Here is a 1108331-nt window from a genome sequence, read left to right as displayed (position 1 = left end):
ATCAATGAGACAGAAAATTAACAACGATATTCAGGTCTTGAACTCAGATCTGGAACAAGTAAATGTAATTAACATTTATAGAACTCTCCACTTTAAATATACAAAATATACACTCTTATCAGTACCACATCATATCAATTTAGAAGTTTAAATGAAATCTCGGTTGGCTCCTTGTTTGTTATTCTCTTCCCTCATTTTCTTTCATGTCTCCATTATTAAGGACAATTATAGGCATACCCATATTTAGACTGCATTCTAGCCTGGGCAATAAAGCAATACCCCCATCCTCTCTCCCTCTTCCTCTTTCTCTTTCTTCCTCTTCTTTAAAAAAAAAAAAATGCAGAATCTCAGGCCGTGACCCAGACTTACCGAATCTTTCACAAGATTCCCTGAGTGAAATGCACAGAAAAAAAAAAAAAAAAAAAAAAAAAGAACTCCTGAGTCCTCTATTTGTGCTGTTTTCCATAAAAGAAAATGGGGGTGAGAAATGATGAAATAGCTCCATCCAAAGAGTTAAAGCAAAATAGAGTTGCACAAAATTAAACTCACCTTTTTTTTTTTTTTTTTTTTGAGACGGAGTTTCGCTCTTGTTACCCAGGCTGGAGTGCAATGGCGCGATCTCGGCTCACCGCAACCTCTGCCTCCTGGGCTCAGGCAATTCTCCTGTCTCAGCCTCCTAAATCGCTGGGATTACAGGTGTGAGCCACCGCGCCCAGCTTAAACTCACCTTAAATTTAAGTGGACATTGATGTTTTGGTGCTCTAAAATTGCTCCAGGCCGGCGCGGTGGCTCACGCCTGTAATCCCAGCACTTTGGGAGGCCGAGGCAGGTGGATCACGAGGTCAGGAGTACAAGACCAGACTGGCCAACATGGTGAAACCCCATCTGTACTAAAAAAATACAAAAATTAGCTGGGCATGGTGGCTCATGCCTGTAATCCTAGCTACATGGGAGGCTGAGAACTGTTTGAACTGGGACACAGGAGGTAGAGGTTGCAGTGAGCCAAGATGGCGCAACTGCATTCCAGCCTGGGCTACAGAGCCAGACTCCATCTCAAAAATAAATAAATAAATAAATAAATTTAATTTAATATAAAAATAAATTGCTCCAGGCCGGGCGCTGTGGCTCAAGCTTGTAATCCCAGCACTTTGGGAGGCCAAGGCGGGTGGATCACAAGGTCGAGAGATCGAGACCATCCTGGTCAACATGGTGAAACCCCGTCTCTACTAAAAATACAAAAAATTAGCTGGGCATGGTGGCACATGCCTGTAATCCCAGCTACTCGGGAGGCTGAGGCAGGAGAATTGCCTGAACCCAGGAGGCGGAGGTTACGGTGAGCCGAGATCATGCCATTGCACTCCAGCCTGGGTAACAAGAGCGAAACTCCGTCTCAAAAATAAATAAATAAATAAATTGCTCCAAAACATTCTTTGTAAAACATGCATACTCTTTAAGGGTATTTATTAGCTGTGGACCTTGGACAGTGATTTAACCATTCTGCACTTCTGGCTTCCCCTGCCCTCCCCGCAACAGAATTGTGTTTATCTGTAAATTAAAGTAATAATGGTATCTTCTTCCGAAGGATGTAATCAGGATTAAATGACTAAAGTGCTTAGAACAGTGCAGAGTGGAGCATGAAGGATGTGTGTACTAGCTATTGATATTACTGTTATAGAAAAAAAAAACAGGTTCTTGTCACACAACCAGGATAATTTAGGCACAGGGGCACACTGTAAGGTGAGTAGAGCAGGGTTTATTGGGGGGAAAGGGGAAAAAAGAGGAGGAAATAGGAATTCCAGCAAAGCGAGAAAGAGTCCTGCTAGCAGGTGTGCCGCCTCACAGATTGAATCCCAGATCACCACACAGAACAGGAGAGGCCAGGATCCTCCCCACTGCAAATAGCGAGAACTTCCCTAGGCTTCTCCCAGTCTGCAGATGGGCATTATTCAGAAAGAATCAGTTGGGAAAGGGCGGACTTCATCCAGACCAGCAGTCCATTTTTTTTTTTTTAAGCCTTCAGGTTGTTTTAGGCTTGAAGGAGGGGTTTCACTGGGAGAGTCTTGGCTGCCTCCTGTCTCTGTCATTACTGTGTCCATCCTGAACAGTCATCAATAAAACAGAGATGGGCAAGAGATGGTGACTTTATTTTTAAAAAAAAGAGAGAGAGAGAAATGTCTCCAGCCCCCCCCAACCCCGCTAAACACACGAAAGCTTCCAACAGATATGGCTGAAACTGAGACAGAACAGAGACCCCTCTTTAAGGCCTGTAGGTTCCCTCCCTTCTCCCCCAGCAAGAAAATAAAGGAAGCTCTTGAGTTCCTTCAAGGGAAATTCCAGGCATATTGGCCCTGAGAAGTAAATGAAGAGCTTGTTAAGCAAGAAGATAATAGTAGCTTAAAACAATAGCCAAGGAAGTTAGAGTCAGACGTTTTGCTATCTATAGAAACTAAAGATAACATCTTAACATATGGCCCTGAATTGTTTGTGGAGACCCAGATCCCCACCAATGAATCTGCTGGCACACAGAACTCAGCTAAGGGGGAACCAAGGACGGAACTCCTATAGTTATTCTTCTGACTCTCTTCCTGAGGGGCCTGAGGCAGGTCACACCCACAAGTTAGAGCTAACATTCCTGTCTGCTGATCTCAAACTTTTGGACAAAGCTTAACCTCTTTAACCACTTGCAGATCAGAAAGTCTTTGAATTCAGTCCGGGAGCGGTGTGTTACGCCTATAATCCCAGTGCTTTGGGAAGCCAAAGCAGGAAGATCGCTTGAAGCCAGGTGATGGAGACCATCCTGATAAACATAGCAAGACTCCGTCTCTACAGAAAATTTAAAAATTAGCCAGGCATGGTGGTACTTGCTTGTAGTCTCAGCTACTTAGGAATCTAAGGAGGGAGAATCAAGCCAGGTATGGTGGCTCAAGCCTGTAATCCCAGCATTTTGGGAGGTCTAGGCAGGCAGATCACTTAAGGTCAGGAGTTCAAAACCAGCCTAGCCAACATGGTGAAACTCTATCTCTACTAAAAATACAAAACTTAGCTGGGTGTGGTGGTAGGCATCTATAATCCCAGCTACTAGGGAGACTGAGGCAGGAGAATTGCTTGAACCCAGGAGGCAGAGGTTGCAGTAAGCTGAGATCACACCATTGCACTCCAGCCTGGGTGACAAGAGTGAAACTCCATTTCAAAAAATAAAGGCTGGGCACGGTGGCTCACGCCTGTAATCCCAGCACTTTGGAAGGCTAAAAGGCAGGTGGATCACCTGAAGTCAGGAGTTCAAGACCAGCATGGCCAACATGGTGAAACCCCGCCTTTAAAAATAAATAAATTTTAAAAATAAAATAAAATAAATAATAATAAATAAGGTGGGAGGAACACTAGAGCCCAGAAATTCAAGATTACAGTGAGCTATGATCACACTACTGCATGCCAGCCTGAGCAACAAAGCAAGACCCTGTCTCAAAAACAAAACAAGCAAAACGCTACCCATACAGGATGTTAGTGACACATTGCTAGGGACCGTAGGTTTTTAGGCTCCCGTGTAACAGAAATTGACAGGAGGTCAAGCACGTTTCCCAGAAACAGCTTTGTTAGGGGCTTATGCTCAAACACAAAGGAAAACAGCACTGGAGGGAGGAGTTCTCCAGCTGGCTCCCCAAGGACAGGTCTTTTTTGGTGTTTTAAGAAGGGTGACATGAATAAGCATGAGGTAGGCAAACGTCATTACATATGTGGGGTAGAGCACAGAGTGTGCAGGCACAGTGAGAAATCATTTTAGTACATATATCACATGATCAAAATGTGGCAACTAAGTCCTTCCCTGGGTGAATATTTTAGTATTATAGTGAGGCAACTCTATAGGGTAAAGAGCATCATTCTTCTGGTCTTGTCTGCATGTAGATGACAGAGTTAATTTCCCTGAGTAAGACTTAGGGTGGGATGCTGCTTATCTTAGTTTCTTCAGGGTCTCCTGAGTGACATGCTAATTGCCCCATAAACTGTATACCTTGACCATACCTCGGCTTTCCGTTGAAACTGCTCTCTGTAATCCTAATGTGACAGGCAAGCAGTCCAAACCAACGCCATTTTGGCCCCTGCGCCATTTTAAGACTTGTAATAAGTAACTAAGGTCTGTAATTTCCACCCTACCCAGACAATGTGTGAACTAATGCTTATCTTAACTTCTGTGAACCACTTAAGTAACAATCGGAATGTCCAAAGTCATCTGACCCTCGGAATGTCCAAAGCCCCTGGCCCCCACCCCTACCCAGGAGGTGGTTTTCTGGACACAAAAGGTCTTGACACCCTCCTTTTGGGGCCATGGGTTAGAGAGACGCGAGTCCTCCCAATAAAGACCCTTGTCTTTGTCTCAGTGGTGATTTCATGCTTACTTGGTTACAACACCCGGTCAGCAGGTAGGACAGAAAAAGAGGAAAATTAATGGGGGTGCAGGGACCAAGTCCTGTCCTTCCTCATCTCAATGTTAGTGTAAGTGCAAGGCCCTCTTTGCATTAAACCTTCTGTTAAGGTCCTAAGGAGCCCTAATGGAGCAGAGAGAAGGTAAATTGGCTGGGATTCCAGACTAGGTCAAGCAAATTGCGGAAGTGAGCAGGGCGAGAAACATTTTGGGAAATCTTGGAACTTTAGGGGACAGTGAAAGAGGGGAGGTATTGCACTTTCTTCTTTCTTCTCTCCCCTTATCCCTAAATCACAGAGGATGGGGAAAAAGTTGGTTATAAGAACACTTGAGCTGCTTTACCCCCAGCCTGCCAGAGTAATCATTTTTAAATGTAAAGTCTCAAACTCTCCTTTGTAAAACCCTTTAATGCATTTCCATTTCACCCAATAACATTGATCATTATTTTGGAATGAATGAATGGGAGAGTCTGACACAATGAATAAATGGAGTCCCTAGATATAGATGGGTTTATGAGAACGCTGTTGGCAGGAAGGACAAACCCTTGCTGTTATAATCTGGGATTTTCTTATTCTTTCCTCTCAAAACCTTCACGTTTTCTCCTTCCTGCCTATTTCCCATTCCCAGAGGAACTTGATCCCCTCAAGACAAAGCTATCCAGGCACTCTGTTGAGTCAATTCCAGCCTCTTTTCTTTCCGACCTCGGGAAGCAAGTGAAAACCTGTCTCCCAAGTCAGAGTGCCTTACATAGTCAGAGTGCCTTACAAAGTCAAAGCTTGCCTTACAAGGCAGAGTGCCTTACAGGGACAAAGCTTGCCTGGGGCAGGACGTACACAGATAGGATTTCTTACTGTGCAAGCACAGACGAAGCAACACAGCCCAACAGTCAGGAGCACAGGCTTCACAGACACTTCATAACCTCCTTTTTGCCCGCTAAAACTAACTCTTTCTCAGACTAAAAGCTGTTCAGGCTTTATGTTAGCTTTGTTAGCCGGACAGACTCCATCTTAGCTTCTTCATTTTAGTTACTTTCCCACCATTAAGTATGTAACTATAGTATACAGCTGGGGCAGGCTGACACTGGGCACCTCTGGGAATGCATTTGTTGATAAGAGGCTGAGTTAAGTGGTACCAGCAGATCCTGGGAATGCAGGTGCAGTCGAGTGCTCAGAGCCCCCATTATCTATAAATTCTATGCCTGTCATGACAGCTTTACCCCTTGCACCTGGCACTGTTTTAGTTCTCATGTACCAGTTTATCTTTTTTTTTTTTTTTTTTTTTTTTTTTTTTGCTTACTCTGCTTTTGTGAAAAATTTGCTTCAGCTAGGTTCTCCCTCCGCTTCAAAACTAGGGTATAGAGGCCGGGCACGGTGGCTCAAGCCTGTAATCCCAGCACTTTGGGAGGCCAAGGCGGGTGGATCACAAGGTCAGGAGATCGAGACCATCCTGGTCAACATGGTGAAACCCCGTCTCTACTAAAAATACAAAAAAAATAGCTGGGCATGGTGGTGCGTGCCTGTAATCCCAGCTACTCAGGAGGCTGAGGCAGGAGAATTGCCTGAACCCAGGAGGCGGAGGTTGCGGTGAGCCGAGATCGCGCCATTGCACTCCAGCCTGGGTAACAAGAGCGAAACTCCGTCTCAAAAAAAAAAAAAAAAAAAAAAAAAAAAAAAAAAAACTAGGGTATAAAAGACCACCTAACTTTTTCTTAGGGCCGAGAGAATTTTGGGCATTAGCCACCTCTCCATCACCGGCATAATGAAGGACTCATAATTCAACCTCAGAGTGTGGTGCTCGGGTACAACAACATAGAGCAGAGTTGGAATCCTAATCTGGCCACGTTCAAGCTATTAATAAACCTTTTGGGCCGGGCGCGGTGGCTCAAGCCTGTAATCCCAGCACTTTGGGAGGCCGAGGCAGGTGGATCACAAGGTCAAGAGATCGAGACCATCCTGGTCAACATGGTTAAACCCCGTCTCTACTAAAAATACAAAAAATTAGCTGGGCACGGTGGCGCGTGCCTATAATCCCAGCTACTCAGGAGGCTGAGGCAGGAGAATTGCCTGAACTCAGGAGGCGGAGGTTGCGGTGAGCCGAGATCGCGCCATTGCACTCCAGCCTGGGTAACAAGAGCGAAACTCCGTCTCAAAAAAATAAATAAATAAATAAAAATAAACCTTTTGGAACATCAGTTTCTCATCTGTAAAATGATGACAGGAGCACCTACTTGAGGGTTGTCAGGATACTTAAATGTGATGCCTGGCACATAGAAAATAATAAATACTACTGTTAGTACTGAAATCATAATCCTAGAAGCTAGGTACATAACCTTCTTTCTCCCCTCTCACATGCAAGAGAGTGGAGCACAAATGTCATACTGTTCTATTAGTCATGATAAAATTCAAGTTTGTTACCATATTTTAAGAATAAACATAGTTCCCTTCCTTTCTTCCAACTTCCGATGGTGTAACACAGCAGTCCCCAACCTTTTTGGCACCACGGACCAGCTTCGTGGAAGACATTTTTTCTCAGCAGGGGCTGGGGATGGGGTGTAGTTACATAGGCGTGAGCAGGGCAGGAGAGGGCTCTCCCCCACCTATTAGAAATGTCTGGTGATGGCCGGGCACGGTGGCTCAAACCTGTAATCCCAGCACTTTGGGAGGCCGAGGCGGGTGGATCACAAGGTCGAGAGATCGAGACCATCCTGGTCAACATTCTGAAACCCCGTCTCTACTAAAAATACAAAAAATTAGCTGGGCATGGTGGCACATGCCTGTAATCCCAACTACTCAGGAGGCTGAGGCAGGAGAATTGCCTGAACCCAGGAGGTGGAGGTTGCAGTGAGCCGAGATCGCGCCATTGCACTCCAGCATGGGTAACAAGAGCGAAACTCCGTCTCAAAAAAAAAAAAAAAAAAAGAAATGTCTGGTGATGATAATTAGGCAGCCAGGGAGAGACAATCTCCTGATGGTCCAAGCCTGTTCACACTGAAAGTGTTCACTGAATGCAGACCCCAGGGAGAAGCAGCTTCTTGGGCATTCGTGTTCAGGCCTGGCACGGTGGCCTCAGGTCTGTAATACCAACACTTTGGAAGTCTGAGGCAGATGGATCACAAGGTCAGGAGTTTGAGACCAGCCTGGCCAATATGGTGAAACCCTGTCTCTACCAAAAAATACAAAAATTAGCCAGGTGTGGTGGCGGGCGCCTGTAGTCCCAGCTACTGGAGAAGCAGGAGAATCGCTTGAACTCGGGAGGCAGAGATTTCAGTGAACCAAGATTGTGCCACTACACTCCAGCCTGGCCGACAGAGGGAGACTCCATCTCAAAAATAAAAAAGAGAGAGAGAGAGACAAAATGGCAAAGTATGATGTTCCAGGGACATAGGCCACCAGAAATAGGAAAAAAGCCTGAGAAGCGCATGTGTATAGCTCCCTAAACACCCAGTGTGTGCTCAGTTCCAAAAGGTAAGGAAAGCACCGCACAGGCAGAAAGCCCACCCTGTCTTGGGAAAGCGGCGAGCCTATAAAGTCCTAGGATGATGGTTAAATGGGGACTTGATATTATTTTTCTCTCTTTGACCTTCAGGCATCCATTTGATTTTCAAGGGTTCTTTTCTTTATTTGTTGCCTTAAAGCCTTTTTTCCTGCTTTGGAACTTGGCTCGGTCTCTTTTTCTGCTTTCTGTCCCTGTCCCTCAGTTGAGTTCTTCCTTCTGAAGAGGCAAGTACTAAAGTTGCTGCAGACCTGTATGGATAGCTGCTGGTAACTCAGAGTCATTCCAATCTCTTCCACTGCTAACAGGGTGTGAGGGGCAGAAATGGTTTCGGGAAGAAACTCTTCCGCCTCAGATCATCAGGCGTTAGATTCTCATAAGGAGCACACAACCTAGATCCCCCGCATGTGTAGTTCACAATACGGTTCACAATCCTATGAAAAATCTAAGGCTGCCACTGATCTGAGAGGAGGCAGAGCTCAGGCAGGAATGCTCACTTGCCAGCTGTTCACCTTCTGTGGTGCAGCCCGGTCCTAACAGGCCACAGACTGGTACTGGTCTGCAGCTCTGGAGTTGGGAACCCTTAGTGTAACAGTTTATTTGCCCTGGGCCAGGACAGCCTGTGGATGCAGCCAGGAAGCCAGGGTTTCCATTGTTTCTACCACCTCCAGCCCCTGCCCCACACCCGCTGCATCCACATTCTGAATACCTCCAACCCAGTCCTTGTTTTCTCCTCAAAGAAGGGAGAATCTTTAAGGGGTGGGTTATCTCAGATATTTGGGTATACTCCCAACCTTGTCTTTCAGCTTCCCAGTCACTGCAAATGACTACAACCTCCTGACCCATCTGCACACTCCCATCATCCCTCACTCCAGCCTCACCATACTGCTCCACGACAGCCTGGCTTCTTCTGAGCAGTCCTACCCAGGTAGATCTGCGTCCTTCTTTTGTTATTATTATTTAATTTTCTGTTTTTCTTTCCAATAAACCTTTTGCACTCCTAAGATCTGCTTCCTTCCAATCTGTCTGTCGTTGCTGTTGGTACCCAGGAGCCTGCTTGCCTTGCCCCAATTTTTCAGGCAGAGCCTGAGCTGTTTCTTTCTCAGAAGTCTCAGCCTGTGCTAGCCCCAGCGTGCAATAAGAAATACTGTTGTTGGCCGGGCGCGGTGGCTCAAGCTTGTAATCCCAGCACTTTGGGAGGCCGAGGCGGGTGGATCACGAGGTCGAGAGATCGAGACCATCCTGGTCAACATGGTGAAACCCCGTCTCTACTAAAAATACAAAACATAAGCTGGGCATGGTGGCACGTGCCTGTAATCCCAGCTACTCAGGAGGCTGAGGCAGGAGAATTGCCTGAACCCAGGAGGCGGAGGTTGCAGTGAGCCGAGATCGCGCCATTGCACTCCAGCCTGGGTAACAAGAGTGAAACTCCGTCTCAAAAAAAAGAAATACTGTTGTTGGGCCAGACACGATGACTCGTGCCTTTATTTCCAGCATCTGAGGAGGCTGAGGCAGGAGGATTGCTTGAGGCCAGGAGTTCAAGACCAGCCTGGGCAACATAGTGAGACCCTACCTCTTAAAAAAAAAGAAAAAATAGAATTATGATGTTAGTTGTGGGCTTATAATAAATTTTTATTTAAAAAAATAAAAAAGAAAAGCAATACAGTTGTTTCTGGTTATCCATGAGGAATTGGTTCCAGGACCCAGTAGTGGATGCTAAAACCAGCAGATGCTGAAGACTGTTACATAAAATGGCATAGTATTTGGATATAATGCACACATATCCTCCTGTATACTCCTTTCCCCAGAACTTCTGTATATTTTTTTAAATTTTTTTAGATGGAGTTTCGCTCTTGTTACCCAGGCTGGAGTGCAATGGCACGATCTCAGCTTACTGCAACCTCCGCCTCCTGGGTTCAGGCAATTCTCCTGCCTCAGCCTCCTGTGTAGCTGGGATTACAGGCATGTGCCACCATGCCCAGCTAATTTTTTTTTGGTATTTTTAGTAGAGACAGGGTTTCACCATGTTGACCAGGATGGTCTTGATCTCTTGACCTCGTGATCCACCCGCCTCGGCCTCCCAAAGTGCTGGGATTACAGGCTTGAGCCACCATGCCCGTCCTAACTTCTGTATACTTTAAATCATACCTATATTACTTATAACGCCTAATACAAGTAAATGCTATGTATTTTTTTTGTTTTGTTTTGTTTTTTGAGACGGAGTTTCGCTCTTGTTACCCAGGTTGGAGTGCAATGGCGCAATCTTGGCTCACCGCAACCTCCATCTCCTGGGTTCAGGCAATTCTCCTGCCTCAGCCTCCTGAGCAGCTGGGATTATAGGCACGCGCCACCATGCCCAGCTAATGTTTTGTATTTTTAGTAGAGACGGGGTTTCACCACGTTGACCAGGATGGTCTCGATCTGTTGACCTCGTGATCCACCCGCCTCGGCCTCCCAAAGTGCCGGGATTACAGGCGTGAGCTACGGCGCCCGGCCAAATGCTATGTAAATAGTTGTTATACTGCATTGTTTAAGGAATAATAAGATTTTTTTTTTTTAAGTCTGTACATGTTGGTGGCTCACGCCTGTAATCCCAGCACTTCGGGAGGCCAAGGTGGGTGGATCACAAGGTCAAGAGATCGAGACCATCCTGGTCAACGTGGTGAAACCCCGTCTCTACTAAAAATACAAAAATTAGCTGGGCATGGTGGCCGCACGCCTATAGTCTCAGCTACTTGGGAGGCTGAGGCAGGAGAATTGCTTCAACCCAGGAGGCGGAGGTTGCGGTGAGCCGAGATCCTGCCATTACACTCCAGCCTGGGTAACAAGAGGGAAACTCCATCTCAAAAAAAAAAAAAAAAAAAAAAGTCTGTACGTGTTCAGTACAGACATAAATTTATTTGGAGTATTTTTGATCAGTGGTTGGTAGAATCTGTGGATGTGGAACTCATGTAAACAAAAGGCCAACTGTCCATTGTTTTTGGTTTTCATTCCAGCTTCCTGACACAGAGCTCCTAAGTTATTCTAGTTTCCTTAGTGTTAAGAGTGACAAAAGCGTCTTTTGTTATAACATTTGTCTTTTGTACAGAGCTCCTAAAACTTTTGGAATCTTCTAAGTGATAGAAGTTTCTTTTGTTATTCTCAATAAGCCCTTTGGCTCACAGCTGAGTTTGTGCTAATGAGGTGACCTTAGGGTGGAGCCCCTTGATAGCCTCAGGATGGAGTCAGTCACTGGAAAGACCCAGTGAGATACTATGAGATTCCAGATTGCTGAACACTTGGAAGTACTGGAAGAGAGGGTGTTGTACCAGAGAGGGGATGGAAGATCCACAGCCTCATACCTTATCCTATCCATCTCTTCATCTGGCTGTTCATCCGTATGCTTTGTATTATCCCTTATAATTGGAAAATGTAAGTAAAGTATTTCCCCAAGTTCTGTGAGCTACTCTACCAAATTAATGGAACCCAAGGAAAAGGGATATGGGAACCCCGACTTATTTATTTATTTATTTATTTATTATTGAAATAAGCCTGGCTCTGTTGCACAGGCTGGTCCTGTGGTGCTATCTCACTCAGTGCAGTGGTGGTGGTGAAGGGCAGTGGTGCTGTCTCAGCTCAATGCAGCCTCAACTTCCTGGGCTTAAGGAATTCTCCCACCTCAGCCTCTGGAGTAGCTGGGTTTACAGGTATGAGCCACCATATCCAGAAATTTTATTTTATTTTTATTTTTTATTTATTTTTTTATTTTTTTTTATTTTTTTTTTTTTGAGACGGAGTTTCGCTCTTGTTACCCAGGCTGGAGTGCAATGGCCCGATCTCGGCTCACCGCAACCTCCGCCTCCTGGGTTCAGGCAATTCTCCTGCCTCAGCCTCCTGAGTAGCTGGGATTACAGGCACGCACCACCATGCCCAGCTAATTTTTTGTATTTTTAGTAGAGACGGGGTTTCACCATGTTGACCAGGATGGTCTCGATCTCTTGACCTCGTGATCCACCTGCCTCGGCCTCCCAAAGTGCTGGGATTACAGGCTTGAGCCACCGCGCCCGGCCTATTTTTATTTTTTATTTTTTGTAGAGATGCAGTCTCACAAAAGACCTATTTCCCTGTTGTCCAGGTTGGTCTTGAATGCTGGGTTCAAGTGATCCTCCCATCTTGGCCTCCCAAAATGTTAGAATTACAGGTATGAGCCACCATGCCCAGCTTGAACCTCAATCCATAGCCAGTCAGTCAAAAGCAAAGGTAACAACCTGGGACTTGCAATTGACATCTGAAGTGGGGACAGTCTTGTGGCACTGACCCCTTAACCTGTGGGATCTGACACTAATTCTGGGCAGATAACATCAGTTTTGAATTGAGTTAGAAGACACATAGGGCCGGGCGCGGTGGCTCAAGCCTGTAATCCCAGCACTTTGGGAGGCCGAGGCGGGTGGATCACGAGGTCAGAAGATCGAGACCATCCTGATCAACATGGTGAAACCCCGTCTCTACCAAAAATACAAAAAATTAGCTGGGCATGGTGGCGCGTGCCTGTAATCACAGCTACTCAGGAGGCTGAGGAAGAATTGCCTGAACCCAGGAGGCGGAGGTTGCAGTGAGCCGAGATCGCGCCATTGCACTCCAGCCTGGGTAACAAGAGCGAAACTCTGTCTCAAAAAAAAGGTTTAATTGTGCAACTTTCTTATCCTTTGTTCAAAAGCCGGACCTCTTTGTATTTTCTTGTTTCCAGCCTGCAAAACACCTTCCTACTCTGGTTGTGCCCTGACATGCCCAGACATGTGCAGACATGCCTTGTACTATAATGGACAAACCACTTCCCACTTGTGGCACCAAGCATTTGTTTCCAACACTGAGATCCCAAGAAACCCACACTAAATCTCCTTGGTCCCTCTTCATGCAACCTTGGGGTAAATAACATTTCTCCCTCCTTCAGTTGATCTTCCAGTCTCCAGGGACAGATGCATTCCCAAGTAGCATCAGCAACTCTCCTCTGGGGATCTTGCTAAAACTGTAGTAATTACAACCCCTTATTAGTCTATTTCCTTAACCCATACATAGCATTCTACATTTAGTCCCTTTTCTCCAGAAATGTAGTCACCCTTGTGATTTTGTAAATTTAGTAAGTTTACTGAAAAACTGGAGAGGGATTATATCATACACAGTAGTTTTCCTGCATTTGGTACCTCTACCCTCTCTCACCTTTGGCTCCACATTGCTCTCACTGAGAAACCTCTCCAAGTAGTGGGCCTTTCAGGACGAACACTGAGGGGGAAGAGAACTGCCCCTAGGTTGACTTGTCTTTGTAAAAGGAAAATAAATCTGTGGGACCCAAAATTACTAAGCTAAAGGAAAAAGTCAAGCTGGGAACTGCTTAGGGCAAACCTGCCTCTCATTCTATGCAAAGTCACTTAGATAAATGCATATCGGACAGCCTCCTTTGGAGATGCTAATGAGAAACTCAAAAGAATACAACCTTTTGTCTCTTCTCTACCTATGACCTGGAAGCCCCATCCGCACTTCAAGTTGTCCCACCTTTTTGGACCAAATCAATGCTCATTTACATCTTACTCTGACCACCTTGGGCACATGTTGTCAGGACCTCCTAAGGCTATATCATGGGTGCAGGTTCTCAACTGTGGCAAAATAAACTTTCTAAATTAACTGAGACCCGTTTAAGATATTGGGGTTCACACCTTCTCCAGTGCCACTGAACTTATGATGATCAAAACATCCTCAAAACTGTGCAAATATATATTCTTATTCCCCTCTTTTAACCACTTGAGCACTGCCTTGAGACACCGTTGTGAGTTCTGTTTCTCTCCTCTTCTTGCTCTAGAAAGAGCTTTCTGGGTCTTCTGGATCTTTTTCTTTTTTTCTTTTTTTTTTTTTTTTTGAGACGGAGTTTTGCTCTTGTTACCCAGGCTGGAGTGCAATGGCACGATCTCGGCTCACCGCAACCTCCGCCTCCTGGGTTCAGGCAATTCTCCTGCCTCAGCCTCCTCAGTAGTTCGGATTACAGGCATGTGCCACCATGCCCAGCTACTTTTTTTTGTATTTTTAGTAGAGATGGGGTTTCACCATATTGACCAGGACGGTCTTGATCTCTTGACCTGGTGATCCACCCGCCTCGGCCTCCCAAAGTGCTGGGATTACAGGCTTGAGCCACCGCGCCCGGCCCCACTAGCAACTTTTACTTTCCAATTTTAATTTTTTATTTTTCTTTGGCCAAGACCAGTCTTGTAGCATAGCTAACTAAAGGGGCAGGGGGCAGGGTTGTCTCCTAAATAAGGATAAAATGGAGCTAAGTTGTTCACAAACTTTATATTCGTTTATAATTTATCTTATTTGCCTAACCATATAAAGGTAATTTCAGTTAAATTTATGTTTAGCAAATACTTAACACATGTATACACACACAGCACCGTACCAAGCACATTGAGGGATATGTTGGGGAGCAGAAAGCAATTCCCCAAAATATGGCCTTTGGCATGCTAAGTGCTTTTGAAAATTGAAAGTGAAACGGGGCTGGGCACAGTGGCTCAAGCCTGTAATCCCAGCACTTTGGGAGGCCGAGGCGGGTGGATCACGAGGTTGAGAGATCGAGACCATCCTGGTCAACATGGTGAAACCCCGTGTCCACTAAAAATACAAGAAATTAGCTGGGCATGGTGGCGTGTTCCTGTAATCCCAGCTACTCAGGAGGCTGAGGCAGGAGAATTGCTTGAACCCAGGAGGCGGAAGTTGGGGTGAGCTGAGATCGCACCATTGCACTCCAGCCTGGGTAACAAGAGCGAAACTCCATCTCAAAAAAGAAAGTGAAACGGGCTATAGTTCCCTTGACTCCTTTGCAGAACTCATGAAGAGGGTGGCTCATTTCCTCAGCCCACAGTTCTCAACCCTCATGGGAGGGGGAAGCATGCCGTTGGACATGTGCAGGGGCCAAGATGAGTGCTTCTGGGCGCTGGCAGGAGCAGAACTCTATGTGGCCCTTTGCAGCATCTTGGAGGTAACTACAACCCTTAGAGCCCCAGAGAGTGTGTGTTACAGTGTGCTCTTTTAGCTTTGCTGTCTACATACAGTTTAAGTGTTTAACAGCTCAGCATGACAGCCCTCCGTATCCTAAGCTCTTGTTTAGCATCCAGAAGAATCAGGTCACATGAACGAATTGAAGATGGTAAATGTGGCGGATTTTATCGCCTATGAAAGTGACTCTCAGCAGGTTAGGGAGCTGGAAAGGGGATGGAGGATGGACCGGGAAGGATGGAGTGGGAAAGTAATCTTCCCTTGAAGTTCGGCCAGTTCAGTTCCGCCCAGCCAAACTCTTCTCGGAAGTCCCACTGTCAAGTTGTCCCTTAGAAGTCAAGTTACTTCTCTTCAATGTCCGGCTGCTTCTTTTCTCTCCTTCTCTGCTGCTCTGCTCTGCTGTTCTGCCAGTGGAGCCTGGGTACCGGGGTATAAGATCGGGGGTGGGGTGGGCCAAAAAGCAACATTCAAGTGGGAAAACAAGAATACATGTTCTCACTTTGGGCTGAAGTTCCAGGCTTGAGGGTGCGGCCCTCGCTGGGGCTGCCCTCTTTTATTCAGTATTTTTCTACCTCTTGTCCATTTCATCAGAATAGGTCTTAGAACCAAAATCTCTCTCTAACCTTTCCCCAACTTCTTTTCTCTCTAATCCTCTGTTCCAAGCAACTGGGAGGGACTCTCTCTGGAATTTCCAAAAGAAATGCAATTGTTTTTAAGACTCCCTCTCTAGAAAATCTCATCAAATAACCAGGAAAGATCAACCATCAGAGAACGGAAGGGAGTAGGAGTCTTTATGTCCAGAAAGAATTTTCATCTATTTTTCTGAGGGCAGCTTCAAGAGACTGCCTGAAGGGCTTTTTCTACATAGTAATAAAAAACCTTTGTTCTGCCCCTGAACCTTGGAGTTGCTGGTTCCAGTCAGCTCCCAAAAAGAACCATAGTCTGAGCATTGGGCCTATTCATTCCTTCATCCCTCCCCCGACCCAATGAAACAGGGTATAGAAGCTTCAGTACCATTGAGCTGTTAGGTGATCCCCCTGTGATTCTCCCTGTGCCTAGCACATTAATAAGTTGTGTGTGCCTTTTCTCCTATTAATCTACCTTTTGTCAGTTGCTTTTCAGAAAACTTCATGTTTTTTTCTTTTTCTTTCTTTCTCTCTCTGTTTCTTCCTTCTTTCTTTTCTTTCCCTTTTTGACAGGGCCCCACTCTGCTTCCCAGGCTGGATAGCAGCAACTTGATCTCAGCTTATTGCAATGTCCATTGGTTCCCCCACCTCAGCCTCCCTAGTAGCTGGGACTATAGGCAAGTGCCTCCATATTTGGCTAATTTTTAGAACTTTTTTGTAGAGATGAAGTCTCACTACATTGCCCAGGCTGGTCTCAAACTCCTGGGCTGAAGTGATCTTCCTGCCTTGGCCTCCTAAAGTGCCCAGCTTCAGAGAAACTTGAAAGGGCTAAGGGCAAGTTTTCCCTTGGCCCCTGCAGATACAAATGCAAATATGACTGAGGCTGTGGCCTCATAGAGCTGATAGTCTGATAGAAAAAAATAAGACACAGAAAACTAGAAAACTCAGAAATCCATGGCAAGTGATGTTAGAGAGGGACTAGGGGCAGAGGGGATAAGGCTGTCTGTAATGCCTCCTCTGTAAAGAAACAGAGGAGGTTCTTGAGATCAAAGTATCATTTTATCCTGGCTCCTAGGGTGAAATGTATACCATAAAAGCCCTGAGCATCTTGCAGGTACAAGGCTGCAAATGTCATTGTTCAGGCCTGATACGGCTTTTGATAATAGGTGATTAATTCAGTGTGGGAAATCCCCAGTGATACCACCTCAAAAGTTTGAGAACAGGTTTTCTTTCTTTCTTTCTTTCTTTTGACTCAAAGTTCTGCTGAACAGGTTTTCTGAATTGAGAAGGCGCATAGGACTCAAACCCATGCAGAGGCTGGGTGCAGTGGCTCACAACTGCAATCCTTGCACTTTGGGAGGCCAAGGCGGACAGATCACTTGAGGTCAGGAGTTCAATACTAGCCTGGCCAACATGGTGAAGGTGGGTGCCTGTAATCCCAGCTGTTTGGGAGGCTAAGGCATGATAATTGCTTGAACCCAGGAGGCGGAGGTTTTAGTGAGCTGAGATCGTGCCACTGCACTCCAGCCTGGGCAACACAGCAAGACTGCATCTAAAAAAACCCAACCAACCAAACAAAAACAAAAACCAAAAAAACTCATGCGGAGCAATATATTTATTTCTATTCTTATTTAACTATTCAGATGAGTCAGGAAAAGAAGTGTTTAAGACTGCTGACCACTCTGTACTCCAAATTTGCTCTCTAAGGATTATAGTCTGGAACGTTAACCGTCAGTTTATTCAACATGATTCAGACTTGGGGAATGCAGATCGTACCGCCTCAATTCACGAAACAGGTGACTTCATCATGTTCTTTCCCAGTGCCTGATGTACAAAAGCATAGAAACCATGCATCTGAGGCTTTCCAAAGCAGTCCCAGTTTTATATAATCTTCCTCTTTTGGATGAAAACAAAAATAAGCAATGTAACTTATTTTTTGCAGCCTTGTTATATACACAAATTCAAAATTAAAGAAAACTATATTTTGTTAAATTGTCAATCTTGATTTGGGTTCCCAAATATAGAAGAAATGATGCCGGTTTCTCACTCTAGGGAAGAGTGAATCAGGGCCTGAGGCAGAAGAAAACAATAAAATGGAAGGGAAGGAAGGAGAAAGTCTCATTTTGGTGACAGTATGGACTATGTGATGTCTATAAAAGAGTATATTAATATTCATACAAGCATTTACTGATGATCTACTAGGTTCAAGAAAATGCTAAGTAATGAGAGGAGATATTATGCCTTTGGATAAAATAGGCTCTCTGGCACCTGAGAGCTCATAAAGTAGTAGAGAAGACAGTTTACATAAACATCTTTAATACAAAAGAGGGCTTGCTGTAATTAAAGTACTAAGAATTGTATTGTGAGTAATTAGGGAAGAGAGTGTATGCTTCAGTTCATACTCCACACTGTCACCAAAATGAGCCTTTCTCCTTCCTTCCTTCATTCTTTCCTTCCTTTCTTTTTTCTCTCCCTCCCTCTCCTTCCTTCCTTTTCTTTCTTTCCTTTCCTTTTCTTTCTTTCTTTCTCTCTCTCTTTCTTCCTTCCTTCCTTCCTTTCCTTTCCTTTCCTTTTCTTTCATTGAGGTAGTCTTGCTCTGTCACCCAGGCTGTATTGCAGTGGCAAGATCTCAGCTCACTGAAGCCTAGACCTCCCAGGCTCAAGAGATTCTCATGCCTCAGCCTTCTGAGTAGCTGGGATTACAGACATGTGGCACCATGCCTGGTTGATTTTTGTATTTTTAGTAGAGACAGTGTTTTGCTATGTTGGCCAGGCTTGTCTTGAACTCCTGGCCTCAAGTGATCCGCCTTACTCAGCCTCCAAAAGCACTGGGATTATTGGCATAGGCCACCATGCCCAGCCAAAATAAATTTTCTTAAATGGTACCTTGGGCCAGGTGCAGTGGCTCACACCTGTAATCCTAGAACTTTAGAAGGCTGAGGCAGGTGGATCACTTGAGGTCAGAAGTTCGAGACATCCTGGTCAACAGGTGAAACCCTGTTTTTCACTAAAACTTCAAAAATTGGCCAGGCATGGTGGCATGTGCCTGTTTTCCTAGTTACTGCAGAGGCTGAGGCATGAGAATCACTTGAACCTGGGAGGTGGAGGTTAGAGTGAGCTGAGATCACATCACTTCACTCCAGTCTGGGTGATACAGCAAGACTCTGTCTCAACAAAAATAAATAAGTACATGAATAAAAAATAAAGTAATTTTATTATGTCATTCCCTGGCTTAAAAATTCTCAGTGACTCACCAAAACCCTCATCAAAAAAGACCAGACTTGGCTTGTAGAGCACCTGACTTACCTCTGAACTCTTCCAGCCATGAGCCATTCTACCCCAAAATTCTAAACAATTTATAAGCATACCCGTTCCCTTAAAACTCTAGACATTTGTACTTTCATTTTGCTTACAATCTCCCGTTTCATTTTCCTGAACTCTAAGCACCTCCATTCTACACAGCTTGGCCTAAATCCAAATCATCTCTGAGTTTCAATGAAGTCCTCAGTCAGGAAGCTTTCCTTTATCCAGTGAGATGTGTACTCCTCCCATGCACCCACACTGGCCCCCCACTACACTTTTAATCCTACATTGCTCTGTTTGCTGTTTTTCACAGTGCAGCCAAATAATATAAAATAATATTAAAAAGTAAATGTTGCCAGGAACAGTGGCTAACACCTGTAATCTCAACACTTTGGGAGGCCAAGGCAGGCAAATTGCACAGCCAAACTCCATCCCATCTCTACAAAAGATACAAAAATTAGATGGGTATGGTGGCACACACCTGTTGTCTCAGCTACTCAGGAAGCTGAGGCAGGAGAATCACTTGAACCCAGGAAGCAGAGATTGCAGTGAGCCAAGATCACACCACTGCACTCCAGCCTGGGCAACAGAGGGAGACTCCATCTCAAAAATAAATAAATAAATAAATAATAAAAGATAAGATGCACAATTCGCAATCTAAGTCCTTTAACTGCACCAGCCTCAGCATACGGACCTCACCATCTGACTCCACCTTGAGACAGGGCCATTCCACATGGGGCCATTATAGTTGTTCAATCACACTAGATAGCTCATTGTTGGCATAATTGACCAAGAACCCAAACACATTTCTCCCAATACCCTCATTCCCATAGTGCTTTATTATTCTTTCCTTCACATACCTGTACCCCCTTAGCATCCCCAACTCATAGAATACCACCTCAATTCCTAGTCGTGACTAAGGCTCAGCTTTGGCTCAAGAACATTTCCCCTACAGCCTCGTTGATGTGGTTGGCCTCTTCGCCACCTTGTATACCTACAGGTGGGTAAGTGAGGTTAAGGTTTTCCTCACTCCTAATAGCACTTCCAGGCCGTCGTTCTCCTTGAAGTGTCACTGTCCTCTTGAGAGTCATTCTTTCGGCCGGGTGCAGTGGCTCAAGCCTGTAATCCCAGCACTTTGGGAGGCCGAGGCGGGTGGATCACGAGGTCAAGAGATCAAGACCATCCCGGTCAACATAGTGAAACCCTGTCTCTACTAAAAATACAAAAAATTAGCTGGGCATGGTGGCACGTGCCTGTAATCCCAGCTACTCAGGAGGCTGAGGCAGGAGAATTGCCTGAACCCAGGAGGTGGAGGTTGCGGTGAGCCGAGACCGCACCATTGCACTCCAGCCTGGGTAACAAGAGCGAAACTCTGTCTCAAAAAAAAAAAAAAAAAAAAAAAAAAAGAGTCATTCTTTCTCTGACATCTGCTTATTTTACATGCTCACATTCTTGGAATACTTGGTAGTTTTCAAAGTCCAACAGGTAACCCTTAACACTCTATCTTCTTGTTTCTTGGTGCCTGCAACTTCAATGATTATTACTATCTCCCCTTCATTCATGTACTCATTCTTGTGATCATTTCTGAACCTTGTCATCATCTGGAATTACTTCATTAATCCATTAATTATATTACAAACTATAATAACTCATCCTCTGACTATGATTCTCATCTTTCAAGCATCTGCTAGACAGTCCCTTTGTCTCTCACCAGACAGTTCATTTCTCCCAGTCTTCTCCCAACCTCTTTTCCTTCTGAACCCAGGATACTCTTATGTGGTGGATTATATGCACAATTTTTTCATGAACAGCCTTGATTCCAAGGTATACCTATCTTTATGTTCGGGGTCAATTTTACAGTTACCTTCTCTATGCTTACATTGGGACAATAAGCATAATTGAACTAAATGATACTCATTATGCAAACATACCACTAAAATTAACAACCCTCAAACTCAATGAGGCCTTTTAGCAATTTCTCCTATTCTGCTTTAAATATTAATCTAAACCTTAGTCAATTTTAGCAACTCCCCATCCTTTTCACCTCTATCAAGCGAACTTCATCAAATTTTAAGCAAGCCACATACCTATAATTTTACTAGATTCTCCCTAATTCTCACCAACTTCTCTCCAATTATAGAGAATAAGATAATCCTCTTTCTTTTTTTTTTTTTCCCATAAAGATGGGGTTTCACCATGTTGGTCAGGCTGGTCTTGAACTCCCGACCTCAGGTGATCTGCCCGCCTTGGCCTCCAAAGTGCTTGGATTACAGGCATGAGCCACCACACCTGGCCTATATTCCTCTTTCTTAACTGCATCTCCTATTGCCCCACAAAGAATGCTGCCCCTTCACTTAGTTATCTCTTTCCTGCATAGCTGACTTCTCCATCTCAACTGCCCCCATTACCTTAGCCCAGGGGGATGTCAGACTTTTTCTTTTCTTTTTTTTTTTTTTTTTTTTGAGACAGAGTTTTCGCTCTTGTTACCCAGGCTGGAGTGCTATGGCGCGATCTCGGCTCACCGCAATCTCCGCCTCCTGGGTTCAGGCAATTCTGTCTCAGCCTCCTGAGTAGCTGGGATTACAGGCATACAGGCATGTGCCACCATGCCCAGCTAATTTTTTGTATTTTTAGTAGAGACGGGGTTTCACCTTGTTGACCAGGATGGTCTCGATCTCTTGACCTCGTGATCCAGCCGCCTCGGCATCCCAAAGTGCTGGGATTACAGGCTTGAGCCACCGCGCCCGGCAAGCTGTTTTTGCCATGAAGAAATTTTTGCCACTACAAAGAAATTGTTTTGTCACCATAAAGAAATGCCTGAGGTGGCCAGGCCCGGTGGCTCACGCCTGTAATCCCAGCACTTCAGGAGGCCGAGGCAGGTGGATCACAAAGTCAGGAGTTCAAGACCAGCCTTGCCAAGATGGTGAAACCCCGTCCCTACTCTAAATACAAAAAATAGCCAGGCATGATGGCAGGAACCTGTAAGCCTAGCTACTCGGGAGCCTGAGGCAGGGAACTGCTTGAAGCCAGGAGTCAGAGGTTGCAGGAAGCCAAGATCTTGCCACAGCACTCCAGCCTGTGACAGAGTGAGACTCTGTCTCAAAAAAAAAAAAAAAAAGAAAAAAAGAAAAAAAAAAAAAAAGAAATGCCTGAGGCTGGGTAACCTATAAATAAAAGACCTTTAATTGGCTCACAGTTCTGCAGGCTGTACAAGCACCCTGCTTCCAGTAAAGCTTCAGGGAGTGCTTACTTAAGGTAGAAGGCAAAGCTGGAGCAGGCACGTCACATGGCAAGAGCAGAAGCAGGAGTGAGGCGGGAGGTGTCACAATTTTTTTTTTTTTTTTTTTTTTTTTTTTTTTTTTTTTTTTTTTTGAGACGGAGTTTCGCTCTTGTTACCCAGGCTGGAGTGCAATGGCGCGATCTCGGCTCACCGCAACCTCCGCCTCCTGGGTTCAGGCAATTCTCCTGCCTCAGCCTCCTGAGTAGCTGGGATTACAGGCACGTGCTACCATGCCCAGCTAATTTTTTATATTTTTAGTAGAGACGGGGTTTCACCATGTTGACCAGGATGGTCTCGATCTCTCAACCTCGTGATCCACCCGCCTCGGCCTCCTAAAGTGCTGGGATTACAGGCGTGAGCCACCGCGCCCGGCCTACACTTTTTAATTTTATTTATTTATTTATTTGGAGACGGGGTTTCACTCTGTCACCCAGGCTGGAAAAAAGTGGTACCATCAGGGCTCACTGCAGCCTCAACCTCCTGTGCTCAAGCAATTCTTCTTCCTCTCTGAGTAGCTGGGACTACAGGCTTGAGCCACTACATCCTAGCAAATGTTTGTTATTTTTTTGTAGAGATGGGATCTCACTTTATTGTCCCAGGTTAATCTCAAACCCCTGGGCTCAAGCAATCCTTCCGCCTCAGCCTCCCAAAGTGCTGGGATTACAGGCATGAGTCACTGTGCCCAGCCTGTCACACTCTTTTAAACAACCACATTTCAAGTGAACTGAGAACCAACTTATCACCAAGAGGATGGTGCTGAACCATTCATGAAGGATCCTCCATTATCCAGTCACCTCCCACCAGGCCCCATCTCCAAAACAGGAACTATGTTTCAACATGAGATCCGGAGGGGAAAAATACCCAAACTGTATTAGTAGGTCTTACTATCTCTGTCACAACTCTTCAACTCTGCTGTTATAGCATGAAAACAATAGATAATATATAATATATGATGAACATGTGGCTGTGTTCCAATACAACTTTATTTATGGACAATGAAATCTCAATTTCATATTTCACCTGAATAAAATATTGTTTTCAAAGATTTAAAATGTAAAATCCATTCTTAGTTTATGAGTGATACAAAAACGGGCCATATTTTGCCTCCCTTGACTTAGCCTACAACAGATTCTCCGAGTGAGGTCTCAACAGCATCAGCGTCACGTCACGTGGGAATGTGTTAGAAAGGCAAATGTTCCTGCCCCACCCCAGACCTAGTGAATCAGGAATTCTGGGCATACAGCCAAGCCAATTAAAGTCTAACAAGCTTTCCAGGTGATTCTGATAAATACTCAAGTTGGAGAACTATTGTCCTATAAACAAGTTCAAGTCTCTCTTTCAAAGAAAAAAAAAAAAGGCCTCTGACTTTGCACCTTAAACTTTTTCTTATTTCATCCAAAATTCCAAAATGATTAGTCAATTTTTGCTGGCTCCATTTTCTCACCATAATTTACAATGCATTTATAAAATGAGAGTGAGAATACCACCAAGTGGTTGTCAGAACTACATAAGATGATTATAGATGGGAATTCCACATAGGCAATTCTTCATATAGTAAAGAAAGGTGGAAAAATTTTAACTCCATATCCCAGGGAGGAGAAATAAAAAACACTGGCTGCCTCCCTATAATTCCCTCGCCCACTCCTCATCGTGGAAGAAGAATGAGCTGATGGGTGAGTTTGGGAAAAGGAATGAAACCTGTTCTGCTTACAGGGGCAGCTGGAACCTATTCAGCTTCTCTATGCAAAGTAGAAAGAAGCACCTTCTCAGGGAAACACAGCCCTGTAGAGCAAAGCTTGGTGATTGGAAGGCAACCTGTGGAAATAAAAATAAGATACAGTTTCTCTAAGTGGACAGAGCCTTCAGGGACACTATCGGGTCTTGTTTGCTCGGCTCCTGCTGGGTTCCCTCTCTTTAGGTTTCTAAATTATTGGGGTTTGTTAATTTCCTAAAGTTTCTGTAAATAGCCCCTCAGCCTCAGTGAAACCAGCAAGTCCTTTTTTTTTTTTTTTTTTTTTGAGACGGAGTTTCGCTCTTGTTACCCAGGCTGGAGTGGTGCAATGGCGCGATCTCGGCTCACTGCAACCTCCGCCTCCTGGGTTCAGGCAATTCTCCTGCCTCAGCCTCCTGAGTAGCTGGGATTATAGGCACGCACCACCATGCCCAGCTAATTTTTTGTATTTTTAGTAGAGACGGGGTTTCACCATGTTGACCAGGTTGGTCTCGATCTCTCGACCTCGTGATCCACCCACCTCGGCCTCCCAAAGTGCTGGGATTACAGGCTTGAGCCACCGCGCCCGGCCCAGCAAGTCCTTTTGATAGAAACTTTTGAACAGTCACAGTGGTCTATCACCAGTGGGGTCCTGTACCTGCCCAAGATTGTCATGAATTTTCTCCAACGCTCAGTCTTTCCATCATACATAGCAATGGTAAAAGTATTGTGTGGAGTGTGTTGTTCAAAAATACAGGTGCTTGAATTTCCATTTTTCCTGTTCACTAAGATCATAATTGCGGTATTTAATGCAGACAGCAATCACGTCACCATCTTTGCTTTTGGAAAGAAAATGAGTAACAAAAACAAAGCAGCGTGAAAAATGTGCCAAGTTAGAGCTACTTTTGAAATACTCATGGGATGTTAGAGGAAATAGGAGAATCAGGAAGTTCTCACAGTTATACAGCATTTTTTTTAAGAGCTGGGGGTCTCACTATGTGGCCCAGGCTGGCCTTGAATTCCTGAGCTCAAAGGATTTTTCTGCCTCAGCCTACTGAATAGCTGGGACGACAGATGTACTCTGCCATACTCAGATAATAAGTAGTATTTTTATGGGTGGATAAGGAGAAAAAGGAATTCCAAGTGAGGAAGCAGCATGAGAAAAGTGGGGGGAATATTCTGGGGTACCTGGAGCCCAGAAATATTGAATGTTGGCATGGTTGGACTTGATAGCCAAATCCTGAATCCCGTGAGCCACCGCGCCCGGCGAAAGGCACTTCTTACATGGTGGCAGCAAGAGAAAAATGAGGAAGATACAGAAGTGGAAACCCCTGATAAAACCATCACTACCATGAGAACAGTATGGGGGAAAAAAACCACCCCTATGATTCAATTGTCTCCCAGCCAGTCCCTCCCACAACACATGGGAATTGTGGGAAGATGAGTTTGGGTAGGGACACAGAACCAAACCATATCAATGTTCAAGTCTCTCATATAAAATGATATAGGCCAAAGGCCGGGCGCGGTGGCTCAAGCCTGTAATCCCAGCACTTTGGGAGGCCGAGGCGGATGGATCACAAGGTCAAGAGATCGAGACCATCCTGGTCAACATGGTGAAACCCCGTCTCTAAAAAATACAAAAAAATTAGCTGGGCATGGTGGCACGTGCCTGTAATCCCAGCTACTCAGGAGGCTGAGGCAGGAGAATTGCCTGAACCCAGGAGGCGGAGGTTGCGGTGAGCCGAGATCGGGCCATTGCACTCCAGCCTGGGTAACAAGAGTGAAACTCTGTCTCAAAAAAAAAAAAAAAAAAAAGATATAGGCCAGGCGCGGTGGCTCAAGCCTGTAATCCCAGCACTTTGGGAGGCCAAGGTGGGTGGATCACGAGGTCAAGAGATCGAGACCATCCCGGTCAACATAGTGAAACCCCATCTCTACTAAAAATACAAAAAATTAGCTGGGCATGGTGGCGCGTGCCTGTAATCCCAGCTACTCAGGAGGCTGAGGCAGGAGAATTGCCTGAACCCAGGAGGCGGAGGTTGCGGTGAGCCAAGATCGCGCCATTGCACTCCAGCCTGGGTAACAAGATCGAAACTCTGTCTCAAAAAAAAAAAAAAAAAAGAAAGAAAAGAAAAGAAAAAAAAAAGATATAGTATTTGCATATCCTCCTGTATTCTTTAAATCATCTCGTGGTTACTTATAATACCCAGTGCAATGTAAATTCTATGTAAATAGTTGTTACACTGCATTGTCTAGGAAATAATGGCAAGAAAAAAAGTCTATACCTGCTTGGTACAAACACAACCATTTTCTCTTTTTTTAAAAAAAAATTTTGGCCCATGGTTTGTTGAATCCACAGATCTGGAATCCATAGAAACAGAGGACCAACTATATTAAGCTGCTTTAGGACTGAGACCATTTAAGTGATTCCTTTATCTTTAATGGATTTAGTAGAGTACTTGGCACATAGCAGCAGATTATTAAATGTTTGTAACATGAAAAAATGAATGTGTGAAATTTCATTTACTTACGCTTAGTTGAGTCAAGTGGCCTAACAAACTGTAAGAAGTCCCAGCAGACGGAGGAGGCAGGAAGTCAACCTAGAAAATTTACATATGAGTTATTGTTTTTTGTTTGATGAGCTCATCAGATAAGTCAGGAACCATTTTCCCAATATTCCTGTAATAGACTCAGATGACAAATACAAAACTTACTTCCAACAACTTCTTTAAGGGAAAAAAATTATGGCCTGGGCATGGTGGCTCACCACTGTAATTCCAGCACTTTAGTAGGCTGAGGTGGGCAGATCACAAGGTCACAAGTCGAGACCGGCCTGGCCAACATGGTGAAACCCCCCGTATCTACTAAAAATCCAAAAAATTAACTGAGCCTGGTGGCACCTGCCTATAGTCCCAGCTACTCAGGAGGCTGAAGCAGGAGAATAGCTTAAACCTGGGAGGCAGAAGTTGCAGTGAGCCAAGATTGCACCACTGAACTCCAGCCTGAGCAACAGAGCAAGACTCTGTCACAAAAACTAAAAATAAATAAATAAATAAATAAATAAAAGAATCATAAGATAGACCATGTTTATTTCAGAAAACTTGGGACATATCCTACAAATTATAATAAAGACTGTTTAAATTCCTGCAATCTCATCAAGTAATGATCTAACAGTATAACAATATTTTCTCATGTAATTAAATATTCTTTGAAAGTGTGATTTAAATGTGATTTTCTACAAATGCATACATCAATCTGTTTTATTTATTTAACCATTCCTCTATTAGTGGACATGTAGACAATTTGCAAATATTCATTACACTTTGGTAAATAGATCTTTACTTTTTAAATTTTCTTTTTTTTCCCTAAATGGAGTCTAGCTCTGTCACCCAGGCTGGAGTGCAGTGGCAGAATCTTGCCTTACTGCAATCTCTGCCTTCCAGGTTCAAGCGATTCTCCTGCCTTAGCTTCCTGAGTAGCTGAGACTACAGGCACGTGCCACCACGCTCAGCTAATTTTTTGTATTTTTAGTAGAGATGGGGGTTTCACCATGTTGGCCAGGCTGGTCTCAAACTCCTGACCTCAGGTCTTGGCCTCCCAAAGTGCTGGGATTACAGGTGTGAGCCACCACGCCCGGCCTCTGTCTCCTTCTTAATGCCTGTGAAGATCATTTTTGTTTCAGAGATGTATTTCTTGAGAATCTCCAAATAGTCCATCAGTGTCTCTTTTCCCCAGGTGATGCCTTTAATCTTACTGACGTCTGTGTGAGAGTATCCAGTGAACTCGTCTGCTTTCCAAAGAGACCATGAAGATTGGGCCCATGTGGCACCGAGCACACTTCTGAACAAAACTCTTCTGCCTCCACAGGTTCACAGGTAAAAAGAAAAAAAGAGAAAAAAACAAAAAAAGTCTTCTGCCTTTTTCAACATTACCCGTATTTAATCTCTCATCAACGGCACTATGAATGTTCCCACTCAGAAGCTGGACATCCCACACTCTAGAACTCCAGCTGGATTTTGAGAGGAATGTGACTAATTGATTCTAAAATGAACAAAGAAGAGCTAAGACACAAATAACTAAAGTAATTTTAAAACAGAAGAGCAAAGACAGAGGACTTTTCCTACCGAATATTAAGACAAACCACATTCATAGGAATCAAAATAATTTAATACTGGCACAAGAACAAACAAATAGGCCAGTGCAGTGGCTCATGCCTATAATCTCAGCAGTATGGGAGGCCAAGTTGGTGGATCATCTGAAGTCAGGAGTTCGAGACCAGCCTGGCCAACATAGTGAAACCCTGTCTCTATTAAAAATACAAAAATTAGGGCCAGGCATGGTGGCTCACGCCTGTAATCCTAGCACTTTGGGAGGCTGAGGTGGGTGGATCATCTGAGGTCAGGAGTTCAAGATCAGCCTGGCCATCATGGTGAAACCCATCTTATTAAAAAAAATAAAAAAATTATATATATATATATATATATATATATATATATACACACACACACACACACAAATTAGACACATGGGGTGACAGGAGCCCATAATCCCAGCTAGTCCAGAGACTAAGGTAGGAAAACCGCTTGAACCTGGGAGGCAGAGGTTGCAGTGAGACAAGATCGCACCATTGCACTCCAGCCTAGGTGACAAGAGCAAAACTCTATCTCAAAAAAAAAAAAAAAAAGAAAAAAAGAAAAGAAAAGAAAAGAACAAATAGATTAGTAAAACAAAATAGGGAGCCCCAAAACAAACCCATGTGTATATGGAAACTTTATATATGATAGAAATGGCATCTTTAATCAATAAAGAAAAAAGGATAGTTTTTTTTTTTTTGAGACAGAGTTTCACTCTTGTTACCCAGGCTGGAGTGCAATGGCGAGATCTCGGCTCACCGCAACCTCCGCCTCCTGTGTTCAGGCAATTCTCCTGCCTCAGCCTCCTGAGTAGCTGGGATTACAGGCACGTGCCACCATGCCCAGCTAGTTTTTTGTATTTTTAGTAGAGACGGGGTTTCACCATGTTGACCAGGATGGTCTCGATTTCTCGACCTCGTGATCCACCCGCCTCGGCCTCCCAAAGTGCTGGGATTACAGGCGTGAGCCACCGTGCCCGGCGTTTTTTTGTTTTTTTTTTTTAGTGAACGTTGTTGGGATGTTAGAAGAGTGGGTACAAGGAGAAAAATTCAGTTGGATTCCCACTTCATACTATATACAAATGTTAACTGTAATGGATTACTTTCATCTGCAATAGAAATCTGTGAAGATAAGGAAAGTTTAGAAGTATAGTTTTGTTCTTTGCAATGGAGGTGTTTAGTAAGAAAGGCCTGAAAATCTTACCGTAAAGGGGAAAATTTGTGGATTTAAATACAAAAAACAAACAACAACAACAAAAAAGAAACGCACCAGAATTTCTTTTCAAAGAAGACTATTGTAAATAAAGTTAGGGCACAAGTGATAGCCTAGAAGAGTATATTTGCCACCTCTACAACTCAGGAATTGTTATGTAGAATATACAGAGAAATTCCGTAAACCAAGAAGCAAAAGGCATGAAGTCCAATAGAAAACTAGATGATACAGTTTGGATGCCCAGGAAATGTAATCCCCAGTGTTGGAGGTGGGGCCTGGTAGGAAGTGACTGGATCATGGGGGCAGATTTCTCATGAATGGTTTAGCACCATCCTCTTGGTGCCATCTCACAATAGCGACTGAGTTCTCACAAGACCTCATCATTTAAAAGTGTGTGGCACCTCCCTCTCTCTCTTGCTCCTGATTCCACCAGGTGAGATGCCTGCTCCCCTTTCACCTTCCACCATGACTGAAAGCTTCCTGAAACTTCCCCAGAAACAGATGCCTGTGTTACATGCTTCCTGTACAGCCTGCAGAACCATTAGCCAATTAAATTTCTTTTCTTTGTAAATTACCCAGTCTCAGGTATTTCTTTTCTTTTTCTTTCTTTCTTATTTTTTTTTTTTTTCTTTGAGACGGAGTTTCGCTCTTGTTACCTAGGCTGGAGTGCAATGGCACAATGTCCACTTACTACCACAACCTCCCAAGTAGCTGGGACTGTGGGTGTGTACCACTATGCCCAGCTAATTTTTGTAAATTTTTTTGGAGAGACAGAGTTTTGCCATGTTGCTCAGACTGATCTGGAACTTCTGAGCTCAACCTATCTGCCCACCTTGGCCTCCCAAAATGCTGGGATTATAGGCATGAGCCAATGTGCCTGGCCCTAAATTAATATTTGATAGACAAAATTGTTTGCCCCCAGTATGATTAGAAAAAGAAATGAGCTTGCAAGACACACACGCACGTGCACACATACACAACCCAAAATATACCATGTTGACATGGTCAAAAGAAGAATTCCATTTTATTGTACTCTACCAAATACACTTTTATTGACACCAGTTTAATTTTCTATGTTACTCTTCTGTCAGGTTGAGTCCCTTTCTAACATTATGGGCAGCATTCCCATTTCTGTAATTGGTCACTTTTTCAATGTAAATATTTTGGGAAAGTTGTACCTTATTTGTGCAGCACCATTCAGTGAAAGTGAAACACATTCAAATCCTTAGCCTGCTCAAATAGATCCAGAGTGATCAGTGTTTCATTCCTCAAAGAGTATGTCAGATCCAAGAACAGCATCATGGTTTTCCACTCAGCAGTGTGCATAATGAAGGACCTATAACAGCTGGGACTCTTTCTTTCTACACTTTCCTGAACAAAAAAGTCAACCATTGCTTCCCCAGTTAGACACAAGCACCATTCTAACAATTCCAGCATGCAATTTTTATATACAAACAGCCCACAGGGAGCAGCACATAATAACACTATCCTCCTCTCACCTCCCACTCTCTTCTAACGATGAGACACTAAAGCAAGTGAACAAATGGAAAAGCCAATGTAAGAAATTGTGGGAGGGCCGGGCGCGGTGGCTCAAGCCTGTAATCCCAGAACTTTGGGAGGCCGAGGCGGGTGGATCACGAGGTCGAGAGATCGAGACCAACCTGGTCAACATGGTGAAACCCCGTCTCTACTAAAAATACAAAAAATTAGCTGGGCATGGTGGCGCATGCCTGTAATCCCAGCTACTCAGGAGGCTGAGGCAGGAGAACTGCCTGAACCCAGGAGGCGGAGGTTGCGGTGAGCCGAGATCGCGCCATTGCACTCCAGCCTGGGTAACAAGAGCGAAACTCCATCTCAAAAAAAAAAAAAAAAAAAAAAAAAGAAATTGTGGGAGATGTTTAAAACCTGTTTGGGCGGCCAGGCGCAGTGGCTCACGCCTGTAATCCCAGCACTTTGGGAGGCCGAGGCGGGTGGATCACGAGGTCAAGAGATCAAGACCATCCTGGTCAACATGGTGAAACCCCGTCTCTACTAAAAATACAAAAAATTAGCTGGACATGGTGGACCGTGCCTGTAATCCCAGCTACTCAGGAGGCTGAGGCAGGAGAATTGCCTGAACCCAGGAGGCGGAGGTTGTGGTGAGCCGAGATCTCGCCATTGCACTCCAGCCTGGGTAACAAGAGCGAAACTCCGTTTCAAAAAAAAAAAAAACCTGTTTGGGCATACGAAAGTTTCCAAACTGCCAGGCCCTAAAACCATGAAAAATCTTGGTTGTTATCTGAAAAGTCGTGGTACTTAGAATCCATACTAGCCAGTTTGCATTTAACCATGTCATTAAGTGTCCCTCAGACCGTTGGAGGGCCGGACTATGCAAGGTGTGACACCCTTCACAGCCAGCGCTGCTGCCTCCACTATCCCAGACAGCAGTATACAGTGTCACAGGCCCAGCACCGCCTCCAGTGCTGTATACATGTCATTAAGTGATATTGTTACCTCTCTTTCCATGTAAGCATTCACAGTTTCTCAGTCTTATTTTTTCTCAGTCTTTAAAAAAAGATGAATACTGGCTAGGCACAGTGGCTGCTGCCTGTAATCCCAGCACTTTGGGAGGCTGAGGTGGGCTGATCATGAGGTCAGGAGTTTGAGACCAGCCTGACCAACACAATGAAACCCAGTCTCTACTGAAAAAAAAAAAAAAAGAAAAGAAAACGAAAAAAAAAAGATGACTACCTTACTCAAAGTAATTGAGTGTTGGGAATATTTGTTCTAAAATTCTGTATTTTTAGATAAAATTATAATTGAAATAAACTATTGGCCTTAGCAATCTAGAAGAATCTTGCAATAAATTTAATTAGTTACTAGTAAGTATTTAGTTAGGTCTACTTGATGTCTTGTACTCTGCTGTTTGAAAAAATATTCACACTTTTTCACTTTTTTATTATCTGTTTTCCCCATAGAATGAAAGCACAATAACCTCAGGGACTTTTTTTTTTTTTAATCTTTTCCTCTGCTTTATCCATTGTATCTAGTATATGACAGGAGTTAAATAAATATTTGCTTAATGAATAAAAATGTGCCAGCAATTAGCCAAAAATTTTCTTTTTCTCCCTCTAGAAAGCCACCTGAGTGTATCTTCGTCTGCCACAAAATTCCAAACTGCTTTTCTCTGACTCACTGTCACTGTAGCATTGCTTTATGGAGATTAAACAGAGTTCACTAACAAATTGCCTCAAAATATTCCCATGGCTACAGTTTGCTTATGTCATCAGTTATTCCTTGGGTATCTTACATTATTCCTTTGATAAAAATCTAAGACATGCACAAGAGGTGTTTAGACTAGCTGACTACACTTGGAAAACTTTAAAGATTGTTAAATTATTACGTTAAAACCAAGAATCAATAGTTACTTTGACATGGATTGGGTTACCCCCCAGTTCAAAATATGAGCATCAGCAGATGCACAGAGGTGCTGAGCTAAGCTTGCCATTCTTGAAAGCAGAGCCAAATGGGGATTTTCCTAAGATACAGTCAATCCAGAAAGGGAATTAGGCAATTTTAGCCCATCTATTTCATCCTGTCTCTCTGCTTGCATAGTGATTCACAGAAGCAGGAGCAGCTCTGACAGATGGTGCTTAGTAGAACAATTGGTTTGTATGTGTTTAACCTGCTCAAAGTGCCAAACCTCCCTCGTGCTATCATCAGTGCTTCTGCCCGAAACCTTACCCAGATTTCTGGGTGCTTATTCTCTTATGAGAGACCATCTCTGATGTTATTTTGACCTGATTTTGTTCAGATAGAAATGGTAGGAAGTGTTTTCTAAACTTGCCTAATCCTGAGACTCAACTAAAATATTTATTTTGAAAAGCAGCTTCCAGGCCGGGCGCGGTGGCTCAAGCCTGTAATCCCAGCACTTTGGGAGGCCAAGGTGGGTGGATCACGAGGTCGAGAGATCAAGACCATCCTGGTAAACATGGTGAAACCCCGTCTCTACTAAAAATACACAAAATTAGCTGGGCATGGTGGCACGTGCCTGTAATCCCAGCTACTCAGGAGGCTGAGGCAGGAGAATTGCCTGAGCCCAGGAGGCGGAGGTTGCAGTGAGCCGAGATCGTGCCATTGCACTCCAGCCTGGGTAACAAGAGTGAAACTCCGTCTCAAAAAAAAAAAAAAAAAAAGAAAAGCAGCTTCCAAAAGAACTACCAAAATAATTATAGCTGCATAAATCAGCATCCTGAACCTCCTGAAAAGCATTCAAAGCAAGGTGAAAAACAACAACAAAACACAGAAACAGAGATACTATTCCTACATCAATGTTTATAGCAGAATTAACAAAGCAGCCCAAGTATTCAGCAGCAGATAAATAAACAAAATGTGGTATATGCATGCAATGGAATATTATTCAACCTTAAAGAGGAACGAAATTCTGACATGTTTTACAAGATGGACAAACTAGAAAGACATTGTGCTAAGTAAAATAAAAATAGGCCAGACAGAAAAGGAAAAATACTGTATGATTCTACTTACATGAGGTACTTTGGATAGTTAAATTCATAGAGACAGAAAGTGGAATGGTGGTTGCCAGGGAATGGAGGAGAAGGGAAGAGGAATTGGTGTTTAATGGGTAGAATTTCGGTATGGGATGACAAAAAAGTTCTGGAGTTAGATGGTGATAGTGGTTGTACAACGATATGACTATATTGCTTGCACAATAGCTTATGCTTGTATTCTTAGCACTGTGAATGGCCATGGTGGGAGGACTGACTGAGCCCAGGCATTCAAGACCAGCCAGGGCAACTTAGTGAGAACTTGTCTCTATAAAAAATAAAGTTCCAGCTCCTCAGGAGGCTGAAGCAAGAGAACTGATGGAGCCTGGGAGGTTGAAGCTCCAGTGAGCTGTGACTGTGCCACTGCATTCCAGCCTGGGTGACAGAGCAAGATCCTAGATCAAAAAAACTGTCCCTCCCCCCCAAAAAAATACCCAAACAGTTTTGGGCATGGTGGCTCACACCTGTAATCCCAGCACTTCAGGAGCCTGAGATGGGCAGGTCATGAGGTCAGGAGATCGAAACCAGCCTGGCCAACAGGGTGAAACACTATCTCTACTAAAAAAAAAAAAAAAAAATTAGCTGGGCATGGTGGCGCGCTCCTGTGGTCCCAGCTACTTGGGAGGCGGAGGCAGGAGAATTACTTGAACCCAGGAGGCGGAGGTTGCAGTGAGCCAAGATCGCGCCATTGCACTCCAGCCTAGGTAACAAGAGCGAAACTCCATCTTAAAAAAAAACCAAAAAACAAAAAACAACCACCAAACAATGTAAATATATTTAATGCCACTGAACTGCACACTTTAAACACACTTTAAAATGGTTAAGGCCAGGCATAGTGGCTCACACCTGTAATCTCAGCACTTTTCGTGGCTAAGTGGGGAGAATCACTTGTGGCCAGGAGTTTGACACCAGCCTGGGCAACATAATAAGACCCATCTTTTTTTTTTTTTTTTTTTTTGAGACGGAGTTTCACTCTTTTATTATTATTATTATTATTATTATTTTTTTTTTTTTTGAGACGGAGTTTCGCTCTTGTTACCCAGGCTGGAGTGCAATGGCGCGATCTCGGCTCACCGCAACCTCCGCCTCCTGGGTTCAGGCAATTCTCCTACCTCAGCCTCCTGAGTAGCTGGGATTACAGGCATGCGCCACCATGCCCCACTAATTTTTTGTATTTTTAGTAGAGACGGGGTTTCACCATGTTGACCAGGATGGTCTCGATCTCTTGACCTAGTGATCCACCCGCCTCGGCCTCCCAAAGTGCTGGGATTACAGGCTTGAGCCACCGCGCCCGGCTAATAAGACCCATCTTTATTTATTCATTTATTTAGAGACAAGATCTGGCTCCATCGCTGAGGCTGGATTGCAGTGACCTAATCTCAGCTCACTGCAACTGCTGCCTCCGGGTTCAAGTCATCCTCCTACCTCAGCCTCCTGAGTAGCTGGGACTACAGGTGCACACCAGCATGCCCAGATAATTTTTGTATTTTTTGTGGAGATAGGGTTTCACCATGTTGCCAGGCTGTTCTCAAACTTGTGAGCTCAAACAATTCACTCGTCCTGGCCTCCCAAAGTGCGGTGATTACAGTTATGAGCCACCACACCCAGCCTAAGACCCATCTTAAAGAAACAAATGGGTCAGGTGTGGTGGCTCATACCTGTAATCCTAACACTTTGGGAGGCCAAGGCAGATGGATTGCCTGAGCTCAGGAGTTCGAGACCAGCCTGCGCAACACAATAAAATCCCATCTCTACTAAAATACAAAAAATTAGCCAGGCATGGCAGCATGCACCTGTAGTCCCAGCTACTCAGGAGGCTGAGGCAGGAGAATCGCTTGAACCTGGGAGGCAGAGGTTGCAGTGGGCGAAGGTTGCAGTGAGCCAAGATCATGCCACTGTGCTCTAGCATGGGCAACAGAGCAAGACTCCATCTCCAATAAGAAAAGAAAAGAAAAGAAATAGTAGATTTTGGCTGGGCATAGTGGCTCACACCTGTAATCCCAGCTGTTTTTGAGAGACTGAGGGAGGTGGATCACTTGAGCCCAGATGTTTGAAACCAGCCTGGGCAACATAGCAAAATCCTTTCTCTACAAAAAATTTTTTAAAAAATTAGCTGGGCAGGGCAGTGCACACCTGTAGTCCCAGCTCCCAGCTACTGGGGAGGCTAAGGTGGGAGGATGGCTTGAGCTCAGAAGGTGGAGGTTGCAGTGAGAGAGACTGTCTCCCTCCCCACAAAAAAGGTAGATTTTATGTTATATATATTATCACAATTTAAAAAAATACATAAATTACTCCATTTTCTTTTATTTTTCTTCTTATTCTTTTTCTTTTGATACAGAGTCACGCTGTATTGCCCAGGCTGCAGTGAAGTGGTATGATCTTGGTTCACTGCAACCTCCGTCTCCTGGGTTCAAGCGATTCTACTGACTTAGCCTCCCGAGAGCTGGGATTACAGGCATGCACCACCACACCTGGCTAATTTTTGTATTTCTAGTAGAGATGGGGTTTTACCATGTTGGTCAGGCTGGGCTAGCTCCTGACCTTAGGTGATCCACCCACCTTGGCCTCCCAAAGTGCTGAGATTACAGGCGTGAGCCACCTTGCCTGGCCAAAACACTCCATTTTCAGTGATAGTAGGTAGCAGATAAAATCTGCAGACTCAAAAACACATATTAGGGCAGCTAAAAACAGATGAGAATGGGCAAAAGCCATATGAGAGAAAGTGCTAGAACTACAGGTATGAGCCACCATGCCTGGCATTTTGAATCATTTTTACCTATAAATATTTCTTTTTCCTTTTCTTTTTTTTTTTTTTTTTTTTTGAGACAGAGTTCTGAGTTTTGCTCTGTCACCCAGGCTGGAATACAATGGCACACTTTCGGCTCCCTGCAGCATCTGCCTCCTGGGTTCAACAGATTCTACTGCCTCAGCCTCCCAAATAGCTGGGAGTACAGGCGACTGCCACCATTCCTGGCTAATTTTTGTATTTTTCGTGGAGATGGGTTTTCCCCATGTTGGCCAGGCTGGTCTCGAACTCCTGAACTCAGGTGATCCGCTGCTTCGGTCCCCCAAAGTGCTGGGATTACAGGTGTGAGCCAGTGTGCCTGTCCTTGTTACCAATAAATATTTCTGTAAGTATCCCTAAGAGATGAGAACCTTTTTTTTTTTTTTTTTTTTTTGAGACGGAGTTTTGCTCTTGTTACCCAGGCTGGAGTGCAATGGCGCGATCTCGGTTCACTGCAACCTCCGCCTCCTGGGTTCAGGCAATTCTCCTGCCTCAGCCTCCTGAGTAGCTGGGATTGCAGGCACGCGCCACCATGCCCAGCTAATTTTTTGTATTTTTAGTAGAGACGGGGTTTCACCATGTTGACCAGGATGGCCTCGATCTTTTGACCTTGTGATCCACCCGCCTCAGCCTCCCAAAGTGCTGGGATTACAGGCTTGAGCCACTGCGCCCGGCCGAGATGAGAACTTTTTAAACAACATAATCACAATAGCTTTGTCATTTCCCATAACATTAACAAGAAATCCTTAACTAGGCTAACATCTAGTTCAGGAGAAACTTAACTTTATCAGAGCGTTTATAAATGGATCAAGTTTTCAAGTGATAGCTTTTCAATAAGACTAAGAATTTTTAAAAGGGGAAAACTTTCAAAATTAAAATTGCAATCTCATTTTTTCTCATATTGCTCTGCAAATATAAATCTGGGTACTCAGACTCCAGAAGAGGATAAGAATAGGCCTATGAATCAAAACCATTTATCATATTCTGTTATTTTTAGTTATTTGTTTCTTCCTGATGTTTTAACTCAACATCAGTTTAATAGATTTAATCATACTTTTTAAAAAAGAAATTTTTTTTTTTTTTTTTTTTTTTTTTGAGACGGAGTTTCGCTCTTGTTACCCAGGCTGGAGTGCAATGGCTCGATCTCGGCTCACCGCAACCTCCGCCTCCTGGGTTCAGGCAATTCTCCTGCCTCAGCCTCCGGAGTAGCTGGGATTACAGGCACGCGCCACCATGCCCAACTAATTTTTTGCACCTTTAGTAGAGACAGGGTTTCACCATGTTGACCAGGATGGTCTCGATCTCTTGACCTCGTGATCCACCCGCCTCGGCCTCCCAAAGTGCTGGGATTACAGGCTTGAGCCACCGCGCCCGGCGCAAAAAGAAAAATTTTTTATATCCATCATGGAAAATTCTGACCAAAAGATAAATTTAAAGCTAAAGCAGGATGGTTGTCAAATCCTGTGTCCATAACTTTGCACAAGACACTTAGTCATTTGGAAAGTCCTGTGTTAATAGTCTGTCCTATGACTCAACTATTTCCCACATAGAGATAGTACAGAACACCCTTAAAAAAAACTCACACCTGGCCAGGCGCAGTGGCTCATGCTTGTAATGCCAGCACTTTGGGAGGCTGAGGTGGGCGAATCATGAAGTCAAGAGATCGAGATCATTCTGGCCAACATAGTGAAACCCCGTCTCTACTAAAAATACAAAAATTAGTTGGGTGTGGTGGCACACACCTGTAGTCCTAGCTACTCAGGAGGCTGAGGAAGGAGAATCGCTTGAACCTGGAGAGAGCAGAGACTGAGCCACCGCACTCCAGCCTGGCAACAGAGTGAGACTTTGTCTCAAAAAAATAAAATTAAAAGCAAACAGAAAAACTCACACCTAGGCTGGGTGCAGTGGCTCACGCCTGTAATCCCAGCACTTTGGGAGGCTGAGGCGGGTGGATCACCTGAGACCAGGAGTTCAAGAACAGCCTGGGCAATATGATGAAACCTCCTCTCTGCTAAAAATACAAACAATTAGTGGGGCGTGGTGGTGGATGCCTGTAATCCCAGCTACTCGGGAGCTTGAGGCAGGAGAATTGCTGGAACCTCGGAGGCGGAGGCTGCAGTGAGCCAAGATTGCGCCATTGTACTCCACCCTGGGCGAGAAGAGCGAAACCCCCACACCTAAAAAAAGTGTAAACATCATAAAACATAAATGACAATTGGGTCACAGGCCATATTACCCTCCATGCTAAAAGCAGACACTAATAATAGTAATTTTGAGATAGCCTATAAAATGTGGCTCTGAGTAAATTTGAACTGCCAGTGTTTTATTTCTACCAAATTGTTTAGAAAGATTCCTTCATACATAACAGATGCTTAACAGTATTTGTTGATTCAATTTAATATTGAAACTAAAATTTTCCAACATAGCAAGTATTGAATTCCAGATTATGTAAAATGAAATGGATATGCATTACCCCACGTCCTGGAACTGAGTAGAAAAAAAAGGCTTTCACTCTTTCTTTTCTTTTCTTTTTTCTTTTTTTTGTTTTTGAGACGGAGTTTCACTCTTGTTACCCAGGCTGGAGTGCAATGGCGCGATCTTGGCTCACCGCAACCTCCGCCTCCTGGGTTCAAGCAATTCTCCTGCCTCAGCCTCCTGAGTAGCTGGGATTACAGGGACACGCCACCATGCCCAGCTAATTTTTTGTATTTTTAGTAGAGACGGGGTTTCACCATGTTGACCAGGATGGTCTCGATCTCTCGACCTCGTGATCCACCCACCTCGGCCTCCCAAAGTGCTGGGATTGCAGGCTTGAGCCACCGCGCCCGGCTTTTTTTTTTTTTTTTTTTTTGAGACGGAGTTTCGCTCTTGTTACCCAGGCTGGAGTACAATGGCGCTATCTCGGCTCACCGCAACCTCCACCTCCTAGGTTCGGGCAATTCTCCTGCCTCAGCCTCCTGAGTAGCTGGGATTACAGGCACGTGCCACCATGCCCAGCTAATTTTTTTGTATTTATAGTAGAGATGGGGTTTCACCATGTTGACCAGGATGGTCTCGATCTCTTGACCTCGTGATCCACCCGCCTCGGCCTCCCAAAGTGCTGGGATTACAGGCTTGAGCCACTGTGCCCGGCCTCCACTCTTTCTTTTCTTTCCTTCCTTCCTTCCCTTTTATTTTTTGAGACGTTGTCTTGCTCTGTTGCTCAGGTTGGAATTCAGTGGTGTGGTTATAGCTCACTGCAACCTTGACCTCCCAGGCTGAAGTTATCCTCCCCACCTCAGCCTCCTGTGTAGCCAGGACCACAGGCACACACTACCACACCCGGCTAATTTTTAATTTTTTGTACAGACAAAGTCTCCTTATGTTGCCTAGATGGAAAAGCTTCATCTCATACTTGTGTTTTTAATCTTCATTCAGTACATTACCTGCTGTCCCAAATACGTACATTTATAAATTTATATTCAGTGTCCATGCTGAATTTGTGCTTGTGTGGGTGGAGACACACACACACACACACACACACACACACACACACACACAATGTAATCCCTACATTACCCTCATTTGTAACTTCCAGGGAGCTAGAGGACTGTCCACAGGATGAGCGATAATAGGGACATTTTCTGGATATTGATAAAAGGGCACTTATCAATACTTTCTGTTTACATATCAGTAAAGTGCTGATTCTTTTTGGAAGAACACCCTACTTGGTAAGGATGTCCTACCTCTCCAGAAAATTTTACTGTTGCCCTAGACCTAAATACATTAAAAAAAAAAAGAAAATTGTATTGCACCCTTTTCTAGCCTGAAATTTACCAGAGCTATGTAGAGTTTACCTCAAAAAACGAACAAGCAAACAAACTATAAAACACAATAAAAAAAGAAAATAAAGGTTTGCCTTATTTATTTCCTGACTTATAAAGTAGGGAGACTGAAATCCTAAATCCCAGTCCCACAGAAATGCCTACTGGCATTCAATATATTGCTAAAATCATTAATTGGGAGGCCACTAGGCTGAAAATGCTACAGTGCCTTGGATTCCTGCATAAGCAAACCAAAAGCCAACTCAGTGTAAACAGTAAAACAAAACATAAGCTTAACCAATCAGAAACCACGAACTGGCTGGGCTATCGTGTGCTATCACGTGTGTTAATTACATACCAGCATATATATAAACACAAAATATCAGCTCACATATTTTTCTACCCGCATACTTTCACTCCCAACAACAGTAACATGAACAAAGGAAAAACACATGACCCTCTCCCCAAAGTTTTGGGCTATGTTATGCAAGAAGGATAATATGGGCAAATAAATTCAGGTTAACCAGAGCAAAAAACAAACCAACAAACAAAAAAGTAATGTACCTTGACTCAGTTTTCCTTATAAGTTATGTTTATTCTTCTCCCATTCATCTTTGTGAATAGGAACAATGTCTTCGTTATTTTTGCCCCCTCAGAAGAGTGCATCAGAATCAAATGAAGAGTTTAAACACACACACACACACACACACACACACACACACACACACACACACACCCCAGTTCCCAGGACTACCCTTTATCAGGAACTCCAGAGAGTAGGGCTCAATAATCTGTGATTTTAACAATTCCTCAGATGCTTTTTCTGTTGACCAATACCAATAGCATGTGAGAATTACTGCTCAGGGTATCTAGAGCAGTTCACTACATATAGTAGTTTTATGTAAATGTTCACTCAATGGGTAAATAAACAAACGAATCAAAACCGGAAATGCACCAGGCCTGGTGGCTCACACCTGTAAATCCCAGCACTTTGGGAGGCTGAGGCTGAGGCTGGTGAATCACTTGAGGTCAGGAGTTCAAGACAAGCCTGGCCCACATGGTGAAACACCGTCCCTACTAAAAACACAAAAATTAGCCAGGTGCGGTGGTGGGTACCTGTAGTCTCAGCTACTAGGGATGCTGAGGCACGAGAATCATGTGAACCCTTGAGGTGGAGGTTGTCATGAGCTGAGATCATGCCACTGCACTCCAGCCTGGGTGACAGAGCAAGACTCTGTCTCAAAAATATAAATAAATAAATAAAAAATTTAAAAGACTAGAAATGAGCAACTCTATGAGCTCTGACCACACCCAAGAGCTATTGGTCTATGAATCTTCTAAGTATCTTGCGTCTTACATCATTTAGCCCAGATAGATGGTGGCTCAACTCCGATCTGTGTTCTCTCATTCCACTTCACTCCTGAGCAGCCAGTAGGACCCTACCTCAAAAAACAAACAAGCAAACAAACTTAAAAACAAAACAAAACAAGAAAATAAATAAAGTTTTGCCTTATTTACTCCCTGACTTGTAAAGTAAGGAGACTGAAATCCTAAATCCCAGCCCCACAGAAATGCCTACTGGTATTCAATATATTCCTAATTGGGAGACCATTAGGCTGAAAAGGCTATAGTACCTTGGGTTCCTACATAAGCAAACCAAAAGCCAACTCAGTGTAAACAGTAAAACAAAACATAAGCTTAACCAATCAGAAACAAGAACTGGCTGGGTATGGCGGCTCATGCCTGTAATCTCAACACTTTGGGAGGGCAAGGTGAGTGCATTTGCTTGAGGTCAGGAGTTTGAGACCAGCCTGGGCAACATGGTGAAACTTCGTCTCACAGGGCATCACAGGCATGCACCTGTAGTCCCAGCTATTCAGGAGGCTAGGATGCGAGGCTCTCTTGAGCTTGGGAGGTTGAGCAGAGCAGTAAGCTGTGACTGTGCCACTGACCTCCAGCCTCAGCAGCAAAGTGAGACCATTTCAAAAAGAAAAGAAACCACAAGCTAACCTTTAACAAGAGACATTAACAATCATAAACTGGGCCAGGCACGGTGGCTCAAGCCTGTAATCCCAGCACTTTGGGAGGCCGAGGCGGGTGGATCACGAGGTCAAGAGATCAAGACCATCCTGGTCAACATGGTGAAACCCGTCTCTACTAAAAATACAAAAAATTAGCTGGGCATGGTGGCGCGTGCCTGTAATCCCAGGTACTCAGGAGGCTGAGGCAGAAGAATTTGCTGAACCCAGGAGGCGGAGGTTGCGTTGAGCCGAGATCGCGCCATTGCACTCCAGCCTGGGTAACAAGAGCGAAACTCCGTCTCAAAAAAAAAAAAAAAAAAAAAAAAAAAAAATCTCCCCCTCATGTTCCCTCTGTAAAACTCTGAACCACTTGTGATTTAGTGCTGCCTAATTGGTGATTTAATGAATGCTTAGATCAACTCATTAAAATTGTAAGGTGCTGAGGGCCAGGCACCCTAGCTTGTACCTGTAATACCAGCTACTTGAGAGGCTGAGGTGACAAAAATAAATACATTTAAAATAAATAAACAGCCGGGCGCGGTGGCTCAAGCCTGTAATCCCAGCACTTTGGGAGACCGAGGCGGGTGGATCACGAGGTCGAGAGATCGAGACCATCCTGGTCAACATGGTGAAACCCCGTCTCTACTAAAAATACAAAAAATTAGCTGGGCATGGTGGCACGTGCCTGTAATCCCAGCTACTCGGGAGGCTGAGGCAGGAGAATTGCCTGAACCCAGGAGGCGGAGGTTGCGGTGAGCCGAGATCGCGCCATTGCACTCCAGCCTGGGTAACAAGAGCGAAACTCCGTCTCAAAAAAAAAAACAAAAACAAAAACAACAACAACAAAAAAACAAATAAACAAATAAATAAATTTTACAGTTAATGGTCACAAAGGGGTTTTAGAATGCTTGCCTTCTGAAATCACATCATTGCAAGAATAACTCCATAGTTTCTTAAGAGAATAATGACGGAGTTTTTGTGGCAGTAAAAACAATCTGAGGAAACAATCCAGCTCTGCCTACTTCTCTGAGCCTCTACTGCAGGATTCAAACCTCCTCTCACCACTCCTTGGATTATCATTACAGCCCCTAACACAGCTGCTCCTGTGCCACACAAACCATTCTTCACATTTCAGCTAAAGGAAGGTTTCAAACACTAACCATTTATAGCTCCAGCAGCTAGCACAATCCCTGGTACACAGTTTATACACAATTAATATTTGCCGAAAGAGAAAGTCACGAAGGAATCATACACATTAAACTCTTATTTCCTATGTGATATCAATGACATTTACACATTTTATCTAGACTATGTAATATCCCAGTTTAAATCTAGTCATTGGCTCCTATTGCCCTTGGAATAAAATACAAACTCAGTTTACATGACTTTTTGCAGTCTGGTCTCTGATAATCTCTGAAGTTTGCTTTTTTGCCCCTTTTTTCACTCCCCGCCCCCCAACTTCTTCCCTTTTGCTTTCTGAACCACAGAGCTATCAAGCTGCTTTTAAAAATCCTCAAACATGTCATGCTCCCTTTGGCTTTTGCGATCTTTCCATATGCTGGTCTCTGCCTGAAACATTCTTCACCCTTCACTATAGGCAAGTTTTTTCTTTTCTTTCTTCTTTTTTTTTTCTGAAGGTCTTAGACTAACACACTATATGCAAGTTAACTGTCTCTCTTTCCCCCAAAATTGCCCTATCACTTCCCATCACATCTGCGTGCGCGCACGCGCGCGCACACACACACACACACACACCCCCTCACTCATAACATATATTTACATGAGAATCTAATTCCTGTAAACTGTGGGGGCTGAATTCTGGGCAGAATTGAAGTTGTAAGCATTAATCAGGCTGCACTTTGATCCCCTTCCTTGTAAGTGAACGTCACATAACAATAGATGCTGACCATTTGCATCTCGAATTTTCCTATAAATGGGATTTCTGGTATTAGAATCATTAGGTTTTTAAGAACTGCTTAAGGTGGCCGGGCATGGTGGTTCATGCCTGTAATCCAAGCACTTTGGGAGGCTGAGGTGGGTGGATCATGAGGTCAAGAGATCGAGACATCCTGGCCAACATGGTGAAACCCTATCTCTGGAAACAAAACAAAACAAAGCAAAACAAAACAAAACAAAAAACTGCTTAAGGCTAGACGCTGCCGCTTACTCCCATAATCCCAGCACTTTGGGAGGCCGAGGTGGGTGGATCACCTGAGATTAGGAGTTCGAGATTAGCCTGGCCAACAAGGTGAAACCTTGTCTCTGCTAAAAATGCAAAAATTAGCCAGCCAGGATGGCGGGCACCTGTAATCCCAGCTACTCAGGAGGCTGGGGCAGGAGAATGGCTTGAACCTGGGAGGCAGAGGTTGCAGTGAGCAGGGATCTTGCCATTGCACTCCAGCCTGGGTGACAAGAGCAAGACTCCATCTCCAAAGAAAAAAATAAATAAATAAGTAAAACTGCTTAAGCAGATCCTGAATTCCAAACAGAACAGCAGACACCAACTAATTTAAAGATCTCCCCAGAGCAACATAGTCAGCATGAGAATATGGTTTCTTTATCTCTTGCCCCATGACTTCACTTTGCACTCCGACCAGTCAACAATCTCTACATTTCAGCCCACCCTGAAACCCTTAAAAACCTCAGCCCTGGCTGGCTGCAGCGGCTCATGCCCGTAATCCCACTTGGGGAGGCTGGGGTGAACGGATCACCTGAGGTCAGGAGCTCAAGACCAGCCTGGCCAACATGGTGAAACCCGGTCTGTACTAAAAATACAAAAATTAGCTGGGTGTGGTGGCCTATGCCTGTAATCCCAGCTACTCGGGAGGCTGAGGCAGGAGAATTGCCTGAACCCAGGAGGCGGAGGTTGCTGTGAGCTGAGATCGCCATACTGTGCTTCAGCCTGGGCGACAGAGTGAAATTCTGTCTCAAAACAAACAAACAAACAAACAAAAACCCTAGCCCCAAGGCCCTATGACTAAATCTTTTTCTCTGCTGCAACCCTGCACTTTGAGTTGAAACAGATCTACTACAGTTATATTCCCTGACCCTGACCATCCCTGAAAATTTGAGTTAGGTGCCTTCCTTTGGGCTCACAAGGCACTTTTTTTTTTTTTGAGACAGAGTTTCTCTCTTGTTACCCAGGCTGGAGTGCAATAGCGCGATCTCGGCTCACCGCAACCTCCGCCTCCCGGGTTCAGGCAATTCTCCTGCCTCAGCCTCCTGAGTAGCTGGGATTGCAGGCATGTGCCACCATGCCCAGCTACTTTTTTGTATTTTTAGTAGAAACGGGGTTTCACCATATTGACCAGGATGGTCTCGATCTCTTGACCTCGTGATCCACCCGCCTCGGCCTCCCGAAGCGCTGGGGTTACAGGCTTGAGCCACCGCGCCCGGCCACAAGGCACTTTTAATTCTCTTACCAGAGAATTTATCACCTGTGATGATTATTTTTCTGTATCTTGGCTGGGCTACTGTGTCAATATTTGGTCAAACATTATTCTGAATGTTTCTATAAAAGTTTTTTTTTTTTTTTTTTTCGAGACAGAGTCTTGCTTTGTCACCTAGGGTGGAGTGTAGTGGCCTAATCTTGGCTCACTGCAACCACCACCTCCCAGGTTCAAGCAATTCTCCTGCCTCAGCCTTATAAGTAGCTGGGATTACAGGTACCCACCGCCACACCCGGCTAATTTTTGTATTTTTAGTAGAGTTGAGGTTTCACCATGTTTCACCCCACTCTCATCCCACTTGACTAGAGTCTCCTGAGAACAGGAGTTTAAACTGTTTTATTCATTTTTATGTCTTTTGTAGCCTGATACATCATAGCTTTTTTTTTTTTTTTTTTTTTTTTTTTTTTTTTTTTTTTTTTGAGACTGTTTTGCTGCTCTGTTGTCCAGGCTGGAATGCAGTGGCAAGATCATAGCTCACTGCAGGCTCAAACGCCTGGCCTCAAGAGACCCTCCAGCCTTAGCCTCCTAAGTAGCTGAGATTACTGGCTAATATGTAGTTAATATGGATCATTGGTTTTTATTTTTTATGAAGTATTGAAATGAAGAGTTTAATTTCACTGCAATTCTCTGAGGCTGTTAAATACTTTGAGAAGCTTCATCTCAATTCTCTTTCACTCACTATTCCCCTTTCTCTCTTCTATCAAGACTGTGTCTTCTGAAGTTAACAATGATCCAATCTCTAGAGTATTGCACTAATTCCCATTTGAAGCAGTTATCTCACTGAGACTCTCAGCAACTCATAGAAATATTTCTGAAGGAATCATTTAATTAACTCCAGAAGAAATAAGAATACAGAAGAGAAAAAGAAAGAAAGAAAGAAACAAAAACCAAACTAGGTACAAGCTACTGGAGACATTGTAACAAATGAAATTCTCTCTTCCACCAGAAGCCTAAAAAAGAAACAAACAAACCAACAAAAAACAAACTAGGTACAAGCTATTGGTGACATTGTAACAAACTAGATTCTTCCACTGGAAGCCTAAAAATCATTTAAAATACCTAGTCCCAATGCTAACCAAAAAATGTACAATCAATCTTCTCATAATTTCTATGAAGCAATAAAATATTTGAAATCAAGCCGGGCGTGGTGACTCAAGCCTGTAATCCCAGCACTTTGGGAGGCTGAGGTGGGTGGATCACGAGGTCAAGAGATCAAGACCATCCTGGTCAACAAGGTGAAACCCCATCTCTACTAAAAGTACAAAAAATCAGCTGGGCATGGTGGCGTGTGCCTGTAATCCCAACTACTCAGGAGGTTGAGGCAGGAGAAGTGCCTGAACCCAGGAGGCGGAGGTTGCGGTGAGCCGAGATCGTGCCATTGCACTCCAGCCTGGGTAACAAGAGCGAAACTCCGTCTCAAAAAAAAAAAAAAAAAAAAAAAAAAATTTGAAATCAGATAGTTTTATTTATACATATATCTAATTGGTTAGGCAGCAGATACATAAAAAGTCTCATATTTTAAGAAATTCTACAAGCCTCAGAGTTATAATTTAGAAATAATTATTGAGCACTGTATTCATATTCATTAGTAATATCTAAAAAATCTGGTTTTTGGCCTAAAAAATTAAAAAATTACAATTTTCTGTATCTTCACTTACCACCTGGCTGTTGCCCTTTCGTAAGCTTTTTATGTTCTGCCTTTGTTACCACCCCCTTCCCTTCACGATTGTCCCCTTCCGATCAGTGCCTTTTTTTCTCTACCTAAGGCAAAAATGGGAGCCAGCAAACTTTGTTTTCTCCATCTCTCCTCTCTTTCCCTCCCTTCTGCCTGCAGCTCCATGAGTAACTAAATCTTCCAGATATTCTGTGCTTATTAACAACACAGCATCCTTTTGACTTGGAACCCATAGCAGTAAGAATTTAGTTTCTCCTGTCAACTAAGAAAACTCTGGGAAAATTTTCGGTGGACAGTAAATGCCAGGTTATCTAGACTTCATTAATATATGACATAACAAATAAATACAACTTTTAGCCAAATTGTCCCCTTTATTCAATTATAAAGAGGATTTGCTGGCCAGATGTGGTGGCTCATGCCTGTAATTCCAGCACTCTGAAAGGCCCGTGGTGGGCAGATCACAAGGTCAAGAGATCGAGACCATCCTGGCCAACATGGTGACACTCCATCTCTACTAAAAATACAAAAATTAGCCGAGTGTCAGAGGTGTGCACCTGTAGTCCCTGGGAGCAGAGGTTGCAGTGAGCCAAGATCACACCACTGCACTCCAGCCTGGCTGCAGGGCAAGAACTCTGTCATTAAAAAAAAAAAAGGCCCGGCGCGGTGGCTCACGCCTGTACCACCTCATTTAATCTAGACAAGAATGCCATGAGATAGGTACTGTTAACATCACCATATTACAGAAAGAGAAACTGAGGCACAGAGCAATTGAAATAATTCACCCATGGCAGCATAGCTTGAAATAATTCCCCCCACAGTAGTGGCATTGGTATTCAAACCAAATCAGTCTGTATTCAAATCTCTTTTTTTTTTTTTTTTTTTTTGAGACGGAGTTTCGCTCTTCTTGCCCTGGCTGGAGTGCAATGGCGCGATCTCGGCTCACCGCAACCTCCGCCTCCTGGGTTCAGGCAATTCTCCTGCCTCAGCCTCCTGAGTAGCTGGGATTACAGGCATGTGCCACCATGCCCAGCTAATTTTTTTGTATTTTTAGTAGAGACGGGGTTTCACCTTGTTGATCAGGATGGTCTCGATCTCTTGACCTCGTGATCCACCCGCCTCGGCCTCCCAAAGTGCTGGGATTACGGGCTTGAGCCACCGCGCCCGGCCCGGCTCAAATCTCTTAAGTGAATTGGCTTCCTTACAGGTGAATCTTATGTGCTTATCAAGTACTGGATGGTGTGTAAAAATTTAAGAAGCAGTTCAAATATGCATTTGGACGATGAGGGAGTAACAGTAAGCTCAGCAAAATACATATTTGAAAAGAGATTAAATGTACATTTTGGAAACAAGGGAAATCTTAGTAAACAAGGTAAACAATATCTCTGAAAGGGGATTCAGATGTGTGCTTTAAGAGAAAGAGAATCACAGTATAAGTTCAGAGTTTTCAACTTTTAAAATACATAACAGGCTCTGTGGCTCATGCCTGTAATCCCAGCACTTTGGAAGGCTGAAGCGGGAGGATTGCTTAAGCCCAGAAATTCGAGACTGACCTCGGCAACATTGTGAGACCCTGTTTCTACAAAAACATTGTTTAAATTAACCAGACGTTGCCGGGCGCGGTGGCTCACGCCTATAATCCCAGCACTTTGGGAGGCCGAGGCGGGTGGATCACGAGGTCAAGAGATCGAGACCATTCTGGTCAACATGGTGAAACCCCGTCTCTACTAAAAATACAAAAATTAGCCGGGTGTGGTGGTGCATGCCTGTAGTCCCAGCTACTCGGGAGACTGAGGCAGGAGAATTGCTTGAACCCGGGAGGCGGAGGTTGCAGTGAGCCGAGATCATGCCATTGCACTCCAGTCTGGGTAACAACGCGAAAGTCCGTCTCAAAAAAAAAAAAAAAAAAAAAAAAAAATTATTCTACTTTATATATAATGTAAAATTTTATATATAACATATGATATAAACATCAGCATACAGCCTCTCACAAGTTAGCCAAATACCTTTTTTTCTTTTTTGTTTTTTATGGACACCCTAGAGGTGATTTTTTGAAGCACTAGCAATATAATATATTTCTTTTTTTTTTTTTTTTTTGAGACGGAGTTTCGCTCTTGTTGCCCAGGCTGGAGTGCAATGGCGCAATCTTGGCTCACCGCAACCTCCGCCTCCTGGGTTCAGGCAATTCTCCTGCCTCAGCCTTCTGAGTAGCTGGGATTACAGGCACACGCCACCATGCCCAGCTAATTTTTAGTATTTTTAGTAGAGACGGGGTTTCACCATGTTGACCAGGATGGTCTCGATCTCTCGACCTCGTGATCCACCCGCCTCGGCCTCCCAAAGTGCTGGGATTACAGGCTTGAGCCACCGCGCCCGGCCAATATATTTCTTATCTTTATTAGCAAATGTACAACATCTGTTGATGTTTATAAACTGAGATTACATTTTCACACAGTATTTGGGTATTACGGTTTTCCTTCCAACAGGCTTATCATGTTTCACAGTTTTTACTAAATATGATTTGCCGGATCATTGTTAAAAAGAAAACAAAATTGTCGGAGGCTGGGCGTGGTGGCTCATGCCTGTAATCCAAGCACTTTGGAGGCCAAGGTGGGTGGATCACCTGAGGTCGGGAGTTCAAGACCAGCCTGAGCAACATGGTGAAACCCCGTCTTAAAAAGTAAAAATAAAAAATTAAAAAATTAAAAAAAAAAAGAAAACAAAACAAAATTGTCAAATGCACCTAAACACTTAAGAAACACAACTGCTGATCCTTTTGTAGTTCCTAAGTGTGATAATTCAGTGTTCACGTGCATGTATGAGAAATGTGCCCTCAATCCTTGTTATGACGCGGTCCATTACCCATCTGATGTGAAAATTTTAAAAAATTTAAACAAAAGGCCGGGCGCGGTGGCTCATGCCTGTAATACCAGCACTTTGGGAGGCAGAGGCGGGTAGATCACGAGGTCAAGAGATCAAGACCATCCTGGTCAACATGGTGAAACCCAGTCTCTACTAAAAATACAAAAAATTAGCTGGGCATGGTGGCGCATGCCTGTAATCCCAGCTACTCAGGAGGCTGAGGCAGGAGAATTAATTGCCTGAACCCAGGAGGCGGAGGTTGTGGTGAGCCAAGATTTCGCCATTGTACTCCAGCCTGGGTAACAAGAGCGAAACTCCGTCTCAAAAAAAAAAAAAAAAAAAAAAAAAAATTTAAACAAAGGAGAGAGAGAAAAAGGAACATTACTACTAATAAAGTGTGATTTTTTTGTTGATTATTTTGTTTTTAACTACTCTACCATAAAATTTCAGGGCCTATAGGACCATGGAATCAATTACAATGAGAAGGGTAGAAACTCAGTAAAAACATGGCAAATAAGGCTGAACAATCACAAAGAAAAGAAGTCACACTGTTTGGAGAATGAATTTGTTTTCAGTAAGAAACCAGTTTGCCTGATTCCACACTACCAATTTGAAATTTGATATTGTTACCCTAAAATTATTGTTTAAAAAGAAGTGTTATAAATTAAATAAAAAGTTTTCATTCAATCTGTCAGGAAGACATTTTTGTTATAACAAATTTGTCTACAATGGTGGAGTGTCAGGAGATATGCAAATAATCCAAGACAAAGTAAACTCTAAAAGAGTATTAGTTGGCTTTGATAATGATACCAGTACAAGGAGACTTCAGTCACATTTTCCCCAATAAATTGGAAACAACGGCCGTAAGACTGTTTTCTAAGAGTTAAACTTTAAGATCACATACATAGCTAGGAGTAGAAATAAGCAAAGTCACCTTTAAAACACAAACTGGTCTGATTTAACTGTAACTTGATTTTTATTGAAAGAATATTGCTACGATGTTTGGGTAGCCATGGAAACAGAGAAACTAATGTACAGGGGGCACTTCAGGGCCAGTGGTCATCCAAGTGCTGTTAAGGAGAGAATGAGCACAAATCAACAGCTCAGCTGGATGGCCCACTATATTGCAGATCAATGCTGATAACTGCAACCACTGGAAATTGAGAACTTCTATCTTTGGGACAAAATCATCCTGTTCTGAAGATAGCTGAATCAAGAAAAGTCTATACGTATAACTCCACTTGTTCAGAATCTGTGCTCATCAAGCAACCTTCTGATAATGCCTTGGTTTCCTGAGTAGCTTTGGCTACACAGAAAATGCACTCAGGGGGCTGGGCATGCTTGTTCACACCTGTAATCCTAGCACTTTGGGAGGCTGAGGCAGGCAAATCATGTGTGGTCAGAAATTTTGAGACCAGACTTGCCAACATGGCAAAACCCCATCTCCACTAAAAATACAAAAATTAGCTGGCATCTTGGCTCCTGTGTGTTAATCCCAGCTACTCAGGAGGCTGAGGCAGGAGAATCGCTTGAACCCAGGAGGTGAAGTTTGCAGTGAACCAAGATTGTGCCACCTGGGCAACAGAATTGAGACTCCATCAAACAAGAAAAGAAAAGAAAGAAAGAGAGAGAGAGGGAGAGAGAGAAAAAGAGAGAGAAAGAAAAAGAAAGAGAGGGAGGGAGGGAGGGAGGAAGGAAGGAAGAAAAAAGAGAAAGAAGGAAGAAGGAAAGAAAAGAAAGAAAGGAGAAAGAAAGAAAGAAAAAAGAAAAAAAGAAAGAAAGAAGAAAGAAAGAAAGAAAGAAAAAGAGAAAATGTACTCAGGAAAAGACAGCAACTTGCATCCATGCTGGCACACTGGAGACTTTCTCTTTCTGACAAAAAGTAAAAAAAAAAGAAAGAAAAAAGTATTGACTTTGCAGTTGTGAGTGTTTGGGTGTATAAATTACTGCTCTTGGAAATTAATAACTTAATAGTCAGCTTATACATGTCAGTCTTGTGACCTTGGTTAATGTAAGTTCATCTGATTGCTAAAGTTATTCTCCATTGCTCAAGACAGATGTTTTGGCTGGGTGTGGTGGATCATGCCTATAATCCCAGCACTTTGGAAGACCAGTGCAGGAGGCTTGCTTGAGCTCAGGAGTTTGAAAACAACCCAGTCAACAGAGCAAGACCTGGTCTCTACTGGGGGCGGGGTGGGGGGGGAAAGCTAGGTATGGTGGCAGGCACTCGTAGTCTCAGCTACTTAGGAGACTAGGACAGGAGGATTGCTTGAGCCTGGGTGGTTGAGGTTGCAGTGAGCAGTGATCATGCTTGCTACCGTACTCCAGCCTGGGCAGCAGAGTGAGACCCTGTCTCCAAAAAACAAAGAAAGATGTTTCTGTGTCCAGGATACTATAGACCAGATCCTAGAAGGTTGTAGAAATTCGCTAAAGTAATGTTTTCTTGTGCTCTCGTGGATGATCAGTGGGCTTTCCCCTAGCAATGACCCTGTATCAACAAGATAAACCTTTTCTTTTCTTTTTTCTTTTTTTTGAGAAAGAGTCTCACTGCAGCCTTGACCTCCTGGGCTCAAGTGATCCCTTTGCCTCAGCCTCCTGAGTAGCTAGGACTACAAGCATGTGCCACTATGCCTAGCTAGTTTTTTTTTTCTTTTTAATTTTTTTTTTTGCAGAGGTAGGGTCTCCCCATCGCCCAGGTTGGTCTGGAACTCCTGGTCTCAAGCAATCCTTTTGCCTTGACCTACCTAAGTATTAGTATTATAGGCATGAGCCACCAAGCAAGGCCATGGCCTTGAAGTAGAAACTTTTCTACTTCAAATTAACAACAATGGGGAGGGAGATGTTCATAATTTACCTCTCTTTGTTATTTTATTTATTTTAATATTGCTACAGTGACAATTCCATGCACATACATCAGCTACTGGTGGGGAAGATCATTCAGACCAGAAGTGATAAGAAATCCTTGAATTTTAAATATGTTATGGGTAGTGTACAAAGTGGACAAAAGATACCATTTACTAAACATCTACCATATGCTCAGACACTATATATATATAAAATTAAAATATCTATAAATATTATTTATTTATTTTACATATTTTGCTTATATTTATTTATTTATTTATTTAAGAGGCAGAGTTTCACTCTTGTTGCCCAGGCTGTAGTGCAATGGCGTGATCGCGGCTCACTACAACCTTCACCTCCCGGGTTCACGTGATTTTCCTGCCTCAGCCTCCCAAGTAGCTGGGATTATTGGCATACACCACCACGCTTGGCTAATTTTGTATTTTTAGTAGAGACGGGGTTTCTACATGCTGGTCAGGCTGTTCTCAAACTCCCAACCGCAGGTGATCTGCCCATCTCGGCCTCCCAAAGTGTTGGGATTACAGGCTTGAGCCACCGCGCCCGGCTCTGACACAATATTATCATCATTACAGTCTCTCATTTCCAGATACACTCATCTGCCTACATTACACTTGCCTGGTAAAATCCAGCATGAGCAAATCTTACTATCCAACATCTCTTTGGCAGTACCGAAGAGCTGAACACTGTGATGGAAAAATCATATAAATAAACTGAATGACTTATTTCACATCTGTAATCAGAAACTTAAAAAGAGCTCTCAGCAGAGCATGCCCATGCTACTCTGTTCCTCACACTAGTTTTACTTTCACTCTCTGAGATAACTTCTCAATACACCAAGATTTCTCAGCCTGTCCCTTATTTCACTGAGAACATACTGGCAAACTGCAGGTTGAACCATTGACACATCCACCCACCAGACACAAGAATGCTCATTTTATCAACTTGTAAACGTGGTCAATTTAAGAGTTCTTGGAAAGGTCTCAGATCAAAGCGTTGCCCTGCAAGGATAATTCTAATTGCAGGAACTCCCTCCGTCCAGCAGGAGGCGCCAGCACCCTCTGCCGGGGTTGGGCCGCCACGGAGGCCTCACGTGATCAGGCCGTCTCTGCGCAGGAGTGCGGCCCTGCGGAGATTTGCCCTACGTACTAGCGTCATGACGTCGTACGTAGGGGCTGGCTAGCCGCCATCTTGCTTCTTTTTCTCGCTCGCTCGCTTCGTCTCGGGAAGCTGCGAAAGTGCTTTGGCCGTTTGTCCATCCGCAGCTTCGGCTTTTCCACTCCGGTGGCCCTTCCGGCCACCCATTTAACCCCAGCTTTCCCTCCTCCTTCTTTCGATCTGAGCTCGGCGGAGACCCTCGAAGTGCGTCAACTTGACACTCACCCTGACCGGTAAGGAAAGCAAGGTTGTGGGGGCCGCGATCAAAAAGGCCCCTATCAGGAAGGGCCAGCGTGCGACCCTTGGCGTGGGAGCGCACCCAGACCCTGGCGCCTGTAGGCTAGGGGGCCGCGTGGAGAGGGCCTCGAGTCCGGGCATCTCCCTTGTCTTTGGTTACCATCATCTCTGTGTCTGGGGAAGTCGGCCTCCAGCTTGGGGAGCGGGAAACCGGAGTCAGACCCGCCCCATGTGGTCTGCAGCAGGAGTCCTGGACCGGTCTGTCTTGCTACCACCCAGACCCCAGTCCTGGCCCTGCTAGGGGATTACGCATGTTTTCGGGTAAGCGAAGGGGGTTTCCGTCTTGCTGGACTGGCGGACGTGCAGATTTTTTTTTTTTTTTTTTTTTTAAAGTGTGCGGTATGCTTCCACTCAAACAACTGAAGGTCTCAGCCGGGGCCTTCACTGTCTACCTCTTCTTATGTAGTGAGGGTGGGACTTCCAATGAGCAATGTATGGGAGGGTCTGGACTAAAAGACCTGATTAGGTGAGAGGCTCTTCAGGGAATCATGACCAGCCCTACTTCCGCTAGGGAAGTGCTGCCCAACTCCAGAGGAGGATTTGAGTAGTTTTTTCATACTCTAGGCCGCTCCATTCTCTAACTTGGGTGGTGAATCTCGGTAGCTCCCTGTCTTTGAGGTAGCGTTGATATTGGTGGTGTTAGGGTGAAGTCCCTGTTTTAGGACTGAAGAAAAGGGCATGGGGCCAGTAGAGACATTGATAGAGTCTGCCTTCCTTTGCAAGAGAGGAGTACCTTTAACGTAAAAGGATGTATGGGTGTGTTGACATTATTTGAGATCTTTTTGAGGATCTGACATGCCTGATGTTTGCTGGCCTATAAGGCTAACCGGATTTCCGCATTGGCTGGTCTTCATTCTTCATAGATTCATACCTCGTTAGAGTACTTGGAATTGTACAGTAGGTGGCTCTGCTGTAAGATTTTCATTTGGAATGCACCAGAAGAATCGGAGGATTTTTGATTGTTGAGTGCTTAATAGCTTACTTCTGCAAATAAAAATGATAGGGTGATATTGAGCACCTACCAAGCCTAACTCCAGGTTTTTTCAAAAGATTTCACCTCCCATATTGATAATTAAGATTCGGCTTTGACTGGAGCCATTTTTAGGTGTGTGTCACGGATGCACTGCAGCATCTTTTCTGGCTCACCCCAAATGCATTGATCCCCTAAAAAATTAGGAGTAGATTGAATTTGAATTTTGTCTCTAGCATGTAGTCAAATAGTAATTCTCTCTTTTTCTGTAAATGAATTTTCAGAATATAGGCTTTTTAAGTGTTTTTGTTTGCTCAGCTTAGCTTATGTGTGGCTATTCTCACAAAATAGCATGTGGTCAAATAGGAATTCTCTCCTTTTCTGTACATGAATTTTCAGAATATAGGCTTTTTAAGTGTTTTTGTTTGCTCAGCTTAGCTTATGTGTGGCTATTCTGCATTAGTTGACTTTGCTATACACTGAGCACAGTATTAAGCCTTTTTCATACATGATTTTTTTTTGAATTAAAATCCTTACAACATACTTTTGAGGGAAGTGCTATTATTATGATCATCCCCATTTTACAGATCAGGAAATGAAGTCTAAGAGTGTAGTCTGACCAAGGTCAGATAGCAGTTATTGGTATTGTGTAGGTTCAATTCTGAACCCAAAGGGGATGCTCTAAACCTTCAACTTGTCTTGTAAATTATAAACTGTAGTAACTAAGATAAAGCATTATTTTTTATTTATTATTTTTTTATTTTTATTTTTTTTGAGACGGAGTTTCGCTCTTGTTACCCAGGCTGGAGTGCAATGGCGCGATCTCGGCTCACCGCAACCTCCGCCTCCTGGGTTCAGGCAATTCTCCTGCCTCAGCCTCCTGAGTAGCTGGGATTACAGGCACACGCCAGCATACCCAGCTAATTTTTTGTATTTTTTTTTTTAGTAGAGACGGGGTTTCACCATGTTGACCAGGATGGTCTCGATCTCTTGACCTCGTGATCCACCCGCCTCGGCCTCCCAAAGTGCTGGTTTACAAGCTTGAGCCACCGCGCCGGCCAGATAAAGCATTATTAACTGGTAGTTTTTCTTTAGCTTGACTAGTACATGAACATTGTTGCACCTACGCTAAGGTTAAAGTGTTGCAAGTTGTTTCTTTTTTTTTTTTTTTTTGAGATGGGAGTTTCTCTCTTGTTATCCAGGCTGGAGTGCAATGGCGCGATTTGCTCACTGCTATCTCCACCTCCTAGGTTCAGGCAATTCTCCTGCCTCAGCCTCCTGAGTAGCTGGGATTACAGGCACGCACCACCATGCCCAGCTAATTTTTTGTATTTTTAGTAGAGACGAGGTTTCACCATGTTGACCAGGATGGTCTAGATCTCTTGACCTCGTGATTCACCTGCCTCGGCCTCCCAAAGTGCTGGGATTACAGGCGTGAGCCACTGCGCCCGACCCTGCAAGTTGTTAAAAAGGATTATATCCACTTTGGAGGTGGGGTAGAAGCTAATTTTTTAGAGATAACTTAAAGTTAACTCTGACATGTCATAGATACAATTTTTAAATTTGGACACCTGACCTATATTGTTGGGAGAATATTCCCTTATCTGTAAAATGGTGATGATAATAGGATTTCCTTCAAAGGCTTACAGAAGTAAAAAAAGATAATGGATAATGTATGTAAAGGGCTTATTGCTGTGCTTATTACACAGTAAAAGGTCAACTGATAAAGAGAGGAGAATGGTAGAATATTGGTAGAAGAAAATACTCTCTTCCAAGCAATAATCTGTATAGTCTCAGAATGATGTATATATTTCTTTAGGTAACGTAAGAAGTATTCACCTACCCTTATCCCCCATATATCTATTTATATGCAGGATTTTGCCTCTTAGATATTTCCTTATCCTGTACAGTAAATATCGAGATGAGTATCTTGTTCATAGCTGAATATGCAGAAGATCTGCCTCATTCCAGCCCCCTGTCTTCTTCTTACCCCCACCCCAGCATCTTTACTGATAAAATGTCTTTGAAGATTATATCACTGTCTCCCTCCAAGTGCCGCCCCTAAACACTGCTTCATTTTGTTAAGCCAGTTGGGTAACCTGTGTTTTGGATGCTATTTATGTCATATTTGTGGAAAACAAGGATTGATCTTTGAAGTGTTACATAAGTTAGTGCAGAATTGTATTCTTTTTTTTTTTTTTTTTTTTTTGAGACGGAGTTTCGCTCGTTACCCAGGCTGGAGTGCAATGGTGCAATCTCGGCTCACCACAACCTCTGCCTCCTGGGTTCAGGCAATTCTCCTGCCTCAGTCTCCGGAGTAGCTGGGATTACAGGCACGCGCCACCATGCCCAGCTAATTTTTTGTATTTTTAGTAGAGACGGAGTTTCACCATGTTGACCAGGATGGTCTCGATCTCTCGACCTCGTAATCCACCCGCCTCGGCCTCCCAAAGTGCTGGGATTACAGGCTTGAGCCACCGCGCCCGGCAGAATTGTATTCTTAAACAGTGAAGGAGATACAAAAGTTGTGTCTGAATTATGACATACTTTCAGTAAAGCATGGTTTTGTCACCTTATGTATGAATAGGACAACGTAATGAAGGTTATCTCAGTCTATGTTAATTGTTGCTTACAAGTCTGAGAGTTACTATGTTAGTTTTCTAAGTCATAACATTTTAAATTCCTCACTGATCCCATGGATGCATCAGTCAGAACACCTTTGTGGATAAAAGTGTTCTATAGAGAGGATAAATAGTAAGTTTTCTATTTAAGAGACAGACCTAACTCTGTTGTCCTGGCTGGCCTACAACTCCTGGGCTCAAAAGATTCTCCTGCCTCAGCCTCCCAAGTAGCTGGGACTAGAAGTGCCTACTATTGCTCCCAGCATTGCCTATTACATTTCTAGTCCTTATTTTCCTCAAGATTATCAGAAAGCATGTTGTGGGGCCTGTGACTGCATGTATTTGCTAGCAAATCCAGTCAAACAAGGGCTGTACTTTGTTTCAACAGGAAACGTTTGTCTGGCAGACGTGATTGGCTGATATATAAGAATCTGAACACAAGTTTGCAATGAAATTGTTCTGTGAATTATAGTCAGTGTGATATACTCACCCCTGGGTGGTGCTGTTTTAGGTGTTCAGCATTAAAGTAAGATAGGATATAATCATTTGTGGAGCATGTCTAGTTTAAAAAAAATACTGGATATTATACATGTAGCATACTACATAGCAATACATACTATATACTATCTAGCAATTTTTCTATTTTCTGTGTTCTGACATTAGTTTGTTTTCCTCTACTAGACTGTTTCCATGTCCTCATCACCTTGTATTGTGGTTGGTGTATACCTAGAATTTATGTATTACTGAGTGAATGAGAGTCAGAAACAAAAGAATAGACCTGCAAGATTAACTGATAAATATCTTATTGGAGCAAAAGAAAACAGTGTCAGGCTTTTTTCCTTTATTTACCTTTAACAGTAGTATCACAGATAACCTTGAAAGAGTTTGTGTTAAGTAACATCCATTGTGAGATTAATTTGCCTCTGATTTTTTACATTTTAAGTTTTATGTAACAAAGGTTAAAGATTATTTTAATTTTGTAAGGCCCAGTGAATCAGAGCAATGTGGCATTTGGTCCACTCCCAAGGTGTTCACAGCCTTAAGGATTAATGTTAAAAGTTATCTTTCGGTCTTTGGATTCACACCAGAAGATAAAAAGGTGTATGAGAAGGTAAGGGAAATTTGGTGCAGAAAATTTCTGATAGTACAGATTGAGTGCCTAGTTGATTATAAGTCAAGCTGTGATGGCTAAAAAAGGTCAAGAATAATTGTGATTATTAATATTTCTTGAGCACTTACTATACTAAGTACTAAACTAAGACTATTTTGTGAATTATCCATTTAAATCCATATTACAGAAATCCTAAAAGGAAGAGATTTAAGTAATTTCTTCAAAATTACTTAGCTTCTAAGTGGTAGAAATGGCATTTGAATGACTGATCCAGAGCCTGAGTGCCTAACTCAACTACATGGGTTTCCTAGTGGCCAGTATTTTCCAAACTTAAATCATTCACAGTTTCTGCTTTGTCTCAAATCATCTATCTGTAACTTAGTATTTTTCTTTCATTCAACTTGTTGTCTTTTAATTAAATGAATTTAAAATAAAAATTTTATGATTATTTGGTGATAACTTCCCCCCAACATGTTTTAAAATAAACATGATTTTACATATATATTAAATATATATATACATATATATATATATATATATATATATTTTTTTTTTTTTTTTTTTTGAGATAGAGTTTTGCTCTTGCCACCTAGGCTGGAGTGCAGTAGTGCCGTCTCAGCTCACTGCAACCTTTATCTCCTGGATTCAAGCAATTCTTCTGCCACAGCTTCCCAAGTAGCTGGGATTACAGGCGCCCACTACCACGCCCGCCTAATTTTTTTGTAATTTTAGTAGAGTTAGGGTTTCACCATGTTGGCTGGGCTGGTCTTGAACTCCTGACCTCAGATGATCCACTTACCTTGGCCTCCCAAAGCGCTAGTATTACAGGCGTGAGCCACCATGCCTAGCCTGATTTTACGTATTTCTATGGATCACTTAAAATCATCCATTATACTACCGGTCTTTGTATTCCACCCTCTGGGTCATTACTGCTATAAGAAATGAAAAAAGTCTTAACTACATACTTGGGACAACCGTTTTCATGATGAACTGCAAAGAAATAGGTTTATTTAGATAGAGAAATTTAACAGGATGTCTAGGACAGTCTATGGCAAGGGAAAAACAAGAAAAAATAAATGAAGAAGGAGGTCACTATAGAAATCGGGGCAGAAGAGAATACTCTAAAAACAGGATTATTAGAGCTAAATGGAGCAGAGTTCAGAAAAATATGCGATAAATACTCTCTGGATTTGGCTGAGTGATCCTTGGTGACCTTACATAGTCTTAAGTCAAGTTATGAAGGTGAAAGATTAAAGGGGGAGGAGGGAAAAAGTAGGGAGATCTGTTGATTTTTAGATATAATGAATACTCAAGTGGACTCTGGGCTAGGAGTTTTAAAACCTAGGTTTAGAGTCCTTTATGTCACTTTGTGCCAGCCTTTAATTTTGGGGCAAGTTAACCTGGCTTCTTTAAGTTTTAAATATATAGCTATGTGATAGGAGGATAATATCCATTTCCCCTATCTCAGAGGAATATGCAAAGATTACATTAAATGTATTTCTGTACATCTTCTGAATTTAATATTCTTTGATATTACATGATATCAAGACATGAGTCTTGACCATATTTAAAGTCGAAAAGAGAACCATGAAAAGGGAAAATTAAAGGTAAAGGGAGGATAGGTTCCCTATAAGGTTGGAAGATCTCTTCTAAATAAATCTTGAGTGTGAAGGATAAGAGATGAATAAGATAATCTTGACTCTGAAGGATAAGAGATGTGGTTAGAGAATGGTTATCTAGATAAGTTAATAATTCATTTTTCTTTTTCCCTGTTTCCCAGTGAACAATCTGAAAGCACAGTGCTGCTGTATATGGTTGTACAGCTTGTGTACTGCCCAAAGATGCTGGATGGAAGGAGACAGCAAGTCAGCCTGTGTTCTGCTTGCAGAGTTCTATGCTCTAGCTTAGGCCTCCAGAGGAAACTGCCTCCACTTCTCCCCTCTCCAAGGCATCAGCCCCTTGCCAAGAGTGTATTTTCCCAAAAGGATGTATTTTTTTCTAGTTACATAAAGGCCCTATGGAGACCAGTGGATGCTCTAAAAAACTCCTTAAGAAGACATACTAAGGATACATTTAGAACAACATCAAGCCGGGCGCGGTGGCTCAAGCCTGTAATCCCAGCACTTTGGGAGGCCGAGGCGGGTGGATCACGAGGTCGAGAGATCGAGACCATCCTGGTCAACATGGTGAAACCCCGTCTCTACTAAAAATACAAAAAATTAGCTGGGCATGGTAGCACGTGCCTGTAATCCCAGCTACTCAGGAGGCTGAGACAGGAGAATTGCCTGAACCCAGGAGGCAGAGGTTGCGGTGAGCCGAGATCGCGCCATTGCACTCCAGCCTGGGTAACAAGAGCGAAACTCCGTCTCAAAAAAAAAAAAAAGAACAACATCAAAAACAATTGGGAAATTGGAGAAATGGTCAGGAGGAACAAAAGCTTTGAACTTTTTGCTAAGATAGGTTAGGAGGTTGGGCAACTACAGAATTCCTATTTTTTCAGTGCTTTTTTTTTTTTTTTGAGACAGTTTCACTCTTCTTACCCAGGCTGGAGTGCAATGGCGCAATCTGAGCTCACCGCAACCTCCGCCTCCTGGGTTCAGGCAAGTCTCCTGCCTCAGCCTCCCGAGTAGCTGGGACTACAGGCATGCACCACCATGCCCAGCTAATTTTTGTATTTTTAGTAGAGACGGTGATTCACCTTGTTGACCAGGATGGTCTCGATCTCTTGACCTCGTGATCCACCCGCCTCGGCCTCCCAAAGTGCTGGGATTACAGGCGTGAGCCACTGTGCCCGGCTTCAGTGCATTTTAAAGATGTGTATTGTAGCTTATTAAATTTTTTGTTAACTGAGAAACAGTATATTAAATATCATATACAGTTTATCAGATTTCAAAGAGGAGTGGTAAAACAATAATACAATTTAATCTTCCCCCCCAAAAATTTATAATTTTTGAATTTAAATTAAAATTTAGGTTTTTGATCATGTGGCTGGTAGTTTGATCTATATTTTAAGTTGCTTTTTACTGTTAGGTTTATAATTAAAACTATGTAAATTTAATAGCTCTTAATTGAAGCACAGTAGGGAAGGTACACAATTACTTCTGGAGGTTAGGAAAATGGAACAGAAACTTTGTTTTAAAAACAAAGAGGACATTGAAAAAGGGTACTTTAGACAGGTGAATTTAAAGTTTATATTAAAAAATTCGATTTTTGATATACAGCTCTATGAGTTTTAATAGGTATGGATTTTGTAGCCCCCACCACAACTAGGATACAGAATGTAGAAAGATAAAACATCGCCGGGCGCGGTGGCTCAAGCCTGTAATCCCAGCACTTTGGGAGGCCGAGGCGGGTGGATCACGAGGTCGAGAGATCGAGACCATCCTGGTCAACATGGTGAAACCCCGTCTCTCCTAAAAATACAAAAAATTAGCTGGGCATGGTGGCGCGTGCCTGTAATCCCAGCTACTCAGGAGGCTGAGGCAGGAGAATTGCCTGAACCCAGGAGGCGGAGGTTGCGGTGAGCCGAGATCGCGCCATTGCACTCCAGCCTGGGTAACAAGAGTGAAACTCTGTCTCAAAAAAAAAAAAAAAAAGAAAGATAAAACATCTCCCAACTATAGAACTAGAGTCTTTTTTTTTCTTTTTTTCTTTTATTAAAAGCAAGAGAGTATAAAAAAGAAGGATGGGAAGGAAGGAGAGAAAGAAGGAAGGAAATGGGTTTACATGTCTTAAGATTGGATATTTCAGTGGTAGAAGAATAGAGTCAATGAATGGAGGGATGTTAACCAATTCTCCACACTTAGTAAGTTTGAAATTAACATTCTTACTTTTGAAGGCAACCATTTGGTAATCTGAAAGATTAACTATAATTCATGATGCTGGATGAGCTGCTTGGAGCAAATACTTCTCTTTCATTCCCATAACATTCAGCACACTTGCTTGCAAAAAAATAGTGTTCAGTTAGCTGGATGGGTTGCATGTGCCCGTAGTCCTAGCTATCCAGGAGGGTAAGGTAGGATCCAGGAGGGTAAGGTAGGAGGATCACTTGAGTTCAAGTTCAGGATTGCAGTGATGGCACTGCTGCATTCCAGCATAGGTGGTAGGGTAAACTCTGTCTCTTGTAAAGAAAAATGATAAAGGTTGACTAAGAAATTACCTATGCTTTGGGCCTGCCATGGTGGCCCACCCTGTAATCCCGACACTTTGGGAGGCTGAAGCAGTGGATTACCTGAGGTCAGGAGTTTGAGACCAGCCTGGCCAACATGGTAAAACTGTGTGTCTATTAAAAATACAAAATTAGTCCGGGTGCGGTGGCTCAAGCCTGTAATCCCAGCACTTCGGGAGGCTGAGGTGGGTGGATCACGAGGTCAAGAGATCGAGACCATCCTGGTCAACATGGTGAAACCCTGTATCTACTAAAAATACAAAAAATTAGCTGGGCATGGTGGCGTGTGCCTGTAATCCCAGCTACTCAGGAGGCTGAGGCAGGAGAATTGCCTGAACCCAGGAGGCAGAGGTTGCCGTGAGCTGAGATTGCGCCATTGCACTCCAGCCTGGGTAACAAGAGCGAAACTCCATCTCAAAAAAAAAAGCAAAAACAAAAAAAACAACACAATTAGCCAGGTGTGGTGGCAGGTGGTGCCTGTAACCCCAGCTACTCGGGAGGCTGAGGCAGGAGAATCACTTGAACCTGGGAGGCGGAGATTACCTCTGAGTTGATCTGCACCAAGATCCTGCCGCTGCACTTCAGCCTGGCTGACAGAGCAAGACTCCGTCTCAAAAAAAAAAAAATATGAAATTCTCTATGCTTTGGTTTTTCTTTTTAATATGTTAGTTTGCAAATTTTGATTACCACTTAATAAGCTTTTATTACAGGCTTTACACTATTATAAGAGCTTTTTTTATTTTTTATTTTTTTTTGAGGCGGAGTTTCACTCTTGTTACCCAGGCTGGAGTGCAATGGTGCGAACTTGGCTCACTGCAACCTCCGCCTCCTGGGTTCAGGCAATTCTCCTGCCTCAGCCTCCTGAGGGTGCGGGATTACAGGCACACGCCACCATGCCCAGCTAATTTTTTGTATTTTTAGTAGAGATGGGGTTTCACCATGTTGACCAGGATGGTCTCGATCTCTTGACCTCGTGATCCACCCGCTTCGGCCTCCCAAAGTGCTGGGATTACAGGCTTGAGCCACCGCGCCCGGCTTATTCTAAGAGCTTTATACACACTTTTAAAATTAAATCTTATAGTAGTATTGATTGGAGTAGATGTTACAGCCTACCTTGGTGAGGAAGTAAAAATTAGTTGAGATTAAGTAATTTGCCTATGGTCACCTGGCTACTAAATATTAGAGCTAGAATTTAAACAAAAACAGTTTTTTTTTTTGAGACGGAGTTTCGCTCTTGTTACCCAGGCTGTAGCGCAATGGCACGATCTCAGCTCACCGCAACGTCTGCCTCCTGGGTTCAGGCAATTCTCCTGCCTCAACCTCCTGAGTAGCTTGGATTACAGGCATGTGCCACCATGCCCAGCCACTTTTTTGTATTTTTTTTTTTTTTTAGGCGGAGTTTTCGCTCTTGTTACCCAGGCTGGAGTGCAATGGTGCGGTCTCGGCTCACCGCAACCTCCGCCTCCTGGGTTCAGGCAATTCTCCTGCCTCAGCCTCCTGAGTAGCTGGGATTACAGGCACGTGCCACCATGCCCAGCTAATTTTTTTGTATTTTTAGTAGAGACGGGGTTTCACCATGTTGACCAGGATGGTCTCGATCTCTCGACCTCGTGATCCACCCGCCTCGGCCTCCCGAAGTGCTGGGATTACAGGCTTGAGCCACCGCGCCCGGCTTTTTTGTATTTTTAGTAGAGACGGGGTTTCACCATGTTGACCAGGATGGCCTCGATCTCTTGACCTTGTGATCCACCAGCCTCGGCCTCCCAAAGTGCTGGGATTACAGGCTTGAGCCACCGCGCCCGGCCACAAAAACAGTTTTAAAAGAAACAGTTGTGTAATTTGAACAGTTTTTAAATACGTAAGTTGTCAAAAAGAATGTCCTGGTAGTCACCTCATTAAGTAATTGGTAGATACAACAGCCGTACTTTTTAGGGACAACAGTTTTTTTTTTTTTTTTTTTTTTAAAGATGGGGTTTCACCATGATGGCCAAGCTGGTCTTGAACTCCTGACCTCAGGTGATCCACCCACCTTGGCCTCGCAAAGTGCTAGGATTACAGGCGTGAGCCACTGCGCCCGGCGGACAACAGTTTTTTTTTTTCTTTTTTTTTTTTTGAGACGGAGTTTTGCTCTTGTTACCCAGGCTGGAGTGCAATGGCGCGATCTCTGCTCACCGCAACCTCCGCCTCCTGGGTTCAGGCAATTCTCCTGCCTCAGCCTCCTGAGAGGCTGGGATTACAGGCACGCGCCACCATGCCCAGCTAATTTTTTGTATTTTGAGTAGAGACAGGGTTTCACCACGTTGACCAGGATGGTCTCGATCTCTTGACCTCTTGATCTACCCGCCTCGGCCTCCCAAAGTGTTGGGATTACCGACGTGAGCCACCGCGCCTGGCCAACAGTTTTTAGTACAGAAAATTTGATAGCTACTCTTCTCTTCTGTTTGTTAAGGCTTTTTTCTCCTCTGGAAACTTAATTCCCATGTTTCAGTTTCTAAGAACAGCCTGAACCCTTCTAACATCCTGATTAGAACTCCAACAGATTTATTTATATTGTACTTTGTTTTTTTTTAAATGATCATTTTCGACGTTTTTGCTGAACTGCTATTTTTAGTAAAAGAATTCAACATATGGTGGTAATCTTAGCTTTACTATTATAGTGGCAAATATAGTCTTAAAAATATTTGACCTTAGAATTAATTACTAGTTCATTTTAACTACTAGAAATGGAAGAGGCTTTATAAGTGGCCAATTCAATTCCTTACTCCAAGCAAGAATTATCTTTGTAATATTTCTGACAGGCTTACCTTGCTTTTGCTTGGATCCATCTGATGATCAAGAAGTCACTAAAGTCAACCCTTAACATTCACAAGACATGTATCCTAAGATCTTACAAATTTCCGTATTTAGCATTCAAACCTCTTCGTTTTCTCCTTACTTCTATGATCTACACTAGGATTTGGCGCTCTTTTCACTGCTCTTCCCCACCCTGCCCTCCTTCCTCCAGGAAAGAAACAGATGTCTTTTTACAAGAGTTATTGTATCCTGAAAAAAGAAAACGAAGTTCTGGGCATAGGGGTCTTAGCATTAGGAGTAGTGAGGGATATCCAAGCTGATTTTCTAAATGCATATCTCATGGTGTGTGATGCACATTTTGTGCTTCAGCAAAATTACACATCATTTCACAGCTCTTGGGGTTATTCTGCAAATTGTTAAAAGTAATGCTGTGAGTTCTAGTTTAATGTAACTTATGGATAAACTCAACAGTTTTTCCTTTGCATTCAGTCCAAGTTGTTGATGTTTTTCTTAATTAAGCCTGGAGTTGAGCATAATACTCTAAACATAGTGTGGTAAACATAAAATTCAGTGGAACTGTTCTGACTCCAAATCTGTGCATTAGATTTTTATTTTTATTTTTATTTTTTTTGAGACGGAGTCTCGCTCTTGTTACCCAGGCTGGAGTGCAATGGCGCGATCCCGGCTCACCGCAACCTCCGCCTCCTGGGTTCAGGCAATTCTCCTGCCTCAGCCTCCTGAGTAGCTGGGATTATAGGCATGCACCACCATGCCCAGCTAATTTTTTGTATTTTTAGTAGAGACGGGGTTTCACCATGTTGACCAGGTTGGTCTCGATCTCTCGACCTTGTGATCTACCCGCCTCGGCCTCCCAAAGTGCTGGGATTACAGGCTTGAGCCACCGCGCCCGGCACCTCCTCAAATTTCTAAACTCTGCCTCCACTCAGTGGATGAGGACACCATGTCTCTTGTTTATCTGTTCGTAGCAGTGCCCGGTAAGTGGTAGACACCAGGTAAATATTTGTATGAGTGGATAGTGGAACTAATGATTTTGAGTTTGAAGTTCTGACAAGAAATTTAAGTGATGTTTTGTAGACCATTAAAACTGTGTATCTAAAGATTGTAGCTTGAAGGAAAGTTTTGGGAATCAAAATATTAGTGATAATATTTGAAGCAGTGAACAGCAGATGAGATGGCTAAAGGAGAAAGCACTTATTAATAGAAAAGGGAGAGTTGGACCGGGCGTGGTGGCTCACGCCTGTAATCTCAACACTTTGGGATTGCTACTCAGGAGGCTGAGGTGGGTGGATCACTTGAGGTCAGGAGTTCAAGACCAGCTTGGCCAACATGGTGAAACCCTGTCTTTACTAAAAATACAAAAATTAGCCTGGCATGGTGGCAGACACATGTAATCCCAGCTACTCTGGAGGCTGAGGCAGGAGAATCACTTGAACCCTGGAGGCAGAGGTTTCAGTGAGCTGAGATCGTGCTACTGTACTCCATCCTGGGCGACAAACTGAGACGCAAGAAATTAAAAAAAATAAAGAAAGATGACAAGAAGAGACAGAAATAAAAATAATGAGGCTGAAAGCTATTATAGTCATAGAAACCAAAGAAAATGGTTTATTTACCCCGAAGCTATTTTCCTTTTGTATTTGTATGTGATGCTTGACTATGACCAGTTAGTTAGTACACATTATTTCTTGATTTATAAATGTTCTGTAAAACATTTGTAGAGTATACTTTTCTGGAAATTGTAGTTTATTTTCATTGTTAGCTTCTTAAGTCTGGGGGGCACTGTATTTTCTAAGGGAACTGAACACTTATAAGAATAATGAGGAGGCCGGGCGCGGTGGCTCAAGCCTGTAATCCCAGCACTTTGGGAGGCCGAGGCGGGTGGATCACTAGGTCAAGAGATCGAGACCATCCCGGTCAACATAATGAAATCCCGTCTCTACTAAAAATACAAAAAATTAGCTGGGCATGGTGGCGCGTTCCTGTAATCCTAGTTACTCAGGAGGCTGAGGCAGGAGAATTGCCTGAACCCAGGAGGCGGAGGTTGTGGTGAGCCGAGATCGCGCCATTGCACTCCAGCCTGGGTAACAAGAGCGAAACTACGCCTCAAAAAAAAAAAAAAAAAAAGAATAATGAGGAAAGAATGGTAAATAGAGCTTGGATATTTAGAGACCCATTGTCAGAAAGAAAGGAATGTAGCAAATTGCAATTTGCTAATGTATGGGGGTTATTTTTCCAAATATGCTAAATTTTCAGTATTGTTTAAAATAAGGTTTTCTGTATTAAAACTAGAATCTTAGAGTTTTGAGTACTAAAGGAATTTGAGAAACCATAGCTGATCTCTTTAACAAATGTGGAAACCACTTTTTTCCTCCAGATTTTATCTTTTTTTAGTTTTAATTTTTAGAGACAAAATCTTGCTGTGTCACCCAGGCTCGAGTGCATTGGTACAATCATAGCTCACTGCAGCCTTGAACTTCGGCTCAGGCTGTCCTCCTGCCTCAGCCTCTTAAGTAGCTGGGGCTACTGGTATGCACCCCACGCCTGACTACTTTTTAATTGTTTTGTTAGAGACAATCTCACTATGTTGTCCAGGTTGTCTCCACAGAGTTTCAATCTATGATAGCTGTCCTTTCATCAAAAACATCCTTTTAACACTGTTCAGTGACATTCTTTGATTTTGAAAGGTTAATGTTTATATTATAATAAACTGTTGCCTTCTTAGACCTTTTGGAAACAATCTCCTTTAAAAGCCCTTGGTTTCCCTTTTTCCCCCCTAAAATTCTTTCATTGCAACACTTTTTGTCCTCCTCTCCCCCAGAAAAATATATTACAAGGTAATATTTGCTGTTCAAAATATGGGAAATGCAGATGCACATGTCTTGTCTTGTTTTTTTTTTTTTTTTTTTTTTTTTTGAGACGGAGTTTCGCCCTTGTTACCCAGGCTGGAGTGCAATGGCGCGATCTCGGCTCACCGCAACCTCCACCTCCTGGGCTCAGGCAATTCTCCTGCCTCAGCCTCCTGAGTAGCTGGGATTACAGGCACGTGCCACCATGCCCAGCTAATTTTTTGCACTTTTAGTAGAGATGGGGTTTCACCATGTTGACCAGGATGGTCTCGATCTCTTGACCTCGTGATCCACCCGCCTTGGCCTCCCAAAGTGCTGGGATTACAGGCTTGAGCCACCACACCCGGCTTGTCTTGTTTTTTGAGACAAGGTCTCACTCTGTTGGCCCAGGGTAGAGTACAGTGGCACCATCATGGCTCACTGCAGACTCGATTTTTTGTGTTCCAGCAGTCCTCCCACCTCAGCCTCCCAAGTAACTGGGACTACAGGCATGTGCCACCACACCCAGCTAATTTATTTCTTTTTGTAGAGACAGAGTCTTACTGTGTTGCTCTGGTCTTGAACTCCTGGGCTCAAGTGATCTTTCTGACTTGGCCTCCTGAAGTGCTGGGATTATAGTCGTGAGCTACTGTGTGAATAGGGCTCACTACAGCTTTGACCTTCTGTACTAAGCAGTCCTTCCTGCCTCATCCTCCTGAGTAGCTGGGACTGCAGGCGCCCACCACAAAGCCCTGTTAATCTTTGTATTTTTTGGAGAAACAGTTTCATCATGTTGCCCAGGCTGGTATCAAACTCCTGGGCTCAAGTGATCTGTGCACCTTGGTCTCCCAAAGTGCTGGGATTACAGGTGTGAGCCACCACTCCCAGCTGAGATGTACCTGTTTTGATACATCTAATTACAATGAACAATGCTAGCCTCTTGACAACATTGCTCAGTCAGTCATAAAACCTTGCATTTAAAATGATTATTTTCTCTTCCCTAAACAGAGAACAGAAGGTGTGTTATTCAGAGGTTGTGTTTTTACAGGCTGATCCTCAGCCCTTAATGATTGAGATTTTTAGATATATGGCAAGTATGACAGTAATATAAAAAGTATTAACATTGTAAAAGTAATACAAAAGCTTTTCAAAATTAAAAGTGATATAGGTAGAGGATATACTTCTTTTGATATTCTCTATGATTCTGTGGATAGGTTTTTGAAATCAGAGCTGGCAAGATGAAGACAAATGTTACTGAGCTTGCTTTTTCAAGGGTTTTTGGATTACTAATTATGTAAATTGTACCATTTTGTTACTTAAATGTGGTTATGCTGAGTGCATCTGTGCCTACTCAGCAATTGAGATTTTCTTACTAGCTTTTACCTCCAGTGGCTTTTCTTGGCGTTAAAACCTTTTTTAAAAAAATTTCAAATTAGACATGGGAGTCGTGCTGTATTGCTCAGGCTGGACTTGTACTCCTGGGCTCAAGCAAATATCCCACCCCTGTCTTCTCAGTTGTTGAGACTCCAGGCACACACCACTACACGCACCTTTTTTGTGTGGCATTTAGGATAAACTCAAGAGCAATGCTTCTAATCCAAAGCCCTGCAAAATGTGACTTTTGCCTACTCTGATTTAATCTCCTGCCTCTCTCCCTGAGGCATGACTTTTACACTTGAACATTCTATTCTTAGATTGAAATTGGTTTGCTTTTCAGTAGTTCTAAACTGTGGCTGCACTTTAGAGACACTTGGGGAACTTTTCAAAAAATGCTATTGCCAGGACTAGCCCTAGAAATTCTGATTTAATTGTCTGGCAAGGGGCCTTGACATATAATATTTTTAAAAACCTTGGATAACTTTGCAGCCTAAGTTGGGAACCATTGATTGGTTTTCCTTAACTCTTGTCACCTTTTCAGAGAGGTCTTCTGGACTTTATTATTCTATCCAAAGTCCCCTTTATGTCTTTGCTGTCGCATTTTACTCAGTTGACTTTTTCTTTCTTTTTTTTTTTTTGTATTTTTTAGTAGAGACGGGGTTTCACTATGTTGACCAGGATGGTCTCGATCTCTCGACCTTGTGATCCACCCGCCTCGGCCTCCCAAAGTGCTGGGATTACAGGCTTGAGCCACCGCGCCCGGCGAGTTGACTTTTTCATTGCCACATTTTTATTTACTTGTTTATTGTTTCGTTAAAAGTTCCATGAAGGCAAGGGCATCATCTGTATTTTCATAACATATCCTAGCATCTGAAACACCAAAAGCTTATTTCTGTGGAGAATTGTTTTGCTAAATTATATTTTAGAGAACAACTACTCTAGTAGGCCTTAAAAGGACATTGTTGTTTTTGTTGTTGTTTATGTTGTTGATGTTGTTTTTGAGACGGTGCTCATTGTCCAGGCTGGAGTGCAATGGCGTGATCTCAGCTTATTACAACCTCCACCTCCCAATCAGAGAGGTCTTTAGTGATCAGCTAATCTAAAGTAGTTTTACCCTGTCATACTTTTTCATATTGTCCTGTTTGGTTTTATTCATAACACTTATCACCATCCAAAATACTCTTAGTTACCTATTATTTAAGTCATCCCGCTGGATAGTTGGCCCGTTAAAACAAAATTTTTCTCTTGTATGCACTCCAGTCCATAAAATAGCATACCGTGCATAGTAGTTGTTCAACAATTACATTTCAAAATACTGATCACTCAATAACTGGCTTATGTGTGATAAATTTTTGTTATCACATACTCCTGCAGATTTTTGTGCTTTGCTGTTTTTGTGGCCATACTAGACTGGCCTAAATTGAAGTGGTTTCTTTCCTTTATGCCAGTGCCAGGTATTGGCAGACTTTTTCTGTGAAGTATGAGGTAATTATTTCGTTTTGTTTTGTTTTTGAGACAGGGCTCTCTCTTGTCACCCAGGCTGGAGGGCAGTTGTGTGACAGTGGCTCATTGCAGCTTCAACCTCCTGGGCTCTAGCAATCCTCCTGTCTCAGCCTGCTCAATAACTGGGACTACAGTTGCATGGGGACTACAGTCACATGCCACCACTCCTAGCTATTTTTCCCTCTCCCCTTACAGAGATGGGAATCTCACTTTGTTACCCATGGTGGTCTCAAACTTCTGGGTTCAAGTGAACCCCTGCCTCAGCCCTCCAAACTGTTGGGATTACAATGATGAGTCACTGCATCCAGTCTGAGCTAGTAGTTTATGGGCTTTGCACATGAGTCTCTGTTTTATGTTCTTTTTTTTAAAAGCAATTCTTTAAAAATGTAAAAACAGCCAGGTGCAGTGGCTCAAGCCTATAATCCCAGGACTTTGGGAGGCCGAGGCGGGTGGATCATGAGATCAAGAGATCGAGACCATCCTGGTCAACATGGTGAAACCCCGTTTCTACTAAAAATACAAAACATTAGCTGGGCGTGGTGGTGCGTGCCTGTAACCCCAGCTACTCAGGAGGTTGAGAATTGCTTGAACCCAGGAGGCGGAGGTCGCCACTCCAGCCTGGGTAACAAGAGCGAAACTCCTTCAATCAATCAATCAATAAATACATACATACATACATACATACATAAAGTAAAAACCATTCTTAGCTCAATAAATAAATACATACATACATACATACATACATACATACATAAAGTAAAAACCATTCTTAGCTCACAGGACATGCAAAACATGCTACAGGTCAGATTTGGCCATAGGCCCTAGTTTGCCAGTCTCTGATTTATTAGACTCTTAGTTCTTTGTAAACAGCATGGGAATTAATGGTCTCTGTTTTGTTTTGTTTTTGTTTTTTGAGACAGAGTTTCCCTCTTGTTGCCCAGGCTGGAGTGCAATGGTGTAATCTCAGCTCACCACAACCTCTGCCTCTTAGGTTCAAGAGATTCTCCTGCCTCAGTCTCCAGAGTAGCTGGGATTATGGGCATGTGCCACCATGCCTGGCTAATTTTGTGTTTTTAATAGAGGCAGGGTTTCTCCATGTTGATCAGGCTGGTCTCAAACTCCTGACCTCAGGTGATCTGCCTGCCTTGGCCTCCCAAAGTGCTGGGATTATAGGTGTGAGCCACCGTGTCTGGCCTAATGGTCTCTGTTAAATGACAGTTTTGTCTGTGAAACTGTCTGGCCCAGACAATGTTTTTGGATTGGGCAGCTTTTTGACAACGTTTATTTATATATACATATACATATATATATATATATTTTTTTTTCCGAGATGGAGTTTCGCTCTTGTTACCCAGGCTGGAGTGCAATGGCGCAATCTCGGCTCACCGCAACCTCCGCCTCCTGGGTTCAGGCAATTCTCCTGCCTCAGCCTCCTGTGTAGCTTGGATTACAGGCATGTGCCACCATGCCCAGCTACTTTTTTGTATTTTTAGTAGAGACGGGGTTTCACCATGTTGACCAGGATGGTCTCGATCTCTTGACCTTGTGATCCACCCGCCTCGGCCTCCCAAAGTGCTGGGATTACAGGCTTGAGCCACCGCGCCCGGCCTATATTGTTTCTTTTGAAACAAAGTTGATAATTTTCTTAGAATACCCTTATTTTTCAAGGCTTCTCTTCTGTGTGTCTTTTCTTTTCCCCCACCCCCCTTTAAAACAAAACAAAACAAAACAAAACAAAAAAACAGTATCTCATTCTCTTGCCCAGGCTTGAGTGCAGTTGGTGTGATCATGGCTCATTGCAGGCTCTACCGCCCAGGCTTAAGCTATTCTTCCACCTCAGTCTCCTGAGTAGCCAGGCTTACAAGTGTGCACCACCACACCAGCTAACTATTGTATTGTATTGTTTTGTATTGCATTGCATTTATGTAGTGATAGGGTTTTTGCATGTTGCCCAGGTTGGTCTTGAATTCCTGGGCTCAAACGATCCACCCGCCGTGGCCTCCTAAAATGCTGGTATTATAGGCATGAGCCACTGTACTTACCCTCTTTTTTTTAAGCTTTAAAATTAGGGTGATTTCAGCAAGTGATTTTTCCCACTTCAGCCTTCCAAATAGCTGGGATTACAGGCATATACCACTGTTGTTGATATTTTGAGATGAGGTGTTTCCTGAGTTAGAGTTCTGCAATTTGGGTTTCTAGTTCTTTTATCCTAGAGAGGCCTGATTTTAGTTTCTAATTACTTTTTACTTTTCTGGTTTTTTTCTAGTGGTTAACCTCTTTGCTAGAGAATCTTAAACTGCTTTTTTTTTTTTTTTTTTTTTTTTTAAATCAATTCCAGAAACAAAACACTATTTGTTGATTTCTTACTGTGGTCTAAGATTTTCTTCCCTGCCTCAGTGTTAACTCTATTATTACGTTGTTCTCCATTATTCCTTATCAGAGCTACTGATTTCTCTAGTTTCCTATCTTGCCAGCCTGGTTCCCTTCCTGCCACCTCCCCTTCCCTTGCCATCTGTATTGCATTCATACTAAATTTATAATCTCTAAATCTAATATGCCATTTCCATCTCATCTCTTATCCTTTGATCATCCTGTTTTCTGTCTTAGTTTGTCCTAATACATCATCAGCAAAAATGTCCTTATGCCCATTTGTGGTCTACTTACCTGACGTCCTCATTTTTGTCCCTGGTTAACCACTGATTTGCTTCCTATATACTACTGGCATTTTGTAGAACTTTATATATAGTATGTATGGGAGAAGAGTCTTAGCTTCTTTCATTCAGCTTAGTCACTTTCAGATTTATTCATGTTGTTTACCTGTATCAGTAGTTTGTTGGTTTTTTTGTTGCTTGAGTAGTCCATTGTATGTGTATACCACAATTCGGTTATTGAATTGTTTGATGGACACTTCAGCCCTTTCCAGTTTGGGGCTACTAGAAATAAAACAACTATGAATTATAGTACCAATACAGGTCTTCATAAGGACATATGTTTTCATCTCTCTTGGATAAACACTATGACACTATGAGTAGAATAGGGATATCATAAACAATTTACCTTTTTTTTTTTTTTTTTGAGATGGAGTCTCACTCTCACCCAGACTGGAGTCCAGTGGTGCAATCTCTGCTCACTGTAAACTCTGCCTACCAGATTCAAGTGATTCTCCTGCCTTAGCTTCTCCAGTAGCTGGAATTACAGGCACCTGCCACCATCCAGCTAATTTTTTTGTATTTCTAGTAGAGACGGTCTTAAACTCTTGACCTCAGGTGATCCTCTCACCTTGGCCTCCCAAAGTGCTGGGATTACAGGTGTGAGCAACCACACCCAGCCAGATATTTAATTTTTTTTTTTTTTATTTTTTTGAGACGGAGTTTCGCTATTGTTCCCCAGGCTGGAGTGCAATGGCGCGATCTCGGCTCACCACAACCTCCACCTCCTGGGTTCAGGCAATTCTCCTGCCTCAACCTCCTGAGTAGCTGGGATTACAGGTGTGCACCACCATGCCCAGCTAATGTTTTGTATTTTTAGTAGAGACGGGGTTTCACCATGTTGACCAGGATGGTCTCGATCTCTTGACCTCATGATCCACCTGCCTTGGCCTCCCAAAGTGCTGGGATTACAGGCTTGAGCCACCGTGCCCGGCCCAGATATTCAATTTTTTTTTTTTTTTTGAGACAGAGTGTTGCTCTTGTTACCCAGGCTGGAGTGCAATGGCGCAATCTTGGCTCACCGCAGCCTCCGCCTCCTGAGTTCAAGCAATTCTCCTGCCTCAGCCTCCTGAGTAGCTGGGATTACAGGCACGCGCCACCATGCCCAGCTAATTTTTTGTATTTTTAGTAGAGACGGGGTTTCACCACGTTGACCAGGATGGTCTCGATCTCTCGACCTCGTGATCCACCTGCCTTGGCCTCCCAAAGTGCTGGGATTACAGGCTTGAGCCACCGCGCCCGGCCGATATTTAATTTTTAAAAGAAACTGCCAAATTGTTTTTCAAAGTATTTTTTCAAATTGTTTTTCAAAATGATTGTGCGGTTTTCATTTCCAGTTCTTCCATATTCTTGCCAAAACCTGATATAATCGTTCTATAATTTTAGCTATTGTATTGGATATGTGGAGGTATTTTATTTTGGTTTAAATTTGCATTTCCCAAAATACAGATGATGCTTGAGTGTATTAATCTGTTCTCACACTGCTAATAAGAGCATACCCAAGACTGGGTAATTTAAAAGTAAAGAGTTTTATATGGCTGGGGGTGCCTCACAATCATGGTAGAAGGCAAGATGGAGCAAAGCCACATCTTACATGGCAGCAGGCAAAGAGAGAACTTTTGCAGGGAAACTTCCCTTTATAAAACCATCAGATCTCTTGAGAATTATTCACTATCACAGGAACAGCATGAGAAAGACCTGTCCCCATGATTCAGTTACCTTCTGCCAGGTCATTCCCATGACATGTGGGAATTGTTGGAGCTAAAATTCAAAATGAGATTTGGGTGGGGACACAGCCAACCCATATCACTGAGTGTCTTCATATGCTTACTTGCCATTTGTATATTTTTGGTGAAGTGTCCCTTCAAATCTTCTGCTGTTTTTAAAAACTGGGTTGGTAATTTTGAGAGTTCTGTGTATGTTCTTGATAAAAGTTCTTTTTCAGATGTATGATTTGACAATTTCTTTTTTCCAGACTGTAGCTTGTCCTTTAGTTCTCAACAGTATCTTTCAAAAAGCAAAAGTCCAGTTTATAAATTTTTTTTTTTTTTTTTTTTTTTTTGAGACGGAGTTTCGCTCTTGTTACCCAGGCTGGAGTGCAATGGCGCAATCTGGGCTCACCGCAACCTCCGCCTCCTGGGTTCAGGCAATTCTCCTGCCTCAGCCTCCTGAGTAGCTGGGATTACAGGCACGCGCCACCATGCCCAGCTAATTTTTTGTATTTTTAGTAGAGACGGGGTTTCACCATGTTGACCAGGATGGTCTTGATCTCTTGACCTCGTGATCCACCGGCCTCGGCCTCCCAAAGTGCTGGGATTAGAGGCTTGAGCCACCGCGCCCGGCTGATTTCTTTATTAATTTTAGAATCAGCTTGATGACTTTTGTCCTCCAATAAATTTCTTCTGAGATTTTGTTTGGTATTGCTTTGAATCTGTAGATAAATTTGAAAACAGTCGACATCATAATATTGGTCTTGCGATCCATGAACATGGCATGTGTTCCTATGCCATGTTTATCTAGCTTTTTAAATAATGTTTCATAGTGTTCAATGTGTGGATCTTGCATATCTTTTGTGAGATATATCCCTAAGCACTTCATTTTTAATTGCTATTACAGATGGCACTATATGTAATTTCTGTTTCTGATTTTTTAGTGCTATATAGAAATACAGTTGAATTTTATGTATTGATTTTACATGCTCTTGGTAAATTCTCATCTAGTAGATTTTTTAAGATATCAGTTTTTCTACACATGTGATCATACAGTGCTAACTGCTACAGACTATTTTACTTCATCCCTTCCAATCTGATTTTTTTTGTTTCTTTTTTTGCTGGTCGGATCTTTTAGTATAGTGCTGAACAGAAGTGTTAATAGATAGTGGGTATCGTTGCCTCATTTCTCTTCATTGAAGGGAACAGAAGGGCAAGCATATTCAAACTTTTTTTTTTTTTTTTTTTTAAAGATGAGGTTTCACCATGATGGCCAGGCTGGTCTTGAACTCCTGACTTCAGGTGATCTGCCCACCTTGGCCTCCCAAAGTGCTAGGATTACAGGTGTGAGCCACCGCGCCCGGCCGTATTCAAACTTTTAACTGTTCCCTTCTATTCCTATTTATTGAGGGTTTTTTGTTTTTTAAGTCAGGAATGGGTTGGTTTTTGTCAGATGCATTTTCTGCATCCACATCATGTACTGCATAACAACGTTTCAGTCAACAGTGGGCCACATATATGACAGTGACCTCATAAGATTATGATACCATATTTTTACTGTATGCTTGCTATGTGTATACATGTTTAGATATACAAATACTTTACCTTTTGTTACACTTGCCTCTAGTGTTCAGTGCAGTAACATGCTGTGCAGATTTGAAGCTTAGGAGCAATAGGCTATACCATATAGCCTAGGTGTTTGGTAGGCTATGCGATTTACATTTGTTGGTACACAGTATGATGTTCATACAGTGGTGAAATCACTTCTCAGCATGTATCCTCTTTGTTAACCGATGCATGATCATATTGAGATAATCATAGTATTTCCATTTGTTGTTAATATGATGAATTACATTGAATTTGTTTCATTGTTAAACCAAGCTTGTTTTTCCAAGATAAAAAGATTTAAATAATTTTTTAAAATCTTACATATTACACACTTAGTTCCATTTCTAACTATTCATTATTTTGTGTAGATCCAGAAATCAATCTGGTGCCATTTTTCTTCTGTTTGAGAGACTTCTTTGAACATTTCTTGTATTGCAGATCTGTTAATGATAAATTCTTTCAACTAACATGTCTAATCAAAGTTTTATTTTCATTTATTTATTTATTTGTTTTGAGACAGAGTCTCACTTTGTTGCCCAGGATGGAGTGCAGTGGCACAATATTGGCTCACTGCAGCCTCCACCTCCCGGGTTCAGGCCATTCTCCTGCCTCAGCCTCCCAAGTAGCTGGGATTACAGACATTTGCCACCACGCCTGGCTAGTTTTGTATTTTTATTTATTTATTTATTTATTTATTTTAGTAGAGCCAGGGTTTCCCATGTTGACCAGGCTAATCTCAAACTCCTGACCTCAAGTGAGCTACCATCTTGGCCTCCCAAAGTGCTGGGATTACAGGCGTGAGCCACCATGCCCAGACAATTTTGTCTTTATTTTTGAAAGATACTTTTGCTGCTTGTAGAATTCTGTTTTTATTTTTCCTTTCATACTATAATTGTGTAGCTCTACTGCTTACAGCATTTCCCATGAGGATTCTGCTGTTAACTCTTGTTTCTCTATGTGTAAAGTAACTATATTCTCTTGTTACTTTTAAGATTTTTCTTTTTATCATTGGTTTTGAATACTTTGATTATGATGGGCTTTGGTGTTTCTTAGACTTGGGCTTCATTGAGTGTTTTGGATCTCGGTTTGCAGTTTTCATCAAATTTGTGCCATTTTGGCCATTATTTTTTCAGTTGCATCAAACCCCTCTGTATGTAACACTAATTACACATAGATTAGGCTGTTTGAAGTTGTCTTAAGATTCACTTATACTCTGTTCTTTTTTTAAAGCTTTTTTCACTTTATCTGTCACATTGAATAGTTTCTAATGATGGCTTCAAATTGACTGTTTTTTCCTGTGTGTGTGTGTGTGTTTGTTGTGTGTGTGTTTAATTTGGAAAAGGAGTTCTCTTTTTCATAAGGGGTTGTAGCCTGTAGTATTATTTTCTTTGACAATGTCTAAAATGCTGGTAATACCAATTGGTGTATATTTTTCTTTTTTTTTTGAGACGGAGTTTCGCTCTTGTTACCCAGGCTGGAGTGCAATGGCGCGATCTCGGCTCACCGCAACCTCCGCCTCCTGGGTTCAGGCAATTCTCCTGCCTCGGCCTCCTGAGAGTGCGGGATTACAGGCACGCGCCACCATGCCCAGCTGATTTTTATTTTTAGTAGAGACGGGGTTTCATCATGTTGACCAGGATGGTCTCGATCTCTTGACCTCGTGATCCACCCGCCTCAGCCTCCCAAAGTGCTGGGATTACAGGCTTGAGCCACCGCGCCCGGCCTGGTGTATATTTTTCTATATATATTTTGATGTTTTGATGTTTTGTCTGTCTGTATTCTATCTTTAGCTTGTTGTATGTGTAGAATACAGTTATAAAGTATCTGTTTTTTAGACAAGGTAGCAGGAGAAAAATAACTTTCAACATTCTTGTTCACTAATTCTAACATCAGTGGTCAAGACTGGATTGGTTTCACTTGTTTGATTTTTTGTTTGTTTGTTTGTTTTTTCCCCTTGATTCAGGGATTCAGTTGGGTTACTGGGAAGCCATTTGAACTTTTCAAGTGCAGCTTTTAAGATTTATTAGACAAGCCATGTGTGGTGGACATGCCTGTAATCCCACCTTCTGGGAAGATTGAGGGGATCATGTGAGACCAGTTTGGGCAACATAGTGAGACCCCATCTCATTTTATTTTATTTTATTTTATTTTTTATTTATTTATTTATTTTTTTGAGACGGAGTTTTGCTCTTGTTACCCCAGCTGGAGTGCAATGGCACGATCTCGGCTCACCACAACCTCCGCCTCCTGGGTTCAGGCAATTCTCCTGCCTCAGCCTCCTGAGTAGCTGGGATTACAGGCACACGCCACCATGCCCAGCTAATTTTTTGTATTTTTAGTAGAGATGGGGTTTCACCATGTTGACCAGGATGGTCTCAATCTCTTGACCTCATGATCCACCCGCCTCGGCCTCCCAAAGTGCTGGGATTACAGGCTTGAGCCACCGGCACCTGGCCTGTCCCATCTCATTCATTTAACATCACAAGAAGAAAAGAGTTGTTAGACAAGATAAGAGCAGTATTTACATTAGGGTAATTTTCACCCACTGCTGGAGACAAGGGTTTACTTATTACCTAGGTTGGGTGCAGTGGCTCATGTCTGTAATCCCAGCACTTTGGGAGGCCAAGAAGGGTGGATCACCTGAAGTCAGGAGTTCAAGAGCAGCCTGACCAACATGGTGGAACTCCATCTCTACTAAAAATAAAAAAATTAGCCAGGCATGGTGGCGGATGCCAGTGGTTCCGTATACTTGGGAGGCAGAAGCGGGAGGATCACTTGAACCCAGGCAGCAGAGGTTGTACTGAACCGAGATTACCACTATACTTAAGCCTGGGCAACAGAGTGGGACTCCAAAAAAAAGATTGTACCTATAATCTTTTTAGTTTTACTTGTCAGACAGGTGCTATTCCCAGACATTTATGAACTTTAGGTATTGTTCCCCTCTGATCCTCTCAGGTCTTTTCTTTGCTGACTGGTTAACAATATTTTTCCAATCTGTGAATGCGAGCTGTCTTTTCATTTATTTGTGTCTTCAATTTCTTGTATCAATATTTTAGTTTTCAGTGTACAGGTATTTTGCTCCCTTGGTTAGATTTACTCCTAAGTACTTTTTTCTTTTTGATGCTTTGGTAAATGGGATAGTTTTCTTGATTTCCTTTTCAGCTAGGTTGTTATTGGTGAAAAGAAATGCCAACTGATTTTCGTATGTTGATTTTGTATCCTGTTGCTTTACTGAGCTCATTTATTAGTTTCAACAGTTTTTGTGAAAGGATGTTAAACTTTGTCACATGGTTTTCTGCATTTATTGAGATGATCATTTGGTTATTTTCATTCTATTAAATTGTGGTATATCACATTGATTTGCATATGTTAAACCAATCTTGGATTCTAGGGATAAATCAAACTTAGTCATGGTATATAATTGGTTTGATGTGTTACTGAGAAGGATTGGTATTGTCTTGATTTTAAGTAGGGAAATTAAGTTTCATTTGATGATTCTTTCAAGCTTGAGTGTTCTGTGATGGCTAGAGATAAATCAGATATTCTGTAACCTTGTGGGTAAATTGTGTATTATTACATTGTTTTCATTTATAAGAATATGGAGAAGCTGAACATGATATCTTATTTTGACTTTAGTTTAACATTGGACATTTTAATACACTTGCTTACTAGTATTTCTTTCTCTTTTTTTTGAAGAGTCTTGCTCTGTTGCTGGGGCTGGAGTGCAATGGCGCAATCTCAACTCACTGCATCCTCCACCTCCTGGGTTCAAGCCTCAGCCTCCTAAGTAGCTGGGACTACAGACACACATCACCACACCCGGCTAATTTTTTTATATTTAGTAGAGACAGGGTTTCACCATGTTGGCCAGGATGGTCTCTGTTTCCTGACCTTGTGATCAGACCACCCACCTCAGACTCTCAAAGTGCTGGGATTATAGGCGTGAGCCACCGTGCCCAGCTGCTTACTCGTATTTCCCTGGTGAATTGTCTTTTCATAGCTTTACTCTTTGGGTTTCTTCAATTTGTTGAGTTCTTACAACATATTTACATTTTCTCAAGTGTTAAAACATATTTACATTTTCTCAAGTGTTAATTATTTTCTCCACCCACCATCAATTTAATTTTTTAACCATCATTTTTCTCTTTACACTGGACAGAATATTTAGTAGGCTTGCCTCTTAAAGTTTTGCTGTGAAGTTGATACCTCTGTTCTAGTTAAAGGCAAAGCTTCATTCAAAACAAAGAAATGTAGTAGGCAGTGTGGGGATACATTCTTCAGGTGTACTGAGCTGAAGATAATCAGTTAGTAGTTAAAGCCAAAGGGACTAATGAGATTTCCTAGACAAGTTTAGATAAGAAGGAAAGTGGGGATAGGATGAAGAGCTTTAGAGGAAAGATTGACCTTAAATGGAATGAGAAGAAAGGTAAACTTTCTGTATTGCAGTGAATCTAAAACTACTTTTAATTAGAATCACCTGAAGAATTTTTTTTAAAGTTGTTGCCCAGTTTCCCCTAGATTTGTATACAACAAGAGTTGAGAATCACTGCTTAGAATATATCTGCTTATAAGAAGTCAGCAGGTCTTAACAGGTTTATAAGTCTTAGGATCAATCTGGAGGAGTTTCTATAGAGTACTGGGCCCCCTCCTCAAAGTTTGATTCAGTAGGTCTGAGTTGGGACCTGAGAATTTTCATTTTTATCATGTTTCTAGAGAAACACAAGTTTCTCTAGAACCACGTCTCAGAAACAGTTTCTTTTTTCTTTTCTTTTCTTTTCTTTTTTTTTTTTTGAGATGGAATCTCTGTTTGTCACTCAGGCTGGAGTGCAGTGGCATGATCTCAGATCACTGAAACTACCGTACATGGACTGCAACCTCCACCTCCTGGATTCAAGTGATTCTCCTGTCTCAGCCTCCCCAGTAGCTAGGATTACAGGCACCTGCCACCATGCCCAGCTAATTTTTGTATTTTTAGTAGAGACAGGGTTTCACCATGTTGGCCAGGCTGGTCTTGAACTCCTGACCAAGGTGATCTGTCTGCCTCACCCTCCGAAAATACTGGGATTATAGGCTTGAGCCATCACGCCTGGCTAGAAACATGATTCTGAGAACTGCAGTAGCAATAAGTGTAGGAAGGAAAGGCTGGATATTAGATACAGGTTTGTTTGGAGATTTGCTTCTAGGAAGTTTAAGGAGTTCTTTTCTCATGATGTTGCTTTCTCTCTAATATACAGAAAGGATCTCCACCAAGAGTGTTTCTTTTTCTTTTTTTTCTTTTTTTGAGGCAGAGTTTTCGCTCTTGTTACCCAGGCTGGAGTGCAATGGCGCGATCTCAGCTCACCGTCACCTCCGCCTCCTGGGTTCAGGCAATTCTCCTGCCTCAGCCTCCTGAGTAGCTGGGATTACAGGCACGTGCCACCATGCCCAGCTAATTTTTTTGTATTTTTAGTAGAGATGGGGTTTCACCATGTTGACCAGGTTGGTCTCGATCTCTCGACCTCGTGATCCACCCGCCTCGGCCTCCCAAAGTGCTGGGATTACAGGCTTGAGCCACCGCGCCCGGCAAGGGTGTTTCTTGAGTAGTAATAGTGTTCAGAAAAGTCCAAGATTTGAGGATCCTTAGTTTGTTAAATAACTTGATCAAGTTGACTGTTTTTCTTGCTATATCAGTTCTTTTTTTTTTTTTTTTTTTTTTTTTAAACCTGATGAGAAAGCTCTTTGAGGCTGGATGCGGTGGCTCATGCCTGTAATCCTAACACTTTGGGAGGCTGAGGTGGGTGGATCACCTGAGGTCAGGATTTCAAGACCAGCCTGGCCATCATGGTGAAACCTCATCTTTATAAATAAAATAAAACAAAATATAAAAAGAAAAAGCTCTTTGAATCTTAATTTTGTCAGGTAGTGAATATTTACTGTCCTCTTTTGTAACTATAGATGAATATTCTTTCTATATCTTTTTACATGTTACTGGTAAATTTGCCAATAGGATAGATTCTGGTAGTACGTTCTCTTTTCACACCATCATCATTAGTGCTCTCAAGCTATAATTAATTGTATACATTCTTCTACATATAGTAGTAGCAAATTGTATTAGTGTGGTCCTTTTGGTTGCAAGTCAGTCGTTTTTCACGTTGTTGGTTGTCTCAAGGACAGGTGGCTTATTGTAAATATATACATGTAAAGTGAAGTGGTTATCTACACTGTTACGTGGGAGGAGGCAGCCCAGGGTAACAGATTGAACCAGACACCCTAGTTTCAAATTTAATCTGATTTAGTCATTATGTGTGAAAATCAAGATAGTAGCTACATTGTGAAGTTATTAGACTGAAATGAGATAATAGGTGTGAGAGTGCTTGATAAATGAAACTATACAAACATTGGGTGGCATTTTATATGCAGATAAAATGACATTTCTGCCGATTCTGTAGTTGACAAATATAAAACTAATGTATGAAATGAAATTTATAAAAGTGAAGTGGGTATAGGCTTTACTTGGATACTTTTTGCATGGTATACCTATTTTATACTATCTTTAGCTCCTGTGTTTCCGTTCTTAATGTTTTTAGCTACTGATGGTTTCTATGGTAGAATTAGCCATATTCTCGCCTACTGATATACTAACCCGTCAAAAACAAAAACAGTCCTTATGTTGATATGTGTACACACTTCTTTAAATCAAAGAGAAATGAGACTTAGTTTGTCTTTTTCTCCTATTTATTAATAGACTAACCTTACGTTACAATGCATCACCAAGATTAGGGTATGTTAGTTCTAAAGGTGAGAGTTCTCTTTGTATTTGAATGCTTATGAAAAGGTTATTTATTTCTAACAACTTCTCATATGTAAGGGGACTTCATATATATACTTTGAAAAATGCATACTATTTTTTGAATATTTAGTCCATAGCCATGAAATAGGTTATTTTTATATACTTTGTGTTTATGAGGTGATGTTTTACCTTTCACAAAATGAAGAGGACATAGAATGTTGTTTCTGTTCTATGCTGTTAAATTAATAGAGCTTTGTTGGGCACGTATTGCCTAGTGATAGAGGTATATAATTTGTAAGGGAATGAAGAGGTCCTCCTGTCATTTGGATTTCATGTGCTTAGGTTGATGTCAGCCATTTCAAGCATATTAAATTGGATAATATATCTTTTCAAAATAGACAAGTCTCAAGAGATTCACTGTATTTGAACTGTTCACGTCAGCATGGAATTATAACCCTTATTCTCTATGACAGAGTTAAGTAGTTATAAACTACATGTAACTGATATATTTCACAAGTGCATGAGCTTATTATGATCAATTTTGTTGTGTATTGGTTATTGGAATTTGACAGTATTAAAAAGTTCTATGAAATTATCATTGATATGGGAAGTTTTATTTTTCAGAATTCCTGTGAACATTTGAATTTACTGAGTTTTTTAATCCTTATTTTTTTTTCTTATGTGCATCTTACAGACTGGGGTTTTAAGGGGTGTGGCAGGAGGTTTTGGACTCGATGAGTTTCCACCGAAATGTCGGAGAAGTCAGGCCAGAGCACAAAAGCAAAGGATGGGAAAAAGTATGCAACACTCAGTTTGTTTAATACTTACAAGGGGAAATCATTAGAAACACAGAAAACCACAGGTGAGTAAAATCAAGTGACAATGTTTTTCATGGTTTGTTTTGTGACTATAAGTGATCCACCTGCTGCTATGGGAAGCTAGGGTGTACCCAAGTTAATACAACCATATTTACATTTGCCTTTTTATGTGTGCACACATTTTTCAGAGGATACGTGTTAAACATCTTATAATTGAAAATGTCTACTTTTATAGAGTCCTTTAAAAATATTTTTGTTGGCTGGGTGCGGTGGCCAAGGCAGGTGGATCATGAAGTCAGGAGTTCGGGATCAGCCTGACAAACTGAAATACAAAATACTAAAAATACTACTAAAAATACAAAAATTAGTCAGGTCTGGTGGCATGCACCTGTAATCCCAGCTACTCAGGAGGCTGAGGCAGGAGAATTGCTTGAACACAGGAGCTGGAGGTTGCAGTGAGCCGAGATCATGCCGCTTTACTCCAGCCTGGGCAACAGAGCAAGAATCAATCAATCAATCAATCCATCAATATTTTTGTTTTTCTCTGTTGTCAGCAGGAAAAAAGTAGAAACTGTATGGCTCTAAAGGGGAAACTCAGTCAATGAGATTGATAAGCATAGAGCTTATATATTAGTGAGGATTTAGTGTCTTTTTAGTTAATAGACTAGAGAAAGTCCTATGTTTCGTGTGTGTGTGTGTTTACTTTAAATACTGTGATCTAGTGAAAACTGAAAACCATGTATGGCATATTAACAGTACTCTTTATGAACATAAAGTCAATATATTTATTCTCTAACATTCTTAAGTTTTGAATTTGAAGTAGATTATCTGAAAATATATCAGTATTATCAGTGTTTTCTGTAGTGTGTTGAATTGCATTGTTAGAATTTTTAAGAAATCTGTTAAATGCTGTTAAATTGCTTGATTTCTACATTGAATTGTTTTGCAGGTGTGTAGCTTAGTTTAAAAATTCTTAAAATACAGGATTGAAAATCATTCAGGGATTCCATTAATTCTTAGTTTTTTTCTATATTATTTGAGGAATAAAATGGGTAATAAAATAGGTGTTCTAAGAAAGTTGATGTTATTGATCTTTAGTTGCAGCTCGACATGGATTACAGAGTCTTGGAAAAGTTGGTATTTCGCGGCGTATGCCTCCACCTGCTAACCTCCCGAGTCTTAAAGCAGAAAACAAAGGCAATGATCCCAATGTGAACATTGTACCTAAAGATGGCACAGGATGGGCATCAAAACAAGAGCAACATGAAGAAGAAAAGTGAGTCAAAGACTGTTAAAGAATAAAGCTCTTTCCCTTTCTTTGTAGGGAACTTCGGTTTCAGTACCTGCTATTTGCGAAGTGTTACGCTGTCTATATTACATGTTTTATACTCTTTAAAGTCTTTTGACTATATAGTAACTTTTGGTTAATTTTCCTTATTGAAAGTATTTCTGTTTGTCAAGGTAGAACAGATGACAAAATTGCTAATCATAACCTTGCTTATGCCATAGCCTTCATTAGGTTCCCTCCTCTCTTACCACCACTACCTCAGGTATCCCCTTTCCAATATGATTAAGAGTTGACTCTGATACCTAAATTCTGTGATGCTAAGGATGTCTGTCTGCCACTTTACTGTGTATCTCTAACATTGAAACTGCCTGATGTTACGTAGGTGCTCAAGTAATAATTTGTTTATATTCTAGCAAGAAGGCTAGGGTAATTAATAGTGTCCATCTTAGTCATCGTTCTTTCAACAACTATTTAGACTTCTATGTGTCAAAAGATTTTACCAGGCTTTTAGCTAATTGAATGACCAAGGCTAAATAGTGGTAATTTAAAAAATAAGACAAGCCATTCTATATTTGCTTGCTATTTGTTATCAAAATTCTGTACTCCTGCCTGAGGAGCTTTATATAGTAAATTTGACTACTTATGTCGAAATTTATCAAATACTTACGCCTGTTAGTTGTAGTAAAATTATTTTATAGTAATGAGTCAGTTATAGGTATGAGTGTACCAGAAATATATTGCATTTAGTGAGCCTCTTAACTACTTTTTTATTTTTAAGCATTACCTCATTACAAGGATTGAATAAACTGTACACCCTTTCAAAATACCTTTTTTTTTTTTTGAGACGGAGTTTCGCTCTTGTTACCCAGGCTGGAGTGCAATGGCGCGATCTCGGCTCACTGCAACCTCCGCCTCCTGGGTTCAGGCAATTCTCCTGCCTCAGCCTCCTGAGTAGCTGGGATTATAGGCACGCACCACCATGCCCAGCTAATTTTTTGTATTTTTAGTAGAGACGAGGTTTCACCATGTTGACCAGGTTGGTATCAATCTCTCGACCTCGTGATCCACCCGCCTCGGCCTCCCAAAGTGCTGGGATTACAGGCTTGAGCCACCGCGCCCGGCCTCAAAATACCTTTTACTCATGTGAATGCACTAGGCAGGTTGCTGTTACCTCTTTGAATAACAGTAATAGGTACAGTGGTGAACCTGTTGACTGCCAAGTGGAGAGTTTGCTTAGCTTTAGCCCTCAGCTAATTTCACCAGTCCAGACTATATGTATGTTTATACTGCTATTTTTAGTTATAAGTGTTCTCTTCTTCAAAACAGATATTTGGTAACTATGCTTAATTGAAAGTGTCTGTGTTTTGTTTTTGCCTTTTTTTTTTTTTTAAAGATGGAGTCTCGCTCTGTTGCCCAAATTGGAGTGCAGTGGCATGATCTCGGCTCCCTGTAACCTCTGCTTCCTGGGTCCAAGTGATTCTCCTGCCTCAGCCTCCTGAGTAGCTGGGACTACAGATGCATGCTGCCATGCCTGGCTAATTTTTTATATTTTTAATAGAGACAGGGTTTCACACGTTAGCCAGGATGGTTTTTTTTTTTTTTTGAGACGGGGTTTCGCTCTTGTTACCCAGGCTGGAGTGCAATGGCGCGATCTCGGCTCACCGCAACCTCCGCCTCCTGGGTTCAGCCAATTCTCCTGCCTCAGCCTCCTGAGGAGCTGGGATTACAGGCACGTGCCACCATGCCCAGCTAATTTTTTGTATTTTTAGTAGAGACGGGTTTCACCATGTTGACCAAGGATGGTCTTGATCTCTTGACCTCGTGATCCACCCGCCTCGGCCTCCCAAAGTGCTGGGATTACAGGCTTGAGCCACCGCGCCCGGCGCCAGGATGGTCTTGAAATCCTGACCTCGTTGATCTATCGGCCTCAGCCTCCTGAAGTGCTGGGATTACAGGCGTGAGGCACTGCACCTGGCCTTTGTTTTTTTTTTTTTTTTTTTTTTTTTTTTTTTTTGGTAGAGACTGGGTTTCGCCATGTTGGCCAGGCTGGTCTTGATCTCCTGACCTCAAGTGATCTGCCCACATTGGTCTCCCAAAGTGCCGGGATTACAGGAATGAGCCACTACGCCCAGCCTTTTTATTTATTTATTTATTATTTTATATTTTTTCCCTGTGAAGTGCTGACCCTTTTTTTTTTTTTTTTCAACAAATAGAAAACAAGCAAAACTCATCTCATTGGGTTATTCAAATGTAGAGATTAAAGGGGACAAAAATAACCACAATTCATTTAAAGAAGTGTTTCAGAGGGAAAACATTTAAAGGGGACTTAACAATGAATTAACATATAGCCAAAATAACTTGTGCACAGACTTACATTAAATATAATGTTGATTTTAAACATACAGTGTCTGAAATAATGGATTCATATATTTTTTTTAAGAACACCAGAAGTGCCACCAGCACAGCCAAAACCTGGGGTTGCAGCTCCCCCAGAAGTAGCACCAGCTCCCAAATCATGGGCCAGTAACAAGCAAGGTGGGCAAGGAGATGGTAAGTAGACATTAGCTGGGGAAACTGCTTAGGGTTCATAGTTACTGAACAGCCATGCAGGAGATAAGGGGTGAACTGTGTTTTGGTAGAGCCAGAAAACATTGTTAAAGGATATACTTAAGGCTCTTAACAAGTTTTTTTTTTTTTTTTTTTAATCTCTTGGGCTAGCTAGATTCCAGTGTCAAGAGCCATATATATGAGTCAATGGTAGTGATTAAGAAAGGGAGTCTTTTAAGATACCCTCTGCCCCACATTATTTTATCTTTACCTCTACTTGTCCAAACAAAGCTTATACCTTCAAAGTATCCACCCGTTGGATAGGTTATTAGAAACCATACTCATTTTCATCTGTGTCCCGAATCTCTGCTGTTTCAAACATGCTGCCACAATTTCCTGAGAGGAGAAGAGCTAGAAAGTAGCCATAAAGCACCATTGCTGTAACACACCCCCTTCTCCCAAGGAATGATGAAATCCCCAGTGGAATTTAGTTTGCCCACTTTCAAAACAGGAATTGTCTATAAAACATTCTGTGGAAGAACCCATCTTGGCCCTCAAGGTAATAAAACTAGCTATTTTAATTTATTGAAGTATAAAAAATCGGTAGATAGGAAGATGGGTGAATAGTGAGGTACAATCATCTCAGCTGTAAATTAAATCAAAGTAAAGCAAATGAAAGCAGTAAATTAAATGAAGGTATTTTAGCATCATCTTGATCTTGGGGTCTATTCATAAAACACTATTTCAATAATATGATTTGAACAAATTCTGAGAATTTTTAGCAAAGGAATTTGACTTGTATTGAAAAATGTAAGGACTCATAATGAAAGAGAAACAAGGGAAACTCCTTACTTGCCTGATCATCTGAAATGAGTCCTTTGGAATGGTACTGGAAGATTACTTTCTTAGACTTTTATCTCCTCATGGCTGATCATTAACTTTTTGAAGGAGTCTAGGTGAATTTTAAAGTTTGATAGATATGAACAGTCATCAATGAAATGTGGAATAATTTATGAGAAAGAAGCAAAGAGCTCTATCCTGGGAGGGTGGTTTGCATTATCTTCAGTATAAAAGTTACCGTTAATTTTTTTAAAAAAATCTATAGGAATCCAAGTGAATAGTCAGTTTCAGCAAGAGTTTCCCAGCCTTCAGGCAGCTGGGGATCAGGAAAAAAAAGAAAAGGAAACAAATGATGAGAACTATGGACCTGGACCCAGTTTACGCCCACCAAGTAAGAGAACTTTCTCTTTAATACAAAATGAGATCATATTTATGTACTGTCTTGTGATATAACCTCTTGCTTGCTGTTATATATAGGACTTGCCTAGTTTGAAAAGGCATACTTACTACTATAGTCACTCGCTACTCAGATGTGATTTTTGCACCGACAGTGTCACTATAACTTGAGAATATGTTAGAAATGTGTAATCTTGGGCCTGGCATCCAACTTACTAAATCAAAATCTGTATTTTAACAAGATGTCCACGTGACTTACATGCATACTAATATTGGGACTTATTTATAATAGTTGGTTTTTGAGCAGACTTTCCTACCATATAACTGTTTACTTACTTCTGAATTAACATTTGGTGATTCCTCACTTTCTGATCTCAAACGGAGGAAACAAATAATTTTGGATAGTGAGGGATACTTTATGTATATTACAAAGCAAAAACTAAAAATATTTGAAATATAAAATGTTTGAGGGATTTTTAAATGTCTTATTAATTGTTATGGTTTCATAGGGTCATTATCAAGTATCTTAAAGGATCTTTTTTTTTTTTTGAGATGGAGTCTCACTCTGTCGCCGGGGCTGGAGTGCAGTGGCGTGATCTCAGCTGACTGCAACCTGCACCTGCCAAGTTCAAGTGATTCTCCTGCTTCAGCCTCCCAAGTAGCTGGGACTATAGGTGCACGCCACCATCCTACTAATTTTTTGTATTTTTAGTGGAGATGGGATTTCACCATGCTGTCCAGACTGGTCTCGAACTCCTGACCTTGTGAGCCACCCGCCTCGGTCTCCCAAAGTGCTGGTGTTACAGGCGTGAGCCACCTTACCCGACCCAAAGGATCTTGTTTACATGGGGAGGTTCCTCTATGACAGTAGTGTTTACAGATTCCATATTTCTAATAACCTGATACATTTCACATTTTTTGGCTCATTTCTTGTCAGATCTAAATAAATCTAAATTTTTATTTTTTTATTTTCCAAGTATCATTATGAGGTTGGTGAGTTCATGTTACATGTACCAGCTTCACTGTTTTCTTGTTTAATTGATTTTTTACCAGTTATCTATTGCTGCATTATAAATTAAGCAATGCAAAACAACAAAATGAACCGTACTTATGATATCCCACTGTTATCTGAAGGCCAGGATCAGCTTAGCTGGAGGTTCTGGCTAAGGACTCTCTCAAGGCTGCATTGAAGCTGTTTGAAGCTCACTTAACTGGGGCTATACTTCCAAACTGATTGGCCTAGCTATTGGCTCTTTACTTTCATGGCCTCTTAGTGGTGCTGCTTATGACATAGCTTCCACAGAATAAATGATGAGAGACAGATACCGTCCATCCAAGACAGAAGCCCACCGTCTTTTGTAACTTAATCTGGAAAGGGACATGCTATCATTTCTGCCATTTTCTACAGGTTACACAGACCAACCCTGGTACATTGTGAGAAGGGACTATACAAGATATAGATACCAGAAGATACAGATCATTTGGGCTATCTAGGAGACTGGTTACCATGCAGTGTTTCTTAGCAAAACCACCTAGCTGTTTTATTTGGTTAAGTGTAGTATTACAAGATAATGTCACTCAATCTCTTCACTTGGTGGCATCTGTAACTAGCAATGATAGACTGAAAACAACAAATGAGAATATCACTGTCAACCCTTCCAGATTGTAGAACTCCCACCTTCCTTCCCTCAGGAAACCTCAGGTGTGTCACTCTGAAACATGGCCATCTGATATATGGAGAACAGTGATTTTAATCTCTGTATCAAGTAGTGATAAAACTTCATAGAGAAGTTCTAATATTTTCTTCTCCCACCTTAATATTTGCTTGTGGTGGCACCCTCTGAAGTACATCCTCTCTACTTCGGAAGCCACTACTACCCAAACACCTTGAAAGCATTAGTAGGGCCTAGGTTAGACTTTTCCTGCTCTGTCACTCTGCTTACTTGCTTTCACTTTTCTGAAATTTGCCTGGTTTGGTTTTACTTTGTTCCATTTTCAGATTTTTGCCTTTTTCCTTTTTTCTCTCCCTTCATACTAGATGTTGCTTGTTGGAGAGATGGTGGTAAGGCTGCTGGCTCACCCTCGTCATCTGATCAAGATGAAAAGCTCCCTGGCCAGGATGAAAGCACAGCTGTAACATCGGAGCAAAATGATATCCTCAGAGTGGTGGAAAAGAGGATAGCTTGTGGCCCTCCACAGGCTAAACTGAATGGACAGCAGGCTGCCCTTGCTTCCCAGTATAGAGCTATGATGCCTCCTTATGTGAGTGTTGTTAAATGAAGAAGCAGTCAAACGAGGTTTTTGATCTGGAGTCCAAGGAGCGAATTGGTATAGGGAAAAGTTTAGGCCTTTTTTTTTTATTAACATCTAACTAAAAATTAGCATTTTCTTTTATCATATTGTGAGAAGGGACTACATGTGGTATAAATACCAGAAGGTAGAGATCATTTGGACCATCCAGGAGACTGGTTACCGCACAGTGTTTCTTAGCAAAACCACCCAAGTGTTTTATTTTGTTAAGTGTAGTTGTACCAGATAGAAAACAAATCACAGGAGTATCAGCAGTGCCCTTATTATTAACAGGGATTTTAGATATTTTCATATCACATTATATACTTAATTATTAGACTCATAGGTAATGACTTAATAAAGAAGCACAGCCGAGCGCGGTGGCTCAAGCCTGTAATCCCAGCACTTTGGGAGGCCGAGGCGGGTGGATCACGAGGTCATGAGATCGAGACCATCCTGGTCAACATGGTAAAACCCCGTCTCTACTAAAAATACAAAAATTAGCTGGGCATGGTGGCGCGTGCCTGTAGTCCCAGCTACTAGGGAGGCTGAGGCAGGAGAATTGCCTGAACCCAGGAGGCGGAGGTTGTGGTGAGCCGAGATCGCGCCATTGCACTCCAGCCTGGGTAACAAGAGCGAAACCTAGTCTCAAAAAAAAAAAAAAAAAAAAAAAAAAAAAAGAAGAAGCACATAGATTACCGTATCACAGATTTATTTGGTAAATAGAAGAACAATTACACTAAAATTCTGTTTCTTCTTTGCATTATTTATATATTTTACATTACCCATTTAAAGTGTTTTCCTGAGAGGAGGTCCATAGGATTCATCAGACTGCCAAAGGGGTGGTTCATGGGAAAAAAGAGATAAAGAATACTTGGTGTCGTTCGAAAGATTTTATTTGTATACTTTTAATATTTTTTTCAAAAAAAAATTTTTTTTTTTTGAGATAGGGTCTTAGTCTGTCACCAGGCTGGAGTGCAGCAGCATAATCTCAGCTCACTGCAACCTCCCCTTCCTGGGTTCAAGGGATTCCCCTGCCTCAGCCTCCCTAGTAGCTGGGATTACAGGCGTGTGCCACCATACCTGGCTAATTTTTTGTATTTTAATAGAGATGGGATTTCATGTTGGTCAGGATGGTCTCCCATCTCCTGACCTTGTGATCTGCCCACCTTGGCCTCTCAAAGTGCTAGGATTACAGGTGTGAGCCACGGTGCCTGGCCTTTTTTTGGGGGGGTTGGGGGGGTGGGGACAAAGTCTTGCTCTGTCACTCAGGCTGGAGTGCAGTGGTGTGATTTCAGCTCACTGCGACCTCTACCTCCTGGGTTCAATTAATTCTTGTGCCTCAGACTCCCAAGTAGCTGGGATTACAGGCATGTGCCACCATGCCTGGCTGTTTTTTTTTTGTTTTTGTTTTGTTTTTTTTTAAATTTTTAGTAGAGATGGGGTTTTCCCATGTTGTCAAGGCTGGTCTTGAACTCCTGGTCTCAGGTAGTCCACCCCCCTGACCTCTCAGAGTGTTGAGATTACAGCCAGCCACCTTACCTGGTCTTTAAACTTTTTTTTTAATGGAAAATTTTAGACATCTACAAAAATAAAGATAATGATGCAGTGAATCCATCTCTTTTCCTACTACTTATTTATTTTATTTTTTTTTTTTGAGACAGTCTTGCTCTGTCACCCAGGCTGGAGTACAGTGGCATGATCTTGGCTCGCTGCAACCTCTGCCTCCTAGGTTCAAGCAAATTTCCTGCCTCAGCCTCCTGAGTAGCTGAAATTATAGACACCCACTACCACACCTGGCTAATTTTTGTATATTTAGTAGAGACAGGGTTTCGCCCTGTTTAGCCAGGCTGGTCTTGAATTCCTGACGTCAGGTGATCCACCTGCCTCAGTCTACTGAAGTGCTGGGATTACAGGCATGAATCACCATGCCCCGTCCCTCTCTACCACTTTGGATTACTAAAGCAAATCCAAGATAGTTCATCAGTAAATATTTTAAGTTGTGTTTTAAAAGATAAAGACTTGGGGAGAAAGTTTGCAATGCTGTTATCACACCAACTAATTCCTTGATATTCTCAAATATTATGTCAGTATTCCAGTAATTGTCTTATAATTAGGATCCAGGCAACATCCATTCCTTGAGATTGGTTCATATTTCTCTTACGAATCTTGTTACCTGTGGATATCTCCATCTCTGTTTCCTTTGGCGCTTGTCTGTTGTAATTTAACCTGTGATGTTCCTCAGATTTTGGATTTTGTTGATTTTATCTTTGTAGTTCCATTTAATATATACTCTAACACCCGCCCCTTTCCCCACCCCCCCACCGACATTTTCTAAATTATTAGTTAGATTTGGTGTCTTCATTCTTTGTTTACTTTCAGCCCAATGTAAACTTGTAAAGCAAGTCACATTCGCCTGGATAAATAAATTTAGTTTTCCAGAAGACTTTTTACTCTCATAGGAAACAAAAATCTAGGTCATATTTATTTAGTTTGTGATTGAACTCCTAATATTCAAATCCTAAATATCCATCATATTTTCCATTCCTTCATATTGTTGTTTTTGTTTAAAAATATAGAATGCTTCATGAATTTGCAGGTCATTTTTGTGTGACAGCTGTGCTAAGCTTCTCTATTCCAATTTTGCTGCTGAAGTGAGCACATACATTACTATTTTTTAATCATTCTAGGCTGACAGAGGGAAATGAATGATTAAATACAATTACTTGTTAAATGTTTTTCAGTCTGACACCCAGGCTGGAGAGCAGTGGCACCATTTCAGCTTACTGCAGTCTCCACCTCCCAGGTTTAAGTGATTCTCCCACCTCAGCCTTCCAGGTAGCTGTGATGATAGGCATGCACCACCACACCCAACTAATTTTTGTATTTTTAGTAAAGACCGGGTTTCGCCATGTTGGCTGGGCTAGTCTCAATCTCCTGACCTCAGATGATCCACCTGCCTCGGCTTCCCAGTGTGCTGGGATTACAGGTGTGAGCCACTGTGCCTGGCCATTAAATGTTTTCCTAAAAGACGTTTGGGAGTATGCTGACTTGGCCTTGAAAAATGATTCATACCCAGTTACTTTTTTTCTGATCACTTTCAAATTGTGCTTCCAAAGACCCCTGAACTTTCAGATGAAAGAGTAGGATAGGAAAGAGGGGAGACCAAGTGGGCATCATTCCCATTTTCATCAGTGATTATATTTGAATAAAATGTGCCACTAATTAACAAAAACATTTAAATACCACTACTCTGAAAATTTAAAGTTTGTTTCTAAAGTGAATTTTGTGGCAAATTCCTAAATTTTAAGCATTTAAGACCACATGAAATTTTGCCTAAATGATCAGATGAAGGATTTAATGCATCTTTATGAATATATGCCAGCAAGAGTGTGTTTATTAACCAGTATAGAAGAGTGATGCAACTGAAATTTTCTAGAGTATACCCCAAATGAAAAGTTTCCACAGCTGAGTTTCAGCTGCTGCTTGACTTAATTAATGTTGCTGCAGTCTAATTTAGGAAACTTCCTCCCCCTCCCCCTCCTCCCTCTCTTCTTCTTCTTCCTCTTCCTCTTTCTTCTTCCTTCTTCTTCTTTTTCATCGTCGTCTTCGTCTTCGTCTTCTTCTCCTCTCTCCCCTCTCCCCTCTTCCCTCTCCCCTCTCCCTTCTTCTTCTTCTTTCTTCTTTCTCGTCTTCTTCTTCCTTTTTTTTCTTCTTCCTCTTTCTTCTTCCTTCTTCCTTCTTTCCTCTTCTTCCTTCTTCCTTCTTCTTTCTTCTGCCTCCTCCTTCATCTGCCTCCTTCTTCTGCCTCCTCCTCCTTCTTTCTTCTGCCTCCTCCTCCTCCTCCTCCTTTCTTCTGCCTCCTCCTCCTCCTTTTGCCTCCTCCTCCTCTTTCTTTTTCTTCCTCCTTTTTCTTTTTGAGACAGAGTCTCGCTCTGTCACCAGGACCTCCACCTCCTGGGTTCACTCATGCCTCAGCCTCCTGAGTAGCTTGGATTACAGGCATGCATCAACACGCCCAGCTTATTTCTTTGTATTTTTAGTAGAGACAGGGTTTTAGCATGTTGCCCAAGATGGTCTTGAATTCCTGATCTCATGATCCACCACCCTTGGTCTCCCAAAGTGCTGGGATTACAGGCATGAGCCAGTGCGCCTGGTCGAGAAATTTCTAATTTAGGCAGCATAATCATATAAACATAGCCTTACTTCAAATGTAAGGTAATTTTCTTATCTAACACACAGTTACTGTCTTTTTAGAAAAACTAATCTTCTGTTTTAGGATATAAATTATGTTTTTACAGTAATATAATTTTATATTATTTACATAATTTGACTTGGATATGAGCAAATAGTAAATGACCAAGCCATTCTTTGACACTTCTTCCCTTCAAAATCATAGGATGAATCCTTTGCCGTTATTTGTTCTCAGAATCTATATCTTCTCTTAAGTTTAGTTTCCCAGAGCGAGGTTCCTACAGAGAACGTTATCGGGACCTGTTTGGGCCAGTTTGTTTATCTATCTATCTGTTTATTTAATTTTACTTTAGGTTCTGGGGTACATGTGCAGGTCATGCAGGATTGTTGCATAGGTGCATACATAACAAGGTGGTTTGCTGCCTCTATTCTGCCTTTGACTATATCTGGCATTTCTCCCCATGTTATTCCTCTCCACACCCTGCTGTCCCTCTCCTAGCCCCCAGCCCCCAACTGCCCCTAGAGGGGGCAGGAGTGATGCTGCTTTCCCTGAGTCCATGTGTTCTCATTGTTCAACACCTGTTTATTAGTGAGAACATGTGGTGTTTGGTTTTCTGTTCTTGTGTCAGTTTGCTGAGAATGATGGTTTCCTGATTCATCCAAATCCCTACAAAGGACACAGACTCATTGTTTTTTATGGCTGCATATTATTCCATGGTGTATATGTGCCACATTTTCTTTGTCCAGTCTGTCACTGATGGGCATTTGGGTTGGTTCCAGGTCTTTGCTATTGTACACATGTCTGCAATGAACATACGTGTGTGTGTGTGTGTGTGTGTGTGTGTGTGTGTGTGTGTTTGTGTGTTTAATATAAGATGGGGTTTAACCATGTTGGTCAGGCTGGTCTTGAACTTCCGACCTCAGGTGATCCGCTTACCTTGGCCTCCAAAGTGCTTGGATTACAGGCGTGAGCCACCACGCCCTTAAAATATTTCCTTTTTTTAAAAAAAAAAAGATGGGGTTTCACCATGTTGGTCAGGCTGGTCTTGAACTCCTGACCTCAGTTGATCCGTGTGTGTCTTTATAGTAGAACGATTTATAGTTCTTTGTGTATATACCCAGCAATGAGATTGTGGGTCAAATGGAATTTGTTTCTAGATCCTTGAGAAATCCCCACACTGTCCTCCACAATGGTTGAACTAAGTTACATTCCCACCAACAGTGTAAGAGTGTTCCTATTTTTCCACATCCTCTCCAGCATCTGTTGTCTCCAGATTTTTAAATGATGGCCATTCTAACTGGCATCAGATGGTATCTCAATGTAGTTTTGATTCACATTTCTCTAATGACCAGTGATGCTGAGCATTTTTTCATGTTTTTTGGCCTCATATACGTCTTCTTTTGAAGTGTCTGTTCATATCCTTCTCCCACTTTTGAATAGGTTTTTTTTTTTTTTTTTTTTTTTTAGTAGAGACAGGGTTTCACCATGTTGGCCAGGCTGGTCTCGAACTCCTGACCTCAGGTGATCTGCCTGCTCCGGCCTTCCAAAGTGCTGGGATTAAAGGCGTGAGCCACTGCACCCGGCCAGGTTTGTTTTTTTTTTTTCTTGTATATCTGATTTAGTTCATTATAGATTCTGGATATTAGCCCTTTGTCAGATGAGTAGACTGTAAAAATTTTATCCCATTCTGTTGGTTGCTGGTTCGCTCTAATGATGGTTTCTTTTGCTGTACAGAAGCTCTGAATTTTAATTAGATCCCATTTGTCTATCTTGGCTTTTGTTGCCATTGCTTTTGGTGTTTTAGTCATGAAGTTCTTGTGTATGCCTGTGTCCTGGATGGTTTTGCCTAGGTTTTTTTCTAGGGTTTTTATGGTGTTAGGTTTTTTGTTTAAATCTTTAATCCATCTGGAGTTAATTTTAGTGTAAGGTAACAGGAAGGGGTCCAGTTTCTGCTTTCTGCACATTGCTAGCCAGTTTTCCCAACACCATTTATAAAACATGGAGTCCTTTCCCCATTGCTTGTTTTTGTCAGGTTTGTCAAAGATCAGATGGTTTTAAATGTGTGGTGTTGCTTCTGAGGCCTCTGTTCTGTTCCATTGGTCTATATCTCTGTTTTGGTACCAGTACCATGCTGTTTTGATTACTGCAGTCTTGTAGTATAGTTTGAAGCCTGGCAGTGTGATGCCTCCGGCTTTGTTCTTTTTGCTTAGGATTGTCTTGGCTATGTGGGCTCTCTTGTGATTCCATATGAAGTTTGAAGTGGTTTTTTCCAGTTCTGTGAAGACGGTCATTGGTACCTTGCTGCGGGATAGCATTGAATCTGTAAATTACTTTGGGCAGTATAGCCATTTTCACGATACTGATTCTTCCTAACCATGAGCATGGAATGTTTCTCCATCTGTTTGTGTCCCCTCTTATTTCGTTGAGCAGTGGTTTGTAGTTCTCCTTGAAGAGGTCCTTTACATCCTCTTTGTTAGTTGTATTCCTAGGTATTTTATTCTCTTTGTAGCGATTGTGAATGGGAGTTTGCTCTTGATTTGGCTCTCTGTTTGTCTCTTATTTGTATATAGGAGTGCTTGTGATTTTTGCACGTTGATTTTGTATCCTGAGACTTTGCTGAAGATGCTTATCAGTTTGAGAAGATTTTGGGCTGAGACGATGGGGTCTTCTCAATATGCAATCATGTCATCTGCAAATAGAGACAGTTTGACTTCCTCCTTTCCTAATTGAATATCCTTTATTTCTTTTTCTTGCCTGATTGCTCTGGCTAGAACTTCCAATACTATATTGAATAGGAATGGTGAGAGAGGGCATCTTTGTCTAGTGCCTGATTTCAAAGGGAATTCTTCCAACTTTTGCCCGTTCAGTATGATAGTGGCTGTAGGTTTGTCATAAATAGCATTTATCATTTTATGATATATTCTGTTGATAGTTTATCGAGAGTTTTTAGCATAAAGGGCTGTTGAATTTTGTTGAAGGCCTTCTCTGCATCTATTGAGATAATAATCATGTGGTTTTTATCTTTGGTTCCATTTATGTGATAGATTACGTTTATGGACTTGCACATGTTGAACCAGCCTTGCATCCTCCGGCTGAAATCTGCTTGATCATCAAGCTTTTTGATGTGCTGTTGCATTCGGTTTGCCAGTATTTTTTTTTTTTTTTTTTGAGACAGAGTTTCGCTCGTTACCCAGGCTGGAGTGCAATGGCGCCATCTTGGCTCACCGCAACCTCCGCCTCCTGGGTTCAAGCATTTCTCCTGCCTCAGCCTCCTGAGTAGCTGGGATTACAGGCATGTGCCACCATGCCCAGCTAATTTTTTTTTTTTTTTTTTTTTTTTTGTATTTTTAGTGGAGACGGGGTTTCACCATGTTGACCATATGGTCTCAATCTCTCGCCCTCGTGATCCACCTGCCTCGGCTTCCCAAAGTGCTGGGATTACAGGCTTGAACCAACATCGCGCCCGGCCTCGGTTTGCCAGTATTTTATTGAAGATTTTTGTGTCAATGTTCATGGATATTGGCCTGAAGTTTTGTTTTTTAGTTGAGTCTCTGCCTAGTTTTGGTATCAGGATGATGTTGGTCTCATACAATGAGTTAGGGAGGATTCCCTCTTTTGTATTGTTTGATACAGTTTCAGAAGGAATGGTACTAGGTCCTCTTTGTATGTTTTGTGGAATTTGGCTGTGAACTGATTTGGACCTGGACTTTTTTTGGTTGGTAGGCTATTGATTGCTACCTCAACTTCAGCCCTTGCTATTGGTCCATTCAAGGTTTCAGCTTCCTCCTGGTTTAGTCTTGGTAGAGTACAGGTGTCCAGGAATTTATCCATTGCTTCTTGGTTTGCTAGTTTATGTGCACAGAGTTGTTTGTAGTAATCTCTGATGGTAGTTTGTATTTCTTTGGGATCATTGGTGATATCCTCTTTATCTTTTTCTATCGCATCTATTCGATTCTTCTCTCTTTTCTTTTTTATTGGTCTGTCTAGTCCGTCTCTTTTGTTGATCTTTTCAAAAAACCAGCTCTTGGATTTATTGAATTTTGGAAGGAATTTTTTGTGTCTCTATCTCCAGTTCTGCTCTGATCTTAGTTATTTCTTGTCTTCTGCTAGCTTTTGAGTTGTTTTGATCTTCCTCCTCTAGCTCTTTCAATTTTGATGATAGGGTGTCAGTTTTAGATCCCTTCTTTGTCTCTTTTGATCTTTGTTGGTTTGAAGTCTGTTTTATCAGAGACTAGGATTATAACCCCTGCTTTTTTTTGTTCTCCATTTGCTTGGTAAATCTTCCTCCATCCCTTTATTTTGAGTCTATGTGTGTCTTTGTATGTGAGATGGGTTTCCTGAATACAGCACACCGATGGATCTTGACTTTTTAATCCAGTTTGCCAGTCTATGTCTTTTGATTGGGGCATTTAGGCCGTTTACATATAATGTTAATATTGTCATGTGTGAATTCGAGCCTGCCATTTTGTTACTGGCTGGTTTTTTTGCACGTTAATTGACTCATTTTCTTTACTGCATTTTTAGTCCTTGCCGTTTGGTGTGCTTTGCAATGGCTGGTACTTGTTCTTTCCGTGCTTAGTATTTCTTTCAGAAGCGCTTGTAGGGCAGATCTGGTGGTGACAAAATCTCTCAGTAATTGCTTGTACATAAAGGATTTTATTTCTCCTTCACTTATGAAGCTTTGTTTGGCGGGATATGATATTCTGGGTTGAAAGTTCTTTTCTTTAGGATGTTGAATATTGGCCCCCACTCTCTTCTGGCTTGTAGGGTTTCTGCTGAGAGATCCGCTGTGAGTCTTATTGGCTTCCTTCTGTTGGTGACCTGATCTTTCTCTCTGCCTGCCATTAGCATTTTTCCTTCATTTCAACCCTGCTGAATCTGAAGATTATGTGCCTTGGGTTGCTCTTCTTGAGGAATATCTTTGTGGAGTTCTCTGTATTTCTTGAATTTGAATGTTGGACGGGCTTGCTAGGCTTGGGAAGTTCTGGGTAATATCCTGGAGTGTATTTTCCAGTTCGGATTCATTCTCCCTGTCACAGGTACACCAGTCAAGCGTAGATTAGCTTTTTTCGTATAATCCCATATTTCTGGGAGGCTTTGTTCATTTCTTTTCACTCTTTTTTCTCTTGTCTTGCCTTCTCTTTTTATTTCATTGAGTTGATCTCTGATATCCTTTCTTCTGCTTGATTGATTCGGCTCTTACAACTTCTGTTTACTTCATAATAGTTCTCATGCTGTGTTTTTCAGCTCCATCAAGTCGTTTATGGTCTTCTCTAAGCTGGTTATTCTAGTTAGCATTTTGTCTAACCTTTTTTTTTTTTTGAGACGGAGTTTCGCTCTTGTTACCCAGGCTGGAGTGCAATGGCGCGATCTCGGCTCACCGCAACCTCCGCCTCCTGGGCTCAGGCAATTCTCCTGCCTCAGCCTCCTAAGTAGCTGGGATTACAGGCACGTGCCACCATGCCCAGCTAATTTTTTGTATTTTTAGGAGAGACGGGGTTTCACCATGTTGACCAGGATGGTCTCGATCTCTCGACCTCGTGATCCACCCGCCTCGGCCTCCCAAAGTGCTGGGATTACAGGCTTGAGCCACCGCGCCCGGCCTTGTCTAACCTTTTTTAAATGTTTTTGGTTTCTTTGCATTGAGTTAGAACGTGTTCCTTTAGCTCAGAAAAGTTTGTTATTATCCACCTTCTGAAGCCTATTTCTGTCAATTCATCGCATTCTTTCTCGGTCATGTTCCTGTGTTGTTAAGGAGTTGTTTATCCCTTGAAGGAGAAGAGGTGTCTGGTCTTTGATGGTTTTATCTTTTTTGTGCTGTTTTTTTTCCCCGTCTTCGTGGATTTACCTGGCTGTGATCTCAGGGAGCAGAGGTGCTACTGGGTTTCTAGGGACTCCTTCAGGTTACTAGATGGGCTTCCTGTGTCTTTGTTTACACTGAGAGGTTAGGCCTGCCTCTTCTGCTGACCTGGAGGCACTGCTGGGTGATCAAGAACACCCTCTGGTTGCTACCTAGGCTTCCTGTGTTTTTTGTTAACACCTGACGCCTAATCTCACCTCTTTAATGGTGGGTTGTGTCTTTCCTCCACAGGACTGGATCATTCAGGGCTCAGCTCAGACTGATGGACTGGCTGTGTAACCTGCTAGAGTTAGTGCTTCAGCCCTCTGGGGTTTGTAGGGGAAGGTGGGGACCCGCCCAGCCGCACTGTCTGTCTCCCAGCTTTCAGCTCCCCCTTCTCAGGTCATGGGGGAAGTGCCACCCAGCTGCTCTGTCTGTTTTCCCACTTTCGGCTCCCTCTCTCTCTGGGCAGGGGGAGGGGGTGATAGCTGGGTCCCCAGGCTCTCCCGGCCGCCTTATGGGCTTATGCGTTTGCTTAGATCTGTGCGCCAATCTGGAACACCGTCCTGGATTATTATTCAACTCTGCACTTGTAATTCCTGGCGCTTGACTGGCAAAGATCCCATTTTGTGTATTGCTGAGGCTTTGGGGGAAGTGCTGTATTTGGACCCGAGTGCCAGAGGTGGAGCCTCCGACTCACAGGTCAGATGCACTTTCTGGGTGAAGTGGCACCCTTCCCTGCCTCAGTCTGCCCTGCCTGGGCTTTGCTCACCATCCAACCAGACCCGTTGAAATGTACCTGGTACGTCGGTTGGAGCTAGGAGATCTCTCGATTTCTGCTTCTCTCTTGCTGGGTGTTGTGCACCGGAGTTGTGTATATTCGGCCATCTTGACTCACCTGGACCAGTTTATAATGATCATCTGTGCATTAACTTGATTGAGAATTCACCTATGCCCTATCCATAGAAAATTTCCAAGTAGCTCCCTGTCACCCCTTTCCCTCAATTCCTTGGATTGTGGACTATCCCTTAATTTTATCTGAGCTGAGTTCCTCTCCCCCCCCCCCCACCCCGACCTTTTTCTTTTGAGGTCCTCGGGCTGGGGACTGATGGTGTCCTCCCGATCTACAAATCTGCCTCTAATTATTCTACTTCTGCTTAAGGAGGAAGGCTTACATTATTTGTTTTTCAATATTTTCACTTTGCTGTTTGCTGGGGTGCATGTGTGTACGTATCTTGTGAATACATGGCTATTTTAATGTAATTTTATTAATACAGAAGATATTTTCATGATGTGCCCTGGTTATTCTGTTTGTAAAGAGTTGGTAAAGGCATTGGTCTTGCAAATGGGTTGCTATTTAGGATGAATGATAATCTATGCTAGCAGATAAAATTTATTAATAATATTCATTTTAATAATCATTTCTATAAATTATAACTGCAGGCTTAGACCCAGATACAATTTTTTTTAAATAACTGGGTTGCTAAATTTATAATTTTTTGTTTCCTTCATTCAGATGTTTCAGCAGTATCCGAGGATGGCATATCCTCCTCTACATGGTCCCATGAGATTCCCACCTTCTTTATCTGAAACAAACAAGTAAGGTTATTAAATGATTAAAGGATTTATATGTTTGTTAAGATTTACTAAAGGTGAAATAGATTGTGTGATTTTGAGTTGTGTGATTAATCGTTTTTCTGTCCTCACAGTACAATTGTCATTAATAAGTAATTGGCTAATTCTTATAAGACAGAACTCAAATAATTCATTTTTTAAAGCGTTTAAATTAATTTACATAGGATTTTGAAAACTGAAAACCAGGCCAGGTGCAGTGGCCCACGTCTGTAATTCCAGCCCTTTGGCAGCCAAGGAGGGCGAATCATGAGGTCAGGAGTTCCAGACCAGCCTGGCCAACATGGTGAAACCCAGTCTGTACTAAAAAAATACATATATATATAAAATTAGCTGGGCATGTTGGTACGCTCCTATAATCCCACCTACTTGGGAGGCTGAAGCAGGAGAATTGCTTGAACCCGGGAGGCCAAGGTTGCAGTGAGCCGAGATCACACCACTGCACTCCAGCCTGGGGAACAGAGCAAGACTCCGTGTCAAAAACAAACAAACAGAAAAACCCTGAAAACCATGGCCCCAAAATTGATGACACATGTTTTTCTCTTCTGCCTTTCATATTATGGACTCCCTATTCTCTCTCTCTCTCTCTCTCTCTCTCTCTTTCTCTCTGCTTAATATGTGAGACTTCAACATCCTCTTGAAATATTTTCCTTAAAGTTATGTGTTTTGAAGTTAGTTCTATTCATATTGTTATCCTTTAGCATATATTTGTTTTATTTTAAATATTTGAGAATTCTTAAATACTTTGTCAGCTTTTACTTATGTATTATCCTATAATTTATTGTAATATTAATTTCTTCATACATGTCAGCGCAGAACATTTTGTGTATCTTGGTGTAGAAAACACTAATGTTGAAATGAACTAAATTCCAGTCTTTTGGTGTTCTCCTGGTTTAGTAAAATTTTGTATTTTTTCCCGCCATGACCTGCCTTTCATAGAGGCCTTCGAGGAAGAGGCCCTCCTCCTTCATGGGCCTCTGAGCCTGAGCGCCCATCCATTCTTAGTGCATCAGAACTGAAGGAGCTTGATAAATTTGATAATCTAGATGCTGAAGCTGATGAAGGTTGGGCAGGTAAGAAGCAAAGTTAATTAAATGCTTTAAATTGTTAGATGTTTTCCAGCACTCAGTCTGAATTTTCCTTAATTTAATAGGTGCTCAGATGGAAGTAGATTATACAGAGCAACTGAATTTCAGTGATGATGATGAGCAAGGAAGTAACAGTCCTAAAGAGAATAACAGGTAAGTTATGACATCTTTTACTAATAACAGTATGAATTTGTTGATACAATATTAGCTACTTAGGCAGAGAGGCTTTATAATAGGCAATTGTTGGTTATTTATAGCATTTATATATTCTCAGAAGTTTTACTGAATAGAGGGTGATTAAAGAGCTAGAGTAATACAGTATACAACTAATCAAAGAATTAAAATTTGATGTGTCTCAAGATAGTTGAATTGAAAAGATACTTAGGGCTGGGTGTGGTGGCTTATTCCTATAATCCCAGCATTTTGGGAGGCCAAGACAGGCAGACCCACTTGAAGTCAGGAGTTTTGAGACCAGCGTGGCCAAAATGGTGAAACCCTGTCTGTACTAAAAATTCAAAAATTAGCCAGTTGTGATGGTGCACGACTGTAATCCCAGCTACTTAGGCTGAGGCAGGAGAATCACTTGAATCCAGGAGGCGGAGTTTGCAGTGAGCTGAAGTGACGCCACTGTAGTCCAGTCTGGGTGACAGCGGAAAAAGGATATTTAGATGCTTGGCACCTAGTTTGGAGATCTTTTGAGAATTGGTATAAGGGACCATTTTAAAGTGTTACTTGCTTGACCTGATCCATTTTTACAAAATTGGAGATTAATTCCTTGGGTTACTACAGCTACTTCAGGGCCTTGATTTCTTAAAACTTACTAAACTGCATTAGGGCCTTGGAAAACAGGGAGCTTTTTATTTCTTTTTCCTTTATTCTGGATTATTGGAGTACCAGTCAGGAATATATGGGTTATAGATCATAAAAGTTGAGTTTTTAAAATATACAGAAGTTTGTAAGCACATTTGGTATAATTTTTCAGTTATGGCATTAGGACAATTTTTTTATAATCATTTGAGAGATACCTGTGGTTTGTTGTAGGCTTTAAAAAATACTGTAGTTTGATTTATCTTTTTATTAAATCAGAGTAAATTAGAATACAGTTAAATAGTAATTCCAATGTTACCCAGTTACATTTGGATTATATTTCTTGGGTAGAGGACATAGAAAATTATGTGATTATATTCTTTTGCCAGGATATATGTCTGATACATGTGTTTAGATTTGACAACTACTGTATTGTACTTTCATAGTATATATTTATTGAATGAACGAATTACCACTAGTAGGTCACACACCCTTCTCATTCCTGAATACGGTTCCCCCCAGAAACCATACAGAAGTTTTTTTAATTGTGAAAAAAAAATATATGTACTTATGATACAGTTGGTCCATTTTATTTTTTCTGCATTTTGATTTTTCAGTGAGGATCAAGGTTCAAAAGCCTCTGAAAACAATGAAAACAAAAAGGAAGCAGATGAAGTTTCCAACACTAAGTCATCTTCTCAAATACCTGCCCAACCACCAGTAGCAAAAGGCCCCTATGGGAAAGGGCCTCCATTTAATCAGGTTTGTTGGACTCATGGAGATCCTTGTTACTGCAAGGATCTCCTTCTTCTAATTACTATGTAATACTGTGTATCCACAGTAGTCTTAATCGTAGAGTGGAATGGGACTTAGAAATAAGAGAACTGTGTGTTTTTTCTTGAATAGTCCTGGATCAATCATAGTTTTTATTGTATACGAGTAGGAATTATCAATGCACTAGCTAAAATTATAAAGTAAAAACTAAAGCTTCACTTTTTTCACCTTACGATATAGCTAAGTCATAACAAAGTGAAGGGATAACATTTTTCTAAAATAAACATTGCTGAAGTGTTCTGTGGTTTATTGAATACTTAAATACTAGTCAGTCTTTTTGTGTGAACTGGTACACTGTAGTGAAGTCACACATGGTGAATAGGGAGATCTAAGTCTGAATCATTTTGAAGAATGTTATGAATGAAGGGAAATGTGTGTGCAACAGATATATTTGATCCCACTTCTGAGCTGGTAAATGGTTGCAAGAATTGCAACCATGGTAAACTGGGAATAAAAAGGGGTATCTTAAAGGGAGTCCACTCATCTCTTCATTAAAGAATCAGTATAGTTAGTGTTAATTTGTTGGATTCATACAAAATCAATGGAGGAACTTGTCCCTTCCGAGGACTGAAAGGTAGCTAACAGTTTCTTTGAAAGGAAAAAGTCAATAAGCAGCAGTTACAGTGTGCTAAGTCTTGTAATCATAGAGGATACAAAATAAGTTCTTCAAGAATTCATTTAAGGCAGAAGGTTGTTGAAGACTAAGTACTTGAGCTAATTCTTAAGCATGAATCAGCCAGTATACACGAGTAATATAGCTTTTCCAAGCAGTGGAAATACATATAGAGAAGTATAAGAAAACATGGTACATTCAGGAAATTTTAAGTAGTCTGATATGGGAGAGAGGCAAGAGAACTGTGTAAGAACCACTTGGTAAAAATGTAAGCCGGGTGCAGTGGCTTATGCCTGTAATCCTAACACTTTGGGAGGCTGAGGTGGGCGGATCACGAGGTCAGGAGATTAAGACCATCCTGGCTAACATGGTAAAACCTGTCTCTACTAAAATACAAAAAAAATTAGCCGGGTATGGTGGTACATACACACCTGTAGTCCCAGCTACTGGGGAGGCTGAGGCAGGGGAATCACTTGAACCTGGGAGGCAGAGGTTATAGTGAGCCTAGATCACACCACTGCCTTCCTGGCTGGTGACAAGGCAAGACTCTGTCTGAAAAAAATTTTAAAAATTTAAAAAGATGTATGCTCTACAAGCATTTTAATCTTAAGGCATTGATGATTCATTGAAGAATAAGTTTATGAGTGTGAAAAAGAAGAATTTTTCAAATAACATTTTAATAAATTTTTGTGTGATGTTTTACTTACTGCCATAATGGGAAACGAGAATTTTTCATGGAAGAATAGAGGAAAGATGGAATATGTCTTGATATATTTGACTTCATTTGTGACAGCGGTATATATATTAGCAAGTGAATGTTCTATATGTTTTGTTTCATTAATGTTTTTGATTTTTTTTTTTAAGATAAATCTTTTTTTAGTTTGCCAAAGAATTGTGCTTACATAAATACAATTTAGTAATTAGAGGTATAGCTCTCTAATAAGTGATCTAGCCACCTCAGTCAGATTTTCTGGATCAGAATTCCAGAACAGCTAGACTAAAATTCTTTTTTTTTTCCCCTTCAGAGACAGAGTCTTGCTCTGTCACCCAGGCTTGAATGCGGTTGCACTATCTTGGCTTACTGCAACCTCCGCTTCCTGGGCTCTTGTGATTCTTGTGCCTCAGCCTCCCGACTAGCTGGGACTACAGTGGTACGCCACTATACCGAGCTAATTTTTGTATTTTTAGTAGGTAGATACAGGGTTTCACCATGTTGGCCAGGCTGGTCTTGAACTCCTGGCCTCAAGTGATCCACGCACCTCAGCCTCCCAAAATGCTGGGATTATAGGCGTGAGCCACTACGGCTGGCTAAAATTTTTATTGTGAAGTGAATTTCAAATTCTAACCCTGTTGAAATGGCAGAGTGATTCCATAGAAAGCAATCTTGGAATGAGTGATGCTTTTATTTAAAAAAAGGAGAAGGAGAAAGATGATTTAGCAATCTTGTGGTCTCATTGAAAAAATCAGTACATTCAGAAGTATTCTAGTAGATGTATTTTTTTCTTTTTCTTTTTCCTTTTTTTTTCTCGCTCTGTTGCCCAGGCTGGAGTGCAGTGGCGGGATCTCGGCTCATTGCCACCTCTGCCTCCTGGGTTCAGGCAGTCCTCCTGCCTCAGCCTCCCAAATAGGTGAGATTAAAGGCACCTGCCACCACACTCGTCTAATTTTTTTATTTTTAGTAGAGACAGGTTTTCACCATGTTGGCCTGGCTGGTCTCAAACTCGTGACCTCAGGCGACCCTCCCACCTCAGCCTCCCAAAATGTTGGGATTACAGGTGTGAGCCACTGAGCCTGGCTGATATATTTGTTTTTATATGGTTATTTTTAAGTAATCTTTCAGGCTGGTGTGGTGGCTCATGCCTGTAATTCCAGCACTTGGCAGGCTGAGGCAGGCAGATCACTTGAGGTCAGGAGTTCGAGACTAGCATGGCCAACATGGTGAAACCCTGTCTCTACTAAAAATGCAAAATTAGCTGGGCATGGTGACACACACCTGTAATCCCAGGTACTCCGGAGGCTGAGGCATGAGAATCACTTGGCCCTGGGAGACAGAGGTTTCAGTGAGCCAAGATCATGCCACACTGTATTCATCATGGGCAACAGAGCATGAATGTCTCCAAAATAATAATAATAATAATAATAATAATTTTTTATTTATAATAGGAACGTGGAACGTCTTCACATCTGCCACCACCTCCAAAGTTGCTTGCACAGCAGGTAAATTTTAACCATTGCTTGTTTATGGTTTATATGTTTTATTTGACCTTTTGTTTTGTTTTGGTGGAAAGGTACCATATTTTTTATTTAAAACTTTTTTTTTTTTTTTTTTTTTTTTTTTTTTTTTTTTGAGACGGAGTTTCACTCTTGTTACCCAGGCTGGAGTGCAATGGCGCGATCTCGGCTCACCACAACCTCCGCCTCCTGGGTTCAGGCAATTCTCCTGTCTCAGCCTCCTGAGTAGCTGGGATTACAGGCACGCGCCACCATGCCCAGCTAATTTTTTGTATTTTTAGTAGAGATGGGGTTTCACCATGTTGACCAGGTTGGTCTCGATCTCTCGACCTTGTGATCCACCCGCCTCGACCTCCCAAAGTGCTGGGATTACAGGCTTGAGCCACCGCGCCCGGCTATTTAAAACTTTTATGAACAGTTACTGACTTTCTACCTTGTGACTCTTAACATGTCTTACTCTTTCATCTTTTTTTCATTTTCATTCTCAGTTGATAAGCATGCTCCAAGTTTCACTAAGAAAATAAGAAGCATCTAGGAGATAACTTTTTTTCATTTCATTGCCCATATACTTTTCTTCCTATTGTCCTTGCTGCTAAGGACACTTTTTAACTTTGTTCCTTGTATCCTTTTGCACTTATGATAGTGCTATTTCTCATCTTTTAAGAAAAACAAAAAACTTCACAAAATCCCCTCTCAACGTTACTGTACCCTGCTACCTTCCATGCCATTGCAGTGTCTGCCCTGTTTCTCTGTTCTCCATCAGAGTGAAATTCTTATTTATTTATTTATTTTTATTATTATTATTTTTTTTTAAAGGCAGGGTTTCACCATGTTGGTCAGGCTGGTCTTGAACTCCTGACCTCAGGTGATCCGCTCACCTTGGCCTCCAAAGTGCTTGGATCACAGCTGTGAGCCACCACGCAAGCGGCCTGTTTGCACAGTTGGTGAAATTCTTTTTGTGAACTATTTACATTTACTGTCTTTTGCTGCTTATTCTCTCATTAACCCTCTCCAGGCATGCTTTCATTTCCCTTTGAAACTATTATTATCAGAGTCAATGATGACTTCCATCTTGACAAATTCAGTTTTCTTGCCTTCATCTTATTTATTTATTTATTTATTTTTTTTTTGAGACGGAGTTTCGCTCGTTTCCCAGGCTGGAGTGCAATGGCGCGATCGTGGCTCACCGCAACCTCCGCCTCCTGGGCTCAGGCAATTCTCCTGCCTCAGCCTCCTGAGTAGCTGGGATTACAGGCACGCGCCACGATGCCCAGCTAGTTTTTTGTATTTTTAGTAGAGACGGGGTTTCACCATGTTGACCAGGATGGTCTCGATCTCTCGACCTCGTGATCCACCCGCCTCGGCCTCCCAAAGTGCTGGGATTACAGGCTTGAGCCACCGCGCCCGGCTCCTTCATCTTATTTAAATCTCAGCTGCATCATTGACATAGTTGATTTCTCCATACTTCTTTTGTATATACATATATTTTTAGAGACGGGACTTGCTTTGTGGCCCAGGCTGGAGTGCAGTGGTGTGTGTAATCATAGCTCACTGCCGCCTGGACTCCTGGACTCAAGGGGTCCTCTCACCTCCTCTCCAGCAGCTGGGACTACAGGTACAGACCACGACACCAGGCTAATTTTTCGCAGAGACAGAGTCTCACCATCATGCCCAGGGTGGTCTCAAACTACTAGGCTCAGGCAAACCACCTCAACCTCCCAAAGTGCTGGACTTACAGACTTTAGCTATCATCCTCGCCTATGCTTAAAACACTTTTTTCTGTTTGCATCTGAGACACCTCACTGTTTTGTTTTCTTTACTTTGTGTTTCTTCTGGGTCTCCTGCACCTCGAGTGTTGGAGGACTCAGCCTTGTTCTCAGTCCTTTTTAAAAGTCTGTATCCTTTTCCTTGGGGATGTCTTCTATGCGCTGATAGCATTCAAATGTACATTTAGTCCTAAAAGCTTTGTCCTCACTTTTAAGAGTCATATATTCAACAATCAGCATCTCCACTGGGGTCTCTAATAAACAGCTCAAATATGTCCAAGCCATAATGTACACCCCCACTTACCCTACATATGCATAGTGCTGCTTCTCCTGTCTTTCCCATTTCAGGTAATGGCATTATCATTCACATTTTGCTAAGGCTGAAACTTAGAAATGACTCTTAACTCCTCCTTCTTTTTTTACCCTACATCCAGCTTTGTTTATCAGCAAATTGTCACCTCTACCTTCACAATGTATAGTGACTACTTGCTACCACCTCTTATATTTCCTTTGAACTATTGGAATGAGTTCTTGATAAATACTGCTTTTCTCTTATGCTGCCTGCTCACTTGCCACCTTCATCCCTTAGTCTCCTGTAGTAGCTGTTATTTTTTTAAAACTATGTGTTAGGTCCATTACTCCTTGCTCAGGTCCTTCTCAGGATCTTTCAGGTCTCTGTCTACTTTTCTAACTTCATCTGCTGTTCTCAACACATATGCATTGCTCTTCTTGACTTGTTTTACTTATTCTTTCTAGCTAGCAGGTTTTCTTTTCCTGAAATCCTTGTCATGATCAGGGTCTGCAGACCTTCTCTAATCACCGTACTGTAATAGCTGTACATGTCACAACCATCACTGTCATTTCCAGCAACCCCTGTCCTCTTAACCACTGAAAGCTCTTTATAGCATTTCTGTATACCCAGAAGCTAAAACTAAAACATCTAGAAAAACGTATAGAAGATCAGATGTTCATAAACTTGGGGCTGACAAAGTTTTCTTAGATAAATAAGACCTTGGCCATGAATTAGAAAGGAAAAGCAATTGGTCAGTTGGACTTTGAAGAACGTCTCCCCAAAAATGCAAAGATACGTTACAGAAAAAAATATTCTTAATACATCTGACAAAGGACTTGTATCTGGGCATTTTTTTTTTTTTTTTTTTTTTGTAACAGGGCCTCACTCTGTTGCCCAGGCTGGAGCACAGTGTCAGCTCACTGAGATCCTGACTCAAGCAATCTCCTGCCTTAGCCCACCAAGTAGCTGAGAACACAGGCTCGCTCCACTATGCCCAGCTAATATTTTTACATTTTTCGTAGAGATGGGGTTTCGATATGTTGCCCTGGCTAGTCTTGAACTCCTGAGTTCAAGCAGTTCTCCTGCCTTGGCCTCCCAAAGTGCTGAGATTACAGGTGTGAGCCACCATGTCTAGCCTGGGAGATATGTGTGTGTATATATATATAAAAATACTTTATAACTGAATAATAAGATAAATAAATAGTTAAATAAAAAGACTTGAACATTTGTTTCTCAAAAAGAAAATGTAAGAATCTTTAGTATGTACATGGAAAAATCTTCAATATCTTATTAGAGAAGTGCAAGTTAAAACCACTGAGATTTTACTACAGAGCCAAAATTAAAGACTGATGACACCATGTGTTGGCAGGGATGTGTAGAGCAGCTGGCACTCTTATACATTGGAAAACCTTATAACAACTTTGAAAAACAGTTTGGCAGTTTCTTGTAAATGAAATATATATTTACCATACGACACAGGATTTCCACTTCTAGCTGTTTATCTAACACGAAAACATACATTTACACAAAGACATATGCATGAATGTTCATAGCTGTTTTAGTCATAGTTTAAAAACTGGAAGCAACCCACTTGTCTATCATACATGAAGCAACATGCTCACAATGGAATACTATCCAGCAGTAAAATGGAGCAAACTACTCATACATAAAAAAACCCTCAAGGCCGTTATATTGAACAAAAGAAGCTAGCACAAAAGAGAATATAATTGTATATATCTATATGAAATTCTAGGACAAGCAAAACTACTCAGGGTTAGGGTTGGGGTGCTTGGGGTCACAGGCGGAGCCAGCGGAGTGATGAAAATGTTCTGTCTGGGTTGGAGCAGTGATTACATAGGTGTATCATTTGTCCAAACTCTCCAGTAACTATACACTTAAAATATGTGCAGCACGTTTTAGGTAAATTGTACTTCTAGGAAATTAGTTGTATAAAGTAGGTACTTAGATACTTGGTTTTTCAGCTATCTCTGAGCTGTTGACGAAGAAACTGCACCAAAGAGTAGTTTGCATATGATAGAACTATTAGTAAATGGTAGTGCGTTCATTTGAAACAATATTCAGTCAAGTGTTTTTATTGTACAATTGTTTAATCTTTTGTAAGCATTCCAGCTGGGTTACATAGGGATTTTAAGATTTCTTCACCCTAGTAGCTTTTCAAATCAATATGTTAAAAAACTTTTTAAAATCACTTTTATTTTTTTGGCAAGCAGTGATTTTAAACCTTGTTGTCGTTGTTTTCTAACACATTAATGAAAATTTAGTCATTGAAACTTGGATCTTTCAGGTGATCATCCCATTCTCCACTATGGGTTCTAGATACGGTTTTCTGAATCTTTCAGTCTAAAGATAGAGATTTCTTCACCCAGACCAAGTTGTAGGAATTTCTTCTCCTTTGGTGTATCATTACAGCTCTGTCTTTTTCACTTTGCTTCTTTGGCTCTGTACTTTTCACCTGTAGGTGTACCTTAATTTTCTCAGGGCTCACATGCCATTATTTTCTATATTTAATATCTTCATTTCTCTCTCTTAGGCATTCCAGCTCTGGCAGCTGCTTCTAAACCATTCATGCTATATTTCCTTTGTCTCTAAATTTAGATTTTGAGATGTACTGTCGTGCTTCTAATTTTATTCAACAAATAATGAATGAGCAACAATGTCAATAAATAGGTACATATTCAGTAAACGTTGGACAGCTGGATTAATTATTCTGGTCTTAGTTTGGTGAATTATCTAGATATATTTCCCATCTATGTGTTTTCATTTTAATATGTTCCTTAGAGAAATTTCTGATACTTGTGTGGGGTTTTTTTCTTCTTCTCCGTGCCTGATACCCAGTGTTAGTCGGAAATAAATTGTCACACTCAGATCTGATACTTCAATGTTTCAGCATCCACCACCAGACAGACAGGCAGTACCTGGAAGACCAGGCCCCTTTCCTTCTAAGCAGCAAGTAGCTGATGAAGATGAAATATGGAAGCAAAGACGAAGACAACAGTCAGAAATTTCTGCGGCAGTAGAACGTGCTCGTAAACGGCGTGAAGAGGAAGAGCGAAGAATGGAAGAACAGAGGAAGGCGGCTTGTGCAGAGAAACTGAAACGGTTGGATGAGAAGCTTGGCATACTGGAAAAACAACCATCTCCAGAGGAAATTAGGGAAAAGGAGAGAGAAAAAGAAAGGGAGCGTGAAAAAGAACTTGAAAAAGAGCAAGAACAGGAGCGAGAGAAGGAGAGGGAAAAAGAAAGGGAGAGGCAGCAGGAAAAGGAGAAAGAGCTGGAGAAGGAGCAGGAAAAACAAAGAGAAATGGAGAAGGAAAGAAAGCAAGAAAAAGACCGAGAACTAGAACGGCAGAAGGAAAAGGAAAAAGAACTACAAAAGATAAAAGAACAGGGAAAGGAATGTGAGCTGGAGAAGGAAAGGGAGAAATTAGAGGAGAAAATCGAACCCAGAGAACCTAATTTAGAGCCCACAGCAGAAAAACAAGAAAGTGAAAACAGCTGTAACAAAGGTATGATAGTCTTGTTCATTCTCTTTTATAAATTTTACAAAGAGCTCTATGTTGGTTACAGTTTGGGCGTTGTGTATTTTAAATATATGTAATCAGAATAAAAGCAATTGTTTTATGATACCATTTCCAGTACAAAATACGCGCTAGAGCCATGTTTTCTAATTTTATATATGAACAGACATCCCTGAAGTGTTTCTTAGTTATTAGATGAGCTTTATTTCTGTTTTATCTGCAGAATTGCATTGGCTTCATAGTCACATATACTGACTCTCCCTCTGCTTTTTTCTGACTCCAAGACATTTAAGCACAGTCTCATTTGTTAACATATATTACTACCTCTGAAACTGAACTGGCATGGAGCTTAATGAGAATGTTGGATTATCATAATTAAATGACTGTACCAGTTCATAATTTCAGGTTTGCTGTTCTACCGGTTTAAACATGCAAGCTTCCATGGTGTAGTTGATATGCCATTAGACTGTAGTTTCCTGGAGTAATTACACTTTTTAAAAAAAAATTATTTTTCTAGATTTAATCAACTTTTTTGTTCTTCTCCAAGTCGGCTTATAGACTAATTAATGGCATTCAAATATAGTATAAAGCCTTGGCAAAATTAAAGTTTAATTTGAATGACTTGAGTTAAAATAGAAATGCAGTTTTATTTCAGTGTATTTTCTGATACGGAAATACTATAACTTTTCTAACTTGACATCTCATGCTCTTTTTCTACAAGGCACTGTTGCTTAAAATAATAAGAATGTGGCCGGGCGCGGTGGCTCAAACCTGTAATCCCAGCACTTTGGGAGGCCGAGGCGGGTGGATCACAAGGTCAAGAGATCGAGACCATCCTGGTCAACATAGTGAAACCCCGTCTCTACTAAAAATACAAAACATTAGCTGGGCATGGTGGCGCATGCCTGTAATCCCAGCTACTCAGGAGGTTGAGGCAGGAGAATTGCCTGAACCCAAGAGGCGGAGGTTGCGGTGAGCCGAGATGGTGCCATTGCACTCCAGACTGGGTAACAAGAGTGAAATTCCGTCTCAAAAAAAGAAAAAAAAGAATGTGTTTTTTAAAATAAAGTTTTTATTTATATTCAGGATTACCTTCAAACTTGGCTCTTAATATAGCTATGAGAGTATGAGTATTTTATCTTTTTTTATTTTAATGAAATAAAACCTGCATGGATCATTTGTTAAGACTGTAAGATTTCAGATTTTTTTTTTTCCATGTTAACCAATCTAGAGATACTTTGCTATTGATAGTGGACTTATATTACATAAGTACTTAGGAATATTGCTCATAATACCAAAATAGTGAAATAAAGTGTTTATAAGAGAAAGGAAAACATTATCTTAGTTTAATACATTTTATTTGTGCCTTTATTTTCATTCACATTTTATATCTTCTGTCTCATGGCAGTTTAATTTTAGCTTAGCTTATCAGTGAGATGTACCCATAATTTTTTTTCCCTCAATTCTGATACTAGACACATACAAGTTTTTTTGTTTGTTTTAATACTAAGATGTTCTCAAGACACATGAGATTTTAAAGTCAGTGCCTATATGGCTCTTTTTTCTCCAATATATTATTTTCCCTTTTCAACTTTTTTTTTTTTTTTTTTTTTTTTTTGCTGTGTTGCCCAGGCTATAGTGATCCTCCCACCTCAGCCTCCTGAGTAGCTGTTGTTACAGTCTTACACCACTATTATCTGCTCACTCTTTTACAGCATTCTTAATATTGAATGTAATACAGGCAATAAAAATGTTAATTGTGATTCTTAACAGCATGCTTTTATATTGGGAGATAAACTTCCATTTTAAATTTATTACTAGTCATTTGAGAAAAGAATTTGTAACAAGCATGGCTTTGTAATTGTGACAAATGACATATTCTAGAATTAATTATGTTTGAAGATAACTGATGATCACTCTGTTGTCTTCAGGCTTAAACTCATTAGTTTTCCTTACAGATAATAGTCCCTTTATCCATTAAATAAAATAAACCAAGATGCTCTTTTTTTTTAAGTGTTTATAGGCCATTTGTGTTTTCATATAGATTTTAATGAACAACCAGTAAATACTGACAATTACATTGTTTATTGAAACAAATGGAAAATTGGTGGAGTTGGAAATGTTTCATTATTTTGAAAATATATATCAAACATAGATTTTTATATGATGAAGCATTTGGATCTCTGCTTTCCATCTCTAAGATTGCAGCTTGTAGGAAACCTAAGGTTTTGATAACTTAATGTTACCTCATTGATAATTACCAATGTTAAAGTAGAAAATAATGTTTGGGGATGTCAGATACTTTCTTCCTCATTAACTTTTATTATACCCCAGTCTATTTTATTCTAGTGTAAATATGTGTTTGATAAGTGTCATAGATGAATACTGTTACCTTCACCTTTTCTTTGGGCAGAGGAGGAACCTATTTTCACTAGACAAGACAGCAATCGCAGTGAAAAGGAAGCCACACCAGTGGTGCATGAAACAGAACCAGAATCAGGATCTCAACCTCGTCCGGCTGTATTATCTGGCTATTTCAAACAGTTTCAGAAGTCTTTACCACCACGATTCCAGCGGCAGCAGGTAATGATAAAAATACTATATCATGTATGTGTGATTGAAATGGTTTATTATGCAATCATCTGGGAAATTAGACGTAAAACTTATAATGCATAAAGCACACAAAGTTCCCTTGAAATTCTTTTTCCTTGTAAATAAAAGTTAGTGTGGGTTTAACCTTGACCTTTTGTGTCATTCCTTTTTATCTTCTGCCCCATTTATACGCACCATCTTCCATTTTTAGAAAATAGATTATACAGTACTTGAGTAAAAGATAAAATGTTGTAGTTCATCTTTCAGTCTTTTGCCAACTCTAACTGTTAAATATCTTTTGAACTCTTAATTTTCCTTCAAGGATTCAGAACAGGCCATTATTTTGTGATATTAATTTATCATGTGGGACTAAAATCTCAAGATACCGGATCTTACTTTTTCAGGAACAGATGAAACAGCAGCAGTGGCAGCAGCAGCAACAGCAAGGTGTACTTCCACAGACTGTTCCTTCACAGCCATCCAGTGGTACTGTCCCTCCTCCACCACACAGACCTCTTTATCAGCCCATGCAGCCTCACCCTCAGCATTTGGCTTCTATGGGTTTTGATCCAAGGTGGCTCATGATGCAGTCCTACATGGATCCTCGAATGATTTCAGGAAGACCTGCTATGGATATTCCACCCATTCATCCTGGTCAGTTGAATTTGTATTTATAGTTTTACAGGATCAAAATTGTTTTTTCCCTGCTTTTAGTTTCAGTTCCTTTGAGAGTTGTAATCTAGGAAAAACTTAAACCTCTAGATTTTTAATCAGAAAATTATGTAACTTTCAGCATCAAGTAATTAAATGTCTGACACTCATATCTCCTATGTGTCAAGAACAAATTATTGCCAGGTGTGGTGGCTCAAGCCTGTAAACCCAGCACTTTGGGAGGCCGAGGCAGATGGATCACGAGGTCAAGAGATTGAGACCATCCTGGTCAACATGGTGAAACCCCGTCTCTACTAAAAATACAAAAAAAAATTAGCTGGGCATGGTGGCGCGTGCCTGTAATCCCAGTTACTCAGGAGGCTGAGGCAGGAGAATTGCCTGAACCCAGGAGGCGGAGGTTGTGGTGAGCCGAGATCGCGCCATTGCACTCCAGCCTGGGTAACGAGCGAAACTCCGTCTCAAAAAACAAACAAACAAACAAACAAACAAAAGAACAAATTATTAGTTTGTTTCTGTTTTGTAAGTATTATTTAAAACTTTTTAGATGGAAATAATTCTTTGTCTTATTAGCAATGTTTGTTATTGGCTACGTTGTTTTTTTTTGTTCTTTAAAGTGTTTTCAGCATTTTACTTTTGTTCATATGTTATATATATTCCTTTGAAGTTCCTCCTCTATCATTTACCAGCCTAACACTGAAATTTCCTTATAGGTTAAGGGAAAAAAAACAAGTGAATTAGCAGTCTTTTATGGAATCTATCAGAATAAATCTAGTTACTCTGTTACCAGCATGTTACAGAGAAAAATTTAGGGATGATAAGCTGATCACAAATCATGTTTTAAATTTTAAATTTATACTGGTATTTGGAAATTTAAGTGCCATATTTTGTAAAATATTGACCAACTAAGGTAGGTTAATGGAATCCAGAAAAAGAATTTTCTCTGAAAGTTATCACGGTATAATATATAATGTTTGTATTGATCTCCAGTCATAATACTTGGTATCTGATTTTTATACACATATTTCTTTTGAAGTAAAACAGGCTGCCATTGTGATTTTGCTTATTTTGCTTCCTCAGTTTTTAAGTGCAATCTTTATTTAACAGCAGTGATAAAATCTCATTCACAGAACCCTTACATAATTTCCACCAATCTTTTACTGTACGAAAAAAATAATTTTAATATGGAGAATTCCATGTAACAATAATCCGTATTCTATGTCTATCATGTTTTGTTTCTTTCATTTTTCAAAATCCTCATTTAATTTTTTTCTGAACTTTTGTTACAGGAATGATTCCTCCTAAACCATTAATGAGAAGAGACCAGATGGAAGGGTCACCAAACAATTCTGAGTCATTTGAGCATATAGCTCGATCTACAAGAGATCATGCAATTTCCCTTTCTGAGCCTCGTATGCTGTGGGGGTCAGATCCCTATCCTCATGCTGAGCCTCAACAAGCAACTACTCCCAAAGCAACAGAAGAGCCTGAGGATATAAGGTAATAAATTATTTCAATTTAATAGACTATACAGAATATTTTGGTAATAGGAAAACTGTGGTGTTTCTGAAGATCATTCCAATTTAAGGACGGAACCATAAATCTGTTTTCTTCTATTTAATTTAGCATATTAGACTTACTCTTTGGATATATTCTCTGTATTCATTAGGGCATTTTGTAACATGGTTCTGTACTGAATTGTATGCTGTTATTTAGTAGTAGATGTTGAAATTGGCAGGGTTTTCTTGAAATAGGAACTTGTTCTGTTATTCACCTGGAGTGCAGTGATACAATCTTGGCTCACTGCAGCCTTCACCTCTTAGACTCAAGTGATCCGCTCACCTCAGCTTCTCAAGTAGTTTGAGACTACACGCGTGCACCACCACACCCGGCTAATCTGTATATTTTTTGTAGAGATGGCATTTTGCCATGTTGATAGGCTGGTCTTGAACTCCTGGGCTCAAGCAGTCTGCCAGCCTTGACCTCCCAAAGTGCTGGGATTACAGGCGTGAGCCACCATGTGCAGCCACTTGGCAAGTCTTTATTATAGAGTAGGTATGAAGAAATTTAAGTATATCTACAACACTTATATAGTAACTAAAGTGTAAATGTAATTTTTCCATCAGTAAGACTTTTTTTAAAACAGTATTTTAGGTAACATTTTTAAGGCCAAAATAAGGAGAAATAGAATAGTGCAAAGTTAACTTTGAAGTGGCAGGTAATTGGTGGTAATAATTTATAGTCATATAGTTAGAACTTACTGTTTTTTTATGGAGTATTTTTTTGGTAATGTTTTATAAGTATTTGTAATTAATTGGGACACATAGGCTTACTCTAGTGTACTCTTTTATTCTAGGTGGAAATTATTAGAAATTCACATTAGCATGGTCTTAACTTTGTCTTTCCTTAAGGAATAAACTTCATTTATTCCATTTTGTATTTTTATTTTTTGAGAAGGTTGTCACTCTGTCAGCCAGGCTGGAGTGCAGTGGTGCAATCACAGCTCACTGCAGCCTTGACCTCCCAGGCTCAAGTGATCTTCCCACCTCAGCTTCCTGAGTAGCTGGGACTGTAGGCATTAGATGTTGAAATTGGCAGGTTTTTTTGGTTTTGTTTTGTTTTGTTTTTAAATAGGATCTTGCTCTGTTACTCAGGCTGGAGTACCCAGCAATTTTTGTATTTTTTGTAGAGACAATTTTGTCCTGTTGCCCTGGCTGGTCTCGAACTCCTGAGCTCAAGTGATCCTCCTGCCCCAGCCTCCCAAAGTGCAAGGATTACAGGCATGAGCCACTGCTCCAGGTCCATTTATTTTTTATTTTTTATTTTTTACTTCTTTTTTTTGAGATGGAGTTTCACTCTTGTTACCCAGACTGGAGTGCAATGGTGCGATCTCGGCTCACTGCAGCCTCCGCCTCCTGGGTTCAGGCAATTCTCCTGCCTCAGCCTCCCAAGAAGCTGGGATTACAGGCATGCGCCACTATGCCCAGCTAATTTTTTGTATTTTTAGTAGAGACGGGGTTTCACTGTGTTGACCAGGATGGTCTTGATCTCTTGACCTTGTGATCTGCCCGCCTCGGCCTCCCAAAGTGCTGGAATTACAGGCATGAGCCACCGCGCCCGGCCCAGTCCATTTATTTTTAATATTGGCAAAAACCACTTAGAACATTAGATCTACCCACCTAACAAAAATTTAATTATATAGTACCATGTAGTTAACCATAAGCACGATGTTATACAGCATATCTCCACAACTTTTTTTGCCTTGCGTGACTAAAACTTTATACCAATGAAATAGCAGTACCCTGTTTCCCCCTACTCTAGCCCCTGGTAGCCACCATTATGGTTTCTGCTTTGATGAGGTTGATTACTTTACATTCCTCATGTAAGGTATTTGTCGTGACTTACTTACTTCACTTAAGCATAATGTCCTCAGGGTTTATCCATGTTGTAGCACACGGCAGTATTTCCTTTATTTTTACCCCTGAATAATATTCTGTTATATGTGTATACCACATTTTCTTTATCCATTAAGATGTTGGATATTTAGGCTGTTACCTCTTGGCTGCTGATAGTAATTCTCCTCTAAACTTTTTATGTAGAGAGAGATTCTCATTATGATTAAGAGGCATTGTTTTCTGTTTTATATTTAGAGGGATTATCTTGTTGCATACTTACATGTGGGAAAGATTGCTATGTTGGTTATACCTTTGAATTCTTATTATCATAGGCCTGAAGCTGCATTGGATCAGGAACAGATTACTGCTGCTTATTCTGTAGAACATAATCAATTGGAGGTTCATCCAAAGGCAGACTTTGTCAGAGAATCAAGTGAGGCAGAAGTGCAAAAGTTTTTAAGCAGATCTGTGGAAGATGTTAGACCTCACCATACTGACACAAGTAATCAATCTGGTTGTTTTGAAGTACCTGATCAAAAGACCTTATCCACTCCTCAAGAGGAGCGGATTTCAGCTGGAGAAAGTCAACCTTCCCGGAAAAGAAGTGTTTCGCATGGATCTAATCATACACAAAAACCAGACGATCAGAGAAACGAACCATCTGCAAGCATTCCTAAAGTAACCAGCAGATGCATTGATTCAAAAGAACCAACAGAAAGGCCAGAGGAGAAACAAAAAAAGGAAGGCTTTTTACGATCTTCCGAAGGACCAAAACCTGAAAAAGTATATAAATCTAAATCAGAAACTCGTTGGGGCCCTCGACCAAGCTCCAACAGAAGGGAAGAAGGTAACGATAGACCTGTGAGAAGATCAGGTCCCATTAAAAAACCTGTACTTCGAGATATGAAAGAGGAACGGGAACAGAGGAAGGAGAAAGAAGGAGAAAAGGCCGAAAAGGTCACTGAAAAAGTAGTTGTAAAGCCTGAAAAGACGGAAAAGAAGGATCTTCTTCCTCCTGCACCACCACCTCAGCCACCAGCACCAATTCAGCCACAGTCCGTTCCACCACCAATTCAACCAGAAGCAGAGAAAGTTCCTTCACCTGAAACTGCAACTGTGGCTCAAAAACCATCTCAGGATACTGAGAAGTCTCTGGAACCTGTGAGTAGTGTTCAGGTAGAGCCTGCAGTTAAGACTGTAAACCAGCAGACTATGGCAGCACCAATAGTCAAAGAAGAAAAACAACCTGAGAAAGTTATCAGCAAAGACCTTGTGATAGAGAGGCCTCGACCAGACTCAAGAGCAGCAGTTAAAAAAGAATCAACTTTGCCTCCCAGGACCTACTGGAAAGAAGCTAGAGATAGAGATTGGTTTCCAGATCAGGGATACAGAGGGCGAGGCCGAGGTGAATATTACTCCAGAGGTCGAAGCTATAGAGGTTCTTATGGAGGGCGTGGCAGGGGTGGTAGAGGTCACACTCGAGATTATCCTCAATACAGAGACAATAAGCCCAGAGCAGAGCATGTACCCTCAGGGCCTCTCAGACAGCGAGAAGAAAGTGAAACACGAAGTGAGAGCTCTGATTTTGAAGTTGTCCCCAAAAGAAGACGACAGCGGGGTTCAGAGACTGACACAGACAGTGAAATTCATGAAAGTGCAAGTGACAAGGACAGTTTAAGTAAAGGCAAACTTCCCAAAAGAGAGGAACGACCTGAAAACAAAAAATCTATAAAGCCTCAGTCTTTCAAGCCTGATAATCATGTTCGTATAGATAATAGACTGCTGGAAAAGCCTTATGTAAGGGATGATGATAAATCTAAACCAGGCTTTCTTCCTAAAGGAGAGCCTACAAGGAGAGGCAGAGGGGGAACATTCAGGCGTGGTGGAAGGGATCCTGGAGGCCGTCCATCACGCCCTTCCACTTTACGAAGGCCACCTTATCGGGACAATCAGTGGAACCCAAGGCAGTCAGAAATTCCTAAACCAGAAGATGGAGAGCCACCAAGAAGACATGAGCAGTATATTCCTCTAGCAGCAGATAAACGACCTCCAAAATTCGAGCGAAAATTTGACCCAGCTAGAGAAAGGCCTCGAAGGCAGCGTCCTACCCGACCACCAAGGCAAGACAAGCCGCCTCGATTTAGACGGCTAAGAGAGAGGGAGGCTGCTTCAAAATCAAATGAGGTCGTAGCAGTACCCACAAATGGCACAGTTAATAATGTGGCTCAAGAACCAGTTAATACTGTTGGGGATATTTCGGGGAATAAGACACCAGATTTATCTAATCAGAACTCTTCAGATCAGGCAAATGAGGAATGGGAAACAGCTTCCGAAAGCAGTGATTTCAATGAGAGGCGAGAGAGGGATGAAAAAAAAAATGCTGACTTGAATGCACAAACAGTTGTAAAGGTTGGAGAGAACGTTTTGCCTCCAAAGAGGGAAATTGCAAAAAGAAGTTTTTCTAGTCAGAGACCAGTAGATCGCCAGAATCGACGTGGCAACAATGGTCCACCTAAATCAGGAAGGAATTTCTCAGGTCCTAGAAATGAAAGGAGAAATGGCCCACCATCAAAAAGTGGGAAGAGAGGGTGAGTACTTTGTTTTAAACAAACATAGTTGCTTTTGCACCTTTAAAGGAGCTGAAAATAGAGTTCTTGATGAATTATGTAAGGAACCAGTCTACATAGAGGACCAAAAAGCATTGTTCTTCCCAGATGCTTTATTTTCTGTTCTCAAAGTGTAAGGGTACTTAAGGAAGAGAAGTTAGGGTACCTTAGGAGTCTTTGTCTCCTAGGTTACATTTTCCAGAGGAGTCCTTGGAAACTTGTAACTTTGGAAAAATTTATGCATCTTGTGGGGGGATACGTACGGTGTCCTTATTTGGTAAGTTATCTTACTTGATGAGTAGCCCTCCCTTCTTTTTCAGTTTCTCCTTATCAACCTCTAGTGCTACACAGGCATCCTCTAAGATTTCAATTAATATTATAACCATATACTTTATCACTCTATACTGGTTTCTTGAGAATTGGTATTGAACCTTAAGGATAAATTGTATTCTCATCTTGAGTTACAAATCTGTTATCAACAGTCATCTAGAGAGAGGCCCAGAAAACAAATCCCCGTTCTACTACCAAGGACACCAATAACATGGCAATGGATTTTTTTTAAAAAGAATTTTTCTAAAGTGGCCTTTTTTTTTAAAAAAGATTAAGGTGTTGGTCATAGTAAGCTAGTATTGATTTCTTTAGTATTAGAAAACATTATAAAGTAACAGTTAAGATTCAGAGTGCCTAGGTTCAAATCTAGGCTCTGGTACTTTCTAGTTGCTTCCCTTTTGCTTCCTCACCAATAAAGTGGGGAGAAAAATAACGCACTTAATGTGTGAAGATACTAAGATGATACTTGTGATGCACTTAATTCCTTGTGTATAGTAAGTAATCGTTATTATGTGTGCCCTGCTTTTAGACCAATTGCAAGGTTTGCAGCCTGAGCTGATAAGAATTTAAGAATTTATTTGGACTACATGGTGTTAATCTGAGGTCCTTAGTTTTACATACTTAGCACTTCAGATTACTATACTTGCAAGGTATATTTGTCTGCTTTCTGTTGATATAACTGAATACCTGAGACTAGGTAATTTCTAAAGAAAAGAAATGTATTTCTTGCAAATCTGTTGACTGCAAAATCCAAAGTTGAGGTACCACATCTTATAAGGGCGTTCTTGTTGGTAGAGACTGCAGAGTCCCAAGGTGGCATGCTTATCACATGGTGAGGGGGCTCACAAGAGGTGGCAGAACTGGCTTTTATAACAGACCCATTCGTGATAATTAACCAACTCCCTTGATAACGCATTCATTAACCTGTTAATCCATGAATGGATCAATCCATTCAGAAGGACAGAGCCCCCATGACATAATTACCTCTCTAAAGCCCCCACCTCTCACCACTGCTGCATTGGGGACCAAGTTTCCGACACATAAACTTTTTTGTTCTCTTTTTGAGATGGAGTATCTGTCACCCAGGCTGGAGTGCAGTGGCGTGAACTCAGCTCACTGCAACCTCCAACTCCTGGGTTCAAGCAATTCTCCTGGCTAAGCCTCTCTAGTAGCTGGGATTACAGGTGTGTGCTACCATGCCCAGCTAATTTTTGTATTTTTAGGAGAGACAGGGTTTTGCCAGGATAGCCAGGCTGGTCTCAAACTCCTGATCTCAGGTAATCCGCCTGCCTTTGCCTCTCAAAGTGCTGGGATTACAGGTGTGAGCTACTGCCCAGACATGAATTTTGAGGGATACATTCAAACCACAGCTTTAGGGAAAGTATTTTTGCTATTCCAGATAATTTTTTTTTTTTTTTTTTGAGACGGAGTTTCGTTCTTGTTACCCAGGCTAGAGTGCAGTGGCGCGATCTCGGCTCACCGCAACCTCTGCCTCCTGGGCTCTGGCAATTCTCCTGCCTCAGCCACCTAAGTAGCTGGGATTACAGGCACGCGCCACCACGCCCAGCTAGTTTTTTGTATTTTTAGTAGAGACGGGGTTTCACCATGTTGACCAGGATGGTCTCGATCTCTTGACCTCGTGATCCACCCGCCTCGGCCTCCCAAAGTGCTGGGATTACAGGCTTGAGCCACCGCGCCCGGCCCCAGATAATTTTTAAAAGGGAAAAAAATTTTTTTATTTTATTTTTTTTCTTTTCTTGAGACGGAGTTTCATTCTCGTTACCCAGGCTGGAGTGCAATGGCGCGATCTTGGCTCACCGCAACCTCCACCTCCTGGGTTAAGGCACTTCTCCTGCCTCAGCCTCCTGAGTAGCTGGGTTTACAGGCACGCGCCACCATGCCCAGCTGATTTTTTGTATTTTTAGTAGAGACGGGGTTTCACCATGTTGACCAGGATGGTCTCGATCTCTTGACCTCGTGATCCACCCGCCTCGGCCTCCCAAAGTGCTGGGATTACAGGCTTGAGCCACCGCGCCCGGCCCCAGATAATTTTTAAAAGGGAAAAAAAATTTTTTTTTTTTTTTTTTTTCTTTTCTTGAGACGGAGTTTCATTCTCGTTACCCAGGCTGGAGTGCAATGGCGCGATCTTGGCTCACCGCAACCTCCACCTCCTGGGTTAAGGCACTTCTCCTGCCTCAGCCTCCTGAGTAGCTGGGTTTACAGGCACGCGCCACCATGCCCAGCTGATTTTTTGTATTTTTAGTAGAGACGGGGTTTCACCATGTTGACCAGGATGGTCTCGATCTTTTGACCTCGTGATCCACCTGCCTCGGCCTCTCAAAGTGTTGGGATTACAGGCTTGAGCCGCCACGCCCAGCCTAAAAGGGAAATTTTTAACTTGGAATTTGAACATCCCTTTAAAATTCCAAGAGAATCAGGATAACCAAAATAGTAAGCAGAATAGTTCATTTACTGTAAACAAACTATTAGAATTTTCAGTAACAATACTCAGGGACTATTTTGATAATGATTTTTGTGCCATGTAAGTCTTAACTATGTAGCAAGATTTTTGTGCCATGTAGATAGATAGCAATAACTTTGAACCTGTAGAAATGTCAGTGATTAATTATAATCAAATGTTTTATAAGAGTACCATGTAGAAGAAATGAACTCATTTTTCAAATGTTTTAGGTTATGGCCAGGCACCTAGTAAGCTTTTATCTTGAGTAATACGATAGGCTAAGATGGAAATGAATTCGTACACCCATTTCCCATGATCATTTTCACTTGGAAAATTTTTTTTAAAACCTGAAAAATTATTCTTTTAGGAAATAAGGACTGTTAAGAACTGTAGGAGACACATTTGGTTTGTGAAGTGAATTATTTCCATATTAAAGGTTTTTTAAGTAATTATATCAATGTGTAAATCTGATAGTATTTTTAAAAATGTACATAGTTGTAATTATGGGATGCTTTTTAAAATTTTTGTTTTTATATGCTGGCCACTTTCGGAGAGCATTCATTTGTGAATACTTTGAACTTGCTTGGATCACAGAAATTTTCTGCTATAAACTGTTAATTAGCTCATTTATAAAATGATAGTCAAACAGACTCTAAGAACCTCTGGTATAATTAGAATTGTAGAATATAATTGCTGGAAAGAACTCTAGGGAGCAAGTCTACTTTATTGGGAAACTTAGTTTTAGTGAGATTGTATTCAACAGAAGTCACTAATGCTTGTTCAGTTACAGTTAGGATTTTCTGTCCCAACAGTGTTTCATGTTAGAATGAACTTTAGAAACTGCCAATAAGCATTTTTCTTTTGTTTGGATAGATTGAAATAGTAATATCTCAAGATATTTTTTTGTAGGCCATTTGATGACCAGTCTGCAGGTACAACTGGGGTTGACCTTGTCAATGGCAGCTCTGCACACCATCAGGAAGGAGTACCTAATGGTACAGGACAAAAGAACTCCAAAGATTCTACTGGGAAAAAACGAGAAGACCCCAAACCAGGTCCTAAAAAACCCAAAGAGAAAGTGGATGCTCTATCACAGTTTGATCTCAACAATTATGCAAGTATGTCTTAGGTTTCTTTCGTTTCATTTGTTTATTTGTTACATTTTAAAATGTAGATGCCACAATTAAAGAAGTCTTCTAAGAAGGAAAGAGTTGGATGCTCAAGGTACACATAGTGGCTGATTATGAAACACTAACCTTATGAACTTAAACTAAAATAACTCCAGCTTTTAGTGTAGCCTTGAACGCTTAATAAAATTTTTGTTAAAAATAGGCCGGGTGCGGTGGCTCAAACCTATAATCCCAGCACTTTGGGAGGCCGAGGCGGGTGGATCACGGGGTCAAGAGATCGAGACCATCCTGGTCAACATGGTGAAACCCCGTCTCTACTAAAAATACAAAAAATCAGCTGGGCATGGTGGCATGTGCCTGTAATCCCAGCTACTCAGGAGGCTGAGGCAGGAGAATTGCCTGAACTCAGGAGGCGGAGGTTGCGGTGAGCCGAGATCGCGCCATTGCACTCCAGCCTGGGTAACAAGAGCGAAACTCCGTCTCCAAAAATAATAATAATAATAATAATCAATCCAACAGCATTGCACTACTCTTCAAAATAAAGGGCAAGAAAAGTAAACACTCTACTTTGCCAGATTTGAGAACACACAGAAATCCAATTTAAGATTCTTCGTTATATCAGCATAGATGTTGTATTATTGAAAACAATAGAAAAGAAATGTTAAATTCAGTGAGTTACGACCTTGGTAAAATTGGTGTCCAAGATAAGGCAAATAGAGAATAAATAGTAGGACAAGGGGCATTGTCACTGTGGATAAATATTTTAGGAAAGCCATGAAGTAATAGAGGATCAAATGTGAAGGATAACATAAGCAACAAGAAAATTTTGGATGAGGAAACAGACATGGAATATCTGTGTATAGACATTTGTACATGTAAAATGTGCTACTTGCCATTCATTTGGATGAAACTGGAGATACTGAATAAAATTGAGAGATTTCCTAAGTTTAGACCAGATAGTTGTAATTAATAGTAGCATGGGGAAAGTTGGGTTAGTTGCCATTATTCCATTTTAGAGATATAAATGAAGTTTTTCTTTCTTTTGCCCAGTGGTTATTTGTGCATATTAAGCCCTGATTTGAGCCCAACTCATGGACATTATTTTTAACCAGTGGTTCTCAAAGTGTGGTCCAGATCATAAGTATCACCTGGAAATTTGTGAGCAATGCAAATTCTTCGTTTGTTTGTTTGTTTGTTTTGAGACAGAGTCTTACTCTGTTGCCTGGGCCGGTGTGCAATGGCAGTCTTGGCTCATTGCAACATCTGCTTCCTGGACTCAAGCAATTCCCCAGCCTCAGCTTCCCGAGTAGTTGGGACTAGAAGCATGAGCCACCATGCCTGGCTCTTTTTTTTTTTTTTTTTTTTTTTTTTTTTGGGTAGAAATGGGTTTTTGCCATGTTGTCCAGGATGGTCTCAAACTCCAGAGCTTAAGCCATCTGCCCGCCTTGGCCTTCCAAAGTTCTGGGATTACAGACATGAGCTACCACGCCCAGTCATAATGTTGCTATGTTAAGACTCTATGTATTTCTGAAGTGGTGATAGAAATTAAGCTCTTCATTTCAACTCATTCCAGTTATCTTTTAAGAGTTAATCATCTTTAGTTCTTTTTCCTGGTTTAAACATTGTTTAAGTAATATCTGTAATCTAAAATGTTAAAAAGAAGAGGGCATTGGAAACTGAAAGTCGTGTTCAAATTTCCATAAATGCTACATGCAATTGGGTGCACTAAGGAAGTTGAAATAATCAGATAGGCTTTACACACACATTTTAACGTAAGTGAAAAACCGAGGTGAATTTAGAATTATGATGAGGTTTTTCCACATGAAATAAGGTGTGCATGACATCCTTTGAAAAGACTTTTCATTGAAATGAGAATATGCTTCATTTTACAGAGTTAATGAGTTTTTTTTTTTTTTTTTTTTTTTTTTTGAGACGGAGTTACCCAGGCTCTCGTTACCCAGGCTGGAGTGCAATGGCGCGATCTCGGCTCACCGCAACCTCCGCCTCCTGGGTTCAGGCAGTTCTCCTGCCTCAGCCTCCTGAGTAGCTGGGATTACAGGCAGGCGCCACCACGCCCAGCTAATTTTTTGTATTTTTAGTAGAGACGGGGTTTCACCATCTTGACCAGGATGGTCTCGATCTTTTGACCTCGTGATCCACCTGCCTCGGCCTCCCAAAGTGCTGGGATTACAGGCTTGAGCCACCGCGCCCGGCCGAGTTAATGAGTTTTAAAAGGATTCTAAAAAAGAGATATAAGTGTCTTAGATAAATTGGAATCAACTGGATTTTTTTCTTCTGAAATCAAGTTTCTCTCTTTTTTTTCAAGACAGTCTTGCGCTGTCATCAGGCTGGAGTGCAGTGTGTGATCTCAGCTCACTGCAACCTCCACCTCCTGGGTTCAAGTGATTCTCCTGCTTCAGCTTCCTGAATAGCTAAGATTGCAGGCGCGTGCCACCATGCCCAGCTAATTTTTTGTATTTTATTAGAGACTTTAGTGGAGGTTTACATGTTGGTGAGGCTGCTCTCAAACTCCTAACCTCAAGGGATCTGCCTGCCTCTGCTTCTCCAAGTGCTGGGATTACAGGTGTGAGCCATTGCACCTGGCCAAAATCAGGTTTCTATTAGAAAAATGGAATAACAGTAATAAGGTTTTTTTTTTTTTTTGTTTGTTTGTTTGTTTGTTTGTTTGTTTGTTGTTGTTGTTGTTGTTTTGGGTGAGACAGCATCTCTCTTTGTCACCCAGGCTGGAATACAATGGCGTGATCTCGGCTCACTGCAACCTCTGCCTCCCAGGTTCAAGCAGTTCTACCTCAGCCTTCTGAATAGCTGGGACTACAGGCATGTGCCACTATGCCCAGCTAGTTTTTTTTTGTGTGTGTGTATTTTTAGTTGAGAGAGGGTTTCATTGTGTTGGCTAGGCCAGTCTTAAACTCCTGACTTCATGTGGTCTGCCTGCTTTGACCTCCCAAAGTGCTGGGATTACAGGTGTGAGCCACCATGCCCAGCCAGTTTCTAAAAAGTGTCCACTTCATTTTTCATTTATTCTCTCAGTCTTTATGTTAATGCTAAGTTTTAGCTATTTTAGAAGAATTGTTTATAGATAGTTTTCCTGTGGCCCCTTCCTAGATCATATACCTATGTTGCCATACCTAACAAGTATCACCTTCCCCTGTTGCTGTACCTAACAAGTTGTCACCATCCTGAATTGTATACTTGTTTCCAAGAAAAATATTTTTCTTGTATGTGTAATTTCCAATTAAAGCATATTTTGTGTTTTTGAAAATTAAAATTATTTAAATTGCTTTACTCTTTCTTGATAGTTATAATTGTTCAGACATTATACCTGTAATAAAAAATTACATCACCTTAACTAATTTTTCTTAGAAATATTATTTGATGGATTTATATTTCACATACTCACTGGGATATAGAATAATTTTAAGATAGCCAAAATAATGAATGGTTAGTTGGAAAACAAGTTGAAAAATGATCTTGAGTTATTCATCCCCTCAGTAATTCTGGTATGTGTTCACCTATTCTACCTTATATTCACACACAGCTTACCTACTTATTTTAATTTATTAGCTTATTTATTTATTGAGACAGGGTCTCTCTCTCCCAGGGTGGAGTGCAGTGTCATGATGGCAGCTCACTACAGTCTCAACCTCCCCAGCTGAAATGATCCTCCTACCTTAGCCTCCCGAGAAACTGGGATCACAGACGTGCACCCAGCTAATTTTTGCATTTTTTTGTAGAGACAGGGTTTCACTGCATTGCCATATATTTATTTTTAATGACCCACACTGTAGACAAGGGTCTACATAAAACAGAGCCATTAAGAGTCATAAGACCAGCTAGGCCAGCCATCTTACCTTAAACAAATCAACTTATTTCATTTTTTAACAAAAATATTTATATATTTGTGTGTGTGTTTTTAAAGTAGAGACAGGGTCTCCCCATGTTCCCCATGCTGGTATTAAACTGCTGGCCTCAAATGATCCTCCCACTTCAACCTCCCATCATGCTGAGATTACAAGCATGTATCACAGCACTAACCCAGTTTACTTCATTTTTTGAAAAAGATAAATAATAGTAGCAGCCACCTCTTAGAATGGTTAGATGCAAATGAGGTAGAATGCTATATACATCTTTTAAAGCACTATACAGATCTGAGGCTCACAGATAGAGGTTAAGTCATAGGATAATTTTGTTTCTTGTTTTTGTTCTTTTTTAAAGTCATTACCTCTGTGTTATTACTTAAAGAAAAGAAAGACCTGTGTCATTCAAAACAAGTATTTTTAGGATTTTTCAGACAGAGTCTTACTCTGTCACCGGGGCCACAGTGCTGTGGCACGGTCTCTGCTCGTTGCAACCTCCACCTCCCAAGTTCAGGCTATTCTTACGCTTCAGCCTCCTGAGTATCTGGGACTACAGATGTACACCACCACACCCATCTAATTTTTATATTTTTAGTAGAGACAGGGTTTTGCCATGTTGGCCAGGCTGGGCTGAAACTCAGCCATCTCAGCTTCCAAAAGTGCTGGGATTACAGACGTGAGCCACTGCACCTGGCCAATTTTAGGATTTTTATTTAAAACTTGAAGTCTGTGAAATCGTTTTCAAATCTTTACAATGAATGGCCATGGTATAGGGTGGGAAATAGGTTATATACAGTATAAGTTATAGGAACTAGACCTTTGACTAGTTTTTTAAAAAGTACTACTGTACTAAACATTTTTATTAACCTTTTCATTTGCAACAAAATATTTGAAATTCTTTTTACACCCAAAGGTGTTGTTATAATTGATGATCATCCTGAAGTAACAGTAATTGAAGATCCCCAATCAAATTTGAATGATGATGGTTTTACCGAAGTGGTATCCAAAAAACAACAAAAACGTTTACAGGATGAGGAACGCCGAAAGAAAGAAGAACAAGTCATACAGGTTTAAATCTTGTTTCAGCTCGTTGCTAGTTATTTAGATTTGTTGCCCAAAGTATATTAGCAAATGGTCAAGGTTTCTGCCTACTTGTAAAGTCAATGCTATATTCGTTTTTCAAGTGTTAAGATTGTCATCATCTTCCCAACTTATAACCATTTTGACTAGAATCAAAGAAAATTTTAAATAAAATATAAGGACTGTAGCTCCTTATATTTTGACTTATAGCAAAGACTATCTTTACTTTAACAACATATTGTATACTGGGGACACCTTGTTTGCCCTAAGGCAGAGTTGAGTTAATCTTTTTTTTTTTTTTTTTTTTTTTTTTTGAGATGGAGTTTCGCTCTTGTTACCCAGGCTGGAGTGCAATGGCGCGATCTCGGCTCACCGCAACCTCCGCCTCCTGGGCTCAGGCAATTCTCCTGCCTCAGCCTCCTAAGTAGCTGGGATTACAGGCATGCGCCACCATGCCCAGCTAGTTTTTTTTTGTATTTTTAGTAGAGACGGGGTTTCACCATGTTGACCAGGATGGTCTCGATCTTTCGACCTCATGATCCACCCGCCTCGGCCTCCCAAAGTGCTGGGATTACAGGCTTGAGCCACCGCGCCCGGCCGAGTTAATCTTAAATTATCTTGGGAAGCTTAATGAACACAAATGTCATGAACTAGTAAATTTTGGATTTCTGACTTACTGAAGTATTTATTGTAATCTATATTAGTTCACTTAAATATGCAGTACAAATCAAGATAAATTATTCAGTTTAATTTCATATAACATTTGGAACCAAATTTTTAGAAGTCATTTATTTAGGAAGGTAAAATAGTAGTATATCTACCCTGTATCATAACATACCAGCCACACTGCCCAAATTAATGTCTGTGGCAAACATATGAGTTAAGATTAAATAGCATTTTTGTTAGCTCGGGTAAGGTTTGCTGCCAAATGAATTTATTGCAAACTTTCTTAGTTCTTGAATTTCAGAATTGTGTACCTGTATGTCACAAATGTGTAATACCTGTTTGTCTTTTGTCTCTATATCATCTTGGCTTCTTATCATTTAAAATCTTACTAGCAACCCTGACATTTTTGCTGTATGAGTACCTATTCTGAAAAGTAAACAAGCCAAGTTAGTGGGAATTAGTTTTGTTAAGAATTGCATTTATGAACTGTTGCTTTCGGCTGCATTATTGACAAAAACGATCCCTATTAATTTTTTAAGGTCTGGAACAAAAAGAATGCAAACGAAAAAGGAAGAAGTCAGACTTCTAAGCTTCCTCCAAGATTTGCCAAAAAACAGGCTACAGGGATCCAGCAAGCACAGTCTTCACCCTCAGTTCCACCCCTAGCTTCAGCTCCACTTCCACCTTCAACCTTAGCTTCAGTTTCAGCCTCAACCTCAGCTCCAGTTCCAGCAACCTTAACTCCAGTTCCAGCCTCAACCTCAACTCCAGTTACTGCCTCAACTTTAGCTCCAGTTCTGGCCTCAACCTCTGCTCCAGTTCAAGCCTTACCCTTAGCTCCAGTTTCAGCCTCAGCCTCAGTCTCAGCTTCAGTTCCAGCTTCTACGTCAGCTGCAGCTATAACCTCTTCTTCAGCTCCAGCCTCAGCCCCAGCTCCAACCCCCATCCTTGCCTCAGTTTCAACCCCAGCTTCTGTCCCCATTCTTGCCTCAGCCTCTATTCCCATTCTTGCTTCAGCCCTAGCACCAACTTCAGCTCCAACGCCAGCCCCGGCAGCCTCTTCCCCAGCTGCCCCAATCATCACAGCACCAACTGTCCCAGCCTCAGCCCCAGCTGCCTCAGTCCCACTTGTTCCTGCCTCAGCTTCCACCCCAGCTCCAGCCCCTACCCCAGTCTCAGCCTCAGCTCCCGCCCCCACTGCCCCAGCCCAGACTCAAGCACAGACCCACAAACCAGTCCAGAATCCACTACAGACTATATCACAGTCTTCAAAACAGCCACCACCATCAATTAGGCTGCCTTCAGCTCAAACACCTAATGGTACAGATTATGTAGCCACAGGAAAATCCATCCAGACCCCACAGTCACATGGCACTCTGACAGCTGAATTATGGGATAACAAGGTGGCCCCACCAGCTGTGCTGAATGATATCTCTAAGAAATGTAAGTGTGCAGAAGAGAACTGAGGGGTGGGGAATGGCGTGGGAATACTGAGGGTTCTTTTCAATTTTATTTGTACACCCATTAGGTGTTTTCTAGCCATCTCATTTTTTATTGTAGGAAAAAGTAGTAATCCTCTCTTAACTTTCTTTCTTAAAATTTTTGTTTTAAGCATGTTTAACAAGCATTTTATTTAAATAATTTTGTGTTGAGAATATAGGCAATGTTTGAGGGGGACTTGTGCATGCATACCTCATTTGATTACACTTTGTGGACACTGCATTTTTAACAAATTAAAAGTTCATGGTAACTGTGTCAAGCAAGTCTTTTGTTATTTTTCCAATAGCATGTGCTCATTTCATGTTACGTGTCACATTTTGGTCATTGTTGCAATATGTCAAATTTCTCATCATTTGTCTGTTAGGGTTGTCAGTTATCTTTGATATTGTAATAGTTTCAAGGTACCATGAACACCCAAATAAGATGGTGAACTTAACTGATAAATGTTTTATGTGTTCTGACCGCTCCATTGATCAGCTGTTCCCTGATCTCTACCTCTTCTTGACCTCTCTATTCTCTAAGAACACAATAATGCTGAAATTAAGCCAATTAATAACCCTCTAGTGGCCTCTAAGTATTCAAGTGGATGGAAGACTAACATACGTCTCACTTTAAATGCTGGAAATAATTAAGCTTAGTGAAGAAGGCATGGTGAAAGTCAAGACAAGTCAAAAGTTGAGTGCTGCTTCAGTAGTCAGCACTAATGATAAGGAAGTAAAACAGCCTTTTTGCAGATACAAAATTTTAGTGGTCTGGAGAGCAGGTCAATCCAGCCACACCATTCCCTTAACCCACAGCCTAATCCAAAGCAAGGCCGGTATCTCTCTTCAATGCTGTGATACCTGAGAGAGGTGAGGAAGCTGCCAAAGAAAAGTTTGAAGCTAGCAGAGGTTGGTTCATGAGGTTTAAGGAAAGCAGCATCTCTATCACATTAAAGTGCAAGGTAAAGCTGCAAGTTATCCAGAATATCCAAAGCTGAGATAATTGATGAAGGAGGCTACATTAAATAACAAATTTTTAATGTAGACAAACAGCCTTGTAGTAGAAGAAGATGCCATCTTAGGCCTTTCATGGCTATGTAGGAGAAGTCGACACCTGACTTAAAAGGACAGGCTGGCTCTCTTGTTAGGCGCTAATGTATCTGGTGACTTGAACCTGAAGCCAGTACTCATTTACCATGTTTAAAATCCTAGAGCCCTTAGAAAAGTATGCTAAATCTACTCTGCCTGTACTCTAGAAATGGAACAACAAAGCCTAGATGACATCACATCTGTTTACAATATGGCATATCTAATTTTTTTTTTTTTTTTTTTTTTTTGAGACAGAGTTTCACTCTTGTTGCCCAGGCTGGAGTGTGGTGGCACAATCTCAGCTCACTGCAACCTCTGCCTTCAGGTTGCAAGTAATTCTCCTGCCTCAGCCTCCTGAGTAGCTGGGACTATAGGCATGCACCACCACGCCTGGCTAATTTTGTATTTTTAGTAGAGACAAGCAGGGTTTTGCCATGTTGGCCAGGCAGATCTCAAACTCGGTCCACTGTGCCTGGCCCATACATACTGTTTTTAAGCCCACTGTTGAGACCTACTGCTCGGGGAAAAATACTCAAAAGCTTTCCTTCAAAATAGGATGTTTGTGGACAGTGTACCTCGTCACCCTAGAGCTGTGATGAAGATACACAGGAAGGTTTATGTTTTCATGCCTTCCAACATGGCATCCATTCTGCAGCCCATGGATCAAGAAGTATTTTGACTTTCAAGTCTTATTATTTAAGAAATACATTTTGCTACAGTTTCCATAGACGGTGATTCCTCTGATGGATTTGGTGAAAGAAATTTGAAAACCATATGGGAATGATTCACCATTCTAGATTCCTTTAGGAACATTCGTGATTCATGGGAGGATGTCAGAATATCAACACTAATAGGAATTTGGAAGAAGTTGATTGTAACCCTCATAGATGACTTGGAGGAATTCAAGACAATCAGTGGAGGAAATAACTCTGATGCAAAGAAGGTTGTTCCTTGTCATGGAATCTACTCCTGGTGAAGAAGATGCTTAGTTGATTAAACAGCAATGGGATTTGAGACTATTCACTCCAGTTTTAAAAGAAGTTCTACTGTATGGGTAAACAGCATCACGTGCTACAGAGAAATGATTCATGAAAGAAAGAGTCAGTCGATGTTACAGATTTTATTGTTGTCTTATTTTAAGTAACTGCCACAACCATGCTAGCTTTCAGCAAACCCCATCCTGGTCAGTTAGCAGCCGTCAACATTTCTATCAGCAAGACCACCAGCAAAAAAATTATGATTCAAAGACTAAGATGATGATTAGCTTCTTTTTTAGCAATAGTTTTTTTAAAAAAAGTATGTAACTTTTTAATGACATGATGGTATTACATATTAGACTGTAGTCTAATGCAAACATAACTTTGTTATGCACTAGGTAAACCAGAAAATTAGTATGACTTGTTTTATTGCAATACTTGCTTTATTGCAGTGGTCTGGAACTGAACCCACAATATCCTGAGGTATGCCTGTATGTTGGAACATGAGAATCTTTTTAATTGAAAAGTGATTATAGTAGGAGATTAAGGAAAGGGTTAAATGGTTAGAGGTTAATAGACTCTAAATCGTAATGGTCATGTTTTTTTATGGCTTCTTCTTTTCAGTAGGTCCCATTAGTCCACCACAGCCACCTTCAGTCAGTGCATGGAATAAGCCCTTAACATCGTTTGGATCAGCTGCTTCATCAGAGGTAGGAATAGGCTTTTAACAGCATTGATGGGGTCAATGTGCTGGGTTTTCCCTAAAACTTCAGTGTGACTGGGTGTGGTGGCTTACACTTACATACCTAGCATGATGGGAGGATTGCTTGAGTCCAAGAGTTCGAGACCTGAGTAGTAGGTGGATCCTGTAGGGCCTTTGGAAGAGGTAGGAAGACATTGGAGGGTTTTGAGGAAGGAGTGATAGGATCCGACTTTTAAAATTATTCTGGGTGGCCCGTGAAAAATAATCTATAGGCAGCAAGAGTAGAAGTTAGGATATTTCAATAATCGAATGATGTTAGTTTAAAACCTGGGAAGTGGCCTGAAAGGTCATAAGAAATAGTTGGTTCAGATTGAGCTAACAAGATTTACTGAAGTGTTAAACGTGGGGTATGAGAAGAGACAGAGGAGTCCAAGTTAGCGCCAGAGTTTTTGGGTTGAGCAGTAGGAAGTACTAGAATTTTCAGTAACTTGAGATTGAAAACGCTGTACATGGATCAGGTTCAGGGGGAAGATAAGGAGTTCAGTTTCTGATACGTTAGATTTAATATGCTTATTATACCTCTGAGTGGAAATGTCAAATAGGTAGTTGGATGTGAGCCTGTAGTTCAGAAGAGTTCATCTAGTTTGAAGATACAAATTTGAATCATTAGCATATAGATGACGTTTAAAGTGATGGAATTGTATAAGGTTACCAAGGGAGAATGAATTATTAGAGTAGTTGGGAAAGGGAATCAAAAATTAAGTCTTGGAACTTTCTAACTCTAGGAAATGTAGGAATTGGAGAAGCTAAGTGATTAGAGAAGTATCCTAAAAGGAAAGTGAAAGATAAGTTCAAAGGAGGGGTAGATTATGTATGTCAGATGGGTGCTGGTAGGTCAAGTAATATAGGTGTTCAGTTGATAGTTGGAGTTACATGATGGTCACTGATGACTTTGATATGAATATTATTGGTGGAGTAGTAGGGATGAAAGCCTGGATGAAAGAGTGAGTTTAATAGAAAATGAAACATGAGTACCATTGTTTCTCCATATCTGTGGAGATTGGTTCTCACCACCATAGAAACCAAAACCCAGGGATGCTCACGTCTCACATAAAATGAAGCAGTATTTGTAGATAACCTATGCGCATCCTCCCTATGTACTTTAAATCATCTCTAGATTAATTATACACCTAACACAATGTAAATGCTATGTAAGTTGTTGATACACCATATTATTTAGGGAATAATGACAAGAAAGAACAATCTGTTCTTGTATACTACTGACACACCATTTATTATTATTTTTCTATTTTCCATCCATGTTGGGTTGAATCCACAGATGTAGAACCCACAAATAAGGAGAGCCAACTGTATATAGAAAGAACTTGAGCCGGGCGCGGTGGCTCAAGCCTGTAATCCTAGCACTTTGGGAGGCTGAGGCGGGTGGATCACAAGGTCAAGAGATCGAGACCATCCCGGTCAACATGGTGAAACACCGTCTCTACTAAAAATACAAAAAATTAGCTGGGCATGGTGGCGCGTGCCTCTAATCCCAGCTACTCAGGAGGCTGAGACAGGAGAATTGCCTGAACCCAGGAGGCGGAGGTTGCGGTGAGCCGAGATCGCGCCATTGCACTCCAGCCTGGGTAACAAGAGCCAAACTCCGTCTCAAAAAAAAAAAAAAAAAAAAAAAAAAAAAGAACTTGAATGTCATTTTGCTAATAAAGGAATACAGAAAAAATGGGGCAGTATAAGAAGAAACAATTGAGATTTTAATTTTTGTATAGCCTATAGCTGCTAAAAGATTTTTATTTTTTTTTTAAAGAAATCATCCTGGTACTTGTATCTCCACTCCAGTTTTCTGACTTAGTAGGTCTAGAGTAGGCCTCATAGCTGTTTTGATGCTACAGATTCTTCAGAGAACTCTGTACACCTCAAGGGTCACTGCATTCAATATTTGAGAGTCTCAGTTTAATGCTTTGTCTTCTGCTTGTTGGTATTAGCATTATGATTAGCCACAGAGGGCATTTCAAGATTTTTCATACTGGTATGAAGGACAGAATGAAAGTTTCTTTCAAACGACAGGATTTTTCTTGCAACTATTCTACAAGTTTGTAGTTATAAATGGGTGTTTGCACTTGCCTCCAGTCGGTGGAGCAAGATATTTTAGTGGTGTCTCCTTTTTCTGTCATACTTTTTACTTTGTTTTCTTTATGTTCTTTATATTTTCTGGATAGAAGATGATTTTTTGTGAATGTCATGCATGATTTTGAAGTTTCTCCTCATGATGAAATTTTTTATTAGCAAAGTTGACATTTCATAGGATGGAAAGAATTCCCTAATGGAGTTTTTCTTAGATTATTCCAGTGAAATAGAGATCTTAATGGTTAAAGTTATCAATGCTAGTTACACAACCAGCCTTACAAACACTTGATATTATAATATTTTCTAAGCTTTTGTCATTCTTTTTATTATGTATATTTCATAAACACTTTTGTTTTGAAGGATATAACATTCTCTAATAGTCATTAACTTGACAGTTTTCTATTAAATACATACTTAACTTTTTTTTTTTTTTTTTTGAGACGGAGTTTCGCTCTTGTTTCCCAGGCTGGAGTGCAATGGCGCCATCTCGGCTCACCGCAACCTCCACCTCCTGGGTTCAGGCAATTCTCCTGCCTCAGCCTCCTGAGGAGCTGGGATTACAGGCACGCACCACCATGCCCAGCTAATTTTTATATTTTTAGTAGACGGGTTTTCACTATGTTGACCAGGATGGTCTCGATCTCTTGACCTCGTGATCCACCCGCCTCGGCCTCCCAAAGTGCTGGGATTACAGGCTTGAGCCACCGTTCCCAGCTATACGTAACATTTTTGTATATACAGTTAATAGCCTTCACGGTCTACTTACTGCATCATTTTCTTTTCTAGTACTAACTGTACACTTAACTGACTGTAGAATTTCAACATTGACTAAAGCAAAGAAATTTGTATTCCAATTTACATCAGTATTTGCCCATACATCCATGTGTTGCCTAATATCAGAGACGTATCCTGAGAAATGGGTCATTGTGTAAACATTATAGAGTTTACTTACACAAACCTAAATGGTATTGTCTACTGTATCCCAAGGCTATAGAGTATAGCCTGTGGCTCCTAGGCTACAAACCTATACAGTATATTACTATACTGAATACTGTAGGCAGTTGTAACACAATTTTAAGTGTTTGTATGTCTAAGCATAGAAAAGGTATGGTAAAAATAACAGTATTAAAATCTTACGGAACCACCCTTGTATATGTGACCCGTCATTGGCTAAACATCACCATTTTATGGCACATGACTGTATTTGAAGGTGACTATTTCGATATTAGAAATAAATCTGAATTACATGCCTTGTTCATACTCCTGACATTACATCCTGGTAGATAAAACATTAACCTTATGTAGTAATTGACCATGCTAGGTTTAGGAGTGCCGAAAATGACATGGAGTAGTGATTCAATTCCTCTTCTTTTTTTTTTTTTTTTTTTTTTTTTGAGACGGAGTTTCGCTCTTGTTACCCAGGCTGGAGTGCAATGGCGCGATCTCGGCTCACCGCAACCTCCGCCTCCTGGGTTCAGGCAATTCTCCTGCCTCAGCCTCCTGAGTAGCTGGGATTATAGGCACACACCACCATGCCCAGCTAATTTTTTGTATTTTTAGTAGAGACAGGGTTTCACCATGTTGACCAGGTTGGTCTCGATCTCTCGACCTCGTGATCCACCCGCCTTGGCCTCCCAAAGTGCTGGGATTACAGGCTTGAGCCACCGCGCCCGGCCCTTCTTTTTTTTTTTTAAATTTTTATTTTTTTATTTGTATTTTTGTTTTGTATTTTGTGATTCAATTATTAAACCAAGCTGTAGTTGAATTTTGATCCTTATTTTGTTTTTTATGTTTGTCTTTTCATGAAAAGATTAATTGTTATAACAAAGCCCTAGGTCACCTAACCTCCTGCTTGTCTTCTACCACTGTTCTCCATACCTGCTATGCTTCAGCCTCACTGACCTTTTTTGTTCTTGACCTTTACCCTAGGTATGTGGTCTCCCTAAACTCTTTCCACTCATCTTGTCTTTTAGATTCAGTGTCAGTGTGTCCTCCTCAGGGGCTTTCTCTGTCTAGCAGTCTAAAGTAACTGGTCTTTTAACCCTATTTTGTTTTTGCATATTTCTTCTCTGACCTTTTAGTTCCTTATTTGCTTTACCTGCTAGAATGCAAATTGTGCAGTTATACTAATGCTACCATCTGATTAGCACAGAGAAGGTGCTCAACAAATTAGCTTGGTTTTTGGATGGTTTTTTTTTTTTTTTTTGGTGGGGGAGACTTGCCCTGTCCCCCAGGCTGGAGTGCAGTGGCTTGATTTTGGCTCACTGCAACTTCCGCCTTCTGGGTTCAAGCAATTCTCCTTCCTCAGCCTCCCGAGTAGCTGGGATTACAGGTGCACGCCACCACGCCTGGCTAATTTTTGTGTTTTGATACATATGGGGTTTCACCATGTTGGTCAGGCTGGTCTTGAACTCTTGACCTCATGATTCGCCGGCTTTGGACTCCCAAAGTTCTGGGATTACAGCGATGAGCCACTGTGCCCGGCCCAAATTAGCCGTTTCTGGATTGATTGCCTAGATGTGTGCTCTACATTATCAATCACAAAGTTCTTTATTATGTATTTCTTTAATTTTATTTTCAAAGCAGATTTCTGAGAAGTAGGTGACACTGTTATTACTGTCTTTTATTTTGAGTTCATTAATCTGTTTGTTGGTAGTGGTGTCTTTTTGTGTTGCTTTTACGTTTTAAATGAGGAAACAACTTGAAGTTGTGCTTTGCCCATGATCACATTCATGAGAGCCAGGACTTTAAAAACTCAAGTCTTGTCTTTGTTTCATTTTATCGGTTGTTTTCTAGTACAGATAAACAGCAGTTAAGAGAAAATTATCATCCTAAAATATAATTAATGCCAGTCTCAGTTGGCATGTAGATTGCTTTAAACCTTCTATTGTACTTAAACTATATGGTGCTTCATAAATCAGTCACCTCTGAACTATGCTTGGCAAGCAAGTGTTCAAATATTTTTCTAGGGAGCGAAGAATGGTCAAGAAAGTGGACTCGAAATTGGAACTGACACAATTCAGTTTGGTGCTCCAGCTTCAAATGGAAATGAAAATGAAGTTGTTCCTGTGCTTTTGGAAAAATCTACTGACAAGATCCCTGAACCTAAAGAACAGCGACAGAAGCAGCCACGGGCAGGACCTATCAAAGCCCAGAAGGTAAATATACTTTATAATCCAGATAAAATTTTATGAAGGCCACTGACACGAAGAGTAAATAATAGTTTTAAAATTGAACTTAGTTTTAATGAATATCATTGATAGTGATGCAATGATGAAAGATATTTATTATGAACATTGTTTTATCATAAACATTTGACTTTAGCTTCCAGATTTGAGTCCGGTAGAAAACAAAGAACATAAGCCTGGTCCCATTGGAAAGGAACGTTCATTAAAAAATAGAAAAGTAAAAGATGCCCAACAGGTGGAGCCAGAAGGACAAGAGAAAGCAAGTCCTGCTGCAGTCAGAAGCACAGATCCTGTCACGACAAAGGAAACTAAAGCAGTCTCAGAAATGTCTACTGAAATAGGAACAATGATCTCGGTATCATCTGCAGAATATGGTACCAATTCAAAGGTAAGCCACATGTAAGGACTGCCAGTTCAATAGATGCAAACCATTTCTAAAATGAATGGGAAGAACAGCAATGTATACTTTTTTAAAAAAAATTCCTGCTGAGGCATATAACTCTAGGTTATTTCTACAGAGATTTAATTCATGGTTTGCATGTGTAATCTAAAGAAATTCTTCATAGCAAATTTTATTTTTTTTTTTTAGGAAATTTACTCTAAATTCTGGACTATTTGAGTAGCTTAAAGTGAAAAATGTCTACACAAATCAGAATACTTTGAAAAATGGCTCAATATGACTTTTAATATATTAATAGAATTACAGTGGAACTTTATCTTGCCCACTGGTGACATTCTAACACCAGGAAATAAGGCAGACTTTTAGTAACTCCAGTATAGCCAGTTTTCTTTCATAGCTGGAACAGATTACTGTTTCTTTGGTTGAGCACTGTAGGATATTGACTCACATTTAGGGGCCACATTGAATGAAATGTGTATCTAAAAATACTTAATTAAGACAAGATGTTGGTTGACTATGGGAACTGACACTTGTGGGAATAGCAAACATATCTGCCATCTTATGTTGACTCTGGGACATAAACTCAACTGAGAAAAAAGTTTCATGTAATTTTTTATATTATTCCCTTTTTAATTGCTGTAGGATTGAATTCATAAAAGTAATAGCTTATGTGGTCCTACTCTACCATATTTCAAAATGAGATCTGTGACAATAAACAAGGAGTGTACCCTAAACCTAATTAATTGCAACAACTAAGGTTGTGGTAATTGATAGTAAGCTATAGAATGAATGTGGGAAACACATAAAAGGTTCTTTTAAAAACCTAACTTATTTAAGATAACCCACAGAAATAAATATTTGGTACTATTGATAGTCACCTAATACTAAATGCACAAGAATGCAGGAGTAGTTGAAATTATCCCTTTGTTAGTTGATTAATAGAGTGAGTTGAGCCTTAAAGTCTGCTCTTTTCTCCTGCTTTCTTCCAAAACAACTTTACAACTCTTAGACTATCATTAGAAAGTGAGCAATTTGGCCAGGCGTGGTGGCTCATGCCTGTAATCTCAGCACTTTGGGGGACTGAGGCAGGCAGATCACTTGAGGCCAGGAGTTCGAGACCAGCCTGGCCAACATGGCAAGACCCCATCTCTACTAAAAATACAAAAATTAGCTGGGCCTAGTGGCGCACACCTGTAATCCCAGCTGCTTCTGTGACTGAGGTACAAGAATCAGTTGACCCTGGCAGGCAGAGGTTGCAGTGAGGCTGAGATTGTGCCACTGCACTCCAGCCTGTGTGGCAGCAAGACTGAAAAAAAAAAAAAAGTGAGCAATTAATTCAGTTTCAAATGTATTTTTTTTCTATTACTGCTTCACAGGAGTCTGTAACAGACTATACTACACCTTCTTCTTCTCTGCCTAACACTGTGGCTACTAATAATACAAAGATGGAAGATACTTTGGTTAATAATGTAAGTAATCAGTTTGAGATATGGCAAGTTTGGATAGGAACCTGGCTATTGTTATCTAGTATATTATTTCATGTTTTATTTACTGTAGTGGTCAGTATTTAACTCAGAGAAAGTTTTTAGTAAGTTTGTTTTTAGGAGCACTGTAATATAATAAGCAAAAGTAGTCAAGGCTGAGTTTTTTATTTTTCCTCTGAAGCCATCTGCTTTCCATTTATGATGAAGGCTTGTGGTGGGTAGGCTTTTTTTCATAAATATTAATCTTATTAACCTGGTATTGGTAAGAATTTTTTTTTTAGTTCTCACATTTTACAAACTCAACATGAATGGTTGGTGATTTTGTTCTTATACAAAACCTTTTTGTAATTCAGTGAAACCTAACTTACTTAAGATGACTAAAAATTAAAACCACAACTATAGAATAAATCAAGTATGTCTTTAAAAAAGCACAACGTGTTAACAACATTCTTGCTGTATAGATTGAGCTATAATGGATTGTATACATAAGTACGCCACTCACTCTGAGATGCTCTAATTTAAGGTGATGTTAAGTCATGTTGTAACTTAGGACCTAGTTTTCCAGAGCAACCATGTTACTAATATAATTCAAGGTTGTGTTAAAAAATCTGTACAGTTCATCATTTTGCTTAGCTCACCGACTGACAGATGAAAAATTGTCAGCCCAGAAACATTAGGTAGCTTGCCATAGTTATACAGTGTCATTTATTGAGAAGAACATTTTAGAAGTTACTTGTATGGTCCTTATTTTGGAGGTCAGGTGTGATGGAAATGTGGTTAGCGTTCTCTGTTTTAAATATAGCCTGCTATAATAAGAAAAGGCTATCAGACTAAAATGTTGATCATCCTTTTTAAAAGAAAATCCTTTACAGATAAATATTTAAAGGTCTGTCACAAAGAGCTTTAACTATCATTTTAAGTATAAAAATCTTTATTATCTTCTTACTTTTTTTCTATGCTTTCTATTCTTCCCTCTAGCATCAAGTATATGGAATTTTAGAAAGGTGAGCTACATTAGGAGTCACTTAATCCAATTTTTGTAGTTCAGCTGAAGGACTGTACTAAATATGAGAAAAAGAATAGAAAGGAATGAGTCACACATTTTTTCTTGGTGTTGAGAGCTCTCTAGGAGCTGATTAATGTGATTTGTTCAACTTTCCTCCCCATTCCCTCCCACCACCACCTTTATGAGAGTGGTTTAAATATAAATATATATATTTTTTTCTTTTTTGAGCTTCTTATACCTCCTTGTGGAAAATAATGGAAGACTTGGGAAGGAGAAAGACTTCCTTTCAGTTTAAGTGCTGTGATGTCACTGTCTAGATGATCAAATATTCAATCAGTAAGGTCTCAGTAAAGATTAATTATACTTTGTGTCTTTTCTCATTTAAAAAAATATATAGAATATTTCTATGATAGTAATTTTTAAAGAAAGTATTTGATGCTTTTTCCCAGCTACCCTCTGAAAATATGATTTATAAAATATGAATAGGAAGAAAAAATTATTATTCTCAGAACTCTTAAAAATTCATTGAAAATATCCAGATGACCATTTTGATGGTTTCTGTGTGATCTATAAGGCTAATAATGGAGCGACTTATATACTGATAACCACTGAGCGCAAGAGACCGAGCCTCGTGTATAGGTGAAAAGTCTGCATGCTGATGTTAGCAGTGTAGCCAGGGTATATTTGAAAGCAGAAAGATCAGTTTGGGTCAGGGAGCTTTATAAATGGTCATCAGTTTAGAAGGATTTCACAGTCTTGCTTACTTGTGCCAAGTGTGTTGGTGATTATGAACTCAATGTAGTGTTAAAAACAAATATCTTACATGGAAAAACATTTAGGACCTCTTGGGATGTCCTTTTTTGTTTCATTCATCTGTTTGGGGGTTTCATTTTATTTAATTAATTAATTAATTTATTTATTTATAGATAGGGTTTCACCATATTGGCCAGGTTGGTCTTGAACTCCTGACCTCAGGTGATCTGCCCGCCTCGGCTTCCCAAAGTGCTGGGGTTACAGGCATGAGCCACCGTGCCCAGCCCAGGGGTTTCATTTTATACATAGAACTTTTCTCTTTTTTCTTTTTTTCTCTTGAGGTGGAGTCTTGCTCTGTCGCCCAAGATGGAGTGCAGTGGCATGATCTCGGCTCACTGTAACCTCTACTTCCCAGGTTCAAGTGATTCTCTTGTCTCAGCCTCCTGAGTAGCTGAGATTACAGGCGCCCACCACCACACCTGGCTAATTTTTTTGCATTTTTAGTAGAGACAGGGTTTTGCCATGTTGGCCAGACTAGTCTTGAACTCCTGACCTCAGTTGATCTGCCTCCCTCAGCCTCCAGAAGTGCCGGGATTATAGGCATAAGTCTCTGCGCCTGGTCAGAACTTTTGTCTTTTTTTTTAAAAAAAATCATATTTGAAAATAGCTTATTTCTTTTACTGAGGCTTAATACACTTTTTTTTTTTTTGCAGTCTTAACTGATGTATGTTGGTTAGTATTACTCAATAGTACAATCATCTTGTATCTTGAATGTCTTGAAGATTAAATGCTGGTGGCATTTTTAATTATCATAGCCCAGCTGCTTTCAACATTTATGAAAGAATCTCCATTAGGTAGTCCGTAATGTCACAAAGTGATTATCTTAAAGCAATAACTAAAGCATCCCAGTTATTTTTCCTGAATTACTGAATGAACCATCCAAAACAAACATGTAGTAATACATTATAAAGTCCCAAGATCCAGAGATAAAGGCAGTGAGTTTCTAACATCTTCAGGTTTCTAACAAGATTTGCCATGGTAATTTTATTACTATAGCAGAACAGTTTTATTGTAATGAGGTAGTGCTGATAGTCCATATTTTGTTCCCAGGATTACTTTTGTTCTTAAATCTAGTCGTAAAAAATTTGCTATATTGCAGGAAAGAGATTAATTTTTTATAATTTTACTGTCATGTTAAAATATGACATGACAGTAAAAATGTCATATTTTAACATTAGGTATGATGTTAAAATAGATGCCCCATATATGGTGAAGGCTTTATTCTTTAGAGCTTTGCTACACAATATGCAGCCTATAGAACAGCAGCATCAGCATCACCCAGCAACTTGTTTGAAACACAGCATTTCAGGCCTTAACCTAGACCAATTGAATCAGAATCTGCATTTTATCAGCATCTTCAGTTGATTTATGTGCAAATTAAAGTATGAGAAGCACTGCCTTCTGAGTGTACACCTTAACATCTGGGGCAGATTCTTTCTGCCAATTTATTTATAAAAAGGCAGATGATAATTTCTCTTCAGAAGTTTTATCTTAGATATCCTTAATTACAAACTATCATAAACACAATGTGACTCTTAAGTAATCACATATTTCTGTTAGCTCTGATGAAAAATAAACACTACCCTTAGAGCACCTTAGCATTGTCTTTAATGGGGCTTTCATAGTAGACATGGTTAGATTGTGATATGTGTTGCCTACCTTTTCAGGTGCCCCTGCCCAACACCCTTCCCCTCCCTAAGAGGGAGACTATACAACAGAGCTCCAGCCTAACTTCAGTTCCTCCCACTACATTCAGCCTCACCTTCAAGGTATGTACAACATCCATCTCTAAGAGTCCTTAATTGTTGCAAGCAAGGAGACATGAGTTAACAATATTCGTGTGGTATTTTTACTAGATTTATGTGGTCAGCAACAATACTAAACTGAGGAAATGGAGTTCTGTCAAATTATACCTTCAAGTTTTATTAGCTTCTGATACCACTAAGTGGTTATGTGATATCCTCATATTTAAAGTGAGGCCTATTATGCTTGTGAAGTTTGTCTTAAAAATACAGGAGACGCCGGGCACCCGGTGGCTCAAGCCTGTAATCCCAGAACTTTGGGAGGCTGAGGCGGGTGGATCACGAGGTCAAGAGATTGAGACCATCCTGGTCAACATGGTGAAACCCCGTCTCTACTAAAGATACAAAAAAATTAGCTGGGCATGGTGGCACGTGCCTGTAATCCCAGCTACTCAGGAGGCTGAGGCAGGAGAATTGCTTGAACCCAGGAGGCGGAGGTTGCGGTGAGCCGAGATCGCGCCATTGCACTCCAACCTGGGTAACAAGAGCAAAACTCCGTCTCCAAAAAAAAAAAAAAAAAAAAAAAAATACAGGAGAGTATTTTTCCGTGTTTGTGTTAAGTTCCTCCCGGAGATCTTAATAATTTTTTGATATATTGGTTTGTATACAAAAAATACAATCTTGCTATTCCATATTTTTATGATTTGTTACCAAGATAATAAGTATTGATAAAAGTAAGAATGTTAGTTGTTTGTCTTTCCTATAAGTTATGTGTGTATTTAATGAATATAGTATGATCATTTTATGGGAATATACTTGACAAGTATGCTTTATAAATGATATCAGAAGATTTTCAGTTTTTTTTTTTTTTTTTTTTTTGGGGATAATTATTTAATAAGAGGACAAAAGAGATTTAGTGCTTTTTGATATCAAAAAGTTTTGGCTTTTTATATCTCCTATTGTAATTTTGAGCTATGTTAATGGTTTTTTACAGTTGTTTGAGAGCATTTTAAATCAGTTCAGTAGTTTAAAAAGTACGAACATGGAATTAAGGGAGGATTTTTTTTTTTTAATTAAAAAAATTTATTTTTTAAATAGAGATGGGGTTTCACCAGTTGTTCTTGACCTCTGGGCTCCAGCGATCCACCTGCCTTGGCCTCCCAAAATATTGGGATTACAAGTGAACTACCGCACCTGACCAAGGGAAGATTTTTTTTTTTTTTTTTTTGGAGACGGAGTTTCGCTCTTGTTACCCAGGCTGGAGTGCAATGGTGTGATCTCGGCTCATCGCAACCTCTGCCTCCTAGATTCAGGCAATTCTCCTGCCTCAGCCTCCTGAGTAGCTGGGATTACAGGCACATGCCACCATGCCCAGCTAATTTTTTGTATTTTTAGTAGAGACGGGGTTTCACCATGTTGACCAGGATGGTCTCAATCTCTCGACCTCGTGATCCACCCGCCTCGGCCTCCCAAAGTGCTGGGATTACAAGCTTGAGCCACCGCGCCCGGCCGAAGCTGCAGCTTTAAGCAAAACAGTATATGGTGGATCCATAGAATAGCGTCATTTGGTTCAGTGCCACTTTTTTCTAAAGTTTATGAGAAAAAATACTGATTATACATTGTTGTGCTTAAAGTCACAGTTTCCAAGAACCTGCTGACAGCATTAAGTTTACTCTGGACATCATTGACAACATATGAAAAAATGAGCGTAGTTAAATAATTTGTACTTTTAGTTTCACTGAATTTCCAAAAATAAAAACTTTACGTATCTGCTTAAGGAATGGAATCAAGTCAAACTTGGGGCCTGTATATATATGTGTGGCCTATGTATTATGTAAATTTGATTAGCTATAACTTAATAATTTCTATGTTCTCAATAAAACTGAATTGGCATGAAAGACATTGTAGTCTGTCAACTTGTCCTAAACCACAAAATCTCAGATGGTACAGGTAAATTAGATTATAACTTGCTTCCTAAATCCACCCCCAAGACTTTTATCTTAAAATAAAACACACTTGGCCGGGCGCGGTGGCTCAAGCCTGTAATCCCAGCACTTTGGGAGGCCGAGGTGGGTGGATCACGAGGTCAAGAGATCGAGACCATCCTGGTCAACATAGTGAAACTCCGTCTCTACTAAAAATACAAAAAATTAGCTGGGCATGGTGGCACGTGCCTGTAATCCCAGCTACTCAGGAGGCTGAGGCAGGAGAATTGCCTGAACCCAGGGGGCGGAGGTTGCGGTGAGCCGAGATCGCGCCATTGCACTCCAGCCTGGGTAACAGGAGTGAAACTCCGTCTCAAAAAAAAAAAAAATAAAATAAAAAATTTAAAAAAATAAAACACACTTGAAATCAACCAGGTGATTTTGAGGAAAAGGAAAGATTTTAAATTTTTCTCAAATATAAAAGTGTTCTAGGGCCGGGCGTGGTGGCTCACACCTGTAATCCCAGCACTTTGGGAGGCCGAAGCGGGTGGATCACGAGGTCAAGAGATCGAGACCATCCTGGTCAACATGGTGAAACCCCGTCTCTACTAAAAATACAAAAAATTAGCTGGGCATGGTGGCGCGTGTCTGTAATCCCAGCTACTCGGGAGGCTGAGGCAGGAGAATTGCCTGAACCCAGGAGGCGGAGATGGCGGTGAGCCGAGATCGCGCCATTGCACTCCAGCCTGGGTAACAAGAGCAAAACTCTTGTCTCAAAAAAAAAAAAAAAAAGTGTTCTATATTGTAAATATACAATGATAACAATAGTCTTAAGAAAAGGCTAAATTATGAATAGTGTGCTTTTAAAGGAAGGCAGGGAAAATATGTAGTATTTCATAAATTCTTCTAACCAAAATAAAATTTTAGAAATTGATACTTTAAGGACTCACAAAGTTCCTCCTAACAGTGATATTAAAATTGCACTCCAGTCTGGGTAACAAGAGCGAAACTCCGTCTCAAAAAAAAAAAAAAAAGTTCTCTCACATAAGTCATTTCAACCGTGGATTTTATAGATTATGTTGGATTTTCAGCTCAGTGTTTCGATTTATAGTGTTAAAAACTTCAAAACGTATGTATGCATCTGTTCCCTTCTTGTTAAAGTAGCCTTAAGATATCTGAGGATCTACATGTAGCTCTTGAGCACTTGAAATGTGGCTAATCCAAATTAAGGTATACTTCAAGTGTAAAATAAAATATATACTGCATCTGAAATTTAAAACATTTATAAAATCTCAATTTTATGTTGATTAGTGTTTTAGTTACAATATTGTAAATATTGGGTTGAATTAAATGTTATTAAATATGTAATCTCTTTGTTTTTACTTTCTAAAATGTGGCTACTAGAAAATTTAAAATTACATATTTGATTTGCATTTACATATATGTCTGTTGAAAACTACTGAATAGTGCTGCTGTAGATTGAAATAAGGCCAATTTCTGCCACATGAGAAAGTAGAAGAAGAAAATACAGCTAAAATCAGGGGTCATAAATGCAAATGGCTATGTGTGGTACATGAACTACTTGAGATCCGGATGTGAAACAAAAAGTGTTTCTACAGCACTCAAGCCTAAAACCTATCTTGTTAACATTGCCTTTTAAAACACTGAGCATAAAGCAGCCAACCAAAAGATGCCTGCCATTTGCCATTTAAGAAGCATTGGAGGGCCAGGCAAAGTGGCTCATGCCTGTAATCCAAGCACTTTGGAGGCCAAGGCGGGTGGATCACCTGAGGTCGGGAGTTCATGACCAGCCTGACCAACATGGCTATTAAGGAATAGGTTCTTTTTCCTATGAAGGAAAAAAAAAAAAAAGAAGCAACATTGGAGTACAAAGGAAGAATGGAGAGAATGAATATTTACTTAGGAGGGCCTTTTCTTATTCACTAATGATACAGGAGCTGTGACTTTAAAGTACACATGACTTATTTTCCGAAACCATCAACAAGTTCTCTCTAGAAACATAATTAAGCCCCATTCTCACACTCCCAATTTGAGTAATGGAACAAAGATAAGAGGCAAACAGGAAGTCGGAAATCCCTAGGGTCTTAAATATTCTTTAAATATTTTTCGTGTGTGCAGTTTTTGAAAGGTTATATTTGGCACTTAAATACATGTATATACGTATGTATATTCTGTATTAACATTATTTGTTTTGCTATAAAAATGTCTGTTTTCTGGCAGATGGAGTCTGCACGCAAGGCATGGGAGAATTCTCCAAATGTAAGGGAAAAGGGGTCTCCAGTAACTTCCACAGCACCTCCTATTGCAACTGGAGTCAGCAGTAGTACCAGTGGACCAAGCACTGCTAATTACAATTCGTTCTCAAGTGCATCCATGCCCCAAATTCCTGTTGCTTCAGTCACTCCCACAACATCATTATCAGGTAGAACTTTTTTGTATTGTTTCTTTAAACATCTTACATTATTTAAAATGTTTTATGATCTCTTGTTTACTATCCCCAACCCTCCCAAAAAAAAGTTGTCTTCAGTCTTTCCACCTCACCCTCCCAAAATGCTGGGATTATAGGCATGAGCCACCATGCCTAGCCAGTAATTGCTTTTTAAAATGTCATTTTCCTCTAAGTTTTTCTAGGAAGTTCACCTTTTGATTGTCATGTTTTATGTATATACAACTAACTAAATCAACTCAAAAATAACACAGACTCACACCTCTTTTAATGTTTTGCAATCAGTATCTATTTTGAGGGTGCTATTGGCCTAAACATATTGAGGTAACATATTTTCTGGTGAAGAGTTAGGGATTTTCAGCCTATGCTATTTGAGTAATGTAATCCATTGGATTTGGCTTTAGTTTGTTTTGTTTTGTTTTATTTTGTTTTTTAGGACATTTCATTGGTGCCCAAAGTTAGAAGGTGCTTTTCTTGCTCTTCTTCCTTAGATTTTCTTATATTTTTACTAGTGTGCAGTCTTGTTATTCAACTGTCTCATTACTTGGAGGCTTTACAGTTCTTAAAGAAACACAGATGTTTCCAAAATGCTTGACTCTAGAAAAATGCACTGTTTTCCTTTTACCATATGTAGAACCAAGTCTCTTCTGCAAAAAAAATAAAATTTCATTTCAAGCTTTCTCAGTACTATCTGTTTCCAAAGCAGTACGAAGCTCCTTTCCAGAGATGTAAATTACTTTGTTTGACTGGCTCTCATTCAATATTGCTTTTCAGTATTCCAGCCCACCATGCTATTTTTAGGTACTAAAAAGCTGGTCTTTGGGTTATACTACAGTTATTTTGATAATGTCTGTAATCAGAAGTATGTATTAACACAAACTCGAGACTCTACACTGCATTAAAATTTTAAATCAGACTGTATTCCAACTATATTTCTTTTCTCTTTAAAACCCTAGCATTCGCCGGGCGCGGTGGCTCAAGCCTGTAATCCCAGCACTTTGGGAGGCTGAGGCGGGTGGATCACATGGTCAAGAGATCGAGACCATCCTGGTCAACATGATGAAACCCCGTCTCTACTAAAAATACAAAACATTAGCTGGGCATGGTGGCGCATGCCTGTAATCCCAGCTACTCAGGAGGTTGAGGCAGGAGAATTGCCTGAACCCAGGAGGCGGAGGTTGCAGTGAGCTGCGATCGCGCCGTTGCACTCCAGCCTGGGTAACAAGAATGAAACTCCGTCTCAAAAAAAAAAAAAAACACCTAGCATTCCTCTACCACTCATTTGCCAAGGCATCTTCACTTATGCTTCCTAGAGTAGCTTGAGACCTAGTCTAATTTGGGATGGGGGCAGTTAGTGAAGGTGGTATAAAGGAAACGGGAGAGTGGTAGGAAGATCTGGAAATAATGATTTCCAGTTCTTTCTTTGGAACCCAACTAACCTGTTTCCCTAGGTCTAGATTTCCTCCACTGTGCTTGACTAGGTTAATTTTTTTTAACAGGGCGCTATTGCCTAGTCATCCAACTGGTAGATAATTAACTAGAAGGATAGAAGCACTTGAATTTTGGTCCACTCTCAGGTAGAACATCATCTAAAGATAAGGATAACTATATATTACTTTTTAATCAAATGCTAGTATTGACATTTTGGGCCAATGATATAATCATTATAGCCCACTAATCAATAAAACTAATTGACCCTAACACCTAAGTTTTATAATTCTATTTACCTATTAAGTAGTTTATTTCATTTGTTTTAAAGTTATTACTGTATGCCAAGTGGTTGTGTTTTGGTTTTGGTTTTTTGGTTAGTTGTTTTTGGGGTTGTGTTTTCTTGTTTTTTGTTTTAAGAGATAGCATCTTGCTCTGTCACTCAGGCTGGAGTGCAGTGATGTCATCACGGTTCTCTGCAGCCTCAAACAGCCTCATACTGCTCAAGCAGTCTTCCCAGCTCAGCCTCCGAAGTAGCTGGGACTACAGGCACCACTGCCCAGCTAATTTTTAAACTCTGTGTAGAGACAGGATCTTACAATGTTGCCCAGGCTGGTCTTGTACTTCTGGCCTCAACATGTGCCAGTTTTTTCAGGAGAGAGAAATCTAACCTTAGGTTGATGTGACATTTTAGGACCAATTGAGATCTCTCAAGGTCCATGTATATTCATAATTATTCCTAAGGTTTAGCACTTTTTCCTTTTGTGTTCTTATATTGGTGGTCATAAATGAATGAAGCTCTTGATTATATATCCTATTATTCTTTGTAATGATAAAACCCAGATCGTTTCTGGCTAAATTGTAACAGCCATGAAGGCTCTCAGCTTCATTTTATGAATTTTGTGTTTTGTTTCTTTCTAGTTTTAATTTTCTGTTGTTAATATTATTTTATATTTCCTAGTCATATTTGCATTTGGTGATAATTATTCTTTTATAAGCCACCTCATCTACTTTTGGGCTAAAGCAGTATATAAGTACGTGATGGGTATAAACAAAACATTAATTTTGCAGTTTCTGCTTGATACTGTGAGCAATAGCAACACTTTTAAATATGTTCTATTTTCCCCTTTATTTGCTTCCCCAAATGTAGGAGCTGGTACATACACTACCTCTTCTTTGAGTACAAAATCTACAACCACATCGGACCCTCCAAATATTTGTAAAGTGAAACCTCAGCAGTTACAGACAAGCAGCCTGCCTTCTGCAAGTCATTTTTCACAGTTAAGCTGTATGCCTTCCCTTATTGCCCAGCAACAACAGAGTCCACAAGTTTATGTGTCTCAGTCTGCAGCAGGTAATGTTTTTAGTCTTGAATATAAGGAATTTAGAAAATGAAGACTTGACTAAAATGCTTATTTTTGTCTCTTCTTACCCTTTCAACTAAGCATAAGGCTTTCAAAGTACATTGCTATAAAATTTAAATTGGCTTTTTTTTTTTTTTTTTTTTTTTTTTTTGAGATGGAGTTTCGCTCTTGTTACCCAGGCTGGAGTGCAGTGGCGCGATCTGGGCTCACCGCAACCTCCGCCTCCTGGGTTCAGGCAGTTCTCCTGCCTCAGCCTCCTGAGTAGCTGGGATTACAGGCACAAGCCACCATGCCCAGCTGATGTTTTGTATTTTTAGTAGAGACGGGGTTTCATCATGTTGACCAGGATGGTGTTGATCTCTCAACCTCGTGATCCACCTGCCTCGGCCTCCCAAAGTGCTGGGATTACAGGCTTGAGCCACCGCGCCCGGTGCTTTTTTTTTTTTTTTTTAAAGATGGTGTCTGGCTCTGTTGCCCAGGCTGGATTGCAGTGGCGCAGTCTCAGCTCACTGCAACCTCTACCTCCTGGGCTCAAGCAGTCCCCTCACCTCAGCCTCCCAAGTAGCTGGGACCACAGGAGCATGGCACCACACCTGGCTTTTTTTTTTTTTTTTTTTTTGCATTTTTGGTAGAGACAGGATTTAACCATGTTGCCCAGGCTGGTCTCAAACTCCTGAGCTCAAGTGATCCTCTTGCCTGAGCCTCCCAAAGTACTGGAATTACATGAGCCACCTCATCCAGCCTAAATTGGCATAATTCTTTTTAAAAGTATCTTGGAAAATGTAAGTATACATACTCACTGTAGTAACAGTTTCATAGCTAGGAATTTCATATGGATACACTTAACCTATTAGAGATTAAGTGAGGGTATTCATTGCAGTATTGTTTCTAGTAGTGACAAGTTAAAAAAACAATCTATAGACTGGGCATGGTGGCTCACACCTATAATCCCAGCACTTTGAGAGGCCAAGGCAGAAGGATTGCTTCAGCCTAGGAGTTCAAGACCAACCTGAGCAACATAGTGAGACTCCATCTCTACAAAAAATTTAAAAAATTAGATGGATGTGGTCGTGCATGCCTGTGGTCCCAGCTGCTTGGGAGGCTGAGGTGAGAGAATCATTTGAGCCCAGGTGGTGATTTGTAATCATGCCACCGTACTCCAGCCTGGTAGAGCAAGGCCCTATTTCATCATAATATGTGATATCCTGCAGAACATAATACTATATGAAAACAGCAAGTGAGCCAGGCACAGTGGCTCATGCCTGTAATCCCAGCACTTCGGGAGGCTGAAGCAGACAGATCACTTGAAGCCAGCATTTCAAGGCTCACCTGGCCAACATGGTGAAACCACATCACTGCTAAAAATACAAAAAAAAGTTGGATATGGTGGCACACACCCAACTGCTCAGGTGGCTGAGGCACAAGAATCACTAGAACCTGGGAGGCAGAGGTTGCAGTGAGCCGAGATCAATCGTGCTACTGCACTGTAGCCTGGATGATAGAATGAGACTGTCTCCAAAAAAAAACAAACAAACAAACAAACCAGCAAGTCACAAAATAGTATGTATCATACTTAGAAATGTGTTTAGAATTTATATCAAACTTCTAAAATGATTAAATGCCAATTCTCTAAATATTTTGCTAGATTCTAGTAGATAGGTTTAAAATTGGAGTAGAATTGCTGGTTCAATGGGTAGATTCATTTTTAATTTTAGTAGATGATGTGAAATTTTGCCACTGGCAAAATCTGAGTGTCTGTACCCCATTGGCAGTATATGAAAGTGTTTTTTTTTTTTGGTTTGTTTGTTTAATTTTTATTTTCATGGCCTCTCAAGTATTAGTGATGTTTGTGTATGCCTGTCTATTAGAAGTTTTCCATCTTTTCATATTTGCCTCTTTTAGTTTTTCCATGGTTGTATCAATTTTCAGGGGTTGCACTTAATTTGGAAACTGCTACCAAACTTGGTTTTTATTTACTATTTGGAAAATTCTGAAATTAGGACACTTATTACTGCTTGTTTTTCCTGATGGTCTGCAGCTCAAATCCCAGCCTTCTATATGGACACAAGTCACTTATTCAATACCCAACATGCACGATTGGCTCCACCATCCTTGGCTCAACAACAGGGTTTCCAGCCAGGTCTCTCTCAGGTAGTATCAAAGACTTCTTTCATCCTGTATTTGTTCCTTCACATTTCTGTGATTGTAATAGTTGTCTGGGAAGATAAATAATAGACTCTGAAATTACAAGCTACACATAATTACCTTGATACTCTATAAGCAAAATTTAAAACTTTTCCCAAATTTACCAAAGCCTAATATTAATAATGTAGAATAAGTTACTGGGTTGAAAGAGAAATTAAGATGTTTACGTTCAGTTTTGTTTTGTAATGGAGCTGATATATAGTATTAATCTTACTCTTTGCGTGTCTCAAATTTTTATATTCCAAAGTTAATTATTTATCTGTATGATGATATATAATAACGTTTATATACTTTTTGATTGCATTGCAGCCAACTTCAGTTCAGCAGATTCCAATCCCTATTTATGCACCACTGCAAGGGCAGCATCAAGCCCAACTGAGTTTGGGGGCTGGACCTGCTGTTTCCCAGGCTCAGGAATTGTTCAGCTCTTCACTTCAACCATATAGGTAAATGCTTTAAAAGTTATGTTTATAATGATATTGAAAACATTGTAACTGCTGATCCTCGTTGCCCTAATTTGTACTGTTCCTTCCCCAACAAAACTAGGATGACTCTGCTATAAACTACATTGGCTAATTAAGCATGTTGATTATATGTCATGATCCTCAGCCTTTGGTAATTTCAGCCGGACCTTATTAAAGAAAGTCAGGCTTCAAAAACTCTTGAAGTAGCGGACAACAGCAACCCTGGAACTGTTAGAAATCATAGAAAAATGCTGCTAAAGAACCTAAAAGTCTATGTGCCATCTGGCTACCAACAGCTATAAATCTGAATCTCCTCTGTCTAAGAGCTGAGGCATGGCAGTCAACTACATTATGTTAAGGGATGCAGGGCAGGGTGGAATATAACAGAATGGAGAGAAGCAGAATATCAAAGCATGGATATAATGGTGATGAACATGTTCGTGTAGTGAAGAAAGCATTTTTTTCCAAGAATTCACTCAGATGTACTGTAAGCTATCTTGCAATTAGGGAAATAATGAAAACTGATTTTTTATTGAGCTTTCCGTATATAGGATAGCTATTCAGCCTTTCACATACATTAACTAAATTTAGTATTCACACAGCCACCTAAGACATATGTGGATGTTAGGACTTGAAGAGGATGAATTGTTTGTTTGCCCTGAGGTTTTTACAGTAAGTGGCAGAACCCAGATGCAACCCTCAGTGTTTCTGATTTAATGAGGGAAGAAGAGTGAGAGTAACAGTCAAATAATAGGAGCAGTGCATCATGGCATAGCTGTCATCCATACTCATGATGGTGGCCTTAAATCATCAGAAAGAAAAACAAGTTACATTCAGGACACTTAGTTTAGTAGCTAGCCTGTGCATTTGCTTTTAGGAATTTGTTTTCAGGTGTGGGTTCAGATAGAATTTCCATACTTTATAGATTAAACTTGTCATCAGTTAATATAGTATGTTTTATATTACCATAATGATACTCCTAGAGAAGCCAGGTTCAGCTAATGAAACTTTCTTAACAGAGAGCTGCGTCATTAGTATACCTCATAAATGTGGTTTTCATTTTTACCTTTTGATTAAAGATTCTTTTTTTGAGACAGAGTTTCACTCTTACTGCCCAGACTCGAGTGTAACGGCACGATCTCTGCTCACTGCAACCTCTACCTCCGGATTCAAGCGATTCTCCTGCGTCAGCCTCCCAAGTAGCTGGGATTACAGGCATGCACCACCATGCCTGGCAATTTTTGTATTTTTAGTAGAGATAGGGTTTCTCCATGTTGGTCAGGCTGGTCTCAAACTCCCGACCTCAGGTGATCTGCCCACCTCGGCCTCCCAAAGTGCTGGGATTATAGGCGTGAACCACTGAGCCCAGCCTAATTAAAGATTCTTTAGTAAAATGTAATACATCTGTATCATTACCTATATAGCCGTTGTAGGTCTTGCCTCCTCATCTTACTCTGTCATTTAGTTTTTTTATTTTCTCCCATTAGAAGTAAAACTATTTGCCCAACTAGAAGCTGAAGGAAGTCTTGTATTGAATGTGGGATTATCCAAGACCAGACTTGCTTAATAGAAATGTAATGTAAAACACATACATAATTGTGGCTAGTGGCTAGCACATTGGAAGGTACAGGTTTAGATTTTGAAAGCAGTTATTTTACCCCTAAGCATTCCTTGCCTGTTCTTTAACCTAATCAGCATGGTGTTTATTTGGGAATTTCTGAATTGGTTGCTATTAAGACAGGATAGTTTATAGCAGTATATTCATGTTTTCTCACCTTGTGCTTGAAACATAAATTATAAGTAGATATTGTAAAGATTGTTAAGATCCTGGACTAGCATTCTTAGTGACTTTTGTTCCTGCCACATAGGTCAGTTTTAACAAAGCAACAAAGCATAATGTTATCTTATCTACCTACTGCTTTTGATGTAGTTATTTATCTTTGCATCTTAAAAGTATAGACTGGAGGCATCCATCTCAGAGATGATAGGGAAGTCTGAGTTAGATTCTGGCATTATGGTTTTGGTTTGGGGAGTATATTTTGGCTTGGTTTGGTTTTGGTTTATGTTCTTATTTGTTTGTTTGCTTGATCTTTGTGGATAATTCTGACGTGAGCTACTATTATACTTTATTCCATAGAGATCTTGAGGCTAGGCCGTTTATATGAAAAATATATGTGGGGAAGTAGTGAAATACAAGTAAAAAAAAGTTGGGGCTATTGGTGCTATAAATTAGAATGTTGCCAAAGAGAAAAAGAGATTGGGTTCTGAACTTTGTAGTGAACACAAAAAGAGAATTATACTCACTGTTCAAAAGGAAAAAGCAATGTGCTTCTCACGGAGAACAGGCCTTTTTGCAGAACTTTTACATGTGAAGCTTCCTTGTATACAAGACGCTCCATCTTGAAACAAGTTGCTTTAGACACAGTGTATATTCTCTGCCTCTTTTCTTGACTTCTGAGCTAGAGTGCAGCCAGGTATCAGTGATGGGAAGGCATTCTGATATATCTATTCTTGTATAAACATAGAATGTACTTACAGGAATCTAGGTGGTATAGCCTGCTACTACACACCTAGGCTATAGAGTATAGCCTATTACAACTAGTAGGCTATAAACCTGTGCAGCATTTTACTGTACGTAATACTGTAGGCAGTTGTAACACAGTGGTAAATGTTTGTATCTAAATATAGAAATCTAAATAAACATAGAAAAGGTACAGTAAAAATACATCATATAAGATTAAAAATGGTGCTTACCATTTATGCAGCACCTACCATGAATGGAGCTTGCAGGATTGGAAGTTGCTCTAGGTGAGTCAGTGAGTGAGTGGTGAGTGAATGTGAGGGCCTAGGGCTTTGTTGTACACTCCTGTGGACTCTGTAAACACTGTACACTGTGAGTACACTAAATTTGTAAAGACAAATTTTTCTTCAATAATAGATTAACCTCAACTTACTGTAACTTTTTGACTCTTGTAGTAACATTTAGCTTACAACACAAATTGTACAGTTGCACAGAAATTCCTTCCCTCCTTTCCTTCTTTCCCTCCCTCCCTCCCTCCCTTCTTTTCTTCTTTCCCTTCCTCCCTCCCTCCCTCCCTCCATTCCTCCCTTCCTCCTTTCCTCCTTTCCTTCCCTCCTTCCCTCCCTTCCTCCCTCCCTTCCTTCTTTCTTTTTCTTTTCTGTCTCTGTCACCCAGGCTGGAGTGCAGTGGCACACACAACTCACTACCTCGAACTCCTGAACTCAAGCCATTGTCCAGCCTCAGCTTCTTAAGTAGCTCGGTCTGCAGGCACTTGATACCATGCCCAGCTTTTTTCATTTTTTTGGTAGAGGTGGGATCTTCTCTTGCCCGGGCTGGTCTCCAACTCCTGACCTCAAGCAATCCTTTCACCTCCCAAAATGCTGGGTTTATGAGCATGAACCACCATGTCTCACCTTTTCTTTCTGTTAACATTCTTCTGGGGTTTTGTTTGTTTGTTTGTTTTAAAGATGGAGTCTCCCACTGTCGCCAGGCTGGAGTACAATGGCACGATCATGGCTTAACTGCAACCTCTGCCTCCAGGTTCATGTGATTCTCCTGCCTCAGCCTCCCGAGTAGCTGGGATTACAGGCACACACTACCCACACCTGGCTAATTTTTTTGTATTTTTTGTAGAGATGGGGTTTCCCTATGTTGGTCAGACTGTTCTCAAACTCTTGACCTTGTGATCTGCCCACCTCGGCCTCCCAACGTGCTGGGATTACAGGCATGAGCCACAGCACCTGGCCTACATTTTTTTGTTTTTTAATTTTTGTTTTTAACTTTTTAAACTTTTTTGTTAAAAACTAAGATACAAACACACATTAGGCTAGGCCTACACAGGGCTAGAATCATCAATATACTCTCATCTACCTCCACATCCTGTCCCACCAGGAGGTCTTCAGGGGCAGTAACACATGTGGAGCTGTCATGTCGTATGATAACAATGTCTTCTTCTGGAATACCTGCTAAAGGATCTGCCTGGGGCTGTTTTGTAGTTTTTTGTTTTAAGTAGAAAGAGTACACTCTAACATAACAATAAAATGTATAGTAAATATATAAACCAGTAACATCCTTTTTATCAATATCAAATACTATGTACTGTATGTAATTGTATGTGCTGGACTGTTATATGACTGTCAGTGCAGTAGGTTGTTTAATATTAGCACCACCAAAAACACTTGAGTCATATTTTGTTCTTTGATGTTAGTTAGAACAGCTATGATGTCCCTAGGTGATAGGAATTTTTCAGTTCCCTTATAATCTTATGGGACCATCCATATTTATGTGGTCTGTTGTTGACTGAAATGTAGGGTCATTTGGGATTTGCATTCTTAAGATTTTCAGATTCCAGATGAAATTAACTTCTAACAGTATTTTCTCTTTAATCCTTATGTAGATCTCAGCCAGCTTTTATGCAAAGCAGTTTATCCCAGCCATCTGTGGTCCTTTCTGGTACTGCTATTCACAACTTTCCAACTGTCCAACACCAGGAACTTGCCAAGGCACAATCTGGGCTTGCCTTTCAGCAAACATCAAATACTCAGCCTATTCCTATATTGTATGAACATCAACTGGGGCAGGCATCAGGACTAGGAGGTTCCCAGCTGATTGACACACATCTTCTCCAGGTAAGTCGGGACTAGAGCAATGCACAATCATTGTATTCCTATGCCACAGATCATTTTAAGGAAACATTTTTAAAAGAAAACATGTTAAAAGACCCAATGATAAAACGAAGTTCTTTCATTTTATCTAATACTAAAAATTGCTAGACATGTGAAGTCATAATCTCCATCTCTGAATGTGAAATGTTTTTCAGTCTTACTCATGTTTTCTTAACAAAATTCTTTCTAGGCTAGAGCAAATCTTACCCAGGCTTCAAATCTTTATTCTGGACAAGTACAACAGCCTGGTCAGACAAACTTTTATAACACTGCCCAGTCACCAAGTGCTCTCCAGCAGGTAAACTATGGCATGGTAAATTTCCTCAATTTTCTTTATTATTATTTTTATTGCTTTTGTTATTGTTTGGGAATTTAAAGTGAACCAACATGGAAAGATAGAGGAGTGGTTTTTAAACTGTTTACTGAGATGTCCTGAAGAATTCCATTGGGTCCACATAGAAGGCATTTCAGGCTCATGACACCCCACTTTCTACTTCAGTCATTTCTGATTTTTTTTTTTTTTTTTTTTTTTTTGAGACGGAGTTTTGCTCTTGTTACCCCAGCTGGAGTGCAATGGCACGATCTCGGCTCACCACAACCTCTGCCTCCTGGGTTCAGGCAATTCTCCTGCCTCAGCCTCCTGAGTAGCTGGGATTACAGACACGTGCCACCATGCCCAGCTAATTTGTTGTATTTTTAGTAGAGATGGGGTTTCACCATGTTGACCAGGATGGTCTCGATCTTTTGACCTCGTGATCCACCTGTCTTGGCCTCCCAAAGTGCTGGGATTACAGGCTTGAGCCACCGCGCCCGGCCTCTGGTTTTTTACATCTAGGGTTTTTTTGTTGTTGTTGGTTTTTAGGGTTTTTTTTTGGTCGGGGGAGAGCAGGGTTTTCACTCTGTCACCCAGGCCAGAGTACAGCAGTGTATCATGGCTCATTGCAGCCCAATCTCCCAGGTTCAAGCAATCCTCGCTCCTCAGCCTCATGAGTAGCTGGAACTACAGGCTGTTGCCACTATGCCTGGCTAATTTTTCTTCATGTTTTTGTGGAGACAGGGTTTTGCCATGTTGCCCAGGCTGGTCTTGAACTCCTGAGCTCAAACTGTCTGCCCGCCTCAGCCTCCCAAAGTGTTGGGATTACAGGCTTGAGCATCTGGTTGCTTGTTTTTTTTAACAAAACAACAACAAAAACTAGGTTTCTGTGTAATTATTTATTCTGTTTTAACAAATGATTCAGTGAATATAAAAGTTTGAAAACCATTGTCCAGAATATAGTTACATGTAAGTGTGTTAGGTGGTTTACTCATTAGTGGTAGGGAAAGTCTCCCAAAGACCATCTGGCAGTTTAGTATACATGCAACAGTATGGCAGAGTGTGATAGAGTAAAATGACAAACATTCTTCTTAAATGTATGAATGCAATAGCAATTTTCAGTGAAAAGTGTATGTTGTATTTAAAATGATCTCCTCTAATAATTCATTAGTTTATTCTTTAAAAGTGGTGGAAGGCTGGTGGGGACAAGTTATTAGTCATTTTCTTATAACTGTTTTTGTTTGCTATTTTAGGAAGTGATAATTCATGAATATCTTATTGACATTCAAATTAAATACAGTGTTTATGTGAAAACTGAGAGATTCTTGTTCTTCTCATAGCTCATTTTGACCAGCCTTGAAAATATTATGTAAAATATCTGTTTGGAAACTTGTGACACTACTTATATTGTGTCCCTATGTACTTTGTGATTATTTGACATAACCTGTGGATAAATTCAAAGATAGTGCTAATTCTTTCCGTTTCTGTTTTCTTCAATACAAGTAGCATTAACTAAACTATGTTGTAGCTTTAATAGAAGAATGGAGATATGATTGAGTGTCTCTTACTGAAATGCTTGGGACCAGAAGTGCCTTGGATTTCAGATTGGCCTTTTTTTTTTTTTTTTTTTTTTTTTTGAGACGGAGTCTCACTCTGTCACCCAGCCTGGAGTGCAATGGCGCCATCTCGGCTCACTGCAACCTCCACCTCCCAGGTTCAAACAATTCTCCTGCCTCAGCCTCCTGAGTAGCTGGGATAATAGGCACGTGCCACCGCACCCAGCTAATTTTTGTATTTTTAGTAGAGACAGGGTTTCAACATTTTGGGCAGGCTGGTCTTGAAGTCCTGACCTTGTGATCCACCCACCTCGGCCTCCCAATGTGCTGGGGTTACAGGCGTGAGCGTGCCCGGTGGCTTTTTTTTTTTTTTTTTTAATGTTTTCGTATATATAATGAGGTGTCTTGGGGCGTGGGGCCTGTCTAAACATGAAATTCCTTTGTTACATGTATTCCTTATACATATAACCTGAAGGTAATGCAACATTTTTTTTTTTTTTTTTTTTTTTGAGACGGAGTTTCGCTCTTGTTACCCAGGCTGGAGTGCAATGGCGCGATCTCGGCTCACTGCAACCTCCGCCTCCTGGGCTCAGGCAATTCTCCTGCCTCAGCCTCCTGAGTAGCTGGGATTACAGGCACGTGCCACCATGCCCAGCTGGTAATGCAACATTTTTAATAACTTTGTGCATGAAACAAAGTTCTGACCACTCTTTGATTGATCTGTCACGAATTCTTTTCTTTTTCTTTTTCTTTCTTTCTTTTTTTTTTTTTTTTTGGAGACAGAGTCTCTCTTACCCAGGCTGGAGTGCAGTGGCACGATCTCAGCTCACTGCAACCTCCACCTCAAGCGATTATCTTGCCTCGGCCTCCCAAGTAGCTGAGATTACAGGAATCCACCACCACACCCAGCTAATTTTGTTTGTTTGTTTAGTAAACACAGGGTTTCCCCATGTTGGCCGGGCTGGTCTCAAACTCCTGACCTCGCCTGCCTCAGCCTCTCAAAGTGCTTTACAGGCGTGAGCCACCACTCCTGGCCTTGGTTTCGAATTCTCTACTTGTGGTGTCTTATCAGCCTCTCAGAAAGCTTTGGAGCATTTTGGATTTTGATTTTCAGATTAGAGTTACTCAACTTGTAGTCATTAAGCAAAATAAATATGTGAAATATATTAGATTGATGTGTTCTGTTTTAAATCTCACTCAAAAGTATTTAAATTATATAGATATAATTATATAGATAGGTCTGTAGTAAATAGAAACAAATTGCTGCAGTTTCTCTTTACTTATTTTCTAGGTTACAGTACCTTTACCAGCATCCCAACTCTCCTTGCCTAATTTTGGATCTACAGGGCAACCTCTAATTGCTTTGCCTCAGACTCTTCAGCCCCCGTTACAGCATACCACTCCCCAAGCACAACCTCAGAGTCTGAGCCGTCCCGCACAAGTAAGCCAGCCTTTCAGAGGATTAATTCCTGCCGGAACACAGCATAGCATGATTGCAACAGCAGGAAAAGTAAGTAAAGAGACATTTGCACAGGTTATTTGAGAATTTAATGTAGTGTGTTCAGATATATGCATCTGTGTTATCTAAAAAACTAAACTGCGTCAGTTTTTACCAACCTGCAGAAAATCTCAAACCCCACTGTATTTACATTTTATCTATTTACTTTTAATGTGTTTGGCCCCATCCAGTTTTTACCTAGTACAAAGAATTCACAGATTTATTGAAATAATTGGATTTATAGTATCTGTTAGGCTTATTTAATTATAAGTCTGTTTGGTCTGATAATTCCATAATTCTTGAATCATAACTATAGGAGTTTTGTGCTAAGGTCCTTTCCCCTTTCCTAGATTATGTCTTCATATATAGGACATGTAAATATAGCACTTAGCTTATAGAATTAAAGAAATGTTAAGTTTATTTTATGCTTTTCCTCAGATGTCTGAAATGGAACTAAAAGCCTTTGGAAGTGGCATTGATATGAAACCAGGCACACCTCCAATCGCTGGTAGAAGCACCACACCAACATCTAGTCCCTTCAGGTAAAATGGGCATTTAAATTTGCTTATGAAATTCCAAAATAGTCACTATTTATTAAATACTTAATATAGCATCAGTCTTGTTGGACATAATCCCTTTTCCAAGCAGAAAAGGATTATTAAGACATTCTTTTTGATAGTTTTGTCTAAAATGTTAAGCTTTTAAATTATTTAAAATGTGTTTGTTGTACTATATTTTAAGTAAATCACTTTGATACAAAACAAAACTTTTTTTATTTTTTTGAGACAGTCTCACTCTGTTACCCAGGCTAGTGTGCAGTGGCATGATCATAGCTCATTGCAACCTCAAATACCTGGGCTCAAGTGATCCTCCTGCCTCAGCCTCCTTAATAGCTGGGACTACATACACGTCCCACCACACCTGGCTAATTTAAAAAAAAAATATTGTCCAAGCTGGTCTAAACTGGCCAAAATAGCTGGTATCCTTTCTTACCTCTGCTCCTCCAATGTGTCTCTTCTACCAGAATGTTTTGGTAACTCATCATAGTAAATTTTTACCAACTACCAAGTATGACAAAAATACCAAGAATGGTGTTTGCAAAAATCTAACAGCATTATTTACTTGGTATTACTGTACTGACTAGTAATAACTTCTTCCCAAGGGCTACTTCTACAAGTCCGAACAGCCAGTCCGGCAAAATGAACAGCATTGTCTACCAGAAGCAGTTCCAATCAGCCCCTGCCTCTGTGAGAATGACACAACCATTTCCTACACAGTTTGCACCTCAGGTGGGCAGACATAATTGAGAAATGAGTATATTTACTTACAGATAGTTGCTAATCTGGATAAATTATGATCTTGTTTTATGTTAACCAGTTAAGAAGTACAGTTTTTAATAAAAATTAGTTTCTGAATTTAAAAGTAAATTTATGATACATAGTCTGCAATTTATAGCCAGACATAGAAATTGTTTAGTTCTAAAGCAGACAGGAGAAATAGTTAAGAGATTCCCCACACAGCTCTGGTAATTTGAGTCCTTTTCCTTTTAACTTTTTTTAAGGAGTTGACTTTTCAGAGAAGGGTCCCAGTGCTTGAAGTTTTCTAGGTTTAAAGTTGATTTTTAATTTTTTTTTAAAGATATCTATGTACAATTGAGAGAAAATTTCCAAAAAGATGTTTTAATATATGTATAAGAACGTTGGCTTCTCTTCCCCTTGCTGATGATATAAAAGGACTAAGAACTCTCACAAACTAGAATTAGTTCACAAACTAGAACTGGTTCCTGAGAAATTCACATTTGTTGAATTAGTCTTGATTTTATTTACCTTCAGATTATGTTTGTTATAGGTGTGTGACTTTTCTGTAACTATACCTTTTAAAAAGATAGCCTAATTAAAAGTCTTTCTATCCTGCCTTCAGAATTTACAGCTGAGATGCTAGGAGCAACTGAAGTGCCATACATAGCATGCCTTACCTAATTTTTCTGTTAAACTCTCCAAGCATGGCTTGTTTATTCTTTGTCCTTGCTAATGGAATGGCACAATCCATACACTTCTGTTCACTGGTAGGATGGGCACATTTACTCTGGGATAAGCCAACCTGGTCTAGTTGGCATTTTTTTTTTTTTTTAACAGTTCAATGTTGTATGTTTTGTTTTTTTCACTCAGATTCTCTCTCAGCCTAACCTGGTCCCTCCATTGGTAAGAGCCCCACATACTAACACCTTCCCAGCGCCTGTTCAGAGGCCACCAATGGCACTGGCCAGTCAGATGCCTCCTCCGCTGACCACAGGCCTCATGAGCCATGCTCGTTTGCCACATGTAGCCAGGGGTCCTTGTGGATCACTATCTGGAGTCAGAGGTAATCAGGCCCAGGCTGCGTTGAAGGCTGAACAAGACATGAAGGTTAGTACAGTGTTAACAGCCAACAGATCAAGAATCTGTCTCTGAACCATGTCTTAAAATGCCTCTGGACCCATAACTGTATATCCAGGCATTCATTGTCTTAGCAGACTTAACCAAGCTAACTACTTTTATTCATTCCCTTTTTTTTTCCCCCATTCCCACTCCCTCCATCTTTTTTTTTCTTTTTGTTTCTTTTTTCTTTTTCTTTTTTTTTTCTTTTTTTTTTTTTTTTTTTTTTTTTGCAACTGTAGTCAGGAAATGAATTAATGTATTAAACTGTGGCCAAATGAATTGTTATAAAATAAATATTTGAGGGAGATCTGAGTTTAGATGCAATTTTTTTAAATAGCAAAGAAGTAATATGAATTATTATAGACTTCCCTGTTTGCTTTTTCTTTTCTTTTTTTTTTTTAAATTTTCTTCCCCCCTTTCCCCTAACTCTCCTCCTCCCAGCAGCTTATAATATAAATCATGGTTATATGAAAACTCTGGAATGGGTAAGATGTGTTACCTCTCTTGGTGTTTTTCCATTATGAGTCATCAAAGTACAGTTTTCTTCTCAAACTGTTTTCATACCCTTTTTGTCCTACCACATGAGGTGGTTGTATTCCACAGTGGATTGTGCAGTTTTAGATGAAGAACTCAGAAAAGCACTTTGGGATCCTTCATGATGAAAGGCACTGATAAACATGAGGTTTGCTAATGCAGAAAGAGTGCCTTTAGGAGTCTGTGTGGGGACAGTTTTGTAGCATAAACCTTACATGTCTGCCAGTACAGCCAGTTGAATCAGTTTATTTCTATATTTACTTAGGCTTGACTTTCAAGGTTCTTAGTAATTTTTGCCTGTTTTGTCACTACATATGTCATCAGATCAGACTAGAACAAAGAAAAGCTTACTGCTTTCAAATGGGGAAATGTGCATAGTAATGCTTTACTCTGAATTAGAAACATGTTTATGATAATCCTATTAGAAAATTTGACTGAATGATTAAAATTTCTTTGTGAGGCAACGTCCCTAGTGTTTCTGATCCTGAGTAATCAAATATAAAGACTACCCAGCAGTAAAACTTTTATTAAATAATTATCTACTTTCATTAAGGCTGTATGCCCAGGATTTCCATCTGTTTGTTACAATTAAAAATACCAGTGTGAGTGAAACTCTTTGGAAGTTATTTGGCCTTGGTTTCCAGTTCTGCTCCTGGCTCCTTGGCTCTCGATTTTCACATATTCCCATGTTGGAAATAATGTTCGAGCTTAATAATCTTAATGGGGTGGGAGAGGGTACAAGTTTCTTGAAAATTGCTTCAGATGTTTGGATAGTACAGGTTACCTGTAGAACATGAAGCAGTTTTTATTATATACAAGAAGGATGGAAACAAGTTTTAATTGTGAATGTTACAGTGGTAAAATTTACAGATTGACGTAAGTATTTTTTTGGGGGCACATAGCCAAAACTAAGAAATTATTTTACCAGCTCAGAATGTGGTAGGAGCTATCAGAACTTAGTGATCAAGTGAAGTCGTAGTTACTAATTTCTGATGCTCTTCCCCTGCAGAAGAGAGCTGTGGGAAGAGGACTCAGCCACAAGACATTTGGTCCTAGGTGTTGGTAATGCCACAATATAAGTGCTTCCTTTTCATTTTATTGTAGACCACATATTGATAACTAGAAGTTTTAAGTGTTACATGTATGTTTTCAGATTTGCAAGCAGGTTCCCTAACTAAAATTTAATATCAATAAGCTTTGTTCCAGAAAAGACACAAATCAGCAGCAATTTATATTTTATTATTTTATCAGAGGGCAGACCTTGAAAAGGTGGTGGGAGGTGGTCCTGTGGTTTCCTTTCTTTTTTGTTGTTTTTTTGTTTTTCTGTTTTTGTTTTAATTACATGGAATATTTTTGAAAATAGGAAGAAATCTATGCATTTAAAACTCAAAGATCAATGAGGTACTTTTGGCTTGTGCCAAACCAGTGTGGGGAAAACTGATTTGTGATTGGTAAAATAATTTGAACCAACATTGATTTGACAGGCTTTGGTAATGCTGCAGTATTTTCAGTTGTTCTTTCTCATTTTTTAAGGCAAAGCAGAGAGCAGAGGTTCTTCAGTCCACACAACGGTTCTTCTCTGAACAGCAACAGAGCAAACAGATAGGAGGCAAAGCCCAGAAAGTGGACAGTGATTCAAGTAAATCTGCTGAAACACTGACCGACCCTCCTGGTGTCTGTCAGGAAAAAGTAGAAGAAAAACCACCCCCTGCACCCTCCATAGCCACCAAACCTGTTAGAACTGGACCAATCAAACCTCAGGCGATCAAAACCGAAGAAACAAAATCTTAAAGGCCATGGTTTATTGCGGGAGATTTGCTGGGGGGAGGGAAAACACAGAGAAATAAGTCAGATAATGCCAGCAGCCAAAGGGGCAAGATGGTCTGTGACATCCTGTGCAGAGCTTGGAGATGTACAAGGGACATAGGCTTAATACACACAGCTGCTGTACCAGTAAAAACGAGGCTTTGCAAGCTTGCACCTACTATATAACATGCGCTGGGTTGATGGCCATGCATCTTCAGTCAGAATTTATACATAAATGTATGTACCCATTGTTTTGAGTGCATATAATTTAGACCTAAAAATCTTTTTGATTAGATGAAACACCAGAAATATAAGGAAAATAACACAGCAGAGGAATAGCCAGCCTGAACGGTGCGGTGGTCCCAGCTAATTACATGAGGTGCAGTTTTTTTGCTCCCTTCCGTTCTTTGGATATAGTTATGGCGTTTGTAGGCTTGGAGCTAAAGAACTGAAGATAACTGGTGCTGGATAGAGGAGCCTTTATTATGGCAGCTTGCTTATTTTTATAACATGGTCATTGAGTTGAAAACAATCAAAGTACAGTAGCAACTGATCTTCCCTTTTTCCTGGATGAGTGAGCAGATGATTAAATACTGATGTCAGCATCCCTGAACCATATAAAAGTGAGCAGTGTTTGGCTCCGCTTCTGTTTGAAATAATACTGTGTTTTGGTTGTAGTCCGAAGCTTTGAAGTGCTACTTAGCATCTCCTTTCTTCCATGGAGCTCTCACCATTCAAACATGACAGATTTGGTAAAATACTAGTTAGGTTGAGTCTTCCTTGCCCCCACTCAGTCATCTTTGTATGAATCCCATAATTTGGGATTTTTTTCTTTTCTTTTCTTTTCTTTTTTTTTTTCCTTTTTTTTTAAATGCAGTTTTTAGCTGGTGTTCATGAAGAACAGTGAGTACCTAGAACTGTGCCACTAATTAAAGGAAATCCTAAGAAGGTGCATTTCTTTACAGAGCTGTGTCATGCCATCCTTTGGGCCCTCTGCTGGAAAAGTAGAATCAAGTCTCAAATAATGCCTTTTTAATTGTATCCTCTAGTATTATAGATATAGGACAGTACTGTATCATACCTCTGTGAATGTAAAATATCTTGTACCTGCTTTATGATATGTAGTAGTGACCGTGCTTTATCAGAGCTGTTTTTTAATGATGTTATTCTAGAATGTTTTCTTTCCAGATGATGATTCAGAAGCTAATTTTAAAAAATGGTGCCAGGTACCACAACAGTAACAGAACTTTGCAATTTTGGGGGGTTTTGTTTTTTACCTTTGTTTTTCCCTTTTTTTTAAATGGAGTGTGCTGGATGTCTCTATAGTTTTGTTCAGATGACTGCAGAACCTGGAAAAGCTGTTGCTGCTATTGATGCATAACATACTGCTATTATTGGTCTTTTTATATAAATATATATATATATACATATATATATATAATTTGAATTTTTGGAAACTTTAGCTGTGCTGTCAACTTCGGAAAAAGTATCCCAGTTTACTGTGTTGAGTTGGCATTGTACAGAAATTAACAGCCATATTGGTCTAGAAACGTTAAACTTAATTTTTTTCCATTTGTACAGGGGTAACACACTGTATTAAATATGTAAGGTCTTATCTACATGGGTTTGATTACAGAAACTAATAAAGTATTCTCTAAATAATGATTCTTGGAGCTTCTAATCATTTCCTAAACCCTGAAGCAAGACGGTTTGCCATGTATTAAAGATAGTGAAAAGGACTGGCCCGTCGCGGTGGCTCATGCCTCTAATCCTAGCACTTTGGTAGGCAGAGGTGGGTGGATTGCCTGAGCTCAGGAGTTTGAGACCAGCCTGGGCAACATAACAAAACCCTGTCTGTACTAAAAATGCAAAACTTAGCCGGGCATGGTGGCAAGTGCCTATAATTGCAGCTGCTTGGGAAGCTGAGGCAGGAGAATCACTTGAACCCGGGTTGGGGAGGTGTGGGGAGGTGGAGGTTGCAGTGAGCCAAGATTGCGCCACTTCACTCCAGCCTGGGCAAAAGAGCAAAATTCCATCTCAAAAAAACAAAAACAAACAGGACATTATACTGTAGAAAAGGATTATCATCTAAAGCCTTGACTTCTCACTTTGAAGAACTCTGAAGAATATTGATTTAAAGCAGATAATCATGTCCCCTGTTCTGAAGTAGCCAAACTCATATTAAAAGTAAATCTGTCCGCCAGGTGCAGTGGATCACGCCTATAATCCCAGTACTTTGGGACGCCAAGGCGGGCGGACCACCTGAGCTTAGGAGTTTTGAGACCAGCCTGGCCAACATGGTGAAACCCCCATCTCTACTAAAAACACAAAAATTAGCTGGGCGTAGTGGTGCATCCTTGTAGTCTCAGCTTCTCGGGAGGCTGGGGCAGAGAATCACTGAACCTCAGAAGCAGACTCCGTCTCAAAAAAAAAAAAAAAAAAATCTGTTGAGGAGTTCTCTTGATGCACACTGCCTGATGTAGAAAGGAGTTTCACCGTCTTTTGGGCAGAAGCTGAAGAATTTTTCATAGCTTTGTTAGCTTGTTCATGAACATCCATCACCTGCCCTAAAAGGTTATATAGGGCATTTGTTCATTCATTTACTCAATTAATAAAATGATGTACTGAGGGATTGTAATTATCCTAAAATCCCGTGTTTGGAACGTATGGCTCCCAGACCCAGCTTTAAGAAAACTAGTCATTCAGTCACTAATGACATGTGCCTTCTTAACTCATGGGCACTGTGATTCTTAAGGTACGTTTTGGTGGTTTTGTTTTGCTAGAGAGGGTTTCTCCATGTTGCCCAGGCTGGTCTTGAACTCCTGAGTTCAAGTAACCCACCTGCCTTAGCCTCCCTAAGTGCTGGGATTACAGGCATGAGCCACCACACCAGGTCCGATACTCAAGTATTAATAGGCCTTGGCTTGATCCAAGCTTTTCAGTCTAGGGTTTTTCTCAAAATACGTTCTAAATTAAAAGTGCTTTTTGAAGGGGATTGAGGGAAGAGGTATGATGGGTAAGAATGGGAATGCAAACATGCACCCAAGAATTCCAGTCACCACTTCAAATACTTGCCTTTTTACCAAGGCACTGCCATTGTCAGTATTTTTCATGTTCTAAAGTTTAATCCTCCTAAATTTTGAGACCTAATGGGTGGCCAGCTATACAGCTTGCATTATCCCCACTTGCAAACCAACTGACATGTGGTACTTGTTATATTAACTGTTGAATATCACTAGTACTTTGGGTCCTTTGCTAGAATACAGTGGGAAAATGGCACCAAAAGCGTATCCAGTGAAAGTAAGATAATGTACGTAAGTGTTTCTCTGCAGTTTGGCCATGCAGGTTTGTCTCTGGCTTCTCTAACATGTCAGTATAACCCAAAAGGTATTGCATTTAATAGTTGACTGTAGGTGGGGAGGTGGGAAGAGATAGCATGGGGAGAAATGACAGATACAGGTGAGGGGACGGAAGACAGCAAACCACACTGCCATGTGTGTACCTATGCAACAATCTTGCATGTTCTTCACATGTACCCCAAAACCTAAAATGCAATTAAAAAAAAAAAAGAAAAGAAAAGAAAAACAAACAAAAAAAAATAGTTGACTGTAGATTTGGTTACATGAGCTTCTGAACATTCTCTGTCCCTTGAGCTGCCCTCGTAGAAGGTAAGGGGAGTCCAGATCTTTACCCCTGTTTAATAGCAAACAGTGCTCATGATAGAAGAGTGACTTGGGGAGGAAGGTTGGGGAATGAGAGGAGGGTATAGTTTATAAAGTTCAAATAAACTCCGTGGCCAGGGGCAAGATAGAGAAGGTAGAATGAGTCCGAAGCTATTTAAGTGTCTTTTCTAACAAGTTACCAGTGATTTTTCATGTTTCCATTGCAGCATATTTCATAGATGCTTAGCATTTTCGGTACTGACTGAACATTTTCCTGCAACTTTTTTCCACCCTATGGGTAAGTACAAAACTACATCATAGGCCAGGCACAGTGGCAAACGCCTGTAATCCCAGCTACTAAGGAGGCTGAGACAGGAGAATTGCCTGAGCCCAGGAGGCGGAGGTTGCGGTGAGCCGAGATTGCACCATTGCACTCCAGCCTGGGTAACAAGAGCGAAACTCCGTCTCAAAAAAAATAAATAAATAAAGTTCAGTGGAAAATAGAAGGAGGGAACTTCAATACGCAGAGCCTGTGGTGAATAAGTCTCAAGTTGAAGGATAGTGCAGAGGGACAGAGAGATGCATTCTGGGCCTCCAAGGTTAGATTTGCCAAGAGGCGAAATAGTTCATTTCAGACATTTATGTGGAACCGATGATAATCCGGTTTACTTAGGGCAGTGGTTTTCAGATTGGAAGTACACACTATTAAACAGAAACAATTTCACTTTAAAGTTTTGTTTGGCTAAAGGATTCAATGGCTTAAAAAAAAAAATGTGAATAAGTTTTATTGGTTCCAGTGAGGAGACACCCTCTCTAGTATGAGAAGCTGAAAAGAAGGTTGTACTTAAAGTAAAAACCACACGCTTTACAGAAGCTGATAGTGATACCCATTGAAGAGACTGGGCCTTAGTTTTCTATAACCTGGGAATATAAATGGGTATTAATAGAGTTTTCTGTTACAAGACTCAGTTATCAGAATTGTATCTCCAGCTTAGAACCTCACAGGGAAAAACTGGGAATTACACATAAATACCACCCACTTGCCCCCTTAACCCCCCACCTTTATAAGGTAGGTAATTTTCTTTAAACACGCAGAGAGTGAGGTATGGTAACTTGCCCAAGGATACACAGTAAGCAGAGGACGCAGGAGTTTTTTATCCAAGCAGTCTAATTCTTTCTTTCTTTCTTTTTTTTTGAGACAGAGTTTCGCTCTTGTTACCCAGGCTGGAGTGCAATGGCGCCATCTCGGCTCACCGCAACCTCCGCCTCCTGGGTTCAGGCAATTCTCCTGCCTCAGCCTCCTGAGTAGCTGGAATTACAGGCACGTGCCACCATGCCCAGCTAATTTTTTCTATTTTTAGTAGAGACGGGGTTTCACCATGCTGACCAGGATGGTCTCGATCTCTCGACCTCATGATCCATCCGCCTCGGCCTCCCAAAGTGCTGGGATTACAGGCTTGAGCCACCGCGCCCGGCCGTATTTTTTTTTTCTTTTTAAGTAGAGACAGGGTTTCACCATGTTGACCAGGATGGTCTCGATATCCTGACCTCATGATCCACCTGCCTCGGCCTCCAAACGTGCTGGGATTACAGGTGTGAGCCACCGCGCTCAGCCTGGCAGTCTAATTCTTAAGTGCAAGCTCTTAACTACTAAGCTACACTGTTACGAAAGCACTGTACTTGAAGTTACAGGCATGCCTCGTTTTACTATACTTTGCAGGTATTGCAAGTTTTGTTCTTTTTTTGAGGAGGAGGAGTTTCGCTCTTGTTACCCAGGCTGGAGTGCAATGGCACGATCTTGGCTCACCGCAACCTCCACCTTCTGGGTTCAGGCAATTCTCCTGCCTCAGCCTCCTGAGTAGCTGGGATTACAGGCACACACCACCATGCCCAGCTAATTTTTTGTATTTTTAGTAGAGACAGGGTTTCACCATGTTGACCAGGATGGTCTTGATCTCTCGACCTCGTGATCCACCCGCCTCGGCCTCCCAAAGTGCTGGGATTACAGGCTTGAGCCACCGCGCCCGGGGGTGCTGTTTTTCTAACAATGAGTGCTCATTGCCTGTCTGTGTCACATTTGGTAACTCTCAAAATTATTTCAGACTTAAATTATATGATGATGAGGGATCTTGACTGTTACTAGTGTCATTGTTCTGGGGCCTCATGAACTACACCCATAAGATGGTGAATGTAAATGCATGTGTTCCCATTGCTCCACAAACAGGCTGTTCCCTCTGTCCCTCTCCTCAGGCTTCTCTATTCCCTGAGACACAACATCGAAATTAGGCCAGTTAATAGCTCTGCAGTGACTTGTAAGTGTTCAAGTAAAAGGAAGAGTCACACATCTCATTTTAAATCAAAAGCTGAAAATGAGTAAGCTTAGTGAGGAAGGCATGGCAAAATCTGAGATGGACCAGAAAGCCAGGCCTCCTGGGCCCATTAGACAAGTTGTGAATGCAAAAGACAAATCTTGAAGGAAATTAAAGTGCTACTCCAGTGAACACACAAGGATAAGAAAACAACAATCCTCAAAATGTGTGGGTGTCCTCTGTCTCCAGTGTACAGTTCCTTGTCTAAATGTCCCTAGATTTCTGTGGGGAATCATTACTATGCACTTGCCATGGTATTATAAGGTCTTTCTTCCTGAAGACCCACCCGATTTTTCTTTTTGTCAGTGGGTTCTGAGTCCAGAAACGAACAAGGGATGGTGACCCTAGATATTCATCTGGTTGCACAAAGGGAGGTCCCAAGAAAAACGTGTTGCCTTACAAGTTAGAAGCCTCTGCAGTATCTTCAAGATGAGTGCTAGTCTCCAACAGAGAGGACCAAAGCATTTCTGCAGGCCTGGAGGGTCCAGGGGCATCTGGGTTTCAAGGTTTCCAAATATATTAGCCCATGAGTCTTCATTTCAGTTTCAGGATCCCACTTTTTCTCGGCTTGCTGGGACTGAGAATTCAACATTCTCTGTGATGCTACTTTTTTTTTTCTTTTTTCTTTTTCTGGTGAGACAGGGTCTTGCTCTGTCACCCAGGTTGGAGTGCAGTGGTGCGATCATAGTTCACTGCAACCTTGAACTCCTGGGCTCAAATGATCCTCCCGTCTCAGCTTCCTGAGTAGCTGGGACTACAGGCACATGCCATCATACCTGGCTAACTTTTTTATTTTTCATAGAGCTAGGGGCTCACTATGTTGCCCAGATTGGTCTTGAACTGGGTTCAAGCAATCCTCCTGCCTTGGCCTCCCAAAGTGCTAGGATTACAGGTGTGAGACAGCACGCCTAACTTCTCAGCCTTATCCCCAGCTTTTACTGCCCTTTGCCTATGGGAAATGAAAGCCTCTTTATATGCTACCGAAGAGGCCTGACTTTTTTTGAGACAGTTTTGCTCTTGGTGTCCAGGCTGGAGTACAATGGCACAATCTCGGCTCACTGTAACCTCCGCCTCCCAAGTAGCTGGGATTACAGGTGCCTGCCATCACACCCAGCTAATTTTTGTATTTTTAGAAGAGATGAGGCCTCTGACTTTATCACTTCACCTGCAATAGCTGATTGGCCAGCCCAGTCTTTCGTGTCTTTCTCAAACTCATCAATAGCACCCAGCAAGAGGCATTGTCCTTATAATTAGTACTTCTTCTGAATCTCTCAAAAGCTTGAAATAATAATGCACCTGCCAGTTCATTCCCTTCCAACAGTATTCCCTCCCAGTTCACCACCAGGGAAAATTTTAACAGTTGTGCCATTACAGTTTGCCAAGGGATATTAATGCTCCATTACTGCCAGTTATGAGGTCCACAGCACCTGAGAATCCAGTGCCAAAAGTCTTTTAGAGTTCACTTCTACTATCCCCTACTGATACAAATGGTGTTAGGTCAAGTTTGTAGCAGAATACTGGGAACAGACACTGAAATCAAGATTTATGTGCAGAACGTTTGTTGAGGGAGTGCCCTCTGCATCAGTATCTGTGGGAGAATTAAGTAAGTAGGACTGGGCGGTTGAACTGTGGTGCCGTTACTATAAAGGCCTCAGCTGATCCTACTGGCAGCTCGGGAGCTGGGGATGAACCTTTAGAGTCATCCCAGGTTGAGGCAAGGGGGCTGAGCCTTCACATCCCCAGGTGTGGGCGAGTTATTTGTTGCAGGCTAGATTTTCTCTCTAGGAGAGGAGGCAGAAAAGTGGCTAAGGCAGCTCTCTTCAGCTGAGAACAATGGGTGGAGAGGCGCTCAGCGGAGAGTCATCACCACCAGCACTCCCAGCAGCAGGAGCACGGGTGCCTCAGCTGGAAAGGAGATGTGGACGGGAGCAGCACAGCATCTGCTGCAACATGCCAGGCGTTGCTTTAGCTGTTGAGATGCGGCAGTGAACGCAGTAGACAAAAATTCATGCTTTTTTCTGTATTTTAGATGGAGTAGTCAAGGAAGGCCTCACTGTGTAGACAACACTGAGCAAAGACTTGAAGGGAGAGAAGTAAATAAAGATATTTGGGGAAAGAATATTCCAGGCAGAGGTCTGAGCAAATGCAAATACTTGACCTGAAGGAGAATGTCTCTGGGTGTTCAAGGAGCAGTCAGGAGGCGGAATGGCTGAAGCAGAATGAGAAAAGGGAGAGTAATAGGAGTTGACAGATCAACGAAATTGGGGTTGGGGGAAGAAGGCAGATTGTATCAGACCTTGAAGGCCATTGTAAGGTTTTGGCTTTTACGCTGTGAAATAAAAAGCCATGGAGAGTTTGGAGGAGAGTAGTAATGTGGCATATTTTTAAAAGATTGCTCTGGCTGCATGTTGCAAATAGATTGAAGGAGTTACAAGGTTGAAAGCAGCAGACCAGACAGGAAGCTTAATCTATGCCAAAGATAATGGTGAGTCAGACCAGGATGGAAACAGTGGAGGTAATTAAGAAGTGGCTGGATTTTGAGTATAATTTGAAGAGTAGAGCTGAAAATCCATCTACTGATGCATGGAATGTTGGTTTGAGGGTTTGAGAGAGAGAGAGAGAGAGAGAGAGAGAGAGATGACAAAGATGACTTCTAGATTTGGAGCTCATGCTGCTAAAAGGATGGGGTTGCCATTAACAGAAACGAGAGGCTGGGTGTAGTGGCTCATGCTTGTAATCCCAGCAGTTTGGGAGGCCTAGGTAGGTGGATCACTTGAGGTCAGGAGTTTAAGACCAGCCTGGCCGATGTGGCGAAACCCAGTCTCTACTGAAAATACAAAAATTAGCCGAGCATGGTGGTGCACACTTGTAATCCTAGCTACTGGGGAGGCTGAGGCAGGAGAATCGCTTGAACCCAGGAGGCAGAGGTTGCAGTGAGCTGAGATCATGCCACTGCACTCCAGCCTGGGTGACAAGAGTGAAACTCTTAAAAAAAAAAAAAAAAGAAAAATCAGTCGTGGTGGCTCTCACCTGTAATCCCAGCACTTTGGGAGGCCAAGGTGGTTGGATCACATGTGGTCAGGAGTTTGAGACCAGCCTGGTGAACATGGTGAAACCCTGTCTCCACTAAAAATAGAAAAATTACCTGGGCGTGGTAGTGCATGCCTGTAGTCCCAGCTACTGGGGAGGCTGAGACAGGAGAATCACTTGAACCTGAGAAGGCAGGGGTTTCAGTGAGCCAAGTACAGCATTGCACTTCAGCTTGGGTGACAGGGCAAGACTCTGTCTCAAATAAATAACAAAAAAACAAAACACAGAAATGAAAATGTTCCAGCTGCTGGAACAGGTTTGAAGGAGGTGAGTCTTGGACATGTTGAGTTTATATGTTTATTGGTTAAATTGAGATGTCGTCAGCAGCTGATATATTAGATGAGTTCAGGAGAGAGATCTGGGCTGGAAAGACAGATTGATGGATGTCATCTCCTATAGATGGCATTGCAAAGAACATGGCTGTGCTCTGGTCAAGGATAGGCCAAGGTAGACATCCAGAGTGACTCAGTGAGTTTAGAGCACAGGCATCTAACTCCACTTGTCATCACAGCCATGTAGCCATAACAGGGGAAGGCTCATCATTTACCTCTAAGCCACTATTGTCTGTAAAAGATATAATTGCCCTGCTGACACTGTACAGGTCTGCTAGTGCCCAGAGAGAGAGAACCAAAGCTGTCTATTTTGCAGACGAACAGCAGGGAGCCAGGGCACAGCATGGCTCGGCTCCTGCCTAGAGAGAGAAAGAGTTAAGCTGCTGATCCTGAGGCAGGGGAGAGCTGGCCGTGCAACTGTGTGTGGGAGCTGCTGGACTAAGCAGCCTAGACAGGGTGGGCAGTGTGAGAAGGCTGTTGATGGCCGGGCGTGGTGGCTCACGCCTGTAATCCCAGCACTTTGGGAGGCCGAGGCGGGTGGATCACGAGGTCAAGAGATCGAGACCATCCTTGTCAACATGGTGAAACCCCCGTCTCTACTAAAAATACAAAAAAATTAGCTGGGCATGGTGGCACATGCCTGTAATCCGAGCTACTCAGGAGGCTGAGGCAGGAGAATTGCCTGAACCCAGGAGGCAGAGATTGCAGTGAGCTGAGATCGTGCCATTGCACTCCAGCTGGGTAACAAGAGTGAAACTCTGTCTCAAAAAATAAAAAAAAATAAAAAATAAAATAAAATAAAAAATCAATAAATAAAAAAGAGAAGGCTGTTGATGAGAGCTGTTGCTGAATAAAATCATCTTCTACCTGCCTACAGCCTCCCGAGTATTCTTTCTGCTCATCTACCCGCTCTCTTCGGACCTCAGCATGGGCTGGAACCTAACCCTAAGCATGACAGTTGGCGGTCATGAACCTGACAGGCAACTAAGTGATCAGGCTAGAAGAGATCAACAGGGAAATGAGTGTACAGAATAGAAGAGATTCAAGGACTGAGGCTTGGATGCTCTGCTGTCATGAGTGTAGGAAAATAAGAGGAAACAAGCAGAGGACGGAGAAAGGGTTGCCAGGGACGTTGGACCAGGCGAGAGGGTGGTGTCCTGGAAGGCAAGACAATGCTTCAAGGAAGAGCGAGTTATTTTACTATTTCAGGTAGTGCTGGAGACTGAGATGAGAAATGTTTTCTGAAGTGGATTTGACAGAGAATTGAAGGAAAGGAATTGGAGGCAGTGAACATAGACAACTCTTTGACAAGCAATTTTTGTTTCTTTGTTTCGTGGTGGGGAAAAGTGGGAACAAAGAAGAGAAGGTTTTAAGATGGGAGAAATAACATGTTTGTTCACTGATGAGGAAGATCCGACAGAGAGGGCAAATTTGATCAACAAGAGAGGGGAGAATTGTTCGAATGAAGACCTGGAGTAGATGAGAGGCAATGGAATCTAGTGCCAGAGTAGAAGGGTTGGCCCTGAAAAGAGTGCCAATTGTTCATCCAGAGCACTGTGAGAGGAGACGGAGAACATGGGCACGGAGGCTGGAAGGTGGGTAGGCATGGTGAGTGTGGATTCTCTTATGATTGCTTCCATTTTCCTCAGCTAAGAATGAGAATTGGGAAGATGTGTTGGAGGTTTGAGGATAGAAGAGAAAGTATTGAGGCCTAGGATGAGCACCCTCTTACAGCTGCGGTCAGCATTTAAAGTAAGGCTGGCCACAGGTGGTTTTCCACTAGCCACATGCCCCTGCACAGGTGCAGATGCTGAGTGGGTAGAGAAGTGAATGTCACCTGGTTTGGCACTCAGCCAACCAAATTCAGAGATTCAAGAGCTGGTCAAGGGAGCTGACAGCACACTTGATGGACACATAACTGCACCTTAGTGCTAACTGTCCTTTATCTCAGGTATGCATATATGTCTAGAAAAAAATTATATTGGCCTTAGACATTTCGCAGAGATTGAGGATAACTGAGCCACATCTGTGATAGCTAGCTAGCCCCATAGCCTTCGCTGTTGTGGGGATGACAAGGAAATCTAGCGCCTACCTGTGCCTTTGGGTTTCCAGTTCAATTCTTTCCAAGGGCCCATGAGGGTCACCCATCCTGTTCTTTCAAGAAGATCACTATCTCCTTTTTGTTTGTTTTTTGTTTTTTGAGATGGTGTCTTGCTCTGTCACCCAGGCTGGAGTGCAGTGGCATGATTTTGGCTCACTGCAACCTCTGTCTCCTGGGTTCAAGTGATTCTCCTATCTCAGTCTCCCGAGTAGCTGGAATTACAGGTGCACACCACCACACCCAGCTAATTTTTGTACTTGTAGTAGAGATTGGGTTTTGCCATATTGGCCTGGTTGGTCTTAAACTCCTGACCTCAGGCGATCCGCCCGCCTCAGCGTCCCAAAGTGCTGTGGCGTGAGCCGCCACACCCGGCTGCACAATCTCCTTTTTTGACATGAGTATCCTCACAACCAGCCCCTACCATTTGAGGTAGTTTCAATCTATTTTTCAAGCAACTAAGAATCTAAGAGAGCTTTTGCTTTAAAATTAGTAACAATATCTTGTAGTTGTATACTTCTCTATTGCTTCTAAAGTATGCATTTTCTTGCTTTATTTTACCTATATATGTATTTGCTGAGTGGAAAATGTGGTTTTTAATTGTGTGGACTTTGGCATCAAGCAGATCTTGTTTTGAATACTAGCTTCATTACATCTTATCCTGCCAAATAGCAAATTTCTTCTATTGTGATTTCATTATCATCAATATAAAGAAATAGACTCTCTTATTGTTCAACTGCTTTATTACAAGGACCTCTCCTTGTATGAAATGTAAACTTCTTGTTTAGACGTCAGGATTCAGGAACATGTTTCAGCTAAGTATGACACATCCTAAAGGATGGCTAGTGTAGGAAAGAGTGATTTTTCTGTATTCTACCGTTGTCAATCACTTTAGATGTATCTGAACTATCACAGACTCCCTGAGCATTCCTAGTTAATGCTCAGACTTTGTTCCATAACAGCTAATTTGGGCTGGGCGTGGTGGCTCACACTTGTAATCTCAGCACTTTGGGAGGCTGAGGTGGGTGGATCTTGAGGTCAGGAGTTCGAGACCAGCCTGGCTAACATGGCGAAACCCCATCTCAACTAAAAATAAAATAGCTAGGCATGGTGGCACATGCCTGTAATTCCAGCTACTCAGGAGGCTGAGGCAAGAGAATCATGTGAATCGGGGAGGTGGAGGTTGCAGTGAGCTGAGATCATGCCATTGCAGTCCAGCCTGGGTGACAGAGTAGATTTCAGCCTGGAAATGCAGCCCAGTAGATTTGAGCCTTATTTTCCCCAGCTCCTATTTAAGATGGAGTTGCTCTGGTTCACATGCCTCTGACAATCACACCTCCCAAGCCCAATTATATTACAGGTGTGAGCCACTGCACCCAGCCCCTTCTTTCAAAAAGTATATAATTTCCTGTAATGTGATGGTTAATACTGAGTGTCAGCTTGATTGGATTGAAGGGTACAAAGCATTGATCCTGGGTGTGTCTGTGAGGGTGTTGCCAAAGGAGATTAACATTTGAGTCAGTGGGCTGGGAAAGGCAGATCCAGCCTTAATCTGGGTGGGCACAACCTAAGAAGCTGCCGGCAAATATAAAGCAGGCAGAAAAATGTGAAGAGGTGAGACTGGCTAGTCTCCCAGCCTACATCTATCTCTCCTAATAGAATATATATATCCTATTAGTGCTGTTCCTCTACAGAACCCTAACTAATACAGTAGGACAGGCCTTACCTTCATGCCATTATATGAAGGTGAGGACTAAACTCTGATTTTTATCTTGCCCAAATTCCTATCTAAAGGGTCTGGGGAGTCATGCCCTACAAATCATAAATTCTCATCAGATGGGTTTTATTTAACCCTAATTGTGACTTACTTTCCAACTTGACCCTGGCATAACATTATGAGATAAGAAAGAAAATCAAAGTATTTTATCCCAAAACATGTTTCTTTTCCATATTTTGAAATGGTCATACAAAGCTGTTCTTTGTGGCAGAAAATTTGCATCTGTCAAGAATCTCTGTTAACCTAGCTAGATCTTTTTCTTCCAGATCCTCCCAATCCTAAAAAGATGAACTAAGATCTGAATAGGAAACATTAGTCATCTATTGTGTTTAAGGGCAGCCACTATAAGACTTTGAAAGAACTTTGGCCTCCAACATCTTTTATCTTAACCTTTTATCTGAATATTTCCTTTCTAACAATCCAGGTGTTTAGAAAACTCAGCCAGGCCAGGCGCGGTGGCTCAAGCCTGTAATCCCAGCACTTTGGGAGGCCGAGGTGGGTGGATCACGAGGTCAAGAGATTGAGACCATCCTGGTCAACATGGTGAAACCCCGTCTCTACTAAAAATGCAAAAAAATTAGCTGGGCATGGTGGTGTGTGCCTGTAATCCCAGCTACTCAGGAGGTTGAGGCAGGAGAATTGCCTGAACCCAGGAGGCGGAGGTTGTGGTGAGCCGAGACCACACCATTGCACTCCAGCCTGGGTAACAAGAGCGAAACTCCATCTCAAAAAAAAAAAAAAAAGAAAAAAAGAAAAAGAGGCTGGGCGCGGTGGCTCAAGCCTGTAATCCCAGCGCTTTGGGAGGCCGAGGCGGGTGGATCACGAGGTCAAGAGATTGAGACCATCCTGGTCAACACGGTGAAACCCCGTCTCTACTAAAAATACAAAAAATTAGCTGGGCATGGTGGCGCGTGCCTATAATCCCAGCTACTCAGGAGGCTGAGGCAGGAGAATTGCCTGAACTCAGGAGGCGGAGGTTGCAGTGAGCCGAGATCGTGCCATTGCACTCCAGCCTGGGTAACAAGAGCGAAACTCCGTCTCAAAAAAAAAAAAAAAAAAAAAAAAAAAGAAAAAGAAAACTCAACCAATTGTCAACCAGAAAATGTTTAAATTGTTTTAATTCATCTATAGCCTGGAAGCACCTCCCCCCCCAGCCCCCACCTTTTAGTTGTTCTGCCTTTCAGGACCAAACCAATATGTGTTTCTTAAATGTATTTGATTGACGTCTGGTGCCTCTCTAAAATGTATGAAACCAAGCTGCACCCTGACTACCTTGGGCACATGTTCTCCGGACCTCATGAAGGCTGTATCACAGGTCATGGCCACTCATATTTGGCTCAGAATCCCTTCAAATATTTTACAGAGTTTGACTCTTTTTGTTGACAAAGGGAAATAGCTATCTCTATCTATGCATACACAGACCTTTTGTAGTTCTTGTTTTGAATCCCAGCTTCATTACATCTTGTCCTCCCAGATAGCACATTCCTTCTATTGTGGTTTTATCATCAATATAAAGAAATAGACTGCAGCCTTGAACTGGCTGACATTACTTGAGATGGCCTCAGGTGATCCTCCCACCAGGCTGGATCCAGGATGTTATGAGTAGAATTTTTGATGCCGCCAAAGAAGTAGCACTCGAATATAAATTTCCTCAGCAAGGCAATTTACTTCTATAGGAGGGTGCAGCTCACATTTGGAACAAAGGCAAGTGCACACCTGCACAAGGAGGGGAAGAGGTACTTATGCCCTGAATGAGGGTGCCCCTACTGCTGTGTTGTTCCCCTATTGGCTAGTGTCAGATTGCACAGTCTAGTCTAATTTCGATTGGCTATTTTAAAGGGGGCAGGGATATGAGCTGGAGTGGCGGGGTGTGTAGCTTGGCAGGAAGGACGGTTACAGGCAGGTCAGAGCAGATAAGCAGGGGTCAAAGCAGGTGACTGGAGCAGGTGACCAGGATGAGTCAGGACGGGGCAGAGGACCAGGTGAACAGATGTAAACTACTGATTAGAACTGGTGGACAAGGTTGTTTACTGAAACTACAAGGAAGTTAAACTTTAGAGAATTAAAGAATAAGAGAGCTGAACATATTGATTCTTTGAAGAGAAACTTGGTGTTCACTCTATCTAACAAGGAGTTCAAGGCAGCAGTGAGCTATAATCTCACCACTGCACTTCAGCCTGGGTGGCAGAGACCCTGCCTCAATAATCATAATACATTTTAAAAATTTAAAAAAATGCAGGAAAGGCAAATTAGGGATTTTTGCAAATATCTTCTGAACCCTCGTAACTGCCCTAGAAGGTAGTATTATTCCTCTTTTACAAGTAAGAAAACTAAGGCTTCTAGAGCTTGAATGACTTGCCCAAGATCACTCAGATAAAAAGTGGGAGTTGCACAATCAACTCATTTAATTTCAGAGCTGAAAAACCTGCCAGTGTAGCAGAGTGCTGTGAATTATCAGGAACAGGTGAGATCAGTGATTATGATGGCGCTGGGAGAAGGGGTGTACGTGAATTTGCTTTTTAAAAAGCAGTCAATAAAGAGGCTAGGTCACAATGTCGTATTTACCAGCATCTAAGATAGTGCTTCCCCATTGCCCACGTGGCAGAAAGCTCTTCCCTTGCTCTGCCCGCAGGACCCATCCTCTCCCTGCAAGGTCTGTGGGGATTTCTCAAGGACAAGGTTGCAGGGATAAATTGTGTCAGCTGTTGCTTTTTAAGGGTGCAAATTGATCTGATTAACCCAAGTTCCTGAGAGAGACTGACTACACGAGGATAAAAGGGGAGGATGTTAACGCTGGTGGTTCATTTTTGGCCTTTTCTCTTTCCAAAAAGGTGGAGTAGCTGGTATGTGGGTACAGAGCATGTCATGAGGACTTTTTTTTTTTTTTTTTTTTAGCAAATCCATGAGTTGACACGTAAAAGCTGACCTGGGATTAAAAGGTAAGTCAGTTGGGCATCCCTATAAGAACAAACCTTTCTGGCCAAAAGATCAGGCTGGCAAACTCCTGCTGTTGCGATTCATGCTCTAGAATGACAGAGTGTGACCTGGTGTCTAGGAATGGGAATTAATCTAATTTATCTCCTGTTTCTTTGGAGATGGCTTAGCTCCGTAGTGGAGAGAATATAGCCTTTGAAGCCAGACAGACCTGGGTTCAAATTCTAGCTCTGTGGCTCCTGAAAATCTACATAATTTCTCTGCTGCTCAGTTTTCCCATTTGTTGAATGAGGATCATAATATTTACCATGTAGGGCTACTGTGGTTATCAAACAAGGTGAAGTAAAAGGGCCAGTCGTGGTGGCTCACGCCTGTAATCCCAGTACTTTGGAAGGCCAAGGAGGGCAGATTTCTTGAGCTTAGGAGTTTGAGGCCAGCTTGAGCAACCTGGTGAAACTCCGTTGATTAAAAAAATACAGTAATTAGCCGGGCATGGTGGGATGCACCTGTAGTCCCAGCTGGGGATGCAGTGAACTGAGATTGCTCTGCTACACTCTAGCCTGGGTGACAGGGCCAGACCCTGTCATACACACACAAAAAGGGATAAAGTAAAAGGACATCCCAAGGTGACTGGCAGTAAATGGGTGGCTGCTACCTCTGTTACCAAAATCAAGCCTCCAATCTCTATGCCATGTACATATCTGGACAAGCAGCTTGGTTCCAGCTGCAGCCTTGTGTCCCTTTCCTGCACTTTAGAAGGTAACTGTTTCAGGAAGAAAGCTCTGCACATGTCAGCAATGCCAAGCAGCCCCCTGAGGAAAGGGCTGCAACTGGAGTGGTACCATTAGAGGGGAACCGGCATGGGGCAGGCTGCTGTGCAGCCTGGGGAGAGTCAGTTCACCTCTCCGGGCCTCCAGCTTTTCAGTGTTGTCTGGGGATAATGATAGCTGCCCATTGCATGATTGGAATAATCACATTTATCCTATGTAAACAACTGACAAGGACTTGGCTCTTACCTGCCCAGTTCGTGCAATAGGGATTTGAGGAACTATCTGCCTCTTGAACTGGGTGGGTGTGGATGAAGGCCAGACTGTAGGGAGGACCCACTGAGAGTGAGGCAGTGAATGTCCTCTGCAAACTGTGCCATGCTGGACCTACCTGGAACGTTCCTGACCCATGAAGAATATGTGCCAGAGCTTGTGTTTTTCATTCACAGCTGCAGTGACCCGAAATTCCTCAAATCCCCTGAGTGCAAGGCCATGGCTCAGAAAAGCCCTGTGGACAACACCATTAATCTCCCCTACAAGGATCTGACCTCTGAGGTGACCAGGCGCAGAGTCATCATGACCACCAGGTACCCAAAATCTTTCCTGTGGATTGCTTGTGGGGTTGGGATGGAGCATCACACTGAGCCTCAGCAAGTACCTGAAACTGTAGCTGTCACTGGTCCATTTAAATGTATTCAGTTGCTGCTGCAAGACACATTTCTCAGAAGAGGAAACTGCTTTGTCATCCATTGCGAAAAACAGACTTTTCTCACATGGCCCTTCAAGGGGCGATGGCACCCATTTGTGTATGTTTACTGCGTGGGTGCTGGCGGGATAAACTTCACATTGGCATAGAGGGTGAGGAGTAGGGATCACTTTATTTTGTTTTTTGTTTTTTTGAGACAGGGTCTCACTCTGTCACCCAGGCTGGAATTTAGTGGCACAATCACAGCTCACTGTAGTCTCAGCCTCAACCTCCTGGGGCTTAAGCAATCCTCCCACCTCACCCACCTGAGTAGCTGGGGCTACAGCCATGTACCACCATGTCTGGTTAGCTTTTTGTATTTTTAATAGAAACAGGGTTTTGCCGTGTTGCCCATGTGGGTCTCAAACTCCTGGGCTTCAAGTGATCTACCTGCCTCAGCCTCCCAAATTGCTGGGATTATGGACCAGAGCCACTGTAACTGCCCAAGCTGACACCTCTAGCTTGAGCTCTTTGTGGGGTATATTATGAGATTAAAAATAATCTTACTAACTCTGATTAAGAAGTTGGTCAAAAAATCAAAATTATTGATTCAAAATAGAAAATACAGACTTCCATATAATATTGTTTACAATGCCCTTTGATCTTAGAGTTTATTAGGATGTAAGATATTAGCAGATTGATAGGAATTAGATACCGTTTCTTAGTTACCATACATGAGAATGTCAAATCTTTGTTGTTAGCGGTGCATGGCGAATTTGACACCACGGGTTTAGCCATGAGAGTGGCCATTGTCTGCAGAAAGCTGTGCTCCCAATGCTCTGAAGTCCATCCAAGAAAAAAGAGATGGCATAATTCTGGGCCTGCCCTAGGCACCAAACAATTCTCTTGCCAGTATCCCACATCCTCGCAGCAACATCAGGATCAGCTTTGATTGGGAGATGGCAGCAGTGAACTTGTGGCCAGATTAAAATTTAAATTGGGATCCCAGTTCTGCCTTTTACTGGTCACATGATCTGGGTAAATCACCTTCTGTCTCAGCTTTCTCAGCTCAAAGGTTTAATGTGGGATATGGCTGAGATTCTACATGTGGTTGATTTCTAGGTAATTTCCAGTCCCTGGAACATAGTAAGTGTTCAGGGAACAGTTAAATCTGAACCTGTAAAAGCTTGACAGGCTAGTCCTGTGCCCTTGAAGGCAGGGTTTGCCCAGCCCTGAGGAGGATGGGAAGACCCTGGTATGCCTCAGCAGAAGGGGAGGTGAACCCTGCAGCCTGTGGATGAGGGCAAGTTAGGCCAAAGGGAGCTGTGAAGTGAACGTGAGGCTGAACTGGCCCTACGAAGAGCTGGAATGCAAATGAAACGTTTAGACACAGCCTGCTGCATGCTGAATTGTACAGAGAGCTGCCCATTTGATGGGTAGAACTCCTGCTCTAATCCTAAGAGAGCTTGGAGGATGGCGGTGGAGGAGCGAGGGAGTAGAGTCCAACTCTATTCATGCCAGGACACCAATGGAGATAGCTGAGCTTACTCTGAGAAGAGCTGACTGACAATTAAAATGTACATAGAATATATCTCATATCTGCAGAGTAAGTGTGGGTGGAAGAGCTTGGAAGGAAGTCCTCCAAAATGTTAACTATTCTCTTTAGATGCTGGCATCTGGGATGTTTCTTTTGTGCCCTCTTTTTTGTTGTTTTGAGACAGGGTCTTACTCACCCAGGCTGGAGTGCAGTGGTGCAATCACAGCTCACTGTAACCTTGGTCTCCTGGGCTCAAGCAATCCTCCCACCCCGGCCTCCCGAATAGCTGGGACTACAGGCACATGCCACCATGCCCGGCTAATTTTTAGTCTTTTTTTGTAGAGACGGGGTCTCCCTATGTTGTCCAGGTTGGTCTTGAACTCCTGGGCTCAAGTGATCGTCTCACCTCAGCCTCACAAAGTGCTGGCATTACCCAAGCTAATTGATGGGTGGAACTCCTGCTCTAATCCTGAGTCTGTTCTATTTTTTTAAAAAGCTTATCTTTATCAAATGACATTCAATGTCCCTTTCTTTCTAGAAAAGAGATAATCACCCAGAAAAGTGATGAAGCTAAGATGCTCTCCCACTTGGATTGGGAACAAGCCCCTCCCCCTCACAGGACCCACCTCAGAGTACCTCCTGCCCCACCTCCTTCTCCAGCTGAGGATGCCACGGACTCCTAAGATAAAAACCTTAAGTTATTTTGAAATGAATTCTTACACAGAACTCCAGAAAATAGTTTCAGTGGTGTTCTTGAGGTTTGTCTTAGAAGACTCTTAAAGATCTTTGTTCTTTCCTATTTTTCTTCATCACCTAGAACATGGTACAGCGTGGTTTACCCTTGTGAATATACTTAGTCATTTTGATTTTTCAAGCCAAGTCTCTGATACAATATGCATAGACTTTGATCTTTAATTTACGTCATGTTATAGAACTATTGCTGTAGTCAGTTATATTTAAATTAATAAAGAATTATCAGGCCTTGTTGTTTATTACTAAATCTGAATCCGTGAAAAGGCCATGGCTTTAAAGTCCAGAATTTAAAGATCTTAGGTAGTGGGAACCCCAAGGTAGCTGGATTTTCAAAACGCAACCCAAGACACTACAGTTGTGTGGCCCTGTAACTAACTAGCTTAATGGAGCTGCATTTCCATGCTGTGGCCAGGGTGGGGCTGGGGATAAGGTGGTTGAGTTTTATGTTTATTGACAATGTTTTTAAAGTTTGCTTCTGGGAGATTTCAAGTGATTTTCAAACTCTGTAATGGAAAACTCTACCCTGAAAATCAGCCAAGTGCAGGTGGCTCTGCTGGGGAGAAGTCTGTTGCTTGAGTCCCTCCAAGCTCCTAGACCTCAGTGTGCCTCTAAGGGCTCCCAGAGCTCTTCTGAATTGTTTGAAGGCATCAAAAATGTGATAATTCTGGCATATATACACATGTAAGAAAGACGACATGCCATCCTTTATTTCATCTGCTTCTTCCTAGAGTCCTTGCAGGTGTTCTCTCTCCAGGCCTGCCCTTATAAATGTGCTCTGGCTCCCCTATAAAAAAGGGAGCTAAGCTTCTGTACCCCATTGTGGGGTTGGGGTAATCACTCTGTGCTCTCCCCCGCCCCTAACCCCCATTTAATGAAACCAGTGTGCCTTTGTTAAAAATATAAAGTGCTCCAGTTCTTCTACTCCCAGAGTAGCGGGTTGTGCCATTGGTGTGGAAGTCGGGCTCCTTACCTGTGGCCTTCAGCGGTGTGAGGCAGGGGAGGAGCATGCACTGAGTGTCTGTCATTGCCAGCTGGATGCTAGATGCACAAGCTCCCTCTCCTCCGTCTGGGGAGGAAACGGGCCTGCACTGTCCAATAGGACAACCACTAGCCACTTGTGACTACCTCAATTTAAATTCATCAAAATCAAATCAATTCAGTTCTTCAGTCATACTAGTTACATTTCAAGTGCTTAGTAGCTTTGTGCAGCCAGTGGCTACCCTATAGGATGTTGCAGATAGAGAATGTGATTGCCATTAAAGAGAGTTCTATACAGCCAGGTGTGGTGTCTCACCTCTGTAATCCCAGTACTCTGGGAGGCAGAGACAGGTGGATCACCTGAAATCAGGAGTTCAAGACCAGCCTGGCCAACATGGTGAAAGTGTGTCTCTGCCAAAAATACAAAAATTAGTTGGATGTGGTGGCGTATGCCTGTAATCCCAGCTACTTGGGAGGTTGAGGCAGGAGAATCGCTTGAACTCGGGAGGTAGAGGTTGCGGTGAGCCAAGATTGTACCACTGTGCTTTAGCCTAGGCAACAGAGCAAGAATGTCTCAAAAAAAAAAAAAAAAAAAAGTCCTATTAAACAGTGATGTGGCAGAGGTTAACATGTCCAAGGACACACAACCAGTTAGAAATAGAATCGAGGAGATGTCAGGGTGGGAATGACCAATTCTTGTGTTAGTTTTATTTCCATTTGGTTTCTGAACACATTCTAGGAGGTTCTCTCTTCATTTGTTCAACAAATATTGCATACCTACTATGTGAGCAAGGCGCTGTTCTAGGTATATGTCATTGTACAAAACAATCCTTAGCCTGCTGAGTTTATATTCTAATGGAGAAAGGTTAATAAAAAACATACACAATGTAAGGCCAGGTGCTGTGACTTACACCTCTAGTCCCAGCACTTCGGGAGGCCAAGGTGGGCAGATTGCTTGACCTCAGTTTGAGACCAGCCTGGATAACATAGCAACCTCATATCTACAAAAACATACAAAAAAAATTTAGCTGGGCATGGTGGTGGGCACCTGGAGTCCCAGCTACTTGGGAGGTTGAGGTGCAAGGATCACTTGAGCCTGGGAGGTGGAGGTTGCAATGAGCTGAGTTTATGCCACTACACTTCAGCCTGGGAGACAGAGTGAGACTCTCTCTCAAAAATAAAACAAATATACAAGGTAAAAACAGTGAATTATACATCAGGAGGTGATGAGTATAATGGAAAACGTGTTAAAGCAGTGAAACATGGTAAGGGAGATTAGAAGTGCAGGTTAGATGCAGCATTAAACAGGTGGTCTGTAGGTGTATGAGTCCATTTTCACACTACTGATAAGGCATACCCAAGACTGGGGGAAAAAAAAGAGGTTTAATTGGACTTACAGTTCCACATGGGTGGGCCTCAGAATCATGGCGGAGGGTGAACAGCACCTCTTACTGGTGGCAGCAAGAGAAAATGAGGAAGATGCAAAAGCAGAAACTCCTGATAAAACCGTCAGATCTTGTGAGACGTATTTGCCACCACAAGAAATTTATGGGGAAACCGCCCCCATGATTCAAATTATCTCTCACCGTGTTCCTCCCACAACATGTGGGAATTATGGGAATACAATTCAAGATGATATTTGGGTGGGGACACAGCCAAACCATATCATTCTGCTGCTGGTCCCTCAGAATTTCATGTCCTTACATTTCAAAACTAAAAATACCTTCCCAACAGTTCCCCAAAGTCTTATTTCAGCGTTAACCCAAAAGTCTACACTCCAAAATCTCATCTGAGACAAGGCAAGTCCCTTCCACCTATGAGCCTGTAAAATCAAAAGCAAGCGAGTTACTTCCTAGATACAGAGGGGTACAGGTATTGGGTAAATACAGCCGTTCCAAATGGAAGAAATTGGCCAAAACAAAGGGGTAAAGGGCCCACACAAATCCAAAATCCAGTGGGGCAGTCAAATTTTAAAGCTTCAAAATGATCTCCTTTGACTCCAGAGGTCTGCAGACCTCTTTAGGAAGATGGCATTTGAGCAAAGACTTCAAGCCAGTGATGGAGTTAGGTGTGTAGACATTTGGGACAGAAGGAAGACCTAGTACAGAGGTGTGAAGGTAGAAGTATGCCTGGTGCATTCAAGGAGAGAAAGGAAGCTTGAGTAGGATGAATCAGGGACATTTGCGGGATGAAGGCACAGTGGTGCAGGAAGGAGGCAGATCATGTGGGCCTTTGTAAAAACTCTGACTTTGACTTTGAGATGTGAAGCCATGAGGGTTTTCAGAAAATGAGGCATGATCTGGCTTGTGTTTTAATAGGATTGTTCTGGTTGCGGTGTTGAGGGAACAGAAGGAGGTCAGTTGCTATTGTAGTAATCCAGGAACAAGACGATGGTCATTTAGACCCGACATGTACGGAGGGAAGATAATGTGAAGATACAGGGAACAGACGGCCATCTATAGTTGGGGCGATGAGAAATATGGGCAGATTCGGGATCTGTGTGTTTCAAGATGACACCTACAAAAGCTGCTGATGGATTGGATATGAGGTATGAGAGAGAGAGGTGGGTAAAGGATAACTCCAAGACTTTTGACCCAAGCAGCCAGAGGAGTGGAGTTTCCATCAGCCACAAGAAGAGCAGATTTACCTGGGTGCACTGGCTTATGCTTTTAAGCCCAGCACTCTGGAAGGCTGAGGAAGGAGGATTGTATGAGGCCAGGAGTTTGAGAACAATCTGGTTAACATAAGGAGACCCTGTCTCTACAAATAACAACAACAACAACAATAATAATAATAATAATAATTAGCCAAGCACAGTTGCTCATACCTGTAGACCAACCTACTTGGGAGGCTCAAGCTACTTCTTGCTCGAGCTTAGGAGTTTGAGGCTGCAGTGAGCTGTAGTTGTGCCACTGCCCTCCAGCCAGGGTGATAGAGTGAGACCTTGTCTTAAGAAAATCAAATAAAAATAAAAAGATTAGATTTGGTGTGTCTGATGCAAAAATAGAGGAGAAAGTCAGATGTTTAATATGTGCTAATTTGATATGCCTAATAGACATCTAAATGGAGATACCAAGTGGGTAGGTGATATATGAATCTGGAGTTCAGGAGTAATGACTAGGCTAGAGATATAACCATGGGGGTTCATTAGCATATGTGAGATGGAATTTAAAGCTCTAATATTAGATGAGATGTCCATAGGAATGAGTAGATAAGAGAACCTAAAATGAGCACTGGGGGGCTTCAATCTTAAGAGGTCAAGGCTAAAGGGAGGAACCAGCAAAAGAAACAAAGAAGGAAGAATCAAAGATGGAGGAGGAGTCTAACATTCTGGAAGCTTCATGAAGAAAAAGTTTTTCTTCCCTTTGTTTCTTCTTCCTCCACCCTCTTCTTCCATCCCAAAGCCGGACACAGTAGATTATGGAGAGAAAGAACAGGAGCCATGGGCAGGGCTGTGCAAACAGGATTGGCTCATCTCAGCATCTCGGTGTCTTTTCACCTTCCACTTTTATTCGAACACCTGGCAGGTAGAGGTGCTTAGTGGGATGAATGAGCTCATGCATTCTGATTTCTGGGCTTTTCAGTTTTAACAGTCTGCTTTCAGTTGGGGAGAGTAGTAACACCCAGATGTTATAGGCTGAATGGTGTCCCCACCCCAAATTCATATCTGAAAGTCCTAATTAAAGTCCTTAAAACTTTATTTAGTTTTAATTTTTTTTTTTGAGTCAGTCTTGCTCTGTTGCCCAGGCTGGAGTGTAGTGGTGTGACCTTGGCTCACTGCAGCCTTAACCCTCCGGGTTCAAGCGATTCTCCTGTCCCAGTCTCCCAAGTAGCTGGGATTGCAGGTACGCACCATGACATCCAGCTAATTTTTGTATTTTTAGTAGTGACGGGGTTTCATTATGTTGGCCAGGCTGGTCTTAAATTCATGACCTCAAGTGATCCTCCTGCCTTGGCTCCCCAAAGTGCTGGGACTACAGGTGTGAGCCACCACATCTGGCCCTAATCCTAATACTTTAGAATGTGACTGTCTTCGGAGATAGGGCCTTCAAAGAGGTGACTGAGCTAAGTTTAGTTCATTAGGGTGAAAAAGAGGAGATTGGGACACAGATATGTACAGAGGGAAGATAATGTGAAGATGTAGGGAACAGACAGCCATCTACAAGCCAAGGAGAGAGGCCTCAGAAGAAACCAACCCTGCTGACACCTCGGTCTTGGAATTCCAGCCTCCAGAATTGTGAAAAAATTAATTTCTGTTGCTTAAGCTGTGATAGGAAAATAAGTCTTGGGGCCCCAAAATCACTAAGCTAAAGGGAAAAGTCAAGGTGGGAACTGCTTAAGGCAGACCTGCCTCCCATTCTATTCAAAGTCATCCCTCTGTTCACTGAGATAAATGCGTATCTGACTGGTCTTTTGGAAAGACTAATGAGAAACTCAAAAGAATGCAACCATTTGTCTCTCACTTACCTGTGACCTGGAAGCCCCCTCCCTGCTTGAGTGGTCCCACCTTTTGGACAGAACCAATGTACATCATACATATATTGATTGGTGTCTCATGTCTCCCCAAAATGTATAAAACCAAGCTGTGCCCTGACCACCTTGGGCACAGGTCATCAGGACCTCCTGAGGCTGTGTCATGGTGCCCTCAACCTTGGCAATATAAACTTTCTAAATGGACTGAGACTTGTCTCAGATATTCTGGGTTCACAAAGCCACCCTGGTGGTTCAAGTGTACTAATATACCCGTGGAGAGGCATTTTGAGATCTCATCCTCTCCCTACTCACTCATGGCATGTGTAACCTTAATGAGAATAAAGTCCCAGGGGAAAAGAAAAGTCAGGCCTGGTGTGGTGGCTCTTGCCTGTAATCCCAGCACTTTGGGAAGCCAAGGCCAGCAGATTACTCGAGGTCAGGAGTTCAAGACCATCCTGGCCAACCTGGTGAAGCCCTATCTCTACTAAAAATACAAAAATTAGCCAGACATGGTGGCAGGCACCTGTAATCCCAGCTACTCAGGAGGCTGAGGCAGGAGAATCATTTGAACCCAGGAGGCAGAGGTTGCAGTGAGCTGAGCCGCTACACTCCAGCCTGAGTGACAGAGCGAGACTGTCTCCGAAAAAAAAAAAAAAAAAAAAAAGACCGAGAGAGAAAGACAGCTTAGATTCTGGAGGTTTCCTGATAGAACTTCATGTCCTAGATAGGTTGGGGCAAGAGAAAGCAGAAGAGACTTGTACTCATTTCCAGGTGAAGCCTGTGGGGTGGCAGACGTCTAGGAGAAGTTGCTCTGTACCAGCAGGAGCGCAGCAGGAGAGCAAAAGGGAACTTGTGGTCCTACCATGGAGGCCAGCTCCTGCAATGTCCCCATATCCTTGGTGGCACACACAACAGACTAGAAAAAAGCTGCCCCTTGGGTCTGGCCATTGGAACTCAGGGGATGCCAAATCTGGAACTGGATACATAGATGTGGATGCCAGCAGCCAAGCTGGAATCTGCTTGATGGCTAAAATCAGGTATGTGACACCCTTCCTGGGTTCTTCCCCCTGAGTGCCAGTGTGCCCTCACCCTCACTTGTCTCAAGCATAGATGCCACCTCAAAGACGTGGGGAAAGGAAAAGCCTGAATTGGCTGACAACATCCTGCTGCGATGGAATCCAAGCTGAACTGGCAAATGAAGTGTTCTCCCATTAGGTATGATGGCAACTGAAGAGATAAACTAAGTTTGTTATTAAAAAATAATATAGCCAGGTGTGGTGGCTCATACCTGTAATACCAGCACTTTGGAGGCCAAAATGGGAGGATTACTTGAGGCCAGGAGACAAGGTGGGCAACATAGTTCCTGTCTCTACAAAAAAAATTTAGAAAATAATAATATTGCTATAGGGGCTGGGAGGATAATGGCATTACTAATGGGTGTAGAGTTTCAGTTTTACAAAATAAAAAATGTTTTAGAGATATATCGTAATGATTGCACAATAATATGAATGTGTTTAATACCACTGAGCTGTGCCCTTATAAATGGCTGCAGTGGTAAATTTTGTTATGTTTTACCACAGTTTTAAGAGTTGGAAGAACAAAACAATGCTGTAAGTTTCTCCACCTGAGGTTGTGGCTTATAAAATTCATACCCCTGATGACGGATAAAAACTGAAGTGGAGCTAGGGTGAATAGAGGGTGGGTTCAGGGGAGAGATGGAAAGATTGCTCAGGTAGTGCCGAGAGCACCAGGAGATGGAGGTGGGAAGGTGTGGATGCTACTGTTTGCTTGGCGTCATCCTGGGCAACACCTCAAAACCAGGCACAACCCTCTCAGTCACACACACACACCGCCTTTAACATCCTGCAATCCCATCTCCCAACCTGAAGGAATTATCTGATGGTTGGAATTTATACTCTTCTCTTAAGCAAAGATTCCCACAAAGTTCAAGGAAGAGAACGTTGGGTAAGATAATTTTATTTCGCAAGGCAAGGGGTTATGTGAGACCCAACTGTATTCTATCTGAAGCATGAAAAGCCAATTGTAGTAAATGCATCTTACTTATGTTCAATGCTGGCCAGAGGAGCTATTCAGCTTCCTTTAGAAAAGTTATGTTTTTTATTGTGGCTTGTGGTAACCATGTAACATGCAAGAGCAATGGTTTTCAGGAAGAATCTATGCCTTTTAGCTTTTACCTCAAATCACCAGAAAACTCGAACTGTCTCATTAAACATCCCATAAATGCTGACAGAAAAAAGTGTATTTATTATCATATGAAATTGTCTATGCCTTCAGACTGCAATTCCTGTATGGTCAGATGGTGACCATGCACATCCTTCTGGATGAATGAAAACTTGGAAAGCAGAGAAAGCTGCTTAGGTCCTGGCTGGCTGGCTCTCCCTTCAGCTTGCTCCCCCCCGGGAGCCCTTGGCATCTCCTTCTGCATTTTCTGGTATGTGTTGGAGGCTTCTCACATCTTGGAGAGCCTGATGTCATAAGTAACCATGTTCAAGTTGTCCCAGGCGAAGAGCTTCTTCTCCAGGGGGTTGTAGTCAATCATGCTGCTGTATTTGTAGCGGTTTTTGAATGGGATGGTCAGGGTCTTGCTAATACCTGTGCCTGTGTCATAAGCAAAGTTGACAGTAGCATCTGCTGAGGAGTAGCTGCTGACGGTGTACAAGGTGCCACAGATGATGAAGGCATTGGCGACTGACTGCTTACGGATGTTTGTCTCCCAGGTTTGTTCGAGTTCCAGATTCTCTGGATTCAGTTTGGAGAGGACAATGGCACCTTTTGCTTCATCTGTGCTGTAAATGACCCAGAGGCCTGACTCATCCACAGCCATGTCAATGTCTGTGTAGCCACCCCAAGAATACGGGAACTGTCCATGGTAGCCAGCTCCAGGGATTTCCTTCTCAGCCTTCAATGTCTCGGTATTCAGCTCATATCTTATGACAGTTCTGGACTCAGCGCCCTGGAAATAGAGGCTCCCTGCATACACTACAGCGCCTGTGCTTTCCAGTGGCCTGGGCAGTACATGAATCTTGGAAGGGTAGCCCTGCATAAACTGGCTGATGAGGTCATACTCAAAAACCTGACGGACGTCTGTGCCAACTGTGTCGATTCGCCACGTGGTCTCCTGGGTGTAGGGGTAGGTGGGCTTGGGGTCTCGCATCCACACACCATACTTGCCAGTAATTGTTTCTGCTGTTCTCAGTGTGAGAGGCTCTCCTACCCAAACTAGTTCTCCGCATCCTGGTGAATTCAGAAAAGAATACAAAGCACCACTTACGCATAATCTTTCCAAACACAGACAGTGACCATTAGGAAGCTTGGCAGAGCCGGTAGACATGAGAGCCCTGGAGACAGATCGTCTGGGTTTAAAGCCAGGCTCTGCCACCCACTGGCTGTATGACTTTCAGTAAGTTACTTAGCTCTCTATACCTCAGGTATCCCATTTGTAAAAAGGGGATACTAATAGTGTTTTGGGTAGTAGGGCTGTTGTAAATTTTATATGTAATTCTATATGTTAAGTGCTGGTATAGAGTGAATATATGGTAAATGGTATGTGACAAATCTGTAATTCATGTTATTGACAGTTATTGCTAGCACTGAGGGCCATGCTTGGGAGTGGGAGCTATAAAATATTTAAAGTACGATTCACTCAGTATCAGTTATAAAGATGAAAGTTGCACAGAGGGCCTCAATTGCATTTGTAATATTCTACTTAAGCTGGGCAGGGACTCATGGGTGTTCATTGGATTACTTATTGTGACTTTCATGCCTGGTTTCTTTCATTACTATAATATAGGAGAGAGAAAAATCAACTCATAAGAATAATCTCCATACAACAAAGTTTCTCAAGCCCTATCTGATGAGTCACATGTTTCATCCCTCATTTTAATATCATAAACATGAAAATAATTATTCTTTGAGACAGAGTCTTGCCCTGTTACCTAGGCTGGAGTACAGTGGTGTAATCGCAGTGCACTGCAGCCTCAACCTCCCAGGCTCAAGCAATCCTCCCACCTCAGCCTCCTGAGTTGCTGGGACTACAGGCGCCTGCCACCATGCCTGGCTAATTTGGTTTAGAAAATATTTTTTTAAATGTAGTGAAGAGACAGTTGAAAATTTAGTTAGCATAATCACAACAGATTCCTGTCCTTTTTTTTTTTTTTTTTTTTTTTTTTTTTTTTGAGACAGAGTCTCACTCTGTCACCCAAGCTAGAGGGCAGTGGTGTGATCTTGGCTCACTGCAACCTCTGCCTCCTGGGTTCAAGCAATTCTCCTGCCTCAGCCTCCCAAGTAGCTGAGATTACAGGTGTGTGCCACCACATCCAGCTAATTTTTGTATTTTTAGTGGAGATTTTTCTCTACTAAACGTTTTTCACTGTGTTGGCCAGGCTGGTCTCGAACTCCTGACTTCAGGTTATCCTCCCACCTCAGCCTCCCAGAGTGCATAATTTACAGTGGCTTACAGCCTTGAGCCACTGTGCCTGGCCCAGATTTCTGTACTTTAATGGGCACATTCGGTTTCCTCATAGAAAGCAGAAACACTTTGCTGCTCATATCTGAGAGAACCATGTTTTAAATATTTTATAACCCCTACCTGCATGCATGCCCTTCAGTGCTAGTAATAATTGTCAATAACATGGAAAGTAAAAGTTTCTGGAAACTATAGTATTAGTTATAAAGTTGGTATTTCAGGGAACTCTTTGGAGAGAGCCAAACTGTGCTTTTCCTAAGTGGCCAAATTTCAGAAAACATACTGTTAGTAACAGACTGTGACTGAGACAGTGCTTGGTGTACAGCTGTCCTTAAAATAAAGATATGAAGGTGCCACTGAAAATGTAATTTCTCAGGTGCACTTAATTCTACATGATCATCAAGTGGGTGAAATCAACACATCTCTTATCTTCTCCTGTGCAGCCCAGCCAACTCAGCCCAGCCCAGCCCAGCCTTCCAAGTGCGGGTGATAGGATATAGGGCTTTGCTAGGGAAAGGCTGACTCCTGCAGACGTGCTCTGACAAGGCAGCAGAGAGACAGAATTCTGTTCTTCTCCTCCTCTCCTCCCTCTGCTCCCAGGGAAGTTACTTGTTTCCCCTTGGGTGAGCATTTACCCTGTACTGATTCTCTGAACACAGCACTAGATATGAATGTGGGCACCAAGGGGAAGAAACCTAACTTCATACCGTTGGCTCCCTCTCCACTCCTGAGATGGCCAGATGGGCTCTCCTTCAAAATTCGGGAAGCAGGAACCTCAGTTAGCTCAGACTTCAGTTCCTGGAAGGCCAAAGTGTCCAAATTCCATGTAGAAACTGCATAAAAAGAGAGACAAAATTTTACTGTAAGAAAAAATGGCCCAAAGATGGACTATGTTGAGGATGATACTTAAATAGACTTCCGGCCGGGCACGGTGGCTCATGTCTGTAATCCCAACATTTTGGGAGGCCGAGGTGGGCAGATCACCTGAGGTCAGGAGTTTGAGATCAGCCTGGCAAACATGGTGAAACCCTGTCTCTACTAACAATACAAAAAAATTAGCTGGGCGTGGTGGTGGGCGCCGGCAATCCTGGCTTCTTGGGAGGCTGAGGCAGGAGAATTGCTTGAAGCCGAGGGGCAGAGGTTGCAGTGAGCTGAGACTGCACCATTGTACTTCAACCTGGGCAACAAGAACAAAACTTTGTCTCAAAAACAAATAAATGGGTTGGGCACAGTGACTCACACCTGTAATCCCAGCACTTTGGGGGGCCGAGGTGGGCAGGTCACCTGAGGTCAGGAGTTTGAGACCAGCCCGACCAACATGGAGAAACCCCGTCTCTACTAAAAATACAAAATTAGCCCGTGTGTTGGTGCATGCCTGTAGTCCCAGCTACTTGGGAGGCTGAGGCAGGAGAATTGTTTGAACTCAGTAGGTGGAGGTTGCGGTGAGCCAAGATCGCACCATTGCACTCCAGCCTGGGCAACAAGAGTGAAACTCCATTACAAAATAAATAAACCAAATAAATAGGCTCCCAAATATACAGTGTTTGAGATTTGATTTTAAATAAGGACTGGGGGTAGAGTGGAGGTCAGTGAAGGGACGGTAAAACCTGACTGACTGTGCTGATAACGGTTGGGCCTGAGTGACAGCTACATTGGGGTTCACTGTAGTCTCTCTATGTTTGTGAATATTTGAACAATTCCATAAGTTAAAACCTCATAAATAATAAATTGTATAGCAATGTGCCTACCTTAGAGTAGGGTATTCAAAATCAAATAAGATTTTAATTAATTTCCACTAGAAGGGCTGACTTGTAAATAGGTAGGTTGTAATTTCAGGAATTTTGAGACAGTCCTCAGCATCTTCTTAGATGTCTGAATTTTAACAACTAAAATTTCCTGAGGAATGATCTGGGCATGGTGGTACTTGGGAGGCTGATATAGGAGGATTGCCTGAGCCCAGGAGTTCCATGCTGCAGTGAGCTATGATCCTGCTACTGCACTCCAGCTTGGGTGACACAGCAAGGCCCGATCCTGGTCCCTCCACCCCACAAAAAAAAAGGCCAGGGGCAGTATCTTATGCCTGTAACCCCAGCACTTTGGAAAGCCGAGGTGGGTGGATCACTTGGCCAGGCTTGTCTTGAGGCCAGGAGTTCAAGACAAGCCTGGCCAACATGGTGAAACCCCTATCTCTATTAAAAATACAAAAATTAGCCAGGTGTGGTGGCACATGCCTGTAGTCCCAGATACTCAGGAGGCTGAAGATCGCTTGAACCGAGGAGGCAGAGGTTGCAGTGAGCAGGGATCATGCAACTTCACTCCAGTCTGGGTGACAGAGTGAGAGACTGTTTCAAAAAAAAGGAAAGAATTTAACTGTGGCCAGCCACAGTGGCTCATGTCTGTAATTCCAGCACTTTGGGAGGCCGAGACAGGAGGAGTACTTGAGCCCAGGAGTTCAAGACCAGCTTGAGCAACATAGGGAGACCCCTTCTCTTAAAAAAAAAAAAAAAGATAAAAATTTACCGAATGACTTATTCCCTTGTTAGATGTAAATATTGTAAGAATTAACATATTAAGTTTACATTTTAAGTAGAAATATTCTGCCTGACTGCTTTCTGAGACCAGTTTTGCATAACAGAGAGGGTGTGTGCAGAGTTTCTTTCAGAGTTTCTTTCAGAGTTTACGGGAGTGGGTGACCCATACAGAAGGGAAGCGGGTGGACAGCACTGGTTAGACAGTAAGTGATCACAGTGTGCCACGCGTCTCTACTCTTGCTTAGGATTACAATCTTTTTTTTTTTTTTTTTGAGACGGAGTTTCGCTCTTGTTACCCAGGCTGGAGTGCAGTGGCGCGATCTCGGCTCACCGCAACCTCCGCCTCCTGGGTTCAGGCAATTCTCCTGCCTCAGCCTCCTGAGTAGCTGGGATTACAGGCACGTGCCACCATGCCCAGCTAATTTTTTGTATTTTTAGTAGAGACGGGGTTTCACCATGTTGACCAGGATGGTCTCGATCTCTTGACCTCGTGATCCACCCGCCTCGGCCTCCCAAAGTGCTGGGATTACAGGCTTGAGCCACCGCGCCCGGCAGGATTACAGTCTTACAGCAGCTCTTGAACACAAGGACAAAGAGCCACAAGGAACAGGCTTGGTTGTTTTAAAATGCAGTATAGTCAGGCGCCGTGGCTCACACCTGTAATCCCAGCACTTTGGGGGGCCAAGGTAGGCAGATCGTTGGAGCCCAATAGTTCAAGACAAGCCTGGACAACATGGTAAAACCCCATCTCTAAAAAACACAAAAAGTTAGCCAGGTATGGTGATATGCACCTGCAGTCCCAGCTACTTGGGAGGCTGAGGGGGGAGGATCACTGAACCCGGGAGGTCAAGGCTGTGGTAAGCAGTGATCGCACCACTGCACTCCAGCCCTGGTATAGAGTGAGACCCTGTCCACCCCTCCAACCCCACAAAAACCCATCACACACACACACAAATAAAATGCAGGTTAGATGATTATTCAGGTATGGCCAGGCCAGCATCCCAGGAGGCAATTGTCACTGAAAAGCAAGTTAAAGCAAAACTAAGGAGACAGTAAAAAGATCAGCTGTTGTTGGGGTGAGGAAGGGATGACTAGGTGAGGCACAGAGGATTTTCAGGGCAATGAATACTGTATATGATACTACAATGGTGGACACATGCCACTATGCATTTGCCCAAACCCGTAGAATGCGTAACACCCAAAATGAACCCTAACTAAAACTGTGGACCGTGGGTGATATGCCTGCTGATGCAGGATCATCAGCTGTAACAAATGTACCACTCTGGCGGGTGGGAGATGATGTAATGGGGACGGCCGTGCGTGTGTGGGGACCAGTAGTATCTGGGAACTTACTGTACTTTCTCTCAGTTGTGCTGTGAAGATAAAACTGCTCTAAAATCATTTTTCCAAGTTGTCATACTCACAGATCCCAAGAGGCAGGGGGCACACTAATGCCAGGCGGTCACCTGGGCAAGCACCAGGGTTCCTCCAGAGGAAGAGGGAGCCAGAGAAAAATGTGGGAAAGAGCCCTTATTCTTTCCATGGGAAGGGAAGGGGAGGCAGGGTAAGCAGGTTTAGGATTGGGGAGTGTGAATAATTTCAGCAGGCTCTGGGGCCATAGGAGTTCTCTCTAATTGTCTGGTACCAGGCCCTGGGGTGATTAGGTTAGGGGAGTAGTGGCCTTGAGTTTGAGCGTGATGGAGGAGGTGGCTGGGTGTGAGCTCTGGATTGGCTGGTTTGCATCTGAAAGCTGTGCTCCTAGTAGAGAGTCCTTTGCTCTCTGCAGGAACGGGCTATCCCTGGGAGGAACAGTCCCTCCAGTGTTTGTTTGCAAGGCCCAGAGAGCAAAGCACCAGAATAAAAAGACGTGCTTAATACACTGGGCTTTTCTCTTGCTGAACCTCTGAGTCCCTTCTCTGCTCTTTGAACAACTTGGTTCCCTGCTCAGGATTCTCAGGTGTTCAGGACGGCGGGAGGAAAATCCCACCACCTGAGGCCCGGGCGCCTACACAGCTGAGAGAAGCAGGAAGACATGTTCTGCCTTTTATCATTTGTTTGCTCAACTCTAAAATCTAAATTTAGATTTCAGGCAGAGAGAATCACCACAGAACTCTTAACCCTCTGGTTGTACCACATTTCATCGAAGCCACACATTCGTTTACATGTTCACATCTCTACAATCAGGCTGCCTTGTCTGAGTTGCTGGGGTTCAGCTTCAACAAATTATAGTACCAGAAAAAATTTCTCCCTGGAAGGAGCTGAAGAGAATGCTCAGTTAGCTCTCAGGTGCAGGCTGGGCCGGACCGCCCTGCTGCCCACACGGAGCCAGCTCGGCAGCGGCAGTTCTCTCCTCCTCTCCGCCCCTGCCTGTGTGTGGCTACAGTTGTTCAACAGCCTCCCTAAGTGCAATGCCCTGGATGTGAGTGGGTCCTCCATCTCTGGGATATCCTTCAGTCTAGAGTGGACCATGTGAGTAGTTAAAACCTGTAGGCTGGCCAGGAGCAGTGGCTCATGCCTGTAAACCCAGCACTTTGGGAGGCCGAGGTTGGAGGATTGCTTGAGGCCAGGAGTTTGGGACCAGCCTGGGCAACATAGTGAGACCTCATCTCTACAGAAAATTAAAAAGTCAGCTGGGTGTGGTGGTGCAGCCTGTGGTCTCAGCTACTTGGGAGGCTGAGGCAGGAGGATGGCTCTTGAGCCCAAGAGGGCGAGGCTGCTGTGAGCCATGGTCATGTCACTGCACTCCAGCCTGGGTGACAGAGGGACACCCTGTCTTTTAAAAAAATTTTTCAAAGGGAAGACTCATAAGCCAAAATGTATAGGCAACTGAAGACATCCTCAGCGTGCGTTCCAAACCTCAGAGGCAATTGGGAGAACCCCCCGGGACATGGCAGGCCTTCCTGATCCACAGCCTCAAATCCACAGAGCTATTTATCCATCCTTTCAGTCAGCATCGCTGGAGCACCTACTGAGTGCGAGGCTGTGCTAGGTGCTCAAGATAAAAGGTGACTAATAGGCTTTGTCTAATAGGCTATTCTATGTTTAAAAAAGAAAAAAAAAAAGACAGCACTTTGGGAGGCTGAGGTGGGTGGATCACGAGGGCTCAGGAGATCGAGACCAACCCTGCTAACACAGTGAAACCCCGTCTCTACTAAAAATACAAAATATTAGCCAGGCATGGTGGCAGGCATCTGTAGTCCCAGCTACTCAGGAGGCTGAGGCAGGAGAATCGCCTGAACCCGGGAGGCAGAGGTTACAGTGAGCTGAGATCATACGGCTGCACTCCAGCCTGGGTGACAGAGTGAGACTCCATCGCAAAAAAAAAAAAAAAAAAAAAAAAAAAACAAAACCAAATTTGTCCACGCCCTTAAGGAAATCCTAATATGGCAACGTCCTCATAGCTCAGAAGGAAAATGGGTTTATTCCAGGTTGCTGCGGAAACCAGTCTCTTTGACACTCTGAATGGCTCCTGGAGAGTCATGGAAACTTTATTTTGTTCCTTGCCTCTCCTTCTCCCTATCTGAGGTTCTGTGAGGGGCGAGGAAACTCCTTTGTTCTTCATTCTAACGGTTCCATTGGCCTAGGAGGGTATCTGGGGGACAGACTGATTCACTAGGTCAAATGGAGGTTCCCTAGACCCGCGTGAGACCGGCACCAGCTGTTTCCCTTGTCCCCCGTGCAGGCAACCACACACCTCTGGCAGGGACTTGGTGCTACCCACGGGGCAGAGGGACAGGGTGCCCGAGGTTCCCTGCCCTTCTGTGCTGCCAGGGAGAGGTAAGAGAGAGTGACCCCCTTCCTGTACACAGGGTGGCAGAACCATCTGTAACCTCCCTCTCTGCTGCCGCCTCGTCCATTGCCATGGCTTCTCTCTTAGGCCCAAAACACACACTCAGGCTGTCAGGAGCAGCCCACTGCTGCCTGGCCTCCCCAGCCTCCTGCAGTGTGCAGAGGCTCACACGGTGTGGCAAACTCTTACTGGGACAATTTTTCAAAATCAGGACATTAAGCAGGTTCCTTGAATTGAGCTGCTTTCCTTTCATCTGTACCTTTTCTTGGATCACTGCAGACTCTGCCTCAGGACAATTCCAATTTCTTTTCTTTGATTGACTCAACTCTCAGAATATAAGAGTTGGTTTCAGGCGATGTGGGATGAGAGAAATACCTGCATGACATCCGTACAGAAAGTCTGGAGGATTCCCCCACCCTTGTCCCTGCGCTTCGGCTATGCGACCCACAATTGCCATGTGATGGTCTCTTAATAAATGTGTCAACACTAAAATTTCTCTGGAATGTTTCAAAATCACTAACATTTCATTCTGAACTTGGAAGAAAACCAAAAAGAGATTATTAGGAAAAATTTTTTTTTTTTTTTTCTTAGATGAAATAGGAACGCTGAATGGAACTGGAGTGGGAAGAATGTCCTCCCTGAACTAAGATAAGACTGTGGAAAAACCTTTGTACCCTGGAGAGTAGGCCTTTATCATGAAGAATGCTCCAGGAATATTTCATAATGATTATTCTTCCTCACTAGCTACCTAAGCCATGAGGGGCTCTTTCTCAGATCATTACTACGAGAACCTGATAAGGTTCTTGGAGGCAAACTCATAAAACCATGGGGCTCCCTGAGACTGCAGACCTCAGAGTTTTCTCACTCGCAAGCTAGTCCAGCTCAGCCTCCAGCAATTCCTCCAAATTACCATGTTTATGTTCCTATCACTGTATGTTTCCAGTGGCTTTTGCTCTAGGCAAGCAGATTTCAGCTGTGGCTCTATGGGTGTACCTGTGTCTACAAATTTTTTTTTTTTTATTAAAAAGAAGAATAAAGAAGAGGAAGAAAGAGAAAGAGGAAGAAGGAGAGAGGATGGGGGTATTGCTTTATTGCCCGAGCTAGAATGCAGTCTAAATATGGGTATGCCTATAATTGTCCTTAATAATGGAGACATGAAAGAAAATGAGGGAAGAGAATAGCAAACAAGGAGCCAACCAAGATTTCTTTTAAACTTCTAAGTTGATATGATGTGGTACTGATAAGAGTGTATATTTTCTATATTTAAAGTGCAGAGTTCTATAAATGTTAATTACATTTACTTGTTCCAGATCAGAGTTCAAGTCCTGAATATCGTTGCTAATTTTCTGTCTCACTGATCTGTCTAATATTAATGTTGAAGTCTCCCACTATTATTATCTGGGAGTCTAAGTCTCTTTATAAGTCTTGTATGTCTGCGTATTCCTGTATTGGGTGCGTATATATTTAGGATCTTTAGCTCTTCTTGTTGTTGCATTGATCCTTTTATCATTATATAATGTCCTTCTTTGCTTCTTTTGATCTTTGTTGCTTAATTGTAACTTCTGCTTTTTATTTATTTATTTTAGCTCTCTGTTTGGTTGGTAAATCTTTCTCCATCCCTTGTTTGGAGTCTTTGTGTATCCTCGAATGTGAGATGGATCTGGATGCAGCATACTGATGGGTTTTAGTTTTTTATTCAAATTGCCTGTCTTTGGATTGGGGGATTTAGTCAATTTAAATTTAGAATTAATAATAATATATGTGAGTTTAATACTGTCATTAGCTGGCTATTTTGTCCATTAGTTGATGTAAATTCTTCATTATATTGATGCTCTTTTTGATAATTTTTTTAGAAAGGCTGATACTGTTTGTTCCTTTCATATATGTAGTGGTTCTTTCAGAAGCTCTTGTAAAGCAGGCCTGGTGGTGATGAAATCTCTGAGTGCTTGCTTATTCACAAAAAACTTTATTTTTCCTTCACATGTGAAGCTTAGTTTGGCTGGATGTGAAATTCTGGGTTGAAAGTTCTTTTCTTTAAGGATGTTGAATATTGGCCCCCACTCTCTTCTGGCTTGTAGGGTTTCTGCTGAGAGATCTGCTGTAAGTCTGATAGGCTTCCCTTTGTGGGTAACCTGACCTTTCTCTCTGGCTGCCCTTAGTATTTTCTCCTTCATTTCAACCCTGGTGAATCTGACGATTATGTGCCTTGGAGTTGCTCTTCTTGAGGAATATCTCTGTGGTGTTCTCTGTATTACCTGGAGTTGAATATTATCCTGCCTTACTAGGCTGGGAAAATTTTCCCGAATAATGTCCTGAAGAGTATTTTCCAGCTTGGATTCATTCTCTTCGTCACATTCAGGTACACCTATCAAGCGTAGATTAGGTCTTTTCACATAGTCCCATATTTCTTGGAGACTTTGCTCGTTCCTTTGTATCCTTTTTTCTCTAATCTTGTCTTCTTGTTTTATTTCATTGAGTTGGTCTTCGACCTCTGATATCCTTTCTTCTGCTTGATCAATTCGGCTGTTAAAACTTGCGCATACTTCACGAAGTTCTCCTATTGTGTTTTTCAGCTCCATCAATTCACTTATATTCCTCTCTAAATTGTGTATTCTTGTTAACATTTCGTCAAATCTTTTTTCAAAGTTCTTAGTTGCTTTAGATTGGGTTAAAACAAGTTCTTTTAATTCACAGAAGTTTCTCATTATCCACATTTTGAAGCCTGCTTCTGTAATTGGAACACACTCGTTCTCCATCAAGCCTTGTTCCGTTGCTGATGAGGAACTGTGATCCCCCGCTGAGGGAGAGGCGTTCTGATCTTGGGCATTCTCAGCCTTTTTTGGCCGTTTTCCTCCCTTCGTTATAAATTTATCCATCTGTGGTCTTTGAATTCACCGTCTTTGTAATTAGGTTTCTGAGTGGACGTCCAGCTTACTGATTCTCAGCGCCGAAATCTGAGCAACCCACTGCACCGACCAAATCAGCGGCGTTAAGATTAATGGTGCTTTTCCGACTCTGCACCAAGAACCGTCGCTCCAAGGCGACGGTTAGGTTAATATTAGGTTAATATTAGGAAAATATTAAGGGCTATATTGTGACAGATTGTTAACATTTTTAGGGGCTTTTATTTTTTAGGTTTTTAAAAAATATTAAATTCAGGTGAGCCACCCCTCCCTTGCATCTGGCTCCTCTAAACATACAAAATTAAGTATTTTATGCTGGTTATTTGATTTAGCAACTTACTGAGAAGAGACGTATACTAAGAAAAGTAGGGGGACATACCTGCCAGTCCATGGGAAGAAAATTAAGAAGCCCCTTTTGCTAAAGAGGAAAGGAAGAAAGTGAAAATAAACACAAAAATGTCAGGCATTTTCACAGGTGACTTCCCTGTGGATAGCTAACGTAGGTACTGGCTCTGGAACTCTAAAAAACAGCTTTTTTTTTTTTTTTTGTGAAACAAGATGTCTTGTTGGCATTTATAGCTCTTTATCCATTTCAAGTAATTTTTATATAATTTTAAAATGTGATCTGGTGCCTTCAGTGTTTCAGAGAAATAGAGAAAGGCTTTAGGACTGCAGACCGCGTTTGATAAAGTTTAACTATTGCCACTACTTAGTGAGTGTCTATTATGAGCCAGTACAGTGCTGGGTACTTGCTACACCCTACTTTCAAATAATAGTCCTGAAAGTGAACATTAATATTCCCTTTTGCAAATGAGGAAAGGTTCAGAGAGGTTAAGTAATGTGCCCAAGGTCACGCAGCTAAGTGGTGTGGCTGGGTCTTGAACCCATGTCTTCCAAGGCCATGGGCGCTGTGAACTCTTCTATCCTGTGCTGAGGAGGTGTGTGAGTTATAAATGTATTGCCTCTCAGAGCTGAATGCACCCTTTCACGTATGCTGTCTGAACAAGAACTTTAAAGTGAGCACCATGTTGAACTATCCCAGTAGAGGGCGCTGGAGGGCCATCATGGGAGGAAGAAGGTCTGTAGTTTCCCTGTCCTGCGTCCATAGGCCACCGGTGTGACTGGGAGGACATTTGGTGGAGAGTACGGCTCCAGCCATGGACCCAGAGCAAAGTTCTTCCATGGCCTCACAGCCACAGCCTGGCCATAACCTTTGCATAGCCCTCTCAACAAGGAACCCAGAGTCCCTGCATAGGGCCCCCAGTGCTCTGGAGGCTGCCTCCGCCTGTGCCTGCCCTGACTCCCACCATGCCCCTGCCACACGTTGCTGGTTGCCCTCCTCACCTGCACTGGGAGGTGGCCGACGGCAGCTGCAGGCCAGCTCAGGCCTGTGCACATCAGCTGCCTTCTCTGCTAGCTGATGTGCTGAACCTCACCTTCCCCTTCCAAGCTTGTCCTGGGTCCAGCACCTTCCCGGCACCCTCCCTCAGCCCTAGGTGCCTGTGACGCTCACTTCTATCTATAGTTGCTCTTTTGTCATAGTAATTCTTTTTCTTTTCTTTTCTTTTTTTTTCCCCTTCCTTCCCTCCTTCCTTCCTTCCTTTCCTTTTTCTTTCTTTCTTTCCTTTTCTTTCCTTCCTTCCTTCTTTTCTTTCTTTCCTTCCTTCTTTCTTTTCTTTTTTTTTCTTTCTTTCTCTCTCTCTCTCTCTCTCTCTCTCTCTCTCTTTCTTTCTTTCTTCTTTCTTGGCAGAGTTTCCCTCTTGTGGCCCAGGCTGGAATGCAACGGCATGATCTCAGCTCACTGCAACCTCCACCTTCCAGGTTCAGGCAATTCTCCTGCTTCAGCCTCCCGAGTAGCTGGGATTACAGGCATGTGCCACCATGCCCAGCTAATTTTGTATTTTTAGTAGAGACGGGGTTTCTCCACATTGGTCAGGCTGGTCTCGAACTCCCGACCTCAGGTGATCCACCTGCCTCGGCCTCCCGAAGTGCTAGGATTATAGGCATGAGCCATTGTGTCCAGCCCTCATAATGGTAATTCTTTAAAGTAAACTTCCCCGGTTTGACCCACTGTATGGTTTCTATTTCCAAACTGGACCCAGATTGCTCCTGGAGGCTTTAAAAGAGCTTCAAAGATGCTGCTCAGCACTTTGGGGGGCAACCCACTCCTGGGGCTGAGCTCAGGTCCTAGTGAGTTGCCCTGTGAACTCTCAGCTCCTGGGCTGTGCACTCAATCCTCTTATTAGTTCTTCCACCCTCACTGGCAAAGAAGAGGCAGCAAAGGTTGCCTGGCTGGTACCAAGTTCCCTGCCAGGTCCCATCACAGCCCTTATGGCTCTGAGCAAGGAGCCCTTCAGCTTGTGCTTTGCAGGAGCCACTCCTCATTGCATTAGCTGGAATAAACATGAACCACAATAAAACATAATGTCAGGAAATGGATTCCAGGATGACTGCAAGGCCAGTTCCCCGTTGGCAGGAGGGGATGGTTAAATTATGAGCCTGCTGGCTGCTTCTAGGTCATGTCAGCCAGTAGCATCTGGCGATGGTCAGCCTCCAGGAATAGAGCCATCTGGCATGAAGATGGAAGCCCAGAATAGAGGATGCAAGACCCAAAGGCAGGGAAGCAGTCTCGTGAAGGGGCCTGGACTATGCCAGGAGTCATAGCTCCTAGTTCAGCTCTGCCATGTCCTAGCTGTGTGACTTTGGGCAAATGACTCTACCTCTCTGAGCCTCAGTATCCTGAGCCAAGTTATTTGGATGATTACATAAGTAACCAAAAATGAAATGGTCCTCAATAAAGATGTGTCAACACTAAAATTTCTCTGGAATGTTTCAAAATCACTAACATTTTATTGTGAATGTGGAGGAAAATCAAAAAGAGATTGTGAAAATACTAAGGACTGTATTGTTTCAGATAGTTAGCATTTTTAGACTTTTATTTTTTTAGGTTTTTTTTTTTTTCTTTTCTTTTCTTTATTTTTGATATGGAGTCTCACTCTGTCACCTGGGCTGGAGTGCAGTGGCTCAATCTGGGCTCACTGCAGCCTCCACCTCCTAGGTTCAAGCGATTCTTCTGCCTCAGCCTCCCAGGTAGCTGGGACTACAGGCACACGCCACCACGCCCAGCTAATTTTTGTATTTTTAGTAGAGGTGGGGTTTCATCATATTGGCCGGGCTGATCTCAAACTCCTGACCTTGTTATCTATCTGCCTTGGCCTCCCAAAGTACTGGGATTACAGGCGTGAGCCACCATGCCCAGCAGATTTTTTAAAAGTTTTAAAAAATATTAAATTCAGTCCTTCTGTGGTTTAAAGGTTCATGTCTCTAATAAAATTCTGGAAATGTTCTGTATTCTCTGCTCTCACTTCTTTATAGACTTGCATTTTAGAGACCTCAACCTGGAAACTGAATTTATTAAGTCATTTGCCTAAGTCTATAGGCATATTTTCATAGATGATTTATGACTAAATGCCATAATTTTCTTTTCTTTTTTTTTTTTTTGAGACGGAGTTTTTGCTCTTGTTACCCAGGCTGGAGTGCAATGGCGCGATCTCGGCTCACCGCAACCTCCGCCTCCTGGGCTCAGGCAATTCTCCTGCCTCAGCCTCCTGAGTAGCTGGGATTACAGGCACGCGCCACCACGCCCAGCTAGTTTTTTGTATTTTTAGTAGAGACGGGGTTTCACCATGTTGACCAGGATGGTCTCGATCTCTTGACCTCGTGATCCACCCGCCTCGGCCTCCCAAAGTGCTGGGATTACAGGCGTGAGCCACGGCGCCCGGCTAATGCCATAATTTTCATAGATATTTTCTATCACTGAAAAGTTCAGTCCATATTACATAAATGAAGGGAATGAAGAAAAACAAGCTATGCCTACATATCTACAGGTTGTGAGAAACATATTAGGAAAATGAAGACTAGCTAATAGACTACTGTCCTGAGTACTGCTCTAACTTGTACTATCTCTAGAATCAATGCGTGGTATTAAAATGTTATGTACATGTTGATGTATTGATTATTGAATGATGCTTTAAAACAATTGTGGAACTCAAGTAAAAGAAGCCTTTGTAGTTATATTTTATTCACTGGGTTGTCACTGCTCAGTTCTGCACTGGGTGCTTCCCTGTGTTACTGCTAATTTGTATGATGACCCCCATGAGGGATTATCATCTCTATCCTATTCTAGGTGAGGAAATGGAACACACACAGCACTTGTGTTGAACACCTCTGGTTTCTTCTCTCCACCTTCCACTCACACCCTTCCCACCTTTTTGCATTCATTGCTGAGGCAACCTGCCTCTTGCAAGTATCACCTGCAGGGACCTCACCTCAGCTACCCTGCCCCAGCTTCTCTGATTTTCTGCATAGAAAGTCTACAAGAATGGGCCAGGCATGGTGGCTCGTGCCTGTAATCCCAGCACTTTGGGAGGTCAAGGTGGGTGGATACTTGAGGTCAGGAGTTCAAGACCAGCCTGGTCAACATGATGAAACCCTGTCTCTACTGAAAAAAAAAAAAAAAAAAAATCAAAAGTTAGCTGGGCGTGGTAGTGTGCACCTGTAATCCCAGCTTACTTGAGAGGCCAAGGCAGGAGAATCACTTGAACCCAGGAGGTGGAGGCTGCAGCAAGCCAAGATCATGCCACTACACTCCAGCCTGGGCAACAAGAGCAAAAAAAAAAAAAAAAAACCAAAACAAGTCTGCAAGAACAAACCTTGTCCCCACGTCTGAGTATCATGGAAGTGCAATATACTCCATGGGATAGACCTTTGCCAACAGGGTATCAGATCCATGGGTAAACACTCCCCTCTCCTCTGAAGGGCTTGGTGGGCTCGAGCTCCATTGCCCACTGTGGTGATCAGCGTGAGAAGACCCCCGCTTCGTGGCTTTCCTTCCTTCCCTGCCTCACTTCACACTCTCCCCTGTCTCCACATCTCTTCCCCAGGATCATGGTCCATGTACACGAACTGCACACAAGCCCTCTTCCTGGCTCTGTCCAACGGGAGACCAGTCCCTGTTATTTAGCAGGGGCTAAGTCACAAAGCAGGCCTTCTCTTGTTACAGAAATAACGAACTCTAATTAATCTTCTGGTAAATGTGTGTGTGTGTGTGTGTGTGTGTGTGTGTGTGTGTGTATGTGTGTTTATATATATGCATATATATATATATATACTTTTTTTTTTTTTTTGAGATGGAGTCTCACTCTGTTACCCAGGCTGGAGTGCAGTGGCATGATGATCTTGGCTCACTGCAATCTCTGCCTTCCAGGTTCAAGCAATTCTCCTGCTTCAGCCTCTGGAGTAGCTGGATTACAGGTGCCCGCCACCACACCCAGTTAATTTTTGTATTTTTAGTAGAGACTAAGTTTTACCACGTTGACCAGGCTGTTCTCAAACTCCTCACCTCCGCCCACCTTGGCCTCCCAAAGTGCTGGGGTTACAGGTGTGAGCCACCACACCTGGCCAATTATACTTTTTTCTACTTTTCAAAAACTATTATATATACATAAAATTTATATATGTATATATATGAAACTTTTATATAAGCCAGAGTAGAAAAAGTTATATATAACATTGTAGTAATAGTTATGTAGTAAAATATGTCACATTATATGTATGTATAATCAATGATTTCCATGATTATAAAATTTTTTTTTTCTATATAACAACTATTAATACATGATCAAGGAAGTGGTGGTAGCAATTTGAGCCGCAGGTGGAATACAGAAAGGCTGCCTTCTCAGGCCTTACGTTTGTCCACTCAGCCTCACTAAGCCTCTCTATCCAAACCTCTACACCTAGTTCTTGCCACTCCTGCAAAGCACACCTAGACTTACATTCCAGCCTCCAGAATGCCCCCTTTTCCCTAGATCTGGAACCTTGAAGCAGATCTTTTGTTCCAAGCATTCCTGTACCTTTCTGTCTTTCACCTTTAGGGTCTGTAAACTGGAGGTCAGCTGAAGGTCCTGAATGTCACTGAAACTCATGGCTGGGTGTGGTGGCTCATACCTGTAATCCTAGTACTTTGGGAGACCAAGGCAGGCAGATAACCTGAGGTCAGGAGTTTGAGACCAGCCTGACTAAAATGGTGAAACCCTGTCTCTACTAAAAATACAGAATTAACCAGGTGTGCTGGCACGTGCCTGTAATCCCAGCTACTTGGGGAGTTGAGGTAGGAGAATTGCTTGAACCCAGGAGGTGGAGATTGCAGTGAGCCAAGATCACGCCATTGCACTCCAGCCTAGGCAACGAGAGCAAAACTCAAAAGAAAGAAAAAGAAAGAAAGTCACTGAACCTCAGAGGGAGAGGCCAGAATTCTAGCTTTGCCACTAACTGGTAGTAGCCATGGACTAGCTGAATAACCTCTTTAGACCTCAGTTTCCATAGCTACAAAAATGAGCCAGTGACACTGGATGCTTGTTAGGTCCCTTTCCAGTTCCACATTCTTGTACTAGTGTAATTTCCTGCTCATGAAAACCATTTACTACTAGAAAACAACTTCTATATCTGGTGTTCATTATAATGGGGTGTTGCCCTTATTTCAAAAGTGGAGTAGATGGAAAGATCAAGAAGAAATATGAAATTAGGAAACACATCTAATAAATCCCCAAAGACTTGTTAAATGACCACAAAAGGAAAAAAAAAGCCAAAATATTGCCTCTATTTTTGTACACACACACTGCACCCACATACGCACATGCAGGAGTTTTTATTGTAAATGTAACTCCATTCAGTTAACAGTCTGAAGTAAGTACTAAGGCCTAATCACACTGATAGTAATGATGATTCTTTCAATTGTCTTCACAGATTCAAGTTCAAGTCTCAAGGTCTACCACTGACCAGCTGGGCAACCTTATTCCCTTAGCACCTTAGGACTTCACTTTCCTTGGCTGTAAAATTCAGAATTGAATCTCTTTCAATTCTAACAATCTAGGATTAAAAAAAAAAATTCTTTACATCTCATAGGTATTTCATGTGAACTGCATAAAAATTATGATTCACAGCAGGAATTTTCTTTGTCATATTATGGGCAAGAAATGAAGTTGCAGAGGGTTCAATAATTTGCCCAAGGTCACCCCCAGGCCCTGGCTCTTAGGTTTTCTAGCCCCATCCCTATGAAGAACTTGCCTTTCATGTAGAAGGCTTTTTTAGCAAATATTTTCTTATAATTTTAAAGGTTTTCAAGCCTGTAGAAAAACTAAAAGAATAGTACAATAAGCTCCCCATATAGTTAGATTCACCAGTTTGTAATTCACCAGTTACTAGTATTTTGCCACAGTTGTCTTACCCTTCTTTTTCTCGTTCTTTGTATATTTGCAGTCTTTCTTTAACCATTTGAAAGCAAATTGCAGAATTCCTGATGCCTCACCTCTGGGTACTTAAGCATGTCTCTCCTTAGAACAGGGATTTTCTCCTTCACAACCACAGTATCATTATCACACTAAGACACTGAACATGAATACAGTAACATAATATAAGAAGTCTATATTCAAATTGCCATTATCCCAAACCTGTCTCTCATAGCCTTTTTTCTCCCTTGATAAAGACACCATTCAAGACTCATGCACTACATTTGGTTAACATATTTCTTTAGTCTCTTTAATACACAACAAGCCCCCCACTCCTTTTTTCTTTCTTCTTTGACACTGGCATCTTTGACCAGTCCAAACTAATTGTCCAACAACTGAATTTGCTTATTTCCTCATGATTAGAAAACTTCCTCAACAGTGAATATTTAGGAGCACACTTTCACAAAAAGTGACACAAATATTATCTTCCCAGCTAATGAGAACAGTATTCCTCCTTCCCCCAACACACACACACACACACACACACACACACACACACACACACAGACTTCCCTTCAGGCAAGCAGGGACCAGGATGAACAGAAGAGCCTCTTAGTGGAAAAAAAAGCCACCTCAAGGATTTGTCTGGTGACTAAAAGCAGAGGTTCTCAGATTGGACTGAGTAAGGAAACAACTTATTCAGGGAACTGAGAGAGGTGCCACCTCTTTATTTTGCCAAGGAAGAACATTTAAAAATAAACAAAAACTTATCACTTATTATCATTTCCTAAATCTACTGTCACTTCATAAATAAAGGGCATTTTAACACCTAAAGGTAAGAAAAACAATCTCTGAGCAAAGGTTCAAAAAAGGGGGGTTTTTCAAAAAGGACAGTGGGCAACTTGCTACTGCTTATAGGCATATACATCTCATCTCGTCCTTTCATTTCTCCTTTTGTATGGACTGTGAAAACTTTGTCATGGAGGGGCACAAGAACTCAGAACCACTAATTTAAGTGAAGTTCTCAGTAGCTAAATTACCAGTAATACCTGAAAGTAACTGCTGTGCCTGCCTTAATTCACCTACCTTGTGCTAGATGTGCAGTCTCTGGGAGAAAGGGCAGGAAGGGAGGCCTGGAGCGCCTGGAGCAGGTCGCTATGAGCCATATCACCCGCTGAACTGAGAGTCCCTCCACCCCACATTCTTACCTTCTCTGGAGCCTAATGGCACATCCCGAGCAGTGTCTCGAGTCTGGGGACACTGGCCCCTTCTCAGCCTTGCTACCTCCTGGCTGCTGCTTTCCAACCTTCTGGCCAGATGCTCATTCTCTTGCCTCAGCCGCTTCTTCTCTTCCTCCAGAACTGACTTGTCTTGGAGGAGGTTGCTATAGGCGGTCTCCAACTCTCTGGTTTGGGCTTCCAGCTGGTCCCGCTCCTGCTTCAGGGTGCCCAGCTCCTTCTGCAGCCCGTCCTGGGTCTCTTGGGGCTTGGCAGCCTGGTCCAAGGACAGCTGGTGAATGAGGTTCTCCAGGGAGCTGAGCCGAGCTTTGGTGGCCTCCAGGTCTAAGCGCTGGGTGCTGCTGTCTCTCTGTAGGTTATGAATGACTGACATGGCCTGGCCCTGCTCTGGGCAGCTGGATTCATTGGGACTGGCCACACTGAAAGTATACTGGCATCGGCCATTCCGGTCATTGGCTTTCCGGAGCTGAGCTGTCCTGGCCCCCACATCCCACACCAGGCAGGCCAGAAGCAGCAGCTGGACAGCTGGCATCTCGGGGCCAAAGCTGTAGCAACGTGCACAGAAGAACCTCAGTGCCGAGGCTGGGTGAGGCTTCCTCTGGAAAGCTCTCCTGTGCTGAGAGGTGTCCAGATGGGTGGCCTTGCTGGCTCGTGCCTGAGCTCCAGAGAGGTTTATATATACTGGGGAGCCAGCCCTTTGTAGGGGGAGAGAGAGAGGTGGCCACGTGAGGCTGGGTGGGGCTGTGCACAGGGGGGTTGCCTTCACATTGCCAGCAAGATTCTTAGAAAATAACCTTCCAGAAGTCTGTTTGGAGTTTCTTTTAACAAAGAATATCCCAATTTATTCACCCACACCCCAATAATAGTCCCTCTATCCCCACCTGGTTTTGCGTGCACACACACACACACACACACACACACACACACACACTTGATACATGTCCCCTTTGTTTAACAGGACTACTGGTGTGCTGATTTGAACAAGGATATATTTCTAGTTTATATTTCCATTCACTCTGCAAAGTCACTGAGAACCTGCACTGTGCCAGGCACTATGCTAGGAACTCAGGATCCAGACAAGTCCTTTAGACATGTAACAGGGTCAGAGACAAATAACAGGCAGCCAGAATACAAGGACAGCACCCTACCAGGCTCCAGGGAGAGCATTCCTATAGAAGTGGCAGATTTCCTCCCTCACCCCTAGCTTTAAAACGACTGTGTATCTTTGGGAGAACTTTCTAATTTCAGTCTTTCATCTCAGGCACCAATGTCAATATTAGCCTCTAAATCAGTTCTTACTCTGTGTGTGTGCATGTGTCTGTGTGTCTGTGTCTGTGTGTGTCTGTGCGTCTGTGCATGCCATGAACCTCACTGGTGAAACTGGTGGAAACCTTCTCAGAAAGATGCTTTGAAATCTATAAAATATGAATTACAAAGGAAACAAATGGTATTGAAATATAATTATCAAAATATTAAAAATTTAAAATAAATGCTTTATTAACACATTAAAAACAAGATCCGGGAGGAGGTCTAATTTCAAAGTAGTTCTGAGTGTAAGTGACATTTCACTTACAACATATCTCCAACAACTGCAATGTAGTATGGAATGTCTGTGATTGCTATTGGTGATGACAAAACCACAGGGACTGTTATTACAACTTTGAGTTTATGGCTCTATTCACAATGGAATAAAGAATTAAATTTTGTTAGAAGGCAGTAAAAATAGAAATGTAATTGTTTCCTCATTCAGATGGACAGGCTTTCCGGACTGTAGGTTAATAATCCCTGCTTTACAGTAATAAAGTCAAAGAGAAAAAACTAAAAGCAAATGGCAGTAGCCAATAAATATACCCAAACGGTGGGAAGTAACTTGAAGCTACTTGAAAGAATGCTTGCATTTGAGCAACACTGGTTATGTTGTTAATACCAATAATGTTGTCAATGCTTGTGAAGTAAATATTTCCGATCCGCCCTGGCAGACTCACCTCCATAGTGGAGAAACACAGTTTGCTCTAAAGATTCTATTCTTATTTGATTGGCTCTGGAGTTAAGCCTGAACTTGAGACATTTACAAATGGGTGTCTGTTTACAGCTGACCAAAGGGTATGGTTCTCACTTTCTGAATCAGATGATAAACATCGCCGAAACAATGTTTCAAAAAACCAGTCATGTAGTCAGCAAGAACTAGGCTTGAATCTGGCTTTACTCTTAGGAATGTTTTGTTTCTGTTAAACGGGATTGTCCTTGTGCTGCTAACTCCACGGAGGAAAGGGGTTCCCAGTGAGGAGAAGCCTAAGTATCTTCCAGCCTCCAGTTACTACCTTGTGACTTGCTCAGAATTACTCTGCTTGTACAGGAAGAATATAGTGTTAGAAATTGGGTTTCTTGGCTTCCCTTGAATTGATTTCTTTTTCCCCACGATATAGCCCTGCCTCCTAGAACCCAGTATCACGCGGCCTATAATCCCTGTGGTCAGTTCCCACTGCCCTTGAATGAATCTTTGTATTTTTTTTACCCATACTCTATTCCTCTTTTTCTCCTCCCCTGCGCTGCAGGTCACTCCGTGCCGTCAGCAGTCACTGCTGAGCTGTGTGGGTGGTGGTCAGGGTGAAAAGTTTAACAGTCTCTGGCATTTTCCACTTGCTCTGGCCCAGTTTCTGAATGCCAGGCAAAAGCTACCACCCGTTGGTCTCTGCATTTTTTTGGTTCTTGGCAAATGCCATTGTCTATGCATAGGAAAAGAAAATGTGGCTGTTGGGTTCATTGAGCTTTCCTGAAGTATAGTGGCTCTCGGTCCTGGAGTCTGATGTGATTATGAGGACTGACGGAGTGTCCGTGTTCTGCCTGCCTTCCTGCCCCTCCCTCTCCACTGCGGCTCAGCGGCTCCAGCTCTGCCTCCTTCCTCTCTCAGCATCCCCCCTCTCACAAAGAATCACAGGGAAATGTTCACAGAACACCAGAGCTGCAAGGGTCTTTACTGCTGAGAAGACCATGGCCAGGGAAGGGTCGCATAGCCAACAAATGGCAGAACCAGAAGGAAAACCGATTCTTCTGATTCCAAGGTTTTCAACCACCTTGCATAAACCAAATCCACCGAAGGACTGAGTAGTTGCCCAGAAGACATAAAAGAAGACTCCAGTCACTTCTCCCATGACTTAATGGCCTACGAAATGAGATTGCTTCTGATATTCCCATTAATTAAAGGCATTGCATGAAGGAAAACCCATGCACAACCCTGGAGTTTTAACAGCTGACTTTATAAAACTGCATTCCCTTCATGAAATAGACTTACTCTCCTCCAGGCAGAAAAAAGAGAAAAAGGCTCACAGGAAGCAACAGAAAAATCCCAGCCCCGTGAACAGCACTGAACATCTGGGCAGCTTCAGCCTTGCCCTTTTCACCTTCCTGCCTTTCAGCACCCGCTCAGCCCGTGTCCCACTCCCTGCAGTCCCCACCTCCTGGAATTCTCCTGGACGTGGAGGCCACTTTTCCTCTGAGGAAACACTGTCCCCTCCAGATTCTCCGTTAGACTAGTTTCCATCTCCATTTCCTTTCTGGAGCCAGGAGCCAAGGAGTCTCCAGCTCAGATGAGCCAGGGCAACTCACAGGACGCGAGGCAGGCCAGTGCAGCGCCAAAGCTGATGTTGGAGGCGGAGGCTTGGAAAGCTCCGGCCTCGGGGCCTCCGGACACGATGGAGGCAGCAGGAGGCGCTAGGAAGGCGGCATTGCTAAGGGGCACTGCACGATTATTCAAGGTGGTGGTAATTTCTCTCCTTTCAGCACTGGGTTTAAGTTGGGTGGCTATTAATTTTCCTCTGTACGTCTTCCATGAGAAACTGTCACCTCCACGAAGGTAGGGCAGTGACTGCTTTGCTCACCGTTTTGTCTCTGGTGTCAAAATTTATTTGCTCGATTAATTTTCAGTGAATGTCTGGATGAATGAATGAGCCCCACAAAAACAGAAAGTAACAGGGCCCTAAAGAGTGAGGCCAAAACAACCAGTGGCACAGGCTGGCAGGTTGCTCAGGACACTCAGGACACTCAGGACTCTGGGTTCCTGCAGGGCTCTCCCAGCTGGAGAGGAAACGTTTACTGGGGGGCTTCAAGGAGTCTCTGGGGTACGCCCTCCTCCCCTACACACACATACACACACACACACACACACACACACACACACACACACAGAGAGAGAGAGAGAGAGAGAGTGAGTGAGAGAGAGAGAGAGAGCCCCAAATGGAATTAGTTTATGTATACTTCCATTTCAGTAATAATGTGAAGGCTTACCACAAAAGCATGGTGAACAAAATGGTAACTTAGCTTGAAAATGAATATGAGGGAAGAAAGTGATGAGGACGAGTGGCCTGGGACTGGGCAGGCAGCTTATAGCACCATTCCCCATACTGGAAATCCCTGAAATTATCACAGCTTTTGTCTGTTTCCCTGTTGCTTTAGTAAATCATTCAAGTTCTTTGTTATTAAACACCCACCCTTGGCAGGGCCCAGTGGCTCACACCAGTAATCCCAGCACTTTGGGAGGCTGAGGTGGATGGATCACCTGAGGTCAGGAGTTTGAGACCAGTCTGACCAATATGGTGCAACCCCCATCTCTACTAACAATATAAAAATTTGCCTGGCATATGGCGTGCGCCTGTATTCCCAGCTACCTGGGAGGCTGAGACAGGAGAATTGCTTGAACCTGGGAGACAGAGGTTGCAGTGAGCTGAGATGTAGCGCGTACAGGTGTGTGTAAGACACAGACCCCATCCCTACAGAGCTTCTGGCTGTAACATTGTGATGCAGAACTCAACAGTGGAGAGTCTTCCTGCCGAGCAGGATAGGCTGCACAGAGGAGGTGGCATTTGTAATGGGACCTACTGAGATGACATGTTAACAGTGGTTCAGGCACTTAGGTTGTAGACTTGGTTATAGGTCAGACGCATCGGGCCCGTGTATGAGGGCCATGACAGATCAGTCTGAAGAAGTTAGGGTGGGGAGATGGTGATTTCTAATGATTTCTAACCTATCTGAAGCTGGGACACAGTACCCTTGTATGCCTGACTTTACAAAGTTGTTACCTATGTCTAAACTGGTTATGCATCGCATATTTGTTTCATACTTAAAATGGTTAAAAGTCATGATCTTTCAAGAATTTCTTAAGGTTCCTCAAGAAAACTGGACTTCCTAAAGGCAAACGCCACCTGGTCCCTGCAGACAGGCACTGCTGCTTTGAAGACTCACAATGTTCTAGTTGCCTTTTAACCATGTCTTTTTTTTTTTTTTTTCTCAGTTTTCCATCTTTCCCTTAAAAATCCAGGCTTAGTCCAGTCAATTTTTGTGCTCCCTGGTATGGACGGGGAGATGTTATGAACATGCTCAACTGCCTAATCACCCTGTTATTGAAGCTTTCTCAGTCCCCATTTGCCTCCTGCATTTGGGGAATTTTGATTTTGCTGTTATTGTTATGTCCTTTGCTAGCTTGACCTTTCTGAACTTGCCTCCCCAGAGCTATGCCATCTGGTTTTTAAAATAATAATCCACTTTGGGATCTGATCAGATCATGCTTTTGATGTTTTTCCCATTTTTCCATCAAGCTCACATGGAAGTCTCTTCCCAAGGAACAAATATTTAATTACCAATTTGGAAACATCTTTTTTTCTGAGCTGTTTTTCTTATTCATTGACTTTGTTTCTCATCATTTTTTCCTGAAATTAAAAACAAAGGGAAAAGTTTATTTTTCATCATTATTTGCTCTCCTGACATTTTTCCCTTGGACAAGTGCCCATCTCATTCCCGTTTCTTAGCCCCAGTTGGGTGGATTTACCATATTGGATGTGATGTTTCCTGAGAATAGCTTCTGAAAGGAGTGACATCTGTCACTAAAACAAGAGCAGATGCAGTCTGGACACTTTGCTAACATGGATACTCCTTCTTCCTGATTCTTTATTGTCCTGCTGCAGACATACATCCAAATGGAGGCTATACAGTTTATAGGACATTTTCATATTGCTTATCTCATTTAATTTCACAATAGTTCTGAGGTAAACTGAACCAAGATCAGAATTCTTCCTTTACAAATGGAGAAACTGGATCAGAATGATTCACTGATTTATATAAGGTCACATAGATCATCCACGTAGCTACATAGCTATGTGTGTGTGTGTGTGTGTGTGTGTGTGTGTGTAGGTATATACACAACTATATATATGTGTATCTATACACACACATATACTATATATATGACTATACATATACATACATATATATATATATATATATGGAGAGAGAGAGAGAGAGAGAGAGAGAGTCAACCTAAAATGAGCTACAGAGTGACTAACCAACTCCCCAAAACAAAGTGTTTACTCAGGCATAGCAAGCAATTACGTCAGGATATGTGTGCTATGACAAATCCCAGGTGCATCTGAGGGGTTTGGGCAAGGGGAAGCTTTTAAGGCAAAAAGGAGAAGTTAATATAAACTGTTTGAAACAAATACCATAGGTTACAGGGACTTATTGCAGGTGGTGGCGCTTGTTCCTTGGTGGTAGTGGATGAGAGGGTCTTCACGGAAGTGGCTTAACAGGAGAGTTCAGTTGGAAAATTCTTTTGTCGCAGTCCTGTTATAGGGTATATGTGTGTGAGGAACCTTTCTTCCCGGCCTCTTGGCTCTATTTTTTTAGGGTTTGATATAAGTTACTCCATTTTGGTACTGACAATTGTCCCAGTAACGATATACATAGCTGATCATATAGCTGAAGTATAGCCTTCTAATGCCATCTAATTTCTAAATGTTATGTTGTTGCAGGAAAGGAGAACTTTAGGCCAGGGTGGTGACTCACGCCTGTAATCCCAGCACTTTGGGAGGCTGAGGTGGGCAGATTACCTGAGGTCAGGAGTTTGAGAGCAGCCTGGCCAACATGGCAAAACCCCATATTAAAAATACAAAAATTAGCCAGGCATGGTGGCACACACCTGTAATCCCAGCTACTCAGGAGGCTGAGGCAGAAGAATCACTTGAACCCTTGAGGCGGAGGTTACAGTGAGCCTAGATCACACCACTGCACTCCTGCCTGGGTGACAGAGTGAGACTCTGAGCTAAAAAAAAAAAAAGAGGCTCTTCAGATTTTTTCTTTCATCCAATCTATTGATTAGCAACTTGAGGACTAGATTTGCCCAAACATACACAGGACCTCTGCTTTGGGCTTGACCTGTGGTGTGGGATTATGTGTCCTATGCTGTACAGGACCAGAGTAGAAACCATCAGCAGCTGTGGGGAGACCTGGTGCTGGTGGAGTCTTGGGCCAACCTCGAGGGCAGCTGCAGACTCATCTGAGTCCTTGTGAAAGCTGCAGGCACTCATCTCTTTTAGGTGTAGCACAGAACGTCTCCTTTCTTAGTTCCAAGATACAGAGTCTCATTCAAGTTTCTTTAGAAAAATGGGAGACAGTGTGTGTGTGTGTGTGTGTGTGTGTGTGTGTGTGTGTGTCGGGGCGGGGCGGCTAGTCCATTCTTGCATTCCCATAATGAAATGCCTGAGGCTGGATAATTTATAAAGAAAAGAGATTTAAATTGGCTCATGGTTCTGTAGGCTGCACCAGCATTTGTTTCTGGGAAGGCCTTACGGGGCTTACACTCACAGCAGAAGGCAAAGCAGGAGCAGGAAGAAGTGAAGAAAGGGTGAGGTGGGGGGAGGTGCCACACACTTTTAAATGACCAAATCAAGAGAGAATGCACTATCCCTAAGATGTTTACCAAGCCATGAGGGATCCACACCCATGAGCCAAACACCTCCTTGTGTAATGTAGTAAGTATTCTCCAAAACCAAAACAGAAACTGGCCTTTCAAAAAAGGTCAAGTCCACTATTCTCCCTGTCTCTTAGGAGCTACACAGTCTCACTCATCATAGCTCTTGTTGACAAGAAAATCCATACTCTATAAAATATTTGAAGAGATTTATTCTGACCCAAATGTGAGGACCATGACCCATGACACAGCCTCAAGAGGTTGAGAAACTTTGCCCAAGGTGGTTGGGCAACAGCTTGGTTTTATGCATTTTAGGGAGATACAAGACATCAATCAATACATATGAGGTACACACTGGGTTGGCACAGACCCAATGGGTTAAGGACTTTCAGGTCTAGGTGGAGTTAAAAGATTTCCTGATTAGCAATTAGTTAAGAGTCAAGCTTTCCCTAAAGTTGAAGTCAGCAGAAAGAAATACTTGAGTTAAGACAAGGTGGGTTGTGGAAGTCAAGGTTCTTGTTACATGGATGAAGACTACAGGTAGCAGGTTTCAGAGAGAATAGACAATAAATGTCTCTTTTCAGACCTTAAAGGTGCCAGACTCTCTTAGTTTACCTCTTTGGGGTTGGGAGGGCCTGGAAGAAGAAATACCTGGTTACATTAATTGAGATTCTTTACAGATGCAAATAGTCATTTCAAAACATGGCAAATAAACATATTTTGGGATAAAATATTTTGTTTCCTTATCTGCTATGTGATACTATGCTAGAGTCAGGTTGGATTTTTGGTATCTCATTGCTAAAGAAAGAGTTCATTTGGTTGGTCTCAAGATCTGTGTTTTAATGTTAATACTGGTCACCTCCGAAGAAAGGAGGGTATAATGAAGCATGTCTGACTCCTCCTTCCTGTGGTCCTACCTAGTTTTTCAGGTTTCTTTGCAATCCCCATGGTCCCATTCAGCCAATTGTGGGGCTTAGAATTTTATTTTTGGTTTACAGAATGTTTCTCGGCATCAGCTCCATTCTCTGCTTTACCAGTATCTAGCTGCTGACTTCAGCTTTAGTCCCTGATGGCCATCTCTGCCCTGAGCCTACCTCCCCACATGCGACCTTTTGGCTTATTTCCTCTGTAACTGACCCAACCTCTGTGTTTCCCAAACCCCTTCTTAGAAGAGAGTTGATTGGCTGAGCTCCTTTCAAGTGATGGCATCAGCAGGAGGCTGTCTAGTATGCAAGTGAAGCACTGCTCTGGGACAGAAATTCAACTTCGATGCATGAAATTATGTTTTATGGAGGAGGATGAGGGCCTGTTTGGAGTAGAAAGATCTATGGGCAAAGAAGAATCCCTCAGAAGGAGATGTGGGTTGGGAAAGGATAATCAGCAACTATAGTTCAGTCCCCAAAAGTAATCTCTTCCTCATCATGTTTAGGCAGTATGTTTCTTACCATGGAGGTAAAAAGTGTGGGACATTCAATAACATATTTGGGCCTTCTGTGCTAGGCATGGAAGATATGTCCAAGGTTGTCGGTAAAAGTTGTGGGGTGAAAAGAGAATGGAAGCGAAGAGGGAGACAACTTCCTGATGACTTGGGCTTCCTTTCTCATCCACATATAGGAAAAATAGCAGTGTGCATGGTGGCCATTTAGCAACAGCATAGGTAAAATAGGCTTTTATGGTTTTTTCCTGGGGGTCTCCTCAACATTTGCACTTTTCTATGGGAAATTCTTCTTTTGGCTTGCGTCAAAAAAGAAAAACCATACTTCTTTCTGATCTGTAGTCAGACGCATTCTCCATTGTGCCACTGGCCCCTCAAAAAACATACTTCTTTCTTAAATGCACTCAAAGACTGTTTTTGCGGGGGTCAGTGGGAGAAAAAAAGATAAACAGTCATTCTCTTTGGGCAGCTGTTAGAGCTTGGAGCCTTTATAGCCCAGGAGGTCATGGATGAATGTAAATTTTTTCTTTTTCTTTCTTTTTTTTTTTGTTTTTGAGACGAAGTTTTGCTCTTGTTGCCCAGGCTGAAGTGCAATGGTGCTGAAGCGGGAGGAGCCGCAAGAAACAGACCTCTCGAACACCAAACTGGGAAGGAAGAGCTGTTTATTATTACTGTCCAGGAGCGAGGCTTTATGTTTTGTCTAAATGGCCAAGCTCGCCTGACAAAGAGAAACTCTGCCTTTATATAGGTTTACACTCTATATATTACATGTGAAAGGATCTAAGGTTTACAGCCTTAGAAATTACATGTGAAAGGGTCTTGGCCTTACAGTTTTAGAAATCACATATGACGCCGAGCGCGGTGGCTCACGCTTGTAATCCCAGCACTTTGGTAGGCTGAGACTGTTGGATTACGAGGTCAAGAGATCGAGACCATCCTGGTCAACATGGTGAAACCCCGTCTCTACTAAAAATACAAAAAAAAAAAAAAATTAGCTGGGCATGGTGGCGCATGCCTGTAATCCCAGCTACTCAGGAGGCTGAGGCAGGAGAATTGCCTGAACCCAGGAGGCGGAGGTTGCGGTGAGCCAAGATTGCGCCATTGCACTCCAGCCTGGGTAACAAGAGTGAAACTCCATCTCAAAAAAAAAAAAAAAAAAAAGAAATCACATATGAAAGGGTCTTGGTTGGTGGAGGAGTGGGGTGGGAGTTTGATCTTGTTTAAGTAAAAACAGTGTCTTCGGACAGATTCCCCTATACCATGCCTGCTATTTACAGAAGTTGATTTAGGAGGTGCCAGTCGGCCAGCCTTTTCTTCTATTGAAATGCAGTTTGGAAGTCAAGGGGGAGGTAGTCCTAGATGCCTGGGTCTCCTTCCTCAGCGCAATTTCAGCTCACTGTAACCTCCGCCTCCCGGGTTCAAGTGATTCTCCTGCCTCAGCCTCTCAAGTAGCTGGAATTACAGGTGTGAGCCACCACACCCAGCTGATTTTGTATTTTTATTAGAGACGGGGTTTTGCCATGTTGACCAGGCTGGTTTTGAACCCCTGACCTCAGGTGATCCACCCACCTTGGCATCCCAAGGTGCTGAGATTACAGGCATGAGCCACCACATCCAGCCGTAAATTTTTTTATTCAATACATATTAAAAGCCTAACAGGTATTCAAGTGGGGATCTGTAAAATGTTTTGATGTTTACAATAGCTTCTCATACATTAAAAGTTTATAAATTACAGATTAAGCATAATCCATTTGCTATCGTTGGTATGGAATCAAGACTGTTTTCAATCTATCATTATTTAAGTGGTCAGTATTCAGTGGAGGGGTGGTTAGAGGCTCAGAGAGTGCCGTGTTGAAGAGTAACACGTGGGAAAGTATGCCTAGCCAGAAATCTGGACTGATTTGGGGGGCGTGAAGACATACAAGCAAAACCTCTGACTTTTGGGAAAGTTTACGAATAGATAAAATATTTCTTTACCTCTTTGAATAGTCCATTGTCCCTAAAACATACGTTCACATGTGAAGACACATATAGTATCTATCATTCTTTCAACCACCCAAATAGATGGTTCATATTTCTCCACGTTACTGCTGAGGAAATTCAGTTTCTACATCTCAAAGAGAAACAGTGGTAACTATAGGAGTTGGGTATGAACCCAACTTTTTCCCAAGGCCTGGGCTCACTGATCGACTGGTTAGTTCTTCTGATTCGACTGAAGTTAAGTAAACTTACCAGTAGGTAATACTTCATCGTGACACATCTTATTAAAGGGAGGGATTTCATGACTGGAACATTTTCATCTATTCATTTCCTTTCTGAGTTTTTTAATTCCACAGAGAACAGAAAATCTCTTCCCTGCAGATCAGTTAAATCCATGTAACAGATTTCAGTAAGCATGACTCAAAGGGTTTTTGATTAAGAAAGCATTACAATATAATTTGTTTTTGAAGATGGAGCTGTGATCTCCCACTAGCAAAATTAAGTGATGAGAGACAGCCAAGTGGCAGATACAAGCACGCACACTCACTCTAAATCAGCAATTTGGCTCTATGTGAGAACGGTGTGTCCTTTAAAAAATCCAGTTCTCGGGGCAGGGGAGGGGGATTATCTCAACAGAAAGACCTATCTTCTTTGGGGTTCTTGGGCCTATGTAAAAGTGGAATAACATCCAATGTGGAAAATCAGGAGATGTCTTCATGTCGGCAGCCCCTGAGCGTCCTTCTGGGAACTGTGTGCATTGCAGATGATCTGTGGATATAGTTCCCGTCCAGCTAGCCCCTACTGAGCTCCTCGTCTCTCAGAATCTAGGCAGCTTGTGCTTGGGAAATTCAGAATGATTTTTGTTATTAGCACCAGTAAGACTGAATTGAAAATGTAAACCTGTTAAAAATCATAACAAACAATCAAATAAAATCCAAGAATATAATAGGACCCAAGTTAAATATAACTTTGGATTAAATTTTTTAAAATAGTTTATATGCTTTTCTCTCACTATAGCGTTTAGTGTTGATTCCACACTCTTTCAGAAATCTTGCTTCACTCTTGTTGCAGACAGTGTCATTTCTGGGTCTCCAGTCACCCCTCGGATTGCTCATCCTCTGTCTTAGCTGACTTCCTTCCCTCCCTTCCTCCCTCCCTCCTTTTCTTTTCTTTCTTGAGATGGAGTCTTGCTCTATCAGCTGGGCTGGAGTGCAGTGGCACGACCTCGGCTCACTGCAACCTCTGCCTCCAGGTTCAAGCGATTCTCCTACCTCAGCCTCTTGAGTGGCTGGGATTACAGGCGCAAGCCATCACACCTGGCTAATTTTTGCACATTTAGTAGAGACGGAGTTTCACCATGTTGGTCAGGCTGGTCTCAAACTCCTGACCTCGTGATCCGCCCACCTTGGCCTCCCAAAGTGCTGGGATTACAAGTGTGAGCCACAGCACCCAGCTTCTCTTTTTTTTTTAATCTACATCTGTGGGTGCCTTAGTGCTCTTTCTGCAGATCCTTCCTCTTCTCACAATGTATGCAATTGCTTGAGAGCTCATCTGTAGTATCCAGTTTCCAAGTTGGCTCTCAGAGATCCCACGCCCTGTCACTCACACTCTTTTGTGAGTCTCTTCCAACATCACACTAGGGTTGGCCTGTATAACCAATGGCATTGGCAGAAGTGACAGCATATCACTTCTGGGATTAGATTAGAAAAGACTGTAGCTTCCTTCTTGGGCTGCTCAGGCTTTTCTCATTGTGGTGAATCACTCACGGGAAGGGAAGCCACGTTGTAAACAGCCCGTGGAAAGGCCTTCCTGGTAAGAAACCGAGGCTTCCTGCCAACAGCAGCACAAGTGAGCTCGGAAGTGGCCCCTGTAGCCCAGGTACCTTGACTGTAACTTCATGAGAGACCCTGGGCCAGAACCACCAGCTATGCTGCTGCAGGACTCCTGACCTGTGGACATTGTGAGGTAGTGAATGCTTATTTTTTTAACCTGCTAAGTTTTTTGTGTAATCTGTTATGTAGGAATAGATAAAACACATCTATTTTCATGTCATCCACTACAACCACTAAATTTAATTTTCTGGCTTTGGATTCTACACTTGCATTCCAATCCCAGATTCACCACTGTCTGAATGTCCTGCTCAACACAAAGCTTAATTTTTTTCAGTGAAGTCAAAGGCTTTAACACACACTCCCTCTTTGTTCTTAAAGACAGTGGCAGATACATCTCAATTTGCTCTTGAATCATTTTTCATGCCTCAGTCCTACCACCTCAACAAGATTGGCAAGTTGCAATGAACTTTCCATGTTGGGTGATAATTATTTCCTACCATGCATTGCATTGTGCTGTGTACTTTATGTGTATTATGCGTTTTAACCTCACTGCAGTCTTGCAAGGCAGATGTTTTCATCTCTAGCTTATTGGTGAGAAAGCTGAGGTTCAGAAATGGTAAGAAATGTGCTAAGGTCACACACCTAGAAAGCCATGGAGCCAAAATTTGAACAGATGACATCCTGGCTCACAGCCTCCTGCGCGTCTTCTCTGCCACGTGCTTTCCTGGCCCCTCCACCTTGGTCAGGTGGATCTTATTGAATCCTTAGGCGCTGACATTAGCTATGTGTATGTGGCCAAAGGCAAGTGGAGGATATGACCAGAGAAAAATAAATTGTAGGAGAAAAGAAATAAAAGGTAATATCTAGGGGATATTATTTATTTTCGATGGAAAAAACTTAAGGTGTTTATATGCTAGAGGGAAAGAGCCAACGGAGCAGAAGTGGTGCAAGTTATGACACTAATAATAGCTGACATTAGGCATATCCATGTGCCAGGAGCCATGCTGAGCACTTTACCAGGATTACTTCGCTAATCTTTCATAACACTCTTATGAAATAGGAACTATTATTATGATAATATTTTACAGACGAGGAAGTGACGCTTTCTCCAAGCTCACACAATGGGTGGTAATTTTAAAATGGGGGTCTGACGGCTGTGCCTAGGAATGAAGAGGTAGATGGCTTTCTGGTGTGGAAGCCAGGCTTTTCTGTGACCAGCATCCAGTAAATACAATACCCAAGTGCTTTATGGACATTAATTATAATGTTTATAGTATCCTTTCAGGTAAGTCTGTATACATCCCCTTTTTAAAAGTAAGAAAACTAAGATTCAGGGGCCAGCGACTTGCTCTTTTTCATGTTTAACGTGAATTATAATACATGTGGGGTCTGTATCCTAAAAACATTATCAGCCTTTGTTTCCAACACTTCTCATCTAGTGAATTGGAATGAGAATTCCTAGCTCAGGAAAGTGATGCACTTGAGAACAGTCCCTTGGGATATCTGACTCTTCTCAAGAGGCTTGACTATTCTTGTGGATCTGGCAACTATACCTTTGCTTTCAACAGTGGAAGGGTTAGTCCTGCTTTAATGATACAGGCATGGCACTGTTCACAACACACTCACTGAATAAGGCAACTTAATTTTTGTATTTTTAAAAAATGTGCACAGAATATTTTGGTTTAATTATATACATTTAAAAAATAATCAGTAGTATACAATTGAAAATAATGTTGAAAGAGTATAGGAAAGGTAATATAAACTCTAGATGAATGAGAACCTTGGAGAGAGAAAAATAGATCACAAGTAGAAAGATAGCATTTTTAAAAAATTATTTTTTTAATTTATAGAGTCAGGGTTTCACTATGTTGCCCAGGCTGGTCTCAAATTCCTGGGCTCAAATGAATCTCCTGCCTCAGCCTCCCAAAGTGCTGGAATTATAGGTGTGAGCCACCGTGCCCAGCCAGTCAGCATGCTATTAATTTTATATGTAATTGATCAGCAATGTATATGTTGGTTCCCATTTTACAAAAGCACCGTCTTGTATATAACTCATTTGCCTTTACAACAATTGGTATACTAACTGGAAATGCTTTCATCTACAAGTGACAGAAAACCTGGTTTAAACAGATGGAGGTTGTTTTCCTGATTCGAAAGAGGCCCTGGAGGTGGCATTCTGGGACTGGCGTGGGAGGCCCAACGGTGTCTTCAAGGATCCAGGCCTCTTGGACCTTCCACGTCACCACCCTTACCATGTTAGCCATTTAGCCTCATGAGCGTCACCTCGTGGTTGCAGGACAGCTGCTCCAGGTGTTACGCTTGTATTCACGACTAGAAGGAGGAGGAAGGGAAGCAGCAGGCACCAGGGTGTCTTTGCTTTTGTTAGAAGGCAAAAGCTTTCCCAACAGACTTTGTTTTTTAAAATTATTTATATTTATTTATTTATTTATTTATTTATTTATTTATTTATTTATTTATTTATTTTTGAGAGGCAGGGTTTCACTCTGTAACCCAGGCTGGTGTGGAGTGGTGTGATCATAGCTCACTGCAGCCTTGAACTTCTGAGCTTAAGTGATCCTCCTACCTTAGCCTCCTGAGTAGCTAGGACTTTAGAAACATGCCACTATGCCCAGCTTTAAAAAAAATTGTAGAAATGGGTCTTGCTATATTGCCAAGGCTAGTCTCAAACTCCTGGGCTCAAGCAGTCCTCCTGCCTTGGCTTCCCAAAGCGCTGGGATTATAGGCATGAGCCACCACACCTGGCCCTCTCAATAGACCTTTCATTGGCCAGAGCTGTGCCACCTGGCCATCCTTACTGCAAAGGAGAGAAAGTAATATTTAGCATTTACAGCCTGTCTGTAGTGGAGGCAGGCAAGAGAGAAGCTCAGCAGTTTACAGCTGAGAAGACTAGTGGACTTTCTAATGACCAATTTATTCCCCCTAGTCACTGGCCCTTGGCAACCACTGATATTATTTTAGTCTTGACAGTTTTGCCTTTTCTGGAATGTGATGTAAATAAAAACATGCAGACTGTAGCCTTTTGTTTCTGGCTACAAAGTCCCATGATTCCAGCACCTATGTTATTTCACTATACTACTCGGCCTCTCTCAATTCTGCCACAGGAAAGTATATGTCAAAAACAGAACAACTCTCAGAAACATATCGTAATGGGGGCTGGGTGTGGTGGTTCATGTGTCTGTAGTTCCAGCTACAAGGAAGGCTGAGGCAGGAGGATTGTTTGAGCCCAAGACTTCAAGTTTGTTGCTGCAGTGAGCTATGATCTGGCTGCTGCACTCTAACCTGGGTTACAGAGTAAGTCCCTGATGCTGGGAAAAGAAAAAAATATAGCAATGGGATATATTCTATTAAGAAATGGGTCACTTTTTAATATTAATAATTTTATATTAATATATGATATTGCTGTTAACAAAAATCATTCCATTTTAATAGATTAACAACTAAGCTTTAAAGAGATTGATTGAAGCATTATTATTGCAAAACACTGCAGGGAAACCCACAGGTTGTTTTTTTATTTGAGACAGAGTCTCACTCTGTTGCCCAGGCTGGAGTACGGTGGTGTGATCATGGCTCATTGCAGCCCCCACATCCTGAGCTCAAGTGATCCTCCCACCTTAGCCTCCCAAGTAGTTGGGAGTACAGGTGTGTGCCACCATGCCCACTGATTTTGTTTTCTTAATTTTTAGTAGAGACAAGGTCTCTGTATGTCTTGAACTCCTGAACTGGTCTTGAACTCCTGAACTCAAGCAGTCCTTCCACCTCTGCCTCCCAAAGAGCTGGGTTTACAGATGTGATCCACTGCACCCAGCAAACCACAGTTTTCAACAACAGGGCACTGGTAGAAGAAACTGTAGCATACCCATATCCCATGACATAGTCAGAAGTAAAATTTCAGAATAATATTGATATTTACAATATTTTGTTAAATGAAATAAGTAAATTATAAAACTATATATACAATGTCACCCTACACTTTAAAATATATATTCTCTATATAAAAACTAGATACTAATATAGCAAAATGTTCATAGTAATTATATTTAGGTGATGAGAATATATGATATTTTGGTTTCCATCTTGGTATTTTTTGTAATATAATTTTTAGGAGTCAGGTTTATTGAATGGTTATTTACATGCAGTAAAATTCACCCTTTTTAGGTGTATGTTTTGACCAACGTCTATGATAATATATCCACTACCCTAATCAAAATACAGAATATTTCCTTTTCCCCTAAAAGTCCCTTTGTGCCTTTTTGTACCCAATTTATTCCCCCTGGTCACTGGCCCTTGGCAACCATTGATTATTTGAGTCTTGACAGTTTTGGCTTTTCTGGAATGTGAAGTAAATAAAAACATACAGATGGTAGCCTTTTGTTTCTGGCTTGTATCAATTGGCATGAGTGATTTTGAGATGTTGTTGCATTTACAAGTACTTAGTTTCTTTGTGTTAATGAGCTGTATCTCACAGCATGGATGTACCATACTATGTTATCCTTTCATCTGTTAGTGGACATTTGGGTTGTCTTCAATTTTGGACTAATTATATCAGCTTACTAGTGCTGCCGTAACTAAGTACCACAAACGGTGTGGCTTAATATACTGTCCAACAGTTCTAAAGTCTGCAAGTCCAAAATCAATGTTCCAACAAGGTTTGTTCCGTGTGTGTGTATGTAGAACCTTTTTTATTCAGGAAAAACAAAACAAAACAAAACAAGTTTTACAACCACACACAGGAGAGGATGGGTAGGGGGAGGTGTCCGACCATCCAGCCCTGTCCCTCAGCCCATGTGGTTTTGGCAGCAATAAGGGGTGTGGGGTAATGGCCCCCAGAATAAAATAGTGTATGTGTATACCGGGAGTAAGGGGGTACAAGGATGTGGGGAGTGGTGAAGGGCAAGGGACAGACGAGGTCAGTACTGGGAACATCGAAGGTGGGAGGCCATTTCATCACATTTCTTGTTGATCAAACCGCCGTGGACACCTTCTTTGCCCATCAGCAGGACTAGCGTCTTGTCGGTCTTGGTGACAGTGACACTGAAGGTGGGGGCTCCACCTGTACTCTTGGTATGAAGATCCTTGCTAAATTCCTCATCCTGCAGCAGTGAGTCCCGGATCACCAAACGTTTCTGGCCCCCGAGCGTCAGCCCATTCACGAAAAAACTTGACTGGTCTATGCCAACCAGGACAGCCATCTCAGCTGGCATGATGTTGATGAAGGTTTTCTTGGGGACTGCGGCCCAGACGGAGGGCGAGTCCTTCTAGGCCACTATGGGTCCCGTCCGCCATGAGGTTGTCGATGGCGGCGTCCACCCGGCCACGGCGCTGCAGCTGGGGCCAGGGGCTGCCCTCGGCCTGGGCTCGGGCTGGGCTCGGGCTGGGCTCGGGCTGCCCTCGGCCTGGGCTCGGGCTGGGCTCGGGCTGGGCTCGCGCTGGGCTCGGGCTGCCCTCGGGCTGGGCTCGGGCTGCCTCGGCTGGGCTCGGGCTGGCGAAGGCGGGAGGCGGAAAGCTGGGGCTCGTGCTGCGGTCCAGACCAAGCTCGGCTCGTTGTGAGCAGCCCTCCCACCACCACTGGTTTGTTCCTTCTGAGGGTCACCAGTTCTCTCTTTGGCTTGTGAATGGCCGTCTTTATGTTTACATGGCACGCTCCCTGTATCTGTGCCCGTGTTCAAATGTCTCCTTTTAAAAAGACTCCAGTCATAAGGGATTAAAGGCCCACTCTACTCTGGTATGATTTCACGTTAATTAACTGTATCTGCAACCAGCCTGTTTCCAAATAAGGTTACATTCTGAGGTACTGGGGTTAGGACTTCAGCACAGGAATTGGGACAGTGGGCAATTCAACCCATAGCAAATAGTAAAGCTATTACAAGCATTTGTGTATAAGTCTTTGTATAGTCATATATTTTCATTTCTTTTGGGTAAATACTAGGAATAGGATTGCTGGATCATATGGTAATTGTATGTTTATAAGAAACTGCGAAACTGTTTTCCAGGATGTCTGTATTGTTTCATACGGAGGTGTATAAGAATTCCTGTCACCCTACATTCTTGTCAACATTTGGTATTGTCAGGCTTTAAAAAATTCTGTTCATTCTAGCAAGTGTGTGGTGGTATCTCGTGGTTTTAATTTCACATCCCTAAAGACCGATGATGTTATTTGTCATCCATATATTTTCACTGACAAAGTGAAACTTTGAACAAAGTGAACTGTATGCATCTTTTGCCCATTTTAAAAATTAGATTTTTTTAAGTGAGTCATGAGACTACATATATAGGTCATATATATATATTATATTCTCGGTATGAGTCTTTTGACAAACATGGTTTGTAAATATTTTCACTCAGTCTTCAGTTTGTCTTTTCATTTTCTTTCTAAGAAAAATAGTCTTTTCATTTTCTTTTCTTTTCTTTCTTTTTTTTTTTTTTTTTGAGACGGAGTTTCGCTCTCGTTACCCAGGCTGGAGTGCAATGGCGTGATCTCGGCTCACCGCAACCTCCGCCTCCTGGGTTCAGGCAATTCTCCTGCCTCAGCCTCCTGAGTAGCTGGGATTACAGGCACGCACCACCATGCCCAGCTACTTTTTTGTATTTTTAGTAGAGACGGGGTTTCACCATGTTGGCCAGGATGGTCTCGATCTCTTGACCTCGTGATCCACCCGCCTCGGCCTCCCAAAGTGCTGGGGATTACAGGCTTAAGCCACCGTGCCCGGCACTCATTTTCTTAAGAATGTCTTGAAAAGTAGAACATTTAAATTTAGATAAAGTCTAGTTTATCTTTTTTCTAATTTTTTGTTCATGCTTTTTGTGTCTTATCTAAGAAATTTGCCTAAGTCAACATCACAGAGATTTTTCTCCTGTCTTCTTCTTAAAATTTTGTGATTTCATGTTTCACATTTAGACCTATGGTTCATTTTGTGTTAATTTTTATATGCGGTATGGAGTATTTTTTCTTAAAATTTCAACAATATAACATTTTCTGTTTTGGAAAGATGACATGTTATTTATCATCTCTATCTTTTCTTTGATAAAGTATGTGTACACGTCTTTTGTACATGCAGTACCAGATATACTAGATAAAAACTACTTTTAATGCAAAGCTTGGTTTGTAAGAAAAACAAGGAAATTTCATGGTGCAAAAAATGAGAAGGGATCTGAAAACAGAGTGCTGAGTATATGGACCAATACAGGTAGCTGCCTGTATTTTTTCATGCAAGCAAGGATTGGGGTGTAAAGTTTCTACTGACCTAGGGATTTGGGGAAAACAACCACGTGAGCACAGGAGACGGAGTCTTGGGTTCGCTTATGGTTGCCTATTGTGGCTGAGACTCAGTATAAAGTAGGAACCCTTGAGGGGGCATGCTTTCGGTGAAAGAATGGCAAAAGGAAAAAAATCATTTCCAACTTAAGAAAATAAAAAGGAAGCTTGAGTCTCTCCTGAGAAGTCTCTTGAAAAACTGAAATTGCCTCATACCTTGCACAGATTTGAGGATTGAGTTGATAACACCTTCGGGGTCCAGAAACTTCCATTGTTTAAAAGAAATAATCATTTAAAAATTGATACCTGATAATCTCCTTTGAATGCTTGGCAGAATTTATGTAAAACAGGAGGGCAATTTCTATGAGATTCCCACAGGAAAAAATATTCCTATTAAAGATAAGTTACTGGCCGGGCGCGGTGGCTCAAGCCTGTAATCCCAGCACTTTGAGAGGCCGAGGCGGGTGGATCACAAGGTCAAGAGATCGAGACCATCCTGGTCAACATGGTGAAACCCTGTCTCTACTAAAAAAAAAATCAAAAAAAAAAAAAAAGTTACTGATAAAAACGTATACATCAAAACAGAACCCATTAGACACACCACAGATGTCTTCTTAGCTTGTGTGTTGCACACAGCAAGAGCACACGCAGGATGATGTGAACAAATCCCCCGCAGTGTGTATGTGTTGTGGTGGACCCTGGAACCATTTACCATCAGCAAGAACCAGCAGGCATTGCAACAGGGGGATTATATCCCAAGAACTTTATATTATTGCTGCAACAATGGTATCAAAGAACACAAAACAGCCATTTGAAAATAATTAAAGACTTGACATAGTACTTATAATCCTAAGAAAATAATATGACATTATAAAAAAAAGAACAGGCAGATTTGAAATTTTTGAAAATGATAAAATATGTTGTCAAGATTGCACCACAGAGAACTAAAGAGAGGAAATATGACAGGAAAGAAGGTTCTTGGGGGGGGATTGACACGCTGTTTTAAGATGTGCCTCGTTAGCAGTTTATTCGATAGACAGAGACTATTATAGGGCAAGAAGTTTTTTAGTTTTCTTCATTTTCTGAGCTGAAAAAGAAAATTGCATAAAGAAAAATCTTAAGAAGGGATCGGTCTTTAGATATTATATATCAAGATAAAACTCCAAGAAAGGATATTTAATTAGAGAATTAGAATTGATAGCAAGGTGACTACAGAATATAATTGCTATGAAGGCAGACATGGTTGGAACAGAGAACTGTTTAGGCATCTGATACACAAACTCCAAGTGGAAGAAGTTTTTCAGCATCTTTATGGAAAAATGGGAGAAATAGGAATTAGATGGTGATACTTAATGCTTGAGTTTCATGGAAGAAGACAGCATAGATTGTATCTGGGATAAATATATTTGTCTGTCTAAAAGTGTTTGTTTATATTAAGCAAAGTAGTTGTGGGGAATGGTACATTCATAATTAAACTTTTCATTGTTAGGTCATACTTCAGATTATTTCAACCACATCTGGAGTAAGTTTACAATTGGGAGCTATTGCCAAATGCAGGGATCCAATATTTACTTGGTCATATCATCTATAATCACAAGCAGAATGCCAAGAAGGAAATCATCAGAGTCTTCAGAGATGACTTACACTTTGAATTAACACAGTACAGCAAATATCTCATCAAAATTTCCTTTCAAAAATAATATGAACTCCTGATGAATGGACAAAGGCAGGAAGCACTAAAGACTAGAGAGAAGATGAAGGCCTTCAGCGAGAGACAACGTGTATACAAAAACAGGCCTGGACTGCGTTAGAAAGTCATCAACAATGGCTTTCAACCAGGCTTGCTTATAATAAAGTAAGGAAGGAAGAAATCATTTCAAATTTTAAAAGTAGATTAGTTAGAATTTTAGCTGCATACTTCTGGGAAAGTGATTTTCTCTCCTTCTAACCTCTCCCATTAAGTAGGGCATACTGTTCAGAATTCAAAACCTGCTGGCCAAGTTTCTGGGGTAAACAAGACTTTGTGGCTCTAGAATGAGCCCTGTTTTGAAAGCTGAATGATTTTTTGGTAGAAGAGAGAGGAAGAGGAGTTCTTAAATAAAAGGAATATGGACTTTAAAAATAAACAGTGAAGTTTGAAATGCCTGAAGTTTGTTCCTGGCACCAGCATGTCTCCAGGCAACTTTAGGCACATGTAATACTGAGCCAACTTGGCTGAGCCCAGAGCTGGCATCGACCTGAAAACAGCTCAGTGTGAAAGCCATCAAGAACTGGGATTTGGGCTGTGTTTACAGAGAATGGTCTTAGAAGACAACATAAGCTTTTTGGGAAAGCAGCATAACAAACTTTTGGGGACAGCATAAGCTTTTCAGGAACACTAGGAAACAGTGGACACTATTTGAAGGAAAGATATGTATGGGGAAAATGCTCCATTGAATAAATTAGATGGAATAGGGTTCAGTATCAGACATGAAAGAAAACTAAGTAAACAGTTGGCTTTTCATTGTTGTTGGCTGATCTTTGTCTGGAATAGAGGATGTTAAAGTTTTGTTTTAAATCTACCTTGACAATGCTGAAGAAACCCCTTGACTCAAGGAAAGTAAGATGGGAAATAAAAGTTTCACCTTACAGGATAATGAGCAGGTTTAGTTTAAGGATCGCCAGCAAGACCTGAAAACAGCTCAGTGTGAAAGCCATCAAAAGAACTGGGATTTGGGCTGTATTTACAGAGAATGGTCTTAGAAGACAACATAAGCTTTTTGGGAAAGCAGCATAACATAAATTTTGGGGACAACATAAGCTTTTTAGGAACACTAGGAAACAGTGGACACTGTTTGAAGGAAAGATATGTATGGGGAAAATGCTCTAACCTCTCCCATTAAGTAGGGCATAATGGGAGGCTAAAGGGAAAAAGTTGCAAAACAATGATATTTTCCCAGTTTCCTTATAAAAGAAGCCATTGTTCACTGAGCTAGTAACATTTTTTTCATTAAGAATTATGTTTTTATAAGGCTAACAGTCCTACATTTTTGCTCTTTACTTTATGGAGATAAAAAGTACTTTGACTTGCAGTTGTTTTATGGTTTTGTTTTGAGACAGAGTTTCGTTCTTTCTCCCAGGCTGGAGTGAAGTGGCAGGATCTCAGCTCACTGCAACCTCTGTCCCCTGGTTTCAAGTGATTCTCCTGCCTCAGCTTCTCAAGTAGTTGGGATTATAGGCGCCTGCCACCACGCCTCACACCTGTAATCCCAGCACTCTGGGAGGCTGAGGCTGGCAGATCACTGGAGATCAGGAGCTCAAGACCAGCCTGGCCAACATGGTGAAACCCAGTCTCTAAAACTACAAGCATTAGCTGGGCATGGTGGTGCATGCTTGTGATCCCAGCTACTGGGGAGGCAGAGGTAGGAGAATTGCTTGAACCTGGGAGGTGGAGGCTGCAGTGAGTTGAGATTGCCACTGCACCACAGCCTGGGCAACAGAGTGAGACTCCATCTCAAAAAAAAAAAAAAAAAAAAAGAAAGAAAAAGAAAAGAAAGAAAAAAAGAAACATAGTTCTCATGACTGCAGCAAGGTGTGAAATTGTTTTAAAAATTGTATAATTTGATGTAAAAGATATAATGGCAACTTAAGTTTTTCTTAGTGGTGCATTTTTTTTCTAATCTCTATAAACATTTGTTTATCTCAGGGTTTATCACTCTCAGAACTGTTAACATTTTAGGCTAGATAATTCTTTGAAGTGGGATGCTGTTCTGTGCATTGAAGGATGTATAGGGCCTCCCCAACTAGAGCATCCGCTATGGCTAAGAGAACCAGAAATGTCTCCAGAGGGTGACAGATGTTCTCTAAAGGGCAACATCATCTCCAGTTGTGAATAAAACACTCATTTATTTTAATAGTGTAACATATGCTACTTAAGATTCACTTTCTTTTCTTTTCTTTTTTTTTTTTTTTTTGAGGCCGAGTTTCGCTCTTGTTACCCAGGCTGGAGTGCAATGGCACGATCTCGGCTCACCACAACCTCTGCCTCCTGGGTTCAGGCAATTCTCCTGCCTCAGCCTCCTGAGTAGCTGGGATTACAGGCATGTGCCACCATGCCCAGCTCATTTTTTGGATTTTTAGTAGAAACGTTGTTTCACCATGTTGACCAGGATGGTCTCGATCTCTTGATCTCGTGATCCACCCACCTCGGCCTCCCAAAGTGCTGGGATTACAGGCTTGAGCCACCGCACCCGGCCAAGATTCACTTTCTAATTGCAGTAGAAATAAAGTAAGCTTGTTTGTTTAGTTAATATCCTCTACAACAGTGGGTTTGTGACAAAGTAAATGGAGTTGAGATAATGCATAGGAAGCACCTAGACTGTATCTGGAACCACTTCAGTACTTAAAAATATTAGTGATGATAATGATGACTCTGAAGGTGATGGGAAGCGGGAAGGAAAGAGAGGAGGCTGAGAGAAGAGGAGGAGAAAGGAAATGAATGAGAGGATGAGGACAGGCATATATTATACTCTCTTTGCTTGGAAATGTGTAGAATCGGCTGATTCTGATTCTCACTTGGTACCAGGTCAGACCTGGTGAGCAGGGAGGAGGCAGAGGAGAGGGCAGCAGTCAGGTGGGGGGTAAAAGAAGTTGATGGGTTTTTCCATTCAAAATATTGTTTTTTCTTGTTATTATTATCTCTAGGGCTTAACTTCCTTACACACAGGGCATTTTCTGATACAAATTAATATCGACTTGGCTTTGGATAAATACACACCCATCAGACAAGTAGGATTTACTTCTAGGGCAGATTAGAGAAAGCAGATGTTACCTTACTTGATTCATTAAGGCTTTAAACTTCCTCGTATTACATTTATATTTACTGAAGTTTACATTCATTTTGTGTATAGATTCCATAAATATTTAATGCATGTGATGCACTAATAAATGCTAATTGCATGCACTTGTGTTAACTTCACTGAATACTAGCAAAGGTCTTGGGAATTAGATGTCGTACACATTTAAAGTGAGGATGCGAGACTCAGAAAAGATAAGTGGTTGCCCAGGATGACTAGAGTTACTGACTCGTGAGCACAGGTCTTCCCTCAGGCCATGGCCCTTTCTTCTACCCCATGGCTGCTCTTCATGAAGCGTATGCCTGCAGCTGAACACGGTAGACCATGCTGCTTCTGAGAAATGGCAGATGGCCTATTTTATCCTCATACTTTTCTTCTATTTCTTGTCTCCTTTCCTCCATTTCCCTCTTCCATTCCTTAGGCCTGTCAGTAACACCCTGCTGCTTGCTTATACTGCTAAAGGGAGCCAGAGTTAAAGACGTTGTTTTGGATGGCATTTCACTTGGGATCTGGCTGCTGCATGAAGAAGGACAACCATTAAGGTAGTTTTTGTTTGTTTGTTTGTTTTTGAGACAGAGTTTTGCTCTTGTCGCCCAGGCTGGAGTGCAATGGCACAATCTCAGCCCACTACAACCTGCGCCTCCTGGGTTCAAGAGAGTCTCTTGTCTCAGCCTCCCAAGTAGCTGGGATTACAGGCACCCACAACCACATCCAGCTAATTTTTGTATATGTATTTTTTAATAGAGACAGGGTTTCACCATGTTGGCCAGGCTCATCTCAAACTCCTGACCTCTGGTGATCCATCTGCCTCAGCCTCCCAAAGTGCTGAGATTACAGGCATGAGCCATCGTGCCTGGCCAAATAGTTCTAATAAAGGAGATTTCTTACTGGTTTTGTACCATCGCAGAGAGCAAGAGGAACTCTCAGGGGTGTCAATAGAAGCCTACTGTAGGGCTTGCCTGATATCAGCCATTGAATATATGTGAGTGCAGCTATACTAGTTTTGTTTGTTTGTTTGTTGAGACAAGGTCTTGCTCTATTTCCCAGGCTGGAATGCAGTGGTGTGATCATGACTCACTGAAGCCTTGACCTTCTGTGCTCAAGCGATTCTCCTGCCTCAGCCTCCTGAGTAGTAGGGACTACAGGTGGGCACCACCAGGCCCAGCTAATTATTTTTTGTACAGACAGGTCTCACTATGTTACCCAGGCTGGTCTTGACTCCTGACTTCAAGTGATCCTCCTGCCTCAGCTTCTCAGAATTCTGGGATTACAGGCATGAGTCACCATGCCTGCTCAGCTATACTAGTTATAAATTGTTGAACTGCTTCTTTCTCTTTGATAAACAGTGGCTTTCCTGAGCCCCCGAGTGCTCCCTCCCTGGGCCCTGGGCCCAGTCCCCCAATTCCTTGCTGTGCAGTACTGATTTTAAAAGACTTTGACTATCACCCTGCTTTGGGCTAGTGCTTTTAATGCTTTTAGCTAATAACTGAGTTCTATAAAAATATATTTTATGAAGATTGCAGGTCACACTAAGGAGGGTAGAACATTAAGAGGACAAATTTGCCAATCATAAGGAGTATATGACTAGTAAAAATGGGAATAGATTTAAGAGAAGTGGGGTGAAAATAAAACAGTAATCTCTCTGCATCTTGATGTTGATGAAAATAATCACCATTCTTCATCTTTGATCTAAAGAGAAAAGTGCGAGAAATGAGAAAGAGGCCTGAAAGGGGAGGGGAGAGTGCCTGGCATGGCGTAGATGTACCAGAAATATTTGTAGCTGAATAAATAATTGGATACATGACTGAATGACAAGTAGAAGTGGCACCACAGAGTGTTTGTTTCCGAGCACTGAATAAGATAATCAATGCAACAACTGCAAAGCGCCTGCTCTGTGTTAGGTTTGGGCTAGGATACAAAGTGGAATCAAACATGGTCTTACCAAAGACTATTAATTAATTTAGAAGGAAAATACAAGCTTGAAAAATGAGAAATGTATGCAGCAAGGAATTGATGGGCCAGAGAAAGTTCTGATATTAAAAAGAAAAAGAAGTTAACATAATACTGGTATTTACAGAAGTAAAACCACCGAGCTTTATGAGATCCTTCTCCCAACCTTAATAAATGGGCACTCAGCATGGGTCCCACCTTTTAAGACAATATTGAGAAGGTGTAAATGCTCCGAGAGGGTAGCCATCCACGGGGCTGACTTCATGGGCGTGTGATGAGGCAGTCCCAGCGGGCCGCTCTCAGAAGGACACTGCTTGGTGGTTAAAAGCTCTGTCATCTTGAAATTCTTAATATTTTATCTTTGAACTTGTGTTCTGTGAGTGAGTGCAGTGCAACAGCGGAGCACGTGTGTGAGCAGAGGAGAAACGTGCGTGCTTGTTTCTCTCATGCCTTGCGGTCCATTTGCACATAACATTCATGGTTGCTACCCTGTTTCCATGACACACACTAAGTGTGTCTACTTGCTTGAACTTGCTTTGAGTTTTGCCCAACTCCTGTGTATATGGGTCCCCCAGAATTCTGTGCTCATGTCTACACACCTTATATCAGCAGATGCTCATATCAGCAGGTGCTCATATCACATGTATCAATATGTGCCCATATCAACATGTCTGCAACAGCAGAGGTGCTGATAGCCGCAAGAGGCCACCCTTTCCATTAGAACCAAAACTTGTTTCCAATGCAGAAAGAAGATAATAGTATTCAGAGAAGTAAGAATGACCTAGGAACCCTATCATATATATATATTTTTGAAGACAGAATCTCACTCTGTCACCCAGGCTGGAGTGTAGTGGCACAATCACAGCTCACTGCAACCTCTGCCTGCCTTGTTTAAGTGATTCTCCTGCCTTTCCCTCCTGAGTAGCTGAGATTACAGGCATGTGCCACTACACCCAGCTAATTTTTGTATTTTTTAGTAGAGATGGGGTTTTGCTCTGTTGGCCAGGCTTGTCTCGAACTCCTTACCTCAGGTGATTGCCCACCCCAGCCTCCCAAAGTGCTGGGATTACAGGTGTGAGCCACTGAGCCCGGCCCCTATCATATACATTTTTATTTGCATTATTTCCTTACAACCCAATCACTTATGTTAAAAATGTTGACATAGAAGAAAAGGGGAAAATAGGTCCATCCATAGTTGCCATATTATAAGGATTAAGTTCTTCATTTCTTTTCTTTTTTTGACAGAGTCTCTCTCTGTTGATCAGGCTGGAGTGCAGTGGTATGTTCTTGGTCACTGCAACCTCTGTCTCCCAGGTTCAAGAATCTCCCACATTCTTCTGCCTCAGCCTTATGAGTAGCTGGGACTCCAGGCGTGTGCCACCAGGCCCAGATAATTTTTGTATTTTTTGTAGAGATAGGGTTTTGCCATGTTGGCCAGGCTGATCTTGAACTCCTGATCTCAGGTGATCTGCCTGCCTTGACCTCTCAAAAGTGCTGGGATTACTGGTGGGAGACCCTGTGCCTGTCCAGGAATAAGTTATTTCTTATTCATCAGTGAGCCAGAGGTAGAGAGTGTTGGTAGAATGTGAACATATCAAGAAATAAAAAGTTTTGTGGAGTATTATCATTGTTCTGATAAGGAAAAACGTTTATACTTTTGAGTTATAAAACACAAATTGTGAAATTTTGGTGATTTCACATATAAGATTAAAACTTTTGTAAGTTTTATTTAAAACTGGCATTACATAAAATAAGATGAATGGTAAAATTCATTTGAATAATTAAATTTACATTTTAAAATTTAGAATACTTCTATTACACTTAAAAACATTATTTTTAAATGTGGTAAAATACATATAAAATTTACTCTCTTAACCATTTCTAAGCGTACAGTCTGGTGACATTAAGTACATCACATTGTTGGGCAATGATCACCACCGTCCAACTCCAGAACTTTTTTATCTTGCAAAACTGAAATTCTGTACCCATTAAATATTAACTCCTCATTTTCCCCTCTCTCCAGCCCTTGACAACTACCATTCAACTTTGACTACTGAATTTGACTACTCTAGATACCTCATAGAAGTGGAATCCTCAAAATTCATCCATCTTGTATCATGTGTCGGAATTCCCTTCCTTCTTAAGGCTGAATAATATTCTATTGTGTTTATATTCCACATTTTGCTGTCATTCATCTGTCAGTGGGCACTGGGGTTGCTTTTACTCCTTGGTTATTGTGAATGGTGCTGCTATGAACATGAGTATACAAGTATCTGTTGGAACCTCTGCTTTCAGTTATTTTGGGTGTATACCCGGCAGTGGAATTATGGGGTCATATGGTACTTCTAGTTTTAGTTTTTTGAGGAACTGGCACTGTTTTCCCTAAAGTCTATACCAACAACAGTGCACAGGGTTTCCAGTTTTCCCACATCCTTGCCAACACTTACATTCTGTTTTTATTATTATTATAGTGTCCTTCCTAAAAAGAGTGAGGTGGTCTCTCTCTCTCTCTTTCTTGAGATGGAGATATATATATTACATTTTAGGTTCTGGGGTACATGTAAAGAACATGCAGAATTGTTGCATAGGTACACATATGGCAATGTGGTTTGCTGCCTCCATCCCCACCACCTATATCTGGCATTTCTCCCTATGTTATCCCTCCCCAAGTCCCCCCAACTGTCCCTCCCCGAGTCCCCTCACACAGACTTCAGTGTGTGATGCTCCCCTCCCTGTGTCCATGTGTTCTCATTGTTCAACACCCACCTACAAGTGAGAACAGGCTGTGCTTGATTCTTTGTTCCTGTGTCAGTTTGCTGAGAATGAGGGTTTCCAGGTTCATCCATGTCCCTACAAAGGACACGAAGTCATCATTTTTTATGGTTGCATAGTATTCCATGATGTATATGTGCCACATTTTCCTTGCCCAGTCTATCATCAGTGGGCAGTTGGGTTGGTTCCAGGTCTTTGCTATTGTAAACTGTGCTGCAATGAACATACATGTGCATGTGTCCTTATACCAGAACGATTTATAATCCTTTGGGTATATACCCAGTAATGGAATTTCTGGGTCAAATGGAATTACTATTTCTAGGTCCTTGAGGAATCACCACACTGTCTTCCATAATGGTTGAACTAATCTACACTCCCACCAACAGTGTAAAAGTGTTCCTATTTCTTCACATCCTCTCCAGCATCTGTTGTCTCCAGATTTTGTAATGATCACCATTCTAACTGGTGTGAGATGGCATCTCAATATAGTTTTGATTTGCATTTCTCTAATGACTGGGGATGATGAGCATTTTTTATATGTTTGTTGGCCTCATATATATCTTTTGAAAAGTGTCTGTTCGTATCCTATACCTACTTTTGAATGGGTTTGTTTGTTTTTTTTTTTTCTTGTAAATCTGTTTTAGTTCTTTGTAGATTTTGGATATAAGTCCTTTGTCAGATGGGTAGATTGCAAAATTTTTTTCCCATTCTGTTGGTTGCCAGTTCACGCTAATGATTGTTTCTTTTGCTGTGCAGAAGCTCTTAAGATTAATTAGATCCTATTTGTCTATTTTGGCTTTCGTTGCCAATGCTTTTGGTGTTTTAGTCATGAAGTCCTTGCCTATGACTATGTCCTGAATGGTTTTGCCTAGGTTTTCTTCTAAGGCTTTTATGGTGTTAGGTCTTATGTTTAAGTCTTTAATCCATCTGGAGTTAATTTTGGTGTAAGGTGTCAGGAAGAGGTCCAGTTTCTGTTTTCTGCACATGGCTAGCCAGTTTTCCCAACACCATTTATTAAACAGGGAATCCTTTCCCATTGCTTGTTTTTGTCAGGTTTGTCAAAGATCAGGTGGTTGTAGATGTGTGGCATTGCCTCTGAGGCCTCTATTCCGTTCCATTGGTCTAGATATCTCTGTTTTGGTACCAGTACCTTGCTGTTTTGATTACTGTAGCCATGTAGTAATGTTTGAAGTCAGGTAGCATGATGCCTCCAGTTTGTTCTTTTTGCTGAGAATTGACTTGGCTATGTGGGCTCTCTTTTGGTTCCATATGAAGTTTAAGGTATTTTTTCCAGTTCTGTGAAGAAGGTCATTGGTAGCTTGATGGGGATAGTGTTGAATCTATAAATTACTTGGGGCAGTATGGCCATTTTCACAATTTGGTTCTTCCTAACCATGAGCATGGAATGTTGTCCCATCTGTTTGTTTCCTCTCTTATTTCCTTGAGCAGTGGTTTGTAGTTCTCCTTGAAGAGGTCCTTTACATCCTTTGTTAGTTGTATTGCTGGGTATTTTATTCTCTTTGTAGCAATTGTGAATGGCAGTTCATTCTTGATTTGGCTCTCTTTAAGTCTGTTATTGATATATAGGAATGCTTGTGATTTTTGCACATTGATTTTGTATCCTGAGACTTTGCTGAAGTTGTTTATCAGTTTCAGGAGATTTTGGGCTGAGAAGATGGAGTCTTCTAAATATACAATTATGTCATCTGCAAATAGAGACAATTTGACTTCCTCCTTTCCTAATTGAATACCCTTTACTTCTTTTTCTTGCCTGATTGCTCTGGCTAGAACTTCCACTACTATATTGAATAGGATTGGTGAGAGAGGGTATGCTTGTCTAGTGCCAGATTTCAAAGAGAATGCTTCCAGTTTTTGCCCATTCAGTATTATATTGGCTGTGGGTTTGTCATAAATAGCTTTTATTATTTTGAGATATGTTCCATTGATAGCTAGTTTATTGAGAGGTTTTTTTTTTTTTTTTTTTTTTTTTTAGCATAAAGGGCTGTTGAATTTTGTCAAAGGCCTTCTCTACATCTATTGAGATAATCATGTGGTTTTTGTCTTTGGTTCTGTTTATGTGGTGAATTACGTTTGTAGACTTGTGTATGTTGAACCAGCCTTGCATCCCTGGGATGAAGCCTACTAGATTGTGATGGATGAGCTTTTTGATGTGTGGTTGCAGTTGGTTTGCCAGTATTTTATTGAAGATTTTTGCATCTGTGTTCATCATGGATATTGGCCTAAAACTTTATTTTCTTGTTGAGTCTCTGCTGGGTTTTGGTATCAGGATGTTTTTGGTCTCATAAAAAGAACTGGGGAGGATTCCCTCTTTTTGGATTGTTCAGAATAGTTTCAGAAGGAGTGGTACCAGCTCCTCTTTGTATGTCTGGTAGAATTCGGCTGTGAACCCATCTGGACCTGGCTTTTTTTGGTTGGTAAGCTATTAATTGCTGCTTCAACTTCAGCCCTTGTTATTGGTCTATTCAGGGTTTCAACTTCTTCCTGGTTTAGGCTTGGGAGGGTGCAAGTGTCCAGGATTTTATCCATTTTTTCCAGGTTTACTGATTTATGTGCATAGAGTTGTTTTTAGTTATCTCTGATGGTGGTTTGTATTTCTGTGGAATCTGTGGTGATATCCCTTTATCATTTCTTATTGCATCTATTTTATTCTTCTCTCTTCTCTTTTTTATTAATCTGGCTAGAGGTTTATTTTGTTGATTTTTTCAAAAAAGCAGCTCCTTTTGATTTTGGAAGGGTTTTTTGATTTATTGATTTTTGGAAGGGTTTTTTTTGTGTCTCTATCTCCTTCAGTTCTGCTCTGATCTCAGTTATTTCTTGTCTTCTGCTAGCTTTTGAGTTTGTTTGATCTTGCTCCTCTAGCTCTTTAAATTGTGATGATAGGGTGCCACTTTGAGATCTTTCCTTACTGCTTATGTGGGCATTTATTGCTATAAATTTTCATCTAGACACTGCTTTAAATGTGTCCCAGACATTCTGGTATGTTGTGTCTTCATTCCTGTTGGTTTCGAGGAACATCTTTATTTCTGCCTTCATTTCATTGTTTATCCAATCAACATTCAAGAGCCAGTTGTTCAATTTCCATGAAATTGTGCGGTTCTGAGTTAGTTTCTGAATTTGGAGTTCTAATTTGATTGCCCTGTGGTCTGAGAGACTGTTATGATTTCCGTTCTTTTGCATTTGCTGAGGAGTGATTTACTTCCAATTATGTGGTCAGTTTTAGAGTAGGTGTGATGTAGTGCTGAGAAGAATGTATATTTTGTGGATTTGGGGCAGAGAGTTCTGTAAATGTCTATTACGTTTCCTTGGTCCAGGTCTGAGTTCAAGTCCTGGATATCCTTGTTAATAATCTGTCTCATTGATCTGTCTAATATTGACAGTGGAGTGTTAAAGTCTCCCACTATTATTGTGTGTGAGTCTAAGTCTCTTTGTAGGTCATTAAGAACTTGCTTTATGTATCTGGTTGCTTCTGTATTGGGCATATCTATCTATCTATCTATCTATCTATCTATCTATCTATCTGCTATTTCAATTATATATTTTATTGCATTTTAGGTTTTGGGGTACATGTGAAGAACATGCAAGATTGTTGCATAGGTACATACATGGCAGTGTGGTTTGCTGCCTTCCTCCCCATCACCTGTATGTGGCATTTCTCCCCATGTTATCCCTCCCCAACTTCCCACCCCCTGCTGTCCCTCCACTAGTTGGGTGTGTATATATTTAGGATCGTTAGCTCTTCTTGTTGCATTGATCCTTTTACCATTACATAATGCCCTTCTTTGTCTCTTTTGATCTTTGTTGGTTTAAAGTCTATTTTATCAGAGACTAGGATTGCAACTCCTGCTTTTTTTTGCTCTTCATTTGCTTGATTGATCTTCCTCCATCCCTTTATTTTGAGCCTATGTGTATCCTTGCATGTGAGATGGGTTTCCTGGATACAGCACACCAATGAGTCTTGACTTTTTATCCAACTTGCCAGTCTGTGTCTTTTGATTGGGGCATTTAACCAATTTACATTTAAGGTTAATATTGTTAGGTGTGAATTTGATCCTGCCATTTTGATGCTAGCTGGTTGTTTTGCCCGTTAGTTGACACAGTTTCTTCATTGTGTTGATGCTCTTTACTATTTGGTATGTTTTTGGAGTGGCTGGTACTGGTTGTTCCTTTGCATGTTTAGTGCTTCTTTCAGGAGCTCTTGTAAAGCAGGCCTGGTGGTGATGAAATCTCTGAGCAATTGCTTGTTCATAAAGGATTTTCTTTCTCCTTCGCTTATGAAAGATATGAAATGGCTGGATATGAAATTAAAAGTTCTTTTCTTTAAAGATGTTGAATATCGGCCCCCACTCTCTTCTGGCTTGTAGGGTTTCTGTGGAGAGATCTGTTGTGAGTCTGATGGGCTTCCCTTTGAGGGTAACCCGACCTTTTCTCTGGCTGTCCTTAGCATTTTTTCCTTCATTTCAACCCTGGTGAATCTGATGATTGTATGCCTTGGGGTTGCTCTTCTTGAGGAATATCTTTTTGGTGTTCTCTGTGTTCCCTGGACTTGAATGTTGGCCTGCCTTGTTAGGTCAGGTAAGTTCTCCTGGATAATATTCTGAAGAGTGTTTTCCAGCTTGGATTCATTCTCCCTGTCACATTCAGGTACACCTATCAAACGTAGATTAGGTCTTTTCACATAATCCCATATTTCTTGGAGGCTTTGTTCATTTCTTTTTACACTTTTTTCTCTAATCTTTCCTTCTCGTTTTATTTCATTGAGTTGATCTTCAATCTCTGATACTCTTTCTTCTGCTTGGTTGATTCAGCTACTGAAACTTGTGTATGCTTCACAAAGTTCTCGTGCTGTGTTTTTCATCAATTCATTTATATTCCTCTCTAAGCTGTTTATGCTAGTTAGCATCTCATCTAACCTTTTTTCAGTGTTCTTAGTTTCTTTGCATTGGGTTAGGACATGATCTTTTAGCTCAGAGAAGTTTGTTATTATTCACCTTCTGAAGCCTGTTTCTGTCAATTCATCAGACTCATTCTCCATCCAGCCTTGTTCCCTTTTTGATGAGGAGTTGTGATCCCTTGGACGAGGAGAGGCATTCTGGTTTTGGCTATTTTCATCCTTTTTGCACTGGTTTCTTCCCATCTTTGTGGATTTATCTATCCATGGTCTTTGTGGTTGGTGACTTTCAGATGGGGTCTCTGAGTGGATGTCCTTTTTGTTGCTGATGAAGTTATTTCTATTTCTTAGTTTTCTTTCTATCAGTCAGGCCCCTTGCTGTAGGACTGCTGGAGGACCACTCCAGACCCTGCTTGCCTGGGGATCACCCATGGGGGCTGCAGAACAGTAAGGGTTGATGCCAGTTTATTCTTCTGTTATCAGTGTCCCAGAAGGATACCTGCCAGATGTCATCCTGAACTCTCCTTTATGAGGTGTGTGTTTGGTTATATGGGGGTTGGGGAGCTGTCTGTCCCTTACAGTATCACAAGTGCTGAGCTGTGAGCTCTGTTGTTCTGTTCAGAGCTGCTAGGCAAGTATGTTTAAGTCTGATGCAGTGGAACTCATAACCACCTTTTTTCCCCAGGTGCTCTGTCCCAGGAAGGCTGGGCTTTATTTATAAGTTCCTGTCATTCTGCTGCCTTTTTTCAGAGATGCCCTGCCCAGTGAGGAGGTAGCCTAGTTACAGTCTGCCAGTAGAGGCATTGCTGAGCTTCTGTATGCTCTGCCCAGCTGCCATGTGAACTTCCTTGCAGTTTTGTATGTAGGGGTATAGTTAGAACTGCCTTGGTAATGGCAGACTGCCTCAGTAGTGGTAGACTGCCTTGGTAATGGTGGACACCCTTCCCCCCACAGAGCTGGACCGTCCTGAGTCCAGCTGTGCTTGCTGTGAAACTCTCAATCCAGAGCATTTCAGATTGCTGGTGTTTGTGGGGATGGGACCAGCCGAGCCAGATCACCTGGCTCCCTGTTTCAGCCCTCTTTTTTATAGTTGAACAGGTGACACTGCTTCCCAGGCATTCCAGTTGCCAGTTGAAATGGTGCCAGGATTTGTGTGAGTTTTTGTGCGGAGACCTCTTCACTGGCTGAAGCAGCCGTGCTGGAGACTCGTGGTGCTTTTCCGCCTGGGAATCTCCTGGTCTGCGGGCAATAAAAATTCGTTTGGAAATGCGGTGATCACTCACCCTATGTGTTTTTGCTGAGAACTGCAATCCAGAGCTGTTCCTATTCTGCCATCTTGGATCCTCAAGATGGAGTCTTGCTCTGTCACTCAGGCTAGAGTGCAGTGGTATGATCTCAGCTCACTGCAACCTCTGCCTCCTGAGTTCAAGCGATTCTTCTGCCTCAGTCTCATGAGTAGCTGGGACTACAGGTGCACACCCCTACACTCAGCTAATTTTTGTATTTTTAGTAGGGATGGGGTTTCACCATGTTGGCCAGGCTGGTCTTGAACTCCTGACTTCAGGTGATCCACCTACCTCAGCCTCGCAAAATGCTGGGATTACATGCATGAGCCACCGTGTCCAGCCTGAGGTGGTATTTCATTGTGATTTTGATTTCTCTAACAATTATTGATATTCATCCTATTATGCTTTGTATTAATAAAAATATTTTTCAAGGAAAAAGTCTTATATATTGGTACTTTAACATCATTTTCTCTGTTCTTTTTTTTTTTTTTTTTTCCCCTCATTGCCTCTTTGATCAGGTCTTTATTCAAAAGAAGCTGTCCAGAATGATTTGACCTTTATGGAATAATCAAATCTAAGAGTTTATGCAGCAGGCTTCTTTTCCCCTGTAGTAGGCTTCTTTTTCTCTGTAGTAGGTTTCTTTTCTGCTGACTTCTTTTCAGCTGCTGGTTTCTTGGTAGCTGCTGCATTTCTTTTCCCAACAGAGGCTTCTTCTGCTTCTTAACACCAACAATTGCTTTCTCTCCTTTCTTACCAACCACTGGCTTCTTGCCTGCAACCCTCTTCTTAACTGGTTTGGCTTCTAGTGCTGCTGCTGCCACTGCTGCCTTATCCACCCAGAGCTTGTGATTCCTGGCCTGGTGAAGATTGGCATTCTGGTGCATGGTCTTTGAGTATGGGTTAGCTTCAACATGATTCTCAGATTTTTCAGTGGGTTCTTCTTTGGGACTCTGTGATGGATCTTCTTGCATGGTGCTTGTGAGGCTCTCTGGATCTCTGGGCTTTTTAAGATTCTGCTAAGATCTGTATTGATCATCTTGTACATGGGAAGATTGTAGTTACTCTTTTTTTTTTTTTCTTTTGACATGGAGTCTTGCTTTGTTGCCCAGGCTGGAGTGCATTGAGGGAGGCAGCTTTACACCAAGTGCCATGCAATTCATCTAACTTCTGGAAAGCACTTTTGGTCCAAATGCAGAAATGTCCACATGCCTACCAGGAACAAGTTTCACAATGTTCAGTTTGCTTATATTAAGCAATTCCAGGGATGTTTCTGAAGGCCTTGATGATACCATTATCCTGATTATAGATAATGCAGGGGCTTGTGCTCTGGATACAGCAACAGTTTCTCATTTTGCCTTTGTCAGCTGTCACTCACTGACAGCCATAGACCTTTTTGTTAACATTTCAAGATTTAAGTTTCTTAAGAAGCAAAACAGCCTCCTTGGCTTTCTTGTAGCCTTCAACTTTATCTTTGACTACCAAAGGAAGTCCAGGAACTTCCTCAATACCCTGACCTTTAGACATGACCAGTGCTGGTAAGGCTGAGGTGGCCAGAGCAGAACAGATGGCATATTGTTTTGGGGTTGTGTTTTGGTTGGTGCAAACATTCAGCCTCCACAACACATTTCCAAAAGCATCCTGGCCAGAACCATGAGTCCCACCACTTCGAACTCTGGGAATTCAAGCCACAGCTCTGCCAGTTCCCCAAGACTCAGCACTGGTCTGATGACCTGCTAATTCACTTAGGGCTGTCTGTTGTTTTTTGTGCAAGTTGGTGAGAACAAAGTTCACAATATCTGGTCAAATAGGAGCCTTGACTACAGCAGGCAAAGTGACATTTTCGTCAGATGACTCCCCATTTTCGAAGTACACTGATATTAGTGGGTGAGCACACACCATGGCAGAGAGGAGAGAGCCACACTCATTTCACCCAGGCTGCTGCCACAGGAAAAGTTCTCTGTGCTTTTAAAAATGTGCACCACATTTTAATTTTGCATTGGGTCCTGGAAATTATGTAGCCAGCCTTGCATATGGGAAAGTAGGTTAATGAGAAAAAAAATGGACTGAGTAGTAACTTAATAATCTCAGTGTGTGATACTTGTTTATAGGGAGATATTGATAATCACCTGTTTCCCATCTCTATTGACTCAGTGAAAGTTTGAGAGATTTATTTAGAAAACTACCTTAGTGCCTGCAGCTTGCTGTAAAAGATCTGATCACTAGTTCCACTTTTAATTACAGCCTTGCTTCTGTCACACATCACCCATGTGAGTGTGGGCAAATCATTAAACTTCTCTCTTGAGCCTTGATTCCAGAGGGGTTATGGGTCTGGTGGCCAGGTAGGTAGGAAGGGGCAGATCCTGAGATGGGCCAGCATCCTCTTCTAAGTTACTTGCCTTGTTTTGAGGCTACTGAATAGCTTTCAAGCAAGCAAGAGTGAAGCGGGAAATGAGGTTTTACCTTTTAACAAAGGCGACTGGGCCACTTCTTCAGGGAGTTCTGGGGAATCTGAGTATTCAAGATCCTCAAGTGGGCTGAGTGCAGTGAGTCATGTCTGTCATCCCAGGACTTTGGAAAGCTGAGGTGGGAGGATTGTTTGAGCCTAGGAGTTTGAGATCAGCCTGAGTAACATAGACCTCATTTCTTTTCTTTTCTTTTCTTTCTTTTTTTTTTTTTGAGACAGTTTCACTCTTGTTACCCAGGCTGGAGTACAATGGCGCGATCTCGGCTCACCGCAACCTCCGCCTCCTGGGTTCAGGCAATTCTCCTGCCTCAGCCTCCTGAGTAGCTGGGATTACAGGCACGCGCCACCATGCCCAGCTAATTTTTTTGTATTTTTAGTAGAGACGGGGTTTCACTATGTTGACCAGGATGGTCTCGATTTCTTGACCTCGTGATCTACCCGCCTCGGCCTCCCAAAATGCTGGGATTACAGGCTTGAGCCACCGCGCCCAGCCTACATAGACCTCATTTCAACAGAAAACAAAACAATTAGCCGGGCATGGTGGCATGTTCCTGTAGACCGAATGATTCAGGAGGCTGAGGTAGGAGGATTGCTTGAGCCCAAGATGAGGCTATAGTGAGCTGAGAACATGCCACTGCATTCCAGCCTGGGCAACAGAGTGAAAACCTATCTCAAAAAAAAAAAAAAAAAAAAAAAAAAAAAAAAAAAAAAGACCCTCAGGGGCATCTACCCAGTTATCCCATCCCAAGTCTCTAGGCCCTGTTCCTCCCTAACAAGACCCTGACTTTGGCATAGGAAACTTGCTGAGGCTGAAAATTCATCCTTCTTTGAAATTCTGCCACCTTAAAATTAATTCTGGACCTCGTCTTCAACTCTCTCTGCTCTTCAACTTCAGGAAGTAAAGGTCTCTTTAAATAATTTCAATTCAAGAATTAGAGACTCTGATTCTCATATTTTGCTTTACATTCATGATTGATTGCCCTGCATCTGTCACATCTGTCATTTCCCTTTTTTCCAAGCTATGAATAGTGTTTAGCAGCCGCTCCATTTAAAAATCCTTAAAATGACTGTCTCCTGTTCCTCTCAAATGCCAGATATGGCATGACTTTCATATTCCCTTCTACTTGTATCCCTCTCACTTCACCAGAGGTGAACATTTTAGCAATGGTACTGCTACTGCATGTCAGAGACTACTGATATCAGTACTTATAAACAATCCTCCCTACCACCAGTGACATGATCTTTATTGCTGTCTTCAGTGGGTGATCTAATTCCAGAATCTCATCCTTAGAACCTGTTTTCTGGGACCACTATTGGTACTAACCTTCTTCGGTTGGGCTCTTTAGAAACAGCTGGATACAGGGATTCAGGTGCATGTGATTTGTTGAAGAAGTGAACTCTAAGAGACTAAGAGATGCAAGATAATGAAGGGAAAAGGCTAAGAAATGGTCTCGGGTAAAGTCTAGCCTTGGCCAGATTCAAGGGTGTGTGTGGCATCTGAAGCATATATCACAATATGGAGTTGTCCTGCCTTCAAATAAGGGGTTGATCCTTTTGGATCCCAGTTATCAGTCTACCATTGGCTCCAAGGTACCCTCACAGATGGGACTTAATTCAGAGGTGAAGTTGCTCCCATTGGCTGATGGTCATCCTCCAGAGAAGAGGGCAACTGTGAGCCACTGGCAGCCAATGTTCACAACATCCACAATAGCTGGAGGATGGAATCTGGGCATCAGATGCACTTTCTACCCTCCATTTAGGATGGTGACTGGTGTGGCTTACATCGCTGGGATTCCTTGCCCTTTAAGTTGAGTTAAAAAATAGGAGAGTCTGGCCGGGCATGGTGGCTCTCAACTGTAATCCCAGCACGTGGGGAGGCTTAGGTGGGTGGATCACTTGAGGTCAAGAGTTCAAGACTAGCCTGGCCAGCCAATATGGTACAACCCATCCCTACTAAAAATACAAAAATTAGCTGGGTGTGGTGGTGCATGCCTGTAATCCCAGCTACACGGGAGGCTGAGGCAGGAGAATAGCTTGAACCTGGGAGGGGGAAATTGCAGTGAGCCAAGATTGTGCCACTGCACTCCAGCCTGGGTGACAGTGAGACTTTGTCCTCCAGTCCCCACTCCTCCAACAAAAAAAGGGAGTCCTAGCACCAGATCACAGGGAATAAAACAAGTAGGCCAGGATATTTATTCCCCTGGCATTCTTCCTGTAAGATCACCTTAGGCTGGCTGCATCCCTTGGCCAAAAGTCAAGGTAGCCCTCTCCATGTGACTTTGTCCTTCCAGGTTTTGATAACCTCTGTCTTCCCTCAACCCTTCAAGCCGTCCTATCCTTCGTAGTTTCTTTAAGCCCTACCACCTTTATAAATTTACCTTTATTAAATTCTCCTTGAATTATTTTGAGTGTGCTCTGATGTAAAACACAATGCTACCTTGGCAGCACTTGATGAGATCAAGGAAGGTAAGCAGTTCAGTTTTCACTGTAAGTGTAAGGAGATGCCATCAAAGGGGTTTAAGTGAAGAATTACCTGTTTTTGAACTCTCAATTTTGATTTCTCTCAGCTGCCTGTATTAACATAAAATTTCCAGTAATTTTTATTAAGAAAAAAAAAAGGATGTTTTCTGAACTCTCATATTTTTAAGAATATTGTGTTTGTGGCTTTCATTTTTTTTTTTTTTTGAGACAGGGTCTTGCTCTGTCTGTCACCCAGGCTAGAATGCAGTGGTGCTATCATGGCTCACTGCAGCCTTGACCTCCAGGGCTCAGATGATTCTCCCACCTCTGCCTCCTGGGTATCTAGGACTCCAGACATGCACTACAATGCTCAGCTAAATTTTTTTTTAATTTTTGTAGAGACAAGGTCTCACTCTGTTGCCCAGGCAGGTCTCAAACTCCTGGGCTCAAGTGATCCTCCTGCTTCAGCCTCCCAAAGTGTTAGAATTACAGGTGTGAGCCACTGAGCCCAGCCTGGTTTGCATTCCTTTTTTTAAAAATTTCCAATGGTCCACAGAATCCTCAATGGTTTTCATTCTTAAGTGACAACAATTTGGTATAAAAATTCTTCAGTTACAGCTGTATCTTCTCAAAAATGTACAGATGCTGTTCTAGTATTTCTATAATTTAGTGGTAGAAAACACTGAGACAAGCTTAATTTTTGCTTCCTTGTAGGTAACACATTTTTCAGGTCTCAATGCTTATCAAATTTACCTCTTTAATCTTGTAATCATATACTCTACCACAATGTAACTTACTGTGTCTTTTGACAAATTCTTTTTCTCCCGAAGGACTTTATTAAAGCTTAAGTTTTCATCAAAGAATACATGAAAAATAATGTTTTTGATGATTGCTCTGTTCCACTTTTTAGATTTCTTCCACAGGAACACTATGTAATTCTTAGTAGTCTTTTTTTTTTTTGTTTTGGTCTCTGAGGTCTAACATCACCCTGTCCATTTACAGTCTTGATCTTTTTCCTCTGTGTGCCATGGCAGCTTCTCGAACCTCTCTTCCGCATCACTGACTTTTTTCAACCAATTCTACTCCCCACTGCTTCGGTGATGGGCTTGATGTTTGTGATGCAATTTGTTTCCTGGCAAATTATTTTAACTTGCTCCCCTTTTGGTTGACCTAATTGTCTACATAACACATTTAATTGTACTTTTTGCCTCACCTTTTCTCTCTTCATGACTTTCTAAATTCTGAAAGCATGGGTTTCATCCTGCTGCAGATGCTGAGGTACTCAAAATCAATTTAGTTCTTCTGGTGCATATTTTCAAAACTGCCATCTTGCTTTGCATCTTCAAGATATACATTCAACCATTATTTGACCAGTCATTGTGACACTTGCTGTTGTACTGAGTGGTTTGGGATACATCAGAGAAAATTCTGGAATGTTAGAATGTTCTGGAAAAAGAGAGGGTAAGGGGGTTGGATGGTGTACTTGAGGAGATTTTGAGAAAGTCATTCAAGAGAACTGTTCATGCAGCAGTTGAGGAGGAAGGGCTTTTCTGGCAGGCGACACAGCAGGTCCAAGGCCTATGGCAGGAACACACCTGGTGTGTCTGAGGAAAAGCAAAGAGGCTGGTGTGGCTGCAGCACAGGAAGGCAGGCAAAGATGGGGCAGAGGTCAGCAAGGTGACTTGGGGATGCATCATGAGACCCTGTGGGCCACTGAAAGAATTTTGGCTTTCACTCTGAGGAAGACGGGAAGCCACTGAAGAGTTTTGAGGAAAGAAATGGCATGATTTGATTATATTTTGAAAGAATTATTTTCACCATTCAGTTGAGAACAGACTCTGGGGAGAGGGGGAAGGTAGAAGCCTGAGACCAATTAGAAAGCTACTGCAGTATTTCAGGCGAGAGATGACGACAGCAGAGGACCAGGTGGTCACGATGGAGGCAATGCGAACTGGTCAGATTCTAAAGATATTTTAATGGTAGCACCAGAGGTTTTCCTGATGAATTAGAGATGGGTTGTGAGAGAAATTACAGAGTCACTATGACTCCATGGTTTTTGGCCTAAGTAATTGGAAGGATTCAGTTGCCATCAACTGAGATGGGACAGAATGCATTAGGGGACGTCTGTGAAAGCAGACTGGAATTCCTTAGGGACATGCTAAACTTGAAATAATGAATATGTCAAGAGTACTGGATGACTCCAAATTCAAGGAAGTCAAGTGGGAGACAACAAATTGAGATCTGTGAGCACTTAGATGCAATTTTAAATTATAACATTAGTTAAGTTTTCTTCTTCTTTTTTTTTAATTGGGGACAGAGTCTTGCCCTGTCAACCAGGCTAGAGTGTAGTGGCACAATCTCGGTTCACTGAGACCTCCACCTTCCCAGGTTCAAGGAATTCTGCCTCAGCTCCCAAGTAGCTGGGACTACAGGCACATGCCACCATGCCCAGCTAATTTTTTTTTGTATTTTTAGTAGAGACAGGGTTTTACTGTGTTAGCCAGAATGGTCACCATCTCCTGACCTTGTGATCTGCCCACCTTGGCCTCCTAAAAGTGTTGGGATTACAGGGGAGAGCCACCATGCCTGGCCAAGTAAGATTTCTAAGAGAATGTCTGTAAAGACTGGACCAAGAGCTGAATCCTGGACACTCCAATATTAAGAGCTGAGGAGAACAGGAGGAACAACCATGAGGGCAAGAAGAAATAAAGCCCTGGAAGCATGTATGAAGAAGATGGGACAGAATGCATGCGGAGGGCTTCCTCAGATGAGATCTGGCCCAATTACTCAATAAATAGGAAGTACACCATCACTGACTGCTCAGTTGTAGCTTCACTTACTAGTCAGAATCCCTTCTTACACTGACAGCTGAAAAGCACAGCAGTTTTTAGTGTGTGATAGGCACGCACTCTGAAGTATGATTCTGTTGGATTTAGGTAGGATCTGATCTTCCTGCCCGGTTCTCTCATCTGTCGAATGGTGGATTGTATCATCAATTCCATCAAATGCTGCTGCTGCACAGAGATCAGGGCTGAGAATAGACCACTGGATCTAACAATGCAGAGGTCACTGGTCACCTTCCCAAGAGTAAGTCTGGTGGTATGTGGAGGCAAAATCTTTTTTTTTTTTTTTTTTTTTGAGACGGAGTTTCGCTCTTGTTACCCAGGCTGGAGGGCAATGGTGTGATCTCGGCTCACTGCAACCTCCGCCTCCTGGGTTCAGGCAATTCTCCTGCCTCAGCCTCCTGAGTAGCTGGGATTACAGGCACGCGCCACCATGCCCAGCTGATTTTTTGTATTTTTAGTAGAGACGGGGTTTCATCATGTTGACCAGGATGGTCTCGATCACTTGACCTCGTGATCCACCCGCCTCGGCCTCCCAAAGTGCTGGGATTACAGGCTTGAGCCACTGCACCCGGCCTGACGCAAAATCTTGACTGAAGTGCTTAAGAGAATAAAAAAGAACTGGAGATACCAAGTATAGCTAAATCTTTCAAGGATTATTACTAAAAAGAGGAGTAAAGATACGGAGTGGAGCCAGCCAGGCATGGTGGCACGCACCTGTAATCCTAGCTACAAGTGAAACTGAGGCAGGAGGACTGTCTGTGCCCAGGAGTTCAAGGCTGCAGTGAGCTATGATTGTGCCACTGTACTCCAGCTTGGGTGACAGAGATACCCTGTTTCAAAAATAAAACAAAAAATTCCCTGTACCCAGGCATGGTAGTTTACTCCTGTAATTCCAGCACTTTGGGAGGCCAAGGTGGGAGGACCACATCAGCTCAGGAGTTCAAGACCAGCCTGGGCAAAATGGTGAGAACCTGTCTCTAGAAACAAAACAACCCAGAGCCCATGATTTCAGCACCCATGTTATTTCTACTACACTATTCATATATTCTTCAGCCTCTCTAAATTCTGCCACAGGAAAGTATATGTCAGGAAGAGGACAATGATCAAAAATATATAGCAGTGAGGCCTGATCATGTTGGCTCATGCCTGTGATCCCATCTACTGAGGAGGCTGAGGCAGGAGGATCACTTGGGAGTTCAAGGCTGCAGTCGGCTATGATTGCACCACTGCACTCCAGCTTACATGACAGAGACCTTGTCTCTTTAAAAAGTATGGAAGTGTAGATGTGTGTGTATACATATAGTAGAAGTTGGCAAAGGGGCTGGGGGCAAGTGGAGAGAAGAGATGGTTGGAGTTTTTTGAGGAAGACAGTGTTGCTGGGAATGATCAGGAGGATGTTCTTTTCCGTTTTTACAGTGTTACTCATAGATCCATGTGTATCCTTTTAGACATCTTCAGATGAGACCTGGCCCAATTACTCAATAAATAGGGTAACTACACCACCACTGACTGCTCAGTTGTAGCTTTGCTTACTAGTCAGAATCCCTTCTTATACTGACAGCTGAAAAGTAGGCTCATAGTTACTGCTCCACAGCAGTTTTTAGTGTGTGACAGGTGCGCACTAAAGTACGACTCTCTTGGATTTAGGTAGGATCTGATCTTCCTGCCGGTTCTCTTATCTGTTGAATGGTGGATTGTATTAAACACTGTCATTTTCAGAGTGCACTTACTGGGCTGCTTCTCGTCTCCATTTCTGACTATAACACTTTATTGGTGAAGACTATCTCAGGGTACAGTGTGCCCCCAATATCATCTCCCCTCCTGCATCTTTTTGTAGTGTTAAGACGATAAAGACCTGATGTGGTGGCTCACACCTGTAATCCTGGCACTTTGGGACACTGAGGCAGAAGGATGGCATGAATCTAGGAATTTGAGACCCGCCTGGGCAATAGTGAGACTCCATCTATACAAAAATTTTAAAAAATTAGCTGGGCCGGGCGCAGTGGCTCAAGCCTGTAATCCCAGCACTTTGGGAGGCCGAGGAGGGTGGATCACAAGGTCAAGAGATCGAGACCATCCTGGTCAACATGGTGAAACCCCATCTCTACTAAAAATACAAAAAATTAGCTGGGCATGGTGGCGTGTGCCTGTAATCCCAGCTACTCAGGAGGCTGAGGCAGGAGAATTGTCTGAACCCAGGAGGCGGAGGTTGCGGTGAACCGAGATCGCACCATTGCACTCCAGCCTGGGTAACAAGCGAAACTCTTAAAAAAAAAAAAAAAATTAGCTGGGCATGGTGGTGCATGCCTATAGTCCCAGCCACTTGGGAGAACTGAGGGGAGGATTGCTTGAGCCCCGGAGTTGGAGGCTGCAGTGAGTTGTGATCACACCACTGCACTTCAGCCTGGGAGACAGAACAAGATCCTGTCTCAAAAACAAAAAACAGCTTGGTGTGTGGGTGGAGTGAGGCTAGAGGGAATGAACATTACTCTGGTTGCCTAAAACACCAGGCAGTTGAGGGACAGGATCAGGTTTTCCGACTGGGGCATGTAAGTTTAAGAGAAAATTGCCTGCCTTCCTCTCCTGCCGACACTACTGAATGAGGGAAAGACATTGCTTTATTGAGTTAAAATCACTGAGAAATTCCTCGCAGATTTCATCAGGATCAGGCATAATTTTTGGTGAATGAATACCTTTTCTTTTTCTTATTTTTCTTCCACACATTTTATTGGGAAAGTAGGATAGATTAAATCAGGAGTGATTATCTAGATGTTACTGTTTAATAAGCTATGCTTTTAAGCTAAGGCAACAGGTAACACATATTGAATAAGCCAAAGTGCTTAATTTTTGTTTTCTATTAAATAGTTTATTTCACTGTTCACTGTGGAGGGGCTACAAATACATTTCTGATATTAACACAAAGGACTAAACTTTGCAACACTGGTAAAAATGGTTATGAGGAATTGAGAAGCTAGGGAATAGGGCACATGACATTTACATTTGCTCGTCTCCCACTATACATCTCAAAACATCAAAGGCACTTATCAAAGTGATTAAATAAGGGAGTGAGGAATTTAAAATGACATATACCCAAGACACAAAATAAAGAGCTTGAATTTTCTTATAGTTTGATACCTTAACATTTTACTAAAATCTCTGCTAATTATGTAACCTTTGTTGCTTTAAAATATTTGATATTTTGATTTTAAAATTACTTCAAATGAAAAGAACCTAATGGGATACCATAAAGCCAGAGTTTTTCGATACCCACTTAGAGTAGAAGAGCACCCCTATATCCAGGCAAAGGCGAAAGGCCCCACTCTTCAGTCACTCATGTTGCTTCTCCAAGGGGCACTGTGGAGTCAGCTCTCACTGATATACTAACATGTGGCATCTTTGTGACTTCATGGGCACATTCATTCAACACACATTTATCCAGCATCTACCAAGGTACACAGCACTGTGCTAGGGAGACAGAAACATGGTGTGGTGCTTGCTTTCACAAGCTTACATTTATACTCTGTAATTGGGTTGGCCATGCTTTCCTTTCAATTCCTATTGATTTGTTCCAAGAAGCTTCTTGGAAAAAAACAAAAACAGGAGCCAGAATAAAAGCATTTGTGTTCCCATCCCTAATTCTACTTGGTTTCCAGGAGAAAAAAAAAAAAAAAAAAAAAATCAGAGTTAGCCTAACATCAAAGTTAAAAAGAGGGCCTAAATCCTACATCAGTCTAAGGCATGTTATTTGTCTACAACATGGGAAACACAGCCAAAAAGTAGAACACCTTTCAGCCCTTAGAATCCAGTGTCTTTTCATTGCTTTGTGCCAATTTCCTTCACAAATATAAGCACTACACTACATTCTAAAACAAACTTGTAAATGCTTTCAAACTGACTTATGCTCTTACTCTCAAGTCACAGAAAAATGGAGTCCAATTCCAATCACATTTCCATGTGAAAACACAAAATTAGGTTAATAGAACAGTCACCCTTGACTTAGTAGTACTCTGACAATACAATTAAGGGGACATCTAATAGCATTTGTTCTTAACATGGAAAAACAATTTCTTGCATATTTTCTAATCATAGTGTATATACAGATATAAATACAGAGTCAATGTGGGTAATGATGCTGACAAGGCATCAAGCATGTTTTAGAGTATACCGGCAATGAGAGATTTCAATTTCTTTACATTATATTCCTGCCTTCACAGTCTGTACATGTATTATCACATACTATACAGAATTGAAAGATGCCAATTTTTGCTATCAAAAGTGCTGAAGTTATAATTTTCTAATACAGAGTATTGAAATGCACAGAAAGACTACAATAGGCAATCTAAAGGAGGGCTAACAAAGTATTTCTGTATCTCATGGGTATTACCCTGCCTATACTTATATAATATTCCATCTTCAATAGTGAACTTTCATCTAATTAAGAAATCCCCAGTTTATAAAATCTGAGGGCAATTTCCAGTGAACTTTGTCAGGATAGAGGAGCCAAACAACCACAGGTATTACTGAGTTACAATAAGGAGTAGTAACCAATTAATTAGTGTTACAATAACAAAATTGCTGCAAGGCAATAGGCTTCTGTAATTAAACATAAATCACAAGGGTATGGATTCAGGCATAAAAATAGTGATGTGATTTCACCGAGTATCAACTAGTATTTGCAAAGCTACTTGAATTTTTCTGTTGATCTTCACTTGTTAAATAATGATAGTTTTGATGGTGGTAAAACTTCATTTTTCAAGTGCAGGATGATCTGAGCTGAATGAGAAAAAAAGTGATTAAGGGAGGGAATAAAGGTAGGCCTGGCATCAGTTTGATCGATATATTTTTCTTCTGTTTTTGATCATAAGAGGGTTCACATCTCCAAGGTTACCACGGTAAAGTCATAACCATGCCAGCCATTTAAAGGGTTTTAGGATTAAGACCAAGAAAGATGAAATGATCAACTACAAACTAAGCCATCTCTACTACAAAGCTCTAAGAGTGATATGTCTGTTACCCATATCCCTGGCAGCAATATGTTTAAATTACAAAGACAGTGACATATATACAATATTGTCACATAAATATTAACTTTACTATGATTAAAATAAAAACAATTTTATAATTTTACTTTTTGTAATTATTTAAAAGTGACATACTTTGTTAAAAGAAACACTGGAAATATGAGTACTTTTTGAGAAGTAATCTTCATCTTCACTTGTAGATAGTTATGGAGGAACCAGATTTCTACATCAACTAATGAAAAATTAACCACTTCTGAGTCTAGTTCCAATTCAAAAAAGGACATATATACAAATGTTAGGACTGATTTTGTCCATTCAGTTAAAACAGTTCTATTCCTAAACTATTAGCTACTGAAATTCTAAAAATGCTCATTTTTCTGGGTATCTTAATTTGTTAAAAGATTTATTAGCAGTTCAGATGCTGTTTACACTAATTGACATTTAAAAAGAGTACAAAGACCAGAGACAACACTCTATAGTATGTAAGACCTTTATCATCTTCCTAATGCTCTAAGCAAACTATAAAATTTAGTAATTATATTTAGATATTCTTAGATAACTTGCAGGTGTCTTGAGTGTCTCTTAGTTTTCTCTCTTCAAATTTCTTTCCATTCTAAACATTTTTTTGACTCCTAGTAATAATCCTGTAGAATTTTAAAAACAGACCAAAAAAAAAAAAGAGAGAAAACCAAACACCAAACCCACATTCTATGTTTTATTAATTTTGCATTAAGATGACCAAAGAAATAAAACTTAAATAAACATAAAATCATTTTTCCCTATTTAAGTACTGGTAATTTCTATTAACGCTACTTTTAATTTAGGGAGTTTAGTATTCATATTCTCAAGATATCCAGTGTACAAGTTCCTGCAGAATCACTAATTTTATTATAAAGTTTCCTCTCCCCACACCTTAGGGGACAATGTATTTTAACTCTGACTTGTTTAAAAGACACAAGGAGGTTAGCATACTTTACAGTTAACACAATTTTTTCATTATAAAAACAGGCTCAGGTCAATGGTCACTCTCTAGTAGATGGTTACCAACTGATGGACTGTCCTGTTGGACTGTCCTGTATGTAGATACCTAGGTTCCTGACTTTCTACTACTCATTACTGTTGGCTGATGTAAAACTTGATTGTGTAACACGCATTTCCCCAAAAATGAACAGGGGATGCAAAGATATAAAATTCAAAGTATTAACAGATGGCTTTGCTACTTTTCATACTTTTGGGAAATGAGATAGTTGGAAGTTAGAGGCTATTAACTAAAATAAAATTAATGAGTAAATTACCTGTGAATTTCATTTACTCACATTAGGACTGACTGGTCTCTCTTTATTGAAGTTTAACTGAAAACAGAATGGACCATGACTGGCAGCTATATATTGGTCATTTCCAAACACTCCGATGACACTCTTCAATAACTTTATTATCTCCAGTTTTATGGTGCCATACTATGTTTTCCACCCTGTTTAAATTTTTCTTTTCCATAATCCAAATGCCAAAGAAATTACTACACATTCTCTTACACAGTCTAAAATATATTTACTGGAATGTTTTTAGTTATAGCTGAAGGCAACAACATTTACAACATTTAGCTTTTGTTACACCTATATATATGAAAATTGCTTGCAAAATAACTAATATGAAAAGATATTTTTGAAAATATTGACAGAATGGTTATGCATCTCTTTCAGCGTAATAATTTGGTACTCTACATAAGCTTCCTGGCCTCCAACATGACCCGCTCCCTAATGCAATAATGCAAGTCCTTATACCATTAAAATACTAGTATGAAACATTAGCATCAGTGTTTATATACACAAATAATGAACTGGCAAGTATCTAGTTTCAAATCAGATCTTTGAAATGTGGAAAAATAGAGGCTAGTTCTCTTTGCCTTAAACATAATTATTAAAAAAACATTTTGTTAGAAGGGGAGAAGATAATTGGACATTCTCAACGTTCCAATTTGAAGTGATACTTGCCTCTTATTTTCTTGAAAAAGAAGTTTTGAAAGTTATATACACATAGGTTTCATTTAAATTATGCAGCAATCTTTTATTACTGTCCCAGATCTTGTTTAAGGAAGATTTCTGTCATCAAATCAAGTATGGTATTTCACGACTATAAGAACTGTAAGAAAAAAAACAATATATTAACATGAGATTTATATGCTATGTTTGAAGCAATATTCCTTTCCCCCCCAACCCCTCCGGCCTGTTTGAGTATACGAAGCAATATTCCTAAATGTAGTTGTGTCTACTTTTAGAAATGGGTAATGAGGATTGAATTTTTATCTGAGGTAATAATAAATGAGAAAGGAGAAGCAAAAAATATCATAAAACAACCTAAATGTCTTGACACTGGCATCTTAAATAAATTATGGCATAGCCATAGCTTGTATCTGCTGTTAAAATATTACTAAAAATTTTGGTAACATGGGAAAATATTCACAACATATTAGAAAGTATATATAATATAGTCTTAGTTTTTTTTTTTAAACATGCTTGTATATTGGAAAAGTATATATCTCTATGGTAAGATTATAGTTTAATTTTGTTTTCTTCTTTATGTTAATAATATTTCACATTTTCCAGTTGCCCACCGTATATACATAATTGATTCTTGTTTTTTGAGGTAGTTATTTTCTGTAAGGTCACTACAAACACTACTCCTAGGAAAAATACAGGGTTAAGTTCCTGTGAGTCTCTGGCTACTACATTTTTGTCAATCAATCAGTATATAACCTTGTTTTATGTGCGTTTCTGCTTAAAGACATTTAATACATATTATTGATTCAGAACACTGAACTCAAGGCCAACAGCAGTAGAACTCATGCCTGAACAAAAGTTTGTTCGATGTGTATTTTCTCCATGAAGACACATCATAGCCTTCTTGTACTGAGCAACTCTAGAGAGCACTTCAGCACCATACACGGGGGCCATTTTAAATAATGAAATTACCAACGAAAAGCAGAAAACATGGTACTAACTAGACTACAAATAGAACATGTTTATGTTATGCGTGCTGAAATAAAAAGGCAGAAATGGCTTTGTTTAACCTCAGCTAGGAATGTGCAGGTTGGGGGACTTAAATTTTTTGTTACTCTAAACATGTATGTAAATAACTGAAAGTACCATGAGTATTCATTTTGGGGTTACAAATTTTACCTGGTAAGTGGATTTACAAACACAGAATCTATGAATAATGAGGACTGACTGTATTTCTTGGTAACAAAACATTTTTTCTGTTAAAGAAGATAAAACAGCGTAATTTTTCAAATGATTATTTTTAGATACTTTCCAAATCTTCATAAAATCTCTGTAAACGTAGGAAGAGAGGCCTTGAAGAAAAAGAAATATTTAAAATGATATGATTTTTAAAAGAACATTAAGGGAATAAGGAAGAAGGAGTCATGCTTTAATGGTGGAAATTATGCTCAAATGTAGAACAAAACAAAAACCAAACAAAAAAATCACCTTGAGAATGTTTTTGGATTTATCCTTCCAAGACAGTATTTATTACAAGATGCAAACTGCAATTCCTGAGAGTTAATGTTTTAGACCTTAGTGTAACAGGAACCAGATTTGGCCTTGAACAAATCACTTAGCCCTGGATTTGGGGGTGAGGGTTGGGGACAGAACAGGAGTTCCCTTTGAAAATCTGACAAAAGATATAGGCTCTCTCTCCATAAAAATGTAAATATGCATATGCATATAAAATTTTACATATAACTTAAGAGCATTTTCAGAAATCTATATATTCTAAGAGCTCCTGACACAAGTCAGAAGTCATTATTCAATCCTGGCTTCAGACATAATAGGTCAACTGAAAATAAATTTAAAAGGGTATTAAAATGAACTCAAAACAAATGATATCCTAAGAAGTACTAATCTGACAAATACTTACTGATAATCACTAGCAAAAGGATGGCAGCAACCAAAGCCATGATGGCTTTTATCTACAACACACAAAAGGGCATATAAAGATATTAATGTTTGACTTGTTAATAAAGTCAAGACTATTTGTTCTTCTATTTACTGCATCATACTAAATCATCTCAATAAATAGGCACATTTCTTGAAACGTCTTCAATTTTTTTCTCATATGAACTTGCTATTTTTCATTCTTTGGGAAATAATCAGAGTTCCCCAAACTTGAAGTACTTTGCTGGATTTTATTGTTCAAGGCTGTACTGAAGAGTAAACAGTAACAATTAAAGCGTTCATGGGCCTGTACCTCTATGATTTGCTGTACTTAGTACTAACGTGAGACCAGAGAAAATACATAATATTTTAGCAACTCTATTCAAGTGTCAAAATATGATGAATAACATAGGCCACCCAATTCAAATGGCTCAATACATAAAAGGTAGCACTTTATAGCAGTTTTTTTCAAAGTACATGAGAGTTCTGTTAGTTTTTTCCCCTTTACTTCTTGGCATTTTTATCTCCATTTTGAGGAATATATTTTAGATTCTTTATGAATAGCCTCATTTAATAAGCAACTTTGTCTAAGAACATTCTGTGTCAGTTTTGTAGTAGAGATAAGAAACCTTAAGGTCAGTTCTTGGTCAGCTCCTTAATATGTTATAACAAAGTGACCAAAAGAATATATGGAAGATTTATGATCTGGACACCAGTGCCTATTAAAATTATGATAACCAAAAAATGTAAAAAGAGATCAGAATGGATTGGAAATAGGAGCTATATTTTTAGTAGGTGTCTGGGTCCACATTATATGATACATTTAACTACTTTAATCCTTTATTAACCGGAAACATTTCTAAAATAATTTGTAATTTCTACAGTTTTTCAACCTTACCTAAAGTGTACATTAATTTGCCCTGTTAAATGTGTGTTTGGCTTTACTTAAGATTTGAATGAAAACATCAATATCAATTTTAAAACACCTCAATGAATAGTTTTCTTCCTTGGGTTTCTAACACTGGGCAGAAAATGTTTACAACTCCAAATGGCAATATTATATTCATGCAAGTCCAAAGTTCTCTTACGCCAAATAACATGAATAAAAATCTGTTGGTCACTAAACATATATGAGCTTCACAGCTCCCTAGATCTATTAGGAGAGGTGTTAGCGATTCTCTTTCCCCACCCATGGATAATTTTTTTAACTAATTTATTTTTAAAGCCAGGTATATTGAGATACACTTTACACAGAATAAAATTTATCCCCTTAAAGTATTTTTTATAGGTTCTGACAAATATATCCAGCTGTTAATAAACATGACCACAATCAAATATAGGACATTTCCACTATCACCCTCAACAAGCTCCCTCATGACCTGTTGTCAATCTCCAAACGCACCACATCCCCTTAGCCACTGGCAACTCCTCATCTGTGTTCTGTCCTTATATCCTTTCTCTTAAAACCCTTCCTAAGTTACCATTATAGAAGTCAATCTAGAAAATGGCAGGCACAGGGAGGCTGCTCCAGATGAAGTAGCACAAAGAAGTATTAATAGAGTACAGTAAAATTGAAGAAAGCTAAGCTTCATTTATTATTAGAAAGAAAGCTTCATATATTATTAGAGCATAATAAATTAAGAATACTGGCTACTATAAATGGTCTTTGTTACGTTATGGAACAATGTGTTCATTATATAGTCAATGCTATTCATAGTCCCCAGAGGTGATGACTGTTTAAAAATATTATTGTGTTTTTTCCTCCTTAAAAGCACACTATTCCTCTGACCCAAACCCCATAAAGTACAAAGCAAACATTTTTAGAAATAGTTAAAAAAAAAAAAAAAGGCTAGGCAAAATGTCCATTATGACCATCTTTTTGTGGACACATGAATGGAGTACATGAGTTTAGGGGAAGAGAACAGGTGAATGGCTCATGGACCTTTTGTTTTTCCAAATTAGCCCACAGAATAGAAAATGTTCTCACGCATAGGCGGGTGTTGAACAATGAGAACACATGGACACAGGGAGGGGAGCACTACACACTGGGGTCCGTTGCGGGGAAATGGGGGAGGGACAGGAGGGTGGAGAGGTAGGAAGAGATAGCATGGGGAGAAATGACAGATACAGGTGAGGGGAAGGAAGGCAGCAAACCACACTGCCATGTGTGTACCTATGCAACAATCTTGCAAGTTCTTCACATGTACCCCAAAACCTAAAATGCAATTAAAAAAAATAAAAAATTCCTATAGATATAGAAACTTTAGGCCAGGTGTGGTGCCTCATGCCTGTAATCCAGCACTTTGGGAGGCTCAGGTGGGCAGATTGCTTGAGGCCAGAAGTTCGAGACCAGCCTGACCAACACAGTGAAACCCTGTCTCTACTAAAAATATAAAAATTAGCCAGGTGTGGTGGCATATGCCTGTACTCCCAGCTACTTTGGAGGCTAAGGCAGGAGAATTGCTTGAACCCAGGAGACTGTGGAGGCTAATGCATGAGACTCACTTGAACCTGGGAGGCAGAGGTTGCAGTAAGACAACATCCCACCACTGCACTCCAGCCTGGGAGACACAGCAAGACACTGTCACAAAAAGAAAAAAAAAAAAAAAAAAAAAAAAAAAACCAAAACTTTAAAGAAATTAATTTTATTTAAAGAATAAATAATTTTTTTTTTTTTTTTTTTTTTGAGACAGAGTTTTGCTCTTGTTACCCAGGCTGGAGTGCAATGGCGCGATCTCGGCTCATCGCAACCTCCGCCTCCTGGGTTCAGGCAATTCTCCTGCCTCAGCCTCCTGAGTAGCTGGGATTACAGGCACGTGCCACCATGCCCAGCTAATTTTTTGTATTTTTAGTAGAGACGGGGTTTCACTATGTTGACCGGGGTGGTCTCGATCTCTTGACCTCGTGATCCACCCGCCTCGGCCTCCCAAAATGCTGGGATTACAGGCTTGAGCCACCGCGCCCGGCAAGAATAAATAATTTAAAATGGAATAGAAAATTTAAATTTAGAACAAGGGGAGAAATGAAACATGTTTCTTTCCTCAGTTCTACTTCTGGAAGTAGGATGATTCAAAAGATAGAGAAAAAGAAAGAAATCCAAGGTAACTCTTGAAAAAAAATCCTTAGCATATAGTTGAGTCAGGTTTAGAAAGTTACTGCTAAATTTGAAAACGAAAGACTAAAAACAGTAAGTTCATGTCTAAATTTTCATCAAAGCAAAAGATTATACCTAGAATCAGGAGAAAAAAATTTGCTCACATAACATGAAAACCATTTTCTGTTAATGACTAATTAGTAGCCGCACTTGATTAACAAGTAAATTTTATTTCTATAAAATGCTTTGCAGGAGTGTATTAGTATGTAGTGATTCTCAATGCTTGTTAAAAATTTATTGTTTTTCTGGAATAATGAGGGAAGTGGAGTTTTTTCTTAACTCTATTTGCCTCAACAGATTCTGAATATGTAAGCTGCTTTTATTTTTTCCCGCTTCAACCAAAAGTCATATTTTTCTCTAGCTTCCACTTTTTTTTTGATAGCTCTACATAATGCTATAGACGTTGTTCCAAAAAAGTACTAAGAGTAAATTATAAGGAAAAAATGTGTATTTGTTACAAGTTAGTAAGTCTAGTGGTAACCAAGTTATTAATAAAGGAGTACTTTCATGAAAAAAAATCTGTGAAAATATCCTTTTAGGCATACTTATTTAGTTATCCCTGTCCCCAAAGCAATTAAGTTAACAAGTATTAACTGAGTTTCCACCATGTTTCAGGACAGGTATAGGCCCTGTTCTCACAGAGGTTATGCTCTAGAGGCCCTTTTTGCTTCCTGTGTTGAATACCACTTCAGATGCCGACCAGTCTACCCAGTATCTTCTGATTTACTTACTTTGCATCCACGCCACCACATTTGCCTTCGAAGTTGTTTGGATCTGTTGCTAAAAGCTGTTGCATTATCCGATAAGCTTTCTATATCACATAGAGGATGGAGAGAAGGATTAAACGACATAACAGGATTCTTTTATCTAGTCACACAAAGATAAGAAAATATTAATTTCTACTTCTGCAAACTGATTCTCTTTTAAGCATGAAAACAACATTCTCCCTTTTTTTTCCACCCACAAACTCTGGCATTATACATTGTTTAAAAAAAAAAAAAAAAAAGCAATAAACAGCTTGCAGATCAGTTTGTGCAATCATTTTTTATTATAAAATTAAGAAAAGTCTTTTTAGGGCCTCAATGCTTACAAATAAACTTAGGAGTTCTAGTAAGAAAATACTCTTTAAAAATTCAAATACTTGGCACACCTCTGGAAAAAAAATACATGTGGAAAAGGTTAGGTTCTTAGATATCAACAGTGACTGATTTTAAAGGAAAACAAAATACATTTAAAAAGTGACTAAGTGATGTTTCTTTTTTTTTTTTTTTTAAAGTTAAGTCTGTAAAAGATTAACCAGCCATTCACCATTCAAACAATATTTGAGTGCCAAGTAGGTGCCAGGTATAGGTATAGGTTACAGGTGTAACTACTGAAAGTAAAGAAAGGTGACTAAGTTATCAAATAAAGCATATAATAAAAAGATCAGATAACTTAGAAACAAATGTTGAAAAGTGGTAAGTCTTTGGACCCTGAGATCATGAGAAACAAAAAGTACATCAACATTACAGGGCAAAAGAAAAAACAGCTCTACTCTTCACTCTTCAACAATGAAATTTTAAACTCTTCAAAGCAAAGGAGTTAAAATTAAACCAATCATACATTTAAGAACCAAATGCCAATTTCCTAAGCCAAGATTTGTAAACACTGGCTAGACAAGTAGAAGACATAAACTAGCAAACAGATTAATAATATCAAGAAATACATGAAGATCTGTACCTGATTTGTCCTGTAGTTCATCTAGTCTCTCCCCTCTCTCAATTACCTTTGTAATATTTTCTTGCATGACATCAATAACTTCATCCACCTGATTCTGAACACTAGGTTAAAAAAGATAATTATTTACCTTCTTGTGAGAATGCTTACAATTGTTTTCTTCCTATCACTTTGAGCAAAAAATTTTTGAAACTTTTATTAGACATAATAAAGAACAGCAAATTCTCAGAGAATTATTCAGTTACAGAATTTAAATCTAAGACTTTGTAGCAATGTTCTTCCATTTGTGGGCTTCAGTACTCAGATAATGAAAGACAATATGATATAAAGTAATATTTAAAGATAGCTTACTTTTAGCCCTACTTCTGACTTGTAATCCATAGCAAGTTAAATGTACTGTCAGCATGCTCATTAAGCACAGAATTTAGTTAAACAGCTTCACTAAAAAGGTTTCATTTTCTTTTCAACAGGCCATTCAGGCAGCACACACAGACATCGCTGTACTCTACTTTTGCTATATATTTCATACATGTAGGCTAACAAAGTAGGTATGTTAATGTACCTTTTGCTCAGGTATGGTAAAGGCTTATCATAAATATCCAGTTTCCAAAACGGAAATGTAGGGCATATTCTAAGAGATACTAATGCTCAATGGGTAGAATTCTTCACTACTCATCAGTTTTTTCTTAAACATAAACAGGGTATAAGACAACTGGGGACACCTGGGAATATTTTGAAGTACCCACCAGAAAGCAAAAAGGAAAAAAATTGTTTGCCGTTCTTCAATTGTTTGTTAATCCTTTATATTAGATGATATAACTACTATATCATATAACTATTGTATCATCTAATATAAAGGATTAACAAACAACTGAAGAACAACTGAGGCCTGTTTTAACCAAATTTCAGACTGTTCAACAAAGACTTAAAATTTTAATAACTATAACTGGTCCTCAGGTACCTACTTTCATTCAGGAGTTACCTCCAGAGTACACAAACATGGACATTTTAAATTATTTTAAGTGTCTTGTTCTCCTCTGTTGCTCTAACCATAAGACAAAAAATTATCTTAAATTTATGAAATAAGTCACAACAATGAAATATTTTAAAGGAGAAATAAAGCAAATCCATGGTCCTCTTAACTCAAAACTGTTTAAAGTGCATTGGATTACTAGGAACTACAGGCATGTGCTACATAACATTTTGGTCAATGATAAGCCACATTTACAATGGTGGTTCTGTAAGTTATAATACCATATTTTTACTGCATGTTTTCTATGTTTAGATATGTTTAAACACACAGTTACTTACCATTGTGTTATAATTACCTACAGTATTCAATATAGTCACATGCTGTAGGGGTTTGTAGCCTAGGTGTGTAGTAGGCTACACCATGTAGGTTTGTGTAAGTATGCTCTATAATGTTCACACAATGAAAATGCCTAATGATGCCATTCTCCAAACGTATCCTGTCATTAAGGATCCATGATGGTATATAAACATTTAAATATATAAACATTAAATGTATGTGTGTGTGTGTGTGTGTGTGTGTATATATATATATATATATATATATATATTAAATAAATGAAAATATGCAATTGTGTTTCTAGTTGAAAAAGAAGTGTGTGAGTTATCATCTAGGGGGCTTTAACAAGTTTTTACAGTATATAGATATGGTCTCTGTCCTCTACACCACACAAGCCCCCAAACTAATGTAGTAAGTCAGGGGTAAGCCATGGTCATGTTTAATTTTGAAAGAGGTCTATCCTTTACTATTATTGAGCTAGTTCTTCAAAAAGTTTGCTTAAAAACAAAATGAAGGCCCATTTAGACATAGACGGATTCAGAAATACTCTCAGATTCAAGTAGCAATTAAAAGCTTGATGAAAGTCACCTACCTCCCGTGTTAAAAGCATTACATACACCCATCGATTACTCACACATAAACTTCAAGATTTTTCACAGCATCCCAGAGTTCTGTGCTTCCCACATACTACTCCACTGGAGGATGTAAGACTGAAACTCAACCAAGTTGGGCATGCATAATTCTCTTCTGCCCAAACAGATCTGAAAGAACCCCTAAATCTCTAAGACATCTTTTTTAAACTCTCAGTCCCCTAAATAGAAAGTTAAATGCGTTCACACTATTTAAGAACAATGGCACAACACACAACTAATCAATTTATTCAACAAATAATGAGAAGCTACCATGTACTGTTTTAGGCACTGAGAAAATAACATTGAACAAAACAGACAATAATCCCAGCCCTTATAGAATGTATGCTCAAATGTAAGATGAATGCACTGTATTAAACTTATAGCTGTGAAACAGGGTGCTCTACCCCATTACTCTATTTTATTTATAGCATGTAAGCAAATATAAAGTAATAGTAATTGTACCGCTTTAGTTAATTACATGCTTATTTTCTGCCTCTTACCACTAGAAGACAGGCTCAATGAATGCAGTGACCTTGCCTATTTTGTTCACTTTTGTAAGCTCAGTACCCACAGTGGTGCATGGGCAGAGTGACCATTCAATAAATATTTGCTGAATAAATGAACAATTTGGGTATAAATCCTGTAAAGTATATCCAGCTACTTGAGGAGGAGATACAAAGCAGTGAGTGTAGAGCCCCCCATTTAATTACAAACAAAGCAGAGCTATTATTCATCAAGGAACAATTCTGAAATTCCCAGCTAGTTTTTTTTTTTTTTTTTGGTCATATGCAAGTGATAATAATTAATGGCTTAAAGTAGGATGCTACAGCAGGACAGGGATGGACAAAATGTACTAAGCCTTCTACATATGATCAGATTATAGCTATTATGGATATTAATATACATATACATAGTTTTAGACAAGATTGGGCGTGTTCAGGGTGGTATGGCCATAGACATTATACATACTTTTAAAACCAATGAAATAGTTATGGTCTCCATCTCTTTAAAGACCAGGCCTGGTGGTTCATGCCTGTAATCTCAATACTTTGGGAGGCCAAGGCAGGAGGATTCCCTAAACCCAGGAGTTTGAGACCAGGCTAGGCAACATATAGTTACCTCCTGTCTCTACACAAAAATTTTAAAATAAGCTGTTTATGGTGGCATGTGCCTGTAGTCCCAGCCACTTGGGAGGTTGAGGTGGGAGACTTCCTTAAGCCTAGGAGGTTGAGGTATGGTGACCTGTGATCACACCACTGCACTCCAGCCCAGGCAACACAGTGAGATCTATCTCAAAGGAAAAAAAAAAAAAAAAACCAAAACCCTTTAAGCATAAGATTCCATGGATATAGGCAAGATTAATTGGAATAGAACCCATTAAATTCCAGATTCTTACTAGATTATCATAAACCTACAAGTATTCTCTCAACACTATGGCACACATGTAATAAATCACGATTGATAATGGAAACTCCGCATATTTTCATTTTTCTGCTAAACGATTAGTGAATTATTGCTGCTTTGTTCTTCACATATTACTATCTACTGGTGTAACACTCTTAATCCAGCAACTGTGTAACCGTCACTCGACGATGAAAAATCTCATGATCGTATTCTATGTTTCAAGATGTTTCCTCACCCAGAACACAATGTTTGTAGAAGAAAGAAAATGATCTGCTTATTTAATATGGAGATAGTTTTGTTACATAGCAAGTGGTAACATACTTCCCCATGATCTTTTACATTTTCACAATAGTTACAGTCCTTTGATTTCTATTTGTATTTCACATTGCTCTTATCCCCATTATTACACTATAAATGCCTTAAAAACAGAGACTGACCCATTTATCCTTTTATTTCCCAGGTCATGTGAAATGTGGCTGATGCAGGGAGGATCCAAGATGGATGCTCCGGAGTGCAGTTCCCAGCAAGAACAACACAGAAGGCCAACATCTGGCAGGTACCCTTCTGGGACAAAGGTAACGGAAGAAGAAACCGGCAGCAACCCTTACTGTTCTGCAGCCCCCACGGGTGATCCCCAGGCAAGTAGGGTCTGGAGTGGACCTCCAGCAGTCCTGCAGCAGAGGGGCCTGACTGTTAGAAGGAAAACTAAGAAACAAGGAAATAACTTCATCATCAAAAAAAAATGACGTCCACTCAGAGACCCCATCCAAAAGTCACCAACTACAAAGACCACAGGTAGATAAAGCCACTAAGATGGGAAGAAACCAGCGCAAAAAGGATGAAAACACCAAAAACCAGAAAGCCTCTCCTCCTCCAAAGGATCACAACTCCTCACCAGCTAGGGATCAAAGATGGATGGAGAATGAATCTAATAAATATACAGAAACAGGCCTTCAGAAGGTGGGTAATAACAAACTTCTCATAGCTAAAAAAAAAATGTGCTAACCCAATGCAAAGAAATTAAGAACCCTGAAAAAAGGTTAGATGAGATGCTAACTAGCATAAACAGCTTAGAGAAGAATATAAATGACTTGATGGAGCTGAAAAACACAGCACGAGAACTTTGCGAAGCATACACAAGTTTCAATAGCTGTATCGACCGAGCAGAAGAAAGGATATCAGAGACTGAAGAGCAATTCAATGAAATAAATGAGAAGGGAAGAAAAGAGAAAAAAGAGTGAAAAGAAATGAATAAAACATCCAAGAAATGTGGGATTATGTGAAAAGACCTAATCTACGTTTGATAGGTGTACCTGAATGTGATGGAGACAAGGAATCAAAGCTGGAAAACATACTTAAGGATATTATCCAGGAAAACTTTCCCAACCTAGCAAGGCAGGCCAACATTCAAGTCCAGGAAATACAGAGAACACCATAAAGATATTCCTCAAGAAGAGCAACCCCAAGGCATATAATCATCAGATACACCAGGATTGAAATAAAGGAAAAAAATGCTAAGGGCAGCCAGAGAAAAAGGTCAGGTTACCCACAAAGGGAAGCCCATCAGACTCACAGTGGATCTCTCCACAGAAACCCTACAAGCCAGAAGAGAGTGGGGGCCAATATTCAACATCCTTAAAGAAATGAACTTTCAACCTAGAATTTGCTATCCAGCCAAACTAAGCTTCATAAGCAAAGGAGAAAGAAAATCCTTTATGGACAAGCAATTGTGGAGAGATTCTGTCACCACCAGGCCTGTCTTACAAGAGTTCCTGAAAGAAGCACTAAATAAGAAAAGGAACAACCAGTATCAGCCACTCCAACAACGTACCAAATGGTAAAGAGCATCGACACAATGAAAAAAAAACGTGTCAACTAATGGGCAAAACATCCAGCTAGCATCAAAATGGCAGGATCAAATTCACATGCAATTCTCTCTCTCTCTCTCTCTCTCTCTCTCTCTGTGTGTGTGTGTGTGTGTGTGTGTGTGTGTGTGTGTAGTTATTTTAAGTCTATAAAGAAATTGCTGCTTCTGAGTCACACAAACAATATTAACCTTAAATGTAAATGGGCTAAATGCCGCAATCAAAAGACACAGACTGGCAAATTGGATAAAAAGTAAAGACCCAGTGGTGTGCTGTATTCAGGAAACCCATCTCATGTGCAAGGACACACATAGGCTCAAAATAAAGGGATAGAGGAAGATTTATCAAGCAAATGAAGAGAGAGAGAGAAAAAAAAAGCAGGAGTTGCAATCCTAGTCTACGATAAAATAGACTTTAAGCCAACAAAAATCAAGAGAGACAAAGAAGGGCATTACATAATGGTTAAAGGATCAGTGCATCAAGAAGATCTAATGATCCTAAATATATACACACCCAATACAGGGGCACCCAGGTACATAAAGTTCTTAACAACCTACAAAGAGACTTAGATTCCCACACAATAACAGTGGGAGACTTTAACACTCCACTGTCAATATTAGATCAACGAGACAGAAAATTAACAAGGATATCCAGGACTTGAACTCAGATCTGGACCAAGCGGACCTAATAGACATCTACAGAAATCTCCACCCCAAATCCACAGAATATATATTCTTCTCAGCACTACATCACACCTACTCTAAAACTGGCTACATAATTGGAAGTAAATCATTCCTCAGCAAATGCAAAAGAACGGAAATCATAACAGTCTCTCAGACCACAGGGCAATCAAATCGGAACTCAGAATTCAGAAACTAACTCAGAACCGCACAACTTCATGGAAACTGAACAACTGGCTCCTGAATGGCGACTGGATAAACAATGAAATGAAGGCAGAAATAAAGATGTTCTTTGAAACCAATGAGAATGAAGACACAATGTACCAGAATCTCTGGGACACATTTAAAGCAGTGTCTAGAGGGAAATTTATAGCAATAAATGCCCACATGATAAGCGAAGAAAGATCTAAAATCAATACCCTATTGTCAAAATTGAAAGAGCTAGAGGAGCAAGATCAAAAAACTCAGAAGCTAGCAGAAGACAAACATTTAAGATCAGAGCAGAACTGGAGGAGATAAAGACATGAAAAATCCTTCAAAAAAAAAAAAAAATCAATGAATCCAGGAGCTGCTTTTTTGAAAAGATCAACAAAATAGACCACTGGCCAGAGTAATAAAAAAGAAGAGAGAAGAATATAAAGGATGCAATAAAAAACGATAAAGGGATATCACCACAAATTCCACAGAAATATAAACTACCATTAGAGATTACTATAAACAACTCCATGCACATAAACCAGTAAACCTGGAAGAAATGGATAAATTCCTGGACACTTGCACCCTCCCAAGCTTAAACCAGGAAGAAATTGAAACCTTGAACAGACCAATAACAAGGGCTGAAATTGAGGCAGCAATTAACAGCCTATCAACCAAAAAAAGTCCAGGTCCAGATGGGTTCACAGCTGAATTCTACCAGACATACAAAGAGGAGCTGGTACTATTCCTTCTGAAACTATTCCAGACAATACAAAAAGAGGGAATCCTTCCCAATTCTTTTTATGAGACCAACATCATCCTGATACCAAAACCCGGCAGAGACTCAACTAAAAAAGAAAACTTCGGGCCGGGTGCGGTGGCTCAAGCCTGTAATCCCAGCACTTTGGGAGGCCGAGGCGGGTGGATCACGAGGTCGAGAGATCGAGACCATCCTGGTCAACATGGTGAAACCCCGTCTCTACTAAAAATACAAAAAAGTAGCTGGGCGTGGTGGCACGTGCCTGTAATCCCAGCTACTCAGGAGGCTGAGGCAGGAGAATTGCCTGAACCCAGGAGATGGAGGTTGCGGTGAGCCGAGATCATGCCATTGCACTCCAGCCTGGGTAACAAGAGTGAAACTCTGTCTCAAAAAAAAAAAAAAAAAAAAAAAAAAAAAAAGAAAACTTCAGGCCAATATCCAAGATGAACATAGATGCAAAAATCTTCAATAAAACACTGGCAAACCGATTGCAACAGCACATCAAAAAGCTTATCCATCACAATCAAGTAGGCTTCACTTCAGGGATGCAAGGCTGGTTCAACATATGCAAGTCTATAAATATAATCCACCACATAAACAGAACCAAAGACAAAAACCACGATTATCTCAATAGATGCAGAGAAGGCCTTAGAGAAAATTCAATGGCCCTTTCTGCTAAAAACTCTCAATAAACTAGGTATCAAAGGAACATCTCAGAACCATAAAAGCTATTTATGACAAACCTACAGCCAATATCATACTGAATGGGCAAAAACTGGAAATATTCCCTTTGAAATCTGGCACTAGACAAGCTCTCTCACCACTCCTATTCAATATAGTATTGGAAGTTCTAGCCAGAGCCATCAGGTAAGAAAAAAAATAAAGGGTACTCAATTAGGAAAAGAGGAAGTTAAACTGTCTATTTGCAGACGACATGATTATATATTTAGAAGACCCTATCATCTCAGCCCAAAATCTCCTTAAACTGATAAGCAGCTTCAGCAAAGTCTCAGGATTCAAAAATCGATGTGCAAAAATCACAAGCATTCCTATATATCAATAACAGACTTGAGGAGAGCCAAATCAAGAACAAACTGCCATTCACAATTGCTACAAAACGAATAAAATACCCAGGAATACAACTCACAAAGGATGTAAAGGACCTCTTCAAGAACTACAAACCACTGCTCAAGGAAATAAGAGAGGACACAAACAGATGGAGAAACATTCTATGCTCATGGTTAGGAAGAACCAATATTGTGAAACTGGCCATACTGCCCAAAGTAATTTATAGATTCAACGCTATCCCCATCAAACTACCAATGACCTTCTTCACAGAACTGGAAAAAATACCTTAAACTTCATATGGAACCAAAAGAGAGCCTGCATAGCCAAGACAATTTTTTTTTTTTTTGAGATGGAGTTTCACTCTTGCTACCCAGGCTGGAATGCAATGGCGCCATCTCGGCTCACCGCAACCTCCGCCTCCTGGGTTCAGGCAATTCTCCTGCCTCAGCCTCCTGAGTAGCTGGGATTACAAGCACGCACCACCATGCCCAGCTAATTTTTTTCGGATTTTTTAGTAGAGACGGGGTTTCACCATGTTGACCAGGATGGTCTCGATCTCTTGACCTCATGATCCACCCGCCTCGGCCTCCCAAAGTGCTGGGATTACAAGCTTGAGTCACCACACCCGGCCTAGCCAAGACAATTCTAAGCAAAAAGAACAAAGCCGGAGGCATAACGCTACCTGATTTCAAACTATACTGCAAGGCTAAAGTAATCAAAACAGCAAGATACTGGTACCAAAACAGAGATATAGACCAATGGAACAGAACAGAGGCCTGAGAGGCAATGCCATACATCTACAATCACCTGATCTTTGACAAACCTGACAAAAACAAGCAATGGGGAAAGGATTCCCTGTTTAATAAATGGTGTGGGGAAAACTGGCTAGCCATGTGCAGAAAGCAGAAACTGGACCTCTTCCTGACACCTTACACTAAAATTAACTCCAGATGGATTAAAGACTTAAACATAAAACCTAGCACCATAAAAACCCTAGAAGAAAACCTAGGCAAAACCATTCAGGACGTAGGCACAGGCAAGGACTTCATGACTAAAACACCAAAAGCATTGGCAACAAGAGCCAAAATAGACAAATGTGATCTAATTAAACTCCAGAGCTTCTGTACAGTAAAAGAAACAATCATTACAGTTACTTGGCAACAGCAGAATGGGAAAAAATTTTTGCAATCTACCCATCTGACAAAGGACTTATATCCAAAATCTACAAAGAACTAAAACAGATTTACAAGAAACAAACAAACCCATCCAAAAGTGGGTGAAAGATATGAACAGACACTTTTCAAAAGAAGACATATATGACGCCAACAAACATATGAAAAAATGCTCATCATCAATGATTCTTATAGAAATGCATATCAAAACCACATACCACCTCACACCAGTTAGAATGGCAATCATTAAAAAAACTGGAGACAACAGATGCTGGAGAAGATGTGGAGAAATAGGAACACTTTTACACTGTTGGTGGAAGTGTAAACTAGTTCAACCATTGTGGAAGACAGTGTGGCAATTCCTCAAGGACCTAGAAACAGAAATTCCATTTGAACCAGCAATCTCATTACTGGGTATACACCCAAAGGATCATATATCATTCTATTATAAGTACACATGTACATGTATGTTCATAGCCTCACTGTTTACAATAGCAAAGACCTAGAAGCAACCCAAATGCCCATCGATGATAGACTGGACAAGGAAAATGTGGCATATACACATCATGGAATACTATGCAGTCATAAAAAATGATGAGTTTGTGTCCTTTGTAGGGACATGGATGAATCTGGAAACTATCATTCTCTGACGCAAGAACAGAAAATCAAACAACTCATGTTCTCACTCATAGGTGGGTGTTGAACAATGACAGCACATGGACACAGGGAGGGGAGCATCACACACTGGAGTCTGTTGGCGGGGAGACCAAGGGAGGGACAGTGGGGGTGGTGGGAGGTCAGGGAGGGATAACATGGGGAGAAATGCCAGATGTAGGTGACAGGGGGATGGAGGCGGGAAACCACATTGCCATGTGTGTACCTATGCAACAATCCTACATGATCTGCACATGTACGCCAGAACCTAAAGTACAATTAAAAAAAAAAAAGCCCTGCAGGTCAGCCCCCAAGGGCCATCTGGCCTCCAGCCCCTGATGTTAACTTCACCTCATGCCTTTCATGGCCAGGGGAAAAAGCTGGCATACCTTGAAGACTTAACAGGGTGCAGTGAAACCAAGCCTTTTCAAGACCTTACTGGTAAATCAATGTGTCCTTGTTCATCCCAAGCAAGTGTGTGGGATGTTCATCCCCAAGCAAATTGCAGGGGACTATTGCTGGGTACTCTGCCAAGTAATCAGAGCAGCACCCGTGCTCTAGCCCAATTGTCCATCCCTTTCACCCTAGCTTTCCATCAACATGATAAAAAAATAAAAACAAAAATAAAAAAAAAGAAGTGCCTCACATGGGTCCTTTAACCCCCATGTTTATATAAACACTATTGGAGTTACCAAATAAATTTATAGCCTGAGATTAAATAACTGCAGAATTTAAGTCACTATTTTCATAGGTGACAGTTAACAAAAATGTAAATAAATAAATGTGGCTAGTATAAAGTAAGCATTTAACAAACATTTTCAAATCTGAATTAAATATATCACTCATTCAAAAAACATTTATTAAAAAGTTATGGCTAGGTGTGGGGGCTCAGGGCTGTAATCCCAGCACTTTGAGAGGCTGAAGTGGGAGGATCGCTTGAGCCCAAGAGTTTCAGACCAGCCTGGCCAACATGGCAAAACCTCGTCTCTACAAAAAATACAAAAATTAGCCAAGCATGGTTGTTCGTGCCTATAGTCTCAGCTACTCAGGAAGCTGAGGTGGGAGGATCCTCCTGAGGTAGAAGATGCAGTGAGCTGAGATCGTACCACTGCACTCTAGCCTGGGTGACAGAGTGAGACTCTGTCTCTAAGAAAAAAAAAAGTTATTATTAGGCTATTCATCAAGGTTACCAATGTGAAGGTTATGAGCCTGATATTTAGAAAGATTATACTCCAGTAGGGAAAACTTATATTCATGATTATACTATCATGTGTTAAGGGATATCACAGAAGGAAGCCCATACTATCAGTCATGTAGCCTAGATGAATTCAGCCTGGACCAGAGATGGCATCAAGACTCCTGCGCTGAATTTTGAGGAGCCAAGAGTTAATCAGGCAGAGTAAAGTAGGTATTGAATGGTGAGGAAGTTCTAGGATAAGGAAATATATGTAAGAGGAGGTAATATTTTAAGAACTAGGAGATTAACTGGATGTGGGTGAAGGAATTGGGAAGAAAAAAGAGTAGATAATGCTTAGATTTATAATTTGAGCAACTAAGTGGTAGTAGATGATGGCTATTAACTAAAATAATAACTCAAAGGAAGAGCAAGTTTGTGAAGGGAGGGTGGAGATTTTATATCATGGCCAGTTAAAGGAGATTCACATGGGAGAATAAAAGACATGAGAAAGAACATAATGAGGAAAAGACATTTTCAATACTGTTTTAAATCTCTTAGAGTCTGACAGCACCTGTGTTCCTGAAATGGCTCTATTCCAATTACCAACAGAGAAGCTGTATGCTATAGTGTTGAGCCCCTGGGTCCTATATTCAGACAGACCTGGGTTTGCAATACAACTGTATCACTTACTAATTATATGACTTTGGAATTCACCTTGCAAGCCTGTTTTAGCCTCCTATTTTCTCACCTTTAAAATGAAGATGATAATTTCTACCTTATTTGTGATAATTAAATATGATAGTGTTTTTCAAACACTTATCATAGTGCTTAACACATAGCACATACTTGATAAATGTCAGTGCTCTTTGGTTAAGAAAAAAGTTCACGCTTTGCAATATACACTCCTTATTTTATAATGAAAACACTGGCCAGGTGCAGTGGCTCATGTCTGTAATCCTAGCACTTTGGGAGGCTGAGGTCGGAGGATCTCTTGAGCCCAGGAGTTTGAGACTGGTCTGGGCAACAGCGGGAAACCCTGTCTCTATAAAAAATTAGCTGAGCATGGTGGTGCATGCCTGAAGTTTCCAGTACTCAGGAGCTGAGGTGGAAGATCACTTGAGCCCAGGAGTTTGAGGCTGCAGTAAGCTGTTACTGTACCACTGCACTCCAGCCTGGGTGACAGAGCAAGGCTTCTTTCAAAAACAAAAAAAACTCCTAAAAGAAAATATTGATTTTCATAGTTAATATCCCCATCTTCTGGTCTTTTAAGGTACTGCTTACAAAAGAAGTTTTAAAGTTGGGCTGAATTTTTGCAACTATATATATATATATATATATATATATATTGCTGTTATACTGTGGAACATTCCCTGGGGTGGGAGTTGGGGGAGGGAATCTTATAGAAGTTAAGCTGGTCTGACCAAGGCTATAGTTAGGAGATTCCCTACCGCTAACACAGAATGTCTACAATTCACTAGAGTGGCATTTATAATGCTGTTATGTGATTTAAAAGCAAAAGAAATGTAATCCTGCTAAAAATTTCTGTCTGCTTATATAAATTAAATCTTCCCTACTTTGGAACACAGACTTCATTCCTTTGGAGCTGGTATTTCCAGGTGGTCCGTCCTTATACTTTATGCTTGAATAAACTCTCCTTATAAACAAAACAAAATTTGAAAAGCAAAGGAAACATTCCAAAGAGAAGCATAAATTTTATGTAGGCATGTGAATATTTAAAAATTTTCCTCAAGAAAATTCTTTAAGAAGTGATGTCAAGTATTTTTTTGTAGAATTAATCTGTTATCAACATTAATAACTGTGGTCAATCAAGTTCAAAGAAAGCAACGATGTTACTAATCTATGCAGTAGGAAATACTCTGTATAGAAATGTTATAAATTAAGTTATAATTACAGCTTAACTAAAGAAACTGACCAGTGTTAGCAGTTTTGGGTACCAAAGTAATGCCAGAGATTTGTCTTTGGGTAAGTTCTGTGGCAAGTTGTGCTCCTCCATCTTGGGCACGCTGGGTTGTCATGCCCTGCTTAGATAAGCATTCGTCAAGGTTTAATTTGCATGCTTGATCAATGACCTTCTTCTAACTAAATCCAGCAAGCTTTCAGCTCTAGAGCAAGAAACACTATACTTAACAATCCCTTACTATTCTAAAATTCTGTGATCACCAAAGTTACTATATTAATAGTTTAATGCATAAGTATACACGTACAAATTCATGTGTGTTTCGCATTTACTAACATAGACATATATTCTTTAATGCCTATTCTGTAAAACTGGTAATGGTTTGGGGATTCAGCTGGAAAATCAAAAGACCCCAATCGGCAACAATCCTTATTAAGTTCACTCTTCAGAAGGATATCAGACAGGTAAGAAAGCATACTGGCAGGACAAAAAATAGGTGTGTCATCAATGGAGCCCTCTTCTCTAGTGGCAGCTTAGGTATGAGAGAACATGTGAGTGGATACAAAAGTCACTCTGGCTCAGTACAGGAGAATGGCTCAGACATTACACACTGGCATACACATATGCCATATAGGCTTGAACTACAGCTAATTTAAGTATTTGTAGAATGCTTGTGATCTCCCTGAGAATATGAGAGAATGAGTGGCTCATGAGGCCTTCTTCCATCCACCTCCCTGTTTCCCTTATGAGACTATCATAAGATAGTTTCTTATCACCTCCCAGGTTCTGAAGAGGTATAAACTTTCTGCAGGCTACATCTGAAGACTATAAAAACCACAGTCTAGAAATAGCTCCTTTGCTTGCAATAGGGTATCCCCACAATTTGTATTGCAGCCATTGGTGCCCCTGCCTCCTTTTTTTTTTTTTTTTTTCCTCCAAGAGAAAGGGGTCTCACTTTGTTGCTTAGGCTGGTCTCAAAACTTTTGGCTTCAAGCAATCCTCATTTAAAGGAGAATCCCAGAGTAATAAGATTACAGATGTCAAACACTGCACCCAGCTGTATCATTATTTTTGGTATGCAGGACAATGACCCTGAGAGCTACTAACTTTGGCTACTCTTCCTTTTACTATGCAAGTGATAACGTGCATCTAAAAGTGGCTTGTTATATCTCTAGTCAAAAGAGACTTGAAACAGTACAGATTCTCTCTTCTACTGGCCTTGAAGAAGCAAGCATCATGAAATCTATAGCTGCAGAAAATAAATTCTGTTAACTACCTGAATTGGTCATACCTGGTGAAACACTGATTGCCATCTTGTTAGACCTGAGTAAAAGACCCACCTAAGAAATGCTTGAACTCCTGACCCAAGGAAACTGTGAGATGAGGAATGTGTGTTAAGCTGCCAAATTCATGGTAATTCGTTATACAGCAATAGAAAACGAATACACCCAGTCTAGTACTTGTAATCATTTGTTGGTTCTTTGGTTCCGTATCTCAAAATCCATTAGTTAGAATTAGGCTAAGTATGGAAATATTTCTTCACACCAACAGCTACCTAAATAAAGCACAAGTATCTCACCAATAACTAGATACTCCATTATAGAACCCTTCCCACAGTGTGCCATCTATACCCAGGATTAGGGTAGTGACTATTATCCCTCCTTAGGTCTTGAACCTGAGCCATGCAATTCACCTTCCACAGTTGGTATTCATAGCTTGGTCAGTTCCAGAGCCTTCCTCAAATGACTCACTGCTCTGTCCATTCCTTATCCTCTCCTGTCAGTACTCATATCTTTTCAACATTAGACACATTCACTATAGCATCGTATCCCTATCATTTATCACCAAATAGTATACATAGCAAAGGTTTTAAGCCACAAATTAATTAGCCATAAAACTTAGATCAATATATGGGCTATGATAAACAAGAGATGAAAAAAATTCTGGAAGTAGATAAAAACATGCTGTACATCAACAAATTGTATTACCTTGATTATCATTCTGAAAATAGGAATAATTTTAAAACAAAAATAGACCTTTATACTATGCTAAATAAATGGATTTGACATAAGGCAATCAAGTTATAAAAAAACCCAACAATCCTGTATTTCCTTAGCTGTAATTCTGAGAAAATAAAAAGAATTTGGATTTTATAAACCAGTAGTTATATTTAGTATATAAAGTAAGATGAATTAGGTTTTTACAACCCAGCAGTTGTATTTAGTCTTCATCAGGGGTCAACAACTTTTTTCTGTAAAGAACCAGACACTTAGCAGATATTTTAGATTTTGTGAGGCATAAAATCTGCCATAGCTTTGTCCCAAATACTCAACTTTGTTATTGTAGCTTGAAAGTACCTATCGATAATATGAAAACAAATGGGCATGGCTATGTCCAATAAAACTTTATTTACAAAAACAGGCTGCAGCCAGATTTGGCTCACAGGCTGCAGTTTACCAGTCTCTAGTCTACACAGAAACATGCTAATTATTTAAACAAATGAACAAAACTTACTGTTTAATTTTATCATTTCTAGGTCCAAATCTCGGTCCAGATGGTCCCCTTCTGAAAACAAGTACATACCAAGTACATATTAGTAGTGATAGCATTAAAACAAGGCAAACAAAAGAAAGTATATACAAATACAATCAAGCTGAACTCTAAACATGAGTCAGTCATTTATCATAAGGGACCACATTTTACTGATACTGGTGAAAGTGAGTAATAGGTAATCATGTCTTTACTTCACTGGTACTTACTTATAGCCATAATTAAGCTAATTCTTCTGAATGTTAAAACTTTCAGAGAAATTAGGGTTTATATTATCTTATATAACAAACTAATACAGAATTTGTTCTGATCATTAAACTCTGAAATACCCTAACTACTTAACTGCCAGTGAAAATTAATATCTTTATGGTCAATTGTAGAACTAAACGCGCAATTCACTTTGAATGTAGACTATAATGAAATAAGGAAACTACAAAGTGAAATGCTGATTGACAAAAATGGATAGAGAGAAAAATTCATTCAAAACACTAACAGTTTTTATTTTTGATTACTCATCTTAAACTTATCAACACAGCAAAAGGGAAATGCAAGAGATTTAAAAAATTAACATTACTCAAATTATTATCTCCTTATTGTAGCTGAGTGTATATCACATCTTAACCAATCCATTTTAATATTCTTGAAAACATTTGGATATTTAAAGTAATTATGACTTCTGGAGATAGAGTATAAGATATAAACTACAAAATAAAAAGAAACTAGGTTCTTAAATTTCAGGACATATAGCAATTTCTAAAGGAGGTGAAAAAAAAGAGTAATTGATAAAAAGTGTTTGGGAAAAAAAACTGTTTACCGAAACTTATTTAACATAATGTTTAAGTGTGAATATATCACCTTGCCTTAGTTCCTCTAAGCTTTTTCCTTAAAGTCTTTAAAGCTCCAACTAAGCCTCAAAATACTGGAACAGTATTCCATTCCAAGATGATGTTAATCATTGAATTTCATAGAGAAAACTAATATTCTGAACCAGGGACCATTCCTAAAAAGTAGGCAAGAGCTTACAAGAGCCGGTCAACTGAAAAACCAGGAAAAGCAGTCATTAAATGAGGTAGTTATCAAGTAAAACAGAATCTGAAAATTAATGAATAAAAATTATCTGCACTGTAGGTTTAAAAAAAAGCAGCAGCTATGTCTGTTTCATCTATCAAATAATGGGACTTCAAAATACTTATAGAAAAACACAAAATCAAAAGCTGGTTCTCTGAAAATTAATACTTGATAAACTTCTAGTTAGACTGATCAGGAAAAAAGAAAAGAATTGTAAATCCTATTTTACAATCCTATAAATTAGTAATAGGAATGGAAGAGGGAACATCACTACAGACAAATGTACCATGGTTATGTAAGATTTATTAACAGAAACTAAGTGAAGGATAAATAGGAACTCTCTATACTATCTATGCAACTCTTCTGTGGGTCAAAAATTATTTTAAAAAAAAATTCCCCCCCAAAAAATTCCAGGAGTAGATTTGTTCAATAGTGAATTCTACCAAACATTTAATAAAGAAAAAATAAGAATTGTATGCAAACTCTTCTGGAAAACTGAAAAAGACATAACTTTCCTAACTCATTATCTGGGGCCCATAAGAATCTACTGCAAAAACCAGGTAAAGACACAAGAAAAAGACATAACTATCAACTAACCAATGCCTCTAATGAACATAGATGTAAAAATTCTTAACAAACTGATTTCAAAAATGTTTTAAATGAATAATACATGATGACCAAGTACGGTTTATAACAGGAATGCAACGTTGGTTTAAAATTTCAAAATCAATCAATATAATTTACCACGTTCAAAGACAAAAAAAAGAAAAGCCATATGATCATCTCAACAGATATAAAATAAATGCTTGACAAAATCCAACATCAACTAATGATAAAAACTCTTCACAAACCAGGAATAGAAGGAAACTTCCTCAATCTGATAAATCTACAAACAACAACAACAACAACATGCAATGAAAATTAAACCTAGTATGAAAGAATGAATGCTTCCCCTAAGGGAGATCAGGAACAAAGCAAGGACATTCTCTCTTACCACCTGTACTCAATATTTTTCTGGATGTTCTCGTCAGACCAATAAGGCAAGAAAAAGAAATAAAAGGCAAACACATAGACAAGGAGGAAATAAAACTGTCTTTATTTGCAGAAAGCATAATTGTTCATGTAAAAAATCCAGTAGAATCTATAAAAACACTACCAAAACTACTAAGTGGGTTTAGCAAGATCGTAGAATACAAGGTTAATTTTAATTTACAAAAATAATATTTATACTAGCAATGAATATGACATTTTAAAATTGTGAAACACCTCTTGAAATGTCATTTTTAGTAGCATCAGAAATTATGAAATACTTAAGGATCAATTTGACAAAGAAAAAAATGCAACTACTAGGCATTGAAAACTACAAAATACTTTTGAGAGAAATTAAGTATCCAAATAAATAAAAAGATGCCATTAATGGGTCAGAAAACCAAATACTGTTAAGATGTTAATTATCTCCAAATCGATCTATAGGTTCAATATAATCCCAACCAAAATTCTAGCAGACTTTTTGTAGAAACTGACAAGATGATTCTACAATTTATATGAAAATGCTTAGAGCCTCCAATAGCCAAAAGAACTTTGAAAAGGTACTGCAAAGTTGAAGGATATACACTACACTACCTCACAACTTACTGTAAAGTTGCAGTACTCAAGATAGTGATTACTGTGGTATTGATGTAAGAAAGATACATAGAGTCCAGAAATAGAGCCGCACATATACGGTCAATAAATTTTTATTGTGGTAAATACATATAACATAAAATTTACTATTTTAAACATTTTTAAGCATACAGTTCTGTGTAATTCACTTAATGAACTATCATCACCATTCATCGCTAGAACTTTTTCATCTTGCAAAACTGAAACTGACTCACCATTCCCCTTCTTCTTGAAGGCCCTGGCAAACACTATTCTATTTTGTGTTTCTATGAATTTGACTACTCCAGGTACCTCGTGTAAGTGGAATCATGCAATATTTTTCCTTTTATGACTGGCTTCTTTCATTTAGCATGAAGTCCTTTTTTTTTTTTTTTTGTATTTTTAGTAGAGACGGGGTTTCACCCTGTTGACCAGGATGATCTCGATCTCTTGACCTCGTGATCCACCCACCTCGGACTCCCAAAGTGCTGGGATTAGAGGCTTGAGCCACCGCGCCCGGCCAGCATGAAGTCTTTAAGGTTCATCCATGTTTTAGAATATTTCAGAATTTCCTTCCAAACTTTGTAAGGCTGAATAAATTCCATTTATATATATTCCATATTTTATTCATTCTTCTGTTGATGAAAATTTGGGTTGTTTCTACCTTTTGGCTATTGTGAATACTGCTACTATGAACATGCATGTTAATTTTTAAAAATTATTTCAAGAACTTTACTTGGTGTCTCCCTTTAACACACAGCAGCACAGTGGCTAGAAGCTGCATTTTAAACAGGTGTGCTGGTTTGGTTGTCAGGCCCTTTGGAAGGTATACAGCATTATTTGGGAATTGACCTCTGGTGGTAAATTGTTGGTCCAAAGACTTAGTGTTTCTCACAAGGGTAACTACCTTACATTAAGGTACCCATTTATTTACCCAAAACATCTGGCCTTCTTTTCTTTTTTTTTTTTTTTTTTTTTTTGAGACGGAGTTTCGCTCTTGTTACCCAGGCTGGAGTGCAATGGCGCGATCTCGGCTCACCGCAACCTCCGCCTCCTGGGTTCAGGCAATTCTCCTGCCTCAGCCTCCTGAGTAGCTGGGATTACAGGCACACACCACCATGCCCAGCTAATGTTTTGTATTTTTAGTAGAGACGGGGTTTCACCATGTTGACCAGGATGGTCTCGGTCTCTCGACCTCGTGATCCACCTGTCTCGGCCTCCCAAAGTGCTGGGATTACAGGCTTGAGCCACCGCGCCCGGCCTGGCCTTCTTTTCAATATTGAGTTCCTTGGTGTAGAGGCTTGTGCTATTAATTTTAGCTACTCTGGTGGGGAGGTTGAAGCAGGAGAATTACTTGAGGTCAGGAGTTCAAGACCATCCTGGCCAACATAGTGGACCCTGTCTCAGTCAGTCAGTAAATCAATCAGCAAAAAATTAAAAAACCTGAGTTCCTTTCTGAGGGGTAGTTACTGCTCTAGTCTAAAGCTTTTCACTACAAGTAGCATTGTAGGCAATTTGTTTTGTGACTCTATGGAAATCTTATCACTCACAGAAAATTAGCTCCCCACATTATCTGGCATTCTGCCAAAAATGGTACTATTTTCTGTTACTGGATTTGCTGCTATCTATATTGTAAGCATTTTTTTTTCATTGTTTTAGATGAAGTCTTGCTCTGCTGTACAGGCTAAAGTGCAGTGGCGCGATCTCAGTTTACTGCAACCTCCGCCTCCCGGGTTCAAGTGATTCTCCTGCCTTAGCCTCCCGAGTAGCTGGGATTACAGGTGCACACCACCATGCCTGGGGAACTTTCACATTTTCAGTAGAGATGGTTCACTGTGTTGGCCAGGCTGGTCTCAAACTCCTGACCTCAGGTGATCCACCTGCCTCAGCCTCCCAAAGTGCTGGGATTACAGGCATGAGCCACTGTGCCTGGCCAGGTTTCCACTAACTTGTATAAAATGTTTTCATATGGAAAAAAAAAAATCCCAGCCTCTACAAGAAAAGCCATAATATTTTAACAAAGAGGTAAATGTTTTCTCTCAGGCATATATCCCTCTACGTCAATCCCCAGAGAAAACTCCCACAATAATGTTGTCCCTCCTGACTTTCCAAGAGAAATAAATCATATATCTAAACAAAAACCTGCACACAGGTTTACATATAAGAGCCAAAAAGTAAAAACAACCCAAAAATCCACACACAAGTGAATGCATAAACAAACTGCAGCATTCATACAGTGGAATACTACCCAGAAAATTTTAAAACCCAACTATTAACACATGGATGAATCTCAAACACTACACTGACTAAAGCCAGGTTTTTAAAATGGGGCATACTGCATGATTTCATTTATAAAAAAATTTTTAAAAATACAAAGTACAGTGACAGAAAGCAGATCACCACTGGTGGCCTAGGGACTGGGAGAGCAGTAGATTACCAAGGGTTACGAGGAAACTTTCAGGGCAATAGGTGGTTCATTATTTGATTCTGGCGATGATGTCACAGGTATACAGTTCAGTAAGTTCCCCCTCACCCCCAGTTTTGCTTTCCACAGTTTCAGTTACTCATGGTCAACTGTGGTCTGAAAATATTAAATGGAAAAATTCCAGAAATAAAAAATTCAATAAACAATTCAATTTAAAACAAGTTTTAATTGTGCACCATTCTGAGTAGCATGATGAAACCTCACGTTGCCCCACCTTGTCCCACTTGAAATGTGAATCATCCTCCCTTTGTTCTGCATATCCACGCTGTATATGCTACCCACCCCAGGAAGATGTAGTTATCATCTTCTTGGCTTCATGATCCAAGACCACCTAAAAATAGATTCTCCTTCTGACATATTGTCAGAGGTCAATAGTACCTAACGTTACGTTGCAGTGTCTACATCCTTCACCTCACTTCATCTCATCATGCAAGCATTTTATTATTTCACATCATCACAAGAAGGGTGAATATAGTATGATACTTTAAGAGACAGAGAGACCATATTCACAAAAGTTTTATTATAGTATATTGTTAAATGTGTTCTATTTTTGTTATTAGCTATTGCTGTTAATCTCTTACTGTGCCTAACTTATAAATCAAACTTTATGACAGGTATGTATGTATAGGAAAAAAACATAAAAGTATAAGGTTTGCTACTCTCTGTGGTTTCACACACCCACAGGGGGATCTTGGAATGCATCTCGCATGTATAAGGGGGAACTAAAGGGAGACTACTGTATGTCTGCCAAAATGCATACTGTATACTTTAGATATATGCATTTATTGTCAATTACACCCTAATAAAGATGTTAAAAAAAAAACTTACAGAAAAAAGTCCTCTTCTTCATCTGAATCATCTTCCAAAAGATTTCTCTGTCAAAAAAAGAAAAAGACTTGAGTTTTCAGATTCAGAGGGCTTATAAAATGTCACAGAGAAGTAATGAAATAAGTTCTATACTAGTGAAATTTCTTAATACCAAGTGTCCATAAAGAAGGGAAAGTAATTACATATCCTTCACTGGAAGCAAAAAGATGTGAGACAACATTTACAAACTTTGCAAAGAAAATGCTCCTAATTCTAGAATCCTGTAGCTGACTAAAAAAGGTAGAAAGGTCACTGAATCTGGTATTGGAGTGAGGAACTGCAGTAAACAGGAGGGAACAAGTCCCCTCTCCTTCCTTCTGACTTCCAGTGTCTGTCTATTGGCAGAACTTAACAGGGAGCCAGGTGGAAAGAAGAAATGTAGTTTGTGGATTCCAATTGCAGGATCAGAGAAGAGTATAGAGGGATAGTTTGGAGCTGAGGACAACGGCTTAAAAATTGGCATTTTCTACTTTCTAGCTACTCTATTCACAAACAGCCCCCTAAACAAATTTGAACTTTCAAACAAAAACAACTGTAGACTTTTACAACATACAACAATTTTCCTTAAAATGAGGACAGTCTCACCTTCTCCCCCAAAAGGGAAGACATAAAGCCCAAAAGGAGGCTAAAGAAGAGCAACAGCCAGACCTTTTCAGACACACAAGAACTCAAACACTATACAAGTTGAGAATCCTTTATCCCAAATGCTTGACACCAGAAGCATTTCAAATATTGGATTGTAGAATATTTGCATATATATAAGGAAACATCTTGGGTATGGGACCAAAGTCTCAACACAAAATTCATTGTGCTTCATAAAGACCTTGAGTTTCAAATATACCTTACATACACAGATAGCCTGAGGGTAATTTTGCACAATATTTTAAATACCTTTGTGCATGAAACAAAGTTTTGACTACAACCCATGACATGAGGTCAGGTGTGGAATTTTCCACTGTGGCATCATATTGGTACTTAACAAGTTTCAATTTGGGAGCATTTTGGATTTTCAGATTAGGGATGCTCAAATGGTACCACTTGTTGTAAGCAGAATAATGGCTTCCCAAAGATGTCCATGTTCTAATCATCAAAACCTTTTTGTTTTGTTTTGTTTGAGACAGAGTCTCTGTCGCCCAGGCTGAAGTGCAGTGGTAAGATCTCAGCTCACTGCAAGTCTGCCTCCTGGGTTCAAGACCTTCTCCTACCTTAGCCTCCCAAGTGGCTGGGAGTACAGGGCCTGCCACCATGCCTGGCTAATACAATCACCAAAACCTGTGACCGTGTTATCTTGCATGGTAAAAGGGACTTTGCAGATGGGATTACAGATCTTGAGAGGGAAAGATCATCGTGAATTATTCATATGAGCCCAATGCAGAGGTGGGGGGAAAGGGAGGGAGGGGGAGGGGGAGAAGGAAAAGGGAGAGGGAGAGGGAAAAAGAGGGAGAGGGATATTACATTGATGGTTTTTAAGACACAGGAAGCCTCTAGGAGCTAGGAAAAGCAAGAAAACAGTTTCTTCCCCAAGGCCTCCAGAAGGAACACAGCCCTACTGGCACCTTGATTTTAGCCCCATAAGCTCATTTTAGACTTCTGGTCTCCAGAACTATAAGACAATACACTTCTGTTGTTTTAAGTTTGTGGTAATTTGTAACAGCAGCAACGAGAAATTAATACACTACTCTTTCTGAGGAAATTCCTCAAGGAATTTCACTAGCCAAAAGAAACTCAAAGATTTTAAGACTGAGGTGGATACAATCAATAAATCTAACACAATGTATGGTCAAATCTAAATAGCTGACAATAATGTGACTGTAAATGATAAGTTAAACCTTTTGAAAAAAAGAATATATATTATCAAGAAAAGCTTAAAAAGAATCTAAAATTTCTCCAACAAAGCCCAGAAGCTGGGAGTGGGAGAGTGAAGTGAGGAAGTGAAAGCATTGCCAACATACTCATCTTGACGAAGTGGAATGGAGCAAGGGGAAACAGGACTAGAATTAAAAAGGAAAACAATGGAAGCGGCTTAGTTTTTGGTATGTTGACAGAGAACATAGATTTACATTACCATTAAAACATAAAGTTAATAACAAAAGAGGGAAGGAAGGAGGGAGGAAGGGAGTAAAATATCTGAATATTAAGGAGGGAGATGAGTAAAAATAATCAATCTAGCCTAAGAGAAGGCATAAGGAAGGAAAATATAAGAAATATAATGAATATCACTATATCTAATCAATGTATAATATATGACATATACTAAAGAGTAAAAACATGAAAGAAGGATGTATTCAATATTCATTTAACAAGTATTTTTGAACATCTTTTATGTGCTTCTATGTGCACTAAGTACTAAGCACCAGTTTTGAACAAAATAGGCAAAGTCTGAGCTCTCAGAAAAACAGGATTGTGACAAATGCTATGCAGAGAATTGAAACAGTAACGGGACAGAAAGCGATGAGGTGACTACCTGAGATTAGGCTGTCATAAAAATCACTCTGAAGGGGTGAAATTTAAGCTGAGATCCAAATAACAAAGAGCCAGCCAAAGATCAGGGTGAAGAGCATTCACTGCTGGCAGGACTAACTGGCTAGCACAAAGTCCAAGTGTATTAGTTATTCACAATAAATGTGACTGGTTGGTATGTCCCTATTTAATAACAAAAACCGTATGTGCTTAGGGTTCAAAAAAATTCTAGCCAATATCTGTTTACAAGAAATTCACCTAAAACAAATATCAAATAAAGGATAAAGAAAAAGGGGGTAGAAAAGATATCTCAGCAAATTCTAACAAAAAGAATGTTACAGTTAGCAATATAAAGAGGAATTTTAGGACAAAGCATTAAAAAAATCAAGTAAGTTGATTTTCCAATGATAAAATAAATGTACAATCCATCAAGAAGATTTAATAGCAATGAATGTTTATATACCTACTAATACAGATTAAAATATCTAAAACAAAAGCTGCTCAAATGATAAGAAACAGGTACATCAAAATCATAGGGAAGATTTAATATACCCTTCAGAGATGGAGAAACCAAATACAAAAAGTATCTAGAACTCTGAAACTAAACAACAAATTTTATTTTCCTTTATGGGTAAGCCATAAAGGAAATTTAATAAATTCCAAAAAATAGAAATGACACATCATGTTCTCTGACCATAATACAATGGAAATTAAAACAAATAACAAAAGCAAGTTTTAAAATATTCTTCTCAGCTGGGTGCAATGGCTCACACATGTAATCTCAGTGCTTTGGGAAGTCAAGGTTGGTAGATTGCTTGAGCCCAGGAGTTCAATTTCAGCCTGGGCAACATGGCAAGACCCTGTCTCTAAAAAAAAAAAAAAAAAAAAAAAAAAAAAATTAGCATGGTGTCTCATGCCCATAGTCTTAGCTGTTCAGGAGGCTGAGATGGGAGGATCTTTTGAGCCCAGGAATTTGAAATTACAGTGAGCTATGATCATGCCACTATACTTCAACCTGGGTGACAGAAGGAGACCCTGTCGCAAAAAAAAAAACCTCATAAAAAACAAGAACACTCTTCTTATGAACACTTAGGTAAATGTAAATAAAGGTGATTAAACTATTTTTAAATGAAAGACACTGAAGATCACAGGTCAAAAACTGCAGAGTATGGCCACAGCAGTATTAAAGGAAAACGGAACCTTAGATATATTTTGTTATGAAATCACAAAGATTGAAAATATAAAATAAATATTTAACTCTTAATAGTTAACTCTTAAGAGGGGTAAGTTATTCCTAAACAACACACAACTCTAGAAATCTGAAAGAAAAAGATTAGTGTATTTGATTATATAAAAATTTAAAACTTCAACATAAGACACCAAAAATAAGATGAAAAATCAAGCAAGAAACTAGGAAAAAAACATCTGCAATACACTTTAAGACAAAAGACCTGATGTCGGTATTATCGAAAGCTTTGAGGGAGAGAGATCCAAGATGGCTGCTCACTAGCAGCTCGGGATTGTAGTTCCCAGAGAAAGCACAAAGAACAAGAGGACGCCACACCTTCACATGAATTCTTGTTGCTCATGCACCAGGAGATTCCCAGCAGAGGAGCCCCACGGGTCGCCAGCACGACCGGCGATGCGGTTTTGCCGGCGCCTCGGGGCGTTGGTTCTTGGTGCAGAGTCAGAAAAGCACCATCAATCTTAACGCCACTGATTTAGTCAGTGCAGTGGGTTGCTCAGATTTCGGCGCTGAGGATCAATAAGTTGGATGTCCACTCGGAAATCCAATTACAAAGACGGTAATTATAAAGACCACAGATGGATAAATCTACAACAAAGGGAAGAAAACAGCCAAAAAAAGGCTGAGAATACCGAAGATCAGAATGCCTCTCCCTCAGCAGGGGATCACAGTTCCTCATCAGCAACGAAACAAGGCCTGATGGAGAACGAGTGTGTTCCAATTACAGAAGCAGGCTTCAAATGTGGGTAATGAGAAACTTCTGTGAATTAAAAGAACTTGTTCAAACCCAATCTAAAGAAACTAAGCACTTTGAAAAAAGGTTTGACGAAATGTTAACAAGAATACACAATTTAGAGAGGAATATAAGTGAATTGATGGAGCTGAAAAACACAATAGGAGAACTATGTGAAGTATGCACGAGTTTTAGCAGCCGAATTGATCAAGCAGAAGAAAGGATATCAGAGGTTGAAGACCAACTCAATGAAATAAAACAAGAAGACAAGATTAGAGAAAAAAGGATAAAAAGGAACGAGCAAAGTCTTCAAGAAATATGGGACTATGTGAAAAGACCTAATCTACGCTTGATAGGTGTACCTGGATGTGACGAAGAGAATGAATCCAAACTGGAAAATATGCTTCAGGATATTATTCAGGAAAATTTTCCCAACCTAGTAAGGCAGGATAATATTCAACTCTAGGTAATACAGAGAACACCACAAAGATATTCCTCAAGAAGAGCAACTCCAAGGCACATAATCGTCAGATTCACCAGGGTTGAAATGAAGGAGAAAATACTAAGGGCAGCCAGAGAGAAAGGTCAGGTTACCCACAAAGGGAAGCCTATCAGACTTGCAGCAGATCTCTCAGCAGAAACCCTACAAGCCAGAAGAGAGTGGGGACCAATATTTAACATCCTTAAAGAAAAGAACTTTCAACCAAGAATTTCACATCCAGCCAAACTAAGCTTCATAAGTGAAGGAAAAATAAAGTTTTTTGTGAACAAGCAAGCACTCAGAGATTTCATCACCACCAGGCCTGCTTTACAAGAGCTTCTGAAAGAACCACTACACATAGAAAGGAACAAACAGTATCAGCCTTTCTAAAAAATACCAAAAAGAGCATCAATATAATGAAGAATTTACATGAACTGATGGGCAAAATAGCCAGCTAATATTAAATGGCAGCATTAAACTCACATATATCATTATTAATTCTGAATTTAAATTGACTAAATCCCCCAATCCAAAGACAGACAGGCAATTTGAATAAAAAACTAAAACCCATCAGTATGCTGCATCCAGACCCATCTCATATTCAAGGATACACAAAGACTCAAAACAAGGGATGGAGAAAAGATTTACCAATCAAACAGAGAGCTAAAATATATAAATAAAAAGCAGAAGTTACAATTTTTGCCTCTGATAAAATAGTCGTTAAAGCAACAAAGATCAAAAGAAGCAAAGAAGGACATTATATAATGATAAAAGGATCAATGCAACAACAAGAAGAGCTAAAGATCCTAAATATATACGCGCCCAACACAGGACTACCCAGACATACAAGACTAATAAAGAGACTTAGACTACCACACAATAATAGTGGGAGACTTTAACATTAATATTAGACAGATCAATGAGATAGAAAATTAACAACGATATCCAGGACTTGAACTCAGATCTGGAACAAGTAAACGCAATTAACATTTATAGATCTCTCCACTTTAAATACACAAAATATACACTCTTATCAGTACCATATCATATCAACTTAGAAGTTTAAACGAAATGTTGGTTGGCTCCTTGTTTGTTATTCCCTTCCCTCATTTTCTTTTATGTCTCCATTATTAAGGACAATTATAGGCATACCCATATCTAGACTGCATTCTAGCCCGGGCAATAAAGCAATACCCCCATCCTCTCTCCCTCTTCCTCTCTTTCTTCCTCTTCTTTATTCTTTTTCTTATTATTAAAAATAAAATAAAATAAAATAAAAGCTTTGACAAACTAGTAACAAAAAAAGACATGATAGAAAAAGAATAGGAATACATATTTCCCAATAGAAGACATGGTCAATAACCACATGAAAATGTTAAAAACCAGTAATATTCAAGAAAATGCATTAGGTCATTTTTAAAATAAATATTTGTTGAGTGATATTTTAGCTAACAAGTAACAGACAAGCATTACATTTATAGTTTAGTTTACAGCTGGGCATAATGGCTCATGCCTGTAATCCCAGCACTTTGGGAAGATGAGGAGGGAGGATCACTTGAGTCCCAGAGTTCAAGACCAGGCTAGGCAACATGGCAAAACCCCGTTTCTACCAGTAATAATAATAATAATAATAGTAAGGCATGGTGGTGTATGCCTGTAGTACACGCTACTTGGGAGGCTGAGATGTGGGGACTGCTTGAGCCCAGGAGGAGGCTGCAGTAAGTCATGATCATGCCACTGCATTCCAGCCTGGGTGATGGAGCCAGATCCTGTCTCAAAATAATGATAATAGTAATAATTTATTTGGTTTAGAGGGTAATGATACTAAAAATAAGGTATGTTTACTATAATTGTACACTGAGAAACACACATGAAAACCAATGACTTTTCATACATTCATTGAATAATAGGGATGCAGTGTCAAAAAAGAATAACAGGACACAATGAGATAATAATTTCATACCCACTAGGCAGGTAAGTATTTGTGAGGATGTGGAGAAACTGAAGCCCTCATACATTGCTGGTGAGAATGCAAAAACTGTACAACCACTTTGGAAAACAGCTGGGCAGTTCTTCAGAAGGCTGAACATAGAGTTACTACAATACTCAGCAATTCTACCTTTAGATTATACCCGAGAGAAATAAAAGCATGTTCAAACAAAAACTTGTATGCTAATATTCATAGTAACAGTATTCAAAATAGCCAAAAGTAGAAAAAAATCCAAATATCTATGAACTGATAAATGGATAAACCAAATGTGTTATATCAATATAAGGGGATGTTATCTAGCAACAAAAAACAGTAAAGGCTGGGTGCGGTGGCTCATGCCTGTAATCCCAGCACTTTGGGAGGCTGTGGTAGGCGAATCACCTGATGTCAGGAGTTCAAGACTAGCCCGGCCAATATGGCGAAACCTTGTCTCTACTAAAAATACAAAAATTAGCTGGGTGTGGTGGCAGATGCCTGTAATCCCAGCTACTCAGAAGGCTGAGGCAGGAGAATCGCTTGAACCTGGGAGAGAGAGATTGCAGTGAGCCAAGACTGCGCCACTGCACTCCAGGCTGGGTGACAGAGTGAGACTTTGTCTCCTCTGGCCAAAAAAAACAAAAAAGGAATGAAGATAAAAGGCTATATGTTATATGACTCCATTTATATAAAATGTCCAGAACAGACATATCTATAGGTCTGCAGTTGCTTAGAGGCTGAGGGGATAAAGGCAAATGGAGGATGACTGCAAAAGTGTACAGCATTTCTTTTTGGGCTGATGAAAATGTCCTAAGATTGACTGTACTGATTGTTGCACAACTCTGTGAATATAATAAAACTCTCTGAATTGTACACTTTAAATGGATGAACTGTATGGTATGTGACTTGTATCTCAATAAAGCTATTACCAAAAAAGTATAATAGGAAAGAGGATCAAAACTTTTAAAAGGTTTTAAAAGTAACTTATATATTATTTGAACCAATCAGTTATCAAACGTCATAATATAATAAACATTGAAAAGTGGATCTCTATTTAAACAGTCAATTTTGTTCAGTTCTGGTGTCTAGTAAACTTTTTTTCTCAAATAAATTACAGTAATAATCAATGAAGAATATAAGGAAAAAGTGATAAAATTACAGTCTCAGCAGTGGAACTTACTGAAGAGTACATTTTAAATTTAAAAATATATTCATAAAGCTTATTTATTTGTATTACTTTTTAATTTAAGGTTTATTATTGTTTTTCTTGAAGTAATTGTTCCTGACCTTGTTAACAGGATAGGCTTTATGTACTATTTAACCTGATTTCCAGAAATATTATTAAACTGGTATTTAATATCTGAAAATAATAGTTGTGTCAATATTTTCTCAGGATTATGACCAATGTGCCATGAGACTGTGATACTGATATATCACGCCTGGCCTTGATTTTTAAAAAGCAATAGTATTCAAGTGACTATGTCCTTAGCAGTGATTCCATTAAGTGAACAACAAATTTATGTTTAGCAGTTACTGTGAGAAAGAAATATAGAACTTAAGAAATACGAATCGTTTAAGTTCAAAATAATGCAAAAATAAAACTTTAAAATTAATGAGATTTGTATCAATTTAAAATTATTAATTAATATTCTCTTGGCCGGGCGAGGTGGCTCACGCCTATAATCCCAGTACTTTGGGAGGCCGAGACGGGTGGATCATGAGGTCAAGAGATCGAGACCATCCTGGTCAACATGGTGAAACCCCAACTCTACTAAAAATACAAAAGTTAGCTGGGCATGGTGGCGCACGCCTGTAGTCCCAGCTACTTGGGAGGCTGAGGCAGGAGAATTGCTTGAACCCAGAAGGTGGAGGTTGCAGTGAGCCGAGATCGCGCCATTGCACTCCAGCCTGGGTAACAAGAGCGAAACTCGTCTCAAAAAATATATATATATATATTCTCTTGTATACTATACACTGAATTTGGCCACAACCTTCTCTGCTTTACATACATTTTTCAAAGTTAACATAAATTGTATGAATTACACACAAGTTCACAGAGGTAATTTTACTACATACATTTCCACACTTCAATCCTCATCTTACAAAAAGGCAGGTGTGACTTAGAGGCTCTCTGTCCAGGACTGAGGTATTTACCTCACATATCTCAGATATCAGTCAATCAACTGGGAGCATTTATTGATCAGCTTCCAGGATATTAATGCTTTGCAAGCATCTCTGGATAAGTGACTAAACATTTCCTTGGGGCAATGCGAAAGAGGCTCAGATTATTCTAACTGATGATTTAAAAAATATTTCAACATGCTCTGTGCACGCTGATCACTGAATATTCATCAGGAGTCTTTTCAGCTTGTACTGGATGCACATTAAGTCTGTGTTGTTTTACACTGAGTTCTTATATAGGCTCACAATTGCTATCATTTACTTTAACAAATTGACATTTATTCTCTGAACAGGTTTAGTATTTCTCCAAATCTTCTGCTTTGTAAAAACATGCTTTGTTTTTCTTTTTGAGAAGGAGTCTCACTCTGTCACCCAGGCTGGAGTGCAATGGTGCAATCTCAGCTCACTGCAACCTCTGCCTCCTGAGTTCAAGTGATTCTCCTGCCTCAGCCTCCCAAGTAGCTGGGATTACAGGCGTGTGCCACCACACCCGGCTAATTTTTGCATTTTTGATAGAGACGGGGTTTCACCATGTTGGCCAGGATGGTCTCAATCCTCTGACCTCAAGTGATCCACCCACTTTGGCCCAAAGTGTTACAGGCATTAGCTACCATGCCCAGCCAAGACATGCTTTTGATAGTCAACCTTCAGTGTATGGAATTCCAGCACAGATATGTCAAATTTTCTGAATCACTTTTGCTTGAAGGTTTATCTTGAAAGATATTAAAGAGAGTCCCCCGCCCCCCGAAAATAAAAGAGACCCTGGATTATCCCTGTGAGTGATTTCTCAATCCCTGATCATCCTCTGTCTTCTCTCTGCCAGAGCCTTCCCAGTTCAAACAGACTTGGTTTATTTCCTCAAGGCATTTCTCAATTCCTTACAGGGAGAAATAGCTCAAGCAGACACTAAGAGTTCACCATGGTGTGGAAGCAAAGATAGATAACCAAAATTGTTGAAACTGCACCAAATGCTGGTAAGCAGTTGAAATTATGGCAAAGAAGGAATAATTGGATTTGGCAACATGAAATCATTGGTGACTCCTTAAAGTTTATTTTTAAAAGTTTGCTAGGAATTAGTCTATTGGTGGATTCTAGTCCCCATTTAAAAAACAAACAGGCTGAGCACAGTGTCGAATGCCTGTAATCCCAGCACTTTGGGAGGCCAAGGCAGGTAGGTCACTTGAGCTCAGGAATTTGAGACCAGCAAAACCTCATCTCTGTAAGAAAAACAAAAACTAGTCAGGTGTGGTATCATGCACCTGTAGTCTTTGCTACTCGGGAGGCTGGGGTGAGAGGACAGCTTGAACCCAAAAGGTGGAGGCTGCAGTGAGCCATGATTGCACCACTGCACTCCAGCCTCAATGACAGAGCAAGATCTTGGTCTCAAAAAATAAAAACAAACCATCAAAAACACGCAAAACCCAAAAAGCTGTACAAAGGGTTAGAATCTGGGGAAGAAAAATGTTTTCTGCATTGTACTAAAAGAAACTTCTAAGTCATAAGATGGTGGATAGCATGGATAATATGAAGTTCTGAGGTTGTCCAAAAAGAGCATGTAAAATAAAGTAGACTAAAAGCTTTCCAAGGGCACAGACTGAGTCTTCCAATTTTTAGCCCAGTGCCTAGCACATAGTAGGTGGGCAATAAATATTTGCTGAATGAATCAAGACAAGAAGGGAAGGAAGGAAGGCTTCAGAATGGTGCATTAAAAAAGATAAGAATGCAAATTCTTCTCCCCAATAAATATGTATTGAGTACTTATTTTAAAAGTAATTGCCTACAACATTCATGTAAAATGTCTTTCAGAATGCTGCATAATTTCTAGATTTATATATATTTGCACAGAATGTTCTGGAATAAACTAGAAATTGAAGCATTATATGAAAGATACTCTGGAACCTAAGATAATTATAGGTCTCGAGACTTTTATTTGCAATTCCAAAACCTAAAAGCTTCTGAAAATCCAAAGGTTTTGGTGGAAAATCTGACCTGAATTGATGTTAGCTAGTTTATTTATACACTTTTATTTACATAGTTAGATATAACTAAATATAGACTTCAAGGAGAAATATTAATATTTTTGAAGGCACTGGTCCAGGCCCCAAAAATGCTGTTACATAATGTTCTTAACTTTCTAAAATCTGAAAAACTCCAAATATATTCAGCTTCAAAGTTCTTAGTAAGACATTGTGTATTCGTATAAAACTCCCTTTCAAAAACTAGAAAAAAGCTATGAGAATGATTTGAGCAATAATGAAAGTAGAATTCTGAATTCAGTTGTGTCACCAATCTAACATGTTTTTTAATACATTTACTATGAAGAAAACAAATATGATTATAATACAGTCATAAGCTTTAGATTTTTTTCTGTTATTAATTTTTGAGACAGGGTCTTATTTTGTTGCCTAGGTTGGATCACAGTCCACCACAGCCTTTACCTCCTAGGCTGAGGTGATCCTCCTGCCTTAGCCTCTCGAATAGCTGGAACCACAGGCACGTGCTACCATGCCCCACTAATTTTTAAAAAATTTTTATAGAGATGGTGTTTCCCTATGTTGTCCAAGATGGTCTCAAACTTCTGGACTCAAGCTATACTGCCTCAGCAACCCAAGTGCTGTGATTGTAAGCAAGAGCAACCACACCCAGCTGCTTTTCTTCTATTATTTACAAAGTGAATGAAAACATATTTTGAATCTTTTGTTTTTAAAGCTTAAGATTCTGAACTTACCCTTTCACTTTTCACAGAACCTGTGACATCATCATCATTGAGGTGGCGCTTAAACTTGGGAGGCATATTTTTCCCTTGTGAAATGCTTTTCACTTCTCAGCAGAATAGTCACCGCCTTAAAGGGAAAATAAATTTCATCAGACTTGAGACTTCGGGGTATAAGCTAAAGTACTTAAAACAGTATACAAGACCCTGTATGATGGGGACTCCCTCATTTTTCTGACTTTAATTTCTCCCTTCTTGCTTGTTTCACTTCAGTGACTGGGGGCTCCACGCTAGACCTCAATACGTAAGAAATAGTTAAAACTATGAGAAAATGGATGTAACTGCCCTAAGAGAACATGTGTAAGATATGAGACTTATAATTTTTATAAAATGAAAAAGCAGAGAATAGAAGGAAGATGTCTCAGTGAGCAATTTAAAGTTGGAATCAGAAGACAGGAGAACATGTCAGTTTCTCTCACTCTTAGTTGGTTGCCTAAGCAATGATTTGGTTCCCTCATGTGTAAAATAGTAATTTTCAGGCTTCTGCACAGAGTTGGGATGGTCAAATCAGATAATACATGCAAAAATATTCTGCAAACTATAATGTCCCATTGATGTTCCATTAAAAGGGGTAAGTTTGGTAATATTGTGATTTATAAAATATATATATTTGGTCTTAATCCCCATTTCCTGACATATCCTCGGAATCCCTGCAGTGATGTGTCCTGTGCATGCTAATAAGATGACTAGTAGCTTAGCCCCTAGATAGATTCAAGATGGAGGCTGGTCACAGAAAATCCTAGGCATGATTAGAAGACTGGGACTTTTCAGTCCCACCTGCTAGCCTCCTAGGAAGGGAGGAGGCCTCAAGGTTGAACTGATTTCCAATGGCCAATGATGTAATCGATCATGCCTACTACTGAAGACTCCATAAAACCCAAAAAGGACAGGGTTCAGAGGGTTTCCTGATAACTGAACAAGCAGAAGGTTCCTGGATGGTGGCACACTTGGAGGGGGCACGGAAGCTCTGGACCCCCTGCCCTATGCATCTCTTCCATCTGGCTGATCTCTATTTTTTGTAATATCCTTTATAATAAACCAGTAAATAAAGTGTTTCTCTGAATTCTGTGAGCCACTCTAGCAAATAAATTGAACACAAGGAAGGAATTTTCGGAACTCTGATTTATAGCCAGTCTGTTACTGGAAGCACAGGTAAAAACACCTGGAACTTGTGATTGGCACCTGAAGTAGGGAGGAATCTTGCAAGATTAAGCCCTCAACCTGCAGAATCTGATGCTATCTCTAAGTATATAGTACCAATTGAATTAGAGGACACCCAGCTGGAGAATCTGATGCAGAATTGCCTACTTGCTCGTGAGGAGAAATCTTTTTGGGGTCAGAGGAGTATTCTGTATTGAGAGAGAATAGGAGAAACTCAGTTTTTCTTTCATCAAAACAACTGGATTAAACAAAGCTAGTTTTCTTTACTACAGAATGACTCAAATCCTCTTACATGCTAATATGCATTGCGACTTTCTAGGAAAATGCTTGCATATGCAACATATTAAAAAATTTTTAAGAAAAAGTTGCTCTATGCAAATAATGAATTTTCAGTATTTTGTACTAGATGGTAGATGAATACTCAGCAATTAAGGATAGCCTAGAAATACTGAAGGTTTTACTATATGCTAGGCACTGTGCTCAGTGATACACGTGCATTTTCTTTCAGTCTTTATGATGCTTCTTTGAAGTAGGCATTAAGAAACCAGCAGAAAACTAAAGTTTAGTAATGATAATGTTAGTCACTACACTCATTGAAATGGCAGAGATACAGGCCTAAATCAATCAGAGGCAATGCATTATCAGTTTTCATCATTTGTTCAATTAGTTGGCCATCAGGTTTAGATAATTCTGTTCTAGAGCAACTCATTTCCCAGGAACAACCCAATAGTCCTGTTTCCTTCCCCACAAGAAGAAACATTTAGACCTTTAAATTACGTAAAATTAGACATCAGAAAGAATAATCCCAAAGTCTGGTTTCCTAAACCAAATAAAAGTAATTATTTTAAGTTAGCTGCTTGTCAAAACAAATGGCCACAAACACTTTTCTTTGATAAGAAATGCTTCCAAATCAGAAATTATTCACTTGTAACAAAAAACAAACTCTTGCTGCCTAACAGCTCTTGAGTTCTTGGTTCCAAAGTATTTCTGTCACATACATCTGGCCCTTTTATTCCTCATACTTTGATTTCAGAATAATTCATTTATGCAGAAATGTAACAGAATGCATGGAAAAAAAAGATGACAAAGCAAATTACTGAAGAATTTGTGCTTTTAACTGTATCTGTATTTAGATTTTAACCCCATGCAAAGAGGCTGCCTCAACATCCCAAAGCAAACAACAGGCAGACTTACATAATGCGTTTATGAGACACAGAGTAAAATTACAACCTTCAGGATGAGCAAACCCCATATTCAGGTCTCTTAATCCCAAGAAACCATGTCCAACAAATAGAAAACCCATCCACAAAGCAGTAGACAGATTAATTAGCTACCCTGATGAAATCTGATGTTATTTGCAACTGCTCATTATTTATTAGTATCTGATGATATGGGTATCCAACAACGAGCAGAAGTAAATCATGCTCAGAAAGGAGTCTAGGATATAGTCTGCTTAAGATTTCTCCTACAAAAAAGACGTGAATTCAGGTGTTTGTGACTAGGTATACACGTAAATAAGAGAGCCATCATGTACTTCCACATTGAGGATAGACCACCACTATACAATTCACTTAAACAGCCACATCATCGTATGCTTCTTATGCATCAGCATATACTTAAACGTTTATGTATGAATTTTTGTAAGCAGTACGTTATTTAGTCAACAGCTTTGAATCTGGGCAGAGGCTCTCCTTTTCCCAGCCTCCATTCCCTTTTAACTCCTCTTCCTTGTCTGTCATCAGCGTCTTGCTCGATGCAGTTTCTTAGAAATAAAGTGACTTGGATGGACACAGACCAGAGATGTTATTCGCAAAACCTGTCAAGTGTAACGATTCACCTCCACCTTCTGGTCATTATAAACACAGCAGGGTTGGCGCTCTTTCTCCTGAGCCCTTTAAATACACAATTCCAGGCAGCTCTGCTCACCCCCCAACACCCAATCTGTCGCACCAGGCCACGTCCCTCGAAGTATCTGCTCCTAACGTTGGCCCTTCCTGCCCCATGGTACTCCCTGGCACTCCTGACTGCCTCCCACTCTTAACAAACCTTCCCCATCCATGGCACTGTTCTCTTCCCATCGCCCGAGAGGACCCCTCAATTCCAATTTTTCTCCTCTCAACTACTCCCCGTCCGCACACCTCTGTCTTCGTCTTCCTTCCTCACCGTACCCCCGGCCCCAGCCTTTTCTCACTCTGGGGTCCCTGCTTAGATCCCCGAAGCCGGCTAACCAGCCCGACTCGGACGTCGGGGGGCGGCGAGGCAGGGGCGTCATGTTCATTTCCTCCCTTCTCACAGCAAGCCCTCCCGCTGGGAACAGGCCAGCGCCAGTACCTGAGGCTCCCGGGGAACTCCCGGCAGCTCTCCCGGGCGGGCGGTGCTGAACGGGCGGGGGAAGGAGTGGGAAGCTGAGGTAAAAAGCTGGGAGAAGGAGGGGACGGTGGGTGCGGATCCGGCGTCGGCCGCAGCGTCGCTGCAGCGCCTCCGCTCATCGAGCCGATCGGCACTCGGCGGCGTGGCGCCAGGCGGAGGGGGCGGGTCCAGGGCGCGGAGATAGTCGAGGAAGTCGATTCCGCCAGGCGCTCTTCAGTTGGAAGAGCCCTGACCCTCACGGGTTTTAGATGAAGCTCCTCCCTGTGCTTTAGGGGATGAGCGACCACTGGTTCTCCAAGTTCCAGTCGGGATCCGGCGTGCTTGGAGGGCGTTTATGGGAGGGGTGGGAAACTCAGAACTGCTCGGGTCGGGGTGGGTGGCTGGAGTGATAGGCGTTTACAAAGAAGGTAGCGCTTTGTGCCAGATCCGTCCCTCGGGCTGACTACGTTGTTGGGTGGCAAGAGGGGTGGCTCGCGGCTCGAGGACCTGCTTCTGTTTCGTCTGGGGCCTTTTCTGAAGAAAGAAGTTCTGTTTGATCCCCTGTTTACAGAATTAGAGCTGGACTTGGAAAGAGATGTTAATTGTTCCTAGGTCAGGCTCCTCCCTTTAGGTAGGAGAAATACCTGGTTCAGAGAGGAGATTGACTACACAGCTAGCTTAGATAGATAAGGGACGAGGGCTCCGTGTTCTTTTCCCGGTATCCGTTAGTTGTAACCTGAAAACCTTCAGGTTTCAGGGAAATCGCCCTTGCCTGGCCATTCTGCTGCTCTGCCCATGCTTCCCTCACTCCCTCCTCCTCCGCCCAATTTGGTATCATATTTAGATATCCAAGCCCACAGTAGCTGGCTACCAAAAACAATTCCTAATTTTGTTTTTCCGTTCTCTTATTTATTATCCATTCCTCCTACGCCCCAGCTGGATTATTTTATTCAATCGTATATTCACTATACATCTTTTAAAATTAATACAGCATTCATGAGTCCTTTGTTGATATAGTATTTTAACTGTCTGAAATACCGTGCCAGGCACTTTCTAAAGACATAAAAATCAGGGCGTGCGCAGGAACAAAAGTAGACAAGAAAACAGCAGAAGATCTGAGGACACCAAAGGAAAAAAATAGACACCCTCATAAAAAAAAGTTGCTCTTCTTTTGTTTGGTGTGTATTTTTATATAAAAATGCACTAACGAATTTGAAAGATGTCATGACTAGGGCAATGATACTCGATGCTAAGTGATTCACTTGGGGTTGAATCACTTGGAAAGCGTTTCCAACCACTGGAGGGTGGGGAACTACTGGAACACTTTTTAAATCACCTGGAAAGCTTTTGAAACTACTCAGGTGCCCACGTGCTACCTAGATTCTGATTTAAATGGTCTAAGACTTAGAAACAGCTGTCGGGTTGTCAGTTGAAGGTTCTAAAAACTTGATGTTAAACTCAGTTGCCTGTGTTTATTGCTCCAGGCAGGCGTCCCCAAACTTTTTACACAGGGAGCCAGTTCACTGTCCCTCAGACTGTTGGAGGGCCGCAGCTTACTGTGCTCCTCTCACTGACCATCAATGAAAGAGGTGCCCCTTCCTGAAGTGTGGTGGGGGCCGGATAAATGGCCTCAGGGGGTCGCATGTGGCCCACGGGCCGTAGTTTGGGGACACCTGCTCCAGAGCCTGGCTGACTTGGACTGAAACGGCCCACCTAGAATAGAAGCCTCTCATGGTTTGCATCTTTGTCTGGGCATGACAGTGGGACTACTCTCAGACTCCACAGGTGACCCAGACATTATTTTTTCTTCTACCGATGATTTTTTTTTTTTTTTTTTTTTTTTTTTTTGAGACGAGGTCTCACTTTTTTCCCTAGGCTGGATTGCAATGACACAATCATAGCTCACCGCAGCTCTGAACTCCTGGGCTAAAGTGATCTTCTTGCCTGTGCCTCCCAAGTAGCTGGGATTACAGCCACGAGCGGCTGTGCCCAGCACTTACAGTTGATTTTATATCTGCATATTTGCATGTTATAGAATACTTTCTGGCTTTAGTATCTTAGCCAATTAGCGCTTTAGCTAGTTATAACCTCATCTCTTATACATAGACAACTTAAGATGTGATCAGTGAGCTCTAATAGGCACATAGTTTTTATGAATAATCCATTATTTGTTGGTTTTTTTGTTGTTGTTTCGTTTTTTTAACCATGATTCTTTATTCCTCCCAATCATTTTGGAATGATTGCTTAAGAGAGGGGTAATGCAAGCCCCACCCTTTAATCACCTGAACAAAGTCCCTTTGACTATCCCCAATATTTGTGAAACTTAGAAAATGTCATTTTACAGTTAATATGAATCAAATATACCAGTAAGCCTAAAAGATTATAAATAGCACTGAGCTTGGAGTCAGAACTCTAAGCAGACTTGAGTTACTTATTTCCTCTTTTGTTTTCTTTTTTGTGAGCTTCAGTTATTCAGATTTTAGTCCTCTAATTTTTTCTTTTTCAACATGACACCTTCTTCCTTAAGAGGGCCTGCTGTCCTCCTAGCTCAAGATTTTGCGTTTTGCTATCTTCCAAGACTAAATCTCTCAGCTTTTGATGGGATAGCGAAGGGAATCTGAGAATTTGATTCATTCTTAAACAGTCTTTCTATCATTCCTCCTATTTCTAGCTTACTTCATGCTCTCTTCAGCTTTACCTGGTGCTTCTAATTCCTGAGCCTTATGAAGGGTTTTGCTGTGTATACCAGGTTGCTTCATGGCCTGCTTGGGATTCCTGCTTCTCAAGTCTACTAAGGTAATTGCCTCTTGATTCATCTGCCTTCTAGTTTTCAGTATTTTGTAGCTAAATGTTCAACGTTACTTAAAATGTAAAAGTAAGTAAGGAAATACCATTTTTCACCTATCAGTGACTGAGAAAGAAGGAGTTAAGCAGAAGATCTGCAATCCAGTCTCTCCCTTCGTAGGAAAGTACTCCCAGGAAAGCAAGCAAGCAAGCATGTGATTTTTATAAATACAGTATGGTAATTAGAGACCTCCTGGCAAATAAACCAATGGTATTTGCAGGCAGGAGAGTCCATATTATGGAATTATTCTAGCAAGATGTCCCAGGGCTGGGATTGTTTATGGTAGACACATTAAGAATCGAGGTGGTAATCGCAGCACTTTGAGAGACTGAGGCAGGCGGATCACTTGAGGTCAGGAGTTAACAGCCTGGCCAACATGGCAAGACCCCATCTCTACCAAAAATACAAAAATTAGCTGGGTGTGGTGGTGTACACATTTAATCCCAGCTATTCTGGAGGCTGAGGCAGGAGAATTGCTTGCACCAGACAGGCAGAGGTTGCAGTGAGCAGAGTGCGTGTCACTGCACTCCAGCCTGGGTGACAGAGCAAGACTCCCTCCCACAAAACAAAAAAGAATCGACGTGAATTTCAGGGATATGATTCACTGGAAAATACTGTGGAAGTTATGTAACTTAGCATAAAATGCAAGTGTTTCATAACTGAGTTGGCTCCTTCTGTGTAAGTGGGGTGACTATACACTTGATTTAGAAACCACATCTACTATCCTGGGCCAGGATGCATTTACTGGCATCCTCGAAATTATTAGTAAAGCTTGATACTGAGTAAAATCTCTGATTTGAGCCTGATTTGACAATTTGATCCTTTGTGTTAACTCAACAGCAAAAAAAAAAAAAAAAAAATTGATACTACAGTATTATGTGTGTGTGTGTGTGTGTGTGTGTGTGTGCGTGTGTATGTGTGGTATGGAAGCAGGGTGGGAGGAACAAGCATTCTTAAACACTGTAGGAGTATACAAATTGGTGTATTTTTAAAAAAGTTCATGGTAATTATATATATATATGTATATATATATCTCACAATTTTATATGAAGTTCTTTTTGATCTAACAATTTTACTTCTAAAATTTATCCCATGGCTATACAGGTTGTATATAAAAGTATTCTATAAAAATCTTTGTTACAGGATTCTTGTAATAGAGTTAAAAAAAAACTTTTAACTGTTCAGCGATAGGAAATTGCTGAAATAAGTCATATTGTAGCCATTCGATAGAACAGTATGCAGCCATTAAAATGAACTAGATAGATCTATATGTGCTGAATGAAATACCTCTGTGATGGTATAAGGTGAGAAAAGTAAGGTGCAAAATAGTGTGTCGAGTCTACTTCCATTTGCACATCACATACACGCCAAGATGACTGGGAGTCTGGCATGGAAAGTTTTGTGAGCTGAATTATGTCCCCTCAAAATTCATATGTTGAATTCCTAACTTCCAATGTGACTAGTTGGAGACAGGGCCTTTAGGACAATAATTAAGGTTAAATGAAGTCAAAAGGGCAAAACCAGCCAGGCACGGTGGCTCACACCTATAATCTCAGCACTTTGGGAGGCCGAGGCGGGTGGATCACCAGATCAAGAGATCGAGACCATCCTGGTCAACGTGGTGAAACCCTGTCTCTACAAAAAAGAAAAAAAAAAAAAAAAAAAGGGCAAAACCCTAATCCTGTAGAGCTGGTGTCTGAGTTACATGGGCAGAGAAGAGGCCATATGAGAACACAGAGGGAAGATGGCCATTCGCAGTCCAGGAAGAGAGGCCACACCATAAGCCAGGCGTCCCCAAACTACGGCCCACGGGCAGCATGCAGCCCCCCGAGGCCATTTATCCGGCCCCCCACCGCACTTCAGGAAGGGGCACCTCTTTCATTGGTGGTCAGTGAGAGGAGTACAGTATATGGCTGCCCTCCAACGGTCTGAGGGACAGTGAACTGGCCCCCTGTGCAAAAAGTTTGGGGACGCCTGCCATAAGCCAACCCTGATGGCCCCTTGATCCTGGACTTGCAGCCTCCAGGACTGTGAGAAAATAAATTTCTGTAGTTAAACCACCCGGTCCATGGTGTTTCATTATAGCAGCCCAAGAAGACTAATACAGAAGGGAAACTTTTTTCATATGTAGGGTTTTGAACTATTTGAATATTTTTACCATGTATATCACTTTTTCAATTAAAACAGTGGTAGAGGCCCTGTCTTCCCCTAAAATTGGGACCAGTTGATCAGTGAATTTAAAAAGTCATCTAAAGTGGTACATATTTAAAAATGGCAAATATATACTTTAGTCATTTTATTTTGACTCCAGTGCATAATTGTATGTTCACTCGCCAGTCTTGGTAGTAGGCCTAAAACCTTTTATCTGAGCATGAATTTGCTGTTTGGTGTACCTGCCTTGTCTTTGTTATAAGTTGCATTGTTTACAGTTTACAGTTTCATTTTCTTTAAAGTGGAGTAAGCAGTTAAAGATAGCTTTCAAGCAATTTAAATGCCCAGACAGTCTAGATTTTTATAGTTTTTTTCCTCCAAAGTTTTATAGATTTGTCTTACTTGTGCCTAGTTCTAATAATAATTTTTGTTTGTTATTCATCTTTATCAATTTAGTTTTCATAGAAAATAACTTTGTATTTCATTGGTTTACATATTTAAATAGATTTTATAAGTATAATAGGCATACATTCTTTAGGGTACAAATATAAATAGACTCTTGTAAGCATATAACTCAGTTAGTTTGGAGAGGAAGTATACAGGTATCATATAGTTAACCATTAGCTTCTCACGCTTAGCGTGCCTTTGTGTTACGTAACTATGGTGTTAGTTTATTTTAGTTTTGATTTTGAAAAAAATCTCAGACTTACCAAAGAATGAATAGAAAGAATGCTTTTAAATCTCTTATCCAGCTTCACTAATTAGTAACACTTTTCTAATGCTGACCTCAACTCCTAAATGAGTTCCATGACGGTGTGAATGAAACCAAAATAGTTCAGCCCTCTTTTTGTCTCTAAGCAGATGAAGAAACAAAATTCCAGAAAGTTTATATGGTTTGTTAACATTTTGTTAAGTTTGCTTTATTACTTCTCTCTAAATATATAACTCCCCCAGTAGGCATTATTTGAGAATTAATTATAGATGTCATGCCTCTTTGCCCCTAAATATTTCAGTAGTTATCTCCTGAGAACAAGAACATTCTCTTCTTAACTATAATTCACTTGTCAAATTCAGAAAATTTAACATTAATACAATATTATTTTCTATTAAAACATTCATATCAGAGTTGGCCAGCGTTCTCAGCGTTCTCAGTTATGTCCTTTGTGATGTAAGTATAGTCCACAGAGAGAATGGAGAGTAATGAGTGACAAAGCAAATGGAGTTTAGTTTCTAAACATAAGTTCAACTAGAGTTATTTTTATTTTTAATATATATAATAATATGGGACTGTCTTGATGCCTTCCTCATGAAAGTTTAGATGTGACATTATACGATGGACTCAGAGAGATGCTTTGTTTGTCTCCTAAGTATTCTTGTTTATTGATGTGGTGACATATTACAAGAATTTTATCTCAGAAATTACCTCTCACCAAGATGGCGACATTAGAAGAACCTGCATAATAATATGCTTTAATTGTGTTATGAAGTTACTTTACTACTTCTCTGAAAGTTCAAAATTGTTACCATTTATTTTCTTGGTTACCTGCCTGTTTTCTTAAGAACCATGCTTAATGATTAGCATATGTTTCTGCACAACTCTTCTCTGATATCAAGTGTCATTTTCTTCATTTTATCGTTTGGACCTCAAGGTTCTGAGATGACATGTGATTTGTCCAGCGTTAGAGAATGGTACAATTGTGAACACTAGAAAATATTGCAAAGCAATAAGCTTAAATTGAGATAAATACTTTCTCTAAATGAATCACATGCTTTGACCTTAAAATAAAGATTAGGTAGTTTTTTCTTAAAGCTTCACATAGGTAGAATCCGTCAAGCATAATATCTTGTTTTCGAGAGGCTTTAGTCTGCTCAAGGTAAAATACAACTTTAATTTCTTGCTGAAGATGGTAATATTAATCTTGGGTGAAGACTATACTTTCAGGGATAATTTCTATAGTTTGTAAATCTTGGGTGCTATATCAAAGTGAATCAGTTTGTCCACCAGATAAGTGTGGCGGGTGTTCTGTTAGAGTCTGGGGATACAAAAATGGTAAACAGTGTTTATTGTCATCTAAAAACAATCTTGCAAAGAAAAGCAAGACTAAGGGCCGGGCGCGATGGCTCATGCCTGTAATCCCAGCACTTTGGGAGGCCGAGGCGGGTGGATCACAAGGTCAAGAGATCGAGACCATCCTGGTCAACATGGTGAAACCCCGTCTCTACTAAAAATACAAAAAATCAGCTGGGTGTGGTGGCGCATGCCTGTAATCCCAGCTACTCAGGAGGCTGAGGCAGGAGAATTGCCTGAACCCAGGAGGCGGAGGTTGCAGTGAGCCCAGATCGCCCCATTGCACTCCAGCCTGGGTAACAAGAGCGAAACTCCGTCTCAAAAAAAAAAAAAAAAAATTAGTGGTGGTGGTGCGTGCCTGTACTCCCAGCTACTCAGGAGGCAGAGGCATGATAATTACTTGAACCTGGAGGCTGAGGTTGCAGTGAGCTGAGATCACATCACTGCACTCCAGCCTGAGTGACACAGTGAGACTCCATCTCAAAAAAAAAAAAAAAAAGAAAGAAATGATAACTGAGGTGATGGATATGCTAATATCCTGATTTGATTTGTTGATTTTTACACAATGTATACATATATTGAAACATCACACTGTGCCCCTAAATATGTAAAATCGTGTATCAATTGAAAACATTTTTAAATGTCTGCCCTTTATTTTTTAATTATAATACATACATATATGTATATATAATAATATATATGTAAAACTATATATCACATATGTATATTTCAGTAGCTTTTGGGATACAAGTGGTTTTTCATTACGTGGATGAATTATATAGTGGTGAAATCTGAGATTTTAATGCATCTGTCACTAGAGTAGTATACATTGTACCCAATATGTAGTTTTTTCATTCCTCACTTCCCTTTCACCCTCCCTGCTTCTGAGTCTCCAATGTCCGTTATACCACTCTGTATGCCTTTGCTTACCCATAGCTTAGTTCTCACTTAAGTGAGAATATACTGCCCTTTTCTTTATATATACTTTTTTTGGAGAGATTGTTGGAATTCTCAGAGGATGAGAATCCTCAGCTTCTGTTATCATCTCTATGAAGAGGAATCAAAGAAAGAGTATATATAAGGAAAAAGGCAAAAACTAGAGGAATGTCTGTATTTAGTGGTGGGAAGATGAAGAACAGTCAGTGGTAAATGATCAGAGTGGTAGAGAGAAAAACAATGCAGATAAGGCAGTACAAAAAAAGATGAGGAAAGAGTAGTCATTGCATCAAAAACTTCAGAGAAACCGGGAAGGCTGAGAACAAAGACTAGAAAAAGTCATTGGATTTATTGACTCACATGCTTTTATTTTATTTGTTTCTCTTCACGAAGTATTTCAGTAACATTATGGAAGCAAAAGCCGTATTATAAAAGTTTAATTATTAGCGGAATTACAGGTTGCAGATTCCTTTTGGAATAAATTTAATTGTAAGGGAAAAGACGCGGTACATTGTAGCTTGAAGTGGTAGTGGGGGCAGGTACCATCAGAAATAACCAATTTATATTTACTAATGGAGAAGAGGCGGCAAGTGGGAGAGCAGGATTGAAATGCAAATCAAAGAAAAAAATAATGGTGTGGTGATACCCCTGCAAATGTGGGATAATCAAAGTTTCACACTACAGAAGATGAGTTCTAGCAAGACGATGAGAGGATCCTTTCTTGGGGGAAAGAGGGAAGGAAGTAAAAGAGATTTTGAAAAGAGAGAAGAAGATTCCTAAGGTAGCTTCAAAATATTCAGTAAAAAAGGCAAGCAAGGTTAAGAGTCAAAAGAGCAGTGTTGAAGTTGGGAGCTTTAAGGAAAAGGAATTTTGGAACAGTTATCTTAGCAGATAAATATGCATAGTAAATGATAAACAAAAGGATGGCTGAGCAGCTGTGAGAATCCAGGCTAGTATAGTGATTGTTCACTGCTCCTTTAAATCAAGGACTGTCTTAAATTCCTTTTTGTCCTCCATGATACTTTGTATAGAACAAGCACACACTAAATATTATTGACTTGATTCTAGTTTTTTTTTAAGTTTGCTTTTGAATGAAAGGAAAAGACAAGAGAAAAAAAGAAAACAAGGAAGTGAAAGCAAGAGAGTATTTCAGCTTTCCCAGGGCATAGGACTCTCAGAAGCACTTTGCTTGCTTAATGACCTTTACCAAGTCACCTTTTCAATACTGGCTTCATTTCCCAGGCAGCAAAACAGGGGAAATAATCTCTGCCTCCTTATTATCTTCCAAGAATATCATAAGCTCTTAGTAAAATAATATTTGCATACTCTTTTAGTTGCCTTATAGACAAGATAATATTTAATTTCCTCATTTTTATAGGTTTGCTTCTCTTCTCTTGGCTGTTTATTATTACAGATTGGTTAGCAAGAGTTTGGCCTGTTGACACTGATTTCAAGACAATAAAAGGGGAAATAAGAATATGAGCAACGAAAATTTGTGACAAAAATAAAATGGAGAAATGAAAGGAGAGGATGTTTGATTACTTTCAACCTCATCAGTCATTATTATTGTCTTTAAATATCTCTTGGAACTTCATGCAATTATTCTGCCTCATCAGTATACTTGAAGTTACATTTTAATTTCATGATCAATTTTCGGGAGACAGTTTCTTTTTGTATTTTACTCATAAAGTATAAATAAGCAAAATGATTCTTTTTAAAAGTTAACTGGACAATAAGTTTCTAAATATCATCCATGGCTTGCCAAGTCACCTATCCAAGTTTCCCTGTGCTGAGGTAGATCACATGTCTGTTTTTTATCATTAATAATAAGCCACCCCTTTTCTCCTCAGCCAAGGCTGGAGGCCGCAATCAGCCCTCAGGGATCATTATCAGGACTGCCATGAGCTGAGTCACCTTGTTTTCCTGTCTCAAACATGTGAAATGAAAGAAAAAAGAAAATAAATAATAATAATAACAAAGCGGTTTTCTTTCTGGCTCTAGGTTTGTTGTTATTTTGTGTAAGACCAAACCCTCCCCACTTTTAAAGGGAATTATTTAATCAAAAAATTCCCTACCATCTTTTCTGTGACTCTGAATTCATAATACTGGTTATAATATATGCTTTAATGTTAGGTAGGTCCAAGTCTGAAATACGGATTATAAAATTAACTGTAGGAAATCTGTCTGGCCGCAGCCCCAGTGATAGCCACTGTATTATCCTGTTCTCACATTGCTATAAAGAACTTCCCAAGACTGGGTAATTTATAAAGAAAAGAGGTTTAATTGGCTCATGGTTCCACAGGCTGTATAGAAACCATAGCTGGGGAGGCCTCAGGAAACTTACAATCATGGCAGAAGGGCAAAGGGAAAGCAAGCATGTCTTCAGGAGAAAAAGAGTGAAGGCGGGAGTACTACACACTTTTAAACCATCAGATCCCATGAGAACCCACTGTCATGAGAACAGCAAGGGGAAGATATATCTGCCCCCGTGATCCAATCACCTTCCACCAGGTCCCTCCCCCAACATTGGGAATTACAGTTCACCATGGAATTTGGATGGGACCCAGAGCCAAACTGTATCAGCCATCCTTATGCAATAATTTTAAAGAAAGCTTCTTGGCAATTGCTGTGCCATCATTTTTTCCCTAATCCTTTATAAACAGATCAATGGCTAATTGTCCAGCTATTTTTTTTAAATGTCATGATAGAAAATTTTTAAATATACTTGGGTTTAGAATCATTTTGACAATTTTTTTTTTTTTGATCGGGGACTGGATCTCACTCTCACCCAGGCTGGAATGCAGTGGCGTGATCATGGCTCACTGTAGCCTCATACCCCTGAGCTCAGGGCATCCTCCCATCTCATTCTGCTGAGCAGCTGAGACTACAGGCATGTGCTTCTTGAAGAATTGCTTTTGACAGAGAACTTTATGTTTTGGTACCTGTTTACTGCAATATAGTACTAGGAGGATGCTCTTGAACATAAATGTCAGAGTTTACATTTTTAAAGTTTTCTTTTTTTAAATGGGTACACAGTGTTTTGAGTCTGCATTGGATTTCAGGGTTCCAGCCTGACACAGGACTCCAGAGATGCAGCTGAAGCATGTGCTGAGTCAGCATCAGCATCAATGTACATAGCGACATTTCCCCATCTGCTCCGTGGTTGCTGCTGCCATATGCCCTTGATTTTCCTGGCTTCTCTTAATTTCAGTTATCATAAATTTTTTTGGTTCCATAATTTATGTTAAAAAATAGATTATAATTCTCTGGTGAACTTCTATATCTTTTTGTCTATTTTCTTGAACACCTTAGTCAAAGTCCTTGTTTGCTAATCTAATACCAGGATTACCTGTGGGTTACTTTCTATTGTCTATTTTTTGTTGGGTTTTGATCATATGACTCTGTCTTTTAGCATGCCTAGTAAGTTTAGGTATTTATTCAGTATTAAAATACTGAATATAAAATATTTAGTACAAAATAATTCAGCATTAGTTTGAGTGTTTGGCGTTGCAGTTTCCCTTTATTAGAGTTGAGAATGTTTTTGTTTTCAATTTTTATCCTTTTATAAGCAAAGGAGATTCTACATCCTCTGTTGACATTCATTTGAAATATTAAGACAAAACTCATGAAAAGTTGGTTTCAGAGTCATAGTTATACTTCATTGATTTAAAATGGCATCACAAATCACAAGGGCTCCATTATAGTTTCTTGCCTTAAGTGTTATAGTCACAAGTAGTATATGAGCAGTTATTTAGAAGGAATGGAATGATGTCAGCCAAATAGCTTAAATAGATACATTTCAGACTTTCTTCACATGATGAAAAATTGAAGAGAAACAATAAACCCTTTGATAAGACTTTTTAAAAAACGTCGTCCAATTTTCCCTAAGAGCCAAACTGGCCTTTCTGCTTTGTTGTTTACATAATTACAGAGTCAAGGTAGAACCCAAAGTATGGGAATATAAATTCTTAAGACCATGAAGAATCATTCATGGAACTGCTGTTGTGTGACAGGAATTGTGTAATGTGATGGGTCCTCAGATATTTTGTTGTTTTTGTTTTTGAGTTGGAGTCTTGCTCGTTTGCCCAGGCTGGAGTGCATGATCTTGGCTCACTGCAACCTTTGCCTCACAGATTCAAATGATTCTGTTACCTGAGCCTCCCACGTAGCTGGGACTACAGGCATGAGCCATCACACCCAGCTAATTTTTGTATTTTAAGTAGAGATGGAGTTTCACTATGTTGGCCTGGCTGGTCTTGAACTCCTAATCTCAAGTGATCTGTGTGCCTTGGCCTCCTAAAGTGTTGGGATTACAGGCATGAGCCACTGTGCCCTGCCAGGTTCTCAGGTTATTTAAGGGTATAAGTCTACTCTCTGAACCCTGAAGCTTGGGTGGCGAATCAACAGCTATGGTGCCCAGCCAAAGAGCAGGTGTCCCTGAGAACCTACCAAGAAAAAGTCTCATCACTCAAATGCAGTAGGCAAAACACCAGAAAATTAGCTTAGAAGGAGCTTAAAGATAGCTGGTAATTGCAAATCTCTAGAGCTCTCCTGCAGCCATCCAGGAGTGACCTGCATGTAAGTCCTAATAAACTCTTATACTTGTCAAGCTGGACTTGTCTGAGTCATTCTTTCGTCTCTCAGCACCTTCCTAATTTGAACGGGGAGTGGGGAGGGATCATTATAGTCCTTTGTTTTTCTCATGATAGGCTCTGTGCATCATTAACACATAAATGTACCAAGAACCCTTTTGGCCCTCTGGTGATGTCAATGGACCACTTAGAATGTTTCCAGATATATCAAAATAAAATACACAGAATTACAGAGTAACCCTGTGATATTAAAATAATGTTATCACACATTTTAAAGGTAAAATTTGTGAAATGTTAATATCTATGCTTTTTAACTTATTAAATAACAAAATCTAATGGCAGGCCTCAAGTTTGTCATAATTTTGAATTAGTAATGAGCATAAACAATATTTCGAGTTATGATTGTAATGTAGAACAATCTTAGTGATTTGTATTGGTAACAAAATCACAGGTACAGCTAGTATTACTGAGGGTTTTGATTTTTTCAGGAGGGCAACATTTATAATAAAAGAAATGCTGACTTTCTGTTAGAGATCAATGGAAATAAAGATGTCATCTGTTCCCTCATCCAAGTTCACAGACCTTCTGAATTCTCTCCATGGTTCCTCAAGTTTCTCTAGGTTTGGAACTCCTACTTTAAGTATTTCATCCTTTTCCACAAGGTAGGGAGAACTTTGAGAATACTGGGAAGTTCTGAGCAAAGAATAATGACTCTAGGGCCCAGGCATGAAAGATCTTACTTGTTGGCAGAGTTGCACTTCCTGACTAGAATGCAGGTGTTCTGCTTGTTAGCCTGCATATAGCCCTGCCTTGCTTAGTGCCCTTGCACCATTCCTGAGAACCTTGGAGTTGGATTATCATTTAAAAATAATCTGGTACAATCAACATATCCTTCCCTGAAAAAAAAGTGGTTGAGTTCTTACCATGAGGGAGGCCCTGAGTTATACATGTTACTGCACCTGACTGTCAGAGCAACTCCATGAGCTAGATGTTATTCTTCCCAGTTTACATAGACTCATTTGTTCATTCAGAAAAATATATTAGATACCTATTGTGTATCCATTATTGTGTGTCAAAGGCAGGTATGTGGCTTAAAATTCAGATATAGGACAGGCATAATGGCTCAAACCTGTAATCCTAGCACTTTGAGAGGCTGAGGTGGGTGGATCGCTTGAGCCCAAGAGTTTGAGACCAGCATGGGCAACATGGTGAAACCCTATTTTTATTTAAAAAAAAAAATTAGCCAGGTATGGACCTGCAGTCCTGGCTACTTGGAAGGCTGTAGTGGAAGGATCACTGGAGCCTGAGAGATCAAGGCTACAGGTGAACTGAGACCACAACACTGCACTCCAGCCCCGCTGATCGAGTGAGAGCCTATCTCAATAATAGTAATAGTAATGGTAAAGAATAAAATACAGACATAGTTGCTGTCTTGGTAGACTTTATATTCTAGTAGGAAAGACAGACATAAATATATAAATTATATAATTACAAATTGTGATAAGTCTTTTAAAAAGAACAAACAAGTTGTTGAGACTGAGACTCATGGGGGGCCTATTTAAAAGAATGGCATTATCAAGGGAGATATCTGTGACGGAGTAACATTTAAGCTGAAACTAAAAGTAAGAAAAGAAACCAATCATGCAAAAAGTAGCAGTGTCACAGGCAGAAAGGACAGTAAGAGCAAAGGCTGTTAGGCAGGAAAGAGTTTGGTATTAAAAAAAATGTATTATTTTTTAGTGTGGTAAAAAAATTACAATTTGCCATCTTAAGCTGGGCACAGTGGTGCACACCTGTAATCTCAGCACTTTGGGAGGCAGAGGAGAGATGATCACTTGAAGCCAGGAGTTCAAGACCTGGCCAACATGGTGAAAACCTGTCTTTACCAAAACAATACAAAAAATTAGCTGGGCGTGGTGGCATACCCCTTTAATCCCAGCTACTTGGGAGGCTGAGGCGTGAGAACTGCTTGAACCTAGGAGGTGGAGGTTGCATTGAGCCAAGATTGTGCCACCATACTCTAGCCTGGGCAACAGAGTGAGACTCCATCTCAAAAAAAAAAAAAAAAAAAAATTGACCATCTTAACCATTTTTAAGTGTACAGTTCGGTGGTGTTAACTACATTCAAATTGTTGTACAGTAGATGTCTAGAACTTCCTCATTTTACAAAACTGAAATCTCTACCTATTGAAAAACCACCTCATTCCCGGTCCCTGAGCCCTTGGCAGCCACACCTCTACTTTCTGCTTCTATCATTTGACTCCTTTAGATACCTCATGGGAGTGGAATCATTCAGTATTTATCTTTTCTGTGACTGGTTTGTGTCACTTAGCATAATGTCCTCAAGGTTTACCCATAGTGTATTACATGACAAGACTTCTCTCTTTTTTAGGCAGAATATATTCTACTACATGTATATACCACATTGTTTATCCATTCATCCATCAATGGACATTTAGGTTGCTTCCAAGTCTTGGCTATTGTAAATAATGGTGCAGTGAACATGGGTATGCAAATATCTGTTCAAGAGTCTGCTTTAAATTACTTTGAATATATATCCAGTGGTGAGTTTGCTGGATCAGGTGGTAATTCTCTTTTCAATTTTTGAGGAACCTCCAAACTCTTTCACAGTGATTTTACTATTTTACATTCCTACCAATAGTTCACAAGGGTTCCAGTTTCTCTACATCCTCAATGCTTATTTTCTGGGTTTTCTTTGATGGCCATCATAATGGCTGTGAGATGATATCTCATTTTTTAAAAATTTGCATTTCTTTAATGATTAGTGATGTTGAACACCTTTTCATATACTGTTGGCCATTTGTATATCTTCACTGGAGAAATGTCAAATCCTTTGCCCTTTTTAAAAATTTGCTGTTGTTGTTGCTGTTCGTATATTCTAGATATTAACATCTTATCAGATACGTGATCTGTAAGTATTTTCTTCCATCCCATGGGTTGCCTTTTCACTCTGCTGATTGTTTCCTTTGATGCATAGGAGATTTTAAGTTTAATGTAGTCCCGTTTGTCTATTTTTGCTTTTGTTACCTATGCTTTTCATGTCATAGCCAAAAAAATCACTGCCAAATCTAATGTTTTGAAGCTTTCCCCCTAAGTTTTCCTCTAGAAGTTTTACAGTGTCAACCATTTTTTGTTAGTTCTTGTATATGGTGTAGGATAAGGGTCCAAATTCATCCTTTTGCATACAGATATCCAATTTTCCCAACACCGAGGAAATTGGCATTTTTGAGAAGGAAAGGGCAGTCAGTGTATCTGGAGCTTGGTGAACAAGGATGATAGAAGACGAGGTTGGATCATGTAAGGGTATAGTAAGATTCTAGATTTAATCGTTAATGCATTGGGAAGCCAATGGAGAGTGACATGGACAGATTTATACTTTTATAAAAGTATGATCATTGTGTTTCTCAAAAAGTTAAACATGAAATTACCACGTGATCCAGCAATTCTATATATTCTAAATAACTAAAAACACGTTTTTCATTACAAATTCTTGCACATTAATGTTCATAGAAGCATTATTCATAATAGCCAAAAAAATGGAAACAACCCAAAGTCCCTCTATTGGTAAATAGATATGGCACATTTATTTACACAATGGAGTATTATCTATCATAAAATGGAATAAAGTACTGTTATATGCTATGACAAAGATGAACCTTGAAAACATTATAGTAAGTGGAAGAAGTCAGACACAAAAGACCACATAATATATAATTCTGTTTATGTGAAACGTCCAGAATAGGCACATCTATTAAAGACAGAAGATAGGTAAGTGGTTTCAAGGGGGAGAAGGGGAAAATAGGACTAATTGCTAATAGGTAGGGATGATGGAAATGTTCTGGAATTAGACAGTGGTAATGATTGCACAGCATTGTGAATGTACTAAAAATCATGGAAATGTATATTTTTTTGAGATAGGGTCTCACTCTGTCACCCAGGCTGGACTGCAGTGGTGTAGTCACAGTTCATTGCAGTCTTGACCCACTTCCACTCCACACCTCGCCAGCCCCAGGCTCACGTAATCACTCCCAGCTCAGCCTCCCAAGTAGCTGGGATCATACACATACACCATCATGCCCTGCTAATTTTTAAATTGTTTTACAGAGACAAGGGCCTCCCTATGTTGCCCAGGCTAGTCTTGAACTCTTGGCCTCAAGTGATCCTCCTGCCTCAACCTCCCAAAGTTCTGAGATTACAGGTGTGAGTCACCTGCCTGTTCAGTGCACACTTTTGAATGGTGAATTTCATGTGACATATATCTCAGTTTGAAAAGTGCTATTTAAAAAAAATCAGCCCAGCATGGTGGCTCATGTCTAGATCATTCTGATTACAAATCCCTTGCTTACTTCTGTGCTATATCGTTTCTAGCTAAGGGTTCCTTCTGTCAGCTGTCTTCAGAAATATACCATATTCTCTGAGAATGTTTCTCTTTTGAGTCTTCAAACACCAGAGCTGACATGACAAACTGTTTAACATTTTAAAAAAAATTTAAAAATTAAAAGCATCGGAGCTGCTGCTTAGATGAAATTTTGAAATATTTGGAAATTTTTTTTCTACTGTGTGTTAGCAGTGATGATGAAGATATACCATTGAAAGATGAGATGGATTAAGAACAGTAAAATATTTTGGCACCATAATTTGAGATTCTTCTTAGGAAAAGGTCATTGTTGCAGCCCCACGGCAAGCAAACAGTTTTAGTTTTAAAGGAGTATTACATATAACTATAACTTTTTTGTTGGACTAAAGGGAAGTTTGTTCTTCTGGTTTCTTTGAGGACTCTGGATCTGCATGCTAAAAAATACTCTGGGTGGAGTACTCAAGTGAATTTTATTTATTAAATGCTGTTTTTAAATCCATTCCCTTAGTGGTGGAAAAATATTGTTATGGGCTGAGGACAGAGCTCCTCTATAAAAATAGGATATATGAGATGGTCATGGGTTAGGCACCCAAGTGCCAGAGTGTAGGAGAAAAACAAAATGTTTTTCAAGTTTTTCTATTCCTGCAAAGAAACTGAAGTTTAGAATAAAATTATGAAGAAAACAGTCTAATAGCTTACCCTTGTAGTTTTTTCCAGTATCCAGGCTGTAGAAAACAAAGATGGTCAAAAGGATGCCTTGTGAGGCCCCTCATGTAGGGATCAAATGTATTCAGGCACAGCCTGTTAACCTTAGCATCATTCCTTCATCTTCCCAGCCTTCCAGCTTTCAAAATGTTACTGCCTACTGGCCCTAAAGGCAAACAACTTGCCATGTATAATATGCCCCATATTAATGTCATGCAGTCCATGCATATGAGGAAACCCATCCATCACCAGATGCCCTTAGTGACAAAGTGGGAAACTACTGCACAAAGAAAAACCTGGGAATCAAATATGATACCCAGAGGCAGTCATGGCTGAATTCACTCAGTCATATATAACTATTTTCACTTATTTTTAGTCAATTGGAATTTTGCCTCAGTTACATATGTATAGGTATATATATGTTTACATATATAAGAAAGCAGTGTGGGCCGGGCACGGTAGCTCACGCCTGTAATCCCAGCACTTTGGGAGGCCAAAGTGGGTGGATCACGAGGTCAAGAGATCGAGACCATCCTGGTCAACATGGTGAAACTCCGTCTCTACTAAAAATACAAAAAAAAATTAGTGGGGCATGGTGGCGCATGCCTGTAATCCCAGCTACTCAGGAGGCTGAGGCAGGAGAATTGCCTGAACCCAGGAGGCGGAGGTTGCGGTGAGCCAAGATCGCGCCATTGCACTCCAGCCTGGGTAACAAGAGCGAAACTCTGCCTCAAAAAAAAAAAAAAAAAAAAAAAAAAACCCAAAAAATAGCAGTGTATAATCATCTACGTTGATACTAATTTGTTAATCTCATATAAGGCTGGCACATTCTCCCAAAGAGATTCTCTGCCAGTGTGAAAATTAACTCTGCAGCTCTTAACCTCCTTCCCATGAATTCAAAGTAATGTATGAGAAAAGTTCTTGGTCAATCACAAGTGCTATACAAACTAAAGAATACTATTATGGGCTGGGCATGGTGTTTCACACCTGTAATCCTAGCACTTTGGGATGCTGAGGTGGGAGGATCCCTTGAAGCCAGGAGTTTGAAACCAGCCTGGGAAACATACACAAACCCTGTGTCTCTACAAAAAAAAAATTTTTTTTTAAATTAGCCAGGCATGGAGGCTCGTATCTGTAGTCCCAGCTACTCAGGAGGCTGAGGCGGAAGGATTGTTTGAGCCTGGGAAGTCAAGGCTGCAGTAAGCTATGATTGCACCACTGTACTCCAGCCTGGGTGACAAAGGAAGATCCTGTCTTAAATAAATAAATAAGTAGTATTATGATCATCCCAATATTAGGAATCCAGTATCAGCTTGAGAGTCACTTTTTAGGTCAACAGTATTGTCAATAAAACTATTAACACTCAGCTAATAAAATGGCATAATGTTACCCTGGTATGTTATTATGCCTGCCTTCCATTATCCCAAGACACAGGAGAACATTCATTTTTAAAATTCTCAAATGTGGAAAACCCATTTCCTAAGATGATTTCCAGTATGAAATAGTTTCCAGCATTATATGAGCCACTCCTTGTATACCAAAGAGAGATTCCCTTTACTCAATTTCATATCCCACTCATGAAACATTTTAATGTCTTGGACCTAGTAACTCCAGTTTGGATACCACTGACAGGAAGTGAGAAGGGTATGAGCCATGGGATAGGCATGCAGGGTGGGGAGACTGGCTTTTAGTTCTGGCTCCGGTTTTTACTGGAGTGATAACCTCTAAATTCTTTTCAAGTAACAATTGCACAAATAATACTCCTTTCTCCTTCCTCCTTTCTTTCTACAGACTATTTCTTCAGTCATCCAGAGGTCAGTGTGGGAGCCATTTATGAGTCCCTCAGTCTTTTATTCCCCCTATTCAATCAGTCATCAAGCACCTCAGTCTTTCCTGAGAACATCTCTCAGATCAGGTCTTTCTGTCATGACCCTGGTTCTCTGTTGACTTCCTGTGCCCTGACAGCCTGAAGCTAAATATGTGGAATTGAAGACTCCTCAAAAACCTCAACTACACATTCTCTCTCTCTCTCTCTCTCTCCTCTCTCTCTCTCTCTCGCTCTCTCTCTCCTGTTTATGCTCTGTATTAGTTTCCTGTCATTACTGTAACAAATTACCAAAAATTGGTGCCATATGCAATACAAATTTATTTTCTTTTTTTTTTTTTTTGAGACGGAGTTTCGCTCTTGTTACCCAGGCTGGAGTGCAATGGCGCGATCTCGGCTCACCGCAACCTCCACCTCCCGGGTTCAGGCAATTCTCCTCCTCAGCCTCCTGAGTAGCTGGGATTACAGGCACGCACCACCATGCTCAGCTAATTTTTTTTTGTATTTTTGGTAGAGACGGGGTTTCACCATGTTGACCAGGATGGTCTCAATCTCTTGACCTCGTGATCCACCCGCCTTGGCCTCCTAAAGTGCTGGGATTACAGGCTTGAGCCACCGCGCCCAGCCTCCAAATTTATTTTCTTACAGTTGGGTCAGTCAGAAGTCTGACAAGTCTTAATAAATTAAAATAAACGTGTCAACAGGGCTGTGTTTCTTCTGGAGCCTCTACAGGAGAATCCATTTCTTTTCCTTTTCCAGCTTCTAGAGGCCAACCCCTTTCCTTGGTTCATGGCTGCCTTCCTTCATCTTCAAAGCCAGAAACATTGGGCCAAGCCCTCCTGTCTCTCCCTCTTCCACTTTAAAGGACCCTTGTGGCCCAGCCTGGCCAACACGGTGAGACCCCATCTCTACTAAAAATACAAAAGTAAGCTGGGCATGCACACGCTTGTAATCCCAGCTACTCAGGAGGCTGAGGCAGCAGAATTGCTTGAACCTGGGAGGCAGAGATTGCAGTGAGCCAAGATCGTGCCACTGCACTCCAGACAGTCCAGACTGCACTCTAGACTGTGAGAGAGTCTTACTCTCTTAATAAGAGAGTAAGACTGTTTCAAAAAAAAAAAAAAAAAAAAAAAAAAAAAAAAGGCGGGTGGGGGACCCTTGTGATTATATTGAGCTTAGCTGGATAATCTCACTACTTCAGCTGAGTAGCATCCTTAATTGCATCTACAACCTTCACTCTCCTTTTCCTTGTAACCTGACACATTTACAGTTTCGGTTCTGGGGGTTAGGAGGTAGTCATCTTTGGTGGGGAGAGCATTATTTTGCCTCTCTCATCCTCTGCCTCCCAAATTGTCAGAGATGCTTTTTATTTCCTATTTCTTATTTTGCAATTAATCACAGCAATAATCAGTTGAATATTGTTACCAAAATTATGAGTATGTTTCAGTTAAGTAAGTCTGACTGCAAATTATATATCCAGAGGTCTGGATTTATATTTTTTAGAAAAACAAACTCCACAATACTGAAAGCCTTTATCTAAATTTAGCTTGCATTTTAAATCATAATGGTAACTGCTTGGGATCCTAATAAAACATGAAAGCATTTTATCATCTAATTGGCTTAAATTAACTAAGTATACTAACGATAACACATACCTAAAAATTATATTTCATAGTTAAACATTGAGAGAAATAAGCTTCAAATAAGTATTTTAAAAGATTAATGCTAGGGTCTAATGTTACAATATATCTAAAATATTTCTGTGTTATTCTTACAATCTTAGAAAATCTCTAGTATTTTTAGCTTAAAATGTTGTGGTTGTTACTGCTTTGTTATGCTCACAGAAGGGAGGCAGGCACAGATGGAAAAAGTAAGTTACTTGCCCTCTTGGTCTGAAAAATACTGCCAAAACAGTAATCATACTTTTAGAGCATCAAATAAGGGGCTAGAGCCTGGGCTGTGATAGCAATAACTTTGTCTTTTCTAGTAACATGCCCTTAACAGAATAAACAATGGAGACAGATGGAAAAGCAGCAGCCAAAAGTTCTTGTAAAGGTTCCAGAGGGTGAACCATGCTTCTTGTGTGTGTGTTTTTTTTAACCTATGTCTTGCTGATATTAAGCAGTCAGATTATATAATATTTTTGTTCTTTCCTCAGAGAAGCCTTCTCTGGTCATCCCCTAGATCGGTAGAGGTCACAAAGATATATCCTATCATGGAATGGTATGGTTCTCCTTCACAGCACTTATAACCCCCATTACAAATTATTTTTGTAATTGTTTAATGTGCCTTTCTATGTGATTACCATGCTTACCACTGCATCCTTAGCTTCTACCACAGTGATTGGCTCTTATTAAACCATTAACATATTTGTTGAATTGAATTGAATAAAGCTTTGGGGGTGCACAGAGCAGCTACTGTGGTTTTTGTTTGTTTTTGTTTTTGAGACGGAGTCTCCCTCTGTTGCCTAGTCTGGAGTGTGGTGGTGCGATTTCTTGGCTCACTGCAACCTTCACCTCCTGAGTTCAAGCTATTCTCCTGCCTCAGCCTCCTGGGTAGCTGGGACTACAGGCACACACAACCATGCCCAACTAATTTTTGTATTTTTATTAGAGACAGGGTTTCACCATGTTGGCCAGGCTAATCTCGAACTCCTGATTTCAAGTGATCCGCCTGCCTAAGCGTCCCAAAGTACTAGGATTACAGGTGTGAGCCATCGTGTCCAGCTGCTATGGTGTTTTGCTTCTTTGGTATTGTGTAGCACATTCCGCACAAGTGATGTCCTCAGTTCTCAATAAGTGCTTCTTAAAGAATCCACATTTCACCCATTTGGAACCTTGCATGATGTAGCAGCTGAAGCTACTTCAAGGACTCCTCTTTATCTTGAGTAGAGAGGAACAATGTGAACTCAGCAAGGGGAGCATGGAAACAGATTTTCTTTTATGTTACTTGTGGAAAGCTTTTAGATTAACCATTGAAAATTGCGAATTTGGAACCATACCCATTTTGACTTATCTCTTAATTGTATTTTAAAACAGTGGTTCTCAAAGTGTGGTTCCGGGACCAACATCAGCGGCATTTTGGGAACTTTTGTAAGAAACACAAATCCACTGAACCAACGACTCAGAACTGTGGTGGGGGTCTCGGAAAATTCTGTGTTTTAACAAGTCCTCCAGGTGATTCTGATGCATGCCAGTTTAAGAATCACTCTTTTAAACCAACGTTTAAATCCAATCTAACCTACTTAACAATTAACAGTCTACCTGGCTATCTACCTGTGCTAATGTGGTATGTATATAACAGCCCATAGTACACATGCTCCATTCTAAGCCTATCTGCTCGCCTCAATCTGTATATTCCTCCTGCAATTTATCATGGTGTGAAAGGCCCAACGATACACAGGTTTGGTCATTTTCAAATAGTGCCTGCCGGCATTGTGGCTCAAGCCAGTCATCCCAACACTTTGGTAGGCTGAGGTGAGATAATCACTTGAGCTCAGGAGTTTTAGACCAGCCTGGACAACATGGCAAACCCCATTTATAAAAAAAAATAATAATAGCTGGGTGTGGCAGCATGCACCTGCAGTCCTCGCTACTTGGGAGGCCGAGGCGGGAAGATTCCCTGACCCCTGAGAGGTGGAGACTGCAGTGAGCCATTATTGCACCACTGCACTCCAGTCTGGGCGACAGAGTGAGACCCTGTCTGAAGAAGAAGAAAAAAAAAAAAAAAAAAAAAAAAAAAAAAGCACCCTTCACAGAAGCTTCCTCAGGGTATTAGCATCAGCATCTGAAAGTACAGTATGTTTATCAAACATACAAAATAAAGTTATAGATAACGTCAGAATAACAAGGAGGCCAATTAGCAAAACGAAAGGCTAATGTTTTGCATACTGTGCTTTGAAGGGACAAGAAGGAGAGGAGGCACCTCTGAATGCCTAGCTCTTACTATTTCCTCCTGAATTTTCACATTATTACATTTTGGTAACAGAATCCTGTATTTTGGTGCAGAGGGGGCAAAATAAGGCGGGGGGATGCAGCACAGAAGCGAACATGGTTACAATGTGCAGCGTTTTTACGACGGACTGGCTTTACTCATTTCCTGCCTCACTTCCCTCCCATCTGTACGGGTTTTTCTTTTTGGGGCCTCCTATACCAGTGCGCTCCCCGCCTGCCATGCTCCGCCCCTGTACGGCGCACGATCTGAGCGGGTGATTAAGCAGGCTACAAGACCCGGCGGACGCCGAACCCGGGAAGCCCGAGGGCGTAGCCCCATCACAGCCTCCCTCACACGGACCCGGATGTGACCTTGTTCTCACTGAGGCCCGGCCTCTTCCGCCCCAACTGTGGCCCGCGGTCCCGCCCCATCCCGCCCCGTGATTGGTCGGCCGGCCTCACGTAAAAAAAATCTTTTTTTGTGCCTGCTACGGAGTCTTCGGCGAAAAGCGTACACGTAGCAGCCAATGAGGTGATAGAAACGCAAAGCAACGACCAATGACTAGCTGGGATGGGATGGACCGGCCGACCAATCACGAGGCCTCGTACCCGGATCTGGTTGCTGGGCTGGGAAATCTAGCTCGGAGGAAGTGTGAGGGTCTCTTCACGTGGGGCAGGGACAGCAGACGCGGAGGAGAGGGCGAGCGTCTGTGAGATTCAGTGGCCCGCGCGTGCGTTTGTCGTGTAAGGGTCATCTGTGGGGTTTGGAGTGGGGGAACAAATCAATGTGATTGTTTTTCCGTGGAAAGAATTCCCACTGCAGTATCCCGGAGCCTGCGTGTGGTGGGCAAGCTCCTCAGATGGTACCTCACAGGGAGTAGGGGAGTCTTGAAGACGCAGCTCCGGCAGTAGGAACATGAACCTCTTACCTAAAAGTGCCAAGGAGTTTGGCTCCGTTGACTATTGGGAGAAGTTCTTCCAGCAGCGAGGAAAGAAAGCTTTCGAGTGGTATGGAACCTACCTGGAACTGTGCGGGGTGCTACACAAATATATCAAGCCCAGAGAAAAGGTGAGGAGCGCGGCCTCGCAGCCCTTCGTACGTGCTCCCGAAGGTGGGAACTAGTAACAGGAATCTTGCAGTTGGTGGACAGCGACAGGCGGGGAAACGGGACGCTAGTTGGACGCATATTTCAGCATTTCCTGCATCATTCCTGCTGAAAGATAAGCTGAAATATTCTTTCAGGCCGGGCGCGGTGGCTCATACCTATAATCCCAGCACTTTGGGAGACCCAGGTGGGAGAATCGCTTGAGCTCAGGAGTTAGTGACCAGCCTAGGGAACGTAATGAGATCTTGTCTCTACAAAAAGCGAAAAAATTAGCTGGGCTTGATGGCACGCGTTTGTGGTTCCAGCTACTCGGGAGGATCGCTTGAGTCGAGGAGGTCAAGGCTGCAGTGAGCCATGATCATGCCACTGCACTCCAGGTTGGGTGGCAGAGTGAGACACTGTTACAAAAAAAGAAAAAAAAAATTAAAGGTTTTCAGCTAATAGACCTCCCATTCCAGCTCATTCTTGGATTAATTAACCCTACTTGAAGAGTGACTTCCTTAGTAGTTCAACCCAGATGTGGCTTCCTGAAAGTGTGTTCTTCTCTCACTGTGCATTCCTGTGTAACCTGCAGCAGGTGTGACTTCGTGTATGAATTTATCAAATAGTTTTTTAGTTCTTCTTGAGTTTCAGGCACTGTGCTCAGTCAGTCGTTAAGCTGTAAGAGCATTAAGACATAAACCCTATACGTGTTCCACAGGTGAAACGTGATTAAGTACGATAACGAGTTTGGTATAGGTGAGATTGTACTGGAGGTAGGGAAGGTGGAAAGGTAGAAAACTAACATTTGTGGGAAAGCTTTATGTGCCAGGCTTTATGTTGGGTGCTGTGTATGTGCAGTCTGAATTCTCATGGTAAACTCAGGTGAGTGGCCATACATGCATTTTACAGTTGAGGAGACTGAGACCCTGAGAGCCTTTTTTTCCCCCCCAAGATCATACATGTAATAAGTGGTCATGTGGGGATTTAAACTCAGGTCTGTCTGGCTCCAAAGCATGTTCACATCTCTTTGTACCATGCTTTTCCAGAGATGGTAAATCAGAATTTCTGAGGATGAATGGAGAAGGCGACAACATTCTGAATTTTAAGTTTGGCTTCAGAAAATAGCCAGGTATCATGAGGTGGAATCTGTGATGCAAGTAAGGCTTGAATCATCACAAAGTGTACTTTATTGTCTAGTGGAGCCAAAGGCCTGAGTGGATTGAGGAAATAGGGTTATTCCAGCTCCGGGATTTCAACTGTAACTCTGTATTTGGATTCTCTGACTTCCTATTAATTCCCAAGTAATAAGCGCATGTTTTAGAGAAAAGAACAACCATCATTAATTTGTTTCTACAAAACAAAGCCCGTTTTCATATAAGCTGTATTGTGGCTGAATGTGGTTTTCCATAGCAAATATGTGTGGTGTTTCAAGATAGAGTCTAGAATCAACTCTACAATGTTGCTCTTTATCATCTCCACCTTCTGAAAATGTGCATCAGCCAAGGTGAGAGTTGATTCCTTGAAGTACCTGAAGCACAGTCCTTTGCTTTGATTACCTCCCTCTTGTGAATTTTTTCTCCAGGTGCTGGTTATTGGGTGTGGCAACTCAGAACTGAGTGAGCAACTGTATGATGTGGGCTATCAAGATATAGTGAACATCGACATCAGTGAGGTTGTAATCAAGCAAATGAAGGAATGCAATGCCACCCGACGGCCCCAGATGAGATTCTTGAAGATGGACATGACGCAGATGGAGTTTCCTGATGCCTCGTTCCAGGTGGTGTTGGACAAGGGCACCCTGGATGCTGTCCTGACAGATGAGGAAGAGAAGACCCTGCAACAGGTGGACAGGATGCTGGCCGAGGTTGGCCGTGTCCTGCAGGTGGGCGGTCGCTACCTCTGCATCTCCCTGGCTCAGGCTCACATCCTGAAGAAAGCAGTGGGTCACTTCTCCCGGGAGGGGTGGATGGTGAGGGTGCACCAAGTGGCCAACAGCCAGGACCAGGTGTTGGAAGCAGAGTCTCAGTTCTCCTTGCCTGTCTTTGCCTTCATCATGACCAAGTTCAGGCCAGTCCCTGGCTCTGCCCTTCAGATCTTTGAGCTGTGTGCTCAGGAGCAGGGCAAGCCTGTGCGGCTGGAGAGTGCCGAGCGGCTGGCTGAAGCGGTGCGGGAACGGCAGCAGTATGCCTGGCTGTGCAGCCAGCTGCGCCGCAAGGCCAAGCTGGGGAGTGTGTCTCTGGACTTGTGCGATGGGGACACGGGGGAGCCACGCTACACCCTCCACGTGGTGGACAGCCCCACTGTGAAACCATCGCGGGACAATCATTTTGCGATTTTCATCAGTGAGTTGGGATTGCTCCCTCTTTTTCCTGGAGGGGCTGGCTTACAGGGGCTGGGGGCTGGGGCTGGGACTGGGCTGGGGCTTTGGTGGGATTCTTGACTGTTTTTATCTTGCAGGGGTTTGTACTTCCAGAGGATTAGACTACCTCAGGCATGATGAAAGGGGAGTAATAGCTCTCCAGCAACCTACTTCGAGTTGAAACCTATTTCTTCTCATCTTCCATTGCAAAGACTTGATGAAGTGTGAGAATGGGGTTGGTAGGAAAGAAAATAGAAATAAATTTTGGAGGCCACATATGACATAGAGATGCTAATTGACTTTGTAGCATGGAGTAATGGAAGTAATGCTGGATTAGCTAGCCTAAGACGTAGGTTCTAGTCCCACCTGTAGCCTGTGAGCTGCAGGACCTGGGGAAGTTGCTGGGCTTTTTTGCAAAATTTACAGAGGCAGTATAGGGCAGCAGCTAAAAAAAAGTGAGCTCTAGAACCAGACTATTTGGGTTTCAGTTTTAGCTCAGTCACTTCATGATGGTGGGACATTAGACAGGTTACGTTTCTTTATCTGCCTTGATTTTCTCATCTATAAAGTGGGATTGTAACTCTGGTGTAGTTGTGAGAAGTATAAAAGCTCTTAGAAATGGTACTTGACCTTGGAAGTGCTGTGTAAATGTTAGTCATTATTATTTAAAGCAGTAAGGGATATCAGATTTACCTTAATAAGGATGAAAAAGATAGTATGAGGAAATGCTTTCAAAAGTAGAACATTCTAGACAAATGCAAAGTGTTTATGGTCATGGTATTATAGTAATTTTTTTCCTGGTGACTAAGCCAGTTTTTCAAGTAGTCTATAATTCTATCTGTCCACGTGTAGAAATAAATAGTGCAGTGAATACAAGCATGGGTAGAGAGTCTGGGGCTAGACTGCCTGGGTTTGAGTCCCAGCTTTGCCATTTACTTATGGTTTGAACTTGGGCAAATTGTGTAACTTCTGTTTCTCAATTTCCTTGTTTGTAAAAATGGGAATAATAGTACTACTTACATCTTGGGCTGTTGGAGGATTCCATTAATTTATGTTTGTCAACTGCTTGGAGTCATGCCTGGCATGACTTCTTAGTATTGGCATTATTGCTGTTTTTGTTGTGGTAGGTGCCTACCTCCTTCCCCTCCAGACATGCCCACACTTCTTCTTTACCCTTGGTCCTGCCTCATGTCTGATGGGCTGCTTTGCCCTAGGTGTTGTGAACTAGAGAATTGATAGTTCCTCAGTGAGTCACAGTTGGGGAAGGTGCTGGTCTTGGACAGGGACTGGCTTTTGGCCTTTGGGGCCATATTGGTTGTGGGCTTGAACACTATTTCCAGGATTCTCTGTAACAAGGTTCCTTTTTCTAGTCCCTCAGGGCCGGGAGACTGAGTGGCTCTTTGGCATGGATGAGGGCCGGAAACAGCTGGCGGCCAGTGCTGGCTTTAGGAGGCTGATTACAGTGGCCCTTCACCGAGGTCAGCAGTATGAAAGCATGGACCACATCCAAGCTGAGCTGTCGGCTAGAGTCATGGAGTTAGCACCAGCTGGGATGCCTCTCCAGCAGCAGGTAACAAAGCTTTTGTAGCAGCTTTCATGGGTCTCTGAAGTCATGTTAGCAGCCAGGGAGTCAGAGGGAGCCTTGGCATGAGCTAGGACTAGAGTCTGTGATCCTTACCTAATTCTGGAGGTGTATCAGCAGCTAAGGGTTAAATGGCAGGGAAGCACTGTCCTTTGCCCCAGGCAATGAGAGGAAAGTGAGCACAGTAGCCTGAGTGTCTGGGGACCTCTCATACTCCATAGATATGACAGGAAAGAAATGCTGTACACATGGTGGTCTCTAGCGCTTTCTAATTTGAGTTGCTCTGATTGTGGATTTCTCCTTCCACACTTTTTGAACTGGACTTCCTTGGTCATTTTGCTTCTTAGAACTATCATTATCTGAGGATATACACGGGAAAGGGCCAAAACAGCTCAGCACAGTTATCCAGGTATTCGCATTGCTGGTCAGATGTTTTACTGGGAAGGAAACTGAAGGTTTTTACCTAAATGATGATATGGCATTATCAGTTAACACTAACTATCTTGTGCTATCCTGGTCACCATGGGTAATGGACAAGTGATTTTATTGCAAGAACTTCATGATGAGGAGTTGATCCTTTTTTTTTCTTTTTTGAGATAGGGTCTTGCTCTGTTGCCTGGGCTAGAATGGGGTTCAGTGGTGTGATCATGATTTACTGCAGCCTCAGCCTCAAACTCCTGCGTTCAAACCATCCTCCCACCTTAGCCTCCAGTATTAGCTGGGACTGTAGGTGTTAGCCACCTTACCTGGCTAGATTTTTTTACATATTTTGTAGGGACAGGGTCTCCCTGTGTTGCCCAAATTTTGATCCTTTGTGATAGTTGGGAAGGCAACAGTGTCTAGAGGCTTGGTGCAAATAGTAACAGATCTGAAAAAAAGAACCCAGGCTCCTGGGTTCCTGGCCTGTGGTTCTGCCCACTAGGCTGACTTATATTTACAGACGAATGTGTGTTTGATTTTTCCTGGCCAATTTTGGGGTTGATGACCCCTGTTTCAGGGAATCCCAGATCGTCTGGGGAGCTTCATTTGTGACCTCTCATCAGTGCCTGAGTCTGCAGGGTCAGGAGATTCTGGTGATTATGAAATAGTCTTACAGCTCTTTTAAAAAAGCAAATAGATATAAAGATAGGGGGAAGGAGTGGGAAAGTTTAGGGGGAACATGTGTTTTTCTCCTAAGGTTTAGAAAAATGGGGGAAAAATAGATGAGAGTAACTAGGGGCAAGGAAAATTTATCTGGATTTGGAGTGGTTGTTTCCCTCATGAATTTTGTTATCTTTATTCTTGTATAGATTCCTTCTCATAATCCCAGCCCCTTCCTGAGGGTTCTCTCTAGCTTTTGTTATCCTGGATTATTGAGAGTTCTTTTAGGGATTACTGATGAGAAACCCCTAAAAGAACTTAGAGAGAACCAACTTTGGGAGATCTTTATGTGTTCAGTTGATTTTCAAAAGATGAGTTAAACCTTTGAGATCTGTTCAAAGGCCCCAGAAAAGTACTTTAATAGAATGGCACATCTTTGGAGTAGTTGTTGTCTAGAACCATGGTATGGGGATATATACATACAAAGGGAAGAGGTTATAATTTCTCTTCTTAAATGAGCTGCTGTTTTGACCACATCTCTGGTTGTACCTTCAGGTGCCCTTTCTGTCTGTGGTGGGGGACATTGGGGTCCGGACCATTCAGCACCAAGACTGTAGCCCCTTGAGCGGTGACTATGTCATCGAGGACGTGCAAGGTGATGACAAGCGATTCTTCCGGCGACTGATCTTCCTCAGCAACAGGAATGTGGTGCAGTCAGAAGCCAGGTTGCTGAAGGATGTGTCTCACAGAGGTGAGGTGTCGTAGGGCACGGTAGTGGGACCCAAGTGGCCGTGGCATGGACTAGATTTCCTGGGAGCTTGGCCAAGATGTAGGATGGACCTGGGTGTCTGTGGGTTCTTAACCTTCTGGAATCTTCAGGTGTGAGTAGTGATAAGCAGAGTACATTATGCTCTTGAGCAGAGCCTGGTTCTGAAGTGATAAGGGGCATGGATAGTGAAACCAAATACATGTGATAATCACATTAATGTCTTCAGTTTAAAGGCATCTGTTTTGTTGGTGCTCCATGTACCTCTCTGTACTGTTTCAGTAGGCCTCAGAGGTGAGCCAGAACTATGGAAGTTGCAGGTGAGCCCTGCAACACCATAGTGTGACTCACCTGTTTCAGAGGGTTTTGGTGTTTGTGAGTAACTTAGAGACCATCTAATGAACACAGCACTGTTCATTAGACCTGTCTGTGATGAAGGAGACATTTGGTACTGGAGTTTCCAATGTGTTTGCAACTAGCCATATGTAGTGCTGAGCGTTTGGAATGTGACTGGTATAACTGAGGAACTGAATTTTAATTTTCTTTAATTCTGATTAATTTACATTTAGCCACAGGGGCTAGTGGCTGGTATTGGATAGTATATAGATATAGACCATCTCCTCTAGAATCCCTTTAAGTGGTCTCCCAGCTGATACTCAGAAACTTCCCCTGATGGGGACTCAACAGTTTGTTTTACCTGTGTTTTTTACAAGCTGTGTCAGTTTGTATTTAAAAAGCAATACTTGCTCATTGAAATCACTTCAAAAGTCAAATGTAGAGAGTGAAAAGTGAACGCCCCTCCCCTCTCTGGCTCCAGTGCATCTTCCCCGTGAGGCACAGAGATTCAAGGATGGAAGCTGAAATGGCTCTTCTGATTCCCAGTTGTTCCCTTTGCCTTACTGGGCTGTTCTCATAGCAAGGCTATCTGGGAGGAGGGTGGAGAGAAAGAATTCAGACGCTTGAGGTCATGGATTTGTGTCTAGGATCAAGTTACCTGTGAAATGTTTTTTTTTTTTTAACTTTAGGGGTTTCCCCTGGCCAAAGCACCCAAGATTGTTGGGTTTCTGCCATATTGTGTGATCACTCTGGCTGTAGGTTGGTTCAGTTTCATCACAATAAAACCTTAGTAAAATTGCTTAAAAGAATATTTTGCCGCTTTCAGTTTGAGTTTCAGGTTTTTTCACCATTGTCACGTTCCTTGACTTCTTGTTAGCACTTTGATCTCATGGAAAGAATGATCTCCCTCAGGAAAGTATTGGTGAGCAAGAAGGACAGCATATTAAAAAGTGATTTAACATCTCTGAAAAGCACCCTGACCCCAGTCATCATTACCTTTTACTGCTCGGAAATGCAGCTGATCCCTATGAAGACACAGCCATCCATTTAGTATGATACCCTGGAACAGTGGAGGGAGTGGGGAGAGGGAAAATGGAGTGACTTTTTAGGATTTCTTTCCTTTTTTGAATACTTGTGATTTCCTTGTTCAACAGAGGTCAGTAGTGCTACCTGTGTGGCACAACAGAAAGTTGATAGGTGATAGAGACAGGCAGTCTGAGTTTCGAATCCTGTCTGCACCATCTGCTAATTCTCTATTTACCTAACACTTCAGTGGCTCAGTGTGTTCATTTGCCAAGAACAAGAATGATAAGGTTGTTAGAAGAGCTTAAAGAATAAAAGTTCTGGTACAGTAATTGGCACATAGGGAGTGATTAGTAACTTTATCGTTCTTTAAAAGACTGTAAGTAATCTTTTCTTTTGTTAGTGGGCTTACATTTCTCAGAGGGGAGGTACCAGGGCTCCTCAATTGAGTTTTCCCAGGTTTTTGAGTGTGCATTTGCCATTTCCTTTTCCAACTTCCTTGTATCTAGTGTATATGTTAAATGTTTAATAACTATCTCTTTGTGATGTGGGCTTGGGGGGCAAATCCTGATTTATAGTGTTTATCAGTTGTCTAGTGTAAGTACCACCACTGTGTTTGTTTTACGTTGCTATAAAGGAATGCCTGAGGCTGGGCAATTTGTAAACAAAAGCAGTTTATTTGGCTTATGGTTCTGCAGACTGTACAAGAAGCATGGCACCAACATCTGCTTCTGGTGAGGCTTCAGGAAGCTTAAAATTGTCACAGAAGGTGAAGAGAGAGCTGGCACATCACATTGCAAGAGAGGGAGCAAGAGAGATGCCAGGCTCTTTTAAACAACAGCTCTAGAGGGAGAACTTGCTCATTACCGTGGGGAAGGCACCCAGCCATTCATGAGAGATCTGCCCCCATGACCATCATGGTGGCTCCGACATTGGGGACCACATTTCAACGTGAGATTTCTAGGGGACAAACATCCAAACTGTTTTACTACAAGCCAGTTTCAAGATATCAACATGATATCGGCCAGTTTGCAAAATTTTAACAATTGGGTCTTTTGAGTGTGTTCAAGTCATCTGGAGCACACTGATGCTGGTAACCCTTGCTTCCTGAGGTCTAGTGTGCTAAGCATAGGACTTCATATCTCTTGTTTAGCCCAGAAGAAGCGGAAAAAGGACAGGAAGAAGCAGCGGCCTGCTGAAGTGGAGGACCTCCCTGCAGCCCCAGAGCAGTCCATTGATAAGAGTTACCTATGTTGTGAACACCACAAAGCCATGATTGCCGGCCTTGCCCTGCTGAGAAACCCAGAGCAACTCCCAGGTGAGAGAGATGCCACTGCCTTCCATAGAAGGGAGGATAAAGATTACAGACCTTAAAAAAAAAAAAAAGAAAAAGAAAAACCAAAAAACAAAACAAAACAAAAGATTACAGACCTAAACAATTGGTGTCACCTGCATTGTAGTTGAAGAACAGTGATTACAAACTGACAACGTTATCTTTGGTCATCTCAGCCATCTTACAAGTTAATGAGCATTCTAAGTAACTATTGCCTCAAACTCAGCTTGTTATATTGAAATTGTATGGAAATATGTTGGGTCTAAATTGTATTTTTTCCATTCATTTCTTTTTAAAATTAAGGTATATAGTGTATTCAATGAGATATGTAAAATACACAGATTTTAATTGTTCAGATTCTCTGTAATGCATTATTTGAACAAAAGATGTAATTCTATCTTGAATTTCTACTTTAAAAAGATTCATATTATGTTAATGCAGTCATAGCCTTATCACTAATAGCAGGTTTGGAGCTGACTGCGTTGGTAAAAATGTTCATGTTTCTGTCTGTGATTGTAACCGTTTTCACCTGAAGTCCCTGAATGTGCCTTCTTGGAACACCCTATTCTTTTGTCCTATCTTAGTGTTGATGTATGTCACTACAATCTCAGTTCTTAGATTTAATCCTCAGGGTCTGTCACCCAGCTAATTTGGGTGATTTTTTTGTTTGTTGTCTTCCCTTGATCCCACTGTGGTGGCTGTGCTCTGTGCTTAGGGGTAGGATTTGGGCCATTGTTTTCCTGTGATTTGTGGAACTTGAATGCCTTACCCTTACTTGGTGAGGGTGTCTGAGAAGACAGTGTGGCCTTTTGAGTCAAGGGCAAGGAGCATTGCGCCTCTGCTGCCTTGTAATCATGAGCAAGATTGCTTGGCCACTCTTCTTCTCTCTTCTCTTTCCTAGAGAGGTCTAATAACTCTTTTTTTTTTTAACCCCCCAGTCCCCCAAGAGGTCTAATAACTCTTATAGTGAGGACTCTTGAGATCATGTCAGCTGAATGCTTTGAGGTTTTTTTTTTTTTTTTTGAGACACGGATTCACTTTTTCTCAGGCCTAGAGTGCAGTGGTGGATCACAGCCCACTGCAGCCTTGACCTCCTCAGGCTCCCACCTCCGCCTTCCATGTAGCCAGTACCACAGGTATGTGCCACCATGCCAAGCTAATTTTTCTACTTTTTGTAGACAGGATTTCACCATGTTGCTGAGGCTGATCTCAAACTCTTGGGCTCAAGTAATCTGCTCACCTAGGCTTCCCAAAGTGCTGGGATTACAGGTGTGAGCCACCACCCCTGGCTGCTTTGAGATCTTTAAGAGACAATAATAATAACACACTGGTTCATCTTCTGGATCTAGTCATCATGAATCCAGGATTGAGTTTTCAGATGTCAAATTGACTCCTAGATTTCTGGACTGACATAGGGAGACCTCTAAATCTTGTATCCCCTGAATGGAGACAATAAGCTGACTTTCCCTTTTGCCTCCTGAGGCTGGTACAGAATTTTTCAGTGAACAGGTGGCAATGTGATGCTCTATTCTTTTCTTACAGAGATCTCACTGGCATTGTTGGTGGTAGGCCTGGGTGGGGGCAGCCTCCCCCTCTTTGTCCACGATCATTTCCCAAAGTCCTGCATTGATGCTGTAGAAATCGACCCCACCATGTTGGAAGTGGCCACTCGGTGGTTCGGCTTCTCCCAGAGTGACCGAATGAAGGTCCACATTGCAGACGGCCTGGACTATATTGCCAGCCTGGCAGAAGGAGAAGAAGGTACTACTGCTCTTGGAGCATTGGAAGGGGTGTTGAGGGATGATTGATCCAACATTGTCAGGCCTGCAAGGGTGTCTACAGTTTATCTCTAAGAAAGTGACATGAGTATCATTCCAGTCTTCAGCTTGCTCATTTGTTGATAGGCTTATTCACTAGAGTACCAGCTATATGCTTAGCACTGTGTTAGGTGTGAATGAACAGCAATAAGTAAAACAGGCCATTCCTGCCCTTACGTTGCTAACAGACCAGTGGGCTTTTTTCTGACCTGTAACTTTGTCATTTCCTCACTATCTTAAGAAACCTGAAGTCTGGTCGGGTGAAGAAATGGAAAAGAAAAGGTGGAATGTATGTTGGGAGGTGTTTCTGGTAAATATCTCAACTGGAGGTGAAGCCAGAAATAAAGCAAAACAGTATTCATGTAGGATCAGTGGTTTACAACCTCAGGGTCTTGGATTTGGTAACGTTTTCAGACAGTTTTTGGTTGTCACAAATCAGGGTAGGGGATGTTGCTACTGGCGTCTAACCAGTAAAGGTCTAGGATCCTAGTAAACATCTTACAGTGTGCAGGACAGGCACTGATGACAGACTTATCTGGCCCAGAATTTCCACTGTTCTGAGATGGAGAAAGCTTGATGCAGATGCTACTTTGTGGGAATTTTGATAGGCCTTCTGCAACTAGAATTAAGGTTCCATGTACTCTAGTAATTTGCATCCCAGATTTAGGACAAAAACCACAAGTATAACAGTTTTCTGCAAACTACTAGAGACAATAAGTCTGCTCATTATATAGATAGGCCACCGGTGACTGTAGTACTTTCTGGAGCTCGAGTCCTTGGGGGAGAAGGCAGTTAGGTTGGTGTAGTTGTACTGGGGAGCTCAGGCCACCCTTCCTGGTCTGCTCATTTCATAACAGATACTCTGCTCTCACTGGATTAGACTATCTTCCAGTAAGGGTGTGGCAAACTAGGATGCCTGGGAGGAGTATTGAACAGATGCTATCTTAATTTCAATTGCAAACTGAATTGTATCTTAACAGTTTCATAGATTTCTTCTCTGAGGCTAGGGTTAGTTGAGGTACCCAAACCCCCAGATACTAATATGGTCAAGTATTTACAACAGTGCCATGCACAAGGTAAGTACTTAATGCATGATGTTACTGCTGTTGCTATCTGTAGATCAGTTTTCAATGGCTTCCCCCATCTTCTGTAACCACCAAAACCTTTTAGATTAGTGGGCTCAAGTCTGCAAATGAAGGCTATTGTTTTCCTTGGACTTTGATGAGCCAACATGTTCTCTTTGTAAGAAACTAAAATCACATCTTGTGCTATGAACAGTGATAAGCGTGCAGCAGTCCTAATTACTTAATTATATTGAATAATTACTATCACAGTTTCAAAATTTTCTAAAAATATGTCAGTGGCATTGCAGATCTACCCATTATAAAAAACAATTTAACATTATAATAAGGAGCACATCCATTTCATCATCAGTTCTTTCTCAGCCGTTTAGCAAAATCATTTCTTTCTTGAGTCAGCTCTTGTTTATGGAACTGCAAAGATAACACTAACTCAAATTTCAGAACATTTTCTCTTATAAGGCAAAATGTGCTGTTTTTAGAGTTAAAAGTTACTGTTTACTGGGTCAGTTCTTAAAGGCTTAACTGCTTTGTCTAGATCAGTGGTTCTCAACTCTGTATTTAGAATTACCTGGGAAGCTCAAGAAAAATACCAGAGGCTTCCCATCTCTCCTCCCATTGGCTGCCCCCCGCCGTCCCCCACCACCACCCCAGGATATTTTATTCTGTTGGTCAGGAGTGTAGTCCACATTAGAAGCTTCCCAAGATGATTGTAATGTTCTGCTGGAGTCAAAAGCCACTGGTCTTGATACACTCTTAACCAAGAAATATTAATGCTAAAATGGACCCCATTAATGTTTTTGCCTTTGGAAGGTGATTTTAAATGTGGAAGAAGGTTCCGTCTTTACTATGAGACACTCTGAACCCTGATGACAAGGACCCCCAGGGCCATGACATCAGTGCCCTTACAGGCAAACCACATCCTCCGTGACATCCTTCTGACTTAGTCACCCTGCCCATCACTGGTAAAGAGGAAGTATAGTGTAGGAATGTACATGGTATTATTTGATCCAGCAAAGACAAGGACTCTTTTCTTTCTTTTTTCCAGCACAGCCTCGCTACGATGTCATAATGTTTGACGTTGACAGTAAGGACCCAACACTGGGAATGAGTTGTCCACCCCCAGCATTTGTGGAGCAATCTTTTCTACAGAAGGTCAAAAGCATTTTGATTCCTGAAGGTAGGGAGAGGGAGAAGGGAAGGGACCATTAAAAAAAATTTATCTTTTTAATGAAAAATGCACAGAAGTGCAAGCTCGATCAGTATTTCCGAACTGAATACAACCATTTACTAGCCCCAGAAAATTTCCAGCTCACCTGAAGTCTCTTATCCCCTTTTGGTAACTTGTCCTCCCAAGAGTAATCACTATTTTAACTTCTGTCCACCCAGCTTAATTTTGCCTGTTCTTGTTCTTTATATAAATGAATCACAGAATGTTGGAATGTTCTCTCTTTTTTTTTTTTTTCAAGACAGGGTTTCGCTTTGTTTCCCTGGCTGGAGTGCAGTGGCATCATGAAGGCTTACTGTAGCCTCAAACTCCTAATCTCAAGGAATCCTCTCAACTCAGTCACCTGAGTAGCTGGGACTATAGGTGCATGCCACCATGCCTGGCTAATTTTTTTATTTTTATTTTTTGTAGAAACAGGATCTCACTATGTGCCCAGTCTAGTCTCAATCTCTAGCCTCTGGCAGTCCTCCTACCTTGGACTACTAAAGTGCTGGGATTACAGGCATGAGCCACTGCACTTGGCTGAATGTACTTTTTAAGTTTCCATTTTTTTCTTTAACTCAACGTGATGTTTGTGAGATTCATTCACAGTGTTGTGCTTACATGGCTTATTTTTATTGCTGTGTTGTATCATGTGACTTACAACAATTCATGTATCCGTTCTACTGTTGGTATTTGGGTTGTTTCCTGTGTGGGTCTATTATAGTAGTGCCGCCATTAACATTCTGATAGGTGCCTTTTGATGAATTATGTTTTCAGCTCTCTTGAATATATACACAGAGTTGTAATTGCTGGATCATAGGTTACGTGTATCTTTAGCTTTCGTAGATGCTAACACAGTTTTACAAAGTGGTTGTAGCAGTTCACCCTCCCACCAACATGGTGATTCTAGCTACTACATGATGCTTCCTAAACGTGCTCTACTAGGCAGTGCGTTATTTAATCTTCGGCAGTGAATCTTCATAGCCCTTAATCCCTATGTTAACAGCCCTCTAGGTGTTTTTGATTTGGCATAAGGCATTGTGGTGACTGGCTTGATTTGGAATCTTAATTGTCAGAAGTCAAGGTAACCTTGGCCCTCTCACTGGTTATGTCAGGAATGTAATATCCCTGTGGAGTTGGTAAATTTTACTTTCGTAGGGAATCACTTTCTATTGATTGATTGATTGGTTGAGACAGAGTCTCACTCTGTCGTCCAGTCTGGATTTTGGCTCACTACAACCTCTGCCTCCTAGGTTCAAAAGATTCGCCTGCCTCAGCCTCCCTAGCAGCTGGGATTACAGATGTCCACCATCATGCCCAGCTAATTTTTGTATTTTTAGTAGAGCCAGGGTTTCACCATTTTGGCTAGGCTGGTCTCAAACTCCTGACTTAGGGTGATCCGCCTGCCTTGGCCTCCCAAAGTATGTGATTACAGGCATGAGCTACCGTGCCCAGCTGGGAATCACTTCTTTCTCAGAGCAATTCTTCGGGAAACTGAGGTGTGGAGAATGGTAAAATAATGTGTGAGCGGCACAGAAGAGCAAAAAATAAGGCCGAAGTTTGTTTATGGCTCACATGCTCCCCATGCTTTTTTCCATCTGCCTTTGTATGCTGTGTATTCTCTGCAAACTCACCACAAGTGCAGTTTAGTCCACCAGTGTCCCTGGAACAGGAATTGCTATTTTCCTCAAAGCTGATCCTTGTCTTTGATATGTGTCTTGATGTGAGGTCATTCTGACTTTTCTTCCTACCCTATAGGTGTTTTTATTCTCAACCTCGTGTGCCGAGACTTGGGGCTAAAGGACTCAGTGCTGGCTGGGCTCAAGGCAGTGTTCCCCCTCCTGTATGTCCGGCGAATTGAGGGTGAAGTGAATGAGATCCTGTTCTGTCAGCTGCACCCTGAGCAAAAACTTGCCACACCAGAGCTCCTGGAAACAGCCCAGGCTTTGGAGCGGACCCTGAGGAAGCCCGGGAGGGGTTGGGATGACACGTATGTCCTGTCAGATATGCTTAAGACAGTGAAAATTATGTGATTGCTTAGGCCTAGCAGCCCTCCTGCCTAGACTGACCTTGGACTCCCAGCTTGCCAGAGATTGAAGAAATACAATGCACAGTACTCTTAAGTTTCATGTTTTTCTTGGTTTCATACTTAGCTACGTGTGACCTCCAGCTTGGTGAGGTTGCCTGAAGATTAGGGAAAATTAAAATGTCCTTCCCATCTTGTCCTCTTCAGTACCACTTGGGTTGGTTCATCTTTGCTTCCTACAGCATATCTTTGAGGAGAACTCCCTGCTGAAGCCCTTAGCACACACTGCATGCCTTAACAAGTATGCACCAAGCCCTTCAGGACTCAAGACAGCCAAATTTTATTGCATCTCTACTTACAGTGGTTTGCTTTTGATTTATTCCTCTCTTAGTTCTATAGTAGTAATCTCAAGTGAGATTGCGGAGCAAGATGCCAAAAGACTATAAACAGAGTAGAGTTTCTATAGATGTGAGACATCCACAGAGTTTCTCCCTGTGGACGAAACTGCTGCTGAAATGGTTCCAATTTTTAGGAATCTGCTAACCCACTTCATTATTTGACAGCTTTCCTTGATGATGCAAACCTTATAGTCTAAGCCATTTGTCTTTTTCTCAGTGGAGGGAGCGTATGGACCTGGCCTCATGGCTTCGCATGTCAGAGACCTGGCAGACTAAAATCACTGGTGTTTGTTTACTGACATTCGTTGAGTGACAGCTATGTGCCAGATTCTGCGTAAAGAGTGGTGGTAGAAGTGAAAATGTCTTAAGAATGACCAAAAACTTTAGTAATAAAACTTAATGTGTTCCAGGCATTTTTCTAAGTGGTTTAAAGCACTGTCTCATTTAATCTGAGATAAAGGATTGTTAAGCCCAAACTATATCTAAACCCAAATTTCACTTGGCTGGAAACATCAATCTTAACCATTTATTGAGAACCATTAAACCAGTGATTCCAAGACTGGCTTGAATTTTGTCTTTCCTAATTATACCAAGGTTGACTTAATGAACTGTACCATGGAAAATAGGCATTGTCACCATTCATCACCTGGCTTATCTTTCTACAGGCCCTTTAAAAATGGACCCTAACCTTTCAGGTGAAGCATACATACTCTTCAGCTTAGGATGGGGTTATATCCTGATAAATCCATCATAAGTAGAAAATGCATTTAATATCCTGATAACCCATTGTAAACTTGAAAAACTGTAAGTCAGGGACTGTCTGTATTTCAGTCAGGTTGTCATCCTTAGAAAATAGTGTCAGTTCATTAAGGAGATGATGGAGTGCAGAGAAGTGTTTTTGGATCTTATCCATTGGAAATAATTGGTGTTCTTTCTTTAGGAGAGGGTCTTCCCCTGGAACTCTATAAAGGAAAGATTATCCCTTACAGCAGGTCTGTGTACCTCAAAGGACCTTACTTGGCAAATCCTCTTTTTTCATCTTTTTTTTTTTTTGGAAACGGTCTCTCTGTCACTCAGGCTGGAGTGCAGTGGCACCATCACGGCTCACTGCAGCCTTGACTTTTTGGGCTCAGATGATCCTCCCAACTCAGCCTCCCAGATAGCTGGAACTATAGTGTGTACCACTACACCTGGCTAATTTTTTGTAGAGGCAATTTCACCACATTGCCCAGGCTGGTCTCTGACGCCTGGGCTCAAGTCATCCACCTGCCTTGGCCTCCCATAGTGTTGGGATTACAGGCATGAGCCACTGTGACTGACCACTGTTTTCTTATCTGTGAGCTTGCACAGTGTTAGGATGGGTTATAGAGGCCCAGGGTCTGAGTCAGAGGAACTCGTCTGCCTGTCCTTGGTCAGATCACTCATGCTGTGCAGATTTTGGAGCAGCACATTTGAGTGGCACAGCCAAGCTCTAGGCGTTATCAGAATGATAAGGTCTCAGTTACATCTTAGGGGGAATGGTCCACGGAGTTAGGCATGGATTTACATTCTGCATCCACATTTGGAGATGGGAAGAGGCACTCATGGGTGATAATTATTAAGACTTAAATATAAAAGAAGAAGGAAATTGGTTATGTGCCAAAGGCTGGAGAAAGACCAAGTGACAGAAGTGAGGCAGTTTTTGGCTTAACTTTCTGCAAAGGAAATTTGTACCGATAGAGACCAGTATGTTCACCAGAACACTTGGTGGCTGCATGCTGCTTACTCAAACCCTAGTCTGACTCCCCTCTGGAGCTTGCTATGTTGTGAGAAAAGTTTTGTATGTACAGACAGCCGTTGGCCTGAATCCCATCTTTTCCACTGGAGAGCTCTTCACTTTTGCATTAATGACAGGCAAATGGTTCCTTATGGGAATTTTGCCTAACTTTAGGCAAGAGCTCTAGAGGAGCGGGGAGGGTTGTAAGCTTCAATGCCAAGCCTCAGATCAAGCAAGTAACAAATACGTGGAGTGAGTGAGCCAGGTACAAAACAAAAAGGCTAGGATGAGACCTGTGGCAAACCAGAGAATAAATGTCCCCTCTCAAGGCAGTGGCTGTCCCAGCCAAGTTGTCCTGCAGAAGCACTGTCTCAGCTTAACTAGGTCTTTAAGAGAAGCCAGAAATCTCATGTGTGTGTGTGTGTGTTGACATTAAAGTGTTGGCCGATCATTACACATCTTCAAGCTATATTTAATCTGTTTTGCAGAGAGGCAGATTATAGGGGAGACAGCCTACAGAATGCCTGAGAATCTGGCATGTACCCAGGCTTTGAGTACAAAACAAGGAGCAAGCTGATAGCAATGAGTTACAAAAGTCTGGAAAAGTCTTATCTTGTATTATGACCTCAATTTTCTTTAATGGCTACAGCTAAGTGGGGGATGGTCCTATTATCCTTGGGAAAGTGTGCAATTTAGCTTCCCAGGGCTATCAAAGAACTGAATGAGAATAAACCACATGACAGTTTGCACCTCCCCTCCCCCATCCTAAAGAAGTTCTGTGACAATGTAAAATTTGTAAGGCTGACTATTGCCCTTCCCTGCCTTTTTGCCCTTGTCCCCCACCAACTTTTCAGTGTATGCCTCCAGTCTTCTGTCATGGCTGCCTGCTAACTGGCCCTCTGCTCTAAGTCTGCCATCTTATGGGTTGCGTAGGCCAGTAGTTATTCTTTTTTTTTTGAGACAGTGTCTCACTCTGTTGCCCAGACTGGAATGAAGTGGCGTGATTTTGGCTCACTGCCACCTCTGCCTCCCAGGCTCAAGCAATCCTCTTGCCTTAGCCTCATGAGTAGCTGGGACTACAGGTGCACACAACTGTGTTCAACTAATTTTTGTATTTTTGGTAGAGACAAGGTTTCACCATGTTGTCCAGGCTGGTCTTGAATTCCTGGGCTCCCAAAGTGCCTGCCTTGGCCTCCCAAAGTGCTAGGATTACAGATGTTAGCCATGGTGCCTGGCACAACCAGTAGTTATTCTCAGCTGCACATTGGAGTCATCGGATATGGTAAGCAGAATAATGTTTTCATAAAGATGTCCATGTCCTAATCCTGGCAACCTATGAATGTTACATTACACTACACAGCAAAGGAAGATTAATGTAGCAGATGGATTTGGTGTTGCTAATGAACTGTCTTTAAAATAGATTTTTTGAATAATCAAATATAGACATTGGGTAGACTCAACATAATCTCAAGGGTCTTAAAATGTGGAAGAGGGAGGTAAAAGAGTCAGTGTCAGAGTGAAGCAATGTAAGGAAGACTCACCAGTCATTGCTGGCTTTGAAGACCAGAAGCCAGTAGCTAAGGAACACAGGCAGCTTCTAGAATAGGCGTCCCCAAACATGCGGCCCCCTGAGGCCATTTATCCGGCCTCCTGCCGCACTTCAGGATGGGGCACCTCTTTCATTGGTGGTCAGTGAGAGGAGCACAGTATGTGGCGGCCCTCCAACGGTCTGAGGGACAGTGAACTGGCCCCCTGTGTAAAAAGTTTGGGGACGCCTGCTCTAGAAGCTGGAGAAGGTAAGAAAACCAGTTCTTCTAGATTTTCCAGTAGGGAGGGCAATTCTACTAACACCTTGAGTTTAGCTCAGTGAGACCCCTTTTGAACTTCTGATATGGAACTATAAGATAGTGAATTTGTGTTGTTTTAAGATCCTGAATTTGTAGTAACTTCTTACAGCAGCCATAGAAATTGAATATACCTGGAAGCTTTAAAAAATGCTTAGGCCTGGCCCCACCCCCACAGACTCTGATTTAATTGGTCTGGGGTGCAGCCTGTGCATCAGAATTTTTAAAAAGCTTTCTAGGTGATGGATGCTGTTTTGCAGGCAAAATTGAGGACCCCTGTGGTAGAGGTTCTGTGGATGGATATGTTACAAGGTGAGGAAGGAATTGCTACACTCGTTAACGACTGCTGGCTTAGCGCTGAAATGCAAACAGCAGTCACCTGGTAATTGGAATGTATTTCCTTCCCACCTTCACTCTAGCTCACACCTTAGCTCTTTGCCCTCTTAGAGAATGGCAGTAGTGTGAGGAGTCAGCTTGTTGCATCGGACGATTTCCTCCATGGGGCACAGCTGCTTCACTCCCTGGTATAACTGGCCCCGAGTGTACCTCCCAAGTACTGCTTCATAAAGCTCAAAGTCTAGTAAATTATAAGTCATCCAGTTTCCGTCTTGTGGCTTGTCTTGCCATTTGGTTCCTGCAGATTTGTTAACAGCTAAATGGTTGATAATAAAAATAATCATTAAGTTGGATTTTTCTTTTTTTATACTCAACTGGCATTTTTTTTGGAGAGGTTGTTCTGTGCCAGACACTGTGCTTGTGCTGATACAGAGAGGAAAAAGACACAGCTTCTGTTCACCAACTAGCTGAGGACAACAAATTACACAGCACGTGCATGAGTCAGCAACCACATGTGCATTAAGTGGTGTAAGAGCAGCACAGAAGATAGTCAGATGTTTGCTAAGAGTCTTCGTAGATCCTCTCCTTTGGACAAAAAAATCCAGCCTCAGTAAAAACTGCCCCCTTAAAGTGACTGAAGTATGGACTCATGGTTTTATTTTTCTAGCGCAGGTCTCACTTGGCTCCTATGCTTCCCAGTAGATGGCACTAGAAATCACATTTAAGTGCTGAGGTGTCTGTAAAAAATTTTTGAGAACATGGCACTTCCAGGGGCTGTTTCACCTGAGCCATATTTCCTGTGTCTTTCTCTGGTCAATGAAGATAGACTTTTACTTTACCTATTGTTCTCTTGCTTCACCCAGTACCCTATGCCCTCTGCTTCCACCATCCCCTGATATCCTGCCTATGCACATGCAGACAGCACCATTTTCTCCAATCAAGGACATTTTCAATGTTGGGACCCTGTGTAAGGCAGAGATCCTTTTACCCCTACATCGTTGATTTTAGAAGTAATGGCAGGAAATACAGCAATGGAATAACACTAGTAACATATAAAACTAGAAGCATATAAGAAAAAAAAAATGTAACGACATGCATCTGGGCCTGAGCTGGCATGTCTTCAAGTTTCTGCCAAGATGTAAGTCATTTTCATCATAGAAGTAAATAGATAAATGCTGGTAGAAGTAAAATTTGATTGAAATAATGGAATTTTTATGCAAACCTACCTGTAGTGGGTTGAATAGTGGCTCTAAAAAGAAGTATCCAAGTCTTAAACCCCAGAACCTATACATGTGGGCTTATTTGGAAAAAGGGCCTTTGCAAGTGTATTTAAGTTAAGAATCTCAAGCTGAGATCATGTTGGATTGGAATGGACCTTAAATCCAATGATAAGGATTTAGAATAGAGGGGGAAACGAGACAAAGGAGACAGGGGAGAAGGCCTTATGAAGACGGAGGCCGATTGGTGAGACATCCCCACAAGCCAAAGAGCGGCAAGGACATCCCCGCAAGCCAAAGAACGGAAGCAGGATTGCTAGCAGCTACCAGAAGCTAGGAAAGAGGCAAGGAGTGATTCTCCCTCAGAGCCTCCAGAGGGACCCACCTGCAGATTTTGGAGTCAACACTTTGCGGACTTCTGGCCTTTACAGTTGTGAGAGAATAAATGTCAGTTGTCGTATACCATCAAGTTTGTGGTAAATTTGTTTCAGCAGCCTTCGGGAATGAATATATAGCCTAAAAGGGCTTTGTTTGTGCCATCCCACAGGACCAGAGACTGCATGGGCTCTGGGCCACATGCTACCCCAGATGTGTTTAGCCTTCACCAGATATTTTAAATAAAAAGATTGGAATATCATTTTATACAAAATCTAGAAAATTTCTGGATTCTTTTGAGAATTTAGAAGCTCCTGCGATGACAGGCCCATTTTCATACTTGGCTGGAACTGGTAAGCATCTGTGCCTTGTGGATGGGTGGTGTTTGCCACAGTCCCCACTGCTCTCTGTCTGCATCTTTCCTGCATTTATGTTACATGCCTGGTCCAGCAGGCATTTGAGTTTGTAGCTCCTACATATGTAGGAGGATAGGTGGGCTGGGAAACAATCCCTTCCTTAGAATAAGGGGAAAGAAGTCCCTTGTTTATAGTCAGTAGTTCTGGGTGTTTTTAATATACATACGTGTATATCTATCTATCTATCATCTATCTATCTATCTATCTATCTATCTATCTATCTATCTATCTATCAGCACAGCTTAGAAGGTGGTTCCAAAATCTGGTTGCACAACAAAACCATCTGGGGTCCATTTCCTATATACTGATTCTGGACCATATCCCTGACCTATGATGTAGGGGTGTGTGGAGGGGAGAGGCGGGGATGATGGAGTAGGACAGTGTACAGCCAAGGAATCTGCATTTTTTAAAAAGCTTTAAACAATTCTGTTAATAAACAGACCTAGAAATAGCTGCTATAGGATGTTATTTTTCAGCACTGAAAAGGGAAGCAGTTTGGATTTTCTATTTCACTGGAAAACTTTGAGGCATGTTGTTTTAAAACAAAGTCTTTTCCACTTTGGGAGGCCGAGATGGGTGGATTACGAGGTCAGGAGTTCTAGATCAACCTGGCTAAGATGGTGAAACCCTGTCTCTACTAAAAATACAAAAAATTAGCCGGGCATGGTAGCAAGCACCTGTAATCTCATGTGTGTGTGCCTCCCCACAGAACCAGAGATTGCATGGGCTCTGGGCCACATGCTACCCCAGGAGGTTCTCAGAAGGCTGAGACTTGAACCTGGGAGGCAGAGGTTTCAGTGAGCTGAGATCACGCCACTGCACTCCAGCCTGGGTGACAGAGTGAGACGTCGTCTAAAAAAAAGAAAAAACCAAAACAAAACAAAAAAATCTTTTCTGCTTTTCCAAGAAACCAGCAAGATGACAGAAGTGGAGCAGAAAAAGCAGGGAAGCAGAATAAGCGGACCTTCCGCAAGTTCATCTCTTGTGGTGTGCACCTAACCCGCTGCTGGACGTGTCATGCGAGCAGTGAATGAAGCTGTACCATGGCCTGTGGTGGAAGCAGTACTCACTGCTGAAGCACTTGCACAAGGCCAAGAAAGGGGCACCACCTATGCAGAAGCCAGAGGTGGTGAACACGCACCTGCAGGACATGAATATCTTGCCCGAGATGGGGAGTGAGATGGTGGGTACATGGTGGGCGTCTACAACAGCAAGGCCTTCAACCAAGTGGAGGGCAAGCCGGAGAGGAGTGACCAGTATCTCAATCACCTACAAGCTTGTGAAGCACTGCCCCACCAGGCACCATTCTTCCCACTTCATCACCCTCAAGGAGTCTGCTCAGTCAATAAAGGCACACACATTTCGTAAATAAATAAATGTCTTTTCTCATGAAAATTTGAATGATTGCAATATTTTGTGGAACTGAGGGTTTGAATTAGATTTGTTCTATTTATGAAACCAAGAAACTTAGTTTCTGTCTACAAACCAAGAGTGGCAAAACAAGATTGGTTATTTAATGAAAGCACAAAACAAACACCTAATCAATATAGTGATATATTTTATTTATTTAGGCAAGATGGTACAATATTCTGCAGGGCCCCTTCAGCACATCAACAGGTCCTACAGATCATCTTCTCTGTTTATTCTCATAAAAGCTGGAAATGGTTATTTCAGGGTTGTAGAGTAAATCTCAGCCAAACCCAGTACTATGCCTACAAGATGGTACAGTACTCTGCAGGGCCCCTTCAGCAGGTCAACAAGTCCTATAGCCCATCTGGGTTCTGCTGAGATTTAATCTATGACTCTGGAAAAAGCTGGAAATAATGATTTCCAGCTTTTATTCTTGAAAATAAGGCTTGGATCTCTACCAGTCTTCTGAGGATGCTAATAGACTACCCAGGAGGGAAGAAGGAAATTCTGAGGGTATTTAAAGAAAGTTGTTAGGGGAAATGAAATTGCTGTTATTTTGGTCAAGGAAGGTTACAATACATATAATACTTACTACAAAGACTTGCATACAGATTCAACTCATAAGGACTTTATTAAATGATTCTTAAATATTTATTGGAGTGCCTGTTATGTATCAGGCATTTTTCTATTGCACTAGGAATACTGTAATGAATAAAAGTAATAAACATCCTTGTTCATGAGCCTTATATTTAATGAAGAAAAATGAAAGGATAGCTTCTTTAATATGTGGCAGGTGCTTTTCACAGGAAGTATGACTGTTATGTGGACTATATTAATTTATGAATTTTTAAGGCACCTATATTATTAGCGTGTCCTGCAGAGAAAAAAGGCTGAGCCCCCACTGAATGCTATTAATTTGTAGAAGCCATTAGGTGCAATTTTCAAGTTAAATTTCAGGGGTACTGCCAACCGAATGTTTGCATACCTAGCTCTCTCCTTACCAGAAGAGCTATTTTCTCATGACCACCACAGTATCTACTTCCCCATAGGATAATGAATAAGCCTCAGGCCATTTGAAAAATGGACCACAGAAAAATTTTCTACAAAGGGCCCTCTGGATGGGCTATGCCACTCAACCCATTTTCTAGTTATTACGTGGCAGATCTAGGTCTTACCAGCAACCCAAGGCTAGTGATGTGACTCTTAAAAATTTTGCCTCCCCGAGAAAATCACTTGAACCCAGGATATAGAGATTGCAGTGAGCTGAGATGCACCACTGCACTCCAGCCTGGTGAAAGAGTGAGACTCCATCTCAAAAAAAAAAAAAAAAAAAAAAAATTGCCTCCCCTGGAATAGCAAGTTATGGTAAGGATGGCTGGGCAATGAGTTACAAGGCTAGGCTGGGCTGATTTCAGGTCATTCACTGATGAGAAGGCAAAGCCAGGACTAGAACCCTTGTCTTTAGGTTTCCAGTTCAGTGCTTGCCACTATGATAACCATCTTGTTTCTTTGAACGCAAGAGTTGAGAACCCTAGCAACATGAAGCGGTTAAAATGTAATCTACTTTGCTATCCAATCAAGGTAGATGGGCCAAGAATGGTTGTGATGCCCTAGCAGAGTGCTCTGTAGGCCCAGTGAGTGAAGTCATTGTGGAAAGGCATTGGTGTGAAAGCTGTGTTATCAAGACCTAGAGCTGCAGTGGTCTGGTGCTGCAGTCAGAGCAGAGAATTTCCTTTATTGAGACTTAGCTGAGACCTGCACTGCAGGAGACCTGGAGGTCACCATGCAGGCACACAGGCACAGGGAAGGAATATTTACTCTTTTCCTTCAATCCTCTCTTTGAACCTTTGTTAAGCTCTAGCCACATGCCAAACACTATGCTGGGGCAATGGAGATACAAACGTCAAGAACCTTGATAAGCCATCAAATTGAGTTAGGTTGCCAAGGTGATGGCCCTGAGTGATGAGGGTGGAGAGGAGCAAAGCTAGGTTGGCCTCACTCACTTTGTCTGGCTCTTTGGGAGTGTTGCTGATACAGAGAGCTGCCAGCCTTAGGAAAACTGAAAGCAAAGATGACCAAGCAGTTCAGTCTTTCAAAAATAGTTCTTACATTTTTCTGGTGAGAAAAAGAGTTCTAGTCAGGAATTATGATCCTATTAGTTCCTAGTTGTAAAACATAGTTGTTAAGAGAAAGAGAACTAACGTTTACTGAGGACTTACTATGAGGTACCATAGAAATACAGGAAATTTTAAAAGCAGCTTTATTGAAGTGTGATTTACATACAACAAATTGCACTTGTTTAAATCATACCACTTCATAAGCTTTCACATTTGTGTATGCCTATGAAACCATCACTACAGTCATGATAATGATTAGCCAGTCATGGTGGCATGTGCCTGTAGTCCCAGCTGCTTGGGAAGCTGAGGTAGGAGGATCGTTTGAGCCACAGGAGTTTGAGGCTGCAGTGAGCCATGATCGTGCCACCGCATTCCAGCCTGGGTGACAGAGACTCTGCCTTTAAAATATATATATATATATATTATATATATATATATATATATATATTTAATATATATATAATATTAAATAAACATATCCATCACTCCACAAAGTTACATTATGCTCCTTGTAATCCCTTCATCCCACTTTTCCCATCCCAAGTCTTGTCCTTAGATGACCAGTGGTCTGCTTCCTGTCATTACAAACTAGTTTACATTTTCTAGAATTATACATTGATGATTGACTACTTTCTCTCTTTCTTTCCTTTCTTTCTTTCTCTATCTTTCTTCCTTTTCCTTCCTTCCTTCCTCCCTCCTCTCTCTCTCTTTCTCTCTCTCTTTCCTTCCTTCCTTCCTTCTTTCATCTCTTTCTAGTAAAAGCAGAACTTGGTTGATCTCTCAGGACTTTCAGCTGTATCTTTAAAACTCGTGGAGTCGACTAGGTTGCATGTCACTTTCCACTCTCTGGGCCATGATCTGGAAACTCTCTTAAGGCAGTAAATTGTCTCAATCATAGGGCTCATCTCATTCATTTGTTTCCCTTCTCTCAGGGATTATTATTATTATTATTATTACTATTATTATTATTTGCCTGATGTCCAGTGTCTCGAAAGCCGTTGTTTCAGGCCGGACACACTGGCTCACGCCTGTACCAGCACTTTGGGAAACTGAGGCAGGTAGATCACCTGAGGTCAGGAGTTCAAGACTAGCCTAGCCAACATGGTGAAAACCTGTCTCTACTTAAATACAAAAATTAGCTGGGCATGGTGGCACATGTCTGTAATCCCAGCTACTTGGGAGGCTGAGAAAAAAAATCACTTGACTCTGGAAGGCAGAGGTTACAGTGAGCAGAGATGGTGCCACTGCACTCCAGCCTCGGAGACAGAGTGAGACTCTGTCTCAGAAAAAAAACAAAAACAAAAACAAAAAAAGGAAACCATTGTTTTGTCATGTATTTTGTCTTGTATCAACTGGGAAAGAAAATCTGGACTCTACTACTCCATCTTTCTTGTAGAAATCACAGCATGTACTTCAATCCTATAGTAACCTCATTTTACAATGAGTATTTTTTAATCACAATTTTTTACATGAAATACTATAGCTCAGAGAGGTTTATTTCTAAAGTAACTGAAGGTGAAACAGGGTAGAAATCAAGATGTTTTTCTTTCCGAGGTCTGAATTCTTTTTACTTTTCAGTTTTCATGGGGGTCATCTGAAAGGCACTCAGGCTGGATTTTAGGCCAGTCCCTGACTTCAAAGATCTGTATGATCTTAGATAAGTCCTGTAACTTTTCTAAGCCACAGAACCCAAGAGAACGTTCAATTTTTCTGTCCCAATGCTACTTGTTAGGCCATGGCTGTCTTTTCTTCCTCTTTCTACAGGCCCCATAATTTCAGCCTAGTTTCCTGTTCTCTTTAAAAAGATAACTCTATTCTATAAAGTTGTTCTTTAAAACTTTTTTCTTAGTGCAGTGCCAGGCACGCAAAAAAGGTTCTCAATAAATGATAGGTGAATGAATAAATAAATGAGTACATACATAATTGACTATAGAGTAAGTTGAAAATCCCCTTCCTTGCCCTCTCCCAACAACTACAGAAGGAGATCTTAGGCCTCTGCAATCCCTGGATGCCAGTGAAATCCCATTAACATCAGTGGTCCATTGTCTGGCTCCACTAGCTCAACCGGGATCTCTAGCTTTCTTGAGACTCCCTCCCCTATGCTCCAACAATATTTCTGATACTGTAAGAATTCACAAAAGAACTACCCAGTACGTTGAAAAACTGGCGGGGGGAAAAGGCACTAATTATACCTATGTGAGTTGAAGTTGTTAATTTCTTTGTTCTTTTCCTCAGGTCAGAAACCTAAGCCTGAAATTCAGATTGTACTTGTTTTGGACTGTAAATGTTAGCAAGAAAGCTATGAAATTAAGAAAAGGACACTTTTCTTTCTAAGCCACTTTTGGCATAAATAGCTCCTGCTGACCAGGTGATGAGATGATTCAAGGCTTCTCTTTCTGGCATGGCCAGCCATTGCAAAGAAAGCTGAGCACTTTCTTCCTAGGAGATCCTTTGTAGCTCAGTGGGCTATAGAACAAAGGAGAGGGACCAGATTGAAAAGTTCTGTCTCAATCCCACAGACGTGTCTGGGTCTTATAGGCATGGCCACATCTCCATCCATTGCTTGATTCCACAGAACAATAAGTCTTAGAGTCTGCTGTTTAGGAAATCCAGGGCCTTTGGGAATCCAGTTCAATTTACCCTCTGCTTATGAAGCATATGCTATGCACTCAGCTTGATGCCCTTCTGGAAGTGGTCTTTGGCTTCCTGTTGGGTAAAGTTCTCACTCCTTAACTCCTCAGTCTGAGGCCAGAACACTCAGAGCAAATACGTGGGAGCCTAGAAGGGTCAGCTTTGGAGGGAGATTGATAACCCTTGATAATGTTAACAGCCCCTGTTGTTTTAGAAGTGCCCAAAAGATAATCTAACCTTTTTTTTTTTTTTTTTTTTTTTTTGAGACAGAGTCTCACTCTGTCACCAGGTTGGAGTGCAGTGGCACAATCTCAGCTCACTGCAACCTTTGCCTCCTCGGTTCAAGTGATTCTCCTGCCTCAGCCTCCCAAGTAGCTGGGACTGCAGGTGTCTACTATCATGCCTGGCTAATTTTTGTATTTTTGGTAGAGATGAGATCTCCATCTCTTGACCTTGTGATTTCTTGTGATCCACCCACCTTGGCCTCCCAAAGTGCTGGCATTACAGGCATGAGCCATCACACCTGGCCATAATCTAACCTTTCTAACTAACACCTACCTAGATCTTGAAGATGCTATGGTGGTTATTTAATAGAAATGTGATCAGGTAATCCAGTGAAATATATAAGTACTTTAATTTGTATTTTTATTGCTTATTAAGATTCACATGTAAAAGTGGGTGTTTAATGTTTTAGTTATAGCTATATGTTTATCATTTAATCTTTATTATAGTTACTTGAAAGAGATGTTAGCATTTTCTCCATTTACCTCAGATAAGGTAAATGAAAGTTAAGGCAGGACTTATCAAATACATTAGAAATGAAAACTTCACTACAAATTTGGCCCACTGATTCTAGTTCCGATGTTCTCAGTATACCCCTTTCTCTCAACAGGCTCTTTATGAGCCAATAACATTTGTTTTAGCTCTTGGATTTGCCTGTCAGTTGTAAGCAGCAAGGTCGCAGAAAAAGCACCAATTTTAACCTTAGATAAAGCTTACTTTGAATCCTGGATTTATCACTTAAAAGACTTGTGACTTTGTGTAAACTACTTAACCTCTCTGACCTTCAATTTTTTTACCTATAAAGTGAGGACTCCTGGGTTGTTGCTTTGGGGATTCTGAGTGATTTTGAGTAAATGTGCCTGGTACGCTAAATACACGGGGGGATCTATGAGTAGCCATATGGTCCTCATTTCTTTCATGATGCATCCTCTCATTTTAGTTGAAGCTTTTCCTCCATAAAATCTCTCTTTATTATTTCAGACCTCATGAATCTACTTTTTCTCTGAACTAATTCAGCAGCTACAATCTCTTCTGTCCAATTTAAAATTAATTATCTATTATTTTATATTCTTAGGCTTAGTCCCTGACTAGGTTGGAAGGTTTTGGGGGCCATTAGACAGGTTTTAGAACACAGTATATTCTGTGGTGTTGAATACATTCTAGGTATACAATAAATATTTGATGGAGTGAGGTGGCTTAGATTCTTTTGGAGGTAATTCTAGTAGTCATAGTAGACAGCAGAAGCCAGGTTATTCCAGTGCTAGCATGTCGTTTTGTACCAGTATGTCTAGCCCCTATCGTAGAGACAGTGAGAGGATAGAAGGCAGCCTTCCTTGTGTCCCAGCACACCTGTATCTAGAGTGACAGGAAATTTTGGTAATGTATCTCCTCCCGTAGTAAACAAATAGTGACCCATATGCTAAGTCAAGGTGGCAGAGACGAAACCACAAATTTCAGAGCATCAGAAATGGAGTCTCAGATTCATTCTAACTCCCTTTGGGTCCTTGAGAAGGTGTTGTCAGCTCTTTGAATCTGTTTCCTCATCTTCAAAATGGGAACAGTAGTCCTTCACAAGGCTATTGCAAAGTTAAAATGAGGTGTATTAAGTGGGAGTGTTTAATAAATAATTGTGTTATAAAATATTTTTTAAATTCTTTTTTATTAAAAAATATTTGGGGAACTGGGGGTGGTGGTGCTTGCCTATAGTCCCAGCTGCTTGAGAGGCTGAGGTGAGATGATCTCTTGAGTTCAGGAATATGAAGCTATAGTGTGTGCCATGATTATCTCTGTGAATAGTTACTACCCTCCATCCTGGGCAACAAAACAAGACCCCATCTCTTAAAAAAAAAAAGAAGGATAGACGAATTTAGGATCTGGGTGCTTGTTATTACTATTTAAAAAAGGCAGAGTAAAGGGAAGGAAATTAAAAGAGAGCTAACTCAGAGACATCCAAATTGTGCTGGTACATCATCAAAGAAGAAAGGTGGATGAGACAATTTCTGGGAAGGGAACCTGGGAATTACTAGCAAGTCTATGGGTCAGGTGCAAAGAAGAAGCCCAGTCAGAAAAAATGTTTCTTTTTCCATAGGTCTGTAGTACTGAGGGAGCTATATATGGCTTGGACATGTAGGGTGAAGAGCAAGAAACAGGTGTGATTTTTTTTTTTGAGACTTGGTCTTACTGTTATTCAGGCTGGAGTGCAGAGGTGTAATCATAGCTCAATGCAGCCTCAACCTTCTGGGTTCAAGGAATCCTCCATCCCCAGCCTACTGGGTAGCTGAGTCTATAGACATGTACCAGCACACCCAGCTATTTAGAATTTTTTTTTAATAGAGACAGAATCTTGTTATGTTATTCAGGCTGGTCTCAAACTCCTGGCCTCAAGTGATTCTCTGGACTTCGCCTCTCAAAGTGCCATGCCACCGCACCTGGCCTAGGAATTATCTTGAAGGTCAGGGTTAGGGAAAGAGCCTGCAAAAGGAGAAGAACCTGCCAGACTCATGGGCCAAGTAGAATGATGTTGACAATGATTGGCTGATACTTACCAAGCACTATATGTACCAGGCATTGTGGTAAGTGTTTTACAGGCTGTATCTCATTTAATCTGCACAACAACATTTGAGGTGGTGATGTTGCTATTCCCACTTCACTGATGAGAAATGAGAAGCTTAGAGAAGATAAGTCATCATAAGATCAGATCTTGTCCTGTCTAGCTGGAGATCTTAGTTTCCAAGCACTTGAACCTTGTGAACTTACATCTCCACTTAGAAAGTTTGTTTCCTCCATTTACTTTGGGGTAAAAATTACTTATGCGTCTGAGCACACCAGAGGATGCAGTGATCGTGGTCTTGGAAGAGAAAGTATAGGAAGGGCCACAATCCCAGAGGGAAGATTGTTTGAAAACACACACACACACACACACGTGTGCATCTTTTCCCTTGATTGTCTGTGTTGTAGTGGCAAAAATTACCAAAGCAGTGTTGGAAACCCAGATTGGTAGAGACCAGGAACAGAGTGGTGAATTTTGGGTTGGGGTCTGCCCTGCAGGAGCCCCATTTCTTCTCAGTGGTGTGTGGGTCCAGATCACAAGTTGTTCTCTAAAGCACATTCACTTCTTCCTGATAAGAGCTTATTTCCAGAACTCTGCAGGGCCTCTTATACATCCTAGCCAGCTCCTGGGATGTGACCCTAATATATCACTCTTCATATTGCTTATTAACTGAACATGACAGTGCAGTTAAATGGAATGGGCCTGGCAGAGAAAAAAGAGTTTTTTTTTTTTTTTTTAAAGTGGTTTGAAGAATCATTTAATCTCAATATAAAAAGAGATTTCTCCATTTATTCCTTGAATCTTTTCTTGAGTCACCTCTTTATGACAACTGTACCAGGTACAGAGATGAATAAGTAACAGCCCCCAGTCCTAAGATGCCAGTGTAAAAATGTAAATGTGATACATTGTGATTTTTACTGGAATAGAAATTCTAACAATTAAAGCCTCTCATGAGTAGAATAGATTTCAAAATAAAGTTGTGAGCTTTCCTTTCCCATCCTAGGAGTTTCAAGCAGATGCTGGATCATCTCTTGGTCATGATAGAGTAGACTGGATTCTAGCACTAGATGGAGATATGGACTACATGAGTTAAAAAGATTCTCCTTATGTAGTAGCTACAATGTTGTGGTAGTTCTTGGTTTAAGATACAAGTAATGTGGCAGATATTCCTGGTTGCATCCATTAAATCCAATCTCTACTTCTTAATTTTTTCCCAACTATGCCCAGTCTAAAGTATATAGCTTGCAGCTACAGGTGGCTTTGTGGCACAGTTGTGGCCAATGAGATTCAAGATCAAGTTACCAGGTGGGGCTCCTGGGAAAGCTTATTAAATGGGGCTGAGTAAAGGCCTTTTTTATCTTTTGTCTTTTGTCCTTTCTCCCATTTCTATTTTCTTGTCTGAATATAGCTGTGATGCCTGGATATAGGAATAGCCATTTTGTGACAAAAACTACTTACTAAAGATGGCAAAACAGAAAGAGAGAAGAAACCTGTGTCCCTCGTGACATCATAGAACCTCTTTACCAGCCTGGGTTCCATACATGGGAACTTTTATTACAGAAAAAAAAAAAACACCACTATCTAGTTAAATCATTGTAATTGAATTTCTGTTTCCTTGCAGCCAAATACACTCTTACCTGACATATATACATAATATTGTGAAAAACATTAGAAACCTGGATTCAAATTCCTTGTTTTCATTATTTGTTATCTATGAGACATTCAGCAACCTACATGGGCCTCATTGAATTTTGTAATTGTTATTAATAGTACTTATCTTTCAGGGTTACTAGGTGGATTAAATGAAATAATATGGGGTGAAATGGTCTAGCACAGTGCCTGGTACACAGAAGAACCTCGATAGATTAAAAAAATTGTATAGTTGGATATGTCCTTAAATGAGGCCCTTGAAACCATTAAAATAGATGCTGATTTTATTGAGGGGCAGCCTTGCTCTTGGGATGCACATTGATACATACTTGGATGATCTATTGATGGGTGGAAAGATTAATATTGGAAATTCTATTTAGATTTACTTTCATTTTATCTTTTAAATATTTTAATTCTGAGTATGTTCTATGTATAGGTGCAGAAACAGAGTACAATTTATGATTAAAAAATTAAATATATGGGTGTATAATTAAAAAAAAAAAAAGCTTTGGAGACCACTTTAAGCATTGTCTACATTATTATCACTTGGGTTGCTTATTGGAAAAAACACTTCCAGGCCTCCCTGAATCAGTGGCTCTATCATGGGACCTTGAAAACTTAAAAACCTGCTGAGATAATTCTTAAATTAACCCAAGTTTTAGAACCAATTATCAGAGGAATTTCTTTTTCTATTCCCAAGAGTCATGGAGCTAATTTTTATAGAATTCTGAACCCTTAATACTTAGTTTCTTTCCTAGCTGCATGTACTAGTATAACACTGGTAAACTCATGATTAATATTCAAGGTTATTAAGCCTGAACTTCAGACACATCTGCCTGACTCTAGACCTGCCAAAAGTAAAATTAGAAAGTAGGTAAGATTTATCTTTTTGACTTTTCCCCCCCTAGTTTTAGGGTCACCTCCTGCAGGCTTACCATGCCTTCAAAGTAACTCAGGGTTCTACAAGACCCTTCACTCCTACTACTGCTCTCTATAGAGACTGGTTCACGTACCCATAATCCAAGAGATTTTCTTCAATCTGTGTACTGGGTAAAACTACCCCTGTGGTAATAATGAACTACTTAGGGAGACAGCCTGGATGATGAATGAAAAGAGCCTGGGTTTGGGAATTATTCATATAATAAACACTTCAAAGTATACACTGAAACCTTTTCATGTGGCAGGCACCATCCTAGGCACTGTGACTCTAAAATTGTAAGTGGCTGGTGCAGGCCAGGCGTGGTGGCTTATGGCCGTAATCCCAACACTTTGGGAGGTAAAGGCGGGAGGATTGCTTGAGGTCAGGAGTTTGAGACCAGCCTGGCCAACATGCTGAAACCCTGTCTCTATTGAAAATATAAAAATTAGTAATGGTGGGGCGGGGAGGGGGGGAGCCTGTAATCCCAGCTACTTGAGAGGCTGAGGCAGGAGAATCGCTCCCCTCCCCTCCCCTCCCCTTCCATCCCCTCCCCTCCTCTCCCCTCCTCTTCCCTCCCCTCCCTTTTCCTTCCCTTCCCTTCCTCCCTCCTTTCCTCTCTTTGTTTTTCTTTCTTTTTCCTTTCTACCTTTTTCCAAAATACACACAGAGGTGATCATCTATGTTGGTCTTAATTGTAGTTGCTGTGTAAGAAGTAGAAATCTTTCAGCAATGATGTTGACACAAACAAAAGCAAAAATTTATTTTTATATAATCCCAGAGCTGAAGGGAAACCAGGGGACTTAAAAAATTTAGAAGCTTGGCCAGGCGCGGGGGCACATGCCTGTAATCCCAGCACTTTGGGAGGCCAAGGCTGGCAGATCACAAGGTTAAGAGATTGAGACCATCCTGGCTAACATAATGAAACCTCATCTCTACTAAAATACAAAAATTAGCTGGGCATGGTGGTGTGTGCCTGTAGTTCCAGGTACTTGGGAGGCTGAGGCAGGAGAATTGCATGAACCCGTGAGGTGGAGGTTGCGGTGAGCTGAGATCTCACCACTGCACTCCAGCCTGGTACCTGGCAACAGAGCAAGACTCTGTCTAAAAAAAAAAAAAAAAAAAAAAAAAAATTTAGAAGCTGTGTTTCTACTTAGACTGTGAGTTCTTTCAAAGCAGAGATGACTTCTTTTCCACCTTTGTGCCCCTGGTACATTGCACATGGCCTGGTATATAGTATGTGCTCAATAAATGAGTGCTAAACTTAATTACAAAAATTAACATGGCATATTTGCTTTCTCTTGAGAATTTTTGTCTGAAGTTGAAGAACTCTGTATTTTGAAAATGAAATTAAATATATATACAGAAGTAGGAAAATGGTAATTGAGGGATAGATAGATCTGGATTCAAATTCACATTCCTTTTTCATCATTAACTGCATGGCCATAACTAAATCACTTAACTCATCGGAGCCTGTCCTCATTTATAACACACACACACACACACACACACACACACACACACAGTCTCCCATGGTTATTAAATGATTAAATGGGATAACCTAAGTAAAGGTGTTAGCACATGCTGAGCACTTGGTACTTGCTTATTGTTATTTCATTGAACATGTCATGCTCAACATGTTATCTAGTTATTATAAGCAAAGTTTTGCAAGGCCATGCCAAAGGCACAGGTCTTAAAATTATAAAAGCTGAAGGAACTTCAACTAAGAGAGGAAGTAATTAGGGAAGAGAGATTGGATCAGAAGCCAGTTAGCTAAGGGTACTTGCTTTTCAAATTGTGTTTTTTTGTTCACACTAAAATTGGAAGAAAGAGGAGAAGCAGGGCTTTGGAGTTGTGGATACCAAGCACCACTAAATGATTAAAGCAAAGTGCAGTGCTGCCTTGTAGCCGTGTGCTTGTTACCTTGAAGTGCAGCCCTTGTGTACCTCTATCTGATTCATTTTCAACAAATCCTTTTTTTTTTGCGGGTGGGGAAGAAAGTGGAGGGATGACAGAGAAATATTGGAAGATACACAGGAGAGCTATCTAAGAGGAGGACCGAATAGGCTAATATTCTCAGTGCTTTTTAATTCATTCATTGCCAAGACCCTGGATGAGGCAAAGCATTGGTTTATTCAGCTTTTATTCAGCTCAGCGCCCTGTTGACAACACAATGTGTCTGAGTCACAGGGGGTCAAGTGACTGCAGCTTCTCTGATGAGTCACTGCCCTGCTTCCACTAATGTCTCCGTGGCTGGGGCCAATTTGTTTACTGAGGGAAAGCTACAGTTGTCTGCAGGTACAGATGTTTGTACTTCAGAACTTACCAACTGAGCTGAGGAGGCTGGATGTGAGGAGCTTTTGCACTCCTGGAAGGTCCTCATGGGTAACAGGCAGTGGGGGCTGCTTGATGTGATGTGATGACGCTCTTTCCTTTGATTTGGTCTCAAGAGAAGCAGTTGTTTAGAATTGGAGCCCAGATGATTGAACAAAAGTTAGAAGGTTGGAATAGGACTAACATATATCACCTGGGAACCCAGTAAGATATATGGCATATTCACAGTGGGCAACTAAAGAGTGCTGGGTAGAAAGACTATTATAAGGGTGTGAGCAGGGTTCAGGGAAACCAAAAAGGATGGTGTAAGGTCTCAGAGAAAGCAAGTGTGGGGAGCCATTACTTGGATGAAGAAGTAAGAGTAGGGAGAATAGCTACTGGAGCTAAGAGCGAGTAGAAGTTGGAGAAAGTCACCTGAGAGGAGCAGTGGCCATCATTTCAAGGCCACAGTCAACTTAGAGTGAACCAATAGGGATGGAGTCAGGGTTATACATTCCCACTTTACTCTCCTCCCACTCTCCCATCGGGAACCCTTCCATTGATCACATCTTACTGAAAGCCAGAGAGAAGGGAGTTGTTGACGCTGGCCACACAGGCCATCTCCTGGGGAAGAGAGTGGGGTGGAGTAGCTGGAGAGTGGCTTTGCATGGAAGCAGAAAATATCTAGCACAAGTCACTAGCTGGACAAGCCTCTTACCTCATGTGGGTCTCAGTTTTATTCATAGGTGAAATGGGAAAGTCACTCTACCTTCTTGGCAGTGTTGTGAGAGTGGGGTTAGATAAAAGGATTTGAAAGGCCCTGAAGGGCTCTGCAAATGTTGAGTATGAAGTTGCTATACAGCTGCTGCTTTTCACAGAGAAAAGAAATACTATGTTAGTCAACTAAATTCCTTTCCTCCTGATTGGTTCACCACCCCTTTTTGAGACCTTACTTTGCATGTAGCTCACACCTGATGCCGGGAGTGAGCATGGGGAACAAAAATGGGTGGGCTATAAAAAAATGTGATGGCAGTTACAAGACACAGCCAATGATCCCTTAAAAGCATATAATATAGTTACAAAGAAAGATATAAATAGGTGTGTCATGTGTGTATGTGTGTATTCCTATATTAATGTATGAAATGCATGGAAAGATATGAGGTAATTATCAATGTATGTAATCATCCATCTATCCATCCATCCTTCCATCCACCCATCTACACAAAGTAATGCAACCACGTATGCAAAATGAAACAATACATATAGAAATAATTAGAACTGGATAGGAGCAATAAAAAAGGTTGTCCGGAAGAATAGAGTTTTGCATTGGAAACTAGGTCTTGAGGTGCCAAACTACTGACCTGTTGGGGATGTTATTGTCTGTCCAGGTTTAGAATTAAACTTTTAAAGAAAGAGAATAAAATATTTAAATTCTTTCAGTTTATATCTTTGTTTATATCTTTATATCTTTGTTAAATCTTTGATTCAAAGTCATTAATGAAAAATGATCCCTACCAGCATGCATATTAGTCCATTCTCACATTGCTAGGAAGAAATATCTGAGATAGGGTAATTTATAAAGAAAAGAGGTTTAATTGATGCACAGTTCCACATAGTTGGGGAGGCCTCAGAAAACTTGGTGGAAGGCACTTCTTTGCAGGGTGGGAGGAGAGAGAATGAGTGCAAGCAGGGAAAAATTTCCAGATGCTTATAAAACCATCAGATCTCATGAGACTTACTCATTATCATGAGAACAGCATGAGGGAAACTGCCCCCATGATCCAATTACTTTCACCTGGTCCCACCCTTGACACATGGGGATTATGGGGATTACAATGCAAGGTGAGATTGGGGTGGGGAACAGAGCCAAATTATATCATTCTGCCCCTGGCCTCTCCCAAATCTCATGTTCTCACATTTCAAAATACAATCATGCCCTTCCAACAGTCCCCCAAAGTCTTAACTCATTCCAGCATTAACCTAAAAGTCCAAGTCCAAAGTCTCATCTGAGACAAGGCAAGTCCCTTTCATCTATGAGCTCATAAAATCAAAAGCAAGTTAGTTACTTCCTAGATACAATGAGGGTACAGGCATTGGGTAAATGCACGCATTCCAAATCAAATAAATTGGCCAAAACAAAGGGGCTATAGGCCCTATGCAAGTCGAAAATCTAATAAATCAGTCATTAAACCTTAAAGTTCTAAAATGATCTCCTTTGACTCTAATGTCTCACATCCAGATTGCAAGAGGTGGGTTCCCATGGCCTTAAGCAGCTCTGCCCCGGTGGCTTTGCAGGATACAGCCTCCCTAGAGGCTGTTTCCATAGGCTGGTGTTGAGTGTCTATGGCCTTTCCAGGCATACAGTGCAAGTTGTTGGTGGATCTACCATTCTGGTGTCTGGAAAATGGTGGTTCTCTTCTCACAGCTTCAGTAGGCAATGCCCCAGTGGGTACTCCATAATAGAGGTTATCCATGAGAGCTATTCCCCTGCAGCAAACTTCTGCCTGTACATCCAGGCATTTCTGTATTTCTTCTGAAATCTAGGTGGAAGTTCCCAAATCTCGGTTCTTGCCTTCTGTGCATCCATAGGCTTGACACCACATAGAAGCCACCAAGTCTTGGGGCTTGCATCCTCTGAAGCAGTGACCTGAGCTGTACATTGGCCCCATTTAACCATGGCAGGAGCTGAAGCAGTTGGGACACTGGGCACCGTGTCCTGAGGTTGGACAGAGCAGGGGTCCCTTGGGCCTGGCCCATTAAAGCATTTTTTCCTCCTAGGCCTCCTGGTCTGTGTTGGGAGGGGAGGCCATGAAGGTCTCTGACATGTCCTGAAGATGTTTTCCCCATTGTCTTGGTGATGAACATTTTGACTCCCCATTACTTATGTAAATTTCTGTAGCAGACTTGAATTTCTCCCATAGAAAATAGGTTTTTCTATTTGATCCCATCATCAGGCTGCAAATTTATGTTCTGCTTCCTATTGAACACTTTGTCACTTAGGAATGTCTTCTGTCAAATACCCTAAATTATCTCTCTCAAGTTCAAAGTTCCACAGATCTCTAGGGCCAGGGGGCATCAATCTCTTTGCTAAAGCGTAGCAAGAGTCACCTTTACTCCATTCCCAATAAGTTCCTCATCTCCATCTGAGACAACCTCAGCCTGAACTTCACTGTCCATATCACTATCAGCATTTTGGTCAAAGCCATTGCACAAGTCTCTAGGAAGTTCTGAACATTCCTATATCTTTCTGTGTTCTTCTGAGCCCTCCATACTGATTGAACCTCTGCCTGTTACCCATTTCCAAAGTCACTTCCACATTTTTGGTAATCTTTACAGCAGTACTCCACCACTCTCCGTACCAATTTACTATATTAGTCTGTTCTCGTGATGCTGTGAAAAAATACTGGAGACTGGGTAATTTATAAAGAAAAGAAAATTTATTAACTCACAGTTCCACATTGCTGGAGAGGCCTTTGGAAACTTACAAGCATGGTGGAAGGCATGTCTTCATGAGGCGGCAGGAGAGAGAATGAGTGCAAGCAGGGGAGATGTCAGGCACTTACAAAACCGTCAGATCTTGTCAGACTCACTCACTAACACGAGAACAGCATGGGGGAAACCGCTGCCATAATCCGATTACTTCCACCTGGACTGACCTTGACAACTGGGGATTGTGGGGATTACAATTCAAGGTAAGATTTGGGGGGGCACACAGAGCCAAATCATATTAACATGGTAGTGCATTTTTCTGTGGCCTTATTCAGCTACATGGGTGCAGCAGGCACACAGTAGGAGAAGAATTGTATTTTCCCAGACCTAAAGTTTTCTAAGCAAGTATAATAAACAGAGAGAAGCAAGAGGGTGGAGAGTGCAGGGAGAGAAGCAAGAGAATTTTCATAATGATACAGTATAGCATTTAAACAGGATCAAGGAAGTGAGGAAATGAAGTGGGGAGGGACACTGAACAGATGGCACAATTAATGGATTGTATTCCCTAGAGGGGCTGAAGGCTTATTGCAGAGTGAACTGGAAAGAGAGTGAGGTCTGAGTGGAGTATTCAAATTTGCTACAATGGGTGGTTGAAGATTTTGGTAGTAACAAGGACTAGGGATTGACCCTTGGAAGATTGGTAGAGGTAGAGTAAAGAATAAAATCACTGGAGAAGAGAAGATCAAAGAGCAATGAGGGCAGTTACATTCAACTCTCTAGCCAACTGCCCTGAAACAGAACTCTCTGATTTTCTCCCTCTGGATGGAGGTACTGGGGTACTTTTGGAGTAGGAAAGAAAAATATTTGACAGGCCCATTTCAACTGCAGGAGACTTGGCATTGAAAAACTGTTCCATCTTCACTGCAGTGTTAGCCCATTTGGGTAGTGAGAGAAATTGTGGCAGTGGATTGAGGGTCGTCACCAACACTCCAGTCAGACCCTTCTCTAACCAGCTATCTGTGAAGATTGGTTTTAAAAAGAAAACAAAAAAGAAAGAAAATGAATTTCTACTAGGAAAGATGATAAATGGCTCTTCTGAAACTTGTGCATACTCAAAGAAAACATAATTGTTTTCTGACTGCAGTCATGGCCGCCTTAGTGGAGCTGTCACTTTGCCAGTGTTAATGGCTTGCAGGGGACTCTCTCAGTGCTTGTGTGTGTGTGTGTGTGTGACAAATTCTCATTCTGTAGCAGGGAGTAAGCAGTGCATGGCCTAATGGAATCAGAGACATATCCACTGGAGTTGGAGCTCAGTCTTCTCAGTTCAATTTTTGTTTTTCAGAATATATTTCTTCAGCAATAACCTGTTTCCTGGCAACTTTAACCAATTAAAAAAATGTGTAAGAGGAAGATGGCTTCAAGCCTGCCTATTACTATTTATTTGAATTTTCTCTTTCCATTCTCTCAGCATGTATCTGCCAACATTTACCCTCCTAAAATCAAGTTATGTTGTGACAGAAGAAAAAGAGAAAAGAAAATTTCCTCATGCTGCTGGAGAATGAGGCATCTTTGAGGGTCTTCTAGAAAAGCATGGAGACCTTTATCAGGGTAACTAGTTCATGACTAGTGTAGGGTCTGTAGTTTTGACTTTTTTCCAGGTTCAGCTATTGGGCTTTGGGATATTGACTTCTCACAAAGAGTTGCTCTTTGACAGACTTGATAAAGGACTAATTTTCAAATCTGCAAATTCTTTTCAAAGGCAAATGGGAAAGATAGCCAGGAGGAGGTTCAGCAGGCTGAGGACACAGGATAGGAGCTCTGCTGAGACAGACACTAAGGAAAGTCTAAACCAGATGCCTCTGCAGGAAGGGGGAGTTTTGGGGGACACTTGGTCGCAAAAATTGGGTTCCTTTGCATAGTTTTGCTTGAGAATCTGGAAATTAGACTTGTCACTGGCTACTGTGATCCTATTTTAAGCCCTTTTCAGCAGTACAAGAAGAACAACAAAAGTTATAAAGGAATTAAGCTTAATAGAATTTTCTCCATCAATGCAAATCATAGCCCATTTTTGCCTCTTCTTAGCTTCCTGCTTCCTGGATGTTACCATATATTTGTGAAAACTTATCTTGCTTTTCATTACTGTATCATGTTTGATTTCTGCTGAATTGTTACTTTCAATGGCACTCTCTGGTTATTTCTGGGCTTTTCCTGAGAGCAAAATATTTTACAATCTTAATTTACCAGATAAAAGGAATCCTAAAATTGATTATATACATGAATAGTAAGTAATCTGAAAATATTTTTATTACCTAGATTTTTATTACATAATTCATTTTAAAATTATAATTAATCTAGAAATCACCTTTTGGTAATTAACAAAATGCATTTACAATCTCTGTTTGGGTTTGGATAGTTATAAATAAAGCATCTAATAGTCATTCAGTGCTATGCAGTTCATAGAATATTTTAGTATTCATTATTTATTTGATTCCACAAAAGGCCTACGAATAAGAACAGACATTAATTTTGCTGATGAAATTAAGGCCTAGGATGATGAATTTTACAGCCAGTAGGAACTTGAATCCCAGTCTGGTGATTCTAAGCCATGGCAATTGAAGTAATTTATGTAAAGATAAAACTTGCTTTTGTTCATCAGCATATTCAGGGCAATAATTTACCATGCATTTCCCAATCTTCACATTAGGTTGGCAAAGGTTCATAGTATATGTTACCGGGTTCAAGGTTTTGTGAGGATGATCCAAATACAGCCTACTGAAGCACATTAGGAAGCGTTTCTGGTAGCTCTTATCTGTGGGGCATTGGTTAAGCCCACTAATCGCTCTGATTTCTCTGTTTTCTTAACTGTAGAACAGGAATGCTACTGCTGTCTACCTCTTAGTTATTAACTCAACAGTAGTTGAATTGCTCTAATGAAATGACTGATGTGAAAATAGTTTATAGATGGAAAGAAGTATTCAGGAGCCATGGATGTTGCTCATCACCACCATCTTGGGAAGAAGGTCTAGGAAGGGGGAAAGTGGGGTTCAACTGGGCCTCAAATGCATACTTAGGGGATATGCTTTTCTAAGGTTTGTATTTCTCCTGTAAAATGATTATATTTCTCCTGTAAAAAGGAGGCAAACTATAAATGCCTATTTAAAATCATGTTTATGGGCCAGGCACAGTGGCACATGCCTGTAATCCCAGCACTTTGGGAGGCCAAGGCGAGTGGATCACAAGGTCAGGAGTTCAAGACCAGCCTGACCACCATAGTTAAACCCCGTCTCTACTGAAAATACAAACACTAGCCAGGCATGGTGGCAGGCGCCTGTAATCCCAGCTACTCAGGAAGCTGAGGCAGGAGAATAGCTTGAATCTGGGAGATGGAGGTTGCAGTGAGTTTAGACTGTGCCACTGCACTCCAGCCTGGGTGACAGAGCAGGACTTTGTCTCAAAAAAAAAAAAAAAAAAAAGTTTATGAAGTTTTCGATGACACAGAAATGAAATGAGTAAAATAGTAAATGAGAAAAGAGTACAAAACTGTATATATAGTATTATCATAATTGTATAAAAAACTGTCTAGAAAAAAGAACTCTCAAAACTAGCATGATTATGGCTGCCTATTACCAAGATTGTCCCCAGAGTGAGACTGTCATACTCTGTATTATCATTACATGCCATGTAAGAGTGTATCATAAATCCCAAAGGTTATTTTTATTAAAGTATAATTTACATAATATAAAATGCATGATTTAAAACAAAGTACAGTTTGGTGAGTTTGAACAAACATATGCAACCATGTAACCAGTACCCCAGACAAGATGTAGTTTCCATATGCCTCCTTACAGTCAATCCCATGTCCACACCCTCTGCCAACTGCTTTCTGTCATTATAGATTAGTTCTGCTTTCTCTAGAATGTCATATAGATGGGTTCATGCAATTTGTAGTATTTTGTGTCTTGGTTATTGTGCCATAGATTATTACACAGGCTTTAAGCAAACAAAACTCATCTCATGTACTTACTCCCTGTATGAACTATACATTTTTGGAGAATCTGCAGTTTAGTATACTGAATGCATTCTTGGCTAATGGTAGCCTGGGTGTGTGGCATTCTGCTCTTCAAATCAGAAAGAAATGTTGCTGATTAAAAAATCTTGGTTATCTTTTTTTTTCTTTTGTTTGAGATGGCGTCTCGGTTTGTCACTCATGCTGGAGTGCAGTGGTGTGATCTCAGCTCACTGCAGCCTCAGATTCCTGGATTCAAGTGATTCTCATGTCTCAGCCTCCCAAGGAGCTGGGACTACAGGCACGTACTACCAGGCCCGGCTAATATGTGTGTGTGTGTGTGTGTGTGTGTGTGTGTGTGTGTGTGTGTGTGTTTATTGTACTTTATGTTCTGGGGTATATGTGCAGATCTTGCAGGATTGTTGCATAGGTACACACATGCCATGGTGGTTTGCTGTCTCCACCCCCCCGTCACCTACATCAGGCATTTCTCCCAGGGTTATCCCTCCCCAACCTCTCTGGCACCCGCTCTCTCTCCCCTAGCCTCCCACCCCACCAACAGACCCCAGTGTATGATGTTCCCCTCCCTGTGCTCATGTGTTCTCATTGTTCAACACCCACCTATGAGTGAGAATATGTGGTGTTTGGTTTTCTGTTCTTGTGTCAGTTTGCTGAGAATGATGGTTTCCAGATTCATCCATGTCCCTACAAAGGACATGAACTCATCTTTTTATGGCTGCATAGTATTCCATGGTGTATATGTGCCACATTTTCTTTGTCCAGTCTATTGTTGATGGGCATTTGGGTCGGTTCCAGTTCTTTGCTATTGTAAATAGTGCCACAGTGAACATACGTGTGCATGTGTCTTTATAATAGAATGATTTATAATCTTTTGGGTACATGCCCAGTAATGGGATTACTGGGCCAAATGGAATTTCTATTTCTAGATCCTTGAGGAATTGCCACACTGTCTTCTACAATGGTTGAACTAACTTACACTCCCACCAACAGTGTAAAAGTGTTCCTATTTCTCCGCATCCTCTCCAGCACCTGTTGTCTCCAGATTTTTTGATGATCACCATTCTAACTGCCATGAGATGGTATCTCAATGTGGTTTTGATTTGCATTTCTCTAATGACCAGTGATGATGAGCATTTTTTCATATGTTTGTTAGCCTCATAAATGTCTTCTTTTGAAAAGTGTCTATTCATATTCTTTACCCACTTTTGAATGGGTTTGTTTGTTTTTTTCTTGTAAATCTGTTTTAGTTCTTTTTAGATTCTGGATATTAGCCCTTTGTCAGATAGGTAGATTGCAAATTTTTTTTCTCATTTTGTTGGTTGCCAGTTCACTCTAATGATTGTTTCTTTTGCTATGCAGAAACTCTTAAGTTTAATTAGATCCCATCTGTCTATTTTGCCTTTTGTTACCATTGCTTTTAGTGTTTTAATCATGAAGTCCTTGCCTATGCTTATGTCCTGAATGGTATTGCCTAGGTTTTCTTCTCGGGTTTTTATGTTGTTAAGTCTTATGTTTAAATCTTTAATCCATCTGGAGTTAATTTCAGTGTAAGGTGTTAGTAAGGGGTCCAGTTTCAGCTTTCTGCTTGTGGCTAGCCAGTTTTCCCAACACTATTTTTTAAACAGGGAATCCTTTCCCATTGCTTGTTTTTGTCAGGTTTGTCAAAGATCAGATGGTTGTAGACGTGTGGCATTGCTTCTGAGGCCTCTGTTCTGTTCCACTGCTCTGTATCTCTGTTTTGGTACCAGTACTATGCTGTTTTGATAACTGTAGCCTTGTAGTATAGTTTGAAGTCAGGTGACATGACCTCCAGCAGTCCTACAGCAATTTTTGTGTTTTTAGTAAAGATGGGGTTACATCATTGGCCAGGCTGGTCTTAAACTCTTGATGTCAAGTGATCCACCTAAGCCTCCCAAAATGCTGGGATTACAGGCCTGAGCCACTGAACCTGGCCAAATCTTGGTTATCTTTAGACAATTATCAGCTACTAGTTAGTGGCAAAAGTTTAGGGACAGGGGAGTTTGTAGGCTCCTCAGTTTCTATTTGCAAAGTTATTTCAACCTTATATTACATAACACTTTTGTTGCTGATAAGCTGGTATGTATGTAAACCAATTTGATTCAATCAAATGGCATTTATTTAATTTTTAAATTATAGAAATAATACACGCTTATTGTAGAAAGTTGAGAAATAAAAGGAAAATCCTAAAAAATCTTTTCCCATACTATCTCATAGAGAATAACATTGAATTTCTCGGTGCAGTCATTTCTAGTTTTTTTTTTTTTTTCTAGACACAGTTTTTTATATAACTCTGATAATATATATGCAATTTTGTACTCTTTTCTCATTTACTATTTTGCTCATTTCATTTTTCCATCATTGGAAACTTCATAAACATAATTTTAAATGGGCATTTATAGTTTACCTAATGTAGATATAGAGACATAGATTGATATATAGAGAGGGTTTCATTATTCAAAAAATAAGATTTAAAAAGCACTAGAGATGTTTCCTTTAAAGGGGACCCTGTGTGATTCTTGTTTTCCATCAGTGTGTATGGATTATGCTTACAGCAGAACACAGCTATATCTGCTTGATAGAAAAAAGCACAAATTGTCTGCTAAATCAGATGTATGTGTTGGAGAGAGTTCTTTCTAACCCTTTTTTCTTAACACCTTAAGCCTACTGGAATTTTCTACTCTGCATGTGTGCTGATTTATCCATGCTTCAGTGCGGTTACTGGTGAGTTTCCATCTGTCGAATGTCAAATGGACAGAAGTGATAAGATAGGAGACCAGAGTTATGTTACTTCCTGATGGTAGCTGATAAAGAATATGGGCAATAAAGTTTGGAGTCTTTGCCTTCTGAAAGAGAGTAGCACTGAGAGATGTGTCAATCATAATGGCTACAGTATTGAAAGTCTGTGTGTCTGCATTGGATGTTCACTGAGCTTAAAGGAACTCAAAAGACACCTGCAGATAGGCTGATTTGCAGTAAGATCTCAAATACATCCAAGAGAAAACCTTTGGAGAAAGAATTGAAGGGCCTGAATGGGTCCTAAATTGTATATGGAGTAACACTATTACTTTTCCAGTGATACAATGAGCATGAAGAATGCTTAAAAATTTGGTTCAGTTCTGCTTCATAAATATTTATGGATCTGGCCCCTGTGTGAAATATATGAGATGTGACTCTGCAGTAATGTGATTGATTTTTTTAAAAACATGAATTCCTAAATTCACATATTTGATTATGTGCTCTTCTTTGAGAATTTAAATATTTTTCCAGGGATATTTTTACTACTCAGAAATTTTCTAAGGCTGGGCATGATGGCTTATGCCTATAATTGCAGCACTTTGCCGAGATGTGCGGATCACACAAGGCTAGGAGTTAGAGATCAGCCTGGCAAACATGGTGAAACCCTTTCTCTACTAGAAATATTAAAATTAGCTGGGTGTGGTGGTGTGTGCCTGTAATCCCAGCTACTTGGGAGGCTGTGCCATGAGAATCACTTGAACCCAGGAGGCGGAGGCCGCGGTAAGCCAAGATCATGCCACTGCACTCCAGCCTGGGCGACAGAGTGAGACTCTGTCTCAAAAGCAAAACAAAACAAAAGTTCTAACTCCTCTCTTAGAGCTTGTCTTCAAACTGCAGTGTATTTAAAAATTTGTGTACATAATATATATCTATGTGTGTATGTGTGTGTGTGTATATATATATAATATATAGTATAGATTTAGTTTTTATAACTAGTAGATGTTATTTAGTGCTAAGTCTTATGAATGAGGTAGGAAATCAAGATGGGTAATACTATATCTAAAATGAAGTATGACTGTGGATTACTGAGTCTGATTTTTTTCAGACTTGGTAAGGCTTTTCACTTTCAAAGGAGGAGTTCCGCTTGTATTGTATGAAAAAGCAGCATCATTACAATTAAGTTTGTCACTTTTCAAAATGACCCTGAAAGAAAATACTCATTAAGATATGTGTTTTGATGTGTTTACTAAAAATTCTAAAGAGCCATACCTGGAAAAGGCTGTGAACTTTTTCCTTGCTAGGAAAGTGGTGTGAAAACAAACATGAGAGCTAGAGAGCAGGAGCTGGCATTGATGACATGGTGCTGACATAGGGCTGTGGTGATTGTATGGTAGGTCAGAAAGCCAGGTGGCTGACTGGGCTCCCCTCTTCGGCCTTTACACACACCATCCGTATTAGTCTGTTTTCACGCTGCTGATAGGGACATACAAGAGACCGGGCAATTTATAAAGAAAAAGAGGTTTAATGGACTCATGGTTCCAGATGGGTAAGGAGGCCTCACAATCATGGCAGAAGGCAAAAGGCACATCTTACCTGGCAGCCAACAAGAGAGAAATGAGAACCAAGTGAAAGGGGTTTCCCCTTATAAAACCATCATATATTGTGAAACTTATTCACCACCATGAGAACAGAATGGGGGAAACTGCCCCCATAATTCAGTTATCTCCCACTGGGTCCCTCCCACAACATGTGAGAATGATGGGAGCTACAAATTCAAGATGAGTTTTAGGTGGGGACACAGCCAAACCATATCACCCTCAAAGGTGAAAGTTTGTTTTTATCAAAATTTTCCCTCTACTTTTCCCCTTCAGGTTTTCTTTTGCTATTTCTTTTATCCATATTAACATAAGAAAAGGTCTACATCACTGAAAGACCTTGAGTTGAGTGTTTTTGTGTGTGTTAGATTTCTGCTAGTTCTATATTATCACAGGACTGATTCTAGAAATGGGAAGTAAAGAAGGAAAGCAATTGGCAGGAGGAGTTTAGGAAGGTTTCTTAAAGTAGGTAGGTGAAACTGATTTGAACTAAGTTCTGGAGGATAGAGATAACATGCTTTGCTTCAGCACACAAGAACTCTAAATTTGTATAATGTCTACACATCTTCTGGTAGCATTGTCTTCTACATTAGAATGCAAAATACTTAGGGCAAGGGCTAGTGCTCCTGGTCCTTTGTACCTTACAGCATGTAGCAGAGTGCAGGATGTGTTCATCAAGGTCCAAGTCAATCGTCAGCTCCTCTCTGAAGCATTCTATAACCCTCTGACAGTTGTTACTCTGGTTTTCATCACGTTTCTCTAAGCAAACTCTGGTCTTGGTCAGCATGGACTGCTACAACAAAATGCCACAAACTGGGTGGCTTAAACAACAGACATTTATTTTTCATAGTTCTGGAGTGGAAGGGGGAAGAGAGAGAGAGAGAGAGAGAGAGAGAGAGAGAGGGAGGGAGGGAGGGAGGGAGGGAGGGAGGGAGAGAGAGAGGAAGAAGGAGGAGGAGGAGAAGAAGAAGAGGAGGAGGAGAAGAAGAGAAGAAGAAAAAGAAGGGGAGGAGGAGAGGGGGAAGGGAGGCAGGAGGGGGAGGAGGGAGGGAGAGGGGAGGGAGACGGGAGGGAGAGGGAGAGGGAGAGGTGGAGGGAGAGGGAGAAGGAGACAGGAGGGAGAGGAGAGCTCGCAGGAGAGAGCTCTGATGTCTCCTCTTAAAAGGCCACTAATCCTGTTGAATCAGGGTTTCATCCTATGGCTTCAATTAACCTTAATTGCTGATATAGTTTGGCTATGTCCTAACCCAAACTCTCATCTTGAATTGTAATCACCATAATCCCCATGTGTCAATAGTTGGACCAGGTGGAGGTGATTCAGTCATGGGGGTGGTTTCCCCAATGCTGTTCTCGTGATAGTAAGTGAGTTCTCATGAGATCTGATGGTTTTATAAGTGTCTGGCATTTCCCCTGGTTGCACTCACTCAGTCCTGCTACCATGTGGAAAGGTGCCTTTCACCAGGATTCTAAGTTTCCTGAGGAATGTGGAACTGTGAGTCAATTAAAATTCTTCTTTTATAAATTACCCAGTCTCAGATATTTCTTCATAGCAGTGTGAGAATGGACTAATACAATTACTTTCTAACTCCAAGTATAGCCACACTGGGGTTTAGGGTATCAACATATTAATTTGGGGGAGGCGCAGTTCGGTCTGTTGTACCCTGGAACATATTATTTGTGTTCTAACGATTTGTTTATGTGTGCTGCTAGTGGACTGTGGTCTTCTCAGGTGCTATGCATTGTGCTGGACACTGAGAATCACAAAAATGGATTCTGCCCTCAAGGAGCTGAATTAATTTTCTATTGCTGCTATAACAAGTTACCACAAACTTAGTGTTTTAAAACAACACAGATTTATTATCTTATGGTACCGTTAATTAGAAATCTGATGCAGGGCCGGGCGCGGTTGCTCATGTCTGTAATTCCAGCACTTTGGGAGGCCGAGGCGGGTGGATCACTTGAGGTCAGTAGTACCAGCCTGGCCAACATGGTGAAACCCCATCTCTACTAAAAATACAAAAAAATTTAGCTAGATGTGGTGGTGTGCACCTGCAGCCTGGGTGACAGAGCGACTGCGTCTTTAAAAAAAAAAGTCTGATGCAGGTTTCTCAGGACTAAAATCAACATGTCATCAGGACTGTGTTCTTTTTGGAGGCTCTGAGTGAGAATGTGTTTCCTGCCTTTCCCACTTTCTAGAGTCCCCTTTCTTCATGTGTCTCTGGGACTCTTCCCCAGTTCTGTCTCCCTCTGGTGCTGATTGGAAAGGGTATCTGCTCTTAAAAAATCATGTGAGTAGACTGCATCCGCTTGGATAACCTAGAATAATCTTCTCATCCGAAGATCCTTAATTTTATCTATAAAATCCCATTCTCCAGTTCAGGTAACATTCACAGGTTCCAGGGATTAAAATGTGGGCATCTCTGGGGTGGGCATTATAGTGAAAGAGAGGGACATGTAAATTAGTGACTTAATGCAATGTGCCAAGTACAATAACGAAAATCTATTCAGGGTACATATGTACGAGAAGTATAGAGGAAGATGGTTGTTTTAGAAATGACAGTTATGACTGAGGCACTGGCAGCAAAGACGGAGAAAAAAATATGTTATAGGAAGTTAGAATGGGTATTATTTGGGTACCAATTTGATGTAGGGGATGAAAGAGAGAGAAGGAGGAACGAAGTGAGAATGACTTCCAGATTCTGGATTGGGATTGAGCAGGCTTCCTCCTGACATAGGGAGCACACTATCTCTATTGTAAGAACGTATTTATAGGATTCTTTGATTGCGAGTAAGAAAAATCTGAGTTGAATTAGGTTAGGCAAAGAGGAGAATTTATTATAAGTTTACAGAGGACAGGGAGGTTGTGCAAGGAACTCAGATCAGGATTATAGCTGGATAGCAGACATGAACAAGAATGAAGATACAAATACCATCTGGATCTTCTGTCTTTTTTTCCTTCTGCTCCTCTCCTTGTGTCTTTTTACTTTTCTCTTTTTGTGAAGATGAGCACTTTCCTTCTATTGGTGAAATCTTACTAACCATAGTTGCCAGTGTTATTTCTCATTTATGGTTCAGTCACTCAGACAAAGGCCAGTCTCTCTCTCTCTCTCAATTCCATATTCCTGGGAAAGAGCTTTGATTGGTACAGCTCGAGTCAAGTGCCCAATTTGGTGCACACAGCTATGGCCAGGGCTCAGTTTTTCTTCATGCCTTTCTATCTTCATGACTGCTCTGGCTACAACCATGCACTGGGTGGAGTGTTTCTTAGAAAAGGTGTCCAAGGCAGACATTCCAACAGAGATCCACTGCAGTGGAGATGCATTCAGTTTTATTTGTCTTTTTCTGCTGCTTAAAAAAAAAAGTTGATATGTAATTTACAGTGAAATGCACATCACTTAAAAGTTTAGTTTGAGGAGTTTTGACAAATGTATACTCACATCCCAGTCAAGACACGGGACATTTCCACCACTCCAGAAAGATTCCTCATGCCTCCTACAGTCAATCTCCACTCCTCAAAGACAACCACAGTTTTGATTTCTATCACCATAGAATAGCTTTGTTGGTTGTAGAACTTCACATACATGAAATCAAACAATATGTGCTCTTTGGCCTTTTTCATTCTACAGAACGTATCTGAGATTGAACCACGTTGTTGCTATATCAGAAGTGTGGAGAATAGTTCACTGTATACACGTACCACATTTGTTTATTCATTCACCTGTTGATAGACATTTGGGTTGTTTTCAGGTTTTTTTTGTTATTATGAACATTTTAATACAAGTCTTTTTAGAATTAGAAGGAACTGTACATTAAATGTCGAGATGACAAAAGATGACTTTAGTTTTGAATACATTCAGTCTGTGGTACTTGTAGGACACTCAGGTAGTGGTCTGGGCCTCTCTTGGAGTATAGTCTAAGTTGCAGAAGAGAGACAGGGCCTAGCAATGTAAATTTCTGTAGTCGCCAGCCTTTAAGCAGAGTTAAAGCTGTGGGAAGTCCTCAGGCAGAGCATAAACGTGAGACAAGAAAATGCCCAGATATTAAACCCTGAGAAGCATCAATATAGGAGCAGACAAAAAAGGAACGCTCTGTGGAGGCTAACAGAAGCATTTATCTTTGTCCCCATCATCAGGCACAGGACCTCACACACAGTCACTTCTCAATGTGCTAAATTTCATAGAATGCGTCCAGAGTATCCGGTTCTGGATAGACCCTGTAGAAGGAGATAGACCAGGAGGGCAAGTGGCATGAAGAGTCTCACAGGCCAGAGTGATTGAAGGGGTGTCTGGGGTCAGATAGACCCTACAGACACTACCTGTGCTTATGTGGGGCTCGGGAGGACAAGTCATTACAGATGAAGAATTAGGTAAGGTCAGACCACTCAGGGTCTTAGATGTCAGATTGAAGAATTTAGACTCCAACAGGCCTGCCACCCTGGGAGGAGTCCTCGCGGGTTCTGGAGAAGGGCGTGACTGAGGAGATTTCCTTTTTGGAAGTGTACCCTGGCAGCGGTGCCCCGGTGGTGGTGGCGGCGGTGCTGCTCTTGCTGGTGACCGTGTTGTGTTATTAGCCGCGATACTGCTTTGGCTTGGTAGCCGCTGAAAGAGAACAACGCTGCCGGCTGCTGCTGATTTCATGCCATTCCTTGACCCGGCGCTGTAACTTGGCCTCTGAGCCTTGGCCACAGAAGGCTGAGGTGGTGTCTTCTGGCCGCAGCTGGGAGGCCGTGCGCGCGGGGCTGGGTGGTGGGCTGGGAAGCCCGGGGCTGGGTAGCCACGGGGCGGGGCGGGGCGTCGCGGAGCCAGGCCACGCCCCTGAACGCCCGCGCAGGCGCGCTGCGGGCCGTTGGCTGTCAGAGCCGAGCGGCGGGCTGGCGGCGGGCTCCGACGTCTGCGCCAGGACCCGGCGGGTTGAGCTCGGCGCACCAGCAGCAGCCAGGGCAGCGCGGCCCCGACTCCCGGCCGGGCCGTAGAGGCAAGCAGGGACCAGCTGGCCGCCGGCCGCTCGGGCAAGATGGGGAACCGGGAGATGGAGGAGCTGATCCCGCTGGTGAACCGTCTGCAGGACGCCTTTTCGGCACTGGGACAGAGCTGCCTGCTGGAGCTGCCTCAGATCGCTGTGGTGGGCGGCCAGAGCGCCGGCAAGAGCTCCGTGCTCGAGAACTTCGTGGGCAGGTGAGCGCGCAGGGCGTTGAGTAGGGATGCGGCGGGGGCGACCCCGCTCCGGGCAGTTGGAACATGGACTGGCAGCGGGAGCCAGAGGGTGGATTAGGCGCTGCGGTGGAATGAGGGGAAGAGTGACGGTGTCCGTGGGGCGGGTGGGGTCCTCCAGCTCTGGGCATCCTCCGTCTCCTGTCACCCCTCCTTCCCCCGGCTGGTGGCCCTCCTGCCTGCCTTTCTTCCTGCTATACAAAGCCATTTCCTCCAGGTCCTCCAGTCTGGGAGTCGGGGGAGGGGTCCGCCCCGGGATGGACCCCCACCCCCTCGGTGCGCGCCAGCCCCGGGCATAGCGTGCCAACGCTTCCCAGTCCCCTCTCCTGTTTTCCCGGCTCAACACTCCCCTCCTTTTCCTGTCGCCCTCCGCGAGGCTTGCTGTGAGGCTGTGGGGCTTTATCCCCCGAGCCCCCTCCCCTAGGTGGAGATGCTTTCCTTCTCGCCTGGGCTCTTGTTCCTCTCAGCTGTCTACTGTTAGAGACGGTCTTCGCCTGCCCCTAGCTGGGGAGGCGGGGTGCGAGGAGAAAGACGTCGTTTGTTGTGGTGAAGCTTTTTCCACAGACGCTTCCCCACCATTCTCCTCCCGGAGAGTCGAAGAATAAAAGGTGGTGTGTGTGCGTGTGCACCTAGTCGCAGCTCCAGGCGACTGTGAGAGAGCCCGAGGCACAGACTTGGCAGGGGGTGGACGTGGACTTGTGTTGTCCAGGTGCCATGTCATTCCTGCATCATCTCGGAACGGACCAGCATCTTTCTCGCACTCTCTCCGCGCCCCCTCCCCCAGCATCATTTTCCGTTCTCTAAGCTCTTATTTGTCTTGCTAGCCTTCGAGATAACATTCTGAATCTAAATTGTAGCTGTGGTTTTCCTCATGACTCTTAAGACAGAAACAGCTAAGGAATTAAATTTTGAATTGGGAATCAGCATTTCTTCGACTGAGCAATTCATGAGGGATTAAGTTACCTTAATGGCCTTGCCTGAAGAGTGAAGACATTTGCTCAGAAAAGCCCATTTGAAAGCGTTATGAAAGGTGAAATCTGTTTCCTAGTAGTAGAAAATCAGGTAGAAATGTACAGTAGCCAGGAAAAATTGCTGGCGAGATTTTACTTTATTCTTTTTATTTGGCTCATTTGTGACTTGGAATGCAGAAGGTTCCTGTTCCTGTTCCTTTTTTCTTTTTTTTTGTTAGTGCTTGGTGATGTGTAAAATTTAGAGCTGGATATTCCCACATTTCCTTTGGAAATGTTAGTGTTCATAAAGTACATATTCTTTTCTCTCAAATGGTGTTCCATCTCTCAGATGATACTCTCTATTTTTCCTGTATGAACTAGAAAGATAAGCAACCCAATAAAGTAAAATTGCTGACAATTGGCTTGTACCCTTGAGTAATTCACTTAATCACTAAACCTCATTTTTATCATTTTTTTGATTAATGAGCAAAGTGAAGGTAAACCATTTTGCCTACGTCATCTTAGACTTGTGGTGAAGTGATGGATAAATGTGGTATTTCAAACATACAACAGTTACTTTTTTTGTTGCCAATTAAATTTACTAAATTTAAAGGGGCATCCAAAGAGTGAGTTTGGATAATATATTTTCGGTTTTCCAAATGCCAGGGCATTTTGTCATGACACCTTAAAAGTTATTGAACTGTTTTTGTTTTTTTGAACAAAATACTTAAAGATTAAAGTTGTAGATATTTCAAATGAAATTACCATATTTTTATACATCTTCCATATATTTACTTGGATGAGCCTATATTATACATAAATGCATTGTTTGTGGTCAGAGCCTTTAACGCCAATTGTATGCACATATCATAATTCTATTTTCTAGGTTTTGAAATTCTAACATTTTTCCTAATGTTATAATAAAATTGTACACATTTCCCCTACTAGCTATGTTCTTTTGAAATGATAATTTGAAAAAAGAAATATAGAAGAGTAAAATATTTAAGCTTGGATATTTTTCAAGATGGAATAACAAATAGGGACATTACAAGTATAAAAATCAGACACGAGAATATATTAGTAATTTGTTGTACATTAAAAAGTTTTACCACTAATTAACTGCTAGAATGTCAAATCAAAGGATGAACATAGAGGAGAAAGGTCATTTAAGCCATATGTAAAGTCTGTATTATAAGTAGAGATGACACCTGCCTAGCAGAGCTTATATATTAAGGAGAAAATTTAATTAGAAAGGTCATTTGACTTTAATAAAAAATTCGGTCATTGAATTATTGAGGAATCTAATTTCTAATTATAAACCAACCTTAGGGAAAATGGAGTTTTCTATTTTGATAAGATATTCAGCCAAAGTGGAAAAAATTGTATCCATTTTCCACTGTAACATCTTAGTGTTTTCTTGTTATTATCTAGGAATTATGCAAAAAAGATAAGATTCTTTCCTAAGGATGCACTTTCCTCTTTTACATGGAACTGTTTTTATTTTAAGACTCTGATCTAATGTGCAGTTATCGAATGCAGCCATAAAAACCAAGGGTCATTACTTGTGTAAATTCATTGTGTTTGCTCTTGACTTAAGCTTCTTCTTTTCAAAATAATAATGCATTTTCTCAGCAATCCTCATTTGGTGGGCTAACCATATTTTCTCTCAGATAGTTTGTTTATATTGAGGTCTTTTTTTTGATACCAGTGAATGAATTTGGATGTGAGTATGTTTACTTCATTTAACCGTAGTTATAAAAACTGATTTTTGGGTGACAGGTTTGAGATTGTTATGAATAAAATGAGTCATGAATGAACCACTTGTTTGTGATTTTCCTGCTGAAGTGATGAACTTGCATATTAATGTGATATAGCATGAGTAACCAGATTGTTCTTTTGGTTGTGCAGGATGAGATATATGCTGGCAATGAGAGGCAGCTTAAGATCTAATGAATAGACACTGAGACCTATAATCTGAACATAGGGGTTTACTAGCTGGCTTGGGTCTGCCTATTGGTCTGGTTTGTACACAGAAGAATTAAATTTATTTAAGTATTTTCATTATACACATACATATATTCATAGCGCAGTGGTGATGATAATAATGGTTAACATTTGTGTTAGGTACTATTCTGGATGCTTTTATATGGATAATCTCATTTAATCCTCATAAACCCCCGAAGAGGTAGGTACTCTTATGATTTCCATTTTATGGAAGAGAAAATTAAGATTTAGAGAGTTTGAGTAACTCACTCAAGGAAAATATAATTTCATATAAAAACAGTAGAGCTGAGATTCAACTAGAGGTGTTGATCACCATAACCCATGCTCTAGAACCTCTCTGCCATATTGCATCCTCCATATTGAGGTTTATGATTTCCTCTGATAAATATTTTTAACTTCTTTCTTGCTCTCTATATAAATGCTACCTATATTAATAAGAAGCTGGGTAGGCACAGTGCTCAGTATTTTGGGAGGCCAAGGCAGGGAGATTGCTTGAGTCCAGGAGTTTGAGACCAGTCTGGGCAACATAGTGAGATCTTGTCTCTACGAAAAAACAACAACAACAAAAATTAGCCAGGTGTGGTGGAGCATGCCTGTAGTACCAACTACTTGGGAGGCTGAGGTAGGCAGATCACTTGAGTCCAGGAGTTCAAGGCTGCAGAGAGCTGTGATTGTACCACTGCACTCCAGCATCGCTGACAGAGCAAGACTCTGTCTCAAGTAATAATAATAAAATTAAATAAATGAGAAGCTAATATGTTAATGATTTTATTAATATTTATTTCTATATGTTTACCTCACCTCATTTCACACAAAAATTGAGGTGATCCCTTAGGCAGAAGCAACATTTATTAAAAGTTAAGTATTTTTCTTTGCTATATTAGACATTCTTGAAGAGAGTTTTTTTTTTTTTTTTTTTTTTTGAGATGGAGTTTCGCTCTTGTTAACCCAGGCTGGAGTGCAATGGCACGATCTTGGCTCACTGCAACCTCCGCCTCCTGGGTTCAGGCAATTCTCCTGCCTCAGCCTCCTGAGTAGCTGGGATTACAGGCACACGCCACCATGCCCAGCTAATTTTTTGTATTTTTAGTAGAGACGGGGTTTCACCATGTTGACCAGGCTGGTCTCGATCTCTTGACCTCGTGATCCACCCGCCTCGGCCTCCCAAAGTGCTGGGATTACAGGCTTGAGCCACCGCGCCCGGCCGAGAGTTTTAAAATGTAATTGAATTGTCTATTTATTTAGTTTTTAGAGTGCATGTAAGTCGTTTATAGAGGTGTTAAGTGAAAACTGTACTAGTTGCTAATACACAGATGTTTTAAAATGACACGCTTGTTAGAAACATTAGTTTTTCAGTGCTTATTATATAGGCAGAAGAACCCACATTATTTTATTCTAGGCTGAGTAGTAAATAGACTTTCAATTCTGTACAAATAGAAAAAGTTTTGTGTTAAATGGGGACCAAATAAAAGATTTTTAAAAAGTGATTATGCTGATATTTTTCAAGAAATTGCTTCTAAGTATTATAGTTATTAGATAAATAGTGCTAACAAAATGTCATCATTATTGAGAATCATACTCTAAGTGCCAAAAACATGAACTTTTCTTCATCCAACAATGAATTGGTTGAACTTAAAATCTCAGAAATATTTTTGCTGAATTAACATTATATAATATACTTTTAGGTTATCACAAATTCACAGTTGCTGGTACTTAATTACCACCATCAAATGAATTCTTTTTTATTAATAATGTTGAGAAGCAATACAACTAAGAGAACTGAACTGGATAGGATATTTCTGTTTTGGAACTTACTTATGATTAACAGTTATCCAAAAATGCACTTGATTTAACTTCTTTAAGAATGAAGTTGTTGGGCAGTTACCCAGAACTTTGGAGGAATGGAAACTTAATATTCAGCTGGGTTAGAGAGTATGCTATTGGGTTCTCTATCAATGGAACGTACATTTAGTGTGTTAGGTATTCTTTTTTTAGTAGTACCTTTTGCTATGGCTAATAAGTGAAGTTAAATTATAATGTTTTATTTATTTTTGTGATTTGTTTTAGAGGGACTTCAAGAATCTAGAAAGAGATTTTTTTTTTTCTCTGCTATGAGAGCCAAGTCAAGAGAGTCCCAGGCTAATAATTTTATAGAATGATCCAATTTAACTTTCTGTATGGCCAAAGTTTTGCAATTTATCTAAGTCCAAGTTTGCATTGCAATTTCTCACATTCTCTGCATTGATTTAAAAATTCTTATGGATTGTGTTATACTAAACACATTTTATAAAGTAGAGGGAAGAAAGGGGCCAACATTTGCTTAGCCACTGTAGGGTGGCAGACATGGATTCTGCTCTACACCTTTCATACCTTCTATTCCTTACCCTTTTCCATATCCCCATGTCAATAGGGGAGAAAATTCAGGGTTAGAGAGACAAGTCATTCATCCAGGATCATATGGCTAGTAAGTAGCCAAGCTGGGATTTAGTGTGACTCCTACTGGAACTCTTGAGAAATATGGCCACATAAAACCAATGAATATGTATTTATTGAGTTCTAATTATACTGGGTAAGAATATACAAGAAAATATGAATACATAGAAGCTGATCTAGGTATAAAAAGAGAACTGACAGGATAAAGTATGAGACAACTTTCAAATGAATAAGTAAAATGAAGGTAGTCAGATTTAATGCAAACTAATCAGGAAAAAAATTATAGTATGTCAATTTATTTTTACAAAAATTCCTAAAAAATTACAGTTCTGAAATTTTGAACGGAATATAAGTGGAAAGTGGCAATATGAGTTTCCAGTGTCATCTGGCAGCCAGTATCATTTTAGTTCAAGCCTGCATGTACTGAAGAATCTATGTCAAAGCAGGGAGGTGGTGATCTGTGTCTCAGTATCTGAGTTGACAACAAGACATTGAATTTAGACTGTGACTTTATCACAAAGAGATTTTGTATATTGGAGAGGGCCCTAGAGAAAAGCAGCAGGAAAAAGAAAAGAGGTTGGAGAGATTAAAAATATAACTGGATGCAGTGAAGGTTAATTGAGAGTGGGATGGATCAGATCAACTATTTTGTAAGGACCTCAAAGGCCCTAATACTTAAGGGAAGTCAATTCTATTTTCCTTTTGAAGAATAAGTCATTTAAGTTAAAGTAGTAGAGTAAGTTGAAGATACAAATGTCAGGGAAAATGTCCTAAAGGCAAACCTGAAAATGGAATTAATTATTTAGAACAGAGGAGGGTAAAGGAGTTGACACTAAATGATTTGTATTTCATGAATTAAAAATTATTTCTAACAAATTAGAGAGTTCATTAATACTATATTAATTACTGTGTGTGTGTGTGTGTGGTCATGAAGTAGCTTAGCTTTTCTTCCTTTATTAGTAGCAAGGACTGGCATTTGACATTACTATAAGAAGCTTTCCTCTGGCTTGTTTTTTTTCTATATCTTCCTGGAGCCACAGCAGGATACAGAGAATCCAAGAGATTTGTCCAAGGTCAGAAGAAGTCAGAGCTGGGTTTGGAACTTGGTGTTCAGAACTCGGAGGCCTGCGCCAGTTCATCATCTTCTCTTCCTCCTCTTATTGTTTTAGAGTGCCTCCCTCCAGCCCTCACCCTGCCTCCTCCTTTTCCCATCCCTTTGTATTGGGCCAGCCTTTTCTCTTCCATTACTATTCCTGATAATTGACCAGCAGTGACACTGCATTTTATTACTTTTTTCCCCTACAAAATAGTGGAGACAGGAAGCAGAATTTTTCTCAGACTTAGGCAAGTTAATTTGATTGAAATAGTATACTCATGAGTGAAGTGTGACTTTTAGGGAATAGATGGACCCAGGAAAAGACTAAATAAGACATTGGATGTTTTTACATGTTATTAATATTTATCTACCAGGTGGGCAGAAGCTTGAAAGATATGCCTAAGATGGTCGTCACTAGGCTTTGCTTAAACCAACACAACCTTCTGAAAAGTTGTATGTAAATAAATAACATAAATGGAAAGGTTAAACAAATAGGTGAGCTTTTAGGTAAAATAAAGATGTATTTGTGTAGCAAATCTGCATCCTTCGGCTTGCCTGTTTTCTATTCTTTTTGTGTGTGTATTTGCATTCTTAGAGTGCATTGAGTGACATTGAGGTCCATTAATGTTATAGAAATTATTTTAACAATTTTTCAACAAGCATTAATATTGCATTAAGTCTTTAGTGTTTATTGATAACAAAAACAGAGCACTTGTTGAGGAAAATGATGATATATTTAATTCCTGAATTACATGAATGATACAAGATTGCTTTAGATCTTGTTTTTCTCTAATATCCCTGCTGCAAGTCCTCTGTTTCCAAGGATTTGAAATGTGCCTCAGTACTCCTTTGTGGCCATGTGTCTTTTTATTTCCCACTACTTCAAGGTCATGATATACCCATGAATAGCATATACATGCATGATAGCAGTAGCTAGGGCTTCTGAAGGACCAAATTTTTTATCCTTTCAGTGACTTGGAATTGAAAGACTAATCTATTTAATAAGTAATTTGATGGGTGACTAAATTTGTTTATGGTGCTTGTTTTTTTAGATCCCCCAAAAGTGAATATTTGAAGAGGTGTCATTACAGTGTGGTGATGGAGTGCAGCCTTTGCTAGCTGCTCTTGAGTCCTGCCTTTTACTCTCACTGGTAGCATAGCTCCTCATTATGGAATCTAGTCTCACTTGGCCTTGGTTTCCTTATCTGCAAAATAGGGATTGCAGATTTCATCTTTAATCTGTGTGTGAGTTCTGAGTAAGATGGTATTAAGTGCCTGGCCCATAGTATCTATTCAGTAATTGATTCAATAAGTGATTGCTCTTAATTTAAATCTTTTATTTGGAGTAAACATTTTCTGAGTATTTTAAAAACAAAAGTAAGTTGAGGCAGATGGTAATGTGTATTTACAAATTCTTTTTTTTTTAAATTGTACTTTAGGTTCTGGGATACATGTGTAGATCAAGCAGGATTGTTGCATAGGTACATACATGACAAGGTGGTTTGCTGCCTTCATCCCCCCATCACCTATATCTGGTATTTCTCCCCACGTTATCCCTCCCTACCCCCTACTGTCTCTCCTCTCACCCCCACAACTGACCTCAGTATGTGATGTTCCCCTCCCTGTGTCCACACATTCTAATTGTTCAACACCTGCCTATGAGTGAGAACATGCGGTGTTTGGTTTTCTGTTCTTGTGTCAGTTTGCTGAGAATGATGATTTCCAGATTCATCCATGTCCCTATCGTTTTTTATGGCTGTGTAGTATTCCATGGTGTATATGTGCCACATTTTCTTTATCCAGTCTATCGTTGATGGACATTTTGGTTGGTTCCAGGTCTTTGCTATTGTAAACAGTGCCGCTATGAATATACGTGTGCATGTGTCTTTATAGTTGAATGTTTTATAATTCTTTGGGTATATACCCAGTAATGGGATTGCCAGGTCAAATGATATTTCTAGTTCTAGGTCATTGAGGAATTGCGACGCTGTCTTCCACAATGGTTGCACTAATTTGCACTCCTACCAACAGTGTAAAAGTGTTCTGATTTCTCTACATCCTCTCCAGCATCTGTTGTCTCCAGATTTTTTAATGATCTACCATTCTAACTGGCATGAGATGGTATCTCAATGTGGTTTTGATTTCCATTTCTCTAATGACCAGTGATGATGAGCATTTTTTCATATGTTTTTTGGCCTCATAAATGTCTTCTTTTGAAAAGTGTCTGTTCATACCTTTCACCCACTTTTGAATGGGTTTGTTTGTTTTTTTCTTGTAAATCTGTTTTAGTTCTTTTTAGATTCTGGATATTAGCCCTTTGTCAGATAGGTATATTGCAAAAATTTTTTCCCATTCTTTTGGTGCCAGTTTGCTCTAATGATTGTTTCCTTTGCTGTACAGAAGCTGTGGAGTTTGATTAGGTCCCATTTGTCTATTTTGGCTTTTGTTGCCATTGCTTTTGGTGTTTTAGCCACGAAGTGCTTGCCGATGCCTATGTTCTGAATGGTTTTGCCTAGGTTTTCTTCTAGGTTTTTTATGGTGTTAGGTCTTACGTTTAGATCTTTAATCCATCTGGAGTTAATTTTAGTGTAAGGTGTCAGGAAGGAATCCAGTTTTTGCTTTCTGAACATTGTGAGCCAGTTTTCCCAACGCCAGTTTTTAAACAGGGAATCCTTTCCCCATTGCTTGTTTTTGTCTGGTTTGTCAAAGATCAGATGATTATAGATGTTTGGTGTTGCTTCTGAGGCCTGTGTTCTGTTGCATTGGTCTATGTCTCTGTTTTGGTACCAGTACCATACTGTTTTGATTACTGTGGCCTTGTAGTATAGTTTGAAGTCAGGCAGCATGATGCCTCCAGCTTTGTTCTTTTTGCTTAGGATTGTTTTGGCTATGTGGGCTCTCTATTGGTTACATATAAAGTTTGAAGTGGTTTTTTCCAGTTCTGTGAAGAAGGTCATTGGTAGTTTGATGGAGATAGTGTTGAATCTGTAAATTACTTTGGGTCGTATGGCCATTTCATGATGTTGATTATTCCCAGCCATCAGCATGGAAAGTTTTTCCATCTGTTTGTGTCCTCTTTTATTTCCTTGAGCAGTGGTTTGTAGTTCTCCTTGAAGAGGTCCTTTACATCCTTTGTTAGTTGTATTACTAGGTATTTTATTTTCTTTGTAGCAATTGTGAATGGGAGTTCACTTCTCTGTTTGTGTGTTATTGGTGTATAGAAATGCTTGTGATTTCTGCACATTGATTTTGTATCCTGAGGCTTTGCTGAAGTTGCTTATCAGTTTAAGGAGATTTGGGGCTGAGATGACGGGGTTTTCTAAATATACAATCATGTTATCTGCAAATAGAGACACTTTGGCCTCCTCTTTTCCTAATTGAATACCCTTTACTTCTTTTTCTTGCCTGATTGCTTTGGCTAGAACTTCCAATACTATATTGAATAGGAGTGGTGAGAGAGGGCATCCTTGTCTAGTGCCAGATTTCAAAGGGAATGCTCCCAGTTTTTGCCCATTCAGTATATTGACTGTGGGTTTCTTGTAAATAGCTTTTATTATTTTGTGATATATTCCATCGATACCTAGTTTATTGAGGGTTTTTAGCATAAAGTGCTGTTGAATTTTATCGAAGGCCTTCTCTGCATCAATTGAGATCATCATGTGGTTTTTATCTTTGGTTCTGTTTATGTGATGGATTACATTTATAGACTTGTGTATGTTAAACCAGCCTTGCATCCCTGGGATGAAGCCTCCTTATCATGATGAATAAGCTTTTTGATTTGCTGTTGCATTCTGTTTGCTCATATTTTATTCAAGATTTTTGCATTGATGTTCATCATGGATATTGGCCTGAAGTTTTCTTTTTGTGTTGCGTCTCTGCTTGGTTTTGGTATTGGGATGATGTAGGGCTCATAAAATGAGTTGGGGAGGATTCCCTCTTTTTGTATTATTTCGAATAGTTTCAGAAGGAATGGTACCAGCTCCTCTTTGTATGTCTGGTAGAATTCAGCTGTAAACTCATCTGTACCTCGGCTTTTTTTAGTCGGTAGGCTATTAATTGCTGCCTCAGCTTCAGCCCTTGTTATTGGTCTATTCAGGGTTTCAACTTCTTCCTTGTTTAGTCTTGGGAGAATGCAAGTGTCCAGGAATTTATCAATTTCTTCCAGATTTACTGTTTTATGTGCATAGAGTTGTTTGTAGTAATCTCTGATGGTAGTTTGTATTTCTGTGGAATTGGTGGTGATGTCCCCTTTATTGTTTTTTATTGCATCTATTTGATTCTTCTCTCTTTTCTTTATTATTAGTCTGGCTAGCAGTCTTTCTATTTTGTTGATCTTTTCAAAATACCAGCTCCTGGATTTGTTGATTATTTGAAGGGTTTTTTGTGTCTCTATCTCCTTCGGTTCTGCTCTGATCTTAGTTATTTCTTGTCTTCTGCTAGGTTTTTAGTTTTTTCATCTTGCTTCTTTAACTCTTTCAATTTTGATGAAAGGGTGTCAATTTTAGATCTTTCCTTGCTCCTCATATGGGTATTTATTGCTATGAATTTCCCTCTAGACACTGCTTTGAATGTGTCCCAGAGATTCTGGTATGTCATTTCTTTGTTCTTTTTGGTTTCAAAGAACATCTTTATTTTTGTCTTCATTTCATTGTTTATCCAATTGACATTCAGGAGCCAGTTGTTCAGTTTCCATGATGTTGTGTGCTTTTGAGTTGGTTTCTTAATCCTGAGTTCTAATTTGATTGCACGGTGGTCTGAGAGACTGTTATGATTTCTGTTCTTTTGCACTTGCTGAGGAGTGATTTACTTCCAATTTTGTGGTCAATTTTAGGGTAAGTGCAATGTGGTGCTGAGAAGAATGCATATTCTGTGTATTTGGGGTGGAGATTTCTGTAGATGTCTATTAGGTCCACTTGGTCCAGATCTGTGTTCAAGTCCTGGATATCCTTGTTGACTTTCTGTCTCGTTGATCTGTCCAATATTGTCAGTGGAGTATTAAAGTCTCCCACTATTATTGTGTGGGAGTCTAAGTCTCTTTGTAGGTCGTTAAGGACTTGCTTTATGTACCTGGGTGCTCCTGTATTGGGTGCATATATATTTAGAATAGTTAGCTCTTCTTGTTGTATTGATCCTTTTACTATTATGTAATGCCCTTCTTTGTCTCTTTTGATTTTTGTTGGTTTAAAGTCCATTTTATCAGAGACTAGGATTGCCACCCCTGCTTTTTTTTTACTTGCCATTTGCTTGGTAAATCTTCTTCCATCCCTTTATTTTGAGTCTATGTGTGTCTTTGCATGTGAGATGGATCTCCTGAATACAGCACACCATTAGTTCTTGGCTTTTTATCCAATTTGCCAGTCTGTGTCTTTTGATTGGGGCATTTAGCCCATTTACATTTAAGGTTAATATTGTTATGTGTGAATTTGATCCTGCCATTTTATTACTGGTTGGTTGTTTTACCCTTTGGTTGGCGTAATTTCTTCATTGGGTTGTTGGTCTTTACCATTTGGTTCTTTTTTGCAGTGGCTGGTACTAGTTTTTCCTTTTTGTGTTTAGTGCTTCCTTCAGGAGCTCTTGTAGGGCAGGTCTGGTAGTGACAAAATCTCTCAGCAATTGCTTGTCTCTAAAAGATTTTATTTCTCCATCACTTATGAAGCTTAGTTTGGCTGGATATGAAATTCTGGGTTGAAAGTTCTTTTCTTTAAGGATGTTGAATATTGGCCCCCACTCTCTTCTGGATTGTAGGGTTTATAACAAGAGATCTGCTGTGAGTCTGATGTGCTTCCCTTTGTGGGTGACCCAACCTTTCTCTCTGGCTGCCCTTAGTATTTTTTCCTTTGTTTCAACTCTGGTGAATCTGACGATTATGTGACTTGGGGTTGCTCTTCTAGAAGAGTATTGTTGTGGTGTGACCTGTATTTCCTGCATTTGAATGTTGGCCTTCCTTACTGTGTTGGGGATGTTCTCCTGGATAATATCCTGAAGAGTGTTTTCTAGCTTGGATTCATTCTCCCCTTCATCTTCCAGTAGGCCGATCAAGCGTAGATTAGGTCTTTTCACATAATCCCATATTTCTTGAAGGGTTTGTTCATTTCTTTTCACTCTTTGTTCTCTTTTCTTGCCTTCTCGTTTTATTTCATTGAGTTGATCTTCAATCTCTGATATCCTTTCTTCTGTTTGATCTGTTTGGCTATTGAAACTTATGTATGCTTCACGAAGTTCTTGTGCTGTGTTTTTCAGCGCCATCAAGTCATTTATGTTCTTCTGTAAGCTGGTTATTCTAGTTAGCATTCTTTCTAACAGTTTTTCAAGGTTTTTAGTTTCTTTGCATTGGTATAGAACATGTTCCTTTAACTCAGAGAACTTTGTTATTACCCATCTTCTGAAGCCTTCTTCAGTCAGTTGGTCAAATTCGTTCTCCATCCAGCTTTGTTCCCTTGCTGGTGAGGAGTTGTGATCTCATTGTGAGGGAGAAGCGTTCTGGTTTTTGATGGTTTCATTCTTCTTGTGCTGGTTTCTTCCCATCTGCTTGGATTTATATGGTTTTGAGCTCAGGTAGCTGCTTGGGGAGGCGGCCTTTCCTTTGCTTGCAGAGGCTCTGCTGGGCTGCCATGGATTCAGTGGAGCTTCTGCATCTTTTATTTACTCAGGAAGATTAGGCCAGCTTCTGCAATGGTGGCTTCCCTTCCCCCTGCAAAGCTCAATCACTCCTGGCTGTTCTCTAACTGATGTTCTGGGTGTAAAACTCTGGAGTGAGAGTTTTTTAGCCTACTGGGCTTTGTGCAGGGGGGACCCATCCTGCTGTATGGGCTGTTTACCTGTTTTCAGTTCCCCTTCTTTCTGGGGGGGTGGGTGGCTCCATCCAGCCTGCTTTTTGGCTTTTGAATTAGCCAGTACTTCCACCTAGATCTATGCTGACAGCCCTGGTGCTGCCGAAGTTGCTGTTCTGCCCTGTTCAGGCAGCTTGCTGAGGCTTTTTAGCCCGGCAAAGATCTCCTGTTCTGTGGGTTGTAGAGGGCTTGGGTGGAGTGCTGTATCCAAATCCACGTCCCAGAGGGGGAGATCCCCTGATCCTCCAGTTGGTTGCATGCACCTCTTGGGTGGAGCAGTGCCCGCCTTGCCTCAACTTGCCCTATTTTGTTTATATCCACTGTCCAACCAGACTCACAAAATGAACCTGGCACCTCATTTGGAATTGTGGACACCACTTGGCTTCTGCGTCTCTCTCACTTTATTACAAATTCTTTTTGTGAATGTTGGAAAATTACAGTGGCAGCAAAATACTTACTTGTAGATCTGGCTAACAGAATATATTTGAGCCTTCTTTAAAGAAAGCATTGCCCACATTCATTAAATGCATTATCACAGTGTTTTGTGTTTTTTTTTTCTTAAACTGATATATACAAAGTGAACCCAGTTTGTGTACTCTTCCCTTCCAAGAGTTCCAAAGCAGTTTTTTATTTATAATTTCATTAATCTTTCAAATTTCTTTGAGAAGATAGAAAACGCATGTTTTGTTTACTTTAGTTTCAAAATAAAAAAAGATTAAGCTGGAAAAAAGTTAGGTGACATACTAGGGGTCACATGGTGAATACTAGAGATTAATGAACAAAATAGGATTAATAACAGAGGTAATAGAATTAAAACAATTTTTTCTGGCATTATTTTCAGCTTTCTCCTAGAGAATAGATTTTAAGGAAGATATTCAATTCTATGGTGTAAAGTAAACCATTCCTAGCATATCCTTTTTTTTTTTTTTTTTTTTTTTTGGACGTGTTAGATGAAATTGCAGGCAAAGATGGAATAAAAGGGGGAAACACAGTTGAGGAAGTCTAGTTGTCGAAGCAGGACTACTTAGCAAGAGTATGGTCTGAGCCCAAGGAAGACATCTACAGCCAAGGGTTCAGGAGGTAAGGTATAATGAGGCCTTAAAATATGTACCAACATTTTTGTAGTAGATGTTGAAATAATTCCCAATCACTTTTTTTCCAGTGGAAAGATTCATATTCTGATTTAATTGACATTCCCATAACTTGTTAATCATCAGTTTTAGCTCTGAGCTAGATAGCTAGTTCTATTTGGAATTATATTATTTTTAAGTTACTAGATATACCTCAAAAGCTTTTTGAAAGAATAACTTTAGGTTTCTTATCTAGTGGAGATTTGGAACCCTGAATATGTGTGTCTGTTTATGTTTTCTGGTTAATAAAACTGAGACCCATTCTCTTCTTATTTTGAAAAAAGGGCAAAGGCTTGCAATTATTTTTATAGATCCTAGCATTCATGGTTCTCTGAGTCCTACTACCAGGACAGCAACCATTGCCTGGTGAGATTTCTGCATTATCATCTAAATACCAGTAGAACGATCTGTATATTGAAATCCTTGTAAATTCAACTTAAGAAACTTTAGCCTGTTTATTTAATTCTAAAAACATATCATGTAAAATGTATGTGTGGGGCACTTGATTTGAATTATGTACTTTAAATGTTATATATTCTCTTAGGGCTTTTTTTCTCCAGAGTCAATTAAGAAAGGAAGTGGCAGAAGGATCATGAGTCCCTTGCTTGCAGAGCAAGCAGGGAGATGAGGAGGAAGCTATGCTTTTGTGAATGTCTCCTAGATTGTAGGGACATATGAAGAAAAAAAAAACATGTAAGGTTCTACTGCTGTGGGAATTAAGAGTATTTGTGAGTGAGTTAGTTTGGGGTGGATTTGGTTTCCCCCAACCCGCACCCTGTGGCAGGTGGTCTCTGCATATTTGTTGAAGGTGTGCCTCAGGTAAGGAAGGCAGCATGCCAAGAACAAGTGAGAGCTGGGTTTAGTCTGTTCTCTGCTGTCACCCGCTGGTCCTCCTCAGCTCTCTCTGATTTAGAGGCCCCTCCTTGGTGGCTCTTGTTAATACTTCACTGCTCAGGAATACTGAACAGTTGGTTGCCTCATCTGTCTTCTCAACTATTTGCAGCTTCCATGAAGCCAGGAGCTGTGTCTCCTTTATTATTTTCCATAGTGCAGTGCTGACCTACAGCAAGAGCTAACTGAATGAATCAGCTACGTGACTCTGTACCATTTATCTAAGCTGACTTACACCTTTGTCATCAATAAATTGGTTGAGGGTGGTGGAGTGGGCTTGGATTAGAATAGTGTTTTTTTTTGTTTTTCCTTTTTTTTTTTAAAGACAGAGTCTCACTCTGTTGCCCAGGCTGAAGTGCAGTGAGTGGTGTGACTTGACTCACTGCAACCTCTGCCACCCAGGTTGAAGTGATTCTTGTGCTTCAGCCTCCCAAGTAGCTGGGACTACATGTGTCCACCACTATGCCTGGGTATTTTTCATATTTTTAGTAGAGGCAGGATTCTGCTATGTTGGCCAGGCTGGTCTCGAACTCCTGACATCAGGTGATTTGCTCGCCTCCGCCTCCCAAAATGCTGGGATTATAGGCATGAGCCACCACACCTGGCCTGAACAGTATTTTTTAAACTGTAGATTGTGACCTAATAGTGGGCCATGATATCAATTTAGTAGGCTGGGTGTGACAGTGCTAAAATATCAGACTACATCCAAGGTAGTTATGACAAGTGTTGTTTTGTGAAAGTTTTGTATTAGTTGCATATTTGTATATGCATTCTAGGCTCCAATATAAAATATATTTCTTACTATGGGTTATTCTCAAAATTGTTGAATGCCTCTGGTCTATATTAAATCGAATATTACTTCTAGTTGTTTATTTGATTATTCTCTATTTAAATGGCAGGACATTTTTTTTTTTTTTTGAGACAGAGTTTCACTCTTTTACCCAGGCTGGAGTGCAATGGCGCGATCTCGGCTCACCGCAACCTCCGCCTCCTGGGTTCAGGCAATTCTCCTGCCTCAGCCTCCTGAGTAGCTGAGATTACAGGCACGTGCCACCATGCCCAGCTAATTTTTTGTATTTTTAGTAGAGACGGGGTTTCACCGTGTTGACCAGGATGGTCTCGATCTCTCAACCTCGTGATCCACCCACCTCAGCCTCCCAAAGTGCTGGGATTACAGGCTTGAGTCACCGCGCCGGGCGACAGGAGATTTTTTTTATTAGAGAAGACGCAATTGACACCTTGCCATTACTATTCTACTAGGATGAATTAAACTGGAAATAACTTTATTATTTTTAAAAATCTGTCTTTTAATTGAAAAAGTGATATGTATGTGTAATAAAAATTCAGACATTCCAAAATACATTATATTTATATCATATATAAATGCCTTTTCCCTATTGAGGTTTCTTAGTAAGATGTTTCATTTACCTGCCTATCTGCCAGAATGTTTCTGAATTTATATTTTCTTTATATGACATTTATTTGAGTTTTGAGGACAGAGAGAATTAATAAACTTGTTTGTAGGTAGATGATACAACCAATTAAGAAAAGATGTGTTTGAAAATTCTGTTAGCAGATGGATTTGTTCATTCACTGAGTCATTTACAAAGAATCATATGTTGAGAGTCCACTATATGCCAGGAATTGTGTGAAGCTCTAGTATGCAGCAGCTCCTTCAAAGAGCATGGTGACCCAGTACAGGGTACATGTGGGTACAAGGTTGGAACACACTGTGCTGTCAGGATACCCAGGCTAACAATTCTTCTGAGAGCCATTTGTCAGAGAATAGTTGGTGGGTTTATGATGCTGTCTCTAAATATTTGAGAAGCTGTTACTTGGAGAGGGATTAGACTGACCCAATATCTCCCCAGAAGACATAATTAGAACAAATGGTTGAATATTACAGGCAGCCAGACTTAAACTTAACGTAGGGGAGACTGTTCAATAGAACTGTGTAAAAAGTAGAGTGGATTGCCTGTGAAGCAGTAAGTATTGCATCCCCGTAAAGGAGGAGACTGGTGATTGATGACTTGCTGGCTGTTTGGCATGGGTAGTCGGGAGGAAGGTTGAGCAAAAGGACTTTGAAGGTTTCTTTTGTTGTTGTTGTTGTTTGTTTGTTTATTTTAAACAGTCTATGATTTGGCTTGATGGAAGTCAGAGAGAAACGTGGCTTTAAAAAATGTGTGTTTTCGGCCGGGTGCGGTGGCTCAAGCCTATAATCCCAGCACTTTGGGAGGCCGAGGCAGGTGGATCACGAGGTCAAGAGATCGAGACCATCCTGGTCAACATGGTGAAACCCTGTCTCTACTAAAAATACAAAAAATTAGCTGGGCATGGTGGCGTGTGCCTGTAATCCCAGCTACTCAGGAGGCTGAGGCAGGAGAATTGCCTGAACCCAGGAGGCGGAGGTTGCGGTGAGCCGAGATCGCGCCATTGCACTCTAGCCTGGGTAACAAGAGCGAAACAACTCCATCTCGAAAAAAAAAAAAAAAGTGTGTTTTCTATAGGCTATCTGTAGATAGATAAGAAATGACAGACTTATAAAAGAGTTAAAACTTCCCTGGGTCTAGCCTTTAAAAAAATCATCATGCCTGTCAGCCTATGGATGCAAAGAAGCTGGACTCTCTCCTGGAATGACTAATTCATAAAGCAGTTGTGGTTAAGGGTGTTTTAGAGGTAAATTGTAATGCATTCTTTTTTTTTTTTTTTTTTTTTGAGACAGTGTCTAGCTCTGTTACCCAGGCTGGAGGGCAAAGGCATAAAAACTGCTCACTGCAGCTTTGATCTCTGATTGAAGAGATCCTCCCACCTCAGCCTTCCAAGTAGCTGGGACCACAAGTGCACACCACATGCCCAGCTAATTAAAAAAAATTTTTTTGTAGACACATGGTCTCCCTATGTTGTTCTGGCTGGTCTTGAACTCCCGGGCTCAAATAATTCTCCTGCCTTAGCTTCCCAAACTGCTGGGATTACAGACATGAGCCACTGTCCCTGGTTTGTATTTATTTATTATTATTATTATTATTCAATCTCAATTTTAAAATCTGCTTTTCTAATTGACCCAACTTCTTTTAGTGGTGTACCAGTCTAGAAACTTTAAAAATAAACATCATTTAGTTTTCTTTTTTATTTTAAAAATCTTCCTATATCTAATACATGTCATAATTTCTTTATTCAAAATATCTTTTTGGTCCACCTTTTCCTCTTTAGTCTCATTCTGACCATCAGAGTCTCAGCTGTCCTCCTCTTGCACATAGGATAACTCTGATAGCATCCTGCCCTCTCACTCTGCATTTTTTATTCATCTATTCCATGTAAATATTGCTGCTCTCAGGTTGGTCTTCCAAAAGACAAGTTTAAGATCTCTGTCCTCAATAACCTGCAGTTCCCTCCCTCCCCTTTAAAAATCTCTACTTGGTTGTCAGAACTTTCTGCTCATTCAGCTTTTGTTTTCCATTCCTCCCAGAGGTTTTCATCTCATTTTTTTCATCTATTCTGTGTATGCAGTGGCCATTTCTGATTACTTAAGAGCATGCATAGCTTGAGTAGAGCATGATATTTTTTGACTAAAAGGGTTCAAACAATCAACCTGTACTTGAGTGAGTTCTACTTTGTGAAAGACACTGTTTTGGGCTGGAAATAAAAGTTTTTGCCCTTAACAGAGTCTAGTGTAGACTAGCATAGGATATAGTCCAGAACTTACATAGTGTTGAGGTAAAGAACATGTCTTCTGTGGAGGCTGACTCCCTGCCACTTAATAATTCTGTGATCTAAGGCAATCACTTAACCTGCCTGTGCTTCAGCTTCCTCACCTGTACAATGGGACAATAGTAGTACCCTCCTCATGTGGCAGTTGTAAAAATTAGTTAATACATGTAATGTACTTGGGAGAGTGTCACATGATAACATAGTTACCTGTTTATGATTATTATCATTGGGGATGGAAGTTTAGACAGAATTTGGGTGCCTTTAGAGGTGCAGAGTGTTCTTGATGATCAAAGAAACCTCCCGAGTAGCTGGGATTACAGGCACCCACTACTATGCCAGGCTAATTTATTTTTATTTTTAGTAGAGATCGGGTTTCACCATGTTGGCCAGGCTGATCTCGAACTTTTGACCTCATGTGATCTACCCACCTTGGCCTCCTGAAGTGCCGGGATTATAGGTGTAAGCCACCATACCTGGCCATAATTTTTTTAAAAGGAAAAATTGGGCTGGGCTCATGCCTGTAATCCCAGCATTTTGGAAGGCCAAGGGGGGGTGGATCACCTGAGGTCAGCAGTTTGAAACCAGCCTGGCCACGATGGCAAAACCCTGTCTCTACTAAAAATACAAAAATTAGCCAGGTATGGTGGCATGAGCCTGTAATCCCAGGTACTCTGGTGGCTGAGGCAGGATCACTTGAAACCTGGAGGCGGAGGTTGTAGTGAGCTGAGATTGCGCCACTGCACTCCAGCCTGGGTGACAGAATGAGACTCTGTCTCAAGAAAAAAAGAAAATAATAATAATTACTATTTTAGGTTCAGAGGTACATGTGCAGGTTTGTTATGTAGGTAAACTTGTGTCATGGTGGCTTGTTGTACAGATTGTTTTTTCACCCAGATACTAAATCTAGTACGTAATAGTTATTTTTTTCTGATCCTCTCTCTCCTCCCAACCTTCACCCTCAAGGAGGCCCCACTGTCTTTTGTTTTCTTTGTGTTTTTAAGTTCTCATCATTTAGCTCCCACTAATGAGTGAGAACAGGTAATATTTGGTTTTCTGTTTCTGCATTAGTTTGCTAAGCAAATGGTCTCCAGCTCCATCTATGTTTCCACAAAGGACATGATCTCATTGTTTTAAGGCTGCATAGTATTCCATGGTATATATGTAGCACATTTTCTTTATCCAATCTGTCAATGATGGGCATTTAGGTTGATTCCATGTCTTTGCTATTGTGAATAGTGCTACAGTGAACATTCACATGTATGTGTCTTTATGGTAAAATGATTTGTTATATTTCTCTGGGTATATACCTAGTAATGAGATTGTTGGATTGAATGGTACTTCTGCTTTTAGTTCTTTGAGGAATCGCCATACTGCTTTTTGCAATGGTTAAACTAATTTACACTCCCACAAACAGTATGTAAGTGTTACAATTTCTCCACGTCCTTGCCAGCATCTGTTATTTTTTGACTTCTATATAATAGCCATTCTGACTGGTGTGAGATGGTATCTTCATTGTGCTTTTGGCTTCCATTTTTCTGATGATCAGTGACGTTGCGCTTTTTTTTTTCATATGCCCGTTGGCTGTATGTATGTCTTCTTTTGAAAAATGTCTGTTCACATCCTTTATTCACTTTTTAATGCAGTTATTTAGTTTTCTTCCTTGTAAATTCATTTAAGTTACTTACATATGCTGGATATTAGACCTTTGTTGGATGCATAGTTTGCAAAAATTTTCTCCCATTCTGTAGGTTGTCTGTTTACTCTGTTGATAGTTTATTTTGCGGAAGCTGTTAAGTTTAATTAGAATCCCTTTTGCCAATTTTTGCTTTTGTTGGATTGCTTTTGGTGTCTTTGTTATGAAATCTTTGCCCATTCCTACTTCTAGGATGATATTACTTAGGTTGTCTTCCATGGTTTTTATATTTTTGGGTTTTACATTTAAGTCCTTAATTTATCTTGTTGATTTTTGTATATGGTGTAAGGAAGGGGTCCAGCTTCAATCTTCTGCATATGGCTGGCCAGTTATCCCAGCACTATTTATTGAATAGGTGGTTCTTTCCCCATTGCTTGTTTTTGTCAGCTTTGTTGAAGATCAGACAGTTGTAAGTGTATGGCCTTATTTCTGTGCTCTCCATTCTGTCCCATCAGTCTATGTGTTTGTTTTTGTACCAGTACCATGCTTTTTTGGTTACTGTAGCCCTGTAGTATAGTTTGAAGGCAGGTAGTGTAATTACTTTAGCTGTGTTCTTTTTGCTTAGCATTGCCTTGGCTATTTGGGCTCCTTTTTAGTTCCATTTGAATTTTAAAATAGTTTTTTTCTAGTTCTGTGAGGAATGCAATTGGTAGTTTGGTAGGAATAATATTCAGTCTATAGATTGCTTTGGAAGTATGGCTATTTTAATGATATAGAGTCTTCCTGTCCATGAGCATGGGATGTTTTTCCATTTGTTTGTGTCATCTCTGATTTCTTTGAGTAGTATTTTGTAATTCTCATTGTGGAGCTCTTTCACCTCCCTGGTTAGCTGTATTCCTAGGTATTTAATCTTTTTGTGGCAATTGTGAATGAGATTGTGTTCCTGATTTAGCTCTTGGCTTGAGTTTTTTTGGTGTATAGAAATGACAGTGATTTTTGTATATTGATTTTCTATCCTGAAACCTTGCTGAAGTTGTTTATCAGCCGGCTGACACTATGGGGTTTTCTAGATATCAAATCATGTCATCTCTGCAAACAGGGATAGTTTGACTTCCTTTCTTTCTATTTGGATGCTTTTTATTTCTTTCTCTTGCCTGAAGAAGAAGTCTTTCAATTTTTCTTTGGAGAGTCCAAGAAAGATTTCATGTAAACTAGTAGGATTTGAAATGAGCATTAAATAGTAAGAGTCTGATAGATTGAGATGAAGCCAGAGGCATAGAAATAAAGATGCATTTAGGGATCAGAGAATTTTCTATATACCTATGTGACTAGAAGTGGGGTGGTGGGAGATAGAGCTGGCAGAGTGAATTGGGGCCCTATGGAGGTTTGCTAAGATGAGGAATTGGTACTTAATTTGGGAAGCAATGAGGAGCTATTAATGATTTGTAAGATATACTACAGTGTGCCTGGAGTCAGGCTTTAGAAAGATTAAGTTGGCCACATATTAACTAGAGTATACATAGATGGAGGGAGATATCTGAGGTGCCAGTGGGGAATTAATGATTGAATGGTAATGGGGGCTTGAAATGGATATAGGGCATTTCAGAGATACAGGCTGTGATTACAAATGGTGAGTGTGGGAAAGGCAGAGAGGGAATAAAAATAATTCTAAACTTTGAGTGGATCTCTGGAGAAATGATAGTAAAATTCATAGAAATAAGTAAGTTTAGAGAGGGAAGGAATGTATCCTCTCTCTATTTGCAACTGCTCAGATCTTTTATTCTACCATCAAGCTCAGGGTCATCCATGGAACATTCCATATGAACATTCTGTCTATACTGATTTTGATCCTCTCAGATGTCCTGATGACTCATGGTTGGTTCAAAACTGTTTAAAACTTGAATATTTCAGACTGTTTGATTAAAATTAGTTTTTGCTTGTGAGACAGACTGCAAACCCTTAATTGGTATTCCCAACAGTATCTTGAATGATACTGTTTTAGGTACCATTATGGACTGAATGTGTGTATCTCCACAAATTCATGTTGAAGCCCCAACTCCCGGTGTAACTATATTTGGAGATAAGGCCGATCAGGAGATAATTAAAATTGAAGCGGTCATAAGGGTGAGGCCTTGATCCAATAGGATTAGTGTCCTTATAAAAAGAGGCACCGGAGAGCTCTCTCCCTCTCTTCCTCCATTTGCCCAAAAAGAAGAAGCCATGTGGACACAGAGAGAAGGCAACCATCTACAATCCAGGAAGACAGCCTACACCAGAAACTGAACCAGGTGAACCTTTATTTTGGAGTTCTAGTCTCCAGAACTTTAATAAATAAATCTATTTTAATTAAGTCACCTAGCACGTGGTATTTTGTTATGGCAGCCTGAACAGAATAATATAGGTATTTAACTATTATTGAGTTTTTGCTAATTAAATTGTTGACCTGACTTAGATGGGTTGGTACTGAGAGTGAGGGTCATGGGTTTAAGAGATTTAGTTTTACACTTATGAGAAAATATTGACTGATACACTAATGTTCTTAGCTTGATAAACTAATGTCCTTAGCTCATGTGTCTCAGTTTTTGAAGTATCCATTGTTTCACCTGTAATTCTCTCTTCATTTTCTTAGTGGTGTAAGCTACTTGTGATTCTCTCATCTTAACCTTTGCCCTCTTCAGCTGCTGACTTAGCTTTCTTTCCCTTCATAACCATCACATAACTCTCACTGTCTAAAGGCAGGATTCCAAATGGATTTGAAGAAAAAGATTATGATACTGAAGAGATTAGTCCATCCCAGCATCTCCCAAAGCAAGTATATGGATATCTGTATAAGATTTGCCTGAGGAACTTATAAAATAAAGGTTCCTGGGCTTCACTAATGGAGGCCCACTCAGTGGGTCTGGAGGTAAGCCAGGGTAATCAGTATTTTTCAGAAGCTCTCCTCATGCCCCTGATAAGCAGCCAGATATGGGAGCTATTAATCACTGCTTCCACAATTCCCATTATTTCTGCAGCTGAGGATAAGGAATTCAGTGTGTCTTCCTTCCCCATCAGTACACTGAAACTGCCCTTCCTAAGGTCACCAGTGATCTCTAGACAGATTAATTTACTTTCCAAATATGTCTGAAACTGATCATCTTTGCTTAGTTCCTATAACCTCTGACTAAGTTTAAGTTGTCATCATTCATCTTCTGGACTATAACAATAGACTCATAATACTTTCCCCATCTGTAACCCTCCAATCTGACTTTCACACAGCCATAGCATAATTGATAAGGAATTCAAATTAAATCACGTCACTGTCATAGTTGAGACTTTTCAGTTCCTAATGCCAACAACATAAAATCATCAAAGCTTTTTTGGCATGTCACACAAGGTCCTGTGTAGTCTCTCCAGGTTGTATGTTGTTATCATTTAACCTGGCTGCCTTGTGTGCCCTCTAGCCACCAACTACACTGTTTCATTGCATTTGTTCATTTTGTTACTGGTTTTCACTCCACTAACTCTTATTGTCTTGAATTTGGGTCTCATTTCCTCTGGCACACCCCAACTGCCTCCCACTTCCTCTTGTCTCCTAGGTTTCTTTTCCCTCTTCTAGGTACTCATAATTCTCTAAGCATTTCTTTCATGTTATACTTATCACATTGTGTTACATTATCTTATCTGCTTCTATAACTAAATTTTGAAGCTCTTGAGGATAGAGTCTCTTTTATTTATTTGTTTATCTGCACTTCTAGCTTCTGGTAATTTCTGAATAAATATTGAATGCATTACTCTACAAATATAGTGAAGAGCTTTTAGCCTTTTTCATACCTGATTGATCTACAACATGTGATGTCTTTTACTGAACATTCATGGTGTGCCAGGCACTGTCTTAAGCACCAGAAAGACAATAATAAGTGAAAAAGTACACCCCTTGTCATTGTGGAGCTTGCAGTCTAATGAAGAGACATGTAATAAACAAAAACATACAACTATAAATTAGTATGGATACCATGACAGGAATGATCAGGATAGTGACAGAACATGACAGAGAGGGACATATTTATCAGTTGGTCAGGGAAGCCAGTCTGATCAGATGACATTTCAGCTTAAGGACAAGGAATCAGGCCGGGTGAGGTGGCTCAAGCCTGTAATCCCAGCACTTTGGGAGGCCGAGGCAGGTGGATCACGAGGTCAAGAGATCGAGACCATCCTGGTCAACATGGTGAAACCCCGTCTCTACTAAAAAATACAAAAAATTAGCTGGGCATGGTGGCGCATGCCTGTAATCCCAGCTACTCAGGAGGCTGAGGCAGGAGAATTGCCTGAACCCAGGAGGTGGAGGTTGCGGTGAGCCAAGATTGTGCCATTGCACTCCAGCCTGGGTAACAAGAGCGAAACTCCGTCTCAGAAAAAAAAAAAAAAAAAAAAAAAAAAAGGACAAGGAATAAGTCATAAGAAGAGTTAGGAAAAAGCATTCCTTGCAGAAGGAACAGTATGTTTTAAGACTTTAAGGGGTCACAGAGTCTGTGTGTTGGAGGATCTTAAGCTAAGTCAGTGTCTCTAGAACTCAGTCGGGAGGGAGAAGTATAGCAAGGAAAGATGGCAGAGGGAAGTTTAGGTAGGCTCTGTTGGTGCCAAAAATAGATTTTATCCAGAGTGCTATGGTAAGCAACTGAAGGAAGGATTTTAATCAGGTTAGTTATATAATCTGATTTACATTAGAGAAAGATTACTCTAGGTCAGTGCTTTTCAAGACAATAGTTACTACCCCATGTAGCTTTTGTAACTAATGCTACTGAGAAACTGAATTTCCAATTTAATTTTAATTACTTTAAATCTACATTTGAAAACATAATGGATTCAGTTAAGTATGTTTTGGTACATGAAGCTACTTTTTCAACTATAAATTTTGTGAACTTTAAATGTGGATCAGGTATTTCTGATAAAAATTTAGCATCCAAGTTGAGATGTGCTGTAAGTGTAAAAGACACATGAAATTTCAACGATTTGCTATGAAAAATAATATAAACTACCTTATTAATGATTTTATAGTGATTATTAATATATACTGAAATGATTATAATTTGGAGAAATTGGGCTAAATAAAATATATTGTTAAATTTAATTTTACTTGCTTCTTTTTACTTTTTATAATGTGGCTACATGGCTTATCTTTCCATTAGAATTGCATTGCAGTAATGGATTGGAGGCAGGCAAAATAGCAGCAGAGAGATGGGTTAGCAATCTTTTGCTTTTATCTAGGTGGGGGATAATGGTATCTTTGATTAAGGAGTAGAAGTGGAAATGGAAAGAAGTATAAAAAGTCTACAAATGTTTTGAAAGTAGAGTCATCATGACTTGCTCAGGGACTAGATGGGGAAGGGAGGAATGAAAAATGACTCCCAAGTTTTTGACTTGTGCCTGGATTGCAGTGTTGCCATTTTCTATAATGAGAAGACTGAGAAGAAAGTTGGGAGTTGAACATCTAGGGTATGGATTTGGGCATGTTAGAGCCTGTAAGGTATGCAGGTGGTTGCATATAAGAGCCTGGGGCACAGAGGAGAGTTTAACTGAAGGTATTAATCAGTACTCGTCAATATATCATTGATATTTAAAACTTTAAGACTGTACACCAAAAGCCATAAAACATCATTGAAAAAAATTAAAGAAGGCTGACTAAAATGGAAAGATATTCTATGTTCACAAACTTGAAGACTTAAGTGTTAAGATGGCAGTATACCCCAAATCAATCTGGAGATTCAATGAAATTCCTAGCAAAATTCCAGATGCCATTTTTGCAGAAATTGACAAACTGATCTTAAAATTTTTATGGAGTTGCATGGGATTCAAAATGTCCAAAACAATGTTAAAAGAAAAAAAAAATTAAGTTGAAGGACTCACACTTCCCAGTTCTAAAACTTACTACAAATCAGTGTAATACTGGCATGATGATAGACATATTAAATGAATGGAATAGACGTGAGAATCCAGAAATAAACTGTTACATTTGGGGTCAATTGATTTTTAAGACGAGTACTAAGACAATTCAGTGGAGGAAAGGGCAGCCTTTTCAACAAATGGTACTGGGACAGCAGTATATCCACATGCAAAAGAATACATTTGGGCCCCTACCTCACATCATATATGCAGATTAACTGAAAATTGATCAAAGACATAAATGTAAGAGCTAAAGCTACAAAATTCTTAGAAGAAAACATAAGTATAAATCTTGGTGACTTTAGACAGTAGTTTCTTAGCTATCATACCCAAAGCACAAGTGACAAAAAATAGTTAAATTGAAAAACATCAAAGTTAAAAACTTTTGTGCTGCAAGGGGCACAAGTAATGACATGAAAAGATAACCCAGAGAATGGAGGGAAAATTTTGCAAATTATATATGTGATAAGGCACTAGTATCCTGAATATATAAGGAACTCTTATAACACAACAATAAAAAGATAACCCCATTTTAAAAATAGGCAGAAGACTTGATATTCTAAAGAATATATAAATAGCTAATATGCACATGAAAAGATGCTCAACATCATTAGTCAATAGGGAAACCAATTAAAATGCAGTGATATGCTGCCAGGTATCTCACTAGGATAGCTATGAGAAAAAGGATGGGTACTAACAGCTGCTGGTGAGGATGTAGAGAAATTGGAACACTCATACATTGCTGATGGGAGTGTCAAATTGTACAGACACTTTGGAAAACAGTTTGGCAAATTCCTCAAAAATTAAACATAGTTATCCTAATATTACACAAAGCAATTCAACTCCTAGATTAATACTGAAAGCAAATGAAAACATAAATATGTACAGCAAAAACTTGTGCATAAATGTTCATAGTAGCATTATCCATAATAGCCAAAAGGTGGAAACACCCACATGCCCATCAATTGATCAATGAATAATCAAAATATAACATACATTGAATACAATGGAGTATTATGACTATTAGAGTATTATTCAGCTATGAAAAGAAATTAAGTACTGATACATGCATGCTACAACATAGATAAATCTTGAAAACATTATACTAAGTGAAAGAAGTCAATGCAAAAGGCCACATAGTATATGATTCCATTTATATGAAATAATGTATAGAGTAGAGAGAGAAAGCAGATTGGTGGCTGCCAGGTACTAGGGAGAGGAAGGAATGGAGAATGACTGCTAATGGTATGGAGTTTTTCCTGGGTGATAAAAATGTTCTGGTATTAAATAGTGGAGGTGTTTTATAATATCATGAATATACTAAAAAAATTATACTTTCAAATGGTGACTTTTATGATATTTAAATTATATCTCAATTAAAAGCAAACCTTAAGACAGAGTTAAATCACTTTGGGGAGAATATGTTAAAAGAAGGGAAAGAGAAGCAGCAGCAGAAGGACACTGCAAAGGAGTCCAAGAAGGAGAGGCAAAAGAAGTAGAAAGAAAAACCAAAGACTCTTTAGAACTGAGAGAAAACAGTAGTTTTATTGGAGTGGTAGGAGTTGGGAAGCCTGATTGGAGTCGGCTGAGAAAATGCGAGGTGAGTAAATAGGGACAGAGTATGTAGATAACTCTTCTGCAAAGTTGGAAGAGAGTCTAGGGTAAAGGAGGGTGTGCCTTTTTTTTTTTTTTTAAAGTGCATCATAACATTCAAAGGGGATGCTATTTCTTGATGGGAGATATAAGAGCTTTTTTTTTTTTTTTTGTTTTTTTGCTAGTGGGAATGACCCAGAAGTAAGACCCAAGAAGTAAGGTAAGAGACTAAGGAGAAGATGTAGATGACAAAGTACAGAAAGGCAGGGGAGAGAGGCAGGACATTCTTGAGAAGGATGGTGAGATGGGCCTCCCACAGAGGAGGCGGGATAATATCTTATCCATTGTAACTGAAAGGTAAAGAAGCTGGTGCAGACAAGAAGGGTGTATAGATTTGGTGGGGAATATAGGTAAGTTCTAGTTTGATGAAGTGATAGCTCAGCTGATGGTAGGGTGGGAAGCAGAAGGAGAGACAGAAATACAGGAAAAAGTATACAAAGACTATCTGAGGAAATAAGCTCAGTAGAGAAATATATTCAAAATATTTATGACATTGCTCTTTTCATAAGTCAACAACAGTTATGTGAATTTTCTAAAATACACGTTTTGTAAGCCTCTCTGCTGTTAAAATCCCCATTACTCAGCTTCTTAGCATGCTGTAGCGTATCCTTCATGATCTGGCGTCTGCATTTATATCTGTTCTCTCCTTTTGCTCCTTCTATGCACTGGGGTGTGTTGTCTTGCTGAATGACTAAGGATCCTAGAATGCAGCAAGCCCTTCCATGTCTCGATAGCATTACACATGTTCCCCTCTACGTCGAAGGCTCTTTGGGTTCCCTTTTGCCAGGCTAACTCTTAATTACAAGAACTAGCTATCATCTCTTCTTGAAAGCCTTCACTAAGTCCACAGGTAGAAGGTAAATAAGTGTTGAAAGATTGGAGATATTTAGTATTAGCCTCATTGAATGAATGAGCTCTTTGAACACATAAGAATTATCCAGAGTCTGAGCTGTATGTGCAAAAAGCCAAGGACTTTAAAACTTATATGGCTTTCTTGGTTTATTTACTCATATGCAGAATGGAGTAATAAACATTATCTCAGTTCCCTTTGCAGAGTCTAAAAAGTGGGTTTTAAATGTCTAGTACATGCACTCATCAATAAATGATAGTTTAAAAAATAGTACTTAAGCAAAGATTTGCATGTAGCAAAACATGGCTGAGAGATTGCTTTCATTGCAGGGATTGCAAGGACACCTGCTGTATTTAAAATGCTACACTTTCTTGGCATAAGATTTAAGACAAATTATAAAAACCTATATCTGAAGCCTGTTTTTCCAAAAGGTAAATTTCCTGATTTGGACCTGTGGGTAGTGAGTGGAGGAACACATTTGGTGTAGAAGGAAAAAATATATTATTTGGATCTACTTCATATTTTCCATTAAGGTCTCCAGCTGCCTGAACATTAAGGAGCTGTGCCAGTGAGGAGGACAAGACCTGGTGACTGGTTAAAAGGAGCTAACAGAGCTCATGATAAGGCTTGCCAGCCTAGAGGACAAACTTCCTGTTGTCTATAGAACAGACAGGACTTGTGGAAGCATAGTGTGTTAAGTGGAGGCCCCTGAGCTTAGAAAAAGGGGCTTTCCTATTAGGCAGGAACCAAGAGAAGCACAAAGAGATCATAGTTTATGAATATGCAACAGATACCTCTGTTTGGAATGAGGCACAACACTTATTTGCTTTTTCAATAAATTCTCTCATTAATTTTTATATAGATTGAATATTTATAAATATTGTTTTATTATTGACTTACATTATTATGTTAGTAATCCTTTAATTTTCAGTTTTGCTTGCCAAAGTTTCTGATTCTTGCTTAAATTAAAAATAATAACTAATCATATGGCTTGGAGTTCTGAATTTAGAATGAGAATCTTTTTGTGAGACTAAATTGCTTTTTAATGAAGTTAATCATTCATTAATTTGCCTTTTAAAATACAGACTTATTTAAAATCTAGTGGGTTTTCTTAATTGAACAGAGACATTCTTGTAATTCATAAGTTATCTTCTCTGCAAATAAAATTATTTTAAAATTATTTATGTCTTGCTTTTCTGCAAAGGATTTGAAGAGGCTTCCTACAAACTATATTCATTTATTCATTCTTTTCTGTAATTATTTATAGAATTATTGAACATTTAAAATAATGAAGTAAAATAGAAGTGAAGAGGAAGGGCTGGTTATGGTAGCTTACACCTGTAACCCCAGCACTCTGGGAGGCTGAGGCAGGCAGATCACTTGAGCTCAGGAGTTCCAGACAGCCTAGGCTACACAGCGAAAACCCATCTCTTAAAAAAAAATACTAGGATTATCCAGGTATAGTGGTGTATGCCTGTAGTCCCAGGACTTGGGAAGCTGAGACTGGAGGATCTCTTGAGACTGGGAGGTTAAGCTACAGTGAGCCGTGATCATGCCACTGAACTCCAGCCTGGATGACAGAGAGAGACCCTGTCTCAAAAAAACAAAAAAAACAAAACAAAAAAAAACAAACGAAAAAACAATTGAAGAGGCAGGACCAAGAAAAAAGAAGCAAGACCAAGAAATAGAGAGTGGAAAATTCCGAAACCTAAATATTGACATAATAATGGGATTAAACATATTTAAGCATCCCATCAAGAGAGAAAGTGAAATATGATCACTTAGATATTTTTGTTATCTTCAAGGATTAAGAAACATTTTTATTCATACATATTCCTTTAGAGGTGAATAAAAAATTTCTCATATTTTATAACAGCAAATACAGTAGCTCCCTTTTTCTATGATCTCACTTCTTATCAGGGTTTAGCTGGGTGGGTGACTTTGGGATCTTGGGTCTGGATCCCTTTCCCACATTTTCAGATCCATGTTGAGATTTCAATGTAAATAATTATACTTTTACTAATAGATTTAGCATCTTCCCCAGAGAGGTCATTTCCTCTGTGTATTCTCTTAATCAATAAACCTTGAAGCTTTCATATTTTCTTCATTTTTCCTTTCCCCACATCTACTACATTTTGCACATTCTACCTGAGTGGTGCCTTTGCTGTCTGTTGGTGCCCTTCCATTTCTGCTGCTGTTGTCCCAGGTCAGAACTTACTTTCTTCTTGCCTGATTTATCCTAATAACTTATTTCATAGCATCGGTTCTTCCAGTGTCAACCCCTACCTTAATCATCCTAAATACTCTTGCCAGAGTTCTCTTAAAGCACTACTCTAATCACTCCCTTTCTTACATAATAAAATCCTAACTTCTTGGCATGACATTAAAAGCTTTTAATGATCTGGCCACCAACTACTTTCCAGCGTAATTTTCCATTTCTTTTATATATCATAGGTAACCATTCTCTGAAACAGTCCTTATACTTTCTCTCCTTTGTGTCATCACGCACACCATTCCCTCCATCTAGAATACTTTTGCTCTTCTATTCCTCCCATTTCAATTGAATTCATCAAATCTGTACTTTTTGCTACATGCCTAAGGATTGTGCCAACTACTATAGTTCCAAAGATGAAAATAATTACCCTTTCTCTCAAAGATCTCACAGACTCATGTAGAAGAATTGGTAAGTTGAAGTTGACATCTTGCTTCCTCTATGAAGCTTTTCTAATTTTCAAGTTTAAATTAATTTTTCTTTTGTTCATATGCTCTTTTTTATTTTTATTTTTAAAAAACCCCTACTCATACTTTTTAAATAGGATGTATGGACATTTTAAATATAAATTATTTCATATGCTCCATTTTATTATGAGCTTCTGTGGCATCAGGTTATCTGGGTCCTTAGGTCTTCAGGCATGCCACATTATAACTCTCACATAATGAATGCTCCATAAGTTTTTGCAAGGTTGTGTACATGGTCAGTGTGCTGAGATGACCCGTAGATCATGAGAGGCAGGCGTCACTGTCGAAACAGTCACACGCAGTTGTACTTTTGAGGTCTTGTTCTAAAAGCTGCTTTTAGGTAGTATTTTAAAAGTTTAGTTGCATGTAAGGTTCCAATGAAGGCTAAATGTTTTTAAACTTTTAAGTGATATGTGTAACCACACGTGGAGTGCAGCCTTTGAAGTCAGCAGACCTCTGCACAGCATGTAGAGAAGAGCCTGGAACACTTAGGGCAGGGATGGGAGTCAGACCTTTAGGGTAGGGCTCCCTAAGGGATAAAGGAGTTGAAGGTCAGGCTTTGAACTGATTTGAAGAAAACTTGTGTCCTTGTTAGAGGTGATTGCTTTTGAAATTTGATGTAATTCTGGCTAATCAATTGTGAAAATGGATACTGGTTAAGTAGATGAGGAATACTCTGCTACCTGCCCCTATGATTGCTTTATTTCACTAAAAAGTTGTATTTTAATATGGCCGTTCATGCTTCAAACCTCACGTATGTGGAGTATGAAGTCACATCTGCACTAGGCTCCAGTAGTCTGCACCCCTGATTTATCCAGTCCATGATTCTTTTGCTATAGCCAAGTGACATGCCATGGGGAGACGCAGGGCACATCGTTTTTCTTTTAGATATTAACCCAGTACTAAGGTTAGAGGCACCCAAACTGTTTTTTTTTATATATATATTTATGGTATTGTCACTCATAAATTTTTCCATACTTCCTTTGGATCTACTTTATTTAAATATAATCTCTTTGTTGAATAATCTATTCATCATATTTATTATCCACTTTGGAAATTTTTAATAGGTTAACATGACAGTGTCAAAGAATATCTCCATCATGCTAGTATTTGGCATTTGTGGGTGTTGCTTCAGTGGTACCTTTGGTCATATATCACATATGTAGGTTCTGTATTTACCATAACCTACCATAGTTGATCCATCAAAGATGCCACAAACTTCAGATGCAGCATTATTTTATATACAGCTAAGAAAGAAAAAGAGAATCATTGTTACTTAAACTAAGATACTTTCTTATCACTTAACAGTTTTGTTTTATAGTTACTGGAAAAGCTCTTGGGTTTTAGAAAGATTTTTATCATATGCCACTCTTATGCATACATAAACTATAAGATGTAAATGAAATAAATTGGTAAATTACTGTCAAAATTTCTTCACATTGAGTTCAACTCTTTATGGATCTTCCTTCAGCTCACAATTGTTATCTGTGTTTTTCCACCCACTGTCATCCACCATGCTACTTACTAAGAGTATTGGTGGTGAAGCATTTCTTAAAAGACTGCTTCTTGCTTGAGTGAGTGTTATTTCCTAAGAGACAGGATCTCTTAGGGCTGATCAGTTTTGGAATTCCTTGGTCAAGCCCTGGGTCCTACCCTCCCTGATGAAGGTGACAAGGTGTCCTCCACACAGCTCCTGGCATACCAGGCATTCATTTTCTCTGTGTTCTGCTCAAGGCAAGGGGCAGAAACTGAGCCGCCCTCAAATACTTGGTACCAAGCCAAGTGATTTTTCCTGTTTTCAACCTTGACACTGCAATCTGCGCATTGAGTGAATAAGTGGAAATTTTTGAGCAAGAAATAGCTTTATGCTAGATCTATTTGAAATGTTCAAACCACCTATTTAATGGCATCTTCACAGCCATGCATAATTGAGTTAGAGATGTCACAACTTAGAAAATTTTTCAGGCAGAAAGAAAGTAGAATTGGCTCTCTTCTCAGTTAGTACCTTCTGGCAACTCTGGCTTGTTTTATCAAGCAGGGATTAACCTCTCTCTATTGAAAAACTTAATTTTTGATGTACCCTCTTACACTGATTGAGCAGTTGTATGAGAAGGAACAAAAGATGCTTTCTGGTGTTCTTTGTATAATTTTTTAAACTGGAATTGCAGAGCTAATTATTCTTGCATATGCTTTTTTAAGGCTGTGTATCTAAATATCATGTGTTTGGTTTTTTTGGAGAAAACCATTTTGTGAATGTTTTAGGGCACAAATTGCTTTCCTCTCTGAATTAAGGTATGTGAAAACATCTGGCACAGAGCCCAAGTACTGTTTCCTTTGCCCTCCCTGTCTGGTGCTGCCCTCCCATGCCTGAGGAGCTGTGATCTGCTTGTTTACAGCTTAGCCACATAGGATCTTAGCAGAGTTCAAATTTCCCCAAGATCTGCAGTGTGTGATTTTCACTCTTGCTCGAGTGTGTCTCTCCAGAAGCATTTCCTCATAAGGGAAGAAGATAGTTATATCTGTCAGTTGCAGTTAACTATAGAATTGTGCTATTTTACCCTAGAATTCCTCTTCTCTAGTTATACTAACCATGTTTTTCCTGTACCCATATCCATATAGAAACTTAAGCTCTTGACCTAAATTTTTCTGGCTGCTCATTTCTCCTTTTTCCATTGACTTAATTACACATGGATTCATGTCATGAAGGGTAATCATTAGTTCTCATTGACATATGATGCTGGGTTATTGCTGCTAAAATATTTTCACTGCCCTGCCTTATTGTTATTGTTTGAAAATATAAAGTAATGCTGATAGGCAATCAATATCTCATGCTACATCAGGACAGAAATTGAATCCTGACTATTGACTTTCAGTTTAATTTAACCTTCATCTAGTTAAAAGTGGAGACTGGTAACTTTTACATGAACTCAAGATAATTTTTAGACTAGGGAAGTTCTGATGATTCCTATAATTTTAATTACAGTAGCTCATATCTGACACTCAGTTTTCTTCACTAATCATTTGGGTTGTAAAGCTATAGTTAGGCTCATTAGATGCAGTTACTAGAAGTGCAGATATATTGTCTAGGAGGACATAAGGGCCATTGAAGAACTAGTCGTGGAAGAACTATCCTTGCTCAGGGAAGAACTAGGTCTGATGGCTTGCTTCCGGACCTATTTAAATACTAGCACGTCTGCTAGTACATTTTCCATTACTCTGAAAAAATTATTAAATAACATTATCTGTTTGACATAAATTGCCTTTTATATTCCTTACCGATTTAAAGTAAAATTGAGGTAACATATAATTTTTATAGACTCTCACTCTATTCTCATTAAGAAGGCATTACTGAAGATACATTTTAGGTGGGACCAATTACAAACTAATGTGGTTATATAGTCATTGTGACCTAGCTGAAGACCAAGAGTCTTTTACTCAGTTAAGAACCCCTGAAGTCTCTCGTGCACTATTCTGTGTTCTGCAGATTGGCCCTAGTTCCCTGAAATAAAAAATGAGGAATTGATCTTCAGTAAGAGTCTTTTGAATGCTTATTATATGCCTATCACTTTGCAAATTAGATTATGTATCAAAAGGAGGTTTAGAGTGGTTCTTGAGCTCAAAATTATATTCTTCTGGGGAAAAATAAGACATGAAACAGTAAGTAAACAGCATAAGGCTAGAAAAATAAATGCTAAATTGAACACAATTAGGTACCCAAACTGCCTGGATTTGTAATGTGAAGTCCAAAGGGAAATAATCCATATTGAAAGGTGGTACCCAGGAAGAGTTTATGAAGGAAGTATCATTTGAGATGGGCTCCGGACTATGACGTAATTTGAGAAAACAAAGAAAAAGGTGGAAAGTGTGTCTGGAGAAAGAATGGTGTGAATAAACACTTGAAGACATGAGAAATTCTTGAATTTTCAGGGAATAGTTTGGGCAGAGGGTTGACTATATGCTTAAAGAGGCAAGATTCCAAATGATGTCAAATGGTAAAAATCAAAGATTTGCAATGGACATTGTTAGAATTATTGTGATAGAGAGATCAGGAAGGGATCAGTACACGTTGTCAAGAAATGAAGTGACATGTTGTGCAGTTATGTATGTACTCTCCACTTTATACTCAGTGCCCAGAGCCCCAGGATACAGCGGGTGTTATTTTGGCAACTCAGATTTCACAGAGAACATTGCTGTCATGGACCTGATTTTTCAAAACACTAAACAACTCTTCATAAAGTGCCCAACAAAACAAAATATAGTCTTCTCTCAATTTACATGATAGTTGTATTTCCAGAAAATTCAACGTATTGCCTAATCCTTGGTGTTTCTAGATAAAACAGGATTAGGCTCCAGCCCAGATAATTTCACCTACATGAACATGCAGCAAAAGACTGGAAAATTATGCAGGATGTCGGGTTATTGTTCAATGCATAGGATTCTCCCAAGAATTGAAGGATGTTTAACATTCCTGGTCCTATGAACACCATGAAACATCTTCACAAATTTTTTAATTTGTTACCCTCTCCCTAGTAACTACTGCCTTATTTCTATATTAGTGAGTATGTAAGTTACATACCCTACTTTGCCTTTCTTGGTTAAAATTATAGTTGTTGCTTTATATGTTTTTACTTGTTAAATAAAATATTTAAAATTTATTTTCTCTGGAAAGATAGATTCTGTGGGTTTAAGAGGCAGTAAATTATTTCTTTATTAGTGACTACATGAGTTACATACCCAAATTTCTCTTTTTTTGCTAAAATTTTGATTGTTGTCTTGTTTTTACTTGCTAAATAGAATATTTAAAGTGCATTTTCTCTAGAAAGATTCTGTGGGTGTATGAAGTAGTAAATTATTTGTGACTTTATGTTACATATCTTAATTTCTCTTTTTCTGTTAAAATTTTAGCGGTTGTATTTTTTATTTTTATTTGTTAAATTGAATATTCAAAATGTATTTTCTCTAGAAACATAGATTCAGTGGGTTTAAAAGGTAATAAATTATTTTTTTCAACTTAGCCAACAATTGCTAAGCCCCTACTGACTGCCAGGCTCCACGCAGACAATTTATGGCCATTGAGCTCACACAGTTGGGTGATAACCCATCAGGAAAGGAATGTGATAAGGCGTGTAGCGAGAATTTGAGAGATGACAACGTATTACAGAGGGTTGAGGGAAGGTCAGGAAAAATGACAGAGATCATCACATTTGAGTTAGAGCTTAAAGAATAATTTTAACAGAATTTAAGAGTGTGCTACTTTATAACAGAAAGTTGAATTTAAAATGACTCTCAAATCCTATTAATTATATAGCCTTTGCAATGAATTATTACCAAACGCCTAGTATATTTTGAGATGAAAAAGCTTCTTTTTATCTCCCACCCCAAAATAGTTTTTTCTTTTCTTCTTTTTTAGTTCTCTGTCATTTGTTTGTTCATATTTAGATCTGGTCTTCCTAAAGAGTTTATGAGGATAGAAACTATGCCACGTACTTCACTGCATCTCTGCAGTGTTAGGCATTTCGGACCTTAGATATTGTCAAAATAATGTATGTAGGAATGAATAAGCTATTCTTACGTGCAAATTGTTTGTTTATTCTTTTTCTATTAGCATTTCCTAGGAAAGTGAAGTGAGTATGTTAGTAATGAGGACACCAAGAGGATGTCCCCGCTAGTCTCCAGCATGCTGGCCAGACCCCAGTTTTGCTCTGTCTCAGCCCACAGAATCACATTGCTTTTCTCTTAGTCTCTATCTTTAGGTAACAGAAAATGTGGAAAGTTGATGTCTGCCCTGGAAGTTATAGAAATTTCCACTCAGAAGGTCCCTCTTTCTGAAGAACTTTTTTTTTTTTTTTTTTTTTTTTTTAAATTCAGGTCCAATTTGGACAAGATGTTCTTTTGCTTTTTTGAGTCAGTTGAAGAGCAAGAGTACAGATGTACTTTTTAAGAGTTTAGATAAAACCTGATAAAGTTTGTAAAAACATGTTTTGAACTGTAAAATATCACAAAAATTATTATTCTTTTTTGTTATTAAGATTGAAGGAAGCGTAGAATCATCCCATAATTACTCTTGGTGTCTGAGTCTTGTGTTTGATTAGCTTTAACTCACATTTTATTGTAGTTATCAGATGGATTTGGATATTTGGAAGATATAAAGATGTCTGTTCTTTAAGAAGTCAAGTTAGGCCAGGCGCGGTGGCTCAAGCTTGTAATCCCAGCACTTTGGGGGGCCGAGGCGGGTGGATCACGAGGTCGAGAGATCGAGACCATCCTGGTCAACATGGTGAAACCCCGTCTCTACTATAAATACAAAAAATTAGCTGGGCATGGTGGCACGTGCCTGTAATCCCAGCTACTCAGGAGGTTGAGGCAGGAGAATTGCCTGAACCCAGGAGGCGGAGGTTGCGGTGAGCCAAGATCGCGCCATTGCACTCCAGCCTGGGTAACAAGAGCGAAACTCCGTCTCAAAAAAAAAAAAAAAAAAAAAAAAAGAAGAAGTCAAGTTAAATCATGTAAGACAAAAAGATCTTGAAAGGAGCTGTGAAATTACCCAATCTCTATTAGTGACACATTTCTCATCAGAAAAATGATCTGTATTTCCCAGGGTTCCTTTTGTGGGTTTAGATGAGTTTAGTGGGTTTAGACAAGTTCCTTTAGTGGGTTTGAAAGGCACAGCATGGTGCCTGGCCTGTAGTAGGCACCTGTTAAATGTTAGCTATAAAGTATTACTATTATTTAAAAGGTTATTTAAAACCCTGAATCTAGCAGACATTTATTGAACACCTACTATGTGTCAGGTACTGTTTTAAGAGCTAGAAAAAAATGCCCATAAGGCAAATAAAGATTCCTGTGCTCCAGAATCTCACATTTTAACTGGGGAGATGGATGAACAATACTCAAAGTAACTAAGTAAATTACGTCGCAGATTACAAGAGGATTAGGGCCATGGACCAAAGGAAAGGCAAAGCAGGGTAAGGGGGATCAGGCATGTCCAGTAAGAAGAGGTGAGATTTAAGCAAGGACTAGAGGGAGGTGACAGCATTAATAGTGTCTTATCTCCTTAGTCAAGAGTTGGTGTTTCAATGGCAAGATATGTAATGACTGTAAAAATGCCTAATGTTCTTAATTATTAGACTTAAAACATATGAAAAAATGTGCACTTTTTCTTTTCTCTTTCTCCACAAAGTTAGAAAATACTGTCCCTTTAATTTTCCCCTCAATGACAATAAAATAAGTATCCCTAATTATATTATCAAATCTTGTTTCCTTTACTTCCTAATGGATTTAGCTCTAATCCAAACCAGAAATACCTTTTGAGTCTTTTCTGATATGACATTATTACAGTGAGTGGTTTCTATTTTTCTTTTGAGTGTCACTTGAACACAGGAAAGGAATGTGAGAAGACCTCTTGCCACAGCTGAAGCATGTATTAGAGTACATTATTTAGTAAATGGTAGACAGTTCTTTACTTGAAAGTAATTTGAACATTTATTGTAATTTTTTTCAATTCCTAATCAGAGATGGTAGTTTTTCTATATTTTAAAATTTGATATCACATCCATGTATGTATATACAAACACACATATATTTTTCAGATATTAAAATTGGATGTCACTAATATATGTATGTGCATATATGTATATGCATCTATATATACATATTTGGATGTATATAGATGTACACATATGCATAGTTTAGTTGATGAGGTTATTTCTTAATCTCTTAATTATTTGAAAAACTCGGGGAAACCAGCAATTTTTATAGTTAAATATTTCTTGAAATTAAATTAATTGTGGCATTGGTGCAAGTCAAAATAATTCAGTGTTTTGGTAGCAGTAGTATCTATGATAGTTCTTAGGCATAGATGTTACAGTGAGAAAGTATCCAGTGGTAGAACTGATGAAATTGAGTTTTATAGATGTACTTGAGACTACTATGCTTTTATCATCAAAATATAATATCATACAGTTCATTGCTTGGCAAATGCATGTGTACAATTAGCCTGGACTAGTAGCCTTGCTACTCTTGTATTTATTCAGCCACTTAAAAAATAATGTCAACTTCTATTTTGGATTCCAGGGGCACATATGCAGGTTTGTTACATGGGTAGATTGCATGATGCTGAGGAGTGTGAATGATCCTGTCACCCAAGTAGTGAGCATAGTACCCATAGTATCCAGTAGGTAGTTTTTCAGCCCTTCTCCCTTCCTTTATTCCCCATCTAGTAGTTCCCAGTGTCTACTGTCATCTTTATGTTCATGAGTACCCAATATTTAGCTCTCACTTATAAGTGAGAACATGCAGTATTTGGCTTTCTGTTCCTGTGTTAATTCACTTAGGATAATGGCCTCCATCTCTATCCATGTTGCTGCAAAGGGCATGATTTTGTTCTTTTTATGGCTGCATAGTATTCCATGGTGTAGAGCTACCATATTTTCTTTATTCAATCCACTGTTGATGGGCACCTGGGCTTTTTCCATGTCTTTGTTATTGTGAATGGCACTTCAATGAACATATAAGTGCATGTGTCTTTTTGGTAGAACAATTTATTTTCCTTTGGCTATATGCCCAGTAATGGGATTACTGGGCCGAATGGTAGTTCTGTTTTAAGTTCTTTGAGAAATATCCAAACTGCTTTATGCAGTAGCTGAACTAATTTACATTCCTACCAACAGTGTATAAGCCTTCCCTTTCCTCTGCAGCCTTGCCAGCATCTTATTTAACCACTTCTAGAGTTCATTATTACTTTGTCTGAATTGTTTGTACCAAAGCTACTTAAAAAGCCAGTATTGTTTCATTGAAATCACTGTGCTGTTATACCTTTTTTTTCTTAGCTGTCTTTTTAAGATGAGTTGGAATATAATATGTAAAAATTACACATAAGTTAGGTTTGGCATCTGAAGAAGTAAACCACATGTTTACCGGCAATAGAGCATGCCATAGTGCTTGAGAGCATTGAATGCGCCTGAATACCTAGATCCAAATCTTCCCTTGCCCCTTACTACCTGGACAACCTTGAGCAAGTTACTTAGTCTTCTAGGCTTTATTTTCCTCATCTGTGAAATTATAAACACAGTAGTACCTACCTTACTGGATTGTTTTAAGGATTAAATAAGTTGCTATTAGTAAAGCACTCAGTACAGTGTTTATTAAGTAGATATAAATAACTACCCCAGCAAGTCTAAAAAAAGACTTATCTTTTAAAGATACATACTTATATCTTTTTTTTTTTTTTTTTTTTTTTTTTGAGGTGAAGTTTTGTTGTTGTTGCCTAGGCTGGAGTGCAATGGCGTGATCTAGGCTCATTGCAACCTCTGCCTCCCGAGTTCAAGCAATTCTCCTGCCTCAGTCTCCTGAGTAGCTGGGATTACAGGGATGCACCACCATGCCCAGCTAATTTTTGTATTTTTAGTAGTGACAGGGTTTCACCATGTTGCTCAGGCTGGTCTTGAACTCCTGACCCTAGGTGATCTGCCCACCTCAGCCTCCTAAAATGCTGGGATTACAGGTGTGAGCCACCACGCCTGGCCCATACTTACATCTTTATTGATGACATGATGTGATCTCTTAGATTTGTTTGAAAGCAATCTGGTCAGAGAGTGGGACATGAAGTGGTCAGAGAGTAGATGGATCAAGATGGCCCATGGGCTGATAACTACTGAAGTTTAATATAGGATTTATTATACTACTAGCCTCCTTTAGATAAGCTTGAAACTTTCCAAATAAAAAGTCAAAACAAAAAAAAGGACAGTTCACGTCTTCCAATGTTCTTTTATTTATTTTTTTTCTTTTCTTTTTCTCCCCTAAAGCTGGTATATCATTCCTGTCTTTTTGGGTATAGTTTAAATGCTACCAGTTGTGAAGCCTCCTTGATAACCCCAGCCACATCTCATCTCTTCTCTTCTGACTCTTGCAGCCCCCTGGCCTCTTCTCGGGCATCTGTACACATTGTGGCTTTGTATTTATTCCTGAGTGCCTTTTCCTTCTTCCAGGCTAACCTCCAAGTGGGCTAAGATCATCTTTGTGAATTCCAGGGCAGAAACCTTGCACACAGTAGGTGCCCATCAAACATTTGTTGAACAAATGCCATTTATTGACTATAAACTAGAAGGAGCAAAAATAACTTTTTTTTGTATGTCACAGTTACTACTAATGTACCATGTTTTGAGATGAAAGGTTGTTATTCAAATATTTTAGTGGTAGTTTGAAATAGGAATACTTGTGACTTTGTATTAAAATGTCTTTGCTGTTTGGGGCATTTCTTTTTACTCTTTTCAAAGACTTCATTTAGAAAGTTAATGTTGTTCCAGGCTATTAGCAAAGTTACAGATATATCCTTCTTATTCCGTCATGTTGAGAATCTGAACATGTGAAATACTTGTGTTTTATTTTATGGTTATGGAAGTAAGATTTTTTTTTTTTCCAACTGTGGGCCCACATTTTTTCTATTTACTGACTTAAGAGTCTAGTTTGAAATTGGGAAAATTTACTTTTGAAAACCTAAATCACAGAACTTTGTTTCGCTTTAGGATACATCTAGAAACCAGGGGAATAAATTAACTATAATTTTAGCCACCCTCCCCTCCCTTATAACATAGGTAAGCTTTACTTTAGGCATGTTCTTGAAGCACCATGTGTAAAACACCTTTTGGTAAGTTAAAGAATATTTTAAACCCAAGGATTTTATATCTATTAAACATATTCTTAAATGAAATAAATTTATAAAGCAAAGACCATTTTAAAGCAAAGAATTCTCTTTAATCTCTCATTTAAAGGTTTTGCAAGTTGGCTTGTTTATAAGTTAAACTTATCTAAGGTGAGTACTCCATTCATTTTTTAGTCTCTTCTCCACAATAAATCATTTTTGTTGAACTTCAACAAAAATCAAGTAGTGAAATTGGGCTACCTTGAGTTTCACTTCGACCTCCTTTCTATTTCCATCCTCAGTGGAGGTGCTAATTATAAGTGAAATAGTTTAAAACTGATAACTAAGAGCAAAAAGTGCCAAAGGATATAGGGAATCTATAAACTAAGTAATCAAATTCCTCAAAACAAGAATGGGGTTATATTGCCTGAAGGCATTATTGCCATGACTTTCTCATTTGCAATGGAGAGTTAAAAAAAAAAAAAATCTCTGCTTTTGATTTTTCTCCACTTGCTGCTCCGTTACCACCCCAGTGGCATGTTCTCATTAACCCAATTCCTTGACCTTTAGCTATTACACTGAAGAATTCAAATTCACAAGATGTGAATTGCCTCATTCATATCTGCAAAGTTTGAATCATGATTAAGACTTAGGCCGGGTGTCTGGTTATGAACAGGCTGCAAGTGAGAGTGGGTGTTCCTTTGTGAGGATCTGTACTTGCTCAGTTGTATTGCTTCGTTGACTCATTTAAAGTTTCTGTAGTACTTAGGACAATGATTCTCAGCACAGTCATTGTGGTCTATCATGCTGTCTTTGGCTGACAGATGTGGTTCTGAGAGAATTTAAAAGTAAAGTAAAATTTTCATTTAAAAATAATAACACATGAAATTAAGAAAAACAAAAGAATAGGTATTAAAGATAAGACTTCCAACTCCCCAAAAGGAAAATTACTAACAGCTTGCAGAAGCTTTAATGAAATTATTTTTAACACAGATTGAAAAAAAAAAGATGTGAGATCATTTCTCCCTGTAGATCATAATTCCCTGGGGATAGGGACCTTGTTTCCTATTCTGTTGTATTGCTCCATGGCAATTAATAAGGTAATTTGTACGAATTGAAGCATCAGAAAATACTAACTTTTCTTTCTTTCTTTCTTTCTTTTTCTTTTCTTTCTTTTTTTTTTTTTTTTTTAGAAATTTGGAAAAACTCAAATCTGTTGGGAAATTGGCTCTTTGAAAATTTATTCATAAAAAATTATTGTAACTGAAGTTTACTTCTCTCAGATACCACACATGTTTCTGTAGAAGGATCTGCTGGACTACCTCTGTTTCCCCCATGAATTGGAGAGATTTGTGTTAAGTGACAGAGAGAAAACAAGCCCTAATCTATTCCCTTTTTCTTCTGCATGGACATGAACTCAGATTTGTTTGATTTACTACCCAGAGGAGAGCCAGGTGGCCATAATTTTATTTTCTTTTACATCATATTTTTACATGAAAAGGTATACCATTAGTCCCCTTAAGGAATAAGCATATCATTTTACTCCCTAGAGGTATTGGGTACTGTTGGGACCTTCATCAAGCAGAATACAGTTACCTCAGTGAATGTACTTCTGACTTCTCAGGTTCAAGCTTTCTTGTTTTTTTTTTTTTTTTTTAAAATATATAAAACAAAAATATATGAAAAAAATGGAAATAACCAGGGGGAATGAATGATCCATCTGATTATATCCTTTGTCATTGTGGGAAATTATTACATTATTCCAACCTGCAGAAATTTCCTAAAATCCCAACATGGAGTCCCCTATTTTTTCTGTCAGAGTGTACATAGTTGTATAATAAAATAAATGGATTTTATGCAAGTGCATTTAATTGTATGGAACATCCTCATGATTCAATCTGCTGCTCCCAAATCAAAACTAATATGCTTTTGGCTTATGTAGTGGTTTAAATCATTTATATTATTCTGCCCATACTCAGTAAAACTAACATGTATTCAGGGTCTGCCATAGGAAAGGTGCAGTTTTAGTTGTTCAAAGAAGCAAGGGTTGGAAGTAGCTAGAATATTCTTTCTTTGCTATCATTTTCAGATATCAAATCATCGCAAGTTTGTGTGAAAAATAATTTAATGTATTGAATAGCTATGTTTTAAAAATCTAGGGTTCTTTTTTGTTATTGCTCAGAGAAAAGAATTAAAAATTGTATGATGTACTTTGATCAGTGCTATCTACTGAAAATCTATACCACTTTAGATTATTTTGAATATTTGAAAGCATGAAAGTGTTCACAGTTGAATGTTTCCAAGTAATTGCCTTAATATTTTATCACTTAGAAGTCAGATACAGATAACGGAAATAGCTAGCTATTTGAGGAAAAAAAATAGAATAATAAAAATAAAAGCATTTACCATAAGGAATTAGGTGATTACTAACATAATCATTGGACTCTAGGCTAGGCCTCTGAGAATGGCTTCTAGAAAGTCATGATAGAACTGAATGCCAGGGGCATTGCTTCCATTGTTGCTCTTAGGAAGCTGGGAACTCAAAAAGTCTGTATGCCAACTGCTGATTTCAAATCATACCACCCTAGCCACAACCAGGAGTCATGAAGCAACTACTATCTTCTGGAATATTCTACTTTAGCTGTAATTCAGGTATCAGACTGCTGCCGCCGTTGCTAGCTTCAGAGCTATTTGCTGCCTGTTAGATCTGTACTAGCAAGATAACACTTTGGGTGCTTCTTCTCTTCCACTTAACTCTGAATTCAAGTTTTATGGAAGTACCTCCCAAGTTGGGATTCAGTTCTCATGGAAGTGCGTCTTAATGGTGAAACCTAAATTGTGTTGAGAATGCTAGTTACAAGGGAGTCTGGGAAATGAAATTTTAATGTTCTGGCCTCTGTAGCATGAGAAGGCAAATATGGCAATTGGAGCAGACGTTGAGCTGGCCAATGTGCTGTATCAGCCACAGATGCTTTTGAGTTATTTCCTGTGATGGCTAGAAAACAAACTTAGAATCTGGCTGAATGGGTAAGGAAACAATTTTCAGATGTAAACCTTGTATATTACAGTCTCCAAGTAGATTTCTAAAATATATATATATTTTGTTTGCATTATCTGAGTCTCCAGAAGACCTCCAGTAATCACATAGTCAGATGTGCCAGTTGGAATGATTCAGGTATCTCTCCTATATGATTTCTGTTTAGAACTTAGCCATCTTCTGAAATTAAGCTTTTTCCCCCCTGGTGATTATACTAGTGCATTTAATTGGGATTATTTTTTGGCACAGCGAACATTAATTAGAGCAAATGGAGCATAAGCAGCGTTAGTTGAATAAATAATGAATTTAAATAGTCTATAAAGGTTAAATAGCATACTCTGGAATGTTCTATGAAGTGATTTTTTTCTTTCCATGCTACATACTGTAAGGATAACTTGTCTAACCCAAGGTTAGATACATAACAATATGTAGAGTAGTTCCTGCAATATTTTCATGAAAAATATATGTATAAAAATGTCCAGGATGGTCAAAGATAAAATATTTACACTGACTATTATAAATTAGAATAGTTTTTTGGTTTATTTACATTAAAAATATTTAATCTTATGAGTATATCATCTTATAAGAAAATGGTTACTAAAAAGTTCTTCTGTAAATTTTATCGACCAGGAGTTCTATTCAAAATACATAGGCAGAATAAATAGTAAAGTAAAAAAAGTATGTGTCTTTTATTTCTCTGCTAAATTTGAATGGGTACATGTGATAGACTAATTATTTTGTGGCTAATTTATTGAAAAGTATTTTTTGGTTGGGAATAAAATGTCTTTTGTTGGTATCTACCCTAGTTTCAGGGTATAATCATAAATTATTTTATTGAAGGCAGTTATGATACCATCTTGTCACTTTTCCTGATAATCGTATAATAATAAGTTGCATTCACATTAATTTACCTGTTTACTTTTTCAGTTAATTCCATATGAAACATTTGTTTAGTCTACTAAGATGTCAAATCAACCACAAATTACCATTCATAGATGAAATTGAATTAATTCTTAATGATGTGGTTTTTCAGAACATAGATGGCCTTTTCAGGACATAGTTGAAATCCTTTAATTTTGTGATCGTGATATTTCATATAAATTAAGTATAATGTAGAGTATACTTACGATACTGGCCATTCTTTCAGGAAATTAAAACTTAAGGAAATGGGCAGTGTATGATGCTATATAATTATGAAAATTCTCCTGTGAAGTTTTGCCTTTTCATGTTAGTCCTAAGTAGAGGGCATAATGGGTGTGGTTGTCAGTTACGTTTGGGAAAATTTATAGGAATGGGAAATTCTCAGATGAGAAAATAGGAAACTCCAGGTAGAGGGCCAGGCTGAGCAGTAAGCAGCACCATAGAGCCAGGGTCAGGGAGCTGGAGAGTCAGGATGAAGGTCATGGATAAAATATAATTCTGGGCATTCTGCTGAAATGGCAGACCTCTCTGTACATTATGGATGTGCAAATGCTAGCACCCAAAGTGTCTGACTTTGATGTGCTGCAAAGCACCTTCGGCCTCCAATGGGTGCTGAGTTGGAGAGATTCCAGCCTCAGCAAAGACGTCTGTTAGCAGAGGAACAGGATTAATGAAGGGATTTGTCCCTCTCTTACCTCAGTTTACTCAAGGAGAGGGTTTTGTTAATTGGCATGAAAATGTTGCATAATATTTTAGAAACTACATCCTAGAATTTCCTTCAAAATAGTACAGTTACAATAATTATCAAAGATATTTTCTCTAAAATTATTTTTTCATATCTAGAATTATTATTTTTACTTTATTTTGAAATAATTTCAAACTTGTAGAAGAGTTCCAAGAGTATTAAAAAGCCCTCCTGCATAGCAACTATTAATGCTTTGCCACATTTGCTTTATTTATCTCACCTTGTCTCTCTGTCTGTCTCTCTACACACACACACACACACACAGATACACACGCACACACACACACGCACGCACCATTTGAGAGTTAATGGTCAATATCATATCCCTTTACTCCTACACATTTCAGCATGCATTTCTTAAGAACAAGGACATTCTTTTTTATAACCACACAAATATACAGCCCATATTCAAAATTTGCCTGTTATCCCAATAATATTTTTTAGAGCATGTTTCCTCTTGGCCAAATAAGTTGTGACCACATAGTATATTTAGTTGTCATGTCTTTTAAATCCTTAATCTGGAATAATCTCCTAGCTCCATTTTCTTTCATAACATTGATATTTTTGAAGCGTATATGCCACTCGTTGTATAGACCAGTCCTTTATTTTGATTTGGCTGATTCAATATTTTTAATTAATGGCTTTATACTTTAATTTGAAAAACATGGAAATACATAAGGAAGAAAACATTCACCCTTGATCCTGCTGCCCAAGGATACTGTTGACATTTAGTGATACTTCTATTTTTCCAATGACTATATTTTTTACATAGTTATATATGTGTGTGCATATATACAATGTATATTTTATAACTATGTATAAAAATATGGGATTATTCTGTGTATGCAATTTTTATAACTGATTTTATCATTCATATGGTTGGCTGGGGCTGGCTGATTGATGACTGGGACACCTCACTTATTCTCTTGTGGTTTCCCATCCTTCAACAGGCTAGTTCATACTTGTTCACATGATGTTGACAGAGTTCCCAAAAGCATCAAGAGAACAAATCCTTTAATGTACAAGAACTTTTCAATTTTCTATTTCTGATCTATTTGCTTCTGTCCCACTGTCCAGAGCAAGTCTTTTTTCCATGTTATTAAATGCTCTTTGAAAGCATATTTTCATAGCTCCCCTAATGTTCCTTATTATAGTTACACTATCATATATCTAAATATTCTCTCATTGTTGGACATTTAAATTGTTTCTATTTTTCTTATTACAAAAACACTGTGACTGCATGAAGTGGTTTGCCCCTATAATCCCAGGTACTCGGGAGGCTGAGGTGGCAGGATCATTTGATTAGGACAGGCGTCTCCAAACTTCAGCCCGCAGGCCACATGCGGCCCCCTGAGGCCATTTATCCGGCCCCCTGCCGCACTTCAGGAAGGGGCACCTCTTTCATTGGTGGTCAGTGAGAGGAGCACCGTATGTGGCAGCCCTCCAACGGTCTGAGGGACAGTGAACTGGCCCCCTGTGTAAAAAGTTTGGGGATGCCTGGATTAGGAGTTTGAGATTAGCCTGGACAACACAGTGAGACCTCATCTCTAAAAAAACAAAAAAGAACAACACACACACTCTGTCAGAATGAATATCATTAATCAGTAAACTACATTTGATTCCTCTTTTTCTTAAAGTTACTTAAGCACATGTATATTAAACAAATGACTTTTCATGGTGGACTTAAAACCAGTAAAGTCTTGATGTGTGCAGAAATGTGAAACATTTCCCAGTCTGATTTTTGGGGCCTCTCTCTGTTAAAGGTTTGCTTTCCCGTAATGTATCTGCCTGCTTAGTGTGCTTGCTACACCATCTGTGGTGACAATGTATTGTCATTCTCTCAGTCTGACTGCTAGGAGATCACAGGGAGCTGAATGCAGCTCAGTTAAACAGATGTTCAACGTGGTTGCATCTTCAAAGTCTTGTCTGGTTCCAGTCCTGACAAATCTTCTAGGGCTCTGGGAGAGAGAGAAAGCTTCTGGTTGAAGGAATATCCCGTAGTTTCCCAGTGGAAACAGAAGCTCATAGATTCTGATTTGGTTCCGGTGTTCTTTGGAAATTTGTATCAGTGATGAATAAAATGAAAGATTGGTTAAGTTGCCTCCTGAAGTGGTTCTTTTTTTTTTTTTTTCTTCAGAATAAAGACTAGGCATCATCTCCTCTATGACATTTTTCCTGATACTCCTGTTCATTTTCCATGCTGGACCCAGCAGGGTTAATCACCTTCTCCTTTGAGTTACCCATGTATGTTGTCTTTAGGTCTCTTACAGTCATCGCACTGTCTTACAAATAATTATATACAAAGTCTAGCTTCCCTATAAGGCACTGGGTTTTATATCCATTAGATACATTTGCCCTGCAATAAACCATCCCAAAACTTAGTGGCTTAGAACAATAGCTGTTAATTTAGCTCATGATTCTGTGGAATCAGCAGGTTGGTCTTAGCTCAGTAGGGCTCAGTTGCTTTCTGATGGGACTCACTCATATGGTCAGCTGGGGCTGGCTGATTGATGACAGGGACACTTCACTTATTCTCTTGTGGTCTCCCATCCTTCAACAAGCTAGTTCATACTTGTTCACATGATGTTGGCAGGATTCCCAAAAGCATCAAGAGAACAAATCCTTTAATGTACAAGAACTTTTCAAATTTCTGCTTCTGATATATTTGCTTCTGTCCCACTGTCCAGAGCAAGCCACATAGCTAAGCCCAGAGTAATTGTGTGAGAGCACTACAAAAGGGTGTGGATACAGGGATGTGTGAGCAAATGGAGCATTACTACAATCATTCCACTACATGTTCCTTGATGTCAGGGTTACATATCACCCACTTTTTTATCTCTAGATCATATCATGTTGCTTGGCACAAGGTAGATGCTTGGGAAATGTTGAATTGATCTATATAGTTTTCTGGCCCATTTAGCATCCCCCCAAACTTGGGTAATCTCCAGGGCACAGGGAGGGCATTAGGCAATGCTCTTGGATGCTGAGCTTTAAGGAATTTTTTGCAGCTGGCTTTTGATGAGGAAAGTCTATGGAGAGAAAATGGGTATGGCACTTGGTAAAACAAAGATCAGGAGATTGTTTAATGGAATGCTAATAACATTTTTAATCTCCTAAGCAAAACATATGTACTTATGTTGTGCTTTTATTTTTCTTTCAAAGGATGTTCCTCATGTTAATTTAATCTGGTTTTATTTTGTGAATAAATAGGGAGAGAGTACCTAGCATGTTTGACCTTGGCCCCATATCCTCAGAGTCAAGGCCTCTGAAGAATTTTTTGAAATTTTGAAAAACCAGGAATAGAATCATCCTTAAACCTATGTGATGCGGGCTGCTTTCTTAGGCCTAAAATTTTAGAGGGACTTACTTTTTCTGGCTTTGCCCATCCTTGCATTGCTACTATTGGGGGGGTTGAGAATGTGACAGGGGTTATGCCCACCTAGAGCCCTTTCTCCTTCTAACCCATGTTGCAGGAAACTGGGACTTTAAAATTATCTGCCTAAATGGGCTTAAGCTGCTTTCCGGACCTATGTGGGCTCCTTTGCTTTTCTCCCAAAGGCAGATTCTACCAGTGTGTACCCTTTCTAGGCCGAAGGGGTAGCCAAGGGTAGCTGTTTGCATGGTGAGGTTTAGTGGGTGGGTAGATATTACACTTTGGTTTGGGGTGTTTATAACCTTGCTTTGGAGACTCCTGAAGGTGTGGGATAGAACTGAGAGGATGAGATATTGGTAGGCCATAGGCTAGGGACCACTTTGACCTGACTGCAAAGATTGGGGGTGGCATGATCAGGAATCTCATAAGGCTATTGATAGTAGTGGAATCTTCCATGGGAGCAGTAGTTAGACTTGTCTCAACTTAAATTCTGGAAATTTTGCTAAAATAAGAATGGCTTCTGAGATATAATGAGTTAAACCTGAAATACTGGTTCTTGTAAATATACTGCTAAAGCATAACATTAGAATTTCTCTTTTAGGAAAACTGTCAAGTTGTTGAGCTCCTTTTTCTCTTTTATTTGTGGTCTAAGTGATTTGACTATACAGCCTCATAGAAAGTAGATCTAGCCACTACCAAGCACATGTGACTTTGGTGTTTGTCTATGAATCAGATGGCGATTTAATGGGTATAAATAGAGGGGATAGTAATAGAGGTTCATAATGAGGCATTTAAAATTGTTTTAAAAAGTGTCAGAGATAGAAAGTTTGAGGGCAAAGTGGACACAACAAACAATTAAGTGGGTACAGTATTTCTGTGGCTGGAACAAATTTTAATGATGCTTTTCTGTTTCCTACTCCCCAACCCATTTTTTTTTTTTTTTTTTTTTTTTAAAGAATCCCTATGGCCAGTCACTACTTGCCTGAAATATTGCCTTTGGCTTTGTTATTTACATTAGAATGGAATGTTATGAGAGGCTATAACAGAAGAGTGAGAGTAAAATCTTATTGTTTCTAGGCTTTGGCTTGATTTTGAAGTAAGAAAGGCAAAAATACAAGTCTTAGTCTTTCTAACTTGAAGATTAGGTTAAGAAGTCATGAGTAGTGAACAATTGTCTAGTAATTTCATTAAAAAGGCATTTGATTAATGACTACACTATAAACATTTCTTCAAATGCACACAGCTCTTTTAAAGCCAACTTTTTTTTTGTGAGTTGGCAATGTTTTCATCTTTTCTGGTTTAATGTTTCGAAAGATTCATTATACAATTCCATAGTAGAAAGTTATTTCCCTTTGGTTATAGTAAAATGGTATTTTAATGTGATGTGATTTGATAATAACATAAAATTATCAAATACAAGGGCAGGAAAAGGTAGTTTTATCAGGTAATTGAATTACTAGAGATGTTATTGCTGTGAGAGAAAACCCAATTACCTGTGGGCTGTGGACAAAGAGCTTCATATTTCCTGATGGAGATCTAAAATTGATTAGCTTCAGGTCAGTAGAAGTCTTCTGCTATTATTGGTAGACTTGAGGATTACAGAAAAAGAGTTTTAGAAATCATCTAATATAGTATCCTCACTTTTAAAGTGAGGATATTCAGGTGAAAAGTCCCATGTCCAAGGCCACACTGCAGTCAGTAGCCAGAACCCAAGACTATACCCCTGAACTAGGGACTGACAGTATCTGTTCTTGGCCCATAGAGTATATATTTTGGGGGCAGGTCTTTCTTAAAAAATGTCTTCCATATACTATTTAAAAGATTTTCCATAGTTTTCATGGATGCATAAACTATAAAGCCAATTCTTGTCCTGTTTATAAGTTCTCTGGTTTGACTTTGTTATTGCCAGGATATCTTAGGATAGCAAAATAACTCCATTCTTTATGGATTTTTTCTGATGATTTATGTGAAACTTAAAGTGAACATTTAATTTATTTTTGTTGTAATCCCAGCTACTCAGGAGGCTGAGGCAGGAGAATTGCCTGAACCCAGGAGGTGGAGGTTGCGGTGAGCCAAGATCACGCCGTTGCACTCCAGCCTGGGTAACAAGAGCGAAACTCCGTCTCAAAAAAAAAAAAAAAAAAAAAAAAAAAAAAAAAAAAAGAGGAGTTCAACCAGGGAGAGTACCCATTAATGGTATTTACTTTCAGTATTGGAACCTGAGCTTTTATCATTTGTAAAACCACTTTTTTAACCATGTTAATTATCCAGAAGCACGTTCGCTTGGAACCTCTGTTATTAAAGCTATACTGAATAAATGTGAGGAGAAACAAAAAATAAGAATAAGAATGATTTATTTTTGTTTACTTTGTTGAGTGGATAAAATTCACATGGTTTGAGAAAAATCTCTGCTGTATTTCAACATTTCTTTGATAATTTCTAAACAGTTTTGTGTAACTTCAATATGTATCAATGTATATGCATATCTATAGATTTGAGAAAATTTGAGGATTTATTTAATTCATTATTAATATAACCAAGTTGGTAAATTATTTTAGGGCATCATCTAATATTCTTTTTTCCACTGTCTCTTTTTCCCTCAATGGGGACAAATGGGATCTTCAGGATATATATGAAAAAATCCTTATGGGGAAAATCTAGTTGATTTTTGAAAGTCAAAAAGGATTTTGATTCTACTATGTTCTCTGAAACCCGTCTTGTATTTGAATACCCATATGAAAATGGTTCTTGGTTATATCCTTCTGAAGCTTTCTTCTTTTTTTCCCCTTAGTCTTCTTTTTTTTCTTTCTTTCTTATTCTCTTACTTACAGTTAGAAATCAGCATGTTTTGACAATTATGTATTAAGAATCTACAAGTTAAGTAACAGAAATTTTTCTTTATCATTAGAAAAGTCATTTGCTTGTGAGTGTGAAAAAAGGTAATGTATTTGTAGTAGAGTTTTGAAGCCAGATCTCAAGGCTATTTTGTTAAATGATAGTAGAGCTGGGAATAAAACCAAGGTCAAATGAAATTCATTCTCACTTAGAGTAGGGAGCAATATTGTCATTTCCCCAGAGAACAAACTATAGCTACTAGAAACATTTAAAAGAATTCTTAATATGGATTATAAAATTTGCATAGATTAAAAAATAATAGCATCCTAATGTCAGCTGGGATTCTAATTCTGCAGTATAGAGGAAAGTATACAAAAACACATACCAGTCTCCATTGACATGGCCTCCTGACCTTGAATAAATCATTCTGTTTTCAACCTTGGGATGATAATACCAGTTTTTCTAAACTTCTAAGGTTATTAAGAGGATCAAATATGCTAATACAACAGTGCTGTATGGATATGTTAGCATGAAGCCAGAACATCTGATGCATTCTTATTTTATCTTGCCAGCAGTGTTGTCATCTATTTGAAGGTGGACCAAGCAGTGGAGAGACTTGCAATTCTGTATCTTGTAATAACAAAGATATCTTGGTCATAAGATCTTAAAGAAATTCTGGGGAAAGGTGATCGTATTAGAGTTTATAATATCAAAGCAAGGCAGTATTGGGCATCATTTTTTAAAAGTAGATATTAAGAAACTTAGAAAAAAAGTAGATATTTTAGAAGGGATTGTGACTCATAAGGATGACACATGATAGGAAAATGAAATTCTGATGATTTACTTATGAACAATTTTTTGGTTTCTTATTGAGACAGGGCCTCTCTCTCACTCAGGCTGGAGTGCAGTGGTGCAATCACAACAAACTGTAGCCTCAACCTGCCTGGCTCAAGTGATCCTCTCACCTCAACCTCCTGAGTAGCTGGGACCACAGGCGTGCACCACCACGCCTGACTAATTTTTTTGTTTTTGTAGAGACAGGGTCTCACTATGTTGCCAGGGCTGGTCTGCAACTCCTAGGCTCAAACAATACTCCCACCTCAGCCTCCCAAAGTTCCGGGATTACACATGTGAGCCACTGTGCTTGGCCATGAATTTAAATAGGAGAGAGAGGTGTATGGACAAGGTGATTTATTTAAAAAAAGACACTATTCACTGTATTTATGTAGACAATTCTCTGGGCATAAAGTATGTGAATAATATTTTAAAAATAAAGGAAGGGGCATATACTAAGGAAAAATACAAAAGTGGCTTTTAATTAACATGGATTTGGTGACTTTCCAGTAGTAGAATTGGCTTTAATAAACTATGCATTTAACAGAACATACTTCAAAGTTAAAAGAATATCTGCTAGCGACTCCCTCACTCTATGACAGAAAGAATTCACATGAAGGTTAAGGTATGCTAGTGTCAGAGAGGCTAAAACTGAGAATTGGCCAACATTTTTGAAAAGGTTAAGGCAAAAAAACAAAAATGGGTTAAAGACAGGAGAAAGACTTTTCTTTTTTTTTTTTTTTAATTAATTAATTAATTTATTTTTAAATTGCATTTTAGGTTTTGGGGTACATGTGATGAACATGCAGGATTGTTGCATAGGTACACACATGGCAGTGTGCTTTGCTGCCTTCCGTCCCCTCACCTGTATCTGTCATTTCTCCCCATGCTATCTCTTCCCACCTCCCCACCCCCTGCCCCTCCCCCATTTCCCCCCAACGGACCCCAGTGTGTAGTGCTCCCCTCCCTGTGTCCATGTGTTCTCATTGTTCAACACCCGCATATGAGCGAGAATATATGGTGTTTGATTTTCTGCTCTTGTGTCAGTTTGCTGAGAATGATGGTTTCCAGGTTCATCCATGTCCCTACAAAGGACGTGAACTCATCGTTTTTGATGGCTGCATAATATTCCATGGTGTATATGTACCACATTTTCCCTATCCAGTCTATCATCGTTGGGCATTTGGGTTGGTTCCAGGTCTTTGCTATTGTAAACAGTGCTGCAATGAACATTCGTGTGCACGTGTCCTTGTAGTAGAATGATTTATAATCCTTTGGATATATACCCAGTAATGGGATTGCTGGGTCAAATGGGATTTCTATTTTTAGGTCCTTGAGGAATCGCCACACTGTCTTCCACAATGGTTGAATTAATTTACATTCCCACCAACAGTGTAAAAGTGTTCCTATTTCTCCACATCCTCTCCAGCATCTGTTGTTTCCCGATTTTTTAATGATCGCCATTCTAACTGGTATGAGATGGTATCTCAATGTGGTTTTGATTTGCATTTCTCTGATGACCAGTGATGATGAGCATTTTTTCATATGTTTGTTGGCCTCCTGTATGTCTTCTTTTGTAAAGTATCTGTTCATATCCTTCGCCCATTTTTGAATGGGCTTGTTTGTTTTTTTCTTGTAGATCTGCTTTAGTTCTTTGTAAATTCTGGATATCAGCCCCTTGTCAGATGGGTAGACTGCAAAAATTTTTTCCCATTCTGTTGGTTGCTGATTCACTCTACTGACTGTTTCTTTTGCCGTGCAGAAGCTGTGGAGTTTGATTAGGTCCCATTTGTCTATTTTGGCTTTTGTTGCCATTGCTTTTGGCGTTTTGGTCATGAAGTCCTTGCCTACACCTATGTCCTGAATGGTTTTGCCTAGATTTTCTTCTAAGGTTTTTATGGTATTAGGTCTGATGTTTAAGTCTTTAATCCATCTGGAGTTAATTTTGGTGTAAGGTGTCAGGAAGGGGTCCTGTTTCTGCTTTCTGCACATGGCTAGCCAGTTTTCCCAACACCATTTATTAAACAGGGAGTCCTTTCCCCATTGCTTGTTTTTGTCAGGTTTGTCGAAGATCAGATGGTTGTGGGTATGTTGTATTTCCTCTGAGGCCTCTGTTCTGTTCCATTGGTCTATATCTCTGTTTTGGTACCAGTACCATGCTGTTTTGATTACTGTAGCCTTGTAGTATAGTTTGAAGTCCGGTAGTGTGATGCCTCCTGCTTTGTTCTTTTTGCTTAGAATTGACTTGGCTATGCGGGCTCTCTTTTGGTTCCATATGAAGTTTAAGGTGTTTTTTTCCAGTTCTGTGAAGAAGGTCATTGGTAGCTTGATGGGAATAGCGTTGAATCTGTAAATTACTTTGGGCAGTATGGCCATTTTCACGATGTTGATTCTTCCTAACCATGAACATGGAATATTTCTCCATCTGTTTGTATCCTCTCTTATTTCGTTGAGCAATGGCTTGTAGTTCTCCTTGAAGAGGTCCTTTACGTTCCTTGTTAGTTGTATTCCTAGGTACTTTATTCTCTTTGTAGCAATTGTGAATGGCAGTTCGTTCTTGATTTGGCTCTCTTGAAGTCTATTACTGGTGTATAGGAATGCTTGTGATTTTTGCACGTTGATTTTGTATCCTGAGACTTTGCTGAAGTTGTTTATCAGTTTCAGGAGATTTTGGGCTGAGATGATGGGGTCTTCCAGATATACAATCATGTCATCTGCAAATAGAGACAATTTGATTTCCTCCTTTCCAATTTGGATACCCTTTATTTCTTTTTCTTGCCTGATTGCTCTGGCTAGAACTTCCAGTACTATATTGAATAGGAGTGGTGAGAGAGGGCATCCTTGTCTAGTGCCAGATTTCAAAGGGAATGCTTCCAGTTTTTGCTCATTCAGTATGATATTGGCTGTTGGTTTGTCGTAAATAGCTTTTATTGTTTTGAGATACATTCCATCAATACCTAGACTTTTCTTTTTTAAATTCATCTAGAAGTCAGAAGAGATAAAGCCATTGATTGTGAAAGATGGAAAAGCCCCCTTAAAGCTAGTCTTACTGGAAATGTATTAGAGAGACCAAATGAACAGTCATCTGGGATAATTGTAGAAGGTATAAGTTGGGCTTTAAGTGTCTTTGTTTCTCCCATTAATATTTAATACATTTAGTGTAGCTGAAATGCTTGCATGAACATCTAAGTGTGTTATAGCTGTCCTGATTTGAGTTTTAACTACGTTTCGTATTGCTCTTACGAGGATTTACCAGCCATATTTTACAGATTTTTAGTGATATCAAGTGCTGACAATTAGAATAAGAGGAAAATTCAAAGAGGAAAACTACAAGTGTATCTGCTTTTATTCTCCAAACCATTTCTAATTATTTGGAGTATGATGAATGAATCAGACAATGATCTTGGGTATAGTTTTTCAGATATCTTTTCTCAAACAGTGTGGGATCTACCAATTAGAATGCTAATTGGGTGCTAAAAATAATATTCATAGTAAATCTGCTTTCTGGTTTTATTTTAAGACTTGAGTTTTTAAAGTTTTCTCCATCCTTGTTTGGAAGTACTCATTCTGTGAATTTATATAGAAGTAGCATTTCTGGCCAAGTAGAAAAAACAACTAGTTGGTTATTTTCCTAGAAAACCGCCAGATGCTTTCCTAGAGATAAAGCATAATTGAGTTTATTTAAAATTGAGTTGGTGACTTCCCTGTGTAAAATTGACTTTAAAATATTCATTTAACAACCATATTTCAAAGTTCTAACTAGCTACTTTCTCCCTGACTCTCTGAATGAAAAAGCATTCATATAAAGTTTTAGATGTCAATTAAATTAACTTATAACCAACTTCCACTGGGAAAATATATCATTAAGTTTCTTGTTGTTGTTGTTGACACTGTTCCTGAAAAATGTATTTGAGAATTATAAAGGTGGCATAGTTCATGTTAGAACATTGCCAATAATAACCTTCAATTCTGTATGTTTGGGGGTAGGAAATATGTATACATCTATTTAGGAGGATTATTCTTGTCATGACTATTAGAGATGAATCACAACAGCAAAAACAAAAAAGACAGTTATGCATCCTGAATGGAAGGTAAAAATAACACTGGACACACTTTCTTGAACTCCTGGCCTCAAGTAATCTTCCCACATTGACCTCCCAAAGAGCTGGGATTGCAGATGTGAGCCACTGGCGCCCAGCTGGGACATAGTTTCTAAAAGTCATTCCACATGGCTATTGAAAAATCTTGTCTTAAAAATAGTTGGTTTCTGATAATTTGCCCGTATAACTGACTTTATATATATATATATATATATATATATATATATATATATATATATATATATATATTTTTTTTTTTTTTTTTGAGACAGAGTTTCGCTCTTGTTACCCAGGCTGGAGTGCAATGGCATGATCTTGGCTCACCGCAACCTCCGCCTCCTGGGTTCAGGCAATTCTCCTGCCTCAGCCTTCTGAGTAGCTGGGATTACAGGCACACACCACCATGCCCAGCTAATTTTTTTTGTATTTTTTTTTTTTAGCAGAGACAGGGTTTCACCATGTTGACCAGGGTGGTCTTGATCTCTTGACCTCGTGATCCACGCACCTCGGCCTCCCAAAGTGCTGGGATTACAGGCTTGAGCCACCACACCTGGCAGACTTTATATTGTTTTGCATCTAAGTTGTGCTAGAAGGACCCACTGTCTACCCAAGAGAGGAAGAGCATTGAAGCAAAAAGGCTACACTGATCAACACATCAGAGCTAAGAGTCTCCTATGTAAGGAAGGTGAAGAAGGCTGGTGATGCAAATTGTGGCATTAGAGGTGGGGCTGGAGGTATAGATTTGGCAGCCATCGTATACAGTAAACATCACAGCTCTTTTCAAATTATTTTTTTCAAATGAATATTTCTTTAGGAAGAGTTTTGAGTTAACAGAAAAATTTATGTGGGCAAGTGCTAAAAAAATAGAAAAATTACAGAGTCCCTATATATGCCACACCTGTTTTTGCATTTATTAATATCTTACATTAGTATGGTATTTTTTTTGCAATTAATAAACCAGTACTTTTACAATATTACTAATTAAAATCCATATTTTATTCAGATTTTTGTGGTTTTTAGCCTACTGACCTTTTTTCTATCCAGGATCATATCCAAGATACCACATTATATTTTATGGTCATATCTCTAGGCTCTTATTAGATGTGGCAGTTTCTGAGACTTTATTTTTTATGACCTTGACAGTTTTGAGGAGTACTCGTTACCAAAGTTACTTAGGTCAACTCCCCTCTCCCCTTACCCCTTCAGTGAGGTTGTTTCATACATTTGTAATAGAGTTAGATTGTTTTGTCACAATCTGCATTCTTTTCTGGGATCCTTTGATATTCTTCATTATTTTTTGTTTAAATTGCGTACATTAAGGTTTACTCTTTGTGCTGGAAAGTTTTATGCACTTTGACAATGCATTGTGCCATGTATTTGCTAATACATACTAAAATAGTTTGAGCTATTTTATATTATTATATTGTATTATTTTATTTTATTTACTAGTACAATGCATTGTCAAAACCCATAAAGTAGCATTTTGAAATATTCCAAACTATTATCAGTTATTTAATATTTGACCATTTTTTATTTTCTTACTTTTTGAGACAGGGTCTCACTCTTTCACCCAGGCTGGAGTGCAGTGTCTTGATCACAGCTCACTGCAGACTTGATTTCCTAGGCTCAAGTAATCCTTCCACCTCAGCCTCCTAAGTAATAGGACCACAAGATGCACACCAACCCACCCAGCTAATTAATTTTTTTCTTTTTTTTTTGGTAGAGGTGAAGTCTCACTATATCACCCAGGTTGCTGTAAAACTTCTGGGTTCAAGTGATCCTTCTGCCTTGGCCTCCCAAAGTGCTGGGATTACAGGCATGAGCCACTGTGCCCAGCTTTGACCATTTTTTGGACTGGAAATTTGAGTGGTTCAATTGAATATAACTTGAAATTTAAGCCAATCTATTATTTACATGCAGTTACATGAAATAGCTAAAACTTTTGAGTAAGTATTGTTAGTATAAAGATATCTCATAATCTTAACTACATAGTTATATTTTTATATAGTTAGTAAACACAATGACAAAACCCCTGCAATTTTTCTCTGATAAAACAGTCATGTTAAATGGTTATATTCTTTCATTCTCTCCAAATATGTACATTTTCAAAGAAGAATAGATACTAATTCAAATATATCCTACCCAGTGAGATGATTTTAGGCAGTGTTAACAATGAATTAAAAACTTGTAGGCAGTGTGGGGAGATTTTGCTTTCCAAAGGGCAAAATTTGCTCCCTTAATGTTCTTTATATACTACTGCTTCTCTCATTTCATTTTCTGAAGCCATTTAGGTCTTTTGGACCAACTTAAAGTGATCCTGAGCCACATCTTCTACATGAAACAGGGTTATATTTCTTCATTCAACACATTTTTGGATCATCTTCTTCATGTGTAACATTGTGTTACAGGCAGAATTCCAAATTGTAGATTAGCCACCTTCTGGGTAGCTAAAATGCACTTGGAGCCAGTGGCTCCCAGACTACTGAATTTCATGGATCAGTTTTAAAAAATGGCAATTAGTATAGAGTTGCCACCTTTTTATTTTTGTCAAATCAGGACATAACAAATGAACACCAAACAAAGTTTTCATTAGGTTGGATTTGTTTTGCTCCTTCCAAGTGTCTAATTTAAAATTTATACTATGTGCGCTTTTTTCTAATTAGAATATTTTACATATTTTTCCCTAATCCATTTTTATTTGAAGTGGATTATTCTTAAACACTTTAATTATTATCCTACTCCACAAATGTCAAGATTAGACCTTTAATGAGGAGAACAGATGTCAGGGATTTGACAGTAGTGAATAATCATGTCTATCTCTTGTCAATCTTTTGATTTTAAGTGAGGGAAATGCTGTGGAGAATTGTTTCTTTTGTTGAAAACCAAGATTAGTATATGCTATGCCATAGTGAATGCTTAATGAATACATGCCAAACAAATAAAAAAAATGAATCCCCCCAAATTCTCATTCACTAACATGAAGATATAAAATCTAGCATGTTGATAACATTGAACTTTCTTAAATAATTCTATAACAAGTTCTCTTCTTTTAGCTTCTTTCCATGGCTTGTCTCTTTGTATGAATTTTTCATACCATCTATGTTAACATTTGCTTGTGAAATCAATTAGATCAACTAGAAAAATACAGTTTAATGTTTAAATTACTTTTGATCAAATAGCTTTTGTTTGATAAATTCTATCAAAAAGGACTAATCAGGTTTCTAGGTTTGAAGTTCATTTTCTTTTAACTAATACTTATATTTGTATAGAACCTTTTCTTTGGAGTTTATTACTATTGTCTATAACATTTCAGATTTAATTAGGAGAGGGATTTTCCTATTTAGGATATGTAGAGGTCAGATTATGATGTTGTGGCATGTGGACCATACCTTAGAATTGTGTTGGGTTTGGCAAGAACTTCATTTACTTTTAACAATTGGCAATTTCTACATTTTATGGATGGAAATAATAAAAATGTGATCTTTGCCCTAATTGGCCAGTGGTAAAATTTAACCTTGGTTTTCATTGTCTTAGACTTTTTCTTAATAAGAAATTTGTTTAAAATTAGTACATTTCTTATTACCATTTTCATTTTGAATGTAAGTGCACAAGTAAGCATTTTTTTACTGAGAATTCAAGATGTCCCTTTGCTGACCTAGTGATTCTACAAGTCCTATACCATCTGTAAGAATCAACAAGACTGATACAATAAAATTTATTTTAGATCTTTAGGATACAAATAAAAGTGAATATATTTATGAAGACTTAGAGATTTATAGAGTTTAAGCAATAAATGATTATTTCATCTTTAAAACCTGTTTTTTCTTCTGATTAAAGAAATGCATGTTCATTAAAGAATGTTTTAAGAAAAAAAAGAAAATAAAAATTACCTATACTCTAGTTACTTGGAAATTAGCCACTTTTAACATTCAGCATAGATTCATCTTATGCTATATTATATTACACTGTTTTATGATTTAAAAGTATGGTGTATATACATATATATATAGAGAAAAAAATCATATTGTATATTTGGGGTTGTTAGCTTTCTTTTTCACTTAACAGTAGAGAGTAAATTTTTTATGTTTATTATTCTGTTACCTCATTCTTAGTGATTACTTAGTTTTACAGTGGTTGATCAATCCTCTTTTTGGATGTTTATATTATTTCCAATTAACAACTTCATTTTAACTGTCATTAGTTCAACAGGAGGTTATGTTTTTGACTTTTTATAAGAAAGGGATGATGAGTAGTTTTGAAGCTAATGCAAGTTTGTAGGGCAGTGCCTCTGGATGTTGAGAGCTATTGCTCTGGGGCATTGCTTCTCTCAGCCCCTCCAGATGCTTGCCTAGCTGGGCTTGAGGCAGGCTGAGGCCTGTTTGTTGTTAGCCAGCTGCGAGAGCAGTGGCCTCAGTAGCGTCAGCAGGAACAGAGCAGGCTTCATCTCTGCCCTTTGTCTGGATTTGGTGCTGGTGTGTTTTCCCCGCTGCTGCCATGTGATGGCTCGTAAGCAGCACTACACACTGGATCTGTAACTCCTTTTGAAAGCTCTATTGTGAGATGCTGCTGCGTTTCAGTGGAGGGGAGATTTTTGCTAGCCTGCTGCTTTTGGTTTCTTTCAAATGTGAATGTGCCTTCCTCTAAAAAGAATCCTGAGTAAGGAAAGCACTAGTTTTGAGGTGACTAAAAAAATGACTTGAATTAGCCTTTCCTCCATTCTCCAATGGTGGAACAGTAGTAAAACAGGAAAGTAAGTAACTCAGATTTCCTTGCCTACTTTGCATTATAATTAATCACCACCGGAGAGGTGGGAAGTGAGAGAGTGAGGATGGGAATCAGGGAAGATTTCCTAAAGGAAATAATCTTTGAATGAGATGATAAAGAATAGTAATGGATTGCAGGAAACACAGAAATATGGATAATGGAAGTGACCTAGGGTTTGTGTATTCATCCATTAAACATTAGTTGAGGGCCTAGGCTGTACCAGGAGTTATACTAGACTTTGGATACCCAATAATGAATTAGACATGGTTTCTGCTTTTTAGGAGTTGACAGTCTGGATGGGAAGATGGAAAATAGACAAAACATATATATTGGGTTCTATAGTAAAGGTTTCTACAAATAACATGGAAGCTCAGAGTAGGAGTATCATAGTCCAGACTAGGCAGGTTAAGAAAAGTCTTTTTGTAGAAGCTGACACCTGAGATGAGACTTGAAGGACAAGTGGGCAAGGGAGAAGGTACACCAGTTAGAAGAAACTGCATGTGCAAAGGCAAGGAAGCTGGATTATACAGGTATTGCAAAGAGTTTGATGTACAGCAAAAGAGAGAATGCACAGAGCGGGAGGACTGGCAAGAAGTAATTTATGAGGGCTTGAGTTAAGACAGTAAGAGATGCGAAGAAAATCAAGGACGATTTCCAGATTTTTACTTGGTTGGTAGTTCCATTCACACTGTATGTTTTCCTTGCAGAAAATAAACAACGAGGGACAGATTCAAAGAGGAAAATAGTATGTTCAAATCAGGACATGATGTGTTTGGGGTGCTTGTGATATATCAATATAAAAAGTAGAAATCTGAAGTTCAGAAGAAAGATTGGGGCTGCAGGTTCACAAGTGGTAGCCATTAGCAGGGGATGGATGAAACCACTTAGGGGGAGAACATGCAGAGTGAGAAGATGGCTGGAAGGCACTCCAAGAATGAGTGGACAACCAAAGACACTGAGAAGGAGGCAAGGAGTTGGAGGAAAAGCACAGAAGAGAGGAGAGGAGACCGCGATCATCAGTATCAAGTTTTTCTGAAAGAAGAAATAAGATAAATTGTTTCACCGCTTTTAGGAATAAGGCCACTGGTGATCTTGGTGAGGGTGGCTTCCGGATGAAATAGGAAACTGACCTGAATTTCAGCAGTCAGAGCAGACATTGGAGGTCAGGGTGGCATGGTTTAAGAATTTTCCTTTAAGAAGCTTGTCTGTGGAGGAAGGAGTGAGGTATGATAGCAGATCTGGGACTGTATGAAACAGGATAGAGAGAGATGGTGGTTTGCTTGTCTTTTTCCCCAAGGTTAAAAAGCTGGAACATTTTAATACTAATGTCAATAAAATATGCATATTATTGATGCTTAGAAATTTATGAAGTTCAGCACCTAGGACAGATGACACTCTTGTAGTCATACCTGGCTGGAATGAAGAAATCCCAAATGTATTGTTCTTTTGTAATTGTGACAAAAAAAATCATGTATGATGTCTTAGAAAGCATTTTCGCACTCTTGATTTTTCCATATAATCCTGAAAGAAGACAGCATGGAGAAACAAGAGGTGAATGAAATAGGCCCTGGGCAGCTGAGGTGGTGGAGCAAAGTTCCTCTAGATTACCCACCGATGGACAATTCAGGCCCTTGCACAGAGCCCACTCACTTCCACACAACTCTCACCATCCAGCTTGTCTGACATCTATACCCATTACAGAGGAGGAGCAAGGAGGAGCCACATCGGTGAGTGCAGGCACACTGATGCCCAGGAGAAGTGTTACCCAATATGCTGATGACAAAGGAGGGACAAACACATCAGAAAATACCTCCAAAAGCAATAATAGTGCTAATAAAAGCTCAAAACTTGTGTAGGGTTACCAGACCCCTCTGTAATATCAACTGAAGGTATCACTATGTTTTAGCACAGTACAATAATTGATATTTTAAATGAATGCTCCATCAAGAAATGTTTAAATACTAGGTATACTACGTTTTAAGAATGTGAACAAGAAAATGCCAACTGTGTTTTACAGTTTAATATTAAAATAAAATTTTGCAATTAAAGTGCTAGCTGAGAACTTTTCTAAAGGGTCTCAATCTGTTACTATTTTTAGGGCATCCAAAACGTAGTGCTTTTTGCATAAATTGATAAGAGATAGAGCTGTGATGTGTAGAAGATATAGAAAACCTGGTTGTTGATGAAAGGAATGCCCAGAAAGCTATATCAGTTCAAGTTTACATTTCTATAGCACATTTAAAAAATTATTTTCAATCTGTATTGCCCTATGAAATCATAAAAAGGTTAATAAATAGAATTTTTTGAGAATAAATAACCCCATTCTATTCTGAAACCTGGAAAACACATTAACTTTATTAGCTTTCCAGTAGCAAATATTCCTCTTTTAATTCTAAACTGTAGTATTGTCCTTTCAATACATTCAATTGAAATAGCAACTGATAGTAGAAATTGTTAAAAATCAATTTTGAAAATTCCATTAAATTTCTTTAACCAGTTACAAGATATTAGAATTTTAATTGTTCTTTGAGAACTGCCAATGAACAAAATCAGACTTTTGTAAAATGAAAGTAAAAATGCCCATGATTGAATAGTGGTAGCCCTGTTGATATTCAGGAAGGATAAGCCTTGAAACCTCTTAAGATCCAAAGTTTCTAACTTGAGAAATGTTTTTGTCTTTTATAAGCAAGAGTCTGAACTCCGGACAATGGCTTAAAATCAAAGTAGTGACCTGGAATGTTGTTGACTCTACAGAAATGTGTTGAGGAGTGATAATCTTTACCAAAAGGAGGGAGTATTTTTTTTAATTGATCAAAGGCTTAAATCTTCATTATTATTTTACTAACAGTTGGCTCAGTCAGTGTTTGCTACTGTCTTTTACATTGAAATTTACATGTGGGGCATTTGATAAGCCTGAGACAGTCACTATGTCAGAAGCAACATACTCGAGTGATTATCTACTGGTGATGACAGGTTGTGACATGTTGTTAGGTGTTTATCAAGGATTGAAAATTCCAGTTTGCCATGTAAAAGTACTGTTACTGGTTAAAAACTGCTTGTATTCTTTTGTGCTCTGAGTGAAAATTTTCTACAGCAGCTATGTTAAAAAAAATACTTTTTAAGGGGTTGAACTCTCATGCCTATAATCCCAGCACTTTGGGAGGCCCAGATGGAAAGATCGCTTTAGTCTGTGAGTTTAAGACCAGCCTGGGCAGCATAATGAGACCTTGTCTCTACAAAAAATAAACAAAATTATCCAGAAATGATGGTGCATACCTGTAGTCCCAGCTGTTTGGGAGGATGAGGTGGGAGGATCGCTTGAGCCCAGGAGGTCAAGGCTGAAGTGAGTTGAGGTCATGCCTCTGTACTTGAGCCTGGGTGTCAGGGCGAGACCCAGTCTCAAAAAATATATATAAATAAATTTAAAAAAATTAAAGGGTTGAACTAGGAGTTAAAATGAGGTAGGAATATAAGGCAAAATTCTAATTGAGGGACATAGGATAAAAAGATGTCATTTTTTTTTTTTTTTTTTTTTTTTTTGGAGACGGAGTTTCGCTCTTGTTACCCAGGCTGGAGTGCAATGGCGTGATCTCGGCTCACCGCAACCTCCGCCTCCTGGGTTCAGGCAATTCTCCTGCCTCAGCCTCCTGAGTAGCTGGGATTACAGGCACGTGCCACCATGCTCAGCTAATTTTTTTTGTATTTTTAGTAGAGACGGGGTTTCACCATGTTGACCAGGTTGGTCTCGATCTCTCGACCTTGTGATCCACCCGCCTTGGCCTCCCAGAGTGCTGGGATTACAGGCTTGAGCCACCGCTCCCGGCCAAAAAGGTGTCATTCTTAAAAAATGTTATATGTGTGGCCGGGTGCGGTGGCTCACCCCTGTAATCCCAGCACTTTGGGAGGCTGAGGCTCTTGTCACTAGGACAAGAGATCGAGACCATCCTGGTTAACATGGTGAAACCCCGTCTCTACTAAAAATACAAAAAATTAGCTGAGCATGGTGGCACGTGCCTGTAATCCCAGCTACTCAGGAGGCTGAGGCAGGAGAATTGCCTGAAACCTGGAGGCAGAGGTTGCGGTGAGCCGAGATCGTGCCATTGCACTCAGCTTGGGTAACAAGAGCGAAACTCCGTCTCAAAAAAAAAAAAAGTTGTGTGTGTATAGTTTGATGTTATAGAATAGACAGTGACAAATACTGTAACTTTATCATAGATCTTACCTTTGTACGTGGATACCATTTTGAGTTTTATTTTCCTGTATGTATTTTTTTTCATTTAAATTTATGCTCCAAGATGGAAGTAAACAATATCATCTTACTTTCGTTTTTCACATTACAGTTTTTAGAGACATTTCCCAAGGACTGTCTTATTTATTAATAAGCGATTCAAATATACTGGGGAAGACAAGTATACTATTGTTATTTTCCAAATGAAAGTACAGGTAAAAGAGAGTTCAGTAACTTGATTAAGATCTTATAGCTAGTGTCAGGACCAAACTCTTTCTTACTTATACTTCATTGTCTTTTAATCATAGCACATTATTAATGTGGAAATTGATTGATAAAGATTTTTGTTGGAAGTTTTAAGTGAACTTTTAACTTGAAAATTTAACTTGTAGACATGTTACTCTTGGAAAAGATGAGTTAAGTAATCTAAACAGAAAAGACGTAAGAGCTGGAAATTCTATATAAACCTTGAATATTTCAAAATTTTGCTTAAAAACTGCTTAAAATGTTCTATTATAGCCAAGATAATCACAGAGCTAGAATTCATTCTCTACTAGACATAGGCACTACATTCATTGTAACCAACTAGTGTTTAATGGAAGTATAATTGGGAAAGAAAGAAGACTTAAAGTTATTTATATGTGTAACAGGGCACTTACTAAGAATTTATTAGGCTGGGCACAGTGGCCCACGCTGTAATTAAAGCACTTTGGGAGGCCACGGTTGGGTGGATCTCTTGAGGCCAGGAGTTCAAGACCATCCTGGGCAAGATGGCAAAGCCCCATCTCTACAAAAAAATCCAAAAAAAGAGCGGGCATGGTGTCATGTGCCTGTAGTCCCAGCTACTCAGGAAGCTGAGGTGGATCACCTGAGCCGAGGAGATAGAGGTTGCAGTAAGCTGAGATTATGCCACTGCATTCCAGTCCAGGTGGCAGAGTGAGACCCTGTCTCAAAAGAAAAAAAAATTACCATAACTTGATAGGAAAATGAAATTGTATTGTTTTTTCTATAGCATTAAGAGAAGCATACAGTCCAAACTTGGGGTTGGGAAACTGTCCACTGCATTCCTAAATAATGAATCCTCCTTACTCCCAGGGAAGTTAAATAGGCTCTTGGATGGTCCTAGAATTCATGGCCCAGGCTTTTAGGACCATTCTGCACCCAAAGCCTTTGGGGGAACAACCAAACCCTACTGCTGTCGAAAGATATTAGGAAAGAAATGAGAGTTGTCTTTAGAAGATTGGCCAATCTCTCCCAGAAAAGAAAGAAATTTCCCAGAGAGAGGAAGTCAAGGATGGCCTGTTTTCTTTTGTGGGTAATTGAAGCTAGTACTCTACTGAAGCAGTGTCTTGGAGGTTCTGAGGGTAGGTATGGCTACATGGGTGTTTGTTAGGGAGGACTGAGCACTGAGACCATGATTTTGATATCCATGGCGAAGGTCCTTATCGATAACTTGGTACAGAGAATGGGGAAGGGTAGCATGGAGGGTAAGCAGTGGATGCTACCAGTGGAAAGAAGTCACCTTCAATAGGACCATGGGGTTTAGACAATGAATGTCATCTCTAGGGGGACTGCCATGGACAAGAGACTACAGGCCTTGCCTACTTTTTCTCCAATGCATCACGTTTGAGGTCCTCATACCACTCAAGGGGCAAGGGGAGAGCTCTTAGGCATGTCTGATATTTAGATTTCTTACTGATGTTGTTGACTCTTAGCTTTGAAGTCTGAACTGATTTGAATTTAAAAATTGAAAATATGTGACATTTTTTGTTGGTTGAGTCTGGTGGAACAGTTCATAGCTTTTTGTGCATACATTCATTCATATACACATGTATTTGTTACTGTATACTGTATACTTCCCTTTAATACCTCTGTGGTCTTTACATATCCACCCTGAAATGTCATCACCCACATCTGACAACCTAGAAAATGCTAACTCATCATTCAAAATTCATGTCAAATATTAGTCTTCCTTTTTGAGATGCAGGGAACAGGGAGTCTAAAAATAATTCTTGGCTTCTTAATTTGTGATATAGAGATATTGCTCGCCTTGCTTAAATCACAGCTGGATATGAGGATTGAATGAAATGACTAACCTTAAAGAGACAGAAAGTAGTTAAGGTTGGGAAAGTCACAGTGGCAAAAGGGTGGTGTGGAGAAATTTGATATGCATGGGGAGAAAACCTGAGGGAGATCTGTCTCAAAGAAGCTGAGGATTTTTCTTTTTTGATATATGGGGTGGAAAGGAAAATAGCTAAAAATATTTACTTCATGTGAGACTAGATTTAGGGGAGGATATTAACACTCAGGAAGAGGACTTTTAACATAATGAGGTGGTTAAAAGGAGACAACTTCTCAATAGACGAGGGAGATATTTTGAATGGATTTTTGGAAATGGTACACAAAATAAATTTTATTGAAGAATGAAAGAATTGGACAGACAGAAAAATCATCGTGGAGACTAGTAGTTTGTGATGGTGAAATCATGAGTAGGCTTAAAAGTATAGTCTCAAGACAGAAAAAAATGGGCCATTTTGGAAGTAGAGTTTTTAATTCCAGGAGGTAGCCCTCTACTGATATAAGCAGAGTGTGATTTAATATGTGAAGGATGGATGGATGGATGTACCAGACTCACTTCCCAGAGGGAAAGGGCTGTTACTAGATTGCTTAGCCTCTTCACATGCTGGTAACATTGCTGCTTTCAAAGCTTTGCTGAATGAAATAGCTTGTCAAGTATTAGTAAGATATATTTAGCTGGGGTCTCTTTCTGTTACCCAAGCTTGAGTGCAGTAGTGTGAACATGGCTCATGGTGGCCTCAACTTTCTGGGCTCAAGTGATTCTTCCATCTCAGCCTCCTGTATAATTAGGACCAAAGGCACGTGCCATCATACCTGGCTAATTTTTAACTTTTTTGTATAGTTGGGGTCTTACCATCTTGCCTAGGCTAGTCTTGAACTCCTGGACCCAAGGGATCCTCCTGTCTCAGCCTCCCAAACTCCTGAGATTACAGGCGTGAGCCACCATGCCCTGCTGATAAAACCTTTTTTTTTTTTTTTTTTTTTTCCTGATTCCCCAGCAACAAAACTTTTGATTCCTTCCTTATAATAGTTTGTTTTTAAATAACTTGGACAAGAAATGTTGGCACAGGATTTCATTGATAATGTGCTTTAACTTGAAGAGTATGAAATCATCTTGAGTCTACTATTTTTGTTTTTTAATGAAAATGAATAATCATTTATATTTTTTACAGATACCCAACTTATTTTGGAAGCTGTATGCTATTTTCATCAAAAATTCTTAGCTTACAGAATGTCCACTACTTAGAATTTCCTATTTTTAAGTATGTTTTAAATATGTCTCTAACAAATAATCATCACGAAAGAGGTTACATTTATTGCAGTCCTGCTATGTGCTTTATTATGCATGTTATTTAGCCCTTTCAAGAACCTTTCAAGTAAGTGATACTATTTTTATTTTATAGACCTGGATCACGAGATTTAGAGAGGTGATGTAAAATACAGCCAAGATAATATAGTCTCAGTGAGAAATGGAGCTCAGATTTGACCCCAAGTATTTCCAGAAACAAAGTTTGTCTGAGTTTCACCACATTTCATTCCAGTGAAAAAATAATTCCATCCTGGCTGTATTATTATTTATAGCCAGAAACTGACCACCTCTCACTGTCTCCACAGCTAATATTCTGGTCCAGGCTTCCCTGATGTTTTCTCTCTCTTACTCTAACATCCCCTAGCTATTTTGCCTGCCCTCTCTTTGATCCCTGCAGTTGATTTCTGATAGCTAATGTAATCCTTTAAAAATGTAAGTCAGGTCATGTTACTCCTCTGCTCAAAATTCTTCCATCACTCCCCATTTCACACGGAGAAAATACAGAGTTCCTACAATCTGGCCCCCATTTATTTCTCTTTGACCTAATCTCTGACTTCTTCCCCTTGCTCATTCCTCTCTAGCATGCCAGGCACATGTCTCTCTGGATCTGTATGGCTAATTCACTTACCCCTTCAAGTCATTACTAAACTCTCATTTTTACAATGAGGCTTACTTTGATCCACTCTTCAAAACTGCAACCCCAGTGGGACTTAAGATGTAATAATTTGGGATTTTCGGGACTTTGATTATATGCTTTAAATATCTAAAATTCTCTGCTTTTATGTTTACTGATAACTACTTTTTCACGTTGAAATATAGAATTAGAATATATCTAAAACACCAAAAATATATATTCGTAAGTAGAATAGTAAAGACACACGTTGTGTTTTCTAATCATTGACTGTATCTCATTGTAAGAAATAAATTTTATTGTGATCCCATGTATCTATATAAAATAGAAATAAAAGTTTTATAAAATACTTAGCATTTCTGTGTGTTATATATATATATATATATATATATATTTGAATTCTATTCCTTTCTTTTCCATTATGAAAATATGTTGGTCAAGTTCTACAAAATTTATTTCACAACTCGTTTATTGGTTACAACCTATAATTTAAAAATATTGGGCTATTGTGCTTCAAATTCCATTAATTCAGGAGGTAAGATATGATTTTTTTCCATTAACTTCTTGAAAACATACACTGCAAAGAGTGATGATAGAAAAGTCACTTATATTTTTCAGTTAATGGCATGTAACTATTAGTGCATTTTGCATATTCATGCTCAGATGAACAAGTAATATAGATTAGGTTGCATAAATATATAATTAAATAATTATAAGTGCTTATTTTGTTAGTACTATATGCTAGTGGTAGAACCCTTGTGTTAGAAGTGGTTTTTTCCATCCAGTGGATCAGGAGATTTCTTTTTCCCCCTACTTTCCAAATTTCAGTTTTTTAATTTTTGATTGATTGATGCTTATTTTCCTATCTTGATTAGATACTGAAAGTGAAGAAAAGTATTTAATAATAAAAAATTTATGCTTCATTGTTTTAAAATATCACAATAATATATAACCCTACATAGCTTATTGTACATTTGTTTATTAGTATCTTAATTTTTAGCACTGAAAACATTAATACATATCTCTATAATATTCTCTAATATCATGTTCTCTAAATTTGAAATTTTCTAATATAATTTTTCTTAAAAGTAGGAAGTATATATTTGAAGCTTATCTTTTACCATTGTCCTCTTACATGCAATGCTGTTGCCACATTAAATTTGGCCTGTCCCTCCCTCCTTCCCTACTTCCCTTCCTTCCATTCTTCCTTCCTCCTGCCTTTCTGCCTTCTTCCTCCCTCTTCCTTTTTCTCCCCTTTAACTACAGTACTATTTTTGAACACCTGCCATGTGCCATGTGTAGTAGTGGGAAAAAAATTAATGACATAGTCGTCGCTGTCATTGAACTTAAACTGGATACTAACAGTCCCAGTTATGAAAGTGAAAACAGAAATCTTTATGATTATTTGTAAAGTCAGAGGCAGTGGCTGGGCATTGTGGCTCATACATGTAATCTCAGCACTTTGGGAGGCTGAAGTGGGGTGGGTCACTTGAGGTCAGGAATTAAAGACCAGACTGGCCAACATAGTAAAACCTTGTCTTTCCTAAAAATACAAAAATTAGCTGGGTGTGGTGGTACACTCCTGTAATCCCAGCTACTTTGGAGGCTGAGGTGAGAGATTGCTTGAACCAAGGAGGCAGAGGTTGCAGTGAGCCAAGATTGTGCCACTGCACTCTAGGCTGGGCAACAGAGCGAGACATTGTCTTAAAAAAAAGTCAGAGGTGGAATCAGATTCTATGAAGAATTAGAAGAGGTGTCAGAAGACACTCTTTAGTCTTCATATTTTAAAGATGCAGAAACTGAGTCTCTTATAGATTAAATGATGTGGTGAGGTTACAGCTAAAACCCAAGCTGGTTTCTTGACTACTGCTCTCTTCTTTTTTGACTTAAATATTGCCTGCCCAGATCCCAGGTTGTCATATATTTTTACATGTGGTTTGTGCTGTCAAAGACCTCTTTTCAAAATGCACACACTCAGCCATAGACTTTTACCAGTATTGGTTTTGTTACTTGAAATTATAATTGGAACGGTTATAGATGTGTCAGTGGAAAGGCCATGAGAGAGGGCCATTAAGTGCTAATAAATGCCTTTCCTCATGGGAGTGGAGATCTTTTCTTTTCTAACTATTTGAGCTCTTTTCACTGGTACTTTTAAGTGGCTAGAAATAACACTTGCCACATGCTTGTGGAATACTCTGGATGCCAGGGGGTTCATTTTATTCTGTATTTGAATTGAGCACACTGCAGTTGGAATTTGTGTTGACTCTTTTGTTGATTTAAGCATTTATTCCTTGTTTTGCATTAACCTTTTCTCAAAGACAGAATAGTGAGAGCACTTAGAGAATGAGTTCTTTAGGTAGCTGATGACTTCCCAAGAAGCAGATGAAAAGGTTAAAATTTTAAGTGTTTATGTTGATATTATTTTCCTTTTCATAACACTCTAAAATCTAGATACAGTAGTCTTCCCTTATCTGAAGTTTTGCACTCTGCTGTTTCAGTTACCCATGGTCAATTGCGGTCTGAAAAGACTAAATGGAAAATTCCAGAAACACATGATTTATCTTTTAAATTGCATGTCATTCTTAGTAGTTAGTTAAATCTCTTACCATTCTCTTTTGTCCCACCTGGGATGTAAATTATCTCTTTGTCTAGCTTATCCACATGGTATACACTATCTGCTTGTTAGTATTGTAGAGTCAGGTACTATCTGGTTTCAGGTACCCACTGGGGGTCTTGGGACATGTCCCCTGCAGGTAAGGGGGAGCTACTGAACAATGTGACAAATTGGATATAGCCTACCCTATAGCTACGTGCTTATCTGTGGCTAGCAAGAGATAATTACTACTTGTTGATACAGGGATATATTAGCTTCAGAAACAAATTTAGGTAAATAATAAATGAGTTCCAGAATAGCTTTCCAATACTAAAAATGATAATAATGATAGCAATGCTGATAATGATAATAGCAGCTAATATATTTGACTGCTTATTATGTGCCTGTAAGGCTGTGCCTTACAGAAATGAGCAAGATGGTCCTGTCCTAAGAGAACTTACATAGGAGAGGATGTGACTTGGGCTCCTGGTACTTTTGGAATAAACAGGAAGGACATCTAAATATGCTGGCATATCAGGAAATGCTTCCCACAGGAGGCTGTGACAACATCTGTCTTTAAGAGTGAGTTGGGTAAAGAAAGAGGCATTACACAAAAGCTTCTGTGGTTGAGGGTCAACACAGAAGTGTGAAATTAGTGTGAAATCACTTGGGAACCAGCTGTTCGGGGAATAAAAAATTTGTATGGGGGAAACAGGGATGCAGCTTCTAGAGAGTTAGAGAGAAGCTGGATCCAAGAAGCCACTTAAATCCTTCCTGGTTAATTGGAAAATCTGATTCTATTCATTTTAAATAAACAAGATGTGACCATGGTGCTCTGTTCTGTTTTAGTGGAGAAACCAACCTACACTTTTTTTTGGCTTCTAATTAAATACCTCATTCCCCGCCCCCACTACATCTTCGTGTGTGTGTGTGTGTGTGTGTGTGTGTGTGTGTGTGTGTGGTGTGTGTGTGTGTGTGTGTGTATGTGTGTGTATGCACGTGTGTGTGTGTTTTGAGATGAAGTCTTGCTCTGTCACCCAGACTGGACTCCAGTGGCGCAATCTCGGCTCACTGCAACCTCCGCCTCTTGGGTTCAAGTGATTCTCCTGCCTCAGCCTCCTGAGTAGCTGGGATTACAGGTGTGTGCCACTATGCCTGGCTAATTTTTGTGTTTTTAGTAGAGACGGGGTTTTGCCATGTTGGCCAAGCTGGTCTCGAACTCCTGACCTCATGTGATCCACCTGCCTTGGCCTCCCAAAGTGCTAGGATTACAGGCATGAACGACCATGCCCAACCTATAACATCTTAAAATAGTGAAAACTAAAGAGTATGCTATTGGCTGGGGAAGCTCACTTCTACCCTATCCATGTTCTTCATTTCCAGCCTCCTGCCGAGGAGCTGATGTATATTCAGGACCAAGGACAGTAATTGGGTCCCATTTCTTTATCTGAAGCCTTAGTAGGGGAGGGGTTGAAGTGGGCTGCCCAGACAAGAACTGCCCTTGTCATCAGGTAAGTTTTCTCTTGCTGTTGCTTCTTCTCATTGGCTGGTTTGTCTTCTATAGGTTGATCTTTCTCAGTCACTGCAGTGTCAAAGTAAAGTCTGAGATTCATGTATGAGCTTCATGGAGAGAGGCAAGGGAGGCCTTTCAGCCTCTTTGGTACCAGGCCTTAGGGCTACCTCTTACCTCGGCCACATAAGGATTCCATGTGGTCCAGCCCGTGTTTCCAGGGTTGGAAAGGGAATACATTGAAGTTTGAAGCTAAACCAGCTCAGTTTGTCCTTGCCACATGCATTTCTTTTAGAAACTCTGCAGGAAGGGGTTTCTAACAGGACTGAATGTTTAGCATTCTGAGTTTTATTTTTTGTTGATCTATAATACATTTTCTCAATTTGGGTGATATTTTCCCTAAGGGGGCAAAAATTGGTTCTTGGGAACAAAAAGAGTCTTACTCTTTTTATGTTTAAAGCACAGATGTACGTAGAGCACATATGCCAATATATAGTATATCTATGATATTAAACTTAATAGGGGAAAATTTTATGGGGGAAAAAAATCAAATAAGTTTTATTAGGGGAACCATAATGAAAAGAAGGTTGGAAAACACTGGCTTAAAGCATTGTCTGTCTGTCTCTCTCTTTTTCTTTGTCTCCTTCCTAGGTAGTACAGGCTGGTTTCAGTGACCTATAATGTCATCACTATCCTAGGCTCTTTGTCCTTTTCTGATCTGCCGTTCTTAGCACATAGCTTCCATCTGTAAGATTGCCTTGTGGTATTAAGATGGTTGTTGCAGGGAGACAAAAGAAGAGGAAGGATAAAAGGTACACATTAACTAAATCAGATCCTTTGACAGGAACTATGCTGATGTCACTCAAAACTTCTAATTACATCTTACTGGCTAGAAGTTAGCCATGTGGACGCCCCATTTGCAAAGGAGGCTGGGAAATGCCGATTGATTTGTCTATTAAAGTTGAGCACATTGCCATTCCCAGCAAACAGGATTCTGTTAAAGAAAGGGAAAATAGGTATTAGGTAGGCAACCAACGATCTTTTTACTAGTGCTTTTTGCCATTCGTTTTTCTGGCAGGCAACCAGGATAAGATATAATCTGTGATTTGGAAAAAGTGAAAGCTAAGTGCCTTTATTTTATGCCAGGACTTTTTCATCTGGTGCTTTAAATTCTTGAACAAACTGACTTAGTGAATAAGCAAAAAAACAAAACAAACAAACAAAAAAAAGGATTAAATACTAAGGCATTAAGTTCTTGAGCATGTTTCCTGGTGGGGACAACACTTAGTATTTTAAAATGAGAACTGCATTCTTTGTTCAGTTTATAGATCTCTGACTCAGAAGTTTTGCATTCTAAATGTTTCAGCGGAAACCATTAATTATTGATTATTTAGATTGAATGAAAATATATTGTTTGGAAATTCTGAATTTTGTGAATAAAAGGAAAATATTGGGATTCTTGAAGATGTCAATAAAAAATAAGTAAAAGCATCACGCTTCCTGCAATTGAATTTGTGAATATGTTTTTCAAATAAAATTATGATGGTATTTACTTCATATTATAGAGTAGCTGACAACATCAAAATGTGATTCTTTGTAAATCTGTAAGTACTAATATTTTTAATATATGCCAGTAATTTAGAGAAAAAAGTAAGCTGCAGTAGAAAATTTTCAATTAAATCTGTAGATTTGGTAAAATCACTTCCTTTAGTGATTAAAATGGCATTGCAATGGTTGGCAAAGCTCCTGGATTTGGACACTAAAGTACAGAGCTATTTTAATAGCACCAGTGTGGTCAGGGTGTGGAATTGGATTCTTGATCTCAGCGCTTCTTGGAGCAGTGGGTGGGCAGTATTTGCGTGATTTATCTGTCTCTCTATCTCCTTTCTTGTCTCTCTTTCCCTTTTCTTTTGTTTCTTTTTTTGTTGGATTAGCACACTGAAATATTGTGAGCTAGTAGTCCTATAGGGATTATTTTGGTGCACTTTTTTTTTTTTTTTAAAGATAGGATCTCACTCTCTCACCCAGGCTAAAGTGCAGTGGCATGAATATAGCTCACTGCAGCCTCGACCTCCTGTGCTGGAACAATCCTCCTGCCTCAGGCTGGTGAGTAGCTGAGACTATGGGCTCAAGCCACCACGCCCAGCTAATTTTTAAAGTTTTTTTGTAGAGAGAGGAGTTTCGCCATGTTGCTGAGGCTGGTCTGGAACTCCTGTGCTCAAGTGATCCTCCTTCCTTGGCCTCTCAAAGTGTTGGGATTACAGATGTGAGCCACTGTGCCTGTCTGAAAAATGATAATAAATACTTTGAAAATTAAGTTTTAAAAGAGATTTCTCTGTTTCGAAGGAAAAAAATTTTAAAATATATTGGTTTTTGGATCTTTAAAAATTTTATTTTCTTCAAATTCCATTCCATGTCTTTAGACAGAGTCAATAATATTTGCCCACCTAATATTCTGTATTTTGTAATTTGGTGAATACATTTGGATCTTAAATCTTCATAATAAAAATATTAATTTAAATGACCCCAGCAAATTATTGGTTAATTGAGAGTCATCTTGCCTATTATTTTTGTTCATATAATGCCTTGTAGCTGTCTGCCAGTTTTGAATTAGATATAGGATTATTTACCCTCCATGTTAAGGAGCAATGCTGAATCTTCTTGAAAGGGTATGTAGGAAGTGTAAAAGATTTAGTGTGTAGGTACAGAAGGAGGCTCAAGGGAGCACACAGGGGTGAGGGAGCAGACAAACATGTGTTGAGAGCTTAGGTAGAGACGTGGGAGTGGAGGGTATCTCAAGAAGACTCCCAGAGAAGATGACATGGAGCTGAGTGTTGAAGATTAAGGGGAAATTGGCTTGGGGGACAGGGATGTGCCTGGACACCAAGTCTGAGAGCTCAGATGCACACAGATGTCTTCTAGAGACTTCCACTAGAGGACAAGGCTTTATTTCTGCTTTGTTTACTCTTCTATCTCCAGTGTCTAAGGCTTCTTTTAGCTTGTAGTAGACACATAATGCACATTTGTTGAAATAATAGGCCAAATTGATTATAAGGAGTTCTGTGTCTCTGATGTAGGGTTTCACTGGGGAGGTTTTCAGAAATAAAATATTTTGTGAGTGATGCTAAGATTTGGATTGCATGCTAAAGATAATGGGGAGTCATTCAGTCAGTTAAAGTCTGGAAATTATGTGATGGAACTTATGTCACTGTTAAAGTTGGATTGGAGGGTGCTCAAATTAGAGGCAGGGAAATTAGTTGTGAGATTAGGGTACCACTTTACATGAGAGTTGGTGGCAGTTGGAGTGATAATCAAAATAGACAAGAGACAGTGAATTTAAGAGATATTAAAGTAGAATCAGCAGGACATGGTGACCAACTTGGAGCATGAGGATAGCAGTAGATGGAGGATGGATGATTCCCTGGTGCGTGGTGTGATGTATATGGATGCTGATGATGTAGATTATGATTGGGAATGAAGGAAGAGAAATATTTGGATAGATTGTAATGAATTGAGTTGTAGAGATGTTTGGTTCTAGTCACCTAGTAGAGATGTTTAAGAGGTTAGTGTGACTTTTGAGTTCTAGCGTTTGTCTTACCTCTCTGGTGGCCCCTTCCTGTTCTCTCAGTTCCGCTTCTTTCAGGTACCCATTAAATGTTGATATTTCTGAGAGTCCATATTAATCACTTGTTTCCATTCTGTTCCTACTCATCTATTCTTTGGCTTCAACTTCCTCCTTCATTGCTTACTGTCAAATTATTGTCTCCAGACAAGACTTTTATTCTGGGTGCCAACTGTCCAGTCTAAGTGTCTACTTGTTGTTTCAATCTGGATATTCCCCAGGCATGTGAAGATCAATGTGTACAAATATGGACTGCTCATCTTCTTCCCCCATTTCTTTTACAACATAGAGAAAAATATCAAGAGCACAAATGCTAGAGTTAGAATCCCTAGATTTGAGTCCCATATGTCACTTACTAGTTTTGTGACCCCGTGCAAATTATCTGACTTTTTTGTGCCTCAGCTTTCTCATCTGTGAAGTAAGAATAACAATAGTACCTACCTCATAGGGTGTTATGAGATCAAACAAGTTAATGTATATAAAACAATCAGATTGGTGCTGGCACATGGTAAGCACTATATAAATATCACTTATAATCAGATCTTCCTTTATTTCCTGTCCTGGTTAGTGATACCATTGTTCGACCAGCTACCAAAACCAGAAATGTGACATTTGTCCTAACTCTTCCATATCACTACATCAGAAGGAGGGCCATGAGAAGGAGATTCCACATCAAAACCATCATTAAATCCTGCCATTTGTCATCTCTCCATCTCTACCATTACTGCCTTGGACTTGACCTTTATTATCTTCTTTCTGATTGACCTAGACTGGCTAGTGATTAGTGACTCATCATCCTGTCTTTGATCGTTCCCTTTTTTCAACATTTTCCATATAATCTCCAGTGATTATTCTGAAATGCAAATCTGACCACTTAAAACTCTACAGTGCCTTCCTGTTCTCACAGAAAATAGACAAACTATCAGTGAAGACCTCTGAGGTCTGTTCTGGCTTCCTTCTCTAGACTTTTCTCTCTTCTCTACTCTTCTCTCTTATTCTGATCTCTCTTTACTGTTTACAGTTCTGTAATGTTTTGTGTTACTCTGGTCTTTCATGTCTTTGAACATTCTGATTCTCTGTGTAATGCCTCCTACCTCATGTTTCTGAGGGAATGTGTTCTCTTTCCAGATCCATGAGGGGGCATAGTTTCTAGGGCAAGAACTTCCCAGTGCCATATTTTCTCCCCCTCCCATTCATCTTCATCAGGTAAATTTAACAGTTTATGTTTAAATTTCAAGGGCACAGGAAGAAACTAAGAGTCAGTCACCCCAGTGGAAGTTTAAAGGAACTCCTTTCATTGGTCCACGGTCTTAGAGAAGGTGGGAGTTCTTCCCAGGTTAAAAGTTCCTTTCTTCCACACCCCTTTGGATTCCATGTTTGGATCCCTTCCCACATAGTGGAAGCTCTCTTTCCCCTCCTGGATTTACCCTCTGGGGTCCCGCTTCCACACACTCTCTCTCGTGGAAGCTTTCTCTCTTCTTCTCCTGTTTCTCTCTCTCTGTTCCCTTCCACTCAGTCTGGAAGCTGCTTTCCTCTCCTGGATTCCATCTTTCTGGATTCTCTCACTCCGTGTGTGAGGAGCCTTCCTTCTCTGGTTTTCCCGCTCTGGGAACCCTTCTCACTCAGTGTGAGAGTGGCTTTTCTTTCTTTCACTCAGTGTGAGAGTTAGCTGTTTCTTTCTCCTTCTCCTTTTTCTCTCTGCTTTAAATAAATCACTTTCTACAAACACTTTTGAGTCTGGCATTTACTTTTACAAGCTCACTGCACTGTGGTCTCCTCTCTCATTCTTGAGAGGGCAATAGACCAAGAACCTGGAGAAACGTCCTCTCAGGGGAACTGAGGGCACCCCTGAACCCCAATATAATATTTCTTCTTAGATATTGTTTCTGGCAGCTCCTCCAAATAGGACAGATATTCTTTGCTATGTGTTGACACTGTACCTTGTGTGGATCTTAAGCATAGTACCTGTTATGCTTATTAGGGTTATTTGCATGTTGTCTTCCTCCAACGCTAAGCTTGTTTATTTTTGAATAAATTGGCCCTATGAATCAACTTCTAGGAAACTATGAGTTATGCCTCCCATCTTCGGTCAAGGGTAGATGTTAAACATTTATTTAATGTATAGATTATCTGGTTAACAATCATTTATATCTGTATTGAAGAAACCATCTCTGCAGTTACTTTATTTGCTGCCGGGGGGAATTTTTTTTTTTATTTTTATTTTTTAGCTTTGTTGCTACAGCTAGTATGCTCTCCTATTTCAGGCTTCCAAAGGTCATTCTTTTCCTAGTGGAACAATAACTATATTTCCTGGTAACTGAGTTACTGGAAGAGCCAATAAGAAATGTAATCAAGGTGGTTCTTAGACCATAGTGTGGGAATTGTATTCTATTTCTTGTCTAGGAGTCAGGAAGCCATGAAAGAGCATTGACTTAATGCCTGAAGACCAGCTGTTAACACTGCAGATTAACGCTTTATTGAGGTGGGTTGAGAGAGAAGAAAGGCATTTGATTTGTAGCTGTCATGTGGCATCCAGAGGAAAGCACTCTCCCCGACTAAAAATCTGTACAGTTCAACTACAAATAAGGCATTTGGGCAATATAACAGAGTCAATTTAGTAACACTGAGTCTTCAGGTTACTCTTTGAAGGTAAATTTTGCAGGAAAAATGGCACATACATATTTTCTTTTTATATAGATTTGTTAGAAAATAAATTTTAAAATATGAAGTCTTAAATCCAAAGCAATACTAAAGGGATAGTCATTATTTTTCCAGCATTAATTTAAAAAATGTTTTTCCATAAAACATGCTTACGGTTTTCCCATAACTTATGTTTACAGGAGAAAACCTATTGCACAGAAAATGATACAATTCAAGTGGATGATCGTGCTCAGTGGCTAATGAATCATGCAATAGTGTTTGTGCCAGTGCCTTGGTTTCCTGTTGCTCAAGGCAGGCATAAGGGCTTTCCAAACCCTTGCAGGTAGTCAACACCAAGAGGATAGTTTAAGTGGTGTCTGTGGCTCCTATTTCCAAATTCCATTAGCAAAATGTTAAAATATTGTATGTAGGGACTTAGTTTTTGAAGGTAAGAGAATACAACATTATCAGGGAAAACATACTGTGGCTGTTTAATAGCAAAAATATAGTAACATTTTTCCACGGGCTTTTAAAATTGTTGCCATATGTCGCATTTCATTTGACCCATACAACTTGGGCCATAGTTAGGATTATCTCAGTTTAGTAGTAAAAGAAACGGATCTGGAGAGAATTTTGCCCATTCATTGGCAGAGCTGATATTCAAAGCAAGGTTCTGTGTTTCTCATTCCAGGACCCATCTCGTTGGCTTACACAGCAAGTATGTGTCGGGCACATGGTTTTCATTTTGTTGGGCCATCAGAAGGAGACGTATCTTTAGAAAGGCTAGATTAGCTGCTCACTTTTCAGAAGAGGGAAACTTTTCTTTAGCACTTTGTTATATTTCAGAGATGTCCATGAAGCAGGAGAGACTTCTAGATAGGAAAATTTGGTTATCAAAATTTTTGGCTTTTGGTGAGAATACATCTATCAGAAGTAGGGCTGGTGAGAGCCATGAAGGGAACTAGTAACCGTGAGTGAATAAGAAGGGGGTTAGATACCGGAATCTATTTATTACTCTTAATGCAAAGTTCTGTTTGCTTAAGAAAAAAATTTAGAGAAAAATGTTAGATGTATGTGGATTTTTAGTCAATGTATAATTATTTGCTATTTATAATGTTGCATATCTTCTATTTTGCTTTGACAATGTTCACAGGGATTATTACTCAATCTACATATATAAATATATGGTCACAAGCATGAATTGAAACAGGTCTCAGCATGAAGATATAAAGTAACTAAACCTTTCTTTTTTCTTCTTCTCTCTGTCCTTTCTTCTTTGCCTTTTTTTCTTGAAGAAAATATTTTATGGACTTATTAAATGGTATTAGCCAAGCAATTCATCATTTTTCCTTGGCATTTTATACATCCTAAAATTTCACTCATGGTCCTCATGGCTCAAACAGATGCCCTCCAGCTCTTTACTCTGGAGTTTTGCTTTTTTTCCCTCCCTCCATTCATTTTAATTCTCAAATTAACCTCTTCCTTTTTTGGTTAAAAATAAAACAAACAAAACAAAGTAGATGCTTTGTTTATTTTGATTACATTTAAAATGACTGTCGGAGTCATCAAACTGCAGTTATTCTAATATAGTGCATGAAGAATATTAAAAGTATATTTAGTTATATGTATTTAAATATATTCCAAACATCATTATAAGGACAGTATTGGTCTTTCTGTTTTCTGAACTCCAGTGTAGTTTATCTTCCCTTCTTTAATGGTTTTTATGAATTGTGTTTTGTTCCCATTAGAGTCCAAATTCCTGGCATCTACCCAGCATGAGTTCATCCTCACAGCATCTCCCTAGCACTTTTAATTTCTCAATGAATTTTTTTGATGAATGAATGATGCTATTTACTTCAGATGGCATTTTCCAAAGCACATACAAATCTGTAATTGCACTATTTTCTGTTGTAGTCATATACACAGATATTCTAAATGAACTTTGGCCCTTGGAATCATTGAGAAGATTCATTAACTTAAGGTTGTTCATTATTATTTCCTCTGTCAGAACATATACTAGCACTCGCCAAATAAATTAGTTGTGGTAGGAGAAATTTTGCTTGATTCTATCTTTTTCACTCTCCATTCCAAATTATCAGTGCAGCTAAACGCTTGGGTTTTGGAGCATTCTCACTGTCCTTTGCCTATTTTATAAGCTGCTGTTTATTGAAATCCCATCTGTGTTGAAGCCCTGTTCTGCCAAACTTTCTAGCATACTCATAGAATGAATGCCACATGCCATTATTGCCCACTGAATTGGTGAGTAACATATCCAGACTCGAGGCCAGTGGTTTTCAAACCTTGATGAGCATCAGACACTTCTGGGAGCTTGCTAAGAGTACAAATGCTGCATGCCTTCCCCTGAATATGATGAATCTGTAGCTTCAGGAGGGGTCCTGCATATCTGTGGTTATAACACTTTCTGGTGGGCCTGGAACCATATTTTGAGAAACACTACCATTGAGTGAAAAGTTTATTTTGAATGGAATTCTGTGATGATTCCTCTAAAAGTTGCACGACATTCTAAGTGTGTTTAAAAACTGTGATATAGGTATGTTTATGAATGTTTGACATTGCAGAATCAGCAATAATTTATGTGGCCTTGCAGGTATAAGTTTATATAGTACTTTCTTTGCTGCAGCTTTATTGGCTTAGTGTGTATTAATCTGCCATTTAATATGTTCTTTATCAAAACCTCCATTTATCAGGAAAAAGAACAAATGGGGTAAGAACAAACAAAACTTAAATTGCAGTGTTTGTTTTCTACTGTTAATTTCTACAGACAAAATATTTATTTTTACTTAATCCCATGTTTTATGTGTTCTTTTTTTTTTTAGACAAGAGACTCACTCTGTTGCACAGGCTGGAGTGCAGTTGTGCAGTCTTGGCTCACTGCAACTCCGCCTCCCAGGCTCAAGTGATCCTCCCACCTCAGCCTTCCGAGTAGCTGGGACTAGAGGCCCACACCACCACACCCACCTGGCTAATTTTTGTATTTTTTTATAGAGCTGGGTTTTGCTATGTTTCTCAGGTTGGTCTTGAAATCCTGGACTCAAGTGATATACCAGCCTCGGCCTCCCAGAGTGCTGGGATTACAGGTGTGGACCACCTGTAATATGCCTGGCCTTATGTGCCCTTTTATTGGAAAAAAAAAAAAAGTCAGTATATTTAGAAAATGCAATCTAATATGCCTTTAGTAATGGTCAGTATATGATGGTGCTAATATTGATCTTGAGGCCAATGAGAGTACTGGGTTTTTTAATCATCAAAAAGAGTTTAAGAATTAATTTCAGTATCAATTTTTTTTAATGCTGATTCTCTGAAAATCAAAAATAATTAATAATACACAGAAAGTAAGTGCAAACTTTTATCAATTTCAGCCCGATGAATGAACAATATAGTCCAATGAAGTCGTTATAACAATGTACATGGATTTCTATATAACATAAAGTCCTCCTCCTTCTTTTTTTTAACTTTGAAAATGCTTCTTTTATTAAGATGGGCCTATCTGCTTTTGGATAATTGATACATTGAAAGGTTGAGAATTAGGAGAATTACTGTGGAAATTGGTTTATAAATGAATAGGTGATCAGAATTCCTTAATGCCTTAATCTATGTTTCTTACTTTTTTAGGGACTTTCTTCCCCGAGGGTCGGGCATTGTAACAAGACGACCTCTTGTGCTGCAGCTTGTTACTTCTAAAGCAGGTAATGAATGAAGATGTTTATCACACGGATGAGCACATCCTGTGGCACCTGTTGCCTTCATAGGTGTTGGGTTGTACCAATAGAAATGTTTTTGTGATCACCCCACTGTGGGCAGCTGCCCACATTTCTCTTCAGGCTGCCTGCTTCATTGCTCTTTTGAATTATTTGATTACATTAAAGGAGATATTTTCATATATATATTTATATTTTATTGCACTTTAGATTCTGGGGTACATGTGCAAAATATGCAGGATTGTTGCATAGGTACATACATGGCAGTGTGGTTTGCTGCCTCCATCCCCCTGTCACCTATTTCTGGCATTTTTCCCCCTGTTATCCCTCCCCAATCTCCATACCCCTCCGCTGTTCCTCCCCTATTCCCCAGCAATAGACCCCAGTGTGTGATGCTCCCTTTCCTGTGTCCATAAGTTCTCATTGTTCAACACCCACCTATGAGTGAGAAAATGCAGTGTTTGTTTTTCTGTTCTTGTGTCAGTTTGCTGATAATGATGGTTTCCAGGTTCATCCATGTCCCTACAAAGGACATGAACTCATTGTTTTTTATGGCTGCGTAGTATTCCGTGGTGTATATGTGCCACATTTTCCTTGTCCAGTCTATCATCAGTGGGCATTTGGGTTGGTTCCAGGTCTCTCCTATTGTAAACAGTGCTGCAATGAACATACGTGTACATGTGTCTTTATAATACAATGATTTATAATGCTTTGGATATATACCCAGTAATGGGATTGCTGGGTCAAATGGGATTTCTTTCTATTTCTAGGTCCCTGAGGAATCACCGCACTGTCTTCCACAATGGTTGAACTAATTTATACCCCCACCAACAGTGTAAAAGTGTTCCTATTTCTTCACATCCTCTCCAGCATCTGTTGTCTCTGGATTTTTTAATGATCGCCATTCTAACTGGCATGAGATGGTAGCTTAATGTGGTTTTGATTTACATTTCTCTAATGACCAGTGATCATGAGCATTTTTTCTTATGTTTGTTGGCCTCATGTATGTCTTCTTTTGATCTGTTCATGTCCTTCACCCACTTTTGAATAGGTTTGTTTTTTTCTTGTATATCTGTTTTTTTTTTAGATTTTGGATATTAGCCCTTTGTCAGATGAGTATATTGCAAAAATGTTTTCCTATTCTGTTGGTTGCTGGTTCACTCTAATGATTGTTTCTTTTGCTGTGCAGAAGCTCTGGAGTTTAATTAGATCCCATTTGTCTATTTTGCCTTTTGTTGCCAATGCTTTTGGTGTTTTAATCATGAAGTCCTTGCCTATGCCTATGTCCTAAATGGTTTTGCCTAGGTTTTCTTCTAGGGTTTTCATGGTGTTAGGTCTTATGTTTAAGTCTTTAATCCATCTGGAGTTAATTTTAGTGTAAGGTGTCAGAAAAGGCTCCAGTTTGTACTTTCTGCACATGGCTAGCCAGTTATTCCAACACCATTTATTAAACAGGGAATCCTTTCCCCATTGCTTGTTTTTGTCAGGTTTGTCAAAGATCAGATGGTTGTAGAGGTGTGGCATTGCCTCTGAGGCCTCTGTTCTGTTCCAATGCTCTATATCTCTGTTTTGGTACCAGTACCATGCTGTTTTGATTACTTTAGCCTTTGTATAGTTTGAAGTCAGGTAGCATGATGCCTCCAGCTTTGTTCTTTTTGCTTAGAATTGTCTTGGCTATGCAGGCTCTCTTCTGGTTCCATATGAAGAGTTTTAGGTGTTTTTTTCCAGTTCTGTGAAGAGGGTCTTTGGTAGCTTGATGGGGATAGTGTTGAATCTATAAATTACTTTGGGCAGTATGGCCATTTTCACAATTTGGTTCTTCCTAACCATGAGCACGGAATGTTTTCCCATCTGTGTCCTTTCTTATTTCTTTGAGCAGTGTTTTGTAGTTCTCCTTGAAGAGGTCCTTTACATCCTTTGTTAGTTGTATTCCTAGGTATTTTATTCTCATTGTAGCAATTGTGAATGGCAGTTCATTCTTGATCCTATTTTCTTTATCCAGTCAACTGTTGGTGGGCTTAGATTGATTCCAAGGTTTTGTTATTGTGAATAGTGCTGCAGTTAACATACAAGTATAGGCATATTTTTGATATAATAATTTCTTTTCCATTGGGTAGGGGTTGAACTAATTTACATTCACACCAATAGTTTGTAAGTGTTCCCTTTTCTTTGCAGCCCTGCCAACATCTGTTGTTTTTTAACTTTTTAATAATAGCTCTATTAGTCTGTTTTTATACTGCTCTAAAGAACTGCCCAAGACTGGGTAATTTATAAAAGAAAGGTTTAATCGACTCACAGTTCAGCATGGCTGGGGAGGCCTCAGGAAAGACACAGTCATGGTGGAAGGCAAAGGGGAAACAAGGCACTTTCTTCACAATGTGGCAGGAAGAAGAAGAGCCAAACAAAGGGGGAGGAGCCCCTTATAAAACTCTCAGATCTCATGAGAACTCACTATCATGAGAACAGCATGGGGGAAGTTGCCCCCCATGATTCAGTTACTTCCACCTGCTCTGTCTCGACACTTGGGGATTTTGAAGATTATGGGGATTATAATTCCAGATGAGATTTGGGTGGGGACACAAAACCTAACCATATCAATAGCCATTCTGACTGGTATGAGATGATATCTCATTGTAGTTTTGATCTGTATTTCTCTGATGATTAATGATGCTAAGCATTTTTTTCTTGGCTGCTTTTATGTCTTCTTTGAGAAGTGTCTGTTCCTGTCCTTTTCTTACTTTTTAATGGGATTATTGTTTTCTTCTTGTTGATTTGTTTTTAAAGTCCATGTAGATTGTGGATATTAGTCCATTATTGGATGCATAGTTTGCAAAAATTTACTCCCATCCTGTAGATTGTCTGTTTACTCTGTTGATAATTTCTTTTCAGTGTATAATGTCTTTAGTTTATTTAAGTCCCATTTGTCTATTTTTGTTTTTGTTGCATTTGCTTTTGGGATCTTAGTGAGAAATTCTTTTTGAAGACTGATGTCTGGAGAAGCTTTTCCTAGGTTTTCTTCTAGAATTTTTATAGTTTGAGGTCTTACATTTAAGTCTTTAATTCATCATGAGTTAATTTTTGTATATGGTGAGAGATAAGGGTCCAGTTATATTCTTCTGCATATGGTTAGGCAGTTTTTCCAGCACCATTTATTGAATAGGATGTTATTTCCTCATTGTTTTTGTTGACTTTGTGGAAGATGATTGGTTGAAAGTATGTGGCTTTACTTTTGAGTTATCTGTTTCTTACATTGATCTATGTGTCTATTTTATACAAGTACCATGATGTTTTGGTTACTATAGACTTGTATAGTTCAGTATAGTGTAGTTTGAAGTTGGGTAATGTGATGCCTCTGGTGTTGTTCTTTTTGCTTAGGATTGCTTTGGCTGTTTGGGCTCTCTTTTGGTTCCCTATGAGTTTTAGCATGTTTTTTTCTAATTCTGTGAAAGATGATGTTGGTAATTTGATAGGAATTGCATAAAATCTGTAGATTCCTTTGGGAAGTATAGTCATTTTTACCATATTGATTATTTCAGTTATAAGCATGGGATGTTTTTCCATTTGTTTGTGCTTTGATCCATTTTGAGTTCATTATTTTATGTAGTAAGTGTCCAACTTCATTTTCTGCCTGTGGATATCCAGTAGTCCCAGCACAATTTGTTGAAAAGACTAGTCTTTCTTCACTGTAGGATCTTGGCACCTTTGTTGAAAATCTGTTAACCATAGATACATACGTTTATTTTTGGACTTAGTTCTATTCGACTGATGTCCTTGTGCCAATAGCATACTCTCTTAATTACCCTTGTTTTGTAGTAAGTTTCAAAATTAGAATTTTGAGTCCTTCTACTTCATTCTTTTTCAGGATTGTTTTGTCTATCCTGGGTCCCTTGAAATTCAATAGGAATTTTAGAATCAGCTTGTTTTATCCCAGGAATGTAAGATTGGTTTAACATCTGAAAATCATATCAGTGGAATGAAAAAAAATCACAGGATTGCCTCAATAGATTCAGAAAAGGTATTTGACAAAATCCAACTTGCAGTCATGATAAAACTCTTAGTAAATAAAGGGGAACTTCCTCAACTTAATACAGGGCATATATGAAAAACACGTAGTAACATCATACTTAATGGTGAAAGACTGGATGCTTTCTGTCTAAAATCAGTAATAATACAAGGATGTCTGCTCTTGTCGCTCCCGTTCAACATTGTACTGTAGGTTCTAACCAGGACAGCTGGAGAAAGAAAGAAAAGCATCTACTTTGGAAAAGAAGATGTAAAATTATCTCTATTTGAAGATGATGTGATCACATCTGTAGAAAAACTTAGAGTCCACTAAAAACTATTAGAACTACTAAACAATGTTAGCAAGATTTGAGGATACAATATCGAGACACAACAATCAGTTGTATTTTTTTAAGTTTTAGGTTTGGGGGTGCACGTGAAGGTTTGTTGCATGGATAAACTTAGTCACAGGGGTTTGTTTTACAGATTATTTCATCACCCAGGTTTTAAGCCCAGTACTCAATGGTTATCATTTCTGTTCCTCTCCTTCTTCCTGCTCTACACCCTCAAGTTGACCCCAGTGTCTATTGTTTCCTTCTTTGTGTTCAAAAGTTATCATCATTTGGCTCCACTTATAAGTGAGAAAATGCAGCATTTGGTTTTCTCTTCCTGAGTTAGTTTGCTAAGGACAATATAGCCTCCAGCTCCCTCTGTGTTCCCACAAGACATTATCTTGTTCGTTTTAAAGGCTGTATAATATTCCATGGTGTATATGTACCACATTTTCTTTATCCAATCTCTCATTGATGGGCATTTAGGTAGATTTCATGTCTTTGCTATTGTGAATAGTGCTGCAGTGAGCATCCACACATGTGTATCTTTATGTTAGAATGATTTATATTCCTCTGGGTATATATCTAGTAGCACAGTTGGTGAGTTGAATAGCAGTTCTGCTTTTAGCTTTTTGAGGAATCATCATATTGCTTTCAACAATGGTTGAACTAACTTACATTCCTATCAACAGTGTGTAAGTGTTCCCTTTTCTCCACATCTTTGCCAGCATTTGTTATTTTTTTTTTTTTACTTTTTGGTAATAGCCATTCTGACTGGTGTGAGGTGGTATCTCATTGATTTGCATTTTTCTAATAATGTTGAGATTTTTTTCAGATGCCTGTTGGGCGCATGTATGTCTTCTTTTGAGAAGTGTCTGTTTATGTCCTTTGCCTACTTTTTAATGGTTTTTTTTTTCTGGTAAATTTGTTTAAGTTCCTTATAGATGCTAGATATTAGACCTTTTTCAGATTCATAGTTTGCAAATATTTTTTCCCATTCTGTAGGTTGTTTGTTTATCCTGTTGATTGTTTCTTTTGCAGAAGCTCTTAAGTTTAATTAGATCACATTTGTCAATTTTTGCTTTTGTTGTGATTGCTTTTGGTGCTTTGTTATGAAGTTTTTTTTTTTTTTGAGATGGAGTTTCACTCTTGTTACCCAGGCTGGAGTGCAATGGCGCGATCTCGGCTCACCGCAACCTCTGCCTCCTGGGTTCAGGCAATTCTCCTGCCTCAGCCTCCTGAGTAGCTGGGATTACAGGCACGTGCCACCATGCCCAGCTAATTTTTTGTATTTTTAGTAGAGATGGGGTTTCACCATGTTGACCAGGATGGTCTCGATCTTTTGACCTCGTGATCCACCCGCCTCGGCCTCCCAAAGTGCTGGGATTACAGGCTTGAGCCACCGTGCCCGGCCTGTTATGAAGTTTTTGCCCATTTGTATGTCCAGGGTAGTATTGCCTAGATTGTCTTCCAGAGTTATTATAGTTTTTGGTTTTTACATTTAAGTCTTTAATCCATCATGAGTTGATTTTTGTATATGGTGTAAGGAAGGGATCTAGCTTCAGTCTTCTGTGTATGGGTAGCCAGTTAACCTAGCACCATTTATTGAAAAAGTAGTCTTTCCCCACTGCTTGTTTTTGTCAGCTTGATCAAAGATCAGATTGTCATAGATGTCTGGCCTTATTTCTGGGCTATTCTGTTTGATTGGTCTGTCTGCCTGTTTTTGTACCAGTACCATGCTGTTTTGGTTACTGTAGACCTATAGCATAGCTTGAAGTTGAATAACATGATGCCTCCAGCTTTGTGTTTTGCTTAGGATTGCCTTGGCTGTTTGGGCTCTTTTTTGGTTCCATTTGAATTTTTAAATTTTTTTTTTTCTTCTAGTTCTGTGAAGAATGTCACTGGTATCTTGATAGAAATAGCATTGAATTTGTAAGTTTCTTTGGGCAGTATGGCCGTTTTAATGATATTGATTCCTCCTATCCATGAGCATGAAATATTTTTCCATTTGTTTATGTCATCTCTGATTTCTTTGAGCAGTGTTTTGTAATTCTCATTGTAGAGATCTTTTGCCTCTCTGATCAGCTGTATTCCTAGGTATTTTATTCTTTTTGTGGCAGTTGTGAATGAGATTGTGTTCCTGATTTGGTTCTTGGCTTGGTGTTGTAGGTGTATAGAAATGCTACTGATTTTTATACATTGATTTTTGTATCCTGAAATGTTGCTGAAGTTGCTTATCAGCTGAAGACTCTTTTAGGCTGAGACCATGGGGTTTTCTAGATATAGAATCATGTCTATATGTTTGACATGGTTTATGCAAACAGGAATAGTTTGACTTCCTTTCTTCCCATTTGGATGCCCTTTCTTTCTTTCTCTTTCCTGATTACTCTCTCTAGGACTTCCAATACTACATTGAACAGGAGTGGTGGACTTCCAGTACTACATTGAACAGGAGTGGTGAGACAGAGCATCATTGTCTTTTGCAGTTTTGAAGAGGACTGCTTCCAGCTTTTGCTCATTTAGTATGATGTTTGTCCTGGATGGCTCTTGTTGTTTTGAGCTATGCTTCTTCAATACCTAGTTTATTGAGAGGTTTTTTTTTTTTGTTTTGTTTTGTTTTTGAGACGGAGTTTTGCTCTTGTTACCCAGGCTGGAGTGCAATGGCGCGATCTTGGCTTACCACAACCTCTGCCTCCTGGGTTCAGGCAATTCTCCTGCCTCAGCCTCCTGAGTAGCTGGGATTACAGGCACGCACCACCATGCCCAGCTGATTTTTTTGTATTTTTAGTAGAGACGGGGTTTTGCCATGTTGACCAGGATGGTCTCGATCTCTTGACCTCGTGATCCACCTGCCTCGGCCTCCCAAAGTGCTGGGATTGCAGGCTTGAGCCACTGCGCCTGGCTATTGAGAGTTTTTAACATGAAAGGGTGTTGAATTTTATTTGCTGCATCTGTTGAGATAATCATGTGTTTTTTGTCTTTAGTTCTGTTTATGTGATGAATCATATTTATTGATTTGTATATGTTAAACAAACCTTATATCCCAGGAAGGAAGCCTACTCGATCATGGTGGATTAGCTTTTTAAGGTGCTGCTGGATTCAGTTTGCAAGTATTTCATTGAGGATTTTTGCAATGATGTTCATCAAGGATATTGGCCTGAATTTTCTTTCTTTTTCTTTTTTTTATTGTGTCTCTGCCATGTTTTGGTATCAGGATGATGCTGCTCTCATAGGATGAGTTAGGGAGGAGTCCCTCCTCCCCAGTTCTTTGGAATCATTTCTGGAGAAATGGTACCAGGCCTTCTTTGTACATTTGGTAGAATTTATCTGTGAATCCATCAAGTGCTGGACATTTTTTGGTTGGTAGGCTGTGTATTATTGAATCAATTTTAGAAGTCATTATTGGTCTGTTCAGAGAATCAGTTTCTTCCTGGTTCAGTCTTGGAAGGGTGTATGTGTCCAGGAATTTACCCATCTTTCCTAGGTTTTCTAGTTTGTGTGCATAGAGGTGTTCATAGTAGTTTCTGCTGGTTATTTTTATTTTTGTGGGGTCAGTGATAACATCCCCTTCACAATTTCTAATTGTGTTTATTTGGATCTCTTTTCTTCTCTATTAGTCTAGCTAGTGGCCTATCTTACTAAGTTTTTGAAAAAAACAGCTCATAGATTTGTTGATCTTTTGAATGGCCTTTCATGTCTTTATTTCCTTTAGTTCAGCTCTGATTTTGGTTATTTCTTATCTTTTGCTAGCTTCAGGGTTGATTTGTTCTTGCTTCTCTAATTCTTTTGGGTTGTGATGTTAGGTTGTTAATTAGAGATCTTCCTAGCTTTTTGGTATGAGCATTTAGTGATAAGAATTTCCCTCTTAACACTTCCTTAGCTGTGTCCCAGAGATTCTGGTATGTTGTATCTTTGTGCTCATTAGTTTCAACAAACTTCTTGATCTCTGTCTTACTTTGATTGTTTACTCAAAAGTAATTTAAGAGCATGTTGTTTAATTTCCATGTAATTGCTTGGTTTTGAGTGATTTTCTTAGTCTTGACTTCTATTTTTATTACCCTATGGTCTGAAAGTGGGTTTGGTATAATTTTTGTTCTTTTGCATTTGCTGAGGATTGTTTTATGTCTAAATATGTGGTTGATTTTAGAGTAATTGCCATGTGGCAATAAGAAGAATGTATATTCTGTTGTTTTTTGGTGGAGAGTTCTACAGAGGCCTATCAGATCCATTTGGTCCAGTGTTGAGTTCAGGTCTTGAATATCTTTGCTAATTGTCTGCCTCAGTGATCTGTCTAATACGTCAGTGGAGTGTTGTAGTCTCCCACTGTTATTGTGTAGGAGTCTATGTCTCTATATAGGTCTCAATGAACTTCCTTTATGAATCTTGGTGCTCCTATGTTGGGTGCATGTATATTTAGGACCGTTGAATCTTCTTGTTGAATTGAACCCTTTACCATTATGTAATGCCCTTCTTTTTCTTTTTATGATCTTTTTTGGTTTGAAGTCTGTTTTGTCTGAAATTAGGATTGCAATCCCTGCTTTCATCTGTTCAATTTGCTGGGTAGATTTTGCTCCATCCCTTTATTTTGAGTTTATGGGTATCATTACATGTGAGATGGGTTTCTTGAAGACAGCATACCATTGGGTCTTGTTTTTTTATCCAACTTTTTACTCTGTGCTTTTTAAGTGAAGCATTTGGACCATCTACATTCAAAGTTAGTATTGATATGTATGATATGATCCTGCCATTGTGCTGTTAGCTGGTTATTATGTTGGCTTGTTTGTGTGGTTGCTTTATGGTGGCACTAGTTTGTATTTAAGTATGCTTTTGTGTTAGCTAGTAGCCATCTTTCCTTTCTATATTTAGTGCTCCTTTCAAGATATCTTGTAAAGCAGGTCTGGTGGTAATGAACTTTCTCAACATTTCCTTATCTGAAAAGGATCTTATTTCTCCTTCACTTAGGAAGGTTAGTTTGGCTAAATATGAAATTCTTGGTTGAAGATTTTTTTCTTCAAGAATGTTGAATATAGGCCTCTAATCTCTGCTGGCTGGAAGAATTTCAGCTGAGAGGTCTGCTGTTAACCTGATGAAGTTCCATTTGTAGGTGACCTGCCCTTTCTCTCTAGCTGCCTTTAATATTCTTTCTTTCAACTTTGGAAAATATGATGATTATGTGTCTTGGGGATGATATTCTTGTATAGAATCTTGCAAGAGTTCTCTATATTTTCTGAATTTATCTGTTGGCTTCTCTAGCATGGTTGGGGAAATTTTCATGGCTGATATCCTGAAATATGTTTTCCAAGTTGTTTGCTTTTTCCCCTCCCTTTCAGGGATGCCAATTACCCTTTCATAGATTTGACCTTTTTACATAATCTCATACTTTTCAGAGGTTTTGTTCATTCTTTTCTATGCTTTTTTCTTTAGTTTTGTCTGGCTGTCTTATTTCAGAAAGCCAGCCTTCAAGTTTGTGATTCTTTTCTCAGCTTATTCTGCTGTTAATACTTGTAATTGCATTGTGAAATTCTTGTATTATGTTATTCAGCTCTGTCAGATTTGTTAGGTTCTTTTTATACTGGCTCCTTTAGCTTCTATATTGCTTTATTGTAATTCTTAGTTTCCTTGGATTGGGTTTTGCCATCCTCCTGAATCTCAGAGATTTTTGTTCCTGTCCATATGCCGAACTCTGTTTCTGTCATTTCAGCCAGCTTAGCCTGCTTACGAACTCTTGTTGGAGAACTGGTGGGATCATTTGGAGGACATATAATAGTCTGGCCATTTGAGTTACTGGAGTTCTTGCTTTGTTTTTTTCTCATTTCTGCATGTGGGCATTCCTTTAACTGCAGTGTAGATTGAGTACAGCTGATAGACTTATTTTATGGATGTTTTCACCAAGCCAAAGCTTTGTGGAGGGTCTTTTTATTTGAAGTGGATTTCTTATCTGTGGTTTCAGAGTAGGGTGTGTTAGTGAGGTATTTTTGGTGTTGAAGCTTTGGGGTGTGATCCAGTAGGTGGCACTTACACTTATTAAGAGTAGACTCTTACTCAGTTGTGTGTCTCCTCTGTTATTTCCTCACAGTTGTAGCTGTGTTTCTTCTCAACACTCTGAAAGTGCGGGTTCCTTTCCCTCTTGATTATTAGCTATAGATTGTGGCTTGGCACTCCTGAGCTGCCCACTGCCACTCTAATGTGATCTCAGTATTTGTGTTTCCTCCTCCACTTGGGGACAGTGGAAGAAGGGACCTTAGTAGTGATTGTGATCAAGGGCCTTTTGCTTGGCTCCTGGGGGCTCCACCCTGGAGAGATGCAGATCAGCAATCACTTAGTGCAATCAGCTCCAGATAGAGGGTGTGTACTATGGGCCCAAGCCAGGGGTTCTCTATCTGGTGATGAGCAGTGGAGGGTATGTGAAACAGCTTTGGGGATCCTCTTAAAAAAGTAGTCTGGCCACATTTTTGTAGAGGAGCCTTGCTGTGCTGAAGGATGACCTTTGCTCTCGGTTGGCATGGACTCTCCAAAGCCTGAAGTCTGGAATGCCTAAGTCACCCAAATAGCAAACATGGCAGCCCACCCCTCCCTCTGGGAGCTCTGTCCCAGTGAGGTTTCAAATCTTTATGGGCTGGAGAACACAGGTGTGGTGGCTACAGGCTCCATTTGGAAGGCTCCATCTGGTGAGGAAGAACAGGATCGGGCACCCACTTAGAAAAGCAATCTGGTCTTGTTTTTTTAGAATAGTTTTGCTGTGCTGGGGGATCCCTTCTGCTCCTGGTCAGTTTGAACTCTCCAAAGTCTGAAGGCTGGAATGGCTAAGTCACCCAAACAGCAAAGATGGTGGCCTGCCCCTCCCCAAGGAGTTCCATCCAGGAAGGTGCAATGCCGTTGCCAGTGGCTGGCTGGAATTCCAAGCCAGCGGGACTTATCCTGTGAGGTGCCATGGATGTGGGGCCTACAGATGGTCACTTCTCAGCTCCCTGGATTCAGCCTCTTTCCTAGGGATATGTATGGGGGGGTCTGACATTCTGCTTTGCCGTAGTTGCAGCTGCTTTTGCTGGGAAGCCTGGAAAGCCTGGATATCTAAGGCTCCTGGTCTCTGCACATGCCTGAGTGGCTGCTCTGCTGAGACTCCACATAGCTCCGTGTGTCAAAGTGAATGCCATCATGGAGTGGGTTCATGAGGGAATCTCCTGAACTGAGGGTTGTAAAGAACTGTGAGAGAAGCATGGACCCCTCCTGGGATCCCTTATTTACTCACCACTTCCCTGGGTGGGGGAGGTTTCCCTGGCTTTGTGTTGTTCTCTGGGTGAGCTGTTTCCCTGTCTTGCTTTTCTCCATTCTCCATGGGTCTTGTTGTTCCCTTGATTAGTCTCAATGCAAGTACCTGGATGTTTTAGTTGAAGGTGCTCTATTTACTTGCCCCTTCTGTTCCTCTCCATGAGAGCCACACGCTCACTGCTTCTAGTCAGCCATCTTGGCCACCTCTCATCAATTGTATTTCTATACATTTGTGATGAATAGTCCAAAAACAAAGTTGAGAAAATAATTCCATTTATAATAGCATCATAAAGAGTATACCAGGCTGGGCACAGTGGCTCACGCCTATAATACCAGCACTTTGGGAGGCTGAGATGGGTGAATCATGAGGTCAGGAGTTCAAGACCAGCCTGTCCAACATAGTGAAACCCCGTCTCTACTAAAAATAAAAAAATGAGCTGGATGTGGCATGCGTCTATAGTCCCAGCTACTTGGGAGACTGAGATGAGAGAATCGGTTGAACCCAGGAGGCGGAGGTTGCAGTGACCCGAGCCCACACCATTGCACTCCAGCCTGGGTGACATGACAGAGTGAGACTCTGTCTAAAAAAAAAAAAAAAAAAAAAAGAGTATACCACTTAGGGGGAGATGTGGTGGCTCAGGCCTGTTGTCCTAGTGCATAAGAAGGCAAGGCCAGGTGTTCGTGACCAGCCTGTGCAACATAGGAAGCCCTCACAAAAAAAAGTTGACCACTTAGGAATAAATTTAACAGAAGAAATGAAAAGCTTATTCTGTGAAAACTATAAATTATTGTTGAAAGAAACTAGAGAATATCTAAATATTTGGAAAAACATTCCATGCTCAATGATTGGAAGATGTAACAGTGTTAAGATGGCAATACCTTAAAAACTGATCTACAAATTCAATGCAATCCCTGTGAGAATCCTAGCTGACATCTGGAGAAATAATATTTTTAACCATTTTTATAGTGTTATAAAATCTGTATAAAGTTTAATTCAAAGGATAGATTCAAGTCCTGCCATTTGAAAAAAGTAAATCATTTCCAAATCTACAATGCAGCAGTCATTGTTTGTGACCCTGTGAACATAAAAGTGATTAAGACAAATTTTCTGTACTTCTGGTTGTTTACATTCTGGATTTGTTATTTCTAATATATAGAAGTTTTGCTCATTATGGTTGTGAAATCTGTACATTTAGATTTTTTAAAAGTAAATATTTAGCACAATGCTCTTCACTTTCATACTTAAAAAATTTTAAGGCCGGGCGCGGTGGCTCAAGCCTGTAATCCCAGCACTTTGGGAGGCCGAGGCAGGTGGATCATGAGGTCAAGAGATTGAGACCATCCTGGTCAACATGGTGAAACCCCGTCTCTACTAAAAATACAAAAAAATTAGCTGGGCATGGTGGTGCGTGCCTGTAATCCCAGCTATTCAGGAGGCTGAGGCAGGAGAATTGCCTGAACCCAGGAGGCGGAGGTTGCGGTAAGCTGAGATCGCACCATTGCACTCCAGCCTGGGTAACAAGAGCGAAACTCCTCCTCAAAAAAAAAAGAAAAATTTTTTTTAAACAGTTCTTTATCTGAAATTTGTTTTCATGTATGCTTAAACAATTTTTTTCTCAGTTTCCCCTTATCTTATATTACAGTGTGGTAACTACTACCATCTATTTCTGAATATCTTTCTGTTTTATTGTAACAATACCACAGTGTTTTACTTTTGTGGGTTTATAATTTGCTTTGACATCTCATCTGGCAGGGCTGTAGTCCTCTCCCATTACTTTTTTTTTTTTTTTTTAATTTAAGGTTCTATTCTATTTGTGTGGAAAAGTCTAGAAAAAGTTTGTAAAGATGAAATTAATGCCACTAGAATTATTTTAAAGCAATAGATTTACTAGGGAATAACTGATACCTTAAAAATATTTATTACTGTTTTCCATCCAAGGAGCATACTGTATCCTTTCCCTTCTCTCCCCTACCCTCCCGTCCCCTCTGTTCCCTCCTTCCCTCCTTCTCTCCCTCCCTCCCTTCCTTCCTTCCTTTCTTTTCTTTCTCTCTCTTTCTTTCTTTCTTTCATCTTTCTTTCTTTCCTTCCTTCCTTCCTTTCTCTCTTTCTTTCCTTCCTTCCTTCTTTCCTTCTCTTTCTCTTTCTCTTCCTCTCGCTCTCTCTTTTTCTTTCTCTTTCTCATAGTCTCACTCTGTCACTCAGACTGGAGTGCAGTGACACCATCATGGCTCACTGTAACCTTGATCTCCCATGCTCAACCTATTATCCCACCTCAGCCTCCAGAGTAGCTGGGACCACAAGCATATGCCACCACATTCAGCTAATTTTTGCAGTTTTTTGTACAGAGATAGGGTTTCACCATGTTGTCCAAACTGGCCTCAAACTCCTGGGCTTAAGCAGTCTTCCTGCTTCAATCTCAGTAAGCCTCCTAAAGTGCTGGGATTACAGGTATGAGCCTGGATCTACATTTTCAAGGACTAATGTCAGTTGCTTCTAAAGATCTTTGAATCACATTGTAAGAAACACTCTTAACGGTTTCATCAAATTCTCTTACTATTATTTTCTTTCTCTAGATACCTTTCCTTCTTCCTTTTAATAGCTTTTTTGTAATAAGCAATCACTCATTTTATAATTGTCTAAATGGTCTATATAGAAATGGCATCTGTATAGAAGTCTAAGCACAGTGCTTTGAACACAAGCAGGCACTCATTCCATGTTGAACTCTGTTCTCTTGCTACCTGGGCGTCTAGCTCAGACACTAGCACCTCTGGCTGTGGTGTTTCGAGAACCTGTCACTATCAGGAGTTGAAATTCTAATAACATCAAGGTTTTTTTTTTTTTTTTTTTTAAATTGTTGTTGTTGTTGTTACATAACCAACCTACTTTCCAGGCATGAACAAAGATAAAAAACCATCCCACTGAAATCCCTGTACAAACAGGTAGTGAATATACACTTGTCCCTTGTAGCTCAGCACCTCCTCCTTGATTTCTGATAAGCCAAGGAACACTGGCCCTATGGAATGCCAGACACTTCTTAAGCACATAATTTTAATTCTGGAAAATTTAACTATCAAAATAAGTTAAAATATATTTGGTGAAGGAGTTGGATAGTGGGAATGCTATATTTTCTAAAAAGTTTGAGGATCACCGGACTAGAAGGGTTCAAAGGTATTCATCTTTCAGGGGGTTGCTTTGTAATATTTTTCCTTGAATATTGGACACAATGCAATAAATAAATGAACCTCCAAAAATCTTAGTTGGGAAAACATGCTTATTAAATGGAGAAAGATGCAGATACATCATACATATATTAGGGTTGGGCTTGTTCCAAATATTCCCACATTTGTAACATATTTCATTGAGAGGTCAAAATGGTTCTCTTCAATCTTATAAACCTTGTTTTTGAGGTGGAAAAAAAGGGTAGTTGGTGCTACCTGGGACTGTCATTCAGACCTACTTTAAATCTTATTTGATTGTGTTTATCCAGGTCATTGCTCTTTTAATATTTGCATAGGTTAAGAAATTCAACTTCCCTTTATTTTACGCTTGGTTATTGGTATCCCATTGTGAATTACTGATTATGTTATTTTCTTTCTTCTTTTTTTTCCTTGCTGATAACACCCCAAAACTTATTTTTAACTCACTTTCTTTTGTTATTTTTTTGCCTTGACTTAAGCATTGGCTACACATTTATTAATAGACAAAAATTCTAGTAGTCAATTATGTACCTTTCAATATAAAGTTGAGAGCAATTTTTGCTCAACTCTTGAAATTTTGAGAAAAGCAATTGACCTAAATTTTATTTCTTCACAGTTAGATCACTGCCTTTTAATGCCACATACATTTCCATTTAGTAGGGAAATTACTAAAGGTATTATATTTCTCTTTAAAGTAAATGAAGAAATAATATATTTCAGTAGAAGTACCCCTCAGGATTGTGAAGTTAAAGTGATTTTTGAATTGGTGATAATTTGTTGTGTTTTAGGTCTATTTGTCTCTTGTCTATTTTTGAAGGTGATAATGAAGTTTGTAGCTGCCTTAAGTTTCCAAACCAAAAATTATAGTTCTCTGAACTTAGTTCCCTTTGGTCTATGTAACTTCTACTCCAGAATTAATGTCTGCTTAAAGAGATTAGAGGGAGGAAAGACAACTTCCTTAATTTTAGGGCTTTCTTTATTTCTTTCTTTTGTTCTGTTTGTCCGTCTGTCTTGCACTGGGTATGGGTCTGGAGTGCAATGGCGCAATCTTTGCTCACTGCAACATCTGTCTCCCAGGTTCACGTGATTCTCCTGCCTCAGCCTCCTGAGTAACTGGGATTACAGGCACACACCACCACACCCAGCTCATTTTTTATATTTTTGTAGAGATGGGGTTTCACTATGTTTCCCAGACTGGTCTTAAACTTCTGACCTTGTGATCTTCCCACCTCGGTCTCCCAAAGCGCTGGGGTTACAGGTGTGAGCCACTGTGCCTGGCCAGGACTTTTCTTTTTTCTATCCCCTTCCCCATTCCCATTTAGAAAAAAATAGATTGCCTTGAAATAATTGACATTGAAGAGAACTAAAAGACAAGCTATAGAGTTGTTAATATCTGTTTAAATCTGAGAGAAGAGGTGTGACTTTTTTAAAGTAAGAAAATGAATAGTTGTGTTTTACATCATGCCTGGGTCTGTAGTTAATAATAATTATTACTTACCTACCCATTATTACTCTTACTCCTTCCCCTTGGGGCTCTAACAACAGAAATCATAGATCACAGATGCCCCTTGTATTTGTGTCTGTCAGATGAGTTGGAGTAGTCTGGAAGACATTGTCTTTGTCTTCCCTTCCTCTGGGGGCATGCTTTATCCTTCCTACTGCTATAGTTTGTCTTCCTCTCCATGACACTCTTATTGATCAGTAGTCATTGACCAAGCAGGGAAAGAAAGGTTATTTCATTTACTGTTGAATGATATGGTCAGTGAATTTAAGAAGCTGGTTGTTAGGGTCTCTGAACAGCATAAGAACACATGATAATTGGGTTACTCTGCTGATTTTTAAGATGGTTTTCTACTCACTCTAGGTGTTTTATTTCTCAAAGTGAACTAAATTCTCATTAAGTACTTTTCAAATAATTGTGTTAATTTAATATTAACAGTCTCCTGCAAGCCTGGTGGAATTTTGTTCTCATTGTTTTCCCAAAGTGAATTTGTGTCATACATTTTTATCTTCAAGTTTTTGTATTCATTTATTCACTCATCTCTTCATTAGCAGATTTTGAATGCCTGCAGTGTGCTGCACAACAAAGAGGTTGCATGTCTTGCAGACCATGTTTCAGTTGTTTTGCTGTTACTCTCATCTTGGCTAATATTTACAAAAACCTGAGGGTTGTTTTTTTTTTTAACCTCTGCGTAATTAACACCCCGAATGGGATTGTCTCCTTCAGTTAGCTATGTTACATTACATAGCAATTTGGGGTTATGAAATTCTTTACAAGCACTATAAAAAGTTGGACTTAGAAAGAATGTATCTCTGTAAGGCATGTTGAAAGCAACTTGAGAGTCTCTGTATTTGGACGGATCTTTAATCTAAGGCATATCAACTACAATTTCCATTTTAAATGTCCATTTACCCTTGTTCCTCTCATTCCCCATGAAAACCCTTTTTCCTGACATGTATATGACTTTTCATCATTGTACTATTTTAACATTTTAATTTTTCTATGTACATGTCTGCCAATATTTATATTAGACACTATGTAGGCTTTTCATTGATCATGTACTAGTGTAGAATTCAGAATAAACCTAAACATTTAAATATGATACAGGCTTATTTTGATTTACAATGTAAGTGCAATCTTGAAAAATAGTCTCAATTGTTTATTATTGTCTAAATTGTTGTTTGATTTAAAATAAAATTTTAAATTATTTTGTGTCTATGCTATTGAGATTGTTAAAGTTGAGTATTTAAAAAAACTCATGAAGAACACATACTTAGCAAATGTTTATTGATTACCATTTCCTCCTGTGAAACCTATTTTTTAGGTTTCTGAAGGATAAACAAAGATAGACATAAAACAAAGTGCCTGCAGTAAGCAGGTTATACTATAGCATCCAACAAGCATGGTGAGCATATGTTCAAATCAAGGATGGCTAGATAAAAAATTTATAAGACAGAGAGTGAATTTAGCAAAGGTGGCTTAGGTATTTATTCTTACCTGTTGAAGACTACAGTATAACCCTTTTAGAGCTTAGCCAGATCCTTAAACACTTGGATACTGTAATAGCAGAGTTACCAGAGTTACCCACAGGAGTGATATGAAGAAATAGTATGACTGAGGAAGGTATACATACTGCAACTGTAAAGTGAGGAAGAATAGTGGAGGTGAATGTTTAAAAGTCGGACCTACAGAATACTCTCCCTCAGGAAAAATCAGCTATCTTCCTCTTTGTGCTGCCCCAGTTCTGAACTGAGATAACTACCATAGAATTCATCTTGATGTGCTGTTGACTGGTGTATCTGTGTTCATTCTAATAGGATGTTTGCCTCTCAAGGGCAAAGACCAGTGTGTAAAACTTAATATATTTGTCCATAGTATCCATACTCGATGAATTCGTTGATTTTCCCACATACTAATTAGGAAGGAAAGTGATTTTATTGAATGAATCCCTAACCAAGCTACACATATTTCCTGTTTCCATGTTAGTGCTATCATTTTCTAATTATGCCAAACAGCAGTGACTTGTAATATATATATATAATAAAATTGAGTTTCTGTGGTTAAAGGAAAGCATGCAGATATTAATACATATATACCCATATACATTTTTTGCATAAGGGGTTTATAATTAAGGATGACATACTAAGGGTTAAATTTTGCTTTTTTTTTATATTGGAGGATGGCTTCTTTGCATTTTTGGTTATAAAAATCTGTATTTTTTGTTCATATGTTTGAATTGAGGATGGCTAGGTAAATAATTTACAAAACGAGTACAGAGTGAACTTAGCCAAGGTGGCTTGGCTATTTACTGAGCAAGCTGTTGGGAAAGGTATTTGATGTCTTAGGTCCAGAATGTTTTTAAATGCTGCTTGCTTGATTTTGTTTTGTTTTAAATGGAATAAGGCATCTGGTACTAAGTTTCTGCTGGGAGTCTGCTCCCTGAGATACTGGCACAGAGTTGAGCCTATTCCAAGGAACCATATGTTAAGCCCTAGTTTTAAGTTGCTGAAATGAAAGTTGTAGAGATATACAGCAAATTTTATGTAAGGAAATAAGTGTTTGCAAAACTAATACATGAATTTAAATTAATACAACCTCAAAGAAATAAAATAATGTAAGTGGCACATCATTGCAAAGGAAAATAATAGGTAAATATGAGATGTTAATTGAAAATTTATTCATTTATTAATTCATTTCACAAATATATATTGGGAACTTCTATGTACCAGAAACATACTGAACAAAGTAGGCAATTTTGAATTTATGAAGCAAGACATACAATAAACAAAACCAAATAAGTAAATTATATAGTATTTTAGATCGTGGTAAGTGCTGTGGAACACAAAAATGTTAGGGTAAGGGAACTGGGAATACTGGATTGCAGTTTCACGGAGTTTTCATGTGTCACAAACTCTTCATGGAGTTGAAAGGGTGATTAAAGTGGTTATCTTTTTTTTTTTTTTTTTTTTTGAGACGGAGTTTCGCTCTTGTTACCCAGGCTGGAGTGCAATGGCACGATCTCGGCTCACCGCAACCTCCGCCTCCTGGGTTCAGGCAATTCTCCTGCCTCAGCCTCCGGAGTAGCTGGGATTACAGGCATGCGCCACCATGCTCAGCTAATTTTTTTGCACCATTAGTAGAGACGGGGTTTCACCATGTTGACCAGGATGGTCTTGATCTCTTGACCTCGTGATCCACCCGCCTCGGCCTCCCAAAGTGCTGGGATTACAGGCTTGAGCCACCGCGCCCGGCCTAAAGTGGTTATCTTGAGGAAGAACATTCTAGGCAGAAGGAAGAGCCAGTGCAAGGCTGGGCATAGTTTTCATGCCTGCAATCCCAGCACTTTGGGAAGCTGAGGCAGGAGGATTGCTTGTGTATAGTTGATTTGAGACCAGCCTGGGCAATATAGTAAGACTTCATCTCTACAAATAAAAATTAGCCAGGTTGAGGTAGCATGCATCTGTAGTTCCACCTACTCAGGAGGCTGAGGTCAGTGGATCACTTGAGTCTGGGTGGTCGAAGCTGCAGTGAGCTGTGATTGTGCCACTGTACTTAGCCTGAGTGACAGAGTGAAATGCTGTCTCAAAAAAAAAAAAAAAAAAAAAGTGCCAGTGCAAAGCCCTATGGTGGACATATGCCTGGCTTACTGAGGAAAAGCAGGGAATCTTGCATAGTTTTTTGCATAGGAAATTCTTGTTTTTGTCAACCAAAAACAAAATTCTAAGCCCCCCAACCATGGGAATGGACCCCTCTTCTTGGCCAAGGGCATACCAAAGTTAACGTGAAAAACTACTTCAGGCCATGGTAGGGAGGGGTAGGGTTGGACATGCCTCATTATACTACTCCCCTCTGTTTTGGAATTACCAATAGAAAAGACTTTAAATCTGATAAGTATTTACAATCTATTATCTAAAGCCTTCTACTTGGAGGCTTCATCTACAGGATAAAACCTTGGTCTCCACAACTCTTTTTTTTTTTTTTTTTTTGAGACGGAGTTTCACTCTTGTTACCCAGGCTGGAGTGCAATGGCGCGATCTCGGCTCACCGCAACCTCCGCCTCCTGGGTTCAGGCAATTCTCCTGCCTCAGCCTCCTGAGTAGCTGGGATTACAGGCACATGCCACCATGCCCAGCTAATTTTTTGTATTTTTGGTAGAGATGGGGTTTCACCATGTTGACCAGGATGGTCTCGATCTTTTGACCTCGTGATCCACCCGCCTCAGCCTCCCAAAGTGCTGGGATTACAGGCTTGAGCCACCGTGCCTGGCTCACAACTCTTACCTGAACCCTGACATTCCTTTCTATTGATTCTAATTATTTAGACAATAACTTAACTCTTTCAATCAATCACCAGTGGGAAAAATCTTTGAATCTGTCTATGACCTGAAAGCCCACTGGTTACAATTGTCTCATTTTCCTGTACCAAACCAATCTATATCTGATATATATAAACCAATGTCTTATGTCTCCCTAAATTGTATAAACCATGTGGTAGCCCGACCACCTTGGGCACATGTTTTCAGGATTTCCTAAAGGCTGTGTCATGGCCATTGCTCACTCATATTTGGCTCAGAATAAATCTCTTCAAACATTTTATAGTTTGACTCTTTTCATCGACATTTTTATATGTAATGGGTGAGAATTAGAGTGTCCCAGCTGATTACTATTCTGGCTAACAGGGAGTAATCATTTGCCCTAAGAATGTATTGTTGATTTTTGAAAGAATAAATTCAATAAAGTATATTTTAAGAAAAAAATATTGTTTAAAACAAGGGTCAACAATCTTTTTCTGTAAAGGGCCAGATATGTTAGGTTTTGCAGGACATACAGTCACTGTTGCAGCTACTCAACTCTGCTGTTTTACTGTGAAAGCAGCCAGAGACAATACATAAATGAATGAGTCTGGCTGTATTCCAATAAATTTAATGGTCTCTGATATTTGAATTTCATACAGTCTTCACATGCTAGGAAATACTATTCTTAAAATATTTTTTTCAGCCATTTAAAACAATAAAAACCGTTATTAGTTTAGAGACTATACAAAAACAGATGTCAGATTGTGTTGGATTTAGCTCAGAGGCCATATTTTGCCAACTTCTAAAAAATTTATTTATTGTTAATTATTTATTTATCTATAGATGGGGTCTCACTCTATCACCTGTTAAAATGCATGCTTTGAATGAAGAGACTCCCCCCAAACAGGCTTCGTGTGAGCAACATGGCTGTTTATTCACCTGGGTGCAGGTGGGCTAAGGATGAAAAGAGCGTTAGCGAAGGGCAGTGGGATAGGAGTGGTTTTATAGGTTTGGGGTAGGCAGTGGAAAGTTACAGAGTAAGATCAGTTACAGTGGTGGGGGTAGGGGCAAGTATATATTACCAGAAGTTTAGTTACAATGGCAGGTGGAATAAGAGTAGTTAAGATGGTAGGTTAGGGTGAGAAATAGTCACATTGTCATAATAACAGTTAAGATGGCAGAGTGGGGTGAGGGGCTTGTCCAGGGAAGCTTTGCTGGACGATTAGGGACAATGGCGAACACAGGCAGGGGGTGGGAGACCATCAGCCGAGGCAACCAGGACTTCAGACTTTCAGGCTCCAGGCTTGCATATGGAGACCTGACATCACCCAGGTTGAAGTATTACTCACTACAACCTCTGCTTCCCAGGCTCAAGCTATCATTTCACCAGTCTCCCAGTGGCTGGGACCACAAGCATGTGCCACCATGCCTGGCTAATTTTCTGTATTTTTGGTAGAGACAGGGTTTCACCATGCTGCACAGGCTGGTCTCAAACTTCTGAGTTCAAGCAATCCGCCTGCTTTGGCTTCCCAAAGTGCTGGGATTACAGGCTGAGCCACCATGCCCAGCCTTAACTCCTTATAAAAATAAAATTCAATTTTTGTTAATTTGCAAATGATATAGGATTCTACAGTGCCTAAAGAATATTGGTCCAAGAATCACTTATTATTGTACAATATTGGAAATAGGTTATTTTGGTATGAGTTTATATTAAAGTGTTTTTTCTTTTTTTTTAGGCAGGGTGTCTTTCTGTCACCCAGGTTGGAATGCAGTGGCACATTTACGTCTCACTGCAGCCTTGACCTTTTGGGCTTAGGTGATCCTCTTGCTTCCACCTCCCAAATAGCTGGGACCATGGGTGCACATCATTGTGCCTGATATTTTAAAAAACTATTATTTGCAAAAAGATCTTGCTTGTTGCCCAGGCTGGTCTAGACCTCTTGGCCTCAAGTAATCCTACTGCTTCAGCCTCACAAAGTATTGGAATTACAGGTATGAGCTACTGTGCCTGGCCTATATTAAAGTTTTAATTCTATATAAGAACATTATTTTTTTCCAAGAAAAGAATAATGGAAAATTGACAAAACCAATTATTCACACTTTTGGTTCATAGGGTTTCATTTAAGTAAGAGACTATTGTATAGATAATATATAGCACAGATACATAGATGCATGGATAGTAAAGAGTTCAGAAACAGAAGAATTAACCATTGGAAAAAGTGTTAAATCTGGTAAGATGACAAATTCACATGTTTCATAAAGAAGAATTTTAGAAAATGGATTTTTTGCAATTCACAGTTTGTTATTGAAGCCAACTTCTTAAAAATCTTGTTTAGCAAGTAATTATGAGATGTTATTTAAAAAATTTTAAATCCGTCGTATATTCTCATTCAACAACGAGGAAATGGGGAAATGGAGGAAGTTGACCGTAGAAGCAGAGGATGAATAGGTAGAAGTTGAACTGGTAGTCTAAGAAGATTTTTTTTTTAATGGTTTGAAAGTTACTAAAAAGTGTCTTCCTAAAATAATTTTAATTTTTATCTCATTCTGAAACAAGGGGCTAAGATTGGGAACAATGGGGATTGGCAGTGGAATGATAGATAACCTACCTCATATGAGGTGATCGAAAGTCCTTTCTAATGAGGTAGCATTTCAGGTCAGATTTTAAGGATTAGCAGTGATACATGTGGAAAATGGGAGAGAATCTTCTAAGCAAGAGGATTTGGCAAGTACAGGAATCTCATGATAAGGCAGTTTAGCATGCTGTAGGAAACTAAAGAAGACCAACATGGCTGGATCATAGTGAGAATGCAGGAGTGTGGTGCCTTGTGCAGCTGGAGAGACAGGGAGGGGAAGATCTTGCAAGATTTGCAGTTTTAATTTTATTCTAATTGCAATGGAAGTCTCTCAAGAGTTTTAAGACAAGGACCAACATATTCTGATTTACATTTTAAGATTTCTTTGTGTGTTTCAAAGACCGTATTTTTAGGAAGCATTTGTTAGAGAGGAAAAACTTTCTCTACTCTCTTAGTTCAGTTATCTGGGGTCTGCAAATTAAACTGACAAAAGACAGATTAGTGAGAGAAAAGATATTTTTATTCATGTATGTACTAGAATTAACAGAAAAATGTGACTCAAAGGGGTGGTTAGAATTTGGGACTTACACTATCTTAATAGGGAAAGGGGATGGAGAGAAGGGCACTTACTGGAAAACAATCAACTTTTTGGAAGAAAAGTGGGCCTTTGGGAGAACATGGGAGATATAATAGCTTTGTGACAATGTCTATTTTGGTGTGATGTGGTATTTGGGGAGACTGGGGAGTTGTGCTAAGCTAATGCTTATTGACAGTCAGCCTTTCTTTGCTTACTTGCTGTTGGCTAGACAATAAGTTAATTGTGAACTTGTAATAGGCATGTGCTTGAATACTCCTGTCTTAGTCCATTTGTGTTGCTGTAAAGAAATGCTGAGGCTGGGTAATATATAAAGGAAAGAGGTTTATTTGGCTCATGGTTCTGAATGCTGTACAAGAAGCATGGTGTCAGCATCTGCTTCTGATGAGAGCCTTAGAAAGCTTCCATTCATGGCAGAAAATGAAGGGGAGCCAGCATGTGCAGAGCATATGTCAAGACAGGAGGCGAAAGAGAAAGAGGAAAGAGGGACAAGGCTCTTTTTTTCTTTTTTGAGACAGACTCTTGGCTCTGTTGCCCAGGCTGGCGTGCAGTGGCGCAATCTCAGCTCACTGCAACCTCTACCTCCCATGGTCAAGCGATTCTCCTGCCTCAGCCTCCCCGGTAGCTGGGACTACCAGTGCGTGCCACCATGCCTGTCTAATTTTTTGTATTTTTATTAGATACGGGGTTTCACCATGTTAGCCAGGATGGCATCAATCTCCTGACCTCGTGATCCGTCCACCTTGGCCTCCCTTAGTACTGGGATTACAGGCGTGAGCCACTGCATCCAGCCAAGGACAACGTTCTTTTTATCAACCAGCTCTTGGGAGAACTCTGGCAGGAACTAATACAGTGAGAACTCACTCCTTACTGCCAGTATAGCACCAAGACATTCAGGAAGGATCTGCTTCATAACCCAAACACCTCCTACTAGGCCCCACCTCCAACACTGGGGATCAGGTTTTAACATGAGACTTTGTGGGGCCAAACAAACTGTATCCAAACCATAGCAATGCCCAGTGCTAGGCAGTTTGGCGAACTGTCCATTACATATTCATTTTAATTGGTGCAGTGGTGGGATTACCATGCAGTGACAGCTATCAGAAGTGACACAAGAGGAACAGGGAACAGATAGCTATTCCTTTGATGGTAGCATGTTGGAAGGCAGGTGGGGTTTGTGATTCCTGTGAGAGGGGGTTGGGGTCTGTCTTTGGACTGAGGCTTCATTTTTTCCCTTTATGTCTGTAGCCTTATCACTAGTTTCAAAACGGGTATAATGATAGGACTTGTGTCTGTATCTGCCGTGCTATTCTTATGTGAATTTCTTACAGCATGTATGTATGTTGGAGAAGAGGATGTGCATTATCTATCAAGGCTTCTAATTTGACTAGGCTTAGATATTTTTAAAAAATATTACTCATAGTTTATGTGTTTTAAATTTTATAACAGGCTGAGAAGAATCAGTATTTCTCAGCAAATACTGGAGCTATTACATTTGAATTTACTTTTCAAGAGCTTATTAATAATTTCAGGCATGTTAATAACAACTTCCCTTAATAGTTATGTAGAATTTCAGAATTTCTCTAAGTTAAGGTAATAAAGTAGCTAAACCAGGCATCCCCAAACTTTTTACACAGGGGGCCAGTTCACTGTCCTTCAGACCATTGGAGGGCCGCCACATACTGTGCTCCTCTCACTGACCACCAATGAAAGAGGTGCCCCTTCCTGAAGTGCGGTGGGGGCTGGATAAATGGCCTCAGGGGGCCGCATGCAGCCCGCGGGCCGTAGTTTGGGGATGCCTGAGCTAAACAAATTAAATTTGTTTGCTTTGGCCCCACCCTGCCATTTCTACATGTTTTTACTCTTGGCATATCTTCTGTCTCCCAGGCGCCTGGATTTTCCTGTCTTCCGAGCACCTTGAATGGCTTTGGAAGAGCATCTGATAAGTTCATTTACACTCAGATACAAGTAACTGATACATTTTAAAGTGTTTAATATTCCAAAGGTCTTTGCATTTTAGCAGAAAAAATGAGAAGCCTTATATGTTACAGAGATTAATCTCTGTTAGTGGAGTTTTCTGTTGGGAAGGTGAGGGGGCTTTGTTTTTGCTTTTCTTATTTTTGTTTGTTTTTAATCTGTAGGGGCTTTTTCAAGTTCTTAAAATCACATCACCTAGGTGGCTACAGCTCTGCTACTACCCAGGGTTAGCACCTAAAGGTAATTCCATCTTCAGTAAGCTCAGAGTGCTTTATAAATTATTTCTGTTCTTTTAAGCACTCTACTTGTAGTGAACAGACAGCAGTTCCATCTATTTGACAGCTGATGAGACAAATACAACATTTTAGAGAAGCAAAATAACATATTTGAAAGCACTTGGAAAGGTGTTAATGCAGTATTCAAATAAAAACCTTCATTGGTAAATTGTTTAAGACCTGACAATTTAAGTAGGCTCACTAAATTTTTAATAAAGATACTAATATATAATGGATAAGGAAAGTGGAAGGAGTTAATACTGAGATGTTTTAAGAATGATCTAGGTTAAGAATTCTATTTATTTGAAAGCCCAAGTTAAACTATTATTTTTATTTTTTAGGCTTTTGGGTGCTTGAGAATGGAAGGGTGATATTGTAGATTGTCAAATGGATGGCCAATGCCAAGGTGAAAATGTCCACATTATATAGATAAGCTTACACACGCACAAATTTCTCACTAATGATCACTTTAGAGAAAAAAAGGATGGCAGCTCCTCACGAATAACTCGGGTGATTGAAAGAAATGCTGCCAAGTAAAACAACTACTACATGTTACTGGTTCTATTGGAACCCTGTTAACATATTTCCTCAGACGGTTTCCTGAAAGAGCCAAATTCCTGAATGGTGATCTGACCAAATCACTAAACAACTCTTGTGGTTAAAACAGAGTCAGATAGAGGAAATACTAAGGTCAAGATTTGTAAACTACAACTAAATTATGAAAATGATTCTTCTTCCTAGTATTCAGGCACTCAGGAATTCTGAAAAAAGGCAGTGTTATGTGACTTCCTCAATTATGTAATTTGTTTAGATAGATTGGTTAGGAAGTGCCTCAGATTTTATCTGATTCTTATATGAAAAAGAATATTTGTATCTGTTACAAGATTTTTTTTTAAACAGAAAAACATAAAGTTAATAAAAAATAAATCTTTTTTTACCACAGAGAAATCTCAAAAATTTACCATTTTCATCATATAAATAGCTTTCCTATTCAGACTGTTAATATGTGGAGTATATTTTAAATATTATAAGTAAAATATGACTAATTTTTGTCAGTAACAAAACCATATTACTCCACTAATACCTACTTCTAGTTTAAGCTCAGTGTATAAATAGAAATGTTACGGTTGGGCGCAGTGGCTCAAGCCTGTAATCCCAGCACTTTGGGAGGCCGAGGCGGGTGAATCATGAGGTCAAGAGATCGAGACCATCCTGGTCAACATGGTGAAACCCCATCTCCACTAAAAATACAAAACATTAGCTGGTCATGGTGGCGCATGCCTGTAATCCCAGCTACTCAGGTTGAGGCAGGAGAATTGCCTGAACCCAGGAGGCGGAGGTTGCGGTGAGCCGAGATCGCGCCATTGCACTCCAGCCTGGGTAACAAGAGTGAAACTCCGTCTCAAAAAAAAAAAAAAAAAAAAAAAAAAACGAATCCACCAAGGGTAGGGTGGGGAGTATGGAATTGCAAGTGCAGGCATAAAAAGGGATAGCAAATGAACACATGAAAAGATGCTGAACATCAGTAGTCATGAGGGAAATAAAAATTAAAACCACAGCAAGATATTACTTTGTGTTTGTTTGAAACGGGGTCTCTGGCTGTTGCTGGTGTGCAGTAGCATGATCATTGCTCACTGTAGCCTGGATCTCCTAGGCTGGAGCAATCCTCTCATCTTAGCCTCCCAAGTAGCTGGTACCACAGGCACACAGCAGCATGCCTGGCTAATAAAAACTTTTTTTTTAGAGATGTGGCCTTGCCATGTTCCCCAGGTTGGTCTTGAACTCCTGGGCTCAAGCAGTCCTCCTGCCTTGGTCTCCCAAAGTGCTGGGATTACAGGAGTGAACCACGGCACGGCCTCACAATGATGAATTATTATATACCTATTAGAATGTCTAAAATTAAAAAGACTGGCTAAGCACGGTGGCTCACGCCTGTAATTCTAGCACTTTGGGAGACCGAGGTGGGTGGGTCACCTGAGGTCGGGAGTTCAAGATCAGCCTGGCCATCATGGTGAAACCCCACCTTTATTAAAAAAAAAAAAAAATTAAAAAAACTGACTATACAAAGTGCTTACTAGGATTGAGAAGAACTAGAACTCTTATATACTGTTGGTGTCAAATGTAAAATGCTACAACCACTTGGGAAAATAGTTTCATACTTTCTCAAAAAGTTACACATGTACTGTATGACCCAGCCAGTCTACTCTGAGGTTCAGTATTTACCCAAAAGAAATTGATGCATTTGTCCTCACAAAGACTTGTATATAAATAGCCAGAAACTGGAAACAACACAAATGATCATCAACAAGTGAATGAGCAAACATACTGTGAAGCATTCATACAATGGAATACAACTCAGCAACAAAAAGGAATTATGTGCTCAATGGCCAGGGTGAATCTCAAAATAATGATGCAGAGTGAAAGAAGCCAGACCAAAAAAAAAGGACATGTAAATGATTCTGCAGATGGTCTCTGACTTACAGTGGTTCAGCTTAACAAGTTGTTGACTTTATGATGATATGAAAGTAATATGCATTTGGTAGAAACCATACTATAAATTTTGATCTTTTGATAGTCTAAATTTTGATATGTGGTAGGATACTTGGCAGGCAGTCATCCATGAGGTCATGAGGTAAACACTAACATTCTTCAGCATACTTTTGTTACTAGATGATTTTGCTCAATTGTGGACTAATGTAAGTGTTTTGAGAGCATTTAAAGTAGGCTAGCCTTGGTAGGTTCAACATATTAAATGCATTTTTGACTTAAAATATTTTCAACTTACAATGTATTTATCAGGACATAAGCTCATTGTAAGTCAGAGGCATCTGTATTTATATAAAATTATAGAAAGTGCTAATTAATCTATAGTGACACAAAGCCCATTAATGGTTTTGGATGGAGGATGGGAAGTGGTTCTGTGGGGAGGAAGGGATTACCAAGGAGTATGATTAAACTTTTTGGAGTGATTAAAGTGTTCTTTAACTTGGTTGTAGTTATGGTTTCTCAGGGGTACACATGTGTACACTTACAAATAGTTCATTTTAAATATGTGTAATTTATTGTATATCAATTATACCACAATAAAGCTATGAAAATATTATGTGTCCATATGCCATATTTCTCTAATTTTGTGGCTTACTTATATGCAGAAACTCCTCCTCCTTCTTCTTTTTCTTTTCCTTTTCCTCCCCCTTTCTATTTTTTGAGTGGGGAAAGGAGGGTGTGCCATGTCGTCTGGTCATGCTTCGATTTCTGTTTTCTGGGTTTCCCAAATACATTAGGTAATAAACACAACATGACTAATCACATACACATTTTTTTAAAGGCTAAATTATCTTTAAGATATTGTAAACTCTACTTGCCTCATATTTGTTGGGTACTTACTTCAAATAATAAAACCTGGTGGTTGCTGTATCAGTTCTAATGATCCTGGTGATTGATGTTCCCTCCTGTTCTTTGACCTAAGACATGATTATTTTGATAAAACGCACACTTTGATCTTAAGATAGGATCTTAAGATAGGATCTTAAGAATCTCAAAATGTAAAACTTGGTGCCTACTTGGTTATCAAGTGGCAAAATTATTGAAATAGGAGCCAAACTTTGAAATATCTTACATGCAGTGTTTTGCATTACAACAGTTTTGTCATCTACTTGATTTTCTGTTTTTTAACTGTGCTTATGTTTGGCAAAACATTCTCAATCTCTAAAGTTTAGGGGCTTATCTAATTGTTTTCTCTAGTGGTCAATGAGTATCCTGAGGGTGAAGGCCATGCCTTATTTTTATTGTATTCTAAGCATCTCCTTAGAGCTCCTGGGAAATGATAGGCATTTATAGAAACCCTCCTTGAATGAATGATTGTGTTTCCCCAACATCCTTACTGAATACTGAATTTGAGATCTTGTGAAATCTTACTCAGTTTAAGCTTTAGTGGGGATGTTGACAAAAAACTAAACTCTGTAAAATATTTCAGGAGGTTTAATATGAGCCCGTATTAATGACTGTGGCCCAGGAAACAGCCACAAGAGGCCCTGAGAAAGTAATCTTGAGATGGTTACAGATTGGTTTTATACATTTTAGGGAGACACAAATTGTAGGTAAAACATAAATCAACACATGCAAGGTGTACGTTGGTTCAGACAAAAAAGGAAGAATATATTTAAGTAAGAGTGGGGGCGGGTTATAGGTCATAGGCAGATTTAAAGATTTTTCTGATTGGCAGTCAGTTGAAAGAGTTAATCTTCTTCTGAAGACTTCAAGTCAGTGGAAAAAAATTCTTGAATTAAGATAAGGGAGGTTGTGGAGACCAAGGTTCTTGTTATATAGATGAAGCCTCCAGGTAACAGCCTTCAGAGAGGATAGATGGCAGATGCCTTTTTTGGGGACTTAAAAGATGCCACACTCTTAGTTAATCCTTCCTAGACCTGGAAGAAGTTGGCTCCATTAATGGATGCAAACTTCCTCCATAAAAGATGGCTTTGCAAGACCATGTCAAAATATGTCAAAGAAATATACTTGGAGATAAAACATTTTGATTTCCTTTAGGATCTGCTATCTGTCATGTGATTGCTATACCAGAGTCAGGTTGGAATTTGGTATCTTATTGACATAAAGAGTTTGCTTTTTCAGTCTTAATGATCTCTATTGTAATGGTAATGCTGATCAGTCAGTTGTGCCTAAACTCTAAGAGGGAGGGGGTGAAGCAAGACATGTCCAATCTCCCTTTCCATCAAGGCTGGGAATTCAAATTTTCAGGTTTCTCTGGGGTTCCCTTGGCCCAGAGGGGATCCATTCAGTTGGTTGGGGAGGCTTAGGATTTTATTTCTGATTTACAGGGGCAAATACAGTAGAAGTTTGTGTTCCATGAAAATTTAATAACACAAAATTTATTACATGGAATTTATTGTAAACGGAAAGACTAGTAAATTTATTGGCTATTCTGAAGAGAGTTATTTTGCAATATGAATCCATGAATAACTTATACAGTTGCTTCTTTGCTGCTATAGAAACCAAGTAACTTTCTATGACTGGGACAAGTAGTACCTCTATGTTTGAATAATTGCTTTTTCTTAGAGTGTTGTAATTTGTATTTCCCATTATTAATAGCACCAGTTTTACTGCCAACACGAATAAAACTCTCCTTTTTACATTATTTTATTCTCTCAATTCAAAGAGTTAGTTATTATGTCATAGCTTTTGGTAAGAAATGAGTGATAATTCTAGCCATTTCCATGATAGTCCTTTTTTGGAGGGAAGTACTTCAAAACTTTAAAATACTGAAATTCAAACTAATAAAAATTGTCATATAAGAGATGATCTGCTTATTTAGTTCATATTAAATGAAGGCATCTAGAGGACTAACATCTATGCCCTCACACTCATATCTAGTTCTTTTAGATTTATTTCTTTGAAACATCATATGCTAGCTAAATGTGATATTTGCTGTCACCTACAGATCACACATTTTGCTGTTATTTGTTTTCCTTTGTAATTAAATGTCATATGCACACCTTCAGTTATGACAATTGCATTTATAATTTTAGGAGTTTAGTCAAGTCACCTTGCACTTTTCATATCAGTTTTCTGACCTTTAAATAGATGAGAAGCATTCTCATCTGTTTAGGGAAGCATTCAGCAAGCCTCATGCTGAATTCTTTTCTATCTTTTTTTTTTTTTTTTTCCTGAGACAAGAGTCTTGCTCTGTCACCCAGGCTGGAGTGCAGTGGTGCTATCTTGGCTCACTGCAACCTGTGCCTCCCAGGTTCAAGTGTTTCTCCTGCCTCAGCCTCCAAGTCGCTGGGATTACAGGCACATTCCACCACACCCAGCTATTTTTTTTTTTTTTTTTTTTAAGAGGCAGGGTTTCACCATGTTGGCCAGAGTGGTCTCGAACTTCTGACCTCAAGTGATCCACCCGCCTCGACCTCCCAAAGTGCTGGGATTATAGGCATGAGCCACCGCACCCAGCCTAATGTTTTTATTTTTAGTACAGATGGGGTTTCACCATGTTGGCCATGCTGGTCTTGAACTCCTGACCTCAGGTGATCCTCCTTGGCCTCCCAAAGTACTAGGATAACAGGCATGAGCCACCGTGCCTTGCCCCAATTTAATTTTTATTTATTTTTATTTTTATTTTATCCAATTTTAAATTTTTATTTACAATACCTCATTTTTCTGACCTCATTTAAAAAATTTTAACCAAAGGATTACTAATAGACAGGAAGGATGCCAAGAAGGTTTAGCTTTAAAAGAAATGTCTTTATAATAAATGGCATAGAATTCCCATTGTGCTTTTATTTTAATTTGTTGTGGGAGAGTATGGGATGTGGGGTTTAGTTTCCTCACTGTTGTGGTCATTGTCCTTTTTCATATACTCCAGTTTGTCAGTAAAGCTGTTAAAGCATGACATTCAGTAGTGCATGCAATCCATGTAGGCTCAACCTAGCACATAACTCAGAGGGACTACTGCCCCTTCTGTTGTAGACTTTAACCTGCAATTAATGCAATCTTAGATCACATTAATTTTGGGGCCAGGATACTTTATTATTGGTTTTAGTGAACTTGCAGTCCATTGTAACTGCCAAATATTTTTTTTCTTTTTTGCACTTTGCCTGGATCCTCTACTAGCATTGACTGAAGAGCAGGACTTTACATTTATTATCACAGTAAATCTCTACTGTTAAATTTTGACTGATGATTCCAGCCTGGTGAGATAATTTTGGTTCCTGATTCTCTTTTCCAACTTGGTTGCAGTTTCTCCTTTGTGGTTATAATAAGCTTACTATCTAACCTCATCCAAATTCCAGGTTTGTGGGGAGCAATGCTTGTTAGAAGAGGGTCAAGGACTTTCTGGAATAGCATCTTGTTCTTCACACATTCTTACCCTTCTTTAATTGCTGGGTGCAAAGTATATTGTTCCTTGATGACAAAATGGAAAATGAAATCCTCTTAAGATAGTAAAGTGGCTGTCAACTGAAATGCTCTTAAATCACTTTGCTGCTTAGTACTCTCACAGCTGATACGCAGTTCCCTCTGTGGGCAGTTGCATCTTACATCTGATCACTTTCAATTTCACTTAGCATGTCTGCTAGCTCCTGCAAGGGGAGGTTTAGTTCTTGGTAACAAGTCTAGAAAATTCTAAGTCACACCAAAGGACACCACGACCAGAAGATAGAAGATTTTTAATGAAAACATATTTTCACAGTGTGGCATCAAGTAGAATAACTAGAATTGTAGAAACTGGGGCAACAATGTGTTCTGCAGTTTTTCCTGAGAAAGCTAAAAATACGTTCTCAGCAGAGGATTAATGAATTATAGTGATTTGATGCTAAGCAGTTCTGTTTTAATTAAAATATTTTTAACTTACTAATAAAAAATGTTAACACAATTTGAAGTTAGAGAAGTTCTGTTAGAATAGCTTAAATTAATATTCTCTTTTTTAAACACCTGGCTCAGCATGTTAAAATAAAATTTGAAGTATTTCTGTGAGTAGTACTACTATGTGATAGCAACCTTCTACTTTGTTTTTCTAGCTGGGTGGGCTCTTGGCTCTTACTCTCTTATGAATAAGTGAGTTGCTGGATAAGTATTATCCCTTAGCCATATAATAGTTGCCCTAAATGTACTGCCTGTGTGACTGCTTTGGCTAAATGAACTGCTTAATGGCAGGAAAGCTATGCACTGCTGCACTTTAGAAAATCTGATAAACATCCACTTATAAAACCTAGTAAGTTTCATCATTTCAAAAAAGAATATGATTCTCTAAAATATATTTAACTTTTATGATTATACAGAACAATGATAGAGTAACTCACTTTTTTCCGATATATTGAGTGCCCTGTATGTTTCAAGCTGTGTGACAGATAAAAGGGAGTCAGAGAGGAACATGAGATAGTTTTGGCCCATAGACCAGAAGGGGAATCAGAGACTTAAATAGTTCAATGTGGTCAATAAAATGATAAAGCTGTTATCTATATACTTATCCATATCCATACACCTGCCCATACATATTTCCATTTCCATAACTATAACCATATCTATTGTGAGAATATGGAGGAGAGATACCTGCCCTAATAAGAGAGGCGCATGGGTAGCATTAAAGGAAATTTTTCTGTTGAAAAAATGCCTAAGCTGAATTTTTTTTTTTTTTTTTGAGACGGAGTTTTGCTCTTGTTACCCAGGCTGGAGTGCAATGGCGCGATCTCAGCTCACTGCAACCTCCGCCTCCTGGGCTCAGGCAATTCTCCTGCCTCAGCCTCCTGAGTAGCTGGGATTACAGGCACGGACCACCATGCCCAGCTAATTTTTTGTATTTTTAGTAGAGACGGGGCTTTAACAACTCATAGATTTCAGGGAAACACTTGTGTTTACTGGTTTATTGTAAAGGATACTATAGGCTGGGGATGGTGGCTTATGTCTGTAATCCTAGCACTTTGGGAGGCTGAGGTGAGTGGATTGCTTGAGGCCAAGAGTTTGAGACCAGCCCAGGCAACATGGCAAGACCCTATCTCTACAAAAAAAGAAAATACACAAAAATTGGCTGGGCATGGTGGTGTATGTCTGCAGTTACTTGGAAGGCTGAGGTGGGAGGATTACCTGAGCCTGAAGAGGTTGAGGCTACAGTGAGCCATGATTGTGCCACTGTACTCCAGCCTGGCATCAGAGTGAGAACCTGTCTCAAAAACAAAAGCAAAACAAAACAAAAAAACAAAACAGGTGGCTGGGGATATTATAAAGGATACAGATGAACAGCCAGAAGAGGTACAGGGCAAGTTCCTGAAGTGTCTGAAGCATGAGAGCTCTGTCTTCACGTAGTTGGGGCATGTCCCCTTTCCAGCATGTGGATGCATTTAACAACCTTGAAGCTCTCTGAACCCCTTCAGTGAGTTTTTATGGAAGTTCATTACATAGGTGTGATTCACTAAATGACTGGCCATTGGTGATCTATATTCAGCTCCTCTCCCCTCCCTGGAGATTAGGGGGTACGGCTAAGAATTCCAACTTTCTAGCCATGTGGTTGATTTCTCTGGCAACCAGGGGTCAATCAAGAATCCCCTCATGAGCATAAACTCAGGTATGGTTGAAAGGGGTTTGTTGTGAATAACCAAAGATGCTCCTCTCCTTCCTAGACTCAGGAAATGCCAAGTGCTTCAGAAGCTCTGTGTCAGGAACTGTAGGCAGATAGCAAATATATATTTCTTACCATGTTGCACTCACCACCTGGTCCATAGAGATACTCCCTGTTGGAGTCCCTTTGCCCTCCCAGGTGGCTCTGCTAAACAACACTTAAATATCTTTTGGGCAGCTTCTTTTCCACCTGGCCCACATCTGTTCTGTGGGAAATATTCACATATTCTATCCTTTGCTCTGATGGTGCCCAGTCTACTCCCACAGGCTTGAGCTTTCTCTGGCCTAAATCAGGCACAGAAGCCTCCTTGTCCCTCAGTTACAGGATCTCAAGCTCTCTGAAAGGTCTCTCACTAAGCATGAAGGCAGAACAAGGCATCTCCCTCCCTTGCTCTTCATGGGCAAAGGGTGGGGTTCATAGATCTTCACTTCTCTGATCCTTTTATTATTATATTCTCAGAAGTGTTAAGGGGGCTTGTCATCCAAAAGACCACCAGGATGGCTAAATAGTAGAAAGAAGAGCTTTATTGGCAATATCAGTTTGCAAATCAGGAAGAGCATCTCCAGGATGGATCCAGGGAACTCTCCTTTGAAGTGGGAAGGTTGGGTTTTATGCTACACAGAGTTGTATTACACAATAGAGTCATACACATTCAGCAAGTTTGGGGGAAAGCGATCCATATTTACAAGAGGAGCCAAGTACATATGCAGTGGGTAAACATGTGTAACATACATCTCATGTTAACTTTGGGGTGGCGTTTTAGCATTAAAATGAGGTGGAATTTGGCTCTTTAAATCAAAAGGCAAACTATAGGACATAAAGTTTGTGTATAACCTCTATAACCTGGCTGAAACTGGCTTGAGATTTGTAGTTGCTTATCAGAAAAAAATGTTTATAAACCCAACCTTCTATTCAGTCATTGAGTTGTAGTGGTCTGTGTTGTAATCAGAGTTAAGAGTGGTCAGACAGCTCCATTGTTAGGGAGTTTAGTAAAGGTGTGGTTTTCCTTGTAGCCTTAGGAATTGAGGAGGTTGTTACCCTGGCTGAGTTCTGAACCCTAGACCTGTAGGTAACTTTTGTTTCCTTAACCTTAGGGTTCGTCTTAGTTGACAAAAAGGCATCTATTTTGGTCTGTCAGATCACAGGCCTAAGAGGTAAAAAATCAGTTCTGAGTCATTTTTTATGTCAATTCTACATATGGCAGCAGTCTCATACTTACAGATTTCCACTGTAACTAAAAACAGTGTTCATGAAGATGTGGTTTGGTATGGTGAAGTGAGCTCTGGGCCAGTGGTGAAATGACCTGAGTTCTTGTATTTCTACCATTTTTTAGTTCGTGACTTTATAAAGAAATTGCTTTTTTGGGCTCAGAAAACAATTCTCCAAAATCTAGCTTTTTGACATGCAGAGTGCTTTGAAAATGGAAAGGCCTTAGAAATAGACCTCAGAACCAAGGTCTCTTTCTGACTTTCCTCTGCCTGTTTCTCTCACCCTCTTTATTTTCCCAAGAAGAAGAGGGGGAGAAACACTGTACCAATTTTCTTATCTAAAAAAGTACAGTTTCACAAAGAAATGCAGTTGTCTTAAGAGCAAAGAAATCTCATTAAATAACCAGGAAAATTCAAACTTCAGAGAAACAGAAGGGACTGGGAGTCATCACCAAGTCATCATCCCAGACAGACTTTTTATCTGTTCTTCTGAGGGCAGCTCCAAGAAATTAATTGGAGAAATTTATTTGCATAATAAGACAACCTTTGCTCCTGTGCAGCTCTGCCCACCCCTTAACTTGTTCCATCCAGCTTCCAAAGAGAATCATTTACAAAATAATATGTACCGCACAGGTCCATACATCTCTCCTCTATGAAGAGAGGTTTGAAACCTCAATCATCTGGATCCTCTTTGAGTCTCATACTTTGTGTATTGCTTCTGTGTTTATGCAAATTAAATTTTGTATGCTTTTTTCTCCTACTAAACTGCCTTTTGTCAGTCTATTTTTAGCAAATCTTCAGTGGGCACAGAGGCAGCCTTTCCTCTGCCCCTGCAACTTAATCTCTTTGATGATCACTTTCCATAAAATGGTTTTGAAGTTTGAATGAGATAGTGCACATGAAGATGCTTTGAATGTGTACATGTGCTAAACACATGAAAAATGCTCTTTTGTTAGTTCAAAGTACTTTCTCTGCTATTGAGGCCTCTAATCAGTATGATTCTGTGATGAAAGAAACTTAAAAGCTTACCTTTTTTTCCTTCTGACACTGAAAACTTCCATCTTGTCAAAAGACAAAATTACAACAAATTTAACTTAAAGATCTTAATTGGCTTTTATTTGTGATTCTAGAATCAGGCAACACCTGATTTTACAAAATAACATGAATGTTCCCAATGAGTTGAGCAGAGGTTGATTTAATAGACAGAAATGATCTGAGAAGGCGGAAACAGAAAACTAAAAAAGGCTGGGTTGTTTCAGGTTACTTTTCTTGCAAAGGTTAAAGCAGAGGGGACTTCATTATCATGCCAGCCAGCACTGGCTTGTTTGGAAATTTGTCTGTCATCTCTCTCTCCTGATGTCTTGGAAAGTTAGATAATAACTTAGTTTTGGGTTGGTATTGTGGAATTTCAGCTTGAGTTACTCCATTTTGGTTTGGTATGGGTTGGGCTTAGTGCAGGAGCTCAGTCCAAACCAGTGGCCTCCTATAACAATCTTAAGGGATTATTATAGTTGGAGTAAAAGTCCATTCTTCTGTCCTCTTTGTTTACTAAGCTATATTAAGGAAAAAAATGGGACTAAATTTAAATATTATTTTTAATTTTCTGTTGGAATAAATGAGTGATTGCTATATTAAGGTGCATTTCAAGTACCAAATGCAAAATTATGCTATTGTTGCGTTGTTCAAGTGTGAACTTTAGTGATTACAGCTGAATTACAATTGTAGAAATGGCTCAGATTCTGCCTTTAATTGGCTCATTTAGCTTTGATGGAAAAAGACTTTATTTCTTAGTAAAGCTATAACTATTGTCATTATTTTAATAATGACATTTACACAGGCGTTAGTTAGCATGTGCATACTTACTGGGCACTTGTCTTAAGTGTTTTCCAAATGTGGGGACCGAAATGGGGTGATCTCTTTGCTCCCCATCGTAAAGGTCATGGCTGATACTCCTATAACAAATGACAGGTTAACAAGAGAAAAGCTTAATGATTTATTAATGTGCATAAGCATGAGAACCAACAAAAAATAGGAAAACTCAAAAAAGGGCCAGATGGTGATGCTTAAATACTCTCTTCACTGAGATAAGGGAAGTGGAGGTGTTGGAGTAATTGATTTTTAGGCGAATGAACGAGCTCAAAGAACAATGATAAGTTACAGTCAGGATGAAGTTCCTGTGAGCTCTGAGGGAGGCAGTGAGATTGTGAGGGGCTGAACTTCACTCTGAACAAAGTGAAGTCTTATTATGCAGATAGCGTCCCCCTGGTAATCTCTGGAGCCACCCTTAGAAGAATAGATGAGAAGTCTATCTGGACATGAAGTTGACTCCTAGTCTCTTCTTCTCTGGTGGTCGATGAGATTCTTAAAAAGGGGTGGGGCTTAAGATAATTGCATTTCTTTGGAAAATAAGCTTTCTTAAGTCACATAAGGAAATTCTAGAAAGAGTCTCTCTCAGTGAGCTTCAGAAAAAAAAAAAAAAAAAAAATTAGAGAGCCAATAGGCAGGGGAAGGCCAGAGAGAGACCTTGGGTCTGCTTCTTTAGCTCAGGTTGTCAAAGTGACATATTTTGTGGTATTGTTCTCTGGGCCCTAATAAACATGTTGTCTTATCTAATCCTCACAACAATCCTAGGAGGTAGGTGACATTATTATTATTTTCATTTTACATAGGGGAAACTGAGGCACAGAGAAGTTACAGTTTACCCCGGACAATAATACCTACCTTCAGGGTTGTTTGGAATATTAACATGAAATAATATGTGTGAATAACAGCTTGTTGTATAGTACAGCAGATTCTCAGTCATTTTTAATTTACTCTAAGGGTCAAGCGTTAGTAATTATAGAAGTCCATGTGACTTTGGTTCTTTCATTGGGCAAAACCACAAGTTTTGGTGGAAACAGATTAAAAATAAGCACTTTATTCTTATTTGACATAGATAGTTCCTTTCTTCTGCATCCTGCTGCATTTTCACTTTATAGAAAGAATACTTTGAAGCAGCAAAAATCATTATTTCTTGAAATAATTTTTAAAACAATCAACAAACTCAGAACTACTGAAGAATAATAAAGGTAAGACAATATATATTAAAAAATTTTAAAGCAATATTTTTGGGGAATTGACTTTTTTTTAGCTATTATCATGATTATTATTATTTCCATTTTACATGGGAAGAAATTGAAGCACAGAGAAGTTACAGGTTAGCCAGGATAATATGTATTTTCCAGAATTTTTGTGGGTATTAACTGTACTTAATGTGTGTTAATTTACATACTGAGTTATGTAACAGATGTATCTTAAGAATATATATAGGCCGGGCGTGGTAGCTCGTGTAATCCAAGAGCTTTGGAGGCCAAGGGGGCGGGGCATGGGCGGGCGGGTATCACCTGAGGTCGGGAGTTCAAGACCAGCCTGACCAACATGATGAAACCCCATCTTTAAAAAAAAAAAAAAAGAATATGTATATAAAATATGTTTTTGGATTCAAATTTTATTTTAATGTGATAAATAATATTTTTGCTAAGATATGTAATTATTTTTTAAATTATTTTTGGGATGAGTATGACTTTTATATGCAATTCAGTTCCATCTTATGTAAACACTGTATTCTAAAATTAGCTTTTAAGTCAAATATAGGGCATAGTAAGAATCACCATTAGGACCTCTGAGCTCAATATTGTATATATGACACTGTGTATACAACTAACATTCCTTCTGACTTTTCACTGGTCACTGTTTTTCAATAGGTCTCAATTGGGTTTTTTTATTTCTTCTTTCAGGATGTTAACTAGGAAGAATCAGGTAGCTATTATTGGAATTCAGTTTTGTTTTCTGTGGAAATCTTTTTCCCTAACAGGTTAGAAAAATCAAATGACACACTTGTCAAATTTCAGCATTACCTTTATGTTGAACATTTTAAAAATACAGTAACAGTAGACTATATTTTAAATATACTTAGTATGCAATGGGCATTGTAATAAATTATTTCTGTGAATTATCTTATTTAACATTTAACCACAAAGTTGGTTGTATTCTATCTCTTACACTTCTTTGTTAAGTGCTTTATGTTTTCACTCATTAATTTCACACATTTTTATTTTTTTAAATTTGGTATGTGTTGTTATTTGCCCAGCTATATAGCTCCCATTTCCTTTTTTTTTTTTTTTCTCTCTCTGGTGCTTTTGTTCATCACTTGTTTATAGTTTTTAAATGGTCTCTTTTCTCTTCTTGTTTTTTCCCAATTCTGTGAATCCTCCTAAGTCTAATTCATATTCTACTCTTTCTATAAATCCTTTGTAGACCACTCCAACCTAAAAAGTCCTCTCCCTTTGTGAAACCTACCTAGCATTTATTTGACAATTCTTTATTAAGCTGCTTATCTTAAAATTTTATTTAACATTTTGCTTAATTTTCACAAGTTTGTCTTCTTTTCTAACTTTGGTAAGTTCTTCAATTGTGAAATCTAGCTTAACACTTTGTTTCCCTACAGTGGTAGTTCTTTAAAGTAGCAGATTTTCATATGTCCAGAAAATGCCACTCCCAATTGAATAGATATATTACAGAATGGAAAATAGTCTGAATTCTGTAACCTGAGAAGCACAATATGTTATTGAAGGTTTATTCACCTTCCCCACCAAAAAAAACCCCCCCAAAACCCAAAGGAAACATTATCACAAAAACCAGAACAGGTTTTGGGAAATTGAAAATCTAATATTTTCATGCTATTAGGCTTCGTACGAAAAATGAAGTCCAGACAGCAACAGCATACTCTCAAGAGTCTTATCCTGAGCTAGTCTCTATAACTGATTAGACTAGAAAGGGAGGAGATGGCTCATAAAAAGATCTGCTCCTAAAAAGAAAGTCTCAGAAGTTTTGCTCCAGAGTGTTAGTTCATATTGAATGAAGAATACTAGAAGTTATAAAATGCTGAAAGAGGAAGAGGCATTCAAGACCTCATGTCTTTGCAAAACAGCAAATAATAGTTCAGTTCTGACTTGGAATCATTCATTCATTCATTCATTCTTGTAACCATTCCTGTACCCTTAAGGGATGTTAAAGATGTAGGAGACATAATCCCTACTCTCTAAGCACTTTCATTGTAGCGTTGGAGATAAAACACAAACAAGTAGTTACAATGCTGTGGAAGGTATAATATTTTATATAAATATTTTTGAACATGTTACTTAGCCTCCTGGGATTTTGTTTCCTTATCTGTAGAGAGCAAGCACTGGCTTTGGTAGAAAATCTTTAAGTCTGTTTCTATCTGCAAAATCACATAAATATTACATTCACAAGATCTTGAAAAACTTTAGAGGAGAAACACATTCCTTACAGTGGCAAGATCAAGGGACGTTTCTTAGTGGAAATGATATTTGAAGAGGGCCTTGTTAGGTTGTTTTGATAGGCATAAACTATAATAGTGATAATGATATGATCCAGTTATTGAGTGTTATGCAGAACGCAGTATGCAAGGCACTTTAAATACAGATTCCTGTGGGGAAGAGTGTAGAGCAGAATTATCTGTCAATACCCTGATGTTATTTGCACAATTTTGTGTATATGTAAGTTTGTACATTATTACGGGGAAAGTTTCCATGGCTTTTCTCAGATGCTTAAAGTAGTCCATCACTCCAGAAACAAGAATTGCAGTCGGGAGAGTAGGAGATATGATTCCTGTGTTTTGGGAAATGTCCATATGTAGGGGGTAGGGGAGGAGGAATAGTAGAGCTGGTAGAAAGAAGGAATAGTTGATAACAAAGATGTTGTTAAAAGCTAAGAATCGGAATCAAAGCCTCTGGGAGGGGAGGGCTTGAAGTAGTGAGACACAGTTAATATGCGGTGGCTAACATTGTAATGGAGAGTCAAAATGTCTAGATTTAAATCTTGAACTGACATCTCCTACCTGTGTAACCTCAGGCAATTTGTTTAACCTCTTTGAGATTAAGGCTTTTGCTATTTACATTAATTGTTACATGTTTACTCAATTTATTATTTTTTTTTTAAATTAAGGGTTTACTGCCTGTGTTAAATGCCTTCATTCATATATTCTTTGAAAGTCTCATCTGACCTCAGATGATCCACCCACCTTGGCCTCCCAAAATGCTGGGATTGCAAGTTTGAGCCACTGCACCCGGCCCCAAAGTCTTAATCACTATTGTTTTTTTACTTCAGAATACTGTAAGGCAGGCTGACTCTTGTGAGAATGTTAACAAGGGGAAGCTTACTTTATTTTAGGGATAAATTACACATAAACTAAAGGTTTAGAGAGGAATGCTGCAAATATTTTGGATAGACTCTTCTAACTTTATGAAACTACTAATAAGTATTATTAAATAGTGGAGTATTTCAAATCAGTTTTTCATATGATGACATAACCAGATCACTGAGTAGTCACTACATTGTTATTGAAATGGCATTTTTCATTCATTGTGATCCATATTATTCATATTAAGGACCCTCTAAAATGAATGCATTTGTTTTTCAAGTAAAATAATTTTTTTCTCATATATTTTTCACTGATTGTCCATTTTCTAACTCCTATAATTTTATCTATTTTACAAAAGAAATGGATTACTTTTCATATTTAACCCCTTTTAAGGGAGGTGAGTGTCCTTGTGAGAGAATTTTCCATTAAGTTCCCATTGAGAAAATCAGTGACTATTGTAGCTAAGTATTAATTTACATGCAAATTGAGTTGAAGAAAACCATAATACAGAGTTTTGGATCAAACTTTAATCTGTTTTCTTTATAGGTGCATTTCTGTTAGCATCATTTAAACTGACTACATAATGCATTAGGTTTTATTGAGTGCCGGCTATTCTTGCAAGACTCCTCTGGGATTAAAAACAAAAATTATCTAAGGGAAACTTCTAAATATTTTAAGTTATTTATCTCAATTTAGATAACTTATATAATAATTGACCTGTTTCATTAATTTTTTTTCATACTACGGACAACATTTGGTTCTTCTTCTTCCTTCCCCTCCTCCTCCCCCTTTGTTGTTGTTATTGTTGTTGTTCTTTTTTTTTTTTTTTTGAGTAGGGGTCTTGGTCTGTCACTCAGGCTGGAGTTCAGCGGTGAAATCATGGCTCACTGCACCCTTGAACTTCTGGACTAAAGCAATCCTCCTGTCTCAGTTTGCCAAGTAGCTAAAACTGCACATGCATGCCACCATGCCTAGCTAATGAAAAAAAGAATTTTTTTGTTTGTTTGTTCAAGATGGAGTCTTGCTATGTTGCCCATGCTGGTCTCGAATTCCTGGCCTCAAGTGATCCTCATGTCTTGGCCTCCCAGAGCTCTAGGATTATAGGCATGAGCTATTGTACCTGGCCGTTGTTTTCCTTTTAAAAAAACTTTTCAAGAAATGATTGGGTTGCCTAAGTCATAGAATTATTTCTTCCATTTCTAAGCAAAGGCATCTTGTCAGATGGAGTGGTTTTGCATTTCAGTTGTATATAACCAACTGTCATATCATGTCCAAGAATTTACATGATATTTACAAGATAAAATCTTTATATGTTTAGGCCTTTTACTGTAAAAATGTGTACTCTTATTACCAAGTTATACTGTACTGACTAGGCAGATGGTGCTTGGAACATAATTGATAATAAATATTTTTGTAGGGCCCCCAACAATACTTAAGTGACTTCTCTATTATGAAAGAGTTTAGAAGAGATATGACTCCCAGTTAAAAGAATCTGTGATTTTGTTAAAGTTTAATACATTTATCAGAGCCAGCATCATGGGAACATACTTGTGCTTTTGCCAAAACATGTGGGTATATATGTGTAAGCTTGGGCCAGAAGAGGAAAGTTTTTCTGAATGATGTTACAAACATTGCTGTAGATAAAGATTCAAAAGATAGGTTGTTTTGTAGAAAAGGACAAGCTGATTCTAAAATTAATATGGAAAAAAAAGAACCCAGAATAGCCAAAACAACTTTGAAAAATAACACTAAATTTGGAGAATTAACATTATCTGATCTTAAGACTTATTATACAGGTGCCATGGTGCCTGTATTCCTAGCTAGTAGAGAGATTGCTTGAGCTGGGGAGTTCAGGCTGTAGAGCCTTATAGTTGTGCTTGTGAATAACCATTGCCCTTCAGCCTAGGCAACTTAGCAAGATCCTGGCTCTTAATATAAGGGCTTATAAAGTTACAATAATCAACAATGTGGCACTGGCATAAAGAGATAAATAGATCAATGGAACAGAATAGATAAAATAAAATGGATCTACACATATATAGACAATGGATCTTAGACAAAGGTACAAAGGCAATTCAGTGGAGAAATGGTAGCCTTTTCGACAAGGTTACTGGAAAAAAGAATAGATATTTACATGCAAAAAACAAACTTTGATATCTTCCACAATATACAGAAATTAAGTTGGCTGTTTCCAGCTGCTAACAACTTCCAGGAATTTGTCATGAAGACTGTATTAGTCTGTTCTCATGCTGCTAGTAAAGACATACCTGAGACTGGGTAGTTTTTAAAGGAAAGAGGTTTAATTGACTCACAGTTCCACATGGCTGAGGAGGCCTTACACTTATGGTGGAAGATGAATGTGGAGCAAAGGCACATCTTACATGGTAGGAGGCAAGAAAACATGTGCATGGGAACTCCCTTTTATAAAACCATAAGATCTTGTGAGACTTATTCACTATCATGAGAACAGAATGGAAAAGACCCCCGCCTCCGCCTACCCCGTGCCCCCATGATTCACTTACCACCCCCCACCGGATCCCTCCTATGACCTTGGGAATTATGGGAGCTATTCAGTAATTCAAGATGAGATTTAGGTGGGAATACAGTCAGATCATATCATTGATATTTAAGAAGCTTACGGAAAACAAACTAAAGATCTCCTTAAAATATTTAGATGAAATAATACTGGTGGCAACTTGTGTATAAAATTGCATACTCATAGAAAAAGTTTTTTTAGTTGAGTTTTTGAGATATTATAATGTATCCAGCAATGCATATTGTAGCTCTGATATTTTTGTTAAAAATTTTTTAGTTACATGTTTATATACTTACAGTTCTGATACAACTACTCCTTAAATCTCATTTATAAATTTTATTCCTTATGGCCAAGATTCTGTGAGGAAACAGTATTTTCATTTTATAAATCTTAGACTTCCTATTGTATTTTTTTGTATTGAAATATGATTATTTGAATTTTCATGACAGTCTCATTTTGCTTTTAATTACTCTATAGATTTTTATTTTGTAAATCATCTTATTTTTTATTATTAAAACAAGAACTGACATTTGCTCTCTCAGAATTAGTACATTCAATTATTCTTAAATAACAATGGAATAACTCCTTATTCAGAAACTCTTTTTGATATTGTCAGTTTCTAAGCCTAGCTGATTATCAAGAGGAAGCAAAAAAGAGCCTTGAGTAGCCAAATTGATATTACAAAGTCTTTGAAGTAAATCTCATGCATTGCAGGGTCCCAGCCTTATTCTGGCCTTTCCAGCCTTATTTTAGACTAAGACCATACTTACTAAGTTATTGGATTTCTCAAGAGTGAAATATAAAACCACGGTGAGAATGGGAATATGGTTTAAAGACAGATGTATTGCCAACAGCAAGAAGTGACAACTATAAACCTGATAGCAAGAGAAGAGACACAAGGGTGATGGTGGGGGGAAAGCCTAAAGTAGCATATAAAACATTTTTTAAGTAAACAAAGTAATCTATAGCAAAAATCATTAAAATAAGAAGTGTTTAAATTTTTTATCCAATTGAAATTGGAAAGAAATTAAACATGTATTATACAGTTTCCTACATCCTTAAAATTAATTTATCTTGCCCTTCCAATCGCTTTTTTTTTTTTTTATGAGATGGAGTTTTGCTCTTGTTACCCAGGCTGGAGTGCAATGGCGTGATCTTGGCTCACCGCAACCTCCGTCTTCTGGGTTCAGGCTATTCTCCTGCCTCAGCCTCCTGAGTAGCTGGGATAACAGGCACGTGCCACCATGCCCAGCTAATTTTTTGTATTTTTAGTAGAGACGGGGTTTCACCATGTTGACCAGGATGGTCTCGATCTCTTGACCTCGTGATCAACCCGCCTCGGCCTCCCAAAGTGCTGGGATTACAGGCTTGAGCCACCGCGCCCGGCCCCCAATCGCTTTTGACATTATCAATTAACTCTTTCTTGAAATTTACTCTATCCCTTTGGCTTATATGCCAAATATTCCTGGTGTTCCTTCTGTGTCTTTGTTCACTCTTTCAGGCTCCCTTGCCAATGTGTTATCTTCTATCTGGCCTTTAAGGTTCCATCTGCCCAAGACTTCTTTTTGGTTGTCATTTCATATTCTCCTTTTGACAATCTCTTCCATACTGTGGCTTCAATTACAACCTGAACATTACAACTCTCGCATGTATAGCTCCTGGGCTAAACTCCAGACTCATATTTTTAGCAGACTGCTTGAAACTCTACTTGAATATTTCAAATGTATTTCAAGCTCTGCATGTCAAAAGCCATATTTATAATCATTTTTTTTCCTCCTTATCCACAAACCTCAAGCCTCCTTTAAGGTTTATTTGTTGATTCCTTCAATCGTCTACTTATTCATTTATTTATTCATCAATTCTACAAATATACAACTGCTTTAGGCACTGGGAATACAGCAGGGGTAAGACAGATAATGCTCCTGTTCTCATGGTGCTTATATTCTAGTGGATGAAGACAGACGATAAAAAACAAATATGAAAAACTTCAGATGGTGGCCATGTGCACTGAAGAAATTGGACAATGTAATAGGATATGACTAAGAGATGCTATCTCACTTTGTCTAGTCAGGGAAACCTCCCTAAAGAGGTAATATTTTGGATGAGTAAATGACAGGAAAGAGCCACAGATGCAGAGATCAAAAGGATGAACGTTCCAGAAGAGGAGCAACTTATAGATAGGCCCTGAGGTAGGAAGGGACTTGGTGCTCTTGAGCTGCAGAAAGGAGGCCATTACAGGCAGAGCGACTGAACAGGAATGGTGGAGGTAGTGATAGAGATGGCATCAGAGGCAGATGGGTGGCAGACTGTCTTGGATTTTGTAGAGTAGGGCAGGGTGAGGAATCTGGATTTTTTCTAAATGTACTGGAAAATGAATAAAAGGCTTTAAACAGGGGATAAGCATGATGCAATGTATGTTTTAAGGAGATATTTCCAGCTACTGGGTGGAGAATGTATTCAATGCAGCAAGAGTAGAGTCAGAAAGACCAGTTAGCTACTTTTATGGTAGTACAGGTTAAGAGGTACAATGGGCTTAGAAGTTCCATGATCATAGTGGAGGCAGTAAGATAGTGTTTGGAAGAAAACTGAGGAAAAGAAGTTTTCAGCAGGTGAATTTTGGGATATCTATTAGACATCCAAGTGGAAATGTCAATTAAGCGTTAGAATTAGATATAGACAAATCTGGAATTGAAGGGAGAAGTGAATCTGGAGATATGAATTTAGAGGATAGATATAAAAAATTTTAAGGCGATGAGATGAGATCACTTAGGATAGAGATGAAAAAGAGGATAAGAAGGTCTAGAAACAAGCCTGGCATACTCTGATATTTAGAAGTGTAGTAGAGAAGGGAAGGAACAGTGAGCAAAGAACATGGAGAAAGAGCAATCAGTGAAGATGAAGAACAACCAGAAAAGATGGAATAATGGGAATCAGTGGAAGAGTGTTTCAGGGAAGAGGAGGACAATTGTGTCAGATGCAGCCAATATATAGAATAATGATACAGTTTGCAATTTTTGGTCAAGTGCTCTGCATGCTTCTTACCTGTTCTGTATTTGGAATATAGTTTTTTTAAAATAAAAATTTTTGTGAGTACATAGTAGGTATATATACCCTAAAGAAAATCAGTATGTTGAAGAGGTATCTGCACTTCCCTGTTTGCTGTAGCACTGTTCACAATAGCTAAGATTTGGAATGCAGTTTATCTCTTGATTGTGCTTTACATGGAAATAAACTATGAATATAAAATAGAGTTGATTTTTTGATTTTTTTGTTATACTCTTTGAGCTCATTTGGAAAAAATATAGAACTAAGTTGAGCTATGTAGGTATCAACAGCTGCTAGATTCTGAGGGTTAAGTTGGATACCTGTGGTAGAATATTCTATAAAAGTCCCCCATCTCTGGGGATTTCTGTAAGACTGTCTTGTCCACCAGCACTATTCCAGTTGCCTGGGGCCCCTTAACCCTCACCTCTTGGCTCAGCCTCATCTAGGCTTTAGAATCAGAAGAAAATCGTAAAGGCTGTTGTTCAGCAGTAAATTTCAGGGTGGCATTGATATTAATCTCTCTTGACCCTGAGTACTGTTCAGCTGGTTTTGTCTTTGTATCTTGATGAAACAGCTCTGCCTTCCCTTCCATGACTGAATCCACATCTTGCTTTTCTGCCTGGTTGGCATTTGGAGTTCTGTTTTAATTTCCTACTTTGCCTTGGGAGTACCAGAGCCCTAATCTTAAACCGTGGTCTCTGTGTCTCATCTGATACTGGCTTGGCACCAGCTTTTTGTCTTTTATGAAATCTTGGCACCGCCAACTTACTTCCATCTCACCCTGTTGTTCTTAACCCTCTAACTGAGACTTCTACATTTTACCCACTGCAGGACTTTCTGAGGTTAATTGTTTGCTTTTTTAGATTTCCTTTTTTTTTTTTTTTTTTTTGATTGCTAGACTTTGACTTTCCCTTTTACCTTAGTGATACAGTTGAGTTCTGTTTCATATCTGGGTCTTATATAATTAATATAGAACTAAACCAAAATCCTAGGATCTTGCCTTCAATTTGGAATGATTTGATGGAAGCATTTAGAAATTACTATTTTTAATTAACACATAATTCTATATATTTACAGAGTACAGTATGATATTTCAGTATATATATTACCATGTGTAATGCTCAAATTAGGGTAGTTAGCATATCCATCACCTCAGACACTTAGTATTTCTTAGTGTTAGGAACATTCAAAATCCTCTCATCTAGCTATTTGTAAATATACAATGTATGATTGTTAACTGTAGTTACCCTTCAGTGTTACAGAACCCTGTCGCTACCCCTGTATAGCTGTACTTTTGTATCTGCTCCCCAATCTCTCCCTATCTCCTTTGACCCCACGCTTATCAGTCTCTAGTAACCACTGTTCTACTCTCTAGCTCTATGAGATCAACATGTTTTGGCTTCCACATGTTAGTAAGAACATGGAGTATTTATTGGAAGCATTGTTATGTCCAAAGTAGGCTGCTTTAAAGAAGGAAGAAATCTACAGATGTTCTTTTTTTTCTTTCTTTTTTTTTTTTTTTAAATAAGACCTAGTCTCACTCTGTCACCCAGGCTGGAGTGAAGTGGCGCAGTCTCAGCTCACTGCATCCTCCACCTTCAAGTGATTCTCCTGCCTCAGCCTCCTGAATAGCTGGAATTACGGAGCCCACCACCATACCTGGCTAATTTTTGTATTTTTAGTAGAGACAGGGTTTCACCATGCTGGCCAGGCTGGTCTTGAACTCCTAACCTCAGGTAATCGACCTGCCTTGGCCTCCCAAAGTGCTAGGATTATAGGCGTGAGCTACCATACCTAGCCTATGGATGTTTTTTACTCTAAATATAATAGACATTAGGGAAACACAGGAGAGTTAAATGCAGCTCTGCTTTTGAGGAAATATGTTTTTAAATATAGTTATACATAGATGCTCTATACAGCCAGTGAATTCAGCTTTTTACATTGAAAGCAGTTCCTTATGTAAGTGACCTATGTACTCTGTTTTCATTGGAGCCCTTTGCTCACAAAACATTGCTATTAAAACATTTCAGAAATAAGAAAACTCCCATTAAAATTTTGAGGACCTTTGACTCTTAGAATAAAGATGGACAAGAGGTTATAATCTAGTGCGCTATAATTATTCCTTTCTACTTAACCTTGATTAATTAAAACATATACATATTTTCCCCATGGAGGGGGCATATTGGAAATATTTAAATGCTTACAGTCATGCTGTGCTTTTCACAGATGATTGGAAATTTGCCCAGGCATAAACCATTTCATCCTTCCCCCAAACAATTTGTCAGTTGTTTAACCTAGTATAATTTATTTTTCATGACCAGTAAAAATAACAGTGCTAAAATGTTTTAAAAGGAAATAAAAATAAAATAGAGTTATAGCTCTGATTTTTTAATATTTGCCTTTTTTCCTCCCAATCATTCTTTGATATAGAAATGTATCTTAACCGTTGCTTCAGTTGTATGCCATTTTTTAACATTGTAGAAACAGGGAAAATAACCAAAACTAGGAGTTTTATTTTGTGAAATTGAAAACAGAGAAGTTTGTGAAAATGAAACATGAATTTCAGTAAGACAGGTTATACTGTCACAAAATAGAATTTCATGGATATATTATCAGGGTTTCAATGCTTATGTACACATAATCTTCATCCTTTATATGAGTTTGTGGCTAGGAGATTTAAAACACTGACTATTCACATTGATGCTGGACTGAAGCCTCAAATTGTTTGAGAAAAAGACCATTTTATGTGACCAACTATGAACCATTTAGAATGAAAGGAATACTGATAATATGTCAAGAGAACTCATGCCAGTGGAAATTGTACCGTTCTGTGAGAAAGAATATATCTCAAAACCGTAAGATGAGACTGTGTAACCTTCAGACATGTTAGCTTGCCATAGTGTAAAATTCACAGAAGACACACGTTTACCATCTCTTAAAAGGTCTAGCTATTGATCAGCTAGTACAACTTGTTCTATAGAGTTTGACTTAGATGCTAGAATTTCCTTCATCCCCAAACTACAATTATCATCATAGAGATAAGGGAACATGAAACTATGAGTCTCTGGAGCTCGGTAGAGGATGGATTACAGGTAGCTCTTTCCTGACAAGCCAGGTCAGCTGGTTTTGCTCAATTTTCCATCCTGTAGGTTGAATTCTTTTCCAGGAGGCTCTTTGGTTCTCATAGAATAAAGTATTTTATGGTTCCTGCCCTATCAGTTTTCCAGATATGCTGGGCCGGTCTGAACCCCAGTGATGGACATAGATTAGACCCAAGTTGTCATCCCTGCTGTGATTGCTCTGAGGCCATTCATTTAGGATCACTTTGTGTGTGTGTGTGTGTGTGTGTGTGTGTGTGTGTGTGTGTGTGTGTAATGTATTTTGTACTTATTCAGTTCTATAATAGTATATAAACTGTACTAATACAGTTTAACCAGTGAGATGGTTAAATGGTTAACCAGTAAACCACATAGTTAACCAGTAAAGATGTGAAATGACTTCAGACAAATATGATCAATCTCCACAGTCCCCTGATGAATTTTATATGTACTTGCCATCATCAGTTCTACTTATTCATCTCATCCATGCTCATTGTTCTGCCTCCTTCCTGTTCCTATGGATGCCCTGGCCTGTTTCTTTCTTTCTTTCTGGCTTCCTGTCCCCACATTCCCTCAGACATTACTTCAGCATTTATTCCTCTCACTTCCCTTATCCTGGATGTTACCATTTCAGCCTATGAGCATGCTATTAGTTTGCCATCTTTACAGAGTTCTCTCTTGACTTCACGTCTCTCTATAGCTGCCTTCTCCCTTCTTTCCCTCTTCTTTACAACAAAACTCCTTAAAAAAACTGTTGATAGGCACAGTGGTTCATTCCTATAATCCAAGCAGTTTGAGAGGCTGATGTGGGAACATTACTTGAGGCCAAGAGGTCAAGACCAGCCTGGACAACATAGTGAGACCTCATTTCTACAAGAAATAAATAAAAATTAGGCAGGTGTTGTGGCACACTTCCTGTAGTCCCGTCTACTCAGGAGGCTAAAGTAGGAGGATCACTTGAGCCCAGGAGTTTGAGGCTGCAATGAGTCATGATGACACTACTCCACTCCAGCCTGGGTGACAGAGTGCGACCCTGTCTTGAAAAAGAATTCTCTATAATTATCAATAATTGGCCCCTACTTGGTTTTTTCTCTTTCTCTCTTAAACTTCCTCCCGAAGGATCCTCAGGTTGCCAAATTGTAAGATCCATAGTCCTCATCTTACTGGACATGTTGATAGGGTTTGACAGAGTAGGTCTCCCCTTACTGTTTTCTCCTACCTTCTGAGTCTCCATCTCCTGACCTGTAAACTTTGAAAAACTCAGGACTTGGTACTCTGACCTCTTCCCTTTCTAACACTTGCTTAATGATCCTATCACTTGTCTGACTTGAATGACTCCCCAGGATATATCTCTCACTTGGACTTCTCTGTGAACAAAAGTTGCATATATCTAGCCCTGAAGATATTTTTGTACAAATGAGAAAAAGCTGCCCTATCCTCAAGCGTGTGACTGCCATCTTCTGGAAATTTTCAGAGTAAAGGGACACCTATCCAAAGACTGAATGTGAATGGTATCTCCTTTAGCTGTGTGGTCCTCAACCTTAGCAGCAATGCTTTTTCTTAACTTGGATGGGTAGGTAATAAGCATCACAAGCTTAATAGGTCCCAACCCACATCCCATCCCATCCCTTCCCATCCCTTCCCATCCTCTTCCCTTCAGTCTTTTCTATTTCAAACTTTTTCTGGTGGGTGAGGTATATTTGATGCTTCTCTTTTTCTCATACCCCTTAAAACCATCAGCAAATTCTGTTGGTTTTTCCTTCAAAATGCATTAGAATTTAACAACTCAATGCCACACCACTGTTGCCACCCTGGCCCAAACCTCAGCATCTTTCCCCTGAATGATTCCAATAGCTAGCTTCCTTTCTTGTTCCTCATTGTCCTCAACACAGCAGCCACAGTTGTTTTAAACCTAGGTCACAGCATTTTTCTGCACTACCCCAAATCCTTCAGAGGGTCTACCATCTCACTCAGAGTAAAAATCAAAGTCCTTAAAATGGTCCACTGGCCCTCCACATCCAGGCCTGTCCACAGCACTGACCTTGTTTCCCACCTCCTTCCCCTCCACACCGCCTGGTGCTCCAGCTACGTGGAGTTGGCTGCCTTTCAACATGCGGAGCACACATCTGCTTTAGGCACTCAGATGCCCTTCTATACAGCACTGCCTGCTGCCTTCCTTTCTTGAGTCATTGCTCCAAGGTCACTTTACCCTGTCATGGACGGCCTCCTCATCTGTACCAGGTAACCAAGCAACCCCCTTCCCAAAGCATTTACTAACACCCTGCTATTTTATTTTCTCCATAGCACTTAGCATCTGATACACACACATTGTTTACTCTTTAACCTGATTAAAATTTAAGCTTTGTGAGCCTAGAGACTTGTTTTCCCTCCTTTACTGTATCCCAGTTTTAAAAACAGTTCTTGGCAAGTAGAGTGATCTAAAGGAATATTAATCAAATAAATAAATGAATACAGGTATCGTTGAATCTGTCTGGAGACACTATCCTCAACAAGACACTGCAAATTGACCAAGGGGTTGACAAAATTAAAAAAACACAAAGGTTTGAGATGGTCCTGCATAATTATAATCTCTTGATTCCAAGATAAAAGTATTTTCAAGAGTTCAGCAACTCATTTAAATCTAATTTGAAAATCACATTGATTTTACACCCTTCTGGAAGGGTATGTTTCCTATAGAGAAAGCAAGTAGGTGCCATCTAGTGGCAACAAAGGAGATCTGCATTTGTGTTAACTGGAATGTATTGATTAGCAAAAATTGAAAATGTAGTTCCTGATCCAGAAGCTTATTATCTATGATAGAACAGTTTTGATAGCCATAAGCCCTCAAGGGTACATTTTCCACAGAATATATGGCATTGATAAAAATGCAGTTCCATTTCTTCTCAATTATTTCTGACTCATTTTTACTTACTAATTTTTGCATGTTTTTTGGGATCTGACTTCTTTTGTTCTTTTGTTTCTCTTATTGTTTTGTCCTCTACTTATCTATATATGTTTACATTCATATGGTACTGGCCTGGGCATTGAATATGTAATAAAGGCTCTATCTTCTGGGAATTTATATTCTAAGACAGTGCCTGATCTTGATGCACTGATCTCTTCGGGTCAGATTTCTGCAGCCTGTTGAATCTTTACTGTTGGGTACACGTCCACCATTAGAGGAATGAGCTTTCAGCAGACTTAGCTTGCTGTGTTTCAGAAAGTGACACATGTCATTATAGAGAAAAACTAAAAAAGAGAAATACTCATGTCCATGCATGTTGTCAGGAAAGAGAAATTAAGTCTGTTCCTGTCATTCTAACATCTGAAAAACTAGGTCATTTCATTTCTTGGTAAGTTGAAGTAGAAACTCTTTGGTCCACTTTGGAAGTCTCTGACCTTTCTAGTCCAGAGTGGCTGGGGTTGCAGTTGGGAAATCTTTGCCACTAGAGGGCCTAGACAAGCAAGGTAAGGGTGTTAGGCCCAGAAAAGAGACAAACTCTGGGTGCTGACACTCACATTAATGCACACTGCCGTTTCACAGCCAAGTAGATCCAGAGGACAAAAGTTGGACCCGTGGAATATGACAAGAAAATAGGTTTAATACCAAACATAAACAAAGATTTTTGAATCAGAGTTTTTCCCAAAGAGATCAAAGTTTTAGTCACCCATTAGTAGATGGGTCCAAGCAGAGACTGGATGAACACCTGCCATGTTTGTTGAACCTATGAAGATTCTCTGATTCTCTGGAAGACCTCTTTCTCTCCCTGCCCATGTCAAAATCTTCCCTACTGTTCAATACAGGCCATCCTCCACTTCCTTTTTTTGGTATCACAGCTTAAAATCATCTTTCCTTTCTCTACTTTTCCTGTCATTTTAAGGGCAGGTCAACACTTACGTTATGCTACCTGCATTAACGTTTTTTCTCAGTGGTCTAATTTTTAGTTTTTTAAGTTAATGCTAACCTGCTTGAAGACATGGACCACATCTGATAGCTCTTTTGCTACTGGCCTTGCTATTTCATCTCCAACAGTGAATATTAAATGTTTATGATGGGGATTAGTAGTAAGGCTACCAATAATTGCCTCATCTGACTTTTTGGTTTTGTTTGTTTGTTTGTTTGTTTTTGTTTTTGAGGGCCCTCTGGTGACAGATTTCCCAGTTGGACTGGAAAGGTCACAGGCTCCCATCTCACTCTCTCGCCCAGGTTGGAGTGCAGTGGCATGATCACGGCCCACTGCAGCCTCAATCTCCCAGGCTCTTATCTGGCTTTTGGGTCCAAGATGCTTAGACATAGTCTAAGTTTATTGGTATAATTCTTCACTAAGATTTTAGATTAACTAAAATCTTTGTTAAGATTTGTTTCTTTGTTATATTTATACTCATTTAAAAATCTAATAGTACTGTACTAGCTTTCCTTTTAAATTTTTCATATACCTGATTTCTCTGGAAATAGGTATAGAAATTGATAATACAACAGTTGGCAGGATGTTACTGAAATTAAAAAAAAACAGTTTTGCTATTTATGTTGTTATTTTAGTATTTTTCCCTCTGCTGAGGGATTTTTTTTTTCTTTCGGTATTTTAGATTGCAGGTAAATATTTTCTTTGATATAATACTCTATAACTTTTTTCCTTGAGAAACAGTCTTTATACAAGTTGATGTGGTATTTTCAATGTATGTTTTTAAGCTAAAGTATTCCATATATTATTTATTTTTAACAATAAAATGTCCCCCCCAACCATTTATTTTGCCTTCTGAAGACATGTTTATATAACTTGGCATTCCATCATGATAAAATGGTGATACTGAAAAGGGAAATGCTAACAGAACTCAGAGGTATCCCAGATCTAATGTCTTTAACAGTCAGGTGCTGTTGTTTGCTTTATCATTTGGACAGCCAAAATTTTCTTTAAATTACTTAATAGCCTAGATGGTTTAGGGACTGGTTATAGTATTTAATTGATTTTCTGAAAATTAGCAAATTTAGCATCTATAGCATTTGTACTGTTTAATATTTCTAAACTATTAATTGTGATTCTTAGTAACTACTGTGTTCTGTCATTATGAGGGATGAAGAGAGAATATTGAATACTTTGACTTTTTTTTCTTTTTTATGGATACTTTGACATAATTAAAGAAATATTTTTTATAATTATGGCAAAAATGCATGAATTTAAGTTGTGTGTGTTTTTTTAAATAGAATATGCTGAGTTTCTACACTGCAAAGGAAAGAAATTTACAGATTTTGATGAAGTTCGCCATGAGATTGAAGCAGAAACAGATCGTGTGACTGGAATGAATAAAGGCATTTCATCCATACCCATTAATTTACGAGTCTATTCCCCACATGGTAAGTAAAATAATAAAATTCCAAATTCTTCTTCTCAAACATTTTTACTACATTAATTAACACACATCATTTGTACGGAAGATACAAATAGTACTGGGTTTCTAGGATATCCTTTGGACACCACCATTAATGTATGGTTCAAAGAGCTCTTAGAACATTTACGGAGAGGCAGGAGGAGGTGACTTTAATAAAAAACAGAATTGAGTTGATCATTACAATTTTTTTCTTTATTTTTATTATAAGCTTTTAGAATTTGAGAAGGGTATGTATGAAAACTTCCATTCTTCAATTTTTGCTGAAATCTCAGAGGTACATGTTGCTATGGTTGCATCTTCCCCTATTGAATTTCTTTTAGCCATATATAGTCCTATTTATTTTCTTCCTGAGAGATCGGCTATGATTTTTTTGCCTCTGACTATTGGTAGAAACTTATACATTAGATAACCAATCCATAATGTGTGATGGGAAATAGCCTGTATGCTGACTACATTTTTAGGGGGCAAATTTTCATTTCGTATTCTCTACTTAGCTCTATTGCCTTTAAAACAGAATATAAATGACATAAGCTCAATTATGACTTTCCAAGGGTACTTGGTGCCAACATTGTTTATACAGAGAGGTTGGGATGGAGTCATGTTTCACTGACTGTTTGTACAGCTTTCAGTAAACCCAGGGCACCTCGAATGGCTAACAACATTCTACTAGGCTAAGTGGTTAACTTTCTAAAAAAAAAAGTTAGTTTTTAAGGAAAGGGAAAATCTTACCCTGAGAGTTTTTATACCACTTGAAGGCGATGTACAAGACTGGCACATAGCATACGCATTTATCGTTTGGTGTTTTAATTATAACCACCTCATTACAGATATGACAGCTTTCTGAGCAAACTGTTAGGCATGCAAATCAGTGCCTTTCAAATTATGTTAAAGTGATCATTTGGCATAGCACAATTATATCATATAAATAGAGAAAACTAGCAAAACCATTTTCATTTTATGCTTTTTATTCTACACACTTGGGTTGGAGTTGTTCAGATACACAATGTAGAAAGCTAAGTGACAAATGATTCTGTATTGTCATCTTTTAGCATTGAAGGTGTATGTAAGACTCTTTTATCCTTCCCACACAGTGTTAAATCTAACCCTCATTGATCTACCTGGAATAACTAAAGTGCCCGTGGGAGATCAGCCACCAGATATCGAGTATCAGATCAGAGAAATGATTATGCAGTTCATCACCAGGGAGAACTGTCTGATTTTAGCTGTTACTCCAGCCAACACTGATCTTGCAAACTCAGATGCACTGAAGCTAGCTAAAGAAGTTGATCCTCAAGGTGAGTGTGTGACTAAGATAAGAGAAAATTAAAGTATCAGGAGTTTTGGGATCTTTAAAGGTAACACAGATTCTCAAAATTCGATTTCATTATAAATAAAATTAGCCATTATTAATGTTGTCAAATCTTTTGTACTTTAAATACAAAATTCAGTATTTAATACTAAAAAATAATTTTAGTAAAGATTTACTAAAATAATAAAATTTATATAGTCAAAATCTATATAAATCTAAGAATAATGAGATCTAAGAAAATAGACATTTCTAAGCCTCATGGCCTATGTATTTTAAAAAGTTGATAAAATAAAATTCTGGTACAGTAGAATTCAGATAATCTACTAATTATTATGAGTTGCCTGCATATACTGCCAATGAAAAATCAGATAATCTGCTAATTATTATGAGTTGCCTGCATATACTCCCAATGAAAAATCTGTTTTTTACTTTGTCTTGTTTCTTTAAAATAGGAAGCTCTATTAATGCATATAAGATATTATTTAGCTTATAATTATTTTGAGAAAAATATACATAAAAGCAGGGATTTGTTTGCTATTGGCATCTTAAAATCCAGAAAAGTTCCTTTCTTATGCTGATGTTTTAACTTTTTCTTTTTCTGAGTTGAATAATGACAGTTTATCTTCAGAGACCTCAGTGCTGGCCTCGGTGTGTGTCTGTTTAAAGTGAGTGATTGTGGAAGGGCATTCAGTGATGTGTCCCTTCAATATGGAGATGCATGTCTTTAATTCTAGGAATTTTTCTTTTTTTGACAATTAATTGCCCCAATTTTCTTTGTTCTGTTTATCTGTAATTCTTATTATTAGCATTTAGAACTCCTGAATGAATCCTTTATTTGAATCTTTCTCTTCTGTAATGTATTTTCTTTGTCTTTCTGTTCTACTTTTTGCAAAATTTACTCAACTTTGTCTTCTGCTCTTCTAATTCATTTTAAAAGTTCCAAAAGCATTTACTTACTTAGTGTATGTTATTTTTATTTTTTAAAATAGCATCCTGTTCTTGTTTTCCCAAGTACAATATTTTCTCCAAGGATTTTAGTGAGAGCTTTTTGAAAGTTTTCTTTTGTAATCTACACTGTCTGAGTCTATTGTTTTCTGATTGTTTTTGTCTTTGTCTTTGATGTTAGAGACTTTTTTCAAATGTTTGTTGATCTTTTGCTGCTTGTTCTTGCATGAGTGTGGAGCATCAAAAAGCTGATTTATGTACATGAGAGGTATTCTTTGACCAGTGGCTTTTGCCATGGAGTAACTGGGCTGAGAGTTGGCCATTTTGTTAGGAGATTTCTTCAAATGTTAGATTCTATGAGTATTTTCTCCTGAGCTGGTCTCGTATAAGCCTGATGTCTAGTGTTCTTGGAGTCAAGAGTTGGTGGGGCAGAGGATGGAGTGGGAGGAGGATAGTTTTCACTATTCAGTGAGTACTTTTAATTAATTCCTCTGCTTTCATAATGGCATTCCTGAAAGTCTTCTGGAGTCCAGAGTCCCTCTAGTTCAACTTCTTTTGAAGAATGTCTTCAGTACTCTGCTGAAGTTGAGGAAGGGTAGCTATATGGGTGTGTTCTCTAGGAGCCTTCAGCCAATTCTTTTATTTTCAGCTCTGTCTATACCCTAGTGTTGGTTCTCCAGTTCTTGGACCTTTTCAGAATTCTGCAGTGGTAATTGATTTTTTTCTTCTTGGTTTCCTCCGCCATCCCTGAAACTGGGGTTTGTAACAAAGCGGGTAGAGGCTCCAAATGGCTAGTGAGGACCATCACCAGGACTCCCTTTCCAGCATCAATGGCTTGGAAGAGTTAGATTATAAACTGGGACTGGAATCTAGTTATAAAAATGGTGCTGTATCATTCCTGTCCTACAGCCTTCTTGTCCCATAGGAGATTGAGCCATGGTTGTCTGATTGGGACAGAGATAGCCCTACTGTTGGAAACCAGCCCAACCCTGTACGTGAGTGCCCCATGTCCTGGTGGTGATGAGGAAGTGAGAAAATAAATAAGACAGAGACAAGAGTATAAGTTAATAGCATGGGTCCAGGAGTCCAATGTACTCTCACGTGGGGTGATCCACGTTGGCATTGAGCTCTGGGCTCCAAGCGCTTATTATGTTGGGTGCATTATCTTGTTAATCTTGCAGGCTGTGGGGAGGTGGGTTGAGAAGGAAGATGGCCTGGGGAAGAGCATGTGTCTGCATCATTCAATAACAAATGTGGTTTTTCTAAGAAATGCTAACTAAGGACACTGAGTTTTTACCACCCATTGTCTATCCAGGTACACTTGCAAAAAGGCACAGTGGATAAGGTGCCATAAGGTCTGACCACACACAATGTATAAAGGGGCTTTTTTCTCCTGAGCATTGTGGACACAGAGCAATCAGAATTACTCCACATTCTGAGAACATAGGCAGAGCCTGTGGCATTCCAGTAATCTCTGCCCTACAAGGCTTTCTGGCCTCCAGGGCAGAGACTTTGCAAGCTCCCAACTGCAAAGAGCCTCCCGCGTCTTGTGAGCAGAAGTTGCATTCTTTCCCAGAGTTCTTACATAAGCTCTCTTTAGAAGACCCTCACCCTGCATGAGGACGCAGACCCTATGTTAGAAAGAGACGTGGGACCAAAGCAGCTTTCCTGCCCTTCAACTGCACCACAGCGTTCCGTGGTTTAAAGCACTCTCAGATGGTCTTTACTATAAGTCTCCTGTTACTGCTTGATCTCTGCTTTTATTTTACTACAACGTAGTTTGGAGTTTTTTTTATTCAATATTTGATCCGTGGCACAAGTCTCAGTGTATAAAAAGCAAAGCAAGCTTGTAATCATTTAACTGTAAGTAACACAGGTCTGCCCCTGGCCATCTTTTCCTACACCTACCATCGTGAATTTTAGTGAGTTCAGCACAGTCACAATCCTGAAGAGTCCACATGTCGTCCATGTAGAAAAAACAAACTCAGCTTATCACAATGAAGCAGGAGTGGCCACAAGAAACAGACCCCTTGAACACCGAACTGGGAAGGAAGAGGTGCTTATTATTATTACTACGGCCGGGAGCCATGTGGCAATTTGTCTAAACCACCAAGCTCACCTGACAAAGAGAAGCTCTGCCTTCACATAGGCTTACAGTCTAGATATTACACTTTAAAGAATCTTAGTTCACAGCCTTAGAAATTACAAGTGAAAGGGTCTTGGGTTTACAGTTTTAGAAATCACATATGAAATGGTCTTGGGTTTACAGCTTTAGAAAGCACAGATGAAAGGGTCTTGGTCAATGGAGGAGTGGGGTGGGGGTTTGATCTTTTGACAGTTTAAGTAAAAACTGTCTTCTGGAGAGATTCTCCCATACATGCCTGCTATTTACAGGAAGGTGATTTAGGAGGCATCAGTTAGCCAGGCTTTTCTTCTATTGAAATGCAGTGTGGAAGTCAAGGAGGGAGGTGATCCTAGATGCCTGGGTCTCCTTCTTCAATATTACACTCTCAGACATGCTTCTGACTCCAGATGTGTGGTGATTTCTGCCCACCGCAAACAAGCAATCAATTCTTTTCTGCAGCAGACATCAGCTAGGTATCCTCCGATTAAATTCAATTCTGATACTATTTACCTAGAAATAGCATCAGATCACACTGGTTGAGAGCTTAAGCCCCACAAGACCATTCCCACTACTAATGCCAGTCACAAGATCCGGGTTGTTTTCCCTGTGCTCTGACTGGCTATAAATTAGGGTTTTCACAACCTTCTTCTTATGTTTTATTAATTTGCTAGAGGGGCTCAAAGAACTCAGAGAAACAGTTTTTTGTTATAAAGAATATTACAAGGGATACAGATGAAGAGATGCATAGGGCAATGTGTGAGAAGTGGTGTGGAGCTTCTGTATTCTCTCTGGGCACATCACCCTCTGCTGCATGTCCAGCTATCTACAAGCTCTCCGAACCCAGTCCTTTTTGGACTTTTATGGAAGCTTCATTATATAGATATGACTGATAAAATCATTAGCTATTGGTGATCAACTTAAACTTCAGCCTCTCATTCCTCCCAGGAGGTCATGCCTGTTCTTTCACATGATGAAGCCATCCGGGAGCTGCCAGCCACTCATCAACCCATTAGCCTACAAAAAGATACTTATCACTTTGAAGATTCCAAGGACTTTAGGAGTTGTATGCTAGGGAATAGGGATAAAGATTAAAAATGCATATCACAATATGACAATCCAGATGAAGCTTCATGGAGGAGTGCAAATGATATCATTCAGTCCCTGATTTCTCTTTCATTCTACCTTGGTTCAGCCTCCTTGAAATTGTTTCTTTTTTAAGATAAATTCTTTTCATAGGTGGCAAGATGGCTATAGATGTCCTGCTTCACATCCTCAAATCTAGTAGAAGAAAAGCCATTGGAGAATATTTTATTTTTGTGTACTATGAATTTTATAAGAAATATAAACTAAAAAAATTGGCCAACTAATGAATCCTATAAAGTTGAATGAATGAATGAATCTTAAAATTGGTTTAACATATTCATGCTATATTTTACCCCTGTTGTACACATTGGGAATATTAATGGGCAGTAACCACATCTCATTCCTCAGGCTTTTCAAAAGAAGATTCAGTTATGACCTAAAATAATAACTCGTGTGATTGCAAAGCATTAGGTGAGAACAAGGAATGTTTGTGGAGGGGGTTATCAGTTTGCCAGAAAGGAATCCATCTCCACAGTGTCATTGCCAGTATATACAATGTGTTGTTATAGCGTAAGGAAAATACAGCATTGACTGTCAGTCTTTGAGTATGTCTTTTTATGCCACAAATCTACTCCAAAAAGTTAAATGAGATTTAAAAAAAGAAAACTATCATAGGCTTGGCTTATTTACAAGCTCATTTTTACTAGATGATACTTAGAAATGGTCATTTAAATGTTCATGAACTTACCTAAAATAATCTCCTTTTTTTGTGGATCATTAGAACTGCTGCTCCACCATTTACAAACCCTCCTTAACCACCCCTTTCCCCACCGCCTTTTTTTTTTTTTTTTTTTTTTTGAGACAGAGTCTCACTCTGTCGCCCAGGCTGGAGTGCAATGCTGTGATCTCGGCTCACTGCAACCTCCACCTCCTGGGTTCAAGAAATTCTCCTGCCTCAGCCTCCTGAGTAGCTGGTATTACAGATGCATGCCACTATGCCTGGCTAATTTTTGTATTTTTAGGAGAGACCAGGTTTCATCATGTTGGTTAGGCCAGTCTCAAACTCCTGACCTCATGATTGCCCCCCTCAGCCTCCCAAAGTGCTGGGATTATAGGCGTGAACCACCATGCCTGGTCCATCCCTAATTTTTATATCCTATATATGGTGGTCTGGAGAGGAGGCTTTAGAAAGTTTTGGTAGGATACTTTGGCAGAAACAAAGGAAACATTCAATACCATGTTATGCTATCATCTTGTCTGCTAATTTCTGAATATAATTCCTAAGAAGGAGAGACAAATCTGCTGCCCAAGGGCTCTTATTAAGTAGGATTCCCTTTTTTTACTAAAAGTTGCTTGCATGTATCAAGATGTATTTGTTTTTACATTCCAGTTTTAATTTTCAAACTTGAAAATCCTGAAAAATATCTGAAGAGTTTACATGGTGATCTATCCTGAGACTTTAGCTGGTACGAAAGAATCACTGAGTCTGAATGAAGAGTGTGAATCCTTGCCCAAACAAATAAGATTTACATGGTATATTTTTATTTGGTGGTAAAAATAAAATAAAATAGAGGAGGAAAGTTTCTGTACACTCAAACCAGGACCTAGTACAACTCCAGCCTAAAATATGTCATATAGGGATATGGTGTATTGGGGTGGACAAAGGGTTGCTTTTGTATGCCCTCTTGTGTCCGCCTAGTCATTCTGTGAATAAGTATCAGATTCAAAGGTCTACTTTTCCTCATATTTAAAATTTTTGTCCTTTTTTAAAAAATCAGTGGCATCAACTTTGATTATTTAGGAGTGTTTTGCTTAATTTCACGTATTCATGAATTTCCCAAATTTCTTTGTTATTGATTTCTAATTTCATTAAATTAGACAACATACCTTGTATAATTTCAGTTTTAAAAAAACTTATCGAGACTAGTTTTATGGCCTAATATATGATCTATTCTGGAGAATATTCCATGTGAATTTGAGAAAGATGTGTATTCTGTTGTTGGTGGCTAGAGTGTTCCGAAGATGTTTGTTAGTTCTAATTGGTTTATAGTGTTGTTCACATCTTCAGTTTCCTTGTTGATCTTCTGTCTGGTTATTCCACCTATTACAAAAGTGGTATATCAAAGTCTCCAACTATGATTGATGAATTTTTTTTCTCCCTTTAATTGTGTCAGTTTTTGATTGATTTATTTGGGGCTCCATATTTAGGTACACTTATGTTCATTGAAATTGTTGCCGGGCGCGGTGGCTCAAGCCTGTAATCCCAGCACTTTGGGAGGCCGAGGCGGGTGGATCACAAGGTCGAGAGATCGAGACCATCCTGGTCAACATGGTGAAACCCCGTCTCTACTAAAGATACAAAAAATTAGCTGGGCATGGTGGCACGTGCCTGTAATCCCAGCTACTCAGGAGGCTGAGGCAGGAGAATTGCCTGAACCCAGGAGGCGGAGGTTGCGGTGAGCCGAGATCGCGCCATTGCACTCCAGCCTGGGTAACAAGGGCGAAACTCCGTCTCAAAAAAAAAAAAAAAAAAAAAAAAAAAAAAAAGAAATTGTTATGTCCTATTCATGGATTACCTTTTAAAAAATTATTATGAAATGTTCTTTATCTCTAGTGACAATTTTTGTCTTAAAGCATATTTTGTCTGATATTAGTATAGCTACTCCAGCTTTCATTGGTTATTACCTGATTTATGTTTTTCCATTCTTTACTTTTAACTTATTTTTTAAAAAGAAAGGTACACTTAGACGATGGCCAAGTGAGCGGCTTGAGAGGTCAAGTGCCTCAATTTATTTGTATCTTTGAATATAAAATGTGTCTTTTGTTATAGTAGGATTATGCATTTGATGTTTTAAATTATTGTGTCAGTATCTACCTTTGGATTGGACTGTTTGATTCATTTACATTTCATGTCATTACTGATAAGATAGAATTTATATATGTTGTTTTCCCGTTTGTTTTGTGTATGTCCTATATCTTTTTGTTTCTCTGTTTCTTGGTTACTATCTCCTTTTGTGTTAAATATTTATTTTCTAGTATATAATTTTAATTCCTTTGTCGTTTATTTTATTTTATTTTTTGTTATTTTCTTAGTGGTTGCCATACGATTACAATTAACATCTTAATTTATAACGATCTAGTTTGGATTAATGCCAACTAATTTCAATAATACACAACATTTTGCTCCTATATAGCTCCAGTCCCCACTTTTCCTATGTGCTATTATTGTCATACAAATTACAACTTTATACATTATATGCCTATGAACACAGAAATATAATTACTGCTTTATATGATTTTCTTTTAAATCAGATATGAGAAAACAGAATTACAAGCAAAAATATGTTTATATTGTCTATTACGTGTAACTATGTAGTTAACTTTACTGGTGCTCTTCAGTTTTTTGTGAGTATTTGAGTTACTGTCAAGTGTCCTTTTAATTCTAACTGAAAGGCTCTCATTAGTATTTCTTGTAGGCCATGTCTGCCAGTAAGGGATTCTCTTGGTTTTTGTTTATATTGGAATGTCTTAATTTCTCCTTAAATTTTGAAGGAGAATTTTTACATAAAGTTTTTTTCTTTCTTTAATTTGACTGTGTCATCCCACTACCATTTGACCTCCATGGTCAAAATTCAGCTGTTAATCTCATTGAGGATCCCTTGAACGTGATTTTCTTCTCTCTTGCTGCTTTCAAGATTCTCTGTTTTTTATCATTTGGCAGTTTGATTATGATATATATAGCTACAGATCTTGTTGAGTTTATCCTATTCAGAGTTTGTTGACCTTCTTGGATGTGTAGATTAACGCTTCTTAAATCAAATTTGAGAACTTTTCAGCCATTATTTCTTCAACTATTCTTTCTTCCTCTTTCTTTCCTCCTCTCTTTCTGAGAATCATATTATGTATATGTTGGTATGATGTTCCCACAGATGTCTGAGACTTTGTTCATGTTTCTTCATTCTTTCCTTTTTCTTTTCCTTAGACTGGGAGGAACAATCTCAATTGATCTGTCCTGAAGTTTGCTGATTCTTTCTGCCTATTCAGATCTGCTATTAAATCTCTATAGTGAATTTTTATTTCAGTTATTTTATCTCTAGATTTTCTATTTGGGTCCTTTTAAAAAAATAATTTCTGTCTCCTTACTAATATTCTATATTTGGTGAAACATTATTCTCATATGTTCTTTTTGTTCTTTAGTTTTTTTTTTAGTTTTAAAAACATTTAAAATAGATGATTTAAAGTCTTAATTACGTTGTCTAGTAATTTCAATTTCTGGGCTTTTTCAGGGACCATTTCTACTGACTGCATATTTTCTTTTGTACTTTCTTTGCATATCTTAACTTTTTTTAATTGAAAATGAGATATTTAAATAATGTGATGTGGCAGCACTAGAAGTCAGATTTCTCTCTCCCCCTCAGTTTCTTTCCTTTCTTTCTTTCTTTCTTTCTTTTTTTTTTTTTTCTGTTTATTTTTGTTGCTGCAGGTGCTATTTATTTGGTTACTAATTTTCAGGAACCAATTCTGGAAGTCTATGTTCTTTGTTATGTTTGGCCACTTTCTTTGCTCAGGTTTTTCTTGTAGTGGCCAGTTAATTACTGGACAGAGATTTTCTTCAATCCAGAGCCAGTAAATCTCTAAACATTCACCAAAGCTCTCAATGTGCATTTTGGGGTATGGTTTCAATGCTCAGGCAGGCAGTTTACAACTCTGCCTTAGTCCTAACTTCCTGCTTGTGCAGTGCCTCAAGGTGAGCCAGAGGTGAGAATTTAGGATCTTCTGAGGTCTTTGCTGTGCTTGCACAAAACACCAAATATGCATGTGGCTTTCTAGATACCGGATTGTACATAATACAAAATTTTCAGTGGCCTTTGTGGCCATCTCATTCCCAAGCTTTTCCTTTTACGTTTTTTGGTTAACTTCTTTTTTTTTTTTTTTTTTGTCCCAATTGTTATTGTTGTCTGAGACCTGTGATGTTGAACAATTGCCACTGATTGTTTTTGATAATTTTTTCTGGGAAAAGAGGATTTTCACTCTGAACAAGCTCTGATTCAGGTCAAATAAAGAAAAGCCCTGTGACTAGGGGTTTTTAGGGAACTGCTAGACAAGTTAAATAATTACAGTTATCTGTAAACTGTATTTTTGATGTTCTCCAATCCCATTCTGTCCCCTCTAGGAATTTCTAGGCTTCTGATTCTCACCATGATTGTGGCGTTTTTGTTTCCAAGGCACTGTAGAGATGAGAGAGGATGGGCATAGGGCAAGTTTAAATACCACATGGCTTGTTGTTCTTACTGAAATCCAGATGTTTTTCTTTTCCTTTTCCTTTTCCTTTTATTTATTTATTTATTTTTAGATGAAGTTTTTGTTCTTATTGCCCAGGCTGGAGTGCAATGGTGCAGTATCGGCTCACTGCAACCTCTGCCTCCTGGGTTCAAGTGATTCTCCTGCCTCAGCCTCCCAAGTAGCTGGGATTACGGGCATGCCCCGCCGTGCGTGGCTAATTTTTTGTATTTAGTGGAGAAGGGATTTCACCATGTTTGTCAGGCTGGTCTTCTACTCCTGGCCTCAAGTGATCCACCCACCTCAGCCTCCTAAAGTGCTGGGATTACTTGAGCCACCGTGCCTGGCCAGAAATCCAGGTGTTTTTCTTGAATATTTACCCCTCAGATTGTTGTAAGTCTTTGGTTAATTTTCAGAGTTCTAAAACAGTTGGTTTTAACAATTTTTGCCAGTGTTCTTTCTTACTGCCTTTATGGAGAAGTAGCCTTTTCAGAGATCCTTATTCCAACATTCCCACTTACATTCCTCATTCCAATCCTATAAAACTGTAATAACAAGAAACTTTTCATATAACAGTCATTTTAATTGGGATGGGGAGGGCAATCTGGTTATGACATCTGTCACCCTGTTGGTCTTCAGGATTAATTTGGCTGACTGTGCAAGTGGCCTGTTCTCACCACTTAATGTACATCTTTCCTGATATTTTGCCCTTTGCTGAACGGGATGACCTATTTAGATAATAGATGACCATTCTTCATTCTTTATCTGTATTAGAATCTTACCCACCAAGGTACATAATTATAATTTTCTGAAAGGTAGTCTATTTTAGGCAGTAGCTACTTCGTACTAAATTAAATGTTTTTGACATAGACTGGCAATTTTCACCTAAATGGGATTTGAGTATATTTGAATATATACTTGGGATAGAGCTCATCTTAATAAGTTAATTATAAATTATTTGCATAATAATATTTAAATGGGAAACTTCTATAAAGTATTACTAAATGTTGGGATATAGTTACATATGTTTTATATTAAGATTAATGTCAAATTATTCTCTCAGTATATGTAGAATGTCACAAATTTGTGGCTAGACAAAGTTCAAGCTCATCTTTTGCATCATTTATGAAAAATGGTTTTACTGAGTAAAAGAAGGTTTTTAGTATAATTTCAAGGGGAATGGTTATATAATTTGAAATGTCAAACTTCTAGTCATCAGAATTGTATGATGTTTTGAATATATTTTTCTCTGTATAGTGGTCTTCACTTTTCAAAGTACCCTTACTTTTGCTTTAGTTTCACCAGAATACTGGAGGTTGGTAGGGGTGAGGTCCTATTTTGGGATAAAGAAGTTTATCTAGGTGATATATACAGTGGTTGAATAACATACATGTAACCACACCATGTGCTTATGATATAGCCCCCCTCCTCCTCCTCCAGTACTTTTTCTGCTTTGTCAGACCATTCTTCTGCTTGTTACCTTATTAAATGATGTAGATAAAAATAAACACAGGTCTTGGAAGCAGATCCATCACATCCTGATTGTGTGTCCTTGGGAAAATTCTTTGACTTCTTTGATCTTTATTACCTCATCTCTAAAATGAAATTATCATAACCCTTACCTCAAAAGATTGCTATAATAATTAAGATAAATTATTATGAAGGTAATAATAATTGGCTCAGCATGGTGGCTCACACCTATAATTCTAACACTTTGGGAGGCTGAGGTGGGCAGATTGTTTGAGCCCAGGAGTTCAAGACCAGCCTGGCCAACATGGTGAAACCTCATCTCTTCAAAAAATACAAAAAAAATTAGCAGGATCTGGTGGCACATGCCTGTAGTCCCACCTACTTGGGAAACTAAGATAGGAGGATTACCTGTGTACAGGAGGTCGAGGCTGTGGTGAGCTATGATCATGCCACTGCACTCCAGCCTAGATGACAGAGTGAGATCTTATCTCAAAAAAATATTAAAGGTAATACCAACTCAAAATAGCTAACCAAATGCTAGCAGTTATTTTTCTCTTGAAAATAATTAAAGGAAACTTTACTAGGCTTTGTTATTTTATTTGTTGTATATAACTTATAGTTTAATAAGCTTTTTTTTAAAGCAATCAATTATATTTCATAATTCAAACTACTGCCCACACCAATATAATTTAATGAGGCTTGATAATACTAAAAAATAGAATTATAATAGAATTATTTTGAATATCTTAATATGTCTTACAATAAGCATAATTTCAGATTCATCTGCAAATTGCTAGATTAACTATAGGTGAAAGAAGGTCTTAGGTAGCTTGGGGCTGGAGTGGGATGGAAGGAGGATTATCCTGAGCTTGGTTTGATTTGCTTCAGGACTGTGCTAGCTGCTGCTCATGGATTTAAAGTAAAGGAGCAGACTAAGATTCCTAGCATAGTCTCCCCAAAGAGAGAGTGTTCAGTGCTTCCTCGAAGGACCACTTCTTCCAGCTATTTTGTTTATTTATTTATTTATTATAATAAATCCTGACCCTAGATGGGACAGGAACCCTTCAGCTATTTAGAATCCTGCTCATGTACATGAACAATTCACTTACTCCCTTTGTAGTTCATTAATTTGTTGCTTAACAGACATTTATCAGGCATCTATTGAGCCAGTAAAATACTCCTGGTCAGTAGTGTAAATTCGATGTACTGTACCACCTGGTAGGACTCTAGACTAGGTAGGTGCTCCATACATGTTTCTGATTATCTTCTTGTTTCTCCACCATTCTAAAAAATAGGCTATTTGTTTGCATGGTGTCTTGTGTGTGAAGAGTCACAGAAGTCCCTGGATGATAAGCTTTATGAAATGAACATTTTCATATTTTAGGGGATATAATTTGGCCCACAGCATATATTAATTCAACGGAAATGAGTTGTGTAATAACACCATGTGTCATATGTTATAATCTGAAGTATCCTGCCAGCCAGGTGGCATCACCTATTGGAATTGAGCTAGATAGGTCATGGAACTTGATCACTGTCAAACAGCTGGTAAGAGGCAGATGCATGATATAAGTGCCTGTCTCAGATGGCAGTAGTGCTAATCCTTTCCATTATATTATCTATCTCTTTCTGTTTTAAGCACTTTATCCAGCAATAATTATGAACACATTAGAATTAAAAAAATATATATATATAAGCTTGAATAATGAAATTGTACAGTGCTAAATATGGTGAAACACTGTTAAAGTTACATTGTGGTTTGCTCTAAACTTCTAGAGCAAATTTGTAAATGCAAGAAAAACAATTGGTTTAGGAGTTCACATTTATGTAACTACATGAATGCTTCTTGATTACATTCCCAAAGCATTCAGTGAGCATTGTCTTCCATTGGTTTAATGGAATTTTCACTTTTGCATCTCAGTTTTTAATATGGTTATATTGCTTTAACTAATTTTAAAAGATTATTCTAGTTGCTTGTTCATTTATTTAACAAATAATGAATGCATGCTTACTATGTGTCAAATACCATTCTTACCATCAGGAATGCAGTGATGAACAAGACAAAATTCTTGGCCTTCTAGAGCTTGTATTCTAATGGGGGAAACAGACAGATAACAGATAACCCATTATTATAATGTCAGTTGTTATGAAGAAAAATAAGTGCTGCAAAGAAAAATGAAACAGAATAAGGGAAGAGATATTGATTGGGAATGCTGTATTAGACAGGTGGTTGAAGGAGGCAGTATTTAAGCAGAGGAATGATGAAGTGAGAGAATAAGCCCTGTGACCATCTGGAAGCAGAGTGTTCCAGGCAAAGGGGACAGTAAGCACAAAGGAATGAGAGTGGAACTGGCTTCACATGTTGAGGAACAGCAAGGAGAATATTGAGGCTGGAGCTCAGTGAGCAGAAAAGTGTGGCTGGTTCTGCAATCAGAGAGGTAGGCAGGGGCCCAGATCATGTGGGGGCTTGTAGGTCATGACAGAGGCTTTGTATTTTTTTCAAAGTGGCCTGAGCAGCCAGTGGAGGGTTTTAAGAGTAGAGAGGAAAATCTGATGGATGTTTTCATAGGCCAGTGTGGCTGCTGTGAGAAGAAAAGACTGAAGACGGTCTTGAAGAGAAGCAAGGAGACCAGTTAGGTTATTCTATCAGAGGGGTTCAGTAGGGAGAGAGGTGATGTGGTTTGGAATAAGAGAGGAATGGTACTGAGGGAAGAAGTTGTCTGATTCAAAGTACGCTGTGAAAGTGGAGCTGATAGAGCTTACCAATGGTTTACTTCATTCATGTTAAAGAGAATGCAAGGATAACTCCAAGGGCTTTACCAAAAGGAACAAGTTAAATGGTTGTGTCATTTACTGAGATTAGGAATATTAGGAGAGGCAAATGTTGGGGGAGATCAAAAGTTCTATTTTGGATATGTAAAATCTGAGATGCTCATTAAACACCTAAGTGGTGATGTTACGTGTAAGAGACTTGATCCAGTAGTTTACCAGTGGTGAATAGGAGGAAAACAGCAGAGGTGGTGAAGAACTGGTAGAGAATGGAGTGACTATGGCATTCCACAGGACAAGAGAAAAATGACTTCAAGAAGGGCAATGTGATCAGCCATGCCAAATGCTGCTGACAGATGGAGAAGGGTGATGTGACAGGTCAACCAGGCCTACTGCTTAGGAATGGTGAGGAAGCCCAATAACAGTTAGAAATGAAACACGGGAGTCAGTAAGTGTTGAGGGGTGAGATTTCTCCTACATTGTAACACAGGCTTGCTTCCCAACCTAAAGATATCAAAGGCAGTGCACCCATATTTTTTTGTCCTTCTGGCTTGTCAGTTTTTCCCAGTTCTCACAAGCTGTATTGAACTTCATACTTAAAGTGCTGCTCTATGAGGAGCCAAGGAGATTCTGAGAAGCTGCATCCATTCAGTCACACATATTCTTAGCTCCTGAATCCTTTCTATCCACTGCTGGAAGATTAATAGTAAACAGAAAGAAAACAACCTTGAACTGGGTCCAAGTCATCATCACCTTCAGTCTTTGTATCAAAACTAGACTTTTATGTTTCACTCAATGGAGATAAGGGTGGAGAACTGACCATTGGATCTGGCACATGAGGGTCATTGGTGAGCTTGATAAGAAGGGTTTGTTAGTAAAGTCTCCTTAGAGAGGGTTCAAGGAAAACTTGACTGTGAGAAAGTGAAGACAGGAATTATAGACAGCTTTCAAGACCCACTGTAGAGGAAAAAAGAAAATGAAACACTAACAATAATAGTGTAAGATAAAGATAATGTTTCTGAAAGATGGCAGATATTATAACTTATTTGTGTGTTGATGAAAATGATCTAGAAGACAAATTAAATTGGTGATGGAGGATAGAAATGAGATAAATGCAGGAGAATGGGATAAAGACAGGATAAATGAGTCAGTAAAATCCTTGATTTAGGGGAATGAGGATGAGATACCGGGCACTTGTGAAAGTCCTGTCCATAGATTGAAGAGAATTGGATTATTCTTCCATTTTAATCGTAGTAAAGAAAGAGGATATGGAGACAGAGGAGGTTAGTTGATAAACTGATTAGTGGGGAGATAGCTTTCTATCATGTTGAATTTACGATGGCTGAATATCTGCTTATCCTGATGGGTTCTAATGATTGTATAATAAAGACACTATGTTTACACTGCTGCTTCACATGCCCAGCAGTGTCACTGACGTCTGCTTGTTTTATAGATATTGTTGTACCCTGGCTGAGCAGTTCATCCTTGAGAGTCATTCACATTTCCTGTATGGAAAGCAGAGGAGTTAGTAGTGGTGTTGCTTGATTACTTGAGCATGAGTTCTACCCATGAAGACTATAACTGTGCCTTTTATCTTCTGAGCACAGTAGCATTTTAACATTACCCATCAAGCTTGTCGTCTACAATAGAGGGCTGTTCAAAGGCTTCTCTAGGGAGGCAAATGTGTCTGGAAATCCCTTTCATAGTGATTTATTTCACAGCAAATGAATTTCATGTCTAAATCTAGCCTGACCAGAGGTCTTCCTGGAGTATAAAACCATCCCAAGAAGAGTGTGAGACCGTTGGCTGGGAAAGAGGGCATCATCTTCTCTTGACATAAAATTTGTGAATTGGGCCAGAATTAACTGCTAAGCTGGTGGCAGACTTTTAAATTTGTCTTATGGAGGTGTGTCCCTACATACTTCCTTCAGTGTTTGCTTTTTGATGTCTCCCTCTTAAATCTGGAAAATGTTCAAATCCATGGGTGAGGTAAACTGATATTCATTGACCCTTGGCAACATTTAGCAGATATCCAATTTGCTGTCTTGTCACAGAGATGATGGAGGTGCTGCTAAGTTGAACAGAAGCTTCAAACATCCAGGCATTGTCAACACTCAGAATATAATGAATATGTTTGTACTAAACTGCAAAAATAAAGCAATTCATGGAGGAAAGCTATTTTCCAGGTACTATATCTGTCTCTGTACCCATTCTTCACCCAATTAGATTTCCATTTTACCTTAAAATTCTTTGCTTGAGGGCTGGGTGCGGTGGCTCACGCCTGTAATCCCAGAACTTTGGGAGGCCGAGGAGGGTGGATCACAAGGTCAGGAGATTGAGACCAACCTGGCCAACATGGAAAAACCCTGTCTCTACTAAAAATACAAAAAATTAGCTGGGTGTGGTGGTGTGCACCTGTAGTCCCAGCTATTCGGGAGGTGGAGGCAGGAGAATCGCTTGAACCTGGGAGGCGGATGTTGTAGTGAGCCGAGATTGCACCACTGCACTCCAGCCTGGTGACATAACGAGACTCTGTCTCAAAAAAACAAAAATTATTTTCTTAAGTATTTAGGCAATTTAAAAAACTTAATAGATGCTAATTAATTGTATTGAGTGCCCAAATGCTACTTGATATTTATTGAATCAGTTAGTAATGTATGTAAAAGATCACATTAAAAAAATTAGTATGTAACTCATAGAAGTGGTGTTTTGATTTCTTAGGGAATATGTTTTTGAGTTTTTTAATAATATGGGTGAGACTCAAACTCAATTAGAAAATACAAACAAAGACTAAACCCAAAGGATTTGGAGTCTTTGATAAAATTGTTTTACAAGTCCTATCAAGTTCATTGTTCTTTTAAATTGAGACTTTACTATGCATTGGGCTTGAACAAGAAAAACTCTAGATGTCTACTCTAAAGAAAATGAAGGCCACAAATACACATGCCTTTACAATCCTGTGTGATCAGAACTTTGATAGGGAGTGTATGGAATATACCATCATAATATTAGACTCAAATCTGAAAATCACATGAATACTTCAGATGCATGTTGCTATTTTTCATTGTATGTGCTTGTATTTTAAGTTTCATATACATATAATTTAAGTAAGTGTGCTAAATCATGTTATAATTCAGCTCATTTGCAAAGCATAGATCATTTATCTACATGTTGAGAAACGGGCTTGCCCAAGTATAGAGGAACACTTTCATTTTAAGCTTTAAAAAAGTAAATTGAGCTTTCTTTAGATTTGAAAATGTAACAACAAACACATTAGTTTTATAGGCTTAAAAAAGCTTTTTCTATAAGTGTATGTCCTTTGATATGCTGATTTAATTGGGAAAATAAAATGGTATGATTATAAAATTTACTGTGAAAAAGAAGGAAGAATATGTTTAGGACTTGAATATGAATGTGTATGTAAAATTTGGATTTTTAAAAGTAGGAACAAAAGAAAAATGTGAAGGCACAATGACAAAGTGAATGTGCTATTAAAGTGGAGCTTGTTACTGTCATCAACGTAAAAAGGCCACAACAGGATTTCTAACGCGTTCATTCTTTTTGCCGCTGGGGGTCACTGTAAAGACGTTGCTTGAACAAGTTTAAAATTTCCCTGATGCTTTTTGTGGAGTTTGAGTGTAGAAATTTAATGTAGAAAAGAAACTCTGTTCATGAGAAAGACTTAGAAAAATAAGAAGATAACAAACATATTCTTTCTTTTTCTGAACTTAATTGCCAGTTAGTAGTATGAATCTTCATTTTTTTTTCAGAAATTCTCTTTATATTAACATATGGATGTGTTTGCATTGCTATTCAAGGTAAAAGTGTTTAATAATGATGACTTAGGTGTTTCAGAATAATTGTGCTCTCATGTCTTTCTTATTTCAAAGACATTAAAACACAATTAATAGTTTACTATACAATTAAATCTTACTCCTAGACTCTGATGTGACCATGAATTTCTATCATTTCCATAATGTGGTAGCTTTGTTAAAAGTTGTTATAAAAACATATTTTATAAGCCATTCCAAGAATATATAATTAAACTAGATTCACATAGTTATTTTGTGGGCAGTATAAATAAAATATGACCAAGAAAAAAAAAAAAGCAAAATTCTTTTTTTTTTGAGACGGAGTTTCGCTCTTGTTACCCAGGCTGGAGTGCAACGGCATGATCTCGGCTCACCGCAACCTCCGCCTCCTGGGTTCAGGCAATTCTCCTGCCTCAGCCTCCTGAGTAGCTGGGATTACAGGCACATGCCACCATGCCCAGCTAATTTTTTGTATTTTTAGTAGAGACGGGGTTTCACCATGTTGACCAGGATGGTCTCGATCTCTTGACCTCGTGATCCACCCACCTCGGCCTCCCAAAGTGCTGGGATGACAGGCTTGAGCCACCGCGCCTGGCCAAAAAAAAGCAAAATTCTTCTAAATTTCTGTACGAACTCTATTTTTCCTTGCTGACTTTTAGGATCTTCCCTTCCCTGGTCTCCTGCCCTCTCCCTTTCCTCTTTGTCCTCTATTCCTTTACCCCGACCCCCTTCTTACTCTCCAACATTTCTTGAGTGGCTGCCATGTGCCTTGAATAGAAGAAAAACTATTTTTTTCCATTGAGACAAGAGTGAAGTAAAGAAGTATACATGAGGCTTATATGTAGATATCTGGAGAGGTATTTTAATAATTCATTTCCTGTTGACATAGATTTTTCACTGTAAGTGGGGAGCAAGCCTATCAGCTGATGAAGAACTGGGGTGGGGGTGGGGGTGGGGTAAGGACGTAAGAGAGAAGGAGGTTGTGTAAGACATTTGGGGAGAAATATATTTTGACCAGCTACTGTGGAAAACGTGGAAGGAGAAAGTGGACAGCATTGGGGGACTCTATTGAGGCGATAGTGCATCTGCACCAAGCTTAATGGTTGGGTAATTCCTAAAACCACTCCGCAGCTGGGAGGTTGAAGAGGCAAATACATGGTTTGCTTTTAGATCAGGATTTTGCAGGGAGGATTAAATGAAAGATAAGTGGGCAAAAGAGCTGGGGATATCGGCAAAATAATAATTGGAAAGATGGACTGTGAAATACTTGAAAGAAAGTAAAATAAAAAAGAATCTGTATGTTTTGGGGAAAATGAAATGGTTTCAGGGATCATGTTCTGGACGAGATTGAAGAATAGTAATATGTTCCTATAAAGAGAAGAAAGAAAATGGGAGAGTAGGAGTTTGTGGTTAAAGAGACGTATATTAGAGTTTATGATTTACAGCTGGAACAAATCCAGATTATAAATGTCCAGGATGTGGTCATGGGAGGAAATTGCTAAAATGGCATGCAGGTGAAAAATCATTGAATGGAAGCAGGCAAGGAACTCAGTAGCCAGCAGACTGGATACATCGTCTTCATGCACATTGCTGCTGCTTGGATAATAGTGGAAGTAAGGGTAGTGAGGACTAGCATGATGATGCTAAAACCTTCAAAAAATGTGTGCGTGTTTGTGTTGAAAATGGGTGTTGTAGGCATTTGGTAGAAAACAGCAACAAGGGGGAATAGAAGCTGCTCTACCCAGATGATGTGATTCCAAAGCAATGTTTTAATGTGAAGGTGGAATATTTGGGTTTGGAGAAGCACCAAGTAGTAAGAAAAATTCTTTAATCTCCCCTCTTTTCCTCTAACCCCATGCTCTATGGAACCTGGGAGAATATACAGTCTCTACCTGAAGGGCATAAAAAAGAGAACTCAGTTTAAATAAAGGCAGGGAAATGAGAGGTATTGTTTAGACAAGAGTGTCAGTGTGTTGGAGTAATTTGGTGACAATAAAGACGGTTCCAGATGGCACAGTGAAAAGGATTGGCAAATAGGCAGTAAGAGGAGGAAGCAGGCAGCATGTTGGAATGAAAGTACAAGCTGTTCTGCTAAAGTAACAGAGAAACATTCTGAAGAAATTTTGCTTTAATAAGAATTTACATTAATAAAACCATAAACATATAAAAATTACATTTTAAAACAGTACAGCCCTCAGTGGCTAATAGCACCACTCTGGAGCCAAACGGTCTGATTTGAATCATGGCTCCACCACTTATTAGTTGTGTGACCTTGGGCAGATTTCTTAATTTCTCTGTGTCTTAGTTTCCTCATCAGTAAAATTGGATAATAACAATAATACCTTCCTTATAGGGCTGTGTTGATATTAAATTAGTTAATGTCTGCAAAGTACTTAGTACGGTGCTTGGCACTTGATAAAATATATTAAAATGTTACATAAAATAATTTGTTAAATTGGTTAAAAAGTGAGTTTGTGGCTCATGGACTTCAGACTTATAAAATTATTTCTCCAGCAGGAATTGTTATAAAGACTTTAAACAACCAGTCGTTGTAGTGGTTTTAGGAAGCATATAGCTATTAAACTTAAATCTCACTCAACAACGTTAACCTTTGTGTTATACTTCCTTCTTGCCCTTTTCTCCTAGGGCTGCTGACATTATCACTCATCCAAGGCTCCTTGCACATTGATGGGTTATAAAGATGATAACCAATTTTGATACACAAAGCCACAGCCACCCTTTCAAACAGCAGTTGATTACCTATGCAATTGTGTGTGTGTTTCTTGTTTTTTTAAAAAGCCAATTACAATTTCAATTATTAAAAGAAAAACAGAAAATTACAATTTTCAGTAATGGTGTTGGTAGAGGTGGGTATAATGCAAATCATGTTCTCTATTTAGTAGGTCCCAACAAAGCCAATTGCCTTAATGGAAACTTTTGCTGTAGTAGAAATTCCTGATCAAGGATAGATGACCAGAGAAGCTTGGATTTGGTTTGTGGGCGAAGGACAACATTGACTGAGAAAGATCTGGTGGTTCTAACTGGTCACAAGTTATCCAGCTGGAACCAGTTAAAAGAGTTTCCCTGCTGTTGCCTGCGCCCAGGACATGCTGTGGTCAGTAGTCCCTAATATGAGGTATGTGTTCAGGATTCCAAATAGATTGCTGAGGACTGTATGTGGAGCTTGTTGATTAGTTATTATCTGAGATATGAACTCCCGTGAGAAAGCAAGACTGGGAAATACGTCACAGTCGCAAGTCCACAGCAGTGGTGGGTGCCTACAGGGCAGGCAATTGTGAGGTCTTTCTATGCTGGCAGTGATGGAGGTATCTTGATTAAATCCGAATTTACTTTCTGAGAGAACTCTCTTGTCTGTTATCTATTCTTCTTCCTGTGTTCAACTTCTGAAAGTTTCTTCCTTGTCCATTATCATCTTGACATATCTGAAGTGGTAGTAGGGGATTGTGACATTCTTGAGAGATGCACAGCTTTCACAGCCTACTTTCTTGTAAACACTTGTCACAAAGGTTGTTTTAAGACTCAGAGGCTTTTTCAGGTCTGGCCTTTTGCTTCTTTGTGAATTTGATTACTTTAAAACTCAGTGAACTTCTCTACTATCTGCTCCTTGTTAATTCCATGTACAAATAACTGTATCCAACGATTTTTCCTAGATGCAGATCTTAAATCTCTGTATGTATGTATGTTATTTATTTTTCTTGCTGTCAATACCCTCCACCCCCTTCTTCTGTCTCTTTTGACTTAACTATGGTTACCCTGAGCCTACCTGAGATAGTAGGCTTGGGTAGAGAGGTATGCATTATAAGTGTAAAGTTTGATGAGCTTCGACAAATAGACCCATGTACCACCGCCATAACCAACATAGAGAACATTTCCATCACCCATAAAATCTCCCTTGTGTCACTTGCCAGTCAGTCTCTAGTCTAGTATCCAACTCCTGGCTCCAAGAAACCATTGAACTGTTTTCTGTCACTAAAAATTAGATTTGTCTTTTCTAGAGTTTCATGTAAATGGAATCATACATACACTAAGTACTCTTTGTGCCTGGCTTCTGCTCAGCATAATGTTTTTGAGATTCATTCATGCTGCTGCATGTTTTTAGTAGTTCATTCTTTTAAATTGGTGAATTGTATCTCATTGTGTGAATATGCCATATTCTGTCAATCCATTTATCTGCTAGTGGATCTTTAGGTTGTTTCTAGTTTGGGGCTATTGCAAATAAAGCTGCTATGCACAAGTTTTCCATGTTTATATGTTTCATTTCACTTAGGAAAATATCCAAGAGTGAAATTGCTAGATAAGCATGTGTTTAAAAAATTTTTAAATCTATGTTTTTCTTCAAAGTGGTTGTACAATTTTTATTCCCAAGAGCAATATGAGTGTTTAATTGCTCTACATTCTCACCAACAGTTGGTACAGTTTTAATTTTTTTCCTTGTTGTATCTGTGAGGTGGCATTGATGTACATGTATCTGAGTGTCATCTTAGTGGTGATGCTGAGCATCAGTTCATGTCCTTATAGGCCATTTGTATATCTGCTTTGTAAAATGTCTGTTCAGATCTTTTACCTATTTTTAATTGAGTTGTGTTTGTCTTCTTATAATTAATGAGTTAAAAATATACCCGATGCAAATTTTTAATTATGTATTTCTAATATTGTATCATCTATAGTTTACTTTCTCATATTCTCTAACTATATCTTTTGAAGAATGAGTTTTACTTTTGATTAGGTTAAATTTATCAGATTTTTATATGGTTCGTTTGATTGTGTCCATAATCACATTAGACTGTGCCTAACCCAAGTTTGCAGAGATTTTTCTTCTATTCTTTTATCTAGAAATTTTGTGATTTTAGCTTTTAAAAAAGTTTAATTTATTTGTTTATTTGAGACAGGGACTTGCTCTGTTACACAGGTTGGAGTGCAGTGTTGCAGTGTTGCCGTGGCTCACCGCACTCGATTTTTTGGGCTCAAGTGATTCTACCACCTCAGCGTCCTGAGTAGCTGGGACTACAGGTGCATGCCAGCTTCAATGTGTTTTTCATTTGCATTTCAGTGATAATTACTGAGGTTGAGGGTTTTTTCATATATCTGTTAGCTATTTGTATGTCTTCTTTTGAGAAATGTCTATTCGGGTCTTTTGCCCATTTTAAAGTCAGATTGTTTGTCAGCTATTGAGTTATTTGAGTTCCTTGTATGTTCTGGATATTACCATCTTGTCAGATGCACAGTTTTCAAAGATTTTTTTCCCCATCTTGTAGGTTGTCTCTTCCTCTGTTGTTTCCTCTGTTGTGCAGACATTTTTTAATTTGATGTAATTTAAGTTGCCTATTTTTGCTTTTGTTGCCTGTACTTTTTTGTTCTTATCCAAAAAATCTTTATCCAGACCAATGTCATAAAGTGTTTTTCCTTTGTTTTCTTTTAATAGTTTTTTATAATTTTGGATCTACATTTCAGTCTTTAATCTATTTTGAGTCAAATTTTGTATATGGTGAAAGATCAGGGTCTAGTTTCATACTTTTGGATGTGGAAAGCTAGTTTTCCCAGCACCATTTATTAAAAAGACTGTCTCTTTTCCAATTTGTGTTCTTTGTGCCTTTGTCAAAAATCAGTTGGCTGTGTGTGGATTTATTTCTGTGTTCTCTGTTGTGTTCCATTGGTCTAGTTTTAGCCTTAAATTTGGGTCTGTGATTCTTTTTTTTTGTTTTTTGGATATGGTTTTGTATGGATATGTAATTATTTTTCGTATTTTTCCAGTACCATTTAGTTTGAATGGACTGTCCTTTCTCCATGAAATTACATGGGCATCTTTGTCTGAAACCAGTTGTATATGTATATGTATATGTATATGTATATGTATATGTATATGTATATGTATGTGTATGCACATGTTATAGGTTTATTTGTTTTTGTTGTTTTTTGTTGTTTGTTTTTTTCAAACAAAAATAATTTTAATTAATTTCTTGGTATTGTTCAAAACATTAATCAAGCAATTATCTCATAAGACTTTTTTTCTTTACAAAGGAAAATTTCCAATTTTGGTTTTAAAAAAGGCAAACCAGTAAGCTACATTAGAGATCAGATATAATATATAGCCTATGCAGCCACATGAGAAATCGTTTTTGCTGCTTTGTTATTACACAGGTAGTTGCTTCCTTCAGCTAAAGCCTGGAGTATTGTATTTGTTTTATGCATATTGGGTTTGGTTCTATTACTTGGCAGGAGATTGTACTCTTTTGAGTCAGCTGTGTTCATTGGTCAGAATAAATTCCAGCATCTGACACCAATTCCATTAATCACAGACAAGCTTGAATAAGTGTAAGATAATAGACAAAAATATCTGGTGAATGGTGAACATTGTCTTATGTATGTATGCTATTCAGCAATACAGTAGAAGAGATCTGAGATATTCTTTTGAGTATGAGATATATGAAACTCTATCAAAAAGATAAAGTCCTCCTACATAAAATACTTTAACTCAGACAAAAAGTATATTAACCAAGTAAATCTCCACCCTGAAAGAATTTAGATAAATTTCCATTTGAAGCCGTCTTTGTTATTTCCTTCTTTGTTTATAAGTAATTGGCCACTTAGAATAAGAGTGTGTGGATATTTCATGATTGATAATATCAATACAGCCCAACATTTGATTTCTATGATTAAAACTCCTAAAGCCACTTTCTCAATAAATAGAATATTACATTTCAACACAGGGTCTAACAATTTAGAAGCTGCTCTACCTAACAAGCAGCTGTAGATCCTTTGAAGAAAATGACTTTTTATCATTACATATATTTAGGTTTATATAATGGCCTACTGAAGTGGCAGATTAGACTGAAACCTGTGTGAATGCTCCTTCTACTTCTAACTGAATGGTGTATAGCAGGCATCCCCAAACTATGGCCCGAGGGCCGCATGCGGCCCCCTGAGGCCATTTATCCAGCCCCCTGCCGCACTTCAGGAAGGCGCACCTCTTTCATTGGTGGTCAGTGAGAGGAGCACAGTATGTGACGGCCCTCCAACGGTCTGAGGGACAGTGAACTGGCCCCCTGTGTAAAAAGTTTTGGGACGCCTGGTGTATGGAGTTACAATCATTTGTTTACACCTCATAGAGTTTTTCAACTATTTCATCTTAATTTTTTTTTTTTTTTCAATTAGGACTTACGGAATGTACCAGGACAAAGTTGGCTTCAATGATTAGGTTATTTCACGTCTTAGAATTCAAACTGCAATTCTAAAATTTTTCCAACAAAACACTAAGAAATCACTTTAAATCTTAAACATTGAAACACAGTGACATATAAAGGTGGTATAACCTAAGAAGCTTTTATTTCATTATATTTTCCATCTTTATGCATTGTAACAGAAATGTAACCTATTCATATTGCCATTTGTTCCATTATGCAATTTGAAGCAACATACACTGTTTCCATTTATTTTTATGAACAGATATTTAGACATTTCGCACACTTTGTAAAACCGCATCTAAAATCTCCAATTCCATTCTTTTATTTGAAAGGCAAAATTGTTGTTATCGAAAGGAGAGTTCTCTTTTTTAAACACCTTAAGTTTACTTACTAATTAGTATAGTAGCATATTTTGGATTCTTATAATACAGAGCTAGAGGGTGCTCCTTCATACTGGAAAACCAACTATGTTGGTTTTTGTACATTTTGTACAGTATGTTCAAATATAGATACTGAAGAACTCTGCAAAATTTTAATCAAAATCCCCTTTCAGTTCCTTAAATATTGGGAGAACCACTGAAAGAGATAAGTGTCTCATGGTCAAATCATGAATCTCTTCCAAATTAATTCTTATAAAGGCAGTTTTGATTATGTTGATACAGGTAATGCAGTGGTGGAAGGTTGGATAAAGGCAAAATTTTACTTTTAGTTTTTCCAAATGCTGTCTCACTTGATTTAGGAGGGCTTGGAAATACCCAGGAATTGTCTTCCAGAGAATTTCTGCCATAAGAACTGTGTTCCTGAAAGGATGTACCATCCTTAAGAATGGATCTCTCATTATGGGTCCATGGTTGGAGGACTGCTTTCTCTGATAAAATCTTTATATCTCCTGTTAAAGGGGAAGATGCAGTATGACAAAGAGCTTTGCCATTTGGTGAGAGAGGGGGATGTCTTGTGTATGTTGCAGTAAAATTCATCAAGTGCAGTTTTATGCTGCCTTTTCCAGGGTCTTCACTGCATCCTACAGGGGCACAGGCTTTCTTGATTGCAGTTGGGGTTTTCAGTTTTCTTAGGAGTTCAGCTTGTAGTTGAATCACCAGATGTAAATTAGACATTTCTCTCTTCAGTTCCCAGTGTGCATGCTGCATATTATCACTTGAAATGCTTAGTTTTTGGAGATCTATGCTCTTCAGATTGTCTTCCTGATGTGGATCCGTTTGTTTGGCTTTCTGCAGTTCTATTTTGAGATAGCTACATTCTTTCTTCATCAGTTCCAGCTCTTTTTCTAAACCATGGATCTTCAGGTCACAGCTCAACTTTTCCACCTCCCAGTTTGATGAAGGTGGATTTAAATTCCTCATCACCTGCTGAGTTTCCACCTCTGTCCTCAGCTGGAGGAGTTCTACTTCTTTAGATTGTAGCTGTTCATTCAGTACTTTCAAAGATTCAGAGTTGTCTTTATTCGTTTTGTCCAGCTTGCTCTTCAAATTATCTCTATCAATGCAAACCTCTCGATATGCATGATAAGCGTTATTTACTTATTCTCATCCCACAGAACTTGTTTCTTCATCAAATCGAGCTATTAGCTTTTCTTCCAAAAATCTTATTCTTTTCTTTAACAAAGAGTTCTCTTTCTCTGAATCCTTAAGTCGTTTTTTGGTGTCTTCATATGCAGTGACAAGAGCAAAATGAGAAGCAACAGATTCATCTCCTGAATATATTGAAACTGGAGCCACTGTATCTCTCTTATGAGCTTTTTCATGATTCAGAATGCAGATATCATCTTCTACCAGTGCATCCATGACAGCGCTGTGTAGAAGTTGCTCAATAAATATTGATTGCTGAATGAAGAGTGCATAGAGTAGGATTCAAATCAAACTCTGCCTCTAAAACCCAGAAGCCAGGCTACGTAGGGCTGCCCCCAAGGCCGCCGAGGTTCGATTCCTTAGTGTTTGGAAACGGACCGAAAACAAACCGGGTGGCCAGGGGTCACCACGGGCTTCCGGTTTCTTCGAAGACACCGCCGCTTCCACAGCGAAGGGAGCTACTTGGGGCGCGCCCCGGAGGGAATCCAATGTCTTCTGACTCGGCAGGAGTCCTGGACGTTCTCTATAGGTTTAATATGTATTATATCTATATTTATAATTCTGGACTCACTATCCTGTTTCATTGGTCTGTGTATCTACCCCTATGCCAATAATGTACCATCTTAATTACCATAGCTTTATAGTAAGTTTGAAATCAGGTAGTGTATTTTTTATCATTGTTTTAAAAAATAATAGATAGTTTATCTTTTAATGTGCATTTGTAATCAGCTTGTCAGTTTCTGCAAAAAGCTTACTGAGATTTTGTTTGGAATTACATTAAATCTGTAGCATGTACTATGCAATATTCTAGCCTCTATCCACATGTGGCTATTTAAGTTTAAATTAATTAAAATTAAACAAAACTTAAAAATTTGTTCCTCATTTACACTACCATATGTCAAGTGTTCAATAGCCACATGTGGTCAGTGTCTTGGAAAGCTTAATACAGTACATTTACATCATTGCAGTAAGTTCTATCGAACAGCACTACTGTAGACCAGTTAGGAGAGAATTGACTTAATAGTATTGAATGCTCCAGTCAATGAACATGGTTTGTTTTTTATTTATTTCAGTAGTCTCTGCAGTTATATTATAGAGTTTACATGTTTTGAATATATTTTATTAAATGTGTAACAGTAGAAGTACTGTTATTTGGTGATGTGTTCTATATATGTATTTTAGGTCAAGTCTGTTGATAGTGTTATTTAAATTTAGTATACCTCTTGAATTTTTATTTACTTGTTCTTTCGATTACTGAGACAGGAATGTTATATCCTTAGCTATATTTGTGTATTTGTTCACTTCTCCATTTAGTTCTGTTGACTTTTACTTAGGTGCTTTTTAAAATTTAAACTTCTAATCTCTGCATTTTAATTATAGCATTTAGACCAGTTACATTCAGTAAATTATCAACGTCAGTTTAAGTCTGAAATTGTGCAATTTGTCTTCTACCTATGTTATAAACCTTTCTGTACACAAAACACATGCTATATCTTTTACATGTTTTAAATGACACCCAGAATGCATTGACATTATTTATGCTTTAACTTTCAAAGATGTTAAAAATGAGAAAGAAATATTCTTCATTTACCCATGCACTTATTATTTCCAAAGGTTTTTTAAAAATATCTTTGTGTAGATTTGAGTTACCAACTTGTATTACTTTCCTTCAGCTTGAAGAACTTACAGTTTCTTGTAGGACAGGTCTCTGACAACAATTGTCTCAACTTTTGTTTGCCTAAAAAAGTGTCATTGCCTTTATTTTTGAAATATGTTTTCACTGGATATTGAATTTTAGGTGATAATCCGTTTTTTATGTTAGCACTTTAAAGCTGTCTTCTAATGTCCTCTTTCATAGTTTCTGATAGAAGTCTACTATTATTATTATCTCTTTGTGTGTGTCTTTCTTCCCCCTCTGCTATTAAGACTTTTTTTTTTTTTTTTTTGGTCACTGGTGTCAGCAATTTAATCATGGTGTGCCTTGGTATGTTTTGTGTGTGTGTGTTCTTTGAGCTTTAGAATCTGTGAGTTTGTAGTTTTCATCAATTGTTTTTTCTTATAATTCCTTTTATTTACTCATTTTCATGTTTTATTTTATATTTTTGAGAATTTCATGCATATTTGTAATAACTGTTTCAATGTCATTTGCAAATTTCATTGCTTCTAGGTAAGATTGTATTGACAGATTTTTTTTTTTCCTCTGATGATAGGTCATACTTTCCTTTATTCTTCATGTATCTAGTGGTTTTTGGTTGGATGCTGGATATTTTGAATTTTATTTGAGGGCTGAATTTTAAAATATTCCTTAAAAATGTGTTGGATTTTGTTTTAGCAGATAGCTACATTACCTGAATATCAATTTCATATTTTTTAATGTTCTTGTTTAGGTTTATTAAAGAATGGGTTCATGGTAGAGTTTACTGAGATTTGACATTTCTGGTGTCTCTAGTAAATGCAACATATTCAATAAGATCTTTTTACTGTAGCTGGCGGGAACTTAAATTATTCCCATCCCTTTGTGAGCTCTGGGAATTATTTGGCTTAGAGCTTCGTGGAAGTTCTTTTCTCCTCAGCCATGCATGTAGAGTTATACCTTTTATAACCTGTATGCTATGCATGTATTTAAACAAAGACACAATGGGATCCCTATGAAAATTTCTGGACCTCCCTTTTATCTGGTACACTGTCCTGCAAAGTGTAGTACCTTGGTCTCCTTGAACTCAATCTATGTCTCCTCAGTTTTGCATGACTAATGTTTAATTAATGGTTAGCTCCTTGGATTTTTCTTCCTTGCCTTGTGGTCCAGAAATTACCTCCAAGCAGAAAGTGGGTAATGTCTGAAAATGACTGGTTTACTCTGTTATTCTATTTCATTCAGAAAGAAATTACCAAACCCTGGGTTTAACTAAAAATTCTTAGTGGATCTTTGTTGCTTAGAGCCTTTTCAGTCCCTTACTCTATTGTTTGTATGACAAAAACAGATTAGCTTTTTAAAAATGAATAGATTCAAATTTTTGGATGTTCTTTAATCCCTTTTTATCTCCACTTGCAAAATGATAAATTTCTTTTGTGAACTCATGTCATTTTTAAATACCTTGCTTTAAGCATCAAGCAACAATCAAGACAAATTAACGTTCTGACCTTTTCCAACAGCTTCTCCTTTCAAATCCACCTTAAATGTTATCGCATGCAGTAGATTTACAAAATATGCAACTACCGCAGAACATGAATCTTCTTCATTTTTCTAACTTGGAACATTTGTTTCCTTGCCACTTAACTTTGCTATCCCAGCTTTTCATTATGGCAGCTTTCTTCTTCACAGTACCCTTGTTTCTACTAATAATACAGCAGTAAGTAAACTCAAACATGTAGTGGTGCAAACAGTAGTCCTAGGGGGATGTTCACAGTGCTGTGGTATTTCTTCTCCATGATGTTTTTCGGAGATCCAGAATTCTTCTATCTTGTCACCCTTAGGGACTTAGAGAGTTATGGTTAGATTCAACAAAAGGAAGGCAAAGGAGCATGCAGGAGCATATATGGGAATTTGTATGGACCAACTCTAAAAGTGGCACATATTGCCTTCCACATTCCACTAGCTGAAACTCAATCACAGGTATAACCTAAGGGAGATTGTTACTCAGTTGCAAGAAGGGTTTGGAAATGTATCTTAGTTGTTTGCCAAGGATGAAGAAAATGGATTCAAGTGGACAAATAGCAGGAAGATTTAAGTGTATGTGGATTCTTTTTCTTTCATTCTTCATGTCTCAGTTTATTTTGGAGTACAAATTCTCAGAGACCTACTTCACACCTTAATTTCCTTATTTTTGAGGTAATTTGTTCTTCTCTTGCCTCCTTCTCTTTTCTTCTCTTTCCCTCTCTTTTTCATTTCTCTTTTTTCTCTGACTATTAAATATTTCAAGTACTTTGCTAGAATCTGGACTCTATTGGTAAGCAAGGTAGAGTCCCTGCCATCAGTGTGACATTCATTTTTATGTTTTCCACTATTTACTTAATATTTTACCTAGCATTACATACAGTGATATTACCTGATGATTTTTAAAATAAAAACTATGTTATTCAGAATTGTTGCAAGTAACAAGAATCTACTATTCAGGGAAAACTTACAGGAAAAAAGGTGAAACTTTTCGTATTCATCACCGATTGCTTTCAGAATTAAAATATTCCATAATCTTTGCCAGAGAGAAAGAACAACATTTATTTCAAATCACCCTCCCCCACAACTCCCATCAAAACCCAAAACAAAAAAATGCATTAACTGAAAGACATCTAATTTCCTAAGTCTGTTTTTGATTTTGCTGTATACATTTTTGTATTAACTCTATATTGATTTTTTTCATTGCTGTTGTTCCAGTGTACACAGTGTTCCAGATTACTTTTCTGGCAACTGCTAACATGGTTTTTGGCTGTGTTTCATCCCATTTCTTAATTAGATGAAATGAAACCCCACTTATTATTTAGTTGCATACATAAATGGGAGAAATGTCAGTGTTCTTATAGGAAAATTACCTTGCTGACAACAAATCTAGGTAACATGGTAGAATGGTATCGTATCATCTTTTCTGGATTTTGTATTTCAATTCTTGGCTGATCCTAAAAAAATAAGCTTATTTTAAAAATTAATTTATCCACTTAATATTTACTGAGTTCTTATTCTGTGTTTGGCACCTATGTGAATAACTTAGAATATGTTTGTAGTTCCTGTTTTTGAAGAGACTATGCCCTGGTAGGAAAAGTCAAAATATAAGCAAGCTCCTAGTGTTGTATAAGAACTATGATTTCAGTCAGGTGCATAGGCTCATGCCTGTAATCCCAACACTTTGGGAGGCCGAGGCGGGCAGATCACAAAGTCAGGAGATCGAGACCATCTTGGCTAATGGAATGAAACTCTGTCTCTACTAAAACTACAAAAATTTAGTCAAGGCATGGCAGTGTGTGCCTGTAGTTCCAGCTACTCAGGAGGCTGAGGCAGGAGAATCGCTTGAACCTGGGAGGCAGAGGTTGCAGTGGGCTGAGATCGTGCCACTGCATTCCAGCATGGGCAACAGAGCAAGACTCTGTCTCAAAAACAAAAACACCTTATGATTTCAGTGTACATAGGAAGCTTTAAGGGCACAAAGAAAGAGCTCTGAATTATGCTTGTGGGAGCCTGATTGAGGACCTGTAAATGAGGCCTGAAAGAAATTTTGAAGGATGGGTAGGAGTTGACCACAAAAATAGGGAAAGGATATTTGGAGCTGATGGGAATGGGATTATAAAGGTGAGGAGGTCATGTAAAGAAGTAAAACTCATTGGGTTTGACTGAAGCTTAGTATTGGAATAGGTTGAAGATAATTTGTGAGAACTGAAGCTGGTGAGATCACAACTTTTACTTATCGAATGACTTTTATGTACCATATACTTTACATGTATTATTTAAATTAATACACTTTATTATTTTGATCAGTTTTAGGTACTCAGCAAAATTAGGCAGAAATACAGAGTTCCCATATAACCTCATCACCACCATGTACAACCTCCCCTACTATTAGCATTCCACACCAGAGTGGCACATTGTGATCAATTGTCCCAGAGACAGTTGTACACATATGTTTACAGCAGCACAATTTGTAATGGTGAAAATACGGATCCGGCCCAAATGCCTGTCAGTTGATGAGTGGATAAAGAAATTGTGGTATGTATATGTGATGGAATACTTTTCATCATCAAAAGGAACAAATTAATGTCATTTGAAGCAAGCTGGATGAAACTGGAGGCTATTATTCTAAGTGAAGTAACTCAGGAATGTAGACATAAAATTTTATTCTATTTGGTTAAATACAAAGGAGGACAATTTCTGAATCATATGGTAATAATATGTTTAGTTTTGTTAGAAATTTGCAAACTGTTTTCCAAAGTGGCTGTACCATTTTGCATTCCCACTAGCCATGAATGAGAGTTCCTTTTGCTCCACATCCTCTTCAGATTTGGTGTTGTCAGTTTTGTGGATCTTGGTCATTCTAATAGATGTGTCATGGCATCTCGTTGTTTGAAGTTGCAGTTTCCTAATGGAATATGATGTTGAACATCTTTTCATAGGCATACTTGTCATCTATTTATCTTCTTTGGTAAGGCTGTTCAGGCATTTTTCTTATTTTTTAGTTGAGTTGTTTCTTATTGTTGAGTTTTAAGAGTTTTTAAAATATATTTTGGATAGCAATTTTTTATAAGATGTGGGTTTTTTTTTTTTCTGAGCAGAGCTTCTAAGTTTTAATGAAGTCTCCTTTATTTATTATTTCTTTCATGGATTATGTCTTTGGTGTTGTGTCTAGAAAGTCATTGCTATACCAGGGTAATGTAGGTTTTCTCCTATGTTAACTTCTAGGAGTTTTACAGTTTTGTGGGTCTATTAACCTACCTTGAATTTATTTTTATTAAGAGTGTGAGGTCTGTGTCCATATTTATCTTTTTGCATGTAGCTGTCCAGTTGTTTCAGCAAAAGTTTATGAAAAAACTGTCTTTGCTCCATTGTATTGCCTTTGTGTCTTTGTCAAGACACAAATATAGTCTGTTGACTATATTTATATGTGTCTGTTTCTAGGCTCTTTTCTTTCACAAGTACTACACTGTGTTGATTACTGCAGCTTTATTGTAAGTCTTTTTTTTCTTCTTTTTTTTTTCTTGAGTGTAACTGGTTTGTTTTTGATATTGTAAGTCTTGAAGTCACAGGTGTCAGTCCTCCAACTTTGTTCTTCTTTTATATTGTGTTGGCTATCCTAGGCTTTATGTAAATGGTAGTGTGCCTTTAATTTCAAATTCTGTGGTTTATTGTTGGTATATAGGAAAATGATTGACTTTTATATATTAACCTTGTATTCTGTAACATTGCTACAATTGCTTATTAGTTTCAGGAATAGTTTTGTCAATACTTTTGGATTTTCTATATACACAAGTATGTCATCTGTGAGCAAAGACACATTTCTTCTTTTACAATCTATAAAGAATTATTTCATTTTCTTTTCTTATTGCATTAGCCAGGACTTCCAGTATGATGCCGAAAAGCACTGGTGAGAGAGGACACTTTTGCCTTTTTCCTGATCTCAGTGAGAAAGCTATGAGGTTCTCACCATTAAGAATGGTATTGGGGCTGGGCAGGGTGGCTCATGCCTGTAATCCCAACACTTTGGGAGGCCGAGGCGGGTGGTTTATGTGAGGTCAGGAATTCGAGACAAGCTTGACCAATATGATGAAACCTCATCTCTACTAAAAATAAAAAAAAAAAATAAAAAAAAATTAGCTGGGTGTGGTGGCAGGCACCTGTAATCCCAGCTACTTGGGAGGATGAGGCAGGAGAATCACTTGAACCCAGGAGGTGGAGGCTGCAGTGAGCGGAGATTGTGCCACTGCACTATAGCCCGGGGGACAGAGTGAGACTCTGTCTAAAAAAAAAAAGGAATGATGTTAGCTGTAGGTGTTTTGTAGATGTTCTTTATCAAGTTGAGAAAGTTATCCTCTATTTTTAGTTTGCTAAGATTTAAAAAATCATGAATTGGTGTTGAATTTTGTCAATTTTCTTGCATCTATTTAAAAATTTTTTCTACATCTATTAATAGTATCGTGTGACTTTTTTTCCTGCTTTATCCTCTTGATGTGGTGGATTATATTAATTAATTTTTGAATATTTAACCAGCCAAGTATTTCAAAACTTGGGATAAATCTCACTGCATTGTTGGACTTGATTTACATTTTGTTGAGGATTGTTGCACCTATATTCATGAAAGACATTGGTCTGTAGTTTTCTTTGAATATCTTTACATGGTTATGGTATTAGGGTAATGCTCATTTTGTAGGAGTTAGTATTTCCTCTGATTCTAACTTGTGGGAGAGATTGTGGAAAATTGGTATTATTTCTTCCTTAAAATATTTGGTAGAATTCATCAGTGAACCTATCTGGGCCTGGTGCTTTCTGTTTTGAAAGGTTATTATTAATTTAATTTCTTTGATGAATATGGGCCTGTTCCAATCACCTATTTCTTCTTGTGTGATTTTGGCAGATTCTGTCTTTCAAGTAATTAGTTTAATTTATTTTTAATTAATTAATAAAAAAAATACAGAGTCTGTCACCCAGGCTGGAGTGCAGTGGTGCAATCATAGCTCACTGCAGCCTCGAACTTCTGGGCTCAAGCAATCCTCTCACCTCAGGCTTCTGAGAATTGGTCCATTGTATTTAGGTTTTCAAATTTATGAGGATAAAGTTGTTCAAAATATTCTCTTATTATTATTTTACTGTTCATGGGACCTGTAGTCATGTCCCTTTTTTCATTTGACATTAGTAATTTGCATGTTCTCTCTTTTGATTACTTAGTTTTGCTAGAGGCTTATTGACTTTATAAATCTTTTCCAAAAACTAGATGTAGTTTAATTTTCTTTACTAATTTTCTGCTCTAGTTTTTATTATTTCTTTCATTTGCTTACTTTGAATTTAATTTGCTCTTTTTCTAGTATTCTAATGTGAAAGCTTAGATCAGGGGTCCCCAAACTACGGCCCGTGGGCCGCATGTGGCCCCCTGAGGCCATTTATCCAGCCCCTGCCGCACTTCAGGAAGGGGCACCTCTTTCATTGGTGGTCAGTGAGAGGAGTACAGGGTGCATCTGCATCCTGTGCTCCTGGAGTACTGAATGTGAGCCACGCCGCAAAGCGCGGCATCGCTCACATACAGTACTACTTCCGGTGATGCGGGACACACACATCACGGCTCCAGAAGCGCGTCATATGACACACATCCGGTCTGGGGCTGGCACCCCACATCACCGGAAGCAGTGTGAAATAACAGCAGAAGTAGGAAGAAAGGCAAAGCACTATAACCATTACTACACAGTACAATGGCCCCCATACTCCCCCAAATGTACAACAACATAATGGCCCTATAACCTCCCTTTGCCCAAAAGTCTCCCCCCACATTACTACACACCATGTTTCCCCTATTATAAGACCCTGTCTTATATTAATTTTACCCCCAAAAGACGGGGGCTGTCTTATTTTTAGGAGGTGTCTTATAATAGAGGAAACATGCAGCAGTGGGCTTCCCGCAGAAGAGGCCCACCGCTGCTGCAGATGTCCAGGACGCTGCATACACAGTGTCACAGGCTGATCACCGCCATCCTTGTATACAGCACTGGAGGCGGTGCTGGGCCTGTGACACTGTATACCGCTGTCTAGGATACTGGAGGCAGCAGCGCTGGCTATGAAGGGTGTCACACCTTGCATAGTCCGGCCCTCCAATGGTCTGAGGGACAGTGAACTGGCCCCCTGTGTAAAAAGTTTGGGGACCCCTGGCTTAGATTATTAATTTCAGATCTTTCTTTTTTTTCTAATATTTGTATTCAGTATTATAAATTTCTTTCTAAGCAGTGCTTTTGCTACATTCCACAAATTTGGTAAGTTGTATTTTCAGTTAGTTCAAACTGTTTTTTAACTTTCTCATTAGATTTTTTTCTTTGACCCATGTGTTATTTAGAAGTGTATGGTTTAATCTCCACATACTTTGAGATTTTCCAGCTATCTTTCTGTTACTGATTTCTACTTTAATTCCACTGTGGTCTGAGAACAGACATTGCGTGATTTCTATTCTTTTAAATTTGTTAGGGTGTGTTTTATGACCCAGAAAATGGTCTGTCTTGGTGAGTGTCCAAGAACTTGGTCAAATTCATGTGAACTTGAGAAAAGTGTTTATTCTCCTGTTGGATGAAATAGTCTATAAATGTTCATTATATCCAGTTGATTATGGTGCTGTTGAGTTCAACTATGTTCTTCCTTACTGATTTTCTGCCTGCTGGATCTATACATTTCTGATAGAGTAGTGTTAAAGTCTATAACTGTTATAGTGTATCCATCTATTTCTTGTTGCAGTTCTTTCTGTTTCTTCTTATGTATTTTAATGCTCTGCTCTTAGATTCATACATGTTAAGGATTGTTATGCCTTCTTGGAGAAATGACCATTTTATTATTATATAATGCCCCATCTTTTTCTCTTAATAACTCTCCTTGCTATGAAGTCTGTTCTATTGGAGGTTAATATAGCTACTCCCAGTTTCTTTTGATTAGTGTTAGCATGGTATGTCTTTCCCCATCTATTTACTTTTAATCTATATGTTTTATATTTAAAGTGAAATTTTGTAGATAATATACAATTGTATCTTGTTTTTTGATCCACTCTCGCAATCTCTGTCTTCTAATTGGTGAATTTAGACCATTAACATTCAAGGTGATTACTGATACAGTTGAATTAATATCTATTATATTTGTTACTGTTTCTATTTGTTGCCCTTGTTTTCTTATTTTTGCCTCTTGCCATTTGTGTCTTTAGTTGAGCATTTATGTGATTCAGTTTTACCTTCTTTCTTAGTATATAACTTGTACTTTTAAAAAACCTTTTTAAGTGATTGCTCTAGAATTTGCTATATACATTTACAACTAATTCATGCCCACTTCCAAATAATACTATGTAGTCCCTGACTTATGATGGTTTCACTTATAATTTTTTGACTTTACAATGGTGAGAAAGTGATAGACATTCAGGACACTTCTTGACTTATTATGGTATTATGACCCAATTACAACCTCATTGTCAATAGAGGAACATCTGTACCACTTTAAGCATAGTGTGAGTATCTTATAATAACGAAATAATTTTAATTATTTCCTCCTGTTCCTTGTATTGTTGCTTTCAATTATTTTCTTTATATTAAGCATATGACTAGGAATAAAATATATTATTGCTATTATTTTGAACAAACTGTTATCTGTTAGATCACTTAAGGCAGGCATCCCCAAACTTTTTACACAGGGGGCCAGTTCACTGTCCCTCAGACCATTGGAGGGCCGCCACATACTGTGCTCCTCTCACTGACCACCAATGAAAGAGGTGCCCCTTCCTCAAGTGCGGCAGGGGGCCGGATAAATGGCCTCAGGGGGCCGTAGTTTGGGGACGCCTGAGTTAAGGATTGTTATCTTACTTATTCCTTCTCTGATGCTCTTGCTTTCTTTATTTAGATCTGACTTTCTGACTTAATATTATTTTCCTTTTCTCTAAAGAATTTCTTTCAATGTTTCTTTGTGAAGAACTTACTGGCAACTAACTTCCTCAATTTCTGTTTATCTGAGAAAGTCTATTTCTCTTTCACTTTTCCTTCCTTCCCTCCTTCTTTTCCTCCTTCCCTCTCTCCCTCTCTGCTTGCCTGCCTCCTTCCTTTCCTTCCTTCCTTCCTTCCTCTCTTCCTCCCTCCCTATTTCTTCCTCCCTCCCTCCCTTTATCCCTCCCTTCTTTCCTCCCTCTCCCCTTTCCTTCTTTCTTCCTTTGTTCCTTCCTTCTTTTCTTTTTCTCTCTCCTTCCTCTCTCTCCTTTCTCTTTTTTCTTTTTCTCCTTCTCTCTTTTCTTTACTTTTTCCTTCCCTTCCCTCCCTCCCTTCCTTCCTTCCTCTTTCCCTCCTTCCCTCTTTCCCTTTTTCCCTGCTTCCCTCCTTCCCACCTTCCCTCCTTCCCTCTTTTCCCCTTTCTTCTTTTCCTTTCTTTTTCCTTTTCTTTTCTTTGATGATTACTGGTTCACCACTTTCAAAAGATAATTTTGCAGGGTACAGAATTCTAGGTTGATATTTTATTTCTCAGCACTTTAAATATTTTACTTCCACCTCTTCTTGTGTGCATGTTTTGTGAGGAAAATTCTGATGTAATTCTTATCTTTTCCCTCTTTAAGGTATGGTGCTTTTTTCCCTCTGGCTTCTTTCAAGATTTTTATTATTTATTTTTCTTTTCTGTATTTTAAATATACTATGACTAGTTATAGCTTTTGGGGGGCATTTATCCCACTTGCTCTCTGAGCTTCCTAGACTTGTGTTTTGATGTCTGATATTAACTTGGGGGGAGTTCTCAGTCATTATTCCTTCAAATATCTGTTCCTTTCTCTCTCTTCTTCTTCTAGTATTTTCATTATGCATATGTTATACCTTCTGTAGTTGTCTCACCATTCTTGGATAATTCTGTTCTGTTCCCTGCCCCACTGCTGCCACCCAGTATTTTTTTTCTTTTCAATTTTTTATGTTTCTATTGAAATATGCTCAAGCTTGGTTTCCTCAACTTTTTCCAGTCCTGTCAAATGAACACATCAAAGGCATTCTTTATTTCTGTTAGTCTTTTCAATCTCTGGCATTTCTTTTTATTCTTTCTTAGAATTTCTATCTCTCTGCTTACATTGCCCATCTGTTCTCATAGGCTGTATATCTTTACTAGAAACCTTAGGATGTTCATCACAGTTTTTTTTTTTTTTTTTTTTTTTTTTTTAAATTCCCAGTCTGATAACTAACATTCCTTCCATATCTGAGTCTGGTTCTGATACTTGCTCTGTCTCTTCAAACTGTGTTGTTTTGCCTTTTAATATGCCTTGTAATTTTTTCTTGATAGGCACACTGGGTGCTATCTGATGTACTAGGTTAAAGGCACTGTCATAACTAGGCTCTAGTAATGTGGTGGTAAAGTGTGGAGTGAGAGGAAGTATGCTGTAGTCCTGTATTTAGATCTCATTTCTTTTAGTGAGCTTGTGCTCCTGGACTGCAAGCCTCACAAGTGCTTCTTAGTTCTTGCCCCACCCCTTTAGGTGGGACAGGATGGCTAGAGTAGACTAGAGTTGTGTGTTTTTCTTCCCCTATGTAGAAGGCTAGAGCAAGCTGGAGTTCAACATTTTCCTTCTCCCTAATCTGTTAGACTCTGGAAAACCCCCAGTAGTATAGGCTTTGGTTAAATAACTTCTCTTAAGGTCAGACCTTGTTAAGAAGAACAGAATTTTGTGGCACATTTCCAATTCATCACTTTCCTCCTTTCACTACCAGAAGCATAATTTCTGATATTTAATGTGAGAATTTATTTAACCCTCTGAAGGCAAAACTCACAGAAGTTTGGGGACCTCTCTGAGTTTTTACCTCTGAGGCTCATCCACTTTGAGCCTTCAGCAATTCATTAATTACAGTTGAAGTTTTCCTATCCATTGATTTCCATGGAAGTTTCTGCTCTTGGGTGTCTGCTCTGTATTCTTTCTCTCCCTCCTTTCTCTCTTTTTTCTTTTTTCTCCTTCTCTCTTTCCCTCCCTCCCTCCCTCCTTCCCTCCTTCCTCCCTCCTTCTTTCCTTCCTTCCTCCTTCCTTCCTTCCTTCCATTATTCTCTGTATTCACCAGTCTCTCCAAATTTGGGAAGCAGCTAATTGCCCTGTGATTTTACTTCCTTTATAGATTTAAGAAGAGTTGATTTTTCAGTTTGTTCAGATTTTTAGCTGTTGGGGTGAAATGATGATTTCCAAGCTCCTTACACACCAGACTAGAGTCCTGTTACTTAATTTTGTTTTTCAAAAAGGAAGTCTTGGCTGGGCACAGCGGCTCATGCCTATAATCTCAATACTTTGGGATACCTGAGGGAATCTCCTAGTCTGTGGGTTGTGAAGATTTTTCCCCTAGTCTGGGGAAAAGCATAGTATCTGGGCCAGAATGCACAGTTCCTTGTGGCACAATCCCTCATGGCTTCCCTTGGCTACAGGAAGGAGTTCCCCAACCCCTTCTGCTTCCTGGGTGAGGCGATGCCCACCCTGGTTCCACTTGCCCTCCCTGGGCTGGCTGCACCCACTGTCTTAACTAGTCCCAATGAGATGAGCCGGGTACCTCAGTTGAAATGCGGAAATCACCTGCTTTCTGCATTGATCTCACTGGAGCTACAGACCAGAGCTTTTCCTATTTGGACATCTTGCCAGCCTGAGACTATTATTACTCTGTGTTCAGGAACTAGTACAATGAATGCATTGCATAAACCAAATTTGGTAATGATATAACCTCCTTATAAAATATAACTGGATTTTGGAATTGGATGTATAAATTTAGTTCAAAAAAATCATAGTCTGTAAATTTCCTTTCTTATAATGACATTGTCAGATATGGATACCAAAATTTGCCTATTCTTGTAAAATTGTTTTTTTTTTTTTCAGCATTCCTATCTCTGAGGATATTGAGTCAATGGTTATTATCATGTTTTTGAATATTTACTGTTGGTCACAATAAAAAACTTTTGAGAAGGTTTAAAAATGAATAAATAAATAAGAATGGACAGTCAAGGAGATTCTGAGAGACCAAAACAGATAAACTTTATAATAGGAACCTGGAGGGAAAAAAAAGATAATGCAAAATACGGAATACAACTTGATCATTTTTATTAATATTATCAGAGAGAAAGGAGAAGTTATTGCATTCATGGAACAAATGAAGGCCATAAAAAGAAACATGAGGCAAAATATCTCAATAACTAAACTGGGAGAGCAGAAATTAAAATGTTAGTAAAATGGTTGGAAGAAAAACTTGAGGAACTGTCCCAGAAAACAAAAGAAAAAAAAAAGTAAACAATAGGAAGAAAAAAATTCCTTGGGTGCCTATGCCACCAGGGCCCAGGGTTTCAAGAACAAAACTGGGCAGCCATTTGGGCAGACACTTAGCTACCTCAGTTTTTTTCATACCTCAGCATTGTATACTGCAAAGACACAGATAGGGGTGAAGGAATATTTGCCAGGCAAATGGAAAGCAAAACAAAAAGCAGGGGTTGCAATCCGGGTCTCTGATAAAACAGACTTTAAATCAACAAAGATATAAAAAGACAAAGAAGGGCATTACTTAATGGTAAAGGGATCGATGCAAAAAGAAGAGCTAATTATCCTAAATATATATACATCCAATACAGGAGCACCTAGATTCATAAAACAAGTTCTTAGAGACCTACAGAGAGATCTAGACTCCCACACAATAATAGTGGGAGATTTTAACACCTTACTGTCAATACTAGATAAATAAATGAGACAGAAAATTAACAAGGATATTCAGAACTTGAACTAAGCTCTGGACCAAGTAGACCTAATAGACATCTGCAGAACTCTCCACCCCAAATCAACATAATATATATTCTTCTCAGCACCACATCACACTTAGTCCAAAATTAACCACATAATTGGAAGTAAAACACTCCTCAACAAATGCAAAAGCACAGAAATCGTAACAGTCTTTCAGACCACAGTGGAATCAAATTAGAACTCAGAAAGAAACTCACTCAAAACCACACAACTACATGGAAACTGAACAACCTGCTCCTGAATGACTGCTGGGTAAATGAATAAATGAAGGCAGAAATAAAGATGTTCTTTGAAACCAATGAAAACAAACACACAATGTACTAAAATCTTTGGGACACAGCTAAAGCAGCGTTTAGAGGGAAATTTATGGCACTAAATTCCCAAAGGAGAAAGCAGGAAAGATCTAAAATCAACACCCTAATATCACAATTAAAAAAACTAGAGAAGCAAGACCAAACAAATTCAAAAGCTAGTAGAAGACAAGAAATAACTAAGATTAGAGCAGAACTGAAGGAGACAGAAACATGAAAAACCCTTCAAAAAAACAATGAATCCAGGAGCTGTTAAGATTAACAAAATAGACCACTAGCCGGACTAAAAAAAGAGAAGAGAGAAGGATCAACTAGACACAATAAAAAATCATAAAGGGGATATCACTGCTGATCCCACAGATATACAAACTACCATCAGAGAATACTATTAACACCTCTATGCAAATTAGAAAATCTAGAAGACATGAATACATTCATGGACACATACACCCTCCTAAGACTAAACCAGGCAGAAATGGACTCCCTGAATAGTCCAATAACAAGTTCTGAAATTGAGGCAGTAATTAATAGTCTACCAACCAAGAAAAGCCCAGGACCAAACGGATTCACAGCCAAATTCTATCAGAGGTACAAAGAAGAGCTGGTATCATGCTGCTGAAACTATTTAAAACAATAGAAAAAAACAGGACTCCTCCCTAAATCATTTTATGAGGCCAACATCATCCTGATACCAAAATCAAGCAAAGACACAACAATAAAAGAAAATTTTAGGCCAATATCCCTGACGAATATCGATGTGAAAGTCCTCAATAAAATACTGGCAAACTGAATCCAGCAGCACATTAAAAAGCTTATCCGTCATGATTAAGTTGGCTTCATTTCTGGGATTCAAGGCTGGTTCAGCATATGCAAATCAATAAATGTAATTCATCACATAAACAGAACTAATGACAAAAACCACATGATTATCTCAATAGATGCAGAAAAGGCCTTTGATAAAATTCAACACCCCTTCATGCTAAAAACTCTCAATAAGATAGGTATTGATGGAATGGAACTCAAAATAATAAGAGCTATTTATGACAAACCCACAGCCAATAGCATACAGAATGGGCAAAAGATGGAAGCACTCCCTTTGAAAACCAGCACAAGACAAGGATGCCCTCTCTCACCACTCCTATACAACATAGTGTTGGAAGTTCTGGCCAGGGCAATCAGGCAAGAGAAAGAAAGAAAGCATATTCAAATAGGAAGACAGGAAGTCAAATCATCTCTGTTTACAGATGTCATGATTGTACATTCAGAAAACTCCATCATCACAGCCCCGAAACTCCTTAAGCTGATAAGCAACTTTAGCAGAGTCTCAGGATACAAAGTCAGTGTGCCAAAATCACAAGCATTCCTTAATGCCAAAAATAGATAAGCAGAGAGCCAAGTCATGAATGAACTACCTTTCACAATTGCTATAAAGAGAATAAAATACCTAGGAATACAACTTACAAGTGATATGAAGGACCTCTTCAAGGAGAACTACAAACCACTGCTCAAGGAAAAGAAAAAAAAGGAAAAACATTCCATCCTCATGGATAGAAAGAATCAATATTGTGAAAATGGCTATACTACCCGAAGTAATTTATAGGTTCAATGCTGTTCACATCAAACCACCATTGACATTCTTCACGGAATTAGAAAAAAAAGAAAACCACTTTAAATGCCATATGGAACCAAAAAAGAGCCCATATAGCCAAGATAGTCTTAAGCAAAACCAACAAAGCTGGAAGCATCATGTTACCTGACTTCAAACTATACTATAAGGCTACAGTAACCAAAACAGCATGATATTGGTACCAAAATAGACATATAGACCAATGGAACAGAACAGAGACTTCAGAAATAACACCACACATCTGCAACCATTTGATCTTTGACAAACCTGACAAAAACAAGCAATGGGGAAAGGATTCCCTATTTAATAAATGGTGCTGGAAAAACTGGCCAGCTATATGCAGAAAACTCAAACTGGACCCCTTCCTTATACTATATACCAAAATTAACTCTAGATGGCTTAAAGAGTTGTAAAACCCAAGACTATTAAAAACCCTAGAAGAAAACTTAGGTAATACCATTCAGGATGTAGGCATGGGCAAAGACTTCATGATGAAAACACCAAAGCATTTGCAACAAAAGCCAAAATCAACAAATGGGATCTAATTAACCTAAAGAGCTTCTGCACAGCAAAAGAAATGATCATCAGAGTAAACAGGCAACCTACAGAATGGGAGAAAATTTTTGCAATCTACATATCTGACAAAGGACTAATATCCAGATTCTATAAGTAACTGAAACAAATTTACAAGAAAAAAAAAACTCCATCAGAAGGTGGACAAAGGATATGAATAGACACTTCTCAAAAGAAGACATTTATGCAGCCAAAAAACATATGAAAAAAAGCTCAACATCACTGATCATTAGAGAAATGCAAATCAAAATTACAATGAGATACCATCTCACACCAGTCCGAATGGCAATTATTAATAAGTCAAGAAATGATAGATGCTGTTGAGGCAGTGGAGAAATAGAAAAGATTTTACACTGTTGGTGGGAATGTAAACTAGTTCAATCATTGTGGAAGACAGTGTGGTGATTCCTCAAGAACCAGAAATACCATTTGACCCAGCAATCCTATTACTAGGTATATACTCACAGTAATATAAATCATTCTGCTATAAAGACACATGCATATATATGCTTATTGATGCACTATTTACAGTAGCCAAGAGTTGGAACCAACCCAAATGCTCATCAATGATAGACTGGATAAGAAAATGTGGTACATATACACCATGGAAAACTGTGCAGCCATAAAAAGGAATGAGTTTGTGTCCTTTTCAGGGTCATAAATGAAGCTGGAAGCCATTATCCTCAGGAAACTAACACAGAAACAGAAAACCAGACGCCACATGTTCTCACTTATAAGTGGGAGTTGAACAATGAGAACATATGGACACAGGGAGGAGAACAACACACTGGTGCCAGTTGGGGGTTTGAGGGTGAAGGGAGGGAGAGCATTAGGACAAATAGCTAATGCATGCAAGTCTTAAAACCTAGATGATAGGTTGATAGGTGCAGCAAATACCATGGCACACGTATACCTATGTAACAAACCTACACATTCTGTACTTGTATCCCAGAACTTAAAGTAAAACAAAAAGCAATATAAATTACTAGGCAAATACTGTCTATTTCATCTAATGAAGAAAGCAACTAACAAATATCATGTATCTGATATGCTACACAAAATGTTTAGGTTCTCACATTATTTATTACTGAAAGGAACCTTGGAGATCATAGTTTCTAACTCTTTATTTGACAGATGAGGAAAACTGAGACTTGGGGAGTTTTGGTGACTTGCCTTGAGACTAGATCCAAGCCTGTAATTCCTATTACAGTCCTCTTTCCATTAAATCATATTTCCTTTCCTAGGCAGAGTAAATGCTGTGTGGCTTTCAAGTTTATTTTTGGTGATGGCACTATACCTGCTTTTCTTCTTTTAATTTTTTTTGACATCAGTGACTAGAACTGGATCAATCGTAATCCTTGGTTCATGAGATACTCTCGTTATTGGTCCATGCATAACCTGTTTATTTACTTGCATTTAATAATGTAATACATAAAAATTTCAAGCGTTCATATTAGGTGGAGAACTTGGGAGGAAAATGAAAATGTAGAATTTCCATATATGCGTGGTACAAAAATAAGGTCATATATTTGGAAATTATTTTAGTGCTACAGCTATTTGTTTTTCTCCCTTGGGTTGAAAGTTATCTTCTGGATGGGTAGTTTGGCAACTCTCCTCCTCATCACACTGAAATCACCAAACTTGAGTAGCACTTAGAAAACAAAGTAAGACAGAAAGAAATGGAAAAAGAACAAGGAAAATGTGCTTTACATTTAGTATTGTGACATATATGTCTTTAAAATTTGTTAGTCTTCTGAAAATTGTGTAATGTTGGGTTTGTCTATGATGCAGGTCTGAGAACCATTGGAGTTATCACCAAACTGGACCTTATGGATGAAGGAACGGATGCCAGGGATGTTCTAGAGAACAAACTGTTGCCTCTTCGCAGGGGTAATGTACTGTGGTCTATACAAGACTGTTTTTTTCTTTTTCTTTTCTTTTTTCTTTCTTCTTTCTTCTTCTTCTTTTTTTTTTTTTTTTTTTTTTTTTGGTGCTATGACAGAGAAATGATTGGGAAGCCACTAGAAGGTTTAGTTTTAATGCCTTCTCAGTTGTAAGATGGATTTATTATTATACTTTTTATGGAATGGCTGTATGTTCCCAAATGATGTATTAGAAAATTATCCAAAGGGAGAACTATTCCTTAAAATAACAGGAAAAGGAAGAGATTTGAAGGGAGGTTATAAATATCCAACATAGACTGCATAAACTTATACTATTGTAAGTCTGATATTTACTTGCCTGCTATATGAAAAAACTGCTAAGATATATACTCTCTTAAAATGCACACAGCTTTTTAAGGGTGAGAGACATTATTGTATTGATGATAAAAAAAATTCTCGTGAGCTCAGTCAGTGGTCTATGTTCAGTACTGATATTTCCCATTGAATTTTATAAAGGGATCCAGTCTTCAAGCCTAAAACTAGTTTTGCATTTCTTAGTCTGCCTTTGTGAGAGCCTTGAACTCTCCCTAGAATAAGCAACAAAAAGTGTCCCCAACTCCATAGGTTTGTGTTTTGTTTCAGGTTACGTGGGGGTGGTAAACAGAAGCCAGAAGGACATAGATGGGAAGAAGGACATAAAGGCAGCCATGTTGGCAGAGAGAAAGTTTTTCCTTTCCCACCCAGCTTATAGACATATTGCTGACCGAATGGGGACCCCACACCTGCAGAAGGTTCTTAATCAGGTAAAAATGTTCTTTCAAACAAGAACAATTATGAAAAATGTAAGTGGCTGCTGGATTTCATCTACATGATTTTTAAGTTTTTTGTTTTTTCCAACGTAAGACATGCAGCTTCAATGATAGAGATTTTAAAAATGAATATTAGTACCTCAAATCCACACTATTACCATTCTCAGTGAATAGAACTCACCTTCCTATTATTGAAAGAACAATGCTTAAAGCAGAAACATATACCTATTTAGGAACAGTGAACAGGATATACATTTTAGCATATATTCATTTGTAATATGTAGTTATCTTGAGAAGATAAATTTGTATAGCTTTGAAAAGTTATCTCTTCAGATCTGTTTTTGAAGCACCAGTCTGTAATGGCTAGTTTACACTTTCTATTAAATTTTTTATGGCTTTACTTAAGATTGATTTCTTAATTTAAAATCTTAAGAACAACAAATCCTAATTAAATAATCATTGATTTCCACTAATCTAAGAAGCTTTTCTAGATAACCCCTTTTCCCACAATAATTTAGAACTGGGCCTTCTGCCTACCCCACTCCATATACTATGCACACACTTCTTCCATAAATCCTCAGTGCTCTTACTTGGATGCAGATATTCCTTTCCCTGTTGGAGTTAAGTGTTATGACAAGCATCATTGTCATTGAATGCAGGGTCCACTCCTTGAGTTTTGATTATATTGACTTAATGTGATTAGCAGCTTTTCTCACAAATATTCTTGTAAGTTATGCTTTAACTGTTACCTATGAACTTAATTGGGCAATCAATCAATCAATCAATTGAGTAGTTACCAGATTTCTGATTCTTAGCTCCTGGAAAGTATCAATAGAAGCTGTCACAATATGGGGCATTATACCTGAACCATTTAGGCAAAACAACTGAGAATAAATTTTAGAAAATAAAAAATTATCTATAATTCCATTTTAAGAGACATAACAGCCTATTATAAAGTTTACACTTTATAATTAAATACAAATAAATATTTGGAATTTAGAAAGCATCACTATGATTGTATCATTTAAAAATATGAGTATATTTTAGAGAAGGAGCATTGTTATACAAGAATCCTAACATTCTAGCAATATAATTTGCATTGTCAATACTCTCTATTCTGCTTTTTATAGCTGTATTGGTCTATGAAAAACACAAATAAACTGAAAAAATCTTAGAGGAAAATCACTAATATGATTAGAAAGATAAGTTGGAAATGAGTGAGGTTTTGAATACCGGAAAAACAGAAGGAAATGGTTTATTATTAGGTTATTACAAGTGACCCCCAAGTTATAACACAATTAGATTTTTGTTGACTAAAAATTAAATGATTTTTTTTAAACCAAAGATTTCTCCTTTCCTGGATAATCACTTCCTCTTTATTGCTTCAAGAATCTTTATATCTTTATACTATAATAATATGGCTGTTTCAAAGTGTACCAGTACTTCTGATCCTGTGGGATAATTTATGTGGAAAATACTGGAAAATGACATGACATTTTGAGAAACTGAATGAAATTATCACATGTGGAGGGAAGGCAGAGAAAGAGCTAGTGAGTTGTATGAGATGATATTGGAGATGTAGGCAGTGGCTGAATTCCGTATTGTCTCTAGGCCAAACTGAAGATTTTGGCTTTTACCTAAGACCAACAAGGACTCATTTAGGGATTCAGAGTAGAGGAACAACACGATCAGATCTGTGGGTTAAAAAAGAATACGATATTGAAGACAGGAAGATCAAGAGTAGACCAGTTAGGAGTAAAAGTGAGAAATTATGGGAGTTTGGTTGTGGTGAGGGCCAGTGGAGATGAAAAAAAGGGGCAGGTTTGAGAAATGTTCAGGAAAATTGAGGACTAGGTGGTAGATTAGTGCTGTTGGGTGACGGGAGAGGTGGAGTCAAGGTTAAGTCCCAGCTTTCCAGATTGTTACGAAGTTGCCAAGATGGGGAACTCTGAAGGGAAGATTTTGGACATGTTGAGCTTGAGATGTCATTGACACATCCAAGAGGAGAAGTCAAGCAGGTGGTCAAATATGCATGGCACAGCAATGATAAATTTTGTTTGGAGACATCTTACAGCTGTAGATATTTGGATGTTTATTGAAGCCATGGATGGAATGAGATTGCTTCAAGAAAGAACAGAGAGTGAACAAAAAAGAGGCCGAGGGCCTAGATTTGAGGAATTTCAATAATTACTGGTATGGCAAAGAGGGCGAATTGTCCAAGGAAATAGAGAAGATACATCCAGAATGGATAGCAGAAAAATCAGAGGAGCTGGAGTCATGAAAGCCATGGGAAGAAGTATTTCAGAAAGCCACGATATTGCTTTGTTATGGAGATGTCTGAGAAGCAAGAGGTGGAAATCAGGTGTTTTTATTATTTACCAGTTCACATGACAATCAGGTGGCTGCTGGTTTCTTGTGGTTGCTGTTTCTGTTACATTTGGTTTCTTGTCTCTTGTGATGTTGCTATTGGGAATGCCGTCCTTTCAGCTCTTTTGTTGCCTACTTCGTAGTTAGAGCAACAACACATGCCAGGATGCTAACATAACAAATGATTCATAGCTCTGAGCAAGGGGATAATGCAGTTATAAACTATTGACAAATAACTCTAGATTTATTTAATAAATATATTCAGGTAACCTCAGAAAAACATAAAGATGACTTAAAATAGTTTAGTCAGTCTGGGTATGTTAATTCTTCCTACTTTTAATATTTTTTCTTTTTCTTGTGTTTCTAGGAAGTTTATATTCTTTTTATGGATTTCAAGTTCATCACTTAGGCAGTTCAAGAAGGTTATCTTGTTTTTTCTTTTAATTCAGACTTTTCTTAAACTGCATTGTAACAGAGAGACAGTAAGACCTAAACAATCTAGGTTTTTATCTCACCTTTGTTCTTAATTAATCACACACTCTTAGGCTCTTTGAGAAGTTTTCCTTGTACTGAGTTTGAGGTGCCAGCTGATTTCAGTGGAAATGCCAAACACATGACTATGTCAAGCTTTCAATAGCAGAGAGAGCTTTCTCTCATTCAGTCATGGAATTGCACTGGGACTGAGAGGTGGAAGTACAAGTAAGTTCTACCTCAGCTGCAGAATCTGGAGAAAGTTAACAGCTGACAGGTGCCTCTGGCACCTTGGCCACCTGAGCTCCAACAGTGTGGCAAACCATTTAGTCCTGAGAACATCAGGCAGCACCTGTGACTCCTAGCTTCCTTCATTTCTATCACATACTAACTTAAAGTTCCTTTCTACAAGGTAGGAGATCTGGTAAATCAACCCATGCTAAGGTGTTATTGGGCAGCCTCATTAGTAACAGTAGCTGCATTTTACCAGGGTCTTTCCGATTTAAAAAGATAGCTCAAATGAGTGACTCTAAATGAAGAAATGTTGAGCATCTCTGAAGGGCAGTGGAGGAGAGAGTTGGTGCGTCTTCTCCCTGTCTACCCAATAGTAATCTCAAATGTATACATAATGTTTGAAATTTTGAATGATTGGGAAAACAATGGAGAATGATCTTTGTCTCATGAGTTAATCTTTATTCTGTGTATATGATTCAATCTTAAATCTGTATGTATGATTTTGTTTTATTTAGCAACTTACCAACCACATTCGAGATACCCTACCAAACTTCAGGAACAAACTACAGGGACAGTTGCTTTCCATAGAACATGAAGTAGAAGCCTACAAAAACTTCAAACCAGAAGACCCAACCAGGAAGACCAAAGCATTGCTGCAGTAGGTCACCTTTCCCTTCCTTGGCTCAGCATTTTAAACTAATTTCTTTAGTTTTCTTTTGCCTTAGTCTATTCATCATGTTGTTGCCTAAGTTTAACAAAGGCAGTAAGTAAACTATATGAGGCTATCTATATGATATGCAATAACTCTTGAATTTTTATGCTTTCTGGAACAAGAATTATTGATATTATTCTGTTATTATCAACTTCCCAATTGACCATCCCCATGCCCATTTAAATTGTGTTTTTAAGACTGGATTCAGTAAGTGAGTACAACCATTCACAATGACCAAGTAGGAATTTTTGTCCCTTGTCTTAGAAGTGAGTAAATACATGAAAATATCATTTGTTTTTTTCAACTGTTTGTATGGATGTCAATTGTATTTATTATCTTTTATTCCAATTAATTCATGTCACTTCTTTGTGTGCATTTTTTTCAGTGGAATCAGAACCAAGGATTTAATTAAAAAGTGCTCACAAGGGCCGGGCGCGGTGGCTCACGCCTGTAATCCCAGCACTTTGGGAGGCCGAGGCGGGTGGATCACAAGGTCCAGAGATCGAGACCATCCTGGTCAACATGGTGAAACCCCGTCTCTACTAAAAATACAAAAAATTAGCTGGGCATGGTGGCGCGTGCCTGTAATCCCAGCTACTCAGGAGGCTGAGGCAGGAGAATTGCCTGAACCCAGGAGGCGGAGGTTGCGGTGAGCTGAGATCGTGCCATTATTGCACTCCAGCCTGGGTAACAAGAGCGAAACTCTGTCTCAAAAAATAAAAATAAAAAAAAGTGCTCACAATAAGGCTGTAATTTTTTTTCTTTTATGTAATAATTTTAATGTAGCCCTTTGAAAATGCAAATGTGAAACTGCCAAGCAGCTTTTCACCCCTTCATGATTTTCCCATGGTTACTAGAGTTATTTCTGAGGTACCTTGGGGTAGGATGGCAGAGAATTATTAGATAATTCCTAGGTCTTCATATCTTATACTTTCTTCTCTTCCTTAACTCCTTCTGGCACCATCTGTTTCTTTATCCCGTGCTGCCACCATGTCAAGTCTCTCTCAGCTAGAAGACTCCCCTGCCCAGCATACACTGCAGGACACTCGAGAGGTCTACCTCCGAAGATGATGTCCGTACCTCTTATGGCACCCTTTTCTCCCCTGCAGCCTAGCAATCAAAGCCTCCTTTATTTGGCATTTAAAGTGCATACTATAATTTCCTTCTTTGTGAGGAGATTTCCAAATACTCAAATATTTAAATACAATATTAATTCATCTTATATTTCCTCATTAAAAATATTATACAAAGGAAAGAGTTTTTTGGTTTTTTTTTTTCCCCAGATGTAGTTCTTTCCTAATTTATTCTTTCTTTTCATTCTTGGGTTTGGTTGAGCTCTTGTAAAAACTTCAAGTTACAGAGAAAGCTATTTCTGCTTAGGCCCTAGGTCATTGTCTTAATATCCAACCAAAACTATTCTACTTGCAAATACTGGGTCTTGCCTCTGTGACTTTATTGGACTCAGATTACAGAACTTTTCACAGCTAGATTCTTGACTTGTAGAGGGCTGATCCAGTTCCTTCTTTATGGTCCTATTCTTTTTGACCTATTTCTTTTATCTCTTCTGTCCTTCCTTCCTGCTTTCCTTTCTCTGTTCTTCCTCCTTCCTCTTATCTCTTCATGCCCTCAGTGTCTGGTTCTGTGAATTCAATGATAAGATTTTTGCCCTCAAGAAGTCCCAGTAGAGTAGGGGAAAACAGACATAAAAATAAACATGATTAATTGTGTTAAAGCTAATAAATGCTATGTTTTTGTAAGTGTAAAATATTAAGGAAGCCCTGATCAGGAAGCAGTTACATGTGAGGAAGGATGTGAATTCACAGAAAATAGAGGCCCCAAAGTAGGGGAGGACCTTGTCATGTGGAAGGAGGGGGCAAGAGCATCATGAGAACTTGGGTAGTATTTGTTCTAGAACTAGTAAGTGGGCCAGGTGGCTCAGGCATAGGGTTTAGGGAAAGGAGCAGCTAGAGGTACAATTTCTGAAAAATTTTTCATGTTTCAATATGTATATCACACCTTACTAGGTGTTTTTAAAATATAAAATTAGCATATACATGAACATAGCTAAATCCAATTATAGTCTAGCTTTTTTGGCCTACTTATCTGCAGTTACTTTTAATTTATCCATGACTTTGATGGAAGAGAATAAAAAGATACAAGTTTTAGATAGTTTGAATTTTTTTCCTTTTGGATTTTGAATTTGAAAGTAGTTCCAGTATGTTTAAAATGGAGTTTCTAAACCTGGTAATCACAAATGAAAATAGTTTTTTGCCCCGTTTCTTCCTTTTTTTTTTTTTTTTTAAAGCAGCCAGTGTAAGGTAATTCATTCCTTCAGGGAACAAATATTTATTAAATCTCTCAATTATGTTGAGCAGAGAAAGTTAAAGAAAACCTATGGTACTTGCCCTTAAGAGAGTGACTGATAGATGTGGCAATGTCTGTATTGTGCCTAGTGCTCTGCAGGAAATACACTGAAGACAGAGGAGGGGCAATGAGGAGTGATGCTGGATAGAGTCATGGATCATGAAAAATTTTTGGGAAGAACCAATGATTGAGCTGAGCCTTAAAGAACACATAAAAATTAGTCAGGCAAAGCAGCAAGGGACAGAGAAAATGGTGTTCTGAGCAGAAAGAAAAACAACTGTAAAAGCACAGGGGCATGGTGCATTTGGGGAACTACAGTGGCTTCCTTATGGCTGGCTGGAAGGTGAGTGGGATGAGTGGTGAGAGATGGGGCTGAAGAGGCAGCCAAGGCCAGACCATGAAATATGGGGAGATGGGCTAAAGGGTTTTGATTGTATTATCAAATTGTGGAGATCCGTTGAAAAACAAGGCCAGAGCTAGTTGTAGAGGGGTCACAAGTCTGTGTTACTATGATAGGGTGAGGTCTGACATTGACAAAGATAAACCCAAAAGCAGGATGGTCATCTAGAGGAACCTTCAGTGATGCTGGGAGGCATTGCCGAGAGCTGAACCAAGGCAGTGTCAGCAGGCGTGAGGAGGAAGAGCTCAACCAGCTGAGCTGTAATGGAGGAGAAATGACCAAAAAGTGGTGACTCCCTGCAACTGTTGGGTGAGGGAAAGGGAGGTATGTTGGATGCCCCAGATTCTCTGCCTTGGGTGAGTGGTGACATCCATCATGAGGGGAGATTTGGGAATGCAGGAGGATCAGCAAGTTTGGGAGTAAAACAAATTGAGAGGTTGTTTTAGGTGTGTTGAGTTCAAGGCTGCTAAGAGGAAACAAACATCCAGTAGACGGTTGAGCATACGGGCCATTCACTCTCCTGAGAGTTATAAGGTAAAGCAGAAGGTGTGGAGAAACTATTTCTTAATAACCACTGAAGCTGTGGCATCCTTGAGATCACCTAGGGATAAGTGTGAGTAGAGACTGAAGCTGTGATATTGGGGGAGTAATAGAGCTAGAACTCCTGGGATACTAGGTGGTTGTGATGTGATAGGAGTTCAGGTTCATTTGACTATTCTACATAAAGTTTAATTGCTAAACTCTCTATTTCGAGTATTCTTTAAATACCATTTTATGACTGCAATCAAATGAACAGAATGCGTTGAAAATAAATATATTTAAATATTTATTCTAATTAAATGTCTAAAATCTTGATGTGTGTTTTATATAATCACATTGTGAGTGCTAAATAGAGTGTAGTGTTAACTCTGCCAGTAGGTGCCACTAAGAGCACCTGGAAAAGGATTCTAAGGAATAACCAACCAGAGGAAAAGAAAATGAGGAGTGCAAAGGCTTGTAACTTTGACTTGAATCTATTTCTCTTTAACAATTACAGGATGGTTCAGCAATTTGCCGTGGACTTCGAGAAGAGAATTGAAGGGTCAGGGGATCAAGTAGATACCCTGGAACTCTCAGGTGGTGCTAAAATCAATCGTATTTTCCATGAACGCTTTCCTTTTGAGATAGTAAAGGTTTGTGTCAAATGTTATTTTTTCCTTAGTTTCACTTTGTTTCCATATTGTGTTTTACGTAACTCTTGATACAATATTGAGTGAGTGGTATAGAACTAACATGGTTCTTTGAACAAAACCTCCATATTCAGGTAATGAAATTCAGGAGAGAAATATTTTCTTACTGATGATTCTGATTTTATTTAATGAAATTTAACTACATTTCAAACAGAAATACTAAGTTGGGTTTCCTATGATGTTTGTTGTCTAATTAATTTAAAAATATTTCTTGAGCATATACTATGCACCAAATTTCTAGGTGCCAGTGATTAAGACAGAGAAGACTCTGGCTTGTTTAGTGGGGAAAGATAGAAAATTAACAAATAGACAAAATAAGGAAGTTTCAAATGTTTTCATGTAACATGATGTAAGAGGATGGGGCTGGGTGAGCCACTTTTAATGGAATAGTCAGGTAAGTTTTGTCTGAGCAGGAGACATTTAAACTGTGCCCAGAATGGCATGAAGAGGTCAGCTGGGTTAAGATCTGGGGGAAAGAGGTTGTTCAAGGCAGAAGTAGCAACCTCAGGTAAAGTACTGAAGGATGACAGGTGAAGAACAGATGTGGCTGATGAAGGAGAGGGGCATGAAATGAATTCAGAGAGGATGAAAGCATCCAGTTCACACAAGGCTTTCTAGGTTGAGGTAGATTCTTTACGCTTAACAATGGGAAGTTACAGGAGGGTTTTAAGCAGTAATGTGACTTGATTTGGTTGATGACTTTAGAAAAATAGTATACCTGCTGGATTGTAAAGAACCAAGAGACAACATGAGGAGAACAGTAGGCCAGACCAGGGGTGGATTCATTTTCTGTGGGATCTGAAGTTTCTACAATTTTGCAGGCCCCCTTGAAGCAGAATACAAAATTATAAACATACAGGGTCTTGGAAGAAGCCTGTGCAAGGCTGAAACACTGAGAATTAAACTTCTTTAGCTTTTCAGTAAAAGTGCCCTAGCAAGAATGGATAGAGAGAGATGGGTGGCTTTGACCTTTTGGCGATTAAAGTTGCTAGGACTTTGATTGAAATGGGGGATGGAAGAAAGAGAAGTTTTGAGACGACTCCCAAGGTTTTGGCTTTCACAGCTGAGTCAGTGGTGGTGCCCATCAGATGAGGGAAATGGAGGAAAAACTATGTTTGTATGGAGAAGTGAATTAGTAGTTCTGTTTTGGACGTGGTAAGTGTAAAATGCCCAGTAGGGAGTTGAGTAGTTTTAGGGTCCATGCTACTTGTCCCATGCAAAGAGGCAAGTGCTTATGTCTTGGTGTGGGAGGCAAATGAGTAAATAGATAGTTTCATTAAAATGTGCCAAGTAAAGGGATAAACTTCAGCACAGGGTGCTATGGAAACATAGCTTACAGACATAAATCCCAGCTTAAGTGTGTAAGGGGAAGCAGGCTTCTGAGCTGAGTTTGGAAGAATAAGCAGCTACTTATGCAGGAAGAGGTAGATTACGGGAGGAGGTGTTCCAGACAGGAGAAGAATGATAAAGGCTCTCAGCTATGAAGCCATGGGTTGTGGGTAGAAACCTAGAGCAATTTGTCATTCTAGGGCATAAAGTGTGAGGGGGGATGTGGACAGACAATGAAGCTGGAGAGGCCAAATCTCAGAAGTCAGGGATGAACTCAGTGTTCTCTGGCTATCCCTTCAAGGTCTAAGCTCTATGACACTTTGATCCTACTTCCAAGTAGATTTATGGTACCTAGGGCTTATGAGAAATATTTGTACAGTAATCTATCCTGAGCTGGCTTGTTAAAATAGTACTATTTTTCTTTTACAAAGAGGCCTTGAATTCAAATTGTTAAAGTGGCCAAGGACAAAAGACAGCCATTGTTAATTTCAGGACATCTGTACTGCTACTGTACATCAGGTGATACCCTCATTTATGCATTCTCCTGTGCCCTCAGATTTACCATATTTAGCAAAAGAATGAAGAATTATACATTTCAAATGAATGGCTAGATTATGTCCAGAAGGTATCCTTATGCACAGCACTCCATATCTGCAATAGAGTTAAAAATCCACTGCCCCCAAACTCCCAAAAATCCCTAGTATTCTGTGTTGCCTTGAACTTTATATAAACAGATGTTCTGACCATCTGGGTTTAGGTTGTGAAAGACATGAGTATCCATTTATTAATCACAAAGTTAGGTTATTCTCATTCTGTAATGTTCAACAGTATTATTCAAAGGAATTAAGTGTCATAACCATAGCTCATTTTGCATCTGCAGATGGAGTTCAATGAGAAAGAATTGCGAAGAGAAATAAGCTATGCAATCAAAAACATACATGGTATCAGGCAAGTGATTCACATTTTTCTTGTCATCTGTTCAAGCTACCAAAAGAAAATTAATGTTTATAAATGGCCAAGAAACTCATCTTTTCATCATTGAATATGGTAGGATACAGAGGTGGGAGTAAGAAATAGGAAATCCTGCTTTGGGGTTTAATGGTAACTTCCTGTATTGCTGTAGTCAGTTTTTTCCAAGTGAAAAAGCAGAAACCGTTTCCTTGCTTCCACCCTGCACTCAGCAAGACCTGTTCTCTGGAACCTTCAGTTTTCATGAGGGAGGCCCAAACATGCTCATAGTTAATCATTATTTACACCAAGAAGGGACAGATTAATTTTGACTAGTGTTGTGGAGCAAGATTGGGAAAGATTAATGGAGGTAGTTACTTTTTGAGTTTACCCTTGCCTGTGGAGAGGATGATTTCAACAGGCCAGGGTGTGTTGTGTGTGTGTGTGCTTGTGCGTGTAGGGGGGCATGTATATGAGGTGGATGGCAGTGTGATGGGACAGGAGAGGTTGGAAGGATGGAATGGAGGTTGTTGAGACTGGAAGATAAAAGAAATGATTTTCCAGTGGAAGGGGTGGTATGACCAAAGGCTCAGAGGTGAGAGGGCACAGCATGTACCCATGGAGCCAGGAGTCATGCATATGCGTGGGACTGGCATGAGGAATGTTGTCAGGAGAGCAGAGGGGCCTAGCTGTGTAGGATAGGGGGGTGGGGTGGAACTTGTGTCTGAATTTCCCCTTGTTTAAAGTGAGATTATTCTAAATTACCTCTATCTCAGTCTGTTTGGACTACTATAACAAATGACTATAGACTGGGTGGCTTATAAACAACAGAAATTTATTTCTCACAGATCTGGAGTTTGGAAGTCCTAGATTAGTGTATGAACATGATTGGGTTCTGGTGAGAGCCCTTTTCTGGCCTGCACATTGCTGTCTTCTCATTCTGTCCTCGTGTGGCAGAAAGAAAGCTAGTTAGTGCTCGGGCCTCTTCTTATAAGGGCACTAATCCTATTCATGAGGGTTCTGCCCTCATGATGTAATTACCTCCCAAAGGCCCCACCTCCTACTGCCATCACTCTGAGGGGTACAGTTTCAACATATGAAGTTTTGGGGGAACACAGACATTCAGTTCATAACAATTTATTTAAAGAATTATGATAAGAACAAATGATTTTAAAACACATATTTCTTCATTTCAAGTACAGAAGGCTGAATATAACTTAATGAGCATATGTTGAATTGAAGTATCCTTAATTCAAGGAAATAAAACTTAGGTTGCCTAGTATATAGATTGCCTCATATGAATGAGGTGGCCACTGCCTGTTGTCATTTGTGGCTCAGCCTCTGCCAAAGGACCAAGTTGAGACTATGTTGGGAACAGACCCTGAGAGGGCAAAGCTTGACACTGAGTGTGCATGTGATGGGTGATTTAACAAATAAGTTATGATGCTTGAATTATTTATTGTTTTAAAACTTAGATAGTCTGCTCCACAAATCTCAAATAGTTTGGGAAGATATGAGTTTATAAAGCAAAGAGGGGAAAGCATCTATAACCAAATCTAATTTTTTTTCTTTTACCATTGATAGGATTTCTAAGCTCCTCTATTCTATTTCTTCTCCATCAAACCCAGAATACATTTAGTGTAGAAACTGTCTTGCTTTTTAGCTGGGCAAATCTGGTATTTGGACATGCTCATCTGATAAATACAGTGGAACCAAATTACATTTTTTGGGTCATACAGTATTTGAACTCAGCCAAATACAGTATTTTTACTTAACTTGTGAAACTCCTTACCATATACAGCTTTTGTCAAATAACAACTGCAAAAATCTCAGTAATCCAGAATTGTCAATTTCTGATTTATATGCCTACCAACAGGAGATTGATGGTGGTTATTATAAATTTGCCTGTAAGATGATAAGAAATGCACAATGTCCTGAGTATAAGACATACTCATGGTTTGCTTATGTAGGACTTTATATACACTTGGTTTGATAATTTTTTTTCCACATTTGATTCCATTCACTATTTGAATAGTAGAAGCCCTCTTTGCCCATGAAGGGCTTGATGGAAGAGATAATTTGTTTTTCTTATTGTTTTGTTAACGCTGAATGCTGACTCTGAGCAAGGGAGGGAGACAGTCCTTATGGAGCAAATCAAGATAAATAGGATAACAGTTCTCCCTACTGTGTAGTGATGGGACTAAAACATGTGCCCAGCTTCCTGCAATGTGAAATAGAATGTTGGGCTTCCAAGAAGGAAGGTCTCAGCAGCAGGACTGGAGAAAGACTGCAACTATTTTTGCTTTTCATCTGGGCTTTAAAGCACAGACAGGATTTGAATAGGCCAAAATTGTGAAGAGGGTGAAATGAACATCACAGACAAAGGCAAAGACATACAATATAAGCAAAGGCAAATTGACTGAAAGAGGGTACATGAAAGGTGGGGGGAAAATAACTGTGAAGAAAGATTAGAGTCAGACAGCGGAAAATTTTTAATATTGTACTAAAGAGTTTGGATTTGATTTTATACCTAGTTCAGAGAAACTACCATTATAATATTGTATGATTACTACAGTTAAAAATAGAAGTGAGCATGGGGTGCTAAGCAAATGATAAGAAAGGACAGTCAGTCAAGATAGTATAAGGGAAGTATTGAAAAAAATTTTCCAAAAGAGGTACCATAGAATTCAGTGTTGAGGGAAGAGAAGTTAACCAAATAAGAAGAGGTGAGGAGGAGAGGGAAGAGGGCCTGGGAGTTGGGAGGATCCAGTGCCAAAGCCTGGAGCCTGCCAGACTATAGTCATGGCCAAGGCTCAGAGTTCAAGGGACCCTGTTATTGTACGTTCTCTCTATTGACCTTTTGTTTAAATTTGAGTAGTCATTTTTCCCTTTTTATGAAACACATGCACACATATATATATCTGCTTTCCTGAGCTCCTGCTCTGCACTAGAGAAAAACATTGTTATAATACCAATTTGAATTAATTAGAGCCTAAAGGAAGACACTGTTATTTTAGTTATCATTTGTTATTTTTGTATATTCATTATTTAATTTAGGCATCTTGAAATGTTAAAATTAATTCATAGCTCCCCTTACTGTCTTATTCTCCCAGTACTCCAAGATCTCAGATTGGGAACCACCAGGGTCACAGTAACATAGCTTTCCTGGAATGAATAAATTATGTAAACCAGAAACTCGACTGTTTTAGTGTATAAAAAGTGAATCTCACTTGGTGTTCCACAAAGGGCAAAAAATTGCTTTTGGAATCTTTTAGAAATAGGAATCTAAATTGAGAACACCATTTCTATTGTAGCATTTCTTTTTATTGCTGTGAAACAGTGAGGTAAGACAAATTACAGGTAAATATTAGTTAAAGGTCACATGATGTACCATATAAACATTTTGGGCACTTTTTCAACTAATATTAATCTTCCACAGATTGGAACTTATTATGACTTAGCAGTATTAAAGATATTATTATAACAATGCTGTGGATAGAACAAATCATTATGTAACGTTTAAACTTGGTCTATTACATGCTTAATTTAAAGGAATGTTAAACATTTTTCAAAAGATTTTTGAATATTGCTCAATTAAAAACATCTTACGGGCTGCTTGCTTTCTTACCTTCAGGTAAGAGCGGTGGCACTGAAGTTGTGGACGGGCAGGGTGCTCAGCCACTGGGCCATGGAGCGCTCGTCCCGCTCGGTGCCGATGATGGTGGGGTAGATGTGCTACTCCTTGCTTTCTTACGGGCTGCTTGCTTTCTTACCTTCAGGACAGGGTTGTTTACTCCAGACATGGCATTTGAAGCGATAGTCAAGAAACAGATTGTAAAGTTGAAAGGGCCATCCTTGAAGAGTGTAGATCTGGTAATACAAGAATTAATCAACACTGTGAAGAAGTGTACCAAAAAAGTAAGTTTGAATTATTTAACTTTCCAGTACATGGCTTTGGTTTACCAACATTCCCTATCTCATTGCATGATTCTCTTTCCCTGACCCTCACTTTGTTATAGATGTTGTGTGTTTGCCTACAGGGAAGGATTGTGGAAAGTACTGAGTGGGAACTGCTTCCATAAAGGGCAGACATATTGTCTTCTGTCATTCCTAATATGGTGGTTTAGAAAGAGTATATTTCTTTGGCTGATTTTCCCCTTGTTGTCTTTAACAAATAAACATTATTTCTGAACAATTAGGCAAATGCCCTAAGCTTATTTTCCTTGTGGTGCATGGATGAGGGTAATTATTAGAGGAAGGGAATCATTGACAGTATGTATATCAATAAGAAAATTCTTCCAAATTACAAATGTATTCCACTTGAGCCTGAGTGTTCTGGGAAGGGGCAGTGTAGTAGTATAGTATGGTGGATAAGAATCCAGCCTTGGAGGTTTAATGACCTAGATTCAAATCTTGGCTCTGATACTTACTTTCTATGTGACCTTTGGCTTAACCTCTACAGTCTTGTTAATTTATCTGTGAAATGAGGATGATGATGATGATAATAGTAGTACCATCTTAGTGAGGATCAAGTAAGATGATGCCTGAAACCTATGGGACACCTAACACACTGATTAACGATAGTAAGCGCTCAGTAAATGGTGACTGATCCATAAATTGCCATTTTAGGAGCAGCCAGTATTCTCTACCCTGAATATCTGTTGAATCTATGCTGTAAAGTGTTAGTGCAGGACTTCCCAGGTAGAAGGATTCCTCATTGAGGAATATGGAGAACATGTGCTCAATTCTTCAGTACATGAAAGGAATATCTTGTATTAAAAAACATAAGAGAATTAGTGATGGTGTTTAGAGTAGGGTAGGTCTAGGCCTTTGACAGTTAACATCAGTGCTTTGAATATTTCTTTAATTCAGAATGTAGATAATTCTGTTTTTGTTAGTTTTGTTATCCCTCCCTTTATAGATGGTTACTAAGAGTTACCTTTCTGAAAAACCAGTGGAAAGAAAGAGAAGGAGAGAATGAGAGGGACAGAGAATAAGAATGAATATAAATATTATTTCCCAGTTACCTGACAGAAAGGCTCAGGTAAAGAACAGATGTGCATAGTAAAAGAGGCAAGTGAGCTGAATTCCTAGATGTGAAGGCTAAAAGATAAGCAGTAAATGGAACTAGCTTGGGACCCAGAGTTGACTCTAGGAGGTTCAGACCCTTTCTCTAGAGCTCCTACTGCTTATTTCCTAAACTTCTGGTTCCTCTTCTCCAAAACAAGAAGAGCCACAGGAATTAAAGGACTTGGGGGCAGGAAGAAGAATGCATGTGGGGCTGGAAAAAAACGGTCTTTTTTTTTTTTATCGTGGGGTCTTGCTCTGTTTCCCAGGCTGTAGTGCAATGGTGCGATCTCGGCTCACTGCAACCTCTGCCTCCTGGGTTCAAGCATTTCTCTCTGCCTTAGCCTCCTGATTAGCTGGGATTACAGGCGCCCTCCACCACACCCAGCTAATTTTTGTATTTTTAGTAGAGATGGGGTTTCACCATGTTGTCAGGCTGGTCCTGAAGTCCTGACCTTTGGTGATCCACTGACCTTGGCCTCCCAAAGTGCTGGGACTACAGGCGTGAGCCACCATGCCCTGCCTGAAAAAAAATCAATCTTTCTACCAGCTTGCCACTTGGAAACTTGAAATCAGTTGCTAACACTTCTCATCCCTGTTACCTCGCCTACTCTTCGAAATGCAACCTATTATGTTCCTTGTACATTTAAAGCTCTCTTAATCTCTTAAATGACTTTGGAGATTAATTGATACTGAGTTTCCTACTAACCCTAAGGAATGCCACTCTCAGTACACAGATGTAGCGCTTCTCTTTAGGTTGTCCATGTTTCTTTCTTCTGCCAATTAACCTGTCTTATTTACAAGTGACAGTTGTGCTGTGTTTGTTCCCAAAACTGTTTAGCCAGTTGCCTGTATTTTAATAACATACTTTAAATAAAGAGAGCAAATTAACTGATCCAGTGCAAAAAAGACTTTGAATTTTGTTTCTATGAAAACTAAACTGAATGCTTTGAGAAGACTTGACAGATAGCTTTGCTAGCTACAAAAGCTTTGCTATTGACTAGGTGTAGACAAGATAATGTGTGTGTGTGTGTGTGTGTGTGTGTGTGTGTGTGTGTGTTTGTGTGTGTGTGTGGAGGGGGTTATAAAAATCTGGTTAGGTTCTGCATTCAAATTATTTCACAAGTGTCTTCAGGTTCTCCCTCCACTGTAAAGAAAGCAAAACTGGAAATTATAGATGAAGGATGTGGTTTATGTAAGACAGAATATGCATAACTCTAATCAGCAGATCCACATGCAGAGAACAGACCTTGGCCTTACATCAAAAGATTGGCACATGTGTGGACATTTATGTTTTAAGTTACATAAAGTGTTTATGGTATGCATGAGTCATTTTTTTTTTTATTTATCGTTTCCCATTTTATCCGACCTACTGGAAAGCCAACAGTCAGTTCTGATGGCGTGGGATGAGACAGCTTGTTCCCAGACACTTTTTGGCTTCTATTCTTCTCCGCGCTTTCTATTATATTCCTTGGATTGGTCTCCTATATACTTTTACTATGTTCTCACAATTTTCTATAGTTTGCCTTAGATAAGAATAAAATCTAGCTTTTTCCTTGAGATTACTTTCTCAGTGAAGGATATTTATTAGCTTTCTTCAGTGAAGGATATTTATTCCAGCCCAAAATGGAAAAATCTAAGAGCTTTTATTGGGTATGACATTTGCCCACTTCTTCTGTGGCTTCCAAACATTATTCTTTCACTTTCTCATAGTGTTCCATTAAGGACCAGGCAATGTCAGCTGTCCCTGTTCCTTATATTCACTGTCACCACCAAGTTCCAAGCCACTCCATTGCATTCATCAGGATCTTTAGAACCTGGCTTACGTTTGTACTTTCCATCCCCAATTCACCTTCAATTTGGAAGTGTTCAATGTCCATGTAGAGATCATGTCCAACTTGTAAAAGCTACTTTTCCTTGAGATCTTTGCTCTCCATTCAGCCCACACTAGCTAGCGTCACACCTTCATGACTTTTTCTGGCTCCTGTTGTCATCAAAAAATGTTTTACTAAGAAATTGTAAATCTTAAAGGGCTTGCAGAATGCTGATAACTCTCTTCATCCTCTTTAGATTTTAAGCCAATTGGGAAATTAATGGAAAAGCTCTATTTTGAAGGTTTGAAATTTAGTGTCCACTTCACTGCTGACAGATCTAGGTTGGAAAATGTGGCAGGGCCGTGCTGCTAAAGTGGGAGCCTCCTGTTATTTCCCCTTCCAGCATTAAACCTTAGAGCCCACTAGGCGGATGTGTGAGCATCCATCATTAGTTTTCTTATCTATTACTTCAGTTTTACTTGGATTAACTTTGCCACCCGTTGAAACTCCAGGGCTGCTAAAAGTTACCACTTGTCTTTATTCCCCCCACTCGCCCCAGGCTTCTAAAGAGCTAGGAGATAACTGTTTATTTGTGTGAACTGGTGCCACAACATATTCATAGTTTTCTTAGTCCAATTTCAACTGCTGCCCAGCAGTGCTTCAGTGTCTTAGTGTTTAGCAGCCTCCTATGTTCTCCACAATAATGGTGGTAAATGTTTAGCACTGTCTTCCAACCTCCTCACTCATGACTTTCATCCTCTTTCAATGACGATTTCACAGAGAAAACAGAGGCCATAAATGAGCACTATGAAATATTGATTCTTGTCTTCTATTCCTCAGATCTACTGTATTCACAGCCACACTCCCTTTTTATCAAAACTTGTCTCTGTTGAGATAATATTCCTGACCAAAGGGTGGAGTACCTATCTGTACTTTCACCTCCTTAGACGATTTCCCCATTTGAGTCTTTTATTTCCTGAACCATCGTCTTCTCCATCACTTTAAAAAATCAGCATATAAATATATCTATGTCTGTCCTAATTTAAAAAGAAACAGTGACAAAGACTCATCTGCTGCCTTATTTTTCTCTCTCATGGTCAGCCTTCTTGGGAAAAAAGTAATTTATGCTTTACGTCTTTACTATCTCATTTCCAGTTAATTCCTCAACTGAAATTTGGCTTCCACACCACTATTTTATAGAGTTAATTGTTGCAAAGATCAGTGAGAATCCTGATTGCCAAGTCTAATGGAAACTCTTATTCCTGATACTATATTCCACTCTCTTTATAAAGCTGGCACTCCCTTCTCATGGGTTCTCTTCCCTCTTTCTCTTGATTCCTTCTCCATCTCCTTTGAGCATTCGTCCACTTTTGCCTGCCTCTAAATACTGAAAACCACAGAGCTTACTACTGGTTTTCTTCTCTTCTTACTATACTTTCTCCTTGACAGATCATGTCTTTGATAGTTCAACTACCACTTAAAATATTGGTGATTCCCAAATATATACCTCCAGCTCAAGCCTCTTTATGAAAATGTCTATACACTACTGCCACTATTCTCTTTTACTTAAAGCCCCGCACATTACTTTTAAGCCTGAATTACTCCAGTGGCCCCCTAACTGATCTTTCTACTTCTGGTCACTCTCAAATTCATCTTTGCCACTGCTGTTAAAGTGGCTTTTCTAAAATACAGATATGCCTTTGCCTATATCCTCAAAATTATTCAGTGGCTCCTCAGAGCCTTGAGAATAAAGTTCATATCATTTAGGGTTGTATTTAACTTTCCTGTCTGATCTCTGAATACTTCTCCAGCTACATCTTTGGTCCCACTGCTTGTTTCAGCCATTCTGGATGATTTGCACTATCCTTGAAGATTGTTCATGCCTTTGACATTTGCATAAGTGATTCCTTTTGTCTAGAATGTCTCACTTTCCCTTCTGTCTTTGCCTGCCATCCCTTCTCATTTTTATGGAGCCAGCTCAATCACCATGCTTTCCTTAAAATCTTCTCGAAGGGCCTCTGTGAGTCCCTTCCTGGTCTCTCTCCTGACTCCCTTTTGAGTGCTTCTGTTGATACTCTATGTGTATTTATATCATAGCATTTATGATACTGCCTTGAGATTTGTTTGTATTTATTTGTTTACATATCTCCTCTTAAGTGCCTTTGGAAAAAAGGCACTATGTCTTTTATCTTCTCTCTAGCCCATAACACAGTGACCAATTCCACATAGGGGAATTTTATAAGTATTTACTAACAATTTAGCTGTTCTAAAGTTATCCAGTGGCCAAAAATATATATATTTGGTTTTAAAAGAGTATTTTAGCCATCCCTTTTAAAATAATAAAATTTAGGCAAGTTTTCTTTCAAACATCTATCCTTTTTCTTATACTGCATTTTGATGTTCTTGATTTTTGATCTTATTAGGTCTATCTTCAATATCCTTTATTTTAAAACTGGTCTAATTAAAATATTTTGCAAAGCAAAATAATCCTAATTAGAATTGAGTCTGCTGGGACTTTATTATTTGCCTCCTTTGACTCATAAATAAGGTGGCTATATAATTGATTGTTCCGTGCAGGACATTTTTGAGACTTCAAGGGGGTGCTATGAATACTTACAGTGGAATAATAGGAGTAAACAAAGACTACCCCAGGCAATGTGAAAATAGGTAATTCCAGCTATATTGTAACTATATATTTCTATTATAGCATATGTACATATATAAACATAAAATACCATTTTCAATTATAACTCCTCATGTTGCTGCCTCATGTGTAAAACCTTAAATGCTTTTTTCTTAAGTCACATAAATAAATATCAGTGAAAAACATGAGATTTATGTGTGTTCAAACAACAAAACACAAAGCTAGACTCCTAACCTGGGAGAATGCATTTCTTCCCAGATATTTTCTCACTGTTGTCTCTGGAGCTGGAGGATAAGACAGGAACATTAGAGCTTTATGAGCTATTTGGCTTCATGCCAGGGACATCTCAACTTTGGAATTTATTTTGGTGGGCGTCACTTTTCAGCTGCTTTTCTGTACCTCCTCTTCTCCAGTGGATCATCACAGGGTGCTGAAGGTCTTTCCAGGAAGTACTGAAAACATCTTGGTTTTTTTTAACCGCAGTTTAGCAGTGGTGCCATTTACTGGCCTCTTGGGAAAACACATTCTTGGATCGTTATCATACTCCTGTTTAGAAAAAAAAAAACTTTTGCAAAAGAAAAAAGGATACCTAAGTCAGCTATTAGAAGTACAGGGAAAGGGCTGGGCACGGTGGGTTATGTCTGTAATCCCAGCACTTTGGGAGGTGGAGGTAGGTGCTTCACTTGAGGTCAGGAGTTTGAGACCAGCCTGGCCAACATGGTGAAACCCTGTCTCTACTAAAAATACAAAATTAGCCAGGTGTGGCAGATGCCTGTAATCTCAGCTACTCAGGAGCCTGAGGCAGGACAATTGCTGGAACCTGGGAGGCGGAGGTTGCAGTGAGCCAGGTTGCAGTGAGCCAAGATTGTGAAATTCCACTCCATCCCGGGTGACAACAGCGAGACTCTGTTTCAAAAGAAAAAGAAAAAGAAAATCATAGAAAGATTTTTCATTAAAAAGTGCTGTTAGAAGAAATGCTGAATTTTGTGGCATACGAGGTAAGTAAATACCTAGCTCTGAATACACATAACTAAACAAGTGAATCTAAGTCCTTACCGTGGTTTACATGGACCTACACAATCTTGCCCCTCCCCCTACCACTTTTCATCTCTAAACTCATCTCCTCCCCTTTCTCTCCTCTCAGTCCGCTCCAGCTACACTAGTTTTCTTGTTTATTTAGCAGGCCAAGGAAACATGACTGTAGAGCTTTTGCACTTCTTATTTTTAGTGTGGGAAATGATCTGCCTCAAGCTATCTGCATGGATCAAACCATTGCTTCTTTCGGGTCTCTGCTATTCAAATGGCCCCCAAGCAGAGTCTTTCTCTGACTTTTCTATTTACAGTTGGGTAGCCCTCCCCCAAAGACACGCACGCACGCATGCACGCACACACACACACACACCCATCGTTCATCTACTTACCAAATCTTATTTTTCTTTGCAGTGTATATTACTATTAATATATTAATTGTATTATTTTTATCTGTTGTTGTTGTAAGACAGTAAAGGGATCTTGAGAATACAAGTTCCATGAGAATAAGAACTTGGTTTATTAAACTCATCACTCTATTTGCAACCCCTAAAACAGCCTGGTTTTCAACAGTAATTATTGAGTGAAAAATTTAAAAAATAAATGAATTATGTCTCATTGACTCAGCAGGTGATCGTCAGTTTGGCTGAAGTAGGATGAAGGAAAATGGCTTCAAAGCATTATACTATTTAGGACTTCCTTTTAGGTTCAGATAGATATGCTGTGGTTTTTACGCTGTTTGAAAAGACTTGCGTTTCACCTCCTCTAATGGTTGCCATCCGGTCAAGCTCTGTGCTGTGCTTTGCATATAATACATGCCCAGGCTTCAAATCAGACTTTTTTTTTTTCTTTTTTATTTTTTCTGAGACAGAGTCTTGCTCTGTCGCCAGGCGCCAGGCTGGAGTGCAGTGACGCAATCTCAGCTCATTGCAACCTCCGCCTCCCGGGTTCAAGCAATTCTCCTGCCTCAGCCTTCCGAACAGCTGGGACTACAGGCGCTTGCCACCACGCCCAGCTAATTTTTGTATTTTTGGTTTTTTTAGTGGAGATGGGGTTTCACCATGTTGGCCAGGATGATCTTGATCTCTTGACCTCGTGATCTGACTGCCTCTGTCTCCCAAAGTGCTGGGATTACAGGGGTGAGCCACCATGCCTGGCCTAGACCGATTATTAAGGTCTGAAACTTTTGTTGGGTATTATAGGAAATTCAGGATTAGGACTTGGTTTTAACAGGATAGAATCTCACCTTTTAATCTTACAACTCATTAAAGGATTTGTAATCTTTATAATTGGTTCTTAATTTGTAATTTACCATGGCCCCTGATTTTCCTCCCACTTTCTGTTTTGAAGTTTTTTCATTTTAACTGCTCATTAATATGTCTACGAGAGAGAAACTTGGAAGAGAAAGATGAAAATCTGATTATGATTTTCAGGTGTTGTTTTGCCATCGTGTCAACCCACCCTGACTTCCTTTTTGGATGTTTCCTGAATTACCTAAGTAAGAGGCTTAAGTAAGAGGCTCTTCAGACTACACTGGGGCACCCAAGTTTTATTCACCCAAGGTTGGACTTTTTGTTTTGTTTTTGTTTTTCTACTCTCCTTGTTTCTCAGGTGAGGACTTCTTGTTTTGTTTTGTTTTTATTCTTTAGCATTTCATAGATAACACTAGGGTTCTCTTCATTTCTCTCTTTAAAGGTTTTTCCATCTTATATACCTCACCACTTCTCCCACTATTTATAGAAAATATTTGAGGTTTCTGGATTAGGTATATAGCCAACTGGAGAAGGAGGGTTAACACTGTTCCCACTTGATTGCAGTCTGCCTAACTGGGGTTTGGCACTCTTTTCCCCTTCCTGCCACCTTCACTATGACCTTCCTCGACTTCTCATATGCCACTCATAAAACGTAGAACACCCCATAAGGAACTTTCCCATTAACACCTGTGCAACTTAGAAAAGAGTCACCATTTCTTGATCTCTTTGTGTTAGAATTGCTTCTCATCTTCAATCACCTTTATAAATGCTTCTATAAATACATCTGTTTAAAAAATTTTTTTCATAACAAATGTGTTGTGCACAGATAAGTGTCTTCTCATATACTGAATAAATCCAACATTTTACTATACAAAAACAAAGGATTACTAGAAATTTTGTTGGGTTGGCTAGGTGGTTAATTTACAGAAAATGAAATAAAATTATTGCATGCTTTTGTGAGTGCTAAAATCATTATTGCTAATGCTATTCGGTTTGTAGCAAGCAGACATCATTTAAAGGTTTATAGCTTTTTTAAAATAAAAACCTTTATCTTTAGGTCAGCCAAACCAATCAAGTCAAGTGATAGGTATAGAAGAAATTTTGTTCTGACTTTATTTTCTTAGTGATGTGGAACTATGAACAGATGTTTACCTAATAACTCCAGTCTTTGCTAGAGGCATCAAACATGTTACTCCTGAAGCTATAGAAATCTTGCCTAGTTTGACTGTTTCTAGGAAAATGTACTAGCATAGCATAGATCTTATGATCTGATTAACTGTTAATACATTTTGGAAGTATATAATTTTTGTTTTGTTGGATAGAAATGTCTTCCAAGTGATTTTTTTTCTAGGAAAATGTGGTCCATATTCAAATTTAATTTTTATATTGAGGTTCCACCAAAATAATTAATCACTACACTAAATAACACTTATAATGTTGGATCTTATTAAAACATGTTTTGCGGCTTTCTCTCAGAACATGTATAATTAAAATCTTCTCCTTGAATTAAATATTGAAGGTTTTGATTCCTAAAGTCGTGTATTTTGTATTGTTTCTCCTTTGAATCTTTATTATTTAAAATCGGAGAGAAACTCTACAAAGCAGAAAGGTGTGACAAATGCTTTTGACAACACTTCAAACTTTTCTTACCATAAAAGAAATCATATTGGTGACATTTCATATTGGTTATAACAAGAATACATTCTACAATAAAAGATATAATATAAATTAAGTAATACATAATAAAATAATATTCATGAACTGGCAAAAAAAAAAAAGAAAAAGAATATTCAGTGAAGGCTGGTTGTGGTTGTGGGTGCCTAAAGTTCCAGCTACTGGGGAGGCTGAGACAGGAGAATTGCTTGAACCCAGGAGGTGGAGGCTGCAGTGAGCCAAGATCACACCATGCCACTCTACTCCAGCCTGGACAACAGAGCAAGACTCTGTCCTGTGTCTCAAAAAAAAAAAAAAAAAAAAGAAAGAAAGAAAAAAAAGAAAAAAAAATAGTTAATGCAATTTGAACAATAAGCTATTTAGAACTCATTTGCTGTTTAATAAATGTACAGCTTTGACTACAAGTTTCACTATTATGTAAGCATCAGATCCTCAGAGGATATCTCATAGCTGGTTCATGCATTTATTTCTTCATGTTTCCCCTTGGTTTTTAAAAAATATTTCTCTTGCATGACTATTTATCTGTATAGGCAACCTGCCACTCAATACTATATTGTTTCTAATATCAGATGCTATGACATAACACGTGATTGAACATTGAGCTGGACTATAGCAGTTGCCCAATAAATGACTGATATGATATAAATTTAGGATTTATATTTATAATAATTATAATTATAATAAATTTATTTATTATAATAAATAAATTATACATAATTATTATAATTCATACCAGAGCCTTAATCCCTTGACCCTATAAATTAATTTATAGGTTATTTAATTAATCTTTAGGGCAACAAAGGTCTAAAGTTGACATCTTCTAAGTCAATATTAATTAGGCATACATGATTAATATTCTGATGACTTTGACAGATAAGAACTCCTATATTCTTACAACTGTAGGCTTTTAATTTGACATTCAGAGCAAAAGTGACTGACAATTATAATGGTATGAATGATTGAGGAAACAGTGATTGCACATTAGATAAGAGACACAGAAGAGAGGTGAGGGACTGAATTGAGCAATCAGTTAAGTATGTTTTAAAGCTAAGTAAAGGGTGACATAAACTGAGCAGGGCACAGTTTGAATGATATTATGAAATAATCTCATTATAAGATTAAATAGGATAATAAAATGAGTCGTAGAAAGCCTAATCAGAAATTATTTTAAATATCAGTAGGACTTTTTAAAAACCCTCTGTATGTATGTATCTTAAGAATTGGGACTAGAGCTTTATATTTGAAAGTCAGCAGTTAAAACCAAGATTTTGATTAGTATCCTCCCACAGCCAGTTCAATACCCACCAGCTAGTAACCAAACCAGTTGTTTTGTTTTGTTTTGTTTTGTTTTGTTTTGTTTGAGACGGAGTTTTGCTCTTGTTACCCAGGCTGGAGTGCAATGGTGCGATCTCGACTCACCGCAACCTCCGCCTTCTGGGTTCAGGCAATTCTCCTGCCTCAGCCTCCTGAGTAGCTGGGATTACAGGCACGTGCCACCATGCCCAGCTAATTTTTTGTATTTTTAGTAGAGATGGGGTTTCACCATGTTGACCAGGATGGTCTTGATATCTTGACCTCGTGATCCACCCGCCTCGGCCTCCCAAAGTGCTGGGATTACAGGCTTGAGCCACCACGCCCGGCCTACCAGTTGTTTTGTTAATGCCATTCAGTGATGCCTAGATCTTACCTTGCTTAGTGTCTCTTCAAAGTTTTCCTTTTTTGTCTCCATAATGGTAGTTCTTCTACTGTGTTCTCTTTTTCTTTTGTTCCACTTGGAATTTAGGCTTATTGACTTCCAGTTGTCTCAACTGTAGATATAAAATTGTGGCTCTGACAGATTCCTTTCCTGGTAGAATTAAGCCCATGGTCAGTAAGCTTGGAAAGATCAAGAGATACACACATGCACACAAATCAATCCTCCTTCCAAGGCCGGTAGATTGGAGGCATTCTTAGATGTCTCTGTTTCATGGGATGTTCTTGTCATTTTGGCCTTTCCCGGACTTAATGATGGCCATGTACTGGCCTGGGGTCCTTCAGCTATCAAGTGTTTACTTTCTGAATAAATATTTATATTGCCGCTATTTGGTGGTTTTAAAAATAACTTTCTGCTGTAATCTATTTTCTAAATGTTGTTAAAAGCATCCCACTCTTCCTTGGTAGACCTCGATTGCTTGTGTAGTTACTTCTCTGAAGTAATGTGATCCTATAATAGTATGGCTGTCATTGAATAGCTTGGGAGGCTATCTGAGTGCAGGGGGAATAGATTGCTCTAGTGGCCTAGGGCAGACTAATGGTTGGTGTCAGATGCACCATGCAGGTTTGCACTAATCAAGAAAGAATGAAATTGATCAGCTGTCTTTTTCACTCTGAAGGCTTTTATAAACCTCACAAAAAATAACTTTCAGGATTTTCAGAGAGTTAAGAGGGGTTCTGGTATGATATAACTTTTTCTGGAGAATGTTTCCAAAATGGAAAGTATGAGCTCCATTTCTATCTTGCAATAATTCATGAAATAAGCCCCCAGATGAGCATACATCTCAGGATTCAGATAAGAGCCAGTAAGCCGGTGAGGAATTGAGGGCCTTATGGAGACTCTGGCGATGATTTTTGAGGTAACCCAAGCAGCCAGGTTTCTATGTTTTTATGTTTTCTATGCTTCTGTGTTTTATGATGTTATGAACATAGTCTGTAGAAATATTTGGAAATATAGATAAATGAAATTATGCATAATTCAGAGTTATCTCTATTAACACTTCATAGTATCTGTGCAAAACCTTTTTCTATGCATAGAGAGTAGACTTGTGGCAATAGAAGATTTAACATATATGTTATCTTGTGATTATGATGGTTCCATGAAGTACTGCAGTTATCTTGCTAAGACATTAATATACATTGTGTTTGCTATAAAGGTGATGTACACAGTAACCCAAGGTGACCATACAGAAGCCACATTTCAGGGAGGCTGAGATTTAACTCCTTACAAGTTTGGAGACATATTATGTGCTACAGTATTACTCAAGAACGTTGGTATTTGTAAGATTGGGCTATATCCTTGAAAAAGATCAAGGGTTTGTGGTGGCATGTGACTCTGTGTGTGTGTGTGCCTGTATGTGGATGTGTCTTAGTCCATTTTCTGTTGCTTATAACAAAATACCTGAAACTGGGTACTTTATACAGAAGGGATTTATTTCTTACAGTTACGGAAGTAGAGGAGTCCAGCGTTGAGGGTCTACCCCTGGTATGGGCCTTCTTGCTGGTGGGGAGTCTCTGCAGAGTCCCAAGGTGGTGCAGGGTATCAATCATATTGTGAGACCACTGAGTGTGGTAGTGTGCTAGCTCAGGTCTCTAGTCCTCTGCTTTTAAAGCTACCAGTCCCACTCCCACGATAACCTATTAATCCATTAATGCATTAATGCACTCATGATGGCAGAGCCTTTATAACCCAATCACTTCTTAGAGGCCCTACTTGTTAAGATAGCCACATTGGGGATTGAATTTTAACATGAATTTGGAGGGAATAAATATTTAAACCAAAACATTATGCTTGTGCATAATCACATTATATATTTAGTAGGCTAATTTTTTTCTCTTAGTGTTGTAAATACTTTATCATATCATTAGATAGTATTAAAAGTGTGATTTGAAATGGCTACATTACATTATATAAGTGGATCTACCTTAATTTATTTAACATCATTGGGTACTAGGTAGTTTATAGTTTTATTTGCTTATCTTATCGTTGCTTTTCTAACTAATGCTGGGATGAATGTCCTTATGATTGTAGTTCAGACTTCTGTGAGGTTATTGCGTTGAGATCTCTCTCTCTCTCTCTCTCTCTCTCTCTCTCTCTGTGTGTGTGTGTGTGTGTGTGTGTGTGTGTGTGTGTAAGACTTTTGATACATAATGTCAAATTGCTTTCCAGAAAGATTTCTCTTGTTGACAACCCTCAGCAAGTTTAAATTGTGCTAATCTTAGTATACCTTCACCTGCAGTAAGTCATAAAAATTATAGCAATTTGCCAGTCATGGACATGAGTTATTGCCTTTCCTTGCATTAGATCACTTGCACAGTTTGTTTTTCCTTCTGCTTATTGGCGATTACATTTTTGACAAATTAAATCACATTATTTGCCTATTTTATTGAGCTATTTATTAATCTTATTAATTTGCAAGCACTTTAAATATAATAATTGGAATTAATATTTTGGCTGACATAAGTCACGAATGTGCCCATTTTTCTCCATTTCCATGGCTGTCATCCCAGTAGAAGCCACCATTATTTCCATTCCGTCTGCATTGCTTCAGTAGCCTATATTCCTAACAGAATTGCAAGGATCTGCTTGATGTGGCCCCTCTCTACTTTTCTAGCTTTGTCACGGGATCATATTCCTAAATTTCTGCACTGATTTTCTTTTACTTTTTTCGCCACTAATTGCCCTCACTTCCACCATGACTTCACACATCTTCCTGTTCCTGGCCAGCTTTATCTTTTCCATGGTCATTCTCACACACCTTTCCCTGTCTAAGTCCTCCTTCTGGATTAGGGGTCCTTAAACATTCTTATAGCATCCCATTCTCTTTCTTCCTTATATTGAAAACAACTGTAATTAATCTATTCCCTTTTGCAAACTATATTTTGAACAATTACCTATATAACTTAGATGGGGTGGGTGATTGACACACATGATTTTCATAGTTTTGCAAAAAAAATGTACATATACATATCTATTTTCTGTGGGGAGAATTTAAAAAATTAAAAGAATCTCTCTGTGCTTCATGGGATGAATCATCCCTGAAGAGTAATGGGCTCTGGAGTCCTAGAACTTAGGTTAGAATCCTGAACCCACCGTGTCTGAGCTGTTCAGTCATGGGCATGAGTTACTTAACCTCTCTGTGCTTTTCTCTTCTATTAAATGGGGTTGGCCAGGCATGGTGGCTCACACCTGTGATCCCAGCTCTTTGGGAGGTTACACCTGAGGTCAGGAGTTTGAAACCAGCCTGGCAAACATGGTGAGACCCTGTCTCTACTAAAAATACAAAAATTAGTTTGGTGTGTTGGTGCATGGCTGGAATCCCAGCTACTCAGGAGGCTGAGACAAGAGAATCGCTTGAACCCAGGAGGCAGAGGTTGTGGTGAGCTGAGATCACACCACTGCACTCCAGCCTGGGCGATGAGAGCAAAACTCTGACTCAAAAAATAAAATAAATAAATAAATAATAAATGGGGTTAATTATATCTCTCTTTTCTGATTGCTGTGAATATTAAAGGAGGTAATTCATGAAGTCCCTAGCGCCTGGCACATGATAGGCACTATATAAAATGTTAGTCAGTATCCTTTTCTTTGTCCTCTTTTCCTTCTTCTTCATCTTTGATCTTTATTAAGTGCCAACTCTGCAGAGCACAGTGCTAGATGGCATCTAGGGTTCTGTTTTTCTCCCGGGGAATTGCTCTGCTGGTTTTGAAGTGTTTCCTCTCACATAACAAGGTTACTTCTGATGATAGTTTGTGAAGCCTCTCCCACCACCTTGACATTCTTCTTTAGGAGTTGAGGATATTTCATTTTTGCTTCCAGAATGGCAATGAGTATCTTTGTAAAGTAACATAATTTATCTCTGCTTCTCTTTTGGTGTGGTAACTTTTTGAGTACTAATACTTAGATCTGCTTTTCTTGACAGCTGGCAAACTTCCCCAGACTCTGCGAGGAAACTGAAAGGATTGTTGCTAACCACATTCGTGAACGAGAAGGGAAGACAAAAGACCAGGTAAGGAGAGGTCTTCAGTGGGCAAAGCGATGGTGGGAGGTCAAAGATCTCTGAAACATTGTCTGGTAGTTCCCAACAGTCACCCTGTCGCTTAAAGGGAAAAAAAATGGTGGAACACAACTACATTATATTTATTTTTACTTATTTATAAATTACACACATACTATATTAATATCTTATTTATATTAAAAATATGAGCAAATAAAAAGACTTCAGAAGAATGAGATGCAAAAGCAGTAATAAAAGTTTCATTATTTTTTTCCTCAGTGTTCCATGGATTATGCATACATCCTACTTTGAAAACCACAAATTCGGAAACATACCACATTCTCTTTCAGACAGGAGTTCTTAACTTTTAAAGGGCTCCACAGATAGATTCCAGAGATTTAGAAACTCCTAAAACATTATTTAAAATTCTCAGTGTTTTCATTTTTTTCTGAGGAGAGTGGACCTAGCTTTTCATCAGTTTATTCATATATCCTATGATTGAAAAAAAGTTGAGAATTACTCTTTTAAACATTTCTATTTTGTGAATATATTTGGTTGTAAGGAGTGACCCTGAAATTGTTTTCTAATCCTAGCTCTGTGATTTAGAAATATTATTTTCAGTGAGAATAATTCATTTAAAAAAGTAAGGGACTATATGGAAAGAATACAAATCTTTTTAGGTTTAAATGGATTTTTTTTAGTTACTTATAAAACATTGTAATGGGAAATACAAAGGGTTTTACATACCCTTGAATTCCATGACACAGCTGCACGTGTGATGTTGTGGAGAGAACACTGGACTTAGGCCATGTGCTCGCCACAAAATAACACCATGTTCTTGTACAAATCACTTATTTCAGCTGTTGTTTTCTCATGTACAACATTAGCATGTCAGTCTATATGCTCTCTGAAAGCCCCTGCAATTTAGTACTCCAAGATTTTGTGATTCTCAGATGAGTTGGAAGGAGGTGAGGGAGAAATAGGGAAAAGGAAGAAGACAAAAGAGAGAGGAACAAACCACAGGGAGAGACACACATAGCACATAGAGTGTACGTGGGGAAGAGGAGCGGGTTGGGGAGAAAAAGAAGGACAGAGGGATGGAGACCCAGCAGGTTGGGACATTTGTGAGTGATTCTAGTAACTACCTTTTCTCTGCTTGAGCTGTGGATTCATTTTCACTACTTTTTATCATTGTGTTTTGAAAGTTAATCGTTATTTATAGTCTTTTCTTGTTTATCAGCTTTCACACTCTTGGATAGCTGCAATACCCCAAAGAGGAGAAAATGGACTTTGTGACGTAGTTGAGATAAACAAGTCAGTATTAACTCCTGAGTCAGTGAAATCAAGCCTAGAGCCAGATATGGAGCCCCAGGGCCAGAGGTTCTCCCTAATGTCTAATGTCTTGGCTCCTCCTGGGCTGAGAAAACTTAAGTTCTTAAGAATCAGCTGTACTCCTGATCTTAAGTAAATAAGCTAAATGTTTAATTTAGTATCTTTTGTCCATAATATTCAAATGATAATAAATCTTACTTAACTCTTTGGGATCCTCTGTCAAAATAATTGAAGAAAATATAGTATAATTATTTTTTAAACCATTTTAAATATTTTAAACCATTTAAAATATTTTAAATAATACATCCATGTCACTTGTTAACTTCTTCATATTTCAGAGTTTTTGTTTTAGTGAAATGGCATGTTCAAACTTCACAATGTTGTTAAGATTCTGGGGTCTGGGTTCAGACTATCTGACTTTGAATTCAAGCTCTGTTATTTTTTGTGTCGCTTCTGACAAGTTATTTGACATCTTTTCACTTCATTTTCCTTGTCTTAAAAAGAGACAATAGTGATCGTTAACTCACAGGCATTTTGTGAGGATGGAAAGAAGTAAGCAAAATACAAGGCCAGGTATGGTAGCTCACACTTGTAATCCCAGCACTTTGGAAGGCTGAGGCAGGCAGGTTGCTTGAGGTCAGGAGTTTGAGACCAGCCTGAGAAACATGGTGAAACCCTGTCTCTACAAAATTTAAACAAAATTTAAATAATATATATATAGTTTTATATATATTAATATAATATTAATTCAAGGAAGAATTGCCTTTTCTAATTTCAAAGGAAATTGTTTTCAATCTGCAACTCAGATACAGTGATTAATTCTCCAAGTGGGAGATGGCACAGGCATCTCCCTACTAAGTTACAGTCTCAGGTGGTCTGGTCCAACAGTTATCAAGTGCCTGGTCATAGCTGGTAGTGGTCACCTCTAATGCGGACTTGTGTGGCATAGCAGAAATATGCTTGGTTTTGGTAGTGTGGACATGTCATTTTGGATAGATCTCACATTTGAATTTTGGACTCTGTGCTGCTTGGGGCCGTGTGGTACGTTTAAAGTATCCAATCAGACAGAGCAACCCATATCCTCAGGCCTCTGTGCCTGCACAGCTCTAGGGCATTCTCACAGTTTTCTTTTTTTCTTTACAAAGTAGAATTACTACCAACTTCTGCTCTGGAAGCTTTGTGGGAAAAAATCTTCAGAATTAAAAATATGGAAAGCCATATATCTGTCTGTCGCTTTTTCTTAAGTAACGGTTTTCTGAATGTCTGAGTGTGCCAGCTGTTAGTCTTAGTGCTTCCATACATGTAATTGCATGTTGAAGCGGTGGACTTTCTGGGTGACTACTACTACCAGGGGTAGCTTTACTTTTCTTCAACTAAATATTCAGTAACTGTGGGTGAAAAAGGCAGTGAGAATCTCTGAGAAAGTGGAAAAATGAGAAAAAAAATGGACTGTTTTTCTTTTCATCCCCCATATGTGACCTGGCTCTTTTCCTAGAGTGAACACAGACTCCCAGTTTCCAGGAATATGAATGAGAACAGCCATAGCTTTTATTTTTTTCCACTTTTTTCCTATACTACAGTCCAAGTTAATGTGTGTGAACATCCAAAAGATATTCATGACAACCTTTGGCGATGCTGAGAATTATGTAGATATTTTGCTCCTTATGGTGACAACAGTGTATTTATGTTTAAATATTACAGTTTATTGGTACAAACTTTTGGCCAAATGGATTTGGAGTATACAATTTAATAGAATCTGGCTTTATTGTTGGGAGAAGAGAGGCAAAAATATAACTAATCCAATAATGATCATGCTTCCCAATGTTTCAGTTTTCTTCAAGATATGAAACACAACTGTATCTGACTATATGAAATTTTTTTTCATACAAGTATGATGTTATTGACCCAATAGCCCCCATTCCTTGACTTTATTTTTGGTAGTGGGAGTGGATTTGGAGTGAACTTTTAAATCCTTTTTTGGCAGGTTCCCTTGTGACTCTCAGCAGCAAGATTTGGTCAGATGACTGGTTGCGATTAGCCACAAAAGCAAAGCCTCAGAGCCCATAGCAGTAGGTTCTGAGTACAAAACAGGAACAAGTGGCCACATACTAATTATATATATGGGAATCAATTCCTCCCTTGGAAGTTAACTGTTCTTGGCCGGGTGGTGGCTCATGCCTGTAATTGCAGCACTCTGGGAGGCCAAGGTGGGTGGATCACCTGAGGTCAGGAGTTCAAGACCAGCCTGGCCAACATGGTGAAACCATGTCTCTACAAAAATGCAAGAATTAGCCAGGCATGATGATGGGTGCCTGTAATCCCAGCTACTTGGGAGGCTGGGGTGGGAGAATCACTTGAACCCAGGAGGCGGAGGTTGCAGTGAGCTAAGATCATGTCATTGCACTCCAGCCTGGGCAACAGAGTGAGATGAGACTCTGTCTCAAAAAACAACAACAAAAGAGAGTTAACTGTTCTTCAAGCCTGGTAGATAGTTACATAATTAAAGCCACAAATATTTGTTGGGCACACTAGGTTCTAAGTTCTAAGGATAAAATGGTGAACAAGATAAACATAATCCCAGCTTCTATGGAGTGTAGTCTTGCAGAGAAGAGAAACATTAAACAAAAAATATATAAATAATTACATTTGTAGTAAATGCCACAAATAAGTATAGGGTGCTCTATAGATACACACACACACACACACACACACACACACACACACATTTGTATATATTATATATATATATACATGTACATATACATATGTATGTATACATGCATACATATATACTTGTACATATGTATATGCATATATACTCATACATACATACATGTATATGCTTATATATGTATACATATACATATGAGAATATATAGCACCCTATATATAATACATAATTTTATACATATACATAATTTTATATATGCATATAATTATGATATATAGACTATATGAGAGTAATAATACAGTTCAACCTGGTCTTGGGTTGGGTAGGAGTAAGGATCAGGGATGGCTTTCTTGAGGAAGTACCCACTGGGGAGCATTATGTAGAATATGTCTGTGAACTGTTATGAGGACTGATGTACTCAAATGCTACCTTCAGTGAAGGGAGGCAGCAAACAAATACTCACAGTAGTCACCAAAATTTATCCAACGAAGTCGAAGCACAGAGCTCTGGAGATATTCAGGCAGAGATTTGTAAACTCTGTATTTCTCCCTCTCAGCAAATCTCAGCATCCTGGAAAGAGACAGGACTCAGCTGGAAGAATATAAGGCATTCAGGAAGAGGAAGTCAGTTTTAAATATCACTGGAATAATACCCTCTGTTTTTGCAGGTTGTGGTTGCTCCACTTCCCTCTTGTTTTCTCTCAGGCTCCTTGTCTCCCCATTGAATACCATTTTCCACAGGGGGACCTTCCAAGTCTCTGACTTAGAGATTATGAATGTCTTATGATTAGAATATTTTCATGTTGCCTGGGACATGTATCCAGTTTACTCCATTACAAATCTTCATTTAATTCTCATGATGTTTCAGGCACTGTTCTAGGCACTGGGGATGTAGCAATGGCTACGACAGATGAGCTCTATATAAGAAATATGTAAAAACTTGCTATGTTAGCTAGTGTTAGTGCTGCAAAAGAAAATAAGGCAGAATAACACAATAGAGAATAAACAGAGTGCTAGTTTAAATAGAATGGTCAGGGAAGATCCCTCTGAAGAGTGATATTTTAGCAGAGATCTGACATTATTACTATTACTATTACTATTATTATTATTAAGAGATGGGGTTTTGCTGTGTTGCCCAGACTGAAATGCAGTAGCTATTCATAGGCCTGATGATGACTCACTGCAGCTTTGAACTCCCAGGCTCAAGTGACTCTTTCACCTCAGCTTCCAGAGTAGCTGAGATTATAGGCATGCACTACCATGCCCAGCTTCTGATTGATGTTTGAATTTAATGATTTATTTGTATGTTGCCTTTTTGAATTGTCTGATGAAATGCTTCTCTTGAAATGTGTAAAGCATCTTGAGATGGTTCTTTAAGCTGATAAAGATAGAAGAGGAGAGAGAAAACAAGAAGTGAATTACTAATTTGTGGCTGATATATGATGTCTACAAGAGCAGTAAGCTCAGAGCAACCCCTCATGGGCCTTCCTGCCACACATCTTCTTATCTATGCTTTCCCTTCTTTTGAACACTATGCCTACATTTTAGAGAAATCAAATAATTCTTGATTCTGTATTAAGTTAGCAAATAGTCTATGCCTCTGTATTAAGTTAGTGAATAGTATATGCCTATGCATATAAATAGTCTATGCTATTTTCTTCATGTGATACTCAGATTTACTTTTCTAGTAGATTTTTAACTTACAAATTTAGAGTGTAAAATTATGAGTCTAATAAAGAAAAGTTAAGTTTACTTTTCATTCTAATTGAAATATCCTTTTAAAAATTACATAAAGATAATTAATTTGTGGGCAATTACCAAATTTAATGTTTGAGAATTTTTAGATTGGTTTTCACTAAAGTGTTTCTCTTTGACTTACAGGTATTGCTACTGATTGACATTCAAGTCTCTTACATCAACACCAACCACGAAGACTTCATTGGCTTTGCAAAGTACGTGAAACACTTGATTGTCACATGCATTCCTCCTGTTGATCTGTCTCAAACACACATTGTGAATTTTTGAATTTTTGCTACAGTTGCACCACCTCTTGAGAGTACAATTTGTGTCAAGATTAACTTTCAGTTTACTTATTTAGGAAGTCTGAGCTCTGTGGTCGTAGGGCAGGGATATTTACTGTTCTCTCAATAAAGTAGTTGGCTCTATTATGCTGCATATGAAGTCATATATGCCTTAGATACTCATCATCTCATCATTTTTGGATGATGTTCTGCCGTTTGTACTTGGTCTCCTATAGATAAGCGGTAGTTAATGCACATTTGAAATTTTGAGCGGGAAGTTTTTCATATAAATTTGAGATATCACATGTAATTTACAGGATGCAAGCTATTTCAACTTTTCTAAGTCAGAATCTAGAGGCCTGGTTTTTTAAAACTTTCCTTTGTGAAATTTATGTAATCTGTCAGGATGAATATTTTCTTTTCTATGAAGTGTATATATAAATATTGCCATGCTTCAAATACATTATCATGCAAACATTATGGTTAGTTACTCAGGATTGGCTGTTTATTGTGTGACATTTTTAAGAACCTGAATTCACTATTTTTTCCTGCCCATTAGTGAAACCAATTTTTGTTTGAGTTAAATAATCTTGATACTACCTCTAAAATATATTTTTGGCATTTAAGTGGTTCCAACTTCAAATATATAAAATATAGCCTATTTTACATAAAATGTAAAATAAAAGAGCCTATGTACCTTTACTTAAACTGACTATTCAAGAACAGGGACAAATAAAAAATAAAACGTGACAAAATGTTAAGCTAATTTATTTTTTACATTCTGACTAGAAGAAACAGATATGCAGACCCTGTGACCTAAACTAAACAGTGGCCTGAGGAATTTATAGGCAAGTTTTAGGGAGAAAAGACCCAATTATCCAACAGAAAATTATCTCTTCCTAAACTTGGCTGTGGTTGTGATGGTATAGCCAGTTGTGTAAATATATTTTGCATCCAGTGGCTATTACTAGTGAGTGGCAAGTAAGTTTTCTTCCACCATTTTCTGTCTGTAGTATACGTGTAATCTTGTTAGAACCCAAAGATAAATATATATCCTGGTCTAGTTTTCTTTGCAGCCACACTGCCCATGCCTGCTTCTTGATAGGAATTTGCTCTACAGGCATTTTGCACAGACTTGCCCCCCTCTCTTAAGCTCCATGACTCTCACCATGTGCACTGTTCCTTTCCTTCTGCAGAATCACCTAGACTGTAATGTGCATACTTATCCCTGGATCTGGAAAGGGATCTGAGAATTTTTTCTAGGTCTCCTCCACAGTCAGTGAACTCCAGGTAGCCTGTGCCAAGCTCTACTCTAGTTTCTATAGGGGAGGGGGTGAAGAAAAAGAAAAAACTTTTTGTATTTTCATAATTGAGAAGTATAGAGACACACATGTAAAAATTTAAACTGACACATTCTTCATTTTCCTGACTGCTTCTCTGAGGAGTTTAAAAGACAAATAAATCCTTGAAGCATTTAAAATAATAGGAATGCTGCCTTTAAGGATCATTCTCATGGATTATAAATGCCAGTTAGGTTCTTACAAAAATGTAGATGTTGATGTAAACTTGACACAATAACTTAGAAGCAGAGAGGATGCTGCTTTGTTGTGGTACCCCAATTAGAGGGAAAAATGTAGAAAAAGTCATAATCTATTTAGAAAGGTTCAAGTTTAAACATATTATATAACCTGTGCTTCAATTGAAATTTCATTTTTATACTCTTCTTGAAACTTTTTTTTCTGTGATAAATGAGCTAGAGTTTTTTTTCCAATAAATTTCAATATTTGTTGTCTTAGAAGCTTTTGGACTACAGTTTTATATTGATTATATTGATTTATAGGTGTTCAAGGGCATGTGATTTTTCAAATTTAATACTTCCAAACACAGTCTTTTAATGTAGTCTCTCTGTAATCCAAGTGGCTGATTCTGTTTTTCCAGCAGTGAGATAGACTATGAATCTTTATGATACTGGGGAGAAAAAGAAGCATAGTTAAAACTGCTTTAGAAATCCAGCAACTGTATACATTTCTCATCTAATTTAAACTGCACACACATAAGCCTTCTTTAAAGGACTGATCTGGGAGTCAACAGGCTATGTTATTTTTCCAGGTTATGCCACTGATGAGCTTTGGGTTTTGGCAAGGCACTTAGCCTTTCTATATCTGTTTACTGATGTGTCAAACGGAATAATAATCCTTGTCTTGTATACCTTTCAGGATTGTCAGAAGATCAAATTAATGAAGTTATGTGGAAGTGCTTTTAAAAAAACTGTGGTGTAGTCTATAAAAGTGAGAGATCCTTTCTCTCTCTTTTCTCTCTTTCCCCATACATGCGCGTGCATGTGTGCACATACACACACACATTTGATTACTGCATGAATCATTTTACTTTGTGATGAAGTTATAATGACTTAAGTATGATTGCCACTGGAATATTTTTTAGTGCTAATATCATTATCTCTAAATGTGATATTTTGCCCTGAGATTCAGAGGTAAATGTCCTTTCCATTAGTATGTCGACTTGGAGTCGACATGGGGTGATTATGAAGATGAAGAAATGTTCATTTCAAAATAACTTTGAGGGGTTGTGGTTTTTTTGTGCTTTTAAAAATTAAAAAAATATGGTTGTAGCTATAAATTTTAAAGTTGGCAAGAATGCCGTTTCCATCAAGGAGGAAAAGTCAAGCCATATTTGAAGACAATTATGTAAGTATTTTTAAGTTCCAAAGACAGAAAATTAAGGTCTGGAGTTGAAGAAAACAAGCATTTGTTTCATGAGATTTTTAGAGAGTTGCCAAAGAAGAAAGAACTGCCGCCTTAGAGTTACAGGATGGTGATGTACATAGTACTTTACACATGTGATTTTTTTCAACTGGGATGACTTTTTGTTCTAATTTTTTAAAAAAGGAAAATAAATTGCTAAAATAGGATTAATAAAATATTTAGTTTCAGAGTAACATTCAGGACATCTCAAAGTTCTTCTTTCTGTTGTAGAATTCATACTGCCATGTTGAACATGTGACACTTTTTTTCCATCTTCTAGTTATTTGTTAGACATGGACTGTAAAATATGTACCATGTGTAATGTGTCCAAATAAGCACTGCTCTGGGCTTGCTTTGGAATTTCCTGGCTTCTAAATGCTCTTTCAACTATAATATAGTTTCTGAGCCTGAAAGTTCAGTATTTCAGAAGAAAACGTCAACTTTCCTTGTGATTTAAGGATTTTAATTTGTCATTCTCCTCTTTAGAAAAAAATTCCTAAATTACATATATTTTTACATAATATGACTAGTTTTTGCTATTTAAGAAAATAGGAACTGGCCCAATTGTTCCTTCATTTACTTCCCCTCATTCTCAGTAATCCTCATTTGAACAAAAAAGCAAGCTTGTTTGTGGAATGCCTTGGGAAGTGAAATTTCAAACTCCTCTGCTCTTGTTCATTTGTTCTGACACAATTTGCTTTGTTAGTTACTCGGATTTATGCAGTCCAATGGTTAAAGAGAAAGATGGGCTATAGATATGTGCCATTAAAGTAATATCTCTATACACCATAAGCAGCAGACTAAGGTCTGTTTGTTTTTCAATCTGCTCAGTAGGTCTCAACACCTGTTTTCTCATAGTTGAAATGATACAGTGTGCAGATTTCAGTTCTCGTTATACGAGCACCATGAAAATTCTATGGGTCCTAAGATTCGTTATATCTTTTTCATGATCCTCTGGAATGCCTCTGTTGCTGTTTTACTAAAGGCAGTGCATTTGAACCTTGTCACTAAATTCCAGAGACATCTTAGTCTTTCCCTTTACATTCTTAGTTTATTTTTCCCTAATGCATAATTATATTCTATTATAATGTTTCTAGTTCCTATTCTTACATGAGAATGTTCTCTCTCTTGAGGAATCAAAACTTAGTTATTGGAATATTAAAAGGTCCTTTTTTTGACTCACATGCAAACTTAGGAATTAAATGTTTGGTTTCTTACTGAGATTGTTGTCAAGTAGAAATACAGGGGTGAGCAACTTGAAAGGGCGTCATTCATATCATCTGTTCAAATAAGTTATACATTCCAATGTTCCAATCACCATTTTAAAAATAAGTGGACTTCCACTTTTCTCTTTTTTTCTTCAAATATGTTATTTTAAACTTCCTCTTCATCCTTACCATGAATCTTAGGAGATAAGTGAGCCTTCTTTTACAGGCTCCCAAGTTCTGTAAGATTTTCTTATATAATAATAAGCCTGAGACTTCACTAAAGATCCTAGAGGAGGAACAGACATTGTTTCTTCTCCCTTTGGCTTCAGTCTGATTGGACGGTGCCTGTACTATCACAGGGTAACCTGTGATAAGTTACACTCTTGGAACTCTTGTGAAGTGTTAATAATCTTTCTTGGATAATATAAAAGAACAGTCTAAAAGAGCTTCTTTACTCTGTAGCACTGTTGCACAATAGAACTTTCTGACATGACAGAACTATTGTATAATCTGTGCTGCTCAATACAGAAGCCACTAGCTATATGTGGCTTTTGAGCAGTTGATATGTGGCTAGTGCAATGAAGGAAATACATTTTTAATTTAATTCAATCTAATTGAAGTGTTAATCTGGCTACCAGCTACTGTATTGGACAGCAGAGCCCTACAGTATGGTGAATCCAGCTGATAGCTCTGGCACTTTCACTGTGGGTCTTACTTTACTGACAACTTAGTGGTGACCTTCAGTGGTAGCTACTAAAAGAGAAAAAGCAAGGAGACCTCTTAATTGCTGCTAAACAAGTCAAAAGAGCTTCTTTACTCTATAGCACTGTTGCACAATAGAACTTTCTGAGATGATGGAATTATTGTATAATCTGTGCTGTTCAATACAGAAGCCACTAGCTGTATGTGGCCATTGAGCAGTTAAAATGTGAGTAGAGATAGAGGTACACCCTGACATTTCCCATGGAATCTACATCTGGAAAGGACTTTAGTGCATCTGAGTCCTCTTTCAGTGGCATTAGAATGTGCTCCATTCTTCTTTCTCATCTTTCTTTCACTTTTCAGCCCACTGCAATCTAGTTTCTACCATACCACTCTACTGAGACTGCTTTTGTCCAGGACAAAACCATTAATCCAATGGAGAATTCTGAGCCTTTCATTTGACATTATTAGACATTCCTTGTTGAAGAGATCTATTCCTTTGTTTCAATAACCTCCCACTCTCCTGGTTTTCCTCTTTTCACTCTAGCCACTTCTCAGTCTTAAGGAGCTCTTCATCTTCTGATCATGGCTTGAGAACTGTTCTTTAATCAGTTTTCCTCCCTAGACCCCCTTCTTTTCTCACTCACTGCATTATTCCTAACTGATCTTACCCACTTCAGTGGTTTTAGTTGACAACTTTATCTAATGACTCCAAATCTAGATATTCATTTCAGGACTTTTCACTGGACTATGTACCATATTCAGATATCTACTGGACATCTCTACTTGTTTATCCTAGAGAAGCCTCAACCTTCTAGTCCCAAACTAAACTTACCTGCTCTTATAATTGATAGCTTCTCTACTGTTCCCACTTTCTATGGATGACACCTCCCAGTTCTATTCTTTGCTCCTTATTCCCCTCACATCTTTGTCTCTATTCATCTTTACAAAGTTCGTGTGATTCTGTCTCCATTATATTTTTTGAATTCATCCATTTCTTTCTATCATCATTGCCACTACTAAAGTTAGTCCTCTCTTACTTGTGTTATTACTGCAACAGCCTCTTCCCCTAACCTCCATCATGCTCTTTCTCCTTCCTCCTGAGATTCTCCATTACTTTCAGAATAAAGTTTAAACTTATTTATGTAATTTCCAAGGCTCTATGTAATCTGTCTCCTGCTTACCTCTTCAGCCTGTTCTGTTGTCACTATTCCTCTTTACTTCCTAACTCCATGCTTCAGCCAGTCTGACCACTTTGAGATCCCTAAATATACCATACTTTTGCTTTAACACATGCCTGTAATATGCTTCCTCAAATTACTTAGGTTTCCCAGTACAGATGAACATTGATAGTCTGGTTGTAAATAACACTGGCATCAAAACAGAATTCCATAACTATTTCTTAAGATACTACCATAAACCCTCTGCTACACAGTGTTAGTGGTGAGAGAGGTAGAAATACCAAGATTAATGCTCTTGGCTATCAAGGAGCAGGCATTGTTGGAGACCCAACTATAACACAATCTTGTATATAAAATACAGGCACAGATGAAGGCGTTGGAAATGCATGAAAAGGAGAAATAACTGGAGGTTTCTAAAAAGGCATAATTCAGACATGGTACTTGATTGGACTTTTAAGACTGGACAGGACTCCAATAGTCAGAGAGAGGGGGTCTGGGTTGGCTGCTTCCTGCCTTCTCTGCTTGAGTCAATATTATGCATTTTGGGAAACTAATTTGTATTAAAATGTCGCTCTGATCATGTCACTTGCTGGCACAGAAACATTGAATGTTTTCTGCTTCCGAGTAACAGCCAAATTCTCCATAATTGGCTGCAGCATACAGTAATTGTACTAGATGGCTTTTAACGTCACTTACAAACCCCAGTCTATGATTGGATAATTCTGCCCTAATAGTTTTACTCTCCGTAACTTTCCCATTTGCCTTATGGCTTTTCTACCTCACGGCTTTGCTAATACCAGTCTATTCTCTTAAAATGTAGTCAGGTGTCTTCCTTTATTAAAGTTTGTCTTCTTTTCAAGTTTGCTGCAAACATCTCAGATCATAGCACCTGAAATTATATTTCTTGTCTCAAAATATTCTAACATAACAATGATAATGGTATAGGATTTATCTGATAAATGGTCACACATCATAGACAAGGATAGAAGAGACCGTGCAAAAAAGTTTTGAGCCAAGAGATAACATTGGGGTTCTCTGATTGTCTTCTAATGCACTCTTATTTTTTTTTTAAGTTTAAACTTCTTGTTATATGCTTTTAGAATAATTATGTCTCAGCATACACCAATTTGGTCCTATGTTTTAGTGTTCTGGCAAAGCCTTCCACAGTGACTTGTGTGTAGTAGGAATTTATATGATCAACAACAAATGTGTGTATACACACACACACACACACACACACACACACACAAGAAGAAGATATGGTTAATTATATCCCACATTTAAAACAGAAGCACTTTTTTTTTTGCTTTCTATTACATCCTCACATATTTATTCACATAGATTTAGTTACTCGTTATTTTTGTTTTATGTATGCATATCATTATTTGTACCAGACAAATCATAGGCTTTCGATTACAAGAACCATACCTTATTCATATTTTTATCTTCCACAGAGTTGATGCCCTTCACTTTTTGATTTATCTTAAATGAAAACACTATACATAGGTATGTTTTCTAATATTTCCAAGTTAGTTAAGTAACTATATCCAAGAACATGTCCAAGGGCTCAAGTTAACTTGCAGGTCCTTGCAGGTTTCCTCATGAACACAGTTTTAAATACATGCTTTGAAATACTCTCAATTCAATTATTATATCATACAGAAGAATTATGACAAAGAATCTATTCTAAGTAGGCAGGCTATTTTTTATTTTGTTGTTTTTGAAGTAACCTCGAATAGCTAAATACATCATTAACAATAGAATGTTTAAGTTTATGGGGCCAGTTGCTGCAAAAAGATTATTTTTTAGGTGGAAAATAGAGGCAACTTAGTGTTGTTTCTAACTCTAGTATTTAAGATGGGCTTATAAAGTAAATTTTTTCTTTCTGCATATTCTTACAAGTGGTAGATCCTAAATATGCATTATTTCATAGTTGGAAACTGTCAATGGACATTGTCTTTATCTAGTATAGCTAATAAGCTTCTGAGAGTAATTTTGCATCTCAAGGAATATTGGACCTAAAAGGAACCTAAGAAACAGCTCATTTAGTCCCCTAGCCCTTCTCTCCGTCTCTGTTTCTGTCTGTTCCCCTTATGACACACACATACACATTTTATAGCTGAGAGACTGAAGTCCATTTTGATCAAACTTTTTGCCACAGGTAGCAAAAGAGTCATTAACAATCTCTGTGCCTTTTGCTTTACGTTCAGCTTCTTTTCCCTTAAGTGATTTGAAGGGAACTGACACATAATTTAAGAATCCTCAATAATTTGTTCAAAGTAAATACCTGTGGATCTACAATAGTTTGGAGGTTTTCATTACTAGTCAGTGCTTTAGTGAAAACATTTCTCCTTAAACACAATTATGGTGCTTGGAAGAGATAACCATGACCTATGAAGATGTCATGATCTCATTATAATAGTTTTCCCATTTATTCCTGGAAGACTGGGGAGCCTGGAGGACACTGGAAAGGTGACATTTAATGTGGAAAAGAAAGTAAGGAGGAGATCCGAAGCACTTAGAGAGTGATATTGAAGATGCTGTGTGCGCGAGGGCATGAGGACAGCCAGAGGGCGGTGTGGGCACATTGAATCCTGGTCACCTCTTTCACAGCCTCACCTACCAGACCTGAATAATGTAGATTTAGATTCTTCAGAGAAATGGTTAAAGAGGAAATAATTTCATGATGAAATAAGAGGATTAACCATTTAACAGAAAGCTAGAAAAATTAAAAGAAAGGAAGAAGTTGAAATTAGCAAATTTAAAATTGAAAACCAAAAATATACACAAAATATTTTTAGCAACCAAATACAGTGTGGCCTTTCACCGTTCACCCCCTGCCCACCCTCAGTGGAATGTAGTGTTTTTTCATGAGTTTGAATGAAGGAAAGCAGCTTAAATGTATCTGAGGAGTTTATTATAACCTGTTGTTTTGACCAGCCATTCCAAGTGTGATATTGATTTCTAACTTGTTACTGCAACATAACATACTATCACTTTAAACAGTTAACTGAAGTCTTTAGTCTTCCTTTCTCTGTTTTAGACTATTTCATTCATCTCCAAAACAGCTTCCACAAACTATTAAACAGCCTGTAAGAATACTGAGTATTGCTGATCTTCCCGGAATAACCAAAATGAGTTGTATTTCTTATATTGATAGATGTTTATTCATGGATCTATCAAAAGAAAGCCTTTCTTCTTTTGAGGGATAGAGTAACCTAGTGATGAAATGTGTGGGCTCTGTTAAGTTGTTGAAGTCCTGTCTGGCTTTTAACCCACTGTACTTATGTTCAAAATGGGTGTTACAATGGCATCAACCTCATTGGGCTTTTCATCCAACCGATATTTCATGAAGCCAATCATGTGCCATGTCCTTTGAAGGCCCTGGGGATATAGCAGTAAATAAAACAGACACAAATACCTGCTCATGAGGAGCTTACAGTCTAATGGAAAGAGGCAGACAAACACAAAAAATAAATACACCTTGTAGTGTGTTGGAAGGTGAGAAATGCCAGATAGAAAAATCAAACAGGATAATAGGGATGACAGTACTGGAGGAAGGGAGGGATACAGCTATAAATAGGGTGGTCAGAGTAGGTAAGACTTGAAGGAGATGTTGGGAACCATGCAGATAAAAGGGGGAAGCATATCCTAGGCAGCTAGCTTGCTAAAATACTATCTAAGTGGGAATGTGGTGGGTAGGTTTGAAAAAGAGCAGGTACCAGTATGACTGGAATTCTTCAGGGAATGAGGTGAAGGGTAGGAGGAGATGAGTTGAAGAGGCAGGGGTAGGGGTTGCTTGAGTAGGGCCTGGTAAACCCTTGTATGGACTTTGGCTTTTACCATTAAGTGGAATAGTGTTGTTGATGTGGTAGAGGGTTTTGAGCAGAAGAGTGACACAGTCCTTCTAAAAGTATCACTCTGGTGTCTGTTAAGAATCAACTTCAGGGAGACAAGTGTGGAAGCAGAGGCCAGAGAATAAATGATTACAGTGATCCGGATGAGGGATGACAGTATCTTGGACTAAGGTGGGACCAATAGAAGTGATGAAAAGATGGTTAAATGTTATATGTGTTATAAGAAAGTAGTCATCAGCATTTTCTGATGGTCAGATATGGGTTGTGAGAGAAAGAGGAGTCAAAGATTTTGGCCTAAGCAATTGGATGTATGGTATAGAATTGCCACTAATTAAGAGGAAGAAGGAAGACTGTGGGTGAAGCAAATTTTACGGGTGATTTCAGGAGTTCAGTTTTGACATATTAAGAATGATATGCCCATTAGACACCCAAGTGCTGATGTTAAGTTGTTAAAAACATGAATGAGTCCAGAGTTGGGACTTATACATGTTTGGATCTGCATGGCAGATCCAAACCAGGGATGCATTAAAGGAGTTGTCAGAATACGTTGGAATTCAAAGCAATGACACTGGATAATATCACAAAGACTTTGTGATGTGGAGCCATACTACTTGGTACTACCACTTATTAGCTGAGTGACTTTTAGAAAGTCGCTTAGCTTCTCTCCTCATCTATGAAACAAGAATAGTCATCATAACTATTTTATGGGGTTGCTGTGAGAATAAAAATGATTAATATCTATAAAGCACTTAGAACATGGTATATACTCCATAAGCATTAACTTAATTTCCTTTACAACTCTTCTGTCTACCTGTGGGACATTGAAAATATGTCAACTCATATGTTATTAATGGTACAATGCTGCTTTTCTTTCAGTGGTGTTATTATATTTTTGGTTTATGTGCTACTAGGAGTTATGTGCTATTAGCAGTCCCATTGAGTTGGTTTTGCGTCCAGAATTAAACTCACCTGGAATTTCAGTATTAGGTCTGCTCCATTGATTTTTTTTTTTAGGCCTGTGTATATTTTAGTATTTGTTACTTGTTCAGGAAAAAAATCGTATGTATCTCTTCAGTGCTGCTTTCCTTTGCTTTTCTCAGTGCTCAGCAGAGGAGCAGTCAGGTTCACAAGAAAACCACAATTGGAAATCAGGTAGGAATTGCATAAGAGAATCAGTGTATGCATGCCCCAAAGAATTTGAACTACATCGCTTGATTGACTATTTTTTTAATGCAAATTAATCATGTGCAAATTTTGCTTGAAATGCAGCTTTCCATTTTATTTTGTTTTTGCTTTTATAAAATTTTGGAGCGAATTGCATTTTTTGGGGGGCTATTTTATGCAGTTAATCATAATGCTTTATTTTAAATAACCTTTCTGCTACTTGCTCTGCTTTTCAAATTTGACTCCTCGTGTCCTATTTTGCTTGCTTACATTACCTAAGTTTAATTTAACACTGAATTTGTGAGTCAGTTGAAGGTTAAAATGTGGTGAGTAGTTGCATGAGCTTTCTGGGACTGCTGACTAGTTCACACATTTGCACAGCTTGGTATCAGTGAAGGGACAGCTCAAGAAGAAAGCAGTTGGTGGATTTAATCTCTGCCACACTAAATTCCTGTTGGTTAATGAACGTGTTAATTCCTAAGAAGATCTGATCTTTTGAGTTTTTATGTTTTTGGGCTGACCAGCTGTCTCTGACTAATAGCGCTCTGCAGAGATTGTATTAACTCAACAGTTTGCTGTTTCTTTTATGTTTATGTGATAATGAATATTTGCATTGTTATTTCTTTTCAAGTCAAAACAATGATGGTTTTACAGCTTTTAAAAAATGTTCAGAGGTACAATTATTGAACAAATTGAAACCTCTGCTCTAGATTTTTTCCCCATTGTTTTGAAAGGAGAAGAGGTAATAACAGACTTTATTTTAAAAACTTTTTTTCTGAACTAAAGCATATAATTCTTTGCTATTTCAGGGAACCAATCTTCCGCCTTCAAGGCAAATTGTACGAGCTAAGTTCTGTAAGCTTTACTGTTGCTTTTTCATTTAGCTTCCCAAGGGCACAGTTTGTCTTTAACTGATTAACTCAACTAGCGCTTGCTACTAATTTTTTTTAAACTTAGGTTGTCTTGTCCATAACACCCTATCATTGAAATAAAAATCCTCTTAAGAGGGTTCATCCCTTCACTGCTAATAACTTGCTGTGATTGAAAGGTATGAACTAGTAAACACTAAAATGCTATAATAATAAACCCTTAACACTGTGGGTGCTTTGATGTTTCTCTAATTTTAATGGGCCTTAAAATAATTAAAATCATTAATGATCTTCATCTCTGTCCTTTTATGCTATGTTGTTATGAAGTGTAAGCGTTTCTCTTCCCCTTGTATGATAATATTTCCAATAAATGTAGATGACGCTTCTAAAAGGTGGGTAAATATTGAATATCTGATTTTACTGTATTTGTCGATAAGCGGACCCAATTCCAATTATTTGCATTTATTTAAAAAATAATAAAACAGGAAAGCAAAGTTATATTGGTGGTCATTTTATATGGCTATAGAGTTAAATATTTGAAAACCAGATATTGTGTCTTTTTTTATGGAAGTGTAGAGACATTGTCAAATGACTATTCATAGGCATTTAGAAAAAAAAATTAAACTCCAATTTCTACCATGGATAAAGCAGGCTTATTCTTCCAACTATGCACAGGTTGAAAATGAAATTGGAGCATAGGTCAATTATTTGCCCCATGATATTTTGGGAAGACACAGGTTTTGGACCTAGACAGTCCTAGATTCAAATTCTGTTCTGTCACTTAGGAGTCATGTGGCCTGGGACTAATTGTGCCTGAATTTGCTCAGCTGTGTGATGGGAGGAATAGAAAATATCTGTCAGGGTGATTGTGGGATTCAGAAATGATATATATAATGAGGTTTGCAGCCCATTACCAGATACGTGCCCTGTAAAGAATAGAAACATTACTCCCAGAAGTTAGGTGCTGTTTCTTCAAATTCTTGGGAGAAAAAGTTTAAGTACAAGAAAATTATAAAAGTTATAAAATGAGAAAAATAAAACACGTGGGAAAATTAGAAGCTATGGCAGTTATTCTGATGTCTGCAATGCCCAGATTATGGTTGGATATTATATAAAAGATTTACCTATAAAAATTTCCTCCTAGTCAGAAACATCTCTTAGCTCACGGAAGTATATACATATAGGAAAAGCAATAGTGCAATAGCATAAATGCATACTTTAAATCAGAGGAAACTTGGAACAGCTTTCAGTTATATTACTTCCAAATGCTCAAATCATGCTAATTGGTTTCCATGACTTTACTTTTGCTGGATACTTCAAAGCCCACACATGGAAGTATTACATCTCAAGATAATAGAAGTGGGTGAGTGTTATAATGGAATATAGATTCCTTATCCAAAACTTCTGGGACCAAACATGCTGTGAAGGATCAGAATATTTTGGACTTTAGAAAAGCAATGCATTGACTATATCATATATTACCCTACATTTTTGTGGAGTTAGAGACAACACTCTATAATGAAACATATTCTATTTCTGCAGTGAAACAAAAGAATAGTCACACCAAATAAACTTTTGAATAAAAGATAAATCCTTTCACATCAGATCATGTTTTGATGCCAAATTTGTTTTTTTTTTTTTTTTTTTTCAAAAAAAAACCTTTCAATTTGCAAGCAAGGGATTATGAACCAGAATATGTTATTTTCCAGAATCAAATCCAGTAATATACACAAGATACAATACATGTTAAAGGATCCTTTGTAGTTCTTCCTGCTTAACAGAAATAAGCCATAATGACTTGAAATCTTTTCTTTATGAATCTGAGCGTGTGCTGTTGATTGGGGTTTATGTGAAAACAGTTTTGCCTATTAAAAGGCTCAAATCTGGGGAGTCTTGGAGCCCAGCCTTCTGACCGGTGCTGGCTTTTATGGTTGGTGGGGCTGAAACACCCTGCAGCATCTTAGGAAGTGATTCATCCATGCTGCTATCCTCTTAGGGCTCCTGGTTTTAGACTATTGTTGTGCAGCATCTGTTCTGAAATATTTTAGAAGGATTTAAGAGAGGCAAAACTCTTTTTTAAAGTCTAAATTCTATTTGTTTATGTCTACCTAGAAATTTTAATAATTTCACAAGTTGATGTCAGCAAATGTACAAAAAAAAATGTGAGCACATAATTTACCTAAAACTGGACTGCTCAAAATTTTAAATTTAATGTTCATTCATCCTTCGACTCATGTATTCAACACCTATGTGTGCCAAAATCTGTGGTGGGTGTTTAGAGAAGTATGATGATGCATCAATCACAGGCCTTATCCTCAGGAAGCCCACAGCCCAGCAGGGATGATGGTAAGTAAGCAAACTGATGTCCACTTCCTTTTCCAGGGCTAGCTACTTATGACTCTTCAGGTCTTACCAAAACATCACTTCTGAAAGAGGCCAGCCTTGATCACCAGATTTAAAGTTCCCTTCCCTTCCCAGTGTCTTTCACTATCGATTACATTTTATTATTTGAAACAATCTTATTTATTTATTTACTATTTTTTGTCTTATGTAGGACATAAGCTTCATTAAAGCTATTTTTATGTTGCTTAAAGCAGTACAGAATCATAGTAAGGTTTTAAGCACAATTATATTAACATTTGATAATCACATAAACAAAGGCTTCAAAGGCAAGACAAGACTGGAAAAAGATTAGTTAGAAGGCTGATGTGGATGAAAAATTGTGGTGATCCAGGTTTTGGTGTTTTTACTGAATTTGAGGAAAAGCTGATTAATTCAAGAGCTGTTAAGTAGGAAGAATCCAAAATATCTGTGATAAACTGGATGTTGGAGAGAAAACTGGAAGTTGTCTTCAGTGCCGTCATTTATGATTTAGGCACAAGTAAGATGGTGCCGCTGTTCATAGAGAAAGGAGCATAGTGAAGTCAGTTTGGGATCCAGAGGAAAAATAGGTAGCTTTCTGAGTATAAGTCACTGTAGGAGTTCAAAGTAAAAATGTCCAGTGAGAAGCTGGATAAAAGTATCTAAGTCCAAAAGAGACACAGAACTCTTTCTTCCAAAAGTATTGGAGAGTCATGGAAGGATTTCTAATAGGAAAGGGAACTCAACTGATTTTTACATTAGTAAAGTCTGTAATGGAATAGTTTGAACGAGTCAAACTAGAGATACAGGAATTGGTGAGGATGCTTTTGAAGTTATTCAGGTGGAAAAAAACGTTGGTTGCAGGTAGTATTGGCAGAGGGGACAGATTCAAAATATATTCAGAGAGTAGGATTGGAAGGTTATAAAGAGTTCTCAGGGAGTTAAGTCATCCTTCTAGGCTTACGGCTAAGGGGATGCACTGACAAAGGTAGTGCAAGAGGAGGCAAAGCAGGTGTCAGGGGAGATGAGAGAAGAAGATGCTGATTTCATTTTGAATGTTTGTGCTTATTGGAAACATCATTGGGGTTTGAGGTTCAGGACTCATGTACCCTGGAGATACGTTTCATGGTTGTCAATAAATACATGGTAACTGAAGCCATGGGAGTAGATGAGACCACCTCCAAAGGATGAGAACATAGAAAGGAATATAGGACTTAAAGCATAATGGAGAAAGAAGAACTGGAACTGAATGGGGAACTGAAAAGGCAACTAAGAAGTGATGAGAGAGGCAGGAAAACTTGGAGATTGGTCGAACAAAAGCTAAAAGGAGAGAATGGTCAATAGTTCTAAGAGCTCAAGAAACTTGGAGGAAGTTGTCAGAGAGTTGTGGAAGGTCCTGTGCAGGTTGCGGACTATTTGAGGGTCCAGTGATAGCACAAGTTCTTTTGGCTTTATAAATTGCTCTTCTGCTCTATAGTTAGAAGGTGGCATAAAGCTGAGAACACAGACAAATGAATTGGTATTCTGAGCTGGAGGTTTTCTAGGGATGCAGCATGGAAGGTAAAGAGAGAACATGAGTTAGAGTTTTTAAGAGAGACAGGTTGAGGTCAAGGACTGTGTAATCTCATATGAGTAGCTTTAATGTATTAATCAGGATAGTTTAACCAAGTAACAAACAACTTCAGGATTTCAGTAGATTAGCATAATACAAACTTAATTCACCCTGCTGTAACAATTCAATGAAGGTCATCAAGATGCAAGGAGATACCTTGCTTCACATGGTTAGTAACAGACTGGGTTCTGGAATTCCAGAGATTCCAAAATCTCCCTTCTCCACCTTCTCCTGCATAGAACCTGCAAATTTCATTCTTCCAGCAGAATGGGAAAGACAGAAGCCTGGGCAAGGGAGGTTTTTAAGACCCAGTCTATAAGTGACACACATCATTTCCATTTCGTTGAACACAACTTAGTTGTTTGGGCTCACCTAGCTGCAAGGGAGGAAAATAAACTCTGAGCTTGTGCTCAGGAAAAAGAAAAAGACAAAATAAACAAACAGACAAACAAACAAAAACCCCATGATGTTGACTGACACTTGAAAGGAAATGGACAAGCCAGCGAACTGGGGGTTTTACAAAAAATCAGAAAAAGTGTGTGCCAGGATTAAGGAAAAGAAGTGACGAGGTGGGAAGTTAACGTCAGTGAGTGGTGTGCTATATCTGAAGGTTTTTTTTTTTGGTGAGACGGAGTTTCACTCTTGTTACCCAGGCTGGAGTGCAATGGCGCAATCTCGGCTCACCGCAACCTCCGCCTCCTGGGTTCAGGCAATTCTCCTGCCTCAGCCTCCTGAGTAGCCGGGATTACAGGCACACGCCACCATGCCCAGCTAATGTTTTGTATTTTTTTTAGTAGAGACAGGGTTTCACCGTATTGACCAGGATGGTCTTGATCTCTTGACCTTGTGATCCACCCGCCTTGGCCTCCCAAAGTGCTGGGATTACAGGCGTGAGCCACTGCACCCGGCCATCTGAAGGTTTAAGAGTAAAGAGAATGGCACCTGAAAGTCCGAGGTGTTATTGGAGTAAGAGAAAACAAACACTGGAGGGAGGGGCACAACAAGTGATAGCTAAAGATATTTGTGGAGCACTGTCTTCAGAAGGTGTGAGTAGCTGAATACCAATGGGGATGAAATTTCCTTGGTTGGAATATGTAAGGGGCCAGGAGAACTGATGTGGCATTTACATGACTAATAATTCATTTCTTTGCCATCAAGAGTCTAGCAGGAAGGCATTGCTGACATGTTCCTTGGCCCAAGAATGTATCCAACTGCAATTGTATACTGGGAAAGACTTTTTCTTTAAGCAGGAAGTAGAGCAGGTGCTCGCATGAACCTGGATATTATGGTACCTCTTAGTCCCAAGCTTATTTTCAGTTTTGTTTGCCATCCATGTGTCCACTATTATTCTAACTTTAGATTGGAATATGAAATTTGGCTTTCTTAAACCCGAAGGTCTCCAGGTCACTGAATTATCAACCTTTTGTATTATAGGCTGCAAACAGAAAAAGACAGTTCCTTCCAAACAGGATTTCTTCTCTCCCTACTTTCTGAAAACTAGTTTCAGTAGACACTAGTCTCTTTTTTGTAGGATCTCACAGGTCTCAGAAAGTTGTAAAGACACCTCACTATCCTGAAATTTTTTTACCCTGTCTCCTAGTTCTTCAACCTCTGTAAGAACATGGTTTGAGTCCAATATTAAAAAGGTGAGAGTTTAATTAGTTCCTTAACAAATGAATAACAACGATTGCCAACATCCTAACCTAAAACCGAGAGATCCTTCCAGCCTTCTCGCCTTTCTCCAATTAGCTAATTCCACCTTTTAGGGTCTGTCACTCTTAACCCCCACTCTTACCTGACTTCCCAGTACTGATAGCTCTATTGGTTGGGATTTTTTTGAGATGTAAATTTCAGAAAACTCAAATGACCCTAGAAAAAAGGGAATTTGTTAGTTTACATGAATGAACACTTCAGGGATAGAATCAAGCACTATTTAATCCACAACTAGTTTTTTCTTTCCATATTTTTGTTCTGCCCTTTTGCTGTGGTTCTGTTCTTGCCCCAAAGGATTGCAAGATGACTGTCATCAGTCTTCAGGGGATGTTTTTCCTAGTTTGAATCCAGCAGAAATAAGAGTCTTTTTCCCAGGATTTTCAGAAAACCTTCTGAGGTTCAGTCTGATTGGACTGGCGTGGAGCATGTGCTCATTTCTGATGCATCCACTATGGCCGGGGAATGAGGTATACTGATTAACTTAGGCCACATCATATGGGACAGGGGAGGCACCTCACCAGAACACATGGGCTGCTTCTCCCCCTGAGAGAGCTGTTTTTGGAAGAAGAGAGGATAGATGCGGGGGGAGATGCATCACAGATGAAGGCAGGTACTTGCTGAGCATTGTTTATCTTCAGAACAATCTAATTTGGATAATGGGATTTTTGTGTATGTTATCTTTTTAAAGGAGTATAAGATGGTTAATACTTTATTATTAAAACCCTATGGTTCACTTATTAATTAAATTTAATGATTTTTTCCAATTAATGAATTTTCCCTTCTCTCTCTCTTGTTTTAAAAATAATTCTGTTAACTCTGCTAAATTGAGAAGCAACATAGTGCGGTGGTTCTTCAGAGCTGACATAGTGGAGTCACTGTGTCATCATGAGCAAATTAATTAAACCTTACTGTACCTCAGGTTTCTAATCTGTAATAAGCTGATAATAATAGCAACTGTTTAATGAGGTTTTCATATTAAATGAGATAATGCTAGTTAGGTACTTAGGTATGGTGTTGGGTGTTTTACACACATTAGTTCACTAATTCCTCTCAACAACTCTATGAGGTAGGTACCCCTATTATGTCAGTTTTACATATAGGGGAACTGAGGCATGGGGAGGCCAAGTAATGTGTACAGTCACACAGATCATAAATGATAGCACTAGGATTCAAATCTTAATCACCGTGTTTAACCACAGTTCTAATAGTTTATAAATTTCATTAAGAACCTCATTTTGTAGCCTTAATTATTCAGAGTCTCATCATTTAAATTAATTTGCTTATTTTATTACTTAATTTTTTTTCTTTTTTTTTTTTTTTTTTTTGAGACAGAGTTTTGCTCTGTTGCCTAGGCTGGAGTGCAGTGGCATGATCTCAGCTCACTGCAACCTCTGCCTCCCAGGTTCAAGCAGTTCTCCTGCCTCAGCCTCCTGAGCAGCTGGAATACACATCTGGCTAATGTTTGTATTTTTAGTAGAAACAGGATTTCACCATGTTGACCAGGCTAGCCTTGACCTCTTGATATCAGGTGATCCTCTCATCTTGGCCTCTCAAAGTGCTGGGATTACAGGTGTGAGCTGCCTTGCCTGGCCACTTAAAATTATTCTTATAATAAAGCTGTTAGATCTGAAAAGAGTGAACATGGGTTTATATAAATTAATCTGATTAACAAAAAAACACAATGGCTATTTGAATTTGTTTCCATTTTATTTTTTAATTCTATAAAAATATCTCCAAAGGGCTAGTCAATAGCTTATAAAATAAAATAATCATTATTTTATTATAATAAAATAGAGATTAGAGTTTATGAAAACCACACTTGGTCAAATATACAGCCTGTTAATTTCTTCTGCATCTTTGAAATGTAGAGTTTTATTTGGAATAGTATTTAATCTATGCCACTTGTGCTTTTTTCCCCAGAAAATAAGCAGATGTACTTTCCATATTTTTACAGCCAAGTTGCATCTTAATGGAGGGTTTAGAGCATAAAAGCCAGTGAAGAGATTATCTTATGTACTCAAAATTACTTTGAAAAACCCTATTTAATAGGCAGGATCTGGGTTTCTGCTATGTTTTTTTCTCTGGGGCAGTAGAGGCAAGGGCTTGTTTCACCTGAGGAAGAACAACTGGTGAAACCAAGGCATCTCTCCTGCTGCTCCCCCCAGCTGCCACATAGCTCCTCTCTTTCCCTCCCTGCTTCCTTCTTTCTCTCTCTCTCTCTCTCTCTCTCTCTCTCTCTCTCTCTCTCTCTTTGGTACTCCCTCTGTCTCTTTTATCCTCTTTGATACTCTCTTTTTCACAAGTGTGGTGTGTTTGATTCCAAGTAAGAAAATGCCTGTATCATTACAATTCCTTGGAATTTTGGTAACATTTAAAAATGTTAGTGTTTCTCGCCTAAGATATTATTTTGTTAACCACTGTATAGCTTATTTAGCACAAAGTATCCATGGAGCCAACAAAGTATCCATTTGTTACTTGTATCCAAAGTAACATAATTTTGAATCTGTAATTTTCAAATTAAACAATAAATATATGATCACACTTTTTATTGTGAAAAAGTTAAATAATGCAGATAAAGTAAATGTACTCTTGACCCCCACCCAATCCTACTCACCTCCATTGCTACAACCACTGTTATCATTTTGGAGTATATATACACATATATATACACACAAGTACATGTATATACACTCATACACAAAGACACTGTGATTTAAAAAATAAAAATAGACAAATATTGTACAGGTTTATGCTAAAATTGTAAACTCCACCAAGCAAGAATTTTTGTCTCTTGTTTATTAACGTATCCCTAACAACATCTAAAAGCAGGTGTATGGTAGCTGATGAGTAAAATTTGAAATTGAACTCACTTTATTCACTTAGTGATATGTCTTAGGGATCTTTCCATGTAAATTCACAGACAGAAGATGACAAAACTTCTTTGTGGCACAATATTATAGTGTTCTACAGTACAGATGTGCCATACTTAATTCACATTTCCCTAAGGATAGGTATTTGTCCTGTTTCCAGTTTTTCCAAAGCAGCTGAATGAGTTCATAGACCCAACAACTATATATGTAAGTACCTCAAACCCCAGTACTGGATAATTATATTTTATATAATTTCTGATAGTCTAATAGAAAGAATAATACATTGTTGTTTTGATTCACATTTTACTTACTGAAAGTTACCAAGAAGCCTCATACTGACTAAACAGACTTTGGTATCCCTTCTCCTATTAAATGTCTGATGTGTCCTTTGCCCATTTTAGGAAACCATTGTATTATTTTGCTATTGATTTTTAGGATTTTTAAAAATAGTCCATGTTTTAATTTTTTTTGTATTTTATGTATAGTACAAATATTTTCTAATTATCTATCTCTTGATTTTCAATTTGTTCACTGTATAAAACAAAAGATTATAATTTTGGTTTAGACAATTTTAAACATTTTATGGGATTTATTTTTTATCTTACATTTTCTTCCAATATTTTTGTGGATTTTTGTACTTAGCCATATTAAAAATATATTTTTTTGTTTGCTGATCATACACTTCTATCCTCTTAAACCACAGTTCTTATGTCTCTAACTTACCAGTGTGGAGAAATATTTTTTATGCTTATTGGCCATTAGTATCTTCTCTTTAGAATGAGCCATTAATGCTTGTGTTTATAATCTCTTTGATTTTTTTTAACTTTTAGTGATTCATAACAGAATTTTGATCTAATATTTATATTGATCTTTTATCATACTTATTAACAGTTTTTAATAAATGTTCTTATGTAGAATTTAATTTATTTATAGGGTTCTTGAGGTGAAGTTTTAAAAACGTTTTGTAGTAATCTTTGTTGTTCTTTGTTCTCTCATGTCTTCTACTGTATTTACATTTAGAAAGGTGGTACCTACCTTAAGAGCAGTTAGATATTCATCCTAGCGTTTATAACATTTTTATGAATCTGTTATTGACATTTGTCTCTGTAACTTGTCTGAGATTTGTCATGGCACACGGTACAAGGTGAGGCACTCACTTAGGGAGCAGCGTATAGAGGCTAAGAGCATAGAATCTGCCAGGTCTGGTTCTGTCTCTTGCCAGCCATGGGCAAGTTCCTTAATATCTCTGTTTCTCTGTTTCCTCATTTGCAAAAGGAATATGATTATTGCATCTTAGAGTTGTTGTGAAGATTAAATACATTAGTTTATATCAAGTACTGTGTTTGTATGTTGTAACAACTCAGTTACTATTGGTTATTATTATTATTATTCCAAAGGGGCTAATGTATAAATATAATCATATGAATAGTCCATACCATCACCATTGATTTGCAATACTTCCTTGATTGTATAATAATGTCAACAATAGTAGCATAATAATCATAGCGGTTCACATTCCTTAAAAGTTTACTTTATGGCTAGGTATTGCCTTGAATGTTTTCCTTACATCCACTCATGCAGTTCTACAGCAACCCTGTGCATTAGGGTCTAGTGTTTTTCCTGTTTTATAAATGATGGGACTGAAGCTTAGAAAAGTTAAATAGTTTACCCTAGGTCATACAATGGATAAGTGGCAGAATTCTGACCTCAGACCTGGTGAAGGGTGAACTCTTAAGCTAGAGTCTGTATCTAACTTATTTATGTTGTCCCTCCATCTGTTGACTTTTGTACAGTGACACACTTTTTAATTATTGCAGCAGTCTATTTTAATAACTGCTAGGTTTTCCCTTTTATTTACTCTCCTTTTTTCAAAAATGAATTTTACTTTTGTAGGTAACTTATTCTTTCAGTTGAAGATTATTATTATTATTCTTTCAGTTGAGTTCTATTGGTTGTATGTAAAGCTTATAAATTCATATGGGATGAAGTCTCAGTTTTTTACTTCCTGTTTTCCTATCCAATCAAATAGTTGTTTGTTCTGTTTTTATAACTCTGTTTCCTCCCTTAATTTAGGTAAATTTACATTTCTTGTTAAAATATAAAATAGCTGAAAATACTCAAGCTGTAATTTTAAGTAGGATTTTTCAATTATATCTTCTAATTATTTATTGATACACAAAAACCATTGATTTTTAAGCATATGTTTTGTATTGCTGGAGTTTACTGGATTCTCTAGTAGTTTTAAAAATTCAATTATAAATTTTATCTTAACTGTGTAGTTGCATCTTTTATTTCTATTTTCATATATTATTCCTTTCAGAACTATAAATAGTACTAGATTTTCTAAGCTGCTTTTTACTTTAGTGGGAATGTTTTTAGTCTTTTACCATCAGTTTTAATGTTGGATTTTGGTTTAAAATATATTTAGTGTGATAAAGAAATAAATTTGGGCCTGTAATCCCCGCACTTTGGGAGGCCAAGGCAGGCAGACCACTTGAGGTTTGGAGTTTGGTTATTGGGAATGATTGTTTGCCATTGAGCTAATTTTCTTATTATTCAATTTAAGATAACATTATTTTTTGTGAAAAAAGAAGGAATATGCACTACTATTAAAATTTCCATTGAAAGAGAAATGTCACCAAAATTGGGGAGAAAAAAAAATCACATACTTTCTTTCTGCTCATTTCAATTTGCTAGATAAAACAAGAGGCTGGTTCATCTGTTGGGAGTGAGGGGAGTAGGAGTTACATGGATGTCTTAAGAAGATGGTTAAACTTGGTATAGTTACTAAGTGGAATGTGAAAAAAAAGTAAAAGGGCTCTCATTTGTTGGCCAGTTGGGAGAAACACCATCAGTTTATAGGCTGAGACTCCTTTGCAAGGATGTCAATCTCTTCTCTTATTATCCTGCGAGAACTCCAGATCTTTCAATTTAGCCATTTAAGGGTTTAGCAAAGGACAAATTATAAAACCTCATTGACTATAAAGGTGTCATGAGATCTTTTGTTAGTGATGATGTCCATATTGCATACCAGAAGGTTCTTTTGGAAGGATGTCACTGGTTCATTATCACAGTGAAAATCAGGATAAATAGATGAGACATTCTTGTATATATTTCCAATAGTGCTCTTTTGTTATCTTTCTTCATTGCTCCTCATACTGAAATCAAATCCTCTGAAAATAAATATGTCCCAAATTCACCATGACCAAGGAAAATTGCATTTTCTGTCCCCAAAGCATGAATCTTTTCACATTCTGTGCAATAACATTATAGAATTTTTCTTGAGTCAGAATATTCCTCAAAATACAGAGACATCTTTACATTCTTAGGATATTTCAAGGAGTCCTGCATTATGTATTCATAAAAAAGAAAGCTTATGTTGATCACAGCAGTCAGGCGGGGGGTACCTTGTGGTTAACATTCTGGGCTCCATTCTCACTCAGGACTTTGCTGTATCTTAAGTCCCAGTGTCAAGGTCCCTAAATTCCAGGGCATGTCAGGACATTTTATCATAAATTTTAAACTTTTGTTTTGTAATAGGATAATCCTATTTGAAAACAATCTTACTTTTTTCCTCCTCAGATAAGTGTATGTCTTCTAATCTTAGGGTCTCAGATTTACTGCATAGTAGCTCTACATGTCAGTTCAAAATTCCATTTGCTATAAATCTCCCACCCCTTAGTTAAGTCCTTCCTTTTCTTTTTTCCCTCAGACATTTGCGGTGACCAAGTCTCTTATAGCTTCTGTGGAATCATTTTTACTCTCCCTTGGGAGTAATTTGATGGTACAGCAAGATTTTGATTTAATTGGAGTAGTCCTAGTAGCGTGAAAGAGTTAATGCAGGTCTCAGATTTATCTGAATATTTCCGGAAAAAGCAAAGTGTTTTATTTCCCTAGCAGTATATATTTTCTAAAGTAAAACTTAAGAGATAATCTCTTGAAAAAAATGTAAACATGTAGCACATTTACTAACTAGGGAATGAAATGTCTTACTCCGAAAGTTGCTATGAAATTTCTTTGACTCAGCAAGCAATTCATTCCCCACCTCAGGGAATTCCATTAGGCTAAATTACACGGGATGAGTGTTCCCTATCCAGGAAATGAGTGTCCTGGTTTTATAATTGAACCTCAGTTCCTTGAAGCTTTGCAGTGTACTCTTGCCTTACCAAATAATTGGCTGAAGTTTTTGTCCTGATTCTCGGTAAGGTTATTTACACACTTAGCTTGTGATGGATGGCCTCTGTGGGCAGATTATTAGCTGCACTATCATTTATATTGTCTGGATGGAGAATTACTTTGGAAATGCTGAACAAAAATAAAATAAGCTTGAGAAATAAAAATATGAATACTAAATATAGTCATAATTTAAACAATTTCTAATGCCTATGATTATTATTTGTTTGCAATAGAATATGAATTCTTTATGGAGTTTTACCATCTCCAGCCCCTTTTTAAAGTTTTAATTTGAGTCTCAGTTGGCTTTTGTCTTTCATAAGGAAGTGCAATTATAACAAAAACCTCAGTTTAATAGCAAGTCATTTTATTGTTTCCTTTGCTAGTCTACTAAAACCAATTTTCTTAACAAAGGCATGGAATTTTTAACATATATATTCTTTTCTCTTCAAACATCTTTTTCTTTTCCAGCAACTCTGGTCTTCCTGTTGACCTGCTATAAAAAGTGGAGGAGGAAAAGGGAAAAGGAGGATTTGTTTTTGAGAACTCAACTATCTATAAATGACTTCCTCTTGTTTGGTACATCTACTTGCGGGATTTCATTTTCAAATGCCTGGTTGCAGGATCCATGTCCTGGAGGAAGGAACCATGTCATCCTTCACTCATCCTGTGCACATAGCCTGACCACTGCTCCAAATATTATCTCCTATCACTTCTGGCATTTCTTGTGTGTCTCCTCTTCCTGGAGTTCATAATTCATGTCACTGATTTCCGGTGCATGCGGAGTCAGGTTTTAGAAATATGAGACAATTTTAAAATTACAGATGCAAAGCCTCGCTGTTTGAGCCAACATCTGCAACTAGTTTATGGGATTAACAAAATAGCTGCTCTGGATGACTGATATTTACCAGGGCCTCTCCATTTCCCATCAGAAATCAAAATGCCTGTTACTTATATGTTCTTTAGTTTTCAATAGAAATCAGGAATTCATCTGTTACATACTTTATTAAGTTTCTTCATGGAGAATCTTGAGTTACAGCCAATTTTCAGTTAGCCATGATTAAGCAGGTTGGGAAGAATATGCGTAATTAAAATCTACAAATAATTAAAAGACTAACTTTAACCAGGAACCCCAACACTCTTCCCTGAAACGTTTTGCTGAAATTACAAACTAGGCAAACAGTTGATATGTTGTTCTCTTGTTTTGTTTTAGTGTAAACAAACGAAAAAAAATTCTGAACCTGTTACTCCTCAGCTTACAATCATTCAAAAATACTCCTTTACATTTAAGATAAAGTTAAAGTTCCAACATCCATTATTCATTCCCTCTTTGTTCCCTTTTCCTTCTCTTGCCCCTGGCACTCCTAAATTCTGTCCTCCAGGTCTCCAGTCCGCTTCAATAGCTCAGGCCCTTTCCCTGTTCTTTTCAATTATTGCCCAAACATCATTTCATTTACCTCAGTTTAAATAGCACTTTCCTAGGAGTATTTTTCCTGACTTCTACACTATTTTCAGTCCTCAACTGCATGTTCCCATAGAAATAGTCTTCTCACCCAAGTTTTGTTTAATGTCTACCTCCCGAATTTGGCTATATGCTTGGTTAGAGCAGGGATAGTAGTTTCCATTTTCACTGCCGTATTCTATGTGTCTAACATAGAATCTGCTTATAAATACCCAACAAGTAATTGTTGAATGAATGAAAGTATTAAATATTTTAAAATCTGGAATTAAATGACCAGATATGTAAATGTTCTATAAAATAATGACTCAAACTGTGACATTAACATCCAAAAGGGAGAGTCTAAAATATATTAAAACTGCTTATTAATTTTGGACATTACTTTCTATCATTCAAAGGAAAAAATGTACTTTAAATTTAATTGTCATTTCAGGCTTGATTCTTACAGTTTTCCATCTAAATAATATGTCACCACAACAATTATTACATGTAGGCCAGGTACAGTGGCTCATGCCTGTAATCCTAGCACTTTAGAAGGCTGACATAGGTGGATTGCTTGAGCCCAGGAATTGAAGACAAGCCTGGGCAACATGGCAAATCCTGTCTCTACAAAAGATACAAAAATTAGCTGGGCATGGTGGCGTGCACCTATGTCAGCTACTCAGGAGGCTGATGTGGAAGGATCACCTGAGCCTGGGAGATCGAGGGTACAGTAAGCTGAAATTGTGCCAGGATACTCCACCCTGGGTGATAGAATGAAACCCTGTCTCAAAAAAAAAAAAAAAAAAAAAAAAAATTATGTGTAGCTCTGAAATGTGATTCTGAAAATAGTAAATTCTAATCTAATAAAGAAACTGTGATTAACAATTAGAGATATATGAATTATATTTAAACCCTAGCAGATGCTATTGTTGCTTTAGATGGGAGAGATTTTCCTTTATCATCCTTAACATCCCAGATATTGTGACAATGCAATAAGACTGCCACATGTTTATAGTAGTCCTTGGTGTTGATATTGCCCTTGATTTAGAACCATGTTACAATATTTAATTGACTAATTTGTGATCTAGGGAAGGTATGTGTATTTGATATTCCAAAGGAGTATATAGCACAGTTGATCTCTGTTTGATAATAATATCTACTATTCATTGATGCCAGACATCCTGTTGAGTACTTTATATACATTCATCTCACTTAGTATTTGCAAAATCTATTTGAATTTAGGATTATTAGTTTCAATTCTTACATGAAAATAAATGAGGCTTGGTTGCCTAAATAAGTAAGTTGCCTAAGTTCACAGAGCTAGTAAATGGCAGAACTGACCTAAAAGCCCAGAAAGTCTATGCTCTGAATGAGTAAGCTGTAATCTTATTGGGAAAATGGGAGCACAGCAAACACAGTAGCAAGTAATTCAAAACAAGGTGATGTAAGTGCTAAACTCAGATAATGAACAGAGTAAATATAAGAGAAGAAAGAGAGCCACGTGGGCTACTGGAGCTTCTTTATTTGTTAAAATAGTATAATAGATGGACTCCTTTTTTTAATCTTAGAATGTTACATGACCAGAAACTGCTGTATGTACTTATACTTCTACCTGTCATTCTCTGGGATATTTGCTATTTTAATAACCATAACAATAGCTATAATTTATTGCATGAGTGTTTTATATCAGGCAATGTGTTAGGTGCTTTATTCTTCAAAATAACCTTGCAGAGCATATACTGTTATCTTCATTTTGATAGATAATAAAAATAGCTGATATGATTAAACATTTCTTACATACAAGCCTTGTGGCAAGCACTTGACATTCATTATTTTCCTGTATCTTCACAACAACCTTATAGTCTAGGTAGGAATGGTTTTATGACTGAGATAACTGGGGCACAGAGAGGTTGGATAACTAGTCTGGTGTGATGCTTGTAGTATGGGGCAGAGATAGGATTTGAACTCGTAAAGTTCAGCACCAGAGCTGGGACTCGTAATCATTTGCTTCTACTCTAGTTTCTCCAAGGCCATGTGACTAATATGGTGGAGCTAGAGATCAACTATAAAGTCTTGGCCCTTTCCACTCATTGGTACTCTTTTGACTCTTAAATCTGAGTGATTCTTTCATCACAGTGACTCTGGGCCTGAACTTCTTCAGTCTTTCCATTTTTGAATATGTGAAATTCGTGAAAACATAACCAATTTCTGAATGTCAAAGGTTACTTTATTTCCAGGGATAAAAATCTGTAGTGATATCTGTCTTTTTATCCCTGAAAACAGAGGGGAACATTTAATAGCATAGGCCTGGAGGTTGAGATGAGTTTGGGGCCCTTATTGCTACTTGCAAGCTAAATCATTCACATCATAAGGTTGAGTCTCTCTATGCCTCACAGCATTCAAAGATAAAAGAGGAACAGCAGTGTTAATCTCATAGGGTGGTTGAGAAGATTAGTGAGACATTCATGTAAAGTGCACACTGCTCAAAGTAAATATTCATTAAGGGTTAGCAATCATTTTGTCACAATTAATAAAGTTGTCCTTTTGAATTCTTAGAATTGTACCAGTAAACTTAACTTAACCAGTAGCTCTCATGGTTCCTGTGATTTAATAACATTAGCAGTTTAAAGTAGTCCTTATGGTTATAATTAATGCCTTATTTATTTACCGAATGTGGGGTATTTACTGAGAGTGTAGTTTGATGGTTAAAGGTAAATAAATAGGATTTCCTTGGTGAAAGAGTTGTCATAATGAGATAAAGTCAAATTGGAAAGAAGTAAAAACTTGTATTTGGAAAATAAACTCCAAGAATGACCCCTGTTATTTTAAATTTTATCATGGTAACATTAACATTCCTTAACTGCCTGCTTTGTGCCAGGCCCTGTTCTATGGATTCCCTCATTTAATTGTCACCACAATTCTATAAGGGGATATGCTATTATTAGCTCTTTCTGCCACTCCCCCACTTTTTTATGATTGAGGAACAGATGAACTGAAAGAAACTCAGAAAGTCCATGCTTTCTTAATGTAAATTTTAACTTTCCTGGCATCAAAAATTGACCTTGACAAAAGTGTCCAAAGCTTTTACACATTATACAGCACATCCTGCATCATCAGCTGTGAGTTATCCCCTTTGTGTTGTCAGTCACATTTTAATTCCCTGATAGGTCAATCTCAATCATAACTCTCTTCTATCTTTTCTTCTTAAATAATCTGATGCAAAGAGGCAAATAATACTGACTAGAAAAGGGATTTTGACGTTATCTACTGATTTAATTTCCTATTTGTTGAATCGATGCCACACACTCTTCTGGGGGTGGCGTGGTAAATAAGACAGATGAAGTTCTCACTCTCTCATGAAGCTTATATTTTAGTGGTGGAAAACACAGAAAATGAACAACAAAAAGACAAACGAGCAAGAAGAAATTGTATATATTTTCAGTGTAGAGAATTAAAATTAGTTTATATGAAGAAAAGTGAAGATGGAGGGGCAGTGTGGAGGGAGGCAATAGGAGAGCCTCTTTGAAGAGGGATGGCATAAGGTGAGTTCTGCATGACCAGCCGTGCCTCACCATGCGAAGGTCAGAAGATACAGTCCTGCCAGAGGCACAGCCCAAGACTAGAAAGAACTTGTGTGTTGTAGGAACAGAAAGATAGCCAGGGAGGCTGAAACATTTGGCAAAGAGTGGAAAGAGCCTAGGCTGGACATTCTAAGACACTCTTTCTGTTTTTAGTGTGGGTATTGAGATACAGGTAATCACTTTTACCTGTTTCATACTCTTCATAAAGGCTCTTCCATCAGCAGAATCTCTAAGATTCCATATACCTATCCACCTGCCCTACAAAGTGATTTGGCAAGAGTACAAAGGAAATAAGGTATCCCAATTCATCTAATGAATGAGATCTTTTCATCCTCCATGCATTTGTGCCTTCTGATCCTTGTACTAACACTTACTCATGTAATGCTGTATTCTGGAGTAATGGTTACAAGTACTGTTTAGTGCTCAGTGCATTCTCATTTGTCCTTCAACAGTAGCTACTACTCTTCTCATTTATGGATGAGAAGATTGAGGCTCGAGAGGTTAAGGATCATGCTCTACAGGGGTGGAGCTGGGTCTAGAGGACATGGAGACTTGCTTTCTCCATGGCAGTGTTGCTTATTTTACAGTATGCATAAGTTTCATGCCACATATGAGACTATGGGCATCTTGAAGTCAGTCCAAAATTTTATCTTTTATAACTTTATACCATGTACTATCTGGTAACTATGACAAAGATGTTAAAAATGTTGTTGGCAGTATGAAAATATTTGATCAAGAAATGACAATAAACTTATTCCCATCAAAATTACCTTCATCTTCTCAAGAAAATATACCAATGAAAGAAACGGATTGTTTATCTTATGTTTATATCCATGTGATGCATACAGTCTTTTCATTGTCTGGGAGTCTGTCTACACCACAGTAACAAAAAAAGTGCAGGTTTTATATTTGGTGCTGGAGATAGAAAGGCATTAGATAATATTCCTGTTCTCCAAGGGCATGGGATCTAGTCCTGCAGAGAGCTCTCATTAATTTTTTCCCATCACACCACACCTCCTTTTCAATAGCAAATCCTGTCATCTGGAATCTGATCACTTCTCTCTCTCCCCATTGTCACCACCCTGCTCAAAGCTCCAGCATCTCTCACCTGGGTTATTGGCCTTCCTGTTTCTCCTCTTTCTCTCCTAAGTCTCTCCACTCAGCAGCCAGAAAACACCCTTTAAAACAGTGAAATCTTATTACTTCCCTGTTCAAAACGCTCTAGTGATTTCCATCTTACTGAGAATAAAATCTAAAGGTCTCCGATGACTCTTAAGGTCTATGGGATCTGTCTCCTCCTGCCTCTCTGATCCCATTTCCTAAGGCTCCTCACCCTCTCACTCACTGGGATCAGGCAATTGGCTTCCTTGGTGTTCCTGCCTCAGGACTTTTGTACTCACTGTTCCCTCTTCCTGGAATTTATTCCCCTCCTCCCTCCCCCTACACCAACACAATCCACATGCTCTTTAAATTCCTTCAGGTCTCTGCTGAAATATTATTTTATCCAAGAGGCCCTTCCTGATTAAGTGAAAAACATCTTTTTCTCTCCAACATAAACCGAGAACATACATTATCCCACTTAGATTGCTTTATTTTTTTGTAGTATTTATCAGCTCCAGCTATATAATTATATATTTATTGTCTATTCCTGAGCTCCACCTGCAGCTCCACCCCAGCTGGAGAATATAAACTCTAATACCTAGAATTAAAAAAAAAATAGGCACTCAATTAACATAGTAAGTCAATAACCATCTATTCAACGGATGGACGGATGGATGAGTCTTCTGTCTCTGACTAATATCTAGACTCAGCTTATCTTTGGCTCTGAAAAGATAGCACTTGCTATGTAAATAAATTGTGTTGTGGTAATATTAATGAGGTATCAGTTCTTGTTGGACTGTTTATATCAGAAGCTGTAGGAAGAAGCATGCCTACATGCTTCTTGGCATGTATCATTTTGGATGGCATTCTATCTGGATAGGTGTGTCTTTTTCACACACATATGATCATTCTAAAGAGACCCATAGGAAGTTCTCACATGCCTGCTCTTTGCTTTCCTTGTTCATCGACTTCTGTACTCGTCATCCCCCTATTTCCTTGCACTGCTGTAGACCTGGTTGTTTTCTGAGGCAGTCCCTTATCCAGTATTCTTTTCTCACATTGTACATTTGGTGCCAATCCAAAGCCAGTCCAACATGGAGTAGACAGGTGGTGTTGGAAAGGGGGAACAGGAAAAGGCAGAGAAGAGGCAAGCCTCCAACAGAGATTCCCTTCTTTTTCCTGTAGCTGAAGACCCTATGTTCTCAAATGTAGCCACCTCAGCTCTATGAGCCAACTGTTTCTGGAAGTACATCTGGAACACTTTCGGATACTAAAATAGGGTTTCATGGTCAAATTTGGAGTTGGTAAGCAAAGTTAAAAGGCATTTTTATCTTGGTACTTCTTAGCATTTTTTTAAATTGCATTTTAGGTTTTGGGGTACATGTGAAGAACATGCAAGATTGTTGCATAGGTACGCACATGGCAGTGTGATTTGCTGCCTTCCTCCCCTTCACCTATATCTGGCATTTCTCCCCATGCTATCTCTCCCCAGCTCCCCACCCCTCACTGTTCCTTCCCTATTTCCCCCTAACAGACCCCAGTGTGTGATGCTCCCCTCCCTGGGTCCATGTGTTCTCATTGTTCAACACCTGCCTATGAGTGAGAACATGTGGTGTTTGATTTTCTGTTCTTGTGTCAGTTTTCTGAGAATGATGGTTTCCAGGTTCATCCATGTCCCTACAAAGGACACGAACTCATCGTTTTTGATGGCTGCATAATATTCCATGGTGTATATGTGCCACATTTTCCCTGTCCAGTCTATCATCGATGGACATTTGGATTGGTTCCATGTTTTTGCTATTGTAAACTGTGCTGCAGTGAACAGTTGTGTGCATGTGTCCTTATAGTAGAATGATTTATAATCCTTTGGATATATACCAAGTAATGGGATTGCTGGGTCAAATGCAATTTCTATTTCTAGGTCCTTGAGGAATCGCCACACTGTCTTCCACAATGGTTGAACTAATTTATACTCCCACCAACAGTGTAAAAGTGTTCCTATTTCTCCACGTCCTCTACAACATCTGTTGTCTCCAGATTTTTTAATGATCGCCATTCTAACTGGCATGAGATGGTATCTCAATGTGGTTTTGATTTGCATTTCTCTAATGACCAGTGAAGATGAGCATTTTTTTCATATGTTTGTTGGCCTCATGTATGTCTTCTTTTGTAAAGTGTCTGTTCATATCCTTTGCCCACTTTCGAATGGGCTTGTTTGTTTTTTTCTTGTAAATCTGTTTTAGTTCTTTGTAAATTCTGGATATCAGCCCTTTGTCAGATGGGTAGACTGCAAAAATTTTTTTCTCATTCTGTTGGTTGCTGATTCACTCTAATGACTGTTTCTTTTGCCATGCAGAAGCTGTGGAGCTTGATTAGGTCCCATTTGTCCATTTTGGCTTTTGTTGCCAGTGCTTTTGGTGTTTTGGTCATGAAGTCCTTGCCTACGCCTGTGTCCTGAATGGTTTTGCCTAGATTTTCTTCTAGGGTTTTTATGGTGTTAGATCTTATCCATCTGGAGTTAATTTTAGTGTAAGGTGTCAGGAAGGGGTCCAGTTTCTGCTTTCTGCACATGCATTTTTAATGGAATAATGTGCATTGTGTACCTGAGAGAAGACTGAATGGTATTGCAGGAATTCCAAAACTTATTTAGTCATGAAAACTTTTTTCATGGAATGTTTCCTTGAAATAGCATTTCTTAGAACATACTGCAAGAAACCCTGCCTCAACCCCATCAGTAACTTAAAAGTCCTCACTGAGGCCTAAGCCCTCTCTCTATTTTAGAGCACCAGAATGGTGGCATTTTCCTTTATATGGGCATGGCTCTTATATTTAGTCTTTGTAACTGATATGGTTTGGCTATGTTCCCACCCAAATCTCAGTTTGAATTGTTTCTCTCAAAATTCTCACATGTGGTGGGAGGGACCCAGGGGGAGGTAATGGAATCATCAGGGTTGGTCTTTCCTGTGCTGATCTCATGATAGTGAATAAGTCTCATGAGATCTGATGGGTTTATCAGGGGTTTTCGCTTTTGCTTACTCCCCATTTTTCTCTTGCTACCACCATGTAAGAAGTGCCTTTCACCTCCCACCATGATTCTGAAGCCTCCCAGCCATGGGGACCTGTAAGTCCAATTCAACCTCTTTTTCTTCCCAGTCTTGGTTCTATCTTTATCAGCAGTATGAAAATAGACTAATAGTAACTCAGGGTCTCACGAATATCATCTTTGATTTTTTTCAGAAAGCTGAATTGTATTTGGAGTGGAGAGAGGAGAAAGAGGTTGTTTTTAGGAATGAGCTCTTTTATTTTGTCTCCTAGTAATTACTAGCAGGTAAATCCTTAACAACACTGAAAAGATAGTGAGACCTAAGGGCAAGTTATAAGGAGGAAAAACAACTGGGTCATCCATAAGAGATTGTGGCATTGAACAGGGGAGTTGATAAGCCACTCCTAGGACCTCAAGACTAAAGTGCACAGGGATAACCAAACTGACAGGAAAGTATGTTTGTGGTTTGCATAAAATGAAAGCCCCAGTCACCCACAGCTATTTGCTTGATGGTGTCAATATCCTCACAGCCTGCACTGCCAGAATCTATAGAACGATCAAAGGTGAGGAAAGAAGGTCTTTGATTCCTTCATATTGGAAGAGATTTAAAACTGGGATTCCACATTGAATCTATACATGCATTTTCCCCTAGAATATCAGTATTTATAGTAGTGGGTTCTCTATGAAGGACTGGCTACTAACACTTATTTAATACCTGAGTGTGTGAGCATCTCCTTAGTAATACTATTGATACGCTTCTCCAGAGGTGTTATAGGGTAAATAAAATTTTCTGCAATGTCCTAGGAACCCAAAACCTTAAAATTTGTCAGCCATTTTCATTATTTGACATTGATAAATTGCTCTGTAGCTTTGATCTGAATGATTGAATGATAACACATCTTGTTACTTCCCTATAGGGACCCAAATTTTCAGGAAGTCTTTTACAACTGATTCTCTGTTTGACATGTTTTCTTCATTGGCCAATTCTTTTTTTTTCTTTTGCATTTTTAGAAGAATTTCTTATTCTGCATCTAGAAGGTGATGAGAAAGTATTGATTCATCGTATGAAATCAGACTTACATGGGAAAACTTCACTTCTGTCACCTGCCCATTCCAATCCAGCACTCCCCCTCTCCATCGAGCCATAGCAACACTTAGTGATGTTCCCCAGCCAGCATGCATCAGGAGAACCAGAGTGATTGTTCTCACATTTAATGCTTTCAGACCAGTTACAGCTGGCTGCTCCTGCAATGCCCATCTCTCATCAGAGATGCTGAAGCTCCTCTCTGAGTTCCTCCATCCTCCCCTCTGTCCAGAGATTACAGGCAAAGGTCTGGCACAGAAGGGAACCTTTGGTACCCTGCTTTAGCACTGCGACCCCAGCAACTTTGTGGATTGGTCAGGGTGATGTCATAGCAGTTGTTAAATATTTTTAATATTCTTTCTTCAGTAACCTTAAAACCAGTGAAAAAATTTTTACTTTTAACCTTACGTTGGCATTTGACCTTTCAATCCTTTTGCCTTATTGAGGCATTCTTGTTCATTCATTTCTGTAGTGTTCACTGTTTTCCCTCTCTCTTCTAGCCCTCAATGGGTCCATCCTCTCCACCCAGATATTGCACGTTGGCTTTCCTCAGGGCTTAGTCCTAGGCCCTCTTCTCTTCTCACTTAAATGTTGGTTTTAAGTCATTTTTTTTACATCTACAGTTTAAATTACACCTAAAAACAACAATTTACAAATTTGTACATCTGATCTAGACATCTTTACAGCCAGTGATCTATTGTACATGTTCACATTTTGACATGTCCAGACTGAACTTATGACTCCTCCCCTCCCTAAACATAATCCTCCTACTAGTCTCTCCATGAATGTGCCTCCACAGTCTGTTTAGTTTCTTAAACTTAGACCTCAGGAGTCATCTTCCATGCCCCACTCTCTCTTATCTTCCATATCCAATTTATCATTGTCATACTAATTTCTCTTCCTTAATATTCTTCAAATCTGTCCACTTCTCCGTATGTTCATTTCTAACAGTCTGGTCAAAGTTATCGTAATTTATAACGTAGGATTCTGTAATGGTCAACTATCCATCACCCTGTATCTTTTTTCCTCATTCGAATCTCCTCACCAAGCCAGAGCTAGAAGAAAACTTTTTATGTGTAAATCTGCGTTAGTCTGTTCTCACACTGCTAATAAAGACATACCTGAGACTAGGTAGATTAAAAAGAAAAAGAGGTTTAATGGACTCACAGTTCCACGTGACTGGGGAGGCCTCACAATCGTGGTGGAAGGCGAAGGAGGTACAAAGTCACTTGGTGGCAGGCAAGAGGGGGCATGTATAGGGGACCTGCCCTTTATAAAACCATCAGATCGCATGGCACTTATTCACTATCAGGAAAGCAGCATGGGAAAGACCTGCCCTCGTGATTCAATTCCCCCCCACTGAGTCCCTCTCGTGACATGTGGGAATAATGGGAGATACAATTCAAGATGAGATTTGAATGAGGACGTAGCCAAACCATATCAAAATCTCATATTGCTACCCTACTTTAAACATTTGAAAGACTACCCATTTCTCTCAGGATAAGGACCATATTTCTTCAAAAAATTATGTGACCAAGTGTTGTTTGCCTTTTCTCCAGGCACACCTTGTAGGAAGCTCACTCTTGCTTTAGGTATAGTGGCCATTCTGAGGTTGCCTCTCCCTCCTCCATTCCCACCCCACACCATTCAAATTTCAGCTCAGGTGCTAAACACTTCAAGTATGCCTTTTCTTATACCTGCTGCATGTCAGAGCACTCTTCATGTACGAACCACTTCTTGGCAGCACCGACCAGAGTTAATAATTTTACATTTATCTGTGTGAGTTCGTTTAATGTCTATTCTCTCATTCGTCTATAAGCTCCGTGAAGGTTGGGGACTGTGCCTTTGTGTGTGTGCATTTCTGTTTCCTTGGTTTATTCTTGTATTTCCAGTGTGCTCCCTGACACATCTAAGTGCTTACTAATTTTTTTTCTTTCTTTCTTTTCCTTTCTTTTCTGTTCCCTCCCTCCCTCCCTCCCTTCCTCCCTCTCTTCCTTCCTTCCTTCCCTCCCTCCCTCCCGCCTTTCTTTCTTTCTTTCTCTCTCTCCTTCTCTCTCTCTTTCTTTGTCTCTCTCTTTCTCTCTCCCTTCTTTTCTTCTTCCCTCTTTCCCTCTTTCCCTTCCCTCCCTCCCTCCTTCCATCCCTCCTTCCATCCCTCCCTCCTTTCTTTCTTTCCTTTCTTTCTTTTCTGTCTTTCTCTGTTTCTTCTTCACAAACTCTCACTCTATCACCCAAGCTGGAGTGCGGTGGCACGGCACTGTCTTGGTTCACTTTACCTTACACCTCCCAAGTTCAAGCGATTCTCCTGCCTCAGCCTCCAGAGTAGCTGCGACTACAGGTGTGTGCCACCATGCCCCATTACTTGTTGTATTTTTCATAGATACAGGGTTTCACTATGTTAGTTAGGCTGGTCTCAAACTCCTGACCTCGTGATCTGCCCGCCTCGGCATCCCAAAGTGCTAAGATTACAGGCATGAGCCACCATGCCTGGCCAGTGCTCACTGATTTTCTATCAAGTAATTAATAAATATTTACTAAGGTTTTTTTTTTCCTCTGTTAAATAAGCTCTCTGGATTATTTTTAATAAACATCCACATTTTATTCAGGCCTTGATAATTATGAGATATTTTTTCCTCATGTGTGCATATTTTTGTCCTTGAATGTGATAAATAGATGACAGGCTTAGTTCTCATTCTGTTTTGTATCATTTGGAATCCCTTCCACATGGAGGGCCCATTAACTTCAAAGGAAGTTCTGCACATGAAAAAGATACACAGGAAAAAAGTGAAAAAACTAAAGCCTTGATGTTCATCATGGTTAATGGCCTGGATCTTATAGAGGTTTAGGTGAGTAAACTTTGAGAATAAACAGCTCACTCTTCATGAACTCTTAGAAATAATTGTGCATGTGGCAGAAATAATGCATAGGCAGGCATTTGAGCAAATTCTGGGAAACAAGAAGAGAAAAAAATCTTTAGAAATAGTTTTATGAATCAAGATAGTATGGAAGCCTAGTAAGCCACAGAAGCACAAAAAATGCCCTCATTATGTGAGACAGGCTAATGTACTGGAAGCAAAACTCACAAGAGGTTTCTGGTGCTTTTGCAGGGCAGAATGAGTGGATGATGATGAAGGCACCATAGACATAGTCATTCTAGATTTGGGGTGTCCAGAAAACAGTGAGAAAGGGGCTCTTTCTGTTGCATGATGAAGTTGTTTTGTGAAACAGTAACTTGGAGTTCTGTTTAATTTACAAAATCTTTGTTAGGTGGTTACAATTTAAACTTATGCCAGTGTTATTGGGTAGAGGTTGGAATTTACAGAGGAACCAGAAAGTTATTAATTTTTGGCAGCTATATCTTAAAAAGCAGGGGTTTGATATGAATATTAAATATTGGTTCCTTTTCTTCAATCAGTTTTTATTGAACACTATTAATGTTTCAGTCAATCAAGTCAGTTCCCTATTTAAAATAGTCAAGCTTCTTTTATCACAGTGATTTTCTATAGAGTACTTCAGAATTTCTTTTTATGTTGTGCTGTAAGGTTATTTCACTACTAGGTTGCTTATAATCTGCTTCAGTGTTTTTTCCAGCATACTATGTTCATTATACATTAAAGGAAATCTCAAGAAATTGCCTCTTTTAAATAAGCAATAATATGATGCCAACTTACTTTTTAAATAACATGAGTCTTATAGGAAAATAGGAAAAATACAGGGAAAAGGAAAGAGGAAATAAATAGAACTCTTAATTTTACCATCAGTTTCAATCGTAGATAACATTTTGATATATATTATAGTTTTTTTACCTGTCCTTACAGTAACAAATATAACTGAAATAATAGCATACATATAATACTTATAGGTACTGATCTAAATCCTTTACATGTATTAACTCATATGATCCTCATAACGACTCTACATTACAGGTGTTATTATTATTCCATGTTACGTATGAATAAATTGAAGCAAAGGGAAGTTGTTTCCTTTAACTCACCCAACATCACCCAAGAAGCAACCATTGAGACCAGAATCTAATTTTGACTCTAGGGTCCTGCCTACTGTTAGCCCATCCTGGCAAAAATATTTTTCTCACATCATGTATTAGGCTTTTTTGTTTAGCTTAATTTAACATCAGAGGATTATGCCACAACCTGTTAATCAGTTTTCTGTCAAGAAAATGGGTTGCTTCCAATTGCGTGCCATGCCATACTGTAGCCAACATCCTGGCATATGTGTGGGTTCGGGTGAGGGCTCTGAAATCAGTCCACCGGAGAAGTTTTATTTTATTCAAGTGCTGAATCCTCTAAGTGTGCTCTGCAAATTGGAGTAAAATGGCAAACAGTAACCAAGCTCCTACAAGGAAGTTCTGTTGATGACAAACATGGATTTGGCAGTTAAATAGGAGTGAAATCTCATTTTTCTCGCCTAACATGGAGGAAAATGTTCCCTCCCTCGTAGGATTATTATGTGGATCAAAAGTAATAATGTTTGTGAAGCTCTTAGCATAGTGCTTGGCACCAAGTAATGTTTAGTAAATGTTAGCTATTGTTACTATTCCTGAATTTCTAAAAATGGAGTCAAATTATATTCTTTGCCTATTTTAGATACTTAGGAAATTCTCATTTCCTAGAAGGTTAAAACCATAAAGTAACATCCAAATGTAAAAATGTCACTTATCCAATTCATTCATGTTAGTAACAGATTGATTTGTAGAGTCTTGAAAACAAAGAAAAACAATATTTCATCAAATATTTGATTATTTTGTATCTTAATTTCACTATTCTTTATATGTACTTTATCTTATTTGCTTGTTTTCACAACTTCTTTATTCCTGTCATAGCATTAGTTCATCAGGTATGAAAATCTATTTTCTACCGTATAGCTGGCCACTTACAAGTCACACCTGGTCATAGTTGTGGTGGTTCTCACTTGTGATTCTGGGTCAGGGGACCTGGCACAGTGCCTGATCCATCATCGGCATTTAGGAAATACTGGATGACTGACTGATAAGTGTCTTAGGTGAGAGAGACTTCTGAACACTTTCCTGAATTGAACTTGTCCCTGAAAACTGCAGGTATAACCCCCTTCCTTCCGCTGTTAGATCATACATCCTCAGTGGGCAGGCAACTTCCCTTGATAAATGGGGGCAAGAATGGGGGAAAGACAGACCCGGCACGACACTTCCCTGTTTATCTGTTCAGCTCTACCAATGTGAGAAGTCACTTTACTCCTCCTGGAGAGGACTGAGTGAGGAAACAACAGGAGTGCCTCTCCATTTCTCAGCCCTCATGATAAAATATCAACAAAATAGACATGTGAATTTTGTGAACCCCCTCCTCAATGTGAATATAAACCCTCTCTTACTATGAAGTTCCTAGATATGAAAGTTCAAGAATTACATTCCCAAAGTTATTTTAAAGAGGTTAGCTTTGCCATTATGCATTTACCACCAAGGGAGAAAATAATCTATATGCATACTCTTGGACCAGGACACTTGAAACATGGCTGTCTATTGCAAAATTTAGGAATTTGCAGGGACCACAGCTCTAGTTACCCACCAGGAGTTTTTTGAGTTACCTTCCTTTTCCATACAGCGTATTCAAAACCTCCTAATTTTTACTTTCCTTTTTCCTTTGTGTTTCTCCTCCTGTACCTGTTAAAAAATTTATTGGTCTAAGGAGCCTAGGCTTCCTGAGGAGACTTTCAGCCCTCTATCTCATTAATCCAGAGCCAGCCTGAGAACGTGTGCTTACCGGACGAGTAAGTGGGGTGAGGCAGACCCTTAAGTCTATAAATAAGCCACACCAGTTAAGGTTAGCTCCCCATAGTTTCCTTCTTGCCCTGGCTCAGAGTGCAGAATGGCACTGATGACAGCTGATCTAACCCTTCCTTCCTAGGCTTGGCTCTAACAGGTTAACATTAGAACCTATAGAGTGCACAGCTACCTTATAGTATAAAATTAGGAAATCTAGTTCACCTCCTGAGGCCCACCAGGCCAGTAAATGGAAAGACTCTTTTCCCTGTAGTTAAACCCCTATCTTAGGCATACCTTAGAAATGAATCTGCTAGCCAAATTCAAGGACAAGTAACCTTTATGCTGACGATGCCTGTGCTCACAAAGGTAGATCTTTCCTAACCAACTGGGAGACTGGACTGCCCTTTGCCTTTGAGGAGCCCATGCAGCTCCCCAGCATTTGCCCAGGTAGGCTCTGAGGTATGTGAACTACCTTTATAGAAGCAGGTGCTCATCTACTGAGAAAGCCTAGGTATAAGCTTTTGTAATCTACCAAGATCAAACTATTGAATGGTGCATGGATTACAACCTTTATCCAGGCTGCAGCAGTTAAAAAAAAAAAGACAGCTGCATAGCCGAAAAAAACTTGCATGGTTAACCATAAGCAAGCTCAAGGTCACACCCACTGCTCACGGGGTTCAAGACCTTGGCCACACTAGAATTCTTCCACATGTACTTTTATCTTCCCATGATTTTATTCCTTGTCGCTGTATTAATTTTGTGATCTAGTATGTCAGCCAGATGTTGGGGTCTGAACTTAACCATAACATACAGGTTTTGCCGACCTTGACAAAACCTGTTTTCTTAGCATGGAGGAAACTAACAGAACACACACTCTCTTAGGGTAGGCTCACCACCAAGGGAAAAGGCTGGTCTGTTCCACTTTTCCCATTGCTGGTCTTGCAGTTGCTTTCCAAGTTTTCTTATTTGGCAAAAGAACCTTGGGTGATATTTATGGGCAGTAAATTTTAAAAAACAGTTTGTCTCCAGCTGAACAAATGAGAACATGCCCTTTTAGCTCTCAAGGTCCTTTCTAGTCATGTAATTATGGGTTTGCTTGTTCTTGTTTACTCGAATACTCAAAACAGAATTTGATACTCAAATACTAAGAGGCTGTAGGTGGCTATTGTAGTGCACATTGATAGATTCATTTTGAATTTGAATATAAAATTAACATTTTATATTTTATCTTTCCAATGAAGGGCCTCTACCACTAATCCAATTTGTCTTGGCTTCTTTTCTAATTTTATTTAATCTTTGTCTTCTGTTCCCACTTACTTTCCTTTTTTTTTCTTTTTATTAATTTCCCCTTAGTGGTCTTACCCCTTGTGGTTTGACCATTTTTCCTGAGTATCTGCCTTTTCTTATCTCATTCCAGTGTTTTACTTTGGATTTCATGGCTTCTGTCCCTCAATTCTTTAGTGAAAAAGTACATTAGGAATTGTTCTTTCTAAAATCCTATTTTGACCTGATTGTTTTCAGAAAAACAAGACCACTTGTGGACTTCCTCTAGTGAAATGAAGTGCTGGGATTGGGTTCATGCTTCTTAACCTTTTTATGATGGCAGCTTAATTGCTGATAGCATCCAGCGCTGAACTCACTTTCATAGGTACCTGGTAAAGGATGTGTGTTGTGTTTCTTCACAACACGGTAGCTATAATCTTCTTTTTCTGTACAAATTAGAAAGCAAATTGCATTGCAAATGATATAATGTCATAGGGATAATCTCAAATCTATTTTCATTATTTTTATGCCAATTCTGTGAAAATTTTAACTATTATTAGTAACATAATTTTCCTGTGGCTCAATTGACTATATCCACTGGACTAAATGATGTTTAATAAACATCATTTTCAGCTACAACATTAAATACTTCTAGAAATAGTGTCCAATAGAGGAATGAACCTAATAGTGTCAGTAAGATCAGGCAATTTATTTAGCTTCACATCAACTAAAACTCTGAAAACGCCATTCTTGACTTCATTGGCCTTATTCCTTTTATCTTCTCATTTTCTACCTCTCCACTAGCACCTCCTGACCTTATTTCTCTGCTTGACCTAGATTGAATGGATGATCACCTGCATTACTCTCTTGCCTGAAACCTTCAACATCTTTAAACTTCTGTATTTACGTACGTCACCTGGGTTCAGAAACTCAGGACCCCTGGATCAATTCCCATTTATCGTCTCATTTTCTACGTCAGGGGTACAAAGTGCTGCTGGACAAGAGACCACAACTACACTGATTGTATTCCTTCAAGTTCGTTTTTCATTCTCAGCTTTTAGCCATTTAAGAAAACAAATTCTAGTTGTACCCACTCTCACTCAACTACTGGTTGTCCCACTGCTGCATCACTAATCTCAAGCCTTTCTTCCAACTTCTTACTCTCACTCTCCTGGATCATTTTGTCTGATTTATCAACAGAAATGGAAAAATCAAATATAATTTTCCTAAACCTTCTACTCTGTTCCTCGCAAGCAACTTACATCCACCTTCATTCTCCCAACCTCCCCTGGCCTCACAAGATGAGGCAGCTTTATTCCTATTGAAGGCTAGACCCTTCCCTTTGCTGTTCATCTTATCCATTCCCATCTTCTTGGTGCTTGTATCCTCTTTATTGTATCACCAACCTCTTACTGTCTACTGATTATTAATCAATAAACATGCTCAATTGTTGCCCATATGAAAAAAGGAAGGAAGGAAAGAAAGAAAGAAAGGAAAGAAGGAAACAAAGAGGAGAGAAAGAGAAGGAAAGAAGCCTAAAACCAAAGAGCTATCACCACCGCTACCTCCTTTAACCCTGTGACCTCTTCTGGTTTTAACTGTCTTCCACTTTCCTCTGGGAAGAACTCTCTCCAGCCATTGTCTCCATTTTTTGTTTCCCACTCACTTTTCAATGCAGTGAACTCTTTGACTCTTTGTAACACCACCACAGTGGCATAGCTAAAGACACTGTAATGTCTGCATTGTACTGTCATATCCCTTTCTGTGCTCAATTTGACACTTCCAACCACACACTCCTTGAAATTCACCTTGCCTTTGGCTTCCATGACCTTATTGCTTTTATCTCTGACATTCCTTTTCAGACTCTTGTGACTACCTCTGAAATGTTGATATTTACCCCTGGATTCCACCTTGAACCACTGCTATTTTGCTACCAGTATATGTGTCGAGGATTTGCGAGTCTTTACCTCCAGCCCTAACTTCTTCCTTTTGCTTCAGAGGTCAGGTCACACTCTTTGTGTGTTTCTTAGATCTACCTCAAAGTCAGCATGGCCTTTGCTGAATTCGTCAGTTCCCCCACTTTTCCAAACTGGTTTCTTTTTCTCTATTCCTTTTGAATTTTAGAATGATTGGTTTTAAAAGTTGATAGCTGCAGTAGTTTCAGAATCATCCTAAAACAGCACACTGATCAATAAAAACGTAATATAAACTACATATGTAATTTAAAAATTTCTGGTAGCTGCATTAAAAAATAAAAGGAAACAGATGAAATTAATTTTTACAATGAATTTTATTTAGCCTAATATATGTAAAATACCATTTCAACATATAATAATTGCTTTACATTAATGAGATGTTTTACATTCTTTTTTGTATTAAGTTTTCAAAATTCTGTGTTTATTTGAACACTTATGGCACATCTTAATGGAAACGAGTCTGTAGGGCTCAATCACCATATGTGGTTAGTGGCTAGTGGCTATACTAGTAGCTAGTTCTAGTCTTTCCCCTCACTAATACCATTCTCATTCACTCATAAATCCAGTTGATTTTACTTCCTAGGTCAGGCATCCCCAGACTTTTTATACGGGGGGCCAGTTCACTGTCCCTCAGACCGTTGGAGGGCCGCCACATGCTGTGCTCCTCTCACTGACCACCAATGAAAGAGGTGCTCCTTCCTGAAGTGCGGCGGGTGGCCGGCTAAATGGCCTCAGGGGACCGCATGTGGCCCACGGGCCGTAGTTTGGGGATGCCTGTCCTAGATATATTTCTTTGGTAGGTCCATTTCTTTTCAATTTTATACATCATGGCTTTAATTCACATCCTGGCCGTATTTCACTTGCTTTATTGCAATGGCTTTTATAACTTAGTTTCTCTGTTTCAGGGAGCATGCAAGATCCATTGAAATGCAGGACACTATAGTAGGATATCTACTGATACATATTTTTAACCAGAAAATAAGGAAAACAGCTCAGATTCATATTTATTTAACATTTATTTATTATACGTATTGATACCAGCACTTTTGCTCCATATCTCTGATAAAATGAAATAACTAGTATATTTTCATTGAGTGGTATGATTAGCATGCTATTTGTAAGCTTTGGTAGGGTGGGTAATGATCTTAGTGAGAAATAATTTAGCTCTTTCTTAACTCAAAACTGTTAAATAGATGTGATCATTTACTCTAAAGAAAATAAAGTTTTGATTGTATGTGTACATACATGGGCTTCAAACTTCATTATGAATAAGAATCACCTTGGCAACATATTTAAATGTAGATTATTGGGTTTCATATATAACTTCTGATTCATTTGGAATGGTAGGTGGCCCAGGAATCTCTATTTTTATAAAGCATTTGAATGATTGTAATATAACTGCTAGAAACTATACTGTATTAGTCTGTTTTCATGCTGCTGATAAAGACATGTTCAAGACTGGGAAGAAAAAGAGGTTTAATGGACTTACAGTTCCACATGGCTGGGGAGGCCTCACAACCATGGTGGAAGGCAAAGAGGGGCAAGTCATATTTTACATGGATAGCAGCAGGCAAAAAGAGAGCTTATGCAGGGAAACTCCCATTTTTAAAACCATCAGAACTCTTGAAATTGATTTACTATCACAAGAATAGCACGGGAAAGATCTGGCCCTATAATTCAGTTACCTCCCATTGGGTTCCTCCCATAACACATGGGAATTGTGGGAGTTAAAAGTCAAGGTAGATTTGGGTGGGGACACAGCTAAACTATATCACATACTTTGAGCATTAGTCTGTTCTTTGTGAAGTAGAGAGTTAAAAAGCCATGGAGAAAAGTGCACTAGCCCAGACCTGAAGGGATGCTATATGGGGGTTATAAAAGCAACAACAGCACACTGAAATGGAAATTGGGCACCAGGGCAATGCCGAAACTGGGAATCAAGGGTAGAAGGAGCGGGTAATGTGGAGAGAGTCTTGGAAGACCAATGATGAGAACCTTGGTCTATTCCATAATTTCTCTGAGATTGGCCTTCCTTCTTCAACTACAAAGGTTGATAGTAATATAAAAATGAAATCTGATTATTAGTGTATTTTCATCTTCCTTTAGTAACTGACACTCATTAGTTTTTCAATAAGTAACTTTTAAATATTTCAGGATGTCAACATATTGAGTAATTTCAGTGTAGGACAGTTTTTGACTTTAGAACAATATCATGCAATTGCATTTAGTGTTTCATTTCTAGTTCTATGACAACAAAATTATCTTGTATAGAGGACATGGTAAACGTTGCCGTCTAAAAAACAGAATTTAACTTCACAATAACTCGGAGGGGAAAAAAACCCACATTTTTCTTAAATGCCATCTATAAATAATTTCTGTCAAATCTATAATCCAACCTGTTAATGTTTTAAAACTTCAAAACTGTTTAAAAATTTTTAAGATGCTACATGTTTTATAATATGGCAGAGAACAACCAGAAGAATTAAACCTCATAGATTTAAAATTTTACAATATGCTGTTCAAATTATAAATTAAGACTGTTAAAAACATCATACTTTTCTTTGTAGTGTATTATTTCATCTTTTTCATCAATGAGCCTTATTAGGGGATAATAAGGGGCTAATTGATTGAATTGAATTTCTTCTTTTCATCATTTGCTGACAGGTCTCTGGTGGAAATCTTAATGAGCTGCAAACCAGGCAAACAAATGGGCAAGAAGGCTGGAAGGAGGGAAGGGACAGTGGATATGGAGAGTCTGTTGTTTATCTAATCAATGAAATATGTTTTAGTTGTAGCAACAATGCCATAAACAGGCCTGACACAGTCTATTTGATAACCTCATTTTCAGTCACTCCACTTCCATCATTGATGAGTCTGAGATTTTTATTTCATTCATTGACAGGAGAGACTTCCCTCCACTCATCTGTACTTTTGGAAGATAAATTCTCTTGAATAACTCAATAGGAGTTGAGTTTGGAGGGAAAATACTGTTCTTATTACAATTAGTATCTTGTTTTTAACTTCTCTTGGTCGGACATCTAATCTGCATTGGCTTTTATTAAACTAAACACCTTTGCTGATTTCTGCTTTCTTGTAGGTGATTCGCAAGGGGTGGCTCACCATCAGCAACATTGGCATCATGAAAGGGGGCTCGAAGGGATACTGGTTTGTCCTTACTGCGGAAAGCTTGTCCTGGTATAAAGATGACGAGGTAAGTCACAGAGAGTGACAAAGTTTTCTCATTAAAGTGTTAAGTTAATTGATATTATTGTACTATGCAATTTTGAGACACCAGTGGTTCTCTTTCAGTAAGAGTAAACTTGGAATGTTTGTATAAAAATTCACTGTTATTTTCTCATAGATTTAAAATTTTATAGCATTCAACCAAATTTCTTTTTCTTTTTTATTTCTTTGCTGTAACCATGTTTGCTTACCTGAAGAAATGGATTTAGGGGTCGAAGTTGAAAACTTCCTTATTTATAATTATGTCAAGGTACTGGTACAGTGAGAACAATTTTCATTAAATAAAGTGCTAAAAGACCTAAGGTAATAGGACATTTTAAGAGTGAAATTAATAATACTGATGTAGAGTTCATAAAGCATTTTGGAATTGTTCCTGTGACATCTGTCTCAAATGAAATGGAAGGGTTTTGAGAATGTCCACATCAGTAGTCTTCAAGTGAATCTCAGATCATTGTTTATATAAATTTTGTTTTTTGAGAATTTGATATCTATGTAAAAGCATGAATTATGGTAATTATAGTGTTCTGGTTCATGTTAGATGTTAATAATTTTGGTCCTGTGACTTACTACTCATTTAAATTTGATAGCTATAAAAGTGCAAACAAAAAACTCGTATTAGTCTTACAGAGCCATTTAAGTGCTAGAAATCAATACCATTAAATGTGAGGTAGCATGGATAGAAATTAAACTATGTCTTGAAATTTTTAATAGCTCTGATCTGACTTGATAATTTTTTGGTACTTATAATGCAGCATGCAAACATTAGGTAAGAATATTCTGTAATAGCAAAACTAGGTGAGATTGTCTCAATTACATGAGACCGTAAAGGGCATGCGTTTCAAAGTTAAAGGTTTTTCCTATCTTGGCCTGACATCTTTTGAAGGCATTACAAAGTGACTTTGTCATTCCTTGAAGGAAAGTTTCATGACTTATATAATCATTTTCATTTCTCAAGCACTCTGTGTGTCATAGTGTGTTGATAAATATTAGATGATTGGTTGATAGCCACTAAAATTTCTGCAGTAAGGGAAATGAAATCCTATAGAAATGTCCAAACAAAATTGCTATTTAAGAGCTTGTATTTAAATTGTTATGTCATTGACCATAGTCAAAAGTAGATTTGGTCATTGTGATAGTCTGAGGATTAGCAATGGTTTCTTTTCTGTACTGGCTGCTTTGCTATCTCTGTCATTCTGTGGGAAGCTCTAGTTTTAAAGATCATAGCACAAGGAGCTCAGATACCCTCCCCTAGATATAAAAATTGCTAAATAGATGATCTTTTTTGCTGTTCAGTTGTAATAAAGTATCTTCTATTAGATATATTTCCCCCCCAAGGATTTAGATGATAATTGATGTGCATGCGCTTAAATATGTGTAAACCGTGGGACCTTTCTCAGTTATACAGGGTCACAGAAAATATTTTACTGAGGAATCATAATAGTGTTGGCTAGTGTTTTATATATATTAATGAACTCATTTAACCATATTCAGCCCTAACTACTATTATTCCTGTTGTTGGATGAGAAAACTAAAAATAAAGCAAAACCCTTTTTAAAAAAGTATTTTCTACAGGACTGTTTTACTTATTGCAGAATATTTAGTCTTGGCCAGTATAACAAACTTACCAAAGTCACACAGCTAGTTGGTGGCAAAGCAGAAATTTGAACCCAGGCTGTTGAGCTCCAGAGCCTATGCTTTCAACCGCAAATGAAGGCAAGAATCCCAGAGATGCCTGGAGTTGTCCAAGCCAACCTCATCCCGCAGAGAACTTATGAAGATGATTTCCAGGCATCTCAGCATTGACATGTTCCTGGGTGTTAGCAGTAGTTACACTGAAGACTCTGCAGTAGCTACTGCTGTTGGAGTGTGGCATTAGTCTGGCTGCGTGAGTACTGAAAATAAGCCTGTTGGAAGGCACAGGATGCTCCCTGTAGGGAAGGAAGAAGCCTTGAGAGCTTAGTGAGCTCAGGGTTATTGGCCCATATCCTCCCCTCCAGACTCAGGATAATTCTTTATAAAAAATCACCTGACCTTGTAGCTTCCACATGAGTACTTGATTACAACAAATGGAAAATAAATATGCACAGTTATAATATTAACCAAGTGCCATGAACATACTCTGTGTGCTCTGTATGAGCTGTGTATGAGCACACAGAGTGGTTAATGTTATTACCAAGGTATGGTATAGAGAGTCGTTGGGGCAGGGGAAAGTGGGAATGACCCTTGAAATAAAATGGAATGATTTAGATGAAGAAACTCTAGGAAAGTGTAGTTTCATCCATTCATATCATTTTAAGAAAGAGGAGATGACAAAGTTACTGCTCTGTGGAGCTAACAAGCAAGTAGGCTATAATACAGTATCAGATAGTAAGTGATCTGAAGAAAATAAAATGGGATATTGAGTTAGAAAGTAACAGGGAGGAGGTCTTTAGATTTGGATGATTGGAAGGAAGTACTGCTTGAGCAGAGATTAAGATGATGAGCTGTGCAGAAGATTTTGCTGAAGAATATTACATGGTAGAGGGAACAGTAAGTGTAAAACCCCTGGAGATGGGATCCAACAGGAACTCTGTGGCTGTGACATAGGAATAGTGGGGGAGAAAGGCAGAATATAAAATCAGAGGCACCAGTGGATGGGGGCCTTATCAGTCCCTACCCAATGATTTGGATTTTCTTCCAGGGACAATTGAAAGTGATTGAGTGTTTCAGTGTGTGACATAATTGGATTGATGGTTTAGAAAGATTACCCTGGCTGCTGGATTGTGTGTAACAAGTGGGATGGGATGGATGTGTGGAGGGGGTGGGGATGGCTAGCATGGAAGAAGGGAGACCAGCTTGGAATCTCTGACCATAGTCCAGGCAAGAGAGGATGGTGGCTGGGTAGTAGCTGGTGGTGAGAGTGAAGAGCACTTAAGTTCAAGATAGCAAATTTATGGTCTATACACAGCTACAATTGAGTCCGTAGCTACTGTTATTCATTCAGACCTCTCCTCAAGAAACAAGATAGGAAGTAGTCATCATTAAGATGATCATTGAGACTGAAATCTGGCCTTCGTGGATTTAAGCAGATGTAATGACTAGGGGGAATGCTACTTGCAGTCAGTGATGGTCTTGATTATGATCATCATCATAATGGCTAACAGTTATTGAGTATTTATCGTTCAGTGAGCACATTATTTACATTCTTCATTTTAGAGATGAGGATTGAGGCTCAAAGAAAATAAGTAACTTAGCCAGTTGCTAAGTGTCAGTGCTATGCTCTTTTATGCTCTTTTTTTTTTTTTTTTTTTTTTGAGACGGAGTTTCGCTCTTGTTACCCAGGCTGGAGTGTAATGGCACGATCTCGGCTCACCGCAACCTCCGCCTCCTGGGTTCAGGCAATTCTCCTGCCTCAGCCTCCTGAGTAGCTGGGATTATAGGCACGCGCCACCATGCCCAGCTAATGTTTTGTATTTTTAGTAGAGACGGGGTTTCACCATGTTGACCAGGATGGTCTCGATCTCTTGACCTCGTGATCCACCCGCCTCGGCCTCCCAAAGTGCTGGGATTACAGGCTTGAGCCACCGCACCTGGCTATGCTCTTAATCATCTGAACATTTCTCAACAATTATTTCTGAGCACTTCTTATGTACCAAGCACTGTCCTAGTCAGTAACGATAAAATGATTAGCAAGGAATTCATGGTACCTCTTCTTATGAAGCCTCTTTCCCAATAAAGCAAACATATAAATAAATGGGAAAATCTATCAGATGCTGATTACAGGCTAAGAAGAAAATAAAGCCGGTGATGAGTTGACATAAAAAATGTCTGGGGTAGAGGACACAGGTTGGGGGAACTTTACACTGGGTGCTCATAAAGGTTTGTATTAATTTTCTGAGGCAGGATTGAGCCTGATGAATTTAAGGAATGTAATTAAGACCAGTGTGACTGGAGCAAAAAGACAAAGGTACTCTAAAGATTGGGATTTTCATCTTAAGAATGATGAAAAGTCTTTGAAGTTTTTAAACTAGAGAGTCACATGATAAGATTTAAATTATTTACAAATTCCTTTGGCTGCCTTGTGGAGAATGGATTGAAAAAGGGCAAAACTGGATTGAGGAATTACTAGAAAGCTATTGCTTTCTACAGCTATTGTGGTCTGCATGGATAATGGTAGCTTGGGCTGGGGTGAGTTGGACTTTGTAAAAATGAACGGATTTAAGAGATACTTTTGGAAGCTGAAAATTGACATGGTGGAGGAGGTCAGGGTCAACCCTGTGAACACTATTCACACTCCTTCATAAGTTGTTTAGTTAGCCAAAACTTATTTTCACAAAAATCCTAATAAATATTGAACTTTAATTCACCTGTATTTCTCATCACACATGCTAAGAGTTCCAGCGAATGGTAAGCCTCCCGAGACCAGGAGACATTGTTCCCTATTCTACCACCAGGGGACACAGCACTGATAGGAGGCTCTTACTATTGATTGAATGAAGGTGTCATGGGGAAAACAAAGGAATACATGAAGCATAATAATTAATCTCGTCCTGACATATCCAGTGTCAAAATTAAATTACTAAATTATAGAATAAAATTACCATTAAAAGTAGATTGTCTTCAATTTTGTTAATTTTCATCATTGAAGGTTAGTTTTTTTGTTTTTTGTTTTTTAATCCTCTATGTAAATGTGACTTCCTTGATTGAAAATCATTTAAGCAGAAAATTAATTTCCCAATGTTATTTTCATACATTGCCCATATAAGTTGTACAGTTTCGGAGAGGGATTTAGAAAACAGCAAGATGTGAGAATAAAATAGAAACTGTCATCTGAAAAGTTTTTTGAAATGGATTTTTGATCTAGAGAGTTTTCCATCAATAGTTCAAAATCGAATTTGGAAAAAATGATGGCTTTTCTTTAACATGTGTCTAAAATGTGAATTTTAGGAGAATGGGAGATCGATTAAAGGAGAAAAGAGCCTTATTTTTCTTAAAACTAATGAGAAATTTGTTTTAAAAATACATAAATGTATAAATTTTAAGAGATAATTAGAATCTCGGAAGAAAGGGGACTGTTCATTTATGTATAATATAAGCATTTAGTCAATGTTTATTGTATTTCTGTAGCCCAGTGTGTAAAGATTAAAATCATGAGTTACTCCTAGGCAAGCAGAATAATGCAACATAGGCTTTTCCAGTGGAAATCTACTAACCTTACACTATTGAGGAAAACCCAACATCTGCATTGAAATAAGGACATTCTTTGGACTCTTAAGAAATTACAGGCTTCATTTTTGTGGGTTGAAGTGTTTGGATAACTTGATAAGGAGATTATATGATTCCCTTATAGGGATATTTACTTAGCATTGTTTTTATTTTGTAACAATAGCAAATGACAAATGTAACTTCAGAAATAGGAAACAAAATGACAATTATATCCCTGGATGATCAAAGTTGTGAGATCAAGAAGTTATAGAAATATTCAGCTTTCTTTCTCGTTTCACTTCTACTTTTAAGATTGTACATATTTCCTACCAGATCTGCACACTCCCTGTGGTGGAGGAGGTCAGCGTCGAGCCTGTGAACACTATTCACACTCCTTCATAAGTCGTTTAGTTAGCCAAAATTTAGTTTATTTTTACAAAAGTCCCAATAAATATTGAACTTTAATCCACCTATATTTCTTAAAATTCTGTATGATCTTGATTGTGTATTTTTTTTACATATATAAACTATCTGATGTTATTCTTTTTTAGTATAGGATTACTTCATACAAATATTTCCATGTTCTGGCATTATCTAAAGATTTATAATTTTGGAGAAAGAGTATTATTCAATGAACCATAATGGCAAATCCTATTCCAAGTTTATTAAAAATGAGTTTAGATTCAAACCCATCTCCTATATGCATTATTTGTGCTACTCAAAAGTATATCCTGCAAGAGCAATATTATTCTTAATATTACCCTTTCCCAGAAGAGAAAAATTTTTAAATGTGCCTCATTTAATGACTTTTAAATACATATAAAACATTCTTTCAAGCATTTTTTGAAAAGTGAGTAAAAAATGTTTAAGAAAAAAAGTGTTAACTTTATGCTTTAAGGAAAAATATTGAAAATGTTACCTGGAGTACCTCACTTTAGGATGACAGTGCTGCCGTCCCAACTTTCCTTTGGAGTTGGGAGGATGAGTGTAGTCTCCTTACTGTTCTGGCTAGGTCATTGTCTCATTCTGGGAGCTATCAAGCACTCTCCTGAGATTGCCTTACAAAGTCCAGTAGAAACATTCCATATGTGAACTCCCATAGATAGCATTTACAACAGACTGTACAAGGTAATTAAGATTGGGTAGAACGATGTTGATATCCTGTGAGTCATTTTTATATTGTCTTCCTGTTTATATTCTAAATTTTGTAAGTATTGTTTAGGACTTTATTTGCTAGTCATGGGATTTTATTTAAGGTAAAAATCCGCATCACGCAATGTATCTTGCAGAAGCAGAAGTGAATTTTAGCAGATGACATATTGCCATAAGAAAAGATTGTTTAAATGAATCATATTTTTGCTTTGTAGTTTTGCCCCATCATTCTGCTTTTTAATTAAATAAGCTATAATGTTAGGTTTGATTAAAATATTATTGTTAGAAAATTTGAAACTCATGGGGCTTTTAGCCTTACGACTGAGACTTTCATTTTAAAAATAAAATAGCTGAATTAAAAAGTAGTTTGCTTTAGTTCAGAATACATACATAAAGTGTTTAATTATTAAATGTGAAAAAAGTTTTGATTAGCCTGTTACATTTTTTTAAGCTTGACCAGAATCTTTCTAAGAAATATAAAAATTTTAAATACTGAAGCTAAAACATGTTAATGAACTAAATCAAAGTTGAAATATTTCTAATTTTATCTATCTTCCCACGTTTTACCCTTAAGTATTTAAAATATTCATAGACAAAAGCCATCCCTTATCATTTCACTCCAGTTAACAGTGCATAAACTGAAGTTTGGATATTTTCTCAAAAGATGTGGCAAAATATATATTTCAAGTGCATTAACCACTTTCCTTAAGCTTCTGAATATAAATGAGTTGCCTGAACATCTCAAGAGCTTGAAAGTTTATCGTGATGGAAGCATAGATTGCAAGTGAATGTGTTGGCCTTGTAAATTCTACTCCTGGAACTGTAACATAAGCGTCTTCTTAATTAAAGGATGACGCAGTCATAAATTTATGTATACCATGACACTTGGAAGTATCAAAGTTTCAACTTTCCATATGTCAAAAGAGGAGAAACGGTTATTTTGATACAGTTGAATGTTATGTTGGAAATAGGAGTCTTTTCACTGTATTTTGCCCAGACCCAGGCTGGCAGAGTTAACTCAAAGTACTTGATCCTTTGGAATACTCTTTTCCTCCCATTTCTTCTGTCTTTCTACCCTGTCCCCTTAAAAAAAAATCATGATATAGAAAACCATACTTAGTTTATAGATGAGAATTCTTAGAATAATGTATTCTTTGTCAAGCATCAGACTGAAGTTATATTGTTTTGTTATATCGAGTTTTTATCTTGATATGGGGTGCTGCAAAGCCGTGTACAATAAATGTCAAGGGTAGTGATTTACTGACAACAATTAGGAAAAGAGCACTATAGAATGCACAGGAATATTTTCAGAAATGGGTTTTATTATATTTCATAGGCACCACTCACTTTACTTTTGGTGGGTTTTAATATTTGAATCAAAGTAATACATAGGAGGTAAGTATTAAACCAACAGATTAAAGCCCCAGGTCCCGGAGCCCCTCATTTTGGTTGTAGCTCTTGGTGTAGATGCTATCGTGTGAGGGCTGCTTTCTTTCAATGGCTGGTTGTCATTCAGGCTGGGTTGTCATGTGACTGCCTGTCTGTGCCTGCTGTACAGGTGAGCGGATGTTCTGCACAGCAAGTGTAGACAGGCAGACACATGACAACTCTGTCCAGCCAGGCCCTTGGTTCCTTCAGGTTTCCTTTGCTCATAGATACAATCAGCCTGTGTTCCAGATTTGGTGATTTTGGAGAGTAAGGGGAAAGGGAGAAAAATACACAGTATAATTAAACATTAAAACATTATGGAACTAAAAACAAGTTAGACTTTTGACTTTATTCAGAAAGTACATTTATACATTTGTTCCAAATGTGCTAACATGGATAATTGGAATAGCAAAAAACTCACATTAAAATTTTAAGGACGAAAAGAGATTAAACACAAGGTTTATTCTTAAATCCAATTCATATTATTACTGGCCCACATGTAGTCAGAGTTCAGAGTGATTGAACCAGATGCTTTTCCTCTTTGCAAAAAACTGCATATTTTAATACTGAAGTTAAAGATAAAAACTATGTTTATACATGTTTCTTTTAGTAGATAAGTACCATAACCTTGCCCATGAAAAAGAAAATTATCATTTACATGGAAATGGCAGCCTTTTCAAAATAATTAATGAATCTAATGTATTTGCCAACCCAAGCTACTGACTTTGGTATCTGATGCTTTGATAATAGGATTTTACAAGGGAATATGTTTTTACCAATTATATGTTAAACGACAGGAACTTATTTAAATGTCTCATTTTCCTTTTAAATGAAGTTTGTAAGTGTGAATGTGAAATCAAATTAAAGGCAGTTGTGAGCTTAACTTTTCCACCTCTTAATTAACTACAGGGTCATGCTGTGAATCAACAGGGTATAAACTAGAAGATTGTTATTCACAGTGATGCTCAGACTGTGTTTTGGATATAGTTAGTACAATATAGTTACAAAATAGTGTCTTAAATACAGAAAAGTCAAATTCATTTTATATCCAACAATTAAAACCAGATCCTTTGAAAAATTTTCTTCTAATTTATATAAGAGCTAATAGTGTTAAATATACATATATAAAATTTAGTTCTGGTGAGTCAAGAATAATTCTACTATTTTAATATCAATTATCAACTCACATGTGTAGAAGTATTAAGCAAATTCCCCTCCCCTTTTAAAAACAAAAATATCCAAGTAGTCAAAATTCCAGTAAGTAAAACTTCTTAAAAAAAATACAGTATTGCACAAGGATTGTATAATTAGAAATTTTCTCAAAGAACTTTAAGAAAAACAAGTAGTTTGTGATTTATCTTTAATTGTAAAATTCTGAGAAAATAGCAAATACAAACTTAATGGAAAGCAAAATAGTTTTTAGATACTGAGAAAATGACAATTTTCTACAAGTCTGAACTTTTATGCAGTGATTAGATAAGGTAATGTTTTAACAAAAGCTAATAGGTGCCATTTTCTGTATATTTATGTAATTTCAAGAAAACAATTTTCTGATTCTGTTTCTGGCCATCACTTCCAAGTAAAGGAACTTTTTTTTTCTTGACAGAATAAAAAACATGAGTAAACTTGGCTGCTATTTAAATAATTACAAGTTCAAAGTATGCCAAAAACAAGTGCCTTAAAATACTATTGTGTTATTGTTGCTGCATTCAGTGCAACAGAAAGTAATTATAGAGTGATTCACTTACAAAGAGTATATTGGTAGAAATTTTAAAATTACTATAATTCCGTATAGCTTTTCCTCTCTCTCCCATAAATAATTTGATCCAGTTAACTCTGCTCAATTAAAGGAATGATGCATGCAACCTGAAAAAATAAAAAGAAATATTTGTGAGTTTGTATGTTATGCTTTAATAGAAAACAGTTTTATTAAAGCAAGATATCCTTTTTTTTTTTTTTTTTTTTGAGCCAGAAAAACCACGACAGTTTTTCAGGGGGAAAAAAATCTTGCTGAAAATGATTGTTCTTTTCATAAGGCTTTTGGACGATTTATGTTTCTGATAGATTTTAAAAACACACTCACAGTAAGTATGTGACATATGAACACTTCATAGTTATGGTAAACCTGCCCCTAAACTTGTTAAAAAGACAAAAGACTAAAAAACATAGTGACTTTTTTTAATCTCCCAAATTATAGGTTGAATAGTTTATTATTCCTTAAAATGCTAGCTAAAATATAAAGGAGTTATTTATATTATCATACCAGGTAATTTTTAGTATGTTTATTATTCCTTGTTTTCTTTTTGTCTTTTATTTCTTGTCTTAAGGGAAAAAAATGTAAGAAAAGAATTATCTCCTAAGTATTCTGTAGTAAAATTAAACCAAAGCAACTCCAGGAAACTGGTTGTCACGCTAAGTCAGAAAACTCAAAATGAAGATTTAATTATTTTTTCTAATTTACTTCATTATCTCTATTAATACTGATAAAAATTATTCATAAGGGACCTTTGAAAATGGGTAAATATTTATATCTACATAATTTACAAAACATTAAAGTAAAAAGGGATTTGAAGTAAGAAAGTTTCAATCTTAACTCAGGAATTTCCTGTCTCAGGTTAAAGCCTGACCTTCTAGTTATTTTAAGCCAGGATTTCTGAGTGATGGTCTCTTAGTTATTATTTTGACGTTATTGTGATGGGTGGGCCATTCTCCAGAGAGCAGAGTGAAATGCATTGTTTATAAAGAGCAGATCCCTTGTAGAGTAAGTGAAAGCTTTGGCATCTCTTTAGCGAGCATGGATGCTTGTGGATGAGTGAATTTTTTTACATTACCAAGTTGTACTTTTTATATTTCATAACAGCTTAAGACTTCAAAAAAAGCGGGGAAAATTCTTTCATTAGGATTTTTATGCCTAAACTCTTTCCCACAGAGTGAAATACTTGGGTGGTCTGTAGGCAAGAGGTGGGGGTAGATAGTATATTTGGTCTTTTACAAACATAAACATATTATCTGGGCCGAAAGCCTGAATGCCAAGCAGGAAGGATATTAAGCCTATCGACTAACTACAGGGAAGTGATCGGTGTGAAACTTTGTCCCATTGTAAACAGTCTGTCTTTGATTTTGAGATCTGTGGCCTAAAAGAAAAATGGTTTGAAAATTTAAGTCCATTGTTTTAGATTGATCCTTTTTCAATTAAGAAATTATGGTGTTGAAGCTAAGGCTCTGAACTTCCTTTCTCTTAGATGGCGGAAAAGTTCTTTTAACCCAGTACCTAGTCCAATTTATCAATCTTTCACAGGCTAACATGAAAAATAATTATGAAATTTCTATGGAGGGTAGTTTGGACAGACCTTGAAAACAATTTTCTCTTCATGACCATGTACAATGTTTAATTTTAATACACTTACCATTATATCCAGGGGTAGTTTTAGTTGAAGATGTTCACTGTTGGTTAGTTTCCTCTGGAATAGATTCCATGATCCCTAAAATATTTGTATATCTCCTTATAAAGTAATATCAAAATAAAATTAAACATTTTTCTAATTTAGCTGGATTTAGATACGGCTATGATGTATCTAAATGTGGGCACTTGGACCAGCGCATATACAATCCTGCCTTCATTCAGCAGAGTTTTATAAAATAAACTTTCACTTTTGATCTTTAATTTAGCCCATGTAATTGAAAATAAGTACTATTCCTTTTTCATTTGTTAAAAGTTTCCCTCAAAAATAAGTCGTTAGAACCACACTGAGCACGTGCAGGGACTCCTTGGTTACCCCTTTACAAAGTAATTCTTCTGTTTCTACTCCTGTACTTATGCCAAGGGGAACCTTTATGTCCCTTCTATCTCCAGACTACAAGTCATCCTGAGGGAGAAAATAGGTGAGGGACCAGTACGGATTCGTTTCATTGAAGCAAAAAGACTATTTAGCATGAAGAAAGAAATTTAAATTAAATATACATTAAATGAAAGCAAATTATGAAATACAATCGTTTCTAGAGTAAAAAATAACCCAGAAAATTTGAGAAAACTTAAACATTACCAAAGTACCTTCTTAGCTATTTTTCCTCTTCATTAATTGTATCAATTAGAAAAAATATATTTCTTGGAAAAATTAGCTCCTGTAAGTTAGTTTTTTTGTTTTCTTATGTGAAAGAAACTATAGATTTTTAATATCTCATTTGTTCTATTAAAAATAATTAACATGGAACTCTCCAAGTCACAATAGAAAATGAAAGGAAGATTTTACTGTATCATCTAAGTGAAAGTAGCTAAATTTCACCTTGCTGTTTATATTTTAACTAAGAATCATGAATAGATAAGAATACTTATGCGTTCTTTATACACGTTTTGGGGTGATCAGAAGGGTAATTTTAAAAAATAAGTTGTTTTGACAAAAGAAAACTTAGGGAACCTTTTATAATAAAATACTTTGCTAAAGAGAACTTGAGCCAATTTTTGAATTGTTGCAAAATGTGTAATTTAGTAAAAAATTTGTTCAGGAACCACACCATAATTTTAAAGAGTTTAAAATGGGATAAAAGAGATTACTTTTTTTTTTTTTTTTTTACAAACCCTGTAGAAGAGATGTTTTCATTATATAGAATTGTTTGGGAATAGAAATAAATGGAGGTTAAGAGAATTAAGGATGAGGCAATAACATTTTTCCAGAACTTTCTTTAAGGGACCCACTAATGTTCAGCACAGATCACATTGCAATCCAGACTTTCTCTATTATTTTCTCTATTAAAGTTTCATTCAGCTTGAGGGTTTTCTTCCCTCCCACCTTCCTCCCCCTCTCCCACCCTCCTTCACCTCCAGGACAGCTGGAAACTGACCAAAGAAAACTCCTGCCTTCGTTTACAAATTCCTTTTTTATCAGTGGTTTTTAGACAAAGTGCCTTATCATTTTAAATGCTAGGGAAAGCGGAAGCACTGGAAACTGTAGGCAAGAGGGCTCAGCTGAGCAGCATTTATCAACCATTCTTTGATTAAAAAAATATATAAAACAGATATGTTTACAGGAGTATCTAAAGATAGACATTTCTATTCCCTGATTTATTCAGTTGCTGACTCAATAAGTTGTGGGTTGGCGCTCTTCTCTGGGCAAATCCCAACTGCATTGTCTGGTAGGCAGGACTTGACAGGTTCTTCTTTTATTGTTAGGTACTATTATTCCTGGTGTTTATATTATAGAAGAAAATCTTCAGAAAATCAATATCCATATAGCATTTAAAAACCAGCAACTGTTCGCTACCTTGGGGAAAAATGACTTCAGTCCTGGGATGTTAAAACTTATACACATAGCCTTCATCCATGTAAGTTTTTAAGTCTCTGAATTATTGTTAAACAATTCAAAAGTAGCCTCATTAAACTATTCTTAAGTGGCTGGAGTGAATTTTTTCATATTTCATTTTGAAGTGGGAAAACTTTTACACTTAAGAAAACACTTGAATTATCAATCATCAGAAATCAAAAAACAGTAAATCGCTATGTACCACATACTTTTGCTCTTCTAAGATTAAACACATCTCTACCCATCACACATATACCTTTGTTTCCCTCGCATGTTAACACAAATAGTGGGCTCCCCACCAAGGTTCCCTTGGTCACAGACCAGGTGAGCAGTCAAGAAGGCCTTACCCGCTGGTCTTCCCTTCGGCGGTCTTTTCTCAGCAGTGTCCCGAGGGCTTCTTGGTCCCTCGTGTGCAAAACCTGTGAAGAAAAACACTGGATATGAGATTCAAAAAAAGAGCAAACAAATGTCTTCTCCTTGGAAACAGCCCATTTTGTCCCCAGCAGTTCATGGCGTTGCTCTCCCTTGCCCAGTCTAACCAATGTGCAGACTACTGTACAACGGCATTGTCCTGAACAGGTAGTCTGAACACTGGGGCGACGGAGCAGGATCTCCAGAAGCTTCCTTCTATGTACTTAAAATCCTCTCCCGGTCCTCAGGAAAAGCCTCCCTTCCTGCACCAGGGGTTGCATTCAGCTTTCCCCCCTGAATTCTGCTGCGCTGACTGAGACACTCAAGGGCTGTGATTTCCAGTCTTGACGTGGCACATTTGCTGCAGACTGGGGAACTGGCAATGAATTTAGGACCAGGAAAAGGGGGAGGGCTGGGCTGGAGAGTCCATATATGGGATGATGTCACCCTGGGGAGGTTTGGGTATGCGCTGTGCCGCTGGAGAGACCGCTAGAATCGCCTGCTCTCAGACATGGGTCTGTGCATAAAATGGTACCAGATGTTTTAGTGTAACGTTAAGCAGTCATTTCATCTTCAGGCCAGATTTTTTCCCTCAACTGGGCAGGAAGTGGGCCCCAGTATGGAAAAGCTGTAAAAAAAAGAGTCAAGATGTACAGTTCGGCTGTGGCCAACTGAAAGTGAGTTACTGTAGAAGTACAAATTTACTGTCTGACCCAGGCTAGAGAAGTAATTTGAAGATAGAGGGTAGATAAAATAGTAAACAGAAAGTTGAACACTGGAAGGCAGAGCTAATTTGGAAACCTTTTTGAGCTTTCCTGTGGCATTTTATTTTCTGGTATTTCACTCGTCAAAAAGAGCAGACAAGTTCTCTCTCTCTCCCTCTCCCTCTCCCCCACCCCCTTCTCTTTCTCTTTCTCTCCTTCTCTCTCTCCCTCCTTCTCCTGTCTGTTGGATCTGTCAGCAGCTTGCAGGCTGCTCTAGACTTGAACAGTAATTATAGCAACTTCCTGAAAGTGAAGCCCCCATGAAAAGTCTGGAGAAATGTTCTTTGTCATGGCCTCTACATGAATAATTAGTTCCACATGTGGCCTTCCTAGTTTCCCTCAGCTATTTTGGCTGGCTCTCTGAATGCTGTGCTATAGTTTGACCTAAAGAAACTTTAAAGTTTTGATTTCAAGCATCCACTCTGAAATAGCAACTCAGGTCTTCTAACAAATCGCCTCTGATAGATCCATGCTGTTAGGTATAACATTGTTTTTCACTGGTAATTCCTGATTCTGTTTTGATACTTTTGTTTTGTTTTCATGGTATTCTGTGGCTTAGTTTTATCTCTGGTTAACTAAATCTGTTGAAATTTGCCAAGTACTGCTTGACCAAAGGTTATAAGATATCAGCCCACTGGCATCAACTTTTCCTTCCCTGTTGTGGCTGTTTTCAATTATATATGCTGTTGAATATTCTGAATACGTAGTTCTCTCACTTTCCCTCCATAGGATTCTGATTAAAGCTAGAGCTGCCTCAAACAAGAGCTTGATTAATTGCCCTTCTAAAGATCAAAATGTGAGAAAATTTCTAGGTAGCTTCCAAATTTAATTTGACTAACCAAACTAAGAAACTTAGCATTCTTTAAAGAAGTACAGCCAAAGCAATTCATTTCTCCTGGCCTTCTGAAATGCTTTTCAGAAGTAGAAAGATATATGCTGCATTGTATATTTCAAAAAGCTGAAGTGAGTACTGCCCTAAAGCATTTGCTTTTCATAAAATGGCCTCTTTTGAATTATCAAATAACACATTCTAAAGAGTTCAAAAGTTATGACAAGCCCTTGTTATCTTGTGAGAAAGATTAAATAAGATAAACATGAATTATCTGGCATCTTAGGATGGAATAGAGATTAGCACTGGATACATCATTCACAGAAACATTTATATCCTCAACGAGAGTCAGAGGAGTGACTTTATATCACTGTACCTTTGCTTCCATGCTTAGGTCTTCAGGGCCTATTCAGCAGAGTTTGCACAAGCGCCATGAGACTCACCTCCCTTTTTTCTTTGTCACTGCTTCCATATTATTGGAAATGATGTGTGATGAAATACAATCTAATAGTTGTATTCAATGTGGATACCAACTCCATTCTTTTTAAAGTATCTGTGTGTTTACTCACGTGAAGTCCTCCTCATAGAGGAGCCCTGAGCCACTTGAGCCAGTAGTCAGCCAGCATTCTAGGTGTAGACCTGCTTCTGCCACCTGGAAGAAAGTGAAAAGCCTTTCTTTTGCCCACTTGCATTTATGTCCATGAGACATGCCTTGGAAATTTTTGTCAAGCAAACAAAAGGTGGTTCTGATCAGATTTGCTCCATGATTTCACCTTAGTACATGATTTCATCTTAGCTTTCTAATGGTTCTACTACCTACACCAAATAGGGATCTTACAATATTTCAATCAAGAGACTTAATTTTATACTTACCTTCATGACTTTCAAAACATCTTAAGGAATTTTCTCCCGAGGCAGCTATAAAAATTGAGTTCCTCTTAGAATATACATCCATCTCCTTGGGTTTCCAGTTAACTGTAGTGTTTGAGGGTGCTATTGCCTCCAAATAGTTCAACAAGTATTTATTCTTGGCTGCTCATGTAGTAGTCACAATACCAAGGACTGGGCATACAAAGATTAGGATCTGACTGCTGCCCTCAAAAAGCCCACACTTACATAAAACGTTAGGAATACTCATCTGTGACCAAGTGCAGTTTAAAAAGTCGATCATTCTGCTCTGAAAGTCCGTGGCATTGATTTGGAAATGGCTTAATGACTTTTCTTATGTCTATAAAGTTATCACTTGAATACCCAAAATGTATTGGGCCCTAGAAAGCAAAGTTAGATGTGACAAATACTTGACTTTGAGGAACTAAAGTTATTTAATTTGCTTATTTCAAAAGTTGTTGACCAAAGTGATTATTGAATCAATATATGGTTTTGAGTGACTACAAAATTTACTCTATTTGAAAGTGTTATGAAAAGAAAACACTGTTTCAGTTGGTTATTGTTCCCAATCTTGGCACATTTTTATGACTTTGGAAATTCTGAAATTGAAACCAGGACTGAGGCTTCTTTCTATGTACCTCTAAAGGGGCAGAGTTTCTAGTGTTTACAATTATTTTGTGATATCCAGATATGCATACTTCAGCTAATATTTACATAGCCTTAATTTTTTTTTTTTTTTTTTGTTACAAGACTAATGCACAAGTTCAAACAATAGAGATGTATGGCAAGAAAAAAATCATTATCCCTTCCAACTTCTTAACCCTTTCTGTCTTCCCAAACTAATGGTAATTGTTTGGCATGATTCCTTTGACTACTTTCTCAGCTTCTTTACAGATTACAAAACCCGTTCATGTATAATGTATAAGTTTCTTGTAACAACTCGTAGCTATTATTAACATCCCCATTTTATTGATGATAAAATTAAGGCCCAGAGAGCTTAAACGTTACTTCATCAGAGTACAGAAATGGCAGAACTCAGATTTTTTTTTTTCTAACGCCAATGCCTGTGCTCAGAAGAATATTACCAGCTTACAGAAACAACTTGTTCCCCTACCGAATCTTACAGTGCTTATATTTCCTGTTATTAAAATGCCAATTAATTATCTGCTGTGCTTTCACAGTTTTGTACGAGATGTTACCTGTACTATTTGTTATTTTATGTATTTGAACTTGTTTTTTCCTAGATAAATATAAGCTAATTGAAGGCAGGAACAATATCTTTGCATTTGCTTCGGCTCATAGTAGACCATTCAGTAAACTGTTGAAAGAATGAGTAAAGAGCTATATGGTATACATGTGGTTTCTGCTCAAATATTTGTCATGATAATAGCTTAAGAATTAAAGCTCTATTTTAAAAAATCATAAAAAACAATGTGCATTTAATATTTATATATGTGTACGGCAGCTACATACCAAATTGGACTATTCTTTTTAAAATAAATGTAAACATTGAGCCAACCATATTTCCTTGCTTATTTTTGGCCTTCTAATTTTCTGGAAGCATCCTGTGCAGCTATCAGTCATACAATCTTGTGTGAAAAGCAGGATCTAACCAAGTTGTAATGTTTCCTTTCTCCTTGTTTTCTCCTTCCCAGTTTGTAGCCAAGATAAAAATCTAGCTGACCTTAGTTCATTGCAAATTAGAGAATGTAGCCCCACTTAGTTAGGCTTTATGTTGTGTGGATTAGCACTTTTTTTTTAATTGGAGGCAGAGCAGTCCCCTAATCTCCTTCATTTCCTATTTTGTTAGGGCCCAAAGGACTAGATAAGTTGTAGCTAAGCGTTCCACTTTTCTCCCCTTGCCTGAATCACAAACAAATGGCTGCCCTCCAATCACTGCCGTGTAAGTGTCTTTTTAGACAGAGATGTAACATCAGCCTATAAAATAGAGGAGAAATATTTCAGAATAGTAAGAGATTTTCCTTCAACAACTGAAACAGAAGTTAAGTTAGAAGAGCTATAAATCATAAACTTAATGCAACTGATTTTACAATCTTCAGAATGCTTACAAAGGACAAAGATTGTGAGAGAATTGATTTTAAAAACATACATTTATGGATGCATGTTTTGTTTTTGCCTGTCTCTAAAATTTCCATTGCTGAGTCTGTTTATTTAGAAATCAGCTTCTAACCAAAAGCAGTATATATTTTATGAACATTCTTTCCTCAAATCAGTTGAGGAAGATAATGTTATGTCTTTGAGTTTTACTAACCACTGGCGTGCACAGCAGCCATTTTTATATTTCAGTAACATCATACATCCAGCAGACAAATCTTAAAAACTCTGCTCTGTTGGATACCAGTCACAAGAAGGTAAATATGTGATTTATGACTCCAGTAAAATTGGAAGCACTGTCTTGAAATCTTTAGGGGAAGGCAAGTTAAAGGGATCAGAAAATTGTTGCTGGCCTTTTCAGGCTGATTTTAAGTGAGAGCATAATAGGAGTGTAGACTGCTGCCTGCTTCCACCCTCAAAAACTGACGAGTATCATCTGAGTGCTATGTGCTACAAGCTCCAGTTGAATTCCATGTTACAATCAGACTTTAAAATGAAGACTGGTTACCTTAGACAAGAGAAACATGGTGTCCTCAGGTCACCCGACAATTTTAGAATATTGACCCCTGATGTCTTCTGGCAACACCCGTATTTTATTTCCTTGGCGTGACTAAAAAATGAATATGTTATGATATCCTAAAGAAAAAATAACTGTATGTGCATAATATAAGGACTCAGAAACTACTTTTTTGCAGAGGCGGAGAAAGCACTTTCTGTGGATGGGGATACAAGTTAAGCATAATGGCTACAAGGAAGCACGTGTGTGAAGAGTTGCTTTCTGCTTTACCCAGAATACCTGCAATTTTGCAGTAGGTCATTTTAAAAGCTCTAAGTCTTTAAGTAATGATAGGCATACTTGTGTAATACATAGCAGATTGTCTTTATTTTAGGATTTTAATCTTCTGGTATATATGAAAGGGGAAACCCAAATTACATGAATTTCTAAAAGGGTTTGATCCAACATAAGTCTGTTTAGTTGTGTCCGTTACAGACACTTTAACTGAACAATTCTGTTCAGTTTCCAGGTAATTTATTCCAGCTTCTAAGGACGTATGGGACCATATTAAAATACTTCTATTCATGCCATCATGGAAATTTGCTTTATATACCAAAAAATGTAGAGTTGGTATATAAACTGGTTCATGTTGAAAGGTTATTTACAGATTGCAAATGAATATTAATCACTTATCTTTATAAACACTTATTTTAGAATTAATCAACTAGAAATGATTTCCATTTGCCATTAGAATCAGATTCAGTGCCACTTCACTGCCACTCAGGACGAGAGTATAAAAGGTATAGAGACAATAACACACTGTTTTCTGGTTTTAGAAGTTTGTTTTGTTTAATTAGTACTTTCTTTTGAGCATTTATTTTATGCCAAGGTCTGTACTAGTGTCTTTCACATGTGATATAATTTAATCCAGCAATCCTGAAAGGCAGGATTTCTCCATGGTTACAGATGAGGAAGCAGAAGCTCAAGGAGACAGTGTTGTGTGGGTATTCTGGAGCCAGCTGGCATGGGTTTGGATCCTGGCTTCACAGCTTGGTGTGATACTGTCTTGGCAAATTATTTAACTTTTCTGAGCTCTGGTTTCCTCATCTGTAAAATAGGGTTTTCTGAAAATTAAATGGATTAATGTGTGAAAAGAGCTTAGAACAGAGCCTGGCCCAGAGCTAAGCTTTATGCAGGTAAGGCTGCTGTGGGACACATCAGCTACCCAATCTTTACCTGCTCACTGACTATCTAGGTCTAGTGTCTCCAAAGCTCAGTCACAGTAAACACTGTTCAGGAAGAAAGTAATGCTCTTTTCCTCGAGGTGTTTATAATCTCAGTGAATAAATACATTGTGAATGTGAAACAAGTGAAGATAGAAGAAAATGCTTGATTCTGAGGGAAAGATAACAGAACTGTTTTTAAAAACACTGTAATGGAAGCTGATTTCTTAAAATAACCCTTTGGATAATCTTTTTGAAAAGCCATCATAACCTTTCTTACCCTTGAGGTTATCTGGTTTTATTACAGATATATGGATAGATAGATTGATAAATACATCTAGATATATATGCAATTGTATGTACAAATGTGCGTGAGCATATATATGTGTATATAGTATATGTAAATATGCATATACATGTGTATGTATTTGTATATATATTTAAAACAAACCACATCATCTCTATATGAGAATTATTAACATTAAAATAAATTATTTTCCCTTTTTAAAGTAATATTATTTTAAGCCTAGTGTATATGCAATGTTTTTTGTAATCTTAAACGTTAGTTTTAGTGTATGCACATTTCAGTCTTTTATTTTTTTTTTGACTCTTACCTGTCAGAACCTCATAGCAATAGTTATGGTTAACATGGAAATACTGGGTAGGCAATACCTTTGTAATTTTGCAAATGCAATGTTTTAGGGTATTGAGTTCTATTCAGGTGGAGCTTTCACTGACTGCATTTAAAAACCACATACACATTTTGTGTACTATTGGTTCATTTTTGTTTGGGGAACATTCACTTTACTCTCAATCTTCTGCCTATAACAAAATATTTTCCTCTGGTATGATTTACTTTGTTTCCATTTCTCCTCAGGTTCTTCAAGAAAGAACTAGCCTTGGTTCTCATTGGCCAGAATGGCTTATGATTACTTTTAAAATAATGTCTTGTTTTGCTGAAAAGTTAGTAGATTATTAAATTATTTTTTCTTTAAAGGATTTGTACCCCACTGAATACGTGGAGTGGCCTCAGGTGCTTCCTGGCCAGTGTGTGTGTCAACTACTAGGGCAAGTGCTTGGAGTTCAACCTGCATGCATAGGCATTTTCGGGGTCTCATAAAGTTAGTACTGAGAAGTACACAAATTGTTGTTTGTTTTTAAGTCTTCTGAAAAGAGAAAAACAGTGAGGATAAGTGGTATAAAAGGAGTCTTTTTTTTTCTTTTTTTCTTTTTTTTGAAACAGATCTCACTCTGCCACCTAGGCTGGAGTGTAGTGGTGCAATCATCGCACACTGCAACCTTCACTTCTGGGCTCAAGTGATACTTCAACCTCTCAGGCTCCCAAGTAGCTGGGACCACAGATGTGAGCCACTGTGCCTAACTAATTTTAATTAAAAAAATTTTTTTTTGTGGAAACAGAATCTTCCTGTGTTACCCAGACTAGTCTCAAACTGCTGGACTCAAGGAATCCTCCTACCTTGGCCTCCCAATGTGTTGGTATTATAGGCATGAGCCACTGTGCTAGCTAAAAGAAGTCTTTTGAATTTTCCAGAAGCAATTGTTTTCTGCTAGTGGTGAAGCCAGTTTGAGGATAGTGAAATTCCCTCTCTCTCTTTCTCTCTCTCTCTCTCTCTCTTTTTTTTTTTTTTTTTTTTTTTTTTTAGTGATTCCAGACTATGAAGTTTTCAGTACTACAGTTCAGTTGGTTAAGTTCTGGAAAGTTGAGTCCCTCATTCTTTTTAATCCTGAACAAAGAACAAGAAAGCTAGTGGGAGTTGATTTTCCAGTTAATTTTGCCCTATCTATATTGTAAATCAACCTTAATTTTAGTTCTATCTTTGTCTTCAAATTATAAAATAATTAGTATTGCTCACCCTGTGATTCTTATGTGGGTTAGGTTGGATCTGATTTGAAGTAATGTCAACTGTAACTATTTTATTATTATTTAATTTGATTTGATTTTAGATTGCACGCTGTAGATTCAGACTAATTTAGATGAATGCCACTTCTGTTGCATTCCCATACTATATCATTTTAAATGCTTTTGTCCTGTGTATGTATATGGGAGGATTTCTGAGAATATCAAATTCTCTACTTAAAACTACCATTCCCACGGTACATGTCTCCTTCACATTCAATATAGAAGAATTTTAGTGAGTTTTTTGTATTCATGCATGCTGACAAACTGTTAATAAGGGCCCTGTTAAAAAAAACAGTTTTCAGCTGTGCAAGATAATTTATATAACTTTGTAAGATAATTTGCTTACCAATGTATAGTGTGGTTGCGAAATAAAAGTTTTGAATTAACATTTACAGTGAAAATGTTAAAGCCAAGTGTTTCAGTGCCCAGAGCAAAAACTGTTTGATGATTTGGTGTTTGTACAGATTTAATTAGTCATATTTAATTTCAACATTTCATCTTTCTTTACCAAATTCTACTTCTTTGAAGTTAAATGAAACCTTTGCTTTTTTGGATTCAACTGAGGTATCAGAGAAGGAGCACTAGAATTGATTGATTCAAGTTGAGCTCTGCCATTTTCTCATTTGTCAAATAGTATAATGAAAGATACCCATCTCAGAGGTGGTTGGGAGGCCCAACTCAATGATATGGATACAATAAATTGGTATGTTTTTAAAACAAACTGCGACAAGTTCATATGGCAACAGTTTGGAGAATTGCCATGGCAGAGCCTTAGGGAAAGTGGTTATGGTGTTGTAGCAAATACCATTTCTACCCTTGGTGACTTTTATATTGTCCCTGAACATTTACAGAGAATAGGAACAGAGAATATTAAACTAGTTATTTTATCAAAAGGCAGTCATATATGTTAATTTCCCATACTTCCATATATGCATCAATCAAGTGATCAAAAAGCATTCAGTAAAACAGGCTTGTTAGTTTTGTCCCTTTTCCTCCTCTTCTGCACTATTTCATCTTTTCTTTCCACCTTTCTTCCACACAGCATGAGACTTTCTCTGAGTATTCTTCTTTTCTACAGCCCCCATTCATCCTGTTTCTTTTTTAGAACATGAAGTTGAAATTGAGCTATTGGTAAAAATGTGTTAGGCTATTTAATAAGATTTTGTTTCTTCTCCTTAAATTTTCAGTCAGATGAATTTAACCCTATGTATGCATTGCCTAAGAACAAATGGCTCCCAAACTATGAGCCAATTGCTTTGATACTTCCATGTGGCCTTTAAAATAATTTTTCTGTGAGCCAGTTGCTTTTGATTTTTGAAACATTAAATGTCTTCAGAAGGGTGAAGAAAAAAGGATGGAGTTACAGATCGATCATACTTTTATTTAAAAGCAGCTTTCCTATGACTCCAAAGAATATTGCATACCAAATATTTCCAAATAAGATATATAGATAGACCTTATTGTCTGTTCCATTTATTCATTCATTTGTTGCACGTGCTCTGCTGATACTTCTGAAACTGTCATTTGCTTGGGATGACTTAAGGGGCAAAAAAAATTGTTAAGAAGAAAGATGATGATTTTAGTATTTCACTTGTTCTGACATTTATATCTTATCTTTCTAACTTGATTAGAAACACCTTGAGGTCCAGGGCCATGCTCGTAGTTTCTAGGTATGCCCTACAATAGTTTCCCAAATAGAATAGGCGAATAAACACATACTGATCAATCTGAGATTTTCTTGAATGGAAGGAGTCAAAGAGGATTTCTCTTGAGAAGAATCAAGGCCGTTAAAAAATCACCTTCCTAGATTTATTTATCTGTATAAAGACTTTAAAACTGTGTTGAAGAATGCTACAATGTGTAGACCATTTGTAGTATGTTTCAGAGAGCTTTTAGAAAGTGCCACAAAATGCTACAGATGCCATCTGACTTAAAAATCACTCAAGGAAGAATTTATTTAGATGCATGTCTGCTGGGAATCTACTACCAGCAGAAATGTGGAAACCACATGAAATTCACTACATAAAGAAATCTGTTTTACATTTCTGTACTGCATTTTGTGCTAGCAGGAAGAAGATAAACAAGCTGTTTAAAACTAAAGTGAATGGCAAAAGGATTTAATTTTTAAATCCCATTCCATAAATGTGTTTTGGAATTTACAAAACCTAATCCTATCACATAGTTCCTTTAAGAAGGGAGAAAATGTGTTGAGTCTTCTAGTATTAGATATCTCAGTGGAATGGATGAGTAATTTTGTTTCCTGTTGATGTAGTGTAGTAATACAACCATGACATGTGCTTCAGTGGAAATTAAAACGAAACTCTCATTCTAGACTTTGGTAGGCAGACATTTTTTTTATTCTGAGAATGGGAAGAGGGAAGGAAGCAAGAAAAGTCTCTTTTTTGTTAGTTTAAGATCACCCCTTTTAGGGAGAGGAGAATTTCAGCCTAATGTTTCGATACAGCTATTTAAAACTCTCTATATGAAAAGATATATGAGTAAAGTAGATGAGAGGAAAAGATTGTACTGTTTTTATTTTGAGAAAAATATTCTGGAGATTCATTTAAAATCTTCTATTTAGTGATCCTTATACAGTTTAAATATGTTATGAAATTGGCATTTAAAGAGGAACACAGTTAAGATAAAATATATTGTGATTAATAAAAATGTTAATATTTAAAACATAAAGGCCAACCATCATACAATTATGATTTTTCTTTAATGAACATGACCAAATCATACATACCTATGTTTAGGAGTAATAAACATGCATTTCTGAACTTGGTAGGCCTGTGCTTTGAAAAAAAAAAAAACCTGTAATGTTTTTATAAGATCAAGAAGATCATAAATTAAATTGATCATATACTTGAGTAGATTAAAACTTTTCCTTCCATGGCTTCTCTCCTGCTTTATGGTAGAGAAAAGGAGCTAATTAAGGTTTATTTTATATACTCTCATTTAATATGATGATTTTTTTTTGTTGGTTTTACTGTATTAACTTCTGCTCTGGTAATTTTTTAGCTGGCTACACTTAATAATTAATACATAATTTGTCTAAGCCTACATCTCAGTTTTCAAGTGAGATGTAAAAGTAAACATCTAGTTCTGCCATTCTTTTATTTTTTCATTCACTTCATAAACATTTATTAGACTCCTATGATGTTAGACTCTGTGCTGGAGATACTAAGGTAGAAAATACCAAGTTTATGCCTTCAAGGAGTTTGCTTGGGATGACCTAAGGGACAAAAACAATTATTAAGAAGAAAGAGAATGATTTTAGTATTTCAGTAAGTATAAATTTACACAAATGTTTAGGTTTAGGTAAAAATATTCTATGGTCTGTTTAGCCGATGCTAAACCATTGGTTGTTTTTAGGCAGTAGAGTGGAGTGTTGAGGGAGACACTAAGGAACTAGAAGGCCTTGGTGTGTGTCCAGCTTGACTGATTACTTTACTGTGTGACTTGATGAATGTTATTTGTTATTTGTGGCTTTTTTTTCACCCATAAAAAGAGGATAATAAGTGTTTCTTCTTCATAGGGATGTTGGAAGACTATATGGATTAATTTGTGGAAGCTTTCAGCATAGTGTCCAGTGTATATTAAGCCTTAAAAAATGTTAGCTTCAGGGATGATTTTCAAAATATTTAGCAACCCAGACAGTAGGGGCATCAAACCAGTGAGAACTGCTGTTAGCTATAAAAATCTCATAGGACCACTAGTGTTTATGGTATCGATATCAGCTTGGTTAGCCTCCATCAGTTTTATTGTTTCCACTTAAAACTTTTGCCCCATCCCTACCCTGTCTTATATAAGATGGCTCCTGGACCAGACTCTACAGTGCTAACAGACTGTGGACTTACTAGGTGCCTGCAGATTATATTTTTGTGATCTTAGTTTTGAGTACCTAGATGTAGTATAGATTTATTTTGTGTTCCAGACAATTCAGGATATTTTCCTTACCTAATAACTCCTAGAAAGACACTAGAGCCAAGCCTTGGGTTCCCTATTTTTTTTTTTTGTCTAATGTTGGTTGGTAACTGTTATAACGTAGGTATTTTTTTTTCTCCTCCTTTTCCTCCTCTTCCTCTTGTTGTTGCTGTTTTATAAGAGAAAAATTGTATCTAAAGCTAATTGCCTTAAATTCTTTTTAAGAAAGTGATTGTATATAATAAATAAATAAATTCTTTTCAGTAATTGCCCAATTTTTTAATGGCAAGGCTAGAACATATGTAAGAGCATAAGGGAAAGTTAAACGGCATATTAGGTGCAAAAGACATCATTGTCATTGTCCTTTTAAGTTAAAAGACTTGATTTCCAACACTGCCACTTGCTAGTTACTTAACTGTAGTTAATTGACTCTGTGTTACATTTTTCCATTTGCAAAATTGGGAGTAATAGAATCTCTCTCATAGAGCAGGCGACCCCACCCTTTATGGCACCAGGGACTGGTTTCATTCACAGACAAGGATGGAGGTAGACGGTTTTGGGATGATTCAAGTGCATTAAATTTATTGTGTGCTTTATTTCTACTATTATTCCATTGCAATATATAATGAAATAATTATATTATTCACCATAACATAGAATCCCGGAGCTTATTTTCTATCATCTGGGGTGATGGGAGACAGGGACAGATCATCAGACATTAGATTCTTATAAGGAGCCGACAAGCTAGATCCCTTGCATGTGCAGTTCACAACTGGGTTTGTGCTCCTATGAGAATCTAATGCCACTGCTGATCTGACAGAAGGCAGAGCTCAGAGGTAATGCAAGTGATAGAGAGCAGCTGTAAATATGTGTGGCCTGGTTCCTAACAGGCCAAGGACTGGTACTGGGTTTGTGGTACAGGGGTTGGGGACCTCTGTCATAGAGTATTGTTAGGATTAAACAAGGTAATACTTATCAAGCATTTAGGACATACATTTTGGTAAATTCATTTAATTTATTATATTTATGAAGCATTTAGGATATACAATTGGCCTTCTGAATTCCATGGGTTTCACATCTATGGATTCAGCCAATTGCAGGTTGAAAATATTTTTTAAAAGAATTTGGTCTGTACTGAACATCTACAGAATTTTTTCTTGTCCTTATTCCCTAAATAATATAGTATAACAACTATTTATACAGCATTTACACTGCATTAGCTATTATAAGTGATTACTTATAATCTTTAAATAAGATGATTTAAAGTATACAGGACGATGTACATAGGTTATATGCAAACATGGTGCCATTTTACATAAGGAACTTGAGCATCTTTGGATTTTGTTATCCTCAGGAGGTCCTGGAAGCAATCCCCCGCAGATATCAAGAGACAACTGTAGTTAACATTCAGTAAATTCACTTAATGTATTCAGCAGGTATTTAGAGTACTTACTATGTACCATACAGTGTTCTAGGCACTGGGTAACAGCTATAAATTTAACAGACAAAAATCCTGCCTGCATGATAATCAGGTGCAAACAATACAGTAGGAGAGAAAATAGAAAATCTGGGAATGGGGTTGCAATGTTAAGTAGCATGGTTAGGAAAGGTGATATTTGAGATAATATTGCAAGCAGTGAGAAAGTAAGCATACAGATGGCTGATGAAAGAGCCTTTCAACTGGTGGGAATATCATGTGCAAAGACCCTGAGGCAAGAGTGTGCCTGGAGGCCAGGGGAGCTACAATAAGGTGAGGGGAAGAGTAGGAGGGTATAAGGCAGGCGTCCCCAAACTACGGCCCGCGGGCTGCACGCGGCCCCCTGAGGCCATTTATCCGGCCCCCCTGCCGCACTTCAGGAAGGGGCACCTCTTTCATTGGTGGTCAGTGAGAGGAGCCCAGTATGTGGCAGCCCTCCAACAGTCTGAGGGACAGTGAACTGGCCCCCTGTGTAAAAAGTTTGGGGACGCCTGGTATAAGGTTTGTAACTGGGACCTGCTTAAGATCTGAGTGGTACAATGATGGGCATGGAGAGGGGATCAGGAATGTACCAGTGAAGGGTTCTTGGAGGAGAAGGTAGATCTGGAAAATAGATAGACCATGAAGAAGCATATGAAAAAAGGAGAACATTCCTGTTAGTGTTAAGAACACGAGCCAAGGCACAGACGGTGGAAGAGACAGACCTGGAGAACATCCAGGATCACCTGTCCAAAGCAGACAGTGTTCAGTGGGAAGGGAGAGAAACAAGGTTGAATAAACAAGTGACATTGGATGATGGAGGCCTTGAAACCTAGGCAGAGGACTTTTGGTTTCTACTGATTAAAAATATGTTTCCAGTTAATAGAAGCAAACCAATGATAAAATCTAACATTTAAATTTAAAATCAATATATAAACTAACTCTCTCTCTTTTGCTAAAAGATCCTGTTTCGGTTTGTTTTCAGAGACAAGTAAAGAAATTAAAGTTTTATTGTTAGTTTTGATGTGAAACAGAAAAAATTTTGATACTTAAAAAAAGTGTTTACTATTAAATTAAAGATTCCGTAACACTTTACTGTGTGAGCTAGTTATAAGCGTTATGGCTTAATAAATTAGGTGTTACTTTATTAAAATAATAATCCTTTATGAATAATCTTAGTATTGATAAAGACATGCTGTGGATCTTGTTCTCTTCTTTCTGCCCATGATCAAGCTTTAAACCTAAATGTTATTTTGCTTGCTGGTATGTATGTATGTATAATCACGTACTCACAAATAAGGGGCAAAATGAGAGAGGCAGTGAGTCAGGTCATCTAAATGGTCACATACTTCCTTTGGAAAATTATCTTGCAACTTGAGACCTATTGACATTATTTATTAATTTCTGCCTCTTTTTACATTCTACTCGATGCTAAGCTATGCAAAAAAGTTATGGGTGGAGAAAAAAACCATCTATGGAAAAGAACAAGTGTAACCTGTGTGTGAATCCTACTAGATTCATCAGACTTTTTACCACTACTTTGCTGCTGTAGACTTTATAAACACTGTACACTTAGGATACTCTACATTTATAAAAATATCTTTTTCCTTCAACAATAAAGTAAGCTTACCTTACTGTGACATTTTTACTTTATAAACTTTCAAATTTTTAAAAACGTTTTGACTCTTGGAACAAAGCTTAAAACATAGACATTGAAAAACTGTAAAAAAAATTCTTTTTTAATATCCTTATTTTATATTATTTTTTGATTTTTAAATATTTTTGTTTTTTACTTTTTAAATTGTTTTGTTAAAAAATAACAGACACAGACACACACATTAGCCCAGGTCTACACAGGATTGAAATCATCCATATCGTTGTTTTCTGCCTCCACATCTTGTTCTAGTGGAAGGTCTTCAGGGGCAGTAACATGCATGGAGCTGTCATCTCCTCTGCTGACAATACCTTCTTCTGGAATGCCTTTTCAAGGACCTGCCTGTGACTGTTTTTACAGTTAACTTTAAGAAAAAAAATAGGTAGAAGGAGTAAATTCTAAAATAATGAGAGAAGTATAGTATAGTAAATATGTAATTCAATAACATAGTTGCTTATTATCATTATTAAGTACTATATACTGTATATAATTGCATGTGCTAGACTTTTATAAGACTGGAAGCACAGTAAGTTTGTTTATACCAGCATAATTTTAAGCATATGAGTAATGTGTTGCACTATAATGGCTATGACATCACTAACCCTTAAGAATTTTTCAGCTTCATTCTCTTCTTATGGGACCACCATTGTGTATGTGATCTTTCATTGACTCAAATGTTGTGCATCGCATGATAGTACCTTAAAATCCTAACAATTACTTTCTTAATACGCTGAAACACACTGTGTAAAACAATACCAGTTTATTAACTTTGGTCCAATGGCTGGATTATTTACTCGTTTCCTCAGTGATTTTCATGACATACTTCAGAATAGTTTGTTAGTCTTTGAATGACTGTGAATTAGGGCATGATTTTCACCTCCTGTATGATCCAGATACAAAGTGGTGCTTGCCATTCAGTGAAACAGTAGATAAAGGACAGAAAGCAGTTTAGGAGGAACAAACAAATAACACTAGGACTGAAGAGAACAGAGCACCTGAATGTTATCATGGCCCTTTTCTCAGCCTAAATAGGACACTTATTAAGAAGTTTTTAAAAGTTTATCACAGTATTAGAATGAAATAATAAGGATGTGAGATAAATCAACAGAGTGTTACTGGAATGGTATAAAGAGAAGACATAAATCCGTCAAGAAAAATCCTTCTTCTTTGCTTGACATTGGTAATGAGACGTGACTACATCTAATACCCACATTTTAAGAGAGAGATGAAAAATTTGAGAAGGGTACCACAGATGAGCAACTAAATGATTCAGGATTGCAATCCGATAGTGTAATTGGTGGGGGCCTTAGGAGGACTTTACAGGAAAAGGTGTTCTTTTGACTTGGGAAGAAGCTTAATATCAACTTAACTGCATCAAAGTAAATTAGATTTCAGTGTAAGAAGGATGTTCAGCCACAGTTTATCTTCCAAGGGAAAATAAACAAAATAGTATAAATTGCTACCAGAGACACAGGTTGAGCAAAAGAATGAACTCCATGAAATTGACGGCTATTGAACTCCAAGAGGTACTACCATGATTTACGTTGTGGGTCTTCTTTCAGTGATTATCTTTTTAAAATAAGATTTATCCATTGAGGTTGGGTAATTTGGGTGTCTCATTTTCTAAAAGTGTGATTCTCTAAGGCAATATTTTAGATAAAATATATTTGCAAAGAAATTGAAAGAGCATTGTCTGACATTTGGTTAAATTTGCTTTTTACATACTTTAAAGTGTTCATTTAACAAATATATATTGGACATGGATTTACGTTAGCAAATATTTTTATAGTGGTAGGAAACATAGCAATATGTGCTATTATTGTCATTGAAAAACAATGTGTAATTTCTTGCCTAACCTCTGCTTTTGATTATTTGTGTAGTGTTTTTTTTTTTTTTTGTTTGTTTTTTTTTTTTTGTTTTTTTTTTTTAGACGGAGTTTCGCTCTTGTTACCCAGGCTGGAGTGCAATGGCGCGATCTTGGCTCACCACAACCTCCGCCTCCTGGGCTCAGGCAATTCTCCTGCCTCAGCCTCCTGAGTAGCTGGGATTACAGGCATACGCCACCATGCCCAGCTAATTTTTTGTATTTTTAGTAGAGACGGGATTTCACCGTTGACCAGGTTGGTCTTGATCTCTTGATCTCATGATCCATCCACCTTGGCCTCCCAAAGTGCTGGGATTACAGGCATGAGCCACCATGCCCGGCCCCTATTTGTATAGTTTTTATAATGAAAATACTATAAACTTAATATAATATATTGACATATCTGTTGTTGTTGCTTATCAGCTTTGAGATTTTCCTTAGAGAATGCATGATTTATAAGTTCAAAAACACATCATTTTGGGTCAAATAATACACAAAGGTCTACTTTCCAAACATTTGGCAGTAAATTCTGACCTCTTGATTAATGTCAAGTAACTTACTTAATATATGATGTTGTCATGGCAACAATCATAAACAAAAACATAGAAAACAGAAAAAGGAAAGAGAAAAAGAAAGAGAGATGTCTAATGGCTTTCTTATGTTTTTCTCCTGTTTAAACATATTCCAGTAAAGGGTAAGAAAGATAATGTTTCCTTGCATGCCTTTTTGTGCTTTTTGAATTTTGAACTATACGAATATATTGCCAATTTAAAAATGTTACATTATAATATATTGAAATTTTAAAAATTACTTCAGCTTTGTTTTATAAATAAAATCTGTTACAAATTTTTCTTTTGAACTGAAAAACATCAGATTTCCCAGAATAATTTACTTCAATCTATTTTAATCTATACTCGGATCATTATGTGAGAGTGTTACTCTTTTCATTGTTTTCAGGGCTTCGCATAAGGTGACTTGAATGATATATGCAAAAGATATTCTGTGAATGAATGCTTGTGAAATCTTTTAAATATTCCTTTAATACAGGAGCATATATTCTTTTCAAGATACTTACATAAACAAGTTTTTGGTAGAATTCTGCCTATTCATGAAAGCAGTCATCCTTGAGACTTACTTTTCTTACACCTTTACTCATGTATACTTGACAAATAAAAATTATATCTGTTTAAGGTATACAATGTGATGTTTTGATATATGTTATGAAATGATGACCACAGTCAAACTAATGAACAAATTCATCACCTCACATCGTTACCATTTTTGTGTGTGTGTGCAGTGGGAACACTTGAGATTTATTCTCTTAGCAAATTTTGAGTTTACAATGCAATATTGTTAACTATAGCCACCATGCTATACAGATTTCCAGAACTTAGTTCGTTGTATTACTGTAAGTTTGTACCCTTTGAGCAACACTTCCCCATTTCCTCCACCACCCCCAGGCCTCTTGCAACAACCTTTTCTACTCTTTTTCTATGTGTTCAACTATTTTAGATTCCTTATAAGTGAGATCATGCACTATTTGTCTTTCTGTGTCTGGTTCATTTCTTTAAGCATGATGCCCTCTAGTTTCATCCACATGGTCACACATGGCAAGATTACTTTCATGTTTAAAGCTGAACAATATTTCATTATTTCATATGTGTATATTTATGTATATACACATACATATGTATTTCATGTCTATATGTATGTATATACACATACATATGTATTTCATATGTGTATATGTATGCACACATATGTATATACATGTGTATATATGTATGCGTATATACATATATACACATACATATATACACATACATACATCTCGTATTTTCTTTATCCATTCATCTGTTAATGGGCCTTTAAGTTGTTTCCATATTTTGGCTATTTTAAATAATGCTGCAATGAATGTGGGGTTGAGACTTTATAAGGAACTAACCACTGACTGAGCTTTTTCAAATAAGAAAGTACAGTTGAAAACAACAGTAGCTTCCTACTTATAGCAATAAAAGAAAAGGGGAGAGGATTCATGTTGTTTTTCTTTTTCCTTTTCTCTCTCTCTTTTTTTTGAGACCTTGCTATGAACCAAAATACTACAACAAAATCTAAGGTGACAGTACAATCTAATGGTAACGATGTGAGGTGATGAATATGTTAATTAGTTTGACTGTGGTCATTTCATAACATATATCAAAACATCACATTGCATATCTTGAATAGATACAATTTTTATTTTTCAAGTATACTTCAGTAAAGGTGTAAGAAAAATAAGTCTCAAAGGCTGTGTTAAGGGTTATGTTCAGGTTAGGGTGCCTTTACTTAGTATTATAGCCAGAGGATCAGAAATACCCAGTCCTCCAAGACCACAGCAATCCCTTCTCCTATGGTTGCTAAGAATGAAATAATGGCAAAGAAAAGCAAAATAACACCTTGTTATTTTCTGGGGATTTGTCCCCAAACCTTACTGTAAAAAATTCTGGCCAGCCAGGTCAGACCATGTATCTGGAGCAGCCACTTCTCCTGAGGTGGTGAGGCATAGCTAGCTTCAAATCAAAGGAGGCCATTACTATCCTAATGTTCATACCTGAGTTTGTGCATCTTACCATATTCTAACCACATATCAAGGGACATCAGCCTTGGCCCTAAAGATGCCAAGCACATGAAGATGTAAACCAGAGAGACAGCTACTGTGTGTGCTAATCTTTTCCTGTTAATCCCTTTAACAGAATTAAAGGGTGGCCCAATGTACCAAACCATAGCCACTCCTACTCCTGGAGGATAGAGGCAGTATATGAAGAAGGTAGTGGGGAGAGTGGTTTTAAAGGGCCCTTTTTTCTAAGCGCATCAAACATGGTAACTCTAAGGGTGGTCAAAAGTGACTGAGCCACAATGCAGTTCTTCTAGTCTTTTGTTCCAAAACCTAGAGCAAGCATGCCACCTGTTTATACTAATGGCACATGCAACTCTCTGTCCTGAAGCTGAGTACTTGTCATAAACACAAGCTGGTCATTTTAACTAAGTGTGCAATGTAGTCTGGAGATCCAGTTTTAGTAATTGTCCATTTTCAGCCTATCTAAAGAAGCACTCTTAGTAAATCCACTTATGTCTATGTGCGAGTTAAAGACCTAACTGGTCTTTAACTTGATTTCTCTTTCAAAAATACAGCTTTATTGGGTGATGGGTAATTGGGAACTCTCTGTACTATTTTTCCAATTCTTTGGTAAGTCTAAAATTAACTCAGAAAAGTTTTTTAGAAAGTGGAAAATAAAAGAACAAAATGACAATGTCTTTCAGGGGGGAGAAAGGTTAAGAGTATGTATCTTTAAGGGAGTAAAAATATTTCTACATGTTTAATATTTATATACATACACAAAATGTAACTTTTAGGATACCACACTGCTCAAAAACTCTTAGTGACTTTCTATAATTTATAGGATACCGTTCAAATTTCGTTAGTTTTGGGATTTAAAGGCCTCTTAAATTAAGCCCCAGTCTACCTTCCCAGAGCTATAGGTTACTATTATCCTGCTCCAGATCCCTAGCCAAATTGGGTTCCTCCCTGACCTACAGCAAGGAATTTCCCTTCTAGCTCATGAAGTCTTCAGTAACCTTGCAAAGAACATTTAAAGTCTTACTTCCTTCAAGAAGCCTTCCCTGATCAATCTAACTCAAGGTAATACCTTGTTCCTTTGTGACAAATGTTGCATAGAAACCTTTAATGCTTCATTAAAATCTCCTATTTTTAATATTCATATGATGGTTTATGTCTCATCTCTCCATTAGAATTTTTAAGCTGTTCAAAGTCGGGACCTATATATTTTTTTTGAATTCTTCACATTGCTTAAAATCTTAATCCCACAAACTTTTATCAATTATCTTTTGTGTGCCAGGCACTGTGCTGGATACTTGAAATATGAAGCATAATAAAAAGATTTCTTAAGGGAGTCTTTCTTGTTTCCTCCTGGCCAACTTAGAGGATCTCGCTTCTGAGATCCCCTTGCACATTGGCCTAACCAGGGTCTTATTAATACTCAGGGGTATTACACCATATGGTTTGCAGATTATGTGTCTGTTTCCTCCAGGCTGCAAGCATAGGCACTTGGCCTTTTTACATTATATCCCCTAAACTCAGAACAAAAATGTAGAAATGCTCAATATATGTGTGCTGCATGAGAAGCCACAGCTGAAAGTTGTGGTTGATTAGTGGAATAATTATAGCTGATGCCCTCAATTAAACAGGTGATTAGCTTTCAAACAAAATGTTTAAGAACCACATTCTTGTGATTTCTTTCTCCTCTTCCAATTAATTTATATTTTAAATCATGATGTGTACATCATCACTAAAGTGCCTCATGACATAGGGTTTATATATTCTGTAATATGAATACATTTGCCATCATAGTGATCACATTATATATAGATACTACAGATCTATACAAGCTTTTTTAATTACAGGAACAAATGTGTACTGCCAACTCGATTATCTCTAGCTATAGGTATCAAGTTAAGATTAGACCTTGATCCCTTGAAGATAAGTAATCTAAGGTGGGTTTTAATCTGTTTTTGAATTCTAAGCACAAGCACAATGCCTAGAACATAGTATACAATTAATAAGTGTTTACAGAATTAATTATATGGATAATTATAATTCCTCATCCTACCTAATATATTTTTTGCTAGTCCTTTTAATCTCATATTTTTTGTCAGAGCTGCTAAAAAATAGAACTTACTTATTTGGATTTTCTACCACTGTCCCTGCCTTTTTGCTCTAAAATCCTAAAATGCCAAAAACTGGGAGGTTGAGACTAAAAAGGAGCAACAAAGACTTATGTCATCCAGTTCATTCTCAGATCTATACTGATGACAAAGCACTGCATTCTTAACTGAAAATTGCTGATTCTTACTAACAAAGAAAATCTCATGGGTTTTTTTTTTTTTTTCCCATTAATTGAGGCCCTCACTTATTTACTTGGGACAAACAGATACATAATTTACCTTCGTAGAAGTATCAAAATCAGTGTACTGAAAATTTAAATGCAGTCAAAATTATTTAGTTAATGATGCTACAAAATGTCACGTTAGGAACTTGAGGTAGAGAGACTTTCAGCTTTTAAACTGTGTCTTGATAACTCATATTACCACAGTAAGATTTTTTTTTAAGTGGAATTTCCTGCAAAGTGGAGATTAATTTCTGATGCTTTGAGGGTTTGGGTTCTTCAGATAAAAGACTACAAAGGGAAAGCATGAACATAACATCTCTGGGAGGGATTATACTCTTCAGCATTCATGTATGTTATGCTATTTTCCTGAGCATTAGCACAACTTTTCTCTATTTCAGAATGAAACAAACATTTCCTGATGCCTTTAACTACCTATATCATAATTCACTGTGCAATAGCTTTCAGTGCTAGGATGTTAGGTAAATACTTGATTAATGAATTAATGAATATCTTTTGATTACTAATCATTTAAATGTGGTTTCCCTGTTTTTTTGTTTTGTTTTGTTTTGTTTTGTCATTTCTTGAAATATTAACTACACTGCGTTGGGAAAGCAAGAAAGCACATCTTCCATTTCCTCTTTATGGGCCATGATTTCTCCTTGTACATGTTAACACAGAGAATAAAAGAAAATCTTGTATATTTTAACAAAAGGTTTAGTGGTCATACCAGGGTGTATGCTTTAAATAGGGCTGAGTATGCGATTGTTCTATTATTGAGACAATTGCCTGATTGAGAACAGCTCTCTGGAAAAACTCCAAGTATGTGTCCAGATTACCACAGGGTGCTTGGAGTCATTAGAATTGCTCATGAGCAACCAAATGCTCTGGCTGGTCTCCACTAAGCAATTGAAGTATATGGGATCCTGAGAGACATGACTTAGTTGAAAGTATTCTCTTCCTGTTCTAGCTTTCTTTGCCTCATTGGAAATATTAAATGCACAGCAGATCTCTACACAGGAAGCCCAAATGCAGACATTAGGTTTGCAAGGTGTCCCCAGCCAACTCCACATGAAACAGGCCCCTCACACAGTCTTATTACCTATAGAGTCCTGCTCCGATGAGAACTTTCAGACATTTTAAAATCAGGCATAGATTATGAAGCTGTACATGCCAAGCTGCAAAACCCAAGGATTATCAATCTACAAAGAAGGGGTTTCTACTGTTGTTCTAAGAGATGAATCTTGGCATACATTTTAAGACAAACGTAGTCCTTTTGCATTTGAATTTTCAAAGGTGCAAATAATTATAAATCAGGCGTGGTAAAAAAAAAAGTAGTAGTCTTTGGACATATACATTAACTTTTTTCTTTTGAGCGCTCACCATAGTATGTCTTGCTCAGTTATCATCACCATGAAACTCTTTTTGTGAGACAGAATCCCTCCCTGTTTTTGCAACTTGTTCGGAATGAAATTCCATATTGAGGGGAATTTCCCCCACTGTAGATACTTTTAAGAAGAAGCATCTCTACCGATTCTCCATCAACATGAATGAGCTGAGTTTGGGTACTCTCAGAGCTATACTCCTTCATTTGCCACTTGGGCTCCTAATTACTCCAAGTCCTGTCTTTTTAGCTACATCTCTGGGACTGCTACTTCTCAGAAGAAAATGATTCATGGTGTTATTTTCATGAAATCATAAAGAATCACATAATCTTTTCATCCAACCATTGGGTGTTTAGACTTAGGAAATACAACTTTTTGCCTAAGGGTATTTGGTTTTCAAATGGTTGAGCTATTCCCTGACTTTTTGGCTTCTAAGGTCATGGCCACTAATGCCACCGAGCCTTGGTCAAATCACTCTTAAAACATTCTAGTTAATATGAGCCTTTGAATTTGGGGATAGGAAGAAAACTTACAAAGATCTGGGGTGACTTAAAAGAAAACTTCATGAACAAGATTTACTTACTAGAAAGCACGTTTGTAGCCATGATCATAGGTTCATATCATTCCATTTCCTGGTTGAGTGATGTTGGATTAAGTTGTTTTTTGATGTGAACATCCATTGCTAATAAATTAAAAATGATTTGTTGTGATATTTAAATGAACTATCCATAATTTTGTTTCCTTTTTCTTTTGAAGAATTTTGATTTTCAGTTTTAGTATCAAGAAACTGAGGGCAAAACTTAAAAGCATAATGTTGGGTTTTGCAGTGTTCAAAGAAATCTCTTGAAGCTCTGTTTATAAACGTAGTTGTATTTTTTTCTAAGTCTGTTTAGTAAGGAGATTTGGAAGGAGCTAGAGATCTATGCACTACAAAACATTAGCTTCTAGATAAATGTTTTCAGAGAGGAAGGATTAGGCAGTAGAAGAGTATCACATGAAGATAAATTAGAGTTTTTTGTTTTGTTCTATTTATGTTTTAAATTCATATACATGGAGCATTTAATATATGTTAAATACTTATTTTTAAGTCCTTTCAGTATCAGGTGGAGCTGCCATTAATATTCACATTTAGTGGATGAGGAATCAGGCTGGGGATGTCAGTTATCTTGCCTCATGTCTCATGGCTAATAAAAGGAGAAGCTGTTATTTGAACATAGATGTGCTAGACTCAAGCATTTAACAACAAAACAGGAGGGCAAAGGTGCATGGGGCCCACTCTGGAGTTGGGCCACCACTTACTAGCTGTGAAACTTGGGTTCTTAATCTCTGTGTCTCTTCAGTTTCATTCTATAAAATGTGAATGAAAATAGGATTAAATGAGTTAATATGTGTAAAACTCATAGTATAGGAAATAAAATATAGTAAGAACTTCAGTGTTAATTGGTGGTGTCAGTATTACAGTTGTTTGTTAATGACAGTCATTTTAGGGTAATCTGTTTGGAATTTATGAATGGCATATCACAGTGCTTTTTGTTTGCTTTGTTTTTCTGGCTGAAGGAGCCAGGGACCATTTGAGTAGGCATTCTCTACATTTCATCTTCTCTAGTCTGCCCACGAACTCCATTGCAATGCACCAGTCAGTCTTCTTCAAACACGGACTGTCCATTATAAATTCTTGGACAGTCCGTGTTTGAAGAAGACTGACTGGTGCATTGCACCTTTTTATGACAAAATCATAGAGAAAAAAATTACATTTCTGAGTTTCTAGGGATCATGCCAACTCCGTCTTCATTTTCTACTAAACTAAAAAATAGAGGCAAAAAAAGATGTAACTGAGGTAATATTTCTACACTTATTTTTTATGAGCTCGGAGTCCTTAACTTCTGCCCATTCTTTAATTCACGGTATTTTCTGTATATTGGTCCTGCATTTTTGTTCCTCCTTAACATAACTTCTGAAAAATAGAGATTGATTAGTTTTGTGCTTCAAAGAACATACCTCCAATTGCTCTGATGAGTCCAAAGGAAAATGTGAGGAATAGCACATAATTTCAAACAGAAGAAGGTTTGTGGCTGGTATGAATTAACTACTGATCTTGAGTCTTCCTCCCTGTACTTATTCTGTATTATCTTTATTCAAGTTTATCTATTTCAACTTTCAGGAACATATAACAATAAAAATGTTTTCTTTCTAGGTATTATGATCATGTTATTCAACAATTCATTATATTTTATTTAAAAATGGAATTGAATGCTGTATTATAAAAGTATATGTATAGTTTTTATATTAGAAAGCGGAAAACAGTATATGAGTAGAATATAAGAATGAGTTCCTCTGACTAAAAAGTTACATTTCAAAGAGGTATGACTTCACCTACCTATTTACTACAGAAAATAGATGAGCTGTGCATTTTACCCAAAATTGTTATTTACTTATTATTTTCCATTTAATACAGTTGGGTGGAGTAGCTGTATACTGTCTAAAACTGCTGTATAGGAAGACCTTAGTGCCAGCTTCTCCTTGGTGGAGAGTAAAGAGATACGAGCACACTTTGGGAAATGTGTTGATACCAACCTTAGACAGAAGGATTAGGCTGAAGACAACATCTCACGATGATTGTAAAAGTGACTTAACCAATACTTATTGTGTAGTTATCTTCAGTAGTGCTAATTTCTGTACTCACATGATAGATACAGGTAAATAGGACAGTGTCAAAAAAATTTCTGTAAATACTAGTTCTTGAGTCTTAATTCTCTTCATTGTAGAGGGAAACTGAGAAAAGGGGACGGGAAATTATATTCCAGACACAAGCAATCTCCAGTATGGAGGCTTGGGAGCATGAAAGAGTGTGATATGGACTAAAGCCATTATATGGGACTGGAGAGCAGCACCTGGTGCCTGTTGAGTAAGAGGTGCTTGCTGTTTACTGAATTGATAAATATTTATTGATAGAGTAAACAGGGTTCTATGAGAAGAATGATGGGAAACAACATTCCAGAATGTAGCAGGAAAAGGGTAGAGAGCCCCCTAAAGAACTAAAACTCCGTCTTCTTGGTAAGTAGTTAATAACTTGGGTGCTGCTGCCGTGTGAGGAAGCCCAAGCCCAAGTTCTTCATAGGTGTGTCTCCAAGCCTTCCTTTATTTATTCATTTTTGTTACACCTGCAAGTATAGTAGTCACCCCTTATTCACAGGGACTACATTCCAAGACTCCCCATGGATGCCTAAAACCACAGATAGTACTGAGTTCTATGCATACTATGGGTTTCTTATTTTTCCATCTGATAACCGAGACAGCTGCCAAATAACTAACAGGTAGATAGTAAAGACTGCATAGAAACATTGGACAAAGGGAGGATTCATATCCCACGTGGGATGTTGGGACATTTCATCCTGCTACTCAGAATGGTGCATAGTTTATAACTTATGAATTGTTTATTTTTGAAATTTTTCATTTAATATTTTTGGACCACAGCTGACCACAAGAGAGTAAAACCTGGGGAAAGCAAAACCGTGAATAAGGAGGACTACTGTGCCTACTATTGTACTGTTGTCAGCCTTATGTTGAGTTGGTGGGTTGTGTGACCAATAGAGAAGGGTACAATTCTATGTAAATCAGAGATAAGACACAAGATGTGCTGTAATGCTAAGCCAACCACCAAAGAAAGAGTGGAGAATTTAGTGGGCTATTGAAACACTTGCCAGTTCGAGTAGGCGGGACAGCCTGTGTGGGCTGGAAAACATTTATTCTTAAATAGGCAGTGATGCAGTGCTGAAGTGCTACTAAAGGAAAAGTATACAGTCATTCTCAGTTTTTCCAAACTTGGCATTTTTAACCAACATTGGCCTTTTAATCTCTTCTGGTAATTCTGCCAGTCATTTGTGCTATCACACAAAAAGATAGTAAGCTAGCTCCTGAAGGGGTTTGAACAAAGAAACAATCTTGAGGCTTGTGTTTTAGAGATGTTGTTCTGGTAGAGGTGTGAAGGATGGATTGGAAGGAGGAACACCTGGAGAAAGGTAAAATAATTCAGAAGTGACTGCCATGTGTGAAAGATGACAAGGCACCGACAGTGAAGATGGAGAGCAGGGATGGAAAAGAGATGTTGAAGTGGTAGAATTAATGCATGTTTGATAGGCAGTTGCTAAGGGAGCTGAGAGAGAGAAGAGTAAGGGAAGATGCCAAGGTTTTTGTTAAAGCAAGTGGGCAGAGTGGCAGTATCAATAACCATGTAGGGAATCTAGAAGAAGGTGCCGGTGATGGGGATGTTAAATGTCATAATTATTTCAGTTTGGGATATACTGAGATTCACACACATGTAAGTCATTCAAGTGAAGGTGTCCAATTGAAAATACAAAACTTAGTCTCAAAAGAGTCCACTTTCAATTGGAAGGTGTCCAATTGAAAATACAAAACTTAGTCTCAAAAGACTTTCTTTCTTTCTTTCTCTCTCTCTCTCTCTTTCTCTCTCTCTTTCTTTTTCTTTTCTATTTTCTTTTCTTTTCTTTCTTTCTCTTTCGACAAAGTCTTGCTATGTTGCTGTGTTGCCTAAGCTGGTCTCAAGCTCCTGACCTCAAGCAATCCTCCGACTATAACCTCCCAAAGCACTGGAATTATAGGCTCAAAAAAGAGCTTGAAGTCCCGAAATGAATCAGGGAGAAGTCTAATTTCAAGGAATGATTTCAGGGTAAATTAAAAAGGAAACAAAACTATGCTTAGATTTACTTCCGATTAAAAGTATTAAACTTTAGGGTTAATAGTTTAGATAATTATTAGAATTAGTGTTTGCCTTTCAAAGATTTAATATTCATTAGCTTTGTTTGGCCTACACTTTTATTTTAGGCAGTGACTATAAAGCATATTTATCATTAACTGGAGATCTCTACAGCTTAAGTCTTCTGGATCATATACGGTCAGGACAAAGCCAGGAAAACAGTATTTAAAAGCCAAATACCTAAGAGAAATGCCAAACTTGAAATCCATAACTCTCAAATGCCAAACATGAAATGATGATGAGGTAATGGTGATACCATAATAGTATGTTAATAAGAAAAACTAACTCTGTTGATTTCATTGACTAGAAATATAAATTATGTTATTCTTTATAAAATATACACTTTCCAAAATGGAGACTACTCTTTTGATTATTAGAAAATATTTCTTAAAAGTATAGTAGCCGACCCTTAAACAAATGTTAAGATTGAGTATAGAATGATTTTTTTCCTTCTTTTTTCCTGGGCTTGAGTCCATCAGCTCAGGAAGGAAATATAAATTAATTGAATGTAAGTTTAAATTTTTAAATCCAAGGTTTTGAGACCTGTCCTGAGGAACTGTGGTTCCACTGTGAATATACTCTCTTTTGAAATAAATGTGTCCATAAATGATGGAAGAAGATTTCAGACCAAAAAATACATTTTTCCTTGGCTACATCTGAGACTTGGATACCAACTCTTGATTTTTGCTGTTTGGTTTAGAAGGGACTGAAAAGTTACATGTTGTTGATTTATCTTCCTTGGCTGACATTTTTTAACAAACGCCTCAGTGTTAGAGTTGGTGTCTTGGTTGATGTTTTCTTTTCTTACTCTTTAATATTACTTGTTAATTTACCTTATATCAGAAAAAGCATGCTATGTGTTAGTAATGATGGCTACTGAGGAAAGATTGGCAGATTATCCTGTGAATGGTACATAGACTGCAAGTAGATTTTTTTGTGTTTTGTATTTTCACAAATGGGTGAAGGATATTGCTGTGCTTTTGATTTATTCTCTAATATTGAAGGTAATTATAATAGGAATTAATTATGAATGTTAACAAATATTTTCTGAATAAGATAATCACAAAGTGGTTCAGAAAGTTTCCATAATTTATCTAAGTGGCTTTATATCTTTCAAGAACAGAAAGTCAAATAGTAGGATCAGCATCAAGCTGTGGACATACTGATTTTTTAAAATTATCTAACTTCATATGGAGTAAATTTAGTTTATTGAAGCATGCAGCATTCTAAGAAAACAAGTACCAAGGAATTTTATTTCTAACAACAGTTTACCAATCTAATTGCCATATACCCTCTCCTGACTTTAGCCAGGCACCTTACAAAATACTGTCATTGTTCGCACAGGAGACAAAGAGATGATATGACTGGATCAGCAGAAATGTATTTCCACTTTTGGAAAAGTAATGAAAAGCACATGTACTGGCTGTGAATCAGTAATATCTTTATTTGCAAGCAATAATCTTACTAGTTATGCATAAACCTTGATTTTCTTCTTTAATTATTAAAAGTGATTATAAGTAAACTGATAGAGAAATCACATATTTTAGTACCTCAAAATCTATTAATATTGATTTATCCATTAGTTATTATTGAATACTTACTATAGCTGTAGATTGTGCCATGGGAAAAATAGAGAAAATATAAGGTATAATCGTAATTTCTTGAAGATCTGACAGTAAGAAATGGAAGTAGCCATTAATATATTTAATTTCAGGGACATTAGACATCCCATATTATTTGAAGTGAATTGAGTGGTATAGATGATAAGTACAAATAAGAAACTGGAGGAAGGAGACTCCTCCAAGAACTAATAGCAAGAAATAAAGTTTCATGAAGGCGATTCCTTAGGTGTACTTTTTGCCAAACACTATAAAAAATTTCATACAATCAAACATTGAAAGAATTTTAGAGTGAATATTAGTATATTCCCTACCACACTACTGCATTTTACTATACTTTCTTTATCACATATTTGATATATTTTAATGATAGGTAAAAATTGGACAGATCCAGCTAAAAGGATCAAAGTTCACCCAAAAGTGGGAAAAGGTAGAAGGTAGCTTTTGTGGAAGATAGCCTCCAATGGTCTCTATATACATTGTTTATAATCCCCTCTCATGTTGTTTCAGGATTGGTTTGTGTAAGTGTGGTAGGCTAAGTAATCCCTCCAACCTACCCAAGGATGTTCATATTTTAATCCCTAGATTAAATATGTTATACAGCAGAAGTGACTACACATGTGATTGGTGAATAAGTTAAGGATTTTGAGATGGGGATATAATTTTGGATTATATAGGTAAACCCAGTGTAATATTAGGGTCTGTATAAGAAGAAGGCAGTAGATTGAGTTAAAGAGAAGATATAGGATGGAAGCAGAAGTTAGAGAGGAAAGAAAATACTATTTTTCTGGCTTTGATGGTAAAGAGTCTGTGAGCTAAGGAACGTAGGTGGCTTCTAGAAGCCAGAAAAGGAAGGAAATATTTTCCCCAGAGTTCCTCATAGGAATGCAGCTCTGCTGACCCATTTTAGACTTATAGTATCCAGAACTGTAAGATGATAAATTTGCATTGCACTGAGTCACCAAGTTTGCGGTAATTTGTTACTGCAGCAATAGGAAACTAATGCCGTGACCAATAGGATGTGGCAGGAATTGGGGCCTGTAAATAGCCAGGTTAGTGAGCTTGGAAGTTTCTCTGGTCACATCTTTCACAGCTCCAGTCAGGAGCTTGACTGCAATCCATGGGAGTCCCTGAGCTAGAATCACCCAGCTAAGCCAGTTACAGATTCCTGACCCACAGGAATATGAGATAATCAATGTTTACTGTTTTAAGCATCTTAGTCTGGGAACAATTTGTTATGCAGCAAAAGAAAACTAATAAGTACAGAGTGAAAAGGTAGGTTGAGGAGGGATTGTGGAAGGTTTTGAATGCTAGACTAATTGACTTCTCAGTGGAACCCCAGAAAGTTTTTAATCTGTAAAGTGACCAACTCAAAATAATAGCAAGATTGATCTATTTGGATATATTGCAGAAAAGAGAGATTGGAGGGAGGAAAAATAGATGTAGTAAATTTACATAGTAATATTAGATATTGTAATGAAAGCCTGCTCTAGGGACATGAATATAGGAGGGAAAGGAAAGAACATAGATGGAACTACAAAGAAACTCCATAGGACTTTGTGACTGAGTGTGTTTTAGGCAAAGGGAAACTGAGAAATTGAAGATGGTGTGTTTTGAGTTTGAGAGAACAATGGTGTAATTCTGAAAATGGATTTTTTTCAGTAATAGCCAGTTTTCCAACATTTCTTTTGCAGTAGTCCTCTCTTATCCATGGTTTTGCTTTTGCATTTTCAGTTACCTGTGGTCAACCATGGTCCAAAAATAGGTGAATATAGTACAAGAATAGAGAGAGAGACACACACTACATTCATGTAACTTTTATTTATAGTATATTGTTATAAGTGTTCTATTTTGTTATTATTGTTGTCAATCTCTTACAGTGCCTAATTTATAAATTAGACTTTATCATAGGTGTGAATGTATAGGAAAAAAGCCATTGTTTGTTTGTTTGTTTATTCATTTGCTACTATCCAAGGTTTCACACATCCACTTTGGATCTTGGAATGTATCCTCCACAGATAAGGGAAAGTGAGGGGACTACTATACTTTCTGAAACCAAGTTGGATAAGTGAAAATATTGAGAAAGAAGTTTAGGATAAAGCACTTCATTCCCTGTCTTGTGGAGGCTTAGAAGATAACTAAGATAACTAAGAGACAAAATTGGAGGATGAGACAGTAAGAGTTAGGGGTGGAATGATAGTAGGAGAAGTAATGCTAAAAGATACCTGGCCAGGTGCAGTGGCTCACGTCTGTAACCCCAGCACTTTTGGAGGCCGAGGCAGGTGGATCACGAGGTCAGGAGTTCGAGACCAGCCTGACCAACATGGTGAAATGCTGTCTCTAGTAAAAATACAATAGCCAGACATGATGGCAGTGCCTATAATCCCGGCTACTTGAGAGGCTGAGGCAGGAGAATTGCTTGAACTCAGGGGGCAGAGGTTACAGTGAGCTGAGATTGTGCTACTGCACTTCAGCCTGGGTGACAGAGCGAAACTCTGTTTCAAAAATAAGTAAGTAAGTAAGTAAGTAAATACCTAACTGTGTGTTAAAAAGCACTTTGGCTCGGAGTATACTAACAGCCAACCCAAAGGAAATGCCAAGAGTGATGTGGTTTTGGTATCTATGAGAGAAAAACAATCTTAGAGAAATGTCTCTATTGGATCTTCCTACAAGTCATGCACATCCTCAGTATTGTCCTATGGTAAATACTGTAATTCATTTTATAGGGGTTTTTCCCCTTAAAGTGCCCATGGAATATGCAATCATGCTTTGCTTAACACTATAAATATATTCTAAAAGTTATGTTGTCAGGCGTTTTCTTTGTTGTGCAATCATCATAGAGTACACTTACACAAACCTAGATGGTATAGCCCACTACACACCTAATCTATTTGTTTTGTTCCTAGGCTACAATCCTGTAAAGCCTGTTACTGTACTGGGTGCTGTAGGCAATTGTAACACTGTGCTAAGTATTAGTGTATCTAAACATATCTACACAGAGGAAATCCTATAGTAAAAATACTGTCATATATTCTTATGGGACCACTGTCATTGAAGGTGTGGTCTCTTATCGACTGAAACGTGGTTATATGGCACATGGCTGTAATAATAATAAGAAAAGTCCAATTCCAGTCCAACACTGGTATTAAAAAATAAGCCTAAATCTTGAGAAAGTGTCTAGAGATTGATTTTTCCATTGGGAGTAATTTAGTCATTTATTTAAAAATATTTATTACGTATTATGTGCTTGAATCTGTACAATTCTGAGAGTACAGTAGTAAATTATATATATATATATATATATATATATATATATATATATATGAAGTGAAGATGACTGGAGAGAGTAGAAGTTGATATATAAGTCAGAGAATCCAAAAGTAAGGGAGGGGCAGGAATAAACGTAAATGAAGCAGTTAAAGAAGCAAGAAAGCAAGATGGTACATGCTGTGATGATGAAGAGAGGGAGAGAGACAGAGAGAAAGGGTGTGCAAGAGAATGGGAGAGCAAGAGAGCAAAACAGAAAGAGAAAGAGACAGAGAGAGAATGCACCCTGGTTTACAATAGCTTCAGTCTGATATTACAGAGATACCAATGAAAGGAAGAAAGAGTCAGTCACTGGGTTTGATTATTAGTTGGTCAGCAGTGATATTTAGGATTTCGTTGTCAATATAATGGTAAAAACAGAAGCTAGATTGCAGGCAGTTAAGGGGTCATCTTATGTAGATGAAATAGGATAAGTCTTATTCTAGCTCGATGGGTATGTCTGTATCACTTTATGTCTCAGTCCATAAAATAGACGAAAAATGGTGATCCTCCTCTAGTCTAAAATATAAGGAATGCTTTGAACTACTGCTGGGAGAGATAATGGCAGTGATAGTATTTATCAGTGTGTACTTTTAATGAAACTGTACTAGGACAGATGGCTGAATTAGTTGGTTTGTGGAACTTTGTTTCAGAATGTCACCTCTAATTTTGCATTCATGAAAAGCATTCCCCTGGCTGGACTAGAATCCAGAATTTTTTGTTTATTACTAGTGGTGCCTAATTGTCATTTGTGGACTTTGATCTACATGTAATGAGGTGGAATTTGGTCATTTGTTGTGTTGCAAAGCTTTTCTGAGTAGTCCTATTGCGTCTTAGTTTTGACAAAGTTTGTTACTCCCACTAGTATTTAATCGGTATTAAATTCAAGATTACATTTTCATAGTGTTGTTTGGAAACCAAAAGAAAAAAATTGGTATGAACACGCTTTGAAAAATTAAAGGATTATATAGGTATTAATTATAATTATTATTAAAGTGATTTAATGGAAGTATTCTATTAAAATAAAATTATAACTGCTAAATACAAGATGTGATTGAGAAGAAGGGAGAAATTTTTTTTTTTTTTGAGACAGAGTCTTGCTCTGTCAACAGGCTGGAGTGCAGTGGCATGATCGCAGCTCACTGCAACCCCTACCTCCCGGGTTCAAGTGATTCCCCTGTCTTAGCCTCCCAAGTAGCTGGGACCACAGGCACATGCCACCATGCCGGGCTAATTTTCTTTTTTTGGTATTTTTAGTAGAGATGGGGTTTCACCATGTTGGCCAGGATGGTCTCCATCTCCTGACCTTGTTATCTGCCTTCCTCAGCCTCCCAAAGTGCTGGGATTACAGGTGTGAACACCTGTTCCCAGCTGAGAATTTTTTTTTCTTTTTGCTATGGTTTATTTCAGCTTCTGTGTAACTTACATGAACTTTCCAAGAAAAATGTATACAGGCAATATATATAAATGTATGTGTATATTTTAATGATGCTATGCTTGATTATTTGTGCTTGGATTATTTGTGGCCTTATTTAATTCCAGACTTACTTTCCAGCATAATTTTGGGAATATGGATTCAATAATTTTTGGATATAACCAAAAATTACTGGGTGACTACTTTGTAAAAGCACTTCTTCATATTTCACATTTTAATCTTCACAATAACTTCATTAGAGCAGGTGTTACTACTTTTTTATGTATTAAAAAGCAAAGGTTCTGAGAGGTTAATTAGCATTTTGCCTTTGGCATACATAGCAGGAAGTTTACAACTAGAACCCTACCATTAGCAGATAATAAGCTCAGGTGGTGAAAATCAATTTGCTTCAATAAAGCATAATTGTATCTGTAAATATGTTACAAATATCATATCATGTCTCTGAGTCAAATTTGCATTGTTTTTGAAGCAGCATTGCCTTCTGTTATTGGGCTGCTCTTGTATAGTTTAACATGAATGCATAGCAGTTTGCCCTGTAGGAACGAATCTAGTCTATTGGATATGCTACCATAATTCGATTAGGTCTCAAGATCAGTACATTAATTTATGTAGAGAATAACTGTTATATATTATGGTTTTTCAATATAGAACCATGAGTAAGAGGGTTTATATGTTTATGCATGCTAACCAACATTTGTTTGTTCTTTATGGTTTATCAATTGTTTTGACATTCCTTATTTCACTCATTAGATCCTGACCATTACCCTGTATTGTAGATAGGGCTGAAATTATCTGCCTCATGTTACTCATGAGAAAACTAAAGCCAAAGAATAGTGTATGATTTTCTCAGTAGCTTTAAATATATTGGCATAGAAAAATTCTGATAGTCCGAGGACAAGTGGATTCATTGTAATATCTGCAATGCATTTTATTTCTTATATAATTAAGAGCTTACTGCTGGACCACAGTTTGATTTAGGTGAAACTTCTCATTGTGTAGCATACTTGAGGAACAGCAGAAGATTATAAAAAGTTCCTTTCTTTTTCTGCAGGAATAGCTTATGATTTATTTGAAGCTTAATTATTTTCCAGAGGAATGCTCAACATGTTTCCAATAGCTGTATGTTTTGTGTTTTTGTAGAGGATTAGAGGAGAAGCTGCCAGTTTCCTCCCAGTGGTGATGTTGCAAATCTCAGAACTTTAATCTGGAACACTCTGCTCAGTTATGTATATGCATGAAAATTTGCCCTACCTATTACTTTACTTTGGCATGTGACATTTACTTGTGAAAATGTCATAATATCTGATTGATGTATTTCCTAGTCACGGATATAATGTAAGAATAAGTATCTGTGTATCAACATTTAAACGATAGTTCTTTTGTTGTCAACTGGCATGCACTAAGCACTTTACCAAGTACCGCCACTTCACTGGGCTCTGGGAACACGGCTCTTCCCTTACTGAGCTCATAATCTGGACTGTGAGGCCTACACATCAGGGCAGAAGGCCTCTAGTTTCACTTTTCATATAGTAATTTTGAAAGCATAGGAGACTTAGCAAAATATCTTTTAAAGCAAAGATGCTCCTCCACCATTTCTAAGATAAGCTGGTTCTTTCTGGCAAAGGTGATTTTAATTGTTGGTGCATTTCCAGGACAAGAAATGCAGTCTGTCAACATGCTCTTCAAAATGATCAGAAGAAAACAAGGAACACAAATGCCCAGCCCTGAGCTCTCCATTTTTTCTCTTTATGAATCCTTTCTTATGCTTTAAAACAGTTGAATTTATAGTTTACACACACACACACACACACACACACACACACACACACACACACACACACAATTTCTAGTAGGATGGATATATATTATCTTGCTATTAGGGCAATTCCCTGAAAGATTACACTACCTCCTTTATGTATAATGTCACTGCCTGATATTAAACAGAAATGAACTATGTGACTATGCTTTCCTTTTCAAATATGTGAACGTATTTCTCTACAGAGTTGTTTTGTAGCAGTATTGCTATTAAAGTGGTGCCCAGCTCCAGGCCTGCAGACTGCTGACACACAATTAATCTCACAAATTTATGAATGCCAAAGCATGGAGCAAAATGAAAACAACTGGGGGAATGTTTAAGGGAAATAGTTGGACTGTATCCAGATGTGCATGTGTAAAACATCACCCCTTAACTCCTCCCCCATATCCTGTCTGAAGACAGGATTTTTTTTTTTTTTTTCAAAAATAAACTGGGGTTATTTGAAATAAATCGTGGTCTCTGACTAAAACTGAATAAGCAAAGCCAGTCTGGTCATAATTCTGTGTTTTCTTGTATCTTTGTTTCTTAATTAACTCAATAGGTACTGATGAATCAATCTGCCTCATGGCTGTTTTTGGTGGCTGTTGCCACAACTTTATGAACTCCATTCAAAGATAATATGTAATGGTTTTCAAGAATAATTGTTGATTTCTTTGCATTTTTGGTTATAATGAAATGGAACTTTTTACTGTTAGAAATAGGCAGCATTATTGTAGTGTGAAGGTCATTTAATCTGGGAAGTGAAGTCTGGTCAAGAGGAAAAAAATGTGAGAGCATTTTATAGATTTTTTTTTTGCTTTGTTTTTTAGCAGTCTGTCCAAGATCAGTCAGGGGATGTAGGGAAAACAAAAAACAATTTCTCTTTAAGATACTTAACTCCATAGAGAAAGTATAAAAATGGAGATAATGTTGAACTTGTATGCATGAAATTAATTTAGGATCTGGCATCACTGGGATATGAAAAACTGGAGGTCATGGGTGCTCTGAAGAAATATTTTGCAGGTTGATGTCCAACCATCATTACATACCTTAAATGGTATTGGAGGTGAAGTAATAAAAACACACTTTTTCCCTTAAATACAAATATTTCCTCAAAAACAAGATAACCAAATCCAGTAATAAAACCAACTCATTTCAATAAAATTTTCTCCACAGACTTGCTTTCTGCCTACTCTGTGTAAGAACAAAAGTAAAGAAATGAATTGCAGTGAAGTAGGTACTCACTAAAACAGAGCATAGAGAGACCTTCTGCCCCGCATGCCTGCCCTCTGTCTGCATAGTCCTCAGAGACTCTGTCTGAACATTCAAATTCTGGGCCTTGTTAGGCACAGAGTTCTAAGATTAGATTTCTGTTTTTATTCAAAAAGAGAAAACAAAAGTAGAAAAATTTGAATATCCAATCTTTTATACTATTGCAGGAAGGCTTAAGGACCCCAATCATCAATTTTCCTGCAGTTGGTGACTTCAGTATGAAAACAGTATCAGCACTAAGAATAAGTATTGATTATGTAGTATCATTCCAGTTGTGCAGGTAATTATTCAAAGTCCAATTTTAATAATCATGACAACTGAATATAGTTTCTATCAAAATAAAATTTCTTAGTTCCTTTACCAAGAACTGGTAAAAAGGAAACTTTTTAACTAAAGGGAACTAGGTAAGGAAAGACATTGTCCTGTCCCAGATGCCAATAGTTTAGTGAGAAGTGATGGCCCTAGAGACAGAAAGGAGATGAGTAGATCACTTGTTTCAGTATTAATGTAGATATGCACACATGGTGCCTTCTCTAGATCATGTCTCTTATTCTCCATATTGTCTCCCCATACTACCCAGTAGAGAGATATTTTATTTAGCCACTTTTGGTTTCAAACACAAATAATTTCTGGGAAAGTTCAATATGGATATATATAGTACCATGATGATAAAAGTAATCTATATTATACAAAGTTTTTTTTTAAGTTAACACAAATTAAATTTCGATGTCATATGTGAAGACTTGGCAAACACTGAGAATTATGTGTGTCACAGTTTAAGGAAAATACAGTGATTCTGGGTTTCAAAACCCAAGTACAGTGAAACATTATAGATTTTAAAAATAAGGAATGTGCTTGGGCTGGCAGATGATAAAACATATTAGTTGCTTAAAATTGTTGCCAGTTATTTGGTAAATACAGTCAAACTTTTTTTTTTTTTTTTTTTTTTTTTGAGATAGGGTCTCACTTTGTCCCCCAGGCTAGAGTGCAGTGACCCAATCATGGCTCACTGCAGCCTCCACCTCCTGGGCCCAAGCAGTGCTCCTACCTCAGCCTTCCAAGTAGCTAGGACTACAGGGATGTGCCACCATGCCCAGCTAATTTTTTTTTTTAATTTTTTGTAGAGACAAGGTTTTATCATGTTGTCCAGGCTGATCTCAAACTCCTGGGCTCAAGTAATCCTCCTGCCTCGGCCTCCCAAAGTGCTGGGATTACAGGCATGAGCCAATGCACCTGGCTTCAAACTTTTTTTTCTTTTTCTTTTTTCTTTTTTTTGCTAGAGAATCAGCAGTGTAATAGATATTAATATAGTAGTACTCAAAACAACAGCTATCATAACAATAATAGCAAAATCTGTGGGTTCTTGGCTCAGCACTCAAGTAATAGTTTGACCTTGGATTAATTGCTTTATCTCAATTTTCTCTATATAAAATAGGGTTGGAACCCTATCCTGCTCACCTCACAAGCTGTGAAGGTCATTAGTTTTATTGTTGCATCTCTGTATCCATTGTTCACAATGTTTTTTAAATCTTCCCATTAAATGATGTTAAAACTCCCTAAGAACTCAAACAATCCCAGGCATACTGATGGAGCATTTAGACATGTAGTCTGAATATAGCATCAGACAACCCAAATTATTAAACATAAACAAAATTGTCACAAAATAAACATGGAAAATAGTATTACATTTACCACCATTTAAATTGCAGTTTTTCTAAGACATACCCACTACATAAAATAAAACCCATCTGCAGAGACACAGCAGTTTTTATACAGTTGGGAAGTTGGTGATTAAAAATTGGAATTTGGGGTTAATTTTTTTTTTAGAAATTGAGAAATTTTATTCTTCCTGCTAAACAATTGCCCTTAACACAGTAATGAGCAGCATGATCGGGAGGGTATGGTGATATACTAGAGCACGTCCTCAAACTAGGTGGTCAGGGCCTAACATGGCTTTTTAAGAAATAAATTGTTTCTGTTAAATGTTGCTCTCTTCATATTTTCTAGTTTAAAAGACACATACTTCTGGGAGACATAAACCCGGGAGTGGGGAGGGAGGAGAAATCATCTTAGAATTTATTGAATACTGAATCTGAGCCATGGACTTAATATGTGCATTCTCATTGCAGACTTAGGTTTTAGGGTTTAGAAATGTAGAATCCAAATATTAGAGAAGTTCGTCACTTTCCTGTCACCCTTTTAAGTGAATGAACTGTGTAGCTGAGATTTGATCTCCCAGTTGGTCTGCAAGCAAGCTCGTTTTCTTCGTTTTGCACACTCTGTACCATATGATAAATTAATTCATGAGATGCTTTCTTTTTAACAGCTAAGAAATAGAACACTAAGAGACCATTGAACATCTGGGGGAAAAAGTGATTTTTAAAGAAAGGAAGGCTAGAAAGCTTAGTCAGTCAACATTTAGGGGCAGGTCCTCTCATTCAGTGGTCAGGCCCTGCCCTGCAGATAAGCTGGTTTTGCTCTTTGCCTTAATGGGCTTTAACGGACTGTGGTACTAAAGCTAAGATGGAATTGAGGGAAACTCCTAATGCCTCCTTTATTCACATCAGTGAGGAGATTGAAAGAGGCCCCTTCAGTGTGTGAATACCTGAAATTAAAAACTAGAAATACCCGTTTAGACTGTTTACTTTAGGTTTCCTGTTTACATTTGTTTCAATTTTATTCTCTCACTGGGAAGTACAATTGGAATGCAGAGAAAAAGGGGTGAGCACAAGACAAGGGGAAGTGAAACTCAATTTTGAAAACAGAACCATTTTTACATTTAAGTTGAACTGTGGGTCTAAAAGGTTCAGCTCTCTATTGAGAACCATTGTGGGTGGGGTGCATTTGTAACAGAGCTTCACCTAATTCATTCTATATGCTTGGCAGAGGAAAGGCTGAAATCAGAGCCAAATTCCAAAGGGTCTCTGAGGGAAGCAAGGTCACACTCTATTCAGAATTATATAGCAACCTGGCCTAAACAGAAGATTTTTAATGTGTTTGTGCACTTAGGAATCATTTTTCTAGACTTTTGTAATTGTTTAACCATTTTGTGAGGTCTGTTGTAAATGTATTGCAAACACTGCTTCATAGCTAGATAAGAACAACTGCCAAATAATCTAATCAAGTCAACTAGGTTGATTTCATAGCTGCTTTTGAAACTGGGAATAAAATAATATAAAAGGGTTTATTGATTAGTTCCACTATCATAATAAGCCTGGAGAAATGTCTTAGGAGCCATGTTTTTTCTTTTTTTTCTGAGGAATTTGGCGCATCCCCAAGTAAAAATTGTTTTTTAATTCCAAACAGTCATATTAGGACCAGTTGTTTTCTTTTACATTGTTTTGTAATTGGCTCTCCTGCATGATTAAACTCATTTGCAAGGCAAAAATGTGAGAAGCAAGAAACCAAACGTTGTTAATCAGTAATTGCAATAAAAATGGGAATAAGGAGAAATGTCATTTTAACTCACTTTCTGGGAAGACATTCCAGAGTTTGGGGGATGACAGAACATCTTTTGGGTGCTTAGGGACCAAAAGGGAGTGATGACTTCAAACTTTGAAGTTATTTTTGCTTACAATCAACCAACTTTACCTCAAAGTGCAGAGTGCTTCAAAGTTAATTTAAACATCAGTTACAAATTCCAAGAAATGTGGAGATATAACCCAGAAAGGCAATATGACCTAGAGAGCTGAACAAGGATTTGGGAATGTCAACTTGGTTGTTAACCCTGTGTCAGTTGCTGTTTTTTTTAACTTTGTAGTGATGAAATACAGTTTCCATTCTCCTGACCACCTTAAAGTAGTACCAACCACAGGTAAAATAATACAGAAGGGACGTAATATAAAAGGGGAAATAATGTAGAAGGACAACGCCCCCCGCCCCAACCCCTTTTGAAGATGATAGGGATTTAGAGCAAAGTTTTGGTTATTTTTGAGGGGTCCAGAATTGAGGCATCTGCCTCTTTTGATAGAAAGGTTTCTTCTTTTTAAAAAAGCTGCCCCTCTTGTTACTATTTCTTTTTATTGTTAAATAATATTCCATTGTCTGGTTGTACCACAGTTTGTTTACTCATTCACCTGTAGAGGGACATCTTGGCTATTTCCAGTTTTTTGGCAATTATGAAAAAAGCTACTCTAAACATTTATGTGTTTGTATGAACATCTTTTAAACTTATTTGGGTGAATACCTAGGATTATTTATAATTGCATCATCATATGGTAAGACTGTTTAATTTTGTAAGAAACTACCAAATTATCTTTATAGGTGGCTGCATCATTTTGCATTCCTTACAGAAATAAATGTAAGTTCCAGTTCCTTCAAATTCTTACCTCTATTTGGTATTGTCAAGTTTTTAAATTTAAGGATGTCCAAGTTATTTTTTCTTCGTGGATTGTGATTTTGGTGTTACACTTTAAAACTCTTCACCAAACCCAAATTGCCCTGGATTTTCTCCCATGTTATTTTCTAAGAGTTTTATAGTTTTGTGTTCTGTATCTAAGTCTATCATCCATTTCGAATTAATTTTTGTAAAAAGTGTGAGGTCAGTGTGTACATACAGTTCTTTTTAATGTAGATTTATAGTTCCTTCAGCAGCATTTGTTGTAAAGACTATCCTTTCTATATTGAATTGCCTTTGTCCCTTTGTCCAAGGTCAGTTAACTAGATTTGTGTAGTCCGTTTCTGGGCTATGTTGTTCCATTGATCTGTGCACCTAGTTTTTCACCAATACTGTACTCTCTTTAGTACTATAGCTTTATGGTACGTTGTTGAATTTGAGTAGTATCAGTCCTCTGATTCTTTTTCAGTATTATGTTGACTATTCTGAGTCTTACTTTTCTATAGGTTTTAGAAGCAGTTTGTTAATGTCTACAAAATAACTTGCTATGATTTTAATTGAGATTGCATTTAATCTATAAATCAAGTTGGGGAAAATAGACATGTTAATGTAATTGAGTCTTCCTATTCATGAACATGGAATTTCCCACCATTTATTGAGGTCTTCTTTGATTCATTTTACTAGAATTTTGTTTTCCTCATATGGATATTTTTCATGTGCTAGTAGAAGTATATCTAAGTATTTATTTATTTTGGGGGTGGCTAACATAGTTGATTATATTAGCCCATTTTTGTGTCACCATAAATAAATACCTGAGGCTCGGTAATTTCTTATGAAAAGAGATTTAATTGATTCACAGTTCTGCAGGCTATACAAGTGTAGCTCCAGCATCTGCTTCTGATGAGGGCCTCAGGAAGCTTACAATCACGGCAGAAGGTAAAGGGGGAGCAGGTGATGTCACATATTGAGAGAGGGAGCAAGAAAGAGAGAAAGCGCAGGTCCCAGACTCCTTAAACAACCGGATCTCACATGAACTAACTAATCAAGAAATCATTTATCACCAAAAGGATAGCGCTAAGCTATTCATAAGGGTTCCATCCCCATAATCAAATCACCTCCCACTAGGCCCCACCTCCAATACTGGGAATCACATTTCAGCATGAGGTTTGGAGAGAATAAACATCCAAACCATATAAATGTTGTTTTGTTTTTAATTTTAAATTGAGTATTCATTGCTGGTATGTAGGAAGGCCGTTGGCTTTTGAACACTAATCTTGAATCTGATAACCTTGCTTTAATTACTTACTAGTTCTAAAAGACTTTTGGGCAATTGTTCAGAATTTCTACATGCACAATTATGTCACCTTTAAACAAAGACAGTTTTATTTTTTGCTTTCTGATCTGTATATTGCTTATTTCCTTTTCTTGTCTTATGGCATCAACTAGAATTTCCAGTATGATATTGAATGGGAGTTGTGAGAGGGGGACATCCTTGCCCTGTTCCTGATCTTATGGTAAAACATCTAGTGTCTCACCATTAAATATGAGGTTAGCTGTGTAGTTTTTTTGTAGATGTTCATTATCAAGTTGAATTTTTCTTCTATTCTTAGTTGGCTGAGAGTTTTTATCATGCTGGTTGTTGTCAAATGTTTTTTTTTTCCTGCATCTGTTAATATGATCATATGATATTTTATTCTTAAATATGTTGATGTGAAGGATTATATTAATTGATTTTCAAATGTTGAATCATCCTAGCATACCTGGAATAAATCTCACTTCGTTATGATGTATAATTCTTTTTATATATATTTGGCTTTGACTTGCTAATATTTTGTTGAGGATTTCTGCATCTATGTTACTGAGTGATACTGAGCTTTAGTTTTCCTTTTTTATAGTAACTTTATCTGTTTTTTTTTTAACTTCTATTTTAGGTTTTTGGGGAACATATGAAGGTTTGTCACATAATTAAACTCATGTCACAGGGGTTTGTTTATAGATTATTTCATCACCCAGCTACTAAACCCAGTACTCAATAGTTATTTTTTCTGCTACTCTCCTTCCTCCCACCCACCACCCTCAAATAGACCCCAGTGTCTGTTGTTTCAGTCTTTGTGTTCATAAGTTACTATATTTAGCTCCCACTGATAAGTGACAACATGTGGTATTTTGTTTTTTGTTCTTGCATTAGCTTGCTAAGGATAATAGTTTCCAACTCCATCCATGTTCCCCAAAAGATGATCTCCTTCTTTTTTATGGCTGCATAATATTTCACGGTGTATATGTACCATATATTCTTTTTTTTTTTTTTTTTTTTTGAGACGGAGTTTCGCTCTTGTTACCCAGGCTGGAGTGCAATGGCGCGATCTCGGCTCACCGCAACCTCCGCCTCCTGGGCTCAGGCAATTCTCCTGCCTCAGCCTCCTAAGTAGCTGGGATTACAGGCACGCACCACCATGCCCAGCTAGTTTTTTGTATTTTTAGTAGAGACGGGGTTTCACTATGTTGACCAGGATGGTCTCGATCTCTCGACCTCGTGATCCACCTGCCTCGGCCTCCCAAAGTGCTGGGATTACAGGCTTGAGCCACTGCGCCCGGCTGTACCATATATTCTTTAACCAGTTATTTCTCATTGATAGGCATATAGGTTGATTCCATGTCTTTGCTATTGTGAATAGGGTAGCAATGAAAGTTTGAGTGTGTGTGTCTTTATCGTGGAATGATTTATATTCTTCTGGGTATATACCCAGTAATGGGATTGCTAGGTCGAATGGTAGTTCTGCTTTGGCTCCTTGAGGAATCACCACACCGCTTTCCACAATGGTTGAACTAATTTACACTCCCACCAACAGTGTATAAGCATTCCCTTTTCTCCACAACCTTGCTAGCATCTGTTATTTTTTGACTTTTTAATAATGACCATGCTGACCAACATGAGATGGTATCTCATTGTGATTTTGATTCGTGTTTCTCTAGTGATTAGTAATATTTACCATTTTTATATGCTTGTTGGCCGCATATATGTCTTCTTTTGAGAAGTGTCTATTTATGTCTTTTGCCCACTTTTAAATGGGATTGTTTGTTTTTCTCTGGTAAATTCATTTAAATTCCTTATAGAGATTGGATATTAGACCTTTGTCATATGCATAGTTTGCAAATATTTTCTCCCGTTCTGTAGGTTATCTGTTTACTCTGTTGATAGTTTCTTTTGCTATGCAGACACTTTTAAATTTAATTAGATCCCACTCATCAATTTTTGCTTTTGATGTGAATGCTTTTGGTGTCTTAGTTGTAAAGTCTTTGACTTTTTCCGTGTCCAGGATAGTATTGCCTAGGTTGTCTTCCAGGGTTGTTATAGTTTTGGGTTTTATGTTTAAATCTTTAACCCACCTTGAGTTGATTTTTATATATGGCGTAAGGAAGGGATCCAGCTTCAGTCTTCTGCATATGGCTAGCCAGTTACCCTAGCACCATTTATTGAATTGGAAGTCTTTTCCCATTGCTTGTTTTTGTCAGCTTTGTCAAAGATCAGATTATCATAGATGTGCAGCCTTATTTCTGGGCTTTCTATTCTGTTCTGTTGTTCTATGTGCCTGTTTTTGTATCAGTACCATGCTGTTTTGATTACTGTTGCATTGTAATACAGTTTGAAGTTGAGTAACATGATTCCTCCAGCTTTGTTCTTTTTACTTAGGATTGCCTTAGCTATTCAGGCTCTTTTTTGATTCTATATGAATTTTAAAATAGTTTTTTCTAGTTCTGTTAAGAACGTCATTGGTAGTTTGATAGAAAGAGCATTGAATCTAAATTGCTTTGGGCAGTATAACCACTTTAATGATATTGATTCTTCTTATTCATGAGCATGGAACATTTTTCCATTTGTTTGTGTCTTCGCTGATTTCTTTGAGCAGTGTTTTATAATCCTCATTATAGATATCTTTTACCACCCAGATTATCTGTATTCTTAGGTATGTTACTCTTTTTGTGGCAATTGTGAATGGAATTGTCTTTCTGATTTTGCTCTTGTTTTGGCTGTTGTCAATGTATAGAAATGCTAGTGATTTTTGTACATTGATTTTGTGTCCTGCAAATTTGCTGAAATTGTTTATCACCTGGAGGAGCTTTTGAGCTGAGGCTATACGGTTTTCTAGTTATAGAATAACGTCTGCAAGAAGAGATAGTTTGATTTCATTTTGGATGGCCTTTGTTTTCTTTCCCTTGCCTAGTTGTTCTGGCTAGGACTTCCACTACTATGTTGAATGAAGTGGTGAGAGAGGGCATCCCTGTCTTGAGCCAGTTTTCAAGGGAAATGGTTCCATCTTTTCCCATTCAGTAAAATGCTGGGTGTGGGTTTGTCACAGAGGGCTCTTATTGTTTTGAGGTATGTTTCTTCAATATCGAGTTTATTGAGAGTTTTTAACATGAAGGGGTATTGAACTTTGTGTAAAGCCCTTTTGAATCTATTGAGATAATCATGTGTTTTTTGTCTTAGTTTTGTTTACGTGGTGAATCACATTTACTGATTTGCTTATATTGAACCTGCCTTGCATCACAAGGATGAAGCCTACTTGATCATGGAAGATTAGCTTTCTGATGCACTGCTGGATTCAGTTTGCTAGTATTTTGTTGTGAATTATTGCACAGATGTTCATCAAAGATATTGGCATGAAGTTTTCTTTTTTTGTTGTGTCTCTGCCAGGTTTTGTATCAAGATGATGCTGGCATCATAGATTAAGTAGGTACCATTCCTCCAGATACTGTTCAAAAAATTGAGCTCTTCTTTGTGTATCTCATAGAATTTGACTGTGAATCCATCAGGTCCTGGGCTTTTTTTGGTTGGTAGGCTATTTATTACTGATTCAATTTTGGAGCTTGCTGTTGGTCTGTTCAGAGAATTGATTTCTTCCTGGCTCAGTCTTAGAGGATTTATGTTTCCAGGAATTTATCCATCTCCTCTAGGTTTTCTAATTTGTGTGCATAGGGGTGTTAGTAGTAGTTTCTGATGGTTGTTTTTATTTCTGTGGGTTCAGTAGTAACATTCTCTTCATCATTTCTAATTGTATTTATTTGGATCTTCTCTCTTTTCTTCTCTATTAGTTTCGTTAGTGGCCTATCTTATTAATTTTTTCAAAGAATGAATTCCTGGATTTGTTGATCTTTTGAATGGTCTTTTGTGTCTCAGTTCCTTCAGTTCAGCTCTGATTTTTGTTATTTCTCATCTTCTTCTAGCTTTGGGGTTGATTTGTTCTTGCTTCTCTGATACTTTCAGTTGTAAATTCAGATTAATTTGAGATCATTCCAACTTTTCAGTGTGGGCATTTAGTGCTGTGAATTTCCCTCTTAACACAGCCTTAGCTGTATCCCAGAGGTTCTGGTGTGTTGTATCTTTGTTCTCATTATTTTCAAAGAACTTCTTCATTTCTGCCTTAGATTTATTATTTACCCAAAAAGTCATTCAGGGGCATGTTGTTTAATTTCCATATGATTGCATAGTTATTGAGTGATTTTTCATAGTCAACTTCTATTTTTAATGCACTGTGGTTCAAAGCTGTGTTTAGTATGATTTCAGTTCTTTTTCATTTGTTGAGAATTATTCTATGTCCAATTATATGGTCTATTGTAGAGTATGTGCTATGTAGCAAAGAGAACAATGTATATTATGTTGATTCTGAATACAGAATTCTGTAGGGGTCTATCAGATCCATTTTGCCCATCTTGAGTTTAGGTTCTGAATACCTTTGTTAATTTTCTTCCTTGATGATCTGTTTAATACTGTCATGGGAATGCTGAAGTCTCTTACTATTATTGTGTAGGAGCCTATGTCTCTTTGGAAGTCTCTAAGAACTTCCTTTATGAATCTGGGAGCTGCTGTGTTGGGCACATATATATATTTAGAATAGTCTTCTTGTTGAATTGAACCTTTCACCATTATGTAGTGCCCTTCTTTTTTTTTTTTTTTTTTTTTTTTTTGATACCTGTGGATTTGAAATCTGTTTTGTCTGAAATTAGGATTGCAATCTCTGCTTTTGCCTGTTTTCCATTTGTTTGGTAGATTTTCCTCCATCCCTTTATTTTGAGCCTATGCTTGTCATTGCATGTGAGATAGGTCTCTTGAAGACAGCATACCATTGGTTTTTGCTTTTTTATCCACCTTGCCACTCTGTGCCTTTTTAAGTGGGGCATTTGGCCCATTTACATTCCAGGTTAGTATTGATATGTGTGATTTGATCCTGTCATTGTGCTGTTAGCTGGTTATTATGTTGGCTTGTTCGTGTGGTTGCTTTACAGTGCCACTGATCTATGTGTTTAAGTATGTTTTTGTATTAACTGGTAGCAGTCTTTCCTTTCTATATTTCATGCTCCTGTCAAGATCTCTTGAAGGCAGATCTGGTGGTAATGAATTCCCTCAACATTTTCTTATCTGAAAGTTATCTTGTTTCTCCTTCACTTACTTACAAAGCTTAGTTTGAAATATGTAATTCTTGGTTGAAGACTTTTTTCTTTTAAGAATGTTGAATATAGGTCCCCAATCTCTTCTGGCTTGTAGCATTTCAGCTGGGAGGTTCATTGTTATCCTGATGATGTTTTCTTTGTTGGTGACCTGCCCTTTCTCTCTAGTTGCCTTTAACATTCTTTCTTTTATTTTGACCTTGGAAAATCTGATGATTATGGCCTTGGGATGATCTTCTTGCATAGAATCTTGCAGGAGTTCTCTGTATTTCCTGAATTTGACTGTTGGCTTCTCTAGCAAGGTTGGAGAAGTTTTTATGGACAATATCCTGAAATATGTTTTCCAGGTTAATTGCTTTCTCCCCATACCTTTCAGTGATACCAATGACTTGTAGATTTGGTCTCTTTACATAAACCCGTATTTCTTGGAGGTTTGTTCATTCTTTTTTATTCTTTTTTATTTATTTTTGTCTGATTGTCTTATTTCAGAGAACCATTTTTCATGTTCTGAGATTCTATCCTCATCTTGGATTATTCTACAGTTAATACTTGTGATTGCATTCTTGTATTGTGTTAATCAGTTCTGGCAGACTTATTATATTTTTTATACTGGCTGTTTCGTCCTTTAGCTCCTTTTTGCTTTATTGTGATTCTCATTTTCTTGGATTGGGTTTGCCATCCTCCAGAATCTTGATGATCTCTGTTCCTGCCGATATTCTGAATTTTATTTCTGTCATTACAGCCAGTTCAGCTGGGTCATTTGGAGGACATATGACACTCTGGCCATTTTAGTTACCACAAAGTTCTTCAAAGTTCTTGTGTTGGTTCTTTCCCATCTCTGTGTGTGGGTGTTCCTTTTAAAGGCAGTATAGATTGAGTACAGTCAACAGACTTAATTTTTTGGATGCTTTCTCCAGGCTGAGGCTTTGTACAAGGTCTTTATTTGAAGCTGTCTTTTTGTCTCTGGTTTCAGAGAGTTATATGTTAGTGAGGTATTTTTGTTGTTGAAGCTTTGGAGTGGGATCCAGCAGGTGGCACTTGGGCTTCCTGGTCAGTTGGTAGACTCTTGCTCAGTTATGTGGCTCTCCTATGTTTCCTCACATTGCAGCCACGTTCTCTCTCAATGCTCTCAAAGTGTGGTTTTCTCTTTCCCTTGAATGCTGGCTGTAAGTCACAAGTTGGAACTCCTTGACTGCCCACTGCAGCTCTGGGGTGATCTGTGTTTATCTTCCTTCAACAGCTTGGAGACAACAGAGGAAGGGACCTTAGTAATGGTCATGGTTTAGGGTTATTTGCTTGAGTCCTGGGGGCTTCACCCCAGAGAGATGCAGGTCAGCAATTGCTCAGTGTAATCAGTGCAGAATGGAGGGTCTGTTTTGTGGGCCCAAGCCCACAGGGGTTCCCTGTCTGGTGGTGATGAGCAGTGGGGGATGTGTGGGACTCATGGGAGATGGATTGACCTTCTCTCCTTGGCTTGACTGCAGCTTGTTATAGTGTGAATAAGACACTTAGGATCTTTACTCCTTCATTATTTCAAGGTTAGAAAGGGCAGTTCCACTGAAGAGGCAATGGCAGAGAGGCTTTCAGCTGCCCCTGGAGGCCCTGTCCAAGGAATTTCCAAATTGCTACTAGCTTGATAGCTCTAGCAGGTCTTGGCTGGAGGCCCATGCCTGGAGGACCTGCCCAGTGAGGAGATACGGGAACAGACACCCATGTAACAGTTTATCTACTTTTCTGTAGGGATGCTGTGGTATGCTTCAGGTCCAATCCAGTTTCTAGTCACCTCAGATTTTCCAGTACCTGGAGGTATCACCCGTGAAGGTGCTTCCCTGAATGGGGGAGGTTCCCCTGGTTCCATGTTGCTCACGTGGGGGCTATTGTCCTGTCTTGCTTTTCTTTATTCTCCATGGATCAAGTTATTTTCCTGATTAGTCCCAACGTGAGTACCTGGATGTTTCAGTTGAAGATGTTATATTTACTTGCCCCTTCCATTCCTCTCCATGAGAGCCATGCACACTACTTCTAGTAAGCCATCTTGCTTTATCTGGTTTTGATTTTAGAGAAATGTTAGCCTCATAGGATGAGTTAGGAAGTGTTTCTTCTGCTTTTATTTACAAGAGTTTCTAGAGAATTGATATAATTTCTTCTCTAAATGTTCGATACTATTCATCAGTGAAAACATCTAGACCTGGTGCTTTGTTTTTTGTTGATTAATTGTTGATTGTTGATTCAATTTATTTAATAGATATAGACCTATTAAGATTATCTATTTCTCTTTGTGTGAGTTTTAGTAGATTGTGTCTTTCAAGGAATTGGTTAATCACTCTTTCAATATTCTACTTCTAACCCATATGTATATTTTTGGTATGATATGTTTCACACTTCATTACTTTATATATGTATTTTCTTTTACTAAATTATGTGATCCTTGAAGGTACAAACCATGTTTTTAAATTTTGCATCCTTAGGAATTAGCATAGTGACTGGACATTTTAATCAGTGTTGACTGAAATACATTGAATTTCTCCAGATTATCAACTGGATGTGAGAACTATGTCTGGAACACCATAGATATAAGAAGAACATAGGCTAGTATTTATACATTTTTCACTTTATAAAAGTTTAATCTACCAAGTTCTTTTAACTGGTTTGTTTCTGCAGAGCATTTTAGTGTTGAACTGTAGATAATTTACTGCTTGAGAGAAGGCTGAGTAAGAGTGAATCAGGGACATCTGAAGTTAAAGAGTTTAATTTAAAGTGATGATATTTAGCATTGAAAGAAGTATTAATAGAATTACAAAAATGTGATTCACTGCTTTCTAAATTTCTAGAAATTATCTGTTGCATAAAACAGAACACACCTGAATAGACACAATAACCATATAACTAGGGCTCCTCTGGGGCTAACTGATCATTAAAAATTACAAAACAGGAAGTTAGACTTGTAATTTAAACTTCTGCTTAGTCTTTGGCTGTAATCAAATATTATGTTCAGGACAAAGAATGAGCTGGAGGGTCACTTCAAGCTCTGATCTGCTAACTGCTATTGTTTAATTGAGGTACCTCGTGTTCCCCAAAGGCTGAGCCACAGGCTGCTCTCTCCAGACGCTATGTTTAGATTCTTGTGAGCCCTCAAGTGCTGCATCCGCTGAGACTTGGTGTTGCACTTGTTTGATGTGTTCAGCCTCTTTTGGTCAGATAAACCAAAGCATAAACATTACGCTGACAAACCCAGGTCGCAGAGTGGATTTTGGTCACTGAACTGCCCAAGCAGATTATTAGGGAACAACATTTTAACAGCAGCAGCAAGTTGTTTATATGATATCTGATCCCAGACATTTTGCATGTCTTTAACACGATATGAATCTATTTTTGAGATTTGTAATGGTTATGGTAAACAACCAGATTTCCTTGTGAAGTTGACTCATGTTATTTCTCATAGAATTTATCACATTGTTTATCTGTAGTTCTTCCCTATAGTCTGTGAAGTTAACTTTTGTATAATAGGGTGTGTATATTTATTTACAAAAAAATTACTATATGTGTTAAAATAATGTTTAGCCTTGTTTTCTTCTTATTATTAAGTAGTATGTTCTATATGGGTTGGTACCAAAATAAAATATGTATAATTCCTCAGTAACAAGGCGAAATGTTGTAATGTATAAACTCTGATGTAAGTTTGATGGTTAAATTGGTTATTTGTGTGGTGTATAAGGTTTGCAAGGCTACTTAACCAGTTTGATTCTTAATTTCCATCACTATAAAATGGATAAAACTGTATGCCACATTTTTAAAGACAAAAAGATTATTAATATTTTTTATGTAAAATGCCTGGTACCAGGGTTTCATTGCCATTAAACATATAGTTCTGCAGGCAGAGTTTTTTACTGTCATGAAAAAGATTTTCTTCACAGTATGCAACATCTCCCAGTGCTATGGCACATTTTGACAAAGACCATATGTGCTACTTTTCTTCTGTATAATTGAGCCATGTTGAAGAAACGTCACAGTATAATGGCCTTAGTCAATTTATTTTGAAACTTAAAACTGGCATATTTTGGTATGTTTTATTGTTTTTAGTGATACCATTTTCTAGAATCTTAACTGTTTTACGTAAAATGATATAAGCAGTGCATTATTTGTTCTCAAAAAGAACACAACTAATTGTCTTAATATAAGACTAAGAGGTCTAATACAGTGTTCCTAAAATAGCAATGTGGATACCTAGCAGCGATTATTTTTGTATTTCCAGACTTTAATTATTTCCACTTCCATAGAAAAAAATTTCTATTCCCCTCTTCAGCATCACTACTTAAACAACTTGCAGGCTTCTGAAACCCAGCCCACTCAAAACTTACCAAAACTAAATTGGGTTATTTTTTGCCTTTGCCTTCATGCTCTGTAAACTTACTGCTCTTCTGTATGATCTATCTTTGTTAATAGCCTCAGCAGCCACATGCTTCTTCCAAGCTACACATCCTCAGAGTTCCTGTGAGTGTATCTTTCGCCTTCTAAAAAAGCGTTACATTCAACTTGCCTTCAAAACCTGATGGTCTTTTCTTTCTCAAATACAGCCCCTCCTCTCAATCTTCTTGCTCGAGCTACATGCTTACCATAATGCCCCTGGGCCATTACAGCAGCATACTGAATGTTCTACCCTCCACATCACATTATGATTCTAAAAACACAGATGTGATCATGTTACTTCTCAGGAAAAACATCTGCTGCCCCTTGATTCTCCACTACATAGGACAGTGGTTTACAAGTTACAGGTTGCAGGCTTTTAATGAGTAGTGAATTCAAGTTAGTGAATTACATTCAGCTATTAAAATATAATGGAAAAGAAAATAGTAGAGCGTATCACATTTGGTAAAGTCATTGTTCTGTGAAACTCTGCTCTAGTTGTATTTTTCTTTATAAACATGCATGTGTTTTGGTACTGTTTCATGATGTAAAATGTACTTCTGACCATGGATAATAGTCTTGAAAATTTGCAAACCATCAGAATAGAGGGTAAATTCAAACTTTTTATTAGGGCATAGAGTTTCTTTCATAATCTTCCCAGGTTACCTTTCTACTATTGTCTCTAGCTACCTCCTCGGATAAGCCTCTTCTGATTTCCACTTTAAGAACTCACTATATTTCCCTGGCATGAACTTTGCCTTTATTCAAGCTAGCTCATCTAAATGGACTACCAGTTCTTAAACTTTTTGGTCTCAGGATCTGTTTAAACTCTTAAAAAGTATTGAATACCCCTTAGGAGCTTTGTTTAAGTGGACTATAAACTACATTAATCAACATGCAACAAATTAAAAATTAAAATGGAGAATTTTAAGAAATATGTATTAATATTAAAAATAATGAATCCATTATATGTTATCATAAGTGATCGATTTTTGTGAAAAAAATCTGTTATTTTCCAAAACAAAACAAAATTATAAGAGTGACATTGCTTTATATTTTTGCACATCTCTTTAATGTCTGAATTAATAGAAGACAGATTGTCACATCTGCTTTTGTGTTCAGTCTATTACTATGTGTTGTTTTGGTTGAAGGATATGAAGAAAATTTAGCCTCTAATGAATATGTAATTGAGAAAGGAGTGAGTATTTTGATAATCTTCTCAGATTCTTTTGCAAATATTCTTCTTTAATACTATACCAAAACTCAACAAATGATATAGTTCCTTAAAGGTTAATTGCAATGAGTCTGATACCTTACCAACTAACTTTTCGTAGTCCATGTCATTAGAATATATTGATAAGTCTCCTTTGCACCTTGAATAGCTCTTTTACCCATGTGGGAAGTTGCAGTATCATGCATTGGTCATTGGAAGCATATCAGTTCCCTGAATAATATGTAAATCTAAATGTTCACTCATTTCATTATACAACATTGAAAAATCACGTTGGTTAATATCACCACTGATTGCATCAAATAAGTCTTTAAACATTGGGAAACTTTCAAGTTTAATATGGTAGATACAAGTTTTACAAAATTCTAATTTTTACTTACAGGCTGTAATTTTAGTATTGGAATCCAATACTATCAGCTATTTTCCTTGACAATACAACTGAATTAAGGTTTCATGGGACAGTAACCACAGCTTGTGATACATTTGAATTACTGTAGTTCATCAGTGATCCTTTCAAGTAAATATAGTGTTTTTTGAAAAAAGCACAAGTCGAACAATCACACAAGTGTTTTTCCTTGAAACAAGCATTGAACTGCAGGAAACAGCAGAAATATTTTATGTTTACTTCCTCTTTTCTTTGCACAGAATATTAAAAAGTCACATACTGAAAGGTCAAGATTGTTAAAAATTAATAATTTTTACTGTTTTATCAAGGATTTGCCTAAGTAACGCTGCTTTTTTTTTCTTTTACTGAAAGTACTTGGCATTGAAGAACACCATTGCCAGTACCATTTGGTGCCACTGCTGTCTTGACTTGTGCTAAGGCACCAGCAGTTTTACCACCTTTTCTTCTGCACCATTAGTGTAAATGTCAACATAGTGAAAAAGGCAAATAAGGAGTTAACATTATTATGAAATAGTCTTCCTGTGGCCTTTCATTTGGGTCCCCTGAAAAGATCTTGCTGATCTCCAGGAGCTGTTGTTTACACTTTGAGAATTGCTGACCCAAAGTATCTTGCCTAAACCTATTTTTTGCTTGGAAAATGTGTATTCAGACCTAAAGATCAGGTTCAAATGTTATCTACTTTGTGAAGCTTACTGAAGCTCCCCAGGTTAATTTGTCACTACTACTCTGAGTTTCTGTGTATTGTAGTCCCTATCACATTTCTCTTTGTCCATGAGGTGCTCCTGTTCTGGGCTGAGTCTTATTTCTCTACCATCCCATAAACGCCTGGTAGATGCTCAGGATTTCTTAAAGAGCAGAAGCCTGTACCCCCTCGTTACACATTCTGCCTTTTGTTATTCTTCCCCAAGTCTAGCATGGGGTCAGACGGGGAATAATTACTGCTTGAGGCAAGTAATTTTCTGAGGCAAGCAGAGGCATTTCACTCTCATGTTCTTAATGCCACTTTCATAGGCATCAGGAAACACTGACCTGATGCTTACAGTTTCAGTGTTATGATATTGATATTGTGGCACTGATGCAGATAGCACCAAAATAGCTTCTGTTTAATAAATATGTGAATAATTCTCTTGCATTCTTTAGTCCAAACCTTGATATAGGTCAAAGGGTCATTTTAGGTAACTCCGCCCTAACTGAAGATACCCTTGGATCTCCTAGTTCTCAGATAATTTTGATGGGAACTTAATTGAATATTTTAAAATTTTTTATTTCTTATTTTTATTCCAGAAACTTTTGTTTAGCGTTCACTATGTGCCAGGTGCTCAGCATTCAAAGGTTGGCAGGACATGAACTCTGCTTTCAAAGTGGTATGATAGAGCAACAGGAGAAAGGCACTGAATTTAGTTATCAAATTTATACTGCTTCTATATTCTGTATTTTGCAATTTGTAAGTTGTGAGTTTTCTCATTTCTTTGTTTTTAAGTGTATGCTTTATGAATGAATGCTTAGATTATAAAGGTTGTCATAGATATTTTAGTTGTAAATGTCCTTCTCCTCCCATATTTAAAACAGTGTTGAGTTTGTTTTTGGAAATCTGAATTTCAGAGTAAGGCTTCTATAATTTTTTTTTAAATCACCTTAACTAGCATACTATTTACAAAAATATATCATATTTTTTTCAATTGATTTTTTTCAGCATTGATTTTTAAACTTTATGCTGGATTCAGGCTTTTTAGAGGATACAAAGAAAGTATGTACTTCCTTAAGTATAATATTTCTTTTTTAAAAAACTGCCTTTATTTCCATTTTGAGTTATACAGTTACAATGCTAAGTATGCATAGCTTTATGTACAAAGTGAAAAAAAAATCCCTGCTTGTCCAAAAGGTTTACTATTTCTTTAATGAGACAGAACAAGTGCAAAGATGTTTATATAAACCCAAGTGAGAATTTTGACTGAAAGTATCTCAACTACAAATTGCAGTTTTTCTCCAAGATTTAGGAGAGAGGAGACTACAAGTAGAAGAAACAAAATAGACACACCAGAACTTTTGGCTTTGCTCTTTAAACTTAAGGGTTTACTTCTAAAATCAATCCTCATGTTTTATTATATAGATCATGTTTTGCTGATGTGATGATTAATTTGGCTAGGCCACTGTACCCAGAAATTTGGTCAAACGTCAGTCTAAATGTCACTATAAGATTATTTTTTAGATTAGATTAGCATTTAAATTAATAGATTTAGAGTAAAGCAGGTTTACTTTCCATAATGTAGGTAGAATTTATCAATCAGTTGAAGGCTAAGGCTGAGAACTCCGAGGCAAAGAGAATGCTCCCTTCAGATTCAAGCTGCAACATCAACTTTTTTCTGGGTTTCTGGCTTTCCATCCTTTCGTGCAGATTTTGGACTTCCCGGCCTCCATAACCATGAGAGCAAATTCATTAAAATAAACTATCTATTTCTACATACCCTATTTGCTTTGTGGAAAGCAGCATTAGGGTATGGGAAGGTTATTCGTATATTTGGTCTTATGTTAGCCCAGGAAGCAAGATGCTGCCTACCTCTCCACTACTCCTTAACACTGCCAGGCTTAGGCTCTTGGAAGTCACAGTAATATATCATTTTCAGATCACAGTACCGATTTCAAAGCATTTGCACATTTGTGCATGATCAACTCTTTCTGTAGAAGTATTCAGAAACAATGAGGTCTAGGGATCCATGGGGAAAAGAAAATGTGTTAAAATACATGGATCCAGTTAGAAAGGAAATGACTAGAGAGAAGCAACAGGAGAGGAAAGGTTGGGAAAGCTGTTATGTGCTGAATTTTGTGTGTCTCCCGCCCCCAAAATCATATGGTGAAGCCCTAACCCTCAGTCCAGAATGTTGCTATATTTGGAGATAAGGTCTTTAAAAAGGTGATTAAGTTAAAATGAGACCATTAAGGAGACCCTCATCCAGTTTGACTTATATCCTTATAAGAAGAGTAATCTTGACACAAAGGGAGACACCAAGGCCCCCCACACAGAGGAAAGACCATGTTAGGGCACAGAAAGAAGGCAGTTATCTGCAAGCCAAGGGGAGAGTCCTCAGGAAATTAAAAAATAAAACCTGCTGAAACCTTGATTTTGGACTTCTAGCTTCCAGAATCATGAGAAAATTATTTCCCATTGTTTAATACATCCCGTCTGTGGTGTATTGTTATGGTAGCTCTAGCAAACAAATACAGGCCCCAAGGGTGAACGCTGATCATTTTTCAACTTTACTTACACTAGACATGATTCTGGTTTATTAAACATTTCTGTTTATCCAGGAGCTAAGTGAGTAGTTCTCAAGAACTACCTTGGATAGGTTACACTGACTAGTCTCTGAGGCCAGGGTGATTATTGCTATTTGCATTAAGCAAGGAGAAGACTTTATCTTGTCTCCCAGGGGCCCAAGAGCAATGCAGTTCTGTGTCTGAGGGTGCTCCTACCTTGGTCCATGTTGTTCCACAATTGCAGCTCCAGAAATATCTCATCAGCTCATATAACCAGTGAGCTATACATTTCAGGGCACTTCAAACAGCCCAGTGATTTTTCAGTCTAATATTTCCCAGGCCATTTTTTTCATCATCTGGAAAATTCAGTTACTGATGTCTGGGTTTAAATAGCTAAATAGAATTGTAAAATTTTAAAAATTAAAATAATTTTAAAGATTATTGATTATAAGATGATATAATACAACCATCAAAAATGCACTAGCCAGTGATTCTTTATTGGTTTGATGCTTTGCCATTTTAATAGCAATAATTATATAATAATAATATTGTAGCTAACACTTAGTGTTTACTGTGTGTCAAACACCATTCCAACCTCATTACAGATGTTAAATTTGAAATATGCTGACATAGACTGTCTCATTTAATTCTTGTAACAAAGATGTGAGTTGGGCAAGGCAGAAATTATTCCCATTTTGGAGATGAGAAAGTGGAGACTTAGCAAAGTTCACTTTTTTTCTTTTTTTTTTTATCAAGGTTACCCTGCTAGTAAATCGCACAGCTTGAAACATAAGTCTTCAGATTCCTAAGTTAGTGCTTTTTGCAAAACAATTCTCTTATAAATGACATCAAATATATAGGTAATTAAGAGTAAGAGAATGCGCCTTCTTTTCTTTTCTTTTTTTTGGCCTGTTTGAGTTCTAAACAAAGAAATGTGAGATTCAGTAAGGCGAGAAAAATGACATTTGCCTTCCTAAACGATCACTAACATTTAGCCTTTGCGGGAAGAACTGAGGGTGAAGAATGGAGTCCAAGAAGCACAATGTTTCTAACACCAGGAGCTGTATGGATTGGGGACCAGAAGGAAACTGAACTGGAACTTAAGATGCCTAAAGAGCAAGAAGGGAATATTAAGCCAGTACAAGAATAATAAAGAAAGTATAAAGTTACCTCTGTACAAATCAGAAAGCCTATAAAGGGAACCAAAATATAATGTGAAACAAAACACTGAGAAAACCTTTCTTTCATTTTTTTTAACTCGTAAGATGAATTCAATTTATAGAAGGCAAAATATGTTCAAAACGAAAAGTTGTGCCTTTGAGAGACAGAAGAAAGCAGATTAACATATGTCTGTGGAAAATCTAAAGCTCCAACATACATCAGCATGTCTTTTAAGGAATAAATTATGTCGATTTCTATACTCAGATTTCATTCCTAGCGATAGCAAAAATCAAGTGTGAGGGAAAAGTTTAGAGATAAACATGACAGAGAAGGAAATAAAGGGCTCTTTTTATATCCAGTGATTTTGACCATCCTTCCCTCCCTCAAAACAAAACTTCTGAACAAATATAATATTGCTAATGCAGCCAAAGAGCAGTTGAGTAAACAAATATATCTTACAGTTTGTTTCCAAAAGTTAAAAAATATTATAACTCCTTTTGGTGATTTTAGTATCTGAGGTAGGATAGAATCAACCCTATCCATTAAAGATATTTAGGAAGCAAAGTAGCATTCTTGCTTAGCCAATACCTTGATTAACTAATTGAGCCTTCAGAAAAAGAAGACAGAGTGGGAGATTTTTCTGATTATCATCACTCCATAATTACTGGTATTTTCCATAACCTAGGCAACTCAGCTGTCTAAGAAACAAAATCCAGCTGAAACTGAACCTTCTAAAGTTTTCCTTCTACAATTTTTTAAGGCCCAGAGCAGGATCCCTGTCATACTAAAGTCTCTTCTGGATGTCTGGAAAAAGTCTTATAGTCTGGGAGACATTCCAAAATATGTGCAGTGACCATTGCCACAGGCGTGAACTTCTTAATGCATTTTGCAGAAATCTCCTCCACAATGAAATTGATTACTGTCTGAAAGGATTTTTTTCCCCTTTTCAAAATAGCAAGCAGCTAGAATATGCTTTTCTTATGTTTTATTGCATCCTTAAGTATCTCATGTGGACTGAATGTGACTGGAGAAAGTTACCAGTCTGAATCTGATATACAATGTCTAGTTTAAAACAATTTTTTTACATTTATGGGTTAGGTCAACAGCAAAAGGAAAAACTCTGGATGTTTGAAGACTACACATACAAAATTGTACACTGATTACTAAAACCTGAGTTTCTGCACAGTTTTCATGCTGCAGAAACTGAAACCAGATCAGAGAATAAATGTGAAGAAATGGATTTTCAAGGAACAGGTGGAAATTGAAAAGAAAATGGAACCTGGAGTTTTGTGAGTTTGTCTGTCTGCCTTATGAGAATGATATTTATGAGGATGGAGGGGGGTTGAGGGTTTGCTGTAATGCTTTTATATAAGCAAAATCAAATTGTCCAAGTTTTTAAATGCTGTTTGTCATATTTAGCAAAGGAATGAATTTTTAGCTAATAGGCAATAATTTGGTTTTTATTCACCTAATACAAATAATTGTAGCAGAGCTGTCACCAGGGTTGTTGTAGTGTCACATACAAAAAGTCTGATAAATCAGAAAAAAGGATATACAGGGAATATATTGCAGTCATAGCAAAGAAAGAACAGAAAGGACATCAATTATGAGATTTCTAATTCTTGATTTCGTAGCAGTTTTTATATTCTTGCTAGAAGTTGGAAAGTTGCTCAGTCTCTGGTATCAATCACACCTCAGCTAGACAGCAAATTGAGGCTAGTCACTGCTGCTGGAAGATTTCTTCCTGACAATGATTCATATGAGCCAATTGTCAGGAGTTTTGAAGTTCTTAAATAGAAGCTGATGTATGTCTTTTACTGTTGTGTAGTCACTGAACATATTTCACATGATGGAAAATAGCTTTGCAGAAAAATTAACCTATTCCTTATCTTTAAACAGGGCTTCCTTAAAAAATTATCAACTCATTCACAAGCATTGCATTTTCTAAGCATTTCACATTTCATATATATATATATATATATATGACAAAATTCTTAAATCTTTTGGTCCACAGGCCACCACAGGAGAAGGTGTGAGATTTCATTTAAAAAGCCCAAAGCTTTCACTTTGTATTGTCACAAGGACCTAAAAACAAGGCAAATAAATGGTTTCAACTTAAGGTCTTAGAAATTGTTTCTTAAACGTCACAGACTGATTTTGGTGTATTATAAAAACTGATTAGATAATTCAAATCCATGCTTAATACGTGATTTTGAAACAGAAACAGTAAAGATGAAAGGTGAAAGCTCCCATAGTGGGACCAGTACTGGAAGGAAGAGAATATGCTTCTTGACCTTCTGATGTGCTCTCGCCTTACCTGAGTCTTTTGGTGTGAAATCATGGTCTTTTAGCACTGGAACAAACCTTAGAGATCATATAGTCAAACGTCTTTTTTTTGTAGATGAAGGAAACTTAGGACTGGAACGGTGAAGTAAGTTTCCCAGGTCAAAGAGCTACTTGGAGGAAGAAAATCTGAATCTCAAGAAGTGGGTTTGCAGCCTTCTAAGTCCAGTGTTCTTTCTTCCTTTTCAGGTCGATAGACCTAGAATAGGCTGATCTTGCTTTACTCTATACCTGCTTCAGAAATGACTTCTTTGTAGCAACTATGTTGGCATGGTTAATAAAAAGACATTGTTAGAAGAGGGCCCAAGGGGAGTGGCATTCCAGGTGCTGATAATATTCTGTTTCTTGATCTGGATACTGGTTACATGAGAATATTCAGTTTGTGAAATTATGAGAAGTGTGAATTTCTGGATATTTCCACAAAAAGTTTTTAAAAAGCTTACAGAACAAATAAGAATCTATTGTTAAGAAAAGTATATTGGCATCAAAGAAATTAAATACCTCTAAACATGATTCTGCTAGCACGTTTTAACCATTTAAAACAGAAAAATTTTAAACAAAAACAGCCATCATTATTTGCTATAGCAAGAGTTTTACTGTAAAGCAAATTAAATCTACTGCTTCAGATAGAAACGTTTTCCTGATGAGGTGATCTTCCTTCAGACTGTGTAACTGATGAAGAAATCACTTAAAAATAAAAGCAAAATATGCTTCTTACATCTTTAGACAATGGTAATTATTCTAAATTAAAGCTGACAGAAGCATTTTTTTCTATTCTTCATTTAAATTTGTGATATATGTATATAAGCACTTGAGAAATTGATTTCAAAATTTCATGGTAACCTGTTATAATTCTTATGGAGGAAAATAAAATATAGAAGTTGGTCTGGTTGGGTAATATATTGTCCTAATTATTTAACTATTGGTATTAACAAAGAAAAGTTTAGATACATATATGTACATATATACACATACACCTCATCCCCCCACACACAAATAATTAGCATACAGTGAATATAATTTACCACTAAAGCTGTACTAAACATAATTAGATATGTTTGGGATAAGTCAGAAGCATTTCAGAATCTTATAGTACCTTAATTATTATATCTATAGTTAATATCCTGCAGCTATAAAAATTGGCTGGGAACAAGCTAGGATATAAATTTAAGAGTTAATGTATAGCAGTATGGGTATAGAAAGATTGTTGAAAAACTTAGTACTTATAAATCAGCCATTTTTTTCAATAGTAACAATGAGAGAATGAGAAAATATCCACAATTAGCTCATTTTAAATTAGTCCTCCTTTCCTTTTCCAGCTGCCAGTGGAGGGCATATTAATCAGAGAAAGGACCAAATAGACAAAAATGCAAAAAGTAGATCTATGGTGTAAAGTGCTGGAGTAATTGATTCTTACCTAGTGTGTGTGTATATATATATATATTACGATAAGTTAACACTGTTAGGAAACTGATACCAATTTCATAGACAATATGCAAGTATTTGGAAATTTCAGTTGTAGGTACTCAACAAATAAGCACATGTACAACTAAAGACGAGTGTTTGGATATTTTAGTGGAACATTTTAGTATTGGTTCTAACTGTAATAATCCTGGATAATGTGTGTAGACTTTTTTTTTTTTTTTGAGATGGAGTCTCACTCTGTCGCCCAGGCTGGAGGGCACTGGCTCAATTTCGGCTCTTTGCAAACTCTGCTTCTTGAGTTCAAGTGATTCTCCTGCCTCAGCCTCCTGAATACTAGGATTACAGGCACGCGCCATCATGCCCAGCTAAATTTTTGTATGTTAAGTAGAGATGGGGTTTCACCATGTTGGTCAGTTTGGTCTTGAACTCCCGATCTCGTGATCTGCCCACCTCAGCCTCCCAAAGTGCTGGGATTACAAGGGTCAGCCACAGTGCTCAGCCTACTCTTTTAGTAGTAATTGTTTCCAAGCTGACTGAGCAGAGACCATGTCGACTGCACTTTTGAATAGCAACTTGAATCCTCTTGGTTTTTGGAGCATATAAAATAACAATGTTCTCCAGAAATGCTGCCATTTGGTAAGTTCTCTTTGGAGTGCATACTTAAATTCTTGATTATAAGTAGTATGTGCATTTGCCCCAGTGTCCACATGCACAGGTCTCTGTGGGCATCAAGTAAGGTATGCTTGCTGGGAAATAGAATGCTTTTTGAATGTGTAAGAACTCAAAGAGAATGACATAAACTTAGGGAAATTTTCAAGCTCCAGTCTTTATTATGTATGTGTGTTTTAAATTAAAAAGCAATCCAAAAGTTGAACATCAGGGAAATCAGAGGCACTTAATTTTATCAGAGCAAAAATTGGAAGATAAAAGCTTTGGAAGATATCAGAGCAAAAATTGGAAGATAAAAAAATGAGATAGAGGAATAGCAAAAAAAAAAAAAAAATTAAAGGTATAACTACAAATTTTCTCTTCAAATTATACACATTCATTGGACTCAATAGTCATCTTCTCTTACTAGAACTAAGAGTTAGTCCCTGTGACTGCTTCAGACAAAGCCAGGTAACTGATGTGTCAGAAAACTAGCTGTAGAACCACTGTGTGAATCTTTATGCCCTAATCTTGTGATCCTCCTGCCTTGGCCTCCTAAAGTGCTGGGATTACAGGCCTGAGCCACTGCGCCTGGCCCATTCTTTCAGTAGTAATTGTTTCCAAGCTGATTGGTCAGAGACCACATCTATCACATTTTTGATTAGCGAAATGTCTGGTGCATTTTTGAATTCTAATTTTGAACAGATTTGGCTCTTTTGAGTCCTAAAGAGTTATAAAACCTTGAGTTATTTTCTTGAAAATATCTGGTAATTCAGTTTATAATTTATGCTTAATGCTCTTTATGTTTTTTTTTTTTAAAGAAAAAAAAGAAAGGGACCAGGTTAGTGGGGGCACAAAGCTGCAGACATATATTTTTCAAACCTGCTGTAAAGGAAATCAGAGTCATAACAGAACTTGAGCAAAATCAAGAAATTTATTTAGTTACAAAATTAGGTGCAACATTCTATATCTCATCCAAATATAATCTCTTAATCTATTAGGAAATCATATTCAAGAGTGGCTTCTTCATTTGGTATCATTCCCATGGAATATTCACATATATTTTATACAATTTATCCCTAAAAATGTTTAAAGACAGCTCTGTGTAAAATTTGAAGTACTTAACTTCCTTATCATTGACTTTATCTGAGGCATGGTCTACTATAGTAGTGATTATATGGCACATTAACCAGTGGGTGTTGATCTACTTATTCCTGAAAAATTTCTGTCCCGTTTTAAAAATAAGAAGAAATAAAAACCTGGCTTCCTCATTTGTGATGCATGCTAAAGTCATGACTAGACAAAAGGCTTCAATATATTAGATTACATCTGAAGCCAAAAACGACTTGTTGATCACTAAAATTCAAAAGGTTACTCAGAAACACTCAAGGCCAAATTCAAGAAAAGTGATTAATTCCTTTTAGTAAGTGTTTCTTATAAATGGAATTTAACTCCTTGGCCAAATGTGACTTTTTTTTTTTTTTTTTTTTAACCTCTGTGATTGCTAAAGTTTCTTTAGGGTAAATGTAGAGAAGAAATGGGAGTAGAGGAAACGCACACACACACACACACACACACACACACACACACACACACACCCATGCTCCAACTGCACAAAGCAGTCTTTGGCTATGTTGGTGACCTTTGTTTATGTTCAGATTTCAAGGTCAAGATATGTCAAGTTTCCCACCTAGATATTTTCCCTCTGTAATTGGATATGTATTTAGATATTTACTATAATAATGGATTCTGGAGATTATATTAAAATTTCATTTCACTACCATACAACCAAATTTCTGATTTTTTAAAAAAACATAGGTCATTTACAGGCTTCATAAGAATCTCCCTTTATTAATTGAGGTGACACATTTATAGTTATTGGTTGCAGTGACAATGGAGACTTTCTTTAAAAAAACATTCTGGCTATAATTAGAGTCCACAAGCACTATCAGCCATATAGCGGCATTTAAGATGCTCACATTTTCTTCAGTCTCCTTATACCTCACTCTTACAGCATCACTACTATCCCTTGAAATATAGAAAGGTGGAGAGGTCTTTCTGAGTTTGGCACTTTCTCTAACTCTTGTTTTGCTTCTGGCCCCAGTCTCTATGAGGAAGAGCAGCACTAAAAAGCTACTTTCAGAGACCCAAAGCCAATATAGTTCATTGGAAAGCCATGTGTTGCTATGGTTGGGGCCTGCCAACCAATTATGTTCAGTCCTTTACTCTCACAGATATTTAAAAGCTCCTACTCGCTCCTTTTGTGTAGACGTAAGTGAAGCATCAATGGGAAAGGCTCTAAATGGACTGGAGGCCTCTTTTCCATTAGAGGTGTGTTTCCTCATAGACTTTTGGCTTCACACTTTATTTTCTGTTCACTGCCTCTTATTTGATCATTTTTTTTTCTATTCTCATTCTCTCTTTCTCCTAATTTTGTTTTTGAATATTTAGCCTGCATTTTAGAATATACTATATGGAAGGCAGTGTTCAACTCTCTCCTTGCTTTTTTAACTACAGCCTATCAACCAAAGTTTATTCTATGGTTGACTTCCTCTTGGGAAAAAGACTGAGAGGAATAGACAAAACTTCATAAAGAAATTTATAGGATGGTGGTGAGAGGGAAGTCACAATGAGTGCACTTGGAAAAATATGTAAACTATCTGTCTTCCTATATTCGTGATCATATTTTAAACTAGAACAGTTAACAGCTGCGTCTTTCCTGGATTACTATAAGCTAACTTTATAATTAATAACATTTTGTATTTGTTTAGTATATTTTAGATAATGAGGTAGGAAAAATTTCTGTAGTATATTTATTTCTGCTAAAATAGATTATGGTCTGTAGAATCTGGTTATCTGCTATCTAAAATGTTTTCTACAAATTTGAGGGTTTCAAAAGTATCCTTTTTACTTGTAAAATGTAATTGTATTCTCTAGACATAATCTCAGTGTTGTATCATTATAGAGAGTACTTTAGTGAGCAGCCAAATGGGAAGAGAGTAAAAGAAGGACACTGCCATACTGAGCCAGACTCTCAAAAAAAGCAATTAATAAGAAATAGCACTGTAGCCCAATGAGAATTAAATAATAAGATTGATAGAAACTAAATAATTGGATGGTTAAGGTTTGGATTATGTACATGAAGATTTTTTTTTAAAGTGAAAGAATTGTGTTCTTTATTACACTGGTAACATTAAAATTAATGAGTAAGGATAAGGAGGACTCAGGAATTGATGTAATTTGTGGTTTCATTGTAACAAGGTGAAGAAGACAACTTTTGGCAACTTTTTTGTTGGCAGAATCTGATTTGCACTAATAGGATGTTATTTACAATATTTATCTCACTTAAGTAAGTATTTGCATATTTTACTGTGGAAACGTGGGGGTTTGTGGCGTATGATATATACACAATACTACCTTTATAAATTCTAAAAAATTCTGAGTTCTGAGATATATGTGGCTTCAAGGACTTCAGATAAGGAATTGTGGACTTGCATATCTATTGACTATTGAAAGGAAAAGTTTAAGAGGTATTATGACCAAGGAAGATCAGCAACTGTTGTCTAAAGTGGTTAAAACAAGAAGTAAAAGTGCAAGCATATAATATAAAGTTATGGATCAGAAAATCTAAAGGGAAATTCAAAGACATTTCTTTTTGAAGTAGAGGTAAAGAGGGTTGGAATATGAGACTTGCTTCTCACCATACCTTCTTCAAAACCATGAACTGTTATCATGTGCAGTATTATTAATACTTTAATTTAAAAAATTAAATTAATTATTTCAACACACTTGCCTTGAGTTTATACAATGTGCTAGGCATGGTATCTGGAAATGTAAAAATTGAAACCTTTGGGCACAGTGTTTGAGGTAGGACAATTACTTGAGCCCAGGAATTCAAGACCAGCCTGGGCAACATAGTGAGATCTCATCTCTACAAACAAACAAACATATAAACAAACAAACTATCTGGGCATGGCGACAGCACCCCTGGTTCCAGCTCTTCAGGAAGCTGATATGAGAGGATTGCTTGAACCCAGGAGGTCGAGGCTACGGTGAGCTGAGATCTCATCTTGTACTGCAGTGTCACTGCACTCCAGGCTAGGTGACAGAGGAATACCCTGTCTCAAAATAAATAAATAAATAAATAAAATAAATAAATAAAGAAGTTCTCAAGAGTTCTAATATGTAAAATAGACCTGCAAACCAATAAAGCTTGATACAAAACAGTAATGATAATTTTTATAGCATTATAAACAGAGAAGAAAGCGACTACTGTTTTCCAACTTAGAGAGTATGCATCCAGGTGTGTCTGAGGGTAATGGGCCTGGTGAACTGTCGGGGAGGGAGAAAGAAATTCAGTTAGGGAAGCGTTCACAGAGGTGCTGGCCCTTTTTAGAACTCAAAAGCCTCAATGTGAGAGATGTCAGAGGGATATAGAAACAGGAGTGAAGATGTAGAAAAGTTCTTGAGGGAGAGCACTTTTCCATGTCCTCCCTGTATTTAGAGAAAACCAGGCTGTAGCTCCTTTAATTCTCTCTTCCCCAGTAAATGTGAGGCTATTCAGATGTTTTGTTTTGTTTTTCCTGAAGGGTGACAGTAGAGGATAAGAAAGGTACATATTACATAGGAAATTTATATCTTAATTTTACTCTCAAAATAGAGCACCCTGAGAAAATACATATGAGCAGGATATTTTTAAAAGAAATTCCGTTTAAAGTCAGCTTTTTCTAGATTGCAAATATGTGTAAAGTAAGTGAAACATGGCTCATCTAGCCAGGGTTCTAAAGTAGACAAGCTAACTAAATCTCACAGGAGGTCTTCAAGGAGAGCCGTAAACCCAGAATTCATTGCATTAATCCAGCCTAAATATTTTAAGGACATGAATAAATATGATGAGGTCATTGAAAAGAAAGGGTCGTTTACTTCCATACCCATCTTGGCAGCTGTAGCAGCTGTGGTATCTCTTCAAACACTCAGATTAGAGGTTAAACCCTAAAGTTGAGTCTTAGAGTTTCAGGACTAGATAGGAATTTCTTGAAATCCCAGGCTTTTGATAAAACAGAAATGATGGCATAGGAACTGTATACAAAGTGATTATAATGGTGAGTGATCAGATACATTGTGAATGAATACAATATACAAAGAGTTAATATGAAAAATTTGGAGAATGGGGGAAAAACTCAAAAAAGACTGCTCAACAATCAATGTTTCAAGTGTATGTAGAGTTAAGAGTGCACATGGGAGAGGCAGTGAGGCCTCTGACAGGTGGTAGGGGAAGTAAGTTGACAGATGAGCTTTATATTTCCTGAAAATTTTCTCTTTATCTCAGTTCACAGAGGCAGATGGGAAAGGAACAGATGTCAGAAACAGCAGTGTTTCTCAGGGAAAGTTAAATGGTAGAGGAAATGGAGATTGCATTACCAAATAAGGTGGAAAGGGAAAGCAGTGTGTTTAAGTGGAACTGGACAGGTAGAATTTGGATTTGAAGTTTGAGGGGATATCATGTTAAAGCAGTAAACACCAAACTATCACAGTCTGACTCATTGAGATTCCATTGATAACAATGATGAGTGCTTCTTTATTTGTTAATAAAATCCTGCCATAAAGGATAGGCATATTAAAGTTTCCATTTAAAAATGTATATATTGTTCCATTTCAGAATTGTTAAGAAGTTGAAATATTCTTACAACATATTAGAAAGAAGGTTTAGGAAGATTTGGGATTATGTGAGAGTTGATTGCATTCTATCAGTTACTTTTCATTCATTTTTCTCTTTCATTCCACTTCCCTTCTCCTCTTTTATGTCTTTATCTTTTCTTCTTATAGGGACATATGGAGCATGGGAACTCAGAGGCAGTATTCAAAGAAAAAGAATGTATTATTAAGGAACTTGCTCACATTATTGTTATAAAAGTTTGCATTCACTAGGAAAACATTTATATAAAAAAGTACTCAGTTAGATTTCTGGTCTATGTATAAAAGATCTTCTCAACCAAAAACAACTTGAGGCTGGAATTTAGAAGACCTAAGCTCTAGTTCTAGCCTACCCCCAGTTAGCCCTATGACTTCAGACAAATCATATGCCTTCTTTGGCTCTCAGTTTCTTCCACTGTAAAGAAGAGCTTAGATCATGTCTGTGATATACGTTCTTGATTATTTGAATACCATGGTGCAGATGGTAATCTTAGTCAAGCAAATGACATTCACTTTAACAATGCACAGAGAAGAGATGGAAGAGATGATTCCAAGAACAGAAAACTATACTGGTAAACAAATTCCTACATTTTTATCCATTCATTCTACTAATACTAAGTAAACATCTGCTGTGATTTCCTGTGCCTGGGAATGCTTTTCTTTCAGATATCCACATTGCTTATTCCCTTGCCTCCTTTAGGGCTTCACTGTGTGGTCATCTCATGACGACTTTCTTCTTTTCTAGTTAAAATTACGTGCATGCACATACCATACTGTCTGTCTGTCTGTCTGTCTCTCTCTCTCTGTCTTTCTCTCTCTCACTTTCTTCAATTCTGGGACTCCTCATTCCTCTTTTTATGATTTATTTTTTTCCTCAATAACACATTACTTTCTAATTTTCTAAAAAGTTAGCTATTTATTTTATTATTTAAATCGCCTATTTGAAATTAAGATAAAGGCAAGGACTTTGTAGGGTTTGTTCAATGCATAGAATAGAGTTTATCACATAATAAGCCCTTGGTAATAGAGTTCAAGTCTTGATCATCAAGTAGCTAGGAATTCTAGGCTGACTGTGAGTATATTATTTCAGTGGGAAGAGAAAAGGAAACTAGGAAAGTCAGAGGTAGTAATGGATTAACAGTTCTGATTTTCAAACATCTTGAGCAACAGAATCTTTGTTTCTGATAGAAACTCATGGAGAAGCCACATGTGAAGAGTAAAGAACAGATTTGGTCTGAGTGAAGCAGGTAAAAGAAACGTGGCCGTTTTCTTTAGCTAGAATCACCATCTAAACTATAGTATTCACATCATCAAGAATGCACACGATGGATATATGATCCAAGCTCTTGATTTTTCTCCTGCCTCCTCAAGGGGATCCCTGAAGAAATTCCGAACAGATTTTCTCAAAGTTGCCTAATATCAAAAATTACTTGAAACACTGGTTAAAAACTCCCTGGCTTTGCCCCTGGAAAGGAAAGGGAATATAGCAGGAAGTTGGTCAAGAGACCAAGGTTTGCATCAGGAAGGTGATTATAGAGAACAGGAAAATGCAAGTATTGGGAGGCTGAATAAAGAGAAAGGTTAGCAAGAGGACAGAAGTCTACTTAGTAAAGTCATTTCAGTGGTGGTCAGTCACTTATACTTGTCTCCCACATAAGAAGAAAAAATTGGATCCTGGTTTGGGCTGAGAATTGGATATGTTTAAAAAGAGAAAAACAAAGCCATATTTAGGGGTTTGTTTTGTTGAATCTTATTATTTACAATGGCGCCAAAGAACCAGCATACAACCACTTGAACTAAATAGAACATTAACAGAGTTCTAAACATTCAAACATGTGATGAAGAGGAAATTCTACTAGTTAAAGATTTTGGAAGAGATATAACTCATTCACACAAACAAAATCTAGAAAAAGATGTATGCATGGTTCTTGTCCTTTCCTATCAAGTATTGATTTCTTTTTAAATGTTTTCTAAGTGTTATTTTGTTTTTGACACATAGTAATTATACATCCTTATGGGGTGCAATGTGATGTTTCCATACATGTATACATTGTGTAATGTTCAAATCAGAGTAATTAGCATATCTATCACCTCAAACATTTTCTTTTCTTTATGGTGGGAACACTCAAAATTTTGTTTCTAGCTATTTTTAAGCATACATTACAATATTATTATTATTATTATTATTATTATTTTGAGATGGAGTTTCGCTCTTGTTACTCAGGCTGGAGTGCAATGGCGTGATCTCGGCTCACAGCAACCTCCGCCTCCTGGGTTCGAGCAATTCTCTTGCCTCAGCCTCCTGAGTAGCTGGGATTACAGGCACGTGCCACCATGCCCAGCTAATTTTTTTGTATTTTTAGTAGAGACGGGGTTTCACTATGTTGACCAGGATGGTCTCCATCTCTTGACCTCGTGATCCACCCACCTCGGCCTCTCAAAGTGCTGACATTACAATATTATTAACTATAGTCACCCTACTGTGCAATAGAGCACCAAAACTTACTCCTCCTGTCTAACTGTAACTTTGTACCTGTTGACTGACCTCTTTCCATCCTCGCCCCAGCCCCACCTCTCCATCCTCTGGTATCAGTTTCTTTTTTTTGTTTTACTATCAACAAAACCTCATCAAATTATCTCATTTAATGGTACTACCTCTCCAGACATATCTGCAGGCACCATTGTGTATCTATTCTTTCATAAAAAATCCCATATATCCTAGAAATTTTCACCCATTAATCTTTATTTTTTATTATTTTTTTTTTACTTTCATTGAAATATAACTTTGAGAGCATCACATCCTTAAAACTATCTCAAATAGAGGGTACTTTTGTTCCCATTATTCCATTCTCTCCTGGATGTCTTAGACTCCTCAGTATCAAAATATCCAAACTGAATCTCCTGGCTCCCACTGAACCCATGACTTGCCTTCATCGATTGTCTCTATCTCCGTGAACATCATCTCAATGTCTAATCCATCATTTAATCTCTGTTACTTTTACCCTCTCAATAGTTTTTAAATACATATGCTCTTCTACTCTCCAACCACCTTAGTCCAAGAAACCATTGTCTTCTTCCTTGATTTGTAAGAACTTCCTACTTGTACTCTCTACTTCTGGCCATTCTGTAAGTCTTCTCTAAGTGTAGCTCTCATCAGTTACTTCCTTGATATTTCCACCACCACAATCCCATTGTATCACTTTATCTGGGCCATTGGAGCGGCCAGCACTCCAGTTACCTTAGTCTCTGCCATCTTCTATTTACACTATATTTTCATACCAGCTTAATCTCCATAAAGCATACATGTCTCCCAACTATTTTGCTGCTTACTGAATTTAATCCAAACTTCTTAGTTTAGCATTCTCTTTACCAGTAATACCCTCTCCTTATACCTATGTCTACCCAAATCCTGCTCAACATGCAAGAGTCCTACAGCTTTTCCTGATCTCCCTTCAGCCTGATAGGCTGTTCTGCTATTAACATAGACTTAATTTCCTTGTGAGCAGAGTCTTACCACATTTATATCAGCAGACACACCTTGCACTACCCCTTTCATATAGTGAATCCTCAACACACTTAATGAATTTTATACATTTTAATTTTATTTGAATAGGTTTTTAGACTTTGAGTTTCGGGAAGAGGCTAAATTACTGAATTCATTTTAGTATTGTGGAAGTCAAATGGAAACCACCCCACATATGAAAACTTAGCTGTACTCTGTTTGTTTTATTTCAGAGTGAGCCAGGTTCTTTTACCACCAGAGAGGAAGAAAGGGGATTAAGCTGAAATTAATGTTTTGGTGAAGATGAGGCAGATGGTAAATTGACCCGAGGGAAGCAAAAAAAATCAACTTGCCACATGTTAGCAACAGAGACTTCATGATTGATGTTCAGTGATTTGGAAATTCTCTCCAGGGAAAACTGCATTTTCGCTACTTACTTACATACATTTTGAGGCATAGATTAATTTCAAAACAAGAACTTAAAGCTAGAAGGAACCTCAGACACCAGCTTAGTTTGTGGTTTTCAAACTCTTCTCTCTCCTTTTTTGATTTTAAGCATTAGAACCCTTTATTCAATCAAAATCTTCCAAGAAATCCCATTATATAAAATAAATAAAACAGGAGTTGTCTTGGTTAAAGCAGGGTGTGAGCTCAGGATCCAGCCCTCTTGCCTCGGGCTCTCCAGCTTCCATGGTGGCCCCTGAAGCATAACAAGAGTAGCTCTAGAAGGCTGGTGATCTCAGTTTGAAAACCAAGGATCTGGTCTTCCCTCTCATTTCTTACAAAAGAAAACAAGTTCAGAGAACTGACATGACATGCCCCGAATTACAGTATCTGCCAGTGGTAGAGTGAGGACTAGGACTCAGGTTTCCTGCCATGCAATCCAGTATTCTCCTCCCATTCCTCTTTGCTATTTTCCTTGGTGGCATGTCCCTCCTTCTAATGACCTCAATTTAGTCTTTACTTTTTCCCGGTGTCAGCATACATGATCCAAAAGGCCTTCTGAACTTCTATGAGTATTTTGATAGCTTCTATTCTCAACTCTTTGTCTAGTAACTATTACCAAATGGCCATATGTTTTGGCCATAACTCCATCTGTTAAGATACTACCATATTTTCTTATAAAAATTCATTAACAAGTTGGTAACATGTTGACAGGAAATTCTAAGAACTCCGTTTCATTCCAGCCTTCAAGGAATGTAGGCAAATAAAGGGAAATAAGAAGAAAGAGCTAAGAATTCAACTTTGAGGCCAGTATAGACACAATTTAAAAAAAGGGGGGGGGGGGAGATAAACAGGATTTTGAAAACATGAGAACCAAATTTCTCACCTGTTTGACATTAGAAGTGGAACTTAGAATAAGCTTCATCAACTTCATTTTTCCCAAAATGAAAAATACTTCATTTTAAAGAAACACCTTTTATAAAAAAAGCTCAAGAATAGAAAGGTTTTTTGTTTTGTTTTATCCTTAACTCCAACATCTATAATGGATATGGTGGCTCATGCTTGTAATTCTATCAATTCGAAAGGCCATTGTGGAACAATTGCTTGAGCCCAAGAGTCTGAGACCAGCTTGGGCAACATGGTGAAACCCTGTCTCTACTAAAATACAAAATATCAGCCCGGCATGACAGCGTGCATGTAGTCCCAGCTACTCGGAAGGCTGAAGTGGGAAGATCTCTTGAGCCCAGGAGATTTAGTCTACAGTACAGTTCTTCAAATGAAATTTACAATCGTTTTCTGCAGTTACCTCTCTTAAAATTGTTCTGAGGTTTTTTCACGTAAGATTTTATTTCTATTTCTTTATATTTAACTATATAATTTAAGGACAACTTAGAACTTTAAATATTGAGATTCCTATCCAAGATCTGTTTCTCTATTTCAGCTTTGTTATATATCCCTCAGCATAATTTTTTTCATATTATGCTGAATATGAAATTTATTCATATAAGCACTGCACATTTCCTAGTACTTTTATGCCCAGGTGTTTTTAGTAAATACCCTACGTTCGTTTAATGGTTGATTTGGAGTGCAATCCTGCAAGTTGAGTCTGAAGTGTGAAAATAATTTTTTTTTAATTTTTATTAATTATTGTCACCAAAGACCTCTTCTTTTGTCATTTTCTATTATGGGACATACTTTTTCCCAGTAGTTCAATGCAAGCTGTAGCTCAGAATCCTGTCATTTCTGAATAACATATCATCTATATGCTATTTCCATGAAAAGCTAGTTTGGCCAAGATTTTGCTGTAAATTATCCAATGAGTTAGGCTTTCATTATTTTTTTCTGGTCTTACTTAATGAAGAAACACCTCTGGGAAATCAGTGAGTATTTGAACTCACTGAGCTTAATAAAAACTCTAAATTCAGTCAACCAACCATTATGCTTAATTCCCATTAAACGAACCAACCAACTATTATTGAGACTTAGTATGTTCAGAATTCTAGAACTAGAAACATTTCCCTATTCTGGAGTGACTCATTGTCTAATAGAGAAAAACAGATATAAAACAAATAATTGAAATATATGCTACAGAACAATCTGACAGAGTCAGTAAGAACTCACAATCAAATGGGAATTAAATACCTGGTGAATGTATATGTGTGTCTACATCAGTAGCATTTATTTGTAATTAACAGCACACTCAGGCAGACACATGCCCAACTAAAGCAATTTCTACAGGATATGTTGTTGTGAACTCTTTTTCCCACTCTACATATGAAAATGTTGTCTATAATAATTAGGTTTGATGTATCCTATCCATAGGTTTAAGTCTAGCAATAACTTTTTGAATTTAAAAAAGTGATTAATATTTTGTGAGAATGATTGAGTTCACGGCATGGAATAAGAACTAAATCTTTTTCTTTTTTTCATTTCATCGATATGTATGTATATTAAAAATAACATCGATTATAATATACACACATTCGTGCACATGTGTGCGCGCGCGCACACACACACACACACACACACACACACACACACATACACACATACACATACACAGAAGCACTTTTCTTGGGAAGAATTTCTAGCTTCTCCTAATTGAGAAACCGTGAGGAGAATGCTGCTGCTTTTGTCATTGTCCAAATTATGCTGATTCTTCTTTGTATATGCCACCCTGTTCTCTTCTTGCTCTGGTCTTTGCTAAGACAGTGTATTGCCATAGAAGTTCATTATTTCTATGCACGGACTCTTACCCTTTGCTTTTTGCTTTTGTTCAAAGCTCCCTCTCTAGTGTTCCTGCAGGGTTTTGTTTTTTAATTCCTTCAATAGGGGAGTCAAAACTATGACTTCCTGCTTAACATATAACTCTGAGGATGGCTCTGCCATGTTGTTGTGTTTTTTTGTTTGGCCTATATTCTGAGAATTCTATGTATGCTGTGCTCTGCCCCATATGAGAATGAGCCATATTTGTTATTTCATAGGGACAAAGCTTTTGATTAGGATACAAACTGAAAAGCTGGGTATTTTCAATTGGACAAGATTATGGATGTCATAATGCACCTATGAAATTTCAGTAAATCATAGCTCTCTCTTCCTCATCACAGCATTTAATAAATTAACTGTTATTCAGTTGATTTTTGAAAATTTGACTAAAGCTATGGACTATCCCTACCTTCTTTAAATACGTATGTTTTGTAAAAGTTTGCATGTTGTTGTAGGGGATTGATTGCTTTGCTGAATGCTTGGTGCTCTATTGATTTCAGGAAAGAACCCCTTTGTTTAACCACTTCATGCCCAATATAGGACACATGCTATTTGAAAAGTAGAAAAAATATAGTAATAGTGTTTTAACAAAATTAGAATGTTCCTTTAAGTGCATGTTATTTTCTTACTTGTCTTTTTTTTTTTTAATTACAGCTTAAATGTTAAATGTTTCATGGGTGTATAGTACTTCCTTTGTTTACTCATTACTTTGACCCACTGCAGCCCATTGCAAGCACACTTCTGTTCCCAGCAGTCTACCAAAACTGAGGTTCTGGTGGTTACTTTCCTTATCTATTTATTTATTTGTTTGTTTGTTTGTTTGAGACAGAGTCTTGCTCTGTCACCAGGCACCAGGCTGGAGTGCAGTGGTGTGATCTCAGCTCACTGCAACCTCTACCTCCAGGGTTCAAGCAATTCTCCTGCCTCAGCCTCCCAAGTAGCTGAGACTATAGGCACATGCCACCACGCCCAGCTAATTTTTATATTTTAGTAGAGACAGGATCTCGCTATGTTGGCCAGGATGGTCTCGATTTCTTGAACTCGTGATCTGCCCACCTCGGCCTCCCAAAGTGCTGGGATTACAGGCATGAGGCACCTTGCCTGGCCCTCTGGTGGTTGCTTTTCTAGCCGTATCTTGCTGTATTTCTTAGAAATAAATATAATCAACTTCTCCCTCTATCTGAGAACACATTCTTCTCTTGGCTTCTGTAACATAAATTTTCCTTATTCCACTTAGTTTTCTTTGACTAGTTTGTCCTTCCTCTCTTGTACCTCTAAATGTTGGAATGACATAGGCCTTCTCCTCTTCTCTGTCCACATAAATCCTCTCTAGCTGAACTCATCTAGTTCTTGGCTTTAAATACCATTAATATGCCATATTTATGTGACTACTGTAGTTATGTCTCCAACCTGAACTCTAGATTTGGATATACAACTACCCTATATATGTGTATGTGTGTATGTATATATATGTATATACATTCAAATATATAATATATATTATTATATATAATATATATAATTATAATAATATAATACATATATTATTTTATATTAACATATGTTATTATATATTATATATTATAAATATAACATATATTTGAATGTATATATATTTGAATGTTGTATTTACATTTGTATATACATATATATAAACATTCAAATGTTTACATATATGTATAAACGTCTGAATGTTTATATATATGTATATACAAATATATATATATATACGTATATATATATTTGAATGTTTAATGGCACTTCAAACTTAACTTTCCGAAACAGAACTCAATCTACACGTCCATAGTCTTTTTTATCTTGGTAACAGACACCACCAATAAGCTGAAAACATAAAGCCCCCTTTGATTCATACCCTCCCCACCCCCACCCAGTTCACCTGCCTTGATTTTTCTCACCTCCCCACCCCCACCCAGCTCACCTGCCTTGGGTGTCATTCTAAGACCCAGGTCTTCTTTCTATCATTTTCTTTGCTTTTCATAATGCTTCACTGCCATGTCTTTCTTTTCATCCTGCCCTTATTCTAATCATCTTCCCAAAGGGATGGCTTTCAGTTCACATAAAATAAAACAAAAATGCATATAGTTCCTAACATTTTATATGTATATATCAACATAAAATATAATTTATTGTGAAGGAAACTTATAATTGAGGCTTACTCTATTATCAACATATAGGAGTGTGGTAAGGAACAGATGAGTTACAAAATGGTTTATAAACTCTTAAACACTAAAAAAAAAAAAAGTGACTGTATAATAATTTTGCTTTAAGTTGATGTTACCAGCACTACTAAAAATAAAATTGACATATCATCAGTTCAATTCATGGTGATGGTGCATGTGTCTAATACAAAGCTATGTGCTGTAAATATGGAGAAAAACAGAACTTACTTAAGGATTTCATTTTCAAGGAAGGGAGACAGACATATAGGTAAATAAATATGATAGTGAAATAAGTACAACAGAAAGGATAAAGTGAAGGAACCCGAGAGGGTATGATTGACTGGAATAAGGAAAAGAGTATGGCCATTATCCAGCTGATCAAGCTGAAGACATAGATGCTTTCCTATATTTCTTTCTTTCATTCTTTCCTCCCTTCATCCAGTTTCATTTCAAGATCTGTTGATTTTGTTCCAGACATTGTCAAACTTTTTCTGTAAGACAGGTAGTAAATATTTTAGGCTTTGCAGGACATGTACAGTTTATGTCACATATTCATCTCCTTCATCTTCTCCTTTTTATTTGTCTTCCTACTTCTCTTCTGCCTTGTCTTCTTCTTCTTCCTCCTCTTTCTTCTTAAAACCCTTTAAGGAAGTAAAAAACATTCTTAGCTATTGGGACCATACAGACATATACCAAGTCCAAATTTAGCTCTTGGGACTGTAGTTTGCCAACCACTGCCCCACTCCAAAATGTGTTCCCAAACCTAATCAATTCTGCCCTCAACTACTTTCCTACTTGGAAGGACCTCTGTCTCCTTCCTGCACTACTGTGTTAGACTACTCTGGTTTCCTGCTCCTGCTCTTGCCATTGCCTTAAACCCACAGCTCCACAAAGCAGCAAGTGTTCTTTTAAGTAAGACATGCCATGTATCATGTCAAGGAAGACTTCCCAGAAGAATCTACAAAAATAATGTACTGCAACGTTTTTGTTATACTTCAAGAACTGACACTTTTTTATGGAGAGAAAAGAGAGAGAAGGGGTGGTACTTCTAGAAAAGCAGTATTGTTCTGACTACTATAGTTCTGACTACAATAGTTTTATTGTAATGAATGCTGTTACTTGTTAACATGGGTAGTTAAAAATAAGAAAAGAAACAGATTTATCATTACATATAATCATTAGGGTTTTCATACTGAGATATTATTTTGAATTATAACTCAGTAAGTATTTAAGCTTAGAGCAAGCAAGGAAAGAAGGAGGAGGAGGAAAAGGAAGAAGAGGGGAGAAAGAAGGAGGAGGAGGAAAAGGAAGAAGAGGGGAGAAAGAAGGGGTAGGAAGAGGACAGAGGGAGGAAGAGGAGGATATATACTCTGTTATCTAAAGTGGATTGAAACTCACTCAATATTTACATTTACATTGTTTATCTCTCCTTGGGTTGCTCTAGTTCCTCATTGGTCTCATCTTCCTGTGCCAAACTTTTTTATGTCGTTAAAGAGGTCTGGTATGAAAACTGCTGCTACCCTCACTTCCTCACTGTTCCTTTCTGTCAGCTTCTTAAGGGTATCTGGATGTGAAGCAGCTTTTCTTACCCTTGGAACCTTTCCCTACAGTTCTCCCTCCACCTTCCTCTGTTTCACTCATTCTCTCTTGTTTTATTTAGGACCCAACATTATTGTATCTTTTCACTGATATTACTGATTCTTCTACAGCTCTTTAATTTGAGCTGCACAACAGCATTTTACCAACCTAGCTTCTTAAAGGAAGCAGATAATTTGCAGCAAAATTAAACATAGGTTCAATTACTATGTCAGTATGAATTAGATGCATATTGCTGAGATATTTTCAAGAGTTCCTTTTTAAAATAGTACTTTTTTTCTCTCTGAAAAGATGAAAATGCTTTTGTATCTATTGCCTCTTTGTTCTCATAAAGTTAGATTTAATTTTTTTTCTTTTTTGAACTTAAAGATTGAGGTTAGTATTATTATCCCTGCTTTACATATAGTGAAACTGAAGCAGAGAGCAGGAAAACAGTCTCCCCAAGGACACCCAATGTATGTTCCAGCCATGCCTGGGCCTCCCAGGTTCTGAGGGCCAGATCTGCTCTTTTCTGCTGGTCTTACTGAGGGCAATTAGAAGCTAAAGCGATTTCTAAGCTCTGATCCAAATTATTTGTAAGTCAAGGCCATTTGTTTGTACCTATTTTGAATATTTCAGCCCTTTTGAGAGAATTCCAAATACACTTTTTCTAAACCAGTGTCTCTAAAACTTGGGTAATGTACAAATATCTTTTGAAGAATGAGTCCTCATGGATTCTGAATGGAGACAAATTATTTTACTCACAATGTTACTTAAGTATTTACAAACAGAAAATTCTTTTATTTTACATATCCACAAACATATAAACATGTTATGCTTATTGTTCTACATCAAAAAAGCAAGCCAAAATTACAGGTTAAATTTAAGTGGAACCATATCACTGGGAAACTTTAGCTGATCAGCAACGTTAATGTGAGGGATTATATTCTTTTAGGAAACATAATTAAGCTAATCAAAAGCAAAGTGTTCAGGCATGGATTCTTTGGAGACTGGTGTTCTCAGGCTACCCTGCACTGGGTGACCCCATCAGTCTCCTGCCACTTTCATTTTGTTGGAATGAAGCTTCCATTGACCCAAGGCATTGTGATGTCACTGGAGGAAAGTACATAACTGATGTATTGATGTCTGCCTCTGACCTTTTTTCATCACCATACTATAAAGACATTACTACCACTTGGTGCAAGCACAAGCACTAAAATTAAATGGTGGTGTCCAATTATAGAGTTCAGAAAATCTCTTTTACTAATTTTTATTAGATACCAACATAAGATATCTTTTTAATTCTCACAGGAACTCACAGACTCTGGGGGTCAGACAACTGCAGTTGGAGAAATACTGCCCTACACTTCCTGCTTTAAGGCTGGGAGAAGCTTTCAGTTTTTATGTCCAACCTTGGACTGAGAAGCTACCCACTGGGGTGACTTAAGGGCAACCTAACCCAAGAACCTCACCCCTACTAGTTTGCTAGTGCACATGAGTAATTCATTCCTTGTAAATGGAAGGACTGAGGGACCCAACTTAAATTCAAATATATTACCCAGGAAGAATAATTAATAAGAATTTATTCTGTAGCAGACATCAATTTATTATAAGCATAATTGTGCATGAAACAAAGCCTAGGGGAATGAGACATAGGGTAGGTGAGTTTTTTTATCTTTATAAGTCAGGATATATTAAGTGCTTGCTAGTATCAGAGATCTGCAGGTGTAAGCATGCAGTCTCATTCATGGTACCTTAAATCCAGTTGATAATACAGAATAAATGGAGTAAGAGGGGAAGCTTTCTTGGGATATAGCAGAGATAGAAAGCTAGAAACCAGGCATCAGCAATAGCAGCTGACCCAGACTATCTCTGTTTGAAGCCAACAGAAAAGCAATGCTGCCTAGAAGAGTTCAGGATAAAAACAAAAACAAAACAAAACAAAACACAATTCCCACTTTACAGTTTTCTAGCCAGTCTTGAGACCCTTGCTCATTTTTTAAAGTGGAAGAATATTCTGCCACAAAGGCAAATGATTCTCTAATTGTGGAAATTTCAATTTTAAACTTCTTCCATAACTTGCCTTTCCCCCCAAGTACTTTCCTCGACCTCCTCTGCACAATCCACTATTAGAGCAAGGAGAAGGAATGAGTACCCACCTCAGCCTGACGTCACATCTTCCTTCTCTCTATGTGACTACGGACACAGTCTCACAGCTCTGGATTTCTTGCATACCTACCTCTAATAAATAAGAAAGCAGAGTTTAAATAAACTGTTGCTATTGTTTTGCTGCTTCACACCCTGCTGGTTTGCTATTGTTCATGTTTAGCGTGTGTTTCTCTATAGGTACATAATTAACTTTCTGTTTTCCCCTCACAGTTCAAAAGCTTACAAGTATAGAAGCTTGCTGTTCTAAACATGTTAAAGAGAGAACACCATACTATGTTTATGGGTGGGAAGATGGCTAGAAAAGTTTTTTTCCAAGGAAAAGGAAATAAACATTTATCTGGAGTCCCTGAATACACAGTCATCTGCATGGTCTCCTTTAATCTCCGTACTCTGCCTGGGGCATGAATTATTACCTCCATACAGAGAGAAGAGAAATCAAGGAACTTGCAGAAGATTCACACAGCTAGTGTCAGAACTCCTACGTGAACCTGTGTTAACTCCAAACCATGTGTCATTTCCTCTTACTGTACCGCCCCTCATGTGAGTCCTCTTCTATGGTCTTTGTCTTTCAGAAGCTGCGGATAGATGATGCAGTGAATTTCATTTCTCACTAATGATACCTTCTCACTTCATTCTCCCGGTTCTCACTTCTCTTCTCTCCCCTCAGCCATGCCTCTTCCTTTCTCCAACCCTGTCCTTTTTTTTTTTTTTTTTTTTTTTTTCCACAGTGGGCAGGCTAGGAGGCATGGTTAGGATTAATGGAGAAGAAAAACTATTCCAGGTTTTTTTTCTCCTGTCCAAATCCCAATTTCTGTGTGGAGATGTGTTGGAGCCAGTAGTAGTGCACAGACCACCAGCTGTGCTTGCAGTGATCCAGCAAAATATCATCTTAAGTACAGGGCTGAGTCTCAGAAGGCTCATGGAAGGGGCTGCCTTTTCCCTGTTCCATCCCAGACTCCTGTACTCCCTGAAACACAGGGAGAGGGGCTCTTAACTAAATACAAAGGGCATGGCGCTCAGCTCTGCTTTTCAAAGAAACTATTTTCCTCTCAGAGTATACCTCATAGAATTACATTACTGTCAGCAGAGGAAAAAACCAAAAACGAAAACAGTTCAATAGTCAATGCAAAGGACTTCAGAACCCCTCATTTATTTGGTTGAATGCTCAGGCAGATTGCTTTTCTCCTTAGTCCTGCCTCTTTTTGAGTGTTTCTTTGCCTCTTTTTGAGAGAGAGGAACATTCAACTTTGATTTTTGTTTGCAGCTTGGTGACAAATGATGGGGGGAAAATTTAAAACATTCATCTACTGAGTTCTGGGAATTCTCAGAAGATTTTATTTGTACAGTGCCTTTCTGACCTCCATTTTCTCAGAGAAGTAAAAATTATGCTGCATTTGTAAACAAGGTGCTTTTATTAAGTTGAAATTTTACAAGCATATGGTATATTTAGCCAAAATAACACTTTTATTTAAGGCAAGTACAACGAAAGGGCTAGCATGTAGAATTATGTTTGATTAATGTGCACTCAAAAGCCATTACACAGTAAGCATAATTTCAGTTTGTGGAGTGTCTTCAATTCACTTTGTAATTTAATGTGAAGCCACATAAGTCAGAGTTGAAAGATATTTGTCTTTGCATTTTAATAATAGGAATCCGTATCATGTCATATGGACTTTCAAGTAAAGCAATCAGTATTTTAAACTTTTAAGTTTCTCCTTTTAAAAAATATAAATTGCATTGCCTTGGAACACAAAAAGAAATAGGAAAATTCAACCATAAAGCATTTGAAGTATGCTCATTTAAAGTGCTTGAAGCATATTTTGCCATGCTGAGTGAATTTTTTCCTCCCTAGTAACTGAAAAAGTATAAAACACAAACTAAATCTCTGTACTTAGCTCAGTAGTAAAGAAAATTTAACCCATGAAGTGTAGTACTGCTACTATAGGGTAGTTCATAATAGTTCATGAACATGCAAACCACCAAGATTTTTTTTTCTGTTTTACTCTCTTCTGTTGCCTTATTTAGTTTCTTGCAAAGTTGCTTAAATGCCATCTTCCTCACTCACACCTTGAATTCTCAATTTAAGCTTTTTCATGCATGGTATTTATCTCATATATATGTATATATACACACAGATGTGCGTGTGTGTGTGTGTGAATATATATATATATATATATATATATATATATATATATATATATTTCTTAGAAGCTCTTTTTGAGCAAAAAAAAATCCTGGAATTTAAAAACTGCATAAACATGTAGCATACATACATGTTAATAATTGATTTGTGTAAGTTTTTACTCTTATTGTGTATGAGGTATTGCAGGGTAATGCTATTCTGGTTTATTAGCTATTCATTTTTGCTAAGGCAGAATAATATATGTTGACTAGATATTATTACACTATTTTCAGAGTTCTTGATTGTCAACCACAGAATCAACTCTAGCTAGTTTAAGTAGAAAATAATTTATTAAGAGCGACAAATCACTCTGAGAATCACTGGGAATGTAATGAACTAGGTTGAGTTTCCAGGAATGGCTCACAAAACAGAGTTTCCTGGGACTGCCAAGGAGCTGTTGCCTCCACCAATCTGAAGGCTGCACAATCAGGAAACTGTCATTGTATTGTAGCCTCTGGATCCAGAGCCCCATAACCTCTGCTGTGATTCAGGCCAACAAAACAGGTGCCATGCTCGCGTCGGCAGCACATATGCTAAAACAGGTGCCACACAACCTGTCGGTCTCTCATTTGACTCATTTTTTGAATCAAAATATGGCATGACTACATCTGATTGGCAGAAACTATATCTCATCTGGAACTCTGGCTATAAAAGCAAGATTGGGAAGGAAGAGAGGATTTTGAATTACTCTTGACCATTTACAGGGCATTGGAATAAGTGCTGAGATAGCCCACCTTCAGAATCCACTCCAGTTAAAAGCCTTGACATGTCTAATCTATTAAGATTCTGTGCCATTTAGTTGCTTGAAAATTGTTGGAGAAGCTTGCAGAATATAGGACCTCCCTATCAGGTGATCAGTCAGCAGCCTGTCTTTTCCTTGAAATTGAGGTATACAGGGCATTTTCCCTGAGTCCATGAGTCCCCCAGAGAAGAACTGTGCACTATCTTTCCTGGCAGGGACAGGGAAGTCCATCTGGCTGGTGGCATTCTGGGGCAGGGCAAGAAATGGGCTGAAGGACAATATCTTAGTATGTAGACTTGCACTAAACTCTCTTGTTTTTACCCACCCCTTTTAAGGGGTTTTCATTCTGGCTGATATCTCTCAGCCTGAAACTTCTTTGTAATTTCTCTAGGGAAAAAGCCTCTTGTCTCCTGCTGAAGGTAGGAATGAGTTGCTATGAGTAGAAAAGGTAGTCCTGTGCCACCAATTGTTTTGCATACTTCCGGTTTTTTTTTTTTTTTTTTGAAAGAGGATCTCAATCTCACTCTGTCACTCAGGCTGGAGTGCAGTGGCATGACATTGGCTCACTGCAACCTCTACCTCCTGGGCTCAAGTAATCCTCCCACCTCAGCCTCCTGAGTAGCTGGAATCATAGGCACCCCCACATGTGGCTAATTAAAAAAAAATTTGGAGAGGCACAGTCTCACTATCTTGGCCACGCTGGTCCCTCTGCCTCAGCTTCCCAAACAACTGGGATTACAAGCATAAGCTCCTGCCCCTGGCCTGTTTTGTATACTTCTATACATGGACTTCTGTCTGGTCCTACTGCTTCAACCACACTACTGTACCCACTCATGTGGGTACCAGGTGCCTCCAAGAACAAAAGCCAAATGGGGTGATTTCTCCTCCATTCTTTCCCTCTGTTGGTATTTGGAGAATAACCCTTTTCTTTATGCTAAGTCAACAAATGCTCCTTTGTCTCTTCTCTCTTACAAAGCTTTTTGAAAATATTTTGTTCACTATTTTCTCCTCTCCTATTTCTTTGTTATTGTGAACTAATATCTTTTTAAATTATTCTACTATTATAATATTATAGTAGGTTTGGGAGGAGAAGAGATATATTCGTATGATCTATCTGTCATTCTTAGTCATAAGTCCTTTAAATTTATTCTTTAGTATGTTTATCATTATTACTTTACCAATCTAATATGTACAAATACATAGAAATATTTCTCTGAATTTAAGAATGTAGAGATTAAAATAAAGATTTGAGAACAAAACCTTTAATGTTCTCACTATCAAATTATAAAGTACTTTTTTTTTTTTTAGTGGGAGGAAAGGGGAGTCTACATTTTGAGAATATTAGCTGTATCTGAGAATACAGGACAATATATGCTAAGTGAAGAAAAAAATACATGGCCCAAGAATGTCATGAGAATGGAGAAGGGAGCCCTCCTGTGGGCTCATAAGACCAGAAAGTTTTCCTGGAGGAGGTGTAAATTGGGCTGGACTCTGAAGAGAAGGTAAGACCAGGAAAAGAGCAAGCTCTCCAGTTGGGGTCATGTCAAGTGTGACCGATTATCTTTCCCCTGCCAAGTGGAGATATCCTAGTGTGTAGCTGCTTTCAGGATCTGAGTAGGTACAGTGGGGGAGAGGCAGCCATTAAGCCAGTGGCCTAATACCATGGCATTTTCTTGAGACTGCTAGGACAGCCCATCAAACACAGGCAGTTTATTCAGTGCTCAAGAAAAAAGCTTAAAAAGTGCTATTGACTAGCAACCTGCTGGTTCACAGATGCTGTTTACTATTCAAAATGTAATTCTGATTAAAGCAAGGAATTAAAATCCAAATAAAAAGATGTGTAGTTTATATTTTGAGTTTCATACTTGTACATCTCAATAGTTATAACTTCTTAATAGCAATAAACACCAGATTTTAGTTTTCAACAACATGTGGAACTATTATTCTGGTATTCTCAATATTTGTATGGCCTCTCATTATTCTTTGATACTTTGATTATTGTATGAGTCAGTCATCATCTCTGAGTCCTGGATCTAGGCAAAGTACTATGCCAGCCCAGGAGGGGGCTGTTCATATATTCATTCAGCAAGTGTTTGCTGAATGTGTATGATGCAACCAGAACTTATAAGGAAATAATTTATTTCTTTAAAGAGTTGATGGTTTGGTAGCAAAGTCAGCCCACAGTTACAGAGTCATAGGGGAGCAAGACACATAGAACCATTAACAACAATAATGAATAAAGGTAGTAATAGTAATGGCTTTGCTTGTTTCTTTAGGTTTTATCTTATAATTGGAAATGCAGAGCATAGACACTTAGGTGAAACATGTAGACACTTGGAGAATAAGACAAAAGCACAAAGTGACACAATATAAACCAAGCACAGGATATCCAACCAGGGTGGATGAACCAAGCACAGGAGATCAGACAGGGGAGGGTGAGGAATCCTGGCAATGGTAGAGGAGGCCCTTGCTGTGCTGGCCATGGTGTGGGCTTCTGATGGCTCCAGAGTACTGCAGGCTTGGCTGAGATTTGGTGGATGGACCAAAGTACCCAGTTGGATAGACAGGGCATCATAGGGGTAGTTTGAATGAAAGGTTTAGTGAATTGCACCCACATTTCTGGGAGATGTGTTTGCTCAGTTAGAAGTCAGAGAGAGCTAGATAGAGTTACTTCATGTAGAAGACCTAAAGGCACAGGGCATAGCATCAGGTTCTAGCCAGACTGGAGTCAGGGCAGAGTCCTGCCTCTGTGGGAACACTTGGTGGATACCGCTGCCAGGTGGACCAGCTAGAGAAGAAGGATCTGGAAATTTAGGCTTGTGTTCTAGTCATCCACAGGTGTATTAGTCTATTCTCACACTGCTATAAAGAACTACCTGAGACTGGCTAATTTAAGAAAAGAAGAGGTTTAATTGACTCACAGTTCTGCAGGCTGAACAGGAAGCATGTCTGGGAGGCTTCAGGAAACTTAAGTGAGAGCAAGCACCTTTTTCACATGGTGAAAGGAGAGAGAGTGTGAAGGGGGAAGTGCCACATACATTTTTAAACCATCTGATCTCATGATAATTCACACACTACGACAAGAACAAAAAGGGGGAAAATCTGCCCCCATGATCCAATCACCTCTCACCAGGTCCTTCCTCCAACATTGGGAATTACAACTAGAGATGAGAATTGGATGGGGAGACAGAGCCAAACCATATCAATGGCCATTCCACGGGTGTCTTAGAGGCAATACCAGGGCGAGAAGATGATTCTGAATGGGCAGGTTTCCTCAAAGCCCCCACTTGCTGCAATCAGAGGAGCTCCACTTTTTAATCTATTTAATATATAGGACTCATCAAAAAAATTGTTTTAATTAAAGGATTCCACAAAATCAAAATAAAAAAAAATCTGCAAGTGTGGTGGGAAAAGAGGGCCGAAAAATAAGACCTATAATACTTTTAGAAAAAAATGTCAATTAAGTCTGAGCTAGATAGAATAATCTTTAGCAGTAACTTTGAGGCAACGAAAAGCAGAGTAGCAAATAGGCAAAGGTTTTTCTTTTTCTTTTTTTTTTTTTTTTTTTTTTGAGACAGAGTTTCACTCTTGTTACCCAGGCTGGAGTGCAATGGCGCGATCTCGGCTCACCGCAACCTCCGCCTCCTGGGTTCAGGCAATTCTCCTGCCTCAGCCTCCTGAGTAGCTGGGATTACAGGCACGCACCACCATGCCCAGCTAATTTTTTGTATTTTTAGTAGAGACGGGGTTTCACCATGTTGACCAGGATGGTCTCGATCTCTTGACCTCGTGATCCACCCACCTCAGCCTCCCAAAGTGCTGGGATTACAGGCTTGAGCTACCGTGCCCAGCCGGCAAAGGTTTTTCTGATGGATGAGATAGTTTAGTCAAAGACAAGAAGATACAGTCAGAAACGTTCTGTATGGAAAATGAAAATGCATTGATTTTCCTGGGAAGCAGGAGGCCCATGACTGGCGCAGTGGGTACAGTGAAGAATTTGAATTTACTCTGGCAGGCAATCCAGTGTCTCTCAGAGAATGAGGTGTGGGTGAGGAGCATGATGAATATGTATGCTTACATAACTCTTTGTCAGTTACTCAGAGCATGGAGGGCTTGGATTAATATATGGAGCCATCACATTTTTCTTGGCGCTGGTCCCTACCCATAAACCCAGGATACTGTCTCTAGTTTCCCTGTTTGCAAACATTCTGGCCACAATGCATCAAAGAAAATAAATGAGACTTTGTTTGGAAAAATATTTATCAACATTATTATCTCTTGAGCAACAAGCAAATTATAATAATTGAATACCTCATGGTATCTCACGAGTTTTCAGTATTTTGCAAAAACATTTGCAGCCCTTGGAATTAATTAAAAGGAATCTTTTTAATTTGGACTAATCTATGTGCTACTGCCCTTTCTCTGGACTGAGTTCTTGGTGGCATGGTCACACAGTCACTCCTCCATTGGCTGGCACAGTGGTACTTCCCGTGTGGTGTGTGCACATTGTTGGTGCAGGATGTGTCATAGAAATGTTCCATTCATTGCCAGCAGAGTGGTGTAGCACCAAGAGAGGTCAAATAAATCTCAGTTTCTCAATAGGAGAAAAGATAACAAATTAGGAGTATATAATATGGCAAATACAATAATAGAGAACACACGTGGAATATTATTATATTAGTATTAGAAGGAGGTGGTCAAAACTGGGAATCTTTGTTGTAGTGGAAGCATAACTATTCTCTGCGACATAGAATATTCTGTTAGTCTGTCATGGAACCTGCTTCTAAGCTGATTATTTTTTAGCTTGAGAAAGATTGTCATGTTTCAGAATGTTAGAGCTAGCCAGTGAAGAATTTAACAAATATCACATATTTTTAAAAAAATTTGGTGCCATTAGTGTATATTTTAAAAGCATATTTGGTACCATTAGTGGCTTTTTCATACATTAATAATTCTCTTTATTACTCTGTTCTTTTTTTTTTTTTTTTTTTTTAGATAGAGTTTTGCTCTTGTCACTCAGTCTGGAGTGCAATGGCATGGTCTCAGCTCACTGCAACCTCCACCTCCTGGTTTCAAGCGATTCTCCTGCCTCAGCCTCCCGAGTAGCTGGGATCACCGATGCCCTCATCACCATACCCAGCTAATTTTTGTATTTTTAGTAGAGATGGGGTTTCATCATGTTGGTTAAGCTGGTTTCAAACTCCTGACCTCAGGTGATCCACCCACCTCAGTTTCCCATAGTGTTGGGGTTATAGGTGTGAGCCACTACACCCAGCCTTTATTCTTATTCTAACCTAATTCCTTTTAAGTTCTACCATTTTTGAAAACTTTTCATCAGTTCGTACCTACTAAGAGCAGAATCTATGTTTGAGGTTTTTTTGTATTCTTTTAAAGTATATTGGATTGCTAAAGTATATGTTTAGCAATGTTAGTATATGTTATATAACATATAAACATTTATATGTTAAAGGTTTGTATAAATAAAATCAGATATATTAGTTTAGGTTAGTAAAACTTCATCTAGCAAACTATATGACAGTAAGCAAAATACTGTAAGTTTCTTTAAAATCAGTCTTTAAAGCATTAAAAATAAGTGTTTATATTCACCTCTGGTTAATTTTTAACACAATGGTCTATGTAGGCCCAGCATGTTTGGTTTTTATTTATTATAAACCATCAGCAGTCAATGTTTATTAAGCAATGTCTGTATTTGCACCTGCATAATAACTGTTACATGTAAACACAAAAGAATGATGACATAATCTTTGCCCTCAAGGAACTTCCAATCTGTACTTGAAGAGGCAAGCTAAACATAAATAAAGATTGCCATGCTAGATAGCCTATGACAAAAATTGTGGGAAATTTGAGAATTATAGAAGAAAAGGTCTATGATGTGCTGTAATTAGGAGGTGGCACTGGAAATAAATTTCAAGGCCACAAGAACCTGCCTTCTTTCAGAGAAGAAGGCATTCCTGGCCAATAGAAGCCAACACAAAGGCAGAGATAGAAATAAACATGGCAATCAGTCTAGGCTTTGTAAAGATTTTAGTAGTCAAAAGTAGTGTCAGTCAGTTAAGCATCTCATATAGTTTTTTTTTCATAGAGTTTTTAACTTGATTATCATATATATGTGACTATCAAATATCTTAACACCTGGCTTTAGTTATCAGATATTTTCAGATTAATTCAATAATATTTATAATATACACTGTATAAATTTTTAAGCCCATCATCATGCTAGGCATTATAATACAAGCATATAAAAACAAGGAAGGATTCATGGTCTTATCTTTGAAGATGTTGTTGCTTCCATAGAAGAAAAGGTATGCACAAATATGATGATTAAATGTGTCATCAAACCAAGGCCACTCAAGTAATTCAAGTTATGAAACTCCATACATATAAATTGCCAAGTGAATAAGGGAAAGCTCCTTTGCATATGCCAGAGCTATTCCCCCACACACCTGACCGTCTGCTCATATCCGTTGTATCTTCTTCTAGTGCCTATATTATATTGATGGCGCTCTGCAAGCTAGAAACCATTCCTGGGCACTTGCCAAGCCCATACCTATCTCTCATTGACTCTCTTGTTTACTTTCAAGGTCAGCGAGCACATACTGTAGTCATCTCGTAATTCCCAACTTGTTCCACCTTGGTTCTTCTGCCTTTTACTACTTATTGTTCAGTTCCTTCTAACTCAGATCCCTTTCACACAAAGATGCACCCTCTTTGGGCCTGACCTGCTTCTTCTATTTCATCTAACTCTTGCCAAGTGAATTCAGGGAAAGAACACTACACTAGTGCTCTCATGTTCCTTCTCTCTCTTGGAACAAAAGTATCTCTCTCTTGGAACAAAAGTCATCCTGGATACCTCCCATAGAAATATTGCTGGTGACCCTCCTATATTGAGGAAAGGAAAGGTACTATCTTTAAATATGAAGAAAAGAATAGTGTTGAATCAGTGACATCAGCCTGTGAAGCCTTTGAAAAGATGCGGAAGTTCCTTTTCTGAATCTCCATTTAAAAAAAATCTTCCTCTGGAATTTTACAAGTGATTCCTTCCAAATTTCTACTTAAGATAAAATGTTTAAAATATCAAATTTTATTTGTTATTTATTTCAAAAAGCATGCTCTACGTTTTTGTTTTACTCCACAACATAGAATATTATCTGTTAGTGTGTCATAAAACCTGTTTCTAATCTGATTATTTATTAGCTCGAGAAAGATTGTCATCTTTCAGAATGTTAGAGCAAGCCAGTGAAGAATTATAACAAATATCACATATTTTAAAAATAAATTAAAACAACTTAAACAACTATATTGTTTAAGCTTATGTAAGTTACTTAAACAATATATAAGCTGCTTAAACAAGAGAGTTGATTGAATATTGAGTTCCAAATGAACAACCTTCACATAAATTTTCAAATGTAATGCATTTATAAATTGAAGTTGTCTCATAAGATATAGTTTGAAATGAATAGAATAAATAATATCTATTATATGAATATAAGAGAGATGGGGAGGTGACAAACAGACAAATGGTTACAAGCTTGAGAAAACCTTTTGAACAGAAAGCAGAACTTGAACTGGACTCTGAATATTAAACATTGTTATGATATGGAACTGTTGTAGGAATATCTCAAGTTGGGAAAAGACTTGGAAAAGATGTATTTAGTTGAAACACAGACTTCTTATGGAGGAGAAAAGGAGACATTTACAAATCAGGATTGGGCCAACTTTTAAGTGTTTTTAAAACCCTTCGCATTAAGGAGGTTAGTGGATTTTTCTTCCATAAATAATGGAAAGCTATGGAAAGCTATTGAAAGTATCAAAGGCTTGTAGTGAATTTGACAAAATAATTTTCAAAAATCATCTTCTCTGGTGACGTTAGAGAAATCAGAAGGAAAGAGACTAGATAGGAAATCATTTATGACCACATGCTTGTGAGATGCCAGGGACCTGGAATAATGCTATGGGAATGTCAAAGGAGGGCAAGTAGGATAAATTCTTCAAACACCATGTGACAAACTCTTGAAGTGATAAAGGAGGCAAGGAAAGGCGATGAGTCAGAAATGATAGTGAAGTTTCAGATGGGGTGATAGGGAGAATGAGGGATGAATCTGATAGCAGAAACAGGGAGGTCAGAAGAGAAAATTGGACGCATGAGAGGAAGGAAAGTGATAAGTACATAGGGGATTTAGTGCTATCAGTAAAAATTTAATGGAACTACATATGTTATTTTAAATTGTCTGACAGCCAACTTCAAAACAGTAAGAACAAATAGGCAAAATTATGTTTAATAATGCTTTGTTTACCCCAATATACTCAAAATGTTATTTCAACATATAATAAATGAAAAAGTATTAACTATATAGTTTACATTCTAAGTTTTTGAAATCTGGTGTCTATTTTGCATTTCTAGCTCATCCCAGTTTAGCTAAATTTCAAGTGCTCAGTAGCTGCCTGTGGCTAGTGGCTACCATATTGGACAGCACATTATTAGACATTCATAGAACTGATGAAAATGATTTAGTAACTTCTTAATTAAGATGGTGATAAGACTGTATTTTGGATATTATAATTCTGTATATTCTTTCTCCTTCTCTATTTCTTTTATTTTAGCTATTTTAGAGTCATGATGTTCTTTGAGCAGACCATCATTCTTTCCCCAAAGCACCAAGACTTTTTAGAAATATCCATGATACCCTGGTTTATTGCTTAGAGTTGCTGCTCTCTAATTTCATTCTCTGTTTGACTTACAACTTTAATTAAATAAATGTCTGAATACGTTTCCTTATTCCTTTGTCAGTTTTCAGAATTCTGATTGTGAAATAATTTAGCAATGTGTCTTCAAAAACCTGGGATCAATGACATTTAGTACTTTGTATATGAGGGCTGCATTTTTCAAGTTCCCCAGTCTGCATATATGTGTGTGTATTTCTCCAGTGTTTAATATCTGACATAAACTTGCTGGAGTTTTGGTCTTCACAATATGCTAAAGAATGCAATACAAAAGAGAGCCTACTTCTATAGCAAACAAGCCAAGGACATTGTGTTCCATCTTTACAATGAAATGCAGATTTCCCATTAAAAGGCAAATCTATCATTTCAAAAGGTTGAATAGGATGGTGCTTTAAAAGAATCCAGCTGCTTAAATTTAGGGCACTGAAAAACATTCAATTAAAAAAAAAATGTTCCCTGTGTCTCAAACATTTTCATTTGATTACGTATTGGATAGATTTTCATTCAGTGTAGAATTTTGCCTCTTAGAATTCTGTCTTAAAATAGTTTGACAACTGTTTTGAGTAAGTTGGACTCAACTGTGATATCTCATTTACAATTAAATTATGTATTTGCTGTTTAGAATATTCTTGTGTTTGATAATTTATTTTTACCTTTCGTTCTAGAAACATTGGACTATTCTTACAATGCTTTACTTTCTCATGTTTATTCCTGGGCCTCTCCCACTCCTATTTAGTTTTCTTTATGTTTCTTCTTTTCTTTGGAGACATTGTCAGGACAGCCATTTTTTTCTCTAACCAGCTTCCTTCAGTGTTTTCAGTCATCTGTTCATACTACTTTATTTTTGTGGCCAAGTAGAATACCACCTTTTTGCTATTCTACTGTGCTCTGCCCAACTTTTTTCCAATTAATTTAGGAGTAGGAAGCGAAAACGCCTGTGATACTCCCTACAATACAAACTGACCAGGGAGCACAGAAGAGCTCTGAACTACGCAGCTGAGCTACAAATTCTCAAGGAAGTAGTCTATATGCTGTAAGAGGAAAATGACTTATGTCAGACATATTTGTATGATGCACGTATTTCCCATGGGCTTAATTGTCATTTATTAAAAGTTATGACTAATTCTCCATTCTCTCCAGCTCTGGAGTTTAGCTCTGCTCTTTTTCAGGGGGTAACATTGGAGATGTAGCCTGGGACCATACAAAGGACCACAGTTAACAAGGGCAGCACTTGTTATACCCCTGGTATTAGTTATTTACTATGTTTCTTAAATTGAGTTTTTGGCTCTCTCCTATTATACTGGTTGTTAGGCATTTATACATATAAATAATATTGCCCCTGGGCTAGTACCTGAAAGTGAATGTTTCCAATAATGTTTTGGCATCCAGTGTTTTACTAACACTAATTTGGTCTCATTTGCAGACCTCACCTCTCCAATGTTCATATTCTTCCTAAACAATTGTCAATTTTGGAAGAGAGTATTTTCTACTTAATATCAGTCCACTTCTAATTAATTTTCCCCCAAAGAGCTCAACAATTTTATGAAATAATTATTTTTCAGAATTCATATTTTATTCTAGACTCAAATGAGAGGAGTATTTCTTATGCTTTATCATAGTTTATGAGGGGTATTTCAGACTGGGGTCCTGTGCTTCCACTCCCCTGCCAACACTGGCTATCAAAACTGCTTAGGCTGCAAATAAAACAAGAAATGAAGTCCATCTGGCATTTCTCATTGAATTAGGACCAGAACATTTTTGTTAAATATTAACAGATGGCTAAAATATTAATATCAAGCTAACATTTAAAAACATCTAAAAGGACTCACATGAGGGAGAAAGGACAGAAGACCATGTGTTTTCTCCATCTCAGAGACCTTCCCGTACACTTACCCCCACCATTTTTCCAACCCACATGTTGAGAATCACGGGAGTCTCCTATCTCAAATAACTTTTATTTCTTAATAAATGGTATCAAAATAGTGTTTGATGATATTATCAAGATAGTGTAACCAAGTGTTGGCTAACTCAGGTGATGTGTTGCCATTGGCATTCTTCATGATCTTTTATTAAAGTCAGTTTTCTCTCTCCTCTCCTCTCCTCTCCTCTCCTCTTCTCTCCTCCCCTACCCTCCTCTTCTTTCTCTCTCTTTCTCTCTCTCTCTCTCTCTCTCTCTCTCTCTCTCTTTCTTTCTCTCTCTCTCTCTCTCTCTCTCTCTCTCTCTCTCTCTCTCATAATAGGAGAAAGAAAAGAAGTACATGCTTCCCTTGGACAACCTGAAAGTTCGGGATGTGGAAAAGAGCTTTATGTCTAGCAAGCACATCTTTGCACTCTTTAATACAGAACAAAGGTAAGAAACTGAAACAGTTTCTATCTTCAGATTTTTTTCCCCTGAAGTTCTACATGATTCAGAGATCATATTTTAAAATAGTTCCTTTGGTTGCACCTTGAAATTTATCTGCTCTTCAGTTTTCCTTTCATTTATTTTGTATTTTTAACTTTCACCATGAGTTATGGCTTCAAAATATTACAACACAGACTAAAAAAGATCTTCAAGTGTTAACTAATTATTTCTTGCGTTTCCACCTGGAATGAAAATAATTCTTCATCCTTTTTTTTTTTTTTTTTTTTTGAGATGGGATCCCACTTTGTCATCCAGACTGGAATACAGTGGTGTAATCATGATTCACTGCAGCCTTAAACTCCTGGGCTCAAGCAATACTCCTAGCTCAGTCCTCTAGAGTAGCTGGGACTATTGGGTACACACCATTATGCCTGGATAATTTTTTAAACATTGTTTTGTAGAGATGGGGATCTTGCTGTGTTGTCCAGGCTGACCTCAAATTACCTGGGCTCAAGAGATTTTCCTGCCTTTGCCTCCCAAAGTGCTGGGATTATAGGTATGAGCTACTGCACCCAGCCTATCCATTCTTAAAGCTACATTTTATTACCTTAAAGTCTTTCTTGTCTCAATACATTGTTTACATACTTATAAACTACTTAGTGATAGTTTTTACTGTATCTGTCTAACATGACTGGATATCACTTAATCTCTTCAGAAAACTATATACTATGTCTAAATTCAGTGAATAGAATTACTCAGTTAAGGTGAATAAAAATATGTAGTATTTTACAGTTTTTCAAAGTGCTATCTACATTCATTGTCATTGGTTTTTGTAACAACTGCCCTTGAGGTTAAAAAGATACAGTTATAAATAAGAAAGTGCAGGCTCAGGGATGTTAACTCACTTTCTTAAGGTCATAAAACTAGTGCATGGGGGAGCTGGAACTTGTATCAGGACTTGTCATTTTCCATTTTGTGCTTATTTTTTGTCTGTTGCTCATGTGCAGTATCAAAACTGTATTTTGAGCTGATCATCACAGAGGGCCATGATCATTCACTGAAACTTAGCAGTAAAGTTAAATAAGCAAATGGAGAGGTAAGGAAAGATGGGCTAGAGAAATGTAAAAGGGGTACAACTAGGAAAGGATAATAAAGGAGAGTTTTTGCAAATGAAAATGTTATAGGAAAAAGCTAATCAATTTGTGTGAGTCAGTTATTAAGAGAGTGAGTCATTAGGTAACAGGATCTAATTTTAACCCATGTTTCCAGGCTGCCTTTTATCTTTATTTAGCAATGAATGAAGTTATTTGATTAAGTTCAATGACTGGCCCAGGGTCAATCACACACTAAATTAAAATAGAAAAAAAAGACGTCTTCTTACATTCCCAGTCAGTTGCTCAGAGTGACTCATAATACAAAAATACTTAGTAAAACCACAAAGCAAGCCATTTAAAGAATCAACGGGAAAGAAATTAAATACAACTAACTCCCCTACCAAATATTGAAATGGGATTTTTTTTGAAACTATTATTTGAGAGCAGCTTATGAAAACACACTGAAAATAATAAAGAATAAAAAGGATTTCTAGAGAGAGTAGTAGTGAGTCTGCCACACTGCAGCCAAGCTCAGGACTAGTTGACATGTCTTCATCAGAGCAGCAGAGAATCAGGAGATCCTAAAGCAATCATCTGAGGTGTGCTCAGCCTTCTTGCCTAGATACAGACTGGAACAGGTGACTACCAAACAGGAAGTCAAATGAAATTGAATCCTCTGGTCAACCTGAAAAGTTCAGGTTATAAAAGAGCTGGGGTATAAGGTAAAAACAAGACTATGGTAGACTATCATTTTTCATAAAATACAACTGTGGATTTTAAAGACAGCAAAAGTCACTGAAATAAGAAACTCTGGGTTTAAAAAAATCTAGATATTTTGGAATCTTGGAGTTCTAACAAGGTATTGAATTCTGCTGCCACTTCTCAGTGACCTCAGTGAATACATAGATGTACCCACAGGCACACTGGCCATTGTCTTCTCCTTTGAAATTTTGATTCCTTTAAATCATTTTTGTGCTGGCTAGGACCTCTGGTACAATGTTGACTACAAGCTGGAATCCTTGTCTTGTTTCTGATTTTAAGGATAATTTAAGGATGATTTAAAAATTTTTATAGTGTAATACTTTTTGATAGATGCCTGTTATCAGGTGAAGATTTCTTGTGTTCCTAGTTACTAAGGTTTCTGTTTTCATTTTAAAATTATGGTTAGGAATTGAATTTTATCAACCTCTTCACATGGAAGATTATATGATTTTTCTTCTTTAATCTGTTCATGTGGTGAAATATACTGGTAGACTTTCTAATGTGAAACCATCCTTGGTCTCCTGGGATTAAACTTAGTTAGGTCACAATGTACTATTCTTTATTATCAGTTCTTGGCTTAAGTTTGCTAGCATTTTAGCAAATGCTGAAATGAGTTAGATTGGTCCATAAATTTCCTTTTTATATTATTCCTGCCTGGTTTTAATATCAAGGTTCTGTTAGCTTCATAAATTGAGATGGGAATAAGTCCTTATTGTTCTTTGGAACCCTTCATAGAAGATAGAGATTAACTATTAACTGACTGGTGGTAGTCACCTGTAAAACCATCTGGCCCTAGAAAGTATTTTGGTAAGTGGGCTTTTAACTAGTGATTGAATATATTTAATGATTTCAGATTTATTTAGGTTTTCTGTTTGTTCTATGGATCAGTTTGAATAATTGTATTTTTTCTAGAAAACTGTCCATTCTGTTTTGCTTTAAATATATTGCATCAACTATTTCTTAATATTTTATTTTGCTAGATCTCTGTTGTATCTGAAATTTGACTAATTTTTATTTCTAATATTAATCCTTATCTTTTTTGTGATCACTCTTGCCAGAGTTTTGTCTCTTCAGAGAACCAACTTGTGGCATTTTTTAACATCTACTGTGTATATTTTTTCTATTTCAAGAATTTCTGTTCTCTTCTTAATTATTTCCTTCCTTGTGTTTTCTTGTGTTTACATCTTGGGTCTTTTCAGACTTCTTAATTTAGATGTGTAGCTCATCAAGTTTTAACCTTTCTTTTCCTTATCTATCTGCATATCAATCTATAGATTTCTCTCTACATAGTGTTTAGCTGCTTACTACAATTTGTTGAAATTTTTAAAATTTATTTTACTTTAAGTTCTGGGGTACATGTGCAGATCTTGCAGGATTGTTACATAGGTATACACATGTCATGGTGGTTTGTTGCCTCCATCACCCTGTCAGCTACATTAGCTATTTCTCCTAAAGTTACTCCTCCCCAATCTTCCCACCCACTGCTAACATTTTTATTACTATTCAGTTCTGTTTCCTATTCGTCATTATGTTTTTTTTCTTTGAGTTATTTAAAAGTGTGTTTTACATTTTAGAATTCATGGAATCTTATTGTTTTGTATCATTTATTTCTAACTTAATTGTATTATGATCAAACAATGTGGTCTAATACATGGTAAGTTTTAATAAATATTTCACATATTTATTAACATGCGATATTAACTAACATATTGCAAACATATAAATAGTTTGCAAATACTTTCTCCCATTTAACAGGCTGTCTCTTTACTTGGTTGTTTTTTTCCTTTGCTGTAAAGGTTTTTAGTTTACTATCATCCCATTTGCCTATTTTTGTTTTTGTTGTTTGTGTTTTGGGGGTCTTAGTCATAAAGTCTTTGTCTAGGCCAATGTCCTGGAGTGTTGCCTTTATGTTTTCTTATAGTGATTTTATAGTTTTATGTAATGTTTAAGTCTTTAATCTATTTTGAAGTTGATGTTTGTATATAATAAGAGATAAAGGTCTAGCTTTTTCCTTCTGAGTATGGCTATCCAGTTTTCCCAGCACCATTTATTAAAAAGTTATCCTTTTTCAATGTATCTTCTTGGTGCCTTTGTCAAAAGTCAGTTGGTTGCAAATATGAGGGCTGATTTCTTGGTTTTATGTTCTATTCCATTTGTCTATGTGTCTGTTTGTGTACCAATACATGCTGTTCTGGTTACTATAGCCTTGTGATATATTTTGAATCCAAATAATGTGATGCCTTTAACTTTGTTCTTTTTACTCAGGATTGCTTTGGGTATTTGAGTTCTATTTTGATTCCATACAGATTTCAGGATTTTTTTCTATTTCTGTGAAAAATGTCATTGGTATTTTGATAGGGATCCCGTTGAATCCATAGATTGCTTTAGACAGTATGGTAATTTTAACTATATTATTTCTTTCAATCCATGAGCATGGGTCGTCTTTCATTTGTTTTTGTCCGTTTCCATTTCTTTCACCATGTTTTGTAGTTACAGAGATCTTCTACTTCCTTGGTTAAAGTTATCCCTATGTGTTTTGTTCATTTATTTATTTGGCTATTGTAAATGTAACTGTTTTCTTGATTTCTTTCTCAACTAGTTCATTATTAGTGTACAGAAATGTTACTGGTTTTTGTATGTTGATTTTGTATCCTGAAACTATACTGAACTTGTTTATAGTACCTGACAGTGTTTTGGTAGTCTTTGGGTTTTTCTAAATATAAGATTGTGTTATATGAAGAGAGGAACAATTTGACTTCCTCTTTTCCAACATGGAGGCCTTTTATTTCTCTTGCCTGATTGCTCTGGCTAGGACTTCTAGTGCTATGTTGAAAGGAGTTGTGAGAGTGGGTATCCTTGTCTAGTTCCAGTTCTTCCCATTAAGTGTAATATTAGCTGTGTATTTGTCATATGTGCTCTTTATTATGTTGAGGTATGTTCTCTCTATGCCTAGTTTGTTCAGAGTTTTTTTATGAAGGAATATTGAATTTTATCAAATGCTTTTCTGCATCTGTTTAGATGATCACGTAAATTTTGTCCTTCATTCCGTTGATGTGATGTAATATGTTTACTGACTTATGTATATTGAACCATTCTTGTATCCTTGTGTTAAGTTTCACTTGATCATGGTGTGTTATCTTTTTGAAATGCTGCTGGATTCAGTTTGCTAATATTGTGTTGAGGATTTTCACATTTATGTTTATAAAGGATATTATCCTGTAATGTTCTTCTTTGTTGCATACTTTTCTGGGTTTGGTATCAGGGCAATGCTGCACTTACTAAATGAGTTTGGGGAATTCCCTACTATGCTATTTTTTTTTTTTTTTGAATAGAGAAAAATTGGTGTTAGCTCTTCTTAGAAAGTTTGGTACAATTTGGCTGTAAAGCCATCTGGTTCTGGACTCTTTTTGTTGAGAGACTTTTACTACAGATTGAATTTCATTTAATCTGTAATAAAAACTATATTTATTGTGCCTTTAATCTGTACTCATTATCGGTTGGTTCAGGTCTTTTATTTCTTTCTGATTCAATCTTGGTAGGTTGTATGGTCCAGGAATGTATCTATATTTTCTAGGTTTTCTAGTTTGTTAGTGCACAGTTGTTCATAATAACCTCTGATCTTTTGCATTTTTGTATTATCAGTTGTAATATCTTTTTTATTTCTGATTTTATCTAAGTCTTCTCTCTTCTTAATCTTACAAGTATCTTACTGAGTTTATTTACCTTTTTAAAAAACCAACTTTTCATTTTGTTGCTCTTTTGTATTGTCTTTTTCATCTCTATTTCATTTAGTTTTGCTCTGATATTTTATTATTTATTTCCTCCTGTTAATTCTGGATTTTATTTGTTCTTACATCTCTAGTTTCTGAGATCCATCACTATATCGTTTATTTAAAATCTTTCTATTTCTTTTGGTGTAGGGATTTTTTGCTATAAACTTCCATCAGCACGGTTTTTGCTTTGTTTCATAGATTTTGGTACATTGTGTTTTGATTTTTGTTTGTTTCAAGAATTTTTAAAATTTTCTTCTTAATTTCTCTTTTGACTCAGTGGTCATTCAGGAGCATGATTTTTAATTTCCAACATGTCTCTTGTTGATTTTTGTTGTTATTCCATTGTAGTCTAAAAAGATACTTGATATGATTTTGATTTTAAAAAATTTTTTGAGATTTGTTTTGTGTCCTATTATATGGTGTACTACATGTTCTGTGTGCTGATAAGAATAATGTTTATTCTTAGCTCTTAGATGAAATGTTCTGTAAAGGTCTGTTAGATCTATTTGGTCTAATATACAGTGTAAATCCAATGTTTCTTTGTTAATTTTCAGCCTAGATGATCTGTCTTATGCTGACAATGGAGCGTAGAAGTCCCAACTATTCCTGTATTAGAGTCTCTCCCTTCAGATCTAATAATATGTGCTTTGTAAATCTGAATGCTCTGGTACTGAGAGCATATATGTTTATAATCATTATATCCTCTTGATGAATTGATACATATTTCATTATATAATAATTTGGTCACTTTTCACTGTTTTTACTTAAAGTCTGTTTTATCTGATATAAGTATAGCTATTCCTGCTCACTTTTGGGCACGATTTACATGGAACATCATTTTCCATCCCTTTCTTTTCAGTTTATCTATGTCTTTATAGGTGAAAATTTCTTGTAAGCAGCATATAGTTAGATCATTTAAAAAATTCATTCAGCTGAAAAATATCTTTTAAGGGCAAAGTTTAATCTGTTTACATTCAAGGTTATTATTGACATGTGAGGGCTTCTTATCATTTTATTACTTGATTCCTGATTGTTTTGTATATCCTTTTTTCTTTCAAATTATATTTGTGGCTTGATGGAATTCTGTAGTGGTTACATTTAAGATTTTTCTCTTCCTTGTTTCTGTGTTTGCTCTGCTGGTGGTTTTTATATATGCATGTGTTTTCATATTTACATGCATTTTCATAATGGTAGTTATTATTCTTTTGCTTTTGGGTGTAGGTCTCCCTTAAGCATTTCTTATAGTGCTGGTCTAATGATGATGTATTTCTTAGCTTTTGCTCACCTCGGAAAGACATTGTATCTCCTTTATTTAGTAAGGATAATTTTGCTGGGCATAATATTTTTGGCTAGCACATTTTTTCTTACAGCACTGTGACCGATTGTCTCCTGTCTTGTTATGGTTCTGCTGAGAAATCTGCTGTTAGTCTGATGGGGTTCCCTTATGTAGGTGACTAGATGCTTTTCTCTTGCTATTTGTAATTTTTTTCCTCCATCTTTGACTTTTGACGGTTTGACTTTTGACGGTTTGACTATAATATGCTGTGAAGACCTTTTCGAATTGTATCTATTTGGGGATCTTTGACTATATCTGAGTATCTAAATCTTTTGCTAGGTTTTGAAGTTTTTAATCTATTATTTTATTGAATAGGTTTTCTAATTATTTCCTTTGTTTCTTCGCTTCTTGGGACACCATAAATTTAAGTATTTGGATGCTTTATGATGTCCCATATGTCTTGAAGGCTTTAATCTTTTGTTGTTGTTGTTTCTTATTTTTGTCTGACTGGGTTATTTCAAAACATCTGTTTCAAGTTCTGAGATTCTTTCTCCTGCTTTTTCTGTCTTACTGTTGAAGATTTTGAATGTATTTTTGTATATTATTCAACTAATCTTCAGTTCCAAAATTTCTGCTTTTAAAAAAAATTTATCTGTCTCTTTGGTAAATGTTTCATTCCTATCTTGAATTATTTTTCTGATTTCTTTGTATTGTTTTTCAGAAGCCTCTTGTATCTCTCTGAGCTTCTTTAGTGTTAGTATTTTTAATTTTTCCCTAGGATTTTATAAATTTCTCCTCCTTCCCTCCCTCTTTTCCTTTCTTCCTTCCTTTCTTTCTTCTTCCTTCCTTTTTCCTTTCTTCCTTCCTTTTTTTCTCTCCCTCTCTCCTTCCCTCCCTCCTTCCCTCCCTCCCTCCCCTCCTTCTTTCCTTCCTTCCTTCCTTCCTTCTTTCCTTCTGAGACAGAGTTTCACTCTGTCACTCACACTGGACTGCAGTGGTTTGATCATAGCAGCCTCCAGCCACTGGGCTTAAGTGATTCTCCCAACTCAGCCTCTTGTATAGCTAGAACTGCAGGCACATGGCACTATGTCTGACTAGTAAATTTCTTTTTATTGGGATCTGTTCCTGGATAATTATTGTGTTCCTCTTAACGTGCCAAATATTCTTGCTTTTTCATGTTGTCTGTATTCTTATGTTGATATCTGTACATCTGATATAACTGTTGCTTCTTCTAATTTTTTTTTTTAAATTGCTTTTTTAAAGAAGAACTCTTTTCTGACATGTATCTATGGTATTGGTTGGGTAGCCACTTTGCTTTTGAATCTGACTGTGTGTAGTCGTGTAGTCTGTATAACTTCTTTATTTGTAAACACTGTCAGTGGTGTCTTGAGACTTCCTTGCTGGCTTAGAATGCGGTTGTTATTAGTATAGGCTATGATAAAGTTTTGCTGAGTACTATAACACTAGGTGGGCCAGTCTTTGGGCCCCAGGGCAGTGTACCCTGGTGCTGGTGTTGGTGGGTTCAGGAAGACCAATTCTTGTGCCTTTAGGTGGCTTTCTCAGGTGCTGGAAATGGCATCAGTGCGTCTGGCAAGTGAACAGGCTCTTAAGCCCCTGGGCAGTGGGTGTGGCATGAGCAATAGCAGTAGCAGTGGTGGAACAACCATCTGGGACCTAAGTGGTCCACACTTGTGGTAGCAGTGGGTGCAAGAGGTTGGGCAGGCTGGCCCACAGACTTTCCGGTGGTATGTATGGTTAGATGCCAGCTGTGGTGGTAGTGCAAGTTGAATATGGCTGGTCTCAGACCCTGGGAGAAGTGCTTACATGCCACAGGTGGTCAACTGGGCTGGGTGATCTTCAGGCCCCTGGAAAGTATGTGCAGGTGATGCTCAGGCTCCTGGAAGGTGTGTATAGGTAATGCTCATGCCCCTGGATGGTATGCTTAGGTAATGGGGGAGGGAATGGAGCTTAGCCAGGTGGACTTGCTCTCAGACACCTCAGTGGTACTGACTATGGTAGGTAGAGGTGAGGTGATCCCCAGAACACTGGAAAAATGCTTAGGTGAGAGCAGCAATGGCTATCTGTAGTCCTTCCACTGGGAAGGGTATTATTGCTTTCCCTGGGTGGAGCCATAAGCTGGGGGCTGGAAACATGGGCTTCATTTGTGTCTTGGCTCCATAACCGCTTGCAGGAGTGGTGGTTGTGGGCAGTGGCATTTGTGTTGGGGACATATGAAAATGTAAAGCTACCACTCTGCAGAGGGCCACAGGTAGGTAGGATAGATGTGAGATCACTGCCTGTGGCTCCTGCCTCAGCCCTGGCAATGGAGCAGAATGCAGTTTGGTAGGGTAGGAGCTGTGCTCTCAAAATGGTGTCATGCAGCAGTACCTTCATGTGATCTCCAGATAGCTCTCTATGTTGGTCTCAGAACCTATAAGGATTGAGGTGCTCTCTCATGTCTAGGACTGTAGGAATCTCCAGCAGAAACGTGGACTACTGGGGGGTCTCTTTTTCACCCTTTCCCCACAGTCGGGAGCCACTTCAGACTCTCAGCTGATTCAGCTGAACTGCTTCCCTCTCCTTTCTTACTTTTTGTGCTTCCTGTCACTTGTCTCTTGAATTACAATGTACTCTCTTAGATGATCTACTCAAAGTATGATTATCCACTCACTATTTTGGTTCTTTTCCATGGAAGAAGCAAATACCAGATTCATCTAGGCAGCCATCTTGAAGCACCCTCTTTGTCTTTGACCACACCATGATATACTTGCATGTCACTTTTCTTTACTAGTGGATAATTTTTTTTAGTCCATCTTTTCTCTAAGGATGTGACCTTTGGAGGCTCCTGGATTCACCCAAGATCTTATTCCTTATGTGTGTGTGTGTGTGTGTGTGTGTGTGTACATTAAAAACCATATCTTTTGGCTACTGAAACTGATGCCATCCAGTGGCAAAGTTAGAAAAGATATATTTCCTCTTTTTATGGGGAGGGGGAAATTGAGAATTCTTTTATTTTGGAGACAGCTTTGGCATGTAAAATAATGTTTTTTTTTTATCAATTCTGGATGTCTTATAGGAAATAGCTTTAAAATTTTTCTTCCTGCAGTTTTGGCTGAAGTGGGGTTCAGTGTGTATTCACACATAAAGGTTTTACAACTGATTAGAGAGAAATAGCAATAATTTATTCTCTCAACAAGTATTTATTCTGTTATCCATTCCAAAGTATCAATGAAACATTTCTTTATTACCCATCCTGCGTGTCAATATTGGTACTCTGTATTAGTCTGTTCTCATGCTGCTAATAAAGACATACCTGGCATTGGATAATTTATACAGAAAAAGAGGTTTAATGGACTCAGTTCCACGTGGTTGGGGAAGCCTTATAATCATGGCAGAAGGTGAAAGACACATCTTACATGGTGGAAGGCAAGAGATTCTGTGCAGGGGAACTGCCCTTTATAAAATCATCAGATTATTGTACATGAAATCAATGAATTATAGTATGTAAGGTAACATTTAACTAGATTACAGAATAGGATATTCTATTGCAGTTCTGACCTGTCATTATAGCAGACAGCATAGGATTTAGCCACAGCAATAGAGTTAGCATTATAGAAGGTGACTTTCATTAGGTCATAGAATGAATTAATGTAGAGAAAATAGAAAAGACTACTTCAAATGGGAAATAGTATTAGCCAAAGCAAATAGCAAGAAATGTTATTTAATCTGTTGCTAGCCTCTTCTGAATGAGAAGAAGCTAATTTCAAAGGCAAGATTAGCCCTAGTGACAAATATAAAAACATTCCTTTTTTTTCCCATAGGATTTATTGAACTGGACTTATCCATGTTAACTTGATGTATTTTAATACTCTGCATTGTGGGAAAATCATGCATCTTTCAAAAGTCCATATGCTTACCATAATTCTATCAACTATTCTTAAATTCTTTTCATCACTTATATAGATTCTGAGGTTATGCTCCTAATTTGCTTTGTCTTCTGAGATAAGATCTTATAAGAAAATAAATGTTGTCTTTCCTTATCTTTAGATGAAGGTATCCTTGGTTAATTTAGAAGAGATTTTCTAAATGCTTCCATTTATAATTTTTATCACTGTTTCTTCCATAACAGTGTTCTGGATCAATTTATTTATCCATTCAGCAGACCTATGTGAGATGCATTGACTTGGGGCTAAAATTTTCTGTTTGAACACCAGTGCAAGCTTAAAATATCATGGCTTTCAGGGGGTTTTCGGGACCTGATAGCTAATCTTGTCTGTCTTTCTTACCTTACAGGTTAAGGAGCTAACATCTATAACAGTTAAATGCCTTCCAAATGTTACAAAAATGGTTAATGACAGAACCAGAACGACAACCCAGGTCTAATATTTCCTAAATCAGGGCTGTTGGAATGGGAATTCCGCCTAAGGCTTTAACTTGAATTGCTCCTAAAAGATCAGCAATGAAGAGATTTTTAACTCATTGTGTAGGGATTTCAGTTTACTGTAAGGTCATATACATTTCCATGGAATGCTTTTAGTCTCGTTTTTAAAGGCCTGCATGGAACTGACCAGTACTCCTGCTACAGTTCCTGACAAACTACTTTAGCCATTGCCATTTGTATCACAACATTATTCCTAAGAGCTCATTCAGTTGCTATTTCAGCTTTCTACTACATAAACTTTAAAAGAGTTACTCTGTAGTCCCCCATCATCAAGTGTGTGGGAATTAATACATTTAACATCCTTTAAAAAAAAAAGCCTTCAGTGTCTTGGTTCTTGGTGAATTAATATAATCTTTACGAGCCTGGTGACCAGATTTTTGAGCCATTTTAAACAGCATGTCAGTGCTAAGAGTTTTATAAATAGGAGGATTTGTTGCTAGTTGCAGTGACATCAGCACTTGAGGAGAGTGAATTTCACACCTAGACTGATTTAACCTACATAAACTCCAGGTAAGAATACACGTTCCTGAGCCTTCCTCTGACTCTTGCAAAGATGGTGTCATAGATACCTGGGGAGACCAATAACATTGTAATACCTTTTTCTCACATTCATTGCATCCCTAATCATAAACTAAAAGTTAAATTTTAGTTAATTGCAATACCTTTTTCTCATATTCATTGTATTACCTAATCATAAATTAAAAGTTAAATTTCATTTAATAGATTCCTAAAGTTCACTGTGGCATAGTCTAAACCAAGGATTAAAATGCTCCTCCAGGTTTTTGTTTTATTTGATTTTGTTAGAAATGCCTTGTTTTCTCTGGTAGAAGTGTGTCTAGATAATGGCCTCCCTGTGCTTCTTGAGACTCTCCCCAGGCAGGCTTTCAGTTTTAAGGTCATGCTAAGGCCCATTTGGTTCAAGGTATGTCAGCTTTGGTAGCCAACAGAGATCTGTTTCTGTCCAGGTGTTTGTAGAGCAGCCACATGGTATTTTCTGAGCCTCCTTGGGGTTATAGAGCCTTGTTTTCTTTTAAAATAAGGCATTCTTTCTTTGGCACTGCTTTGTAGCTTCAATTCAGGATATGGTTTATCAACATTACCAAGTGTTCCAATTCACCTCCTCCCTCATTTTTCTATAGAGAGTGATTTTAGGATGTTTCACTACTCCACTTAGTCCCCAGCACATTGCTGACACTCAATAAATGTCAAATAATGCCGCAATATAGTTAGTATGTGCTCTTTAGGCATTCTTAAAAGAATGGCTCTTTATTTTCATTGTTGAGTACTAGTATATTTTTCTTTTTCTTTTTTTTTTTTTTGAGATGGAATTTCGCTCTTGTTACCCAGGCTGGAGTGCAATGGCCGGATCTCGGCTCACCGCAACCTCCGCCTCCTGGGTTCAGGCAATTCTCCTGTCTCAGCCTCCTGAGTAGCTGGGATTACAGGCACGCACCACCATGCCCAGCTAACTTTTTGTATTTTTAGTAGAGACGGGGTTTCACCTTGTCGACCAGGATGGTCTCTATCTCTTGACCTCGTGATCCACCTGCCTCGGCCTCCCAAAGTGCTGGGATTACAGGCTTGAGCCACTGCGCCTGGCAGTATATTTTTCTACCTGTTAGCTGGAAAGAAATTAGAGTCAGTTTGTTCGTTTATATACCTTTATGGCTACATTTCTATACTAGGACATGCTCAGAGTTTAAATTTGTTTGAAAAAGTGTTTAAATATTTTGGGTGGTATACAACGCTTTGTCTAAAAGATCATGTCTCAATTGGATATGGTTGAGTGTCTAATCTATATTAAAAAGGGAGTAATTACTCTTCCATAAATAGGGATGGCAGAGGCTCACTTATATTTATAAGAATTTCGGTAAGGTGAACAAATGTACTATTTTGAACTCAGGAATGGAATACTGTGTAAGGAACACAATTAAATTAGCTTGTTTATGTGCCATAAACAAGACACCTGGATAAATTATTTCATTTTTATCCCACTTTTGTCAAAACAATATTTAAGACATTACTTCTTGTCTCACAAAATAATGAGAATTGCTTGTCTTCTAAGAAGGTTTTTATTTGTCAGATGATTCAGTCACTAATCAATCCCAACCCAAGTAGAGAAATGAAATCTATGTTATTCTATTTTTCCCCTTGGAGTGTGGGTGGATCCTCTTTCCAGTAGAGGTGTGTGTAATACCCTCTAACTATGAGTATCTGCTGGAGGAAAAAAAATAAATCAGTTTGAGAGTAGAAACCCTTTATCACTCTCAGCTGACTTAGAGTTCATTGTACTGTTTCTGTAACTTCATCTGTGATATAAAAATTTGGTTTTCCCCATGCTTTATCTTTAGTCAGGAAAAAAAAAATCCTACTAGATATGAGACCAACTGACATCTGATGTATTATCATCCAGAGGCGAAAACAAGTGAGCTGGCGGTACTCAGGCATGAGTAGTGTTACTGTGGGAATAACGTGAACAATGAGTTCAAGAAATGGAGTGTGTTTTACGTTTTAACATCTTATACTTATATTTTAACAGTTTCTGGTTTTAACACAGTGATATGTTAAATAAATTAAAATGTAACTATTCTATAACTGTCTCTACTGTGAGACTGCTTTCTAGTTAGTATGTGCTCTTTAGGCATTCTAAAAAGAATGGCTCTTTTTAGAATGGGATAGGCTGTTTTTGTTATTCATTGCTGTATCCGCAGGGCCTAACACAGTGGCTGGCATTTGTGTGAGCTCAATAGTATGAGGGAATGAATGCATGGATGCAAAACTTTCCCTCCTTTTATATGGAGAAGATAGAATAATGCCAGTTGCTAATAGAAAGCATTCTTAAAGTAGTAGGTAAGCTCTAGAAGTCTAGAACTTCAAATGGAAGTGAGATGAAAATGGAAATACAGATTCAGACCCCTAGAGGAAACAGTTTGAGGACAAAAGGAAATATTTCATTTAAAAAGTAATAACCTCAATAATATACAAACTGTATGAGTGCTATTTGAATTAAATGGAATTCTATGACATTGTCCTTTAAGAAAAGCATAGATAGATGTTTTATTGTAAATTGCCTTAACATTGTTCTCATAATTTCACATTTATTATTCAAAAAAGGCTTTGTAGATAGCTACACTAAGCATTCTAAATCTTTACTTTTTCAGTTCTAGCAAAGTATTCACAAATTTCAGGGTTTCTATTAGTTTTAAAAGTTAGGCAGGAGGAGAGGCAGAAGACAATTTCAATTCTCTGTAAGTTTTTGCTTCTTTTTTCTGCTAGAACTGTTAAGTTCATAGGGCTCAAACAGAGATTTGAGGACTCTTACAGAGTTATTGATTGTGACTTCATAAGATGAGGGTAATGTCATTTCTCTCTATAAATCTAGAAAGATAAACCCTGTGGTTTCCCTGTTGAGGAGCTGGATAGGAATATGTGTTCAGCAAGTCAGAAAAAAACATTGTATATTTTGAAAGCTGTTAAGTCCAAATCTTGGAGTCAGAGATCTCTGTTTTTGTGTTTGTTCTCTTCCTTTGTTCTAGTCCTTCACTGCAAAGATATTTGTTGTCATATGGTTCTGATCCTGCTTATTATAAGTTTCCCAGTTCTAAATACTTCATCTTTTTCCTTTAAGAGTGTCCCTCTAGTTGTGAAATAGCATCATTAGGAAATCCTAGGTACACCAGAGAGCAGAATGAAAATACTTTTAAAGGAGAGCCTGGAGAGAGATGGATTGGAGAACCAAAATTGTTTAGCCCATTTGATTTATTTGATTCACCAACCACACCAAGACAGAAATCAAATATAATTTGGTAATATTTTTGTGAACTATGTCTATGACAATTGATTTCACAGCTAAGATATGTTCTCATGAAAGACAACATAATTTCTTGAGTATGAAATGCCTGTGACTTAAACAATCAATTTAAATTCTTTATTTATTGTTTTTCAAATGAAACTCTGAAATGAAATATGAGTTCTACTTGGATGACTATTTCTGCCTCTTTTGAGGGAGAAAAACAGCAAGTTAGTGCTTTTCAGCGTTTTCAAATGCCATTAAAAGATTTTGGAGGAATTCTTCATGCTTAAAACACTTGTGTGAAGTCTAGATTCATTTTTCTAGGGGAATTAGGCATCATACTTTTAAGGAGCCTTTGCGTATTTCAAACAAAGAGATTGATAGGATAGAATCAGCAACTTCAGTTGATTTCTTCCCAAGGATTCAGTTTCTTTCTTCCCAAAGATTTAAATTGGAGTTGTAACTGAAGCTATTAATAGTGCCAGCAGGGATTTTGGTCAAAGTGTTTGAGGCATTCATGTTCCGGTTTCTATCCAAAGACTGTGTTGATGAATGAGCCTAGCATGGCTATGTAAAGTTCAAGAACAAAAGAAATTATGTCTTTCACAGCAAGTTTACTTTTCTTCTAGGATTTCAGATCAAACACATTGCCTTCTCCCACCTATTTTCCAGAACAAGTATTTGCTGATGGGCAATACCTTCCCCCACTACCCTCTTCAGACAAACACTGCAGCTTGGGACGGAAGGTTGCCTCCATTTGGGAGCCATGAAACAAACCCAGCTGCTATTCATTAATGATAGGGGACCCAATCCCTAGTTGTAAACTTGCTATAGAAAAACTATGATCAATTCTAAGAGACATGCTTTAAATGAGACACTGTAGTGGTAAGCTATAAGAGAAAGTCTAATAGATGACTATTCTACCTTAAAATTGATACAAATGATTGCTAGTTTTTGTTTAAAATTTAGCTTTCCTTGGCTGGGCACGGTGGCCCACGCCTGTAATCCCAGCACTTTGGGAGACTAAGGCGGGTGGTTCACGAGGTCAAGAGTTTGAGACGAGCCTGGCCAAGATGGTGAAACCCTGTCTCTACTAAAAATACAAAAATTAGCCAGGCATGGTGGCAGGTGCCTGCAATCCCAGCTACTCAGAAGGCTGGGGCAGGAGAATTGCTTGAACCCAGGAGGTGGAGGTTGCAGTGAACTGAGGTCACAATATTGCACTCTGGCCTGGGTGACAGAGCAAGACTCTGTCTCAAAAAGAAAAAAAAAATAGCTTTTCTTTTTGAAAGCTAGTCATTCTAAAGAACTGGATTTAAGATACTATCTGGCTTGGTTCAGGCTTTTATTTCAAAGTGTAAATTTATATTTTGGTTACTTATTTTAAGGTGGGAATTAAAGTTAGTTGTGTGCTGCAGCTTCATTTTAGCCAGTGTGGTGGTGATTTTGTGATTTTGTGATAGCATGGACCCCCAGGCTGAAGCCAATAGTGAGACAGCAGGTGTTAAGGTATTTCAGTCAGCAACTTAGGGAGCAGAGTTCCTCAGAAATGAATAAGCAGGATTGTGAAAATTTCCCTAGCTGGGCCCAGCCTGAAGGAACTGTCTAAACACCAGTATTTATTTGGCAGTCTCAGAGGCCTCCCAAGAACAAAAATAAAGAAAATTAAGGGCATGTTTTATTGACTATTGGAATAACCAGGTTTTTAGAGATGATATACAGAATATTGTAAGAACAAAACTTACATCAAATAATAGAATAAACAGAAAAAGTCCAAAGGGGATTATTCTTCCAGTCTGTTGCTGTTTAAATGCAATTAGAGTTGGAATAATGGCATCTCTGGCAGCCATAGTGTTTTCCATTATTAGCAGTGTTACCATATACTATTCTGACATCACTAAATTAATAACACCTTGCCTAGGAGTTCTTGAATTTGAAAAAAAAAACCTTTAAGCCAATTAATACTTTTATCTATAATGCTAAATGACGATAACTGAGCTACCTCAATCACGCACTCAAGAATATTAATCATAAAACTGTCTTTTAGGCTGGGTGCGGTGGCTCAAGCCTGTAATCCCAGCACTTTGGGAGGCCGAGGCGGGTGGATCACGAGGTCGAGAGATCGAGACCATCCTGGTCAACATGGTGAAATCCCGTCTCTACTAAAAATACTAAAAATTAGCTGGGCATGGTGGCGCGTGCCTGTAATCCCAGCTACTCAGGAGGCTGAGGCAGGAGAATTGCCTGAGCCCAGGAAGCGGAGGTTGCGGTGAGCCAAGATCGCGCCATTGCACTCCAGCCTGGGTAACAAGAGCAAAACTCCGTCTCAAAAACAAAAAACAAAAAAAAAAACTGTCTTTTAAAAATACCAATTTACAAATAAGAATCTTTCTGTGACTTAGCATTGCATGTCTAATATATTTTCAGTTTTCTTCAGTTGAATTATGATGACACCAACTTACCCATAAAGAATGTCTTTAGTAACTATACCTGCTGAAAGAAAATACTGTGAAGGTTTGAATTATATTCCTTACACATAAATTTTATGATTCTGCTTCAATTTGCCACATTCAAAGGGAAACTATTTACTGGCATGTGTAATTAAGTTTAATTAACACACAGCCTCAGCAAAGGGAACCGACATGGCACAAGCCTTGGTAGAAAATGTTAGTCACACTCTGCAACTAACTGAGAAGATGCATCGTTTCATAAAGAAAATATTTGCAATGTCTAACTGTAGCGAGTTTTTCTCCTTTCTTTTTCTAATTTTAAAACTGCCTGTGTTTATTTCTTAGAATCTGACAAAAGTACTGTGCATATAAAGTAACAGTTTCAAAAAATGCAGTTGCAGAGGGTAGTTTTGACTATTCAGAAAAGTAACTGCCTTTGCTCTCAGTGTGTGTTAAATACATACCTAAATCTTTTATAGGTAAAACCTTTTATAGGTAAGAGTATGAGTGATATGTGTTATATTACTAGAGATTAGCCAGAACTCTTTTTAACATTATAAAATGATTTTGCTTCAGAAAATAGATAAATTGCTCTATCAGTATACTAAGGGAGTGAAAATATTTTGGCATTTTGATTAGATTGTGGATTTAAATAAATTGGCTAAATAAGATCTGCACCAGTGGCTCTCAAAGGAGTGTGAAGACTTCTTTTCACTCTTAAAAACTGTTGAAGACTCCAAAGAGCTTTGGTTTATGTGGACTGTGTGTGGATTAGATCAGGAATATTGTGAGTTGATTGACTTCACATTGTTGTTTGAAACTGGCCATAGTGAGAGTATTTATACCAGAAAACTAGCAAATACTAAAAGTCATAGCTTCTCCTTTTTCCAGAAAACCTGTTGTTAAGCTTTATCAGCACTCCACCAATTATATTCATTGTTAGAAATTAAAAATGAGAAGTTTAAAAAGTATTTATTTAACTTATTTAAAACTAACCCTAATACATCCATTTCATGTTTATATAAATTATATGTTTTACTTTAAAAATTATTGAGAAGAGTGGCATTTTTTTACAATTTTGCAGATCTTCTTAATGTGTAGTTTAAAGAAGACAGCTGGATACCCATATCTGCTTCTGCTTTCAATCTGTTACCATATGTTGTTTTGGTTGAAATATATGAAGAAAATCTGGCCTCACGTAGATATGTAGTTAGAAAATAGAAATCCCATTTGACCCAGCAATCCCATTACTGGGTATATATCCAAAGGATTATAAATCGTTCTACTATAAGGACACATGCACACGAATGTTCATTGCAACACTGTTTACAATAGCAAAGACCTGGAACCAACCCAAATGCCCATCGATGATAGACTGGACAGGGAAAATGTGGTACATATACACCATGGAATATTATGCAGCCATCAAAAACGATGAGTTCACGTCCTTTGTAGGGACATGGATGAACCTGGAAACCATCATTCTCAGCAAACTGACACAAGAGCAGAAAATCAAACACCGCATGTTCTCACTCATAGGCGGGTGTTGAACAATGAGAACACATGGACACAGGGAGGGGGGCACTACACACTGGGGTCCGTTGAGGGGAAATGGGGGAGGGACGGGGGGTGGGGAGGAGGGGAGAGATAGCATGGGGAGAAATGACAGATACAGGTGAGGGGGAGGAAGGCAGCAAATCACACTGCCGTATGTGTACCTATGCAACAATCCTGCATGTTCTTCACATGTACCCCAAAACCTAAAATGCAATGAAAGATTTTAAAAAAAGAAAATAGAAGAGCATTTTAAGAGCCTTTTAAAATTGTGCTTCTTCTTCTTTGATATCCCACCAAAACTCAACAAGTGATTGTTTCTTTCTTTTCTTTCTTTCTTTCTTTTTTTTTTTTTTTTTTTTTTTTTTTTGAGACACAGTCTCGCTCTGTCACCAGGTTGGAGTGCAGTGGCAGGATCTCTGCTCACTGCAACTTTCAGCTCCCAGGTTCAAGTGATTCTTCTGCCTCAGCCTCCTGAGTAGCTGGGACCACAGGTGTGCAGCACCATGCCCAGCTAATTTTGTATTTTTAGTAGAAACAGGGTTTCACCATGTTGACGAGGCTGGTCTCAGTCTCTTGACCTCAAGATCTGCCCGCCTCAGCCTCCCAAAGTACTGGAATTACAGGCATGAGCCACCACGCCCTACCGGTTTCTTAAAAGTTAGTTGCAATGAGGGATCTGAAGTCATATCAGTGAGTTGTCTATGTTCTGCTACACTAATTCATTGGTCTATCATACACTTTAAATGGATCTTTTACTTATGAGTGATTGTGTAACATACATTCGTCATTTGGAAAATATTGGTTCACTGATTTACACAGATCTTCCAAATATTTATACATTTCATTCTACAGTGCTTAAAATTTACATTCATTAATATCCACCAATGTTATCAGAAAAAAAGGGAAGCTGTCAAGCCCATGGTGATAGATAAGAGTTTTCAAAAATTCTAATATGAAAATTTATCATTGGCCACAAATAGTATCAGTTCTCTTTTTTTTTAAGTGACAGGCTTATTTTGTTTATTTTTGAGAAAATATCTGCCAAAAACTGAAGTTTTAGTAACCATAGATTGATTGTTAGCCAGTTTTTGAAGTAAAAATGGAATCCCATGAAAAACAGCAGCTGCTTCAGCTTACAACTGCTTTACTTGAGACAAGCACTTCCAGACACAGCGGAAGGGCTTATGTGTACTTCTTATTTTGTGACATGGAATATTAAAATTTAATCTCTAGAATATATTCATTTATACTATAATTAATACATAATTATTATCTAGAGCATATGAATCTAAATTAAAATTTAATCCTTAGATATAATAGAATTAATCTTTTTAACTGCTACATCAGGATATCCGTAAGTGAAACTTGCTTTTTTAAAACTCTGACAACATAGCAGTGAAGGCGACAATGACCATCAGTCAGTACCTCATTGTGACATTGCCTTGGCTTATGCTAGGGCACCCACCCTTGCTTTTGCACCATCAGTGCAATGTTAACATAGCTGTTGCCCCATAAGACATGAAATTAAAGTCATTCTACACTTTGACTATTTCAGTAATACTCGTGTTTGTTGATAAACATTCATATAAATTAATATCTTCGAAGATCAGTTAGTACTGATACCAGACAAATAGAATCAAAACAAGTGTTGTTCTTTAGATTTGTCCATTGTAGGGGAAAAGTATAATTCTACAAATGAGATTTTTTTACTCATGTTTCATGGAAGCAACTAAATCTTTAATTACACAAGTTAACGCTGTCATTGGAAACTTACAGTCATTTCTTTTTCCTGACTTTTGTTATCCAGTAGACTCTCAGCAAGCTCAGCTGTACAAAAGCTTTTCACTTCTCATCTAGTGTGCACTTCTCCAGCCAATGCAGCACAATGATTATCCTATAAAATGCTTGAAGGACTTTTTCACTTCTACTTTGAAAAAGCTTAACAAATAATTTTAGGCTTACAAAGAACTTATATCTATGTTTAAAATATTTGATTCCTTTTTCTTTAAACGTTTAATGATTCATCTCAAAATGAGGCTGTAACTTAACTGGTGTTATAATGCTATTCAAGTGTTCAGTTGCAAAAGACAACAAGGTAAATTATATACCTATATTAAAAAAAGAGAAAGGCAGCTTTCATCTTATTTTTAATTTTTGTTATTTATAGTTTTGTCCCTTTTTTTGCATTAGAGTCCTTCCTTCTAGGAGTCAGAGCACTAACTCTGACATGTCAGTCTTATCTTCTTCAGCATCTTTAGATGTGGCTGTTGCAGCTAGGGTTGAGAAAGTTACTCTTCAGATATCCCTTTTCTAAGCCAATGAGCCATCCTTAAATATAAGAAAAAAATATTTTCTTTTATTTTAGAATTCCTAAATCCTAAAATAATATATTTTAGATAAAAATTTTAAAACTACCTAAGTTTTTTAATAAAAGCATTACAAAACAAGACAAAAGGATATACTTACTTATTGTGTCTGCACATAGGCCCAAAGGAAACTTTAGGATTCCAAAATAACAATGTACTGGATGATAATGAGGTTAACAAAAGTTATAGCAAGTATATACAAAATAGTTATTAAGAGTATGGTAGAAGTACTGAGAACAAATGAATTTCTCTGAAAATGCACATACTATCTTTGAAATTTCTAGTACTCAACTTTACTTTCCATTAATTGCCCAGGTAATGACATCATCACATCAAGTTGCTTTTTGATAAACTTCTCTGTATATTCATAACAGAATGAAAGTGAAAAAAGCAAGCTAGTATTATGAGAATACTTTTGATCTGGAGAAGCATCTGAAAGGATCATGGACTCCTGAAAGAGTTCTGTGGATCCCAGGAGTCCTTAGATAGTACTTTGAGAACTATTGTGAAATGGTAGTTAGGCAATGCATGATATAATGATTTAGGGGTGTCAAACATTCCATCACTGATACAGCTTAAGCTGTATTTTCATGCAACAAGTCGGGGGTGGTTCTTAGTGCATAAGTAAGTCTGTTGATTGTTCTCTTACTTGTGAAGAATCAGTATTACATTGATTACCAAATTCGATTTTCCATGCCCCCTACACACTGTCATAAAGCAGAAAGTAAAGACAGAATGCATTTGAAAAGTCAAACTCATGTCAGCAAAGTTAATAGAGAGATTTATCTTAGCATCGAAAGCCATGTCACTTGGTCTCCTCCCGCTCACCGCTGATATAAAGTCCAAAACAATGATGGAATTTCCAGAGCATTTGTTCACTCCCTTTAACTACCATTGCTCTTTGCTGAGTAACAATGCAGGGCAGATGGTGTCAGGGAGATAAATCATTAACTAGCACATGATTGAAAGGGGATGAAGATGCTGAAAATGTGTTGATGTTTGAGAAGTATGTGTGGAAATGAAGAAGAAACTAAAGAAGACAGCCATATCGCCAACAATATAAGCATATGCCTTGCTCTCTAATTTTGCCCCAAAGGGAAAGGAACAGGGCTTCAGTCTCATATGAGAGAGCCACTTTTGTAGTCTAAGGTAAAGATATCATGCACACCTTTTCTTCCTTCCCCTCCACTATGATAGGTCTGAAAAGTGATAAAAGCCAAGAAATATTGAGCTGTTGGATTATTTACTAAATGCTGTGTATGCCTAGGGCTATTTGGTTAATATCCTTCATCTTGGATCAAAATGGTGAGAAATTTAAAATAGAGAATTTCCCTGAAATACTGCTTTTCAAACATTCTCTGGCGAAGAGCTTTTTTAAAAAAATTTTCATTTACTTGCAGATCAAGACAAGGTTCTACTGTATGCCTGAGCAGTTTGCAGCTTGCACTGCGTGAGACTCACCTCATGAGTTCAACAGCACTCAAACTGGTCTAAACACTGTTTAACAAGACAGACTAGTCCACTGATCATGGCTTGGATGTCATAAGTGGTGTCAAATTGCTACAAGTGCTTCCAACTGCTTACTCTTTGTTTCTGTACTTTTGTCATTATACACTAGTAAAGAAGCAGTTCTGAGACCTGAAACAATGCTCTCTTGTTGGCCATCACAAATGTAAGGTTGTCAGATGCACTGTCCAGTCAAGGTTAAATATTCCTAGACAACTATGACTTGCCATTTGTGTAGCTGTTACTAGATGCACAAATAGAATTAGTTGCAGTAGTGTGGGCTCAACAGGTAGAATCATTCAAAGTGTATGTCATTTATGTCTCATAGATTAGTATATATGATCTAGATACTTATTAAATTATTAGATAGATCAACTTGCAATTAACTATACCTCTAACACAGAGGCTATCATCTGTGTGAATAAGCAGATGACAGAACATACAGAACAAGTACATCCAGGCTCAGTATTTGTCCCTACAGTTATTTTATCATTAATCATTTTCAATGTAATCTAATTTTCTTCTACAATCTGGAAACTATTTGGATATTTAGGCCGTGCTGCATGTCTGCTCCTTTATAGTGCCTTCTTTCAAATACCTGAATCATAAATGAGGAAAAAACAGCTTGAGAAAGATACAGTTATTGATATTTCAACTTTCTTGCTTTTTTCAAAACCACCTTGCCTGCTAACTTCTGTTGCCTCTCCCCACAGAGTGATTATTATTTTTTCTTTCACATGGCTCAACTGGTCTAACACTCTTGGAAAACAAATATTGTTTTCAACCCTTGGAAATACAGATAGTGCTCTCAAGCCGGAAGGACTGAGAAAGCAAGCCATTAGGTGCTGCTAGTCCTTTGGAGCACCTGGTTCCCATGAAAACATCTAAAATATAGTTCCTTAACATCGTCTATTAAAAATTAAAAATTAAAAGATAATTTTTATTGCCCTACAATTTTTCCTTGAAGGATATTTCCTTACTGAAGTGTTTTATGTTTAACTTGTTAATAATTAAGGAAGGAATGGAAGTTACCTTATGGAACTGAAGGACTCACATTCTGTGTTGTATTTCCAGAGGTCTGAATTAGTAATGTGTAAAAGTGACTCAGAAAAAGATATCAGCTTGTCATCAGGAAGAGGTTTGTAATTCTCTTAAGATTTTATGTATTACATTTATATTATATATTTTTATTATAACTTTTTAAAAATAAAATGGGCAACTTGTGAGTTAGCAAGCCTCCCCCCATTTCCAAAGCACTTTAGCAGAAGCTAGATAACAACTTATTGGTAGGGTGATCCTAATTTATCATCACTCTTGAGAGTAAAAGGGGACATTATTAATAATCAGTGTGGGACAGCATTTGGCAACAAACTGGGACTGTCTGGGCAAAAAGAAATGAACAGTAAATCCTATCTGTGAATGATGTCATAGAAGAGAGTCCTGCCTGATGGGGGAATTTGGCTTAGGTGACCCCTATAGTATATACTCACTTGACTATTTTCTGCACAACCATTTCCTCATAATTTTTTTCTGATAACTTATTTTGCTAATCTTCCCTAAACAGGGAGAAGTCTGAAATTGATTATTAAGGATTAGATTTTAAATTATGTTTAGGAAGATTTATGTGTAAATTGTGTTATTCTTTTAAATCTTGTAACACAAATTAGCTTGTAATAATCACAGAAAAAAAATCTTAACGTGTGTGTGTGTGTGTGTGTGTGTGTGTATGTGTTATAACAAATTAGATTTCTCAGGATCCTCCTAATTTTCTAGATTTCCAACACTCTAGCCGGTCTTAATATTTTTATAAATAATTAGAAATACATTTCAAAAGCTCATATCTTGCAGATCAGGCTTACTTGGGCAGTGAAAAGACAATCCTTAAAGGATTTCACAGGGCTTTAGTAGTAGTGAGCAGGAAAATGGCAGACTAATTGCAATGTGGACAAACCTGAGGTGTCATGTACATTTAGAGGAAAGTTGTTCAAACTGTGGTCATAGACTCTTGGAGTCTGATCAAAGGCAGTGAGCAAAAAGGACCTAAGAGTCTCTGTAGACTAGTTCTGAAAGCATCTATGCAATGTATTGATGTGGTCAAGCAGACATCATCAAGAGTAGAAAACATACTACTGATGTATAAAATTATGGTGTTTTATAAGCTAACACATGTATTAAAACCTCATCAGTCAATTGCAAAAAAAAGTTTAATATAACCAGAAAAGATTCTATAAGTAATAATTAAAATAATTGATGAGGTAAGAGAATTATCTTTTATGATCATAGCAAAAGGATTAGGATTCTTCATTTTGAAAAGATGAGACATGTTTTCAAGTGTTAATGCCATTGAATTATGTGACTGAGATATTCCCCCAAATTGTAAACTACTAGAATAAGAAACCTTGAATAAAAAAAATTGGCTGCACTGAAGTCCTGTCAATTACAGTCCTAATAGATTACATTAGCCCCGAGAGGTGGTACAGATACTTCCCAAGCAATTTATATAAAATTATGACTGCATAAAAAATTAGCCTGTTCCTGAAGGAAAACACCTCTGAGTTCAGAGATTCATTGCAAGGAAAACCTCTTTGCCTTTCCTGATGTTTTCTGTTGTATAAATCCAGTTGAAGTGAACAGTTGGTTTGACCCATAATTCTACTTTTTTTGTATTCTGTTCAAGGTATGAGAGAATCAAAATGGCAAAGTGCTTATGAAGAATGTTCCAGTCTATGTTCCTTAGGTGTATAAATATCTGGGGTTTTTTTTGCCCAAAGTCAATATTTCAAGTATTTTAAAAATGTACTAATGCTATCACAGCTCCTCATTTATAGCCCCTTCAAAGGGCCATTAGGATTTCACAATATGTAAGGCAGGGGTGCCCAATCTTTTGGTTTCCCTGGCCACACTGGAAGACGAAGAATTAATTGTCTTGGGCCACACATGAAATACATTAACACTAATACTAGATGATGAACTAAAAAAAAAATTGTAAGAAAACCTCACAATGTTTTAAGAGAGTTTATGCATTCATGCTGGACCACATTCAAAGCCATCCTGGGCCTCATGCGGCCCATGGGCCACAGGATGGACAAGCTTGAATTGTAGCAACGGTGGTCATCTTCAGGGAGGCATTCACTACACACTTTTTGCCATGCCATTGGGGAGAAGGCAAGTGTGTGATTCACTAGCCCTTTAGCTCATAAACATCCCTGCTGTGTCATGCCTTCAGTTAACAATCAGGAACATCAGCATGTGACTTGTTGCATAAGTATACAAACTCAGCCAGTGTCTCATTGCACCATGAACTTCACTGCCTCTAAAGTTCTGTGGCGTTTCCATAACAAACACCAGCACATGCTGATTAGAGAAGAACCCCAGCAGACCAGAGTGATTGACTTCATTTGGAGGTTAAAATGTTCTTTCTCTGGTAGTTTCTATTATCATCATGACTTTTCCTATGACATGAGATCAGTCTCCCCATGCTTACACCAGGGGAGTTAGGCCAGTTTTCTGCTGCTGAAATTCGCTTTGCTTATTTTCACTAGAAATCTGGTTTCATAAGCATAATATTGCCAGACTGAATGTCATTTTTCTCCCTTCTGATTGACTATGCATGTTGAGGAAAAGATTGATGCTTTGCCACCTTTGGAGGGAATGATTCTTTGGTGAGAAAGCTTGAGAATAATTAATTTGTAATGGATTGAAAAATAAGTGGAAGCATTTTTCAGTTTCTTTTAATACACAGATGCTTATAGTAAAATCATATTCATTTGAAATAAACAAACTTTAAAAAAGTACTTTAAATGAGTAGATTTAGATAGCGGACTATTATACCCAAAGCAGGGTCTCTTACATCTCTGCATTTGCACAGAATACTAGTGTATGGTGTTTGCACTTCAGTAATTCCCAAATTGGCACAAATTAATTAGCAAATGCATGTGCTTGGTCCTTTTACATTGCTGTTGTCAATGTTATCAATCTTGATTTCTAGCAAGATCCTGAACACTTTGGTCACCAATTTCATTGTGAAAATGTTAAGTGCCCTTTTTCCATCTATATGCTGATGATTCTACAGGTACACAGCCAACTCTGGTCACAATCCTGGGCTTCAAATCTATATCCAGACTCCTTTCTACTAATCCCAGCTTAAAACTGAACTCTTGATTTTTCCACCCAGACATGCTCTTCCAGTCTCCCAGTTGCTCATGCCAGAAACTTAGACATCCCCTTTGATTTCTCTCTTGCCTTCACTTTCCACACCCAGTTTCTCAGAAACATATGATGGCTCTGCCTTGGATATATAGAATTCAGCCTCTTCTTTGTTACCCTTTGGCCTAGAGATGACTTTGGTAGTAGCCTCCTCCTTGCTCTTGTCATCCTGCAGTTAGTGTGTTCTTCATGCAGCAACCAGAGGGCTATTTTAAAAGAAGTGGATCAGATCCTGGCAGACACCTCTGCTTAAAGTCCTTGTATTTTTCCATCAAGCTTGGGAAAAAATTCTAATTTATCATGGCCTATTAGGCCCTCCATTGTCTGGCTTCTGGTTCCTTCTCTGAACTCATTTCTGAGTCTCCCCATTGTCCACCCTGCTCCAGTGATACTGGCCTTCTTACTGCTTCTTGATTATGTTGAGCTTGTTCCTGTCTGAGGGCCTTTGCATTCACCAGAAATGTTCTTTTTCAGAAACTCCCATGAGTCATGCCCCACCCCCTCAGTTCATGTCTGTTTTCAAATGCCACCACCTATTTTCTGGCCACCCTATTTAAAGAGGTACCTTCATCACTCTTTTCTTTTATCCTGCTCTGTTTTGTTCATGATACTTATTATTTTTTTATATTTTTATTCATTTTTGTTTGCTTTGTCTTCTCCATTTTAGTATAAGTTCAGTGAAGGCAAAAATTTAATCTTTTTTTCTAATGTATTCACTGCTCTATCTTGAATGCCTAGAACACTGCATAGCATATGGTAGTTATCCAGGAATAAATGAATGGATGAACGTGTGAGTGAATGAGTGAGTGAATACATTTTAGTCTTGATTATGAATATCCTGGAGGTTACTTCTCACTGTTTTTTTTTTCTCTCAGTCTTAAGTTTCAACTGATTTATTTAATGATAACTATATGTTTTGTGAGGATATAAAAATGATACTGAATTACGTGGCACTTTGTACTTTACATTCTGCTTTTACATACATTGTTTTATTGTGTTAAATGTTTAAGAAATCATCCAAAGAAATTCCAGGTTAGTAATACAAAGACAAAAAGAAAAACATTTATGAAAATCTTATAGAGAGAGTCACTGAAACTCAAAATCATGGAAATTAATAGTATCCAGATTTTAGAAACACACACATGCATGCACACATGCTCACACAGAGTGAGAGATGAAAGGAATAGTTCAAGCCAAGCATCAATAATTAAGTTATCCTGAAAAACTGTGAATGGGTGAAAGGACTAGATAAAAGTGGCATTCCACATCTGGAGATTGGAATATGGGAAGTCATGGTCAAAGAGAGAAAATTATGTTCAAGGAACAGCAAGTTTTGCTTTGATGGAAAGAGACTCTTTATAACTGGAAGTTATGAAAAACTAAATGTGATAATATTGTGTGTGTTTCTGATGATGGAGAGAGTGTGATAACAGAATTAAATTGTGTGAAGTTCTAAAGGTATAGAACAAGAAACTTCTTCAGACTTTCAGAAAAGAACTGACAGAAGTGTAGAAAAGGATATACTATTTAGTGAAATACAGAGTGGATTGAAAGGAGGTAAAGGTGAGACACAGTGAGAGGAACCCAGGAGATTGCTCAAATGTTTCAAGAGACGGAAAAATGGCAGCGTTCCAGATGAACTATACACTTGAAATTGATTTCTTTTCTCCATGGTTCACAAATGAATCATCATAATGGCAATCTCAAGAGGAGAGTAACCAGGAAAATCCTACCCCAATGGAGATAAAGCAATCTGTGAGCTGACATTCCCATTTTCTCCCACATAAGCATGCTTGAGCCATGCGAAGCTGTAATAAAAGGAAACATATTTCCTGCATCAGCTCTTTGCCTTAACAAAGTAGTTTAGAGCCCAAAGTATTGAGATATATCATTTAGTACTATAAATTACTTCATAAATAGCTATTGTATTTAATATAAGTAATTATTGTTACTTTTAAAAAATATACCAACAAACTTGATCTTGAGATTTTTTTTCAATGACTTGAGCTGGTTTGCAGACCCCACTACTGTTATAGACTTCCGTTCTTAAATGTTAGCTTCTTTGTTTGGCAGTATTATACTTGTTTCTTTCTCACTGAAATAAATGCTCCTAACAAAAAGAGATAATAAATATTTTGGGTGACGGATAGCCCATTTGCACTGATTTGGTCATTGTACATTGAATACTTGTATCAAAATAATCACATGTGGCCCACGAATATGTATAACTCTTACATATTTACAAAAATTTAAAAAGAAAAATCTAACATATAATTTTTGGTCTTCCCAATTCTTTTCTCTGAAATTTTTAAATTATATAACATTGACATTGAAGGAGACCAAGAGATGTCATCTCCCACCTGTAGGCAAGATCATATCTAAAATACATTAGCAAAATGAAAATCTATTGCAGTACTTGCTTCTAAGACTGCTTATCCCAGAGTTTCCACCAAGCTCAGGGCAGAGCTGTGGAGGAGCTAAAGTTGGTGTTTTGTCTTGCCTGTTGCTCATCCTCACCCCTCATTCTGTCTTCCTCCTTCTTTGATCTTCCTTTCTCAGTTAATTATATCATTTGAAAATCTGGCCTTGTGAGCTAATCATTTTCTCCAGAAACATTTGCATTTTAATAATAATAACTACCAGACCCCATGCTGAATGCTTTGCCTACACTATTTCAAATTCTTAAAACAACCCTCTTAGTACTATCCTCATTTAACAACAAAGAAATTGAGTCCCCAAGAACTTACGTAACTTGTTTCAAAGTCACAGACTAGCACACATAATTAACAAGTACCAGGGTTTACATTTCTCTATCTGATTGTGATGTCTACAATTCTTGTAGAACCCCAAAGCCCTCAAGACTTAAAAAAAATGAGATTTCCAGAAGCTTACCTAACTGTTTGGTGAAAAATTTGTAAGGGAATAAGGATATTCCAGATGGCATATCTGTTTATCTACTCTACATATTTAAAAGTCACTCTGACTTTATCTCTGTCAGGAAGCACCTTTTGTTAAACCACTGTGATGCTGGGCTTTACGCTACTTGGAGAGAATCTTAGGTTCCTTGTTTGTCAATACAGTTCATCGGTCTTGTTTGGCGACTGTACTCCAGTGGACATCCACATGTGTCCTTCATAAGAGGAGAGAAGAAAAGTACAGCCCTTCAGTTCAGGCACCTGGACAGCTTATGTGACTGTCTTGGACTTCAGGCTTTACCTTTAGGTGGGACTTTTTTTTTTTTCCAGAAACAGAGTCTTGCTCTGTCATCCAGGCTACAGTACAGTTGCACAATCTTGGCTTGGCTCACTGCAACCTCTGCCTCCTGGGTTCAAGCAATTCTTCTGCCTCAGCCTCCCAAGTAGCTGGAACTATAGGTGCGTGCCACCACACCTGGTTAATTTTTGTATTTTTAGTAGAGAGGGAGTTTCACCATATTGGCCAGGCTGGTTTTGAACTCCTGCCCTTGTGATCTGCCTGCCTTGGCCTCCCAAAATGCTGGGATTACAGGCATAAGCCACCACACCTGACCTGGGTGGGGCATATTTTTATGCCCACACAGTTCCATCAAGTAGCATGACATCAACTTGCACCTGTTTTACTCCAGAACTTCTTCCTTTCCAAGTTCCAGTCATCTTAGAGTGTTGCTAGCTACTGCCAATCATGCAGACCTGATTGTCAGAGGCTTGTTTGCATTATCAGAAAATTTGTCTTCATATTTTTGTGCCACATTGTCAGTTTCTTCTCATTTTTTTTCCTCAATGACAATGGCTAAAATGCCAGGGGTTCCACGTTGCTTCAGACAGTGCTTCATCTGCTGCTATTGTCTTGTGGATATCTTCCCTCGGCCTTTCAGCCTTATCTGTCTTCTCTTTAGTCACTTCGGAGGCTCTCTTCAGCACCCTCACATTGTGCCCCACCTCTTTATTTAGTTCCTAGAACTGGGCACAGGGGTTGGCAGGACTTGACCAACACAGGGCATAAGATAGCAGTTACCTTATATTTTTTCTTGTGGCTAATTTCTCCATTGCTGTTTGCTGAAGCCTTTTCAGTCATTCCTCAAGTATATTCATTGCTATAGAAAACCAGGTCAATGTTGATTTTATTGAGATTTAAGAGGATTATATTGTAAATTTAGCAGAGAAGAGGCAAATTTCCCTAGGAAAGTGCTATGTTGTCTTTTTCCTCAGCTAAGTTTTTATAAAAGTTTGCCTTTGGGGTTTCCTTGTGGTTAAAAATGTGCAATTGCTTGTTTTGCAATAGGTTTTGTTCTGTGTTGCTATAATTTTCTCTTTTATATATTATTTTTGCTTAAAATTAAATCCAGGAAAATGTGAAAGAAAGAGAAGTGAAATAATCTCACAGCTGCTAAGTTTTCCTGGAAGGCAAAGACATCTCAATTTTAGAGTTAGTTTTAAAACATGAAATCATTGTTCTTTGAAACAGCCATCTGGTCAGAGACCCCTTTGTACAGTACATTTTTAAACAACAGTTTTTAAAAACCACTAGGAGCTTTGTAAATATTTTCTTTATCTGGGTTATGAATTATTTTCAGTCTTTTGAGTAATTGTTAAAATGATGAAAATTACCGGAATAAAACAGATGTCTATTTTTTGTTTTACTTTTAGCGGAAAGAGGAAAATGTCATTGGGTTATTGACATTTACTTGGTACCTTGACAATGAAGTCTAAAGAAATGATTGTTAGTGTCCTTCTTAGCGTTCCATTCACCATCCTTTTTTTTCCTCTATAATCTGCCAGAATATAAGCTTCATGAGAATAGGGACTTTATCTCTGTTCGTTGCTATGTATCCCTAAGGACCTAGCACAATACCTGACACATAGCTTCTCAACACGTTTGTTATCAAACACATAAATCAAGAAATAAATACCATAAGAACATTATGCAGAATGACTTGTCATGAAATCAGTTACATAACTGATTCATCCTTCCATTATTTTCTACAAAGACACTTGGCATGGAAGTTTCCCTTAATAGAAACTTTCAGGTTGAAGATATGCCTAAAAATTGCTACTGTTTTTGCTAGTCCGTTATGGTTCTCTTCATGACTTTTATGTAAATCAACTCTAAAGTTGTTTATATTTTTACCACCTCTGAGGATAATAAACCACTAATAGAAGGGAGTTATGGTTCAACTCAATGGGTATATAAGTAAGGCATTAAGTGAATACAGAGGAGAGAATAATTTATGCAATTAATGCTAAATGGGTTAGACTCAGAGGAAGGAATATTCTAGTTGAGGCTATAAGGGTGAGTAGAAATTTACCAGGTGGTGAAGCAGTCACGGGAATAGAGGCCACAGTGCATGAAAAGGCCTAAGGGGATGAAGTGCATGCCACACGGTCCCTGACCTCAGGACCGAATTCTGATAGCTTTCAGCACTATCATTGTCTGCTAAAATATCACACATGCAAAACATAGGTTGCCACTAAAGTGCATGATTTTTTTAAATTGAGAATGACATTTTTTCTTTGAAGAGTCAGTTATATCCATTATGTTAAAAACTGTCAGTTTACCTGAAATGGCTTCCCCAAATGAGTCACTCTATAGCCAAGCTTCATGGAGATCAGGTTTTTACCAACTTTTTGTAGCGGAACTACTGATATGGCCCAGACTTTGGGTCATAAACAATTCTGTGCAAAACTCACTCCATCCCAATCTCACTGAATGTTAGTGGTGGGGTGCTGCAGAGTCTGAATGAAGGTGCTGGTGGTGGTGGTGGTGGTGATTTCCCTTGGTGGACCCAAGGGACGCAGCATCTTGGGCCCAAGCACATTTTAGGCAACCCTATATTCACAAAGGCCCAAACTTCCCAGATGCATCCAAGACATCTTTTGAAGCCGCAGGCAGAGTAGTAGTATGAAGACCTATTTTTCCATGTAAAAAAGGCTCATATAAAACTTTTCAAAATCAGTTCAAGGAACTAACTTTGGTATGACTTGGCATGATTTTAAATAGCAACAGTAATAATACCAAGAGGTAGTAATTTAGAAATCATTTTAAAGCCGAGTTTTGTGAAGAACTATTACATAAAACCATTGGCCCCGTGATCCTACCACTCTCATTCTTTTGAAATTTTTCTCCACCCTTTTCTGTTTCACAGTATCTTAATGTTGATAAAATTACACAGACAACCCCACCACAGTCCCAGGCTCTTCGAGTTCACGTCTAACTCCCTCTGGGTGTTTGTGGGATAACGTGAATCTACAACTGTTCATATTATTTCACGATTGTTATTTTTTGGCTTCTTGACCTATATTATGCCTTCTGGAATTAGATGCTGCTTGTCTTGCATTGATAGTTCCTCCAAGATCTTATTCTTTAGAACTTTTAAAGTGAGTAATTATTTTCATTTAGAAAATAATAATTACTATTATTTAGTCATTAACTCAAATGAAAGATTTCACACAGGGTAATTCTCATACATAGTAAATATGGAAGGAAGAGGCCAACCTAGCATAGACTGGGCAGCAATTTTTTCTATCATGTGAAAAGGTGTGGCATGGATGGACCACTGGCCTCTCTCTCTATTTATTCCTCCAATTTTAGAAATGCTGAGTTTCAGCAGGCTATTGCCATATATTCTGACCTAATAAATGAGAGAGACTGAGAATAATTGTGGTTCTCTCTGCTTTCTTCACCAGTTCCTTTTATTCCACTCCACTCCTTTCATGGCTTTGGGGTAAATGAAATTTGGATTGCAGCAACAACTTCTTAAAAATGACATTGTAATATTGGCTAATTTGCCTGCTATTGGTTATGCCCAAGTAGACACATGACCTGCGGCTGTTTGGCTTGTCCTCTTATGGGAAAATAGCTTAATGAAGCTAATAAGTTGTACTAAAATAAAATAAACAAATTCACATGGCACCTAGCATCACAGCCACAAGCAATATGGTTATTATTTATTACCCTGAGACACCGGCCCCATATCTCCAACTGCCTACTGGCATTTTCAGTTAAGGCCTTCTGTCGCTTCCTCTTTAATTCATCTGAAACCAAAACCCTCACCCTCCTTTCAAAGCCATCCCTCACTATTGGAGTTTTAGGGGGCCAATTAATCACACCAGTTACTTCCCCTGTCTAGTTATAGTTGTTGCTGTTGCTGTTTTTAGAAGCAGTACACAGAAAGCAGACAGATAAAGCATGAAACAAACAGGTCTAGATCTGTGGCCAAATGTCTTGCTCATACTTCACCTCCCAGTAATCGCAGCCACAGCTGAGCAACCACAGGCCTTTACCAGAGGGCAGAGCTCACCAGAACATCTTGGAATAGGAGAGAAATGCTCGTGTCCTGTAGGCACTTCTTGCTCAATTTCTCCTTTATAGCTCCCCAGTCAAATCAGCCAGTCCTCCTCCTTTTTTAAGGGGAAGAAAATGAAGGCTAAGGAAGAGGGGCCAAAAGCTGAAGTCCCTTCAGGAGGCCAAGAGATCAAGTTCCCACCAACTCATCACTCCCGCATTTTCTATTTTTGTTTAGATACTTTGTCCGTTTATATGACATCATATTATTTTAGCATTTGGGAATGACAAAAAATATAGTTAGACATTAAACATCCTATACTGTGAGAGTTTCTACCATTTAAATTGTAATCTGCCTTCTTTATGACCTTTTTCATCATGAATAAGACCCCCACAGTTGTAAGCAAAATTCACACTTTCAGCTCTTTAATCGTTACTGTGATTAATGCTGACAAGGACCTGGCACCATGGCCACTGGCAGACGGAGAAGGTCAGAACTAGTGATGACTCAGCTGACTCTGCAGCTGCACTTACAGTAAATGTGTTTTGCAATGCCCTTATATTTAAAAATATTTTTTTTACAAATTTTAAATTTTTATTTAATTTTCTATTCATGTTTTTTATTATTTGCTCTTTGCTCTATCAAGAGAAGGAAATAACATAGATTAAATATCACATCAACTGAGGTTCAAAAAACTTGTCCATTTGGCAATGAATCATGATACCTTGAGACAAAAGGCAACAGTCCATCTCCAATTTAAAATGGTTGTTGCATTGATTTTGAGGATACTAGAGAAGGCCAAGATGAAAAGTATATATAATATATATAAACAGAAACACACACTCACATATATTTTTTTGAGACATGATCTCGCTCTGTTGTCAGGCTATGGTGCAGTGGCACTATCACAGCTCATTTGCTGCCTCTAACTCCTGGGCTCAAGCCATCCTCCTGCCTTGGCCTCCCAAAATGCTGGGATTACATGAGCCACTGTGTCTGACCAGGGAAAAACATTAAAAATCAATGAGGGGTACTCAGCTAATTCAACCATTGGTAATCAGTTTAGTCTCATTCATTCATTGGCAATTATTTACTGAACACCAGCACTATGCTTAGGTTCTAAGAGGAACATGTCCCCTATTCTCATGGAATTCACAGTATAGTGAGAGAGGCTGACAGCAAACTATTTAATCACAGCTGCTAATTACAACTTCTGTGAGAATTTATAATAAAGTGACCTAACCATTTGGGGAATTCAGGGAGTGGTCAAAACTAACACTGGAAGAATGTATGGACATAGAGTAAGTGAAGGGAGAAGGGGAGATTGTTTCAGGCAAAGTAAACAGCACATGCCAAGACCCTGAGGTAGGAAGAAGCTTTGTGTGTTCATGTAACTGATAGTTGGAGCCTGATGGGCAAGAATCAGGGGGTCATTTATGATCCTACAGGCCATGTAAGGGTTGCTTTGTCAGTATTTAATGCAGTAGGGACCAATGAAGGGAAGTAATGTGGTTCAGTTTGGCTGCAGAATGGAGAGTAGGGGGAACAAGTGTAGGAGTTGGGTTTTTGTTATGATACAGATAAGAGGTGTTGACATCCTGTACTAGAAAGATGGGATAGAGGAACAACTGGGGGCTATTAGCTGACTGCATTGACAGAATTGACTGGAAATGAGGTAGGGGAGAAAGAGATATCGTGAATGACACCTAGGCATCTAGCACAAGCATCTGTTTGGAAGAAGCTGCCGTTTACTAACAGAAGGGAACTTTGGAGGAGGAGGAGATTTGAGAACACATTCAGATTTCAAAATCTGAGATATCAAGAAGGCAACTGTAGCTCAGAGGAGATGTCTGGCATTTATCAGCAGTCAGTTTATATATGGTATTAAATGCAAGTAGTCTCTTAGTATTTCTCACAGAAAGTTATCTTAGGAAAAATCCTAGTTGGTAGCAATGCCTGGGTCTTTAAATTTTTTATTATGTTCAGTTTCCTAATGTATATGTTTAGAAGTTTCACATTTTTATTCATGAGCGAGATTGGTGTATAGGAATATATTGAAAAGTTTGTTCCTTTTAATACTAGTCCCAGGGGAAGGTCACGGGAGAAAAAAAGATTCAAGGGCGAAATAAGCTTGGGAAATCCTATATAGCCCATTCATTTCTTAGAGATTTAAAATATGTATTCACCTATTATAATTTCTGAGATGTTCTGAATAAAAGAAGCTTACTCTTAAAATGTAAGGGGAAAAGGCATATAAAACTCTCTGAGCCCAGAACTGTTGTGGAGAAAATTTTTAATTTTGTTTTTCCAATTTATCCTGTAGATAGTAGTCAGATGAGATTTTATTATTTATATTTTATATTTCCTATACATAACATCCATAATTGATACAAATTTACTATCATAAAAGCATACTTAGAATCTCTTGAGATAATTTAATCTTTTGTCTGTTAACTGTATGTCTCATTTTTAATTTTGATTTCTCATCTTTTATATTACAGAATTCTGTTTTGTTTTCTGATTCATCAAAGAACAAACTCTTAAATTTAACAATAACACATTTGGTTCTCCATATTAATTCTTAACTTTATAATATATTTTTCTTTGCTTGGTTTTATAATTTTCCAACTTGTTCAATTTAATGCTGACAATATATTTTTGTTTTTAATAATAAAGCATAAATGATTGTGATTTTGTCTCTGAATAGAGTTTTGGCTGCATGTCCTAAGTTTCAATACCGTGTGTAAGGTTGTTTGTTTAGTAAACAGTGAGTAATTATAGTTTTGAGTTATTATTTGACAAAAATTCGCTTGGAGTTTTAATTTATTTGAAGTGGTTTTGTTCTTTTCTGTTTAACTTTTATCATAATATGTAGTTTCATTATAATGTTGGGTTTTTTAACAAAGATATGTAAAATCAGAAATATTATCTGTAAAAGATAATTTATAGTCCTAATTTATTAAATTTATATTATGAATATCCTAGGTTTGATGATTAACTTGTGATAATGTAAGATCTTTGTTTCATCAATTTATTATCAATAATTTTTGAAGAACTTTGGATGCTGAGAAAATATTGGTGAGAGTAGTCAGTCAACAAATATTAATGACACCTACTATATAATGTAGATGCTAGGAATATATTGGTGAATCTTTAAAGCTCCATCAGTGGACTTGTGTTACAGTTAGATGAGGCAGCAGATAGATAGCATACCTAATTTTACATACAGATACATGCTATGATGAAAACAGAATAAGGAAAAGAGTAAGAATGGGTGAAGAGGGGCAGGATTTTAGCTAGCTTCTCTAGGGAATATTAGTGGATTATCAATAAGAATAATGTGGTGGAATGTCATTTCCAGCAAAAGGAATAGTGCCTGCAAAATCCCGAGGAAGAAACATGCTTGTCATGTTTAAGAAACTGAAAATTAAGAGGCCAATGTGGCTGGAGCAGAATGAGCAAGGGAAGAATGAAAATGCATATTTGAAATGGAGGAGGAAAATGAGGGGGCAAGAAGTCCAGATCTTTTTCCACTCACAGTGGGAAGTCACTGGAGGATTTTAAACAGGATGCTGATAGAATATACATCTCTGTGGCTTCTTTGTAAAGACGGGAGCAAGAAAAGTGTTAAGAAGATGTTATAATCTGTAATAATCATCCCAATGAGAGAAATAGTGAGTTGGATATGGGAATCCAAGTAGGTTAGGGGAGAAAACTGAACTAAGCCACTTTTAAATGATGTTAAGGGCCACCATATTGGGAAGATCACCACTGAAGAAACTGAGAGTGAAGTAGGCCATTGAAGGACTTCTGGGACACTCCAGAATTAAAGGACTATAGGAGGAAGAGGAGACAAAAGAAGATTAAGAAGCTGTAGTCAGTGAGGTAGAAGTGTGGGAATCTGGTGAGTGTGATATCACAGAAGTCTGGAGGAGAAAGTGTTTGAGGACAGAGGGGGTGTGGTCAGCAATGCCAAATGCTGCAGTAAAGCCAAGTAATGTGAAAACAGGGAATTGACAATTTGCTTGGGCAAGGTGTAGATCACATGACCTTGAAAAGATCTGTATCTATAGTGTAGCAGGATTACAGCCCTCACTTGGGTGGACTGAGGAAAAAATGAAGGGGAAGAGAATGGAAAAACAATTCAAGATAACTCAAAAAGTTTTGCCATTAAGGCAAATAGAAATGGGGCAGTTATGGAGAAAAGTTCAGAGAAAGTGTGTGCATGCCTGTTTTCAGATGACTGCTTTTAAGGCATGCTAGTATGTAATATGAATGATCCAAGCAGTTGAAAGGAAGAAACTGTAGAAAAGGAGTGAACATAGGATGGAAGTTCATGAGGACCTTAGGAGAAACAGGACCCCATGTCTCAGTTGAAGGTTTGACCTTCCATTATACAAGATAAAGGCAGAATCTGTGGTTGCAAATGTGGGTAGTTTCATGGATTTTCTTTTCTTTTCTTTTTTTTTTTTTTTTTTTTTTTTGAGATGTAGTCTTGCTTTGTCACCTAGGCTGGAGTGCAGTGGTGCAATCTTGGCTCACTGCAACCTCCACTGCCCAGGTTCAAGCAATTCTCCTGTCTCAGCCTCCCAAGTAGCTGGAACTACAGGCACATACCACCACACCTGGCTAAATTTTGTGTTTTTAATAGAGACGGAGTTTTACCATATTGGTCAGGTTAGTCTCGAACTCCTGACCTCAGATGATTCACCCACCTTGGTCTCCCAAAGTGCTGGGATTACAGACATGACCCACCGCTCCAGGGAGAAGATGAATTATTCTTATCTGATTATGTGTTTTTTCACTGTGAAGTATGAAGCAAGATTCTCCACTAAGTGTAAGTGAAGGGTATGTTTGAGATTTGAGGGAAGAAAATGTATGTAGTAATAATCATCTGGTAAAGTGAGAAAGTATATTTTCTACAGTATACAGTAGTAAGGATGTCTGGAAAGGCTGGGTACCCATTTGATAGTTATAAATTTGAAGTGAGTACAGTCAGCACAGTTGTATAGCTCTGCTCTTGCATGATTTGGCAATCCAGATACAGGGTCTGAGTAAGAAAGCAGTTTGACCTGGAGTTTTAACAAAACTGATAATGACATAGGACTATAATATTATTCTGAATATGCAGATAATGTAAAACAGGAAGAAATATGTATGTATTTTTTGCCAGAATCAGGATTTAGACATTTGAGCAAACTGGAAGGATGGGCCCAGACTGAGCCAATGAAATATAATAATGCTAAATGAAATTTACTTTTATGTTTAAAAAAGACTATATGCATTCAGTACAGGATGGGCCTATTTTATATGAGGCCACATGCACAGGACCTAAAGACACTGGAAATAATACATGATAAAAATGTTTGAATTTTGTATATTTTTCTTATATATTTACCTTATGTTTGACATTGTGTTCAGCAAGCTCTTCACATATATAATCTCATTTTCTATTATAAAAAGCCTCAAGTTAATATTATAATCCCCATTTTATAGTTAGGTAAACAGATTCAGAAAGGTTGCCTTATGCAATGTCACGTAAGATAATAAATGGCACAAAATGGATTTCAGCAGGTGTTCATGGTCTTTAATATATCCTACATTTTACTCACCTTACATTAGTAAACTTTTATTGTCCAGAAAAGAGGCAAAAGTTCTACCAGTATCTTTTCTTGCATCTAGAGATTTGTGATCAGTTACTGGCATCTCAGTTTCCGAAAATCCTTTTAAAATAGAACAAATGCAAAGGAGGGCAAACAGGATGCTGCATTAATTAGAAACCTATTCATATGGGAAACATTTGAAAATATTGACTGAAGGGTTGTCTTCGAGAATAGAAGACTTTCTCTCTCTCTCTCTCTCTCTCTCTCTCTCTCTCTCTCTCTCTCACACACACACACACACACACACACACGTGTTCCTTACGTGAAACTATTAATATTTTTATTTTGTAAAAACTGCAATTACTTTTGCACTAACCTAATATGTGGCTTATGAAAATGTTTATCAAGTCATGGTTTAATAAATTATACCCATTTAAAATTCACTAGACAAGTTTGCTATTTAAAGAAAATGTGCAATGCATCTGTTGGAAACACATTTAAGACCCTCCCAATAAATGACTAATTAACATATGAAAAAAGTTTCCATTTCACTGGCAACCAGAAGTAGTAAAATAAAACAGCCATTTAGACATCATAATTGGGCTTCCAGAGTAGAAGTGAGAAAGAAGGTCATGATAGGTGGTAATGAGGAAGCCGTCCTCTCTGTGGTGCTACATGTGGCCAACTATGCGTGCAGCCTCCCTGGAGGCCAGTTTGGGAATCTGATTTAAATGCTTAAATTAGGTGCAAACCTTGTGGCCCAGCAATTCCACTTCTAAAAGTTTATTTTTATCAAATGATACAATAATTGTGGAAAGGAATTTGTTATTTGTTCAAAGATGATTTTGAAACATTGTTTATAATTACCAACATTCACTATCTAGGCTCAGATGTTTGAACAGCTGTCATAGGTAGGAGAATTAAACTTTGGATTTTTAACACCCAAAGGTATTCGTATGAAATGTGAATGAAAGTTACACATATAGTCAAAAAAAGGGCTCATCATATGGTCCTGTTCTCTTCAGTGTAATGCTTAAAAGCCTTTTACCTAAGGCATAAAATTTCTCATACTTTTTAGTATTGAGGTGACTTTTATTTCTTTAAACTAGAACACGTAATTCAGCTTAGTTGTAACAGTGGAATTACTCAGAAGCTCATATCTGCATGATTGCAGCTGAAATAGACTAAACAAAAAAATGCAGTCAGTACAAATTGCTGTGGGTTATCTATACAGCTACAGCATGTGGTGAGAACCTGGAAGCTTCATCGACAGAATTTATGAGACTTCCAGTAAATCAGCTTAGTTCAGTGTTTTAGACCTGTATCCAACTCCTTGGATGTCTAGACACAGCCTAAGATGAGGCTTCGAAAATGGGTAAAAACGAAGCAGCCAAAGCCACCAGAAGCCTTTGACCCTCTTCTAATGTTTCAACCAGATAATTATTTTCCCTCTCAAGAATTTGGCTATCCTTTAAGAGGAAAAAAAAATTAAAATTTTCCAGTGAAGAGCCCCTGAAAGAAAATACTCTGGAGAAAGGTCAGTGAGAATGGGCCAAAGCTGAATTCTTCAGATCTACTCAGAGAATGTGGAAAGTCTGTGCCCTCTACTTTCCGTGCCTTCCAGCTGGCCACGAGCTCCCATGACATTTGTCCAGCTCTGCCTTCCCCATACCTTTACATAGTAAACGAATTCATACTGTGCAGTGGAAAGACCTCCAAATGGAAACCTAGTTGGTAGCTAAAAGCTATGGTAGAAAGGTAATTAGATAATCAAAAAGTGAGGAATTTTGATTCTATCAAGATAATCCATTACCCTTTGCTCTATAGTAAAGGTAGAACTTTTGAAAATTTCCAACAATAAACTTTTATGCTTGGAGAATATATTTCTTTTAAATATGTCCCACTTTTAATTGAAATGACTCATTCTGCTTGTTTTAGTTTGTCCCTTTAAACTTTAATATCTTAAGTTTTTCTATAAAAAGTTTAGCAGCTGGTCAAAAATGAAAAAGGTGCTTTTAAAAATAAGCACTGTCCAAGTTTATTCCATTGTGCTTTCATTCATTTATTTGTCAATTTTCTTATTCATTTATTCAACAAATGTTTGTTTTATGGAGGCTGTAAAACAAGGACTGGGGCAGATCCAGATTACGCCACTTATTTGTTATATGATCTTGGGAACATCCTCTAATCTCTCTGAATTTCAGTTTCCTCATCTGTGAAACAGCTTTACCACCAACTTTACAGGATTGCTATAAAGAGTAAATGAGATTATTTCTCTTTTAAAATGGTAAAAAAATTAGGCCAGGTGTAGTGGCTCAAACCTGTAATCCCAGCACTTTGGAAGGTCGACGCAGGAGGAGACCAGCCTGGACAAACTGGTGAAACCCCATTTCTACAAAAAATAGAAAAACTAGCCAGGCGTGGTGGTGCAAGCGTATAATCCCAGCTACTCGGGAAGCTGAGGCAGAAGGATGGTTTGAACTTGGGAGGTGGAGGTTGCAGTGAGCCAAGATCAAGCTACTCCAGTCCAGCCTGGGCAATAGAGCCAGACCTTGTCTTTAAAAAAAAAAAAAAAAAAAAAGATAGTAAAAAGTTAGAAGTTTCACTTTCCCCTTCTCTATTTACTATTTATTACTGTACCCAAAAAGTCATACACAACATAGATGGAAATTCTCAAAGACACAGAAAAGTAGAGATATCAGTCAATTGCAAGACTCATAGAGTGAACTGGATTGAAAATCTGTCAGTGGTCAGTGCATGTTTTGTCCTGATTAGGAAAGATGAGGCCAAACAAGAAGACAACCCAAAGAAGCTTCTGTATTTCTTCACTACTATACTTGAGAAATGTGGGCACTGTGCCAACCAGAATCCAGATAGGCAACTTTGAATTATAAGACCAAGTCAAAAAAAATGAGTCCAAGTGAGAATTTACAAATGGGGAAGTCCAGGTAGAAGATGCCTGATGATATTTATTCGAGGTAAACATGTAGAGTTCCATCTAATCAATGCTTAAACATAACAAAAGTGAATACAATTAGAAGAAAAAGATATGAAAAATTCAGAAACATGTCAGTATTTCTAGATAGATTAGGAAATGTCATGAAGAAAGTGGCAGAAAGTAAAAGCTTCTAAATTTTTCAAGAAGTCAGAGATTATTTTTGTATTTCTGAATTGTGTGTGTATACATATACACAAAAATGAATTCAAAAATGATTTTGAAAACTGAAAGATAATCGCTGAAAAAATATGGAAGCCAAAAAGGCAGCTTATTTGTCAACAAAACCAACAGTAAAGAGCATTTTCAAAAAGCAAATTGAATCTCAAAATGATAAAACTAAGACTAAGCATACAGTAATGGCAAGAAATAAACATGATTGAAACTTTCCTAATCAAAGGTGATGATTTTCTGATTGGGATGAAAATTAAAACCCAATTATACTGTTGACATTTATAACAGGACTTTTTAAAAAGTAAAACAAATGGATAAAAGTTTAAAAAGTAAAAGAAGAAACAAAAATATGTCAGGCAAATGCAAATAATAAGTGAAATGACATTAAAATAATATACAAAAATATTGTATTATATTTTATACAACAGGTAATGAAATCAGAACAAAGAACATCTTTCTATAAATGTACTAAAATGCTCAAAGTCCTTAGCAAGCATAAGTATTAAAGCATTGATGGAGAATCACTTTTAAGTTGTCAAATTAGCAAACATACTTTAAAGATAACAGTCAATATTTATGGGTATGAGATTCATTACTCAATAAATATCTACTGACCACCTACTAATTTTGGTCACTTTGGGAGACTTGGGGTACAGTGTAATCGAATCAACTCATCCACATGCACCTTTTAATTTATTGGAGGGTTGGAGCAGAGCCACAGGGCATTACTGCCAAGATGATGCCAGCATGCAGACAAGCCTCTCCACCAAAGCAGTAGTTGTGTGATTCCTTCTGGACCTCTTGGCAGATGATTTTGCTTGCAGGCTCAAAGGACAAATAGACTGTAGCCAAGCCCCTTGGGGACTGGGCCATTTTCAGGTTTGAACCTAGGAGCAATCTTGGTGAATCAGCCACCTGGGTGCCATTCTATACTCTCAAAACAACCCTCCTATGTCTAGGGTTTCATCAATGTATCACAAACTCCTACTTGAATCTTGAGGCTCCCAGAAAGAGATTTTCAACTGTACAGGGATGTGGAATTCTTGTTGCTATAGGAAAATACTAGCAGGTGACCTTCTTTTCCCCCATCCTGGTGATATCACACTTCCCTTTCCATTTATTAGGATCTTGTTTCATGCCATTCAATAAGATTTTATTATTTCCTTAATTAAAAAATTATTTCTATCCATTTTAAAGTCTTTGCTCCCAGTGTGAATAGAGTCTTTTCCCATTGCCTAAGTTATTAGTAGTATTGAGAAAAACAATTGTTTTTTAAATATTCATCTTGCAGTTAATGTTAGCCTTTTAAACATAGCATCTTGGCCAGGCACAGTGACTCACACCTGTAATCGTAGCACTTTGAGAGGCCAAGGTGGGCAGATCACCTGAAGTAAGGAGTTTGAGGCCAGCCTAGCCAACAATGTGAAACCCTGTCTATACTAAAGATGCAAAAATTAGCTGGGCATGGGTGGTGTGTGCCTGTAATCTCAGCTACTTGAGAGGCTGAGGCAGGAGAATCTTTGAACCTGGGAGGCAAAGGCTGCTGTGAGCTGAGATTGTGTCACTGCACTCTAGCCTGGGCAACAGAGTGAGACTCCGTCTCAAAAAAAAAAAAAAAAAAAAAAAAAAAAAAAAAAGACACCTTATTAATCTTGGTAGTGTTTTGTTAAATACTAACAGTTGGATTTTTCAGTTCTTCCCGAGTCTATTTTGGTAATTTGTATTTTTTAAGGTATTGTTAATTTATTCTAGATTCTTAGTTTTTTGCCATAGGGATGTAGGTAATATTTTATTTTTTTCTATATTTGTGGTTATTATCCTATTGTTTCTCATTTGTGATCTTGTATGCTTTTGTTTTCTCTCATTTTCCCCCTTAGTTAGGATTATATTACCTATTGGTAAAGGGAAAATACTTGTGGGTGTCCTTATCCTTTGTTATTTTTATATTTCCTATTTCCTCAATTTTGGCTTTAATCTGTGTTAATTCTCTCTGTTGGTTTATTTTGTTTTTAAAAAATCATTTTATAACTTCTGTAGATGAATACCAACCTTCTTTTCTAAATGATGAGCATATTTAAGGTCATACATTTTCCTACAGCCTTTACTCCTTTGGATATGAAGTGTTTATATCTTTATTGCTTTCTAAATAATTTTACTTTGGTTTCTTTTGTCTTATAAGCTTTATCTGGGAATATTTTTCTCACATTTTTCTTTTTTATGTCTTTTCTATTAGAACTTCATATGCCTCAGTGGTATCTTTCTCATTAATTCCACCTGATTATACTTTTGATGTGCATATTTTTGTCTTTCTAAATCTCAGGGAAAGTTTCTTTTTATAAAAAAAAATTGTCTTTTATCATTGTTTTTCTCCTTCTACCTTCCTTTCCTGGAACTTCTCTTGTTAATGAGTTCGACTTTCTGGGTCTTTCCCCCACACCCTCATCATTTCTCTCTTTGTACATTTTTTTACTTCTATTAGATCTTCAAAGCCACTAATTCTAGTCTCAACACTGATCAGCCTTTCTTGCTATTTATCTACTCAATGTTTTAATTTAAAAGTCTGACTTTTTAGTTTTAGGAAGTCTTTCTTATTGCTCTTCGTGTGTGTCTTCAAGTCTTTATTTTCTTCTGTCTTCTGCTTCCCTCATAGGTTCTCCTTCATTAATAGACTGCTGTGATTGCTTTCTTCATTCTTTCCCTCTCTGACTACTTGACTTCTTTAGGTGTCCTTTCATTTTTATTTGTTCATTATGGCCAAGTCCACCTGCTGGGTGCTTTAAGTGGGCCAGTCCCACAGGGTGGGAAGGCACAGACATCTCAGTTGTCATGGGCCAGTAATAGGCACCACAATGGAGGACTAGGGGAAGTCTTCTGCATTAGAGTGGAAAAAGCTCATCCCCTCCACCCCTTCTTAAAACCAGAGGGTCAGGCCCACTCAAAGGTCCTGCAATAATCAAAGACAGCTTGATCAAGAATCTGATGTATCCTGGTTCTTGCCCTAAAGCTAGAAAGAGCCACAACAGATGTCTTGCTCACAGCCTGTCTACTTGAGTGCCATACTAATATCTCCTTGACTTGAGAAAAGAGGACCTGTTTGAACCGAATAAGAAGCAGAGAGGAAACGGAACATTTTTTTTTTTTTTTTTTTTGAGACGGAGTTTCGCTCTTGTTACCCAGGCTGGAGTGCAATGGCTCGATCTCGGCTCACCGCAACCTCCGCCTCCTGGGTTCAGGCAATTCTCCTGCCTCAGCCTCCTGAGTAGCTGGGATTACAGGCACGCACCACCATGCCCAGCTAATTTTTTTTTTTGTATTTTTAGTAGAGACGGGGTTTCACCATGTTGACCAGGATGGTCTTGATCTCTCAACCTCGTGATCCACCCGCCTCGTCCTCCCAAAGTGCTGGGATTACAGGCTTGAGCCACCGCGCCCGGCCAAATGGAACACTCTTAAGCCATCATCTTCCCAGAATCCCCAGGAGACATAATGTTGAACATAAAAAAGTTGCATTCCTCATTTTCTTGGAGTTTATGGGCTAATTAAGAAGGTAGACATTAATCAAATAACTAAATATAAAAGCAAGAGAGAAAGAAAAAAAGGAAGGACAGAAAGAAGAAAGAAAGAAGGATTAAAAGAAAAACACATCATTCTGAAATCACAACTGTAATGAGTGCCCCAAAGGTAAGGTAAATATAATAGAAAGGGGAAAAATGTAGACAGAGGAGCTGGCCTCATAGCGCTGTCAGGAAAGTGATGCCTGACGAAGTGATGACTGAGTTGAAGTCCAAAGAAAGAGTAGGAATTAACTGTGCAAAGAGAGATGGAAAGAGAGCCACAGGCAGAAAGCAGCATATTCAAAAGCATTGGAGTAAGCGTGGCACATCTGACAGGCTGGAGGAACTAAAGAAGGCCAAGGTGGCTGGGGCAGAAAGAGCAAAGTGTTCAAAGAAACTGGAGAGGAATGTAATGACTGACCAGATTCTGGGGGCTTTGTGGGCCAAGATGAGGAGTGTGGCCTTTTTCCTAATAGCAGGTAGCCATTGGAGTATCTTACTTCAGAAGATCATGAGGATTCAGTGCAGATAACAAATTTATTTATTAATATCAACTTCCTTTATTTTATATGTGCAGGTTTGTTACATGGGTATATTGTGTGACACTGAGGTTTGGGGTACAAATGATCCCATTACCCATGTAGTGAGCATAGTACCCAGTAGGTAGTTTTTCAATCCTTCCTCCCTTTTTCCTTCCCTATCTAGTAATCCCCAGTGTCTATTTTCCCAACTTTATGCCTGTATGTGCCCAGTGTTTAGCTCCCACTTATAAATGAGAACATGGAGTATTTGGTTTTCTATTTCTGCATTAATATTATTAGGATAATGGCCTCTAACTCCATCCATGTTGTTGCAAAGGACACAATTTTGTTCCTTTTGTGGCTGCATAGTATTCCATGGTGTATATGTACCATATTTTCTTTATCCAGTCCACCATTAACAGACACGTAGGTTGATTCCATGTCTTTGCTATTGTGAAGAATGCTGCAACGAACATACTGGCTTTCTGGTTGGATTTCAGGTAAGATGTGTTTAAGGCCAGAGCTTTTCTCAGTATTTGATTTTTTCCCCCCAATATTTGATTTTTTAAAAATATACACATAGGTGCTGCATTTATATCTGCTGGTTTAAATTCTGTCATATTTCACTTCTAGCCTTTTAGTATGGCAAATCATATTTTACTTTTAAGCATTTGTAATTTGGAGTATCTGGTACTAGCTAAGAAATAATTATATAATTGAGTTTTGTACTCACCGTATATGGATCATTCCTCATGTATAATGTGTCCCAAATGCAGCTTCACCTTCCAGATACCTTGATGCAGAATAAAGTTTTTCATCATTTAAAAAAAAAAACAGAATAGGAGAAAATATAAACTAAGCATTTAACCAAGGTCTAATATCCAGAATTTTATAAGGAACTTAAATAATTCAGTAAGTAAAAAACAAATAACCCCATTAAAAAGTAGGCAAAAAACATGAACAGACATTTTTCAAAAGAAGACATACAAGCAGCCAAAAACCATGAAAAAATGCTCAACATTACCAATCATTAGAGAAATGCAAATCAAAACCATGATGAGGTACCATCTTATACCAGTCAGAATGGCTACTACTAAAAACCCAAAAAATAACATATGTTGGCAAGGCTAAGGAGAATTGTGAACATCTTTATGCTATTAGTAGGAATGTGAATTAGTTTAGCCACTGTGGAAAGCAGTTTGTAGATTTCTCAAAGAACTAAAAATAGAACTACCATTTGGCCCAGCAGTCCCATTATTGAGTATGCATACCCAAAGGAAAATAAATTATTCTGCCAAAAAGACACATGTCAAGGTTCCTTGGCAATACTCAAGAGCAGAATCAATAGGCAGTATGACTCAGGGGAGGATCTAGACAGGAGATACAAACCCATGGGCCTTCTGAGTTTAGGTGGAGATGGAGGCTCTTGGGCATAAATGAGCACACCTTGGGAGAGAATAAGGGAGAAGAAAGCTTGTTAACCTTGTATACTGCTAGTGCATCTAAATTGGACTATCTTTTCTGAAAAGGTCATTGGGAATGTGTATTGTTTTAAGATTGATCATAACTTTGGGCTGGGAACGGTAGGTCACTCCTGTAATTCCAGCACTTTGGGAGGTCTAGGCAGGAGGGTAGCTTGAGCCCAGGAGTTTGTGACCAGCTTGGACAACAGTGAGACCTTGTCTCTACAAAAAATAAAAAAAAATAGCTGGGTATGGTAGCACATGCCTGTAGTCCCAACTACACAGGAGGCTGAGGCAGAAGGATCGCTTGAGCCCAGGAGTTTGAGGCTGCAGTGAGCTATGATTGTGCCACTGCACTCCAGCTCAGGCAACAGAGAGAGATCCTGTCTCTAAGAACAAAAACAAAAACAAAAAATCTTTAGATCCTGTAACTCTATATGCATCCATCTTCAGAAAATAATAGTAGTAAATATGACAAATGCTCATGGATGAAAATATTTATTATTTATGATAGCAAAACAAAAGGAAAATGATTTGATTATCTAATATTAGGAGGTTAAATCGTCCTACATTTATATGAATGAATATTATGCTACTATAATCTGATGTTTATAAAAATTTAATTGTATAAGTAAATGATGATGATATAACAGTAGTGAAAAAGCAAGACACAAGATAGCAGAAAACTAGAGAGGAAGGGAGGGTGGGAGGGAGAGAAATAGAACCTCAACTCTCTGAAAAGTAGGTACAATTAAAGGGTATAAGAAAATAAGGTCTCTAAGCTGTGGAGCCTGGATGATTGTTATGATTTTAATTTGTTTCTCTACTTTCCAAATATTTTTAAATGGGCATGTATTGCATTTTATGTATTATCAGGAAAAGAAATATAAAATACTGTCCCAGTTATAAATATGCACTTCACTGGCATCTTACCCTACTAAACACTGGTTATCAGTCTTTCCTTTTCACAATTTAATGAGCATTTCTGTTTTGCATCTGGCATTGTCTTTTAGGTTTGTAAGATTATTGCCATGCATCTTAAAGTTTTATGAACTATTTAGTCATTTAAACTTGTAAAATTGCTTCAGAGAATTGATCTCATTGCTGAGCAAGAGCAATTCCTTCCCCATAGCACAAGTTACAATCAGTTCACACCCAGTATAAAATATTGAATACATTTGTATTCACTTTTTTAATTTTGTAACAGTACAGATAACTCTGAACTTTTTACTGTGATTTTTTTCAAAAAATTATAAATACATCTAGCAATTCACTAATTATTTTAAAGTATGATTTGTTTTTGTTTTCCTCTGGTGACTGTCCGAAACTATCCATTTGGATTGTCACTTATATCATCATCGTCTACAGCAACATAAAATTATTTTGAATTGGATTCAAACTAAAAGCGTAATTTTTTTTTAACTCCAGGAATGTATACAAAGACTATCGCTTCCTTGAGCTGGCATGTGATTCCCAGGAGGATGTCGACAGCTGGAAAGCATCTCTACTAAGAGCTGGAGTCTATCCTGACAAATCTGCTGTAAGTCGAATATATCTTTTATTTTAAAAGTAATTATTAGCTATGTTTTTAAAAATATTAATCATACTACATGCTGGATAAACTAATTTTCTTACTGACTTAATTAATTTGACACACTTTAAACTGGTACTTCATTTATTCTTTTTATATTTTTTTAAACAATGTTTATTCTCCATTAGATTTCTATTTGAAGTTTTTCAGTATATTTGCTAAATAAAATGTCCTACTCAACCATAAAACATAATATATGCAATCTCAGACCAAGACAAAGTTTTTATTTTACTTTAAAATTTTGTTTTTCTCTATATGTTATTTTATACTTATGATAGTATTAATACTATCAGTATATCATCAATCACAACACCAATATTTTGAATTGCTTAAAATATACTCATTTTAATAAAAATCTATGCCCTTTCATTATGTCTATATTCCCTGTATCCATAATTATATCTGTGTGCAAACTCTGTTTAATGTCATCATGAGTGCAAAAGAACCAAAATAAATATATTGCTATTCCCACTTATCTTTATTAATATGCTTCACGTGTCCTTAAGACACATCTCTTATTCAAGTTAGTAAACAGACCTTTTCTTTGTGTTCTTTGGAAAATGTAATTACACAGACTAGTCTAAATTTAAACGGAAGTCTCACCCAACATGTGTACACCCACCATTAAACAGACTCTGCCACTGAGTGGACCTCTCCACTTGCTGCTTCCCCGTGAATCTCTAGATTGTCCAGATTTCTCCCCAGAAATAAAGTACTAAGACCAAGCCTTGGGAATTTAGTTCAGCTTAACTCCTGAGGTATCTACTTGGCTCTCAATCAATTTATAGGAATAATCATGCACGAGCTGGGTCCTTTTTGGCTTTAAAATAGGGAGAGAGTCTTTTCAAGAGAAAGCCTGAGATATGGGTGAACATAGGATAGTTAAGGCATTTCTAGGGGGATATCAGGCCTGACCACATTTCTGGAGTTATATTAAAACTTAACGGAGTTCCGGCTGGGCGCGGTGGCTCAAGCCTGTAATCCCAGCACTTTGGGAGGCCGAGGTGGACAGATCACGAGGTCAAGAGATCGAGACCATCCTGGCCAACATGGTGAAACCCCATCTCTACTAAAAATAAAAAAAAAAATTAGCTGGGTGTGTTGGCGTGCGCCTATAGTCCCAGCTACTTGGGAGGCTGAGGTGGAAGAATTGCTTGAACCCAGGAGGTGGAGGTTGCAGCGAGCCAAAATTGTGCCAATGCACTCCAGCCTGGCGCCTGGTGACAGAGTAAGACTGTCTCAAAAAAAAAAAAAAAAAAAAAAAAATTAACGGAGTTCCAAGAGTACAGGATTGAGGACTTGTACCAAAACGTTGTACTCTTTGCTGTGATTCTAACTCGCATGTAGACCTCTTTATGCCATTCCATGCTATCCTTCCCTTCCTATACCTGTTTGGCACCGACAACAATGAACTCTCACAACATGCTTTGTGCCCTCCAAATAGAAGTTAAGCTAGATGCCATCCTGTCAATAGCCAGGAGTACAGAAGCATTCATATATAATTTTCATAATTGTTGTCAGGTTATTCTTCTGTTGTATGCATAGATATTTACATTGATATGCACCACTCTAAAGACTACATGTGAGAAGTCATTAAAAATCAGAGTACCACTTTTACCTTTGTTTTTTACTCTCCTACTATTACTCTTTCCTATCATTTGATGGTAGTGTGTTTACTTTCACAAATGTTCTATATTAAAAATGCACATATACTGAATTTTTTATTAATTCATCCCACACAAACCTTTGGAGCATATGCTTTTTGCCAGGTGCCATTCTAGGCCCTGGTGATACAGAGGTGAACAATAAGCAATAAGGTCCGGCCTCCCTGGAGCAGACATTAAACAAGGGGGTGAGTAATGATCATTGTGCACTATTATTTAAGACAGTGGTAAGTTTATAAAATGTTATGTAAGCTAAAGAGACAGACAGTGAGAGTAAGGGGCATGCGAGCTTTATTTTAGTCAAGGTGATGAGGGAAGGCCTCTATGAAGAGTTAATATTTGAGTAGGTGCCTCACAAGTGCAAAACCAAACTCAGTATCTTAGATGAGCAGCAAGACAGTGTGTCTGGAACATTGTGAGGGAAGAAAAAAGTGGTAGCTGGTTAACAAAGAAAGGGGTCAGGGGCCAGGTGACATAGGCCTTGAAGGAAAGAGCTAGTCTTTTGAATTTTATTTTGAATGAGATGGAAGCCACTACTAGGTTTCAAGTCACTTAGTGACATGATAAGATTTTTGTTTCTAAAAGCTCATTATGGCTGGAATGATGAGAGATAGTAGAGCATGTGGGTTCAAGCATGGGCTGTGGTGTCACACCACCTATATTTATATTCCAGGTGCTTACTTCCAAGCTGCAAGGTCTTGGGCAGGTTACCTAGCCTTTCCACATTTCAAGATTCTGATTTCTGAGATGAAGATAACAGTGGTCTTTTATAGGGCAGTTGATAGGATTAAATGAGATAATTCAGGGAAAGCATCAAAAAGGGCAGGTACAAGTAGGCACTATATTTTCATTTATAATAATTATTATGATTCTTATGATCATTTTCATCCAAACTTCTTTCTTTAACAGCTAAGGGAAGGTTGAAATACTGTGAATATTATTATATAGCCCAGTGAGATTATCAATACTTTGTTATTGTTTATCTTCCAAATATGCTTGTACATTTGGTTATATATCAATGTGTGTGTATGTGTATGTGTGTCTTCCTTACCATGCAACTATATTGTTTGTGAAAGTGTTTTGTTAAGTCATGATTTTGTATATTAAACCTATTTTAAATGCATTAGACAAGTTTGCTATTTAAACAAAAATGATGCTTAGCCAGGCACAGCGGCACACACCTGTGGTCCCAGCTACGAGGGAAGCTAGGAGGATCGCTCGAGCCCAGGAGGTCCAGGCTACAGTGTTTATTCCACAACACTCCAGCCTGGGTGATAGAGTGATACCCTGTTCCCAAAACAAAAATTTATAATGAATCTCTTATGAGGTAATAACTGTCCTAGAAAAATCAAAGTTATTCATCTCCCAGTAAACTGGCTGGATTTTTATGTTACCATAGCTCTACATCAAAAAGACAAAGAAATATTTTCTATTTTTAATTCGAATACTCAATTTTAAGCAAATCTAGAGACATACTACACAATCTGGTTTGATTCTTTTATATCATTTTTATTTGTTTATGAACACATATTTGGTTAATTGCTTAGAAGATCAAGCCAAAGAATTTTTACTAGATAGCAAAGGCAACACAGGAAATTAAATTGAGCAGTATGTGATGATATTGCCTTTTCTCAGCTTTTATCATAAACAATATTTGTATTTCTTATGCACCATGTAGTCCTACAGGTCACATTACATAATTGCTTAACTTTCAGATATTTAAATGGCAGCTAATTGATGAAATTAACTAGAATGCTTATCTAAAGTTTCTATTTTGTGAACACTCACTTATATTTGGGGGAAGGAAATTATTTTTAGTTAGTAATTTCTAATTTAGAAAGACTTAGTGAACACAAAATAACCTAATAACAGATGCCTCCATCTACATAAATTTTTAGAATGTCTAAGTAGTGTGATTTTGCTTTCATATCAATAAACCGTTAAGTCTACACATCAGTCAATTGCTACCCTAATAATGAAACTTTTATGTGTCATGCATGGATATGAGTCTAAACTTACAAAGTTCTGCTTTCTGCACAAGAGACCTCTATTTTGACTGGAAAGAAATTTCCATATAGATCATTTTTTTAAAAATGTGTAAGTTTGACATCATTAGATAAATAGCCATAACCCAAATTGGAATGAAATGCTGTTTTGGACAGATTTTATTTTCTAGTGAGGTTATATAGGCATGCTTTTTAAAATTATATTCTCACTATATGTTTTTCTCCATCACATCCAAGTGATGGAATGGTTTTCTGTCACTCGTGTCAAAATGTTCTACTCCCCTCTTTCTTTTGCCTTTTATTTATCTTGGGGTTTTCTAAAATGTTCTTTCTTTCCTTCTGTCCATCCCCTTTCCTCCCTTCTTTCTCTCCTTTCATCCATCCATCACTATTAAAGTGGGCTCTAGAGATTCAAAGATTAAAAAGATGAAATTCCTACTTAATAGGAATTCCAAGCCTAGTGAAAGAGAAAGGTGGAAATAAATACAATGTGATAAAACTACAGTGGATATCTGTATAAAATACAACAGCCCTACTGTTTTTCCATGGATTTTCTAATTAATTTTATGCTCTTTCACTTTTCTAGATCCAAAGCAAATTGTAGACTTTTGGTCTGAGCAGTGGCATATATGACCCTAAAATGGAAATAAGGAGTCCTGGATTCAGGCTACTGACTTACTCTGTGAATTTAAACATAACTTCCTCTGAGCCACAGATTTAGCATTCTTCCAGTAACTTGATATTTCTGAACAGCCACAATATTTTAAAACTATATTTAAATCTGAATTTGGATTTAGTAGAATTTTATTTCTTCCATTTCTGTTTTCTGTGGTCACTAAATTGAAATTAGAACCATTGTAAAATTTGATATCATTAAGAAAAATATAAGAAAATATGTAGGACTCTATCCAGTTTCAAAGTAAAGATATCTCTAATGTAATTAACAGTTATTTTCACTGATGTGGCTGAAATATAATCAATCTGCATTGCGTTTGTGTGTGTGTGTGTGTGTGTGTGTGTGTGTATTAGTAGTATGAGGCTACAATTAGACAACTTTTAAAAGATTATTTTATTGACACATGTACATAAATTTTTCCTACATGTATGATTATAAATAAATGTGAATTTGATTAAATATTTAAAGAACATGATATAACAACTGACTTTTCTGGCACAGTTTTGTTGACTTACAATATTTAAATTATATAAAACATGAAGGAATTCCAAATTTTAGTTCCTTGAAATATAGTGTGTGCCATGGAATGAGGAAGATTTAAGTCAAATCCACTCACATTTGAATCCTGAGCCTGCCTTTTACTAGCCATGTGGCTCAGGCAACCTAACTTTCCAATTGTTGATTCTTCTGTAAACTCAAAATAATGCCTTCCTCAGAGTGATTTTATAGGATTAAATGAAAGTTCTTCTGTATCACAACTAGTTCAGTGGCTTCAACTGGGTGAATGTGTTCAATGTCTCCTAGCCTTTATGTATTTATTGTTTATATTTTTTATTATACTTTAAGTTCTGGGATACATGGGCAGAACTTACAGGTTTGTTACACAGGTATACACGTGCCATGGTGGTTTGCTGCACCCATCAATTCGTCATCTACATTAGGTATTTCTCCTAATGCTATCCCTCCCCTAGCCTCCCACTCCCTGCTATCCCTCCCCTACCCCACAACCTGGACAGGCCCCAGTGTGTGATGTTTCCCTCCCTGTGAACATTATTGGTGGGAGTGTCAACCACTGTGGAAGACAGTATGGTAATTCCTCAGGAATCTAGAACCAGAAATACCATTTGACCCAGAAATCCCATTACTGGGTATATACCCAGAGGATTATAAATCATTCTACTATAAAGATACATGCACACATGTTTATTGCAGCACTATTTACAATAGCAAAGATGTGGAACCAACCCAAATGCCCATCAATGATAGACTGGATAAAGAAAATATGGCACATATATACCATGGAATACTATGCAGCCATAAAGAAGTTTGAGTTCATGTTTTTTGCAGGGACATGAATGAAGCTGGAAACTATCATTCTCAGCAAGCTAACACAGGAACAGAAAACTAAACACTGCATGTTCTCACCCATAAGTGGGAGTAGAACAATGATATGTTTATGATTCAAAATTATGTCCATGAAGCTGTAATTCCCAATTAAGTATTGCTTCCCTTCCCTTAGGAAACTATTGATGGGATTTGGGTGTGTGAAGAATTTCCTGTCTGTTGGCTGAGCAAACCGAGCTGTTTAAAGGGAGATCTGATGTACTACCCTAGGGGGACAGACCAGCCTCCATCAGTCAGTCAGGAGTGAGCAGAGAGGCTGTCAGGAGCTGAGAATTCAAAAGTCTACTCTCAGACACCTGCCTACTGGTAGGAAGTCTGAAACAATGTCCTGGAAACAAATTTGGTGCAAATCCAGTTTTGCATATTTACCAAGTCTGACACTTCAGAGCTTTTAAAGAGGTTTTATTAGCTATACATATAAGTGGTCTTCCCCTATCATTGATTTTTCTTAAGAGATTAAAAATGAGTCTCAAGCAAGATGGCTGAATAGGAACAGCTCTGGAGTACAGTTCCCAGTGAGAACAATGCAGAACATGAGTGATCACTGCATTTCCAAACACGTTTTTACTGTCCACAGAGCAGGAGATTCCCAGGCTGAAAAGCGCCATGAGTTTCCAGCACAGCTGTTTCAGCCAGCACAGCAGGTCTCTGCAAAAAAATTCACACAAATCTGGGCAGCCGTTTCAACTGGTACCTGGAACACCTGGGAGACAGAGCCGCTCATTCAACTGAAAAAAGGGGGCTGAAACAGGGAGCCAGGTGATTTGACTTGGTGGTTCCCATCCCTACAAAGACCAGCAATCTGAAATGCTCTGGATTGAGAGTTTCGCAGCAAGCAGAGTAAGACCCAGTACAGTCCAGCTCTGTTGGGGGAAGGGCATCCTTCATTACCGAGGCAATCCACCATTACCAAGGCAGTCTGCCATTACTGAGGCAGTCTGCCATTACTGAGGCAGTCCGCCATTACTGAGGCAGTCTGCCATTATAGAGGTAGTCTGCCATTACCGAAGCAGACCATTATTACTGAGGCAGTTCTAACTATGCCTCTGTAAACAAAACCACAAGGAAGTTTCCACAGCAGCTGGGTACAGCCCACGGCAGCTCAGCAACACCTCTGCTGGAAGACTGTGACTAGGCTACTCCTTGCTGGGTAGGGCATCTCTGAAAAAAGGCAGCAGCACGTCAGGAACTTATAAATAAAGCCCCACCTTCCCAGGACAGAGCACCTGGGAAAAAAGGCGGTCATGAGTTCTACTGCAGCAGACTTAAAAGTACCTGCCCAGTAGCTCTAAACAGAACAATGGAGCTGTTAGCTTAGCACTAGAGCTCCCATAAGGGACAGACTGTTTCCTCAAGCAGCTCCCTGAGCTCTGTATATCCAAAGAGACACCTCATAAAGGAGAGCTCAGGCTGACATCTGGCAGCATCCTTCTGGGATGAAGATAACAGAAGAAGAAACTGGCAGCAACCCTTACTGTTCTACAGCTGCCGCAGGTGATCCCCAGGCAAGCAGGGTCTGGAGTGGACCTCTAGCAGTCCTATAGCAGAGGAGTCTGTTAGAAGGAAAAGTAAGAAACAGAAAGAAATAACTTCAACATCAACAAAAAGGACATTCACTCAGAGACCCCATCCGAAAGTAACCAACTACAAAGACCACAGGTAGATAAATCTACAAAGATGGGAAGAAACCAACACAAAAAGGATGAAAACAGCAAAAGCTAAAACACCTCTCCTCCTCCAAGGACTTACAACTCCTCACCAGCAAGGGAACACAACTCCTCACCAGGAAGGGAACAAAGCTGAATGGAGAACAAGTCTGATGAATTGACAGAAACAGGCTTCAGAAGGTGGGTAATAACAAACTTCTCTGAGCTAAAAGAATATGGACTAACCCAGTGCAAAGAAAGTAAGAACCTTGAAAAAGATTTGATGAAATGCTAACAAGAAAAACAGCTTAGAGAAGAATATAAATGACCTGATGGAGCTGAAAAACATAACACAAGAACTTCACGAAGCATACACAAGTCTCTGATAAAATAGACTTTAAACCAAAAGATCAAAAGAGGAAAAGAAGGGCATTACATAATGGCAAAAGGATCAATGCAACAAGAAGAGCTAACGATCCTAAATATATATGCACCCCATACAGGAGCACACAGATACATAAAGCCAGTTCTTAACAACTTACAAAGAGACTTAGACTCCCACACAATAATAGTGGGAGACTTTAACACTCCACTGTCAATATTAGACAGATCAACGAGACAGAAAATTAACAAGGATATCCTGGACTTGAACTCAGATCTGGATCAAGCAAACCTAACAGACATGTACAGGACTCTCAACACCAAATCCACAGAACATACATTCTTCTCAGCATCACGTCACAGTTACTCTAAATTGACCACATAATTGAAAGTAAATAAATCCTCAGCAAATGCAAAAGAACGGAAATCATAGCAAACAGTCTCTCAGACGACAGTGCAATCAAATTAGAATTCAGAATTCAGAAACACTCAGCAGCACACAATTTCATGGAAACTCAAAAACAGGCTCTTGAATGTTGACTGGATAAACAATTAAATGAAGGCAGAAATAAAGATGTTTTCAAAACCAATGAGAATGAAGACACAACATACCAGAATCTCTGGGACACATTTAAAGCAGTGTCTAGAGGGAAATTTATAGCAATAAATGCCCACATGAGAAACAAGGGAAGATCTAAAATTAACAACCTATCATCAAAATCGAAAGAGCTAGAGGAGCAAGATTAAAAAAAAAAAAAAAAAAACCTCAAAAGCTAGCAGAAGACAAGAAATAACTAAGATCAGAGAAGAAGTGAAGGAGATAGAGACACAAAAAAACCTTCAAAAATCAGTAAGTTCAGGAGCTGGTTTTTTGAAAAGATCAACAAAATAGACAGACCACTAGCTAGATTAGTAAAAAAGAAGAGAGAGAAGAATCAAATAGATGCAATAAAAAGCAATAGAGGGGATATCACCACTGATTCCACAGAAATAAAACTACCATCAGAGATTACTACAGACAACTCTATGCACATAAACCAGTAAACCTGAAAGAAATGGATAAATTCCTGCACACTTGCACACGCCCAAGCCTAAACCAGGAAGGCGTTGAAACCTTGAATAGACCAATAACAAGGGTTGAAGTGGAGGCAGTTGTTAATAGCCTACCAACCAAAAAAGCCCAGGTCCCAGAGGGGTTCACAGCCGAATTCTACCAGACATACAAAGAAGAGCTGGTACCACTCCTTCTGAAAGTCTTCCAACTCTTCCAAACAATCCAAAAAGAGGGAATCCTTCCCAAATCATTTTATGAGACCAACATCATCCTGATAACAAAACCTGGCAGAGACTCAACAAAAAAAGAAAACTTCAGGCCAATATCCATGATGAACATAGATACAAAAATCTTCAATGAAATACTGGCAAACTGATTGCAATAGCACATCAAAAAGCTTATCAATCACTATCAAGTAGGCTTCATCCCAGATATGCAAGGCTGGTTCAACATACGCAGGTCTATAAATGTAATCCACCACATAAACAGAACCAAAGACAAAAACCACATGATTATATCAATAGATGCAGAGAAGACCTTTGACAAAATTCATCAGCCCTGTATGCTAAAAACTCTCAGTAAAATGGGTATTGATGGAATGTATCTCAAAATAATAAAAGGTATTTATAACAAACCCATAGCCAATATCATACTGAATGGGCAAAAACTGGAAGCATTCCCTTTGAAATCTGGCACTAGACGTGGATGACCTCTTTCACCACTTCTAGGCAATATAGTATTAGAAGTTCTAGCCAGAGCAATCAGGCAAGAAAAAGAAATAAAGGGTATTCAATAGGAAAAGAGGGAGTCAAGTTGTCTCTACTTGCAGACAACATGATTATATATTTAGAAGAACCCATCATCTCAGCCCAAAATCTCCTTCAGCAACTTTAGCAAAATCTCAGGATACAAAATCAATGTGCAGAAATCACAAGCATTCCTGTACACCAATCACAGACTAACAGAGAGTCAAATCATAAGTGAACTCCCATTCACAATTGCTACAAAGAGAATAAAATACCTAAGAATACGACTAACAAAGGATGTAAAGGACCTCTTCAAGGAGAACTACAAACCACTGCTCAACAAAATAGGAGAGGACACAAACAGATGGAGAAACATTCCATGCTCATGGTCAGGAAGAATCAGAATCAAAATGGCTGTACTGCCAAAAGTAATTTATAGATTCAACACTATGCCATCAAGCTACCAATGACCCTCTTCACAGAACTGGAAAAAACCACCTTAAACTGCATATGGAGCCAAAAGAGAGCCTGCATAGCCAAGACAATCCTAAGCAAAAAGAACAAAGCGGGAAGCATCATGCTACCTGACTTCAAGCTATACTACAAGCCTACAGTAATCAAAACAGCATGGTACTGGTACCAAAAAAGAGATACAGATCAATGGAACAGAACAGAGGCCTTGGAGGCAATGCCACACATCTACAACCATCTGATTTTTGACAGATCTGATAAAAACAAGCAATGGGGAAAGGATTCCCTGTTTAATAAATGGTGTTGGGAAAACCAGCTAGCCATGGGGAGGAAGCAGAAACTGGACCCCTTCCTGACACCTCACACTAAAATTAACTCCAAATGGATTAAAGACTTAAACATAAGACCTAACACCATGAAAATCCTAGAAGAAAGCCTTGGCAAAACCATTTAGGACATAGGCATAGGCAAGGACTTGATGGCTAAAACACCAAAAGCATTAGCAGCAAAAGCCAAAATAGATAAATGGGGTCTAATTAAACTCCAGCACTTCTGTACAGTGAAAGAAACAATCATTAGACTGAACCAGCAACCAATAGAATGGGAAAAGAATTTTGCAATCTATCCATATGACAAGGGGCTAATATCCAGAATCTACAAAGAACTAAAATAGATTTACAAGAAAAAAACAAGCAACCCCATTCAAAAGTGGGTGAAGAATATGAACAGATACTTTTCAAAAGAAGACATATATGAGGCCAACAAACATATGAAAAAATGCTCATCACCACTGGTCATTAGAGAAATGCAAATCAAAACCACATTGAGATACCATCTCACACCAGTTAGAATGGTGATCATTAAAAAAAATCTAGAGACAACAGATGTTGAAGAGGATGTGGAGAAATAGGAACACTTTTACACTGTTGTTGGGAGTGTAAATAGTTCAACCATTGTGGAAGACAGTGTGGCGATTCCTGAAGGACCTAGAAATAGAAATTCCATTTGATCCAGTAATCCCATTACTGGGCATATATACAGAGGATTATAAGTCACTCTATTATAAAGACACATGCACATGTATGTTCATCGAGGCACTGTTTACAATATCAAAGACCTGGAACCAACCCAGATGCCGATTGATGATAGACTGGTCAAGGAAAATGTGGCACACATACACCACGGAATCCTATGCAGCCATAAAAAACGATGAGTTCGTGTCCTTTGTAGGAACTTGGATGAATCTGGAAATCATCATTCTCAGTAAACTGACACAAGAACAGAAAATCAGACACTGCATGTTCTCACTCATAGGCAGGTGTTGAACAATGAGAACACATGGACACAGGGAGGGGATCATCACACACTAGGGTCTGTTGGGTGGACTAGGGGAGGGACAGCACGGGGTAGGGAGTTGGGGAGGGATAACATGGGGAGAAATGCCGGATACAGGTGATGGGGATGGAGGCAGCAAACCACATTGCCATGTATGTACCTATGCAATAATCCTGCATGATCTGCACATGTACTCCTGAATCTAAAGTGCAAGTATATATATATATATAGAATTAATCTTCAAAAAAAGAGATTAAAAATGATGGCAGAATGTGAGTCACCCTGAAACTTCAATATTCCTTCTGAACTGTGGACTATCCCAGCCATAACTGATACGTTTAGGTCTGCTTTGCAGATTGAAACCACTTTACAATGAAGTCCTTTTGAAACGGCAGAAATTCCTCTTGGACAAACTCTGAAAGTGAATTTTTCTCTGTGTCAAATAACAGGAGAAAAAGTCTCTGCATCATTGTAGGAGAAAGAGCGGAATGGCCACAGACCTGCATATTTATTAAAGTGGCGATAACCCCTCATATGCGTTTTTTTTTTTCAGCAGTCTAACATCACAAAACTTAAAATGCTCAATACTTAGCCTTCTCACACATAACTTTGTTCTTAGCATTTTCAGCAGAACTTACAAGAGCTACATGGCTGATTCTGAAGAGTCATAGTTTTTCTTCAATGAAGTGCTTTCAGGGATCCAAACAGAAATTGCTGCCACACAGAGTAGTGAAGGGAATTGTAAAGCATTTACATTTCACCATTCATGACTGTTACGCCTCTCTCAGAATAGTCGGGAAATGATTGAATGAAACAAGAAATGGCCAAGCCACACCACGTCCTCCACTGTGTGTTTCTTGTATTTAAGGATTAAGGCCTCCTACTCTGTGACATCATTGTTGCCACCACAAACAGAACCATCTGCCATTGAGTGGGGAAGCCAGTCATTTCGCTAATGTGCAAAAATACTTGGTTGAACTCCTGAAACTTATTTGGTAGATCAAAAGCTGCACTGCTGAGGAATGCAATAAACTCCATCTGTTTGAGGTATTTTCAGCAATATTGCATTTTTTTTTTTCGGAGAACCAGGGTCCCATTATTCTCTAAAATAGACTTTTACACCCGATAAAATTCCCAGTGGGGATCTTTATTGCCTTATTGAACAGTTGGCATCATTTTTAAAAAGGACTCTTTTTTTCCCCTTCATTCATTCTTATGCCATTATTTATGTCTCAGAAAAGCCAGTGTGTTAACGGTTATATCATGGCAAGTCACAATGCCAAGAAGCTTCTCTTCACTATTTTATCAGTGTCTTTAAATTTGTGTTTTCTTTATTAAATATGATGGTCCCTGGATTAGGCATTTCCCTGGAGTCACCAATTGGCATTGTTTTCCAGAAAACACAACTCTCATAGGATCATTGCCTCACCACTCTCCAGAAAATATCTGTATATATTATTTCCCCCTCCGCATCTTCAACTTAAAACTAAATGCCAGATCTGCAGCCTGACCTGTGACTCCGCCCTGTTCTAGGTCAGCACAGATGCACACACTTTACTCACAGCTCTCTTCAACCCTGTGTCTCAGCGAGAAATTCCTTCTGGGCCCCTTGTGAGAAGAGTTCAGATCTGTTCCCGGCCCCTATCCCATCACGTCTCCCCCACAGGATCTGACCTTGTGAGGACTTGAGCTGCCCCGGGAGTAATGAATCACCGTCTTATTTTTTTAGGCCATATGTGAGTTAAATTGTTTGATATAAATCATACTCTTGCAGCTCGGGGCTGAAACAGGAGAGCCATTTGCCCTGCCGCCTGCTGCTGGCGGTTCTGCGTCTCTACCCAGAGTGTCGCTTTTAGAAATGACTACATTTTTGTGACTAACCCTTCCAGACCCATTTCTTGAGTGCGGACTAGTGTTTGTTTTGGCAGCATCCCTACTATACAGTCCTTGCTTCCCATGCCAACCTAAGGCAAAACTCATAATTTACAAAATAAAGGAACAGTCCAGATGGAGGTCTGCTTACCCTGTCTCCCCAGAACCACCCACTCCTTTCCTCTGCTCCTTCCTTCTTTTTTTTTTTTTTTCCACCTTCTTTGAAACCAAGGATGCAGTGTTTGTTTAAAAATGCGCTGGCTGATGAAATTTTCCACTGCTTGGCATGTTGGAGGAGGAGCTGTCAGGAAAGGGCAAGCCGGCACACGAAATGCTCTGCCTTTCATGCTAACAGTTTGGTTATTACTGATTCAAACCAATTCCTTCTGGCCACGTTCCCATATCCCAAGTATTCCAAATAGAAAGAAAGGGGGGAACTGTTATAATTTTCTGCTGTTATAAATGTATGATTTCATGTAACCTACGTGGATTTTCTGACTTGTCCATGAGCTCTGGATGCTGTATGTGTATGTATGAGATATCAGTGAATAGTTAAATTATTTGTTTTGATTTTGCTCTAACAAGAAAAGCCTCATCATTTTATTTTGTTTTTTATATCCAGAGAAGGTAGAAGAAAAAAAAAACCCTCATAATTTTAAAATAAATTTCTGTTTAACATATTTCTCCTTCTTTTTCTTGCGGCTATATGCACAGGGGAACAACAAAGTAAGTTCTTTGTCCTCTTGCAGCTCTTCTGTCCCCCCAGCCCCTGCTCCGCTCCTGCATGTCTTGGCAAGAGTGTTCCTATGCATGCTGGAATGACTGTCTTCTGTTACAGTGCATGAATTATATGGAGTGTGCAAATCTGGGGGGAATGCGCATTTGCTCTACCATGATGGCTGTTCTGTTTTGACTTTTTGGAAGGGAAACATTGTATCCTTCAGGGTTGGTTGGTGGCTAGTTAAGAGAGGTTGATAGTGTAAGGAAAGAGCTCCCACACTGAGAGCTGATTTTGAAGATTTAATAATGAGGACTCTTCTGCAGAAAGGTATGGCAATCTGATGAAATTCAGTGCAGCTGAAGTTTTGACTAAAAATCAAAGCTCTTATGTTAATGTGCAGTTACAAAAAACCCAAACCGGAGTCTTAAATAGCAGTATGGCTGGCTTTGTTGAAGAAACTGAACTAGATCAGTGTTCTGGCTTTGAAGGTACCTTAAAATGGATGGAGGAGGATGGGGTCAACATTTCACTTGGCTTCTGTGCCCTTGATGTCTTCCAGCTGGATGGAAGCAGGAGGGTATGGAGAATGCAGGGGGTGTCCGAAATGTGTATGATAGATTTGTGAAACCAGGCAATACACAGGAATGATGGAAATTATTTTAATGTTGTTGTTATAATAGATCAATGAGCAATTTAATAGTTCATATGGTTGCTAGTTTGTTTAAATTTTAATTCAACTTTTCCAAAAGATTAGAACTATTTCCACTTATATTAGAAATATAAGAGTAATGTAGTTTGAGAAGATAGCCTTATCTTTAGCTGAGTGATTTGCTATTTTTTTCTGTGGAGATATATTAGTGCTTCATCCTACCAGGTGGCCCACTTAAAATGGGCCTCACTGAACACAATTAGAATTGAAAAGAATCTGGTACATAAGAGTTGGCCGGCATATTTAAAACAGCTGGAATTCATCAAAATTGCTGTTCATAAGCCATACATATAGAATGTAAAACAAATGTGGGAAATCTTTTGCAGTTTAATTTGATGGAATGTGCTATTATGGAATAAGCTGACATAGAGGGTTGGTATTGAAAATGTGTCACTTTATAAATTTATAACTTGATATAACTGCTTATGACCCAAGTAATAATATTTAATAAAGTTAAAGTATTACCAGAAAAGCACAAGATAGGCATTTGTGAAGGAGTAAAGAGGTGAACTTAGCCCATGTATAGTATGCTTTTTAAAAACAGCAGGTAACTTTTGAACTTGATTAAAGATTTCTTCCATAAAGTAATGGCTAATATTTATAACTAATGCTACCACTCTTTGAAAAGACATTTGGAAAAAATATAAAAACCCATATTTTTAGTTCTTATTCCAAAAATATATTTCAATTATTGAATAATAAGTATGTCTAATCCTGGTCACTTGCATTGCACTGAGTCTCTGAAATTTCTTGTGCTGCATTTCTTATTTGCAAGCAAAACAAAGCAAAACTTTAAAAAGTACCCTGGACTAATTGTGAATGCACAAATAGGGAGCCTGTGCATGCTGAAGATCAGGGAGCCGGCTGCTGACATTTTGGGGAGGTGCTAACTCTCAGACCACTCAAGAAGCATTTAGGATTTCTCTCTGTCACTAGTGGATTTACTGATGAGTTAAGACATTTGTAAAACTCACCCCCCTCAAAAAAAAAAAAAATGAAATCTTCTCCTTAGCAGAAGCCATCCATTTTGTTGTGTCCTGTTTGATTAAGTTCTTCTGAATAAAAAACAAATATTAACTTTAATACAGTTTACTGATTTTCAAGTCGCTAAATACTGTGAGAAAATTCAAAAATTTTAAATTATGGGTCTTTAATCGTGTCCCGAGGATGATGCAGAAGGCCCTTCAGGATCTCCAGATTCCCTCAGTCACAATCTGTATCTGAACACTTTCTCATGTGCTGTGGGACAGCTTTGGTGCTGGTTGAGAGTGAGTGTTAGTTGAAGAGTATCAAAGATGCAAGCACTTACTGTTTTGATTTTGAATTAAAGAGTGGGTACTTTGGAGGTGCTGGTATTTATTGCCCCATGCTTTATTTTTAATTGCTTGTTATGAATAAGTGACAGTTTATGGAAAATACAATGCTTATACTTCTTGAATATGATCATTATACTGACCATAGACTCTGGCACACACACACACACACACACATACACACACACACACACACACATACACACCCTCCTCAAATAAAAAACTGCACATCTGCATGTTATTTTCCTGTAACTTAGAATTTCAGTATAAATGGAAAACACTGGAATACAAGCTGTGCTGTCTCCGGAGTATAGATCTGGATTCTTCAAAAAGAGAATATGAGATTCCTGTTTTCCTCCCAGGCTGGAATGGTTGTTCTGAGTTGTCCCCAAGACAACATACCTGACTTGTTGCCTGCCATATACGTGAGCCAGCTGTAAAGTGTGACTCATTTCAGACTCGCAAAGGCTGTTTATCTAGTGCATAGCATTTTATTATTTATGATATTAGCCAACTAAAGAAACTGAAGTCTGCTCAAATTAATGTTTCTTTAGATGAGCAGGATAGATTCATCTTTCTACATACATTAAGTGTAGTGCACACACATGTGCACATATACATATAACCTGGGGTATATGGAACAATCATGTTATTTGTTTTCTCAATGACAGCCAAATTGATGTACTTCATCCATCTTTAGACTATATTTAAAGTTTGGGAGCTAATCCTCTAAACTCAGAGAAATTTAACTTTTACAATAGATGTGCGTTTAGATTCATATTATGAATACATGATGAAACAAACATCAACAAACATTCGCATTCCTCCTGCACAATCATATGTATGTTGTTATTTCTCCTTAAAAAGCAAATTTTCCTTTTGTAAGGAGATTATAGCTGCTCAGAAAAAAATTTCCTTTCAGGCTATTACTTATTTTTCCCTTTGAAAATGTTTTCCTGTTGGCATAGTGATTTCCTAAATTGCTCAGGGTAGACTCTATCTTCTCCTAAGATGGGTTTCCCTGGACCACAGATTCCAAGTCAATGTCTTCATTAGAAAGACCAGAATCCAGGACACCCTGAGTCAGTTCTGGGAATGTGAACAAATATATACAGAAACAGGGAGGTTATTTTGTTTTTTAAACTTGTTTCTTGAGTACAAATGTAAATCAGAATCTTATTTTTGGAATGGAGACCTTAGGTAAAAAATTAATCTCCATGTTGTGTCTTAGAGACAAGTCATTTGATTTCCTCCTTGAATGTTATGGCTTCTCTTGGTGAACAATTTTAGAAATTTAATTGACTTTTAATTTTGTTTTTTATTAAATACTTGGAGCTTCAGTTAAATTTTTTTTTTATATTAAATTTTGCAAGTTAAAGGTAGAGAAAATCTTAACATGTAAGGAATAAAAATATACCAAAAACTGTAAAATTTCTTAATGATGTTGGTATAGATACACAAATTAAAATTAAAGGAATCCTAGATTGAGAAATCAATGTTTCAAAAAGTTTTAGGTTACAAGGAAAAGCCACATTTAACCTCTTCCCTTATGAATCTTTGGTTGCTTTTAAAAGAGAAATTTATAATCACTTAACTTCAGTATAGTTAAACTAAAGGACTTATATTTTCCCCCACAGAATTTAAGAGTGACTATATTGCTTAGAGAGAAGGATCATTTTAAAGGAGAAATAGAATAGAAACATGCTAAAACAGGACTTTAAAATTACTGTTTTAATTAAATTCTAGTTAGTTTTAAAGCAAACATTTTATACATATTAGAGGGCTTTGATATTTAAGAAAAGAAGAATGAAAGGAAACTCAGATGAAAAACTGTTTTTACAGCATTTAAGAAACACTTTGTCTAGTGATGTCCTAACACAGTCAGCAAGGCCAGTGGACAAGGTTGGCCTCCATTCGTAGGAAAAGTAGTTATCACTGGGAGTGATTATTTTGGTAATCCATTGGATTCTAGCACTCATTTGCAAAGATAGAATTTGCCAAATCAAATGACATCAAAGTACATATATTGAAGAGCACAGATATTAAATCCATATTGATTGGTTATGCCTTTTTACACCAGACCTCTAGCTCCTTTGTCCTTGATCCTATGTGAGAGAATATAGATAGCCATTGAAAACTCATCTTCATAATGTGAAAATATCTTTCTGATAAAGGTTATAATCATGGTGAATGAAAGGAGCAGGGAGTACAGTGTTATAATGTACATTTCCTTTGTATTATTTAAAATGCGTGACCAAAACTAAGAATATTTAAGCAATTTAGGTATGGTCAGCTAAGTTATTTTATTTGAATAACGTATGTGCTTTCCCTGATTTTCTTAGAAAAGCTTAGCAAATACATGCCCTGGGATTTAATGAGCCCCCAATCCCCAATCTGGTTGACTAAATTTATGCATAACCCAATAAGGACATCATCAGAGTTAAAAGAAAGGATGAAAATTCACTAGCCTCTAAGTGTTATTTTAGTTTCATGTGAATATAAAAACAAGCTTGTCTCTCAATCATTGCATCACCAGTAAACTTGTGCTTCTTTTTTTGGCAAATCAGCCTTAAAAAGCATTGTTCAAGCCTCATTTTTGAAACCCCTCACTTTAATAGTAACCTGTTGGGGAAAGGAACAGTTTAAAAACTTCTAGAGCAGAAGCCTTCTACTTCTAGAAGTTTAGAAAACTTCTAGAAGCAAATTGGAATCTATATTATGTTCCCAAATTTATTGATCATGCTAAATAGATTCTCTAGAGAAGTAAGAATGGATCTGCTGCTGCTTAGAAAGCTTATAGTAGATGATAGTATAAGGCAGGCATCCCCAAACTTTTTACACAGGGGGCCAGTTCACTGTCCCTCAGTCAGTTGGAGGGCCGCCACATACTGTGCTCCTCTCACTGACCACCAATGAAAGAGGTCCCCCTTCCTGAAGTGTGGCGGGGGGCCAGATAAATTGCCTCAGGGGGCCGCAGTTTGGGGATGCCTGGTATAGGGATTTCTTAGGGGTCATTAGGGCTTGTTTATATATTTTTATTTTCTCTGTTGGGTCCAAAATGAAGTGACTTCTCTCTAGTTAGTAGGAAATAATGTGTAGGACTTCATAGCTATTTTGACATATTTGCTTTCACATATTGTAGTGTACACATCACAATATGTAGACATTTCCTTTTTGCATGCTTCATGGCATTTTTTAATGGAACTGATTTAACACTGCTCCAAAATAAAAGTCATTCATACCTGTTTCGAAAACATGATATCTGGATAAAGAAAATGTGGCACATATACACCATGGAATACTATGCAGCCATACAAAAGAATGAGATCATGTCCTTCACAGCAACATGGATGGAGCTGGAGGCCATTATTCTAAGTGAACCAATGCAGGAACAGGTAACCAAATACCACATGTTCTCACTTGTAAGTGAGAACTAAACATTAAGATCACATGGACACAAAGAAGGGAGCAACAGACACTGGGGCCTACTTGAAGGTGGAGTGTGAGAGGAGGGAGAGGATCAAAAAATTTCCTATCAGGTACTATGCTTGTTACTGGGGTAATGAAATAATCTGCACACCAAACCCTGTGACATGAAGTTAACCTATATAACAAGCCTGCATATTTACCCGCTGAGCCTAAAAGTTAAACAAAAGGGAAACATGTTATCATAAAGTAAGCTTTTATTTATTTAAATTATTTATTTTATTTTATTTTTTTAGAGACAAGGTCTTGGTATGTTGCCCAGGCTGGTCTTGGACTCCTGGACTCAAGCAATACTCTTGCTTTGGCCTCCCAAAGTGCTGGGATTACATCGTGCCTGGCTGATTTTAAAAATTACCTTGTGATAAGCTTGATTTTGAAATTTAAGCCTTTACAGAGCATTTCCATTAAAAAGTAGGAATATTTTGTTGTTGCTAATTAATCTTAATGTGGTTATGGTGCTGTATGATAAAGTCATGCAGAATCATTACAGTAAGGAGGGTTTAAAAGCTTTCTATATATCTTTGGCAGATTGGGCAAAAAACAAGATAAAAAAGAATATGAGTGGTATAAGGAATAAACTAGATTCAAAAGATATATGTGTGCATAAAGGATGTATTAATGTTGAATATCTGATAAAATACAGAAAACTAGAGTGGTATAGAAAATTTTAAATGTAAAAACCTACTTACAAGTGAAAAAATACATTCCCAAATAGATCCAATGAAAATTAGTACTTAATTTACAGACTACTTGGAATATAATAATAGTGAAAACACTATACAGGAAATGACCAATATTATACAAAGAGAAAAAATAATTTGAAAAGGAATTATTTGTTTAATGGAAGTCAATAAAATTAGAAGGTTGGAAAGAGTAACTGCAACCTGAGGAGAGAAAGAAATTAATAAAGTAAAAATTAGTGAATTAGAAAATAGCAAAAGAAAAGCTTAAACCACATACAAATTTAAAGCTTTTGTATGAAACAATAGACAGTAGAGTTAAAAGGCAGAAGACAAACTAGTAAAATACTTGAAGCACATATGACAAAGGATTAAATATTCTCAAAATATAATTCTTTCTATTCAGTTTATTTAAAAAGCTAAAACAAAACGAACAAACAAACAAACAAAAACAAAACAAAGAGAAACTATTACCTGTTATGAAAAAAAGGAAGGTGGCCAAATCAATAGAACATTCATTTAGAAGCCCTCTCAGCACCTGCAAAAGGACTAATTAATATATGACAAAAAGATTCAATTTCACTAGGAACCAAGAAGTATAAATTAAAACAGCCAGTCAAACATCATGATTGGGCTTTCAGATTAGGAGACATGAGAAAGGTCATGATAGGTGGTAATGAGGAAGCTGTCTTCCTGGTGTGCCACATATGTGGCCAACTGTGCGTTCAACCTTCCTGGAGGCCAGCTCGAAAATCTGCACTAAATGCCTTGGTTAGGCACAAACCTTTTGGCACAGGAATTCCACTCCTAGAAGTTTATTTTTATCAAACGATTCTATAATTGTGCAAGGGAATTGGTTCAAAGCTGATTTTGAAACATTGTTCATAATTACGAATGTTTAAAAACAGCATCAATATCCATCATAGAAAATTGGTTGATTAGAGTATTATATATTAATTCAACAAAATGCTATGAAGCAGAGTATTTTTATCTTTAAAAATATTTTAAATTTTAATTTAAAATTTATGAAAATAAAGAAATTTTTCATGATAAATCAACAAAACAGTATGCATGCCATAGGGAGCATAATTCCATTTTACTTAAAGAATTTTACATAGGATAATATATATGCATATATATGTACACACAAAAAACTACCTACTGGGTACTATGTTCATTACCAGGGTACAATATACCCATATAACAAACCTGCACATGTTTTTAATTTACAGACTACTTGGAATATAATAATAGTGAAAACACTATACAGGAAACAACCAATACTGTACAAAGAAAAAAATAATTTGAAAAGGAATTATTTGTTTAATGGAAGTCAATAAAATTAGAAGGTTGGAAAGATGTACCTCATGTATCTAAAATAAAAGTTGAAATTTTAAAAAATAAAATGAAAAAGAAATTCTGATGCAGAATTTACACCAAAATTTTAATAGCATGGGCAATTTTAATTTGTGGTTCTGTGTTGTTTTCTCATTTATATGTGATAAATAACCATCTTTTGTATAACTTTAAAAAAAAGGTTTTGAAATAAATGAAAATATAATGAAAAAGAGGATACCTAAATAGAGGATGATGAGAAAGAAAGAAAAGTATAAAATGGTGAAAACAGAGTATCTAGGAGGAGAAACATGTACCATAAAAGAAATAGATTAAACTTTACAAGAAAATAGATTAACTTTTATATGAAAGTCAAAGGTACATGTGGAAATTAAGTGGAAATTAACTTTAAAGTAGAAACAAAGCATCTGAGACTCTACATGCTTGACATAATTGTGTAATCCTGTTTATTATGATTATTTTTGTTGTGATTATACAGATTTTGTTACCTCTTTTCCCTTTACTCTGCCTGTGCAAATACGTTATTTTCCTCACTGAATTGGATATTGTTAAATGACCATATTAGGAGTCTCCAATGCTCACAATCCCTCGTTCATTGCCTGTTGCTCAATAGTGTCTTTGTTTCAAATGCTCAAATTCCATGAGATGAAGCCTCCCCATCTTCCTGGACCAATTCTTCTTCCTTAAATTCTAGTTTCCTACTTGTCAGCACTGTTGCCTACTATCACTATGTTGTGTGTAATGTACCAATAATGTATATTGTCTAAGGATTATCAGTGAGCCATTTCATGACCTAATTTCTGGCTCTTGATTTTTCGACTGTTTTACTGTTTTAAAAATCTCATTGAGGTTTAAAGATAACATATAGTATTGGGCTAGCAGAATAACAATGTAAAATTTAAATTTAAAAGTCAATTCATTTGCCTTGAACCCATGTATTTATACAATTAGATGTATACTCTGAATATTGAAAAACAGGATGACAATTGAAATACCAAGCTGAGAATTAGAGTCCTACTATGAAATGCTCCCTTTAGGAAAAACAATTTCTTTTGGTTTCAGTCATGAGCAGCACTTACTATACGTTTGCTAGGCACCCCACCAGACACCTCCAGTGAAACAAGAGCAGAAAGGCTTTGAGGTATAAAGTGTCTGGTTCCTAAGTACAAACAGATTAAGACTGATGCTAGTAAAAGCCAGTGACTTAATCTGACTCTAAAATATAAACAGGGTTTAGAAAGAAATTAAAATTGAAGAGAACATTTTGCATACATATGACAGAAAAAAGTTACTATTTTATTATTGCCAAAGTTTAATGAGTTCTTACAAATTAATAAAGAAAAAACGGGGAAATGATGCTTAGTCAGAAGGCTGCTGTGTCAGTTCAGGGGAGAGACGATGACGGCTTGGGCTAGGGTCACAGCAGTGGAAATAGTGAGAAGTGGTTGGATTCAGAATATATTTTGTAGATCCAATCTTTTTAATTACTGATGGATTTGATATGAAAAATGAGAGAAAAGGCAAAATCGAAAAAAAGATTTTGGGATCTTAGACAATGGGTACATGTTAGTGCCATTTAATTATGTAAGGAAAGGATAAAGTGGAATGGAACATTTGGTTTTAATGGTGCAAAGTTTGAGATGCCTCGTACACATCAGTATCTAGTCAGGATAGTGTTAGTTATAATGCTATAACAAACAAGCCCTCAGTAGCTTCAAACTACAAGATTTATTTCTTGCTCAGGCTGCATATTCATCTGAATATTCATCATCAAGTTGACTGGGCTCTGTTTTTTTGTTTGTTTGTTTGTTTGTTTGTTTTTCTGGAGATGTAGTCTCACTCTGTTGCCCAGGCTGGAGTGCAGTAGCGTGATTTCTGCTCACTGCAACCTCTGCCCTCCAATTTCAAACAATTCTCCTGCCACAGCCTCCCAAGTAGCTGGGACTACAGGCACATGCCGCCACACCCAGCTAATTTTTTGTATTTTAGTACAGATGGGGTTTCACAGTGTTGCCCAGGCTGGTCTCAAACTCCTGATCTCACACAATCTGCCTGCCTTGACCTCCCAAAGTGCTAGGATTACAGGAGTGAGCCACTGTGCCTGGCTGGCTAGGGCTCTTCTCTTTGTTATTCTCACTACAGGACGCAGGCCAGTAGGATTACTGCTTATCACTATGGCAGACAAAATGAATGAGTAGAGAATCATACCCTGGCTGTTAATGATGAGGACTGAAAGTAACATGTTATTTACACACTCCTTTTATTGTCTAAGGCAAGCCACATGGCTATACCTAAATTCAAATGTACAGGAAGTACAATCTTACTAAGTGCCTTGAGGAGAACCAAATATTTGGGTGACTATCTCACTATCCAAAAGGAGATATCTTCTAGACAGTTACATATGTAAATCTAGAGTCCAGGGAAGATGTTTGCAGACAGAGATTTGGAACTTGTTAGGTATTTAAAATCGTGGCACCTAGGAGGAAAGTATAGAAACCAAAAACAGAGAGCTGAGGACAAAATATCTATCCTCAAAAAATATAGTAGAAGAGGAGAAACCAGCAAAAGAGACAGAAAAAGAATAGGTGTGTGTGTGTGTGTGTGTGTGTGTGTGTGTGTTTCTGTATTTATATGAGCATATACACAGGCATAAAAATGAGTTTGAAGGATTAGAGATTATTGTGAATTTTTTAGACACTTGTGTTAATTTATTTGTTACTGCATTCATATATTATTAACTTGAAATCAAATAAGGTAAGAAAAAATTGTTATACTAGAAGTGTGGGTTGGGGGGGAAGGTAGATGGGAGCAGTAACATCTAAATAGACTGGAAAAGTGAGTATAGGCACATTGTGGGAAGCTAGAAGACCAGGTGAGCATTTGCCTAGGCCTAGTTGGTAATGATTATAATTGCACAAAAGCCATACACTTGCATATTAAAATTAAGCATTCTGAATAGAGAAATCAGGCAGACAAGTATCCCAGAACAAAACCTAAAATAAGTCATTTATTTAGGACCCTATTGTTTTTAAGAAACTATAAGCAAAGGGAACGAGCACATTTTAACTTCAAACTGTAGTTTTTTTCTAACGCATTTATTTTCGTTAACACAAGTTGTCTTGCCTCAACTTGGTGCATATTATCTTAATTCAAAGGTAAAAAAGAATTGTTTTAATTATTGGAATATGCAGAATCTAGTAAACAAAGCTGTAAAAATAAAACAATAGTATTTAAATAAGGGTTTAGAAAATATATTCAGTAGCATGCCAACTGAGTTATCCCTAAAATGGAAAAGGCTTATATTATTCAGGGATATCTAATTGTGAAAAAAAGGATATTAAACATCAACTTTGCATGATGACAACACACATTCTTCAACATAAAATATTATTGACTATGTTTTAATTGAAGAAAAGTTCTGATTGAGACATTTTAATTCTCTTCTTTGAAGTAATTACCCATTAGTCTCATAAAGTTACTCATTTTGTATCACAGGGCCTTTAAAGAGAATTGGTGACACTTCTAGGGAGTAAGTCAAAAAATAAAATTTTAAATAAAAACCAAAGAGCAAAATAGAGCCTTAAGAAAGGATCAGCCTTTCAAAATATTTCTATCACTGCAATGAATCCCTCAAGTAAGAAACTGAAAAAATATACAGATTGGCCTTGACTTATGATGCTGTTATTTCCCAGCAAACCTATCGTAAATAGGAGAGTGTGCTGAATGCATATCACTTTCACACCATCTTAAAGTCAAAAACTTTTAAGTGAGACCATCATAAGTTGGGGACTGTCTATATATTGTTTCCACATAGACCAGTGATTCTCAACCCAGGGTGATTTTTCTCTCTGGGGACCTTTTTTTTGATTGTCAGACTGGGGAGTTACAACTGGCATTTAGTGGGTTGAAGCCAGAGGTGCCGCTCAACATCCTATAATGCGCAGAACATCCTCCACAACAAAGAATTATCTCATCAAATATGTCAAGTGTCAAAGTTGATGAACCCAGACCTCACTTAAAATAAGTATGCAAGATACCCCTATATCCAAACAGCCTATAAAGATTTGGACCTGTGTCCATCATTAATGAAGCCCAGTTTACTTAGGATTGGAAGAAGAACTGGAATCTGTTCAGCCTGCAGAGTCTGGCCGCATGCAGTCCACTCTCCATCATGTTTCAGCAGTAAATTCTTCCTATGAAAAATACATTCCCTGTCCTTGATTTGCTGGTTTGCCTTAGGAAGTATGACAATAACCAAACAGATTTTCATACTTGGGCTTGCCTACTTGGTCAAGGACTGTGCATATTACAAAGAATTGCCTTTACCCACACTATTTTGTGAACATATGTCTTTCATTAAGTTTTTTAAAAAATAAATTTTTATAAATTTGGCTTTTATATGCTTTCTCTAAAAGCCTCTTTCAAAATTGGAATTCCATGAAAACAGAAAAAAGGTAAAATATTTCAGTATTTGACCATGAGAACAAGATACAAAAATAGACTCAGTAAGGAACAGTTAAAATATGAGTCTTTATCAAGAAAAACTTTTCTAATTTTCCAACCTTAAAATCATCATTCTTTCTTTTCCATGTGGCCCAATAACTTAACTCATGAATTGTCAAATAGAAAATTCTTTTGACCAGGGTATGCAATATATTGTCTGGCAGTCAAGATTTTTAGTCACTTTTATACAAATGAGACAGTTGAAGCTAGACCCAAAGATACAGCTACCCACATCAATTTGCTCAGCCCATTTAGAGGTAGAGTTTTTCAGGCATAAAAGCATAGACTTTTATACTTTGATTTTCTTCAAATGTGACAAAATTACTGAAATCAATGATAGAAGCCAAGTCTTATGAAAACTATTAAAAATTTTACATTTCCAATTCATGTGAAGTGCTGAGAGGGTTATAATTATGATGAATTATAGAAGTATGAAAAATATAAAATGCATAGTATTATTTATAGAATACAAGACAAATCCTTTCATATGTTCATTGCAGCACTATTCACAAATAGAAAATATATGGAATCAACCTAGGTGCCCATCAATGGTGGATTGGATAAAGAAAATGTGGCACACCACATATCCATATATGCCATGGAATACTATGGAGCCATAAAAAAGAGTGACACCATGTCCTTTGCAGCAACATGGATGCAGCTGGAGGCTATTATCCCAATAGAATTAATGCAGAAACAGAAAGCCAAATACCACATGTTCTCATAAATGGGAGCTAAACCTTGAGTGCACATGGACATAGAGAAGGGAACAATAGATGCTAGGGACTACTGGAGAGGGGAGGGAAAGAGAGAAAGTAGGGTGAAAAATTACCTGTCGGGTACTATTCTCAGTACCTGGGTGACAGGATTGTTTGTACCCCAAATATATAGTATGTATATATAATATATATATAAGGTTTTCTTTTTTCTACTTTGGCTTCCCATTCAAAAAATTGTTTATTTATCTCTTTCTCTTCATCACTAAGTATCTTTAAATTAGCTCACTTAATTCTCACAATAATGCTAGAGACATTTGGCAATGTCTAAAGACGTACCTGATTGTCACAACTGGGTTGGGGGTACTACTATCTAGTGGGTGTAGGCCAAAGATGCTGCTAAACACTCTATCAGGCACAGGACAGCCCCCAACAACAATGAATTATCCTGTCTAAAATGTCAATAATACTGCTGTTGAGACTCTTCATTTTAGAAAGAAAGAGCATGAAGCTTAGCAAAGTTAGCAAACTGGACAAAGGTCACACATCTAATAAGTGAAGGCATCACGCTTTGATTGAACCCAGGATTAAGTCTAGCACTAATGCACTTTCTAATGTTTATACTCAATTTCAGTCTAATTTATTATTATATGCAAATTTAGAATAAACATCTTTGAGCATAATTTCCCATCTACATTTCTGATTATTTCCTTAGGGTAGATTTATAGAAGTGAAAAGTATCAAAGGAAATGCATAATTAAAGGTTTTCTATAATTATAATTTATAGCTATAAATTATATAGGTAATTTAAATGTTATATTTTTTAAATTATTCCTTCAAATTATAAAGTTTTTGATTCATGTAATCAATTTATTTTCCATAAATCTGGAGCTTGTTCACATTCCTGACATCTTACCTAACCATAGCCTACAATAACTATTGTTTTCTTTTACCTTCTTATTTAATCCTTGACAGTTTGATCATTTGCCTTTCCCTTTAAAAAAAAATAAAAGTTCCTTCTCTCAGTTTTCCTTCTCTCAGTTAGTATTCTTTAATTGCAAACTTATTGACTCTCTAATTAGAGGGTTAAGGGAGTGCAGAGTAGTTTTTAAATGCCAGTCTGAGCTCAAATCCCAGCTCTGCTGCTAACTGGTTGGGTGACTTTGTGCGAGTGACTCTGATCCTCTGTCCTCATTCATTAAATGGAGCTTGATCACAATCTACCTCACAAATACTAAATGAGTTAGTATTTGTGAAATATGTAGAATAGTACAAGGAACAAAATTAATTCTCAAAACATATTGGCTATATTCCATATCATTATTTTTTGTACTTGGCATAGTGTTTTCATCATTGTCAAAGTGCCTTCTGTGATTTTGGACCCAATAGTTTTTCTGACTCCCAATATTATCTTCATTCTCCAAATGCCACCTCTTTTCCAAGCTTGTCATTTACCAAGAACTTTACTATTTATTAAGGCCCTGATAGGCTCATTAGGGCTACCTATTGCTGAGTTACTTATTGCTTGGCTTTTACATTCAGAATTTGTTCATGGCCTGGCATCTTACTCCAGTCTTCCCTAAACACTGTATTCTTATATACCCTCCTACTACACCAGTTCCACAGAGATTGCAGATTACTCATCTCAGTTGTTCTCTGCTGTTATATTTTCTTAGATGAAAGTTCTGCATAGCAGTGCTTCTCAAAGAATGCTCAGACTATTTAAAAAGAAGAGAAGAAGATTCCATTACCCAAAACATTTGGGTTTCATTGTGTTCTGCGTCTCCCTTCTGGTGACACACAAAGTTTATTAGCATTTTAAAGTATTTGAAAAGAGGCCGAGCGCGTAATCCCAGCACTTTGGGAGGCCGAGGCAGGTGGATCACGAGGTCAAGAGATCGAGACCATTCTGGTCAACATGGTGAAACCCCGTCTCTACTAAAAATACAAAAAATTAGCTGGGCATGGTGGTGCGTTCCTGTAATCCCAGCTACTCAGGAGGCTGAGGCAGGAGAATTGCCTGAACCCAGGAGGCGGAGGTTGCGGTGAGCCGAGATCTCGCCATTGCACTCCAGCCTGGGTTACAAGAGTGAAACTCCGTCTGAAAAAAAAAAAAAAAGTATTTGAAAAGAACAGGGATAAAGAAACATGTATAAGTTTTTAACACCATAATTCCTGAATTTATTTTATCAAATAACACACTTTAAAAAAGAAAAACCACGCCTGTCACCATCTTGTAGTACAGTATCAGTGTTCAGTTGGGAACACTGCTGAAGAATAGGGAAGAGACCATGAATGTCCACTAGCTCAAGTTTTCTCAAAGTGGACCATGTGCCTTGCATCAGACATAGCCAACTTGCTAATTAAAAATGCAAACTCCTGGGCTAATCCCAAGTCTTCTGAATTTGAATATCTGGAAATACGGCCTGAAAGTATTCATTTTAAACAAGATGCCAGCGTAATTTTGATAACCTGTAAAGTTTTGAAATTCCTATGCTAGGTACTAACGGCAGCCAGAGCGTAAATGACAAAAGCTATGACTATTTTCCTTCTGTTACTATTGAGGAGAATTTTTAGACCCGTAGCCTTTGATTTTACTGGGAAGCACATTGATGTAATAGTGAGAATCATGCCATAAGTCTGGGTTTACCAGAAATTCAACTTTTGAATCACATCCTTCCCAAGTCCTTGTCAGCTGTGAGCAATAGCAAATCATTTTACCAGTAGCTCAGGAGCCTGTGAATGGATTCTGTTCACAGCTCCAACACTGATGGTGGGGAGTCATTCCATTTCCTCATTGAAAATGACTGTTGGCAGTCCCCAGGCTAGGAGAATGATCTAGAGAAGCCTAGTACATTTCTCTGTGGTACAGGATCAGAGCAGCCACAGCCCACTGGGTGTACCCTGAGAGCTCATACTAACTCACTCTTTTCTGTATATTTGTTTGTTCAAAAAAGTCATTACCATATCTCTTTGTACTTTTCTGCTAAGTAGCTCTGAAAACTTTCAGGGAGTTTTTCAGACGAACGTAAGTATATAATCCATCCTTCATTATGGTTTTAAATCCAGAATGAAAGTACATCCAAACCTGACACATGTAAAAGTAGAAAGTTTGTTTATGCAGGTGTGTAGTTTTAGTTTTCTTTCTTTTAACCTTCTTGCTTTTTATACTTATTCTGCTCAATAATATTAATTTGTTCAAAGGTATATTTACATTTTCTTTTGACCATGATGTTCATTGACATTAGGTTTTCTAAATAAAAAAGAAAGTTTGATTACTATTGAAGAAAAGTTGAGGGGAACACCTCATTGTGATATATTTGGTCATACTGTATGTTAAGTTGTTGCTTTTCAATGTGTAAAGGATTTTTCCTCTTGGGATTATTTTTTTACAGTCTACCTCTAACTAAATTTCCTTCCTGACTTCTGAGCATATTGAATGTTTGCATCTGCCACCCTTGGGGGAAGGAAGCACCATGAAAGTGCTGTTCTTAAAAATGTTTGCCCAACTTCAAACTCTTTTACCTCTCTATTTCTGTTTATTTTCTCACCAATATGTTTCTAGAATGTTCACATTAGCTCATATCACCTTAGCAACCTCATCTCTCTCAAATACCCTTGCCCTGGCCTCATTACCAGCATTAACCAGTCAGTCACCTGTTCAGGAACCAAGGGTACCCTAACCTGGCAGGATATCTACTCCTCAAAATTGTGCAGTTTGAAATAGATTTTATCATTCTGTGCTTATGTGCCAAAGCACCCAGAAATGCAACAAACACTTGATGTTTATATTTTAGGGCAGTAGACTCCAGAATCATCCCCGAGCTTGGGGATTCATTATGTCTGTCTAGGTCTTCCTGAGTCACCTCCCAGTCTCTGATATGTGAAAGAAGCCTAAAAGCCCCCCTCTTTCATCTCTCCTTCTTGCTTGTCGTGTCTGTTGGAGTTTGATGTGATTTATTGCTTCTCTCACCTCACATCAGTTCTGTTCAACAACTTTTTATTGCGCACCTGCTAGGTGCTAATAATAAAAGATTGCTAAGTTAGTCATGATTTCTGTTCTTAAGGAGCTCACTATAGAACAGAAGTTTACAATAGAGGGTGATAAAGGTGTGCTCAGGGTTCACTGGATCATAATGCATTACACCTGATTTGTGAGGTCAGGTGTAGTGAGACATACCCCTGGACAATAGACAAGGAGTCCAGTCACCAAAGATTATTCTTCATCTAGTGCCAGCAAGAAGCTATGAAAGGACAGTGTGGTGTTTTAGATTGTACAATCTAGCAGCTGTATGGAGAATGGATTTAGTGGGAGCCAGAAGTAGTACTAGTTAAGGAGAGCCATAGTATTTAAGAAGAGAGGTGGTAAGGACCCAAACCAAGGAGAGTTTTAAGGAATAGATGGTGATGCAAATGAAAACTGTGTACCTTTCCAATCTTTTGGGTTATATTCTTTCAGGGAATTTAGGATATAATCAGAATCATATGTAGTTTGACATATTCCCTTGTATTATAAATGTGGATTGACAGCCTCTACTCCATAGAAGCAGCACTGCTCTGTCCCCATTGCTGGTCTCAATTTCTGTTTCTATAGGAGAAGCACTACTTGGTCCCTATTGCTGGTCCCAACTTCAGTCTCTGTCTTCCATACTGACCCCCTGCCTAGCTTCCACTGAGCTGCTTTGCAAGATCACCATTGAGGTTTATGCTGACCATTCTTAGGAGCTTTTCCTGATGAGTCACTGACAAACATGGTGCATTCACCATGAACTTTACAATCTTCATGACACAAAGTGAAGAATAAATTAGAATACATTGTATTAAGTGCATTTCATTGATTCATGGAGTAGGATTTCCCTTCACTAAATCAACGCAATGAGACATTTCAGTGGGGAGAAAAAGCAGAGACTGGAGTTTTTTAGATATAGAATCATGTCATCTGCAAACAGGGACAGTATGATTGGGACTCTTCCTAATTGGATGCCTTTTATTTCTTTCTCTTGTCTGATTGCTCTGGCCAAGACTTCCAATACTATGTTGAATAGGAGTTGGGAGACAGGGCATCCTTGTCTTCTGCTGGTTTTCAGTGGAATGCTTTCAGCTTTTGCCCATTCAGTATGTTGTTGGCTGTGGGTTGGTCAGAGATGGCTATTATTATTTTGAAGTGTGTGCCATCAATGCCTAGTAAACCCCATAGTCTCTGCCCAAAAGCTCCTTGAGCTGATAAACAACTTCAGCAAAGTTTCAGGATACAAAATCAGCACAAATCAGTAGCATTCCCACACCAACAACATCCAATCCAAGAGCCAAATCAGGAACTCAATCCCATACACAGCTGCCACAAAAAGAATAAAATACCTAGGAATACAACTAACCAGGGAGGTGAAAGAGCTCTACAATGAGAATTACAAAACACTGCTAAATGCAATCAGAGATGACACAAGCAAATGGAATTAAATTCCATACTTTTGCATAGGAATAATCAATATCATTAAAATGGCTATAATGTCCAAAGCAATTTATAGACTCAATGTTATTCCTATTAAACTGCTGGTAATATTCTTCACAGAATTGGAAAAAAACTAGTTTAAAATTCAGATGAAACAAAAAATGACAGTGAATAGCCAAGGCCATCCTAAGCAAAAAGAACAAAGGTAGAGGTATCCTGTTACCCAACTTCAAGCTATAATACAGGGCTACAGTCATCAAAGCAGCATGGTACTGGTACAAAACCAGACATATAGACTAATGGAACAGAATAGAGAAGCCATAAATAATGCCGCACACTTTGAGCCATCTAATTTTCAACAAAGCTGATCAAAGCAATGGGGAAAGGATTCCCTATTCACTAAATGGTACTAGGATAACTGGCTAGCCATATGCAGAAGATTGAAACTGGGCCCCTTCTTTATACCATAAACAAAAATTAAGATTGATGAAAGACTTAAATGTAAAATCTAACAGTATCAAAAACCCTAGAAGATAACCTAGGCAATACCATTCTGGACATAGGAATTTGCAAATATTTCATGATGAAGATGCCAAAAGCAATTGCAATAAAGCCATACCATTGTCTGTAAGGAACTTAAACAAATTTACAAGCAAAAACCAAACAATCCCATTAAAAAGTATGCAAAGGGCATGCACAGACACTTCTCAAAAGAAGATATACCTGTAGCCAATAAGTATATGAAAAAACGCTCAACATCACTAATCATTAGAGATGAGAAATTCAAATCAAAACCACAATGAGATAGCTACTCCCACCAATCAGAATGGCTACTATTAAAAAATAAAAAAGTAGCAGATGGCAGTGAGGTTGAAGAGAAAAGGGAATGCTCATACACTGCTGGTGGGAATGTAAATTAGTTCAGTCATTGTGGAAAGCAGTATGGTGATTCTTCAAAGAATAAAAACAGAATTACCATTCGACCCAGCAATTCCATTACTGGTTATAGGCCCAAAGGAATATAAATTGTTCTACCATGAGGACACATGCACACATATGTTCCTTGTACAGAACTATTCATGATAGGAAAGACATGGAATCAACCTAACTGCTCATAAGTGGTAGACTGGATAAAGGACATGTAATACATATACAGCATAAAATACTATGCAGCCATAAAAAAGATCAAGATTACGTTCCTCTAGCTCCACGAATGGAGGTAGAGACCATTATCCTTAGCAAACTAATGCAGGAACAACAACAAAAAAACACAAACATTACATGTTCCCACTTATAAGTGAGAGCCAAATAATGAGAAGGAATGGACCCAAGGAGGGGAACAACAGACACTGGGGCCTCCTTGAGGATGGAGAGTGGGAGGACAGAGAGAATCAGAAAAATACCTGTCATTTGTACACCAAACCCCCATGATGTGAGCTTACCTATATAACAAAATTGCATATGTACCCCTGAACCTAAAATAAAAGTTAAAGGGCGAAAAAAGTAAACATGTTGTAGAAGTCAAAATCTATGGTAGTCTTGTTCTTTGTCTTATCTGTTACTTCTCAGTAATCTGTAAAGCTAGCTATTGTTTCTGATATGAGTCAGTTTCTTAGAGAAACCTGCAAAATATATTTTCTCCATTGTGTTAAACTCCATAGCAATAAACTTGGTTTAATGTGGTCAGTATTATCACAGATCAGGCCTCCCTAAGGCAAGGGAGCTCAGCCAGTAATTTGGGAAGGCTTTGAAGCCACATGCACATGTATACATTAAGCTCTAACACTTACCGTAATTTCGATTAACATAGAATAATCTAAAGACATGCTGATTAGACACTGTGTGGCTCGTACAAAACACTCTGGGCAGGGGGTTGGAGAAGAGAGACTCTTTAACTATTCCTAGCACCAACAAGCAGGGCCTTCTTTAATCATTTATAACACATTTTCTCAACCTTTTTTTCTTGAGTGATGCTCTTAGAGAGTAAAAACAACAAAATTCCAAAAGCTTTTGCTAATTAAAAAGAGAGGAACTGAAACTGTTGTAGATTATGTCAGTGAAATCCACATTAAAAAAAAAAAGTAGAACTCCAGATCTCTTTTAAAGTGTATGATTTACACCATATTCCAGTAAATTGATGCAGGCCGATAACTTTCATTCATTCCTCTTGTATGTCATGTGGGGCACACTTAGAGTAGTCGGTTCTCCCAGGGACAAAGCAGGAAGACTAACTAGAGCCCATGTTGCTTTTTATGATATGTGGTTTTGAATTTCAGAGGAGTTGAGTGCAGTGTGAATCATAGAAGCAACCAGCTGAAAAATCCTCAACCCTATAACAAAAAACAGATTTTTTACCATATTTCTTCCAAGTTTTTATTTCACATGCAAGTCTGAGATACAAAATACTCTGTAAAATTTTAAGGAAGCCACAGTAGTTCTTACTGTTTGGGGATTTCCCGTAGAGAATAATCGTCTTCAGAATGGTCCTTTTTTTGCCAAAAGGTTTATTATGTGGACTGAATGGCTCAACCAAACAGATAACACCATCTCCATTTTATTTTACATGTTATTTACTGGGGTTTCCCTGAAGAAAGCTTAAGAATTCTTTCCTCATGAGTCACTGACTAAGTAATTGTTTTTTTAAAATATAAACTTTCCTTCTGCTGGTCAATTTGGAACAGTCTTCTCATCTTCTGTTCACTTCAGGACTGCTTTGCCTTCATCTGTAAATGATCACGTCTATAGCCAAATTGAGCAGTTCAAATGTAGCCAGTTTCTTTCCATTTAGCACTCAAGTTTGAAAAATCAACAGTCTGGCCAGGCAAGATACAGAGGACTTCATCCTCTGAAAGTGACCTACATAATTATATTTTCATAGCATTGGCAAAATGCCTCTCCTTGGTTTAATTTCTGCTGGATTTAATGGGATGAGGACTTGCACCCATTTTTTATCAAGAATTATCAGTGGTTGCTCTGCCTAGGTTATGCTACCTTTTTACTGTTATGAGTGGGTTAGAAGGTGTTGTTTTCTATATTCATCTTCTTATTGAACTAGAGGCTATAATTATTGCCCTCGGTAGTGGCTGAACTTTCTAGTTAAATATTGACCCCTTCACAAATGTGTTAAAATGAGTATTAAAGTTGGCTTTTTCTCCATGAAAATGGCCCTATAATTGCAATCTTCTATTCTGAAGGAGAAATGTTGTTTTAAAGAATATTTCTGAACCCCTTCCCATCCACTTTCCCAGTGGCTATAAGAAGCCTGCTGTTGCCAACTGAGTGGTCTAGAGTCCCTGCTAATTACCTCCTTCCACAGCTTTTGATTTGGAGCCGAACTGATGGCGCCAGCGGCTGAACCACAGTCAGATCTACAGGCCTCTGATTTGCCAAATGGAATCTATGCAGTTTGTTTCTCACAGAGTTTTATGATGAGACTCAGCTCACACTGGAAATAGACAAGGAATCACTTCAAAATATTAATGGCTGATGATTTGAATTTTGAAGAAAAATAGCCATCAGAATTCTATACTCCATTACCAACATATATGTATCTCTGCACATGTGCTCACAAAAGGATATCACAAAATGTGTTTTTCTAAAGAAGTATTCTATTAATTATATTCCATTATGCATGCTAGTGCCAAAAGCTTTCAGAATACTTCATATTTTATAGCCTGTTAAAGGTTTTATTCTATTGTCTGTTGATCATTAATATGTAGTGCTCATGTCCAAATCAGATATGCCTAGAATTTTTCTCTAAACTGGCATTATTTTAAAATGTAGCTTGGAAAAGAAAACATATTTATATTCATAGGAGGAATAAGAATGGTCTTTCTCAGTAGTTCAGAGGTGTTAGCCTGAGATCCTAATAGTTCAGAGTTTCTCAGCTTCTCATTTCATAGAAAAGAATTAAACAAAAAGCTTTAGTTTCATCACAGTTAAAAATGTTTAGTTCTCAAAACGTATTTTCTCAACTGTGTCTTCTTTCTTATTTGAGGTTTCTGCCGAAAGGGAAATTGATTATATTAGAGAAAATAATGTTGGAAGACAAAACAGTTCTCAGACAAGTGAGAATGAAGGGCTTCCTAAGTGAACCAATCCCTTCTTTCCCTATTAATTTGGCTCCAAATTCAAGTGCTTCAAAATGGAAAATAGTTTTCAGTCTTTTTATTGATAAGTCAAAAATTGTGCATAATTTTGAAGAGCATATAATCTAAATCACACACACATACACACATATGCACACATACTGTTACCCATTAGAACAAGTCAAATACCAGACTTTTAAGTGTATTTGTGCCACTTGATTTACTTATTTATTATGCATACATTTAGTTAGCACCTTCCATGTGTCCAGCATTATGCTTGATTCTGGGCATGAAATAGTCCCTGTTCCCAAAATGTTCCCAGTTTAGGGGGAGACTGATAAGAAAATCATTTTGCATCACCTTGTAACATAAGTGCCATCATAGTTATGTTAGGAGGTAGAGATGAGAGGTACCTAAATTACATTTTCCTGACAAGCAAAGATGTCAATTCACAAATGCTTTGAAGGGGAAGTGAATTCTGAATGGTCACTTCAAAAGTAAGAATCAGGAAGAAAGCTATGAAAAGGGGAATGCACCCCGGACAGAGTAAGAGTAAAAGTAAAAATTCAGAGAAATGAGTGTTTATTGGCATAACTGAAGGTCCATAGTTTTGGCTGCATGAGGTGCATATAAAGCTGGGCATTAAAGACTGAGAGGCCAGGGAGATAGACAGAGAACAAATCATGGTGGGCCTTGTATGCCAAGGGCTAGAAGACTTTATCCGAAGAGCCCTGTGGAATCAATAAAGACATTTAAACATGGGATCATCTTTATATTTTAATAAGAGTATTATACTAGAAGTGAGTAAGCATATTAGGATGTAGGACTGATGACTAAGATACTGTTGCAATAGATAATAAATGTTGAAATGGGGATAGACGCATTTCTGTTTTAAACAGAATGGCAGATCAGACACCCTCATGGACATATACACATATTTACAGTTTAAATGATAATTTAAAATATATCAGATTTGTTTTAAATGCCCTACCAAAATGAGTTAAAAGGAAAGAATCCATAGAAGCAAGACAATGACATGAATGCAGGAAAGCAAAGGAATGGATTTCATCCTGAGGATTTCACCTTAACTTTGGAGATCTTTTGCCTCCATCATGGTGGCCAAATAAAGCCTGGAAACAGGTGTAAAGCTCAGTACATTCCCACTTCCAATCACTCTTAACAGAAGCCTGCCACACAGGCTGGTACTGGAAAAAACTGTGTCCTGGTCTAAGAACATACTAAAAATAAAACCAATGTCCAGAAGAATGCAGCCAGGAAATTATCTTCTATTGACCTTGGCACTAAATAAAAGTGGAGTGATGGTGGTGAGCTGCCTTTAAACTATGTAACCACAAGTTTGCCCCCATTTGAGTGTAAGGTCTGAATTCTCACTACATGTGTGTTTGAGCATCTTAAGCCTCAAGTATAGAATTTAATTCTCCTGGGTTGGTACTACCCTTAGAGAAACTAGCAGAAGCCAAAAACCAAACCAAACCAAACCAAACCAAAACAAAACAAAAACGTTTCCTCTCTGTAAAATTATGCTTGATGATTTGACAGCAAATTTGACCCAGGCCTTACACCCCAAGACAGAGATCTAGGGAAAATGAACAGCTCACAAAAAGCAAAGGAAGGAAGGACATAGGAAATAAGCCACCACTGAGAACAGGAGAAACAACAGGCTAACAGGCTATGAAATCAGACCTTCAGAGATGAGATATTTACAATTTTGGAGTTATTAGGTACAGAAATAAAAAGATGTTTAATATGTTTAGAAATAAAGCTTTAATTATGATAAAAAATCATCGAGCAGATTTGGGGGAATGACTTCTAGAAATAAAATATAATCATCAAAATGAAAAATTCAATTAAAAGATTCAATGAAGCAGTTTAGATATAGCTGAACAAAGAATTAGTAAACTGGAAAATCTGTAGTTACATGAATATACTCACCAGAATAAAGTCCAAGCCAGAATAAAATCCAGAAAGAAAAAGATTGAGATCATAGATTGTGTTAGATCAGGTCTAACATATTTCTAATCAGAGTTCTAGAAGGAAACAGTAGAGAGAATGGGGGAAAGCAGTATAACAGCACTGTTTGTAATAGTGAAAAACCTGGAAATACCCTAAATGGCGATCAATGGAAGGGCAAATTAGTAAATTGTAGTTTACTTACAAATTGGGGTATTATACAGCATCCCAAACAAGTGAACTCTAGTATGTTAAACAGTATGCATGAATTGGCAATATAGGTAAAAGATTATATATAATATTTTTTATGAAACTAAAAACTCTTTAAGACTATATATAGATGCATTAAAACCATAATAAAAGGAATGTAGGGGAATGATAATTATTCTCACTGATAGTTACTTTGAGTGGGAGAGGCAGGGGCTGAGTGGGGGAGGCAGGGGCTGAGTTGGCAGATAGTATTATACTGTACTATCTACAGTATACAGATGAAAATGTGCCATGAACCAGGGAGTATAGTTAATTTAATTCTGTATACTAAAAGTACTTTAAGGAGGGAGGAGGAGGGAGAGATTGAGAATTTTCTAAAATTGTTGAAGTCTAACAATTCTTAGAATCAGGAAACAAAACAATTCTCAAATAGCATTTTTAAGAAATGATATGTAATAATAAGTTACAGCAAGGCACATCATAGTGAAGCTGCAGAACACCAAAGAAAAAGAGATACTAAAAGAAGCCAGAAAGATAGATCACCTACAAAGGAGTGGGGAATTAGATGGACTGCTGATTAATATAACCTGTACAGTATCATTCCATGGATGAGTGATAGAGCCAGGATTTCAGATCCATGTCTTCTGATTCCTATGCCTGTGTTCCTTCTAATATTTTACCAAAATATATCACACATCTATGTACAGAGTATTTCGTGTAATGAAATAAATGTAAACCAGAAAAGTAATGGAAAGAAGAAACCCAATAAAAAGAAAAGCTAGTGTTATCTGTTTAACATAGGAAAAATTTGGTAAAATTTACATGTTTTTAGGTACAAAAGAGACAAGGGAATTAGCATTTGTTAAATTCCTAAATATATGCCAGGCATAATTCTGGTGTTTTAAAAAGAAATCTCATTCAGTTAGCACAACAAACATTTCTGAGCTGGAGTCCTTATTTCCATTTTGTGGTGGAAGAGACTAAGGCTTGGAAAGATTACATGATTTATCCAGTTTCAAAAGCTAGTAAATGGTAAATTCAAATTCTGAAAAGGTATGACCAGTCCTGCCTGAACCACATCTTCCCAGTAGCACTGTCAGTAAATGAATAATGTAATTTGTATTATCTAAAGTGTCCCAAACAGAGCACTTTCTGATAAACTTCTGAGACCACCACTTCCAGTGTCAGGGGTTCCTGCCCCCAGAGACATGTCCAGGAATATTAGTTTTTCCTTTGCACTTCTCTAGTCTTCGTTCCCACTTGCATGCTCTACAGATTCTTCCACCACATTTGATCATCTATTTAAAGTACTGTTTACTGACTATTTCCTAAAGGTTCTAGGGTTTGGAATCCTTGCTATTATTACACTTACTAGACAAATTACTAAATCCATTTGCACCTCAACTTCCTCATATGCAAACTGGGATATAACACACCTTTTGGGGATTCTTGAAATGATTAGCTGAGAAAATGAAATCCATGAAGCTCTTAGTTCAGTCCCTGGCACTTGGAAGTTCTCAATAAGTGATTACTGCTGCCAATATTAGACTCTTTACAGGTACAGAGACAGCTTTTACCGTCAGGGGAATTTATTTTCTCTTCTAGTTTGCCTAAGAATAAATAATCCATCTTTATTTATTCTACTGGTTATAATCTGATACAGTCTTGAACTTTGTTATTAATTTTAGCATATGTTATAAGAAAATGATTATAAAATATTCTGTTCTGAATTTCATTTCAGGATAATTTGAATATAGCAATACATGATCAAATATCTATTTTCTAAATTGAGATTTTAAAAATTCCCAAACTTCATCCCCTGAGTTGAATTCACTAGAATGAAACAAATGAAGACAATGTTCAGTAAGCTTGTAAAGAATCCACATATTAATTGGATCAGTTTGGTCAAAGACTATTTTCGCCTTTAGAATTTATTATTCTGAATTAAGTGGTTATATGGTTGAGTGATTATGTTTAAAAAATCATATTATTTGTACAATGATATGTGAAGAGGATTCCTATAATGCCAGGGGTTAAAAACAAAGAAACACCAAGTCCTCATGTATATAGAAAACTCATGCTAAGGCCAAAAGAAGCAGGAGGAGAGTCAGAAGAAATATACCAAAGCACCAAACATGTACATACGAAATTCTAAATTGATATCAATTTCTGGAAATAAAAATGCTTATTCTTTTTTTAAATTGTACAAACCTCATAAGCCTACTAGGCATGTACATATATATACTTACAACTCATCACTTTATCGATTTTTTTTTCCAACAAAGAGGATAATAAATGAAAGTCTTCCTTCTGGATGATTAGTGGCAGTTGACTTGAAGTTTCAGTCCTTCCTCAGAACTTTTTGGCATAGTAAATAACATTGCAAAGTTGCTCACATTTTTCAAACTCTTCCATTTTATCTTATGTTTGTGTGTGTGTGTGTGTGTCTTGTAGATGAAATATTCTTACAGCTAGTGACTTAATATGCTGGTGAACACAGAGAGCTTGATTTTTTTTTAAACCAATATTCTGTGCCATTTGATCATTTAGGCAATATTCAGCCTTTTCAAAGATTACTTAACTATCATTCTGTCACTAGAGAGGAAGAAGGAAATTCTGTAGTTAGTTTAGGAGAAAAAAATAATGTAAAACAGTTCTTCAAGAAGCGCAGCAATGCAATAAAGCATCTAGATAATCTTTTAGAATATCAGAGCCTGGCGTATGCTAACGGGATCATAGGAGAAGAAAAAAAGCTCCAGTTCTCACTCACATTAAAAGTGCTCTCTTTTATACAAGACACAATTCATAAAATCTTTTTATATCAGCAGGGAATTCATCTATCTGCATATACATGGGGACAGGCGGCTGTTAACAGCATAGCATGACACTGCTGAACAGTTCAGGATGCAGGATAAGGAATATCATTCTTTCATTCCCAACTGAAACAACATCAGAAAATGCAGGCAGGCTAAATAGAATTATCCAAAATGGAGCCTGTCTGAAATTCCAAGTCTTCCAGAGACAAAAGTACTATTCACCTCTTCTTCTTTCTTATGGCTGAAATTCATTTGCATCCACTGAAGTCCTTTAAATTATTACCCCCCTGGGAAAGTCTGCAACCCTTGTAGAACACTTAAAAACATTCAGTTGTTTCTGATCAGACCTATGTTGTTTATAGTTCTCCTGACTCATATTTTAGTATCTTAGGAAGGAAAATTTAGTGCCAGAAATGTTTATCCATCTATATTCTCTTGGTTTTTGAGACTTTCCATGGCAATTTTAAAAAATTAGGTATCTATTATACCTTTTGGCTTCAAAAGTCATGATTCCTGAAGTATGACTCTTATCTGACCTTTTAGAATTATAAATCTAAGAAATGTTTGTGTTCCAGAGAATGAACACACAAAGTGGGAAAGCTTCAGCTATAGAATAATTGATGATTTTCTCCAAATATTTGTTAAAATTTTATTATAATGAATGCTAGGATTTTTTAAAGGTAAACTTGTTTAGCAATAAGAATTTACCACTTCCAAAGCAGCCACATGGTCTGTTGCCCAGGACTCCCTTTAAAATTGCTTTGCTGAGGCTGTTCAACATCTGTCAGCGTTTTCTGCATAAAGCATTGGCTCAAAAAAAATTCTTCAGGCTGAAACTTGATATATCAGGTCTCAGCTTAGGAGTTTTTATGTGTTTTCAGGAAAATAAGTTCGGGTGTTTTCAAGTTAGTGCTAGAGGAGAAACAAACTCTAATATGCCATTTCAAGACACCCTTTTATTTTGTACATGGGTAAAAGGAAAACAGACTTCTACCCAACTAAAATGGACAGAAAATATTGGAACAATTGTTGTGAAGTTTTCTTTACACTATATTACTAAATAGGAGGTCTTTATTGGAGCTATGTGACTACATTCTTCGTAGAATAGCATATGGAACTCTGCCCAGCTTTAATGCCAGAGGTCAGAATGTGCCCACCTCCTGGCAGCTGAGGATGAATGGCTTAAGTGACAAATTCCAATCCTTCAGCTTCCCAGATCATTGTACAGCCAAAGGAGACTAATACAATAAACAACAGTTTGCCAAAAGGCATTGCAATTCACTGGTGGATTGTGGTTTTACACAGCTTCAACATACATTATCCCGACGTCTAAAATTACATCTCAGAGTACAGCTGTGTGTGTGATACTGGACTTCATTCCACTGGATGATCCTATGCAGTCCAGTTACAACAGGAATGCACTTTTGAACCTAAAACTGTCACTACAAATCTCACTGTGAGTGTTAAGAATTCATGAAGAAATTCTAGTTTATTGGTTTGCAGGGATTTGCCTATGAAGGTAGAGTTTGTATCTTAAAATTGCCATTGCATTCAAGACAAAAAAGTCATTTCAGTGACTGAAGTTCTTATATTTTTCAGTTGACTATTTGTGATGTGAACTTTTTTTTTCTTTTTATATGAGCGTTAATTGGAAATAGGCAAGGAATGAGCAGGCCTTTAACATTCCAGTCCTCTGTTTCAGCTCTCTGTGTTAGAGAATTTATTTGAACTAAAGAGTTCCTAAATCACTACAGCATAACCCTCAGGGAAAATAAAAACTCAAAAATATATAACAATTAAACTGTACTAAAATTGAGCAGCCGAGCACCTCAGCATACTTGCTTGCCTTTAGCTAATATATTTGAACCAATAAGGGTGTGTCTTTTGAGGCTGTCTAGGGCAGGCGTCCCCAAACTTTTTACGCAGGGGGCCAGTTCACTGTCTCTCAGACCGTTGGAGGGCCGCCGCATACTGTGCTCCCCTCACTGACCACCAGTGAAAGAGGTGCCCCTTCCTGAAGTGCAACGGGGGGCTAGATAAATGGCCTCAGGGGGCCGCATGCGGCCCACGGGCCGTAGTTTGGGGACGCCTGGTCTAGGGTATACCTGTGGTTTTAGAAATAGCAGTGCCTCACCTCCAGTAGTTACAATGGTAAAGAAAAAATTGTTACCTCTTTCCTTTGGTGATTCTGGTGCATGTTTTGGAAGATACAGCTCAAAACAATCAATACCCTGGGCCTCTGGTTTATATTATATTAATGTCTGCTCTCTGGAAGACCCATATCCACCACCTGCCCTCTGAATCCTGAGTAATCCAGATCCTTTGGAGGACTTAAGTATATAAAAATTAAGAGCAAAACAAATGGTCTTGAAAATCCTTTCCAATAGACACAAGCAAACACAATAGGGATCGGATCATTTCACTTTCCTAAATGTTCTGTTTCCCCATTCATCATAGTGGAGGAGGACCTCTGAGGTGTCTGTTCTTTTTCAAATCCCCACCTCAAGGCATTCTCCTCACAGTTCTGCCACCTGCATACACTCCTGATGCTGCATTCACCAAGCAGCCATATCTGCAGGTGTACTATCCTCTGCCCCATTTCTGCACCTTTGCATGTGTAGTTTCTCCTGCCCACAGATGCTCTCATTTATTCTATACCTGATGAACATCTTCCTACCCATCAAAACCCAGATCACTCTCTCATACATTCTTTCTACATTCCATGAAATATATAATTTGGCCGTTACTGGTTTATAATCAAATTTGTCTTCCTTTTTCACAACAGTCCTAAGGTTTATGCCAGTCTTGTCCCTGTCTCACTAATAATGAAATTAAGATTTTTAGATAGAAAATAATTTGACAAGTATTAAAAGCAGTCAGAAAGCTAAGGGTTTTTCTTCAGAGCTTTTATTCATTTTTGTATCTAATGTTGAAAACAAGTAAAGATATATACAGAAGAGCCCCTACCTGAAATGTATTCATGTGGTCCTCTGACCTAATCACATATTCTTTTATTTCAACAGAACGTTCTTCCCCACAGATATAGAAAAATGTTCCAATTTTCCTCATTGATTGATGCTTATTGATCACTGAACTTAGAGCTTGGAAACTTGAATTTCCATTTTATGAATGCTGTCAATTTATTGTATGGCCTTAGAAAAAATTATAGAACCTTTTAGACACTTAGCTTTTAAAAAAGCTTTTAGACACTTTGCTTTTATTTGAAAAAGCAAATAATAAGTCTACTTATATCATGAAGTTTGTCTAAAGTTCAAAACAAATTACATGAGTAAAACAACTTGAAAACTGTATTCCTCTATATTTATACAAAGTATATATTCATATTTATATGACTAGTATACAGTATTATTATCTGTATCAAAGAAGACTAAAGTCTGCAGTATACCGAACCCAAATAAAATTTGCCCAAAAAGAATGCTTAGGATATAAACTGCTTTCAGTTTCAACTTTTGATTCCACTTACTCATGGTTCACAGAGAGTTTTGTAAGGATCTGTAACTACTCTGAAATAGGTAATAATAGTGCTAACTCATAGAGGTACTTAGAACATAAAGTGTGTGTGTGTGTGTGTGTGTGTGTGTGTGTGAGAGAGAGAGAGAGAGAGAGAGAGAGAGAGAAGACATTTTTGCTAAAGAATATCTAAAGACAAAAAAAGGCCAAGGACAAAATGTTGTAGAAAAAACTGGGTTCTTGAGTTATTGTCACAAGACCAGGAAGAGTTAGGCACGCAGACACTTTGCAGGATGAGGGGAAATGGATTTTATTGGGAGAAAAGGAAAAGACTCTCAGTGAAGCAAGAGGGATTCCTGTTAACAGGCCCCCATTTCACAGATTGAATCCCAGTTGGTTTACCACACAGGAATAGGAGAGGCCACACTCCTCCCTACTGCAAATGGCACCAACTTCCCCATGCTGCACCCTGTCCTCTCAGTGGTCAGGCCAATGGGAGATTCTCTGGGGACTTTACCCCTTATCTTCCTCCTGCTTCTATCACAATGAAAACTCTCAAATCTTTATTATTCTAATGTGTAGTAAGTCCACAAAGACATGTGAACTTTGATTTCTAGGGTTTTTTTTAATTTTTTTTTATTTTTTAGACTAGCTATCTTGACTTCAAAATATCTAGAAATATTAAGGACAGTGTGACAAGTGTTCTAAATTTCTGATCGAGCACACAGGAGGATGAGAAATTCCTTAGTAAGGAAATAAAAAAGAAGCTGGAAAGCAGAGGGTTGGCCTGTGGTGAAGCCACAGCTGTCCTTGGGGCATTTGCTATCACTGCACAAAGAGCTTTGAGTGTACTCAGACATATGGAGATAGGAGAAAAAACCTCAGCCAGAACAAACTGGGGGATTGGAACCAAGACCTCTACAGTAAACCAGGACACTCAAGAGCTACACCTTAAGTGAAAATGGTGAATCAAGAAAAATCCACTGGCTGGTGAAAGGAGAAAATGAGGAAAGTTATGTGTCTGGGCCTGCCTTGTGAATGAAAGAAGAGAAAAGTCTTTGAGAATCCATTTTTATACATTTCTCATTCTGTAATTTGAGGTTCAAATTTGTATCATTTACATGGGCAAGCAGAACCAAAGCTGAGGAATTAAAGTCAACTGAAGTTGGAGGCAGTTCTGGAAGCCTGTAGGAACATAAATACTCTCTGAAGCAAGACACCCTCAAATTAGATCTAATAGAAGCCCAGCTAAACATAAATCCACAATCCAGCATTTAAAAGGACACACACACACACAAATCCACCATGAGTAAGTCAAGAGAATAACAAATAGTAGACAAGATTTTGGACTATGTTTAAAAAGTTTAAATAAATAAAAGAGCAAATGACAAATCTGAGAAAGGAACACTTTTTTAAAGACAAGGCATATTTTTAAAATAGCCAGATAGAACTTTAAAAATGAATTGCAGTTATTGAAATTAAAATTTTATAAATAGATTAAACAGCTAGAGAGAGACTATGTAAAATAGGTTCTACACAGTGGTATGCTGATAGATGTTTAATAAGCAGCTGTCCAGATAGGGTAAAGCCCTGTTCTGTAGCATTTGCTGATTTCCATGGTGTGAATGCTCCCACCATAGGTAGCCAATTTTAAGCTACCAATGTGATGTCAGTGAACTTGGAAGAGATGTGTACAATTGGTTCTCATGAGCTGAATAAACCAGCTCCTGCACGTGATTAGACATATAACTGAATAAATTACCCAGAATGCAATACAGAGAGATGGAAAGATAGGATTGTATATAGGACATGAAGGACAGGCTGTGAAGGTCTAATATATGTTTAATTATCATTCTAGAGGAGAATAGGAGAATGACTAAAATGTTTCCAGAATTGATGAAAGTCATGAATTCTAAGATCTAGGAACACCACAAATAACATCCAGACACACATTATAATGAAATTGCAGAGCACCAAAGCCAAAGAGATAACCATAAAAGCATCCAGAGAAAAAATACATCAACTACTAAAGAACACAACAGTTCAGACTTCTTAAAGGCAAAAGTGGAATCAGAAATCTTCAAAGTGCAGAGGGAAACACTGCCAAGCTAGAGCTGAATACCTAGTTAAAGGATTATTTTAAAGAGAGGCTTAATAAAGACACTTTCAGAAACAGAGACAGTTTGCCATCAAAGGTAAAAGGAACGGGGAAAAAATGCACTTTAGGAAAAAGGAAAACGATCCAGAAGGAACATGGACAAAGAAGTGGTTAAACATTTATGTAAACCTAAGCCAATATTAAAATAACAAGAATAGTGTCTGGTGATTAAAAGCCATCTGAACAGTTTTATTTTCTCACAAATACTAAACAGCTTATTGTGCACTTAATTTAATTACATTGCTATGTAGAAGCTTTTTGTTTTGTTTTCTTTTGTTTTTTTGAGATGGAGTTTCGCTCTTGTTTCCCAGGCTGGAGTACCATGGCACAGTCTTGGCTCACCGCAACCTCCCCTCCCAGGTTCAAGGCATTCTCCTGCCTCAGCCTCCTGAGTAGCTGAGATTGCAGGCATGCACCACAACGCCTGGCTAATTTTGTGTTTTTAGTAGAGATGAGGTTTCTCCATGTTGATTAGGCTGGTCTGGAACTCCTGACCTCAGGTGATCCACCCGCCTTGGCCTCCCAAAGTGCTGGAATTACAGGCGTGAGCCACCATGCCTGGCCACACCATGTAAAAGTTTAACCATATTTTGGTCACTTCTTACTTATAAAACAATCAGGAAAAGAACATTAAACACTGTGATATAAGATTTACTTATTTTAATCCAAGTTATACTTTGCTAAACATACTGAAAACTTGACTGGGTTTTAAATTTGTAAAGAAAGAGCCATAGATACCTCAGAATTTTTAAAAACTTCTTTGTTGATCTTGAATGTTCTGTTATGTGATTCCAGGTCATTACCTAAGCAAGGATTTCCAATTCAGGCTGGGCTGGGAAAGACAGTATTATATTAAAGTTTATGGTTGTGAAAACTTTACCCCCACAACACTGGAAGTGCAGGGCCTTTGTTTTTCTCCACCCACATGCTGGTGACTTTTTACCACTAGGAGAGTTGTGTACTCACTGTGACTCACAGAAAAAGATAAGGTTACTTTATATTATCTACCAATAAATGGAGCCAAGGATCCTTGGAGAAATTCCAGGACTGGAGCAGCAAAAGTACAAGATGACCCTGGAATGTCTCAAGGTGCCAGAAAGTAAAAAGTGCTCCAAACATCATGGGGAATATGTGAAAAAGCATGTTAATGGAAGCAAATTAAAGGAGGTTCCCAATGACTACTAAATCTGGGACAATTTCAGAAATAAAACAATGATAGTAATAGATTATAATCTATAGAATAAAATAAGAAGCCATACTGACATAAACAAACAGTTGAATGAGTAATTACATGAAGAAGTGAAAGCTGTTCCTCATAATTAATTGAGAAGATAGAAATTTAAAAATCACCGTTTGCAAAACGTCACAGTAATAATCATTTCTCTTAAGAATCAATAGATGTTAAAATTAGTAGGTAAACGTATGATGAGAAGCAGAATATTCACATAGCCTCAAATATCACCCACAAGATACTTATTAATTTCAAAGGAGAAAATAGAAATGTTACTGGAAGACACCATCTTAACCAACTGATCAAAGTTAACATCACTAGTAATGAGACAGATCGACATCACATGTCTCCTGATGTAATGCACTGAGAAAGACACACCATTTATGTGGGGTGTTTTTGCCAAAAATGTACAACCTGAAGTAACTAGGAAACATCAAATTGAGGACATTGTACAAATAACTGGTCAATACTGTAAAAAACTATTAGGGTCATGAAAGATGAAAAAAGACTGAAGTATTGCTCCAAATTAAAGGAGACTAAAGAGGCATAACTAAGTGTAATATATGATTGAGGATTAGATCCTGGGCCATAGTATTACAATGTCAATTTCTGTATCCTGATCATGGTTGTGTAGTTTTGTAAGGTACTAACATTCTAAGAATCTGGGTGAAGGATATACAGGAATTCTTTGTATTAATTTTCAACCTTATAATAAGACAAATTATTTCAAGCTCAAAATTATTTTACAAATCAAAGATAGTGTTCTGATGGTTTCCTTAGACCTCTCCATCCTCCCATAGTCTAAGAAAGGCCATTTATTAGTTACCTTCTTTCCCAGTTCTATCCACAGACATCAATGCATGGCTTCAGGAAAAGTGGGCCAAGTGCAAGGCTGAAAAGGAAGGAAACAGTTTGAGCCTGAAGCACAAGGTTCCTACTGTGCTGAACCAGTGTGGTAGAGGCTATTAAAATGCCATCTTTTTCTAACTCCCACTCCTCTCCTTCCTCTGCCTTCATACCCTACATCCCAGACCGCTTTTAATCCTATTGGGAGGGTATACAGAGAGAAATAAAGAAAAAATAATAATGAATGGCTGTGTTCTTTGGCATATGAATAACAGTTTCCCTTTTGGGACTTAAAGAATAAAAAATGAGAGGCTTTAAATCTTGCTAACTTGTGCAAGAATGTGTGTGTGTGTGTGTGTGTGTGTGTGTGTGTGTGTGTGTGTAGGTAAAAATGTAAACTACCACTGTAGAAAGAACAATGCTGGCTTTTAAAATCTAAAGTAAAAGAAATAATTATTCCTGAATAAGGTGTGTCAAACACCAGTGGGAAGAAAGAAAAGCTGGTTATTTTGTTTAGAGCTGGTTGAATTAGGAAAATCCTTTTTACCGCTAACTCAGAGATGAGCTGTTGTTGCCAAGATGTGGTTTATCAAACATCTAGGCTATCTCACAGATGTGAGTTGGTTTAGCTTTGTAAAATAGCTCTATTTTTATTTTAGCCAAATCTCTGCAAGATTCTCAGTCAGCTCCCTCCCCTACTAGAATGAAATAGCAACAACAGCAGCGAAACTTGACTGAAACAGCCGAGTAAATGTTGGCCAGAAGCCTGCTGTGCTCCAGCCTGGCTTTTAGAAGGAGTCTCTCTCATTTTGATTCATTGCTTCTCACAAGCCAGCTCCAGACTGCTTTTCTTGAGATAAAATAAGTTGTAGAAGTATAAAGGGAATGTTGCCACTGGTAATTCTTTTTACTTAAGATAATAAAAAGCACACAAAATTTCCATGCTCATACTTGATTCTTTTCCGGGTCCCCCTTCCTGATTCTAACACACTGTGGAAATGGTGCAAGGAAAAAAAGCCACAGGCAGTGGTTGGTGTTGCAGACCACATGACTCATTACTTGTGCTTCTTTCTGGAGTATTCTGTTTTCTGTGAGCTGGCTTCACTCTGGTTAATCAGTTGGCATCCTGAGATTTCACCTGGTTGCCCCTCTGGTGGCTCAGACAGGGCCTGGGGCATTACCGAATTTATATTGAAAATCAGATCGGCATCTGATCAGCTCCCACAACACACACACACACACACACACACACACACACACATACCCCAAACACACTTAATCAGCATCAAGTAGTACAGTTTCCTTTATAAATGATGGGAGCTGCTGGCTGTTGTTTTTGGCTTGAGGCCGTATAGACCAGCCAGCCGTTGTGTAAGCATGGTCTGTCTGAATTGCTTTGGGGCTGTCTTCTTAGAAGTCTTCTTGCTGTTCATTATTTTGCCAGCAAGCCTTCCTATAACTTCTTTTTAGATTCCTCAATCTATGTTTTCTCTACTGTAAGATAGTAAAGTATAGAGAATCAGGGAGCCCTGAAAATCTTGAAGATTTTTTTGCTTTGGTCTTTATATTTTTAATTTGAGATTGGCATTTTAAACCATTGTAGAACTTGTGAACTTATTGAGTTTAAACTAGAATTTGGAGTAGGGGTTAATAACCAAACTGTTCTTCTCATGCTGTTTTAAAAAATTCTGGTATATATGCCTTTTTATTTTTTTACTCATCATACAGTCTATTCAGAAAAGAAAAAAAAAACAACTAACAAAGAAAATTAAGTAGCTCTTGGCAGGTCAAAACCAGCATTTCAGGGAAGGTATTTAAAAGTCTTTTAAGTGTGGGCTATTTGTATAAGCAATATCTGCACATTTCTTATGACTGGGAAGGACTATTTTCATAGTCTTTCATGGAAATATTTCTAGACAATTTTCTGTGGCTCTTTTCCCTAAGCTCATTTATTTGTTTTTGCTTCAGAACACAGCATTTTAATGAGCAGTTTTATGAGCCTAACCTGCGTTCTGCAAGCTCCAAATGACTGGATTCCTGTTGCACATAACCTTTGCCCTATTTTCCATTAAAACACAAGACTTTTCTATAATCATCTGTATACTATGACCTTGGAGGAAAAAAAAATGCAACAGATACTTTAGTCTACTATTTAGTCTACTTTAGCATACTAAAATTGATATATTTTTTTAAGTTGTTTCCTTATAGTTTCTAAAAGTATATGTAGTAATATCTTCACAAATTTATTTGTTGTGAAAGATGCCTAATTCGATATTAACTCTGGATAAATAACTCATTTAGCTATCTTTCTAATCCATTGAGAGATATACAAAGGCAATATGAACCCCAAATCATTTTGGAATTATGAACATTCAAAACAAAATAAAATGTAAAGTTTTCTGTCTCCACTTGATCTTACATATAAAATAGGTGTCAGGAAGTTCCTTCTTATAGCAAAGCTAAATCATCACCTGATGCATTTTGGCTTCTTCTCTTTGTGCTTTAATTCAAATGTAAAACAACTATTTTTCACTTTATACATAGTATCCTACTATTTTTATATGAAATAACTTTCTTTTCTATAACCTGAAACATCCACATACTGGTTTCACTTACAGTATTTTAATCCGTTTTCTTAATATCTGCTAAATATTCAAGCTCTCTCTTTCATTTCAGCAATAAAATCTCTAGCAGAATGCAGAGCCTCTGCAGGGTTCTAACCAGTACCAAGAACAATGGAGCTATTGTTGTCTAGCACACTCAGTTCCTCTCAAGATCACGCATTCCAGCCATGTTTGCCTTTTAAAACTACACCATGGATTTAAGGTAGTCTGTGGTTGCTTGTAACACCTTGCTCTTTTTCTGCCCTGCTTACTTTAGCCAATCTATCTCCATCTTATAATTCTGTTTACTTTTTCTTCTTAGAACAAGGAAGGTACTCTTTAAAACAGAGTGCAGTAAGTTTAGGGCAAATGAAAGGAAATCTACTTCACACAGCAGGTTATAAACTTGTGGAACTCATTAGTCCCAAAAGGTGGGACTGGCAGGAAATGTAAATGAATTCAGAAATCTTTTAGCCATATTTATGAATGAGAGCCACAAATGGCTACTAAGAAAACTGGGACTATACCTGACTTTTACAGCAGAAGTCAGAGAGCAGCTTTGAGCTCCCCAACAGGATGCCTCTTGAGACCTATTGGGGTGGCTGACCTTGGGTCTCCCCCACTATGGGATTTCTGAGTATCCTATATCCCGTCCACACTTGTTCTCAGTTTCACTGGGTCTCAGAAAGAACCAGTAATGCTTATCTGGGAGAGGCAACTTTCTTTTTAAAGCAGAAGAAAGCAAGCTACTTTTTAAAGTAGAAGGAGAAAGCTTCATAACTTTTCCTTTCCCGTTCAACCATCTGCCTACCTTAGTGCCAATTCTGGCTGTCAGACAATAGTGATTTCTGTCTAGTAGAAACTAGCAGAAATCACATTTGGATGTTAAAACATAGATACTTTCTTTTTGATTAAGTCAGACCCTTTTTTTCCTGGGAATTTTCAGGCCTGAGACCATAAATAGCATTTTTATTTCACCCTGTATTCTATCTTCAGTAGAACCTTCAATCATTTAACTCCTCTGCTTTTCCCAGATCTATATCTCTTTAGTGCAGGATTCTCAAACTGGAGCACTTAAAAAAATGCAAATACTCCTGGCTTCACACCAGACCAATTAAATCACAATTTTGAGGGTGGAACCCAGGTATCAATAGTCTATAAAACCATCCCAGGTAATTCTCCCAGCAGCCAAGTTGAGGGTCTTGACCTGACAAGTACTGTTAGGTTCTCTCCTTACCCTGATATCCCTGCTTGGCATCTCAGTGTTGTCTGCAACATCATTCTGCAATAGCCACCTCTCCATGTTTAATGTTTATTAATGATTATAGTGAAGCTCTCTACATAAGTCATCAATGCTAGGTCTTTATGCTTTTTCTGTCCTTCCAAACATGAACACTTAGTAAAAGAAAACTTGCTGCGAAATCTGACCCATTGCAAATACCCAACACTTATAAGATCCTGCCCTTCTTTTACTCAACTCTTTGTTGACTAGCCAGACACCTGCTCCAAAAATGATCTTTCATCACATCTGTCTCTCACTTTTCCTATAGGCAAGAATGTCACCTTTTTAGGAGAATACAGAAGCCAACCAGAAGAAGCTGCCTGATACCTTTAACTTAGCTGAGCATTCTTCCACCATTCTCTTATTATTCTTCCTTTAAATCATTGAAAAGAAACATTCTACTTTCACTTATTAAATACGATTGAATACCAACTGTGTGCAATACATTAAAATGTAGTGAAGACCTATTAGAAAGCAATGAACAATAATACATGAAAAGAATATAAAGTCTTAACAATAAGAAATATTTAATAAGCTATGAGTGTCTAGGAAGGAGGGATCATTTAGCCCAGGTCTTGAATAATGAAAAGATTTTAGCAATCAAATATCAGGCAAAAGGGCATTCAGATTCAAAGGGGCAACATGGCTACAGACACCAGGTTGTGATGTGCAGTTTGATTTGGGAATAGCTAAAAGTTTGGTATAGCTGGAATATGGCATGGAAAGTGGAGCTTTCTGAGTATTTCTCATTTATGGCATACTGAATCTCATTAGTTTGCCGTTATTTCTAGCGTCTTTAGTCTTTTGTCTTCTGGTTCCTTTTTAAACTTTATATATACACATGGCTTCCCTGGCCTAAAAGAAACATCTTTGACCCAATCCTGATATCTTGATAAATACCATGCCATTCCCTTCATTTTTCTGCCAAACTTTCACAGTATGACTTATGCTTTCTTTCTGCCCCCTTTCTACATTCTCCACCTCACCCTCCTAATCTAGCTTCTGGCCTCCCCTTCGTCCTATCCACAAACCCCCATCCTTACAGAAAAGCTCTGCAAAAGATTCTTACATTGTTCGAAGCCATTGGACAGCCCTCATTCTATTTAGCTTTTAGAAACATCTGGCACTGTGAATGACTGCATTTTTCTTGAAAGCTTTTTTTATCTAAGGTAGCCTGGGATGTTGCATGATGGTCGAACTCCTCCCACCTTTTTTTCACTCCCTATGGTCTCCTTTGCTGGCACTTTTCTACCTCCTTAGCTGTGGATATCCATTCCCAAATACTTTTCTCCCTCTCTTGTTTCATTCTATTATTTATTCTTTCATTCGCAAAGCATTAACTGAGTACTCACTCTAGGCCAGGCACTTTGCTAAACACAAAGACAAATTTGGTTTTCTCTGTACACTCATTGCTTTTAAGCATGTTTTCTGTTCTTATGGCTCCAGCTTCCAATTCTGTATGGAAGATTTCTAAATCTACATTTTCTGTTGTGACTTCTGAATGCTCATTCTGTAATTCCAGATGCCATCAGATATGTATTTTGCATCTATACAATTTACTTAAAAATAAACTCATTTTTTTCCATAAAAATCAATTTCTCTGCCTCAGTATATTTACCTCAATCAATGAAGTCACCATATCCATCTTCAAGGCTGGACATCTGCACATATTATTTTACTCTTTTCTCAGTACATTTTGTATCCAATCTGTCACAATTTTTCAATAATTTCTTCTTTAGAATGCCTTTATGATTCACTGTTACTTCTCCATTTTTATAGCCACCCACTTGATCCAGACTTTACACATAGCTTCTTACTAAAGACAACAATTGATCTCCCTGCTTCAACTCTCACTCTCCTTAAATAAGTTCAGCCTGTAGTTGCCATACTAATCTTCCTAAAATATTGCTTGAGTACATCCTTTCTGGTGACCTTTCAAGCCCACCACATTTCATCTCATCTCCTTAGTCTAGCCCAAGTTCTCCACAGTTCGACCACTCATTTTGCAATTCAGCCACATATTCTACTCAACATATTTGTTACTGTGCTCTCTCCAGTATTTTCCCAAACACATCAAACTAATTTCTACCTCCATTCCCTTTGTTTTCCTCTCCTAGATGCCTTCTAAAGGTCTGCATGCCCCAATATAACCAGGCCAAGTCTCACTCACTTTCTTTCCATAGCCTTGCCTCGCGCCAGAAACCTCTGGAAAACTTTTCTCTCTTGAAAATCTAATTACATTTAGAGGCTTTACCATACCACTTGGCTCATATTACATGATATCTTTATGACACATTGTTTTTGGCCTGTTAATGGGCTCCTCCCCAGATATAGGGTAAACTTATTAGGTGAACTGTATATAATTTTTATTAATTTTAGATAATAAAAATAGTATTGTGTTTATGTTTTTTAAGGTGTCTTATCTTTTAGGAATATACACTGAAATGTTTACAGATAAAATTATGTGATGTCTGAGTTTACTTCAAAATAGTTGATAAGTATAGATGGAACAAGGTTGGCCATGTGGTGAACTGCTGAAGTTGAGTTATGAGAGATTAATTTGTACTGTTCTCTATTCTATCTACCTTTACATGTATTTTAAATTTCTTAAAAATATTTTTAAGGTAGTCATTGATGTTAAGAAATTCTTGTTAAATATTTTTGATGTGATAATGGCACTCTGGTTATGATTTTTGAAAAGGAATTCTTATCTTTTAGGAATACCAACTGAAATATTCATGCATGAAATGATAATAATGTAGACATTGAGGTCGTTGCATTTTTTTTTGTTTGTTTGTTTTTGTTTGTTTTTTTGAGACGGAGTTTCACTCTTGTTACCCAGGCTGGAGTGCCATGGTGTGATCTCGGCTCACCGCAACCACCGCCTCCTGGGTTCAAGCAATTCTCCTGCCTCAGCCTCCTGAGTAGCTGGGATTACAGGCACGTGCCACCATGCCCAGCTAATTTTTTGTATTTTTAGTAGAGACGGGGTTTCACCATGTTGACCAGGATGGTCTCGATCTCTCGACCTCGTGATCCACCCGCCTCGGCCTCCCAAAGTGCTGGGATTACAGGCGTGAGCCACCGCGCCTGGCCGCATTTTTAAAAGATTATAATAAAATGAGAGAAAAATGTTTAAATTTTCATGAAAATGTCTTATCCCCAGAAATACATTCATAAACCCCAAGGTGAGAAAACAATACTTTAGATAGTTATGTAAAGCCTGTTCTATGTTTTGCCTGTTTATACCTAAAGACTGCATAGCAAGCAAATCTGTGAGTTGCACATCCTGTAGATGAGTGCTTAGAGAAGAGTAAAAAACAACCAAACACTGCATATGAGACTTCATAATCTTTAAAGATACAGGATTTTTCATAAGAGTAATGACTTTAAAAACTGGATTATATTCCAGGTAACATCAGCCTTCAATGGATATACATTCAGACATGTATGGAAGATTACATGTACCAGATGAAGTGACTCATGCCTGTAATCTCAGCTAGTTCAGATGCTTAGGCAGGAGGATTGCTTGAGGACAGGAGTTTGAGACCAGCCTGGGACACATAGCAAGACCGTGTCTCTAGAAACATTTTTTAAATTAGCTGGCCATGGTGGCTTGCACCTGTAACTCTGCTACTTGGGAAGTTAAGGTAGGAGGATTAGTTGATACCAGAAATTCAAGTGAGCTATAATCATACTACTTGACTGCAGCCTGGGCAACAGAGCAAGGCCCTTTTTCTAAAAAAAAAAAAAAAAAAAAAAAAGTAAAAACTAAATAAATAAACATGGTAAAGCAGTCCTTAATTTAAAAAACAAAACAAAACAACAAAAACAAGCCAAACATAAAACCCCACAGGCTTTTCCCAATATCAATTTAATTCATAAATTTAGTATTAGCCCTCCAAAAAACTTTTCAATAAATGTTGATTATTAGCAAATTCATCTGATTTCAAGGAGAAGAGTCTTGTGTCCGTGATTAGAATAATCATGATCAACCAAACAGCCAGTAAGTTAATATCAGAACCTAACTGAATATCTGAAAAACCCAAAAGTTAGAAAATCATTCATGGGTGCTCACTTCAATAGCACATATTCTAAAATTGAAAAAATATAGACAATATTAACACAGTCCCTGCACAAGAATCACATGCAGATTCAGGAAGCATTTCATATTTTTCTGAATGAGAAATTTAACAGATAGATATTATTAAAAAAATAAATAAACAGAAATTTTGGAGCTGAAGAATTTAATGATTAAAATAAAAAATACAGTTGAGCCGGGCGCGGTGGCTCAAGCCTGTAATCCCAGCACTTTGGGAGGCCGAGGTGGGTGGATCACGAGGTCAAGAGATCGAGACCATCCTGGACAACATGGTGAAACCCCGTCTCTACTAAAAATACAAAAAATGAGCTGGGCCTGGTGGCGCCTGCCTGTAATCCCAGCTACTCAGGAGGCTGAGGCAGGAGAATTGCCTGAACCCAGGAGGTGGAGGTTGCGGTGAGCCAAGATCACGCCATTGCCCTCCAGCCTGGGTAACAAGAGCGAAACTCCGTCTCAAAAAAAAAAAAAAAAAAAATACAGTTGAGAGATTCAACAATAGATTAGATCAAATAAAAGAAAAAATTTTGAGGCCAGGTGTGGTGGCTCATGCCTGTAATCCCTGTATTTTGGGAGGCTGAGGCAGGTGAATCACAAGGTCAGGAGATCAAGATCATCCTGGCCAACATGGTGAAATTCTGACTGTACTAAAAATACAAAAATTAGCTGTGCATAGTGGCAAGTGCCTGTAGTCCCAGCTACCCGGGAGGCTGAAACAGATGAATCACTTGAACCTGGGAGGCAGAGATTGCAGTGAGCCGAGATCATGCCACTGCATTCCAGCCTGGTGACAGAGTGAGACTCCCATTTAAAAAAAAAAAAAGAAAAGAAAAGAAAAGAAAGAAAGAATTTTAAATTTGAAGATGACTATTTTGAAATAAGCTAGTCAGAAAAAAAAAAAGAAAAGAAAAAAGAATTAAGAATGCCTTACAGGACTCATTGGAACACCATTAATTGAGCAAATGTTCACAAAATGAAAATTTCAGGAGAAGAGATGAGAAAAGGCATAGAAACCTTATTTAATGAAATAATAGCTAAAAACTTTGCATGTCTTGGAAATATGGATATCTAGATCCAGGAAACTCAAAACCCCAAATATGTTAAGTTTAAAAAGGTCTTCTTCAACTCACATTATAGTCAAAGTGTCAAAAGTCGAAGACAAAGAATTCCAAAATAGCAAGAGAAAAGTGTTAAGTCACAGAGAAGGGAATCCCCATTAAGCTAACATTAGATTTCTCCGACACCTTAAAGGCTAGGAAAGAATGGGATGATAAATTCAAAGCACTGAAAGAAAAAAAAGAGAAGATGTTAGCCAAGAATAGTATACCAAGAAAATCTATACTTCAGAAATGAAGGAGAAATAATGTCTTTCCCACACAAACAAAACCTGAGGAAATTCATCACCACTAGACCAGCATTACAAAAAATTATTAAAGAAATCCTATACATGAAAGCAAAAGAATAATAATTCTACTACCATAAAAACATGCAAAAGTATGGAACTCATTCATAGAGCAGATACACAAATGATTAAGGGAAAGGAATTTAATCTTATTATGACAGAACACCACCAAACTGCAAAGATAAATAATGAGAGAGGAAAACAGAAACAAAAGATATATAAAACAATGAGAAAACAAAAAAGATAACAAGATTAAGTCCTCACCTAACAATAATAACCTTGAATATGAGTAGATTAAATTCCCCAGTTAAAACATATAAACTAGCTGAATGGTTAAAAATCAAGACCCAACTATATGCTGCTTACAGTAAATTCACTTTACCTATGAAGATACACATAGATTGAAAGTGAAGGAATGAAAATATGTATTCCATACACACAGAACCCCAAAACGAGCAGAAGTACTGATATGGTTTGGCTGTGTCCCCACCTAAATCTCATCTTGAATTGTAGTTCTTATAATTCCCACATGTTGTGGGTGGGACCTGGTGGAAGGTAATTGAATCATGGTGGTGGTTTCCCCCATGCTACTCTCATGATAGTGAATAAGTTCTCACAAGATCTGATGGTTTTTTTAAGGTGCTTCCCCCTTTGTTTGGCTTTCATTCTTCTCCTTACTGCTGCTATTGAAGAAGGACCTATTTTCTTCTCTTCTGCATTAATTGTAAGTTTCCTGAGCCCTCCCAAGTCATGCTGAACTGTGAGTCAATTAAACCACTTTTCTTTATAAATCATCCAGTCTCAAGTATGTTTTTATTAGCAGTACCCATACATATATGAGATAAAATGGACTTTAAGTCAAAAACTGTGAAGAAGAGATAGAAAGTCATTGTGTCATTATATATATATATATATATATATATATATATATATATATACACACATATATATACATATATATATATAATGACAAATATATATATAAGATGATTTGTATATACATTTACAATTGCTGAATTCACTTATCACTCTAGATACGTATATGTGTGTGTGTCATTGTATATATATAATGTGTGTCTATATATGTAATGATATGCACATATATATATATAATGACACACACACACACACACACACACACACGCACACATATATAGCGAGAGAGAGGAAAGACAGAGAGAGAGAGGGTCAGTTCATCAAGAGAATATAGCAATTGTAAAAGTATATAGACCTAACACTGGAGCACCCAGCTATATAATGCAAATATTATTAGATCTAAAGGGAGAGATAGATCTCAATACAATAATAGCTGGGGACTACAACAGTCTACTCTCAGAATTGTATAGCTCACTTAGGCATAAAATCTACAAAGAAACATTGAATTCACACTGCACTATAAATCAAATGGACCTAACAGACGTTTACAGAACATTCCATGCAACAGCTACAGAATATGCGTTCTTCTCATTAGCACATGAAACATTCCCCAGAATACATCATATGTTAGGCCACAAAACAAGTCTCAAAAAACTTTTAAAAATTAAAATCATATGAAATGTGTGTTCTTATCACAATGGAATAAAACTAGAAATCAAAATCAAGTGGAACTATGGAAACTGGACAATTACGTGTAAATTAAACAACATACTCCAAAACAACCAAAGCATAAAATAAGAAATTAAGAAGTACATTAAAAATTTATTGAAACAAATGAAAATGTAACATATCAAACCCTATGTGATACAGCAAAATCAGTAGTGAGAAGAAAGTTTATAGCAATAAATACCTACATCAGAAAAGTAGAAAGATTTCAAATAAACAACCTAATGATGCACTTCAGGAAACTAGAAAAGCAAGAATAAGCCAAACCCAAAATTAGAAGAAGGAAAGAAATAATAAAGATTGGAGCAGAACTAGAGAGTAAAACAATACAAAAGATCAAGGAAACAAAAAGTCAGTTTTCTGAAAAGATAAACAGAATTGGCAAATCATTAGCTAATCTAGGGAAAAAAAGACCCAAATAAATAAAATTCAAAATAAAAAAATGAAACACTGTAACTGATACCACAAAAAATGAAATATTACAATGGATACTTCAGAAATAAAAAGGATTATTGGAGACTATTATGAACAATTATATACCAAAAAATTGGAAAACCTAGAAGAAATGGATACATTCCTGGACACAGACAAGCTACCAAGATTGAACCAGGAAGAAATGGAGAACTTGAACAGAATAACAATTTGGTAATGAGACTGAATCAGTAATAACATCTCCCAATAAAGAAAAGCCCAGGACCAAATGGCTTTGCTGCTGAATTCTACTAAACCTTAAAGGAAGAATTAACATCAATTGTTCTCAAACTGTTTCAGAAAATGAAAGGGAACTTTTTCAAACTCATTCCTTGATGTCAGCATTACATTGATACAAAAACTAGACAAGGATGTAACAAAAAAAGAAAACTACAGGCCAATATCCCTGATAAACATAGACGCAGAACTTCTCAACAAAATACTAGCAAACTGAATCCTACAGCACATCAAAAAGATTATACACCATAATCAAATGGGATTTATCCCAGGTATGCAAGGATGGTTCAACATATACAATACAATAAATGCAGTATATCACATCAACACAATGAAGAACAGAAACAGTATAATCATCTCAATAGATACAGAAAAAGCATTTTATAAATTTCAACATGACTTCATGATAAAAACTTTCAACAAATTAGAAGGAATTTAACTCAACACAATAAAGGGCATACATGACAAACCCACAGCTAACATCATACTGAACAAGGAAAAGTTGGAAGCTTCTTCTCTAAGAACTGGAACAAGACAATGATGTCTGCTTTCTCCACTCTTATTTAATGTACTGGAAGTCCTAGCCAGAGCAATCTGGAAAGAGAAAGAAACATGGCTAGTTCCCAATTATGAAGTGCTATTAGTGTAACATATACACTAGATTTCCAATACTTTCTACAAGAAAAGAATGCAAAATATCTTGTTAATAAGTTTTATTTTGATTAATTGATTATGTGTTGTAGTAGTTTGCCATAACAAATTATCATAGGCTAGGTGGCTTAATTGATTATGTGTTGTATTAGTTTGCCATAACAAATTATCATAGGCTAGGTGGCTTAAGCAAGAGAAATGCATTTTTGACAATTCTAGAAGGTGGAAATCTGAGATCAAGGTATTTTCAGGTTGTTTCTTCTGAGGCCTCTCTTCTTGGCTTGTGTCATCACATGATCTTCCCTCTGTGTATGCCCATGTCCATATTGCCTCTCGTTGTAAAAACACCAGTTATATTGGATTAGGGCCCACCTTAATGAACCCATTTTAACTTAATTGCTTCTTTTAAAACCCCATCTCTCAATATAGTACTGCAGGTTAGGGCTTCAACAGGAATTTTGGAAGGGGGACACAACTTATAATACCTGTCAAAATAATAATATTTTGGAACGATTTGGTTAAAAAGGACAGTATTAAGGTAAATTTCAACACTGTATTGTTACTTTTTAAAATATGGCTACTAGAAATGTGGCTTGCATTATATTTCTATTGGACAGTGCTGGATTTTATTTCTCTGGGACAACAAAACACTATCATCATCTGTTGAAATAATAAGAAAAAGTTCTCATTTTAAATAATTTGCCATTTTCTACTATATTCCCTTTCAGTACTAAGTTTTATTTTGGTATTGCTAATGAGCAAAAGCAGTGATTTGGTATATAAAGATGAAATATGCACAAGGAAAATTAGACCAGAGTTCTATTTAGATCTTACTATCTTTATGATCTCAGCCATAGCCCTTAACTTCTTTAATTTCTTCTTTCTAAAAAAGAGAGAATAACAGCCAACATTTGTTGAGTGATTATTTTGTGCCAGGTACTCTTCTGAATTTCTACACTAGTAGTTTATTTAATCCATACAACAACCTTTTGAATATTTTAGGTAGTAGTAGTACTCTTTTTGAAGCAACTGGTCTAACTCCATACCACATCATTTATTTTTCCCCCCGTGCTTCTGTCTCAAGACTGTTGTGAGGATCTACTGAGACGGCATGCATGAAAGCATTTGAAAACTGTTTACTGTTAATTATTTTCTTTGTCTGCCTTCCTAGGAAAATTTCAGATAAAGCTGTTATTTTTCTCTTTTGACCAGCAAATCTATATATCTTTCGTGACAGCCTGGTAATTTCAGAACTAAGAGAAGTGTTTGTATCTGTGGGTTTGACACACTGCTGAATCACAAAGTCTTTGGAATAATTCTCAAAAGCCATCACTTTCAGCCCACTTTCTCATTCATTAATGCTCTATTCTTTTTCCAGCATGTCTAGCAGAATTTTCTTGAATTCATCCAGTGAATTGGTGCTCCTTAAATACTTGCTATTTCTGAATAGCTTTGACTTAAATACACTTTCCTTTTCTCCCAATTGCAAAATGTCAGGGCTGACAACTGCAAGGGCTTCTAAAGATTGTCAGTGTTCTCATATTCAGCTAGGTAGCAAAGGATCTGACACAATTGGTATAATAAACCCACAAATGTTTATTAGTAAGATTGTAGACTGATTTAGTTCTCTGATTTAGAAAACACTCCTAAAGAAAGAGGAAAGTGCCTTTTCTGCATTATTTTCATTTGGTGATATCTCACCTGCCCTGCCCTATAAAATGTATAATGTGCTTATATTACCTCCACTGATAAAGTAACACAGCCAATTAGTTACAGAGCCTAGATATAAATATAGGGCATCTAATTCCATAGCTCATACTCATAATCGTTGTTCTACATTTCCCTCAAACCAAAGTGGATTGAGCATTTGGGATATTTTCTCTGAGTCAGGTGGATTTTTTCAAAACTTGTATTTGATGAATGCTGCAAATAGGTGTACAATCAGTTTTTCTTATAGCTTCTGTGATTTGGTAAATTCTCCTACAGGTGGTAGAATATGGTTTTCCTAATAATATGAAAAATAAAATTAAAGTTGACAAGAATTCTATTGAATCAGCAAGAACTACCATCCAGAATTATTTTATTTTTCATTCTTCTTTTATCTTAATCAAACATTCCACCTTGATATTATGTGAAACTATCTTTATATGCTACCTTAAGCCATATGCATTCATTTATGAACCCTCTAAAACTATGTATCATTCTTTTTAAATTTTACACATATTGACACATATTTTAAGTGATTAAAGAATATTGCTAGAAAATATGTTGAATTTGATAGATAATGTTGCCCTGTCACTTTTGATTCATTTGGCCCTCAATGTAGTATGAAATCTTGTAATGAAATTTTTTTGGAGACAGAGTATTGCTTTTTCACTGAGGCTGAAGTGCAGTAGTATGATCTCGGTTCACTGCAACCTCTGTCTCCCAGGCTCAAATGATCCTCCTACCTCTGCCTCCTGGGTATCTGGAACTGTGCATGCCTGGCTAATTTTTAAATTTTTATAGAGATGGAGTTTCGTCGTGTTGCTCAGGCTAGTCTCAAATTCATAAGCTCAAGTGACCCACCCACCTTAGCCTCCCAAAGAGTTAGGATTACAGGCATGAGCCACCACACCCAGCCTGTGGTGAAAATTTTAAAGAAAAGCCATTTTATCAAATGTTTCATTTAACTAAAACACCTTTAATTCAGAAATCATTATATCTATTCTAATTTAAAAGTATTTACATGAATTAAATAGACATAAACAATTGGCAGAGGAAAAAACAGTGCTCACTAACAATAATATTTGTGGAAATGTTAAAGCCACGGTTAGAAAAAAGATAAAGTTGAAGGAAAATGTAAATACGTGCAGTAATAATGCTTTCTTAGCAAAATTCGCATCTTTAGTCTAAAGTCACCTTACTGCTTTGTAAAGAAACATCTTGATCCTAGTCATAAAAGTTATTTAGACTTAAACTCATTAATGTTTACCAGTACTTGCAATCTGTTTTCTCCTCCTAAACTACTTTAAAAATAGTCTAAGGAAAAAAGCTTTTAAAAACCAACATCAGCTTTATCTCTTATACCTCATGTCATACTTACAAATCTTATTAATGAAGCACTCAGGACAATCTGATATACTACAAAATTTAAAATAATACTGAATTGTTTCAAATAACAATTGTATCCTTCTATAAAATTTGCCTTAGAATAGTTTTAATTTTTATTATAAATGTAGCCATAGTTGCTGATTTTTAAGCAATCTTGACTCTCTTAGCTTTTGCCACTTAAAAAGAGGTAGACAAATCTGATAGACAAAGTAAATATCAGAATTAGGGTGAAGCAAAGATAGCTTTTTTTTTTTTTTTTTTTGTACTTTACATCCTCTAGATTGTCAAACAGTCAACATACACACACACCCAATTTCAGAAGAATGAGAGAGAGAAGTAACAAAAGAAAAACAACTTTATACCCAATGATTATCACTTTAGTATATAGGCCTTTGTCTAAGCAACCTTCTCAATATCAGTAGTTACAGAATTTTCAGTATTTTTTTTATCATCTTCATAAATTAATTTTTCTGTAAACTAAAAGTTTGCCTAAATTGAGATAAGCTCCTTTAAATTTTAATTTATTTCTTAATTGGGCATGAGTATTTACAGTGACAGAAGAAGTTCTGGTTTTGGCAACTTTGGAAGTAGCTTACCAACGTTGGGTCATGTGCATGTTGTCTGTATGATGACTCAGCTGTGGTGTGGTGCTGTTATCACATATGTTCTGTATTTGAATATTGGAAGCAAGAAATTTGCAACAGCCCAACCTAGCAATTTTCTTCTGATTCTGCTTTCATCTTTTAACAAAAACTAACTTAAATTCCCTAAAACAGCCTTCAGGTCTTTTTTTTCATCTTGATCATCTGCTAAGGCTCTTGGGCCCTGAGAATGTCTGAGAAAGGTACACTCAGTAATTCATGTGTAGGAATAGCTGAAAAAGTGATCTTCAGGCCTTTTGGGAGTTCTGCAACCTCAGGGAAATTTAAGACCCCTGATGATAGCTGCTCTTTTAACAGTTTCATTTTTCTTCTGTACTTTAGAAAGAAATGATTCTACTCACAGAGTTTTACAATTGTGTGTGGTTTCTTTGTTTGTTTTAATGCATTGCATTATTTTGTTTTTTACTAAGAAGTTTCTACATGTAAAGCAAGTATAATTGTGTTTACATTGAACTTTAGAAGATTTTTCTGCCTCATAATATAAAGAAAAGGTAAATAAGATCAACTGCATACCCATGCTGTTATTTTGCAATGTAGTTTATCTATCATGACCTCCCATGCTGCTTTCATATTACTTGAATTTCATTGCCCCTGCTTTCTCTATGACTTTATTAACTTTGATATAGTGCATCTATGCTCACCCATGTAAATTATTTTGAAGAACAAAACAATTGACAGATTTGGCTTTACAATATCTGTGATTTTTGTTTCATACCTTTGTCCATCTTTCAATCTTTGTAACCAGACCTAGTTCTTTATTGCATAGACCTTATAATCCCTTAATACCCTGATTCCAAAATGAATGAGCTTTAAAAATGCCTGTTACACAAATAGTATAAAAGATTAAATAATTTAAAGTTTCTTTATAGTTACACGTTTTTAGATGGTGAAAGTAAAATTCCTAAAATATAAATTACTCACGTCATTTTCCCCCTAATCTTTAGGTGTTATCTTCTTATAAATGAAACCACTGGGATTTTGCTTGTGATTATAGTATTTCATTATTTGAATATGTAAACATTGTAATGATGGTGTACAGAATTAACCGCAGCAAAGGAATCATTCTGAGTCAAAAAGAGCCTTCATCATGATCAACAGCACAGTCATTTTATAAGGCATTTCTCATAGGACTATATTTGGTCATCCTGGTAGCTTTTGGAAACACTTGTTTTATCTCACAGTATTTGTAGATCACTTTTGATGGTGAGTGAGTGTTAACACTATCTTAACCATACCCTTCTAGCTTCATCAAATTAGAAGTGAATGATTGGCAGTGGAAGAGAGGTTTTCAGTGAAACCATTCTTGATAATGTAGGGCTGGAAAATTCAAAGGTTCATTACCATGGTAACAGTGTTTTCATAGTGATGACCTGATTTACTAAGAAAAAGTCTTCAAATAAGTCTATGACACGATTAAATAAGAGATTTAAGGAAAGGGAAAAGACAAAAACAAAACACCTGAAAAACAGACATTCCAGTCAAGCCCAGAGCTTCTATAATAGATGCCCCAAGGTATGGTGAGAATTATTTCTGATTTAACATTTTCATTCCCTCACCTGTTAAAGTAGTAAAGCTTTAAAAGAAAGCTTTTAAATTAAAATTTTCAGGTACTAGATAGGCTGAGGTGAGACCATTGCTTGAGGCCAGGAATTTGCAGTTAGCCTGGGAAACATAACAAAACCCCATCTCTAAAAAAGAAAATAAAAAAATTAAAAAAAATTAGCTGGGCATGGCATGTAGTTACAGTTATGTGGGAGGATCCCTTGAATTCAGGAGTTCAAGGCTGCAGTGAGCTATGTTCACAACACTACACTTCAGTGTGGATGACAGAGCAAGACCCTGTCTAAAAAAAAAAAAAGAAAAATAATAGTAGATAAAAGTATGTTTTAAATAACTTAAAACTTTAACAGCCTGTTTCTTAAATACTATGCAAATAATTTCATGAGAAAGAAAGTTATAATAATTTTTATAAATGACTTCATATTTATAGTGCTGGTATTTTTATTGCTTAAACTGAATTAGATTTCTCAATAGCTATTTTTAAAAACTGCAATAGGAAGGCATGTCTATTGTATTTTTTAGAAGCAAGCTGGTTTCTACAATATTATTCATGTTTTGTAAACAGCATCATTGAACCTGCACATAAAAGGTTAAATGCTTGCAGACTGTTCTTTTTAGCCTCAAAGATCAGAGACAAATTACTATTTTTATTTTACATTCCCTTGATGAGGATAATGTTAAACAGCTGTCACTTCAGTGCTTCAACTGCAAAGAATCTTATTGCAATCCTATAATTTAAACAAAGAAAAAATACAGTCATACACAATATACATACAGAAAAGAGCACAATGGAGAATTTGGTTAGAACTGAGGTTAGAGAAAAGGGAATGCTTGCTGTCTGCAATTACTCACGTAAAAGAAAAATTCCATTTATATGCATTTTTCCCATTCATCGAAGACATTGGTAGAAGGGGCAGTTTACTGTTTCTTTCTTTCTAAAATGAGGAAAGAAAACAAATTTGCATTCTGAACTCTGTGAGTCCCCATCATGTTTACTGTATTATCAGAATAGTTAAGATTTCCATGTCACTACATGTCTGCAAGTATTTCCAAAAGCTAACAAGTATTTCAAATTGTTTTACTGATTATTAAAGCCTCTAATTTTTTTAGTGCTAAGTATTAAACCAGAGTTCTCTATTCACTCTGATACTTTGTTTTCTAATTGCATCTGGTTTCAAAAAGTGAAAGTCAGTATCTTTTGCATATTTTGATATGCAAAAAAATGAAGCATGGATAAATGTTAAGAAAACTGTGAAACTGGGAAATTTACTATTTCTATATAAAAATGCCTAATATAATTTTCCTGGTGTTTTATATTCCTAAAGGTGAATTTAATATATGTTATTTATTCTGCTTTTCTTCTTTAGCTCAATTATTTTTTATAAATATCAGTACTTCAAGGAATTTTTCTAGAAACTCTCTTTATACTTTGGTTTCTTAATACCTAAGGCAAAAATTTGGCTTAAAATAATATTTATCTAACATTTATTGAACAAATTTCCGTTCTCAGAGCCTGAATATATTCTTCTATAGGTTGACAATAGCAGTGATACCCATGTCCTAAGGTTGTGGTATACAGATCTATATAAAGTACATAGGACAGTACCTGGAAAACACAATATGTGCTCAATAAGTGTTCCTGGGATTGGTAGTTGGTTTATGCTGAAATGCCATTACCCACTACTGCTAAACACAATGATAAAATCCAAAATCCAAGAATGTTTTAGATTAGAGAGACTAATAGAATTGTATTGTATTCATAATGGAGGCTTATAATTATTTAAATAGAAGATGTTTTCTTCAGAAAGCTGTAGGTCATCTGTTCTCAATCTTATATATATATATCACTTTATCATTGTCATTATCATCAAGTGGCAGTAGTTCCTAACTCCTCAACTTGGAGTTTCTCTGGTCTCTGGTTTCTCTTACAAGTAGGCTTTCCTGGAGACCCTAAAATGCACTGGAGCCTCAGAAATGTCCTCATAGTATTGTCCTAAATCATGAGGTCATACTCTCAGGACTGGGAAATGAGTTGAGCATGCATTATTTTAATGTGTTTTTTAGAACAATCGATATTTCTGAGTGAGAGAATCCTACATAAATGATTAGAACAAATTCTATCATTATTATTGATTTTGTGGCCTATCAATATGCTTTTCACACATGAATATTTATTCAAAGGGAAGGCTTGTCATTTAATATCCAATTAAGCTATTTAGCATAGTGCTATGCCTAGAACTGACTACATGATTGAAAACCTGGCAGATCAAAGTATGTACATTTCCAAGGTAAAGTACTTCATGTCTACATGGAAGCAATAAATTATTTCCCCACTTTACATTCATAATTAAATCTTTCCTAATGCTAGAAAGTAGCCAGACCGCTAACAACAATACCTGTGTAATATTCCGGGGCTTAGATGGTTCAAGCTGACTTGAAATGGAGACCATTTGTTCTAAATTGATTTCAATGCCAAGCCGATAGGTCAGCCCTTAATGATGAAGATGCGATTCCAGTTCAGACTCTGGTGGATAAGCCAACATTAATTAACTCAAGTCTCATAGTATAGGAAACAGATGCTTTTCTCGTGTTGCACAAATAAATTCTTTGTGTATAAATGTGTTCTGTTTTATTCAAATAACAAGTTGGAAGTTATAATTGTAAGTTTTTCACAATGGAGCCAGTCTTTAGTAGTGATGACAGAAGCATGAATTTATATAACAAATTCCAGCAAGTGCATGGGAGAAGGAAATTATCTTCTGTATCTCTTATTTTGGCTTCAGGCCAGCCCTACAAAATTTAGCTTTGAATGTGGGTGGATCCAAATGCTGATCCATTCCAGAGCAGACCTAGAAGTGCCAGAACAATACCAAGTTTATTTCTAATCTGTAGAATCCCTGGAGACTCCTCTCAGAGGTTTACATTTGCATCATATGTTTGGATTCAATTCTTTGGCCAGCTTGCAAATGGCTTAAGCTTAGATTGTTCTCTGGAGGTATGTTGTTAGGTATACTGTTTATCTGGTTATTCATCTCAACATTCATTCAGAATTAGAATGCTTACTTGCTTTCCCTGGAATGTGGCAGGTTAGAAGTTGAATAATAACTGTAGGTTCCCCCATCTCCTTTCAGAACCAGTGGATGCATGATAAGATAAAAATGTTACCATCTACTGATATAAACTCCAACTATGCTAATCAGAAGTTGATCATCTGATAACATCTGGCATTTCATTTTCTTCTGAGTGAGTATCAGATAATCCATGGTTTGTTTGTTCTCTTTTAGGCTGAAAATGATGAGAACGGCCAAGCAGAAAACTTTTCCATGGATCCACAATTGGAGAGGCAAGTGGAGACCATTCGCAACCTCGTAGACTCCTACATGTCCATTATCAACAAATGTATCCGAGATCTAATTCCAAAAACAATAATGCACCTTATGATTAATAATGTAAGTGATTATAAACTGCCGTCATATAACTTCTAACCCATCCAAGTGTAGAAGTTGCACGTATTCTTTTCAGTTTCTTTGTGTATTTTCTAGATGGTTGAAATACTATTACCCAGGTTCATCATTTTCCATTACATGTGACATGTGACTGACCAATGAAAGAGAACTTACGGAAGAAAACTTAAAACTTCTAGCTTTAGGACTGAGGTATTCTCCACTGACTGTCTTCTAGAATAGTGTGAGTTTGCTTACAATAAAGCAGAACAAAAACACCATAGTCATGGGCATCACGTAAATTAATTGCAAAACTAGCAATAAAACCAGATGCCCTGGCTCCTAGACTTAAAGATTAAAGGCAAAGGATATATTTGTTCCTATGCCTGTACATGTGCATGCATGCACACACACGTATAAAATATGTTAACATGATTATTTTCAGCTTCTAAAATCTATGGAATGCTTTTTTAGCCTGGGAAAGAGCTTCTTGCTTTATCCCCTTGGATAAAAAGTCAGTACATTTCATTTTTCTAAGTTAGGGATGCTATAACCTCAAATCTGAAAGTATCCTGCTAGACTAGCCATCAATGGGTCTAAATAATCTTTTTAAGGTTATTTATAGTAGTCAGAGTATGATACTTATGTTGTCTGATTTAGTTCTTTTGGTAGTTAACTTTTTACAGTACAAATAATACCACAAGTTATTTGAGAAATAGTCTTTTAGATAAGATAGGTTATAATGAGGTGTTTTATTGGGGGCTTTTCTGAATCTTGACAACTGAGACACCAATAATATAATTCCTAGTTATCTTCTGAGGACATCTTTTTATTTAATCCAATGATAAATTATGAGCAGTGCTTGTAAGAAATTAAAATTAGATGGCAAAGTAGTAAAGAGAGCCCAAAGTAGAACTTAGGAGAATCCTGGGTTCTAAACCTGGTTCTGCTACAGACTCTATTAACCTAAGGTGAGTCTCTTCCATGTATCTGTTGCCTTCATATGTAAAATACTAATTGTAGTGAGTGTGTCTGACTTAGGGATTTGTTCCTGAAGACAGTACATATGAAAGTAGTGTGAAAAATATAATTGTAAGAAATTAGTATGGATACCCTATTTAAGAACTGTAAATAGCCCTTATTTATATTTCAAGATTCATTTCAAAATTTTATTTCTAAATAAGACAGTCTATTCATTGTCCATGATCTCTGCATTTCTTGACCATAATAAACCCCAGGCACTCACATGAACAATCTTATTTTTAAATAACACTGTTTTCTTATACATGTGTAGTCAAACAAGATTAGCTGGAGGCTTTTAAAAATCAGCAACAGGTAAGCAATCAGTTAGAAATGGGGAAACTATGAACGGTATTCTTAACCTTGACCAGTGGTTTGCTGTGTAACCTGAAGCAAATCATGCGCCCCTTTGAGTTGAAGTCAGTCTCTTCTAAAACTACAGTAAGAACATTGAGGTACTTACTCACAGAACCGTCAGAGATTATAATAAATGTAGCTATAAGCCATTTAGACAAATATAAAGTACTAAACAAATAGTCTGTGTACTTTTAAAATTACCCTCTTCATTTACTTAAATGAATTCGGATTGTTTTGCTGTGGTATATCCAGGCACTTGCTTATTTAAACATTTTCCTGATTAAGGATCATTTATCTTTTCACTGTTTCACAGAGAGTCATTAGTGCTGCCATCAGTTCAAACGCTGCTTTGCTCTGCACTATATTAAATCATCAGCACAGGAAATAGCACTTCCTGTCTATTGCTGTGAGGAGTAGCTTGACACAAATTAGCTAAAAAGAAAAAAAAAAAACCTACTGCAAATCTGTCCTACTTTCACCTTCTCAAGAAAAACATACACACATGCACACACACATACCCACATGCACACATACATATACAAACACAAAAGAAAGGAAGAAAGAAATACAGGGGTAGTTTCCCTGACTCTTCACTGTTGTGTTTTCTTGCTTTAATGGAATGGCTAAACCTTCACCTACAGGGTATTATCCTCGGAGGTAAATCTCTGATAGTTGTCTTGTGAGAGACCTCACATAAGAGTCGTGAGAAAGGAGACTTCAATTGAGATCTGATCCCAAGGTCAAAGTTTTTGAAGCAAAAACTAATAGGAATGTGGAGAAGGCAAAAGTATCATGTAGTGCTGAATTCTTTTGAATTTGTGGCTTTCTTTGTTTGAAATTTAACTTTTTGTATCTACCAGAAATTAGTTTTACATATCTAGAATGACTGCTTTTCTTGGGTATTTTATTTTATGTGCTTTTTAAACTTAAATATAAAAAGGTATCATTTTATATATAATACATACATTTAAAAATTATGTATAATTCTATATATGAAAAACATAGGTCTCTTTTATTAATGTGGTCATATTTTCATGACATCTTATTGTACAGAATGCCCAAACCTTTTTTGTTCATTCCACGTGACCTGTGAGTCCAAGGAAACTGAACACCCAGCACTGTGCTATCTAGATGTATTTATTTTTTAATTTGATTCAAAGTGAAAAGAACTTCAAATGAGAGAATAATGAAATCACAACTAGAAAACCAATCTTTTAACTCCTAATTCTAAATTCCATTCACTTAACCCTGCTGCACGTTTAAATGAGTTTGGATCAAAAAGCTAATTGTTCCTCCAGAATCAATAAATGCCTGAAACAGGGTCCTCTATTTCTTCCTAGTCTATCAAAAGCGCCTGTTCTGGCCTTTCCTCTTTGAAATGAGAATAAAAAAGAATATGTTTCGGCCTTCTGAAAAAGAATATGTTTCAGCCAACGTTCATAAAGTTCAGAATTTGGTGGGCAGTTTCCTTTGAAAGTTTACATTAAGTGTTCTGCCACTCAAGTCTCCATATGGAATTGTTTAAGTAGTTTAAAGCCTAGCAATAAATGCCTTGCCTCAGACATACTGTAAGCCTTTGTCTATTGAAATGCAGCAGCTGTTTCGTTACTTAAACATACCAGGTAACAGCAGCACAAAGAAATAGCAAGTTTATGACAGACGGTGGTTCTGGACAGGCTACAGTCAAAGCAGCAGAGTTTTGCTCAGGACTTTAAAGCTAACATACACATAACACCCCATGGTAAGCCCATTTGGATGGCCTTTTCTCCGTAGCTCACCCCACCAGAAGTCCTCCATCAAAGAATGAAGTGGATCCAGCTTTATTCTAAAAATGTGTTTGGTGTGGCAAAGTGGCACATAATTCTGTTTGAACCTGTCAGACAACCACATATTGGATACCCGTTATTTTCCACAGCTTCTAAGTAAAGAAATAGAGGTTCCGAGAGGTTGACTTGCCTAACATCACACAGCTGGGGTTGGCAGAGTCCAGTCGGAAATCCAGGTCTTCTCCCTCATAATCTGATGTTCTCACCATTTGAACACTGGATAATGTACGTGACAGGGTTAGGAAACTCTTAAGTCAGCGCTCTAAAACTAGAGGACTCCTACACCCACAGGGTATGCATGAGTTATTTTCCCAGAGGGTTAATTTTACTTGAAGATTTAATTAGGATTTGTTTGAAGATGAGAAACAATGTTTTAAATCTTTCTCATATTAAACAAAACCAGATAATACAAAAGAGGATGTAAACATTTTTAGGAATTTTTTTAAAAACCAAATTTGAAACATAGAGCCATTTCACACTGGAGTGTGTGCTGCAGCCTAACCCCCTGGATCCCTCTGGAGGTCCACATTCATCTCTTCAGCCGTTGGCATTTTGGTGGAAAATTAGTAACATGTACCCTAGTTTCAGAATTTGCTGTAACTTTAATGTGTATAAAGTAAAGTGATATTTTAAATGTTCATTATTTTAGGGGAAAGTACATCTTAAATACCAGATCTTTATCCTGGCATTTAGAACATTGATTTCTTTCCACCGGCCAGGAATTCAGCACACTGCTCAAGAAAAAGATCACGACTAGGACTCCATAAGCCCACTCTCTTCTCCTCTGCCCCTACATCCCATCATCACTCCCTGCCAAGGCTAACACTCTTCTGGTTTCTTAAATTGTAGATTAGCTTCACCTCTTTTTGCACTTGGGAATCATATACTATACGCCTTTTGTGTCTAACTTCTTTTGCTTAACATTACATTTGTGAGTCAAAGGATGTTACTTTTTAAAGAAGGAAAACTTCTTTGGTCTTTAGCAGAATTAAATCCCTAGGAAAGGGAAAGAAGGCCTAAGTAGATACGAGAGAATTGTGAGATCTCAAAGAATCACAAAATTCTAAGTCCCCTCCCCAAAACTAGACAAAATTAAACTTCCCAATTAAATTTTAATATATGTGTTATGTAAATGAGGGGTATCATTGTGTCCTGTACTGTGACCCTCCAGTTCTAGAAACAGAGATTTTAAGGAAATGGTCTCCTTGGTAACTGAACTGTAGGAAACTGCAGGAAAACCCTAGAAATGTCTCTTCTCTTTGTGAAGGGTTTAAGATGGTCTCAGTCACAGCAAAGAAGTTTAAGATCCAAACATATTACGGGGTTGCTAGAGAAGGGTTAAAGTAAGAGAGGAAAACATGTGGAACGTTTTTAATGACCTCACATTCCTTTACACTGAGCAGAGCAACATGGTGCAGTAATGCCTGTTTATCTAGCCTAGAGAGTTTGAGCTGGAATGAAGTTTCATGTGTGAGAACTTTTATAAACCATACAGAGATATATAGGTTATAAGGTGTTATAATTAAAAACATAAATATTATTTCAAATCTCAAATTTAAGTATAATCACTTTGTTATGTTCAGTGAAGTATTTTCTAAATGCTGTCATCTAAAAGGGATTCACTTGGCCCCTAATTGTCATGCAGAATTCTTGATTTAAACATTTGTACCACTGGCATACAGACTTCTCAGAAAGTCCCTGAAGTGTCTGGAAATTCCCAGAAGTCCCCCTACCTTTGTTCCAAACTCCAATTGTAGTGTCACAAACTAGGTTAGCAGAAGGAAAGAAGAGTCTCTTTAAAATTTTGCTTAAATGCAAAATAAAATGTTAACCTATATGATTTATCTAACTGTAGCTTGATACTTGCATTATTGCAACAGCTGTCTATTGTTCTCCTGCTTCTATGTACCTAATGCCAGTTTAGCCTTTAGACAGTAAAAATCACAGCATTTTTTTGGGAGGGGTACTAACTGTATGCTAGGCATCATGCTAGACAACTCATATTCATTCTTTCACTTAATCCTCACAATACGGAGGTAGCTCTACCATTATCCCTGTTTTACAGATGAGGAACTTGAGACTCAAACAATTTACATTATTTGCCCAAGAACACTAAGTATGAGAACAAGAACTCAAATCCACAGCATATGCTCTGAATCCACTGTGTTGCACAGTGGGCAAGTTCCAGTGTGTTATAATTGATGTGAAAGATTCAAGGCACATCTTTGGTCGGAATGTTGAAACAGGCCCTTATTTTATTTCACAGTGTGACAGTTGATTCTTAATTCAGCTCTGTTTTAAATCTATTCTTGGAAGAATCTTCTTTTAAATTGTATTTAATAGATTCTAAGTGATACTCCAGTAATATGTAAAGCCTCTAAAGAGCTTAACCCAACCAATGGTCAATGCCAGGAAAATTGTCTGGTTTTGAGTTTTGAATTGCACCATCCATCCAAGTGCATATACACACCCAAAAGTGGGAGATTTGTGCAAATAACCATGATTCCCTGCATAGCGGCAAGTACATTTAGAAGTGAATGCATCTTTGAAGGAAGGGAATGAAATATTTCTAAAGCCAAATTTACTGCCTTCTCTCTAAAGCTGACTTTCTTTTCTGACTTTTGATTTTCTATTTTCCCACTCACTCAAATGTCAATGTTTGAGGTGTCTTTGCTCCTCCTTTCTTCCTTGCCCTTCACATCCCAACCACACCAAGTCCACTTAATTATTCCCTTACAATGTCATTATATGTATCCGTCTTTCATACTACTGCATTATTAGTAAATGAAACCCTTACCATCTTATGAATGACCTACAATAGTCTTCTAATGGACTTCTTTATTTTCCCTACTAACCTTGCAAATTCTTTTTCAATGTTAGCCAGATAAATTTTCCTGAAAACTCTCTTTTATTGTTTCACTTACTTGCTTAAAAACTTTCCATGGCCCCTTACAGTCAAGTGAATAAAGTTCAAACACTTTTCCTTGGCATTCAAGGCCTTCACATCTTCCCCAGGTTTCCTGGCCAAACTTACCTTCCACAACTACTGTACATAAACCTTCTACTTCACCAGAGAGTTTCCTAAATATATCTTGTACGTTAGATTACTTTCACCTTTGAATCACTTTTGATTTACAAAATATGTACAGAAAACACTATTTTACCATAATAAAGCTTTGATTTAGCTGAATTTTTTGATTAGTAGAATTATTTACATGTTTTGATACCTTTAAAACATAATAAAGCTATGTGTTTTAGGTTTTTGTCATCTCTGAATTACAAAGTTAACTACAACCTAGAAATTTTGAGTATCTGACAGCTGTTCTGTTATCCATCTGATTTTTTAACAATTAAATATACTTGCCTTTGGCCTTTCTTAGAGATATCCATGAGTCTAGATAAGAGGTAGCTTGCTCATGTAACAGAGAAACTGAAAAATCCAAACTGGTTTATTTTCACTAGGCTTAAGTTAATTGCTGCACCACTGTAAAACAATGACGCTTACACACAAATTTACTTTTCTAAGCACTCCATCACAGTGTGATAATGGGGTTAGGGAATGGGCACTGGACTTCAAGTCCGAAGATTTTGGATTCAACTGAATGCTGTGTGACCTAGAGCAAGATACTTAAATTCTCTGAACTTGTTTCTGTAGCTATAAAATTGGAATACGAATGCATGTTTCATCAGTGTGTGATGAGAATTGTCATATAACTTGTAAAGACACTTGGTATATACCAGACTTCATTGATTCTCACATTCACTTCTTTTTATTTAATATTTCTGAAATGAAGATACGTCTTACACTCAATGGCATCTTGACATCCTGCCATAGCTTGATTGATGGTATTTTTGTTCTGTCTTATTAGACAGCACATAAGATAGTAGTGTTTTTCACCTCATGTTCTCACTTGTAAGTGGGTGTTGAACAATGAGAACACAGGGACACAGGGAGGGGAACATCACACAATGGGGCCTTGGGATGGGGGTCTAGGGGAGGAACAGGAGGGGGTGGGTGAATTGGGGAGGGATAGTACTAGGAGAAATGCCTAATGTAGACGACAGGGCAATGGATGCAGCAAACCACCACCATGGCACATGTATACCTATGTAACAAATCTGCACTATCTGCACATGTACCCCAGAACTTAAAGTATAATAAGTAAATTTTTTTAAAAAGATAGTAGTGTCTTTTAAAATCACCAGTGTCTTAAAGTTGATGACATACAGTGGCTGGCACTCCCACCCTCACTGCTGTGCACCATGTTCATCCTCTCCATTTTCATCCTGCAACAAAATGCCCCTTCCCTGAGACTCCCATGTAGTGTTCATACTTAAGCTTGTTTTTATATATTAGCTAAATATGAAACCTCATGTCAGTCCTCCTCACTGTCAACTAACTTCTACTGTAAACTTCTGGAAAACAGAGTGCTTCTCTTTCACTTGTTTATAAATCAACCTGCATCGTTATACAAGATTCTGTATTTAATAAATATTCACTTACTGGTGCTAATTTCACTTTTGAGACAACATTGACACTTGGAGTCTCAATAATTTTCCAGTGATTTTGGTAAAAGATAGGGAAAGGACTGGGAATGCCAAGGAATAGAAAACGTGTGATTATGTAGGTTTCTTCACATTACTGTTTTCTGTTGAAAATGCTGCTGCTTACCTCATAGTACCTTCCCTCTTCTATAAGCCAAACAGCTTCAGACAACACTGTGAAATGCTCATGAAGCCTGCAGGCCCTGGTCTGGTGATGGCCGGGTTTGGCTTTGTTGTACTCATCTCTATCATCCTTCAGTGTCAACAGCCAGAAGACAGAGGGAAACTGTTACTATCACCAGTACTGAGGATAGAGACAAAATAGGAGTAAACAGATGCTTGATGCTTCACTTTTCCCAGGGTGGACTTGGTGGAATTTGTCCAGACTCTGAATGCCACAGCCATGTTTCTGCCTCCACTCAATCACTCATTTATTCCTACTTTTATTTCTGTGTAATCTGACAGGTCAAAGATTTCATAAATTCAGAGCTCCTAGCACAGTTGTATTCTTCAGAGGACCAAAATACTCTGATGGAGGAATCTGCTGAGCAGGCTCAGCGCCGGGATGAAATGCTTCGAATGTACCAAGCCCTAAAAGAAGCCCTTGGGATAATTGGGGACATTAGCACGTCCACTGTGTCCACTCCGGCCCCACCTCCAGTGGATGACTCCTGGATACAGCACTCTCGCAGGTAAGAAGATAGCCCCACAACCCTTGATCCCTGTCATGCTTGTCCAATACCATTTTCCTAAACCATGATGGACTTACAGAAAGGGAAAAGATATTTACATTTAGGAGTAAAGATCAGATTGTACTAACTCCCTTCAAAATGCAGCATGGTGTGTCCTCACAATGGAATGTTGTATAGTCACTAAAAAGAACAAGACAGTTCTATTAAGTCCCAAAATGAAAAGATAATCCTGTTAACGGGAAGCCTTTAAAAAAGGAGGTTATAGTCCAGGCACGGTAGCTCACGCCTATAATCCCAGCACTTTGGGACCCCAAGGCAAGCAGATCACCTGAGGTCGGGAGTTTGAGAACAGCCTGCCCAATGTAGTGAAACCCAATCTCTACTACAAATACAAAAATTAGCTGGGTGTGGTAGCACATGCCTGTAATCTCAGCTACTCAGGAGGCTGAGGCAGGAGAATCGCTTGAACCAAGGAGGTGGAGGTTGCAGTGAGCTGAGATCATGCCACTGCTCTCCAGCCTGGGCAACAGAGTGAGACTCTGTCTCAAAAAAAAAAAAAACCAGAGATTGTAGAACACTGAGTTCTATGGTATACAGAAAGCAATTTCTATATATATAAAATATATACACTTACACAAATGTAGAATACAGTTAAAAAGGATGCACAAGAAGCGTCCGTGGTTACTTCAACAGAATGAAGGGGTAGGGAGGGGAAAGTTTACTTTTCTCCATTTATCCTTTTATACGTTTGACTTTCATAACATGAATCTGACTTATTCAGTCAAAAAATAATTTTTAAAAAGCAGTCAGGAAGTTACAAAACTTTTTAGAGATTAATTCAGACAGAAAGGAGTGAGCAAATCATGATTTGTCTTTTTCTTCAGGTCACCTCCTCCAAGCCCCACAACCCAAAGGAGGCCAACACTAAGTGCTCCCCTCACAAGGCCCACATCTGGCCGAGGACCGGCTCCTGCCATTCCCTCCCCAGGCCCCCACTCTGGGGCTCCCCCAGTCCCATTCCGTCCAGGCCCATTACCTCCTTTCCCCAGCAGCAGTGACTCCTTTGGAGCCCCTCCACAAGTTCCATCTCGACCCACAAGGGCCCCGCCCAGTGTCCCAAGGTAAGGCATGGAGCAGAAATTGGTGGGGGAGGGGGGTGCACCTTGGTTCTCTTCTCATAGAATGACAGACAAAATTTATTTGAAAGAGAAAATTGCCAACCCTGTTATGCCATTTAAATATCACTTGTGATCATTAAAACTTCTCATTTATCAATTGGCACACACTAAATAGGACTAAAGAACACTGGGTCCCAGTGAATGACATTTTGGCAGCTGTTGGGATAATTCGACAGAGGGCTTTGAAACAAAAGTTCTACGGAGGATTGCAGCAAGCTGTGTGTTCCATAGGTCATGAGAGTTTCATGGACTAAGGTCTTGCCTTCTCCATTACCAAAAGAATTCTAGAAAACCACTGACTTAAAGAATCTTATCCATCTTCCTTCTGAACTGTGATCCTTCTACCCAATTTTACCAATTTTCATATAGGCTGAACAAATCTGGTTGATTGATCTGCATTTAAAAAAAAACTACACGTAGAAATTTTAACATAGGCATAATTGCTGTGTATAGTCTCTAATCATATATAAGATAGTTTATTGTACATGTTGACAATTATAAGTAGATTTTCAGGCTTAATTGTGAAACAATATAGTTAATAAATAATGGACCTAGAAACATACATAGTTGGAGCTGTAGTCTCACCTTCATCCTCTTACAGTCAAAATATACATCATGAATATAATCAGAGATTTTAAAGGTATAAAGTACTAAGGTTTTTCCCCCTCAAAATCAGAAGTATAAATAGCAAAGAATATTAGCCCATACATAAAGTTAATTTTTTAAAATTCAATTCAGAGATTTAAAAAATATATATACTCCATGAAGGAAAATCTGACTGTATACATACCATAAAAACAGATGTGACTTCTACCCACCCCTGAAGCCTGAGCCACCTCACCAATTGACTGTGGCACTTATGTTTTATTTTGATCTTCAGGTTGTTGAGTGTAATGAAGAGAAGAAGGGGGATCTTAAACTAGTACACACAGGGTGGTGCAGCAAGAACAAGCAGGAGATTCGCAGTCAGAAGACCTGAGTTACTGAAGGTCTTGGGCAACTCATTAACTCTGAGACAAGAGTTCTTTATCTATGAAACAGGGAGAATTCAGTAAGGTTGTTGCCTAAATTGTATGACATGAGGTATTTGAAGGAGTTTGAAACACTGTAAAGAATACAGCTGTTACCCCTGTTACCATTTTGGTTCTAAGCAAAGAGGACATATATAGTCTCAATCCAAATTTTTTTCTCTAAATTCAATAGACTTGGCTTGTAATTTATTTGGAATGGTGCTAAATTTCTAGTAGTAATGGTAACAGTAATAGCCAACATTTATTGTGCTCTCAATATTACTAAGCATTGCCCTGAGAACTTTGTATATACATTTTTGTTTAAAGCTCACAACAAATAGGTTATTATCCATATTTTACAGATGAGGTAGTGAGGTTAAACAACTTGTCCAAGGCTGCTCAGCCAGTCCCTAGTGGAGCTGGACTTTAATCCCATGCAGTCTGCTTCCAGAGCCATTTCCCAACTATGATCCCAGAGTTTCTCAACCTCATCAGTACTGACATTTTTGTTGTGGGGTCTGTCCTGTGTATTATAAGGCAGCATCCCTTGCTTCTACCCTCTAGATTTCAGTTGCACTCCCCCAGTTGTGACCACTAAAACTATCTGTAGACACTGCCAGTGTCTCTTAGGGAAGTAAAATTCCTCTCCACATGAGAACCACTGCACTATAGTATTCAAAAGAATTCCCTTCCATGTAAAAAGCATGAATTTCAGCATTGTGCCTTGCTACAAGCAAGATCCAATTTATTATTTTAGAAAATCTCAAATTGACTTGGAAAGTGTCTGCCATTGTACCAGGAAGGTATTGAGGCCATTGGAAGAGGAAGAGTTGAGAGTGGGAAGGCTGGAGTCCCATGCAGGAGCTACTTTTGTCTGTCTAGCTATGGGAAGAAACCAGAGCAACCTGGTGGTGCCTGTCCTCGGTAATGAACATGCATGTTCTGCCTGCTTGCTTGACTGCTTTACCTGTGGGTTTCCGATGAGCTGGCTTGCCAGTACCCTTCAGAAAAATCAACTTTTGAATGCTAAGCCGACTTATTAAGCAGGGTGGGGTTGCTGTTGGTATTTTCTAGCTCGCACACATAAGACAGCCGGACGAGAATGAGTAGCCCAAGCTGGATGGCCAGTGCATGGGCAGCAGGATTTAATGAGACTGCACTGGGGAATTTATAGGATGACAGTTGCCTTACTTGAAATTTCTAGAATACTCTCAAGTTAGAACCAGACTTTACTTGATCTGGGCATGCAGAGTCCCAAATTTGAAACAGAAAGAGAGTACAGGATTAAAAAGGAAAGTTGGTTGTTTTGTGCTGAGCCTTCAAGTTTCTGTGCCAGTTCAGCACTTTGGGAGGGAAATCCCAGGAAAGGGAAGAGAGGGTAGTCACCTGAGAGAGCAAGAAAGACTGTCAGGATCCCCATGCCTGTTAAATCCAGCTTTAGATGGAGAGCTCTGACCACATAAAGTCTGTTTTTAATAAAAGTCAGAGCAGGGATCCTACCAAATACAAGCCAGAAATGGGGTTTAAGATTTCAAAAAACGAAAGAAGGAGAAAAAGAAAGGAAGAGAGAATGAGAGAAAGAAAAAAATTGAGGGAAGCGGCCGTTGAAACTACCTTTTTCTATTTGTTTAATATATTCTATTTCTCCTCTGTGATTTGCCCCCATTTTCTCTATCAGAAACTTAGAAAGTTGAAATGCCATTATCCATCATCTCTAGGAAAACAACCCTTTGCTTTCAGAGAAGGAAGTTTGATTTTTTTTTTCAAGTTTTTTAACTTTCTAAGGGCCCTTTCTCCTCTTTTATCTGAAACTGGAAACCTATAACATGACAAGAGAGCACAAAAGGTGTCCCTCCAGCTCCCTGTTGGGCTTTAATATTACAAAAGCAATAACTGAACTTTTAGAGACAAGAGATTCTGCCATTCAGCATGTGCTTGTGCATAGTTTCCTTCTGGATAATTCACGACTTCATTAGCAAGTTATGATCTTGACTTTTAAGAGCATATATACTTTTATGTTAACCCCATTCAAAGGTAATCAAAGCACTTGCAATTGTACAGAAATCATGAGTGTTCTGCTTTTAAAATATATATATATTATTGTATCTTTCCATTCCAATATAAAAGGAGAGAGGTGGTGGAGTCATTTTTGGCCCAGCTTTTCTCAGCTGCTCAAGCTGTTCTGGTTTATGTGCATGGAGCCTTTCAGTGAGGGAGCTGGAAATATTGCAAACTACATGCCTGTTTTAATTAATTCCACTTGAACTAGAGAAGCATCTCTATCCCACAGAGACTCACTAGTATGTATGCTTCTGTCATTAGTAAGTTGAGTATACACAAATCAGTGATTTGTGGAACATTTTCTATTGCCAAAATATCTGGATTGTTCCCTCCCCTCTCACCTCCACTCAACTTCTCTGAAGGGGCTAAACGCTGTTTGAAAATCCAAGCCGGTGTGTATTTACTTAGCAAGATGATCTTAAACAGACATGACCACCTCTTTAGGGTCCCTGTTCTCTTAATTGAAGATCCTGATCTTCATCAGACATTAACTTTAGAGCTGATGTAACTACTTTCAGATATAGTGTCTTAAAATTAGTTAATTGGGAATCACAGCCTTTGACATTAACAGAACAAATTAACTGAATCCGAGTGTGTTTTTTCTGGCAATAACTCACTCTGGCATTATTTCACTCATTTGTCTTCTTCCCTTTCCTTGGACTAAGCTATTTTGCAATGGTCAAAAGGGGATAAAGGTGGGAGGAAGGGTCTCCAACCAAGGAAGAATAAACTTTTTTTTAACCTCATCACTCAATATTCCAAGCTAAACAAAAGTTGAAAAATTTAAGTACTTTTTTTGACCACCCTTGTTCACCAAGTATGATAGTGTCTCTTTAAAAAGATAAAACTGAATCATTCAAAAGGATTTGGCTTTTACTGCAGCTTATCAACATGACATAAACACAACATGGAAACCAAGAACCAAGAAATGCTCCCTTGAAGGAGTCTCTGGTAAGCCCCGTAGGAAAGCTGATGTCCCACCCCGCACGGACAGCCCCAGAGTAGCATCAGGATTATCCCAGTGTCTCACTCATGCCCACCCCATGACTTAGGTGGTTTCCTTGACTTTATTGGACACATTTAAAGAGTTTCATCATAATCCCACATTTTCAGTAATTTATTACAAATTGACCATGCCAGAAGATTTATAAATCCTTCTACATCGGCAATCAATGCACACACATTCTTTTCTTTACAAAGATAAAAGCCGTTTAATCCTCCTTAAAATTTAGCTTAATTTTGTTTTAAATGTTTGACCTTGATGGCCTACAGTGCTATATCTCTTTTACATATTTTATATATTGTTATAATTGACAATTAACATAAAGTCCCTTTCACTGAGGGATAAGATCTCCTTGTTTTGTTTTGTTTTGTTTTTTAAGACAGTCCCCCAAATTTTGAGTAAGGACAAATTCACGATTCTTATGAGTGTATCTTTGAATCCCTTACATCAAGGTTTGGTGCCATGAAGGATGAAGCTGCTGAGCCCTGAAGTCGTGGGCTAAGGGTACATGGACAACTTACGTGACTAGTCTGTGTCTGATTCTCCTGCAGTCATGTACTGGAAACCTCCTGACTTACTCTCTCCTCAGCAGCCCTCTAAAAGTCTGACTTCTTTTAGCAGCTGATTGTCATTTGGACAAATGAGGAACTCATCTTGTGACTTCTGATGTCAGCCAGGAGCTTTCTATTTTTCTCACCATCCTCTTCTTTTAAAAAACAAATAAATAAATTTATCATTAGGCATTCTGATTTTTCAGGGAACAGTTTTTATTTTTAGCAACTGGCTTTAAAAGCAAGGAAAGATTTTTTTTAAAAAATATAATTACTAAGAATAGAAACAACTTTGAGATGTTCTTTTTGATTCTTAATATTAAGACAAACATTTGTTTTGAAGTCTCTAAATGTAATTAATCATTTGTTGCAGGTTTAATATGAGTTGTCACGATGCTTAATATACTTTAATGAAAATAGAATTTTGGCCACATGCTGTTCACTAAAGAAAATGTCCAATTTAATGTAAGCCCTAAATATCCCATCAAAAGCCTCATTCCAATTTCAACATGATTCTGGCTGTAACACAGTATTTCACTGGAGTGAATCAATGGTTAATGTCAAAGTTTTTAATTCTTTAAGTCTTGGTTTCAGTCTGGTTTAAGTGAAAGTAAAATTAGTTTGGTGGTTTCCTTCTTGAGCCTTGCAAACTTGAGTCTACTTTACACAAACATCTCCATCCTGCCACGGTTTGGATGATTGGCAGTCTGTTTAGGCGAGGCCCAGAAACAGAATGCAAGTGTGAAAGTCAGAATCTAGGAGCTTTGCAGATGTGTCAAGGTAGCCTTCAGATTGCCTCTCTGTTTTCAATGTGTCCCTTATCTCACTCTTCCAAACATCCTATGTTGCAAGAGGGCAAAAGGAAAAGGAAAATAAGAAAGGATCTACATGAGGCAAAGTACAAGGAACATAAATGCAGACAGGCAGCAGTAAATATAACAATATGCTGCTGTTACCCCAGTGGTAACTGGCATTAAGCTAACCAAACTGCTTCCACATCCCACGACAAATAATAGCAAATAGCTCTGTCTTTATTCTCTTTGGAGCTCTAAACTGTGAAGCTTCACCCATTGCAGGGAAAGCCTTCCTGGGTTTCCGGGGACCCAGCCCTGCCCCAAGTTTCACCTGACTGATAGAGGAAGACAGCCAAGACAGGAGTCTGGCAGAAAAGCCACTGGCCAGTAAAAAATGCACAGTAAAGGATTATTATTCTTCCTGTGGCCAGTCAGCAGCAAATTGTCACCAGTTGGAATCTGCTGAATGTTCCTATGTACAAGGAAGCAGATACAGACCCGTAGATGACACACAAGCTAGTACTTCTGTTTTATCACTGCACTGTAAGAAAAGAATGATTTTTACAGGGAAACCTTCACATTCAGATAGTTCTTGTTAGATAGTCTGTGTTTAACGACTTCAATGATTCATGGCATGACATTGGTCATAGCTCTTTCACCTCTAAATTGGATCCAAGCAACAAATTAGAAGAAAGGACTACTGGTGGGTGGGGGAAGGGGCCTTCTTCCTTCTTTCTTTGAAATATTAGAACAAAAAAAATTTTTTTTTGAGGTGGAGTCTCTATTGCCCAGGCTGTAGTGAGTGCAGTGTCGTGATCTCAGCTCACTGCAACTTCTGCTTCCTGGGTTCGAGTGATTCTCCTGCCACAGCCTCCTGAGCAGCTGGGATTACAGGCATGCACCACCACATCCAGCTAATTTTTATATTTTGAGTAGAGACAGGGTTTCACCATGTTGCCCAGGCTGGTCTCGAACTCCTGAACTGAGGTGATCCACCCACTGCAGCCTCCCAAAGTACTGGGATCGCAGGCGTGAGCCACCATGCCAGGCCTAGAAGCAAAATTTAAATAACATTTACTAGAATTGCTTTAGCTGATAAGAGCCAGGAAATTAAAAATGAAAATATAAATGCTGTATCTTTCACTCTGAAACATGCCTCAAATGCCTACCTCCAGCAATATAAGGAAAACATTGAGGATTTAGCTGAGGGTTTGATGGCTTTTGCCTGCCTGTCATAACTTGATTGCTGCTCAAAGGTAAAATTTTAAAACACTTCACACTGAAATTCTTTAGCTTCCTATTGCCAATGTATTATAAGTGTTGTCTGGGGGAACCTCTACACCCTTAAGTTGCCAAATTAAATCCATCTGGCTTACCAAATGCTGTTGCCAAAAGAATATTACACTTTTGGTGTGGCCAATATTTTAAATGTGGGGGATGGGAGGGCAGCGTTGAAAGGCATTGGATTTGAGAGAATTTACATGTGCATTGATACCACATTATTTAAGTATTTACATCAAGTTTAGATCCCATGGCAACTTTGACCAAGAAAGAATTCCCACATAGGCAAAAAGTGTAAAGGCACTAGGTATTTGGGCAGTTTCCTCATGGTACTTTTTCCCCTGTGGCTGCTTTTCAGGCATCACAGCCACACAATAGGCAAAACCACAAATAGCAAATGCTCTGATTTCTGGAATTATTTTTTAACTATTCCCATAAGCACTAGGAAATGCCCACTCCTGTTTTCTGGTCGAAGTTATCAGCTCATGTGAATCAATTCCATCCAGATATCTGAAAATATGTTAAATCAAAATGGCAAGTAGCAAAATTCGCAATCACTCATAATCCATAGCAAGGTAGGCTCTTCCTAACTTCAGTTGCTTAGAGACATGTAAAGTTCCAAATATTCATAAAGTCAACTTTTTCTCCCAGTGGGAATGAATTTAAACCTGAAAACAGGAAAAGTTATACTCTTTTTAAATTTGTAAGTTAATATGAAATTTAGAAATAAGCCCCATTCCTTCCCTGCTTCTTTGGTAAAAGGGCTAATGTACCAGCTAAGAAAGAGAATAAACTAAAGATCTGGATAACCACAAACTAAATACACCACCACATGAGAATTCCTAAGCTTCTATGGTAATTTTGAAAACTAAGAGAAAATAAGACAGTCTGAGAAGGCATTATGTGGCTTTAAATATGACTTGGGAAATGGTCTTATTGTACAATCAAATATACACTTGTTTTCACCATGAAAATATTACCTGTATTTGGTTTAAGATTTTCATGAGGCAACATTATCTAAATTTACTATTGGTCTGTATACTTAAATATATAACATTCATTTGAAGTATTTCATTTATATCAAAAGATTAGAATATTTCTCATCTAGAATGAGACCTCTTGTGAGAATAGGATATGAGAAAGACTTTTAAAGGCATTTTGCAATCCAGAGAGTATGCAATGAAATTGCACTTGAGAATGGGTATTTATGTAAGATACATTCTGTACCATGTATATTTTTTAAGTTTACATTTGGATTATTCTCAAAGCCAATTTTAAAAGTGAATGAAATTTTTCCCTCAAGTAAATCTACCTTTAAGTATCATGCTGAGGAAAAGCTATAAAAACTGAGGAAAATGTACACTTATTTTTTAAAACAACGAGAATTGCTTTTTGCTTCTCAGTAGTGTTGGAAAATATTTTAATGACTAAAATAATAAAACTTCATGTGAGGCAAATTCCACCTTAATTATTGCCTGTTGGGGTAGAAAAATTAAGGAAACATTAGTAAATGTGTTAACTAGAAAAACCACTCTAGTAATTTCCCGCCAAATACCTAGGTCTAAAGTCAAACTAAAATCTGTGCTCTGCATATCATCTGCATGAAAGCAGACTTATAGTTTTAGCTCTAACAATAGTACCACTTAGGACTAAAATGAGTGGACCAGAAAAACCCCTGTGACTCATCAGTAGGCTGTGATTAGCTTACTTAAATGTTCTATAGTTCAGTCTGGGAATGTTTGATGAGGGATGTTGATATAATTGCTTTATTCATTTTAATATTTCAAACACTCTAAATTACTCCATCACAATCTTATTAATGCCTGAAAACTCATACTTATATTGAAAATTCATTTTAAAGCACAACATCTTTGAATAAACACATTGAAATAGTGTTTCTGGTGTTTGCTTAAAACATCGGTATATAATTGATTACATCTAATAGATTTCCTTTTTTTTCCTGGTATCTTTCTCTTCCAACGTAGGCTATTTGTGGCTATTTGATGTATATTGTTCATTCACAGTCTTCTAGGCAACTAAAATATGCATGGAGTTATTCATGCCAATAATTATTGCTACTGAATTGTTGTTCCAACATCTCCTCTTCTGCAGAGAAATAAGTTTCAGTAAAATATTCTAGAGGATTACAAGTAATCTTTGCAATTCATAAATGCTTTCATAGTCTCCATCACTAGTTTTTAGTTAGAATGTTATTTTTGTCACTAAAGTTTGCATTTCTATTTTTTTCTGTGGATGTCTTACCACTTATTAAAATTAAAATGCATCTTAAGGTGAAACATTATGTACCTAGAATACTGAAGGTAGCACTGACCACCGTGTTTAGTTCAGAAAGCAATGCTGAATTGGAAAAGCAAACTTTTAAAATATTCCTCTTTACTGCATTCTCATTGCACCCTTCTTCTGTACCCTAGTCCTTCTGATTTCCCTTGTCTCTCAGATGATCCCTACAGCAATTATACAGAACAGTCTTCTTCTAGTAACTTATATCGGACACCTGCCTGTTAGCTTTGTTTGGCAGGCCAGCAGGATGAGGTAATAATCAGAAGAAAATGTTCTGGTTTATTGGCCTCATCCACGTACAACATTATTCAAAACAGTTCTCTGTGGGTGAGAACAGAATTGCTTTGAGATCCCCTGGTCTAATGTTCTGCAGTAGTGAGGAGGAACAAAACTGTAAATTTTTTTGATCCCTTCTAGAATATTGGTAAGATAAATGATATCTGCTTGGCCCAGCCTTTCAGTATGTTTACAGGCAATTAGATGTATGTGAAAATGAGAGCCTTTCATTTATAAACATTTTGGCTTTATTCTTTCCAAGTCCAGCCGTCTTCTTAAGTACAGCCCTCCATGGTCAGTACAGCAGTGTTTTCCTAAAAGCATATTTTGTGAACAATTTCTCTGGGATGATGGTAGTTTTTGTAAGACAGATGTCTAAAAGACATATGGTTTTCATAGATTTTTCCATCTAGACTAGCTTTATTTAGTGACTTTTGGTCTGAATTGGTCTAGTTAAAGTTTCTGTAGGAGCCTGTATAAAAATTTAAAATGTGAGCATACCATTAAGGTGTAAAACAAAAGTTTGACTTCTTGTTGGCAAGAGATTAAAATGGATTGGTTGAAAATTTCCTTCAGGTTAAGTAATTCTGATCACCGTATATGCCCACTCATACATTCCGCCCCACAACACTGTCCAAAATGGAAAGGCTTACCCTAAAAATCCCATAACTGTTAAATTCATACAGTCCTCACTGTTCCTGAGTAAATTCTTTGAGTTCCAGTTTGTGTGTGTGTGTGTGTGTGTGTGTGTGTGTGTGTGTTAGCATGTGTGTTAGAAAGCTCTAATTCTTTCTGCAGACTCTTTACATGGCCCAGGGGACGTATGATTCGTTACCCTTTTAGCACCAATTTTTACAAACACAGCATTTCTCTCATTTAAAAAAAAAGCATCTGACAAACCACTGAGTAGAAGCAACTGAACCTTTAGGAGTTTCATAGTGCCTTCAACCAACAATGCAAATTCTGTTTTTAAATGTGTTTCAACTTCCTGAGCCAGTGTCAAAGACTTGTTTAGAAACAATATGACACTTTCAGAGGGAAAGAATTACATCTAGTCTTGCCCAGAAATCATCCTTTTGCTCCCTCTTTTGTAAGAGCTAATACTGCAGACTAGTCCCAGCTTAACTGCATCAGAAAGAGGAGGCTCGTGAAAGGGAGGAAATGTGGGCCGTTCTGTCTCCACGAGTATCATCGCTTGGCTTCCTTGGCTTCTCACGAAGCATTTAATTGGACTTAGTCACATATTTGTTCACTGACATGGCAGCCTGCAAGGCACAATGCCTCTCTGTTTTTCTCTGTTAGCTTTAAAAAGTTTTGTTTTTAAAATTTGAGCTCTAAAGCATGTTAGAGCTCCTCCTGCTGGATTTAAAAAAAATACGCAGGACGATAATTTAATAAATGATCATTCTTTTTCTTCCTATTTACCACCTGGGCTAATAAACGTGATAGAAGCCTATCATGTGGTGCACTTAAAACTGACCTTTTAATTCATCAGGTATTAAGGTCAGGCAGAAAGAAAATGTTGGTGCTACACAACTCATCTCTGTCTTCAAATTCCTCATGTTCTTTTTAGTTGCTGTTGTTAAAAAAATAAAAGGAATAGGAAAGATTATTTTTCTATCAGTATTTCTAGTTACATAGTTACCCCAAATCACATACGCATGCTTGAAGGGTTCTGGCTGTCTCTCAGAAAGGGACAAAAAGTCTTTTCCATCTTCCCAAAGCAGAAATGAATTATACAGTTTTATGTAAAGATTCAAAGTGTTGCCTTTTTCCTTCCTATCCTTTCTTCTTTTTCCTTCTTCCTCCTGATTTCCTCCTTCTCAGAAGTGGACACTTGCCTCTCCCAGTAGTTAGTTCTCAGCACCTCTTTCCAGTCTTTTCCTTCCCCTAAATGGTGGCAGTTGGCTTCTTCCTCTCCTGGTGCCTGGAGTGGGAGTGACGAGAAGGGTCAGAAAAAGGTTTATCCCATCCACCATCCGTGGGAGCAGGTTTCTACAGCACGTAAGTTTCTGGAGGTCTCTTTAGGAATAAGAGAGAAAGGAGGGGGGATGGAAGGGAGATAGGAGGGAAGCAGGAAAACAGGAAAGAGGCAGGAAAGCAGAAACAGTGAAGGAAGCAAGAAACGAGCAAAGGAAAAAAAATCACTGGTAAATTTCTGTAAAACCACGTCCTTTCTCTGCATGCTTTCTCACACTATGTCCCTCTTGCCCTCTGCTTCTCTGCACCTCTGTTAGCTCTTTCTTCCCCCCAGTTTATCTTGTCCATGATATACTACAAAGGCCAAAATACTTAAAAGTTAATCTTGAAAGTAATGCTTTTTAGAAATTACTTTTTAATACATGTAAGAATCCTCTATGTTTTCTGTTTCATGACTTTATTAGGACTTGGGATAAAACTAGTCATTTGGTATGTGTGATAAAGAATAAGATAACCCTTGGTTCTCAAAATTCAGGACTTTCTGGCTTGCTTTCCTTTGCACATACCTTTCCTATTCCTGGAATGCTAGTTAATTCCCTTAACTTCCCTACTTTATGGAAGTCCTTCCAAGCTCCCAGCCTCATTCCAACTCTCAGCTAGGATTCCAGGTGTTTCTGAAATTCCTGAAGCAACAATTCTGTCATAATCCTACTGTGGTCATAGTTAACTTGTCTCTCTCCATCTCATGAAGAAACTGCTTCTGGGCAGTGACTGTCTTTATTTCTGTATCTTTACCTCTTAACACAGTACCTAGCACATACGTAGGGCTTACTGAGGGGATGAAGGAATGTAAAATGAATAGATTTGCAAGCCACAGTCAAAATTTATTTTGGCGCTAGCCTGATACTTATTTTAAAAGCCAATTTAGACATACTTTCTTGTTTTATTCTATTGAAAACTTGCCTGAGTGAATGTTGTAAAATTCTTTTTACAAATTATAAACTGAACAGAGTTAATGTGGGCAAATCATTTTTTAGCTGCTTTTTTTTTTTTTTTTTTTTTTTTTTTGCTGCAGCCACAGTAGTAAGTATATTAGCACCATACCTATGGGTGAAATCCAAGTCATATATGTAGGACAATGTAAAGAAAGTGTGACAAACCAGATTATATTACCATTTATCTCAGAGGCTAATTTATACAGGATATTACCTGTTTGTATCATCAAAAAATTGTGAACTATTTTTCTCCCTATGTTCTTATTTCAAATTCCATGAATTGATTCATATTTTCCCAGTGACATACATTATAAAATCATGGGTTCATTTTCACAGGGGAAAGAAATGCTGGCTCTAATACACAGCAAGAATCCTATTGGCGAATTCCTTAATTCCTTTAAATGGGCTCCAAGTTCTATATTCTTTCCTGCATCTACTGTAAACTATTCTTGAACAGTATTGGCTCATTCTGTTACTAAAGCCAAAAAGTCCAAAAATATGCTGAATAGCACCCTATAGTATTTCTTACAGTAAATTATAAAATATTATCTTCCATATGAACAAAATCATGACTGTTAAAGCATTTTTCTGACTTTAGCCTGAAACCTTCTAGATATGTAAAACCTACTTATTAAAAAATGCCCCAAATAAGAAGTAGAGTACAAATACACTGCTGAAATTTAAAAAGCAATGTCCCAAACTTTGTTTTCTTAGAGCAGATGTTCACATGAAGAAGTAGGGGCCCTGCATCACAGCTGCCTTTCCATTTTACCTAGAGGTGTGCTCCAACCCGATTTATCCTTGGGCCCATTCATACTCATTGATCTCCTTGGGACAGTGCTTTCAGCAGGTGCTGTGGAAAGCTGTAAGAGGTATAGGAGTGATCTCACTTCATAGAAGGTTTTGAATATTGTTCAGATGATAATATATGCATACACACCTCAAACTTCAAAAAATGATGCAAGTGTTAAATAATTCAAGAGGGTCATCAAATAGTAAGGCATTCCAATTCCTAAAAATAAAGAAAATGGTTTTTATAGATAAAATCCTTCATTTTTTTGTATCATAAATAAGTTAAAAAATGGTAGACAAGTTGATATCAAATTCTAGTGGCCCTTGGAAACCTGGGATGTATAACTCTCCCATGATCCTAGATGTATGTAAACTGAATTTTTAGAGGGTTATATTTTAAACTTTCAATTATATTTAATAAGTAAAACTTGTAGTATAAAAGAAGCTACTGCATATCCTTTTTATGCAGATAACTACCATTTCAAGCAGATATCTTCTCTAAAAATGTTCAGTCTTTGTATATCTTTTTGAAGGCTTTCTTTTGATTTGGGTCCACCCAACTATGTTGGACTTCAGACCTACCCTCTCCAAAGATTAGAATTTGGAATGCACATTTAGAGATCCTTACCTTCTATTTATTTTCATGAGCAAATACAAGCTTCCCTAAGCAAGTAGTAGTTACTCTTCTGGTAATGACTAACAACAACAACAAACATTATAGTACAGTATCTTGGTCTTTACAACATAAGGCTAAAACTGCTTTCACTCATGCTTAAGTCTAATTCCCAAAGGTATCAAAGTGTTTCTACAACTATTTCTTCATCCTTCTTAAGATTTTCCAGCACTTTCTTTTTTTGTTTTCACTTTTTCTGGCAAGTAAATTGAATTGCTAATAAAGCAAAGTAAATTTTTTTTTTTTTCACTGAACGGTGGTTTTAAAGCATAGTCCCAGGACCAGCAGCATCTGGGAACTTGTTAGAAATAACCCACACCATTAGAAAGAAACTCGGGGGGGGGGGGGGGCACCCACCCAGCAACCTGTGTTTTCCAGGGAATTCTGATGCAAGGTCCAGTTTGAAAACCATTGCCTAGAGCATATCAATCTAATTGCCCAATAGAAAGAATTCTGCACTGGAAGTCATGAGATCTTAGTGCAAGCATATGAAAGGAAGAAGACTGGGCGACATAGGATCATTCTGGCTTACACATTTACCAGTCAGATAATTCCTACTTCCCATCCTAAGGAGAAATAATGGCAGGGACAGAAAGACCAATCCATTTCACAAATCAGTATTATGCTACCTGGAAGCAAGAAGCTAGAGGAAAGATGGTTTACATACCCACCCCACAAACAGATGCACCTAAGCAATTTGCCCTATTGAGGTCTTCCTTAACTCCTATTAATGGGGCCTCATATCATGAACACTCAGGACCAGCTAATCCAAAGAAGAGCAGATTAAATTTTAGTTCTTCTATTCTTAAAATACATTTTAGTTTTTCTATTCTTAAAAGACAATAAAATAAGGCAAGAAAAGGATGCATGCTTCTCTCTTATCAGTAAAGCCAGTTTCTCCCCCACAATGCCACCCACTCTGCATGAGCTTTTGACTTTCTTACAAAATTTGTCATTGTCCAAAATACTGCAAACGGTCTATCCCTGCAGCTACAAATACAACTTCAAGTATTACATCTTGCTTGCCCTTTGATTCGAAAGCAGAAACATGGCTCTTCTATGTAACCATAAACCGCCCACATATAACACAGTGTTTCAATAAACACTAAGTGATACAAGATGCTCCATTTCAATATAATGCCTTACTTAAGGAAGCCCATCACTAAACAAAGCAAGTGAGGAAAATCTGGTACAAAACAATAACTTTGCTTTCCTCAAAACAAACTGTCTTGTGAGGTGAATGTCTCTGGAAACTCTTTGAATGGTTAGGAACTGAACTAATGAAATGAATTTTAACAGTAAACTTCAAATGTTTTCTGGTGTTGAAGTTGGCAACATCTTAGCATTGCCTATCAAGAAAATTCACCCTGAATTGCTTTCTAGTGGAGTGGTACATACAGATTTTTGTTGCTATTGTTTTAGAAAAAGATACATCAAATGCTTATTTCTTCCACAAGGGTTAGTGAGGAGCTCTTTAGGATTTTTATTTGCTGAGTACATATATGGGTTCCTTTAACTGAAACTAGGCATATTTCTAAGATATCATAGTTACTCTGACAGAACATGAACATTTTGTCTTTTATTCTTTTAATTATTAATTCACCATCTAGCTGTGTAGTACCTATTAAATGCAAGTCCTTAGGGACATCCTTAAAGAGCTCATAATGAATAAGTGATCCTGATTGATTAGGAAAAAAAAAACAGTACTCAGAACCACAGGCCATGCTAAGTTATGGGATATGGTAGTGAAGAAGACTAACAATAGACCTGGCACATAGCAGAACCGTATGTTCTCCTTGCCTCCCGTCTTGACTTCTTTCTGTAATTGCCTACTACTATTGTCGTCTTGTCCCAGCCACATGGTCCAAGGATTAAAGTAGAGATTAATGAGAATTTACTGTGCCATAATAGTATTTAAATATTTCTATTTTCTATCCCCACCATTGAATTCTTCCCTTCAGTAGCCATCATTTAAGTTCTAGTTTCACTCATTATAGACCTACATTCCCTTACAACTCGTAAGTTTTACATACAGTGGTTATAATCATGTTTGCCATTACTTTGACCACATTATTGTATTTTTACACTTCCCAGAGTGTATTCTCAGACTCTGAATTACAAATGTTTACCCCATTTTGCCACTTAAAATGGAATACCATAGTAAAGCTACTTGCATATTTGTTTTATTCTACTTATCTTCCATACTGAATAGATGCTGAGCTCTTTAAAGTCATGTAGCATGAGGTAGTCCACATATTAGATGCTCAATAAATAATGTATGAAATATATAACTGGAAGTCTTGTTATAGATCATCTAGTCTGAGTCTCCTGTGTCACAGATGAGAAAACTTCCGCCTAGAGAAGTTTAATGGGTTAATGATTGTACGATTTGGCAATTGGAGCTAGAATCTACATCTTCTGACTTCTGATCCAGGACTCTTTCTATGTAAACATAGTACCTCAAACATAAGCTTCAGACATGCCTTAAAAGTGTAGCATCCTTGACCTCACTAGACCTACTCACCTTGATCTAGCCTAGACTCTAGCCTGGCTAAACATCTTGTTTAGGCACTTTTCAGTCATTTCTTCATTTGTCCATTGTTCAGCAAATACTTAACCACTGCTTTCTATTCACATTGTACCAAATGCTGAATACACAGAATAAATGCAAAATATGTGGTTTCTTTTCTTAATGAAATTTTAATCTATATGGAGGGCACTGATAATAATCTAGTAAATAAATACATAATCACAAACAGGGTTACATGTTATGAAAGACACAAGTATGAAGTGATAGAGGAAGGCAGAGGAAGTGGGGAAAACTATGGGATGGTCCAGAAGGACTGAGAAATAACAGTTAAGTCAAGAACAAAAGGATCAAAGAGAAGTCAGTTTCATTCTTCTCTCTTGGCTACAAGCCTTGGTCCAAGCTATCACATATACATGAAACAATTTCCAATCTATCATGCACATGCTGTATCCTACTTCTCACTGAATTTGTAGTCTAAAATCAACTTTTTTTTTAATGAAATTCCCTAATTAATTTCATTATAAAAACTTCTGGTAGAATTTCCCTCCTTTAAGTTCAAATTCTGGCCATTTCTCTCCTCCCATCAGCCAACTGGTTAATTGCTAATAATACACTTCCATAGGTTACACGATTATCTGTCAAACTCCCTGAGGGTAGGGGGGCTTATTATTTGGTATTTATTCCAAATATCTACTAAGGAACTGAGCAGATACTTTAGAGTCACCAAGGATCTCAATTCTACATGTCACTTTAGCTTTTTTTTTTTTTTTTTTTTGCCATGGCTATGATTTACTCACAGAAATCCTTGTATTTATAAGACCAATGATATCACAAGCATTCATTAGTTATTTCTTGATTCTAGGAGGAACTTTCATTCATTCAGCTGTCAAACATTCAGTGACTGAATGACAAGCAGTGAGCTAGACACTACAGTTACATGAAGATGATTAAGACACAGCTCATTTCTAATCAGTAAAGATAACACATAAACCTAATTAGAGTTCAGTGGTTCAGTGTGATGACTAATAATAGAGATTTGTTGAGATGCTATAGAAACAACTGTATCAGGAGAGGGGAAAGCAGGTCAGAGAAGGCTTCACTGAAGTGAGTCTTGAATGATTAACTAGCAGTCCCAGAAGATGACCAAAAGGACATTAGAATGTAATTGCATGTAACACCATGCTAAACACTGTTATGAAACAAGTTAAGTGGGTGTGACCTGTGGCCTTCGGAAAGTTCATATCAAAGAAGAAAATTATGCAGATTCAAGATTCAGGACATAAGAACAAATATGGCCATTTTAAATGAAAATGGGGCTGGGTATCATGGCTCACAACTATAATTTCAGTGTTTTGCACCTCCCCCAAAAAAAGCTTTCCTTTAAAGCCTCTTAAACATTTTTCAGGTGCATGAAGTAAAAGGAACTCTACTAATATCTATGAGTTTGTGTTTATATAGTTAATATTTTCACCATTAATCAACTGTATCTATTCTGCTTTGATTTTTCTTTGATCTTGTAAATTAATTTTATAGTTCCATGATTTTTAAACAACATTTCATAATTGCTTTCTTAAATTTTTCTAACTTCACTTCTTCATACCTGAGAAATGACATTCAATTTGATCAATTTAGAATTTCTAATACAGAAGAAAATTTCATGACTCTAATTCCAGAAGGAGTCTTTCTGAAAAAATCAGTTGCAGAGTTTTACCAAAAAGAAACATTTCCATTTCTAAACTTTGTCAAATGTTGGGGGGGGTATAAAAATGTCAGATTTGGGGGGGTATAAAAATGACTGCCCAAGGTACCACCTATGAAGTCAAGTATGCAAATACAGTAAAACAACTTGTTAATATATTTAGGAAATAAATGTAGGAGTTCAAGAAATAAGTATAATAATAAGTAATAAATATTAGTAATGTTGAGACTCTTCAAATACAGTAATATTTTATTACCTAAAGTATGTTTACTCAGTAAACTCAGCTACCAGAAACATCCTTACCAACTAGAAAGTGAGTAACACTACTGTTACTAATACTAAAATCTTTAAGACCCACAATAGGAACTAGCACTCCTGCAATTTAAACAGGTACTCACACTGAGCGTATTTACACTTATTATAGAGAACTCTAAAAGTCTTGTTTTTCTGATGTTTAGTGCTCTGCAAATTACAAACAAAATATAGAACAAATTGGAGAAAGTTATAAAGGCAATGAGAAGTGATGACTAATAACCTGAGAGAAAGAAAAAGAAGAAAATTATATGTGAGAAACAAAAATTCAAAAGCCATCATTGTCTGAAACAATATACCTATTAGTTCCTGAAGTAGGCATAACAGTACAGTTTGTTCTATGTAATTATTATATTCTATTGGCTAAGATATATGCAGTATGTTTCAGATAGCATTGAAATAATTTTACATTTCATATTTTGGAAGGAGTGACCAGTTTTGAGAAAGATTTGCATATGAAAAAAGATGTAATTTTCATTAAAAACTATTAGATAAATGAAAGCTGACAATGTTAAAATCATTACAGATTGTAACCACCTCTGCTGGCCTGTATGTGCATGAGCATGTGTGTAATGGCTCTTTCTCCGTGTCCTTGGAACAGCATTCTGCTAAATATTCTACTTATTTCTTTACCTTTCTCTTTCTTTCCTTCTAGCCGGAGACCACCCCCATCACCAACTCGTCCCACTATAATCCGCCCACTAGAATCCTCCCTGTTAGACTAAATGAAGTATCTGGCATGGCAATTAATCACTAATGAATTATGTGAAAGCAACATATTTGATAACCGTTGCAGTAAATCATGAGTAGTCGCATGTGTGGACATCAGTAGGCAAGTAACCAGTTTTACTAATGCATTCATCACTCATCTTCATTGCTTATGGTATGTCAAACCTTTGGGGTTTGACTCTTGAAAACTGCTGACCTTTAGAGGCTTTATATGTTGTACTGACCAAGGTAGGTTTGTATAGCAGCCCTATATTCTGGGGATTATTTGCCTACCATGGCATATATTTGAAATTGCTTTGGATAAGTTTTCTAGGCTATCTACCAGGTAGCTCATTAAATATAATTCTTCAGATATGATATAGTGGGCTTAGACCTAAGCCATACATATTCCTTTTCCCACATTCTGTTTAGGATGACAGTAATTCTGTTGTCTACCATTAATGCTACCACCTACTCCGTAATCACCTATTTAGCTCCTCTTTTCTTCCTTTTTATTTTATAAGACTGCTAGGAAGTGATTTTTTAAAATTAGGATTCCTTAAGAATAAACTTTTCCAAAAGCACGAGGTAGTTTGCAAAGGAAAAGTCTGCACTGTTTGCTCTAAAGAGCTTCTCCTCATTCCAGTGTGTTTTGCTTCATGCTAGAAGCATATGCAACAGTGAATCAAAGCTTCTTTTTTTTTTGTTAGTCAATAAATTTGGCTAATTAGTTTCAGAGTTCAAGGAAGAAGCAAAATATCACATCTGTAGTAGTGTTGGGAGAAATATAATTTCTTTATTTATATTCACCTCGTGGTAGGTTATATTGAAGACTGAATGGAGAATGTTTACTTTTCTAATTGCTCTAATTTTTGGCATAGCTAACTACACTTTGATACTAACTCCAGTTTTACCATTATTATTTTGGTTAGAGAAAAAAAAATTCACTCTTTACATGCTAATTTGTTATCCTGTTATATAAGAATTTATCCTACCTTTGAAACAGGATCAGTGTAACTTTCTATCCATTCTAGGCTTTCTTAATAAATCTTGAGGCTATGGGATAATCACATTTAAAGGTGGTTCCTGAAATGAAGTAGAAGATGACATGGGTAAGAGCAGAGCTCACACTCTTACAGTTGTACTATTTCAAAGTCCCTATCCAGGTCACTCCAGAGAAGGGTATTGAAACATTAAGAACTAAAGCAAATCTGCAATTTCTTAAGATTTCTAAAATTTACCAGAACAGTTTAGCCTGGGGGTTAATAGTTCAGTCTTGAAGCTAAGTTTTGGTCTACCTAGGACCAAATGATTCACATGTAGGAAACAGCCAGAAACCAACTGGAATTTTGTGTGCTAACTGTTCCCAGACAGCAGAGCAAGTATTCACTGAGTGGGGGTGTCCCATGACACTATGTCATATTCTACAAAAGTAAATCAGGTTTCACCAACTGAAATGTCTCCCTTTGAAAGTAGCAAATATGATTTGTATGTTAACTTAACTTTAATTTCCTGTGTAGTTTATACCCAGAGCAGATACCCATAAAGTATAAAGTAAAAACTTTTAACCATTATTAAAAAGAGAAGTTACCATGTTGAATGGTGTTGTATTGAACTTATTCTAAAGCTTACAGCTAGCCCACTGATAATTGTTAAAAATCAGAAAATACAGGATTTACATAAAGGGCATTTCAAGTTTTAAGGTTATAAGTGATTGTATAAAAACATCACAATCCTAAATCCTCTTATGTCTCACCCCCAACCCCAAACTGGGGGAAAAAAGTTAACTCTTTGTGAATGGAACCAATGCACAAGATACATAGCATATTTAAAAAATACTGTCTCAGCTAAATGGAAAAATGTTAAGCAAACATCCATAGTAAAACAAATAATCTTCAGTGACATCTTTTTATAAAATTTCTTGTTTTTAGGATTCCCTTTGCTTCTTCCTTTGAATTCGCTAAAATAGGCAGCTAACGGATTATATACTTCAGGGTTTGGCTTTGTGCTAAATGTGGTTTTGCGTTTTGCTGTATTTCAAAATTTTCCTTCTGTTAAAGGAAAATATTGTGAATAACCACTGGTGTGTTCTTAGATCAGCACAAACCATGTCAAAAAAAATTGGAGATTTTTTTTTCCAATCTTCTTTCCACTGATCTTAGGCAGTAATAAACAATGGCATTTGTAATCTTTGGCATTTGTTTTTAGATTATAGTCCCACAGTTGCACTGTCCCAATTGTCTCCCTTTGTGGGTGCCTTTTTTTGTTCTTTCCTCCTAAGTTATTTCTAATAGAACCTAGCCTACTGTAGAATTTCAGTGACATTGGAGAATATTTTTAGTTGGCTGCAGTACTATGTCATATTATTAGTATGAATCTCATTTCCCAAAGGGTTTGTATTCTGCTAAAAAGAGATGCCAATGTTGAATGAAGTCTGAAACTCTAGGATGTGCATAGTTTGACGTGCAGCTTGCACACCAGGCCTTAAGATGGGAATGTAGCTTAAATGAGCTTTCTGTTTCCCATACCATTTCTAATCTTTTGTGTAATTTCCTCTTAACTGATTGCTCTAATATTGTAAACACAATAGATGTAGCTCTATCATGTCTAGCATAATAAAAAAAATCAGTGTTTTTAGGATTTGGGAAAATAAACTGTATATGTTTATTTGATAGGTAAATACAGTTTTATTGTCACATGCTAATTATTGCATGCATATTGACTAATTGGAATAACCATTCACTCAATTATGGACAGATTATTGAAATAGTATTAATTTAGAACAGGTATATTGCATTTCTAAAAATCATCTACCAAGGTTACTCATCTGAATATTGCTTTTAGATGTGTTTTATAACATCATAGATGAGCAGTAGAGTCTGTTTATTAGCAAATTCCTATTTGTTCCAATACAAACTCACTTTATTCTAAAGTATATTAATGAAACCAGTTCCTGTGATGTAACTATAAGCCTTCTGGACTTAGAATTAAAAAGTGGTCATATAGATTAATTTTGTGACTTTTTAGTATAGACTGTAGCCATAATTCTTAAATATGAAATGGGACCTAATACCAGTATGTGATAAATGTTGATGTCTTCTGTGTACAAACACATTTTCTATGCATGTGTCTCTGTGTATATGGTATATACTTAGTAAGTATATTTCTGTAAGTACGTGTATTTTACGTTCATTTGTGTAGGTACGTTTAAAAATACTTGTTAAAATGCCACAAGCATGAGTGTGATTGTATGTGCATTGTGTGTATATATATAAATATATGTATATGTATGGTTGTAAATATCTGTGTATACATGTACTTAGTATGTGTGGTATCAGTATATTTTTTAAACTGTGTTAATACAGCAGCTAGCTTTGGATGATCTGCCATAACATGTGACAACAATGGTTCATTTCTCATAATTTTGAGTTATACAAAATTTTCTAACTCTAGATTATAGTCATTTTGAGAGGCACAAAGCTCATAAGTACCATGACAACATGGCAATATCCATAGACATTTGTATCTGAATCTAAAGCACTTCTATCTAAGAAGGAATCACCAATATTTTTGGATAAGAAGTAAAACCTCTGGAGACCTAGCTTTAAGATCTCTAATTGGAACTACAAATTATTTTTGGATTGCTGAGCTGAAACTTAAAAAGCTAAAGTGATCTACATAGTCATTTTTTCTCTATGGTAGAAGTTAAAAAAAAAAAAAAAAAGGGATACAGCAACATGAAAGTAGTATATTTTTCTGAGGAAATTTGCTAAAACTGTAAGGGAGAAGCTATCTAATACCTGGGAGGTAGGTCATCTAGTTTTTCAGGTAAATACTTTTTCATTTGGCAAATGGCATAATTATTTGAAAGTGATAGGAATCACCTCAAAATGAAGGAAAAGCCTAATAAGTCTCTAACTGTTGAACTCGTGAAAGATGATAGTAAGACTTAAGCCATGAGTTTTCTATCATTTCACTTAGAGGACTACTATCTGTGAGCTCAGAGTTTAATGTAAATGAATCTAGATGATTTTGGAGAAATGATTACTAGTTCACCAGATCGTTTATTACATTCTAAAAGGCTCAAATGTGTCTCCTAGATAACCTTATTCATCCTGTCTAGTTGGTATGTTTAAAATTATGTGGTGCTGTGTATGTGAAACTTTAAGAATATTTTTGAAGCATATGTAATATATGCATTGCTATTTGTGTGTGTGTGTCTTTGTATATATGTAAGAGTGTGTGTATGTATGAGAGCAAGAGAGAGGAAACTCAAGGAAGAGTCTTCTGTCTGTCTTAAGACCTGTTCATACTGGTATATTGGTGATACTTCTCACCTCTGGTCAAAGGTTTCACACATGGCTCAGCTCAAGTTATTAATCTCTTTTTAATTTTTACCCTTGAATTCCTTAAACTTTGCTCATTATGTAATTTTTAAAAATTATGACCAAAAATTACTCTGTCTAACCTCTTGCATTGTCTGCTACCAATTTGTTAAAAATTATTCCCTCCAATCAGCAATTCCACACTATTACTTGATTTGTGTTATAATTCCTGTGTACGGCCTTTGTTTTGCTTGCTTGTCTATTTTTACTTTCCCTTTTTTGGGTCAAATTTCTCTTTTGCTTTTTTTGAAGAAGGAATATACAGAAGCAAAATCTTGTCTTCTCTGTTGATTCTTTAATTAACATGAGCCAGATACTTTCCACTGTCTTCTTGGCACTTTCAGGATTTCTTAATGCTGATATATGGACTCTTTGAATGGAATTTTTGAAGCAAAGTCCTAAAGCTTGTATCATTCTGGAAGGTCACATGTACCTATTGTGAAAATGTGAAGCTGTATTTCTGAAGCTGAAATAAATTATAACATTTGAAGGACCCCTTTCCTCATTCTTGTATATATTTGAGTCATGTCTATGCATTTCAATAATATCTGAGTGCTTTAAATATTTATCATTGTTTTGATTAGATTCTCCCAGAGTTACCAAAGTACAGAATGGATAGCATTTTGCATTTTTGTCATTAACTTGGAGAAAGATGAGATTTTTAAAGGGAACAAATTGGACAAATCAAAAGTAGGAGAGTGAGAGTCATTGTGTTTCTAATTTGAAGTCATTATTGGAATAGATTGAGGGACACAAACCTTAGCTGGAGGGTATGATGTGACAGTTGCCAAGAAGCACCATGACATTTTGCTGTTGAAAAGGAAGTATTTATTTTAAAAAATCCTGGAAAGTGGTAGGAGGAAAGATGGTGTGCCCAAATGTTAGGTCCACAGAAGGCATTTCTTATAGCAAACATTTGAGCTGCTGACCCAACAATTAGCCTCTGTTATTTGTTCATTGCACATAGAGAGGAGAATCTGCCCCCTTTCAGTTTCCCCAGTTTTAAGAGAACATATTCAGAAAATGAAAGAATGACACATCTTTGTCCTAGGAGTTTCCAGAGACTAGAGGAAGATTCTCTATTACAAGAGTTTTGATGACAAGTTGCTTATCAATTGACATAGTTCCAGATTGTCCCATCTAAATGCAGAAGACAAGAAGGGGAAAGGAAGAGAGGGATGTTGGTTTATTTTCTTTCTATGATCAGGGCATGCTCATTGTGAAAAGATGAACTGAACAGATTGTTGTGTTAATGTACTCTTTCCAGTGGAAATTTCTTTCTCTTATCTATATGTTTTCCATGAGTGGAACATCTATACCTTCAAAGGAAGCTTCTTACTGGAAGAAAGATTCTGGATAAGAATCATACTGTATACTTGTGTTCTGTCTGATTTAACTGCATGATTTTGAAGTATGTTAATAATATATTCAGAATAGTTTCTAAAGATAATTTCCAAAAACAAAGAAACTTATCGTAACTATTTGGCAATTCTTCATTTGTGTTTTAAAATAGCTCTGGCACCGGTGTAAACATATGCTCAATCTGTTTCCAAGATTTTTGTATTTCTGATGGAAACTTTAAATTTCATACTGTGAAACATGTTTGGTATTTGGGTTAGACTGACCTCATACTTTGCTTCAAAGCACTTCAACACACGCCTGGCATGGCCACTTTTCAGACCTGTTACTAGTGTTATTTTACATGATGGCAGCCTAATAATTAGAATACATATAAAAGATATTGGCTAAAACTACAACCTTAATTCAAAATTTCCCAAAGTACCTCCCATGAGATCTTAATAAGTTTTACATACACATATACCAAGTGTTTTTTGGCCAAATATTCTTGAGAAATAATGACTAAAAATTAAATGTTTCTTTATTGAAAGACTTTACAGAAGCCTTAAAATCAGACTGTATTGTGAATCTCCAAGAGATGAGTAATGTCTACATATTTCTCAGACTTATTTGACCATAGAGCATCTACAGAACTAGTGTCCTGAAGCACATACTCCTTCAGTGGCTTTAAGCCAGAGGAAAAGCCATTCAGTATGATTTCCTCAGTACAGACTCTCACTAACAAAAAGTTGGATGATAAAATCAAATGTAACTACTCAGGAGGCTGAGGCAGGAGGATCAGTTCAGTCTAGGAGTTTGAGACCAGCTTGGCAACATAGCAAGACCTCATCTCTTAAAAAAAAAAAAAAAAAAAAAGTTGTTGTTTTTAATTAGCTGGACATGGTGGCTCATGCCTGTAGTTCCAACTACCAGGGAGGCTGACACAGGAGGATCACTTGAGCTCAGGAGTTTGAGGCTACAGTGAGCTATGATCATGCCACTGCACTCCAGCCTGGGGAGCAGAATGGGACTCCACCATCTCTTAAAAAAGAAAAAGGCCAAATGTAAGAGCAACAAGAGCTCTCAACTAAGGACAATTCATCTGGAGCTCTGGCACTTTGTCAAAGCAGTTTCTGAGTCTTAAGGAGGAAAGTCACATAGGAACAGGTGGTCTGAAGGCAGTTTAGAGACATACTGAGTTTTAATGCAACTTACATAGGATTCAGATAATTTTCTACCTTACCTTTTCTCTCTGATTCTCCAAAAAAGAGATTCTTTAAGTTACCTCCATGAGATTATTGTGAAGGAAGGGATCCAGTTGATTTAAGATTAATCATCAGAGAAGAATGTTGAAAAATACCTATTCCTATTGCCTTTCTTTTCTCCCTTTCCCAAGCCTTCAGGCTCACCCGCTGCTCTGCGTTATTAACTTACCTAAATGATGGGCAAAAAAAGCAAACAGAATTTTTTGTGAGTTTTGAGACTGAATCTCACTCTGTTGCCCAGGCTGGAGTGCAGTGGTGTGATCTTGGCTCACTGCAACCTCCATCTCCTCAGTTCAAGTAATTCTTCTGCCTCAACCTCCCCAGTAGCTAGGATTACAAGCACATGTCACCATGCCTGGCTAATTTTTGCATTTTTAGTAGAGACGGCATTTCACCGCATTGGCCGGGCTGGTCTGGAACTCCTGCATCAGCTTCAAAAAGTGATCCCCCTGCCTCAGCTTTCCAAAGTGCTGGGATTACAGGGATGAGCCGCTGTACCCAGCCTTTTTTTGTGAGATTTTAACAGAAAAGAAAAAAGAAGATTTTAACAGAAAAGAAAAAAGCTATAAGGAAGACCTCATCAGACATCTTGCCAGAAGAATGTCACCATAAGACCAAATTGCAGCATTGACATAGAGCCAAGAGAATGTGGATAATTCATCATTCTTGTTAATAATTGAGTCTTTTATATATGACTTATACCCATGTTCCAGATACAGCATTTCCAATCTCCGTTACCTGTTTTGGCCAAAACATTCTGCTTTGAAGTTATTTTTCAGAATGCTTAAGAAAATATAACCTGAAATTATAATCTTGATTAGGTAGATTTGTTTATATGCTGAATACTAGTATGATGAGCTTAAGAATTTGTTAGCAATTCAGTATTCCAATTTAGTACTGCAACTTTCATATGGAAGTGGCAATTGTATGAGTACCTTTGTAGCTCTACATGTAAAAAGCCTAAATATTTGCAGCACTTGCCTTTAAGCATTTCACCACTGTATAATATAAAAATTCTGCAAAAGAAAGAGCAAAAACCCCAACTGCCCATAGCCTCAATAGAACTAACTTTGACCCAGTAAATGGTGTCATCATCAACAATGCTTTTTCAGCAAAGAGAGGAAGGTTAGATACACTAAAGTGAACATTAAAAGAAAAAGCTTTCTGAGATATAAATGTCACCCTGACGTTTCAAGCAAACATTCTAGCTGTCAGTGGAATATATTCCAAGACATAAAGTTTCGGGTCCTGTTGCTCAATCAGAACACCAAGCTGGCTCAAACAGGAAAGCGTTTTGGCATATGCTAACAGAATGTCCCTTTAGCACTGCGGACTTGCTGTTCAGTTTAATGGCTCACCTCCCCACCCTGCTGAGGTAATTAAAGTGTTCTAAAGCTCCTTCAGAAATCAAAAATAGTTTCTGTTTTCTGGGCAGGTGATAAATCTTACTAAGCTCGACAGAAATTTAATTACAGTTTCTTCTTGGAAACACCAGGGATAGCCATTACCTGCATCTCTAAAGCTAAAGCTTTGCAGACCCTCGAGCCCCTGCCCCAGCCCCACAGTTGAAAGGTTAGGTACCAACCACAAGTTCTCCATCATTTAAATGGATGAGAGGCCTCTTTAGTGTAGCCAGCTTAAAGTGGGCTGAAGAAAAATTAATTTTGGACTTTGGGGAAGGTAAGATCATTTTTTTACCACTGCCCAGAAATAGAGCAGTCCATTTGGCTCCATTAACATCTCATAGAAAATGAAAAAGAAGTTACTCTGTTTTTAAGTCTTCTATAAAAGACTTCATTGCTCCACTCACTGAAGTGTTACAAGAATAGGATGGAAGTGACTATGTTGTTGAACAAATGGATAAGAAGTCAAAGAGAGTAGGGTCTTGAGATAACCTCACCATTCTACAGCTTGCTATAATGTGGAGTTCGTTAACGATTTGGTCAGAAAGGGGAAATTAAAATATAGACTTCTGCCAGAAACCAGAGGGAAAGCTTTATTTGGCCTGCTGTTTTCCTACTTACAAAGCTGTTCATTGCAGTGTAGAGTTTACTGTATTTTCTCTAGGTGCAAATCATCTCCTTGCTGAATGCCAGAAACGGTGATGTCAAATGAAGCACAACTTAGACCTCATTTCACTATCCATGGGTTTGATGAAATGCAAGGCAGCCCAGGGAAATGGAGAAAGATCCAGCCGACCAGATTTCATTTGCCCTGGGCCCACTTCAGAATAAATCAGAATTGCAGTTATACCTAGCTCTTAGAGGAAAATCCTAGAAAATCCTGGGGTCCCCATGGACCAGACCTAACCTCCTAGTTTCTCTAGGCCTGAATCCAGGTTATTACACATCAGGACTACTCACCTGGAGCAAATTCTGATTTACAAATCCTTTTTTTCTGAAATCAACCTCTGGCATTCTCTGCATTGTGATTATGTTGCTCATTTGATCTCTTGAGACCTTCTAATTTACCTCACTTAAAAAAAAAATTTCGCCTGCCATTATCTACATCAACTCCCTCTCCCCCTATGGAGATTTCACAACATTCATTGAAATCTTTGAAAATAATTGAGTGTCACAAAATCAGGATTGGGAATCAAATATGCAAGTTATAAAGGTATTTGGCTCTGGGACTAGTTCCAGTTCTCCTAAAACTACATGGACTTATCATTCCACGGTGCAAAATAAGAAGCTTTTTCAGTGAGCTCAAAATGGGTCATAGCTAGCACATTGCTAATAGTCAAGAAAAGTCCTGGGAACTTAACTTAGCCATGTGATGTCCTTTCATTTCCCTTGCGTGTCTGCATGTTTTTGTGTGTGATTTGAATTTGACTTTTGTGAGCTATTTTTTCATGCTATTTTTAAGGTTTATTTTCGAATTTAAATATTGTTTTCTTCCTCTGCATCCACGTTTTTCTTTTTGTTACTTTGTTTTGTTTTGTTTTTACTAGGCGACCCCCTCCTGCAGTTCCAGGACGACCATCCTAACCCCCATCCTTCATCTCCTTTTGTTTTCAACAACATGCCTATCCATGGTATTTAAAAGCTTTTCATTTGCACTATATGTCATATGTACATAAAAACTTTTATTTTTCATCCATGTCTATAATAAAAACAAAGTTTATTCTATATAAAAATGAAGTGTGTTCTGTTTCTTTTTTTTAAAGAAGATCTAAATTTTAAAAAGAATGTGTTTCAACTAAAACAAGGTAAGGTGGATATATTATGTGTTTTTTTAAGGAGCTTAATCCAAATGTTCTTAAAGCAATTGTGATTTAAGATGGTCTTTGGTAGAGACTAATAATCTATCTTCAAGTGAAATTTCTGTCCAATAGAAGAATAAAAAGAAAAAAAATTTATGGATGTCTAGAAAAGACACAGAGACTAAATAATTGCAATCCATCTCCAGGAATGCCATTTTTACTTCTTATTGCACCAAAATATTTTTAGAAAATATTTTTGTTTTTCTATAACAAATTCTTATTGTTTTTTCAAACACTCTTGTAGGAGATAAAATGTAAGATCATGGAAAAAACTGTAGGGCTAAAACACATAAACCTCATAAATTCTATATGGCAAATTCAAGGAAGAAAAACCATATCATTCAGAAAAAAAGTAAGACAAGGAAATCTTGCCACTTTGAGAAGAAAAACTCTTCATGATGTTAGTAAAGCACGAGAAAAATGGAATCCATATAAATCTGAAGGAAAAAGGAACTTTCTTTATTCCTCTATCCTCAAATGGTAATTCTAACACTAAAAATTTAATCTATAATTTTTTAACAAGCATCCCAAAGATGTATCTAAATAAAATGTTTATTATTAAGGTAATATAGTAAATTTCACCAAATATGTGATCTGAAGCCTTCCCAAAGGTTTGAGATTTAATTCAAATTTTATTTTTTCAATTTATGTGGCCTAAATTGGAACTTAAAAGTAATCCTTCTCAAATGAGATCACTCTGAATGTTCTCCCTTTCAGCATATTAAGATAGAAAATTACAAGACAAGAGAATCAAAGAATCATTCATCAGTTCTATTTACTTCACATCTGACCTAGGTAAGCCCTGGCAAAAGAGGTATGTGGAAGATGTGGGCAGGAACCCGCAATTGTAAAAGGGAGAGTCCTCATTAGTAATGCTCTTTCTTTGGACCACAATTTTTTTTAAGGATTGGGTTCTCCACTCAAAAATGAAAAATCAGTTTCTTGGTTTAAATATTCATATGGCATGTTACATTTTTTAGTTGTATCCCGAGTCCAGTGACTACTACTTACAATCACTGGCAACTAAGAAAGTTCAAAGGCTGCAAACCAAAACATCAACTGAAGCTCTTCTATAGCAGGAGGGGATTGAGTTGATGCAAAATAGCACACAGCATGAAGTCTTTTGTCCTTCCTTTCCCCTCTTCCAGGCATTTGATCTTTAAATCAATATTCTTATTGGATAGTGTTCATTTCAATAGACAAAATGTACCTAGATGATACCTCTCTCCACATAAAAACAGAAGTTGTCAAAGAGAAGGTTTTCTTCAATTCATTTTGTCTTAAACATGGACTTATTTTTATATGCAGTGTTACACAGTTTAGATGTCTAAAACTGACATTGACCTGATGAATGATGAGAAGGAAAAACTCCAGTCATAACAGAATGAAATGATAACCTTACTTTTCCTTAACAAAGAAGTACTTTTTCTTTAACAAAGAATCAAAGTATTCCCCTATCCCTTCCTTGAACTCTACAGGCAAGAAAAAAGAGGGTAGGGGAAAGGGATGGCCGGGCAGCCTAGAAAATATGCTAAGGTTTGTTAACATGTATTTAGTAAATAGTGTTTCTATGTTTCATAATGTACCTTTCCCCAACTCTTCCTACCTCTACCTCCACGCCTCATGTTTAATAGAGTTGAAAAATTACTCCCCCCCTTCTTCAAACTTAATCATAACTCAGGATAGCCAGGAAGAGCCAAACTATTATGCCTCTAATAAACATAATATTCCTTATATATTTTCATTCCTTTATGCATCAAACATTTCTTGAATTCATTACAATGTCCTAGACCCTGGGAGCACCAGAGAAGTAAAAGAATAAAAGTAGCTTACAAAATAGCTAAATAAGGAATTACAATGTAGTGCTATAATAAGAGAAAAGTTTGGTTGTCTTTCCAGGGAGAATTGTTCCGACTTCAGTACTGAAGCAGCTATTTGAGTTTTAGCATCCTATTATCAACTTTACCCAACACACACTAATGTTCCAGAACATGGTGATTTTGACTTCTGACAAAGAAAGGAATACTAGAACTCATTTCAGCCAATCAGAAACCAAACTTTTCATTCTGAATGGAATTATATGATTCAAGGTCTAAATCACATAGGTATTGGTAGAGAAAAAGGCATACTGGTATTGAAATTGTAAAGTGGCCTGTTTACTTTATGTCCTAACAAAAACGCTTTGGATTCAGGTACTCCACAGCAGTCTTCCACCGGCCACAGTGAGGGAGCTAGGTCTCCCCAGTCTCCAGCTAGAAAAACTCAGAATATCTAAAGGCATGAAAGATGGAAAGAAGAGAACTAAAGGTAGGAGAAAAATAAATAAAACTTCCAGTCCTTTCCTTATGTGGCTTCCCTGGTAAATGTTTGTAAGCCTTGGAGGCCATGTAAATATTGAGGGGTGTTTCAACAGACATCCTAGAAGTTGAAAGCCAAAAGGAGGTAAGGAAATAACATCTGATGTTCAGTTACAGGTGAAGATACTTTTAATGGGTTTGGGACATGATAAACTTCAATGCTCTTTATACCGCAGTTTGAAAAAAAAAAAAAGCTGTACTTGCCAATATCTTTTATAACTCAGCATTAAGTATGATTCTTTTTAAATCCTCAGAAAATTGATACCAGATTCTTTAGTGCAGTTCCCTGAGATTCTGAAGTAAACCTTCTCAACTGTGAATGCATTTAAATCAATGAACCTCAGTCACAGGAAGTTAAGGTTGCTGAGAAAGAAAAAAATTGTATAGACTTTTATAATTACTAGGGCTTAAATCTGAATAAATCACATCGAGCTTATGACACCGTACCACTATATGTTTCCTATTTAAAGGGACATACTAGCTGCCTCCATTACCACAGTACAGGTGCTCAATGACTTATGATGGGCTTACAGCTCAAAAAACCATCACAAGTTGAAAATATTGTAAGTCAAAAATGCATGCAATACCCTGAGGAACCCATGGTAAAGTAAAAAAGTCCTAAGTTGGGGAGTATGCAGAGCAGGATGTCCAAACAGAAGTCTCCACTGATTGTTCTCCATGCATGAACACCAAATTTAACAACTATCTACCACAAAAAAAAACACCTTCATAAGAACCAAAACTCAGGTGAGTGATCACAGTACCTAGTTTTAACTTCATATTGCTGAAAGAAGCACCAAAGAGGGTAAGAAAGACAATCTTGAATTGCTGACACCACCTCTCCCCCATCCGCTGGCAGCAGCCACACAGTGTGGAGAGAGAATCTGTGCACTTGGAGGAAGAGCACAGCGATTGTGGGAGCCTAGAATTCAGTGCTGCCGACACTGGGCAGAACTCAGCAGTTGCCACTGGAGGGCGCATTTAGACCACCCCTAGCCAGAGGAGAATTGCCCATCCCACCTTTCAGAAACTGAGTTTCGGCTTCTACCACCATGGGCTAAAGTGCTCTGAGGTCCTAAACGAACTTGAAAGCCTGTCTGGGCCACAACAACTGCAACTCCCAGGCAAGTCCTAGTGCTTTGCTGAGCTCAGCCAGTGAACTGGGGAGCATGCGATCTAGTAAGACACCAGCCAGGATGGCTAAGTGCTTATATCACCCCTACCCCAACCCTAGGCAACACAGCTTATGGCTCCAAAACAGACTCCTTCCTTTGCTTGAGGAGAGAAGAGGGAAGAGTGAAAAGGACTTTGTCTTGCAACTTGGATACCAGTTCAGCCAGAGTAGGATAGGGCACTGGGCAGAATCCTGAGGCCCCCATTGCAGGCCCTAGCTCTTCGATGGCATTTCTAGACAAACCCTGGGCCAGAAGGGAGCCCACTGCCTTGAAGGGAAGGACCCAGTCACGGCAGATTTCATCACATGCTAAATGAAGAGCCTTTGGACCCTGAATAATCAGTAGCAGTAGCCAAATAGTACATACCATGGCCTCAGGTGAGACTCTGAGATGCCCTGGCTTCAGATGTGACCCAAAAGGCAAAGGGATGAATAAAGGGGACTCTGTCTTGAGCTTAGGTGCCAGGTCAGCCATAGTGAGACAGAGCACTAAGCCAGCTCTTTGGGTCCCTGATTCTAGTCCTTGGCTCTTGGATGGCATCTCTGGACCTATTCTGGGAGAGGGGCACCCACTGCCCTGAAGGGTAAGTCACAGGCCTGGCAGCAGCCACCACATGCTGGCAGAAGAGCCCTCAGGCCTTAAGTGAACATTGGCAGTATCCCAGTAGTACTCCTCGTGGGCCCGTGTTGCTGTTGGACTTGAGAAGAAACTCCTCTGCCTGGGGAAGGGGAGGGAAGGATGGGAAGGACTTCAGGAGTTTTGGCACCAGGTCAGCCATAGTAGAATACAACACCAGGTAGATTTCTAAAGTTTCCAACTCCAGGCGCAGACTCCCAGACAGCATCTATGGACTTACCCATGGCCCAGGGGAACTTGAGCTCCTGAAGAAAAGGACACAACCTGGCTGATTTTGCTACCTGCTGATTGTAGAGCCCTAGGACCTTGAGCAAACATAGATGGTAGCCAGTTAATAGTTACAGTGGGCCTTGGGCAAGACCCAGTGTTGTGCTGGCTTCAGGTCTGACCCAGGGCAGTCCCAGTGATGGTGGCCACAGGGACATTGGTGTCGCCCCTCCCCCAGCTCCAGGCAGCTCAGCACGGAAAGGGAGACTCTGTTTGTTTGGAAAAAAGTAAAGGAAGAGAACAAGAGTATCTGCCTGGTAATCTAGAGAATTCTTCTGGATATCATCTAGGACAACCCAGGTGGTACCTCTATGAGTCTGCAAGAGCCACAGTGTTACTGGGCTTGGGGTATCCCTTAATGCAGATATGGCCACTGTAGAGTGGCCAAAAACTTAGATCATAACACCCAAGTGCCTTCAAATACCTGGAAAACATTCCCAAGAAGGACAGGTACAAACAAGCCCAGACCAGACACTGATGATAAGCATCCACACACATAAGACCATCCAGGAAAACATGACCTCACCAAACTAAATAAGGCATCAGTGACCAATACTGAAGAGACAGAGACTGTGACCTTTCAGCCAAGGAATTCAAAATAGCTGTTTCGAAGAAATTCAAAAAAATTCAAGATAACACAAAGAGGGAGAATTCAGAATACTATCAAATAAATGTAACAAAGAAATTGAAATAAAAGAATCAAGCAGAAATTCTGGAGTTGAAAAAATGCCATTGACATATTGAAGGATGCATCCATCGGAGGCTCTTAGTAGAACTGATCAAGCAGAAGAAAGAATTAGTGAGCAGAAGCCAGGCTGTTTGAAAATACAGAGAGGGGACAAAAGAATAGGCCGGGCGCGGTGGCGCAAGCCTGTAATCCCAGCACTTTGGGAGGCCGAGGCGGGTGGATCACAAGGTCGAGAGATCGAGACCAACCTGGTCAACATGGTGAAACCCCATCTCTACTAAAAATACAAAACATTAGCTGGGCATGGTGGCACGTGCCTGTAATCCCAGCTACTCAGGAGGCTGAGGCAGGAGAATTGCCTGAACCCAGGAGGCGGAGGTTGCGGTGAGCCGAGATCGCGCCATTGCACTCCAGCCTGGGTAACGAGAATGAAACTCCGTCTCAAAAAAAAAAAAAAAAAAAAGAATAATTCCAAGTTGAACCATTGTGTGTCAGAGACTATCTGTAAATGTTGGTTTTTGGTATTTTTTTTGATGCTACAAGTTACTATTGAATCTAAATACTGTCAACATATTAAGATCAGACTAGGTGGCCGGCTACTGGTTATGTCAACACTATAAACTCCTACTCCCACACTCAGTTTTTAATCAAACCAAATTTTACAGTACATTATATCACATCCTAATTTTCAGCCCTAGTTCATATCTTCAATGAACCTCATGAACATGAGCCATGAGTAGCTTGTAAAGAAAGCCTCAGCAAGCCCCGGAAGACCAAGGAGACCTAAAGATTCGCAAGGCAGTAGCCAAGAAGTCACTAATGTGGGTTCTGCCTTTCAAAACAGCTACCAACGAAGTATTTTGATGTTCCACATAACATTATCAAAAAATTAGCCTTTCAGGCATTTAGGGGTTATATTCCCTTCTCATTTTTTTTTTGTTTTGTTTTGTTGAGATGGAGTCTCACTCTGTCACCCAGGCTGGAGTGCAGTGGCATGATCCATGCTCACTGCAACCTCTGCCTCCTGGGTTCAGGCGATTCTCATGCTTCAGCCTCCAGAGCAACTGGAACTACAGGCACTTGCTATCACACCCATTTAATTTTTGTATTTTTAATAGAGATGGGGTTTCACCATGTTGGCCAGGCTGGTGTTAAATTCCTGACCTCAAGTGATTGGCCCACCTCAGCCTCCCAAAGTGCTGGGTTTACAGGTGTGAGCCTCCGTGCCTGACCTCTTTACTGTTATCTCTGAGGGTACACTCAGAAAGCAATGGACAGCAAGTTAGAGACAAAGAGATGGTTCCTTCTGCCTACATTTTTCTTTTAAAGACAAAAATACTCTGAGCTACATCCATAAAATCTGCTCAATGCCTTAAGGATCTATTTATTTTGCAACTTAAAAAGAGTAGGAGGCCCACAGTGTTCTCAGTGACCAGAGTCCAGAGATCACTTGGGCCTGGCACAAGGCCATAGGGCCATTCTGGAGTACCGAGCAGTGAGCCAACAGAGCTTGTAAATCAGAAGCAGCTCCTCTTGAACCAGGTTTCACAGGAGCCTGAGGGACCTCAGCACTGGCAAAATCAATGTGTGCCATCATTCTAATAGCATTATGGTCAAAGAATTACAGAGCTACTTTGTTTAGGGCAGAAGATCTTAGGCTCATACTGAATGTCACTTGATTCTCAATGCCAATTGGTTCCAGTTGGTGGCAGAAAAGGACATTTGTCTTTCTAAGCCCTTTCCTTGGGTACTTTTACCTCTGCATTACCTGATGGGCATGAGGAGAAAGAACCAAATAGTGTTGCCAGACTTGTGGGAAGTGGCTGCTTCCTGACTACCCCCACCTCTGGGGAATTATCTCATTAATCACAGTAACATACCTGGAGGAAAATGGTGTTTTAATTTTGTTGATGATTGTTATTGTTTGTCAAGGTTAGCAAACCAACATTGATAGCATCTGTGAGTTACAAAAGGGAAAAAAAGCAGAAAGTACAGGCATGGTCTAAGCTAGCATGCCCCAACCAGCCTTTAGCTGTTTCTGTTCTGCCTCTCCCCTGCAGCTGAGTTCTCCTGAGCCCTCTTGGTGGCCAATGGAGTATGCCTTATCAGGCCCGACCTTCCACAGAATGTTGGTCAAACCCTGGCTCTCACCTAAGCTCTGATCAAATTTTTAGAACACTACAATGACACTGCTTGCTATTGGAAGTTTGCACTGTTCTGAGGAAGGTTGTGACATTATCCCCAAAAGGTCCTTGTCAAAATACACAGCGCCCAGAGATTGAGCACATTAATCCCATCAGAGAGCAATAATATGCTTATGAGGATGTGACAAGGCCTACACTATGAGAACATATTTCCTTCAAGGTAAAGAGGAAGACCCCAAAATTCACCCCTCCCTACCCACCCACTCACATGCTCACTACCACTATCTGCCTTACACTTACTGGGACTTATATAATTAACCCTTTATCCCAGCCTGTGTCAATCATCCAAGAACCCCTGGACTTCTGGGTCATCCTCCACACTAACTTCCATGCAGTTCTGTATGTTCCTATTCTGTCCTCCCATTTCTCCCAAACTTCTGTAACCCTTCCACTGTCTCCTCTATAATTCACTGCCCATGATCAACAAAATTCCCTGTCTCTTCAACCTATTCTCTGGATATGCACTTCAGAATCTTACTCTAACAAACTAGAGTTTCTCTAAAGCACTACCTGCCATGCATCGTTTTCAAAGGGGGCAGCTTGTCTCCCACAGCCCTCAAACTGCTAAGCCTGAAGTGGGACAGTTATCCTCATTTTCTGTTGTCAGACCATTCTTCCTTCCTCCTCCCTAAAAACTTTTGACCCTCATGGCATCAGATTATAGCACACACGACCCTACATATTGCTTTTAACTACCAATGCCCAATTCATTCTCCCTTATTTCTTAATGATTTTAGCTCAGGTTTCACTGTCACTCCCTGCAGTGATACTCCTGTTTTAATTCTTGAATATTTTCGTTTGCTTGTTGGTAATCCACCCCCTCTCTGCCTATCCTTTTCTTGACTTTGCTCTTTCAATGATCTTTTTATTTCTTCTACTTGAGTGCTAAGTAGTGAGATCTTGCAATGATCTTGCTCTCCACTCTATCTCAGCTACTAATTTCCAAAACTAAAACATTGTCTTTCCCCACTCTCTCATCTCTATATCCTATCTTTCTAGCCTACTTCTATTGTTTTAATCTCTTGGATCTCCAATCCATTGACCTTTTTGCTGTCCCTCATCCCTCTGTCCTTCACCCTTCTTAAGGCTCACTCTCCTTGCCCAACTTAAATTCCATGGCCCATCATCATCATGCCCATGCATATAAACCTATCTCCTTGCCCTTCTCTCAATTTGCTAAAACCACCACTCTGGGTAAATCTAACTACCTACTCTGGTTTGCACCCATGTAACTGTACATGGTCTGGAAAGCACACACACAAGCAAAGACACAAAGCTAGGATAACTGGTTTCACTTTAATCACCACCGTACTCAAATGAACCCTTAATATTGCCAAGCAGTTATACTAAGCGTCCCTAGTCATTCACTCTCCCAGTGTCCTAAGTTGTTTCACACCTTTTCTCTCACTCCCCCATCCTCACTCTCGGCTGATTCCTTGCCTCCAACTTCCCTGAGAAAATTGAAGCAATCAGAAAAGAACTCCCAAAGAATCTCCTCAGTGCACCTACCCATTTACTAACACCAGTATTCCTCTACTCTTCCCACTTGTTCCCATAGATCAACCATCCCTGTCCTTGTCAAAAACTAGGCTTTGCATTTGTGCACTTACATACTCCAGAATATCTCCCCAGCAATTGTTTCCTCTCTCACACCATCAACTATCAACTCTCTACCATTTCATTCCAACCAGGGTACAAACATGCTATCTTTTTTTGGTCTTCACTTTCCCTTTCAGTTTCTGTCCTATTTCCTGGCTCCCCTTCAAAGCGAAACTATAAAGCTATCTGTACTTGCTGCTAAATTTTTCTTCTATTCTCTCTTAAACCCACACCAAACAGGTTTTTATTCCCAGCACTCCAACAAAAACCTGCTCTTTTAAATGTAAAGGTCAATTTTCAGTTGTCTTACTTGCTTTATCATGTTTTTATCTGATCACATTTGATCACCCACTCCTCTGGAGACACCTTCAGCACTTGGATTCCAGGACACAGAACTCTCTTGATTTTCCACTTGCTGCAGTGGTTTTGCTGTCAAAATATATTTGCTTCTTCTTTCCTCAACGTTTTACTTTAGAGTTCTTAGTCCTCTTCTCTCTTCTCCCATTTCCTTGGTGATCTCATTCAGTCTCACAGCATTAGATATCATGTATATTATCAACAAATCTCAAATTTATATCTCAATTTCACGCATCTCTCTCAAACTTCAAGCTCATTTTCCTATTCCCTACTCAACATTTCAGGCTGAATGTCTTCAAGACATTTCCTACCCTACATGCCCCAATCTAAACTCAAATCTTCCTCCCAAAAATCTCCAGTTGCCATCCCTTTGCCCCCATCTCAATTAATGGCATATCCATATTTCAGTTTGTTAGGGGGAAAAAAAGTCTTAATTTTCAACCCTTATCTTTCTTTCACACCCTACATCTAATATATCAGGTAGCCCCAGTGGCTTTACTTTCAGATTATATCTAGAATATGACTATTTTCCATCACTTCCTCTGCCATCCTCTGTTTTGAGCCACCATCATCCCTTGCTTGGATTACCGCAAGAACCTCCTAATGCTTCCTCCTGTGTCTACTCTTGCCCCATGGCAACCAGAATGAGCCTTTCAAAATATGTGTCCTCTTTTTCTCCATGATCCTCCAATGGCTCCCATCTCAGAGTAAAACCCAAAATCCTTTTAATAGCTTACAGTGTCATACATAATGTAGCTTCCCACATTACCTCATCTTCTGTTGCTCACTCCACTTCAGCCACTCCTTGCTATTCCCCACACATGCCAAGTATTCTGCTGCTCAATGCTTTTGCAGCAGCTCTTCCCTCTGACTGGGATGCTCCCCCCCAGGGAATCTGATCTATTCCCTCACTTCCTTCAAGTCTTTGGTTAAAGGTTATCTCTTCCATGAGACCTATTCTGACCTCTTTATTTAATACTATGCCACTTTTTTCTTTTTTCCATGGCACTTCCTTCCATTTATGTTTAGTATCTGTCTCCTCCTGCTACAGTGTAAGCTCTACTGGATCAAGAAACTTTGTTGTCCTTTTTATTCATAGACATATTCCAAGCACACAGAACAGTATTTGTCATACAGTAAGTGCTCAAAAAATATTTATTGACAATAAATTCCTGAAGCCACATATTATAAAATCTGAATGGTAGAAAGTGAGTAGAGGGAGGCCTATATAGACACTAAATATTTTGTTGGATATTAGGGGAAGTGAATAAGATAAAGGGAATGATGAGGGATTTGACAAAGCATTAAAAGCAACTGCCTACCATTATCGTTTAGTCCTGGGTGCAATTCAGGCACAAGCACAGACTTTGTGTAAGAAAAGCAAAGTATTAGCCCAAGCTGGCAACGTAGCCTTAGGCAATACTTAACCCACTCTGAGTCTCAGTCTCCTCCACTGTAAAATGGAAATAAAACCTCTTACAGGATTGTCATAAGAAATAAATGCAATTATATATATATATATATATATATATATTTGTATATAACATGCATAGCACATTACCCCACATGCGTTGGGTGCTCCAAAATACAGGTGCTATTATTTATCAAACCCCAGTATGCTATTTACCTCCTGAATTTATGGAGACCTCGGACTCAATAATTCAGGTGTAGTTATTTCCCAAACCACAATTCAGTAGGAATTTCAAGACTCTAATTGCATTTCATTATAAAAAGGGAAATCAATAATTTCCACAAGATGGCACTGTGTCCCAGCTCTTTTTCTCTAAATTCAATGGGTTTGAAATTTTATGTAATTGTGTAACTGATGCCCTCTGCTGACTTGTTTTCTTTTTCTTATCCTTGAGCTTTTGGCTTAGAGGATGTACATGATGGCTCAATATGCATCCTCTATATGCTCAGTATGAATTATTAAATCCACAGTGTAAGCCAGCTGGCCAAAGTATTTCTCAAAAGTTTACTGACACCAATACAATATCCACAGAGAACCACCATGGATGTTGCTACAGCCAGATGCACATGCCTTCTAGTTACATGTCACTCATAAATCAGCTGCATCATGTCGCAAAATAAAGTGCATCTGTCATCCCATAGCTCCACCTCTCCTTGATCCCTTCCATACCAACTTTAACCCTTGGCATGATTTTGGAAGCATGAACAAAGCTGCCTCCCCATTCCTCTCTCCTTGATCTCACTTGCCACACCACCCTCCAGGCTTATCTGTAACTTAGAGTGATAAGAAGCAGAGCTGGGAGGAAGGGGTGCAAAGGGAGAAGGGGAGACAGTTTCTTATGCAGGCAAGTATTTGGCAGGCTGGGATTTAATTCCATTGCTACTATAAACTTTTCCTCCTCACCTTTCCCCTTTTCCCATACACACCACAGGATTCTCTAAAAATATAAATCATTAATATTCTACTTACACCCTTTCAGTGTGGTTTAAATATAAGAGACTGACAAGATCACTGAATTTAAGCGATGAGTAACTTCCCAGACAACTGTCATACTACTTTATACCAATTGTCTTCTTGGTGAGAATCCCTGTGCCAGCAGCAGCCAAAGAGGCATGCCACAGGTGAGCCTCAACATCTTTCTAATGGCAGCACACAGGGCTCTGGATTGCCTGACATTTTCTTTTTCTTTTTCTTTTTTTTTTTTTTTTGAGACAAAATCTTGTTCTGTTGCCAGGCTGAAGGACAGTGGCGTGATCTTGGCTCACTGCAACCTCCACCTCCTGGGTTCAAGCGATTATCCTGCCTCAGTCTCCCAAGTAGCTGGAACTACGGGCATGCACCACCACACCCAGCTAAGCTTTGTATTTTTAGGAGAGACAGGGTTTCACCATGTTGGCCAGGTGGTCTTGATCTCTTGACCTCATGATCTGCCTCCCAAGACATTGCCTTAACAACACATTTAATGAAATTTTTTATTTGCAATTTTTCTTAAACTTTTTTTTTTTTTTTTAAAGACAGGGTCTGGCTCTGTTGCCCATACTGGAGTGCAGTGATGCAAACACAGCTCACTGCAGTCTCGACCTCCTGGGCTCAAGATCTGCCTGCCTTAGCTTCTCATGCAGTTGGGACCACAGGCACACACTACCACCTCCAGTTAATTTTTAAAACTTTTTGTAGCGACGGGGGTGGGGGGGTTGGGGGGGGGAGGGCGGTCTTACTTTGTTGCCCAGACTGGTCTTGAACTCCTGGGCTCAAGCAGTTTTCCCACGTCAGCCTCCTAAATTGCTGAGGTTGCAGGTGTGAGCCATTGTTTCCAGCCAGATACTGCATTTTTTAAATTGAAAGTTTGTGGCAACCTTGTGGTAAGCAAGTCTGTCAGTGCCATTGTTCCAATTGCACATGCTCACTTCGTGTTCGTGTGTCACATTTTGGTAATTCTGACAATATGTCAAACTTTTTAATTATCTGTTATGCAGATCTGGGATCAGAGCAGTGATCTTTGATGTTACTATTGTAATTGTTTAGGGGTACCACAAACCACACCCACATAAGAGGGCAAACTTAGTGGATAAATGTGTGTGTGCTCCAACTGCTCCACTGGCCAGCTGTTTCCTTTCTCCCTCTTCTCAGGCCTCCCTAATTCCTGAGACACAACAGTAACAAATTTAGGCCAATTAATAACGCTCCAATGGCTTCTAACTGTTCAAGTGAAAGGAAGAGTTGCACATCTCTCATTTTAAATCAAAAGTAGAAATGATTATGCTTAGTGAGGAAGACATGCCAAAAGCCAAGACAGGCTGAAAGCCAGGGCTCTTGTGACAGTTAGCCAAATTGTGAATGTAAAACAAAAGTTATTGAAGGAAATTAAAAGTGCTACTCCCGTGATAAGAAACGAAAACAGCCTTATTATTAATACAGATAAAGTTCTAGTGGTCTGTATAAAAGACTAACCAGTCACAACATTCCCTTAGGCCAAAGCATAATTCACAACAAGGCCCTAACTCTCCTCAATTTAACAGAGGCTGAAAGAGCAGAGGAAGCTGCAGAAGAAAAGTCTGAAACTAAGAGAGGTTGATTCATGAAGTTTAAGGAAAGCAGCCATCTCTGTAACATAAAAGTGCAAAGTGAAGCAGCAAGTGCTGATATAGAAGCTGCAAGTTATCCAAGAACACTGACAAAAGTAGCTACACTCAACAATAGATATTCAATGTAGATAAAAGAGCTGGCTACTGGAACGTGCCATCTACGACTTTCATAGCTAAAGAGAAATCAATGTCTGGCTTCGAAGGACAGGCTGACTCTCTTATTAGGGGCTAAAGCAGTTGGTGATTTGAAGTCAATGCTCATTTACCATTCTGAAAATCCCAGGGCCCTTGAAAATTATGTTAAATCTACTCTTCTTAGAAGTAAAACAACAAAGCCTGGATAGCCACACACAGCACATCTGTTGCATGGTATACTGAATTTTTTTTTTTTTTTTTTGAGACAGAGTCTTGCTGTTACCCAGGCTGGAGTGCAATGGCACGATTTTGGCTCGCTGCAACTCCGCCTCTCGAGTTCAAGAGATTCTCCTGCCTCAGCCTCTAAAGTAGCTGGGACTACAGGAGTGCACCACCATGCCTGCCTAATTTTTCTATTTTTAGTAGAGACAGGGTTTCACTATGTTAGCTAGGATGGTCTTGATCTCCTGACTTCGTGATCCACCTGCCTTGGCCTCCCAAAGTGCTGGGATTACTGGAGTGAGCCACCACACTCAGCCAGTATACTGAATATTTTAAGATCTGTGTTGGGCCTACTGCTCAGAAAAAGATTCCTTTCAAGATATTACTGTCCATTTGAAATTTGTTTTCAGGCCTGCTAACACAACAACCATTCTGAAGCCCACGGATCAAGAAGTAATTTTGACTTTGAAGTCTTATTATTTAAGAAACACATTTTGTAAGGCTATAGCTGCCATAGATAGTGATTCCTCTGATGGACCTAGGCACTGCCATTAAGAATATTTGTAACTTGTGAGAGGTCAAAATAACAACATTAACAGGAGTTTGGAAGATGCTAGTCCAACCCTCATGGATTACGTTCAGAGAAATAAAAATGTTACTTTTTAGGAATTCCACTCCCTGATGAAATTTCTGATTTGAAATTAATTCCTACTAATAAAAGGACAATACAGAAGCTTGCCCCAAATCAGTTACCACAGGTATAAACACTTATCCTGGGAGGTAACTGCTGCATCTGACACCTTATCTTTGCTCTTTTCAAGTTTTCTTACATGTCAATAACACCTAATACATTAGTACTATTACATAGTGCTAATGCTCATTCATAGTGCTTTGTGTCAGGCATTCTTCAAAGCATTTTGCATAGATCCCATTTACCACAATTCTAGAAGTACTTCCCACTTTACAGATGAAAACTGAGACACAGAACAGTTGTTGCCTAAGATTTGATAATTTATTTCCTCCTTAGACAAGCTGGATTGCTCCCCATTACCTGATTAATTTAAACTTGAGACAGAATATACAAGTCAGACTTCATATTAAAAATCAGATATACAGTTACTGGGATTTCATTTAGAATCCCATCTGGAATTCTAAGGGTCTAAAGCTAGGCGCAAACTGTGAATAGAAACTATCAGTTGGAGCACAGTAACAGTTGTCTACATTGGACATCTCCATAGTTGTTCACAGTTGCCACCAGTCACACAAAGTATGCCAGTTCCACTTGCTTCCTTACTGACCTGGTCTCAAAAGGCCTTCACCACATTGCCCTAAAACCATCATCTGCCTACTTGTCTCCCCTATCCTCCAAGACTAAGCTCAAATGTCACCTCCTCTCATAAGTATTTCCTAATTATTCCAGCTGAAATTTATCTCTAGCTTCTGAATTCCCCCTAGCATTCTGCTTATGATGACACATCACACTCTCCTTTGTAATTAGTTGTGTATATGCTTCCCTAAGAACAAGGTAGAAACTCTGAGTCAAGATTAAGTAACCAATTCTGTGATCTTGGGCAACAAAACTGAACATAGCATCCTGTGTTCTAGGATTTGAGCCCTCGATAAATCAAAGAGCATTAGCACACTGAAAAGGGTAGAGAGAAGTGACTTTACGTACACACACACACATACACACACATTCTCTCTTCACTCTTCATGCTCTTCTGTCTGCCTACTATTTATGGAAAAATCATGAGACAACTTGGTGAATGTGTTATTTTTTTAATAGAAACCACATCACTTCATATGTTACAGTGTGTAATTCAAGAGAGACCCAGAAAGTTTTTTCATCCACAAAATAATAGAAAGGATGAGCTCCCTTACCACCCAGGGAGTTTTGAGATAAGACCTCCCTGGAAATTCCATGCTGCGGTTGATGTTCTACCAACTTTTCCTTGTTTTCAGCTTTTGGTTCGTTTTTTTGTTTTGATCTCTGTTCTCTTACCACAATGACATGCTGCTTCCAGAATGGAACTCAGTCTTCAAGTTTTATACTAGTTAAGAGGCTAATCTATCAGCTTGCCTTAATATGTAATGGATGTCATAATTTAGCTGAGGAACCTGGACAAGTCTTCCTTGATTTCAGCTTCATCCCAAGGCCCATGAATGTTTTCCTTAAAAAGCTGCAGGCGAATGAGGTAGAATGGACAGAGACATGAGATAGACACCAGCAGAAGGGCAAAGAGTATGGCTCCCACAGCACTAATGGACAGTAGGCCTCCCAAGGCTGAAAACGCAAAAAGCAGTGTGACCCCCACATAGCTCCGGGGAGTACATGCCTTTAGTTTCTTCTGTAACATGGGCCATAGGGCAAAAATCTGAATGGCAAATGTCACCATGATGAAGGCATGCAGGGACCGGGGAAGGCGTGATGCCAAGCATACAGAAGCAAAGATGGCCATGTTCAAGGACAGTGTGCTGGATACAATGGCAGCATTGGCACCATAGTCAAAAAAGATGAGATGACCTAACAGCATGAAGACTGACATGGCATAGATGGTGTCTGTGCTGACAGACTCTGTCAGGGTCTTTAGCACTGGTGAAAACCCATAAGTGAAAGTAATGAAGACTAGGGCACTCTTCAGGTCAGCCCACCGTGTCTGCCCACTCATCCTTCGCCCTTCACCTCCATCAATGAGATCAAACAAAACATACCCAATCAGTGAAGAAGCCAGGCCAGTCCCAAAAAGCCAATGGGGGGCCAGAAGACCCTCATCCATATACCACCAGATAACTACAAAAACACAAACACTGCACAGCTGCTGGACCACCACACTGGACTCAAATACCACAGCCCAATATTGGTATTTCCGCGCATGGATGTTTTTCCGAAGCTCTTCCAGGAACCGCCGGTCCACATAGTTATCTGGAAAGGGCTGTCGCTCATACAAGATCTTCTGCCACTTGACCTCCTTGGTGTTAGCTACAGGTTGGGCACACATTATCCTTTCATTCAAACTCAGGCCAGTTTAATCATTGCCCTCACAGAAGTCCAGGTGGTTCCTGTTCTCTATGAAGTTTTGAAATGAGACCTCCCTGGAAATTCCACGCTGTGGTTGATGTTCTACTGAACTTTCCTGGTTTTCAAAGGCAGCAACCCACGCTAGGCCTACAACAGATGAGTTTGTCTCTGAGGCAGGACAACACAGCCAAGTTCCTAGAAAAAGAGAGACTGTGAACCTGTGAAAGTTGTGAAAGGTCAAGGGTAGTACTGAGTTAAAGCCAAATCATTCAGTTTACTAAAAGTCTGAGCAAAATGTATGTGGTTGTCACCTTATCAATTTGGGATATTAAAACTGCATTTCAGATTTGAAAATTGTAATTCCTTGAATAACATACATCTGTTAGCTATCAATTATTGAGTGCCTACTATGTGCTAAGTGCCCTTATGTATCTTCTTTCACTTAATCCTCACAACCTTGCAAGATAGCATTAGTCCTGCTTTAGTAAAAAAGCTGAGATTCAAGATGCTTAAGTAACTTTGCCCTAAGATAACAGAGCGGAGCCAGCATTCAAACCAGTCTTACCCCGAGGCCTGTGTCTCACATTGTCGTTCCCTCTAAACCAGTTCGGAACTCACTGGTTCACATACCCCTCAGGTATATCACATTGCATGCTTATATCTGCATTTGTGTAAATTTATAGGGATAATATCCACATTTTTTATTGGTTCTCAAAGGCATGTTGTTTATGTTTTTTAAGTTACCGATCCAAAGACAATAAATAGTAAGCTGCACTATACAGAAAGATACGAGTGCCACAGTTTATTTAGCCAAAATCAAAGACTCAAAGAAACTAGACTTTTCTTCCATTAGCTGAGCTTAGCATACAGTACTTTAAAGAGCTATCATTCTACTCAAAACGGCGAAACTCTTGCGAGGACCGAAGTAGCTAATCATTCCTTTTTCACAATGGGAAAACGAAGTCAGAAACACCACAGCCATCCGGCAAATTAGAGGACAAAAATTTCATATTGCCTGGCCTAACTTCTTCCATGAAGACCACGAGTGTTGCTTGGCAAGCCAGACACCGTTATCCCCCCTCTCTGCTGCAGGGATCCCAGCCCAGGAATCTCCAGGCTGCCGCCGGGCTGGAGAATCTGCGGCGCCCAAAAGGACAGCGCCCGCCCGCAAAGTGGGGTTGGGAGGGGACAGGATAGGACAGGGTGACCCCAGGGGCGCGCCATCACTCTCCGGGTCTCCCACTTCCGCCGCCGCCCCTCACCCAGCCTTAGGCCTGCGGGGGACAGCAGAGGAGAAGGAGCCCTGGAAACACTGACGATTACACGGAACCCACCTGCCCGAGAATTCCTGGGGGATGCGCAGCTGGGGGGCGGCGGCACCCAGCCTTTTTCCCCCTCCGGCGGGCCGGGGCTGCGACTGCGGCCGAGTACTTCCGGGTCCGCCGCAATCTCCTCCGCGAGGGTGCCCTTCCCCAGCCCGAGCCCCCGCGGCCGGGCTGCTGCCCTCTCCTGGCTGCTCAGAGACCTCCAGGCTCCTCTCCTGAAGATCGGCCTAAACCCGAGCGCTCTAAACCGAGGAAAGCAAACCCCCAGCAATGCCCTACAGCAAAACGGGATGTGCCATCTGAAGGGCTGGGTAAAGCAGGAGAGGGACAGGTAAAGAGGCTGTGCCAGCAGGTGAGAGATAATGGCTCCTTTTGTTGCGCTCCTTTTATTAAGTCAGGCCCTCGGCTAGGGGCTTCCCTGCATCCATGCCTTCATTCCACAGATACTGGCTGAATGGCTGCAGGTGGCAAGCCCTGTTTGGGGTGCTCATGATACAGCCGTGAATGAAACACAAAAATTGCTGCTCTCATGAAACCCTTTTTTGTGCATTGATCTTTACACTGATTATATCATCTCCCCTCTCAAAGAGGACAAATCTAGGGCTTAGATAAGTCGTATTTGTCCAAAGACAGGCACTTGGGAAGTAGATGAACAGAGATCAATATCCAGTTGTCTATAGCTTCAAAGCTTGGTTTTTTCCTCTTTACCTCCTAAGAAGGGTGAAGAGAAGATTACTAATTCAAGTGAGTTCATGGAAATATTAAAGGATGTATAAACAGAGGGAGGTAATAAAGAAACAAAGGGATGTAGTAAAACACAGGATACACTGGAAACAAAAGTTAGAAAACATGACCCATTTACTAGCTCCGTGACTCAAGTCAGATCACATTATCTGACGTTTGATTTCTTCATCAGTAAAATGGAGATAACACTATTTGCATTTGGCTACTTTATGGGATGGCTAAAGAGTTAAATATAAAATATAAAAATGTTTTGTAAAGTGTTTACTATATGGTTCCTGTTAGCTGACTTTGGCCATCATAATGAGAGCAATGTTCAAGTGTGATACATTCTGTAAAAATGATCTCTATTTCCCTCTAGGTTTCTGTTCCAAAATTTGACAAGATTCCTTGGCTTAGTGAGGCCAGCCTTGTAAACAAGCCATTAGTGCTCAGCCTCCCCAGAAGGTAACCTCTCAGCCACTGAGGGCAAAAGTTTTATGAAACATCTCACAGAAGATGATTTTGTCTTAAGGGATGGGGACAGTTATCAGAGGGCACATTTGATCCATTGGGAAACCCAAGTCAAGTGCTTTAACAGTAGAAGTATTCTGGGTTTCTCAGATGAAAATTATCACTGAATATAGGCCTACTCTTAATAAGCACTCTAGCACTTAGTGCTTTTGTTTCTTAAGACTTTGAGTTTCTTGAAACTCTAATTGTCTGCTTTAGATATATTCAAAATTATGTAAAAATAACACAACTGAATAATGAGCACTTGGAAGCACTTGTGCATTTTGTTCTGAAAATACATAAAATGTCTACCTGTTTACTGAGAATGTGATTTTTTTGTGTGTGTGTAGTAGACAAAGCAAAGGTGTGTGTTACTAAAGTGGGGATGTGGAGAGAGTGGCTAGGGGAGATGAGATCTCAAATTATTTCCCTCTCTACCACTGCCACTAAACAATGTAAGAGAATTTTACCTCTAGACACTGCTTCTCAAAACACTTCCATCCTCTTCCTCACCCCACCTTTTCTTCACTGCTTTAGTCTGAAATTTTCACATTTTTACCATCAAAAGTCTAGAACAATAAGTTCCCATCTTTATAGAATAGTAACTCTGTATGTAATTTTGAGGCACTCTCCTGCAATCCTATTAGTCCTACTACTTCTAGACAAACTGCTATATGACACATAAATCCGTTTTTCAAAGTTGCAGGAATTACATGTCTAGGGAGCATTTCAACTGTCTCTTCAAATAATTGGGTTACCTTGTTCCTCCTCCACTTTTGATGAAATGGTTCCTGAGTGCAGTGATAAACTCCGCTCCGGGAAGGGGACATGGACAGAAGGGTGGATGTGAAGTAATGTTGGGGTGAATGGGAGAAACCAGAAGAAGGGCAGAGAAAGGGCAGGCATGGAGGCCATTCGAAAGGCACATCACAGACTAAAAATGATTGACTCCTTGGCATGTGAGACAGCTCGTAAAAGCCAGACTCCCCCAAAAGAGTTTCTCCTTCTGCTGGCATCTACCGTGTACCCTCCTGCCCATGGATGAGTGACTTCATAAGTGACTTCCCATCACTTTCTCCACATCCCCACTTTAGTAACACTTTGCTTTGTCTACTACACATGAAAAAAAATCACATTCTCAGTAAACAGGCAGACAATTTTAAGTATTTTCAGAACAAAATGCACAAGTGCTTCCAAGTGCTCATTATTCAGTTGTGTTATTTTTACATAATTTTGAATATATCTATAGCAGACGATCAGAGGTTCCATAAACTCAAAGGCCTATTTAGGAAACAAAAGCACTAAGTGATAGAGTGCTTATTAAGAGTTGTTAACATTGCGCAGATCAGCATGAGTAAGGACAGTCTAGCATAATTTAATTGTGGAGGAACACAAACTCACAGGCCTATGACAGTCAGATGAGGGGCATAATGAGTACAGCTGGCCAGATAGGACTGCTGTGAATGGGAAATTATCTCTCCTTTTCAGCCCACCCCCACCCCAGGCAGTGTTATCTGCAGCCATGTTAGTTCAGAGGCCAAATCCACTGGGTTTTCTAACAGCACTAGAAATCTGGATGTTTTATGTGAAATTGCTAGTGTTTGATCTAATAGGGTACTATCCCACCATCCCATAGTACCCCCATGCCCATCAGATCTGCCCTAGCAGCCAAGAGCAAAGCATCCTTTGCATGGCTCTCTTGCCCTTAGCTCCCTCGGTCTCTAATTATACAAGCCTTTGGCAGAGGGTGGAGACCAGGGAGAACAGTAGGCCCAGAATGCAGCTGGGCATCTGCAGCATCTGTTCACTTTCACAGCCAGGTCCTGGAGGGTCAGAGCAGACGGCCAGCTGGAAAGGGTAGTTTTTCCTCCAGCCAGCCAAACCTAAGCTAGGTGAAAAGAGAAATCACCTTAGGCACTCATCGCTATTCTGGGAGGACTGGGGTAGCCATCTCAATTCCTGTTTAGAAAAAGGGAGTTCACCTATCTCACAAGAATTCTAAGATGACAAACAACATCTCTGAGGTGCCCTGAGCTCTCAGGAGGACAAGAAAAGAATGTAAAGTCTTTTGAAAGGATGGTTTGTTTAAATACCAACAGATCTTAAGAATTAGAAGCTCCTCATATGGCCCAAAGCTCTGGGTTCCAAGGTGTTTATTTTTGGCAAAGCCCCTCTCTGAGACTTTGGGAGAAAGTTCTCAATGTGCCTTAAGTATTACATACTCTTAAGCAAATGCAGAACAGTCTGAAAAAGATAAAGGAACATTTAGCCAAATATGCTCAGAGTAATTCCAAGAGAGCACTGGAAACACACCCGCGGGGTTGGAGGAGGCGAGGCTGGGCTGTAATGAGAAGTGCCTGTACTGACCTACTTCCTTTAAGGATTCTCTCAGGTTGGTCTGACAATTTCGAAGCCACACTCATCATCAGTCTCCAAAGCCCTTCAGGTCACACTAAGGTCCTGTTTATGTAAGATTATTGTGTGCTGAAGGAGTTCAAAACTGGCCTCCTGGTATCTCCTGATCAAGTCCAAGGCAGCCTTTTCCTATATCAAAGACAAAGTCCCTGAGGGAACTCATATCAGACCCACCTCCTCCAGTCTTATAGGGCCCAGAGAAATGTGAGAAGAAATGAAACAAGAAATGCCTCCTGAACATCAAACTCCTTTCATATGCCTTTGTTTTCAATTAATAATGGACAATGAAATCTTTCCTCATTAGAGAGGAGATGTGTTCTTGGCAAAACTGCCAGCATTCTGAGTTTCCATTTCTTGGACGCCAGGGGCATGAATGGTACCACACACACAAACAGTTTAAGATTATCAGGTCCCTGCAGGACTTGGCCCTTTACACTATAATGAAAGGAACCACAATGCCAAGTGAGACAGAGCACAGGCAGATCACTCTGCAGAAAAAACGTGTTCTTGCAGCATCACTGCTTCACCTGCTAACGAGAAAGAAAAAAATGTTCCAAAGGAAAGGAGTGGGTGGAGGGAGAAGACATTCTGTGGGAGGAAGCAGGTGGGTTGCTTCAGTGTGCAAGGACAAAAACTCCAAGAAGCCAGGCCAGGTATGAAAGGGGGCAGGCACTGGTTAAACATCAAAACCTTCAGTGCAGACCCTTTCAAAGAGGAAACCTGGGATTCATTTCACTCATTACACATCTACTGTTGGGAACAATCTTTATCCTGACTTATTGGTACACTGTCTTACAATCCAAAACTAGCATTGGTTAGTGTAAAACAAAAGAGACAGAAAAGTCAAAAGTGACATGGGAGGGCAAAGCCTTCTTTTGGGAGCCACTCAATGGCCTGAGTCCTCCAGAAGTGGAGTGGGAGGCAGCTCTCCATGGTGTCCCTTGTATTTGCTCAGAAACAACCAAGGGCCTGGCTCTTCAAACTGGGGACTGTGGTTCTAACTTTCTCTTGTTTCAATTACTTAGATCTCCTCATTTCTCTGAGACTTTTGTGACTTCATCCAAGAAGAATATGAATTTGCCAAGTTTGTTTCAAGTTCCAGATGTTTTATCTAAGGTACTCAACATTTTTTAATGGAAATGAAAATTCATTCTAGAATGACATAGAATACAAATACATGTCCCATCTTCTTAGCACAGTCCTGTGCTTGGTACACAATCAGTGTTCAATAAATATTTGTTAAACAAAATGAATGGGCACCACCCCCCTCACTCTGTTTCAAGTGCTTTAGGGCCCCAGTTCACTAGAACTAAGAATACAGGCATAAGGTTAGAATCAACAAAACAGGAAACTAAAAATTAGTATGGAGGAATCTGCCCCAAGACTTTCAGAGACTGCCTGTCAGCGTATGACTGGAACCAATTTGGAGTCTCTAATGCCTCCCCCAGAGGCCTGCTTATGCCTCCCATCCACAGCTCCCCACACCGGTGGAATTTTACATTAAAAACTCCTCATTTCCCCTCCACCATGACCGGCTGCTGAGTGACACTCAGTGTCACTGTGGAGCAAGCACAGAGGCTACAGCGCTTGGGTAGTCAGGACCTCCCTGAGCTGGAGAAAGAAAACATATGGTGAGATAAGCAGTTTTTTCACCTGAAAAACTACGCATCACTCACAGGGCTGTCACGGGCAGTGCCTGGAGCAGTGTCCTACAGCACTTGACACAGGGCCCCACCCAGAGCAAGAGCTCAGGGAATATGAGCCACAATTATTAGGAGCCCTGGTGTCCATCAGTAAATGTTTACAAAGGCCTTTGCATTTGCTTTAATACGTCAGAGATGAATGTCAGCCGCAGCTACGCACATGAGTGAGCAGACATGAGGGGACACTCTGAGAATGCATCTCAGAGGCAGGCCACAGCACTTGTGAGAGAAGGTGGGAGCAAAGGTCAGCCCCAGGGTGGGCAAGCAGAGGGGCAGTGAGAGAATGGTTCAGGAGGAAGTGGCATCTGCAAGGGCTTTAGAAGGTACTGTTTTCAAGCAGAGGAAAGAGCCAGGGGTGGAGGAAGAACTGGAAAGAGAAAAGAAGCTGATCAGCAAAGAGGTGGAGACTGCGTGTACAGGAAATGCTTGAAGAACGTCAAGGAATTATGAGCATACATGAAAAGGAAACAAGGACACGGCTGAGCCCAGCTAATGCACACAGGGCCCCACAGCCAAGAGCATTCCAGGTTTCCAACACCAGAGCGTCAGGGGCCAAGCTTTGCCTACGAGTCATCCCTTAGTCCTTCTAACACCATGGACAGGCAAGGAGGTAACTGGCAACCATGACGTGCACTGGTTGGAGGTGGGGGGAATGAGTGGGGAGGCAGGACTGGCTTAGCAATTGCTGCAGAGCCAGCAGGAAGCCTTCCAGTCATCCAGTCGCTGTGAACTTCCTAGTTAGACCGGTCTCACCTGCCGCTGAACGACTCCTCATCTCAGAGTTGTTCTGGATCTCCGTGCTGTGGCAACTTAGGCGCATAACACCAGGCCCCAACCTGGCTGGAATGGAGGATGGGGAAGGAAAGCCAATCAAAACGACCAGGGACAGGGAGAGGCCATTCTCCAGCTGGGGGTAGCGGGTTTTGTGGCTGCAATATTCATAGTTAGCCACTAGATGGCAGTTAAGAGCAACCGCTTCCAGCTGAGTAGCCCAGAGGGTTCCTGGGAGGCCAGTCTCCCAGCTGACCCGCGAGAAGTGCCAAATAGGTTGGTCCTCTCAGGAGAGAACACAGGTCCCTCAACCTCACCCTCACCCTCATTCTCATCCTGTGGAGGGCTGACCCTCCACTGATTTGAACTTGAGAAAGAGTCACCCCTGCAGATTGAAAGGCAACTAGGGAACCCAGGATCCTTGCTCTGTTGGGGCACCAGGCAGATACCTCCAGCCGTATTCTTTCCTGTCACACAGACGTCCTCAAATTTGAATCTGGCTCCAAGAGTCTACTGCGTGCATGAAGGCCTGCAGGTATGTGCCATGGGGTCAACATGGATTCAGCAGGCGGCGGCTCCCTTCTGGAAGGAAACTGTTTTGTTTCAAGGGAGTAGAATGTACTGTGGACACGATCTCTTCCTTCATCCTCTAAATCAGGGAGTTGCCGAGAAGCTGCTGGCTATCCGGAGGCTAACTGGAGGCCCTGGACCCTGTGCAGAGGTGCAAAGGTCCTGCCACCTGGCTGCCTTCTTCTTCACCGTCACAGGTCAAAGGTCAGAGCTTTCAACACCCACTAACTCCTCCCCTGCTCAGGAGCAGCCCGGTGGCAGAGGCAGGTGTACCTGTGCCTGAGCAGTAATTCCTAGTTAATAGATAAAGGGCAAACAGGCTCAGACACCGTGACAGGGAGAGGGAGACAGACAGCAAGAGAGAGAAACACACACAGAGGTGAGGGACAAAAAACACAAAAGGAGAGGCAGGACTATCAAAGAAGAAAGATTTTCAGTGATGAGCAAGAAATGAAGCCTAAGCATTTCCTCATTTAAACATTTACTGTGAGGAGCGTCTTCATTAGTCATCACTTTCACCTGCCATTTCCAGGCATCCACTCAGGACTCCTCAAGATACCGAGAAACAGAAAGGTGCATCATGCTAGCTGGGTAACTGGGCCAAGAGGTGACGTGGCTGACTCAGTGATCCAGGGTAAGGGAACAGCAGATGTGTGGGGGTGACCCGCAAAACTGCAGCTCGAGACTCTGAAACCCCTTTGCCCACTTGCTGGTACTGGGTGGAGCTAGAGCTCCTCAGTTACTAATAGATGGTAAAATGCCACTCCACCCTCTCAGTTCCTGCCCCCACTGTCTCTCTCTGCTCACTTTGATCCATGTTTGTTGTTCCAGTCTAATGAGTCAGAGTGAAGATAAGAACATTATTTTGTTTTAGCTGACCTGAGGCAAAAAGCCCTGGCTAAAAAGATTGTGCAGTAGCAGAGCATAGATGCACAGGATTTTGACTTCCTATTTTCTCTCCACTAAGAACTCTCTTTTTAGTATTTCTCTCTCAATGACTAAGTTTTCAAGGCTCATAACTACCAAGGAAACTACCTTGTATACTCCTAAGTCATTTTCATACTTATATTTCTTATATTGATCTAATGCATATAATTACACATACAATTTTTAAAGAGAATATTAAATGCTATTGGCCTAAAATAGTGATGTAATACAAATCAAATATAATAAGTCTGAATGCAGGGACATGGCTATTATTTTGTGTATATTTTTGTGTTTTTTTCCTAGTGAACATTAAGAGCATTTTTGAAAGCATATTTAGCTTTATACTTTAAAATGGCTGGTGTTTTCAGAAAGAAGGAATATGTGTAATACCATAAGGTTTTTTTGGGATATTGAAACCAGTTCTCTGACCACTACTTTTGGGATTCTATGTGGTAGAAATAATTCTGCCATTATATGGATTCTAAGAGTTTACTCTTCCCCTGAGGAAAGATAATCTGTTGTTGACCCTTTTATCCAAAAACCTTCTAGCCGACTGAAGCCCAATACATGCGGTATTGGACAAATCTTTTAACCTTTCTGGACCACAGCTTTTTCATTGGGTTAATTGAAAGATTTGAACCAGGTGTCCTATGAGGGCTCTCTCAGTTAAGTTACAAGTGGGAAGGAGAAAAGAAATAGAAGTGTTGAAGGAAAGGACAGAGGCAAATGTGTCAGTACACCACACAGAGTGCTGTTTTAATCACCATCTGGTGCTCACATTTTCAGTTTTTATGTGAACAGGTGTGTAAGAGAGAAAGAAAGGGAGTGAAAAATAGAAGGAGGAGAGTGGAGGGAGAGAGAGATGGAGAGAAACGTGATTATCTGTTTCTTTACCAAGGGTTCAAGGAGGCCACGGCTTTGGGCCATGAGCCAGCCCTTAGACACCACAGCAGATATTGTCCTCAGGTATGAGGATGCTTCCAATTGTAAAACATGCTTTGGCTTCTGGGGACTGGCTGAAATCTGCGTCATCCCTTGGCCAGGCTCTCACTAGGTTGCTGTCAGTCTCCTGTCACAACTGCTGTCTGCTGTCCAGAGGACAGTTGCTTGGGAACTGAGAACCCCGTTAACATTCCGGTGCTTCTGGCTCTAGACCTAATATAACCAGGGCCTTGTGCTATGAACCTGGACATTTCCCTCTCCATTCCTGTTAGTACTGCCGAGCTGGCCATAAGGAAACCAAGAGTGAGAAGGGAATGCTGCAGAAGAAAAAGACCCAAGACCTGGGTTTCAGGGCTGGGAAAGAAAGCAAGACAGAATGGAGGAAATGAGGCCTGCAGGACATGGAGTCCCAAATGTTTGCATCACCTTTGAAGTAGCCTATCACAGCTGCATTCCATGCTCTTCAATGCCCTCATCCATTCTCCAGAGAGAAATGGAGCAGCTCTTCCTGGAGGCCAGGCTTCAACTGATGGCGAGTCTGAGGTAGAGTACAGCACAGATCAAAGACAGCTTTTTACCTTTATGTGTAAAGTGTAAAGGGACAGGATTAGAGTATCCGCTTATGTCTTCTTGACCACAAAGACTATTATCAGTAGGGAAAGGGAGACCTGGAGAGTTTATATTATTGACAAAAGTCACCTGAGTTGTTCATGAGCCAGGACTGGAACAGAACTCTTTGGGCATCTATCCAGTGCTCTTCCTCAGCACATTACATAGAATGAATTTGTTGCACGACAACACTAATGTTCTGTAATATTTCCCTGAAGACAAAAGACAGTGCTATAATAGTGATCTTCATGTATATATGTATTTTTTGTTTTAGGTGAATATATATATATATATATTTGTGTATGTATGTATGTTGTGTCTATAATTATACACATATTTAGACACATATATATGTATGTATGTTGTGTCTATATTTAGACCTGATCATTTAAATTGCTTACAATGACTCAGTCATTCACCCAATGTTTGTTGAATACTTACTGTGTGCCAGATTCTATCATAGGCTCTAGGAATACAAAGATGTATAAAAACATGATTCTTGCTCTTAAATATAATAACTCAGCCCATTGGAGGAAACAAACACATTTACAAACAAGAAGAATAGTGCAAATACAAAGAAAGCTAGATTGAGTTTATGATGCAATTAAAGAGGCAGACACCCAACTGAGGTTAGGAGAGTGAGAAATAGTAGGAGGCCCAGGAGAAAGGTTTTCTGAAGATTTAACACCTATACTATGTCTTAAATGAGTAGTTATCAAGGCCAGGTGGGACAATATATAAGCATTTCATCTTTCAGATTTTAAGAGATGACAGTCATCATGTTATGGGACTCTGTAGTCACATTTACAGTATTCATTAACCTAGCAAGATCTTGCTATAATATCTGTTGCTTGATTTGCAGTGAACTCTGAGATTCTGATTCCTGTAGGGTCTAGTAGTATTCTTAGCAAAAACCAGAAGTTTGGAAAAAAGTGAAGGAAATACTTTCGGTGAAGAGTTTATAACTCTACTAAAAACAAACCCGCCCAAGGATTCTCCCATATCAACCTCCCCTGTCCAGATCTTCTCATCCCTTCAGACTGAGTACAAATTCCATCTCTAGGAAGTCTTTCCTGATTTCTCCAATCAGGAGTGGTTTCTCTGTTTTCTGGAGTCAAAGAGGTATCACTGGCTCTTGTATGATATCTAATATGTTCTACCTTAATTGTAGTTTCAGAAATGTACTTCAGTCTCACACCTCAAAGATGCAAGGGATGGATGGAGGAGCTAGAGCTTCAGGGAATACCACCCCAAGGGTATCAGGAAGACATGGTAGAAAGTTGAATTAGCCCAAAGCACAGGAGTCAATACACACACAGACACTTCCTGTCTAGTCTCTCTTCTCACTCCATCCATCCTCCCACCAGACAACCTGTCCATTCTAACCTATATTCACTTACCTGAAGCTGATTTGCCAGATTCTTCTTTCAGGTTGTTGTGTAGTGTTTCCTGGGCTTTGAACACCCTCCCCTATCCTTGTTCACTCCACAAATACCTACCAAGCATTGCCTGTTTTTTTCACCCTTCTCAGACCCTTCCCTCTCTGCTCCACCCCCAGTTGAGCTCAATGATCCCTTTCAGCTTCACTGGGGCCTCGATATATTTCTGTTGTAGCATCTTCAACACCGTCATACTTCTTGATGTATAGGCTGCTGGATGGTGAGCAGCTTGAGGTCACAAACTATATTTTATTTATCTCAGTGTCTCCAGTACCTAATGGATGAGTAAATGAATGGATTTGTATTCTTCTTTTGTCTTCCTTAGAAACTTCCTTCCAGAAACTTTGCCTTATTCATCTGTGTGTCACAACACCCTTTACTTGGTAGCCTCACAATAGATGTTTGTTGTTGAATGACTGAATCTAGTTATTCACACACATACTTGGACATACCAACCCACAACATTGTAATACTGAGTTGATTCTTTTTAGAGTGCCCTATAAAAATGAAGTGTATTTTAAATATTTGTTAAAAGAATCCCATTTTGTTACTAGTTTTTTGCCATCAAACCCCCACTGATGCCTCACCTAAGTGCCATATGTCCCTCACAGGATGAAGCTACTTGCAGAACAATCTGGCAAAGGCCATCCTAGGAGCACACCTCAGGAACTCCTCACTTTCTGTTCTTCCTCTTTCTGTTCCCCATGCCTCCCAGGGCAACAGGAATGGGTCAAGGCACACTCTGGAGTGATGGGCCAGCAAGCATATCAAATGAAAGAGAAGACTTCGGTCAAATAGTCTTCTCAGTGTGGTTTTCTTCTCCTCCATATTCTGCACCTTGTGTGACCGTATCTCATGACTGATGTCAATGTGAATGAGGAAGGTTAAGAGAGAATCCCCAAACATAATTTTAGCCGCAAGTTCCCATTTGCTTCTTAAACAAACCTTTATCAGACATGCAAACGAGAACCTCCTGAAGGAGGTATAAATGCCCAGAGTCTTCTCTTTAACCCTTTTGCAGAAATGAAATCAGAACAAAAAGCAGTAATTACAGTGAGCAGACAGGGTGCCCCTGACCTTCTTCCACTGGTTGTTTCTTCACCTGCTGAGACAGCCTCTCTTCCGGAGGATTGAGGGGCTCAGGACCCACACAGAAGCTTGAGTTCTGTTTGTGGCTTCATTCATTGTGCTCAGGAGGTACAGAAGGGCCAAATGGTCCTGGACCATGGATGCATGAGAGCTGATGCTGGCCCAGAGTTAAGGCATGAGAAAGGAGGGCGATGCTTGGGAAAGGCCCATGAAAAAGGTTTGCAGAAGAGAAGTCTTCTCTTCATTCTTTCTCAGGCCATCAGAGATCCTCAGTCTATATAGTGGAGGCTTTGTCTGAAATGGAAAAAATGGGCCACCTATATGAAAATGCAGTCCCTCAGACATGGGTGCTCAGGCTGGAAAGCAGAGACCCCACTGAATGTCAGGCCCCAGCCACCTCTGCCAGCTGTCTTTATATCTGTACACTGTATGCAGCAGGCTCAAGACCACTGTTTAGCCTGTGTCTCACTCCTTCCTGCCTAAACTCTCAGAACCTACCAACGACAGCACACTCCAGATTCAACATCCACCCTGGATGGGCTGAGATCAGAGCACCCATCTCTGCTTTATGGAAGGACAAACTGTTACCTCTCTCCCCCCTCCACTGCTTTCCTACGTCTTTGCTGCCCTGCATGCTCCTCCATTTTCTCACCTTCCTCTGTCTCTGTTTTCCCTCAGGCCAAGAGGAACCAGAGTGACTCCATGCTGCTGCTCAGAAACCAGCAACTGTGCTCCACATGCCGAGAAATGAAAATGGTAGGCAAGGGGGAAGACAGAGATGGGCACGGGCATCTCAGGGCACAGCACTTCCCTTCCACGCCAAGCCCTGTGGAGAGAGATGGTGATGGGGCCTAGATAAAGGCTGCCAAGGAGGAACTGTTGGTCCAGGGAGCAGCATCAACTGACAGAACGTGATCAGCCTTCTCCATTTCAACAAGCCAAAGGGGAAGCAACATAGGTGGGCCACAGTAGAGATGCAGGGAGCCACTTTGCCTTGGACTCCTAAGTAACTGCAGCCTCTCAGAGGCTCAGGGGGTTATGGAGCTTCTTCTCTCTCCTTAATGTAGCCCCCACACAACACATATGCACACACCCTTCTCTCCATCATTACAATCAGGAGACATACCGCTTCATGTTTGGGTCTACTGTTAATTTAGGCAGCATCTCAAGAGAAAGACTGGGGAGAGAGTCTACAGTACTTTCTAGGTAGTCAGGGATGGTGTCACCTGCTTTGGATACCTGTAACATGTAGTGGAGAAAGGTGGGAGGGGAGAAGTGTTAGGAAAATAAAGGAGAGCAAGGGAGATGTGGAGGGAACAAAGACAAACTTCTGCCGTCTGTCAGAGTTGCTGGATCAGAGGCCTGGTTCAGGAAGGATGCTAGACTAGGCTGGAGTTAGGCCTTGGGTTAATTTAAGAATTCGAGTTAGTGTTGGGATGGTTGCTAGTGTCAGGATAAGGAAGAGGTTTGGGTTAAGGGGTAATTTAGCAACATGCTTAGGTTTGAATTAAGGGCTGGGGGAGCGTTTCTTCAACTCTAATATCCTGTAATTCTCCTTTGACCTGGGGAGGAAGTTGGGGTAAATGTGTAGGCTAAGTGTGCTTAAAACGAAGGGCAAAGAATGGAACAAAAAATAGAAGCTGTAAGAGAGGCTCCTCTTAGCCACTGAGTTCATGGCAAGTCTTCAGGCTAGTCGGATGTGAAAGAGTGGCAGTTTCGTGAAATTTTTATGTGGGATTTAGAAATTTACTGAAGCTACTGGCAAAGCTGCACCTGGATGTTGCCGTCTGTGTTCATTTTTCACACAACTATGATCACTGGGTTAAATATTAGCATTGGCTGAAGTCTGGAAAACTGGGATTGGTATTTCTCCTGGTCTTATTCCTGGAAGCTCTTGTGTCCACATTGAGAATGCACCCATCCCAGGCCTAAGCTGGCCTTGGCCAGGTGGCACACTTGGGATGTCAGCAGCGTCCTCTTTCTCAAGATCTCTTCTCTGACCTTTGCCCTTTTCCAGGAAAGATAGAAGTGGGGCCACAGGCTGTAATTTTATCGTTTATCGCAGCTTCTAGAAGGAGGGGCTTCGAGCATAAAAGTGCCCAGGGACCCTTTTCTACTGCTGTCAGAATCTGGTGGGAAACTACAGAAACTTAGAAAATAAACACGAGGCCGGGCGCAGTGGCTCACGTCTGTAATCCCAGCACTTTGGGAGGCCGAGGTGGGTGGATCACGAGGTCAAGAGATCGAGACCATTCTGGTCAACATGGTGAAACCCCGTCTCTACTAAAAATACAAAAAAAAAAAAAAAAAAAATTAGCTGGGCATGGTGGTGCACACCTGTAGTCCTAGTCCCAGCTACTCGGGAGGCTGAGGCAGGAGAATTCCTTGAACCCGGGAAGTGGAGGTTGCAGTGAGCCGAGATGGTGCCATTCACTCCAGCCTAGGTGACAGAGCGAGACTCCATCTCAAAAAAATATATATATTAAATTAAAAAATTTAAAATAAAATAAAAAAGAATTTAGCACTAGATAAATAAAAGCACAAAATAGATGAATCTCAAAAAATGTAAACAGGACCTGGTTATGTAATTACTCATGTTCCTGTATAACCTTGGGCCAGAAGTTCAACCATTCCGTGCAGAAGAAATACCTACTGACAGTTACGGTTGTGAGTCACCAGGGATATTTGCCTTGGTTTTATCTAGGCTGTGTTTTGTCATGTGTGCTCCAAACAGCTCGTCTTCCCCTTAATGCACCGATTTTGTAGTCCTGTTATCTGCACTGCTCTCTAATTAACGCTTTCAAGCCCTTAAAAGTAGGACTGTCAAGCTAGACATACTGTAAACAGACATTCTCTAACCTATATAAAAATTGTTTTAAGATAAATTAAGTTGATTTCAACAAACATTTATTGATTGTCTGCCATGGCCCAAGTACTTAGGTAAGCTACATAGAAAACAAAGAAAGAAAGAAAGAAAGAAAGAAAGAAAGAAAGAGACAGAAAGAAAAGAAAAGAAAAGAAAAGGAAGAAAGAAGACGTAAATCCTGCCTTTAAAGAGTCAACAAATAAGTAAATAATGACAACAGAATGTAATCAATAGAAATAGATCTGATGGGAAGTGAAGGGGCAGCAAAAGTAAATATCAAGAAAGTCTTCCTTGAAAAAAAAAAAGAGTATTTCGGGTTTTCCAGAATGAATAGGAGTCCACCACAGTATACTTTTTCTCACAAACAAAATGCTGTCTTTGCAGGCAGCTTTGCTCTGATGGAACCACTGTGGTGCAGTTCATTCATGTAAGAGCACTAGCTGGATTTAGGGGATTTAGAACAGGAATCATGCTATTTAGGAGGAGGTAGAGAGTTTCCTGCATCTTTCGTTGGAGCAGGGTCAACTTTAGATAAATTTTTGAATAAAGCAGTCTGTCTCTGGCACATTCTCATCCCCTTTTCTATTTAGAAACCTCGCCTCAGGTTCACACCAAAGCCTCGGCTGCCCCCGCAATGCCCAGAAGTTCCTTGTTACCGGGTCATTTCCTTCTTCTTCCTCTTTCATCCTTTCTTCAGCTAATGAGTTAGGAGAACAAGCTGGTTAAACACAGTACATTTTTGGCATTTATATAGCCTTTGTGTTCAGTTTTTTGCTATTTTCAAGCACATCTAAAGGTCCTTGATTCACCGTAATTTGTAACTTTTTTATGTCATAAACTTAAATCATGAGTCACCTGGTACAAGTCACTTAGTGAGTAAAGTAGTTGAACACCTGCACCTACATCTTTGTGATTATCATTTTATTATTATAGCTACAATAATTTTTGAGAAATAATGGAAAAATGCTTCCTAGTGAAAACATTCTTAAAAGAAAACCAACATCTAGTTCTAGGAACAAATTTGGAAAAGTTCAAGAAAGTTATGTTTCTTAACAAAAAATACTGTAACTGTACATTGATTTTAGGTCTGTATAAAGGACACCTTTAAAATTCCAAGTGTGCTTCAGGGTGGGTTCATTCATTCACTACTGTGATCAAAAATATTTCTTAGACATCGTGTTAGCAGCTGGAAATACAGAAACAGAGACAAGGTCTAAGCTGAAAGTCTGTCAGGGAAGCCAGACATTATGCAAATAAATGCAATATAAAGGTTATGAGTATTTTGATACTGGAGGCCCTAAGAACATAGCACCGGGAACTACCAAATAGTACTCCAGGAGTCAGTAGTCTCTGTGGGAAAGTGATAGTTAACCTGAGACCTGGAGAATGTGTGTGGTAGGAGTGGGGGCCTCTAAACAAACAGATTCTAAAGATTTACTAAATCTGGGTATCTAATTTCAACTGATATCCAGGGAAGAACAAAGACTCTGACTTGAGGGAAGGGTGAAACCCTCTGGTTCATTCATATCACAAAAGGATATATGAATGACTTTGATATCAAATACAACTCAAGTTTGCTAAAGTGGTACTTTATTTATTTAAATAAGAATGCAATTATAGGCAACGTTCTAAATGAGACTTTCTTCTTGAGGTACAACCAAGAACAATGAAAATCCTAGATGATCCAAAAGTATCCTTTGAGAATTTTATGAGTCATAGGTAAGTCAACAATTTAAATCAGGACATGACTTTAATTCTGGTTATATTGGTTTGAGGACACAGGAGAGTGGATTGAGAAGCATAGTAAGAGGAATGTTTAAGGCCTGCTTAGGGAACAGGCTTCTTGACTGGTTTTATTTCCCGGTTAAACCAAATCATTTGATCAAAAAAGAAAGTTCACCTTTTTGTTTGAACAACTACTGAAACTACTGTGGAAAGTATAATCTTCCTTTCCACCTTCACAAGAACAATATAAGAAATATGATAGGAAATTTCTTTGATAATTCAGGTGGAACTAAATACAAATTGACCATATAGATGACATATCTAATTTGCAAGATATGGGAGATAACACATAATCTCTCCTTAGTCCAAGATACTCTCTGCTATGTTCTATTAACTAAAATTCCTCTTATCAGTTTGTTTGGTTGTTATTTAAAGCTTTTTTAAAAATCAAGATAGAGTATAACAGATACAAAATCCAGTTGGAATTCTGATTAGTTGTTGTTGTTATTGAGATGGAGTCTCTCTCTGTCACCCAGGCTAGAGTACAGTGGTGCAATCTTGGCTCACTGCAATCTTTGCCTCCCAGGTTTAAGCAATTCTCCTGTCTCAACCTCCCAAGTAGCTGGGATTGCAGGTGCCCACCATCATGCCCGGCTAATTTTTTTTTCTTAGTAGAGATGGGGTTTAACCATTTTGGCCAGGCTGGTCTCAAACTCCTGAACCTCTGGTGATCCTCTTGCTTTGGCCTCCCAAAGTGCTGTGATTACAGGCGTGAGCCACCATGCCCTGCATGGTTTTTCAAAGATTTTTTTCCTGCTATATTTAACTATCAGGCAGGGAAGAAGAACTCTGTTTTTACTTTATTAAAACATGCAAAACAGGCCAGGCACAGTGGCTGACGCCTATAATCCTAGCACTTTGGGAGGCCAAGGCAGGTGTATCACCTGAGGTCAGCAGTTCAAGACCAGCCTGGCCAATATGGTGAAACCCCAAGTCTAGTAAAAATACAAAAATTAGCTGGGCATGGTGGCAGGCCCCTGTAATTCCAGCTACTTGGGAGGCTGAGGCAGGAGAATCACTTGAACCCAGGAGGTGGAGGTTGCAGTGAGCCAAGATCACGTCATTGCACTCCAGGGAGGAGTGAAACTCCATCTAAAAAAAAAAAATCGCAAAACATGGACTCATTCTGAATAAGACATCAATACAGGTCAAATTGCATTGCAATAGATGGTTGGAAAGTGGACACACACTCACCCTTACATGTGACTAACCAAAAAAGCTATATGTAATCTAATGGCAATTTTAATTTTTTTTCCTGGTACAGAGAGCAATAATGTGGAAAAATAAATACTTTTTTTTTATAACCTTATGTTGAACAGTGATACATGTTCTGATTCCTTTTATGACCTTAGGGCCATTTGTTCCAGATACACTGAAAACATGTACCCAGTTCCTGGGCCGTGGTAGCCCACAAGGTTATAATGGAAGTGGCTATTTGAGCAGTACCAGCTCCATCACTAATAACGTTGAGCTATACTGATGCTATACTTTTAAACAGTGCTTATATGGTTAAAGTAATTCTAATAAATAAATATTCATTATGAACTTTAAATGTAAAAACTGTACCATCTAAAATCAGAAATTTCTGAGCAAAATTCACTCTTATGCAAAATAACCTTTTGAAATTTGTTGCCCCATTTTACTTATCTTGCAAGTTTTATACTTTAAAGTACAAAATCCCAGAACATTAATTAGTTATATTCTAAACAATGAGCTCTTATCCCTTTAAAACTAAGACCAATGATTGAGCCAATCGTAAAATCATGTCAATAGCAACCAGACATATCATGAGATTGATTGCTGTATTCTTTTCTTCAGCGTTATGAAGGAAAACATACCACTTCTGTTTGAGCTAAAGTGGCTATAAAGCAAGGGCCTGGTTCTGTCTGTAGCTTTTAAAATCTGTTTTCATAGTTTTTAAGTATCACTGCATATGTAGGCAAGTAGAATTATCTTCACCGAAATCAAGGGTTTTTAAAAAGTGACTTTGCAGCCATTGCAGGAATTAAAATATAATACTTATTGAATGAAAAGAATGAAGGAAAAAAGGAAGAGAGGGAGAAAAGATGGGAAGATAGATACATAATTGTTGAATTGTAGAATAGATAGATCTTGGCCAGGCACAGTGGCTCACACCTGTAATCCCAGCACTTTGGGAGGCTGAGGTGGGCAGATCACCTGAGGTCGGGAGTTCGAGACCAGCCTGACCAACATGGAGAAACCCTGTCTCTACTAAAAATACAAAATTAGCCGGGCATTGTGGCGAGAACCTGTAATCCCGGCTACTCAGGAAGCTGAGGCAGGAGAATCGCTTGAACCCAAGAGGTAGAGGCGCAGTGAGCCAAGATGGTCCCATTCCTCTCCAGCCTGGGCAACAAGAGCAAAAACCCATCTTAAAAAAATTAAAAAAAAAAAAAAGAATAGACAGATCTTAAACTGTTCAGCCCTGAACATACCATCTGCCTGTTTGCCCAAAATGGGTCATAGAAGGCATTTTGCTTTCTTTTTTTTCTCAATCTCAGTGATAATTGATTAAAGCAAACTGGCTGAGCTTGCTATATTTTTGGTAGCAAAGCAAGAATAATCATGGAAGATCTTTGTGGAAGTAGAAACCATGACATGAATGTAGAGCCTTGGATAGCCCATTAAAGTTTACAGATGTGTCAGTCTTTAGAAATTAAGCAATTTAAACTAATGTAGAAGTGGTTTTGGCTTATATGTACTTTGCTCAAGGGTCCCCTCCACAGCTTTGGCCACCAGGAGAAACAGGATGTGTTCAGAGCATTTTCTCTGAAATGGAAAGGTTCTAAGTGAAATCCTTTTCAGCTTTACTCTTTAAGGGCAGATTATTGATCTGGAAGAGTGTTATATTTTTCTGGAAGTTAGAGGACTCTTTCCTTTATTCCTTCTATTTTCAGACCACATATGTTCTGACAGTAGAATAAAACATTCAAAATGAAGGTTTTATCAAAATCCACGAAAACAACACTAAGCAAAAGGTTGAGAATGAGTGGTCTTTGGACTAATCGTCTCACACTACTAGAAAGTGGCCTGATCACCAGGTTAACAAGTGCTGGATTCAAGAAATCATGTGTGTTTAAAAATGTATAAAGAGGCCTGGTATGGTGGCTCACACCTGTAATCCCAGCACTTTGGGATGCTGAGGCGAGCAGATCACCTCAAGTCAGGAGTTTTAAACCAGCCTGGCCAACATGGTAAAACCGCATCTCTACTGATAGTACAAAAATTAGCCAGGTATGGTGGTATGTGCCTGTAATCCCAGCTACTCAGGAGGCTGAGGCAGGAGAATCACTTGAACCCGGGAGGCAGAGGTTGCAGTGAGCTGAGGTCACACCATTGCACTCTAGCCTGGGCAACAAGAGCAAAAATGCCATCTCATAAATAAATAAATAATGTGTAAAGACACATTTCTTCCTACCAAGTCCTAGCCAATTAACTAATGTGTTTTCATGTTTCTTCTAATCAGAATGATGAGTCTTCGTCAGCCCAAAGTCCAGACTATACCTGAGCCTTTCCATGATGACATCCCAACAGGTTTGCTTTTTTAGAGTACTTACAGTGTGAAATATACTATGAAAAAAATGCTGTAGAATGAAAGTCTAATCCCTAAAATAAGTTCTAAATTTCCTGAGCAAATGCTCACTTTCTATCCCTTCCTCTTTCACGTATTGTCTTTTGACCTACTGGGATTGGTTCACAGCCCTTCTTTCACTCCAGCCCCACCTGTGGCCTCCTCAGGCATCACTTGCCCTTATCCATGTCATGTTCCTTCCAGGCTCTGTCCCCAGCACATGGCTGAAGACTTTCCGTGGAGATGGAGTACAAATGAAATAAACGTTTCCCTATAGTCAGTCCTGATGGTGCCAATCAAACTGGAAAGGGAACGGCATCTCTGCACCCTCAGAGTGGCCTCACCAAGGCCCTGAACCCTTCACCCCACCAGATCCCTAAAATACCTGCCTTCTCCCAGCAGCTGCCAGTGCTATTCTTATCTTCACTTGCTGTTGATAGAAACAAGGGAAGCAGCTCTGTTTCAGGTTTCAGCATTGACCTAAGTCTCAGCTTTTAGTTAAGACAATACTGGGCTGGTGAAGGTAGAATGAGCCATTATTTGGGGCAATATAATTCAAGGGCTTACTGCAGCACGGGCTGTCACTTTAGTGACCTTGTCCATCTTCTCATTTGCTCCCATATTAATTGAAGCCATTTGAACTTTTTTTTTCATTTGATATATAAGGTAAAGAAAATTAGAATCACTTTCCTCACTCTATACATATGGAAAAGTCTAAGCTTTATCCTAGGAGGTTGCTGGGGGACTAGGGCCAGAACGGAAGAGACATGTAGAAAGGAAATTTGAGGATTGAAGGGATGTCTTGAGGGGATGCCAAATGGGAGGACCAGAAACTCAGATAACAGCTGAGGTTTGGGGATAGCCACTCTAGTGGAGTGAAAATCTTTCAGTCCTAATGAATTGCTTCTTATGTATCCAAAAATATTAGCCTAGTTTATGGCTCTAACTTAGCCAAAGTGGAACCAAGAGCCTGCAGCTAAGAGTACCCACCCAATAAAAGCTCCCCACTCTGCTGTTCCCTGGCCTATGACCACCTCATTCTTTTGAAGCCAAGAGAACATGGGTGATAAGCATGTGCAGTTGATCTCATAGTTATCGGTGCCAGCTACACCCTCATTCTCAGTTTCCTTTGGACCTGGATTTTTTTAATCCTTTGCCTTGCAAAGGATTGAATCACACACACACACAGGCGTGCACACACACACACAGAGAGAGAGAGAAGAGAGAGAGAGAGAGAGAGAGAGAGAGAGAGAGAGACATACCATTGTCCGCCTTTCCCTCAGCAAAAATATATTTTGTGATCCTAGAGAACAATGTAATAATATGCCTTTGATCAATTTATTATCTGTGAGGTGTACTTCAATTCACAATTAAAGAGCTAGATTTTGCATAGCATCTAGGAAGAGCATGTTATGTGTTTGGATAGCCCTGGTTCTTGTCCATACAGTTCATCCCAGGACAGTAATCTCAGAGGTGGGACTATAGGGAGAGTAGTTGTAAAACTGGCTAGGAGCTGAAACTTGGTAGATCTACTGTTTGTTATAGTCGTGACCCTTCTGAGCTGACTTCGCTCTTGTATGTGCTCTTAGAGGTCATGAAAAAAGCACTAGCCTAGAAGTGAGGAGACCTGGGTAGGAATCCTAGTCTTGCTGTATAGGCTTGGCCTCTGTGTTCCCACCTGTAAAACCAGAGTAGCATTTTGTCCCATTGAAAGCTAGACCTTCAGCACAAGTGGCCTTCACCTTTGACTGATCCAGGAAAATTGCTGACACTGCCTTAGCCCTGCTCATTTATGCAGCTTAGACATGTTCATACTGTGGTACTTGCTGCTTATTGCTGAAGCCACCCGCCACCTGTGCTGTGTTCCCTGTGGACTGCTACAAATACTAAGTGGCTGACTCATCCCAGTGAACAACATTACCGCCTTTGATTGGCCAATTCATCTGTTGGTCACAGCAATGATTGCTAGCATTTTTTCTGGATTCTGCTTATCCTTAAATATTATCAATAATTCTTAATGACAACAAGAAAATAGAAAGAAATTATCTTTACAAGTGATGGGGATTCCTTCTGGGTTCATGAATCCCTTGACACCCGTGGGCTCTTAATCTCAATAAACATTAGTACAGATGCTAACCACCTAATGTGGGCCTACCACCTGGCCACACAGTGGTATGATACAACACAAAGAGCACTCACTGGGTTAGGATTAAGGATATCTGGGTTCTGGTTCTTAGTCCATTAGTGCCTGTGACCTTGGACTGCTGTTCCATCTTCATTACAGTGATGAGACTGAACTGGATCCAAGGTCTGCGATCATGTAACGTCTCTACCCCTCATTCACTTGGACCTTGTTCTCTGGAGCTTTTTCCAGAGAATTAAGTGTTCCAATTCTCTTAGTCACTCAGTGAATCCCAGTGGGAAGCTGTTATTTCTCGCACTGTTTTACCCCACTTCAAGTAATCTGTCTTCTGGAAAAAGTGAATATTAATCAACTTCTAATAAATCATATTTGAAGAAGAGGTAAGGTCAGGATTTTAAAGAACCCCTAAAATATATTATTTCACAAAATACAGATTTCTTTTGAAATGCAAGTACTTTCTCTTCTTACTGTAGCCTTTTTGTTAAGATCATGTTTATTATTTTTATTTTTTTAAAGAACAGAACTATATATGTGTCCTTGAAAAGTCTCCTGATAATTGAATCCTCTTTTCTCTTTGACTCATATGATAACACCAGACATGTTTTATCTTCATTTTTCATTTAATTGGTAATGATGTCTAATACTTGAGTTTGGGTTTTGGATACTCCTTTTAGTCCCATTGACAAGATTTGTAAAAGTTTAAATGTTGTGGAGGAAAAGACAATTTTATTAAAAGAAATTCTTAGGGGAATTTTTTTGTTGCATTTTCTTTTTTTCCTTTTTATAAGAAAAAATAAAAGGTGGATTTGGAAAACAAATTATTAGGTGAATTTTGAATCTGTTTTATAAGGTTGAAGAAGTCTTTGTTGGCCTGTGGTTATTTTCCATTTCTTTAAGAATAGAATCTAAATAGTCCTTGTCCTTCCTTCCTTCTTGTATGTCATCCAGAGAACATTCACTACAGACTGCCCATTCTGGGCCCCAGGACAGCCGTCTTCCACGGATTACTGTCAGAAGCCTACAAAACCCTGCAGGAAAGACGACATTCTTCCTTGTCAGAAAGAAACCAATGGGCAAGACCATGAGGCAGTGAGTGGTAGGAGTTTATCAGCTCCCAGTTCATCATCTTTGACACTGGCACCTTTTCCTCACAATTTTCTTTCCTCTCCAAAAAGATGATTCAAGTTTGCCTTCCTAAGAGTTGCTGGTATTCTAGCCCTCACCTCTAGTTTCTCTCTCGCTTTCCTAAAGACAAACTGGTTTAATTTACATGATTTTAAAGATTTGTTGATGAAAATGGAACATGGTAACTGTCTCATTTAATTTTGTTAAGGTTTCCTCTCTATGTTAAAGCAGAAAACATCCTCTATTTCTAAATCACAAGTTTTCTGTGAAAACTGTTTTTAGCTGTTTCTTCAGGACGGGCCAGAGATGGCTCCATGAAATCCCTTATGAATTCAGCTTATTAAGAATAAAGGAGTGGGCTGGACGTGGTAGCTTATACCTGTAATCCCAGCACTTTGGGAGGTCAAGGCGGACAGATCACCTGAAGTCAAGAGTTCAAGACCAGCCTGGCCAACATGGTGAAAACTCGTTTCTACTAAAACTACAAAAATTAGCCAGGCATGGTAGTGGGTACCTGTAATACCAGCTACTCCAGAGGCGGAGGCAGGAGAATCACTTGAACCCAGAAGGCAGAGGTTGCAGTGAGCCAAGATCACACCACTGCACTCTAACCTGGGCAACAGAGTGAGACTCCATCTCAAAAACAACAACAACAACAGAAAAAAAAAAAAAAAAAAAAAGAATAAAGATGTAGGGCTGGGCACAATGGCTCGACCCAGTAGTCACAGTGCTTTGGGAGGCTGAGGCAGGAGGATCACTTGAGGCCAAGAGTTCAAGACCAGCCTGGGTAACAAAGGGAGACCCTCATGCCTACAAAAATAAATAGTAAAAAATAAAAAGTGTAAATGAGAAAAAGAGAAGTCGTCCTCTGGCCTTATCTCTGTTGGTTAACTCTGGATGATGGCAGAGGATACTGTGATGCAGTGACTGGAAAATGGCAAGGCATTTGTTGTTGCAACCCTGAAGCACAGGAACCTTGCCTTGCCTTGCCCTCCTCACATCACCTCCTTTAGTGATAGTAAAAGTTCAGCTAATCTTTGCTCAGTGAAAACGATACCGAGGGCATGTATTATGTAGTTTGATTACTTTGCTTGGAAGATGTGTGCCTCTAGATTTGTCCCAGTCTATGTGTCCATCTGCAATGTGAGGGAGATGAAAGAAAACTCTAGGCCGGCAAATATTATATTTGTGGGCATATATGTTTCATGTCCAGCTTCTGGGGGAAGGGTTATATATAAAAAGAACATCTCTGTTCTTTAGGAAGCAATGGTCTTGTCATATCTCAAAATCTTGACTAAATGGAAACTGGATCAATATGTGAAAACCAACCTGTGCCTGACTGTATTTGAAAAATTAGCATCATCAGACTTTGAAAACCTGCTGTTGACCTTTTTCTAATACCTCTCTCAAGTGACTAGATTAACCAGATAAGTGAGTAAAAACATCCTGACATCTCTTTCCCTAGAGGGCTGGAGATACAAGGGTACATCGTGTAGAAGGGAGACCCCTGGGAGTCTCTGAAGCCCTTCTTTTTTTTTTTTGAGACGGAGTTTTGCTCTTGTTACCCAGGCTGGAGTGCAATGGCGCGATCTCGGCTCACCGCGGATTACAGGCATGTGCCACCATGCCCAGCTAATTTTTTGTATTTTTAGTAGAGACGGGGTTTCACCACGTTGACCAGGATGGTCTCGATCTCTCGACCTCGTGATCCACCCGCCTCGGCCTCCCTCTGAAGCCCTTCTAGAATGTCTGTGACTTTATTTGAAGAGTGGACTTCAAAAATCTCAAACAAATGGCCTTATCCCTAAGTTGGCCTCACTTCTTGCATACACACACACACAAATAGACAAACAAAAACAGAAAAACTTGCTTGATTGTCCTGAATTACCGGTAGGCTATGATTCTTGGTTTCAGTTCAGTTGGAGTTTAAGAACTCCAAAAACAGTGCCCTTGAATTTTTATCCCATTTCAGATATTGTCAAAGGAAAGGCACATCCCAGGTAACAGTGTTTCCTTCCTTTGTTGTTGCTGCAGATTAACATGTCCAGTGAAAAGATTGGGCAGAACAGTACCCATACATTATGGAGGATATATGCCCTATTCACAATTACTTGGAGCTTTTGAGGTTATCTGAATATTATGTAGCTAGCAAGGTAGAATGCTTCCTAAATATCATCAAGATGGCTTCATCCATAGTACTAGGACATTTCTAAAATCTTTTAAAGCAAAAAAACTCATCATGTTGTTTGGTAGTATGATGACAGAAAAGGATGATCTATATCAATGGTTCTCAAACTTTTGGTCTTAGGAAATTTTACACTCTGAAATACTGAAAATGCTAAATAACTATTTATTGTATTAGAAATTAAAATGGAAAAACTTTTTAAACATTTCCAATCAGCGGTCAGAGTGATGGCATTATTACATGTCATGTGACCACTGGAAAACGCCACTGTACTTGGAAAGTTTTCCAGAGACTACTTGAGAAGAATGAGAAAGGAAATAACATCTTAGTATTATTGTGCAAACAATTGTAACTCATGGACACTAGGGAAGAGCTACAGAGACTCCCAGGCATCCTCAGACTATGTGAATTTTCAGTCTACATGATGTATCCTTGTGTCTCCTGCCCTCTAGAGAAAGGGATGCCAGGACGTTTTTACTTACTTATCTGATTAATCTAGTCACTTCACAGAGGTATTAGAAAAAAGTTAACAGCAGGATTTCAAAGTCTGATGATACATTTTATCATCATTTACCTCCCTTTGCTCAGATTGTCTACTTAAAAACTTTATAAACTTTGGTTTCTCAGATAGAGCGGGTTGACCAGTTAGCACAAAAAGTCTAGTTCCCTTTGAAATCTGATTTCCCTATATGAATGATTATTAATTTTCTTGGGCTAGTGTGAACTCATTTCTCAGAATCTGAGGTCTAAACTTGGACCTAGCGTGGCCTTAACACACTAGTAATACTCCATCTGCAGCTTTGTTGAATAGTTAGCCAGCTGGTGAATTTCCTTTTCAGTTTATGCCTATAACAAAAACCTGAGAGTAATGTCACTGAGGGAAAAACTTCTAAATTGGGAAGTCCAACTCTGACATACCCCTCTGCAGGACTAACCCAATGCTGTCATTTCCATTTAAATTTGCAAAGATATTTGCATATATGCTGTATAATTTTTCTCTACCAGTAGTAGTATTTAAAATAAATCTTACACCAAACTTTGCTTCTATTTTTCCAGTGGGAGTCAGAGTTTTGACTCTGGCATCCCTCTTAGCCCAATCTTTCCTGCACTGAGTTGGATTCTTGGAGGTGATAACCTGGGCTTGTCAAATATTTCACCTGCTGCATGTTTTTAAATATCATCTAAAAGATCTGTCATAAATGGGCCATGGTAATTTCTTCACTATGAAAATCTACTGATAATGTTACTCTGGGTTTAAAGTAAAACACATTTCAGATTAATTTTGCAAAACGGATAATCTTGGGTAGATTTTTGTTATTGTCTAAAGGTAAAAGCTTTTTTTTTTTTTTTAACAATGACTCTTATTATAATAAAAGTCCACAGACATGAGTAAGATATATTCCTTCATCTTTCTTCACCCTAACAGGGAATTTAAGAAATCAGTCAATCTACAAAATTATTTTATTGCCAGGAATGGAGAGAAAATCTGTATTTAGGAAAAGCTATGCTGCAGCTTTTAAAAAGCCAAATATTTAATTCGTCATCCCATCTAGTTCCCAGTTTAACCTTGGGAAATCCTACAGGACTTTACTGCCATGTGCTGTGTTCAAGGTCACTTATAGATCCCCTTCCCCAAACTGTCAAAGCTCAGGGGAGACCTGCCAGGGGCCATCACCTCCCAGCCCTTGTGGTAGCACATACTGGAGCTGCCCATTGTCCAGAACATGTCTAAGAATACATAGCTTCAAGTTGCCTCGGTGTAACGAATTTAATAGAACTGCCTTATTTCCTCCTAAGGAAAGCCCTATTTAGAATGTCCTATTTGGGTATAGTTACCCAGGTTGAGTGAGATCTTAGGAATGAAAAAGGCATTACTGAACAGATTATGAAAGAGTTCCAAGAAGAAGAGAAAGCATGGGTCTTGTTTCTGTAAATAAACACAACTAAATTCTGAAGAGTCAAGGGGAAATTAGAAAATTTAGAAATGAATAAAATTTAACTCACCCTTAGAGAAAACTGAGATAATCAATTGTTTCAACCCTGTTCCCCTCAAAACCATGTTAATTTAGCACTTTATTAAATATTATACCTGTTTAACACATATAATTCTTGTCTTTCTAGAAACATATATAGCTTAATGAGGAAACAATATCTCATGCTGATACCATATCCCTGCAGGAGCTACCCAGAACACACTTCAGAGATATTTCAAATGAAAAACAAAACCTATTTCTAAGGTTACCAAGCAATATGGAAAAAAAATAAATAAATGAAGTGAAATCCCTGAATTTGAGACAGCAAAGCTATAAAGGGTTTAGGTATTAGGATCCTGCCTTTGAGGAGCTAGTAGTTTCAGTTGTAGAATAATATACACATACACATGCACACAAATGAAGAATACATGTGCAGGTCAGTATGTGGATAGGCATGTGTTATAAACAGGAACACTAATTGATTGCAGCAAAAAAGCTCTCCATGTCACTATCAAGGAACAAAGAGGCAGTTGTGCGAACATCTCAAGAAAGTGGTCAGAGGCAGGAAATAGCCATATTCACCTACACAGGAAGTTATCACTTGTTATTTGCAAAGTCTTTGGCAAGACATTTAACTGTCTGGCCAGTGAAATGCAGAATAGTGCATCAAGTACTGGCAGATGTCTGCTGTTTCAAGGAAAACCTGTTCTTAACTTCTTGGGATTGTCTTCCACTCAGTCTGTGCAGGGGGATCATCCTGTAGGGATGTCACATGTCAGAGTCAGGAAGCCCTTTCTTCCTTGATTCTCACATGGAGAAAAATGCAGGAAGAGTCAGATGTGCCTAAAAAACAAGAAAGACATTTGGTAACATTAATTAGCTCCAAGGCATAGAACTAAGTGGCTGGAGGACAGAAATTGGCCAAGAAAGAGCATTTTTCAGAGTGTACCTGTATTTGCTCTTTTAATTTTGAATCGTGAATGTTTCAGTGACTCAAAAACAGAACAAAATGAAACAAACAAAATCTTTTAAAAATTGCCAGAGGGCTAATCTAGGTTATAAACTAATAACATACTGTTTATCTTCCTGGCACTCAAACAACATAGTCCTTGAATACTTACAAGGTTTGGACAAGTTTCCAATTCAAAGAATAAACTTTATCTCTGACCCTTGGAAGTTTTGCCACTGAGAGGCTCCTACTGGCAAATAGTAATATTAATGTAGAATTTTAACCTTTTCAAATTAAGTTCACTTATTTTTCCTACATGTTTGCATTAAATTAACCTTTGTTCTCCCAATTTAAAAAAAGCAACAATGTTTCATATAATGGTATCTATTTAGCAAATGCAATTCTTCCCTGGGGCACAAAACAAATAACAAATAACAAAACAAAACAAAAAAAACCTTTATTTTACTGAAACAAATATCCTTGGTTCTTTTTTTTAGGAAGCTGCCTGCATGGGACTAGTTCCTTTTTGAAAAAAAAATCCTTAATGTATTTGATGGTGCGGCCCATATTACCACTTTTTTTTTTAGATGGAGATTTGCTCTTGTTGCCCAGGCTGGAGTGCAATGGCATGATCTCAGCTCACTGTAACCTCCACCTCCAAGGTTCAAGTGATTCTCCTGCCTCAGCCTCCCAAGTAGCTGAGATTACAGGCATATGCCACCATGCCCAGCTAATTTTGTATTTTTAGTGGAGACAGGGTTGCTCCATGTTGGTCAGGCTCGTCTTGAACTTCTGGCCTCAGGTGATTCGCCCACCTCAGCCTCCCAAAGTGCTGGGATTACAGGCATGAGTCACGGCATCCGGCCTTTTTTTCTTCTTCTTCTTCTTCTTCTTTGGGCAGTATGACATGGACCCAGTCATTCTTTCTGGACCCACCCCAGTGCCACTCAAATTACAGCACCTAGAGAAGAGAATCTAAAACTCCACTAATGCCCTGGGCAAATGTGGCTATGAAAATTGTAACTTCCTTTGTTCTGGATTTCCTACTGCCTGAGAACAGACTATTACGGCCTTAGTTTTCCTAGCAGCTAAGTCACATTGATTCTTTCACATTGATTTGCTACCAGCTAAAGACTTTTTGTTCTTCTATTGAGAATTACTGTTCTGACAGCTTTCCTCAGGCTGCTAATTTTTAAAAATACCTACATGCATGTCCCTGTATTATTTCTTATTAGGGTTTATTCTAGCTAGATTCCAGCCAATTGCCATCTTTCTGAATCTAGATTTCATCATTGACTAGTCCTCTAGAACTTGACAATCTGGTCTTCTGTCTTTTTCTGAATTTATTCTGTGGGATCTAGTTCCTGTTGAACAGAGTCAGGAACCAGATCCCATAAAATAAATTCACAACTCTCTCTTTAGATCAGGGATTCTCAGGGTGCTCTTCTTTATATTTTATTGTGAAAACATTCAAATATACACAGAAGTAGAAATAATAGCACAAAAACACCTATATCTCTTCCCACTGGAGTCCACAACTATCAATATTTTTGCCACATTTCTTTCACCTATATATTGTTTTGCCAAACCATTTTAAAATAGACATCAGGACATTGTACCACTATATAGTTCAATTTGCAGTCCTTCAACACATAACACCATTATATACCCTAACAAAATAGGAATAATTCCTTAGTGTTATATTCACTTAGTCTACATTCAAATTTCCCATTTGTCCTCAACGTGACAATTATGGCAGTTTGTCCAAAGCCAAGTCACAGCAAGGGTGACATATTGCATTTCTCCTCCTTTCATCTAGAACTGTACCCCAACTTCCTTTTTCATTACATTAATCTCTTGAAGAAACAAATAATTGTTTTGTAGAATGCCAAAGAGGTATAAATAATATACCTCTTCATGTTGTTCGTTAGAAATGCTGCTATCAAATAAAGGTCATTTATTAAATAACTGTTAATTTTCCTTTTTAATTATAAATTTATATATAACTACCAATTAGAGATCCTGGCAAACATGAAATAGCACTCATCATTTTCAGGTTGACATGATCACAAGGATAAACTCAGAATTGATCATTTATAATGGTATAACATTGATCAAGTTACTTAGCATCTATGGGTCTTTCCTGTGTTCAATAATGAATCTATCTCAGTAATACAGTTCTTATAAGGATTGATACAATAAGCATGCAAAGTTTCTATTTAGAAACTCTGATCATAGAAGCAAACACATGTTTTCATTTAATATATGAAAGCTGACTAAAACAAATATTTATCCAATGCACATTGTGTGTTGGTAAAGAGGATAGTTAGATGAGCACAATTGATTATCTACTACATGTTCAACATTGTTAGAGAGATTACATTTCATTCTCACAATAACACTATGAGATAGGTATCATTATCCCTATAATATAGATGAGGAAACTGGATCTCACAAAGTTTAAATGACATACCCAGTTGGGAATTGAACTTAGGTGTTTCTGAATGCATACCTGGAGCACCTCCGACTTCCCTACTCTGCCCCTCTGATTTAATAATACCACTCCTTGGACAATACAATATCTAAGATATTATATCTACCAATCACTACAACCTTGTTAGAGTTAAATTAGAAGTACCAATTCCCTCACTGAAATCTGCTACCTTCTGAGGGATACATCTGGCTACAAACCAAACAAAGCCAAGCCTTATCTTTGGGAATTTCCCCAGAGCGGGAAATGCCACACACTTGCTGCAGGCAGAGGCCTCTCTCCTCTCAACCTGCTAGACATTCAGGTTTACTGGAAATGTGTCATGTCTTTGGAATGGGAGGCAGGAAGGAGCCAGACAGAGCCAGGTACTGGCATGATACTTGCCCACCAGGATACACAAGGCTTGGGAGGTGGGAGGTGGCAGGTAGGAAGGCAGACTAAGCCCAAGAGCATGTGAAAGTCAGTGCACGTGTGTTGCACCAGTCAGTCCTGGTGTTTTTTTGTCCGCAATTGGAGCCCAAATAGAGGGGTGTGTGTGTGTGTGTGTGTGTGTGTGTGTGTGTGTGTGCGTGTGTGTGTGTGTACTTGGAAGTGTCAAAGGCACTTCTTACCTGTGGTAAAGCCCAGCCACTGGACAAAGCTTAAGGGGCTAGATTCTTGGCTAGGGCAAAACTGGGAAGACCAGGGATTTTCAGTGGGGCCATATCATGCTTTCTGGGGGAGAAGGGTGCACTTAGAGATTGCATTCAGTATTAAAATATTTTACGTTCATGTATGTTAAAATATATTTGTGTTTATAATACAAAATGATGAAAGCTAATTGGAATAAAATCTTCTTAGCCAGGAGGATGTGCAGATGAACTCTAGGTAAAAACTGTTACCTTTTGCATAGTGACTTTTCAAGGGAGTTGTGAAATTTCTATGTTAAACAAAAGAGGGTGTTAGTTTCAATACTGAGAAATCCTTGGAGAACAGAGGGGAAATGAAAAATTCTGGGAACAGATTTGGCACTGGAAGAGCAATAAGTTAGCCTAGGGCCTATCTCTCTATTTGGTTTATTTATTTTAATAAACATTTTCTGAAAAACCTACTAAACACCAGGCATTGTGAAAACCTACTGAGCAGCAGGCATTGTGTTGGGTGCTGTGAATACAACAGTGAATGTGACCATTTTCTGCCCTTTAGAAGTTTGTGATCTCATTACGCAGTAGAGGCAGGTTAACAGATAACAACAACAAAATCTTAGAAGTGCTATGATAGATGTATACACAAGGCACTAGGAGGGGTCTCTGGCCCAAGTTCAAGGTGGGGAGGAGCAGAAAGAATTTCGTAGACCATAAATCCGTTTTAAAGAGCACCTGGCACTGGATCTAGTGCAAAGAGGCAGTCTCTGAGGCAGAGTGATGAACCACAGTGATGGCAAGTTTGGGCTCTGTACTATGCTGGCTGAGTTCCAGTACAGATGGGACAACCTTGGGCAAGTAAGTTGTTGCTCTAGACCTTGGTTTCTTCCTCTATTAACATCAAAATGGTAAGATAGTATTGGGGGCCAACCTCCTGGCCCTAGGAAGGTTCACTGACAAGCTCATAATCAGCAGGTTAATTGGAGAAAAGACATATGCATTTATTTTAAATGCATACACAAGAGTCTTTGGAATGAGAACCCAAAGATATGGGAGAAATTATCCATATCGATGCTTAGATTGAAAAAAGTATGGACAGTTGTGTAGAAATATGACTGGACAAAAAAGTTGTGATCAAATGCTAGTAGACTGAGTGGGGAAACCAAGCAAGACCTGCCTGTTTGAATCCTTCTTGGCCTCTCTGAGCATGCATTCCTTCCTCTGGGTGTGCAGCAGGACCTTTTTGGGGAAAGGGGGCTCTGGTTTTTATGGCCCACCATAGAGAAGAGGGATTCTAGTTTCTATGACTAGCTTCAGGGGAGAAAGGTGCTGAGAGACAGAAGGGTAGCAGAAGGTCAGAGAAAAACTTTTACCTGTAATGCTGCTTCTGAGGCCTTCATTGTGGGATATTGTGTTCTGAGCCCCAGTGTACCTATCTCACTGGATTGCTATGAGGAGTAAATGTAGTAATTATGTAAATCACTTCGGCATATAGCTCTCAATACATATAAATTATTAATTAATTTAAAATGCAATATGGCCTAATGGATTTGAAGTTGTGTTTGGGGGACTTTTAATTAGGGTGTTTTCTGTCATTAGAAATTCTCTTCCAATGCTAGTCAAAGTTTTTGACTCTTCATTTCTAGAACATTACACAAGAGTCAGTGAAAGTCATCTATCAAGGATTGACATACAAATTAGAAATGTGGCAGTGTTGGCTTTAAAAGGGAGTTCATGGTTAATGAAAAGCTACCTCAGCCAAACCCAGCATGTGCTCTCATTCGTTTATGTATTTATTCTGTTGATGTTTTTGTTCCTAATATATACCAGGTACTATGCTTTATAGTAATCTTACAGAGATGATTTATACATAATACTTTTCCATAGAAACTCACAGTCTTAGAGAGAAAGAGAACCACAATACCCTATGATAATGTGATAGCAGAGGTATGTACAAAATGCTTTGGGGAACTCTCCCAAGTACGGTAATGACTAATACTGACTGCACATCTGGGAAGGTTTCATGAAGTAGGTAACCTTCTGTTAGGTCTTTAATAAGAGTTTCCCAAGCAGATACCTGTGGGATGGGAACATTCCAAGAAGAGGAGATTGCTTATGTAGAGAACCAAAGCATTGATCAAAAATGATGTATTCATGGCAAAGAGCATGAAAGCATTGTGTGAGATTAACAGGGGAATAGGTTAAAAAGGTAGATTATGCCAGTATGACGTGTGGCTGTGCAATACTTACTGTATAGGCCAGAGACAACTAGAGGCATGATCAGAACAGATCTGAGAAAGAACAAACACTGGGAACTGAGCAGCAAGAGAGGAGAGACTAGATAAAAAGAAATCAGGCTTTTGCAATAATCCAGGCAAGGCTGGTAATCTTGAAAGTTTCTGACTGTATATGCAGTTTGGCCATATAGAAAGAGAACAGGACTGTAGATGCATTTCTAGTAGTCATCAGTTTAAAGGTGATACTTAAAGCTATACATATCAATGAGCTACCCCAAGGACATGATGTAGTGTGGGAGGAGAGGGGTCCAGGTGGGCAGGCCTGGAGAATACCAGCAAAGAACAAGGTAAGAAAAGACAGCAAGTTAAACTGAGAAGAAATAAAAAGTTGTTGTCCTAGGGCAGGAAGGAGTTTAGGAAGTAAGAAGTTATCAATGGTGCCAAATAACATAGGGAATTTAAATATGAAAGGAACAAAAAGAAGTCACCAGATTCCATGGTTAAAAAGTTAGGGTAACCATAGTTAAAGTATTAGGGACTGAAGCTGGATTGCAATGAATTGAAGAAAAAAGACAGTTTGGTGATAAGAAAGAGAGACAAGGTTGAAGAAAAGGTATCCTTAAATGAGGGAGAGATGGGAACCTATTTGAATCCAAGCCTGTGGACACCTAAGCACTCTACTGCTTTCTGTCTGTGAGTTGTTTTTCAGATTTAAAAAACCGTAAAACCTCTTTTATGGTGTAAGGATCTCATTGGCAGTCTTTTTAAAAAACTGTATCCATGAGTGCTACGTGAAACCTCTCTGCTCACTCTGCACTGGCTTTTCTCCCCGCCCTCAGCATATCCACAGCGGGGACTGCAGGGACTACAGGAGGAATGAAAGGAAGCCTGCTCGCCAGCTCGAGGGCTCCTCCAGGGTCCTACCTTCTGCCTGCTGCAGTCCTCCTCACATGTCGGCTCCCCTCCTTCCTGACCCAGGTGCAGTGGCTCATGCCTGTAATCCCAGCACTTTGGGAGGCTGAAGTAGGAAGATCACTTGAGCCCAGGAAGTCAAGACCAGCCTGGGCAACATAGGGAGACCCCCATCTCTAAAAATGTTTAAAAATTAGCTAGGCATGGTGGCACCTGCCTGTGGTCCCAGCTACTCAGGAGGCTGAGGTAGGAGGATTGAACCACTGAACTCCAGCCTGGGTGAGAGAGTGAGACCCTGTCTCAGAGAGAGAGAGAGAGAGAGAGAAAGGAAAATCATCAATACTGGGAAAGGAAGGCAGGAGGGCTTTAAAGAAAGAAGATGGAGAGATTCAAGATATCATGGTTGTCCATGTTCCTCTCATTTCCTACGTAAAGTAATAAAAGAAGGTTATAAAATCTTCCTTCAGGAGGGTTTTGAAGATTAAAAACACAATTTTGTTGGCTGGTGTGCCTGTGGATCCATCCTGGAAGTGAGGAATAAACCAAGTGGTCTTTCCAATGTCTTCTAGACTGATGATACTCTGCATTTGGACACTGAAAAGCCACTCATTCATCACTCAGCAAACATTTACAAAATACCTGCTATGTATCAGAGAACAGTTAGAATTCTTTTGGTTGCAAGTGACAGAAACTCATTTCTTACCTTAATACTTCAAGAAAAACAGGAAGTGCACTTGAAGAATCCTGGTTTTCTGCCAGCGCAACCAACCCACAAGAAGAGCAGGGATGCAGCAGACCCCAGGAACCACTGCAGCCAGGGACCTGATACAGTGAGGATTCTGTCTCCATCTGTTTTCTTTGTTGTCTTTTTCTTTCTCCTGTTGCAGACTGTCTATTTCGTTATAGTGAAAAATGAGACTATGGACATCTTTCAAGATTTATGTCTTACCGTTTTTGGCTGCTTGCGTTGTACCAATAGAGGTGAAACAAATATGACTAAACCTTTATATCTGTAAAATCAAGGTGTCATCAACTGGTGCACTACACAAAAATGCTGTCAATTATATTCTTAGGAAGTCTGAATGCAATGCTATGTTTATGAACAGCCGAGATTGGCATCTCTCTTTGAGAAGACTGCCCTAATTTTCTTTGTAAAAGGCACATCCTGTCTCTCCAGTTCAGAGGGTTGATCTGTTGCTTGGATTTAGTCATGACTACAGAAGTGAAGATGACGGTTGAGTAACTGGTTTGTCAACTCTTGGGATTATATAAAAGAGGTGTGGTACTATTGGAGATGAGTAGTATGAAGTGGGAAACGAGAGGAGTAGGTAGAGAGAGAAGAAAGGAAACAGGAGAAGGTGGTTACTGGAGTTAATGTAAAATCCACTCCAAACTTCCCTTCCTCACAGTTCTGCATGTCCTTCTCCATTCAAGAATGAGAAGGATGGGCTCTCCTGAAAAATACTGAGGGGCAAAGCTCTTTGATCTGAGACTCTCTAATCAAAGTTTGTTTCTTTAGCTCCTTGGCAGTCTGCTCAGCTCTTTCCCTAGAGCTGTGTCTGGTTGGAAAGGGGGCATGAGACTGAATGAACGACTCACACCTTAGCTTCGTTTCCATGACAACCAATCTTCACCCATTGTATTTGGGGTCTCATAACTTATACCTTCCCCAGGAGGAATTGGTACGTTTGGATAAGGAATGGGGCTATCTTGTGGTCAAAGAGCTGGGTTTTTCAGAACTCTCTGAAGGATTGACCATTACTTCTTTTCTTTCCTTTTTCCCTTTTTCTCTCTTTCTCTCTTTCTTTCTTTTCTTTCTTCCTCGCTCTTTTTCTCTCTTTCTTTCCCTCTTTTTCTTTTCCCTTTCTTCCTCCTTCCCTCCCTCCCTTTCCTTCCTTCCTTCTTTCCTTCCTTCCTTCCTCTCTCACTTTGTTGCCCAGGCTGGAGTGCAGTGGTGCAATCATAGCTCACTGCAGCCTCAATTTTCCAGGCTCAAGCAATCCTCCTACCTCAGCCTGCCTAGCAGCTGGGACTACAGGTGCACATCATCACTCGCAGTGAATTTGATATATTTATTTATTTATTTTTAGAGACAAGGTCTCATTATGCTGCCCAGGTTGATCTCAAACTCTTGGGGTTATGCCTCAGACTCCCAAAGGGCTGGGATTGCAGGCATGAGCCATTGTGCCTGGCCTCAAATGACATTTCTTTTAGAGAAACTTCCGTTTTCAATGCTTAAAGTAATAGCAATTCTTTCCAGATGGCTTGAAATAAAAACATTCTCATTTCCCTTTAAAAAATGGCCACAGTCCAATATCTCTCAAATAATCCTACAACAACAACACGCTAAAGTGTGCTTCATCATTTGTTAGTCAAATGGGAAAGTAGGAAGAAGTGATGGATTGGTGACAAATTAACTCAGCCAGCTGGTCCAAGTTAGGAGCCATCTCTCCTCTCCCTGGATGAAAATGGCTGTCCAAAATTGCAGGATTTCAGGGGTAGGAATGTTTGAGGATTGCTTGCAAGTCAAAGGATTCATGTGGTGAGAGTCACAGGGGAGATGGAGGTGTACAGAGAAATGAGGATGGCAAATACCTGCACTGAATTATTAGTGACTCTGGGATCCTCCACTGGGCCTGAAGGGAGAAGCCATGACTTAGTCATTTCTCTCTCTACAGCTAGCAGGATTGCTATTTCTATGTCTCTACCTCATAGCTGGCACATATCAGCTGTTTTGTAATAGTTGATTGACTGAATAAAAGTAGGACTTGATGTTTGTGAGCATATCTCAGGAGCTCTGCACAATCAGGGGCTTCCTAGTGGCATAAGATTTGTTCTCCATAAGTGAAAGAAATCTTTCTTTTTATTTTTTTAACTATCCCTCATTTAACTCTGATTTGATTTTTCTGAACTGGGCTCCTTGTTAACTGGAAATTTGATTCCAAAAACCTGGCTCCAAATGAGATACAGAAGATAAATTTTCTTTCTCCTGGGCTCCTAAAAGAGGAACAATTCATTCTGGGATCCAGAAACTAAGCCCAGAATAAAAATTCTTACAGATTCTAAGCAGAGCTCAGAATTAAACAAACGGAAGTGTCTTTCAGGGTTATCTTCATTGAGGAACCACACAACTGCCTCAGAAAAGCAAAAACAAATGTTCAGTAAGTATGGAGTTTTCTGCTCATTGTTTTCAATTAATAAGCCCCCTAGGCCTTACAATAAAATCTGGGGTGTTCACAAAGTTGGATCTCTTGTTTGTACATGAGACTTCTGGAGTATACTGGCTTAAAATTCAAAAACAGTAAGGAAAAGATAAGCAATGAGAATTAGTATTTGTCACTGAGAAACAACAAGGTAAGATATGTTTACAGCTTAGTGGCTAAAAGCAGGGTCACTGATTGCAGCCTGACTGGGTTTGTATCCTGGCCCATACCTTACTGCTACCATATGGCTTTGAGCAAGGCTATCATGAGACTGGAATCCATTTTATCAAGAAAACTGCTTAAAATATACCTAGAATATAAGCACTCAATAAATATGAACTAATCATACTATTATTTTTTTAAAAATGTTTTCTAAATCACAATTCTAATGAGGCCTGCTTGAAATACTTCAATAGCTGTTCATTTCTCCCTGGATAAACTGTCCTTTAGCACGGCCTTCAGAGGCATCTCAGGGCTGGCCTCTGCTTACTTATCCCCTGAGACTCCTCCCAGATCAAACCAAGCTCCAGCTTTACTTAGAGCTCTTTGAATTGCCTTCCTCTTTTATATCTCTGCACATATTCTTCCTCTGCTTGAACTATTCTTCCCACTCATTCACCTGGCTGATATCAATTTGTTCCTAAAATAGCCCAGAGATCAGCTCTTCCAGAAAGCCGGAATACTGATCAGCTCGGCTTAGGGACTCTTCCCATAAGCTCTTACTTTCCCGTGATCTGCCACATCGTGTTCCTTATCATGCTCTGCTGACATACTTTCCTTCTCTTCCTCCCCCGCGGACCATGTGCTCCTTTGGGAGAAGATGTGGCATCTTTTTCTCCAATGTATCCCCAGCCTGTATAACAGAACAGGTATTCTAAAAAATGCTTGGAATTTTAAAAATGGCTAAATTTTTAAAATAAGGCTTAAAAATGAGAAGACTTAAAGATAAGGTTTTAAAATACATTATTCTATAAGGACCAGCCAAGGAAGAATTAAAACCCAAAAGAAAAAGAAGTAAATACAGAAAAATCTGCAATTTCCTCACTTCACAATTCACTCCTGTTTCCTTACATTTGAAGCCTGGGATTCACTCTCTTCTATTTATTTATTTATTTATTTCCAGTTTCAAATTCTTCTTAAGAGCATGTCAGGAGTCACAGTCTCCAGCGACTCAGGTCTTTGATGCTGTTACCTAATCCTGCTTTATTTCCTGCAAGCAACCACAGAACCAACTCTGATCCTCGACAGGAAATTCTGAGCATTCACCATTTCAGATCCTTTTAAGCTGATTATGATTCTTAGAGGTAAGAGATCCAAGGCTTTCCATAATCTAGACAATGAGAAGCCTGTCTATTTGAACTAGCTTGGCACTGGATTCATAATACCCAATTGCCTTTACTTTTTGTAAGAATGATAGAGGGCTTCAATTAATTCTTTAAATACCCTTGTTAGTGTAAATACCAACCCATCGCACATTGATTCGGAAAGTGATAGCTCAAGGTCATTCAGCAGGTCAGCGGCAGAACAAGGAGGTCAGATTCTAGTTCCAGCCAACAGGGGTTCTAGGGTCATATAACCAAGTCAGTCCTTTCTCCCTTTGACATATTTTATTCTGGACACAGAGCTATGGAATTAAAAATGGAAAGGGGGCAAGCTTAAGAGAAAATCATATATTGAACAATGATAAGTGATATCAACGTGTGATAAGTAACATTTATGTATTCCCTGTGAACTGGTTCTCAGTAATCTGAAAGGCACTAGCAAAAGCAAATGTCCTAAATTACCCAAGGGTATTACCCTATGTTCCTTTCTTTGGCATGAAACCCCCCACTAACAAACCAGAATAAATATTAGGAAGGAAATAAGATGTCTGAAGAGTTAGGGACTCTTTCATCATTTTCTTCTGCCATTTCTAAAGATTTTGCTTTGAGATTAATTGGGTATAAACAACTGAAACACCTTTTTTTGGATATTTGATCATGACAAGTGGGAGAGACTTCAGAATATTTCAGTCTCAAGTGGGAATAACCTCAAAGCTATTCACATTTCTCAGCAGTAGGCAAAAGAATGGTCAGGGAACATTACAAAGTTGATGAAGTCTCTTCTAGTCTAAAGTCCCAGGAGTCTAAAGATCATATATACCTCTATAGCTCTTTTTTTTTTTTTTTTGGAGTTTCGCTCTTGTTACCCAGGCTGGAGTGCAATGGCGCGATCTCGGCTCACCGCAACCTCCGCCTCCTGGGTTCAGGCAATTCTCCTGCCTCAGCCTCCTAAGTAGCTCGGATTACAGGCATGTGCCACCATGCCCAGCTACTTTTTTTTTGTATTTTTAGTAGAGACGGGGTTTCACCATATTGACCAGGACGGTCTCGATCGCTTGACCTCGTGATCCACCCGCCTCGGCCTCCCAAAGTGCTGGGATTACAGGCTTGAGCCACCGCACCCAGCCCTCTATAGCTCCTACATCAACTATATAATCTGTCACTTAGTAGATGCTCAACAAATTTTCTGAAAAATAATTGTGAGTATATGGCTTATTCAATGCAGAAATTATGGTATCTTTTTTTTTTTTTTCTGGAGACAGTTATACTGTTGTCGCCCAGGCTGGAGTGTAATGGCATGTTCTCAGCTCACTGGAATGTCCACCTCCTGGATTCAAGCAATTCTCTTTCCTCAGCCTCCCAAGTAGCTGGGATTACAGGCACTCACAAGCACAGCTGGCTAATTTTTGTATTTTTAGTAGACATGGGGTTTCACCATGTTGGCCAGGCTGGTCTCGAACTCCTGACCTCAGGTGATCTGCCATATCAGCTTCCCAAAGTGTTGGGATTACAGGCATGAGCCACTGTGCGCAGCCAACTCATGGCCTTCTATCTTTATTTTCAACAAAAAGTGCCTTGATTTGTATCATTCACTGATTTCTGTGGTGTAAATCTTCTGACATGACCAGTTTCAAGCTACCAATGGCTTAACAATCAACTCACAAAGTTAATGATCACTTTCATCACTTTCATAACCAGTAGGAATCAATCCAGTACACCAGAGCTTGACTCTTTGTATTCAAAAGCAAGTCAATACTGAGTGGTTTCAATGTATTTAGCCCTCAGAGGGAAGGGATACTCACAGTTGGCTTGGGAACAGAAATTCAACACTGTAATAAAGCTTCATGCTTAGAAAAGCGCATAGGTGATGCCCTGTGGGAACTGTCAAGGGCTGAAATCGTTTTCTGCCTCTAACCTAGTATGAAAAATTGAAGAAGTATATATAGACCCCTCCTCTGCATGCTGCATCTCCTCCTCTAAGCAAAAAAGAAAGAAACCTCAGCATGCATAAACCCTCTCCAACAGGGCTGAGGTTTGCATGAACATGAGAAAAACTCAAATCCAGGTCTGAATGTGCTCAAGTCACAGTTACCAATTTAAGATCTTTGTAATGGTGGAGATTAGATCGAAGAAGGTTATTTCTAATCACTGTACTGGAATGTTTATTTGTGATACACCAGGAATATTTTTTTGTATGTTAACAGAAAAACTAAACTCTGTAAAATATTTTTAAAATGTTTATTCTAAACCAATATGAGTGACCACAGCCTAAGGAAAAACACAAACCCAAGAAGTCTGGTCCTGAGGTGGTTAAATTACAGATTGGTTTTATACATTTCAAGGAAGTAGGAGTTATATACATTGGTATGTATGCTTTGGAAAGTATACATTGGTTGGGCCCAAAAAGGCAAGATATCTTGAAGCAAGGACTTACAAGTCATAGGTGAATTCAGAGATTTCTACAATCTGCAATTAAAGGAACAAAAATTTGTCTAAAAGCTTGGAGTTATAGAAAGGAATTAAGTTATGAATGCTATGTCAGAGTCAGCTACAATATGATAGGTTTAGCAAGATTTATTGTTTGTAAGCATGACTTACCACTTGCCTTCTATGGCCTTAGTCTTATTTGCGATATGGCATCTTATTACCAGTTTGTTTTGTTAGCCTGATGATATCTATTTTAACATTAATGCTGGTCAGTTGTTGTACCTAAAAAGGGAGAAAGCATAGCCAGCCACATCAGATCCTCCCTTATGCTCTCTCCCTTTTGGACTTTAGGTAAAACCGTTTCGAGTTTAGGCACTCCCAGTTTGTAAGGTTTCTCTGGGGTCCCTTTGACCAAGAGGGGAGCTGCTCAGTTGGTGGGGAAGGGGGGTGGTTTAGGATTTTATTTTTAGTTTATATGTGTTTTGCAATAAGTACTGTTCACCGAGACAAGTAATTGTTATTTCCATTCTCCCACAATTGACATCATTCATATACTTTTTGTTAAAAGCTTCTCCACTTCTCATGCTGCTAACTTAATAGGATTTCCTATACATGAATGCTTAGGATGAGTATGCTGTGATATGTTCCTCAGAGATACATGTTTTCAGCCCAGTGTGACTCCTTTAAGGGAATACATCCTCTTCACAATACACTCTGGACAGATTCAGAGCCAGACTCACAGAGTTCTGGTCATAGTCTGCAGGACTGAACCTGGGGCCCAGGTTGACCTGAAGCACATGTACTTCCTTCTCCAGATCTGCCCTGCCCTGGAGTGGGGAGATTTGCTAGGGGGATGAGATGACAGCCATACCAACAGGGTTCCTCTAAGGCTCATACCTAATCTACCACTCATCAAATAAAAGGCAGGTCTCAGCCTATTTGTCCATTTACACATTTAGTTCCACATCACTCACCTCAATCTACTTTTTGCATGTCACTTGATCCCACTCTTGTTTTTCCTACTATTCATTTTTCTAATTGTCTCCTTTCTTCTTACCTAAGCTCATCCTATGAAATCATTCTACTTTGTTTTCTTCTTTTCTCCTTGGTTGGGACCTCGTAGTTTACCATAGGAGTTACCAGCATCTGAGAAGTGAAGAGGTCTACATTTGTGCCTTGGCTCCTTCACTTGCTGGCTGTGTGAGCTTGGGAAAGTAGCTTTACCTCTCTGAGCCTCAGCTTCTTAATCTGCAAAACAAGGGTGCAATGATTCCTTATCTTAGGATTGTTGAGGCAAAAATAAGAACATACTGTATATACCAAGTACCCAGCAAATGTTTCTGTGGTAGGTACTTAAATATGTTAGTTCTTCATAACGTTACTTTAGTAATGTAACATTACTCTTCGTAACATTACTTTTATCTTTGGTATCACTGTTGTCTTCAGTAGAAGTGGTGTTGTCTCAAGTGACTTGGATAATGCTTACAACTCCAGCCCCAGCTCAGCTCTACTTCCAGAAATCCCCATGGCCAAGGTTCTTGAACAGAGTGTTGGTAAGTGCTTTATAGGTGAGGAGATACTTATAAAACTCATGTCAAATCTGCTTCCAAGCATAGACCTGTATAACACTCTCTTCCCTGAGATATCTTGCAAGACTGTCTTAGATAAGAAAATCCTTAATGACATTTTGATTATGCTTGCCATGTACTTTGCTATTGCTGACACAAAAATATGTCTAGACAATAGACATTTTTTTCTCTAATTTACATTTGATAATACCGGCTTCTTGGCTTTTAAAATGAATAATGGCCATTGAAACCATCATGATAATAAAATGATTTATTTGTTTTCCCTCTAAAATCTGAACCAGAGCTATGTAAGATGGCCTCTTGTACCTCTTACTGAAGGTCAGTCTTAAGTCACTTGAAAGCCCTTCTCCTTTTCACTTTCCTCCAGTGTGCTGGGGAAGTAGCCAAGCTCCTGAAATAGGACAGATGTCACCTGGATTTGTGACATCTGGATACCCTTGAAGGCTGCACCCAAACTCATCTGTCAGAAACAGAGGCTTGAAACTACCTTCAGGGTAAAAAATGCCTTTGAATTTTCCAAGATACGTGCAAATAGACTCCATTTATGTGGTTATGTGTAGCTCTGTGTGTCAGGGGAGTAAATCGTGCTTTATAGGTAATACGACAACAGGCTTTAGAGGGATTTGAGAAATCTAAAGAAGGCAGGAGACATCCAGGAATGAGGAACAGGAAGAACATGTGGGGTTTTCCAGTGGGCGCTTTGAAAGGCCATTGTCTAGTCACTACTATTAGGGCCTTCAGCAGTCCCTGACAGCACCATCACTGTTCCATTTCACTCCATCCCCATCCTGTCTCCTCCCTTCCTTCCTAAACTCCCCAACTCCTGTTCCTGCTGCCCAATCACCCTGCAGTTCTATTCCTGTCTTTGACTTCAAATGGGTAGGTGGGAGGACTAAATTTGTCAATAGGATTCCTAAAAGCTTTGCCCAGAGGTCTAAATTTGTTTTCTCTCAAGTATTTGTCTTGTGTCAGGTTGCAAGGTGCCTGTTGCCATAAGGGCTGCATAGAGCTAGCCCAATATTACCACACTAAAGTCACAAGTCCTCAGCCCAACCCTTGCACAGTAAATTGGTATTTTGTTCTAGAACCTTAAGAAGGATAGCCTGCAAATTTAAAGGAGATTCAAGAGTTGGAAGGTCCCCAGAAGTCATTTTAGCCAATGTCAAAAGCTGAAGACCACTTAAAATATTCTTCACAGAGAGTTGTCTGGCTTTTGACCAAATTTCTTCTTCAGAAGAAGAAATGTTTAGGAAAATGGTGAGGGAAGGAGGTTTTGTTCCTTTTGAATACCATCGTGTTGTATGCATCACTTATTTAAGAAAGTAAATTAAATATTTTGAAAATACCTTCAATGTGAGGAAGCTCATTACCCCCAAAAGCAGACTGTTGCATTTCAGACAGCTGGAATTGGCAGAAAGTTGTTTCTTGGGCAGGCGTGGTGACTAACAGCTGTAACATCAGCACTTTGGGAGGTTAAGGCATGTGAATCACCTGAGGTCAGGAGTTAGAGACCAACCTGGCCAACATGACGAAACTCCATCTCTGCTAAAAATACAAAAATTAGCCATGTATGGTTGTGGGCACCTGTAATCCCAGCTACTCAGGAGGCTGAGGCAGGAGAACTGCTTGAACCTGGGAGGTGCAGGTTGCAGTGAGCCAAGATTGCACTCATATTGACTCAGAATAAACCCCTCCAAAATATTTTCATAGTTTGGTTTTTTCATTAACAAGTTGCACCCAAATACTTTTTCCTGGTTCCCTTATGACCAAGGATATAATCTGGGACCTTATGACCAAGATATAACTGATGAGAGAAGAAAAGTCTGCAATCATGAGGACTGAAGCAAGGCCTTTCTGCCTAGATTCTTCTTAACCTCTGAGCATGTATTTCCTTCTGGGTTTGGGGCAGAGCCCTCTGCAATCAGGGGTCTTATGACCTACAGCCAAATGAGGTAAGTCAGATAATTTCTTTATGGACAATTTTTACACAGAAAGACAGATGGAAAGTTAAGAGTAATAGCTTTAGTTTTTGTGGCTAGATGTAGAAAAAAGAGGTTCTAGTTTCTCTGACCTATCATGGCAAGGAGGGATTCTGGTTTCTAAGATTAGTCTCAGGGAAGAATGGGGCTAGGAGACAAGAGAGCAGCAGCAGGTCAAAGAAAACCTTTTGCTTCTGAGGCTGTTTCTGAGCCCTTCATTCTGGGATATTGTTTTCTGAGCCCCAACAGTGTCCTACCTTGGGCAAACTAATAGGCCTTCCCAATCCCTGAACATTATCTCCACTGCCTGTCTCCTACCATAAAGGGACCCTACTGATCTATTAATAGATGCCCTCTGAGGTACCCGTCCAGTCTGTATACTTAAAATCCTAAGTTCCCCACTAACTGAACCCTCTCTTGGCCATAGGGAGCCCAGAGAAACCTTAAAAACTTAGTTCCTGGCCATGACAGCAAGAAAGGTCATACATACCTTGTTATACCACATCCCTTTTGGAGTTTAGGCACAACTGACCAGCATTACTGTTAGAACAGAGATCATAAGACTAACAAAACAAACTGGCAATAAGATACCAAAGGATATGCAAGACTAAGATTATAGAAGACAGGGTTAAGTGATGCCTACAGACTATCAATCTGGCTACATTGACTTCAAGTTGTAGATGGAGCCTTACTCTTTTAACCAATTATAAATTAAAGCATATCTAAATTCACCTGTAACCCATAAGCACCCCTCCTTCCTACATCAAGATATCCTGCCTTTTCAGGTGGAACTAATGTACCTCTTCCACGTATTGTTGTACGTCTTTGCCTGTAACTCCTGCCTCCCTGAAAGATATAAAACCAAAATATAATCTGACTGCCTCGGGACCACTTACTCAAGGCTTCCTGGGTTTGTGTTTCTCCCTGGGCAATGACCACTCATATTGACTCAGAATAAATCCCTTTAAAATATTTTCATAGTTTGGTTTTTTCATTAACAAGTTGCACCCAAATACTTTTTCTTGGTTCCCTTATGACCAAGGATATAATCTGGGACCTTATGACCAAGATATAACTGATGAGAGAAGAAAAGTCTGCAATCATGAGGACTGAAAAGTGGGTAATACCAGCGGAATCTAAGCCACATTTTTAAGGCTCAGATTTAGGCCAGAATATAACTCACCCCTTGGAGGTGACGAGTTCTATAACACCAGGCTTAGCCAGCCTAAGGCACTGGTAATGCCCCCATCAGCATGGTAAAGGTGTGCTGGAAAGCTGATCTTTCAGAGTATCTGCTCCCTCATCAGAATTGTTACCATGGGAGGAACTAGGTATCTAGAAAGGCATCAAGTGGATTATTGAAGCAGCCTGTGCTCTTCTGTCTCTGCTTAGACACACCTCTCATCCCTCCATCACTCTGGCCCAATTCACACTGGGCGGGCACCTCCTGTTTGTTCACTCAATCCATTCACCCCCAGTTTAAGCTGGAATATGTATAACATTTCTCACACCGGGTTTACCGCTAAGCAGAATGCCTCGCAGTTTCCTGCCTTTTACTCTTCTCTGTGAGTATAGGAATCAAGTCTTTGAGGAATGGAGGGCCCACAGAATTTAGCAGAATAGCAAAGGCAGTATGTATAAAATAGTGATCAGTGGAGATTTAGTGGTTGCTTATTGTCTCCCTGACATTGTGCTTGGCACTGGGAAATCAAATGAATAAGAAGTTTATAACTTCTTGTTGAATAAAGGAAGCAGACAACTTAACAAGCCATTGTGAAATAATATGGTAAGAATGGAGGCTATGAGAGCATCTAGGATCAGCACCTAATCCAGCCCTGGTGAGAGGTAAGGTTGGGAAAGGGAATCAAGGAACCATCTGTGGGAGGTGACATCTCAAGGGCAGAGATGATAGTTGATCTAAAGGCATGGCAGGTGTAGGAACAGACAGGAGGTTCGGCAGCCAGCAAACTGGTTAGAAATGAATGATGATTCCTTGCATATCAGAATGTTTTACTTATAGCTAGAAATTCCTAAAGGTTTAATCATCAGTATTTAACTGATCTGATGGTATTTAACGATGGTGAATAAATACTTCATCAGCATGATAAAGGTGTGCTGGAAAGCTGGTCTTTCAGAGTATCTGCTCTCTCATCAGAATTGTTAGTATTCACATTCAATGTAAGTTTACTTTAGAAAGCCTTCTGTCCCGATCTGGAAAAGAAAGCTTAAAATGTGTCAAGGTCAGGAAAAGCAGTGGCCCAGTATCTATCCCCTACTCACAAGCTCTGGTAGAAAAACAAAGGCCATCCGCAAGTGTCTATGCTGGAATGTGCTGGCACAGCTCCGGGCATTTTCTCTCCTCTCCCTCTTTCCTCTTTTGGTCTAGTGAGCTTGCAAACTGCCTGCATTCTTGTGAGCTGCCCCTGTCAGTTCTCATATAGGACTCCCTGCTTAACCAGGCACACACACACACCATTGCTTTCATGCAGACTTCCTCCTGGAGGCCTCACCCATTCCCACTGCTCCACCCACGCATGCCCTGGGGCCCTTAGAACCATGGCAGTCCTCTGGAGACAGAAAGTCTGCAAGGGAGAAACCCTTCTCTTGTGGGAGGACCTAAATGGGGGACAGGATATGTGATGTGATTGCCAGATCCTTTCCATAGGACTCAGATGGAAGCACAATGGTTTGTCCTCTTAAAAAAAATCCTTAAAGTTTTGAAAAGAAAGGACCTTCCAATCTTTGCTTCCATAGATAACATTCTTATAAGCTCAAACTAAAATTTAGCATAGATTATTTCATTTAATCTACGCAATAATCTAGTAAAGTGTTTACTGTTATTATCCCTCGATTTGCTGCAATTCCTTCATCTGCAAATCATAGCACCTACCTCCTAGTCTTATAGGAATCAACAAACTAATAGTAAATACATTGAAACTATACCTAGTACATAGTAAGCAGTCAGAAAATGTCAATATGTGTTTTTGTGAGAAATATGGGGTACAGCGAGGCCAATAATTTGGCCAGGATCACACAGCTTGTAAAATGAGGCCAAGATTCAAACCCAGGTAGTCTAGCCCTAGAGCCTTCTCTCCTAATGGCAGCATTATTTGCTGTGCTGCTCTGCTGCACAAAAGAATTAAAGAGTAACAGGAAACCAGTGACTTTGGGTGGATAGAGAGAAGCTGGAGAATCCTTTGAATTTGTATAAATGAGTGGTTCTCAAAATGTGCTCCTCTAGCAACATCCTCCCCATTTCCCTAGGAACTTGGTATAAATGCAACTCCTCAGGCTCCATCCCAGATCTACTGAATCTCCAACTCTGGGGTGAGATGCAGGATACTATGTGGTTTTCTTCTTAGAGATGGAGTCTCACTCTGTCGCCAGGCTGGAGTGCAGTGGCGCAATCTCAGCTCACTGCAACCTCCACCTCCCGGGTTCAAGCAATTCTCCTGCCTCAGTCTCTCAAGTAGCTGGGACTACAGGTGTGCACCACCAACCCTAGCTAATTTTTGTATTTTTAGTAGAGATGGGGTTTCACCATGTTGGCCAGGATAGTCTCAATCTCCTGACTTCAGGTGATCTGCAGTCCTTGGCCTCCCAAAGCACTGGGATTACAGGCATGAGCCACCGCACCCCGTCACAGGATACTGTGTTTTAAAGAGTTCTCCAGGTGATTTAGAGGCACACTGATATCCCAGAAGCACTGGAGTAGACTTGTTATCTCATATCTACTACACACCCAGCCTTCACAGCTGCACATAGCTCCCAAGTTGCTTCCACAGCATTATAATATTCTTCAACACATCCCTCACCCAAGTTGGTGACAGAGGTTTTGAAAGGGCTTGGTACAGGGCAATCTTGCAGCAGTGGGATGCAAATGTGAATTATTAGCAATGTGGGCCATCGGGAAATGTGAATTAATGTTTGGCCTCATGGCCACACCATATGGTGGCCTCAGTTTTCTGAGACATTAAGTCACAGATGGAGAAAACAGATTTGGTACCTGGGTTTTTGGGGTGGTTTTTTATTTTTGTCCCCACATTCACTTGAAATATATTTTTGGGGCCAGAGAAGCAAAAAGGAAAGTGACCAAATGAATCCTGCCCCCGTAGAGTGTCTTTATGGGTTGTGGGGCTGGGCAGCAGTATAGCCAAGGCCACCGTAGCTTTATAAACTGGGAGAGGTAAGGTGAGATAGCTGCAACATCAGAGAACAATTCTGAGTTTTATAAAGACACAACAGTAACACAATTTCCTCAAGCTCAGGGAAGGGGAAGCGTTGACCCATGAAAGTTGCTAAACAACTTCTTTTAGCAACTTGATATTCCATGCTGCTTCCGCCAGACTCAGCCTGCAGCGGCAACCTTCAGAGGGCTGTAAGAAGTATCACTGTTATTACTTAATACTGCCGTGTATTGAGTACAGTCCCTGTGCCAGGCACTATTCACTGTGCATGTGCTCATTATTTTCACAGAACTTGGAGTAGGTATTATTTTCATCCTTTTATTACAGATGTAAATCCATCTTATGTAATGTAATCCAACATTAAAGCACATAAAACTTAAGTAATTTGCCAAAAAACCTACAGCTACCAAGTGGTGGAGCTGGTTGGAACCCAGGTATCATTTGTATAATCAGTCCTTACCATGTAATTCTGCCTCTTCAGCAGTTTTGCCCACTTCAGGAGAGAAGGAAGTAAGGGAGAGTGGGGAGGAGAATGGGGTGAGAAACCCAAGCCCCTCTGTTTATCCTGGGGCTAGATTGACTCTCCAACACTGCCTCAGCCAAACACTGCCACATCAGTTTTCTGAACTGGAGTTTGACACTTTCACCTTAGTCATCAGTCAGGTGACAATGACACATGCAGGCCTTTGCCAGGGAGCATCCTGAGACAGGTATCAAAGTCTAGCCCTCCAGCACTGTGTTACATCAACCCTGACTGAGACCAGAACTCAAGCAGGCACCCAGTTCTTGCAGAGCTGCCCTGGCTTCAGGAAGTCTGGCTCAAGTCCCAGCTACCTGTCTCCTCCACAGGAAATTGTCACCACCCACATTCTGGCTGCAGGGAGGGGCATTTCTCTTCATGACTGCCATTTCAGCTGAGGAGGCTGGGTTGACAGGTATAACCAGGTTTTTTCCCTCCTGCCTGCCCTTTCCTAGCAGGCAATCAGAGTCTTCTCACTGAGTCTTTCCTTCTGGGTATTTTACAAAGTTGGGTGATAGGGACCTTTCTGGTTTTCTCTGGGGAAAGGAAATTAAAGGGCAATAAGCCTCTCCTTGGGCAATTGCAGTCATGTGCCAAGGTTCTCAGAAAATTGCCAGCTCACCTCTCCTGATAAATGACCTCTCCTGACAAGTAGCCGATAGGCTTTCAAAACAGCACCAACTGATAGCAAATGTTCTCTTTTTAAGGAACACCAGGTGTACACAGGTGAGAGCAGATCTCCTTCCTTCTACAGATATGGGGCTGCGGAAAGCAAGTGAGGACTCTCATTTTACAGAACAGGACAACTGAGTTATCCTTTCACAGAAGGGCTGATTGATTTATACATCTCTGCTAATGTCTGAAGAAACTGGTAGCTCAAGATGGGCGCAGGACCCAGACCCACAATCACTGTGAATGCTTTCTGAACAATGGCAATACCAACCATGGATCAACTCCATCACTGGGCACTGCTCAGATGTGCAACTGCTGGCCTCTGAGCAATATGTGCTTTGTTTTCTACTTTGAAGCCAATTTTAAACCTTAATGTGTGGAGCAAAAATTATTTTTTTCCCTATTGGACAATCTTTAAAAAAACTGGTAAAAATACAAGGGGCCCTTGCTACCTAGACCAGGATCTGAGGAACGGCTCCTTCCCTAGGAGAGGACTCTGGAACAAACTGCCTTTTACCAGGCTGATGCAGCCCCTGTAAAGCTCTTAGTGAGGACTTAAAGAGCAGATTAATACAGCCCGAGGGCTCCTAAGAGTCAGTGGGTTTTCCAACATGATTGTTTCTCTCCAGGGGCCTTCATCCTCTCACTTAAACCATTCTGATCAGTTAGCTTAAAATCCACCTATTCTGAAACACTTTCTTCCCTAATTCCTCAGTGAAGTCTTCTTCCGTCCCCAGTTCTAGGGGAGCCCTACCTTGCCTTTAAATTTTGAGAGCTTTATTGTCACCTGGGTATTAAAGAGCTTCCGTTTGAGAAGCAGGCTGTCACTTCTGTCTAGGTCAGGCTTTTCTTCACAGCAGGTTGTAAGCCAAAAATTCCTGAGCCTGTGCTGGAGGAACCCCAGGTAACCCCTGACTCTGCTGCCGTATTTGTTCCAGCAAATCTTTCCTGAGAGCCCTTTTATAAGTCAAACTTGATGTAGACCCAGAAGATACACTAGTGATTCAAACAATTATTCCTGCCCTCACAGTGCCTACATTCTAGGACATATAAATAAATTAATTTTAATTTGTGTATTAGGAAGAGATTATTGCTGTGGAGAAACGCAAGGCTGGGATAAAGTAGCTAAGGAGACTGATGGTGGGCCCGAGGGGATCCAAATCCGATGTGGGTCACTAGGTAGGATTCTCTTTTGGCCTGAATTATCACTGCTCTCCTGGCCCTTAGTCCCTATGCTCTTACCAGGAGTGCCCCCTTTTCTTTATTAAATAAGAGATGGGGTCTCACTATGTTGCCCAGACTTGTCTCAAACTCCTGGCCTCTAGCCATTTTCCTGCCTTGGCTTCCCAAAGTGCTGCTTTAAAGCATGAGCCACTGTGCTAGGCCCCAAGAATATGTCTTAATGCCTGCCTCTCTTCCTTTGATTGTTCTGTTCCTCTCACTTTCTCCACCACCAAAAATTGTGCCTTCTCCTCTGTCCACCAAATCCTCCTGATCTTTAACTCAAGCTACAGCCTTTGCCCCACTCTTCTGATTACTCCCTTCTCTGAGCTCCGTGTAATGCATTAAGCCACACACATGATATTTGATCTTGTCTTTCATTGTTTCCTAAGTGCTTCTTCTATATCTTTCTCAACTGATTAAAAGCTGTGACAAATGGAGGCTGAGATCCCAGCATATGACTTTGAATACAGGAGGTGTTTGGTAATCATACCCGGTGGCCTCAGTCAGCTCTCAGTGCAATTTGGTAAGAGCTGATTCCTCATTCCATTTTAAGAAGCTACAGGTTTTTTTTTTACTCAAGCCCTGAACCACTCCTCCAATATCTCTCAGCAGAGACTTTACTGCATCCATCTGAGATGAATTTGCTCAACTTGCCTTCTCAAGACCTCAAAATAATATCTCTATCTTCACCATCTTCCTCCTGTTTAAGAGAGAATTATTACTAATTCTTGCCCAAGACTAACTGCTTTATTTACACGTTCCCACCATTGCTACTCATATGCTCTGGGATCTTATTCTCTTTATTATCCAGAAATTCTTATTCATCTCTCAGGGTGCTGGCTCCCTCCTAGTATCCAAGTGAGTTGAAATCTTTCTCATTAAAAATAAGAAAAAGTCTTGATATTTCTTCCTCAGTGGTTTGGCTACTACCACATTACTATAAAAGGAAAGGTAAATGAATTAAAACCTGGAATCTTGAACCAAATTGTCTATAGCTGGTAATTCTAATTACCAGTTCTGTTGTTGCTATGTGGCTTTGGGAAGTTTACTTAATCAGCCTATGCCTCAGTTTCCTCATCTGTAAAATAGGGATAATAATAACAACTATTTCATAGAATAGTGATGAGGATGGAATTAATTTTCATAAACTACTTAAAACAGAGCTTCGCATACTATAAGTGCTATGTGTTTGATATTTGATATAAATAATCACTAAGCCTTAGATATTATTCTTTCTTTCTTTTCCTTGGTCCCATTTCTTTCTTCCCAAAGCTACCATCCAATCTTCTGTTTCCTTTCTTCACCAAATTTTTCAAAAGGACAGCCTACAGTGCAAACTCTCCGCTAACTGCTCCCATTTTTTCATGTCCCTTTCACTCCTCAACCCACTAGAATATTGAAAGTTGCCAATGGCCTCTTAAGCTTCTAATCCAAAATTTCATTTCCTTTCATTTGACATCAGTATCCAACTTGGAATTTCTTCCTTTGCTTTTCTTGCCAGTTCAACTTCTCAGCCAACTCCTGTCCTTTCCCAGGAGACTCCATCCCAAGGGTTCTCTTGAGTTTGTTCTTACACTGCACCCTCTTCCAGTGTTGTTTACACTCCTGTCTTCAGTTTCTGCCTACATTCCATTGATTCTCACACCTGCTGACAGTTGATTGATTCTCATGCCCCACCGCCTAAATTTGATCAGTTATACAGATTGATGCCATATTGGATAATCTTCTTCTGGATTAGGGTTCATCTATCTTCTAGGTTCTAAATATAGAAGATTTAGAACGGGTACATCTTCTCCCTGTCGTGTATTGCTTCAAATCTCTATTTTGGCACCCAGTCACAAACACCAGAAACCTTAGGGCCTTTGTGATCCTGCATCTGGATATGCCTTTGCATTTCACAAATCAGTTTTCACATCCCTTAGCTCATTTACTCCCCACAATGACCCTAAGAGCATTATTTGATTAAGTGATTTTGTGAGGCTTAATTTGAATGAATTTTTTTGTTCCCAGACTAACAAAGGAAACACATTTTCTAATTCTTTTAAGAAAGAGTAAAATAACCCCTGTTTACAGAGGAAGAATTGATTCTCCTATAACCTCTTACAGACTTTATTGTAAATAAAGTTTACAGAGGTTAACAAATTTTTCTAAGAAGTTGCAAGGGTTAAATGAAATAGTACATGTTGTGAAACTTCATATACCTTAAAACATCATGTAAATGCAAAGTTTTCTTGATTATTAACATAATGCTAAATTATTGGTGATACAGCTAATTTGGTAAATGTATTAAGAAAAGTATTAAGTGTACAGAAATACAGAGGTGAGGGAAATCAGTTTAGTTAGGGGTGCTAAGGATCTTGGAAGAAGATTAGGATTTTAATAGATGGAGAGCGTGATGGAGGACCAGCTTCTCCATGTCTCATTCTGGTCTACCACCTTTATATCTGTCCTTAATACAAAGCTGATTTGAGTGATCTTTTCTTAGCACTTCTAGGTAATGGCTGGAGGTTTCCTCTAAATGCAATAGACAAATGCAAGGCACCTTTTATAAGAACATTAGGACACTACCTCAAAGGTCACCTTCTTCTGAGGGAGTAAAAACCATCCAAGCTGCCTGCAGAACCTCATACCATACCATCCTGCATGTGGACAAGGAACTCACGGGAACAAGGAACATAGGAAACAAGAGAGTGTGCAGGACAATGAACTGCAGAAGCCTAACTGACACATGGACTTAGCCAAAGTAAGTGTTTCCAAATCATGAAACCAGAACCAAAAGCAAATCCTCTAAAGGACAGCCTCTAAAGGCTTAGGTCTCTGGAGTGCGCGTTTGGGAATCACCTTGCATACTGAGGCCTGTGTAATGCAAAAAGGGTCATATAGAAATTTGGGGGTTTTTTGGGGGTAAGTCCATTGATAGTAACTGAAAAGCTAGCTTTGAGGAGATAACTTTTATCCTATTAATGTTAGATCACTTTATTGCTCATAAATTCAAGTTGAGATTTAGTGACATTGGACTAACACAGGCTCTTGCAAACTTATTGAGTTACTGCAAACCAAGGTATTATCTAACTTCAGGAAGAGGAAGGTAGTTCAGACAGCCTCTCCACTTTGCAGCAGCTATTACCTACATCCAAAAGATCATCCATTCTTCTAAAGTTTGGTGCCTGCAGAGCTACCCCATTACAATCACAATAATGTTCATGTTAAGTACAGTTTTAATTCAGACTGTTGCAAAGAGAAGCAAGATGGAGGAAATAATTCTCTATCAAAATAAAATTGAAGAGTGTACAAGTTATATTTCAGTTGGATGACCTTTAAAATGACGTGATGTAAAGTCTAGCAGTTGCCAACCCGACTGGGCTTGAGTGGGGTGCCCTCAGAGACTCAGTCCTTGCCTCCCCAGCTTCCCCAAGTGCCTGAGAAAAGGGTTGGGTTTAGAAAGATGGAGAAAAAGAGGAGGAGCATGCAGGGGACACGATGTGAGCAGAGAATCAAAGGTCGAGATGTGCGTGATACACTAGGGAGACTGAGTGGATGGTTAAATTGGCTTAATGTCCATCCGCATGGAAAGAAATTAGGGAAGAATAAGTTGGCCAGAAATTGATATGAAAATGACCAGCAAGCTTTTCCAAGCATGATTTTCTGCAAAGATAGAGATAATAATGATAATGATAATATCATACCCAGCACTTACAAAAGCCATCTTTCAAGGGTCTCAAAGCATATTAAAATGCTGCATTATTCATCTTCTAACAATTCTGTGAGGCAGGTACAGGGAAGTATCATTATCTCCATTATATAGGTAGTAAAACCAAGATAGAGACAGTAAGAATCTTATTTCCACATCCCTGTAGTGAGCCTGCTGGTGTTCTTGGTCTGAAGTGCAGTCACTCCATTTAGGCTACCTTTTCTAGGGCCAATATTCCTTGTTAATGCGTAGAAAAGGTTCCAGTTTCCACTCTCTGTAACTCTATAGATGTTTATCTCTTCCAACCATTAAAAGTGACTGAATTTAAAGCTCTATCTCCACTTTGTCCCTTGGTAAGGCAAACCAGTCGTATATTCTCTTTTGATGTTAAAAGTATCACTTACTGATCCCTAAAATGCAATCTTTGTGTCTAAAGGTAACAGAGTTAAATGACATACAGGGTACTAAAGTGCATTACTAGACTTATAAAGGTTGATTCCATTAATCTATCAAAGTTTTTTACCTTTGAATTTCATGAATTTCTTTCTTAGTGCTGTTTCTTCCTCATCTTCCAGCCTCAACACCAATAAGGCATAATACATAATTTCAGACACCAATGACCAAATGTAGTGAAGGCAACAGAAAGGCCCACAAACCTTCTCAACTAAAGCTACTTCTTGCCTTTGATTCTCCACAGCCCACAGTTAGCAGACTGGACCTCCTGCCCAAGCACTTCTTAGAGACCATTTTACTTATTCTGAGGGCAGATGTGAGGGTCAACTAATGTTTTTCCTATGTCCAGAGCTGGGTTGAATGGCAGGCCAAACATTGACCCCTTCAGGGTCAGGTGAGCTTGCCAAGAGATTTCTGGTCATATCGTACCTCTTCATGCTTTACAAGGCTAATTGACATTCCTTCCACTGATTGTATGGAGATTTCTATTGTGCCACGTTCATTCATGTTAAGTCAACAAGACGTATAATGTCATGATTGGCCATGGCTTGTACTTTACTTCCTAGTTGTCCCTGAACCAGATTATTTGTGCCTAACACCAACAGGGCATCATAACATAGCAGAAAGAGTGTGAACTCTGGAGTCCTGCAGACCGGGCCTACTGGCTCTGTAACCACGAACTCAGAACTATACTGGTAAACGCTTTGAGACTCAATCTAAAGTCTTTAGTCTTTGTTTAGTCTTTCTCTGCAGTGGCTGGCAGAGTCCTAGACACAAGGTACATGCTCAATTAGTGCTTGCCAACTTGATTTGACTGAACCTGCCTATAGGACACAGCAGCAAGTTTAAAGCTTCTCTTTCTAAGCTAAGGTTATGTTATATATATATATATACATAATATATATATATATATAATCTAGTTTTAATTCAGGAATAAATTACTAAGACTAATTATATTATGTATTTACATAATCTAGTTTTAATTCATATAAAAAAATATAAGTACTTTACATTTGTAAAAGAAAAACATTACTGTTACACATTGATACCACATAGAGTAATATTATTACATAATTCTCATTACAATAGGGTATTGTTACCTATTACACTATGTAGAGTAATACCCTAAAAATTCATGAGCATGGAAATTGTATGCGACTGGATATGAGTCTGAAGACCTGACTGCCACTAGCAGAATAATTTTTTAGCCACTATCAGAATATCTTACAGAATCTTCTTGACCTTTTTAAACTCTAGATTTCTTTGTTTATGCAATGGGGTTATATCTAATATACCTGGCTCATTTGACAGAATAAAGTATCAAAGGAAACAATGAGAACTGAAAATGTAGTTACTGCATTTTCTCCATACCCAGTAATCAATCTTGCAAGTCCACTTTCAAAATCCCAGGTCACAGAGACCACATTCAGAGAGGAAAGTGATGGGAAGGAGGTTGTACTTCTCTGGTGAATACAAAACAAGCCGGGTGTGGGGGCAGGTGCCTGTAGTCCCAACTACTCAGGAGGATAAGGCAGGAGAATCGCTTGAACCCAGTAGGCGGAGGTTGCAGTGAGCCAAGGTCATCCCACCGCACTACAGCATGGGCAGTAGAGTGAGGCTCCGTCTCAAAAAAAAAAAAAAAAAAAAAATGAAAAAGGCAAACCCGTTTTCAAGGAATATTGCACAAAGGAGATGACCCCTTAGTAGAGGTCAGGGAGGAATAGTTCACAAGACAGACAATGGAAGAATATAGATTTTTTTTTTTTTTTTCTTCCTGAGACAAGGTCTCACTGTCACCCAGGCTGGAGTATAGTGGCACAATCACAGCTTACCGCAGCCTTGGCCTCCCAGGCTCCAGTGATCCTCTCACCTCAGCCTGCCCTTCCCTCCCTGCACCCAACTGGGTACCTGGGACTACAGGTGCATGCCACCATGCCTGGCCAGCTTTTTTTTGTGGTGACAGGGTTTTGCCATGTTACCCAGGCTGATCTTGAACTCCTGGACTCAAGTGATCCTCCTACCCTAGCCTTCCAAAGTGCTGGGATTACAGGTATCAGATCAGCCTATAGATCTTTATTAGTTAATTATATTAGAATCAAGATTAATTCAAAAACATTAGAAGATATGTTTAAGGCCGGGCGCGGTGGCTCAAGCCTGTAATCCCAGCACTTTGGGAGGCCGAGGCGGGTGGATCACGAGGTCAAGAGATCGAGACCATCCTGGTCAACATGGTGAAACCCCATCTCTACTAAAAATACTAAAAATTAGCTGGGCATGGTGGCATGTGCCTGTAATCCCAGCTACTCAGGAGGCTGAGGCAGGAGAATTGCCTGAACCCAGGAGGCGGAGGTTGCGGTGAGCCGAGATCGTGCCATTGCACTCCAGCCTGGGCAACAAGAGCGAAACTCCGTCTCAAAAAAAAAAAAAAAAAAAAAAAAAAAAAAAAAAAAAGATATGTTTGAATAAATACTGAAAAATTACTCTGATCATCTGATGAGATGCATGAGGCCTCATTTCCTATAGAGATAAACAACAGATCTCTCAGAAAAGTGGAGTTCATTTCCTGCTTTGGAGATGGCTTGGATCTCATTCTCATACTTCTCAGATGTGAAGTTTCTCATGTTCTGACTTTAAGAATCCTTAAGGAGACAATAATCAAAGTTGTAGTGAGACATAAAGAAGAAATAAAATTATAGGGAGAACTCTGGAAAATAAGAGAAATAGCTGGACAACTTCAGGGTAATTTGTAATGGAAGAAGGATTGCAGATCATGATGTGGATTTGAGAAATTAGCTATATACAGTATTCACTTTGCAGCTATTATGTTATTAATTACTATACTATAAAAGTAGTCTAAATAATGATTATAAAATGCTAACATTTAGATGTATGTCAAATTTCCGATAAATGTTTCATCAAATTTAAACCTTCCTTTATAGTGTCTAATTATAGTTTGGCCCAAAACTAAGTCTGATAGTATTGAATACTGAACGGATGAAGACTTATCCTTGACCTTCTTCCAACACCCCTTATAATTCTTTACTCCACTGCATCTTTGGGCACCATACAAGACCTGGCTTTCTTGGTGAGAACCCCAAGGTCCAAACCTCTCCCTGCACAACACACTTCGTTAGCACTTGGGTTCTGGATCCACCCACTCGGTGACCCTGCTCTCCACAGAGGAGGAGAACTACTGAATCAACTGCATAAAAGTCCCATTAAAGAAGAAAATGGACTAGTTAAGAAACAGAGAAGAATTTAGAGGGCTAGGAAGAGAATGAGAAAAGCCAAAGAATGGGTGAAATTAAAAAAGGAGATGGTGACTTACTAGGCCAAATGCTGAAGAGTAATGTTGAACAATTGAGGAGTTTGGTTTATTATTTATTTATTTATTTATTTATTTTTTTGAGATGGAGTTTCGCTCTCGTTACCCAGGCTGGAGTGCAATGGCGGAGTTAGGTTTATTAATCAGAAATATTGAGCTAAGAAGAATGAGAGGAGAAAAGGCAGAATGCAATACATAGAGAAAAAAAGGTAGCTAGCAAAGAAATGGAGACAGGATTATAATAATAATGATGATGATCATGACTGCTAATGTTTATTGGGGAGATTAATCGTGTATCTAGTATTCCACTGAACACTTGGCATGAAGACTTATCCTTGACCTTCTTCCAACACCCCTTATAATCCTTTTTATCCCCTTATTATCCCCATCGTAAAGATGAGCAAATCGCAACACAGACTGAATAGTAATTTACACAAGTTAATTTACAACATTACATTACTGATAAACTGATAATCTGGAACTGATGAAGCTCAAATTCAAATTCAGGTTTGTGCAACTTTCTTGACTACTAGATTATTGTGCCTCTCATTGTTTTTAGAGGTTTATTTGAGTCAGAGGAAAAAATAGTTTTATCTTTTTCTTACAAGGAAAATGAAGTTAGGGGCGACATTTTAAAATTAAGATGGAAAGATAATATAATACATGTGAGCAGAGGGGAAGAGAGCAATACAGATGGAGGTTGAAGATACAGAAAGACCAGTTCTAATTGATGGGAACTTGGAACTGATGGGATAAAATTTCCCAAGGAAACAAAAGGGCTCTCATTACAAATATAGTTAGGTAAGTTAACTTGAGACATAAGAAAAGAAAGAAAATAATCACTGTATTTGATGATTAGGAAATAAGCTTGTTTGAAATAGCTTTATAACTTCGATTTCACAGAGGAAGTCAGTTGTTAACAAATATTCAGTTATCCCTTTTATGAGTTATGCATCCTGTCAAGTAGAGTCAACAAAAGCATTGCTTATTATTTCTAATAATTTTCTAGAAACTGATTAAATAATAAAAAACAATTTATCTGTCACTACTTTATTATATAAACTATCATATTGCTCCTTTCATCTGAGAAATTATATTCTTCTTTCATCTCTGAATACTTAGGGCATGTAAATTGGAACTCATTTGATTTCAAAGGTCAGAGGCTCAACTTAAACTGGCTTAGGCAAAAGAGGATTCTCTTGTCTTACAAAGCCAAACCCCAGAAAGGACAGGGTATGAAAACTGGTGATGGTCAGAAACAAATAAAAATCTACTACCTAAATATAGTCACTTTTTTCACAGATGGGAAAAGTGAAACACAAAGGCATTAGAAAATTGACTCATGGCCAGGCGCGGTGGCTCAAGCCTGTAATCCCAGCACTTTGGGAGGCCGAGGCGGGTGGATCACAAGGTCGAGAGATCGAGACCATCCTGGTCAACAAGGTGAAACCCCGTCTCTACTAAAAATACAAAAAATTAGCTGGGCATGGTGGCCTGTGCCTATAATCCCAGCTACTCAGGAGGCTGAGGCAGGAGAATTGCTTGAACCCAGGAGGCGGAGGTTGCGGTGAGCCAAGATCGCGCCATTGCACTCCAGCCTGGGTGACAAGAGCGAAACTCCATCTCCAAAAAAAAAAAAAAAAAAGAAAAAAAAAAGAAAATCGACTCATATCTTTGTGAGTCAGAAGAAATAGTAGATCTACATCCTTTCATCAATCTCCATGCTAAGCTATTCTGTCATGTTAAAAATTGTAGTTGGTTTTAGTTGTAATTAGTTCTCCAGTCTTATTGTTCATAAACAAATAGCAGTATGACCCTGTAATCCCAGCACTTTGGGAGGCCGAGGCGGGTGGATCACGAGGTCAATAGATCGAGACCATTCTGGTCAATGTGGTGAAACCCCGTCTCTACTAAAAATACAAAAAATTAGCTGGGCATGGTGGCACATGCCTGTAATCCCAGCTACTCAGGAGGCTGAGGCAGGAGAATTGTCTGAACCCAGGAGGCGGAGGTTGCGGTGAGCCGAGATCGCGCCATTGCACTCCAGCCTGGGTAACAAGAGTGAAACTCCGCCTCAAAAAAAAAAAAAAAAAGTTCAAATTTCTGGGTACATCCTCAAGAATATGTCTGGGTATTTCTGGGTACATCCTCAGGCATACCTCTGGTTATTTCTGGATTTATCCTCAAGAATCAGCTTCCCTCTACTTCATATAAAGTACTAGGAATATACTCATAATAAATTTATCTTGGCCAGCAAGACTCTGCTTGCTACAGGCCTGTCTTCATATGGATTATTCATGGTGATCTCAGTGAGAACCCTGCCTGTACAGTCACAATGAGTGAGCTGAGGAATAGGAAACTTCAGCTCCACCTGGCTGGTCTGCTGACATGGCTTTTGTGCTATCATTTCATCTTTCATGGTTGATTTAAAGTGAGGACTTGCTCCCTGTCCAGCCCTAAGGAATAATATAGACATTTAGACATTCTAAAATATAGACATCATATGTTCAATTTGTATCTCTCAGCTTTAAATATTCTAAAGGTATTGTCATAGCCCACACAGGTTAAGGATACTTTTCTTGTTAATGAAAGGAGTTTGCAAAAGTAAAGCAGAATGTAAGGACTATTGTTATAAGCAGAGTTTTGGAAATGTGTAATCAAGGAAGGAAGGAAACATAGACTTAAAAGAATCATAGTTATGTCTAATTTATTATGTGCAGATCTTAGCCAGGGACACTCAAAAGATTAGATTATTGAGAGAAACTCATAAAAGGGAACTTTACTATTAATCTCCAGAATAATAGAATACAACATGCCAAACCTATTCTTCAACCACTTGGACTGCTTTAAAGACTAAAAATAGTACTAATGGATGTTTTTCAGGCATTCTGTGTTCTCTTCTACCCCATTGATTCAGATTCAGAGTCAACTGATTCTGAACATTTAGTGAACGTCCAGATTCAACATTTACTAAATGGCTTCTTTGTGCTGGGCACTTTGCTAGATGCTACTATTACCTCATTTGATTCTCACTTCAACTCCGGAAAAGTCTCATTATTCTAATTTTGAAACTGACATTGCAAAATTATAACTAAGACAGTGAAAGAGATCTGACCTTACCAATTTAATCTAGCTTCTAACCTCCAAGCTTGTCTTTGCTCATTCTTTGGCGTAGGCTGAACTAACCTTGGGAGGAACTTATAGTTTGAAACAAAAATGATAACAGCCCTTTCTCAAAACAAACCCCCTTCTTACCTGAGTGCTTTTGCAGGACTAACAAATTAGTGAGATTAGAAATTATGGTTTAGGAGTCATGCTGCTGGAGGCTACAAGATTCTGACCCTTCCCAAATCTACTGCCTAAGTATAGTCATTTCTTTCACAGATGGGAAAAGTGAAACACAAAAGCATTAGAGAATTGACTCATATCTTTGTGAGTCAGAAGTGATAGTAGATCTACATCCTTTCACCAATCTCCACGCTAAGCTATTCTAACAGTCATGTTAAAAATTGGAATGCATAAAAGGACAAACACCGTGCAATTGTACTGCCTGGGGATAAAAATCACTATGGTAAAGCTTAAGACCAATGCTTGAGATACTTTGCCAACCCTGCACTTGATGGTTAAACTGGCTCCATTAAGTGCACCACCCAGATGGATAAACTGTCTCATCTGATTTTAGGGACCCCAACCAGGAACTGACTCTGCAAGAAGACAGATTTGACTCCTTATGTTCTGACCCAACCAGCCAGCACTCCTGGCCCACTGGCTTCCTCCGACCCACCAAGATGTCCTTAAAAACTCTGATCCCTGAATGCTCAGGAAGACTGATTTGAGTGATAGTTAAAACTCTAGGTCTCCTGCACAGTCAGCTCTGCGTAAATTACTCTTTCTCGATGGCAGTCCCCCGTCATTATAAATTGGTTCTGTCTAGGTAGCAGGCAAGGTGAACCCATTGGGAGATGACAATTTTACAGTCTTAAAGAAGTTAAGAACCTTTTTACAAAGTCTTAAAGAAATGAAGAACCTTATGTAAGGTCACATAAGTGGTGAATGGGATTCTGGAGTTCTGGCATTCCAGTTCAGGTCTTCTCTGATACCATACTTTGTGTCTCTTCCACTGACATGCACTGTCTTCATGTTATCAGAGTCAATGAGCAGCATCGACATTCAGATACTAAAGAGCAGTGGGAGAAAAATAGTCTTTCTTTGTTACTTTTAGTTTTATGAACAAAAGTTAAGTAGTCTGCATAGAAATAATAGATAATAAAGCAACCCATAATTTCAGTAGTCATGAGGCATGTTGTAAAACAATCTGTTCTTTCCCATGTCAGTGTATGTGTGTGCATGTGATTTCTGTGGTGTAAGCAAGTTTCCTGTGTTGCAGAAAGGAGTGACAGCTGAAACGCAGCAGGTTTGAATTGCAGGCTGTTTAGGGGTGGACTGTCTCCCTACCCCCAGAATTTAATTCATTCATCAGAAGACCTAGGTAGTATGTATTTGAAGACAGCTGTGTCTTGGAAGAAGCTCCAACACACACAGACAATATCAGAGAACCGTGTAGCCATGTGGGGCCTAAAGATAACTGTTCTTTCTACACAGCTAGTCCTAATCAATATGCTATTTGCCAGCTTCACATGAAATGTCCTTTGGCAAATACAAAATTATTTTAGGGAAATGTTGGATAGACACATTTTGGTATTTTTAACTTTAAAATAGAAGTATCAAGTGAATTATTAAACAGCAAAAATCAACTATCCTTAAACACATCTCCCGAATAATAAAGTTAATTTCATCTTTGTGTATTCTCTTCCTGAGGACATCACTGTCATTAGAGTACGTCACTTTGACTCCCATGGTCTCTTCTTATAAATGACAGTTTGTAAGAGTTGGAGTGCCTGATCTTATGGTTTACTTTGTGAGACTGTGGCCCTTAGCAGTACAATTGCATGGTGTTTGTCCTTTTATGCATTTCCCTGATGGTGCTTGGATGTTTAAACAAACATACAGAGAATAATGCAAATATGCTAAGGAGGAATCATTTCTCTTTATCCCTGCCTCTCACCAGTCATTTCTGGTGCAAAAGGAAGAACCCAGGGACTGTTTCCTGATAATGTATTTTCAGTGTCTTAAGCAACTGCAACAGGAAGGCATGAGACTAAGCCCTATTTCCCATAATGTGTTATTTTTATCACTACATTGCTCCTATCATAATTCAGTTCTTAGCTTTTTACGTTTTTAAATGAATTTCTCTTTGAAAAAAAATAGGCTAAGTGCGGTGGCTCACACTTGCAATTCCAGTGCTTTGGGGGGCCAAGGTGGGTGGATCACAAGGTCAGGAGTTTGAGACCAGCCTGCCCAACATGGTGAAACCCTGTCTTTACTAAAAATACAAAAATTAGCCAAGCGAGGTGGCATGTACCTGTAATTCCAGCTACTCAGGAGTCTGAGGCAGGAGAATCCCTTGAATATGGGAGGCGGAGGTTGCAGTGAGTCGAGATCGCGCCACTGAACTCCAGCCTGGGCAAAAGAGCGAGACTCTGTCTCAAAAAATAAAATAAAAAATAAATAAAAATGAAAAAAATAAAGGTCACATCAAAAACTATGTATCTACTGCTGCCTGCAAAAGCAACAAAAAACAAAAAAGACCTAGTAGTATCTCTTCCACCGTTCATTAGGCTTCCTTGTGCTGTAGAACAATCCTTCGAAAATTGTTTTTCTCGGAACATGCAGGAAGACAGAGAAATGGCTTCATGAGGGTCTCCATGAAAAATACAAAGCTAGAGGGCTTGCCACGTTTTTTATTCATTCCCTCTTCTCCTTGCCCCAGCTTCCTCCATTACTCCTCTTTTTGTCTCTCCCTGTTCCTTGGTCATATTCTTCCTCCTTCTCTCACTGTATCAATTTAGCTGGACAGGTTTTTAATGTTTTCAGAATATTAAAGAAATAATGCCTACATGTTCTGATGACCTCATAAGCTTCTTTTTGGTTTCGTGGTTCTCTGGTGACCAGTTTCTTCTGCAAGATAAACTGTTCATTCATCAGGCAGATTAGTTCTTCTCTAGCACAGTAATCATCTTTTGGGCTTCAGGAGGTGAGAGATTCTTTAGGTGACTTTTTTTTTTCAAGATTAAGGCTGAAAATCTGTATTCATTCCTTACTAGAAGGAAAAAGAAACAATTTGGACAAGTTCCATCCTTGGACAAGAGAGAGAGCAGCACACACACACACGTGTGTGTGTGTGTGTGTGTGTGTGTGTGTGTGTGTGTGTGTGAAGGTGGTGGTGGGTGATCTTAACAGGGTATTTAAGGTCTTCTGTAATCTTTCCCAAAGTACTTTTTCACTTTTGGCTCCTACGACCCCCTGATATATGTGTATACACACACACACACACACACACACACACACACACATACACATACACACATAGCCTTGTCTCACCATACATTGAACATCCTTTTCCTTTAGTAAATGGGGCATTGTCTATATGTCATGTTTTGTATTCCCTTCCCACTGTCTAGAAAGTGCCACCCCATCCCTTAAACTTAATGGTACATACATGTGCCCTGTCTGCCAGGGAAAATGCATTTCTTTTGAAGCCCAGTCCTAGAAGCATTTCTCCCTTTACCTTCCTTGAGCAGCTCAGCTTACTCCATCCCTCTCTTTCTTCTCTGAACACCTGTTGCGCTTATCCTGTGTCAGACAAGAGTTAATCTCCATAATTAAAACATACTGGATCCGAAACCAAATGTGATGCTCTCGATAAAACTTAAAACTTAATCAGGTTTTGAAAAGTATGTGTGTGTGTTTTGTGTGTGTGTGTGTGTGTGTGTGTGTGTGTGTGTGTGTGTGTCTTGGTAAAGAATCCGAAGGCAAGCAGACACATGGCTGAGAGAGTCTGGAGAAGAGATGATGAATACAGAGAGAATAGACAGAGAAAAGTGATGAAAATAAAATGTCATCTTCCAGTACTAATCATATATCTTACAGAAACTCCTTTTCACTAGTCCTCTCACATGCTAGATATCCCTCCTTCCACTTTAGTTTTCATCCTACAGTTGTTAGTCTTATAGATACTAGAAATGCACCAAGATCTCTCAAACTCTAATTTGGTATTTTTAAACCATCTTTCCAATATGGAGAGACCACTCGCTACATGCATACGCAGGCACATACAGATTCTACACCCAAAATACCAACATGTTCAGGAAATTGCATGCTAAGTGCTGCTACTTTGGGCTCCAGCTGTATCCTCTTGACTAAAACAAAAACTGAATAGCTTATACTGTTCTCCCTTCAACTCTCCAGGCTTTTCCTGAAAGTCCTAGCTTCTCAATACTAGAACAGTTTCAGAAAGTCCCTGTGTCATCCTGCAGTCTGCACATACACCGAAGACTTCAACACAACAAACAAACCCCAAGTTCCTTTGTTTTTTACCTTTATTTTCTAATACTGCACATATATATCTTTAGATTGTAGTAATTATATACTCTAAACAACAGGAATGAGAAAAAGCCATTTGAGTGCCCATTTTACTTCTATAACAAAGACATGTTTGTGATTAGATACTGGAAAAATTGTAAATCTTACAATACTTTTTCCAGATGAAATCCTAAAGACATTCATATATATATTCATATATATATATTAATAAGCATACATGTCAAACTTATGATTATTGATAACTTGTGGTTTTCAGATGAAAGAACTTGGAAATAAACATTCAAAGTATTATGTTACATAAACAAGTATTACAGATAATACCTTTAACAAAATGATAAAACCTTCCTTCCTTTTTTTTTCCTTCCTTTCTAATTTTCCTTTTCTTCAACAAATATTTAATATCTGCTACACAGGTGTTTGATGCTGTAGAGCCTGATGAGCCACAGTGTTTTAGGCCAAGAGCTATTTTAGATGGCAGAGAAAGAACCCTTGCTTCAAGATACCACGTATTTGCTTCAAGTTACTTTCCCACTAGAGAAAGAAAGGTTCCACCTTCATTATTGAAATGGCTTAGCTTATAGCCTGGGACTGGCTTGTTTATTTTATTAATGTCCTGGCCAAGACCAGAAAGCTCTGCTGAGAGAATCTCTGCCTCATAGAGCTTTTCATTCTAGGTTATATATTGTGAATACAGATATAAAGCCATTACTTGGGTGTGGATGGATAAAACAGAGTCAACACAATGAGCTTGGAAAAAGAGCAGAGAAAGAAGAAATGTTAATTCATTAAGGGAAAGAGGATTGGTGGAAAGAGTTTCTCTATACTCTTTCTTTGCCATGTGGAATCTTGAGTGATAGCAGTTGGATCTTGATAGGTGGAAGGCAGAATGATCTCTAATCAATAACATAAGGAAAAAGTTGTGCCAACATAATTATCATTTACTTTCTGTCTCATCAGTAATTCACAATTTAATTTGTTTCAACTCAATAAACATGTATTTTATATCTATAATAGATGTGTTTTGGGTCTGTGAGAAACATGTTAAAAAAAAAGAAAGAGAAACTGACTTTAGAGAGTTTACTCGACAGGGCAAGGGAGTCATAGCACAATGATTATGTAGATATTATTATTGTTTGCTATATCAGATGTTATCATTCCCAGAATAATATATATAACATATCTTACTTTTTTCACCCTAAAATGGAAATGTGAGCTGTCAGTTAATGAGTGGTGGTACAACTTAAACATTAAATGAACTTAGAGTAGAAATAATGTTTACCTACTTTTTCTGCAACCACATTTTGAGTACAGTACAATGGAAATGCTTTATTTCCTTTTGTAAATCATGGCATTAGGAGCCTGGGCTAGAGTGTTTTAAAGCAGTTTCCAAACTTATCGAACAATGTAATACAGGTTTCAGGGTTCTTCTGGAGATGCTGGTTCTGTGGTTCTAGGGTAACCTGAAGAAACTATACTTTTACAGGAGATTCTATCTGAAGGAAAATTGGAGAAATTGCTATTTAGGAGAAATTAATTGACTAAAGAAGAATGAAAACGCAAAGAACTACTTGCATGAGTGAAAAAAAAATTGAAAAAAACCTCACAGATGCCTTGTGTACCTTTTACGAAGTGGCTGTACCTACATTGGCAGCACTGCAGATAAATACAATATAAAAATAATTCAAAATATTCTGTCCATTTATCAAGATATTTCCAGTAAATGTAAGTCTCTTTTTGAAAAACAGATAAGTTCATTGAAATTATGCAAATAGATGCATCGTATTAAAATTTTAACTCTGGAAAAAATAAAAGTGAAAACATTCGGCCAGGCAAGTGGCTTATGTCTGTAATCCCAGAACTTTGGGGAGCCAAGGGGAGCAGATCACTTGAGCCCAGGAGTTCAGGATGAGCCTGGGCAACATAGTGAGAGCCTCATCTCTGTAACAAATTTAACAAATTAGGTGGGCATGGTGGCTTGCACCTGTAGCCCCAGATACTTGGGAGGGCAAGATGGGAGGATCAATCGAGCCAAGGAGACGGAGGCTGCAGTGTGCCATGATCATGCCACTGAACTCCAACCTGTGCAGCAAAGCGAGATCGTGTCTCTAGAAAACATGCAGTGCTTAAAATAAACCAAAATTATTTTAAACTTAATCTAGGATTCTAAATACTACTTAGAGTTGTCAAAAATCTTTTTTAAAACCTCATCCCTATTCTTTAATAATAAGCGTTTTATTTTTCTTTAAACATTTTGGATTATACATTTTCATTTCAGTTTTATCTTGGAGGATGGAACTAGAACTACTGACTGTTCTAATGAAGGCCAAATTGTCGTGGACCGTCCGGGACGGGTAGGCACGTCTGCCCGGGGGTCTCTCGACCTGCAAGAGGGTCCCAATACCTGGAAGAGGGAGTGTGCCTGGAAAATTAATAAAGACAGAGAGAGAGAAAACGAGGCATCTGGAGGGCTGATAGGCTGTGCCTAAACAGCAAATTTTATCTTTCAAAGGCCAGGAATAAATACACTTTCTTGGCTTTGGTTTACGTCATAGTAAGAGGAATGTAAATGTATGCCTCACATGGCCTATACAATAGAGAAGTCAGATATGCGATCAATGGTTGTAAAAAGTAACAAAATTTTCTACAATCACAAAGTTTGTTTGCATCCAAACATTATTCACAAAGCTTGTTTATATCCAAACATTATTCACAAAGCTTGTTTATATCCAAATATTATTCCTCCTGGCTGCAGGTATCTCTGGTTTGACCTTGTTTTAGAACTAAAATGTGAAAAGGTTTTTTTTTTGTTTTGCTCATCAGAATATCTTTTAATCGGATTCTCCTTTGTCTACTCCTGACTCAACTTAACTCAACTTCTCCATTCAGGAATCTCTGAGTCAGGAATCAAAGCCATCCCTTATGGTGGCATTTTTCTTTGCAAATATCGACAGTTAAACCATTATCTAGGGTACAAGGCAGTCTGGTAAGTAAAGGTTAAAACTTATTCTTAAAGTCATAAAAAGGTTAAAAGCAGGAACCGGTTGCTGGTAGGGGGTTACTCGGTCTAGCAGCAACGCATAGTTTTAGGCCCAAAACGATATTGTGGTTGATATTAGAAACTGATCATTCATCTTTCAGTTCCTATATTTCCGGATAACTCGACTGCCTCCAGTAGGAAACTGTTTGGGATCAAACTCACCGTATAGTGAGACTCACGCCTTTTAGGGGTCTCACACAGGAGTGTTCCCCACACCAAATGTTTCTGAAAAGTCAGATTTTAATGTTTCAGCTCATAAGTAATATAATGAGAATTGTATTATTTACTTGTAGGGTTTTTTTTTTTTTCCTAGTCTAGGTTTAAAATTAAAGAATACACATAAAAGCTCTAATTCTGTGTATAGAAGGTGCTCCAGAAATTTGAATTTCTTGCTTCTTGAATCACCATCATCATCATCACTATCATTCTCTTAGTTAGGCTTCATTAATTGCCTCCTTTGTGCCAGGGATAATGCAAAGTCTGTGGGGGATGCGGAGACGTTTCCACTCTCCCAGGGAAGGACACACTAGAGTGTAAGTTACAACGTGATAATCCATACTGTGGAAGTTCACAGAGTGGAAGGATTGCAATGGAGGGCTCTACAAGAGGGAAAGACCCTTTGAACAAAGTGGCTTTTGAGATGGCCTTCAAAAACTTTAAATAAGAATGCTTTATTCTCAACAGTTACTAACTTTCCCTAGGAGCATCACGGTTACTCTTCATTAATTATTTGGTGATGGGAAATGATTAATGTTTAATGCTCTCTTATGGAACATATTTTTTCAATTAAGTTGTTTGAGTCATGTAAGTGTAACTAAATGAAAGTTGTGTAACAAAGAAATTGCAAAGACTTCTCAATATCTGTTTACCTTGAATATCATTTCAGGCAGATCCTTTAAAGATTTACAGGCTGACACAGTCTAATATCACATCATCTTCCTGTGCAAAACAAAGAGAAGAAATTATTTGATCCATACAATGATCTTTACAATTCAGGCCTCAAAACACGATGATGTATGACCAACTGTGGAAAAGTAGGTTTTCCTCAATTATCCAGGTAAGTGCTTAAGTTTATAGAATCAATAGATAGTTCTAAAATAGACATATAAATAACAGAGAAAAGAAGAAAACATAAGGCAAGGAAAATAATGTATTTTGTACATTAGATAGTTCTTAAAGCAGGTACTGCAGGGAGCATTCCAGTATACTTTTATATTCTAAAATAGAAAATTAATCCATAGGAAAACATTTATCCTTTGCTTCATGTCTCTATTTCTTTTTTTTAAATGCCAAATATGATTTTCTTGCATTTTCTTTAGAATTTGAAAGCTAGCGACTCAATGGAAGAATTGCAAAATCTATACGTTATAACAAATAGTTTCCTTTGCTTCATATATTCAGTAATAGGTATAGATGGATGCAATAGAAAAAACTATAAAAAATACTGACTTATTTGGCCACAAATCACAAACATCATAACTATGACATTTAAAATTTAAAAAAACTCAGTTATATGCATGTTGAATCATATAATAGAATATGTATATGCATATATATATGCATACAAGAATCATATAATTCTAAAAAGATTTGTTATAAAAAACAGCAGTTCCCTATCACCTGCTTCTATTTATCCCTGTTCAAAAAGCAACTGCTTTTACCTTTCACTAGCCAACTATTTTGATATTTACCTCAATGTGTTGTTACTCTGTTTCTGTGTTTTTGAATTTTAGGCATTATTGACATTCTGCTATGGAAGGTGAGATTTTGCTTTTTTCCTTTTCTCTGACGAATAACCCCCTATAATCTTTCCTATCTCCTCATCTTCCTGATTATGATTTTACATGATTTTGATTAATCTTCATATATGATGAAGATTATGTAAATACCATTCACAGATCAACTTTTCCTGCATAGCTGTGTTTTCTAAATTGTTTTTATTTTTTCTTAGTTTTCTAAGTACTTGCTGCTAAGGTCTGAATGTTTGTGTTCCCACAAATTTATATGTTGAATACTATACCACAAGGTGGTAGTATTTGAGGGTGGTGTCTTTGGGAGGTGATTACATCATGAGCTTAAAGCCCTCATAAGTGGGGTTAGTATCCTTAGAAAAGAGGACCAAGTCCAAGAGAGACTTTTCACCCCTTTCACCCTGTAACAGCAAAGCAAGAAAGTGCTGCCTATGCATGAGAAAGTGGGCTCTCATTACACTGGTGAGATATTAGACTGGTGCCTTGATCTTAGACCTCCCAGTCTCCGTAACTGTCAGAAATAAATATCTGTTGTTTATAATCTACCCAGTTTATGATATTTTATTTTAGCATCCCAAACAGACTAAGACAGTATTTCTCATCAATTCTAGTAACTTTTCACAATTCTGTACATTAGCCCTTGATATGCGCAGACGTAGTGTGTATTCTATTGATTTGATTTTCCTGAGGAGATCTCTCCCAGTGCCTTCCATTGCTGCAGTCTGCAGTGGCTGCCTCCTATGCCTGATATTTAGCTGTTATGCTGGGTTCTTCCTTCACTACTATCACCCTAGGGATTCTTGTTATCTCTTTTCTCTGCATTGAATTGCCTGTTTCCTGTATCACGTCTTCATCTTTTTTGGATTCTTCTCTTGTTTTGGTAGCGCAAGATCTCCTTTCATGAGAAATGGCACAAAGTAGGTAAATTTCTTGAGGTCTTGCTTGTCTCACAATGTCTTTATTCCCCTGACACTTGATTGATAGTTTAATTGAGCCTAGAATTCTTGGTTGGAAATAATCTTCCTTCAGTGTTTAAAAAACATTACTCCACTGTCTTTCAACTTCCTGTGTAAATGAGAGATCTGAAATGGTTCTGATTCTTGGTTCTGTGTGATCTGACTTTTTCTCCTGATTCTAAAATTTCTGTGATATCTTTGTGTCTAGTGTTTCCAAATTTCACAATGATGTGCCTTAACGTCGACTGAGGCACCGTCCCACTGTGCTATGCAGTTAGACTAGGATGCTTTCAACTTGGAAACTTAGATCCTTCAAATCTAGGAAAATGTCTTGAAAATATTTATTTTCTCACCTCTGTTTTCTCTCTTTCTTTCTAGTATAGGTATACTAGACTGTCTGGATTAGTCCCTTGTCTTTTTGTCCACTTTCTGATGATTCCTTTGACTTTATTTTCTAATTCTTCTATTGAATTTTTTCTTTCTGCTTTCATAGCTTTGCTTTACAAGACCTTTTTTGGTGATTGTTGCTGTTTTCACAGGTCCCGTTCTTATAGTATCCTGCTCCTATTATAGGGTGGCAGCATCTGGCAATGTTAGAATTTGTTTTTTTAAGTTTCTCTCTCAATGTATAGTTTTTATTATTCTCCAAATTGTTTTTGTTTGTTTTGTTTTCCTATTTATTTTCATCTCTATCTGTCATATAAGAGGATTTTCTCATGCCTGGTTATCATTAGTTATCCATTCCTCTTTAGCAGTGGAGCACTAAAATGCTGACTGGATACTCTGACTACATGGTTAGGACTTGACTATGACCTTCCTTATAGGATGAACTGGTTGGGAAAAGTCAGATATCAGTTATTTTTCAATTTATTTCCCCTTGGAATGATCAAGTTTCTCAGAGAAGATTCTATCCATCCTCTACCTAGAGAGAGACTGATTGCTGATGCAAAAAGACGCTTGAGGTCTCAGCTTCAAATGTCTCCTCATTCATTTCTTCCCCCAAAATTACTATTATAAAAATTTCAAACATACAGAAGAGTTGAAAGAATAGTACAACAGCTACCCTTGTATCTTCTATCTGTATTCAATAATTATTAACAGTTTGCCATATCTGTTCTCTTTCTCTCTAAACCTTTGAAGCTAGGGTGTCATCATGGACTTCACTCTTAAATATTTCAGTGTGTATCTCCTCAAAAATAAGAACATTTCCTATATAACCACATGTAGTATTGTCATGTCTAAGAAAAAATAACAGTAATTTTTGTCACTTAATGTCCAATTCTTATTCAAATCTCTAGTTGCAACAAAAATGCTCTTACTTTTGTGCATGGTTTCCCTGCCATAAACTACGCTTGGTATTCCCAAGTCCAGACTTTATCTTTATCTCTCCTGATAATAAATCTATAGTCTTTTTCTGGGGTTGGGGTAGGGGTAGTCATCTAGCCGTGTAGAGTTGGGGAGGGTATCTGATAGTTCTTCATTTGCAGTCACCTCCTACCATCACAAGCACCAAATACACATACCTTTATTTATTATTTATTATTATATTATTATTATTATTGAGACAGGGTCTTGCTCTGTTGCCCAGGCTGGAGTACAGTGGTGTGATCTCAGCTCATTGCACACTCCACCTCCTGGGCTCCAGCGATTCTCATGACTCAGCCCCTGGAGTAGCTGGGTCTACAGGCATGTGTCACCATGCCTGGCTAATGCTTGTATTTTTAGTAGAGATGGGGGTTCACCATGTTGGCCAGGCTGCTCTCGAACTCCTGACCCTCAAGTGATCGGCCCACCTTGGCTTCCCAAAATGCTAGGATTCCAGGTGGGAGCCACTGCACTCAGCCCCAAACACATATATCTTTAATGTCATTGCCAGCTGGACTTGGTGCTGCATCACCTGAATGAGCTTTTTGGGAATCTATATGACACATTGAACCAATTTTTGCCATTTCTCATTGCTAAATTAGGGTTCAATTTTCTCATGTTTGTTGCGTTGAGGTTGACCATGTTATTTATTGTTCAAACCAGAACACATTTGAAAGTACTGGGGCTCAGGAAATGATACCCTAAAGTATGATGCCTTGGCACACTGAGTACTTTGACCTAAAGGAGATTGGAAGGACTCAGAAGCAAAGTCTCTGTACCCTCCTGTCTCTTGTCTTTCCTTCCTTGAGGCAAGTCACGAAAACTAGAGCTCCTCTTCCCCGAAGCTAGTCACAAAACCCAGAAATATTACTCTAATCTTCTCCTGCTTTTTTTGTGTAGCAGCTGGCATAAAGAAGTTATCTGACCTACCATGTCTGATAATAGTTTATAGGCCTACCATGTCTGATTGTAGATTATAAGACCATCATTCCAAAAGACGTCATGTCCTGTACCCAGAAGGAAGAAATGTTACACAAAGAGGCCAAGAAAAATCTGAACAGACAGGCCTTGTTGGTTTTCCCCCTCAGTCTATTACCGTTCGACATGATCATACAATTAGACAATATCTGTTACCATTATCATCCCCTTTTTGTCCAGTTACATTTCTAAATGGCTGTCAATTCTTCATTGAATCTCAGCATAAAAATGGACAGTTTAACCTAGGTATTTGAGTCTTCATTTCTGAAGGCTCCTGTGTCAATGAAAACTTCTTGATTAAGTAGATTTGTTATGCTTCTCCTTTGTTAAGCAGTCTTTTGTTATAGGAGTGTCAGCCATGACTCTTACGATGGGTAAAAAGTGTAGCACCTTTTCCATGCCTACAAAAGTAAAAGTGGGCAGTATTATTAACTATGCCAAGATTATTAGAAGTGGTAAACTAGGCTTGTCAGATCAGCATATCATCACGTTAGGAAGAATTTCTCACTTACTTGCTTTCCAGCTTCAAAGTTTTTTTTCCTATGGCCCTCTCACCTGATCTCCCATCCTTGCAGCCTGTGTATTAATAAACAAACAAACTCTTTTCTGTGGTTTTATGGGGTTTTGTGAGTAAAAGTAATTGCATGTGTGCAATGAATATATTAACTTTACCCTAATTGAATTATCTTGAACTTTGATCACTTTATATCTATACCACATTTTGTTATTTTAATGGTCTTGAATACCTTGTTTCATAGAAAATAATATCTCTAATGCTTTTTAAAAAAATCCCCACAGGACCTATAGTAAAGTATTTTATGTGTTTAATAAATACCTGTTTATTTTATTTGATTAGAGCTCACCTTCACTATTTGAAACATAGAATACCAAATAAGTGTCAAGTAAATTGAAATTGGAAGGCATATAAGGGTTGTAAGATAGTTTTGAATTTGATTCTAGTGCTTACTGTTCCCTATATCTGAAATGCCTTCTCCTCATAGCTCTATGAAAATCATACTCATTTTTAAAGAACTACATCAAATTTGCCTCTTTTATGTCTTCTTTGATAATTTTCTCACAAAAAAGTAATTTCACTTTCCTCTAAAATCCTGTGACACTCACAATTCATATTACTTGTGGCACTTGTTCTATACATCTTATGTATTTCTTATTTATTTCATTTCTTCTAGTGCAGCGACTTTCACATTATTTTGGCTGCAACTCACTTTAAGACATATATTTGGCAGGTTGTGGTGGCTCACTCCTGTAATCCCAGCACTTTGGGAGGTGGAGGCAGGAAGATTACTTTGAGGTCAGGAGTTCAAGACCAACCTGGCCAACATGGGGATACCCCATCTCTATGAAAAATTAAAAAAAAAAATTAGCTGGGTATGGTGGCATGCATCTGTAATCCCAGCTACTCCGGAGGCCGAGGCAGAGAATTGTTTGAACCTGGGAGGCAGAGGTTGCAGTGAGCCAAGATCACGCCATTGCACTCCAGCCTGGGTGACAGAGCGAGACTCTGTCTCAAAAAAAAAGACATATATTTTACATTGCAACCTAATATGTACATATGTTTGTAACAGCACACACACACACGTATACACACATCACATATATTACTGAAATAAGAGTACCCCACAACAATACTTCCCCTTGCTGAGAATTATTTTCTAAATTATTGTTTTTAAAAGTGCTGCTGGATTCCCTCAAAATTGATTTCTTGACTCTCTAATGAATTGTGACCACATGGTTTTAAAAACATTGTTCTTTTGCAGGTCTTCTTAATTGGAATTCATATTTATAATTTACAGGTCCCTGGATGGAATAATAATTATATCTCTATACTCTTGAACCTCTGCTGAAATTTAGAATTTGATTTTACTGTGAATGCAGGTAACAAACTATTGTATTACTGGCAGTATCTATAACTTTGTCACCAATAGTAAACACAGATATTTTCATATCACATTATGTAAATTGTAAGTATCTTGGAATATCCTTCATACTCATCATTATTTTGGAATTATTGACATTAAGAGACCTGCTATTAGACCTTGTTACTTATCCATTAACAAAAAAAAAAACCCTTTGCTTTGTAATATTTTAATAACTGTATTTCCTTACAATTGAGTTCCTTTGTAATCTATGTGTTTTATTTTATACCTTTATAAACATTCTGAGAAGGGTTTCAAGGGCTTCACCAGCCTACCAAAAGTGTGCAACACAGAAGATTAAAACGCCCTGCTAGAACACTATAAGTTTCCTGGAGCAAATATCTGTCTCAGCATCTTTAATACAAAAAAGCCTCGATAAATATTTACTGGATACTTTATTTCTCCAGGTTACTTAGGGTAATTAAAACTTAGAAAAATCTAGTCAGACATAAGTCAAATAATGTTATGCTAAAAAACTAATTTGGTAATTTATAGAGAAAGAAATAGTTGGCTGGGTGCTCTAGATTAGTCAATTGCATAAAACTTTCTCATCCTAAGGGCTTGCTACTCCTAGGAATTTAAATTTTAGGGCAAATTGTAATTCAAGGTGATTAGACAAATAAGCAGTTAAGTAAAAAATTATTTCTTGGCCGGGCGCGGTGGCTCAAGCCTGTAATCCCAGCACTTTGGGAGGCCGAGGCGGGTGGATCATAAGGTCAAGAGATCGAGACCATCCTGGTCAACATGGTGAAACCCCGTCTCTACTAAAAGTAGCTGGGCATGGTGGCGCGTGCCTGTAATCCCAGCTACTCAGGAGGCTGAGGCAGGAGAATTGCCTGAGCCCAGGAGGCGGAGGTTGCGGTGAGCCGAGATTGCGCCATTGCACTCCAGCCTGGGTAACAAGAGCGAAACTCCGTCTCAAAAAAAAAAAAAAAAAAAAAAAAAAAAAATTATTTCTTGGGCCTCTGTAATAAAAAATACCACTGTGTGATATGTATAAATAAAACACATGACCTCTCTGCAATAAGGAATTTATTCTCTGCTTGGGAGACAAATGACTGTTAAATAAAAACAGTGTCAAGAGGGCAGGCACAGGTGTTTCAGGATATAACAAACAGTGTGGTCTGGTGAGAAGGTTGAGTTATGAAAGAAAACTGGGAGATAAAGCTTGAACTACATCAGCTGGGTTTGATTATGTAAGGCTCTGAATGCCAGGTCAAGGAGGCAGGACTTTATTTGACAGATATGTCAGACCTATAGGAGATTTTTCCATCCAAGAAAGGACATGATGAAGGCAATGTTTTAGGAAGTTTCATCTGAGAGCATTAAATAGGAGGTACTAAAGGACACTTCAGTTACAATCTCCAACATGCTGTCTTCAGTTGCTACTTTTCTCTTCCAGTTTTGAATCTCATACTGGTAAATTCTTGCTAGATACTTCCACCAGAACCTCAACTCAACACTGTGCTTCCAAAACCATACTAGTCTTCTTGTAAATGTGCAACTCCTTCCTTATTTATGTAATGGCATGTATGTTCTTAGAAATTGGACCATCTTTGATATCTCCTTCTCTGTCAACTGAGAACTGGGAACTTCCTCCAGTTGTTTCCATTATGAGCCTATACAATTCATGTATATTCAAAATACATATATGTTAATCTAGTGATAGAAGACTGAATTTGGGATCACAAAGAATTTTTTAAAAGGGAAATCTTACCTTTTGTTATTTGCAGTAAAACAGAACTGTGCGTGCCACCATTGCCCTTTGTGATTCTTCCAGCCCTCAAGAGACTGAGTTCTCAGGCTCTACTAATGAAGCCATCTATTATCTCCTTCTGAGTTCTACCTTTACCTCCTGAAGTGGCCAAATTATCGGTGCTCTGTTATGGCAGATTTGGCTAAGTAGTTAAGGCTCTTTTCAGGTAGGGAGAAACTAAATAAAGAAGGTATATGCTATTCTACACACATATTTGTATACATAAAGAGGATGATCAGGTGGGGACAAACAGTTTAAAAAGTTCGGTTTATATTTTGTATGTGGTTAAAATGTTAAGTGCTGATTGCCATATTCACCATTTTCCCATCTTACTTATCTCTTTTATTGTCTATTAGTCTGTTCTCAATGCCTCATCCTTTCTTTGACTGATTTCCAGGAAACTTCTGTTTAAACTGACTTTTACTCTGGAGGCATCTAATGTCATTGGTCTCTAAGAACTTTCTGAGACATAGGATCTCAGCATTTTGTAATATTGAAAGGAGCAGGTAAATTTTCAACTAAATCAAAATATGTAAAAGTTTGCTCATGAAATACCACCAACTTAGACAAACATTTTTCTTGGGTGTCTTAAATATGATTTGTATAGGAGATAAAGAACAAAGGAGATAGCCAGAACAGGTTGGTTCCTTTTCTAAGATCTGCTTGTTCTTTTTCACCACAAGCCATCTGAGTATCTGATCTTTATCAAGGCAGGGACAGGAGCTGCCCAGAGTTTCTGGTTTAGTCAATCCTTTAGGAATGGGAGAATGCATGTTCCTTGTGCAGTTTAGGCACTAGTGGCTTCCTGGATAATCCAAGGATCTTCAGGGCAAACAAGTTATCCTGCGTGTGGTCAGTACTTTATAGATTTTATTGAATTGGGAGATGCTGTTATAGCAGGGTTTCTCAACCTTGGTACTTTTGACTTTTTGGGCCAAATAATTTTTGTTGTGGAGGGCTTTCTTGTGCACTGTAGGATATGAAACAGCATCCCTGGCCTCTACCTGCTACATGCCAGTAGTACTTCTCCAATGTGACAAGCAAATTTATCAGTTTATCACTATCATTCCATTGCCCCTACTTTCTTTTTAACTTGCATATTAATCATTTGAAACTGTTTTGGGGTGAGATGAACACTTGCTTCCCGCAATAGATGAGAGATGAAAGGATTTTATTGTCATATACTAAAAGTGGACTCAGCAGGTAAATGGAACGTTACCTAATTACTGACAGAAAAAGCAGTTCAGGGTGAACTCCTTTAAAACAAATATTAACACCCTTTGTTTAGTTTCTCTAACATCAAATTGACTTATATCCAAGAATTATAGAGTGGATCAAATCATTCAATTCTTTGGGAATATAACTAACAACCGATTCAACTTAGAAGTTTCATTAGGAAATTCCGCGGTCAAAATTAGGCGTTAGTTGGGGCATTTTACTGAGGGTTTTTTTCGTTATGGCCACATGAACAATAACTAACTCCTGGTTTAAACATATTTCACATTAAATATGCCATGTTCCAAGGCAGCCTCCTTCCGTCCCATTAGTGGCATAAATACTTGGAATGGGCATGCTGTCCGTTAGTTAGTATTGAGAAATGGTCACTTTCTACTCCTAGGTGAGTGTACGTGACTACCTTCCCCGCTTTCAGTGAACCCCAAGACTTGAAGCGTCTGTGGGTACGCCTCTAGTGGGGACAACTCCTCCCTTCCAACTCCATCGCAGAGAACCCAAAGTTCGAAACCAGCAGAAGGAAAACCAACAAAGCACGCTTCACCTGCGGAACCCGGCGAGAGGCGAAATTCTCGCAGAAAAGAAGAAAAAGCAAAGGCTTTCCGCTCCAACCAATCAGATGAGATAATTCTTGGCACGCCCCTTTACATCTACCAGTCAGCATCTAGCTCACTTGGCCGCCCACTGACACCGGGAAAAGGTCTTTAAATTTTATTAGTACAGCTTTTCTCACAACCTTCCTCCCGTCATTGTAGGCCATTCCACGAACTCTGCTCAAAAGAGGAGAACAGTGCAACTATGCCAAAGCTGATCAGTCTCGCGTTGAGCAGCGAAACTATAGTCTTCGCCAACAAAACCATGGGTTCTAAGGGGAACGGGGAAAGAGAAAATCGGATTCTGGAAGGCAAACTACCACTCCCAAAGGGCCTTGCGCGGACTCAGCGCGCGTGGGCCGACGGGCGGGCTTTTGTAAGGGGGACTGCTGAGTGTCACGGGCCTCCTTCCGACTTTCTGAACGCGAGCCAGCTGGTGGGCGGGACCTGAGGCAGGCGGAGCCGCTGCAGGGTCGGCTCCGAATCTCTGTGGTCTCCTCCCTCTGGCTTTTGCGTCGGCGACGTCGAAGGGGGCGTGGCCTGCGCGGAGTCTGGTAGTGGGTGCGGGCGCCTCGGGACGTTGGTGACGCGTCCCTTTCCAGCTCAGCGGTGTGTGAGGTGTCGCGGCCCCGCCGGCGATTGGCTGTTGAGAGGCGATACGCGGCGGCCGTTGGTCACCGGCCGCCCGGAGCAAGACCCGGGGAGGGCCGGGAGGATATGGGGCGGCAGTGGCGGCGGCGGCGGCAGCAGGAGGCGGGCGTGGACGAGCCGGCGGCCGCAGGAGCGGCAATCCCCGGAGTCCTTCTGTGAAGCGCCGTTGTGGGGCCCCCGGAGAGGGCGGCCAGGACGCGAGCTGCTGAGGAGCCGCTCCGCCAGCGCCGCCGCCCTTACGACTCTCCGTCCCATCCTCGCGCTCCTGCTCCGGCTCCTCCATCTTGGCCTCGGCAGTGGCGGCTGCTGGGAGGATGTGCCGCCTTCTGGCAGGGGGAAGAAGGAGGAGAAGATGAAGAAGCATCGGCGGGCCTTGGCCCTGGTCTCCTGCCTCTTTCTGTGCTCTCTTGTCTGGTGAGTAGCCGTGACGACAGGGGAGTTCCCGTGAGGGGAGAAAGCGGGGAAGGAGCAGCCCAGGTCACACCCCCAAGTCATCTCGGCTTTTAGGGTCCGGGTGTCCAAGGCCCCCGTGGAGGGACAAACGGATTACTTCGCGACTCTTGCTCTGGTCTAGTAGTGCTCTGTGCGGAGATTTTCATGGGGTATTTCGGCATTTACAGAGACTCAGTGGGAGAGAGAGGGAAGCCCCGAGTGCCTTTGTACTCAGCTCTGCCCCTGAGAGACCGGGTTTGGGGTGAGTGTTCAGGTCGGTGGTAAGGCAGTCGCTCCGATTTGCCGCCGGTCTTTGCGTTCCTAGCGTGGCAAAGGCATAAAGCACGTCGGATGTGATAACGTTTCGGACGTGCGATTTTAAAACGTGAGTCGTCAGGAAGGTTAAGAGTCATGGATAAGCAGTAGTTCTCCTGGACATTTCTCGCGCAGGGCTTGACCCCAGGTACACTTGGGCCGCTGTTTTTGGAAACTTGGGGTGTGTGTTTGTTACGAAGCACCTTTTCAATTGGTTTGGTGGAGACGGTGTCTTCCATGTAGAGTGTGTAGTAGTTTTTGGTAATGTCCCTTAGTAAGGGGAAGGTAAATACTGTATTTGAAGGCGGGAAGAGTGCTTTGTCCCTAAAGCACTCCCTAAGTTTTATGGAGTTTCTGTTAATACCAGGCACTTCTGGAGTTTTTTGAAGAGCAGAGAGAACTTGTAAGTCTAAGGACTGCTGTCAGTGTACTTGGAAAAGCCATTCTTTCCTCCCAGGGAATTTCTTCAAAGATGTGTGACAGTTGATGACTGAAAAGATGCTTCTTCAGTCAAGGCGATTTGCTCTTTGTTATATTAAAATAGAAATTAGGTTTACTGTTTAACTTATTTCTGCAAAAAACCAACAAAGTTTTCATTTTTATGGATGCCTAATGGATTCCAGAGGCACTGAAATAGCAGAGTTGTTGCTCATATAAAATAATACATAAGCAAGGGGAAGAGAAAACACTTGCGTAACTAAGGGATTTTGATTGGAAGGATGATAGAAGTTTTCAAGAACAAAAAAGAAATTGACCTCTTACCTTTCATTCTGAATCCTTTTAATACCCTCCTTCCGTTTTTAATAAAATCCTCCTCTTTCTACTTATTGTGTTGGGCACGGTGAAGTGCTTATAAGAGATAAATCCACTCACCTTATTTTAAATTTAAATTTGTAGATGCTGAAGCTTGCGTTCATTTCCATCTCTTTTGGGGCTGCCTAGTTATTTGTAGATTGTGTATTTTCTTTCCTCTTTCTCCTTGGTCTTGCCCATCTTTAAACCGTGTCATTGTTTATCAAACTTCCTGAAATGGCTAATGAAGGAAAAGGTTAACACTTCCAAGTTTAAAAACACACCAGTATCTCTGGCTTTTTTTTTTTTTATAATTTGATGGTGAAAACGAAATCAAGCAATAGAATGTGATTCTTAACAATCATTTGTATATCTAAGTTAACTCTGCTTCTTCTGTTTCTTTTGGGAATTTCTGGCTATCTTTCATTATGCTAACCATCAATATGTTTTCTCACCTTCATTCATTAGCTACAGTTAAGAGATAATGACCTGTTAGGGGAAAAAATCCGTTGGCCTGATATTGAAAGTAGTAGTGATAAACTTCTGTCAAGTTTTTAACTCCTAGTGAGAAAAATGGATATGGAGACTTTAAGAAAGGAGTATAAATATTTTAAGAAATTTTAGCTTGAGAAACTGTTGGGTTAGTATATTTTGAGATTTGTTTAGACTGCCAAATTTAGAGACATTTTAATTATTATTTAGCAAAACAATTAAAAGGCATTAAAATAGGACATTAAGGCTTAAAGTTTTTTTTTTGAAGGGTGATGATAATGAGATCGGAGAAGAGGAGTACATGGTGATGATTGGCAAAGGATGTTTTGTCTTTGGAGTCTCTGCTTTCTTGCCAAGTTGAAATTATGGCACTGACTTACTGGATTTCTAACTTCTGCTACAATCTGGTGTGGTATTTCTTTTTTCAACAATCCCATCTCTTTTAACAGGAATGGGTACCAACAAGTCCTAGGGTTAGAGAAAATGTTTTCAGGAGTCAGTGAGTGCCTTTTGGTAGCCACGTTTGTCTCTCTTGTTATTCACAAATTGTCTCAAAATTTTGTGATCTGTTTCTGTTTTGTAGATATTTTACAATATTCTAATTTCTAAGGTTTCCCCTCTCATGCTACCAATATTATTGTATTATATTTACTATCATAATTCTATAGATCTTGATTATGTCTCCCCTCTGCTTTTGTCTTTCAGCCTGCAGTACTAACCTTAGATTATGTTAACAGAAAAACCATTTCATCTATGTCAGTAATAATTTTTGTTGCTATTTTTTCCTTTTGAATACTTTATGATTTTTGATCAAGTAGTATAGAGTATGCTAGGCATAAATGCACTATAGCTGCAGCACAGAGCAGTGATAGCTAATGTTTATTGTCAGCTATCTCTGTGTCAGGCACATGATGTGTTCTTGACAATAATATCTTTAATATTCATAAGAACCCTATAAGATAGATATTATTAACTTCCTTTTGCATTTTACATGTGAGGAAGTAGAGAGGTTAAGTAACTTGGATAAGGTTAAGCAGCTGTTAAGCTTTGGAGCTTAAATTTGAACCTAAGCAGTGCAGGCTCCTGACTACCATAGTCCTTTGTAGGTCAGAAGGCCTGTATTTTGTATATGTGGCTCCATCATTTACTAGATATGTGTTCTTTGAACATACTATATAACTTCTTTGAACCTGAGATGTTATATCCTCGGAATGGGCAGATTGATCCATTCAAACCTCACAAAGTTGTTAGGAGGATGAAGTAATACAAATGACAGATCTTTGTAACACAATAACAATGTATTATGTAAATATTTCATCATAATATTATTTAACCAATTTTTTTCTCATACCTACTATGCCAGATGTTTTTATGAGCGCTGAAAATCCAAGAGAGAGGTTCACCAGCTTGTCTTGGTTTTAACACTGGAAGTTGTATAACCTAGGAATTCCCTGCATTAGTTTCCCATGCCTGCGGTAACATTGCCACAAATTTAGTGGCTTAAAGCAACACACATTTATTACCTGACAATTCTGTGGATGAGAAGTCCAAGATATGTCTCACAGGGCTAAATAAAGTTAAGATGTCAGTTAGGCTGGTTCTTTCTGGAGGCCCTGAGGGGAGAATCTTTTTCTAGAGGCTGCCTGTATTCTCTGGCCCCTTCCTTACATCACCACTCCAACCTTTTTCTTCAGTCCTCATGTCTACTAATGACTTGTCCTCCTGCCTCTTCCTTTTATAAGGACTATTGTGATTACCTTGGGTCCACCCAGACATTCCAGGATAATCTTCCTGTCTCATAATCCTTAATTTAATCACGTCTGCCAAGTCTCTTTTACCATATAAGGTAACATATTTAGGGATTAGGATGCAGACATCTTTGTTGAGGGGAGAGCATTATACAGCCTGTACCCTATACCATACTCCCTCAGTCCTGGGCGAACTGGGAAAGCTGCATCACCCTAAAGAGGAAAAAAAAAATGTATTTAGTGGACATTCTGAGTGTGTCCCCTAATTAGTAAAACCTTGTGCATGCACCTTAATTGTTTATAAGTTATATACATGTGCCAATATGGTAATAGTATATTAGTATATGTAATAAATTAATGCAAGTTAGATATTTTAAGAAAAATGGGAAAAAATAATTTCTGTTAACAGCACCTTTTGCTCATTAAAATAACAATTTTTAGTGAGAGCTCTGTGATTGACCTACTAGATTATTTTACGTCGTAGTATAGAAGAGGAATAGCTTCAATTACTTAGGAGTCAGCCCTGTCATTTTCTTGTTGGCAGTGCTTGCATGATTAAATTCTTTGCAGAAAGTTTTTAAAAAGCTGCTTCCCGATGTTGTGAGGGTCAGTTTAGTTAAAAACCTAATTCCTAAGTCTACCTAACTGGGCAAACATCAACCACAGTGAATCATGGTGTGCTGTTGAGTAAAACAAACCCATTGTTTGTGGGACTTCCACTCCTTCCCTGGGTTTCTGCCAGTAGTTTTTGCTGTTCTTGATGTGTGACCATTAGACCAAGTATGAATCCTTACATTAATCTTTGTAAAACTTATTTTTTTAAACTAATCAAATCTATTCTTCCTTCACCCCAAAAGATCATCTTGGAGAAGCTCATATTTAGACTTTCGAGAAGAGTTTGACATTTAAGCAATTCTCATATATTTGACAAATATAATATAACAGGTACTTACAGAGATTTTTAGGAACAGCAAAGGAAGAATTCATAGCCTGCTTATGGTTCTGTCATTAATTATATGCCTTTGAACAAGTTACTTCTGTGAACCTCAGCTCTCATCCATAAAATGGTCTGCAAGATGGATAGTTCACGATGAGAGAATTTTGTTATAGGCAGAGAGAACACTCTCATTGAATTATCTAGAGCATGAGTGTTGGTGTGGAGATAAGGGAAAGGAGGCCTAGAGCTAGGTTTTGAAGGAATTTGATTATCATGCAGATGAATTTGGATTCTAACCACCTGGCAGAGGATGAGCAAGTGAAGAAGTTTAAACAGGAGAAAGGAGCATGAGGTCACGTGGATCTTTTAACTAGATAGCTATGGAGGATAAAGTGGAATGTAGGGGACACACTTTGGAGGTAGGGGGTCCTAAATCATGGTCCCACTAGGAGAAAGTTGATACCTAAATCAAGATGTTGGCCTTTTTGACCTTAGTAGTAATTTTTCTGTGTATGTCAGCCCAGTTTTTATCAATTAAAGAGGTTTATTTCCTGGTTTGTGATTATATTTCTGTACCCTTTTGCCTTTTCTCTTATAATTGCTGTTCTATTAATATGCGTAAATGAGCAGAAAAAATTTAAAAACTAGAATATACAAACTGTCTTTTGTTTTTTGAGGTGATGAATAGAACATACTGGAAACATATTGATAAAGCATATTGAAAATTCCCCAAAAAATCTGGAGAAATTTTTTTGCTTGTTTTTGCTTCTGTCTCTTAACTTTAAAGGTTCTGAATCTATTTCTCTTCTGAATAATATTTGAAATAAATAAAATAAAATACCCCACTTCTCCAAATCATTTAATGCCTTTTTCTCTTTCCTTGAATAAACCAATGAAAGATGACATTTTAAAAAATGATTTTTTTTTTTTTTTTTAGTGAAACTTAATGTGAAAGACTAAGGTAAAAACAGGTATCTTTGCTCTGGGATGTATATTCCAAAGAAAGCACCTGCTATTGATAAGAGGTGTTGGATCATAAAGTATCAGATCCCTTCAGACACGTTAGATGAAGCCAGCTTGCCTTAGTAGGAAAAGGTCTGTGAAAGATGGTGTGTGACATGTTTGTATAACATTTGAACACTTGTGTCCAATAAAAGTCAGCAAATAATGTGTTTCATGTTGTTCCTTTATGTTATTAAGCATTTGAGGAAATACTGGAATGGAAGCAGGTGGTAGGGTTGACAGGCAATGGAAAAAAATAAAAGGTATCAACTCTTACTTTTGAATATGGGTTATTTCATTTTTCATTTGTTCATGAACTTGTACATTATTCTTTCAGTTTTCTAATAATTTGAATGGAGAAATGAATCAATATGTATAATTAATATTGTCATGCTTAGAATGTAAGGGGAACTTAGAAAAAATGTGACCGCTTTATTATTCTCAAGCCATCTTCAAATACACCTATATATACGTGATACTTTAGTAGTTTATACATAACTAGAAAGAAATAAAATCTCTGTACTTGAAACTTATCTATATGTTTCAGATTATACTTTAGTGCCAGTTGTATGTTACCTGTTTTGTTTTTCAAGACCATATTTTAGAGTAATTTCAATAGTAAAATTGTGCATGTCATAAGGAAATAGGAAATTGCTCTTAAATGTTTGCAGTATAAGAATATTAATCCTTTGGGATGAATTTGTTTAATAAACACAAGCTTTTTTTAAGACTTTATTTTTATAATGAATTACTAGTTAAAATTATTTTTACATAAAAGTGACACCTAGCTTTATTAGAAAGTATTCTATAACATTAATATGGTTCATAGGTACTAAGCTAATTTTGTATTATTATTTAGTGTTTGTAATCTACTGGGGAAAAACATATAAAGGCTAAGAACAATAGTAAGCACTACTATGTAAGCTATTCATTGACTCTAGATACTTTGATAATTTGTTGTGTAGAAATAAGATGGACTGTTTCAGAGTTAAAAATGGGAATTTATAAATCCACTTAAAATATTATTTGATTATCCACAATGTATTTGGTGTGGTGAAGGATACAGAAAAATTGTGAGACTTGAGCTCTGTATATAGGCTACTTGTTGCAATACAGATGGTGGTATAGTGCGAAAGGCATAAAACTACGTCAAAGCTTGGTTGTAGTCCTTTCTTTACATTATTAATATGAACATTTATTGAGTGCATATTTCTCTTATAAGTACTAAAGACTATTCAGTGAAATATAAGCTAAATCATTTTATTCTCTGTATAGCTGTTTTAAGACAGACACTTCATTTTAAAGATGAAGAAAGGGGACACAAAGAAGTTAACCAGCTTGCCCAAGTTCTCACAGCCAGTAAGCAACAGAGCCAGAAACTAAGAAGGCCATGTTCTGAGCCTGTGTTCTCTTAACCAGTATGCTGTGCTGCCAGTTGACTGATAGATGGTCTTGGACAAGTTTCTTCACTTTTTCTAGTTAATAATTTTAACTGGCAAAGTGTCAGTTATTTTTCATCTGAAAATGTGGGTGCCTGGATTGGCCTAGGAAGGAATGGAAATTGCAATTGTTCATGAAACTTTTAAAAGAAGTACACATACCTAGGCTTCTTACCTTGGAGATTTTGTCAGTAAATTTGTGATACTTTTTTATGCATTCAAGTCTGTATTACTGTATTAGATAAATTCAGGGGTTTTTTGTATGTCTAACATTTTAAGGTGTCTGATTTTAATTGTTGATTTTAATTGTTTCTGTGTTGTTAGTAAACAACACAGAAAAGTGAATTACAGAGTAAGTGCTTAAGAGGAAAAAATGAGGGCTAGAGTTCTGAAGGAAGGCTTGACTTGGGTTTAAGGGAAATGTATGGTTTATAAAGTCTGCTTCTGTGTAAACAGCTTCATGAGCTGAAACAAGATGTACTGGTGTTGATAATATGAATAATAGCTATTTCTTTATCTGTGCATGTGTACGTCTGTCTGCCTGCATGCAGTGGGTAGATGGCACTGAATTGTTAAGGAGAAAGAGAGTCAATAAAAGAGATACTCTAGTTAATATGGGTGGGAGTGGTAGTAAACAGAAAAGCCTGGGGAGAAAGAGATAAGAGTTCAGGGATTATGATAGATTTTGCAAGCCAATCCAAAGAATTAGATAAGAAGATTCAGCAAGGGAAGTGGTGTTGTGAGAGCATAATTTTGACGTCATTGTGCTAGATATATTTTAGAGGAAAGAGACTTAGAGGGATGAATACAATTGGCTTTCCACATCCACAGAGTCAACCAATCTCAGGTTGAAAATATATTTTAAAAACAAAAAAAATATCAATACAGCAATAAAAATACAAATAAAAACAATGTAGTATAACAACATTTACATAGCATTTACATGTATTAAGTTTTTAAATCACCTCAATGTTTATATGAGAGGACATGCATAGATATTTTAAGTCATCTCTAGATAGTTATATGGGAGGATATGCATAGGTGATATGCAAATTCCATTTTATGTAAGAGACTTGAGCATTCTTGGATTTTGGTGTCTTTGGCATCCTGGATGCAACCCCTTCTGGATACCAAGGGATGCCTGGACTAAAAAGCTCTTGGAGTAATTGAGGCTTGTCATAAGAAGGACTTAATCTTGGCAGTAGAAATTAAGAAGAGGGTACATTAAATAGAGGTGTTTGAGAAGGTAAATGATTTGGTTTTGTGAAAGGTTGGCAAGCTGGCAGTGCAGTACAGCAGATAGCAGCATTAGGCTAGGACTCTAAAGAACTGGATTTTGGTTTGCTTCTAACAAAACTTTGTTCAACATCCCTTTCTGCCATCTATCTTAATACAAAGTGATATTTAGTTAGGCTTCTATGTGCTGTATCTTGTACAGGATTCTGGTGGACAAAACAAAGTAGCTGCTTTTTTGAAGCACACTGTTACCAAGAGAATACATTCTAGGGCCTACTATGAATCTGTGAAATAAAGTTCAATGAGAAAAGAAATGTTAAGCGTTTTTTGTTTGTTTGCTTGCTTGTTTTGACTTGGGCAACTAGAAGAATTGGTGGTGGTTAAAAAGAAGCGAAAGAGTTGGCAAAGGGCTTGGAAAGGGAAGGAGCTGTTAGTTGGAGGTGAATGGAATATCCAAGTGGAGACATTTTATAGGCAGTTAAAAATGAAGATTTGAATGCAGATAAAATTTGGCCTGGAGTTGTTCTCATACAGAAGAGGTCCCCAGCCCCTGGGCTGCAGACCGGTCTGTGGTCTGTTAGGACCTGGGCTGCACAACAGGAGGTGAACAGCAGGTGAGTGAGCATTACTGCCTTAGCTCCACCTCCTGTCAGATCAGTAGTATCAGATTCTCAGACAATCACGAACCCTATTGTGAACTGCTCTCGTGAGGGATCTAGATTATGGGCTCCTTATGAGAATCTAATGCACTCCCACCCCATCCATTGCAAAATTGTCTTCCGCAAAACTGGTCCCTGGTGCCAAAAAGGTTGGAGACTGCTGTCATAGAGGGAATCATTTTTGAAAGAGAACATTGGATTTTTGAAACAGAATATTGAACTGTAGGTAATTAGAATAAAGAAAGGTGCCAAGCATTGTAAAGCTCTGAAAAGCAGGAGGAAACTGGAAAGGATAGATGGCGAGAGATTTAAGGAAATCATTTGAATGGTCAATGATATAAAATTTCTTAGATAAGGTTGGAGAGCTTGAAAACCGAGAAAAGGGCCTTGTCTTCAAATGAGGGAAGTGATTGATAGCTTTTAGGAGTGGAGAATAGAAGATATTTGGAGAGCTGGTAGCATGAATTTCACACATTTGTTTGGCAGCCAGGAGAGGTAGAAGAGTACTTAAAAAAAAAGTTAACATGCAGAGTAGCTTGATACTTGTGTGCTGCAACCCATTCTGCACAGTGCCACTGCATTTCTCTTATGCGCAACTTTGATTATGTCAGTCCCCATTGAAATATCTTTCAAACGCTCCTTGAAGGATCAAACTTTAAACATTGATAATTTTTAAATGCCTGCAGTCTGACCCATATCTACTGCAGCTTTATTTTCCACTTTTCTAAATGGAGATTTTCTGTTTTAGCATAGTTGATCTGTTGGCCTGGTAGTAATTTATTTGGGGACTATTTTTGTAGTTTCTAATTGAAAATTAAGGTAACAAAAATATTGTTACTTGTGTTTTGGAGGCTAAGTACACTGTACTTAATTTCTGAAAATATATTATCAAGTATAGTGTATGATTATTTCCAGCATCTTAGAGGACAAGTTGTATTGGCTGAATTTCTAATGGTAGGTTTAGATATAAAAACAGAACATATCACATTGTTTAGTAAGTGCTTCTCCATGTTGGATCAATGAAATTATAGGCTAATTTAGTGAACCAGTTTTCTAAGAGAATTTAATATGTGGAATATTAAGCTAAGAGAATCCAAGACCCAATCCTACATCAGAGTGAAGATTAAAAGTCAGAACCACTGAAATGCAAAGGTTTAATTAGAAAACAGGCACAGGATCATAAAACTTTCATCAGCTAAGCTGTACGATTGCATGTGATTTGACTATGGACTGTTGAAGCAGCCAAATAGAGTAAAAACTGCAAGGAGAAAGAGGTCCAGTGTGCTTGTACCTATTAGCAGATAGATCAAGCAGAAGAGAAGCAACCTTAAAAGAGCTCCAGGCTGATACGTGGTTTAGAAGAATATCTGTCTTTTAATAAAACATTGTGATGGAAAGAAAGTAGGTTGCTTAAGCCAAGGCACTAGAGGCCTGGTGATCTCTTGGTCTTGTTTTACAACCAGTGTTTGACCAAAATGGCTTCCATATTATTCACCCATTTTCCACAAGTTTCTCAATACTGATAGGATTTCTGTAAATTTTTTCAGGTATCAGGGAAGTAATACTCAAAAAACCACAATTTTCGCTGTTAACTTTTGCCCTACTTTGCTAATTGAGTAGCTGGCACTGTATTTCTGTACAAGGGATTCGTTTTGAATTTATGTTCAAGGAGCAATTCTTTATTACATAGTTCAGTTCTTTCTTTTATCACAAAGTCTTTTCTGATTCTCCTTTTTAAAGCTCTTATCAAAAGCTTTTCCAATTCATAGTCAAAGTAGGAGATCATTGTACTGGCAATAGGGCAGTATATTCTCTGCCTTGGAGTTGCTTTGTCTGTGCAAAACAGAAAATAAACAGTTAATTTTAGTTCAGTGTGTATGTGCTCTGGTAGAGATAACCAAAGGGTTGTGGGAATTTAGAGAGGGGCCACCTACCAACCCGATTGTAGAAATCAGGAAAATAATTTAGACCCTTACTTGTTTATTGTCCCAAGAGAGAAGAATTACTGTATAGGTATTTAGTTAGGTTTTAGATAGGAGTGGGAGCAGGTATAGAACATTCTTGAAAGAGGGAATAGCATGCGCCAAAGACATGAGACAGGCATGGTCTGTGTTAAGGAACTACTACAGGTAGTTCTGTGTCACTGAAGCATAGAGTGAAAAGCAGGGAGAGTGGCAGGAAATATGAAGCTGAAGACTTAGTAGAATTTTAGAGATTTTTAAATAGCATGTGGAGAGAAGCTTGAGTTTTGTCATGTAGTTAATGGAGTCTATAAAAGGTCTTAAGCAGGGGAATGGTAATGTGATAATCTACTGTTAGATATTTGGCAGAGGTGTGAAGGATTGATTCGCAGAAGTAGCAAGTTAGGAATTAGGGAGGTCTGTTAGGAGGTTGCTCTAGGTAAGAGATAAGGGCTTGAGTTAAGGCAGTCAGAATGGGGATTGAGAAATGATTTAAAGAAATTTAGAGTAAAATAAACTGGAGATGGTCAAGGGAGGGTGAAGGCAAAGGAGTAGTCACAGATGTTTTTCAGGTTTCTAGTTTGAGGACTGGGTAGATAGCAATACCAAATGATGGGATCAAGGATATGGGAAGAAGAGATTTGGAAAAGGAAGCTAATGTATTCAATTTTGCATTTAGTCATTGTTGAGATGTCTTGGAGTATGAAGGAAGAGAGATGCAACTTTTAAATGAGCTTTATTTATCCTCACCATTAATGTAGGGTATCATAGAAGGTTTTAAGGAATGGACTAGTTAGGAAAAGATAAGGGCTGAAGATAAAAGTTTTGGTAACCATCAACTAAAAACCATGAGAGTAGGTAAGTCTCCCATGTAGAATATAAAGGCAGAGATTCAGAATCAGACCCTGGGAGCATCAGAATATAAATAGTGAACAGAAGCAGCATATCAAAGGAGGCTCAGAAGCTGGAGTCAGCGAGAGATGAGAAGCAGAAGTGTGTAATTTGACAAGTCAAGGAGGAGAGGGTTTCAAGTGAAAACAGCAGTCAGAGGTACCACATGGAGCAAGGAAGTCAAAAAAAGTTAACTTCTGCCATACCATACTAGTCTCAATGGTACAAAGGGCAGAAACTGGATTGCAGCAGGCTGAGGACTTACATAGAAGGTGAAGAAGTTGAGATTGTAAGTATAAACTACTGTGAAATTTTATAGATGAAAGTAGATAGAAAAGGTAGTGGCTGATAATAACTGACATTTCAGTGCATATTGTATGCCATGCTCAGCATAGCATATACATTTATTTCAGTTCCTCCTAATAAGCCCATTTTATGGTGTTGATATTGAGTTGAGGCATACAGGCTGGCTGGCTTCACTTCTTTTTCTTTCTTGAGGCAGGTTCTCACTCTGTTCCCCAGGCTGGAGTACAGCAGCATGATTACAGCTCACTGCAGCCTTGACCTTCCCAGGCTCTGGTGATTCACCTTCCACCTCAACCTCCTGAGTAGTTGGGATCAGAGGTGTGTGCCACCATCCCTGGCTAATTTTTGTATGTTTTGTCAAGACAGGGTTTTGCCTTGTTGCCCAGGCTGGTCTCGAACTGGGCTTCTCTTATTGTTCATACTCTTGGATGAAAGTATTAATCTAATTTTTACAAATAAGGAAACTGAAGCTCAGAAGTGAAGTAACTTGCCCACCTTGCAAACTTAGATCTTTCTCTCCAAAGTGTGGGATTTTTCCGTATTGCTACATTTCATGTTTAATATTTTCTAGCCAACAGATAAGTGAAAAGAAAGGTAAGAAGATAATACTGATACATTCACTCAAGAATTGGTGATAGTCAAAGCTATTTACAGTATAATACAAAAAGAAAACAACTATCACAAAGGAGGAGTTCTGTTTAGTTACTTCATGATATTCATAGTGGCGACAAGTGGTAAATATGAAGGCCATGTGGTGTAGTGGCTAAGAGGCCCAGGCTTCAAAGTAAAAAAGATCCAAGTTTTAACCCCAGGTTCCCACTTATTAGTTATAGGATCTTGAACATGTTATAAAACCTATATAGGCCAGGCACAATGGCTGACACCTGTAATCCCACTTTGGGTGGCTGAGGCAGGTGGATCACTTGACCCCAGGAGTTCAAGACTAGCCTGGGCAAAATCCCATCTCTTCCAAAAAATATAAAAATCAGCCAGGCATTTTGGTGCTTGCCTTTAGTCCTAGCTACTCTGGAGGCTGAGGTGGAAGGATCATTTGAGCCCGGGAAGGGGGAGGCCACAGGGAGCTGAGATTGCACTGTTGCACCCCAGCCTGGGTGACAGCAAGACCCTGTCTCAAAAAAAAAATTACAGCAAAATGCACAGATCTTAGCTGTATAGTTGTATCAGTTTTGACACATGTGTGTACCCCATCAAGATAGAGAATATTTTCACCACCCCAGAAAGTTCTTTCATGTTCCTTTCTGGTGAATCCCCCAGAGGCAATTAGTGATCTGATTTCTGTCACCATGGATTAGTTTTGCCAATTCTGGAACATCATCTAAATGGAATTATACAGTATTTACTCATGTGTTTGACTTCTTTTACTCAATGTAATGTTTGAGATTTATCCATTTTGTTTCCTTTGTCATTCTTTCCTTTTTATTGCTACATAGTAGTACATTATATGAATATACTATAGTTTGTTTATTCTTCTGTTGGTAGTTATCTGGGCTGCTTCCAGGTTTTGGCTACTAGTAGTAAAAACGACTAGGGGTATTCTTGTACAAGGCTTTTTGTGGACATAGTTTTCATTGCTCTTCAGAAGTACCTAAAAGTGGAATTGTAACTGTCGAAACAGATGGATATTGTATGCTTCTCGATACAATATCCTGAGAAAGTTGCAACATCACCATAATATCCTGAGAAAAACACAATGAAGGATTCTGACTGAGAATACCTAATCTGAATCTGGTCATCATAATTCGTCAGACAAATCTCGCATAAGGACCATACTATTTAGAAAGAAAAGGGACTTAGCCTTCAAAAATGTTAGTGCTGCATAAAGTAAAGCTCCAGAGCTGTTCCAAGTTAAAGAATGCTGACTAGACATAACAAATGCAGGACATGATCATAGATTTAATTCTGTACTGGAAAAAGGAGGAATTCTATAGAAGACATTATTGGATTGACAAAATGGCAATGTGGACAGTAAATTTTTGTGTCAATGTAACATTTACTGAAGTTGATAGCTATATTGTAGTTATGCAAGAGAATATTCCTATTCTGTGGAAATAGATATCAAAGTATTTTAGAGGTAAATTACTGGGAGAGAGGGAATAGAGAGAAAGAGGGAGGATGAGTGAGCATGAGCAAATGACAAATAATGGAACAAATTAAGTAAAATATTAATAATGGGTTGATACAGCTGAGGCATTTGTAGATTTTGTGTGTGTGTGTGCTATGCTGCCTACTTTTGAAATTTGAAATTATTTCCAAATAAAAAATTTAGAAACTGAGCTTGGATTTTCTCCCGTGTGTGAGAAGTCGATAGATCCATTCATTTGTCATCAGTCTATTTCAGTTTTTTCCATTCCTTGTGCCAGTTTTGCTGTTTTTTAAGAAATTTATCTATTTCTCCTGTTTTCAAATATACTGGCATACATAGTTTATAATATTTTATAATTTAAAAAATCTGTTTTCTCTGTGGTTATTTTTTTATTCCATATTTTGTTAATTTCCATCACTATATTCCCTTGATTGATTTTGCCAGAAGTTTGTCTAATACTTTCTTCAAAGAACCAACTTTTGCTTTTCTTAACTTTCTTTGCTGTTTTTTGTTCTTTATTTTGGCAATGTCTGTCCATATATCCTTCGTTGTTTCTTTGCATTTATACTGTCTTTTATCTTTTTGAGTTCTTTTGCTTTCAGCATATGTGTTAATGTGTTTGTGTTAATGTATTTAGAAGCATAGTTTTCCTGCTGTTGTCTATTTACATACCACCAATTTTGATTGGTAGTCTTCTGCTGATTATTTCATAATGTGGTTTCCTCTTTAACCTAAGGATTATTTTGCTATGTATTTCTTGCTTCCAGCTTGGGATATTGTTAGCTGTCTTTCTGTTTCAGATTTTGTTGCAGCATGGTTATTAGATCTTGAGTTTTTGGAATATGAAGCTGCTTTTGAGGCTTTAGTTTATGATCAGTGTTTGGGAAATATTCCATATGTCCTTGAGAAGAATGTTTTAATTTGTATTTGGTATAAAATTATGTATCTTTGATTGAGCTTATTTCTTACATGGAATATAAATATCATTTTGTCCACTTAATCTTTTATTTTGTGAGGTAATTTATAATAGGCCACCATAAATTTTGGTTATTCTCTTTCCACCAGTAGCTTTGCTGGTGGTTGTAGTATATATTCTCCATTGTTAGGTGCATACATATTTGTAATTCTTTCTTCTTTTTACTCATAGATAATAAATCACTGTCTTAGTAACATAATGTTTTCCATCTTGTTTGGTTTCTGTGTTAATTAAAAGGGCTACTTTGTTTCTTTCATATTTTCTTAAAACTATATTTACTTACTCAAATTTTTAAATGAGTTGAAAATTACCCCTGATGTTTCCTAGCATAATAATTGGTACTTCCTGGGTAATGTTACATGCCTGTGAAGTTACTTCATTAAAACTCAGAGAAAAACAACTCATTTGAAAGTGACAGACTCCAGTTTAGTTTTATTAGCCAAGCCTAATAATTGCAGACTCCTTCTCTGCAATTTTTAGGCTTGGCTCATTTGTATATTAGCTTATTCTTTATTGCACATTAATGTGTCTCCCTGGAATTCATTATTGCATTATTTTGCTAGATTTATTTGATAGTATGATGAAAACAGTTGTTAAAGATGTCTGGTTCAGTAATTCTGTGCTAGGCAGATATAAAACCTGTCATTCCAAGCCATTGGTTATCATTTTAAGAAGGTTTTTTTTTTTCAGTCACTTTCACATTAAAGAATGCTTTCTTCCTTAATGAAATCTCCCTTGGCAATGAAATAATGTTTTCTGCTTTCTTAATGAAGTCCTCCTTGGCTTTTCAATTGCTATATCTAGAAAAATCTTCCTGAGTTTCTCTCCTGTTCTTTGGTAAGAAAGAATTGATTTCTCTTTTACCCTAACACTTAAGTATTAACCATTATTTTTTGAAATACATAATTGTAATATACACCTTTAAAATGGCAGGCTGCACAGAAGTATTAAAGATTATAGGTTGTCACAACAATAAAAACTTGTCACCATACATTGAAGTTGAAAATGTTCCTTGAAGGAAAAAAATATAGAAGTACAATTTCTAAAATGAAAGCAGTAGGTTTAAGAAGAGATAAAATCCCCAAAGTCTTTTAAATCTAGGTAGGCATTTTATTTCCTCTAGTATTATTTGGATGCTTCTGATAAACTAACCTAGACTGGTTGCCCTCTATTCCTTGTTTACAGCTATCTTCCTGGGATTTCCCTTTCTAGTCACCCTAGGGATTTCCTTTGCCTCTCTTATCTCAGTACCATATTGCTGTAATTACTGTAGTTTCATATAAACCTAGTCCTCTCATATTAGAATATTCTTGACTATTTTTGACTTAACTTTTTGTATAAAAAGTCTCCCTTTTTACCACCTCAGTATGTGTTCTTCAAACTACCCTTGTATATTATTCCGAATTGTGAAATTGACATTTTTTCCAAGTAAAAGGATTGTCAAATATTGGCAATTTCATACAGTTCTACTTAATAGAAGATTTCTTGCCAAATTTCTGTCTGGGTACTTCTTTGTTTCTGTTGTAAAAGGGTACTTGTTACGGTTTGAGAGAGTCTGTTGATTTCCTTCTTAATTTTATACTTGGGAATATAATTTTTATATCTAAGATTTCTTTTAATAGGTGATTCTTTTGAATTTTCCAATTATATAAACTCATCTGCAATTAATACAGATAAGCTCATTATTTGGAACTACAGATAATTTTACTGTCTTCTTTTCCATTTTTATGCCTCTTTTATCCTCATGTTTTGTAATACTAATGATAATGGACATTCTTATTTCAGATGTTTGTAGTTTTACTTTTAAGTTTTCTAAGTATAATATTGACTTTTAGTTTTATTTATCATACGTATTTTCCATGTTAAATATATAGTTATTTCGTTTTGTTACTGATTCTTAAAACATTGATGGATGTATACATTTATCAGCTGTTTTTCACTGGCTATGAATATAATCATAAGATATATTTCCTTGATATTTTTGCTTAGCAAATCAGTAGATTTTATTATATTGAATCAGTTTTGAATGTCAGAGCTAAGCTCTGCTGTGTAATAACTGTGGTTTATTTCTCCTTTGATATGTTCCTAGAGACTTTGTTTTTTTATTATTTTCTTGATAAGTTTTGCATGTTATTTCATAAATACTATTAACCACTAGTATTCATTTATGTGTGTGCTATTTCTGTTAATTTTTGACATCACTGTTAGGTTCTCTATGCAAAAATAGTTTGGAAGGTTCTATGCTTTTAAACAGTCAAGGTAACGTTAGGATTATCTGATCTTAAATATTTGTTAGAATTTATAATAGCTGGTACTTTCTGAGGAGGTTAGCTGTTTGACAGCTTTCTCTGTTCCTTCTGTGATAATTATCAGACACTACTTCTGGTGAAGACTTTCCTGTTGTACTTTTATGGAATTCATAATGTCTGTCTTAGAATGCTGATAATCATGTTTGTTTTTCTTCTGCGTATTGATTTTCATCATTAAATTGTTAAAAGGTATTAGGATAGGAACTGTTTATTGCCTCAAATTCTAGACCATATAGAAATATGTTGACTTAACAACTTTTCTTCTTTCTTTTTCTTTTTTTGTTTGTTGGTGGTGGTGGTGGTGGGTGTTTTATAGGCTTCCCAGCTGGCGTGTATGTTGTAAAGAGAGTTCTTCAGCTTCAGCTTCATCATATTACTCTCAAGATGACAACTGTGCACTACAAAACGAAGATGTACAATTCCAGAAAAAGGTGCCTTAAAGTTAACATTATAATTTGTGTGACAGCTTTCTGAGAATGTGTGCAAACATTCAGAATAAAAGTAATTTCAAAAATACTATGCCATACTTTTTGGTAGAGATTTGTATTTTTCTTTGCTATTACTCGAGTAATTCTTAAATTATGATGGCTCAGAGACATTTATATGTTTATTCTTGTTGCTCGTATTTGGAATTTTCTAAAATCTTTAGTCCTATAGTATAGGGTAGTGCATGTTCAGAGAGCTGAAAACGCCGGGCGCGGTGGCTCAAGCCTGTAATCCCAGCACTTTGGGAGGCGGAGGCGGGTGGATCACGAGGTCAAGAGATCGAGACCATCCTGGTCAACATGGTGAAACCCCGTCTCTACTAAAAATACAAAAAAATTAGCTGGGCATGGTGGCACATGCCTGTAATCCCAGCTACTCAGGAGGCTGAGGCAGGAGAATTGCCTGAACCCAGGAGGCGGAGGTTGCGGTGAGCCGAGATCGCGCCATTGCACTCCAGCCTGGGTAACAAGAGCAAAACTCTGTCTCAAAAAAAAAAAAAAAAAAAAAACAAAAAAACAAAAAAACAAAAACAGAGAGCTGAAAACAAGTGATTTGTTTTTAATATCTATAATACTTATAGTTTTTAAAGAAACCCCAATCTTACAAATTAAAAACTATTAGAAATGAGTATTCCAGGGAGAATCTGCAGTCAGTGGCTTTGTGGTTTGTTTTATATAATTAGGTGCAATAAATATAAAGACTCCAAAAAACCTCATGACCTTAAAATATGTATTATTTTACCATTTTAAATGATAAATGGTGAGTATTGACTTGATTTGGCTTTTGCCTTGAACTTAAGTGTATTTATTTAAAATTCATTTTTATGACATTTGCTTTCAAAATGCTTCATCAAAAAGATTAAATCATGTATTTAACCATGTATTAAATCAATGTATTTATTTAAAATCACTGAAGTAATTTATGTTGAATAGAAAATATTCATTATTTATGTCTCATTCCTCTTCCCAAAGGAATAACAGTTTGCTCTTTCTTGTGACAATGTTTGGAGCTTGTTCTGTGGGTATAAATACACCTTTATATGTGCTCACATATTAATATTTTTATTTCCATGAAAATGTCATATAAATATATTATAAATTGACACCCCCTTCTCCTCCAGTGATATCTCATATATCACCTTTTCATATTGATATATTCTGAACAGCTGCACTTTAATTTTGTTATATAGACATATTATTATTTATCAATTGTTTCTTTATCGACACACTTACGCATTTTGTTCCCTGCCTTAATGTGCACGTGTGTGTATCAACACGTATTTACAGTTACATACTTGAGGGGTGTTTTGGCATATTTAGAGTGGATTATCTAAATTTAAGTTATGTTGAATGTATTTCTGGGATGGAGCATTTAAAATTTTGAAGACTTGACACGTATCTCCAAAAACACTATAATTTTATATTTTCACCCACAGTCTATAAGATTTTGATTTAATCCCTTTTTTGATGAAGCATTTTGAAAACAAATATCATAATAATGAATTTAAGCAAAGCATTAAGGGGGAAGTATATTCTTTCTGCAGACATTTAGATACCTAGAATGAGCTAGATAAGCTTAGGGAAACAAAGATTGAATTTGAACTTTTATGAAAGTTACATTCTAGAAAGCATGAAAGTATTAGAAATTCTAACTTGAATGTATGTCAAAAAAGATGAAAGAAAGAGCTTTATGTACCTTCATTTGTCAAATACTTACTGAAATTTTACTAGGTGCTTAACACAGTGCTAGATGGTAAGACTAAAATGTTTATTAAAAAATCAAACAAAGTTCTTGAACTGATGTATTGCACATATTAAATGTTGTGGCAAGGAGGGGATTCAAGGAAATAGACAATAATCCTGAAAACAAGTGAAATTAATTAGAGGCAAATGTACACAAGTTAGCTTTTTGGTTTTAAAGTATGTAAAGAAATGGTCTTCATATTGCTTTATAACTGTTTTGTGAAATGATTTTATCAGGTAATCTTTTTTGTTGTTGTTGCTATATAGGATGAAAGAGAGGGACCTATTACTGCTGAATTATTGGGAAAATCAGGTTCAAATTTACCTATTTCTCCGGAAGAATATAAATCAAAAGATGACTCTATTATGGATGTACAAGTAAGCTATATTGCTTTGATTTTAAATAATATGCCCTTTCAAACTACCTCAAGATTGAAAACCTCTGGTCACCATATTGTGTATTGTTCATTTTTTCACTTTGAACTACTTTGTTAGTTTTTTCACTTTGAAGTACTCTGTAACTGGACTTAAGATTACTTACCTGTTAATAGTACTACTTTTGAGAAAATGTAAAATCACAGATATAATAATAAATGTGACTAGTCTCTTGGTAGTAAACGTTTGAGTATAAATCTGCATTTCTTCTTAGGTTCTGTTTTGGGTTATTATGGTGTATCTTGTCTCTTCAGATTTTGGGATGTTAGGAAATTTTTTTCTGACCTGAATCACTTGGGACGAAAAGAAATATTTTTATGTAGAACACAGGTATTTTGGTACCAAGATTTCCACTTATTGTGGGTATGAATAGATAATTGGTTAAAATAGGTTTTTTTCCTTTCTCTCATGTTACATTCTAACTATTGTTTTATTTTGTGCACTGGAATTTTGAAAAATACTAAAAACTAGGATATATATATACCATAAACTGATCAGAATGCTGAGGTATCTGGAAACCATTTAATATCAGTAATGAGTGAAGGAATTGGGAATATTTGATCTTGAGGCAGAGGACTAAGGAAAAATGGAAATATCAAATATTAGAAAAAAATACCAATTTCAACTCAGAATGAGGGAGAATTCTTTCTTTTTTAAAAAATACAACCTTAGTTGATTTTTTTTTTCATTTTTTAATTTTTAACCTTGCACTTTTTGCAAGAGCCAGGGCTATTTTATAACTTACTGAGTTACCTAAAGCGATATAGTTAAGTTTCATTTTATTGGATTCTGGAAGACATTTGTCAAGGGTTTATGAATAGGAATAAGAGAAAAGTGATACCTGTAACCCTTACAATTGTGTGACTATCCTGAACAGTCCTACCATTATTCATAAAACTTTTATTATGATATAGTTGTGTTCAAATACTTCTGAGTGATTAACATATCTTATATACTAAATTGTTCATTACAGTAGCCTCTATCCACATGTAGCCATTAAGCACTTGAACAAATATGGCTAATCCAAATTGAAATTTACTGTAAGTGCAAAATACACATCGTATTTTGAAGACTTAATTAAAAAATAGTATGTAGGTCAGGCGCAGTGGCTCACATCTGTAATCTCAGCACTTTGGGAGGCTGAGGCAGGTGGATCATGAGGTCAGGAGATCAAGACCATGCTGGCCAACATGGTGAAACCTTGTCTTTACCAAAAATACAAAACTAGCCAGGCATGGTGGTGAGTGCCTGTAGTCCCAGCTACTCTGGAGGCTGAAGCAGGAGAATCGCTTGAACCTGGGAAGTGGCGGTTGCAGTGAGCTGAGATCACACCACTGCACTTTAGCCCGTGCGGCAGAGCAAGTCTCCATCTCAGGGGAAAAAAAGCATGTAAAGTATCTCATTAATTTTTAAATTTTGAATACATGTTAATATAGTAATATAGTGCTTGATAATAAGAGAGTAGTACTTTTCTCAAGTCCTCCATCATAAATATACAGGCGACTATTTGTATTTTCTTTTAATTTCTCAGTGTAAATAATTCCCCAAGTGATCTACTTTATATTCCCTGGACTTCATGCCTTGGGGGTTTTTTTCTGCTGTTGTACTGGCCCTCCTTTTCTTTAAGGCCTACCTCTTCTTCTTCTTCTTCTTTTTTTTTTTTAAATGGAGTCTCACTTTGTTGCCCAGGCCGGAGTGTAGTGGAGTGACCTCAGCGCACTACAACCTCCACTTTCCTGCTTCAGGCAATTCTCCTGCCTCAACCTTCCAAGTAGCTGAAACTGCAGGTGCGTGCCGCCATGCCCAGCTAATTTTTGTATTATTAATAGAGACACAGTTTCCTTATGTTGGCCAGGCTGGTCTCAAACTCCTGACTTCATAATCTGCCTGCCTTGGCCTCCTGAAGTGCTGGAATTAGAGATAGGAGCCACCGTACCCAGCCCAGACCTAGCTCTTCTAATTCATAATAGTCCTTAGTTTCTTTTTTCTTGAGCTGAGCATGAGTACGTCTCACTTGGTATTCATTTATTGAGCATTTAAATGCCTACTGTGTGGTGGGTACTGTGCTAGACACGGAATATGAAGATCAAGAGGACATAGTTCTTACCTGGGGAATTTATAGTATAGTTGAAGAAGAGAGGGAGACACGAATAATGGCAATTGAGGTGTTACAGATGCAGTGATAAAACTGTACAGAGAACAGTGGAGGCATAGAGGAAAGGGAGTAGTTAATTCTGTTTAGGGTTGGTCTTGGAGGAGAAGGTGCTGATAGAAGTTTTCAAATATGAACAGGTGTGAGGTAGGTTTCACATTGTTTTGGAGACTTAAAGGCCCAGGGCATTCAAGACTGAAGGAGCAGCAAGAATCATATATTGCTTCATGGTGTTACTTGAACATATCTTATGTTGTTGTTTATTGATAAACTAAACTGCTCAGGGTCAAGAACTGTATGTTGTACTGTTTTGTAGGGTTTCTTTGTTGCTAGTAGCATGCATTAATTAGAGAAGAGAGAAATCTTTGTAGGTCCTGTTACAAAGTAGGAAATAGGAAGGGAGAAAGTTCTTTGAATAGTTTATGAAATGCCATGAAAAGTGCGTAGGGCCTGTATTTTCATATGAAATATATTCCTTAGGGTGGTAATATTGGAAGAAAGATTTTTATAAAAGTACTTTTTTAGTGAACATTTTTTATATTGTCAATTTTCAGAAATATTTTCCATAAATACCTATTCTGCTGAAGAGATAATGTATTAATCTCAACATTTAATTTAGCTGACTTTGTTTAAACAGAATTCGGAGTCAAGAAAGTTAAGTCCACCTGTGGTGGAGACACTCCCTACAATTGATTTGCATGAAGATTCTTCCAGTGTAGTTGTGGACAGTGAAACTGTTGAAAATATTTCCAGCTCATCTACCTCAGAAATCACTCCAATCTCAAAGCTTGAGTAAGTCATTACAAAAAACAAAAACAAACACAAGAAGAATCTCCTTAGCGATAGAAATATTTCTTTAAAAGATACAGTAGCTTGATATTCAAGTTTGAAGTTTAGGCTATATAGCAGACCTAAATTACAATGCTTGTATTTTGTTTGTATGTGTGTGCATGCTTTTGTGTGTTTTGAATATAATGATTTTATAACAAGTTTATTTATTTAGTTAACTAACTCAGTGAAGTTGATAGATCCCACATGTGAAATCTCTATATAGTCTAAGTAAGGTTTTACTTAGAAAACATAGTGCTTATTTGAATTATCTTCCCTACAATTATCAAAAACTTCAATGTCACGTTACTCATTTCCGTAAAGTATCACTGCCATTTCATTTATGTTTATGTCTTTGTGTGAATAGCTACCTTTTTCAAACTTGATAATAAATATTCAGAGTATTTAGGTTTTAAGTTATCCTTAATTTAGAAAATTTATTATGTACTTCTCCTAGTACCTTCCTGCAATAGTCAAAAGAATAAAACAGAATGTCCTTCTCTTAGTACTACATTAAGCATTTCCTTTATCAAATGAGGTAATATAAATAAAGTATCTAGAAGAATAACTGGTACATAGGATAAATGTGTCAGTTAATATCACCCTTGCTTCTCAAGAATGTAAGGGCCTGCGTTGAAGGAGTTGTACAAGATGTTATGGTTACCCTTTAGGAGCTTGTCTCAATAAGGGCCAGGGAACAGAAGGCATGTTGAGAAATAATGATAGTATTTCAACTTTTAAATTTAAATGATTCTGAAAGAATTTAAGGCTAGATACTATATGTCTGAACAGTGACTTCTATTCTTCCATTATGTTAAACATAACTGGTTAATGAAATGGAGGTGAAGCAGGGAAAAATATTAAGGTTTATATTTTAAAAATGAAATCTAAGAACACCTTAAAAGTTTAGTGAAATGTCTTGAGATAATGATTTTTGATGGATGTCAGGAGTAACAACTTTAGTGTTGGTAGAATTAATATAGTAGCAGATATAAATTTAAAAATCTTATTTTTTATGAGACCAAATATTAACCTCTAATATTTTAATATTTGGTAAGTAGTTATTTAGAAGCTGAGGACAATAACAGATCAAGTCAGCAATTGACTTTACATGATATAAAATTTTCTTTCTTTGGTTTACATTATATTTTGGAAATCACTAATAGTATTTTTAATTTATATTACCTCATATTCATTTAATTACCAGATTATATTTCCTGTTTCTTTTTTTAGTGAAATAGAAAAATCTGGTACTATTGCTATAGCCAAACCAAGTGAAACCGAGCAACCTGAAACTGATTGTGATGCTGGTGAGGCCCTTGATGCAAATGCTCCAATTAAACAACCTTCCTTTGTCAATCCACCTGACAGGTGGGTACCAGCAGCTTTGTCTCTTATGATTCTACAGTAACAGCAGTGTTTTGTTTCAATGGACTTGGGTGTATGTTAAATTCCACTTTGATTGAGAGAAAGCTGATCTCTCTGTGTTTCTTCCTTGGTTTACTTTGTACATGTGTTATAAGAATTTAGATTGTATAGAATTTGTTATCTAGTAAAATCTATTTATTTACTATATCTTTTGGTTTTAAGCAGCCTTGTTGGCCAGCATATAGAAAATGTGTCATCTTCACATGGCAAAGGAAAGATAACAAAATCAGAATTTGAATCAAAAGTTTCAGCAAGTGAACAGGAGGGTGGTGATCCAAAATCTGGATTGAATACTTCAGATAATTTAAAAAATGAGGTAGGTATATAACTTGCACTGTCTCCTACTTCTTTATGTAATGCATTTTTGTTATTAGCTAAGCTTGTAGCAATTTGCTAACTGTATTTGTCATGAAATCAGGAAGATTAAGTAGACAATAGCGTGTAACTGACATGAACTGTGCTCCCTTACACCAAGTGATTCTATTTCCAATATAGTGTTTATTACCTAAAGTCCTTTCGAGTGTGAACTCTCTTTGGTTATATATTATTAAATGATTTTGTGTCACCATCAGCTGTTTGATATTAGATACATAAAGTCCTTATTTAATCAGCTTCATATAAAGCTATCTAGAAGAAGGTATGACTAATTACATCTAATTATCTTCAGAATATAAGTTAATAATACAAGGTTAAACTTAGGTTCTTCAATCAGAATTATTTTAATGGAACATTTTGCCTTTCATTATTTGTGTGCAAAATACAACCAGACCACCTTATATTTTAGAGGTGCGATTCTTATAATTAAGACAGGGCTTATCAGAGTGGAACAATTTTAGTTTCTTTTCTCCTTCTGAGTAGTACCTTGGCTTCATGTAGTGTAGAATTTCTTGAAGTAGTATCAACACAGCAATTTACACTTTCCTTAGGTAAGCAATAACTAAGTTACAGAGATGAAGTATATTCCATAAACTTAACAAAAACAAAAATAAATAAAGTCCAAGAGTAGTTCAGTGTGCTGACTACCACATCCATATTTGTTCCTTTTTAATTTGAGGGTCTTTTGTTCTCTGCTTTCTTTTTCACATATTTTCAGTGAATCTTCAGTTAGACTAAACTTCATTCTGGAGACTTTCACTATCATGGGATCAAATCTTCTGATGATGCTTCTTGTAAATATAGGAGCTCAGCATTTCATAGTCTAACATATTAAAGGAACTACTTTTCTCAATGATACAAAATCATGCATATGTTAAAGTTAAATTGTCAAATATCACATCCATGAATAAAATTAGATAAAACATTAAAACACATTTCCTTTGAAGGTATTTATAATAGTGTCAAATATAAAATTCAAGCATGGTAGTTAGCTTTGTCCTAGATTTGCTTGTTCTCCTTAACTTAGCAGACTGAAACTTCTTTATTACCTAAGAGACTTAAACTGTTTGTGAGTCTATGCTAATAGGCAAAAGAGTAGAATTTAATTAACTGTATTAATTACTTTCTAAATAGTATCCCAGAAAAATCATGGCAGATAATGAGCACATTATGAGTAATAGCCAATAGTTTTGTGTAGTATTCACTTCAGAATAACTCTGCCCCATCTGAGTGGGAGAGAATTTGCTTTCTGGTACAGGTGGATCCTTGTGTCAGCCTTTATTTCAAGGATCTGTGAGACCCTGTTTGTCAAGCTTATATAGAGAATGGTTTTGTTGTATTGTTTATAGACAATGTATTACAAAGTGATTATTATTGTATTCTCTTATTTGTTGCCAGGAAGATATAGTGATTTCTTTGGCTGGGCCTCAAAGGGTAAATGTATGTTCTTTTTGTTGCAGTTTTTATATTTGAGCTTTATGTTGTTAGTATCTCAGCTAGATAATTTTTTTTTTTTTTTTTTTTTTTTTAAGACGGAGTTTCGCTCTTGTTACCCATGCTGGAGTGCAATGGCATGATCTCGGCTCACTGCAACCTCCGCCTCCTGGGTTCAGGCAATTCTCCTGCCTCAGCCTCCTGAGTAGCTGGGATTACAGGCACGTGCCACCATGCCCAGCTAATTTTTTGTATTTTTAGTAGATACGGGGTTTCACCATGTTGACCACGTTGGTCTCGATCTCTTGACCTCGTGATCCACCTGCCTCGGCCTCCCAAAGTGCTGTGATTAGAGGCTTGAGCCACCGCGCCCGGCCTTAGATAAATTTTTATAAGTGTATGTTTCTTGTTTATTTTCTCAATTATCTGATGCCAGACAGGCAAGCCCCAAAATTAGGGCTTAGCTCAGAAGGGTTCTTGGCTTCACCCAGCAAAGAATTCAAGGACGAGCCAGTGGCGTTAAACAGCAACTTTAATTGAAGTGGCAGTGTATAGCAGCAGCAGCAGAGTTACTGCTCTTTACAAAGTAGGGCTACCCCATAGGCATTGTGCCCAGAATAGCAACTCATAGTCAGTTCTGTCGTCATGCTTATACATGCTTTTAATTATATGCAAATTAAGGTTGGTTTATGCAGAAATTTCTAGGAAAAAGGTGGTAAATTCCAGGTTGTCAGGTTATTGTTATGGGAAGCGGTGGTAACTTTCAGGTGTTGCCATGGAAAGAGGTGGCAACCTCCACATGTTGCTGTGGCAGTGGTAAACAGACATAGCATATTGGTGGAATTGGCTTATGGAAATATGCTTCTGTCTGCGACCTGGTTTAGCTAGCCTTCAATTTGATCTAATATCCAAGACCTGCCTCCAGAATTGAATCCCACCTCCCTACTTCTTTCCTCCCTCAGAGATTAGATATTCCTTCTTAATCTTAAGAAGGCTATACAAGGGCAGAGATCCATCTGTAACTGCTTCCTGCTGAGTTTACTAGGTGTCTAGCACCGGAGAAGTGAAAATCTGTATACCTAATAGGGGCCCAGAGACAGGATGAGTTAGAAGCTTTGTGCTAACATTGTCTTTACCTGGAACTTTTGTAATCTAAGACAAACTTTACTAAGAGGTTAAACAAGCAAGGACCAAAAATTAGTAACAAGACAGCATTCAAAGGTCCTAGAAGAGGTATGTAAAAACCAATTGAGACTTGTGAAGGCACTTTTGGTAGTTGACCAAATATAGTTGCAGTACGTGCTCTGGTTATATCTGTAATGGTAGTTTACTGACAGGTTTTTTTTGGATGTTAATCTCAACTTGTCTGGAGTTGTTAATATGTGTGCAGCAGGTATTATTAATAACTGCACATACTCTACCTTGTTCAGCTAGTAAACAGTCCACTGCTAGTCTGTTTTTGAGAAATACATCTGCCAAAGAGTCTAGAGACTCTTCAGTTCTCTTTAGTGCATGTCCTGTGTTGGTGACTAAGGGTCCTACCGTTTTAGTCAAGTTGTTTAAGGTTCATTTGTGATAAGCAAAGTGACCCCAGGGTAATGCTGCCCTGATTCCTGCTAGAATTAAGCCTATTGCTCATTTACTTCTGGTGTTATTTGGGTCTTATGACTGTGATCCCTGAAGGGGCAAGAGTGGCTAACATACATTCACCTCAGTTTCGAGTTTTGATACACAAGGGAAAGCTACGCCTAAAAGAGCAGATGTTGACTTTTAACTATTTAGAATTAAAAAACAGATGACTATCTGGAGAGTCAGGAGTGGTTATTGGGTGTAACTTCTTCCCATTCATGGCCACAAAGAAAAATGAGTTGAATTGGGACACAGACAGAGACCCTGTGGGGTATGATCTTTATTCTTTGTTTGTTTTCCCCTGTATATTCTAATCCTGGAGAAACCACCATACATATCTCCTTGCTTACACATGGAATCCTATTTACCTCACTGTGACATTGTATCTTGGCAGCTAGAGTTGGATTCAGAGCAATGCAGGGAAACTTCTGAGTCATTAACACAACAGTGGGTACAAAAAGTAGGATCATGAGTACACTGGAGAGATACATACCCAACTTCCTAGGTCCAAGTAATGGTGGAGAGGTTCAGGTGGAATTCATTCAGTGGGGGACAGTTTGTTCCACTTAACAAGTTGGGATTTGGGTATTTTAGGATTGCTATGGTTAGTTAGGAGATCTGTAGGGACAGTTGTGAGATTTTCTGGATAAGCCAGAATATTGAAATTTTATCCTGGAGTTGTTGATAACAAATCCAGCCACCATGAAGGTGGTTCCCTGATGCTGTAATTGTTGAATATTTACTGTAGCATTCTGTTTCTACCCACGTTGGATCAGGGCAATTGGAAGAGCAAACAAGATTAATGGTGACAAGATGGTGTCCAGTTGGGCCTTAGCATGGCCTATGGGCTCTACACCCAGATAAGGACAAGAGAGATGTTTCCTATGAGGTTGGCTAAAGTGATGAAAAAGAAGTATTACAATATTTTGTTCAAAAGCATTCAAGGACCAATGAGTGCTCACCCACCTCCACTCCTGTCTGGTCCACAACATCCACTGGCTACAAGTCCCCTGACTATAAGTTCCCTGGCCGCAGGGGTCTGACTGAGGGACCACCTCAGCATCGGCACAGGAGAAAATAAAATCTTTGCCATTAACGTTGCATCCAGCACCTTCTGACAAAAAGGGGAATACAAAACAAAAATCAAAATCCATAGCCCCCCAACAAGCTGAACACTTGCTCCCTTCCTGGCCAAAGGGAATAGTTTTGGGAAGGTACCTACCAGCCCCCTAAATACTTCTAAGCAGTATAAGAGTCAAAACCAAAAGCCAAAATAGGTGACTCATCAAGAAAAAACAACAGCGTAGAATTAAGCTATACTGGGAGAAAACACTGCTCCTACAGACATCTAAGACTAAACATTTTAGCATCAGTCCACAGCAGCAGTCATACTTATAGGAAAAAACTCACAGGAGCTGACAGAAAAGCTAAAGGAGTTACATGAATCTGAGAAGCTTTCAAAAGAAATAGATTACAGGATTATAAAGCAAAATTTCTGGTAATTTAGCAAATTAACATTTAAAAAAATTGGGTTTTAACATGTAGACTGTTGTTTAGAAAGTGTATTGTAAACAATTTCCTTTGATTATAACAAGTTTAATCATACACAAAATTTCTTTTATAAAGTCTCCTTTATGAACCTTATCATGACATAACACAGACCCTCTATAATATGCTTAAATTTTCTGACTTGTCTGATGGTTTAGCTCTGTGTCCACACCCAACTCTCGTGTTGAATTGTAATCTCCACATGTTAGAGAATGGGCCTAATGGAAGGTGATTGAATCGTGGTGGCAGAATTTCCCCTTGCTGTTCTTGTGATAGTGAATGACTTCTCACAAGATCTGGTTTAAAAGTGTGTAGTGCTTCCCCCTTCACTTTCTTCCTCCTGCACTGCCGTGTAAAGAAGGTGCTTGTTTCCCCTTTGTCCTTCTGCTGTGATTGTAAGTTTCCTGAGGTCCCCCCAACCATCATTCCCGTACAGCCTGAGGAACTGTGAGTCAATTAAAAATTAAACCTCTTTTCTTAATAAAGTACCGAGTCTCAAGAGTTCTTTATAGCAGTTTGAGAACAGACTAATATGGAAAATTGGTACCAGAGAAGTGAGGCATTGTTATAAAGATACTTGAAAATGTATCTTTTATAACAGTGGAAGCAACTTTGAAACTGGATAATGGGCAGACGTGGACAGTTTGGAGGGTTCAGAAGAAGACAGGAAGATAACAGAGTTTGGAACTTCCTTGTTGAATGGTTTTGACCAGAATACCAATAGTGATATTGACAGTGAAGTTCAGGCTGAGGTGGTTTCAGATGGAGATGAAGAACTCATTGGGGATTTGAGCAGAGGTGACTTTTACTGTGATTTAGCAAAGAGACTGGTGGCATTGTGCCTCTGCTTTAGGGATCTGTGGAACTTTGAACTTGAGAGAGATGATTTAGGGTATCTGGCAGAAATTTCTGAGCAGCAAAGCATTCAAGATGTGGCCTGGCTACTTCTAAAAGCCTGTGCTCATTTGCATAAACAAAGAAATGACCTAAAACTGGAACTTATATTTAGAAGAGAAGCAGAGCATAAAAGTTTGGAAAATTTTCAGCCTGACCATGTGGTAGAAAAGAAAAACCTATTTTCTGGGGAGAGATTCAATGCTGCAGAAATTTGCATAAGTAAAGAGGAGCCAAATGTTAATAGCCAAGAAAATGGGGAATATGCCTTTAGGTCATTTCAGAGACCTTCATGGCAACCCCTTCCATCACAGGCCAGGAGGCCTAAGAGGGAAAAATGGTTGTGTGGCCAGGCCCATGGTCCTGCTGTTCTGTGCAGCCTCGAGACTTAGTGCCCTGCATCCCAGCTGCTCCAGCTTCAGCCATGGTTGAAAGGGGCCAAGGTACAGATCAGACCATTGCTTCAAAGAGTGCAAGTCCCAGGCCTTCCCAGCTTTCATGTGATATTGGGCCTGTGGGTACACAAAGGGCAGAGTTGAGGTTTGTGAACTTCTGCCTAAATTTCAGAGGATGTGTGGCAGTGTCTGGATGTCTAGACAGAAGTCTGCTGCAAGGACAGAGCCCTCATGGACAACCTCTATTAGGGCAGTGTAGAGGGGAAATATGGGGTGGGAACCCACAACCCCCTCAGTCCCCTTGGGGCACTGCCCAATGGAGCTGTGAGAAGAGGGCCATCATCTTCCAGCAACAGCTTGCACCTTGTACCTGGAAAAGTTGCAGGCACTCAACAGCAGCTCATGAAAGCAGCTACGGGGGCTCTACCCTGCGGAACTACATTGGTGGAGTTGTCTAAGACCTTGGTAATGAATGAGTTCTCACGTAATCTGGTTGTTTAAAAGTGTGTTGCACTTCACCCCTTCACTCTCCTTCTCCTGCACCACCATGAAGGTACTTGCTTCCCCTTCACCCTTCCACCATGATTGTAAGTTTCCTAAGGTCTCCTCAACCATGCTTCCTGTACAGCCTGCCAAACTGTGAGTCAGTTAAACCTCTTTTTTCATAAATTACCCAATCTTTCGTAGTTCCTTATAGCAGTGTGAGAGTGGACTAATAATGTTGTCCTATACTACCTCTTTCTTAAATAACCAGACATTTTACTTCGAAAAGTAAGATTTCTCCCTCATACAAGATTACTCTTTTATTATATCCTTCTTTGCAAAACAAAGGGAAAAGAAAACATTTTCTATTCATAACATTCTTTATGTCTCTCTTCTCTTTCTGGTTCCCTCACATTTTGAATTTCCCTTTTAATAACTTCCAAATTAAACCAAAAAATTTTTCCCAGTAAAAAAATAACATTTCTTTAGCATATTTTATGTAAACCTAGGAAGCAAGAAATCCTGAACTGCCTACCAGACATTGAAATTTTATAGATGAGAACCATTCTATCTTATAATAAGCTCAATATTTAAGATTCTATTTTATACCATATAATAAGCTCAATATTTAAGATTCTATTCTATTCTATTCTATTCTCATGCCATTTTAAAGCCTATGAACATAAGTAATTTACCTAGGAAGGGGTTGCCGAAGGGGAGACTTCAAAGACCCTGACTTGCTGGAGTACCTACCTGGTAGTGAAGACACTGAGAAAATAGGTAGTCACTTGTCTGCTGCTGTAGGTGGCTATCTATTTGAGGTCAGGAGCCTGTGAACTCCCAGTTCCCTCTTTTGACAAAGAGGGGCATTTAGAAGCAAAGCAGTTATAAGACAGCTCCCAAGATGGGGCTTGCAACTGGCTATTAAGAAAATAATGCTTCTAACTTTAGGACAGAAAAGGGCAAGATTAATATTCCCCTAGGGAGAGGGGCTATAAGCCACAGTACTAAAGGGAATGTCAGTGCCAAAAACCCCAGAGCATCTGGAGTTCAGTCTGTAATACCAGTGCTGAAAACCCAGAGTGCCTGCTTTTCACCCAATGAGGGGTCCCTCACCAGTGCCAAAAACCCTGGGTACCCAGGGTGCAGCCAACAGTGACTCACTACCAAGTTGAGGTCACAGAATGTGACTTTGGTGTCCCAGAGTCAACACACTGGGGGAACCTCTCAACCACGTGTCCCACCTCAAACAGTTGCCCACACACAGTTAACAGAAAGTTAAAAGCAAACAGTAAGACTGCACACATATCAGGATTGAAAATGAAATGACTGGTGGAATCATAAAATAGAGGGAAAGGACCAGTGGAAGAAGTGGTAAGGGTGTGTTTCAGGGCACTCTGACGGGGGACTTTTAAATGATCACTTAGCCAAAGGCTTTTATTCCCTAGCTTACTTGATATTATGGAGGATGGTAGAGGGGACACACCCATCCACAGAAGCCAAAATGTGACCGATCTTCAATGCGAGACTTGGGCAAAGGCCTCTCCGGGTTCCCTCAGCTTGAGTGGGCTCAGCTGCTGCAGTGGGAGGGGATTGCACAGGGGCTGGTAACCCACTGGGCTGCCTGTCAGAGCAGTGGGTCCCATATGAGGCAGTAGTACTATGGCTACTTGCTCATCTGCTCAGCTGTGCTGTCTGCCAGGGAAAATAATGGCTCTCAGAAGAGCCTTTCATTAGTGTTAGAGCTCAGGTATTACAGCTCTGTGTAGTTTACCTCTGCTCATCTCATCCATTGCCATCTCACTGTTTGCTAACTGCTATCTCTTGTTGTCTGTCCCTTGCTGGTTTTTTGCTGTTTCTCTGACTGCCATCTCTCATTGTCTCCTGCCAATCAATCACCTGCTCTCCATCTCTACGGTTGCATCATCTTGCGTCTCCTCCAGTCACTGCCGTCTCTGCTTTCTTCATCCCTTTGTGGTCACCAGATGATTTAGGACAGGGAAGCTTCCAAATTGGGGTGTAGTCTAGGAGGGTTCTTGGCTTCACCTAGGAAAGAATTCAAGGGCTAGCTGATGGTGTTAAACAGCAACTTTTATTGAAGTGGCTGTTATAGCAGCAGCAGAAGTACTGCTCCTTGTGGAACAGTGCTACCCCATAGGCAGTGTGCCTAGAGTAGCAGCTCAGAGGTAGTTCTGCAGTCATATTTATAGCCACTTTTAATTATATGCAAATTAAGGGGTGATTTATGCAGAGATTTTTAAGAAAATGGTGGTAACTTCCAGGTTGCTGGATCCTTGTCATGGAAGGGGTTGTAACGTCCAGCTGTTGCCATGGCAATCAATGCTAAGCTGACAAGGCACACGGGTGGGTGTGTTTTATGGAAACTGCTCCCGCCCTGGACCTGTTTTATCTAGTTCTTGATATGTTTTGGTGTCCGAGCCCTGCCTCTGGAGTCATTTGAGTCCTGTTTCCTATCTTATATTCAAACTAGATTTTTATTACATAATTTTAAAAATTAAATTTGTGGTAATACCAGCTCTTTTATCTTTTTCTGCCATGTATTGTTTTAAATTACCATACACTTCATTTAGTAAATCAACTTATTCTGTAAAACACTCTGAGATGGAAGTTGGGTTTGGACCAAATTGCTGTCTTCCTAAAGGGAGGTTTGGAAATGGCTCTACTTCCTTTGAAGTAAAAAAGAAGTTATAATCCCAGAAGTTACGGATATTTCATGTTAGTACTCAAAAGCTTGCTCATATATAGCAAATATATACTAAATGAGACTTGTATTGTTTACAAGACTTTGCTGTCTAATAGATTTTGTACACTTCTCAAGACATCAAAACTTTGTTTTAGGAATACAGAAATGATTTGATAATGGAATAAATGTGTGTATTCATTATTCAGTTTAAGAGAAAAAAAATCATAAGATTATGTGCCCTTCCCCAGTATTCTTTCTCTTATCTTCAGATATAACCATTATCTTGAATTTCAGGGTTTTTTTGGGTTTAGTTTGAGGGCTTTACAAATAAATATAAACAATATATACTATTATATGGCTAGTTTGATATAAATGACAGTCTTACCTTAAGTAACATTTTATTCAGCAATGTTTTTGAGATTTGTTCGTTGTTTCCACTTCTGTTTATAGTGACTAGTACAGTTTATCCATTCCTCAATTAATGGATATTTAGGTTATTATTTTTTAATATTAAAAGCACTGCGCCGGGGACGGTGGCTCAAGCCTGTAATCCCAGCACTTTGGGAGGCCAAGGCGGGTGAATCGCGAGGTCAAGAGTTCTAGACCATCCTGGTCAACATGGTGAAACCCCGTCTCTACTAAAAAAATACAAAAAATTAGCTGGGCATGGTGGCGAGTGCCTGTAATCCCAGCTACTCAGGAGGCTGAGGCAGGAGAATTGCCTGAACCCATGAGGTGGAGGTTGCGGTGAGCCGAGATTGCGCCATTGCACTCCAGCCTGAGTAATAAGAGTAAAACTCCGTCTCAAAAAAAAAAATAATAAAATAAAATAAAATAAAAGCACTGCTACAATGAGCATTCTTATGCATATCTTTTAGACACATGTTTTCACTTAGAGTTATACATGGGCTGTATTTAGAGGGTATGTACGTCTTTATATTGCTAAATTTTAAACTCCTTTTAGCAATCTGATAGATTTCCCTTGGCTCAAGAGACGTTTCACACTTGGCCACAGACTATCACACTTTAAACTCCATCAGATTTGTGTAATTTTTGTTAGCATGCCCCAACCCCCAGGCCACAGACCAGCACCAGTCTGTGGTCTGTTAGGAACCAGGCCACACCACAGGAGGTGAGTGGCAGGTAAGCAAGCATTACCACCTGAATTCTGCGTCCTGTCATCAGTGGTGGTATCAGATTCTCATATGAGTGTGAACCCTATTGTGAACTGCACATGTGAAGGATCTAGGTTGTGTACTCTTTATAAGAATCTAACTAACGCCTTATGATCTAAGGTGGAACAGTTTCATCCCAGAACCATCTCCCTACTCCTCCGTGGGAAAATTGTTCTCCATGAAACTGGTCCCCGGTTTCAGAAACGTTGTGGACCACTGATTTATATGATCTCTAGCTTTCATTTGGATTCCATGATTATTACTGAAAATTTATTTCTTTTTCCTGAGTTTATTGATTTTATTATTTTCTTCCCACCCACCCCATTCCCTGATTTGATTTGTTGATACTCTTTATACTTGATAATAATTCTTTGTTTACTGAATGTGTTGCAAATACTTCTCTCAGTGTGTGACTTACTCTTTCATGTCATTTATGGTTAACCTAGCCAAATGTGTCACCTTTTAAAAATGATTTATGGATTCTGCATCTTGTTAAAATGATTTGTAAAGATTTTTAAATTTTCTTCTAAAATGTAAAGCTTTGTTTTTTCACATTTAGGTTTTTTTATTTGCTTTAAAATTTTTATGTACGTAGTATTTCTTTTTAAGGATTTTGTGGAAATAATATTAAAACATGTAAAACTTAGCCAGCTTCCTTTAATGGATGTATTATCTTATATTTTAAGGTGAATGCACTGCAAGTATATGATTTGTTCATTTGTGCAGATTTTGTATGAGTAATTTTTTGCTTTAGGGTTTTATATAGATTATTATCTTTTTAACAACCTATGCTTATATCACTAACAAGTGAAGGAACACATCCTAAATAGAATGTTTTAATTATTTCAAGAGAAATAATTAAATTTACTTTTAAGTAAACCAAAACTTTTCTTTTTACCTTTTTTATTTTTTAAAAATATCATTCATTATAAAATGGAACTTTAATTTGACAGAAACATTTGTATTTATTTCTAAAATTTATTTGTATTCTTTGAAAGTTGGAATCTCTTTGTTTTTTGGTGTTTCTTTCAGAGTTCTGATTCTACGAAACCGGGAGAAATTGACCCTACATCTGTACCAAGTTCCAAAGATCCAGAAGATATACCAACATTTGATGAATGGAAGAAGAAAGTTATGGAAGTAGAAAAAGAAAAAAGTAAGAAAGTATTTGAGTTCTTTAAAAACATTTTTTTTTAAGTTTATGGTATGGTTTTAATATGCTGTTTTGTTGATTGGTAAAACAAAATAAAACTTACTTTTGAAAGCTTTTTAAAGGTGAAACTTACCAAGTTTTTATTGATCCATCCATATATCATGTACCTGTATATAATTACATAGTTTTTGTTTTAATTAAAATCCATTCTTGTAAATTATTAAGTGAGCATAAAATAAGGAAGGCATAGCAGTGGTTTTCATCACAGTACAAGAAAAATTGAGGCATGGAAACTATTTTAAGATTCATATGGAACTAAAAAAGAACTTGCATAAAATCCCTGGGTTTAAAATATTCTTTAATTTACCAAAAGGTGTTTAACATATGGTGCTTCAAGAACATACCAAAAAGCTTACCTATGTTGTGAGAGAGGGGAGGGTGGCTAAAACTATAGTTAATTTATTCCCTATATGATAGGCTTGTTAGGTTGCAGCAAACCACCATGGCACATGTTTTCCTATGTAACAAACCTGCACATCTTGCACATGTACCCTGGAGCTTAAAAAATAAAATAAAATGATTTGAAAAATACATCCTTAATAGATATTTATAAAAGATGTAAATACAGAAAGCTCTTATTCTCATGGACAAGCTTCATATTGTGAGTTATATTACTTAGACATAAATTAAGTAATGTAGAATTTTGTAGTTAATTTGTTTTTGGGGGATATTTTAAAGCTGTTGAGGTGACACACTTTAATTTTTTTTATGAATTTTTAAAATATTCTCTCAAGTTAGTTAAAACCTGTTTTTTTCTAGAAGACAGCTTATTGCTTTTGAGATCAGTGTTGCTAGAGGTGTTTTCAGTCATAACCATCAAATATGTCTATGTTTATAATAAGGTTTGTCTGCAGGTCAGTCAATGCATCCATCTTCTAATGGGGGTTCACATGTCACCAAAAAGGTCCAGAAAAATCGAAATAATTATGCCTCAGTAGAATGTGGTGCCAAAATTCTAGCAGCTAATCCAGAAGCCAAGGTAGGTACTTAAGTATGAAATTTTATATATATAGGAAATTAGTGACTTTTAAAAATATAGCCATTTGTTTACTGGGAACTACATTTTAATGTGATTTATTTTATTCGCTAATAAAAGCAGAATATGCTTTCAAAACATTACCTTGTATGAATTCTTATTTTTATTGGCTGATATATTATACCCTGCATTTTTTAACTTTTAAAACCCATATGAAATTTTAAAAAGAAATATTATTTTTTTCTTTAATGTAACAGGCATTTATTTTTAAATGTATTGTTGTAAGACTGATTTAATGCTGTAGCCATGAATGGTGAATCTTAGCCACTTCTGTGCTTTTTTCCCAAGTGAGTGTCTTACAGTCTTAGGTGTACTTAAGATCTAAAAATACAGAAGTCCTAGAAAACTTTAAAGTTAAAATAAATACTTTTTTCATTAAAGTAATTCGTTTCCTTTTCTGTTTTTAAAATAGAGCACGTCTGCTATTCTTATAGAAAATATGGATCTTTATATGTTGAATCCTTGTAGCACTAAAATTTGGTGAGTAATACACAATTTTAAAAAGTATATGCTACATATATATGCATATTATGTTAAGCTTTTATATTAGGGTTAGATTGATTTATATAATCATTTAATAAGCAGTTATGATTGATACATTTAGATTCATCTTGAAAATGAATCGTACTATTTAAAGGCAGTAAGGGATGAATTTTGTAAACCTAGTTTTTCCTTATGCCATTTGATTTGTGAATTGAAGAAATGATTATTTGAGATCATAATCAAAATTTATTATTTTGAGGTTTTTGTTTTTATTTGTCAGTGACAAATTATTATACTCGAAAGTTTTGCATTTCAAGCAAAGCCATGCTAGATGAAGTCATATGAAGCAGTCATTTTTTTTTTTAATTATGGTTTGCAGAATAAATGATCATAGCTACCCATTTGTATTTTAATGTGACAGCATGTATGGTATATACCATATGATACATTTCAGTCAATAATGGCAGTCTTTGGTATATATGGTGTGATATATACCATATAATGACACATTTCAGTCAGCAATGATAGTAGCATGTATGAAGTTAGTCCCATAGGTTATAATACCATATTTTTACTGTGCCTTTTCTATGTTTAGATATACAAATACTTAATATTTAGTTACAATTTTCCACAATATTTAATACGGTAACATGCTCTGTAAGTTTGTAGTCTAGGAGCAATAGGTGTACAGCCTAGATGTATAAGTAAACTGTCCCAACTAGGTTTGTGTAAGTATATTCTGTGATTGTGACAAAACATAACAATGTATTTCTCAGATATATCCCTGTTATATAGCGACACATGATTATATTTGTACATACGTATTTACTATATAGTTTACTTTTTGCATATTTATGTTTGTGTCTTTTCATCCTGTGATTAAAGAGCCTCTGAACATCTTTAACTGATTTCACCTGGCTTAAGTAGATTTCTCCTCCCCCCATCTAAGGGGAGTAAGTAAGACCACACTCTCTAACAATAGCTTTATAAGTCTTAATATCTGATACAGTGAATTTGTATACCTCATCCTCTGCAGAAGTGTCTTCATTATTATTGTCCCACTGTTTTTTCTTCTAAATTTTAGAATTAAGTTTTATAAAAAATGCTGGTATTTCTTTAGGAATTGTATCAATCTCTAGATGAATTTGGGGTTTAGTGATATTTTAGAATAATGATTGGGTATTTATTGAGTATCTGTTCAGCCGCTGATATTAGAAAAACATTTCTTTACAACATAAACTGAGATCTCTCTTGCTATGACGCTTGTATCCTAGAGAGGTGTCAGCCCCTGATCACTAACGAGATTGAGGATATCTTCATGTGTTTGCCATTTAGTTTTTCCTCTCTTGTGCAGTGTTTGTCTTTTTTTCTTCTTTTTTCTGTTGATTTATGTGTTTGATTTTTCTTATTGTCTAGGAGAAGTCTAGATAGACTTGGCATTTTGTTTCATAAAATGAACACAACTAAGTCTATTTTGTAGAACTCTGGATAGGACATTTAAATTTTATATGTCACACTTACCTTCCTTCTCTAGTTTATGGACTGTCCTTTTAATTTCTTTATAGTGCCTTTTTTTTTGAGACATGGTGTCACTCTTTTGTCAAGGCTGGAATGCAGTGGTATGGTCTCCTAGTAGCATGCCACCACATCCAGCTAATTTATTTTTTATTTTTTTGCAGAGACAGGGTCTTGCCATGCTGCCTAGGCTAGTCTTGAATTCCGGGCTTCAAGCAATCCTTTCACCTCAACCTTCAAAGCCCTAGTATTACGGGTGTGAGTCACTGCACGTGGCCTGTAGTGACTTTTGATGAAACGAACTATTTTAATTTTCACATAGTTGAATTTATCTATCTTACAATGTTGGGATTTTTTTTTTTAATTTTTAATGTCAGAGGTTTCTCCATACCCTGAAATTGTAAAGATACTATTTCATGTATTTTCTAGAATTTAAACATTTTGCACTTTTTTTGAGACGGAGTTTCGCTCTTGTTACCCAGGCTGGGGTGCAATGGCGCGATCTCGGCTCACCGCAACCTCCGCCTCCTGGGTTCAGGCAATTCTCCTGCCTCAGCCTCCTGAGTAGCTGGGATTACAGGCACGCACCACCATGTCCAGCTAATTTTTTGTATTTTTAGTAGAGATGGGGTTTCACTATGTTGACCGGGATGGTCTCGATCTCTTGACCTCGTGATCCACCCGCCTTGACCTCGTGACCCACCCGCCTCGGCCTCCCAAAGTGCTGGGATTACAGGCGTGAGCCACCGCGCCCGGCCTCATTTTGCACTTTTTATTGAGGTTTTTATTCTCCGGGAATTGTTTTATTGTTTTATATTATTTATGGTGTGCAGGAAGGATTCATTCCTCTTCCCCACTTTTTCTGTTTAGTTGTATTATTCGGTAGTTTACATGTTCCCCTCTAATTTAGAATGCAATCTTTATTGTAAAGTTCCCTTATATACATGGGCTTTTGTGGGTTTTTTTTTTTTTTTTTTTTTTTGGTATTCTCTGTTCTCTTTTATTGGTCAATTTACCATTACCTGCAATTACATCACACTTTAGCTTTGTAGCTCTTAATATCTGATAAGGCAAGTTTTGTTCTTCAGGACTCACTGGACTGTTCTGCTTTTTCTTATTAATGGTAGACTTTTGGCTGAGTGCAGTCACTCATGCCTGTATTCCCAGCCCTTTGGGAGTCCTAGGCGGTCAGATCACCTGAGGTCAGGAGTTTGAGACCAGCCTGGCCAACATGGTGAAACCCCATCTCTACTAAATATACAAAAAATTAGCCTGGTGTGGTGGCAGTTACCTATAATCCCAGCCACTCCGGAGGCTGAGGTAGGGGAATTGCTTGAACCCAAGAGATGTAGTTTGTAGTGAGCCGACATCATGCCACTGCTCTCTAGCCTGGGCGACAAGAGTGAAACTTCCTCTAAAAAATAAAATAAATGTTAGACTTTCCTTTTGAGTTCCCTAAATGTCATATGGGGATTTTGTTTGGAATTTTATTGAATCTTTAAATGACTTTTAGACATTAAATTTTCTTATCCATAAATAGGACGTCTCTTTCTTTGTTGTCTCTAATGTCTTTCAGTAAAGTTATTTAAAAAAAATTTTCCATAAAAGCATTACATATCTTTCGTTAATTTTCTTCCTGGGCAGCTTTTTGAAATTTTGTTTTGTTACTATTGTAAATGATATATCTTTAAAATTACATTTTGTTGTGTGCATTGATGCAGTTTTAACATACAGATCTTATATCGGACTACCTTCTTATATTGCCTTATTTTCTAATAATTAATATGCAAATTCCTTGGGGGTTTCTGTGGAGAATTAGAGTTCCTTTACCATTTTTTTTCCCTTTCAAAAATTTCTGATCCTTTAAATCACATTTGACTTTTCTTTTTTGAGACAAAGTCTCACTCTGTCACCCAGGTTGAAGTGCAGTGGCCTGATCTCAGCTCACAGGCATGAGTCACTGTGCCTGGCCATTACATTTTACTTTTTTAGTTATAACATGCTGGCTTGATAGACCCTTGAGAACTAACAAACATGACTGAGGTTAGAATACACAATCTTTGATGAATGACCATATGCTCAGCTACATCTTGGGCTTTCTGTTACTAAGGGGTGAGGGGAGCTGGGTGCAGTGGCTCATTCCTGTAATTCCAGCATTTTGGAGGCTGAGGTGGATGGATCACCTGAAGTCAGGAGTTTGAGACCAGCCTGGCCAACATGGTGAAACCCTGTTTCTACTAAAAATACAAAACTTAGCTGAGCGTAGTGGCAGGCACCTGTAATTTGAGTTACTTGGGAGGCTGAGGCAGGAGAATCACTTGAACCTGTGAGGCAGAGGTTGCAGTGAACTGAGATCGTGCTACTACACTCCAGCCTGGGCAACATGAGTGAAACTCTGTCTCAAAAAAAAAAAAAAAAAAAAAAAAAAAAGAAGAGAAAGAAGGGGAAAATGTGAAGTAGTCAATTAGTGTTTATCGAGTTATTCTATGAAATGGTGATCATATCCCTTGTAATTTGGTTGTAAGGATTAAATCAAAGGATGGGTAAAGATAACATAGTATCTGACCCAGAGTAAGTGTTCAGCAAATGTTAGTTACCTCTCTTCATGAGCCTTTCTCTGAAACCTGATATATTTTTTAACCATCTTCTGGGACTCAAGTCTGTTGCTTTCCAAGATTAAACAATAATTATAATCCTTTTGATTTATTTAGCACCTAATTGTCTCTCTATAAATGTCCTTTGATATATTACTTTATCAAAGCAGTGATTAGAGTGTTAGATGTCATGGGTATTTATTTTTTCCCAATGCCATGCTGTATGCAGTTTTACATCAAGCACATGGAACCATACTTTTGATTTTTACTAAGCAGCAATATTTTTTGGCGTCTTCCCATGTTAGTAAATGTAGGTCTTAGCATCATTTAAAAAAAACAGCTTTATTGGGATATATTTGACATACAACAAATTGCATGTACAATAAACTACAACATGTCAAAGTGCATAATTTGGTAAGTTTTGTCATTTATGTACTTCTGAAACCATCACCACAATAAAGATAACGAACATATCCATCATTCTCAGAAGTTTCATTGTACCTCTTTGTAATTTCTCTCAAATTTTCTTCCCTCATAGCAGTTACAGATCTGTTTTCTGTTACTATAAATTAGTTTACATTCTCTAGATTTTTATGTAAATGAAATAAAAGTTTTTAGTACTGGTTTCAATGGCTGCTTAGTATTTCATTGTCTGGATGAACTATAATTTGATAATTCTCTTTGTTGAGTATTTAAGTTGATTTCCTCTCTGCTTTTATAGACTGTATGTGCTTCAATACAGCAAAATATATATACAAAGGTGGACATCTGGAAACCATGAATCCTTAAGATAAATTTCTAAGAACTAAATCAGACTATGATAACTTTTTAAGACAATGTATATGCCAAATTATTCTCTAGACTAGTCATTTTATACTATTACTGGATGTTTTTAGGAGAGTCATCCCTTCTTCAAGAATGAATGTTATCTATAAAAGAATCTTTTAAAAAAAATGTGATGGAGCAAAATCAGTATTGTTTTATTTACAGGTTTTTTTCCCCACTAATGATATGCTTGGGAAGTATTTAAAGATGTTTCTTACAGACAATTCAGGCTATATATCCTCCTCTTGACATTTTAATGACTAACTTTTAGTGATAGTCTAATTTATGGAAACTGTTAATATCATATTTAATATGAACTGTTATTTTGATTGGTTTATCTGATTAATTGTCTTGTGTTCTTTTTGAAGGTTTGTTATTGAACTTTGTGAACCAATTCAAGTAAAACAACTTGATATTGCAAATTATGAATTATTTTCTTCTACTCCTAAAGACTTTCTGGTTTCTATCAGTGACAGGTAAATTCTAAAGGTCTTTCTGTAAGGTCTGTGTTGGATCTCTGAAATAAAAACAAAAAAGTGGGTCACTATTTTGATTTCAATCCATTTATTTTTTAAAGATCAGTTTGTAATAACAGTGATAATATGACTCTTGTTAATCATTTACCTTTTACCTTCATTAGCTTATATGATACTTTAAATGTAACAACCCTGTGATATTATTCTCTTATAAAGTAGGGAAACAGTGAAAGGGAGATTAAGTAGCTTGCCCAGGTCACATGACTTGTGAGTTTGGGAACCAAGATTCAGAACTACAGCTCTGACTTCAAAGTCGTCACTTTCAGTAATTATGCTCTCTTGCTTTTAAACATTTCTTTTAAAAGTTATTAAAAACATATATGTATAGGTGCTTTATTTTATGAGGTATATTTTTTTAAATATATTCTAAAACTTTTTTGTACATGTGTGATTATAACAGAAATATATGTTGTGAGGAATTTGGAATAGAACTGCATTCCTTCAACCAGAGACAGCCCTTATTAGCATTTTAATATATTTATTCTAGTCTTTACTATGCATTTATTTATTAATTCTATAAAAATATTTACTTTTTAATTCTTACATCCTGGAAATACTTTTGTCTTTTGTACATTCATTTTTAATGTGTACATATTTTTCCTTCAACAGAGGTGTTATTTCATAAATACTTTTTGAGTGTCCACAATACGCCATGTAGGATGCTGTTTATTTATGGAACTGTTGTTCTGTCATTGAACGTTAAGGGTTTTCCCTGATGTTTCTTCCTCCACCTCACAGTCAGCATTGCATATATACAGTTTTTGAAATTGGTTCTCAAGACCTCTTGAGAATTCCATCTATTAGTCTGCCACTACTCTTGCTTATCACTTCCTTTTCTCTCAGCTCCAATTTTCATATATGTCAAATGAGCATACACAGCTCTGATAAGTATAGTCTCTTAATGTGGTGAGAGGGCTCATTATTTTGAGAAGTTCTTAAAATGTTTCAGTAAGCACTTTTGCAGTTTTAGACTTTTATGTTAAATATTAGATTCCCTTTTAAGGGGAACAGATATGTTAAACTCAGATGTGATTTTAAGTTTTTTCTTCCCATTCTCTTTCCACCAGTACTTATATTTATGCTTTACATTATTACATATGTGTCAGTATGTGCAGAGTTGTACCACCTTCTTCCAAGACAGTCTCTTGGTTACTTTCTATTCTAAAACCTCGTCCGAAACCCCAAGAATTGGTACTGGTCTTACTCTCTGTTAATGGTATGATTTTTCAAGGCATTCTTTCCCAGTAGAGAGAAACCTGTCAGTTTAGTTGGAAAAGAAAATGTGTTTATTAAATGTATGCATTTATGTATTTAACTATTAAGTCAGCGTGTTCATCTGGAATGGCAAAAAATTATATTTTGAAAATATGGAACTTTTCAATATGCAGTTTATAATTTTTTAAAAAGAACATATTTTCCGTATTTTCTAGGTATCCAACAAATAAATGGATTAAACTGGGTACTTTTCATGGTAGAGATGAGCGGAATGTACAGAGTTTCCCTTTAGACGAACAGATGTATGCAAAATATGTCAAGGTAATGTTTACACATAAAGGACTATGTTATGTAATGAAAACATACCTGTTATTTACACTTTTATACACCTCATCCTTTTAGAAATCAGAAAAGAAATCGACTACATATACCACTTAATAGATAATTCTTGGGTATATTATTTTTCATGAGTCAGATATTGCTGCATTCCCTTTTGTATTGCTGGAAGCCTAGGCCAGTTTTGTTGTTGTTGTTGTTATTTATGGCTCTGATAAAATTCCAAATTATAAATTTTTAAGTTTTTTGAGTCTTTATGCAAAATGTCATCTTCATAGTGTAACTATTTTGAACTGAAATCATAGCTAGTCACTGAAGTCTTTAAAGCAGGCCTAATTTCTTAACTTAATAGACTCTGAATCTTAGATCATTTCAACCTTCATATCCACTTATTTGGCATTGTTATGGCTTTTGCTTTTTTTTTTTTTGTATAGCCAAACGAAATATTCTGTGTCCAAGTACCAGTTTCAAATAAAATAGGCTTTTAAACACTGATATTCTGTATTTCCACTGCTTCTTCTACCAACTAATCAAGTAAAATTGTCACTTTTGAATTGGGTTAGACAAAATAGCGGAAGTTATTACTCCTTTCTTCCCTCTTTTTTTTTCTTTAAAATTATAGCCATACCTTAAAGTACTATTGAATTAATATTTTTGGAATGGCAGCAGTTCTAATTTCTGTCCTTTCATCTTTAAATGTGAGAACTTACAGCTACCTAATTTTGTCTTCTGTGATTTTACCATCTCTTTTTAAAGCATGGTTTAAATTGACTTCTATAAATAGGTAAACTTGTAGTATTCTTAATCTCCATATAAAAATGCTAAATACTATTTTTAAAATAAAGTTAATATTCTCAGTTAATTCAACAAAATTATTCAAAAAAATTAAGGAACATTTTCAATTCATTTTAAAATGAGTACTGAAACAATTACTTAATGACCTTTTTATACAGTATACTTTCTTCACTGTGAAGAGGAAAAAACGTTAAGTCATTTGCTAGGTGATACAATTGTATTTAATTTTGCAATTAAGACAACCCACATGAAATAATTTTGAGAATTATTCTTTATAACATCTACTTTGTTAATAATAGAAGAATATTTTATTGGAAGCATAAAAATGCCTTATAAAACTTTCCACCTTGTTCCTTTTATGATTGGAGACTATAGAATATTTTGAGTATTAGTTTTATAAAAACTCCTCTTTGGTAGAATTGAGTCTAAAAGCAAGAAACATTTACTTGGAACTCATAAAAAGCAGGGAAAAAATTACTTTCTGATTTTCATTTTGTAGTAATAATGTTATATAAATATTTTACTTGGATTTTCCTTACCCTAAAAGAACTACAACCAAATCTACTACTTTTTAATAGCTTACATTCAAAAGGCTAATATATCTTCCACCTTTGTAAGTTATAGTTGAAATAACATAGCATACTAAAAATTCATGCTTTTCCTGAAATAAGTAGTATATGATATTGTATAAGTATAAATATCATTTAATAATGAACTTATCAATATATGTGTAGAATATACATATGTATATGTGCATATATATCCATATATAAATTCATATATGAATATATACTTGATACATGTCTGTAATACTTAAGGTAAGGTAAAAGATTGTTTCTAGGTACTGTTTATTAATTGCTTTTGGAATGCTTTCTAACAGCTATATAAAATAATAGCAGTGGATTTTGGATAACTTATAACCTTAGAGTTAATTTATTTCATTGCAGTCATTTAGATTATACTCTAAGGTTGTGATGGTAAAAACTTAAATCGTTGCTTTCATTTCTGCAAGGAATTAAGAATACTACAATGTTATCCGTCACACACATTGCTTTCTATGCTTTATACCATATAATTTACAAGTATTTAAAGTTGCTTATTGCATGATGTCTAGACTTTGGAACTGATTTCTTTTTCTTTTCCTTTCTCTTGCTTCAGATGTTCATCAAGTACATAAAGGTTAGCAACCTTCTCTTTTGCAATATTAAATAACAGGGCATGGCATATTAATGCATGACAAAAACTTCATAAGTATTGATTTTTGGGAAAGGGAGGATTTCATAAAAATGTTTAGAAATGTTATAATGAGGAAACTGAGTATATTGTTAGATAATCGTATATGCACTCTGCTGGTTTCCCATTTTATGTGCTTTTATTCTTTAGGTTGAGTTGATATCACATTTTGGATCAGAACACTTTTGTCCATTAAGCCTTATAAGGTAATGCAGAACAAAATACATTTATTGAGTGCTTTAAAAAATTGATATACAAAATTTTCAGTATAAAGTGAAGAAATAATTTTCTCTTATGTGAGTTAATACCATAGAAATAAAAACTGTAAAATATTTCTTTCTCTTGAATGTATTTTGGAAAAATGTCAAAATACCCTATTTAAAAATAAACTTGATTTTATGTATTTGGTTTAACTTGCTTGCTATTTTGCTATGATGATAATATACAGAAACATTTTAGACTGATAATAAAAATTTATCCATTGTATTTTTTAATGCCTTAAATAGATTAGTTTTATATTTTAATCAAAACAGTATGACTGAAATGTAAGACACACCCATTATTTTGGAGTCCAAAAGCCAGTGGCCCTCAAAATATGACCAAAGTTGATGTTTGTCATTTATTGTGAAGAGATTAGCCTTAACAGGTATTTTGTTTTGGAAGTCTTTAATGAAATTGTTGTTGATATAGGGTATTTGGCACTAGCATGGTGGAAGAATATGAAGAAATTGCTGATTCCCAGTATCACTCAGAACGCCAGGAACTATTTGATGAGGACTATGGTAAGTGACATCAAATAGGTGACTGTTAGGTCTATTTTTTTACTTTTTAAAAATCGAATAGTAATGGGGGGGCTATAGGTTACTTAAATTAGTATGACTGTTATCTTCAGGCTTTTTTTGTTGTTTTTAATTCTACTCAACTTTTACTTAAACCTGTTTTCTGAAATGATTACACTGTAATTGTATTGCTTTCCAAGTTTATCTTTCAGTTATTTGTAACTGAAACTCCCTTCTATAACATTAATGCTGTAAATTGTGATTCTATCCCTATGCCAGGCTCAAAAATCTGTTAAACTCACAAGGTAACTGAAATAGTAGAAATGAGCTTTAATTCCTGTGATTTCTCATGAGCCTAAGAGTAAGCACATTTTGGCCTTCTGAGCCATTGAGAAATTTTGTGACCCTATAGAGGTAGAGGAAAGTTTTATGACACTCTCCTTTTCCACTTTAAGTCCTTATTTTAAGATGTATTAAACTACTGTTTGAACAATCTAAATTTTCTCATGAGCGAAATGAAGAGTTGGTAAAGTATATTGAAAGCTTGAATAAAAAAGTCTTATAAATGTGATTAAAATTTTGGTAAGCATTACAGTTATTTTCCTTGGTTTATATTTGTTTGTTAAATGGTTTCTGAATCATATTTGCTTTCTGTGAACATGTTTTAGATATATAATTCATATTTATTTAAAATGTTTTAAATGTCAGCTGACTTTGACAGGACATGATTTGAGCTTTTAAATACCTTATCATTGGAGCTAGGTCTCAGCATAATCACTTTCATTTTCTTTTTTTAACAGATTATCCACTGGATTATAATACCGGAGAGGATAAATCCTCAAAAAATCTTCTTGGTTCTGCTACAAGTGAGTATTTTGAATTTTCTACTCAGTCTACTAAAGTGTTTCTCAACTTTTTGGTTTTCTCAACTATTTGATTTTCTACTCAAGTCTACTAAAGTGTTTCTCAACTTTTTGGTCCTGACATACGTGGACATTTTGTCATGGTATAGTTTAGGAACTTCTCCAAATGTTGAACTTTGAGTTGAAATAAAAGATACCAAAGATACTGTCTTTTGAAAAGTATTTCTATAGAAATGCGATAGGAAGAATAGATGAAAAGAGAGGGAGAGAAACAAATGTAAGCATAATGAAGGTGTTTCTTCTACTCTAGGCACTCACATTTGGGGCAAATTTCTTATTATGGAGAGAGATCTATGGCTTTTCTTGGGGAAAGAATTATTAAAATGGTCGTATACCAGTTGGTCTATGGATATGGTTAGTTTGTCATTTAGTTACAAAATATGCTCCTACCCTGATAATAACGAATACCAATAAGAATACTAGCAATAATATACTACTTGAAAACTAAGAAACAATGAATAACATACTAGTGGTTTAGTTTGTTGTTATTCCAAAATAGAATCCCAACCTTATGGTAGACTCACTAAGGAGACTACTAGAAAGACCATTATCTGACTGGCACTTTATGTTTCACTGTTGGATTCTGTGTAGGTATATTTTAATGTTGTTTTTGGTTATTTCCGAAAATGTGGAATTAACTAGAGGTAGTTTTCTTTTTATTTGAAAACTTTAAATTGAATTTAATAAAAACAAATCTTAATAAAATAGAAGACTAGCTGCTTGTGCTTGTCACTTTTTGCTCTTAGTGAATTGAATTGCTTGAATTCCAATGTCAGTGTGAATGTTGACTTTATAACTTTTTTAGGTACTGAACAAGTAGTGTAAATACTTAGGTTGATATTTTGTGTAGCCACAGTATATGGTGTTAAAATTACCTCTTTCATCTTTCCTTTAGCCTCTTCCTTTCCTTTCCTTTTTCCTTTTCTTCTTCCTTTCCTTTCCTTTTTCTACAGGTATTTTTGACATATTTAAAGAGTGTTAAAAATACCTGTAGAAGGAAAGTACTTTTGATTACAAAGTAATATTCAATTTTTTTACATATCAGTTCAGTATATTTTGTTTTACTTTATTGCTAGGCGTCTGACTTTCTAGATATTAGTGATTACTTTTAAATAAGTTTCCTAGCTATCTAGTTATTGATATAAAAATAAGTCTTATTTACTGCTATGTGATGTAACTCTTTAGGAGTGAAAGAAATACCTGTCTGGATATTAATGTTTTTGTTTTTCTTAATTTGTATTATATATGTTACACAGTAGTCCTTATTCTGCCATTTATGTAGCTCAGTAATGTTGAATGAGCTCTGAGGAAGCATCATTATTTTATGGGGTCAGAAAATAGCCCCAGACTAACAGATCTCTATCTTCTGGTAGTTACCGGAAAAGAGAGGGCACTTTAGGGAAATAATGTCTTACTGTGGTTTTGGATAAAGGGAAACTGTTGACATTCTGGATTTTCTTGCTGTATCTTTCTATGTGATTAACTGCTAGATGCCATTAAAACCTAACCATAGGCCAGGCTAGTGGCTCACGCCTGTAATCCCAGCACTTAGGGAGGCTGAGATGAGCAGATACCTGAGGTCGGGAGTTCGAGACCAGCCTGGCCAACATGGCAAAATCCCATCTCGACTAAAAATACAAAAATAAGCTGGACGTGGTGGTCTGCACCTGCAATCCCAGCTACTCGGGAGGCTGAGGCAGGAGAATCACTTGAACCTGGAAGGCAGAGGCTGCAGTGAGCTGAGATCGTGCCACTGCACTCCAGCCTGGGGGACAGAGCGAGACTCCATCTCGAAACAAACAAAAAAACAAAAAAACCTTAACATATATCAAGGGAAGACATTTATCTGTTTGTATTCGTGTCTTTGATCAGTATGTCAATTAATTTGACATAGAATCTTGTTTAGATACTTCTGTTTGGATCTTTCTTCTTGAAGGTGTATAACTTACTTTTCTTTTTATAGATCTCTGGGAGGGCAAGATTATTTTCCAGTGTTCTAGGTATTGAAAGAATTTATATAGTGAGATAAGATGGGTGGGAGGGTGTTAGCTGAGTCTCTAAAATGAGATTTAAAATGATCTCTACCTCCTGAAGTTTTAGAACAAGAGAGGCAATAAGAGCTGAGTGATAAGACTTTATTGTCATAAAACTTTATAGACATTGCCTAACACTGCTGCCTTCTGTATCTGTGTCCTCTACTCTTATCTGAAGAGTTTGGGACTGACTTAGCTATAGCTTCAAAGATGGTATAACTTGAAGAAATAATAAAGTGGAATCAGAACTTCAGAAGAACTGGTCTTTGGCACAAGAACATCTGAGTTTGACTATAATCATCACTGCTTTCTAAATTAGCTTGAAATTAGCCCATTTTGAAACTAGTTTTTTTTTTATTTTATTGTTTTTAATGTGTACATAGTATCCACAAGCTTGAATTCTGTCTTTAATCTTAATAGAAACTCCTTTTCTTTTTGTTATCAAGGAGTTAGTAGTTATAGGAAATATGTCACTGGAATACTTTGCCTCTGATGAGAGTTGGATGTCAAAGAGCATGCACACTGCGTAAACATTCTTGATATTATATAATTTACTTAAGTGCTAAAAAAGGAGAAAGTGTTATCTTAGAGCAGCCTTCTTGGCTTTGTGTGTATGCCTGTCTGATTCTTTTTACATTCTTGAACTAAAACATTTAAATCCTTTACATCAACAAGAATTCTCCATATCACTCTGATTTTCTTGTTCTTTGTCATGTGAATTTGCCAGACCTCTATCTACTTTGATAATTGGTGCAAGTCTGCCTTTGCTCTTAAATATGTGGTTTTAGTTTTTGTTAAAATCACCCTATCTGCCAAAGGGAGATAGGTGCATGTGTGTGTTTAAGAGAAAATGTAATTTTTACTTTCTAAGTCAAAGTATTTTTTGTGGGAAAAAAATAGGTTCTAGGAGGACCATTTTTCTAGAAAATGTGGGCTTGCTTCAGGGTTAGTACACATAGGAGGAAGTCTTTTTTGTTGGTTTATCTTAGTTGTATCATATAAACTCTTAAGCTTCAGCAGCCTGGGCAAATGTTTGTTTTCTTTACCAAAAAGAGCCATTGGAGCACTGGATACTGAGTAAATAATATGGAGATGTTTGGTCTCTAGAACCAATTATTAGGGGCATTTTATTCCTAAAGGAATGAAGCAGGATGAATAAGTTGCCCAGTTCAAAAACTTAAAAGTTGATTAATCCAGGAAAAATTAGGGATTTTTATCTCTAGTTTGGCAGTTATATTCAAAGATGTTATTTTAGTCTGTTCTGAAGGTTTTTTAATGACCAGATTATCATGGTGTATACAAGCTATCATGTTTGGATACAAATTGAAAATAGAATACTCACAATTCTGCTTTTTCTCAAAAGACAAAAAAGACATGTTAGGCAATGTTCTGTAAACATGGAATAATTATTTTAGGTTAAATGGGCTGAGAAAGTAGAAATTTGCTGAATTTTGCTTTTGTTACCAAGTTTCCTGAAATGATGATAATAAATACTATTTTAAAAGGGTGGATAGAAGGATCTTCTTTATTGTAGGTGCTGGTGTTAAAATTTAGGTTCAAAAATAATACTCCAAAGCTACTTTCTTTACACAGATGAACACATTATCTTCTTGAATTCTTTAATCGTAAATGTCAAAAAATTTGAAATCTCAGATAAGACCTCACTTTGAAACACAAGAAAGGATATAGACTGTTGATTGCACAATTTGAGTTTTGTGAAGCAGTCAGTTTTGACTTATAGGTGTCAGGATAGGTGGAGGAATCATATCTAATATTGCAGTATTGATCGGCATTATAATGGGTGTATAATGAAATAACAGTTTTCATTCCAAACTTTATCTTGGTTTATGAGGGAATACAGAGTTTCCATTTTTGTTGTTATCTCATACTGTAGCATTTCTTTAGCTTAAGTAAGAATCAATGCCACTTCTGTTTATCACTTTGCCAGATCAAAGGGCAATATTAAAAATGTTATTTAAACATTTAAAAATGACAAATATTGAGCCTTTGTGTGTTATACTAATGATTAGAAACAAAGTACCACTACTTTGTTGACTTTCAGAGTCTGATAATTTTGTGAAGATCAACATTATACCTGATTCCTAGCTAGCACCTTTAAAACAGTTTAAAATCTGCTACTACTTTCTCCCATCCTAAAGCATGTATTTACAGCATGAGCTCTAGGCAGCAGCCTTTGGTTAACTCACAACCTTCCTGACGTAGTAGATTTTTCTCTCTTAGATTCCTTTTCTACTTTTCACATCTCTGGTTTTCATTGAAAATGTCATGAATACTCAGTGGATCGCTTTTAGGAAAGGAGATTAAGACAAAAATAATGTATAATGATTTGTATGTTGCCCCTGCCAGGTCTTAGTATTTTAATAGTACAAGTACCTTATACCAAAGAATTAACTGCCAGTGGAATTTCAAAGGTTAGACTGGGAATGAAAGTTAATTTCACTTGAAATTACATCACATTGCCAGAAGGAAGGCCTTGTATTCCCAGTACTAATTTTTTATGAAGTTCTGATCTTTTGTTATGCTCATGTATAAATATATCTATGTAGATATTAAAGTTTGTACCACTTTTTTTTCATCTAAATATCCTCCTTCAAAAGAGAAGTAGGGTTAGAAGATATGCAAATTGCTTTTATAACACTTTATGACCTTGATTTTTAGTTAATCTACCCCTTACCTGTCCCCACCGAATTAACTAAAGAATTTAAATTATTTAAATTTCAATTTATGATTTAAAAAGATTGCAGTTTTGGTGAATTTGTTTTTTAAAGTCATCAAAGAGATCTGATTCTAGGCAATATCAATTTAGAATTTAACCATATTACCATAGATATGATTCATTGAAAATATTTTCTGCCTTTTTTTTTTTTAGATAATCTCCCTGTTTTGTTTTTACCTGTGATAATCACAAAATGTAGGAAAAGCTTTTGCTTTTTTACACATTTTTGTTTTTATTTTAAACTATAGAGCCTTTTTAAAGAAAAACAGGTTTTTCTGTAAAACAAGAATTTTGGTCATCACATTTTTTTCCCTGTCCCAGTACAGGATGTATGTTGAGTTATACTTGAATTTATAATATGCTGAAGACTGTGTTTCGGTAAAGTGTCTAGGGAAGCTTTACAAGAAAAGTATACTTAAGGCCAGGCATGGTGGCTTACACCTGTAATCCTAGCACTTAGGGAAGCTGAGGTGGGCAGATTGCCTGAGCTTAGGAGTTTGAGACCAGCCCGGGAAACCTCGTCTCTACTAAAATACAAAAAATTAGCCGGACATGGTGGCATGCACCTACAGTCCCAGCTACTTGGGAGACTAAGGCAGGAGAACTGCTTGAACCTAGGAGGCAGAGGTTGTAGTGATCTGAGGTTACGCCACTGCACTCCAGCCTGGGTGACGGAGTGAGACTCCGTCTCCAAATAATAATAATAATACAATTATATTTAAATTAAAAATTCCTTTTGAACATAAAAATTTAGATACATGCTTTACACTTTTGCCTAAACTTTATTTGTGTCCTATGCTGGACTTTAGTTGTGAGGTGAATACAAAAGTAACCAGTCAAAAAATGCAAACTATCATTCTAAATGATTTTTTGACTATCTGATTTTAATTTATATTAGAATATTTAGGTATTTGGTACTTTTTCTGATTGAATTTTGTTTTAGATGCCATTCTAAATATGGTGAATATTGCTGCTAATATTCTGGGAGCAAAAACTGAAGACCTGACAGAAGGTACCTAATTATTTTATGGGTCTTTTAAATAGCTGGTACTCCAGGGGTCCTTATAGTTAGGAAAATCAAGTAATGAGTTAAGAAAATTTAATTTTTTACATTTAGAAATATAGAAATATTTCAGAGGAACTTACCAATCTTTATGATTCATTGTTTATTTGAATTTCACAAGTTCTTAAAAGACGATGTTGTCTATAAAAAATTGATGAATTGGCTTTTTGACTTCTCCTCGCTCTAAAATTAATAGTAATGATTTTATTCCTTATCTCTTTACTGAGATTTTGATGTCTTAATAATACTTCAAGAATGTGATTTTATGTGTAAATAGCTACTTGATTTAGAAAGCCATATTTTCCTTAGAGAATGGCAAATAAGAATATTATTAGCAAGAAGAAAGTCTTGCCTTTTTGTTTTTTTAAAAAATGCTTAGATCCAATGAACACTTAAAATGACTGATTTATTTCCTCACATTCTCTTCAGCAACTCTCAGTATCTAGAAGGCATGTTAACCACGTAAAGTTACACAACATTCATAGTCATCTGACTTGCTTTAATTATCTGAGAAATTGAGAAACCATATGTATTAATTGTTGTGATCATATGTGATCATTTCTTTCTAAAAACTTTGATTTTTTTTTTTTTAAGAAGTCTGAAGTAGCAAACCTATTTGGCTTTTTTCTTCTCTTCCAAGAAATTAAAGTTCTATTTGTTTTAGTAAAATATTTTCATGGTACAGCTTTTAAAATTGAACTCAACATTGGGCATCTTTCTTAAAATAGGAAATAAAAGTATATCTGAGAATGCCACTGCAACAGCTGCACCTAAAATGCCTGAGTCAACTCCTGTTTCAACTCCTGTTCCATCTCCTGAGTAAGTTATAATGTGATATTAAATAGAATTTTATTACAATGGAGAGCTAAGTATATTAGTATAAAAAAAGGAACTCGTGATTTGTGTATGAAGTGATTACCTGTAGAGACTCAGGTAGGATAGACACTCTACAGCCACTTAGAAAATCTTTGAGTTGCTTCTTCCCGTCAGTGTATATGCATACTGGGAACATACTTCATTCCAGATCAAACTTTTTTTGGGGTATTATATATTACTTTCATTATTCACAACCAGTGACTCTTTGCCATATTGCAAATAATTGACATTACTCTGCAGGTGTAGGCCTGAGGACAAATTTTAAAGACCCCCCTTTTTTAAGTTCAAGTTTGAAAGCATTGATCTGTGGTATCTCTAGAAATCTACCAAAATACCTAGAACAGTGGTTCACGAATAATGAGTATGCCACACAGCAATTTCTTAACTGTTCCATTTCTCTGAATCATGTAGGCTTTTCCCCAGGTTGCAGTGGAGACACTTTGGGCAGGGATATATCTGAAGAGATAACAGATATAATAAATACTCATTTTTTTCTTTTCTGCCAGAGATGGTTACTTTTGTTGGTACCTCTGCTTCTTATCTGTAATAAACAATAAGCTTATAATGATTTGGATAATTGGGTAGTTATTGTATACTTAATTTATGTATATTTCATTAGATACACTCCCTACAAAACTTTGGAAGTCCTTTGTGTTAGAGCAACTCTGCTTAAGATCATAAGATATTTGAATATGTACCACTTCGTTCCAAATAGTATGTAATGACACCTTCAGTGGGTATGCTTTGAAATACAATTCCTGAGAACTATACTAATTCAAAAATGAGATTTTGATGCTTTGAAAGGCATGGTGAGAAAATTATATTATCCCGTATTAATCCTGAAAGTTACTGGAGAGATTTATTGGGTGATTAGAGAGAAAATATAGCATATGTGTTACTGATTCCTAAAAGGACCTAAGAAATCTATTGGGGATAGAGACATTCTTGGTGTTTCTAATTATATGGACTGTGATTGCTGTTCCAGATTTTGTAACTAGGTTTCTTCAGTTAACAATACACAGTATGTCGTATTTTTCAAAACTAAACTAATTTGGTTTTATAGATATATATACACATATACACTTTCATACACATACTTACATATGTGCACAAGTCGATAGGAATATTTGTTGAAAGCTGTAGTCACAGGCTAATGTAGCTGTTTTTATTTTTCCATATTAGTTTTTAATAGATATTTTTGCATAATTTTTTATTCGGTATTTCATGTTCATCTTAAATTCTTTTTAATGCTTTTGAAGCAATCTTTTGAAGAAAACAGCAAAAATGAAGGAATCCGTGATAGAATGTCATTGTTAAAGTTATGGAAAGCTGACTTTTTTTTTTTCCTAGGTTTTAGTAAGTTTTGCCATGTGAATTTGAGAAAAAAATTTTAAAGTATATTTCTAATTATGCTGTGTATAGATGGTATATAACATCTATATTCAGTATTTTTTACCAAATTCAATTTAATTTTTCTCTCTCCCCTTCTTCAGACATTACTTTTTTCTACTGTTATAAATTATTTGGTAGAAAAGCTATATATTACCTGAATATATAAGAAATACTATTAGAGACTAAATACGTATGACTATAAATATATTTTTGTTTAACGAAGTGTAGTCCATTATGTTTAAATTTGGTCCATTTACTATTTTACTAACAAACTGAAAGTCTACCTTATAGATACTGTCCATTTTATTACTTCTGTCTTTTCTATTGTGACATTAGTCTTTATTTAAAGACATTTCCTGGCACTCTTAGTAATGGGAAAATGTATGTTTGAGTGTAATTCTTTTTGGTATTTAAATTACTGTATGTTTTTGTATTGGACCTTTTATGTATAAGGCTACACCCAGAAATTAACCATCTTTATCTTAGAAGGAACCACAAGCATTATAGTTTATAACACTGTTCTATAAACGTCATCCTTCCACTCTCCTGTGGAGTGTGCCTCATACATACTCCACAGCCTCAAAATGGAATAAAAAATTAATAGTGGCACCATTAGTTTAGTAGCAGCACTATTAGCTTATCATAAGCCATAATTGTTATTAAAATGGTTAACTATTTGGCTTTTAATAATAAAAGATTAGCCTATATGATAGCAAAATTATTTTAGGAAAGGAGATATGTTTCTTATCCTTAAAGCAGAGAATCCTATGTGCAGAGGGGGTGTGTGTGTGTATGTGTTAATGCTGCATTGGAATTTCTCAAATCATTCTTTTGAGACATGTAGCTGCCTTTTGAAATAGGGTGTTTAAGTACAAAGTACACTCATAAGCATTGAGAAGCCTAGCTTCTAGTTCTAGCTGTGGACCTTATTTAAGCTAGCTTATTAAGCTAGCTCTTAGTTGGATTAATTTCTGATATACAAAGGATAGTGAGGCTTGTAAAGATTCAGCATATATTTATGAGAGAAAAGGTACACTATACATTCAGTGAATGGAAGTATTCACTTAAAACGATTCTTAAACAGATTAAAAGAAAGCAAGTTTGATATGGTAAATATGCTGGTTTGAGCCATCTGGCTAGTCACTTTATAAGTAGTAATTCTTTTATTTCTGAGCAACATTTGTTTTTATAATGAAAATGTTTTTAAAGTGAAAATTTCACCCAAAAATAACGAGTTTCTTTTCTATTTCCAGCCTTCCTTTTATCTTATGTATGAATACATTTATTTTTCTTAAACATATTTTAACTTTAGACTTCTAAGTAAGTGATTTATAATTACGATATATGTATTTCTAGGTATGTAACTACTGAAGTACACACACATGACATGGAGCCGTCAAGACCAGATACTCCAAAAGAGAGTCCCATTGTACAGTTAGTTCAAGAGGAGGAAGAGGAGGCAAGTCCATCTACAGTGACCCTTCTGGGCAGCGGTGAACAGGAAGATGAATCATCCCCCTGGTTTGAATCAGAGACACAAATATTTTGCAGTGAACTGACCACAATTTGTTGTATTTCTAGTTTTTCAGAATACATATATAAATGGTGTTCAGTTGGAGTTGCACTTTATCGGCAGCGCAGCAGAACTGCTTTGAGTAAAGAAAAAGATTATCTTGTATCAGCTGAACCACCCTTACTACTTCCTGCAGAATCAGTAGATGTTTCAGTACTGCAACCACTGAGTGGAGAATTGGAAAATAAGAATATAGAAAGGGAAGCTGAAGCTGTTGTTCTTGGTGATTTAAGTAGTAGTATGCACCAAGATGACTTGGTGAATCACACTGTAGATGCAGTTGAACTTGAACCGAGCCATTCTCAAACTTTTTCTCAGTCTTTTCTCTTAGATATTACCCCAGAAATCAATCTCTTGCCTAAAATTGAAGTATCTGAGTCTGTTAAATATGAGGCAGGACATATACCATCACAAGTGATTTCCCAAGAGAGTTCTGTTGAGATTGATAGTGAAACAGAACAAAAGTCTGAGAGCTTTAGTTCTGTAGAGAAACCATCGATTGCCTATGAAACAAATAAAGTTAATGAGGTAACAGATACTATTGTAAAACAAGATGTGAACTCTATGCAAATTTTCACAAAGCTGTCTGAAACAATAGTGCCACCAATAAATACAGCTGTACCTGACAGTGAAGATGGGGAAGTCAAAATGAATATAGCTGATACAGCAAAGCAAACTTTGACTTCTGTTGTGGATTCTTCTTTATTACCTGAAATAAAAGAAGAAGAACAGTCTCCAGAAGATGCCCTTTTGAGAGGGTTACAGAGGACAGCTACAGATTTTTATGCTGAATTGCAAAATTCAACAGATCTAGGATATGCTAATGGAAATCTTGTACATGGATCAAACCAAAAGGAATCAGTATTTATGAGACTTAATAATCGTATTAAAGCCTTAGAAGTTAACATGTCTCTCAGTGGTCGCTATCTGGAGGAGCTTAGCCAAAGGTAAGCTTTATTATGAATTAGCACAGTCAGCTTCACACAATGGGTTATGTAGCGTAGAGTATGACCTGTGATTACAGAAGGAGAGGATTTAATTATCTCATGTTATAATAGAGATAAGCACAATTTTAGCTAGAGAGAACTAAAGCTGTTTGAATGCTGATCAGTGACTTAATGAATTGATTTTTTGTTTTTAATTTTAAAAGTACTTACCAGTGACAACACACTTTTATTACTAGGCTGGCAACAAGTTTGAATTACCTGTACTTACTTTCACCTTTTTTCTGTTGTTTAACTTTAGCCACTTTTTCTGCTTGATTCCCAGAGGGCTCATGGAAAAAATGATAGTACAGTATATAGATTTTTAAGGCTTTTGGTGGAATTTGACCAGATATCGTTTAAGAGTTTGGTTAAGTGTAGACAGGGATGGACTGAACTAGATGATCAGGCACAAATGCAATTTGCCCTCTTTTAAACAGGTCTCAGTATCTTAGTTCTAGTTGTAGTAATTTCTCCTTTTAAGTTCCAGAGGCAGTGCCAAATCATTAAGACACCAGGCATGGCTTTGTAAACCGATTTACTCTTTTTTTATCCTTCGTATGTCCATTGTCTGTCCTTAGGGCTTCTCTGCCAACATTTTGCAATCATCTAGGCACAAGTGTCCAGAGTTCCTGAAACACCACCTTTTCTCACACCTCTTAAATTGAAATGCCACTAATAAGCTGTCACTAAGGCAGTTTTACATCTGAAATAGGAATTTTTTCTAATTCATACATGGAATTAAGTGGCTATTCGTGTTTGTGTGTGTTCATGTGTGACATGCCCACTTAGCTACCCCATACCTGCTCTTACTTTTCCCTACCTCCATCTGCATCCCAAGGGAACCATAGAAATTACTAAATTTTACATAGCAAGAGCTACAAAGAATTGTATTGCATAGGTCTGAATAAGAGTTACTTTAAGAAAATTAGATTTGTCTTATATATTGAAATCAGAAGTGTGTTTCCATTACTAAGTGGAATAAATAAGAAATTAAAGCTAATTTAAACCAATTCTTACTCCATAGGTACCGAAAACAAATGGAAGAAATGCAAAAGGCTTTCAATAAAACAATTGTAAAACTTCAAAATACTTCAAGAATAGCAGAGGAACAGGTTGGTCTTCACCCTTATTTACTTTTTACATAAATTTCCACTGAATTCTGTGGGATCTCACTGGTAAAAGGTTAAGTATTGTGGTTTCACTTTTTTCCCCTGCTAGCTGGTGATTAAGCCTGTTATATTAGTATGATGTCATGTTTGGAAAGTTACATAGCTATTAGCATCATTATTTTCTCTAGAGCAAGTTTTCTTGAGCATTATTCATAGTATATTGTGTGTATGTGTTAAGTAGAAATGCAGTGAACTTTCCTGAAACTTTGTAAAACTAAAATTGTGTGTGTGTTTTAATGTAGATAATCTTACTGACTGCAAGTAAGAACAACTTTGTTTCTTCTTTTTGATCCTCGTACTTTTTTATTTATTTTCCTCTATCACTTGGCTAGAGCTATATAGTGATACAGTAGGACTGTAATTATGACCATAACCCTATCTTGTTGATTTTAAGGGAGCTATTTCAATATTGCACCTCTAGCGTGATATGTGTGTTATCACATAATAAAGAAATTTTATACTTTTCTAAAAGGTTATTTGGGACTAGGGGATGGTGAAGTAAGGAGGCCTCATACTGCAGAGAGTTTTGTTAGGTCCATCTTACTCTCCCATTCATGGCATATTATAATTGTTGTTCCTTTCTTGTTGATTTGTTTTCCTGTTATTGAGATTTGAGAGGTTTTTTTTGTTTTGTTTTTTGTTTTGTTTTGTTTTTTACATATTTTGAATATAAGTCCTTATTGGAGATATACTATGCAAATATTTTCTCCTAATCCATTACTTGTTTTCTTACTGTCTTTACAGTGGTGTTTGAAGAGCAAAAGTTTTTGATTTGTTGAAGTCTGATATATCAGTTTTCTCTTTGTTCTGTGAAATCTTTGCCAAACACAAAGTTGCAAAGATTTATTTTCCTTTGTTTTTCCTAGAAGTTTAATAGCTTTAGCTTTATGTTAGGCCTGTGATTCATTTTAAGTTAACTTTTATGTGTTACAAGTTATGGATCAAAGTTCTTTTTGGAAAGTCAGGATCAGAAGAGCAAGGCATATGGATATCCATTTGTTCTAGAATCGTTTGTTGGGATGACTCTCCTTTCTCCACAGAATTTCCTTTGTGCATTTGATAAAAATAAGTTAACCATATCTATGTGGGTCTATTTCTGGGCTTTTGTTCTATTGATCTGTTTGTCTTTAAGGTAACAACATAATGTTATGTTTGCTGTAGCTTTATATTAACGTTTTAAGACAGGTAATGTTAAGTCCTCCAATTTTATTCTTTTACAAGACTGTTTTGGCTGTAGTAGTGTTTTGCATTTCTATATGGGTTTTAGGTTTAGCTTGTCAGTCTCTACCAAAAAAAAGTTGAATCTTGATTTGGATTGTGTTGATGAATTTATAGATTAATTTGCATAATTGTCATCCTAATATTAAGCTGCTGACTCATGAACACAGTGTTTTATTTAGCTGTTAATTAATTTTAATATGACTGCCCCCTCCTCTGTATTTTCTCTTTGCTAATATGTAACATCTGTGTCTTGTGTCTCAAAGACGTATGTAAGTACTTTTCAGTCATGTCGTATATTAATAGTATTGAAAGTTAATCCTGATTAGATGTGTTAACCAATTTATTAACTTTAATGGCTTGTCCTTTAAATGTTTATAACTGTCTTGAATTTCTCAGAGTCAAATGTAAGTCAGGATTCAAAAGAAACTATTTAAAATATCACATTTAGCATTTTGGTAAGATGAAGTAGGATAGAAAGTACCATAGTGGATCACAGTAAGGGAAGTAAGTGAAATCTTTTGTTGCAGTTTTATACACTTACCCTCTCCACACACAGGTGCACAGCTGAGACTTAAAACTTTTTTGAATCAAAATATGAAAAACAGGTCTAGAATAATAAATGGTTATGTAGGTATTTCATATAGGGTCCTAAAAGAGTTTTAGATTTTCTCGATTTCTTCCTGCCCTTGTTTCTTCCTCCCTAACTTTATTAATAAGTTCAGATTTTCAGTTTAAGTCTCCCCAATATAGGGTCATAAATATGAATGTGATATATAATTCCTTAAAGTATGCATACAAAATATATTATAAATAAGACATATTTGTTGATTATAAAAGTTTCTAAAATTCAGTGCTGCCTAAGAAAAAAGGAAAGATGATTTCTTTCATTGGTGATATTTTAGCATTGATTAGATGAACAACCATAGGTATTTCACCTTATGTACCAGCCTAAGTTCCAACATAATATGCTATGAAAGAAATGTTTAAGACTTGGTTTTGAGCCTACCTTATAACCAAAACCATACTTCAGAAAATTTTCAATTTGTCTTTTTACCACCTGCTTTGTTTTAAAAACACTAAGGGACTTTTAAAATATTTCTGGTTATATGCTAATTTATCTATATGGAACCTATGTTAATTTGAAAGTAATTTATCAACTTCTGTTATGCAGTATTTCACATTGTAGCAGCGAGTGACAAAAAATAATAATAATAATTTTTGTTGGGGAGGGTTAGACAGAGTCCCACATTCTTGAAGTGTTTTGTTTATTTCTAAAATTTCTGTTCAAAGTTTACAATACTTATTGAGATTCCTGTTAATACATTTGTTTTGGAATAACGGTTTTTTAAGATTGTTTTACTTCAATTTATGACGTTAATAGTTTGTAGTTTATATTCAAAGAAAAATAATTTGTTTTAAATCATAGGATCAGCGGCAGACTGAAGCCATCCAGTTGCTACAGGCACAGCTGAGCAACATGACACAACTTGTTTCAAATTTATCAACAACAGTAGCAGAATTGAAACGGGAGGTAATTGTTACTGCTGGTATTGTGAGACCCAATGCATGTGTAGAGGTTGTCATAAAGGCAGGCTTGCTAACAAGAACATGGAACCTAAAACTTTGACCAAACAAAATTGTCATTTAGAGTGAACTTTTTCAAAAACCAGAATGTGGCATTTTTAAGTTTTGGAAATAAATGAATTATCATAGTTTTTTGTAAAATATGGCTTTCATAATTTAGGCCATACCTATGATATAGGTATAAAACTTCTAGCAGGCCTTTTGTAAACATTGATAGTAGTAACACATACTTCATTTTCCACTAAAAAAGACTTATAAAGTTGCTTAACAAAGTAAAAATTTCATTGATTTAAAAAGTATTTATTGAGCATCTAGTATATGTGAAGTGTGAGCTGTACAGTCCTAGGTTGTGGCATATGGTAGTGAATAGTCCCTGGCCTCACAGGGTTTATGTCCTGGGGAAGGGATAGAATACACATAGTAAATAAATATATGATAATTTCTCCTAGTGATACATACTGTGAAGAAAATTAAATGTGTTTGTGTAGTGTGGTGGCGGTAAGGGATGCTGCTTAGTTAGAGTGATCTTGGAAGACTTATCTGAGGAGGTGGTATTAGAACTAAGTGCTCAAGAGGAGTTAGCAACCACACATTGCCTGGAATGATAACAAACCGGTTTCTAGCAGAACAAGGGCAAAGGACTGGAGAGTAGAAACAGCGTGATGTATTTGAGGGGAGAAAGAAAGTTAGTATGGCTGGAGCAGTGAGTGAGAGAAGTGAAGCTGAGAAATGGGTTCAGGATATTGGCAGAAGCCTGGTCATGTAGGACTTTGTAGACAATTTAGAGTCTGAATTTTCTTTGAATAATTGTATCATTGGAAAGTATTAAGAAGTGGTACGGGTCATGTCATTAATGCCTAGCACTTTGAGAAACTCTCTACTTGTTGCTGTGTGGAGAATTACCTGTTGGGGAACAGCAGGAGCAGAAGCAGATAGGAAACCAATTAAGAGGTAATTGCAGGCCAGGCACAATGGCATATTCCTGGAATCCCACCACTTTGGGAGGCCAAGGCAGTCAGATCACTCGAGATCAGGAGTTGGAGACCAGCCTGGCCAACATGATGAAAGCCCATCTCTACCAAAAAATACAAGAAAATTAGCCGGGTGTGGTGGCATGTGCCTGTAATCCCAGCTACTTGGGAGGCTGAGGCAGTAGAGTCACTTGAACCTGGAAGGCAGAGGTTGCAGTAAGTGAAGGTCTCTGGGCAACAGAGCAAGATTCTGTCTCAAAAAAAGAAAGAAAGAAAGAAAGAAAAAACAGGTGATTGAGTAGCCTGGATGAAGTGATGTTGACTAGGATTTTAAAAGTGGAGAATAGTGTAAACTTATTGAATTCAGAATAATTTTAAGTTGTAGAAGAATACGCCTTGAGGAATTAAGGTTGATCTCCAAATTTTGAGTGTAAATAACTAGGTGGTTGCTAGTTCGTTTTTTATAAGATAGAAAGACTGGGTGAAAGCCCAATTATTTTTTCTCCCTGAGGAGAGGATAGTGTAAACGGAAAGACAGATGTGACAAAATGTTAACAATTGAACAATTGATGAGATAGATTAAAGCATAAATATGTTTCTTGTTTTATTTCTAAAACTTTTCCATAGGTTTCACTCCTATGGGAAGAATTGGAATGCTGGAAAGAATTTTTTTTTCAATGTCATAGTTTATTTTCAAAGAACATGCCCTGCATTTCTGGTCTTTGAAGCACATTAAAAAATATATATTTAAAATGATTTCTCCTTTGAATTTTAGATACCCTTATATTTTTCCTAATATGATTTCCTATGATTATGATTTCATCCTCTTCTCATCTCAGGTTTCAGATCGTCAAAGCTATCTTGTCATATCTTTGGTTCTTTGTGTTATTTTGGGACTGATGCTTTGTATGCAGCGTTGTCGAAATACTTCTCAATTTGATGGAGATTACATTTCAAAACTTCCTAAAAGTAATCAGTATCCAAGCCCTAAAAGGTAATGTCAGCATTATATTTCACAATTTTATTTTTTTACTATTTTCTATATATTTTTGAGAAATTTTAAGCAAATAAAGGGAGATTGAGGTAATTCCTTTCCCTATATGATTATCATGAAACCAAAATGTTAAAAACATCATTGGATAGTGAGATCTTCTTGTGCCTAATATGGCTGTGTAGACTGTAATAAAGAAAACACTAATAGTAAATGCATGAAACCCTTGAAATACTTGGTTGAGAAAGTTGCTCAAATGTGGAATTCAAAGGAGAAAGAGAATACATATTTTAATACAGTACCTTTTCTAAAAGGTGTTTAGAAAATTTAGAGATCTCTATAGACAGACATCTTTAAATTTTTTTTTTTACCTGCATTAGCAGTAACTGGAGTATTAGAGTTAGTCTTGCATGGTAAGCACAGTTCTCAATAACCTCTGTTTAGCCTCAACAGAAGAGTAAATTATATGTACTTTGCTTGTTGCAACCAATATGTATTTTTCTTAACATGTTAGGTGTTTCTCTTCCTATGATGATATGAATTTGAAAAGAAGAACTTCATTCCCACTCATCAGATCCAAGTCTCTACAGTTAACTGGCAAAGAAGGTAGATTTTTGTGGATATATAATATGTATATATAAACATGAAACTAGCTTCTGGCATAAAGATAACGTCAGTGTTGTATTCATAACCATCTGCAATAAAAGATGGATATCAGTAGCGTTTGTCTTTGTACTGTGTCAAAGCCACTTTATCATTTTCACATTTTTTATCTATCTTCCTAAAAGCCCAGAGGGTAGGGAGGGGGGCTTAGTTTAATTAGTACTTGGTAGCTTTGTTTGCACATGCTCCTGTTTAGAAGTATTTCTTTTTAGAAAGGGATGTTTGAGAAAGTTCAACAGATATGGAAAACCTGAATGTGCTCCCATAGCATCCTGTGCTTTTCTGCCTCCTCTTCTTATACAGGTAGGACCCCTTTTGTCTCTAGTTTAGGACTGTGAGGCACTTTATGAACAAAAATCTGGACTGTCTCTCTTTTTTTTTTTTTGCCCCAGAACCTATAATTAGGTTCCGTTGTCTAACACTAAATACTTACATTTAAGTGAATGGACGTGTACTGAGGGGATATTTTCCTGTTTCAGTGTCTTGTAATTAATGCTTATTAAGAGAATTAGAAATTTGTTTTCATACTAATATTAAAATAAATTAATTACATGTTTAATTTGGAGTGCTTTCTTAATAATCATGGGTTGTTTCCCCTTTCTTTAGGATTTAGTAACTGAGTACCATGTTTCAGTTGATTAAATTATTCAAGTAATCATTCCTGGGCTAAGTTTATTATTATCACAAAGCTTTACAGACTTAACCCATTACATGTATGTTAAGTAAGACTAGCAAATATCTTCTTCCTCCTTGTTTTTTTCTTTTTCTTTTGTTGATATGTCTTTTTATAAGTGAAAATTTTAATTTAAGTATTACATACAAGAAAATATTACATATGTAAAACTTAATGAATTTTCAAAAACTGAATACAGTTGTGTAAACAACATCTAAATTAGGAAGTAGAACAATTAGTACCTCAAAAACTTTTTTGTGTTCTTTTAGTCACTGCCAATCCTTTCCCAGAGAAGCCACTTTTTGAGTCTGACTATTGTGAGATTCACCATGCCATTGACTATAGTCATTTGTTTATTTTTGTTCCTTATAGTATTCCATTATATACATATATTATACATTATTCATTTACATTTATATTATTTTCATTTTGAGGTTGTTACCTATTTTTTGGTAAACACATACGTGCATTTCTGTTGGGTATATACTATAAGTGGGATTGGTGGATCATAGGGTATGTGTGTATTCAGCTTTAGCAAATACTGTCACACAGTTTTCCAGACTGTTACGTGAATTTGTTCTTCTATCAGCTGCATATGAGACTTACAGTTACTCCACATTCTAAACATTTCTTATTTGAGGTATATTCACGCAATTAGGAAATACATTAGATTTTTACTTCTCAGCATTTCTAATCTTAAGTGAAATCACGACTATCTCATTTCTTTTCTCTTTATCCAGTTTTTTAGGGCCAAATAGAGTAGCTATTTGTACCTGATAATAGAATTACTTCTATTTTAAACAACAATGTCATGTTGGTTTATCTTTACAAGTAAAGAAAGTTGAGTAGAGTAGGTAGGAGACTGACTTTAGTTCTGATTCTACCAATAGTTAATTCATTTCTTCTATTGTTTGATAAGTTCTCTTCTTTTTTTTGAGACAGAGTCTTGCTCTGTCACCCAAGCTGGGATGCAGTGGCACAATCTCTGTTCACTGTAACCTCTGCCTCCCAGGTTCAAATGATTCTCCTGCCTTGGCCTCCCAAGTAGCTGGGATTGCAGGCATGTGCCACCATCCCTGGCTAATTTGTGTATTCTTTGTAGACATGGGTTTCACCATGTTGGCCAGGCTGGTTTCGAACTCTTTGACCTCATGATCTGCCCGCCTTGGCCTCTCAAAGTGCCGGGATTACTGGCATGAGCTACATGCCTGGCAATAAGTTCTCTTCTTACGGCACTTATCATAGTATGCTTTGATTTTACCTATTTTTACTTGCCTTATTTTCACTTCTAAGCTCTGTGGGAGAGACCGTGTCTTTTTTTATTGTGATAAAAAACAGAATTTATAATTTTAAGTTTTTAAGTGCACAGTTCATTAATATTAAGTATATTTATATTGTTGTTAGATCTTCGGAATGTTTTCATCTTGCAAATCTAAACTCTGTCCACTAACCAATTCCCCTTTTCTCCCTCCCTCAGTCCCTGGCAACCATTATTCTATTTTCTGTTTCTGTGAATTTAACTGCTTCAGATACCCCATACAAGTGGGCTCATACAGTATTTGTCTTTGTGTGATTGGTTTCACTCAATATAATGTCCTCAAGGTTCATCTATATTATAGCATGTGACAGAATTTTTTTCCTCTTAAAGAGTGAATAATAGTCAATCCACTGTGTTTATATGCCACATTTTCTTTATCCATTCATCTGTAAGTAGACATTTGGATTGCTTCCCCTCTTGGCCATTGTGTGAGTAGTGCTGTTCAGGGGTATACAAATATCTCTTTGAAACCTTGCTTTCTGTTCTTTTAGCTATATACTTGGAAGTGGGATTGCTAGATCGTCTGGTAGTTCATATTTTAATTTTTACCAGATCTCCGTAGTGTTTTCCATAGTGACAGCACCATTTTACAACCTCACCAACAACTCATAAGCGTTCCAGTTTTTAACAGTAGGTAATCCTAATGGGTGTGAGGTGATGTCTCATGGTTTTGATTTGCATTGCTCTGATGATCAGTGATGTCCAGCATATTTTCAGTATGCTTATTGGCCATTCGTATATATTCTTTAGAGAAATATGTTTCCAGGTCCTTTGCCCATTTTTTTAGTTGGATCATTTGATTTTTTTGTTGTTGAGTTCAGGGAATTCTTTATAACTCCTGTTCTGGATTATAACCCCATTAGATAATATGATTTATGAATATTTTCCTTCATCCTTTAGGTTGCTTTTTTAACTGCTTTGTGTTCTTCATGTACAGTTTTTAAGTTCAATGAAGCCCCATTTGTCTATTGTGTTATTGTTGCCTGCACTTTTGGGTCATATCTAGGAAATCATTGTCAAGTTCAAGGTCATGATGGTTTTCCCCTATGTTTTATTCTAGGGCTTTTATAGATTTAGGTCTTTAATCTATTTTGTGTTAATTTTTGTATATAGTGTAAGATAAGGGCCCCGTTTCATTCTTTTGAATGTGAATATTCCATTTTCTAAGTACCATTTGTTGAAGAGACTGTCCTTTTCCCATTGAGTGGTCTTGGCACCCTTCTTAAAAATGATTCGACCATGTACATGAGGGCTTACCTCTGGGTTCTTTATTTTGTTACGTTGGTGTATTTGTCTGTGTTTATGCCAGTACTCTACTACTTTGATTACTGTAGCTTTGCAATGTGTGTTGAATTTTGGAAGTGTGAATTATCTAACTTCGTTCTTTCTAAAATTATTTTCCTCATTTAGATCTCTTGAGATTTTATGTGAATTTTAGGATGAACAATCTGTATAAGCAATGTTGTTTTACTGGTTCACTTGCAGATTATTTTGGATTTTCAGTGAATACAGGTATAAATACTGAGAAAAAAGACAGTTTTGTTTCTTCCTTTGCAGTCCTCATAGCTTTTATTTCCTTTCCTTTGCTTTCTTAACTGTCTTGGCTTGCATTTTCAGCAGTGTTAAATAGAAGTAATCAACAAGTATCTTTGTCTTATTCCCAAAAGGAAAACTTGCATTGTTTTACTGCTAAAATTATATTTGTCATAGTTGTTTTGTGAATTTTTTATTATGTATTTTGTCATTATGTGTTACCGATTGTCATAGGTATTTTATAGATTTTTAATATTAGATTTTATTTTCATTTTTATGTCATGAACATGAATTATATTGATTTTCTAATGTTAAAATTTAATTGCATTTTTAGTATCACTTGGTCATGATATATATGTCTGTGGATTCTGTACTGCATGTATTATTTCTATATAATTTGTTAGATAATTATGTAGGAATTTTGCACCTATATGAATAATATTTTCTCATGTTGAGTTTTGATATGTAAGGCTTATAAAAATTAGATGGACAGGGTTATCCAGTTTTTTGTCTTTTTTTTTTTCCCTTCCTTGCCTTCATTAAGATTTTTTGTTGGGGAGGAAGTAAATATGCCCTTTTACTGCCATTAAGTTGGAAGTTGTGTATTGGTTCTGTTCTTTTACTAGTTACCCTAGCAGTCACAAGTATTAATGCCTGCCAAAGTCTCAAATTCATCAATACTTGTATCTTCTCCTGAACAATACAGAGATCTTAAAACTCTTATTTTTCCCCAGCCATATTTATATGTTACTGTTCTTGTATATTTTAATTCTATTTTTCTGTTTAGTTCAACTAGGTATTATTTCTTTTTATACTTAATATTCATTAAATTTACCCACATGTTTACTAATTTCTTTATTCTTCAGAGCTTTCATTTGCCGTTAGTTAAAACTGAAATACTAATCTCCTCTTTTTTTTCTTTATCATTTTGAGATTTGTGAGGCTCTTTGGAGCTCTGGATTGGTACGTTTCTTTTATTGGTACTAAGAAATTCTCAACCATTATTTTTTCCTCCCAAATATTCTCTATGCCCCAGCCTCTTTTAGATTCTTCTATTTAATTAAATGTACTACTTCTCCTTGTATCTTCCCTGTCTTGTAAACTATTCTGTCATTTTGACTTTTTGAGGTGTATTTTGGATGATACCTTCTGATATGCTTCCAGGCCAGCAGTCTTGCTGTTCTTAAATTTATTCGTTAAGTTTTCAGTTTCAGTTATTTTTTTCATTTTGAGGAATTCTTTTTGTATTTTTAAAAAATCCAGATCTGTTTTTTTCTTGTTTCATGTTTTCTGAAGATATTTTCAAGCTTATTTTTTAGACATATTAAGCATAATTGTCTTTACAGTTTGTGTTTGATAATTCTAATATCTTAAATTTTTGTGAATCTGTTCATTGTCTTTGTAAGGTGTGTTGTCTTTGTGTGCTACTTTTTCCTCTTTGAAAAATTATCTGTAGGGAGAATTTGAGGCCTAGAATATAGGTTCTTACTTGTGAGGGAATTTGTGTGTCCGTTACATTCTTGTAATGCCTTACATTCATGACTTGAGGTTTGTTGGGCCACCAGGTGATGAGAATTTGAACTGCAAGTTCATGCATGGCTTCATTCTTTCCCCGAGGTTATAGTTAGTCCTTTGGAAGCTCAGCTTATTGTACGCAGGGAGGTGGTATCTTATTATACTAAATTTTGGGTGGGCCCTAGGACCTGATTCCTGATCAGGCCCTTATGGTACCCTCAGAACCAAAGTTCATATATTCTTGTGTTGGCAAATGTTCTCAGGGCAAAAATGACTTTGGTTTTCCACTTAACTATCCAGGTTCCCACTTTCTTTCAGTTTTAGCCTAGGGATTACTTTCTTGGTAGCTCTTCAATGCTTTTAGTGATTAAAAAAACAAAACAAAACACATCATTACTTACTTGCTTTTATTGGAGAGGTTGACTATTTCTAGAAATAGACATCATTCTGTTTCTAGAAATAGACATCATTTAAAAAAATAAATTAAGATTAGTAATCTGATAGAAATGACTAGAGGAATGATTTGATATTTTCATATATTTGATGACTTTCTAATAAATCTCTGGAATATAATGTAAAAATTATAATTGGTTGAATTGTGGTATTAACAAATTTCCCAAACATGAAGCCTTTATAGTGAATTTGCTATGAATAAGCTTTTGTCTATGTCAGACCTTAAATTGTTTACTTTTAGTGGATTGAATAGGACTAAAGTTTCTTAGCCTCTCTTTTATGTGTGTTTATTTTTTCAGTGTGGAGGTAGGGTAGGGAAATATCTGGAATCTGCTTAGAGTAATGACATCTTAGGAACTTTGGGCTAAAAGTAATCTAATTTACTCACTATGCCAGAAATGTTCATTATTGCTTAGCAATATATACTGCATGTTCTATCTGTTTTTAGATTTTGGATTTTATAGTTTTGATCATAGTAATAAACAGAAAAATATGTTGGATCTCTTTTTATGTTTACTTCTCTAACTGACTTCCATACCTGGTCACAACTACTTGTTGCACATTGTTAATCCACCTTTGCGACAGTTTAGAGGCAGTCTTTTAGGGAAATATTCAAGTGATCTGCAGGTTTGGTGTTAGCTTACCCAAGAATGTTACTTTTCTCATCAGGTAACAGAGTGGGACTGGGCCCCATAAAAGATCTTTATTGTGTTGGTTGATAACCAGCTACTGGTTAAAAACTTAAGGAAGTATAGTTATTTGAAGACTACCAGTCAAGTACAGGAATTGCATCATCTTTCACCTTGCTTTTTTTTGCTTACTAATTAAAATTTATAAATATATAGTTAACCTGATATTAATTCATTGGTTCTGTTACTAGAGGATAATAACTAAGGAATGATTTTTCTTTTTTAGTGTTTAATCATAGCAAATCCAGTTTACCTTTTACATGCTTTTTTTTTATTTACAGTAGACCCAAATGATTTGTACATTGTAGAACCCCTCAAGTTTTCTCCAGAAAAGAAGGTAATGGTTTCTTTCTTTTTAAGTTTATTGCCATGTTTTGTGATAATAACTGAAGAGGTTGAAAGGTTTAAGGTACTTACCTTTACATAGTCCTTAACTGAATCTTTATTTTATATCATGATAATGGTGTAAATAAATATTTACAGAGGTCAGCAAGCTGTGACCCACAGGCCATATGTAGTCTATTTGATATGGGCCATGAGCCAAGATAGGTTTTCTCATCTTTAAAGAACGATGAAATAAAACAGAACAACATGTACGAGAAAAAATACGTGACCTGCAAAGCCTAAAATATTTACTATCTGACCATTTATAAAAAATATTTGTTGATCCTTGGATGATTGTCATTGTTTGTTACCTAATGTATGCCAAGCACAGAGCATGCACCATTCCTGTAATCCTCACCACAACCTGAAGATGATGTTATCCTCATTTTTTTTTTTAAATGAGAAAACAGAAATTGGGAGTGTACTTTTTTTTGGCTTCAAAGTCTTTGCTTTTTCATTTTGCCTTTCAAATTAAGTTAAACTAATTTTAATTAGTAGTATTTACATCTAGGTGAAAAAAAGAACTTGGGCTTTGTAGGCAAATAGCCTAAGATTCAATCTCACTCTGGCTGCTTAATACATCATACCTTAGGCAAGGAACCAAACCTCTGAACATTGCTTTTCTCATTTAAGAATCAAGGATGACTGACACAAGAACAGAAAACCAAACACCGCATATTGTCACTCATAGGCGGATGTTGAACAGTGAGAACATGTGGACTCAGGGAGAGGAGCATCACACACTGGGGCAGTTGAGGGGTGCTAGGGGAGGGACAGCGGGGGTGGGAAGGGATAACATGGGGAGAAATGCTGGATATAGTCAAAGGGGGAATAGAGGCAGCAAACCACCTGGTTATGTCTGCACCTATGCAACAACCCCTGTATGACCTGCACATGTACCCCAGAACCTAAAGTAAAATAAAAAAAAAGAATCAAGGATGAAATACTCACCTTTCAGGGTTAATAACTGCCGTAATACACGAAAGCAACCTGTATGATGATATGGCACATAGTAGGTATTCAGATATTAGTATCACTCCCTAAACCTATATTCTTAGGTAGCAGGTAAGCAATTTAAGGAGTCTGATTCAGTAATATTTACCAAATGGGAAGGTGATGGTAGTATCTATGTAGAACGTTAACTGTGTGTATGTTCTGTGCTGTTTATAATACTGTTTTACTTTTCACCAGGAGGTGGCACTTTTCTCTGTTAGCTCAGCTCTCTAGATGTTTGATAAGGTTACTATGGGAAATATTATTACTAACTTTTCTTTTACTTGTGTTATAGAAGAAGCGCTGCAAGTACAAAATTGAAAAAATTGAGACCATAAAGCCTGCGGAACCGTTGCACCCCATAGCCAACGGAGACATTAAAGGAAGGAAGCCCTTTACGAACCAGAGAGATTTTTCTAATATGGGAGAAGTTTATCAGTCTTCTTATAAAGGTCCTCCATCTGAAGGAAGCTCAGAAACTTCATCACAGTCAGAAGAGTCCTATTTTTGTGGCATTTCAGCTTGCACAAGTCTGTGCAATGGACAGTCTCAAAAGACAAAAACTGAGAAGAGGGCTTTAAAACGAAGGCGATCTAAAGTCCAAGACCAAGGAAAATTGATAAAAACTCTAATACAGACTAAGTCAGGATCATTGCCGAGCCTGCATGATATAATCAAAGGAAACAAAGAGATCACCGTGGGAACATTTGGTGTTACAGCAGTCTCGGGACATATCTAAAATTAATTGAACTTTTCATACTGAAGACTTTTTTTGTTCTTGTTCTTTGAAGAACAGTCTGTGATATTTGAAGGGTTTTGAGGAGGGAGAAAATATTAATTGGAAAGGTATTCAGAAATTATGGTTTCTGCCTTTTTAAAAAGTAGATGGGATTGTGTCAGTCTTGGTTAATGAGCTACAGTTTTACAAAGCTGATCACTTCCTATAAGAACAATGGTAGACATTTTATAAACATGTTTTTTCACAAGATTCATTACTGAGACAAAAGTAATTTGGTAGCCCAGTTCCTTAGTTGGGATAGGAATGAAAGCCTAAACCTCTTCCTTTAGCTTTGTTCCTATTTCTTGCACCTTCCCATATTTATGTGCCTTTTGTCTATTTATAATGCCACTGGAAGAGGCAGGAGAACTTTTTCTGTTATTTGATTTCTTTTATAACTTTGTTAGGTTTTTGAAGCTGCAAACACTACAAGGCTTTGAGGGGATCTGTACCTGAAGCTCAGCAGTGTGGATCAGACAGTGTAAAGATCCTAAAGACTTGCCAACTAGATCTTTGTTTAGCAAACTCACTGGAAATGAACACTCAATGGAATTTTAAAGTCTGTTATTTTAGGTAAATGGTGATGCTGTTGTTAGACTGGATTACTTTTTACTTAGTTACTAACTCAATGAGAAAACCCTACAGGATCGTTTTTTTGCAAACAACTGATATATGCAAACAAATTTTTGACAAATTCACCTTTTAAACACACTTAACCATTTGTGAAGATTTTCTTTAGCTTACGTTTTAAACATTCACAATAAACACTAATCCTCCAAACTTTCACTATTTTTATTACTGCAAATATAAAATTTGAAGGTTTGACCAATTAGTACAAGTCTCATACGATGTAATCACTGCCTATGTACATAAGCACAGATCCAGTTAGTGAGTTTGTCAAGCTTTGTCTAATTGGCTAAGTCTAAGGGATTATTATTCCTTGATGTTTGTTTCATATTGGCTACAAATGTGCAGAGGTATACATATGTGATGTCGATGTCTGTCTTTTTTTTTTTTTGTCTTTAAAAAATAATTGGCAGCAACTGTATTTGAATAAAATGATTTCTTAGTGTGATTGTACAGTAATGAATGAAAGTGGAACATGCTCTTTTTGAAAGGGAGAGAATTGACCATTTTGTGTTGTCATGTTTAAGTTATTAAGCACTTTTAGTAATAACTTTTTAAACTTGTCTAATACCTTTCTTGGGTATTGTTTGTAATGTGACTTATTTAAAGCCTTTTTTGTTTGTTTAAGTTGCTGCTTTAGGTTAACAGCGTGTTTTAGATGATTTACATTTCTTTCCTGTCTGCACAATTAGCCATTCAGAGCAAGAGGGCCTGATTTTATAGAAGTCCCTTGAAAAGAGGTCCAGTTGAGAGCAGAGGTAGAGTGAGAAATTATGTGATCTGTGTGATGTGGAAAGAGAATTTTCAATATGTAACTACGGAGCTGTAGTGCCATTAGAAACTGTGAATTTCCAAATAAATCTGAACACTTGTCTTTATTAATTATTGGCCCTTCTGTCTTTTAAAAGAGATCTCACAAATTATTAATATTTGAACAGAGATTTGAATTTTTGCCACTTTTAAAGCTAAATATGGCAGTATTCCATTCACTACTGATTGCATTTCAGCCAACTACAAAATGATTATACTTTCACATAAACATTTTGCTCCCTATACTATCAAAATTTCACTTTAACTTTTTCATATCTAAATACAGCATAACATTTTGCAACTTGAGGTTTATTTTTTCCTCTTTCACATTATAACTACATGAGAAAAAAAAACAAGAAGTGAAAATTGTATTCGATTTCTGCCTATTAAGAAGCAAAAACTTTATAGTTATTGATCTGATGGGCTTTTAATGTTCCCTGATGACCAACTTCATTTTATTTCTTCTAATGTTAAGTAAAGCATTAAAACAGTATGAAATAAGAAGAAACTGGGGGATTGTTAAGAAAGAGGATGCAAAGTAAAACAATTCTTTTAGTTGGATTTTTTTAAAACATTAAAGTTGTGGCTCACGCCTATAATCCTAGCACTTTGGGAAGCCAAGGTCAGCGGATCATTTGAGGTCAGGAGTTCGAGACCAGTCTGACCAACATGGTGAACCCACATCTCTACTAAGAATTAAAAAAAAGCCAGGCATGGTGGCACATGCCTGTGGTCTCCGCTACTCAGGAGGCTGAGGCAGGAGAATTGCTTGAACCCAGGAGGCAGAGGTTGCGGTGAGCAGAGATCATGCCACTGCATTCCAGCCTGGGTGACAGAGTGCCAGAGTGAGATAGTTTTTTTAAAAAAGCTATGCATACATATAATTTGAGAAATTAGACAGTTTTATAAGGCTTATAGAGTAAGAACAGAAAACGTTTCTAATCTGACACACACACACACACACACACACACACACACACACACTCTCCGAACCACCCACCCTGGTACTACCTACCTTTCTCCACCAAAGATTCCTTGTTTCTCAGTAGCAACCATTTTTGACTCTCTACAGTTACTGTGCTTCTGTTACCTTACTGCTTATTTTTCCATTTTTAGATGTGTCCTCTGTTTGAATATATAAACTTGTAGGCATGAACATGAAATAGACATAAACTTGCATTTGTTAATGTAATTGGATAAGTCTATTCAAAATCACACAACAGGGCTGCTTAGAAATACTGCTTTTCTTCAACTGCTTAAAAAACTTTCCAATCAATGAATAAGTTGAACACCATGTACCTTTGCCCAGATTCACCACTTGCTAATCTTCTTAGTTTTATGTATATGTATTTTATATGTATATTTGTATTATACATATCTTTATACATGTATGTATAAAGATACGTATGTATTATGTGTATATATATAAAGAAACACATTTTTAGATGAGCCATTTGAAAGTAAGTTTGAAAGAAAGGGACATTATGACCCTTTACCCGTAAATACTGTAGCATATTTTTTCCTTAAGTAAGGACGCTCACTTACGTGACCATAATACCCGTATGATATGTAAGAAAGCTAGTTAACTCCATAATATGTAATACACAATTTATAGTCAAACTTCTCCAGTTGCCCTTGTTTGTTTATTTTGGTCCAGGGTCCAGTCAAGGTTCACTTGGTTGTATTGTCTATTTAGTGTCTTAAAAAAAAAAAAAAAAAAGACTTACTTCCTGACTTTGCATATTGTCTTTGTGCAAGGGCCATATTACTTTCTCTGAATCATCCCAGTTTTGGTAGATGAGCTGCCCAAGTGAGTCGGAAGAGCTTTTTTGAGTGATGTGTTGATGTCATCACTGAAATTTTATCCCAACTCACAAGTATTTATAATTAACACATTCTTTAAAATATCCTGTTGGAACATGTATTTAGGACTTCTGCATTACACTCCACTTAATCTATATACTTTAAAATTAATTTTTCAGGCTGGACATGGAGGCTTGCATTTACTGTAATCCCAGCATTTTGGAAAGCCGAGGCAGGTGGATCATTTGAGGTCAGGAGTTCGAGACCAGCCTGGCCAACATGCTGAAACTCCATCTCTACGAAAAATAGAAAAATTAGCCAAGTGCGGTGGTGTACACCTGTGGTCCCAGCTACTCAGGAGGCTGAGGTGGGCGAATCCCTTGAACCCAGGAGGCAGAGGTTGCAGTGAGCTGAGATCGCTAGGTGACAGAGTGAGACTCCATCTCAAAAAATAAATTTTTTAAAAATATTTGTTTACAACAGAGTTTATTATTGCTATGTTGAAGTCATGTAGGCCGGGCTACTAAATGTTTCATATTTTTTGACAGGTAGGCCCTTAGTGCTGCTGGTAGTTATACTACATTTCTTCTAGTGCCTTTATTGATTC

At 38.5% G+C, this 1108331-nt stretch overlaps 9 protein-coding genes, 3 long non-coding RNA genes, 2 other non-coding genes and 2 pseudogenes across 57 annotated transcripts; 8 read left to right on the top strand and 8 right to left on the bottom strand.

Annotated features, from left to right (window-relative positions):
- The first annotated feature begins 50241 nt into the window (after window positions 1–50241).
- LOC120360265 (small nucleolar RNA U13) lies at window positions 50242–50343 on the top strand. Its single transcript, XR_005576837.1, has one exon. It is a non-coding gene; the product is annotated as a small nucleolar RNA U13 (small nucleolar RNA).
- A 4020-nt stretch (window positions 50344–54363) lies between these two features.
- Window positions 54364–181384, top strand: PRRC2C (proline rich coiled-coil 2C). Of its 10 annotated transcripts, none has more exons than XM_039459878.2 (35): window positions 54364–54586; window positions 85525–85692; window positions 86747–86924; window positions 89377–89486; window positions 90589–90714; window positions 92758–92981; window positions 104559–104641; window positions 105614–105747; window positions 105828–105915; window positions 107187–107331; window positions 110180–110233; window positions 115215–115833; window positions 118259–118428; window positions 118842–119091; window positions 120396–120606; window positions 122834–125089; window positions 128808–129016; window positions 133820–133974; window positions 135192–136095; window positions 138824–138909; window positions 144017–144205; window positions 144372–144623; window positions 146012–146104; window positions 149606–149707; window positions 153847–154048; window positions 156651–156854; window positions 158903–159015; window positions 159379–159515; window positions 163952–164183; window positions 164410–164532; window positions 167380–167598; window positions 168025–168128; window positions 168749–168875; window positions 169755–169991; window positions 172071–181384. In XM_039459878.2, exons 2-35 carry the CDS (start codon window positions 85581–85583, stop codon window positions 172326–172328), a joined length of 8706 nt encoding a protein of 2901 aa, XP_039315812.1. In that variant the 5' UTR covers window positions 54364–54586; window positions 85525–85580; the 3' UTR covers window positions 172329–181384. The 10 variants fall into 10 exon arrangements, with proteins under 10 accessions (XP_039315812.1, XP_039315815.1, XP_039315813.1 ...); XM_039459881.2 differs by having other exon boundaries at window positions 86753–86924; window positions 164410–164517; window positions 172071–176294; XM_039459879.2 differs by having other exon boundaries at window positions 86753–86924; window positions 172071–176294.
- A 7240-nt stretch (window positions 181385–188624) lies between these two features.
- MYOCOS (myocilin opposite strand) lies at window positions 188625–199770 on the top strand. The gene is made up of 2 exons (XM_039480635.2): window positions 188625–189959; window positions 192133–199770. The coding sequence occupies exons 1-2, from the start codon at window positions 189730–189732 to the stop codon at window positions 192275–192277; spliced, it is 375 nt and encodes a 124-aa protein (XP_039336569.2). The 5' UTR covers window positions 188625–189729; the 3' UTR covers window positions 192278–199770.
- A 498-nt stretch (window positions 199771–200268) lies between these two features.
- On the bottom strand, window positions 200269–220711 carry MYOC (myocilin). The gene is made up of 3 exons (XM_010336134.3): window positions 220003–220711; window positions 202992–203117; window positions 200269–201053 (listed from the first exon to the last, which is right to left on the bottom strand). The coding sequence occupies exons 1-3, from the start codon at window positions 220562–220564 to the stop codon at window positions 200269–200271; spliced, it is 1473 nt and encodes a 490-aa protein (XP_010334436.3). The 5' UTR covers window positions 220565–220711.
- Window positions 220712–256563: 35852 nt separating this feature from the next.
- Window positions 256564–257975, bottom strand: LOC101054361 (large ribosomal subunit protein uL4-like; annotated as a pseudogene).
- An 8681-nt stretch (window positions 257976–266656) lies between these two features.
- VAMP4 (vesicle associated membrane protein 4) lies at window positions 266657–314578 on the bottom strand. Of its 2 annotated transcripts, XR_012515069.1 has the most exons (9): window positions 314413–314578; window positions 310876–310990; window positions 299042–299088; window positions 292984–293034; window positions 277639–277739; window positions 276651–276730; window positions 272749–272800; window positions 270825–270972; window positions 266657–268585 (listed from the first exon to the last, which is right to left on the bottom strand). XR_012515069.1 is itself a non-coding variant. In XM_003925373.4 (8 exons), the coding sequence occupies exons 2-8, from the start codon at window positions 310939–310941 to the stop codon at window positions 270944–270946; spliced, it is 426 nt and encodes a 141-aa protein (XP_003925422.1). In that variant the 5' UTR covers window positions 310942–310990; window positions 314413–314578; the 3' UTR covers window positions 266657–270943. The 2 variants fall into 2 exon arrangements, 1 of the variants encoding a protein (XP_003925422.1); XM_003925373.4 differs by having other exon boundaries at window positions 266657–270972.
- A 23865-nt stretch (window positions 314579–338443) lies between these two features.
- Window positions 338444–363770, top strand: METTL13 (methyltransferase 13, eEF1A N-terminus and K55). 4 transcript variants are annotated; one of them, XM_010336132.2, is made up of 8 exons: window positions 338444–338931; window positions 340533–341292; window positions 342680–342879; window positions 344527–344722; window positions 347250–347414; window positions 348972–349190; window positions 351374–351505; window positions 360811–363770. In XM_010336132.2, exons 1-8 carry the CDS (start codon window positions 338779–338781, stop codon window positions 360900–360902), a joined length of 1917 nt encoding a protein of 638 aa, XP_010334434.2. In that variant the 5' UTR covers window positions 338444–338778; the 3' UTR covers window positions 360903–363770. The 4 variants fall into 4 exon arrangements, with proteins under 4 accessions (XP_010334434.2, XP_074246296.1, XP_003925418.2 ...); XM_074390195.1 differs by lacking the exon at window positions 360811–363770 and adding an exon at window positions 359660–359761; XM_003925369.4 differs by lacking the exon at window positions 360811–363770 and adding an exon at window positions 353294–353658 and having other exon boundaries at window positions 338447–338931.
- A 26655-nt stretch (window positions 363771–390425) lies between these two features.
- On the top strand, window positions 390426–925816 carry DNM3 (dynamin 3). Of its 9 annotated transcripts, none has more exons than XM_074390189.1 (22): window positions 390426–390755; window positions 476124–476197; window positions 532651–532800; window positions 533927–534130; window positions 579646–579744; window positions 580380–580540; window positions 584134–584276; window positions 588131–588266; window positions 590533–590600; window positions 594380–594518; window positions 609757–609843; window positions 615715–615785; window positions 626665–626716; window positions 627538–627567; window positions 662668–662781; window positions 771841–771950; window positions 822168–822279; window positions 836300–836311; window positions 892256–892420; window positions 900628–900854; window positions 901739–901975; window positions 920886–924664. In XM_074390189.1, the coding sequence occupies exons 1-22, from the start codon at window positions 390595–390597 to the stop codon at window positions 920953–920955; spliced, it is 2622 nt and encodes an 873-aa protein (XP_074246290.1). In that variant the 5' UTR covers window positions 390426–390594; the 3' UTR covers window positions 920956–924664. The 9 variants fall into 9 exon arrangements, with proteins under 9 accessions (XP_074246290.1, XP_074246291.1, XP_003925417.1 ...); XM_074390190.1 differs by lacking the exon at window positions 920886–924664 and adding an exon at window positions 906559–907292; XM_003925368.3 differs by lacking the exon at window positions 627538–627567 and having other exon boundaries at window positions 920886–925816.
- LOC101038828 (5-azacytidine-induced protein 2 pseudogene) lies at window positions 559454–560652 on the bottom strand (annotated as a pseudogene).
- Window positions 670497–676670, bottom strand: LOC104650945 (uncharacterized). Of its 2 annotated transcripts, XR_744522.3 has the most exons (4): window positions 676414–676670; window positions 676222–676293; window positions 673985–674059; window positions 670497–672443 (listed from the first exon to the last, which is right to left on the bottom strand). It is a non-coding gene; the product is annotated as an uncharacterized LOC104650945 (long non-coding RNA). The 2 variants fall into 2 exon arrangements; XR_005576748.2 differs by having other exon boundaries at window positions 676222–676669.
- LOC141582309 (uncharacterized) lies at window positions 820007–843435 on the bottom strand. Its single transcript, XR_012515163.1, has 3 exons — window positions 842969–843435; window positions 820666–820722; window positions 820007–820069 (listed from the first exon to the last, which is right to left on the bottom strand). It is a non-coding gene; the product is annotated as an uncharacterized LOC141582309 (long non-coding RNA).
- Window positions 879265–879371, top strand: LOC120360228 (U6 spliceosomal RNA). Its single transcript, XR_005576805.1, has one exon. It is a non-coding gene; the product is annotated as a U6 spliceosomal RNA (small nuclear RNA).
- LOC141582308 (uncharacterized) lies at window positions 881708–892262 on the bottom strand. The gene is made up of 3 exons (XR_012515162.1): window positions 891368–892262; window positions 889824–889906; window positions 881708–883599 (listed from the first exon to the last, which is right to left on the bottom strand). It is a non-coding gene; the product is annotated as an uncharacterized LOC141582308 (long non-coding RNA).
- Window positions 907313–956044, bottom strand: PIGC (phosphatidylinositol glycan anchor biosynthesis class C). 7 transcript variants are annotated; one of them, XR_012515151.1, is made up of 3 exons: window positions 949238–949594; window positions 915165–915236; window positions 907313–913331 (listed from the first exon to the last, which is right to left on the bottom strand). XR_012515151.1 is itself a non-coding variant. In XM_010336130.3 (2 exons), the coding sequence occupies exon 2, from the start codon at window positions 947881–947883 to the stop codon at window positions 946990–946992; it is 894 nt and encodes a 297-aa protein (XP_010334432.1). In that variant the 5' UTR covers window positions 947884–948098; window positions 955800–956044; the 3' UTR covers window positions 946648–946989. The 7 variants fall into 7 exon arrangements, 3 of the variants coding, with proteins under 3 accessions (XP_010334432.1, XP_010334431.1, XP_010334430.1); XR_012515153.1 differs by having other exon boundaries at window positions 907313–913236; XR_012515152.1 differs by lacking the exon at window positions 949238–949594 and adding an exon at window positions 921934–921982 and having other exon boundaries at window positions 907313–913236.
- Window positions 950169–1029970, top strand: C19H1orf105 (chromosome 19 C1orf105 homolog). 9 transcript variants are annotated; one of them, XR_012515160.1, is made up of 11 exons: window positions 957804–958332; window positions 961605–961682; window positions 965444–965511; window positions 969065–969132; window positions 972261–972401; window positions 988134–988314; window positions 992206–994300; window positions 1003416–1003673; window positions 1019766–1019936; window positions 1020613–1020638; window positions 1025744–1029970. XR_012515160.1 is itself a non-coding variant. In XM_039459956.2 (6 exons), the coding sequence occupies exons 2-6, from the start codon at window positions 953948–953950 to the stop codon at window positions 972395–972397; spliced, it is 396 nt and encodes a 131-aa protein (XP_039315890.2). In that variant the 5' UTR covers window positions 950169–950416; window positions 953902–953947; the 3' UTR covers window positions 972398–988126. The 9 variants fall into 9 exon arrangements, 2 of the variants coding, with proteins under 2 accessions (XP_039315890.2, XP_010334433.2); XR_012515155.1 differs by having other exon boundaries at window positions 992206–992312; window positions 994120–994300; window positions 1019766–1029970; XR_012515158.1 differs by having other exon boundaries at window positions 1020613–1029970.
- A 14-nt stretch (window positions 1029971–1029984) lies between these two features.
- On the top strand, window positions 1029985–1105993 carry SUCO (SUN domain containing ossification factor). Of its 8 annotated transcripts, none has more exons than XM_010336117.3 (24): window positions 1029985–1030513; window positions 1048015–1048129; window positions 1050194–1050304; window positions 1053151–1053305; window positions 1054575–1054712; window positions 1054932–1055085; window positions 1066439–1066562; window positions 1067462–1067598; window positions 1068068–1068135; window positions 1073441–1073548; window positions 1075039–1075144; window positions 1077113–1077133; window positions 1077338–1077393; window positions 1077878–1077969; window positions 1078767–1078832; window positions 1084603–1084671; window positions 1085451–1085541; window positions 1088347–1089510; window positions 1090574–1090661; window positions 1093366–1093470; window positions 1095334–1095488; window positions 1096000–1096091; window positions 1102611–1102666; window positions 1104002–1105993. In XM_010336117.3, the coding sequence occupies exons 1-24, from the start codon at window positions 1030452–1030454 to the stop codon at window positions 1104443–1104445; spliced, it is 3777 nt and encodes a 1258-aa protein (XP_010334419.3). In that variant the 5' UTR covers window positions 1029985–1030451; the 3' UTR covers window positions 1104446–1105993. The 8 variants fall into 8 exon arrangements, 7 of the variants coding, with proteins under 7 accessions (XP_010334419.3, XP_003925408.3, XP_010334426.3 ...); XM_003925359.4 differs by having other exon boundaries at window positions 1030166–1030513; window positions 1054935–1055085; window positions 1067474–1067598; XR_012515149.1 differs by lacking the exon at window positions 1104002–1105993 and adding an exon at window positions 1096361–1096451 and having other exon boundaries at window positions 1030351–1030513.
- Window positions 1105994–1108331: the final 2338 nt, after the last annotated feature.

This window comes from Saimiri boliviensis, chromosome 19 (assembly GCF_048565385.1).
Source record: "Saimiri boliviensis isolate mSaiBol1 chromosome 19, mSaiBol1.pri, whole genome shotgun sequence".
Taxonomy (NCBI): domain Eukaryota; kingdom Metazoa; phylum Chordata; class Mammalia; order Primates; family Cebidae; genus Saimiri; species Saimiri boliviensis.
This window is presented reverse-complemented; position numbering and strand designations above follow the sequence as displayed.

What these genes read in the sequence shown, in the direction of transcription:
- PIGC (XM_010336130.3), bottom strand. Translation starts at nt 947,883, where the DNA reads ATGTGTGCCCAACCTGTAGCTAACACCAAGGAGGTCAAGTGGCAGAAG.
- METTL13 (XM_003925369.4), top strand. Translation starts at nt 338,779, where the DNA reads ATGAACCTCTTACCTAAAAGTGCCAAGGAGTTTGGCTCCGTTGACTAT. An exon ending in GGATGCCTCTCCAGCAGCAG is followed by an intron (nt 342,880 to 344,526) that starts GTAACAAAGCTT and finishes TTGTACCTTCAG; the next exon opens with GTGCCCTTTCTGTCTGTGGT. An exon ending in AAACCCAGAGCAACTCCCAG is followed by an intron (nt 347,415 to 348,971) that starts GTGAGAGAGATG and finishes CTTTTCTTACAG; the next exon opens with AGATCTCACTGGCATTGTTG.
- DNM3 (XM_074390189.1), top strand. Translation starts at nt 390,595, where the DNA reads ATGGGGAACCGGGAGATGGAGGAGCTGATCCCGCTGGTGAACCGTCTG. An exon ending in ACTGTTGCCTCTTCGCAGGG is followed by an intron (nt 579,745 to 580,379) that starts GTAATGTACTGT and finishes GTTTTGTTTCAG; the next exon opens with GTTACGTGGGGGTGGTAAAC. An exon ending in CCTGGTATAAAGATGACGAG is followed by an intron (nt 662,782 to 771,840) that starts GTAAGTCACAGA and finishes CTCTCATAATAG; the next exon opens with GAGAAAGAAAAGAAGTACAT.
- C19H1orf105 (XM_010336131.3), top strand. Translation starts at nt 958,246, where the DNA reads ATGCTCTTCAATGCCCTCATCCATTCTCCAGAGAGAAATGGAGCAGCT. An exon ending in CAACTGATGGCGAGTCTGAG is followed by an intron (nt 958,333 to 961,604) that starts GTAGAGTACAGC and finishes GTTTTCCCTCAG; the next exon opens with GCCAAGAGGAACCAGAGTGA. An exon ending in GAGAATTTTATGAGTCATAG is followed by an intron (nt 965,512 to 969,064) that starts GTAAGTCAACAA and finishes TCTTCTAATCAG; the next exon opens with AATGATGAGTCTTCGTCAGC.
- MYOC (XM_010336134.3), bottom strand. Translation starts at nt 220,564, where the DNA reads ATGCCAGCTGTCCAGCTGCTGCTTCTGGCCTGCCTGGTGTGGGATGTG. An exon ending in GCCATTAGGCTCCAGAGAAG is followed by an intron (nt 203,118 to 220,002) that starts GTAAGAATGTGG and finishes CTTTTTATGCAG; the next exon opens with TTTCTACATGGAATTTGGAC. An exon ending in GAGTGGAGAGGGAGCCAACG is followed by an intron (nt 201,054 to 202,991) that starts GTATGAAGTTAG and finishes TGAATTCACCAG; the next exon opens with GATGCGGAGAACTAGTTTGG.
- VAMP4 (XM_003925373.4), bottom strand. Translation starts at nt 310,941, where the DNA reads ATGCCTCCCAAGTTTAAGCGCCACCTCAATGATGATGATGTCACAGGT. An exon ending in TGAACTACAGGACAAATCAG is followed by an intron (nt 276,731 to 277,638) that starts GTACAGATCTTC and finishes TATGTGATATAG; the next exon opens with AAAGCTTATCGGATAATGCA. An exon ending in TGTGGTGGCGTGGATGCAAA is followed by an intron (nt 272,801 to 276,650) that starts GTAAGTAAATCA and finishes TGTGTGTTGTAG; the next exon opens with ATAAAAGCCATCATGGCTTT.
- PRRC2C (XM_039459878.2), top strand. Translation starts at nt 85,581, where the DNA reads ATGTCGGAGAAGTCAGGCCAGAGCACAAAAGCAAAGGATGGGAAAAAG. An exon ending in CAAAGTTGCTTGCACAGCAG is followed by an intron (nt 110,234 to 115,214) that starts GTAAATTTTAAC and finishes TCAATGTTTCAG; the next exon opens with CATCCACCACCAGACAGACA. An exon ending in AATATGGTACCAATTCAAAG is followed by an intron (nt 144,624 to 146,011) that starts GTAAGCCACATG and finishes ACTGCTTCACAG; the next exon opens with GAGTCTGTAACAGACTATAC.
- SUCO (XM_010336117.3), top strand. Translation starts at nt 1,030,452, where the DNA reads ATGAAGAAGCATCGGCGGGCCTTGGCCCTGGTCTCCTGCCTCTTTCTG. An exon ending in TCTTCTTGGTTCTGCTACAA is followed by an intron (nt 1,078,833 to 1,084,602) that starts GTGAGTATTTTG and finishes ATTTTGTTTTAG; the next exon opens with ATGCCATTCTAAATATGGTG. An exon ending in AACTGAAGACCTGACAGAAG is followed by an intron (nt 1,084,672 to 1,085,450) that starts GTACCTAATTAT and finishes TTCTTAAAATAG; the next exon opens with GAAATAAAAGTATATCTGAG.
- MYOCOS (XM_039480635.2), top strand. Translation starts at nt 189,730, where the DNA reads ATGTCCTCTGCAAACTGTGCCATGCTGGACCTACCTGGAACGTTCCTG. An exon ending in AGAGTCATCATGACCACCAG is followed by an intron (nt 189,960 to 192,132) that starts GTACCCAAAATC and finishes CTTTCTTTCTAG; the next exon opens with AAAAGAGATAATCACCCAGA.